This window comes from Rhinatrema bivittatum, chromosome 7 (genome assembly GCF_901001135.1).
Source record: "Rhinatrema bivittatum chromosome 7, aRhiBiv1.1, whole genome shotgun sequence".
In the NCBI taxonomy this organism is placed as follows: domain Eukaryota; kingdom Metazoa; phylum Chordata; class Amphibia; order Gymnophiona; family Rhinatrematidae; genus Rhinatrema; species Rhinatrema bivittatum.
In genome coordinates this window covers 101,588,732-102,714,759 of record NC_042621.1, presented here as the reverse complement: position 1 = coordinate 102,714,759, position 1,126,028 = coordinate 101,588,732, and the positions used below count along the sequence as shown (strand labels likewise).

Here is a 1,126,028-nt window from a genome sequence, read left to right as displayed (position 1 = left end):
GAGATGGGGAGAGGAGGTTGGCGAGAGGGAGAAGGTACGATGTGTGTGTGTGTGTGAGAGAGAAGGGATTGGAGGGGATGTGGGTTAAGGTTATGAGGGTGAGGAGACTGGAGTGAGAAGATTCCATGGGTGCTGGAGTGTGAGTGTGTGAATGAGTTAGGAGCTATTGGGTGTGTTTGTGTCATGCTGGGAGGAGGGGTTTGAGATAGTGCATCAATCTTCTTTCCTTCCATGATCTAGAATCCCCCCCAATTCTTGTCTCTACTCAATCCCGCTCCCCTATTCCTCTCATTTTGCTATCCCCTCTTCCCAATTCCCTCTCCTTCTGTTCCTCCCCCATCTCCTATACTGCCCCTCCCCACTGAGATCTCATCTTCATCTCCTTCTTTCGAGAGTTCCTTATCTTCCTCCCCTATCCTCCAGATCCTTTCCTCTACCCCAATCTCTATCCTCCCCTCCCTTTACAGCACTGATCACTAGGAACCGTTTCACCCCAAAAAAGAATACAACATATTATCTGGACACACAAGAAATGTCAGAAAGCAACTTTTTCATAAAGTTAAATACAAATTTACATGATGTAATATGCAAATCTATACACATTTATGCAAATGTGCCACATATTTGCTGCAGAATTTCAAAGACATTGTATAGAGTCTTCTAACTCTTGTTGCAGAATATCCCCTTGCGCTGCTGCAGGAAACTTGGAGCTGTGACACAGATCTGTCTCAAAGAGGAGTCTCGCATTATTGTCCCACAGCCAGGAATACAAACACATCTGTGTTATCCTATCATACTGAATATAAAAAAGTGTCAGGGAAGAGATTTTAAATGGTACTTGTTTTGGTAACAATTCTTGCTGCTTTAAAAAAAAAAAAGATATTTCCATTTACACACTGTACATGCTATCTCCCATCTTTATAAAAATGTACTTTCTAAAGTGAACACTGTAATTTCCACAAAATGCTGATTGTGATATGTAAGTCTGTTGTTTCAGCAAATAAAACAGTCCCTGCAATGTGACACTTCCCCTGCCAACAGCAGACAGGTTCTGTAATCCTATAATAATGATGTCCTTAAAACTACTGGGACCTTTTCTGAACTCCTGCTTCCAGATCTTCACATCAGTAACTTTACTCCTTGTGCTATCACAGCACAGCATTTGGTGGTAGTACAATGCATATTTATGGTAGTATTCACTCCTACCCTTGAAACGCACACAAACCATGAACTTCTTCCCATCCCTAAAATGTACAAACCATGAACCCTTCTTTTGTGAAATATTAAGTCTTTATTACATTTTTCAATAAAATGTTTACAAAATCATCTTTTTTTCAAACTCCTTGTTCTAGGGCAGATGTACAAAGCTTGGCCCTCAAGGGTAGCAAGCAGGTCTGGTTTTCAGGATAAATATTTATCAAGTATATTTGCCTAATGTGATCTGAGAACCAGATTCATTTGCATAGCTTGATTGCCCAGAAAACCAGATCTGACTGTGGCCCTCGGTGACCAGAGTTGGGCACGTCCATATCAATCACCCACTCCCACTTCCATGCAGTACTCCACTGCAGCATTACTTGCAATGGCTCTCACCTACTGCAACCAGAGAGCTTGGATCTCTCAGCAATAAATGTTTCTTTGTGATATTGTCACTCGTTGATATGTAGCATCACATTGTCATCAGGTACTTGCTCACAGTGAGCTGCACTGCAGCCAGCAAATATAGTGGCTGACCAGTCATGAAAGGTGGAATATAAATCCAAAAATGTAATGTAAAGCAACATGTTTTGGTTTCCTTTTTTAAAATGTTCCGAGAGGTTTGGCCAATGTTCAAACAGTTTTGCGTCCCCAGTGGAGTCAAGTGGCAGAGTATATTAATCTCCCATATTGTCCTCAGTCCCTGTCAAAAAGCCAAGAAGGAACTATCCTCAGCTCACGACTCAAGACTTTTCATTTGAAATTAGCCAAAGAGACTGAGACATGCAATCCGCCTCCAAAGCTATGATGCATGGTCAAAGCATTATGAGGCACTGATCAATGAGAAGGCTTCTGGCTCAGTGCCTGAAATGTTAAAGTTGATTCACCATGCAGTAAAAAGTTTTTTTTTCCTTTATTTTTGGACTCTGAGGTGAAAAGGTTATGCATATAAGGCTCTGTACTGCATTGTTCATGTAATCTCATAACTGCTATATATGAACTGCTTATAAGAGTCATAGTGGATAATGCTGACTACAAGAGAGGGAATACTAATAGTGTTTTATTGTATGGATAGTACTGATTTCAAAAATCAATATTCCCTTTCACAGAGTCAATAGTTTTCCATTACTGGGCCAATGTGGCAGTTTATGGAGCCCAATGCACTAAATGTTTTTCCCATTTTGTGTCTGTGGGAAAATGAGCAGTACCTTCTGGTGCAGAATTTGTTTTATGACACTTCTTTCAAAAGTGTCATCAGGTTGTAACTATTGCCTGTTACAGAAGCCAGCGACAGGGTAGAAGTCATTTTACTTTGGGGTTAATTATTCACTACCATGCATCCAGAACTGCAAGTATTTTGAAGCAAAAGAATGAGATCCCAAATTTAAAGGAAAAAAAATTCTGAATTCAAATCCCTCTTATTTTCCAGAGGATTTTCCATGTTTTCTTTTTAGATTCAAAACATCCAAATCAAGATTAATGCTGAACGTCATGAAATCTCATCTGCACTTGTGGAAGGCCAAGGTACACATTGAAGATGTCATGAATGGAAATATACCCATACTTTCAACAAAATACATGTACTGGCTGCTTTTGATATTTTAGTAATTCTCTGGCCTCCAACTTAGCTGAGAGACTCATAAGGCTTGATTCATTAAGCTTTTTTTCTCCATAGACAGAATTAGGGGAAAAAAGCCTTAGCAAATGAGACCATGGTCGCTCCCAAAAAAGCAACCCAGAAAATCCAGGCTTTTAGATCTGTCTATAAGAGACAGTACATAAAAATGTATAAGATTACCTACCTGTTTGATAAAATATATTCTTCTTTTGTGTTTATTTGAAGGATAATCTTTGGAGAAGTTATTTACTACTTGGCTAACACTCACTAAATGGCCTTTCCCAGGTGCCACTGTCTCCTCCATGACATACTGCTATTTAATTATTTGTAGTTTTTTTTAAACATTTTTTGACAGGATTATTATAAAATGATTTTATTTTGCATGCATAATTTGTATATATCGATGCAATGTAATTTTTTAAGATATAACATGGTTTTTAAAGTTAATATTCATCCTGATCATAGGGTATATAAAGTGGGCTTCTCTGTACAACTTCATTTTTTCCAAATAAATCTGGTTTTATTTTTAGTTTGTCATGTGCTGCTGTTCTTGTAAACAAAAAACAAAAACACCTCTGGAAGGGAGATATGATAACGGTGTATAAATACTTTAGAGCTATACATATAGATTTATGTGAAGAATATTTGGGTACTTGTTCATTGTGGGGCAGATTTTATAATCTGCGCGCACGGGGTACATTTGTGCGCGCTACCCGGTGCGAACAAATGGTTATAAAATGCAGGGTCGGCACACGCAAGGGGGTGCACACTAGTGTACCTTGCGCGTGCCGAGCCCTAGGCACGACTAACTCAAATAAGGGATAGAGCCCTATCATTAGCAGGGCCTACATTATGGAACACCATGCCATCAGAAATCAGACTGCAAAAAGACATCAAACTATTCAAAAAGAGCCTAAAAACATGGCTATTTAAACAAGCATACCACAAAGAGAAGGGAGAATAGAATCCAAAGAATTGCAGAAAGCGATGAGTCTGTGCTTTGACACAACACACCTACTCATTATGAGTATTTTTTACTTTTAAGCAGTAACAGATAACGTGTAGATTATTAATAATTTTGAACCTACCTGATAAACCTAAACACACAACCTCACCTAGCATCTTACAGCTATTATGAAACTTTGTACCGTACCTTATAGGCACCTGTCTAGATGTTAAAATAAAGCTACATTTTTAAGTGCCTTATTGTTAACTGTTGTGACGGCTTCTAGCTTAACGACGGTATAGAAAAGAGTTTAAATAAATAAATAAATAAATAAATAGGGGAGCCCCGATGGCTTTTCCCGTTCCATTCGAGGGATCTTTCCTTCCGTGCCCCCACCTTCCACTCCCTTCCCCTATCCCACCCCCCAGCCCTACCTAAATCCCGCCTACTTTATTTCATTAGTTACGCCCCCGGAACGGATACATGGATGCACTGATACAATAAAATCGTTAAAATACATTAAAAATACAGCTGCGCACTTTACCCAATTTAAAATTAAAAAACAGCCAGGATCCGCTGCTATCACCTAATTTTAACAATCCCCCTCCACTACCTTCTGGGAATAACCAAGCTTTTACCCTTTTCCTAAAGGCCAAATCATTTGACTCAAGCTTAATATGCAATAGGGCAGAATTCCACAATTCAGGGCCCCTCACAGAGATCATTCTGAGGGACATTCTCTCCAAATTTCCATTTCTTTTGGCTGGAGCTGCTTTCCTCTTCACACCTCTTTAACAGTAGAAATCAGGAAAAGAACTCCCTATGCCAAACGTAAGCTCCTATTAGGCACATAGGGCCAGATTTTCTAACCTACGGGCGGGCATAGATTTGTATGCGCAACCCAGCGCGCACAAATCTATGGTGTGCACCCCCTAGAGCTCGGCGTGCGCAAGGGGGTGCACACTTGTGCACCTTGCACGCACCGAGCTCTAGGGGAGCCCTGATGGCTTTCCCCACTCCCTCCGAGGCCGCTCTGAAATCGGAGCGGCCTCAGAGGGAACTTTCCTTTCACCCACCCCCCCCCCGCATCTTCCCCTCCCTTCCCCTATCTAACCTGTCCCCCAGCCCTACCTTTATTATTTAAGTTGCACCTGCCTCTGGGCAGGCGTAGGTTGCGCGCACCGGCCAAGTGCTGCGCGCAATTCCCCAGTCTAGCAGGCCTTCGGAGGCCTCTGGCCACGCCCCACCCCTCGCCCCTTTTTTCAAGCCCTGGGACATACACGCGTCCTGGGGCTTGCGCGTGTTGCCGAGCCTATGCAAAATGGGCTCGGCGTGCGCAGGAGCAGGTTTTCGGGGTTATGTGCGTAACCCTTTGAAAATCCACCCCATAGGGCCTAACCAGCTGTTTAAGATATCCCGGCCCAGATCCCTGCTTGAGCTTAAACATCAGAACCAAGATCTGAAATTGGATTCGTTCTTTAATTGGCAACCAGTGTAGTTGCATTAATAATGGTCACGCACTGACCTGCCAAGGGCTAGAGTAAAACAACCTTGCTGCCAGATTTTGCATTATCTGCGGTCGCTGCAACGCCTTCTCAGAAATACCCAATAACATCCCATTATAATAATCTCATACTGGGGAGACCAGCGCTTGAACCATAGTTTGAAATGCCTCAAAACTCAACAGATTTCTCATTCTCCACAACTGGTGCAATTTGAAAAATAGCCTAACCTGGCTGAAAATGTGGAACTCAAAAGCCAACTCTTCATTATACACCACCCCCAAATTCCTCATAAGAACATAAGAGCATGCCATACTGGATCAGACCAAGGGTCCATCAAGCCCAGTATCCTGTTTCCAACAGTGGCCAACCAAGTCACAAGTACCTGACAAGTACCCATACGTTAGGGGGTCGCTTTTAAAATGAGCATGTGCGGTTCCCGGCGCGTGCACATGGACATGCCGATTTTATAACATGCGCATGCCTATTGGAGTTTAAAATCCACGCACGCCTTTGTGGGTGGCCTTCAACTCGTGCGGGGGGGGGGGGGGGAGGGATTTTAAAAGGCCACATGCGGCGACAGTAATAGGGCTTCCCTAGTTCCCTATACCCCTACCTCACATTCCTACCATTTCCCCTCTCCTCTCCTCTCCTCCCCGACCCCTAACCCCTTCCTAGCTACTTATTTTTTTTGTTTGATTACTTACTGCTCCTTGGGAGCACACTTCCCTGGGACAGTATCAAATGGTGCTGTCCTAGCCCCCTCCCCCCCCCCCCCCCCCAGTCAGACCAAGCCTCCAGCCTGCCCCTTCGGAGATGGCCAGGCACTTTGGCGCGTAACAGGGTTTACGCTCGTGACTGGACCCTTCCGAAAATGCATTGTGCGCGTGCAAGGCCTGGCCATGTACGTAACACCCCGTTTTTACACGTGTGGCCCTTTTAAAATCAGGCTGAAAATGAATATATCCCAAGCTACTAATCCTTATTGATGAATAGCAGTTTATGGACTTCTGCTCTAGGAACTTATCCAAGCCTTTTTTAAACCCAGCTACACTAACGTCCTTAACCACATCCTCTGGCAATGAATTCCAGAGCTTAATTATGCATTGAGTTAAAAAGAATTGGCTCCGATTTGTTTTAAATGAGCTACTTGCTAACTTCATGGAGTGCCCCCTAGTCCTTGTATTATCTGAAAGAGTAAATAACCAATTTACATTATCTTGTTCAAGTCCTTTCATGATTTTGTAGACCTCTATCATATTACCCCTCAGCTGTCTCTTCTCCAAGCTGAACAGACCTAACCTCTTTAGTCTTTCCTCATAGGGGAGCCGTTCCATCCCCTTTATCATTTTGGTCGCCCTTTTCTTTACTTTCTCCAATGCAACAATATCTTTTATGAAATGTGGTGACCATAACTGCACACAGTATTCAAGGTGTGGTCTCACCATGGAGCGATACAGAGGCATTTTGACATCCACCATTTTATTTGCCATTCCCTTCCTAATAATTTCTAACATTCTGTTTACTTTTTTGATCGCCACAGCACACTGAGCCAATGATTTCAATGTATTATCCACTAGAACGCCTAGATCTCTTGCCTGGGTGATAACTCCGAATGTGGAACCTAACATTTGTAACTACAGGAAGGGTTATTTTTCCCTGTATGCATCACTTTGCACTTGTCCATATTACATTTCATCTGCCATTTGAACACCCAATCTTCCAGTCTCACAAGGTCCTCCTGCAATTTATCACAATCCGCTTTAGATATAACTGCTCTGAATAATTTTGATTCATCCGCAAATTTAAGCACCTTATTTGTCATGCCTCTTTCCAGATCATTTATAAATATATTAAAAAGCACCGGTCCTAGTATAGATCCTTGAGGCACTCAATTGTTTACCTTTTTCCACTGAGAAAACTGACAATTTAATCCTACTTTCTGTTTCACTTTTTTAATCACAAAAGGTCATCGACCCTATCCAATGACTTTTTAGTTTTCTCAGAAGCCTCTCATGTGGGACTTTGTTGAAATCCTTCTGAAAATCCAAATACATCACATATACCAGTTCACCTTTATCCACATGTTTATTCACCCCTTCATGAAAATGTAGGAGATTTGTGAGGAAGACTTCACTTGGGTAAATCCATGCTGTGTCCCACTGAACCATTTTTATCTAAATGTGCTGTGATTTTATTCTTTATTCAAAAAAAGTATGGAGTAAAGAGCACTAAAGGGGCTCTATCTTTATGTATTATTTGGAATTTGTAAACTATGTTTTTCCTGATCACCTCAAATAAATATACAAACTAGTTTATATAGGAGAACAGTCTACGTCTGTGCCACACATTATTTTTTTCTAATTTTATTCTTTATTACAGTTTCCACAATTTTTCCCGGCATTGAAGTCAGGCTCACCGGTCTATAGTTTTCCGGATTTCACCTGGAGCCCTTTTTAAATATTGGGGTTACATTGCCCACCCTCCAGTCATTTTTGAGAAGGGTGGGCAATGCGATTTTTGAGTCATTTTTTAGTTCTTTCAAAACCCTGGGGTGTATACCAACCAGTCCAGGTGATTTACTACTCTTAAGACTGTCAATCTAGCCTATTACATCTTCCAGGTTCACCATAATTTGGTTCAGTTCATCTGAATCATCACCCTTGAAACAGTCTCCGGAATGGGTATCTCCCCAACATTCTCTTCAGTAAACACTGAAGCAAAGAATTTATTTAGTTTTTCCGCAATGGTCTTATCTTCCCTAAGTGCCCGTTTAACCCCTTGATCATCTAATGGTCTAACCGACTCCTCACAGGCTTTCTGCTTCAGGTATATTTTTAAAAAAGTTTTAATTATCAGTTTTTGTCTCTATGGCCAACTTTTTTTTTTAATTCTCTCTTAGCCTGTTTTATCAATGTCTTATATTTAACTTGCCAATGCTTACGTTTTACCCTGTTTTCTCTAATGGATCCTTCCAAGTTTTGAACAAAGATCTTTTGGCTAAAATAGCCTCTTTCACCTCACCTTTTACCCATGCCAGCAATCGTTTGGATTTGCTTCCTCCTTTCTTAATGTGTGGAATACATCTGGACTGCGCTTCTAAGATGGTATTTTTAAACAACATCCATGCCTGTTGCACACTCTTTACCTTTGTAGTTGCACCTTTCAGTTTGTGTTTATTTTTTTTATTTTTTATTTTATTTTATTTTTTTTTAACTATTTTCCTAATTTTGTCGAAGTTTTCCTTTTGAAAGTTTAGTGCTAGATCCATGGGTTTATTTACTGTCCTGTCCCCCTTCCTGTCATTAATTCATATTTGATCATGTTATGATCACTATTCCAAGCAGCCCCACCACTGTTACCTCTCTCACCAGATCCTGGTCTCCACTGAGAATTAGATCTAAAATTGCTCCCTCTCTCATCAGTTCCTGAACCAATTGTTCCATAAAACTTTATCTCTCTAGCATGTACCGATGATACATTTACCCAGTCAATATTGGGATAATTGAACTCTCCCATTATTACTGCACTACCAATTTGGATGCTTCCCTGATTTCTCTTAGCATTTCACCGTCCGACTCACCATCTTGGCCAGGTGGACAGTAGTATACTCCTATCACTATAAGTCTTCCCCAACACACAAGGTATTTATACCCATAAAGATTCGATCGTGCATTTAGTCTCTTGCAGGATCTTTATTCTGTTGGACTCTATGCCATCCCGGACATAAAATCCCCCCCCCCCCCCCCACACACACACACCAAGTTGTTCTTCTCTATCATTGCGATATAATTTGTACCCTGACATAGCACTATCCCATTAGTTATCCTCTTTCCACCATGTCTCTGAGATGCCAGTTAAGTCTCCCATCTTACTACTTAGACTTCTGGCATTAGCATACAAACATTCCAAAGTGTGTTTTTTGTTTGTATTAACATTCTGCTTTTCAGTTGTCGGGGATAATTTGGAATCTTTTAGCTCATGTGATTCTTTACTTATTGGTACATGGACTAATTTTTCTTATTATTGGAATCTCACTGTCGGGATGCCCTAATTCTAATGCATCATTAGTATCCTTTAAAGATACCTCTCTCCGAACCATGCGCTGCTGAGCGACTGTCAGCTTTCCCTTTGTTCTAGTTTAAAAGCTGCTCTATCTCCTTTTTAAAGGTTAATGCCAGCAGTCTGGTTTCACCCTGGTTAAGGTGGAGCCCATCCCTTCGGAAGAGACTCCCCCTTCCCCAAAAGGTTCCCCAGTTCCTTATAAAACTGAATCCCTCTTCCTTGCACCATCGTCTCATCCACGCATTGAGACTCCGGAGCTCTGCCTGACTCTGGGTACCTGAGCATGGAACAGGGAACATTTCAGAGAATGCCACCCTGGTGGTTCTGGTTTTCAGCTTTCTACCTAAGAGCCTAAATTTGGCTTCCAGATCCTCCCTCCTATATTTTCCTGTTGTTAGTGCCCACATGTACCACGACAGCCGGCTCCTCCCCAGCACTGTCTAAAATCCTAACCTCAATTTTGAAGACTTAACTATCTCTTCTTTAATCATAAGAACCCCCGGTAAGGAACATCAACCTTCCCTGAATCAAAAATCCATTCAGTCTTTTTACATTTAAAATCAATTTATTTCTCTCAATCCCATGGACAATCTTCTCTAAACCCTCTTGGGCCTGCCACAAAGAAAGATTCAAATCTTGTCCCATAGGTCACACCAATTGCTTACCATCTGCATATATAAACAATTTAAAACCGAAGGAATAAATGAAATAACCAAGAGGCTGTAGAAAAATATTAAATAAAAGTGGGGACAAGGGAGAGCCCTGGGAGACCCCACAATAAAATGAGAAACAACCTGAATACTCCCCTCTCACCTTTACCACTGCATTTCTATTTGAGAAAAAGGGCCCAATCCACTGCAACACTAACCCTCCCAACTTCAAAGACTTACAACAAGCTAGAGGGATCCCATGATCCACTAGGTCAAACGTACTTTTTAAATCCAAGAAAATGAAGAGTGCTGAAATACCCTTATCTCTTAACTGCAAAATGTAATCATTAAACATGGTTTCAGAGCTGAAACCCTTTCTGCACCCTGATTAGCACATATCTAGCCTGCCAGTCTCCTCCAAATACATAGATAACTGCTTACAATCATTTTCCTCAATTATTTTATACAAACATGAGCTATTAGCTACTGGTCTATAGCTAGCACAATCTTCCCGATCTAATGCTGATTTTTTTCAACTAAGGAGAAATCACCATTTGCTTCAACGGAGCTGGAAAATAATCCTCTGACTGACGAATTTACAATTGTCAGCAAATCATCTTTCAATTCCTCAGGAGCCTGTTTTATCAAAAAAAGATAGATATAATCAAACACATATCTAGAATTCTCGCTTAAAAACAAAGATTTCTGTAACTCCACTAACCCTACAGGGTGGAGTTTCTCCAACTCCCCAATACTAACATTTCCCACATCATTCAAATCACAAATTACCTCCATATCAATAGAACCAATCTACAATATAAATGGGCTCTGCCCGACGCGACGCGCATGCGCAGGTGAGAGAGCACATTGGGCCGACAACAGCTTGAACCCGTCCCTCCGATGCCGGGGAAGGGGGGAGGGAGCTGGGATGGCCGGCCGTCACGCACAGGGACAGCAGTGAAAAGACTCGCGACATCTCCCCCTCAGCCGCCGGTGCAGCTCCTGCCACCACCACTGCTTCCAGCCTTTCGCGGTGGGGGGGGGGGGGAGGGGAGGAGGTCAGACCGACAACAGCCTGAGCCTGTCCCTCCGCCACCAGGGAAGGGGGGTAGGGAGTAGGGACGAATGGACCAGCACGCAAAGAGACAGCAATGAGAACCCACAGTACACAGGGAGGGAGGTAAGGAGAGAGGCAGATCCCCGTAGCGGCGTCCCTCGCTCTCTACATCTCACGGGTTCAGCAGGGTACAGCCGGCCCTGTAGAAGAGAACAAGAGGGAGTGGAGGAGGGCTGAGGATGATGTGAGAAGGGATGGAAGGAAAAGGTAAGAGGATATGAGTGTGTAAGTGGGAAGGTTAACATGTTCTGGAGACGAGAGAGGGAGTGGAGGAGGGCTGAGACAGAGAAGGGGTTGTGAATGAGGTGAGAGGGGAAGGAAAGGGAAGATAAGAGGGGATGGAAGGAAAAGGGAAGAGGATATGAGTGAGTAAGTGGGAAGAGTAAGAAGTTGTGGAGAACAGAGCGGCTCTGACCGATGTGCTGGTCTGATCGATGGAATCTCGCCCATTTTAACAGGCTTAATGGCTCGTCTTAACTAATGAAGCTGCCACCTGTTTCCTACACATGGAAATTTTCTGTTCCCAAAACTGAACAAAATTACTCCCTGACAACACTATTGGAATAGTATCTCCTGGGCAACAACCTTTCCCCATCCAATCCTGTAAAATCCAAAAAAATAGTCTTTAACTTTATTCTCTGCTTTATCAATTTGCTCTTAAAAAATTTTTTTTTTGACAATTGAACTTTGGAACAATAACTATTTGCCTGCTTACGCCACCTGAAATTACCTCCTAAGCATATTTTGTTTCCTCTCCTGACCTAAACACACCCCCCAGGAACACCTTTATGGCTAAAAGCATGCAAATTATTGTACATCACATGCATTTTTAATCATATTTTTAGACAATTTTCACATAGCAACTCACATGCATAAATTTGCTATCTGGACATGTGAATTGCTTTGAAAATTGTCCTGAGAAAGGATAACTTTCAGTGAGCCATGCAGGGCTAAACTCTGCTTGTAATTTTTACCTGCAAAATTCAGCCCGAAGTTTCAAAGAGGATTAATGTGCATAAATCTACTTTGAAAATTGCAAATGTGCATGGAACCCGGAACAGCAAACATGATTAAAATTAGACCTTTTCAAAAATATGGGTATGAGCAAGTTTGCTTACCATAAATGGTGTTTTCCATAGATAGCAGGATGAATTAGCCATGATCTGTGGTGATGTTATCTGGTGGCATCGAATGAAACTGCCTCTCAAATCTAGTAGAGCTTTTGCTCTACTGAGCACGTGCAGGAGTTCCCACACAGGTGTTGCCAAGAGACTCCTCAGTCTATTTCAAAGCTAAGCTCAGGATTTTCACTCCAAGGAAGAGGGCTAATTCATCCTGCTATCTGTGGAAAACACTGTTTATGGTAAGCAAACTTGCACTTTTCCGTCGATAGGCAGGGCTTAAATTAGCCATGATTTTTGGGGCATCCCAAGCTGAGGACTGCAGCCAGTGCCGGTGCAAGGGTCTGCAGATGCCCTAGGCAGAGAAATCACCATGTCACATGGGGTTCTTTCTCTTTCTCACTCGAACTGCCAAAATCCCTTACAGCACTGCTCCATGCCTTGCACCCAATGTTTCCTTGTCTTCCACTCCACACCCTCCATTCGTGCCACTACTGCTCAGCCCTACTGTGTGAACTTGAAAAATGGTGCCCTTGCGTCCAGCTCCAGCTCCCCACCCACTTCTGGTGCCCTAGGTGGTCTCCTAGTCCTGCCTGATGGCCGTGCTAGGCCTGGCTGCAGTGGAGTGTTTACTGCAAAGCAACCCATATTCCACCATGGAGAGGAGACATTTTTGTAGTATATGGTACAAGACTGCCTGACCAACTGCACTGTCTGAAATAGCTAGACTATCCCAGGAGAAGTGCGATGTAAAAGTATGTACCGAGAACTAGGTAGCAGCTTTATAAATATCTTCAATAGGAACTCTGAAGTACACAATAGAGGAAGTGATTACCCTGACTTGGTAGGCTCTTATTCTGCCTTTCAAACCTTGAACCAGCACCTACTACAGCGGGATCAAGTCCCAGCCTGAGAAATTATGGTTATCCTGGGGCATATGGCACCAGCATTCCCATGATCCATCTCACGATGCAGATTCTTCAGTGAGGTCTCCGCACTCGGTGGGATCAGTTGCTTCAGTCCTTGTTGCACCGCTGAAAGTCACTGCAAACATGAAGAAGTCTCTCCAGTGATGGATGGATCCAAACATCCTGGAGATGGGGGCTCCTCTTTGGCTTCTATCTCAACAAGTAACGCCAGCAATAGATATGTCCACCAGGGGGTGTGGTGCACACAGTGGCTCCTTCCAAACCCAAGGGATCTGGTTATCAACAGAATATCTATTCCAGATCAACATCCTGGTGCTATGAGCAATCAAACATGCACTGATAGTTTTCACATCTTCTTTAGGGAAAGGGAATTCTGATCCAAACTGACAATGAAGTAGTAAAGTTCTATGTGAATAAGCAAGTAAATATAGGATCATGGATCCTCTGTCAAGAATCTCTAAGAATTTGGCAATGGGCTTGCAGCCAGATTATTTGCCTGTGCTCCAAAGGATTTATTCCAGTACTTATTCTCCCTATCCTTGTCAAATCTTGGTACTTCATCTGTAAAGGTGTAACTCAATGCCATTGCAGCTTACCACATTCAAATGGATGGCAAACCAATCTCCATGCATCCTTTAGTGTTGAAATTCATGAAAGGCCTTGAGTTGCCAAGCCACTGGTGCCGTGGGATCTCAATGTTGTTTTGGCACAACTAATGAAACTGCCATATAAGCTGTTAAGAGTCAGTTTCCTTATAGTTCCTTATCTGAAAAATAGTGTTCCTAGTCACCATCATGTCAGCTAGAAGAGTTGGTGAACTTCATGCTTTGCTTCATTACTCACTATACCTGAAGTTTTTCCACCAGAATGTGGTCATCTGCACTCACCTCGAATTTTTTTCCAAAAGTAGTGTTGGCCTTTCATCCGAGTCAAGCCCTTGTTTTTCCATATTCTTTCAAGACCTCATGCACATAAAGGGGAGAAGGTCCTCTATTTACTGGACTGAAAAAGGATCTTGGCATATTATCTGAAAAGAATTCAACCACATTGTTAGGTTTCTCAATTTTTTTGTCTCTTATGATCCTAACAGATTTGGAATAGCTGTTGTCAAGCACATGTTGTCCAACTGACTGGCAGACTCTATCACACAGTGATAATCTCTGGTTGGCCTCCAGATACCTTGACTCTGTCAAGGCTCATCATGTAAGTGCCATAATTATCTCAGTGGCTCATCTAAGAGCCAAGCCCATTAAAGACATTGGCAAAACTGCAACTTGCTCCTCACTTCACACCTTCATATACCATTATTATCTAGATAATCTTTCAAGAAGTGGTAGTAACTTTGGAAGAGCAGTTTTATGTAGCCTGTTCATCCAGAAGTCTATTCTACATGAGGGGGATCTGTGTTGCTTTTTCAGAAAGTGCTCTGTCATGCAGCCCTCAGTTTGGGACTCACCACATGTCATGGCTAATTCAGATCTCCTTGTCAATAGAGAAAGCAAGTTTACTTACCGTAAATGGTGTTTTCTATATACAGCAGGATGAATTAACTATGCTTAATACTCACCTGCCTCCCTGGAGATTGACTATCTAGCTAAAGCTAAGCTCTGTAATCAATGAGGGGCTCAATAGGACGCATATGCATGGGAACTCCTGTGCATGTTCAGCAGAGCAAAAGTTCTATGAGCTAGGAGAAGTCCCACGTTATGGCTAATTCATCCTGCTGTCTATGGAGAACACTGTTTACGGTAAGAACATTTTTCTGTATCTGTAAAACTTTTCTGGAATAATCTGAGCCTATCCTTGATGATATAAATGGGTGCAAGCATATATCTCCAGCATAATTAATAAATGTTGAATGCAACTGTGCAATATCTTCAGTTTAAATATTTAGAGCTTTTGTAGGAGGGAGGGAAACACAATCATCTCAGGTGTGACCGCCTCCTCCAGCCTACCTATAATTAACCCCTACCCCCACCCCATCCCAAATTTCTTGTCATATTTGTAATAGACAACGCTGTCACAACCATTATTCAAAAGAAGATCTTTATTGGATGGATATGGCTGCAGCATAGGTCAGTTACATACATCAATTCAATTACTAACCTTCATTCAAATACAAAATGTCAATTACTAATATATTCTCAATTCTCAGGGGTGACCAAATGCTCCATAGGCTCATGTTACAGCAGTGTAGCATCTGTATGGACACAGGGCCCCTAAACCCTAAACCACCATCAACACCTCACCTCAAGCTATTAGATGGCCCTCCTTTAAATAGGTGCACACAATGAAGCCCTCCCCAGAGGCGCTCTCCCCCCCCCCCCCTCTTCCCCCAAGCCCAGAAATGGCCAAAATGCAATTCTAAAAATTTATCGCAAATTGCGTTATGGGCATATGCTATTGCATATGGGCGTTGTTTTGCTAGTGCATGGTACGATATTGCCCCTCACTTAACTAAATCCCACCCAAACTCCTCCCTGATCCCACCCCTTCCAAACATGTGTTAACGCCATAATGCATTTTGATGAATGACCCTATTAGTCGGTAATCATGATCAAATTTCAGGATAACCTGAGGGGCGAGGCTTCGACAGCCCTGCGTCCAACTGTGCTACACTGCTGTAGCATGATACTATAGAGCACTTGTGAATTGGAGCAAAGCTTTGACGGCCCTGCTCCAATTCACAAGTGCTCCTTAGTATCATGCTACAGTAGCTTTAGCCCCCACAGTCAGTGGGATTCTTCTTTCTTGGGCATTAGGGGTTGGAGGAGGCTGCTGCATCTACCATTTGTTCTCTGGGGAGGGAGGAAGTGGGAGTGAGAGACAGCCAGCCAATTTTTAAGTGAGAGAAAGGGCATGTGTGTGATTGAGATCCTGCGTGTGAGATAGAGAAAGCATGCGTGTGATTGAGAGAGACTGATCAGAGATGACATATGTGTTTGAGACACTGATCAGGGAGGTGACTGGTGTGTGTGTGTGAGAGAAACTAGTCCTGGTGTGTGTGTGTCTGTATGTGAGACTGGTTGTGGTCCCTAAGGAAGAGGTCTGTGAGGACAGAGCTTCAGCGGCTACTGCTGCTTCTGGTGAGTGATACTGGCCTGAAAGGGAAAGGAGTAGGAGAGCTGCTGGAGAGGGTAAGTAAAGGTGGCTTTTTAAGTTCATTTGGGTATTATGTGATTTGTCTACAGTTTTGAAATATTTTATTGCTGTTTGGAGAATTTTTAAGAATTTTTGTTGGATGTTATTCTGTTCATCAGTTGTTTTGATGCAGAGCAAATACACAATCCAAAAAATTAATGATTATTAGAATTGATCTTCTTTTATTGTTTCAATATTTTCAAAGTGGCTCATTCAAAGCTCACCACAGTATAAACAGTTGTTTATAGGGTCCCCCGACACAGACCCATGTTTCGCCCAGAGCTGCATTGGGAGGGACTAACAGAGTGTATAATTTGAACCAATAAAATTGAAAAAAAATAACAATCAGAATTACTAATCAAAAATAGACCGTACAATAGGGCAACATTCAAATTTTTGCCAGAACGCATACCTTTGCGTATAGTCCATATCTGAGATTTTTTTCGCGCCAAATTTACCCCTTTAAATTCCTGCTCTGGGCAGTTCTCACTGCTCTCCCTTATCATAGCTACACTAATATCTTTCACCACATCCTCTGGCAACAAAGTCCAGAGCTTAATTATACATTGAATAAAAACATTTTCTCTTATTAATTTTAAATGTATTACCTAGTAACTTCATTGTGTGTCCCCTAGTCTTTGTACTTTTCGAAAGAGTAAATAGCTAATTAATGTTCACTCATTCCATTCCACTCATTATTTTATAGATCTCTATCATATCTCCCCTTCAGCCATCTCTTCTCCAAGCTGAAGAGTCCTAACCTCTTCTTAGGGGAATTGTTACATCCCCTTTATCATTTTGGTCTCCCTTCTCTGTACTTTTTCTAATTCTGCTATATCTTTCTTGAGATGTGGTGACCAGAACTGAGCAATACTCAAGATGAGGTCGCACCATGGAGCGATACAGAGAACATAAGAACATAAGAAACTGTCATGCTAGGTCAGACCAAGGGTCCATCAAGCCCAGCATCCTGTTTCCAGCCCAGATAAAATATATTCCATGCATTAAAAAAGGTCAAAGGAAGACCAAACAACTTCCAGAATGGTTTAATGGTGAGGTAAAGGAATTAATTAAAGCTAAAAGGGCATTGTTCAAAAAATGGAAAGTGGACCCAAATGATGTTAATAATTAAGAGCATAAGCGCTGGCTAGTTAGATGTGAAATAGTAGTAAGACAGGCCAAGAGAGAAGACACCTGCCAGTGAGGCAAAAAACAATAATACATTTTTCAAGCAAAAAATCTGTGATGGACTTAAGCCATTAAAGGACTGAAGAGCAAAAGGTGTGCTCAGGGAAGACTAGCATAAAACAGAAAAATTGAACGAATTCTTTACATCTGTCTTTACTAAGGAGAATGTTGGGATCATACTTACAAATCATCCTGGTATATACAGTATCTCTCTCCTCAAAAGAAAACACAGTAACACAAGTCCCTTGTACAAAAAAAAAAGTGCCTTCGTACTACTGTCTGAAGAAGTAAGATCTTCTGCTCTAGAACACTATGGGCCAGATTTTAAAACGTATGCGCAGGCGTAGATTTGTTCACGCAACCCGGCACGAACAAATCGACGCCCGATTTTATAACATGCGCGCGCTTCCGCGCGCATGTTATAAAATCCGGGGTCAGCGCGCGCAAGGGGGGTGCACACGCGAGCCCAAGGGGAGTCCCGATGGCTTTCCCCATTCCCTCCGCCCCCCCCCCCACCTTCCCCTCCCTTCCCACCCCTCAGCCCTAACTAAATCCCCCCCTACCTTCTCCTTGTGCGCGCTGGCTGGCTGCCAGTGCACCATGCCCTGGCACAGGCCACTGTGCTAGAGCACTCGGCCACGTCCTCGGACTGCCCCCGATCCACCGCCATGCCCCCAGACCGCTCCTTTTTTCAAGCCCCGGGACATACTCGCATCCCGGGGCTTGCGCATGCCACCGAACCTATGCAAAATAGGCTCAGCGTGCGCAGGGGCAGATTTTCTCGGGTTACGCACGTAGCCTTTGAAAATCTGCCCCTATGTATATAATCATAGGCACAACAAGTCTACAGTGCAAAGTGATGTACTTCTCTGAAATGTTTATATTTTTTATGCAGTACAATCAAAACTCGTCTGCAATGAATACTTGTGCATGCCACAGTACACAGGATCACAAGAGGCTTGCCAAGGAATAAAATTGACATGGTGCCTTGTTTCAAGAGTCCTCTGCTTCAGGACAATGCCTTGGCTTCCACGTGTCCCTGCAAAACACCTTCCAAGTACATGTTAGGATACATGGAGCAAGTCCTACCCTGATGACGACAACCTTTATAGACGAAGTCTCATTCTGACCCGAAATAGAAAAAAAGGATCATCAGTAGCAGGAACAGATGAAAAATAAAATTAAACAGCTCATCTATATGTTGTGTATTTTTCCACATTATGAGTCACCACTTAGGAAAAGGATCTAGGTGTCAACACTGAAATCTGCTCAGTGTGCAGCAGCAGTCGAGAAAGCAAATAGAATGCTAGGGATTATTAGGAAAGGAATGGAGAATAAAATAGAGAATATCATAATGCCTCTTCTTAGGGTTTGGGTAATTGCCAGGTTCTTGTGGCCATTATTGCCAGGTTCCAAGGCCATTATTTCATATATTGAAAGTGCTCCAATTTGACTATCCCCCTATTTTTTATCAACAAACTTGTCATCAATAAAAGTGTCCAAATGCAATAGATCTGTGAAAATATACTGATTCCCCGATAAAGTTACAATACATTTGCAAGGAATTTTTAAAAAGTAAGAGCCACCCAATGCAATAACACGTTTTTAGTTGTAAAAAAGCGTTTCTGCAGAGCTGTATCTCTTATTTATTTATTTATTTATTTTTGGTTTTTATATACCGGAAGTTCCTGTATACAATACATATCACTCCGGTTCACATTTAACAGAAATAACTATCGCCGGGGAGGCGGTTTACATGGAACATATCGAATATAATGAACGGATAATAATCAAGGTAAAATCTATTATGAAACAACTAAGATCAACTTAGAAAACAACTTGAAACATATAACTGACGCAATATAAACATTACAATAATGCTGTAAGACAAGGCTGAAAGTTTGTTCTTCTTGCTTTTAGCTCTCTGGGAAAGCTTGATGGAAAAGCCAAGTCTTGAGTTTCACTTTGAAAGTAGTATGGCACGGTTCAAGGCGGAGGTCCGGTGGTAGTGAGTTCCAGAGAGATGGGCCTGCTGTGGACAGAGCACGTTTCCTCAGGGTAGATTTAGCAGGTTGGGTGATCATTCTATTCTGGTATGCCCTTCTGGTTGGTTTGTTAGAAGAGTGTAGTTGAAGCTGGAAAGTTAAGTTGAGTGGGGAGATGTTATGTAATGCCTTGTGAATCATCGTGCAAGTCTTGAACTGAATCCTATATTTGATGGGAAGCCAGTGGAGATGCTGGAGGATTGGGGTGATATGGTCCCTTTTTTTGGCATTGGTAAGGATCCTTGCAGTAGCATTCAGAACCATCTGGAGTGGTTTGGTAGTGTATGCTGGAAGGCCTTGCAGGAGTGAATTACAGTAGTCTAATTTGGTAAGGATGATGGCTTGGAGTACTGTGCGGAAATCCCTGTAGAGTAGAAGGGGCTTTAGTTTCTTTAGCACATGTAATTTAAAGAAGCATTCTTTTGTAGTGTTATTTATGAATTTATTGAGGCTGAGTCTGTTGTCTAGTAGAACTCCCAGATCTCTGACTTGAGGTGCGGTGGAATATCCTGAGGCGTCTGGAGAGTTGCTGGATGTTGGCGGGGTAGAATGCTCCGGTGCTATTATGAGAATTTCCGTTTTTTTAGTGTTTAGCACCAGATTGAGGCTGGTTAGAAGATCGTTGATGGATGATAGGCATTTTTTCCAGTAGGCCATGGTTTTTTGTATGGTCTCCGTGATACATCAGTAGGCCATGGTTTTTTGTATGGTCTCCGTGATACATCAGGAAACATTTGGACAACATATCCACAAAAGACAGCATTTTTAAGTTTAAAGTACTGTCTAAGAATCAGTTCTTTATTCTGTTCAGAATAAAGTAATTAGCAGAGTGGCCCTAGTTGGAATATTCTCTAATGAATCTTTAAGGAATGCTGTTATTTTAGCACTGTCAAAAGAAGTTAAAAAATCAGTGCTACCTTCTTGTTTAACTTCCTTTTTAAAACCTGGAACATAGAAACATCTATACAAGGTTACTTCCTTATCAGGTAAAATTTGTAAATTTTCCCTCATATATTTTTTTAAACAACTCCTCAGCAGATATCAAACGAGTTTTGGGAAAATTCAATATTTGAATATTTGAATGTTGAATATCTTAGCTCTCAAATTATTCTCTAACATTTCTAACTTATTATGTATCATCAGTCTTTCAAATTAGCAACCATAGTTGACTGTAAAGTATTAACAGATTCAGGGACAGACATCAAATTTGCTGTTACTTCATTAACTTTAGTGTCCAAATCAGATAACTTTACAGAAGCTCCAGTGGAAAAGGTACACAGTTGCCCTACAGTGGGGGGGCTAATGAGAATTCAATACGAGTGACCACATTCCATATGTTTTTTAATGTAACTTCATTGGACTCAGATGAACTTTCTTCAACAGGAATAATACCAGAAGTTTCAGGTAATGCAACTGGAGTAGGAATAAGAACTACAACTCCTGAGTCTGTCACCAATGAGGGTACACTCTCAGGAGAAGGGACTCCAATCGTGGTCCCTTCATTAGCAGGTAAAAGCATGTGAAGAGTATTGCTATCATTGACAAAACTAAATTCTCCAGAAGGACTAGAGTCCAAACCTCCTTAAAATACTTCTGCTTGGAGGAGGATAGGATCTTCGCAAACCCTTTTACAGAACTCAACAAAGGGGGGGGGGGGGGGGGAGGGGTAGATGTTCCGGAACTTAGAGATGCATCCCCAGGATTATCAACCAATCTTTCAAGAAAGGTATTAAGACGAGGAAAATGAATATCCAGAGGACCACTCACCAGAGTAGATATGACGATAGGAGTCCCGGTTTTCCCCTTCCTCTTTTTGCCCATGATAGAAGAAATTAAAGTGCTAGGAAAAAAAAATAGAAGGGGCGCACTGTGCCGCTGGCCACCTGCTCCCAAAAGGCCCCGATCTCTGGTGTCCCCGCTGCAGCCTGGTTGGAATGGCCTGAACAGCGCCACAGTTCTACTCGCTGGAATGCTGCTGGCCGCCTGCTCTTAAGGGCTCCCGAAAGACCCCGATCCAGGGTGTCCGCTCTGCCACCTGGTTGAAATGGCCGGAACAGCTCTGCAGTTGTACTCATCGGGATGCCGCTGGTCACTGCTCTTAAGGGCTCCTGAAAGGCCCCAGTCCCAGGTGTCCACGCTGCCGCCTGGTTGGAATGGCCGGAACAGCACCGCAGTTGTACTCCTGCAGTATTTCTACTTAATATCCTGCCTCCAATGTATATCAATTTTGGTTGCATTATAATAGCTATTACTTAGCAGCCCCATCACAATAACCCCTTGCACAGGTCATGCATTCCACTGAGGACTAGATCTAAAGGAGCTGCCCTGCTCGACAACTCTAGAACTAGCTGCTCCAAAAACATAAGAACATAAGAAATTGCCATGCTGGGTCAGACCAAGGGTCCATCAAGCCCAGCATCCTGTTTCCAACAGAGGCCAAAACCAGGCCACAAGAACCTGGCAATTACCCAAACACTAAGAAGAACCCATGCTACTGATGAAACATTTATGGCATCTAAGAAGTTAGGGGTCAATATAATCCACGCTGACCCTACTGTGGGTTTTAACTCCTGTTTTAGCACAGGTTTTTAGGCGCTATCCTAACCCTGGTATATAATAGGGGTTTTAGCTCTGGAAAATTCTGCACTATAAAACCCACGGCAAGGTTAGTGCTAATTGCAGGATAATAAGCCTTATTAGCTATTATCTTGCAATGTAAGGAGGAACGCTGGTGGGTAAGCTGCCTAGTGAATCTCATTTTACCACAGGAAATTTAATGCCTGGTCAGAGGCAGGAGTTAAACTTACCATGGTAGAGAAAAGGGCACCAAACCCCACTTGGCTGAGCACATCCTCCTTCCCTCCTCAGCATGCTGAAACCTCTCCCTAACCCTTTCACCTTAACATAAAGTCGGGCCTGGCGGGCCAGGGTCCATCCTCCTTCTCCTCTCTTTCACCTTAAAATGAAGTTGGGCCCAGCAGGGCAGCGTCAAGTCTCGGTCTATCCTCCCTCTTACCTTAAAAAATTAAAAATGTAGGCCTGGCACAACCCCGGACTCCTCCAAATCCCTCCCCGCGCTACACCCACGCCTAGGAACCCCAGCTGGAGATGGCCTTACCTCCTCCAGCAGGGCTTTTCCCTCACTGGCAGTCAATTGGTTCCTCCACTGTCACATGTCAGCGAAAGACCTAATCTCCTTTCAAAACTCTGAACGAACAAACTTCTGATAGAGTACAGGTCCTTTCGCTGACAGTGGAGGAACCAATTGACAAACCAAGAAGGAGTAAATACATGAATATTAAGTGCCTCTTACTTAATATTCATGTATTCACTCCCCCATCTGCCAACTTTTCATTTTTTTTTTTTTTTTTTAAGGTGAGAGGGAGGGGGGTTGGGAAGAGAAAGACGACTGACCCTGCCCTCCCGGGCCCCAATTTCATTTTAAGGTGAGAGACAGGGGGGCTGGGAGGAGGAGGAGGGCCGACCCATGACCAAGCCTGACCAAACTTCATTTTAAGGTGAGAGGGCGGGTGTTCGGCATGCTGGGGAGGGAAGGATGACTTACTGGACCGACCTGCTCAGCCCAGCCTGGCCACATCGAGCCAAGCAGGATGGAGAAAGCACCACCGGGGAGGTCAGGGAACTTGATTTTCTTTCTTTTTTTTTTAGCATAAGTTGGCATGCAAATGGAACAAGAGTTTAAAAAAGGGTGCTTTTTTCAGTTTAGCACACTTTTTTAAACTCCTGGTCTATTTGCATTCATTAGCATCCCGCAGGGACGGCTTTTTTCATGCGTACATTAAATGAAACCCGTGTTAAAATCTAACTCTGATTTTAGAGCAGGATTTATTACATTGTGGGCCAGGCAGACTGGAGGTGGGGGGCGACAGCAAGCTTCTTGTATGGTAGTCCCACCCTGGGGAGAGAGGCAGATATGTCTGCTGCAGTTTATGTGATGGAGTGGTGGTGTGTATTTGTGGATATGAATGTGGATGCGTGTGTGCCACTGCTGTTCCGATAGGGATTGTTTTTGATGTGCATGTAGGACGGAATGGCTACATAAGTATAGTGGTGACGGGTGATGTTGGCAGGTGATGTTGGACAGAATTACTCAAGTTCTAGCCCAAAGATTAAATAAAATAATAAAAACTTTATATACAATTTTGTATTAAAAAATTTTTCGCCCTAATAACAAAAAATTAAAATAAACCAATATTCCCAAACATTACCTGAATCTGCTTGCACTTAATATGGACATATTTTAAATAATAATTTTACAGATTTTTTTCTCTGCCTTGACATCTTCTGAGCTCTTGCCTCATCCTGAACAATTACAACTCCCAGAAACCCTGGAGCTATGGAAGGTGGAATTGTGACCTAAGAAGCGGAAGCTAGCGTTGCTATGGTAGAGGCAGAGGGGCGAGTACCTCCTGGAATCCAACAGCCATTTCTGGTCTTCAGGTGGCAAATAATGATGCACATGCATCTCACAGCTGTTGATATTTCTACCCCAGGTGCAGTACAGCGCAGTCTTTACAGGTAGGTTGCTAACTTTTCCACAGATCAAGACTGGATACGAGGACTGAGGGGGAGGGGGGAAGAGAGAGATGGTACCCCTCATTTGCAAAAATCTGCATAAATTTTAGATCCTGCCTCTGAACTGTCTAAACCAGTGATTCTCAACCAGTGTGTCGCCAAGCAATGAAAGCTGTGTCGCATGCTATCCACTGCCGGTGAAAACCGGAGCCGCTGGCTGCCGCTGGAGGCAAGACCGGTGGGGTCAAACATTGGAGCCGCCGCCGAAGACCAGGCTGGCGGGGCTGAACACAAACTGGCTGCTGCCAGAGACCAGGCCGGAGGGGCCGAAGACTGGAGCTGTTCGGCTGGGGGCCGGTGTTTGTGTGTGTCTATGTATTTGAGATTGGGAGGGTGCTTCTGTGTCTGTGTGTGGTGTGCATATGAGACAGGGAAGATGCTTGTGTGTGTAATGTGTATGTGCGATGGGGAGGGTGCTTGTGTGAGCGTGAAATGGGAGGGTGCTTGTGTGTGGTGTGTATGTGAGAGATGGGTAGGGTGCTTGTGTGTGGTGTGTATGTGAGAGATGGGTAGGGTGCTTGTGTGTGGTGTGTATGTGAGAGATGGGTAGGGGGCTTGTGTGTGGTATGTATGTGAGATGGGAGGGTGCTTGTGTGTGGTGTGTATGTGAGATGGGAGGGTGCTTGTGTGTGGTGTGTATGTGAGATGGGGAGGGTGCTTGTGTGCGTGTGTGGTGTGTATGTGAGATGGGGAGGGTGCTTGTGTGCGTGTGTGGTGTGTATGTGAGATGGGGAGGATGCTTGTGTGTGGTGTGTATGGGAGATGGGAGGGTGCTTGTGTGTGGTGTGTATGTGCGATGGGGAGGGTGCTTGTGTGAGTGAGATGAGAGGGTGCGTGTGTGGTGTGTATGTGCGATGGGGAGGGTGCTTGTGCACGTGTGTGGTGTGTATGTGAGATGAGAGGGTGCTTGTGTGTGTGTGTGAGATGGGGAGGATGCTTGTGTGGTGTGTATGTGAGATGAGAGGGTGCGTGTGTGGTGTGTATGTGCGATGGGGTGGATGCTTGTGTGCGTGTGCGATGGGGAGGGTGCTTGTGTGAGTATGAGATGGGAGGATGCTTGTGTGTGGTGTGTATGTGCGATGGAGAGGATGCTTGTGTGCGTGCGTGGTGTGTATGTGCGATGGGGAGGGTGCGTGGTGTGTATGTGCGATGGGGAGGGTACTTGTGTGTATGTGCGATGGGGAGGGTGCGTGGTGTGTATATGTGTGATGTGTATGCGCGATGGGGAGGGTGCTTGTGTGTATGTGCGTGGTGTGTATGCGCGATGGGGAGGGTGCTTGTGTGTGTGTGCGTGGTGTGTATGCACGATGGGGAGGGTGCTTGTGTGTGTGTGCGTGGTGTGTATGTGGATGGGGAGGGTGCTTGTGTGTGTGCGTGGTGTGTATGTGCGATGGGGAGGGTGCTTGTGTGTGTGCGTGGTGTGTATGTGCGATGGGGAGGGTGCTTGTGTGTGTGCGTGGTGTGTATGTGCGATGGGGAGGGTGCTTGTGTGTGTGCGTGGTGTGTATGTGCGATGGGGAGGGTGCTTGTGTGTGTGCGTGGTGTGTATGTGCGATGGGGAGGGTGTTTGTGTGTGTGCGTGGTGTGTATGTGCGATGGGGAGGGTGCTTGTGTGTGTGTGTGGTGTGCATGTGAGAGAGCTGGGAGGGTGCGTCTGTGTGTGAATGTGAATGAGCGAGAGTGCTTCTTTGTGTGTGTGATTTGTATGTTAGAGAGGGAGGGTGCTTTTGTCTGTGTGAGAGAGAGAGAGATGGATCATGTTTCTGACTGGCTGTGGCTGTGAGAGAGGGGGCATGTGTGTGATTTAGAGCCTGTATGTAAGTAAGAGATAGAGAGCTCTGTGTGATTGAGAAAGACTGATCAGAGAGGTGATGTGTGTATGTGTAAGAAAGACTGTTCAGGGAGTGACTGGTGTGTGTGAGAGAGAGACTGGTCAAGGAGATGATTGGTATGTGAGAGAAAGAAACTGGTGTGTGTGTGAGAAAGAGAGAGAGAGAGAGAGACTGGTTATAGTTCCTAAGGAAGAAGACCATGAGTTCAGCTTCAGCAGCTACTGTTGCTTCTGGTGTGGCCTGCAAGGGAAAGGATTGGGAGAACTGCTGGAGAGGGCAAGTAAAGGTGGTTTTTAAGTTCATTTTTCTTGATTGACTGCCATTTTAATTATTGGTATTATGTAATGTGTTTGCTGTTTTCAAATATTTTATTGGTGGAGAATTTTTAATAATTTTTAAGAGTTTTTAATTGTTAGATGTTATTCTGTTCATCAGCTGTTTTGAAACATTTATTCATATAGTTTTACAATTATTTCTGTGTGGGAATCTATAACAGCTTGGCTTTTTCTGTTTTCCTAATAGGAGGTGTATTGCTGTTTAGGACCTGGTTTAATATTTGTAGTGTTGCCTTTTTATAGGTACGGTTGTTCCATTTGAGTGCATGCCATAATACAGGTGTAACTTTGTGCGGATTAATTTGTGTGTATTACTGCAGATCTTGGTACTATGTTAGGTACTATTTTTCTGTTTCCATTACTCCAGTTTTGTACTGCATGCAGAGTGGCTTTTTTGGGTTTCCATTCCAGTTTCTGTCTCCATATTTGTAATTTGTGATCTTTCTGTACTTGGTGAAGGTCAATTTTGTGTGTATGACCGTGGTGGGGCATTTAACTAGCATGTAGGTAGTAAAATGCCTCACCTTATTTATTGTGTTTTCTCATTAGGATATGCATTGGTGGTGAACTGCTGTCTTTTTATAAGTAGAGTTCCTGAACATACCCAGATCATGGTCCAAGAAAACAAACCGATAGCCGATCCAAGGTGGCTGACAGCAAGGAAACACGTAGATGGATCGGTGTAATACAGGTTTTTATTGAAGCTTGCCCGACTCTGGCCGAGTTCCGCTCGAAGAGCTGCCTCAGGGGCTTACAAGCCACTGCTATTAATTGCATCAGTAGCATCAGATCTTCTTAGTGTTTGGGTAATTGCGAGGTTCTTGTGGCCTGGGTTGGCCTCTGTTGGAAACAGGATGCTGGGCTTGATGGACCCTTGGTCTGACCCAGCATGGCAATTTCTTATGTTCTTATTCCCCTTCGGAAGGACCATCAGAAATTTCTGCGCTTCAAAAGTGCTGGATCAGCATTTTCGGTTTCCGGCTCTCCCTTTTGGCCTAGCTATGGCCCCTCGAACATTCACAAAGGTGATGGTGGTCATGGCCGCGGCCCTGAGGAAGGAAGGAGTGTTGGTCCATCCGTACTTGGACGATTGGCTCATCCATGCAAAGACGGAAGAGGACTGAGCTTGTTCGGTGCATGCAGACTCTGAACGACTTGGGATGGATGATCAACATGGCAAAGAGCCACTTGGTTCCATCTCAGTCTCTCGAGTATCTAGGAGCCCATTTAGACACCCTGAATGGCCAAGTGTTCTTGTCTGTGGACAGGGTACGAAAGGAGCAGGAACAAGTTTCTTGTCTGCTGTGTTTACCAGTACCAGGGGTTTGGGACTATCTGCAGGTCTTGGGTTCCATGGCATCGACACTGGACCTGGTTCTGTGGGTCTTTGCTCAAAGGCGACCCCTGCAGAAGGCGCTGTTATCCCGGTGGAAACCGGTGTTGGAGCAGTTTTTTCTTCTGCTCCCCCTTTTAAAGGAGGCCAGGATCAGCCTGGATTGGTGGCTGTCGAAGACCAATTTTGAGAGAAGAATGGGCCTCGAGATCCTGGATTGAGTGGTGGTGACTACGGATGCCAGTCTCAAGGGATGGGGAGCGGTGTGTCTGGACCGTTCGGCTCACGGCCTATGGTTATTGGCGGAGCAGACTTGGTCTATCAATTGGAAACAAGAGCAGTCCGCAGAGCGTTGGTCATGTTTTTGCCCCTGGTCCAGGGTCGCATGGTGTGGGTGCTGTCAGACAATGCAACAACAGTAGTTTACATCAACCGCTAAGGAGGAACAAGGAGTCAAGCGGTGGCTCGAGAAGCACAGCAGCTCTTTGAGTGGGCGGAATGCCACCTCAAAGGAATCGCAGCCTCCCACACTGCAGGAGTCGACAATGTACAGGTGGATTTCTTGAGCTGTCAACAGCTGTATCCTGGGGAATGGGAGTTGTCCCCGGAGGCGTGGAACCACATTTGTTCCAGATGGGGAACTCCTCAACTGGATCTTATGGCCATGCGGGCTAATGCGAAGACAATGCGGTTTTTCAGTCGCAGAAGGGAGCTCGGTGTAGTGGAGCTAGATGCCCTAGTACGTCCATGGCTGACGGGGGTTTTGCTGTATGTTTTCCCCCCATGGCCACTCATAGGACGCATGTTACAATGCATAGAAGCATATCCAGGGATGGTGGTACTAGTAGCGCCCAATGGACTAGTAGTGGTACGCGCCTCTAGTCCATCTGGCGGTGGATGGTCCTCTTCGACTGTCACATCGGCAGGGCTTACTTCACCAAGGTCCCATGGATTGGGAGGATCACTTTTGTCTCGCGGCCTGGCTTTTCAGAGGCGACATTTGTGCATGAAGGCATATTCGGAACCGGTGATTGCTACCCTTCTCCAGGCTAGGCGGCCAGCTACCTCCCTGGCTTATGTCAAGGTTTGGAAGGTGTTTGAGGTCTGGTGTACACAGCACGGTTTGGATCCTCTGTTGGCTTCCATTCTGCACAATTTGTCCTTCCTGTAGCAGGGTTTATCCAAGGGTCTGGCTTACAGTTCGCTGCAGGTCCAGGTTTCGGCTCTAGTCTGCCTTCGAGGCAGGGTCCAGGGCAAGCCTTTGGCCTCTCATCCGGAGGTCATTCATTTTCTGAAAGGAGTGAAGCATTTAAAGCCTCCAGTTAGAAAGGTCTGCCCGGAATGGAATCTCAATTTAGTATTACAGGTTCTCTGTGATGCACCCTTTTGAGCCACCCTGAAGATTCTTACTTTGAAGATGGTTTTTCTAGTGGCTATTTGCTCCACCAGATGAATATCGGAGCTTCAGGCCCTTGAGTGTCGCGACCCTTTCTTGCGGATTTCCAACAAGGCGTCCTTGCGTACTGTGCCTTCTTTTTTGCCTAAAGTGGTATTGGTCTTTCATGTTAATCAGATGGTGGAATTGCCGGGCTTCCTGGAGTGATCTTGGGATCCTATGATGGGCAGGGACCTTCCCCTCCTTGATGTTCGTTGCGTCTTGTTGCATTATCTGAAAGTCACTAATTCTTTCCGACCGCTCAGACCATCTTTTTGTCTTGTTCGGTGGAGCGAAGAAAGGGTGTCTAAGGCTACCGTGGCCTGCTGGTTAAAAGACACGATTTCTTTGGCCTATATTTGCAAGGGTCGCTCTGTGCCGACTGGCCTTAAAGCGCATTCCACGCGGGCACAAGCAACCTCTTGGGCGGAATGTGAGTTGCTTTCTCTCCAGGAGATTTGTAGGGCAGCCGTCTGGTCCTCGCTCCATGCTTCCAGGCATTATCGCCTGAATGTGTGAGCTCTGGATTCGGCTAATTTTGAGGAAAGAGTTCTTCGAGCAGGCCTTTCAGGTTCCTGCCCAGTGTAGGGGAGCTTTGGTACATCCCACTGGTCTGGAATGATCTGGGTATATCCAAGAAAGGAAAATTGGTTCTTACCTGCTAATTTTCATTCCTGTAATACCGCAGATCATTCCAGAGGCCCACCCCAGTATGTCTGCCAAAAGACTGACTCCTGATTGGATTTCTAATGCATTCTGAAAAAAAAAAAAATTGCTATTGAGAATTTATCTGGTTGAGTTCCACAGTTGGTTGCGGCATTGACACTGTTCAGTTCAGGGTAATCCATCCCTAGTTTCTAGTTCATCTTGCTATTAGAGGGGTGATATTTCTCTTGGCCTGGGTACAGGTTAATACTGAGGGCCTGCAAGTGGTACTCTTGGTTATGTAGCAGTGCCTCAAGCTTTTGTTCTCCGCCTTCATCTGCTGGTAGGGAAGTATAAACCCACTGGTCTGGAATGATCTGCAGTATTACAGGAACGAAAATTAACAGGTAATAACCAGTTTTCCTCTACTGCGCCTGCCTGGTAGAGGGAGTTTGTGTTGCTGTTATTGAGATAACAATGGAATATCTTTTTTGGATGGTGAGTTGTAAGGGGAATGTTCTAGTTCTGCTTTATACCCATTGCTGAGGGTTGGGGTTCCTGTGGATGCAAAGTGTTTATTTAGCCTTATTACTATCATGTGTTCAGTGTGCCACGCATGTGAGAATCATCTGTTAGCTGTATCCCGACAGAAAAAAGTTGAGAACCACTGGTCTAAACAGTCTGCAATAATGAGCCACCAGGCTGTAAACAAGCAACAATTTCTCTTCCGGCCTTTCAGGGCGAGGTAGGGGGCTCCCTCCCCATTCTTATCCCACAGATTATTAGAGGGTGGTGGGGGTGGCACAAAATTTCTCCTCTGTCTCTTTCTCACATAAACATTCATTCTCTCTCACACATAATCTCAGAGGCATATTGTGGGGGACACACTATATGCCACCATTGTAGTGGAACAAACAATTCTTAGCCCTTATGTGGTTGCCGGCTCACTTGGCTAGTCATGTCATCTAAGGAGCATGCCCCACCCCCATTACTTTGGCCAGCCATGTTACCCACACTCTCCAGGGTACTGGTCAGCCCAGAAAAAGAGCTGAGGGGTGCAAGGAGATAGGTGGGGGGGAGGGGGACTGGTGGTGAAGGCTGGGTTCAGGGGAGGGGATGCTGGCCGGAAAAGGGCAAGGAAGGGGTTACAGGCATGGGCAGAAAGGAGGGATGGGGGGGGGGGGGGGGGGTCAGTCCAGTACATTCTACGTTTCTGTTTAAGTAAAGTCCAAGTTGCTGAAGAACAAAGCAAGGGTCCACAGTGAGACCTGGGAGAGCAACCCAGACCCTGTGGACTAACCCCCCTTGCTCCTATCTCCCCTATCTTCCCCCTTTTGTCTCTGTCCCGTGTCTTTACCCGCTCCCCACCCTGTACCTCCGTCTGTCTGTCTTTCTCTCCACCTGCTCCTCTGTACCCGTATCCGTCTCAGCCTGCAGCCCCTATTTCGGGTCCCGGCCCAGCCCGCTGCGAGGGGACGGAGTACAACCGAGTGTGCCATTGCTATAGAGCTCTGTGGAACCACCCCGCCCCCTCACTCCATGCCACCCAATCACGGCACAGAATGAGAGAGGCGCGCGGGTGGGGGCGGGGGAGACCCAGAAAAGCGCCGCTGCCGGGCTCTGCAGTGCGCTGTGCCCCACCCCTCTCCCTGTACCGTCCAATCACAGCATGGGAAAGGGGGCGGGGACGCAGCCCAGCTCTCCTGTGAGAGGCTGCGACCCGTGTAAGGAAGAGGACCGTGGGAGAGAGGCGGGTCCAAGCCGGACCTTTAGCGGTCGGTAGCTCTGACCAGGTACTGCACAGCAGGCCTGAAAAGCGGGCAGTGGCCGGCAGCCCCGTTTTACTGGCTGTAGAGAACGAGCAAGGTTTGTGTTTACAAACAACTGTTGGGCTCAGATAAAATAACTTCAGGGGGGTAAGAAATATGTAACCATCTTTATTGCAGGCAGACTTATTTGTTGTATAACTGTGTACAGTGCCATGCTGTGAACGTGCGCACCGTGCTACCGTCCCGCTTTTGGGGAGGGGGAGGGAAGGGGGGCAGAAAGGCCGAGGTGCCGGTGAGGGATGCGGATGGGGTGAGGCACAAAAGATGCTACCAGAGCAGCACAATCTGGAGCCGCGCCGAGCCCTGGGACCGGAGGGTGAACCTGGGCTCGCTGCTTGCGCTGTCGGTGACGGAATAAACAGATGCCTGTAACTGGTGTACTCTGTTGGCCTGCGGTTGCCATGGGGATGTAAAGCCCCGCGCATTGTGGCTCTGTGAGTTCAGAGACACGGAAGCATAGGTGAGGTTTATGCAGATATTCCAGCTGCTGGTGTTGAATCGCTCCCCCTCCCCAGTCTAAGCAGTCAGACTATATCTGGGCGCTGAAAGTGGTTTGAGAAAGTCAGTGACTCTCTTCGAGAGCTTGGGTACTCGTTGCTGAACTTTCCTTAAAATAAGAAGCTGTATGCTGACATTCAATTATATAATATAAGCGTGTGGGCCTCCAAGTTTGGAGAAAAGCCCATGTATTTGAAGGCAGAAAGATAATGGTACTGGAGTTTTGAAAGGAAAAAAAAAAACTTTTTTTGAAGTTGTGGTCGGTGTGGCAGGTTGTACCTTTTTTTCAGAACTCCAGGTTACTTATGGCCTCACATCTAAAGACTTCCTGGCATATGCTCAGCTGTTCCATTTTTTTAATTTTGAGGTGGTCAAACAAGATCTTTAAATAGGAGTTTCCTTCTTTGAAGGACTTTGTATGTTAGCTCGTAAGCCACCTAAGTTGATCTCTAAAATTTTATAGAATCCTATATGAGGAAGACTCATATTCAGATCCCCATCTTAAGGCGTTGGAGGGGGACATGGGGGGGGGGGGCAATGGGATAAAGCACGTAGGAATGAATGCTTTCTGTGATTGAAAATGGGTATAAAATGTTATTTAGGTGGTATCTCTGCCCCGACAAGATAGCCAGATGGCTCCCCTCTGTTTCTAACAAATGTTGGCGGCATTGTCAGCTGTGGGTACTTTTTATCATATCTGGTGGACGTGCCCTGTAATACATAAATTTTGTCACCGCAGCCGGGCTCCTTTACCTGCCCCGGCAGGCGCCAGCGACAACTTCCTTCCTCGGCGGCACAGGGCAGCTCTCCCCTAGGCCCTGCCACAGCATTCCTCCCTTGCGGTTTCAGACGCTGCCGACTTCCTCCTTGCGCACGCGGCACTTGCCGCTTCTTAAAGGGGCCCCTGAAGATGTCATCTCTTCGGGCTATTTAAGCCCAGCCCAGCTCACTGCATTGTTCCTGCTGGTAGAGTGCGTTGATCCTGAGTTCCTGTACCCGTGGTTCAGCTACTCCAGTTCCTGGTTCCTTGCTCCTCGGATTGTCTTCTTGGTCTCGACTTCGGCTTGGTTTCTGAGTGTCTGCTGTCCGTCCTGACCTTTGGCTTGTTTCCTGGTTCCTGTGTGACTGCTGCCTGCCCTGACCTCTGGCCTGGTTTCTCGTACTGCCTGTTTGCCGCCTGCCTTGACTTTTGGACTGTCCACCATATTCCTGACCTCTGCCAGCCTCGATCCAGACTCCCCGACGCTGCTTCTCCTCTTGGACTTCTCATCGCCAGGAGATCCCCGCCTAAGTCCTGCCGGCCCCGGTACCCAAGGGCTCAACCTGAGAGGAATGTGGGTTGGTATAGGTGAAGCTCCAGCTGGGTCTCCTGGTCCTGTACTGCCTTCCGACAACGAGGACCTCTGGGGCCGTCCCTCAGTGGTGGTTCCAGCACTCATACCCGCTCAAGGGTCCACAAAGCTAACACATTTATTCCTTTTTCTATACCGACGTTCATGACATATCATATCACATCGGTTTACATCAAAACACAGGAGAAATACATCGAACAGGGGTAAAAAACTTGGTTGGTAACGAAGTATTAACATTTTTGTAAAACCATTTAGAGTATAACAATTGTGAACAAAACCAAGGGTGGGGAGAAGAAGAAGGGAGATGAGGGAGGGCTACTTAGGACCAAGGGAGAAAGCATTATAAAAGTATAAATAATTAAAATATAAAGATATAGTAAAATAAAATAATATAAAATATACTCCTGAGTTTGGCTTTTGTGGCTGGCTGAGGACAGCAGACAGTCAACGCCACTCTGCTTAGTAGGCTTTATTGCTACAGCCGCTCACCTAGTAGTGACAGCCTGGTAGAAGCGTAGTGAGGTGCCTTCTAGACAATTGGTTGTGTCTAAACTAGTGGGAATAAAGGGAATGGAGAAGATCTCAGCATTTAGACACGATCATTTAACCAAATATGATTCAATTTGGTTTCCGTTTGAAAAATGGTTAAAACTACATCCTGCACCTTGGCTTGATATCTCATCCACGCCTCCTTATCTCCGCCCACACTATAATCAATTATCTCCACTATCGTTTTTACATGTTTGAATTATAATCTGTCCTTTCTCTTCCTCCCCGCCAAGTTTTTAATTACCCTGTTATATGTAACTGCATTTTCCGCACCACTGTTCTAGTTTATGTTTCACGATGCACCCTTGTTTTATGTGAACCAGCATGATGGGACTGCGATCTCGAATGCCGGTATATAAAAACCTTAAATAAATAAATAAATAAATATCATCCAAACTAGGGTTTGCACTAAGGATTCCAGGGTTGCTTCATTGGTATTTGTAGATATGGATATCTAACCTTCTTGATCCATATCTGTGAGTGGTTCAATTTAGGATAATAAGCCCTAAGATAAATGTGAGCCGGTAGAGATAGTGTACTTGGATTTTCAGAAGGCATGTCATAAATTCCCTCATGCGAGACTCCTAAGAAAATTAAAAAATCATGAGATAGAAGGCAATATCCTTTTGTGGGCAGAATCAGAGTGTAGGATTAAATGGTCAGTTTTCTCAGTGGAGAAAGGTAAACAGTACTGGGCTTGGTGCTTTTTAATATTTATAAATGATCTAGAAAGAGGAGTGATGAGTGAGGTGATCAGATTTACAGATCATAAAATGATTTAAAGTTGTTAAATCACAAGCAGATTGTGAAAAATTGCAGGAGGACTTTGCAAAATTGGAAGATTGGACATCCAAGTGGCAGATGGAAAAGTGCAAGATGATGCAAATAGGGAAAAAAATAACACACATTGTAGTTACACGATGTTAGGTTCCATATTAGGAGTTACCACTCAGGAAGAAGATCTAGGTGTCATTATGGACAATACATTTGACATTATTGGCTCAGTGTGCTGCAGGGGTCAAAAAAGCAAATAGAAAGTTAGGAATTATTAGTAAAGGAATGATGAATAAAATAGAGAATGTCATAATGCCTCTGTATCACTCAATGGTAAGACCTCATCTTGAGCACTGTGTGCATTTCTGGTGACCACATCTCAAAAAAGATATAGTTAGATTGAAAAAGGTTCAATGAAGGGCGACTAAAATAATAAAGGGGATGGAACAGCTCCCCTGTGAGGAAAGGGTAAAGATGTAAGGGCTGTTCAGTTTGGAAAAAAAAAACGACTGGGGGGGATATGATAAGAGGTCTATAAAATTATGAGAGGACTACAGTGAGTAAATGTGAATCAGTTATTTATTCTTTCAGATAATATAAGGACTGGTGGGGGGTGTCACTCCATGAAATTAGCAAGTAGCACATTTAAAACAAATCGGAAAAAAATGTTTTTTCACTCAATGCACAATCAAGCTCTGGAATTCATTGCCAGAGGATGTGCTGAAGGAAAGAATTGTGAACTATCTACAAGCAGCAGAATTGATGGACCAGAGGCAGCATGGTTTCACCAAGGGAAGGTCCTGTTAGAGTAAATCTGATTGACTTTTTTGATTGGATGACTAAGAAATTTATTTTATTTATTTAAGGGTTTTTGTATACCGGGGTACGTTGGGAACATCATCTCGGTTCACAGATAACTAAACATAGCAACAGGCTTTACATAGAACGAGTTACAAGGTGAACGTTAATAAAGGTAACCATGATAAACTTGAGCAAGTAAAACAATAGGCTATATAGAGAACTAATTACAAAGTGAGCGTTGATATAAGGCAGTAATGCATGATTAGATTAATGACAATTTAAGTTTTACAGAGAATAAAATTGCGACATGTGAGTTAATAGTGGGTAACAATGTATGATAGCGACAAGTAATATAAATGGGGGCTTAAGCAGAGAGAGGGAGGCAAAGTGCACTGGAGTACACCTGGAATAAATGGTGGCTGGGAATAAAGTGGGGGGTGGGAAGGGGGTAGGAGGAGGTGAACTAGCTGGGGCATATTGAATAATGCAATAATATTTCAAAGGAGCGAAGAGGAGGTAATAATGAAATTATGCAGGGGGGTTAGGTAAAAGCCTGTTTGAAGAGCCAGGTCTTGAGGTTCTGCTTGAATCTTTTATGACAAGATTCTAAGCGAAGGGTAGGAGGCATTTTGTTCCAGAGGGCGGGTCCGGCTAGGGAGAGGGCACATGCCCTGGTGGATTTGAGTTTGGACAGCTTAGGAGAGGGAGTGTGCATTGTGGCAAGGTGTTGCGCCCTGGTGGGTCTGTTGTGATCGCGGATTCGGAGGTGATCTTTGAACCAGGACATGTCGTGATTGTAGGTGGTTTTGTGGATGAGTGTAAGTGTTTTGTAAATGATCCTGGAGTTGATAGGCAGCCAATGAAGGTGCTTGAGGACAGGGGTGATGTGGTCCCCTCGGTGGGCATTGATGAGTATGCGCGCTGCTGAGTTTTAGAGCATCTGCAAGGGCCGGAGGGCGTTTTTTGGGAGGCCGAGGAGGATGGCATTGCAATAATCGAGCTTGGCAAGAATGGTGGCTTGCAGGACTGTGCAGAAATCATTGATGTGAAGCAGGGGTTTCAGTTTTTTGAGTGTGTGGAGCTTGAAGAAGCCCTCTTTCAAAGTGGAGTTAATGAATTTCTTCAAGTTGTAGTGATTATCAAGGACGACACCAAGGCTTCGTACTTGTTGAGTGAATGTGGAGGGGGGAAGAGGAGGGTGGGGGGTGAGATGAGGAGGAGCTCCGTTTTTGGAGGGATTGAGGGCTAAATAATTGTTGGCGAGCAGAGTGCTGATTGTTGCGAGGGCAGTTTCCTAAGTTTTTAGGGCCATGGGTATGGTATCAGTTACAGGAATCAGGATATGAACATCATCGGCATATATGAAATGCGGGAGGCCGAGACTTGAAAGCAGTTGGCAGAGGGGTAAGAGGTATATACTGAACAGGGTGCAGGAGAGGGCGGGGCCTTGGGGACACCTTGTGACAGATTGATGGGTTTCGATTGGCAAGGCCCGCTTTTTACTTGGTATTGCCTGTTGGAAAGGTATGATTTGAACCAGGAGAGAGCGGTGTCAGTTATACCTATTTCTCTTAGTCGCTCAATTAATAGGGTGTGATGGACCAAGTCAAAGGCTGCGGAGATATCCAGAAGGGCAAGGATATATGATTGACCTTTGTCAAGGGCTTTTAGGATGTGATCAGAGAGGGAGGTGAGGAGGGTTTCAGTGCTATGGTGATGGCGAAATCCGAATTGAGATGGGAATAAGATGTGATCTTCAAGATATGTTGTGAGTTGCCTGTTGATGATTTTTTCTAGTATTTTCGAGATAAAGGGAAGATTGGAGATTGGGTGGTAGTTGGCTGGGTCCGTTGGATCCAGGGTAGGTTTTTTAAGGATGGGTTTAATTATGGCTTGCTTGAGTAGACTGGGTACTGAGCCGGAGGAGATTGAGCAATTAATAATATCTGTGATAGGTTTGGAAATGATGTTGGGGATTGAGAGAAGGGTTTTGGTGGGGATGATATCTGTAGGGTGGGTGGCAGGGTTGATTTTTTTGAGAATGGTTTCTATCTCAGTTTTTGTTGTGGTATCAAATGAACTGAGGGTGGCGGGTGTGTTGCTTAGTTGTGTGGTAGTGGGGCTGTGGGAGGGGACAAAGGGGTTACTCAGCGTACTAATGGGAAGAGTTTTAGTTGTATGGGGGGGAAGCGTGACATGATAGTGTCAGTTTTTTTGTGAAAGTATTGTGCGAGTTCTTCGCATTTAGTGGGGTGGTTTGTGTCGGGGGGGAGGGTGGAATTGGTTTTGGTGAGGGAAGCAGCAAAATTGAAGAGGGCCTTAGCGTTAAATTGGAGATGGTGGATCTTCTGGGCATAGTAATCCCTTTTGGCTTTGTCGGTGGCCTCTTTATAGGAATGGAGATAGGATCTGAAGGCAGATTGGAGGGATGTGGAATGCTCCTTGCGCCATTTTCTTTCAAGTTTTCTGAGATGGCGCTTCATGGCTTTGAGCTCAGGGGAGTACCATGGTTTCTTTCTAGTATTAGCGGGGTTGATTTCTCGTGTTGGTTCAGGGCAGAGGGTGTTTGCCATGTTGCTAGTTATCTGATGCCATGAGGAGAGCGCGGATTCTGCATCGGAGAGATCTAAGTTGGCTAGTTCGTCGGTGAGGGCAGCGATTAAGCTCTTCCGTTGAGCAGGATTTTCGGAAGTGAATGGTTTCATTGGATGGTGTGATGGAAGGAGGGAGTTTGATGGAGCATGTGGTTTCAATGCGGAAATGGTCAGACCAGGGAATTGGTTGACAGGAGGGGGGGGGTTCAGATTGAATCTTGTTGTTGGTAAAGATGAGGTCTAGAGTGTGGCCTGCCTTGTGGGTGGGGTTAGATATAATTTGTTTGTAGCCTAGGGCTAGTAGTGAGGTGAGTAGGGAGTGGCATGCTGGAGAGAGGGGGGTCTTGTCAACATGGAGGTTTAGGTCGCAGAGGATGATGGTAGGAGTGCGTAAGCACAAGTTCTTGGATATTTATTCAATTAGAGGGGATGGGTCTTTTTCCAGGAGCCCGGGTGGGGCATAGATTAGGCAGATTTGCAGGGTTGGAGATTTAAATAGGGCGATTTCGAGACAGCGGGGAGGGGGGAATGGGCTGGAGGGTTAGGTTGAATGTTTTTTTTGGCAGCGAGCAGAAGTCCTCCTCTCTTTTTTTATTCTGGGAATGGAGAATATGCAATATTGATCTGTAGGTAGTTGGTTGATGAGAACAGAGTCTGAATCCTTTAGCCAGGTTTCCGTGAGTACGCAGATGTCGTCAGGGCAGTCATCGGTGAGGATGTCGTTGAGTAAGCTTGTCTTCTTGACAATCGATTGAGTGTTTATGAGAAGTATTGTGAAGGTAGTGATGCCAATTAGTTGTGTGAGGGGGAGGACATGATGGGAAGAAGGGATCTGCGGCGTTCGTGAAGGATGGTGAGGTGGTGGGGTGGGAGTATGTGGTGTAGTGTTTGAGGATTGGAATAGGGAAGGACTGCATATTGGGCTAGGTATAGGGCCGAGTAGATCAAGGGTAGGCGTGCTGGAGTTGGATTTTGCGGTGGGGGAGAATTTGGGGAGGTGAAGGGGGTGTTTTCGTGAAGGGAGTGTGGGGATAAGGTGAGGGTTTTGAGCAGGGTGATGGTGGTGGTGGTAGGATGGTGGGTGAGTGGGAGTGAGGAGGTGAAGGGTTTGGTTCCGGGGGTCCAGGGAGGTTCAGAAGGCACAAAGTTGGCACAAAGGGGCGCACTAAGGGGCAGGCCCCTTAGTTGCGCTCCTTTGCCGCGAGACGCCTGGGTTACGCGCGCCGAGCCTATTTTACATAGGCCCGGCGATGCACTAAAGCCCAGGGACGTGTGTATGTCCCGGGGCTTTGTAAAAGGGGCGGGACCGAGGCCTCTGGCACAGCGGCCGTGGCCGGCGCACGCAACCTACGCATGCCCAGAGGCAGGTGTAAATAGCAAAATAAAGGTGGGGGGGGGATTTAGGTAGGACTGGGAGGCGGGTTAGATAGGGGAGGGGAAGGTGGGGGGGGGGGCAGAAGGAAAGTTCCCCTCTGAGGCCGCTTCGATTTCGGAGCGGCCTCTGAGGGAACGGGGAAAGCCATTGGGGCTCCCCTAGGGCTCGGCATGTGCAAGATGCACAAGTATGCACCCCCCTTGTGCATGCCGACCCCGAATTTTATAACATGTGCGCGGCTGCACGGACATGTTATAAAATCGGGCGTAGATATTAAAATCCGGCTCACTATGTGTTAAAAAAAAAAAAACTGAAACAAAGTACACATCTCAAACAAGTACAAAAAGATTGAACACTTCAAACCACTTCCATGAAAAGCAATACATGAAATGGTTGTCAAACAAACCACAGCTAAAGGAGTGAAAAAGCTATCTCAAATTTTTTTTTCCCCATTGGATACAAGCTGCAGTCAACCTTTATTATAATGATGGCTAGCAAAAAAACACTCGAGATACCTTGCAGTCTAATGATAAAATCACATTTTGCTTAATTCTGCATTGCTTATACAACAGTCCCTACAAAGATTTTGTTTGTATTATTCCATATGGGCGTTCTGCAGGAGGTATATGTCTATTTCATGCGATAAAAGTAAATGTCGGTATAATGAATTATAAATCTTGAATCAACCATTTCAGTGTTCCAAAATAACTTCAAAGCTTGACGTTATTTTGGTAAATTGAAATGGTTTACTGAAGATAAGTATTGATTTATCGTGCAGTCTCCAGTACTTTCTGCATTCTCCTCTCAATATATCTCTCTCCTTGTGATTGATATCAGGTTATAGTATCTAGTGCTGCGCTTTGTATGGCCACTAGATGTCACACTAAGGCAGGAGTAGGCCTCGTTACTGGTGCTCGTTTGCACCGGGAGGAGGGGGGTTCTCCTTGAAGCTGCTCAAGTGGAGGGGGTGGGGATTGCAGTGGCAAGAATACCCCATGATACAATAAAAGGATCAAAGCAGCAGCAGTAGTAATGGCAAGAATACCTCATAGCACGATGAGAGGATCAAATCAGGAACATATCTTTTCTATTATTTAACATTATTGCCTTGTAAACCTTTCTGAAAATCAATATTATAGCATATGTACGTGTGACACCAACAAATATACAAGCGGGTCAGTCTGATCACATACCAATTTTCACAAAACTGGGTTTCTTTCTCAGCTGCTGCTATCTTTAAGCCATGTCTGTAAACTAAAAAGAAACTTAATTTTCTCTTTCTTCTGCTCCTGCCATTCCTCCTCCCTGGTACCGCTGCCTCAGCAGGCAGAGGACTGCAAGTGCTTGGGCCTCCTCCCACATTGCTGCTGCCAGCCCACTCCTGCCTTTTCTTCCCTTGCATTGCTGCTACTGTAGGAAGAGCACTGTAAGGAATGCCACTGCTGGATGCCAACACCCACGTTGACATCATCGATGCCAGCAATGTGTGCAATATTGGGCCCATAGATGAAGGCATCGTTTCAGAAGGCCAGGGATAATGGGGCAGAAGCAGTAGATAAGCAGGTTGGAAAAAAAAAACCCCATATCGGGCCAGGTCCGAAGGGTCCTGGTAGGGGTGTAGTTTCACAATGTAGTACTGATCCGTGGAGAGGAGATTCTATTAAGAAAATTGTGTAATATGGCAAATTTATATTGAATATGCCATTAAATAGGCAATCAATACAATGAATGTAATACTGGAGAGATGTCGTCATGCATATTCATACCTGTAAGTAAATAGGCAGCAGCATTTTGAATTAATTGCAAGGGTCTGATTGTATTCTGAGGAAGGCCTATATGAAGAGTTGCAGTAATTGATGCCTGAAAAAACTAGAGACTGGGAGGAAGTGATGTCACCAATGGAGTTGGAAGCCTAAAAACAGAGCTGCTCTCCCTACCTCGATAATCTGGTTTCAGTGGAGCCTCTACTGCTGGCCTTTTTCATTCTTTGGTTCCGACTACTGTCTTCAGTGACTGTGCGATGGCTGCAAAATGAAAATTGGTGGATTTTCGTCAGTTGTCCTACTAAAAAAAACAGCACTCCAGATCCTGGTGACAATCGCAGTGGTGACAGCCCAGAGGAAGCGCTAGACCACGATGGTATTTTAACCAGCTCAGTGGCAGATATACCTTCCTGTGCGGAATTTAGGGAATGGTTTACCAGCCTACGGAAGGATCTACTCTGTTATAAAAAAAAAAGAACTTCAGGGTATGATGGCAGAAATAGAGGAAATTGCTTCCCTGGGACGTTGGGTGGACGAGCTCTATAACCGCATGGATTTTCAGACAGAAGCCACCAAACATCTTAAAGAGGTATGCTCTGATTTACATGAGAACAACCTCTCTATTAAAGAAAATCTTGCTGACCTGGAAAATCGAGCGAGGAGGGGAAATCTGCATTTTTGTGGGTTTCGTGAATCACCTGAAAATGCTGACTGCAAGTTGTTGATTGTGTGTTTCGGTACATATCTTTTCAACACCCCTTCTAGAAGCTTCTGAGCGGGGCCCTCCCATTATTAAACTTGATAAGGCTCGTAGAGCACTTGGCATCCCTAACAATAACTGTCAGCAAGACATTATTGTATGTTTTCATGATTTTTCTACTAAAGAACTGGTGGCCTCTGTTGCTAAAAAAAAAAACCCAACCTGTTTGGGTCTGGGAGGATCAAGAAATAGCTATTGGTGCGGATCTCTTCCAGGCCACTTTACAAAACAGACAAGAATTAAGAGAAGTTACAGCTTTTCTAAGAAAAGAAAATATTAAGTACAGATGGCTCCATCCTTTTGGACTATCATTCTCTGTTGATGGAATATCTTCCAAGATTTGCACTACAGCTGATGCCACTGCTATCCTGAAGGATCGTGGATTTATCTGATCCTCGCAGGCACTGAAGCCTTCTACTGCCTCTGCCACGAGAGCTTTGCCCCTGACTTGGCAACGCGCAGAGAAAAGAAACCGCAGACTACAGAGACACTCTAGAGGCTCTCTGATTGCAAAGGACATAACATGAACTCTTTATCGAGGGTGAAACTTTTTTTTTCTATATCAGGATATTTGCCTCAGCTTATTTTCTTTTTGTGTCCTTTATGGTGCACAGCTCTGTTGTGTAGCTTTTTTTTTTTTTTTGACAGGCTATCTCCATGAATACTTACTGTTGGGCTGATACAGTACAATGCGCACTGTTAGCCCGGGTTTGGACACGCGTTTTTGACGCGCTAGCTTTACCCCTTATACAGTAAGGAGTAATAGCACGTCGAAAATGCGCGTCCAACCTCCCCGAAACTAATAGCGCCCGCAACATGCAAATATGCATGTTGATGGCCCTATTAGTTGCCGCACGATACAGAAAGTAAAATGTGCAGCCAAGCTGCACATTTTACTTTCAGAAATTAACGCCTGCCCAAAGGCTGGCATTAATTTCGGCCGGCACCGGGGAAGTGTACAGAAAAGCAGAAAAAACTGCTTTCTGTACACCCTCCGACTTAATATCATAGAAATATTAAGTTGGAGGCCCCAAAATTTAAAAAAAAAGTCAAAAATTTAAAAAAAAAATTTTTTAAATCGGCCGGTGGCCCGTTGGTTGGAAGACGGACGCTCAATTTAGCCGGCGTCCGTTTTCTGAACCCGTGGCTGTCAGCAGGCTCGAGAACTGACGTTGGAAAAATTGAGCGTCGGCTGTCAAACCCGCTGTGCTCACTCTGCGAGCGAGCCAGTTGAAGAGAGGAAATTTTCATGGACTGATATCTTGGAGTAAGGCTATAAAGATTGAGATCAACGGAGACGACATGTGGGTGAGCGGTGACCCCTGAAGAAGAATGAATTTTCGAAACTTGCCCATCAAGCGTTCCTGTTTAGTCTATTAAAGCTAAGTGCTTTTCTACGGCAAGATAAGTGCTCTTTCACGTCGTCATTTTCTATAGCTATGATAGCTTGTGCTCAGCTGATACAATTAAGTGTTTCCTTTCACGTCGTGTTCAAGATGAAAAATGATTTTTAGCCACTTGTAACAGAACTGTGTGTTTGAAATTGAGTGGGGGCGAGCTGTCCTTATTATAAAAAAAAAAAAATTTTAATGGATGATTTTTGAAGTTTTTGAGAATTTTTGAAGGTTTCGATTAAAGTGATACAATTAAATAGGTGGACTGTGGGTTGTTCATGATTAAAAATAAGAGTCAGGTTAACCTGGATGGGACCTGTGCTCATTTATGAAATGACCACCGGACATCTAAAAAAAATTTTTCTGTGTTTAATTTGTAGGATTTATTGAGTGATTAAATTTCACATGATAAAATAAGAAAAATAATATTTTTTGGTAATGTGGATTGTGTTTTTGTTTGTAATAACATTTGTGGCAGATATTTGCTTTCATATGTGCTCCTCCTTATTCTTCCTGGGGGCACCTCTTGTTGTTTGTCCTCGTACATTGGGTCTCAGGCCAAGGTTTCTTTGTCTCACTGTCTGCATCTTTTTTTGATTATTATAATGTAAATGTCTTCTTTTCGTATAACCTCTATTAATGCTAAAGGCCTGAATTCCCCCTATAAGAGAGAAATTATATTTTGTGAGTTAAAACTCACTAAGGCCGACATTATCTGTCTTTATTCAAGAAACTCTCTTAAAAAGCAGGTACGAGCATCTGCTACATTCCTTTAAATTTTCTCAATCCTTTTTTACCCCCAGTGGTAAGAATGCTAAATATACAGGAGTTAGTATTATGTTTTCTAAGGATTTTATTTTGATTGCAAACTATGGGGTAGATTTAAAAAAAAAAAATGCGAGCGCGTCCATGTGTGCGCAATTTTATAACATGCGTTATAAAGTCTTCCTCCAGGGAGAACCAATGTCAGGAAATATTTCTTCACTGAGAGGGTGGTGGATGCCTGGAATGCCCTTCCGGAGGAAGTGGTGAAGACTAAAACTGTGAAGGATTTCAAAGGGGCATGGGATAAACACTGTGGATCCCTAAAAAGCTAGAGGATGGGAATAAATAAAAAAGCTTAACCTGCACGGAGCGGCAGTTTCTACCCTTAAGAGAAACATGGGGGTAACCTGCACGGAGCGGCAGTTACTACTTTGAGAAGCTTGCTGGGCAAACTAGATGGTTCATTTTGGTCTTTTTCTGCCGTCATTACTATGTTACTATAAAATCTAGGGCAGCACACGCAAGAGGGGTAGAAATTAGCTAATTTGCGCAGCGACTAGATTGGGGCTTCCCCAGTTTGCTCCAATTAAGGATCGGACTGGGAGAGAACTTCCCTACCCTAACCTTCCTTCCCTTTCCTCTCTCCTATCCGCCCCCTATCCCTATTCTAGGTACCCCCAATTTTTACATTTCTTTTGCTCCTCCAAAGGAGCAGTAGGGTGTCTGCGCATGATCCCCCGGCACATCGGCAAATGACCGCTGAACTGGCGCCACCAGCCGCTCCCCGCCCCTCGGACCGCCCTTTTGCCAAGGCCCGACTCTTGTGCAGGTAACAGGGTTTACACGCGTGGCTGGGCCCCTTTTAAAATGCGCACGTAACCCCTGTTTTTTATGCATGCGGGCCATTTAAAATTGGGCTGTAAGTGTTAAGGATCCTCTGGATAGGTACTTAGTTTTGCAAATTTTGATAAATATCAATTTATACACCTTGGTAAATATATATATGCCCCTAATCAGGGTTTTTTCCTTAGAGTTTACATACGATTTTGCTTTCCAATTGTTCAGATCATTTAATACTTGGGGCAGACTTTAATTTAGCTAAATCAACTGCTGTTGATACCTCTCAGAGTACTGCCTCGCTACCAAAATTTCATAGGGAACAATTATAAGTGCTTATGATTGGCATTTGATTGATATATGGAGGGTGTTTTATCCAACGTTGCACTCTTATACGTTTTACTCTCATCCCCATGATTCCTACTCAAGGATTGATTAAAAAATTCTAACTTATCCCTATCAATTAAAAAGCAGAATGAAAATACAAACAAAAAACAAACTTTGAAATGTTTGTATGTTAATGCCAGAAGTCTAAGATGTAAGATGGAAGAAATAGAATGAATAGCAGTGAATGATGACATAGACTTAATTGGCATTTCAGAGACATGGTGGAAGGAGGACAACCAATGGGACAGTGCTATACCGGGGTACAAATGATATCACAATGACAGAGAGGAGCACCCGGGAGGCGGTGTAGCGCTTTATGTCCGGGATGGCATAGAGTCCAACAGGATAAACATCCTGCAAGAGACTAAATGCACAATCAAATCTTTATGGTAGAAATCCCTTGTGTGTCGGGGAAGACTATAGTGATAGGAGTATACTACTGTCCATCTGGTCAAGATGGTGAGTCGGACGGTGAAATGCTAAGAGAAATTAGGGAAGCTAACCAAATTGGTAGTGCAGTAATAATGGGAGATTTCAATTACCCCAAAACACCACAAGTGCAGAAGAACTTGTTGAATCCAAATGTTTATTATTTTTGCAAAATTCATATGGCAACTCCACTGTCAAAATTTTTATGTATAATTCCAATCACAAGTAGGGGTCCCTCGACACGGACCCCTACTTGTGATTGGAATTATACATAAAAATTTTGACAGTGGAGTTGCCATATGAATTTTGCAAAAATAATAAACATTTGGATTCGACAAGTTCTTCTGCACTTGTGGTGTTTTGGATTATTGATTGAGAGTGCAGTTCCAGCCCGTGTGGTGTTTAGATTTCAAATACCCCAATATTGACTGGGTAAATGTATCATCGGGACACGCTAAAGAGATAAAGTTCCTGGATGGAATAAATGACAGTTTTATGGAGCAATTGGTTCAGGAACTGACAAGAGAGGGAGCAATTTTAGATCTAATTCTCAGTGGAGCACAAGATTTGGTGAGAGAGGTAATGGTGGTGGGGCCGCTTGGCAATAGTGTTCATAATATGATCAAATTTGAATTAATGACTGGAAGGGGGACAGTAAGAAAATCCACGGCTCTAGTGCTAAATTTTCAAAAGGCAAACTTTGATAAAATGAGAAAAATAGTTAGAAAAAAACTGAAAGGAGCAGCTACAAAGGTAAAAAGTGTGCAAGAGGCATGGTCATTGTTAAAAAAAAAAAAAAAATACCATCCTAGAAGCACAGTCCAGATGTATTCCACACATTAAGAAAGGTAGAAAGAAGGCAAAACGATTACCAGCATGTTTAAAAGGGGAGGTGAAAGAAGCTATTTTAGCCAAAAGATCTTCATTCAAAAATTGGAAGAAGGATCCAACAGAAGAAAATAGGATAATGCATAAACTTTGGCAAGTTAAATGTAAGACATTGATAAGACGGGCTAAGAGACAATTTCAAAAGAAGTTGGCCGTAGAGGCAAAAACTCACAGTACAATCTTTTTTAAATATATCCGAAGCAGAAAGACTGTGAGGGAGTCAGTTGGACCATTAGATGATCAAGGGGTTAAAGGGGCACTTAGAGAAGATAAGGCCATCGCGGAAAGATTAAATGATTGCTTTGCTTTGGTGTTTACTGAAGAGGATGTTGGGGAGGTACCCATACCAGAGAAGGTTTTCATGGGTAATGATTCAGATGGACTGAACCAAATCACGGTGAACCTAGAAGATGTGGTAGGCCTGATTGACAAACTGAAGAGTAGTAAATCACCTGGACCAGATGGTATACACCCCAGGGTTCTGAAGGAACTAAAAAATGAAATTTCAGACCTATTAGTAAAAATGTGTAACCTATCATTAAAATCATCCATTGTACCTGGAGGGTGGCTAATGTAACACCAATATTTAAAAAGGACTCCAGGAGCGATCCGGGAAACAACAGACCAGTTAGCCTGACTTCAGTGCCAGGAAAAATAATGGAAAGTATTCTAAATATCAAAATCACAGAACATATAGAAAGACATGGTTTAATGGAGCAAAGTCAGCATGGCTTTACCCAAGGCATATTTATATTGTACATTTGTATATAATTAACCTCCTCTATCTCTTTCTATTTCTTACATTCCCAGTTCATTAGCCCTTGTTAATTGTAACTGCTTCTCTACATCACGTTATTTGTGTTTTTTGGTTGTATTATGCGCACCCCTGTTTTCTGTAAACCGACATGATGTGAACGAGTTCATGAATGCCTGTATAAAAAAACCTAAAATAAATAAATAACTCTTGCCTCACAAATCTGCTTCACTTTTTTGAAGGAGTTAATAAACATGTGGATAAAGGTGAACCGGTAGATGTAGTATACTTGGATTTTCAGAAGGCGTTTGACAAAGTTCCTCATGAGAGGCTTCTAGGAAAAGTAAAAAGTCATGGGATAGGTGGCGATGTCCTTTTGTGAATTACAAACTGGCTAAAAGATAGGAAACAGAGAGTAGGATTAAATGGACAATTTTCTCAGTGGAAGGGAATTGGCAGTGGAGTGCCTCAAGGATCTGTATTGGGATCCGTACTTTTCAGTATATTTATAAATGATCTGGAAAGAAATACGAGTGAGGTAATCAAATTTGCAGATGATACAAAATTGTTCAGAGTAGTTAAATCACAAGCAGATTGTGATAAATTGCAGGAAGACCTTATGAGACTGGAAAAGTGGGCATCGAAATGGCAGATGAAATTTAATGTGGATAAGTACAAGGTAATGCACATAGGGAAAAATAACCCATGCTATAGTTACACAATTTTAAGTTCCATATTAGGAGCTACCACCCAAGAAAGAGATCTAGGCGTCATAGTGGATAACACATTGAAATCGTCTGTTCAGTGTGCTGTGGCAGTCAAAAAAGCAAACAGAATGTTGGGAATTATTAGAAAGGGAATGGTGAATAAAACGGAATATTTCATAATGCCTCTGTATCGCTCCTTGGTGAGACCAATACGGTTCTGGTTGCTGCATCTCAAAAAAGATATAGTTGCAATGGAGAAGGTACAGAGAAGGGCGACCAAAATGATAAAGGGAATGGAACAGCTCCCCTATGAAGAAAGACTAAAGAGGTTAGGACTTTTCAGCTTGGAGAAGAGATGGCTGAGGGGGGATATGATAGAGGTGTTTAAAATCATGAGAGGTCTAGAACAGGTAAATGTGAATCGGTTATTTACTCTTTCGGATAATAGAAAGACTAGGGGGCACTCCATGAAGTTAGCATGTGGCACATTTAAAACTAACCGGAGAAAGTTCTTTTTTACTCAATGCACAATTAAACTCTGGAATTTATTGCCAGAGGATGTGGTTAGTGCAGTTAGTGTAGCTGTGTTTAAAAAAAGGATTGGATAAGTTCTTGGAGGAGAAGTCCATTACCTGCTATTAAGTTGACTTAGAAAATAGCCACTGCTATTACTAGCAACAGTAACATGGAATAGACTTAGTTTTTGGGTACTTGCCAGGTTCTTATGGCCTGGATTGGCCACTGTTGGAAACAGGATGCTGGGCTTGATGGACCCTTGGTCTGACCCAGTATGAAATGTTCTTATGTTATTATTATTTTTTTATAGACAAATCCATTTTTCATTATGTTACTGCAACAGGTGTTGAAGCTATAGTTTGATCAGATCATGCCCCTATTTGGGTGGATATTTTTTTTCGATAATTATGATTGGGGAAAGTTTGGTGGCTGAATGAGTCCTAATTGTTAGCTACAGAAAAATTATAATCCTTATCTAACAGCATTCATGATTTTTTAGCCAGACACTGGTGATTCTTCCCCTCTTATTGTTTTGGATTGTCTGAAGGCCTATGTTCATGGTCTCCTTATCTCTCGAGTCGTTTTTCCTCAAGAAATAGGAGCTTGATTATGTGACCTTAAGACATGAAATTCAGTCACTCTCATGGAAACATTTTATAACTGGTTACCAGCGGATATTGTCCTTACTTTCACGTGCTAGCGAGGATTTGAAACAGCTCGAGGTAACTCGTTTAGCCCATCATTTGAACATAGTGAAACAGGAATACTTTGAGGGAGGTAAAAAAGCTGTAAAGATTTTAGCTAATAAATTTAAATCTCCCTCCAAAATCATATTTAAAAAATTAAGGATGAGACTGGGCACCTTCTGACCAATAATTCTGCTATCCAAACTAGGTTTCTTAAATTTTATGGAGACTTATATAGCACTAATCCTTCCATCTCTGTAGCTGTGACTTGAGGCGTATTTTAAAGATCTCCCTTTGCCTCAACTGACTTCTGACATGAGGGAGGAGATGGATTGGGAAATTTCTAGCCCAGAGATTCTTCTAGCCGTCAAGAATCTCAAAGTAGGAAAGGTCCCTGGCCTGGACGGGTTATCCGCTAAATTCTACAGTCTGCACCTTATTTAGTTTCCCCTTTTGGGGAAAGGGGAGACTTTTCCGAAAGGCAGGCTCCACCTTAACCAGAGTGGAACCAAGCTGCTGGCACTAACTTTCAAAAAGGAGATAGAGCAGCTTTTAAACTAGAACAAGGGGGAAAGCCGACAGTCACTCAGCAGTGCATGGTTCGGAGAAATGTATCCTTGAAGGATACTAATGAAACAGGAGAGTTAGGGCATCCCAACAGAGAGGTTCCATCAAAAGCAAACATAGTTCATATGCCTATATGTAAAAAATCACCAAAGCTAATGATTACCGAATTATCCCAAACAACTGAAAAGCAGGTTGTTAAAACAAGCAAAAACCACACTTTGAAATGTCTGTATGCCAATGCCAGAAGTCTAAGAAGTAAGATGGGAGAGTTAGAGTGTTTAGCAGCAAATTATGAGATTGACATAATTGGCATCACAGAGACTTGGTGGAAGGAGGATAACCAATGGGACAGTGCTATATCAGGGTACAAATTATATCGCAATGATAGGGAGGATCAACTTGGTGGGGGTGTGGCACTTTATGTCCGGGAGGGTATAGAGTCCAACAGGATAAAGATCATACAAGAGAGTAAATGCTCAGTAGAATCTATATGGGTAGAAATCCCATGTGTGTTGGGTAAGAGTATAGTGATAGGAGTATACTACCGTCCACCTGGACAAAATGGTCAGACAGATGATGAAATGCTAAGAGAAATCAGGGAAGCAAACCAATTTGGCAGTGCAATAATAATGGGAGATTTCAATTACCCCAATATTGACTGGGTAAATGTAACATCACAACTTGCTAGAGACATAAGGTTCCTGGATGTAATAAATGACTGCTTCATGGAGCAATTGGTTCAGGAACCTACAAGAGAGGGAGCTATTTTAGATTTAATTCTTAGTGGAACGCAAGATTTGGTGAAAGAAGTAACGGTGGTGGGGCCACTTGGCAACAGTGATCATAACATGATCAAATTTAAACTAATAACTGGAAGGGGGACAATAAGTAAATCTGCAGCTCTAACACTAAATTTTAAAAAGGGAAACTTTGATAAAATGAGGAAAATAGAAAAAAACTGAAAGGTGCAGCTGCAAAGGTTAAAAGTGTTCAACAGGCTTGGACATTGTTTAAAAATACAATCCTAGAGGCGCAGTCCATATGTATTCCGCGCATTAAGAAAGGTGGAAGGAAGGCAAAACGATTACTGTCATGGTTAAAAGGTGAGGTGAAAGAGGCTATTTTAGCCAAAAAAACATCCTTCAAAAATTGGAAGAAGGATCCATCTGAAGAAAATAGGATAAAACATAAGCATTGTCAAGGTAAGTGTAAAACATTGATAAGACAGGTGAAGAGAGAATTTGAAATGAAGTTGGCCATAGAGGCAAAAACTCATAATAAAAACTTTTTTAAATATATCCAAAGCAAGAAACCTGTGAGGGAGTCGGTTGGACCATTAGATGACAGAGGGGTTAAAGGGGCTCTTAGGGAAGATAAGGCCATTGCAGAAAGACTAAATGAATTCTTTGCCTCCGTGTTTACTAATGAGGATGTTGGGGAGATACCAGTTCCGGAGATGGTTTTCAGGGGTGATGACTCAGACGAACTGAACGAAATCACTGTGAACCTGGAAGATGTAGTAGGCCAGATTGACAAACTAAAGAGTAGCAAATCACCTGGACCGGATGGTATGCATCCTAGGGTTCTGAAGGAACTCAAAAATGAAATTTCTGATCTATTAGTTAAAATTTGTAACCTATCATTAAAATCATCCATTGTACCTGAAGACTGGAGGGTGGCCAATGTAACCCCAATATTTAAAAAAGGCTCCAGGGGCGATCCGGGTAATTATAGACCAGTGAGCCTGACTTCAGTGCCGGGAAAAATAGTGGAAACTATTCTCAAGATCAAAATTGTAGAGCATATAGAAAGACATGATTTAATGGGACACAGTCAACATGGATTTACCCAAGGGAAGTCTTGCCTAACAAATCTGCTTCATTTTTTGAAGGGGTTAATAAACATGTGGATAAAGGTGAACCGGTAGATGTAGTGTATTTCGATTTTCAGAAGGCGTTTGACAAAGTCCCTCATGAGAGGCTTCTACGAAAACTAAAAAGTCATGGGATAGGAGGTGATGTCCTTTCGTGGATTACAAACTGGTTAAAAGACAGGAAACAGAGAGTAGGATTAAATGGTCAATATTCTCAGTGGAAAAGGGTAAACAGTGGAGTACCTCAGGGATCTGTATTGGGACCGGTGCTTTTCAATATATATATAAATGATCTGGAAAGGAATACGACGAGTGAGGTTATCAAATTTGCGGATGATACAAAATTATTCAGAGTAGTTAAATCACAGGCAGACTGTGATACATTACAGGAGGACCTTGCAAGACTGGAAGATTGGGCATCCAAATGGCAGATGAAATTTAATGTGGACAAGTGCAAGGTGATGCACATAGGGAAAAATAACCCTTGCTGTAGTTACACGATGTTAGGTTCCATGTTAGGAGCTACCACCCAGGAAAAAGATCTAGGCATCATAGTGGATAATACTTTAAAATCGTCGGCTCAGTGTGCTGCAGCAGTCAAAAAAGCAAATAGAATGTTAGGAATTATTAGGAAGGGAATGGTTAATAGAACGGAAAATGTCATAATGCCTCTGTATCGCTCCATGGTGAGACCGCACCTTGAATACTGTGTACAATTCTGGTCGCCGCATCTCAAAAAAGATATAGTTGCGATGGAGAAGGTACAGAGAAGGGCAACCAAAATGATAAAGGGGATGGAACAGCTCCCCTATGAGGAAAGGCTGAAGAGGTTAGGGCTGTTCAGCTTGGAGAAGAGACGGCTGAGGGGGGATATGATAGAGGTCTTTAAGATCATGAGAGGTCTTGAACGAGTAGATGTGACTCGGTTATTTACACTTTCGAATAATAGAAGGACTAGGGGGCATTCCATGAAGTTAGCAAGTAACACATTTAAGACTAATCGGAGAAAATTCTTTTTCACTCAACGCACAATAAAGCTCTGGAATTTGTTGCCAGAGAAGGTAGTTAGTGCAGTTAGTGTAGCTGGGTTCAAAAAAGGTTTGGATAAGTTCTTGAAGGAGAAGTCCATTAATGGCTATTAATCAATTATACTTAGGGAATAGCCACTGCTATTAATTGCATCAGTAGCATGGGTTCTTCTTAGTGTTTGGGTAATTGCCAGGTTCTTGTGGCCTGGTTTTTGGCCTCTGTTGGAAACAGGATGCTGGGCTTGATGGACCCTTGGTCTGACCCAGCATGGCAATTTCTTATGTTCTTATTTACAAAAGGTGTTTAATTTTTTGAGATCTGGGGGGTCCCTTATTCCTGATTCTGATGTGGCTGGTATTACCATTATTGCTAAACCTGGCTGGGATCCTACACTTTGTGGATCTTATCGTCCTATTTCTTTAATAAATCTTAACCTAAAAAATTTCACAAAATGTTTAGCTGATTGTTTAGACAATGTTATTGGTCAGCTTATTCATCAGAATCAGGTGGGCTTTATCCCTGGGAGAATGGGGGGTGATAATGTCCGCAGTCTTATGTACATTATGTGGTGGGCCCAAAAGGAAAATATAAATTCCCTTCTTCTTGCCATTGACATGGTGCACTGGCCGTTTCTATTTTGTACTTTGGAGAAAATGGGTTTTGGAGAGTTCTTTTGTTCATGGATAAGCAAGCTCTATGATCAACCAAGAGCCTATATAAAAGTAAACCTTTCTGATTTTTTTCGGGTTGAGAGAGGTACCTGGCAGGGTTGCCCACTGTCACCCTTGTTGTTTGCTTTATTTCTGGAACTGATGGCTATTAAAATTCGTAATAATTGACTTATCTCTGGCTTTCAGCTGGGATCACATACATTTAAGCTTTTGCTTTTTGCCGATTGATATTTTGTTTACCAACAGCGATCCTCATACTTCTTTAACGGCCAATGAAAAAGATTTAGGTGGGAAAAGTCTGAGCTGCTTAACATTACCTGTGACCCGAATGTGGAATCCTTCTTAAAGTTGCACCATCCTTTTAAGTGGGCGATGGGTGAGATTAAATATTTCAGCATTTATATCTTGGTAACCATGTGCAAGGCTTGTTTGTTTTGAACTATCCTTCTTTACTTTTCATTTTTCGTGATCTGTACAAGTGGGACCATTCGTCCCTTTCTTGGTTGGGGAGGATCTCCGATTAAAATGAATGTTTTGCTGAGACTGCCTTATCTGTTCCAAACCGTATCAATTTGTGTGTCCAATAACATGTTAAAATCTTGGCAACGTAAAATGTTGTTTTATTTGGAAAAGGAGTCCAGAGTGTGTAGACGGGTTTTGTGCTTTGTGCTCCCCTTCGTGCTAACCTTTGTGCTCCTTCTAATATAATTATATTTATGTTTATGTTAATAATTTAACTTTTATTAATGTTATTTAGCTTTTTGCTTTGTTTAAAATTATTTCATTATTGACGTTTAAATGTATTAGACTAAGGAATTTTACTTCCTGCTTATTCTGTTTCATTGTAAACCGGTTTGATATGCATTTTATGCAGGAAAATCGGTATAAAAAAAACAATAAATAAATAAATCTAAAAATAATGGTGGGTTAGGCGTGCCGAATATTCTATGGTATTATGTAGCTGCTCAGCTTCACCCAGTGATTGGCAGAATCCTAATGTCACCAAACATTGGATATCGATAGAGCAGTCCTGGGTGAATAACATGCCCTTGCAGGCTGTGCTTTGGCAACCCCAACATACTTGGCAGGGGTATCCTGACATGGCAGCTAGTACACGTAATACCGTGAATGTCTGGTATGCCTGGAAGCGTCAGATAGTGGGGTCTAGAGAATATTTGTATTCCTCTCATTTATTTCATAATGTTTCCTTTCCTCCTTGTATTCCTTTAAGGCATGGAAGGAATGTGGGGTTTTTCTACTAGTCCATGTTTGAGAGGCAGGCAGGCTAATTCCCTCTGATACCTTGCAGTTGAAATATAATCTCCCTCAATCAGAGTTTTACCAATACCAACAGATTAATCATTTTCTTAATAGTATCAAGGTGGGTTCTCATCTGGTTTTTTGGCAGTCTCTTTTTGAAGGTTTTTGTGCCAATGTGGGGTTTATGAAAGGGTTTATATACAAAATGTATATGATCTTGAACTTTTCTCTGAATGATAAACCTGTGCACATGTGAGCCTGGGAAAAAGATTTAGGTCGTGATCGTTCTGAGGAGGAGTGGAATCTCATATTTCTCAGGATCTGTAAGTCCTCTATTTCCTTTTTGATTCATGAAAACAGTTACAAACTACTATATAGATCAGGGGTCAGGAACCTTTTTGGCTGAGAGAGCCATAAACGCCACATATTTTAAAATGTAATTCCATGAGAGCCATACAATATGTTTAAAACTAAATACAAGTAAATGTGTGCATTTTATGTAAGATCACACTTTTAAATTACAATAAGTCTCTGAAAATATTACACCAGGCCTTAAGACACCAATACATCTCCTATTAGGAAAACGGACTAAGTCAGGCTGCTATAGAGTCCTACACAGAAACTACACGCCAGCAGAAAACCTCACCTGAATCACGTGCTGTCCCTCACCTAACATAGAATAAAGAGACCAAAACGCATAACAAGAAGCATGCAGAAAAAACTGAATTGGAAACTGCAACAAGCCAGAGTCTCTGTATGCAGTGTAACAAAGGAAAAAAGAAACATCACCCATCCTTATAAAACAAATCAAGAAATATAAAATCATCAGCAGTAAAACTGTACTAACAAAAAGAACATATTTCGAAACAGCTGATGAGTGGAATATCCAATAATTAAAAACTCATATAAAACATTTCCAGATACCAACAAAATATTTCAAAATAGCAGACACAAAGACCCAGTAATGAAAAATAATAAGGATACAAAATTTTTTTTGCTCTGCATACCTGGGAACGTTTGATATCCAGGTGTCCTGAGATTGTTCTGAATTAGCAGGAGGAGGGGTGGTTTGCTTGGAACTTTCTCCTCTCTCAGTCACATACCAGCGCTCTCTCTCACACTGGCTCTCAATGACACACCTATACACACATGCTCTCAGTACTCACATATACACATGTTTTTTCTATCTCACTTATATAGGCTCTTAATTACACATTTACACACATGCTGTCTATCTTTTCACACTTACACACACACACAGGCTTTCAATCACATAAATACATGCTGTATTTTTCTCTCACACACAGACTCTCATTCACATGCTTACAAACATGTCCTCTCTTTCTCTCATTTACACACAGGCTCTCAATCACATACTCACATGCTCCCTCACCTAAATCAGCTCTCAATCACACACAGACACACATGGTCTCTCTCTCTCTCGTTTAAACACAGGCTCTCAATCACATACTCACATGCTCCCTCACCTAAACCAGCTCTCAATCACACACAGACACACATGATCTCTCTCTTACTTATACACACAGGCTCTTAATCATACATACATATGATTTCTCTCACACACAAAGGATCTCAATCATACACACATACCCTTTCACTCAAACAGGTTTTCAATCACAAACTTACACATACAGGTTCCCAATGGTAAACTTACATTCATGCTCTCTCTCTCACAGGCAGGCTCTCAGTCACAGACATACTCTCTTTCACATGTACAGGCTCTCAATCATTCACATACATGCAATCTCTCACTCTCTCACACACACACACACACAGGCCCCCCCCCCCCCCCCCGCGGCCCGGAAGAGGAAGTGGAGAGTATCGGGTGCCTGCGCGGCAAGAATAGGCCACGCTAGTGCGCTTGGCATCGGCCTGAAGAAAAGAAGACTGCAGCGCGGCTCGGAGGAAAATGAAGAGGTTCAGCCGCGGCCGATGGGACTCCGCCTCCGCGAGGGCTGAAAATGAAGAGGTTAGCGTTGGGAGGAGGCTGTTGCTGCCACGAGTTCCCGGGGTGGAGGTGGGGGAGAGAGAGAGTGAATGAGCGAGCAAACAACATGCTTGCTCGCTCATTCACTCTCTCTCTCCCCCACCCCGGGAACTCGCGGCAGCAGCAGCCTCCTCCCAACGCTAACCTCTTCATTTTCAGCCCTCGCGGAGGCGGAGTCCCATCGGCCGCGGTTGAAGCTCTTCATTTTCCTCCGAGCCGCGCTGCAGTCTTCTTTTCTTCGGGCCGATGCCGAGCGCACTAGTGGCCTCTTCTTGCCGCGCACGCACCAGATACGCTCCACTTCCTCTTCTGGGCCGCGGGGGGGGGGGGGGGGGAAGAAGAGAGCACGCCGGTGCCACTGACTCCAGCTGTCCTGCCGCGTTCCGCCCGGGCTGACAGCATTTTAAGCCCGGGCGGAGGAGGACCGGGCAGCAGCTGGGTCAGCGGGAAAGTGTGGCGAAACTTGTCTGCGAGCCAGATGCAGCCCTCAAAAGAGCCATATCTGGCTCGCGAGCCATGGGTTCCCGACCCCTGATATAGATGGTATTACACTCCTGTTAAATTACATACGTTTTTTCCCAATTCTAGTGATCTTTGTTGGAGAGGTTGTAATTCTACAGGTTCTTTCCTTCATATTTGGTGGGACTATCCTATTATACATTTGTTCTGGCATCAGTCGATGGAGCTTGTTTCTGAGATCATACATCAACCTGTACAGCTTTTGGCTGAGGTTGCTTTATTAAATTTCCTCCTCAGGGTCTTAATTCTGCTTCCCATCTTTTGATCCAACAGATATGCACTGTAGCTCACATTGAAATGGCGTGCTCTTGGAAAAAGAAGGCTGCTCCACCGTTTAAGAGGTTATTGATTAGACTGGATACAGTTTGTACCATGAGTAGACTTAAGTGCCATTAAGTGGCATAATTTCAGGAAATTCAAATCTATTTGGGGGCCCTACTTGCTTTGGAGAAAGCTTATTTTCCCCTGATGTTGCATCTGTCCATATTTTTCTTTAGGCTTTAGTTTGTTGCATGTTATCCTATTTATCCTGTTTGCTAGGACAGGAGAAAGAGGGGGACGGCTTGTTACTGTAAAAACATTGTTGTCATTGCTTGCTTGTTATCTTGTGATTTGTCTTCTCTTTTTACCTTTTTTTTAATGTTTATTAAAAAAAACAACCTAGAGACTAAACTATTCTGAAATTGTAAGGGTCTAAGAATGGGTCCTTGAACCTGCTGGGAGCAAATATAATATTGAATGGTATAGTTAGGTTTGCCAGGACTGGATCCAAATTCACCCAGCCGGGTTGCTCCAGTCTTGGCCTTACCCCATTGCATGCAAAGACTTGTAATCTCACTTTTCTTATGTAATGCAATAGGGAAATCAGAATTAAAAGTCCCTGCATGCAATGGGATAAATCCAGGAATGGAGCAACCCTGTCAGATGAATATTGAGCCAGTTGTGACTTTATAGTCCTCATGCCTACTTTCATCAAGTATCATTCTTGTGTATTCTGACTATTTATTGTGGCTTACTGAAAACATAGGGTCTTTCGGCTCTGAATGCCATAGTATGAATGACCAGACTGAAAACTGGGATTTAGTTGGGATGCTGAGAAAATAATTGGTGTAAGCCAAATGAAAAAATCATTTTCACAATTTTCTTCTTTTTTTTTTTTACCTTCCAGCACAATTTGATTATTGCTATAGGAAGAGACGAGATGTCTGCAGGGCCTTCCAAGATATCAGGCCCCATTCCCCCTGACCCCACACTCTTCCCAAACTATTACAAACGACCTATCTCAGGTAAGTGTCTGGAAATTAATAATATCTTGCCTTTCATCCAAACAGGATTTCAGCTCTTTTAGAAGGTAATTTCATTACAGCCCATGTAGGGGCTAAAGTCTGCAGGTACTCTGTAACCTTGCTTTAGCCTGAATTTTCAAAGCAGACTTATGTGCATAAGTCTGCTTTGAAAAATCTGCTGGTTGTTCCGGTACACACACATGTATATGTGCAGAAAGTTACGCTTGTTTCCAAGTGTGTATAACTTTCTGCCTGTACATTTATGTGCAGACTTTAAAAACTCTAAAGTATGTCTGTAAATGCTTTCCCCCTTCAGCTTCCGCCTCTTGGCGCGTCTCTCCCTAGTGCAAGTAAAAGTATGGGATTTTACATGTACTTTCATATGCACAACCCCCTAATTGATTTTCAAAGCACCACTTAATGCACACAAGTTGGTTTGAAAATTGAACCTTTCCAGTGTAGTAGTTCAGAAAAAAGTATGCACCCACTACTAGGCTGTATGCTAATAGTGATTGCATCTGGACTGTAAACAAGCTTCTTGCTACTTTCAGATCATGAGATACTTTCACCCTGAGGTTTCTATCCTGGTTCGTTCACATCAGTCTCTTGCCACCCTATCATGTTCATTTCCTTTGGATTTCTGTTCCCCAAATGCATGACTTCCTACTTCTTCACACTGAATTCTAGCTGCCAATCCTTTGACCATACTTCAAGCTTTCTTAGATCAGTGTTTCCCAACCTTTTTCATCCCAAGGCACACTTACATAAAAAAAAAATTCATGGCACACCAGACCCCCGTCCCGTTCCTCGTCCCCCCACCACCACACATCTCATTGGCCCAGCACATTATTAATAATAAAAACCAAAAATATACTCTATTTTTTACTTTATATTTATTAAGTTTGCTTAAACTGTGGCTCTCTGTTCCATTGCCCCATTTCATTCCTCCGTGGATGGAAAAGGGGAAGAGTATGATGGCATGGCAGAGCAAGGGAAGGCTATGGTGGGGCAATGGAACAAAGGTCAATAGAAGAGCTCTGTAGACTGGGTTTGGTGAAGGGAGGGGCAAAGAGAGAGAGAGAGAGATAGGAAGGATTTCATGCCAAACAAGTATATTGCAGAGACTTAAAACAGTTTCTTTACTTGCCCCCTTTCTATTTAGCAGTATTTACTTACTTTTGTGCAGGTTGTGACCTCCACTGTGTGCTGCCTTGCTCTTGGCCTCCTCCAATTGCCACCAGCAGCAGGGCCACTGCAATGTAACACTACACCCCCCCCCCTCCCCCGCCCAAAAAAAAACCCCACCCTGAGTTGAAAGTGCCCCTCTTAACAGTGGTAGATATATATAGAGAGTCATTCTCCCTCTCCCCATGATTGATCCCTCCCTTCTGCTTGCTGGCCAGACATTATGGGAGTGGTGTTTTTTGTGCCTCTCTCCTGGCATTGATTTTTTAAAGGCGAATTGCAAGATGGTCTCTGCAGCCACAGCACACCAGTTGGGAAATGCTGACTTAGATCATGTCTCATTCTCTCTACTTCTTCAGGGGCATCTACTCTGTTGCAGATCTTTGTGTCATCCACAACTTCTAATCCTTCTATAATATTGCTCACAATTGAACAGACCTGGCTCAGAACTGATCCCTGATGCACTCTGCCAGTCACCCTTGTCTCCTCAGAATGAGTTCCATTTACCCCTGCATGCTGTCTTCTTTCAGTCAATTAGTTTCTAATCCATTCCATCACCTTGGGGCCTCCTCCCGGGCTGTTCATTCCTAGCGTGTAGCCAGATGGACTCAGGACCCCAATGGGTTATGTGCTCCCCTGCTAGCAGATGGAGACGGAGTCAGGTTTTAAAGCTGACAACACCCTAGATATATCCCTGCAGTAACCTCAGCCATTCAGTATCTCTCCGTCTCCTAGCAGATGTGGATTGTGCCTTCCCTATCGGGAACACCGTACTCTTTAGAAGAGGAAATTTTACCTTTAAATTGGAGAAAGCTCGAGCCCAGCTCTCCCGCGGTGATACCTAAAGGCACAGAGAAGGATGACCTAAATGATAAAGGGGATGGAACAGCTCCCCTATGAGGAAAGTCTAAAGAGGTTAGGACTGTTCAGCTTGGAGAAGAGATGGCTGAGGGGGAATATGATAGAGGTGTTTAAAATCATGAGAGAACTAGAACAGGTAAATGTGAATCTGTTATTTACTCTTTCGGATAATAGACTAGGGGGCACTCCATGAAGTTAGCATGTAGCAATTTAAAACTAATCGGAGAAAGTTCTTTTTCACTCAACGCACAAATAAACTCTGGAATTTGTTGCCAGGGGATATGGTTAGTGCAGTTAGTGTAGCTGGGTTTAAAAAAAGGTTTGGATAAGTTCTTGGAGGAGAAGTCCATTACCTGCTATTAATCAAGTTGATTTAGAAAATAGCCACTGCTATTACTAGCTTCAGTAGCATGGAATAGACTTAGTTTTTGGGTACTTGCCAGGTACTTATAGCCTGGATTGGTCACTATTGGAAACAGGATGCTGGGCTTGATGGACCCTTGGTCTGACCCAGTATGGCATGTTCTTATGTTCTTGCATGTCAAATCATCAAGAGGGCCTCCTTGGAGTCTGTCCCTTTTGATTATTTTAAATGCTACAGAAGAGGGAAAGCAGAGGTCAGAGTTCCCAGAGGAGTGGCAGATAGTGTCAGTGATAATATTTGTAGGAAGCTGGCAAACATGCCACACACTCCCAGGAACCCTACATCCTACTTCAGTTTCCCCAATATTTGTCTCTGTGTGTGGCAGAATCTCCAGATTGGTGCAAGCATATTAGGTGCTCTAGGCAAACGTTACTGCCTTGCGCCCACTTCCTCCCAGCCTCTACTGTACATAATTAAAAAGTTATGGATTTATAATATATTTTACATAAAAGTACATTCATAGTCTTCAGAGATAAAAAAACATCACAACAACATGTATGTTATTTTTACATGCACTGCTTTGGTGCCAACCAGAAAGCACTGCAAAAAAGACACTTTGAACCCATATAGTACTAGGCCCATTGTAAAGTGCTTTTGATGAGGACTTGGCCCTCAGAAAGCCATACGTAAACTGATTCATAATTTCTCACAGGACAAGCAGGATGGTAGTCCTCACATATGGGTGACATCACAGGATGGAGCCCTGTACGGAAAACTTTTCTGTCAAAGTTTCTATAAAGCTTTGACTGACACTGAGCATGCTCAGCCTGCAATTATCCCTGTGAACCACATGTGTCTCCCTCAGTCTTCTTTTTTCCGCTCTGCAGTAAGCATAGCGGTTAGGAGCTCTGTGAGAAATTCTAATACTTTTTCCCTCATGGGAACACTTAAACTTTTACTTCACAAACACTTTTTCCCTGCACGGGTCTCCCTTCGCGTACATTTATTTGACGCTCGGTGAGTACTATGCCCTGTTTTTCGGTCGGTTCCTGTCACCTCTCTGGCTTGCCAACTGACTGCGGCCTTCCCTCTCCCTATGTTTTCAGTTAGCCACACATAGCCTACGAGTGTCCCTCTGTGTGACACTGCCTGGTTTTTAGCGCTGGTGGGACAGGGACTTCCACAGTTTCTGTTGTCGCCAGGGCCCCTGTCGATTTCAGGTCCTTCGATTTCCTCTGTACCCTCGCGCAGTCGATGCCCCCATCGCTACTGTCGGTACCCACTTCAGACCGTTCTGGATTCTTCGATGCCATCGGTACCCCTCCCCCACAGTACACTGATGCCATCGGTCCCTGCATCGTTTCTATCAGTGCCATCCATGTTTTTCATCCATGGCACTGATTTTTCCTTGGGTTTCATCAATGCCATCATCGCCCGGATGGATGCCATCGACGCACACCTTTGTGTCGTCGGTGCTATCGTCGCCCAGGGCACTTCCATCGGTACCAGAGTCGATCCAATCAATACCATCAACGCCCATGGCCATGCCACACATGCCGTCAGCGCCCGCCTCCATACATCTATGCCGTCGACGCCCATGTCGTTTCCATCTGTGTCTTCGATGTTCCTATCGATGCGGTCATCGACTCTGTCGATGCCGGTATCATTTTTCCGATGCCAACAATGTTTTTCCGATTATTCGATGCCACATCGTTTCCATAGATACCTACGCTGGTGCCGTCAGTGCTTCCGTCACTGTTATCATTGCTCTGCCCGGGTCATCGACGTTTTTTCATATATCTTTTTGACGATACCCTCGAGGCCGCTTCGGCCGCCATCGACACAGTCAGTACCAACATAGCACCTCCACATAATGCCCTCGCCTAAACACAGTGCTCCATGATTTGGGTTCTTATTAAAGTCCCATATTAGCCTACAACACTACATAGTGCCAGGAGCAGTGCAGGCATGCTGACAGTCCGTCATCATTTGCCATCCAAGACAGCAAGGGCTCCACCTCGGCGCTGGGGAAAGACCGGGCCGAGCACCATGGCACTTATTGTCACCGGCTCGGTGACCGTTCGCCATCCAGCACATCGGTGCTATCCTTCTCGGTGCTGGAGAATGCCCGGGCCGAGCAACATCACCACTGCCATCGCCATTGTTCCGCACAGTGCTGGCAGTCCTTGGTGCTCCAGAAACACAGGAACGAGTTACGAAGAATTCTGCACTGGCGTCACGAGACATCGAGCCGCTGCGACGAGGGCCGGGTTCACGAGTCAAAAATGGCTCCCCTGTTCCCGAGGCGTGCCCCACCGATATCAGTGCGGGATTGTGGCCCTCCACAAATTACTGTGGTAGCGCCAGCCACGCCCAGCCTGTCTCCTCTATACCTGCGCTATCATACCAGGTTTCAGAGTTGAGACGGACGTCTACGTCTGACAGGCTACCCCTCGATGACTCCTGAAATCCACGGAGCCAGAAATCTTCACCGACTTGTCCTTCAGCGATCCACGTCGGATGGTAAGTACTCTAATCCCACTTCTGCGGCATTCCCATTGAGATGTGTTCACTAATTCGGGCCACATGGTTTGAAAAGTTCTAGGTCATCTACCTTCCAAGAACCGTATTAGTGTCACATATTGCTATTGCCAGCTATGTCAGCCACAATACCAAGAGAACCTCTCTATCGTTTCTTTAGGATTGCATCAGGACATCCTCTCGTTGTCAGCAACGGGACTCTGTACTGATTAATACTCTGGCTTCTGGTTCCTAATTCAGAACCGAAGTTCCAGATGCATTCGCTGATCTGCTAAACACGAGATCCAGCAAATATTGCCTCAAGTGCAAGTCCACCTCGAAACCTGGCGACAGGTCTCGATGTTTCCTTGTACAGCACACAGAAATGCGGGTAAGGCTTTACCGCTCATGTTCCCGTGGGAGGTTACATGATATCCAGATTACATCAGCCCCTCCAGTTGGACACCTCCTGGTCTCCCAATTGGCCGAATATCAGAGCAGCCACCCCACCTTGTACCAAGGTTCCTGGTACATTCCCCCAGATGCTACAAAGCACAGAAGGGGGAAGGGGGGGTTGGGGAGTCTTAATTACACTATTCTTTCTTTCAACAGAAAGTAGTTACTCTCCGCCCATCTTGGACCTCAGAAATACCAATTTTCTTCAGAAGGCACAGGTAAAATGGTATCTCTCGTTACCATGCTTTCATATTGCAGTAAGTACATTACCTCTAATCTTTCTATGTGCTTCGTGGTGAGTCAAAAATATTACAATCCCAAGCTCTGCCGGTTGCACCAGCTTCGGCAAATGAGGTATTCATTGAATCACTATCTGTGACTGCTGTTTCTCTGCGGAGTGCAGCATCATTCACACTTTTCCTTGCATGGACAGCTGCATAACCACAGTCAGTCCACGCAAGGAGCTCTAACTTCTTCATGACTCACTATAAATTTACTACCTGGCATTACTGTCACTGCCATAAATCACTTATGCAACACTTCTGGACACCACAGTCACAATGACCTTCCTGTCCAGCAACCGCGCAGACATTCTAATAAATTCCTACATGTCCCTGCGTGCATATTCCATAACCTCAGCCCCTCAATTCTTCATTGTCGGGCCATGGGGTTTTTTCACTATGCACTTTCCTCATAGATCCAAAACTGCTATGGGTTGGATTCAGTGAAATTCTATTATCAGTGGGTATAAGCTGTTAAACCGCTTTCGTCCCTCATCCATATTACAGATCTAGAACCAAAACCTAGTCTGATTCAGCTCATGCTCACATTTACTCCGGGTTGTAAAGTTTGACCTAAAATCTTCTCAACCCAATATGCATCTATTCCGCTCCAGGCACAGTTTCACATGAACTTCCTGGAGCTTGTAGCCATGAGTTATACCCTTATGCCTTCCAATACTGCCTCTGCAACAATTCTTTGTGCATACAGACAGACAGCATAGGGACAATGTGCTTTCCAACACACAAGCACACACAACCTCTTCGCTGCTCTGCAAGGAAGCTACGCAGCTCTACCCTTGGCCCTTGCTCACTTCATGCATCCTCGGGCCACTTATCTAAGAGACTTACTGAACGCACTAGCAGACCTTCTCCATATACGTTTCCATCCTCTCGAATGGTCTCGGACTACATGTGTAGCGGGAAAAATTTTCTAACGCTGAGGTCAACTGAACTTGCCCTCTGCGTCCGAATCGAACCATACGGTGCACAGATTCTACTCCCTACACATGTTTCCAATGTGTTCCCATAGACGCCTTTCTTCCATCAAGGGCCTCTTAAATGTGTCTCTTCCACTGCCTCTCATAGCCATCTCTCTTCTAATGCTGAACCAGGACGGGGTTCACTGTTCCTCAGACCCACGCACTGGCCGAGACCAGTATGCTTCCCATACTTCTCAATCTATCACACCAGTAACCAATTCGCCTTCTCACAACTCAGTCTCAAATCGTAGACTGTTCTCAGGTACTTGGTAGCGTCACAAAACCTTCCACACACAAATCCTACCATTCAAAATGGCATGATTTACCACATGACGCATGCAAAGGGTATTACCCTTTTTCTTTTTTCTACACCACTCTTTTCTCTTGCTCCCTCGGATTCTGCTCCCCAGACATCCTCCACATAGGTACACCTCTATTCCAATTGGTGTACCGTTTGGAAGAGGGGATACCCGATTAACGGTAAACCCCTTCTGAGTCAGCTTACCATGGATTGTCCACTGATCAAGCTGCCTCTATTTTCACTAGTCACGGAATGGAACCTATATTTTATCCTTATAAGTCTCATACGTTCTCCGTTCGAGCCTTTCCATTCCTCTCACTTCACAGTCTGGCATGGGAAATTCTTTCCCTCATAAATGTCACTTCTGCCAACAGGGTCAGTGAGTTACACACCTTGTTACATACTCACCCGACCCTGCATTCCTCCGTGACCGAGTGGTTTTTATGTATTCATCTTCCTATCTTTCTTAAGGTAGATGTTGCATCTCACCTTACTCAGCATATACTCAGCCCATTTTTCCCAACACCTCTCTCTCACCAAAGCGAGAAGGTTTTTTCCACTCCTTGGACAGAAATAATGTACTTGCATTCTATCTAGATCGCAATACACGCCATAGGAATTCCACCTAACTCTTTCCTTCTGTGGCAAGAGTCAACCTGCGAGTTCCATTGGGCAAACAGACCTATTCCTCCTAATTGACGGTCTGTATCTCTCTTCCTACCAACAAGCAGCCATTTCACTACTACACTGTGTGTAACCACACTCTGTTGGGACCGTCCCAGCCTCAATAGCTTCCCCTCGGCCGGTGCTGCTTGTACATATTTGTCAGGCTGCGACCTGGAGCTCTTTCCATACCTTCGCAGCCCATTATTGCTTAGATACAATTAGCCAGCATGCTCCATGTTTGGCCAGTCCGTCTACTCCTCTTCTTTTCGGGTTAACTACCCAACATCCTTCCACCAACCCGTTAAGGTTTCAGGATGCCCTCTTTTCCAAATTCCACCCCCGTCATTGTGCCTTTTGCGCATCTTGGGTGCATTTGGTGCACTCTCGGGCATCCTCAGCTCGGTACTCACCCATATGTGAGAACTACCATCCTGCTTGTCCTGTGAGAAAGCAAATGTTGCTTACCTGTAACAGGTGTTCTCACAGGACAGCAGGATGTTAGTCCTCACAAAACCCACCCGCCACCCCGCGGAGTTGGGTCTATTTAAGTTTTTACTTTTATTTTAGTTTCGCTTGTGCTTTTTGCTATAAGACGAGACTGAGGGAGAGACCTGTGGTCACAGGGATAATTGCAGGCTGAGCATGCTCAGTGCACTCAGTGTGCCAGTGTCAGTCAAATCTTTATAGAAACTTTGACAGAAAAGTTTTCTATACAGGGCTCCATCCTGTGATGTCACCCGTATGTGAGGACTACCATCCTGCTGTCCTGTGAGAACATCTGTTACAGGTAAGCAACATTTGCTTTCAATTTAGTAAACCTCCCATATCAAAACAGCACTAAATGCCAGCACTCAAACAGAAACAACTCCTACCTATGAAAAGACAACACTGCAAATATTACACCAGTCCCTAAAACACCAATACACTTCCTGTTAGGAAAACAAAACAAGCTAGTCTACTATAGATCTATATATATGCAGAACATAGATGGATCCTCACCAAATACAGAATAAAAACATTGTAAGGTATAAACAGAAATGTGCAGAGAAAAACTGAATTGGAAACCACAAGAAGCCAGATTTATGCAGTGCAACAATGGAAAACCAAAAAAACCCATCAAACATAGAAACATGATGGCAAAAAAAGACCGCACAGCCCATCCAGTCTGCCCATCCATCCAATTATTTTAGCATTATAATTCTAATCACTTCCTTAGAAATCCCCTGTATTTATGCCATGCTTTCTTCAATTCAGATACTGTTTTCATCTTCACCACTTCTACTGGGAGACTGTTCCACATATCCATGACCCTCTCTGTAAAGAAATATTTCCCAAGACTACTCCTGAGTCTACCCCCTTTCAACCTCATCTCATGACCCCTTGTTCTAGTGCCTCTTTTCCATTGAAAACGGCTCATCTCCTGTGCATGGAAATCTTTAAGATATTTGAATGACTCTGTCATTTCATATCACCCCATCTCGCCTTTTCTCTAGGGTATGCATGTTTAGATCTTTACATCTATCCCCATTGGCTTTAGAATGAAGATCACTGACTATTTTAGTAGCCATCTTCTGGACCGACTCCATCTTATTTATATCCTTTTGAAGGTTTGATCTTCAGAATTGTACACGGTATTTCAAGTGAGGTCTCACCAGGACCTATCTGGGACAATATCGCCTCTTTGACCATTCCTCTCCCTATACAGCCAAGCATCTTTCTGACTTTTATCCACCTATTTGGCCACCTTAGAATCATCAGTTAAAATTACCCCCAGTTCCCGCTTTTCTTTTATGCTTAGAAGAATTTTGCCTCCAATGCTGTACTTCTCGCTTGGGTTTTTGCAACCTAAATGCATTATTCTCCTTATTTTAGCATTAAATCTTAGCAGCCAGTCTCTAGACCATTCCTCGAGCTTCGCTAGATTCCTCCACATGTTTTCCACACCTTCCTGGCTGTCTACCCTCTTGCAGATATTGGTATCATCGGCAAAAGTCAAACCTTTCCTAGCATGTAGACAGATGGACTCAGGAGCAGTGGGTTATGCACCTCTACTAGCAGATGGAGACAGAGCAAACTGACATCAGAGTATATGTATGCTTGCAGTGACATCAGTCTGCCAGTATTCTCCATCTCCAGCAGATGGTGGACATGCATCTCTCTATTGGGGATTGCTTCAGATTTTAGAAGGATAATTTTATAAAGAAAAGAAAAAGCCCCGCTCTCCTGAGGTGATACCAAATGGTCCCTTCCCCAGTTGAGAATTCCTGAGGTGATTTCCGAGGTCCCTCAGATATGTGTCTTGGTTTGGTAGCTGATTGTACAGCTTAAAGGCAGCAGGTGCAGAAAGACGAACACGGCGATGATGGCAGATGCTCTTTTCCCCTGCAGCTGGAGACTCTCACTGTACTCAGCTGGGAAGGGCTGAGCTCAGATAAGTTAAAAAAAACAAAAAAAAACAAAAAAGTAAGTCAGAGACAGAGTAGAGGGGTGGTGTAGTACTTCCTCCGGTCTCCGTGCAGTGCGCACCATTCCAACATTCGTTCCTGCTCTCGTGGGGGTTAAGGGAACTGGGCAGCCTGGCGGGTTGAGCAGTCCAGGTGGGCTAGGCCCCACAGTTAAGCCTTTTCCTGTGCGCTGTGTGTTTTTGAGTGCTTTTCTGTGCGTTCGGCCGCCCTCTCCAGGACTGTCAGTATGCACAGTGCATCCAGCTGTGCGTCTGAATTGTGTGCCCAATTTCTTTTGGGCGTGTTGCCTGTGCGCACATTCTAACACGTATCCGTTGTGCACCCAGGTTTGGCGTGGTGACAGTGCGCTTAGTTCTGTGGTGCATAGACTTGGGGCACCTAACTTTTGTGTGCATAAATTTTGTGTGCTTAAATTGTTTTAGCTCGAATCAGCTGGACGCACATCTTCAATCGCCTGTAACACCTCTAGGTGTATGTTCTGAATTTCTAATTTAGGATCCTTTTACCTGCTACAGAGAGATGTAGGCCATCTTTAGTATAAAGCCTTTTACTGTTCCATTCAAGACCCCAGCCTCCTATATATCCTATATATCTAAAATCTTCTTCTTTATACCAGGTTTTGAGCCACTTATTGGAATCATTTATATGGCTGAAAAGGCTATGATCTTCATATGTGCCTAAGCCCTGCCTCCAGAGTATTATAATTCATAATGCAGGAGGGTTACAAACAATGGCTTGCGGTGACATTTATAGTAAGGGATTCAGTCTCATTATTTCAGCCCTCTCTCCAGTTCCATCTCCCCAACATTTGGACAGTTGGAACCCATATGGTGTTGGGCCTTTTGTAAAATGCACTGGATGTAGGCTTGGCCCTCAGAAAGCCACGAATAAACTAATTACAATATAGTAATCCTTCCATACCAAAACAACATTAACTGCCCGCACTCAGCCAGTAACAACCCTACCTATAAAAAGGCAACACTGCAAATATTATATTAGGCCCTAAAACACCAACATACCACCTATTAGTTAAACAGAACAAGCCAGTCTGCCTAAAAATACCTTAACAAAAAACAAATACAGGTACCTAAAAATATTGTACAAAAGCTTTTAAAACTACATAGGTCCCTTCTTCAGATGTCAGATCGGAGACGTTCTCATCTAAACATTGGTTCCATATTGTCTCAGTAGCTTATGTACAGTATTTTGGATAATACTTACATTGATACAATAAAAGCTATCACAGTCTGACAAGAATACAGTTACTCCTAGAGACAAATCTGCAATATCAAAACCCACTAACTCTCAGGACTCAAACATCAACCACACTACCCAGGAAAGAGCAGCACTGCAAATATTACATCAATAAAATATTTAAAAACAGTAGACATATTATACATCCAACAATTAAAAGTACTAGGGATTAAAAAAAAAAAGAACATCCTCTGCTCTCCAAACCTGGGAACTTTTGATTTCCAATCACCCTGAGATTGTCTTGGATTAGTTGGCAGGGGAAAGGGTGCATAAACTTATCCTCTTTTTCCCCATAGATAAGCAGCTGAATTAGCCATGCTATCTGGGTACGTCCTCTGTGCCACTAGGTGGCGGAGCTCTCTAAGATCACCCAAAGTCTTTTGATGAGGGGGCTCGCTCCTACCCATCCTTATGCCTGTGCTCGAGGCTTCTCAGTCTGTTTTTTTCCGCGCAACTAATCGCACGTGGAGCTCTTAGCTCTTGTGAGGAAAAGTTATTGTGAGGAGAAAAACTTACTTAAATCTTTCAAACTTCTCATGAATTCACAGGATTTCTCATCAGGCCACATCCAGGGTTTAAATTTTGTGACCGTGGAAAAATGTCTGTAACTGACAGACATTTGAAGTGTTACATTTGCTTTGGCCCACGCCATGATAAGGCAAATTGTTCAGATTGTGGACGGATGTCCCCAAGGGCACAGCGCCAGAGAGCTGCGCGGATTGCCCAACTTACAGAGGAGGCTGCAGGCTTGTATGCCCCCTCTGATGCCTCTGCCAGGTTGGCTCCAGGACCGAAATCAAAGCAGAAAACACATGCCCATAGGAGGGCCACCTCCGCTGACCCTTTAAGTCGGAAAAGAAGGTAAAAAACAAAAATCCTTTGGAGCAAGGCGCGGGAGACGCGCCGAAGCCGCATCCTGCGTCGGATACGTCGATGCGCCATCGAACTCCAGAGCGTAGCGGACGAGCCGACGCATCGGCGCACCATCGACCCGCCGAAGCATCTGTGCAACTTCCAACTCCCGACACATCGGTGCAATGTCCAACATGGAAACAGCGTCCAACTCCTGACGCATCGGAACAGCGTCGTTCTACCGATGCACTGAAGCAATGTGCATATTCCGACACATCAGAGAGGCGTCGACACATTGGAGCAATAGCTGGAAAGCAATTTAAAAAACATATAACAGGACATAAACGACATAAAAGTCCATCTCCATTATTGCTAGTGGAATCAGAGGATTCCTTGTCTCCTGCAAGATTCTCAGAGAATTCTTCTCACTCATCTGATTTTCTCTCAGGTCTTTCTACAATATCTCATCCCCATACTAGATCCTTAATTCAAGAACCCTTACTTCATGAGGGTTCTGGACGTTCCAAAGAAATGCACAAGGTCGTCCTCAAGACAACCTTGCCACCATCACGTCAAGGTCCAGATGTCAGACCATCAACATCTATTTCAACTGCTAATACACTGTCGCAAATTACATCTATTTTGTCACAGTTTTTATCATCAGTTCAGCAGCAAAATCAACCAGCCCCTGCTTCACCAGTCGAGGTGCCTCCATCACCTATAGCTGATCCAGCACCAAAGATATTGCCCAGCAGACCATCTCCAATACTAGTAGATTCTCCTACTTCACAATCATCGCCAGGAACGTCAACTGGCTACCAGTCTGATCCTAAAGACTTGCCTCCAGAACTAGTTTCGCCACCGGAGGATCTCATATACTCTCAATTTTTGAGGAAAGTAGGTCAAAGATTGGGAGTGGAGACAAAAAAGGTACCTGACACTAGGCAGGAGATGTTTGGTGTCTTAAAAATATTCGACACACCTGCTGAACCTACAGCACTCCCTTCACATCCAGTGCTGGAATCTCTTTTGGAAAGGACTTGGGATTCCCCGTATTCCACAACTCCTACTTCAAGAAAAACGGACTTAAAGTATAGGATGAGGGATTCCCCCTTTTACGCTAATGTACAGTTGCCAAACGCGTCTGTCATAGTTGAATCAGCTATGCAGAAGGCACGCAAATCTTGCTTACACTCGAACAACCCTCCTGGCAAGGACCACAAAAGTCTCGATGATTTTGGATGTAAAGCATACCTATCCGGAATCCTTAATGCTAAGATACAGAATCATCAATTTTATGTAATTCAGTATCTTTTCGAGTGTCTTCAATCTGTAAAGCCTATGTTACAACAAAATTCTACAGATGGCACATTACCATCAGAATTTCATGACATGGAGGAAGGACTGAGACATCTTGTACGCTCAGTTTACGAAGGATTCGAAACCTCCGCTAAAACAGCTAATGCTATAGCGGCCAGAAGGTTGGCATGGTTATGTGCCAGTGCTATACTTGAAGATGTTCACGATAAGTTAACCAATCTTCCTTGTCGTCCCGAAAACTTATTTGGCCATAAGCTTACGGAAACTGTAGCAAAATTGAAGGAACAAAAAGTAGCGGTACTTTCCTTAACTCAGCATGATTCCTCATCTTCTAAGCGTCAATTCAGTTCATATAAAAGACCCTACCAGAGTCGCCAATATAGGCCTTATACTACCTATAGGCCTCAACTAAATCAACAAAATCGCCAACAACCTTATCAAGTCAGTTCCTCACCAGCGCCCATGCGCACAACGTCAACCAAACACAGCTATAGAACCTCAAACCACTAAAAATCAACCAAGTTTTTAGAGGTAATTCCGCCACCACTACCTACCCAAACAGTAGGAGGTCGACTTTCTCTCTTTCTTCCTCAATGGAGCACTATCACAACAGATTCTTGGGTCCTGAATATAATTCAACACAGATATTCCCTCGGCTTCATATTACCACCTCGTCTTCCGCACTTAATTATGGCAAGATCTCAGAGTGGTCATCAGGAGACTCTGCTTCAAGAAGTAAATCATCTAATTCATCAACACTGTAAACAGGAAGTACAACCATCCCATCATCCAACGGGATTTTATTCAAAATACTTCCTCATTCCCAAGGAATCCGGAGGTCTCCGTCCAATTCTAGACCTCCGTCTTCTCAACAAACACATTCGAAAGGAGAAATTCAAAATGACCTCACTCAAATCAATTCTTCCCTTCCTGCAACATATGGATTGGATGTGCGCCATAGATTTAAAGGATGTATATACGAAGTAGAGTATGGAGGCCAGGAACACACTTGAGACAGCTTTCATCGCAGGCAGGAAGAGAAGGCAAAAAGGGCGGAACCCTCACGAGGCTCTTCCTTTTATTGTACATTCATACAAAGGCAGATGATGTGTCATTACATGATTGGCTACTTTCCCATAGCAACAGACGAGTCCCTACACTATTGGCTTTGGCTCAAGGGGTGTGCACGGATCATTTCATTGGCTGCTGAAATCTATACCTCCTGACTTTGTCCTGCCTCTGACTAGGGAACACCCAGCCCCTCCCCCAGGAATTCAGGGCTAAGCACAAGCCAGAGAAATACATGATGTCAGGTATCCTTTCCTAGGCAGAGAGGCTTAAGCACAAGTGATGCTTTTATTCAGGCAAATGTCAGGGAGAAGGGAAGTTAGTGTTTAACCCTGATGAAATGGCTTGCTGGCAAGCGCATATTTCCCACATCTCACCCTTTCTGTTTTTGTTTAGGCAGCTCAGTAAAGCTTTAGACCCTTACTGAAATCTGTTATGTCTTGGTATGGGCTGGAAATAGGGGAAGGGGGATTATGGAGAGAAGAAAGCTGATTCGGCGTGGTGTGCCAGCCACCGATGAGCTCCTGAATCTCCATATCACCCAGAGCTGGTGCAGGTGGTGTGCCAACGCTGCAGGGCTCGTGATTCCCTATTAGGCATCTTACAAGACATCTTTATATCCGGGCTGAGAGCAAGGTTTCAATATGGATATGAGGTTGGGTATGCACTGAATACAGCATCACAGGCAAATAATTAAGACAATTATGGTCATTATAATAGAAATCACCCTTTTGAGACCAGAAATATCAGGGAGCCAGGACCATAGCCAGTCCCATGGAGAAGTTGGTATTTTGTCTGAAAGTGGTGCATCAGCAACCATGGTTTCTATCTGCTCTATGGTATGTGTGAGGTTTGCTTTATAAACTGATATGTACACACAGCAATGAGATCCAATTAATGCACAAACACCACCCTTTAAGGCTAAAATGGTTTCTAAGATATAGCTGTTCTGTAATGCTACTTTCTCTAATCTGAGAGACTTTTGTTGTAAGTAGTTTTAATGCATGGACTGTCTGATTAAATATGGCAGTCGTCCAGTTAGCTAGGATGTGTAAGTCTCTGTAATTCATATCTGTCCCCATTGGGGGAAACAGGCTTCTAGCTATCTGAGTTTCTGTATACTTTTCTATGGGATTATTTATCGCCTCCCTTTGGGTAAATTTTTGACTGCATAGTATGAGGGGAGGATGTAGCCTAAAGTGCATCTGTCTCTCCGTCTTGGGAAATGTACATATATGCTCTACGCCTACATAACATCCATATGTTTCCTAACAGATTAGTGGACATGTCATTGGTTATCATTTGGGCTATATAACTACAAAAGGTAAATCCTTCATCCCCTCTATACTTTCTGTACTTGCTTGGGTCTCCCACTGCACATCCTGAAATCTGCCAATTGCATACATATATGTGGTATAATTATGCAAGTGTTCAGTGATTAATACAAAGGTTCGGTTACAATATGGATATTTCCCACCTGAAGTCCCTTTCCATCCCCTGTATCATAGTCCCAACAACAAAGAGCGGCAGTCTCTTGAATACGGCTACCAATATGTAGTATGGTATTATTAACTGGAGAGTTAATGAAAACACCTCTCTGTAAAGGATAATTAGTCCATACTGTAAGGTTAAATGGTACAGCATGCATCAGTCGTTTTCCGCAGGCTTGGGTTGGCATGTGTGTGCAGATCTAACAGTCTGTTCGATTCAACAGGTGTGAAAAGTTCTGTGCAGAGTCCTTGTTCTGAAATCGCCATAGCTGGAGAAATAAGGCAAAGGAGGAGGATGCAGAACACAATTGTTAATGAGTTGGCATTCAGGCAAGAAAAAGCGGCTAATAAGTTCTCTGGAGTTTTCTCAAGGCCTTGCTGTTCTAAGAGTTGTGCAGATTGGTTGGATAGGGCCTTGATCTGTCACCAGGTCATGTGGTGCTGCTTTTTGCAAGGAGTCCGGTCTCTGTCCTTCTGAGGGCTATGGAGGCTCAGGGAGAAGTTGGGGATCGGGTCCTGTAGACCTGGACACCTTTCCATCTTTCCACGGCTTGATATCTGTGGAAGCAAGCAGAGAAACATATCCTCGTTCCCCATTTTAAGGGAACGGGACCGTACCAGACATTAAATATTCTATACAAAACTGATGGCTGTGGGTGACTAACCCTAGTCCCATAATGATTACTCATGGCTGTGGTCTTAAATTTGATATGTTTGGATGATTTAAACAAAACTTTGTTCAGCCAGTCCTGTTTAGGGGAAAATCCAGGGGCAATTATCCCTCCTTTTTGTTTTTGTTTTCAAGAGCTCTTAAGGGTATGATTGGCTCTCTCCACAATGGCTTGCCCTGTGGTGTTGTAGGGGATGCCAAATACGTATTTAATGTTCAATTATTGACAAAATTCATGTAAAGGAATGGCTGCAGTAAATAGAGCCATTATTAGTTTTCAGAACAGAGGGTAGGCCCATCATCAAGAAAGTTTTTATGCAGTGATCAATTTTCATTCAGTAAAATAGCAATAAGTGTAAATTAATCATTTAAAGGAAAAGTCATTTGCAGTAAGCAGAATCAAATGACAAGTATATTAGACATTACATTAAACATATGTTACACAAGACTGACATATATTCATATTCATGCATCCTGCAAATATTCATTTACACAAAACTGACACATATTCATATTCATTATGCATTTACACAAAACTGACACATATTCATATTCATTCTGCAAATATTCATTCATAGTCTTCTTGGCATCAAGACAGACAACAGATAACACATAATTTGAGCTAAAAATATTATCAAAAAGTTATCAAAAACAAAATTAGATCAAGGATCAAAAGTCAAAAGGTGTTAGAAAAATGTTAAAATAAACTGCAAAGTGTTCATCTTCTCATCTCCTCATGGCAGGAAGGCTGTAAATCTGGAAAATATTAAAAACTGGCATACAGCAAAAAATTACTAAGGTAAGGATAAAAGTGAAATTCTTACTTTTTTTAACCTTAAAGAAATCAATTCTATTATTCAATTTAATAAAATCAATTTGGATTTGCATGAAAAGGCTTGGGAGGGATTGCTTTAGATGTAGCAACCTCTGTCAGTAAAAATTTTAAGGTTCAGAATTCTGTATAAATTTTGTGAAAGAAAATAAAACTGAAATTTCTTTAATACAGAAGGTCTGTAGGTCTGAAAAATAAAAACTATTATACAACAGAATTATTAAAACAATAATATAATATAACTTGTAGAATAACATAGCGCCTCCTAGTGGAGACACCATCATTACTTTATAGATTGCAACTATTGTTCCAGGTTGCAATCAATAATACTCTGAGCTTACTTTCAATGTGGAATATCAGAATAGAATTTCTTCTTTATAATTATTAGAATAGGAAATTAAACACGCTGTTCGCTCAGCTCTGTCTGCTGCACGCTAAAGTTTGAAAGTATTAAAAGATTAAAGACAGATTGAGAGGAAGGGCTAGTGCAGTAATGCATTGAAAGTTGAGGGAAAAGATTTGGATCAGCAGGATATCTGAACTGTCTGAGTTATAACATATATAAACTAGAGAGAGAAACTGCAGTACTAAGTCCAGTTTTTTTTTTTTCTTTACAAAAGTTCTCCCTCCCTCCCCCATGAGTGGCTAGCAAGAGTTACAGAAAAGGGGGGGAGGAGCAGTGTTTCTCAAAAGAAAAGAACTGCACCCAAGGAGTTAATCCTTCAGTCAATAGGAACTGAAAGATAGTATTGTTTAACAATTGATAACATCGACCACAGACAATGGCTTGGCAAGGACTGATTCCTTGCAGACAGATACTATTTTAATTTACTTTTGTCCTGAAAGGGAGAATTACAATAAAAATCTGTGCACTGGCAATTCAAGCAATTGCTTATAAACTTAAATCTCAGAGAAATGGAGTCATTTTAAATGTGAGCCAAATAAACTTTGCAAAAGGGAAACTTTCACATGTAATTTACACAGTAATTGTTCAAATCTCAGTACAGTTTTAACATAAGGTTCTCCATTCACTTTGTGGGGGAAAATACTCTCAAAGTATGCAGATGTTTTGTAACTGAATTCAAAGACTAATAGAAACCATTTTTTTTCCAAATCCGTCCTGTTTGTTAATAGAAACCATTTTTTTTCCAAATCTGTACTGTTTGTAAAGAGAAACCATTTTTTTTTTTTCATAGTGATATTTTCTTTGCTTGTAACGCAGGAGTGTAATTAAATCCTTTTTTTCATATTGATATTTTCTTTGCTTGTAACGCAGGAGTGCAGCTGCTTGGCCCAAGGTCTTATACGCTGATTTCTTTGAAGACCTGGGGACATAGTCACTGCTCATGGCACTCAACTCTATTGCTGCCACACCCAGTTCTTTGTTTCTTTCTGTAATGGGAAAGGCTTGAATCCCTTTCAATAATTCCTCTTTTGTGAGATTTCCATGTTCTAGGTGAAATCCCATACTGACCACGGCACATAAATTGTTACCGGGAGCAGTGGTTTGAGATGGTAATTTACCTGGACAAATTGGTGATGCAGAATTAATGACTGTCTCAGGCAATGACAAATGGGTGTACAGGGAGTGGTTGGGGGGGGAAAGGGGTTGCAGGCAAGATGGAGGAAGGCTAGTTTTTCTGACCTCAGTGTTTTCAGTTTCCTGGGGCCTTTTCTCTGAGATGGACGCAGAGGAAGCCACAGGAGCCATGTGAGTGTGTGTCCCCAGATGTTCTATTTCATTTTCTGTCCCCCTTTGTTCATGGTTCTTTTCTGTGATGGGGAAGGCTTGAAATCCTTCCAACAATTCTTTTTCTGTAAGGTTTTCTTTCTCTTGCTCCTGCTGAAACCCCATGCGGACCACCCCTCCCATGCCAGGTTGTAGCTTAATTGTGCTCAAGAGCTGGTTTTCTAAAGAGGGCGGAGATGTGTGAATGGCTTGTGCCTTGGGTGTAGGTATGGGGAGCTGAGGATACAAAGAATTTGCTGGCTCTGAGGGATTTTGAAGATAGGGTGGGGGAAGGGTATTCTGATTGAGTCTGCCTGCTTCTAAAAGCACATGGTTTGAAACTGCTGTCTTTAAACTTTTTTTTTCTATGTGTTCGATGGCCTCTGTACATTTTTGCCAGATTAATCTTTGCTTTATGGGAGCTCTGGGAGCCATATGAAGACAATTGCCGATTGAAATCCATTCCTGGGTATTTAGAGTTCCAGAATACCAAGGGCAACGGCAAGCTATTTCACTTATTAATTTTTCTAAGTCCCCCAGGCTGACTTGCGCTATTTTTCTTCTGGTGATGAAATAATGATTATTGATTATTTTCTGCAGCTCCCTGGCATGTAGCCTCTGCTGTACAGTCAAATCACTGTCCATGCTTACGAGTGTGGGGAACAAACTTGCTGAGAAATACTTTAAAAATTACTAAGAAGTACTTTTTTTTAAATTATTACGATTGCAAATCTGTTGAACTGTACGTACCTTTAAGCTATGACCAGCCGAAATAAGCATGGAGTTTATCATCACTGTCGGGCTCACCAGAAGTAGAGTATGGAGGCCAGGAACACACTTGAGACAGCTTTCATCGCAGGCAGGAAGAGAAGGCAAAAAGGGCGGAACCCTCACGAGGCTCTTCCTTTTATTGTACATTCATACAAAGGCAGATGATGTGTCATTACATGATTGGCTACTTTCCCATAGCAACAGACGAGTCCCTACACTATTGGCTTTGGCTCAGGGGGTGTGCACGGATCATTTCATTGGCTGCTGAAATCTATACCTCCTGACTTTGTCCTGCCTCTGACTAGGGAACACCCAGCCCCTCCCCCAGGAATTCAGGGCTAAGCACAAGCCAGAGAAATACATGATGTCAGGTATCCTTTCCTAGGCAGAGAGGCTTAAGCACAAGTGATGCTTTTATTCAGGCAAATGTCAGGGAGAAGGGAAGTTAGTGTTTAACCCTGATGAAATGGCTTGCTGGCAAGCGCATATTTCCCACATATATACTCATATTCCAATGCATCCAACAACCTGGAATTACCTATACTTTCAAATGGGAAAGAAACATTTTCAGTACAAAGTCCTTCCCTTCGGTCTCTCATTGGCACCCAGGGTATTTACAAAATGCCTAACGGTAGTGGTGGCACACCTCCATCGTCGGGGAATTCAAATATTTCCTTACCTCGACGATTGGCTACTTGTTGCCTCAACTACTTCCCTCCTACGAAACAGTTTACTTCAAACGATCAATTGTTTGAACAATGTGGGACTTCTGATAAATTACGAAAAGTCTCATCTTCAACCTACCCAGACCTTAGTCTTCATAGGAGCATCCATAAACACCATTCAAGACAAAGCTTTTCTGCCACAAACCCGAGTAATAGCACTTACTGCTCTGGCCCACCATCTCATAAACCTTACAGTTACCTCTGCCCGCCAAATCTTGACTATCCTGGGTCATATGGCGTCATGTACATATGTCATCCAGAGCACGAGACTACACATCAGTCGCCTTCAATAGTGTTTGAAGCACTAGTGATCTCAGTTCAGGAGTCCCTTGTCCACTCAAATAAAATTGACGACCAGGATCTTCATTGGTGGATTCGTCCACCAACATTAACAGAAGGCTCACCACTGAGACCTATACGGCATCAATTAATTCTCACCACAGATGCCTCGCCATTGGGATGGCGAGCCCATCTTGCCAATCTACAAACTCAAGGATTGTGGTCACTCCAGGAACGAACTCTCCTGGAACTGCGAGCCATCAAATACGCTCTTCGAGCCTTCGAACACAAACTACTACGCCGCGTTGTCATGATCCATACCGACAACCAAGTAGCGATGTATTACATAAGCAAGCAAGGAGGGTCCCTACAAGCTCCATATATATTCCGGGATTCAACAATTCCAAAGTGGACAAATTAAGCCGATTTTTCACCCACATGAATGGGAATTGGACCAATCAGTAGCCGACCAGATATTTTCAATATGGAATCTTCCCCACATAGACCTCTTTTTGAAACAGAACGCAACAGAAAGTTTTCCCTTTTCTGCTCAGTTTACCCCAGTGTTCACAGATTGATACAAGACGCATTTCTACTAGATTGGTCTCAAAATCTATTTTATGCATTCCCTCCAATTACACTGATCTCTCGCACAATACAGAGATGCATCGAAGACAAAGCAAACTTAATTCTGATCACACCAGCATGGCCGCGTCAACCATGATACTCTTACCTGCTCTATCTAGCAATCTGCAAACCAATTCCTCTGGGGAACACCCCCACTCTTCTCACCCAGGAGCAGGGCTTACTTCTTCATCGATTCCATGCGTTTCTGAATCTCACTGCATGGAGATTGAACGGCTCACTTTCCAGAACTTAAACATCTCTCCACATCTCGAAGACATTTTGGTAGCATCAAGGAAACTATCTACTCGATTAAACTATCAACGAAAATGGAAATGTTATGCCGCATGGTGTTCTACTATGGATATAGATCCACTCACATGTCCACCCGAGAAACTACTCACTTATCTCCATGTCCTTTATACACAAGGCTTAGCCACTGCTTCATTATGCATTCATATGAGCGCGATAGCTTATCACAATCTTCTTAATGGAGAATCTATAACATGTCATGCTCTCGTTTCCCGCTTTATGAAAGGCATTCTACATTTACGACCTCCAATACCATGGGATGTTAACATAAGAAATTGCCATGCTGGGTCAGACCAAGGGTCCATCAAGCCCAGCATCCTGTTTCCAACAGAGACCAAACCAGGCCACAAGAACACTAAGAAGATCCCATGCTACTGATGCAATTAATAGCAGTGGCTATTCCCTAAGTAAAATTGATTAATAGCCATTAATGGACTTCTCCTCCAAGAACTTATCCAAACCTTTTTTGAACCCAGCTACACTAACTGCACTAACCACATCCTCTGGCAACAAATTCCAGAGCTTTATTGTGCGTTGAGTGAAAAAGAAATTTCTCCGATTAGTCGTAAATGTGCTACTTGCTAACTGTGCTAACCCAGTGTTATTTATTTATTTTATTTAACAGTTTTTTATACCAACCTTCATAGTAAATAACCATATTGGATCGGTTTACATTTAACAGGGGGTATAACTGAAGGAAACAATTCTTTTTAGATCAACTTATGCTACCACCCTTTGAACCAATGGACACTTGCCATCTTAGGTACCTTTCCTGGAAGGTACTATTCTTAGTTGCTCTCACTTCCGCAAGAAGAATCAGCAAACTTCAAGCTCTGGTTCACTACACACCTTACCTGGAATTCTATCATGACAAAGTTACACTACGTACACACCCTAATTTTCTACCTAAAGTAATTTCCACTTTTCATTTGAACCAAACCATATCACTGCCGGTCTTTCATCCTAAACCACATACAGATGACAGAGAGAAACGTCTTCATTCATTGGACTGTAAACGTGCTCTTGCATATTACAAACAACGCACTCATTCTCCTACCAGACCCTCACAGCTCTTCCTCTCATTTAACTCAAATGCACCAGGTCTTCCAGTTTCAAAGAGAACATTATCTTCCTGGCTTACAAACTATATACATTTCTGTTACCAGAAGCATTCGGAATCGTTATCTATGACACCCAAAGCACACCAAATTCGTGCCATGGCTGCTTCTGTGACCCATTTTCACGATGTTCCTTTATCAGATATCTGCAAAGCAGCCACATGGTCTTCACTTCACACCTTCGCATCCCACTATTGTTTGGACAAACAAACGAAGGATGACGCACAAATGGGGCAGACCATTCTCCAAAAGAACACTAATTAGTTTCCATATCTTCAGAACTGTCCACCTTTTATTGCGTATTGAGCGATAACTGTCATACCAATCAAGACTTAATTACTACGCTCAGTACTTCATCTGGGGACTCCCAGACAGCATGGCTAATTCAGCTGCTTATCTATGGGGAAAAAAGCAAGTTTGCTTACCGTAAATGGTGTTTTCCGTAGATGATAGATGAATTAGCCATGCTGATCCTCCCGCCTCCCTGGACAGTTCCGTCATTGCATACGTCTTGCTTTACCACAGACTGAGGAGCCTCGAGCACAGGCATAAGGATGGGCAGGAGGGAGCCCCCTCATCAAAAGACTTTGGGTGATCTTAGAGAGCTCCGCCACCTAGTGGCACGGAGGACGTACCCAGACAGCATGGCTAACTCATCTGCTATCTACTGAAAACACAGTTTACAGTAAGCAAACTTGCTTTTCTCTTCCCAATACACACACTCTTAACACGTGTTCATTCTCTTTCTCATACACACACATGCACTCTCATACTCAATGGCTCTTTCATCTTCACATTTATTTATTTATTTAACACTTTTCTGTACTGACCTTCATAGTAATAACCATATCGGATCGGTTTACATCGAACAAGGGTAAAAACTGAAGCGACAACTAAGAACTTGGAAGCTTAATCAGCTGGAAAGAGAGGTTAAAGCAGGCAGTAATTATAAATATAATACAATAGAGAAGACAGGTTAAAGCATAATGTGCTTAGAAGTACCAGAGTCCATCGTTCAGGCAGAGAATAAGACCATCGTTCAGGTATAGAATAAGGGCAAACTAGTGTGTATCTAGGGGATCAGAGAAGGCTTGGCGGAAGAGCCACGTCTTGAGTTTTTTCCTAAATGTTAAGAGGCAGGGTTCCAATCTGAGGTCTGAGGGGATGTTATTCCAGATAGATGGGCCTGCTATCGAGAACGCTCGATCTTTGGTCGAGGCATATACAAAGGCATGCTCTCACACTCGGTGGCTTTCACACATATAGACACTTTCTCACATAAAAAAGGCACTCCCTCACAAATATGCACACTCTCATTCAGTGGCTCTCCCTCACACACACACACAGTAACTCTCTCACACTCAGTGGCTTTCAAACACACACATACAGGCACTCTCTCACATTCAGTAGCTTTCTCACTCTTATACACACTCATTATTTCACTCACACAGACTCAGGGCCTCCCAATCTCTTCTCTGCCTCTTTGTGATGCTACAGGGTCGCGGGTCCTTCCTTTCGCCGCCGCAGTATGGGCTCCGCACTGGCTTGCAGGATTCATCTTCAGCCACCAATGGAATGGGCTTCACTGGCGGCCATGGGGTTTACTCTTTCCTCTGGCAGGCAATACAATGGGCTCCACGGCAACCTGCCAGATCAAGGATTCTTTTTGTGGCATGGATTGCAGCAGGAGGTGCATTGATGCAACGTCATCTGCTACTGATCTCGCGATAAGAGCTGAGAGATCAGCCCTGCAGTAGCAGGAGATGACGTTCACTTAAACGCGACTCCTGCTGCTAGGCCGCCTGTGGTCAATGAAGTGAATGGCATGGTCGAGGGCAGCATTGGCTTGGTTTATCCCTGCCTGACTCGAAAAAAAGAAACGCTTTAAAAAAAAACAAACAAAAAAAAAAACCCAAATACATAAAGGAAATTGGTTAGGGCCAGGGATTCACTGAATTCCTTCAAGTCACTGGCTACAAATGAATAAAGTCGAAAAGTTAACCGACAGCCGTAATTAAATTTGGACTCTTAAGAATTCTAATAATTCTGAGAAACTTGGGAGTGAAAGAATAGGCTGGATTATTTTTTTTTTAGCAAGACTTCTGACTATAGGAGCTGTGGATTAACTACTTTAAGTGCTTGGGCAAGTGGAGCTAGCTGAACATTTACCTAGTAAAACGTAATTGTCATAATTCACTGATAATACGTATGCATGTATACATTCACTCAGCAGGGCAAAAGGCTAATGGCCTTTTGACTGAGCTTCCTGGCATTTTGGCTGAAACTGAAAACCTATACAATATGGGGGTTAACACTGTACCATTCAACCCTATTGATGTAATGACTATTACCAAAGCAGAAAGTTTATACCTCCTACTAAAAATAATAATTAAAAATAAAGAAAATGTAGATAAAGACTGAAGGGAAGAGAGAGGGAGGAGAGCTGGGCCTGGAACTGGTAATACTGATTGAGTTCAGTGGGACTATATTTGGTAATTGGATAGAAACAATTAGGCTCTGTTATGCTATGAGCAACATTGCTGCAGTGGTCTGCAGTTTGTCGGTAAGTGAGAGTGCAGAAAACTTTGGAACAACTTATCTCTGATCAGTAGCCCAATGTTTTGGATTTTCTGACATTGAGAAGGAGTTCAGAACTGGTGATTGGACAGAGAGGCAGATGGAAGTTTTGGGACAAAACAACCATTTTAGATTGTATTCAGTCTTAAAATGAGTTTTCTTTCTTGTTAGCCCGTGGACGGCTAGAAGGGAACACATTGAAGCTGGACTTTCTCTCTGGGCCTTTGGAACCTGATCCCACCCTGTACCCAATGTGTTATAGTGCCCGTCCTGCAAATCCCCCTCCACGAATTCGCCCTAATGGTAGGGAGATTCTAGAAAGAGGGCAGAAAGGCACTGTTGGAGTCTTACTACAGCTGGAGGGAATATCGCTACACAAGGAATCTCCTCCTAAAAGTGAGTAGTTAAAGGAAATTCTCATGCTCAATATGCAGAACCTTTCATTGATGATATCCTCAAAGTGAGCCATGGATGGGAGGACTTTGGGGCAGTGCCTACTGCCCAAGGGAGGAAGAGAGAGAGAGCACATGACTCTGTAAGAGATTGTCTGTGGTTAGTGCTCACTACCCTGGAGGGGGTAGAGGTAATTAATAACTGTGTTGTGATTGTCTGAGGTTGATGAAATCACCAGCTGGAGAAAGGATAGGAAAGAATAGAGCAGAGGTGTCAAACTGCAATCCTGGAGGGCCACAAAATAGTTTTCAGGACATCCCTAATGAGTATGTAAGATACATTTGCATAAAATGGAGGCACTGCATACAGATATATTGAATGCATATTCATTAGGGATATCCTGAAAATGTGATTGATTTCCCACCTTATCCTTAGAAGTGGGAAAACAGTGATAATATACACAGTAAAAAACATTTAGCTAGTTGGCGGAGCAGATGTTTACCCTTAGAACTGGACATTTCAGGCTGAGAAATAGGATAAGGGAGTATGAGGCATTGGGAGATAAAGAACAAAAGACACAGCCAGTGTACTCTACCAGGACTGGGATCACAGGCTAGAAACATGGGTATCAACACTCAAAAGACTCCTGGGCCATCATTGTGCTTTATGTACATTGGAGTAAGTGTACATTTATACATACTGACCAGTTGCATTGATCCACAATAAGGGAGAGGAGCTGCATATAGTTTAGGCATACAATATGTGACAGTGAATTAGGGGGCTACTGAATGTTATTATCTGTGTTCTAAACCACTGGGGCCTTAGTAGTCCAGTATGTACTTCGTCCTCTGTCTCAGTGCAGACGCTGCTGTATATGAGACATGGCAGAAGGTGAGAGGGAGACCAGGAATCAACAACTTGAGCTAAAAATATGCCTCATTGATTCTCCAGGAAAAGATCCCAAGGACCATGAGAAGGAGAATGTACGGAGAATGAGAGAGATCCAGAAAAAATGCAGAGAGAAGGAGATGGAGAAGGAGCACGGCCGACCCAAACCCGTTAAAGCCCTGTGGAAGTCCCAGAAATATGAGAATGTGGAATCTAAAGTGAAGGCCAAACTTCAGGTACACTGCCTGTGTTCATTCCCGAGAAGAGGCAGCGGTTGATGCTCACTGTTTGGGAGTAACAGCTGGCAATTCATTAAAACAGAAGGAGGCAACAATCAGCACTCTTTCTAGTGGAGAGGGTAGCAGATTCAGAGAGGTCCATATTTAAAAGGGTTTAGCCAGATAATTCAGAAGTTATCTGACTAAATGAATATTTGGGCACATGTCTGGCTTAATTCTAGCCGGCTAATAAGTTAGGCAGCTAGAATTTAGACAGATAAGCTAGAGGTATTCCGGGGGCATAACTGGGAGGAGTTGAGTTAGCCGGATGACTTAAGCGGCTAAGTCTGCTCGGGCCAAATAGCTGTCATAAAGCTAGCCGGCTATCTATCTTTAAGATAGCTGGCTATATCCATAGTGCGGCTGCACTATTAAATTATGCCTCTAAAGTTAGCCTGATAAATTTATCTGGCCAACTTTGCTGTCTGGATTGTGTCTGAATATGCACCTCAGATTCAGTAACTTTATTGGCATAATTTTCTCCATCAACAAGCAAGGCTGAATTAGCCATGATACGTGGGTGATGTCCGATGGCACCAAACAGACCCTTCTCTCTAAGCTCATAGAGCTTTGCTCTACTGAGCATGTGCAAGAATTCCTGTGTGGGCATTGCCTCATGAGCCTCCCCATCTCAATTGGAATTTATCGTAGCTCTGCTAGACCTGGCTCAGGCCAAGGCATTCCTGCTGCAGCACATCAGAGATCTAAGCGAGCCAGCAGATATCAGCTTGGCACATGATGAAGTTGTTGAGCCACATGGCCGCAACCATGCATGTTATTCCCATGGCACACCTGTTCATGAAAAGAACCCTGAGATCCCAGTGATTTCAGATCACTCAGAATCTTCAGGACTGCATTCAAGACACTCTCTGTCGCTCCGGGACTCTGTCCTGATGGTGAGAAATTTCCAGTTTGGTGAGAGGGGTTTCCTTCCAAATTCCTCCAGTGCAAATTGTTCTGACAATGGATGTGTACACCCTGGGATGGAGAATGCATGGAAATTGGCTCAGCAGCCAGGGCCTTTTGGTCTGGCCAGAAACATCCACTTCATATCAACTTCCTGGCGCTTTAGGTAATATGGTACGCGCTATGGGCTTTTTAAGATCGGCTGTCCAACACAATTGTGTTGATCCAGATGGACAATTAAGTTGCAATGTACTACATCAACAAGCAGGGAAGTACAGGCTCGTACCTCCTGTATCACAAAGTAGTTCTCTCAAGGACCACTTATTTCGCTGGTCTGGAAAATGGGGTAGCGGAAAGACTGAGTCAATCCTTCAGACCCCCGAATGGTCCCTGGACTAAGGACTAGCAAATCAGATCTTCTGCCTCTGGGGAGGTTGATCTGTTCTTGGCCCCTTGGAACAGAAAAGTCCTGTTCCACATAAAGGACATATGGCCTCAGATGCTTTCACCCTCCATTGAGACCAGGGTCTTCTGTATGTGTATCCTCTCGTTCCACTGGTAGCGAAGACTTTGTTGAAGCTCAAGGAGGACAAAGAGATTATGATCCTCATAGCCCCTCATTGGCCGAGACAGATTTGGTTTCTGCTCCTCCGGGAGTTATCTGTCCGGAAACCAATCAGACTGGGGACTTCCCAGCTGTCATCTGTTGCGTCCGTCTGTTTCAGACGGCTGCGACCGCTCTGCCTAGCCTCTTTTTTACCCTTTTCCTCCTCCATTGGAAGAATGGCTGCCTCCGCTGCTGTTTGCTGAAACCCTCGGCGTCTCTGAGCCAGCATGGGTGTCCCCGTCCGCCATGCTTCTTCCTGAGGCCTCCTAGGGCACAGAGGCACACGCTTCCTACGTTTTTGAATACGTCATGGTGGGAACCTCGGGGGCAGCCCCACCACATGACATCAGTACCTCCGGGTATTTAAACCTCTGCTCCGCTCCAATTGAATGAGTTAGTACGGACTTCGGTTTTGCTACTCTGACTGCTTCTAAGCTGCTCGCTTGGATTCCTTACTACCCTCCAGGGTATCTCGCTCCTACAGAAGCTCTGGGTACTCGCTCCTTGGGGGCCTCTCGCTTCTATTCACCCTCCGGGGTTAATCTGCCTAACCTTAAGGACACTCGCTCCTCGGGGGTCCTGTCTGCTTTCTTTCTGGAACCCTCAACGCTCCTAGGTACTCGCTCCTCGAGGGCCTACTCTACACAGGGTATCCTGCATCTCAGACCTCTGGTCCCTCTCTTCATTCAACTACCGAAGGAAGTTATCAGCATTGCTACTCTGTGAGGATCTCTACGCTCCAGCTCTCTTCATCCCACCCTTCAGGTGCATGGCCTATCCCATGCTGTGGAACACTACCACACCTTTGCTACATCTGGGTGAGACCATCAACTACAGAGACTGTCTGAGCTTACTGTGTCATCACTGGACTACAGTACTGTCCGTTCCTTGGGCAAGATTCAGCTCTTTAACAGCAGTATAATAAAGCTTTCATTCCTCAGTGTCTGCTTACTAGAGTCTAGCCAATCGTGGTTCCCCATGGAGCCCCTCCCCGTGGGAGGAGCCATCACCACTTTGACCAAGAGTCCACAATATGCCACAAACACAACATCATCTCTCAGGATCAGGGCAGGTTGCAGCATCCCTATCTCCAGGCCTTCTTGCTTACAGCTTGGATATTGAGACGTTGATCCTGCAACCCCTCAACCTCTCAGAGAATGTGTCTCATGTACTCATAGCTTCCAGAAAGCCTTCCACTAGAAAGTCCTATGGACTGAAGTGGAGAAGGTTTTCCATGTGGTGTGAGCAAAGACCCTTTTTACTGCTCAAGACAAAAACTGCTTGACTACCTTCTATATCTCTCTGACACTGGTCTCAATACCAACTCCTCGTTCATCTTAATGCAATTAGTGCATATCACCATTGTGTAGAAGGTTAGCCCATCTCCGTACAGCCTATAGTTGTACATTTCATACAGGGCCTACTTTTATTTGAAGCATCCCCTTAAGGTCTCCCATTGTATCCTGAGATCTCAACATGGTGTTAGCTCAGCTGATGAAAGCTCCTTTCAAGCCACTGAGCTCCTGTGACCTGAAGTACTTGACCTGAAAGATCATGATTTTGGTGGCAGTCACTTCAGCATGCAGAATCATTGTGACTTATCCACCTTATACTAATTTTTTTCATGATAGGGTGATCTTGCTTTTACACCCTAAGTTCCTGCCTAAGGTGGTTTGGACTTCCATCTTAACCAGTCCATCATCCTTCCAACATTTTTTCCCAGGCTTCATGTCCACAAAGGTGAACAAGCCCTGCACAGTTTGGACTGCAAAAGAGCTTTAGTCTTCTATCTGGAGTGGGCAAAAGTCCATAGACAGTCCACCCATGTTTTTGTTGCTTTTGGTCAGAGCAAACTGGGAATCACCGTTGCCAAACAAATGCTATCCAATTGGCTAGCAGACTGCATCTCCTTCTGTTATGCCCAGGTGGGATTGCATTTTGTGGGTCATGTCAAGACTCACTCTGTCCAAGCCATGGCAGCGTCAGGGGCCCACTTGCGAGCAGTCCCCATGAAGATCTGCAAGGCTGCGACTTGGGAGTTCCATCCATTCGTTCACATCACTGTTTGGACAGTGATGGTCAATGTGTCAGCAGGTTTGGCCAATCTGTCCTTCGGAACTTGTTGAGTTGTAGAACCCCCATCTCTTACCACCTAGGGCCCGTTGTTTTTGTTCAGGTGGGCCCCTTAGGATATTTATATATTTTCCAAAAAGGCCTGTTGCCAACAAAAATATAGTTGTTGATGCCTGTTGGCAGCAGTTGTCTCCCTTTTTTGTCAGGGCACCACCTGTAGCTAGGGATTCCCTCATGTGTGAGAACTGCCAGCCTGCTTGTCCTTTCAGAAAGCAGAGTTGCTTACCTGTAATAGGTATTATCCAAGGACAACAGGATGTCAGTCCTCGTGAGACCCGCCCATCTCCTCATGGAATTGGATTTCCTCTTCATGGGTTTTTTCCTATAAATATGTTATTAGACTGAAGGGACCCTGTGTGATATGCATACTCAGAGAGGCTCAGCCAGAATTCTAGAAACTTTAACATAAGTTTTCTGTGCCCATGTGTGAGGACTGACATCCTGCTGTCCTCAAAGAGGACATGTAACAGGTAAGCAACTCTGCTTTCTTCACAGAATGTCTAGATCCAAGAAGCCCACAGTGAGTGGTTTCAAAGACTGTATGTGATAGAAAGATGTCCATTACCAACAGCATTATCTCTGTTACCACTACCATGGACCCGGACCATTACCAGGCAAACTGTTTATCATTGCGGCCACACGTCTCTGCGATCAAAAGTCCAAAGCTTGGAAAATGGAGGAACTGGATAAGATTCTGAGGAGCTGCAGTCTATCCTTCTCCTGGGTTAGGATCTCTTCATGCTCCCAGGTTGTAGAGTTGAGTAGGAACTCCCCTGAGAGATCTTCCCCGTTAGTGGAGTAGAGAGAGTCCTTGGGTCTAGCAAATCTAAAATTAAGTAAAAGAAATGCTCTGAGGAGCCGGAGGTGCATCAGGCACTCAAATAGCATTGATTGGCACTTTGATGAAGCCAACATACTCTGAGCATACTCTGATCCCAGTACTGTTGGCACATTGAGCCCCAGCACTGCCGACACATAGGGTTTCATTGAAGTATAAAGCAATGGCACAATAGATGCACAAGTCCTCGACTCACTTAGCATGCAATTTATCAAGCATCAGTGCCATTAATGTCTGAGTATTGGAACAGATTACTCCATCATCAACGCACCAGGCCGCATTGCTACTGACTCAGCTGTTTGCTACTGTTGCTTTTGTGCCTGTTCTCACCCTCGCTCCACCCTCCCTACCTTTGTGGCGACTCCCTTTGGCTCTGACGGCCAGATGCTGCCGCGGCTTCTCCTCGCCACTTCTTCCCGGAATCCCCAGGCTGGCCTGACACTGCGGATCCGCCATGTTCCTGATGATGTAAGGGCGCACGCTCCAGAGTTTGTACCGGCAAGGGCGTGAACCTCGGGGGCGTCCCCCCATAGTGACATCATCCGCTTCAAACTTAAAAGGTCTTCGTTTGCTACTTCGAATCGAGTTAGCAAGGAGGAAACTTCTCTGCTGCTCTGCCTCCACAAACTTACCAAGGGGTACCTGCTCCTCGGGGGCCCCGCTCTCTCTTCTTGATTTCAGACTGCTAAGACGGGATCCGGTACTCGCTCTTTGAAGGCCTATGTCCCTGAATGCTCAGAAGACTCCTTACTGCCTGGAAGCGATCGCAGACGTGAAGACTATGAGTTCTATTACAGATAAGAATCGGTACTCACTCCATGAGGGCCTATGTTCCTAATCTCTGAAGACTCCCTTCTGTCTAAGACGTTATTGCAGGTACGGAGATCGTGAGTTACTATTGCAGATAGGAACCAGTACTCGCTCTACGAGGGCCCATGTTCCTAAAACCCTTCACAGACTCTATTCTATCTCAGAAGCTATCGCATACCTAATTCTGGTACATTACTATTTCATATTGCAGATAGGAACCGGTACTCGCTCCACAAGGGCCTATGTTCCTAAAACTCTCCAAAGACTTTCTTCTATTCCAGAAGCCAACTCATACACAGATATTGTGAGTTCTTATTCCAGACTGCATATAGGAACCAGTACTCGCCTACGGCTTCTGTTCCTGAATATACTGAAAACTCTCTGTTGCATAGAAGCCATTACAGATATCTACAATTGTGAGTGTATCATCTACTACTGGTTATGTATTCTGCATATCCTGTCTACTCACTACCTATAGTCTCTCCCTACAGCTCAGCAACCCAGAGATCGCAGTTTCAGTATCTGAGAGATTTCAGCCCTGCCGGGCACATCAACTCACTACTGCCACCTCTGGTGGTTCTGCTTCCTGTCTAATAAAGAACTATCTGTGTTTGTCTCCATACTCCAGCCTAGCCGGTGGTCCCTCTCAGGATATCCTCCTGGGGGCGCTGCCATTGGCCCAAGGATTCACCAATTTCCACTAAGTGTTTATTCCTTACACTATTAGAGCGGTATCATACAGACTGCCACACTGTGGGAGCCAACCCACAAGAGATCATTGACCCCGTCTACGGAGTATTAGATTGCTAGTTCCTCCCCTCTGGAGGAGGTGATCCATAACAGATTGCTAACTCCTTAGCAGATTCACAACAGATTGCTAACTCCGCCCCTTGGCCGCGTGATCAATAACAGATTGCTAACAGCTACTTGGCCAGTAACTCCCATATGGAGAGGTGGATTGTCTGGAGCAGAAGATGATATAATACACTTACCACACCTGAACAATGTCACCATACAGATTGTTGGAAAAGGCCTTTGTCTAGATATCCTAGATCCCATTTGTTCAGTAGTCCCCTTAATTTTGAACTGGACTCGTGCAGAACTTGCAAAGTCCAGAGGAGGTGCAAAAGGATTCCATCTAGGTATCAGAAGATGATGTTCCACCTCCAACACCTGGCCAAAGAACACGTCAGCCCTGAGACCAAGTGACAGAATTAGTGAAAACTTTCTTTATCTCTCTGGCTTCTAAGGATAAGCAGGGTAATCTATAACTTTGCCTTTACAAGAAATCAAATGTATTCCTATGAAGGGTCCCATTTTCCCCACTTAAAGTGGTCACTCCAATAGATTCCCCATGAGATGGTCTAGTCCTAGCGCTTGCTTGTATCAGAGTCCAGCCAGTCTGAGAAGGTTCACACCTCTGAGGTGACCAAGGTCCCCTCCTCAGTCTCCCAATTCATCATTGGGATCCTGGATTAGGTTCTCTCTCCCCTCTGATCTGAAGAGGGTTCAACAGGGGATATCCTTCAATCCTCTACCTGAGCCTTCAGAACACTTGTCTCTGCTGGAGGACTTATTTTTATTCCAGATTTGTGGACGTTGGGTACAGCACTCAAAGTCAATGTTCATTAAGACAGGGATCCTCATGCAAAAATCTTCAGCCTTCTTCAAATTCTAGAGACTACATCTGAGCCAGTAGCCATTCCAGTCCATGATATTCTGCAGGAGCTACAAACAAGAATGTGGGAAAATCTGATTTCCTATGCCTCAGTATCAAGGAAACTAGACCTCAAATACAGAGTACAAAAATCTCCAGGATATGGAGTAGTACAGCTACCTCATCAATCAGTAATGGTAGAATCAGCTCTTAAAAGAGCCAAGAAGACAATATTTTCCAACACTTGACCAGGAAAGGATCCCAAGTTACTAGACAATTTTAGTAAGAATGTATTCCACATCTCCATCCTAAGTGCATGAATTTCTGCTCATCAATTCTACATGGGTCAGTGCTTACTTGATTACATGCAAAAGCTGGTGATACTGCCTCAGCATATCCACAACCATTTCCAGATGTGGAAGAGTGCATACACCATCTAATTTGGTCAGTTTATAAAGCGTTTGACACAACTGCCTGCTCTTTATCAGAACATAAGAAATTGCCATACTGGGTCAGACCAAGCCCAGATCAAGCCCAGCATCCTGTTTCCAACAGTGGCCAATCCAGGCTACAAGTACCTGGCAAGCACCCAAAAACTAAGTAACTGCCGCTTCTTGCAGGTTATCCCCACGTTTCTGTTAAGGGTAGTAACTGCTGCACCGTGCCGGATAAGCTTTACTTTTTCCCATCCTCTAGCCTTTAGGGATCCACCATGTTTATCTCATGCCCCTTTGAAATCCTTCACCGTTTTAAATTATATCCCATGCTACTGATGCTAGTAATAGCAGTGGCTATTTTCTAAGTCAATTTGATTAATAGCAGGTAATGGACTTCTCCAAGATCTTCTCCAAACCTTTTTTAAACCCAGCTACACTAACTGCACTACCCACATCCCCTGGCAACAAATTCTAGAGTTTTAATTGTGCACTGAGTGAAAAAGAATTTTCTCCGATTAGTTTTAAATGTGCCACATGCTAACTTCATGTAGTGCCCCCTAGTCTTTCTATTATCCGAAAGATTAAATAACTGATTCACATTTACCCGTTTTAGACCTCTCATGATTTTAAACACCTCTATCATATCCCCCCTCAGCCTTCTCTTCTCCAAGCTGAACAGCCCTAACCTTTTTAGTCTTTCCTCATAGGGGAGCTGTTCCATCCCCTTTATCATTTTGTTTGCCCTTCTCTGTACCTTCTCCATCGCAACTATATCTTTTTTGAGATGCGGCGACCAGAATTGTACACAATATTCAAGATGCGGTCTCACCATAGAGCAATACAGAGGCATTATGATATTTTCCATTTTATTCACCATTCCCTTCCTAATAATTCCTAACATTCTGTTCTCTTTTTTTGACTGCTGCAGCACACTGTGCCAACGATTTCACTGTGACACTTAGATCTCTTTCCTGGTTGGTAACTCCTAATATGGAACCTAACATCGTGTAACTACAGCATGGGTTATTTTTCCTTATATGCATCACCTTGCACTTATTCACATTAAATTTAATCTGCCATTTGGATGCCCAATTTTCCAGTCTCACAAGGTCCTCCTGCAATTTATCACAATCTGCTTGTGATTTAACTACTCTGAATAATTTTTATCATCTGCAAATTTGATTACCTCACTTATCGTATTCTTTTCCAGATCATTTATAAATATATAGAAAAGTAAGTATCCCAGTATAGATCCCTGAGGCACTCCACTGCCCACCCCCCTCCACTGAGAAAATCATCCATTTAATCCTACTCTCTGTTTCCTGTTTTTTAACCAGTTTGTATTCCACGAAAGGACATCGCCACCTATCCCATGACTTTTTACTTTTCTTAGAAGCCTCTCATGAGGAACTTTGTCAAATGCCTTCTGAAAATCCAAATACACTGCTTCTACCAGTTAACCTTTATCTACATGTTTATTAACCCCTTAAAAAAGTGAAGCAGATTTATGAGGCAAGACTTGCCTTGAGTAAATCCATGCTGGCTTTGTTTCATTAAACCATGTCTTTCTAAATGTTCTGTGATTTTGATCTTTAGAACACTTTCCACTCTTTTTCCTGGCACTAAATTCAGGCTAACTGGTCTGTAGTTTCCCATATCACCCCTGGAGCCTTTTTTAAATATTGGGGTTATATTAGCCACCCTCCAGTCTTCAAGTACAATGGATGATTTTAATGAGAGTTTACAAATTTTAACTAATAGATCTGAAATTTCATTTTTTAGTTCCTTCAGACCCCTGGGGCGTATACCATCCGGTCCAGGTGATTTACTACTCTTCGGTTTATCAATCAGGCCTACCACATCTTCTAGGTTCACCGTGATTTGGTTCAGTCCATCTGAATCATTACCCATGAAAACCTTCTCCGGAATGGGTATCTCCCCAACATCCTGTTCCTTAAACACTGAAGCAAAGAAATCGTTTAATCTTTCCGCGATAGCCTTATCTTCTCTAAGTGCTCCTTTAACCCTTCCATCATGTAAAGGTCCACCTGACTCCCTCGCAGGCTTTCTGCTTTGGAAATATTTTTAAAAGTTATTACTGTGAGTTTTTGCTTCTACGGACAACATAATTTCAAATTCTTTCTTAGCCTGTCTTATCAATATCTTACATTTAACTTGCCAACGCTTATGCTTTATCCTCTTTTCTTCTGTTGGATCCTTCTTCCAATTTTTGAATGAAGATCTTTTGGCTAAAATAGCCTCTTTCACCTCACCTTATAACCATGCCGGTAATAGTTATGCCTTCTTTACACCTTTCTAAATGCGTGGAATACATCTGGACTGTGCTTACAGGATGGTTTGGGTTTTTTTTTTAACAATGTCCATGCCTCTTGCACACTTTTTACCTCTGTAGCTGCTCCTCTCCGTTTTTTTTCTAACTATTTTTCTCATTTTATCAAAATTTCCCTTTTGAAAATTTAGTGCTAGAGCCATGGATTTGCTTAGTGTCCCCCTTCCAGTTATTAATTCACATTTGATCATATTATGATCACCATTGCCAAGCAGCCCCACCACCATTACCTCTCTCACCAAATCCTGCCCTCCACTGAGAACTAGATATAAAATTGCTCCCTCTCTCATCTGTTCCTGAACCAATTGCTCCATAAAACTATCATTTATTCCATCCAGGAACTTTATCTCTCTAGCATGTCCTGATGTTACATTTACCTAGACAATATTGGGGTAATTGAAATCTCCCATTATTACTGCACTACTAATTTGGTTAGCTTCCCTGGAGGTGGAGTTGATTCACAGTCAACGAGCAACAGAATCTGTTCCACCCCATCAACATGGCAGGGGTTTCTACCCCACTATGACCTTATTCCCAAGAAAACTGGGGGATTAAGACCTATCCTGGATTTAATAAGCTTGAACAAGAATCTGTTCTGGGAGAAATTCAACTCTCTTTAAACAGTTCTTCCCGACATCCAGATTTGTCCTCTGGGTTTGAAGAGCACTTTAGCTCATACCTATCCATACTTCCCACTGGCATTGTCTACACTTTATGGTGGACTCTCATTACCAGTACAAAGTATTCCCCTTCGGGCTATCAATATCACCAAGGGTCTTCAACAAATTTCTAGCTGTAGTACTAGTACACCTTCGTTGTCAAGACACCCAGGTCTTCCTTTATCTAATCGACTGGCTAGTGATAGTGACTTCTCAGGAAGGTGTTTTCACCTCCTTGCGGAAGTCAATTCAACTCCTACAGTCATTAGACTTCCTGAACTTCAAAAAATCGATTCTAGTTCCACTCAGAGATTAACATTCATAGAAGCATGAATAGATTTCCGGCAAGAAAAATCTTTCCTCCCCATCAGCCTGGATGAACACACTCTGTATCCTTGTATATCTATGGCTGAATGCAGATCAGACAACAGCTAGGGATATTTTTGTCATTCTGGAATACATGGCAGCAGCAGTTCATATAGATCTGCCTTCATATGTGACTCCTACAGTGGAGCCTCTGCTCCCAGTTGGACCTATTAATTCAGCACTTGACTATCTTGACGGATGTCTCGCAGGAAATGAAACAGGTGCTTTGGTGGTGGTTACAATCCTTCATCCTCCAAGAGGTGGCACCACTTTGTTTGCTTCCTCACCAAGTAGTATTAATGACAGATGTCTCCACAAAAGGATGGGAAACCAAGTCAGGCATCTTCCAAACTCAAGGGACTTATTTGTTTATAGACAATTTCTGATCAACCTCCTAGAACTACAAGTAATCAGATACTCTGACAACTTTCATGGGAAAGAACATTCTTTTTCAAACCAACAACCACATGAAAAACAAGGTGGCATGGGGTCATGGACCCTCTGCAGAAGCAAAAAAAATATGGGAATTGGCATGCAAACATCAAATTGTCCTGCAAGCAACCTACCTTCCCAGGATTTCCAGTACTTAAGCATATTCTGGAGATTGCCTCAGCAGAGTATTTCTCCCACACAAATGGTCCATGCAACAATCAACTGCAGACAGACTGTTCAGTCTATGGGGACGTCTAGCATCAGAGGAAAACAGAAAAGTGTAAAAATTTTGCTTCGTTCTTCCCAGCGAACTCATATCCACTCGGGATGCTTTTATGCTCATTTGGAATGGAGATCTCACATACGCTATTCCAATGATTCCTTTGATTGTGATTGCCAGAATGGTGCACAAAGTTCTTGAGGACTGGACCTGGATGATTTTCATTGCTCCAGCATGGCCCAGCCAAGTTTGATTTGCATACCCGGTACACTGTATAGCACCCTTCCAATCCATCTCAGGGCAGATCCATTGTTACTAACTCAAGAGGAAGAACATAACATAAGAGCATAAGATATGCCATACTGGGTCAGACCAAGGGTCCATCAAGCCCATCCTGTTTCCAGCAGTGGCCAATCCAAGACACAAGTATCTGGCAAGTACCCAAACATTAAATAAATTACGAGCTACTATTGCTTATTAATTAATAGCAGTTTATATATTTTTCCTCTAGGAACTTATCCAAACCTTTTTTAAACCCACTTACACTAACTGCTGTAACCACACCCTCTGGCAATGAATTCCAGAGCTTAACTATGCGCGGAGTGAGAAAGAATTATCTTCAGTTTGTTTTAAGGATATCTATATTTTCTGAACTTTCCCTCCCTCCTCCTGACAGCAGGATATTGAATGCTCAGTGATCACACTTACCCACATAGGGTGATGATATAATAGTATCTGCCAACAAACCATCTATTAGGAGAGCTTATGGTTTTAAATGGCAATGGTTCTCATCTTGGTGTATACAGACGTCCTTGGTCCCATCTGCATGCAAACCAAAAGACCTACTTACTTGCTCTCTCGGATCTCAGTAGTTCATCAGTGGGAGTTCATTTTGGTGCCATAGCAGCCTAATCACTTTCAAATTGAGGGTAGGCCAATCTCCACTCATCTGTTGGTATCCAGATTCATGAAAGGCTTATGGCATACTAAACCTCCAGTGGTCAAACTTTCTGTTCCATAGGACCTGAATGTAGTTCTGACACAACTAATGAATCTATCTTTTGAACCACTGAAGTTGGCTTCTCTCAAATTTCTAACATGGAAAGTAGTATTCCTAGTTGCAGTCACTATATGCAAGTCTTCCACAATAAAGTGGTGCTTCACATGCACCCAAAGTTTCTACCAAAGATGATATCAGTTTTTTCCATATTGATCAAGCCATTCTCTTATCTATGTTTATATCCAAGACCAAGGAATGAAGATGAAAAGTGCCTTCATTTCTTAGACTGTAAAAGAGCCTTGGCTTACTACCGGAAAAGGACTCAGTCACATCATCAGGCCTCACAGCTATTTGTCTCTTACAATCCTAACCAATTGGGCTTAGCCAAACTAAGATTATCCCCTTGGCTAGCAGACTGTATTACACATTGTTATGCACTAGCAGGCATCTGGATCACAGACTATCTTAAAGTTTCATCAAGTGAGAGCCATGGCCACATCAATGAGAGCAGTACCTATTTGAAGACATCTGCAAAGCTGCAAATTGGTCATCAGTGCACACCTTCAAGTCCCATTACTGTCAGAACAATTTATCAAAAAATGACAGTAAATTTGGACATGCAGTTTTGCGTAGCCTTTTCACCCAGTAGTTCACTCTCCACAGTGGTCTCCAAGTTGTTTATTCAGTAAACATTCCGCAGCAACCCTCAACTTGGGACGTCCCACATGTCATAGCTAATTCAGCCCTATTTATCAATGGAGAAAGCAAGTTTGCTTATCATAAATGGTGTTCTCAGTAGACAGCAAGGTGAATTAGCTATGTTAAATACCCATCCACCTCCCTGGAAAGTTGATTACTTAGCTAGACTTAGCCCCTTCAGTCGATTATTAGAGCTCATGAAGTAACACCCTAGCAGGAATTCCCGCACATGCTTAGTAGAACAAAAATTCTATGAGCTTAGACAAAAAGTTCCGTTTGGCACCATCAGATTACATCACCCACGTGTCATGGCTATTTCTTTTTATAGGGAACACCATTTACGGTAAGCAAACTTGCTTTACAAGTGTTGCCAAAGTAATATACAGAATGATTACAATTAAAAAGTAGCAAAAGAAAGGAAAAAAATTACAAAATGGTCGTAAGTGAAATAAGAGGTACAGTATCAAGGACATGTCTCAGGTTTAGGTGATGTTTTTGTCCCTTTCAGGTTTCATTTCTGGCCTGGTGGCAAGATACCACATATTTTGCTGTTATAGCAGCTAATTCTCCTCTTTCCTCCAGGGTTATACTTTTTTTTTTTTTTTTTTTTTTTTTAAGAAAGTCTTGGATTTTCTCTGTCAGCTTTGGGAAATGTGCATCTCTGATCTCCTTTGTATTTTGCACAGAAGGAAGTGCATTTCTGTTTCTATTTCTCCTGTGTTGCATTGCATACAGTCTGTCTGCTGGGGCTTCCAGTTAAGCTTTTGTCTGCATCGTTCTATTTCTAGTCTGTGATCACTTATTCTGTATTTGGTGAAAGTCTGCCTTTTTGTATTTGTGACTGAGGTGAGGTATTGTGCTAGCGTGTATCTTCTGTGTAGGGATCTGTAACAATCCAGGTTGTTCTGTTTCCAAAGAATAGATACAGATAGGAAGTGGTCCCAAGGCAATTGAAATGGTATGGGGTCTGCACTGGAAGACTTATAAAATGAGACTGAAGGCCCTAAATTTGTATACCCTGGAGGAAAGGAGGGACAGGGAAGATATGATACAAACTTTAAAATACCTGAAGGGAATGATGCACAAAAATTGAACCTTTTTGAAAGGAAAGAAAGCTGTAAAACTACGGGACATTAAAGGAAGCTCCAAGGAGGTAGACTCAGGAACAACATCAGAAAATATTTTTTCACAGAAAGGGTGGTGGATGCATGGAATGCCCTCCAGGAAGAAGTTGTGACAACAAAAACAGTAATGGAATTCAAAAGAGCATGGGATAAACACAGAAGATCCCTAATATCTATAGGATGGAAATGAAGAAAAGGGTAACCTATGATAACTGGGATAACCTGCACAGAGTGGCAGTTACTACCCTAAACAACTTGCTGGGCAGACTGGATGGACATTTGGGTCTTTTTCTGTTGTCATTTACTATGTTACTATTCTGCTCCTCTCAATAGGAGGTATATTGGTGTCCTAGGGCACATTGTAATATTTGAATTGCCATCTTTACGTATGTAGGGTTGTAATTTGAGTTTTGGGTGTTAGTGCTGGATTGGTATGGCAGGTTTGCTACCTAGGTGTTGAGTGCATTTTTTTCCAGGGTTGTGTTTCACAGAGAGCCTGGATGTGGAGGAAGTTTGTGTTGCTGTTATTGAGATGACACCAGAATTTAAATATTCTTTTTTTGTATGGTGAGTAGAAAGGAAACGTGTATTAATTTTGCTCATCATCCATAATTAGATGTGTTTCTGTGGACACAGAGTGTCTATTTATAAAACTGTAGGATTTCTATTGCGCTTCTTGTCCATTCTGTATAATTTTAGGCTAATGATAGACCCCGGACCTCACTCCCATATAAGAGGATTGTTTGAATGATAGTTGAGTGATACTATCAAATAATTTTTATAGGGCTCTTAGAACTTTTTCTTGTAGTGTTTTTATAGCCATTTAAAACTCTCAAGCCAAGGTATGTATAGCCTAAGGTATGCTCAACTTCTTTATTTAGGAATTATTTAAATTTGTGTTGGACATTTTTTGGCCTTTTCTGGAAAATCATAATTTTTGTTTTCTCCAGGTTTAGTTGTAGACTGTAGCAGGTTTAAATCCTCTTGTAAACCTTCCACGGTGAGGGTCAAAATGACTAAATTATCTGCATATAGCAACCATTTAAGTCATTTAGTTTTAGCTGAGGAGCTTTCTAGTACTGTAGGGAGATCATTGATGTAGATGTTGAGATCTCTGTCTCATTCATCATTCATGTCTAAAGCTTTTTGTCTGCTGATGGATGAATACATGGATTTAATTATGGTATAGTTCTAGTTTGTAGTAGTTTAAAGTTGAGGCCAGGGTTGAAGGCTTTGTAAAGTCAATAAAACATGCAAATATCTCCCTGATGAGGTGTTCTTTACATGTTTCTTGATCAGTGTTTGTAAGGTAAAGATGAGGGCCTCATTATTTAAAAATATGCTTCTGAATATCCGTGTACAAATTGCTACTTAGCTGGATAAGTCTTATCCAGCTAAATTATTCTAATCATAAAAACATATAATATGACAGCAGAAGAGGATGGTAAGGCCTACTAAGTCTTCTCAGTTTACTTTCTGGTTCCATTTCTGAAGACCCCAGGATACCCTGCAATGCTTTTTTATTTCTCTTTAAGTAACTATGTTCAAATTTTATCACTTAACAGGAAAGCTCTCTACCTTCCAACCTGGAATCACATAAGTTCCTGAAAGCTTATTCCCGCTGTGGCTCTGGCATTCAGCCCAAACGGTCATTGTCCCTAAATCACTCACGGACAGGGGTTTTTTCTGCAAACAGAGAGTCCTCTAACAGATGCCAATGGAGACCCACAGGTGAGCACATGTAGAGGGTAATTTTATAATTCTGTAGATAAGGGTAAAGTCTACGTGTAACTTTTATGCATAAATTTGCTTTGAAAATTCCCAGACAAGTGCTCTGGTATGCATGTTAACTTGTGTGGGTTATTTTATGCCCATTCATTTTTTAAATAAAAAGTATGTGCACAAGGCCCAATTCCACCCCCCAGAAATATGCACAAAATTTAGTGATATGCATACCTTTACATGCATTGAGTTCTGGATTATTTTATATGCATAAAACTGGATTTTATGTCCATAAATTGCTTTAGAAATTCACCCCATAAAAGGGCTGGTCGAGCTGGGAGTTCTCCAGAGATCATAATCCTGCTTTGGGCCAGGACTCCTCTAGCTGTAATTCTGCCTTAAGGTAGAATACTCCTTGGGCTGTAAATCGCCTCAATCCTAGATCACTGACCGCAGCCAGTGGAAAAAGCCAGTAAAAACAGAGCTACTTATCACTGTGCCTTTAATGTTCTCAGTGCAGCTTATCAGGGGCTTGTATGGCTTGTGAAAGCTGTACATGTGGCTACAAAGTACAATAGTTTTATAAATGGACAGAACCTGGTGGTAGTGGCATCAATCTCAGACAACCACACCCAGGTCCACTGGCTACCTCAACAGGCCCCAAAATCTCAACATGTTATTAGTGTATGGAGAGAATGGCCTACCTGTTTATGAATTAGCTAATTTTAATGAGCCATCATCTGATTCACTGAGGGATGCGAATGCAAAGTGAAAGCTGTAAGGTTAGTAGAGGGATTCTTGAATAACAGTTGCACCAGGGGGCTTTGGATATGCTGGTGGCTCAGGCACAGTGCCAGCAGAGAGCAAGAGGAAGAGATTGCTTTTAAAAGGAGAATGGCAATTCTCAAGTATTACTTTATTAGATTAGCAGCCCGGTTCTTCTCATTTTACAGTATATACAGCCCTCTGATGGAAACGGAGGATTCTGAAAGAAGGATGGCCATTCTGTCTTTAACACTATGCTCTCTTCTTTCTCATCTTTAGATGCAGATTAAAGGCAAGAGTATTGACTTTGTATGCCATAATGCACAGAATGCAAAGAGGGTACAGATGAGACGTTCCCAGTCCCTGCAGACACTGACAGAAGTACTGAAGCAGAAACAGAAAAAGCAGGAAGAATACAATTCCAAACAGAAAGGCCATGTACCCCAATAGTAAGTATAAAAGCAGAATTAGAACTTGCATGTATCTGGTAACAAATGCAGGAGCAGCCCTTTATTCTATACAAACCTTCCCTTCCAGTCTCCCCCATTAGATTCTGTCCCCTATTTTTCCCATTTTCACTTCAATCACCTTTCCCCTTCTGCTTCTCTCTTTTTTTTTTTTCTCTCGAAAGTTATCAAGTAGAAATGAAACCTTCACAGGGACAAGGCTTCACAGTGGCAGCAAATGTTTGCCTGCACTAACCAAGTAGTGACATTAATGTCAAAAGTAAAATACCTTTAATCAGAACTTATTCAAAGTTAAGCAAAATTGCTTATCTATAACAGGTATTCTTGTTGTCAGCAGGACAAGTCAGCCACAGAATTGTTGCATTGGAAAGCAACAATGAAGTTGAAAAATTTTGTTCCATCCTATGGAGAAATCCAGGTCCACTCCAATTGCTTCTAAGCTAATGTGGGATGCAGACCTGCTGAATGTATTTCCGCAACTGTAGTTATTGGCAGGAATTGCCCTAGGATTCGGCAACTGTAGTTATTGGCAGGAATTGCCCTAGGATTGGGCAAGACTTTTCCTCATTGTCCCAGCATGACTTAGTCAAGGTGTGGTTTCTCCTATCTCATCCAGTTGTTGATCCACTTTCCGATTTCCTCTGGGAGTCAAGCCCTTGCTGCTAACACGGGAGTAAAATTGCTATACCTCCCAAACCTTTCCTCAAAATTTGATGGCAAGGATGTTGAGCGCTTGCTAGTCTCCTCTTTTTTGCTGTCCAAAGAGGTGAAGGTCATTATCCTTTTGGCTAGGAAGTCATACATCTGAGGGTTGTACAGGTTTTAATGGAAGATATTTTCATCCTGGTGCCAAGTAGGCTCTATTTTCCTTTTGTCTAATACATCAATACTTATTCTCCCTTCCGTTATTGGGTCAGAATTCTGATCTTGTTTCATTCATGGATATCAAAATGTATAGAGGGTTGTGGCACGTAAGCCTCCAGTTTCAAAAACCTTCTGTTTCATGGGTTCTCATAGGACAAGCAGGATGGTAGTCCTCACATATGGGTGACATCATCAGGATGGAGCCCAATCACGGAACACTTTTGTCAAAGTTTCTAGAACTTTGACTTGGCACACTGAGCATGCCACTAATCCTGCACCCAGAAGGGGTCCCCCCTTCAGTCTCTTTTTTTTTCAGCACAGCAATAGCCTCGCGGATTCAGGCGCTCTTACTTAATTCCTGACAGGAATTATTTCCTCACGGAAATTTCAAAACTTTCACAAGCTTTACCCCATTGGGGTCACCCTTTCGATGTCTGTACCCGTTTTTCGATAAGGTAAGCATTACCTCTTTCTTTTCGGTCGGTTACCAACAGGTTTTTTCCTTCTTAGGCCTACGGTCACCGACCATGCTCCGGCCTAACATTTTTCTCTCACGATGGCAACGGGTTTTCGCAGGTGCCCCGACTGTCCTTTGACAATGTCCATCACCGACCCGCACCAGGTATGTGTGTTTGTTTGGGCCCTGCTCACGATGTCGACTCGTGTACCGAGTGTGCCCAAATGACTCTGAAGGGCTGCCGGGCCCATTTGGAAAAGATGGCGTTTCTCTTTTCTTCCAAACAACTCACGCCATCGAAGGACTCCACGTCTTCGACACCGTCGCCCGCCAAGCCACGGCACCAGTCAGACTCCGATGTTTCCCGGTCAGCTTCAAAGATATCTGCCTCTTTGTCCTTGGCACTGGACAAGAGCAAGACTGACCACCGGGAAAAACATCGCCGCCGTCATCGGAAGACTCCACCCTCCGATCCGGGTGTGCTGGTGGCCTCGACATCGGCATCGACATCTATTTTGATGGAGCCACCGAGGAAGAAATCCCGCATGGTGGAGCCTTCATCCTCCCTCGTGCCTGGGACACCAAGGTGTTCCCCGCCTTTATTGGTGCTGGGAGCCAAGACTCCACATGTTATTGTGGACCCTCTGGCATAGCCTCTCTAGCCTCCAACTCCGGAACTGGTCTTCCAAACACCAGCATTCCGTGTGGAACTGAACAGGATGGTTCAGGAGGCAGTGGTGCACGCCCTGCAAGGACTTCCAGCTCCGGCACCACCAACACCGCCACAGACTCGAGCACGGTTCTGGAACAGATGCCCCCAATGCTCGCTCCATTACTGGACAGACTAGATCTACTCATCGGTGCACTTCCACCGGCACCAGGGAAAACACTGATACTTCATTGTCCATCGACACAGATTCCTCTATCATTGGAGGAAGAGGGTTCATCGAGGCCCGACCCGATTCCGGGGCCATCAGGAGTCGCTCCACCGAGGCGTTCGCTGGAGTCACCGATCCCAGCGGTGCCTCCGCTGCATTCTGTGCTGCACCGCCCCTTGCAGTGCCTCTATCGATGCCACAGATGCATCCTCCGATTCCATCGCTGCCTCATCCTACTCCGGCTGGAGTAGGTCTTCTGCTACCGTCTGGAGGTCCATCTGACGCGGGTGATCAGCCATATCAGCCTTGGACCGATGACTTCAGATTCTCAAGACTCTGATATTCCATCGGAACCAAGTCCTCCACAAGAAAGAAGACTTATTCCCTCCTGAAGATCTTTCTTTCATTAGTTTTATAAAAGAAATGGCAGAGACCATCCCGTTCAAACTTCAGGCAGAGGAGGACTCCAGGCATCAGATGTTAGAAGTCCTCCAGTTTATTGATCCACCTTAGGAGGTTATGTCCATACCTGTCCATGATGTTCTCCTTGAGCTTCTCCACCGCACCTGGGAGCATCCTGGTACGGTTCCCCCAGTGAACCGAAAGACTGATGCAACTTACTTAGTGCGGTCAGCACCGGAGTTCCAGAAGACCCAGCTCTCTCACCACTCTGTGGTAGTCTAATCTGCCCAGAAAAAGGCCAGAAGACCTAGGCCACATTCCTGCACACCTCCTGGAAAGGATCAGTTCTTTGACTCTTTAGGACGCTGGATCTTCCATGGGTCCATGCTCATTTCCCGTATTGTGGCCTATCAATTTTATATGACACAATATTCCAGGAATATCCTTAAACAGTTGCAGGATTTCTCTGAAACCCTACCAGAACAGTTCCAGGACCAGATGAGTTCCATTCTCAAGAAAGGCCTTGATGCTGGAAGATTTGAGGTGAGAGCGGCTTATGATATATTTGACACGGCCTACAGAGTTTCAGCTGCCGGTATAAGTGCCAGGAGGTGGGCGTGGCTGAAGTCTTCTGACCTACGTCCCAAGGTACAGGAAAGGTTGGCAGACCTCCCCTGGAGATAATTTATTCAGTGATAAAATACAAGAGACCGTTGCACAGCTCAAAGATCACCATGAAACTTTGCGACAACTCTCTTCAGTCCCTCAGATTATTCCTCTGCTTCTAAATAGCCATTCAGAAGAGAGGCAAAGAGGACCACCTTTAAAGCCCATAAGTACTATCCTCCTCCATCCCGGGTGCGACCAACTAGACCTGATCAAAAAGGTCAAGCCCGTCAAACCAGGCCACAAAAAGCACAACCAACTCGGTAGCCTGGTCCAGGTTCTGGTTTTTGACTTACTATAAGAGAGCAATCCTCATCTTCCGCCTCTACCATCTTTGCCAGTAGGCGGCCGCCTTTGCCACTTCAACACGTGGGTATCATCACCACGGATCAGTGGGTCTTGTCGGTGGTGGCTCACGGTTACCATCTGAACTTCCTTTCGATACCGGCAGACTCTCCACCTTGGCCGGGGTGGAGTCTCTCCGACAACTCTCCACCTCTAGAGGAAGAATTAAACTCCCTCCTTCGGTCCAATGCCATAGAAGCAGTTCCCACTCTACAAAGGGGAAAGGGTTTCTACTCCCGGTATTTTCTAATACCAAAAAAATCAGGGGGAGTTCGTCCCATCTTAGATCTTCGGGCACTGAACAAGCATATACGAAAGGAAAAGTTCAGAATGGTAACCTTAGGCTCCCTACTCCCTCTTCTTCAGCAGGGAGATTGGTTTTGCTCTCTGGATCTGCAAGATGCATATACGCACATAACAATCATCCTGTCTCACAGACAATACCTATGCTTCCTGGTCGGATGCCGTTCGGCCTAGCATCAGCACCTCGTGTCTTCACGAAATGCCTGGCAGTAGTAGCCTCGGCACCCATGTCTACCCTTATCTAGACAATTGGTTGCTACGGGTCCCATCAGCGGATGCAGTTTCCCACTCCCTCCAGCTCCTACTGTCATTGGGATTTCTAGTCAATTATCCCAAGTCCAATCTGAACCCGTCCCAGATCCTCTCCTTCATTGGAGCGGACTTTGACACTATCCAGGCAAAAGCCTTTCTGCCAAAAGATCGCGCTCACTCTCTGCAATTCTTGCAAATGCTGTACAGACCCGCAAGGTAACCACGGCTAGTCATTTTCTTACCTTGCTGGATCACATGGCGCCTTCGGTACATGTTACACCAATGGCTCGCTTGGCCATGAGAGTCACACAGTGGATATTAAAGTCTCAATGGTCTCAGGCCCACCATCCAGTGTCCTATCTTCTCCATGTCACCAGACAGCTTCTTCTCTCCCTAGCTTGGTGGGTTCAGGAGTCCAATCTGACCAAAGGCCTGCCTTTTCAAACCCCAGAACCACAGATCGCGCTAACAACCGATGTGTCCACTCTCTGTTGGGGAGCCCATATTGATCACCTGCAGACTCAGGCCATCAAATAAATTTTCTGGAGCTCAGGGCAATCAGATATGCTCTGATAGCCTTCAAGGATTGCCTGTCCAACAAGACAATCCTCATCCAGAAGGACAACCAAGTGGCGATGTGGTGCGTCAATAAACAGGGAGGGACAGGTTCATACATGCTGTGTCAGGAAGTGGCTCAAATCTGGGCCTGGGCTCTCTCACACTCCATGCTACTGAGAGCAACCTACCTGGCTGGCGTGGACAATGTGCTTGCGTACAAACTCAGTCGCACCTTCCATCCCCGTGATTGGTCTCTGAACCCCATTGTGGCGAACAAACTCTTCCAGCAGTGGGGATATCCAGGCATAGATCTCTTTGCGTCAGTTCACTATCACAAAGTGGAGAACTTCTATACACTACATTACAGTTACAGGACACCCTCCAAAGATGCCTTCATCCTCTTGTGGTCAAGGGGTCTCCTGTACGCATACCCTTCACTTCCACTCATCAGCAAGACTCTCGTGAAGTTACGCCAGGACAAGGGCTCCATGATCCTCATAGCCCCTTATTGGTCGCTCCAGGTGTGGTTCCCCATGCTTCGCGACCTCTCAGTCCGTTCACACATTCGTCTCTAATATCTCAGAACGACGGTCAACTGTGTCATCCGAACCTCCACACCCTGTCTCTGACAGCGTGGATGTTGAGAGGCTGATTCTACAATCTCTCAATCTCTCAGACAATGTTTCCCATGTCCTCATAGCTTCACGAAAGCCTTCCACCAGGAAATCTTATTGTTCCAAATGGAAGAGGTTTTCCTTGTGGTGCAGATCAAAGGAATTAGATCCTTTTACCTCCCCTACAATGAAATTCCTAGACTACCTCTTGTCCCTGTCGGAGTCTGGGCTACAAACTTCTTCCATCCGAGTTCATGTCACACCGTAGCCACTTACCACAAAGGCATAGGAGATGCTTCTGTTTCGACGCAACCCCTTGTCACACGCTTCATGAGAGGTCTACTACACCTGAAGCCCCCACTGCGTCCTCCGGCCCCTGCTTGGGACCTCAATGTAGTGTTGGCACAGTTCATGAAACCTCCGTTTGAGCCTCTGCACTCCTGCGAACTGTTACTTGACTTGGAAAGTGCTCTTCCTCCTTGCAATAACGTCAGTTCGCAGAGTCAGTGAGCTGCAGGCGCTGGTGATATACCCACCTTACACCACATTTCTCTATGATCGTGTGGTTCTTCGCACTCATCCAAAATTTTTATCAAAAGGTAGTATCTGCATTTCATCTAAATCAATCCATTATACTACCTACTTTCTTTCCAAGACCCCACTCACATCCAGGTGAGTGATCTCTGCATTCCTTGGACTGCATACATGCCACTAGCCTTTTATTTGGAATCCACTTCAGCACATATGATGTCCACCCAGCTGTTTATCTCATTTGATAAAACCAAACTGGGAATCCCGGTGGGCAAGCAGACCATGTCCGCCTGGCTGGCGGACTGCATTTCTTTCTGCTGCCAACAAGCAGGCCTTCCACTCCAGGGACGCGTGAAAGCGCATTCTATTAGAGCAATGGCAACGTTGGTAGCGCACCTCCGTTCGGTCCCTCTTGCTGACATCTGCAAAGCTGCTACATGGAGTTCCCTGCATACTTTCGCAGTGCATTATTGCCTAGTCAAGGCTGGCAGACAGGATGCCATCTTCGGCCAGTCTGTTCTACGTAATTTATTCGCAGCTTAATAACCCAACTTCTTCCAGCGGCCCGGTAGGGAATTCAGGCTGCCCTTCTATCCAAGACCACCCCTGTTGTTGTGCCTATTGCATGTCATTGGGTGCTCTTGGTACATTACTCTGGTATCCTCAGCTCGCTATTCACCCATATGTGAGGGCTACCATCCTGCTTGTCCTGTGAGAAAGAAGAGTTGCTTACCTGTAACAGGTGTTCTCACAGGACAGCAGGATGTTAGTCCTCACGAAACCCGCCCGCCACTCCGCAGAGTTGAGTTTGCTTACTATTTATTTTATTTTATTTTTCGCTTGTAATTTTTACTACACACGAGACTGAAGGGGGACCCCTGCTGGATGCAGGGTCAGTGGCATGCTGGGCATGCTCAGTGTGTCAATGTTCTAGAAACTTTGACAAAAGTGTTCCGTAATTGAGCTCCATCCTGATGATGTCATCCATATGTGAGGACTAACATCCTGCTGTCCTGTAAGAACACCGGTTACAGGTAAGCAACTCTGCTATTTCAGTATTGAGCTGCTGGAGTTGGCCTCCTGCCAGTCTCTTACTTGAAAGGTGGTGTTCCTAGTCACTATCTCTTTGTCTAGAAGGGTCGGTGACTGCAGTTCTTTCACCACAGAGTAGTGCACACTAAATTTGTCCTAATGGACTGTTTTTCACCAGAATTGAGCAAAGTGTATCGAGGGGAGAGGGCTTTCATTTGGTGGACTGTAAAAGGACCGTGACTTATTGCTTGAGGAAAACTCAACCACATCTTCAGACTTTAACTGATCTGAGATTAGCAGTTGCCAATCGTCAACTGGCAAGTGGATTGTATTGTGCACCGCTGTGCACTGGCTGATCTTCCGATTATAGACTTTTGTGGCTATGACTTGATGAGCCTTGATGTTTTCAGTTGTTGTGCTAAGAGCTACCTTCATTGCAGACATCTGCAAAGCTGCATCTTGGTCATCTACACCTTCACATCCCACTGCTTATTGAACAATCTATCCAGAAGTGATGGTAAACTTGGATAAGCAGTTTTATGCAGCCTGTTCACCCAGTAGTCAACTCTCCATGGAGGAGCCAGGCTGATTTATTCAGTATGTGCTCTACTACACAGCCCTCAACTTGGGACTTCCTATTTGTCATGACTAATTCAGTCATCAAAGAAAGTCAGTTTGCTCCTTAGACAGGAGGATGTATTAGCCATGCTTAATACTCACCTGCCTCCTTCAAAGCTAAGCTCTACTATTGACTGAGGGGCTCACAAGGCAGCATGTGTGCAGGAACTCTCGCGCATGCTCAGCAGTAAAAGCTCTTCTGAGCTACAAGAGATGAATCTGTTCGCCACCCCCATGTCACAGCTAATTCATTTTGCTGTCTGCAGAGAACCCTGTTTAAAGTAATCAAACTTGCTTTTCATTATTAGGATTGGAATTGTAGCCCAAAATTCTAAGAGGCTGGAGGGAGATTTGAAACAATTATTGGAATAAGCTGTTTAGTACTGCTTGGCCAAAACTGCTATCTAGTTGAGAAGCCTCTTCAAGGCAGCAAGGCTTAGTGAAGGTATGAATAGAAGACCAAATAGCTGCTTTGCAGATTTCTTCTACAGATGCAGAATGAAGATGTGCTAAGGTTGCTGCAGTAGTTGTAACCTGATGTGCTTTCACTTTGTCTTCCATTTGTTATCCTGATTTAGGAAATCTAAGTGATGAGAGGCTGCTTTTAGGCCGAGAATCCTTGTTTGACTAAATTAAAGGAAATAAACAACTGGGAAGATTTCTGTAAGATTTAGATGTCTCCAAGTAGAATAATAGAGCTCTTTTACAGTTCTGAATATGAAACGTTTGCTCGACTCTTTTGGAGTGTGGTTTTGGAAAGAAAGTCAGTAGAACAATGGACTGATTTAAATGGAATTGCGAAACAACTCTAAACATTTGGGATGAAACTTCTGTTTTAAAAAAAATTGAATATAAAGAGGATGTACTACTGAGACCTGCAGCTCGTGCACGCTGGGGTAGATTTTCAAAGGGTACGCACGTACCCCCCGAAAACCTACCCCAAACACCCCCTGCACGCGCAGAGCCTATTTTGCATAGGTTCGGCGGCGCGCGTAAGTCCCGGGGCTTGCATGGAAGGGCGTGTCAGGGGCGTGCCGGGAGTGACGCGGTGTTTCGGGGGCGGCATCGTGGGCGTGGTTTCAGCCCGGGGGCGTTACGGGGGCGTGACCGCGGCCTCCGGACCGGAACATGGAGCGCGGCAGCTGGCCCAGCGCGCGCAAAGTTACGACTGCTTCCAGCAGGCGTAACTTTGCCTACAAAGGTAGGGGGGGGCGTTTAGATAGGGCCGGGGGTGGGTTAGGGAAGGGAAGGGAAGGTGTGGGGGGGTGGAAGGAAAGTTCCCTCCGAGGCCGCTCCGATTTCGGTGCGGCCTTGGAGGGAACGGAGGCAGGCTGCGCAGCTCGGCGCGCACAGGCTGCCGATTTTGGGCAGCCTTGCGCACGCCGACCCCGGATTTTAATGGATACGCGCGGCTACGCGCGTATCTATTAAAATCCCACGTACTCTTGTTCGCGCCTGGTGAGCAAACAAAAGTACACGCTCGTGCAAATTTATAAAATCTACCCCTCTATGTGCAGAGACTACTATCAAAAACAATACCTTCTAAGAAAAAAATTCAAAGTCTGCAGTCACCAAGGGCATGAAAGGTGTAGGTAAATCCTTTTATTGGGGGATGAAGATGAATAAGGAACTTCATAAATCTGCTCATTATAGGCTAAGCTACGGGAAGTCCTTTGGAATGCTGCTGATATGCAGCTATGACACTCAAATGAACTCTCACAGAGCTAGTTTTCAAACACAGAATTTGATAGATTGAAAAGATATTGAAGTATTCTGAAGTTGGGCAGAAGAATGGATTCTCCTTTTCTTTTTCACACCAAATGGAAAATCTCTTCTATTTAAAATTGTAGGTCAGGGGTAGGCAACTCTAACCCTGGAGTACTACAAACATCCCTGGTTTTCAGGATAACCACAATGAATATGAATGAGATTTTTTTCACATACTGGAGGCAGTGAATGCAAATATACTTAGTACGTATACTGACTTCTTTGTGGCACTTCTTTGTGGCACTCCAGGACTAACATAAGAAATTGCCATGCTGGGTTAGACCAAGGGTCCATCAAGCCCAGCATCCTGTTTCCAACAGAGGCCAAAACCAGGCCACAAGAACCTGGCAATTACCCAAACTCTAAGAAGATCCCATGCTACTGATGCAATTAATAGCAGTGGCTATTCCCTAAGTAAAATTGATTAATAGCCATTAATGGACTTCTCCTCCAAGAACTTATCCAAACCTTTTGGAACCCAGCTACACTAACTGCACTAACCACATCCTCTAGCAACAAATTCCAGAGCTTTATTGTGCGTTGAGTGAAAAAGAACTTTCTCCAATTAGTCTTAAATGTGCTACTTGCTAACTTCATGGAATGCCCCCTAGTCCTTCTATTATTCGAAAGTGAAAATAACAGAGTCACATCTACTCGTTCAAGACCTCTCATGATCTTAAAGACCTCTATCATATCCCCCCTCAGCTGTCTCTTCTCCAAGCTGAACAGCCCTAACCTCTTCAGCTTTTCCTCATAGGGGAGCTGTTCCATCCCCTTTATCATTTTGGTTGCCCTTCTCTGTACCTTCTCCATTGCAACTATATCTTTTTTGAGATGCGGCGACCAGAATTGTACACAGTATTCAAGGTGTGGTCTCACCATGGAGCGATATAGAGGCATTATGACATTTTCCGTTCTATTATCTATTCGCTTCCTAATAATTCCTAACATTCTATTTGCTTTTTTGACTGCTGCAGCACACTGAGCCGACGATTTTAAAGTATTATCCACTATGACGCCTAGATCTCTTTCTTGGGTGGTAGCACCTAATATGGAACCTAACATCGTGTAACTACAGCATGGGTTATTTTTCCTTATATGCATCACCTTGCACTTATTCACATTAAATTTCATCTGCCATTTGGATGCCCAATTTTCCAGTCTCACAAGGTCCTCCTGCAATTTATCACAATCTGCTTGTGATTTAACTACTCTGAACAATTTTGTATCATCCGCAAATTTGATAACCTCACTCGTCTTATTCCTTTCCAGATCATTTATACATATATTGAAAAGCACCGGTCCAAGTACAGATCCCTGAGGCACTCCACTGTTTACCCTTTTCCACTGAGAAAATTGACCACATACCTGAGTTGTCTACTCCTGTTGTAGGATTTCCTCATGGTAGGTTTTCTTGTTGTCAGATTGACTTCAGGAACATCTGGAGGTAAATGCAAAGCATGAATCAGTTGGCTTTCAACCTCCAAGCAGTAAGAGCCAGAGACTGAAGACTGGGATGGAGACGTGTCCCATTGAACTGTGTTTAATGCGACAACATTTCTAGCTGGATGGGCTAATGAATAGAGAGGCATTGAAGCAAGCAAATCAGATCTGGCAAGGCCAAAAGGGAGCCTTACCCAAGGCACCAGATCCAATGCTGCTGCCATGGAACCTACAAATAACTCCAATGCACAGATCTGCCAACCCAGTCCATCAGGCCAGGTTTAGCTATCTTTATGTTGAACAGAGCTCCAAGATACTCCAGAATCTGAGACAGATGTATATTGCTCTTGGTGAAATGACTATCCAACCCAATTTTATCTCTCCATAGTAAGAAACTTGCTTCACACAGGCTTTGGAACAATCACAGCACAATGTAGAACTTCTTGCCCGCTTGCACATTTCTTAAATTGAAAGCAGTGCAGAAGGCAATTTTATTCCCGTGCGCTACAGTGGCAGCCATTACCACCTATCAGTCACGCAGTTCTGAAAAGGCACAACCGCACTGAAGAAACAAAACTTTCAGAGACTCACATGGGAGCTCTGTCGCTCATCAGCGAGATCTCCAGCCTGCTGCTGCCTCTCTATCTTGGCTGCTGTGTTTTATCTTTTTTTTTCTTAATTTTATCTATACTTCTCACTCACAGAGACAATCTTAAAGGAGAAGACCTGCATAAAATGAAGAAGTGGGGGGAAGGGGAAGGCAGAAAGATGCTAGCCCATACCCCCAACCATGAACTAAACCCCTTGAAGCCCCCTGGCCAAGGTTCTTCTCAACTGAGGGAGGAAGTGAAAGACTTTCACCTCAGGAGCTGCCTCTCTTTTTTTTTTTTTTTTTTTTTTTAAACTCCTGTTTGAGGACTTTGCTCAGCTGAGGGAATGAGAGCTGGTCTTTTACCTTGGGCACGGCTTCTGAATCTTCTTTTCTATTCAGCCTACCAGGCCTCAGTCCACAGCATGGGATGCTTGTTTACCATTTGCTGGAGACAAAGGATATGGACAGACTGAGTTCAGCACGAATGCATATAAAGAGTGAACCTGTTAGTCTCTGTCTCCATCTGCTGGTCAGTGAACATAACCCATTCGTCTGGACTGGTCTGACTGAAGAGGAATTTGTTTAACTTTGTATCATGTAGAGGGTATGTCAAAGATTCATTGAAACATACACTTTGACCAGGCTGCCTAAACTTTTTCACACAGCTGTGTCTCTTGCTCCCTACTCATGATTTTGTAAACCTCTATCATATTCCCACTTAGACTCTTCAGCTTGGAGAAGACAACTTTCTTCATTCAGGATCCATCCCATCCTCTATCAGTTTTCTTGCCCTTCTCTGTACCTTATTCTAGTTCTACTGTATATCTTTTTCAGATGAAGTGATCAGACCTGCATGCATTATTCAAGGAACCCAGCTTTGTGTATAGTTAGGGAAAAATAATTCTATGTGCATCACTTTACAATTGTTCACATTAAATTTCATTTGGCAAAGTTCTTCTGCAGGTCCTTACAGTCTCTGTTCATGTTTTAACTAGTTTGAATAACTTTTTGTTATCCGTAAATGTGATCAGCTCACACCTTGCTCCCTTTTCCAGATCATTAGTGAATAAGTTAAACAACATTGGTTCTATTATAAATCCTAGAGGCACTCTTTTTCCATAATGAAAACTGACCATTTAAGTTCTACTCCATTTTACTATCTTTTAACTAATTACCAGTCTACAATAGGACACTTCTTCCTATTCCATGACTTTTTAATTTCCTCAGGCATCCCTTATGAAGGACTTTATCAAATGCTTTCTGGCAATCCAAACACTCTATATTAATAGGCTAGCTCTTATCCACATGATTATTTATACCTTCAAAGATTCTCTGGGTATGCAGGACCACATTCTATGTTTTTCTCTCTTTCCTGCAGTCTAATAGACCTGAAAGATCGCTGGCGTCAAGAAGCAGAAGATCGCCTGAAAAACATGCCAGATCCATCTATGCCTCCAGGGCACACCATGATGCCAGAGAACGAACGCCAGGAAACTCTCAACACCCTCAAAGACAGTAAGTGCAAGCAGAAGTCTAGTCTTCACAAAAAAAAGATCCCAGAGTATTGCTGGTGATGCCAGTATGCATCTGTCTTTAAATAGCTTACAAACACCCATACACACAAGCTTGACCTGCAGCAGCTCCTGCTATTCCAGTACCAAGACTCATACACATCTTTGCCAAATTACCGTTAGACATGACTTGCAGAACCCAAACCTCCAGTACTGAGGCCTGTACACAGCTCTGCCAAAGCAGCTGTGGGTTTACTTGCAGCAGCATCTTCTGCTACTCATATAAAGGTCTCTGTCTTGTTACAGCACAGACTCGGCTGGTGAAGGAGCTGCTGCTACTGCCAGTCAGAGTTGACACACTGAGTGTTCAGAAGCGACGGATGGAACTGGAGAAGAAGCTGTCTGAAATCGAGGAAGCTGTCAAAATCTTTTCCCGTCCCAAGGTCTTCATAAAGATTGACTCTTGAACTACAAAGAAAACAGCCTGCACATGTCTTATTGTGAAGATCTGAAGGATGCCTGCACGCTGAACGCTGTATGCGAAGAAGTGCCTGTGGCACTGTGCTGTGTTCCCAGTCACAGCTTTGCCAATGCAGTGCCATCATATACAGGACTAAAAGATCTGTGCTAGTGCATGTGCCCAGAAGGAAAGAGAAGGCAGGGTTGGTTAAATGCTTGTTCTGAAAAATCACCTTCATTACCACACGGTTGGCTCATTTCATTAATTTTATCTGTGTGTCTAGATCCAAAATCTGTCTGGATATTTGTCTTTGTATAGTATCTATCTACTATATCTCTTCTGTCTACTTGAGGAGGAGTTAAATACATTACAAGTAAGCGTGCTATTTAGGGAATCACACAGGAGTGAGGGCATGCATTTATAACCTGGAGTGTGGATATTGAAGGTCAAATGCATTTAGCAGTCAGGAACAGCCCAGATGCCTTTCCAGACACTGAAGTTGCAGTGTTTTCTTGTTTCCAAAATGTACAGTTGAAATATTAAAAAAAAAAATCATAATTATACAGATTAAATTCAAATCTTTAAATAATTTCATAAGCCTACCCCTCAAGGGTAGGCAGAAAACATCTTAATGCTATTTTCCCTTAGAAGGAGGAAGTCAGTCTTTTAAGTGGTGTTCTCATGTATCACACAGTTGTGCCTTTTATCTTCAGAAATTTCAGAATCCCATTTTTTTTTCTGCGGCACAAATTATTTGTGCCATTGAAAAAAATGCAACTTTTTGATTTCTGGCAGATGATGATCAGTGGATTTCTCTGATTAAAGCAATGTGCAGAGTTCCACATTTGATGCCAGTTCTTTATACAATGTGTTTGCTATGATTGTGAGAGTGGTGAAGTGCAATTTATTTCCTTTCACTTTTTGGATTTTGTTATGCTTTGTGTGGAAAAGGAGGGACTTTTATGATTTACAAATCGTTTGTGTGACAGGCAAGCCCAAGATTATTGTTGCTTAAAGCAGCAGTAATGGGAAGTACTCTTCTTTCTAGATAATCAATTAATAGTTAAATGTAATCCTTAAGATCTCCCTATTTTATGCTGGTTTTAATTTCATTACTTGCCTTTTCCAAATCAGAGCTCAAGGCGAGTTGAAATTCAGGTACTGTTGGTGTTTAAAGGTTTTAAATCTTCTACTGAATCACTTTTATCATTATGGATCTCAGTAGATGAAGAACTGAAGCAGGAACTTGTGGCAAATTTTTAAAAAGAGGGGTGTATTCAACATTTATCATTTAACTCTATACATGAGGCTGTGAGACAGACTAATATACTTGTATGGACCCTCATATTAAATGCACTCAGCTCATCTGTGCCAACAGTGCAAAAGTATAATCATCAGGCCACAATGTTCATTTCTCTATTTCTTATTTAGTTCTTTAAAAAATGCAATATAAAAACAGTCTGTTTCTCAAGGCTTAAAGTGATATTTTGATCTATAATAAGATATACATCTTTTATTTGAAAAAAGTATACCTTTGAGAATTAAAATACATTAGGACAAAATCTAAAAGATATTGGAGAAGAAGACTGAACTAGGAAGCAATAGGTTGTAGAAATAGCCAGTTGGTATTTTCTACAATTTAATTAATTCCTCTGTTTTAATTATAGCTTTAGTACAGTATACAATTCTTAAAAAAGAAAATTAGAGTGGCCCTGAGCCTTCTAGCAGCAAATCAGATGCCCCAAATACAATAAGTAAATCAATCATCTGTTAGATGTTTTTATTTATATACAGGTGAAAATTATGTAGTTTGGTGTTTAAATTTACATAATATAAATGCATGTTACATCATGGTTGCCCCTGTAGGTAAGCTTTATTTTTTTAGTGACAATTTAGAGGTGGAATTTCTATTATTCAAGATTAGCAGAGCTGTAGGTTAATTATGGAAATGCTTCAGCTCAGTGAAAATGGACTCTAGGGCCTTTGTACTAAAATTCACAAACGTTTTAGTGTGCACATTGGTAAAAATGTAACATGTATGCTAAAATTCCACTTAAGTGGTGATGCACAAAATTTTTGTATGTACATGCGAAAAATAGTCTGCATAGCACATGAATGCTATTAATATGCAGGCTAACCAATAAAACTGGAGCTTCCATGCATTAATAGCACCCGAGTGCTAAATAGCTTATCCATGCTAAACTGAGCATATGCAGTCCTTTTTTCCTTGTGGTTGTTGCTGCAAATCTATAAAAGAGTAACCTTGGCAGATGGAGCCTGGTGATCAGTGTTGAGGACAGAAACTGATGAGCATCTGGACTCTGAGAGAGGAGACAAAAAGAAGCAACGAGACTTCCAGGAGAGGAAAAAAAACAAACCAAAAGCACATTCCTTAGTGGTCTGCCAAGGAGGAGAATGCTGGCACTAGAAGGTGCCTCGGCTAGCCCTGGCACATATATCCTAGGGGGAAATGTTCCAACCCCATGTCAGAAGGACACTGATATCTGAGCATCAATGACTTACTGACAGCTATTCATGCTGACGTGAGAAAACACCAGCAGCAATGGACATCATCAGAGCAAGTTCAGGCAACTGCCAATACCACCATATGCCCCATTCCCCAAAGCTGTTCCCCCCCCACCCAGTGTCCACGCCATCCATATGCACCATGAGTGGCCATCTCGGAGGACCACAAACCAGAGGTGGAAAGGCTGGAGCAGACTGTCCAGCCATGAGTGGGAAAATGTTGCCTTGTGAACATCCTTCTGAGTTCCACCGCACTATCTTTTTAGGAGGGACTTGCAGCTCAGTTGCTGCAGCCTTGTGTCCCCTGCAATAACTGTCTTTCAGATTGTTCGTATCATTTGAGACCATGCAGGACCTAGAAAACACACAATGCAATATATCAGCATATTCATGGCATTTAATTGGAATTAGTGGGATGGGCCATTATTTGCAAAAGTTTCAACTTTGTGATCTATACAGGCTGTAGTGCAGAACAATGTTTGAAGAACAGTTGTCATTGTGAGCCTTTGTCTTGAAAATAAATTTTGTTTCAATAAATGTGCAATTATTTTGAACATGCTCGAGTGAGTGTTGTGTCTCTCCTTCATCTTTTCCCTGTCTTCTATTTCCCATCTCCCACATCATCTCCAATTCTAATAGCACCAGGTCCTCCATCAGTAGCCCCCATTTAAACAGCATGCTAACACCAGCCATGGCCTTCCCTCACCTTAAAAACAGCAGGGTAGGCGATCCAGTGATACCGTAGGGAAGCAACAAACAGGAGGATGCCAAAGAGCGTCTTTTTCAAACTGGGGAAACTGGTACTGGTGTTGACGTGTGTTTATTAATATCCCCCCACTTACACAGTAGAGGTGGCATTTGCATGCACGTGTCCATATAACGTGTGCACATGTATGCAAGTACAACCTATTTTATATCATGCGGGCATATACGCATGTATAATATAACCGCATCCTTTGGCTCAAGTTGGTAAATGTGTGTACATGTGCACCCACGCACCGGTATCAAAGTTACCATCCCTGTTTGTACCTGTGGCAAAGGAGGGTAAAATGACTTGCCCAAGATCACAAGCAGCAGCAGTGGTATTTGAACCACTAAGGCCGCTACTCCACTCCAATTAAGAAGTAGATGTAATTATTTATTTTTTTATTTAACATTTTTATACCCTGCCAATCTCAGTAAATAACCATCCTACGTGGATGCCACAGAAACATTAACAGCATCATCATAAATAAACAAACAAAATACAAAAAATGTGTTAAAAGCCAGAGTAAACAAATTAGTTTTCAGACCCTTTTGAAAGCTTCAGATCTATGGTGGCAGGAAGATCTACTGGCAAGTTACGTCAGAGGGTAGGGCCAATCACAAAGAAAGTCCACCTTCTGGTGGACCACATCTCTTTTGCTGACAGTACTACAAGCTGATTTTGCTCTTGTGACTGAAGGGAGCACCCAGGAGTATAAAAACAAAGAATGCCCTGTAAATACTTGCATAGCAAGGAGAGGAGTGTGAAGCCAATTAGTGATGCTGCTCCATATGACCCAGATTAGCCTTTGTTGGAAATAGGATACTAGGTTTAATGAACCCTTGGTCTGAGCCAGTATGACAATTCTTATGTTCTTGGATATAACCCTCTAGATGCATAGGGGCAGATTTTAAAAGCCCTATGCGCACCAAGCCTGTTTTGCATAGGCCCGGCAACGCACGCAAGCCCCGGGACACACGATTGTCCTGGGGCTTTGTGAAAGGGGCGGGGTGGGGGCAGGAGCGAGGCCTCCGGCACAGCGGCCATGCCAGGGGATCACGTGCCGGCACTTGGCTGGCATGCAACCTACATCTGCCCAGAGGCAGGTGCAACTTCCAAAATAAAGTTTTGGGGGGGGGGGGGGGAAGGTGGGGCATGGAAGGAAAGTTCCCTCCGAGGCCGCTCAGATTTTAGCCTCGGAGGGAACAGGGAAAGCCATTGGAGCTCCCTTAGGGCTCGGCGCGCGCAAGGTGCACAAGTGTGCACCCTCTTGTGCGCGCCGACCCTGAATTTTATAACATGCGCGTGGCTGTGCGCACATGTTATAAAATCGGGCGTAGATTTGTGCACGCCGGGTTGCACGCACAAATCTACGCCTGCGCGTAGGTACTAAAATCTGGCCCATAGGATTTTCTACTTAAGTTCTCAAAAGGTGTTTCTATCCCCACCCTTTTATGTTTTCTTTCCTACTCTATACTCCAAATGTTGTCTCACTTGGAAGTAAGCAAATAGTTTTGCATCCCTAAGGGAAAAGTATCAGCTACAAACCTGAAACCCAAGGATCCCTTCCTGGTTACTAATCGGGCCTAGTCTTGACATCCTCTAGTTCTTCCATCTTTTAAAAACTTCTGTCCCACTCCTGGTGGGAAGAGCTCATATCTTATAAGAGACACCGGGGAATATTTTACTTTTCATGTCAGCTTTAACTGAAATATTTCCCAAAGCTGGATATTCTGCTTTGTATATTGTTACGGTCCCGGGCCGTGCCCCGGGACCTGCACCTGCCACGCGGCCGGTCCAGTCGCAGGAACGCCTCCCTTTCGGCCTCCCAGGCCAGAGACGCTGCCCTCCACGGCGTTCTCCCTGCGAGGGAGACGCCAGTGCTGATCCGCGGCTGGACCCGCCCCATAGGTGCGCGCGCGCGCCTGGGCTTCAGATTTAAAGGGGCCAGCGCGGGAAACCCGGGAACAGCCTCCTGATGACGTCAGACGCTGCCAGGCCATTTAAACCTGGCAGCTGCAGCTATACCTCACCTTGCAACGAGGTTCTCTCAGTTCGCTGAGTTTCTAGTTGCTGCTTTAGATCCTGGATCGTCTCTTGTGTCTTCTGGCTCCTGACCCGGCTTCGTCTCCTGACTCCTCTTCAGCTTCCGCCCCTGGTTTTGGTTTGGATCCCTGACTTCTGGCTTCTGACCCGGCTTCGTTCCTGGACTCCGACTTCGGCCTTTTCCTCCACCTCAGGTATCCGGTACTTGCTGACCCAGAGGATTCTCCTAAGTCCCAGCGGCTCGGGCTCCTCCCGAGAGAGCCGCGGGCTTCCGAGGGTGAAGACTCTTCCGGCCTCCTGGGTCCAGCCATCCTCACCATCCACTTCGGCCACTGCCCGGATCCTTGGTCGCATAGGGTCCCGCATAAGTCCAAGAGGCCCGGGTCCCTACAGGCTCCTCCTGGGGGGACCTCAGGCTTCCAGTGGTGAAACCTCCTCCAGACTCTCTTCAGTGCCGCCTCCTGGCTGTGACGCTCCTGTGGGTCCCCACAGTATAACATCCACCGTCTCAGCCGGCCCAAGGGTCCACGACCTTAACAGTTTGCAAGGCCATGGACCCAGTGGATCTTGCAAGCTTGAAAGCCATCCCGGGTATTGCCCAGAGGCTGCAACAGCAACAAACTTGCCTCGACTCCCTGATGGCGATAGTGCAGAGATTAGCCGACTGTGTTGGCAGAACCACTGCTTCCAGTTCCTCGGTACCGGGAGCTGGGACCAGTTCCGGATCTATAGTACCCATACAGATGCCAGTACCCTCACGGTTTTCGGGAGACGCGAAGCTTTGCCGAGGGTTCCTGAACCAGTGCTATATTCGATTTAACCTCCTCCTGCTTCAGTTTCTGACGGACCGGGTCAAGACAAGCTTTATTATCTCCCTGCTGGACAGGAGACCCCTGGCGTGGGCCTCCAACCTCTGGGAGCACCAGGACTCCTGCCTGGACAACCTGGTACAGTTCGTCACTGCCTTTCAGCGGGTCTCCGATGAGTCCTCCTGCAGACCTACTGCTGCATCAGAACTGCTCCAGCTGCATTACGGTAACCGGCCTTTGACAGACTCTGCCTTTGGACAATCTGTCTTGAAATGGAGAAATTACTTACCTGATAATTTCGTTTTCCTTTATGTAGACAGATGGACTCAGAACCAATGGGTATAGTGTACTCCTGTTAGTAGCTGGAGACGGATCAGATTTCAATCTGACGTCAGCCCTAGTACATATACCCCTACAGGAAGTGCAGCTCTTCAGTATTCTCCTCAAAAAGCATTGTGGATATATGTAAGACTGAATAATTTGAATAACTTGATTACTTTATAACTTGGATAACTTGATTAACTTTATAACTTAGTTAACTTGATTCATTTGAACTGGTTGAATTAGCTATAGCTGGAGACCGCCAGTGCCCTCAACCGAGAAATGTCGACCCCCAGTAGGATGGGTGTCCTAGATGAAGGAAAGCATGGCTTACCCTTGAATCACTCGCTCCTGGGGATGTCCCCCGAGAATTCCATGAGTAACAGCAGCCGTGGGTGGGATGCTGAGTCTATCTGTCTACACTAAGGAAAACGAAATTATCAGGTAAGTAATTTCTCCATTTCCTAGCATGTAGCAGATGGACTCAGGACCAATGGGATGTATAAAAGCTACTCCCGAACCAGATGGGAGGCTGCCCATGACCCACTTAGTACTGCCCTTGCAAATGCTGTGTCCTCCTGAGCCTGAACATCCAGGTGGTAAAACCTGGAGGTGGTGTGGATGGAGGACCATGTCGCCGCCCTGCAGATCTCGGCGGGTGACAACATCTTGGTTTCCGCCCAGGACACTGCCTGGGCTCTAGCAGAATGGGCCTTGACTTGTAAAGGCAGTGGCTTGCCTGCTTCTACGTAGGCCACCTTGATGACTTCTTTGATCCAGCAGGCTATGGTTGCTCGCAAGGCCCCTTCCCCCTGCATCTTCCCGCTGTGAAAGACGAATAGATGGTCCGTCTTTCGTACGGATTCCGACCTTTCCAGGTATCGGACTAGGAGTCTGCTGACGTTGAGATGGCGTAGACTTCGAGCCTCTTTCGAATTCATATGCTCATCTGGCGATGGTGGCGAGATGGAAGTGAGACACCACTTTGGGGAGGAACGACGGAACTGTGCGTAACCGGATGGTTCCCGGGGTGAGTCTGAGGAACGGCTCTCGGCAGGACAGTGCTTGTAGCTTGGATATACAAAGGACTGAACAGACTGCCAGCAGGAAGGCTGTCTTCAATGTTAATAGTCGGAGGAACAGGCCGCGGAGAGGTCTGAAGAAGGTTCCTGCTAGGAAATCTAGGACTAGGTTGAGGTTCCAAAGAGGCACCAGCCACTTTAGGGGTGGTCGGATATGCTTGACTCCTTTCAGGAAGTGGGAGACATCCGGGTGAGAGGCTATGCTGCCACTCTCGTTCTTGGTTCCGTAGCATGACAACGCAGCCACCTGTACCTTGATGGAGTTGAGGGACAATCCCTTCTGTAGGCTGTTCTGCAGAAATTCCAAAATTGCAGGTTTTTTGACTGAGGGTGAAATGATGTCATGGTCCTCGTACCAGGCTTCGAATACTCTCCAAATCCTTATGTATGTTAGGGATGTGGAGAACTTGCGTGCTCGGAGTAGGGTGTCAATTACTGCCCCCGAGTATCCGCTCCTCCTTAGGCGAGCCCTCTCAATGGCCAGACCGTAAGAGAGAATCGAGCTGGATCCTCGTGGCGGATCGGTCCCTGTTGCAGCAGGTCTCTCTGTGGAGGTAGCGGCAGGGGGTTCCCTGTCAGCAGTCTTCGCATGTCTGCATACCACGGTCTTCTTGGCCAGTTTGGGGCCACTAAAAGTACTGGTCCCCTGTGGTGTTCTATCTTGTGGATGATCACGCCCAATTGAGGCCACGGCGGGAAGGCGTATAACAGAGTCTCCTGTGGCCAGGCCTGTACCAGGGTATAGATTCCCTGGGACTGGGATTCCCGCCTGCAGCTGAAGAAACTGAGTACTTGGGCGTTGGACCGGATTGCCAGAAGGTCCATGGTTGGTGTTTCCCAATGGTTTACTATCAATTGGAATGCTGTGGTCGACAGCTTCCATTCTCTTGGATCTAGACTTTCTCTGCTGAGGTAGTCCGCCGCGACGTTGTCTTTCCCGGCAATGTGGACGGCCGAGATCTCTTGAAGATTCGCTTCCGCCCATGACATTAGGAGGACTATTTCCAGAGACACCTGTTGGCTTCTGGTTCCTCCCTGATGGTTGATGTAGGCCACTGCTGTGGCGTTGTCCGACATTACTCTGACCGCTTTGTCTCGGAGTCTGTGACCGAACCTTAGCCAGGCTAGTCTGACTGCCTGGGCTTCTAGGCGATTGATGTTCCATCCCGACTCTGATTCGTTCCATTGCCCTTGGGCGGTTAGCTCCTGGCAGTGTGCTCCCCACCCTCGTAGGCTGGCATCCGTGGTGAGTAGGATCCAGGTTGGTGAGGATAGTCTCGTTCCTTGGCTCAGATGGGCTTCTTCTAGCCACCATCGTAGTTGGGCTCGAACTCTGTCCGGGAGCTGAAGCCGTACAGTGGGACAGTGGATTCCATCGTGATAATAGTGAGCGTTTTAGGGGTCTCAAGTGAGCTCGTGCCCATGGGACTTCTTCCAGTGTGGATGCCATGAGGATGAAAACTTGTAGGTAATTCCATGCTGTATGGCGAAGTTCACTCAACAAGGTTCGGAACTGGGTTATCAGTTTTGATCTCCTTGTAGGTGTTAGGATGACCTTGTCTTGTTTGGTGTTGAACCGGACTCCCAAGTATTCTAGAGATTGGGAGGGCTGCAGGCAGCTCTTGTTTGTGTTGACCACTCACCCGAAGCTCTCCAGTAGAGTTTTGACTCTGTTGGTTGCCTGGTGGCTTTCCTCTGGGGATTTCGCTCTGATCAGCCAATCGTCTAGATAAGGGTGCACGCGGATTCCTTCCTTCCTCAGTGTTGCTGCCATCACCACTATGATCTTTGTGAACGTCCGGGGTGCAGTGGCTAATCCGAAAGGTAGTGCCCGGAACTGGTAGTGACAGTCCAGGATCGAGCAGCGTAGAAAACGCTGATGCTCTTGATGGATCGGAATGTGTAGGTAGGCTTCCGACAGATCCAGGGAGGTAAGAAACTCTCCTGGTTATATCACCCTTATTACTGAGCATAGGGTTTCCATGTGGATGCGAGAAATCTTCAGGTGACGGTTGACCGCCTTGAGGTCCAGGATAGGTCTGAACATTCCTTCTTTCTTGGGGATGATAAAATAGATGGAATAATGACCAGTATTTATTTGTTGTGGACGCACCGGTATTATAGCTTCTAAGGCTAATAATCTGGTCAGTGTAGCTTCCACTGCCATTCTTTTTGAAGGGTCATGGCAGAGAGATTCCACAAACTTGTCCGGAGGGAGGTGGTGGAAATCCAGGTAATATCCCTCTCGAATGATGGATAGGACCCACTTGTCCGAAGTTATCTCGACCCATCTTTGGTAGAATAGGGCAAGTCTGCCCCCTATGGCTTCTTCCTTTGGATGGGTTGGCTGATTTTCATTGTGTGGTGCGGCTGGGGCCTGGGCCCGAGTCCGAGCTGGCTCCCCTTTTATTGTGCTTGTTCCGAAAGGACTGGCTCTGGCCTGCGGGGAGGGCCGCTTGGTATGAGCTTCTATATGGGTTGAAGCACTCTGATCCTCTGCCCCTGGAGGTCCGGGGAAAGGATCGCTGGTTTCTCTTATTCCTGTCCTCCGGTAGCCGCGGTAGTGGGGACTCGTCCCATTTGTTGACTACCTTCTCTAGTTCGCTTCCGAACAGGAGTGTTCCCTTGAAAGGCATCCTTGTGAGTCTCATTTTGGAGGATGCGTCGGCTAACCAGTTTCTGAGCCAGATTTGTCTTCTGGCTGCCACGGCGGATGAGACTCCTCTAGCTGCTGTGAGTACCAGATCTGAAGCGGTGTCTGCGAGGAATGATACAGCTGGTTCCAGGGCCTCCCCAGGAGTGTTGTTCCTGGTCTGTGCAAAGCAGGCGCGTGTCACCACGGCACAGCAGGCCGCAATCTGTAAAGACATAGAGGAGACGTCAAAGGACTGTTTGAGGATAGATTCCAGACGTCTGTCTTGAGCATCCTCGAGTGCTGCTCCTCCCTCCACCGGGATAGTAGTGCGCTTCAAGACCGCGCAGACCATGGCATCCACTTTCAGACATGCCAGGAGATCTTTGGTGGCTGGGTCCAGAGGGTACATGGCTGCCAGAGCCCGGCCCCCTTTGAATGTAGTTTCTGGGGCATCCCATTCCAGGTCAATTAGTTGCTGGACGGCTTGTAATAATGGGAAATGGCAGGAGGTCTTGCGGAGTCCCTCTAATAGAGAGGGTTTGTCTTAGGTTCCCCCGAGGCACTTGTGCTCGGAATGGCAAGCTCTTTTAAGCTGTGTGTGACCAGGTCTGGAAGCTCGTCCTTGGTGAAGAAGCATCTCATGGTTCGATGGGGTTCTGTTCCCGGAGGGAGTTCCCCTTCTTCCAGGGGCTCTGACTCCTCATCTGAGATGTCTGTGTCCCTGAAGGTGGGGCTGCTGGGTGGTGGGATCACTTCCCTGGCATAGAGGGTCCCGGCATGTTGAGGTCCTCTGGAGCCTGTGGCCACATTATGGGAGGCCCCGGTTGCATGTGGATGAAGGTATGCAGACCTTTGAAGAATTCCACCCAGGAGATAGAAGCTAGGTCTAGACTAGGGGGCACCATGTCCCTGGGGAGCCCTGTTTGAGGGGGGGTCCCGCTGTGTAATGCTAGGTCCGGCATACTGCTTAAGAGACTGGGGTCCGGTACCGGCAGGGAAGGGGCATGAGTTGGGTCCCCTAGGGCCTTTTCACACTGTAGACACAGGGCGTGGCCTCCTCATGCTGTGCAGCTCTAATGTGGCATGCTGGGCAAAGGCCCTGAGCTTTGAGTTTATTTTCAGGTGGTGCCATGGCTTGTGCACATACAAAACAGTTATGCGCTCCGGTGTGCATTGAAGTTGCGTACGTGGGTTTGTTGCGCGCGTACAGGGAGATGTGCACGCTGTTGTGCACACAGGTCGAAATTATGCGCCCAGCACAGTAAGCGCGTGGCTATGAGCTTTGCTTGTGCACCCGGTACTTGTGCACGCGATGTTAAGCGCACGGCTCGTCTCTGTGCACACGGATCGATACGGCAGACAGGGCGGTGAACAGAGCCAAAATGGTGATGGTGACCATGCGGACAATATGGTGACCACCTCGGAGGGTCCCCACGTGGGAGGACCCTCGTTTCTGACCGGGGTCTAGCCCTGCTAGGGCCGATCAACCCGGTGGCACTGATCCCGGCTGGCGACCTGTGCGTCTCCTTGAGCTTCGGAGACCGGAGACTTTTAAATAGATTTCTAACTTACCTTGTCTCGGTGCTTCCCGGTTTCATTCCGGGTGGTCTCCGGCTGCAGGGGGAGAGGGAAAATACCTTCACTGCCGTGCTTGAGGTTGCACCCGCTTCCTCTCAGCCTCACCCGATGTCGGGGGCTAGGTCCCCGCTGAGGGTTGGCCGCCAGACTGAGGCCTACCTCCGAGGACTCGCGGAAATCACATTGGGAAATCTCAACTGGGGAGGGACACAACGGGTGTCACTGCAGGAGAGTGGGGCTCGTCTGTAGAGGTAAGATTTCTTCTTAATTTGGTTTTCTTTGGTAAAATTACTCTAACGCTGTGCTAGCATGCATAGAGTCCCTAACTGCTATGGAGACGGAAAATACTGAAGAGCTGCACTTCCTGCAGGGGTATATGTACTAGGGCTGACGTCAGATTAAAATCTGATCCGTCTCCAACTGCTATCTGGAGTACACTATACCCATTGGTCCTGAGTCCATCTGCTACACGCTAGGAAAAACCTATTTCCAGTATAATACCCAACTTCTTCCACAACCGCCTGCTGTGATTTCAGGCTGCCTCATCATAGTCAATGGCATCCCAGTTGTTGTGCCTGTTGCAGTAGTTGCATGCCATTGACCTGATAACACATGAGTCAGCCTGTAGCTTGCTAATCACCCATATGTGAGGACTACCATCCTTCTTGTCCTGGGAGAAAGCAGAGTTGCTTACCTGTAACAGGTGTTCTTCCAAGACAGCAGGATGTTAGTCCTCAAGAAACCCACCAGCCACCCTGCGGAGTTGGGTCCGAACTGTATATTATTTTATTTTTTCACTCGCACTTATTGCTAAAAACGAGACTGAAGGGAGACCCCGTGGCTGCAGGGATCATGACATGCTGGGCATGCTCAGTGGGCTCAGAGTGCCAGTCAAAAGTTTCTAGACACTTTGACAGAAAGTTTTCCGTGATAGGGCTCCATCCAGTGACGTCACCCATATGTGAGGACTACATCCTGCTGTCCTGGGATAACACCTATTACAAGGTAAGCAACTCTGCTTTCTGGTTGGCAGCAACGAAGTTCATGCAAATACTTGTAATATTTTGTTTACATCAAAAGATTGTACTTAGATTTTATTTGAAAGAATATTCAATTATAAATGCATAATTTTTAATTGTGTATGTGATGACAGCAGGAGGTGGGGGTGCAAGGATATAAAAGATTTGTCTAGGGCACCTAATACTCTTGTACCAGGATTGGGTTCCAGGGGAGGGAGTGAAGACCTGGAGAGTAGAGGGATGACACTGTTTAAAGTTTAGGTCGCTGGAAGGAATCACGCTTTTTTTTGGCAGGCCAGAGACAGAGAGTGTATATGAGGGAGGGGAGGGGGTAATACCACAATAACTGTTCACACAGGGCAGCCAAAAAGCTAGCGCCAGCCCTGCCTCCACCAGGCCCCTTCAGTGGCGTGCTCCAGACTTCAGTCAGTGAGAAAGGCTCTACAGCAGTGTTTCCCAACCCGTGTGCCGTGACTGACCTGCAGGAGGGTTGCGTGAAGAGCCGGGTAAGAAAATACAAGGTGCCAAAAATCTTCTGGTTTTCTCCCGGCCTGGCCTGCAGGATAAGAACATAAGAAATTGCCATGCTGAGAGCGGATGACGTCACCGCGCACGCCGGCAGCTTGAGCCCCGAGCTGCTTCCTCCCCGTGCCTAAAATCGAGCGACATCGGCGGTCCCAGGTCTCGGTTTTGGCAGGGAATACACCAATCTTCTGCTCTTGGTGTCAACATGACCGCGGTAAGAAAAAAAACAGACCTTAAGCGGTTTTCCTTTGCCGCGGAAGCGGCAGAGATGGAAGCGGAACAGGGAGACAAAATGGCAGACGGGACTGACTCGCAACCAGGAACGGTAACAGAGAGAATCCCAGAGATCCCGGGGCAGGAAGATAGTCTGATCCCCACCAGGGCTGAATTTAAAGCCTGGTTTGGGGCCTTGCATGAGGATATGGCCCAGTACCGGCAGGAGATGGAGGACTTATTGGCAGGCATATAAACCGACATTACAGAGCTCCAGCACCACGTGGAATCCCTAGATAACTTGGATGAGCACCAAACCTCTATCCATGCTTTAAGCGATGATCACCAAAAATTTAAAGACTTACAGGATGAAAATGTCCCGGCACTTGGAGGGCATGGAAAACAGACTACGAAGATCTAATCTCCGGTTTCGGTGCATTCCGGAGGAGGCAGATTTCACAGACAGCTCCCGGGTGGTGCCCAGCTGCTAGGAGAAGGCTCTATTTCGGAGGGATCAATGAGCATTTTGATAGACAGAGTCCACAGGACACTGGGAGCTCCGAGGAATAATCAAGCACGAGATATCATTGCCTGTTTCACAATTTTACTATTAAGGAAAAAGTGATGGGAGCAGCCAGAAAACAAGGATCTGTGACATGGAAAGGCCACAAGATAGAAATCTTTCAGGACTTGGCTCTCTACTATACAAAAAAGGCGCGAGTTCAAGACTGTGGTGCAAGCATTGCGTGATCAAAATCATCGCTATAAATAGCTCTTTCCCTTTGGACTAAGCTTCACTATTATGGAATAACCTCCAGGGTACAGAAAGTGCATGAAGCCGAGGAAATCCTTAGAGCAGCAGGCATTCTGTCTACAGAAAAAGGATCCACAACGGCAGGGAACACTGAGAGCTTTAGACAGCGTTTTCATCCCAAATGGCAGAGGGTACCCAAAGGTGGGAAAAGACTACGCAGGCACTCGGACGAGTCCGCTACTTCAAAAGGCCCAGGATGAGATGCAGGGACAATCAGGAGGACTTTGCATATTCTGGTGGTTCTCAGGCTCATAATGAGTGCACACAGGTGAACCATCACCAAGTTTACAGTTCTGGTTTTGGTTATGAGTTATGAATATAGTAACGAAATAAGTTTAAGTGATTGTTGAAATGTTATTGTGGGTTTGGATACATGGCAGGGGGGGGGAGGCACGGGGGGAGCTTGCTCGATGACGACATCACTCTCCAAGGTTGAGACCCACAGCATCGGTGGGTTACTAGGAAAATGGGTAGCGGAGGGGATGCTGGTGGGGGTTGGGGGCTTAGGGACCCAATCCACCGGGCGCAGCAGCTCCTTAGAACGCACGCAGAGGGGGTGGCAGAGGGCAGGTGTGGTATGTACTCTTTTTACAGAAATCTCATTCACACAGTGTGGAGAAAGGATCAGCGAGATGATATTCACTTTAATAATTAGGTAGATGGCTAGTCTAAAAATAATTTCCATAAATACGAAAGGGCTGAACACACCGAGGAAACGGAAAACATTTTTTCATGATATGAAAATGCAGAAGGCCAACATTATTCTGTGTCAGGAGACTCGTTTGGCAAAAAGGTTTGAGAAACTTTTGGCCTCTAAAGATTATTCCCAATACTACCACGCGGCAGCCACAAAAGGGGGGAAATAATGCGGGGTGAGCTGGGTATACTGTTCTCAAGTCACATTATAGCGGAGGTTGGCTACGAGATTATAGACAGGTGTTATGTCCTACTGAAGGTGAAAATACAGAACACACTTTATACGTTGGCTAATATATACGCCTCTACAAGTGACCAGGGGGAAGTTCTTCAAAAGCTCTCTAAGATATTAGGGGAGTGGTCTGAAGGCCATCTAATACTTGGGGGGGGGGGGGGGGATTTTAACACTACCAGAAATCCCTATTTAGATAACACGGGAACGGGCACTGATGGAGGGTAAAAGGGGAGGGCAGCACTTAAACATCTCATTGAAGATAGGGGACTCAGATATATGGAGGCTGCTGAACCCTTCAGCACGTAACTACACTTTTTTTTCCCACCCACATCAGTCCTACTCGAGACTTGACTATTTCTTAATAGACAAAGCGTTGGTGAGCAGGATCTTAGAAACTAAAATTGGTAATATAACCTGGTCAGACCACTCCCCAATTTGGTTAAAACTCAGTCAGGCAGGAGACAAACAGGGGACGAGGTTTTGGCGCCTCAATGATCGATTATTAGATGACAAGCGTTTCATAGAGGAGACAAAAAAGGCGATACAAGAATTTCTTGATACCAATGATGATGGGGAGGTCACGCCAGGTACATTATGGGAAAGCATGAAGGTAATGTTAAGGGGCTTATTCATAACGCGGGCAGCATTTGTTAAAAGGGAATCTGCAAAAAAGAGGTTGCAACTTCTAGAATCCATAGAGAGGCTGGAATTACGTCACAAACAATTTATGGAAAGGAAACCTCTGTATTCCAGCAGTTAAAGGAGGCACGCAGAGAGCAGCAGGATATGGAGTTAAGCAGGATCGCCCAACAACTCGATTTACTTAAACAACAACATTTCGAATACGGCAATAGGGCGAGTAAACAGCTAGCAAGGAAACTAAAGGAGCAAGAGGCCAAAACACAAATCACCAAAATCTGAGATATTAATGGGCACTATATCCACTCACAGGGGAAAATAGGGGAACGATTCAATAAATTCTACCAGGAGTTATAGGATTCCAATTGGACAATAACTGAATCCAAGATCTCCCAGTATCTAGGAGAGACTACCCTCCCAATATTAGCTGACAATGAACGTGAGCTTCAAGATAGTGCAGTGAAGGCCCCAGAAACGTTTCAGGTTATTAAACAGTTAAAAACGGTGAAATTTCCCGGGTTGGACGGGTATATAGGGAAATTCTACAAGATTTTCGGGCCAGAGTTAGTGGTTCCATTAACAAATATATTTAACAGTTTGCGGACTTCCGGTAAGATATCCCAACAAGCCAAAACTGCGGGGATCTCTATATTAGCAAAACCAAGATGGGATCAAGACCTGGGAAGGAGGCGGGGCAGCCAAAGGATGCCCCACCTCCCTAAATGAAAAGAGAACAAAAAGGGATTTTCTTTCCCCCCGGCACACTCTAGCGGGGGCACTAAAAGAAAGAGGCCACAGGTTCCCCTGTGACATATACTTACTCTTCACCACTTACCTGCACGTAGTCCACCTTGGTTCTGTTGCTTGACTTCCATTCTAGAATCTTCAGGTCCTTCAGTCAGAGCCAAAGCCAGGAGAGATGCTCACTGCTTGCTGCCCTCCTGTGAAATGCCACTGAGCCCAGGCAGCTCTGCCTTTTATAAGTTTCCTGCTGTCATTATGACCTCACTGGCTGGTGGGAGAGACCATTTGAGGCTGATGGAGGCAGAGGAGGGACCTATTTTCAAGACCCAGGAAGGGGATGGGGCAGGCAAAGAATGCCCGGTCCCCTACCTACTCGTCACCACTACACTGCTTACCTGCAGGTAGTCCACCTTGGTTCTGTTGCTTGACTTCCATACAAGAATCTTCAGGTCCTTCAGACTTCTGAGAGCCAAAGCCAGGAGAGATGCTCACTGGCTGCTGCCCAACTGTGAAATGCTACTGACCCCAGGCAGCTCTGCCTTTTATAAGCCTCCTGCTGTCATTATGACCTCACTGGCTGGTGGGAGAGACCATTTGAGGCTGATGGAGGCAGCGGAGGAGACTGATGGAGGCAGAGGAGAAAGTTATTTTCAAGACCCAGGAAGGGGGCGGGGCAACCAAAGGATGCCCCACCTCCCTAAATGAAAAGAGAGCAAAAAGGCATTTTCTTTCCCCCCAGTACATTCTAACAGGGGCACTAGAAGAAAGAGGCCACAGGTTCCTCTGTAACCTATACCCATTCTTCACCACTTACCTGCAGCTAGTCCACCTTGGTTCTGTTGCTTGACTTCCATTGTAGAATCATCAGGCCCTTCAGTCTTCTGAGAGCCAAACGCAGGAGAGATGCTCACTGCTTGCTTCCCTCCTGTGAACTGCCACTGAGCCGAGGCAGCTCTGCCTTTTATAAGCCTCCTGCTGTCATTATGACCTCACTGGCTGGTGGGAGAGACCATTTGAGGCTGATGGAGGAAGAGGAGGAGACTGATGGAGGCGGAGGAGGGACTTATTTTCAAGACCCAGGAAGGGGCAGGGCAACCAAAGGATGCCCCACCTCCATTAATGAAAAGAGAACAAAAAGAGATTTTCTTTCCCCCCGGCACACTCTAGCGGGGGCACTGAAAGAAAGAGGCCACAGGTTCCCCTGTGACCTATACCCACTCTTCACCACTACACCACTTACCTGCGTTTAATCCACCTTGGTTGTGTTGCTTGACTTCCATCCTAGAATCCAATTCCTTCAGTATTCTGAGAGCCAAAGCCAGCAGAGATGCTCACTGATTGCTGCCCTCCTGTGAAATGCCACTGAGCCCAGGCAGCTCTGCCTTTTATAAGCCTCCTGCTGTCATTATGACCTCACTGGCTGGTGGGAGAGACCATTTGAGGCTGATGGAGGCAGAGGAGGGACTTATTTTCAAGACCCTGGAAGGGGGCGGGGCAGCCAAAGGATACCCCACCTCCCTAAATGAAAAGGGAACAAAAAGGGATTTTCTTTCTCCCCGGCACACTCTAGCGGGGGCACTAAAAGAAAGAGGCCAAAGTTTCCCCTGTGACCTATACCCACTCGTCATCACTACACTACTTACCTGCAGGTAGTCCACCTTGGTTCTGTTGCTTGACTTCCATTCTAGAGTCTTCAGGTCCTTCAGTCTTCTGAGAGCCAAAGGCAGGAGAGATGCTCACTGCTTGCTGCCCTCCTGTGAAATGCCACTGAGCCCAGGCAGCTCTGCCTTTATAAGCCTCCTCCTGTCATTATGACCTCGCTGGCTGGTGGCGAGACCATTTGAGGCTAAAGGAGGCAGAAGAGGAGACTGATGGAGGCAGTGGAGGTACTTATTTTCAAGGCCCAGGAAGGGGCAGGGAAACCAAAGGATACCCCACCTCCCTTAATGAAAAGAGAACAAAAAGGGATTTTCTTTCCCCTGGCACACTCTACTGGGGGCACTAAAAGAAAGAGGCCACAGGTTCCCCTGTGACCTACACCCATTCTTCACCACTACACCACTTACCTGCAGGTAGTCCACCTTGGGCTCAGTGGCACACTCTACTGGGGGCACTAAAAGAAAGAGGCCACAGGTTCCCCTGTGACCTACACCCATTCTTCACCACTACACCACTTACCTGCAGGTAGTCCACCTTGGGCTCAGTGGCATTTCATTTCCCCCGGCACACTCTAGCGGGTGCACTAAAAGAAAGAGGCCATAGGTTCCCCCGCGACCTATACCCACTCTCCACCACGTACCTGCTGGTAGACCAAACTTGGTTCTGTTGCTTGACAACGTTTCTAGAATCTTCAGGTCCTTCAGTCTTCTAAGAGCCAAAGCTAGGAGAGAAGCTCACTGCTTGCTGCCCTCCTGTGAAATGCCACTGAGCCCAGGCAGCTCTGCCTTTTATAAGCCTCCTCCTGTCATTATGACCTCACTGGCTGGAGGGAGACACCGTTTGAGGCTGATGGAGGCAGAGGAGGAGACTGATGGAGGCAGAGGAGGGACTTATTTTCAAGACCCAGGAAGGGGGCGGGGCAGAGAAAGGATGCCCTACCTCCTTAAATGAAAAGAGAACAAAAAGGGATTTTCTTTCCCCCTGGCACCTCTAGCGGGGCACTAAAAGAAAGATGCTACAGGTTCCCCTGTGACCTATACCCACTCTTCACCACTACACCACTTACCTGCAGGTAGTCCACCTTGGTTTTGTTGCTTGACTTCTTCTAGAGTCTTCAGGTCCTTCAGTCTTCTGAGAGCCAAAGGCAGGAGAGATGCTCACTGCTTGCTGCCCTCCTGTGAAATGCAAATGAGCCCAGGTAGCTTTGCCTTTTATAAGCCTCCTGCTGTCATTATGACCTCACTAGATGGTGGGAGAGACCATTTGAGGCTGATGGAGGCAAAGGAGTGACTTATTTTCAAGACCCTGGAAGGGGGCGGGGAAGCCAAAGGATGCCCCACCTCCCTAAACGAAAAGGGAACAAAAAGGGATTTTCTTTCTCCCCGGCACACTCTAGCGGGGGCACGGAAAGAAAGAGGCCACAGTTTCCCCTATGACCTATATCCACTCTTCACCAGTACACCACTTACCTGCAGGTAGTCCACCTTGGTTTTGTTGCTTGACGTCTTCTAGAGTCTTCAGGCCCTTCAGTCTTCTGAGAGCCAAAGGCAGGAGAGATGCTCACTGCTTGCTGCCCTCCTGTGAAATGCCACTGAGCCCAGGCAGCTCTGCCTTTATAAGCCTCCTCCTGTCATTATGACCTCGCTGGCTGGTGGGGAGTCCATTTGAGGCTAATGGAGGTAGAGGAGGAGACTGATGGAGGCAGTGGAGGTACTTATTTTCAAGGCCCAGGAAGGGGCGGGGCAACCAAAGGATACCCCACCTCCCTTTATGAAAAGAGAACAAAAAGGGATTTTCTTTCCCCCAGCACACTCTACTGGGGGCACTAAAAGAAAAAGGTTCCCCTGTGACCTATACCCATTCTTCACCACTACACCTCTTACCTGCAGGTAGTCCACCTTGGTTCTGTTGCTTGACTTCCTTTCTAGAATCTTCAGGTCCTTCAGTCTCCTGAGAGCCAAAGCCAGGAATGATGCTCACTGCTTGCTGCCATTGTGTGAAATGCCACTGACCCCAGGCAGCTCTGCTTTTTATAAGCCTCCTGCTGTTATTATGACCTCACTGGCTGATGGGAGAGACCATTTGAGGCTGATGGAGGCAAAGGAGTGACTTATTTTCAAGACCCAGTAAGGGGGCGGGGCGGGCAAAGGATGACCCACCTCCCTAAATGAAAAGAGAACAAAAAGGGATTTCTTTTCCCTCGGCACACTCTAGCGGGAGCTCTAAAAGAAAGAGGCCACAGGTTCCCCTGAGAGCTATACCCACTCTTCACTACACCACTTACCTGCAGGTAGTCCTCCTTGGTTCTGTTGCTTGACTTCCATTCTAGAATCTTCAGGTCCTTCAGTCTTCTGAGAGCCAAAGCCAGGAGAGATGTTCACTGCTTGCTGCCCTCCTGTGAAATGCCACTGACCCAAGGTAGCTCTGCCTTTTATAAGCCTCCTGCTGTCATTATGACCTCACTGGCTGGTGGGAGAAACCATTTGAGGCTGATGGAGGCAGAGGAGGGACAATTTCAAGACCAAGGAAGCGGGCGGGGCAACAAAGAATGCCCCACCTCCCTAAATGAAAAGAGAACAAAAAGGGATTTTCTTTCCCCCCGGCACACTCTAGCGGGGGCACTAAAAGAAAGAAGCCACAGATTCCCCTGTGACCTAAACCCACTCTTCACTACTTACCTGCAGGTAGTCCTCCTTGGTTCTGTTGCTTGAGTTCCATTCTAGAATCTTCAGGTCCTTCTGACTTATGAGAGCCAAAGCCAGGAGAGATGCTCACTGCTTGCTGCCCTCCTGTGAAATGCCACTGAGTCCAGGCAGCTCTGCCTTTTATAAGCCTCCTGCTGTCATTATGACCTCACTGGCTGGTGGGAAAGACCATCTGAGGCTGATGGAGGTAGAGGAGGAGACTGATGGAGGCAGAGGATGAGACTGATGGAAGCAGAGGAGGGACTTATTTTCAAGACCCAGGAAGGGGGCGGGGCAGCCAAAAAATGCCTCACCTCCCTAAATGCAAAGAGAACAAAAAGGGATTTTCTGTCCCACCGGCACACTGTAGCGGGGGCACTAAAAGAAAGAGGCCATAGGTTCCCCCGTGACCTATACCCACTCTCCACCACTACATCACGTACCTGCTGGTAGACCAAACTTGGTTCTGTTGCTTGACAATGTTTCTAGAATCTTCAGGTCCTTCAGTCTTCTGAGAGCCAAAAGCAGGAGAGATGCTCACTGCTTGCTGCCCTCCTGTGAAATGCCCCTGAGCCCAGGCAGCTCTGCTTTTTATAAGCCTCCTGCGGTCTTTATGACCTCACTGGCTGGTGGGAGAGACCGTTTGAGGCTGATGGAGGCAGAGGAGGGACTTATTTTCAAGACCCAGGAAGGGAGCGGGGCGGCCAAAGGATGCCCCACCTCCCTAAATGAAAAGAGAACAAAAAGGGATTTTCTTTCCCCCCGGCACACTCTAGCGGGGGCACTAAAAGAAAGAGGCCACAGGTTCCTCTGTGACCTAAAACCACTCTTCACCACTACACTGCTTACCTTCAGGCAATCCACCTTGGTTCTGTTGCTTGACTTCCATTCTAGAATCTTCAGGTCCTTCAGTCTTCTGAGAGCCAAAGCTAGGAGAGATGCTCACTGCTTGCTGCCCTCCTGTGAAATGCCACTGAGCCCTGGCAGCTCTGCCTTTTATAAGCCTCCTGCTGTCATTATGACCTCACTGGCTGGTGGGAAAGACCATTTGAGGCTGATGGAAGCAGAGGAGGGACTTATTTTCAAGACCCAGGAAGGGAGCGGGGCAGCCAAAGAATGCCCCACCTCCCTAAATGAAAAGAGAACAAAAAGGGATTTTCTTTCCCCTTGGCACAATCTAGCGGGGGCATTAAAAGAAAGTGACCTATACCCACTCTTCACCTGCTAGGGGGTATTGGGGGGGGGGGGGAATGGGCTGGGAAGGATTGGGGGGAAGGTTACATAAAAAAAAAATTAAGACTTATGAAGAGATGACATTGCGCACCTGCATTAGGTGATCCCGGTTTTGCTAATATAGTGATCCCCGCAGTGATCCGGGTGGGGAAGTGTGACTATAAAATCTCCCTCTTCGCGGATGATTTATTGTTTACTGTAACTGAACCTGGGTCTTCCCTACCAGAAGTAGTACAAGAGATCCAACATTTTGGGAGAGTGTCGGGCTTTAAAATGAATGAAGATACGTCGGAACTGATGAATATTTCTATGTATGAGGGCCTTTACGAGGTATTAGCAGCTCAATTACCATTTAAAAAGGCTAAGCAATTGGTAAAGTATCTAGGGATTAAGCTATGTGCTAATCTCACCAAGTTGTTTGATTTAAATTACACTCCCCTTGTCAAATCAATTCAACAAGATCTCAATAGATGGGATAGAACTAACCTCTCATGGATGGGCCGCATAGCAGCCGTAAAAATGTCAGTACTACCGAAGTATTGCTATCTTTTTCAGACAATTCGCGTTGGCATACCTGCCAAATTCTTGAAGTTATGGCAGAGGAAATTGTTTCATTTTGTATGGTAAAGGAAACCTCCCAGGGTGGCTAGATCAGTCTTATATAAAGATAAAATACACAGGGGTCTTAGTTTTCCTTACTTATTATGGTACTACATTGCCAACCTTTTGGCATTGGTCGTCCACTGGCATTGCAGTGGATCTCCCAAACCGTGGATAACGATAGAACGGGTTCTGACGGGCAATCCGCCTCTACTTTATAGAATTTGGTCCCCACACAAATTGAAAGGGGTGAGTTGGCAACGTTCTTGGAGGTGGGGATGCAAACTTGGTTGAAATGGAAAGGGAAACTGATTGGGGATAATATTGCCTACAACAACACGTCCTTTTTTGTATAATCCATTATTTTCCCCAGATTTGGAGGGGCCTTTCATAAGAAGATGGCAAAGTAAAGGCCTCACCACCATTGGCCAACTATGGAAAGATGACAAATTTATATCTTTTGATGACTTACGAGAGCGCTACTCTCTGGATATGTCTGACCATTATGCATACACTCAACTTGCACACTTCTTCTCCACTCACAGATTAGCCACCCTATTACGCCAGGAGAATACACTGTTTGTCAGGTTCTGTGAAACTGTAAATCATTTTGGGAAGCTTATTTCAAGGATATATGCTCTTTTAAATGGTCAGTCATGGGCTAAACCCATCACCAAATGAAATGGGAGCTAGATCTTGATGAAACTTTCCCTGATAAAGTATGGGAGAAATGCCACTTACATATAGGTAGTAGTTCAGTTTCAGCGCTTCTAAAGGAAAATGGATATAAGGTACCATATCGCTGGTACTTAACACCAGACCGGCTGCATAAGATGTCTGTCAGGTTTGATGAACACCTCTGGCAGCAGTGTGGTTTGGTAGGTACCTTCTTTCATATGTGGCGGGGATGCACCAAAGTACAGGACACCAGGCAGGCAGTTAGTGATTACATCCAGAATACATTAAAGATTTCGGTAATATTAACACCCCAGATGTGTTTACTACATATTGTTCCAGAAGGGGGCACGACTTGGCAACGTTTATTAGTCATGCAGGTGGTACTAGTCACGAGATGTGAAATTGCTTTCTGGTGGAAAAGGGCGGAGACACCTGCATTAGGTGATATGCTTGCCAGACTGGGTTGAATTTATCATTTAAGCCATCTCACAGCTATGCACAATGATAAGATGCCCAAATTTCAGAAAGTATGGGGACAATACATAATGGGGAAGAATACCATCTAGTAGAGGGAGAGACCACTGTTGACATACTAACAGAGCTTATCCTAGAGGCTGCATGTGATATTCACCCAATTTATGAGATAAGAGTCCTAAGACTAGAAACTTTTTGTCATTATACCCTATGTATCATGCTGTCTCATACATTACGGCATTACTGCCTTACTGTTTTTCTTTCATATTTTGTGCTCCTTATATTGTCGCTCCTCAGGCTGTGCTATCATGGAGTAGCTGAGCTGTGTTCTGGGTTCTGGTCCGTGGATTGATTGCTAGGGGGGTATGGGGGTGGGAGGGGGAACAGGCTGGGAAGGATTGGGGGGAAGGTTACATCCAAAAAAAAAAAAAAAAGACTTATGAAAAGATGACATTGCGCACAAAGGTGTTTGGATGATGATCACCATTTTAAAAGAGTTCATGGTCTTCTCGAGTGATTGTATTATATTTATCATATTAATATATATCAAGATCAACACACTTCTTTATTTCTTCATCATTATTTGCTCTGTTAATGCCCTCAATTGACTTGTAGAACAGTTGACTCATTAATATTGACATGTATACTTAATTTGTTCTGCTCGATTTACTGTAATATGTCTGTAAAATGATAATGAGGATGGTTACTGTTATGTCATCTCTGTTATAAAGTCAATAAAATACCAATTACAAAAAAAAAAAGAAAGAAAGAAATTGCCATGCTGGATCAGACCAAGGGTCCATCAAGCCCAGCAGTCTGTTTCCAACAGAGGCCAAATCAGGCCACAAGAACCTGGCAATTACCCAAACACTAAGAAGATCCCATGCTACTGATGCAATTAATAGCAGTGGCTATTCCCTAAGAACATAAGAACATAAGAAATTGCCATGCTGGGTCAGACCAAGGGTCCATCAAGCCCAGCATCCTGTTTCCAACAGAGGCCAAAACCAGGCCACAAGAACCTGGCAATTACCCAAACACTAAGAAGATCCCAGCTATTAATCAAGTAAACTTGATTAATAGCTGTTAATGGACTTCTCCAAGAACGTATCCAACCCTTTTTTGAACCCAGCTACACTAACTGCACTAACAACATCCTCTGGCAACAAATTCCAGAGCTTTATTGTGCATTGAGTGAAAAAGAATTTTCTCCAATTAGTCTTAAATGTGCTACTTGCTAACTTCATGGAATGCCCCCTAGTCCTTCTATTATTCGAAAGTGTAAATAACTGAGTCACATCTACTCATTCAAGACCTCTCATGATCTTAAAGACCTCTATCATATCCCCCCTCAGCCATCTCTTCTCCAAGCTGAACAGCCCTAACCTCTTCAGCCTTTCCTCAGAGGGGAGCTGTTGCATCCCCTTTATCATTTTGGTTGCACTTCTCTATACCTTCTCCATCGCAACTATATTTTTTTTTGAGATGCGGCGACCAGAACTGTACACAGTATTCAAGGTGCGGTCTCACCATGGAGCGATATAGAGGCTTTATGACATTTTCCGTTTTATTAACCATTCCCTTCCTAATAATCCCCAACATTCTGTTTGCTTTTTTGACTGCTGCAGCACACTGAGCCAACGGTTTTAAAGTATTATCCACTATGATGCCTAAATCTTTTTCCTGGGTGGTAGCTCCTAATATGGAACCTAACATCGTGTAACTACAGCAAGGGTTATTTTTCCCTATATGCAACAACTTGCACTTGTCCACATTAAATTTCATCTGCCATTTGTATGCCCAATCTTCCAGTTTTGCAAGGTCCTCCTGTAATGTATCACAGTCTTCTTGTGATTTAACTACTCTGAATAATTTTGTATCATCCGCAAATTTGATAACCTCACTCATCGTATTCCTTTCCAGATCATTTATATATATATATTGAAAAGCACCGGTCCAAGTACAGATCCCTGAAGCACTCCACTGTTTACCCTTTTCCACTGAGAAAATTGACCATTTAATTCTACTCTCTGTTTCCTGTCTTTAAACCAGTTTGTAATCCATGAAAGGACATCGCCTCCTATCCCATGACTTTTTAGTTTTCATAGAAGCCTCTCATGAGGGACTTTGTCAAACGCCTTCTGAAAATCCAAATGCACTACATCTACTGGTTCACCTTTATCCACATGTTTATTAACCCCTTCAAAAAAAAATGAAGCAGATTTGTTAGGCAAGACTTCCCTTGGGTAAATCCATGTTGACTGTGTTCTATTAAACCATGTCTTTCTATATGCTCTACGATTTTGATCTTGAGAATAGTTTCCACTATTTTTCCCGGTACTGAATTCAGGCTCACTGGTCAATAGTTACCCGGATCACCCCTGGAGCCTTTTTTAAATATTGGGGTTATATTGGCCACCCTCCAGTCTTCAGATACAGTGGATGATTTTAATGATAGGTTACAAATTTTAACTAATAGATCAGAAATTTCATTTTTGAGTTCCTTCAGTATCCTAGGATGCATACCATCCAGTCCAGGTGATTTGCTACTTTTTAGTTTGTCAATCTGGCCTACTACATCTTCCAGGTTCACAGTGATTTCGTTCAGTTCGTCTGACTCATCACCCCTGAAAACCATCTCCGGAACTGGTATCTCCCTAACATCCTCATTAGTATACATGGAAGCAAAGAATTCATTTAGTCTTTCTGCAATGGCCTTATCTTCCCTAAGAGCCCCTTTAATCCCTCAGTCATCTAATGGTCCAAACGACTCCTTCACAGGTTTCTTGCTTCGGATATATTTTAAAAAGTTTTTATTATGAGTTTTGCCTCTATGTCCAACTTCATTTCAAATTCTCTCTTTGCTTGTCTTATCAATGTTTTACACTTAACTTGACAATGCTTATGTTTTATCCTATTTTCTTCAGATGGATCCTTCTTCCAATTTTTGAAGGATTTTTTTTTTGGCTACAATAGCCTCTTTCACCTCACCTTTTAACCATGACAGTAATCGTTTTGCCTTCTTTCCACCTTTTTTAATATGTGGAATACATATGGACTGCGCCTCTAGGATTGTATTTTTAAACAATGTCCAAGCCTGTTGAACACTTTTAACCTTTGCAACTGCAGTTTTTTTCTAACTATTTTCCTCATTTTATCAAAGTTTCCCTTTTGAAAGTTTAGTGTTAGAGCTGGAGCTTTACTTATTGTCCCTCTTCCAGTTATTAGTTTAAATTTGATCATTTTATGATCACTGTTGCCAAGTGGCCCCAACACAGTTACTTCTCTCACCAAATCCTGCATTCCACTAAGAACTAAATCTAAGATAGCTCCCTCTCTTCTTGGTTCTTGAGCCAATTGCTCCATGAAGCAATCATTTATTACATCCAGGAACTTTGTGTCTCTAACAAGTTCTGATGTTACATTTACCCAGTCAATATTGGGATAATTGAAATCTCCCATTATTATTGCACTGTCAAATTGGTTTGCTTCCTTGATTTCTCTTAGCATTTCATCATATGTCTGACCATTTTGTCCAGGTGGATGGTAGTATACTCCTATCGCTATACTCTTACCCAACACACATGGGATTTCTACCCGTATAGATTCTACTGAGCACAGGTCTTGGTGAGAGAGGTAATGGTGGTGGGGCCGCTTGGCAATAGTGATCATAATAGGATCAAATTTGATTTAATGACTGGAAGAGGAACAGTGTGCAAATCCAAGGCTCTCGTGCTAAACTTTCAAAAGGGAAACTGATAAAATGAGAAAAATTGTTAGAAAAAACTGAAAGGAGCAGCTACAAAAGTAAAAAATGTCCAAGAGGCGTGGTCATTGTTAAAAAATACCATTCTAGAAGCACAGTCTAGTTGTATTCCACACATTAAGAAAGGTGGAAAGAAGGCAAAACGATTACCGGCATGGTTAAAAGGGGAGGTGAAAGAAGCTATTTTAGCCAAAAAATCTTCATTCAAAAATTGGAAGAAGGATCCAACAGAAGAAAATAGGATTTATTTAATTTATTTATTTAAGGTTTTTATATACCGGCATTCATGATAAAATCACATCATGCTGGTTTACATTAAAACAGTGGTGCATAGAAAGAAAAAACAAACTGGAACTGTAGTGCGGAAGAAAGCAGTTACAAAAAACAGGGATGCTTAAACTGGGAGAGGAAGGAAAAAGAAAAGGTTAATAGCATTTTAAATATTTACAACGAACAGTTAAATGAGCTGGTTGTGTTATAGAACTTGAAGTTGAAGGACATTAGCTGGAGTCCGGGAAAGCTTGTTTGAAGAGCCAAGTCTTAAGTCTCAAGTCTCTTCCTGAAGGTTGGGAGGCAGGGTTAGGATAAAGCATAAACGTTGGCAACTTAAATGTAAGACATTGATAAGACAGGCTAAGAGAGAATTTGAAAAGAAGTTGGCTGTAGAGGCAAAAACTCACAGTAAAAACTTTTAAAAATATATCTGAAGCAGAAAGCCTGTGAGGGAGTCAGTTGGACCGTTAGATGATCGAGGGGTTTAAAGGGGCACTTAGAGAAAATAAGGCCATCGCGGAAAGACTAAATGATTTCTTTGCTTCGGTGTTTACTGAAGAGGATGTTGGGGAGGTTCCCATAATGGAGAAGGTTTTCATGGGTAATGATTCAGATGAACTGAATCAAATCACGGTGAACCTAGAAGATGTAGTAGGCCTGATTGACAAACTGAAGAGTAGTTCTAAAGGAACTAAAAAATGAAATTTCAGACCTATTAGTAAAAATTTGTAAACTATCATTAAAATCATCCATTGTACCTGAAGACTGGAGGATAGCGAATGTAACCCCAATATTTAAAAAGGGCTCCAGGGGCGATCCGGGAAACTACAGACCGGTTAGCCTGACTTCAGTGCCAGGAAAAATAGTGGAAAGTGTTCTAAACATCAAAATCACAGAACATATAGAAAGACATGGTTTAATGGAACAAAGTCAGCATGGCTTTACCCAGGGCAAGTCTTGCCTCACAAATCTGCTTCACTTTTTTGAAGGAGTTAATAAACGTGTGGATAAAGGTGAACCAGTAGATGTAGTATTCTTGGATTTTCAGAAGGCATTTGACAAAGTTCCTCATGAGAGGCTTCTAGGAAAAGTAAAAAGTCATGGGATAAGTGGCGACGTCCTTTCGTGGGTTGCAAACTGGCTAAAAGACAGGAAACAGAGACTAAGATTAAATGGACAATTTTCTCAGTGGAAGAGAGTGGACAGTGGAGTGCCTCAGGGATCTGTATTGGGACCCTTACTTTTCAATATATTTATAAATGATCTGGAAAGAAATACGACGAGTGAGATAATCAAATTTGCAGATGACACAAAATTGTTCAGAAGGGGGAATGGTTTAATGGTTTATTGGGTTTTATATACCGATACATCAGACAAGCCTTCACATCGGTTTACAAAAATTAGACCAGAATCAGAAATACAATATTCATAAAATAGTAACAGCTAATAGGAACAGCTCCCCTATGAGGAAAGACTAAAGAGGTTAGGACTTTTCAGCTTGGAGAAGAGACGGCTGAGGGGGATATGACAGAGATGTTTAAAGTCATGAGAGGTCTAGAACGGGTAGATGTGAATCGGTTATTTACTCTTTTGGATAGTAGAAAGACTAGGGGGCACTCCATGAAGTTAGCATGGGGCACATTTAAAACTAATCAGAGAAAGTTCTTCTTTACTCAACTCACAATTAAATTCTGGAATTTGTTGCCAGAGGATGTGGTTAGTGCAGTTAGTATAGCTGTGTTTAAAAAAGGATTGGATAAGCTCTTGGAGGAGAAGTCTATTACCTGCTATTAAGTTCACTTAGAAAATAGCCACTGCCATTAGCAATGGATAGATTTAGTTTTTGTGTACTTGCCAGGTTCTTATGGCCAGGATTGGCCATTGTTGGATGCTGTGCTTGATGGACCCTTGGTCTGACCCAGTATGGCATTTTCTTATGTTCTTAGTGTCTTGTATGATCTTTATCTTGTTGGACTCAATACCCTCCCGGACATAAAGTGCCACACCCCCACCAAGTTGATCCTCCCTATCATTGCGATATAATTTGTACCCTGATATAGCACTGTCCCATTGGTTATCCTCCTTCCACCAAGTCTCTGTGATGCCAATTATGTCAATCTCATCATTTGCTGCTATACACTCTAATTCTCCCATCTTACTTCTTAGACTTCTGGCATTGGCATACAGACATTTCACAGTGTGTTTTTTGTTTGTTTTAACAACCTGTTTTTCAGTTTGGGATAGATCGGAAATCATTAGCTTCGGTGATTTTTTACATATAGGCAGATGGACTATGTTTGCTTTTAATGGAACTTCTCTGTTGGGGTGCCCTAACTCTCCTGTTTCATTAGTATCCTTCAAGGATACATTTCTCCGAACCATGCACTGCTGAGTGACTGTTGGCTTTCCCCCTTGTTCTAGTTTAACAGCTGCTCTATCTCCTTTTTGAAAGTTTGTGCCAGCAGCTTGGTTCCACTCTGGTTAAGGTGGAGCCCATCCTTTTGGAAAAGTCTCCCCTTTCCCCAAATGTTTCCCCAGTTCCTTACAAAGCTGAATCCCTCTTCCCTGCACCATCGTCTCATCCATGCATTGAAACTCTGGAGCTCTGCCTGCCTTTGGTGACCTGCACGTGGAAGAGGAAGCATTTCAGAGAATGCCACCCTGGAGGTTCTGGACTTCAGCTTCCTACCTAAAATCCTGAATTTGGCTTCCAGAACCTCTCTTCCACATTTTCCTATGTCGTTGGTGCCCACATGTACCACGACAGCCGGCTCCTCCCCAGCACTGTCTATAATCTTATCTAGGTGATGCGTGAGGTCTGCCACCTTCGCACCAGGCAGGCAAGTTACCAGGCGGTCCTCACATCCACCAGCCACCCTGCTATCTACATTTCTAATAATCAAATCACCAACTATGATGGCTGGCCTAACCCTTCCCTCCTGGGCAGTAGCCCTGGGAGACTTGTCCTCAGTGCGAGAGGACAATACATCACCTGGAGAGCAGGTCCTTGGCTAGAGGATCACTTCCTGCTACACCAGGGTGATGTTCTCCTACTGGGAGACCTTTCGATTCCAAGGCAGCACTGGGGCTGCCAGACTGGATTTGGGACTTGGCTACTATGTCCCTGAAGGTCTCATCAATGTACCTCTCTGTCTCCCTCAGCTCATCCAAGTCTGCAACTCTAGCCTCCAGAGACCAGACTCGTTCCATGAGAGCCAGGAGCTCTTTGTACCGAGTGCACACATACAATCTCTCACCAGCGGGTAAAAAATCATACATGTGACACTCAATGCAAAAGACTGGAAAGCCCCCCTCTTGCAGCTGGACTGCTGCTATCATCTTAGTTTTATTGAGTTCCTAGTTAAGTTTAGGATACTAATGGAGTTGGCTCTGTTGCCCTCTGCTGGCAGGGGATGTCCTCCTGCCAGCAGAGGGCAACAGAGCAATGCCTATCTGCTGCTGCTTAGCTCTCTCTTGCAAGATATACTGGGCTCCTGCTGTTACTATTGCAGAGGGAAGGCAGCAGCAGCAGGTAAGTTCTGTTCAGACTTGTGCTAGCTCTGGGGGGGGGGGGGGGGAGAGAGACAGCCAAATGTACAAGAGGTATTTATTTATTTATTTATTTGTTTCGTAATTTTTTTATATACCGCGGCACGTTAATAACATCACCTCGGTTCACAATAAACAGTAAATCAGCAACAAGCTTTACAGTCAATATGAGAATGAAATCAGGTGTACATAATAAATCAATTAAGAACAAATTAAGAGCCAAAATTAAGAACTAAATAATTAAATGATAATTATAATCAATCGATCAGAGATACAGGATAATCATAGTCAAACGATCAGAGATACAAGAATAAGTAATTGGCATTTCAGAAAAAATGGAAAAGATCATTGAGAGTAGGCTTGTTCAAACAACCAGGTTTTGAGGTTCTGCTTGAATTTCTTATGGCAGGGTTCTAGACGCAGGTCTGTGGGCATTTTGTTCCAGATGTTGGTTCCCGCAATAGTGAATGAGCGGTCTCTTGGAGCAATGTGTTTGATGTGTTTAAGTGAAGAAGACACGAGTTTGGCTTGGTGTATTTTTCTTATTGGTCTCTTTGAAGTGCGGAAGATGAATTGATCGGAGAACCATTGCATAGCTTGGTTATAAATCGACTTATGAATGAGGGTGAGAACTTTGAATAGGTATGGGGGAGGGGAAGATGAAAGTGGCATAGGGTGTGGGGGAGAGGGAAGGTGATGATGCCAGGGAATTGAAGAAAGATAATGATGGCAGGGGCTAGAAGGGCTGGGTGGCTGGACAAGGAAGGTGATGATATACCAGAGGGGTAGAAGGAAAGGGAAGAAGATGATAATGCCAGGGGAGAGGGAAGATTAAGATAATGAGGGTATTAGAGGGGTGGAGGGAAGAGAAAGTGAGGATGATTCCAGGGAGTAGAGGGAGAAAGTAATGATGCCAGGAATAGAGGGAAATAGAAAGGAAGAAGGTGATGATGCCAGGGAAGAGGAGGTAGTGATGATGCCAGAAGGGTGGAGAGAAAGGGAAGGGAAGAGAAAGTGATGTCAGGTGGATGTAGGGAGAAGATAGTGATGATGGCAGGGGAAGGAGGGAGAGGGGTTGGGGGGAGAGGGAAGGTGGTGATGCCAGGGGAGATGGAAGAGAAGGTGATGTTGCCATGGCATGGAAGAAAGAAGAAAAAGAGGTGATAATGCCATTGGGTGGAGGGAGAGGGAAGGAAACAAGCTGATGTGAGGAGAAAGGGAAGAGAAGGTGGTGATGATGCCATAAAGATGAAGGGAGAGGAATGGTGATAATGCCAGGATGTAGGGGAAGAGGGGAGGAAAGAAAAATTGATGATGTCGGGTGTGGAGAGAGAGGAAACGGAAGGGCTTGATGCCAGGGTGGCGGGGAAGAGGGAAGAAGGAAGGGAGCATGAAGTGATGATGGATGCTAGGGGATTGAAGAAAGAGAAAGTGATGTGCTGGGGTGAGGGAAAAGGAAAGGGAAAGTGATGATGGCAAGGAGTAGAGAGAGGGGGAAGGTGATGATGCCAGAGGTGGGGTGACAGGGAAGAGAAGATGATGATTGGGAAGGTGGTGGTGGGCTGCATCAAAAGGTTTGGGAATCACTGCTCTACAGGATCACCTCAGTCCACCTCCTCCTCCAAGGCCTCAATCAGGATGAAAACTCTGTCTCCTCCTGCTATGACCCACAGTGCACATTCTTGGGAAAACTCATTGCACTGGACTATGGGAGTAATGGGTTTTTGAAACCACCTTATAACTGGATATTTATTTGCAGTTCATACCATGAGGAACCTAGAATTCAGTTTCCAGGAAGTTTATTGGCAGTCAGTGAAACTCATTAGAAAATGGATTGGGGATTATTTTCTGCATTTTAGCTTCTACAAGCTGTCTCAATTAGAAATGTATATGCTTCTGATATTTAGCAAATCTCAGTACACAACTCTGTGTGCAGCACTCCCCGTTTTATAGCAAATAGGCTAGGAGTCAACAACTGTGTTAATTATAATGAAGTTCTGCTGCAAACAAAACTGAGGAAGAAAACTGTAGATATTACCAATGTGTTTTTGTAAAGGAGGAACAGTGTCTGAACAAAAGAACATGCCATACCTTGCACTTATCCACATTAAATTTCATCTGCCATTTGGATGCCCAATTTTCCAGTCTCACAAGTTCTTCCTGTAATTTATCACAATCTGCTTGTGATTTAACTACTCTGAACAATTTTGTGTCATCTGCAAATTTGATTACCTCACTTGTCATATTTCTTTCCAGATCATTTATAAATATATTGAAAAGCATGGGTCCTAGTACAGATCCCTGAGGCACTCCACTGTCTACTCCCTTCCACTGAGAAAATTGTCCATTTAATCCTTCTCTGTTTCCTGTCTTTTAGCCAGTTTGTAATCCACAACAGGACAGCGTCACCTATCCCATGACCTTTTACTTTTCCTTGAAGCCTCTCATGAGGAACTTTGTCAAACACCTTCTGAAAATCCAAGTATACTATATCTACCGGTTCACCTTTATCCACATGTTTATTAACTCCTTCAAAAAAGTGAAGCAGATTTGTGAGGCAAGACTTGCCCTGGGTAAAGCCAGGCTGACTTTGTTCCATTAAACCATGTCTTTCTATATGTTCTGTGATTTTGATCTTTAGAACACTTTCCACTATTTTTCCTGGCACTGACGTCAGGCTAACCGGTCTGTAGTTTCCTGGATCACCCCTAGAGCCCTTTTTAAATATTGGGGTTACATTAGCCACCCTGCAGTCTACAGGTACAATGGATGATTTTATGGTCATAGTTATTAAGTTGATGGTTAATCTTGTTTCATATACTGTTCAGTTTAATATTTTTATTGTAAAGCTTGTTGCTGAATTACTGTTTTCTGTAAACCGAGGTGATGTGCTGCACGTGCCGCGGTATATAAAAATCGTTAAATAAATAAATAAATAAATAGATAGATAGAAAATGTTAGGTTACAAATTTTTACTAACAGATCTGAAATTTCATTTTTGAGTTCCTTTAGAACCCTGAGGTGTATACCATCCAGTCCAGGTGATTTACTACTCTTCAGTTTGTCAATCAGGCCTACCACATCTTCTAGGTTTACCATGATTTGGTTCAGTCCATCTGAATCATTACCCATGAAAACCTTCTCCGGAATGGGTATCTCCCCAACATCCTCTTCAGTAAACACTGAAGCAAAGAAATCATTTAATCTTTCCACTATGGCCTTATCTAAGTGCCCCTTTAACCCCTCCATCATCTAACAGTCTCAACTGACTCCGTCTCAGGCTTTCTGCTTTGGATATATTTTTTAAAGTTTTTACTGCGAGTTTTTGCCTCTACGGCCAACTTCTTTTCAAATTCTCTCTTAGCCTGTCTTATCAATGTCTTACTTTTAACTTGCCAATGCTTATGCTTTATCCTATTGTCTTCTGTTGGATCCTTCTTCCAATTTTTGATTGAAGATCTTTTGGCTAAAATAGCCTCTTTTACCTCACATTTTAACCATGCCGGTAATCGTTTTGCCTTCCTTCCACCTTTCTTAATGTGTGGAATACATCTGGACTATGCTTCTAGAATGGTATTTTCTTTTTAACAATGTCCACGCCTCTTGCACTCTTGCACTTTTTATCTTTGTAGAAAAAAAACTGAAAGGAGCAGCTTTGTAGCTGCTCCTTTCAGTTTTTTTTCTAACTATTTTTCTCATTTTATCAAAGTTTCCCTTTTGAAAGTTTAGCACTATAGTCGTGGATTTGCTTACTGTCCCCCTTCCAGTCATTAATTCAAATTTGATCATGTTATGATCACTATTGCCAAGCGGCCCCACCACAGTTACCTCTCTCACCAAATCCGGTGTTCCACTGATAATTAGATCTAAAATTGCTCCTTCTCCTGAACCAATTGCTCCATAAAACTGTCATTTATTCCATCCAGGAACTTTATCTCTCTAGCATGTCCCGATGTTACATTTACCCAGTTAATATTGGGGTAATTGAAATCTTCCATTATTACTGCATTACCAATTTGGTTAGCTTCCCTAATTTCTCTTACCATTTCACTGTCCGTCTCACCATCTTGGCCAGGTAGACAATAGTATACTCCTATCACTATACTCTACCCATAAAGATTCGATTGTGCATTTAGTGTCATGCAGGATCTTTATCCTGTTGGACCCTATGCCATCCCAGACATAAAGCACCACCCAGCCTCCCAGAAGCTCCTCTCTGTCATTGCGATATAATTTGTACCTCGATATAGTACTGTCCCAGTGGTTATCCTCCTTCCACCATGTCTCTGAGATGTCAATTAAGTCAATCTCATCATTCACTGCTATATATTCTAATTATCCCCTCTTACTTATTAGACTTCTGGCATTAGCATACAAACATTTCAAAGTGTGTTTTTGTTTGTATTTTCATTCTGCTTTTTAATAGATAGGGATAAATTGGAATTTTTTTTTAGCTCAGGTGAGTTTTTAGTTACAGGCACTTGGACTACTTTTCTTATTATTGGAACCTCTCTGTTGGGATGCCCTAATTCTAATGCATCATTAGTATCTTTTGAAGATACCTCTCTCCGAACCATGCGCTGCTGAGCGAGTGTCGGCTTTCCCCTTTGTTCTAGTTTAAAAGCTGCTCTCTCTCCTTTTTAAAGGTTAGCGCCAGCAGTCTGGTTCCACCCTGGTTAAGGTGGAGCCCATCCTTTCAAAAAGACTCCCCCTTCCCCAAAAGGTTCCCTAGTTCCTTATAAAACTGAATCCCTCTTCCTTGTACCATTGTCTCATCCATGCATTGAGACTCCGGAGCTCTGCCTGCCTCTGGGGACCTGTGCGTGGAACAGGGAGCAATTCAGAGAATGCTACCCTGGAGGTTCTCGATTTCAGCTTTCTATCTAAGAGCCTAAATTGGCTTCCAGAACCTCCCTCCCACATTTTCCTATCTCATTGATGCCCACATGTACTATGACAGCCGGCTCCTCCCCAGCACTGCCTAAAATCCTATCTAGGTGACACGTGAAGTCCGCCACCTTCGAACCAGGTAGGCATGTTACCAGGCGATCCTCATGCCCATCATCCACCCGGCTGTCTACATTCCTAATAATCGAATCACCAACTATGACAGCCGACCTAACCCTTCCCTCCTGGGCAGTAGGCCTTGGGGAGATATCCTTGGTGCGAAAGAACAATGCATCACCTGCAGAGCAGGTCCTTGCTACAGGATCCTTTCCTGCTGCACCCGGTTGATGCTCTCCGATCATGAGACCTTCTTCCTCAAAGGCAGCACCAGGGCTGCCAGTCTGAAGTTGGGACTTGGCTACTATGTCCCTGGAGGTCTCATCTATATACCTCTCTGTCTGCCTGAGCTCCTCCAGGTCTGCCACTCTAGCCTCCAGAGATCAGACTTTTCTCTGAGAGACAGGAGCTCTTTGCATCGGATGCATAAGATGTTTTAATGTATATTATTTATTGCTGTAAACCACTGTGATGGTTCCTGAATGACGGTATATAAAATCCAATAAATAAATAAATAAAATAAAAGTACAACTTCTCACCAGCGGGTAAAAAATCATACATGTGACACTCGATGCAAAAGACTGGGAGGCCCCCCTCTTGCTGCTGGACTGCTGCCTTCATCTCAAATTTGTTCAGTTCCTAGTTAAGTTTAGGTTGATATGGGAGTAGGAATGTGTCTAATTAGTGTCCTTTAAATGTATTAGTGTATTCACATTAGTGTATTCACTGTATGTCTGGTAGTTGCCTACAGGGGAATGATCAAACTCTCAATAAGATGTGGGGAATTCGTGAAGTTAAAAGGCTGATTTTTTTCTTTTTTCTTAGTGTGAAAGTGACACCTGCCTATAAATTAAAGGATGAGCTAGGGGTGGGAGGGTTGGGAAATACAAACACACTAACTTCTGCTTATTAACTGCCTTACTATTTAAAAATAAAAACACCAACTTCTATTTTTTAGCTGCCTATTAAAAGCACAAACACACTAAATAATATACCCCAATAATTTACCTCTCCCCAATACTTAAAACTTGCTGATTCCTTTCAGCCACCAGCAAGGTGATCCTCTCCTCTCAGTGCTCCCACTGGATTGTGCGTTTATTTACAGTGCCACACTTAACACAGTCAGGATTGGCAAACACAGTTGAAAACACAAAGACTGCTCTTTAGTCTCGGCTAATCAGGCACTTCCCAGAAGTCTGCCTGTCCTTCACAGACCCTTAAGCACGTCCCAGAAATCTGCCTACCCTCTCCCAGAGGGAGGTCTGGCGCTCTCACTCTCACACAGGACCTGGAGCTCCTACTCTCAGATCCACAGGGCCCATCCTCTTCCCACTAGCTAAATAGCTTATCATCTCCCCTCCTGGGCATGCCCTCCAAGCATCTCCTCCCCTCCCCTCCCAGGCTCCCAGCCTGGTCCTGCACATGCTCAGAAGGGGACAGTAGGGACACTGCCTCACATAGTCCAATAAAAAAAAGGATTGCCTAATGTTTCCATTTGTTAACCTTTAGGAAAAGTCAGATTACAGTAATATCTATCTTCATTCTGTCCATCTGCTATACATCCTCGACGTTAGAAACATCATTCCATGTTTCTTCTTTCATGTATTCTTACTTTTATTTTGCTTTTGATGTAGCACCATAAATATGCAATGGAGGGATTTTTTTACAGCCAAAATTAATGGTTTATTGCCATATACTGAATCCAGGCTGTATCTGTAATTAGCCTTATAAATTAGGAATTTTATAGTAATTTATTTTATTCTAAAAGACAGATCATCAAAGATGATCAGTCTGTGCTGCCTCATCATGAAGTCATTAGCTCCACAAGAACGGACCAATTTATTTTACGACTTGGGCTATAAATGCCCATAAAATTGAGTTTAAATTTCAGACTGGCCACTGTTTCATTTCCAGCAGCAATTCACATTGGAAGTCATTTTAAACCAGTGCAATGTCTGTTTCCCCCCCGTTTCAGTACCTACTACCTACCCCCCTGCTTGAAAGCTGCTTCCTCCCTCCTGCCTGCTTCCTGGGCCTCTCTCCTCTCTCCCCATTTTTTATGATTATGCACATGTGATTGGTCTCCTGATGGGGGCAATAATGCTGCTGCTATGGTGCACCACACTCAAATCCAGACTGAAGTCTGATCCATGGGAGGGGGAGGTAGGACAGATTCTTGCTGTTTCATAATCAGCCACCACAAACACAGATTATCACTGAAAGAATCCACCTTGGAAGAGGAGACAGCATCCCCTTCCCCTCCATCCTTCGATCTGCAAGGGGATAAGGAAACCTGAGATAGATGGGGGGAAATCATCCTGGGAAGATAAGACATAAAATTAAAAAAAACAAAAAAAACCCAAAACATACAAATCCTCTTAAATGGTAGAGAAATTCATGTAAGTGGTTGGCAAAAACATTTTTTTACTGAATACAAAGAGTGCATTTACAAATTTGAATACAGAAAATAAATAATTTTATACAATCTAACAGTACAGATTATTCCGCATCAAATGATCTACAAAAGATTCTTTAGCAATACAAAGGGTATTCAAAATTCAGTATAAAACAAATCAGATACTGTAACAATAATATCTAGTTTAAAAATAAAGATCTGTGCACAAAGTATTTTTCACAAGTCTTCTGCAGCAAGGCTGTACCAGAAAAAGTAATGATTTTTTTTTTTTTTTTTTAGTGCACCTGAGCTTGCAAGAAGAGTGCACAAACCTTATGAATGCATCAGTTTCTCACAGGTACCTTCATGACAGGAAAATCAAGGAGTAGAAATGATCTGAGGAGACACCAATAGCTTCTACGCAATGATTATTAAACAGGGGCCTGATGTAACTCCATTTCATGTTGTTTTGGGGCAGCAGCATTCTTAACCAGCTACTTCTATAACAGTTGAGGCTATCAACAAGAGTATATAGTTCTAACAAGGCCATCTGAAACAAGCTCAGCAAAGAAGCAGTGGAGAGAGGTATAAAAACCTGCCTGCCACAATTCTTCCTCAGTCTTGTTAAAAGGTCAGTTACCCTAAATGACAGATTGATCTTTTACGACAAAGTCCCATAATGGGTGAAGTGACAAATTAATTATTGGCTACAGAATTATGGAAAAATAAAATGGCCAATACTTTACTTCAACAGAAATTCTTGCTATAAAAACTATTTGTTGAGATGGATTTAGGCCAGTGTTTCCCAAATAGTACGCCATCAGCCCTAATCAGGTGTGCCAATCAGCAGGGACCAATCAGCAGTTGGGTTCTACTTGAAGCAACAAGAGACATCCACTGTTGCTCTTAAAGGTGCAGGAGCTCATTTCTGAGAACATGCCTCTCCTTCCTAGCTCTAGCAGGAGCCTCAAAGAGTTGGAATTTATGGGCTGCAAGGAGGGCCCTCTTCATGCAGCACACACTGCACACACCACCACCTCTTCTTCCCCTTCCCTTGAGCCCTTTCAGTTTCTATCTTATCCCCAGGCAGGGAGAACATGCACAGAGCACTGGATGCAATGCACGACGAGTGTAGGGAGCAAGAACAATGGTGATCCAGCAGCCACATGTAGCAACCAAAATACCTAACTGACCCCTAGATTCATCAAAATGCTATGACGCCGCATGGATAATGCCCACACTAAGAAAAAGATACGTGTTTATGGTAATTTTAGAATTACCACACGCTAACATAGCACTTCGCATAGGTAGCAGGGTGCAGTACAGATACCTATTACTATTGGGGGGGAGGAGAGAGAGAGAGATTATTTATTTATAAGGCCTTCATAGTAATCAACTATTTATTTCTCTATAGGAGAAAGTCTCACAAAGTTGAGATTTCTATTATGTTCTCTCACCCCAATTTGATGGACTCTATAACAGGGTACTATCAAGCTAGGGTGAGAGAACATAGTAGAAATCTGAACTTTGTGAGACTTTCCTCACTTCAAATGACGTCAAACCTTCACCGAGTTGTACTGCGCTGTTCGTACTCTGCATATAAAACTTCCCCTAAACCACCCCAACAACTCATCTCGAACTATTTGCTGGCCTTCCTATAGAGATATAAATAATTGACTACTTTGAAGGCCCCCCCAGAGGCTCTCTCTCTCTCCTCCACTCCTCTCCCAGCCCAGAAATGGCCAAAATGCAATTTGCAATCTTTATCGCAAATTCCATTACTGCTGTTTCGGGCATATCGCACAGCTTAATGCCAGGAAAAAAGGTGTAGTTATTTCCGGCATTAAACCCACCATAACACATTTTGATGCATGACCCTATGAGCTAGCTACCCAGCATCACAAGGACTTCAGTTCTTCTCTTGCATTTATACAAAGCTGTAGTCTGAGAATGAGGAGGGTTGTTCACCTCAAGGAACTAAGAGTGTGTGAAAGAGGAAGAGTCCATATGTAGTAAGGAGCTGAGAGAAGGGAGCAGAAGTCCCCAGCAATGAGGAGCAGAGGGAGCCTGAACAGGGGTAGATTGTTAAAGGACAACTGCGTGGAGAGCGTGAAGCAGAGAGTAGCAGAATGAGAAAGGAAGGGCCTCCAAGTTGAGATTTCTCTATGCACAATGAAGCCAAATTGTGGTTGAAACCCAAAGAAGTGTTAACTGAAAAGCGTGCTGAAGCTGCGTGTAACCCACAATTACAACTTGGACTTCATCCTTCAGTATCAGGAGTCATGGAGATGGTGAGTGAAATTCATAGGTAATGACCGGAAGAGAAAAAAAACACCCAGCAGCAGTTATCTGCATACATTTGTAACCACATCTGCTTAACAGGGGAGCCATTAGAGTTTACTGCCATGGCACATGTCAGTTAATTTCAAAAGTAAATGGAGAGCTGTTCCATTGTGACAAGATCATGTTTGTCTCTGCCCCTCCTGCCCTTTGTTTTAAAATTTGGGACTTTCAGTGCTACCCTAGCTTTTCTTCTGACCATGTGAGTTCTCTCCATGTCTGCAATACGAGACTGGTGTGTCACATAACATTTTTGTTAATGTAGGTGTGCTGTGGACTTGAAAAGGTTGGGAAACACTGGTTTAAGCTACAGCCACCATTCATGTGATCAACAAGTATTTTCCTTATTCATCACGCTGCAACTCAATGGTTTATTTAATCCCATAATGCCTCAGTGCATGTCCTGGGTAGAAATATCTGATACTGTATTTATGAGGTTTCTTATGAAAGCTTTCTATGTATTCCCATCTTCCCCAAATTTCATTAATTCAGTAAAAACTTCCACATGATATGGCTGAGAAGTACCCTAAGCTCATCTTGTGAGTAGGAATTGGCATACTAGCCTTTTCATTTGTCTATGGATATCCTTAGTTATGACATGATTAATCACAGCTTGATGATATCATGGGCAGGGGAAATGTTTTACCCTCATAATCCTTTTTCAAAAAGCAGTAAATATGAGAATAATGAGATGATTGTAACTGAAAACCAGATTAAATTTAACTTGGGAGTCACACAGCAAAGGTATAGATGGAACCCAAACATCTCAATTTCATAAAGTGACTTCAGGCCTGATGAGACAGACACAGCGTTATGTCCCAGAAGGCAGAGCCCTGCATTGACATATAGGTCCCCCCACTGGGGACCTATATGTCAATGCAGGGCTTTATGCACTTAAAGGAGGATAAAGAAATGTACCATATCTTATAGAGCACCCCAACATGAGGCTGCTGCCATGGGCTGGTGCTCCTGATAGAAAAGCAGGTGCCCCTCCAGTAGTCTGTGTGATTATTAAGTTTGCTTTCGAGAAGGAAAAAGCTTTTCTGTTCCTGCTAATTGGTAAAAGTAAAGCCCTGAGCCTTAGGGCCCTAGAAGTAGCAAGGAGGTTTGTAATCTTAAACTCACATGCAGTAACAGATTTGCTCCTGAAAGATTTCAGAGTATCTTGTTTGGGAAACTGCTTTTTATTTTGGGAGGAAGTTTCCACCCCCCTTCCTCCCCAGGTTTTTTTTCACCTGTGATTTCCCTTATCCAAAGGATCAATTAGCAAGTGAAGAAGTGGATACCCAACCAGTTCCAAAGTCTGGAAAAAAGAAGGAGGGAGTTGTCGAGCAGCTGCTTGCTATAAAAGTGCTTATGTGGTAGCAGAAGAAAGAGGGGAGGGGACTGATCTGTGGATCCGAGGTTTTGAGGGAAAGGAATCTGATATAGGCAGTATTAAAAAAAATCTGTAAATAAAATACTCCTAGTCTAAGGTACCGAGGAGAGAATCATATTCAGATCAAGGATAAGGAAGGCACCCTATGGGATGGATGAAAGGACCACAGTTTTATCTAGACAAAGAGTCACAAGTTTACAGATGTATAATCCTATGAAAGACTGATGGAGATTGCCATTTTCCCTATTTGAATTATTTCCTAAGTAAAGTTATGCTGAAACACCAGTATCTAGCTCCATCATTGGTCTTTATTAAGGGACAGATAACTAATACCTAAGGCCCAGGAAGTGATCCTCCCCCACGGATAGAGAATCCGGCACTGGGGAAGAGAGGTGAAAGACATTGTGGAACCCCAAATTTAGGCCTGGTATTTAAAGTGTACCCTGTGTCTTGCTGAGGAGTCACCTAACACAGGGGTTACAGACAGATAATTAACACATAATAGGCTAGCATGCTTGTTAGAAAATCTATGGTTCCATCAAAAGTCAGGCATCTATTGGCACAAGCTGCTGATTTTATGAGTAAAATATTTTTCATGACGATATTCTTTTTTCAAATGAATTTTAAATATGCTTTTGCATAAGATAAATATAGTTAAGTTAAACACATTTCATGACCCAGATTTTAGCCTATGCAGTGCTGGTCTGTTATCAATTTTACTGCCCCTTTGAACCTGTGCTTATACAGAAATAGCTGCAGTTGTTACAGTCAATTTAGTAAGATTTCAACAGTGAGGCAAACAGGAAAAAAGATACCTACTATAACAAACAGTTCACTTTCTTCCACATTTCCTCTTTGCTGCTGTTGAATCTATGATTGAATACAATCTTTTTTCCTACCACAGCCTAGCTTGGCTGATCCAATCTTGCCCCGTCTCCGATATCACAAATGCTGCATTATGACTTCACAGCAGAAGGAACTCAAAGATACAAAACCTTATCAAACATAAGCGCACTAAAGCAATGTTTCCCTTGTGTGATTATGAAGTAGGACTCCTACTATATTTCATTTCAATATCTGCATAATTTTACAGAGGACTATACTCCTAGGCACAGTGCTGACATCACAATGGGTCATGAACCTCAGAGGATAATCTGCTACTTTCAGAAACACTGCTTAGGATTTGTTGAAAGCAGCACCCTGATAAAGTGGCCTACAGTCAACAATTATAAAATACTGTAATAAAAAACATGCATCCAAGACACCTGTTTCACAGATCCTCTTTCATATGTCAGAGACTTAAATTTCCAGACAGTCCTCACAATATTGTCTAAAAACATCCAGGTTACTCAGACCCTGTTCATAATCTTTTACAATTACAAATATTTCCAAATCATTTATTCAATACTGTAAGCAAAGTCCTTTGGTTTCCCACAACCCAGGGAGAAGCCTATTAATAATCATCAGAAATTACTTTATACCCATTGGATTGGATTAGTCCATACTGGGTATGATATGATATATGAGATTACGTCACAAGGGAACACAGTCTGATTGGTTCATGCAATGTAATGTGCATTGGTTTGAAAATGGTTGCTCTGAGGTTAATAGTGTTTTGTGTATTTCTGAATTATTGCATAGGACACAGAAAGGTTTGGCTTTCACTTAACTTGACTAGATTTGACAAGAGATGCATGGCGATATAATCGGGTCTCCCCCAGTTGCCTCCCAGTCCGCTCTAATTAAGGAGCGGACTGGGAGGGAACTTCCCAACCCCCTAACCTAACCTTCCTCCCTGCCCCCTAAACCTAACCTATCCCCCAATTTTTTATTTTAATACTTACTGCTCCTCTGGACAGAAGTAATCTCCGTGCCAGCCAGCTGCAGGCGCACACTGTCCTGGCCCGGCACTTCAGCGTGCACCGGGGTTTATGCACATGGCTGGGCCCATTGTGAAATGCACACAAGGCCTGGCCATGCACGTAAACCCCAAAAAACTTATGCACATGGCCAATTTAAAATTTACTTTAATATGCGCACATACTTTTCAACCCACACAAACCTAACCAGTTTTCAACACAACATACTAGCGTACGTTATTTAAATATTGTTTTCTTATATGTCAAAAATTATACATAAATTGTACACTTAAGTGGTATTGAACAATGCCTATGCACATACATTTTATAAATGTTTCCAATAATTTCCAGTCATATCCCCCGTAATGGTTCTTTTTTAATGCAGCAAAAAGTATATGCATTCTTTAAAGCAACTCAAAATACCCTTGTGTGTGTTCACCCAATCTACCTACGATAACTTTATATTAAGTGCACAGATCTGGACTAAAATTTATCCCTACATGTAAAAAATGGTTTTCAAACGTTTCTTAGATTTGTTTGCATTGGTGCAATCTCTTTCCTGTATTACCATTATACCAATCCTACTTGATTTGATCAACAATAGTCCACCTGATGTCCTGAAATGAATGTTGGTGTTACATAAAATAGCTCATAAAGGTGCTTCTTGTTTCTGCGTGGTGGTAATAAAGAAAAGATATACCACCAATGCAAACAAGAGTGGATTGTTTTGTATTCGATCCTTATATCCCATGGGACTTAATACAGAACTGGATTGGAATATCTTCCAATATATTCTAGATAGTACATGCTTAATAATGATAACCAGAGAGGATATTAGTAATATTAATATGGTGCTTAGGACTAGTTTTGTTGGTATATGGAGATTCAAGCACACCCTACAGCATTTATGGCAAATAGAGAAAAAGAAATTAAAGGATTTCTTTTTCTTTTACAAAGGATGTATGCATTATTTGGCCACTGGATGTCAGTCTTCACCTTTCATTAAAGTCCAGCTCCAAACTAACCTTTTAGACTTAAGATGTGGTTCCACCATTGCTAAAGCTTTACTTCCACATTAGTTTTGTAAGTCTGAAATAATGAATTTTGGCACTTTGTCACGTTATAACTTCAGACAGATGAGAGGGTAAGGGATCGACAGAAGAAATGAGGCACAGTTATCCAAACCAAAATGTTTCATGTTGGTGGCACCTGCGAAAAAACTTGCAACAGTTACTTAAAATGCCACTGGCCTGAAGTACTACACTGAATGAATAAGCAAAGTATAAAACATAGCTAAATTAAATTGAGACCAATTCATACATCTAAGCTTGTAATTCTAGTGCTACAATTCATATATAACAAACTTCACAGCTATCTTGGTTCCATGACTTATTTTTGTTGTTTATTCACCACATGTGAGATTTTTCCTTAAGTCTTTCCCATCAAGCTTTCATCAGGAAGTCATTTTGGATCACCTATAGCATTTGGTTTGTTTTGCCCCACATCCCTTCCCATAATTTTCCAGAGAAATAAGCTTAAGTAGTATCTACTCATGTACATGTGCGTATTTTTGGAAGGTGGAAGCTGCCTGGTACAATTTTTTAAGAAAATTAACAGTGACCAACACGCAACTACAACAAATTATATATATAGGATTTTGACAGGCTTTAAAGTCTGTGAAGGTGAAATTTTAGAAAAGGAAATTTAAGGATAAGGGAGAAAAGCTCATAAGAATGAGAGGATACGAATCTTTATTCTCATCAGAACTGGTATGTTCTGAGCCTTAGCTAAATTGTAGAATATTCCTTACACATCCCCTTATCAGCAAGCTTTATAATAATCTAAACAGCTACCAAAACTAGTGAGACTGTTGCTTGAATATCCAACTCTGACCCTATGGTTTTGCTGGACAGTACTTGGGCCACCACAAAGTTGTCAGCACCAATCCCATTGGTTTTTGGTTGAATAGTAGTCTGCTGATTCTCATCTGGTGACTCAGTGGCCTGCAGTGTTGCTAGCTAGAGCTTAATTTATCTACACCTTGTTCTCAACTTGTCACCTCTCCCTTTGCTTCTGCTTCAAGAGCATGCAGGGTGGGTTGTTTGCAACACTGTGACCTTCTACCTTTTTCCTCTCTCTCTGTTCTCAGGCATACTTTAATTCTGTCACGCCACAACCTCTGTTACTAGGTTATTTCAGGTTTTGCAAAGATCTCATATCCTAACTATTCCCAGCATCAAAGATTAAGCAGCCCAAACATTACAGCTTCAGAAAGTTCCAGGATCTTCTGTAGATCTAGTCAGTATTTGTTTTTAACTGCAGAGAGCAGAAGACCAAAAGTCTGTTTCAGTCGCCATGAGGTCAGGTCTCTTGTCTTCAAGAGGTAGCAGAACAGACCATGCAGAATGAGGCTGAAGGGCAATTAGGAGGGCTGAATAATGTCCAAATTTGCAATTCTTAATTTAATTAATGCAAATAAATAGGCTACAAGATAAACTATTTGATTGGTTAGAATCATGAAGGTGGAAAAAATGACTAAATGAAAAAACAACTCCTCCCTGACTGGAAATTTTTAACTCAGGTGCTCCAGTTACCGTACGTCAAAACCCAATACTTCAGTTTGAATACTAAAGTGAAGCCAAAAGAATCATTGTCTCTTCTCTTACTGTGTTGCCATACCACAGAACAGATAGCTTCTCTCCGCCATACCACTATTGATGTAAAATCTCTTTCTTCTGGCTTGATTTAGAAACAGAATCTTGGCCAACAAACCATTAGTAAACTAAAAACCAGGGATGGTAACTTTGAAATAAGCATGCGTCAGCACATACGCAGGAATTTTAAATCGTGTGCACGTGTACGATTTAAAATACACCCATTGTGCGCGTGTGTGCTCCTAATTTTAAGCGGTTACACAAGCAAACAATCTGCGTATCTTCCTTAGGACTTTGTCAGCTTTAATGCATGCTCGAATTGGGATTTTAAAACATAAGCGTGGGAAGGACAATCCCAGTTTTACCAATTAGTCCACCAGTTTGCCCAGCCTAACTCTACACTGTCCAGACCCTCTGGTTCTTCAGCCTGAACTCCCCCCAGTTTACCCAGATCCCTCATTCTGCTGTTTTAGGCCTAAACAGATTTTTGCAGACTTACACCTCATCAAGAGCAAATATAAATATACGCGGCTAACAGCCTGCCACGTATTGCGGCGGCTGGATTTAAAATATGGATTTATGGGCATAACTGTTGGGCCCACCCTGGAAAACCCTAACTCTGTCCCTTTTTCCTGTGCGTTTGTTTGCTTGCGCATATATGTACATAATTGGACCATTTTAAAATATGAGTCACTTGCGCTTGGCTCACATACTCATGTATATGGGACTATTGGGTTAAAGGGGCACTTAGAGAAGATAAGGCCATCGCGGAAAGATTAAATGATTTCTTTGCTTCGGTGTTTACTGAAGAGGATGTTGGGGAGGTACCCATAATGGAGAAGGTTTTCATGGGTAATGATTCAGATGGACTGAATAAAATCACGGTGAACCTAGAAGATGTGGTAGGCCTGATTGACAAACTGAAGAGTAGTAAATCACCTGGACCGGATGGTATACACCCCAGAGTTCTGAAGGAACTGAAAAATGAAATTTCAGACCTATTAGTAAACATTTGTAACTTATCATTAAAATCATCCATTGTACCTGAAGACTGGAGGATAGCAAATGTAACCCCAATATTTAAAAAGGGCTCCAGGGGCGATCCGGGAAACTACAGACTGGTTAGCCTGACTTCAGTGCCAGGAAAAATAGTGGAAAGTGTTCTAAACATCAAAATCACAGAACATATAGAAAGACATGGTTTAATGGAACAAAGTCAGCATGGCTTTACCCAGGGCAAGTCTTGCCTCACAAATCTGCTTCACTTTTTTGAAGGAGTTAATAAACATGTGGATAAAGGTGAACCGGTAGATATAGTATACTTGGATTTTCAGAAGGCGTTTGACAAAGTTCCTCATGAGAGGCTTCTAGGAAAAGTAAAAAGTCATGGGATAGGTGGCGATGTCCTTTCATGGATTGCAAACTGGCTAAAAGACAGGAAACAGAGAGTAGGATTAAATGGGCAATTTTCTCAGTGGAAGGGAGTGGACAGTGGAGTGCCTCAGGGATCTGTATTGGGACCCTTACTGTTCAATATATTTATAAATGATCTGGAAAGAAATACGACGAGTGAGATAATCAAATTTGCAGATGACACAAAATTGTTCAGAGTAGTTAAATCACAAGCAGATTGTGATAAATTGCAGGAAGACCTTGTGAGACTGGAAAATTGGGCATCCAAATGGCAGATGAAATTTAATGTGGATAAGTGCAAGGTGATGCATATAGGGAAAAATAACCCATGCTATAATTACACGATGTTGGGTTCCATATTAGGTGCTACAACCCAAGAAAGAGATCTAGGTGTCATAATGGATAACACATTGAAATCGTCGGTTCAGTGTGCTGCGGCAGTCAAAAAAGCAAACAGAATGTTGGGAATTATTAGAAAAGGAATGATGAATAAAACGGAAAATGTCATAATGCCTCTGTATCGCTCCATGGTGAGACCGCACCTTGAATACTGTGTACAATTCTGGTCGCCGCATCTCAAAAAAGATATAATTGCGATGGAGAAGGTACAGAGAAGGGCTACCAAAATGATAAGGGGAATGGAACAACTCCCCTATGAGGAAAGACTAAAGAGGTTAGGACTTTTTAGCTTGGAGAAGAGACGACTGAGGGGGGATATGATAGAGGTGTTTAAAATCATGAGAGGTCTAGAACAGGTAGATGTGAATCGGTTATTTACTCTTTCGGATAGTAGAAAGACTAGGGGACACTCCATGAAGTTAGCATGGGACACATTTAAAACTAATCGGAGAAAGTTCTTTTTTACTCAATGCACAATTAAACTCTGGAATTTGTTGCCAGAGAATGTGGTTCGTGCAGTTAGTATAGCTGTGTTTAAAAAAGGATTGGATAAGTTCTTGGAGGAGAAGTCCATTACCTGCTATTAAGTTCACTTAGAGAATAGCCACTGCCATTGGCAATGGTTACATGGAATAGACTTAGTTTTTGGGTACTTGCCAGGTTCTTATGGCCTGGATTGGCCACTGTTGGAAACAGGATGCTGGGCTTGATGGACCCTTGGTCTGACCCAGTATGGCATTTTCTTATGTTCTTATGTTCTTAACTGTTTTAAAATTCACCCAAACTGTGTTTCTTAAAGCATTAGCTGTAGTGCATGTGCCTGGAGGCTAACATTCACAGACAACCATTTAAAAACTTCTAAATTAGTTAAAAATCACTGAAACAGGTAAAGAGTACATAAACTGCATAACCCGAAACCCAAACCTTCAGTCAACATTCAAAGAGCAACAATAATTCAAGATGCAATACTAGAAATATATAAATAATCCAATAAATTACAATCAAGTACACATTCTAATATCAAGTGATAGAAAAGCATACATGTGAATAGAAATACATACACACACACATACATGTATATATATAAAATGGTAAGAGGGATCTGCATGGCTGGATTCCTCCCTATAGGTTTTGTAGTGTTAAAGTCTTGTCAATCAATCAACACAAGCACTGAATGGTTGCTCATGCTGGTTCGCGACACCAGCAGGATGGACAGGATTGATAACTTAATCCTGGCCAGGACCAGCACACTCTCTCTCTCTCTGTACCCTGGCAGACAAACATATGCAAACTCACACAGAAACACATGTATACACACATATGGCTAACACTGCTTACCAGGAAGCTTTATTACATTTAAGATTTTTAAAAATAATTATACAATTCTTTTTCAGAACACTATCCTTCCCCCCCCCCCTTGCCAAATGTTTCACCTATGTGAAGAATGGGTAATTCTACTAGTAAATAAACAAATGCCATATAAAATTCACAATAAATATATTTGTGAAGAATAATGATATAATCTTCTATAAATCTCAATTATTTGTTTGTAACCATTAATTGATATGTTAGGGGCAAGATTACAGATAACAAATCTATTTAATAAGAACTTATAAGAACATATAGTCAAATGATTCATTCATTCCACATGGGTAAAAACATTTTATTCAAAAATTCATTCTGATTCTTTCTTGATAAGTTTTCTCATCCAATCGCCTGATCTTTCAGGGTTATTAAGTTTCATAAACCATAGAAAGCAAAGTTGCTTATCTATAATAGATGTTCTCAGAGAACATCTGAATAATCAGCTACACAGATGTTGGCTAAAAATCCATTTAGGGTTTTTTTATTAAAGAAAATCAGAAATAAAAGTAACAGGCCCTAGATAAGTTGGATGGTCTTCTTCAAAGAGCTTTGGAGGACCAACTGACCAAACGTGCTGTCACATCATGAGCCAGTATCTAGATAATGAGATGTAAATGAGTGGATTAACTCCATAGTGCAGTCTTGCAAACCTCTTCAATAAAGGCTGTTTGTAGATGCATCACTGATGCCACAATGGCTCTCACATTATGAGCCTTGACATGCCCTTCTAAAATTAGACAGGCCTAGGTATAACAAAAAAAGATGCAATCTTATCTAATTAGAAATTATGGGATCAATATTCAAATGGTTTGTCTTTCCATGTCTGGAACTTATCTGGACAAAACCATGGGCTTTTAAAATTCTTGTGCTCTGATGTCTCCAAGTTAGCTAGACAAAAGTTAGCTGGATAACTTGGAGATGTTTGGGAGCATTTTGGGGTAGATAAGTTTATCTGGCTAACTAGGCCTTTTTCTAGCAGAGCACCTAATCAGAAGCACTCTTTTGAATACCCCAGACAAGTTAGCCAGATAACTTGCCTGCTCCCCATACTGCTGAGTATCAGGCTCTATGTCTTTAGCTACAGTTATATCAGGCCACTGAAATACCATGGAATTGCATGGACCACTGGTAATATATAGACACCCAAGGATCCTCATTCATCCTTTTGTATACTTTTTTATACAGGATGTTTGCTTTGAGATAATGGTGTCCTGAAGTTTCAATCTTCAGAGATCAATGGTCCTCAGTGACACCTTGGAGGAAATCCCAAAACAAGGGACCCTATCACCAGAAAACAGATGCAGACTTTGTGAAGGTTGGTTATGGACATCTTGATGTCATACTGATTGCAGTGCTAAAAGCTGTTGGCCTTCTTCTGGGACACAGTGATGAAAACAATCAATGTAAAATCAATTCACAAAATTTCCTTTGATAAAGAGTTGACTGCACTGAAGAAAACAAGCATGGAAGCCTTGCAACCACAAAGAAAATGAACTGAAACCTAACGGCTGAAAAAGCTATTTAAGAATATTTCCAGGGTAGAGGAAGTAGAAATCCAACTGAGTGACCAAACCACAAAAAACACAAAACCTCTTGAAGTCCCTCTGTGGAAGAGTATGTGTTCAACCGCTGCTGAGGACAAAAACAAACTGAGGGAGTTCCACAAGATGGTGTATGACTGGAAAATTGCAAACATGCTCATAAAAGGTTATAAAGACTTTTCCAGAACTCTCTGTGAGACACCATCCATGTCGACACTGTTGGATGATTTCACCCACTTGTGTGGATGATATATCTGCTTAGTGAGACCGCACCTGGAATACTGTGTACAATTCTGGTCGCCGCATCTCAAAAAAGATATAGTTGCGATGGAGAAGGTACAGAGAAGGGCAACCAAAATGATAAAGGGGATGAAACAGCTCCCCTATGAGGAAAGGCTGAAGAGGTTAGGGCTGTTCAGCTTGGAGAACAGATGGCTGAGGGGGGATATGATAGAGGTCTTTAAGATCATGAGATGTCTTGAATGATTAGATGTGAATCGGTTATTTACACTTTCGAATAATAGAAGGACTAGGAGGCATTTCATGAAGTTAGCAAGTAGCACATTTAAGACTAATTGGAGAAAATTATTTTTCACTCAACGCACAATAAAGCTCTGGAATTTGTTGCCAGAGGATGTGGTTAGTGCAGTTAGTGTAGCTGGGGTCAAAAAAGGTTTGGATAAGTTCTTGGAGGAGAAGTCCATTAACGGCTATTAATCAAATTTACTTAGGGAATAGCCACTGCTATTAATTGCATCAGTGGCATGGGATCTTCTTGGTGTTTGGGTACTTGCCAGGTTCTTTCTTGTAGCCTGGATTGGCCACTGTTGGAAACAGAATGCTGGGCTTGATGGACCCTTGGTCTGACCCAGCATGGCAATTTCTTATGTCCTTGGAGAATTAAATATCTAAAATCAATTTTTTTTCGCCAGGCAGTTTCTTACTGTTCCTTTGGGCTTCCAGCTGATTCATAACTAGCCTCTACTGGGTTATGATGCCATGAACCTTCTGTAGTTCTGTCCTTGTATTTATATCCTTCTCCCAACTCAGCACAGCCATTGCAGCTGCAGTCCTCAGCCAAGAACCACGAACTGCACTGTCCTCCAGAACCCACCTTATGTGGGCCTTAAATTTGGCCACCAAGTGTCACCACTGTGCATCAGCTAAGAATCCCTCACATCCAGGGGCTGTGAACACTACCTCCACAGCAACCCCCTTCAGGCTGTGAAGCAGAAGCCTGGTCCAGGAACTGAACCCACATCTTCAGCATGGCAGCACATGCTGCACTGTACTGCCGCTGAGCCAGCCCAATTGTTTTTTCCAACATGATTTGAAATGTCTAAACAGATGTCTTTAGCAAGTTTCTCTTTACTGCAGTGACATGTTCTTGATTCTTATTTTCAAACATCTTGAAACAGTCTACAGAAATTAACTTGCAGACATATTCAGTGATGTTCATGACATAATGAAAATTGCAGTTAATGAAAAATCAGTTTGTTAGCATTTTGGCTTATGAATGTCTTTCAGAGGTACAGCAAATTTATACACTGAAAAGTTGTGATAGCTAAAGAAGCCAAAAGGCTCTTTAGATAACCATGCTAAAATGTATTTTGTTTCCTATAAATACTATTATTTGTAGAACAATCATGATTATTTTCAGAAAACATCCTTCAGAACAGAGACTGAGAACTATTTTCAATCCACCTTTATGCTATTTCTAATCATTGCATATTGTCTACAAAAGCATATGATAAAGCTGTTGCTTACCTGAAATAGGGTTTTCAGACCACTGAGATAAATCAGCCACATGAGTGATTGACATCAAAAGGCACCAAGATGAAAAGCTCTCTCAGTGCTCAGAAAAACCTAGAAGGTCTTTCTGACCATGTGCAAGACCTTTCCACTTGCCACACAAGTCTCCTCAGTCTTAATAGCAAGCGAAGGTTCAACTCTAAAAGAGGAGGTGGGAGGGATTGCATAGCTGATTTATCCTGCTACCTTTAGAGAATTCCTGTTACAGATAAGCAACTTAGCTTTCTCCGTGGACAAGCACGACATCAGCCACATAAGAGGGAACTCCCAAACTGAGGATTGCCTCTAATTAGTTTGTTTTTGTTTTTTTTTTTGCATATCAGTGGTAGATCATTGCAATCAGTCTATATTGTCCAAGGTTGGAGGAATTAATTAAATAAGCTGCTTGTCCAAAGCTGCTGTCTTGATGGGAAACAGTCTCTAGTGAGTAATGAGCAGCAAAGGTATGGATAGAAGAACATGTAGCAGCTTTGCAGATATCTTCTATGGAAGCTGAGTGCAGATGCTCCAAACAAGTTGCTGTAGTCCTAACAATGGGCTTCTACTTTACTTTCAAAATGTAGTCCTGCTTGATTGTAGCAGTAAGTGATGCAATCAGAATTCCAAGTAGAAAGAGTTATCTTTGTAACTGAAAAATCCTGTTTGTTTGGTTTAAAAAAAGGAACAGTTACTTTCCGTGGGACTGCGTCCTTTCCAAATAAAAAAGTAAAGTTCTTGGCAACACAATGAATTGATTTAATTAAATCTGAAAAAACACTTTTGGGAGAAATTTAGGATGGGTTTTTTAATTTACTCTGTTGAGAAAGAATGGAATATACAGAGTATGAGATGAATACCTGCAATTCACTTGTTCTTCCAACCGAAATAAATGCTATCAAAAAAGCAAGCTTGCTTACCATAAACAGGGTTCTCTGTAGAAAGCAGGATAAATTAGCCAGGACACATAGGGTGACGTCATCTGATGGTGCTGAACATACAATTCTTTAGCTCAGTAAAATGTACTACACACACATTGTTCATGAGACCTTTAGTTAAATGTAGAGTTTAGCTTTAGCTAGGTAGTCGACTCTCCAGAGAGGCGGGCAGATATAAAGTATGATTATTAAATTATGCTATCTATGGAGACCCCCATTTATAATAAGTAAACTTGCTTTCTCTGTCAAACAGGACTAAATTAACCATGATAAATGAGGAATTCAAGCTGAGGTTGCGTGGCAGAGCACTTACTGAAAAAGCAACTCAGACCCCTCTTGGAGAGTGGACTGTTGGGTGAACAGTCTGCACAATACTGCTTGTCCAGGCTGTCGCTTTTAGAGATATCGTCCAGACAGTAGTGACGCGTAAAGATATGAACTGACGACCAAGTTGCAGATCTGCAAATGTCTTCGATGAGCCTTGATAGAATCTGTGATCTGTAGGCCAGCCAGAGCATAGCAATGTGTGATACAGTCTGCTAGCCAGTTGGGCAATGTGCATTTGGCAACCTATGCCCAATCTGTTAGGATCACAGCAAACGAAAAGTTGAGAAGGCTGATGTGATTGAGTTCTCTTCAAATAGGCTAAACCCTTTTACAGTCTAGTGACTGGAGGACCTTCTCCCCTTTATGTGCATTAGGTCTTGGAAAGAGCATGGCTTGATTCAAATGAAATGCAGAAATCACTTTTGGCAAAAACTTAGGATGAATGCAGAGCGCCACTCTGTTGTGGAAAAAATGAAAGTACTAAAGAGTAAGGAATCAATGCTTGTAGCTCGTTAACTCTTCTAGCTGAAGTGATGAGGACTAAAAATACTTTCTAGGCAAAGAATTTTAACTCCAACGGCTTTGAAAGGAGGCTTCATTAAATGTGAAAAGATGGCATTGAGATCCCATGGCACTGGTAACTTCACAACAAAAGGTCTTGCATGCCACAAACCCTTCAATACCAGAGGATGGAGATTGGATTTCAATCCACTTCAGGGTGGTAAGCAGCAATGGAGCTAAGATGCACTTTGATTAAATGATGTACTGAGGTCTGAAGAGGAAAGAGAACAAGTATCGAAGCACATCTATTAGAGCACAGGGAGCTTGCCTGAAACCAGGATGAAAACCACATCCATTAAAAAATATATGCTAAGATCACATGAAGCAGCGAGCAGGCGTCAGAAATGGAAAGTTTCTGCTCCTGGAGTTGCCTTGCAATCTACATTCATCAGCTATAATCTTTTATATTTTAACAGGCAGATTTTAAATGCCTGGCACGCATAAATTCTGGCCGCCTTTACACGAGTGGCCGGGCCTTATGCGCGCTGGGCGAATTTTCCAAGAGGCCCAGTTACACGCGTAAAGGCTGGTATGCATTCAAGTGCTGGATCTCTTGGAAGGGGCGGGCCGGGGGGCATATTCTGGGTGGGGGCAGACTGGGACAGCACCATTGTTCACTGTCCTGGAGCCTTGCATGCCAGCCGGCTGCCAGCACGCACAACTTACTTCAGATTGGGAGCTGAAGTAAGTTGCTCAACAAAGGTAAAACCCCCCCCAAAAAACAAAACCTTGCATTTAGGGTGTGGGGAGGAGAGGGGAAGAGTAGGTGAGGTATCGGGGTAGGGAAATTTCCTCCCAGTCCGCTCCAATCACTTTTATTGCTGTGGCTGTATGAGGTATATACATTTTATAAATCAATAAACCTTTGCCAATATAAGATCAAAATTCAAAAGTGAAATTATCCTATAAGATTCAGGTTTAAGCAGATCTTTCCCATCAATTCCTTCTTGGTTTCATAGGAAAAGGAACAGTTTTCAATTACCTGTTCAGACATTGCACCAAAAAGCATTATCAAATGATCCTGTAAGATTTTATAAAACTCTGCACCAAACCCATCAGAGCCAGGCATCTTGTATAATTTAGTTTATTTGATTCCTTCCTGAATTTCCATTAAAACTATACGTATATTCATTGTGTTCAATTGTGATTCACTAACTTGAGATAATTCTTATAATGAAAACATTTGAGCCTATTTTCATGATCAGCAGGCTGTTTGGCGTAGACTGTTTTAAAAAGGTTTATAAAAAGTCTGATTAACTTTATCTTTAGAGTGGACTAAATTCTTTTGTAATTCTCTCATTGTCACTATGAATTTATAACCCTCTTGCTGCTTGATCAAACATCTTTCCTAATTTCTTTCCAAATTTTAAATAATTTATAATAGAACGTAAATTTCTTTGCCCTCTAATGAAAGAATGTATTTGAATGTGATGCAATAAAATGTGCCTATGTCATCACAGTGTGTTTAGGACCTAGAGAATTTAAGGTTGCTCCTTTGTGCATGACATCTCAATGCATTTGGCCGATCCTTATAATTTTTTATCAGAGTTCATTTGTGCATTTTCTCTCGTTGGCTCTCTCTCAGGCCTAAAACTAAGGGGGTAATTTTCTATCCCTATCACACGCGAAAAGTCCCTTTTCGCGTGCGATAGCTAGATACGGGGAGAGTCAGGGCGGCGTCGGGACCGGAAGAGGAGGAGTCAGGGTGGATGCCGCGGAAACTTCGCTGGTGGCAAAAAGGTAGGACCCCTTATCGCTGCCAGTAGCGCGCCCAATAGCACCACCTTTCACGGTGGTGCTATTGGGTGCGAAAGCCGGCAGCGATAACACCGTGGTGGTGCGATCGCTGCCGGCTTTCGCAGGCGCCCTCTGCTTTGCCCCCCCGTTACCGCGTGATTCAGAAAACATTGCGAAGATAGAAAATCCAGTCTAAGCTTGAATAAATCTGGCAACTCACTCCAGTATAATAGGTCTATGGGGGCATAACTTTCCTCTAAGATGGGAAGATGGTTCTTTTCAATATATGGGAATCACTTTGTCAATGGATATTAATTGTAATATATGAATATCCTTCTGCTTATTTCTAATATGAAGATTAAATTGCAACACTGGCAGCCCTTTCCATTACCTCTAGTTGGCAGAGTGAATTTTCTCAAAATGATTCTTCTACCCAAATGGTTGTATCTTTTACAAATGCTTCTATTGCATCCGCTTTAAAAGATTTAAAAACAATTTATGGTTGATTTCCAGATTTTTATGGAAAGGCAAAAAAACCCTAGAATTCCCCTTCGATAATTAATGGAAAATTTGCAATATGATGGTTTAAGTCTCCCTGATTTTGAAGACTATAATATGGCATGTATCTTGAGATGTATCAAAAAGCAATAAAAGTGTGCTATGATGACATTACAATGCAACAAAGAACTTCGGCACTTGTCTTATATATCAAAAGCCCACGCAAAAAAGACAAAGTAAAGTAATTTCCAATGCTGTGCTGACCACAACTAATTCAAAAAATTACTTAATTTTGAATGGAACCGCATCAGCAAGCCAGACGGCGGCAGTGACAATACACTTGCCGCCCGGACTACTCGTCACTTGCGGTGTAGATGTTACAACTAGTGCGTTTGAGAAGATATTCAATAATGTAATTCAAAACAAACTTGAAAAATCAGCTGGTCCCAGACAGAACTTCAGAAATGAGCCCAACAAAAAACTTCAGAAATAAGCCCGACAGTGGCCGGTGTTTCGCGATCCGGAGATCGCTTCCTCAGGAGAACATTATAGGCTGTAGATGAGGGTGCTGATAAACAAAAATACAAATTGTCAAATTTTTAGAAAATAGAACGGAGTACTTATCTTAAAGCGGCACAGCTTCACACACCTTCTATACGGACGCAAGCGTCTCAAATATTGATGCAAAAGAAACGGGACAGCGGGAGCCTTGAAAACGCCATGTCTTTAAAAAGCCCGCGCTTATTGTGCGTGATGACGTCAGGACATTACTGACGTCACTGACGTTAAGTAACCATAGTTACATGTAAACATTCAAAGAAAATGAAGAGAAACCGAAATCAACTAAAGAAACACTTGAAGTTCTAAAGATGAATTCAAACTGCAGGTTCCACACAGCCAAGTCGATGAATCCAGCGTTGTTCGGCACGGAGGAGCCGAATGTTAAAGTCCCCACCTCTCCAATGAGGAGAGAGTTGTTCGAGCACACAAACTTTAAGATCATCGAAGGTGTGTTGTAAACGAGAACAATGAGCAGTAAGCGGAGCTGTCAACCGGCCTGTAGAAATACATGACCGTTGCTCTATCAAGCGGGTCTTCAGTGCCCGTTGCGTTTTGCCAACATACAGGAGGTGACAGGGGCATTGTATGATATAAACAACCCCTGTATATACAATGAAGAGTCTGACTTTTTAGTCAGTTGGAATGCCATCCTCAATAAATGCAGCCTTGACCTGATGGTCTTGATTATTAAAACTGCACAATCTAAAGAAATTGAATTACAGGCAGAGATAGAATCTTTACAATCTCAAATATCTAGCTCCTGTGAGCTAGATAGTTATAATGCTAAACTCAAGACCACCAATGATACCTTGGACAAATTTAAAGAAGATCTCAAGAAAATGAAACTGGAGAAACTTCAACGTTACGAAAGGGATTATACCCAGGGTTATGTATACCCATGGATGGATGACAAGACTAAGAAAAAACCAAACCGAGTTACTTTCGATTCAAGCAGTGACAGCTCTTCAGGAGAAGAGCTCGCTTCTACAACTACCACCGGCCCGCAGAGAGATTCTACATCTGATACTCGTTTTTTAGGTCGGGGCCGGGGATCTCGCCGCCCCCCACGATCGCGAGGGAATCGATGGTCGGACGGATCCAATTACACTCGGCAAACCAGGTCCCAATCCCAACAGAATCGTTGATTCTGAATCTTTCCACGTTTCATTTAACAGCTGTTCAAGAACAACTTCTTCAAAAAGGATTGACGTTTATTCCTACACCAAAGGCTGATTTACTTCAGTTGGAAATAGCACTATTTAAATTTGTTCGGAAGTTATATATCAAGCATTTCTTTACTGATACACCAGCAAATTGCGACATTTCCATTTTACGCAATAAATCCAAATGGTTTCCTCCTGGACCGGCTGACCCGATCATCTACACCTTTTATCAAACTACACTACGTGATTTGAGGATTGCTTTCACTTCAGATCGGACTTATACTAATTTGACCAGATCCGAGGCACAAGCACTGAAAGATTTACAAGCCAACAGTGCTTTGATCATCAAACCAGCGGATAAAGGTGGTAAGATTGTTATCATGGATAGAGCCCAATACACAGCAGAGGCTCTAAGACAACTACAGAACAATCATTTTTACTTACCCCTTGCATCTGATCCCACAACAGACATTTCAAATTTAATTTCACAAGTAGTTCAAATTGGAATAGAACAAGGTTTTCTTACCACTCATGAAATCACTTTTCTACTGAATAAACATCCAGTAGTTCCTGTTTTCTACCATTTACCTAAAATCCATAAAAATATTCATGATCCACCGGGTAGGCCCATCGTATCCGGCAAAGGTTCCATTCTTGAACCATTGTCAAGATTTGTTGACCATTTTTTAGCACCTTTTGTGAGCAAACAAGCCTCATATATCAGAGATTCACAGCAGATAGTCCAATTTTTACAATGTTTTGAAGAAGACACCTCCCAACTGTTGCTTGTTACCTTAGACGTTGAAGCGTTGTATACTTGCATTCCGCAAGATGATATGCTAGAGATTGCAGCAACTTTTTTTGATGCCAGACCACGTCCTCATAGGATACCAACTAGTTTTCTGTCAGCATTACTGGACATCGCACTGACCAAAAATTTTTTTGCTTTTGAAGGCACTTACTATCAGCAGATTTGTGGCACCGCCATGGGTGCCACAATGGCTCCGGATTTGGCCAACCTCTACATGGCAGTTTTTGAAGAGACTTGGATTTATCAACACAATCCTTTCATACAACACATTCATACTTGGAAACGGTATATCGATGATATCCTCCTGTTATGGAAAGGTACACCATCGATGGTTCAAGGTTTTCTCACCTGGCTCAACACACGGAACTCTCATTTACGTTTTACTTTAGAATTTCACACCACGTCTATTCATTTTTTAGATATAAAAATCTTGAAAAAACCATTTGGGTTTGACACCACCATTTACAGAAAACCTGTTGCTTCCAATACGTTTCTACATTATACTAGTGCGCATCCTCGATCACTAAAAGTGAATCTTCCGGTCAGCCAGTTCTTTAGGTTGAGAAGGCTATGTACCTCTACAGAAGAATTTTGTTCTCAAGCAGGCCATCTGAAGGATCGCTTCATCAAAAGAGGGTATCCTCCCCGCTGTGTGAAACGAGCTTTGACTCGAGCTCGTTTTACCGATAGAGAGTGGCTTTTTTTGCCTCGTTCAATGGAACCTGCAGACATTTTGACCTATGTGTTGCCATTCTCCACTATGACACACACTATGAAACGCATTGTGCATCACAATTGGCATATGCTACAAATCTATAATGAATTTCAGGACATTCCTAGGTTTTCTTTTACTCGGAGTTCTAACATGAAAGATCTTTTGGTTCACTCCGACTCTACAGTACCTCAGTCAAGCAACATGACAGGAGCTCACACTCCTTGTGGCACAGTGTGCCACGTTATGATTGCTACATCAGCGATTCATTTTACTAGAAAAGACTTTACTTTCGTACTTAAACAAATTACAGATTGCCGTTCTACAGGGGTTGTTTATATCATACAATGCCCCTGTCACCTCCTGTATGTTGGCAAAACGCAACGGGCACTGAAGACCCACTTGATAGAGCACCGGTCATGTATTTCTACAGGCCGGTTGACAGCTCCGCTTACTGCTCATTGTTCTCGTTTACAACACACCTTCGATGATCTTAAAGTTTGTGTGCTCGAACAACTCTCTCCTCATTGGAGAGGTGGGGACTTTAACGTTCGGCTCCTCCGTGCCGAACAACGCTGGATTCATCGACTTGGCTGTGTGGAACCTGCAGGTTTGAATTCATCTTTAGAACTTCAAGTGTTTCTTTAGTTGGTTTCGGTTTCTCTTCATTTTCTTTGAATGTTTACATGTAACTATGGTTACTTAACGTCAGTGACGTCAGTAATGTCCTGACGTCATCACGCACAATAAGCGCGGGCTTTTTAAAGACATGGCGTTTTCAAGGCTCCCGCTGTCCCGTTTCTTTTGCATCAATATTTGAGACGCTTGCGTCCGTATAGAAGGTGTGTGAAGCTGTGCCGCTTTAAGATAAGTACTCCGTTCTATTTTCTAAATATTTGACAATTTGTATTTTTGTTTATCAGCACCCTCATCTACAGCCTATAATGTTCTCCTGAGGAAGCGATCTCCGGATCGCGAAACACCGGCCGCTGTCGGGCTTATTTCTGAAGTTTTTTGTTGGGCTCATTTCTGAAGTTCTGTCTGGGACCAGCTGATTTTTCAAGTTTGTTTTGAATTACATTATTGAATATCTTCTCAAACGCACTAGTTGTAACATCTACACCGCAAGTGACGAGTAGTCCGGGCGGCAAGTGTATTGTCACTGCCGCCGTCTGGCTTGCTGATGCGGTTCCATTCAAAATTAAGTAATTTTTTGAATTAGTTGTGGTCAGCACAGCATTGGAAATTACTTTACTTTGTCTTTTTTGCATGGGCCTATGATGACATTAACCAGAAATTGAGCATGAAGAAAACACTTCAGTAAGTAATAAAATGTCCTTTTAATCAGGGATAGTCCAAAACACAGTTCTTTATGGAATATAGACTTAGGAAAGTGTCCTTGAAAAATGATAGCTTGGTAGAATTTTCTAAGTCATATTGCCAATTTTCTAAGACTCAGTGTTTTATTCATGCTCAATTTATTTAATACCTTCTGTTTGCATGCAACCACCTGAATGTCATCGCAGCACACTTTTATTGCTTTTTCATACTTCCTATTGGTATGTTTTCTGCACATCGGTCCACTTCATTTTTCTGATACATATCTTGAGACACCTTTAAGATTAAATTTTTAATACTTATTTTACTCCAGTTGAGTTTGAGAAGAAATTGCTTTACCTCTTGCATTTGCACTATATTCTTCATACTAGACCTGCTGTATGTCTGACTCCACTTAATCCTTAATATAAGGCTAATGTGATTTTTGCTTCTTTAAAGGTGGCATGGAATTATTTGTGTGGAAAGTTGAGCCATAGTTCTAGGAAATCTTTATTTTTTGCTGATACAGGGCAATACTGATTTCACTCCTGATACTCAATCTAAAGTCTTTTGTAATTGGGCCGATTAAGCTCTTCTTTATATTTCACAACAGTTTGATGTTTCAATTTCAAGATCTCCGAAATAGATATAAACTGGATCAAAATATTTTATTTGCTTACTTCAGGTACCATGGGGTAGATTTTAAAAGCCTTATGCATGTAGCTGGGGTTACGCACACCGGGCCTATTTTACAAAGGCTCAGTGATGCGCGTAAAGCCCCGGGATGCGTCTAAGTCCCGGGGCTTCGGGAAAGAGGCGGGGTCAGAGGATTGCGTGCTGGCCGGGTACAGCAGGCGCAGCAGGTAAAATAATTTTGGGGTGGGGGGGATTAGGACAGGGATAGGGGCGGGTTGGTTAGGGGAAGGGGAAGGGAGCTTAGGGTAGGGGGTTGGGAAGTCAGAAATCGGAGCAGCCTGGGAGGGAACTGGAGAAGGCTGTGGGCGTCGGTGCGCTGAGGGTGCATAATTGTGCACCCCCGATTTTATAACATGCGCGCGCAAAGGGGTGCACGTTATTAAATCAGGTGTCTATGTGCATGCACCGGGTAGCACGTGCACATGGACGCCTGCGCGGAACTTTATAAAATCTATCCCTATGTTGTAACATTGGATAAAGGTAATTCTGTCTGATAGATTTAGATTGTAAATTGAAGAATCTTTCAGTCTGGAAGTGCTAGATAGAACCACTATCACTAAATTATGTAAGACATTAGCAGAATTTAATTTTAAATGTCTTCACTGTAATCTAACAGATAAGTGAATTAGAGAATTGTCTGTCTAAATTTCAAATGTCTACAAGTTTTAAGCATACACCAAAATTGGTCATTAGTCCTATTTATAGGGAGACCCAAAACAAAATTTTAAGAAGAGCTTATATAGCGCTAGTTCAAGCCTTTAGGGCCATGCTCTAGACTGTGGTGTCCCATGCTACATCTTTGGATTAGGATTGGGACCTCTGAGGGAAAAACAAGATGGCTCCCTGAACAGATGCAATACTGAAACGCTCCTGCAATTCTCGAGTAATTCTTTGAAAAAATTCTTACCTCATGCCGCATAAGAGAAAGGGGAGAATTAGGGTTTTCCCATCTGAACCCCAGATCTCCGCAGGACAGCGAATACTGCAGTTTGCATCGTCCATATTGGAGATGAGGGCACCGAGCCCTGCTGGCGGGACGGGGAGAGGAGTCCCAACACCACCTGGAGAGATATTGCTGAGCCCTCCAGAGCCGCAATTGCAGCCGAAAACGTCTCCTCCTAACAGTGAACAAGTTGAGTCGCCAGTGAGTGACCTTACCGAGCAGACGCACTCAGGTGGGTTGCTTGGCGCTGCTATGGACCGAGAGAGGTCTTCAACTGCCTCCAATTTTCCAGAGGACTCTGTGAGCAGTGGAGAGAGAGGAGAACCGCTACCACAGTTGAATACAACAGGAGTAGGAGAAGTGGACATAAAAAGAAGCCCTTTATTGAAGCTCCTAGAGATTAAGAAGCCGGCTGTAATAACACTCGAATCCCTATTGGATTTAATTGTGGGGATGGCTACTGGGGCACAATGAACATGCTCAGCGAATGGAGATAGCCTCCATGAAAATTGACTCTGTAGAAAAAAAATGTACACTGAGGGCCTGATTTTAAAAAGCATTTACTCGAGCAAAACTGGTTTTTGCTCGAGTAAATACACTTTACTCAAGTAAGTGGGCTTTTCAAAATTGCTACAATATATGCCATTGAATTGTCCATAGGATTTACTCAAGTAAGTGCACTTTACTCGAGTAAATAGCTTTTGAAAATTGCTACGATAGTATGTCACATTTACATGCGTAACTCCTTTGAAAATTACCCCCCAAGGAAAGAAGAACAAACTCAGGCCTTAATGGAGGTTAAAAATAATTTAAAAATGGTGACTGATTCAAATGTTGTGCTTATGCGGGAGCAATCATCTTTAATGCGTAGGCTGGAATCAGTAGAAAACTACCTGAGGCAATTGAATTCGAGATTACTAAACTTCCCCAGAGTGGTGGGAGAGATCCCCCTAGTACCATTTAAAAGGTATCTTAAAGAAATATTGAAAATACCTGAAGACCAGATACCAGTGGTGAAAAAGATACTGTTTCTACAACAGAGACAGAGTCAAATACAAACATCACCAATTGGTGACCTGGGGAATTTTAACAACTTATTAGAATATTTAGAAAGCTCAGGCTGTGAAACAGCAGAAAGAACTGTTCTTTTTGTTTCCCGATTTTCTGAATACGATAGGGGTCAAATAATGAAAAATTACTTTAAGAATATTAATGTTACATATCTTGGAGGCTTGATCTGAATTTTTCCTGACCTGTCCAGAGCAACACAATTACGTCGTAAAGCATTTTTGGTAATGCGCCCAGAAGCTATTGCAATGGGTACAAATTTCTTATTACGTTATCCTGCAAAATGTGTAATTAAGAACTCTAGAAACACATATATTTTATAATCCTGAACAGCTAAGGGAGTTCTTGAGTGCGACAGAGCAGGCCCCACCAGTTAAAATCATGCTATAGAAAATGATATGTTATCAGGAAAGTTTAACGGACTATATATTGTCCTTTAAAACTCCTTTTTCTTTTTTTCCCCCCAGCAAATTATCATGAATAGAATAAGAGAATATTTTCATAATTAGAATATTATGTTAAGGATAATATAATCTCTTGTGTTTCAAAGCAAAGTAATCTTTGTTATTGTAAAAGACGATAAATAAAAAATTTAAAAAAAAAAAAGAGGATTGGGACCTCTGATGGGAGCTCACATGGTGTGGAGGTGAGAGGGAATCTCCCTTCAGGGAACAATTCTGACATCCTGGACAAGAGAAATTGAAGGGTGCCCTCATTGTTACTGGCAGCCAATAAGGTAAAGAAAGTCTTCACAAATTCAGTCACCTGGTCTATGGACTGTTGTGTCCTTTCACCTGCAATTGGGGAAAAGTCATCCTCCTCTGAAACTAGAACAGGGCCATCCATCCTCTTGAGATCTCCTGGGCTAACAATGCCAATGTCTGCACAGAGACTGAAGACACAGTGGAGCATATGACATCTGGTGTCACCAAACAAAGTTCACAGGTAGACGAGAAAGGAGAGGCCCTGGAAGGTCTGGGATGAGAAGGTGAGATGGAAATAAGAGTGTCAACCTAGAGGAAGGTACGTGAAGAAAGGAGTCTCCTCTAATTTCTGGCCAACTTTCTTAACCCCTGAAGAAGACTGGCCAGAAATTAGAAAAAAGTATGGCGGGGTTTTAGACATCTGTCTGCACTCAGCGCTACTGTTAGTAATTATCTTACCACCCAGGTGTTTCTGCAAGCATTGCATGAACAGAAGAAAATATGCAAGCAACCCAGTGATCCCTCTGGATTTAAGATAAATAAAATTCTTTTCCATATATTTTACTTGCAACCAAAAAAAAAATGACTTAAAAAAATTACTAATCTGTGAAGTGAGACTTTCATAGACCGATGATTATAATCACTGTTGGCACGACCCTCTGGAACATAAAGACACCGAAATGTATGGTGCAGTCTCAGTGCCATTATGAGGTCCTCTAAATTATCATAAGTGGCATTTTTGAAACATTGCATATTGATCTGATTATAGAGTGGAATCTTGGTTGTACAGTAATATTTTTTTTGCTTCTTCTTCTGTGGCAACGAGTCCCATGAAGAGGGGGAATCTGCCCATGTGTGCCAAAGAGCTCATCAGCTCCTGCACTCAATGATTCCACATCTTGCACAACCCCTTAATTACAGTGGATCCTTAGCCTGGTGCCACAGGTGGGGGAGCTTTGCCTAAGATACTCCTGTTTGAATTGGCAATGAGAGAGCCCAAAGAGAACCCCCTCCGAGAGGAGGAACGGATCTATACCCTGATCCTCTGGGATCTCAGTGACATCCAACCACAGTCGCAGCAGTCAAGCTGTGTCATGATTGAGTCTCAGCCACCTGTAAAAGATGTAATAGCCGTTGGTAATTGACATCTTACGGCCACAAACACAGTCTTTGAAACCACTGGACGTGGCCTTCTTGGATCCAGACATCTCCAGCTTTGTTTTATACATATATATATATATATATATATATATATATATATATATATATATATATATATATATATATATTTTAGTAGGATCTGAGATGACGAATGGGATGAAAAATGCTGCTGAGGGGCTACTGAGACAGCAAGGCAACTTGGAGAACAAGTTAGAGTTTGAAGAAAATCTTCAGATAAGGAAAAAAGAAAAATGAAGAGGAAGAGACACATCCATGTGGAAGCTCAGACAAAAAACAAACAAACTGAGGGGCTCACGAGGCAGAGCATGTATGTGTATACATTTACTGGATCCATTCAGTGCTACTGGATGCTGTTACCCAATGTGTCATAGTTAATTCAGCCCTGCTTGCTGATGGAGAATAACATTTTCCAAGAAAAGAATTCAGATTCCAAGGTACAAGAGGATCTTGGAGGGTTGAGATGTGCGAGACCTTTCATAAATTTGACAAATGTAGGCCGGTGAGAAATAGGAACTTAATCCTTAATACTACACGGGATTTGATGCAAGAGGTAATGATAGTGGAGCCACTTGCCAACAGTGATCATAACTTGATAATAGTAATGAAATCTGATTTAATAACTGGAGGAGTATTTTAAGGAAACTATTGCACTATTGGGTAACTTTCAGAAGGGACACTATGATAAAATGGAGAACTGCTCGGTCATTATTGGCCTTACAAGGACCAAGTATCTCGGAATCACCTAACAGAAATCTGATAGCTTTTCTCTAATCCTGTCACACCTGTCCCCTAAAAGCAGTGTTTGGGCACTCAAAGTTTCTGCTGGAAAAAAAAAGAGAAGACCATGAAAGGCTCCGTTTGAATTCACGGAGGAAGTGGGGAGATAGCAGCACAATAATCATTTGCACAGGGCAGCAAACAAGGTAGCACCGGCCCTGAAGGAGGTATTTTAGTTATTACAGACTTTTTACATATCATATCCTATTTGGAGCTCACTAGGTTGCAACCTTTTAAAAAAAATGGTCTATTGAATGAGACTTGGAAGACTGTAGACTACTGTTTTATCTTCCTGAGCTGCAACAGATACTATAGCTTTATCAGATAAAGAAATGTTGCTGTAGCAAGTACCACCAAAATTTCTAGCTGGCATCTGAATCAGAGAAATAGATTTAAAGCATTGGCACTACTACTGGTAGTACTTTCCATGTCTTTTCAAAGTTATATAGGTATATGATAACTCACTCTGACCTTAACACAAAATGGCATTTCATTTGGCATGACCATGCATTTAAAAAGTCTAATGCTGATAGCATGTAGTCTCTTGTGGAGAGACTATCCTCAGGATAAAGCTGCAATCAAGTAGCAGATGTGATTGCTGGGCAGATTCGGGAAACAATTGGCATTTTCCGGCCCCTGATGAAGCTGACAGAAACACGAGCCGCGTCGGGCCAGCGCCAGTCTGATATTCCCCGCTGCACACCCATTGCTACGATAAGTGTAATCTTACTGCCCTAAAAATTGATGAAATAACTATACTAAAAGATGTAAAATGTTTAAAAAAATGTAAAAATTCTAAAAACTACTAGAGAAACCGATGATTAAATTATAGTGACGGTCCGATTTCTGACCAGTGACTGCACAATTGCACCAGTGGCTTTCAGGGCTATCGAAGGTAAAGCCCGCCATTTTATATGAGGTTTCTCTGGCTCTCCACAAGAGACTACATGGTATCAGCATTTGATATTTCTAGAATTATGATGTTGTTTTGAATTCAATAGTACGAGAATACATCATACATATACAGTTTTTGTTACAAGTTTAAAAAGTCTAAAACAGGGGAGACTCTTGATTTAATTCAATATTTTTATTTTTTGATAATGATTTTGTATTAGCTAATTTTGTCAGGATCATTCTTTTAAAATAATTTCTACACTAGAAAATAAAGATTAAAAAAAGCCTTCCCAGCATTAGATGCAGACCAACAGGAACTAGTAGCATATTAACAATTTTCGGATTCTAATGTTTTTAATTGAATCCCCCTTGCTGAATACTTTCTGTACTAGAATCATAAGATCTTCCCCAGATTGTTCTTCCTCTGACTCACGTAGCACAAAAGAAAATATATGTATTTATGAAGTTCAAAGCCAGAAGAGAAATTCAATTAATGAATGTTCTCACTCTTTTGAAGGATTAGATAAGAATACTCAATAGCAGTTTGAAAAACTTAAGGTTAATCTAGACATTTCTGCTTAGTCCAAGTAATAACTTGTTCATTCAGAAATGAAATGTCAAATATATTTTAACAAGTGGTAGGTAGTGGCAGTGGCTCAGATATTAACTATGGAAAAGTATTTTTGAAAGGGCAGGCCGACCGGCCCTAACACGCGCGTCAGCCACGCAACGGTGGATCGGAGCCGGCAGGATGGGGAGGTGGAGAGAGCGGAGGCAAGGGATTGGGGGGAATTTGAATTCTCCCATCGCGGCACATCCTCATTCGTGGGGAACCGCGTGGGAGATCGGGAGGGAAAGATATTTAAGGGGCGGGGTGTCAGCGGACGTCCCCTTTCCCCTGCCAGAGGTCGGCCAATCAGCTTGCCGGGCAGAAGGCGAGGCAAGCGAGGAGGACTGCAGCGGTTGGGGAGCCCGAGAGCATGGCAGTTGCAGCGGGTGAGGGTGCTTGCAGCGATCCAGGCTCTGATGGGGAGCCGGTTCGAGCACAGCAGAGTAGAGGGAGAGAAGCCCGGGTGGGAGGCAGGACTGGGGAGGAGTCTCAGCTCCCTCCGCCTGAGATTCCCGTCCATAGGCCGGCTTCACGGGCCCAAAAGAGAGGAGGGACACAAGCAGCAGCCCTAGGCAGGGTGGAAGCGACCAGTGCAGCATCTGCAAAGGCTGGCAAGGGCAGGAGCCGAGGGAAGAGCTCAGTTGAGCCTCTCGCTTCAACAGCCCTCGCTAGGGGAAGCACTGCCCATCGAAATGAAAAGGGGGCAGAGGAGAGGGGGATGGAGTTTGGGGCGGATATGATTGTGGGGGGCTAGGGGAGGGCCTGAAGGGAGCATTAGAGTATCTGAGCCACAGCATGGGAGCAGCAGGGCTTTCCCTCCTTGCGCGGACACATGGTACCCGGGCTGGGAGGCGAGCATGCCACAGAAAGGCACCCGAAGATCTGAGGTGGGGTGTCTGGGGGAGCAATGAGGGACAGGGGAGGCCTTCGGATACAGGGCCGGACCAGGAGTTGGGGTCTTATATGCCGCAAAGACCAGAAGAGCCTAGGCCGGGGACCAGTGGTATGGGATCAGCTAGGGATCCTCGGGTGACAGGGGAAGTGTGGGGAATGGTGCGAGGTGAGCCTGTGGGTCATTTCAGTGTCCCCTGGGTGGGCGCGGCTTCCTTCCCAGGGCGGTGGGAAGGGTGGCAAGGGTCTGGAGGCGGTTATGGCCTACGAGGCGAGGAGGATCCGAGCTATTCAGGATATGTGCAACCAGGCTGGGGATTTGGCGGATGGGAGGGAGGCATGGGTCACATCCCTCCGCGGGGTGGCGGCGAGTGGGCTGGGCCAAGCAGGGGCCCCTATGGAGGATTCCCCGCTGGGGACCCATACTACTGGGGTTACCCACAGGGAAGATATCCCGGTGCTGTCCCTGATTCTGCAGCGTCTCCCTCTATTTTGCAAAGTGATGAGCTGGGGCAGCGAACTGGACGTCTGGCACCTGAGGTGACTGCGTCGACGGCACAGGCGAGTCAAAGAGCGAGTGCAGGAGCAGCAGAAGGGGAGACAGAGGAGCCGGAGGCAGCAACCTCGGGTGGGATTGTGCCCCCACTGCCAAAGTTAGTCCAGTTTGGTAAGGGGTGAAGACCGTGAAGAAACTAGGGAGGGGGAGCAGAAAAGCAAGAAGTTGGGGAAGGACGTGGGAAGAGGAAGAGGACAGCGAAACTGAGGGGACAAGCGGCTGGGGTGGCAAGTACTGCGGCAGGCGGGAGGAAGCGAGGCAGGTCGAAACACAGATGTAGGAGAGTGTGTTCGAGTTCGTCGAGCTCCTCGGTCACCTCTACGTCATCTTCCAGTTCTACATCTAGAGAATCCACAGGGGAACAGGGTTTGTAAAGCATAGATAAAGGGGCCCCGGCGGTGGTGACACTGTTGGCATTATGGGAGGAATTTTCCCGCGCCTTGCGGAAGAAAATTAGGAAGAGGAAATACATAGATATTTTCCAGCTTTTAGAAGGTCGTTGGGGAGGTAAGAAAGGTGGTAGGCGGAAGAAGGATCAAGAGCATCTGCAGGGACCACAGCGTAAGGTGCCGAGAACTATTTTGAACTGGGTACGCTGTTTCCTTAGGACGCTTTTCAATATGGTCAAATGCTAGCTTACGCAGATGCGATCCTTGTGGCACAAAAAGATTACGAGGGTTGGGCATGGCTCAATTATGATGGGCACTTCCGGGACAAGATGGAAGAAAAATTCATGTCCTGGGGTACTCAGCATGTGGGGCTATGGCTCACCCAGATGACCAATAGGGTGACGACAGGAGGGCAAGGTAGCAGGGCTGGCATTCGGTCCTTTTGACCAGGGTCCATGCCAGTGGGTGCGGGCAAGCCATAGCGCGGGCTGCCAGATGTCTGTTGCCGATTCAAGAGGTCAATATGCAACTTCACAGACTAAGTTCAAGCATGTGTGTGTGAACTGTGGAGACACACATCCGGCCCTCAGGTGTACAAGGAAGGGACCACAGGGGAGCGGAGGTCCCGCGGCCCCAGCAGCCGGGAAGTGAGGTATTTCGGAGGGCCCCATCCCCGATGTTGATACAGGCAATGGAGCCCTGGCTATAGCTTTACCCAAGGACAGAGGCGGCAAGGGCACTTAGGGATGGGTTCTCAGAGGATTTCCGTATCCCTTTTACCGGGAGGGTGGGCCATAGTAGCGCATGGAATACACCATCGGGGCGTAGGGGGCAGGGAGTGGTAGCTAGCAAATTGGAAGCTGAGTTAGCTCTGGGAAGGATAGCGGGTCCTTTTGAGGAACCACCGTTTGAGAACATGATTTTGTCTCCTTTGATGGTTATTCCAAAAAAAGAGGCGGGAAAGTTCCATCTTATGCATAACTTGTCCTTCCCGGTGGGATCATCGGTCAATGATTTTGTGCCACGGGAATTATGCTTGGTGTCATACGCATCTTTTGATTCGGCGGTTCGGATACTGTCTAAGTGCGGAGAGGCGACACTTATGGCTAAGGCTGATATCGAATCAGCGTTTCACCTACTGCCAATACATCCAGATAGTTCCCTTTACTAGGATTTCAGTTCGTGGGGAAGTTTTACTTTTATAGGTGCTCGCCGATGGACTGCTCAATCTTGTGTGCATACTTTGAAAGGTCTAGCTCATTTTTACACTGGGTTGTGGAACAGAGGTCAGGTGTGCCTAACATAGTGCGTTACCTAGATGATTTTTTGTTCTTGGGGCCACAGGGATCAGATACATGCAAGAAGTTGTTGTCCTGTTTCTTGACTACAGCTGGAGAGTTCGGTATCCCGACTGTCCCTAGTAAGACAGAAGGGCCACAGACCAGACTGATATTTTTGGGCACTGAGTTAGATTCGATAGAGTGTGTCTCCAGGTTGCCAGCAGATAAGGTGGTTAGGTTAAAAGAAATGGTAGACGGGGCTCTGGGCTGTTGTAAGCTGACTCTGCAGCAATTACAGTCACTGGTAGGGAGTCTAAATTTTACCTGCAGGGTGATACCCATGGGGAGGGTATTTTTGAGGAGATTGTCAGTGGCAATGGCTAAAGTGCTTAAGACATTTTATCAAATTAGGATTTCCAAGGGCATGAAGGAGGATTTGAGGATGTGGCACACCTTCCCTGATGATTTTCATGGGGTCTGTCTGTGGCAGAGGGAAGTAGCAACCAGTCAGGGGTTAGAACTGTTTTCGAACACCTCAGGGCACAAGGGATTCAGGGTATATTTTCGGGGCTCATGGTGTGCGGCGGCATGGCCAGTTGATTGGATTTAGAGGGGGGGGGGGGGGGTGTCACAAAAAACATAGCCTTTCTAGAATTGTTCCCCATCCTGGTGGCATTGCACGTGTGGGAGGATCGGGGGCAGGATCGCAAGTTGGTATTCTGGAGCGATAACCATGGGGGTTGTGGAAGTGATCAACAGGAGATTGGCAAAATGTGTGTTGGTTTCTGAATTGCTTCGGGAATTCATATTGAGCTGCATGCGTTTGAAAGTTACGGCCTGGGCACGACATGTCCCAGGTATGGTTAACATTCTCGCCGATTCTCTTTCTTGTTTCAAGTGGTCGCTGTTCAGCACTCTGGCCCCTTCGGTGGACCTCTGCGGAGCCCCCATGCCAGATTTCCTATAGAGGTTTGGTTCCCGGAAGCTTGGCAATTGTTGCAGGCATCATTAGCACAGTCAACCTGTTCAAGCTATCTGGCCGGATTGTCCAAGGTAGTAGATTTTCTTCTTGTGAGAGGATGGTGCTGGGGACTGGTACACGATGTGGAGCTCATTCGATATATACAGGAGACACGACGGGAGGATTCCTCTAAGGCAGCGGTAACTCGTCAGCTGATGGGATTCTCCTTTTTTATGAAGGCACATGGCTGGGGATATCCAGTTTTATGGTGCACAAATTACTAACCGGTTGGGCAAGGGGTGTTGGGGTTAAGAAGGATGCCCGATTGCCTGTCACACATAACATCTTGGTAAAGCTATGGGGGTAGTGGCTGCTATATGCTCCTCCTCTGAGTATGAAACAGTGCTGTTTCATACAGCCTTTGTTTTGACCTTCTTCAGAGCATGGATCGGGCATTCCTTTATTGTCTGGGCCCACAAACACGCAGAGCAATGGCCCTATGGCATTCATTTGGGTTTAGCGACGCATGGTGTGGCCGTCTAGTGGCTTGGTCGGCAAGGGATGCGCTGGGCTGAACTCCTTCCTATGGTGCAACATATACTGAAATCCAAGCCTCATCCGGACGTGCTGGTAGTGCACTTGGGGGGTAAAGACTGGGGCAGACTACCAGGGCGTCAGTTTATCAGCGTGGTTCGGAAGGACTTACCCACGCTGCTGATCTAGATGCCGCAGGTGGTAATATGCTGGTCGGACATCATTCCAAGGCGGGCGATAATGGGCCAGCGCAGCTGGAGGCATTGTAGGGCTAAGGCCAATCAGCAAATAGGATCCTGGGTAGACATGATGGGTGGGAGGCATATTAAGCACGAGTGGTCCTGGGACGGGCAGGAAAGTCTTTTTCGCTCAGATGGCATCCATTTATCATTCATAGGCAGGGACATGTTCATCAATAACATCCAGGAGGCCTTGGAATGTGCTTTCACCAAGAATAGGAGAGCCGCATCTTTGGGGGGTGTGGGATAGGCTTGCCTTCCCACATCTATGGCGGTTTGCCCGAGCCTCACTATGGCTAAATGGGCTCGATGAGTTGCCAGTTGGGGGGGCTTCAACTGGCGAAACAACGGCCGTCGGGTGGCTTGGTTCGGCTTTGCTCTTTGCTGGCCGATGGCGGGAGCTGGTTTAGGTGGCGGGGTGCTACCTAAACAGCATTTGGCTAGGAGGCCTGCAGATGGTTATCCTACTGGTGGGTGGCGGATAACCACTGGCGTATACTGTAAAGGGCTCGGGTGATGGGTTTGTTAATAAAGCTGCGGCCTGTTAATTCCCAAAATTAGCATCTATCAATTTGTAAATGTGTGTGAAAGGGTGGTGAGAGAAGGTGTGCGCAGTGCTGACTGTGTGTGATGTTTCTACCACCTTTGTTACTGCGCCCTACACAGAGAGAGCTCACTTGTAACATGTGTCTTTTCTCAACAGACATTAAATCTATGTCTTCAGAGAATTGATTTGCTCATTATTTATAGCTCATCAATTTTTAGAATAAAATAGCAGCACCCTATTACTGTCCTACACCCTCAAAGTTTATGGGGCACTGTAACCTGAGTGGCTCTAGATCCTGTGTAAAAACTCTTGCATTCATTTGATCATGTATATTACATCTTCATAAGCAAGCCACAGAATAAAAAAATGGTACACAAAAGGCTAAAAAGGTATCCTATGTTAAACCCATACATTTTGAAACCATGCCTTACTCTGCTAACTATGAGAAACATCAGGCAATCATCTGTCAATCTGCAAACAATCATTTTTACCACAACAAGCTGCTTCTGATAGGACAAGCAACTACAGCCAATAAGCTGAAAAATGTTGAAAATATTCAGTTTGCATCACTGCTTAATGTATCACTTTAAATTTCCCTGCCTTTTCCATACATAGAGTGCAGTAATGGGTGAACAGCCATTTTTTAAACCTGAAATGATGTGCAAGATGTGATATGTTTGTGAAAATAAGATGAAAACCCCTTTAAAAATATACACTGCTATATTTTAATAAAAGGCTATTAATCCTATATAGGCCCATTCAAATATAAATTAATAAATTCTTGCTATTTTATGACAAATATGGTCAGAAGTACCCTAGTGAGGTGTCTGAAAAGTCATCTTCGACTAAGAACCTTTTATTAGGCTCATGATTGTTTGACTTAGTGACATAGTTGAAGCTACATCCTCCAGTGGTAATATGAGCAGACTGCGAGGAAACAACCTCTGAAACATGATAGCTGTAAACCCAGAGACAAAGTTCCTTGGACTGAGCATGTCCTTTTCTGTTTTGCAGTTCAACTACACTGCTTTAAGTAACGGCATCTGTGCTTAGAATGCAAGGTCGACCGGATCTAGTGTCCGGTCGGCCGGGGTAATGTGGGCCCAGGCCCACGGAGGAGGCAAACCCTGGCCCCGGCCGGGTATTGGGAAGGCAGCGGGGAGGAGGGGGTGCTCGGCGTGGGGGTCAGTGGGAGGTCGCGAGCGGCGCAAAGGCAAGGGGAGATGGAGGAGGGGAGGGGAGCGCACATGCGGGCTGTAGCAGCAGCCATAATTGGCTGGGGACTCGAGCAGGAGATGCGCTGGCTGGCGGTGATTGGCCAGCCAGCGCGAGTCTGCAGAGGGTGGTGGGGGTGCGCGGGGAAGCCTGCTAGCTCAGTCGTTTTGGCGTCTGAGCAGCAGGCTGGGTTTTTTCTGGCAGCAGGCCGGTTTTGGAGGCTGGGTTTTTTCTGGCAGCAGGCCGGTTTTGGAGGCTGGGTTTTTTCGGTGGGTTTGCGAGCAGGCTGGTTTGGCGGTGCAGAGTCGGAGAGTGGAGTCGGAGGAAGCAGCTTGGGTGCCAGGTGACGTCTTGGAGTTGATCGGAACTGAACCAGTGCTGAGGCGGACAGATTGGGGAAGCGGAGCTGGACGGGTGAGTGCCATCGGGACCGCTGAGATTCGGGGCGGGTTGGGGGGGAGCTCTAGGCCACTTGCTCCGCCTGACTCGGTAGCGGAGGGAGGGGGGCTGAGGGGTCACTCGTTTCTGCGTTCACTACGTTGAGGAGAGGTGCAGGCAGGGGGAGGGGCCCTCGAGCCTCACGTTCTCGGGCCCGTGGGCGTGTTCGTGCTGGGGGTTTGGGATGGGGGGGGAGAGTTGGCTGGGGGGGGGGGATAGGCGACGGGGTGGGAAGCATTGTTGGGTCTTTTGCAGGAGGTGCAGCCAGGTCATCAGACCCCCCCGGAGGCGGGCGCTGGGGCGGGCCCGGAGGTGATTTTCCCGGCACAGCCAACGCGGCAGGGGATGCGGTCGGGGAGGGGCCGTCGAGGGGCTCCCATTTGTGGGGCTTTGGCGGTGGGTCTCCTACGATGGCTCCGAGGGGGTTGGCGTGTCCCGGAACCGGAGTCAGCAGTATTAGGGCGTGGGGAGTTAAGGGGGCTGGGGGGGGGGGGGAGAGAGGAGGGTCAGTCTCCTGGGGTCTTGCCTGGAATTGGCACGGGCCTTCCATTTTCTGGGCGGGGGTTATCGGAGGGCGAGGGTGAGGCCTCGCGTCGATTCCCGTGCGGGGGGTGGTGTCTCCTCTCGTGTCTGGCTTTATTTCCCCACAGGCGGAGCGATCCTGGGATGGGCCAGGCCCTTCGCGTCAGGAAGAGTGGAGGTTTGCGGCGGAATTGGCAGAGCGGCGGGCGCCATCGGGTCACATGGAGGTCCCTGGATTGGCGGCAGCGGTGAGGCCTCCGCAGGGTGAGTTGTCCTTTTTCCTAGGGCCGAGGTCCGGGGGAAGTTGGGTGTTCCTGGCAGTGAGGTGCGAGGGGTCAGCAGCGACAAGCTGGACCGGGGCGCCCGGGAGGCGGCGAATGCCGAGGGCGGGGATGGCAAGGGCACCACCACAGGGCGCATGAGGGGCAAGTCAAAAAAGAAGCGTGTGCGGTCCAGCTCCTCGGAGTCTACCTCGTCCTCGTCCTCCTGCTCTTCGGTCTTGTCCGATTCGGTGAGGTCGGGGGTTCCGGAGAAGGAGCCAGAGAGGAATACACCTGCTCTAGTTGCTTTAACAGAGCTATGGGAGGAAGTGCCGTGAGCCATGCGAAAGAAGATCTGCAGACGGAAGTTTATTGATATTTTTCAGTTGTTGGAGGGTCGCAGGGGGAGGAGACAGGAGAAGAAAAAGCGTAGGAAGAGCGACCGTTTTCCCGGATCCCAGATGAAGGTGGCTCGAAACGTCCACAACTGGATACGTGCATTTTGCGATTAGCAAGCGTCATCGGACATCGGGACCCGTCGCAGTATGGCCCCTTGTTGGCGTATGTGGATGCCATTTTGGCCGCAAGCAAGACGTATGAAAGGTGGTCGTGGTTGAACTACGACAAACGCTTTCGGGATCGTATGGAGGAAAATAAGTTCATGTCCTGGGGCACCCAGGATGTGGGGCTCTGGTTGACGCAGATGGCAAAGATGCACTTCAGTGTGGGCTCGCAGGGAAGTGGTTCTAGTCGGCCTTTTCAGCAGGGGCCACCCGCAGCTGGAGTGGGCAAGTCGGGTATTGGGGTTAATGACGTCTGTTGGAGATTTAACAGATCTTCCTGTCTTTTTTCCCCGACTGCAAGTTCCGGCACGTGTGTGCCTCTTGCGGGGCAGGCCACCCCTCCTCTCGCTGTGTTAAGCGACAGGGGGATGGAATGGGGTGACCCCGGTTCCAAAGGACCGGCCAAGTGATGTCTCAGCTAGAGCGGTTACTCCTATTAGTGTTGGAGGCGTTGCTTCCTTGGTTGAGGGTCTATCCGTTGTGAGGGGCGGCTTCATTGTTGGAGGGATTTACGGTGGGTTTTCCTATTCCATGTTCGGGTCTGGGGCTGGTGGGTGGGGGTGGGGGGGGGGGGGGGGGGGGAGGATAAATTGTCCGTCGGTGAAGCGGCTATTGCCGGTGGTGGAGGCTAAGTTGCAGTCTGAGATTGCTTTGGGCCGGATAGCGGGTCCGTTTGCTACTCCCTCTGTTGCCGGATATGATTTGGTCCCCATTGGTGGTGGTCCCTGCTGGAGGTGCAATCGTTGGTGGGCAGCCTTAACTTTGCATGTCGCGTGATCCCAATGGGCCGGGTGTTTTTGCGAGACTGTCATCTGCAATGTCTGGGGTGCGTCAGTGGCACCATAGGGCACGGGTGACTGCGCCGATCGTGTGGATTTGCGCATCTGGGACAGATTTTTGGTGGATTTCAACGGGTCGGAATTTTGGCAACCTGATCCCACGACCAACCATGCTTTGGAGTTGTATATGGATGATGCCGGGGCGGCGGGGGTTTTGGGCTTATTTCCAAGGGTCATGGTGTGCTGCGGGTTGGTGGTATCGGGGGTAATTAAGAACATCACTTTTTTGGAGCTGTTTCCGATTATGGTGGCTTTGCACATCTGGGGTGCGAGGTTGCGGGGGTAAGAGAGTCGTGTTTTGGTGCGACAACATGGATGTGGTGGAGGTGATCAACAAGAGGGCGGCAAAATGCTTACTGGTCTCAGAACTGTTGAGGGAGCTGGGTGATGCACTGTATGTCATTGAATGTGACTCTTTGGGCTCGACATGTCCCGGGCGTTGCTAACAGTGTTGCCGACTCTCTTTCTCGTTTCAAGTGGGATATGTTCCGAGAGCTGGCCCCGGATGTGGATCCTCGTGGGACTTCGGTGCCGTCTTTCCTCTGGAGATTTGGTTCCCGGAAGCCTGGAAACTGTTGCGGTCGTCACTAGCCCCCTCCACGTGGTCCTCTTAAATGGGCGGGGCACGCAAGGTGGTAGAATTCTTATCTTCCGCGGGGTGGGCGGGGGGTACGGTTTCGGATGTTTTGGTTTTGCTTTTTCTGGAGCATGCTAAGAGGGAGGGTCGATCGAAGGCGGCGGTGAACCGGCAGCTAGCGGGGTTCTCTTTCTTCATGCGTGCTCATGGGTGGGGTTTCCCGATGGGGGCGGTTCTTGGTCAGGAGGCTGTTGGCTGGTTGGTCTAGAGAATTGGGGAAGGGAGTGGACAGGCGTTGGCCCATTACACATGATATTTTGCTGTTGCTCTGGGACTCGTCTAGCATCTACTTTTCGCCTTATGAAACCGTGCTCTTTCGGACGGCGTTTTGGCGTTGTTCGGGGCATTCAGGGTTAGTGAACTGGTGGCGAGGTCCGCGTCCAGTGTGGACTTCCCCAGCCTTCTGGCGAAACATGTGGTGGTCACCAGTTCCTTGGTTTCGATATGCATTCCGAGGTCCAAGACTGATCAACACTGAAAAGGCTCGTCTGTGGTGTTGCAGGCGGTTCCTGGCTTGCGGACTTGCCCAGTGGCTAAAGCGGTGCAATATTGTCAGGTTCGAGTTTTGGGTTCGGCCCATTTTCTGGTCCACGCAGATATGTGACCTTTGACGAAGTACCAGTTTGAGATGGTTCTTCGTTTGGCCTTGTCTGTGGTGGGGTTGGATGTTTGGTCTTTTGGAACACACACCTTCCGGATCGGGGCGGCCACCTCGGCGGCATTGGCAGGGTTGTCCGCGGGGGGCTGAGGGGTCACTCGTTTCTGCGTTCACTACGTTGAGGAGAGGTGCAGGCAGGGGGAGGGGCCCTCGAGCCTCACGTTCTCGGGCCCGTGGGCGTGTTCGTGCTGGGGGTTTGGGATGGGGGGGAGAGTTGGCTGGGGGGAGGGGATAGGCGACGGGGTGGGAAGCATTGTTGGGTCTTTTGCAGGAGGTGCAGCCAGGTCATCAGACCCCCCCGGAGGCGGGCGCTGGGGCGGGCCCGGAGGTGATTTTCCCGGCACAGCCAACGCGGCAGGGGATGCGGTCGGGGAGGGGCCGTCGAGGGGCTCCCATTTGTGGGGCTTTGGCGGTGGGTCTCCTACGATGGCTCCGAGGGGGTGGCGTGTCCCGGAACCGGAGTCAGCAGTATTAGGGCGTGGGGAGTTAAGGGGGCTGGGGGGGGGGGGGGAGAGAGGAGGGTCAGTCTCCTGGGGTCTTGCCTGGAATTGGCACGGGCCTTCCATTTTCTGGGCGGGGGTTATCGGAGGGCGAGGGTGAGGCCTCGCGTCGATTCCCCGTGCGGGGGGTGGTGTCTCCTCTCGTGTCTGGCTTTATTTCCCCACAGGCGGAGCGATCCTGGGATGGGCCAGGCCCTTCGCGTCAGGAAGAGTGGAGGTTTGCGGCGGAATTGGCAGAGCGGCGGGCGCCATCGGGTCACATGGAGGTCCCTGGATTGGCGGCAGCGGTGAGGCCTCCGCAGGGTGAGTTTGTCCTTTTTCCTAGGGCCGAGGTCCGGGGGAAGTTGGGTGTTCCTGGCAGTGAGGTGCGAGGGGTCAGCAGCGACAAGCTGGACCGGGGCGCCCGGGAGGCGGCGAATGCCGAGGGCGGGGATGGCAAGGGCACCACCACAGGGCGCATGAGGGGCAAGTCAAAAAAGAAGCGTGTGCGGTCCAGCTCCTCGGAGTCTACCTCGTCCTCGTCCTCCTGCTCTTCGGTCTTGTCCGATTCGGTGAGGTCGGGGGTTCCGGAGAAGGAGCCAGAGAGGAATACACCTGCTCTAGTTGCTTTAACAGAGCTATGGGAGGAAGTGCCGTGAGCCATGCGAAAGAAGATCTGCAGACGGAAGTTTATTGATATTTTTCAGTTGTTGGAGGGTCGCAGGGGGAGGAGACAGGAGAAGAAAAAGCGTAGGAAGAGCGACCGTTTTCCCGGATCCCAGATGAAGGTGGCTCGAAACGTCCACAACTGGATACGTGCATTTTTGCGATTAGCAAGCGTCATCGGACATCGGGACCCGTCGCAGTATGGCCCCTTGTTGGCGTATGTGGATGCCATTTTGGCCGCAAGCAAGACGTATGAAAGGTGGTCGTGGTTGAACTACGACAAACGCTTTCGGGATCGTATGGAGGAAAATAAGTTCATGTCCTGGGGCACCCAGGATGTGGGGCTCTGGTTGACGCAGATGGCAAAGATGCACTTCAGTGTGGGCTCGCAGGGAAGTGGTTCTAGTCGGCCTTTTCAGCAGGGGCCACCCGCAGCTGGAGTGGGCAAGTCGGGTATTGGGGTTAATGACGTCTGTTGGAGATTTAACAGATCTTCCTGTCTTTTTTCCCCGACTGCAAGTTCCGGCACGTGTGTGCCTCTTGCGGGGCAGGCCACCCCTCCTCTCGCTGTGTTAAGCGACAGGGGGATGGAATGGGGGTGACCCCGGTTCCAAAGGACCGGCCAAGTGATGTCTCAGCTAGAGCGGTTACTCCTATTAGTGTTGAGGCGTTGCTTCCTTGGTTGAGGGTCTATCCGTTGTGAGGGGCGGCTTCATTGTTGGAGGGATTTACGGTGGGTTTTCCTATTCCATGTTCGGGTCTGGGGCTGGTGGGGGGGGGGGGGGGAGGATAAATTGTCCGTCGGTGAAGCGGCTATTGCCGGTGGTGGAGGCTAAGTTGCAGTCTGAGATTGCTTTGGGCCGGATAGCGGGTCCGTTTGCTACTCCTCTGTTGCCGGATATGATTTGGTCCCCATTGGTGGTGGTCCCTGCTGGAGGTGCAATCGTTGGTGGGCAGCCTTAACTTTGCATGTCGCGTGATCCCAATGGGCCGGGTGTTTTTGCGAAGACTGTCATCTGCAATGTCTGGGGTGCGTCAGTGGCACCATAGGGCACGGGTGACTGCGCCGATCGTGTGGATTTGCGCATCTGGGACAGATTTTTGGTGGATTTCAACGGGTCGGAATTTTGGCAACCTGATCCCACGACCAACCATGCTTTGGAGTTGTATATGGATGATGCCGGGGCGGCGGGGTTTTGGGCTTATTTCCAAGGGTCATGGTGTGCTGCGGGTTGGTGGTATCGGGGGTAATTAAGAACATCACTTTTTTGGAGCTGTTTCCGATTATGGTGGCTTTGCACATCTGGGGTGCGAGGTTGCGGGGTAAGAGAGTCGTGTTTTGGTGCGACAACATGGATGTGGTGGAGGTGATCAACAAGAGGGCGGCAAAATGCTTACTGGTCTCAGAACTGTTGAGGGAGCTGGTGATGCACTGTATGTCATTGAATGTGACTCTTTGGGCTCGACATGTCCCGGGCGTTGCTAACAGTGTTGCCGACTCTCTTTCTCGTTTCAAGTGGGATATGTTCCGAGAGCTGGCCCCGGATGTGGATCCTCGTGGGACTTCGGTGCCGTCTTTCCTCTGGAGATTTGGTTCCCGGAAGCCTGGAAACTGTTGCGGTCGTCACTAGCCCCCTCCACGTGGTCCTCTTAAATGGGCGGGGCACGCAAGGTGGTAGAATTCTTATCTTCCGCGGGGTGGGCGGGGGGTACGGTTTCGGATGTTTTGGTTTTGCTTTTTCTGGAGCATGCTAAGAGGGAGGGTCGATCGAAGGCGGCGGTGAACCGGCAGCTAGCGGGGTTCTCTTTCTTCATGCGTGCTCATGGGTGGGGTTTCCCGATGGGGCGGTTCTTGGTCAGGAGGCTGTTGGCTGGTTGGTCTAGAGAATTGGGGAAGGGAGTGGACAGGCGTTGGCCCATTACACATGATATTTTGCTGTTGCTCTGGGACTCGTCTAGCATCTACTTTTCGCCTTATGAAACCGTGCTCTTTCGGACGGCGTTTTGGCGTTTTTCGGGGCATTCAGGGTTAGTGAACTGGTGGCGAGGTCCGCGTCCAGTGTGGACTTCCCCAGCCTTCTGGCGAAACATGTGGTGGTCACCAGTTCCTTGGTTTCGATATGCATTCCGAGGTCCAAGACTGATCAACACTGAAAAGGCTCGTCTGTGGTGTTGCAGGCGGTTCCTGGCTTGCGGACTTGCCCAGTGGCTAAAGCGGTGCAATATTGTCAGGTTCGAGTTTTGGGTTCGGCCCATTTTCTGGTCCACGCAGATATGTGACCTTTGACGAAGTACCAGTTTGAGATGGTTCTTCGTTTGGCCTTGTCTGTGGTGGGGTTGGATGTTTGGTCTTTTGGAACACACACCTTCCGGATCGGGGCGGCCACCTCGGCGGCATTGGCAGGGTTGTCCGCGGGTGTGATCTGCAGGATTGGCAGGTGGCGTTCGGGTGTGAATGAGAGTTACATCCTTCCCGGGACTCACCGAATGTGAGCGGTGTCTAACTGTAATTTCTTTACAGGTGCGGAGCCTGCTGGGGAGTCCGTGTGGATCATCGGGCATTCCTACATCCACTGGGCGCATAAGCACGCATGTGGACGACCTTATGGGCCTCATTTGGACTTGCAGTGCAGGGGGGTGAGGGTGCATTGGCTAGGGAGGCGGGGGTATGGTGTGGGATGATTTGACTGATTGTGCGCGTCGTGGGCGGGATCGGCTGGGGCAGCCACAGGCAGTAGTGATTCATTTGGGGGGGGGGGGGGGGGGGAGAAACGATTGGGGAAAGCTATCCGGAAGACAGTTCATCAGCATGGTACGGAAGGATTTGATGACTGTGTCGATTTTGTTGCCGTCCACGGTGCTTTTCTGGTCAGACATCATTTTGAGGTCTGCTGAATCGGAGAGTGTGATCTGGCGGCAGAGTAAGGCCAAGGCCAACCAGCAGATAGGTTCCTGGTTGGTGCGCCTGGGGGGCAGACACATCCGGTATGAGTGGTCCTGGGGTAAGGTGACGGGACTGTTTGGAAAGGATGCGGTACACTTGTCCTTTATTGGAATGGATCTTTTTCTAAATTCGATTCAGGAGGCCTTGGAGGATATCTTTCCGTGGTAATCAGGACCACATCTTTGGGGGTCACGGGTCATTACCCGTGTCTATGGCGGATGGCCCAAGCCGTTACAGTTTACAATTGTTAATGGGCAGGATGGTTGCCTGATAAATTTGTGACAACTGGGGCTGTTGTCAGGTGCGAGCTCCTTGCTAGGAGGAGGCAGGGACCCATTTGGCCTGACTCCTTGCTGGCCAGCGGCGGGGGTCCACCATGTTGGCTTCTTGCTAGAAGGAGGCAGGGGTCTGAATGCGGTGTAAGGGTAGGAGGGACGAGCCGGATGGCTGGTGCTGACTGTCTTGCTGGAGAGGCAGCGGGGCGGCTAGGGGTCGGTCGTTTGATGTTATGAATGTTATTGTTGTAAGGCTCGGGCCTCCGTGGTTAATAAAGCTGCGGCCCTGTTTAACCCAAAAAACCTCTGTTACTAGTGTTTGATTTTTGTGAAAGAGGGCGGATGCGAGTAAGTGAGGTCCTGGATGCCCATATTATTATTGGTTACTAAATCTCAACGGTGAGACTCTCAAAATAATCTCATCAGAAACGAAAAGGAATATTCCCTTTTGAATAGTTACTGTCTTTCGAAACAGATTTTTTGTTGTCAGTTATAATATTTTTATTAAAGCTTTTTAGTTTCTGCCAGATCCTTTACAACTTTAAACAATTTAGAAGTAACTAGCTGACAACCTTTAACAGAAGAGTCCACTGAACGAGATTTAAAAGACTTATAAAAAGTCAATTCTCCTGGTAAGCCGGCAAAAACTGGAAAAATAAGCTCGTTCTTACCATACTGAGGTCTTCTGGCATGTTGATAATAGAAATTTAAAAAATCTGGACTTTGCGAGACTTGGATGAATGGCTTCTCAGTTCTGAAAATTGCTAAGCATATGTGAAAACAAACAAGGAACTATTTTGTTTCTTCTTGAACCCACAATAACTTGCAAGCTGCTGTACAAGTAGAATAAAAAGCAGAAAGACTGAAAAGAGCATGAAATACTGTGCCTGTTTCTTGGAGTTCAGCTACTAAACAGGAGAAGTAAATACATTTTTTCTTACCTTCACAGAAAACTGTGATAGTATAATCTGAAGTTTATTGTTCTGGAAATCTTTGTCATCTACACCTAAACAATACATGTGAACATGAAACTTCTAGCTGCATCACTTGGTTTACTGGATTTTCCATTATTTTGCCTGTTTCACATATAAAACATACATGGTCAGTCTTTCAGCCAAGATATGGAATTCACCAGAAGCAATAAATTAACCATCTCCAGACACTGATATATAACATCAAGCTCACAACTACAAAATGCAGCTCAATAGCATCAATAATTTTTCTGTCTTCACATGAACACCTGGCATCAGGCTTAAACAGCCTAAAGAGACCGCCATCCTGCTAGAATTCTTGCTTCAGTCAAAAACTGCATTTGAAAGCACACACTTAACGTAACCTTCTGTGAACTGAAACTACTGCTGAGAAGAGGCTCTTGTTCAAAGAAATTTGTTTCAGCATGCCTGTATGTGTGTGTCTGTACAGACTCACACACACAGAAAGAGAAAGAGGTAGACAGCAAGGACAGCACAATGAATATGTTGCCTCAAAAGACTAACTGCAAAAGAAGAGCCTAAGGTTTTGGCATGCAATTGATTAGAGAATCTGAGTGGCCGGGTTCCACTAGAGGAGTGGGTCTCTCCCATCTCAGACTGTGTAACAAAACAACCTCGCTCCTTAAGCCCAGAAAAGAATCTTTAAAACCCTGCAAACAAGACTGACCAACTTGTTGGGTTCACTATGAGTACTTTACAGAAACAAAATAGAACCTGGCAGCAAATACAGAGCACAAGGTCTATTCTAGACTGCCTATTTTCCATATCTATTGCAATATCACAAACCCTACTTGATCTCTGGATTTACTTTCACAAAATTGTGTTACTACTGGTTTTCCCTTACCGCCTGCATTAGAAGGGTATTCCATATATACATCACACATAGGACGATGTTAAATAAAATATGCCTAAGGACCAGAAACAGAGGGGGATGAGAAATCTCTTCAATGAAATCTTTTAAAGACATTGTGCAAAGAACAAGTCTCTCCAGATCAGCACAGGACTATAGTTCCTTAATATATTATTTATATTGGAAGTGAATGATATCAATAATAGTTTGTTTCTCCCATAATTTGACCATTTTGGGCTCTCTCGACTCTAATACTAATCAAAAACCAATTAGCACCCTTACAGAACATTCCCTGTAACTTTCCTTCCAGACTGAGCAGTCACTGGCTCTGTTTTGTACACCCTAATTACTGGCAGCCTCGTCTGCTAAAGCACTAACAAGATTTGGTTCCCTTGATGTAAAGGCTTGGTTATTAAGCAGTCGATACACTGACAATGTAAGAAAATGGAATATGGTGTTCCAAGTCCCAATGAAACTTAAGCAATCAGACACAAACAGGTTGTGCTTTTTTATAGGAGATTATTGCATGCTTCCAGTAGATGTTCCTTTACATTTTCAATTTTGGAAGCCAGAACATTTCAGTTATCGAATTCTGAAAGCATTCCTATGTTTTAAGGGATGAAAATAAAATCATCCAATTTTTATGTAAGGAAAAATAGTTTTTTATTATTATTATTATTTTTAGACATTATCACCTTCTACCCTCTTAGTTTGAAGATCATGAGATGGAGGGAAGCTCCAATCATGAGTCATGTTGGAAAGCGCAATCATCCAGGGCAGGAGCCCATCTCCAGCAAAAGATGCTTCATCCTGCAATACTATCCTGAAAGGGCTAATACGGATAGAAAAAGGCTGGTGAAATGACTTTACTATGGCCATGCAATTGCCATTCAAAGTTCTTCCTTTATAGCCGGGACTTCTTCTCTAAAGCAAATTTCCTTATGTCTGGTAGCACCACCAAAGGACACAACTTTCAAAAGCGATTTCCTCACACATGGAATGTCAAGCTGGAAACAAACATTCATGGGAAAATTTTCAACACAATGGTTTCTCTTATCTATTTCCTACATCCACAGGGAAAAGCACTTTTCTGTACTGGCATTTTTAGAGGGGAAGGAGCATGATTTCTTTTAACTGTCTTTTCTTTGGTGTGAGTAAAGGAAGAGAATAGGCACTCTGCACAACAGACAGTAAAGTGAAACCTACTGTTAATCTACCTCACAGCTATTTAAATATGGAGAAAACATATCATAGACACAGAGAAAAAAAGAACATATGATGGTAAATGTAAACGTGTATGGCCTATCGATTCTGTCCAATTTCCTTTCCTGCTGCGATACCACACATCCTACTAGATATTCTTATACCAATTTTCTATATCTCATGTTGGAATACCATCAAATAGTACCTCTTTTTACTATTATGAAGAGGTTGTTCTCTTTCATTTTACCAAGATTTTAGTCCTTAAGAGTGTGTGTGTAGTATGCCTCTGTTTAAAAAAATAAATAAAAGCCCTGAAATTGGTATCATTCCAGTGAGGTTGTCACAGTTCAAAAGTGTCACTTTTCTCCTCTATCCAAACGGCACCACAAAATAAGCAAACATTTCTTCATAAAATGGCAATATAAGCCATTATTAAGTCTCTCCCAAAAGATGCAGTGGGGTAAAAACTGGATCAGGCATAGAACAAGAACATGGGTTCTTCAGAGGTGGGGAAGGGTCTATAAAGATACAGATTAAATAAGATCTGTGGTACTACATACAGTAGGTGAGAAACATGGGCAAATTTGAAAGGCTATGCATTCATTCTATCATGAGTTCCTGTGTTTCTGTTAATGATACAAAGGTTCCAGCCACATCCTCTTTTGCACAATAACTTGGAAGATAATTTTCAAACATCCGACACAGCAGTAGAATCTGCATGTACAATATACATGCAAACTTGATTGCGTATTTTCAAAGTGAATTTACCTATGTACTTGGGTAACTGGCAGAGTCCATTCACACATTCACTTTTGTAAAGTTATACTCCTCTCCAGACAGCATAACTTAGGCGTGTGCTATGTGAATCACACAATTTAAAAAAGAGGCTCCCACCAAAAATCTCTAAAAATTAACCCATTCACTTCTTGCTGAAATACACGCTTTCTGAAAAAGGAGGTAAAGACCTCAGAATCTGGCAGACTAGATTTGAGCTTGCTTAGGATATTTTAATCACAGGTCAAAAACCTCCAAAACCAACCAATACTTTATTCACTGCAAAATTGATTTTATGAATTTAACATTTTTTTTAAATTAGTCAAAAGGACTTCTCTCATGATATCTTCATGGATTCAAAAAATGATTTGTTATACTGAACCGCCACGCCGCTGACAATGGCCAGCGCTTCGCAATACTGCTGCTTCAGGGCGATATATCTTGAAAGGTGGAATTATGAACAGAATTCAGCAAAGTTCTTTGTGTGATGCCACTTACTCTCTGAATTAAATGCTTTTCCTCCTTTTTCATAAATAGATTTAAAAAGTGTTGCTCATGCAAAAACAGCCCTATACACAGGTCTATGGGCCATGTGTGAGCAATGCAAATTTTAAGAAGCCAGGAAGTAGGCACATACATACCTGTGCATGCATTAAGAATAAGGAGGCAGAAAAGGGACAGGGAATGGGCGTTCCAGGGTAGGTCCAAGACATACGCTTGTAACCCCTGAATTTTGCAAGGGTGACCATGGCAACGCGTGCCAAGTTATGCAGGTAACTTTACTACTGGGATGAGACGCAGGGCTGGGTCAAAGAGAGAGAGACTCTTTTAAAGAGCCAATCTGACACTCTCTATATATACCAGTGTAAGAGGGGCACTTTCAACTTAGGGTGGTTTTCTTTTAGGGGGGGGGGCAGTGTTACATTGCTCTACCTAGGGCGCAAGGGTCTGTAGACCCTTGTAAACCCCCCCCCCAACCCATTCTGAGTTGGAAGTGCCTCCCTTACAGTGGGAGATAGCGCAGTTGCTTAACTGTAACAGGTGTTTTCCTAGGACAGCAGGATGTTAGTCCTCGCATGTGGGTGACATCATCTGATGGAGCCCGGCACAGAAAATTTTCGTCAAAGTTTCTAGAAACTTTGACTAGCACACTGAGCATGCCCAGCATGCCATTATCCACGCGAGGTTCCCCTTCAGTCTCATAACAGATAAAAAAATATGAGTGACAAAATAAAACAACTCGGAAGGAGAACCCAACTCCGTGGGGTGGTGGGCGGGATTCCTGAGGACTAACATCCTGCTGTCCTAGAACACCTATTACAGGTAAGCAACTGCGCTTTCTCCTAGGACAAGCAGGATGGTAGTCCTCACATGTGGATGAATTCAAAGCTCCAGGCTGTCCCCAGTAGCAGGTGATGAAAAACACAGGTGAGACCAACAGTTACCGAACAAGGTGCCAACGGGCACAACCACAACTGCGGCACTGTTGGTCGGTAGAGGACTGCCTGGCTTCAACCAGGGGTTCTAGGCAGGAAGAGTTGGGTTCAAGTCTGAAAGAGATTGCGCAGGATGGATTGGCTAAAGGCACTGTTCTGTTGACCATCTTTGCATAGCATTAGTGGGCCGCAAATGTGTGAAGGGAACTCCACGTTGTGGCATGGCAAGTTTCGACGATGGGAACTGCTCACAAATAAGCCACTGATGTCGCCATGGCCCGCACAGAGTGAGCTTTGATTCGGCCTGTCAGTTGAAGGCCTGCTTGTACAAAGCTGAAAGCGATGCAATCCGCCAGCCAGTTGGATAAAGTCTGTTTACCCACCATCACTCACAGCCTATTGGTATCGAAGGACACAAAGAGCTGAGTGGACTGCTTGTGACCAGCTTTGCATTCTAAATAGAAAGCCAAGGCCCTCTTGCAGTCCAAAGTATGAAGAGCCCGTACCCCTGGGTGGGAATGAGGCCTGGGAAAGAAGGTGGGCAAAACAATGGACTGACTGATGTAGAAATCAGTCACCACCTTAAGTAGGAATGTAGGGGGCATATGCAAGACCACACGATCATGAAAAAAACCTCGTGTATGGCGGGTACAAAACCCAGGCCTGAAGCTCTGACTCTACGAGCCAAAGTAATCGCCACTAGGAATATAACTTTCCAAGTGAGAAACTTCGGGTCTCAGGAACACAATGGCTCGAAGGGAGAATGCATGAGCCGCGCCAGGACAATGTTGATGTCCTAGGACGCAACAGAAGGCTGAAGAGGGAGATTTAATTGTAGCAGGCCCCTCATAAAGCAACCCACTAGAGGCTGCACAGATATGGGCTTGCCAGCAACACCACGATGGTACGCACTAACAGCGCTAAGGTGCTGGTTTGAAGCCCAGATCCAGAAAGGTGCCACAAGTAGTCCAACAGCCTGGGAAGGTGGCATGTGAACGGCTCCAAGTCATGCCCTGTACACCAGGTGGAGAATCTTCTCTATTTTAGATTATAAGACTTCCTGATGGAAGACTTCCTAGAAGCCACCAGTACCTGTAAGACACTGTCTGAGAGGTCCAGGGGCTGAAGAACTAGGCGCTCAACATCCACGCCATTATGGCCAATGCCCGGATGGCGCCTTGGTTCTGAGTTATCAGATCAGGTGCGGTACCCAGCTGGATGGGGTCCCTGATCAACAGATCCCGAAGGGAAGGGAACCAGACCTGTCTGGGCTAATAAGGTGCCATGAGGATCATGGTCCCTTCATCCTGTTGAAGCTTCAGCAGAGTCTTCAAGAGGAGCGGGAGAGGAGGGTCTGCGTATAGCAGACCCCTCCCCTCCAGTGAAGGGAGAAGGCGATGCAAGACAGATGTCCGCCCCTCAGCGACAGGGAGCAGAAACTTCTTACCTTGTAACTGTACAGGAAGGTGAAGAGGTCTATGTCCGGGTGACCCCACTGATGAAAAATTCTGGCATCTACCTCCGGATTCAAGGACCACTCGTGTAACTGAAAGCAGCAGCTCAGTTGGTCCACCAGTACGTTCAGAGTCCCAGGCAGGTAGGTCGCTCGCTTGCGACATCTCCTGTGATAGGGCTCAGGGCCATACCTGCACCGCCTTGTGACAGAGGAGGAACTATCCCATGCCTTCCTGTTTGTTGACATACCACACTGCAAACTGGTTGTCCGTCCGGATCAGGATTTCCTTGTGTGATAACTGGTCCCTGAACGCACAGAAGATGTAACTGATCGCCCAAAGCTCCAAAACGTTATGAACGTACCGTGCCAAGGAGGTACCTGATGATGGAACGTGAAAAATATTCAAATTGTACAACAAAAAACAAGAAAGAAACGGAGCTCCACTAACCACGAGGCAATTGCACTGCAGAAAAGAGACTGAAGGGATACCTTGCATGGATGCGCGGATAGTGGCATGCTCAGTGTGCTAGTCAAAGCTTCTAGAAACTTTGACAAAAAGTCTTCCGTGCCAGGCTCCATTGGATGATGTCACCCACATATGAGGACTACTATCCTGCTTGTCCTAGGAGAAATGTAGTGTCAGACTGGCCCTTTAAAAAAAAAAAAAAAAGTTTCTCTCTCGTCACTTATGAGTATGCTTAAGGCTCCAACACATATGCATGCTAGGGATATTTAAAATTATTTATTTATTATTTTTATATACCAACATTTGATCTGAGATATCACATCGGTTTATATTCAGGTACTGTAGGTATTTCCCTATCCCCAGAGGGCTTACAATCTAAGTTTTGAACCTGAGGCAATGGAGGGTAAAGTGACTTGCCCAAGGTCACAAGGAGCGATAGCAGGACTCTAACCCTGGTCTCCTGGTTCTTAGCCCACTGCTCTAACCACTAGGCTATTCCTCCTCCCTTAAACGGTACACGAGCACTTGCATGCACAATATAAAATTGAATATATTTTTGCTCATGTGCCCAATACACACGTTTATGGGTGCACACGCACACCTTTAAAAATTTACTTGAGTGTATTTCAGCTAGAATTGAATGGGTTAATTTTTTTAGAGATTTTTGATGGGAGCCCTTTTTTCGTATTGTATAATTTTTAAAATCAAAAAGCATGTGCATTCCGTGCCATCTCCACCCCAACTTCAATCTTGGAATGCCTCTGCTCAGTTTGCATAGTGTGCATATACATGCTCTCAGCCATAGGCTACTTTAATACAGTCATTTACGTCTAGAAAACTGTGGTTTCTGCACATAAATGGCTTTGAAAATTACCCCCTTAAAGACTACAAAGAACACTTTACAAAATGAAGATCAGAATATGTATTTCCCTGTGCATGCAGCTTCTCTTACTAGAAGTCTAGTTACAAAAGTCATGTCATGAAAATGAGACCTTTGGTTTTCACCTGTGTATCTATAACTTCCACAGTGCAACTATTCTGGATCCCTGCAAAAATCACTCTACATTCTTATTTACTATACAGCAGAAATAGCCGAGAAGCTCTTACTGATTCTTCCTAATGATTACCGCAGACAAGCTGACAACTGTCAAATAGTGTAAGTTCCACAATCCATATTTACTCTGCAGAAATGAAGAGTTAAAAAAAAAAAAAGACATTGTCTTCTTGCAAACTAGCAAAACTGCAGGGCCTATGATTCTGAAAACTGCTGGCTTGAACTGAAATACCGAAAGATCAAAAAGCTCAGAGGTCGATATTCAAAAGGTTTGTCTGGGTATTTTTGGAGTTATCCACACAAATCCTGAGATTTGAATTTCTCACCCGGGTAATTCGAATTTTACCCAGGTAAGTCATTACCCGGCTGAAATTTAGCCAGATGAAGAGAGGCAGTGTGGAGGGAGGGATGTTCTAGCAGTGAAGAGGCTAGAGCCAATATTCAGCACTAGCTAAACTTAACTGGAAAAATCACTGTCTAAGTTACTTGGGTTTACTCAGCGGAACACTTCCCCAAGTATATACCACTGCATATCTGGGCCACTGAATAGCAATCTCTTATGGATTAATAGAATTTTTCCTTTCCAATATAGTTGATTAATTTTGAAAATATATAGCAAAAACTAAAAACATGCCAAGGTTCTTTTCCCTTGCTTGTGTCTTGGATGAGACATGCTTAATGCTAGTAAAGATTGTTCCTCACTGCTTTCTACTGCATTAAAACAATCCTATTAAACTTAATCGCTTTAAAAACATATTTGTCCATTTCTTGCAGTTTTATTCTTAGATTTCCTTTCTGTCATAAAAAATTGTATTTCTTGGGTGCACCTTTCATTATAATTGTTATCTTCCATTATTAAAAACCTCAAGTCATCTTGTCAGATCATAAAATGTTCAGACTTGAAACTTAAGTGTGGTTCCTGTATTGTGTTCTGATAGGAATCACCAAGGCATCTATTTATATTCATTTATAATAGTGAGAATGATTAATTAAGAGGCACTTACAAAACTTTACAAACCTTTAGCAAAATGCATCTTTTGCTAATAATTTTGCTTCATGCTTCCCTTGAGAATTAATACTTTCACCATACGAGTATCTGTGTTGCTGAATGGTCACAAAAAACCAGCTACCTAATGGTAGCTAAAAACAATGGAGAATTTGTTCCACGTTTGTGCCTCCTCTGCGTGTGTGAAATTAGTCATTACTTTGCTTAGTCACAGAGTGGTTTATGGTGCCAGTCCAGTGACTGGCCCCGACATAAAAGTTAAAGGCATCAACAACTTCAATATAAATACAGCTGAAAAAATATATACACATAAAATTTCCATTTCAATAAATAAAACTAAATGCACAACTTTGACTGTGCACTCCTTTCTCATCACAGATGCCTTATTTCCTCATATAATAACCCCCTCCAATATAAGCTACTAGAAGGGATCAGCTGCATGTCCTCTTCAGAAATAGTACAGTTAACCACAGACTTGCCAACTAAAGGGAACTCTACTGACAGCCAGTATAGTTTGCGTATTCTACCTCTGTACCATCAAAATGTTTGCATAGTAGGAAAAAAGTCTATTTGAATAGAACGGTAGTGACGAGTAATCATTCTTAACACTTTTTTTTTTAAGTGATGAACAGTCCTTGCACCTATTCATGGACTAACACTGAAACCTGCTCCTGAAGTCTTAGGGTACTGGTACAGTAGTTTATAAAAAAAGATGATGGAAATCTAGTAGCAGGCCAAAGTACTGCTTACTTTCTAGAGCTAAGAAAGCTGTGGCAATTGTGTGAGAAAAAGGGGAAAGGCACTCCATATACTTTGACTAGAGCTGGTTCAGAAGTAGCAAGAAGGAACCATGCGTAATGGCTTCCTGATAACAGTCAGATGTGAGTAGAGAAAAACCATACGTGTGGTCTTCCTGAAAAGACAAACAGAAAGCAGAAAGGACAAAGAAAGGCTGAATGAAAGGCTCCCTGAAGAAAGCATGATAGGAGGGAAAGAGGCTATGCATGGTGGACTAGAGAAAGGAGAGAGGTTGTTAAAGAAAGCATAACTTAAAAATAGTCATTTTCTGCCTGCTTTCCCTACTTCACAGATATCAAATACTGAAAGACAATGGTTTATATTTAAAAATGTTGGAGATCCAATTCTAATGTGTCATTATATATTGTTTGCATATAAAGATGATGCCCTTTTGTTGGCACATTTTACGACAAAATTGGTGAGCCTGAACAGCACAATCAGCGTAAGCCTCTCTAGAGTAAACCATAAAAAAAGAATGTAGCAGCAGTAGCAACTTAACATTAACTGCCTGGACTGGTAAAAGTAAATCTTTGCGTTCTCTGCACCCCTCCAGGAGGAAAGTGTTGGCTGCTGGCTCAACGGCTCATTGTGAACACATGATGGGACATATCAGCTGAGCTGCTGTTGTATACTAGCACTGGGAAGGTGGTCATAGAGCACATCCAGGAAGAACTCTTGGAACAGATGTGTCTGGCCATATCCTGCCTCTCAGCCATTGTACTGCTGTTGGTATCGCAGGTTGAGTTCTCTCAACTCCCGTTCTCGTACTCGTCGGGACTTGTTGGATCTAGTGGAGCGACTGGAACGGGTAGACTGAGCTGATTTGGTACTTTGGCAACGGGAGGATGCTCTCTTGAGGAGGTTCTGGGAGATGGAGCGGTGCAGGTTCTTCATGGAGGAAGAGGCTGCCATACTGACTACCCAAGGGTGTTTCAAGGCTTGGTTGGCTGCCATCCTATCCCCAGGATCCACTGTAAGAAGGCGATCAATAAAATCCTTTGCTAGGTTTGATACACTGGGCCAAGGCTGAAAAAGAAGGAGAAAATAGGTTAGTTTTCCTGTTCTTGGATAGTCAGGTTTTCAATCCAGTTTTCTTACATATACAGTATTCTATACCATGAAGCCATACAATCAGAACACGGCAGCGCACATTGAAACAAAACCCTTTGAACAAACATTATACAGAGTTTGAGAGAATGTCACAGAAATAAGTTTGTATGCCTGAAATTGCCTTAAAATATGAGGCATGAATGGCAAATTTGTGACACAGACAGGTCTGCTGGCACCCAAGGAGCACCTCGGGTGCCAGCTCTGCCATCCACCAATGTATAATTTTGTAGGCTCAAATTTATGGCACCTGCAGTCAAATGATCTTTACCATCATTAATAGGGACTTACATAAACAGGAGACATCTAAATCAGACATGTCTGTTACATTAGCTGTGATTTAGCAAGACTGCTCAAAATAACACATCTGTTTCTTATTTCTGCTGCCTTTTCTGTTTATCCTATTCCAAGTTTTGCCCTAATATTTTATATATAGGGACCTTTATTTTCAGCTTTTATTCTGTTTTGCCAGGGAATTTCAATGTGATACAAAAATCAGTGGAAGAAATTATTTTGTTAAAACACACAAGAAAAGGGACATTTCCTTTCTTACCTTACCGGGACCTGGAGGCTTCGTAAGTCCTAAGCCGCGGGCACCTGGCTAGACACCTGCGCCTGATTCGAAGGACCTGAGGACCTTAATCATGGCGTGCAGCAGCGCGCCTAAGCCATGGGCCACAGGGGCACAACCCTTATGCCGTAAAGGGAAAAACAACAACGGCAGTATCTAGCCCTACTTTAATCCACGGGCCAATGGATCTACATATATACAAAGCTAATTCACCACTGCGAGACTCAAGTATGGAATTAGCAGGGATATCTTTCTCCCGAAGCAGACTGGATGGACCATTTGGTCTTTATCTGCCATCATTTATTGTTGCTACATTCATCCAGGCTCCTCTGTAACCTTGTCTCCCCCTACATTCCAATCTTGTTCTCTCTCTAACTTCTTTCCCTATCTCTATCACTCATTCTCCCTTCCAAACCACTCTTCCTCCCCCCTCCAGTTGTGTGTAATTAAGTTTAGTTTATGTATTCTTGATTACCAACAAATCCAAAATAAAAGATCAATATGGCTTACAGTAAAAAAATTAAAAATATACATTTATATAACATGCAAAAACATATCAATGTTATAATGTATGAATAATAAGACACCTTAGTCTTACTATTCCATCAGCTACAATGTAAACCGATGTGATATACTCCAATGAATGTCGGAATATAAAAGCAATTAAATAAATAAATAACTCTTAACAAGAATCTCCTGTTATTAAATTAACAGTCAAATGCTCAAACAAATAACCATTCCCTTTTCCAAACTTAGCATAATCATTTTCCTTCTGTAAGTCAACTGGGAGTGAATTCTATAAAACTGGGGCCTCATAACCAAATGGTGTGTGGTGTGTACCCTCCAGTCTGATGAATGAAGGAGAAGGTACACCAAATAATCCAATTGTAAAGAACAAAGTATATGCCAGTTTGTATGGCAACAACACATTCACCAAGTATTGTGATTGGCCCCTAATCAGATGCTTAAAAACAATAAGAATCTTGAACTTAAAGCGACAGCTTACTGGCAACTAATGAAGTTCCATAAAAAGTGGTGTTACATGATCAATTTCTTTGCTTCCAACATGAGCTTGGCAGTGGTATTTTGTAGTGATTGCAACTGCTTAATCAGTGTTGCAATACATCTTTGATTTAGGAATATGGGGAGGATCCCACATTAATTGGTTTCCTGTGGAATAGTTCCTACAGAACCTGAAACCAATCCTGTCTTGCCCAAAAAAGGAACTGTGTGTATTATAATTCCCCTGAGTCTTACCAAGGTTTTCACTATTAGGGGTATCAGAGGATATGCATACAGAAGATGTTCCCCCAAAAAATGGAAAAAGCTTTTGCAGCTAGTCTGCCTTCTGATCTTTTCCTGGAGCAGAAAACTGGTATCTTCCTGTTTAGGATTATTACAAACAGATCCAACTCGGGTGTGCCCTATTCGAAGAAGATTTTGTTTGCCACATCCTGCTCCAGGGAATCCAGGTGACAACTTAGAATGACTGATGATTAAAACTAAAGCACTTAAAGGGGTGTGGTGTTCACACAGTGCAATATGATGGTCATTCTTTCCACTGAAAAATGTATTTTCTTCACACATCTTTTTATGGGGATAGGGAAATTCCTACAGTACCTGAATGTAAACCGATGTGATATCTCAGATCAAATGTCTGTATATACAAAATAATAAATAAATAAAAATAAATAGATATTGATTAAGTGAGATTGTTCTTGTTTTAACTTAGATTGTTTGCCAGGATGTTATCCGCAAGTATGTAGCCACTCTGTGAAAGATACTCAGTTTCACACCTGGACTGTTTTATGGCACATGAGGTGCCCTCACTAAGCTGCATACTATATTTGGGGGCCACTATTGTCTCTATGCAGATGATATTTCATTTGTATTTAGGACTAATCCTGCTGATCCCATTATGCCTCCTGTGATGCTTGACTGTCTGGCTGTTTAATAAAAAGTTGGCTTTTAACATCAGTAAAACAGAAGCTTTATAAATCAGCTAACTCCCATTTCCCTCTGCCTTGGCTAGTTTTTCTTTGGACAATGTTAAGATTAATATTCTTACTGAAATGCAGTACCTGGGAATTAGTCTCATTAGATTAACGAGGAGCTACAAGCCAGTCACCTGAATAAAAATAGCTGCTAGGTATGCTTTTTATAGGTTAAAATTTGTCTGGCACATTAAACTTTTTTTTTTTTTTTCAGTTTATGACTTTTGGATTATTGTTCAGTCCTTAATGCTACACAGACTACTGTAATTCGTTCTATATGGGTCTTCCTGCTATTTTTGCAGATTTTAAATAAACAAAAAAATCCTTTATGTCATTCAAACATAATATAAACATAACCAGAAGCACTGTATATGATCCTTTCCCTGCATGAAAAAAAATCTAATATTCTTTCTACTCTAATATAAATAAATTACAACATATTTTGTTCCAAACTACTATACAAGCTTTACATTTTTACATGCATCCTCATCACTTCACTTCTACCAGTGACAGCAATGGCACAATCCAGTACCCACTTGATAAATAATCATCTACCCTCAAACCTTTGTTCAAAACATGTGAAAACAAAATGTGACAAAATAGGTTTGTGCTTCTTTTTTCTGTTTTAGTGTAAGAGAACACAACATGCAGACACTAAAGATAACCTAATAATCAATAGAAATGGGCTGCAGAGTGAAGGGAGTTGGGTTTTATTCCGCAAAAAGGTGTTGTAGCGCAGTAGAAACCTAGAATCCCAACAGGTTGCCATATCTAAACAGCAGTGATAATTAAATACATAGAATGAACTCCATCTCGCAACCTTGCAAATCTCTTCCAAGGAGAGAGACTTTAGCGGGGCAATTATCAAACTGATCACTGACTTTTTACCTGCAAGCTTTGCACCAGTTCTCAAAGGACAACTATATTCATATTTTCCCTTTGAAAACTGCTCCTGACATGCTGACATTTGTTCCTGCTTTTTCTGAGAACGGTTTTTTTTTACATAGAAAGTAATGTGCATAATCCATATGCATTATTTTTCTCCCCCAACCTAAACATGCTCCCCGCAGGAATGCTTCCACTCTATCAGGCCGATACAGTACAGTGCTCTCCGGCGGAGCGCACTGTTAACCCGCAATTGGATGTGCATTTTGGACACGCTAGCTTTACCCCTTATTTACCCTTATTCAGTGGTGGGAAAAGTAATGGAGTCACTGTTGAAAGAGAGAATAGTGAACTATCTACAGTCCGGAGAATTGATGGACCAGAGGCAGCATGGATTCACCAGAGGAAGATCCTGTCAGACAAATCTGATTGACTTTTTTGACTGGGTAACCAAGGAATTGGATAGAGGAAGAGCGCTCGATATCATATACTTGGATTTCAGCAAAGCTTTTGATACGGTTCCGCACAGGAGACTGGTGAATAAAACGAGAAGCTTGGGAGTGAGTGCCGAGGTGGTGACCTGGATTGCAAATTGGTTGACGGACAGAAGACAATGTGTGATGGTAAATGGAACCTTCTCTGAAGAGAGAGCAGTTTTAAGTGGTGTACCTCAAGGATCGGTGTTGGGACCGGTCCTGTTCAATATCTTTGTGAGCGACATTGCGGACGGGATAGAAGGTAAGGTTTGTCTTTTTGCGGATGACACTAAGATCTGCAACAGAGTGGACACGCCGGAAGGAGTGGAGAGAATGAGACGGGATCTAAGGAAACTGGAAGAGTGGTCGAAGATATGGCAGCTGAGATTCAATGCCAAGAAGTGCAAAGTCATGCATATGGGGAGTGGAAATCCAAATGAACTGTATTTAATGGGGGGGAAAGGCTGATGTGCACGGAGCAGGAGAGGGACCTTGGGGTGATGGTGTCTAATGATCTGAAGTCGGCGAAACAATGCGACAAGGCGATAGCTAAAGCCAGAAGAATGCTGGGCTGCATAGAGAGAGGAATATCGAGTAAGAAAAGGGAAGTGATTATTCCCTTGTACAGGTCCTTGGTGAGGCCTCACCTGGAGTACTGTGTTCAGTTCTGGAGACCGTACCTTCAAAAGACAAAGACAAGATGGAGGCGGTACAGAGAAGGGCGACCAGGAAGGTGGAGGATCTTCATCGGATGACGTACGAGGAGAGATTGAAGAATCTAAATATGTACACCCTGGAGGAAAGGAGGAGCAGAGGTGATATGATACAGACTTTCAGATACTTGAAAGGTGTTAATGATCAAAAGACAACGACAAACCTTTTCCTAAGGAAAAAAATCAGCAGAACCAGGGGTCACGATTTGAAGCTCCAGGGAGGAAGATTCAGAACCAATGTCAGGAAGTATTTCTTCACGGAGAGGGTGGTGGATGCCTGGAATGCCCTTCCGGAGGATGTGGTGAAGACCAGAACTGTGAAGGACTTCAAAGGGGCGTGGGATAAACACTGTGGATCCATAAAGTCAAGAGGCTGCCAATGAAGAGTGGGTGACTCGCCAGAATGATGGCTACTGCCTGGAGTCAATACCCTTATTAAATAAACATACACAGGCTTGACTCCAACATCGCTCTAAGCTTCAACAGCAAGAGGAAATGTGGAAAAAAGGATTCACACTCACAAAGAGGGGAGTAGCTGGCTTGTTACGGCGGTTACTACCCCAAATCAAATAAGCCTGATACTTCACTTTCAATGCATATACAGCATAGTTCTCTGATTCAACGGCAGGGGAGAAGAAAAGAGGGTTCGCACTCACAAAGCGGGGAGTAGCTGGCTTGTTACGGCGGTTACTACCCCAAACCAAATGGGCCTGATACTTCACTTTCGATGCACATCCAGCATGGCTCTCTGCTTCAACGGCATGGGAGAAGACTTATACGTCACGCATATCCAGCATAGCTCCCTGCTTCAATGGCAGGGGAGAAGAAAAACAACCAATAAGGGCTAATAACATAGTCTGGGTAAAACAAATAAGCATGGGTGCAGCTTGCTTATTGCGGCGGCTACTACCCCAAACTAATCAAGCTAGATATTTCACTTGGATGCAGCTCCATCACTGCTCTCTACATTAAAGGTGGGGATGGAAGGGAAATAGAACCAAGAGCTAAGAGAAACAGATAAGTATGAGAGAAAATATGTGTGAAGCTTGCTGGGCAGACTAGATGGGCCATTTGGTCTTCTTCTGCCGTCATTTCTATGTTTCTATGTTTCTATATTCAGTAAGGGGTAATAGCTCGTCCAACCCCCCGAAACTAATAGCGCCTGCAAATGGCAAATGCATGTTGATGGCCCTATTAAGTATGCCCGCGCGATACAGAAAGTAAAATGTGCAGCCAAGCCGCACATTTTACTTTAAGAAATTAGCACCTACCCAAAGGTAGGTGTTAATTTCTGCCAGCGCCAGGGAAGTGCACAGAAAAGCAGTAAAAACTGCTTTTCTGTGCACCCTCCTACTTAATATCATGGCAATATTAAGTCGGAGGCCCCAAAAGTTTAAAAAAAAATAATAAATAAATAAAATAAAAAAAATTTAAAATGGGCCCACGGCTCGTGGTTGAAAACCGGACGCTCAATGTTGCTGGTGTCCGGTTTCCGAACCCGTGGCTGTCAGCGGGCTCGAGAACCAACGCCGACAAAATTGAGCGTCAGCTGTCAAACCCGCTGACAGCCGCCGCTCCTGTCCGAAAAGAGGCGTTAGGGAGGCGCTAGTGTCCCTAGCGCCTCTTTTTACCGCGGCCCTAATTTTAAAAAATTAAAATACTGTATCGCGTGCACAGGAGTGGCCTATGTGCTCGCCCGCTCTCCTGCAATTTTACTGTATCGGCCCGTATATAGGTAAAAGCATGTGCATTTGAACACCATGAATACTTTTAGATACATACAGGGAAAGCAATTTTCAGACAGTCCTTTCACCCAAGTAAATTACCAAGGTAAATGGCTTTTGAAAATTGTCCTCTAGATTGGAAAATGACATCACCATGCCCCTGACAAAAAGGGTCTTGAGATGCCCTTTGCTAAGGTCAAACCTGACATTGCACAATATTGAGAAATGCAATCTGTTACCCAGTTAGATATAGTGAGGGTAATTTTCAAAGGGATCTAAATAGCTAACCAAGGAGTTAGCTGGCCAGATTCCCCAGAAGGAAAACTGCCTCGCGGAGAGCTGTCAACCCAGGGTTTTTCCTGACCAGCTCCCCCATAGGGGCAAGAAGAGACTGGCTTGTAGCTCCTCTCACCTGAGTCCATGCATCTCAATATCACCTGCAGGGACCTTAGCAGCAGTCTGTGTTGCTATTAGGTGGCTCACCTAAGGCAGGCTCGGAAAGTCGGAAGACAAACACGCCTTAGCAAGCCCCTTGGAGAGTGCTGAGAGCATCCTAAAAGCATTACTCTGTTTTTTCTACTGGAGGAAAAGCCCATAAAGCATTATTAGCCAGGTAGACTAAGGAAAGCCATCGCTATCCCTTTGAGTGAGTAACTACTATTTGGGATTTGCCACTGTTAGACACAGGAGGTTAGGCTTGATGAAGCCTGGTCTGACCCAGTATGGCATATCTTGGGGTCGATGTAATAAGGCACACTGACCAAGCACGGGTTTTAACCCACATATTTCAGTGCAAATTTAACTCTATTGAACAGGGTTTTCTGAGTGGAAAAAAAATGCACCAAAATTAGTGATGTGCATGCAAATCCCATGCTAAGAAATTAACTGGCTACTATCCTGCAATGCAGGGGACTGCTTTGCCCTCATTTTTTTTTTTAAACCACAGGAAACATTTTAGTTAGAGCTGCAGTCAAACTTCTTGTGGTAAGCTGCAATTGCGTTTCTCATTCAATTCTTCATTTTCATCAGTATTAAGACATGAATTCATTAACTTTGCAAGTGGTTTGGAAACTCCACACCAACCAGCGTTTTGGGAATCATGCTGCTATAGTTTCTGTATCAATTCATCCAGGCATAGGAGGCTAAAATCCAAAATAATGTCAAGCAGCAGCAAACCGTCATGAAACGGTAGTGGTGCAGTGGCAACAAATACTCAAAGCTGGTTGATGGTGTTCTGAGAGACTACTGCATTCTCGAAGTGGGGGGGGGGGGGGGGGATCATTTTCTGCCCACAGCACCCACAGTGCCAGCTGGCTCCTACCTTCCTCTAACTCGTGAACGTGCCCAGAGCCATGGGAATCCCCCAATCCACAGCACATTCCCCCCACCTCACAAGCCCTTAAAGCACAGCCCATGCCTGAGCTGGAGTCCAGCGCACTCAGATCCTGGAGAGTTTTCATACATTTGGGTTTCTATGCTGTGAAATTTTTTAATTTAAAAACATTTGCTTTTTTCCCCCCCAACCTCTTTTTCTTCAGGAAAGTAGCTGGATATTTAGGAAAATATACTTTCATGTTGAGGAATAAGAACAAGCTGTAAAATAGCCTAGTGTTCTTTCATTTCATAACATTCAGGCAGGTTAATCCACACCAGTGGGGGTTATGCACCTCTACCAGCAGATGGAGAGTGAGCAAAGCTGATGTCATGGTGTATATATACCCCTGCACCGGCATCAGACTGCCAGTATTCCCTGTCTCAAAGCAGATGGTGGACGTGCATTTCCCTACTGAGGATTGCTTTAAAAAAATGTTTTAAAGAAGAAAGAAATTAATTCTCCCTGCTCTCCTGTGGTGATACCTTATGGTCCCTCCCTTAGTAGAGTTTTCCTGATATGATATCTGTGGATCCCTCCCCTCAGTAGAGTGCCTTAGTCCGGTAGCTGGTTTTCTGGCTTGGACTTAGCTGCAGAGTGAGAAACAGCTGAGAGGCTAGCATGTGCAGGAAGCCAAGCGCAGCGGTGAAAGGCCTTTGTCCTCTCTCCCCGCAGCTGGAGACTGACTCTATACTCAGCTGGGATGGGCTAAGCTGAGGTAAAGAGTAAATATTAAAAAAAAAAAAAAAATGGGGAGTGAGGGATTCCCTTCCCATTCTGGTCTCCAAGCCTTGGGGCACCAAGGGAGCTTGGGGAGTCGTGGCAGCTTGGCAAGTTGAGCAGCCTTTTGGCTCTCAGGCTTTGCTCAGATGTCGCGTGGTAGGCTGTGGCGGAGGTTTGCGCGCTCTTCTACCCGCAAGTCTGCCACGATACAGCCCCCAGGGGGCGCTCAGGTGGGCACCTATCTGGGCTGCATATTGGGCACCTAAATTTTGGGTATCTGTAGTGTGTGCTTATTGGACAGAGCTCGTTTTTGTGTGCCCGGTCCAAGTTCGTTTGTGCGGATGCACAGCTGAGTGCACAATTGTCAAACAACTCTGGGAGTGTGCTGCTAGTGGGTGTTTATTCATGGTACCAATAGCAAAGAAGCCTAAGTGCCTTACCCTTTTTGTGCTGCTTGCCATATTCGGACATCTCATCCTGGCATCCCCTCTAACTTGTGTCAGTACTGCTTAGAGGCTCAGGGAGTGTTATCTCTGGTTGATTTTGCTGAGCCCGACCCTTCCCAGCTTGAGGCAGGAATGGAACCGGAGGGGGAACTGTCAGAGGTTTCCCTGGTTTTGGGGCTCCCCTAACTGGTTTACCACAGGGGAAGGCAATTCAATGGGCACAGGAATAAGGCTCCCTGTTTCTGGTATGGATCCTTCTACCCTCTCTTGAGTGGAAGTTTTTCAAGGACTACAGTCCTTTCTTCAGGCACAGTTGGCCAAACCTAAGAGTTCAGGATTGCAGGCTGCAGATCTCTGCACACCTAGTGCTGCGGTAAGTGGAGTAAGTCTAGACCTGCTGTCGGTAACGCTGATAGGGACCCCCTGGATCCAGTGGTGAAAGAGAGCAGTTGCGCTTGCCTCACCAAGTGGATGACTATCCCTGTAGAAGGGGGTAGCAGCATTAAAGGATGTGCAGGATAGGAGAATTGAGGTTATCCTTAAGCAAGCCTTGAGGCGGTGGCAAATAATTTGCAGACAGCCTCTTGCTGCTTCCTGGTGGCTCGCTCTTGCTTACTTCTCTCTCATGAAGTCGATGAGTCTGGTTTGAATTCCAGGGCAGTGATGGAACTGGCAGCCGCTCTTTTGGCGGTTGCAGGATGCGACCTGGTCCACACTTTTGCCAGAGGAGTGGCTTCGGTGATAGAGGCCAGGCACCTGCTGTGTCTGAGGAATTGGTTAGCCGAATCAATTTTGAAGTCTAATCTTATAAAATTACCTTTTAAAGGATCATTCTTGTTTGGGAGTGAGTTTAAAAAAAATGGCCAATAAATGGTGAGATCCAGGTTCCTCGGTTACCAGCGGATTAAAGAAAGGTGCCGCGGTTGTTGGCATGAGAGTCGTGCTAGGAGTTTCAAATGTTTTTGACCCCACAGAGGAGCGGCTTCTCAGAGGGCTTTACCTTTGTGTAGGTCTCAGTTCTTTGACCCAGGCAGCCCAGACACTGACCCCCTCAATGAGGGTGTGCCAACCCACCCCCTGGGAAAGGAGATAGAGGGAAGCCTGTCTCTCCTTTTTATCGGTGGTGGGTTGAGATCACATCAGACCAGTGGGTTCTGAAGGTGATTAAGAGATGGCTATGTTGTGGAGTTTCTCAGTGTTGCTTGGGACATTTTTTGGTGTCTCCCTGCAATTCTCTGCAGAAGACAGAGGCAGTGTAGCATGCATTGTCAAGACTCCTCGGCTTGCAGGCCATGATCCCAATGCCCATGTCACAAGAAAATACAGGCCAACATTCCATTTATTTCATTGTACCCGAGAAGGACTGTTCCTTTTGCCCCATTCTGGATCTCAAGGGAGTTAATCAGCTTTTGCGAGTGACTCATTCCCGCATGGAAATCTTACGCCTGCTGATAATGGCAGTATAATCAGGGGAGTTTCTTACGTCTCAGAATTGTCAGAGGCATACGTGCATATTCCCATCTGGCTGGCGCATCAATGGTTTTCTGCATTTTGCTGTTTTGGGGCGACATAATCAGTTTCGAGCACTACCCTTTGGTTTTGGTCACCACACTCAAAACCTTTTCCAAGGTCATGGTGGTGGTAGCAGCAGTGTTGGGAAAGGATGGCATTCTGGTCCAGCCTTACTTTGAATGGCTAATTCAGGCCAAGAGCATGAAAGTGAGTATTCAGGCCTTGCTCAAGGTGATCTCCTGGCTACAGAAACTAGGTTGGGTGGTGAACTTGGCCAAGAGCAATCTGCAGCCATCCCAGACACTGGAGTATCTCAGTGTTAGTTTTTGACACAAAGAAAGGCAGGGTGTCCTGCCGGAGATTGCATTCAGAAACTAATGGTGCAGGTGTGACTACTGACAGAAACAATAAGCCCGACAGTGTGGTCTTATCTAGAGGTGCTCGGGTTGATGGCAGCCACCCTAGAGGTGGTTCCGTGAACAAGGGCACATATGTGTCCTCTTCAGCGCACACTGCTTGCACATTGAAGACCACAGTCTCAGGACTACTTGATTTGGTTTCAGTTTCCAGTTTCAGAGATCAGCTTCCAACTGCAGTGGTGGTTGCAAGCGAATCATTTAATGAAGGGTGTTCCTCTATGAACACTGGACTGGCTAGTACTCACAACGGATGCAAGCCTCCAGGGTTGGTGGGCTCACAGTCAGGAGCTGACAGCACAGGGGCGCTAGAGTACAGAGGAGTATCTCTGGAGTATTAATCGGCTGGAAGTCCATGTCATTCAGTTGGCATGCTTGCAATTCATCAACCGCTTGCAAGGTCAAGCAATCCAAATGATTTTGGACAATGTGACAACGGTGGTTTCATCAATTGCCAGGGAGGAACCAAGAGCCAGCAAGTGTCGCAGAAAATAGCACAACTCATGGAAAGGGTGGAAGTACATCTTCAGGAGAGCTCAGCCTCACACATTGTAGGAAAAGACAATGCAAGAGCCAACTTTCTCATTAGACAGAGTCTGGATCCAGGAGAATAGGAATTGTCAAACGAAGCATTCCAGCTCATAGTGGGCCACTGGAGCCTCCCATTTCTAGACTTGCTGGCAACATCATACAATGTGAAGGTTCCTTGCTTCTTCAGTTGCAGGAAAGATCTGAAATCTTTGGGCAGATACCCTTGTGCAGGAGAGGCTAGAAGGCAAGTTTCTACATGCCTTTCCCCGGTGGCCCATGATGGGCAGAATGATTCAGAGGACCAAGAGACACATGGGGATGATGCTTCTGGTGGCACCAGACTGACCCAGGAGGCTGTGGTATGCAGATCTGCAGAGGCTCCTGGTGGTCTCTCCCCTCTCACATTACCGGTCCCACAGGGATCTGCTGCAGCAGGAGCCTATTCTTCACGAAGAACCAACTCAATTTTGTCTTGCGGTATTGGCCCTCAAGAGGGTTCAGTTGCTGCTGTGATTTCCACCCTGTTTTGAGTTCAAATGTTCTCCACTTCCTTAGCCTACGTTTGAGTTCGGCAAGTGTTTGAGGCTTGGTGTGAGGAACGAGGGGTTCATCCTTGTTTGGTTAAGATCCCGCTCATTTTGGATTTTTTGCAGGATGGGTTAAGGGTTTGGCCCTTAAAAGGTACAGGGGGCGGCTCTTGCCTATTTCCAAGGACAGGTGAATGGTAAACCCTTGTCGGCCCATCTAGATGTGACCCAGTTCTTAAAAGGGGTGAAGCTTCTTTGAAATCCCTTGCAGTTGCCGTTGCCCTTGTGGAAGCTTATTCTGGTTCTGGATTTTCTGGCGGGTCCCACCTTTCGACCACTGCATAGCCTCTCCTTGAGGTTACTTACTTTGAAGATGGTGTTTCTTATGGCGATTTGTTCTGCGCGTAGAGTTTCTGAACTGCAGGCCTCGTCTTGCCAGGACCCATTTCTGAATCCGGGGGGTGGTACAGCAGCGAACTGTTCCGTCCTTAATTTCCCTGCCGACACGGGACAGGGAGAGAGATGTGGATGAATATTGTCTGTTATGGACCTTAGATGTCAAACGGCATATCAGGAGGCATTTGGAGGTTCTAAACCTCTCAGGAAGACAGACAGGCTGTTTAAACTCCACGGTAGGAGTAAACAGAGTGAGCTGGCATTGCGGGCTATGATAGCCCGCTGGATTAAGGAGGTTAACATGGCTGCATATGTGGATGCTGAGCAGCCATTGCCTAGTCAGGTTAGGGCTCATTCCACTAGGGCTAGGGCAGAGTCATTGGCAGAGATTAGATTGTTGTCTCCCATCGAGATTTGCCAAGCTGCAGTACTACCTGGATGTGCAGGTAGTACTGCACATCCAGGTAGTACTGGGAAGAGACAGTCTTTGCATGTGCGGTGTTGATCAGACCACGGGCAGCCTCCTGCCCTGTTCAGGAGTAGCTTTGGTACATCCCACTGATGTGGATTAACCTGTCAATGCTAAGAAAGGAGAAATTACTACTTACTTGATAATTTCCTTTTCTTAATGAAGATAGGTTAATCCACCTTCCCAGCCTTGGCTGCCAGATGGTGGTGCTATTGTCCTCCTGAGTGTCTGCGTCTCTGGGGATTACTGGTAAGTGTCAGATCCAGTCCTTAGATTAGTAATATTACACTCCTTGTCTGAACTCAATGTTTTCTTGTTAACGGAGTGTTTGATGATTGTCTATTAATAGTTATGATCATGAATTGTTTAGTTGTGCACAATTGGCTTTTGCAGAGAATACTGGAGGGCTGATGTCAGTGCAGGGGTATATATACTGTGACATCAGTTTTGCTCCATTTCCATCAAGAGGAGCATAACCCACTGGTGTGGATTAACCTGTCTTCATTAAAGAAAAGGAAATTATCAGGTAAGTAGTAATTTCTCCTTATAAAGTTTTAGTTAAAAATACATACCCATTCCTGTGCACTGCAACTAGAATAGCTGATAACCCTGTGTTCATTTAAAATATCAGCTTGATGATGCTGGCAGTGAGTGGCAGAGACACTGTAGCATGGATTTGTAGTTTAATAGCTAACAAATATCCATGAATAATAAAAAAAAAAAAAAGCAGGCTTTTTATGATTAGCACACTTTTTTTTTTACCTCACAAGGCATTTGCATACAATTAGCTTACTGCATGCTGCAGGGCTATTGGTTTCTACCACTTAAATAAAGTAAATCCTATGATAAAATTCTGCTCTGATTTTAGCATGGGTTTTATTGCATTATCCCCATTATGTTCCTCACTGGCACAACAAAATGTGAAAAATGTTCAAGGGAGTGTAGACTTTCTACAGCCACTGCAGATACCAAAAAATAAATGCACTGCATATTCATGATGATTTTTCCACCAGGTTTTATATATTACCCATACATATTTGTGAAAATGCATGTATTCACACACATACACACATGCACTGCAACTGGATTTTATCAGAACTGTTCAATTAGAAGGTAAAAAGAAAAAAAAAATCTCATTGGATTTTGTCCTGCAATTAATGTATTTCCATCAGAAAGCTTGTCCACAGTTTTTGTAATTAGAAATCTCTTCTGATCAGCAAACAAAATCATTTTATTGATCTGTTTACACTATCAGAGCTGCTACTTGCAGTACTGTATATTGTTCTCCTATTTAGTTAAATCATTTCCAAGCTAGAAGAAAGTGTTTGGACATACCGATTTTGAAACAGCCAGGTTTGTTCAAAAGAGTGAGAAAGAATCAGAAAATGATGGGCAGGGTATAGACCCATTGCTCAAACAATCTGAGAAATTCTTAAATAAATCAAAACATGTGTGCCTGTTCTCATGGGGAAATCCAACTTAAAAAGATTGTTATCCTGCCTAAATGGCAGTACACATTGCAGATTATCAATATCATTTGTACAGCACATACCAGATGTACACTGTACTGTACATAAACACATAATGAAGTCCCTACTCCTTGGAGCTTACAATCTACAGTAGGGTACAATGAAAAACAAATTAGAGGCTTTAAGTTAAGACAGCAAGGCCATGACTGAAAGGATTTAAGATTAGTTGAGTTAAACTGAGGAGGGGCACTTCTAATTGAATTCAAAATATGACATTTGGGATTTGAAAATGTTACAAGAACTCTAGTTTGCAGATGACATCCTCAGACTTAAGAAACAGTGGTTTTACAAGACTAAATAAAGCAATAAATTCTTATATGGCATGGGAGATGAGCATAATTAGCAATGAGGAAATTATGCCCATGGGAGTCCAGGCAGCCCCAGTTTTCAGAAAGTATAATTTAGCTAGTTTATTCAGATTTGCTATAGATTTGTTAAAAGGAACTTCAGAAATCAGTTCTTTGAATCTTGTACAGTGGTTACACCACTCACTGGAGTTTATCTTACATGCAAAAGTCTCAATGCTTCCCACCAGAAATCATACAGAATCCTCTTATGAATTCACATCAAAGAGCATGCCAAACAGTGTGTAACATGCTGGATATCTCTCACCATTACTTAACACAACTACCATCAGTAATGCCGAGTTCAAACCATGTCTTCACTGCACTGTTTACAAATGGGCACAGAAAGGTTAGCAGTTGGTCACATTCTCTCTCATGTTAGATGTTATAATTTACTTTCAACAAATGAAAGAACAATTTAATCTTTGTGTTTCAGTACCTTTTCAATATTTCTTTAGAGCTGGGAATAGTTCTGTAGGACCGGAGATGGGCATATATCGTATTCCCAAAAGCGGAAGTAAGAAGGAAGCTGGGATCTACAGGCCAATTAATCTGACCTCTGTGTGAGCAAATTAATGAAACTGCTGCTAAAACAGAGGCTACAGCAATTTCTGGAATCCAATGGATTTCAAGATCCAAGGCAGCATGGTTTTACCGGAGGTCGATCTTGATGGATGAATCTGACCAATTTCTTTGATTGGGTGGCCAAAAAACTGGACCAAGGGAGTGCGCTAGATTTAGTATACTTGGCTTTCAACAAGGCCTTCGACAGTTTTGCATAGGTGACTTATAAATAAATTGAGCTCCCTTGGTATGGAATTGAGAGTGACTGACTGGTTTAAGAAACTGATTGAGTGGGAGGCATCAAAGAGTAGATGGAGTTTACTCTGAGGAGGGGGTTGTTACTAGTGGTGGTGCCTCAATGATTGGTCCTTGGACTGGTTCTTTTCAACATTTTCATGAACAATATAGTGGAAGTATTGTCAGGACAAGTTTGTCTTTTTGCAGATGATAGCAAAATTTACAAGAGGATAGACAGCCAGGACTGTGTGGAAAACGTGAGGAGGGATCTAGCAAAGCTCAAGGAATGGTCTAGTGTCTGGTAGCTATGACGTAATGCTAAAAAAATGCAGAGTAATGCATTTAGACTGCATACACCCAAGTGAGAGGTATACTATTAGAGGTAAAATTCTTCTAAGCACAAAACAATAGTGGGATCTCGGGGGGGGGGGGTCATTGTATCTGATAATCTTAAATTGACCAAACAGGTGGATAAACCAATGGCAAAGAAAATGCTTGGCTGCATATAAAAAGGAATGGTCATCAGAAAAGGAGAATTGGTATTGCCCCTTTTTGGCTCCTGGTGAGACCTTGTTTGGAGTACTGTGTACAGTTCTGGAGACCACACATTCAAAAGGATATAAACTGGTTGGAGTTGGTCTAGAGAGTGGCTACTAAATTGGTTAGTGGTCTTTGTTCTAATGCTTATGAGGACAGATTAAAAAATCCAAACGTATATACTCTAGAACAGTGGTCCCCAAATCGGTCCTGGAGGGCCACCAGTCAGTCGGGTTTTTGGGATATCCACAATGAATATGCATGAGAGAAAATTTGCATGTTATGGAGGCAGTGCATGCAAATTCTCTCATATGCATATTCATTGAGGATATCCCAAAAACCCGACTGGCTGGTGGCCCTCCAGGACAGGTTTGGGGACCACTGCTCTAGAAGAAAGGTGAGATAGGGGAGATATCATAGAGATATTTAAATATCTCAAAAGTTTCCATGGACAAGAGGCGAGCCTTTTTCAACAGAAAGGAGGCTCTAGAACAGTGGGTCTCAACCTTTTTTCTGTTGGGACACACCTGACATTGTTCTCACATGGGTGACACACTGAACATATGATCGTCACGGGGCTAAATGTAAACATATACTCTGTATCTACAGGATCCACCCTGGACCCCACCCCCCCCCCCACCCCCACCCAACAATGGCTACAGAACAGAACTAGGACATTCCCCGTTCCATTTACCATACAAAAAAAGATATTTCTGGTGTCATCTCAGTAACAGCAACATAAACACTCTCTCCTACCAGGTGCAATAGCCCTCCTTATAAAAAAAACAGTAATTTACCACCAATGTATGGTCTATTGAGAAAACACAACAAATAATATTGATACAAATGCCTACATGCTAGTAAAATACTTCATCTTGGTAATGCATATAGAATCAACCTTCACCAAGTACAGAAAGACCACAAATTACAAATATGGTAACAGAAACTGGAATGGAAACCCAAATAAACCACTCTGCATTCTGTGCAAAACAGAAATATTGTACCTAACAGACTTCCAGGATCTGCAATAATGTACACAAACTAATGCACACAAAGTTACTCCTGTATTATGGAACTCAAACAGTAATAACCCTACCTATGAAAAGGCAGCACTGCAAAAATTACACTGGGCCCTAAACACCAATACATCTCCTATTAGGAAAATAGAATAAGCCAAGCTGCTATAGATCCCTACAAGAAATTACAAGCTCGCAGTACACCCTTAGCTGGATTACACATGCAGAACACAGACAGACCCTCACCAAATACAGAATAAAGTGACCATAAAACTAATTTTTTTTGTTTTTGCGTTGTTGCACTGCATACAGAGTTTGGCTTCTTGCTATTTCCAGTTCAGTTTTTGTCTCCACATTTCTATTTATACATTCCTCAAGAAATATAAAATAATTCTAAAATTAGAATATAATAAATGTTTCAAAACAACTGATAAATGGAACATCCAATCATTAAAAATGTTCAAAATTATTAAAAATTCTCCAAACACCAATAAAATATTTCTAACAGCAGACACATCACAAAATACCCAATAATTAAAATGGCAGTCCATCAAGAAGGATAAACTTTAAAAGCCACCTTTATTTATCCTCTCCAGTAACTCTCCTACTCCTTTCCCTTGTAGGCTAATAGCACATACCAGATGCAGCAAGGGTTGCTGAAGCTCTGTCCTCATGCTCTTCTTCCATAGCGCCCATGACCAGTCTATTTCACACACACACCAGTCACAACCATGACCAATCTCTCTCTCTCATGCACACACCAGTCACCTCCCTGACCAATTTCTCTCTCTCATGCACACACCAGTCACCTCCCTGACCAATTTCTCTTTCTCTCACACACACCAGTCACCTCCCCTGACCAATTTCTCTCTCTCACACACACCAGTCACCTCCCCTGACCAATTTCTCTCTCACACACACACCAGTCACCTCCCTGACCCATTTCTCTCTCTCACACACATTTTCTCTCTTAATTACACACACACACACACACACACACATTCTCTCATATACTTACACACATGCTGGCTCACTCTCTCTGTCTCACTCACTCACCCCCACCCACAGCACACAAGGCAACTACAGAACAAGGTAGCCGTTATGCTGCTATTAAAAGCAGAGTGCTGACAGGCTGGAAACTGCAATAGGAGTGACCTCCCCACCCCGCAGCAGTAAGAAGGCAGTACTCAGCTGTTTGCTTGTGCTGCGATCGCAGCACAGAGCAATCAGCTGAGAATATATTTCTATGCTTTTTCTTCTCCCCACCCTGGCCTTTCATTTATTTTTTTTGAGTTTGATTATTATTATTAATGTTATATTTTCTTGCTGGTGTTGCACTGGCAAAAGTACGAGAGGTCGGAGCTGGGCCAAGGCAAGGGGGGGGGGCAGAGGTGCCATACTCCTGCAGCCCCTGGCAAAGTGGTCAGCCAGCTCCGATCTTCAGCTCTGGGTCCGGGCAGCTAAAGGATGGATTTCTCCAACAGCCGCGCGGCAGGAAATCCCAGCGGTCACATTCTCAGCTGACTGCTCAGTGCCGCGATGATAGCAACATAGGCAAACTGAGTGTAGCGGAGCCAGGGAGAGAGCCTTGGGATGCGATTTCTGCAGCAGCAGCATGCATGCATGGCCCTTTCTTCTTCCCACATGCCCGGTAAACATCACTTCCTCTTCCGGGCCATAGGGGTGGGAAGAAGAAACTGTCATGTTCCTGTTGCTGGCTTCCACAAACACTGCTGCTGTTCCCCTCTGGGCTTGAATGTGCTGATAGCCTGGGCAGGAACAGCAGCAGTGTTCGTCTTGCTGAAGGTGTACGACACACCTGCTGGTGCTTCGCGACACACTGGTTGAGAACTGCTGCTCTAGAATGAGGGTCATGGGATAAGAGTGAAAGGGAGTAGCTGAGTAGTAATTCGAAACTTCTCTTTGAGACTGTAAACATTTAAAGACCCACATCATCCATATCGAGAAACGACAACTTCACAAAGGCCTCTTGCAAAGAATATGCCACTGCACTCACAGACAAAAATCAATAAATTGAAAAAACAACTTACTATTAGTTCTCCAACAAAAACACCTGGAGACAAAGGACATAGCTAAGTGGTCCACATTCAATAGAGTACCGAAACTGGAAATCAGTCAAATCATAACTAAAATTACATAAGAAACATAAGAAATTGCCATACTGGATCAGACCAAGGGTCCATCAAGCCCAGCATCCTGTTTCCAACAGGGGCCAATCCAGGCTACAAGTACCTGGCAAGTATCCAAAAACTAAGTACATCCCATGCTATTGATGCTAGTAATAGCAGTGGCTATTTTCTAAGTCAACTTGATTAATAGCAGGTAATGGACTTCTCCTCCAAGAACTTATACAAACCTTTTTTAAACCCAGCTACACTAACTGCACTAATCACATCCCCTGGCAACAAATTCCAGAGTTTAATTGTGCGTTGAGTGAAAAAGAATTTTCTCCGATTAGTTTTAAATGTGCTACATGCTAACTTCAAGGAGTGCCCCCTAGTCCTTCTATTATCTTAAAGAGTAAATAATCGATTCACATTTACCCATTCTAGACCTCTCATGATTTTAAAGACCTCTATCATATCCCCTCCTCAGCCATCTCTTCTCCAAGCTGAACAGCCCTAACCTCTTTAGTCTTTCCTCATAGGGGAGCTGTTCCATCCCCTTTATCATTTTGGTCGCCCTGCTACTTACCCGAATGTCCCAATATCAGCTATTTCCTTGAAACAAGTACATAATGTTATCACTTTAACAATCACAACCTTAATTAATCATTCATTGCTTTTTCATGTTCAACCTTTTGTTTTTGGTTACTGTTCTTGGTTCAGTTCCCCTATTCGATGTGAACCGACCTGATATGGTCTCTACCATGAAGGTCGGTATAGAAAAGTGTTAAATAAATAAAAATAAATTCACTATCTGAAGGGATTATACCACATGGATTAAAACAAGCGGTGAAAAAGTCTGGTAGAACTAACAATTGGGACAACTATCGTCCAGTATCCAACTTGCCATTCTTTGTAAAAGTTCTTGAGAAAGCAGTGTTATCCTAACTTGTAAATCACTTGGAAGATCAAAATATTCTCTACCCAAATCAATTTGGATTTAGGAAACATCACTCAAATGAGACATTACTCCTCTCATGAACAGATTAAGTTTTACAAGGGCTTGACATAGATGAATCTTATTGCCTTGTGTTACTTGACTTAACAGCCGCCTTTGACACTGTGGACCATGGCCTATTATGCCATCATATGAGAAACATAGGGATTGACGGTATGATTCTCAGATGGTTCACTGTCAAATTAAAATCCCAGGTCAAACTGGGCAATCACATATCTGACACTTTCCAATGTGATATGGGGGGCCCTCTCAGCAACAATTTTCAATATTTTCATGCTCCCACTGTGTGAATTACTGATGAACCTAGGAATAACTTTCTTCTTGTATGTTGACGACTTACAGTTTTACATCCCACTCTCCGGATCATTTGAAAACACAGCTTCATTACTTTCTACCTACATGAATATGATAGCTGGATCACTTGTGTTTTCAGATTTCACCACCCAAAGACTTCGTTACACAATCTGCCTTCGCTTCTTTATTTATCTGTTACATGTTATTGTATTTTTACCTCATTTAAGTAGTTAATTTCAATTCCAATTTTTACTTTATTTTTATATTGTATTTATTGTGTACACTTCAGGGAAATCTAACCAAGTTAAAAATTTAACCAGACTTAGTTCATCTTTATCTAAAACCATCCAGTTTGTCCCTAACCCAGAGAAGTTACCTTATGAAGTTTCCTTGAATCGTTACTATTCATTATGTTATGTAAAGCCTTGTTTAATATGTTTCTTGTAAAGCCAGGGGCACTGTTTCCCGTCCCGCGGCATTATTGTTACCTGTAAACCGGACTGATTTGTTTCCCAACAAGAATTTCGGTATATAAAAATCCTAAATAAATAAATAAAATAAATAAATAGGTACTCTGAATTACCCCCCCAACTAAAGCCTCACGCCTCTCCTCGACCAAAGACCGAGCTTTTTCAATAGCAGGTCCGTCTATTTGGAACAACATCCCTTCAAGCCTCCGACTAGAACCCTGTCTCATTACGTTCAGGAAAAAACTAAAGACGTGGCTATTCCACCAAGCCTTCGATGATCCTCCAGACAATCCTTAGTCTTCTTTTCCCTCACTTGGACATAGAAGACTGAGGTCCTCCAACCATTCAAACGAAGGACTCTTGCACTCACTGGTTAAAGGAACTTATGCTCTAACCCAAATTCCTTTTTGTATTATGTTTTTTTAATTACCTTCTGCCTTTACCTTTCTTCTAGCTTTTAAGCTTCCCAAGTTTTTTAGTCCTTGTTAAATGTAACTTTGCCTTATTCACTTCTCTTGTTAATTACTTTTATTTATTGCTTCAGTTATACCCTTGTTTTATGTAAACCGATCCGATATGGTTATTACTATGAAGGTCGGTATAAAAAAGTGTTAAATAAATAAATAAATAAATACAATACAATACAACATGAACTATCACAGCTTAAATTGATATTAAACCCTAAAAAGCCTGCCCTAAAATCAAGTATGGGAGGTGTAAAGCTAGATGAGAATCTCACAATGAAAATGCACATCAGTAAATTAATTAAGACAGGTTACACCAAGTTATGTATACATCAGTTGAAACCATTAACTTTTGCAGACTTCTGTACTGTATTGCAAACTCTGAGCTTCTCAAACCTTGACTACTGTAACTCTTTACTACTAGGTCTTCCAGCAAGTCACTTAAAACCACTACAACTTCTACAAAATGCTGCAGCATTCGACACCATATGCCACAACCATCTCATCACCCGTCTAAAAGACATCAGCATTTCAGGCTTAGCCCTCCTCTGGTTCTCTTCCTACCTCTCCAACAGAAAATTTTATGTGAAAATAGGTAATGCTTTATCAGCCCCCTATCCCCTCCTTCATGGAGTCCCTCAGGGTTCCTCCCTCTCCTCCTCCCTTTTCAATATATACCTCACCCCACTCTGTCAACTCCTCTCAGATCTCAAACTAAAATTCTACTTATATGCTGATGATGTTCAAATCATACCAATACACACCTCCATATCCGATGCCTTAGCTCACTGGGAAACCTGCCTCAAATCTATCAACTCCCTTTTAACCAATCTCCACCTCGCCCTTAACACCAAAAAACCCGAACTATTATTTATTTCTCACCACTCTACCCCTAAACCATCCTTTACCACTGACCCAGCCTTCAAGCTCATTACCACACAACCATTTGTAAGAGACCTGGGAGCTCTCCTTGACCAACAACTAAACCTGAAGAAACACGTCAGCTCCATCTTAAAGACAGATTCTTCAAACTTAAGGTGCTAAAGAAACTCAAGCCCTTACTACACTCCCAAGACTTTCGAACAGTGATCCAAACCACCGTATCTTCAAAACTGGATTACTGCAATTCACTCTTCTTAGGACTCCCTTACTCCACCATAAGACCACTACAAATGCTCCAAAACACCATGGCAAGAATCATATCAAATGTCCGCAAAACAGACCATATAACTCCCATTCTCAAAGACCTGCACTGGCTCCCCATCCCTTCTCATATTCTTTACAAAATGCTCACAATCATCCACAAAGCAGTTTACTCCCACCACTCCAACTGGCTCGACCACCCTTTCACCTCCGCACAGTCGAATCGTCCCACTAGATCAATCAACAAGGGATCCCTTCATGTGCCCTCTCTAAAAATGGCACACCTATCCGCCACAAGGGAACGTGCCCTCACGATCGCAGGCCCCTCACATTGGAATTCCCTGCCATGTCAAATTTAGAAAGAAACTAAAAACATGGTTGTTTACACAGGCATTCCCTGACTAGCTACAACCAGCCTTCCCCCAGCCCATAGCTACAACCAGCCTTCCCCCAGCCCATAGCCCGCCATCATCTCTAATACCATTGTAAGCTGTAATCCTATGCACGCCTGTACATAATGTATATAATAAGCAATTATGATGTTATCTTGCATGATATGTATCAATAGTTCACTATGTTAAGAACTTATGCTAAGAACGTATATTTACGTAGGTTCAGAACCATTTGCCAGTTGCTCTATATTTCTATGCCTTTCTCTGTGTTCACTCGGCCCTTACCATGTTATTCCCTGTTAAATGTATTTTCTAAGCTTTCGTTATGATGTAAACCGATGTGATATACACACTAACACTGGTATAGAAAAGGCTTTAAATAAATAAATAAATAAATAAATATTAGGATCTAGGAATTATGATCACATTACACCCTCGCTGATATCACTAGATTAGTTATTTGTATAATCCAGAATATACTGTAAAGAATTAATAATATTTAACATCATTCAATCCGACGACACTGGCTAATTAGGAGTGATGTTACAACTTTACAATCCTCAGCGAACTAAGATATCAAAAAAAAGGACTATTGTCTATTCCCACAATACAGAGCACACATCTGACAATTATGAGATCGTGGTTTTCCATAGCAGGTCCAAAACTATGGAATACTCTGCCTGAGGCGTTACATATTTTACCAGATAGAAAGAAATTTAAATGTGATCTAAAAACACGGCTATTTAAAAACACAACTGATTTAACTTAAAACATCAGAATAAACAGAACCAGAAGGACAAAAACAACAATTAAATCATAAAGAATAAATAAAACAAGAGAATGCAAGGTTCTCAAAACAACTCACTAAGAAATGAAAACAATTTCATTGTTAAATATCATTACTTGTTGCCTTATGTACTAGATCAATTTTAATAAGTTCTACAAAATTTATTTTGATAGATAAATGCCGGACAATGAATACCTCCTCTGTACCAATCTTAGTTTCTTTTTTATTTTAGTTAAAATTATGGGCATCACTTTGTAAACTGTTGTGATCTACACATGGAACGACAGCAAATAAGTAAATAAATAAAATAATCTTAGGAAAATTTATTTACACAGAGAGTGGTAGATGTATGGAATAGCTTCCCTGTGGAGGTGATGGAGACAAAAACAGTATCAGAATTCAAGAAAGCATGGGATAAATATAGGGGATCTCTGAGGGAGTCATGGAAACTGTAAAGCTAAATTAGTTAGGAAGATAGGAAGATAGAAAGACTAGGGGGCACTCCATGAAGTTAGCATGGGGCAAATTTAAAACTAATCGGAGAAAGTTCTTTTTTACTCAACGCACAATTAAACTCTGGAATTTGTTGCCAGAGAATGTGGTTCGTGCAGTTAGTATAGCTGTGTTTAAAAAAGGATTGGATAAGTTCTTGGAGGAGAAGTCCATTACCTGCTATTAAGTTCACTTAGGGGCGGATTTTCAGAGCCCTGCTCGCGTAAATCCGCCCAAAACCGGGCGGATTTACGCGAGCAGGGCCCTGCGCGCCGGGAAGCCTATTTTACATAGGCCTCCCGGCGCGCGCAGAGCCCCGGGACTCGCGTACGTCCCGGGGTTCTCGGAGGGGGGCGTGTCGGGGGGCGGGGCCGGAGCGTGCGGCGTTGCGGGGGCGTGTCGGCAGCGTTTTGGGGGCGGGTACGGGGCGTGGCTACGGCCCGGGGGCGTGACCGCGCCCTCCGTACCCGCCCCCAGGTCGCGGCCCGGCGCGCAGCAGGCCCGCTGGCGCGCGGGGATTTACGTCTCCCTCCGGGAGGCGTAAATCCCCCGACAAAGGTAAGGGGGGGGTGTAAGGTGAGGGGAGGGCAAAGGAAAGTTCCCTCCGAGGCCGCTCCGATTTCGGAGCGGCCTTGGAGGGAACGGGGGGAGGCAGCGCGGCTCGGCGCACGCAGGCTATACAAAATCGATAGCCTTGCGCGCGCCGATCCAGGATTTTAGTGGATACGCGCGGCTCCGCGCGTATCTACTAAAATCCAGCGTACTTTTGTTTGCGCCTGGAGCGCAAACAAAAGTAGGCTGTTCGCGCTCGTCTGAAAATCTACCCCTTAGAGAATAGCCACTGCCATTAGCAATGGTAACGTGGAATAGACTTAGTTTTTGGGTACTTGCCAGGTTCTTATGGCCTGGATTGGCCACTGTTGGAAACAGGATGCTGGGCTTGATGGACCCTTGGTCTGACCCAGTATGGCATGTTCTTATGTTCATATAGATTTTTTCTGCCATCATGTTTCTATGTTTCAATATTTTTCCAAAGCTGTAAACAGTGCCACACCCATCTAGCAAACTTGCCCCCTGCCTCTCCCCTAATATCTGCCCACCCATACAAGTAGAAGGTGGGGCAGGTGGAAGGATGGCGAGGTGGGATGTTTGTCTGTAAATGGTATGCACTTACTCCCTCTATATACTTTTCCCCTTTTTACATCCCTTTCCTCCACTTCCTTCTCCCTTTTTCCCTCCTCACTCCCCTTTCTTGCAAAATGCCAGACTCATGATAAGAGCAAAACAACCCCCTCCCACCCCCCACCCCCAGAGATTCTAATCCAAAAAGAGATACTCAGACTTGGTGTCCAGGTTATAATAATGAAGATTTCTAAGACAGCTGGAGGGATGCTTGAGTGTAGGTTTCAGAGAGAGGGAGCTTATATGAGGAGATTGTCAAGGAGTGTGTATGCGTGTGAGAGACTGGGAGCTCATGTGTATGTGAGGGTGGCTAGCCTGTGTGAAAGGATTGTATATGTGTGAGACAGAGCTTGTGTGAAGGGGTGCATGAGAGAGAGACATAGGTAGCCTGTGTGAGGATGTATGCGTGAAAGAGAAAGGGAGCTTGTGTGGGGGGTGATTGCAAGAAGAAGGGCCCTGTGTGACGGGATATGTGTATGCGCGCGCGAGAGTGAGTAAGGGTGTGTGTATGTGTACTAAGAACATAAGAACATGCCATACTGGGTCAAACCAAGGGTCCATCAAGCCCAGCATCCTGTTTCCAACAGTGGCCAATCCAGGCCATAAGAACCTGGCAAGTACCCAAAAACATAGGGCTAGATTTTAAAAGCCCTGCGCGCGTAAATCCTGCCGGATTTACACAAGCAGGGCACTCGCGCGCCGGCGCACCTATTTTGCATAGGCCGCCGGCGCGCGCACAAAGCCCCGGGACACGCGTAAGTCCCGGAGCTTCGTAAAAGGGGCGGGAGGGCGGTCCCGAGTCCCCCAGCACTGCGGCCTGTGCCGGGGGGGATGCTGCGGCGGCGCGAGCAAGTTACGTCTGCTTGAAGCAGGCGTAACTTGCACAACAAAAGGTGGGGGGGATGCGGAGGGAACGGAGGCAGGCTGCGCGGTCCGGCGCACGCAGGCTGCCGATTTTGCGCAGCCTTGCTCGCGCCGACCCCGGATTTTATAAAATCCGGTGGCACGAACAAAAGTACGCGCGCGTGTATGTTTTTAAGATCTACCTCTTAAGTCTATTCCATGTTACCGTTGCTAGTAATAGCAGTGGTTATTATCTAAGTCAACTTAATTAATAGCAGGTAATTGACTTCTTCTCCAAGAACTTATCCAATCCTTTTTTGAACACAGCTATACTAACTGCACTAACCACATCCCCTGGCAACAAATTCCAGAGTTTAATTGTGCGATGAGTGAAAAAGAACTCTCTCCGATTAGTTTTAAATGTGCCACATGCTAACTTCATGGAGTCCCCCCTAGTCTTTCTATTATCCGAATGAGTAAAAAACCGATTCACATTTACCCGTTTCTAGACCTCTCATGATTTTAAACACCTCTATCATATCCCCCCTCAGCCGTCTCTTCTCCAAGCTGAAAAGTCCTAACCTCTTTAGTCTTTCCTCATAGGGGAGCTGTTCCATTCCCTTTATCATTTTGGTTGCCCTTCTCTGTACCTTCTCCATCTCAATTATATCTTTTTTGAGATGCGACGACCAGAATTGTACACAGTATTCAAGGTGCGGTCTCACCATGGAGCGATACAGAGGCATTATGACATTTTCCATTTTATTCACCATTCCCTTTCTAATAATTCTCTAATATTAGAGAGAGGGAGCATATGTGTGAGAGAGGGAGGGACAGAGGGAGCCTGTGTGAGGGGCAGTACTGAGAACAGGATCAAACTCTGGGACTGGCAATAGAGTGGAAGGGGTTGAGCCTAGAGATGGAGGGGAGAGATACTGGCAGATGGAGGAGTTGGGGCCTGAGAGAGTAAAGTGGCCAGGGGAGTGGAAGGGACACTCTTACGGTGAATTTCTAAGGAAATTCTACTCTAAATATTTTAAAATTCTGCATCTTTAAGTAATACTTTTTTCTGTATTAATTTAGAATATAATTACTTAAAGACTGTCATGTAAATTGTGTTATTTTGACCAATATAAAGTTTGCAGAATTTACGTTTTTGTGCACAGAATTCCCCCAAGAGTAACCCTCCTCCACAACACAACTTGGAACTCCAGTAACTGTCATCCTTACCTGTTTTTCTCCACAGACCCCACAGCTAGATAACGCCAGCACCTTCATCCTGCACCATTCTCCACATTGGCCAAAAATCTTTATGGCTGTTTTGTAGCTCTCTCCCTGACTTTGGTCCAGGTAGTTCCACCTGCACAAGCAGCATTAATGCCAGCAATGCATAATGCAGCCAATCAGTGGTGGTCTTGCACTGGCATAAGCTACCCATGCTGCTCTGATGCGCTACCACTTGCATTTCTGACTTCAAGTATCTGAGTTGTTGAGAGCGGCAATTCCAACACCACCATTGCAAGCTAGATCAAGCTCCTTCTGTCATTACTGCTGAGGGCCAGATCAAGCTCTTTTTGCTGTTGCTGCCAGGAGCCAGTAGAAATTCATCCAAGGGCAATATCTGGCCTTTGGGCCATAGTTTGGGGATCCCTGCTCAAATGCAATAATTCCCAATGGCACAACTACCGGTAGTACTGGGTTCACTTTGTTCTGACACATTATCCCTTCTCTCTCCTCTGCACGCCCCCCCCCCCCCCCCCAGCACCATCACTTGCTCTAACTGCTGGCATTGCCATCTTCCTTATCCTTCAATCCCCCAGGCATCCCCACTTCTTTTCCTGCCCAAGTCCCTTTGCATCAGTGCCATCTTCTCTTCCCTACCTCCATCCCCGCCCACCCTCATAATTTGCACCATCTTCCCTTCTCTCCCATGCATCCCCAGCAACACTATCTTCTTTCCAACTCTCTACCTTCAGTGCCATCTTCCCTTCCTTCCCATGCCCCTTGCCATCAGCACCATCATCCCTTCCCTCCTACCCCTTACCATCAGCATCTTTCCCTTCCTTTTCCTCCCCATTTCTCTCCATACACCACAATCAGGCCACTGCAAATACTACAAAACGCAGCTGCCAGAATACTTACTGGAAAAGGCAGAAGAGATCATATCACCCAAACACTTGCGGATTTACACTGGCTCCCAATAGAACAGAGAGTACAATTCAAAACACTTTGCACAATTCATAAATTAATGACGAAAACGCCGACTGGCTAAACACTGCTTTACGATTACATGTCCCACAAAGAAATCTCAGGTCGGCCAATAAAGCACTGCTAACCATACCCTCAGTCAGAACAGCAAAGTTGATCCAAGTGAGAGAGAGAGCTCTATCTTTGGCAGGACCATTATTGTGGAACACATTACCACTTGAACTGAGATTAATGAAAGAATTTAAACTTTTCAAAAAAAGGCCTAAAAACTTGGCTTTTCAAAAAAGCATTTCACAATGAGAGCGATGACTAACAATACATACAGCTGAAAATCACCAACAAACAGAAAATTGACAATTTTATTATTTGTTACCCATTATTAAATATTAAATTGAAACAGTATACACATATATGATTATCCCAAAATCATATAAATAGTAACCCCAACCCATCTCTCATTTAGAGTATATTACTGAACTATGTAACCGTAAAATATTGGCACACCATGGATAACTTAGAAACCTAACCAATCTATTTCGTGCCGAAATGTAAACCGTTGTGATGGTATATTACTAAACGACGGTATAGAAAAATTTTTAAATGCACACACACACCACACACACACTATATAAAACATGCATAAATTGTCCCAATATGTTCATGTATCTAAAAGATACGTGGCATGTATTTTCAACATAGCTAGTTACGTTTTGACTTATCTGGCTAGGCAGTGGCAAAAGACAAAAAAGCCTCAAAAAACGCTACTTGTCCGGCTAAGTAACGGTGTTCAGACTTATCTGGTTAATAAGATAGCCTGATAACTAGCATTTGAAGATTATCCGGCTAACTTTCTTATCCGGCTAAGAAGCACTTTTTAAGACTTACCCGGTTTAAGTGGCTGCAAAGCTGCCACTTAACAGGATAAGTCTAAATGTATCCAGGTAAGTGGTGTACATTTGCTATGCGTGTGTATTTGTACTCCTAATTTTAATCATTTATACTTGTCAATTTTTACAGGTGTAAATCATCACATTTTATAATGTGTGTGAAGAAAACTACCAGTTTCACCAATTAGTCCACCAGTTTGCTCAGTCTATTTCTAGGTCATCAAGACCCCTCTGATTCTTCAGCTTGAAGCTTCCCCAGTTTACCCAAACCCGTCAGCCAGTCAGAATTTGTCTATAAAGAATATCATTGACTTATACCAGATAATTAGCAGGTGTAAATAAGCACAGGTAACAGCTGTACATGTATTGCTTTCGCAGATTATAAAATAGCCTTATATGCATAAAAGTTGGCCCCACCCCAGAATGCTCCTAGCCTGCCCCTATTTTATACAAGCAAATGTACTTATTCACCAATACTTGCTCTTGTATATTTGAGCTTTAGAAAACAGCATTATGCGATTATGTGCTATATGGGCCTGATTGTTAGTAAGTTTTCCACTGAATATACTTGAATTGCTTTACCGAGATAGTTATTTGGCTATATTTAGAACAGCATTTTCTCCTACCTTTTACCAAACTAGTGCTCAATATCGGTGCTAGCTGGATACATTTTAGCTATGCCCCAGAACACCCCTCCTCTCCCAACCTGCCACTTATCTTGCTAAATTTTAGCTGGGTAATGATTTACCCAGGTAACATTTCACCAATGAGGGGTGGAAATTTCAAATCTTGGGGTTTTATAAGTCAGTTGAATATCAACCTCGTAGATTTTTGCTGATCTCTTTCTATTTACTTTGCAAAAAAAGAAAACCCTTTGCTCTCTTGCTCATATTTTGAGAGATAAAAGTATTAAATACCGACAATGACAAATTATAATGGGGATCATTACTATGTGACAGAGTCTGATGCATGCATGGATTTGGTTGAAGAACTTGGAAGCAGAGCAGATTCAAAGAGAGGGAAGGAGTCCCTGAAAGGAAGATGGTAACCCAAATATTGCTAAGTGTCCAGTGGGTGGAAGCATTTACAAATGACTTCTCCAGATGCTATAGAACAGGAGATGGAATTGTCTGCACATAGCTATTCTAATTAAGATTTTATAGGAGATTGTTCTCTCCACAATGACATTTTTCCTACTTTTTGTCTAAAAAAAAAAAACAGAGCGGCCGATGCAATAAATGTGCACAGAAAGAGGGCGCTGAACAGTCAGCGCCCACTTTAACACACCATGCAATATTTAAATTAGGGGGGTCACATTAGCAAGGAGGCGCTAGGGTCACTTGTGTGCCCTAGTGCCTCTTTGCTAACGCGAACCTCATCGACATCGGCTGTCCACCGGTTAGGAAAACTGACGCAGAGTTTATCGGTGTCTGCTTTCATAAACACCGCACAGTCGCGGGGTTCAGGAAACAGACGCTTCTCAGTTGAGCGTCCGTTTCCTGCATCCGACTGCCGGCGATTTTTTTTTTTTTTTAATTCATTTAGTTTTGTTTTTCCTCCTACTTAATATCGCAATGATATTAAATAGGAGGCAGTACAGAAAAGCAGATTTATCTGTACTAGTTTTAAAAGCACTAAGCTATTAACGCCTGCTCCAGGCAGGCGTTAATTTCTGATCCCTAAATGTGCATCCTAGACGCACATTTTTTTAAAAAAATCTGGAGTGAATACCTAATAGCCTCATTCACATGCATGTGCATTTGATGAGCGCTATTAGATTCACTCTGCGTTGGAAGGGATTAGTTAGTGCCTATACAACCCATGTCCAACTGCGGGTTTTATAGTGTGCTCGGCCGAGTGCTAAGAATCTAGTGTCTTTTTGGGATGTAGAAGGTTCTCCCGCTTTCTCTTTCTTTTGTTTTAACTCCATCTTTTCTGGGACTAACAGAGGATTAAACTTGTAAGAAGGATAGTCAGTTAGAACACAGAATATCTGTGGAACAGAATCAGAGGCCATCTTGGCTCTGAGAACATCATCCTTCAGGCCTAACAGTATAATAACAGTGCACAGCTAAGGGTTAACTCAGAAACAGGTTACAATAAAAATATTTCACATGGGTCACGTGATGTGGTGAACTGAGGCAGACTTGAATATCTGAGTTCTGGGTGCCTTCCCTCTCAATCTGACAACATCTAGATGGGGGAACGGCTAATTTTGCTGAAATTTATCCTATATTGTGACCGGAAGACTCATCTGCAAACTGCTCCCAGTATCCTCCGGGAGAGGACTCCAGAGGTCACAGTGAGCGATCCAGGGGTTGAACTCCACAGCCCCAGATTCCAGAGGCCCCACACTCTTTGCAGTAGAAGACGACCAGAAGCAAGCAACATTAGGTATGCGAATTTCAAACCCTTAAAATCTTTAAGTGAAGCTCAATTTCATGGTGGTTGACGAGGATTGCCGGGAAATTTTTGGACTTAAAGTTTGGAGAAAGGTGAAATAGTGGGATATATTCTTTATAGTTTGTGTGTGTCTGAGAAAATAAGCAAGCCAGAGGTAGTTAATTCTAGTGTCTGTCTTTGCCACCCATCCACCCCTACTCAACCCTTGAATTTTAGGCAGAAGACACTTTCACATTAAAAAATCAATCAGGCTCTTATCTAAATCATACTATTGCACCAGCCCTTATTAAGAGTTTAATCATCCTCTTGTAGGACACTAGCAGATTAATTAGGAAATAACCTAAATTAAAGTACTCTAATTCCAACACCCTTAGTATCCTAAACTTAACTAGGAACTCAACAAAATTACGATGAAGGCAGCAGTCCAGCAGTAAGAGGGGGGCTTTCCAGGCTTCTGCACTGCATGTCACATGTATGATTTTTTACCTGCCAGTGAGAGATTATATCTGTGCACTTGGTGCAAAGAGCTCCTGGCTCTCAGGGAATGAGTCCGATCTCTGGAGGCTAGAGTGGTAGACTTGGAGGAGATGAGGCAGACAGAGAGGTACATTGATGAGACCTTCAGGGATGTAGTAGCCAAGTCCCAAATCCAGTCTGGCAGCCCCAGTGCTGCCTTGGATCAGAAAGGTCTCCCGGTTGGAGAACATCACCCTGGTAGACCAGCAGGAAGTGATCCTGTAGCAAGGACCTGCTCTCCAGGTGATGTGTTGTCCTCTCACACTGAGGACAAGGCTCCCAGGGATACTGCCCAGGAGGGAAGGGTTAGGTTGGCCATCATAATTGGTGATTCGATTATTAGAAATGTAGATAGCTGGGTGACTGTGGACGTGAGGACCACCTGGTAACTTGCATGCCTGGTGCGAAAGTGGCAGACCTCACACGTCACCTAGATAGGATTATAGATAATGTTGGGAAGGAGCCGGCTTCTGAAATGAAGTTGGCCGTAGAAGCAAAAAGTCATAATAAAAACTTTTTAAAATATATCAAAAGCAAGAAACCTTTGAGGGAGTTGAATGGACCATTGGATGACCAAGGAGTTAAAGGGGTTCTTAGGAAAGATAAGGCCATTGCAGAAAGACTAAATTAATTCTTTACTTCTGTGTTACTAATGAGGATGTTGGGGAGATATCCGTTCCGGAGATGGTTTTCAAGGGTGATGAGTCAGATGAACTGAACCAAATCACTGTGAACCTGGAAGATGTAGTGGGCCAGATTGACAAACTAAAGAATAGCAAATCACCTGGACCGGAAGGTATGCATCACAGGGTTCTGAAGGAACTAAAAAATGAAATCTCAGATCTATTAGTTAAAATTTGTAACCTATCATTAAAATCATCCATTGTACCTGAAGACTGGAGGGTGGTCAATGTAACCCCAATATTTAAAAAGGGCTCGGGGATGGTTCGGGAAACTATAGACCAGTGAGCCTGACTTCAGTACCAGGAAAAATAATGAAAACTATTCTAAAGATCAAAATCACAGAGCATAAAGAAAGACATGGTTTAATGGAACATAGTTAACATGGATTTACCCAAGGGAAGTCTTGTCTCACAAATCTGCTTCATTTTTTTTTGACGGGAATAATAAACATGTGGATTTTCAGAAGGCGTTTGACAAAGTCCCTCATGAGAGGCTTCTAAGAAAACTAAAAAGTCATGAGAAAGGTGATGTCGTCCTTTCGTGGATTACAAACTGGTTAAAAGACAGTAAACAGAGAGCAGGATTAAATGGTCAATTTTCTCAATGGAAAAGGGTAAACAGTGGAATGCCTCAGGGATCTGTACTTGGACCAGTGCTTTTCAATATTTATTTATTTATTTTTATTTGAAGAGTTTTATATACCGTTATTCGGGAAGCCATATATATATATATATATATATATATATATATATATATATATATATATATATATATATATATATATATATATATATATATATATATATATATATATATATATATATCTCAATATAAAATGATCTGGAAAGGAATAAGATGAGTGATGTTATCAAATTTGCAGAGGATACAAAATTATTCAGAGTAGTTAAATCACAAGCGGATTATGATAAATTGCAGGAGGACCTTGCGAGACTGGAAGATTGGGCATCCAAATGGCAGATGAAATTTAATGTTAGTAAGTGCAAGGTGCTTTATATAGGGAAAAATAACCCATGCAGAAGTTAAACAATGTTAGGTTCCATATTAGGAGCTACCACCCAGAAAATGATCCAGGCATCATAGTGGATAATACATTGAAATTGTCAGCTCAGCGTGCTGCAGCAGTCAAAAAAGCAAACAGAATGTTAGGAATTATTATGAAAGGAATGATGAATACAATGGAAAATGTCATAATGCTTCTGTATTGCTTCATTGTGAGACCGCACCTTGAGTGCTGTGTACAGTTCTGGTCACTGCATCTCAAAGAAAATATACTTGCACTGGAGAAAGTACAGAGAAGGGCAACCAACATGATAAAGGGGATGGAACAGCTCCTCTATGAGGAAGGGCTAAAGAGGTTAGGGTTGTTCAGCTTCAAAAGAGACGGCTGAGGGGGGATATGACAGAGGTCTTTAAAATCATGAGAGGTCTAGAATGGGTAGATGTAAATTGGTTATTTACACTTGTGGATAATAGAAGGACTAGGGGGCACTCCATGAAGTTAGGAAGTAGCACATTTAAAACTAAATGGAGAGATTTCTCTCTCACTCAAACACACAATTAAGCTCTGGAGTTTGTTGCCAGAGGATGTGGTTAGTGCAGTTAGTGTAATTAGTGTAGCTGGGTTTAAAAATGATTTGGATAAGTTCTTGGAGGAGAACTCCATTAACAGCTATTAATCGAGTTGACTTAGGGAATGCTACTATTGGCATCAGTAGCATGGGATATTCTTAGTGTTTGGGTTCTTGCCAGGTTCTTATAGCCTAGTTTGGCCACTGTTGGAAATAGGATGCTGGGCTTGATGGACCCTTGGTCTGACCCAGTATGGCAGTACCCCTGAGGAAGCAGACAGATGTGAAACAGGGGCCGCTTGTTGGGGTCAGACCACAGTGAACAGTTGTTAACAACAATGTGAAGAACGGTTATCTTAAAGAGAAGAGATCAATACAAGGAAGTCAGCTGGATAAAGATAAATCGAGGATATGCAACAGTGGTGTACATCATTATAAAATGTTTCAGTGAGGTATAAAGTAAAAATGGGCGAAAGCCGGGTATAGATTGTAAGTGGGCGTATCCACAGGGAATTTATGTGTATAACATTGCATTAAGACATGAAAAATATTGTTGTATAGACCTTTGGGGTCATATGGCTGCCTATCATTGTATTTGATGGAATGTTTTTAAGAGTGTGAATGAGTGAGTGTGTGGGTTTACATTTTAGGACACAGTTCCTAAATCATTTTGAAATTTGAGATAATAAAACTGTATGCTTTTCTCTTACAAATTATGTGGTTATATATACATAGAGAAAGTGGTTCTATTTCACCCAGTGTGTATACCTCATACTCTCTAGCTGCCAGTCAAAACCCAGTGGAGGGGTTCTGCGGCAGAACTGTGGCTGCCTAGGGTGTCTGGGGCTGCCTGGACCTCGCTCTGGGTGGAGGCCATTGAGGTCTAACCCTCTGAGCCAGCGAGTAGTATTTTCATGCACGGGAGAAGTACCTCTTCGGATATTGCCAAGGGGATTTCTTGGGCAGTTGGGTGTCATAAGTACTATCTGACAACTGTTCTCCTGATAGTTCTTCAGCTACGCTACCGCCTCTCATTCTGTCCCCAAACAGATTTTCCCCCGTGCACGGCGTGTCAGCCAGGAGATCTTGGACTTCATGGCGCAAATCTGAGGCTCACAGCCACGCCATCTATGAGCTTCTATGCCCACTGCAGCGGTTCTCATGGCTCTCTCAAAGAAATCATAAGCAAAGTGAACCTCGTGCTTATCGCACTCCAGGCCCTGCTGGATGATTTTCTGGAAATCCTCCTGGAATTGCTGTGGTAGGCGCTCACTAAATTCAAGGTCCTGTTTCCATAGGTTCCTGGAGTACTGCCCCATGTACAATTGGTAGCAAGCAATCCGGGCAGTTAACTAAGCACCCTGAAACACCTGGCATCCAAAGGCATTGAGAGCCCTATGCTCCCGCACTGGAGGAGCCAAGGCATGGGTGTGGATCCCTCTTTGCTTTCTTCAAGGCTGACTCTACCACCACTGATTGGTGGGGGAGCTGATGGCGCTCGAACCTGGTGGACAGATGGACTAAGTACACTGCGTACATCTTCCAGTTAACTGGTGGCACCGAGAAGAGGTGCTCCCAAAGGCAGGCTACCAGCTTTTTGAAGATGTCATGGACTGGCACCACCATCACCTCTTTTGGGGCATCCATGAATTGCAGAATCTCAAGCATCTTGTGCCTGGTGTCCTGCTCCGTTAAACGCTGGAAAGGCACCGATTCTGCCATGGCTTTTACGAAAGGAAAGATCCTCCAGGGGGATTCTTTCATCGCTCCTCCAGTCGAGAGGGCTCGGTGGATCTTCTGATTCCTCAATGGAGGACATGGGCGCCTCGCCTTCCCAGGGGTCATAAGGGGCCTCCACTATACTGCAACCCTTCGGGGATAAAGGGGGGGGTCAAGGACCCAATGGTGGGCGAGACATAGGCCTCGAGGCTGTAGAAGCGCTGATGGATCCAACTGCGTCAGCGGGATCAGTGGCATCGAAAGCACCGGTGGAACTGATTCAGACAGCCCTGGGAGCACTGGGAGGTGGCAGAGCACCGTGCGTTCCTGAGCCGCCATCGAACCCAATGGCCCTTCCCCCTGAGGAGTTGCTCACCGGTATGGGGGCCGGTGGTGGTGGCAGCGGTGCTCCCTTCGTCCACGAAGGGACTTAGGGCTCCAAAGCCGGCTGTGTCAGTAGGACACCGAGCAGCATATCAAGCCTCTCTAATAAGAGCGCAAGCACCAATGGAGTAGGCTCCTGCAGCGGTGGCAATCCCTGTGGAACAGAAAGCTTGAAGCCCTGCAGGGCCCGGCTGACCGCCAATAGCATGCGCCTTTCTAATTCCTCCTCGAAGGCAGCCGATGACCAAATGGCTTGAGGAGGCGGCGGAATCGGGACATCCCCTGGGAGCTGAGGGGGGGGGGGGCACCAATCCTTCTACCAGCATCGGTAGAGGCCGCCAAGAGGCTTCAGAGGGGTCATAGGGAACCACTTCCTCTGCCTGAGACTGCTTTGGGGGAGGCACCAATGCCTGTCCATCGCCTGACGACGATGTTTCTTCGACTGCTCTTGATTATCACCACAGTCCTTTCCCGGGACCGAGGGAGACAGTGACCGGGAACAGGACAACAGACCATGGTCGGTCCTCGGCTCCAGTATTGGGTCTGTGGAGGTGACCCCGACGGAGTCGAAATTTTACCCTCCTTACCGAGTGGGGTGGAGGTTCCCGATGCAAATGACGGATCCTGTCCTTTGGAGCTGAATAATTTTTCCATCTTGTCCAGACGTGCCCGATGGCCGTCCGAGGTCATCTGGGCATAGAGGTCACAACCACGGATATCGTGGGACACCCCCAGGCAGAGGACACAGACCTTGTGGGGGTCTGTGATGGACATAGTCCGGGGGCAATGGGGGCACCAGCGAAAACCGGTCGATGCCATTGGAAAAAGTTTACGGCGCGTGGTCGATGGTTGGCGGACACTGGGAGATAAAACCATTGGTGATTGACCATGAAGAGGAAAAAAAAAACAAAAACAAAAAAACAAAAAAAAAAAACAAAAACTTACCAGGTCACGGAGGATGGAACCGGAAAAAATACAAGGGACCCTCCATGTCGCGGGAAGCAAAATTTACTGAAAAACTGTGAAAGAAGTTCAAGCTCACGACCACGAGGCAGCAGCTTTGCGGAAAGGAAGAGACTGAACAAGGACCCCCATGAGGACGTGTGGTTAGCAGCATGCTGGGCATGCTCAGTGAACCACTCAAAGTTTCTAGAAACTGACAGAAGTTTTCCATGCCAGGCTCCATCGGATGATGTCACCCATGTGTCCTTGGAGAAAAGGGGTGGTCTAAGGGTTTTCTGGGGCAGATCCAACATTTATGCACATAAATTGCTATTTTAAAAGTAATGCACATAGATTTGACAACTTACTGGCATAAGTATATTAAACATACTTATTGAGTAGTACTGACTGGGTAGGAGGTCTGGATGAACTGGGGGAAGTTCAGGAGTTCAGGCTGAAGAACCAGGAGGGCCTCAATGACCTGATGGACTAGATGAACTGATGGACTAATTAGTAAAACTGGTAATTTCCTTCACACACTGTTTACACGAGTTAGTCCTACTTTATTTTTGCACATATGCACATATTTTTAAAATAGATAGGAAAAGTATGCGTGCTCAACACATTGATAAATGCTCTTTCAATGCATTAAATGTCTTTGCACATAAGCCTACATTATGTTTGTATGTTACGGAGTAGAGATACTCGTATTTTATAAAACGCACAAGTTATAAAATACTAACAGATCCGCTCGTGGCCATGTACACACATATAAGCCACCTGCAACATCTGTTTGAAGGTTACCCTTTCTAGGTATAGATGATAGATATCTTATATAGATATACGAATGCTGCTACAAATTATTCATCCTTTACACTTAGTTTTTTCCCTGATCTAAGTCCTGGCTTTAAAACTGATTTCATGGAATGTTTGAGGGATCAATAGCCCAATAAAGAGATAGAGATTGCTGTCTAACTTGCAGAAAGCCAAGGTCTCTACAGAGTTTTTGCAGCAAACTTATCTAACTGCTTCTAAAGCATTTAAAGCTTCTAAAGAACTGGATGCACCAAATTTGGTCTCCTATACATCAAATAAGAGCAATCTTGACAACAAAGCATAGCTCTTTCATAGTCAAAGAACAAGTAACAGATAAAAATGGTATAGGAGATTTTAAAGACTTGATCTTCACATTAGCTTATTTTTAAGCTCTAAATTCTTAAATATCTGCATTTTTTTCAGGTTGTCTTTCAACATTTGAAAATTCATGCAAAAGGCTTGATCTGATTGGATGGATATTTTAACTGCATTCTTTCTCTCTCAGACATGTATGAGAACAAATAGAATAAAAACTGTTAAAACCCTTTTTAAAGGACCTAGGGTTGTATGATGCTTGGGCTGAGAGGTACAGAGGAGAAAAATCATACCATTTTCTTCTCAATACACACCATATTCATTAATTTTTGGTTTATTTCATCTGAGTTATCAAGTGTGCTGACAGTATTGTAATATTGGATCTCTCTCGCTTTTGACTTTCCTCAGGTTTGCCTGTTGCTTGATGGTATAATGAAGAATATACCAGAAGAAAAAGTCCACAAAATATTATTAGCCAGGTTGACTACTGAAAGTCACTGCTATCCTTGGGAATGAGGAACAAGAAACAGATCTGTGACCCAGTCTGGCCACGGTCACAGACAAGATGCTGGGCTCGATAGAATTTGGTCTAGTGCAGCCTGATATTTCTTATGTAAAAGTTGATTTATGAATAGGCATCTATTAAGCAATCAGGATTTTGTGTCACAGTTTACTGATATTATGAAAAAATATATTCACTTTAACTATGGTAAGGAGGTTAATCTGTTTAGGGGTAGATTTTCAAAGGGTTGCGCGCGTAAGATACGTGCGCAACCCCGGAAAACCTACCCCTGCCTCCCCCTGCGCACGCCAAGCCCATCTTGCATAGGCTCGGTGGCGCGCGCAAGCCCTGGGACGCGCGTAAGTCCCGGGGCGGGACAGAGGCCTCCTGAACAGCCACCAGGCCGGGGGATGGCGAGGCAGCACGCGCTAGTTACGCCTGCCTCTGGGCAGGCGTAACTTCTCCAACAAAGGTAGGGGGGGGGTTTTAGTTAGGGCTAGGGGGCGGGTTAGATAGGGGAAGGGAGGGGAAGGTGCCGGGGGGGGGGGGGGGGGGTGGAAGGAAAGTTCCCGATTTCAGAGCGGCCTCGGAGGGAACGGAGGAAGGCTGCTCGGCTTGGCGTATGCAAGTTGCACAATTGTGCACTTTCTTGCGCGCGCTGATGCTGGACTTTATAACATGTTATAAAATCTGGCCCTTATTGTACAGGAAGCCCTTATTGTACAGGAAGGTGCTTTAAAGCAAATCACAGTCTTATCCTCGGCATTCAAAAAACAAGGCAACAGAAAACTGCTTCTCTTAAGACTCAGCTGGTTTAGCTGGAAGCAATGCATAAACAATATATAAGAGATAAGGTGCTAAGAAAGTTAATTAAGGTAAAAGGTGAGATCAATGCACTTGAGAGTTCCCTAGTGGTTTACTATCTAAAATTGACTAGAAGGCACTTATATGAACATGCAAATAAACCAACTAAATTGCTGTTATGGTAGGTGAAATGGATTAGAATTAAAAGGAGAATTAATAATATTCAATCTGAAAGGGGAACAAAAACAGCCATATCCAGCCAAATGGACAAGTGTTTTGCTGAGTTCTACAATGGTTTATATTCCTCTCAGCTCACAGCTAATCAAGGGTATATATCACAGTAGTTAGAGAATTTAAACTTACCAAGGTTGAATGAGGTTTCACTGTTGTCTCTTGGTAGACTTTTCTTTATTAGAAGTTGAAAGGCAATTATGAGTCTAAAGAATAATAAAGCGGCAGGACCAGATTTTCTCCCCACAGAACTATATAAGACAATGATAGATTGTTTTGCTCTGATTTTAGTAGAAGTCTTTAATGAGGTTTTGTTAGGGGCAGTTTACCTACATTTTTTTTTATAATGCCTCTATTAATGTGATCCCCAAGGAGGGGAAGGATTCTTTATTGTCTGCCAGCTATAGGCCAATCTCTTTATTAGATGTATATTATAAAATGTTTGCAAAAACATTTTATAGAATTGAGCCCTGATCAAAAAGGATTTATAAAAGGGCATTATGGATTTGATAATATTAGACATCCGGTGAATATATTATATTCTGTTAGGGACTCAGAAACCAAGCCTGCTATTGTTTCTCTTATAGTGAAAAAAGGTTTTGATGAGTGGCTATTTGATTTATCTAAATTTGTTATGGGGAATAATTTAATTGGCTGGGTTAAGGTGCTTTACCTTGCCCCTATGGCTGCAGTGAAGGTTAAAAGGTTAATAGTTGGACTTCTTCCTATTTTGCTTTAATGTGTGGCATATGTCTAAGTTGAACCCTTTCACCTTTATTATTTTCCTTGGCAGTAGAATCACTTGCTGTCTCAATAAGGGGAAGAAAAAGATTCAAGGGATTACATTGGGAGAGGAAACTCACTCTATCTTTGGATGTAGATGATATGCTGATATATCTGACAGATTCAACAACTTCTCTTCCACACCTAATGGAATGGATTAGTAAATCTGGTTTAGTGTTGGGATTCTCAGTTAACTTAGTAAATCCATAATAACGCCCTATAAGACACATGCAAGGAGCAAGGGAGCTGCTCTAGCCAAATATGGAATTAAGATAGGTACTAAACTCAAATATTTAATGGTAATGATACTGAATGATTTGGTGGGTTATTTCAGCTGAATTGTGGGAAATAGAAGAAACTGCAGAAGATCTGGATAGATGGAAAGGTATTACAGTTTTTTTGGCTGAATAAGGTTAATATTGTCAAAAATGTAGATCCTTCCTCAGATACCATTTTTGTTTTTTTCAGCTGACTATTGGTTTATCTAGAATATTTTTTCCAATTTTGCAAAAACAAAAACATTCTGAAATGTATTTGGAAAGGGGGAAAAAAGCGCATTAGTTATAAAAATTTCTCCCAAAGCAATGAGGGATTGGTTTTCCAAATATTATTTGTGTACATGCCTTAAAGTTGTTTACCTTGAGTTTAAACTCACAGCTCATGCCCACTGGACTGAACTTGAAGAAAATGTAATGCTATTGCTGCCCTTATCAGCATACAATTTTGTGGCATAAGAGAAGAGAAAAGGAATAACTATGAATTGTCCTTTTATTCCTAATATGGCAAACATTTGGAAAACAATTTGTAAAGAAACAAATACATCCCCTTCTTACCTTTTATTTACTCTTTTTTTTCTGTATAGAAGTTCACTAGAAACCTAGTGAAGACCTTTTGGCATTCCCCTGAAGTGATTATGTAATCACTTAATTTTTCACCATTTTTTCAAATATTTATGGCAAAGCCAATGTAGTTGCAACCTTAGAAAGTCAGATTTCTTATTTCCAACATTTTCAAGTCATTTTGCCATCACAGAGGAAAGATTGTCACATTTTAGTCAGTCAATCACAACTGGACTTTGAAAGAGTGCTTTTTGAAAAAAAGGGAAAGACTTAAGGGTTGCATTTCTGGCTTTTATAGATCCCTGGCGGTAGAATTACTGGTTCCCATGCATATTATTAAGAGGTTGGGAAGAAATTCTGGGGTACCTGTATTTAGAAACTTTTTGGCCATTGATATGGCAATATATGTTTAAAGTGTTCCATCTTGTTAACTCTGGTTAAATCATAGCTACAGATCGTAATGAGGATGTACATTTCTTCATAGCGGTTAAATAAATAGGATCCTAATACTTCTCCCTTTATGCTGGTGGAACTGCAATTTGACATTCATTTAAGAATTTATTATGGGAATGCCCCTTGATTCAGCCTTTTTGGAAGGAGGTACATATCACTATTTCAAGGATTGTGGGCTTAAAAGTCCCATTTACTATTTCAGAATTTTTACCAGTTAACAATACTCAATGAGTTGTTCCAAAGGAAAAAAAAAAAAAAGATAGTTGCTTGATACAAGGCATATTGTTAGCTGTAAAAGGGATGAAGCAATTCCCCTATGAAGAAAAGCTAAAGAGGTTAGGATGTTGCGAGCGCGGGAGAGCAGTCGCTTATTCGGGACAGAGAGTGCGCTCGTGGACCACAGCACGAGCCCAGAGGAAAACCCAGGGCATGCTCTGTGGCAGGCGAGGCACATCCGAACATGGGCAGACAGGCTAAAGACTTTGAGTACTCTGACCTCTGCCGAACCTGAATGCACCAGAATAGACCCAGCAACGCAATGCTGGTCTCTGGAGTAGCCCTCTGGCCACTTGATAGCCCTTTCGGACCTGCTGCCTGGGAACGGCAGGTGCAATAGGACAGACAGAGGTCAAGGGCAGATGACGACTCTGGAATAAGGATGAGACGAGGCACTTGGAGACTCAGCAGGCCCTGCCTCTCAGCATGCCCTATGCAGTCCCCCATGGGCTGGTTGCGGACTACACTGTCCATTGCGCGCCCTACACAACCTGAAGAGGCTGGTTGCAGACCACGCGGAGAGCAGGACAAGCACAGGACTGAAGCTCAAGAAGAATAGGGGAATCTGGGCAGCGCTTGAAGAAGGATCCAACCGGAACAGGGCTCCAGTGTCTGGGAACAAAACTCAGGAACAGAAGCAGACACGGATTCAGGCTTAACTCACTGATTGACAGGAGTCTGGTTCCAGCAGGAAGAGACAAGGCTGGAACTCCCGGAGCCAGGAACCGGAGAAACTGGGACATCCAAGGGCAGGAACCAAAGGGACTGAAACATCAGGACGCAGGACAGACAAGAACGCAGGATCCGTCAGGAGACCAGGAACACAAGACGAAGACAGGGAAGCTCCCACGAAGAACAGAGGACCTTGAAGAAGCGAAGATGGACCTCGGAGTCTCCTGGAATGAAGAGATGAGACGAAGAATCTAGGAGCAGGCATGTTCCTTGCGAAGACCATGAGGATCTGGCGAAGAGCCCATTTATAGGGCTGAAGAGAAGACTCAGAGAAACGTCAAACAGGGCCATGGGGTTTTTCCTGCCACAGGCCTTTAAAAACAGTAGAGAGGGGCAGTCACGTGCCTAAGAAGAAGCCAGGGCACAGCAGGAGCAGTGGCAGCACCCGGGCTGCAAAGAGAAGGCTGATGGCGGCACTCCTGCCACAGAAGAAAGCAGATGGTGGCACTCCTGCTGCAGGACAAGGCAGGGACGTCGGCGGCTCCCTGACGCAAGAGAGGAGACAGCGGCAGAACTCCTGCCATATGAAGGATGGTGGCGACAGCGGTGGTGCTCAGGCCACAGGGAGCAGCAGCATCTGTGGCCTCCAGGCCACGGGGAAAGAACAGTGGCGGAGCTCCCACCGCAAGACGATGTTGGCGGCCTCTGGGCCACGAGGGAGGTGAGAGACTGCTCGCGGCTAGGGCCGCGAGCAGCTCCATAACATAGGACTCTTCAGCTTGGAGAAGAGACGGCTGAGGGGAGATATTATAGAGGTATATAAAATAATGAGTGGATTGGAATGAATAAACGTTAATCAGTTTACTCTTTCGAAAAATATAAAGACCAGACAACAGACCATGAAGTTATTAGTTAATACATTTAAAACTAATAAGAGAAAATATTTTTTTTACTCAGTGCATAATTAAGCTCTGGATTTCATTGCCATATATATTTTTTTGTATATATATATTTTATAGAAGAAAAAACTGTACAAGTGGGACACACCACCGATGAGGAATTTAGAATTATTTGTTTGAATATTCAAAAGCGATATTAATGACAAAGTTTAATGATTTAGTTATTGCATTGTAACAGCAGTTAAAGTAATCGTGAGGATACTTAGCATAAAATCTTGAACTCACAGTGGTGTTTTCCATCGTAGAAGACCAACAGCAATGATTTAAAATATTGTTTGTGTTATTCGGACAATCAAGGGACAGACTGAGGTTAGTAGTATAGAGTTGAGGGCAAATAACAGTTGGGTTTAAGATCGTAAATTTGTGGAATTTGATCATAAGGTTAAAAACGAGCAGTAATTATATTTCTATCAAATGTTCGTTTGTTTTATGAAAAAAATATAAAACTCAAATTATATTATATTTTCAATAAAGCATTATAATTTTAGTTAAACAATGACTTTTTGGATTAGTGAAATAATAAGCAGGAGTGCTTTTTCTTTTTCCCCAAAAATTTTTTGGTTTTTAGGGGGGGGGGTTTGCATGTGATACGTGAAAGCACAAATAAAATACAGTACGTTGCCTTATTTTTGATATATATATATATATATATATATATATATACACACACACAAAAAACCTCCCAATTATAAATAATTGGGGAAAAAGAGAAAAAAAGCACTTATTGCTTATAAGGAAACCATACCAGAAATTTAGTCTTATATTAAAATCAATTTATTTATTTAGAAGTGCAAAAAAGCTTTAATTTTTTTCTATTTTTACATAAAATCAATTATACATATTAATCCCCGATATTAATATACTGTGTTACTTCATATGAATATCTTAACAGTTTTCCACACACATATCAACCTGGACCCAACGGTTACTAGCCCTCAACTCTATCCTACTTCTCACCTCAATCTGTCCCTCAATTTCTTTTACATTCCCAAATTATCTGATGTTATTGTTGGCCTTCTATATTGGGAAACACCACTTTATATTTAACATCTCTTTTTCCCCAATTATTTATAATTGGGAGGTTTTTTGTAGGTAATATGAGAAAGCACCAGTGAAACAGATATTGCCTATTTTTGGATATATATATATATAAATAAAATATAATATATAAAATAGAAACCCAAAATTTAGGCAATATATCACTTTCCTTTGTGCCCAATTAGTATCATAGAAAACTCCCTGTGGAGTGGAGTAAAAGCACAACTTATTTTCTCAAACAATTCTGTTTATTGTACTTGTAGAGAAATATCAAATCAAAACATTCATATTACATTAATCATTCATAAAATCTGTATTAAAATGTTCACATTTTATTTTTTCCCATATTATTTAAAAACATTCGCACTCATTCGCACTCAAACATACTCTGTCCATTCATAGCAAAGATTCACATTTAAACAATCATTTTTTTTTAACATGAATTCCTTTTCTTTACAAAAATCACAAAGACTCAATACTTCACTATGTATCAATACATCAATCCTTTGACATCAATCCCATGGTCTTCCCATTAATCCCTCTTTACAAAAAGCAAATAGTGTATATCTCAATCCTTTATTTTATATCCATACATCAATCATTGAATATCAATTACATGATCTTTCTGTTAATCCCGTAATCTTTTTATTAATCCCTTATTAATCCCAACTGGGCCCTCGTTTCACCTTCCAAAGGCTTCATCAGGGGAATTTAAAAACGATGAGTTGAAAAAATTCGTATTATGTCACTGTGTACACAATATTCTACCGATTTGTAGATACACCACTGGTCTTTCTTAAAACTCCAACTTTAACTGAAACTCAAATTCTTCGTCTATATAAATAATTTTAGACACATATTAGTACCAAAAGTTTTTGAAAATTATTTTTTGATAAATTCTCTATCCTTCTACAAAATATCTGCCACTCTTACAAAAAGTCTCTTGAATACCTTCATAAATGCTCTCAATCCGCTGTCTTCACTCCTCTCATTGAACATCAAAAGAGGTTTAACTCTTATCTCTTCAATTCTACTAAATATAAATAGATCAATATTACCTAACAATTCTCTAAACTCACCTTATGATAATACAAATCTCTCTCATTTTATTTAATGTCTTTTCACAGAGGGACAAATACACTCCTTTCACTACTACTGGATTCCAAATGTCTTCAGCTGCCTCACCCTCAAGGTACTATCCATATTTGCCACATTTAATTATGAAACTCGCAAGGAGTATGCCCACCCTTCAATGTTATTATAGTTACTATTCGAACCTTCCCCTCTCAAAAACCTGCATGCTTGAATTTAAACTGTCCGTTCAATCACCGCCAAGCTGCTTTTTTTTCTTTTTTTTCTCTGGCTGCTAACAGTGCCCTCCGTGGACCTCAATACTTCATGCTGCTGCGTCTTACCCAAGGAGGTGCAACCTATTGGCCGAAAAAACATCTCTCAGCTCTTTACAATATACTGCCAACAACTATTTATATTCTTACTGGAAAACCACAAATACACAGACTTACCTCAGAACTCTAATTCTTAATGCCTCTTTTGACTCTCCTCACGGCTTTACAAACACGTTAGCTGTTCACCGCTAACCGCATCTTAAAAACAGTTCAGCTGATTGTATTGTCACCAATCCCATGTCTTCCTCAAAGCTCTCTCCCCGTTCATTGGAGACAAGTTGTCAGTTCCTGATCTGTCTACCAATCACATAACTTCTATGTTATTTGAGTCTGTTCCTGTTGACCTGCGCGGGTACTTTGATTTTAAAAAAAAATGCTTCCCACTCTATCATTGAGTTCAGCCCACGGGGAATCAGTGTGTCCCATTGAAAAATAAACCTTTGTTCTTGTTGCCTAAGTGTTTGTGAGACCTCCCCATAGACAAGGTATTTGTTGCAAAACACTGAACTTTAATTGTTCAATCGTATGAGCCACCTCCAGCCAATGTTTAACTAGAGGTGCTTCTAATCTCTCTGTACGTATGCTGAATGATCCGAGTTCTTATTGGCAAAATGGTGTGCCCAATAAACAATTTTGGACACGTACATTTGATTGCATAAATAACTTTACTTGAGCTGCAATCATAAGATTCTCTCAAAGTATATTGATATGGGATAGATTCATGCTCAAACACTTGTCCCACCAACACATGTGCACAAACAGAACACTTATTGCAACATACCTGTCCCCTTGCCTCTTGGAAGCTACTCTCCTTAACTACTGATGAAACCAGTAAATCCTTTAAATTGCGCCCCCTAGTTCTTGCAAAAATAAGTTTATTTTGTAAAGAAGGATGTAAAGACAATATTGACCAATGCTGAAGAATAATTTTTGTATCTGATGTGTCCTCGATGAAAATGGCATCACACAAACCAACGGATTAGATTCTGTTTAGGCTGAAGTAATGTCTCGGTTGGCGTATAACCCATGCTTAAATGCCCGCTTGATTACTTTTTTAGGGTAACCCCTCGACAAAAACCTATTTTGCATTTGCTCAGCTTGTTTCTTATACTCTCCCATGCCATCACATAACCTTCTTAAACGGAGGAACTGTTCTGTTGGAATGTTATCTCGCAAATTCAATGGATGAAAACTTCTGTAGTGGAGCAAATGATTTCTGTCTGTTGGTTTAGAATAGATTGTTGTAGCCAACTTCCCTTGATCTTTATAAACCCACAGGTCTAAAAATGATATTGATTTTCTATGGCTTGTTAAAGTGAACTGCAAATTAACATCTAAAGTGTTAAGCCACGTGGCAAAACCTTGTAAAGCTCTTTCTGACCCCTTCCAGACAAAAAATATTCATCTATAAATTCCATCCAAACCTGGATGTTTTACCAAAAATCAGATACATATACATGTAATTTAATTCCCTAATGAAACCGATGGTGAAACAAGAGCCTCTTGTCGGGAATATTTAGAAGAAGAAGAATATAAGGGTTGCATCACTTTCTTCGTGAAAAATTGGTGAAAAAATTGATAATATTTTAAAGGGAATTTTTAGAAGAAGAAAAATAAGTTGTTAGAAATTTTTGTGAAATAGGAAAATATGAATATTGTAATGTATCGTGTAATTTTGTATGAGTGATATTTGATAAATATGTAATGTGATATATTTGGGATATATGTATGTTGATATATTTTAAAACTGATTCAATAAATTTTGAATTTTATATATATATATATATATACATACACACACACACACACACAGGTATATGAAATATTATTTATAGAATGTGATAGGACAGTATTTAAAAATCTAGATCTATGATTTCTTTTGCAAGCATCCTCACATAGTTTACCACAAGCTATTGTTAAACATTGGCTATTGGCCCCCATGTGAAAAACTTGGTGGGTTTTGATGAAAAGATTAGACTTGCCAGAAACGTGCTTTCCCTTTTTGCCCCGCAAGGTAACCCAGATTTTACACCGGGGGCTAACACCAAAGGGCTTGCATTTTGGCAGGTAAAGGGGATCACACAACTTCAACATGTGTTAACCAATGATGGCCACACTCCCCCATTCACTGATTTGCAGAGCCAATATGATCTCAGGGAGCAGGACTATTTTTCCTATCTATAACTCAGGCACTATATCCTCTCTTTGCCTACTAAAGGCCTGTCCTCGAATGTTACACAAAAAATAGATGCCTTTTTTCATGTCGACAGGAGGAAATTTTCTCTCTCTCAATGTAAGAAAGAATTACAAGGAGTAAAAACCACCCCAGGGCAGGAGAAGCTTGCAGCAAGATGGTTGGCAGATGGAGGATTTAAGGACATTAATCAAATATCCCCCAATAGCTACCTGCATGAAATGCAATTTAAATTTTTGCATCGAGCTTTTATTTTTCCAGCATTAGTATTTAGGGCCAATCTTACCCCCTCAGCTACTTGTCTTAAATGTGGCACTGCTAAGGACACTCTTACTCACATTTTTTGGGCATGTCCAAACATTCTATTTTTCTGGCAGAGGGTAGCGAAGTATATCAACTTCACTGTTATATGGCAACATCCCCTTAATTCCAGAGTTATTCCTGTTTAATATGAGTTTCTCTCATGATGTGAGAAAGAATAATCACAGACAGCTAATAATGAAACTATTAACTTAGGGTAAGAGGTCTATATTGTTAGTTTGGTAATCTGAGAAGTCCCCATCTTTTTGGCAATGGCTTAATGCTATACATGATATGATGTTTATGGAATCGCTTGCTGCATGCACCTCGATAAAAACAAGATCTACCTTCTTGATGGTCTGGGTGCCTTACATACATAGTATTTCCCACAAGGCTAGGAGCCTCATTCTAAATACTTTATGAATAAGGATTTTGCACTGAAAATAAAGGTCTGCATGCTACATGATTTGGGGGCAGGGTGGGGGAGCTAATAGTGACACCCAGGGTTGTATTCATGGATGTTAATGGACCTGGCGTATCAGAGTACAACGCCAGTCCCAGTGTGTAGTTTGCATGTATTTCATCATGTTGTCTGGATGTTGGGGGGGGGGGGGGGGGGGGGGGGGACGACAACAAAGTTGTATTTGCAATATATCTCATTGTATGGCATTTTTCTTGGCAATCAATAAAAATATGTTTCACTAAAATGGCAGTCAAAAAATATGTTTCACTAAAATGGCAGTTCTCCTACTCCTTTCTCTGGCAGGCCACATCAGAAGCAGCAGTAGCTGCTGAAGCTGTCCTCATGGTCCTCTTCCTTAGGGACCACAACCAGTCGCTGTCTCTCTCTCTCTTACACAAACTCAAACACCAGTCACCTCCCCTGATCAGTCATTCTCACACGTACACACGTCACCTCTCTGACCAGTCTCTCTCAATCACGCAATGCTCGCTCTTCTCTTACTTACACACAGGCTTTCAAACAAACACAAGCTCTCTCTCTCTCACACACACACAGAAGCACACTCTTCCTTCACATACACACCACACAAGCACCCTCCCTGTTTCAAATACACACCACACACACTGGCCCCCAGCTGAACAGCTCAGTCTTGGGCCCTTGCCAGCCAGGTCTCTGGTAGTGGCAGCTCTCCAATCTTCGTGCCCCACTGGCCTGGTCACCGGCGGCGGCTAGTGCTTCGATCGGCCCTCGCCAGCCTGGTCTCCGGTGGCAGCCAATGCTCCAGCCTTCGGCCCGCCCGTCTGTGCTTCGGCAGCAAGCACTCCAGTCTTTGGCGGCCTGATCTCTGGCGGCAACAGTGCTCCAATCTTCACCCCCTCTGGCCTGATCTCTGCCGGTGGCCAGCGCTCTGATCTTCACCCAGCCGGTTGCGGGTAGCACACAACAAACCTACCGGTGCTTGGCGACACACTGGTGTATCATGACACACAGGTTGATAATCGCCGAATTAGGGGATGCACGAAGAAGATGGGTTTGTGCATACCGAACAGATTTTAAAAGCTGTTGATATATGTACGTATCACCCGCAGCACACACATCTTGAAAGTTTTCAAAAAAGTACAGGGCATGGGTGTTATGGAGCTTGAACCTAAGTTGTGCAAGTAATTACTGATTCGACCTGGCACGCTCAGAGGCCCCCTGCCGTGTAACTTTACTTCTGCTATGAATGCTATGTAAGTTAAAATTTAAAGAAAATCAGGCAGTTCTGCAGGGTTGTAAGGACTGAGGCTACTGGGGGGACTGAAGGCTAACAAACCATGGGGGTTTGAAGGCTCTCTCTCTTAACTGGGCAAACTGGGGATAAACTGGTAAAACTGGAAATGGCATCAGCACGTGCCCCCTTTAAAATCCTCCAATTTACATGTAGAAGCGGGATTTGCGCACACACAGGCATGCCCACTTAAAATTTGGCGCACATGTGCATGCAGCCAGGCTATTTTATAACATGTGCACATAGGTGCGCGTAGGTTACCAGGGTGCAGGCCAACATATTTGCGCAAATGTGCACATGCATGCCGGTTTGAAAGATAGCCTTTATTTTCTACTGTTAAACTCCAAGAGGTAGATATTGAACTGCTCTGTGGCTCGGCTAGTTAGCTGAATAAACTTATGTGGAATTGAGCAGTGATTCCCACAGGCTTGGAGAGAAACTAGAATGACTCCAGCCTTCTTAAAACAGTAACTAAGAACATAAGAAATTGCCATACTGGGTCAGAGCAAGGGTCTATCAAGCCCAGCATCCTGTTTCCAACAGTGGCCAATCCAGGCTACAAGTACCTGGCAAGTACCCAAAAACTAAGTATATCTCATGCTGATGCTAGTAATAGCAGTGGCTATTTTCTAAGTCAACTTGATTAATAGCAGGTAATGGACTTCTCCTTCAAGAACTTATCCAATCCTTTTTTAAACCCAGCTACACTAACTGCACTAACCACATCCCCTGGCAACAAATTCCAGAGTTTAATTGTGCATTGGGTGAAAAAGAACTTTCTCTGATTAGTTTTAAATGTGCTACATACAAACTTCATGGAGTGTCCCCTAATCCTTCTATTATCTGAAAGAGTAAATAACGAATTCACATTTATCCGTTCTAGACCTCTCAAGATTTTAAAGACCTCTATCATATCCCCCCTCAGCCGTCTCTTCTCTAGGCTGAACAGCCCTAACCCTGTATCATTTTGGTTGCCCTTCTCTGTACCTTCTCCATCGCAACTATATCTTTTTTGAGATGCAGCAACCAGAATTGGACCCAAAAAACAAATCGGTAACCGATCCAGTGAGCTGTGTAGCAGTGACGACAATGAGAATCGGATGATTTCACTCCAAAGCAATTAGACTTTCACTTGTTCACGTAGCGATGCTGTGTAGTGTCAGCAATGAAATTGAATGCATTCGATATATATTAAATCCACATAACGAGCAGTCTTACAGCTGATTTTCTCAATCATCCGCGCTTTCATATATATCGAATGCATTCAATTCCATTGCTGACATTACACAGCAACGCTACGTGAATAAGCGAAAGTCTAATTGCTTTGGAGTGAAATCATCTGCGTTGTAGGATAATCAATACGATATTGACTTTTCCAAGTCCTGCTTGAATGAATTGCCCCTGAGGCAGCTCTGTGCAAAAGAGCGAAACTCGGCCAGAGTCGGGCGTTTTAATAAAGGGCTTTCTTTTATCCGATTCTCATTGTCGTCACTGCAACCAGAATTGTACACAGTATTCAAGCAATGCAGAGGCATTATGATATTTTCCATTTTATTCACCATTCCCTTTCTAATAATTCCCAACATTGTTTGCTTTTTTGACTGCCGCAGCACACTGAACCAATGAAAAAAAGCTGGAGGGATGGGAAAACAAAAGACTAGCAAAAGTTAAAGTCAAATAAGCCAAAAAAGACCCAAAAGCTTAAATACGGAAAACAATTTTTCCTCTAGCTCCTAAAAATGCTGACACCCAAGTATTCTAAATATTTTTCCAGCATACCTCAGGTCCCCTCAAATGTACAACCTACTTATTTTTACACTGTATACATCAACACTTTTTTTTTTAATTAAACTTAATAGACCTCCTACTCCAATTATTCACTAAGCAATTTACAATATAATAACAACCTACCCACTACCAATTACAGGAGCAAGTTATTGACCATTTCTAGCTTAGTATTTTCATCCTTGCCCTGGAAAACAGACTGTGCCTCTTAGAAGAAATGGAGGATAAAGCATCTGTCAAAGCTCACAGTCCTTTGTTCTTTTAAATCACTTCAACCTTTCCATTAAGGACTGCTACTCAAAACTATTCTTTTAGAAACCATTTTCTTTAAAAACAAATAGCAAGATGCATTATATAAACAGGCTTTCTTTGCCTAAGAAAAGATCTCTTTGATATATATATATATATATTTATATTTATATTTATTTATTTATTTAAACAAATTCATCACATGCAGCTTCCAGTATTTTCCCAGTGTTTATTATTTTATCTTAGTCTACATCAGGGGTGGAAAATTCCCAGGGGCCTGGTCACCTGGGCAACCACATATTCAAGCATGATGCTTTCCATAGCACATTCACTGCAGAGCCCTGGAAATTAAACCACGCAGCCCGGACCAGATGCACCAGGAGCAGCGGGTGCAGAGATGTACCCTACAGGCCCAAAGCAGCAACCACAGGAAGGAGCAGATGCGGGCCCTATGCAACAATTGCAAGAAGCAGATGATGCTGCAGCCTGAAGAAAGCCCCACTAGGCCAATAGACAAAGACGTGAGGTGGCGTCAGTGGAGAAGGAGATAGCCTGAGGAAGGCAGAGAGAGGACAAGGATAGAGGCAGACGTTATATAAAGGAAGGAAGGAAATTAGGTGAGGGGGAAAACAAAAGGGAACAATTTTTTTTTTTAAACCCTCAGTATTCCCCCCAAAAAATGCACAAAATGTTACATAAAAGGTAAACAAAACTCCAAAAGAAGAAAAATAAGCAAACAAACAAAAAAGCTCCTCCCCAAAACATTTGAAAATTTAAAGAAAAACATTTTCCCAAGCTCCTGAAAGTTTTGGCTGGCAACTGATTTTTCTAAATATTTTTCCACCCATCATCTATACAGTGCTACAAGATAAATACAGATACGTTGATACAAGGGATGCGATAAATGACCAACACAAATCAGACAAATGTAACTGGAATGGAGGTCCCCATTCTAAGGCATTTATAATGGAACCTAAAGGAGATATATAGTAGCTAATGAAAGTCTACATGTTTTACATTTTGTTGTGACAAGAGTATCAGACATATGTATTTAAATCACGAATGTTTTTCCACTCAACACACCATACCTTTCAGGGCCAAAAATATTTTATTGGGAAACAAAGCATATACGTTCCAAAAGCAAAACAGGAATCAAACAACTGCATAAGTCTCCACCTCCTCTTGAGTGAATGCTTGATGGAATCACCTTTGAGAGCAATTACAACTGCAAGTCGTTGGGATAGGTCTCTAAAAACCATACAACCCTAGTTATGTCAACATTAGACCATTCTTCTTACAAAAGTATTCGAGCTCTATAAAGTGTTGATGCAAAGCGATCCAACTTTTAATAAAAACTAAGCATTCCTGTATTTGTGTCAAAGTAGAATCCGAATCAGGGGTGACAAGAAAAAAATAGTTGGATGTCAGTGTATATTTTAAAATAAAGAGAGTATTGTTCTAAAAGCTGGGCCAAACGACAAAGATAAATGTTAAACAACGTGGTTGAGAGGCTGGATCCTTATGAAACACCAACTGCTAACTCATGCCATTTACAGGTAAATTTTCAGAACCCGGTGCATGCAAATACCGGGAGATATGTGTGCGGCCGGGCTTTTTGGAAAATGGCCAGCCACGTGCATACCTCCCGGGATGCACGGAAGTGCCAGGGTCTGTGAAAGGGGCGGGCTGGGGCGAGGTCTAGGCAGGGCGGGAGTCAGCCAGCCAGCACGCAGAACTTACTGCTGCTCCTGGGAGCAAGTTAAAAAAAAAAAAATGAGGGTAGGTTTAGGGGTCTGAGAGGAGAAGGAAAAAGGGAGGAAGGATAGGTAAGAGGATAAGGAAGCTCTGGGGTAGGCCTGATGATGTCGCCATACTTTTTTTTTTGTTTTGTTTTTTTAGAAACACCCCCCTTGTGCGCGCCGATAAAAAAAATCGGGCACATATGTGCGCACAGGTATCGTATTTTATAATATGCATGTGCAACGTGCGCATGTTATAAAATAGTCATCTCCATATGCCAGTGACAATGCGCACACACGTCTTTAAAAATCTACCTTTGCGATTCTTACTGATCAACTCTCACTTGAAACATCCTGTCATTTAAAAAAAGAAGAAAACATTCAAGGACCTTTCCCTCTATTCCTATATCTGCCAAACCACGCTTTGCTAAATGGTGTTAAACAGCATGAAATGTTGATGAAAAATCTAAAAATATAGCAATCACTGATTACTTCGCATTCATCTCCCGAAGCAGAAAATCATCCACAGAGACCAAAAGGGTTTCAGTCTGCTTTGGAAACCGCACTGATGAGAATTTTGCCCATTCTGTTCATGCAAACACTCAAGTTAGTCATTTTAGAGCTAGTTTTTCTAAAATCTCTCTTAAAATTGGTAGGTTGGAAACTAGGTGGAAATTAGTATAAGTATCACTTGAATCTTGCCCCAGTTTTCAAACTGGTTGAATAATGGCCTTTTAAAGGTTGTGAGAAAAACAGTTTCTTGAAATGAATTATTTACAGTACTGACAATATCTATATATTGTTCTTTACCAGCTATTAAGGCCCCAACTGGACATGTAAAGTACACAAAAATATTTTCGCAATGTATTCAAGGTATTCTCTAAACATATAGAAACATAGAAATGACAGCAGAAGAAGGCCAAACGGCCCATCCAGTCTGCCCAGCAAGCTTCACACATTTTTTCTCATACTTATCTGTTTCTCTTAGCTCTTTGGTTCTATTTTCCTTCCACCCCCACCATTAATGTAGAGAGCAGTGATGGAGCTGCATCCAAGTGAAATATCTAGCTTGATTAGTTAGGGGTAGTAGGGGTAGCAACCGCCGCAATAAGCAAGCTACACCCATGCTTATTTGTTTTACCCAGAATATGTTATTCAGCCCTTATTGATTGTTTTTCTTCTCCCCTGCCGTTGAAGCAGAGAGCTATGCTGGATATGCGTGAAGTATCAGTTTTTCTTCTCCCCTGCCGTTGAAGCAGAGAGCTATGCTGGATATGCGTGAAGTATCAGTTTTTCTTCTCCCCTGCCGTTGAAGCAGAGAGCTATGCTGGATATGCGTGAAGTATCAGTTTTACTTCTCCCCTGCCGTTGAAGCAGAGAGCTATGCTGGATATGCGTGAAGTATCAGTTTTACTTCTCCCCTGCCGTTGAAGCAGAGAGCTATGCTGGATATGCGTGAAGTATCAGTTTTTCTTCTCCCCTGCCGTTGAAGCAGAGAGCTCTGCTGGATGTGTGAAGTATCAGTTATTCTTCTCCCCTGCCGTTGAAGCAGAGAGCTATGCTGGATATACATTGAAAGTGAAGTATCAGGCTTATTTGGTTTGGGGTAGTAACCGCCGTAACAAGCCAGCTACTCCTCGCTTTGTGAGTGCGAATCCTTTTTTCCACATTTCCTCTTGCTGTTGTAGCTTAGAGCGATGTTGGAGTCGCAGTAACCATGTGTATGTTTATTGAATAAGGGTATTGTCTCCAGGCAGTAGCCGTCATTCTGGCGAGCCACCCACTCTTTATTGACGGCCTCTTGATTTTATGGATCCACAGTTATATAACTAGATCTACTTCAGTTAGAGAAACCTCATCAAAAACCTACCATCCTGCAATCGCTCGTCTTAGTATGATTACACATTGTATCATTCTGATCATTAACTGAAATAGAGACGCAACCTTATTTGAACAATAATTTGCAAACCACTGACAATCTGGAAAATTACTCCCACTATTAGAGCTGTATGTTATTTAAGGATCTACCTAACTGAAATAAAGTTAGAGCTCTATTACGATTAGCGTTTAATTGTTCTAAGTAATAATCTTTTTTTGCAGAATCAAAACATGTTCTATATACTGTCCTAGCCTGGTGAAATTGAGCAGCATGTTACGCTGTTCCATTCTTTCCCTATTTGCATTCAGCCCGGCGAATAGCTTGTTTTTTTAGCAATTAATTCAAGGTCAAACCATGGACCTGAGCCATTCAATCTTTTAGACCATATAATCTGCATAGGTGCAGCCTAATCCAAAATCAGGCTCAAAGCAAATGCAGACAAAGTTGCAGAAAAAAGGCCCTACCCTTTGCAGACACCCTTTGCCCGCAGCTCTTATCAAGGCCCTGGAAGCCATGCCAGTAGTGAAGGTGGAGTCATGGGCAGGGCAATGGGCAGTCAGACTGCCGGTGAGGGAGGCAGTAGAACACATTGAATTAAGTGCTTCATTACAGTCTTATGTATGTAGAATTTATTGATATGGCACATTTCCTTTTCCTGACTAATACATCCCTAATTACTACTGGGAACCCCAAAGCAAGCAGAGATCTGCAGTTACCAGGGTCTTACAGAGCAATCTAGTTATTAAATTTCAATATCAAACTAGTGGCAAAGATTACATCAGATAGATTAGCAATATTAACACCAGATTTAATTTCAGACAGTCAAGTGAGATTTGTTAGAAAAGCATACCTGGTACTTAATCTGAGAAAAATCCTTTCGGTTATGGAATTCTGCAGGCAGTCTGGGCTTTCTTTCTTTTTGATAGTTTTGATGCAGAAAAAGCAATTGATTTTACAGTACTGGAAAAATTTGGTCTAGGAGAGACTTTCTTCAGAATAGTACAATTCCTTTACTCAGAGTCCAGGGCATCTATTTCAATGAATGATGGAATATCAGAAAAGTTTGGTCTCTATAAAAGCACAAGACAGGATTCCCTCTCTTTCTTCTCTCCTATTCCTATAGCCCCTATTGAGAAGGATATAAGAGGAAGAAAAAATACAAGATACATAGCCGAGAGGGCAAGAAGCAAAAACCACAGGGTTTACGAACAATATCTTAGCTCACCTTACAAACTCTTCAAGCTCTCTGCAGTATCTGACGGATGTAATATTTTCATGTAGTACTTTATCAGGATTTGTTAATAAATCAGAGGCTTGGCTCTCCCTAGGGAAGTGTGAGAAGTGGAAAGGGGACATCCCAAAGTGGGTAGGTTTGTTTGGTTTTTTTTAATCTATCATTTTAACACAAAGTTTTACAAGAATAAATCTTGGTTAGAATAATTGGAATCCAGAAATTTAAACACCAATTTCTACAAATATAAAGTAAAACAATGTTCTTTTCCTCTTGAACATTCAGTCCACAAATAAGGATCCATAATTGAAATTATCCAGTAATATTCTTTTTATAGCAACATTTTCCATAAAGTAAATTTAAACAGCTACCTAACTGAGCATATTTTACATTATATGGGAGACTCACTCATAGTTATTAACATCTAGTTGCACCTTCTAAGTCACAACAGTTTTATCACTTAGAAAAAGGGTTATCTGGAGAGGTGAGAAGAAAACATATGAATTACCCCTATAGCTGATACAGCATTTACAGGGGTGTTTTAGAAAAAAGGACGCACCAAATTGGAGAACCCTCCATTTCATAAGTAGAAATTGTCTCCTCCCCCGTTGTGTCTGTTTCGAAAAATCAGGATAAATCATGACATTCAAAGCTAAGAATTTTTCCATACGGTGTTCATAAAATAACCTAAGCTCCCAGACCCTGTCTGATTCGAAAACAAATGTAACTAATATAGTAGCTCCTATAGCCAACTCACTATCTGATATCTCTAATAATAGTGATACATTTAAATTTGGAGTCAATACATCCATTATTTGTACATCATTGTGTTTTTACACATTCCTGTTTTTTATATGCTGGTATATAATATGCCTTAACTAATGGCGGAATAGCCTCTTCATTAACTAAGTATTTCCAACATATTTCTTTTAATCATCTCTTTTGGTGATATATATGACAGTTTCAGAAAATTTATTAAATGCAAATTCCTTTTTTCTATTTGCATTTTCTAAATTCTCCATTTTTATTTGTAATTGTTGATTTTCTTTCATTATTGAATCTTGGACCAATTTCCAATTATCCACATCTTTCTTAAACCTTAAATTTTTCTATGTTAGACATCCTATCTTGTATAACATTCACTTTATCCACTATTGGGTTTAATTGTGTTGCAAAAGATTTACTTAAACTTGTAATTGCAACCCATATCTCATCCAAAGTAATTTTATTTGATTTAGAAAATTCTGGTACTGGAATCTTAACAAGGTAAGATGTTTCATCCACCGTAGGTTGGCTCAGTAAATCTTTACAACCTTCTTTTTCCAGTGAGCCCGCTAGGCTCCCAAGGGGGCCACTCTGGGTTTCTCCTCCATAGGTCTCTGGCCCTGCAGGGGAATGTTCTTTATCTGCGACTTACGCAGAGGAACCTAACCCCATGACAACCTGGATTCTGGAGGCTGCCGGGTTAGCAGGTGGTTCCCGATAGATTGGGGATAATGATATTGAAAGGTCTGGGGGGGGGGGGGGGGGGGGGCGTGATGGTTCCCTCGATCCCTCCCCCAGCCAGCACCTCATCCGATCTAGGGGCTCGTTGGACGTGAGAGTCCATAGGTCCTGTTACTTGGGTTCCAAGGGCACTTGCAGAGTCCACCCTTTCCTTCGCCCGTCTTTTTTGTACAGAATGTGGCATATTAGAAAAATATTCAGGTTACAGACTACTCACATAGCTGATTATTGTTCCTTGGATCCTTAAATTTGGAGGGTATAGGCTCTTGAGGATTGAGGTCGGTTCAAAATCGAATCAGAAAATTTTCAATCTAAGCCGCGTGCCCAGCTTAGGCTGCGCGCCGCAGGTGGGCAGATGTTATAGGCCGCAACCGCGTGGCTCCGATGACGTCAGTGCAATTAGGCCCCCACACTAGGCCGGGACAAAGTCCTCACCTCAGGCGCCACCAAAATCTCTCCCTCTCGGATCCTCTTTCCTTTCTCCTCCCAGATAATGCTTTTAAATATCTTGGAATTATGCTTCCTGATGACCCCAAAAAGATACATTATAGCAATATGCCTGCTCTCAGTCATACTAAGGTCAGACTGCAATAATGGAAATCCCTACCTAAATCTATAGTGGGATATATACAAGTTTTATATAAACTTCCCAAGTGATTCTATAAACTGCTAACTCTACTCTTGCTTAAAAAATTGTTTGTGTGTTGAGAATCTAATTTCTAAATTTCTATAGAGAGGTCAGGTCTGATGAATGAATGGCAGGGAGGTGGGCTAGGACTACCAGATTTAAGGAAAAAGACTGGCTGTTTAATACTTCATTTTACACTTTATTGAATATGGAGAAAGCACAGTTGCTAACCTGTAACAGGTGTTCTCCTAGGGCAGCAGGCTGTTAGTCCTCACAGATGAGTGATATCATCAGATGGAGCCCGGCACGGAAAACTTTTGTCAAAGTTTCTAAAACTTTGACTGGCACACTGAACGTGTCCAGCATGCCACTATCCACGCGTCCACGTGAGGTCCCCCTTCAGTCTCATAATATAGAAAAAGTCATGAGTGAAAAACTAAAACAACAAAACACCGGAAAACTCAACTCTGCAGGGTACCGGGTGGGTTTCCTGAGGGCTAATATCCTGCTCTCCTAGGAGAACACCTGCTACAGGTAAGCAACTGCGCTTTTTCCTAGAACAAGCAGGATGGTAGTCCTCACAGATGGGTGAAAGGAGAGTTGCTTACCTGTAACAGGTGTTCACAGGACAGCACGATGTTAGTCCTCACATATGGGACACACAAAGTTTCTAGAACTTTGACTTGGCACACTGAGCATGCCCAGCATGGCCTCCAACCCTGCATCCAGCAGGGGTCCCCCTTCAGTCTCGTTTATAGTAAAAGTAGGAGCGAAAAAATAAAATAATAAATCGTAAGCGAACCCAACTCCGTGGGGTGGCGGGCGGGTTTCGTGAGGACTAACATCCTGCTGTCCTGTGAGAACACCTGTTACAGGTAAGCAATTCTGCTTTCTCACAGGACAAGCAGGATGGTAGTCTTCACATATGGGTGAATAGCGAGCTGAGGATGCCCAAGTAAATGTACCAAAAACACCCAAAGACGTGCAACAGGCACAACAACAGGGTGGGTTTTGGCTAGGAGGGCATCCTGACATTCCAGTTTGTCGCTGGAAGGAAGTTGGGTATTAAGCTGAGAATAAATTGTGTAGAACAGACTGGCCAAAAATGGAATCTTGCTTGCCAGCCTTGTCCAGGCAATAGTGAGCTGCAAAGGTATGGAGAGAACTCCATGTAGCAGCTTTGCAGATGTCAGTAAGGGGCACCGAACGGAGGTGCGCTACTGATGTTGCCATGGCTCTTATAGAATGCACTTTCACGCGTTCCTGTAGCGGGAGACCTGCCTGCTGGTAACAGAAGGAAATACAGTCTGCTAGCCAGGAGGATAAGGTCTGCTTGCCCACCGGAACTCCCAATTTAGTTTTATCGAAGGAGACAAACAGTTGGGTGGACTTCCTATGGGCTGCAGTGCGTTCCAAATAAAAGGCTAACGCACGTTTGCAGTCCAAGGAATGCAGCGCTTGCTCACCTGGATGTGAGTGGGGTTTTGGAAAGAAAGTAGGCAGTATAATGGATTGATTTATGTGAAATTCAGATACTACCTTTGGTAAAACTTTAGGATGAGTGCGAAGCACCACTTGATCATGGAAATATTTTGTGTAAGGTGGGTATGTTTCTAGTGCTTGTAGCTCACTAACTCTGTGAGCAGACATTATAGCTAGGAGAAAAATCATTTTCCAAGTGAGATAATGCAGCTCGCAGGAGTGGCGAGGCTCAAACGGAGGTTTCATGAACCGTGCTAATACAACATTGGGTGGTTGGATAAGCCCCACCCCAGCCAAGGTGGGTAGTCCGATGGTACTAAAAGGAAGTTGAGATGGTAACTGTGAGCCACTACAGAGAGTACCCATTGATCCATAGTGATTGTGTGCCAGATGGCGGTGAAGTGACACAAGCGGCCGTCCACTGGCAGAGATGGAATTGGAGGTTGACACTTGCTCTCTAGCCGGGAGTCAAAACCCCGACGCAGGTCCAGGCTGCGGAGCTGGTTGGGTCTTCTGAGTCCTGGACTGGCAAGTCAGACCTTTCTGGTATGGTCTGGTTGGGCGACTGCAAGATGGGGGAGGATAATAACTACGAGCTTTATAGGTTGTCCACTTAGCCTCCCTTCTGAACGGCCGTTTTGAAGTGGAGGAAAAAATCAGAGGGCACAGATGAGAGCTGGTGTAATGTCTCGTGGTGGTCCTTGAGCTATGTGACAATCTCCTAATCTTATTCCCAAAAAGATTATCACCAGTATGGGGAGGTCTCTGCCAATCTCTCCTGAACTTCAGGTCGTAAATCAGAGGATTTGAGCCATGCCAATCTTCTGGCACTTATTCCCACTGCAGCTACTCTAGAAGATGTGTCGAAGATATCGTATGCTGCATGGACCTTGTGCTTTCCAGCATCGAGGCCTTTTTTGAGGATAGCATTGAATTGCTCCTGGAATTCATCTGGCAGGGAGTCTGAGAAGTCCTGGAGAAGTTTAAAGAGGTTCCTTGTGTATTGCGTCACGTAAAGCTGGAAAGCTGCAACACGGGAAATTAGCATGGAGCCATGAATACCCTGCGTCCCAGGGCATCCAGGAACCTCTGCTCCTTCCCAGGAGGTGTAGAAGAATACGATCTAGGTCTTCTCGCCTTCTTCTGAGCAGACTCCACCACCACAGAATGGTGCGACAGCTGTGTCTTTTGGAACCCAGGAGCAGATTGAACTAAGTAAGTGGTGTCGGTCTTACGATTCACTGAGGGCACTGTACCTGGATGTTCCCAGTTTCGTTGGAGAAGTTCCAAGAGGACTTCGTGCACAGGTATAGACATCACCTCCTTGGGGGCATCCACAAACTGGAGAACTTCAAGCATTTTGTGCCTGAAGTCTTCTCCAGTTTGAAGCTTAAAGGGAATGGTCTCTGACATTTCCTTAATAAAGCTAATGAACGATAAATCCTCTGGGGGAGAACGTCTTCTCTCTTCATGAGGAGATAGTTCAGAAGGAATATCCTCAATATCCTGGGAAACCAAGTTATCATCAGACCAGGGCTGATATGGCTGGTCCCCTACATCAGGCAGGCCTCCAGAAGGGAGGAAAAGGATATTCCCGATGGATCTAGTCTTGGCACAGACGGCATCTGAGGAGGAATCGAGAAAGACTAATGCAGCACCGTAGAGGGGATAGGCACCGGTGGTATCTGTGATCTCGGTGGACGCTTCGGTGAAGGAACTCCTGATGGTCTTGGGTCTGGATCCGGCATCAGTGTTTCTTCATCCTCCGATGAAAGGGGGATCAGCATCGATGAGTATACCGGTGTCTTTGAAGGCACCGATGGAAGCGCTCCGATGAGAGTGTCCAACCTGTCCAGCAATGGAGCCAGTACCATGGGCATCGGGTCGGTAACTGGAACCGAAGTCGGTGCTGATGGAGGCAGAAGCCCTTGCAGTGCATGGATGACTGCCTCTTGAACCATCTGGTTCAATTCCTCACGGAAGGCTGGTGCTTGGAGAACCAGGGGAGAAGAAAAACTAAATCTTCACGCATATCCAGCATAGCTCTCTGCTTCAACGGCAGGGGAGAAGAAAAACTGATACTTCACGCATAACCAGCATAGCTCTCTGCTTCAACGGCAGGGGAGAAGTAAAACTGATACTTCACGCATATCCAGCATAGCTCTCTGCTTCAACGGCAGGGGAGAAGAAAAACTGATACTTCACGCATATCCAGCATAGCTCTCTGCTTCAACGGCAGGGGAGAAGAAAAAACAACCAATAAGGGCTGAATAACATAGTCTGGGTAATTCAAATAAGCATGGGTGTAGCTTGCTTATTGCGGCGGTTACTACCCCTAACTAATCAAGCTTGATATTTCACTTGGATGAAGCTCCATCACTGCTCTCTACATCAATGGTGGGGGTGGAAGGGAAATAGAACCAAAGAGCTAAGAGAAACAGATAAGTATGAGAAAAAAAAAATGTGTGAAGCTTGCAGGGCAGACTGGATGGGCCGTTTGGTCTTCTTCTGCCATCATTTCTATGTTTCAGTTCTGGAGTTGGAGGCTGCACTGGTGTCGCCGGAGGGTCCACTGGTGAAAGTGGAATCTCAGCTCCCGGCATCACAGGAAGTGGGGGAACGCCTCGGTGACCCTAGCTTGGAGGAGGATGTCGACTCATCTGTGCGGGTCTTTTTCTTCGGTGGCTCCATCGATGCTGATGCTTTAGCTGGATCAGCAGACGAAGACTTCCGGTGTCTATGGCAATGCTTTTCTCGGTGCTCGGGCTGGTCCGGCACAGAGGATGTCGAGGTGGATTTCTTCGGCAGAGAACCAGGCAGCCGGGAATCGCCGGAGGCCGGTCGGTGCCGAGGTGTCGACGGCGTCTGACACAGAGGATTTTGATGGGTTGGGCAGCTTAGTCTGGAATATGAACTCCATTTTTTCTAAGTGAGCCCGGCGGCCCTTGGGTGTCATTTGGGCGCAATTGGTACAGGTTGCGACATCATGGGTAACCCCTACGCACAGTACACATAACTGATGTGGGTCCGTGATGGACATCGTCCGCGGACAGTCGGGGCACTGCCGAAAACCCATCGCCATTGAATTTGAAAAATTTAACCGCGATACGGTCGATGGCCGTCGGGCCTAAGAAGGGGAACCGTCAGTAACCGACTGCAAAAACAAGGTAAAGCCTTACCTTACGTTAGCGGGTATCGATTGTCGAAAGGGGGACCCCGGATGGGGTGAATTTTGTTAAATTTTTAGAAAAAATTCCGGGAGGAAAATTCCTGTCAGGAATATTTGTGAGAGCTCCTCAAACTGCGTGGCTACTGCTGCGCAGAAATAAAGACTGAAGGGGGACCCCTGCTGGATCCAGGGTTGGACAGCATGCAGGGCATGCTCAGTGTGCCAAGTCTGTGGGAATTATGAGCTTTGCCAGCAAGCCATGTCAGGGTTTAACACTAACTTCCCTTCTCCCTGGCCTTTGCATTAAATAAAGCATTACTTGTGCTTAAACCTCTCTGCCTAGGAGAGGATACCTGACTGTCATGTATTTTTCTAGCTTGTAATTAACCCTGATTGCCTGAAAGAAGGGCTAGTTGTCCCCAGTCAGAGGCAGGACAAAGACAGGAGGTATAGGATTCAGCAGCCAATGAAATGATCCGTACACACCCCCTGAGCCAAGCCAATAGTGTAGTGACACGTCTGTTGCTATGTGGAGAGGAGCCAATCATGTGATGACACATCATCTGCTTTTGAATGTATGCACAATAAAAAGGGGACCCTCGGGGGTGCCCAGCCCTCTTTTCCTGCCTGCCATGAATCCTGTCTGATGTGTCTTCATTGCTGCTATAAAGTCAAAGTTCTAGAAACATTGACAGGGTGTTCCGTGATGGCTCCATCCTGATGATGTCACCCATATGTGAGGACTACCATCCTGCTTGTCCTGTGAGAATACCAAGCTCCAGGCTGCTCCTGGCAACAAACAAGACCAACAGGTACCGAACAAGGTGCCAAGGGCACAACAGCAACTAAGGTGCTGTTGATCAATAGGAAGATAGCCTGGTTCCAAATAAGGGGCCTTAGGTAGGAAGAGTTGGGTAGGACAGATTGGCCGAATCTACCATCTTGTCGACCATCCTTATCCAAGCAGTAATGGGTGGCGAACGTGTGCAGGGAGCTCCACATCGCAGCCCTGCAGATTTTGGCAATGGGAACCACCCATAAAGTGGGCCACTGACGCTACCATAGCCCTCTCAGAGTAAGCTTTAACTCTGCCTCCTAGCTGAAGGCCCAATTGCACATAGCAGAATGAGATGGAGTCTGATAGCCAGTTTGATAAGGTCTGTTTACCCACCACAACCCCTATTCTATTCTTATCAAAAGATATGAATAGTTGGGTGGATTGTCTGAGGCCTGCTGTGCGTTCTAAATAGAAGGCCAGAGCTCTTTTACAATCCAACGTATGTAGAGTAGGGATGTGAATCGTTTTTTGACGATTTAAAATATCGTCCGATATATTTTAAATCGTCAAAAATCGTTAGGGCCACGATACAATACCAATTCCCCCGATTTATCGTTAAAAAATCGTAAATCGGGGGAAGGGGGAGGGCAGGAACTTACTTGCCCTAAACCAATGGCAGGAAAACCGGCACACTAAAACCCCCTAAAACCCACCCCGACCCTTTAAATTAAATCCCCCACCCTCCCGAACCCCCCCCAAATGCCTTAAATTACCTGGGGGTCCAGCGGCGGTCCGGAACGGGCTCCTGCAATTGAATTGTGTTGTCTTCAGCCGGCGCCATTTTGCAAAATGGCGGCCGCAAAATGGCGGCGGCCATAGACCAACACGATTCGACTGCAGGAGGTCATTCCGGACCCCCGCTGGACTTTTGGCAAGTCTTGTGGGGGTCAGGAGGCCCCCCCAAGCTGGCCAAAAGTCCCTGGGGGTCCAGCGGGGGTCCGGGAGCGATCTCCTGCCGCGAATCGTTTTCCGTACGGAAAATGGCGCCGGCAGGAGATCGACTGCAGGAGGTCGTTCAGCGGGGGTTCCGGACCGCCGCTGAACGATCTCCTGCAGTCGATCTCCTGCCGGCGCCATTTTCCGTACGGAAAACGATTCGCGGCAGGAGATCGCTCCCGGACCCCCGCTGGCCCCCCAGGGACTTTTGGCCAGCTTGGGGGGGCCTCCTGACCCCCACAAGACTTGCCAAAAGTCCAGCGGGGGTCCGGAACGACCTCCTGCAGTCGAATCGTGTTGGTCTATGGCCGCCGCCATTTGCGGCCGCCATTTTGCAAAATGGCGCCGGCTGAAGACAACACAATTCAATTGCAGGAGCCCGTTCCGGACCGCCGCTGGACCCCCAGGTAATTTAAGGCATTTGGGGGGGGGTTCGGGAGGGTGGGGGATTTAATTTAAAGGGTCGGGGTGGGTTTTAGGGGGTTTTAGTGTGCCGGTTTTCCTGCCATTGGTTTAGGGCAAGTAAGTACTTCCCTCCCAAAGTTGATGAAGTATTAAGGCATTTGGGGTGGGGGATTTAATTTAAAGGGTCGGGGGTGGGTTTTAGGGGGTTTTAGTGTGCCGGCTCACGATTTTAACGATTTTCACGATATTTTAAACACCCAAACATCAACAATACGATTCCCTCCCCCTCCCAGCCGAAATCGATCGTTAAGACGATCGAGGACACGATTCACATCTCTAATGTAGAGCCCGTTCTCCCTGGTGCGAATGGGGCCTTGGAAATAAGGTGGGCAACATAATAGACTGATTGATGCGAAAAATCAGTCACTACTTTAGGCAGGAACTTGGGATGCATTCGCAAGACCACACGATCATGAAAGAACTTCGTGTAGGTTGGGTACATAACCAAGGCCTAAAGCTCACTTACCTATCAGCTGAAGTAACTGCCACCAGGAAAAGGACTTTCCAGGTGAGAAATTTCAGCTCACAGGCGCACATAGGCTCAAAAGGAGGATGCATGAGTCGTGCCAACACAATGTTGAGGTCCCAGGACACAACAGGGTGCCGTAGAAGGGGCTTTAGTTGAAGGCAACCCCGCATAAAGCAACCTACTATAGGTTGAACTGAGATAGGCGTACCAGTGACGCCGCGATGGTAAGCACTGACTGCACTCAAATAAACCCTGACCAAGGAGGTTTTGAGTCCATCCTCGGAGAGGTGCCATAAGTAGTCCAGAAATCTTAGAATGGGGCAAGTGAATGGGTCCAAGCCATTCCCCTCGCACCAGATGGAGAACCTCTTCCACTTCAAACTGTAAGACTTTCTGGAGGAAGATTTCCTGGAAGCTTGTGAACCCATCCATTGATAAATACTTCCCCTTTTGTAATCATTTCATCTCTAAGGAACTTTGTTTAAACTTATGTAGTTCATTACAGATATTCCCAGATGCAGGCACACAGGAGTGCCAAAACACAGCAGCGTTGGGAGACACATTTTATATTGGAGGAATACTGAAACAGATGTTTTGTTACAGGGAGTTTTATGATATATCGGAGGAATATTGAACATTGAAGTGTACACCTGGTTACAATGGAATAATACTGAAGCAGATATTTTGTTACTTTGGAGGAATACAACTGCAGCATGGCAGTATTATGATGGCGTTTGCCAATGGAAGGTGACTGAGATCATTTTGGAAAGCATATTGTGAGCCACAGCATTGGGAAAGAGATTCGAATAACATTGGGATGGTTGAAAGATTGAACGATTAGACATAGTAGTCTATAGCCACGTTTTCACTCATTGGAGCATGAAAATTTCCTCACTGGTGTTTATAATACAAGTCTGTTGAGTTTAGGGGACAGTCCGCCTGTTCTTAGAAATATGACTGTTACATTCTGTAAGTTAAGTATCAGCCAGTTTGGAACTATTTAAAAACTGCCAAACTGTCTTGCTAATGATAATACCAGAGATCTCCTGTGACCATTGCACACATGCTGTGATTAGCAACATATAGGAAGATTATTTTTGCATTTAATTATTAGAAGTATTTTTTTTTCTAGAGCCAGAACAATTAAGGGGCTTCTTAGAAGGGAATGCTGGAGTTGTTAACTGGGATAAAAAGGGTGAACGCAACTTAAGAGTTGGTTAATGCTTTATATTAACCTGTCCTTTCTCTTCCTTCTTAGCCAAGTTCTTATCACCCTGTTATATGTAACTGCCTTTTCAGCACCATTGTTATAGTTATGTTTACTATGCACCCCTGTTTTATGTGAACCAGCATGATGTGACTGCTGTCTCGAATGCCGGTATATAAAAATCTGAAATAAATAAATAAATATTATACTGAGATATGTGAGGTCCTTTTTCTTTTCTTAACATCTTGGCTCCCCATTTCCTTAAATATTAGAGATTTGATGATGGTATTAAATTGTTTTATCGTTGTGCCTTAAGAGAAATGTTCAGTATAATCTCTATTCTTTTGATATATGATATTGTAATATATCTGAAAATGTAAAATTAAAAATTAAAAAATTTTTAGTATAATTTATTGCATGAATGAGGTGTATGTGTGGTGTGGATGTTAGGGAGTTTGTATGATTTTATATATTGGGATAGTGTGAAAAAATGAATTTAGTGAATTTTTAGGTCTCAACTGAACTTTGCTATAATATTTTAATAAAATAATTTGTGAAATGTGATACATGACGTGATATTATGAAAATATTAGATATTAAAATTTGTATTTAAATTCATAGATTGCATTTATTGAAACTGTTCGTTTCACATAGTAGTGTGCTTTTTTTAAAACCTGACAAAGGGATGCGCATACATCTTGTATATATTTACTTCTGCTCAATATCAGGTGTAAGTGATCGTAAACATCACTGAAGTTTAAAAAAAAAAAGAATAAGTAGGGTCTGGGCGCAATGGGGGAACTTCAGGCTGAAGAGCTAGGAGGGTCTTCATGAGCTGAAGATGGACTGGGAAAACTGGTAGACTAAATGGTAAAACCGGTTATTTCATTACCGTGCACATATTGTAAAATATCCTGATTTGTGTGTGTAAAAGCCAACTTATAGGGGGTAAAAGCATCAAATTAACACATTAAAAAGCTACATATGTATCCTCCTAAAATTGAAAGTACAAATATGCAGGATATATGAGTTGTGTACCCTTATCCGGCTAAATTCCAACTTATTCAGTTAAGTAGCGTCTTTCTCGCTACTTAGAGGAACAAATCTGAACTTATTTGGATAAGTAGCGGTACTTCTCTGGCTACATTCAGATTTATCCAGCTAAGAAGCAGCAGGCCTTACGTCTGAAAAAAAGTGCTACTTATCCATCTAAGTAGCACTTTTCGGATTTATTCAGCTATGTGAAGCTACTTAGCCAGATAAATCGGCATTTATCTGGATAAGTCTGAACTTGCATGGCTTGGGGTTTTTACATACGCGAGCATTTGTGCACGCATATGCACATGTATTTTATAACTTTTCCATGCTGGTTATAAAGTACAGTAAATGGACACATGAGAGCTGTTTTGAAAGTTTTCCTCAAAGTGTGTGCATTCTTTCCAGCTGCTGACATTTTTGTTGCCAAGATTTAGCAAGCTCCTCAAACTGTGCTTGAAGTGACTAACAGAAACTGAATCTGCTATCAAGCTTCTAATGTAGCTACCTTCAGCTCTTAACAGTGTTGTGGTTCTGCCTGCTGCACAGCCTTCCACTCCACTGGGAGTCTTCAGGGAGTACAGCTCACAGCTACACAAGTTACCTCCTCACTGATCACCTGATGCTTCAGCCACAGGCCTATTTAACCAGCTTGTCCAGTCCCTCAGTGCCTCTTCATTGAGTCAGCTCAGCTCCTTGACTAGGACCCTCTTCCTTGCTATCCTGCCTTGCGGCCTACTCAGGTCTTTTACCTTGTCTGGTGTTCTATTCCTGGTCCCTTGCCTTGCAGCGTAGCCTATCTTGGCCTCCTGCCTTGCCTTGCTTTTCAGGCCTACCTACCATGCTCAGTGCCCTCTTGGGCTTTCCTGCTAGCCTGCTTTGTGCCCTGCTTAGTCTCTGTTTCCTGTGCCTGTCTAGTCCAATCCTTGTCTAGTCTTATCCTAGTCTTGCCTGCGCAGTCCAGTCCCTTGTATACTTTTCCAGGCTTTGCCCTCAGCTCTAGCCTTGTCTCCAGACCTGCTGGTACCTAGTCCCAACTCCCAGCTTGTACAATGTTCTAGCCCTACCTATTATCCACCTCCTGCCTGCCCTCAGTACCAGTCCAGCTTCCAGTCCTGCCTCTATCCAGCTCATGCCTGCCATTAATACCAACCTTGCTTCCAGCTCCCAGCACCAACCATGATGTTCTCAAGACAAGCCCCCAGAACCCAAGGGTTCAACTTGTAGGAGACAAGGCTTGTTAGACAGAAGACCAGTTCCAGCCCTGCCCTGTAGTACTCCCCGATTCCAGCCTGCCAGATGTGTGACAAAGGAGAAAGGTAAAGAACACAGCTTTTACTCTAGCAGCTGTTCAACAGTTGTTAAATTCTTTCTTGCTCCCAAGAACACTGCAGTTTCAAAAAGGTAGCTGACACAGAATGTGGTCTAATGTTACAGCTGGCAGCACCAACAACAAAAAATTACCCCATGTGGGAAAAAAAATCCCCTAGCTTAGGGGCAGCATTTATGTTCAGACAATCTTGTTCTCAGTGCGCTCGTTGTTTTGCCCATATATAAACGAGGACAAGGGCAAGCAATAAACTACATGATCCGATGAACAAGTGGTAAAATGATGTAAATGATATTTACGTTGATCCAAAGAGTTAATGAAAAGGTTTGTTTGTAAGCACATAAGAACATAAGAAATTGCCATGCTGGGTCAGACCACGGGTCCATCAAGCCCAGCATTCCGCAAGAACCTGGCAATTACCCAAACATTTGAATAAAAAGAGCAATTTCCACACTTGGCTTAATACCTGAGAAATTGGAAGCACCTATGATTTCTCATTGTTCAGAATTTAAAAACACTTTTTCTGATTTGCAATGTTGTGTCATCGAGCAGGTGGATAACAATATAAGAGGCAATGGATATTTAAATTACACAGCATCTAACCTCAGGGTATGAATATTGGAATTGAGTGGCATTCTTTTTTATGAGTTGGTAACATCCTTCTTGATTACAGAAGAGTTTAAACACATATATGATATTCAAGTAGTTATGAGTGGAATAGTGTCTGACATGGAGAAATATAACATGTTTTTCAGCAGTATCCAAAAGATGAGAATCAAGCTCGTCCAGTTCCAGAAAGGAATGAAGATAATGTTGTATTTAATGATATTACTTAATTGAACAAATTTACAAAAATTCATTATGTAAATTCGCATATAAATTCAAAGCGCATGTGCCTGCATTTTTTGTTAAAGTTGTCAGCAACAGTTTAGCCATCGTGAAGAAGTGTGGAATACTGCAACGATTAAAAGTATGTATTAAAGGAGATATTACCACACATATTTTTATATACTGGTTAATGAAATGTTCCATTGTGTGCTTTAATTTTTGAGAACTTGCTTTGAGATAGCCATTTGGAGAAATGTTGGCTAACGTCGGCATTTGGGTATTCAGTTTTATGGACTGAAGACTTGAGATGATATATAACGATAACAAGGTAAGTTTTATTTTATAAATAATTTGAAGAAAAAAAAAAGAACAAAAGATAAGAAATCAAGTAAATACGATTTTTTGAAATTAGAATTGAAATAAAAATAATTTAATGTGGAGGTTTTTTAAGACCTGTGACTGAATTACCTGCTGATATGCTTGATATGTTCCATACAGAACAACGCATATGTGGTTCTGAGGTCTTTTCCTGACTGGGTGTAAATACATATATAATATCTGGGAAACTAATAGCACTGGCCTCTTCTTTAAAATGGCATATAAAAAGACGCTTTATGCCAAAAGGGAGTTATTATTGGAACCAGTTGATAGCCAGCCAGAATCAAGACCAATCTGTGTTCTGCTGTATTCTACACGTACACATGAGGTGCAGAGAAAAAACACTGGCAAGTATTGACTCCAAATGACTCCAAAGGTTTGAGAAACCCCAATTTTTGCTAAGACTAGAGGATAATCTGAAAGACATTTTGGTACACAACAGTCCCTATAGCAAGATTGAACAGATTGGAAATATATGGGGGCAGTTTTGCTGCATGAGATAGAGCCCAGCAGGAAAATCTTTTGTCAAAGCTTCTAGAAACCTTGACAGACACACTGAGCACGCACAGCATGCTACCATCCACGCGTCTACATGGGGGTCTGTCTTCAGTCACTCTTTCCGCAACGCTGAAGCCTCGCAACTGTGGAGCTCGTGCACCTTCCTGGTTCCTGTCAGGTCCCTCTGTGATTTTTGTGGGTTTTTTCGGGTGCCACGCTAAGTTTTTCCTGTTCGTGGCCGATTACCAATGGTGACATCTCCCGGTGGCCGCCGAGCACCGACCGTGTGCCGTGCTCTTTTTTCCAGGGCATCATCCAGTTTTCGTTGTTGCCTCCAGTACCCCCAACTATGTCCATCACAGATCTCCAATGGGTCTGTGTCTTGTGCTTGGGGGGCATCATATGATGTCAGTGGCTGTGATTTTTGTGCCCAGATGACCCCTAAGGACCATCGGGCGTGCCTCAATAATATGGAGAAATTGTTTGGCGCCAAAAAATCAGAGCCCTTGACATCGGCATTGGGGATTCAGACACTAAAGAGTAAAGAGATCTCTGCGTCCCCGGCCCCTTTGGTTTCTACCCCATTACCGGGTGCTGGTTTAGAGCTAGATGCGAGAGACTGTCCAATGTCTGTTTTTTCTCATTCCAGGTCTCGATCCTCGCCATCCCCCTCTGCTCCGGGGAAAGACCAAGGACCATGGTGATCCCTCCATGGTCCCAGAGCTGATCCGATTTTGCTGCCTCTTCCTCCTCAGGCTGTCCTATCCACATCAACGTTCAAGGAGGAGTTGAAGAGACGACTGCGGCTGGTGATCGGCTGGGCCCTGCAGGGCATCAAGCCATCGGTTCCACTGGGACCGCCACTGCCACCGGAGACAGCTCTATCAGGGCTTGCTCCTTTGCTGGAGTGGTTGGACCTGCTGCTCAGTGTCTTGCTGATGCAGCCTGCCCGATGCCCACAGTCCCATCGATAATGAAAGGGGCATCGATGCAGCCTCCACTGGTGACTATTTCCTCTGATGTGGATAGTCCATCGTGGTCAATGGCGCCTCTACCGCGAAAGGTGCCCTGACTGGTGCTAGCCCTCCTGGGGCCTTTGAGATAGATGCCGGAGCTACAGATTCCCTTGGTGCTACCGGTGCCCACAGGGCCTTCAGTGCCAGTACACCCTCCAGTTCCAGCGGTGCCTTCGGGGCCCACACTGGTTCCATTGATGCCTCCGAGGCCATCGGGTCCTAGGCTTAAAACCCTGCTGAGGGCTCCGCCTCAGGTGTCTCCTGGCACTCAGAGTGAGGCGGATGCCCATTATGATACTTGGAAGGAATCTGAGGACTTTCCTTCCGAGCCATCTCCTCCCGAAGAAAAGCATAAATCCCCACACAAGGACTTAACGTTTGCCAGATTTGTGAAGGCCATGGTAGAATCTGTGCCTTTTCAGCTCCTCCCTGAACAGGACTCCAGACACAAGATGCTAGAAGTCCTGCAATTTGTGGATGCTCCAAAAGAAGTGGTTGCCTTACCAGTACACATCTTTAAAGATTTGGCTGTCTGCCTTTGAGAGCTTTCCATTTCCATTCCACCAGTGAACAGAAAGACATGCTGTCTATCTGATTCAACCCACCACTGGATTTGAATGCCATCAACTTCAACACCAGTCAGTAGTGGTGGAATCCTCCTTAAAGAAAGCAAACAGGTTGTGCACTCTTGCTTTGGCTCCCCCAGGCCGAGAACTCAAGGCCCTGGATGCTCTGTGTAGGAGCGCCTTCCAGGGTTCCAACAGCTCTATATGAGCCAATACTCCAGAAACCTCTGGAAGCAAGTCCAAGATCTAATGGAGTGCCTCCCACAACAGTTTCAGGATTTCCTGAAGGTGATTCAAAAAGGCCTGGAATGTGACAAACATGAAGTCCGATCGGCTTATGACATCTTTGGAACAGCAGCAAGAGTGGCAGCGACTAGCAGTGAAGCTCGACGCATGGCCTGGCTTTGGATCTCGAATCCAAAGTGCAGGAATGCCTGGCGGATTTGCCCTGTACCAGTGAGAATCTCTTTGGAGATAAGATCAAAGAGGAGGTGGAATGGACTCCCTTGCCCTCGACTGCTTCATAGCAGGCACCAAGGTTGATGCCTTCTCACAGTCTGGTTTGGAAGAAGATGATTGATGCCCGTGCTTTTTGGACCTTTCTCGACGATCACCGTGGTCCTTGCCCAATGCCAAAATCGAGGAACCCAATCAGGAATAGGATGACAGGGACAGCAGCTGGTCCCCCGCACTGAGCTTGGGACCCGGCAGGGCAGGGGGAGGAGAACCCGTCGGAGACAGGGCCAGGGGCTCCTTACAAGTGGGATGGAGGTTCCCGACGCCAAGGATGGCCCCAATCGCTTGGATCCAAAGAGTTTTTCCATTTTGTCAGGAAGGGCCCAAAGACCCTTAGGGGTTATCTGGACACAAACATCAGACATGGATATCATGGGAAGCCCCCAGGCAGAGGACACAGACCTTGTGGGGGTCCATGATGGACATAGTCCAAGGGCACTGGGGGCACCAGCGGAAGCCAGTTGATGCTATTGTTAAAAGAACGCAAAGTGAGGTAGATGGTCAGCAGGTACCGGGAGGAGATGCCGTCGGCGATAGACAGCAATGACCCGAAAACTTACTGACCGGATGCATAGAAGGGTGAAGGACTCTACGCGATGCATAGAATGCAAACAAAATCACTTTGCAATAGCAATTTATCAAAAAAGAAGCTCAAGCTCCAAAACTGCGAGGAAACAGGTCCACGGAAAAGACGAGACTAAAGAGGGACCCTGCGTAGATGCATGGTTAGCGGCATGCTGGGCATGCTCAGTGTGCCTGTCAAAGTTTCTAGAAACTTTGACAAAAGTTTTCCATGCCGGGCTCCATCTGATTATGTCACCCATGTGTGAGGACTACCATCCTGCTTGTCCTTGGAGAACCAACTTTTTATCCTTATTCAGAAGCCAAATTGAAACCCAAGAGACAGGCCACCCAATAGAGATACATACTGTAAGTTTGGCAGTGCCACTCCACCTCGCTGTTTAGCCATCCACAGCAACTTGATTCTTGCTTGCTTATTCTGCCAAATAAACCTAGATATTAGACTATAGAAATCCACAAAGACCTTTTCTGGAACTGAACATGGTAGGTACTGCCTACATAAAGTAATCTAGGCAAGATATTAATTGTGAGCAAGTTGCAATGACCTAACCAAGAAATCTGCAGATTGTCCCAAGAAAGAATATCATCTTTAATCTTATTTATAAGAAGTCCATAATTCTTAACAAAGCTCACAAAGCAACAGAGGCACATAAGTATTTAAAACCCTCAGAAACAACTCAGAACGTAGATAAACAAGCAGTCATCAATCTGCCATCAATGGGAAAAAGTTTTGATTTAGTATAATTAATATGATAGCAGATAGTGAACTGTATTCCTCTAATACTTCTCTCAATGCCTGACCAGACCTGGCGGGATCAGTCAAATATATCAGTACGTCATCAGCATACAGGGAGATTTTATCATCTCTACCCCTCAAGTGCATGCTTTTATTGTTGGCAGTTTGGCAAATTGTAACAGCCAAGGGCTTCATAACTAAATCTAATAATATAGGAGATAAAGGGCATCCCTATCTGGTACCTCAAGCAAATGCAAAGAACCATTAATCACCAAAGTGCTCTGGGCTTTTTATACATTGAACGAATCCAGGCAAGGAATCTATCTGGAATACCAAACTCAGACAAGGCAGCAAACATTAAAGTCCAAGAAAGCTCATCAAAGGCTTTTTGGCCTTGAGAGGGAATTAACATTAAAATGCTTTTCCTTTTAGCCAAGTTTAAAATATTAAATAATCTCCTAGTGTTAGAGATAGATGTCCTCCTTTTAAGAAACCCTGTCTGGTCATTATGTGTAACAGATGGAAGAATACTCTCAATCATTTGCATGACTTTTGCAAGGATCTTAATATCAGAGTTTAAACAGAGAGAAAGGTCTATACAAACCACACTCCATTTCATCCTTACTTATCTTATGTACAAGAGAAATACAGGCATCCCTTTGAATCTTACATAGGGGCCTACTTTGCTTAGCTGGCACGGGCCTAATTCCTACTCTCTCTGGCCCTGATTACAGAGGCAGCCCTGGCTATGGAATTGGAAAAATGGCAACCAGAAGCCTTAGAACTGACCTCTCTGGGAACCTCCTTCCATATTGCGAGAGCCCACAGGCTAGGCAACAAAAAGCCCGATGACTCGCAGCCCAGAATTGTTATTGCCACAATATTAAATGAAGCTCATAAGCAGGAAATTCTGAAATCCTACAGACAGAGCAGAGAGCTTACATACCAGGGCAACACAGTACAGCTCTTTCAAGATTATTCAGCCACTGTTTCTAGCAGCCGGAAACTATTCTCCCCAATGTGCTCTGCACTGGTGGCTAAACAAATCAAATTTATGCTGCAGTTCCCAGCTAAATTAAAGGTTTGGCATGCAAACAAGATACATTTCTTTGATAAACCTTGTCAAGCACAAACCTTCCTAGACGGACTGGCCTGAAGGAACGCATCACAGATAGCTGGTACACCCAGCCTCTTGCAGGTCCCACAGTAATTTCAAAGGACATAAGAAATATGGTTATTCATCTGTTATTTTGAAAAACGGAGTTTGTTTTACCCAGACGCAAAAGACTCACCCCGATGTTCCCTCTGCCGCATCAACCTGTGACCCAATGATGTCATCCCGGCGCTGCAGCCGACGTGAGGGAGCCCCACCCCTTGCCCTTCCTCTTCGGTTGTGCGGGATCTTTCCCCGAATTTTTTGAAGCTTGGCATCGTCAGCGGATCCGACGCCTATGTGATGACAGCCCCCTCTATAAAGGATAAGTGGAGTCTCCGTAGTCTGCTGCTTAGTTTCCCGAGGTAGTCTGGGCACCTCCCCAACACTGGACTGATCAGGTACTCCCGCAGTGCCTGCCTTCTGACTCAGCATTACCTCCAGAACCAGAAGCCTCAGCGAGAACTTTCACACCCTGACAATCACTGGCTTTGAGTCTCAGTGAGGGCTTTAAGCTGCCCTCGATGCCGGGGTCAGATCCTCAACTTAGCCTCTTTTTTCTCTCTGGGGGAGCAGGGGCAGGGGACATAAGAGTGCTAAGACAAACTAATTCTGCTGAGGTATTAATAGAGAGTCAGGAATGTGGTGGAAGGAAGAAAGCGCGGAAAGGAGGGGAGAGAAAGGAAAAAAATGTAAGGAAGCACACCGTCTATATCTTTAGGGTTGCTGGTGCTCACACATTGTTAACGGACCTTTCTTCTCTGTTAGCCTTTCTAATTGGAAAAGGAGGGGAGAGGGGAGAGGGGGGTACGATGACTGTTACACAAATCTCTTCATATGAGACAGAGGGCATTTCATTCAATACCTCATATTATACTTTACTGCTACTCCTTTGGAATATTGAGTATATCCTTAACATGTGCTCCGCATGCTATCCCCTGAGTTCTGGCTGGGAAACCCAGGGACTGTATCACGCTAGTACTCCGCTTGGTCCATGGATTTTTGCTGGTATTAATGGGTGATCCACTAAGAGTGACCTCCCTGAATGTAAATGGCTTGGGGTCACCAATTAAAAGGGCTCAAATTTTGCAATTTCTAAAAAGACACAAAATACATACAGCTTACGTCCAGGAAAACCATCTTTCAGAGCTGGAACATAAAAAACTTAAGAGACTGGGTTGGTTCTTGTCATTTCTCTAATGCGCAGGGTAAAAAAGCGGGAGTAGCTACTCTTATCCAGAAATCCCTTGCATTCACAGTCTCTCAAGAGATTAAGGACCCACAGGGTCGTTAATTAATACTGATTGGTTCCGTTCATGGTCGCACAGTTACACTATGCAATGTCTATGAACCAAACAATTATCAACAGGACTTTTTTGTATTTCTATCACAATTGATCTTGACTTACCAGCAAGGTAAGTCAAGGTCAATTGTTACTTGCAGGTGATCTAAACTGTGTGGCAGATCCATCAATTGACCGGCTACCCTCGCAAAATCTCACAAAAGTTCCTGACTCCTCTAGAAGTATCCCGTTTCTTTGTGAACAGTTACAAATGATAGACTATTGGAGGAGTTTACATCCCACTTCCAGAGATTACACACATACTTCACGAGCACACAATTCGCTGTCGAGAATAGATTATATATCTTGGGCTCTAGCTGCTTTTTCCAACATGTTACTAGAGCTAAAATAGGCCCCACTGCTATTTTGGACCATTCCCTCATTTGCATAGACATTATCTTAACCAATAGTGCGAAAACTTTCCAACAATGGAGATTCCCAGTCTCTTTATACAATGATAAAAATCTTAAACAATTCTTATTAGCAAAATGGGAGGCATATGTACAACAAATGAGGCCCATGTTGCCCAAGCTTCACTTTTCTGGAAGGCAAGCAAAGCGGTGGTTAGAGGGGAACTTAGAGCATATGTGAAAGGCCGAAACACTAAGATCAACAAAGCTATTCTAGACCTCGAAGCGCAATTGAAGGTAGCCAAACACAAAATGATAAATACATTGACTTCTGAAACCAAGAGAACATACTGCACCGTTCTTACCTCTTTAAACACATACTTACACCAAAGAGCCCAATTTAACCTATGCCATTATGAACACCGGTATTTTTGCTTTGGAGGTCTAGAACGGGAAGATGTGAATCGGTTATTTACTCTTTCGAATAGTAGAAAGACTAGGGGGCACTCCATGAAGTTAGCATTGGGCACATTTAAAACTAATCGGAGAAAGTTCTTTTTTACTCTACGCACAATTAAACTCTGGAATTTGTTGCCAGAGGATGTGGTTAGTGCAGTTAGTATAGCTGTGTTTAAAAAAGGATTGGATAAGTTCTTGGAGGAGAAGTCCATTACCTGCTATTAAGTTCACTTAGAGAGATTAGCCACTGCCATTAGCAATGGTAACATGGAATAGACTTAGTTTTTGGGTATTTGCCAGGTCGTTAAGGCCTGGATTGGCCACTGTTGGAAACAGGATGCTGGGCTTGATGGACCCTTGGTCTGACCCAGTATGGCATTTTCTTATGTTAGTGTACTCAGCCAACCACGTTGTATCACCCTTTCTTCAGCAAATCTGGTCCATTTAAGACCACCATACACAACATCACCTGCTTTGTTGCCAGAGGATGTGGTTAGTGCCGTTATTTATTTTTAATTTTTATATACCGACATTCTTACATCAAATGCAAATCATACCGGTTTACATAAAACAGAAAAAGCAGGAAATATATTTCCATAGTCAAATACAATGAACATTTATAAAAATTGTTAACAAGCCATTAGGTAAGAACTTGGAAAAAAGTTAATTAACAGAAAAAAATAAACAGTTAGTGTAGCTGGGTTCAAAAAAGGTTTGGATAAGTTCTTGGAGGAGAAGTCCATTAATGGCTATTAATCAAGTTTACTTAGGGAATAGCCACTGCTATTAATTACATCAGTAACATGGGATCTTCTTAGTGTTTGGGTAATTGTCAGGTTCTTGTGGCCTGGTTTGGCCACTGTTGGAAACAGGATGCTGGGCTTGATGGACCCTTGGTCTGACCCAGCATGGCAATTTCTTATGTTCTTATATTCTAATACTGTTCGAATAGCCAAAGGAAAATCCTACATTGAGAAAATACGAACCCGCCAGGGTAACTGGTCCACCCACCCTAAAGATATTTGTAATGCCTTTAAAGGCTTCTATGCTGAACTTTACAGGGAGGACAGGATAGGCACGCAGGAGCATGAAGAAGCCTTCTTTAAAAAATCTGAACCTCCCTCGCATCTCAGCACAGCAACTAGAATATTTGAATGGACCCATTCAAACACGAAATATTGAGAGCCGTATCCAACAGTAAACTAGGCAAAGCACCAGGCCCAGATGGCTTCCCTTTTGATTATTATAAGCTGTTAAAAGAAAAAGTTGTAATCCCTCTGCAGGCCCTTTATCAAGAGGCCCTCTTCATAGGAAGGTACCATGATGCCCACATCACAGTTCTTCTAAAACATGGAAAAGGCTCTACTCTCCCTGCCTCTTACAGGCCAATTTCTTTACTAAACTGTGACTTAAAGCTTTGCTGTGCAATTCTGGCAAGCAGGCTAAGTCTAGTATTACCTACAATCATCTCATCACATCAAGTGGGTTTCCACAAAGGTAGGACAGCTGGCTCCCATATTATCAAGCTCATTACAGCTATGCAATATTCTGCACAAAAGGGGATCCCAGCCTCAGTGGTCAGCTTTGACTCAGAAAAGGCATTTGATTGGGTCTCCTGGCCTTATATGTTTTCCGCTCTCAGCCGATTTGTTTTTTCAGGAGACTTTGTCTGTAACATCACTCTTTTACACAGATCTCCTAATTCATATATTTTAGCTAATGGGGACCATTCAGAGCCATTTCCAGTGGGTCAGGGAGTACATCAGGGTTGTCCGCTCCCCCCTTTACTATATCTCCTCTCCAATGACCCGCTCCTCAGGAAAATAACAGAGGATTCCTCTATCAGAGGGCTAGAGTTTGAATCCACCTCCTTCAAGGTAGCCACATTTGCAGATGATGATCTTATCTTTTTAAACAAACCCCATCTATGTCCTAAAGAAAGTACTGAGCCAAACGCAATTTGGCAGTTTCGCCGGTCTGAAAATTAACCAGGACAAATCTGAAGCTCTAGATGTCACCAGCAAACTCCAATCTTCCTGGCCCAGAACCTTCCCTCTTAAATGGGTCTCTGCTATTATGAAATATCTTTGTATCCACCCACCCAACTTTTGCAATTTTACAAAGCCAATGTCCATCCACTTTATTTAGCTCTATGCCAAAATGTTAAGAGGTGGATGAACCTCCCTCTCTCTCTTTTTGGCAGAATCTCTCTCTTAAAAAATGATTGAGCTTCCCAAATGGCTCTATTTGCTACAAATGGCACCAATTTGGCTTTCCAAAAAAGATTTGCGAGCAACTGAAAGAGAATTCTCACGCTTTATCTGGTAAGGGAAAAGAACAAGGCTTCCTCTTCATATATTACAAGTCCCATGGTCCAAAGGTGGCCTAAACTGCCCGGATCTTGTCAGCATAATTTAGCATGCATGTTGCGTATAATTCATGACTGGCTCCATAAATTGTCTAAATTCTCTCCATTTGCTCTAATCAGAGCTTGGCTCGGAGGGTTTGACCTCACAGCATTGCTCCAATGTAATGACAAAACTATCTAGTCTCTCACTTCAGTCTTCTCCATTCTAGCCTCTTGCAGAAAGACATGGTCTGCTTTGTGCAAAAAATTAAATCTCCAATCCAAGTGCACAGCACTACTGGAAATATGCTCAAACCCTGATTTTTCTCCAGGATGGTCCCAAGGGGTCTTCCTCCGGTGGCAAAAGTTGGGTCTTACCCAAATTCATCAATTTTTTCTGTTCCACTCAACCACAGTGGCCAGCTTTGAAGAATTGCAAGCTAGTTACCATATACCTCGCAAGGATTTATTTGCTTACTTACAGGTTCGCCACTATGTCAATACAATAAGGGCAACAAATCCTAGCTTTGGTGCTATCGGGGCTCTGTCTTCATTTTTTCACTTCGCAAAATCCCAAAAACCCTCTTGTGCAGTTTTTGCTAAATGGTTACAGGACCTAACCTCAACTTCGTACCTGCCACTGGTCCACTCACGATGGTCTCGCTGGTGCACCATATCAGTCTCGTTATATGACATCCAAGTTTATTTCACTCAAATCCCGAAGACTTTTGAGAACACATTATTGCGTGAATTACAATATAAGTTCATTTGGCAAATATATCTATCCCAAACGCTCGCATTGAAATCCAAATTGTGTCTCTCCCCAATCTGTGAAAAGTGTTCCACATCTCCTAATGACTATTTCCATAGCTTTTGGGCCTGCTCCCGGATACAAGCCTTTTGGGAAGCAGTAAGAAAGAGGGTTTTTAGTATAAAGCAAAATTGCTTACCTTGTAATAGGTGTTATCCCAGGACAGCAGGATGTAGTCCTCACATATGGGTGACGTCATTGAACGGAGCCCAGGCGGGAAAACTTTCTGTCAAAGTTTCTAGAAACTTTTGACTGGCCCAGTGAGGCCACTGAGCATGCCCTGCATGCTATGATATTCTCTGCCACAGGTGTCTCTCTTCAGTCTAGTATGTAGCAAAAGCTTTAGCAAAAAGAATAATAAATTAGAAGGCCCAACTCCGCGGGGTGGCGGGTGGGTTCTGTGAGGACTACATCCTGCTGTCCTGGGATAACACCTATTACAAGGTAAGCAATTTTGCTTTATCCCAGGACAAGCAGGATGCTAGTCCTCACATATGGGTGAATAGCGAGCTAGAGGCTGAGTTATTGTGTAGTGCAATGTTTTTGTTGAATGAGTCAGCCGAAGATCACAGCAGTTCGGTTGTAGTAGGAGTTGGGTTTAAGCTGGAAACAAGTTCTTTAAGACAGATTGTCCATAGGCTGAATCTTGTCTTCCTTGCTTGTCCAAACAGTAATGAGCTGCAAATGTGTGAAGAGAACTCCATGTTGCTGCTTTACATATGTCAAGTATTGGCACTGAACGATAGTGTGCAACTGAAGTTGACATTGCCCTTACTGCATGTGCTTTTACTCGCCCTTGGAGAGGAAGGCCTGCTTTCTCATAGCAAAACTGTATGCAATCTGCTAACCAGTTGGATAGAGTATGTTTACCCACTGCTTTACCTGGTTTGTTTGGGTCATAGGAAACAAAGAGTTGATTGGATTTCCTATGAACTGCAGTGCGGTTTAAGTAGAAAGACAAAGTGCGCTTGCAATCCAAGGTGTGTAAGGCCCTTTCTCCCTTGGTGAGCGTGAGGAAAGAATGTGGGTAAAACTATAGATTGGTTTAAGTGGAATTCCGTAACTACCTTAGGAAGGAATTTAGGATGAGTACGGAGAACCACTCTGTCATGTAAGAACTTAGTGTAGGGTTCATATGTGACTAGTGCTTGTAACTCACTAACCCTTCTAGCTGATGTAATGGCTATGAGGAAGATACCGTAGTTTTCCATGTAAGAAATTTTAGGTCACTGGAATCAATGGGTTCAAAGGGAGAACGCATGAGTCTAGATAGAACCAAATTTAGATCCCATTGAGTGACTGGGTGTCTAATTGGTGGTTTAAGAAGAATTAAACCTCTCATAAATCTTTTTACGAGAGGTTGTGTAGAAATAGGTGCATCTGATACCTGATTATGGTAAGCTGAAATTGCACTTAAATGTACTCTTACAGATGAAGTCTGTAGACCAGATTCTGAAAGATGGTACAGGTAGTCCAATAAAGACTTTGTGGGGCAAGTGAAAGGATTGATGTCTTTTTGCCTGCACCACAAAGTGTATCTCTTCCATTTGGAAGCATAGTTCTTCCTTGTGGAAGGTTTACGTGAAGCTATAAGAACTTGGGAAATGTTAGCTGAAAGATTGAGTGGTTGTAAGATCAAGCTTTCAACATCCAAGCTGTCAGTGATAGGGATTGAAGGTTGGGATGGCGCAACAGACCCTGATCCTGAGTTATGAGAGTGGGAGCTGTTCCCGGGCGAATGGGATCCCTGACTGAGAGGTCTAGAAGTGTGGGAAACCATACTTGTCGAGGCCAATATGGGGCTATGAGTATCACTGTCCCCTGGTCCTGTTGTAGCTTCACTAGAGTTTTGGTTATGAGTGGTATCGGAGGATACGCATATAATAGGCCTGAGTTCCAAGGGCGAGCAAAGGCGTCCTTGGATGGCCTGTTATTCATGTTGTATAGGCAACAGTAGTTGTCCACTTTGTGATTCAGATGTGATGCAAAGAGGTCTACTGTTGGTTGTCCCCAAAGATGAAATATCCTGGTCACTACTGTGGGATCTAGTGACCATTCGTGTGGTTTGAATTGACGACTGAGTCTGTCCACCACTACATTGTGAATGCCTGCTAGGTAAGTGGCCTTGAGGATTATGGAGTTGTTCAAGGCCCAACCCCATTTCTGAGCTGCCTCTTGACAGAGGAGGTACGAGCCTGTCCCTCCCTGTTTGTGGATGTACCACATGGCTACTGTGTTGTCTGTTTGGATCAGCACAGTCTTGTTTGAAAGGCAGTCTTTGAAGGCATGTAGAGCATAACGTATAGCTCGAAGTTCCAGGAAATTGATTTGAAATGTTGCTTCGAGCTTTGTCCATGTTCCTTGTGTTTGGAGAGTCCCTATGTGAGCTCCCCAATCCAAGGTGGATGCATCTGTAGTCAGAGTTACTTGTGGGACTGGTTGTTGAAAGGGTAGGCCCTTGCACAAATTGTCCTTGTTCACCCACCATAGTAGAGAAGAGCGTAGTTGGTGGGTTACTTGAATTGGAGAATAAAGTGGTTGAATGGCTTGTATCCATTGTGATCTTAAAGTCCATTGAGTTACCCTCATGGCCAGTCTTGCCATCGGAGTGACATGAACTGTGGATGCCATGTGGCCTAGTAATGTGAGAAACTGATGAGCTGTTGCTTGTTTCTTGGAGTGAATCGAGCTGGCTAGTAGAGACAGTGTGTTTGCTCAATCCTCTGGTAGAAATGCCTTTGAGAGGTTGGTGTTTAAATCCGCTCCTATGAATTGAAGCAGGTGAGAAGGAGTGAGATGGGACTTTGGATAATTGATGAGAAATCCCATGGAGTGCAGTAGAGCAATAGTTTTGTTGAGAGACTGTATTGCTCCTTGTTGAGATTGGCTTCTGATGAGCAAATCATCTAGATATGGGAAAACATGTACACCTTGCTTGTGTAGGTGTGCTGTTATTACTGCCAGACATTTGGTGAACACTCTGGGAGCAGAAGCTAGTCCGAATGGCAGTACTCTGTATTGGTAATGATGAATGCCCACCTTGAAGCGTAGATACTTGCGATGAGGAGGGTATATTGGTATATGGGCGTAAGCATCTTGAAGATCCAGAGAACAGAGCCAATCTCCTGTTTGAAGAAGTGGTAGCATTGTGCCTAGTGAAACCATCCTGAACCTTTCTTTCTTTAGAAATTTGTTGAGATTTCTGAGGTCTAGGATGGGTCGTAGGCCTCCCGTTTTCTTTGGAATGAGGAAATATCTGGAGTAGAATCCTCTGCCCTGCTGAGACCTGGGCACTGGTTGAATGGCCCTGGCATTCAACCAGTGGATAATTCTATTTGTAACTGAATTATTTGGGAATTTTGTTGTGGGTAGGAAGTTGGTGGGAATTCTGGAGGAATTGAGAGAAAATTTAGTTTGTAACAGTGAGCTACAATGGAAAGTGCCCATTGGTCTGTGGTTATGTTTATCCAATTTGATTGGAAGTAGGAAATCCTTCCTCCCACTGGTATGTGCTGTTTGGGGTTTTGGAGGGTGGGTCTGATCTCTGGATATTTGTTCAAAAACCCGTAGCTGGACCAGTCTGTGGAGGAGGCTGAGTATGGGCTGGTCTTTGTTGTCTGGCCTGAGAGCGCTGGGTAGGTCTAGAAGGTCTAGGTCTGGTAGGCTGATTATAGTACCTTCTTGGCCTGTAATATGGACGTCTAGGTTCCCTACGGGGAAAACGTCTAGGGGCCTGGGTGGTTGGTTCTTGAGGCAGTTGTGATAGCTGTCTTAAGGTCTCCGTATGATCCTTAAGTTGTTGGACAGCATCCTGTACCTTCTCTCCAAACAAGTTATCCCCACGGCATGGCAGATCTACTAGCTTGTCTTGTACTTCAGGCCTGAGATCTGATGCCTTCAGCCAGGCCCATCTTCTTGCTGTAATTCCAGCTGCTGCTGTTCTTGAGGCTGTGTCAAAATTGTCATAAGCAGCCCTTACCTCATGTTTCCCAGCCTCGAGGCCTTTGGTGATAATGGATTGTGCAGATTCTTGAAACTGCTCTGGGAGAGAATTTGTGAAGTGCTCCATTTGCTTCCAGAGATCCCTCTGGTACTGTGTCATGTACAGTTGATAGGCAGAGATTCTGGAAGATAAAAGTGCACCTTGGTACACTTTTTTGCCTAGGGAGTCCAGAAAACGATGATCCTTCCCTGGAGGAGCTGAAGAGTGTGGACGTACCCTTTAGATTTTTTCTGGGCAGATTCTACTACCACAGATTGATGTGGTAGCTGTGCCTTTTGAAAGCCTGGTGCCTGCTGCACTAGGTAGGTAGTGTCTAGACGCTTATTGACTGCTGGAACAGTGCATGGGTGTTCCCACACTCGTTGCTGTAAATCCAACAGGACTTCATGGATGGGGATTGCCAGAACTTGTTTTGGCGGATCCACGAATTGCAGCACCTCTAATGTATGCTGTCTTGAATCATCTTCTGATGAGAGCTTAAATGGAATTGTATCCGCCATCTCTTGGACAAAACTTGAAAAAGATAAGTCCTCAGGTGGTGATCTTTTCCTTTCTTCAGGAGGTGATGGTTCGGACATGAACTCTTCAGAAGAAGTATCTGTCCCTGGATCATCCCAAGAATCATCTTCGTCTGGCTGTTGATAAGGAGTTCTTGGGGTTTTCCTTGTGAAAACACCCGAAGGCCCAGGTAATGGGTCATCGATGGATATTGTGGGAGGAGTCACTTCCAGGGCTTTTTGAGGAGCTGTGTCGACAACTTTGTGATATTTTTTGAAAAGGCGTTGAAAAAGTGCCAATTCTTGAGTATCACTAGTGTCTTGCTCAGTTATTGTCGAGGGAAGGATGGGTGTCCTCGATGAAGTTGTCGAGGGTGGTACCCTTGGTGTCGAGTCCGTCGACGGTGGTAACATGGAAGGTAAGGGTATCAAAGAAATCGCTGGAATTTGTGCGTATATGGACGTCGATGACGTGATGATCTTCGGTGTCGACGTCGAGTCCCTGTGTACCGTCGGGGTCAAGAATGGCCCCGGCATCGGTGTGCCCACCGGCATCGGCAAATTTGCCGGCATCGATGTGGAAATCATCGGCATCGACAATGAAGTCGGCATTGTAAATTGTTCTTTGAAAGCCTGAGAAATCGCTTGTCGGATGAAATCGGACAATTCCGGCCGCACAACCGTTGGAAGCAGAGCGGTTGCGGGCGGTGGCGCAGGCTGAGGTACCAGTTCCTGACAAGTTGTTTGTATGGGATCTGGCGTCATCAATGGAGTCGAGGTAGGCCGAGGCGTTAAAGACTCCGACGTGTCCTGTGTTCTAGGCCGCTTCGCTGTCGAGGGTTGCTGGGAAGCAGAGTCAGACAACGGGGGGCTTCTGTGTCGATGTCGATGTTTTGACTTCGATTTTTCGGACGATTTTGGTGACGACGAAGACGAGGAAAGAGAGGAATGATCCCCCGATGGTCCAGGGCAAGGTTTTTTAAGAATCACTCGCTTAGTCGCTCCAGCCGGAGACGACCTCGATGACTGCGACGGGGAAGGTATAAGTTGCAGGCTGAATAAATGTTCCATCTTTTCGAGCCTGGTTTTCCTCGATTTCGGCGTCATTTCTGCACATTGCGGACAATTTTGTACGTCATGTTTGTCACCCAGACACATCACACATTCGGTGTGCGGGTCTGTGAGTGACATTTTCCTAGCACAAACAGGACATTTTTTAAATCCTGTGGACATTTTTATCGAATGACGGCCGTCGATTCGACTGAGGTAAATTTTTTCTACTCTCCGAAAATAAATCAAGACTGGGTTACTTACCGGCCGGTAAGGAGAGACCCCGAGAGATTTTATGAGAGAGAATATCACTTTTTTTAGACTAATAAGTCACAAGAAGGTTGAGAAAAACTCAACAGCTCCGGTTCTGCGATGCTGGCTGCAGCGCGGAAAAAACGAAGACTGAAGAGAGACACCTGTGGCAGAGAATATCATAGCATGCTGGGCATGCTCAGTGGCCTCACTGGGCCAGTCAAAAGTTTCTAGAAACTTTGACAGAAAGTTTTCCCGCCTGGGCTCCGTTCAATGACGTCACCCATATGTGAGGACTAGCATCCTGCTTGTCCTGGGATAACACAAACTATTTCCCTAGATCCCCATATCTGGCGGATGGGCAAAGCATGGCCAAACATGGCTGCAGAGGCCAAGGTTATCCACAAGTTCATTGGCAAGGTTAGCTTAACTACAAAGCAAGCCATTCTCGCACACTGGATAGGTCCCCATCCCCCTTCTATCGTTATTTGGGAACAGAAATTATTAAAACTATGGAATATATTACAGCAAGGCTATCTACTGCCAAAAAGAGAGAGGAAACACGTCGGATATGGCTACCCTAGGTTGCCTCTTTGCCGCCTGATTCTGCTAAGAGCCTTCCTAAACTTAATCCAGAGCTATAAACCCATTAGTCACTACTCTGCGGTAGCAGTAATAAGATGCGTATCTCAATAGTCGGGGCCCGAACCCACCTCTCAATTTCAGCCTGCCAGCGATAAGACAACTTAGTTCTATTAATGAATGTATTTGGTCTGCACTATAGGGGACAGACATGGGCACCCTAGAAAAATTTGGGAACAATCCCCGACATCTCTGAAGATTCTATATACCGCATATCTCCGTCCACAAGCACTTTATGACCCAAGGGTAATTTATGCCAGTAAAAACACCTATGAACCAACTTATACATAAGGAGTATCTTTATCTCAGTGTGATGAATGGTTATTGTTTTTGTGTGCCGATTGACTATAATTACTAAACCTGGATCGAAAGTAATTGCACTTATATTTAACTTTTGTGCATCTGTAACAGTGGAGAGGGGTAGGGGGGGGGGGGTTCAGTTAGTTGGTTAAATTGGAGGTTTTGGAAAATGTGACGCAAATAGCCATAGCCTCGGCAAAGCTCACAAATAGCCATACCCTCACAAAATCTCACAAAAGTTCTTGACTCCTCTAGAAGTATCTCATTTCTTTGTGAACGGTTACAAATGATAGACTATTGGAGGAGTTTACATCCCACTTCCAGAGATTACACACATACTTCATGAGCACACAATTCGCTGTCGAGAACAGATTATATATCTTGGGCTCTAGCTGCTTTTTCCAACATGTTACTAGAGCTAAAATAGGCCTCACTGCTAGTAGCAGTGTTATCAGTGCCGTAAATTCTCTTGACAGTTGCATGCAATGTTACATTTCACACACTGATGTATTGGTGATGTTTTAAATTGTGTTTCGAATCCCACGTGTTTGTATTTTTCCTTGCTATGTCTATGGTGTACAAAACCCTTCAATAAAAATGATATAACAAAAACAAAATAAAGTGCAATTGATGATCAGATACCCGCAAATCAGTATCAGCAGTTGCCTTGTGCACATTGAGAGGTAATGTTTTGTCTATTAATGTACAGATACCGTGACTTCTAGAATTATATGAGTAGAGTATCTGCTTGATCCAGCCAAATTTAAGCTTCTTAAGCTCTGAATTAGTCCAATGGATATCTTGTAACATTAGCATCTTTTCCTTATGTCTACAAGCAAGCTTCAGAATATGCTTACGTTTTATTGGACTAGAGATCCCTCTCACATTCAAAGACGTACCTACAGTATCTGACTTAATTCACTTTGAAGTGTCAAAAAGAGAAACATAAATCAAATAAATAAATACAATTTAACAGGGGAATACTGGCTACCAATAGACTCTAGAATAAGATACAAAATACTTACTTTGATTTATAACCTATTAAACGACAACACCTCCTCATGGCTCAGTTCGCAGCTACGTATTTATAAACCTGCTAGAAGCCTCCACTCCACCCATAAAAACCTTCTAGAAGACCCAAAAATTAAGACTGCACGACTAGACATAACCAGAAAGCAAGCTTTTTCTGTAGCAGGACCTTTACTCTGGAATTCGATCCCAGACAATCTTAGAAATTCCTCTAGTAAGAAAGAATTCAAAAAGAACTTGAAAACCCATCTTTTTGAAAAAGCATTTCCCAGTAAGAAATAACAATTCAGCTCCAACCTCTCTTCCTTCCGAGCTCACCTAGCCGGAGACCATCTTTAATATCTTTATTATGTCTAATAGATGCCTGTTCTTGACACTCCAGTAGGAATCTTTTATTCCCTCCTATTTTAATTAAGTTACCCGCTCCAATAATTTCAATTTAAACTTTTTAATTTTCCCCTTTTCAATATATACTTTTGTCTGTACTTAGTATTTTATTTTGTTTTGTTTTTTTTATTATGTATGTCTACCTTTGTAAACCATTTTGACTACTTCCTAGAAAAAAAAAAAAAAGGTATATAAAAATTGTTTAAATAAATGAAAGAGGGAAGTCATGTAATTTCAATCAATGAAACCACACATGCAAGATGAGCCAAAAAAGGAAAAATTAAAAGAAACAAAGTAACTCAAGCTGTATATATTACAAGTATAGTGCATGTTAACAACGAGCTTAAACTCCAACCTGGGCCCATATTCTGAAACCCACCCTACACTTGCAATCCCTACCACCCACTCCCCCAAGACAACTCCTGTCCTAAACCCCTATAAACCCTTGACACCAAAACAGACCCAATAATTCTCTGGTGGAAATCTAATCGGGACCTAGAGGTTGGGTTACTGAAATCAGGTACCCCAATGACTCTTCCCATAACCCAACAGACCCCTTCTCTGAACTCACTCCTTGACTCACCTCTCAGCTCTACTCCAACAGTCAAAGCAAAACACAATAAAGTAATGCCTAGAAATAGCAAAATATTTAAAAAGCACAGTATAAACATTAAAAGTCCAATATTTATTGTATTTATTTAGATTTAGCCAAAACTGCGCGATAGTCCACTCCAGGAAACTTGTACGTGAACAGACAATAACAATCAGGAACTGGACCCGAAGTAATTGAACAAAAAGGAAAAACAAAAATAAAGAAAGATAATAGGAGCACTGCTCCTTAGATATTCTAAATCTTGCCCATTTGCCACAAGGTCCAAGGTCTCACAAAACTATGGGGCACAGCTGGTTAACTTCAGAAGGCAACCAGCAGAAACAAAGATAGCAATGGGTAAGGAGCACCGCTTACGGACTCCTTCCGCTAAAACACAGGACCAGGGAAGAGAAAGCAAACATTGTGCTTCTGGAAGTTGTGACCTGCACTCATCTTCACTCTGCAGGTGGCCAAAATTTCACAATATGCTGGTTGGGATCCTCTGCTTTAAGGCATTGTTTCCCCAATCGATATTCCGTGGCAGACTAGTGTGCCATAGCTAGAGTGCAGGTGTGCCACAGCCGCAGTCTCATTTCCTGTTTCCTTCCTGTCCTGTACGATATCTTCCCACCAGCAGGGGACATTGGAGAGCAGCACTTATCGGAAGGTGCTCCTGTTTTCCCCTCTGCTCGCTCTTCTTTGCAACAGAAGCTGCATGGGATCCTGAAGTCTCATGAAACCTACTGGCTCCATGCAGTTAAGATTGCAGAAGGAAGATGGAAAGGAGGAAAAAGCAGCACTTAGTAAGCCTGTTCACAGACTTCTTCTGTACAAGGTTTGGGGTTGGGATGAGGAAAGAGAAGCTGAATATACCACCAGGTGTGGGGGAGGGGAGTGAAGGAAAGGTGATGATGCTTCATGGGGAAGGGAAGGAGAGGTGGAGGGAAAAGGAAGGTGATGATGCCAGGGATTGATGTTGAGGTAAGTTGATCCTGGGGAGGGGGAAAAGAAAAGACGATGATGATAGGGGGTGAGAGAGATGGAAGATTATGATAATGATTATGTTGATGGGGGGAGAGGAGTGGTGAGAGGGAAGATGATGATGTCAGGGGTTGAAGGAAAAGGAAGATGATTATCTTCTCCCTGGCTCCCCATCGCATCCCGAATTCTCTTTAAAATCTTAACCATAGTACACAAATCCATCCACTCTTACAACTCTAACTGGCTTGATGAACCCTTTTGTCCCATACGCTCTGAATGACCCATTCGTTCTGTCAAAGGCACCCTCTCTATTCCCCCTTTAAAAAAAGCCCACCTCTCCTCTACTAGGGATCGCGCACTATCCATTGCAGGCCCCAAACAATGGAACGCCCTTCCTACCACGCTCAGGCTGGAGCCATGTTACTCCAAGTTCAGAAAAAAAACTTAAAACGTGGCTCTTCAGACAAGCCTACCCTGACTAATCTTCACCCCTCCTCCCTACCAGCCCCCACCTAAATTGAACCCATTTGTATATAGACTCCTGTAAGTAACTTGTTTAAGCCTTTATATATAGACCTGTAAATAGCCCATTACAGTTTTAATGCTTTAATTTCAATGCCTTCTGCTCTATGTATATTCCTCCCTGTTTTCCCTTTCCTGTTGATTGTAATTTCAGCCTATTAGTTACAATGTGAACCGGTATGATGTATGCATACTAATACCGGTATATAAAAGTTTCAAATAAATAAATAATGATGCCAGGAATTAAGGGAGAGAACAGGTATTGCCAGGGGGATGGGAAGAGAAGGTGATTGGCATGGTAGGTGGAGAGAGAGAGAAGAGAAAGTGATGCCAGGGCTGGAGAGAGGGATGATGATGCCATGGGGTGAGGGAGAGGAGTAGAAGGAGAGGGAAGGCGATGATGCTAGTGAGTGAAGGCAGAGGGAAGTTGATGATGATGCCAGAGGACGAGGGAGAGGAGTAGAGGAAAAGGGAAGCTGATGCTGATGTCAGGGTGAGGAGAAGAAATAAATGGAGAGAGAAGGTGATAATCATGCAGGAGGTGAGAGAAAAGGATAGAAAGAAAGGGAAAGTGGTGACAATGATTGTGTTACAGGAGTGAGGAGATGGAGAAGACAAGATAATGATGATGCAAGCGGGGAAGAAGAGGTGGTTGGAGTGTGAAGGTAACGATGATGTGGGGGGTGGGGGGTGCAGGGAGAGGGAAGGTGATGATGCCAGAGGGTAGAGGACAGGGAAGGTAATGATGATTATGATACAGGGGGAGGGAGAAAGGAAAGGTGATGATTATGCCAGATGGTGGAAGAGAGGGGTAGAAAGAAAGGCAGGATGATAATGGAGGGAAAGGTGCAGAAGATAGGGAGGAAGAGAGAAGGTGATGATACTAGGGGGTTAGGGAGAGGGAAGGTGATAATGCTCAGGGGTGAGAACAGATGGAGGGAGAAAGAAGTAATGATGATTGGAAGAGGGAAGATAATGATGATGCCAGAGGGGAAGGAGATGGAGGGCTAGAGAAGTGATATGCCAGGGGGTGGGGGGGGGGGGGGGGAGAGAGGGAAGGGAGACTGTGATGATGCCAGGGGGCTGGAGGAAGAGGGAAGGGAGAAGGTGATGATAGGGGGCTGGAGGAAAAGAGAAGGGAAGAGAAATGTGATGGTACCAAGGGATGGGGGGGAGGGAAGGTGATGATGCTGTCAGTGGGATGGGGGGGGGGGGGGAAGAGGAAAGAAAAGAGAACGATAAGGAAGTGATTGGTGTACCACAATGAAGTGCATCTTGTGCCAGGTGTGGCACAAAACAAAAAACATTGGGAACTACTGCTTTAAGGGACGATGTTCCACATACATCCCTGTGCCCACTGCCCCCACTTCCCAACCAGACAAAATGATCATGAAAATCCTTCACATTGGGTCCTATTCTCAGTCTCTTTTATACATATATTTCTTAAAATAGGCATTTGAGGCAAGGAGATGAGTGAGTTCTGCCGCTATAGGAATGTGAAAAGAGAAGTAATGAAGTCCTGGAACAGTGCTTAGGCCCAGCTGATGCCTAGGACTTTACTAAACAATGAACAGTTCACCTGAACAGACTTCTAGTTTCTCATGTTGCTATAAAAATACTTTTTAATACTCTCCTGAGAAATTACATTAAATTCAGGATCTGCTATGCTTTTGAAAAAATATCTATTAAAAAATGTTTACACAAGGTCTGTTTTGTACATGAATGTTTGTGAACAGGCACAGGTATTTTAATAGCTCAGATTTACTGGTCAGGCTTTGTGCTGTGTTCAAATCTTTCTTAAAAATAACTAGTTGTGTTGTTGCTTTTGTTTTGCTCCCAGTGTTTGACACTATTTGTTCAACAATAAAAAAAAAAATTGGTAAAATAAGATTAAGGGAGAACTTCTATTTCTTCAGGCTATAACCAGTGTGTGCAGACTTAGTTTCAACTGTGACACCCATTTAATCCTGACAGTGTATCCAGAAGACAATTTTACTGAATTACTTATTAGAAACACTTGAATTATACTGTGCCCTTTATTACCTTCCTGGTAAGAGCAACACTTCAGGCCTCATTACTTTCATCAATATACAAGTTCCACTGTATTATATTACATTATTTAAGTCAAAGGAATAAAGTTCATTGTCTATTATACATTTCTGCCCGACTGCTTCAACTCATCCTTGCACAGGGCTTTGCAGATGAACAGATAGTTGACAACATTCAGCTAGAAACTGCAGCCTCCAATAAACCCCTTATCAGTAAGGCCACTCAATCAGCCTGTAATTGGTTCAGGTTCTTTACAGAAGCCCAAGTCATCTCTCTTTTTTCTCCCACCAAATGACCTTGTTCCCACACATTTCTCATCCATTACGGTTTTCATTTTCACACTGCTTTTCAACAGCTCATTGTCTTCAGGCTCCTTCCTTTCTGCCTTCAAACATGCTTGGGTCATTTAAACTCAGCAAACTTTATTGGCATGCCAACAATTTACACATTAGCACAGGAATATCTAGCGAGGGTAAATTCAAAGTGATATCTGCAGGTATAGTAGTGCTTTACTCACAGAAATGGCCCTTTAGAAAACTGTGTAAACGATCCGCATGTAAAATTACACACAAATACTGTGTATATATACTTTCATCTGCACAGGGTAGAGACATTCCAGGAGATGGAGTCTGGGCAGAGGTGGAACTTACATACGAGGTGGCCAGTATTGAAAAGGAGCCAAAAATGGAGAACTTAATCAGCTAACCAGATAAGTTAACCCAGATATTCAGTGGGATAAATGTCCTCCTGAATATCCCTGAACAAAGTTATTTATTTATTTATTTTTATATTCCGCTTTTTGCACTTTTTTCAGCACTTCAAAGTGGATTACATTCCGGTACTGTAGGTATTTCCCTATCCCCAGAGGGCTTACAATCTAAGGGGGTCATTTTCTATGCGGATTGCACGCAAAAAGTCCCTCATCGCGTGCAATACCAAGAGTCGGGCGGCGTCCGCCCCGGAAGAGGAGGAGTCGGGGCGGCACCGGGGCGGACGCTGCAAAGACTTCGCAGACAGGAAAAGGTACACTTCTTTTTCGCTGCCAGTTTCGCGCCGAATAACTACACTTTTTATGGTGTAGTTATTTGGCGCGATGCCGGCAGCGATCGCACTGCAGAAGTTTGTAGCCCACTGCTCTAACCACTAGGCTACTCCTCATTAAATTCCAAGAATCTTATGCCCATCTAAGTGTAACTAATACTTATGTTTACATTTTTCCTAAGAAATGACCATTACTTTTGAAGTAAACATATATGTAATATATGTAATGCTACTAAAGATTATATAATTATATAAATCCTAGCATGCTACAGCTACATCTTTTTCAGTACTTCTGCCTTGTAGCTGTTGCTAGCTAGGTTTAAAAAGCACAGTCTCAATCTTTATGACGCAGTTAGCATAATCTAACTAAGGATTTCAAGCCTGAAATCCAGAAATTCACCACACCTTCAACAGCCTGAGCCCAATATTATCCGGGAAAAGCTACCTAGATAAATTTGAAAACTAACTGAATAGATTTCAATATCGCCATAGGTAGATTTACCCAGATAACTAACTTACTGGCAACGTTCAGAGAATTTCACCAATTAAGCAGTGATAAAAAGAAAAAAAAAAAAGCTACCACTCCTGTGTGTGCCTCACCCTAAAGATTACAAAAACAATCCACTTCCCATAAGCCCCCTGAAAATAAGATTTAATGTTGCAGGCCTGCAGGCCCAAAAAGCCTTCTGTCCCTTCCCCTGCCCCCTCAAAATTTGGTAAGGGTCGCAGCATTCGGAACACGCTCCTCTTTCTACCTCCATTAAGTTCACTGTATCCTCCCACCCCACCTGCACCCCACTCTACAACTTTAATGCCAGCCGGGAGCTTGGATCTTGCATCCAGCACTGCTCTGATGGCAATGCTGGTCACATAAACTACCAGCATTGCTGTCAGAAATAAGAAGTTGCCATACTGGGTCAGACCAAGGGTCCATCAAGTCCAGTATCCAGTTTCCAACAGTGGCCAATCCAGGTTACAAGTACCTGGCAAGTACCCAAAGATTAAGTAGATCCCATGCTACTGATGCCAGAAATAGCAGTGGCTATTCCCTAAGGCAGTGGTTCTCAACCTTTTTTTGGCCGGGACACACCTGACAGATGGTTCTCACATGCGTGACACACTGAGCATGTGACCGTCACGGGGCTAAATGTAAACATGCACTCTGCATCCACAGGAATCCCCTCAACCCCCCGCAATGAGTGCAGAGCAGATCTAGGGCATTACCCTGTACAACTCGCCATACAAAAAAAGATATTCTGGTTCTGATGACATCTCAGTAAAAGCAAAACAAACTCCCTTTACTACCAGGCACAATAGCCCTTCTTATGAAAAGACAGTAATTTACCACTAATGCATATCCTATTGAGAAAACACAACAAATAAGATTGATACAAAAGCCTACATGCTAGTAAAATATCTCACCTCTGTCACACACCCAGAACTGACCTTCACCAAGTACAGAAAGACCACACATTATAAATATGGAGACAGAAACTGGAATGGAAAACAAAAAAAGCCACTCTGCATGCAGTGCAAACCTAGAGAAATGGAAAGAGAAATATAGCACCTAACAGTCCCAGGATCTGCAATAATGCACACAAACTAACCCGCACAAAGATACACCTGTATTATGGAACACACTCAACCAGTAACAACCCTATCTAAGGAATACAACTATTAAACCAGGCCCTAAACACTAATACATTTCCTATTGGGAAAACAGAATAAGCCAAGCTGCTATAGCGCCCCACACAGAAATAATTGTAAAGCTTTACTAAAAATGTTACAAAACAGCTGCTGAACAGAATATCCAACAATTAAAAACTCATAAAAATTATTAAAACATGTCCAAATATCAATAAAATATTTCAAAACAGCAGACATCGCATAATACCCAATAATTAAAATGGCAATCAAGAAAAATAAATTTAAAAAGCCACCTTTTCTTACCCTCTCCAGCAACTCTCCTACTCCTTTCCCTTCCAGGCCAATAGCACTCACAGGAAGCAGCAAGGGCTGCTGAAGCTCTGTCCTCACAGTCCTCTTCCTTAGCGCCCACAACCAGTCACTCACACACATAACTCCAATTAGACCCCACGAACAGTCTCGGTCTCTCTCACCTCCCTGACCAGTCTCTCTCTCAATCACACTCATGGTCTCTTATATACAAGCTCTCAATCACACACAAATGCTCTCACACCCACACCAGCTCTCACCCAGGCTTCCATTCACACCCACACACACCAGCTCTCACCCAAGCACCCATTCACACCCACACACACCACCTCTCACCCAAGCACCCATTCACACCCACACACCCCAGCTCTCACCCAGGCTCTCATTCACACCCAGACACCCCAGCTCTCACCCAGGCACTCATTCACACACAGACACCCCAGCTCTCACCCAGGCACCCATTCACACACAGAGACACCAGCTCTCACCCAGGCACCCATTCACACACAGACACACCAGTTCTCACCCAGGCACCCATTCACACCAGTTCTCACCCAGGCTCCCATTCACACCAGTTCTCAACCAGGCACTCATTCATACACAGACACACCAGCTCTCACCCAGGCACCCATTCACACACAGACACATCAGTTCTCAACCAGGCACCCATTCACACACAGACACACCAGCTCTCACCCAGGCACCCATTCACACCCACACACACCACCTCTCACCCAGGCACCCATTCACACCCACACACACCACCTCTCACCCAGGCACCCATTCACACCCACACACACCACCTCTCACCCAGGCACCCATTCACACCAGCTTTCAGCCAGGCACTCATTCACACACAGACGCACCGGCTCTCACCCAGGCACTCATTCACACACACAGACGCACCCGCTCTCACCCAGGCACTCATTCACGCACACAGTCGCACCCGCTCTCACCCAGGCACTCATCCACGCACAGACGCACCCGCTCTCACCCAGGCACTCATTCACACACACAGACGCACCTGCTCTCACCCAGGCACTCATCCATGCACAGACGCACCCGCTCTCACCAAAAACTTCTTCTTCCTTCGCTGCAGGGATGGGCTCCAGTTCCGCCGCGGCTTTACTCCGGCGGGCCTTCTTTTTTCGCCACCGCGGGAATGGGCTCCCGTGGTGGCCTCGGTCGGGTTTCCTCTTCGCCGCCACAGGCTGTGGCGGCCTTGCTTTGTCGGGGTCAGGTCTCCTCTTCGCCGCCATGGGAATGGGCTCCCATGGCGGCTTTGCTTCGTCGGGGGTCGGGTTTCCTCTTCATTGTGCGATCTTGCTTCGTCAGAGTTCAAAATTCCTCCCTGCCTGCCTCACCGGCCAATCAAAGGCTTCCTCCCTTCTTCCTACTCCCACTGGTAGGGAGGAGGCTTCCGATTGGCCTGCGCGGGGGCAGGCAGAATGAAGGAGGCTTCCCATTGTGTAATGGGGGTAGGAAGAACGAAGGCTTCCAATTGGCCCGCGTGTGCTGGAAAAAGGCAAAAGGAAAGTAGAACGGGGTAGTGGGACACCGGGAGACGCGACACACCTGGCGGTGTTTGGCGACACACTAGTGTGTCGCGACACACCGGTTGAGAAGCGCTGCCCTAAGGTGTTGATTTTCAAATGGGTACGTGCGGTTCCTGGCACGAACACATGGATGCGGCTATTTTATAACATGCATGAACTCTTTATAAAAGAGTCAAATTAAGGAGCGGACTTTGTTCCAAAGGACGGGACCTGCGACATAGAATGTTCTGTCTCGTCTCATCTAGCCTTACCAACCAAGGTAAGGAAACGTCTAAAATTCTGACCTGCCAATCTTAGAGCTCTTGAAGGCTGGTATATTTTGAGAAGGTTACTTACACACAATGGCATGTTATGACTAAGAGCTCGGTGGACTAATGTAACGATTTTAAACTGTATCCTCCAGTGTAGTGTAAACAAGAGAGATGTAAAGGCTAGTTCCTGTTATTAGCCTGGCCGCGGCATTGTGAACTGTCTGAAGACGCTTCGTCATGTAGGCTGGAAGGCCTACATACAAAGCAATGCAATAATTAAGTTTTGATAATATTAATAATTGAATTACAGATCTGGCAGCTCCCTCCCTCCTGAGCTAGACTCCACAGCATAGCCATTTTTTCTTCTCTGATAGGGCAGTCTGTGTGTCCCCACTTAAGGACTGTTCAAGCCCCATGAGGGCCTCCCTCCCCCATTAGTTTGCTCACCCCTGATCTAGTTTAAAACCTACTTATCTACTCTTTAAATGTTAGTGCCAGCAGCTGGGTTCTACTCTGGTAAAGATGCAGCCCATCCCTTTTTCCCAAAGTGTTGTCCAGTTTCTTACAAAGCTAAAGCCTTCGTCCCTGCATTGCCATTTCATCCACGCACCGAGACACCAGTGCTCTGCCTGCCTCTAGGGTCCTGAGCATAGAATGAGAAGCATTTCCAAAAAATGCTACCCTGGAAGTTCTGGATTTCAACTTTCTACCTAAAAATCCTAAGTTTGGCTTCTTGAATTTTCCTCCTACACCTTATATTGTCAGTATCTCCATGTACCAATCAGCCGCCTCTTCCGCAACACTCTCCATGATCTTAGCTAGGTGATACGTGAAGTCCGCCACCTTTGCAACCAGGCAAGCAAGTTACCAAGCAATCCTCACGCCCAGCTACCTAACAGGGTCATTTATCAGAACGCGATGTGGGGTTATTGCGATAACTACCACATCGCAGCGGTAAATTTTAAATGCGGGAAAGGGGAGGGATTAGGGCGGGGTTTGGGAAATTTTTTCTGGTATCGCTACGGGCGAGAATGTTTTAGACATTATCGCCGGCAGTAGCGCTGGAAATAACACCACCTTTTACGGTGGCAATAGGGTGCACCACACCATAACTGCAGCAGGCAAAAAAATGCACCGCCACGATGCAGCTGGGTGCGCACTATTCCCCCCCCCCCCTCCGCAGTTCATCATTCCATTGTAAACATCACAGAATTATGAATCCCCCTATAAATTCCTAATGATCAAATCACCAACTATAACGGCTGTCCTAACTTTCCCTCCTGGGCACAGGTCCCAGGAGAGACATCTTTGGTGCAAGAGAATACTGCATCACCTGGCATGTAGGTCTTAGCTTCAGGATTACTTCCTGCCATAAAAAAGTGATGCTCTCCTTCAGGCCACCTTGATCCTCCAAAGCAGCGTAGGTGCTGCCAGACTAGAGACTGTTCTACTATATCCCTGAAAGTCTCCTCTGTATCCCTTTCTTTCTCTTCAGCTCCTCTAGCCTTCAGAGACTGGACTTTTTATCTGAGAAGCAGGAGCTCTTTGTATCACATGCACCTGAACAACCTCTCACCAAATATTAGATATTCATATGTGTGGTACTAACAGGCCGATACAGAAAGGTGCATTCTGGCCAACACACTGCTTTGCCTGCATTTAAATGCTCATTTTGTAAGCACTTATCCAGCTCAGTAGCAAGGAATTGCACCAGATAGCCAGATAAGCCCTGACCTATCTAGTTAAGTGGCAGCAGAGAACACTGCCAGATAGCCAGATAAGTCAGTACTTATCCAGCTAAGTAGTGGTGGCTGCTCTGCCTGTCAGAGATGCCTCCCCTTCCAGAGTTAAAATGTGCGTCCGGTCTGTGCCGAACACACATTTTACATGTAGCCCACTTTTTTCTCTCTCTCTTTTTTTTTAAACTCCTGTTTATTAGCATAGCGCTCACTTACTGCATCAGGAATTACAAAAATTATTAGCCTGTGCATTAGGAAATCTGCGCCGACTTGCAGCACACAGTTTTAACACTCAGGTTTCTGCAACAGCGTCTCAGTGCGAAAGTCTTGAAAATCCTCATCTTGCTGCTGGACTGCTGTCTGCATCTCAATATTGTTGAGTTGTTAGTAAATTAAGTTTGCTAAGGGAATAAGGATGCTTAATCTAATGTAATCTCCTTCACATTTATTTAGCATATTTTATATTAGTTTGGCAATGACCTGAAAGAGAACTGTTAATTTACAGATAAGGGCTAGGTTATTCCCTTGTTTTATTTAAATTCCCGATTGATTCTTGCTTGAAAAATGTTCCTCTTGTCCTCTTAATTTGGATTACAAACTATAAATCAAAGAATGTGCTTGGGGTGGGTGGGAAGGAAAAAAAAAAAAAAGGTACTGAAAATTAACCTAGCTTTCTTTTTTTATATCAAGCACACACACAGAATATCAATTTACCCCACGATCTCTCTTCTCCCCCAAGGTTTAAGTCACAAAATTTCTCAGCAAAGCAATAGTTATAAATCCTCTTCAATCATTAGCAAAACCGCCTTCCGTTTTCAGTATTCCTTCAGGAGCTGCAAGAAGTGGTAAAATAACCTCCTGCTGCCACCCCCTCCCTCACTTGGGCTTCCTTTCTGCAGCAGCCCCCTAGCATCTCACTGATGCCCCTTTTCTATTCCTGACTGCCATCCTAGGCAGCCATGGATCAGGCTGTGGTAAGTTCAATCTCTCTGCAATGCCGCCTCTCTTTCCTGGGCATACTTCCAAAGCAAGGGGACGAGGCAGGGCCACCTTGTCACAGGGACAGAGAACAAGGGGACTCAAAAGCTCTCACATTCAGTCATTTGTAGGACTGTCCAGTTTACATTGGAGGAGCTAAGTAGGTGTAGCATGTTAGCGGTGGCAGGATTTCTGCAAGAGGCATCAGCTGCCGGTGGGTGGAGAGTGGCAGATGGCTGTGTGTGTCAGAAACCATCAGCGGGACCCGCAGGAGGTGACAGGCATCAACAACACTGGTGCTCGAAATGTTGATAACCCAGGCGGAACGCGACAGGAGAGCTGGAGTCAGTGGCGCTAGCAGCACGCTCTCTCTTTCCCCACCCCTGGCGGCTGGAAAAGGAAGTGGCGTGCAGCTGCCCCGCGCGTGTGGGAAGAAGAGACCGTGCTAAGGTACAAGTGCGTGCGGCATCGGCCCAAAGGAGAAGAGCAGCGCGGCCTGGAGCAACGTCAGCCCCTGTGTCAGTGGGACTCCTTTCTCCAGGCCACAAGGGCAGTAAGAAGAGGAGGCTACTGCTGCCGCTAGTTGCTCTTCACTGGGGGGGGATTCAGAGTGAAAGTGAGTGACCGAGCATGTGTGTTTGTGAGAGCCAGTGTCCTCAGTAAGTGTGTGACAGATCCTTTGTGTGAGAGACAGCATGTATGTAAGTATGTGAATGAGAACCTGGTATGTGTAAGTGAGAGGGACCTTGAGATTGACAGCCTGTGTGTAAGTGAGAAAGACCTTGAGATTGACAGCCTGTGTGTAAGTGAGAGAGACCTTGAGAATGACAGCCTGTGTGTAAGTGAGAGAGACCTTGAGATTGACAGCCTGTGTGTAAGTGACAGAGAGAGAGCATGTGTATGTGTGTGTGATTGAGAGCCTATGTAAGTGAGAGCGAGACCTTGTGGGGGACAGAAAGAGGAGAAAGTTGCTAACAAACCCCACCTCTCGCCCTGCTAATTCACAATAATCTCAGGGCACCTGCAAATCCAATGTTCCCCACGTATGGAGAACAGAGCATTTTTTTTTTAATTAATCCTTATTAATTTTAATTATTGGGTCTGTGTCTGTTTTGAAATATGTTATATGAGTTTTTAATTATTGGATATTCCATGCATCAGCTGGTTTGAAATAATCTGTTCTTTTTACTATTATGATTTTACTGCTATTGATTTTATATTTCTTGAATTGTTTTACGAGGGCTGGTGAGGTTTCTTTTTCCTTTGTTGTACTGCATACAGTCTCTCTGGCTTGTTGCGGCTTCCAGTTCAATTTTTGTCTGCATATTTCTATTTATGCTTTATGGTCTCTTTATTCTTGGTTAGGTGAGGGTCTGCACATGTGATTGAGGTGAGATATTCTGTTGGCGTGTAATTTCTGTGTAGGGCTCTACAGCAGCCTGGCTTGTTCGCCTAATAGGAGTAGTACTGGAGTTTTAAGACCTGGTGCAATATTTTCAGTGCTGCCTTTTCTTAGGTAAGGTGGTTACTGTTTAAGTGCTGGAAGTTGGTGCTGTTCTGGTATGAGAGGTTTACTATTTATGTAATTTCTGTTCAGAGAGAATACTTTTATCTTTCCCTTGTGTCATTCTTAACAATACAAGTAATATGGGGCCTTTTTTTTTTTTTTTTTTTTTTTTTTTTTTTTTTTTAATTTCCACCGTGGATTATAATGAGCAGTGTGTCACACATGTGAGCATTGTCTGTCAGGTGTGTCACTGTGGGGAAAAAGGTTGATAACCACTGATTTAGGGGGTACTGTTTTACAGTGCACATGACCTTCATTTTTCAGGACCTCTATTTGTAGTTAGCCAAGCCCTCTTTATAGCATTAACATTAGCAAATTATCACATGGTTTGAGGCAGATATTAAATAGTATGACATTAGTAAGCATTCGGAACATAGTATAGAAGGTAAGCATAACATGATATTTATCTTGCATATGATGCTCCTTCACATACATGCACAGACATGCTAATTTTAGCATGCTCATGCTGTCTTCCCAGCCCACTTTAACATGCACACTAAGGCATTATTGCCTAGCACACTATTTTTGATGTGCACAGGTGGGCCTTAACACACACAAAGTTTAATGCATATGGTCCTTAGTGATAAGAAAGGAACTAGGGGTAATGACAAGGGGCAACTGTGTAAAGGAGTGGACCTACTACCCCTCCTTAACCTGTGCGGGACTAGGCTAGATATCTCCACCTTAAACCTCACAGCGAGAGAGCTCTATCAGCAGATCCTGCTGGGTAGAAGAAGCAGAGCCCAGCTAGGAACAGGATGCCCCTGCATCTCCAGGAGAAGCCAGCTCCTGAACCCTCTCTGGTGGAAGCTAAGTCAAGAGAACTCTGCTGGAAGGTAGGCAGCCTACTATTGTTTGTAAACTGATCATCATAATAAAGTTGCATGAAGAAAGGCTGGAGTTGGAGTACTTCCTGCCTCTAGCCTATTATCCCAGGACACATTTCACAAGGCATACTTTATCACAAACATAAAGCAAGCATAAAGAATGCAATCACAGTTAGAGAAATTTACATCAAAAATACAGAACTGTTCAATACAACCAGTTAGAAAGTTCATTCGGGTTTCGACATCAGTGACCTAAAACAAATCTGAACACTACAGCAATTTATATTTTTACCACAGTTTCAGTTTTATATTTCTTCAGAAATTTTCTAAACTAGTGTAAAGTAGAATCAATAACCCTGTAAATCAAGACTACTGATAGAGATAAGAAGAAATATAAAATATGATGGCAGATAAAGACTATAAGGTCCACCTGGTCTGTCCGATTTCATTCCTGGTGCAATGCTATAGACCTGGCTTTCCCCTCACTTCTTCGTTATGAGGGAGCCTGGGTGTCTCTCCCATGCTTTTAATTGTTATTTTTGTTTCCATCTGCATTCACCACCCTTTTATGTGAAGAAATATTTTCTTAATGCTACTCCTGACTCTCACCTTGGAGCCTCATACTGTGGTCTCTCGCACTAGAGGACCCCCATCCAGTCAGGTTTTCAGGATATCCACAATGAATATTGTTGGGGGTTCAATGCCACTGGCCACTCTCCCAATTGCAGTCCGGCTAGAATTCTCTGGCTACATAAGAAGCTGAACCACTGGGGTTAAGCATGGGGGGATGGGGGGGGGGGAAGACTTTTCCACAGTCCTCCGGCCTGACTCCTCCTTGCAGCTTCCAATTCCACCCTCAGAGGCTTCCCAAGCCAGATACTCCCAGTCTCTATTGCCAATACTTTACCCCATTTCTTCCAGGGTGTCATAGCTACAGATTCAAATCCTCTCACCCCAGTTGGTGAGCTGGGCTTAAGCATACATAGTTCCAATGTATCCAAGTACTGTATTTTTCGCTCCATAAGACGCACCTGACCATAAGACGCGCCTAGGATTCAGAGGGGGAAAATAAAAAAAAAAAAAATGGTGTGCTAAACCGGCTCTGTTCCCGGGCGTCTGTGCGTCTTATGGAGCAAATTAGGGGTCTGCATACAATTTTTTTGTCCCAGTTTCATTTCGGGTCTGGGGAGGGCCATTTCGGTCCACTCCCCGGATCAGAAAACATTTATCGTTCTTTCGTGGAAAAAAATAAATAAATAAAAAACAAAACACCTCAAACTTAACTACAAGCCCCCACCCTCCTAACCCCCCCAAGACTTTCCAAAAGTCCCTGGTGGTCCAATGGGGGTCCCGGGAGTGATCTCCTCCTCTTGGGCTGTTGGCTGCCAGTAATCAAAATGGCGCCGGTGGGCCTTTGCCCTTACTATGTGACAGGGACTACCAGTGCCATTGGTCGGCCCCTGTCACATAGTAGGAGCAAAGGGCTGTCCATTGCTCCCAGGACCTCCGCTGGACCACCAGGGACTTTTGGCAACTCTTGGGGGGAGGTCAGGAGGGTGGGGGGGTTGCAGTTAATTATTTTTTATTTTTATATTCACTCCATAAGACACACAGACATTTTCCCCCCACTTTTGGGGGGAAAAAAGTGCGTCTTATGGAGTGAAAAATACGGTAGTTTAAAGTCTCTATAGCTTTACTTTACCAAACCACATCAGTCTCAAACTCTTACAGAAAAAAAGCAAATGTTGCCTTAATCTTCCTGCATGCTGATCACAGTTGCTTCCTGCACAGCCTAAGCTGGACTGTGCTCTATAGGCCTGGTTCCCTAAGAACCAGGACCTGCTGCCTTTCTTTGTTGAACAATGAACTAAAGTATTTATTTAGAATGTTTTCAATTCATTATCGTCCATACATTCTTCTTTTTCGCCTTTAAATCTCACCATCCTACCCCCACATGTCCTCCTCTCACAGACATGCCTGTTTGTTCCTTTGCCATGTTGACTACTTTGTCTGAAAATCTGTTTTTCCAGATATCCTTTCCTGCTGTCTCCTTGCTGAGACCCCTTGTATCTTTTGAATACTAACCTTTATACCCTTACTTTTGCAGTCACTTCCTTTGGAAACTATACTGTCTTATTTTTATTTACTTTCCTAAAACAATTTATAGCCCTTATTATAGCTCCTCTCAGTTTAGGACACATTTCTCTACTATATATAGATTTTTCTACCCTGTGCTTCCTTAAGGTATTCCCCCATTTTAACAAAGTTAGTAATCTTGAAGTCTAAGAACCTGAAAACAATAGAGTCAGCTCCCAGGGCACAATAGACCCCTGAGGCTACTGTAATCCAATATAAACTAAACACTTAAAGTCACATAAGCGTAAACTAGTTATGTCAAAGCATTACATATTTCTTATTACAAAATAGCAGAAAACAAAAGCCACAAAAAAAAAACCACAGAAAAATAACATTCTAAACATTTTTTTTTTACATAATGGAGACAATCACAAAAATAAAGAGCTTTCAAATATTTGCTTAAGAGTGGTTACTCAGTAAGCCTTGATAAACCCACTAAAAGCGTGGAACAGCTCAGATTATAATCTTAGGTCTCATAATTTAAATTTTTGATGTTTTCACCTACACATAAAATAATTATGTAATAAAGCACTTATCTTTTGTTTTAAAAGATTGTGTTCCTCTGCTATGAAGAAAGCATGTTTCTGCCCTATATCATATCCTAACTTGAGTCATGTTTCATGTAAATCTTCATCTAGGGGCACTAAAGGTACACTCAGAGAAACCCAAATTCTGTTGGAATATCTCAAAACGTTGTAAACAATTAAACAAAAATCATTTTAAATCCATACACAGTCCTTTGAATACGACAGGTACAATACTGACATCACCACTCCACAAAGTTGAAAACATACATTTTGAAATTAAATGAAGTAGACCATTTTATTCATCTCAAGTTTTACTTAAAACAATGAATGAGGAGCAGGGAAGAAACAAATTAACCAACCAAAAACAGGAGGTGGTTCAAACCAAACTAAACCAATCAATGCTGTTATTCAAACCCATGGGATGGACAGAGTTTAAATTGAAAATCAAACATTGTTCCACGTAGTTTAAAATAGATGCAATGTCACCTCCTCTCATCAAAGTTATTACAGATTCAATAACAGTCCAACATAATTCCTCAGAACAATGTTAGTAATCCAAACAATGCTTGACTATGGGAGCATTTGCTTTTTGAGTGTTTAAGCAACTTCAGTGTTCCCATAACCTTACTTTGATTGGTCTCTGGGCCCTGCCTATATACAACATTGGGCAACTACACTGAAGGATATATAATACATTTGTGGACTTGCAATCAATATATTTATGTTTATATTTAATGTGTGTTACCGGATGCTCCCACACATTGACCATAATCGTAACAGTTGTTACAAGGAAAGTGACCTGCCTCTAAATGATCAGCTTCAGAGATGATTTATAGATGGGGAATAACATTGGATATTCAGTTTCAACTCTGTTCATCCTATGGGAATGAATGACAGCATTGATTTGTTCACTTTAGTTTGAACCTCCTCCTGTTTTCTTGGTTGGCTAATTCATTTCTTCCCTGCTCCTAATTCATTGTTTTAAGTATAATCTGGGATGAATACAATGATTTACCCCATTTAATTTCAAGACGAACATTTCAACTGAATAAGCAGCATGTTATCTTTGTGGAGTGAGCATTCAGTGACCAGGTATCAATATTGTATCTGTCATATTCAAAGGAAAATGTATGGATTTAAAATGATTGTTTAAAACTTTGTGATATATTCCAACAAGATTTGGTTTTCTCTGTGTCTACTTTTATTGCCCCTGATAAAGATTTACATGAAACATGATTTGTATCAGGCTATGGTGATATAGGGCAGAAACAGATTCTCTTCATAACAGAAGAACGTAACCTTTTTAAACAAAAGATAAGGGGTAATATGTTACATGACTATTTTATATATAAGTAAAATGTCAAAATAAGTTTGTGAGACCTATGATGATAATCTGAGCTGTTCCACACTTTTAATGGATATATCAAAGCTCGCTGAGTAACCATTCTTAAGTGAATATTTGAAAGCTCTTCATTTTTATGATGGTCTCCATTATGTAAAAAAGTTTGTTTAGAATATTTTCATATGGTTTTCATTTTTTTTAGGTTGATTGTAGTCACCGCAGTGACATTAGGTTTAACTTTTCCATAAAAAAAGGCAGAACACAAAAGAAAAAAAAAAGGGAAAATGAAACAAAACTAAATTAGATACGCTCAAATGGCAAGCTATGTCTGCCATTTGTCTATAATAATGGTCTCATTTCTTTTCATCTTGTCATAAATTTGTGCCATTTACTCACCTCCCCTGAGTAGCTGTACTTTCCTTTCAGTATCTGCCGGTACAGCCTAGTCCGGTTATCATCCTCAAAGGGCATGGTCCCACTCAGCAAAATATAGGAAATCACCCCCAGTGCCCACATGTCCACAGAATTGGTGTAAGGTTTCCTGACCAGGATTTCAGGAGCAATATATTCCGGTGTGCCACAGGTGGTTTTCATTAGACAGTCATCGCCTTTCTTCCGTGAGCTCGCCAGCCCAAAATCAGTAATCATGATTTTGGAATCTGTCCCTGGGTGATAATACAACAGGTTTTCAGGCTTTAGATCCCTGTGAGTAATGCCCAACGTGTGCAAGTACTTCACGCCTTCCAGGACCATCTGCAGTAGCCGGGTAGCATCTCTCTCTGTGAACGAGCCTTTTGCGATAATGCGGTCAAAGAGCTCCCCTCCAGTAGCTAGTTCCATCACCATGTACACACGATCCTGAGTCTCAAAAACCTCAATAAGCTGGATGATGTTGGTGTGCCTGACCCGGCGCAGTACACTAAGTTCTGACTCGCACACTTCCCGCCCTTCCCTGTACTTGGTCTCAATCATTTTAATGGCGTACGGTTGTTTAGAACCTTTGTGCTCCACTCGGACAACCCGGCTGAAGCTTCCGCGACCAATCAGGGCTTTGATATCATACTTTGCTGTGACTCTGGGATCAAATTTGGCACGGTACTTGGCCACTTTGTTTCTGCGGGGATCAGTATGCTCCATGTGGCTGGGTGGGTGCCCGCTGGGGTGAAGAGGTGGTAAGGGAGAGCCAGCCTTGAGAGCGTTATTGCCATGATCGGTGATAAAGTGCTTGTATTTGTCATTTTTGTGACCGGTGTATGGCTCCACCTTTTTGACCAGATCCAGCTGAATGTCCTTGGGTGGCTCAGGAAGCACTTTACTTGTGCCACAGCCCATCACTGACGGATGTTAATCATCCATTGAGGCATCTTCTCGGGGAGGCATCATCATTAGTCATTTCTGGATCAACTCCTTTTTCATACCTAACAAAAAACAGAAGTAAGAATGAAAACAAAGAAATAAATGAAATAGCCAAGCACTGCTTTATACTCTATCCTCAAACAGGTATTGTTCCTCCTTGTTTTGGGTATCATCTTCTGGACTCTGGCCACATTCTAAAACAAAACCCTTTAAAAACATCTAATTTGGTTCCCATCCATACTACAGATAGTGATCACTGTTGCTCACTCATTAACTTAATGCACTGTGTCAAAAAGTCATTATTTATAACATGAATCAGTCACAATGGGGTCAATTCACCACTGCTTTCAGACTCCACTTGGCAAAGAGCAGCCATAAAGCAGGTTTCATTGAATATATCCTGTCATTAAAAAAAGGTATTTGACTGGTATTCATTAAGCTTTGAAATTTTGAAGAAAGATATTTTTATTATTTTATTTATTTAAAACAATTTCTATTCTGCCTGTAACAGATCCCCATGTTAGGTGGATATTTTTCTTGCAAAGGAGGCAAAGCCAGCTTATACTCTCCATTACAGGGATCAACTCAGCCCCCACTAGCAATTCACTCCCCCCTCAATACATGCCTGTTAATTAACCCCATGGAGTCCTTGATCCCATAAATATACTCCTGCCCAGACAGGTAAATCCGGGCAGTCTCCTTTTCAGCAAGCACTTCATGTTAGTTCCTTAGGAAGGAAAAGAAACTGCAATTACTTACCTGTAATGGGCTTTCTCTGAAGACATGAAGGGTGACATCAGTTGACAGCACCAAAATGGAAAAGAGTACCAGACCTTTCCAGGAAAACCCCAAAGGGCCTTCTGAGCATGCAAAGCAGTTCCCATGGATCCTCAGTGTGCCTCAATTTGTTATTACAATGATAAACCTGATTCCGGAAGGGCAGGAAAGAGGGTATATGTGACTGGTAATTCCCCTGTTTTCAAACACCACCTACTAGAGTTAAGCAACTTCACTTTCTCTGGGGGTGAAAAAAAAAGGGAACCACTTAGACTGATGAGACTCCCTAACTAAAACTGTCCTCAGTAAAAGTGGGGAAAACTCAGAAGAATACAACATTCAGTAGAACAATTTGTTTTTCAAAAGACAACCCTAGAGTTGGGCTCCGACCTTTAAAGAAAATAGGCTGTCCAAACGTGCATTTGAGTCAGGAATCTGTATCTAAACAATAACATTATGTAAATGTATGAACAGATGCCCACACTGCAGCTCAGCATATCTCCTCAACAGTGGTTAACTTTATATGGGCTGTGGCTGTAGCCATGATTCTAGTCCTTAGTGGAATACTGGATTTGGTGCAAGAGAATGGTGTTGGGGCCAGTTGGCAATAGTGATCATAACATGATCAACTTTGACTTAACGAAGGAGAACACTAAGGAAATTGACAGTAATAGCATTTAACTTTCAAAACGGAGACTATGATAAATTGAGGAAAATGGTTAGGATAAAATTGAAAAGGGCAGCTGCAAAAGTTAAGAATTTACATCAGGCATGGATGTTTAAAAACACCATTTTGGAAGCCCCGACCAGACACATTCCATGCATTAAAAGATGAGGAAGAAAGGCCAAACAATTACCAGCATGGTTAAAAGGGGAGTGAGAGAGGCTATAACAGCCAAAAGTATCTCTTTCAAAAATTGGAAAAGGAATCCGAACGATGAAAACAAGAAACAGCAGAAGCACTTGCAATTCCTTATCAATATAAGGAAGGCAAAGAGGGAATTTGAAAAGAAGCTTGCCATGGAAGTAAAAACTCAAAAAAACTTTGAGATATATTCGAAGCAAAAGGTCTGTGAGGGAGTCAGTTGGACCATAAGATGACTGAGGGGGTAAAAGAGGCAATAAGGAAGAACAAGGCCAAATCAGAGTGACTAAATTAATTCTTTGCTTCAGTCTTTACTGAGGAAAATGTAAGGGAGATACCCATCTCTTCCAACAAAAACACTATGGAAGTTGAAGTTTTCCACAGTAGCTGTCTGAGGATTTTCCTTTCAAATTGAAGTTTTATATATACATTAGAAAGTTTAAGAAAATGTATTTAAAAATATTTTCAAATAAAAAAATATATATAAAAATAGACAAATTATGTGAATACTAAGGTTTGCCACCTTTGAAAGAGAAAAGGCATCGGATTTTTCTTCTGAGGTGAAAACAGCATTGTAAAAATTTTTATCAAAAAATTACTTTTGGATCTGTAAATGTAGAGTGGTGATCCAGGAAACTACAGACCTAACTTCAGTGCCAGGAAAAATAGTGGAAAGTGTTCTAAACATCAAAATCACAGAACATATAGAAAGACATGGTTTAATGGAACAAAGTCAGCATGGCTTTACCCAGGGCAAGTCTTGCCTCACAAATCTGCTTCACTTTTTTGAAGGAATTAATAAACATGTGGATAAAGGTGAACCGGTAGATGTAGGGTACTTGGATTTTCAGAAGGCGTTTGACAAAGTTCCTCATGAGAGGCTTCTAGGAAAAGTAAAAAGTCATGGGATAGGTGGCAATGTCCTTTTCGTGGATTACAAACTGGCTAAAAGACAGGAAACAGAGAGTAGGATTAAATGGACAATTTTCTCAGTGGAAGGGACTGGACAGTGGAGTGCCTCAGGGATCTGTATTGGGACCAGTTTTTTTCAATATATTTATAAATGATCTGGAAAGAAATACGAGTGAGGTAATCAAATTTGCAGATGATACAAAATTGTTCAGAGTAGTTAAATCACAAGCAGATTGTGATAAATTGCAGGAAGACCTTGTGAGACTGGAAAATTGGGCATCCAAATGGCAGATGAAATTTATGTGGATAAGTGCAAGGTGATGCATATAGGGAAAAATAACCCATGCTATAGTTACACAATTTTAGGTTCCATATTAGGTGCTACCTCCCAAGAAAGAGATCTAGGCATCATAGTGGATAACATATTGAAATCGTCGATTCTGTGTGCTGCGGCAGTCAAAAAAGCAAACAGAATGTTGGGAATTATTAGAAAGGGAATGGTGAATAAAACGGAAAATGTCATAATGCCTCTGTATCGCTCCATGGTGAGACGGCACCTTGAATACAGTGTACATTTCTGGTCGCCACATCTTGAAAAAGGTATAATTGCAACGGAGAAGTATAGAGAAAGGCTACCAAAATGATAAGGGGAATGGAAGAGCTCCCCTATAAGGAAAGACTAAAGAGGTTAGGACTTTTCAGCTTGGAGAAGAGACGGCTGAGGGGGGATATGATAGAGGTGTTTAAAATCATGAGAGGTCTAGAACGGGTAGACGTGAATCGGTTTTTTACTCTTTCGGATAATAGAAAGACTAGGGGGCACTCCATGAAGTTAGCATGTGGCACATTTAAAACTAATCGGAGAAAGTTCTTTTTCACTCAACGTACAATTAAACTCTGGAATTTGTTGCCAGAGAATGTGGTTAGTGCAGTTAGTATAGCTGTGCTAAAAAAAGGATTGGATAAGTTCTTGGAGGAGAAGTCTATTACCTGCTATTAAGTTGACTTATATAATAACCACCGCTATTATTAGCAACGGTAACATAGAATAGACTTAGTTTTTGGGTACTTGCCAGGTTCTTATGGCCTGGATTGGCCACTGTTGGAAACAGGATGCTGGGCTTGATGGACCCTTGGGGTCTGACCCAGTATGGCATATTCTTATGTTCTTAAATGATGATATATGCCTTACTGACAAATAGATTAAATTATTCTAATTCTGTATTATCAGGGGATTATCAAAATCCGTACAATTCATGCTTAGAGGACTGGAAATTTTACAGAGCGTGGCAGCAAAGATATTGCTCAGCTCTAAGGTAAGAGATCATATAATAACACTGCTGATGGAGTTACAATGGTTGCCAATCCAGTGACAAGTTAATAAGATCCTGACTCTAGTATATTATCTGTTACATGGAATACAATAAAAATTGCAAATTTAAAAAAAAGTCTGAAATGATATGGGTCTTGTATATCTAAGGGATTTATTAGTTCTCTACCATCAGAGTATGAATTTGAGCTCATCTCAAAGAGACATGTTGGAGATCCCCTTATGTGGAGTGAAGTTGGTATCTACATGCAGATCAGCATTTAGTGTTGTTGGCCTTATGTTACAGAACTCTGATCCTGTGGATATTTATTTGTGGAGCTCTTATCTGACATTTAGGGAATGCTTAAAATCACAATTGCTTTCCCTAAGCCTGTGCTATGACTATTTGTACTTAGTTAATGAGAGTTGTTACTTTAACTGGAGATAAAATTTTCATTTCTATTGTTTTTAATTAGAAATTTTTATTTTATTTCCTATTGTTTGTATAATGTTTCTTATTGTATTAGATTTGTGTGGATGAAGTTTTATTTTTTGTTTGCTTTTTAATTATTGTTACCTAGTTTTAATTAAGAGAAACAAATATGACGAAATCAAATAACTAAATGCTGAGTCAGACCAAAAGTCCATAAAGTTTAGCATTCTGTCTTCAACAGTGTTCAATCCAGGTTACTAGAAGTACCTGACAGATCCCAAAGGGTACATCAATACCTTGCTGCTCACTCCCAGGAATAAGCAGTGGCTTATCCAAGTCTACAAGTCTACATAGCTAATAACTTTTTATGTTCTTTTCCTCCAGGAGCCTGTCCAAATCTTTTAAACTCAGCTATGCTAGATGCCTTGGCCACATTCCTCCAGCAACAAATTCCACAGCTTAATTATGTATCGAGTGAAAAATACATTCCCCAGATCTCCCATTTATTCAAAATCTGTTACCTGATAGTTTCATGAATAGAGAACTAACTGTTCTCCATTTACCTATTCCATCCCAGTGATGATTCTGTACACCTCTATAATATCCCCACTCAGTCATCTTTTCTCCAACCTATAGAGTTCTACATTGTTTAGCCTTTCTACTGAAAGGTGCTATTCCAATCCTGTTTATCATTTGTGTTATCCTTCACTAATTCCACTATATCTTTGAGACAGGACAACCAGATCTGTACACAGTTCAAGGTGCCGTCACAACATGAATTGATAAAGACATTATGATATTTTCTGTTTTATTCTCCTTTCCTTTCCAAATAATTCCTAACATTGTATTTACTTTTTTTGACTGCTGCCACACACTAAGCTGAGAATTTCAAGGTAGATCCACAATAACGCCAAGATCTTTTTTTCTCTAGTACAAATCTATTTATTTTATTTATTTAACGTTTTTCTATACCGACCTTCATGACAAGCTTCATATCAGGCCGGTTTACATCGAACTTAGGGTTAATTTAACAAAACCATATAACAAGATCTAGAGACAAAACCATATAACAAAATCTAGAGACAAAATTCATAATCACTTTACCTGGACTCATCCAATGCAACAACTGAGGTGGACCTTATCTTTCTCATGCAAAAAGATAGATATATCTGGCTGACTGGAGTAGGTAGGAGGAACAACTAAGAAGGAATCCTCCTTCTGCCAGTACTGATTCCGCTAAAACTAACTATAGAAATGTTAGTGGCTGGAGGGGGGCATGGCCACTGTGCGAGATGGCTGCCCCCGGGCCTAAAAGTTTTGAAAGCGCCAGCAAACCCCGCGAAAGTGTGTTTCACTGCACGCTGCAACCTGAGGGATAAAATGGCTTTCCCAGCCAAAAAGAAAAATACAGATCTCAAGCAATTCTCGTATCATAGGAGCACGGAGGAAATACCAGGGCCTGGAGACCCCGAGAGTTGGGGAGCAGAGCACATGGCATCCTGCATGACTGCAGAGCCCTGTGAAACAGCGGTGAGTGACATCCCCTCCCGCGATGAGTTCAGGGAATGGTTCTGTGAAATTCAAAAAGATGTGAAAAACTTTAAAAAAGAATTATTGGAATTAATATCGGAAGTTAAGAAAGACATTTCTGAATTAGGATGGCGTGTAGATGAAAGTGAAGTCAGTCAGGATGCTCAGAGTACAAAACCCGAGCAGCAAGACGTACATATTGCTGAGTTACAGAAGCAGAATGCTGCCTTAAACATTAAAATGGAGGATTTGGAAAATAGAGAGTGGCGTTGCAATCTGAGAATCCGCGGAATGCCAGAATCAGAAGAGTACTCAGATACACAGGAGGTGGCGCAAAATATCTGTGACTTTTTACTGACTCATGATACTAACAGCGCCCAAGCTCAGGGCCCGATAGAGATCGCTCTGGAAAGAGCGCACCGCACACTGGGGCCCAGGATATAGGTGACAGACCGCGTGATATTTAAGCCTGCTTCCACAGATTCCCTGAAATAGAGAAAGTGCTGGCAATTGCCAGAAAGCAGCAAACTTGGCTTTGGAACAATCATCATATCTCTATTTTTTCGGATTTATCCCCTATCACCATAAAAAAAAGAGAAGAATTTAAAGAAGCCACCGTGGTCATGATGAATGAGGGGATTCGGTACCAGTGACTGTTCCCCTTCGGCCTTGCAATGACCATGCAGGGCACTACACGGTACATAAGGCGGAGGAGGCCAAACACCATCTGGGCAGAGGCTGGCTGTATGTCACAGAAGAGCAGACAGCAGAGCCGAACACTAACTTCAGGCAGGCCGGACACGCCACGCTGGCAGCGTGTCGGAAAGAACAACAAATGACTCAGGAGACTCTCACGCCGCTAAGGACAGCGGGAAAGGATGATGAAATCTCCCGGTTCTTCTGTGGTAATCCAGGATCGCAGCCTTATCGCGAGGAGCGACTGTTAATTTACAAGAGGACTAAGTGATTCGCAGGTTACGTGAGTGCGTTCGCACAGAGTTCACATTTTAATTGTATGTTTACAAGGGGTGTATTGTATTGAATATGCTGCTTTTTATTTATAATGGTTACGAGAATGGCTCGGGGGAGGGAGAAATGTTTCAATGTTCCCATAGTTACCTCCTCTTGTTGTGTGGACAGCGTTGCTATGGCAACATAACAGGCACAATGGGGGTCAGGGTTCTAGAACTGAGACAGCTTAGTACTGAGATAAGGGAGTGGCAGCCTGCACGGCCAAGGACCCCCTGTTACTTTAGCTTTTCTTCCTCTCATCTCACCAAGGATTGCCAATGATTGAGCAACTTTCCATATTATCTCTGAATGTTAAGGGGCTGAATACCCCCAGAAAGCGTCAGTTTCTGCGAGATGAGGCAGCCCACTCAGGGGCAGCAATAATCCTGCTGCCAGAAACTCACTTACGAAAGAGGTATGAATCCTTAATGCAGTGGTCCCTTTATCCTACTCAATTCCTAGCGGCCGCTACTAAACAGACCAAATATGCCGGTGCTGCCATTCTGTTACCTAGGGATTTTCAAGGGGCTGTACTTGATCATTCTTCAGATCCGCAAGGCAGATATGTGATGGTAAAATTTGAATTAGACACTGTCATATATACCCTGGTAAATATTTATGCTCCGGTGCAAAGACAAGCCCAATTTTATTCTGCGTTGAGTCAATATTTGATACAGGCAGTGGAGGGTCACTTGATATTAGCTGGAGATTTTAATTTAACTTTAGACCCACAGGTTGACAACTCCCAGAAAGGTGGTTCGGGAATGGGTATAGCTAGGGTACGACTACAACGCTTAATGAGAAAATGGAATCTGGTGGATATTAGGAGGTTAAAGTTCCCTCATAGCCGGAACTATACTTTCTTCTCTAATCCTCACTCTTCATATTCGAGACTTGATTTTTTTTCTCATAGATTGCTCACCCAGGATATTGTGGCAGATATCGGACAAATAACCTGGTCCGATCATGCGCCAGTAGAACTCATGTTGAAGGACCCGGCTAGATGGGAGGGAGGGCAATTCTGGACCCTTAATAACTCCCTATTGGGGGATGAACAGTATTGTGTGCAATTAGAGGGGGAAATTAAAGAGTACATTGATCATAATACCAAAGAGCATGTTAACTCCACAATACTCTGGGAAGGTCTAAAAGCAGTGATTAGAGGCCACTTAATTGCTTGCACAGCCTTTCTTAAAAAAGAAAGAAAGAACAAAGCAACAAAAGCAGTTGCGAAAGGAGAAACAGGAGTTAGAACGCATACATAAGGTAACATTGGCAAAGGCCTGTTATGTCAAACTTCAGAGAGCTCGGGATGCGCTGCAAGCCTTAGAATTGGAGAAAATAGCATTTCAGCTACAGCAAATGCAACAAACAAGGTTTGAATGGGGAAATAAAGCCAGTCGTTTATTAGCTTGTCGACTGAAAAAACGGGTGGCCCAATGCCAAATAGTAAAAATTAAATTGGAATGCAGCAGCATGCTGACACAACCTAAGGAATTACGGCAAAGATTTATGGATTTCTATAGGTCCCTCTATACGGCAGACTCTCAGATCCAATCAGCTCACATCGAGCAGTCTCTTAATGATATAGACATCCCTCAAATATCGGATCTCGAGAGGCAATTCTTTGACAAAGACATTGTTAAATTGGAAATCCAGCAAGTGATAAAGGAGTTAAAAATCCATAAGGCGCCGGGCTTAGACGGCTATATGGCCTTATTTTATAAAACATTTTCATCCCAAGTTACCCCCTTACTACAGGAGTGATCAATTCCTTGAAGGCCGGTAATCCCCTTACCACAAGCACCAATGTAGCAGGGATCTGAGGGTAAAAATGTGCAGGTGGAGCGCACTTTTTTTGCTTTTTTTGGATCGGGGGACAATAGCTAATAACCTCATCAACATGCATTGCACGTGATGAGCACTATTATGTGGGGGGGTTGGACGCACATTTTGGACGTGCTAATCCCTTTATAGAAAAGGAGGCGTGAACATGCGTCCAAAACCCACGTCTAACCACAGGTTAAACAGTGCACTCGGCTGAGCGCACTATATTGGATCGGCCTGATAGAAATTGATATTCAAAAACATTTAGATGATAACTGAAAAGTCCTGTGCTGGGGTTCCATCTTAAGAGCAACACTCTCTGTAGTGGCTCATATGAGCCTTTTTCCCATGGGACCACATCTTTGGTTGCTGCCTTCGATCCCAACACCTGCAGATAATTGCTTGCTGCCGGTTTTCTGGGCACTGTAAGCTTTCTCACCTGGTAAATCAGTATGTGAGTATAGCGAAGAAAAACCTGTACAGAAACATTATCAGATGAGAAAGATTAATATTTTTTCCCTATCTGCCAAATCATTCAACGTTCTATACAAAATTATACTCTGCAGAGGTTGTAGTTAGTAGCCCTCAGAAGGAATAGTTTTTGCACGGTTATCTTTGTCCCAAGACACTGAAGAGCAGTTACATAAATTAAAATAGACCATTGCATTTGCAGCAAATTATGGGTAGTATTAAATCTAATAAACTTCAGATTGGCTATATGATACTTTTGATTACTCTCATACTGTTCTCTTGCAAGATTGGGCCTACCCTATATCTTTAGGGAGTTTTTTGTTTTGTTTTTTTTATGTGGCAGACATAGATCTGCCAGATTATGTAAAAAAGAATTTCTTGATACTATCTAGTAGGAAGGCTTCAACGTTGCTATGTACTAAGCTTAAAAGGAATGTTGCACTGTCACCTTATCCATCTGTCTGTGGTAACCCTATATTTCTTCCAGGTTTAAATAACTCAATTTTTAAAAGATGGAGAGCAGTGGGACTTTATCAATTGCTTCATTATGCAGTACAAGACACCTATGTTATGAGATATTTTCAAGATTTAACTACCAAGTTTTTGTTGTCCAATAGAGACTTCTATGCTTATCTACAAGAAATACATTTTATTGAAACTATGATACTTAGATTGTGAGCCCTCTGGGGACAGAGAAATAACTACAATACCTGAATGTAATCTGCTTTGAAGCACTGAAAAGCAGAATATAAATAAAATTAAATTAAAAAAAAAAAAAAAGAAGAAGAGGAAACTGCAGGTCTATATCCTTATAAGGAAATATTTTTTGCTACCTTAGTAAAGGAAGATTCTTATGCTTCTTTAAGTAAAGCAATCCACATCATCAGAGCTATTAGGCTTTATCAGCTTTTAATGGCTAAATGGCTTAAGGATACAGAGGTTCAGATAACATATGGAAAATATTATGGATACAACAAAACATATTAAGAAACGCAGTATAAATTTTTAAGGCAAATGTATGAAGCACATATATCTTTTCTGATACCTGTATAAAATGTGCTTCAACCAGTGGCACATATTTGCATAATTTCTGGAGCTGTCCTCAAGCTGTAGCTTTTTAGTTTAATCTCCTGTTATATCTTGGGCCAATTCTCTCATGCTCACTGCCACTGTCTAGTCCTCTGGGAATTCTGCGCTACTGCGGAGTGCAGAATTTGTGCAGAATTCCCCCCCCACACACAGAATTACCAAATTCTACACAGAAAATGGCAGAGGAGACCCCGGCATGCCGCGAACGGAGCATGTGAAGATGAAGGCTCCAGCGCACCATTCGTGGCAAAGATGAAGACCTCCGTGTGCCGCGCTCCACTCGCGGTGACAATGAAGGCCCCGGAGCGCTGTTTGCGGCAAAGATGAAAGCCCCCGTGTGCCATGTACGGAGTATGCTCCGCTCACAGCAAAGATGAAGGCCATGGTGAGAGTGAATGTGTGTGTGTGAGAGGAGAGGGAGAGGGGTGTGTGAAAGGGGAGGGTGAGAGAGAGCGCAGTGGGGTGAGCAGGAGGGTGTGAGAGAGCATGGGAGGTGAGAGGGAAGGGGGGGGGGTGCTTGAGTGTGGGTGCCAGAGAGAGGGAGCCTATATGAGGAGATTGTGAAGGAGTGTGTATGTGTTTGAGAGATTGGGAGCTCGTGTGTATGAAAAAGGAAATGGGTGTATGTGAGGGTGCTAGCCTGTGTATGTGTGAGACAGAGCCTGTGTGAATGGGGATGCATATGAGAGAGAGAGAGACATATGTAGCCTGTGTGAGGATGTTTGTGAGAGAGAGACAGAGAGCTTGTGTGGGTGTGTATGCAAGAGTGAGGGACCCTGTTTGAGGGGATGTGTGTGTGTGTGTGTGTGTGTGTGTGTGTGTGAGAGACTGTATGAGGGGGTGTGTATGTGTACTAGAGAGAGGGACAGCGGGAGCCTGTGGTGAGGGGCAGTACTGAGAACAGGGTCAAACTCTGGGACTGGCAGGGGTTGAGCCTAGAGGTGGAGGGGAGAGATACAGGCAGGTGGAGGAGTTGGGGCCTGAGAGGGCAAAGTAGCTAGGGAAGTGGAAGGAACACTCTTACAGTGAATTTCTAGGGAAATTCTGCTCAAAATATTTAAAATTCTGCATCTCTAAGTAATAACTTTTTTCTGTATTAATTTAAAATGTAATTACTTAAAGACTATTATAATAAAAATGTTATCCTCTCTTGGTCAACGAATCCAAACATTTCTATACAAGACATTAACTGCAAGAATACTCCAAATTCAATAATAATCTTTCATTCACCAAAATCCCAATTACCATGTATATATTTTTATTCTGATTTTCTACTTCACGGACCTTCATAACACCGAGTTTCCGATACCGGAGAATACCTGACGAAGCGAGAAGCAAAACATGATCATGTCAGACTAGACTCTGTATCAAACGTTGAATCTTCATTGAAAGGGAAGTACTCCAAACTTTATCCTGCAGTTAATGAGTGAGCTTTGTTTTTTAAGAAAAGGTTTATAGAAACGAAAAAATGAGTAAAATTTAGAAAAATTATGGACTGTTTGAACCAAAGATTAAGCAGTAAAAATATTGAGTGATAGTGCTCTCTATCCGTGGGGTGTTATGAAGATCCAATAAGTAGAAAATCAGATTAAAAATATATACAGGGTAATTGGGATTTTGGTGAATGAAAGAGGATTATTGAATTTGGAATATTCTTGCAGTTAACGTCTTGTATAGCATTAGTTAAAGACTGTCATAAATTGTGTTATTTTGACCAACATAAAGGGTCTGATTTACTAAGGCTTTTCTCCCATTCTGTGTCTATGGGGAAAAATGCTTAGTAAATGAGGCCCAAAGTTTGCAGAATTTTAAATTTTTTTTGCGCAGAATTCCCCCAGGAGTAACCGTCTTTGCATTTATATATGTTTGATATTTTTGATGATTTGGGCCCTGGACTACAAATGAGGGGGGGGGGTGGGGAAAGTGTTTCTAAGAAAAGCCTTTTTAGTCACAAGATAAGACAGTTTTGACTTATTGAACTAGTACTGAGAGACCAACGGTTATTCAGTGGAAGTTGCATACTCAAACTTGATTTTCCAGCATATGACAGCAAAAGGTTTAACTTCCAAAAATTCTCCTCTTAGAGATTTGGCATGATTACATACTTTGACTCCTCAAGCAAGGAGTGTATTGTTTAACTTATAAAAGACAGTGTGATGTGGTTAGTGCTGCTACATACTGTCAATTTCTGGACTCAAAGCCAGGGCAACAAGAACACTTCCAATCAGCAAGAGGTTTTTAAATTTAATTTATTTGGCTTCTTAAAAGACAAGTGTTCCTGTGAGATGCGATATGCCCTCTAACTGTAATAACTAGCATCTCAATGACTATATGACATGCCCTGACTTATATAATCAAAATACAGCATTACCGAAGTTTCCAGAATGAATGACGTGACTGCCCAAAGACTTCTTTACAAAGATACATTATGCTGTTGTCATGACAATCTATCATGTATAGGAAATGCTTGTAAGGCCACCCTTCATTCATTTGTAAAAATCATACTCTCCACCTATCTTCCCTGACACACCCTCCCACCATAAAAAGTTCCTTTATCACCCTGGCTTTGATGCACTGTGTTCTTCTGTTCTTCTCTTGATATTCTTTGTTGTGTAAACAAATCGCAAGTCTGTGGCTTCAATAGGAGTTAGGCCTGAATTCCGTTTCTTGGCACCAGGATTTAATTAAAACTGTAACCTCAAAGGATCTTCTTTTCACCTGGCTCCTGTGCGTTGAGATATGCATTTGTAAGACAAAAGCTTGCATCCTGGTTTCATGCAAACTAAGTTTCCTTGTATTATGAAGTAAATGTTACCATTGAATAGGCCTCTTCCTGTTGATGCCAGTAGTTCTACTTCAGGGATATTCTGCAAGTCATGCTCAGAAAGACACTCAGAGTTCATTCACCTCTGACAGGCCACAGTACAGCAGAGGCGTCTGGGTATTTTTCCTTCCTAATATTGTGTATCTGATCAATCATATTCTTCAATACACATTTGAATTTTGGAATATTTTTGGGGAGGTGGTCTAGAGGGGTAGAGTGGGAGGAGTTTTTTCGCTGATATTATATGAGATGATATCTATTATTATAGAAAATTTACTAAAGAAGAGTTTTAAAAACTTACTAAATTATCAAGACTGAAATGTGGAGACTGATTATCCATCTTGAACTTTGGTGATTTTAACAGCTTTCTATGACGTTTTACTAGAAGCTCCTGAGAGGAAAAGAGTCTTTCCCCAAGGCAAACTTCTTTTTTTTGCTGAAACAATGTCTGAATTGCTGGGTCAGCATACCATCTGCTAAAACGTCAGTAGACATTAACAGTAGCCATAACTCCAGCTGAGCAACATTCTAAAACCCCAAGACTGTATAGAAACAATTTTCCAGGGAAGGGGAGACATGAGAACAGCTACACAAAGCAGATTCCAAGCCATATTCATGCTCTCACATGCACACAACAAACTGCTGCTAACCTTTTTGATATCCACAAAAAGAATTTAACTACACTCCAGACACCTACCCTGATGTTTATGTGAAAAAGACGCATGGACCAATCAACCGTGATCACTCACATCTGGGTAACTCTATGCCAGAACATTTTGTGTCAAACAATTCATACAGTGAATTTTCTGTGCCAGTATTTGTAGAGTAAAATTGTATGTAGTGACAAAGTCTTGCTGTAGAATTATTGCAGTCTGAGAAAACGACTCCCACAGCCATACCACAATTGAACTTATGCAATAATTATTAGGGTTGCATCTCTAATGAATTCATAGTAGAATTATTAGAGTTAATTATGCTGAACATCTATTGAATTTGCAGTTAAATTGAGAAGTTTAGTTTGATTGGTGCTACACTAGCTGCAGTGCTGCAGAACTCTACTTTATTTATACAGTAAATTGTTACACAAACTTCACAATAACATTTGCCAACTCACAGTAACTCTTCCCAAGTCTCTCAGGTACTCAGTGCGATTATAGTGCAAATAAAAAATCAGCACACAGACTAGAAAGCAGTAATAAAACTCACTGTCTCATTCTAGTATTCTCTGTCTCCTATACAAATAAATCAGTCTCCATTTGTTTTCTGAAAGAATCAATAATGTAATTCTTCAGGATCCTCAAACGCTTTGGCCTTATTAGTCACAATGACTTTCATCCTCACCCACTATAAAAGCAAGATTGGGATTATTCTATTTTTTACCCTTGCATTGTCAAACTTCTTCCTTCTGTGCTGACTTCATTTAATTCCATTAAAATCAATATTTCCTTTCCTTATCCCAATATTTACCCATTTGACACAACCTCCTCCTTTCTCTGCTATCTGATATAGGCATTTGAGGTACAGCCCATCTCTGGTTTAAATCCTACCTGGCCAACAGACAATATACACTGTCAAAATAGGAAATTCCGAATCCTCACATATCTATCTCACCCAAGGTGTCCCACAAGGCTCCTCACTTTTCTCCACCCTATTCAATATATACCTCTTACCCCTCTGCCAACACCTCACTGATCTTGGCCTCAAATTTTTCATATATACAGATGATGTCCAAGTCCTCATACCAATACAAGAATCAATTACCAAATCTCTAAAATTTTGGGAGAACTGTCTCTCCTCCATAAACACCCTACTCATGAATCTCCACCTAGCCCTTAATACAACTAAAACGGATCTGCTCTTCATATCTAATCACCAAAACCCTATGCCACCCCTCTCAAGCGATTCCGCTCTCAGCTTGATTTCAACACAGCTCTCTGTACGTGATCTGGGTGTCTTGATAGACCAGCAATTAAATTTAAAAAAAACAACACATTAACATGGTCCTAAAAGATGGTTTCTACAAGCTCCATGTTCTAAAGAAACTCAAACCCCTACTCCATACACATGTCTTCTGCACTGTCATACAAGCAACCAACTGCCCAAAAATGGATTACTGCAATTCTATTCTTAGGCCTCCCATACGCCACCATCAAACCATTTCAAATTGTTGCAGAATGCGGTGGCCAGAATTCTCACAAACACCTGCAAATCCGATCACATAACCCCTCTTCTCAAAGAACTTCATTGGCTCCCCATACCCTCACGTATCCTTTACAAAACCCTCACCATCATCCACAACTATAATTCCAATTGGCTTGATGAGCCACTCCGCTTCATCCCCTCTAACCGCCCCACCAGAACAGCCCACAAAGGTATGCTCCACACCCCCTCCCTCAAGAACGCACACCTTACCTCCACGAGGGAGCGAGCACTCTCGGTAGCAGGACTACCCATTGGAACGTGCTACCCCCGAACTCCGCCTTGAACTTTCAAATTCAAGAAAAAGCTTAAGACCTGGCTCTTTAAACAGGCATATCCAGCATAGGTCGTCCCGCTTTCCCCGTCATTTACCTTATTATATTACTATGTTGATTCCCTGTTATATGGAATTTTTTAATTTTTTTAATGTTTTAATTAATGAATTTTCTAATTTTTAATCATTTGTATGCAATGCCTCTTCTATTGTTAACTACCATTTCCTTGTTATTTTCGCTTTCTCCATATATTATTCATGTTAAATAGTTTTACAGGGAACAAAAGTTAACACTGCATTATTGTTATCTGTAAACCGATATGATGTTCTCACGAATGTCGGTCTATAAAAAATGTTAAATAAATAAAATAATTGACTTGTTAGAATGTCCAATAATTGAGGATATCTGAAGATACAAACTACCATTAGTCATGGGTATTTTTGCTGCTGGTATTCTAGAAAGGCCCTATATGCTCTTTCATTCTCAACATCCATCATAAACTGAATTTCCAGTAGCACTGGTAGAAATGTCTCCATAAATTTCACTGGATCACCACTTTTCATTCCCTCTGAAATCAGTGATAGATTTAAGATTTCACCAACCCTAGGCACTATCAATGCTGTCATCCCCATGTCCTCTCCGGTAAGATCGAACAACAGGGAGAAGAAAGTCTAAGGCGCAGTCCCACAGTTCCTTGAGGTAGCTGAGAGGTAAATTATGTGGCGTAAAAAAAAACTAAAAATTCTGAAACACATTAACAAGCATTTCCATCTTGTATTTTACATTATAAAAATAAAGTAGCTTTCCAACCTTCTTTATGTTTATATAATTTAATGTTTTGATTGGGTGAGGAAATTGGATCTTAAGTATCAATACAGGGAAAAGACTGGGTGAGAGAACAAGGCATAGAAAGAGGATAAGGAATGGGATAGGGGAGAAGTATGAGAAAGGAAGAGGACTGAAGAAGCAGAAATGGTAGGAGTACCAAGAATCTGGGATAGGGTAAGAAGAGGAAGAGGGAGGGAAGCAGGAAGTAGGAGAGGTTAGAAGGGTGGGTTACAGATCTGAGGAGAAGGGAAAGGTAGCAAGGAAGGGAGGTTCTGGGATCTGGGAAAAATAATTCACAATCAAGGGAGAAACTGAATTGTGGTGGGGGGAGGAGGCAGATGTCCTTACCATGCTCTGGTCCTGCTTCCCCACCCAATCTGGCATGCACATACACCCTGCTCCAATCCTATTTCTCTCATACACTGCCGCCTTGCCCTCTCTCTCTCCCATACACATATGACCCTCAGCTGATCTTTCTTCTTACTCCTTAATGATGACTCAAGCTCCTCCTAACCTCCTCAAAATGATTCCCTTCTGCTTGGTCTGCTCCAGGCTTATCCCATCCTTTTTTGTTCATGAATGACAGGATGGGAGGGGCTTGATTAAGGAGCAGTATAGCTCTTTGACCTGCTATGTCTGCTCCATGCTAACCTCCTCCCTACCTGTTCCTTGCATGCTGGCTAGGAAAGGAGTGGCTAGATCAGGAAAGAAGGCTGTTCTCTGCTAAGTGAGAGTCAGAGCAGCTGGAAGGCAGCAAATCTTCAAACAGCCTGCTGCCCTTAGATACAGGCCTAGCGTGCCTATTGACAAATCCAGTCCTGCCTGGAAAAATTCTAAATTCTGAAAGTGGGTCTGGATTTTAGGCTTAATTTCTCATTTTTCACAATCCAAGCTCAAGGCCAATTAAATCAGGTAATATGAGTTAACTTCACTCCACCTCTAGCACAGGAGTTTAAGTTTCCAGCACTAAATGAACAGAAGGACACTACCCTGAAACTAGAGGGGTCCCCCCCATATTTTAACTACCTTGTACAATACCTTCTCCTGTCTTCTTTGCCAGCCATTTTATAAATGGTAGGGGTGTTCAGCTGAGCTCACTGACTTCAGCTCTACTGAAGCCATTTTAAAAATGGCTGGTGGGAAAGACAGGAGGAGGAATCCTACAGGATAGGTAATTATGCAGGGGCTGGGCTAATGACTGAATTGGGAAGTAGGTGGGTGGGGAGGGAAGTATTAGGTGCTCTCTGGTCCCACAACAGTGTCCCTCTGGCTCAGGGTCCTAAGCTAGACTACTGGCCACTAGGCCAAAATGAAGAAACAGACAAATGCTAACTGAAATTGGAAAAGCAAATAAACTTAGCAAAACAATAATAAAGGGAGATTTCAATTACCCCAGCATTGACCAGGTCAATGTTTCATCGGGACATGCTAGAGAAGTTAAGGAAATAGTTTTCAAGAGGTTTTACATGCATAAATGGGCTTTTGAAGACTGCTACTTTTACATACTAACTCCATTGAAATTTCACTCCAAGGGCTGAATTTTTGAAAGACTTTATGCAAGTAAATGGATTTTTGAAAGCTTTTGAAAATTACAATGTATGCTAATTTTACATGCATAAATCCTTTGAAAATTCACTGCTAAGGTTCAAGATGCCACAAATGACTGCTTCATAGAGCAGGCGGTAAAAAGGGCATCTGAGTCCCTGATGCAAGATTTTTTGGTCTGAGCTACAGGCTGAAAGTTGCTGGAGGGTCTCATGATAAGATTAAGGAGGCAGTGGCACAGCTGAAAGATTATCTCCAAAAAGATTCTTCCTGGTACAGGCAAGTCCACTAAACGGTCTTCCACCTCCGGGCGGAAGTTGGAGGCATGTAGTCAAGCCATGCGGCGCACACTGATGCCAACTGCAGCTACTCTCGCCACAGTCTCAAAAACATCATAGGCGGACTGAGCTTCATGTCTGTTGCACTCCAAACCCCGCTGAACAACTTTCAGGAAGTCCTCTTGGAGCTATTGAGGGAGATGGTCTACCAGATCCTGAACCTGCTTCCAGAGGTTCCTGGAATACTGGCTCATAAACAGTTGGTAACAGGCTATGCAAGCCGCCAACATGGAGCCTTGGACAACTTTCCTCCCCAGGGCGTCCAGGGCCCTGTCCTCGCAGCCTGAGGGAACCGAGCCATTGGTGCGAGACTTCTTCACCTTTTTGAGGGCAAACTCCACCACCACAGACTGGTGCAGAAGCTGGCGCTGCTCAAAACCCGTGGTTGGCTTCACTAGGTACACTTAATCGGTTTTCTGGTTTACCGGCGGGACCGAGATGGGGTGCTCCCAGAGCCAGACAATAATTCCTTAAATATATTATGACCCAGAACTACAACCACTTCCTTAGGCGCATCCACGAACTGGAGGACCTCCAGCATTTTATGCCTGGAGTCCTCTTCAGTGAGGAGCTCGAAGGGAACCAATTCCGCCATGGCTCGGTTAAAGCCTGCAAATGTTAGATCCTCTGGAGGGGATCAACGACTCTCCGCCAGAGGAGATGACTCAGAGGGCAGGTCCTCAGAATCATCCGAGGAGGATATAGAAGACTCATCCTCCCACGGGTCATAAGGGATGGCATCATCGTTCAGATCGCCCAGGGACACTGGTGGGGGGGAGCCCTAACTGCGCTCTTAGGATGGGGTGCTGGGGGCACCAAGAGCACCAGAGGCATTGAGGGTGTCGATGGACCTGGTCATGGACCTGGCTGTGTGTGAGGAACCACTGGCCCAGACGGCCCTCCCTCATCGGAGAAATCCACAATAGGAATGGTCTCCGATCAAAGCTGCACCAGTGTCCCCCATGGCAACGAAAGTCCTTGGGACACAGGCAAAGGCTGCATCGGCAGCACACCAAGGAGCAAGTCCAATCACTCCAGAAACAATGCCAACATTGGCTGAGCAGGTTCCGGCAGCAGTGGTGGCCCCGAGGGGGCCGGCTGCTCAATACCTTGTAGGGCTTGACCGACCGCCAATCTCACTCTGCGCTCCAACTCCTCCTCAAATACTGCCGATAACAGGACAGCTTGAGGAGGCGGCGTGACCTGGTCCCCCTCAGAGTCCCGAGAGAGACCAGTGCCCGGCACCAGAATCTGTGGGGACCTCCTCAGGCTTGGAGGAAGGTGCCTCCTTGGCACAGGGCCGCTTTGGGGGCATCTCAGCTGATGCCGGTGCCTTCCTGAGCTTGGAATCGTGAGAAGACTGACCAATGCCAGTGCTTCCTCAACTTCCCACAATGCTTGGCCCAGTCTTTCCCAGGTACCAAGGGAGATGGCAATGACTCAGACCTAGAATGGTAAGAAATGAAAAGAGGCCAATCCCCAGCACCTAACTTGACCTGGGAGCCCAGCAGAAGAGAAGATAGAATGGGACCAGTGACAACAGATTCTCCTTACTCAGAGGCATCGACCCTTGGGGGTCATCTGGGCACAGAACGAACACCTCCAGACATCATGCGACGCCCCCAGGCACAGAATACAAACTTCGTGGGGGGTCTATAATGGACATAGTCTGAGAGCACCGGCAAAAAACAGACACCAGCACAGAAAAAACTAACCGATGAGTGGTCAATGGCTGGCAGCCACCAGTAGACGGCACCATAGGTAATCGACCACAAAGTACGGTGAATTTACTGCGACGCCCTCTTTTTCCTCGGGAAGAATTGAGGGACCCGGTGAGGAAAAAGAATGAGAAATCTCAAAAGTGACAGTTTTCCAAAGAAAAAAACCAATGCAAGCTCCACATCTGCAAGATGATAGCTCCATGGAAAAGTAGAGACTGAAGAGGTGCCCTGCGTGGATAGTGGCTCAGTGTGCCAGTCAAAGTTTCTAGAAACTTTAACAAATGTTTTCCGTGCCGGGCTTCATCTGATTATGTCACCCACTTGTGAGGACTACTATCCTGCTTGTCCTAGGAGAATTTTCTTTTTCTTAATGAGGACAAGTTAATCCACACCAGTGGGTTATGCACCTCTACCAGCAGATGGAGACGGAGAAAAGCTGATGTCATAAGAACATAGATATGCCATATTGGGTTAGACCAAGGGTCCATCAAGCCCAGTATCCTGTTTCCAACAGTGGTCAATCCAAATCACAAGTACCTGGTAAGTACCCGGGGAGCCAAGATGGCCACTGCTGAGCAGGATGCGTGAGCACGGCATCTCTTCCTCTTTCCCTTGAGATCATTTACTGCTGCGATGCTGCATTTGGCCCGAAAGTGTCGGGCCAAGGAACGGTCTTTCCCCGCGGTCCCATCAGATCCCCTCCTTTTCAACCCTATGGATGCCCACGTTCAGTGGGGACAACAATTGGGAGGATTGCCCTTGGAGGTGGAGACGGGCTTGGCCTTACTGTCTTCCCCTCCGGATTTGTCAACTTTTCTTTCCCCGATTCTCAGGGTTCCTCCGACGAGTACAGCTGCCTCCAGGAACCTGGGAGCTCTGACGGGAGGGGCTCTGCCGACGTTGCTGAGGCCATGAGACCCGTTGCGGGGTCAGGACTCCCATAGAATGTTGGAGAGGAGACCTGTGTAGACCCCATAAGGGGCCTTGTCAGCTCGCTTGTTGAAGGAGGTATATCAACTCCGGAGGATCTAATCTCTACTCCTGTTTTGACTCCCCTGCAGAAAATTAGTGTCCCGATTTTGGTAAGACCTCTAGAGATTACTCTTGACTATTTGGGAGGCTATAGTAAACCCTGGAACTGCTATATCTTTACAGCTGAATCCTCTTATGGACAGAGTTAATATTATGGAAAATAACTATAAGCTAATGGAAAGTTCTATTGCTTTATCTCAAAAAGAATTTATAGAACTTAAACAAAACAATCAAGCTTTAAAATTTACCCAGGACTCTTTAATAAAGGAAAATCAAACAGCTGCAGTACAACATTGAAATCTGGAAAATACTATTAGTGGGCGGAATCTCCGCTTTATTAATTTCCCTAAACTTTCTCATGTTTTGGCGAAAGACATGTTCAAAAGATACTTAATAGAACATCTTAAAGTGCCTGAAGCAGCAGTTCCTCCTTTATCTAAGTTGTATTATGTACCTCCATTTAAAAAGAAGGAAAAATCAAGTGGCTGCACAACCTGTGGACTGCTTAGCTCCTAAAGCAATAGTCGTTATATATACCTATGTACATATGTTTTCTGAGTTTGGAACCTAGTTTCAGTTAACTGAGTTTTTGAATGTCTCCCTAAAAGTGTTCCTGTACACCTGTTTAATGTATTTCCGCCCCAGAGGCGACTGTTCAGTTCCATGTAAACCGGTGCGATATGTATTGTATACAGGACCATCGGTATATAAAATAAATAAATAAATAAATAAATATAGATTTGACAATGTTATTAGAGACTTCAGACTCTGCCCTTGCACAAGCAGCCACCTTAGTAGCTACATTTACCTTTGAATTCGACAAAGACTGGGTTCTGAGACTTTATTTTAAAAACTGTCTCGAGCATTTTCTTCAGTGTGGAGCGAGGGCGTTTCCTGACGTCTCGCGACATACACATAAGAACACAAGAAAATGCCATACTGGGTCAGACCAAGGGTCCATCAAGCCCAGCATCCTGTTTCCAACAGTGGCCAATCCAGGCCATAAGAACCTGGCAAGTACCCAAAAACTAAGTCTATTCCATGTTACCATTGCTAATGGCAGTGGCTATTCTCTAAGTGAACTTAATAGCAGGTAATGGACTTTTCCTCCAAGAACTTATCCAATCCTTTTTTAAACACAGCTATATTAACTGCATTAACCACATCCTCCGGCAACAAATTCCAGAGTTTAATTGTGTAATTGTGCGTTGAGTAAAAAAGAACTTTCTCCGATTAGTTTTAAATGTGCCACATGCTAACTTCATGGAGTGCCCCCTAGTCTATTATCCGAAAGAGTAAATAACCGATTCACATCTACCCGTTCTAGACCTCTCATAATTTTAAACATCTCTATCATATCCCCCCCTCAGCCGTCTCTTCTCCAAGCTGAAAAGTCCTAACCTCTTTAGTCTTTCCTCATAAGGGAGCTGTTCCATTCCCCTTATTTTGGTAGCCCTTCTCTGTACCTTCTCCATTGCAATTATATCTTTTTTGAGATGTGGTGACCAGAATTGTACATAGTATTCAAGGTGCGGTCTCACCATGGAGTGATACAGAGGCATTATGACATTTTCCATTTTATTCACCATTCCCTTTCTAATAATTCCAAACATTCTGTTTGCTTTTTTGACTGCCGCAGCACACTGAACTGACGATTTCAACATGCTATCCACTAAGACACCTAGATCTCTTTCTTGGGTTGTAGCACCTAATATGGAACCCAACATTGTTTAATTATAGCATGGGTTATTTTTCCCTATATGCATCACCTTGCACTTATCCACAATAATTTCATCTGCCATTTGGATGCCCAATTTTCCAGTCTCACAAGGTCTTCCTGCAATTTATCACAATCTGCTTGTGATTTAACTACTCTGAACAATTTTGTGTCATCTGCAAATTTGATTATCTCACTCATATTTCTTTCCAGATCATTTATAAATATATTGAAAAATAAGGGTCCCAATACAGATCCCTGAGGCACTCCACTGTCCACTCCCTTCCACTGAGAACATTGTCCATTTAATCCTACTCTCTGTTTCCCGTCTTTTAGCCAGTTTGCAATCCACGAAAGGACATCGCCACCTATCCCATGACTTTTTACTTTTCCTAGAAGCCTCTCATGAGGAACTTTGTCAAACGCCTTCTGAAAATCCAAGTATACTATATCTACCGGTTCACCTTTATCCACATGTTTATTAACTCCTTCAAAAAAGTGAAGCAGATTTGTGAGTCAAGACTTGCCCTGGGTAAAGCCATGCTGACTTTGTTCCATTAAACCATGTCTTTCTATATGTTCTGTGATTTTGATGTTTAGAACACTTTCCACTATTTTTCCTGGCACTGAAGTCAGGCTAACCGGTCTGTAGTTTCCCAGATCGCCCCTGGAGCCCTTTTTAAATATTGGGGTTACATTTGCTATCCTCCCTTCTGCAGGTACAATGGATGATTTTAATGATAGGTTACAAATTTTTACTAATAGGTCTGAAATTTCATTTTTTAGTTCCTTCAGAACTCTGGGGTGTATACCATCCGGTCCAGGTGATTTACTACTCTTCAGTTTGTCAATCAGGCCTACCACATATTCTAGGTTCACCGTGATTTGATTCAGTCCATCTGAATCATTACCCATGAAAACCTTCTCCATTACGGGTACCTCCCCAACATCCTCTTCAGTAAACACCGAAGCAAAGAACAGAAGAGACATCAGTTTCTTTTGATGAGACCAAGGGCTCTGCAGATTGGTGCCACATTTCTTTTAAAATTTCCATGCAAATGCTTGATTAGATATAAGGGACTGTTATGTTTTCTTTGTCCCTTCACAATTATCTTTTTTCCTTGCTGATAAACCTGTATTAGAGCCTAAGAATTCAGATTTAGTTCAGTCAGGTACTCCTATCGAAGTATTATACATTCCCTGCTGAATTATATCTGCTCTCTAGCCTTATTTCTTGATATTTCCCTTTATGGTTTTATTTTCCTTTATATTTTACAATTGTATCCCCCATAGTGGACTTTTGGGTGTAGGAATGTATTTTTCCTGATAAGAACATAAGAACATGTCATACTGGGTCAGACCAAGGGTCCATCAAGCCCAGCATCCTGTTTCCAACAGTGGCCAATCCAGGCCATAAGAACCTGGCAAGTACCCAAAAACTAAGTCTATTCCATGTTACCATTGCTAATGGCAGTGGCTATTCTCTAAGTGAACTTAATAGCAGGTAATGGACTTCTTCTCCAAGAACTTATCCAATCCTTTTTTAAACACAGCTATACTAACTGCACTAACCACATCATCTGGCAACAAATTCCAGAGTTTAATTGTGTAATTGTGCGTTGAGTAAAAAAGAACTTTCTCCGATTAGTTTTAAATGTGCCCCATGCTAACTTCATGGAGTGCCCCCTAGTCTTTCTACTATCCGAAAGAGTAAATAACCGATTCACATCTACCCATTCTAGACCTCTCATGATTTTAAACATCTCTATCATATCCTCCCTCAGCCGTCTCTTCTCCAAGCTGAAAAGTCCTAATCTCTTTTACTTTACTGTTTACTTAATGAGAGATATGTATTTTTCTTTTCTTCCTCTTCACCCTTTGCCATTTCAAGATTGTATTTCTTGATTTCAATAAAAATGCATAAATAAAAAATAAAAAAGTATCTGGCAAGTACCCAAACATTAGATAAATCACAAGCTACTACTGCTTATTAATTATCGACATAGCAGTTTAGAGATTGATCCTCTAGGAACTTATCCAAACCTTTTTTAAACCCAGTTACACTAACTGCTGTATCATCCTCTGGCAATGATTCCAGTGCTGTTTGAAAAACAATTTTCTTCGATTTGTTTTAAATGAGCTACTTGCTAACTTCACGGAGTCCCCCCTGGACCTCTATTATCTGAGAGAGTAAATAACCAGTTTACAATAACTTGTTCAAGTCCTTTCATGTTTTTTTTGACTATCATATCCCCTCCTCAGTCTCTTCTCCAAACTCAACAGGCCTAACTTCTTTAAGCTTTCCTCAAAGGGCAGCCATTCCATGTCCCTTATTTTGGTTGTCCTTCTCTGCACTTTCCCCAGTGCAGCTATATCCTTTTTGAGACGTGGTGACCAGAACTGCACAGAGTATTCAAGGTGTGGTCTCACCATGGAGCGATACAGAGGCATTATGACATTTTCCGTTTTATTTTCAATTCCCTTCTTAATAATTCCTAACATTCTGTTAGCTTTTTTGATCTCCACAGCACACCGGGCTATTTCAATGTATTATCCACTATGACGCCTAGATCTCTTTCCTGGGTGGTAACTCCTACGACAGATCCTAACATTGTGTAACTACAGCAAGGGTTATTTTTCCCTAAATGCATCACTTTGCCCTTGTCCACATTAAATTTCATCTGCCATTTGGAAGCCCAATCTTCCAGTCTCACAAGATCCTCCTGCAATTCAGCACAATCTGCTTGAGATTTAACTACTCTGCATAATTTTGTATCATCCGCAAATCTGATCACCTCACTTCTTGTATCCCTTTCCAGATCATTTATAAATATATTAAAAAGCACTGGTCCAAGTACAGATCCCTGAGACATTCACCGTTTACCTTTTTCCAATGTGAAAACTGACCATTTAATCCTACTCTCTGTTTCCTGTCTTTTAACCAACTTGTAATCCACAAAAGGACATTGCCTCCTATCCCATGACTTTTTAGTTTTCTTAGAAGCCTCTCATGCAGGACTTTGTCGAACGCCTTCTGAAAATTCAAATACAACACATCTACTCGTTCACTTTTATCCACATCTATTCACACCTTCAAAGAAATTTAGCATATTTGTGAGGCAAGACTTCCTTTGTGTAAATCCATGCTATGTTCCATTAAATCATGTCTATCTATATGCTCTGTGATTTTATTCCTACACTGTCAAAATATCTAGGCAGGTTACATAATAAAATATTCATAAAAGTATAACAAAAACACAAACAAGACAACATATATACAAAACCATATAGCACCTATCATAAAACTCCATAAAAGACTGAAAAACAAAGCATTCCAATATCCTGTGAATATGTAAAAAAAAGAAAAAAAGTCTCATAATACCACATCTCAAACAAACTGTTGAAATGCCTGATCAAATAAATATGCCTTTATCAATTTCCAAAATGTAAAAGAGGTCTCAGCTTTGATTCTGCCAGGCAATGAATTCCACAGAAGCAGGCAAGCAACATTAAATAGTCTCTCCTGTGATTCATCTAGTCTGATTTGTTCGATGTACTCCTAGGGTAATTTAAGAAATTATAAATAATCTGCATCTGAATAGTAAATGTTTACTCTACTGAATTTTAAAATTACAGATTTATAGCATTTTGACAAATATAAAGAATGCAGAATTTTGCAGGATAGCATGTACATTTTTAATGTTTTTTTGCACAGAATTTCCCAGGAGAAATTATGTAGAAGGTTGAAGGGGAAATTATGAAAGCTAAGATATCAATATTTTAATATATAATGAAGGAGCATTACCCAAACAAGAACTGTGACATTGTTACAGTTGGTTTTAATGAAAAAAGTGAGGTGATGCTTGAATTTTGACAGTTCTTGTTTTATATTTATGCAAAAAGCTCTATGCTTTTCTTCATATTATTGTGGTACTTGCACAATGCTTGCAGAGTACTGCATGAAACTGCAATAAAGAGAACATTATTTTTAAAAGCATAAAAATAATGAATTATAATCTGCTTGGAACTTGGGCAACACTTCAGTCTCAGTCTACTAACCAGACCAGCACCACACAGGCAACGCATTCAATCCCCCAGGAGAGAAAGAAAATGGCAACAGCAAGCGTAGCAATCAATGAGGGCTAACTCTTCAGTCCTACTAGCTGGTGAAGGCATGTAATAATAACTGTAATAACTGTTGTTATTGTGCGCCAACCTGGCATATATTCTGGGGTGGGTAGTATCAAGTGGGGAAAAAATAAGGAGTACAAAATAAAATGTTTAAATGCCCTTCGCAATTTCTCTCTGCTGTACTGGTTTGTAACTCGGTGGTTAGTGCTGTACATTGCCATGTTGATTCCTGATAGCCAGGCCTGGGGATATGGCAGAGGGGAGAAAATCCCAGCCACCTTTCAATGGTGACACCAAGTAGATAAGATTTATGATGCACATTAGCAGGGATTTGGAGGGAGCTGCAGTTTGTGGCCACTGGATAAGGGCAGTCCATCTGTGGAACAAAATTCCCTCAGATGTCCACATTAGTGAAGTTTTGAATGTGCTCAAACTGAAAACCCATTTTTTCAAACTCACCTTCAAATAACTAACTAATTTTGCCACCCTCTCTCTTGCTGTGTATTGTCTGTCTGCTACCACTATAAACTGCTGCTTTATAAGGCATCTGGTTAAAAGATACTATGCAAATGCAGAAATACCTTAGAAATAACACAATGAACTGTGACATTCTAATTTAAGTGGAAAAGCATTTCTTGACTAAGGAAATCTTTCATTTCATATAGGTCACTCACTTCTGCTCAGCTCTGTGTTTCTATCTCACTAAAAATCACCACGTGGTAATGCCTCTCATTAGCCAACAGCCACATTGCTATATGTGTTTATATAGATGACAAACACTTTCACATCAGAACAACAAAGATACCAACTGTTAATTTGTTTTGGCAACAAGATTTATAAATAAAATAAAAATAAGTGAAATACATCCCTTGTACAAAAGGACTCTGGTAAACCGTCAAAGCATCTGTTCCTAGTTATTTTCCACTACAAATGGAGATGCTTATAGGAATATCATCATTTACAGATGCATTATAACTCTGAAATAATGGTAATTCATTGCACATGACCCCTTTTTACATGATTAATCATCTTCTATAGTAGTGGTTCTCAACCTTTATGTCAATACACACCTGACAGATGATGCTCATGTGTGTGACACGTTGCACACTACATTTAACAGCTATATTAAAAAAAATCCTGGATATTTTATTGTTGAAAATGATGCAGGAGAAAGATAACTTTTTAATTTCAATACCTGCTTATAAATATTAAATATTTTTTTCACAAAAATTTTAATCTTTGCTTTCTGCATCAGTGAGAAATCTGGGACTGATATGCATATGCAGCACACAGTTTTTCGATATAGACAAACTCTCATGCATTTCACTGTCATCCTCAGAAAGCTCTGATCTCTTCTGGAGTTTATACAGAGCAGAATTAGGAAATTTCCCCTTTCAAGTCACCATACAAAAAATATATTCAAATTCTGATATCATCTCAGTAATACTTCAAAATCCCTGCCAGCCACTTTGTGAAATAACATGAAAAACTGCTAAAAAGACATTTAGAAATTATATAACATACCAGCCGTACCATAAGAGCAATAACACACAGGACTTGAACAGCAATAACCTCACCTATGAAAAAGCAAGACTGCAAATATAGAACACACTACACTTACTATTGGAAAAACAAAGAAAGTCAGACATCCTAGTTAGCAGAATCCCTCACCTCTGTCAAGCATGCAGACTGACTCTTATCTAATACAGATTAAAAGACCATAAATTATAAACAAGCATACAGAGAAAAACTGAAACTCCAATGAGGGGGAGGGAGAGATGTGGCGGGATGGCGGGGCAGGATACAGCATGCCTGCTTGGATTGGTGGTGACAGTGATTGCCAGGGGTGAGGGAAAAGCAGCAACAGGGAGTAGTGATGAGGAATTTTAAGTACCAGCTCCTTACTCTGCACTCTCCTAAAGCATACGTGGCTGTTATAGAAAGCATAGGCTTGCTACGTCAAATTTTTGCTGATGCACCTTCCACCCTTTGGTGACTCACTGGTTGAGAACCACTGTTCTATAGGGCCAGCCTGGTGGCTCAGTGACAGTGCTGTACACTTTCATGTAAAAAGTCCTTGTTTAGCTGGGGATGCTGTGAAGGTCTTTTTTTCTGTTTTCATTTACTATGTTACAGCCCTTAGTGGGAGGGATCAATGGTCATTGGTCATAGGGTGACATCTAGTGGCTGGATTCAGGAGGCCATAATGGCAGGGTTCCAGGAGCCTTGGCTGCAGAGCCCTCAGCCCAGGACACTCAATGTAATCGCCAGAGTAGGTTGGAGGGACATATAAAATAGGGGAAAGCTCATGGCACTATGATGCCAGCCGTGATTCTGATTCAATGGGAGGAGCAAAGTAGCAGGATGAAACTGCCAGGTATAAAAAAAAAAAAAGTCTTCTATAATTCAAACTAAAACTAGACAGAGTTCCCTAGGAGTATTTTAAGCTTCAAAACAACAAACAAGAATGGAAGGACTGAGGATGAGAACAATAAACAGAGTCATAAAACATCTTTCAATGGAACTTCTGCTGCCTGAGGAAACAGCAGTGGTGATGCACTGGAATTTCCAGGGGCTAGCAAGCAAATAGGAATGTGCCTTTGGATATAGTTAATACTAAAATGTGAATTATGATGCCTCTCTGTGGTATAACATCCATATTGTAAAAACTGTAAGAAGGAGCAATTCGACCATCACCACAAAATCCTCAAAATTAAATGAAAGCATAAAAACAATAATTGTTTAGCACTACATCATGCCCTTTATCTGGATGTTCCAGCACTTACTGAATTGCTGAAGTTCCTTGGACTGTGACCACGTATCACCTTTTCAAGATAACAATGCTCTTGAATTTTGCAGCAAGAGGCAGGTAAAACAGTTTTGTCACATTAGAGTGCTACACTAAAAGGTTTCAGCAATGCAGGCCCCACTATCCAAGAAAACAGAAACAAAGTACATATACTATCACAGAAAGCAGAGTTACTTACCTGTAAAAGCATGGGTTCTCCAAAGCCAACAAGATGTCAATCCTCACACATGGGCGACATCAGCACGGAAATTTGACATGAAAGCTTCTAAAACTTTCGTGGTGGGGTGGGAACCGCAGAGTGAACCACCCTACTGAAGCCACACTGCTGGTGCTGGCATGATTGCAAGGTGATGCAGCTGCGGCGAGAATGCTTTGGGGGGTGCTTTATGCCGTCCCGAAATATTACCGCTCGAGGCAACCGTGTCATCCTACCTCATAATAGAACTGCCCCTGCTGGTTTTCCAGGTTATCAACCCATTACTCTAATCACTAGGCCAGGGGTCGGGAACCTTTATGGCTGAGAGAGCCATGAACGCCACATATTTTAAAATGTAATTCCGTGAGAGCCATACAAGACCTACCAAATTAATTTACTACAACCCCCTACTCTCCTGATGCCCCCCCAAGACCTGGATCTCCAGGGACTTTTGGCAGGTCTTGGGGGGGGGGGGGGTCATCAGGAGGGTGGGGGGTTTTGTTAAGATTTTTACTTTTTTATTAAAGATTTGTCTGCGAGCCAGATGCAGCCATCAAAAGAGCCACATCTGGCTTGCGAGCCATAGGTTCCCTACCCCTGCACTAGGCCATTCCTTCTAGTGGTTACAGTAGCAGATGGGATAAGAACACTTCTTTCTTTGATGGGTGATATAGAGATGTGTGAATCATTTGAGTGGAATTTGAATCAGGCAGATTTTAACTACACTACAGATCTTGGGGAAATCAGAAGCAGATCTGCTGGTCTGGAGCTGGGTTAAAAGAAAAGACGGGCTTGGTAGGTATCAGACTCAAAACTGTGAAGAAAATCTCCTTTTGGCTTTTGAAAACTGAAGTTAAACCTAGGGGTATCAGAGCTTTTTATAGATTAAGAAACCATCAAGTCGCCTAGCCTAGTAGTACAGCCGGATAAGGAGTACCTGGTTTATAAGGATGAAATGTGGATGTTGGGTGTAATAGTTGATGCATTTGTGTCAGATGCATACGACTAAGCTTGCTTTGAAGGAGAAAGACTTAGCCACTCTGATTCATTCTTTTATTATTAACTGACTTGATTTTTGTAACTTGGTCTTGATTGGCCTGCCCAAGGGTTCTCTGGGGAAATTACAGAGATTACAGAATTTTGTGGTGTGTTTTATTAAATATGTCACAGGAGGATCATATATTACCATTCTTGCAAACATTTCATTGGCTTCCAGTGGAATCTCATAGTAAGTTTAAATTGAAGTTATTTGCTTTCAGATTTATGCATGTGACATTACCATCTTATCTGAGTAGGGAGCTCTGATTTTATGTCCTGGGAAGATAGCTTTGCTCAGCGGTTGAAGTTATGCTACAAAGCCAGCTCTGTTGAAAATTAGATTGAAGAAGATAAGCAACAAGGCTCTCTCATGTATCGTCCCTACACAATGGAACCTTTCACCACGTATGAAAATGAAGTTAGACAACTATTGCACTTTTAAGAAACTTGTTAAAGGTTTCCTTTTACTTCTGCTTTTTATGCAGTGAAAATTTCCCAGAATTTTATAAATGTTGATTTCCAATAAATCTATTAAATGTTACTGCTTTTGTGAAGAAGAAAAAAAAAGGTTATAAAAAACTACTTGTGCCTCAATGAGCATGCCTACACATGCTAAAATACATGTATCCACACAGGTGTCCCTAAACTCTTGTACCTTAGCCTAACAATTAAAGCCAGCTCCAAAAGGAGGTGAGCAAGTTTCATGAGGACTGACATCCTGCTCTCCTCAGAGAACAAATAATGTATTCCGCTATGCATGGGGCTGTGCAAAATTTATATAAATATAAGAATTATGACCATTATATAATGCCCTTTCCAGCTTATGGCTTACATGAAGTCTTTTTGTAGCATTGGGCTTTTCTAATTATTGGTCATGTTCTTGTGTATAGAGTTAAAAAATGCCCTCGACCAGGGCTATAGCAATGCACTTATCTTTTAGACTAAATCTTCCACACTGCAGCAATGTTCAATGCTTCCAACACTGCAATGCTTCAGAGTGTCTTTAACTCCTTCAGGGAGCTTCAAATTGAAGACTATGGAGGACTGAAATTTTAAGAGAAGTGGGTTATATATATTCCTCCTTAAAGAACAAGCAGGTTGACATGCTTCACACATAGGAATCCCTAGCTACAGACTGCCCTAAATGAAAAAAAGGGAACAATAATATTTTTGTTGGCAACAAGACAGTTTTATCCATATAAGTATTACCCTAAGGAGCAGCCTGGAACAAAACCAACAGACCCTAGGAGGAAGTGGAGTTGGGTTCTATACCTTAAACAAACTTCTCAGGACAGACTGACCAAACCTACGGTTGTGTCCTCCCATCCCTATCCAACAGTAGTGAGATATGAATGTATGGAGAGAACTCTAAATTGCAACTTTACAAATCTCCTTCATAAGTGATCACGTGAGCTATAGATGCTGCTATCGCTTGGACAGAGTGAGCCTTGACATGGCCCATCAGATTCAGGCCCACCTGGGCAAAAAAGAAGGAGATGCAATATGCTCCCCCATTTGTTGGTATAAGCCAAAAAAAAAAGAGCTGGGTGGGCTTTTTATGGTCTTCAGTCCACTACAATCCAAACCATACAGTGCTTGTTCACCTTGGTGGACATTTGGCCTGGGAAAGAATGTTAGAAGGATGACTGACTGTTTAAGATGGAATTCTGACACTACATTAGGCAAGAAAATAGGATGGGTGCACAGGTCAACCCTATCATGATGAAACTTGGTATAAGGTGGATAAGTTACTGGAAGCTGGAGCTCACTGATCCTGCATGTTGAAGTGATCGCCACCAAAAATATGACCTTCCAAGTCATGTACTTCTGATCACAGGACACAGTGGCTCAAAGGAAGCTTTCATCAGCTGGGTTAGTACTAAGCTGAGGTCTCAAGACACTGTGGGAGGCTTTAAATCAAGCAGACCCCACAAATTGGGCAACTAAAGATGTAGAAGGCATTCAAGCTATTTTTGGGTGAAGCAGGAGAAAGCAGAAGGCCCTAGAACTTCACACCACAAGGATAAATCTCTTCCATTTAAAGCCACAGGACATCCTAGTGGAATCTTTTTCTTTTTTTTAAACTAACAGAACTCGAGACATCGTTAGGTAAATCAAGGAGTTGCAAGATCACCCTCTAACATCTATGCCATGAGAGCTAGGCTTCTGATGTTGGGATGGTGCAACCTGCCTTGATCCTGAGTGATGTGGTCTGGGGAAGTCCCCAACCATTTCAGTTCCCTGATGGACATCTCCCTAGGACCTCTTTGCTGCTAACCGATCTTTGAAAGCTTTTTAGTACATACCGAATCACCCTCAAATCCAGCAATTTTAAGCTGATGACTTCTTTCCTGAGAAGACCCTGGGTGCAGAGGCCCTCTATTTGAGTCCCCTATCCAAGATTCGACACATCCGTGGTAAGGACAATTTGGACCAGAGACAATTTAAAAGATATACCTCTGGTCAAATTGGATTTGTCCCTCCACCAGGACCTGAGCAGTTGTGCGATATGGATGCTATCTCGCAGATCCTGAGTGGCCTTTAGCTACTAAGATCTGAGGATCCACTGAGCTCTCCTTATGTGGAGACTGCCAAGGGAGTGACATATACGGTAGACACTATAAGGCTCAACATACTCAACATTTCCCATTTTGACTCATTTGAATTCTTTGCACTGCAAATATCAAAGCGATAACCCTTCAATTTTGGAGCCTCTACTTGGAATTTGTGAATATCAGTAATAACATCTAACAGAAGGTGACTATGTTTGTATCACTGTGTTGGTTTTTGAAATTTTTGATCAGAGCTTTCTTCTTTCTTGTGTGTTGAAAAAAGTTGTTAAAAAGTTTTTTTTTTTAAGTAGATTTTGCTGACCTTTAAAGTATGTTGCTCAACCAACTTCTAAGTGTTTATTTAGAAGAAAAATTATAATTCCTAGACTGGTTAGTTTATGCACCAGTTTTCTACGATGATCAGGGTAAAAAGCCTTACTGAAACAAAGACTGGCCATAACTGGCCATAACTACTGCCCCCAACCCCTGTTCTATTTATTTGATCACCTAGGATCCTGCTGGACCCAACTAGCTTGAAGGTTCTGTACTAATCTTATGGTTCACTGTTTTCTTTGTTTTGCTCACAAAATATACATCCTCTCTACCATTAATTCAGTGTTTCGTGTAAGTCATGTTAGTTTTTTGTACATCATATTGTCTAATTATGATGACAATTCACATACTCGCCATAAAGCAAATTAATCTCCATTGAAAGACAAAGAAGAACTCGCTGTAAAACTTCAAGCTCCTCTCTCAGGAAAGAACATTCCGGAAACACTGAGGCAGCTTTCGTTTTATTACAAACAGCCAGTTATGCATCAGGGATTTTTCCAACACTGAATATCAAGTTCTTGGTGAATTTTACAGGACATGAATAAAGTTTTGGTTGTATGTCTTTCAAAAAGGCGGCAGCATTTTTGCATACATAAGAATGCTGTTCTTTAGATAAGCCCGAGCTCTACAATGTACCTGACTCTAACCAAGTCAGGAAAGGGCAATCCTGTAACAGTATTTTACTGGTTTATAAGCAACTGCACAAAAGCACCTAGTTATTAGTTATTTAAAATATTTATTATCTGCCTATAGTAACCAAGTCATGCTAAGCAGATTACAATCTTCAACATAAAATTAAAGGCAAAATAAAATGTACATACAAGTTATAAAAAATTTAAAGAGTAAATTTAGTTAAATCTTCACTCAAACCTATTCATAAACAAAGCATACATAATTTTGAGCCAGAAATTCATTTTGAAATTAACTTATATAAGACACATCCCTATAGCACACGCAACAAAGATTATAAAACATAAAATGTGCCATGCTGGGTCAGACCAAGGTCCATTAGTCCAGCATCCTGTCCCCAACAGAAGCCAATCTGGGTCATTAGGAATTAACAGGCACAGTAGATTGCAGGTTTCTAAATCAGTTACTACTACTATAACGCCTAATTTTTGATCAATAAAAAATTGCTCAAATGTTGCAGTGAATGCTTTTTTTTTTTTTTTTTTTAATTACACAAATCCTTTCACTGGAACCACGGTACCATTTATCAAAGTGCTTAGTAATAGTAAATGTTAGTACATAAGAACCAAATGACCCACTCAGTCTATCTGTATCTGCTTAAACTGCTCTAGGTAAGGATATATAACAGCTGTCAGCCATAAAGTTTAATCTACACTGCTCTAGTACTGGTCATCATCCTTCATCCTTAGCAAAATGTAGGCAATAAGGGAATCTCCCAATTCTCACTGTTACAAGCTTGATGAAGTGCAGGATATTTCTCCTTATCCAAGTCAGTTTGATTGACTACCCTCTTTGGTCCACCACCATTCTGGATAGATGTGCATACAAGCTTCTATACTTAATTCTGACATCAAGGCCTTCATCTTCTTTTAGCCAACCTCTCATCCATGAATTATTCCCAAGAATGCTTAAATTTGGTCAAAGTTTCGTTTTCATTGCCGATAAAAGTTATTCCAAGCAACTATCACAATAAAGTAGTATTTCCTCATAGCTTCCCGCCAACTTCATATCTGCTTATCCTTTAATTTTTTTCTGACAACTACAACTTCTTACATTTTATTAGACTATTAAATATTTTTATGTTCCTATCATATAACTACTGTACCGTAATCTAACACCTTGAGCTACCAATAAAAATGCGAGTTATAAATAAATTCTTTCCCTTCTTTCCTCCATTAATTTTGAATGCCTTATTACTCTGAATAGGCTTCATATTGCAGTCCCATTCTGGAACCCATTTCCTTTTTCTCAATGTTCTTACGAATATATGACATCAAGAACTGAACATAAGTGTGAAGGGAAGTGGGTGTGTGAGCCCTTAGTGCTGCAGTGTAATTGATGTAGCCTCGAGAACAAACCCCCAAGGCCTACCTGGCAGCTGGCGAACATGCCCTGTAGCAGGACAGTCCAGAGTTTCACCTTTACCAGCTGCCTCCCCTGCAGGTTGAACCCTTATGTTCTGGTGGCTGGCAGGACTTAGGCAGGTCCCTAGGACCATGGAGATAACTAGAGTCCAAAAACACACCAGGGTCAGGACAGGCAGCAGGCTAATGGAGTCTGAAACGTGTGAAGGTCGGGGCAGGCAGCTAACAAGAATAGTCAGGCCCAGACAAGGGGTAAGATCCAGGTGGTAGGCAATCATGGTCTGGTCCAAGTAAGAGGTCAAGATTCAAAGAGGCAAATAAGGGGTGGACGAAGACATATTGAAAACTCTGAACAGGTACAGAAGCAAGGCAAAGCTAGACGACAAGGAACACTGATAACATGTGCTGCTATGCAGGAGACCCATTGCTGAGGATCATCTTGGAAAGCCTTATAAAAGGACGAGTCTGTGACGCAGATGTGCACCACATGGACTTTCCTGCTGCGAGCCCTTCAAGTCCCAGAGTGTGCCGCGCACGTAGGCATGCCCAGACACACCCCAGGCAGACAGCAGTATCCCAGCAAGGCATGCCAAGCTCCCACTGCGGTGGTGTTTGAGCCACAGGAAATGGCCTGCAGTATCCTGGGTGAGTGCTGCTGCACACAGGGGTGTCCCATGAGCTGCCAAACATAACAGTACCCCCCTCCAAAGCCCCCTCCCCAATTTCCTGGGCCTGGGCTTGTTGGATAATCTCTTGTGGAATTCAGATATGAGTTGAGAGGCTTGTAGACTGGAGGCTGGTTCCCTTGAATTTCCCTTGGTCCCATAGTTTTTCCATTAGATTAGACAGTGTATTTGATTTCGGACCCTTCAGGAGTTCATTGTAGTATACGCTTATATGCTTTTTTAAAATCTGTATTTGTAATAACAAAAACATCTGTAGTGTATTGCAATTTTGAATATCGTGTTATTGATTTCCCAGTAAGAGAATATTTAGATTCTAGTTATTACATAGCGTGATTCAATATTAGATTTGGACCTGAACTGAAGTATAATAGGACTAGGATACAGGACCTGAGGGCTGACTTCAAGATGAATAATAGTGTTGGGGAAGTCCAGAATCTGAGGTATGCAATGGTGATATCAATACCAATAAAAGGGAGCATTGAGAAGGCAACTGTATGCAAGGCAGTGATCTTCATTATTTTTCAAGCAAGTTTGGCAAATAAAAATTCCACCTTTCAGGCACTTCAAAGTACATTACATGCAGGTACTGTAGGTATTTCCCTGTCCCCAGAAGGCTTACAATATGTTTCATTTATATACATCTTCTTTAATCTGAATACTTAGATCTTGATTTATCAAACTTCCCACTCCTATAGACAAAACTGGAAAAAAATGCCTCAGTAAAATCAGATCTTGAATGAGTTATACTACTTAACTACTGTTACATTCTCCACTCGTAGGAAGGCCCCATGAATGGTTTCACTTGGAACTGCCATGCGGCTCAGACGTCACCACCACCTTCTGGAGCTCCACCCCCCCCCCCCCATCCCCCACCCCAAAATACACACATGTGGTGCACTCCTTCCTATGTGTGACCCCATGGCAGGAACTCTCACAGCAGGCACCGCAGATTGTCACAGCTGGGTATTTAATCCCCAGCTGCGTTATCAACCGGCGCCTCAGCAAACAGGTCCCAGTCTTCAGCCTTGGCTCATCAGCCTGCCTGGTCCCCAGCCTTGCACCATCTTATTTCCTGCCTGGCCTTGTCTGTCTTCTCATGTTTGTCTTACCCATTTCCTAGATCCTTGTCCTGATTGTCTCTGGTCTTGTCCTTCCTGTTCCTGTGTACCGCTTCCTATCTAGTCTCTCTTGTTCTGAATCTTTTCTGTTCTTGCTTGCTGCCTGGATCAGACCATAGCCTTGGATTCAGACTATGCCTTGCCAGTTGCCTGTCTGGACTCTTGGACCGTCCTGGATTCTGCCCTAGCCTGGCCCACATAAAGACTCTTTCACCAGCTGTCGCCACAGACCTTAAGGCTTCGTCCATAAAATTGGGCCAACTGTGCAAAAGAGGCTCACCCTCATGTCGTCCACAACAACTACTTTGGATCTGTTGACAGCAAATATACCTTCATTGTACCAAACTAAGAATTTTCCAACAATAGGCCACATCCTAGTCTCAAAAGCTCATTTCATGTCCATCATCCACTTTGGATAATTCTTATGATGACCAGATAAAATCACAGCCCGCAAAGAACCAAGTTTTTGCTGAGACAAGTATTGTCACTGAATTCTTACTTTATAAATTAATTACTGACCATTATGTCTATGTAATGGTGCACATACTACTACCCTGCACTACATACATTTGTATAATGCAAACAAGCACTCGAAAAAAAACCAACCCATATATTACTTAAGAAAGAAACCTTAGTAATCCCAAAAGCTTGTATCTTACAACATTTGTTAGTCTTAAAAGTGGTAATTTTCAATAGCCTGTGTAACCTCGAAATGTTTACCCAAAGGCGTTGTAGCTACATTTTCAAAAGGAAAACTGCCTGCGGACATACAGTGCTATTTGTGTGTGTGTGTGTGTGTGTGTGTGTGTGTGGTGGGGGGGGGGGGGGGGGGGGGGGGGGGGGGAAGGAAGAATGGGAGTAAAAGCAAGTTCGCTTACCGTAAACGGTGTTTCCGTACATAGCAGGATGACTTAGCCATGCTGTCATGGGATCTGTCAATCAGGTCTGGGAGGCGGAGGTTTACCAAGCAGAGGCTAGATTTTTGCTCTCTGCGGTTGCGCGTGTGTTCCCGCGCAGGAAAGTAACAGATTCTCCTCAGTCTGTGATTAAGCTGTAATGCAGTCGAAGAGACGGCGACTGCCAGGGAGGAGGGCGGGTCAGCATGGCTAATTCATCCTACTATCTACGGAAACACCGTTTATGGTAAGCAAACTTGCTTTTTCCCCGTTGATAGCAGGGCTGAATTAGCCATACTGTCATGGGCGTCCCAAGCTCCCGATCACGTTGTTTGTGATGTGTACGGGCATACGTGATCTTCAGTAGTGTGGCAGTCACCGTGGACAGGAGGATAGAGATTGCAGGATTGCTTGCCCTATCTTCGCATCAGTGGCTGCTTGTTGATCAAGGTAGTAGTGGGATGTGAAAGTATGGAGCGATGACCATTTAGCTGCCTTACAAATGTCTATGGGTTGTACATTTTTAAGATGTGCCAAGAAGGCCGCCAATGCTCTGACTTGGTGAGCTTTGGGAGTAGAATGAAGATGTAACTGCTGTTTGTCGTAGCAGAATTGTATGCACTGTGCTATCCAGCTGGAGATGGTGCGTTTAGCCACTGGTAGTCCAGGTGCTTTTGGGTCGAAAGAGACAAATAGTTGAGAAACACGGGAGTCCGATTTTGTTCTTTCTTTGTAGTATGCTAACGCTCTTTTGCAGTCTAGTGTATGTAGTACTTTTTTCCTATCATTCGAGTGAGGCTTAGGGAAAAAGATGGATAGTTCAATGGTTTGAATGAGATGGAATTGAGAAACTACTTTCAGCAGAAAGGATGATGAGTCCCAAGAACCACCTTTTGATGATAAAACTGTAAATATGGAGGAGGAGGAGACGCGAAGGAGTTGTGGGAGAAGGTCCGCTCCTTCTCAGACATTGTGCCGGTGGGTGGAACAGCTGCGGCGAAGTGGTCGCCGACTTGTGACGTCAGGCCGACGTCCCCCAGCCCTCAGTTTAAAATCGGGAGAGGGCTCCACAAGCTGAGAGGAGACGCGAAGGAGTTGTGGGAGAAGGTCCGCTCCTTCTCAGACATTGTGCCAGTGGGTGGAACAGCTGCGGCGAAGTGGTCGCCGACTTGTGACGTCAGTTCGACGTCCCCCAGCCCTCAGTTTAAAATCGGAAGAGGAGTGGCGCCCCGCTGCCGCCGGCGCCACGCCTAAGCCGGGCGCGCGGCTTTGGCCGGCTTAGGCCGGAGAAGGCCGTAGGCCGGTGAAATTTTGGTTTTATAATTGTGTTTTTTCTAGATGGACACTTTTCCCCCTTTAATGGGGAGAAAGAGGAAGGCTCGGATCTTAACCTCTTCTCCAAGCCATCACCCCTGCACAGGACCAATGGACTATCATGTGGTGAGGATGGCAGAACCGCCAAAAGAGGATAGTTTGGGAGCAGCATCTTTTGCTTCCTTAAGTCCTGGAGATGGCCCAATGTCACCCCTACAGCCAGCTGGAATAATAACAACGAATTCAGCTGGAAACCCAGTAGGATTAGTCCAAGAAGATTTCAGCACGAGAAATAAGGCTGAGACTAATTGGACTGAGGATAATATTACTTCAGTAGTGTTAGAGAAAGATTCTCCGGGTATTAAGGCTAGTTTTTCTCCTGGAGGTGTTCAGGGGAACCTAACCTTAGAGGATTTGGGGAAAATGATAATGAAACTTGATGGGAATATAATTAAGATGAACGATTCCTTGTTATCAGTTATTAAAGAAAATAAGATGTCTATTGAATCTCAGGGGAAAAAATTAGAGAAATGTGAGAAAGATATGTTAGTGGTTACTAATAAGTTACAATTAATACAAAATTCTGGAGATGCGTTTGTCTGATTATCCATAAAGATCTGGAGTACATGGAAAACTTGTTTAAAGCAAAGAATTTAAGGATTATAAATTTTCCTTTAACACGACTCCTTTCAGCTTGGGAGTTATTTTAAAAATTCCTTAAAGAAAATCTGCTATATGAGGAGGAGGAAATCCCTAAACTTTCCAAAATTTATTATTTGCAAAAAAAACCCTCTGGAATTTCTAGAGGACAAGCTGAAAGGGAAGAACCTTCCTCACCAGGCCTATCGACCTTTTTAGAAGAGTCGGTAGACCTGATTAATAGCAGAGCTACCTTGATAGTTTCATTTGTAATGGAACAGGAAAAAGAAAAAGTGTTTAAAAATTTTTTTGCAGTGAAAGATATATTATTTTGTAGACATCGTGTCCAAATCTTTCCTGATGTGGTTCATGCCACTCAGGCAAGGAGGAGGATATTTTTGACATTAAAGCCCAGCGTTTTAGCAATAGGTGCCACATTTTTCTTGAAATTCCCTTCTTTGTGTTTAGTGAATTATAAGGGAAAAAGATATGGATTTCTAGATCCAATTCATTTGGAAACTTTTATATCAGATAAAAGTCAAGTTTCTGTATCAGAGACAGAAGCCAATTAGAATAGTATTACTCCTCACTCCTGGTATTATTGTTATAATTTTCTGTTAAATATATATTATGTATTCGTCTCCTCCAATTATAGGGTTTAGTAAAATGTGAATTTTATAATTATTTTTCATTTACTATTAAGTGGATATTATGAAAATGATACCCAAATTATGTTATCACATTGAGAGGCTAATTTCTTTTTTCATGAAGTGTAACAACTGCTGAAAAATTTAATAAAATATAAATTAAAAAAAAACTGTAAATATGGAGAATAGTGAACTAAGGCTTGTAATTCACTGACTCGTCATGCTGATGTTACCGCTACCAGGAATACAACCTTCCATGTAATGTATTTAATGTGTGCTGAGTCCATGGGTTCAAACGAGGAAAGCATGAGCTGTTCAAGAACTATGTTGAGGTTCCACGGAACTGGAGGCTTAGAGATCGGAGGACGAAGGTGAGTTAATACCTTAATGAAACAAGAGAGTAAGGGGTGATATAGGAATATTGTTAACTTGTCTATATGATGCCCCTATGGCACTAAGATGAACTCTAATGGATGATTTCGCCAGACCAGCTGTGTATAGTGTATGAAGATAATCCATGAGTAGCTCAGGTGAGCAGTCCAATGGTGGTACACCCTTGGAAATGCACCAGGTAGAGTAGCGCTTCCATTTATAGCTATAATTTTTCATCGTTGAGAGTTTCCTGGATTCTAATAAGATGAACTGTGTCAAAGTGGAAACTCCCTGTTCTGTTAAAAGGAGCCTCTCAATCTCCATGCTGTCAAATGGAGAGATGAGTGAAGCGGGTGCAGGAGTGTCCCTTGATCTTGGAACAGAAGATCTGGGCGATTTGGTAGTCGAATTGGGTCCGTGATTGACAGTGAGAGAAGGAAACTGTACCACGGTTGTCTGGGCCAGGCCGGGGCTATGAGTATCAGTTGAGCTCTGTCTGCTATGCACTTTTGAATTGCCCGTGTTATGAGTGGTATGGGAGGAAAGGCATACAGGAGGCCTGTTGTCCACGGGATGAGGAAGGCATCTTGAGTGGACTTGGTCTTATCGAGCAGAATTTGGGAACTTGAGCATTGATTTCTGTTGCAAAGAGATCTATCGAGGGTGTTCCTCATTGTATGAAGATGTTTTGGGCTACAGTTGAATTGAGTGTCCATTCGTGAGGATGAAAGATGCGACTTAGCTGGTCCGCTCTTGTATTTTCTACTCCCGGTAGGTAGGTTGCTTGCAAATGTATGCAATGTCGGTGAGCATGTTCGAAACACTTGTAGTGCATTTCGAATCGCTCTGAGTTCCAATAAATTTATCTGCAGGGTCTGCTCGGAGATTGTCCATAACCCTTGCGTTTCGTAAATTTCGAGATGTGCTCCCCATCCCTTGCAAGACGCATCTGTGGTTAAGACTGCATTGTGAGGAGGGGGGTTGAATAATGCTCCCTTGGAAAGGGTGGCGTCCAGGAGCCACCATATTATGTCCTCTCTCATCTCGGATGTCAGCGATAGTTTTTGTGTCAATGGTTGTGAGTGTTGTTTCCTTTGACGTTTTAATCCCCATTGCAGGCGTCTCATGTGTAGTCTGGTGTTGGGAACCATGAAGATAGCTGCCGCCATGTGGCCTAGGGCTACTAAAACTTGTCTCGCCAAAGGTCTTTGAGTGTGGTTCAGCAAATGGAGAAGTTGACGTAGTTGTGTTATCCTGTCGTCTGGTAGGTATGCCTGGTTGCGAGTGGTGTCCGGGCTTGCTCCTATGAATTGTAGCATTTGGGTTGGCTGTAGATGTGATTTCTGAAAATTGATCACCAGCCCCAATTCCTGTAAGCACTCTATCACCCGTCGAAGGTGGTCGATCAAGATATCCGGAGTCGAGGCTATTATCAACCAATCGTCCAGATATGGAAAGATGGTCATACCCTGTTGTCTGAGATGAGCCACCACCTCAACCATGCATTTGGTGAAAACCTTGGGTGCAGCCGATAGTCTAAAGGGAAGAACCTTGTACTGGTAGTGTTGATGCCTGTAGAGAAAGCATAGATAATGCCAAGAGGATGGATGGATTGGAATGTGTGTGTAAGTATCCTTCAGATCGATGGAACACATCCAATCGTTGGGTTGAATCAGAGGTAGGATCGATTTCAATGATACCATCCTGAAGTTCTCTTTGGTCAGGAATTTGTTCAACTCTCGAAGATCCAATATGGGACGAAGGTCAACAGACTTCTTGGGTATAAAGAAATATGGGGAATAAAACCCCAAGTTTTGGCCCTTCGGGGAAATCAGTCGAATGGCTTGTTGTTTGTGAAGCAAAGCAATTTCCTTCCCGAGTTGTGATTGGGACCTTTGAATCTTTAGACTGGAAAGGTGAGGTAATGTGGGTTTTGTGGTAAATTGAAGTTGGTAACCGTGTTGTACGATCTCTAAAACCCATTGATTGGATGTTATCCTCTCCCAGACTGCTAGGCAAGAATGGATTCTGCCAGGTGGTGCTTGATGCTTTGGTGGTGGTTGGTTTATTAAAAAGATGGTGTCGATTTTACTGTGGCTGCTGGTTGTTGGGTCGGCTGTCTCTGGTTACGTGGCTTACCCCTACGTTGATTTGGGGGTCTGCTGCTGCGGTGGAGGACGCTGGTAAGATGGATACGTCGGTGTATAAAATAATAGATAAGACCTGTAGGGTCTACGGGCATAGGACTGTCTACGATTAGATCTGAAATAACGACCCGTGGCTGAGTAGGGAGGCTGTGATGTCAAGGACTGAACTGCTAGAACTTCATCCTTTAATTTGCCCACTGTCTCTTGAAATTGTTCTCCAAACAAGTTGTCTCCTGTACACGGGAGGTTAGCCAGTTTTTCGTGCAAATCTTCCCGTATCGTACTGGAACGCAGCCATGCCATTCTGCGGGCTGCGATGGCTGTTGCAGACGCCCTAAAAGATGTTTCAAATCTCTCATATAATCGCCCTTAGAAGGTGTCTAGAACACTCTTCCATGTCATGGAGAGGCATAGGTACCTGGTCTGCCATCGAGGAAAGCATACCTTTTGTGGCTTGTATGCACTCAGAGATATTGTACCATATAGAATTGATGGTGCATAATGCGGGCGTTTAATATTGTGTTGTGGTACATCTTTCTGCCAAATTCATCCAGACATCGGTTGTCTTTGCCCGGTGGTTATGAGGTATGCGTCTTTGCTTTTTTAAATCTTTGCATCGCAGACTCGACCACAATTGATGCGTGCGGCAATTGTGGCATAGAGTAAGGTGAAGTTTTTCGCATACAGAATTTGATATATGTTTTCCTTGAAACCACTGACAGAGAGTAAGGTGTTTCCCAGGATTTCTGTAAGACGCTATGTAGGACGTCTTGCTGTGGGAGGGATGTAGATGTTCCTGGAGCATACAAAATCTTCAGGAGACCCAAGGTCTCAGTTCGAGGATCTGTCTCCTTTTGGACCTCTAGGTGTAGTATCGTACCCAATTTTTCTAAAAACTTTGGATACGTAAGGTCTTCTGGAGGGGAATATGTTTCCTGCTGTTGTTCTTGTGGGTCCGATGGGAATCCGGTAGATGATGATGGGGACTTTTGTGGAGACATGGAATCTATGGGCGTATCTGGCTTTTGAATCGGTGAAGTTGGTCGACATGTTACTGGTGATGACGGAGGTTCCATCGATGGTTCCCTAGAAATATGTATACTCTGTTCCGGGGAACTTGCAGATGGTTCATTAGACATCTTAAAGGATGATTCAAGGGTTTCATAAAACCCTGCTAACGACCGAGATAACTGAAAAAATGCCTCTTTTGTTTGAGGAGGCTTTGCTGAACGACCGGTCTGTTCAGGTATCTCACGTGCTTTAGGCTCCACCGGGGGTGGTTGAGGTATAGTATGTGGAACATCATGTCTCTTCCCCTTATTGCCTTCTGCAGTCCTAGTAGAATTGTCTGAGGACGTAGATGCATTGGAGGAAGTAACTTGTATTACTTCCCTGTGTGATAATGTTTTGGCACCTTGTGCATGAGAAGAAATAGAAGTAGAAGGACTTACTTCCTACATTCTACTCGTTTTTGAAGCCTTTTCATGGTGTGAGTGATGTGAATGCCTATGGTGATGGATCCTATGTCCGGACGGTGATCGTCTTCTTTGTTTTGGCCTGAATCCTGTAGAAGTGGATCTTGAAGACCATGAAGTAACAGAGCGGTTTGGTGTTGAATCATGAGAGGTGGAATGAGATACCTCTGGGGACTCGTGTCGTCGTTTTAAGCCATGTTGTATTGGGTAAGATGAGTGTTTGGACTTATATAATGCCTTTTGCGCCGTGTGCACAGACTTTTGCTTCGCAGGCGTCGTTATTTTTGCCCCCTGCGCTGTATCTTGTGGCGCCGTAACTTTCTGCGTCTTCGGGTTCCTAGTATGGTCCATTGGCGTCGGGCTCCTCAATGCCCTATGCGGTTGCGCCGTGTGTTTTTTTCACCGCGTGCGCCGATGTCTCCGGCGCCGCATGCGCCGAACTCCTCTGCGCCACGTGCGCCGATGTCTCCAGCTTCATATGCGTCGCTTGATACACTGTCTATGCCGTCTGCACCACTTGCGCCGTTCTCGGCGTCTTGTGTGGGTGGTGTTTCAAGGACAGCGCTACCTTTATTAGTAAGGCCGAATCTCTGTCTCAGTCCTTCGGATTAGGTCCCTGATCTGATGGTCTAGGGCATCGTGGCAAGTCCTTACCTCCAGGCCTGGAGGGTCGAGGATCCCACGACACTGCTCTTTTTTGCGATGGAGCCGGTCTTGTCGATGGGCCAGGCAAAGAATGAGGCTCTAATGGCTCCGATAAACTGAGTAGCTCCCTCATCCGATAGGCCCATTGTCTTTGGGCCCTAGGGGACATTCAGGCACAAAATTCACAGTCTTTTTGACTGTGATTTGGCCCAAGGCATCTGTAACATCAGTCATGGCCATCCGTGACCGACATTACTTTACCACATTTACAGGGTTTAAAACCAGATTTTTATTTATTTTTTTTTTTTTTTTAGACATTTTCTGTATAAACCAAAAAACGCTGAGGAGTAGTCAGCTCCGCGTGCGATCCCGTGCACGGAAAGAACAGACTGAGAAGAATCTGTTACTTTCCTGCACGGGAACACATGCGCAGCCGCAGAGAGCAAAAATCTAGCCTCTGCTTGGTAAAGCTCCGCCTCCCGGACCTGATTGACAGATCCCATGACAGCATGGCTAATTCAGCCCTGCTATCAACGGGAAAAACCTGCATAGGTTTCGTTTTCAAATCTACACATATCTCTCAGGGACACCTCTTTAATTCAGCTAAAAGTACACATTGTGAAAGATACATGTAATTTTAGCCACTTGTGAGGGGACAATTTTCAACTAGGATAGTAATCTTCACTATTTTTCAATCAGGAGCTACTTTGGCAAAAAATTAAATATGACAGCTAAGACCATCACTGGACAAAGCTGATACCCCCCTCTAATGATGTGGCCAACCTAGCTGCTCATCCACACTCAGAGTGACTCAAGTACCCACACTTCCTTGGCCTATCTCCCTCATCCTTCACCCCCCAATCAATCTCTCCCCCCAGCAAATCTCCCACAATACATATTCACCCCATGCCCCAACCTAGTCAGTCTTAACCCTCAACCGCTTCTCCCATCAGTCAACATCAATCATCATCTTCCACCCTCTCTCCTGCAAGCCAGCTCCCTCTGTCCCCAACCCCTCGTTTGTTAATCCCACCCTCACTACTTCAGAGTCTTGCTGCTGGCACCACCTCCAAACAGTTGTTCTGGTAATTGTGTGGCTCTCGGTAAGTACAGTCTGCACAAAGCCTGAACTACTGTGCTGTTCTCAGAGTCTCACAAGAACAGCAAGACAGCTCAGGCACTGCACAGCTCTAACGGAAAATCACACAATACTGGACGAAAAGAACTGTTCTGGAAGCAGCTCAAACAACAAATCTCCGGAGAAAGCAGGGCAGAGTGGGTACTGGTAAAAGAGTCTGGCACTCATATGTAAGGTCACTACTGGCTCCCAGGCCTTGCAACGAAGAATACTGAATTAGGGTAAATCCCTTTTAAAATTGTCTTTCAAAAAATCTCACACTATTCAACAACTTTGTTCTTTTACCTACAGAAACATGCATAGATAAAGACATGAATCAAATTTTGAAATTACTGGGTAAAAACTGGACTACAATTGGTCAGAGTCTGGGCAATCTGGCTTCAAGTCCGATAACTGGGTAGGTAGAGCAGAAATGCCAATGAGTCATTGTGGCCATTCTGGGTTGTCCAATAACACACTGGAAGTCAACGCTTCTTTCTACACCCATTTATAAAACTAAGAGAGAAGACACTTTGGAACTATACTGACAGAAGAGGTACTGTGCTGAAAGATGTGCAAAGAGGCACCATATTAAGGAGCTGCTCTCTCTCTAAGCTGTTTAGCACCTTGGACCCAATTCATAAAACCTGACAGCCTCACTCCTAATCATCCTCCCAATCACGCAAAAAGAAAGGCACTATCCAGTGGGTCCTGGCACCTGCAGCCAGCACGCATCTCTGTTCTGCTCAGGGTAGGGGAGTTATTCCTCAGCTCATCTTGACATACCGGTAAATAACTATTACAGCACCCACAGAACCAGACCTCCTCACATTTACAGGTCATTAAGTCAGGACTTAAGACCAGGGCTGCCAAAAACTGAAGTCTCAGGAGAGCCTAGCTTAGCCAAGAACAGCACCATGCTTCCATCACCCAGTGCAGGGAAAAGCCCATTGAACAATAATGGCATACAAAAGGGCTGGAAATAAGGGCAGGGTGAACAAGCCTTGCCAACACTTCTCTGTAGCGAACTTTTCTGCTCAACTCTGAGCCCTACATCTACTTGCACAGCTGCAGCTCAAAGCTATCAGCTAAACCCCCGGCATCTCAGACTCCCTGCATAAAACAGACACACATGCTTCAGAGCATCCAATTCAGAGAAACTCCACCCACAGCCAGCTGCCTTTGTGATGTTTGGAAAAGTGGAGCTGCATGGAGGGATATTCATGGTAACCAGTGATTTCCTATCATTCCCAGGGCTGGAGGGAATGAACTGTGCTGCCAAGAGGGCAGTTTTTCAGACAGATTGGGCTGATTTTTTAAAATTATGGGCAGGATGTTCTTTTTTTTTCTCCAGTAGGTTTTTCATTTGTTCCCTTGCTTCCATATTTAGCTCCTGCTGCCACTGGGAAAAGGGAGGTGGAAGAGGGCAATGGGAGGCACAACCTCCATACTTGAGCACCAACATGAAGACAATTCAGGCTACCTGCAGACCAAAGCCTACTGTAGACGTACTGCTCCCAAAGCTTCCCTTGCCAGAATCACAGCACCCTAACCTACCCCATTCCATCTCCCCCCCCCCCCCGGCTCCTTTTTTTGGGTCCCACACTAATATGCAGAAGAAGCCAGCAGGCTATTACAGACAAATGAGGAAGTTAGATTTTGTTTTGGTTCTTTGTTTTCTGTTATGTGAGCCAGGCACACTAAATGCCTGGCTTCTAGTTAAGACATATTAGTGGCCTCAGAAGGGGCCTAGGTTTTATTTGGGTGCCTCCAAGGGGCACCAAAGATATAAAAAGAAGATCTTCAAAGGGCATGGGGCCACCTTCAGCAGGCCTTGCCCCATATAGGCTTAACAGTGCTGAAAACCTACTTTTGCTTCTAGTCCTACAAGGACTAATTTTGTACATGCTCATTCATACTGTTGCTGATGCTATCTCATGAGCAGAACACAGCAGCCTTGCCTGGCTGCAGAGAGCACACACGGTTGGGATCAGATAAAATAAGCTTGTGTGGTAAGAAATATTTAGCCATAGCTACTGCAGATACTATTATTTGTATTTCATGATTATAATATGTCATGGTATGATCCAATATGACAGCTCTCTAGCAGACATGTGCTCCTGTTCTCTTAAATTTCTTTAGTTTTTTTCAATTTCCTTGGTTTCACAATGATGATGCATACGAGGATGGTAAAGGGGAAAGGCTCCAGTTCTCCTAGACCCTAGTTGCATCAGACATCTATTACAAAACACACTCAAGCTTCACCTGCAGTTCCATTGGAGTCTGGTATTTATTGCTGGTGTTGACATCGGCTTGCTAGCAGCTGAAATTCCATCTGGCTCTGATGGGTATGTGGCATCAATTCCTCCATGATTGGTGTTGGCAGCCCAGTCTATGATGGTTGAGCAAGCCCTTGCTTTGGGAGACTGAATAATGTCATCGGACACCCAAGCACTGAGCCTGACAAGCCGGAACAGGGGCATTTGCTCCGGGATGGCGAACTGGAGGAAACAGACGATTCTCTTGCTAGAAATACTGGGGCAGTAAGAAGCTCTTCGCTGCTATTAGAGAAGGCTGGCAATGGATCCCTGGAGACTCCTGCTGCTATCACTAGATTGAAAGTGAGAACTCCATTGATCAAACCTACAGTTGTAACTCTGGATAGCATTTGGAGCTTTTTGGCAGCTTTATGTCTGCACTGGCATTGTTAACTCTTCAGACTCACTCAACTTCAGACACAAGAGACCAGGATAAGTTTGCTAGAAAAACAAGTCAAGACTATGGAGGCCTTAACTGAATTGATTAAGGCTGTGCAGACTTGTCAGGTGTAGGACAGGTGTAGGACAAAATGTGGCTTGAAAATCTAGAAAAATTTTCCAAATCTTTGAATCTTCAGATTGTGAATTTTCCTGTTATTCCATTGCTTTCACTGGAGCTTTTTAAATCCTAGATGACAGGCATTTTATATGTTCCTCAGGATAATTTGCATCCTATAAGTAAGATATTTTACCTTCCAGTGGCAAGGAAATCAGGAAGAGGAACAGACCTAGATATAGGAGTGGCTGATGTTCCTATGGACATTCTGGACTTATCCAGGTTTCTAGAGAAATCTATAGATGATACTTCTGACAGTGCTACTTAGCTCATTTCTTTCATGTTTCTTCAAGATAGAAAGTAGATACTTTGTCTATTTTTGCAAAATTGCCTTGTGTTGTTTAAAGACCAGCAAATAAGGGTATTTCCAGATTTGACTAGGCCAATGCAGTAACATAGGAAGACATTCTGGCCTTGCAACCTGAAGTTCTGGCACCAGGTGATAGCTGTACCATTCATTTCCCTGTAAATGTATTATTATGTCAGACACTAAATATGTTTTTGTTTTTTTAACTCTTTCAGTTGAGGTATTTCTTAAATTTCCAAGAAGCCAATAATTAGTCAATTTTAGCAAGAGTAATTAGTCACAAATATGGTAAATGTATTGAATCTGGCTCAATGTGGGAATTCAAATGATCCAATTAACATGCAAATGCAAGCAAACAAGCTCATAAGTATGCTAATCAAATATCACAGCTTGCGGTGAAGTAGGCAAGCTGTGATATTGGATCAAAAATTAGCTACACCTCTTGTTGTGTAGATGATGCTTCTGGGTAAAGTTGAGACAATAATACATGTACCGATAATTCCTGGGTTCCTTAAAGGGGGATGTATGGCCCCAGACTTGCCCACTATCGGTAGTGAAAAACCCTGGCCAGGAGAAGGGAGTGTCAAGTGAGACCCCCCCTCTCCCACTGCCTCACCACCTGAGGCAGTCAATTGTTAAAAATAAAAAAGTGCAAAAATATTTAGAGCCCTGGCACCATCCCCTCCACATCCTTGCAGTTAAACTAAATAAATAAAAGTTGGTAATGGGCAGGGTGGGCTGGGGAGTGAGGAGATCCAGGGAGTGAGGGCCCCAAAACATTTTACACTTTTGTTTATAAATTTTCAACAATTTGGCTACCCCAGGGGACAGTCTGAGAGAGGTAGAACCCCCAGGCCCTTTAAAAGATGGCACCCCAGAGGTATGGGGCCACTTTGCTGTGGTATTTTTTCCAGCAGTGAAACACCACTGGGAAAAATTCCACAGACTTTACTGAGCTGTGCTACAGAGTATTACAGGTTAGTGAATCTCATGATATTTTCTCCTCAGGGGAAAATACTATGGCTTAATATATCTACCCCTTAGTTTGAAGGCAGAACTTTAGGATGAATGGTATTCAAGTACTAATTGACAAAAATAAACCAAGCTGTGTGAAAAAATAGCAGAGAATGTGAAAGGAAAAGATCTGTAGTTTAAAAAAAAAAATCACTTCTACCTATCCTGAAACTTCTCCGAAGAAAATGCTAGTCTACTTTTCTCTCTAAGGTACACTATATACCGCTATACTTAGAAGGAGATAGTCCATCATTTCTGGCCTTCCAGGACAGCTAAAGTCTGCTAATGCACACTAATTCAAATAATTGTCAGAGGCCATGCATTTTAGGTAGAGACCTTCATTTTCAGTTTTTATTTTGTCCAGTAATTTGTTAGTATTTATTACTCATCTAGGGGCTAGTTTGTTCTTATTATTGTTTACCACCAAGAAATGTTTGAAAATTGTCCTCTGTTTTCTATTGCTTATTAGTTAGGGGACTTGGACTGCAAACACACAGACATGTGAACTATTTAACTATCTATACTTCAAATGGCAGGGATGGCAACCTGCAAATAAGTTCTTTTTGATAAATTCACAGATTCACTATAGAGAAAACAGATTTCCATTCAAAGGTCCCAGACGTCTGCAGTGTCCAGCATTTGCTCTTTTCATGCTTACGTCCTGATTCCACTAAAAGTTAGTCATGCGCTCCACTAAGCACTTCAGAATATAGATCTAAAAATAAGACACCATAGGGTTGGAATGCTCTGGTAATAAAAATAAAGGTAGCCCAACAATAATGCTTTTAACTATAAATTAGAAACTCTAAATGGATTCCTGGATTACACTCCTTGGGTGTACTTACAGCTCCTGTGTAAAGGAAAGATAGCTATTGCTTTAATGATGCTCATTTGTTATATAAGAAACTGCACAGTACAAATGCAAAAAGGCAGTAGAGTACAAAAACAAATCACAAAAAATCACTCTACCCAAATAATTAGAAATAATTACCCTGAAATTTGAAAAACTCAAGTGTGAATAAAATGGAGGAAAAAGATTTCAGACAACCATCATGAAGACAACAGTTCTCACTATCTGGTTGAAATCATTCAATGATCTAAAAAATCCTTCATTTTTTTATTTAACTCATCTTCTATAAAATGCATTTTGAAAATGCACTTTACAGAAAACAAGTGGGGTGTATATTTCTAATTATTTGAGTTGGGTAATTTTTATCATACCAGAAACTAACCGATGTATTGTAGTTTTTTGGTGAACAGAAGTTTTCTCTTCAGGTCAGCAACAGCTACAATACTATTTATTTATTTATTTATTTAGATTCTTATATTCCACTTTTCTGCACTTGGATGTCTTCGAAGCAGATTACAAATATGTTTATTTTATTTTGTCCATTAATTTGTTAGTGTTTATTACAAAGACAAAAAACAGGAGAAATCAGTGGAAAAAATAACCCTCCATTGTTCTGGGCAAATATAATTTTTGTTCTTGTTGTAATAAACACTGATAAATTACTTGATAAAATAAAACAAAACTGGAAATGAAGATCCCTAATTATAGCCTCTTCATGCTCCCACAAAAGGTCTGATGTGCTTTTCAAATAATCAGTTATCTGTGCAAGAAACTCACTATTCTAACTAATAAACAATAGAAAACAGAGGACAATTTTCAAACTTTTTTTTGGAGGTAAATAATAATAAGAACAAACTAGCCCCTAGATGAGTCGCAAAAAAAAAAAAAAAAAAAAAAGGGAGGGTGGGGCGATATTGGACAATCTGCCGCATCACGGTGGTGCGGTTTCTCCCACCACGGTGCGGCTGCACCACACAGTCACCCCCATAACGCCATGGGAAAAGGTGTAGTTATTTCCCATGGTGCTGCCGGCAATAATGTGAAAAACACTATTGCCCACAGCGCTGCCCAAATCCCACCCACACTCCTCCCCTTTCCCTAATTTGCATGGCATTGCCGCAATGTGGCCATTATCGTATGCAGTAGGGACTTATCGTGTGCGATAACGGCCCATCGCAGAATAAAGAATGACCTTATTGGTTTTCTATACAGACTGTCTCCTTGTGAAGGGGCCTGGCAGACAGAATCACATTCAGGGATCTATCTAGTTACAATTTAGCACTTTTAACCAACTTTCCTCAAAGTCATAAATTATAGTGAGCAGAGATATATTTTGTACCGTTTAAGTAGAAATAAGGGTCAGCAAACAAGCTGCAGGCGATACCTTTTAATTGGACAAAATACAATCTTTGACTACCTTTAAGTTAGTCCAGTAAAAATGTATCAGCTATATGTTTTCTGACCCTTATTTCTATATAATCAAGTTAACTACATACAGTAATCACAATACTGTACAGTTTAAATGAAACATTTAAAAACTGAAGAAAGCAAGATCTGAACTAGGAGGCATGCATTATATATTTAAATCAAGCTCCCTTATTATGTTTTAAGTGCTGATCCTAGCTTTTCTATCACAAACCACCAATATATGACCGAAGAGTTCAGTTTAAATCAGTGATTAATATGCTTTTCAGCAGATGCACCTAATACAGAAAAGTCTCTCCATACTTCCAATAAGCAAGTTATAACTGCCCCTTCAAAAACGTGTTTGTTTTTCTTTAAAACTCCAGCACTATTATTATTCTGCCTTCCAAATGCTTGGGCATAGCTTCAAACTTGAAGTCCCATTGATTTTTTTATAATGTTTAAAATTAAAAAAAAACATAAAACATGTTTGAATTCCAACATGCACCTACTTATTTTAAGGATTCTGCATGTAAAACCAGCTTCACTGACACTACCTAACATCATGGATTCTGTGACTTTATCAAGCGAGTGTCAGTACATACATGTAGTTGGACAACTTAGTTGGGGGTGGAGGCCAATGCAGTACTAACACCTGGAGCATTTGCGCGAACTATACCTACGCTTCAGTGCTTCTAGACTCACTCAGTCACAATGCCATGCTTGGGCTTCACGTTCCCATGGCAACCACAGGCCAACATCCTACCCGTTACACAGATCTGTTCATTCCGTCAGAGTTAGCTCAAGAACCGAGGACCGGTTAACTCTCGACCCAGTGCTAAGGGCGGCTCCCGATCCCGCTTGCTCTTATAGTATATTCTGTGCCCCCAGTCCTTTGCCAACGCCTCGGGCCTTCCATCCCCGGCAAACCTCAGTCAGCTGCCCCAACAGCGTTCCAGCAGCACGGTGCGCGCATTCACAACATAGCACAGTATAGTCATATTAACAAAGTATACTGCTATCTGCAATAAAGATGGTTAAATATTTCTTACCACCCCGAAGTTATTTTATCTGAGCCCAATGTTGTTTACAAACACAAACCTTGCTCGTTCGCTACAACCAAGAAAACCTACGGTGCACCGCACCTGAGATAGGAGCAGCAACAGTCGCAAGGCGCAAGCGCAGTGTTATTAGTCACCTCGAGACCGGAAGTGGCCATTGAAATCCAGGAGGTGCGCACCAGCAGGCAGCCTGTGACGTCTCGGTGTTAGTACGCATGCGTAAACGCATTTTCTCTGCTGGCTACAGCGCAATGAAAAAGCCCGTTGTCTATAAAAAGAATCCCAGTCTAGCGGGTAAAACGCACGCTTGGCGACAGCTCGACAGCAGTGACTTGCTGCGGTCCTTTTTCATAGCAACGCCAGTTTCCGATTCATAGGTCACAGTTCCGCTTCCCAGGGGTTTCTGGGAGTTGAAGCTGGTCAAGATGAGGCGGTATATGTTTATATCAAAATCCAGTAAATTCCCTTCATGTTTGGGAATATCGGTTTATTTAAAATTACTGTTACTATGGCGAAAATAAGGTTTTATACAAAAATGTATAACTTTTTATTATATCACTTAACCTTTCGGTTAGAAATTGAGAAACCCTGTCCAACGTCTCCTGCCGACACACGACCACTACCACTATGCTTCTCATGTAGCCACCCCATCACACCTGCACATCAAAAACAGTCACCATCACACTCGCATCGGTACACACATTTATTCACTGCCACCGAGTGCTGTTAGCCTGATTAAAATAACTTTAAGGCACATCTCTAGACATGTTGTCTTCTGCATATAACTATGAACTTCAGAAGGAAGAACTTTCTTTGGCACAAAGCAAGTATTAATGAGGGCAGTAGTAAATTTGAGAGGCAGATCAGATGCAGTATGTTCTAGTTTATAAGTAAGTTTCATGCCTGCCAAGGTTTGTACAAAATTAACCTATCTGGAGACATTAAAGCAGACAAGCCATTCACAAACACATTCACATGCTATCATTCTATAAAAACACATTACAGCAGATCTGTCCTTTCTGCCTCAATGACGGACTTAGGATTTTGGCGCCTCCCCCCCGCAGGCACTAGTGATGCTGTTGCCACCCAGTGGCATTCCAAGGGTCTTCGGCACCCTGGGGCCAATGCATTTGTGTGCCTCTCCAGCACCCCCCCATCCTTGCACTAATGTTTAAAGGTCACAGAAAATCAGTGGCATCTCTTGACAGAAGAAAATTGGGGGGGGGGAGACAAAATGACATTTCCTCATCACATCCACCTCCATTGTATGACCCCTGCTTTAAAATTGGCTATAAAAAAAAGTCTTAATAAGAAATTCCAAAGAGTCTTTTGTGTAATTTAAAAAAGCTGGCTAGTTTCACTCTTCTAGTAAAACTACTATTAAAATTATTTGATAGCCTCATTCAACTAATTCTATATGGCTATGAGAGTGAAGTATACAGGAAGAAAAAGAATGTTAATATAAATCCACACCTCTAGTTGTCACACCTCACCTCATTGCTATGTCCTGTCTTTTCCTCGCTTTGCCTTTCTTTTATACTTAATTTAAAACGTTCATTATCAATCGATCTCCTGCTCCTCATTGGCTCTGATCCAGGGTTACACCCCAAGTTCTGATTCCAAGAACTGCCATAGGTCCATTGAACTCAAATGTTTCCTTCTGCGGAAATATCCATTTAATCCTGGCAATTGTAACCAGATCCACTTGGTGTCCCTGCAGTTCAGGGGATAAAACCACTGGCTTCCAGCTATGGAACCCACCCTCTTATAAAAGAGCAGGAGGGTAATTTAACATTTGTATAGGTGAGGACTTCTGTCAAAGGAAAGAATTTGCATTGGCCCCTCTCTGTTTCGACCAATAAAGGTACTGCTAAGTAATTCACTTGTCACCATTTGCCTTTCTGGTTCACCCCTTTGCAATTTAATTCACGTTTGCTAGTCAGAGCAAGAACAATATCTTAAGCTTCTGGATTACAATTATACACGGGAATTGGAGAAAACTGGGAGCTGCTGTGCCCCCATCCCTTAGCCCAGAACCTGGAGGCATTGGACACCCCCCTCCCCCCTCGGTACTCCACTGTCACCACTCTCCCTCCCCTGAACAAGGGACAATCATCAGAAGGTCTAAGACACAGCCTTCTTTATTCTGCTCTACCATGCTCACCTCCTCCCTTCTTGTCTCTGAATGTCAGGGAAGGGGGGGAGGCTTGATTAGGGAGCAGAGTGGCTTTTTTTAACTCCTTGGATTGGGTTGGGGGATATGGGGCAGTGGAACCTGGAATAGGGAGTAAAGCAGTTTTTCTTTGTCCCAGCTTCATTCCTTCTCTTCTGTTCTCTGCTGAGTGAGATTCAGCACAACTGGGAGGGAAATGCAGGCCTATAATCCCTCCTCCTCCTACTGAAGTAGCTCCAGAGATGGGTAGAGGCCCCACAAACAAGCAGCTTGCTACTCCCAGCAGCATCCCTTCCACGCTCCCCCAGTCTGGCTGACCCACTTTGCTTGAAGGACAAGGAAATAAATAATTCTGCTTACCTAACAGCAAGCAGCCTGTCTGGGGGAGGGGATGTTTCTAGGCCAATAGGCAGGTAGTCTGGTGAATTGCAATGCTAAAAGAGAGGATTTTATATATATATATATATATATATATATTTACCTTGTTATGGTCGTGGACCCTTGGGCCGGCTGAGACTGCAGATGTTACACTCAACGCACAATAAAGCTCTGGAATGTTACACTGTGGGGGCCCACAGTGAGCGTCGCAGCCGGGAGGCGGCGCTGAAGAGACTCTGGAGAAGACTTCGCCACTGGAAGTCCGAAGTCCCCCCAGGAGGAGCCCGTAGGAACTCGGACCTCTCGGACTTAGGTGGAACCCTATGCGACCAAGGATCCCGACAGCGGCCAAAGAGATGGTCGATGAGGACAGCAGGGGCCAGGGGGCTGGAAGAGTCTTCACCCTCGGAAGCCCGTGGCTCCCCCAGGAGGAGCCCGTGAGAGCCCGAGCCACTGGGACTTAGGAGAATCCCCTGGGCCAGCAACAACCGGATGCTTGCGGAGGTGGAGGAAGCAGCAGTCGGAGTCCAGGAACGAAGCCGGGTCAGAAGACAGAGGTCCGAAGTCAAAGCCAGGGGCGGAAGCAAAGACGAAGTCAAAGGACGAAGCCGGGTCAGAAGTCAGAAGTCAAAACCAAAACCAGGGGCGGAAGCAAAGACGAAGTCAATGGACGAAGCCAGAAGTAGATGAGAAGATCCAAGATCCAAAGCAGGGGACTGAGTGAACCTCGTTGCAAGGCACTGAAGATGTCCAGAAGCAGGGTTTAAATACCCTGATAGCGTCTGACGTCATCCGAGGCAGGGTTTGAGTTTTCCCGCGCTGGCCCCTTTAAGAGGGACTCCTCCCCACGCACGCGCGCGCACGTCTAGGGGGCGGGGCCAGCTGCGGCGGATCGTCGGCATCTCTCCCAAGGAGGGAGAGATGCGCTGGAGGCAGTGCAGGCCCGAGGAGGCCTCGAAACGGCCCGGGCCATCCCCGAGGTAGGTGGAGGGACCGGGGCATGGCCCAGGACCGTAACATACCTCACTTTAAATAAACAGAGGATCCTACAACTTCCCTACAGTTCCCTGTAAACTAGAATTAGAATAGCTAATACCAACTGTTTAATTCCTACCCACCCCAGGGTTTGTTCTTCTAATATAGTGTGACTTGAATAATAATTGGTAACAAGATAATTTACTAATTTGTAAGTCTATCAAATCAAATGAGCAAAATGAGGATTATCCAATGTAACAATTGTGGAGCCTTTCTCTTGAGGCAAATCATCTGGGAACATAGGGCTTGCCCCATATGTTTAGAACTCTCTGCCCTGAAAAAGGTGTTGGCTCACCTTAAGGATGAATTAGCTGCATTAAAGAAAGTATCAGAAACCACCAAAAAATGCTCACCCACTTTACAGAATTCAGGAATCAATTTCTCATTAACACAAAAAATTCAAAAGCCCAGTAAAAAGTGGTTTACAGTGGGCTCAGGTAGATTAAGACCTGTGACCCTTCACAATTCTTCACAATTGTGCAGTCCACATTCCCCCCCCCCCCCCCAAACACACACACACACATACACAGCGCATACAGGAATCCAAGAACAAATGGATTACAGTGCGCTCTGGTAGAATAAGACCTGTGAGGCAGAGACACACACTCTCTCAAATGACACAAGTACAAAACACCTTCTCTATCTTAAATAATAAAGAAGCTCTAGCAGTGGAGATTGTAGTATCTGTTGCGGTTCTGGCCGCGAGCGCCATGACCAGACCCTTACCTCCGTGCTCCTGGACCTGTTCCCGTGTCTGGAGGCCTGGTTTGCGCCCTGTTTGGCGGCGTCCCCATGGGGGCCGCGCCGCTGGAAAGATTCCCATGGACGCCCTGCTTCTAGGCGCGCGTGTGCGCCACTTGGACGCTTTTCTAGGCCGTTTCCTGCCAATGGTGACTCCGCCCAGTTTCCTGACGTCAGATGCCGCGGCTTTGATAAGCCGGCCGTGGACACTCAGTCTTTGCCTTGCAACGGGTTTACCTCCTGGTTCCCTGTTGCGTCATGCCCCGGAGTGAGCTGCCTTGCTACTCGCTCCGTTCCTGCTTGCCTGCTACAGTACCTGCTTGGTTCCTGCTTGCCTGCTACAGTGCCTGCTTGGTTCCTGCTTGCCTGCTGCAGTACCTGCTTGGTTCCTGCTTGTCTGCTACAGTGCCTGCTTGGTTCCTGCTTGCCTGCTGCAGTACCTGCTTGGTTCCTGCTTGTCTGCTACAGTGCCTGCTTGGTTCCTGCTTGCCTGCTGCAGTACCTGCTTGGTTCCTGCTTGCCTGCTACAGTTCCTGCCTGGTTCCAGTACCCGAGTCTTGCTACAGTTTCTGCCTAGTTCCAGTACCCGAGTCTTGCTACAGTTCTCTGCATTCAACTGGTAGCATGATATCTTTCCAAAGCTGATCAGCTCCTTCATTAGGAAGGGCAGGGTCTCAACTGGGCGCGCTATTGTAAACAGAACATCATCCGCAAATATGGACAGTTTGTATTCAGAGTCACCAGAATGAAACATAGAAACAGAGAAACATAGAAATGACGGCAGAAAAAGACCAAACAACCTATCCAGTCTGCCCAGCAAGCTCCCACACTTATTTTCCCACCAAGTTCAGGGCCCTTATTGGTAACTGATTCGAATTTCCTGCCATCCCCTGCTGTTGATGCAGAGAGTAATGGAGGCTCTGAATCTCCCTAATAGCCCGAATTTTAATCGCAAGCGGCTCAAAGTATAAAGCAAACAACAGGGGTGTTATAATTAGTAAGGTTTGGGTGGACCCTTGGACACTGTGGCAGCTGACCACGCCCATGGGGGGAAGTCCCGTGAGGGGCCACAGGTCAGGCTCAGCTCTGGACACACAAACACATATAGTTCTTTATTTAGACAGTTTGAGAAGCCACCAGAGGTGGCAGTAGTGAGTAGAAGATGTAGCCCGGCTGGACTAGTATTCCCCAGGGCGCTGGAACAGCGGATCCTCTGGTAGCAGTGCTGTAGTGGAGAGAACCGAGAAAATGAGTACAATAGAACAATCACAGAGTCCCAAGTATGGAGAAGCCCCGAGATAGGGAGAGCTGGTCCTCGAGGAGCAGAGAGACTCATTGGCAAAGTACTCACACAGCGGTTCCACGTAGGAGATGGCACTGGTGCTGGAACGGAGGCAGGCCCTCGAGGAGCAAGTACCTGGTTCGAGAGAGACAGCTCTGAGGAATAGATGATAGTAGTACTCACTGATGGTGTCTGTAGCGAATTCTTCCATGTAGAAGAGGAGATGGATGCAGGCAGCGAGTCAGGGAACATGGACCCTCGAGGAGCGAGTATTGGTTACCTGATAGCGACTTGAAAGAAGCAAAAGAGGCCCCCGAGGAGCAGGTACCCCGTTAGCAGAAAGAGTCCAATGGAAGTTGGAAAGGCAGAGTAGCTGGGTACGGAGAGCGAATCCCATCCGTAAGAATCCCCCTTGCTACCTCAACAGCTAGCAATAAACTGTAGGCTTAAATATCCGGGCAGCGTGACATCATCACAGGGGGGACGCCCCTGAGTAACGCGCCAATGAGGAAATAAGAATGAGGGCTGCGCAGCGAGCGCGCGCCCTAAGGTACCTGTAGAACATGGCGGGAGGCAGCACCCAAGCCGGTCCGGGGATGCTGGAGAGGACGGCATGTGAACGCCGTGGCAGCCAGGCGTCCGTGAAGAGCAGAAGGAGCCGCAAAAAAGGAAAGATAGGCAGAGATAAGCCGTCGGGAAGTGACGATCGCAAAAGGGGGGATAGGGGACATCCCTGTCTGGTGCCTCTACCTATTGGGAAGGCTTCAGATAACCTCCATTTACTTTTATACAGGCACTAGAGTTAGAATAAAGCTTCCTTATCCAGGATAAGAAATTCTCTCCCAGGCCAAACCGCTCAAGTACCGCAAACAGATACTCCCAATGAACTAAATCAAATGCTTTTTCAGCATCGACCATAAGAAGGCCCAATGGGGTTGAAGTTTCCTTTGCCCACCATATGAGGTCCACCATTGTCTGCTGTTAATCTATCTGGAATGAATCCCGTTTGATCAAGATGAATCAAATGCCCCACTATCTTTCCTAACCTCTTGGCAATAACTTTCGCTAAAATCTTAAGATCCAAATTTAAGAGTGAAATGGGCCTATACGACCCACATAATGTAGCATCCCTCCCTGGTTTCATTAAAACCGTAATTCCGGCTCTAATAGTGTCAGAGGCTATATTTCCACTATCCAAAAGGTCATTAAATGCCAACGTTAAAGGCTGGATGACCATAGTAGCAAGTTGCTTATAGAAGCCCGCCAAGAAACTGTCGAGCCCAGGTGACTTGCCCATCTTCAACTCCCCAATCGCCTTTGATACCTCCTTTTCGGTTATCAATTTATTAACACTCTCTTGACATCTAGAGTCCACCTTTGGAAAGTTTATTTCTCCCAAATATTCATTTATATCCAGGCTAGCTGCTCTTCCCCCTCCCCTCCTATCCCATTTGTCAAAAAATCACAGAAAAAATTTCCACACTCATAATGTCTCTCCTAATCAGGAATACCTGACTGTGTCCAACAGGCTCAAATATAATTAGACTGCAAGTACACCAGTGAACTTCTCAGAAAAACCTTGGCAGAGCTCAGCTAGCTGCTTCTCTCAAGGAAGCTGAGCCCCCTGAATTCCTCCTTAGGCGTTTTCCTCCAGATTGAACTCTCTGCCAGCGAAGGTTGGGCCTCTTGCTCTCAGAACCAGAAGGAGAGTTACCCCCAGCTCTTGCTGCAGTAGGCAAACCAGCTGCCTGTAAGATCTTTTTTGCTTCCTCCACAGTCTTTGCTCTATACGTGACTCTCTTGATGGTAAATTGTAGACTGATGGGAAAAAGCCACTTGTATCTGAAATTTCCATTTCTCAAAGCCAGCACTATTTCCCGAAACTCTCATCTCTTCCGGATAGTATATGTTGATAGATCTTGAAACACCTCTATTTTATGACCTTGCCATGTGATTTCTTTCATTTTTCTTGCTTGGGACAACACTCGCTCCTTCATGGTATATTCATGAAAACATACCACAATTTCTCGTGACAGATTCCCACGAGGTCGTGCTAAGGCTGTGTGCTCTGTCCAGTACTAAGACTAGTCTCCCCTCTTGGGGTTCATTGGAGTACAAGATTAGGTCACAAATATCTTTTATCACAGTGTTGCAGTCAGCATACGCAGCTTCCTCGGGTATACCATGGAAATGCAGATTCCCCCTTCAGGACCTGTTCTCCAAATCGTCGACCCATTCTCTCAGTAGTGCATTGTCATCCTGAAGCTGCTTGATTTTCCCTTGATTTCCCATGAGCTTCCTCATTCTCATCGACCCAGTGCTCCACCACCTCTATCCTCCCTCCCAGCTCCTCATGGTCGTGTCGTAGGTTGGACACAATTGATTTTAATTCTTGCTTGAGGGAGCACATGTCCGTTTTCAACTCCCCGAACCAAGCTTGAAAGTCATCTCGAGAGAGTGATAGTGTTGCGGGGAGTTGCACCTGAGTACGGTATCACCAGTCTCTGATATCGCTGCCTCACCACCACCATTTTCTGCCTCCTCCTCCGCAATCAGGGCCTCCGCAAGTCTCGGCGCCGCGTTCTCGTATGAGAAGTATTTTGAATCAAATGATTTTTTCTGCGCTGACAACTTACTTGCTCACTGGATCTCCTCAGGTTTAAGTCCGATCTTTCGGCAGTCCGATGCTTTCGCTATTTGGTGGATTCTGAAAACCGGGTTGGGAGCAATTTCTCTAGGCGGCCATTCGGTAGCGTGACGTCACTTCCTCTCCTCTCTGCCTTTTCTAATGGGACACCAATACCACCAAAGTGACTCTGAATGCTAGAAATAGGCTAATGAGAATCATGCATATTGTGAAGAGATCTATAATACACTGTGCACCTTGGAGCCATGCAGGCCCCAAAATGCCTCGTAATGTAATTATTTATTTATTTATTTATTTAAAATTTTTATATACCGGCATTCATGATACAATCACATCATGCCGGTTTACATAGAACAGGGGTGTACAAAGAACAAATGAGTAACCTTTTAGTGAGGAGGAAGCAGTTACAAATAACAAGGTACTAGAACTGGGAGTAGAGAAGAAAGGGAGAGGATAACATTAGATAAAGATATTTACATTAAATTAACATTTTTACAATGGGAGGTATTATGTCACAGATCGCCTCTGTCTGACTCCTGCACAGCCTCTGCTCATATTCTGATTACTTTTTAAAATTCTCTGACCTTACAAACCACTATTCATCTTGGCTTCCTTTATGACCTCAAATTGGGTGAATAAAGCCTTTAATTTAAAAGTAATTTATCACCTGCAGAGGTTTCTAGTGCTAATATTTTAGTGTTACATGTGCACACAGCATATTTCAACCTAGCATTAACCTTTCATAGGAAAGATTTTTTTTTTTTACTAGATTCACCTTTCTCCGCACTTGAGCTTTCAGCCCAGTTGGAGCCTGCTCCAACCCTGTTCACTGACACTTATGGATAGGTTGACATTTTAAGTCTGGTATGTTAGGGATTTTCATTTCCAACTAGTAGTGTTTTTTCCCCTGATTAAACCTCTTCCTTCTCCCTCATAGTTCAGCTATTATAGTGACAGTGCTCAACAGATGGCCACAGACTCTCTTAAGTAATGTGCACCCTAAATCTCACCTTTAGGTTTTGAGGGTCAATGAGTAAGAGCACCCACCCTAAAGGCCATGAATGCTACTTCTACAGCTTCTCCAGTTCTTATGATGATAATTTTAATATCCATTTCTGGAGGTAAAACAGAACTTTATCTGTGGAAATGGACTTTCAGAAAACTGTCTTCTCTATATGCAGGTAAACTTACACACATTAGGACTCCATGCATGTAAATTTACCCACAGTGATGAGGTGTTCCTGGAGGCAGGGTTGAGGAGGGGATAAGAGCTATATGCGTGATTTTTTTCCTGAACATTACCCACAGAACTGTCACTGGGCTATCAAACTAGCCCAGAAAGGAAGATATGTATTATGAAGTGGGGGATCACCACTGAACCCAAGAAAAATAATTATGTACTCAAACACATTTTGAGAGGAAAGTTCCCCATGCAGTCGCTCAGGTGTTTGGCATCTCTTTCCCTAGTGTAGATGTTACATCTTCTATACACATAGCCTTTAAACAGCTATGCCATCTGGTTTCTGACCTACAAATGTTAAAGCAGTGCTCTTTCATAAAGAGTGATTTGAAAATTGCACACATGCTTCGACTCTTAACAGTAACAACCTTTATCCTTTATTTTATTTTTATGTTGGGTATTTTAGGCTGTCTCTCAGAGGGAGAAAGAGATGGAGTTAATATCTCTAAAGCATTTAATCTTCCAACCAAATAACAGCAGTGAGCAAATTAGGATTCACTCCAATTAATTTGTCTTGCTGGACAAAATTTGGACTTGGGCCATTTCTGGGATTTAAAAATAAAAAAAAGTGTATCGACAACACAGTAGTGAACTAGGTCATTTGGAATTTCATACCAAGTAAAGGGCTGTATTGCTAAGCAAAGAATGGGAGCCAGGTGCCCTGAATTTATACCCAGGATCACACCATACAGAGAATTGAAACCAAGTGTCTAATCCTGTACCGAGGATCACAGCAAACAACTGTCTGTTGCATGTGCCGGCCAGGGCAGGCCCGCGGTCGGGCCCACTTACCCCCGTTTGCCTACTCCAGCAGCTGGTTCTGACTCTCTTGCAGCTGTGGGCAGACGCCTCAGTTCCCGAGCTGCCTCCAGTGCTCCCAGCTCCTCCACGGATCTCCCAGCTCCGCGGCAGGTCTCCCGCGTGGTCCGCAGGGAGACACCACGCATCTGGTCTCCCTTTAAAGGGGCCGTGGCAGGAAACCACCCCGCAGCCTGGGATGATGACATCACTTGGTTCCAGTATTTAAGGCTGGGCCCAGTCAGTGCTTCCTTGCCTTGGCAAGTGCTTAGTTGTCCATTCCTGTGCTTCGTCTGTGTTCCTGGTTCCTAGTCCTGCCTTGCTCCTGGTATCCGTTCCTGTTCCTGTGTTCCGTGTCTTCCCTGCAGTCTACGCTACTGATTGATACCTGGCTTGACCCTTGCTTCGTCTGACTATGCTACTGATTGATACCTGGCTCGACCCCTGCTTCATCTGACAACACTACTGACTGTTACCTGGCTTGACCCCTGCTTCATCTGACTACGCTACTGATTGATACCTGGCTTGACCTCCGCTACGTCTGACTACGCTCCTGCCTGATTCCTGGTTTGACCTTTGCCTTGCCTGACTATTCTCCAATTGACTCCTAGTTTGCCCTGTGTCCGTGTTATCACTTCTCCTTGCTTGCTGCCTGCCCTGACTACAGCCTGCTATTCCACGCCTCTGCTGAATTTACTCTAAACTTGGCCTCTCAGGCTTCGGCTTGCTCTTACTCGGGCGCCACCTGTCTTGCTCCCAGTTCTCCTGGGCGCCCAGGTCTCCGGGACTCTGCCTCATTTGGACTTGTTCTCCTATCCTAGCTACCGCTGCTGGCTCCTAGCTGATTCCCTCATTGCGTCTAGGAAGACCTCGGACAGAGGCCCACCTAAGACCAGCCGGCCATGATACTCAAGGGCTCAACCTGTGGGGAACGAGGGCTGGTATTGGCGAAGCTCCAACCGGCCTCCATCAATCAGCCAGCTCCACCTGCTGTGGGGACCTGTAGGACTTGCCCTGCGGGTAGCGTGAACCCCACCTCGGCCCAAGGGTCCACCTCCGGCACAACACCGTCCTCTCCCACCCTCCAAAAAAACTAAAACAAACTAGTTGAGAAGGTTAAGCAACAAGAATTGGAGAATGGTGATGACTTGCATTTTCTTGAATGAAAGGAAATAAGGGAGCCACGAGGATCAGTGCTAGACCCAGGCTTCTTTAGTGTTCTGGAACAGCTAGACGAGAAAGTGTGCCTACATCCAAGAATCAAAGCTCTATGTAAATGAGAATCTGGAGGGAAGACACTGATGGGCATAACTAGAAGGAAACTTTTAAATGGGTGGTGTGTTGCGATCGCCCAGAGATGTGGCCATTTTATAACATGTGCACATATATGTGTGCACTGACCCCCGGTTTTATAACATGCGCCTGCGTGCGCATGTTACAAAATCTGGCGTACATATGTGCGCCCGGGTAGCGCGCACACATGTATGCCTGTGCGCAGGTTTGAAAATTCACCCCTATTTTCCTAATCACACACTGTATGCAGTTAAGAACATAAGAACATGCCATACTGGATCAGACCAAGGGTCCATCAAGCCCAGCATCCTGTTTCCAACAGTGGCCAATCCAGGCCATAAGAACCTGGCAAGTACCCAAAAACTAAGTCTATTCCATGTTACCGTTGCTAGTAAGAGCAGTGGCTATTTTCTTAGTCAACTTAATTAATAGCAGATAATGGACTTCTCCTCCAAGAACTTATCCAATCCTTTTTTAAACCCAGCTACACTAACTGCACTAACCACATCCCCTGGCAAAAAATTCCAGAGTTTAATTGTGCGTTGAGTAAAAAAGAACTTTCTCCGATTAGTTTTAAATGTGCCCCGTGCTAACTTCATGGAGTGACCCTAGTCATTCTATTATCCGAAAGAGTAAAAAAACGATTCACATCTACCCGTTCTAGACCTCTCATGATTTTAAACACTTCTATCATATCCCCTCTTAGCCTTCTCTTCTCCAAGCTGAAAAGTCCTAACCTCTTTAGTCTTTCCTCAAAGGGGAGCTGTTCCATTCCCTTTATCATTTTGGTTGCCCTTCTCTGTACCTTCTCCATCGCAATTATATCTTTTTTGAGATGCGGCGACCAGAATTGTACACAGTATTCAAGGTGCGGTCTCACCATGGAGCGATACAGAGGCATTATGACATTTTCCATTTTATTCACCATTCCCTTTCTAATAATTCCCAACATTCTGTTTGCTTTTTTGACTGCCGCAGCACACTGAACCGACGATTTCAATGTGTTATCCACTATGATGCCTAGATCTCTTTCTTGGGTTGTAGCACCTAATATGGAACCTAACATTGTGTAACTATAGCATGGGTTATTTTTCCCTATATGCATCACCTTGCACTTATCCACATTAAATTTCATTTGCCATTTTGATGCCCAATTTTCCAGTCTCACAAGGTCTTCCTGCAATTTGTCACAATCTGCTTGTGATTTAACTACTCTGAACAGTTTTGTATCATCTGCAAATTTGATTATCTCACTCGTCGTATTTCTTTCCAGATCATTTATAAATATATTGAAAAGTAAGGGTCCCAATACAGATCCCTGAGGCACTCCACTGCCCACTCCCTTCCACTGAGAAAATTGTCCATTTAATCTTACTCTCTGTTTCCTGTCTTTTAGCCAGTTTGCAATCCACGAAAGGACATCGCCACCTATCCCATGACTTTTTACTTTTCCTAGAAACCTCTCATGAGGAACTTTGTCAAACGCCTTCTGACATTAAAGGTAGCATGATTGCAGGAGACACATGTGAGATCTTTCTTTGTAGCAGGCCCTAAATTCTGGAATTCTTCGCCTGTAGCCTTTCGTGCTATTAATGATCTTAGTATTTTTAGGAAACAGATAAAAGCCTACTTATTTTTGCAAGCTTTCAAGTAATAGCAGTGCTCCTTGGTGTTTAGCAGGAACTTTGTTTTTGATATTGATTTTATTATATTGTTTTTGGGTTTTTTTTTAATGTATTTATCTGATTGTATTTACTATTTCTGGGTCTGAGTTACTAAGACTTTTCTCTCATTCTGTATCTATGGGAATAATGCTTAGTAAATGAGGCCCCATGATTGTTATGATTTTTATAATCTATTTCATACCAAACAGAATCACTGACTGATCACTTTTCTCCATTGCTATTTTTACAAACTGGAGTGGTTACAACTCTGTATAGATGCTCATTTAACCCATATGTCTACCACTGCTGACTTTATGAATTAATAATTTACAATTCTTACTCATTCAGCCTATAATCTTGCCTCAATAATTGCGTGTTTAACTGCTTTTTGAAGAGCTTATGACATTGGATAGCCCATAACTGTGCAGGGAATCTTGTCTGCCAAATAATGGGTAACCAGAGACAATTACAGTGGCAATATCACCTCCTTTTTCCTGCTGGCTATTCCTCTCCCTATGGACCCCAAGTATCCTTTTGGCTTTTGCCTTCACCTTATCTACCTGTTTAGCCACCAGATCATTAGATATAATCGCCCCAGATCCCACTTGCTATATGCACAGAATTTCACCCCATGTTTTTTTGCAACCCAAAAGCATTACCCTGCATTTTTAAGTAATACATCTTAGCTGACAAACTCTAAACCATTCCTAATGCTTCACAAGATCCTGCTTCATGCTTTCCACACCTTCCAGGATGTCTATTTTGTTGCAGATTTTGGTATCTTCCAAAGAAAGACAACATTTTTCTGATAGCCCTTCTGCAATATTGCTTACGAAAATGTTGAAAAGAACTGGTTCAAGAATTGATTCTTCTGGCACATCACCTCCTACTCAGCTGGATTCTAACCCAGTCTACACCAAAAGCTCTCAGTTTATTTATAAACTGCCTATGCGGAACCTTATGAAAGGCCTTACTTAATTCCTAGTACACTATGGGGTAGATTTTAAAGAAGCGCGCGGGCGTACATGTGCGCACACTACCTGGTGTGTGCATGTTATAAAATCGGGGGTCGGCGCGCACAAGGGAGTGCCCAATTGTGCACCCTGCGGGCGCCGACACCCGCGGCCTTCACCCGTTCCCTCACAGGCCGCTCCGAAATCGGAACGTCCCTTCCCCTTATTCTATCCTTCCCACCCCTTCCCCAAACTTCTCACCCCCTAGCCCTATTCTAAACCCCCCCCCCCCCCCCGACCTCTATTGAACCTTTTGCGCATGCCAGCAGCCTGCCAGAATGCGATCTTCCGACACAGTGGGAAATGGCCGCTGTGCCGGAGGCCTCTGGCCCCGCCCCCGGACCACCCCTTTTAGAAGTTCCAGGACTTAAACGCGTCCCAGGGCTTTATGCGCGTCGCCAGGCCTTTATAAAATAGGCCCGGTGCGCTTAACCTCCTCCCCCCCCCCCCCCCCACACGAATAAGGCTTTGAAAATCCAGCCCTATATCTATTACTCTCTCCTGATCTAACTCTCTAGTCACCCACTTAGAGAAATTGATTACATTCATCTGAAAAGACCTACATATGGTAAGACCATGCTGCCTCTGATTTTGTAATCCATTGGATCAAGCAGATATTCCCGTGCTCAATCCAAAAATAATGAGCAAAAGATGGCATTGCTAGAAAATATAAGTGTAATTCTGAGGCCATTAAAAGAGTTGATTTACATTAAGAAATGTTTGCCTACTCCGGTGACGCTCTATTCTTCTCTGTAATGTGTTAATTTATGTCTCTTGCCAACAAATTCACACTGCTGCAAATCCGTTAGATCCAAAATACAAAGGTAAAAATATCGGCAATGATGATCATATTGCTACTACACTGGACTGGATTTCTAAATTGCAGTGAAAGGAAGACCATTTAAAAGTAATAAATAAATATATCTCAGACAGGGACTGGAATTGGTGCCCTTGGGAGTGAAAGGCAGGAGACTCAGCACTGGAGTTGCTCAGAGTCGGTCTCAAGTTAGACTAAACAAAGCCTCATTTGGAACCTTCGTACTTTAGACTGATGGGACCTAATGGCCCAGTTCATGGAGAACACCCAAAAGCTACTCGGTAAGACAGTGGCTGTAACTGCATAACCCCTAAGCCTCCCTTGCCTGGGTCATGGCACTGCCTTTCCTTCCCCTGTTTATCCCCCCACCCCATATTGTTGTGGTTATGGGGTGTTGGAGTGGATTCTTGGGTACTGCAGTGATGGCCACTCCCACGGGGAGGAGCCCCGTGAGGAACTGCAGTACCAGGCTAGACTCTATACACGCAGACACAGAGAAGTTTGTATTTTATTGTACAGCACGGTGGCACTGCCCGGGAAGCAGAGAGCAGTGGAAGGTAGCTCCAACAGTAGTAGTCCAGGGAACCTCAGCAGAGAGGACCCTTCTCACTCTTGAGTAGGTGAAGACAGCGCGGTGAACAGGAACAAGTCCCGGATGTAGAGCGCTGAAGCTGTAGGTGAGATAGACTGGTAGGTTAGTACTCACTGAAGCAGAAGCTGTATCTTTGGAAGTCCTGGCAGGCAGAAGTTGTAGAGTGGCAGGCACCAGATTAGGGAGAGCAGGCCCTCGAGGAGCGAGTACCTGGTATCCCAGGATAGGCACCTGAAAAAAAGCAGAAGGGCCCCCGAGGAGCGGGTACCCAAGTTAAAGTAGAATTAACCCGAAGGGCAGAGAGAGCCTCCTGTGGCAGCTAGGAAGCGGCAGAGCAACTTAGATCGGAGCAATTCCAATCCTTGCTAACTCACCTGAAGGAGTGAGTTGAGCGTTTAAATACCTCCAGGAAGAGGTGGAGACCTCTCGGATGTTGGGCGGCATTCCCGCACTGGCCCCTTTAAGAAAGGGGCCGGCTTTGCTGTGCACATCTAGAGGACATCGGGACGGGGTTTCCACGGCGATGGCGTCCCGGCCGTAGAGGCAGGCCTCTCGATGTCGCAGTAGGCCTCAGAACCTGAGGAGGCGCCCGTGAACCCAGCCTCGGGAATCTGGAGCGAGCGGACCATAGCTGGGAGGGGTAAGCTCGGTCAGCCACGGCCTCCTCGGCTGACCGGCACAACACATATGTGAGGATGATAACCCTTGACTCTAGGAATTGAATCAGAATTTTCTTTTACTTGTTTTTATTGTTTTAAGTCACCAGTTCTAGTAGCCCTCATAATGATTGCGAATGTCATCAAGAGGGCAGGACTGCCTGAGGAAGACAGGACACAAATATAGAAACTGCATGAATTACAGGAACTCCACATATGGGTATTACTGATTTTGTATGTGGATTCTCATTAATTAGACCAGTGAGTTGTCTCCCAAAGAGGTGGAGCCAACTCTGATAAATGCCGGCCGTGCAGAACACGACTCATGCTGCATGAGTCAGAAAGCCCTGGGATCTAAAGAACAACACTTATAGTCAGACTTATACTGGAAGCTGAAGGGACCAGGCAGTCTTTGATCCAGGCCTCAAGAAAGGAAAGTAAATTGCTTCTTTGATTTCCCTTTAATAAAATGGACAGAGGTATAAGAAAGACTGGCTTACAGAGAAAAGGAGAAACTTAATGCAGAGGTACTTGTCTTTCATTTTGTTGTTTTGCGAGTATCCTGAATCTTTTGAAGTTGATAACTCTGGCCCTGAAAATAAGATCCTAGGGGAAATTAAAGCCTTTCAATTTGAATAGTATATTGCCTGGATTCTGGCTTCATTGCAGCAACTACGTTCCTACTCCCTCTTCCCATGGCCATGCCCACCTAGACGAGGGGATGCGTTGCCACATAAATAAGCAATAGCACTTGTTTGTAAAGTGCTTCCAAATACTGCAGAATACAGAACATCTGCAGGTATTTGGATCAGGAGTCCAATCTGGGATTCTGCCAGTCACACTGCTCCTGCAGCATGGTGGCTGGGCCTTTGTGCAATATACTCTTTTATCACTCTTGTTTCTCGGATGCTTCAGACTCCTCTGTAGATCTGAAAATAGGTACTAAATTAAACCATGTTTATCAATCTGAGCCATAGTTCGTACTTACAGCATCTACTCTTCAGAGTCTCTAGATGCAATTAATTTGAATCGTAGTCTGAAGGGGACTGGATTAATTTTAAAAAATCATGACCTATTCTATTTTAATATTATTGTATTCCTGCTATGGGATGCATTTCAATTTAGCTAACTTTTGAGTCATTTAAATTGATACATCTCTTTAATTGTTGCTTAATTAAAGGATTTTAATGATAGATGGGCATTTCACTGTTATATGTAAATCGGATTGATTTGTATTTCATACAAGAACTTCGGTATATAAAAATTAAAAATAAATAAAATATAAATAAATAGATGGAATTATATAGAAAGACAGGGTTGGAAGAGACCTCGAGAGGTCATCTGGTCTAATCTCTGTCTCAATTCAAGATACACTATATCAAGCTGTCATAGCCAGATGTTTATGCATTCTGTTCTTGAAAATTTCCAATCACGGAGATTTTACCACTTACATAGGCACCTTGGTCCAGTGCTTAAGTACCCTTTTGGTAGAATATTGCAGTTATTGTAGCAATATCTTGTGTGATAATTACAAGAAACTGTATTTTGGGGGGTTTTTTAACCTTTAGAAGGGCATATGACACCATGCTATACAATATATAACTATATAACCCTATAGGCATAACTCATGGGTCAGTAAGTTTAAATTCTGCTATAGTACATTTGTACATTTCCTGAAAATTTAAGGTGAAAAGATTGGGTGGTCATCATAGTGTTACTCCCTGTATGCTGTAATTTCTTAGATGGTAATTGTCAAAGGTTTTGTGCACGTAAATGGCTGTTCTAAAACTGATGCATGCTTAAGTGCATATAAAAATATGTATGTAACTCAGTTTCATGTATACTGTTATGCACACTGGGAAAAGGCACTGGGAGGGAGGAAGAGTTGATTTATGCACATATTTATTGGTTTTAAAAAGTAAGCATGTAAGTTACCCTGCCCAAGTAATGCCCTGCGAAAAACAGGTGCAACTGTGCTAGATAATTTGTGCACATACTGGCTCAATTACCTAAGTATTTTCAAAGCGAACTTCTGCACACAATTTTGCTTTGAAAATGATGGCTAAATTCTGTGTGTATAAGTTATATGCAGAGTTTAGCCCTACATCATAAAATTACCCTCCCTATGTCTAAAGAAGTCATTGATGTGGCCTTGAAAGCTCAACTACATCATCATCTTTGGCTAATTTTTTTTTTTTTTTTAATAATTTTCTTTATTAAACGTATTTATTACAGCCACAAAGTAATACTTTGTTAAAGAAATTTTCAGAGAGTATAATAATTAAAGACAATATATATCAGGCAATTAACCATTACAGAAACATGTTACAAACTCTCCCCATCATAGAGGTAATCTAGGGGGAGGATAGGAAGAAAAAAGAATAAGGGAGGAGGTCAATAAAGCCATATAATAAAAGGAACTGCAGCATGAGAACATTCCCACATTTACTATCCAGTTATGACCCACTAATGCTAAAGATTAATAGCAGGTACAGTTACCCTAATATTTAAGAACTCCCGCATCTGTTCAGGACTGAAAAAAATATAGGTATTATCCTGTAATTTAACTACACATTTACATGGATACCGCAAAAGAAAACTTACTCCAAGAGAAGCAACTTCGGGTTTCATATTCAAAAAAGCCTTCTAGTGCATCTGGGTAGGCTAAGCTAAGTCTGGATAGACATGAACTATACCACCCAGAAAGGAAATATTTATATTTTTAAAGTAATAACACATAACTAGGCTTATATCTTGTTCGGAAAAAAAGAAACTAACAACTTTGATCTAGCAATTTCTTTTTTTTTTTTTTTTTTTAATTTTCTCTTTATTAGGTTTTTCCATAATAATATACAAAGCATTACTTTGTTAATGAAACATGGTGTATCATATTAAACAAGAAATAGACAAATTAGAAAATCATCTTCATGAAACATATTCCGAATGATTTACAACCCATTAGACCCCTAGTATCATGGTGGGGTGGTGCACATGCCAACTAAGGGAGATTATATAAAGAAACAATATATAATATAATGAAAAAGGCCGCCTGTAAATCGTTTTGTTTTTTTTCTAAATGGACTACTTTAACTGCTACCTTCTTGCAGTAACACTTTTTTGGCCTCGACAAAGCTTTTAACTGCTCGGGATGGAAAAAATATATAATTATCCCTTCCATACTTTAGAACACATTTACATGGGAACCTAAGTATGAAAGAGGCACCCACTGCTAAAGCATCCTGTTTTAAGGCCAGAAAGTTCTTCCTTTTTTGCTGTGTCGCTTTTGTTAAGTCCGGGAATATTCTGATACGAGATCCCATAAATGTAGCATTGATTTTCTTAAAATAAGCTTGCATTATTTCTCCCATATCACTCTCATTTAAAGAAGGTTATCTGTAATGTTGTTTTCTCAGCAATCTCATATGTGGAGGACTCGAGAAAGTCTGTTAAATTTTCTAGTACATTGGGAGCCAGTTGCATTTGCTGGTTTTTCCGTATTGGCAAAAAGTAAACTTTGTCTAGGAGTGGAGTCTTATCTGGGGAAATCTCTAATATTTCATGAAAGTACCACTTTATGGTAATTCTAGGAATTCCTCCAATCACCCTAGGAAGGTTTAGCACTCTCAAGTTCAGATGCCTCAGGGTATTTACTATATTTTCAATTTTGCTCTTCACTGCTCCACAATAATATATAATAGTTGTCTGGACCTCTTTAACTTGTTTTAAATCATTTTCCATAGTTTAGAAATTTCTCTGTAACCTCCAACTTGTATCCCTCAAAGTTCTTATTCATTACTTCCAACTGACAGGACACAGAATTAATTTTAACCGAGCAGTCTACAATTGACTTTGTCATTGCCGATGCCAGATTCCACAGTGAATCTAGTGTGACTACTTCTGGTTTCTTTGGTATTAAGTCACCTTCAGTAAAGGGAAGGGGCTCCTGCCCTTGACTCTCACCTCCTTGGCTCTGCTGCTCGTCTCTCCTTCCGAGCTCGATATCACCGAGGAAACTCTCTCTATTATTCACGGAGGCCTGTGTTTGCTCTTCCAATGGCGCTGCCCCCTCAGACTGATCAGCATGAACCTCCACTTCGGGGCTCCCTGGCACTCGCGGCATCTAAGTTGCTCGCACAGCCGGAGGTAGTCTGTCATCCAATGGGCTGAGGGAAACCTCTTCCAAGGTCGGGTCACATTCTCCCCTCTGTTACCCGACAGCTGGACTTCCCAGCTCCGTTCCTACCGATTTGGCAACGCACTGCGAGATCGTTCTCTGCCTGGATGGGGTCGCTGGGATAGAGGGGTAAGTCCTAAGCTTCCCTTTACGTTTCGGAGGCATTTTGTATTTAGGAAATCGCTTCAAAGAAGAAAAACGCAGGAGCAGTGTGCGCAGTGCAACCACTCAGGTCGCCATATTGACTCCACCCCCGGGGCTCCCTGATCTAGCAATTTCTATAGTGGAATTTTCTAGATATTCAGACAAATTGGAGAAGTTCCCTTCATTATCGGACCGTGGCAGAACTTGCTTCTGAGATGGTGTTTATCTTCTTGGTGGCTGGGACCATATTGTTATGGTTAAGCGGTGTTTGGGTGGATTCTTGGGTACTGTGGCAGATGACCATGCACATGGGGAGGGGCCCCGTGGGGAGGCACAGTACTGGGCTAGACTCAGGATGTACAAACACAGAATTAGATCTTTTATTGTTCAGCTTGATGTATACCACCAGAGGTGGCAGTAGTCTGGATGTAGCAGTCTCTGGATCCTCGGCAGAGGGGATCCTTCTCACTCCGTTGATATAGGGGAATTCCGGTGTAGGTTTCCCAGCAAGGCAATGCTGTAGAGGAGACAAACTGATAGATTGCTCACTAGATGGTAGCTGTAGGTGTGCGATTCCACCAGGCTGAAGTAGATGGTACTGGCCTCGAGGCAGGGAGAGCAGGCCCTTGAAGAGCGAGAACCTGATCCCTGTAAGGCACCTGAAATAAGGCAGAGGGCCCCCGAGGAGCGGGTACCCAGGTTAGTCAGTACCCCGAAGGGCAGAGAGAGAGCTTCCAGCGGCAGCAAGTAAGCAGCAGAGTAGCATTGACCGCCGAGATCAATCGTTGCTAACTCAACTAGCTAGCAAGTAAGGGCAGGCTAAATACGTGGCTGGCGTGATATCACTTGAGGGGAATGCCCCCCGAGGTTCGCGCCAATGTTGGAATAAAGATGAGGGTAGCGCGCGCGTGCGCACCCTAGTAGGGCCCTTGGGAGGAGCATGGCGGGAGGCAGCACCATAGCCGTTCCGGGGACGCTGGAGAGGGCGGCTTGCAGACGCGGCGGTAACCATTTTCCCCAAGGTAAGCGGGAGGAGCCGTGAACAAGGTGAGGCAAACAGGGCGAAGCCATCTAGGACCGACGGATGCAACACACATCCTGAGGAATCTTTAATATCTCAACTAGATATTTTTTAAAGGTAATAAGAGGCAGTTCTCCAAGGACCTTTGGGAAATTAAGCAGCCGCAAATTCAGATGCCGAAGAGAGTTTTCCAAAACTTCCAGCCTCCTAACAGAGGCCAGATGCTCCCGAAGAATTGTAGTATTAGTATCCTGTAAGTTTTTAACATTTTCTTCCAATTTCTGGATAAAAGACAAGTGATCTTGCAAGATTCGTTGATGATCTTGGGCAACCGTATCCAATTTCAGTGACACAGTGTCCAAACATCGGGTCTGCTCTTTAAAAGTTAAGGACATACCTGCTATTAGATCCCAAAGGGATTCCAGAGTAACAACAGCCAGTCTCAAAATCTCCTGGGGTAATTGTACCATTATTCCACTTCCTACAGCACAGACACTCCCATTAGTTGTTACCAGGAGGACATCCCCGCTCTCTCCAACACTCCCTGCAGGGGCCTTCAACCTCTGGGCTGGAGCAAGGGTCAATACCCATTCTGGCGAAAAGCCAGTGGCTCAATCTGGCTGAGACTTTCCGATTGAGTCTCCTCTCAGGGCCTTGGCACTGACGACATCGCCTAGTGGAGAAGCCATCAGCTGTTGTGGCGGGTCGAGAGGGCTCAGAGATATTTCCCCAGGAGAAAACAGAGCTCCTCTCTCTGTTTCACCAGTGAGAGTTTGAAGCCCTCAACTCCATAGTGGGGGACGCGAACTCAGTAATACATCACTGGTCCGCAAGGAGGTTAGGTTCAGATGGAAAGACCCTAATCTTCCCCTTCCTCTTGTGCGGAATAGCAGTAAACTCAGAAAAAGCAGATAACAGGTATATCTTGAGGAAATTGCAGAGCAGCGGGAGTTGCGTCCTCTCATGCGGCCATCTTGGATCCGCCCCATCTTTGGCTAATTCTTATGTTTGTCCAAGATATCACAACCAACAAAGAAGATGCAGTAGCTTTTCTTAGGATTAATATGGCAACCAGAATTCTACACTACTTTATTCTGTAGCTAAAGGAATGAACTTTGATGTAGTGAGATTATAACTTGATTTTTTTTTTTTTTGGTGAACTACAAATATGAGAGTGAAAAAAAAGAAGTGTTTAACTTTAAAACTTCTACAAAGTACAGCCTGTGAATCAATGTTAATGACACTTCTTGCATTACTGTGTGGCGCTGGGGCAGAGCTGCTTACGGCTGCAATAATAAGTTAATGAGGTTTCTGCTACTTCATGCATTAACAAGTGCAAGCTGCTCTTATTAGCTGCCATTAATGGGAAAGGCAGGTGGCATTTAAGTAATTAGAAAAGATTCTTCTTGGTGGAGACCTATTTTTGTTCATTAGAGTTTCTACCTCTGTTTGGGAAATCTTTCATCATCCTGTCTTTTTTTTTTGCAAAAGAGCAACAGTAGCATATCTTCAGCTTTCCAAATGGGGTAGGATATCATATACCAGAGGTAGCCACACTGTGACTCAAGAGCCACGTATGGCTCTTTCATGTGGAAAAGGCAGCTCTTGCCTCCTGGCAACTGGGCAGCACTGGAGAGGCTGGAGCAGGGAGCATAACAGAGCAGGGAAGAGCTGTTCTTCTCCAGTCTCCTGTCCTTGCAGTGCTACTGGCTGCCATGGAGACAGGAAGAAGGAGCAGAGAATTTGCTCTGTTCCATCTTGCTCTGCTCCTCCCTTCTTGTCTACACTAGCAGCACTAGAGGACAGGAGGGGAAGGGGTAAAGCTGGAGCTGACAGGGCAGCAGAAAAGAACCATTCAGCTTCCTGATCCAGCCCTTCCCATTTTGTCCACCTCCCATCAATCTGCTGCCTGGAAAAGAATGCTCTTCTCTGTTCCACTGTATATAGAGGAATTACCCCAGTCCTGGCATATCACTATGCTGACATGAGAGGGGAAGAGGAAGCCACTTGGAACTCCAGTTAGGCTAGCGTGATTTGTGGCAAGGGAAAAGGGTTGAATGCTGAAAGGGAGTAACTGCAGATGGTAAATGCTTAGGGGCAGTGTGAGAAGTAGTCAATGCATGGGGATTGGGAGTGGTGCAAGAAGGGGTGACTGTTTCTTGGAGGCAGGGAGTGAAATGAAAAAGTATGAATGTTGGGAGGAGGGGCTAAATGTCATCTCTTCCACCATCTCCCTGAAGTGATGCCTGAAATTAATCAACTCAAACATCAGCCATAAACTAACTTATCATAAAATGCAACCGATTCGCCTAATTGAAACCATATCAGGACGAGGTATCTATGAAAATTATCAGAGAACTCCGAAACACAGGCAAAGAGCGGGCGAAAACCTTATCTATCCCAAGATAAGTAACAACTCCCCTGTAATTTCTTCCTGCCTAATGTTTATGCTCCTTTTATTAAATGTGCAATTGCTATAAAAGAAAATCCCACTGATAAATGACCTACTGAGGAACTAAACTCCTCTGTCTTCTACATCAGTGGTTCTCAACCTTTTCCCCTTTGTGACACACCTGACAGACCACGCTCACACGTGGTCCTTTGTGTCTGCTTGTTCTGTTTTTGGTGTGGGATGTTTACTATTTATGCAATTTCTGTTCAGACAGAATACGTATCTTTCCCTTGTGTCATTCTTAATAATAAAAATAATACTCATTACAATTCATGGTGGAAAAAAATAAAGGTCCAGTATTATTTTTATTGTTAAGAATGACACAAGGGAAAGATACATATTCTATCTGAACAGAAATTGCATAAATAGTAAACATCCCACACCAAAATAGCACCAATTTCCAGTACTCAAACAGTAAACACCATACTTAAGAAAAGGCAACACTGAAAATATTACACCAGGCCTTAAGACACTAATACACCTCCTATTAGGAAAATGGAACAAGCCAGGCTACTATAAAACCCTACACAGAAATTACACGCCAGCAGAAAACCTCACCTGAATCACATGTGCTCACCCTCACCTAACAAAGAATAAAAAGACCAAAATGCATAACTAGAAGCATGCAGACAAAAGCTGAACTGGAAAATGCAACAAGCCAGAGTCTCTGTATGCAATGCAACAAAGGAAAAAAAGAACATCACCCATCCTTATAAAACAAATCAAGAAATATAAAATCAATAGCAGCAAAACCATACTAACAAAAGAACAGATTATTTCAAAACAACAGATGAATGGAATATCCAATAATTAAAAACTCATATCAAAAATTTCTGAATACCAATAAAATATTTCAAAATAGCAGACACAAAGACCCAGTAATGAAAAATAATAAGGATACAAAAAATGTTTTGCTCTGCATACCTGGGAACGTTTGATATCCAGGTGCCCTGAGATTGTTCTGAATTAGCAGGCGTGGGGATGATTTGCTTGAAACTTTCTCCTCTCTCTCTCTCACACTGGCTCACAATCACTCACATATACACATGCTTTATCTCTCACTTATGTAGGTTCTTAATTAAACATTTACACACATGGGAGTAGATTTTTAAAAAATGCGCGTTCGCGTACTTTTGTTGGCGCATCAGTCGCAAACAAAAGTACGCTGGATTTTAGTAGATACGCGCGTCTCTTGTTCCAGTGTCTCTTGTTCCAGTGTCTCTTGTTCCAGCGTCTCCTGTGTCTCCTGTTCCAGTGTCTTCCGTTCCTTCGTCTCTCCATCCCTGGTCCATCGGACTGATCTCACAGTACTGATCTTTGCTTGCTTCTGACTACTCCTGATTGCTGCCCAGACCTGACCTCTGCCTGTTCACTGACTACTCCTGATCGCTGCTGGAACCGACCTATGCCTGCCCACTGACTACTCTTGCTCTCTGCCTGAACTTGACCTCTGCCTGACTTGACTATTCCCAGATCAACTACATGTATTGACCCCTGCTTCGGCTGACCATTCTGGACTGATACTCTGGCCTTGATCCTCACTATCCACTCGGACACTCTCTTCTGGCCTCCTGTGACCTCTGGACTTTTCTGCTTGGCCATCGACGAGCACCCTTATTTGTGGTGGGCAATCCCCTACGCTTCCTCTCTAGGAGTCCCTGCGAGGCCCACCTAAGACCAGGCGACCCGGGTAACCAAGAGCTCAACCTGAGCGAACCCCGGGTTGCTATTGGTGAAGCTCCAGCTAGCCTCTGTCTCCTCCTGTGCTCTGCCTCCTGGTGGCAGGCGCTCTCCGGGTTCGACCAGAGGGCTGTGCCAATCCTGCACCTGGCCAAGGGTCCACTTTCAGCGCAACAAGAGCTTACTGTTAAGCAATTTATCAAGTATGAATAAATAACTAACAGATCGATACAGTAAAGTGCGGCCGCGGTTACCCTGCTCCTAACTCGCCTTCTACTCACTTTCCGGCCGCGTTAGCCCTTCCCGCGATACACTATCCCCTTTAACTCATCCCTACCACCTCTTAAAATCCCCGGGTGCCCCCTTCCGCCCACGGCATGTATATTAAATGTAAACGAGCGAATTAGCTATTCCCTCCCATACAGTAACGCGCGCCCCGACTATCGCTTTTTTACCCTGCCGTTTTACCGCGCGTTTACCCTGCTAACTTACCGCCTACCCTTACCCCAGCGTTAGAGGCAGTGGTAAGGGTAGACGGCAAACTTTCCCCCAGCCCCCGCTCACCTGCCCTGGCCGTGTCCGGTCTCCGGTACAGCCCCAGTCCTATCCCCTCCTCCCGAAGCAAACCCCCCCCCCCCAAAAAAAAAGTAGCAAGAGAGCGAGGGGAGAGACGGGCAATCCTACGCTCGGGCCTGCAGTCCCTTGTTCTCTCCTCCCGAAGCAGGGCGCGAAAAGCTCTATTTTGTTCCTTTTTGGGACTGAGTGCCCTTGTTACTAGGGACCCCAATTTCCAAATCATTGGGAGAAAAGGTCTTTCACCTAGGAAGAGCCTGAGGAGTGGAGGTTTCATCAGAGAGGAATGGATTCCTGTCCATTATCAGAGGGAAGGAGCTGAAGGTATTGTGCAAGAGTTGTCTTTTTCTACTGACTCAGGTGTGCTGCACTTGAGAGGAGAAGCCCAATCGTGCTTTCAGAAAGGGATCTAAGATATTTAAGAAGACTACAAGAAAGGTATGAGGACTGGGATTTGCTATGTTCTGATAAGTAATTGGGACAAAATTCTAACCATTCTACACTGGGGAGAATTGAAAGGAGAAGGAGATCAATTGTTAAGTAATTCGCTTCCATAAATTCAAAGACTTGACTAGAAGAGTTAAGTAACAAATTTATTCATCTTTCTTCTTCAATATTGTTCATCAGCTTATTTTAAAGCAAAGTGTTGTAAAGAATCTTCAGTCAATTATCAGTAAAAAAAGTTGGAAACCACATTGCTTCTCAGTATGATTGCCATTATAGACTATGGAGATTATCAGTGCTGTTTACAGAGGCTGGGAAAAGGACTGTGTGTTTTGGTTAATGCAAAAGGGCCTTGAAGCTATGCTTCCCCCCACAGGGAGTCTTGGATCTCAGAAGTAAAAGCTATCCATGGAGAACTGGTTGCAGATAGGGTCTATTTTATTTCTGTGCCTTTGGGGACAGTATCAGTGTTCTATCCCATCCAAGGGTTACAGGAGCTCTTCAGATCTTTATCTAGTCCTTCAAATAGTTGTGTGATTTGCTATTTTAAATTATATAGGGTTGACATGTATTCATTTTTAATTTTCACAATTTCATTTCTTAGATATTTCCAGTATTCTGTTTCTGTTAGCTTCTTGTTCATTTGTTGTTGTATTTATGTCTTGCAGTATTACAGAAAAGTCTTTGAAGTATAACAGGTGGTTCAGCTAGTTTTCAATACTGGTTTATGTATTTTTTCCAATTTTCTTTATTTCAATTGATTTTAAAGATATATTCCTCTCAGTCCTTGTTTTATCTTCTTTTGTGCTTTATTTGTTTTATTTATAGATGCACTATGATTTCACCGCCTATATTTCTGCTATAATCAGCAGACAGAGCTTCCTACTGCCATCACTTAACAGCTGTTATGTCCCAATCACCCTCTCTTTGTCCCAACATAACCTAGCCAATTACAAAAAAATCTAAGCTTCTCTGGAGAATTAAGTGCTTCCAACCTATGATTAATGAGCGGATACTCGAGTTATTGACTACAAATGTAGCTCCAAAGTTCGATAATTCTAGTTTGCACAGCCTGTTTCATTTTGCTTACATTAATCGAACCCTGCAGTCTTCCTCTCCTGAGCATAGGTTTCAGGTAGTGGATTAGCTAGCAGGAGCCTTAGAGCAGAGTTCCTCAGAGGTGAGGTCAGCCTGCTCTATTCCTCAGAAATTATACTTTGGTTACCTCCCTCCCTTTTGGTGGATCTGCTGTGATGGTCTCACAGACCCCAGGTTGGGAACCACTGTGTGTTCTGAAGTCTCCAAGCACTTACTTTGATCATTGGACAGATGAAGCAGAGTGATTGCAGGAATGCCCATTATTTTATGCCAGCTAACAGATTCTATCGAAAAAGCAATTTCAACCTCTTCTACAACTTCTGTTCTGTTCATGCTACAAATGATTGGCCATTTCAGAAGATCCAGATCAGTTTTTTAAAAAGGGTTCCAGATATTAAGTGTTTATTTTGGTAGCCCATAACAATCTGGGAAACTATAGACTGGTGAGCCTGACTTTGGTGCCAGGCAAAATGACTGAAAGTATTCTTAAAACAAAATTACAGACCACATAAATAAACATGGTTTTTGCAAAGGGAAGTTTGACCTTACCAATTTACTCGATTTTTTTGAGGATGTAAATAAACATACAGACAAAGGTGAGCCGGTTGATATAGTATATTTGGATTTTCAGAATGCATATGACAAAGTCCCTCATGAGAGACTCCTCAGGAAATTGGAAAGTCATGGGATTAAAGGCAGTGTCCTACTGTGGATTGCTATCTGGATAAAAGACAGGAAAGTGAGGGTAGGACTAAATGGTCAGTTTTTTGAATGGAGAAAGATTGTTAGTGGAGTGCCCCAGGGGTCTGCATTGGGATCTGTGCTATTTAGCATATTCATAAATGATATGGAGAAAGAAATGACAAGTGAGGTGACCAAATTTGCATACTGAGGGGTAGATTTTAAGACCTGTGTGTGCGCTACCCGGCACGCACACATGGACACTCGATTTTATAACATGCGTGTGTATGTTATAAAATTGGGGGTCGGCGAGCAAAGGGGGTGCACAATTGTGCACCTTGCGTGCACTGAGCCCACGCTGAATTGAGCTGCCTTCCCCTGTTCCCTCCCAGGCCGCTCCGAAATTGGAGCAGCCTGGGAGGGAACTTCCCTACCCCCACCCCACCTCTCCTTCCCTTCCCCTAACTCCCCTGCCCCCCAGCCCTAAGCTAACCCCCCAAAAAATTGTCCTACCCTGTTGCGCTGGTCAACTGCTGGGAGCCTCTGACCCCACCCCTTTTTGAAAGCCCCGGGACTTAGACTCGTGTAACGTTTTGAAAATCCGGCCCTGAGCTTCTAAATGGCAGATGTAATTTAATATGAACAAGTGCAAAGTAATGCACGAAGGGAAAAATAATCCCAGTTGCAAGTACACAATGCTGGGTTCCATGTTAGCAGTCATCACCCAGGAAAAGGATCTCAGAATCCTTGTGGATAATACTTTTACATTTTTGGTTCTGTGTGCAGCAGCGGTCAAAAAGACAAATAGGATGTTAAGAATTATTTGGAAAAGAATAGAGAACAAAACTGAATATCATGATACCCTTGTATAGTTCCATAACGTGACAATAGCTTGAGTATTGTATGCAGTTCTGGTCACCCTATCTCATAAAAGACATAATGGATATGGAAAAAGTACAAAGAAGAGTGACAAAAATACTAATGGGGATGGAAAAGCTCCCTTATGGAGAAAGGCTAAACAGATTAGAGCTTTTTAGCTTGGAAGAGAGATGATTGGGATGGGATATGACAGATTTTTTTTTTCAATATCTTTATTAGGTTTTTTCACAACATTACACAACGCTATGACAAAATAAGCTTACCAACTTTACAAACATAAAACAGGAGCTGTACTAGTACATAACAGTACTTTCAGTAATTTAACCATCAATATCCCTATAACTTCCACCCCCACCCAAACATGTACTACTCACCACCCCTCTATCTCCATGATTGGACCTCTATAACTTTCCAGACCATCGCATGGCGTGTGTACTCACTATCTGATGAACAGTAGAAGATCCAAATCTCTTTAACCTGGATTGTAAGAGCATGTGACTGTAAGCGAAGGTATACCCCCCATAACATACCACCGAAGTGTAGCTCTTACTTCATTCCCATCAGAGAGAGAGAGTTCCATATTTCAACTGATACCATTGAAAAAAGTGGTTTCCATACCTCTAAAAATTGGTTTTTGCTTTTTGTTCTTAGTGGATTTACAGATTTATATTCAAGCATCATTAGTTCCACCATATTTGCTTTCCACACTCTTTCTAAAGGACCCAACCATGTTCATCCATATAGACATTATACATTTCTTTGCTACTAAACTAGTCTTGATCAATAATACTTTATGAACCTTATTGTCTTTAATTATGTCCCCCTTTATTCCTTGGCAATCAGGTCGTACACTCCAGTGTTCTCTAGTTTGCCTGTTCCAGTGTCTCTTGTTCCAGCGTCTCCTGTTCCAGCGTCTCCAGTGTCTCCTGTTCCAGCGTCTTCTGTTCCTTCGTCTCTCTATCCCTGGTCCATCGGACTGATCTCACGGTACTGACCTTTGCTTGCTTCTGACTACTCCTGATTGCTGCCCGGACCTGACCTCTGCCTGTTCACTGACTACTCTTGATCGCTACCTGGAACCGACCTCTGCCTGCCCACTGACTACTCTTGCTCGCTGTCTGGAACTTGACATCTGCCTGACCTGACTACTCCCGAATCGACTACAGGTACAAAACCATCTACCTTCAATCTACACTCCAACTCAAAATTCCGCTCAACCTTCACTCCTCTGCAAGACCGATCAGAGCGGCATATAAAGGATCTCTTCACGAACCCCCCACGAAATCCTCACTTCACTCATCCATTAGGAAACATGCACTGTCTACTGCCGGACCCGCCCAATGGAACTCATTACCACCAGAGCTTCGACAGAAACAATGCCCTTTCACCTTCAGAAAGAAACTTAAAACATGGCTTTTCAAACTAGCCTTCCCCTAACCAATTCATAATCCCCTGTCAGTTCTACTATGTTCTATTATAACTTCAGTAACTCTGGCTACCCTCTGGATCCAACCTATTATTAGGCAAGCCACCCCGATAGATTCGCAGCCCCTCCCTCCCCCTTCACACACTGCCTTGTCTTTCTCCCTCCCCCCTCCGCCCTGACCTCGACATTTCCCTTCCAACCCATTACACCACCTGTGTCAATCCCGTATAGATTTACGCTCCCCTGAAGAACTGACTGTTGTTTGATCTCCTACTTGATTACTTGTCAAGTTAAGTTTATAAACTACTTATTGTTTTTACTATATTATCACTATGTTTAGCCAATTCTTCCTTGCTCTCTTGTCCCGAATTGTAACACCCTGTTTTTTGTAACTTTCTCCTATTCGTGTGCTTATCCCCTGTTTTGCTGTAAACCGGTACGATAAGATATTTATCTTTAGAATCAGTATATTAAAAGATTCTAAATAAATAAATAAAGGTACTGACCCCTGCTTCGGCTGACCATTCTGGACTGATACTCTGGTCTTGATCCTCGCTATCCACTCGGACACTCTCTTCTGGCCTCCTGCGACATCTGAACATTTCTGCTTGGACATCGACGGCCCACCATTGTTCGTGGTGGGCACTCCCCTGCACTTCCTCTCTAGGAGACTATGCGAGGCCCACCTAAGACCAGGCGGCCCGTGTAACCAACGGCTCAACCTGAGGGAACCCCAGGTTGCTATTGGCGAAGCTCCAGCTAGCCTCTGTCTCCTCCTGTGCTCCGCCTCCTGGTGGCAGGGGCTCTCCGGGTCCAACCGAAGGGCCATACCAATCCTGCACCAAGCCAAGGGTCCACCTCCAGTGCAACAAGAGCTTACTGTTAAGCAATTTATCAAGTATGAATAAATAAGTATAGATGTTTAGGAATGAATTTGCTACATACTAATTCTACTTTATGAGAATCCTCAGCATTACTTTTATGTGAATCTTTCTTGGTCTCTGTATCCAGTCCATGTCCACTTGTTATCTTGGTATTTCCTCTGTAATAGGCACTATTGGATCTCTTGAGTGCTTTATGCTAAACCTGCATTGGTGGAGGTAGTGTTGTGATTCTGGTCTCATGGAAACCTGTTTCTGATGTGTCCTGTGCTGATGCTGTGACATTGGGGATTCTGTTGTGGTTCTGGTCTCCTGGTAACCTCTGTGTAGGAATTTCTAGATGCTGGGTGTGTGCTTCTTTATTGTTGTAGTTTTGAAAGTTCTGTTCTGGTTCTGATCTGGGCGGGGCATTGGCATTTTAGGATGTAAACCAGAGATGTGCGCATAGATACTTACGCAATCTGGTGCACTACAAGACCCTCTGCCATATAACTACTTCTGCTATGGATGCCATGTAAGTTATAAAATAAAGATAAATAGGCAGATCGGCAGGGTTTTAAGGGTCAGGGATAACTGGGGGGAGTGAATGCTATCAAACCATAGGGGGTTGGAGGACCTCTCTCATATGGGCAATCTGGGGATGAAGTAGTAAAACTGGAAATGGCGTTGACGTGTGTCCCTTTTAAAATTCCCCAATTTATATAGTAGAAGCGGCATTTGTGCACACTTGCGCGTGCCCACTTAAAATGTGGCACACATGTACATGAAGCCAGGATATTTTATAACATGTGTGCATGTGTGCATGCAAGTTTTAAAATAGCCATGTCCCTTGGCACAGGCTGACGAATGCGAGAACATTGGGGTAGATTTTATAAATGTACGCTAGATTTTATAAGATACGCGCGTAGCCGCATGTATCTTATAAAATCTGGGGTCGGCGAGCGCAAGGGGGTGCACATTTGTGCAACCTGCGCGCGCCGAGCCCAGCGCGCGCTGCCTGTTCCCTCCGCCTCCCCTCACCTTCCCCTCCCTTCCCGTACCTAACCCACCCCCCTGGCCCTATCTAAACCCCCCCGCCTACCTTTGTTGGCAGATTTACGCCTGCAGAAAGCAGGCGTAAATCTGCGATCGCCAGCAGGCTGCTGGCGCGCCATCACCCAACCCCGGTGGCTGGTCCGGAGGCCTCGACCATGCCCCCGGGCCGGTGCCACGCCCCCGGGCCCGCCCCCGAAACGCAGCGTCACTCGCAGCACGCCCCGACACGCCCCTCCATGCAAGCCCCGGGACTTACATGCGCCGCCGAGCCTATGCAAAATAGGCTCAGCGTGCGCAGGGGGGGTTTGGGGTAGGTTTTCGGGGGGTACACGCGTATCGTACGCGCGTACTCCTTTGAAAATCTACCCCTATGCTTTGGTGCTGGTTAGAAAGTTACTGTCCCATTGAATAGAAGTTTGGGTTTTGACTCTCACAAGTGGGAGCTACAGATGGTGTACTCTAGCAGTATATAAACTCCTGCCACCATCTTAGGGTATGGATTCTTAGTTGGATTTTAATAGATGTGCTTTGTGTATTTTTGTTAGATTCTCATGATTTGTCCTCCTTGGGTCAATTATTTGACCTATTTTGGCTTATTTATTCTTTTGATCCATTTTTGGAAACCTTTCCTGTGAGAGCCTTGATACCCCTTCACAGAGGATTTGGGGAGCCCCTGTGTAAGTATAGATCAGGGGCTGGGGAAGATTCTGCTGTTCTCTATCTCACCTTCAGTGGATAAATCAGTCAGTGACCCAATGCAGAAGAGTTTTACTTTTTTAAAACTATTTTAAACCACACAGATAAAAAATGATAAGGCATTACCAGTTTTACAATGAGGACCCACAACCCAGAACATAGCAAAATACCCCCAGCAAATAAGAAGAGACTGTATAACCCCACTGCATTACCCTGAGGAACCCATCTCAAGTTCTCTCCATTCCCAATAAGGCCCCCAGGCTTTGTAAAGTGTCCACTTTGTCTTTTAACTAAAATGTAAGCTTCTCCTTCCAAGCAATTTCCGTGAAGAGCTTCTCCAGCAATGAAGAGAGGGAATCCACTTCGACAGACATACCGCATGAAGGAGATGTCCCACCAATCTTCAATGACTCCGCATGCTGAAATGGTTTGGGCAGCGATACAACAAATATAATGCTGAATCTGGTACTAGTTTCCAAATCATTGGGAGAGGAGGTGTCTTTCACCTAGGAAGAGCCTGAGGAGTGGAAATTGCATCAGAGAGGAATGTATTCCTGTCCATTATTAGAGGGAAGGGCTGAAAGTATTGTGCAAGAGTTGTCTTTTTCTACTGACTCAGGTGTGCTGCACTTGAGAGGAGACGCCCACTCGTGCTTTCAGAAAGGGATCTAAGATATTTAAGAAGACTACAGGAAAGGTATGAGGACTGCGATTTACTGTGTTCTGATAAGTAATTGGGACTAAATTCTAACCATTCTACACTGGGGAGAATTGAAAGGGGAAGGAGATCAATTGTTAAGTAATTTGCTTCCATAAATTCAAAGACTTGACTAGAAGAGTTAAGTCACACTTTATTAATCTTTCTTCTTCATTATTGTTCATCAGCTTATTTTAAACCTAAGTGCTGTAAAGAATTTTCAGTCAATTATCAGTAAAAAAGTTGGAAACCACATTGCTTCTCAGTATGATTGCCATTATAGACTATGGAGATTATCAGTGCTGTTTACAGAGGCTGGGAAAAGGACTGTGTGTTTTGGTTAATGCAAAAGGGTCTTGAAGCTATGCTTCCCCCCACAGGAAGCCTTGGATCTCAGAAGTAAAAGCTATCCATGGAGAACTGGTTGCAGATAGGGTCTATTTTATTTCTGTGCCTTTGGGGACAGTATCAGTGTTCTATCCCATCCAAGGGTCACCGGAGCTCTTCAGATCTTTATCTAGTCCTTCAGATAGATGTGTGATTTGCTATTTTAAATTATATATGGAGCAATTGGTTCAGGAACCAACAAGCGAGGGAGCAATTTTAGATCTAATTCTCAGTTGAGCACAGGATTTGGCGAGAAAGGTAACGGTGGTGGGGACCGCTTGGCAATAGTGATCATAATATGATCAAATTTGAATTAATGACTGGAAGGGAGACAGTAAGCAAATCCACGGCTCTCTTGCTAAACTTTCAAAAGGTAAACTTTGATAAAATGAGAAAAATTGTTAGAAAAAATCTGAAAGGAGCAGCTACAAAGGTAAAAAGTGTGCAAGAGGCATGGTCATTGTTAAAAAAATACCATCCTGAGGGAAGTCACATGATGTGGTAGCTCGGAAGACGCGTTTCTTCCTGGTTCCAGGCTCGCCCCACCAATCGTGAATCATCTTGCTGTGATACAGCCTGATCAACCAAGTTGGACATCATAGGGGAGAAGGCGTATGTCCGCAGTCCAGGTTCGGGGCAAAACGCGGCCATCGATGACGACAAAAATGAGTAAAAAGGAGAAGGAAAAAGTGAAGGCTCCCGAGTCCAAGCTGGCGGCCGCTGCAGAGAGTGAATCTCCCTCCCCCCCCCCCCCCCCCACGCCGCTCACCATCACCGATATCAAAACTGCGATCCGCAAGGCCCTAGACAAAAAACTGAACTTGATCACAGCTCAGTTGGGGGAGGTTCGCAACTCACTAGCGGCGCTTCCTCCGCGATTGGAGACGGCAGAGGCGAGGATCTCAGAGCTGGAGGATGCCGCGGGTGCTACGCTTGCTAAAATGGCCGCCGGGGACAAAATTATGCAGGCTCTTCAGCTTAAAGTTGATGAGCTAGAAAACAGGGCCTGTCGCGACAATTTACGGTTCCTGGGCTTCCCTGAGACAGTGGAGGAGCGCTCGCTGTGCTCTCTCTTGGAAACATGGCTCCCTGAAGTGCTAGCGCTGCCTCATTTACAAGGGAAGCTTGTGGTGGAGCATGCTCACAGGCTGGGAATGAGAACTGCACCGTCGGGGCGTCCATTGCTGGTCATAGCAAAAATTCTGAATTCCACTCACAAGGCAGAGCTCTGGAGGGCATCCAGATCGAAACAGGAGCTGCTTTATCAGTCTCATCCCATCAGAGTCTTCCAGGATTTTTCAGCTTCGGTGTCAGAGCACGGTGTGGATTTTCCTCTACCTGCTCTTCTTTACACAACCGTGGCATCAAATTCGCACTGATGTTTCCGGCACGACTGCGGATCTGGAGCGCGGACAAAGTTCACACTTTTGAATCAGCAGAGCTGGCTAAAGCTTTTGTGGATTCTCGTGATTCATAACCTGCGCTCTACATGTAGCTGTTAACGATACATCGGCCCAGCTAGGCCCTTGGATGTGTATGTAGGAGCCATACGATGCGCTTCAAGATGGTCAGGCCACAAGAGAGGAAATTTCTTGCACAGCTCTGGGCCTTGGGTTTGTTTGTTTTTTTTAATTCCCTGTTTTTTCTTCTTTTCTCGCTTGGATGTCTTTGTCACAGACTTTCTCAGGGCTTCTAAATACTCTTTGACACCCTAATAGCCCTCTCTTTGCATTGGCTCTGCAGTAGCTGACATTTGGGGTGTTTGGTACTATGCCTGTTGCGTGGGACCTATGTTCATATTTTGCTGTTGCCAAGATCAGAGACCGGCTTGGAATTTCGTTGGGATATCTCCCTTGTACTGTTTCAGTTCCCATAATCAGTGGAGTTTCGCTGTTTGACGAATTTCTCTCTGGAATTTCATGAGTCCTTTTCTCTAGTATTGTTTCTAGGGATCTCATGTGGGACCTTACTGACATGGCCCCAGGGACTGCGGGTACCTGGTACCGCTTTGGACCAATCTGCAAGAAGATCTTCTTATTTGTGATTGCTCAAAGGGCAATCATAAGTTTTTTTAAAATTTTTGTTTGACTTCTATGGGACTGGAAGTTTTTCTAAGCGCCCTAGAGGTTATCGCAGCAGTTCTTTCTTTTCTAAATGTTTAATGCTCGGATTTATTAGCCTCTGCTCGAAGGGGAAGGTGGGGCGAGGTCATGGACACATATGAATGTGATCTTCCCGCTTCCACTATGGAAGCTACGAGGGGTTGGATGTGGAAAGTTCAAGAAGGGAATAGTCTAGGCGACTTGGGTGGTTGGGGATGGGATGGGCAGGAAGTGGTGGGGGGATGGGGGGGGAATGTATGTGGAAGGACAAGGAGGGGTTGCACTGTATGTTCCAGAAGTTGAGTTACACTGCCATTCTGCTTTATTTCTTTCTACTTTCACAGCGTCTCATGGAGGAGAGGAAGGTCGGGGGGAGCCTTAGCTGGGAGGGCTCCCACCATGCTATTTTTGACATCCACCAGAAGAGGAATACAATAAATTGCATCAATATTTTATTTGCATTTTGTAAGCCTATCTAACATTAAAAACTATCTAACACACTCATACTATACTCATGCACTCACATCTAAAAACAAACATCTTCAAAAACATGAAAATCAGAAATGTTATCAAGTAGTTCAATTATAGTATAAAGTGCAAATGCTCACATCATATTTTAAACGTTATACAATAAATAAACCAAGAGTCAGTCCTCAAAATGTCCAACAAAGATCTTCGTTTCGCCAAGCTTATCTTAATGGCTTCATCAGGGATAGGACTGGTTTAGATGAATAACAGCTATCGTCTCAAAATATTAATGAGTGACACAACTGTATAAATACGTAGCTTCAATAATTAACGAGTCTTCCAACATGCGATCTACAAACAAAATTACATCATTTATCACATATCCCGAATGGGGACTCTATAATATTCAACAACTAAAAATAAAACATAATTAATTTATTTTGTTTTAACGGATGGACCGCAATATAAATGCACTGCTCACACATTATTAAAGTAATTACCACGAGTATATATTATACATTTATACCAATCTAGAAAACCGCAACAGTAGATTACAAAAATCAATCCCCACTATCTTATACACAATAACACAGAAAGTTAACTTAAGAATACCCACCAATACTTCCAAATATGTTCAGCATGAAATCCCTTCAAGGAGGATCCAAAAATCATTCATATCTCAACCCACTCTAAAGTTCAACCCGTTCTAATATACAAAAATGAGAAGAAAGAAGAAAACTCATGTCATAAAACAGTTATCGTAATGAATCCCAACATTAATTCCATATTGAAATCGAAACGGGTAGAAAAAATCATACCTTTAATGGGGGCACTTCCAAGTAACACTTAAATTTAATGTGTCACCATTAATAAACTTCTTAGAAACTACAAAGCTAATAAAAAAAAAAGAAGAAAAAGAGAATGAAAAAGTGGACTCCCGTTCGACAATACACAGCAACGCGTTCTCTTAACTGACACCTACCCGGAAATGACGTCTATTCCATGTTTGAAAGGGAATGGGGCGCACTAATGTATTCTTCCTTTATACCAGTGTACTCGTCTCGATTTAAAGGGGCCCACAAAATCACCAAAACGCACTCCACTCAACCGGTCCATTAAGACCGTGAGGGCTCATGGTCTTCCATTTAAAAATAAAACTCTGTTCGGCACACAACAACGCAGCAGATAGATCTCCACCATTTTTTAAAGACACTTGTTTGATAACAAAAAATTTAATGTCTTCCCAAGAATGTTCAGCTTCCCGCCAATGGTCAACCAAAGGAGCATGTTCCCTTAGGACCTTAATACGGCTACGGTGTTCAATAATACGGGTGCGTACCGATCTACAAGTTTGTCCCACATACATTAAACCGCAAGGACATTGGATGATATACACTACCCCACTGCTATCACACGAGAATAACCCAGGTAAAGTGTATCTGTAATCAGTATTAGGAGGAGAGAAACTTTTACAATGAATCACATGCTGACAAACAGAACAGGATCCACAAGAGATCTGGCCTTGCAACCGATTATTTTCAATAGTCTTGATGGTACAGCCCTTCAGTCTATCACGCAACGATTGTCGCTTCTTGATAGCAAAAACAGGGGGTTGATCAAAAATCTGTAGTGGAGATAAAATATGCCAATGCCTCAGAATAGAATTTTTGATTGCAGAGGTTTTAATGGAGTAAGGGACAGTACATATAACCCTAGAGGGCCCATCTTTGTTACTCGGAAGAAAAAGATTCTCACGATTGGCGTACAACGCACGTTTGTATGCCTTCTTTATGCAAGAGTTAGAATAACCCCTCGCCCGAAAACGTTCCCATAATTTTGAAGATTGAATTTTAAAATCCATTGTCGAACTACATAACCTCCTGTAACGTAAGAACTGACCCACCGGGATATTATTTTTTAACCGTTTAGGGTGAAAACTTTCATAATGTAACAGAGTCTTTTTATCGGTCTTTTTTCTATACACTGATGTGACTAATCGCCCACCATGTTTAAAAATCTGAACATCAAGAAAGGTAACGGTATCCGTATGTATGGAAGTAGTGAATTTTAAATGCTCATCGCTTGAGTTCAACATCAATAAAAATTGATTCAACTCCTCTCTCGAACCACACCATACAAAAAATAAATCGTCGATGTATCGTTTCCAACACAAAATTTGTGTAAACCATTCCGAGGGGTAAATGTATTTCTGTTCAAAATGAGAAACGTATAAACATGCCACACTAGGTGCCATGGGGGATCCCATGGGGATCCCCCTGACTTGATGATACAATTGGTTACAATAACTGAAGACATTAGAGGTAAGAGTGATTTCAGCAATGGTCAAAAGAAATTGTAAGCGACCCATAGTCAAATGATTTTTCTTCAATTCAATTTTTACCACCTCTAAAGCCGCTCTCTGCGGTATGCTCGTATATAGTGCCGTAATGTCGGCCGTGACCAGCAACCAATTGCTATCTATTTCAGGAAGATGAGATAACTGTAACAAAAAATCAGATGTGTCACGAACATAAGAGGCAATATCAAGAACATTAGTCTGTAAATTGTAATCCAATAGTTTTGCTAAAGGTTCCAGAATAGTACCAATCCCAGAGACGATTGGTCTACCTGGAGGTTTCTCCAACGTTTTATGTACTTTGGGAAGAATGTAAAAATAAGCTGTGGTAGGATGAATCACAGATAAAAATTTAAATTCTTGATCATTAATGATTTTATTCTTAAGCGCCTGATCTAAGACAGTGTTAACTTTAACACAAATTTCATCTAAAGGATTCATATCCAAAGGTACATAAAATTGGATGTCATCTAATTGTCTTAATGCTTCCTCATGATAATCCTGTTGGTTCATAACCACAATCCCCCCTCCTTTGTCTGCAGAGACAATACATATTGTCGGATCTTGACGCAACTGATCAATCGCTTTCCATTCCTCTTTAGTGAGGTTGAAAGATAAATATTCATATTCGCTTTCAATCTGCCCTACGTCAGTTAGAACAAGCGTCTGAAACGCCTGTAAAAGCGGACTAGGAGCAGTAGGCGGAACCCACTTAGAAGGTTTATACAGTTTGGGCGAGATAGTTAAACACATCTTATCTCCAAAAAATTCTCTCAAATGTAAACGGCGAAAAAATTTTTGCAATTCAACCCGAGTTGACAATGGATCATGCCGGGACGTGGGTACAAATGAAAAGCCTTTATTTAAAAGGCTTATCATAGGGGGGGTTAACTCTTTAGAGGATAAATTAAATACAGCACAAGCTGACTCTACCGTCGTAGATTGTAATTGTTCGTGGTGTTCCGACCCCATTGAGATTTGGAAATCCGACTGCTCGAATTGTTCTTCCCACCCCTGGGATGTTCTAAAAAATCAGAGTGCGATGTACTTGAATCTTGACCCTGTCCCTTGTTCTCCTTAAATCTGACATGTCTATTATCTTTCTGTCCCTTTGGGGCACCTGAGTCCCCTTCATCTGAGTCCTCCGAGGAAGAGAAGTAGCCTCTTCTCTTATTGAATGGTTTTTTGACCTGCATCCAATGATAAACATAACCAGTGGTGTAATCACCCTCATCCCTTTTAAACTTACTAAGTTTAATGGTTTTAGTTTCTTGTTTGAACTCATCCAACTGCTCTTGTAATTCCTTAATTTGATCATTTAATTTGTCAACCGGCAATTCCTCTTTAATTTTGACAAATTCAAGATCAATTTCTTTTTTGATCTCAATAATTTTTTCTTTAGTATTTTCAATGATTAACAACATAAGGTCACGTGAACACTTGTTGAGGATGGCGTTCCATTTCTGGATAAATACGTCATCCTCAACAAATAAAGAAGGTGCTTTGTTAATCCTCAGTCCCCGAGGAATGCGCTTGACATAACAATACTCGGCTAAAGTCGAAGCGTGTAATTCCATTCTTAAAATCTTTTTTCAATTCTTTACATAAGAGTCCCAATTCCCAATGCTAATATCACTTTCAGCGTCGAACAGATGGAACCCAGCTAAAATATTCTGTGCGGCTTGTTCAGTATAAGAGTGCATATTATCGGTACCTTCCATATTATGCCCAAATAATGGAAACCAATGGTATAATCACACAAGGGTCAATACAAAGAAAAGAACCTCTTCACCACAGTACTACACAACATACATCAGAAGAGGAATACAATAAATTGCATCAATATTTTATTTGCATTTTGTAAGCCTATCTAACATTAAAAACTATCTAACACACTCATACTATACTCATGCACTCACATCTAAAAACAAACATCTTCAAAAACATGAAAATCAGAAATGTTATCAAGTAGTTCAATTATAGTATAAAGTGCAAATGCTCACATCATATTTTAAACGTTATACAATAAATAAACCAAGAGTCAGTCCTCAAAATGTCCAACAAAGATCTTCGTTTCGCCAAGCTTATCTTAATGGCTTCATCAGGGATAGGACTGGTTTAGATGAATAACAGCTATCGTCTCAAAATATTAATGAGTGACACAACTGTATAAATACGTAGCTTCAATAATTAACGAGTCTTCCAACATGCGATCTACAAACAAAATTACATCATTTATCACATATCCCGAATGGGGACTCTATAATATTCAACAACTAAAAATAAAACATAATTAATTTATTTTGTTTTAACGGATGGACCGCAATATAAATGCACTGCTCACACATTATTAAAGTAATTACCACGAGTATATATTATACATTTATACCAATCTAGAAAACCGCAACAGTAGATTACAAAAATCAATCCCCACTATCTTATACACAATAACACAGAAAGTTAACTTAAGAATACCCACCAATACTTCCAACTTAACTTAAGAATACCCACCAATACTTCCAAATATGTTCAGCATGAAATCCCTTCAAGGAGGATCCAAAAATCATTCATATCTCAACCCACTCTAAAGTTCAACCCGTTCTAATATAAGTATGTTGTGTAGTACTGTGGTGAAGAGGTTCTTTTCTTTGTATTGACCCTTGTGTGATTATACCATATTTTTGACATCCAGGCATTCACAATGTGTTTCCTCGGCTTAAGTACTGAGTAATCACACAAGGTTTGTTTCTTGGAATGTATGTGGGATACAATCACCTGTCAAGCGCTCTAAAATACTTTCTTTGTTGAAGAAAAAAGCGACAGTGGTGGCCTATCTACAAGAGACTCACCTTTCCGCGGCAGAACATGCTAAACTGCGGGGCGACTGGGTGGGGGAGGTTGGTGTGCATCGGCCTCTTCGAGGTCCGCGGGAGTTGCCATCCTAATACATAAGAAGCTTCCCATTAAAATTAATAAAGAATTAACAGACCCACAGGGCCGCTGTCTTATTTTGGTTTCTGAATTATATGGTCGGACTGTGGACTTATGCAATGTCTATGCCCCTAATATATACAACCCCAGCTTTTTTAGGGGACTTTATTCTCCCCCGTTAAATGTAATTTTCCTTTCTTTGAGTTAATTGTAAACCGGCGTGATGTGTTCTATGAATGTCGGTATATTAAAAGCTCATAAATAAATAAATAGATTCACACTTTTGAATCAGAGGAGCTGGCTAAAGCTTTTGTGGATTCTCTTGATTCATAACCTGCGCTCTACACGTAGCTGTTAACGTTACATCGGCCCAGCTAGGCCCTTGGATGTGTATGTAAGAGCCAAACGATGCGCTTCAAGATGGCCAGGCCACGAGAGAGGAAATTTCTTGCATAGCTCTGGGCACAGCTCTGGACTGTGGTCTTATGCAATGTCTATGCCCCTAATATATACAACCCCAGCTTTTTTAGGGGACTTTATTCTCATTTAAACCCTTTTCTCCCCTTTTCTTGCCTGCTCCCTTCGCCCCACCCCCGTTAAATGTAATTTTCCATTCTTTGAGTTAATTGTAAACCAGCGTGATGTGTTCTACGAATGTCGGTATATTAAAAGTTCATAAATACATAAATAAATTTTAATACTATCCGCGATGCAGCGTTGGATGCTTCTACATCACGTAGATGTGAAAAGGGTATGAGCAGAGGTCCCCAGCTTTTAGAAACCACACTCTATCTGTTAGACGTCTGGCGCCTTCTTCACCCTACGGATCGGGATTTTATCCATGTGTCTCGGGCACATGCATCCTTTTCACGGACTTTCTTGTCAGCGGTCATGCGTTTCCTCTTGTACAGGATACGAGAATTTACAATATCGTTATATCCGACCATGCTCCCATTTGGGTTGACTTCCAGTTCACGCATGGCCAGTCTTCGGTGAAACTATGGCGTTATCCTTATTTTTTGGCTAATGATACGGTTCCGGGATTATTTGCGGACTAAATGGGTGGATTATGCGACTCTTAATCAATCTCACATTTCTCAACCTGTCTTGTTCTGGTATACAGCAAAGGCAGTACTAAGGGAGGACATTATATCCTATGTTTCTCATCGTAGACGAGTTCTGGATAAACGTATTTTGACGTATTTAATACCATTGCTCTATCGTACACACACAATCCCTCTCACTCACGCACACACACACACACAGAGGCACGCTTGTGTGCTGCAGAGACTCTGATTCTCTCGGCCATGAGCAGGATGGACACTGCTCGCAGCCCTCCGAGTGTCTGCATTTCTTGGCTGTGAGCAGCCAAGTTGGGCAGGGTGAGATGGAGTTTTTCTCAGCTTCTAAAAAATTATTTCTGGGCCCTAAGTTGTTTGAAAAATGTTCCAGCCCTTACCATTTTCTGTGATTTGTGTCCTGTGTGGTCTGGGTCTATCTGGGTATAGAGTGGGTGTCTGTGTTTGTCTGGTGTGCTATGGTATGTATGTGTGTAGGGTCTATTTCTCTGTGTGTGAGGTGGTATGTCTGCCTATGTTTTTTTCTGTGTCTGTGTGTGCTGTGTCCAAGGCTGGATTTTGGTTTGTGCAACATAGGCAAATGCCTAGGGTGCCAAGTTCTGAAGGTGCCCAAAACACAGGACTGCTCCGCTGCTCTTTCAATTCTAGACGTGAAATCCCCCATCCCCAGTATTCTGCCTATGGGCACCATCATCTTAAATTTGGCTCTGGCTGTGTCTGCTGTCTAGGAGTGGTATGACTGTCTCTGTGCCTGTCTGTGTGTTGGGTTTCTGTCTCTTTATGGGGTACCTATGATTGTCTGTATCTGGGAGTGGGCTAGCTTTGTCTCTCCATGTCTGTCTGGGTATGGGGTATCTCTCTATGTCTGGGTGTGGGTTTTGCTCTGTGTAGAGAAACAAAACGTGGGCTTTGAGCCACTGGCTGGCAGTTTGGCTGCCTGGTGAATAACTGGGGTAGCCTGGACTCCCGCAGTTCTTCTCCCACCCCCACTTTCCCAGCCATGTGCCCCAAAATATACCCACAAAGAAAACATAATGCTGTGAACTTTTTTGGATGAAATGGCTACAGCCATGTATTAGAGGACCCTAACAAGGGAGTCTAATTTAGGTGCCGAGTCCTGTCACCTCTGTCTGCTCTCAACTACCGGGCAGGTGCTGATAAACACGATTCTCCTCTGCCCAAGCAGAAACTGCGGGGTCTTGCTCCCACAAGCCCCAACAGGCATCGGGTCCGTCCTCCCCGGAGGGGCCTGTGCAGACCAGCATGCATCAGGCCCCACCAGATGCCCTCCCAGATGGATTCAGCTATCGACCCGTCAAGGCCCAGTCCCCGGGCCTGCCATTCACCATCTTGGCCAACTGCTGTGAGGTGTAGTCCAAGCCCTCTCACTTCTTTACCAGCACCTCCCTGCTCTGTTTATTACTTCCCGTTGTTTACAATTCCCTCTCCTGGACTCAGTCATAGCTGCAGTGACAGATTAACAAATGACCAGTATATGCTAATTAACACTTTATTCTTTCTAACCAAAAACAAGGGAATGGGTTGGGTGGAAATCGCTCTGCATCAGACTGAGGAGGAAGAGACCGATAAGCAGGCTTTGAATTCCCTGCCGACCTGCCCCCTAAATGATGTCAGCTCATCGCTCCTCCGACCAATGAGATGGTCCGGCGCCGGGACACATTAAGATGTCACCACGCCCGATGCCAGACTAACTGGGAGGGGCAGCATCACTGTCTGCCAACACTGCTCAGGACTTGACCGCCCCCCAGAGCGCCAACCCAGCACGCGGCTAGCGCCATCATGGAACCAGCCCACCGCACCCCAGGTGAGTGCACTGAGATGGGGCCGGGGTGGCCAGCCACACGAGTGCATCAGGCCCCAGTTATTTGCAGCATCTGCACATTCGAACTGGGACGAGGGGGGCACCCATTACTCTTTATAGATATGTGTGTATATAGATAGATATGAAGTAACCCATCTTAGTGGGACCCAACCAATCTTATGATTGGAAGGCTGGCTCAAACTATTATTTATTTATTTATTTATTTATTTATTTTGTATACCGACATTCGATCGAGATATCACATCGGTTTCCAGAAAACAGGTTGAATAGAGCCGGAACTGCCCTATTTTACATTGTAACAAGAGAACAGTTGATTAAACAATAAATATAAGGAACATTGTAACATATGAATAAAATTAAAATTAAATATTAGATGTGGGTATATAGAAATGGCATATAGCCTATATACAATATGTACAATATGACTTGGTTATGAGTAGGGTGGGGGACAGGGAAAAGGGAGGTTACGAGAAGGGTGGGGGACAGGGAAAAGGGAGGATAGAGAAGGGGGGAGGGGTTATGCGTTCATGCAGAGTAGAAGTTATGCGGTAAGGCTTTCAAGAGCGTTTATTATAGGATGTTGGGGTTCAGGAGGGAATGCTTTCAAGAACAGCCATGTTTTGAGCTGTTTTTTAAAGACTTGCGGAGAGGGTTCGTTTCTGAGCTGTGGGGGGAGGGAGTTCCAGAGGGTAGGGCCAGCTATTGTAATGGCTCGTTTGCGTGTTGTATTGAGGTGAGCATTTTTAAGAGTTGGGATGGAGAGGAGACCTGAGTTGGTGGATCTGAGATTTCTTTGTGTGAAATATGGTTGGATGTTGTTGTTTAGCCAGACCATTCTGTTGTTGTTTATTTTTTTGTGAAGAAGGGTGAGGGTTTTATACTGGATTCTTTGTGTGATGGGCAGCCAGTGGAGGTCTTTGAGAGTGGGTGTGATGTGGGAGGATTTTCTGTGATTGGTGATAATTCTGGCGGCGGCGTTTTGTAGAACTTGGAGGGGCTTGATGTGGATTTCAGGAAGTCCAAGGAGGAGGGAGTTGCAGTAGTCGAGTTTTGAGAAAATAATTGATTGTAGTACTGTTCGGAAATCATGCGGTTGGAGGAGAGGTTTGAGTTTTTTAAGTGTTTGAAGTTTGAAAAATCCATCTTTGATTATATTGGAGATGTGTCGTTTAAAGTTGAGTTGGCTGTCGATGGTTACTCCTAGGTTTTTTGTGGATGGTGTGAGTGAGGTTCTTGATAAGTTTGGCATCCCAGTGTTGTTTGCGCTTCCTGTGTTGTTTGAGGGGGTGCTCTCGAGGGGGGAAGCGGGACGGTCGTCCTGGATGTGAATGATTTCTGTTTTGGCTTGGTTGAGGCAGAGTGAGGCAGAGTGATAGTTGTGATAGATAATAATAAAATGTTTGCTCATCCCTGTTTTTACATATATATGCTAATATTTTTTTTCAGACCAATTATAGCCTGGATTAAATGGCCTTAGTGTGCATACTCAGCTTCAATGCATAAGTGGCTTTGTCAGGATCTACACTGGTAAAAACAGGGATTTTATAAGTAGAATACCTGAATCTATGTAAGTGGGTTTTTCAGCCTTCTAAATGTTGTGCTTGCTTTCATTATGGATGTATCTTTAGCTACAGTGAAAAGGGGCATCGTGGAGGTGGGATGTGTAATTGGTTGGGGGAGAAAACTATTTATATACATATCAGAATCATTTTCAAACAGTCTGGTCTAAAGTCTGCAAGTAATTTTACACACAGTGAGGCATTGGTGGTTCATTGTTAGAATTCTCGCCTGCCACGCAGGAGACCTGGCATAAGCCTCTTTTCTTGAGATCTTAATCTCATTAGCAGACTTGAAATGGGTTTTCACATGCAGCTCTGCATGAGGAGAGAAGAAGCTTATGTGCACCAAACAGGAGAGAGACCTTGAGGTGATAGTGCCTCATGATCTCAAAAGAGCCAAATAGTTTGACAGGGTGGTGGCTGAAGCCAGAACGATGCTGGAAAAAGCATATCCACCAGAGACAAGGTCATAGTGAGAACTCTGCTACAATGATAGGCTACAAATGATCCAGAGAAAGACAACCGAAATGGTGTGAGGCCTCACCAAAATCAGATCACATGAGACTTAAGGACCTATATCTATATGAACTACAGATGGACATTTCTGATGTAGTTAGTGCAGTTAGTATAGTTGGGTTTAAAAAAGGATTGGATAAGTTCATGGAGGAGAAGTCCGTTACTTGCTATTAATTAAGTTGACTTAGAAAATAGCCACTGCTATTACTAACAACTGTAACATGGGACAGACTTAGATTTTGGGAACTTGCCAGGTTCTTATGGCCTGTATTGGCCACTATTGGAGACCCTTGATGGACCCTTGACGGACCCTTGGTCTGACCCAGTATGGCATGTTCTTATGTTCTTACCCATGGGCTTTTGAAAATTACTCTAGTGTATGCCATTGAATTAGAAAAGGTTCTACCTGGGTTATATGCACTTAACGTGGGTAAATTACTTCTGAAAATTGCTACAATAGTATGTTACATCTACATTTATTTATTTAACACTTTTATATACCGATATTCATGTAGAAAATTACATATCACTTCAGTTTACAGTATAACAATAACTAGCATGTAAGAATGCTTTTACATTTAACAGGGATAAGATAACTTGGAGCAATGGAACAGGGATCAAAGCAACAGTTAAATAATAGGCTCTTTCGTGGGGCCAGAGATTAACTGGCTGAAGATCTGAGTGCATATTGAATTAACTTAGGGTAAGGGAAAAAGGAGCATAATTAGATTAACTCCTTTGAAAATTTACCTGTTAGCATGTAAAAATATGCATGAAATTGTTTTGCACATATTTTTAGGCACATACACCTTGAATTGATTTTCAAACGGATTTATATGCAAAACCAGGGGTTTCTGCATGTAGATCCTTTTGAAAATTACCCCCCCCCCCCTCCAATTTGAGAAAATATACATGCAATTCTAACACTCATTTTTTATACTCAAATTTCAGACTAATGGGCGACCCCCCCCCCCCAGCATGGATGTGTGGGTGCCGCTAATAACCAGACACCGATGCATCTGTACAGGCAGCCGCCCGCACTGCGCCGGGCTTACCTGTTCGGGTGCAGGGGGTCCCTCCCCCCCGCAATGGTGATGATGGCGCCAGCATTGTGAAGTTGGCGCCCCAGGGTGGAGCTCCTTCCCATAGCAACTGCGCTGCTTATTGATGCCGCTCTTTCTAGTTAGGCTGACGTCGGGCGAGGTGATTTCATCTTAACGCACCCCGACGCCGGGCCACTTGATTGGATAGGGGCTTCTGTTAATGACCATATTCTCTCTGAAAACTGCTCGGTACAGTATGTGTTCTTTAATATCGCATTGAATTTACTAAGATCCTGCGAACAGGTTGCTATCATGGCTAAAGCAGTCCTTGAGTCTTCTTTGTCTATTACCAATTCACCAGAGCAGTTATCCATTACTGGGATTCCATTTCGAGGAGGCTTTCTATTACAACAAATGCCTGCCAACGGGACGCTCAATTTTGTGTGCCTACTTTGAAACATTCAGTACCTTCCTACATTGGGCAACAGAAGAGGCATCTAGGCTAGGATCACTAGTTCACTATCTAGATGATTTCCTGCAAGACTGGAAGATTAGGCATCCATATGGCAGATGAAATTTAATGTGGATTAGTGCAAGGTGTTGCATATAGGGAAAAATAACTCTTGCTGTAGTAACACGATGTTAGGTTCCATATTAGGAGCTACCACCCAGGAAAAAGATCTAGGCATCATAGTGGATAATACTTTAAAATCGTCGGCTCAGTGTGCTGCAGCAGTCAAAAAAGCAAACAGAATGTTGGGAATTATTAGGAAGGGAATGGTTAATAAAATGGAAAATGTCATAATGCCTCTATATCGCTCCATGGTGAGACTGCACTTTGAATTCTGTGTACAATTCTGGTCGCCGCATCTCAAAAAAGATATAATTGCGATGGAGAAGGTACAGAGAAGGGCAACCAAAATGATAAAGGGGATGGAACAGCTCCCCTATGAGGAAAGGCTGAAGAGATTAGGGCTGTTCAGCTTGGAGAAGAGACAGCTGAGGGGGGATATGATAGAGGTCTTTAAGTTCATGAGAGGTCTTGAACAAGTAGATGTGAATCGGTTATTTACACTTTCGAATAATAGAAGGACCAGGGGGCTTTCCATGAAGTTAGCAAGTAGCACATTTAAGACTAATCGGAGAAAATTCTTTTTCACTCAACGCACAATAAAGCTCTGGAATTTGTTGCCAGAGGATGTAGTTAGTGCAGTTAGTGTAGCTGGGTTCAAAAAAGGTTTGGATAAGTTCTTGGAGGAGAAGTCCATTAACTGCTATTAATCAAGTTTACTTAGGGGTAGATTTTCAAAAAACGCGAATAGGCGTACTTTTGCTGGCGCATCAGGCGCCAGCAAAAGTACGCTGGATTTTAGTAGATATGCGCGGAGCCGCGCGTATCCACTAAAATCCTGGATCGGCGCGCGCAAGGCTATGAATTCTGTATAGCCGGCGCGCGCCGAGCCGCGCAGCCTACCCCCGTTCCCTCCAAGGCCCTCCCCTCACCTTCCCCTCCCTTCCTCTACCTAACCCACCCGCCCGGCCCTGTCTACACCCCCCCCTTACCTTTCTCCGGGGATTTACGCCTCCCGGAGGGAGAAGTAAATCCCCACGCGCCAGCGGGCCTGTTGCGCGCCAGGACGCGACCTGGGGGCGGGTACAGAGGGCGCGGCCATGCCCCTGGACCGCCCCGGGCCATAGCCACGCCCCCGTACCCGCCCCCAAAATGCTGCCGACACGCCCCCTAAACGCTGCGACGACCGGGCCCGCCCCCGACACGCCCCCCTCGGATAACCCCGGGACTTACGCGAGTCCCGGGGCTCTGCGCGCGCCGGTAGGCCTATGTAAAATAGGCTCACCGGCGCGCAGGGCCCTGCTCGCCTAAATCCGCCCGGTTTTGGGCGGATTTAGGCGAGCAGGGCTCTGAAAATCCGCCCCTTAGGGAATAGCCACTGCTATTAATTGCATCAGTAGCATGGGATCTTCTTAGTGTTTGGGTAATTGCCAGGTTCTTGTGGCCTGGTTTAGTCTCTGTTGGAAACAGGATGCTGGGCTTGATGGACCCTTGGTCTGACCCAGCATGGCAATTTCTTATGTTCTTATGTTCCTTTTCATAGGAAGAGGGGGTACACTTGCATGTGTTAAGTTGTTTGACACATTTTATGAGTTGGCGCACAGGTTTGGCATCGCTTTGACAGAGGACAAGCCTCAAGGTCTAACAATGGTTCTTACTTTCCTGGTGATCGAGCTTGATTCCACGTGAATGGAATCTAGATCCCAGGCAACAAGCTAATGAAACTGACCGATTTGGTGTCTATCACCATGCGTAGCAAGGAAGTCATGCTGAGGCAAATGAGGTCCCTTGTAGGCAGCCTGGCCTTGCCATGTGAGTTATTCCTATGGGCAGAATATTCCTGTGCCACTTAATCCGATCCACAGTAGGTCTGGTTCATGACCACCACCGCTTGCAGATAAGCAGGCCAATTAGGGAAGATCTAACATTGTGGTAAAAGTTCCTCAGGGACTTTAATGGTGTTTCAGCATGACTTCCCAGACTGGTCAGCCAGCAATGACCTTCAGCTATACTTTGACGCTTCAGGAGGTATTTGTTTTGGTGTCTATTTTAAGGGAGCTTGGTGCGCAACATGTTGGCCAGACCACTGGACAATGGGCAGCCTAACCAAGAACATCATGTTTCTCAAGCTTTTTCCCATTGTAGTCACCATTCACATCTGGGGTGAGACGGATAGTTGTCAATGGATGGTGCTATGGTGTGATAATGTAGCGGTAGTCCAGTCAATAAACAGACTTCCAAGTGCTTCCTGGTGTCAGAGTTGCTGAAGGAGTTCATTTTATGCTGCCTGCGCATAAACATTGTGGCGTAAGTGAAGCATGTTCCTGGAATGTGCAATGGGATAGAGGATGCTCTCTCTTGTTGCAAGTGTTCCCTGTTCAGGAAACTGATACCACAAGCAGAGTCAATTGGCAGAGAGATCCTAGAACAGCTATGGTCCTTCAGAACTGGACGGCGCTGAGATGCTGTGAAGATCACTCGCTCCATCCACATGGAACGCCTATATTCACAACTACAACAAAGTGAAAGTGCTCCTCATTGCGAACAGCTGGTCCGGCCACCAGGTTCCAGAGGATCTGGACAATCCCTTCCAAACAGTAGGGATTGTCCAGAAACATGGTTTGTTCACACCTAGCCGTCCAAGCATTCTTCTCGAAGCTGGAAACAGACCTCGCAGAACAGTATTTTGTTACTAAAAGGGTAATGCTAGGCTGGATCAGGGAGTCTTTGCCTCGACATGACATGCGGAGACCACTGAACCATGGTCTCCTGTTACTGCTTTGGCGCGTCTTGCCCATGGTAGCAGCCAACAAGTTCGAGACTATGCTCTTTCAGGTTGCCTTTGCGCTAGCATTCTTTGGAGCCTTGCGCATTAGCGAGTTTACAGCGCCATCACGGAACCTATCACAGCTACGGGCTTACTACGGGAGGATGTCAGCATATTGAACGGCACTCTATCCCTAAGATTGAAACAGTCTAAGACCAACCAGGGGGCACATGGTCAAGTTATCATATTGACAGCAGTTAGAGGTTTAGTGACATCTCCAGTCACAGCCATAACTCTATACTTAATCTTATTCCCAAAAGGGGGTGGTTTGTTCTTGCTTCACTGGGATAAATCCCCATTAAGCAGATATCAGTTCTCAGCAGTCTTCAAGAAAACTTTGGCGAAAGCTGGGCTGCAGAGTGAATGTTTCAGCACTCACTCATTCCACATCGGAGCTGCTTCCTGTGCCGCCACTGCCAGTCTCCCCACAGGCTGTCATACAGCAGATGGGGCGAAGGAGTCCAGAGCTTTTGCGTCATACATTCGGCATGATGACAGTTCCCCTGCGCTGGCATTGGGTTGGGTGCGTACCAAGAATTAATTTTTTTTTTTCAATTTAAAGATTTTATTAATCAAACTTTCCATTGTAATAATACAAAAAAACAATGTAGAAAACCACATGTGGTACATGATCACATCAAGGCTCAATAAACATTAATTTACTCACAATTAAACTCTGGAATTTGTTGCCAGAGAATGTGGTTCGTGCAGTTAGTATAGCTGTGTTTAAAAAAGGATTGGATAAGTTCTTGGAGGAGAAGTCCATTACCTGCTATTAAGTTCACTTAGAGAATAGCCACTGCCATTAGCAATGGTTACATGGAATAGACTTAGTTTTTGGTTACTTGCCAGGTTCTTATGGCCTGGATTGGCCACTTTGGAAACAGGATGCTGGGCTTGATGGACCCTTGGTCTGACCCAGTATGGCATTTTCTTATGTTCTTATGTTCTTAACAAGTTTAATCATGATTTTCTGACTTTTATCTCCTCCCCCCCCCCCCCCAATTATCTTTACTGCTGATGTAGCTATACTTGCTGCCCATCTAACACTATAATCACAAGGTCCATAACATGAGGGATCATGGGGCGGTTGAAGTTTTCCTCCATTGTTCATATGCGCTCCAAGTTTTCGCAAAATGTCCCAAAGACTTATGTTTGAAAGCAGTTAGTTTACTGAGTCTGTATACTTTATCCAAGCGCATCTTGATATCAATTACTTGTGGAGATGTAGAGTCTCACCTCTTTCTAGCAATCTCACATCTAACGGCCAAACATACAAAACAGACAAGCATACTGTCATATTTTCTCTCCTTAAAATAATCTACATTTAACAGGGCATGTATTGATTGTAACAATACAGGTGATGAACCAAGACTTAAGTTTTCCTTTCACTTGCAGCTGCTGTCTATCATTGTTCTGTGTGGATCGTCAATCACGTATTCATCCTGTTTGCCCTTAAAAGAAGCATGAGCAGGAAATTTGAGCGTGACCTTGGGATATTGGGAAAAAGCTGGACCATCAAGTGCTTGGGTCAAGGAGGCATGCATTGGCACCAACTTTGGCCCATGTTGCAGTCGGGAAGAGTGGGTCTTGAACTGCCAGACCTCATTATCATATACCTTGGTGGCAATGATTTGGGGAACGGTGCTGGCCTTGCTTTGTTGAACACAATCATGGATGACTTGAGCCACCTTGTCTCATCATGGCCATCCTCAAAAATCTGCCGGTCTGAAATCATACTTCGGCGGAAAATGTTGGGCTTGGATGGTGGGGAAGATACCATGCCAAGTTTAATCAGCAGGTAGCCAGGCCATTCAACACATGGGTGGTTATCATTTGAGGCATGAATGGGTGGATGTGCATTGTGCAGAATTATAAGCTCCAGACGAGTGCATTTGTCAAACATGGGAAATGGTCTGTTTCTGCAGGCTATTCAGAAGTTGATTGGGCCTTGATAGATCGACAGCCAGACACGTTTGAGAGGGGCTCAAGTGGGGCCTGCTGTGTAGTGGTCTGCCCGGGACCCCTCTGGTGAAGATGCCTGGTCATGATGCCTGTCCAGGGACTCGCAGGGAGCGAGACCCCTCAGTTCAGCTTGGGCAGAAAGAATTGGTGATATCAGCATCTGCCCAGTGGTTGAAAGTAGGCAGTGGAGGCAGGACTCTGCACCTAAATTAGATTCCACTGTTAGGGTACTCTAATAAACGACTGTGGCCATTTCATCCAAGTTACATGTCACATTTTTCCTTGTGTGAGTATTGCTGCTGTGTCCAGCCGGGATGGGTGGGGGCAAGGTAGAACCATGGGTGTCCGGGTTGCCTGGTTACTTAAGTTACACATGCACTTTTTAGCTGCCTAACAACCCAATCTTCAAACGTAAACTATGTGGGTACTTTGTGTTTGAAGATCAAGTTTGTTTGTGAGGGCTGAAAAGTACATGCATTCTTTCTCTGTTAGGTGCCTTATTGAAAATGTATGCTTCAGACTCTTGTTCTGATCAACATTGCCTCTTTACAAGTTTGCCTGCCTCATAAATAGATGTATCGGTAATGCAAACATGGGGAGGGAGGCCAGCCTCAGTGTTTTGTGTGCTCAAGCACTTAAATGCAGTGAATGTATTAACATTCCTCTCCTCTTCACATTTTGACTGAGAGCTGCTCAGCTCCCTGTGACTCAGAAGATAGGCGGCTTCGTATATACAATAGCAAAATTAAAACCACTCACTGTTTGGTGCACATGGCAAGTCGGTCTGAGATGGCATTCATTGCATTCCATCTAGAGACTGGGCAGATGTTTCTTAATGAAGCATGGGCTTTGCTGCTAATGAGAATCTATATCTAGCTTTTTTCAGAGACAGCAAAAAGCAAAATGTGTACCAGCCTTCTTTAATTTCTTCTGTCCCCCAAAGTCTCTTTCCTTTTCCCATTCTCTAGTGTCTTTCCTCTTGGGTCTATTCCTTTGTCCTATACAGTTTTCTCATTCTGCTGCTTCTGCTACATATCAAGGCTCTACAGCCGAGAGCTGTACCATCATTTCCTGATCAAGCCGGCAGAAGGAAAGAGTCCCGCCACCTCTCACTGGCTTTGGTAGGGATGTAGATTAGAGAGACAGAAGGGGGAAAGCAATTTCATGCCTTTTGGGATTGGGAGCGGGGAAGCAGCTCAGGCTAATGGTAACACAAAGCAGTTGCCCTGTCAGGGAAATCCTTTGCAGGCAAAGTTGTAAAGGTAACTTAGTTATAAGCAATAATTTCTAATCTGATTAAATTCTAGGTGTTTGATTAGTTGGGCTCACTTTCTGCAAACCAAGGCAGTCATTTCAGATGCTGACCTAATTGTTTCCCAGGACAAAACTATGATAGATTAATGAGATTAGAATAGGTGAAGTTTAGTTGTTTTTTTCATCTCCCCCCAAGCAGCTTTTTAGTTCGAGATTTTACCTGCAAGGTTCCTTTCTCTCATGGTCTCTTTCTCTAATGAAATGTAATCCTGTTTTTCTTAGCAAAATGAAAACTGTACTTCCAATTGAGCAACACCAAGCCTGATACAGGGTTATCAAATGACCCCATGTTCTCAAGGACAGGCTAAGTGCACCCTATTAGCAAAAGTTTTGCTTGGTGTTTTCACATTCTCTACTAATAGGGTACACTTAGAGTTATACAATGACTGCATGTCATCGAGGACAGGCTAAACCAGGCTTGGTTTTGCTCCATTGGAGGTAGTTTTAATTTTGCTAAGAAAAACAAGATTACATCTCCATCAGGTGAGAGAAAGAGACCATGCAGATAACACAGGACTAACACTGACCTGGGATTAGAGATATGGGGGGTTTAAAAATATATCCAAGAAGCACTGAGAGATGGGGGAGTACATAGTGAATCATTGGGCCAGTTGCAGGTTCCCATAGCACAATTGCAGTGTGCACCCCCAGTAATGTCATATACAGTAGCTGCCCGTTAACTGAGTTTCTAGAGGGAGATTTTAGGCAGCCCTGGCTTTGACACCCATGCTGATGCATTTTGGTACTTGCTATTCTGATCTCAAATGCAGAAAGCAGGGCTCCACATGCTATATTTAGGATTACCCTCTGACCCAGCTCAGCCTGGGAAGGCAAAGCTAGTTTTGGTTGTGCCCCATTATATCTATGGACTGGCAGTTCCCATTTCTCTAGGAAAGGTATCTACAAAGTGGATCATCTCACAGCTCTGATGCTACAGTATATTTCCAGAGGAAGGATCTAACAACCAAATTCCTCTTGTTTGATTTCAGCATCCAAACAGCATGCACAGTAAATAGATTGTTTCTTTTTCTGCTGATTTTTTTTTTTTTCATCAGAGGAAGGAGATTTGGGGAGGATTATTGGATGGTTAAAGGGAACAACCTGCCATAGGGGAGCCCAAGAAAGCAAAACCTATTGGAAAGAAGAGGAGGTCTGATTGTTTTATTGATCCACTACAATAATTCAGCACTTTCCCCACTACCAGAGTTTAATGTGCTAGCTCCAATTTATTTCATATTGACAAAAGGTGGTCTCTTGAGCCTTCCCAGCATGTACTGGCACCCGATTGCAGGGGGTAGGGTGGTGGTTACTAGTTTTATCATCTGTAAAGTGATATATATGTGTGTGTGTGTTTTTAAGTTCTAGTGTGTACTGACAATTGCATGCTGCAATTTATCATTGCATGCAACATTAGTGGAGAATCCCATTACAGTACTTTTCTCTAATTGGTTTGGAGTTTCCATCTGCACCAGTTGTCTGAGATGTCAATTATGTAACTACCTGTCAATCAGGAGCCAGTCCTAGTTTTTATATTGTGTCCTATTATAAAACAAGATTTGTAGCCAGGCCTTTTATGAGGAAATCAGGATTACAACTCTCAGAATGCATTAGGATAATTCAGAAAGTATAAAAATTCAGTTGTAGTGGTATCTCATTAATAAATGTTATGTTCATTCCAGGTGCTGTCAGCAACAATGATCAGTCACACTCCATCTAGGAAAAAAGTGTGAAAGAAAGAAATACAGTTAATGACGCATATTCCCAGAATATCACAGTTTTAGTTCTTTGCACAGCATCTTCACAGGCTGCAAGGAATCAAAACATTTATTTTAGGAATACACAGTAATAAAATTATTTATTGTGTAGAATGGCAAGTGCCTTATGTTGTCTTCTTATAGTTTAAAAAGAAGCAGAACTAACTCATTTTATATAAGAGGACCGGTGCTATTTGTTTGGTGACATGCACCAGATGTATGATTTGAGCCAAAAGAATATTGACCAAGGATTGTGCAGAGTACTGTGGACATAATTCACTTATTAAGCTCTGGAATTCATTGCCAGAGGATGTGGATACAGCAGTTAGGTAACTGGGTTTAAAAAAGGTTTGGATAAGTTCCGAGAGGAAAAATCCATAAATTGCTATTACTTAATAAATAATAGTAGCTTGAGATCTTTTAATTTTGGGGTTCTTGCCAGGTACTTGTGACTTGGATTGGCCACTGTTGGAAACAGGATGCTGGGCTTGATGGACCCTTGGTCTGACTCAATATGGCAAATCTTATGTACTAATGTTAAGTTTCCAGCTGGAAAGGTTTTAACAACTAAGAATTAATATAATTTTCTGATACCTAACAGTTTTCTTACCACAAAATGTGATTGATGCAATTTAGCCCATCTGAGATTGTGTCCTTCACAGAAGAGGAATAGACACCAAATCAGCCAATGAAATTCAGCTTTTTTCAGAATAAAGTTTGTCCGGCTTTGGGACAAAATGCACGCAGTTCATAATACTTTTAGGTTGGGCCCCAAGATTCTTTATACTGTTTAATTAACATTTCAGGAAGTAAAAGAGAGGGAGGGAAAGGGGCAGCCATCTTGGACGCCCTCTTAGGATCAGCTTTCTAGCTCCTCTTCTCACTCCTCTTTAGCCCTGCCTGTCCCTTCTTGCTCTCTCACCAGCCCCTCCCATTCCCCTCCTCTGAGTCACTCCTTCACCAGCTCTCCCCATCATGTCTAATCCCCATCTCTAACTTCCACTCATACCCTCATTCAATCAATGAATCTCTCCCCTTCCCACCAATCTCCAACTCCTCTTTACCCCCAGTTCTTAATCCTTTGTTCTTTCTCGTCCCCACCCAAACCTTCCAGGCCTAATCCCCGGGTCCTTGCTGTTCCCCTCCCACCAATGCCTTGTCCTTGAGCTTCTGAATCCCCGATCTAACCCCCTACCCTTTCTGTGTAATATGGTGACCCCCCTTTCTGCTACAGTGGCCGAGTTGTGATAATGAAAATGGGATTTCAAATGTTATTAGAAGAATCACCCTATGAAGGAAACCAAGAAGGGGAGGACAGAAAGGGAATTCTCCTTCCAACCGAGTCTTCCTTAAAATGGAAAAATGGGTCCAAAACTCACCCAGCGCATTTCTCAGGGGTAGAGGAGGAAGGCAGAACCCAAATTACAAATGCAAAATTTAAATGTAGCCAGATGGAATCCCTTAGAGCTTTCAAGATACTTCAAAACTGATTGATAATTCTTGCTTGCAAATAAAATTAATGTTGTATCTATCATGAATAATAGATTGACAAAACGGGGACAACAGATATTTATATAAATGTTAACTAATAAGGTCCTGGAGATAAGAAAAATAAGAAAAAAGTTCTAACAGAACCGGTTCTCAATATAAACCGACATAACTATCAGATAAGTCCTTTATTAGTCCTCTCCTTTAACAGTGAACTATTAAAGATGGAGCTTTAAATCAATAAGTGTTTAAATTAGCTGATTCTTTGTGTAATTTTTTTTCCAGATGTTACTGGAACCAGCTGATGAATGATACTTTGAAAAGATCACTGGGAGACTTCTCTGGTACGTATAAGCTAGTCACTGTTTGTGTCTCTCTTTCTCCTGTTGTCTCCTTTTACTTTTTCTGTCAGTGAGTGTTTTTTTTCTTTAAAACTCTCTGAAGGCTGTTGTTCTAGCTAGGTTTTCTATTGGTAAAGTGCCAGTATACACTTGCCTGTGTCCTTATTTGAGTAATTTGGGTGCGAAAGAGCTGGTGTGTTAGGGTGCACTGGTTCTTTGTCCTCTCACCGAGTCTGGGGTTCAATGATTGGGGGCGATGTTTGCGTTCGCTGATTGATTAGCTGAGAAGCGCTGGTAGATGCTATCTCAGGAACTCTTTTTAGCAAAATTTGCCGATCTTCTCCTATGCTGTACTTTAAAGAAATGAAAAACAAGATTCCTGACTAGGCTAATGCGATAAAGTCTTCCAGTTAGGGAAACTAAAGAGTACACTAAGGGGCCGATTTTAAATTTTAAGCACGCGGGGTACATTTGTGCGCGCTACCCCGGCGCACACAAATGTACACCCGATTTTATAACATGCGCACGCTGCCGCACGCATGTTATAAAATCCGGGGTCGGCGCGCGCAAGGTGCACACTTGTGCACCTTGCGCGCGCCGAGCCCAAGGGGAGCCCTGATGGCTTTCCCTGTTCCCTCCAGAGCGGCTTTGGAGGGAACTTTTTTTTCGCTCCTCCCCCACCTTTCCCTCCCTTCCCCTATCTAACCCACCCTCCAGCCCTACCTAAATCTCCCCCCCCCCACACACCTTATCTCGCCGAGTTACGTGCACCGACTTGCTATTCCCGGCACAGGCCCCGCCCCCGGACCGCCCCGAACCGCCGTCACGCCCCAGCCCCGCCCCGCCGCCCTGCCCCCGGACCGCCCATTTTTGAAAGCCCCTGGACATACGCGCATCCCGGGGCTTGCGCGCCGCCGAGCCTATGCAAAATAGGCTCGGCGCGCGCAGGGGTAGGTTTTCAGGATACACACGGAACCCTTTGAAAATCTACCCCTAAGTGTTGTCTTGCCAGTTTGGTGTCACTTAATACTAGCGAAGGCTCCAAAAACTAAATGATAATTCAGTATTGCCATTCTTTATTAAGAAAAAGAGGGAGGTGTTGGCATGCATTTTCTGACCCCAGCACACAGATTTCCTTTCATTCTGTAAGCGTAAACTGTTTCAGTTCAAGCTTGTCAATAGAGTCTTAAAGTTGTAACCTATACAGATTAATCAACTGCAGTTTTGGATTGTGATGGGATCTTTCTGTTTAGTCTCTGCAAATTATCCTGCACTTTTTCCTTTTCCAGGCATGCAAGTGTTTAATCAAGAACACCTTTGATCCTTTTATACTGAAGCTGCATAAAAGACAAGGGATCACTATTTTTCTCCCTCTCTCTGTTTTTCTTTTTCTGTTCACTGTTGTGGTATAAAAAAAAATGACTTTGATATAAATCCTCCTTTCCTGAATTTAAACTATCATGTTTACTTAATTTTTACAATCTTTAGTACACAGCTCAGCTTTAAGATTAGAGTTGCTTCTTTAAAGAAGAGGTGAGCTCTTCCTTTGCCCTCTCATACAGCACATTTATTTTATCTGGGATTTTACTGGAGATAATGACAATATCCCAAAACAATATTCCTTCCAGGAAGTTAAAAGGTATTTTAGCCCCAAATAATAATTATGGGCTACAGTATCACTTTAGCTCATAGGAAGAGACTAATTTTTTTCAAAGTGATATCTGTCACCACTTCCAGAATTCTTTAACCTTTCACACGTTTTCTAATAAATGCCAAGAAAACAGTTTGCGGCCTTGGCTAAAATTTATGTTTATCCAGTCCTGTCCTTTCTCTCACCTGCGCAAACCTCTTCCAGTTTGCATTTAAGCACTGTAATTTTCACACAAACACACACGTATCCCATTCAATCTTAAATGTGCTTGTACCTTCCCTCAGTGTCCTTTTTCCAGATAAAACAGACTCTGTGAAAGAGTAAGAGCTCTGAGCTCCTTCTGAGCTGTGTCCCACCTCTCGTTGCACCACTGTCAGCTGAATCTTCACTTTCCCACTACCTCACTCTCATCCTCACATCCCCACATTTGCACTCCTTTCCCAAGCTCCCACTCAGTCCCCCCATTCCCCGTTCTATCCAACCCAAACCCTGAGTCTCCCGTCTATCCCCCAGTCCTCAAACCCTACTGTCTGCTGCTGCTGCTGTTCTTCGGCCTGGGGAAGGAAGGCAGTGACTGCAGCAGTGACTTTTTTCCCTTGGGCTGGTGGGGGCCCCATTGGGGGGCAACGTTTCTTTTTAGCCCTGCGTTGGCCATGTCATAAGAGAGCTGTGACTTTGACATTTTTATTTTCGGCCCAGTGCTGTCTACATGGGCGGACCTGGGGGTTGCGCCCTATGGAAAGTAGCCCACTCCTTTCCTCTATCAAGGCATGGCATAGATGGGTGAACCCCACCCCCTTTGCACTCATTGGTCCATCCAACCCAGGGGCTGGATTGAAGCTGGCCAATGAGTGCTTTGGAATCGGAGGCGCAGCCAGGAAAAAACAGAATCTGCCCTGACAAATATCAGAAAGGCAGTGGAGACTTTTTTGTTTGTTTGTTTGTTTATTTTTACAGCTGAGAGCCAGGATTTTTTTTTTTTTTGCTTTACTTGCCACCCACAGGCATGCTGGCATTTACTATTCAAACCAGCCAGAGAAAGAAAGATCCTCTCCTCCTCATGAAAGCTTTTATAGATACTTTTGGGGGATGGCAGATAGAGGGGGTTGTAGATTTGAGGGTCAGGAGGAGGGAAGACACTCAGTTGCAATCTCATATTTTTAGGTGTAACCCCATCATTGGGTGTGGACTGCTACCCAATAGGGCCATAAAAGTATTTGTAATCTCTTTGGGGAAGGGACCCTAACTAGCTCTTCTGCTTCCTTTTACTCCCAAGATATGGATCCTTTTGACTGGGGGAAGAAGAGAGGTCCTTTCAGGTCCCACTGACTTCCTTCCCTGAATTCCCTGGGTGAAGTGAATTTTTATACACTTTCAAGTTCATTTTAAAAAGCCCGCGTGCGCAAATACCGGGGTTTATGAGCATAGCCAGGCTCTGTGCGTGCCAAGCGCATTTTAGAAAGGGCCCGGCCACGCACGTAACTCCCAATACGCGCAGAAGTGCCAAGCCTGAAGAAAGGGGCAGGGTCTAGGCAGGGAAGGGGAGGGCCAGGACAGCGTCCTGGGGAAGTGTGCACCGGCAGCCGGCCAACGCGCAGAGTTTACTTCTGCTCTGGAGGAGCAGGAAGTATAAAAACAAAAAATATTGGGGAAAGCCAGGGTATGTTTAGGGGCTGGGGAGGAGAGGGGAAGAGGGAGGAAGGATAGGGTTAGGGAAGTTCCCTCCCAGTCCGCTCCTTTATTGGAGGAGGCCACCCGCCCGCACATGTGCACGCAGGAATTGTATTTTATAACATGTGCGTTCCAACGTGCGCATGTTATAAAATAGCCTCGACCATGTGCGCGCACGTGAGCCTTTTAAAATCTATCCCTTGTGCCCAAAGAAGAGGCAAGGACCACTGGATTGGTGTCCAAAATAATAAATTTACTGCAGACAAGGATGGATTGATGGCACAATAAATACGAATTCCAGCACCCCAGTCTTTCTCTCTTTAGTTACAACATTTATCCTCTTCCTGTGCAAGGGACTTTTCACCCTCCTGGATTAGGTGAAATGTCTGTCCCAGTGGGCAGGATAATCTTTAGTGGATGGGAAAACCGCTTCTAAGGAGGCCAAAACATGTCTTTTCACAGAGAGCAAATTCTCTCTCTCTCTCTCTCCCCCCAGGGGCTTGGAATTCTCCGGATGGGGGTCCTCCTATCGTAGATTAGATCTCACAGTTAGATGTCCTTGGTTTTGATGGGAGGAATCCTGGCTGGAACTGCAGATCTCACAGGTCCATGGATGGGTAGGAAGAGGGGCAGAAAAGACAGTTCCTCCCGGGTCTTCAAAAGTAACTTCTTCTGTTCCCTGAAAGTAAATAATACTGCAGATCCCTTGCAACAGGTCACTACCACTTCAGGGGCAGGTCTTCCCTATCTCTGGGCGTCCTGAGCACGGGGTTCCTCACTTCCTGAGCACCGGAGGTTCCTCACTTCCTGAGCACCGGGGTTCCTCACTTCCTGAGCACCGGAAAAGCTCCTATCAAGCAAAAGTCCAAATTAGTCTCTGGGCAACCACTCTGCACCTCTGAAGGAGAGCACCGCAGTGGAGCCCTGACCTACTCTGAAGAATCTCGCATGGATTCCTAGGCCCCAGGTTAGGTCAAAAACGTAAATCAGCAAAATCTCCAACCTTCTTCTCCAACTAAGACTGCCCCCAGAGCTCTTGGTGGAGCTCTGCTATAAATCGCTTGCAGGGGATATAAATTACAGCACCTTCAATGGTAGGGGTGCCAATGAATGGATCCTCCCCCTAATTGTCTCTCTAACTACACTAACGTGTATTGTTCCAGGGTTTATTGATAACCCAGAAAGGTGCCCGGGTTACATAGGGATCAGGAAGGGGAAGTCACTTGGCTGATGCAGTTTCAAATGTTATGGGATTGGGAGGGGATAAGGTGCTCAACCATAGCAGTTCCATACTCTTTGGGATTGGAGGGAGGGACTCTAGGCCTGCTACACTTTTTAATTTATTGGAGAGAGGGGATCAGCTGCTGCTCACTGCTTTTTTTGTTTGTTTGTTTGTTTTTGGGGGAGTTTCAATTATCTGGCTAACTTTAGGCTTGTATTTTTCCTGACCAGAGTTAGCCGGATAAATTTACTCAGCTAGTGCTGATATTTAGTGCTACGCACTTGCAATACCCCCATCCTGCCCTTTTTTTTTTTTATCACCTAAACTTTATCTGGGCAATGACTTACCTAGCTAAATCTTAGCTGGTGTTACAGGATGCCCGAATGAGATATACAGACCACACACACACACACACACACACTGTAATATACAAGATATGTATATAGTAATAAAATATAGCTTTATTTACAGCCCACATACTTAATTTCCCGTGACTATAATACATACCAAATCAGCATCCTCCTACTCATCAGGTCGGGGTACCCTGGTGCAACCGAAAAACAGCAGCAAACAACTTCAACGGGAAAGATCCTGCGCCTCTCGTCAGTGCACAGGTGAGGCTCCAGCCTCCCACCGGAGAACCCCGAACTTTTATAGGGCTTTGTAAACAAGTGCATGTGCAGACAAGCGAGCCTGAGAACTTCCCGTTTCAGGAGAGAACTGCTGGCCAGGCATCCCTCTTCCTGCTAGGTCAAGGTCTCAGGCACAAACCAGCCACTTTCTTGCCCAACAGCTTGCTCCAGCCCTGCTGACACAGCTCTTTGCTTGAGAAATAGGTTCCCCAAGTTCAAAATATAACAGGACAGCATAATGCTTGCTCCGAGAGCATTCTTTAACCCATCGTATTACATTCCACCCGTTGCTCTCAGGAAAAATTACGTATGGTCGCTTCATAATGCATCTTTCTAATCCATGCTCGTGTTACTAAAACAGAATACATGTTCTTAGTCTTATAACATATAGATACAAAAAGTACTATTATTAGTACTAAAACTATTAAAATGGGGTGAATTACCCGATTAAAAAAGTTAGTAGCTTTTGGTGAAGCGCCAGTAAAAATATACCACCAACTATAGGCAGTATTTGATTCAGTTTTAGCTGCTAATTTGATTAACTTATCCTGAGTAATAATGGCTTGAGCTTTGTTGCCAACATGGACTGATTGATCAAGCTAACATGATGTTGCAATGTACAAAGTATCTTAACTAAAGAGGAAAATCACAGTCTATTAGTTCTATTAGTCTATTGTTCTCTCTCTCTCCCCTCTTCCTCGCTGTCTCCCCTATGCACTACAAATGCTCGTGAAAACAATTTTCAGAAACAGCTGTGTGGCCTTCAAACTAGTCTGTATCTGGGTGAAAACTCTGAATCCATTCGACCTCTCCAACATATTCCACCCCTGGATTCAGAGTTTTCACACCAACACCTGCTGGATGAAAAGTTTCCTAATCTATATTTATATTGGTGTCAGCGTTAAGGGATAGAGCCCTATCATTAGCAGGGCCTACATTATGGAACACCATGCCATCAGAAATCAGACTGCAAAAAGACATCAAACTATTCAAAAAGAGCCTAAAAACATGGCTATTTAAACAAGTATACCACAAAGAGAAGGTTGAATAGAATCCAAAGAATTGCAGAAAGCGATGAGTCTGTGCTTTGACACAACACACCTACTCATTATGAGTGTTTTTTACTTTTTTACTTTTAAGCAGTAACAGATAACATGTAGATTATTAATAATTTTGAACCGACCTGATAAACCTAAACACACAACCTCACCTAGCATCTTATAGCTATTATGAAACTTTGTACCGTACCTTATAGGCACCTGTCTAGATGTTAAAATAAAGCTAAATTTTTAAGTGCCTTATTGTTATCCATTGTGATGGCTTCTAGCTTAACAACGGTATAGAAAAGAGTTTAAATTAGGGATGTGAATCGTTTTTCAACGATTAAAATTATCGTCCGATAATGTTAATATCGTCTTAAATCGTTATAGAACACGATACAATAGAAATTCTAACGATTTATCGTTAAAAATCGTTAAATCGTGTTAGTGCGCACTAACGGGAGTTAGTGCGCACTAACTCCCAGTTAGTGCGCACTAACTCGATTTAGTGCGCACTAACTGAAAATGATACAAATAAACACTTTCCAGGTCACTGAAGGTCAGTTAGGAATGAATATGTGTTCCTATTGGCTGGCTGCCCTCTTATCTATTGATGTTACCAAGGTTACCACTGAGGTGATGGTTGGGGGGATGGGAAATGGAACTGGAAACTAACGAACACCAACAGAAAATGAAACAAAGTGTTCACACTTCCCAGGTCAGTAAAGGTCACTTAGGAATGAATATGTATTCCTATTGGCTGGCTGTGCTCTTATCTATTGATGTTACCAAGGCTAACACTGAGGTAATGGTTGGGGGGATGTGAAATGGAAACAGTTGGAAGCTTGACAAAAAAAGTAATGTAATGATCAGCACTCACGTGACTAGAACTTGTTTGTTTATTATTTTTGTTAGCAGGCACCTGAAATGCTAGTGCATGTTGAATTTGCCAATCACTGTGCATTTTAGAAAGGTGGTCCTGGCTGGAACTGTACACAGTTCAAATATATGTAATTGATTGTTGGTAAGTGTAGATTTTAAGTGATTTTCCTGCACACAGTGCCCTAACCCTGGCACCAGGGGTGTTGTGATCTTCCTGCACACAGTGCCCTAACCCTGATACCAGTCTGAGACAGCTCCCTCCCTGCATTACTAGTGAGAGGCTGGCTTCACAGACAGGGGGGAGCTGCCTGACCCTCACTCCTGACTTCCCCCATGTCCCAGCTAGTGAATGGTGTATGGGTGAGGGGGGGGGGGGGAGGATGGTGAAGTCTGAGACAGCTCCCTCCCTGCATTACTAGTGAGAGGCTGGCTTCACAGACAGGGGGGAGCTGCCTGACCCTCACTCCTGACTTCCCCCATGTCCCAGCTAGTGAATGGTGTGTGGGTGAGGGGGGGGGGGGGGAGGATGGTGAAGTCTGAGACAGCTCCCTCCCTGCATTACTAGTGAGAGGCTGGCTTCACAGACAGGGGGAAGCTGCCGGACCCTCACTCCTGACTTCCCCCATGTCCCAGCTAGTGAATGGTGTGTGGGTGAGGGGGGGGGGAGGATGGTGAAGTCTGAGACAGCTCCCTCCCTGCATTACTAGTGAGAGGCTGGCTTCACAGACAGGGGGGAGCTGCCTGACCCTCACTCCTGACTTCCCCCATGTCCCAGCTAGTGAATGGTGTGTGGGTGAGGGGGGGGGAGGATGGTGAAGTCTGAGACAGCTCCCTCCCTGCATTACTAGTGAGAGGCTGGCTTCACAGACAGGGGGGAGCTGCCGGACCCTCACTCCTGACTTCCCCCATGTCCCAGCTAGTGAATGGTGTGTGGGTGAGGGGGGGGGGAGGAGGATGGTGAAGTCTGAGACAGCTCCCTCCCTGCATTACTAGTGAGAGGCTGGCTTCACAGACAGGGGGGAGCTGCCTGACCCTCACTCCTGACTTCCCCCATGTCCCAGCTAGTGAATGGTGTGTGGATGAGGGGGGGGGGGGAGGATGGTGAAGTCTGAGACAGCTCCCTCCCTGCATTACTAGTGAGAGGCTGGCTTCACAGACAGGGGGGAGCTGCCTGACCCTCACTCCTGACTTCCCCCATGTCCCAGCTAGTGAATGGTGTGTGGGTGAGGGGGGGGGGGGGGAGGATGGTGAAGTCTGAGACAGCTCCCTCCCTGCATTACTAGTGAGAGGCTGGCTTCACAGACAGGGGGGAGCTGCCTGACCCTCACTCCTGACTTCCCCCATGTCCCAGCTAGTGAATGGTGTGTGGGTGAGGGGGGGGGGGAGGAGGATGGTGAAGTCTGAGACAGCTCCCTCCCTGCATTACTAGTGAGAGGCTGGCTTCACAGACAGGGGGGAGCTGCCTGACCCTCACTCCTGACTTCCCCCATGTCCCAGCTAGTGAATGGTGTGTGGGTGAGGGGGGGGGGGAGGAGGATGGTGAAGTCTGAGACAGCTCCCTCCCTGCATTACTAGTGAGAGGCTGGCTTCACAGACAGGGGGGAGCTGCCTGACCCTCACTCCTCCGGGGTGATCTTCCTGCACACAGTGCCCTATCCCTGATACCAGGGGTGTTGTGATCTTCCTGCATGCAGTGCCCTATCCCTATTAATACCAGGAGTGTTGTGATCTTCCTGCACGCAGTGCCCTATCCCTAATACCAGGGGTGTTGTGATCTTCCTGCATGCAGTGTCCTATCCCTGATACCGGGATGTGTGCAAGAAGATCCCAACACCCCCGGTATCAGGAATAGGGCACTGTGTGCAGGAAGATCACAATACCCCTGGTATCAGGGTTAGGGCACAAGTTCTAGTCACATTAACTGATCACATTACTTGTTTTGTCAAGCTACCAACTGTTTCCATTTCCCATCCCCCATATACTGTCAGTGGGAAGCTTGGTAACATGAATAAATAAGAGGGCAGCCAATAGGAATACATATTCATTCCTAAACTGACCTTAACTGACCTGAAAAGTGTCAAATTGTATCATTTTCAGTTAGTGCGCACTAACTCTCCGTTAGTGCGCACTAATCGGAAAAAACGATTTTTAACGATTTTTTAACTAAAAAATCGTGCCTAACACGATTTTCTTGCCCTGCCACACGATTTCTATCGTTAAGACGATATGGAAAACGATTCACATCCCTAGTTTAAATAAATAAATAAATAAATAAATAAATAAATAAATAATCAGAACAATGTGTATTACTTGTTGGATATATACATGCATTAAATACTAGTCCCCTCAGGACTAGCAAATATAAAAGACCAGGCTACTACCATATTGGCAAAAAAAAGCTAAATCCATTAACTCATTGCTTCCTCTGTGCAGTTGGTCAGAATACCCTTATCAAGAATACCTAAGCCCCATCTAAGCTGCATGGCCCTGGAGTTTTAACTGACACAGAGATCTGCCCAATTTAAAACATTAGCAAGGCGTGCCTCTGGCCTGCCAGGAGTGCCCACAGTGATTGGTCTCAGTATCTTCTGCCATCTGTTGCGATCTCCATGCTGCTTGTTGTGTGTGGTTGGCCTCTCTGACTTCTGGGGGGACACCCAGCTCATCAGGATATATAGGCCAACGTTCATTGATTATCCAGTATCATGCCTACTGTGCTCAGTATAGCCTGCGTCCACATGTGCAGTTATTTGGGTGCCTCTCCACCCCTCGATGAAGTATTATCTCAGGTCTTTGCTCAACGGCCTCTCCCACTGGCAGCACACAGCCTGCTAATCTCCTTATCTTTTAGGTATCTGGAACAGTTAAACTCAGGTGTAATACATACTCCCCCACCCCCTGGTGATGCCAAAAAAAGAAAACAACAAAAATTCCTGTTTCAAAAATCTATTCTAATTCTTTCTACAAAAAGTAAAATTACTATCTGAACCATTAACACAGAGAAGAGCAACCATGGAGCAATAAAATGGCATCAATTCAGACTGTATCATTAATGTGAGAATCAAAATAGTAGCATCTGCAAGTAACAGTGTGGCTAGGTATTAGCTGCGTGCATCATAATCATATTTCATGATGATAATCAGTTATTACATTTCAAAGAGATATACATGTTACTTAAAAACAGTGTCTAATGGTTTGTAAAAGTACCCTAGGAGGACTATGGGGCTGCCCCACAAAAGTCCTGAGGCATTGCCCCCGTTATCTCTGCCCACAAGGTTGCTTTAGCTCTAGAGTGGGTGCACAAGGGCCTTGGGGCCTGCTTCCCTGCACAACCTATGCTGCCACTGTTACTTCCCTAATCCATTGCGCAATTGAGGGCTTAGAAGCTGCCTGACCCATTCTTTGGCCCTCCAGCAGGACAAACAGTCTGTCTGTCTTCCTGATCTTTAAGTTATGTAGCAGGATCCATCCTCATCAGAGCTGGTAAAAAGGAAAAAACCTCTTGATTTGCATGAAATTCTTACACCACCTTAAGTAAGATGGATGGGTCAGGATGAATAACTATTCTGTCCTCGTGAATTGGCAGGTAGGGCTCCCTACAGGACAAAGCCTGGACCTCAGAGACCCTTCGCGCTGAGCATATTGCCACTAGAAAGACTGCCTTTAAAGTGAGGCCCTATAATGTCGCCCCGTAAGTGATTCAAAGGGTGCCTGGACAAGGCCCTAAGACCCACATTAAGGTCCCACATGGGAATTTCCTGGTGCTTCTGAGGCTGCATGCCTTTCAGTGCCTTCAAAAAACATACTATGTCAGGGTGAGCCCCTAGGGAGCCTCCCTGCACCTGGCCCCTAAGACAGGCTAATGCTGCCACCTGTACTTTAAGAGAGTTTAGGGCTAACCCTTTCTCTAGGCCATCCTGCAGGAACTGCAAGATTTCCCTTGTTTTCACTGTTTCTGGGGAGATCCTACCATATGCCCGGAAGGCAGAGTGTCTCCCAGATCTTAACAAGGTGGCTCCTACTGCCCTTGAATAGCCTTTTTTCTCTAAACTGTCCCTCTCAAGAGCCAGGCTGTTAGATAACTATCTGACTTTCCCCATTTGATTGGGCCCTGCCTGAGCAGGTTCTTGGCTTTCCCTAGCTTTAGAGGTGCATCCCTGCTCAGCCTCACTAGGTCCGCATACCACGACCTTCTGGGCCAGTCTGGGGCCACCAGAATGATCCAGCCCCCATGATCTGCTGCTTTCCTCAGTAGTTTCGCTATTAAGGGCCATGGCAGAAATACATATAGCAGCTGGTCCACCGGCCACAGTTGGACATCTACTCCTTTTGAACCCTGATCCTGGTGCCTGTTAAAAAAAAAAAACTTTTCTGCCTTGGCATTCCTTCCTGTTGCCATTAAGTCCCATTCTGGACTTCCTCACCTCCCTACCACTCTTAAACGCTTCCTCCATTAATTCCTATTCTCCCTGGTCTAGCACATGCCTGTTGAGATGTTCTCCTTCTCTGCTATGTAACCCTGCCAAGTTCCTTTCTGCCTATCTCATTTTAGCTGTTCGGCTTCTTCCTCTAACTGCCAACTTCGCGTCCCTTCTTGCCTATTTATATAGGACACTGCTGTGGTGTTGTCGGAAAGGACTCTTATCGGCTTTGCTCTGACTCTGGGGCTTAGGCATTTGAGCACCAGCCTTACTGCAGGCAAGACATCTTTTAGCCCCATTAAACCCCCTGGGAGCTCTGGGTTTTTATCTCTAACCCAGCCCTGTCCTGCTGGAAAGGGCTGTCTCGGCTGGGATTTAAATCCTGAATACCTGCAACTCTTACTTGCCTATGCCCTCTAAATTCTTTGTTTTGTTTAAAAGCCTTAGACCTTTGGGCCTATCCTCCAGGAGTCTTTGAGGCTTTGAATCTACCAGGCTGTTCATTAGGGCATCTAATTCTTCCCCAAAGAGGAGTCACCCTTTCAAGGGCAGGACGCTTAACCTTGCTTTCAAGGGTGCATCCGCCATCCAATGTCTGAGCCACAAAAACCTCCTTGCCACCACTACCGATGCAATCTGCTTGGCTAAGGTTCTGATGAGATTCTATAGCATGTCTGCCAGAAACGCTGTCCCTGACTCCCTTCTGGCCAAATTATCTCCTGGAGTTTCTCCTATCCCTAGCGTTTCTTCCTGGAGCTACTGGAGCCATTTGACCAATGCCTTGGCTACACAGCCCCCACATACCACTGCTTGTAAAGACAAGCTAGCTGACTCAAATGCTTTCATCAAAAAGGCTTCTACCTTCCTATCCTATCCAGCATAAGGCGATCCCTTATGCCAGTATAGTTGACCCTTTTTAGATGCTGCTGCCACTGGGGTGTCTACCTTTGGGACTTTTAGTAACCTATCTACCTCCCCCTGTTGTAGTGGGTAGAGGGAGATCATTAAGGATCTCGCTTTCAGGGCTGAATCGGGCATGACCCGTTCTCCCTCAATCATCTCTTCTATAGCCAGGTGGACGGGGAAAGGCTTGGGTTCCCTTGCAAGTTCTTTTCCTCCTCATTTTCCTTGCCTGACTCCTGCAGACTTGAGGCTTGCGAAACCTTCACTGAGGAGGCTCACTTCTTCCTTCCTAAACAGTCTCACTCGTACATCTCCTCCTTCACTCCCCTCCTCTTCCACGGGAGCTTCCTCTGGGAGTTCTAGATCCCCTGCATCACTCTCTGAACCACCAGGGAAGGGGGGGGGGGAGGGGACAGCCGGGGAATTCCTTCTGACCTAGATTCTTTAAACTTGCTGTATGTTGTCAGCCCAATGGGGAACCGCCTCCCAGGGGACCCTTTGGCTTTCATTTCATTATAGGCCTGATGCATTAGCAACATAAAATTCTGTGGAAAACTGTTTTCTGTGCTGTACCTTGCCTTCTTCCCTCTCGGGCTTCTCTGTCTATCACAGAGCTTGCCTACATTCCGGCTGCATCCCCTCCATGATGGGCTCTCTGCCCGATCAAGTTGCTCTCGCAGCTCCCTCTGAGCCAGCGTGGGTGGCACATCTGCTTACAGCCCAACCCTCCCCTGCTCTCCGTTGCCTGTTTTCTGGCAATTCACAGCAGGGTAAAAAGGAGCCTGTGATGGAGCTGCTCCTTCTTGTCCCACATTGCGTGCGTTTACGGGACCACTCGGCCATGCGTCTTGCCACTGGAAGAGGAGAAGCTTGCGTTCCCGCCGCTGCGTCTAAGGATGCTGAGCTGCTCCCTATGAGCACGTGCCTCCCCCTCCTGGAACTGCCCTCTGCAGACCGCGACGTGCCTAGGACTACTCCGGGAAGGAGGTTGTTTTTTTTTAATTTTTTTAATACTCCCTGGCTATCCCAGAATACCTCCCCACCTAATCAAAGGCAGAGAACTACTAAGGAACTGCCCAGCTATCCCAGGATATATAACGGGAGTGACGTAAGCAAAAAAAGGAAAAAAAACTTGGAAAAGGTTCTCTGCCTCCACCTACTGGCAAACAGGGGAACCTTGCAGGTGTGGTCTGGTCTGCAGGACAAAAGGGAAAATGCATTTGTTTTTAATGTAATGCCAAACTTCAACAGATGAGGCCATTTTGGCTCATTCTGAGTGGACCAAACCAAAAATACCCTTCTACAAAAATACTTAAATATCTTCAGGCATTTTCTTATTCATATCATTAAAAAAAAAAGGGGGGGGGGGTAGGGGGGGTTCTGACAGCTCTGGCTAGGCCTTCTGGTCAAAAAACTGCCTGATATTTAAGCTTGACTATATTTTTTATTTCTTCCAAAGATGTCTTTGTATATAGAATGAAATTCCCTAAATTAAAGTGAACATTCAGGTTTGGGCCAATCTATTTTTAGCCTGAGTGATTGCCTTGGCAAGTAAGAGTCTTTAAAATTAACAGCATGTATATAGAGGGCAATTATCAATAATATGTGTAACACAGCATACATGCATAAACAGGTGTGCCTAAAGTTATGCCTGTATTTTATAAGCTTTGCAGGAGTTAGTTTATCATATACTGCATATCACTACCCCAAGTGTAAATGCATAGGGGCGGATTTTCAGAGCCCTGCTCGCATAAATCCGCCCAAAACCGGGCGGATTTACGCGAGCAGGGCCCTGCGCGCCGGGAAGCCTATTTTACATAGGCCTCCCGGCGCGCGCAGAGCCCCGGGACTCACGTAAGTCCCGGGGTTCTCGGAGGGGGGCGTGTCGGGGGGCGGGCCCGGTCGTCGCGGCGTTCCGGGGGCGTGTCGGCAGCGTTTTGGGGGCGGGTACGGGGGCGTGGCTACGGCCCGGGGGCGTGGCCGCGCCCTCCGTACCCGCCCCCAGGTCGCGGCCCGGCGCACAGCAGGCCCGCTGGCGCGCGGGGATTTACGTCTCCCTCCGGGAGGCGTAAATCCCCCGACAAAGGTAAGGGGGGGGTGTAGACAGGGCCGGGTGGGTGGGTTAGGTAGGGGAAGGGAGGGTAAGGTGAGGGGAGGGCAAAGGAAAGTTCCCTCCGAGGCCGCTCCGATTTCGGAGCGGCCTTGGAGGGAACGGGGGGAGGCAGCGCGGCTCGGCGCGCGCAGGCTATACAAAATCGATAGCCTTGTGCGCGCCGATCCAGGATTTTAGTGGATACGCGCGGCTCCGCGCGTATCTACTAAAATCCAGCGTACTTTTGCTTGAGTCTGATGCGCAAGCAAAAGTAGGCTGATCGCACTTCTTTTAAAATCTACCCCATAGGTTTCAGTACATGCAAACTTTTTTAATGCAGGGATCTGCATTATTTATATACCTGTTTTATAAAACATACATTTTACATGTTAAATAATTGTAACTTGCTCATAATAACTGTATATGCATGGAGATAGATATTTTATGAAGTTGGCTGATGTATGCACATATCTTGCTGATGGAAATATTTATACTCCTACTTCCAAGCAACAGTTCCCCAAGACCTTCACTAGTTCATCCAAAGCCGGTGCAAGAGTGTTTGGCGCCCTAGGCAGATCTTTGGTCATGCACCCCCCATCTCCAACTTACCTACTGCTGGCAGCACCAGCACAGTGCCCCTCCTATTGGCTCCAGCAAAGTATTAGATCTAGCACAGCACCACCCCATGCCCCTCACTGGCAGGTCTTTGCCACCCCCAAAATTTTGGTGCTTTAGGTGACTGCCTAGTTTGCCTAATGGAAGCACCAGCCCTGAGTTCACCCACGCTCTAAACCCCTCACCCAAAAACTGTAGTCGGTCAGGTTTAATATATGTACAACTTAATTGGCAGGTGTAAAAGAATGCTTGCTTGTTTGATGTACATTTGTATTCAATCTATAAAATACATAAATGAGGGCATACTTCCACGTCCTAGCCTCAAATGCCCCTGAAACACCCTCTTTGTACAAGCTTACTTTTCTGCACTACCGTGACTGTGCGTAATTCCTCCCTTCGGAAAATGTACTTGCTACGCACACAGATTACATATGCACGTATATGCTGATTGTATACACTTAACCCTTGTACTGGTCTCTGAAAATTACCCCCATAAAGCAGAAGTTTATTGTTTCTTCCTCTAGCTGCTATTCCTTCTAATTCTTTTGATGACCTCAATAAAATTGCCAATGGCTCCATAAGGCTTCTGTACACTATATTGTAATGAAGCTGATAATGCGTTCTGAGGTTTAGAACTGGGTCAACCTCAAATTATTTTATGCTTAATAGTAGCCTAATTATTGCAATTCAGTCTCTTAAGGCTATTTTTTAATCTGTACACATATACAGAGTGGCACATGGAAAAATAGCCCGCCTCCAATGCCAGTGCATTGAAGGCAGGCTACTTTTCCATGGGCCACCCTGTAGTTTGCTAGTGTTTGTGTGCTGGTCACCCTGTCTAACAGGCAGAAAATTGCCTGTTTCATGGCAGTTGGGGGAGGTGGGGTGCATTTATTGATGGATACAGTGTCCTTCAGCTTACCTCATGATTTTCCACCCAAAATGGAACCATGAGAATCAATATTGATAGAAACTGAAGTTTGAAGATCTGACCAATTTACTGCAACTCCAGTGGCAAACAGCACCCATTAAATGCAATTATGGCTGATTTAAAAAAGCATTTACACACATAAAATTGGGTTTTTCACATGCAAATGCACTTTACCTGTGTAAGTGGGCTTTTGAAAATTATGACATTGAATTGTTCTTAGGCCAAGTGTAAGTGCACTTTATGCACGTAAATGTCTTTTTAAAAGTGCTACGATAGAATGTTACATTTACTCGTGTAAGTCCTTTGAAAATTTGCCTATAAATGAAAATAGTGCACTCTATATGCAGCTAGCACACAATTCTCTCTCTGCAGTCATAGACAATGCATGTTGCAACTCGCAAAGGGCGAGACCCTTGTCACTTATTCTTTGGCTCTTTATAGCCGTCATTTTTGGTGGTATATTTTAGCTAATATGACATTTAGAATATTCGGTCAACCCTACCAAGTAGCTATTTGTCACAGCCTCTTTTCTGACTTCTAATTGGGTAAATCAACCCCTTTGATTTTCAAAGGGGTACGTGCGTAAGATACATGCGTAGCCCCCGAAAACCTGCCCCACGTTCCCCCTGCACGCACCGAACCTCTGTTGAATAGGCTCGGCGGCGCACGCAAGCCCCAAGACGCGTGTAAGTCCCGGGGCTTTCCTGGGGGCGTGTCGGGGGGGGGGGGGTGTCGTGGCGGCATGTCGTCCGGGGCGGGGCCATGGGCGTGGTTCTGGCCCGGGGGCATTTCAGGGGCGTGGCCGAGGCCTCCGAAACTGCTCCCGGGCCGGGGAATCGTGCGGCTGGCGCGCGCGAGTTACGCTTGCCTCGGGCAGGCGTAACTTTTCAAACAAAGGTAGGGGGGTTTAGATAGGGCTGGGGGGGTGGTGGGTTAGGTAGGGGAAGGGAGGGGAAGGTGCGGGGGGGGGTGGAGGGAACAGAGGAAGACTGCGTGGCTCGGTGCGCGCAGGCTGCTGATTTTGCACAGCCTTGTGCACGCCGACCCCGGATTTTAAAGGATACGGGCGGCTACGCGCGTATCTATTAAAATCCGGCGTACTCTTGTTTGCGCCTGGTGCGCGAACAAAAGTACACGCGGGTGTACTTTTTAAAAATCTACCCCAAACTGTTTAAAGCTGACTTTCTATACTCAGTGATAAATCTGTATGCTAATGTGCTAGATTCCAATTGTAAGGAAAACCTGAGGCTATTTTAATAAGAATGTTTGTTTACGGAGTGAAAGTGAAAGATGTTCTGTGCTCTTCTTTGCAGCAAGGCTGGATCTCTTCCTCCTAAGCTTTCATTCTAATGTGGGCATCCTTCACGTCGCTCTTCCCTGCCCCATCCACTTTGGTCTGCCTGTTATCTATTCAAGTAATTTTTTAATAACTTCTACTGATGTAGTATCTAAACTTATAAGATTGTTCTGCTTTTTCACGCTGTAGGGAACTGAATTTTGTCTGGCTATTTTTTAATAAAGATTTTCTGCTGGGTTTCTGCTCCCAACTACTGTAATAACCGCCCCCCCCCCCCCCCCCATCCCCTTTGTATTTTTAGTATTAATGCATTGCTGCATGTATCCAGCTGGTCTATTGTATATTTAGGTGTCAAGAAATTGCTGTGCACCACAGGAAACCAGCCCAATGGGCTATTCAGCGGTAGCTTGGGCTAGTGATCCTGGTTTACACCTGCTGCTTCAGGACAAGCTCCTTTTTGTGATGTTTACTAGTTCAGGCTCTATTACCAAAGAGCAACCCCTTTCTGTAAGCCCTTTATTCTAAAAAGCAATCAGCCGCCTCCTCCTATCTGTGCCTGGTTTTGATCCCCCCCCCCCCAAGCAACACATTCTCCTCCCTTCCATCATTGGCTGTGTTATTTTTAATGCACTTCTCTACTGTCGATATGTGTGCGTCAGCTGGATCCATCTCCGGGCGTGTGCTTGGCCCGCATGCTATTGTGCGCCATCGTTCAGAAATGAACAGGAAGTTCTGCTGCCTACACTCGAGAGCACTTAACAAGGTCTTGAAGAATACAATGGAGACCCATCTGCACTGCTCCTGCTTAAGAGCTGCCCAACACACATCCTGCTGCTTCCAATCCACTGTGTTTGGAGAGGAGCCTTTACATTTGGTTAAAAACATTCTGTGCTTTATACTATCCTGTTGCATAAAACCCTGCATATGGAGCACCCCCAGCAGGACCTTGACAGCTCCTCCATGATGGGACCCATACCTGGGGCCTTTTAATTTCAGCTGTTCCTATTAACAAGTGAGCAGCTCTGAAGAAAAGCCAGTCTGCTTCACCCTTCCCTTTTACATTCTTTTTAAATATTATCCAAAGAAACATTTTCAATCATTTTTTTCTGATGTGTTCTTTTTGCTTTTCTCTCGTGTTCCTTAGGTGCTCCCTCTTATATTGTGTGCTCGTTTCTTTATTCCCTTTTCTCCAAACCACTCTTTTTGTATCTGCCAACTAGTTAAAAGTTAGAAAACAGTGAGGAGGGCTAAATGGTAAATTTTCCCAATGGAGAAAGGTGAATAGTGGAGTGCCCCAGGGATCTGTTCTAGGACCACTGCTTTTTTTTTTTTTAATATATTTATATACTACCTGGAAATGGGAACAAGCAGATGATACAAAATTATTCAAAGTTGCTAAATCACAAGAGGATTGTAAGAAATTGCAAGAGGATCTTGCAAAACTGGGAGACTGGGCATGCAACTGGAAAATGAAATTTAATATGGACAAGTGCAAAGTGATGCACTTAGGGAAGAATAACCCAATTATGGCTACACAATCCAAGGTTCCACGTTAGGAATCACCATTCAGGAAAAGGATCTAGGTATCATTGAAAATGTTAGTCTTCTGCTCAGTGTGCAGCAGCAGCCAAGAAAGCAAATAGAATGCTAAAGATTATTAGGAAAGGAATGGAGAATAAAACAGAGAATATCGTAATACTTCTGTATTACTTCTGTATTGTTCCCTGGTCAACCTCATCTTGAGTACTGTGTGCAGTTCTGTTTATCACATCTAAAAAAAAAAACCCAACATAGCAGAATTAGGAAAGGTACAAAGAAGGGTGACCAAAATAAAGGGGATGGAACAATTCCCCTATGAAGAAAGGTTAAGAGGGGTTGATGTGATGTAATGTGAGTGGTAGGACGTGCTTGCCTACTGATCCTGTGCTTCACTCCCTTTATCACATCCCTTTGATCTCTCTCCCTCCCCACCTCAATTCCTGGTTCTTTTATTGCTGCCAGCGCCTGGAGGAAGTATGAACACAGCTGACCTTCTTCCCTGGGGGTTTGTGCTCCGTAAAGATAAGGGGAAGCCCAGGGTGAGTAAGATGGCAGATGGTGTTGGTGCTTCCCCCTCCCTTGCTAGCCTTCGCTGATGCTGCCGGAGACCTAGCCACAGTGATTGATGGCAATGGATGAGAAGCTGGATAAAATCCACTCATTTTGAAAAGCTTCATGGTATTCTGGCCGAACATACTAAACGAACTACAGATGCGGAAGGCCGTATGGCTGGCCTAGATGATCGCGTACAAGAGTTGGAACGGGAAGTGGCTAAAGTCAAAGCGAACGTAGTAAAAATGGAGGCAAAAATTGGAAGATCTTGAGAATTGTTCCTGTAGTAACAACTTAAGATGTATTGGCCTTCATGAGGAGATTAGATACCCCAAAGGTCTCTATCTTGGAATCTTGGCTTCTAAAAGTCTTTGATTTCTCTGTGACATTGGGGACCCTACGGATCGAGAGAGCACACTGTTTGGGTGTGAGGCCTGGTAATCTTGAGCGGCCACGACCTGTTATTGCGAAATTCTTGATGAGATTCTGCAACACTACTGACAGGCCAGAACTGTGACATATGATAGTCATCCTGGGTTAGTTTTTGCTGATTACTAAATGACGGTGTCAGCAAAGCGGAAGTGTTTTGCTCAAGTGTGCTCTGATCTTGTGCAACATCAGATTCATTTCATCCTTCAGCATCCTGCCAGACTCAGGGTGATTTATCAGAACACAACACACATGTTTGTGTCTGTCATGGCAGCAAAAAACTTTTTCCAATCTTGCCTAGAAGTAACTGAGAACAGATGACCTGAGGGAGATGCACAGAATTTGGATCCTGCAGGACCAAGAGCCGTGCACCCATTTGATTTGGACGACTCTCCAGAGAAGTTGAAGTCTCAGTTCTTTTCTTGGAGGTTCTTGGCCTGAACATGTGTTTTCGTTTCAGAGTGATAGTCTGCTTTAGACTTTAGCACATCAGGATTAAAGTTTCTCCTATGTTTGAACATATGGGAGGTTTGGGGATCATATTAACTCTTTAAGGGAGTGGGGCCCCTTCATGAGTATTTCCTGTGTACCCTCTTTCATTCATAGTTGAGCTTGCATTTTTACTTATTTTCATGTTGTGGGAGTATACAGTATTGGGGGGGAGGTTGGATGGGAGGGAGGGGGTAGGGATGGGGCAATTGCAATTTTGGTTTTTTTGTAGTATTGTTATTTTGCAGGCAGATAATGAGATATTTTCAGGGTCACTAGGTGGGAAAGTCTTCTGGTTGGGGCCTAGGCTGGGGGGTCCCAATCAAATATGGTGTTCTATGCCCACTTCTCAGCTTTGCTGTGCGTTGCAACCGTCGCTGTCCGATGGCTTCACTCCGCCTACTTTTCTTTTTCTGTGACTCCTCCTGCTCCTTGTGGACATCTGGCTGCCACAGCATCCGCCCGACATCCTCTCTGGCGTCCCTGGACCGGCTTGGGCGCTGGCTCCCGCCATGCTCCTCAGGTACCTTAGGGCACGTGCGTCGCGCGGCCCTCATTCTTATTTCCTCTATGGCACGAACCTCAGGCGTGTTCCCCCTGTGATGACGTCACACTGCCCGGATATTTAAGCCTGTTGTTTATTGCTAGCCGTTGAGTTAGCAAGGGATTTCCTACGGATGGGATTCACTCTCTTTACCGAGCTGCTCTGCCTCCAACTTCTATTGGACTCTTTTCTGCTAATGGGGTACCCACTCCTCAGGGGCCTCTCTGCTTCTTTCAGGTCGCTATCAGGAACCGGTACTCGCTCCTCAAGGGCCCATGTTCCCTGACTCGCTGCCTGTGTCCATCTCCTCTTCTACTTGGAAGAATTCACTACAGACACCATCTATGAGTACTACTATCATCTACTTCTCAGAGCTGTTTCCCTGGAACCAGGTACTCGATCCTTGAGGGCCTGCCTCCGTTCCAGTGCCAGTGCCATCTCCTACGTGGAACTGCTGCATGAGTACTTGCCAACGAGTCTCTGCTCCCAGGGATCTGGTACTCGCTCCTCGAGGGCCAGCTCTCCCTATCTCGGGGCTTCTCCATACTGGGGACTCTGTGAATGTCTTATTGTACTCATTCTCTCAGTTCTTTTTCACTACAGCACTGCTACCGGAGGACCCACTGTTCCAGCGCCCTGAGGAATACTAGCCCAGCCGGGCTCCATCTTCTACTCACTACCGCCACCTCTGGTGGCTTCACAAACTGTCTAAATAAAGATATACCGTATTTTTCAGACTATAAGGCGCACATAAAAACCTACGATTTTCTCAGAAATCGGAAGTGCGCCTTATAATCCGGTGCGCCTTATATATGAATTTTTCTGCTGCCACTCCTTTTATATTGTCTTTTTTTCTGTTTCTTTTCTCTCCATCTTCTTCCCTCAAACACACAGGTTCTCATTCTCACATGCATTTCTCTCTCTCACACACACACTGGCTCTCACTGTCACATGCTGTGTCTCATACAATCATTCATACACTCAGTCTCTCACTCCCACATGCTGTCTTGCTCAAGCACAGGCTCTCACTCACCTCTAGGCCTCCTCTTCGCGGGTCGCCGCAGGATGGGCTCTGCAGTGGCCCTGCTACCGGGCCTCTTCTTCTTCTCGGGCCGCTGCGACTTGAGATTCGCAGCGGTCCGTAAACGCAAGTGCTGCTCCACGTCTGCACGCGCTGATGCTTCCCCTCCTTCCTGCCCACGCAGCTCCGGCAACGTTTACTTCCGGGGACGCACAGACAGGAAGGAGGAGGAGCATCAGCGCGTTTAAACGCGATTTTTTTCTTGGCGGCCGCCCACCCCTCGCTACGCCACTGCTGCGCCTTATAATCCAGTGCAGCTTATATATGAACCTGGACGCTTTAGCAGGCGCTCATTGATAATGCGCCTTATAATCCGGTGCGCCTTATAGTCTGAAAAATACGGTAATCTGTATTTGTGTGTCCAGAGCTGAGCCTGACCTGTTGCCCCTCACGGGACTTCCCCCCTTGGGCATGGTCAACTGCCACAGTGTCCAAGGGTCCACCCAAACCTTACAAAACATAACACTGTGTTACTTGGAACGTAGGGGGATTAGCTCTGTAGTAAAGCGATATAAAGTGCTGCAAGACTTGCAGCGATGGGGAACATATTGCTATATTACAGGAAATACACCTAGATGATACAGAACATGCAAAACTATGTAGGCAATGGGTGTATTCCTCCCAGGCGGAAGCAAAAAAAGGAGGGTGGTAATTCTCATTGGGAAATGCATTCCTTTTCAAGACACTAAAGTGGTGGCTGACGTTGCGGGGAGGTGTCGCTAATATGGGAAACTGATTCTCTTGTGTAATATATATGCTTCTAATAACTATAACCATGCATTTTTTGCTAAGATAATTTGGCTCTTGTCTCCTTATCTGAATACCCCAATGGTGGTTGGAGGGGATCTAAATTGTTTTAGATGGTCAATTAGACCGGCGCCCATAGCCGCCCCTTCTGGCAAGGTGATCAAAGGGATAGCATACTTATGTAATACTCTAGATCTACTAGATGCCTGGAAGTCCCTACATCCTCTAGACAGGGAGTATACCCATGTCTCAAGAGCCGATGGTACGCAATCTCGCATTGATTATCTTCTTACAGAGAGATTCTCATATTGGTCCCCTGATAATTTTGGATCATGCGCCAGTTTGCTTTGACCTGGAAGGCTTTTACCCAGCTAACATGGGCTCATCTTGATGATTTCCAAAATTTTTATACAGAGATCTCGCCTTTCAGGAGTACTTAGTTAGAAAATGGAAGGATTATGCATTTTGTAACCGGGAACACGGGGCTTCCCCAATTTTTATTTTGGGAAACTGCAAAAGCAGTGTTGAGGTGTTATTTCCTATGTGATATCACGTCACAGGGCTTTAACTTCAGAAATAATGGCCCTAGAAAAGCAATTATATCGGGACAAGGCAAATTTTGATCAAAACCTGAGTTTTGAAACACAGGTGGCCTATAACTCCCTGCTCCATCATTGGGCATGGAAGAGTCTGACTTATTACAGTTTTTCAATATAGCAACAAGGTGGTAGTATGTTAGCAGATGTTGCTAAATGTTGGATGACCCTAAATATATAATTTCAATTAAAAATACCAATGGCAAGTTGGTAAATGCTAATAAGTATTCCTGAAAAATCTGGACAATATCCTATCAGGCCTTTATATACTGCACACCTGGGCTCCCAGGGTGATATTGCTCAATACCTTGGTTCTGTATGTTTGCCTCAAGTTACTGAAGAGCAATTAGAGAATCTCAATTGGCCAATACAGCTCCAGGAGATTGAGCAGAAAATAAGAGTAGCCAAATTATTAAAGGCACCAGGACCCGATGGTCTGCCTGCAAAATTTTACAAACTGCTGGTATCTAAAGTGGTTCCATCCTTGGGGCAGTTGAACACACACCATACTGACTTGTGCAACTCTTCTTCCCTGCCGAATAATGCTGTCATTACAGTACTTTCTAAGGCAGGGAAAGACCCCCCTGGTGCCTTCATCCTACCAACCCATTTCCTTATTGAATTTTGATATTAAGCTTTTAGCCAAAATTATGGCCAATTGCTTGGCCTGGATTTTTGATAGGGAAGGATCAAATAGGTTTTGTTAAGGGTTGATTTACTGTAATGAAAAGTCATTAGATTATTGTTTCCTTGGTGTATAGTAAACAGCATCTACTTCTTTCTCTGTTTAGTTTAGATGCAGAAAAGGCATTTGACAGGCTGGAATGGGACTTTATGTGGCAGATTCTAGAAGCCTTTGGGATCTCTGGTCACTTTGTAGAAGTGGGGAGAGCATTTTTAACTGCCCCGAGAGCTTCTCTCATGGTTAATGGTTGTGGGTTGGTGGACCCTTGGCCTGAGTTGTTACAGCCTGTGGGGAGGAGCCCCACAGGTCCGCGCCTTCGAGAAGCGGATACTGGCACAGCAGGAAGCTCTTGGAGCAGTGATGGAGAAGCCCCAAGGACCCGTAGCTAACCTCCACAGGGTGGTAGGCAGTAGGAGGTTCTCTGGAAGGTTGGCCCCAAGGGGGGTGCAGCTGCAGCATGAGGGATGTAGCTGGGACGTAGGCTACCCACGGGGTAGGGTGGTCAAGTCCTGACCTAAGCAGCTGATGATGGTAGAACCCCGGAGAGTGGAGGTGTAGCCAGAGTGGAAGCTGGAGCTGACCCAAGAATCGGGACAGGTGACTAACAGGTTCAACCTGGAATCCAGCCCCGAGGAGCGGGGCAGGACTGGGTTGAGCTTTAGAGTAAGCGCGGCCTGAGGAGCAGGCAAGTGCAGCCAGTCTTTAGACGCGGATACAGGCACAGCCCTGAGGAGCGAGGAGGCCCGATGAGGAACTCACAGCAACTGCGAATCCAGAGGAGACTCAGGTAGCTGAAGCCAGGCAGGATGGAACCCAAGAGGCGCAGGGCCAGCCCAAGGAGTGGGGTAGGCCAAGGGAGCAAGTCACCAGGTAGCGCACACTGACCCCCGAGGAGCGGGTGCCAGCCAGGGTCCAAGGTAGGCAGTAGACGACGTCCCGAGGATCCGCAGGAGTTGAGTTCAAGGAAGGAACTTGTTGCCAAATCAGTTGGTTGGGGGCGACAGCGGCGCTTATAAAGGGAAGGCCGATGACGTCATCACAGCAGGACACCCCCGAGGTTCCCGCCGAAGAGGCTTCATAGGTGGGGCCTGTGACACGTGTTTGGAGGGCCCAGCATCGGAGCAGAGAGCAGCGGCATCCATGCTGCTGGAGAGAGTCCCGCGGAACGCGGGATTGCAGACCAGCCCATGCAGCAAGCAGCCCCAGGGAGGGCAGGAGAGCAGTGTAGGAGGTGAGCACTCGCGGTCGCAGCAGTCTGCGACCGACAGGCATAACAGTTGTGTCTCTCAGCAACTTCCTTTAAGTCGAGGGACTATACAGGGTTGCCCTGTCTCCTTTGTTCTTTTTTTGGAACCCTTGCTTCAGCAGATTCCTGACAATGGGAACATTCATGGGGTTCCTATTGGGTAACATGGGCTTGACTTTTTTAATTATCTGTTTTTGCTGACAATATCCTATTGCACAGCGACAACAGTCAGTTTCTGCCCTTTTAGCTAAATTGGAGAAATATGGGTGTTTGGCGAGGTTTAAATTGAATTTAGATAAATGTGAGGCCTTACCTATCACGGATGAGGTTTATACTTCGTGGGAAGGAAACTTACCTATGCTCTGGGTGCAAGATTCTTTCACCTATCTGGGCATTATGTTGCCTAGAGATCTGACGCAACTGCATCTGGTGAATTTTTAAAGGGTATTCTCCTCTACCGACAACTTGTTAAAAATGTGGCAAGATTTCCCCTTATCTCTGGTAGGTAAAATAAATCTTTTTCAAATGATCATATTACCTAAATGGCTGTGGGGCAGATTTTTAGAGGAGCCCATGCAGACAATGTGCAGGGTACATTTGTACGCACTACCTGGCGAATGTTATAAAATCCAGGGTCAGCGCACGCAAGGGGCTGCACACTTGTTCACCTTGCGCGCGCCGAGCCCTAGGGGAGGCCCGATGGCTTTCCCCGTTCCCCGTTCCCTCCGAGGCCGCTCCGAAATCGGAGCGGCCTCGGAGGGAACTTTCCTTTCGCGCCCCCCCCCCCCCCCACCTTCCCCTCCCTTCCCCTATCTAACCCACCCCCCAGCCCTACCTAAATCCCCCACCTTTGTTGTGTAAGTTACGCCTGCCTGAGGCATGTAATTTACACGTAATGTGGCATGTAATTTACACGTAATGTGGCCGATTGGTTATTGGGCACTGATTTTTACAATTCAGTAGCATGGGAAAGGGAGATCTTTTCTAGAGTTAATTTGACTTGTCTGTTACATTCTTCCTGGATGTCATTACCTTTGCTCTAAGGAACAGCTCATTAGTTATTCCATTATTCCTTTCTTGGTGATATCTTTGTGCCTATTTGAAATTGAGGAGTAACCTCTCAATTTTTGCTTTTGACTGCTAATGAGGCCTTCCCTCCTGGGATTCACTGTAGGGTTTTTTCTAGTTGGGTGACAAAGGGGCTGACAGTGATCTTACAATTTCTAACTGGGGGGGGGGGGGGGCATTGAAATCCTTTCAGGATATGCAAACTGAATATGACCTTGAACAAGCATTACTCTTACTTACAGGTTAGACGTTATATCTGTTCTCTGAAGGTATCAGACTGGGGGGCTCATAATTGAGCCCTCTTTTCCGACATGTTTGACATTGAGTGACACGGTGTTGCGTCCGTTGCTGCTCGACGCCCTCACTCCACCCTCTTTACCTCTGTGGCGACTCCCTCTGGGTCTGATGGACGTCTGGCTGCTGCGGCGTCTCCTTGCCGTCTCCCTCCGCTTCCCCAGACCGGCTCGACGCTGCAGATCTGCCATGTTTGCCTGATGACCTAGGGCACATGCGCACGGGTGCTCTGACTGAAGTACCAGCAAGGGCGCAAACCTCAGGGGCATCCCCCTGAGATCACGTCATCCACTTCCAATATTTAAAGGTCTCTAATTCATTATCGAATTGAGTTAGCAAGGAGTGGAGAAGATACGGATATGTTTCCGGCTACGTTTCCTCCAAGCTACTCTGCCTCATCGGACTTACCAGAGGTACCCGTTCCTCGGGGGCCTCACTCTTTTCTTTTCTTTCAGATTACAGATAGGAACCGGTACTCGCTCCTCGAGGGTCCATGTTCCTGGACACTCTGAAGATTCTCTACTGCCTGGAAGCTATCACTGCTACAAACAATTGTGAGTTACCATTGCTCTCTCTGAACACCTGGAACCAGGTATTCGTTCCTCGAGGCCTAAACCTTTCCAGCTCCTGAGCTGTTTTCTAGGTCAAAATGTTTCTTCCTCTCTCGGACTGTCATAGTATAAAAATGAAATATTTGCCCATAATATAACCCTCGAACCGACATCCTGACTACAGAGTGTGATTAGCAGAAAAATAAGACGTACTTACATGCGCGATTGCAATCAGTTCATATCGCTGCTATGGCATTGACAGACGGCAGCCCGAAACGCTGGGCTATAAGGCTGAAAAATCCCGCCAAATTGTGGAAGGAAATGACGTGTAAGACCATGTAAGGTCATCTACGTCATCAATCCGCCATTTTTAATTGCGTGGAAACCCTCATCTAACCACAATGGCGCCATTATGTCACACAAAACGAATTGTGGTTAAATGAGGGTTTCCACGCAATTAAAAATGGCGGATTGATGACGTAGATGACCTTACATGGTCTTACACGTTAGATGAAGCATTTTGATGACCTTACATGGTCTTACATGTTAGATGAAGCATTTTGACCTAGAAAACAGCATTGCTACATTTTCAGCGCAAGCACAACATCTGAATGAAGGAGCAGATTTGCCATCATTCTTGGAGTGAGTCCTATATTATCCAAACCATGCCATGTCAAGTATAGATGTTTTTTACATCATTATAAAGATTGTATGTTTGAATATCATTTCAGGTATATTTTCACAGTTAAGACAATACAGATACAATCCATGCTTAAGAGTCATTCCCTGATGAAGAGGATCTACTCGAAACATTGCAGTGTCGGGATTAAAAGACTTATTGCATGAAGCTTTGTATACAGCATCTTTGTGTCAGAACTGTGAGTTTTTAGTGGTATAACACGGTTTACCTGCTCTGGACTGTGTTAAGATAGCCACTACAATCATATATTGAGCATCTTACACACTGGGGTTTACCAATGATTATAACCTTCTTCTAACAACCACTAAGTTGGAGTTGGATCAAGTAGCCATAGAGTTCATCATTGGCACTTTATGAGGTTTCCCCAGTTCTAACACATACAATCTTCTCACTTTCTAGCTAGACTTTTTCACAATTCAGTACTGATCATATAAGTGTCTGGCATTATCTGGATTTATTATTTTGAGGTTTCTAAAATAGCATAAACTCGCGCATATGCTGTTTTACATGTGTAAATGCTAACTTTTACATGCACAACTCTTAAAGTCACCTTTAAGTAAGCAATAGGTTTTCACCTCACATCATAATTTTACTCCATAACCCAAGGAATACCAGAAAGTACCCCCAGTATCTCCTTTACCAGACAATATTACTCCCTTCCCTTTTATCCACATCAGCTCCAATTATCTTGATCTTACATTCATCTGTGATAGATCTAGATTCTTCTCTAGGTTTCTTAGTTAAATTCAATATGTTTCAGTATTGACTCCCACCAAGAGTACCTCTTCCCACAGCACCCACAAAATTGGTCTTGTTCTGTCCAACTTCCAATCTCTCCTTCCATGCAATGGCCAAGGACTTCCCTGGTTTCCCCATCTCCCTACACTATTTATTTATTTATTTATTTAGGATTTTTATATACCGACCTTCTTAATACAAGTATCATATCAGGTTGGTTTCCAAAGAACAAAACTGTCGCGGTTAAGGCGTTACAATAAACAGAGTTTCTGAACATAGGAACATCAATAAATATTACATAGGCAACAGTAACTCGACAAAGTAACGTGGATAAATATGGGTACTGGCTAAATAGGGGTAGTGTAACTTGGGATATACAGTTAATACGATAATGTGTAGATGGGCGCAAACATGAGTAGTGCAAGAGCTCGACGAACTAATGCATCAACAGAAGAGTGTATTCAATACAGGTGGACTGTCCAGATCATGGGTGGTCGAGGAGCTTGTGGTGGACTATTTTGTTCTTTGACCGGTGTCAGAATGTTCTTGTGATTCTGGATAGGCTTGCCGGAAGAGCCATGTTTTTAGGTTTTTCTTAAAAGTTAGATGGCAAGTCTCTTGGCGTAGATCCGGCGGTAATGAGTTCCAGAGAGTGGGCCCGGCTGTGGAGAGTGCTCGTTTTGTAAGTGAAGTTTTCATCGGGGGAGCATATAAGGAACCTTTGTAGTTGTATCTGATGGGTCTTTGTGATGTATGAGGGCGGAGTTGCGAGTTTAGATTTAGATGGGCGATGCCCATAATATCCTTGTGAATCATTGATAGTGTCTTGAAGGTAATTCTGGCTTTTATAGGAAGCCAGTGAAGGCTGTGAAGAATAGGTGTGATGTGGGCTCTTTTATTTGTGTTGGTGAGTAGCCTCGCTGCAGCGTTCTGCACCATCTGTAAGGGTTTTGTAGATAAGAGCGGGAGACCTAGCAGTAAAGAGTTGCAGTAGTCTAACTTAGACAGAATTATAGATTGGACTACTAGACGGAAGTCACTAAAGTGGAGGAGTGGTTTCAGATTTTTTAGCACTTGCAGTTTGAAATAACATTCTTTAGTTGTGTTGGTAATGAAGGATTTAAGGTTGAATTTGTTGTCGAGACGCACCCCTAGGTCTCTGACGGAAGGGGAGTAAGCTTTTTGCATAACCCCTGGCTTGCTGAGGTCCTTACTGAGGAGTCCACACAATTCCATGGGCTTAATATATCCAAACTTCCTATACCATTCTTAAGTTCCGCTCAGAGTTCAGACTCCCTATCGGTGAGGTAGGATGGGGCGGGAGATTATTTCCAAGATCCCTGAGCATTGTTAAGACTGTCTTTGCATACAGCAGCTGGTTGTGGTTTACAACTTAACTATTTACTGCCATCTATTGTCAGTAAAGTTATTTTCATTATTCTGACTCATGCAATCCATTCCATTTACATGCTTAACTCTTCAATAAGTCTATGGCTTTTGTAATTCTTAATGCATCTTATATTTCACTCCTACTGTAGGCTGCTGTCCTGATCCTTGCCAATTGTAAATGTAATTTAGAAGCTACATCACAAATTTCAGGTTTCTATAATACAATTCAGATGGTACACTTAAAATCTCATAAGTCATACCTTTGTCCAGATGCATAGAATGTTTCAAAATCCTCTCTTCACTATCCAAGTGATAGCATAGTGGTTAACCCCTCATTTTTGCTAATGGTCTTCTCTAAATTCCAACTTTTCCTCCTTCCAGGAATGAATGAGGATTCATTTCTTCAGTGACTTTCAAAGGTCAATGGTTCTCTCAGGATAAGAGACCATTTACTCTTCTTTTAAATGGTAGCATTGAGTTCTTGGGCCATTGGGAACTCAGACATAAGCTAAAAATAAACCAATTTCCAAAAGGTAAACCAAATGAGGAAAAGAAGGGTGGGTAGAAGTTCTTCCTGCAAACAAAAGGGTTAAAAACTTAATTTTTTTTTTAAATGGGAGAAAGGCACCTTTTCTAGTCCATGCCCCAAGTTTTCCAAGAAGCCCAAAGGTCCTCTTTCCAAAACAAAACAAAAGTGAGGAGTAAGCATGAAATCATGCTGCCTCTGGAAAGGAGCATTCGTTCTTACTATTGAAAATGTTATCACATTTAAAAGGTCTCTCCTGTGCATATTTTCTCTTGTGCCTGCATTTCTTCCTTCTGACTGAGGGTTGTTGGAGACAACATATGCTAGTTTAACAAAGAAGAAGGGCCAGAGAACTAGGCTGGGAACCTAGAGATTATATAACAAAACAATAAGGTAGAGAACCAGATGAGTTGGGGTGGTAGGAGAAATTTGTAGGTTTTTCTTTTTTCAATTTTTTTTTGGGGGGGACAAATTGCCCCAGTATAACTGACAAAGAATTAGGGTGGGAAAACTAAGCTAGGATTGTAGAGGATACAACAAAATGAACCAAAAAAGAGGTGAGGTAGAAGGAGAAAATTATCTATCTTTTTTTCAAATTTATATTTTCAGGCAAAAGGACATCTTAGTATAAACAAATAAATAAACAGGATGGGAGAACTAGACAGATCCAAACAGCAAACAGAGGCACCAAAAGTCCCATACTGGTACGTAGTAGGCATGGCAAGTAGACAATAACAGCATGAACCCGAGGTGGTATATCAGGGCAAGGGAGAGTGGTAGCAGCAAGACCTCTTAAGGTGGTATTTTAGATGCATGACATATAGGCAGAGCAGTAACAGCAAAACCCTTAAGGTGATATGCCTAGAAAGCCAAGCAAAGGCAGATTAATTTTCAAAAAGACTAGCTTTTCCATCAACTCTGGTTCTAGCCTTGAGCAATGAGGGTTCACAATGTCCCTCTCATTGAAAAGACATGTTCACTGGGCTTACTGGTTGGTGGGTAGGAAAGATAATGATGAGCCACCTTGGCTAGGACAGGCCAGACTGTCTTTTGTGCTCAATATGCTAGCACACTTGTGGCCATGTCCTCGATGAGCTCTCGAGATAGCGTGTCACAGATTTGTGCTGGGGGTGTATAGAGGGTCTCTTTTGCCAGCTACTTTAGCTAAGGCCTGTGTCAAAAGAGATGATTCTTTGTGGGCAATGTGGCTTTGGCAAATTGAGATGGGGAGGAAGTTGGAGCTGATAGGATGCTGCTCCTTCTTGTACTACTCTTAAGTGAACACTCTTTGCTGTTCAGACACCTTAGCTACTAGCATCTCCTTCATGAATTTGAGACACTGGAACTGGAGGGTGAGATGCCCTTTCAATCATGCTGCACAAAGTGCAGCAAGCATGTATGTATTTTGTGTGAGAGGTTTCAGTCTCTCTTGCATCTGCTGCTGCAAGGAGTCCAAAAACTAAAACACCTCTGCTTGCATTCCCTTCTGCTCATGGAAGCTTGCTAACTTTTCCACCAGAATATTTGTTTAGAGATGACCCTGCCTAGGGTGGTGCTTTTGGAACTCTGATCATCTGACATCCTTGAAGGGTTTCAGGATTTGTACCAGCTGCTTTATCACTACCCAATCATGATGTCCCAGGATGAAATGCATATCAATCTCTGTTTCTAGAAATAGATCATTTATTTATTTATTTATTTATTTTTAACTTTTATATACCAACATTCTTGCATTAAATGCAAATCATGCCGGTTTACAGTGAAGGGGTATCTACTTCTTCACTAATCTCTGCAGCTTTATATAGATGAAAATCCAGTGGGTGTCAACATCTTGCATCAGAAGTGTGTGAGGCATCCCGAATTCTTCCTGCTTCTCATGGAGAAGCTGCCCTGTCTTTACACGTCTATGGCAATGCCTTCTTTTTCCTGCACCTCTTTATTAGGTTCTTTAGGAATAGATTCCTATTGTTGTTGGGCTCCAGCCTCAGGGCCTCCCTTACTGCCAGATAACTTTGTCAACTGACTGCAGATTTTCAGGACAGGTTGATCCAGTCCCGGTTTTACTCACCAGCATGCTGGTACTTAGACTTTTTTTTCTTATGGAATGCAAGAAGGAAATCAGAATAAGTTCCAGCATGCAATGGAGTAAAATCAGGAATGGATCAACCTGTCCTGAAAATCTGGACCCAGTTTGCATCTCTACTGCCCGGTGCAGCAAGTGTGTAAAGCAACAGATACCATGAAAGTTCCCATTTTCTATTGCCTTCACCATATTTGCACCACAGTCTGTCATAAAGAAACCTACCAGAAGAATCCTGCCTGTCTGGTCTAGCTACCAACCTTCCAGATCTTTCTTATGGCTGATAGAATATTGCAGGAAGTATGGGGCCTATGCATCAATGGGGTGTGCAACAAAGCCCACCTGCACCCTGATTCTCCATCTATATTGCTGCTGTCAGCTCCTGCCTTAGTCAGGTCTTATTCGTGTGCTGCCAAGGAGAGGTAAGAGTGCATAGCATTTGAGTTGGTCTAGATGTCACTAGTGAAATGCATGCTATTCCCCTCTGCCTTAGTCTTATGCAAGTGTAGCTGACTATGACATTGCTTGTACAGGGTAGGGATGACTTTCCTACTAAACGTAGTCCTAGAGGACACTTTGTAATTGGGGACTAACACATTCAGCAGATACTTAAAGCCTACATTCTCCACCACTGCAGGGTCCGGTTATCAAGTGCAATCATTTCCTTGATGCTCCTTACTATTTTAGATGCTGCCCCACCCAATTTCTTCTGTGGTCAGTTCTGTTTCAGACACATGGCTGGGGACTGCTGGCCTGCCACTTGACTTCTGTAGTAGGCTGTGGGATCAGCTTGAGGAAGTCTTTCCCTATTCAACTCCTTTCCTCTGGCTTTTACTTGGAGAGGCAGGAGGAGTCCCCAGCTAGTACTGCCACCCTCCCCTAATGCCAATGCTAGCAGTTTCTGCTTCTGCAGTTGATGCATACCATTTTTTGTGAGATGCCCCACTTGCTTTCCTCAACTGATATCCTTCCTGCAGTGAATACACTGAGCAAAACGCAGGTCCTCTCTCACTTTAAACTGCCTCCAGATCAGGGATTTCTTCTGCGATCCTTTTTCTGCATCCTTGGAGGCTGATACTGGCACTGGAGTTGAGGTAGAGGTCGGATCCTTAGGAAACATGCCACGGGCATCACTTACCTCTCTATCTGTGCTGCCTGCTTTTCCTGGCGGTTGATCTCAACAGTGTCAGTATCATCTCTTTCCCCCACCACCTCATTGGAAGCTAAGCTGCTACTGACTAAACTTCCCAAATTCTCTTCAATATCTTCTGATTCAGAGAATCCTAGATAAGATTCTTCCTGAGAATCAATTGGTGCAAATACTGCCTTCACTGTCTCAGAAGCAGGAACCAGACTGCTGGTTCTGGGCATTGTACTTCTTTCTGTGCCCTGCTAATACCAGTCTTGGATGACTCTCCCACCTTTTCCCTCTGCTCCAAAACAAGAGGGAGATGAATAGGTGGCAGTGGCACATGCTCTTGAAATTTCAATTTCATCTGCATTGAGCTGCCTTCTTCTCCTGCTATTCTAAACCTTTAAAAAGTCCTTCTTCAATTTAGATACAGGACTGTCTTATTGCTACCCCTATAACAGCTGCCAACTTGCCAATATTTATTTATTTATTTGTGATTTTTCTTGACCGACCATCATCAGAGATATCATATTCAAGCATAAGGCTTGAAGGCGATAACTCAAACTTATATACATAATATGTGTCCCAACATTTAAGATGGGATGAAGGAATGCAAATATCTAACAGCGTGTACAATGTGTGGACATAAATTTCACAAAATTCGGAATCTGAGAGGCAGCACAGGATGTAGAGACAATGCTTTACATACAGGCGTATATATCTAGGTTGAAAGGGTGGATATAAGGGGGAGAGGGCAGGGGGAATCTCTATGGAAAGAAGGAGGGTCGAGAGATGGAGAGAGGTTGACAGGGTGATGAATAGAAGAGTTAAGGGTAGGCTTATTTAAAGAGCCATGTTTTGAGTTCTGATTTGAATTTATGTGCACATTGCTCTAGTCTGAGTTCAGGTGTCATGGCGTTCCAGGCATAGGGGCTGGTGATTGAAAAGGCCTGCTCTTTTGTAGATTTGAGGTGGATATGTTTCAGGGGGAGGGTGTGGAGGGTACCCTTGTAAGAGGATCTAGTAGGTCTGGTAGAGGCGTAGAGGAGAATAGTGTCTTTCATCCAGTGCATGTTTTCATTGTGGAGAATTTTGTGTATTATAGTGAGTGTCTTGTAAGTTATGCGCAGTTGAATGGGAAGCCAGTGCAGGTCTTTGAGTATATTGGTGATGTGGTCATATTTACGAGAATTTGTGAGAATTCTTGCAGCTGCATTTGTAGGAGTTGTAGAGGTTTAATTGTGGCTTTGGGTAGACCAAGAAAGAGGGAGTTGCAGTAGTCTATTCTGGACATGACCGTGGCTTGCAGGACAGTACGGAGGTCACTAAGGTAGAGGAGGGAGGTCTGAGGTTTTTTTAGAGTATTGAGTTTAAAGAAATACTTTTTCATGGTGGTGCCGATGAATGTTTGTAGGTTGAGGTGGTTATCAATTGTGACACCTAGATCTCGGGCTTGGAGAGAGAAGGAGGTGCATGCAGAGGGGGCGCTCTGGGCGAGATTAGGGGGAGAGATGATGAGAAGTTCAGTTTTAGATGTGTGAAGGGCGAGGTTTAGAGAGGTGAGGAGGCTTTTTATAGATGAGAGTGCGTTTTCCCATCTTTTCATGGTGGCGGCTATGGAGTCGGTGATAGGGATGAGTATTTGTACGTCATTCGCGTAAATGAAATGTGTGAGGTGAAGGTCAGAGAGAAGTTTGCAGAGGGGAAGTAGATAAATATTGAACAGAGTTGAGGACAGAGAGGAACCTTGCGGGACGCCTCTGGAGAGGTGGATCGGTTTCGATTCACAATCGTCAATTTTTATTTTGTAGAGTTTGTTGGTAAGGTAAGATTTAAACCAAATAGAGGGGGTGCCAGTGAGCCAATTTCACTGAGGCGTGTAAGGAGTATGTTGTGGTTCACTGTGTCAAAGGCCACTGAGATGTCAAGAAGTGGTAGTAAGTATGAGTGACCTTTGTCGAATCCTCTTATAATAGAGTCAGAGAGTGAGAGAGTCTCTTTTCCTGACATGACTGAATTTGTTGAAACACATTGCCTACTGGGAATTTGGATATTACAAATTATTTTGATGCTGAAACTGTACCCCCACTCACAGTACCACTCACTGTTTGGTAGTACTGTGCCACACAGCATAGTGTATGGAGACTGTGTTGTATGTACTAGTGCTGATTCCACACACAAAAAATCTGTTAAACACTACCAGGCAAACAAGACTTGGAGCCTGGCAAGACTTCTCTTCAGTCTCTAAACTTGCACTGTTCACCACACTGGCATCCAGACAGAGGAATAGCCTACTGGTTAGAGCAGCAGGCTGTGAACCAGGGTCTAAATCTCATTACCACTCTTTGTGACCACTTCACCCTCCATTGCCTCAGGTCCAAACTTAGGGCCTGATTTACTAAGGATTTTCTCAATCTGTCTGGGAATAATGCTTAGTAAATGAAGCTCTTAGATTGTGAGCTGTTGGGGACAGAAAGATTTTTATTTATTTATTTATTTATTTATGAACTTTTAATATACCGATATTCGTAGGTCACATCATACCGGTTTACAATAAACTCATGGAGAAAAGGAAATGGAAATTACAAATAACCGGGGAGGGGAGCAGCGGAGGAAAAGGGAGAGAGTGGGGGTAGGGCGAGAGCCAGAGCTTGAGGAGCGTGAAAAACAAGAGTAGGAGAGAAGGAGATAAAAGTAGATAGGAACTGAATATAATCCACTTTGAAGTCCCTGAAAAAGTGAAATATAAATCCAATTAAAATGAAACTGTAATCTCTATACTTTTTCCCACCTTGACCCTCCCCCAGTGAAGAGAAAAATCAAAATTAGCAGCAATGTACTGCATCTCTTTCTGGCACAGTGACTGTATGAGACCACTGCAGCACAGAGATGAGCAGAAGTAGCTCTTTACCAGTGCAGCTTTGTTTTTATTTTTTAGAAATTGAGAGCTTCTATTAGGATGTCCTTCTCAGCATGAGCAAGAGAGGAGCTACAAAGCTTCTTGGTCATGCTCATACTTTACAATGGGAGTGAGTTGGTGGCATTTGGTCCAGATAGTTGCTATAGGCTAGTTAAAAGATGCTGCACTCTGATTTTTCCTCACCGTGGTTTGTCTAGTTTCATTGCCAACTTGTCCTGCCTTGGCTCTGACAAGTTGGTTGGTTGCTGCAGGTAAAAGGTATAACACCATTTCTTTTCTCTGAGGGGCAAGAGCCAGGATCCTCTATGGATCCTTGTATTAACTGTCTCAGGAACCAGGAAAGCTTCATAGTCATCTGTGACTGTAGTACACATTACAGTCAGCGGTCACAAAACAGGAATGCTTGAGATTCTCGCTTTGGAATGTGAGCGCTATCATCATCTTTAGCACTTGCTGTACATACCCTGACAGGCTCCAGCATTTTCAGCCCCTTCATTCTGCCCATTGCTGGGATCGAAGAGAATCCATCTTGTACCTGAATATCCAGCAAAATCAGTATCTAAATTTCTCATAATTCTTCAGCAGAGTAGTCTTAAAATCTCTGAGGGGTGTGCCAAGAGTGGGCACTCAGGCTCGGTAGGGAGCACATGACTTGCATCTTCAGAATAAACTTGTTACTCTGGCCCTGGGCCTATCTGACCAGTTCTCACTAGAAGAAATGATGTAAAATCAGGACTAGCCCTGAAAAACTGGAATCCTGCTGGCATTCCCATCATCCACTGTGTAAACCTATGTCTGACTTCACAGGGTAGGGGCCCTCTGGAATAACAAACATGTCAAGGTGCAGTGTGATGTCACAGAAGCAGATGGTAATGTCACATCCACCATTCAACACGACACATCAAACTATCGAAAACATTTTCATCAAGAGGACAAAATGGAAGCATATAAAAGTAAAGTGAAAAAGGTTTTCTTTAATACAAATATATACATTTTGTCAATAAGTCAGACAGAGAAACCAATATTCTGTAAGGAACACGCAACAGAAGTAACTGATTCCTGAATTCACACTTTTCTCAACAATGTAGAATTTGCAAAGCAGTAAAAAAATAGCATGGTTTCAATGAGCAGAGAGGTATCTAGAACTTGTAGTTACCTGCATGTATAGCTAGAGATGGGCTGAAAAATCATCACTGGAGATTGCAATCTCAAATTCCACTCATAAACTGGATATACTGGTGAGCAAGGTTTATTGGATCATATGAACCCAGGACGTTGAGGGGATTAAGACAAAATCTTTCACCATTTGTCATTCCTTCAGGCCTCCCCTTGATTTTGTGGTTCTGCAGTCTGTGGCTACATTCTGGTAGATTTTGACCATATGCTGGGAAATGGATTGTGACCAGGGGTTTGGATTATTATCACTGACCTTGATTTTTTTTTTTTGGCACATCTCTACATTTAGCTAAAAAAAATGAAGGTTTCTTTATTGAAAGACTGTCAATAAAAGCTGAGCTTTATGGAATTCTAACATCAACCCTGAAAGGTTATTGACCATTATGCTGGTCGGTATCAAGATTATGAAGCTTTACTTTGGATATTTGGAGAGCAGTTTACTTGTCATTGTTAGCTATGTTTCTACCACATCTACACACCAACACTTCAAGGTTAAGAAGTAGGCATCTAATGTAATTTAAAAATAAATACATAATATAGATCTTTTACATTCTATGGGCCTGATTTTCAAAAACATTTGCACACTTAAAACTGGATTTTATATGTGTAAATGCATTTTATCTGTGTAAATGGGCTTTTGAAATTGCTACAATATATGCCATTGAATTGTCAATAGGTTTTACCCATGTTAAGTGTACTTAACATGGAAAAATGTTTTGAAAATTGCTATGATATTGTTACATTTACATGTGTAACTTCTTTGAAAATTCACCCGTAAGCTTCTAAACCACCCTAGCCAGTCAGGATCCAGCAATGAATTCTACCTGCTAAATGTCAAGCTAAGGCACATGGTTTGGCTTTCAGAGAGCTACAGACCACATGCTCAGTCAGTCTTGGTTTTATCCTATTGAATGCATGGAAATGGCAATTACAAGGGGAATAACCACAACTAACTTATCTGAAACTTATGGGTTTTAACACCAAAGAGGTCAATATTCAGTTGCTATGTGGCTGAGCTAATTAGCAGGATAAACCTATCTGGCTAACTAAGCCAGGATATTCAAAAGCATGGCCATGCCACTGAATATTCTTGGCTATCTCAAAGGTTGTCAGATAAGTCTAACCAGCTAACCTTAGGACAGGCCTACAACCCAACCAGAGTTATCCAGCTAACGCAACTCCTCCCCATTACACCCCTGTCCCACCCACCACTTAGCCAGCTAACTACTTAACCAGATAAGTAGTTATCCAGCTAAGTGGCAGCTGCTGTTCCTGGACAGATATTCAGCTGCTGCCATTTAGCTGGATAAATCAAAACTTATCCAGTTAAGTGGTGCTGAAAATATATCCTCAGAGTACTGGTGAAAATGCAAATGAGTTTCAGTATTCAGAATTCAATGTGTCATAAAGTCTTTAATAGTATTAATCTTTTCCAAAGAATTTAATGGAAAAAGGACGCCCGCACATAAGAATATGAACAAGGATCAAACATCCACATGGGGAAGGAAATTCTCAAACACATCTGGCTGCATTTTAACAGATTGATGCAGCTAGATGAGGTGGTTTAAAAAGTGCTCTGCTCAGGGCAGGGCAGGGTTATGTTGGAAAAAGGAAAGAATGGATGCAGATTTCCTTTTGAAATGCCAGTGTGTACTTTACCATGGATACTTTACACCTGCTCTAAAGCAGATGCAAAATCTGTGAGTACTCTGCTGCTCAACATTTTCAAAGGGAAAACTCTGTGAGAGGCTTCCCTTTGTACAAAGTAGGTTTGAGCCTGAAACATCTCCAGGATCCAGGGATCTGCACTTGTTTCAATCTGAAGGGAAAAACCATAACAAATGAGACAATTTTCAGCCAAATGACAAAAATCCGAATCCTTTTTGGCTCGTTTGGTTTGGCCCCATTAAAGACTTTGGCGGAGGGGGGGACTTGGTGCTGGCAGGAAGCTGCAGAGGGCTGCAAGAAGATGCCCTGACCAGAGGAATGGGAGGTGGAGATGATAAACCCTCCTCCTGACATCATTACTTTGGGACTGGATTCCCCATAGGACCTGAGACCTACAGCGTGCAGTTTGAAGGACCTGCTGTTGGCAGTAAGTTGGAGAGAGCCATGGGAAGATCCCCTGCTGCCTTGACTGGAGAAACAAGATGTGGAGGAGAAGAATCTGTCTGCGGATGTCATCGCTTCGGGACCGGCTTCCCCTGTGCCATGCAGCTCTGGTGTGAGCCAAAGGAGCAGGCCCCTTGTGAGTCCCCTTTGGGACCAACTGGAGTACTGACGAGTTCTGAGTACTGGGCACACTAGGCCTGGACTTGAGCAATTAGTGAATAAGACCTCTCCCTTTCCTTAAATAGGCGAGAAAGGGAAAAATATGCCATCTATGGAGTCCCAGGCCCCCATTATATAGGGCTTTTGGATTCTTGGGTAACGTCTACTAGCCACACTCCAAGGGTGTTAAGGAGACATATCCAGTACTGGAAAGTATGGTGTCATCTCTGAGTACTGACTGTTCCTTTAGCCCTGAAATTCACAACCTGCCTATGCAAGCCGGGTCTCTCTGTAGATATCCCTGTAACCCCAGCTGAAGCTTCAGGGAGTGGTGAAGTTCCTGATGGTAGAGTGTATTCAGATGGACTATGAGGAGGGGGACCTCAGTTATATTCAAATGTTGCTATCTGTTTCAATTACTTCCTGTGGTTGTAGGCTGCACATCATCTATAGCTCGAGGTGGTGTGCAACAAAACATTCATAAATAAAGAATACAGAACAAATCAAAACAAATACTAATTTTTCATTCTTTCGACTGCTTATAAACAAAAATAAAAACCACTTCCTGAGAAGTTATAATGTTAAATAGGTCAATATTCCTTTCCCAGCTAAATTTAAATGATAATTTGTCTTGATACAGAGGTATTAGTTTAGTCCAATAAAAGGTATAATCTACCACTTGTCTGTTGACCCTTAACTCCACATTCTTTATAAAGGCAATGGTCCCTACAATCCCAGCATCTATATCCTGCCCTGACATTTATGCTAATCTAGATTCACTCATTGCCAGTTCATATTGTAACCAAGTAACATCGTATTTCACCTTCTTTTTAACCAGCAACATACAATCAGGATACTATATGTCCACTCCCAAACAGGCCAGATATACTAAGCGTTTTTCCCAAAGAGAAGGAGGCCTATGCACTAAAACTCGCACTAAAAGAGTTTCGAGGGCAGGAGCTAAAACTTTAGTGCACATTAAAATGCCCATTCAAGGGCCTATGTACAAAATTATAGCTCCTGTCTGCAAACAAGTAGCCTCAGAGAAATCATGCTCTGTTTAGCATGTGTGCTAATTTGTTTTGCATGGGAAAAGGACATAATCGATGCTTTCTAAGCCAACACTCCTAACTTACTGTTGTTCCTCATGAAGTGATACTTGTAGGAAGTGTTTTAGGACAAAATCATGTCCTTTCTTGATACGAAAGCCTTGCCGTGATACCTTTACTGTGTGCTGACATCCTGGTGAGAGTATGCCCTGTGTGATTCCTGTGCCTCGTCAATGCAGATATACAGCATGTCTTCTTGGTGAGGATGCATGCCCAAAAGGAGAGAATATCTCCTGTGCATCCTAGGATAGGCTGTCCTAAGATCTAATTTAAAGGATAATTTATGGGAAAGTTCTACAGCTACACGAGTAGATGTGACTCGGTTATTTTCACTTTCGAATAATAGAAGAACTAGGGGGCATTCCATGAAGTTAGCAAGTAGCACATTTAAGACTAATCGGAGAAAATTATTTTTCACTCAACGCACAATAAAGCTCTGGAATTTGTTGCCAGAGGATGTGGTTAGTGTAGTTAGTGTAGCTGGGTTCAAAAAAGGTTTGGATAAGTTCTTGGAGGAGAAGTCCATTAATGGCTATTAATCAATTTTACTTAGGGAATAGCCACTGCTATTAATTGCATCAGTAGCATGGGTTCTTCTTAGTGTTTGGGTAATTGCCAGGTTCTTGTGGCCTGGTTTTGGCCTCTGTTGGAAACAGGATGCTGGGCTTGATGGACCCTTGGTCTGACCCAGCATGGCAATTTCTTATGTTCTTACACTCTCTCTTCAGCAGCATTTTTTTTTAAGGCAAAATGTGTTTATTTTCTTAAGCCTGTGAAAATTTTGCTTCTGGAAATGCCTGCAAAAAAAAAAAAATGTTTTCAAATTCTTATGAAAAGTCTTGGTACATATAGTTAAGTTGAACGTGAGATGGGAGTGTATTCCAAAAATTGAGGCCACAAAGCAAGCCAATCATGCTGAAGGGACCTCAAAAAGGCCACTCTGTGCTGACTGTAATGTGCATGTAGGATTGAATCTATGCAGCATGGAAATGAAGCCATGGCAGTATAGGATTCAGTGCTTCTCCCAGTTCCTTTAATGGAAAGGAATGAAACATGACAAAAGAAATGAACGAACTTAGGAACCAAAAGAGAGAAAATGAATTTAAAAATTCCAACTGAACCTAAATAACAAACCAAACCAAAAATCGTTTCTGTGCACACCTGTATCCCCTAATCATCTATATTTTTAGTTGCTTCCAGCAGCAGAAGTGTCGAAACACTGAACTCCGCCATTATCACATTCTGCATATACCATCTGTAGCAAGGGCTACCTCTGACCACACATTTCAATATCCACGGCCTGGTTAATTCTCTAGACTGAGGGGCAGATTTTAAAACAGTACGCGAGCGCGTACTTTTGTTCGCGCGCTCGGCGCAAACAAGAGTACAAGTCGTCGCGTGCAAGGCTGCGCAAAATCGGCAGCCTGCGCGCACCGAGCCGCGCAGCCTCGGAGGGAACTTTCTTTCCGGCGCCCCCCACCTTCCCTTTCCTTCCCCTAACTAACCCTTTCCCCGGCCATAACTAATTCCCCCCCCCCACCTTTACTTCAAAAGTTACGCCTGCCCGAGGCAGGCGTAACTTGCGCGGGCCGGCTGCCGGCGTGCCATGTTCCGGTCCGGGGGCTGGTCCGGAGGCCGCGGCCATGCCCCCGGAACACCCCCCGATGACGTGCCGGCCGCGACACGCCCCCCCCCCCCCCGACACGCTCCCCCCCCCCCCCCCCAGGAAAGCCCCGGGACTTACGCGTTTCCCGGTGCTTGCGTGCACCTCCGAGCCTATGCAACATAGGCTCGGCGCGCGCAGGGGGTGGAAGGGGCAGCTTTTCGGTGGTTATGTGCGTATCTTACACGCATAACCCTGAGGTCTACTAATTATATGGATTTGAAAATAGTGCTTTATGTCATTGAATGCCTGAGCCAGCAGCTGTATTTTGACAGAACTTGACAAATCTTAAGAACAAGAGTCAGTCAGCATGCATCATTGTGAAGACAGAGCTGCAAACGCTCTGCTTGTGTGCCATGCTTGAGAATTTTTACCCAGTATTGAAAACTTTCTATTCTGCCATTAATAGATGGGACCAATTCTGGATCTTCCTTTTAAACCCAATGGCCTCTATTAGATAAATCCAGTGGCTCCTGCTGGTTTTAATGGGACTAACATCTCTATTCTCCTTTATATGTACTTATATGGGGGGAAACCCATGAGAATAGGCTGTTAGAACACTGCGCACCCTCAATATGGGAAAAATTCCTGAAATTTCACCCGCATTTTCAGGAGACATTCCTGAGGGTACGTTTACCCAGGGGAGGGAAATAACATGCAAAATTCTCAAGCATGGCACACAAGCAGACATTTTCAAATCTACACATTATTTCCCAGGGAAAAATTACCTGGAGATAAAGCAGGCGTAATTATCTGAGGCATTTGTTAAAGCAAAACTAGGCCTGTAATTATATTGGTACAAACTCCAAGGGTAAAAAGTCCACATGCACTAATGTAGAGAGTTTGATTATTGCCCCTTTAATGCACACCAAGGTATCATGGGGTTCCGATTCATGACTATGCACCTCAGAAGTATTGTTTAGAGCTGGATAGAAAAAGTCTGGCATTGCTAATTATCAGGCCGATTCAGTACGGTGCGCTCATGCCAAGCACACCGCTAGCCCCCGTTTGGACGTGCGTTTTTGACGCGCTATTATTACCCCTTATACAGTAGGGGGTAATAGCGCGTGGAAAACGCGCATCCAACCCCCCTGAAACTAATAGCGCCCGCAACATGCAAATGCATGTTGATGAGCGTATTAGGTAGTCCCACTCGATACAGAAAGTAAAATGTGCAGTCAAGCTACACATTTTACTCCCAGAAATTAACTCCAGTTAATTTCGGCCGGCACCAGAAAAGTGTACAGAAAAGCAGAAAAAACTGCTTTTCTGTACATCCTCCGACTTAATATCATAGCGATATTAAATCGGAGGCCCCAAAAATAAAAAAAAAAATAAAAAATCTTAAAAAAAAAAATTTGCCCGCAGCCCGCAGGTTGGAAAACTCCTGCCGTGTCCGTTTTCCGAATCCGTGGCTGTCAGCGGGTTCAACAACCGACGCCGGTAAAATTAAGCCACCACCTCCTTATTAGCGCGGGCCCTCATTTGCAAACTGAATCACGCGCCCAGGAGAGTGGCCTGGGCGTGCGTTGGGAGAGCGGGCGCTCGCCTTGGAACGCCAGCTCTCCCGCGCGGTTTACTGAATCAGCCTGAGTATAAGAACACTAGACCTGCCATACGGGGTCAGACCAAAAGGTCCATCAAGCCCTGTATCCTGTTTCCAATAGTGGTCAGTCCTGGTCACAAGTACCTGGCAGGATCCCAAAGGGTAGAGAGATTCCACGCTGCTTATCCCAAGAATAAGTATTGGATTTCCCCAAGTTCACTTTAATAATGGCTTATGGACTTTTCTTCCAGAAACTTGTCCAAACCTTTTTTAAATCCAGCTATACCAATCGCTTTACCACATCCTCTAGTAATGAATTCCAGAGCTTAATTATGTATTGAATAAAAATTATTTTCTCCTATTTGTTTTAAAGTTACTTAGAAACTTAATTGCATGACCCCTAGTATTTGTACTTTTTAAAAGAGTAAATAACCAATCTATGTTTATCTGTTCCCCTCCACTCATTTTATAGATCTCATAATCTCCCCTCAGATGTCTCTTCTTCAAGCTAAAGAGCCTTAATCTATTTAGCCTTTCCTCATAGGTGAATCGTTTCATCCCCTTTATCGTTTTGGTCTCCCTTCTCTGTACCTTAATTCCACTCTCTTTTTTTGAGATGTGGTGACTAGAACTGAACACAACAATACTCAAGATGTGGACGTATCATGGAACGATACAAAGGCATTACGATATTCTCTGTTTTATTCTCCATTCATTTCCTAATAATTTTTCTAGTATTCTATTTGCTTTCTTAGCTGCCATTGCATAACCACTGTAACCACCACACTGCAGATACTGTAACTTTTCTTGCATAGTCACATGAGTGTGATATGAGAATGAGTTTTCAGGTGGCCTTCTGCTTCAGACTGAGAGCTGCATTTTGTTTTGACATATATCATTCTGGTAAAAGTATTCAAAAAATCTATGATGAGAAGATACTGGATACACGAGGCTCTGCTGGTTAGCACAGTTGTGATGGAGCTATACTGCCAGAGCTGGTTGTCTAATCCAACCCTGTGCTTCACACCTTATTTCTCTTAGCAAGTGTGTCCTGGCTATGGACAATATATATTATATATATGTCAAAGTGTCGTACCATCAGGGTTCACTGTTAGAACACTTATTACTTGAAAATATTTTGGCAGATGTGTGAATGATTAAGTGTGACCATTTTGATCACGTCATATTGGTCTCCCTATACTCTACATACATTTGATCCTGTTTGTGAAAGCCATCAAATTGAGAATAATGGAGCTTAACTAACTTTTTTTGTTTTGTTTCACCACATCCCTCCCCCACATCCAAACTCCAAATGTCAGATCTAAGAGGCTTATTATATTATGCCAGTCACAAAAATACAGGGTAGACTTATGAAGCCTTTTTAACAAATTAACAACCGAAAATGTTAATCTGGCACTCCCCGTAACCTCAAGCACTTCTGACAGAGCTTCCTGCAGCGGGCTGCATCTTAGAGCCTGGTTGAAACCACTTGCACTTCCTGTAGCCCTTTTATAGACCATGCAGCCAGCATTTCCTGTGGATGCTGACTGATGATGTCATCCCAGCTCTGGTATAGAAGGAAGCTCAGTACCAACACCAAGTGTCTCAGCCAACAGGTCCCCTGCTGTGTCTTGCCTGCAGTATGTGGGTTCTTGCCTCTTGGACTGTCTCCTGATTACCCAACCCTGGCCTGGATTCTGACCTTGGCCTGGTTAGTGATGCTGCCTGACTGTGTTCTGTGGGACCCTCGCCTAAATCCTGCTGCTAGCCTGAGAACCCAAGTGATGTGACTGTCCCCATGGACACCAGTTTCTGGTTAGAAAGCTTCCTCCAAGTTAACAGGAGATGTCCATTGTGTGCACAATGTCCTATTAACCTCAGGGCCTGAACATGGCAGAATTCAGCTTTTCCCGAGTCCCTAAGCTGCTGATGTTAGCATTACCAGAGCTCAAAGCCATTACCAGAGCTTTCTTTTTAAGAAGGGTTTTTTTTTTGTTTGTTTATTTTTTAACTCTATTGACAAATAGCATTGTACACCCATGGTACAACTACAGACCCACAATACTTCAAACCAGTAAAGTGTATATGACTTTGTGCTTGCAACATTATACTTTAACCTGCAATGTTTAACTTGAGCAAGTTGTACAGCTCTATATGCCTATAGTATTTAAGATCAGCCATGTATATAGCACTCTATATCCATGATGTTCGAACTCTGCAAGGCATATGCTATATATGTGCAGTATTTCACTTCCATAGTGGGCTTGCCAAGTTAGTCTATTTGAATACATAGATATAAAAGTCAAACTTAGCAATTAAATAAGTTCCTTGTTGTGATCTTTTTTTATTTAGCTTTGATGTTTACTTTCTACGAAAATGTTTTATCAAGGGGGTTAAATTGATAGTTCTGAATTTCCAATTTGGTTCAGGAGAAGTCTTTAATTTTTTTTGCCTTGACATGGATATTGATTTTATTGTAGCATCTTGGAAGACAGAGATTAGCTCTATTGTTGATCATGTGGCACCTTTAAAGTTACAGTGTAAGCGTTCTAATAACTGCTTACCATGATATACCCTAAAAATTAAAGATTTTAGGGGCTCACTTCGCCACTGTGAGCAGAAGTGGCGAAAACTTAGATCCTCAGAGACCCTCCAGCAATTTAAATTATCATCTAATGCATATAGAAAGTTAATTGGTAATGCTAACAAGAATTATTTTTCAAAACACATCCACGAAATTGGTTATAATGCAAGAGAACGTTTGAGCCTAGCTAAGCAATTTACCTCTACGTCCAGCAGTATTGCAGGTAATAAAGGGAGCACCACTGGTTGTGATGACTTTCTAATTTTTTTTTTTTAAATTGCTGCATCTTTTGCTTCAGTTCTAGTTTGGTATGATACTGATCCTCCTGCTTCTCCTTCGTCCTGTTCCACTTTTCACAATACTTCAGCAGGTGACATTTCTGGGATGATGGCTAGAATTAATCCTTCTCACTGTCCATTTAATATTTGCAGTGAAGCTGTTTTCATTGCTGCTATAGCAGGTTTGGCACCCGGGTTTCCTACCTGGGTTAACGCTTCCTTATCTCAGGATAACATGCCAATATCTCTTAAAAGGGCCTCCATCAAACCTCTATTGAAGAAGTACATATCCATTAAATTACTAATCCCATTTCAACTTTGTCTCTTCGTGCTAAATTCCTTGAATCCACGGTTTCAAAATATACGGAGGATCATGAAATTTTAGATCCTCATCAGTTTGTTTTTTGTAAATCCTTAAGTACCAAACTTTTAGTTACAATAAAGATGCCTGTGTCTTGGCTTAACTTTATACATCTGTGACTAGCAGGCAAGTGCTACGCTCCCTTCATTAAGTCAGTGCAGAATGATGTTAGCAAAGATACAAATAAATTACAGGCTGAGGTACAACAGTGGAATTTATTCTCAAAGCTGTAAAGAGCTGCAAAATAAAGGGATAGCACATAACAGAGAAAAGCAAGGCACCACTCCTAGGGGGTGAATATTTTTCTAGGCCAGACCAGTGCAGCAATGATCTCACAAAAGAATACGAAAAGGAACTATCTAAACTATCAGGAACATAAAACATTCAAAATTAAAATCATCAACCATTTTCAATCCAATACAAAGGGACTTAACAGAGACCCTGCTTTCCTCATCTAATTCCAGACATAATCCTCTGAGTCCTGCAGCTATAACTTCTATTCGTCTCCCTCCATTTCCTAACTATTCTGCAAACAGATCAATCACTCCCTTATTTTTTTTTTTACTTTACAACTCTTTACGGCTATGGAAACAAACATCTTTACATCACCACTGTAATGCAAAACCCTCCATAGCTCATTCTGTACTCACCTGCTTGAGGGACCATAGCTCTCAAAAGCAAATCACAAATGGATTTAGTCCAGTAGAGATTCCACCTGTAACTTATTGGCTGACCTTTTTTTTTTTTACTTCAGTGTGGCAGGTAGCACTATATACATGGCTAGCACTAAACACGGCATACACAGAACGGCATCGAGCACCATACCCCTCCGCCGTGTCACTTCAGCCTGGCACGATGTTTAACATGAGCAAGGCACGGTGATTCGGCATTATTGACACCCACAACGTTTCGCTTCAGCGGGGCTTATAGCACTATACACTAGCAGCGTTTCACGTCAGATATTTTACAAAAACATTTACCTGATTGTTATAAACTGGCTGCGTGAAAATAATCAGCCCTTTTCCTGGCTAAAAGGATGTGGGCCAGAAATAGGCAGGCTCGGGGGCAAGGCTAGAGCAGGGGGAGGCACAAAAAGCAGCTGCGAAAATATGTGGATTACTTTCTCTTTGAAACTCGGTGCAAATCCTGCAGGGAAAAAGTATCCGAGAATTTTGCCCCAGAGCAGAGAGAAAATTGCCCCTTCTCCCCCACAGTGCTATACATTCATGACATTTAACATTAACAAGACACTCAACTAGATGCCAGTGGAGCTGCATGTTAGTAAGATGTATAACACTATGCAGCCTATGCAGTACAGTTTAGCAAGCGCGTTAAGGGGCTCCTTTCCAGTGCACGAGCTGTCTGGTTGGGTTATTACCCCCCCCCCCCTCTGGGTCACTTTTTGGAACTTTTACTCTTTAAGTACTGGGGCCTCTCTGGAGCCTGTTCAGAGCCTGGCGCAGGGAATGGGGAACCCTGGGTTTGGGCCTGGGCAGGTTTGAGCCTCGGTGAGGAAGGGGGAAGGAAGAGTCAGTGTTCAAGCGAGCCTGGGAGGTTCCTGTCCCCATGAGAACAACAAATATTTTTATGGCCTCATCGGGTAGCAGTCCGTACCTGGAGTTTGGGTTACACCCATGTTAGTATCAAGTCTACACTATTGAGGGTAAATTTTAGCATGCACTCAGTAAAATGTATTGCATAGCACATTGTCCTGTCTTATCATGCATGTAAGAATTTTACAGAGTTACGCACTAAAACATTTTTAACATGAGTTTTATTGCATAGACCCCTACATAGAAATATGATGGCAGAGAAAGACCATACAGCCTATCTAGTCTGCTCATCCATATCAACTGCTGAGCTCTACAATTCCTACCACTCCCTTGGAGATTCCCTGTGCTTGTCCCATGCTTTCTTGTGTTTAGGTACTGTCCTTGTCTCTACCACCTTCACTGGGAGGCTGTTCTATGAATCCAGCACCCTTTCTGCAAAGAAATATTTTCTTAGATTACTCCTGAGTTTTCCCCTTTTCTTCCTCATCCCATGACCCCTTGTTCTAGATCCTCTTTTCCATTGAAAGAAACTATTCTCCTGTGCACGGAAACCTTTGAGGTATTTAAATGTCTCTATCATATCTCTCCTATCCTGCCTTTCCTCTAGGGTGTACATGTTTAGATCTTTAAGTCTATCTCCAAATGCTTTATAATTAATGCTACTAACCATTATAGTAGTCACCCTCTAGAGCAACTCCATCCAGTTAACCCCTTTTTGAAGATGTGGTCTCCAGCACTATACACAGTATTCCAAATGAGGTCTTATCAGGGATTTATACTATAGCAATATCACCTCCCTTTTTCTGCTGACCGTTCCTCTCCCTATGCAGCCAAGCATCTTTCTGGCTATTCCCATCACTTTATCCACCTGTTTGGCCACCTTGAGATCATCAGATACAATCACCCACAGATCCAACTCCTTCACTCTACCGCTTCCTTGGACTTTTGCAGCCCTTATACAATGATAATGTTTCATAACGGATGAACAAGAATATCCACTATTATATTACATCTTTATTGTTTTATCTTTGGAAATACCTGGCATTCCCGATTCTTAATAAAAAAAAAATATATCATTACCAACGTGAAAACACAAAATTTTGCTAAATATTAAAATATTCCTTTTGTCTAACAGAGTGCAGTGATGGAAGAGCTTCTTCTGTGCTCTAGGGTACATAAATATTGCTCTGCCGGAAGACCTGCTCCCCCCACGCCACTGTTCTCTCTGTCCCAGGCCATATAATCTTTCCACAGTTGGAAGCAGGTCTTGCTCTGTACCCATACCCTCTATCCGTAGTGACCTTCCCTTCATTTAACTTACTCATTTTTTTCTCCCCCCCTCTTACAGTCCCATCTCAAAACTTTTCTCTCCTCCTATGCACGTTGAAAAGAGCAGGGGGCCAATTTGTTATTTTCTGGCACATAATGTGTGAACAATGCTACATTACTGAAAAGGGTGGCAGTAGGCAGCACAGCATTACTGCAGAAACTCTCTAAAAACAAGACCGCTGGGAATGGCCTCACAAAGAAAGGTGAAGAAACCAAATGCTCTGCTTCCAAAAGTAGGCAAAACTAAACACTGAAGCCACCTGCTGAGCAGAACGCCTGTTTTTTTTGTTTTTTTTTTTGGCTAAGAGCACGATTAGTGCCTGCTTCAGATTAGAAGGGGTTTCTTTGTGGATTGTAGCACATGAGCTTTCCAGGTCACTCAGATTTGAAGAAAGGGCCAATATGGTCCCAACAGCTCATGTACTATATCCTCTCTGGATAGTTCTTATGTTGATGCAGTAAAAGGTATCACAACTTGCAATAAATCCAGTTCTCTTCAGGACCCATACAACTGTCAGAACCCTCCAACACAGGACTGGTGCACATATTGGAAATGGGTGAGACTCAGACACTCTTCAGATACACACAAGCATTTAAAAGTGATATAATTTCCCCAGCCGAAAGAGAAATTTGCTCCATAATACAAGCACTCAGACTTCTGTTGTCAATGTGCTCCTACCAGAACTCCAAACCAATGGCTCGGAAATGCAGGCTTTACCAGACGACTCCAGGCTATCAGGGATTCCTCAGCCTATCCTGGTTCTGTCTCATGTAATCTATGACCAAGTAGTCTTGCTTCTGTTAAAGAAATTGAAACTACAAGCAATGGGGTAAAAGCGGGACTAGCTCAGTCTCCCCAATTTCATGGAACCATCTGGTACTCCTGTGGGGATGGCAGTTCCATATCTTTGGCTGCTCTATTATTATCAGGCTATTATGTCAAGTTTTGGTTGATTTTAAAGCCAAAGATACATGTTTCAGGAAAATATGTTTGAATTACACACACACACACACACACACACACACACACACACACACACTTATCCCTTACAGAGGTGGTCTGCAACTTTAAACCTCAGGGCCTACAAGTAAGTCTTGTCTGGAGGGTAATTAAATTATAAAATTAATCTGGTTCTTAAATCAAATATGTCAACATGAATATTCATTGTGGAGATTCTGAAAATGTAGATCTGTCCGGGGTCCCTCGGGATTGCAGCATTATGGCCTTAGCAACCAGAATCATGCACACCTCTCTCAGTTACACTCTGAGGAGATCACAGAGCTTGTGGCCACTTGTAGTGTCTATGTAATGGGCAGGTTGCCATGCATTCCTGGGAAAACTGGATTAAGAAAACGTTATTGCAGTGGAGTGAGTTGTCACTTGGTGTTTATTGATTGATCTGATAGCACTGGGCCTGTGTACAGGAACACAACTCTAGTCCTTAAGGGCTGCCCACAGATCTGGTTTTCAAAATAACCAAACTATGCACATTAACCTGCTTCTCAGCCCAAATGTATGCATTATCAAGATCCACTGCACATATCTGGAAAATCAGACCTTTTTGTAGCCCTCAAGGAAAGAAGCTGTGCATATCTGGTACACTGGGTTACCAATGGGTTCCTTTTCACAACAGGTGAATCCAGTCCTGGTTTTACATTCTTGCATGCATGGATTCCTAATCCTGCTTTTTTTTCCATTGAACTCAGTACTACTTGACCATGCATGCAATGGGACTGGATCGACCTGTCCTGTAAATACGGTGCCAACTGGTGGCCGGCCCTATGCAAGAGGCACAGGACTTGCCCGGCATTCCCCGATTTCTAGGGAAATAAAGGAGAGAGGGTGCAGTGCTGTAATCATCTTGTGAAACAGAGTGGGAAACTTAGAAGCAGGACCCTCATATTTGTTCAGTCCAGCCAGAAGAAAATCCCAAACTCTGGCTCCCAGAATCTCCGGAAATAATGCAGAACCGGTCCCGGGGGGATGAAAAGGATGGTGGGACAGAAAATACCATGCCAGAATCTTGCTTTTACAGAACAGCTTGCTTTAGCAGATGAGGGTCACTCTCCCACCACACAGCCATGCCCACTGAGCAGCAGAAAGGAGTTTGAACAGGGTGCAGGAGGCTGCTTGTTTGTTAGATGAAGAACAGCAGCAGGAGTGCCGTAGGGAGAAAGGCTGGCAGAGCACAGTGCAGAGGCTGGCCCAAGCCTCTCAGGGTCTCCCTGTTGGTCACGACACTATCTGAGCCCCTCCCATTGCTGGAGGTCCGGGCTCTCGCGCTGCACAGGTCATGCAGGTTCCCTTGGAACTGGATCTTCCTGGACTCCTGGCGCAGTGATTCCCAGATGGCTGCAGCTTCCTCTGGGCAGTGCGCCAGTACAGCACTGGCACAGTTGTGAAAGTCATCCCAAGATCTGCAAAGGAGGAAGAGTGACAGTTTCAAGTAAAGTTGTCAAAAACGTTCCAAGTCATACAGCAAGAAGTTAAAAGCCGCTCCTGGTTTCAGCCCCCTGCATCTAGGGACTGACCAGGAGTCCTTCCTTTCTTAAAAAAAAAATGGAAATGCAAGCCCATAAATATAGTGGGGTGAACCCAGGATTTACCAAGCCCATACCTGGTGATCTAAAGCTCGTCAGCAAGCCTGAAATGAGATGCAGCATCTACTCCACCTCAAGGTCATCAGGCACAGGCTGAGGCAAGAATGGAGAGGTGTAAACCGTCTCGCCCTGTACGGCTGTCTAAGAGTCCGTTTTGGGAGGGAGACTTCAGGCTAATCCTGGCTTTCCAGCCCCCACTCCTGATACATTCTCATATCCATACTTCATTTGGAAGAAAGCAGAAATACAAATACCACAGTAGACTGGGATGTAAATTCAAAGCTAAGACTGGGTACATGCCTCCCTTCAAAAACAGGGTTATTTAGCAGCTTGCATACCATTGCATGCTGGAACGTGTAGTCCTAACCCTGTATAAAGCTGCTTACTGTCCTGCTAAGCTTGGGTGCCAATATGTGACAGTACATGCAGCTGCAGGATATTGGCTAAGTCAGCAAAAAGCGAAGGACATGGGAATGGCCCACGTGGGATACATGTGTGGTCTGTGTGGAAACCGACTAAAAAGGAAAGTGCAGAGATTGATAAGAGATGATAGATGTCTTCCTACACGCCGTGGGGAGATAGTATAGAAGGAGAACAAACATTTGGACACGAAGAAAGAGAATGAATATTTGGGTGCAGGTGGTCTAGGGAAAGGAAGCCAGGCCAGAATGACGCATTTAGAAAAGATCAATACTTGGCAAAGGAAATCAGGAAAAAAATGTATATAAGCTTTATAAGATTGTGACAGAGGCAGCTTAGGGTGTTCAGCAACTTGCTGAGCCTGTGCTTTTCCTTCCCAGACACTATATTGTGATTGACTATTATTTATTTACCATGATAAACATTTTACTAAATTTCTAAAATTTCTCTAAGTCTCCCGTCTGCTCTATTGGGGCTAAAACCATGAAACACTACAAATTCCAGAATTGCAAGGGAACACAAATGTTTAAAACAGAACCTCGCCCTTGAAGCTGTTCCTCCAGCTGGTAACCTCACTTACAGTAATTGGTCAGACCTAAAAGCATGGAGGAGACTGGCATGTAAATGAACATGTGACGCATCCCCAAAGGGTACAGAATTATCTGCTGTCACATAGTCTATGCTTGTCACAAGAGAATTTGCTGATACTTCCTTCAACAAGTTTTGCTTGATTGCAAAAGACAAGAGGGCAAGTGTTTTCTGTCTCTGCCCCTAAACTTTGAAATACTGTCCCCAGGGAGATCAGGTTTTTAGACAACTTCCTTGCTTTCTGAAAGCAGGTAAAAGATTGTGTTTTTTTTCTTTCTGGTAATCGTATCCTTTGATTGCATTATAGATAAGGGAATATAAAATACATTTTGATAAATGGTGTCCAGGCCTATGTGATCTGAATTGATAGATCTGGCATAGGATGACTGGCAAGGTGATTTTACATATGCTTTTTGTACTTTATGTATTGGATTATTAAATATGTATGAACAATATCTTTAGACACTGTGGGATTTAGGGTGATTGAGGTTTACTTTTTATATGTTCATGTATTAGAATGTATTATTGAGCTGTTGCATTATGGGGGATTTGTATGTTTTTAATAGTGCCTTGTATATTTTTAATAGTGCCTTGTATATCCAGAATATCAACCCAGCAACACACCCCATCGACACGATCCCAGTCAAGTCTCTCAAACTCATTCCTGACACCATCGCCAAACCTATTGCAGACATAATAAATACATCACTTGACCAAGGCATCTTCCCAGAAGTCCTGAAATGTGCCATAATCAAACCCATCCTCAAAAAACCACATCTCAACCCCTCCGATCTCTCCAATTACAGACCTATCTCAAATCTCTCATTCATATCCAAGATCATTGAGAAACACGTAAACCTCCAACTCTCTGAACACCTAGAAAATCAAAACATTCTGTACCCCACCCAACATGGTTTCAGAAAATCCCTAAGCACCGAGACTCTTCTCTTATCGCTCACAGACACAGCCCTGAGAGGCATCGACGCCGGACACTCCTACCTTCTCATCTTACTGGACATCTCTGCCGCCTTCGATACCGTAAACCATAACACACTGATGACACGACTGATGGAGATCGGCCTAAGTGAAAAAACCCTCAACTGGTTTCGATCATACCAACAGATCCTACAAAGTTCACCTCAACAACCACGAATCAGACCAATATCCACTCCTTCATGGAGTCCCACAAGGATCATCCCTCTCATCCACCCTATTTAATATATACATGCTCCCTCTCTCTAAACTCCTCTCCAGCATGGACCTCGTATTCTACATCTATGCCGACAACGTCCAAATCCTTCTCCCAGTCAAAGAAAGCATATCTAACACCATCGCATTCTGGAACTCCCTCTCCATCCAAATATCAAATCTCCTCACGCAAATATCCCTCACCCTCACCCTCAACCACAAAAAAACCAAAATCCTTCACATATCAAACAAAACCACAACCAAAACCAGCAAAGACAGCACCTCGCATTCTGGAACTCCCTCTCCATCCAAATATCAAATCTCCTCATGCAAATATCCCTCACCCTCAACCACAAAAAAACCGAAATCCTTCACAAATCAAACAAAACCACAACCAAAACCAGCAAAGACAGCACCTCCAATCAACCACACACCATTCTCACCAATGAGGTTAGAGACCTCGGCATCACCCTTGACTCAGACCTCAACATGAAAAAACACATCAACATGACAATCAAAAAAGGCTTCTACAAACTAAAAGTCCTCAAAAAACTCAAACCTCTACTATTCCACCATGATTACCGCACAGTACTCCAATCCCTCATACTATCCAAGCTGGACTACTGCAACTCCCTCCTCCTCGGACTGCCTGCCTCCACCACAAAACCCCTTCAGCTACTGCAAAACGCTGCAGCCAGGTCCCTCACAAACACCAATCATTCCTCACACATCACCCCAATTCTAAAAGAACTACACTGGCTTCCCATAACAGACAGATCACAATACAAAATTCTCACCATACTTCACAAAATCATCTACAACCAAAAAATCAAATGGACCAATGACCCTCCCCAACCATACCACAGCCAGAAAAACCTGTGATCCCAAAACACAGGCCTCCTTATCATACCCCATACAAAACTAGCACACCTTACCTCCACCAGACAACGTACCTTCTCTGTAGCTGGCCCCACCCTCTGGAACAAACTACCTTCCCAACTCAGACTGGAACCCTCCACCTAAGCTTTCAAAAAGCAATTGAAAACATGGCTTTTCCAAAAAGCCTTCCAACACCCTACCTAACCCCTCCCCACCCCTTGCTCCACCTTCCCCCTACCTCCCCTCACCCCATACCTCCCTCTCCCATACACTCCATCCTCCCATCTAAATCTGGTTCATGTCACCCCGTACATACTCCATCTGCCGCTTCTACATTGTAAATTTTGCATGTACTGACTTAGGTTATCCCTCATATCCTTTATACCCATCCTTTATTCCTACCTTATTCTTGCTTAACTTGCTTAACTTACTTAACTGTTTCTATCACTAAGGTTTTGCCAAATGTTATAAAGTTTGTTAAAATGTTCCCCGTTTAAAGTTAATGTTACAATGTATAAATAGTACGACATCCAGTCATACTATTCCTCTGTTATAATGTGAACCGATGTGATGTACGCCAACGAATGTCGGTATATAAAAGCAAATAAATAAAATAAATAGTTATGAGCTTTTTGAGTAATAGTCTTTGCTACATGCAAGTAATAATAATAACTATTATTATAAATCTCCTAGCATTCAGCTTGAGAATTTATCAAAAAAACTGAAATTATTAACAATAGATTTTTTTTTCTGCTATTCCCATATAATTCTCACACAGGCTTGATATTTGCTTAAAGTTTCTTTAAACTCTTATAAGGTTTTTATGTTTGAAATCAAAGCTCCCAGCTTTTTTTGGGTGCTCCTGAGGGGGGAGGCTGCTCTACCCACGATATCGGGATTTTCCCTGCTGTTTCCACCAGAGACAGGATGCTCAGCAGTTTTGCCAGCACATCAGGGATTTTCTCACGTTTGAGATCGATATTCAGTTGGGCCACCACCAGGCAAAATTACCCAGACAACAATATCCGAGCAACTTTATCCACATATTCAACCAAATTGTGGTCAGGCTGAATATCTGGTCTAAAGTTACCTAAGCAAAGCTGTTTGGATAACTTTAAGACCGCTATGAGAGTTAATCAGGTAACTTTGTCCAGGCATGGCATCCTCTCCCACCCCCAGAGCAAAATTCAGGAGCTGTTCCCCTTGCCTGTCTTTGGAAGATCCACCTCCCTTCTCCTACCTTCTCCAAGGCAGGCCATGAGGAGATCGGGAAGGACAGAGTTGTCTACCCTCCTGCCCCGCAGCTGGCAATGGCTGACATCTTGCAGTACTTTGCCACATCTGTGACTGGAATTTAATTAAATCTGATTGTAATCTGCCTTGAGATTAGCTTGGAAAAGCTGGAATACCAAACATCTATGAATAAATTGTTAGGAGCACGGGCTGCGGGGTGGCAGGGGAGACAGCTTTCTCTTGCCCTGATCTTGGATAAAATACAAATACTGGCAATTATAAAAACATATCACAGATTTTAACACAATATACCAAAAATAGTGACATATAATTTAATTATAATTATAATAATCTTTATTGTCTACAATTCCAATCAAACATTTCAGCAATATTACAATATTTTCTCTTCATCGAATACACAGAGTGAATATCAATTTTCAAAATACATCACAAATCACTTAAAACAAACATTCATACACACATGCATACATTTTAAAAAATCTTTTGTGGTGAAAATTCTCTATAACATTGTTCAATCTGATCTTAATACTCCCTCTTTATGACGTTGTTTCATCACAGATTTTCTTTGAAAACTTTAATGCCTATGGGCTTGAATGATCGAGTGGATTGGGCGGCTTGCCTTTGAATTGGAGGTTTCTGATTGGCTATGGTTTGGTTTATAAGGTGTAATAGGAAGCTACCTAAGTAATTCCGCTTTTCAAAACTGCTGTGAGACGTGACGTGTAAACGCTGAAAGTTAGGCAGCGTCTTTGTGAGTGTCTTGGTGGTAGGTTTTTTTTTCAATTTTTCTAAAGTTGTTCTATAGAAGAATTTTTTCTAGATGAAGAGTTGAATTTTAAAAATAGGGGCAATGTTTTATTTTTTTCAGAAAGAGGAAAGGTATAAAAGTGAAACTGTTGAAAGTCTTTTTCTTCTGTGTGAAAAGATTAAGATGAGCTGAAGGTCGAAAAAAGAGGTTTGTATATGGGCGCCGACAGGATATTTGATGCACATATATTGACTAAAAAAATTTTTGTTTTAGAAAAAGTGGCATTATTGGAAAATAATGAAAAATGTTTGTTACTGGAATGTAATTTTGTAGAGAGGATACATATGGGTGAATTGATGGAGATCGTTTTGAAGATTAGGTGCTAGTAATGATTTGCATTATGCTCCCCCGAAGAAGCCTATTGGATGGCGAAACATGTTGGGAGTATTAATCTGTGATGAAACAACGTCATAAAGAGGGAGTGTTAAGATCAGATTGAACAACGTTATAGGGAATTTTCACCACAAAAGATTTTTTTAAAATGTGTGTATGAATGTTTGTTTTAAGTGATTTGTGATGCATTTTGAAAATTGATATTCACTCTGTGTATTCGATGAAGAGAAAATATTGTAATATTGCTGAAATGTTTGATTGGAAATGTATACAATAAAGATTATTATAATTAAATTATATGTCACTCATTTTGGTATATTCTGATCTTGGAGAAGGCAGGAGAAGGCGGGGCAGACCTTCTGAGAGCATGGAGGAAGCACAAGAGGAGATGTTGCTCTGGGGAAAGGGGATCAGGCCTCAAGGAGCCCTAACTGACTCCGAGGGAGATGCCGAGAAGATGGATGAAGCCTTATTGATCTTTGACGTTACCTCCAGGGGAAGCAAGTCTCGGTGACCTCTTAATTTGCTCCTTTGGAGGGTTGAAAGGGGGAGGGGGGAGGGGGACGACTCAGGCTTTGGTGGCCCCTGAATTTGGCTTCAGGGGAGAGAGGGGATTGGGCCTCAGCAGGCCCTTGATTTTTGAGCCGGGGCATGGGAGAGGGCCCATGATCTCTGTGTGGAAAAAGAGATGTGGGGAGAGGGGAAATAATCCCTGTGCAAACTTGCCCACAGCGAAAGGGACAGCCCAGAGGATTTGAAGGCTTTTACTGTACAGTAAAAATGTGAAGACAGATGTTACATTCACCCTTTATGGGCCTATGGAAAACAGTAGGTGCTTACAGCTTACCACACTATTTCCCATCAGCACAGTAAAGCCTAATTTTCATATGAAGCTCCCTCAGTTACTTATGGGGTAAACAAGAATTTTATCGCTTACAGGTTAATGTGCACGATAAGGATTTGCTGCATAGTATACTCTTCTTAGCATAAGCAAAGGCCCTTACTATGCACATTAAACTTTATTGCATAGGACGCTAAATCACGGAAATGTGTGCATGAGTCTCAGTGGATCCTAGTTTCCCTTTCTCTCTGTGGGGGACATGCTGAAGCTGGAGATTCATTACCTTTGAAACAGAAATGTCTGTGCTCTCTCACAGTCTACAAATTGCACTGTTGGAAGTAGGTCACACTTAACTCTCTCTGGTGGGGGGTGGAGAGGTCATTAACTCACTTTTCATTCCTTTGGTTCTCAGAATTTCTTCAGTTTAGTCTACTTGGGAGACAGTGTCAGGGCCACCCCTAGCTACACAACCAAATTATTTAAACCGAGCATCTTGGACTGCTGGGAGGCCTTCAGATGTAAAACGACAGCGAGGACCTTCTGACTGGGCCTGTCTTGCAGACGGGTGACATTTCTTACCTATCTCCCTGAGCCAGACTTACTTGCAGATGGTTTCCAGTTCCTCGACATCCTCTGTCTCCTCCTCCTGGAGTTGCTGCATACTCCGAGCCATGCTGTCCCCAAGGCTGATCAGGCACTCCGCAAAGCCATTGTAGATGTCACACCTTCTGCTGGTAGTTGCCACCGGGCTGTACACTAACACTACGATATAGAGAGGAACAAGACCAGGCCGCCGATTACTACTGCAGTGTATACATGTAAGAACTCCTTACATATGGACATATTCTGTATAGGTGGATGGAATGATCCTTTTTCTGGAATACCCCTCTGGGAGGCTGACAGCTTGAATCATAAGAACATAAGGAATTGCATACTGGGTCAGACCAAGGGTCCATCAAGCCCAGCATCCTGTTTCCAACAGAGGCCAAACCAGGCTACAAGTACCTGGAAAGTACCCAAACACTAAGAAGAACCCATGCTACTGATGCCAGTAATAGCAGTGGCTATTCCCTAAGCCAACTTCATTAATTAATTCCCAAACTCTTAGTTCTACTCAGACAGAAAAACATCCTAAATATGAGGTATCCCCAAATTATGGACACCGCACCAAGTCCTACTTCCAGGACCCTGCAACTGTACAACAATCTCTGAGTCCAAAAGCTCATCACATTTTATTGTATCTATTTTGCAGCGTTAATATGACAATATTTCTACGTTAAATAGTTAAACTGTATTTATAATATTTATTTATTACTATGTTAAACTATAATATTTATTTATTACTATGTTAAATTAACATACAGTTATATTGTTCCATCTGTTCTACAGTTCTATGTAAAGCCAATTATATCGTTCTATCTGTTCTACGGTTCTATGTAAAGCCCCTCTCTGTGGGGCAGTTTATCATTTTATGTAAACCGGAATGATTTGTAGTTCTTACAAGAATTTCGGTATATAAAAATTGAAAAGAAATAAATAAACAAACAAATAAATAAATAAATAGAAGTTAATGGACTTCTCCTCCAAGAACGTATCCAAACCTTTTTTAAAACCAGCTACACTAACTGCACTAACCACATCCTCTGGCAACAAATTCTAGAGCTTATTTCTGCATTGAGTAAAAAAGAATTTTCCCCCATTCGTTTTAAATGTGCCACATGCTAACTTCATGGTATGCCCCCTAGTCCTTGTATTATCCGAAAGAGTAAATAATTGATTCACATTTACCCTTTCTAGACCTCTCAAGATTTTAAAGACCTTTATCATATCCCCAAGGTGAACGGCCCTAACCTCTTTAGCCTTTCCTCACAGGAGAGCTGTTCCATCCTCTTTATCGTTTTGGTTGCCCTTCTCTGTACCTTCTCCAGTGCAACTATATCTTTTTTCAGATGTGGCGACTAGAATTTTACACAATACTCAAGGTGCGGTCTCACCATGGAGCGATACAGAGGCATTATGACATTTTTTTAGTCACCATTCCCTTCCTAATAATTCCTAACACTCTGTTTGCTTTTTTGACTGCTGCAGCACACTGAGCCGACAATTTAAATGTATTATACACTATGACGCCTAGATAATTTTCCTGGGTGGTAGTTCCTAATATAAAACCTAACCGTGTAACTACAGCAAGGGTTATTTTTCCCTATATGCATCACCTTGCACTTGTCCACATTAAATTTCATCTGCCATTTGAATGCCCAATCTTCCAGTCTCCAAGGTCCTCCTGCAATTTATCACAATCCGCTTGTGATTTAACTAATCAATAATTTTGTATCATCTGCAAATTTGATTACCTCACTCATCGTATTCCTTTCCAGATCATTTATAAGTATATTGAAAAGCAGTGGTCCAAGTACAGATCCCTGAGGCACTCCACTGTTTACCCTTTTCCACTGAGAAAATTTACCATTTAATCCTACTCTCTGTTTCCTGTCTTTTAACCAATTTGTAATCCATTCAAGGACATCGCCTCCTATCCATGACTTTTTAGTTTTTTTAGAAGCCTCTCATGAAGGACTTTGTCAAACGCCTTCTGAAAATCCAAATATACTATATCCACCGGTTCCCCTTTATCCACATGTTTATTAACCCCTTCAAAAAAATGAAGCAGATTTGTGAGGCAAGACTTCCCTTGGGTAAATCCATGTTGACTGTGTTCCATTAAACCATGTCTTTCTATATGCTCTATGATTTTGATCTTTAGAATAGTTTCCACTATTTTTCCTGGCACTGATGTCAGACTCACTGGTCTATAGTTTCTCAGATCTACCTTGGAGCCCTTTTTGAATGTCGGAGTTACATTGGCCACCCTCCAGTCTTCAGGTACAATGGATGAGAGATACCCCTAGAGTGCTCTGGAAGGCAGGAAGTTAGAAGGACAGAGAGCAGCCTTTCTCCTCTATCCCCGACATATGAGAAACACAGACAGTGTGTGATCTGTAGTATGTCCTGAGAAGCTGCCTGTCCAAAGGAAGGAATAGAGGAATTCTCACTCTTTAGAGTTTTTTAAAAGACAACAACTGAAGGGAAGAAATAATGAAACTTTCTATCATCTGCTTGGCCCTCTTGGTCCTATGAGAAAGGACTGGTAAAGGTGAAAGAGTTTCCCCTGATCATTTGTTCTACATTACCTTCACCTCCTCAGTCTGTCCTTCCCTTTCAGATATTCCTTTCCTTCTCTCCTCCTCCTTCCATCTTCTCATTCCCTCCCTCCCTCACTCTTAACTCCTCTAGTGTTACACAATTCTTTTGTCCTTCTCTCCTCCAGTCTCTTCTCTCCCATTTCTTCTACAGTCTCCAAGCTGATGCTTGCCTCCCTTCAGTTTCTTCTCATCGCCTCTCTTCCTGCGCCCTACGCTGTTACGACCACTGCTGTCTCCCTCGCATTCCTTCCATCCTCTTTTCCCTCAGTCACTGGCCTTTCCTCCTCTCTCGCTACACCCCTTTCAGTCTGTAAGAGGGTGTCCTGTTCTTCCCCTCACTAGCCAGTTTGGCAACGGTGGACTCAACTAGGATGAGTGCCACCAGGATGTGTCAGGGGTCTCAGCCAAACCCAGCTCTTGTGGTGATGTAGAGCAGTGGGAATGTTTAGGGAGGTGTGTGTGACACTCCCCATTGGGAAGGGTCATTGGCGTTAATAAAACCTCTACATCCGTGCGATGCAGGAGGAGACTCTGGAGGAGAGAATAGCAACAGTGATGAGGGGGTGATGGGATAAACAGCAGGACATGCACAGTTCAGGGCAGAAAGAAGAGGCTAGCAGCTGCTGGAGGGGAGGAAAGGGAGGAGAGAAGGAGCAGCAGGAAGAGTCTGGGGAAAGAACAGGGAAGGGTAGGTGGTCAGCTTTCTGCAATTTCACGATAGGGAAACATTTTTTGGCAATTGCCATGCCTGAGGTGTGGAGGAAATCTTGGGAGTCTTGCCAGTAATCTACAGTCGTAAGCCGAGTGCACTATAAGTGAGTATCCTATAATTCATTATAAGCACAGAACACTTTATTGCTGAGCATCCGCTATCCGTGCTTATTATAAGAAGAATGTGTTGTACAGGTAAGGGTCCTGTATCTGTCTCTCTTATAGAACGTGCTGTATAACTGAAGGCCCTGTAACCACGTCTGTTTAAAGAGCATGCAGTGTATATTTCAGCACTCTGTCATGTCTGCTATAAGCAAGGCCTTCAGTTTCTCTGTCTTGGATTTGATTATTTATCTTTCCAAACCCAAGCTCAAAGTAAGTTATATTTCAGCTACAGTAAATATTTCTCTTACATTACCTTCACTGAGAGAAATAAGATTGGAAAATACATGACAGTACTCCTTTGAATACAAGACACCATTCTTAACACGTTTAATATCACTTGTGCCAGATAATTAGCAGGTGTAAAATATACAAGTTGCAAAATCTATGCCTGTGTCTTTTAAAATAGCAACTTACGCGCAGGTTAGCCCCACCCTGGACCGCCCCTTTTTTTTTTACACGCACGTGTGCACGTGAAAGTGAGCATGCACGAGTATTTCTGACTTTTATAAAATACAGAATATGTGAGTAGAGACTACTTATACACGTAAGGTTTTGAAAATTCGCCTTTAAGGCTTTTCTCCCATTCTGTGTCTTATGGGAGAAATGATTAGTAAATCAGGCCCTAAGTTTGTATGTGAAGCAATAGAGGGTGAAATGACTTGCCCAAGGAGTTGTCAATGGAAGAAGCAAGGTTTGAATCTTGGCTTCTGCTGGTTCTTCGCCGCTGCTCTAACCAGTAAGCTGCTCCTCCACTTCACATCCTCTGGCACCTCAAGTAGACTCCTCAGCACCATTTTTGAGATTCTGCCACTTGTGCAGCACATTTGCATTAATTTGCATGTGCTGACAATTTACAGACAAAACACTTTAATTTTTATAAAAATCTTTAAAAATTTTAAAAGTATTACTTTAGAAAATTATTCTAATTCTTTCCACCAACTGTTTCTTTTTAGACATAACTGGTCAAACTCGAAACCTACAGCCTGTGAACATGCTCAGTGAGCCATTCCTCCACTGCTTACTGGAGATCTTCTCAAAGCAGCAACTGAAACAGCAGGATCCATCTAGAACAGTGGTTCTCAACCTTTTTTTCTGTAGGGATGCACCTGATAGATGGCTCTCACATGTGAAACATGCTGAACATATGACCGTCACAAGGCTGAATGTAAATGTACACTTTGCATCCACAGAAACTCCCCACCCCCACCCCTCAGCAATGGGTATAAAGCAGAACTAGAACATTCCCTGTACAATTCACTATAAAAAAAAGTTATTCTGGTGTTAACTCAATAACAGCGACACAAACTCCCTCTTCTACCAGGTGCAATAGCCCTACTTATAAAAAGACAGCAGTTCACCATTAATGCATGTCCTATTTTATTAAATTACATGCACAAAATGGTCAATTCACACACACAGAACTGACCTTTACCAAGTACAGAAAGACCACAAATTATAAATATGGAGAAGAAACTGAAATGGAAACTCAAAAACACCACTTTGCAAGCAGTGCAAACCTGGAGAAATGGAAACAGAAATATAGCACCAAACATAGTACCAAGATCTGCAATAATGCACACAAACTAATCCGCACAAAGTTACACCTGTATTATGGAACGCACTCAAACGGTAACAATCCTACCTATAAAAAGGCAACACTACAAATATTAAACCAGGCCCTAAACACCATTAGGAAAACAGAACAAGCCAAGCTGCTATATATCCCCACACAGAAATAATTGTAAAACTATATGAATAAATGTTTCAAAACAGCTGCTGAACAGAATAACATCCAACAATTAAAATCTCTTAAAATTTATTAAAAATTGTCCAAATATCAATAAAATATTTCAAAACAGCATCACATCACTTAATACCCAATAATTAAAATAGCAGTCAATCAAGAAAAATAAACTTAAAAAGCCACCTTTACTTAACCTCTCCAGCAGCTCTCCTACTCCTTTCCCTTGTAGGCCAGTTGCACACACCAGAAGTAGCAGTAGATGCTGAAGCTGTCCTCGCGGTCCTCTTCCTTAGGATTCACAACCAGTTTGTCTGTCTCTCTCTCTCTCTCTCTCACACACACACACAAATGTCACACCCTCAGGACTAGTTTCTGTCTCTCACGCACCAATCATCTACCTGACCAGTCTGTCTCTCCCACACACACATACACGCCACACACTAGTCACACCCTCAGGACCAGTTTCTGTCTCTCACACACCAATCATCTCCCCGACCAGTCTCTTTCACACACACACACCAGTCACCTCCCTGATCAGTCTCTCTCACACATACACGTTGCCTCTCTGACTTGTCTCGCTCAATCACACAATGCTCTCTCTCTCTCGTCCTTACACACAGATTGTCAATCACACACAGGTGATGCAGTTGGTGGTGCCTGTGCACTATGGACACTATGTCCCTGATCTCACTTACACACAAGCTCTCAAACACACCCATGCTTTTTCTCTCTCACTTATACACTGGCTGGCTGGCTGCCTCTCACTCCCACTCCCTCCCTCCCCCAGAGCACAAAATGGTAGCTGCAGCAGCCTCCTCCAACCCCACGGCCCAAGAAAGAAGAATCCCATTGTCCCATGGAGTAGAGGAGGGACAGGGGAGATATGATACAGACTTTTAAATATCTGAAGGGTATTAATGATGCACAAGAATCAAACCATTGCCAATGGAAAGAAAGCTGTAGAACTAGGGGGACATAATGTGAAGCTCCAAGGGGGTAGGACTCAGGAACAGCATCAGGAAATCGTTCTTCACACTGGATGCATGGGATGCACTCCCAGAAGAGGTGGTGAAGACCAGAATGGTAACTGGATTTAAAAGAGCATGGGATAAATACAGAGGATTCCTAATGACTAAATGAAGAAAAGGGATAACCTGGGTTAACTTGCACAGAGTGGCAGTTACTACCCTAGCCAACTTGCTGGGCAGACTGGATGGACCACTTGGGTCTCTTTCTGCCGTCACTTACTAGGTTTATTTCACCTTGACCTGCCCTGATGAGACACTTAGCCAGTCGACACTGGGGTGACTGAAAGCTCCCATTATTATTGCATTTTCAAGTTTCTTAGCCCTTCTAATCTCCATAACATTTCACAATCTGTTTTACCATCTTGGTCAGGGAGAAAGTAGTAAATCTCCACTGCTATACTCCTGTATCCATATCTATCTGTATCTAGGTATCTATCCACAGAGATTCAATGTGTATTTCCTGCGGAATGTGTATATTTTTCAACATTATGGAATCATTAACACATAGTGCCACGCCACTACCAATTCCATGTGCTCTTGCCATTTTGATATATTTTGAGCTCTAGTATCACTGTGTCTTCATTGCTTGTTCTTTTTCTACCAGGTCGGAAATATCTGTCGTGTCAATATCTTCATCTAATGCCATATACTCCAATTCCCTCATCTTATTTTTCGGATTTCTGACATTAGCATACAGACATCTAAATGGATTGGGGTAGATTTTCAAAGGGTTACATGCGTAAGATATGAAAAGCTGCCCCTGCGCGCGCCGAGCCTTTTTTGCATAGGCTCGGCGGCACGCACCAGCCCCGGGATGCACGTATGTCCCGGGGCTTTAAAAAATGGGCGGTCCGGGGGCTGGGGCGTGGCGGCGGGCCAGGGGCGTTTACGAGTCCTCCGGCACTGCGGCTGTGGGCACAAGTTACGCCTGCCTCAGGCAGGCGAAACGTTTGAAACAAAGGTAGGCGGGGGATTTAGTTACGGCTGGGGGGTGGGTTAGATAGGGGAAGGGAGGGGAAGGTGGGGGGGAGCGGTTGAAAAGTTCCTCCGAGGCAGCTCCGATTTTTTTCCGTAAGGGTTAAGTGCGATGCAGTTTGGCACACGCTTCTTCTTACCTTAGGTCCCCTAATCATCCTACCTGCTCTGCTTTCTGTTCTTCCTCCCGCACTCTCTTCTCCATTCCTCATCACCTTCATTCTATATTATTATCCTGGATTCCTCCCCTCATCCGCACCACCCAATCCAAGGTCCTGTTAATCTCCTGCCTTCCTTGATCCTCACTCTCGCTCCCCTTTCTCTTCCTCCTTCCCATTCCCACCTTTTCTCCCGTTTCTCTCGTCTTCCCCTAATTCACCCCTCCCCCATCTTGCTTTCCCCAACTCTTGTTGGCTTTTTTTTCCCTCTGGGAATGAGAAGAGATTCCCATTCTTACACTCTCCTCTCTTCCCTCTCCTTCCTCCATCCCACACACACATTTATTTATTTATTTATTTAAAGGCTTTTATATGCCGAACATCATGTACTAGTACATATCGCTTCAGTTTACAGAGAACCAAAATTGGAAATTACAGCAAACAAAATGAATACATTGAACATAGCATACATAATAAGGATTGAAGAGAACCCACCTCTTTTATTCTCTCCCCCCTCAACTCCTGCTCTCCCTTCTGGGGGTCCCCTCTCACTCCCCCAGATTCTTGTCCTTCCCCTTGCTTGCCCTTCTTCCCACCTTTCCTGTCCCCTCTGGCTCCCCCCACATTCTTGCTTTCCCCATTCTCCCCTCTCACTCTCTCTCTCTCACTCATTCACACACACACACACACACACACACTTGTGCTCTCTCTTTTCACCACCCTTCCCAGCATACACTCTGCTCTTTTCTCTCACTGACCCACCACATTTTATTGCTCTCTCTTCTCTCTGCCCCCTCAACACACACACAGGTTTTTCTCTTTCCCCTCCTTTGATCTCTTACTCACTCTCACACACACAGACACACACACATGCAACACTTTTTCTTGCTCTCTTCTCATTCACACTCTTGCCATCAGCTTCCCTCTCCTTCACCCTAATCTATATAGGACAGGAAGAAAGTGTTTCCCCCCAGCTCTCACGGCTGATTGGTTCTGGCTGCTGAATCAGTCAGGAGTGGGAGGCAGGGAATTAAAGAAGGCAGCATGAACGTGTTTTCAGGTTGCCGTAGATAACACGGGACAAGCTGCAGGGTGAGGTTGCCATGGCAATAGGAGCCGTTAAGGGGGGTGGGGGGTATGGGCGAGGGGGGCATAGCAACGGCTACAATTTTAAAGTTATGCGTTGCTATTGGTTCAGGGGTTTTGGCGGGGCAATGATCAAATTTAACGGCAGTCAGCAACCAGCAGCGAAGCAGGGGACAGGTTTTCTGCGCTGCTCCGTGCTGTGTGCTGACTGGCGCTTGCGATAGATTCCGTGGTCCTTGTCGGCGGATCAGAGGATGCGCAGGGGATAGTGAATCATGGGTTGGACTAACGCGGCCAAATTGTGAGTAGAAAGCGGGTTAGAAGCAGGGTAACTGCGGCCGCACTTTACTGTATTGGCCTGTATATTTGGCTGCTGTTTGCCAAAGGGAGGGCAAAACTGCTGGGGTGAGTTAACTCCATTGTAATCCGACACGTTCAATACTGTGGTTGTCTTTGGCAAAAGTTTCCATAATATGTTTTTCTTGCAGCCCTAGCACTTTATGCATAAGATTAGATGTGCTCCAGGACAACACAAATGCTGTAATTCACTCTTGGGACTCTGCCATGGTATTTCTCCATGACATCACAAATCTCCAGTTGCAGGTCCCGCTGCTGTATTCAGTGCAGGAGCAGGACCTGCACTCCTCCTACAAATAAAATACTGTACAGGAACCTTTAATGACCTATACAGGCAGCAGCGAGGATTCAGAGATGAGAAACTCTACATGTCAGTAGCAGATGGTATAACACACCCTTGCGATTGGATTTATTTAAAAAATAATAATAATTTACTCAAAACATTTCTGTTCCGCAGAGTACAGGAAATACTGTTCTAAGCAGATTACAGTACGTAACAAACCAATGAGAAAACCAGACATAAAATAAATCAAAATGTAAAACACTATACAATTTTAGGACATAATAAAACAGGAAATCCTGACAAGTATACAGTAACTCCTAATTAGAATTACTTGCCTAGGCAGCTAAGGCAAAAGCATGTTTAAAAAGTAAAGTCCTTTTGTTCCTTTCACAGTGCTGTTTTATTATTTTAAAATGCTTATATTCCACAACTTCCAAATAGAAAATGTGTCTCAGTGTCTTGGAGTGTTCCTGCCACTCTTGGTGCTGCTTGGGGGCCGATGCAATACAGTGCACTTAATATAAATGTATTCATTCCTTCACTTATTGACGATTGGTCCTTTTCACTGACCTTTATCAGTGAAAGGACCAATCCCCTGTCAGGACAGCCTTCTGAAAGGAGATTGGTCCTTTCAATGACATGTGACAGTGAAGGGACCGATTGGCAATAAGTGAAGGAGTGAATAAATTAATATTAAGTGCCCGACACTTTAATATTGATTTATACTCTCCTTAGGTGCTGGTAGTCAGGGTCGGAGAATGGACACTGAATTTATCAGCATCCATTTTCCTAACCTGTGCATGTGCGCCGGTTAGGAAAATGGACGTTGATAAATTCAGTGTCCGTTTTCTTAACAGGTGGACAGCCACTGACAGCGGACCTCTCTTGGGCGCATGCTGTCAAGGAGGTGCTAAGGGCGCGCAATCGCCCCTAACGCCTTGACAGCACGAGCCCTAATTTAAATATTGCATCATGCCCCCAGGAGAGGTGCCTGGGGTCGCGTTAGGAAAGCGGGCACTGAACACTCAGCGCCCGCTTTCAGTGCAACTTTTTTGCATCGGCCCCTTGGTGCCGTGGAGTGTTCTTGCCAGTATCTGTTCTGCTTTGTCCCTCTCTCAGTGCCTTGAGCTGTTCCTGACACTGTTGGTGCCATTTTCCCACTCTTGTTGTCTTGGAGTGTTGTTCTCTCTGCTACTGATGCCTGCCTGGAAGTTTCATTAAGCTTGGATAGAAAACCCCAATGTTAAAGTCCAAAACAGGATGCATTACTTCCCCCGTTGACTTTAACAGAAACGAATTAAATAAGACAATAAATTAAATGAGTGAACTTGAGAACTGAAATGAACAAAACAAAAGGCAATGGACCTACAATCTATGCATAGGTCTATTGATAACCTAGAATTATATGTTCAAGTGCTATAAAATTCACCTATATTTTATATACAAGTCAATAGGTTGTCTGACATGGTTTTCCTTGATCTTGTTTTCAGACATATGCTAGAGAGTCCAAAATCCTTTTTCTAATTCATGGGAGTATTAAAAGTCAAATTGTCACTGAAATATGGTGCCTGGTATCAGTGGGATAGTAGCTTCTCCTAGAAGCTGTCAAAGGATCCAGGAGGGTACGTTTTATCAGGGGGCCAATAATGACACATCATTTTTAATAGGGTAGTGAGCACCTAATTTTATAATGTATACATTTTTTTAAATGAATGTTTTATGTGTTTTATCTAAATGTTTTGTGTTGTATTTGTGTGTCTGATGACACGTGTGAATGCTTGTGTGACAGGATTAGAACATAAGAAATTGCCATGCTGGGTCAGACCAAAGGTCCATCAAGCCCAGCATTCTGTTTCCAACAGAGACCAAACCAGGCCACAAGAACCTGGCAATTACCCAAACACTAAGAAGATCCCATGCTACTGACGCAATTAATAGCAGTGGCTATTCCCTATTGCTGCTGTGTATCAGGGCAAAAGATCCATTGGCTAGCCTTGAACCTGGGTTTGTTTCAGTTGGAGGCTGGGGTTCTGCCTCTGAGTCATGGAGTAGTTTTGGGAAATGCAGGATCAGGCTGGGTAGGAGAGTTTGCAATGACCCTGTTGGGAACTCTAATGGTCCCATCCTTGAGAAGCCTGACTGGTCCTGAGGAATTCAAAAGCAAACTCTGAGAATACCTCAATTTTCTGGCTAGCTGATGGAGAGCCAAGCTGAAAGGCTGAATGGACCCACGAGTTCTTTGTATATGTTTTTGAGTGCCTACAGTGTTGATTTCCACTGTGTCTAGATCCGAAACCAGATTTTGGATTTAAGAAGCCTTGTATCTGAACTGAGTGCTGAAACTATCATCTGCCTAAGTTACTTAATATGTCACAGTTTTTAAACCAGGTCTTATCTTATGTTCCTGTTGTGCATACATAAGAATAAACCTTTATTTGGAACCCTCAGTCCAAATATGGCTTACCTGCAGGGGCTCCACAGCCCGATACTGTCAGTATCATACATCTCAGACCAGTTGACTTGTCACATAACCCTAATTGTTTTTTTGATGTGCTGTCCATATTACAGTTCCAAAAAAAAAGAGGTAAATGATAGACCAGTGATACCGCACATAAAACCTAAATCCAACCCAAAAAAGCGCACCTCATTTACAATTTATTGAATCACTACTGATTTTATATTATGAAAGGGCCTTGGCTGGGTAATAGTAGGTGATGTTTGCTTTGACAAGAGTGAACAAGCCAGATAGCGTTGATGCTTTAACTACCAGTGTGCTAGAATAATGGAGCTAGATCTTTTTACAAACCATGCCCTACTAATTTCTTCATTAAAGAAATGCCTGGCTACAGAGAACAACCAGGTCATGCTGCACAATCCTACTTGAACACTTTCCTAACAAAGAACTGTGATGAGGATCTTGGAAGTACAGTGTGCCAGTCCATGAGAGATGATTAAAAAAAAAAAACAAAAAAACCCCGGACTTTCAATGGAAGACAAAAACATTCCTGAAGAAAATGAATAAGGAATTCTTCAAAAATGGAGTAGAATAGCTGGGTGGAAAATTCTATTCTGCATGCCCATAGCTTGGCTTCCCGATAACATAGAGCAGGTCCTGCCCCGACTTGCTTCCTTGCGTCGGACTCTGGGGACAAAACCAGAGGCAAACGATAATTTTATGGCCTTCATGAAAACCATGTTTGACAATGGTCATGCAGAGCCAGCTCCACCACTAAAGGAAGGTTAAGAGTGCTGGTATCTTCCTACCTTTGGTGTACACCAGCCTCAGAAACTTGGTCAAATTAGGATTGCATTTGGTTCAAGTGCTCAGTTTCAAGGGAGTTGCTTTTAATGATGTGCTTCTTACTGGACCAGAATTAACAAACAGCCTTTTAATTTGCTTCAGAAAAGAGCCTATTGCAGTAGCCACTGACATCCAGCAGAGGTTCTATTGTTTTGTGATTCAGGAAGACAACAGGACTTACTTAAGATTTCTATGGTATTATGACAATAACATCAGCAATGACATCATCGCGTGCAGGATGAGAGTGCATGTCTTTGGCAATGGTCCATCACTAGTTGTGACCACCTATGGACCCAGACAGAGAAATGGAGTATGGTACAGATAAATGAGAGTTTGTGGAAAGGGACTTTTTTGTGGACCATGGACTCGAGTCTGTGCCTACACAGGAAGAAGCCACTGACCTGTTGTAAAGGACATAATAGACGTTAGCTGTTGCTAATCTGAGACTGCATAAAACAGCTTTGAACAGCACAAAGGTAATGAAGGTGTTCTCTTCAGAGGACCATGGAAAGGATCTTAAGGGCCAAGACCTAAGAGTTGACACATTACCAATTCAGTGCAACCTATCTCAGCTGGGATCTTAAGAAAGACACATTCACCTTTCGAGTTTTAATCCAGGAAAAACCATATACCGGATGTGGAATTCTATTCAAACTCAGATACTATGCAAGAGAAATCTTGGCTAAGAGAGCTCTCAGCAGAGACATGAGAATGGGACACCTCCCAGTCCTTAAGCAAGAAAGAGGAGTGGGAAGCACAGAGAATCTCCTTACAAGCTCTTAATCAGTTCCAGATTCCACATACGTATACCTCTGTTACTCTCACAGCAGCACAATGCAGGGAAATCTGTGTCTTTTCAGGTGCATCGGTGAAAACCATAATTGCAATGGCCTACATGAAGATATTAGACGAGTCCCAAAAAATGATCAAGAGCTTGTAGGGAAACTCTCCATGCTTCCCACTTGAAGAGGAAAAAGAGGCCACTATGGTTTTCTAAAGAAGTAGCTAAAATGGTAAAGGAAAAAAGGTTAGCATTCATATATTACAAGAAATCACAGAAAGTTGAAGACAGGCAACAATATCTGGAAAAGCTAAAAGAAGCTGGGAAAATAGTCAGGAATGCAAAACTTCAAATGGAAGAAAAAAATAGCAAATATGGTAAACTGGGGTGCGGGGAACAAGATATTTTTTTTAGATATGTTAATGATAGAAGGAAGTGCATTGTGAGACTCAGAAGCGAAGGAGACGAATATGTAGAGGCTGATGAGGAAAAAGCAAAATTGCTTAACAAATATTTGTGTTTGTTGTTCACTATGGAAGGGCCTGGAGCAGGATTACATAAAACAAACATAAATAAGATTAAAAGTGAGGTAAAACTCAGTGTGTTCGTGAAGCGCTAACTAAACTTAAAGCAGATAAGGTGATGGGGGCTGGATGGGATACATCTAAAGATAATGAGGGAACTTAGAGATGTCCTGGCAGCTCCGCTGGCCGATCTTTTCAATGCTTCTTTAGAGTCTGGAGTAGTTCCAGAGGACTGGAGGCAAGCAGCTTTATTTATTTATTTATTGTGTTTTATATACCGTCGTTCGGTTTCGCCATCACAACGGTTTACAAAATTTCGATGATTAACAGAGTTTCCAAAAGGTACATATGGTTGCTAACATAAAAAGATATCAGTTTATAAACTTAGTTTAAATGTTACTCTTTACACATTTCAGTTCATTGTTATAATATCATCTTGTGTTGAGTTCACTAGTTTTTTTAGCGTTGGAGTTCATCGAGTCATTGGTTGAGTTGATATGCTTTGGTAAACATCCAGATTTATTTATTTATTTAACATTTTTATATACCGGGATTCATGCGAATTAGCATATCGTCTCGGTTTACATTGTAACTGAAAAACAAGCATGTAAGAATGCTAATTACATAGAACAGGATGTGGTTATTATTCATAAAAGTGGACGAAAGAAGGAGGCTAAGAACTACAGGTCAGTTAGTCTGATCTCTGTGGTGAGCAATTTAATAGAATCACTGCTAAAACAGAGGATAGTGCAGTTTCTGGAATCCAATGGATTGAATGTGTTGTGGGCGGGCACTCGAGAGTATGAGCCCCTGTACCACAACGTGACCAACACAATTCTGAGGCTGGCCGTGGTCCATGCTGCTGGCGGGCGAGCACATCCAGGCACAGGCTAGACTGAAGACTAGAGCCTTGGGACAAACAGAAGGCTCCAGCAGAGCTGAGGACTTGGAACAGGAACACTCAAGACTTGGAAGAGGAACAAATGAACCAGGAACTAGAACATCTTTAATGAGAGCCAGCAACCCATGATGGCCTCTGGGCTAGCCCTCCGGCCTCTCCGTAAGCCCTTTTGGACTAACTGCTTAGGAATGGCTTGAGCATAGGACCGAGGAAGGCTGAGGACTCTGGACACTCATGACAAGATAAGACTGAAGACTCTGAAGATTTATAACTGTTGTGTTTGAGGCATTGTGGACCCTTAGTCGCAATGGAGATGACTCCGCCCACGGGGAGCAGCCCTGTGGGGAACCAATGCGATAGGCTGACACAGTTAGCAGACACGGAATGGATAGAGTCTTTATTGTACTGCTGGGATGAGATGGTACTGCAGGAAGGTAAGGCACTGATCCACGAGGTGCCAATATGCTCAACAGGCTCAGAAGTATATTCTCACTCAGATGTTCACGATAGGCAGGAGCCCGCAGTGCGGGTAACGCCGCGGCTGGTGGGTGGAGTTAGAGCGCCGGATCGTAGAGGTACTCACAGAGTGAAGGCATCTTCCTGATCGTAGAATGGTGAGACCGAAGGTCCATGGTGCAGGATATGAAGTAGATAGGCCCTCGAGGAGCGAGTACCCAATGGTCCAAAATCCTGGAAGAATAAGAGAAAAGACCCCCAAGGAGCGGTTGTCTAGGTTAGTGAGGACCCCGAAGGGAAGTTGGAAGCGAGAGACCCCCAAGGAGCGGGTGTCTAGAGCTTCTGCTGGAGCGAGGCCCTTAGCGAAAGGAAGCGTCTAAGCTGGCAGCTTAGAGCAGGCAGAGTAGCAAAGCAAAGTCTTTGCTAACTCGATTTGGTAGCAGAAGCGGAGGCTAGTTATACCTGGAGGTACTGACATCATGCGGTGGGGCCGCCCCCGAGGTTCCCGCCATGACGTGTACTTGAGCGTCAGAGGTGTACGTGCTCGCGCCCTAGGAGGCCACGGGAGTGAGCATGGCAGATGGGGTCGCCCATGCTGGTCTGAGAATGCCGAGGCCCATGGCACCCGGCATCGGAGACAGCCATCTTTCCCAGAGAGAAAGAAAGGGGAGAAAAAGAGGTAAGGCAGAGTGGTCGCAGTTGTCTGCGACCGATGGATGCAACAATAACATGATAACAACACTGAAGGCTTGGAACACAAAGAAGGCTCTGAAGACTTGGAACAGGCAGAATGCTGGAACAAGAACTCCGGAGACCAGGGACAGGACTCAGGAACTTGGACTCAGATTCAGTAACTCGGACTTGGAACTCACTCAGGAACTTAGAACTCAAACTCAGAACTAAGGAAGAGACTCCAAAGGATTGAACCAGTGGCAAAGACTTGGATAGGACTCTGAAGACTTGGACAGGACCACAAACCAGAAACAAGAACTGAAGATTTGGACTGAAGACTTGAATTCAGGAATGAAGACTTGGACTGAAGACTTGGAAACAGGAGACCAGGAACAGGAAGTAGGAACACAAACAGGAGACCTTGAAGGACCTGGAGACCACAGGAAACTCTTGTGAAAGCCTGGAGCAATGAGAGAATTGGCCTTTTAAAGGTCTGAAGCAGTGACATCATCAGGAGGGGCCATGGGGTTTTTCCTACCGTGGTCCCTTTAAAACTTGAGCAGGGGCGTGTACGCCTAGGGGAACGCCAATAGGGTGGTCATGCAGTGTTGGGTGAGTGAAGCCAAGCGGAAGGTAGAGGCAGCGTCCGCCAGCATCGGTGTCGGCGACGTTCAGCTGCATGATGAACAACAGCATCTCTCCTGCCACAGAAGCAGCTGCAGGGGTCAGGCAATGATGGTGGCATTTAGCCACGTGGAAGACCAGCGGCAACTTCTCCAGCCACAGGAGGTGGCAGCACGGGTCCAGCAATGACTGGGGATGGCGGCATTTTAGGGCCTCGCTGCAGCAGAGGTGAGTCCCGGTGAGTCAGGCTGATCACGGGCCCTCCCGTGAGCGGTATCACAACAGAATGATCTGAGGCAGCATGGTTTTATTAGGGGGTAAATCTTGTCAGATGAATCTGATCAATTTCTTTGATTGAATGACCAGAGAGTTGGTTCAAGGGAGAGCGCTAGACATAGTGTACTTGATTTTCAGTAAGGCCTTTGACACTGTTCCTCACGGGAGATTTATAAATAAATTGAGTGCCCTTGGTATGGGATCTTGAGTGGGTTAGAAACTGGCTGAGTGGGAGACGACAAAGGGTAGTGGTAAATGGAATTTACTCTGAGGAGTAGGCGTTACTAAGGGTGGGCCTCAGGGATCAATCTTGGGCCCAGTTCTTTTCAACATTTTTGTGAGCAACACAGTGAATGGATTGATGGGAAAGATTTGTCTTTTTGCCGATGATATCAAAATATGCAACAGGGTAGTCAGTCAGGAAGGTGGGAAAACATGAGGAGGGATCTAGTGAAGATGGAGGAATGGTTTAGAGCAGTGGTTCTCAACCTTTTTCCCATCGTGACATACCTGACAGACCACACGCACATGTGTGACACACTGCTCATTATAATTCACGGCGGAAATAAAAAATAAAGGCCCAGTATTATTTTTCTTGTTAAGAATGACACAAGGGCAGGACAGGCCGCAGGACTTTGTTACCTCTGATCATCTTTGGCAATGGACTTTAAACTTATGCTTCCTTTTTGGGTTTAATTTCCTGGCATTCTCTGTGTTGTGGGGTGGGAGGGGGTAAGGAGAAGGGACGGGAGTGGGTGTTATCCAAAATGTTTTTCATTCAGGTGCTCTCTATGTCTCAGAGTTGTGACCTTTCTCTATTGATGTGTATCATTTGATTGTTGTCCGGCTGCAACTTGTAAATATCATTGTTCTATTTGATATCCCTGAATAAAAATTGTTATTAAAAAAAAAAAAAAAAAAGAATGACACAAGGGAAAGATAGGTACTCTGAACAGAAATTGCATAAATAGTGAACCTCCCATACCAAAACAGCACCAATTTCCAGCACTCAAGCAGTAACCACCTTACAAGGCAAAACCGAAATTATTGTACCAGGCCTTAAAACCACAGTACTCCTCCTATTAGGACAACAGACCAAGCCAGGCTGCTATAGAGCCCTACAAAGAAACTACACGCCAGCAGAGACCCTCACCTGAATCACATGTGCAGACCCCCACCTAACAAAGAATAAAGAGACTATAAAGCATAAATAGAAACATGCAGACAAAAACTGAACTGGAAGCCGCAACAAGCCAGAGACTCTGTATGTAGTGCAACAAAGGAAAAAGAGAAACATCACCAGTCTTTAAAACAAATCAAGAATTATAAAATCAATAGCAGTAAAACCTTACTAACAAAAAGAGCAGATTTCAAAATAGCTGATGAATGGAATATCCAATAATTAAAAACTCATATCAAAAATTTCTAGATACCAATAAAATATTTCAAAATAGCAGACACAAAGACCCAATAATGAAAAATAATAAGGATAAAAAAATGCTTTGCTCTGCATACCTGGGAACGATTAATGTCCAGGTGCCCTGAGATTGTTGCGAATTAGGAGGGGGAATGGTATACTTGCAAATTTCTCCTCTCTCTGTCACACACAAGCTCTCTCACACTGGCTCTCAATCACATACATATACACATGCTTTTTCTCTCACTTATATAGACTCTCAATCACACACATATACACATGCTTTTTCTCTCTCACTTACATAGGCTCTTCATCATACATTTACACACATGCTGTCTCTCTTTTCACACACACAGGCTTTCAATCACACACATACATGCTGTCTCTTTCCCTCACACACATAGACTCTCATTCACACACTTACATACATGTTGTCTCTTTTTCTCACACACATAAACTCTCATACACACACTTAAACAGATGCACTCCTCTCTTTTTCTCACTTACACTCAAGCTCTCAATCACATACTCTCTCACTTACACTGGCTCTCAATCACACACAGACACACATGCTTTCTCTCTTACTTATACACACAGGCTCTTAATCATACATACACATTGTCTCTCTCACACATACAGGTTCTCAATCATACACTTACATTCATGCTCTCTCTTTCACACACAATGGCTCTCAATCACACACACACACACTCTTTCACAGAAAGAGGTTTTCAATCACACACTTACATACATGCTGTCACACACACACACACAGAGGATCTCAAACACATATGCTTGCTTACTCACTCTCTCTCTCTCCCCCCCCCCCACCAAACTAGCGCTCTCTCTCTCCCCCTGCTGAATTAGCGCTCTCTCTCTCCCCCACCAAACTAGCACGCTTTCTCCCTCCACCTAACTAGCGGCAGCAGCAGCCTCCTCCACTTCCAGCCCTTGCCGCCTCGAGAAAGGACCCCCATCCGCCGCAGGAAGTGACGCTCCTTTTTTGCTCTGCACCGCACTGCTCTTCTTCAGGCCGCACCTCGCTTCTTCGGGCCGATGCTGCACGCACTAGCAAGGTCTCTTCTTCCCTCACACGCACTCGCTGCACACCACTTCCTCTTCCGGGCTGCAGGGGGGGGGGGGGGGGCGGGAAGAAGAGACCATGCTGGTGCCGCTGACTCCAGCTCTCCTGCTGCGTTCTGCCCGGGCTATCAGCATTTTAAGCCCGGGCGGAGGAAGAGTTCCTATTTCGCTGGGGCAGGGGGAGCAGCTGGGCTAGCGGGGGACCGGGAAGTGTGGCCACACAACGGTTGAGAACTGCTGCTTTAGAGACTAGCATCTATGATTTAATGCTAAAAAAACCCACAGAGAAACACATTTAGGATGCAGAAGCAAAATTCTTCTAAGCACAAAAGAAGAACAGGATCTGGGAGTGATTATATCTGATGACCTTAAGGTGGCCAAACAGATGGATAAAGCAATGGCGAAAGCCAGCAAAATGCTTGGCTGCATAGGGAGAGGAATGGTCAGCAGAAAGGGAGGTGATATTGCCCCTGTATAGGTCCCTGGTGAGACCTCATTTGGAATACAGTGTACAATTACCAGAGAATGTGGTTAAGGCAGTTGGTGCAGCTGGATTTAAAAAAGGTTTGAATAAGTTCCTGGAGAAGCCTATAAACTGCTATTAAGGAGACACTGCTCATTACCAGCATTAGTACCTTGGGATCTACTTAGTGTTTGGGTACCTGCCAGTTACTTGTGACTTGGATTGGCCTCTGTTGGAAACAGGATATTGAGCTTGATGGACCCTTGGTCTGACCCAATATGGCAATTCTTATGTTCTTATGACAGCACTTTCAAAAGGATATAAAACAATAGCTAGAATTGGTCCAGAATGTGGCTACTAAAATGATCAGTGGTATTCATTCTAAAACATCTGGGGATAGATCTAAAGATCTAACCATGTATACCCTAGAGGAAAGGCAAGATATGATAGAGGTTTCTATATGCAGGAGGATAGCCTCTTCCAAGGGAAAAGGAATTGTAGAACAAGGGGTCATGGAATGAGGATAAAAGGTAGGAAATATTTCTTTACAGAGAGGGTGGTGGATGCAAGGAACAACCTCCCAGGGGAGATAGTAGAGTTAAAAACAGTATCTGAGTTCAAGAAAGCCTGGGATAAATACAGGTGGTCTCTGAGAGAGTGAAGGGAATTGTAAGGGCTAAGTAAATTGGATAGATAGGCAAACTAGATGGGCCATATGGTCTTTTTTTGCCATCATGTTCCTATATTTCTATGAATTGGGTGGAGCAGGGTTAGCAGTCAGTTTGAAAGACTAAGGGCATCCAGTACCCAGCATCTCCCGAGAACACTTATATTGACTAATAAAAATACATTATACTTTTTACTGAGTCCAAGTGTTCTTGTGTCCCTGGCCATAAGCACAGAGAAAGCTTTAACAAAATAGACTTACAACCTGACACTAGGGATGTGAATCGTTTTTTGACGATTTAAAATATCGTCCGATATATTTTAAATCCTCAAAAAATCGTTAGGGCCACGATACAATACCAATTCCCCCGATTTATCGTTAAAAAATCGTAAATCGGGGGAAGGGGGAGGGCAGGAAAACCGGCACACTAAAACACCCTAAAACCCACCCCGACCCTTTAAATTAAATCCCCCACCCTCCCGAACCCCCCCCAAATGCTTTAAATTACCTGGGGATCCGGCTGTGGTCTAGAACGGCGGCGGTCCGGAACCCCCGCTGAACGACCTCCTGCAGTCGATCTCCTGCCGGCGCCATTTTCCGTACGAAAACGATTCGCGGCAAGAAATCGCTCCCGGAACCCCGCTGGACTCCCAGGAAAATTTTGGCCAGCTTGGGGGGGCCTCCTGACCCCCACAAGACTTGCCAAAAGTCCAGCGGGGGTCCGGAACGACCTCCTGCGTCGAATCGTTTTTGTCTATGGCCGCCGCCATTTTGCGGCGGCCATTTTGAAAAATGGCGCCGGCTGAAGACAACACGATTCTATTGAGGGGGCCGTTCCAGACCGCCGCCGTTCTAGACCACCGCCGGATCCCCAGGTAATTTAAAGCATTTGGGGGGGGTTCGGGAGGGTGGGGGATTTAATTTAAAGGGTCGGGGTGGGTTTTAGGGGGGTTTAGTGTGCCGGCTCACGATTTTAACGATTTTTCACGATAGTTTACACACCCAAACGGCAACAATACGATTCCCTCCCCCTCCCAGCCGAAATTGATCGTTAAGACGATCGAGGACACGATTCACATCTCTACCTGACACAGTTAAATTTTACACTGACAGTAACGTGGTATTGGGTTACATGCACAATCAGAGCAGATTTTATGTACATATAAACAATAGGGTGAATGCATCAGAAAATGAACCCAGTCAGAGCTGAACCCTGCTGACCATGCCATGAGGTCCATCTCTGCAGCTCACCTAATGCAGACCACATGATTGACAGGGCCAGAATTTCTTTGGAGCTGTGGCGAGACAGCACCAAACTCAACAGTCTGCTTTGAACTGGTAAATCCTGAACTGGATGCAGAGATCAATCCTCAGGTGACTGCTCTGGTTACTACTGTTTCAAGTAAAAGTCAACTAGAAGCACACCATTTCACCTGGGCTTTAAGATGGGCAGTGCTTGTTCTGACCACTCTGATGGCTGTGGTCTCAGCCGTCACAATGCCAGATCCTTGGTTCCTGAATCTGTAGACCCAGAGTCTCCAACCAACCTGACTCCTACTACCATTCTTACCCAAAAGACTGATGAGAATCTGGAAGATCTTGTCAAGTTGAAATATAAAAACATAAGAAATTGTCATGCTGGGTTAGACCAAGGGTCCATCAAGCCCTGGATCCTGTTTCCAACAGAGACCAAACCAGGCCACAAGAACCTGGCAAGTACCCAAACACCAAGAAGATCCCATGCTACTGATGCCAGTAGTAGAAGAGGCCATTCCCTAAGTCAACTTGATTAATAGCAGGTAATGAACTTCTCCTCCAACAACTTATCCAAACCTTTTTTGAACCCAGCAACACTAACTGCACTAACTACATCCTCTGGCAACAAATTCCAGAGCTTAATTGTGCGTTGAGTGAAAAAGAATTTTCTCAGATTAGTCTTAAATGTGCTAATTGCTAACTTCATGGAGTGTCCCCTTGTCCTTCTATTATCCAAAAGTGTAAATAACTGATTCACATCTACTCATTGAAGACCTCTCATGATTTTAAAGACCTCTATCATATCTGGATTGGCAGACAAGAGACTGCAAAGAACTTTGTTAGACCTGTCTTTGAAATAGTGTCTCTCATGGGCTATGGAGAAGCGTGAACATTTTGGGCACCTCACATTGACTCAATGCAGTTAATTAGTGTTTAATTAAAGAAAAGTTAATAGTGGAATCTTATGTTTCCAGGCGGGAAAAGTCCTGTCTCCACAAGTGTCTTTTGTGTTTATTCGCTGTTGTCCTGTTTTCACAGTGTTCTGCTTCCACAGAAGCCTTTCTATTTCTGTGGCTAATGCTGCGTTCCTGGTTTTATTCTGCATAGCTTCGTTGTTTACTATTATAATGCCACTTGGTGGTCAGCCTGCACGTTCGATGCTTTGGCTCTATTCAGTGCAGCTCACGCTGAAGGTTTAACCCCCGACTTGGAAGCAGGGCTCCCTGGGTGTTTTTCCTCGTGTTTTTCAGTCAGTTCTGGTGATCTCTGGCCAGGCCTGTGTGATTCAGTAGATAAGCTGGCTATCCCTGCAGAATTATCCTCATTTTACTGTCTAACTCTGTGGCCCAGCCTGCGCTGGTTTGACGTTACCTCCAGTTTATGCACAGTAAGACTAGATATGTTTTACCTGTTAGTAAAGCTTGAAGAAGCAGCCTCCTTTGTTGGCGGAGTAAAGACTGAATTAAGCCATTTGTTTAAATTGTGCGTAGGACATGCACAGCAGAATAGTGGGGTCTGCACTTATTTATTTATTTATTTATTTTTAATTTTTATATACCGGAATTCCTGTATGCAATACAAATCAGTCCGGTTTACAAGTAACGAAAAGGTTGCCCTGGTCTGGGAGGTTAGACTGGGGTTTTTTACATAGAACATAGAACAATAACAATCAACTATTGAACATTATTACAAGGAACAGTGAAAGTAACAATAGTATTTAACAAACAGATAATATTATTATAAGGACAGACTGCTGTTCCTCCTTCCCTTTCTACTTTCACAGTTCTGCCTTTTTTAAATTAAAAGATCACTTGCATATTTGGGCCTTCCGCCAGACAGAACAAAAGAGAGTAAAAGCCAGGAGGGACGAGGGGGTCCAGAGGTTTGAGATTCAATTTTGTTTTGCTTTTCTTTCTTTTCTTTTATTTTTAATTCTTAAGATGGAAGCATAAACTCAGCAGCCTAATGATACAGTCAGTCCATTCGGATCCGTATCTTGCAGGCTGCGGGGAGCGTTCCAGCTAGGCCATGAGTGGGGACCAGTAATTAGGGAGGTGGCAGATTGCATGCGGCAGGCAAGCTTGCTTCTATTCTTCAGTTGCTCTGAGCAACCTCCAGTCCAGGACCAAGGTAATTAGGCGCCCTTGTCTCCAACTTTCCTTATTCCCCCCACTTTCACTCTCCGCTCCCCAGCACATACATTAACCAGGGTAGAAGGATGAGGCATACAATCACATACACATCTGAAAATAATTTGAATTTCTACAGTGGCTTTTCATCTAAACTGGATTCTAATTTAATACCTCAAAATATGCAGGCAGCCACATCTGGGGCAGAAACGTGAGCTGAGGGCTTTGGTTCCTAACCTGTTTGACAGCTTCCAAAGGGGGAAGGGGCAATGTTATCGCTACCCAATTAGCCTGGAGTGCACTGAAGCACATGGAAATAAAAAGTGACTTTTACTAAAAGTCACACAGAGCCCATGGCAGAGCTGGAGTTAGCACACAGAGAGAAGGTTCTTACAAAAGGAGAGGCAGGATTAGGTCTCCATGCGTCTCAGCAGCTCTCCCTGGCCCCGATGGGATAAGGTATGCTGGCCTGTCTGCACAGTTTTACTCATGAATGTGTGCACATTTTACTGTCAATGCCGTAAGGAGTTTTGTGTGCAAACCAGCATTAAACTGTGCATACTAATTAGCACTCCTCCAATAAAATCCCATGTTAATGAAGGCATTAGCTATTAATTCCTCAATGCAGAGAGACGCATAGGCTTAGCTCATAGTTTCTTAACGCTGGATTTAACTCCTGCTCACAAATGGAGTTAAGTTACTTTGGCTAATCTTAGTTGGTGCGGAGTAGTCGGAATTTTATGCGCATAAAACGCAATTTGTGCACAAATTTAGTTTTCTGTGCATGAAGCATTTTTTATGTGCAGAGAATATGCTTTATACATACATTTGTTTATGTGCACAATCTATGTTTTGTGTGCATAAATCTTATTTTATGCTCAGAAGACACGATCTGTGTGCAGAAAACATGTTTTGTGTGCATAGATCACATGAGTGTCAATTACAACCATTAGCAGAAACATGGGGGTAACCTGCACAGAGTGGCAGTTGCTACCCTTAACAGAAATATGGGGGTAACCTGCACGGAGCGGCAGTTACTGCCATAAGAAACTTGTTGGGCAGACTGGATGGACCATTTGGTTTTTGTCGTCATTCCTATGTTATATATACTGGGGCCGATGCAATAAATGTGCGCAGAGAACGGGCGCTCAGTGTGGAGCGCCCATTTTCCTAACGCACGTCCAGCCACCTCTCCTGGGCTTCCAATCCAATACTAAAATGAGGGGGTCGCGCTAAAAAGGAGGTGCTAGGGACAAATGTGCATCCCTAGTACCTCCTCAGAATCAGGCGCACAGGAGAGGTGGCTGTCAAGCCGGTTGGGAAAACGGATGCTCAATCTACATGTTTTCAGTCAACTCTGGTCATTCTGTATGCTTAAGCAGCTAATCTGGCCTAGACCTGCAAAATAATCCTCTTCTCACCTGTCTGTTCTGCTGTGGCCCAGACTGCTCTGGTCATTGTTATCTCCAGTTTATGCACAGTAAGACTCTGTTTATTGTTTTACTGGCTAATAAAGTTTGGAGCTGAAGAAGCTGCCTTCTCCATCTGTGAAGTAAAGATTCAGTTAAGCTATCTGTTTAAATTGTTCATAGAAAGCTCGCAGCAGAGGCAGAATAACTACTACCACACACCCCTCAATAAATCTATCCAGAGTTACCTTTCATGCTTTTCCACATGCATCCATACACCCAGTCACTCAGCTTCTTCCATGCTCCATTCTTTCACCAATCATGTCCTTTCATTCTGCTCCTTCAAGAACTTTACTGTAACAGAGGACTAATGGACAGAAACACACTCAACCTCTCACCTACATACCTGTAACAATGAACAGAGCACAGGTAATACACAAAAGAAGTGTAAAACACCACACAAGTCACATAGACGTCTGGTTTTTCCTTTCCTAGAGCCTTACTGCTTTCCTTTGTACTCTGCCTCCTAGTGCCTGGTTGCTCTCTCACTTCTCCCCTCAGCACTGACAACAGGCACCATGTGTCAAACTAAGTTTTATATAGGTTTAAACCAAGGAGATGCATCATTAAGGAAAAACTGAGCAAGCTCAGTTTAGCGCATATGCAGTACCTTTTAGCAGCCATAAGTTATATACGGCAGCACTTATGCAGGCATAGCATGTAGACCCTATACTTTGTTTGAGTTAGCTAATAGTTTGTACGTGCTGTTGATGCTGTTTTTTCATGCTTGTGCTAAAAATGTAATGCATTGCCCATTAAGTGAGGTTTTAGTGTGCACACTGAAAAGATTTTGCAGGTTTAGAACTCAGATCCCGTAGTCTTAATCCTAGAGGCACCGCAGATAACACTGCACCTACTATATATAATTCAAACGGTTTCAGCTCATGTGATCATCATTTAGAGGAAACCTCCAAGTAGTACAAAACTTCTCAGAGGACAATTTTCAAAGTTATTTATCCAGGTAAGTATATACTTGGAAAATGGCTTTTGAAAATTGCCTTGCCCATGCAATTTGTTAAGCTTTTTGGATGATCATAGCTAAATTTGAGAATTTTGGAGAAGGCTAACAAATGCATGATGTAGTAGGGCTTGTACAGAGGAGTATGTTAATATGAACATAAGAATTGCTATGCTGGGTCAGACCAAGGTCTATTGAGCCCATCATCTGGTCCCTGACAGTGACCAATCCATGTTGTAAGTACCTGGCAGAATCCATAAAGTCATCTAATTCCTGTTACTCACTCCCAGGGATGGCAATAGTTTAGTTTAGTCTACCTGGCTAATATTGGGGCCGAAGTAATAAAACCTGCACTAAAATTGGAGTTCAAATTTAGCGCAGGTTTTACTTGATGCTTGAGTTAAAAGCAGGGCTCCCTGCAGGATGCAGTAAGCTAACTGGATGCAAATCAAACAGGTGTAAAGAAAGCCCGCTAAAATGTGAGTTAACCTGAAAAATCCACACGAATGCAGGAAAGTGCTGTAAAACAGGAGTAAGGAGGTAAAGGCTCGAAGTTGGAAAGAGTGTAACCAAAATGACCTTGCATGCAAAATTTCTTTATTTCTTTATTTATGTTGGGGTTTTCTATACTGCAAATCGAAGTTTCTAAGCATTTTACAAATACTAAGATCCATAAATAACTTGGTAACAATAAATGAATACACACAAAAGGTTAAAAAATGGTAAGATCTCCAGGGAGGGCACCTACACCCGAACAGCGTAAGTGCTGCGCATCCCTAATGGTTGCAGTTGTCCGTTCTTGCTTTTACTTGGCATGCCTTGCACGTGAGATTGGGCACGAGTTGGGAGGACTCCTGTTTTAAAGCACTGTACTGTGGAGTACCATACTGGGCACATCACTGGCCACCAGAAATGTGAGTTTACTCCACCTCAGTCCCAGTTCCAATGTAAGCTCTCCGAGGCAGGCACCAGCCGCAGATTTCTTTCTTTTCCTGAACAGCTGGGCAGCACGTGCATCTATAATGCTAAAGCGTGTGTGTTCGGCTGTTGGTGCCCACCCAGGTAACCTATGCTTTCTTCATGTAGCTGTAGGTGGCTTGCCCAGAGAGCCTATTTTTTTATTTTCCTTGCAATTCCTTGTCAAAATGGCCGTAAATGAGAGAATGTGCCCACAAGTTAGGATGCACAGCACCAGTCTCACATGTAATGCCATTCTGGAAAGGCATGGCAAGAAAAATCTAAGCATAAGCTCTCTGGAGTGAGTACCATCAGCTAAACAGAATGCAATATGGCGCTGTGCATCCAACTCTGGCATCCTCTTCAAGGGTGGGTGCCCCCCCTAGAGGGTTTATATTTTGTTAAGCTGGCCGTAGGCGCCCACCCCAGACAGCTTAAGCTTTGATTTTCCTTACCATTCATTCCTTACATGACCTTGGATGCAAGACTAAGCTCCCTGGGGCGGGCATCTACAGTTAAACAGTGTGCCAAACCTGGGATGCACAGCGCCAGTGTACTGCTCAGCCACAGGTGCCCGCCACAAGAGCTTACACTGGAAATTAAACTCCTGGGTCTGAGGGGGAGTAAACTCACATTTCTGGTGGCCAAAGGCCAAAGTCCAGTCTGGAAGAAGCAGCTAGACAGTACCACACTGGGCACAGCAAGAGTATAACATGGCCATCAGAAACGTAAGATAAGTTTTACTCCTGTTCTGACCAAGCATTAGAAAATGTGCTTTATGCTGTCTGCCCTTTAATGCACCTCCCTGCATTGCTGGGGAATAGCTAATGCCTTCTTTTCCATGGGATTTGCATGAACTTGTGCTAATCTTAGTGCTAGTTTTACTCCTGTTTAATGTGTATTTTTTGGGCGTTAAAACCCTTGTTACAAAAGTAAAAACCTGCACTAACATTAGTGAGCTTTATTACATCAGCCCCAATGTGTTATGGACTTCTGCTCTAGGAACTTTTCCAAATGACTTTTAAACCCCACTATGTTATTATGACCATTGGTCGCAGACGGCTGTGACCGCTATTACTCACTTCGTGTGTTGCTGCCCTCTCTCCTCTGGGAAGACTCGGGGCTGTGGCTAGCCGCTTCAGACACTCACGGCTCCATTCCAGGACTCCCCAGGGTGGCGAGGACACCGCTGACCGCCATGTCTCTCCCGGGCCTTCCTAGCGCGTGCTCCATGGCCCTCCTTTAAGGATGCCAGGGTGGGAACCTCAGGGGCGTCTCCCCTTGATGACATCACTAGCCCTGGACTCTTAAGCACCACTGGGGCCTGGCTCTAATCAACTTGGCAACGAGTTCCCTCCTTGCTGAATCCTGCTGATCTCTCTAAGGACGTTGGTTCCTGCTCCTCCTGGCGTGAGACATTCTCGGGTACCCGCTCCTCGGGAGCCCTGCTCCTATCCTGGCTATCCCTCCTCAGACGGCCCTGCACCTCGGACGCTGTCTGCCATCTTCCCCGCTCCTCGGGGTTGCTCCAGGAACTACTCTACCCGTGAGACTGTACATCGGTGTACCCCGCTCTGCGGACCATTGCCTCACTACTCTGCTTCGTGGAGACCTGGAGCTGGTGTACCCTGCTCCGCAGGCCATTGCCTTCGCTTGTGACTGCCGCGCCCCCGCTCCTCGGGGTAGTGCGTTGGGACCGTGCCGCATTCCCCCGCTCCTCGGGGCAGCACCTTGTATTTTACTGTTGCTCGTTCCGCTCCCCGCAGTAGCGTCCTGCTTTATCTCTGAGACTGTACCGCATTCCCCCGCTCCTCGGGGTAGCGTCCTGCTTTATCTCTGAGACTGTACCGCACTCCCCCGCTCCTTGGGGTAGTGTCCTCTTGCACTGCCAGAGACCCCTGGGCTTCCCCGCTTCTCGGGTAAGCCTGCGTCATACCTCCCGTGCTGACTCTCTCTGTGGCTCCACCCCCCTGGGGTCGCCCTCGCAAGCACTCCTCCTCACCCTGCCTGCATTCCCCTCTCCTCGGCACTCCACCACTAGGGGGACCTATTTTGGCAACCGCATACACACCCCAGTCTCCTGCTCTCCCTATACTTGCTCAGACCTCGCCTCCCGACGGTGAGGCTCAGTGGGGCTCCTCCCCGTGGGCGGTACCATCTCTCACCTCGGGCCAAGGGCCACTAACCTACGAATCCTAACATACGTTAGTTGCCTTCATCACATCCTCTGGGAACAGATTTCACAACTTGATTGTGCGCTGAGTGCAAAAATACTTTCTACGATCTGCTGGCTGCTAGTTTCATGGAGTGTCCCCTTGTTTTAGTATTGTCTGAAGCATTCTACCCCACTCATGATTTTATAAACTATCGTGTCCCCTCTCAGCCGTCTCTTTTCCAAGTTGAAGAGCCCAAGCCTGCGTAGCCTCTCATCCTAGGAGAAATGCTCCATCCCCTTTAGCCTTTTTTTGCTGCCGTCCTCTTTTCTGATTCCGCCGTGTGTCTTTCTTGAGATGGAGGCGACCGGGACTGCACAGTACTCAAGGTGTGGTCAAACCATGAGTCTATACAAAGCTAATATAATATTGTCGGCTTTATTCTGTTCCTTTGCGGATCATTCCTAATGTTCTATTTGCTTTTTGTTTGACCGCCGCCAGGGATTGCACTATAGGATTTATAAAAATGAATGCACGAGTCTTAAAAGATAAGAAAGCGGGTAAACCTTGGGGAGTTTGCAAGTTTAATTCAGGAGATTCTTGGAAGTAATAATGAAAATCCTTCATGTTGAAAAGTAAATTGAATGCAATAAGCTAGACATCGATACACGTTAATGTGCTGGATTCTGTGAGGGGGTGCTACAACCTCCATATGAAATTTGCAGTAGTTGTTTATACGATTGCTCTGGAGAATGAAGACGAATCTATTCAGGTATGGGAAATGATTCATACCAGTTAAAAGAAGTGACTGGGATTAAATAAATGGCTGGATGTTTACAGGGGAGGGGCGGGAAATGCAGAAATATGTCTGAGCTGCCTTAGGTGGTGAGAGTGGAAAGTGAATGAGTGGCAGGGGAATGGGAGGGGATTACATTTCTTAAGGACGGTTTCCAATATTTGGTGTTAGATCACTGTATTTAGATCTGTAGGCAGTAAGTAAGGCCTTTCACAGGAAATGCAAGCTGTGGGAAGAAAGGCTGAAAAGCAGATTCCTCTAACAGGCCCTGTGGGGCCAATTTGTTCTAAGGCAATTTTACAGTTTATAGATTCGAGAGGGTTCAACTGCAGAAATCACAAAAGGTTTGGTGGATGTTGCTTGGTGATATAAAGCAATGTTGAACAGACGCGTTTCAGTCATCTGGGATAAAATCTAATTTAAAACAAGGTGCATGGAGATCAAAGAACTGTAAGATTAAGTGGGAATGAGGCTGCCATCTGAAATTAAAAGTGGTATCTCTGAATGCGAATGGGATGAATCACTTAACTAAGATTTTCTATGTGAATTTAATACAAACCTAATTTAAAATATTATTTTTTAAAAATGTATGTTAATAGGGAAAAACCCTGGTATATTATTACAAGAAACACATCTCTTGGGGCTTGTTTTGCACTTACCATGACACGAAGGAGCCTCATTCCTTAGCCAGCATATACTGGCAAGGATCTCAAACTCTCATATTTACTGCCAATGCCCTTTCAAACACTTGCATTGTGCCAAAGACAGCCCACTTCTGGGGTTCATATGATGAAGGAAGTGCAGGCCACACATCAACGTGCGCCGGGAAGATTTTTAATCAGGCCACTGGAACGCAATCCAATTGGGATTATTTCTGTATCTTTCTGCCACATGTTCTTGGTCGCGGCATCCCTGAGGGTCTTCTCTCTCTCGCCAGATGTGCCACCCTATAAGAGGAATTTCTTCCTGTGTAAACCTGCGCACAGATTTTTTAAAATGGAAAAGTAGGCGCGCAAGTGAAAACTCAGCCCCAACCCTGCCCCCCAGGAATGCCTCAATGCAGACTGGGTAATTTTCCACCCAAACAGGACATATGTACATGAGTTTACCCGCACATCAAGCAGGCAATTTTATACATCCTCATTTCTGTGAGTTAAACAGAGTTTTAGGTGCAGAAATGTGCTTGCATGTAGTGCCTTTGAAAATGACCCCCAAGATGAGCAGCTAAAAGCAAAAAATTATATTGCCTAAGCATACTAATGAATTATCAGATTACATTACAGTAGTTGTGATGGGGATTATAATGTTTTAGCAGGGTGATAAGAAAGTGAAAGGGAGACTATAAGAAATGCCTTGCTGGGTCAGAGCAGGTGTCCATCTGATAAGTGAGCAATCTGGATCTCTAGGACAGTGTTTCCCAACCTTTTAGGGCACAAGGCACACTTTCATTAATAAAAATGCTGGGTGGCAAACCAGCCTCCACAGGAACGGCGATGTGGACAAGGAGAAGAAGAATTATCAAAAGAAGATGTAGGGAAGCAATGAAAACCCCACCAGTCTCTCTTCCAAATTTTCAAATAAAGAGAGAGGAGGGAAGGGGCAGAGACACACATGAACGTGTCACAATAGGCCATTTCCCTCTATATACAGGCCCAAGAGAAGAGATAACTTGGTGTCGCTATGCTCACATAACCTCTCTTATAAAGTCACTGCATTGGCTCCCTATCCCCTCCCGCATACAGTTCAAGCTCCTCTTTCTTACCTTCAAATGCCTTCACTTTGCAGCACCTCACTACCTCTCCTCTCTTATCTCTCTCTACACCCCTCCTCGTGCACTCCACTCGATGGATAAGTCACTCCTATCTGTGCCTTTCGCCTCTACCACAATTCCCGACTCCGTGCTTTCCACCTGGCTGCACCGTGTGCTTGGAATAGTCTTCATAGAAACATAGAAATGACGGCAGAAGAAGACTAATAGGCCCATCCAGTCTGCCCAGCAAGCTTTCACACTTATTTTCTCATACTTATCTGTTACTCTGACCACTGAGTTCAGGGCCCTTATTGGTAACTTTTTGATTCTAATTTCCTTCCACTCCCACCATTGATGCAGAGAGCAATGTTGGAGCTGCATCAAAGTGAAGCATAAGGCTTAATGTTTGAGGGTAGTATCCGTCGTATCGAGCAAGTTACCCCAATGTTTGTATACTCATACTGCTCAGATCAATGCCTTGTTAGATGTTGTCTGGATGTAAATCCTATTTCTTCATTCCCCCCTGCCACTGAAGCAATGAGCTGCGCTGGATATGCATTCAAAGTGAAGTATCAGGCTTAATTTGTTAGGGGTAGTAACCGCCACAATAAGCAAGCTACTCCCACGCTTATTTGTTTAGCTAGACTGTGTAATTCAGTCCTTGTTGGTTGTTGTCTGAATATAAACCCTCTTTTCTTCATTCTTGCTGCCATTGAAGCAGAGAGCTACGCTGAATATGCTTTCCAAGTGAAGAAACAGACTTAATTGGTTTAGGGTAGTAACCGCCGCAACAAGCAAGCTACTCCCACGCTTATTTGTTTACCCAGACTGTGCTACCTTGTTGGTTGTTGCCTGAATGCAAATCCTCTTTTCCACATTTCCTCTTGCCGTTAGCATAGAGCAATGTTGGAGTCGCATTAACCGTGTGAACGTTTATTGAATAAGGGTATTAATCACCAGGTAGTAGCCATCATTCCCGCAAGCCACCCCCATACCTCTTCTCTTCATTCCCATTTTTGGTCTTCACCACTTCCTCCGGTTTTACGAGTGCGAGGAGCGCGGTCACCTCTAAAGCAGGTGTTGTGAGCCCTTGGGCCATGGCGCGACTCAGGGAGGAGCCCCAAGGGAGGTAAGCTGATGCGAGTATGGGTAGCCAGGAGCAGGACAAGATAAAAGACAAGAACTGAAGGTCCGACCCTCAACCGAATCTGCCCGCCTCAGAATGACCAGCAACATAGTGTTGGTCAATGAACAGTCCTCCGACCATTCCAAGCCCTTTCGGACCTGCCGCTGGGTAACGGCAATAGGCGGCAGGCCGGACAGAAGATGAGGGCAGACGAAGGTCTTAAAACATAGAAGGCTCCAAAACAAGGGCACTGAAGACAAAGACTCTGGGGCAAGGTACTGTAGACGTAGACTCTGAAACAAGGTACTCTAGACAAAGACTTGGGTCAGGACGAGGACTTGGGAGGATTAGACATTGGCACTATCCCTCAGGGCGCCCTACACAGCCAGTACCACTGGTCTGGTCACGGACCACCCTGTCCTACGCCCGCAGGAGCGGGACCAGCGCAGAAAAGGAAAAATGCTGCACAAAGCAGTCCAGAGCAAGGTACTGCACATTGGCAGTCAGGAGCAACAGGGCTGAAACATCAGGATCAGGAACAAACATCAGGAAACAGGAAGAGACACAGGACATGGAGCCATCAATAAAAGAAACCAGAGGAAACCTGGATCAGCACAGGAGAACCTGGACGAGCATGGCATCCGATCCAAAGGCAAAAAGGAACTGAAGTGAAGATCCTTTTATACTGCTGTATGCAGGTAACTCCCTGGGATGAGTCCAGATGGGCCGCCCTTCGCTGGCCCTATAAGAATGGAGAGAAGCCACGGGCCCGCCCCTTAGGGAGAAGGGCGTGGCCCAAACCAGAATGTCCAGGCTGCAGTGAAGCAGGCCTCGAGTAGGCCCCGAACAACACCGAAGGCCTCCCAGGCCGTGGAGCAGGATCCGGACAATTGCTCAGGCGAGGCCCTGGCTTCGGAGCTACAGGAGGAATTGTAACATCCGGAAGGGCGTTCCAGGCATCCACCACCCTCCACGTGAAGAAAAACTTCCTGACATCGGTTCTGAGTCTTCCTCCCTGGAATTTTAAATCGTGACCCCTGGTTCTGCTGATTTTTTTCCAATGGAAAAGGTTTGTCATTGACTTTGGATCATTAAAATCTTTCAAGTATCTGAACGTCTGTATCATATCACCCCTGCTCCTTCTTTCCTCCAGGGTGTACATATTTAGATTCTTCAATCTCTCCTCATAAGGTATTCGATGAAGACCATCCACCTTTTTGGTCGCCCTTCTCTGGACGCCTCCATCCTGTCTCTGTCCCTTCGGAGATACGGTCTCCAGAACTGAGCACAGTACTCCAGGTGACGCACAGTACTTCTGAACTGGTGCGTCATGCTCGCTCTCTCTCCATGTTTAAATCCCCTCTAAAGACCCACCTTTTTGAAACCACTTTTAAATCTTATGCCTGATTGTCTGCTTTAAGTCTTATTAAATAACTTTTTAACCATTGTCTTGGTTTATGAAATACCCCAAGTTTCTTGCCCTGTATGATTGTCTTGTTAGATTGTAAGGCCTATAGAGCAGGGACATTCTATGTCTGTACAGCACTGCGAATGTTGTGTAGCGCTATAGAAATGTTAAGTAGTAGCAGCAGCAGCAGCAGCAGCAGTAATGGTAGTAGTGATATGATGCAGGCAGCCAGCTTCACTAGTTACTTTTGTTGCCGCATGTGGCTTCCAGAGCTTCTCCAATGCTCCTGCTCCCAGCATTTAGAATGAGCCACATCCAATGTTCAGTGCACATTCTCCCTGATTCACTCAGCCTAGGAATAAGAGAGGCTGGAAGGACTTGAGTGTGACACGCTGAAGGGGGGACATGAAGAGATGCTGAGTACGCAGTGTGAACCACTCAAAGCAGGGCCAACTAACCATGCCCCGCATGCTACCCCTTAATTATTACACTCCCCAGGGCTTATGCTGGAGGCATGTATAATTACACATGTTCTCTTAAAGAAGCGCATGCATCTTTAAGAGTCACCACTAGTGGGTCTTGTTGCTGAGAGTAGAGCGCAGGTGCGGGTCTGAACCTGAGCATCAGACAGTAGTGACTTTTCCGTGGCACACTTAATCAAGTCTGAAAGCACATCAGTGGGCCATGGCACACTGACTGGGAAACACTGCTGTAGGATATTTCTGATAGATTCTAAAGAGGAGATCCCTTTATTTGTTGCCCACGCTCAGGGATAAGCAGTGGCTATCCCCAAGTTTACATGACTAATACCTGTTTATAGATTTTTCTTCCCCGAAGCTTGTCTAATTCCTTTTTAAACTCAGCTGTGTTTACTTCCTTTACCATATCCTCTGGCAACAAATGCCACAGATTAATTGTGCATGGAATGAAAAAACGATGTTTTAAATCTGCTACTTGTTAGTTTCATGGAATATTCTCTTGTACTAGTACTATATGAAAGGATAAATAACCATTCCCTGCTTATCCATGCCACCCCCACTCGTAATTTTATAAACTTCTATCATACCTCTCTCTATACAAATTTTGGTGAAAGTGTCAAATTTGAAAATGATTGTAGCAAAAAATAAAGCCTTCTGGGCAGGTTCTAATGAATCCAGGGTCCCACTTAGGGATGGGATTCAGGTATCTTAAGAAATCTCTGTGTTAAGAGCTCTCCTTTGATGTGATAGACTCGGCTCATTGTAATTGGGACTCAGAGATAGAGGGAAGGGAGCACTGGGTATTTGGATGAAAATATATGACATACTGTGTAATAGTTTGGATTATTAAGATAGTCCATTTACTTATTTTTGTATATTTAAATTTTGTGTACTTGCTGTCCAAGAACCTGGTGGCCAAGCTGAATGATCTCTTCTGTGAAATTCCTTAGAGGCATAAAATTCAAAGAGTGAAGAGGAACATGGAAAAAATTGTGGTTCACGTTTGGTAAATCTCCTGATTTTCTGCACTATTTTATATATATATATTTGTGTTAACCTAAATCAATGCTTTAGTTCTGGGTTCTGTGAATGGCAATGTATTCTGTTCCAATGGGTCATCTCTCTCTCAGTCTAGCCTGGACAGAGGGTTACTAGATACAGTAGATAGTTTATTTATTTATTATTTATTTACTAGTCTTATATTCTACAGTTCCATTACAAGTTCAATGTGGATTACAGATAACAGTTGTTCTGCCTCCAACAATTTATGATATTGCTTGGTTTAGAACTTCTGCATGCATAGAGCTCCTTTTCCTGATTGATTATTGTTTAAATGTTGTTGAACGTCTCATTATATCTGCTTCTGTTTGCTTTCTGTGTTCTCTTGCTTCTTCCTCTTGGTCCTTTTTCCCCTTGCAAATTCCTGTGCGACTTTACTTTCCTGCAGAAATTTCAGTTGAGAACTGCTCCTTGCAAACCAACAGGTCTCCTATATCTTCTACAGGCTCCTAGAAGCATCACTCTTTTTACCTCTCTCTATTTCCCCATCTGCTACTAGTCCATGCTATACCTACTAATTACAACTTCCTACTCAGCAACAGGTGTCTGCCTATGACTGAGCTTCCAATGATTCTCATCACAGCTGTACCAGATCTGCAATCTGTGCGGTATCTTCAAAGTCATGCCATTTACAGTGAGCATTAAAGTGTTTATCATTCAGTACATGTTTTGGTATTAAGAACTGAGTTCTCTCTGATATCTGAAAGCTGGGAAAGGATGGATGTTTAACTGACTGCATATGCTTTCAAGCTAAGAGAGCAAGAGCTGAGGACAAAACAATAGTATTTATGAGATTACAAGGTCATTGCCCATCACATGTCAAGGCTCTAATAAGATATTTAACATACTGAAATATCCTGGTGGATGAAGTGATATCAGTCTTCAGGAGACAGCTGCATGACTTCATCCTTTGAAAGTCAGTTTGATCTAGCTCTCACTCAGTGCCCTCAATAGAACTATTGCCAAAATTGTTTACAAGTTGGGAGACCACAGGATTTCCTGTACTAGTATTACTAGTAGTACTGTCAGTATTAGAAAGGTTAAATGTCCATGTTAACATAAGATTGAAAATTAATGTTGGTAATAATTGTTCCCATCTCAAATGTTCATCCCAGAAGGAAATGCTGGAACATTTCTTTGTCAGCTGCCATGCAGTAAGGGAAGAGGCCGTGAAACAACTAGAGATACACACATGTACCAACTACCCACATAAAATGTACTATATTGGCCTAAAATCTGTCAGTCCTCCATGGATGCAGACCCTGCGGTTAATAAACACCATCATAAAACAGAAAATACAGCCAGCCAGGTTCACTCTGCTAAAATCCACACTCCCATCCAATAATGTGGTATCCTCATACAGTTTGGGAACTCAGAAAATCTGAAAGAAAAACGTATGCCTCACAATTCAGGGATGCATTCTGGGGTACTCTCATGGCAGCATCCTGACAGTAAAAGAGAGCTATGTGTTGGTAATGAGGACTTCAGGTTTCTTGTTTTATATTCTGGAAATATGTTTAGAAATGGACTCGAGGTTTCTTTTTCCTTATGTATACTTTGGAAAGGGCCTAATGTATTGGTAATGATTTCAGATCTCTTTCTCATTGTGTATATGCTAGACATGATGTACATGTGTAAATATTTTGCTGCAAATCAATAAACTATAAATATCCCTGCTATTCTAGTACAAAGCTCTGTCATGGCGCATCAGTCCTTACCTGCAGCAACTCCTAATATTTCAGTACTGAGTTTTCCACACAACTCTGACAATGCACTTCAGTCCTACATTGTTCCATCCTTTGCTGTTCCAGTATTGTGGCCCTCTTCCCCTGAGATATATGTGTATATACACTTTATACACACACACACATATATATGTATATCTGAAGGGACGGTGTGAGAGAGTGTAATAGGAGGAGATAACTCACAAGTCTGGACTGATATAGCAAGACTCAAGGAAAGGAAATTAACAGATAAGACTAATTTCATTATATATACATACCGCATATTCATTGTAGATATCCTGAATACCTGGCCTGTTTGTGGCACTCGAGGACTGGAGTTCACCATCCTTGGTTTAGGTTGATAGTGTGGTACTATGAGCAATTGCTGAGCATAAGAACATAAAAAAATTGCCATACTGGGTCAGACCAATGGTCCATCAAGTCTAGCAACTTGTAAGCAACAGTGGCCAATCCAGGCTAGAAGTACCTGGCAAGTATCCAAACACTAAGTAGATCCCATGCTACGGATGCCAATAATAGCAGTGGCTATTCCCTAAGTCAACTTGATTAAAAGCATTTAATGCACTTCTCCTCCAAGAACTTATCCAAACCTTTTTTAAACCCAGCTACATTAACTGTACTAAACACATCCTCTGGCAACAAATTCCAGAGCATAATTGTGCGTTGAGTGAAAAAGAATTTTCTCCAATTTGTTTTAAATGTGCTACTTGATAACTTCATGGAGTGCCTCCTAGTCCTTATATTGTCCAAAAAGTAAATAACCGATTTACATTTACCCATTCTAGATCTCTCGTGATTTTAAAGAATTCTATCATATCCCCACTCAGCTGTCTCTTCTCCAAGTTGAACAGCCTAACCTCTTTAGCCTTTCCTCATAGGGGAGACATTCCATCCCCTTTATCATTTTGGTCACCCTTCTCTGTACCTTCTCCAGTGCAACTATATCTTTTTTGAAATGTGGCGACCAGAATTGTACACAGTACTCAAGTTGCGGTCTCACCATGCAGAAATTCAGAGGCATTATGACATTTTCCGTTTTATTCACCATTCCCTTCCTAATAATTCCTAACATTTGCTTTGCTTTTTTGATGGCTGCAGCACACTGGAGCCAATGATTTCAATGTATTATTCACTATGACGCCTAGATATTTTTCCTGGGTAGTAGCTCCTAATATGGAACCTAACATCGTGTAACTACAGCATGGGTTATTTTTCACTATATGCATCACCTTGCACTTGTCCACATTAAATTTCATCTGCCATTTGGATGCCCAATCTTCCAGTCTCACAAAGTCCTCCTGCAATTTTATCACAATCCACTTGTGATTTAACTACTTTGCATAATTTTTTATCATCTGCAAATCTGATTACCTCACTCGTCATATTCCTTTCCAGATCATTTATAAATATATCGAAAAGCATTGATCCAAGTACAAATCCCTGAGGCACTCCACTGTTTACACTTTTCCACTGAGAAAATTGACCATTTAATCCTACTGTTTCCTGTCTTTTAACCAGTTTGTAATCCTCAAAACGACATCGCCTCCTATCATATGACTTTTTAGTTTTCTTGGAAGCCTCTCATGAGGGACTCTGTGAAATGTCTTCTGAAAATCCAAATACACTACATCTACTGGTTCACCTTTATCCACATGTTTATTAACCCCTTCAAAAAATAAGATTATTTGTGAGGCAAGTCTTCCCTTAGGTAAATCCATGCTGAATGTGTTCCATTAAACCATGTCTGTAATTTTTATCTTTAGAATAGTTTCCACTATTTTACCCGGCACTGAAGTAAGGCTCACTGGTTTATAGTTTCCCAGATCATCCCTGGAGCCCTTTTTAAATACTGGGGTTACACTGGCCACACTCCACTCTTCAGGTACATTGGCTGATTTTAACGACAGATTACAAATTTTAACTAATAGATCTGAGATTTCATTTTTAATTCCTTCATAGCCCAACTGGTCCAAGTGATTTGCTACTCTTTAGTTTGTCAATTTGGCCTACTACATATTCCAGATTCACAGTGATTTGGTTCAGTTGATTTGAATCATCACCCTTGAAAACCATCTCTGTAACCAATATCTCCCCAGTATCCTCATTAGTAAGCACAGAAGCAAATAATTCATTTAGTCTTTCTGCAATGGCCTTATCTTCTCTAACAGCCTCTTTAACCCCTTGGTCATCTAATGGTCCAACCGACTCCCTCACAGGTTTCCTGCTTTGGATATATATTAAAACGTTTTTATTATGAGTTTTTGTCTCTATGGCCAACTTAATTTCAAATTCTCTCTTAGCCTGTCTTAGCAATGTTTTACACTTAACTTGACAATGCTTATGCTTTTTCCTATTTTCTTCAGATGGGTCCTTCTTACAATTTTTGAAGGATGATTTTTGGCTAAAATAGCCTTTTTCACCTCACCTTTTAATGATGCCAGTAATCATTTGGCCTTCCTTCCCCTTTCTTAATTCAAGGAAAACATCTGGACTACACTTCTAAGATTGTATTTTTAAACAATGTCCATGCCTGTTGTACATTTTTAACCTTTGCAGTTGCACCTTTCAGTTTTTACTATGTTCCTCGTTTTATCAAAGTTTCCCTTTTGAAAATTTAGTGTTAGAGCTGTAGATTTACATATTGGCCCCCTTCCAGCCATTAGTTCAAATTTGATTATGTTATGATCACTATTGCCATGTGCCCCACCACTGTTACCTCTCTCACCAAATCCTGCATGCCACTAAGAAGTAGATCTAAAATAGCTTCCTCTCTCATTGGTTCCTGAACCAATTGCTCCATGAAGCAATTGTTTATTCCATCCAGGAACTTTGCATCTCTAGCATGTCCTGATGTTACATTTACCCAGTCAATACTGGGGTAATTGAAATCTCCCATTACTGCACTGACAAATTGGTTAGCTTCCCTGATTTCTCTTAGCATCTCATCATGTTGAGTCAGGTGGACAATAGTATGCTCCTATTACTATACTCTTACCCAATACACATGGGATCTTTAGCCATATAGATTCTACTGAGCAGTCTCTTGTATGATCTTTATGCTGTTGGACTCTATGCCCTCCCAGACATAAAGTGCCACACCACCACCAAGTTGATCTTCCCTATCATTGTGATATAATTTGTACCCTGACATAGCACTGTCCCATTGATTATCCTCTTTCCACCAGGTCTCTGAGATGCCAATTATGTCTCTCTCATCATTCACTGCTATACATGCTAACTCTCCCATCTTACTTCTTAGACTTCTGGCATTGGCATACAGACATTTCTACATGCGCTTTTTGTTTGTATTAACAATCTGCTTTTCAGTTGATAGGGATAATTTGGGATCCTTTAGCTCAGGTGATTCTCTACTTATAGGCACATTGACTATTTTTGCTTTTATTGGAACCTCTCTGTTGGGATGCCCTGACTCTCCTGTTTCATTAGTATCCTTCAAATATACCTTCCTCTGAGCCATGCACTTCTGAATGACTATCAGAGTTCCCCATTGTTCTAGTTTAAAAGCTACTCTATCTCCTTTTTAAAAGTTAGCACCAGCAGCCTGGTTCCACTCTGGTTAAGGTGGAACCCATCCTTTTGGAAAAGTCTCCCCCTTCCAGTTCCTTACAAAACTGAATCCCTCTTCTTTGCACCATCATCTCATTCATGCATTGAGACTCCGGAGCTCTGCCTGCTTCTGGGGACCTGCACATGGAACAGGGAGCATTTCAGTGAATGCCACCCTGAAGGTTCTGGATTTCAACTTTCTACCTAAAATCCTAAATTTGGCTTCCACAACCTCCCTCCCATATTTTCCTATGTCATTGGTGCCCACATGTACCAAGACAGCCGGCTCTTCCCCAGCACTGTCTATAATCCTATCTAGGTGATGCCTTGAGGTCCACCACCTTCACACCAGGTAGGCAAATTATCAGGCGGTCCTCACGTCCACCAGCCACCCAGCTATCTACATTTCTAATAAATGAATCATCAACTATGACGGCCGACCTAACCCTTCCCTTCTGGGCAGTAGCCCTAGGAGACTTGTTCTTAGTGTGAGAAGACAATGCATCACTTGGAGAGTAGGTCCTTGCTACAAGATCACTTCCTTCTACACTAGGATGATGCTCTCCAACCTGGAGACGTTTCTGATATCTGATAGGCGAGAAGGACTTCTGTAGTAGGCTTCAAAGGAAAGCATTTCCATTGGCCCCTCTCTGTCTCGACCAACAAACTTCTGCCAAGTAATTCACATGTCACCATTTGCCTATACGTCAGAGAGTGAACAGGGGTCCTCCCCTTTGCAATTTAATTCAGCTTTGCTAGTCAGAACAAGAACAATATCTTAAGCTTCTGGCTTACATTCCTCCCATCTAAGAATTAATGTTGCCCTCAATATTAACCGAAAACTTAACTTGAGAACATCATAAACAAATCTGGAAGATGCTCTGTCCACCTTCTCTTCTTTGCAACGGACAGTGTCTCGAGCATGTCATGTACTGTCCGATTGAAAAGCTCACACTTGCCATTCCCGTCAAGATGATAGGAGGTTGTTCTGCTCTTCTCATACCATACAACTTACAAAGTTCTTGTACAGTAGCAGATTCAAAGTTCCTCCTTTGATCAGAGTGTAGGCAAGAAGGGTAGCCAAAATGGGCTTTCCAATGATGCACTATCACCTTTGCTGTGGTTTTTGCTGTTTAATTTTGAGTTGGTATGGCCAATGTATACCTAGTAAACATGTCTATTAGCACAAGAACATTTTCCTTTCCAGTAGAATCTGGCTCTAGCACAGTATAATTGATCGCTAGTTCTTCCAGTGCATATGAGACATTGATATACTGGAGGAATGCATGTTCTTTGGGGAATAAGTCCTTCACAGGAACACATCTTCACAGGTTTCAACCCACTCAGGTACATCAACAGACACTGTGACCCAATAGTACAATTTCTTTGGTTTCCTCAAGGTGGTTCCTGCTCCAAAATGTCCACCTGATCATGCTTAGCTGCAAAAACTTCCCTCTGAAGAGTCTGTGGGACCATGAACACATCGAAGGAGTCACAGGGGTCTCTTATTTTTCGGTATAACAGCCCTATCTTAAGAAACAATCTGTCTCTCTGTTTCCACAATTTCTGGCAGGTAGGACTCCAATTAGAAATTTCTGGATCACACTATTTCTCTAATGCTGTAATGATAATATTCAGTTCGTCATCTCATTGAGCCTCCTTTAGAAATTCATAAGAGTACTCCATACCGTTTGCCTTTGACTATATCTTACTGCATGTACTTTGCTCACAAACTTTTCACTTGGCAATAACCATTCTCAAACTTCCTCTGTTTGAATTCAGAATAAATCTTTCCTGTTATTCTCAACTTCAGGCTCTTCTCTTTTTGGAAATCGTGAAAGCATGTCCACATTCACATTGATTTTGCTGGGCTTGTAACAGATTTCAAACTGCAGCTCTGCTAGTTGAGCTAGCCAGCATTTTTCCACAGCCTGTATATTGGCATTTTCTAAGTACCGCAAGGGGTTATGATCAGTCTTTACAGTAAATTTCTTATAGATCATGGAACTTTTCTGTTGCTGCCCATTTCAGTGACAAAAGCTCCAGCTTAAATGCTCTGTAGTTTTTATCATTTCTCTCAGACTTTTGTAGACCCCTGCTGGCATAAGCTATGATTCCTGTCTATTCTGCACCTTGCTGAGAACTGCCCCCAACCCATGAAAGCCTGCATCAGTTGTTAATATGAAGGGCAATTCAAAGATGGGGAATGCCAATACTGGAGCAGTACTAAGCTTGGTTTTCAAGGTATCAAAGGCAGCTTGACACTCTGCACTTCAGTTGAATGGCTCTAACCCTTTATGTTTCTTGGGCCTCCCTTTGAAAGCATGAAGTGGGGCAGCTATTCTTGCAAACCCAGACACGAAACGGCGATAATAGCTGGCAAAGCCCAGGAACTGCCTTGTCTCTGTCACTGATGAGGGTACTTGCCAGTCTTTCACAGCAGAGATTTTGCCAGGGTCTACTGACACTCAGTCCTTTGAAAACACAAGACCTAAGAAGTTTACTTCTTTGCACAGCAAGTGACACTTGGAAGGCTTTAATTTCAAGTCACTATCAGTAAGTTGCTGGAACATTTTCTCAAGGTGCTCTATGTGACTTTCAAAGTCTTTTGAAAAAACCTAGATATCATCAAGGTACAGGAGCAGGATGTACTCACTCAACACAGACTCCACAAGTCTTTGAAAACTAGCTGAAGCATTGTATAGCCCAAATGGCATGCGGGTCCTTTCAAAGAGGCCAATGGAGGGGTCACAGCTGTTTTCGGAATGTCATCTGCTTGCACAGCCATTTGAAAATAACCTGATGTCAAATTAAGAGATGAAAACCATGAGGTTTGGCCTAGTACATCAAGGGACTCCTCAATTCTTGGTAAGCATCTTTAACTGTCACGCTGTTTAGTTTTCGGTAGTCACATCAAAATCTCACATTCCCATCTTTCCTGCAGATAACTACAGCTGTTGAGGCCCAGGGGCCATTACTTTTCCTCAGAATGCCCGGGTTCACCAGGCCTTGCACATGCTACTTGAATTCATTGAAGACATGGGGTGAGACTGTCCGATAGGGTTGTTTAATCAGACTAGCATTTGCTGTAGGAATAGTGTGCTGAATGGTATTGGTGTATCCAATGTCAGAATCATTGATTGAAAATACAGACTTGTCCTTCTGCAGTAGATTTTGTAATTCAACTCTTTGACTGAGAGCTGATTCCAATCTACTGTCTCTGGGATATGGTTTGCATGGCTAGTCCCTACTTCTGGTGCAGTGGTCTTTTCTCCAGCTTGTATCATTCATACTTCCCCTCTTTCACTAGCTAACCTTAAGTCTATAAGTGGTTTAATTTCTTCGGGCTTTAGCAGTTCAGCCACTCTCACTTGAGTGGGTAACCTTATACTTCGTTCTCCTGCGTTCAGGAAACGTACTGGAACTTGTCCCTTGTTTGACTGGGCCAATACATGAGCCACCATCAGAGCATCAGGAAATGTTGCAGTTTTGGTTGGAGTGACTAGCACTGGATAAGCTGGTATCAAGTGCAAGTTGATACACTTTCCATCTATTAACTTCTCAGTGAGAGGGGGAATAGTTACTCCTTTGCTCCCAATTAGTTTGATGAACTCCAACATTTCTGGTGCCTGCTCATAGTTATGAAACTGTTTGATGTCAGCCCAAATCTTGGCCACCCTACCTCTTCTCTGTTGTCCCTCAGTCAAGGCAGTGATATCCTTGAAGATACCTTCCAAATTTTGGAGAACATTCATCCTGGGTATTCCAGGTATGTTGTCTGGGGTGTCATTATCTCATATAATGAACACACACTTAGGGGATAATGTCTGTCTCATACATGTGATCTCTGTTTCCAGATAGTCAACTACTGGCAACTCCATGCCATTGGCTGTCTTCAAGGTCACCCAAATGGCATCTTCAAATTTACCAGATGCTTGGAAGTTCTGTCAAAAATGACTCTCAGTGATCATAGTCACATCTGATCCTGTGTCTATGTAACAGCAGATAATACTTCCGATGACCACATCTAGTATGGGTGATTTTCCAGAGGCTTTCCTCTTACCCCCCAGTATCCCTCCATCATACCAACTGATTAGAGTCATACAGCAGGAGTGGTATACCCAGATCTAGCTTCCTCTGATGTAGACATTGTCGCCCTCTGCCTTTTCACGTCTTCTCCACCAGCACTAGGCTGCAACTCTTATCTACAGTCTACCATCTTCCTTTCACTCAAACAGTTTCAGGCTATATGCCCAGACTCCTGGCAATGGTAGCATACCAGCTCATCAAGTTGTGTCCTTCACGGAGTAGATCTCAAGCCTGATGTACTCCTTTCGGTCTTTCTGAAGTGTTCGGGCAAAGTTCGAGTTGATTCTCCCTGTTGGGGGACAAACTTCTCTTGCAGCAGGATGAGCATCTCTATATTCTGGTTCAAGGAAGCTATAGCAATTGCTGTGGGATCAGTTGCAGCTGAGGTTGCCTTCACTGACACTTCAGTTCTGGGCCTTGCCAGTGCTCCTGTTCAACCTATTGGATCATTTCATCCTCTTCAGCCCATCCCATGGTGGCCTGTAATAGCTCAGGAAATGTCATATTAGGATTCTCTAGGCACCTCTGTTTAATCCCCCTTTGTAGGTTGTTTTCCCTTAACCCAGAGACAAATTTCTCTTTTGACCATGGTCTCATGGTCTCCCATACAGGTAGCATCTCTGGCGATCACCTTTGTAAGTTTTCAGTTAAGTCTTGAGTTCTTTTTCCTTTTGTTTAGACAAGCTGCTCCACTGTGCTTGATGAAGCTGATGCAGATGCTTGAGATCCTGTGGCTGCAAGGTCCTCTTGCTTCAGGAAATTGGAGGTCCTGGTTCTCACAAAAAAAAAATATATATATATATAAAATATATATAAATTCCCTCTCTGCTCTATATAAAATCGTGACAAATCTTCCAAATTTCCCTGCAACTAAGTCAGCCTGATACTGAATGTATGGAGATACTATTCTAAATACTAACCTTCTAGCTATAAACGGAACAAAGGGTCAGGAAATACTTGAAACTCACACTCTTTTCTCTCACTACAAAATAACAAACCACTGCTTTCTCGGCACTGCTATATAATTACTATTCTAGAGACTATGGCTATGAGGAATGCTCTCATCTATCTGCAACTGCTCTTTCTTTTGTGGTAACAGCCAGGTGGCTGGGATAGGAACCTCACCTCATTGCTATGTCCTTCTGTCTTTTCCTCGCTCTGCCTGTCTGACTATACACAAAAGACAACCTTTATTTTATACCTAATTTAAAAAGTTCATTAGCAATAGATCCCCTGCTCCTCATTGGCTCTGGTCCGGGAGAACACCCAAAGTTCTAATTCCAAGAACTTCCATAGATCCATTCAACACATAAAATTTTCCTTCTGCAGAAATATCCATTTAATCTTAGCAATTGTACCCAGGTCCACTTGGTGTCACTGCAGTTCAGGGGATAATACCACTGGATTCCAGCCATGGACCCCCCCCCCCCTAGTGGAACCAGAGAGTAATTTAACATTTGTAAGGGTGAGAAGGACTTCTGTGGGCTTCAAAGGAAAGCATTTGCATTGGCCTCTCTCTGTCTGGACCAACAAAGGTACTGCCAAGTAATTCACGTCACCATTTGCCTTTACTTCAATTTAATTTACTGCAATTTAATTCACCTTTCCTAGTCAGAGCTTGAACAATATCTTAAGCTCCTGGCTTACAATATTAGAACAGCATCATTGCAACACTTTTTCCTGCAACACACAAACATGAGCAGGGAAACTTCAAAATAAAATTTTAGTGTAGGACAATCAAGGGAAGACAGGAAGGCGAGAGCAGATGCTCTTCGCTTTGGACCTCATGAACTTGCTGGGCTTGCAGCAAGTGTTACTGATCACAGGATCCCGATAGAGGGGCTGATGTACCAACGTCTGGGTTATAACTGTGCGCTGAAACCTGGTGCAGAGTTTCTTAATGCACAGGTTACAAATGTTTAACTCCCGCTGCAGTAAGCTAATGGTATGCTAACATCAGGAGTTTTAAAAAGTGCACAGACTGGAAAATGTGTGCATAAACCCCTAGTTAAAATGCACACTCAGCACAGGCTGCTCACATATTTTATCTTGGAGGAGCAGGAGAGTCTCTCAGATGTGATTTATGTGGCATAGAACACATTTTTTGTGCATATAAATCAAATGTATGCGCAGAAAACATGCTGCTTGTGTGTGTAAAGCATATCTTCTGGGCATAAATCCTGATTGCAGATCCCCTGGCCAGGTCTCCATCTTCTGCCCAGATGCTAACACTAGCACTGGAAACTTTGCCTCAGATCTGTGCTAATAAAACCCAAGTTAAGCCAGCGCAGCTCTCTGCATTGGGGGGGTGGTAATGTTTAATGCCTTCATTTGCATGGAATTTCCATGAAGGGCGCTAAGTAGGACACCCAGTTCTATAGGCACAGTTTCTGTGCGCGAAACTCCTTGCTGCATCACAGCAGAAATGTGAGCACAACTGCAGGTAAAACTATGTGCTCTGCTGAATGCACCTTATTGCACTGGCCTCAGAGACAGAGAAAGAAGAGGATGATGGGAGCCCAGCGAGGTGGACAGACGAGTAAGAAAAGAAAAGATAGGAGGATGGACAAGGTACATGCAAATGGGTTTATGCAAGCGAGAAGGGGTTGAAGGCTTTCTGCATCTATCTAGCAGTGAATTAGGTCGAGGTTGCCCTGTGTGTATGAGAGAGACACACACAGGTGTCTGTGCGTGACATAGGGCATGTCTATGTTTGAGACAAGCTATGCTCGTGTGTGCGTGACATAGGGTGAGTGTGTATAACAAAGTAACAGAGTAGATGACAGCATAAAAAGGCCCAACCGGTCCAGCCATTCTGCGCTTTTATTGCTTTCCACAATGCCAAGCACATATGCCAGTAGATAGCCAGACAGTGAGCCTTCTTGTAAGATATTATTCCTTATCTGGCACTGACGTTTTGCTCTTCTTCCTCCTTTCTTCAGCAGCCTCCTGGTTAGACGAGCGTGCAAGATTTATACCCAGCAACCACAAAGTTTTGTAATAATCGAAATGGCATCCGAGACCCATGCAGCTGTTGCCTCTGTATCTGGCCTCTCATGTCCCCATGGCCGTTCCAGATGGTGCCCCACCATCACCGACTTGCTGTGCCGAGCAGCTGACACGAGGCACGTTTAGCCTGCCAGGCAGGCCCAGCTGCTAGTAAATTCTACCCATGCAGTTGATTTTATCATTGCATCACACCCTGCCAGACAGATCACACTATGTGGTTTTCTGCTGGGATTTCTAACATTTTATGTCACTTACTTTGTCATTTGCATTCAGACTGCCCCACCACTCATTTTTGGATGTGTCTACATGTGAGACACAGGATGTGAATATGGAAAATATTGCGGACTTTCCTCCTTCAGGAAACCTAAGTCAGTGACAGCTGTGATTGAGAGTCACGTGACTTAAGACAGTGACTATTTTTTGTACCTTTTCTCACTATCAATACTTTACAGCCTACATTACTTTGCACTAGTAATAACAGACACCAAACACATTCCTTTTCCATTATTTTGCTCTTCTATTTTTAAATCAATTTTCTAAAAGAACACTTGGCCATGGGATCTGCTCAGAGAGCTCCGGCTTTACAAACTAAATAATGGGTATTTCCCTTTAAAATTTCTGCTGTTGTGAGAGCTCAGTGTTAACAGGGATGCAGCTCATGATTGTTTGTTTGACAGTCCTTCCACTCCCTAAGGATGTCATATCAACTTTCCATTCCCTGCTAGCTCCTTCAATCTCTCTCTCTCTCTTCCCTACAGACCCGCTGAGCTCAGCATGGGACTTGTTTTACAGAATTTGTCTCTATGGTTGCAGAAGCCTTGATTCAGCCCTGCCTGCATTTGCTGCTACCCAGGGCTCAAACGTCCTGTTTGTGATGCCTTTCCAAGCATGTCTTTCAGGTCATGGAGATTTCTGTTTTCTCCAGCGCATGACTGGATGAATGGGAGCTGAGAAGCCCCCCTCCCCATGACAGAGGGAAGGGCTGGGGCAGCAGGTTGCTCCAGGTCAGGGATCTGCCCCCCCTACTTGTGGTAACCCACAAACATTGAGGATGTGATGCAGGCTTCTGAAGCAGGACAAGTGAGAGCAGTGTTTGCAGAGCCCTGCACAATCAGACGGTGATAGGGGGGGAATGGAGAAGGAGGATCATGAGGCATGGTGACAAAGGTTTGAAACCTGTAGAGGACACCAGATTCACATCTGGCACAGAACAGTTACAACTGATGCACAGCCAAAGGCAAAAAAAAAATTACAACTCAACTCTGTGGTGTCTCCAAACTTCATGTTTTTCTATTGCTGTGCCAGTGAGAGGAGAATATCTGGAGGCAAGTAAAGATACAAAAGTTACAAAAACAGGTAACAGGAGGAGGGTAAGAAGGCAGTAAATATCTTGTGCATCTCCAACCTTTCCAATCCTCCTTCAAAGGCCTGGTAATCCATCCGTTTCTCTGAGCAGTCCAATATGTTGTCAGAACCAAGGTCAAAAGACTTGGGCCGCTGTGGCAAGACAGTCCTGGACAAAGGACATGAAAGCATCTTCTCTCTTAGGTCCTCTGAGCAAGAGCAGCAGTGATGAGAGCTGGGCCGAGCTTTTTCCTTGTTCCACAGCACTGCGGCATCTCCCCATGTGAACACACCCGGACCCGGACGCCTTTCCAAGTTAACACAGTTTGTTGCAGCAAGTTACGGGGGCTCAGAAAGTAAAAGGGTAGGAGACCCATGCTGCATTCCTACTTATATCAATGGGCCCACAGCTGACCGATGCTACCACATATGCCTTAAATGTTCTGTACCGGAGAGCACACACCTCCCGCACAATCCAGTGGAGCTGGCCAAACACTGTGTGGTTTCAGAAAGGCATGCTACGAGTGAATTAGAATTTTGTATTGATTGCCCTTATACAAAACTGAAGCATTTTTAAACAGCTCCCTACAACCTGATATAATCTCCCTTGGAAAAACCTGTGGATAACTCTAGTTTCCGTCTCTGAATTTACTTTAAGCTTTTATTATTTTATTTGCTAATAGAACTGAATATGAGGTAGACGCAAGTCTTGCACACTCTCTTTTTGATAAAATAAAGACTCAAATGTCTAAAAGTGATATTCTGCGGGAATAAATAATGCTATATCTTTTCCTGATTTCCTACAGTAGCATTAACGCCATTAAAAAGATGCAGGTCTTGTGCAAAGAGCAGCATTCACAATCTTGGATGGGAGGGCATCTCAGCCATCGCACAATGGGGCCAGCCCTTGCCAGACTTAGGGTGCACATGTATTGGTTTCTGAAAAGAGCTGTGGCCGAGAACTGTTGCTGCGATGGCTGGATCAGATGGGAAATGGTGTCACGCAATGGGGGAGACCCCTGGGTAGTTGTCATGTGGAGCCTTAACCTTTAATAAGACCACACAACCCAACTCAGCAGAATGTACTGGGGAATGCCCAAGGAATCATGTGAAGCAGCAAACTCGCAGAGGAATATTTAATATACTTTTATGTAATTTTAGATGTTTTTCTTTTAGTTTGATTTTATTTTATTCTTATTTTATTTGATTTTGAATATATTGTAAACCGTTTTGGTCAAATATTTGTTTGTAAAGACGGTATAGAAATCTTTTTAAATAAATAAATAAATAAATAATAAATAAATAATGCTTCTTACTTGTTGCAGAAAATTTTATGTAGCTCCATAACTGTGCAACATCGGAGAGAATGCACATGCCTGTCTATACTGGGATATGAGCCATTCAAACCCACAGGATTCTTTCAGGACTGATATTCATTGGCTATCCATAGCCAATGATATTGACCAAAATATGTAATAGTTCATCTTAAAATCCTACAATGTGCCTAAGGTGTTTACTATATATCTGATGACTGCAGTGTTATGTTGCGTTATGTCTTGATAATGTCAGTATTTTATATTTGTTGAATTTGTTTAAATTTGTGTATGTTCCATTGTATATCGCCTAGGCCAAAACATTTTGTGTTAGGTGATTAATAAATTTGAATAAATGAAAAAAAAATGTAATAATGCAAAGTCCCCACATATGACATTAAAATCTGGCGCAAACATCAAGATGTCATCCGTGAACAAAGCCAACTTGTGCTCAAACCTACTCTGCATCAAGACTGCAATATAGTTTTCTAGCTTTTGCTGGCCCGGGTCTTTACGGAGCAGCTGTTAATTAAGTCCCAATCACAGAAAGGAATATCAGAGCTTGTAGTCACCTGATAAAATTTAAAAACAGAACACACAATTCATATGGTGTGATAGACCCCTGGCATTACCTGTGTACATCCATGTGTACATCCATGCAGCTTCTTCACTTCTATCGGAAATTGCAGTGCTAACTCTCCCATTCTGTTGACTCCTCTCTGCTGCCATCTTGTCCTTTTCCTTCACAATTACAGTTACACTATACACTACTAACTACCAAACCATCTGTGTTAATTACACAACACTGGTGGAGGGGAGGGAGGATGGAGTCCCATCAACCAATCAGAGGCACTCTTGACCGGCACAGGCTCCACCTCTCGTTGCGTGTCAACACGGAGGAGCCCCTCTGTGCACATAATCCTGGACAGCTTCGCAGCAGCCTCCTCAAACCAAGAAACCCAAGAGGTTCCACAGTCCATGTTCCAAAAAGAAGGAGACAGCCTTGTTCGCACGAGTCTTTTCACAAAAAAGCATCTCCTCCATCCACTCCGAGATGCCGTTTCCCACCGGTCCTGTAGGTTCCTCATACTTGAGGCAACTGCAGACGGATGACTTCATGCAGCTCAGCCAAGAGCATTCTTCACATGCACGCAAACACCAGGCCAGTCTGCAGTGACAGTCAGCAGGATTTTATTATCTGCTCAGAAGTCAAAAGGAACTTCGTAATAATGACATCCACTTTGTTTTACAGGAAAACACAAATCATCGCAGAGTAGATTTTTTTAGACATATAAAATAAAGCAGGGGCAGAAGGACGCCTTTTTGGTTGGGGATGGCAACCAAGCTCCGCCCACATTCCCACTGCCAATTGTTTTTATTTTACATGTAGAGTTAATGTCATTCTGTCTCAACACATATTCTTCCCATAAATCATAGAGCATAATTATTCATTCCCAGTCCAATTAAATGCTCGATGCTAGAAAACCAGGCGTAGTGGTAAAGGAGAAAACAACAAAACCGGCATTACTAATAGAAGTGTCAGTACTAAGCGACTATTCTGTACTATGTATGGAGAGAGAAAAAGAAAGGGAAGATCATCAAGTACCAAGAGATGTAATCAGAGACCGTGAAAATCTGCACTAAAGAGACTGAAACAGTCCTGTTTGGGCACCACTTACTTGATTAAAAACTTCCAAGCTCAACTCAAATTTTTCCTGTATATATCTATAAAAAAAACCACCATAACAAGCTTCAGAAAGAAAGCATTTGGCACAATGCATGTACCGGTATTAACAGTAGATCTGAGAGATCAAATCTCACATACTGTACCCTGGGTACAGCAGGATATTTCCCCCAATACCTCACCATGCAAAAAAAATTCTGCTGTCATCTAAGTAACAGAAACACAAATTTCTTCCACTACCAGGCACACTGTGAAATAATACAAGATCCTGGAAGAAAAACACTCAGCACATATGTAGCAAAGCCTCCGTATCACAGTGGCACTAACTCACAAGACTCCAAAAGCAACAGCAGCTCCACCCATGATTAGGCAGCACTGCAAATATTACACTGGGCCCTAGAACACCGACACACCTTGGGTTGGGAAAACACAATGAACAAGACTGCTGCAGATCCCTACACTGAAACGATATGCTGGCAGAATGCTTCACCTTAGCCACACATGCAAAGTGAGCCCCAACAAATACAAAATAAGCGATTACAAATTAGAAACAAGAGATATTCAAACAAAAACTAGAATGGTCACCTCAAAAGGCCAGACTCTTTTGCATGCAGTGCAGCACTGGAGCACGAGAAACAGACAGGCATTTCCTCCGGGACTAAGGTGGGCCCCAGTCACTGCTCTCTTGCGGTCCAATACAGTAAAAACGTGGGAGAGCGGACACACGATACAGCATCTTAATTTATTTAAATTAGGCCCGGCGGTAAAAAGAGGCGCTAGGGACACTAGCGCGTCCCTAGTGCCTCCTTTTTGACGGAAGCGGCAGCTGTCAGCGGGTTTGACAGCCGACGCTCAATTTTGCCGGCGTCGGTTCTCGAGCCTGCTGACAGCCACGGGCTCGGAAACCGGACGCCGGCAAAATTGAGCGTCCGGTTTTTGACCCGACAGCCACCGGCCCATTAAAAAAATTTTTTTTAATTTTTTACTTTTTTTAACTTTCGGGACCTCCGACTTAATATCGCCATGATATTAAGTCGGAGGGTGCACAGAAAAGCAGTTTTTACTACTTTTCTGTGCACTTTCCCGGTGCCCGGAGAAATTAGCGCTTGGCTGCACATTTTGCTTTCTGAATCGCACAGGAACACCTAATAGCACCCGCAACATGCATTTGCATGTTGCGAGTGCTATTAGGTTCGGGGGGGGGGGGGGGTGGGGGGTTGGACGCGCGTTTTGGACGCGCTATTACCCATTACTGAATAAGGGGTAAAGCTAGCGCATCCAAAACGCGCGTCCAAATGCCGGCTAACGCACTGTACTGTATCGGCCCGTTGGGGAGTGAAGGCTCCCACAAGATAAACAGCCCCACCACATATTATGTGGGCGCTGCCAGGCCTGTGTCAGTTTTCTTGAGGGAGGTGGGTATGGGTGGGGGACAAGAGGGAAAGAGAGAGAGCAACAGGAGGACGAGTGGGAGCAGGGAGAAGAGAGAAGGGAAGCCAAAGGGAGAGGAGGCGGCATGGGACAAGGGGCGAGAGCAAGAGGGCGTGGGGATGGGGGGAGCTGAAGAAGGAAATGGGGAGGGAGCAGGAAGAAGTAAGGATAGGGAGAGAGGGGGCTGCAGGAGAGAAAGTGTAGGGCACTGGGGGCCAAGAAGAGAGGCCTGCCCCCCCCCCCCAAAAAAAAACAGTGAAGGCTCTGCGGCCCTAACATAATACGCTACTAGGTTGGGCCTGCAGCTACGGCCAAGTGAAAACGTGCACCCTCACCCCATGTGCAACACACACACCAATCAAACAAAAAAGTACCGGGTGTGGGCTTCCACGAAGACATAAGAAAGGTCAGCTGACACATGCCTTACTGTTTTCATTTTAATATCTACTAGATAAATGAAGCTTGACCGACGTGCCTCAAATGCGCAGTAGAGAGCAACTCTACCGCGCATGGGCGGGCAGCACGTCGGTCAGAGCTTGCCAGTAACCAAAATGGCGAGGCGAGGAGAACGAGCAGTAACGGCGGCGGCGGCAAGCAGTAGCGGCGCGCGTGAGGGAGGGAGGGACCTCCCCCGGAGATTTTCCGTCTGTGCCATCCGAAGGGGTTGTGAATGAGGGGAGGGAGGAGGAAGTGACTGAGAGGAGGGAGGAGAGAGTGACTGAGGGGAGGGGGGGAGGAGAGAGAGTGACTGAGGGGGGGAGGGAGGAGAGAGTGACTGGGAGGAGGGAGAAGAGTGTGACTGAGGGAGGGGGGAGGGGGGGAGAATGAGGGATAAGGAAATGGACTGAAAGAAAAAGGTTAATGTAGCCCGTTGTTACGGGCTTAATGGCTAGTATATATATAATTAAACCGGGGTTTATGTTTTCTTTGGAACTGGATAGTGAGCATGTGCTTATTGATGATGTAAGCTTTCCTAGCAAGTATAACATTCATATATGAAGGTTTTGGGGCAGGTTTGTTGTACCTGGTGGCTGGACACATGAATTGCATTAAGCCATACTTATCAGCGTTTTGACTTCATATTGTTGATTTCCCATGAATGTTTTTTGCCGGTGATGAGTATAACAATTCAGTCTGCTAAGCCTCCACGGTAGCGGTAGGAACTGGCTTCTTTTCATCCATAATAAGAGTTGGCACTAGCTGAATAATTTATTGTCACTACAGAAAACGTTTTTAATTATACAAACATACTGATTTTCATGTATTTACAGTATTTGAGGGTTCTCGTCTTTTTTTGGCATGATATATATATATATCTCTGGAGATATCTTTTTTATTGGAGTAACCTAATACATTTCTTGATGTATTAAGTTACATTTATTAAGTTAGTCCAATAAAAAAAGGTAAGACCATGTGTACATATATTTATATACAAACACACACATACAGCATATATGTGTATTTTTAGTTGCTAACCTTTATTTTCTGTACAGCAGCCACACTACTTTTATACAAACCTCAGAGCAGAAAGGAACAGTTGCTTTAGCCCCAGTGCTGCCCTGTAAAGTGTGGTAAGTACTCCGCCCAGCCCCCCACGCCACAGCAATGCGCCACCCTGTGCAGCTGCACCAGTTGGGACAGCCCTCTCTGCAGCCTCTTCCCTCTTTTAAAGATCCAAGCCCCATCCTCCCTCCTTGGGATCCACATCCTCAATAATCCAAAGCTGGATACCCTGGCCCAGCCTCTCCTTCTCTTCCCCATCTCGGCATCTGCATTCCCTGCCCACACCCCCCTTCCCATGACCAGCACCGATATCTCCTCCTGCCTCTCCCCAAGCCAACACTAATATTCCCCTCCCCCCGGGCCACCACCAACATCCCCCTCTTTCTGTACCACCCCTCCAGCCTGCACTGGTATCTCTCTCTCCTTTCCCCCCACCGTCTATCCCTCTCCCCTCCCCCCAGGACAGCACCAACAACCCTCTCTGTCCCTCTCCAGTGGGTTACCTGCAGCATCCCCCTCCCAAATCCCTGCTCGCTGTCCCCTCCGTCCCTCCCAAGGTCAGCACCAATATCCCCTTCTGTCCCCCCTTCCACGCTAGACCACCACCAATATCCTCCTCTCTATTACCCCCCCCCCCCCATCCACCAGTGTCCCTCTCCCAGTTCCTGCTCACTCCCAGCCAGCAATAGCGTCCCCCCAGGCAGCACCAGTATCTTCCATTATGACCCCCCATACACCAGTGTCCCCCCTCTCTCTGTTCCTTCCCCTCCCCCCTTCCTCTGGCCTGCACCAGTACCTCCCCACTCCCAACCCCCACTGGCCACCAACATCCCCTCTGTCTCTCTCCCCTCTTGTCCCTTCCCCGGGGAAAGCACACCACCATCTTTCTGTCTCTTGCCGTCCCACCAGCCACATCCCCCCCCCCCCCCCCCACTCCAAGTTAAATATCTTCTCTCCGAGAGTCTTCCTGCCAGGTGGCACAGGCGGTCGGGTCCCTGCCACTCTGCTCTCCTTCTGTGGCAGCCTCGCCGGCTCTTCCTCTTCTCCTGCTTCCTCTCTCAGCGGTGACGTGCCGGCACAGACCGGACCGGGGGTGCTCCTATGCCAGTAGCTGCCTCATTGCCTGCCTCATGGACCTGCACACGGTTCACATGCCAGACAGGCCTTCGGCAGGCGTCGGGTGCCTGCACGTTTGCCCCCTTCCGAAAGCATCGCATCGACGCCCAGCGCCGGGGCCTAGGAGGGAAGGAGGAGCCAAGATGGAGGGGAACTCTCGGAGCGCAGATCATGGGTCTGTGGTGGCTGCGGCGCTGCCTTTGATGCCACAGCGGATGCGCCCTTCAGGTACGGCACCTATGGCCGTGGCCATACTGGCTCCTAGGCTAGCTACAGTACTGCCCTGTCAGCCCAGATTTTGGTGGGGCCATGGTCTCTGCGGCCCACCCTGTTCCGACACACATGAAATAAAGCACACAAAAGGGAGATCATTGCATTATTCCTGCTAATCTACCACAGAAAGGCAGCCGACAAAAATCCTGGAGATAAACTCCATTTCTAGTTTATGCTTAAGAAACCGGAGCCATCGACTTACACAACTTACCTGGTCAGAAGCCAGGAGGAACTTACTTAATGACCTCTGACCCAGGCAATTTGAGGAGGAGAAAGAAGCACAGAGGGGAGAAGTAAATTCCCCAACAAAACAGTCGGGCTGAAACCTGACTTAAAATAGCAAAGTAAGATGGTGCATCCGATTATCCAACAGAACTGTACAAAACCAGTCACAGCGGCCCAACTCCCCTGCAGGCTGCACATTGGAGCAGTGCTTCCCAACCTTTTTTTGTTTCACGGCACACCTGACACAGGGGTCACGTCACCGTGGCACACCACCAGCTTCCCCATCATCACCTTCTCCTCCCTCCCTGCCCCTTGGCATCATCACCTTCTCTTCCCTTCCCTCTCCCCCCACTACCAAAATCACTTTCTCTTTCCTCTCCCCTGGGGTCATTGTCTCCTCATGGAATAGACTTAGTTTTTGGGTACTTGCCAGGTTCTTGTGGCCTGGATTGGCCACTGTTGGAAACAGGATGCTGGGCTTGATGGACCCTTGGTCTGACCCAGTATGGCATTTTCTTATGCTCCTCATCCTTCTCCCCCAACCCTCTGTCATTGTCACCTTCCCTCTACTTCAACCTCTCCCCCAGCCCCTGGCATCATCATCACCTTCTCTCTCCATCCACTTCTCCTCCCCATCTACCCTCATCACCATCCTCCCTATCCCTTTCACCTCTCCTCCTCACCCCCTGGCATCATCATCACTTTCCCTCTCCCTCCAGCCCCTTGGTATCATCTCCTCTTCCTTTCCTTCTCCCTTTCCTCCCCCCCCCCCCCAACATAATCACCTTCTCATCGCTTTCCCTCCACCCCTTTGCATCGCCTTCCCGCTCCCTCCACCCCCTGGCTTCATCATTAACTTCTCTCTACCTCCACCTCTCCTCCCCACTCCTTGCATCATCATCATCTTCCCTCTTCAACCCTCTGACATCATCACATTCCCAATTCCCCACCTCCCTGGCATCTTCACCTTCCCTCTCCACCTATACACCTGAGGGGGACATTCAGCTGTCCCCCCCATTGTCCTGGGATGGCAGACATCTGTGAGCAGGCTTACCCTGGTGCTGTTTTTTCCTCCTCTGTCAGCTTCTCTCTGCAGGAGGCCAGCAGGTCTGGCAAGAGTACAGCGCCCTGTGCAGCTTCTACCGAAGAGGAGAGCCAGCAAAGCAGGAGCAGCTGCTGATAAACGCCGTTCTCTGATCCCCCCCCCCCTTCCCGCAGACCAGGATGGAAAGGGAAACTAAAGACGGCAGCCGTGGCACACTTGACCTTTTGCCGTGGCGCACTAGTTGGGAAACGCTGGCATCGGAAGACTCCAGCACAGCTCAAAAGTGCGCCCAGAGAAAAGTCACTCACCCAGAGTTAGAAATAAGGAAATTTTCCAGCAGAAGACAGTCAAGAGGAAAGTATTTCTCATACTATTGTTATACCTGCTACATGGTCAGACCTGCGGCAAGCACTGGCGAAATCCTGGAAAAGGCACGAGTTTACCACCAGAAATACCACCACGCTGGGTCAGACCAAAGGTCCATCAAGCTCAGCATCCTGTCTCCAATCCCTAAAATTAGATTCAATTTCTTGCTGTCACTACCTGTGACAAATGGTGGGTCTCCCTAAGTCACCTGGTTACTAACTATTTAGGGACTTTTCTTCCAGGAACTTTTAAACCCAGCTATGCTACCCACATCCTCCAGCAATGAATTCCACAGCTTGATTGTGCGTTGAGTGAAAAAGCACTTTCTCCAATTTGTTTTAAATCTGGTCTCTGTTAGCTTAAAGGAGTGTTCACTAGTCCTAGTGAGGTCGATATTCAAAAGCCATTTACACGGATAACTGAGAAGTTACCCATCCAAATGGCAAAACCGGCATATTTAGAGACTTGTGTGGCTAATTTCTAGTCGGATAACCACGCTATCTGGCTGGAATTTAGCTGGATAAGTATGGGGCGTTCCAGGGGTGGGCGGGAGGTGTTTCTGGGATGAGTGGAGTTAGCCAGATAAATTTTCCAGCTAAATCAGGTCATGCCAGTGACCTGTCCAGAAGTTAGCTGGACAAACATATCTGGCTAACTTTAAGATAGCCAGGTATATTCAGCTAACCAGCAGGGTATATACCCTGTTGGTTAGCTGGAGAAGTTTATCCAGCTCAGCGGCTGATTGCCCCCAGTGTTATCTGAAAGATTAAACAGCTGTTCGCTATTTACCTGTTCTACTCCACTCATGATTTTATAGACCTCAATCATATCCCCACCCAGTCATCTCTTCTCCAAGTGGAAGAGCCAAAAGCCATTTAGCCTTTATTCACAAGGGAGCTATTCCAACTCCTTAACCATTTTTCTTGCCCTTCTCTGCATCGATTTTAACTCTGCTATATCCTTTCTGAGATGGGGGTGACCAAAATTGAACACAATACACAAGATGTACCTGCACCATCGATCTATACAGAGACATTATGATGATCTCCATTTTTTTCTCCCTTCCTCTCGGAATAATTCCTGGCATTTTGTTTGCCTTATTGGCCAGCATAGCACACTGAACTGAGGCTTTCAATGTACTGTCTACAGTGACTCCAAGATCCTTTTCCTGGGTAGTTACTCCTAACACAGAAGCCAGAATTGTGCATATAAATTTAGGAAGATTCATATTTAGTCACTATCCAGACAGCAAAGTTAGCTGGATAAACTTACCTGGAATATTCAATAGTGCAGCCGCACTACTTAATATAGCTGGCTAACTTTATCCAGATAACTTTAGGGCAGCTCTTTGGCCTGACCAGACTCCTCCCTGAAACACCCCTAAGTTATCTGGCTAAATTTTAGCAGGATAATAAGATATTCAGCTAAAATATAGCTGGCTAAGTGCCCAAATATTCATTTAGCAGGATACCTTTCAAGTTATCTATCTAAACGCTTCTGAATATGGACCTTGGGGTTATTTTTCCCTATGTGCATCACTTTGCACTCATTCATATTAAATTTCATCTGCCATTTAGATGCCCAGCTCTCCAGACTCACAAAATCCTTCGGTAGTTCCCCCAAATCTGCCTGTATTTTAACTACAAAACGCCTCTTGAGTGTAAAACCTTAAAGGACCATTTCCAAACTGCAAGCTTTCAAGTGGTCAAAAGTCTGCAGTGGAATATAAATGATCAAAACAGGCCCTCTCAAAGGTACATCAAACTACAGGCAGCCCTGCTCCCTGCTCTGCAGGATCCAGAGTGCTCTGGCCCAGCAGCTAACGGGAGAGAGAAGAGAAGTTTCTAGCCTCAGCCCAAGTCACTGAATCTAGAGCCCGTCCCTCCCTTTCCTGTGGGAACTGGTGAAAGCTGAGGAGTCTGCAGGGAATGGAAGAGGGGCAAAAGCCAGTCAAACAGCGCAGAGGAGTCATAGTTACCCTCTATTTCAGACGGTAAAGGGCAATTAAAGGCATGGCGAAGGTCTCCCTGGGTGGCTATCGCTTTAAGAAAGAGCTCCCTGTGTGTCCCCAAGCCCTGCGGGGCGCTCTGGGCCGGGATTGCATCTCGCGCGCCCTGGCAGACGAAGCCTTTTGTCAACAGAATCTGAGCCTCAGAGAGCTGCGGTGCAGGGCAATGTTAGACTGCGACTGTCCCTTACAATTCATCCCCCTTTCAGGAGGGTCCGGGGTGGCTGCCCCTTCCTTGTCTCAAAACAGAGGGGGCAGTGCTGCAAGTCTCTTCCGGAAACTCAAAGAGAAAGGGACCCGAGGTGATTTCCCTGTGCCCCAGAGAGAGGAGTCAGAAAGAAGGAAGAGAGGCAGCTAGTTAGAAACGGGAAGGTGAGAAGGGAGACAGAGAAATGAGAACAGGAAGGCGAGGGAGAGAAAAAGGCTCCAGGTCCCGTTAGGATCACCGCTCTTCCCTCACAATGACGACAGGCCTGCCCTTCTCAAGCAGCGGGGCTGTTAAAATGAGGAGCAGCCAGAAATCTTCCGGCCTTCCTGGCACCGGCGCCGGACCGTGACCTCGCCAGCACGCGAGTCCCAGCCCCGGTGACACAGGGCAGTCCAGAGTCCAGGGGCTCCGGATCTGGGTGGGAGTGTGGGCAAGAGACAGTCAGCACCGGCACCCCCAGTCCTGCCTGACCATGGAAGCAAGCAGGGTTTACCTCTTTCCGGTCCGATAAAAGGACAGAGAAGCTTTGCCAAAGCACAGCGAGCTGGTGTATGATTTATGAACGTGCCACTGTGATGCGCTGAGATTTCTAGATCGGCGGAATACACATTTTGTAAATAAATAAGTAAAGCAGTGAGCAGCTGGGAATGAAGAGAGCTATCTGTATCAGCATGAAGCAGAACGAGCCAGAGGGGGGAAAATGAAGGACGGGGGCGACTTTTCTAGTGCACCTAAAGCTTACATTTCAGCATGGAGCGGCAGCTGTTACGACCCAAAAACGTCTTGCTGAAAAGGCCTGATGGAGCATTTTGGTCTTTATCTGCCATCTTTCACTGTGTCAAACTGTTCAGGGCCCATGGGAAGCAGGCACCCAATACCCTAAAAGAAAGATCATGGCTCAGTCATCTCTAAATTGTTTAAGTTACTGTTTAAATGTTCTAATTTGTCACCAGAAGGAAATGTATGTGTGTGTGGGGGGGGGGGGGTGTCAGCTTATTACTGTTCAACAAGTTATACAGTGAATAAACTCTTAATTTTGGACCACAGTCTGTTGTGGCATTGTCCTTATTTCAAGAGCACAGAAGTGTGTTCGTAGCCCTATAGAACATGAAGCAGGGAGGTCCATGGGCGGCCCAGTAACTGCCAGATGTGCCCGTCAGGATTTGGCATTGGGGTTACACATACAGAAATTGTTTTGCGGGGGCAACGATTTTTACAGCTTTACCCAATCACAGAAATCGGACCCGGTCTGTAGTTAAATCACACCTAATAACTCATCTCCAGACTTTACACCTTTTCCCTTGTCTGTTTTGCTAAATTGTAAGTTTCACAGAGTAAGGATCGTCCCTTATGGGCATTTATACAGTGCTGGGTATACCATGTAATGTTATAGACAGAGGGAACCTAAACTTCAATCCTATTTGCAGTACTTAACTTGCACATGTAAGTGGACATGCAAAGATTTATTCTAGTACATCCTAAACTGTAAGGTGAGAGCCGTGCAGCTTATATAATACAGCATAGCTGTGCTTTGAAAGCACGCACATACGTGTGAATATTTGCAATGCAATGAAAGCACTTACTTTCTCTACCTATTTTGTAAAAATCCGCGCATATATTTTAGGTGCAAAAAAAAAAAAATAGAATATGCACACATTACCCCGATTTATACATGGGGGCAGATATTTAATAAAATATGCACACATACCATTTTGAAAATACTTGCATACATCCTTGAAATCACCAGTTTGCCAATACCTCTTCCAGTTAGCCCAGTCCTTCACCTAGACTCTAGCATTTCATCCTGAAGTCCCACCAACTCACCCAGGCCTGCTCCCCAAAAATGGCAGACAACAAGTCCGATTTCACTTGTGCAAATCAATTAGGTGCAAAAGTGTCCGAACAAGTTTGATAATTTATGTGCATATATTTCTGATAAAATAGCAACTTCCGTGCAATACTTCTCAATCTCACCCCAAAACGCCTCTTTTTTTTTACCTGGTAAAATGTACACGTGAAGCCGAAAATACACGCACATTTTTTTGTAATAAATAAAATAGCATGCACACAAATACGGGCTACTTACACGTGTATTTGCTATTTCTCTGCATGGAAACCCTGTGAACATTTACTCAGAAGTGCTTACTAGTAGTAATGGAAGAAGTCTGAAGACAAACAAGCAGTAACTTATCAAGAATAAAGAATCTTTTATTGATAGTTTCAATTCTTAAAAAGCACTTGAACAACTCACCATAGATTCAAATAGCAATCGCAGGACATGTTTATCCTCTACGGTAGGCTTCTCCAGGAGAATTATTTATTCAGAGCCTTTTGTTAAAAGCAAACAAAAACAAAAAATGGAAAAGGGGTTTTCTTTTCTCGCTTTCATCCTATTTCATCCAGATTCCGATCGGAAGGACCCACATCTGCCACTTGACTAAATTATCAAGTAATAGTGGGAAGGCCTAATGCTACTTTACATCCAAATGCAGAGATATACTCATGCCAACAAGATGCATAATTCAAAGGAATACATTATAATGTTTACTAATGCAAACTGGGGGAAATGTTTCAAAAGGATGTAAGCATGTAAAAGGAGCATGTATCCTAGCAATTTTCAAAAACCCGGTTTTACACGCGGAAATCCTTTTGAAAGTTACCCGGAATATGTCTAATTATTAAAAAAAAAACATCATCAAATGCTATTATGTTAAGTGCACTTGACCTATTGGTTAAACACTTTCAGTATTTAGTGACCAAGAGAAGGGCGACCAGGAAGGTGGAGGATCTTCATAGGATGACGTACGAGGAGAGATTGAAGAATCTAAATATGTACACCCTGGAGGAGAGGAGGAGCAGAGGTGATATGATACAGACTTTCAGATACTTGAAAGGTTTTAATGATCCAAAAACAACGACAAACCTCTTCCGTAGGAAAATAATCAGCAGAACCAGGGGTCACGATTTGAGGCTCCAGGGAGGAAGATTCAGAACCAATGTCAGGAAGTATTTCTTCACGGAGAGGGTGGTGGATGCCTGGAATGCCCTTCCGGAGGAAGTGGTGAAGACCAGAACTGTGAAAGACTTCAAAGGGGCGTGGGATAAACACTGCGGATCCATAAAGTCAAGAGGCCGCCAATGAAGAGTGGGTGACTCGCCAGAATGATGGCTATTGACACAATACCCTTATTAAATAAACATACACATGCTTACTGTGACTCCTACATCGCTCTAAGCTTCAACAGCAAGAGGTAATGGAAAAAAGGATTTGCACTCATAAAGAGGGGAGTAGCTGGCTTGTTACGGCGGTTACTACCCCAAACCAAATATGCCTGATACTTCACTTTCAATGCATATACAGCATAGCTCTCTGCTTCAATGACAGGGGAGAAGAATAACTGATACTTCACACATCCAGCAGAGCTCTCTGCTACAACGGCAAAGGACAAGAAAAAGGGTTCGCACTCAAAACGCGGGGAGTAGCTGGCTTGTTACGGCAGTTACTACCCCAAACCAAATGTGCCTGATACTTCACTTTCCATGCATATCCAGCATGGTTCTCTGCTGCATCGGCATGGGAGAAAGACTGATACATCACGCATTTCCAGCATAGCTCTCTGCTTCAACGGCAGGGGAAAAAAACAAAAACAAAAACAAAAAACTGATGCTTCACGCATATCCTGCATAGCTTCAACGACAGGGGTGAAGAAAAAAAAGGATTCGCAATCACAAAGCGAGGAGTAGCTGGCTTGTTACGGCGGTTACTACCCCAACCAAATGCGCCTGATACTTCACTTTCAATGCATATCCAGCATGGCTCTCTGCTTCTACAGCAGGGGAGAAGAAAAAAAAAAAAAAACCAACAAGAGCTGTACAACATAGTCTAGGTAAAACAAATAAGCATGGGTGTAGCTTGCTTATCGCGGCGGTTACTGCCCCTACTACCCCTAACTAATCAAGCTAGATATTTCACTTGCATGCAGCTCCATCACTGCTCTCTACATTAATGGTGGGGGTGGAAGGGGAATAGAACAAGGAGCTAAGAGTAACAGATAAGAATGAGAGAAAAAATGTGTGAGGCTTGCTGGGCAGACTGGATGGGCCATTCGGTCTTCTTCTGCCGTCATTTCTATGTTTCTATGTTTCTATAAAAGTATGGGTCTTGGGATTGGGACATTTTAACTGGGGAAAAGGCTTCAATGGGTCAATCTTGGTAAAAACCTCTTTAATGGGATCAACCATTAACTTTCAAATGACATTCTATTATTTCTATTGGACTTAATGACATGTTAGATCTGATATGCTTTTCCACAAGTAGAAGGCTTGGGACATGACAAAACAGGGTAGGAAGGTGTCCTGGAAAGTGATGGGGAGAAACGTGAGAAAGAATATAAGAAGTAGTTGTCAATGTTCTGGCCACTCAGGAATGAGTGCCCAGGGCAAATTGGCCTATTGAGGCTCTGGGCATGCCCTGGTGGATTGGTCGAACTAGCCCCAAGCCACTGAATGTAGGAAGGGCGGGTAACAAATTTTTAAAAATAAATAAATATATTTTGCCCGTTTTACAAGCTCACTGTGCCCTGCGTCTACCTGCAATGATGCCACCCCACCAGCAGAGGCCTCTAGTGTGCTCTATTCGAGCTACCCAAGCCATCTCCTGATTGACTACCTGACTCTGTCTGCCTATGGTGCATCCTCCTCTCCTCTCAGCGAGCCTAACTTCTAGCCTTGCCAAGCTCCTCCTCACTGCTTGCACCGCACCCAAAGTCCAGTACTATGTAACCCAGCCTTGCCCGTACACCTTTGCCTCTTCATGGAGTCACCCTTAGCTCTCTGACCTGGCCACCCTTACCTTCCTCTATACCTTCTGGCCTCCAGGCCTTCTTGCATCTTGCTCCTAGTCCTGCAGCCTATCCTATCCATACCTTGCCTTGTGGCTCTGGGCCTTTTTACTCCTTTCTCTGTGTCCTACTCAGGCCATATCTTGCCTTGTGGCCTCTGGGCCTTCTTGCTCCAAGCTCCTTGCTCTAAAACCTACTCAGGGCTTACCCTGCCTTATGGCCTATCTAGGCCATACCTTGATCTTGCTTTCTGGCATAATCTGGCCTTATTTTGCCTTGTGGCTTTCGGGCTTGCTCTATGCTAGTGCTCTGCCTTGTGGCCTATTCAGGCTTCTCTATACCTAGGGGCCTTTAGGCCTATTGCTAAGTGGCCTACGGGCCTTCAGCCTTGCTGCCTTCAGGCTTCTATGTTCCTTGTTCTGTGTTGTCTTGCCTTGTCCTGTCTCTGTTTGGTCTTGCCATGCCCAACCCAATCTTATTCCTGGTACTCGCTCCCTGTCTTGTCAGTGCCTTGTCTTGCCCCAGTCTGTTATCTAGTTCCAGTCCCTATTCTGTATCCTGCCTTGCCTGTGTCTCTCACTGTTCATGCTCAGTACCTTGCCTTGTCGCTGTCTGCCCTCAGCCCATCCTTTTTCTGTGTCCAGCCCCAGTATCTAGTCCAACCCTGCTCCAGCCTGTCTCTGTCCACAGTTCAAGCCTTGCCTCGTCCTTCCTGTACCAAGCCTATTTTTTTGAAACTTTTCTTAAAGTATTGCAAGTAAAAACACTTATCTCATTACTAAAAAATGGAGAGAGGACATTGGTCTCTTTAACACCAGCCCGACACTGTCCCAGTGTTTCCTCATTCAGAATACATTTCTAGGTCAGTCGTCAGCATCTCGGTGATCTCGGGGAAGGGGGAGGCAGGGATCAGAGTCCCCAGAGTAGCAGCAGATAGGGCATCACTGATAATAATATTTCTAGGAAGTTAGCAACCCTGCCACCCTTCCGGGAACCCTACAACCTACCTCCCAACCTTCTCCACCATTTCAATCCTGGGGAAATGAGAGATGGGAGAATGGTGAAGGATTGTGTGAGGGCCAATGCAAGATTATTGTGAAGGGTGGCATGGGTGGGAGTCCTCTGTGCTGCAGCGTAGTTGACGCAGCCTCATAGGCGAACCTATAAGGCCCTCGCTGGCAGCTGGCAAACACACCTTGTAGCGGGACAGACTGGAGTTTCACCTATAGCAGCCGCATCCACCGCAGGTTGAACCCTTGGGTTCTGGCAGCCAGGAGGTCTTACACAGTGGTCAGAGCAGGAGTCCAATAGTACCCCAAGGTCAGGGCAGGCAGCAGACAGACAGACAGAATCGGAGGCAGGCAGGGTTGGGGCAGGTGGCAGACAAGAGTTGTCAGGGCCTGACAAGAGGTCAGGTCCAGGTGGCAGGCAAAACAGGTCAGGTCTAGGCAAGAGGTCAAGATCCAGAAGTCAGGCCAAAGATGGGTTGGAGCCATCCTGAAGACACTCCGAAGACACTGGACAAGACAAATTGGGAAGGCTGGATGAGGCAGGCTGGGGAAGACATGGAAGGCTGGACAAGACTGGAGTGGATAAGCCTGGACAAGGCAGGAGAGGCTGGAGAAGACAAGGCTGGATGAGGCAGGCAAGGCTGGAGAGGATAAGGCTGGACATGCAGGAACTTGGGAACTCTGGCAACATACACTGCTTTGCAGGAGACTGAGGCAAAGACAAGGAGTAAGAGCAGTGTTTAAATAAGGCTCTCTCTGACATCATTGCCAGGCACCATGGGGCTTTCCCGCCGCTGGCCCTTTAAGTATGGCTGAGTGGCATGCGTGTGTGTCTGTGAGCCGGTGGAGCTGATCAAGATGGCAGAGCTATTGCAGCGCTTTCAGCTGCGTCAGGGGAACCTTGCTGGAGTCAGGGTAAGAGATGACGTCGTGGCAGGTCCCACTATCAGCCATCATAAGAGGTAAACCTTACATCCCTGTGCTCCCTCCCCCAGCCCTCACCACACAAAAATATTATGCATTTCTAATAACAGATGTTACATAAAAAAGGGCATCCCAAGTACGGTCTGCTGAGGTAAAAATATCACAACAACATGTATATTATATTTGCATACACTGCCGTGGTGCCAAAAAGAAAACTCTGCCTATATTATTTAATCCGCTCTGAATAAAGAGCTTTAAAATAAATAAATATATATATATATATATATATATATATATATATTTCTATTGTAAAGTGTGTTAGGTTTGAGTTTGACCTTGAAGAAATCCATGAATAAGATGGACTACAAATTACAATATAATAAACCTCCTGTACCAAAACTGACCTAACTTCCAGCACTCAAATAGTAAGAATCCTTCCTATGAAATTGCAATACTGCAAATATTACACCAAGCCCTAAAGCATCAATACAAATCCTATTAGGAAAACCGAACAAGCAGGCTGATGTAGATCCTCATATAGAAATTACATGCTAGCAGACTACCTCTCCTCCATTACACACCACAACAGACAGACAGACCCGCAGAATAAAGAGTCCATGAAGTTAGCAAGTAGCACATTTAAGACTAATCGGAGAAAATTCTTTTTCACTCAACGCACAATATAGCTCTGGAATTTGTTGCCAGAGGATGTGCTTAGTGCAGTTAGTATAGCTGGGTTCAAAAAATGTTTGGATAAGTTCTTGGAGGAGAAATCCATTAACTGCTATTAATCAAGTTTACTTAGGGAATAGTCACTGTTACTGATTGCATCAGTAGCATGGGATCTTCTTAGTGTTTGGGTAATTGCCAGGTTTTTGTGGCCCGGTTCAGCCTCTGTTGGAAACAGGATGCTGGGCTTGATGGACCCTTGGTCTGACCCAGCATGGCAATTTCTTATGTTTTTATGTTCTTATGTTCTTAAATAGAAATGTGCAGCCAAAACTGAACTGCAAACCACAAAAAGACAGACTTTGTATGCAGTACGACAATGGAAAAACAGAAACATTGCCAATTCTCATAAAACAAAATCAGAAAATATGAAACATCATCCACAATAGTAAAATCACACTAATAAAGAAAATAAATATGTTGAAACAGCTGACGAATAGAATAACATACTATAAACTCATATATACTTTTTTAACAAGTTCCCACAAAGCAATAAAATATTTCAAAACAGCAGACACATCAAATAACTTCCAATAATTCAATTAAAGATTTTAAAAATTCTCAGCTCTCTATTCCTGGGAACCTTTGATTTCCACTCATCCTAATATATTCCTGGATTAATGGGGATGGGGGACTACACATAAATTTTGTTCGGTCTCATACATACACAGTCTCTAACACACATATATTCATTCTCAATCAAACACACACACACACACACACACACACACACACTCACTCACATGCTCTCTCTTGCTCACACATACACAAATCTCTCACTCACTCATTCATGCAACTTGCTCACTATTCTCCTCCTCCTCTAGAATGCAGCAATCTCTACCTTCAGCCCATGCAGCTGACTGAACACCTCGTCTTTCCTCCTGGGACAAAGTTCGATGCTGCTTATTACTTTTGATCTTGTAGGTCAAAGCTGATCCTGCTCTTTCCAGCCCCAATGATTGCACCTTTTTTTTCCCACCTGCTCAGACCCACATGACACAAATTCCTATTCTGGGCCCATGCAGGAAGAAAGAACAAGGCCTAGCACTGCTATATCGCCCCCGTGTAAGATCGATAAGACTCTTGCTGCTGTGGTGAGGTTGGCTCAGCTCACAGGGCTGGCAGAGTTACACAAGAGAGAGATGGACTAGGAGCTTCATCTATACCAACCCTTTTCCTCCTGGGTTGAGTCCTTGGATTAAGGGGGCCGGCAGGTCTTAGGTGACAGTATCTGTGATATTGGCATGGGTGCTGATTCTGGGCCAGGCTAGGGTCAGAGTCAGGCGGTAAACAAAAATGGTCAATGTCCAGGCAAGGTTCAGAGGCAGGGGGCAAACAAGAATGGTCAACGTCCAGGAAAGTTTCAGAGGCAGGGGGCAAACAAGAATGGTCAATGCCCAGGCAAAAGTCAGATCCAGAAGTCAGACCAAGGGGAGGCATGGAGACAAGGCAAGGCTGGGCTGGATGCAGGAACCAAGAACGAAGGAGCAGCAACACACACTGCACAAGCTATGTAGGCGACCCATAGCTGAGGCACGATAGGGCATCTGAGGCTGGCTTAAATACCAGTGGCAGCTGAAGTCATTACTGGGTGCCCAGACCCAAACTCCCACCACAGCTCCTTTAAGAGGTGTTGTGCGCCACACACATGTGCCTAAAGGGAGCATCTGCCGGAGGAGAACAGCGGGGCCTGGGCGCTGTGTCAGCATGTAAGCTGCACGGTAAGGATTTGATGATGGGAAGCTGTGATCCTGTTGCAGGCAGTCTGTCGGCCTCAGGGTGTTCTGCAAGCCACCAAAAGTGTGGCAATTTAGGAGGCCACTAATCTGCCTAGTGCTTCCACTGTCCTGCATTCTCTCCATTCACACACACTCCATAGTGTGGCTCCCTCTCTTTCACAACCTTTTTCCTTCCTTTTCATCCCACGCCCCTCTTCCATCTCATTCGCACAATCCCCTTCCCTCCCCTTCCCTCCCCTCCCATTTCCCCTTTTCTTCCCTCCACGTTACTCACCTCCTCCCTTCCCTCCCTTCTTACTCATCCCCCTTCTCTTCCATCACCTTTCAATCAATCCCTTCGCTTCCCTTCCATTCCTTCTTGCACACTCACCCTCTCCCTTCTCAATTACTCCCTCCCTTCCATCTTGTCACATTCTGGGAACGCGAGCCCGTGGGCTGCTGCTGGGTTGATGCAGCCTGGAGCATGTGAACATAGTTGCCACCTGCTAGAGGCTGGTCTGACGTGCCACAAATCAGGGTCTTCTATCTGGCTGGCCTCCTCCCCTTTGGATTGAGCCCGCAGGTTCTGTTTACCGGCAGGACTTCTCTGGCAAGGTGCAAGGAACGAGGAAACAGACAGGACCAAGGAAGGCCGGAGTTAGGGCCAGTGGAGTTCAGGCAGCATCAAGATCAGGCAAGGGTCAAGACTGGCAGAGAACTAGCAAGGTCAGGATCCAGGCAGGGGCTGAGGCAGGTAGAGGTCAAGTAAGGTCAGCAGACAGTCTGGGTCAGTAACGGAAGAAAAGTCCATGGAAGGGCTGATTGGAAGGCAAGGCAGGGCAGGGCTAGGCAGGAGCACAGCTAGGTGAGACTGGACAAGGCAGAAACACAGCAAGGCAATGCTGAGCAAAGCAGGAACAGTAGCAACATAGCATCGACGACTAGCACAGGAGGACCTATTGCAGAGGCACTTGCTGGTTGCAGGGGACTTCCTTAGATACCTAAACAAAGTATGATGTCCCTGCAGAACATATCCCTGTGCCAGGATTTGATCTAACAGCCCAGAAACACCGTCCCTTTCCTCCTCCCCTGGATGAAATAGCACTTATGCCTGATGGCACACAAGTGAGATGTGAGGGTAAGGGTGGACATGATAGCACCCTGTCCTGACTCCCAGACAAGATAAACCATCTAATGAGATTGCTAAAAAGGGAACCACCCAAGAAATGGTGAAGCTCTCTGGAAGAATAGACATGGCCTTACCCGGAGTCTCTCTCCCCCCTTCAGAATGTCTGCTGTGTCCCTGGATTCCAATGAAGTGTTCTCCTTTGGTGCAGGCCCAAGAGCTGTGAGTGTCTGGGGTGCTGACTCGGGGAGGAGGGGACATGCTATACAAACCCACCTTATATCAGCAGCACACCAGCAGAGATGGGTGGCGTGTCAGGGGGCGGAAGCGGGACTCCGTCCAAGAAGGAGGGACTGAGAGGAGGGGACAGGAAAGTGAAAAACAAAGAGAAACATCTGGCCGATGTTAGCCAGGCATTGATTGAGGCTGAGCAAGTCTCTCTTGCCCGACAGAGGAAAATCCCACCAGGTAGCAGATGCGGAGGCTGACAGCATATGGTGTTAGCCTCCGCATCTGCCAGGCCTTAATATCTCCGCCAGGCTTTAATATCTACCAATATATGGTGAGGTGAGAGAGGCTAAAAGAACAGCTTTCAAGAAATGGGAAAGGAATCCGAATGAAGAAAACAGGAAACAGCATAAGCACTGGCAAGTCAGATGCAAAGCCTTGATAAGGAAGGCAAAGAGAGAATTTGAAAAGAAGCTTGCTGTGGATGCAAAAACTCACAATAAAAACTTTTTCAGGTACATTTGAGGTAAAAAGCCTGCGAGGGAGTCAGCTGGACCATTAGATGATCAAGGGGTAAAAGGAGCACTTAGGGATGACAAAGCCAGGGCAGAGAGACTAAATTAATTCTTTCCCTCAGATGTAAGAGATATACCCATAACAGAAATTATATTCAAAAGTGATGATTCAGACAAACTGAAACAAATCTCAGTGAACCTGAAAGATGTACTAGGGCAAATTGAGAAACTAAAAAGTAGCAAATCACCTGGACCAAATGGTATACATATAAGAATACTGAAAAGAACTGAGAAATTAAATTGTGGACCTGCTGTTGGAAATTTGGAAATTATCAATAACATCATCTATGGTACCTGAAGACTGGAAGGTTGTCAATGTAATGTCAATTTTTAAAAAGGAATCAAGAGGTGATACAGGAAACTACAGATCAGCGAGTCTGATGTCTCTGCCATGCAAAATCATAGAAACTATCATAAAGAGCAAAACTGCTGAACATATAGAAAAGCATAGTTTAATAGGACAATGCCAACATGGATTTAGCCAAGGGAAGTCTTGCCTCACAAATTTACTACATTTTTTTGAAGGCATAAATAAACATGAGATACAGGTGTTGGATTCGTGGACCCTTGAGCCGGCTGGGACAGATGAAGACTCACCGTGGGAAGACCCACAGTGGAGGTCGAAGCCGGGAGGCGGCACAGGGTAGGAGACTGGAGGGATCTTCACCACTGGAAGCCCGAGGTCCCCCCCAGGAGGTCCCCCCAGGAGGAGCCCACGAGGACCCGAGCCGCTTGGACTTACGTGCGGTCTCCTGTGAGCCGGTGTCTGAAGAGGAGTTCCAGAGGATCGAGAAGAGTAGAGCTGAAGCCAGGAGGCCAACTGGAACTTCACCACTGGAAGCTCGTAAGGACCTGAGCCGCTTGGACTTAGGCGAGGCCTCCTGGATGAAAGCCGGAGTCAGGAACCAGTAGACGAAAGCCAGAGTCAGGAACCAGTGGACGAAAGCCAGAGTCAGGAACCAGTGGACGAAAGCTAGAGTCAGAAGCCAGGGACAAGCCGAGGTCAGAAGCCAGGAACAAGCCGAAGTCAGAAGCCGCAACTAGCAACTCAGGACGAATGAACCTCGTTGCAAGGCAAGGCATAGAGCTGGATGCAGGGTTTAAATATCCCTGCAGCGTCTGACATCATCTCTGGGCCGTCCTCCGTCTTCCCGCGCTGGGCCCTTTAAATCTTGAGCCCCTGCGCGCGTGCATGTAGGGGGCAGGGCCAGGCACGGAGGATCGACGGCGTCTCCCTCGAGGAGGGAGACGCCGTGGCAGAGGCTAGGCCGGGCGTTGCCAGCCGGAGAGAGATTCCAGCGGCCCGGACCAGCCCCGAGGTAGGTGAAGGGACCGGGGCACGGCCCGGAACCGTAACAGGTGAGCCAGTTGATATAGTGTATCTGGATTTCCAGAAAGCATTTGACAAAGACCCTCATGGCAAACTTCTTAGGAAATTAGAAAGTCATGTGATAGGTGGCAGTATCCTATTGCGAACTGCTAATTGATTAAAAGATAGAAAATAGAGAGTAGGGCTAAATGGTAAATTTTCCCAGTGGAAAAAGGTGAATAATGGAGTGCCCCAAGGATCTGTTCTGGGACTGCTGCCTTTTAATATATTTACAAATGACCTGGAAATGGGAACAAGTGAGGTGATTAAATTTGCCAGTGACACAAAATTATTCAAAGTTGTCAAATCACAAGAGGATTATGAGACATTGAAAGAGAACATTGCAAAACTGGGAGACTGGGCATGCAAATGGCTAATGAAATTGAATGTGGACAAGTGCAAAGTGATGCACTTAGGGAAGAGTAACCCAAATTATAGCTACATAATGCAATGTTCCACGTTAGGAGTCACCACTCAGGAAAAGGATCTAGGTGTCATTGTTGAAAATATGTTGACATTTTCCGCTCAGTGTGCAACAGCAATCAAGAAAGCAAATAGAATGCTGGGGATTATTAGAAAAGGAATGGAGAATAAAACAGAAAATATCATCATGCCACTGGATTGCACCATGGTGCGACCTCATCTTGAGTATTGTGTGCAGTTCTGGTCACCACATCTCAAGAAAGATATAGCAGAATTAGAAAAGGTACAGAGAAGGGAGGCCAAGATGATAATGGGGATGGAACAATTATTTTATGAAGAAAGGCTAAAGAGGTTAGGACTCTTCAGCTTGGAGAAGAGACGGCTGAAGGGAGTTATGATAGATTTCTATAAAATAATGTGTGGAATGGAATGAGTAAATGTTAATCATAAGAACATAAGAAATTGCCATGCTGGGTCAGACCAAGGGTCCATCAAGCCCAGCATCCTGTTTCCAACAGAGGCCAAACCAGGCCATAAGAACCTGGCAATTATACAAACACTAAGAAGATCCCATGCTACTGATGCAATTAATAACAGTGGCTATTCCTTAAGGGGCAGATTTTCAAAGGGGCACGCGCGTAAGATATGCACGTATCCCCCAAAAACCTGCCCCAAGTTCCCCCTGCGCGCACCGAGCCTATGTTGAATAGGCTCGGTGGCGCGCACAAGCCCCGGGACGCGCATAAGTCCCGGGGCTTTCCTGGGCGGCGTGTCGGGGGGCCTGGCGCGGTGGCGCGTCATTTGTGGGAAGGGCTGTGGGCGTGGTTCCGGCCCGGGGGCGTTTCGGGGGTGTGGTCGAGGCTTCCGAATCTGCTCTCAGGCTGGGAAATCGCGCAACCGGCGCAGGCGTAACTTGTCAAACAAAGGAGAGGGGGTTTAGATAGGGCTGGGGGGGGGTTAGGTAGGGGAAGGGAGGGGAAGGTGCGGGGGGTGGAAGGAAAATTCCCTCCGAGGCCGCTCTGATTTCGGAGCGGCCTCGGAGGGAACGGAGGCAGGCTGCGCAGCTCGGCGCGTGCAGGCTGCCGATTTTGCACAGCCTTGCGCACGCCAACCCCGGATTTTAAAGGATACGCGCGTATCTATTAAAATCCAGCGTGCTCTTGTTTGCGCCTGGTGCGCGAACAAAAGTACGCACAGGCGTACTTTTATAAAATCTACCCCTATGTAAACTTGATTAATAGAGGTTAATGGACTTCTCCTCCAAGAACTTATCCAAACCTTTTTTGAACCCAGCTCAGTTGTTTACTCTTTTGAAATGTACAAAGACCAGGGGACACTCAATGAAGTTATTGGGTAATACATTTAAAACTAATAAGATAAACTTTTTTTTTTTACTCATTGTGCTAGATTTTGTATATTTGGGACTTTCTCCCCGAGGAGCCCTGGAAAAATAGTAACAGGAGTAGCCCTGTGCCTTGCTAGGCGCTTGGCTCTCATTACTTGGGAGCATGGTGATCTCTGCCTGCCACCGAAAGGACACTGACCCAGTGAGGCTGGCAAGTGACCAGGACATTTAAACTGAATATTGTTTGAAGACTGCTTTGAATTTACTGAGTTATTCGAGGCTTTGGTTACAGTCAAAGTTATGTTTTGGAACATCCACACGAGTCATTTGTGTAATTGAGTTTTGGACGTGAACATCCTGGCACGACAGCCCACCGCGAGTACCAAAGGGTGAGAAACATTGACAGAGAATGTGCCTCTCCGTGGGCCTCAGGCCTGAGAGGCTGAATCCTCCTCCCCACTGGACAGAACCTGGAGCCTGGGAAGAGAGAGGGAAAGGAAGGGAGGGCTGTGGCCCTGGGGCACCGAGTGCCTCTGCATTCTGGAAACCCTCCAAAGAGGTTTCTGATACCCCTCACTGTCCCATTCTGAAAAGAAGGCCATCTCATTGACATCCAGCTACTAGCATTTGTCAACAATCCCATGTCATGAGTGAGAGACTGATCTGGTTCTGGGGTTTTTTCCCTACTGCATGCATGGAGATGTATAGCACAGCTTTTCTTAAGGAAATCAGAAGCATGAGTCCATGCCTGCATTGGAATACAACCAGGACTGGAACGGCTTTGTCTATTATGACCTGGAATTGCTGCCGGCCCTACCAGTCATTCTTCTAACTGTGTCATTCATTTCCATAGTATCAGCATTGGGATATTGAAATCATTCTGTTCTAACAAGCCAGAAGGACGTCACATGAGACATGAGACACGCATTCCATAACTCAGCAAATGAGGACACAATTACATTAGTGACTTAGCAGGATGAAAGGTAGGGCGCACACACACACATTCACTGGGGGACTCATCAGAGCGACAGGTCTGCTGGGATATGAACGAGTGCTCGTCATACCTCTCCCCCTGCCGAGTCACTACCAGGGCATGTCAGACCTCTAACTCTGCTGATTCACCAACCAGTGAGTGTCACACTTCTTAATCTGCCGACTCAGTCACCAGTAAGTTTCTTGGACTTTCACAGCTAAAAAGCAAGCAGGTCTCACCTTGGAGGAAATGCTACTATTGTGAGGTTTATGGAGGTGGCTCGTGGGGTCATGAAGGCGGCCCATCTTTTACTGAGTTTCTTCCTCATGAGAGTGACGTGAGGTACGGGAGGGGGCAGTAGGAAAACGGTAGCAGAGTCAGGGTAAGGGGCAAGGAAAGCATCCGTTCTTCTCATCCACCTGCCTACATTTCTGTGAATCTAAGTTCATAAAGATCAATAATAATCACCTTCCGCAGTTATCAGTGAAGGGTGACCGGAGATAATAATCACCTTCCGCAGTTATCAGTGAAGGGTGACCGGAGAGGGCGTGAGCTGGACGTCCAGAGCCAGCGTTACTAATGGTCTCGGCTGCAGCGGTGGGGGCTGCTCCTGGGCAGTTTTACACAAAGGTTCCCGGCGTAGAGGGACAAGGACACAACAACAGTGCCATTCATGCACTCCGATCTGGAACTGAGCTCCTTTTCCACCTTCCCCTTGCAAAATAATTAAACCGTGGATTTTATTTTCAAACTTTCCTTATTTCTTAAACGTTGTACAAAACATTCTGAGAGGCGGCGTTATTATCACTTGGCAGGTAAGAGTGCATTTTTTTTTTTTTTTTTTTTTTAAATCTTTGCGCCTGAAATCTCAACTCCTGGAGGATCAGGGACTCCTGGCCATGTGGTTCCATAGCGGCACTTACAGGACCTCATTCTCCCTTACATAGGGCTTTTCAATCAATCCAAACTTTGGAAGCTAGATCGATCCCTTGCACTCTCGCCCCATCTCCTGGGACAGGGAAAAGATATTACTAGAGAGAGCGTGTTTGCAGACTCCGTCCCCGGCCTCCTCGCTCAGTGTGCATCAGAAGAAGAAAGGCAAGGCAATGCTGCTTTGTTCCTTGTGCCGGCAGCAGGACTGCTAATGGACATGGCAGATGAATAGCAATTGTACAGGGCTCTCTGCCTCCCTACCCTCTCCCGCTCACACACATATAATGCATGCACGGCCTATTCAAAGCAATCTGCTGAGAGTTGTTGTGCAGGGGGACTGGGGAGGGTGTTCGGGTTTCTTGGCAGCTTCGTGCAGATACATCTGCGTCTGGGCGCGGACCACTTGATATGGTACATAAAAAGGTACAGCCGTATGAAATGGTCGTAAGAGGAGGAAGGGCAGGGACGGGGGAGACATTTAGGAACTGCAGACTCACAAACTGTTCCACAGGGGACGCATTTAGAACTACAGCAGGGTCACGAGACCCAGGACAAAAGTAAAATGACTGGAAAATCAACCTTGGAGTGGTGTTCTTCACAGCGGTGATGCTGCGAGAAGGAAAGGTGCTGTTTTTTTGCCATCGTGACAGCTTGCTGTGTGCTGTCAATCGTCCTGTTTGAGTGACCACGGCGTGGCGTAATCTCAAGACCCTCCTGCATGTCTCCTGGGACCCACTCATGAACCAGAGCCCAGGTTTGGAGCTCCCTGCTCCAGCACTGGGGCACAGTGCCATTCTCTGGTTCTAATCCTGGCTCTGCCTGTCTGCGCCTTTGGGCAGTGCCCGGGGCTGCTTGCCCATCCTGTAAGTTAATAGACACTAAGAGGGATGACAGAACCGCTCATCTTTCCTTCATTCTCCTTTCACCTGAACAACTTGGAAGGATGAGAACATAAGAACATAAGAAAATGCCATACTGGGTCAGACCAAAGGTCCATCAAGCCCAGGATCCTGCTTCCCACAGTGGCCAATCCAGGCCACAAGAACCTGGCAAGAACCCAAACACTAAGTAGATCCTTTGCTACTGATGCCAGTAATAGCAGTGGCTATTCTCTAAGTCAACTTGATTAATAGCAGTTAAGGGACTTCTTCTCCAAGAACTTATCCAAACCTTTTTTAAACCCAGCTACACTAATTGCACTAACCACATCCTCTGGCAACAAATTCCAGAGTTTAATTGTGCGTTGAATGAAAAAGAATTTTCTCCGATTAGTTTTAAATGTGCCCCATGCTAACTTCATGGAATGCCCCCTAGTCCTTCTATTATCTCAAAGAGTATATAATTGATTCACCTCTACCCTTCTAATCCTCTCATGATTTTAAAGACCTTTATCATATCCCCCATCAGCCGTCTCTTCTCCAAGTTGAACAGCCCTAACCTCTTTAGCCTTTCCTCATAAGGGAGCTGCTCCATCCCTTTATCATTTTGGTCGCCCTTCTCTGCACCTTCTCCAGTGCAACTATATCTTTTTTGAGATGCGGTGATCAGAACTGTACACAGTACTCAAAGTGTGGTCTCACCATGGAGTGATACAGAGGCATTATGACATCATTCCCTTCCTAATAATTCCCAACATTCTGTTTGCTTTTTTGACTGCTGCAGCACACTGAACTGACGATTTCAATGTATTATCCACTATGATACCTAGATCTTTTTCCTGGGTAGTAGCTCCTAATATGGAACCTATCATCATGTAATACGGCAAGGGTTATTTTTCCCTATATGCATCACCTTGCACTTGTCCACATTAAATTTCATCTGCCATTTGGATGCCCAATCTTCCAGTCTCGCAAAGTCTTCCTGCAATTTATCAGAATCCGCTTGTGATTTAACAACTCTGAATAATTTTGTATCATCTGCAAATGTGATAACTTCACTCGTTGTATTCCTTTCCTGATCATTTATAAACTCCACTGTTTACCCTTTTCCACTGAGAAAATTGACCATTTAATCCTACTCTGTGTTTCCTGTCTTTCAACCAGTTTGTAATCCATGAAAGGACATCACCTCCTATCCCATGACTTTTTAGTTTTCTTAGAAGACTCTCATGAGGGACTTTGTCAAATGCCTTCTGAAATCCAAATACACTACATCTATTGGTTCACCTTTATCCACATGTTTATTAATCCCTTCCAAAAAATGAAGCAGTTTTCTGAGGCAAGACTTCCCTTGGGTAAATCCATGTTGACTGTATTCCATTAAACCATGTCTTTCTATATGCTCTATGATTTTGATCTTGAGAATAGTTTCCACTATTTTATCTGGCACTAAAGTCAGGCTCACTGGTCTATAGTTACCCGGATCGCCCCTGGAGCCTTTTTTAAATATTGGGGTTACACTGGCCACCCTCCGGTCTTCAGCTACAATGGATGATTTTAATGATACGTTACAAATTTTAACTAATAGATCAGAAATTTCATTATTTAGTTCCTTCAGAATCGTGGGATGCATACCATCCAGTCCAGGTGGTTTGCTACTCTTTAGTTTGTCAGTCTGGTTACTACATCTTCCAGGTTCACATTGCTTTGGTTCAGTTTGTCTGACTCATCACCCTTGAAAACCATCTCCGGAACCAGTATCTCCCCAACATCCTCATTCGTAAACACAGAAGCAAATAATTCATTTGTCTTTCTGCAATGGCGTTATCTTCCCTAACAGCCCCTTTAACCCCTCAGTCATCTAATGGCCCAACTGACTCCCTCACAGGTTTCTTGCTTCGGATATATTTTTTAAAGTTTTTACTATGAGTTTTTACCTCTACCACCAACTTCTTTTCAAATTCTGTCTTCGCCTGTCTTATCAATGTTTTACATTTAACTTGACAATGCTGATGTTTTTTCCTATTTTCTTCAGATGGATCCTTCTTCCAATTTTTGAAGGATGATTTTTGGTTAAAATAGCCTTTTTCACCTCACCTTTTAACCATGCCGGTAATCGTTTTGCCTTCCTTCCACCTTTCTTAATGCGTGGAATACATCTGGACAGCACTTCTAAGATTGTATTTTTAAACAATGTCCATGCCTGTTGAACACTTTTAACCTTTGCAGTTGCACCTTTCAATTTTTTTTATTTTCCTCATTTTATCAAAGTTTCCCTTTTGAAAATTAAGGGCCGGATTTTAAAAGGGTTACGCGCATAAGGTACGCGCGTAACCCTTTTAAAACTCCCCTGCGCGCGCCGAGCCTATTTTGCATAGGTTCGGCGGCGCGCGCAAGCCCCGGGACGCGCGTAACTCCCGGGGCTTGCAAAAAGGGGCAGTCGGGGGCATGGCCAGGGGGTGCGGTTTCCGATCGGGGGCGTGTTCAGGGACGTGTGGGCGGTCCGGGGGCATGGCCAAGTGCCCCGACACAGTGGCGTGTGTCGGGACCTGCTGCGCCGGTGCGCATAAGTTACTACTGCCCGGAGGCAACAGTAACTTTTCTGATAAAGGTGGGGGAGGGGAAGGTGTGGGGGGGTGAATGGAAAGTTCCCTCCGAGGCCGCTCCGAAATCGGAGCGGCCTCGGAGGGAACAGGCAGCACGCGCAGGACTCGGCGCTCGCAAGGTGCACAAATGTGCACCCCCTTGCGCACGCCGACCTCGGATTTTATAAGATACGCGCATATCTTATAAAATCCTGCTTACTTTTGTTTGCGCCTGGTGCGAGAACAAAAGTACGCACGCGCGTAGATTTGTAAAATCTACCCCTTAGTGTTAGAGCTGTAGATTTACTTACTGTCCCCCTTCCAGTTATTAATTCAAATTTGATCAGTTATGATCACTATTGCCAAGCGGCCCCACCACCATTACCTCTCTCACCAAATCCTGCATTCCACTAAGAATTAAATCTAAAATAGCGCTCTCTCTCATTGGTTCCTGAACCAATTGCTTCTTGAAGCAGTCGTTTATTCCATCCAGGAACTTTTTGTCTATAGTATGTTCTGATGTTACATTCATCCAGTCAATATTGGGGTAATTGAAATCTCCCATTTTTACCAAATTGATTAGCTTCTCTGATTTCTCTTAGCATTTCATCATCTGTCTGACCATTTTGTCCAGACATCTCTCACTACAGGAATCATTCCCCTCAGCACTTTTCAGCTTGTTTGTTTGCAGCTTTATTTTACCCTGCACCTTCCTCCTGTTTCTTCCAGTTTAAATGGAATGGAGCCTCCTCCCCCCTTCCTGATACTAATGCCCTCCCAGACAGTAAGAGAGTCGCTTTCCTAACGATTCCAGAGACTTCCAGAAACAGATAATGCAGTACCACCTGGGTCCGCAGAAATGCACATAATGCTTAACATGAAGTGACAGTATTTTCTTACACAAAACACCATCTTTATTCTGAACAAATGCGCCTTGAGTAAAAACTATACACAACTAGTTAGTGCAAAAAAAAAAGGTATCACCTTTTTTTGTGTCAGAAAGTATTTTACAAAAGTTACTGAAATGTGGAAATGTATGAAAATTCTATGCCTCTTGTAACATGTGCTGGCTTAAACTAATAAAAAAAAAGTTAAAAAGGGATGACCTTGTATATAGTTTTATTTTACTTTTATTAGCTAACCTTCATTTGTGTGCATTCAACTGGACTAACACTTTATCCTGTCAAGTATAAGACTTTTTAACGTGTGAAGGCCTATTTTTTTTGCCTTAGGATACAGCTCAGTGGCTTGATTATTCTTATGTAGTCACACTTTAAGCTTATTCTGGATTTTATGATGTTGTGATCAAATTTCTTTTTATGGTATTTATTTCCTATTTCAATCAATTTTGTATGTTTTATGACTCAATTTGTCTAGCGTTTTTTTAAATACATTTCTGTAGACATTTTTTTCCAGCTATTTTTTGGTTTGTATTTGTTTAATATCATGTTATGTATGTCCTAAATTGATATTGTTTGTATAATGGGGGATATACGTTTTTAAATAAATCAATCAATAATACATTAGTAGACAGCATGACAAGTGGTGGATAAATGATCCCCATCGGCAATCAGCCTCCTTCGGGGTGGGGGTAGGGTGTTCAGCGATGTCCTGTCCCATTTATCTATTTACAATATACATATGTCACCTAAACCTAGGCAGGTTACATAAAAACACACACAATAAAAAATAGCTGCATACAAAGTATTAAAAGAAAAAAGAAATCAAAACCAAAGAGGCAAATAACAGGCTAGAACTACACAAAATTGTTTCAAAAAACAACCAGTCAGCACTTAAAAAAAAAAAAATGCTTGTCTCAACAACGTTTTTAACAGACTTTTAAATGTCTTAGTGCATTCTATCAGCCATAGCTCCTGAGGCAGGGAATTCCAAAATATTGGTGCCGCCACTGAGGAAGCATGTTTTCTTGTGTTGGCTAACAGGACCTGGCGAAATATTGGTATGTCCAAGAGGGCTCTCTGAGAGGAGCAAAGCACCCACGTGGGGTTATATATATGCAGCATGGTGTGCACCCACCCGGCGTTGGCATTGCATCGGCTTGAATAGCTGTGTGGAAGTCTGTAGTCTATAATAAGGATTTAAGACCACGTAATAACTGTAGTTTGTAAAATCCAGATTTAACAATGGCCTTTACTGATGAACAAAGGACCGGTTAGAATAGATTATAATCCCCGGACTTATGAGAAAGAAAACATCCTGACTGGGGGATAGATGAGTAAACTTTAGGCTGGAGACAGAGCCACATTGACTCCAGCTTTCTTCCTTAAAGATTCCAGCTTTATTATAACATCAATCACTACCCAATGTCATCTGCTCACCTCCAGCAGTATAATTCACCGATTCACTTTAGGACAGAGATGTGTCAGGAACTGCCTTCTGCTGGAGACATGGGACCTCCCTGTTTCCCAGGTGAGTCCACATTCTTATTCCTGCTCAGCTACTGCTCTCTCTGGCATTTAAGGTGGACCAGGCTAGATGTCTGGTCCTGCACAGGTTAAGGAGGGTTTCTAGGGCCACTCGGGACACTCCTTCACACTGACCATTTCAGTCTCATCTGCAGTAACCTACTGTGGAAAGAGCCAGCTGCACAGATCTGAGTAAAAGTCATTGAACATCTGCAAACCTAGGTTCAAATCTCCATAGTGACTATCACCAGAGGCACAAGACGTTTTCCATTCTTAGAGAAGAGGGAACACAGAGCAGATGCAATGTTTTGGTGGTAGGTTTAGTTCCTTTGCCTATTCATCACAGTGGGATCAAGGAGTATCATGGAGATCCAAGAGGCAGGCTGGAGGGCATTGCTATAAAAAGGATGAACCCTTTAGAGCCAATGAAGAAAAATATGAGATAAAGAGTTCATCTCAAGACGGTTCGCTGAAAAACTACTACCCAGCTGGAGCTTTAGCTTGTTAGAAGTATAGAAGGGAAGGGGGGCAGACTTTCTGGCTCAACATCTCTTGAAGGTCCTTCACAACGTCTGCCATTGCAGTTTTTAATGGCAGGATTCTTTTGCTCAAACTAAGATGTCAGGCTCTCTCAAAGAAAAACCTAACTGATCCTTATCTGGAAATCAGAAATTTTGGAGGCCTTCAGACCTCCAAAAAGGCAGAAAATAACCCTGACCCTTCCCCCCCAAATTAAAACGATGTTAAATTACATTTTCTGTGAAATACTGCTCTCTGCGGTAGTGAGCAATGATGAAGAGGCCTGGCTTATCATCCAGGGAACATCACTTTCAGCTAAGCCCTCACCATCTGCCCTGGCACATAATCCCTGGGAACAGCCTCCTTCAGCATGTCATTAATGCATGAACAGCCATGGAGGTGGGGGAGCGAGGAGCAGCATGAGCACAAGGACAGCTGGGAAGAGAGAGGCAGCAAGAATCCGGGGAGAGAGGAATAGCAGAAGCACAGGGACAGCAGTGGTGATAGGAAGGTAGCAGCAGCTCTGGGGCAGGAGCATGGGGTGAAAAGGGAGGCAGCAGGTGCCCAGGGGCAGTGGTGGGGCGAGGGGGGGGCAGTAGAAGCCCAGAGATGAGAGAGCAGAGGTGCAGCAGGTGAGCAGGAGTTTAGGGCTAGTAGTAGAAAGAGAAGGGCAGCAAGAAGAGGGGTGAGGGAGGAGGGGTGAGGGAGTGGAGGAAGGAAGTGCAGGGGCAGGTAGCACAGCAGGATCCCAGGGTCTGACGATTTCTTAAAGAGAAATGAGAATTCCTTATATTTTGGCTGTTGAGAATTTTGTTACTTCCCCAATATAAAAATAAAAGGGACTTTGGTTCTTTTTGTTATTTAGAATCTCTTTGATATAAAGCTATAGGGTATCTCGGTTCACCACCACATTGAACCCCCATTATAAACCCCTCACTAATTAAGGAGAGGTTTGCCAAATCACCCCAGGTGGATCCAGTCCTGGTATTTATTTATTTATTTAAAACTTTTCTATACTGTCGTTTATAGAGCACCATCACAACGGTTTACAGCTAGGGCCCTGTTGCATGCATGAAGCTGTAGTTCCGACTGCCCGAGGGAAATCAATGGGGCAACTCCATGCATGCACCAGGATCAGCCTGTTCAGCTGATCTGGTTTACACACAGGGGCGGATTTTAAACCCCCTGCGCGCGTAAATCCGCCGGCGCACCTATTTTTGCATAGCCCTGGGACGCGCGTAAGTCCCGGGAGTTTTTGAAGGGGGTGTGTTGGGAGCGTGGCCTAATGACACGGCGTTTCAGGGGTGGGACGCGGCGTTTCGGGGGCGGGACCGGGGGCGTGGTGCCGGCCCGGGGGCGTGGTCGAGGCCTCCGGACCAGCCCCCGGGTTGGATAACGGCGCGCCAGCAGTCCGCTGGCGCGCGTAGATTTACGTCTGCTTCTTGCAGGCGTAAATCTAGGGACAAAGGTAAGGGGTGGGTTTAAATAGGGCCGGGGGGGGGGGAACATGAGGGGAGGGCGAAAGAAAGTTCCCTCCGAGGCCGCTCCAATTTCGGAGCGGCCTCGGAGGGAACGGAGGCAGGCTGCGCGGCTCAGCGCGTATGCGTGTATCTTATAAAATCCTGCGTACTTTTGTTTGCGCCTGCTGCGCGAACAAAAGTACGCGATCGCGCTTTTAAAAAAAATCTACCCCACAGTGTCCCCCTATCAGTCTCTTCCTCACGGTGCATTGGGATATGCACAGCAAAGGAGGATAAGCAGTTCTTTAGGACTGGGCTCTAATTGGGATGATCCCTTTTACTGTAGGGAAGGCTGAATGACCAACCGTCAAATTCCTGCTAAGGAAGAGAGAGAGAGAGAGAGAGAGAGAGAGTGCCCTCCACCTTCTCCAGCAGATCTGCCTTCTGGGATCGCTCACCTCTCCAGCTCAGCACCCTGCTCTCCAGTGATTCCCCCCGACACCGGGCGGCCTCCGCAGTTCAGTTTCTTTCACAAGCGCCCCGGCACACTGAAGGACAGGGATGCTGGGGAAGCAGCTCCGGAGCCTTCCCTGCTTTTGCCACCTTCCTGGGCTCGTCCTGCAGCCCTCTTGTTTTTGTTTTACTTATTTAGATTCTATATTCTGCTTTTCCAGACGGCAACGCGGATTACATTCAGAAACTGCAGGCCTTTCCCTATCCCCCCCCAAAGGGCTTACACTCCCATAGACACAAAATGGGAGAACAGCCTTAATGAATCTACGTTTGAACGTGAGGTCATAAAGAGCGGCGTGCCGCGTTGTTCATCTACAGTCCTCCGTAGGCTCTTCGTGCCGCGTTGTTCATCTACAGTCCTCCGTGGGCTCTTCGTGCCGCGTTGTTCATCTACAGTCCTCCGTGGGCTCTTCGTGCCGCGTTGTTCATCTACAGTCCTCCGTAGGCTCTTCTAGATGTCCCTTCCCTGCGTTCGGCTCATTTTGCTGAAACGTGTGAAAGGGCCTTTTCAGTCACTGGCCCTAATTCTCTTCCTTACTTTTTAACATGCTAACCTTCTTTTATTTTTGGCGCTATCAACTGAAATTGTATGATGCTACATGTCTAACAGCTCAGTCTGGCTGCGCTGAATTTGCTCCCACTGTTTGTATTATGTCTCTTATGTTATTTTTATGAATGTGGTACTGTAGCCTGCATTGAACTTTGGAATAATGTGGGCTATACATTCTTTTAAATTAAAGTTTTTTTTGAAGGGGGAGGGAGGGTACAATGGTAATGAAAGTCCTTACTCCTCACTTAAAATACACACATTTCCTGGAATCAGAGCCGTAGCCAGGCCATTTGGCACCTATGGCCAAGTGAAAACGTGTGCTCTCACCCTGAACACAACACACACCACCACGAGCCGGGAGACTCTGTTAAATGTAGGAGGATTTAATTTTCGTTTTTCTTTTCACCCAGCAGCTTCCTCCTGTCCTTTGGGCTTCCAGCTCAATCGGAACCAGTACAATCCTGGCGCCACGAGCCTTCCCTCAAAAACTGAACTGGACAAACAAGAAGTCAGACTCTGCATGTGATGCAACACGAGAAAAAGAGAAACAGAAATACATTTCCTCCTGTACTGGGCAAAATAAAAGATATCATGAGCTGCTCATTCCACTTTGAAGCGTTGTGAAAAGTGGAATATAAATCTAAAAAAAAAAAAAAAATTTCTAAACTGAATATAAATTGTGTTTTTCTACCCTTGCTGTGTGGACATTTTATTTTTCTAATCACTTTCAGGCCGAGCACAGTTACCCTGCATTTGGACCTGTGTTTTCAATGCGCTAGCTCTACCCCTTATTCAGTAAGGGGTAATAGCGCGTCGAAACCCCCCCCCCCCCCCCCCCAAAACTAATGGTGCCCGCAACATGCAAATGTATGTTGATGGCCCTATTAGGTATTCCCGCACGATTCAGAAAGCAAAATGTGCAGCCAAGCCTCACATTTTACTTTCAGAAATTAACGCCTACCCAAAGGTAGGTATTTAATTTCTGCTGGCACCAGGGAAGTGTACAGAAAAGCAGTAAATCTGCTTTTCTGTGCACCCTCCAACTTAATATCATGGCGATATTAAGTCGGAGGTCCTAAAAGTTTAAAATAATAATAAAAAAAAATTTTAAATCGGCCCACGACTCGTGGGTTGAAAACCAGACGCTCAATTTTGCCGGCGTCCGGTTTCCGAACCCATGGCTGTCAGCGGGTTTGAGAACAGACGCCGGCAAAATTGAGCGTCGGCTGTCAAACTCGCTGACAGCCGCCGCTTCCGTCAAAAAAGAGGCGCTAGGAACACGCTAGTGTCCCTAGCGCCTCTTTTTACCGCGGGCCCTAATTTGCATGTTTGTCCCCCCTGAATCGTGCGCACAGGAGAGTGGCCTGTGTGCGCGCCGGGAGAGCAGGCGCTCTCCCGCGACCATTACTGTATTGGCCTGATAGGTCTTCGTCTCTTAAAACTGCTTTCCTCTTGTTGGTTTCCTAACTCCTTTACAGGGTCTCCTGTTCTTTTTCCATTTCATCTCTCTCCTCTTATCTTCTTCAGTTCCTTCCCTGCATCTTTGTCTAATATTTATCTCTTTTCTTCATTCTCTTTATCTCTGCATCTCTATCCACTTTTCTAGATTTCATCTCCGTTCTCTCCCTCCAGTTCTCTGTGCCAATCCTACACCTTCCCCAACTCTCTCCTCTATTGCCCCTCATAGAGTTGTTCCTTTTACTTCTATCTGGACCCCTTATCCTTCCTCTCAACAGCTTCATCCTTTGTTGTTCTCCTAAAAAACCCTCCTCCCCATTCCCCCTCTCATCTTCTACGGTCATCTTCCAACCAGTCATGCTTTCCACCCTTCCCTAGGGCCAGTGCAGGGGTATTAGGCACCCTAGGTAAATCTTACAGACTTGCACCCCACTCCTCCCCACACACAATTAAAAATTATGCATTTATAATAATAGATTTTACATGACAAATGACTGAGGTCAAAATATCACTTACAGCATGTAAATTATATTTATATGCACTGCTGTAGTGCGAACCAGAAAATCCTGCAAAAAAAATAAAAAGACATTTGGAACACATATGGTATTAGCCCTGTGGTAACTAAAGCGTGTTGAGTGTGGACTTGGCCCTTGGAATGAGTAAATTGAATTGCAATTGAAATTAATAAACCTCCCATACCAAAACAGCACTAACTGCCAGCATTCAAACAGTAACAACAATAACTACCTATGAAAAGGCAATGCTGCAAATATAACACCAGGTGCTAAAAACACCAATATACATCCTATTAGGAAAACAGAACAAGCCAAGCTGCTATAGACTCCTTCACAAAAAGCTACACGCTAGCAGAAAACCTCGCTTTGATCCCACATGCAGAACATAGATAGACCCCCACCAAATAAAGAATAAAGAGACCATAAACTATAAATAGAAAACATGCAGACAAAAACGGAAATGAAAACCACAAGCCAAATTCTGCTTTCCACACCTGGGGACCTCAGATGCTCTGAGATTGTTGTGGATTAGCAGAAAGAAGGGACAGGATTGCTGCATACAAAGTTTCTTCTCATGCACTTTCTCTAACACATACACGCTCATTTGCACTCTCACAAACTCTCATATATACACGCAGACACGCTCATTCCCTCTCTCACATGCTCAATCATACCACAGGCTCATTCATGCTCTCATACTCAATCATACACACAAACGCTCGTTTGCACTCTCTCGCATGCTCAATAATTCACACACACACTTATTCGCTCTCTGTCTCTCAAATATACAGTCACATACTCATTTGCTTTCAGTCTCACATGCACAATCACACACACACGCTCAATCACTCTCCTGCCTCTCACATGCACAGACACACATGCTCATTAATACATGCGCACACTCATTCACTCTCGTGCCTCTCACACACACAATCATGCACACACACTCAGGGGCGGATTGGCCTATTGGGGGATCAGGCACCCCCCATGGGCCGGTTGCTCTAGTCACGTGGCCTGCTGAGCGCGGCCGTGACAGAGCAGCGCTCGGCAAACCACGTGGTATCTCCCGGGCTGGCCTGGGCGGCGAATCCCCGGGCTGATCATCATCGGGAATCTGTCCCTGCACACACTCATATTCACTCTAGTCTCTCACACGCACAATCATGCACACACACACACACACTCATATTCACTCTCGTCTCTCACACGCACAATCATGCACACACACACACACACACACTCATATTCACTCTCGTCTCTCACATGCACATTCATATTCACTCTCGTCTCTCATACACACAATCGTCCATACACACACTCATTCACTTTGCCTCTCACATGCACAATCATACACACACACACGCTCAATCACTATTGCCTTTCACGTGCACAATCACAGTCACGCTCATTCACTCTCATCTCTCACAGGCACATTCATACATACATACCCTCATTTGCTCTTTGTCTGTTACATACACAATCACACACACACTTTCTCTCTCATGCTTATTTACACACACTCACACACATGCTCAATCATACTCTCATACATGCAAACATGCTTGTTCATGCTCTCTCTCTCTGGCCTGTGTTCCTCCTGATGTCCAGTGGGGGGGGGGGGGGGGTGTCGACGGAGATCAGTGTTTCTTCTTTAGGCTCCACTATTCCTCAGTGCCTGGCAGTGGAGATGGCCCATGCTCTTCCTGACTTCCAGGGGTGGGAGGCCAGTGTTTAGGCCCCGCTATTCCTAAATGCTGGGGTATGGGGGAGGCCAACGAGGCTCCATGTGCTGCACTTCTCCTGACGTCCAGGGGTTAGGAGGCGGATGCTGCTGCTTGCGGCTCCACAGGTGCGCTTCTGACTGCCGGGACAGTGTGGGAGGCCAATGCTTCTGCTTTCAGTCCTGCAGGTCATTCTGCTCTTGACTGCAGACAGAGAGGAAGGACGACAGCTTTGGTAATGTTTTTGAACAGTTTGGCCCGCTGTTCCCCAAGGACAGCTCTGAGAGTAGGCAGGACACAAGGAGCAGGCACAGTGGCTTTTCTCCCCTCAAGCTGCTGAGCTTGAAGCCTCAAAACTGTATTAGATGGTGTGGAGGTGAGGCGGATCCAGTAATTTATTGTGTGGATGGTGCCTATGGCCTTGGCCATATCAACCGTAGGTTAGCTACAGTTCTGCCTGGAATGATGTAAACCTGCGAGTGTGATATTATGGATCTCCTAGAATAAACACCAGAGATTTGCAAATACCTCAACCTGGAGCATGCACCACCTCACAAACTGGCAAGGCACGGATTAGATCCCTCCAGTTCCTGCTTCTTCAACTTGTACTACTAACCAGTGATGCTGTTCTATCTAAAATGGCTTAACTAGTACAGCTGCTTTACTTCTATATGGCTAATTCTGCTCTAATTAATACCACAACTTTAAATAGTGCTGATAACTAGTATTACTACTTTATTCCAGGAAAACCAACAAGAAAGATGACAAAGAAAGCAGCTTAACAATATAACCTTTATATTCTATGATAGTAAATCATATAATGAAAAAAGCCACAAATGGAGTCGTAAAACCCAATTAGCTTAGTGAGACTTTCATATATTTATAAGCCTTAGAATATGTCAATTAGATGTAGTCAATGGTGCCAACATATTTTTCCCAAGGATACTTAAATGGTATAAAGCCAAAATTATTATAATAATTTTTTTAGAGAAAACTTTTTGTTGCATTTAAAAATGTTTAGGTTTATAAGATCCATTAACACTTATCTTAGAAGAATATTTTAAATAACCAGTTGCTATTTGGAAGCAAGTTTGCTGTAAATGATTAAGAAGGATTTAAGACCCATCTTAGTGTTTGGGTAATTGCCAGGTTCTTAGTGTTTGGGTAATTGCCAGGTTCTTGTGGCCTGGTTTTGGCCTCTGTTGGAAACAGGATGCTGGGCTTGATGGACCCTTGGTCTGACCCAGCATGGCAATTTCTTATGTTCTTATCTGTTCAAGCTTGCATTTGACTAATCTGTTGTTCTGACTATCTCCTGTCTTTGACTCAAGTACACAGTTATCAGGCCTCATAAATGGTGATCAAAAAGTCCTTTAGGTCCTGAAGTTCAAGAAGATATAGTAATTTGTTAGATTTTTTTGTATTGACTTAAAATGCTGTCTGTATTGTAAATATGTTAGAGATGTTTTATATATGTGAATTATGTAAGCCACCCAGAACATGGGATGGTGTGGCCTAGAAATATTTAAATAAATAAATAACAAAGGCTGGTCTGGACTTTAATCCCATCCTACCTACCCCTTGCTCACCCACCTCTGGACCTACCTTTCTTAAATAGCCATGCAGAGCTCTGACGGACATTTAAATTAATTGATTGATTAGTACTCTAGAGAGGAACTGGATAAAATTAAGGGACCCTCCAACTAATTCACAACATCCAGAAAATCTTTCTCCACTCCAAAAGAGTCATATAAATAGAAATAAATGGGTCACAGTGGGCTCTGGCAGGGCAAGATCCATGTCATGCAGACTTCCTCCTCAAATCCTACCCACACTAATTGCCTTCACAGCATTAGAAATAGATAAAACCCCAACAAGGTGTTTCTTAAATAGTACATTAGTAGAAAAAAAAAGACACCCATTGTTCATAGAAACCCAAAAGCACTGTTAAAAGATCCCAAAATAGAAAAATCCTTCTCTTGGAGTATTCCATTATTAAAGTCATTAACTTGAGGAGAAGCTTGGAAAGCAAAAAATAAAAAAGTCAAATTTCTACAGGATCCTCATCTAGCAGAAATACAAACCAGATTCTTTATGCTATCTCATAAAAATGGAATTCTGACACTGTTATAATCTGCTTGAGTACCACTGACCAGGCAATAAATGAAGACTGAACTTCCAAATGGCAGATGACATTTAACGTGGACAAGTGCAAAGTGATGCATATAGGGAAAAATAACCCTTGCTATAGTTACACAATGTTAGGTTCTATCTTAGGAGTTACCACCCAGGAAAGAGATCTAGGCGTCATAGTGGATAATACATTGAAATTGTTGACTCAGTGTGCTGAGGCGATCAAAAAGCAAACAGAATGTTCGGCATTATTAGGAAGGAAATGTTAAATAAAACAGAGGATGCTATAATGCCTCTGTATCGCGCCATGGTGAGACCGCACCTTGAATACTGTGTGCAATTCTGGTCACCACATCTCAAAAAGGTTATAGCTGCACTGAAGAAAGTCCAGAGAAGGGCAACCAAAATGATAAGGGGCATGGAACAGCTCCCCTATGAGGAAAGGCTAAAGAAGTTAGGGCTGTTCAGTTTGGAGAAGAGACGACTGAGGAGGGATATGATAGAAGTCTACAAAATCATGAAGGGCTAATACAAATTAATGTAAATCGTTTTTTTAATCTCTCAGATAATAGAAGGACCAGGGGGCACTCCATGAAGTTAGCAAGTAGCTCATTTAAAACAAATTGAAGACAATTATTTTTTACTGAGCACATAGTTAAACTCTGGAATTCATTGCTAGAGGATATGGTTACAGCAGTTATTGTAACTGGGTTTAAAAATGGTTTGAATAAGTTCCTAGAGGAAAAATCCAAAAACTGTTATACAGTAATTAATAAGCAATAGTAGCTTGAGATTTATCTAATGTTTAGGTACTTGCCAGATACTTGTGACTTGGATTGGCCACCGTTGGAAACAGGATACTAGGCTTGATGGACCCTTGGTCCATCAAGCCTAGTATCCATCAAGGGTCCATCAAGGGACCCTTGGCCCTGGGACGCGCGTAAGTCCCGGGGCTTTTTAAAAGGGGCGTGTCGGGGGTGTCGCCAAATGACGCGGCGTTTCGGGGGCGTGATGTGGCGCTGGCCCGGGGGGGTTCCGGGGGCGTGGCCGCGCCCTCCGGAACAGCCCCCGGGTCGGGTCTTGGCGCGCGCGGATTTACGTCTGCCTCCGGTAGGCGTAAATCCATGGATAAAGGTAGGGGGGGTTTATATAGGGCCGGGGGGGTGGGTTAGGTAGGGGAAGGGAGGGGAAGGTGAGGGGAGGACGAAAGAAAGTTCCCTCCAAGGCCGCTCCGATTTCGGAGTGGCCTCGGAGGGAACGGAGGCAGGCTGCGTGGCTCGGCGCGCGCAGGCTGCCCAAAATCGGCAGCCTTGCGCGCGCCGATCCCGGATTTTATAGGATACGCGCGTATCTTTAAAAATTCAGCGTACTTTTGTTTGCGCCTGATGCGAGAACAAAAGTACGCGATCGCACTATTTTTTAAAATCTATCCCTTACTATGTTACTATGCCAATATGCCACTTTTTTCTGCATTTGCAATCCCCCCCAATGTTATTTTCAACGTGCAAATTAATAACCCATCATAAGTTATTACAGGGCAACCAGGTACTGTCTCTATTGCAGTTTGATAACCCTTTATAAGTTATTACTGAGAAGTCTACTACTGCACAGTAATACCTTGTATTATCAGCTGCTGAGTTTTTAGAATGTTAATACTAGTCCTATTTACAACAGTCTAGCTTCAAACACTGGGCACCATCTTCCTATGTCCTCCTGCGTGGGAAGAATTGATGGATGGGCTGTGACTTAGCTGGGACTGTAACCAACAGGTTGCTGGGCCTTATGTAGCTTCTAACTGCCTACTATTTTTCTGAAAAATCCATGTTTTGGAATATGGTAGGTTATTACCAGGCAGCACTTATCCATAAGAGAATAAGAACTGGCATTACTGGAAGAGAACAAGGGTCCATCAAACCCAGTATCCTATTTCCAACAGTGACCAATCCAGGTCACAAGTACCTGGCAGGATCTCAAATAGTAGATAGATTCCATGCTGCTTATGCCTAGGGATAAGTAGTGGCTTTTTCCATTTCTACCTGGTTGATAACTGCTTATGGAGTTTTCCTCTGGGAACTTTTCCAAATATTTTTTAACCCACCTACGCTAACTACCTGTACTATATCCTCCAGCAATAAATTCCTGAGCTTAATTGTGTGATGAGAGAAAAAATATTTTCTCCGATTTGTTTTAAGTGTGGATTTTAGTAACTTCATGGAGTGTCCCTCTGGTCTTTTTTTTTTTTTTTGTTGTTGTTGTTGAAAGAGTGAACAACTGATTTGCATTTACCCATTCCATTTCACGCATGGTTTTATAGATTTCTCTCATACCTCCCCCTTGGCCATCTCTTCAGGCTGAAAAGCCCTAATTTATTTAGCCTCCTTTACCATTTTGGTCGCTCTTCTCTAGTTCTGCAATATCTTTTTTGAGAAGAGGCAACCAGAATTGCACACAGTACTCTAGGTGCAACTGCACCACGGAGAAATATAGAAGTATTATGATATTCTCTATTTTATTCTCCATTCTTTTCCTAATAATTTGCAAACACTGGTTTTTTGAACTGCCGCTGTACACTGAGCCAAGGATTGAATGTATTGTCCAAGATGACACCCAGATCTTTTCCTGGCTGGTGACGCCTAATCATGTAACTACAGTTTGGATTATTTTTGCCTATGTGAATCATTTTGATGCCTAATCTCCCAGTCTCGCAAGGTCTTCCTGAAATTTCTCACAATCCACTTGTGATTTAAGAACTTGGAATAATTTTGTGTCATCTACAAATGTTATCTCCTTACTCATAGTTCGCATTTCCAGATCATTTATACATAAATATACTAAAAAGCACCAGTTCCAGTATAGATCCCTGGGATTACTCCAGTTTACCTTCCTCCACTGAGAAAGCCGACTATTCCGTTCTACTCTGTTTCCTGTCTTTTAACCAGTTTGTAATCCATATAGGATATTTTCTTCTATCCCATGACTTTTTAATTTTCTCAGGAGTCTTGCATGAGGGTCTTTGTCAAATCCCTTCTGAAAATCCAGATACACCATATCCACCCCTTCAAAAAAATGTAGCAGCTTTGTGAGGCAAGTCTTTCCCATAGTAGCTGTGTCCCATTAAGTCATATCTTTTTACAGTTGTGCTCATAAGTTTACATGCCTCTGACAGAATTTGTATGATGTGTAGCATTTTAAGAAAACACGAGTAATCAGACAAAGCATGTCTGTTATTTTTTATGTGTTTTAAATTAAACCATTATACATCACAGAACAGCACAATCATTAAACAAACCATAGCAATAAGGGAAATAATAAAGTGATCCTATTCAAAAGTTTGCACACCCTTAGTTCTTAATATCATGTATTTTTTTCCTTTTACATCAATGATGGCTTGCAGTATTTTGTGATAGTTGTGAATGAGACTCTTTATTTTCTCATGTGGTAAAGCTGCTCTTTCGTCTTGGCAAAAACCCTCCAGATCCTGTAAATTCTTTGGTTGTCGAGCATGAGCTGCATGTCTGAGTTCTCCCCAAAGTGGCTCAATGATGCTGAGGTCAGGAGACTAATGGCCACTCCAGAACCTTCCCTTTCTTCTGCTTCTGATTTTGAACAGTTCGATATCTGAGGACGTCATTTCCGTCTGGGACCTTTAAAATGCTGGTGGGCCATGGCCGGATATGGAAGACCTTTCTGAGTGTTTTGAGAGATCAGAGGGTCCATGACAGAGCGAGCAACATCTCAGATAAATTTCCTCCTGAAGCAGTTTGTCTGAAATGCCAGCTGACATCGGGGTCTTTTTTCTTGCTATGCTGTGTATAAGACTTTACCTTTATATTGATTGTGAATTTACATGTTTGTTTGGGTACCATTTTTAATTACAACAAAAAAAACTCTTCTAAAAAAAAAATTGTTTTTATTGTCACCTTTTTGAGGGCCATAAATGTGGATGGTTGAATAGACTGGGGAACCTCCTCTATGAGGAGTTTACCAGGCTTGCTGAAATCCGATAAGTATTTCTTCGTACTTTTCCAAGTATATTAGATTTTTGTTCTTCGTACTTTTCCGAGTATATTAGATTTTTGCCTTGTCACTCGATTGCCTGCTCCTCCCGTTTGGTGATTTGGGTATCTCCTCAAGATCTTCCTCCATAAATAGTGAAGCAAAGAATTAATTAGACTTTCCGCTATGACCTTTCCTTCCCTAAATGACGCTTTTATCCCTTGATCATCTAATGGTCTAACCAACTCCTTCACAGGCTTCTTTCTTCAGATGTATTTCACAAAGTTTATCATGTTTTTGCTTCTACAACAAGCTTCTTTTCAAATTCTCTTTTGCCTGCCTTATTAATGTTTTGTATCAAACTTTCCAGTGTTATGCTTTTTCCTATTTTCTTCAGGACCATCTTCCCATTTTTTGAAAGGTATTCTTTTGGCTATAATAGTCTCATTCACCTCACCTTTTAACTATTTTGGCAGTTGTTTGGCCTTTTTTCTGCTTTTTTTTAATGTGTGGAATACATCTAGTCTGGGCTTTTTTTTTTTTTTAAATTGGTATTTTATTAACTTTGTAACATAAATTACATATCATGACCAAAACTCAATATCATATTGTATACATAACACAATATATCAAACACGAGCAAAAGTCCATGGTAATATTATGAAATCCACTGGTCGGCATATCAGTGTAAGGCCTGTACATGGCATTAGTCTGGGCTTCTGAGATGATATTTATAAACAATATCCACGTCTGATATAAACTATTAATCACCACAGCTGCACTTCTTAGTTTTTAATCTATTTTCCTCATTTTCTCATAGTCTCCCTTTTGAAAATTAAATGCTAGAGCAGTAGTTTTCTTTAATGTCTTCTCTCCAGTTATTAAGTTAAATTTGAATGCATTATGATCACTATTGCTGAGTAAAACTCTGTAACCTATCATTAAAATCATCCATTGTACCTGAGAACTGGAGGGTGGCTAATGTAACCCCAATATTTAAAAAAGGCTCCAGGGTCGATGCAGGAAACTACAGACCGGTTAGCCTGACTTCAGTGTCAGGAAAAATAGAGGAAAGTGTTCTAAATATCAAAATCACAGAACAAATAGAAAGGCATGGTTTAATGGAACAAAGTCAGCATGGCTTTACCCAAGGCAAGTCTTGCCTCACAAATCTGCTTTACTTTTTTGAAGGAGTTAATAAACATGTAGATAAAGGTGAACCAGTAGATGTAGTGTATTTGGATTTTCAGAAGGCGTTTGACAAAGTTCCTCATGAAAGGCTTCTAGGAAAATTAAAAAGTCATGGGAAAGGTGGCGATGTCCTTTTGTGGATTACAAACTGGCTAAAAGACAGGAAACAGAGAGTAGGATTAAATGGACAATTTTCTCAGTGGAGGGGAGTGGGCAGTGGAGTGCCTCAAGGGTCTCTATTGGGACCCGTACTTTTCAATATATTTATAAATGATCTGGAAAGAAATACGACGAGTGAGGTAATCAAATCTGCAGATGATACAAAATTATTCAAAGTATTTAAATCACAAGCAGATTGTGATAAATTGTAGGAAGAGCTTGTGAGACTAGAAAATTGGGCATCCAATGGCAGATTAAATTTAATGTGGATAAGTGCAAGGTGATGCATATAGGGAAAAATAACCCATGCTATAGTTACACAATGTTAGGTTCCATATTAGGAGCTACCACCCAAGAAAGAGATCTAGGCATCATAGTGGATAACACATTGAAATCGTCGGTACATTGTGCTGCGGCAGTCAAAAAAGCAAACAGAATGTTGTGAATTATTAGAAAGGGAATGGTGAATAAAACGGAAAATGTCATAATGCCTCTGTATCGCTCCATGGTGAGACCGCACCTTGAGTACTGTGTACAATTCTGGTCGCCGCATCTCAAAAAAGATATAGTTGCGATGGAGAAGGTACAGAGAAGGGCTACCAAAATGATAAGGGGAATGGAACAGCTCCCCTATGAGGAAAGACTAAAGATGTTAGGGCTGTTCATCTTGGAGAAGAGACGGCTGAGGGGGGGATATGATAGAGGGGTTTAAAATCATGAGAGATTGATAACGGGTAAACATGAATCGGTTATTTACTCTTTTGAATAATAGAAGGACTAGGGGGCACTCCATGAAGTTAGCATGTGGCACATTTAAAACTAATCGGAGAAAGTTGTTTTTCACTCAATGCACAATTAAACTCTGGAATTTGTTGCCAGAGGATGTGGTTAGTGCAGTTAGTGTAGCTGTGTTTAAAAAAGGATTGGATAAGTTCTTGGAGGAGAAGTCCATTACCTGCTATTAATTAAGTTGACTTAGAAAATAACCACTGCTATTATTAGCAACGGTAACATGGAATAGACTTAATTTTTGGGTACTTGCCAGGTTCTTATGGCCTGGATTGGCCACTGTTGGAAACAGGATGCTGGGCTTGATGGACCCTTGGTCTGACCCAGTATGGCAACTTCTTATGGTCCAACTACTGTTACTAAGGATTAAATCTAAAATAGCTCTCCCTCACATTGGTTCCTGGATATGAAGCAGTCTTATTTCATCTACAAAAACTTTACCTCCCTTGTACAACTTACCCCTAGATTCATCAAAATGATATAAATTTTGCATGAATAATGCCTGCGATAAGGAAAAGTGGCATGGTTAGGGTAATGTTTGAGTTACCACAATGAGAGAGAGAGAGAGAGAGAGAGAGACTCTTTATAAGGCTTTCATATAAGTCAACTATTTGTATCACTGTAGGAGGGTCAACTAGTAACTCGAGGTGAGGTTTTGATGGTGGTCTAGGGTTTTGAGGCCAGTTTTACATGCACAGTCAGACATTCGAACAGCACAGTACACATTAGTGAAGATTTGATGTGATTTGAAATGAGGAAAGCTCCACAAAAATGAGATTTCTACAATGTACTCTTGCCCTAGCTTGATGCACTCTCTACCTGGTTGCTATCAAACTATGGCAAGAGTACATTGTAGAAATCTCATCTTTATGTAGCTTTCTTATCCTATAGTGGTATAAATATATCTAATGTTTAGGTATTTGCCAGGTACTTGTGACTTGGATTGGTCACTGTTGGAAACAGGATACTGGGCTGACCCAGTATGAAATTTCTTATGTTTTCAAGACTAATATGTGTGCCACCCCAGAGGAACATAAGAACATAAGAAAATGCCATACTGGGTCAGACCAAGGGTCCATCAAGCCCAGCATCCTGTTTCCAACAGTGGCCAATCCAGGCCATAAGAACCTGGCAAGTACCCAAAAACTAAGTCTATTCCATGTAACCATTGCTAATGGCAGTGGCTATTCTCTAAGTGAACTTAATAGCAGGTAATGGACTTCTCCTCCAAGAACTTATCCAATCCTTTTTTAAACACAGCTATACTAACTGCACTAACCACATTCTCTGGCAACAAATTCCAGAGTTTAATTGTGTGTTGAGTAAAAAAAGAACTTTCTCCGATTAGGTTTTAAAATGTGCCCCATGCTAACTTCATGGCGTGCCCCCTAGTCTTTCTACTATCCGACAGAGTAAATAACCGAGTCACATCTACCCGTTCTAGACCTCTCATGATTTTAAACACCTCTATCATATCCCCCCTCAGTCGTCTCTTCTCCAAGCTGAAAAGTCCTAACCTCTTTAGTCTTTCCTCATAGGGGAGTTGTTCCATTCCCCTTATCATTTTGGTAGCCCTTCTCTGTACCTTCTCCATCGCAATTATATCTTTTTTGAGATGCGGCGACCAGAATTGTACACAGTATTCAAGGTGCGATCTCACCATGGAGCGATACAGAGGTATTATGACATTTTCCGTTTTATTCACCATTCCTTTTCTAATAATTCCCAACATTCTGTTTGCTTTTTTGATTGCCGCAGCACACTGTACCGACGATTTCAATGTGTCATCCACTATGACACCTAGATCTCTTTCTTGGGTTGTAGCACCTAATATGGAACCCAACATTGTGTAATTATAGCATGTGTTATTTTTCCCTATATGCATCACCTTCCACTTATCCACATTAAATTTCATCTGCCATTTGGATGCCCAATTTTCCAGTCTCACAAGATCTTCCTGCAATTTATCACAATCTGCTTGTGATTTAACTACTCTGAACAATTTTGTGTCATCTGCACTCGTCGTATTTCTTTCCAGATCATTTATAAATATATTGAACAGTAAGGGTCCCAATACAGATCCCTGAGGCACTTCACTGTCCACTCCCTTCCACTGAGAAAATTGCCCATTTAATCCTACTCTGTTTCCTGTCTTTTAGCCAGTTTGCAATCCACGAAAGGACATCGCTACCTATCCCATGACTTTTTATTTTTCCTAGAAGCCTCTCATGAGGAACTTTGTCAAACGCCTTCTGAAAATCCAAGTATACTATATCTACCGGTTCACCTTTATCCACATGTTTATTAACTCCTTCAAAAAAGTGAAGCAGATTTGTGAGGCAAGACTTGCCCTGGGTAAAGCCATGCTGACTTTGTTCCATTAAACCATGTCTTTCTATATGTTCTGTGATTTTGATGTTTAGAACACTTTCCACTATTTTTCCTGGCACTGAAGTCAGGCTAACCGGTCTGTAGTTTCCCGGATCGCCCCTGGAGCCCTTTTTAAATATTGGGGTTACATTTGCTATCCTCCAGTCTTCAGGTACAATGGATGATTTTAATGATAAGTTACAAATTTTTACTAATAGGTCTGAAATTTCATTTTTTAGTTCCTTCAGAACTCTGGGGTGTATACCATCCGGTCCAGGTGATGTACTACTCTTAAGTTTGTTAATCAGGCCTACCACATCTTCTAGGTTCACCGTGATTTGATTCAGTCCATCTGAATCATTACCCATGAAAACCTTCTCCATTACGGGTACCTCCCCAACATCCTCTTCAGTAAACACCGAAGAAAAGAAATCATTTAATCTTTCCGCGATGGCCTTATCTTCTCTAAGTGCCCCTTTAACCCCTCGATCATCTAACGGAGCTCTCTCTCTCTCTTCCTCCCCTCTCCTGCCCGAAACGAGATTTGTGATAACTATCGTATGGAACGTTAAACGTCCCTCATTTTCATAAATCCCACCGAAACTCCTCCACTTAGATTACTATTTAAAATTTAGCATAAGGATTGCATACGCATCTCGAGATGCAATAAATAATGCATTTTGATGAACGACCCCGTTAGAGTCTCATTTACTAAGCATTTTTTCCATATACACAGAATGGGAAAAAAAGCCCGAGTAAATCAGACCCATAGATTGTAAGCTCTCTGAATGTAATTCACTTTGAAGTGTCGAAAGGCATAATATAAATAAATTAAATGATGTGACATTTACTCAGTCCAGCTCCTTATGACCTTGTGCAAGTCACGTTACCCCCCATTGCCTCAGGTACAAAACTTAGATTGTAAACCCTCTGGGGATAGGGAAATACCTACAGTACCTGAATGTAAACCGACGTGATATCTCTGATCGAATGTCGGTGTATAAAAAAATAATAAATAAATAAATATTGGGGTAATTGAAATCTCACATTATTGTGCTGCCAAATTTGTTAGCTTCCCTAATTTCTGTTAACATTTCATCGTCTTTCTGTTCACTCTGGCTAGGTGAATGGTAGAATACTCCAATTGCTATTTCTCTTCCCCATCACACAAAGAATTTCTATCCATAATGATGCCACAATGCATTTGGTGTCCTGCAGGATCTTTGTGTTTGAATCTATGCCATTCTCAACATATAATGTCCTCCCCCCACCACTTTAATCTACCCTACTACTGTGATACAATTTGTACTCTGGTATCACACTGTCCCATTAGTTAGCCTCCTTCCGTCAGATCTCTGAGATACTAATTATGTCTACCTCTTCATCTTATTTTTTAGACTTCTGGCACTTGCATACAGATATTTCAATGTATGCTTTTTGTTCGTATTTGCAAACTCCCTGACAGTTGACAGGAATAATTTGGAATCTTTTAGGTCAGTCTGCTCTTTACTTAAAGGCACCTGTGTTACTTTTGCCTTTATTGGAAGCTCTCTATTGGGATGCGCTAACTTCCCTGTTTTGTTAGTATCCTACGAAGATACCTCCCTCCAAGCCATGTGCTGCTGAGTGACTGTGGGCTTTCCCCACGATCTATTTTAAAAGCTGCTCTCTTTTTTTTAGCGCCAGCAGCCATCTAGCCCAATAACTTATAAAGATCCTTCACATTGCTCTGTTTTACAAAAGGGACACTTTGTGTCCCAATGAGGTTTTCCTTTAAAGCAGAGGCATTGCTAGGTACCTAAAAGATCTGGGGCATGGAGCCAAAAGCTTTCTCCTCCCTCTGAGATTTTAATAACTAACTCAATCATGATAAACAGCTTCCCACCTCTTACCAAATTCTATCCAAGCACAGACAGTATACCTTCGCTCATAAACCAGGAGGCACTGCTACACACATTTTGCACCATTGTTTCAAGGTGCTGGGCATGTATGTCAGTGGCACCTCCAGACAGAAGGACCTTCTATGCAACAAAGGAATGCCTAGCCAGTTTCAACCATCTAGTAAAACTACCACTAAAATCATTTGGGATATTATAGACAGTTAAATAAGATTAATAATAGGGAGGTTTTCGTTCTTCTGGCTGCTCGCTGGAACAATGATGGGGAGTTTAGTGTGACTGATCCTATGTTGTGTGTGTGCTTTAGGGGAGTGTCCAGGGTCTCGGGTAGCAGCACTTATAGAGAGATCCAGTATAAGTTCCTGAGCAGGGCCTATATTTCCCCTCAGCGGGCATTTCAGCAACGACTTGCCAGGACTGACTGTTGTCCTCGCTGTCCGGGCTGTGTTGGCACTTTGACCCACGCTTTCTGGTCATGCCCGGGGGTTTTGCGGTTTTGGACTCTTATTGCCAAGTTTTTAGCGGAGCTTTTGGGGGTCTCCATTCCCATTGCCCCTACTTGGCTGCTTTTTGGGTATATCCTGGTGCTGCAGATTCGGGACCTGGGCACTCGCCTCTTCATTCAAAAGGCCGGGGTGGTGGGGAAGAGGGTTATCTTATTGCAATGGCGGGAGGTGGATCCACCCTCCTTTTGGGTGTGGAGAAATCTCCTCTATACTATGATGCATATGGAATCTTATTCTTCCCATGGGTCACCTCGGATGTGGGTCCGGTTTTTGGACATTTGGGAACCCTATCTGCAAGCTCTTCCTCATCGCGCTAGAAGCAGAATCCTTACCGCGTGATGAGGGGACGACCTCCCAGCTGGACCTTTACCGTCTTTGCCTACCGAGGCCTTTGTGGCTGCCTTGGCTTTATGGACTACCTGGACTTTCTTTTGCAAGATTTCTTCGGGGACGAACAGAGGAATTTGGGGGGGGTGGGGTGTGGGTTGGGGGAGGTAGGGGAGAGGGTGTACTGTTACCTTGTTGCCGCACATGTTGTTTTCAGTGCTGCTGGGAGCGGGCGCAGAACCCACCCGCACCCAGACGGTTGTTTAAGTGTATTATGTGAAACGTTAATAAAAATTGATTCAACATAAAATCATTTGGGAACATCAATTCATAAAAATTATATATGGAGGTAAAATCTGGGGTATATACAAGATAGGACAGAACCCCAATACCCTGATTTCACAGAATCTCCCCCAATACAGGGTGCAGAGCAGAACTAGGATTCTTCCCCTTATCATTCAACATAGAAAAATAATATTCAAATGCAGGTGTTATCTCAGTAACAGCAACACAAAAGTCCTCCACTACCAGGAACATTTAATAATTCAAAACCCTGCAAAAAAATATTCTCAGAACCTATAGTAAACCTGCCATTCCTTAACTCACTACCTGCAGACTCAAACTCTACCTATGAAACCGAAACAAATCAGACTCTGTATGCAATGAAACAATGAAATAAAAAGAAACATCACCATTCCACAGAAAACATCAAACAATAAAATCAAGAAATATAAATCATCAATCATAATAGTAAAACCATACTCATAAAAAGTACATGTCAAAACAGCTGATGAAAAGAGAAACATTCAATAATTAAAATCATATAAAAATTTGTATAAAGTTCCCAAAAATCAACAAAATATTTCAAAAGGGCAGTCATCAAATAACACTCAAAAATTAAAATAAAGAAAAACAAATTCCCCTGCTCTCCATACCTGCCAACTTTTGATTTCCAGTCACTCTGCGATTGTTATGGACATCTGTGTGTGTTGGGGAGATGGGGCATGCAAACTTTATCCTGTCATATACATATATACATGCTCTCATACACATTTCCTCTGTGGCTCTCATGCACATTCCTTCTCTCTTTCACATACGCACACTCTCTCTTTCACACACACTCCATTTCTCTCTCTCACACATACCATCACACACACTCTCCCCATCTAAGGCTCTCATTCAGGACCTCCTTCTCAGCCCTGATGGGCTGCCATGGGATGGGTTCTGCAGCGACTCCTCTGGGTCTCTTCTTGGTTGGGATCTGCAGCGGCAGGGCCTCTACTTTTCATCACCCAACAGCCACTAAAGACTCAGGGCACGGGCCCTGTGTATCCAGAGCTAATGATGCCCCTGCTTTAAAGCCCTACATTTTATTCCCGCTGAAATATTACTGTTTAAAATGTCTCCTACTTGGGCACTCCCACTATTATGAATCTAAGTAAATCAGGCAGCTACTCAGAACCCCATGCAGAAATCCCATTGATACATATGCAGCATGAATTCAAAATGAAGAGTGGACAGGGGAGAAGTTAACATTATAAATGGAACACAGCCATAAAAAGAAAATATGTGAAAAAATAACATACATTAGGATAGAATTAAGAAACAAACAAGTTGATACAGCCAAGAACCCAGCTTGCACTGCTGTTTTGAGTCCCTTCGAGAACTTGCCTGTCAATTGTGTTTGCAAAGTTTATGATAAAACCTTGATTGAGGTCATGGGATAGTAAAACAATAGTCCTTCCTAGACAGCTGTTTATACTTTGCAGAGCAGAATTAATGACACAAACTTTTATATACAAGAAATACCTTATAATCGTTAAGAATCTGACACTTGCACAATAAATAGTCATAATGGGCAGAAAGCACACCACCGACTCCTCTGTATCTCCTAACAATCATACGCAGCATCCCCTGTATACTATGGTGGACCACACAGGGGCAGCTGCCCTTCTCTTCCAGAAGGCTGTGTGGGTCGCATCTGAAGAAGGGATCAATGTGTCTCCACAGCTCATATACATCATCTTTAGATAATCCTTATTAATTTCAAAAGGAGACATGGAATCGGCAAAGCACCCAGTGACAAATCTTGAGAGTGGCAGCCGTTGTTGACAATTAGATTTTGTCGCTGTTGCCTTAACAGCCACTGTCTCCCAAAAATTCAGTGTTTTATCAGTTTGCTTACAACTTTCATGGTAGCAAGAATGGAATAAGCTGACAGCTCTGAAAAAGTTGCTCTTTTCTGTGCCTAAGAGCAATAGTTACCAAGTAGCTCCACAACCATCGATCGTAGCCACCTATTCTCCGAATTCATGCGCAGTCAGCGCAAGTAAACCGGGCAATCTTTCCTTCCTTACCCTGACATAACTAATTTTGTAAAAGGCTCATTAAACTCAATCAGAAAATCGATAGCTGTTGCGTGAAATAGAGGCCTCTGCTTATTCCCCTCGTGCCTTGCATATCATGCAACTTTGCATTTTTGCATTTTATGCTCCAGCTAATACTGCGAAAGTTGGAGCAGAAGTTACCCCAGGGATGTGTATGTATTATTTATTTTTCAAAGGCAAATAGGCACCACGTCTGCCAGGTCACCCGATCAACTGTACTCAAAAGACGAGACCAACCCCGAAAATCTTCGCTTCTCCAAAAAGGGACACAGCAGCAGAATTAGATCTGGCAGCTTTGCAAGTGTGAGAGGGCTTTCTAGGGGCACGCCTGGGAGCGCACTTTTGAGACGGCCCCTTGGTTTCCCTCCCCTCCCCCCTTGTTGAAACCAGCGTGTGCGACTTACCCATGGACAAGAGAAAAGCCAGCAGCGGCCAGCACGCGCGGCACGGGGTCCCCATCCTGGACGCCGGCCTCTCCTCCCCCAGCAGCGGCGGCGGCAAACTTTCCGTCCCTGCCGAGCGGCTGCAGCTGGGCGCGGGGTCTCTCTCTCTCTCTCTCTCTGCGAGCAGCAGTCCTTGCTCTCCGCCTGAGCCGCTGGAGGGATGCAGGCGCTGCTCCTTCTCGCTCTCTCTCTCTCTCTCTCTCACCCGTTAGCCGCGGGCAGGTCAGAGGCGGACCTTGCCAGCTCACGTTCAGATGTGTAAAAGCCCCTGAGCCCTGAGCTGTCAGCGAGCACACGCGCACAGCTCCCGCCGCACCTCCCCAGCCTCGATTGAAATGCCCCGCCGTTTCTGCAAGGGGATGATGCAGGCTTCTACCCACCCATTCCACGATTGTAAACGATCTGCTGTGATCGCACCAGAATACACATGGATTTTAAACCCAGGGACGATCAGTGCTGACCCGTATACAATTATTTATACATAGTTCCAATTCGATTCCGTTTTAGCCCGCTTGCGGACGCTTATGAGATCACTAACCTTTTCAGAATATGGCATGTGGTCCCAGAAAATCCCGACCATGTATTTATTTTTTTGTTTGGTTGGAGGGGTAGGAATAGGAGGAGAACGGTTCACATCTACAGCTGAATGTGTACATGGGTGCCAGAAAATAGGCTGCAATCGTTATGCCTGGAATATCTTGCTTTGGGGTGAATAGAAATATTTAGGGGGCAATTTTAAAACACGGACGTGGCTATTTTATAACATGCGCACACTTTATAAAATACAATTCCCGTGTGCACGTGCCCACCGGCTTTTAATGTCCGCACCCACATGCATGGACAGGTGGCTTCACCCACGTGCACCAGGGGTGGGATTAAAAAAAATACGTACGGCGACGCAAGAGGGCCTTCTTCAGGTCCCTCCCAGTCCACTCCAATTAAGGAGGGGAATGAGAAGGAACGTTCCTATCCCCTAAGTACCATTCCTACCTTTCCCCCTCTTCAACTTCTAACTGCTACCGAGCTAGGCTAATTTTTTGTTGTTGTTTGTTTTAATACTTACTGCTCCTTTGAAGCAGAAGTAACTTCTGGGGGGGGGAGAGCAGCCGGCTGGGAGCATGCGCTTCCCCGGGCTGTCCCAGTCAGCCCCCACCCTACCCCAGCCCTTTCATCAAGCCCAGCCCTTCTGAGCCTATTGGGAGACATGCAGATGGCCGGGCTGTTTTTAAAATGCACTCAGTGCGGCACACATCCCCTGCTTTTTGTGCATGGGCTTTTTAGAATTAATGCTTTAGGGGGTCACTTTTAAAAATGCACATGGGCATCCATGTGCGCGCGGTTCCCAGCGCATGGATGTAGCTATTTTATAACATGTGCGTCAGCCTGCGTGAGTTATAAAATACAATTCCCGCGCACGCATGCACACCGGTTTTTAATGTCCGCGTGCACAAGTGCAGGGAGGTGGCCTCCTGCGCCCAAACGGGGATTTTAAAAACATACATGAAGCAACAGAATAAGGTCTGTCTCAGTTCCCTCCCCATCCGCTCCAATTAACAGTCCAGGGGGAATTCTGCACTACTGCAGAGCACAGAATTCCCCCTCTGCACAGCAATTCCAGTTTCTGCTCAGAATTTGGAGCAGACTCCCACTGTGCCACAAGCAGACCCCATCCTGCTTGCGGCGAAGAGCAAGGAGATGCCGGCATGCCACATGGTGGTGAAGAGGAAGAAGACCCTGGCGTGCTGCGTCATGGTAGAGGAAGGAAGCCTTGGCACGTCACATGGCAGCAAAGAGGAAGGAGGCCCCGGCGTGCCGCCTCACGATGAAGACGGAGGTGCAAGTCCCAGTATGCTGCGAGGGAAGTAGGCCCTGATGAGTCTGTGTGTAGTGATATGAGAAACTGAGAGGCTGGGTGAAGAGGTATGTGTTTAAGACTGCAAGCTGGTGTGTGTGGACGGGAGAGCACAAATAAGGCAATGTGTGTGTATGCCAGAGCGAGGGAGTCTTTCTGAGGAGATTGTGAAAGAATGTATGTGTGTGTGTGAGAGATTGGGAGCTGGTGTGCAAGAAAAAGGGAATGTGTGTTATGTGATGAAGTGAGGGTGCTTGTTTGTAAGAGAAGGAGCCTGTGTGAAGAGGTGTGTGTATGTTTGTGTGAGAAAGAGGGAGCCAATGTTCAGGGGTGTGTGAGAGAAAGATAGGTATAGGTAAGCCTGTGTGAGGGTGTATGCATGAGAGAGGTGTGTATGTGAGAGCAAGAGAGAGGGAGCATGTATGTGCACTAGAGAGATGGAGTGAGTGTGTGTGTGTGTGTGTGAGAGAGAGAGAGAGAGAGAGAGGGAACCAATGTGCAGGGATGTGTGCATGAGAGAGGTAGCCTGTGTGAGGGTGTGTGTGTGTGCGAGAGAGAGAGGGAGCCTGTATGAGGAGATACATATGTACATGAGAGAGGAGGAGCCTGTGTGTGTAAGAGAGAGAGGGAGCCAATATGCAGGGGTGTGTTTGAGAGAGAAACACAGAGACAGATAGCCTGTATGAGGGTGTGTGCGAGAGAAAGAGAGCCTGTATGAGGGGTACATATTTTCATGAGATAAGGAGCTTGTGTGTGTGTAAGAGAGAGAGAGAAGGAGCCAATATGCAGGGGTGTGTGTATGAGAGAGAGATAGAGACAGGTAGCCTGTGTGAGAGAGAGAGGGAGCGTGTGTATGTGAGAGAGAGAGGGAAGGAATCAATGTGCAGGGGTGCATGCATGAGAGAGAGAGATAGGTAGCCTGTGTGAGGGTGTATGCAGGAGAGAGAAAGGGAGCCACATAGCCATAGTTTTCTTCTTCTTACTGGGATGTTCTGATTGACAAGATATCTGTTCCAAAAATAATAAATGGGGTATTTTATTCCTCCAAAAAGTCAGTGAAAGAACATCCAGTTGTCCCCAGCAGTAGAATATAGTATGTTTAGCTAAGAAGAGGACTTTTCATCTCCAAAATCTTTGTGACTAAGGACAATAAGAAAATGAATGGACATCACCAAATAGTGGTGATGAGGTCTCAAAAACCAGAGAGTGGGAGGTGACTGTTTCCATATAAGAGCACACCCTCTGCCAAAAACTTGTATTTTAGAACAAAGCCAGAAAGCATGTCCAAGATGACCCTCTCCAATAGTACATTTAGTACATGCACCGGAATCTATTAGCACCAAGAAAGCTTGCCTTTATGAAATAAATGCTCTGTTTAAAACATTTAATTGAGTTTCTCATAATTGTACATTAATCAAAATCTTAGAAATAGAAGCAAAACATGTAAGAAAAACTTTTATGGGAAATTGTAGGGTAGATTTTGAGACGTGCGCGCGCTACCCGGCGTGCACACATGGATGCCCGATTTTATAACATGCGTGCGCAGGTGCACGCATGTTATAAAATCGGGGGTCGGCGCACGCAAGGGGGTGCAAATCAGTGCAGCTTCCATGTGCCGAAGCCTGCAGCCTTGACCCAACCCCCTAAACTAACCTCCCTTCCCCTAACCTAGCCCCCCTCCCCCAATATTTTTTTCTTACCTCTTGCGCCTACCTCGGGGCAAGTTGAGCGCCATGGCACCCTGCCGGCACGTGATCCCCCAGCCCAGCGGCAAATGGCCACTGTGCTGGGGGCTTCTAGTCCCACCCCCCCCCCCTTTCCCAAACCCCGGGACTTTACTCGTGTGGCCGGGCCTTTTTAAAATAGGCCCGGCCACGCATAAGGGGATTTACGTGCGTAGGCTTTTGAAAATCCAGCCTTGTGTGCATAACTTCTCAAACCATTTATCCTCTATGCGATTCAAGGCTTTATAAAAGGAAGATAATGTAGACCTTCCCAGATCTTCAATATCAACCATTCCTGTAAAGTTCCCCATTTATTATTGGTTAGTTCAAGGTGATCTAGGGATCCCACCTGATATTCAGGCCGATACAGTACAGTGCGCTCCAGCGGAGCGTACTGTTAACCCGCGATTGGACGCGTGTTTTGGACGCGCTAGCTTTACCCCTTATTCAGTAAGGGGTAATAGCGCGTCCAAACGCCCCGAATCTAATAGCGCTCACAACATGCAAATGCATGTTGTGAGCGCTATTAGGTATTCCCGCGAGATACAGAAAGTAAAATGTGCAGCCAAGCCACACATTTTACTTTCAGAAATTAGCACCTACCCAAAGTTAAAAAAAAAATAGAACAACAAAATTTGAAGTCGGCCCGCGGCTCGAAAACTGGACGTTCAATTTTGCCGACGTCCGGTTTCCGAACCCGTGGCTGCCAGCGGGCTCGAGAACAGACGCCGGCAAAATTGAGCATTGGCTGTCAAACCCGCTGACAGCCGCCGCTCCTGTCAAAAAAGAGACGCTAGAGACACGGGCCTAATTTAAATAAATTAAAATACTGTTTCGTGCCACTCTCCTGCGATTTTACTGTATCAGCCCAAATGGGATTGGAGGCAGCTAAAATAGTCTTGTCCAGTTAAAGCAGAAGACTGCTGCAACTCTGCAAATGGCTGTAATTCTCCATAATCCCCAACCATTTGTCCCATTAGAATCAATCCCCTGTGATCCCAACCAGAAATTATCTGATTGGATACCCAGCAGAAAGTTTGCATTGCCTTCCAGAAGAAACATGGTGAGACCTTCAGCTTTAAATGTAATTTATGAGTCAGCCAACACCATGTCTTTTGCAAGGGGACAAGCCGCTAATGATTTTTCAAGTAATTGTCTGCAGGTCACATGAAGTACGTATGGCAAAGAAAAAGGAGTTGTCAACCCCACTTCAAAGTCAGGTGATGAATAAAAGTTGGTCCCCTGAAGCGAGTCTCCTCTGATATGCAGATTAGCTCCTATATTGTAAAATTGCAAATTTGGCAGTTTCACTCCCCCTTTATGCCAAGGTCCCATAAGTTGAGACATTGGGATACATTGGGGCTTCTTTTTCTCCAAATATCTCTCCTCACCTCTGTATAAAAATTTACCAAGAAGTGTTTTTTCAGTAAAAGTGGAAGTGTTCCAAAAATATAAAGGCTTCTGGGTAATACAATCATTTTAAGCATATATAGGTTATGACCATTGGTTGCAGATGGCTGCGACCAATTCAACTCACGTCTTGTGCTGCCCTGCTCTCCTCTCTGGGTCTACTCGCGGCTGGGGCTAGCCCCTACCACCACATGCCCCTGGGCTCCTCGTAGCGATCAGGACGCTGCCACAAGGTCCCACCCTCGCTGACTCCGGGCCTTCCTAGGCGCGCGCCACCAGGCCTCCCTTTGAAGGCCCAATGGTGGGAACCTCAGGGGCATCCCAGACTGACGACATCACTAGGTTGGGATTCTTAAGCACCGCCTTTGCCCCTTGCAAACTGACTTGGCAACGAGTTCCTTCGCTACTGGTGCTGCTCCTATCTCCTCGGACCATGGTTCCTGTATCAGACCTTCCTGCGACTCTAGCTCAGGTACCCGCTCCTCAGGGGCCTGCTTGCGCTCCAGTTAGAGAACCTGTCTCCAGGGTTCCCCCGCTCCTCAGGCTAGCCCTGCGCCTTCCAGAGCTCCTGCCTGCCGACCTCCCTGTTCCTCGGGGTTTTCCCTCGAACTGCCTTTCTGCTTTGGAGACTCGACTCGGGGCAGTGCCTACACCAGTGACTGTACCTGTGCTTCCACGCTCCTCGGGGCAGTGCCTACGTCTACACCAGCGACTGTACTCTGCACCACCCTGCTCCTCGGAGCAGTGCCTCCGTTTCTCTATCAGAGATTCCTTTGTGCGCAGCCTCACACCTCGGGGTTGCTGACGTCACTACTTCGGAGATTCGACTCTGGCTTCCCTGCTCCACGGGCCAGCCTACATCATCACACCAGAGCCTCTCTCGCTACACTACCCCGCCCCTCGGGTCAGTCTCTGTTGCATTCCTCCAGAAGTTCCTGTCTCGCGCTCCCCGGGGCCTGCCTAGCGCTTCTCTGTTGCAGGTTCCTGCTCTGGTACCTGTATCTCCATTTCTGCCTGAATACTCTGGGTTCCCATCCGAACTGTGTCTGTACCCCGCTCCTCGGGATCCCTCACAGTACTCTCTCTACAGGCTCCTGCGATCACGTGGCTGTGATGCAGGTCGCTCTATTCCTCTACCACTACTACTATCTCCTGCTGCAGCCGACCTCACCTTCCGACAGGTAGGATTGGTGGGGCTCCTCCCCACAGGTGGTATCAACCCTCACCCTCAGGCCAAGGGTCCACGAAACCCACAAATCCTAACAATATACATCCAAATAAGGAAAGACTGAGTGGTGTTCAGGCTTGTAAGGTGAGTTTAGTGGCATCTAATAGACATTGCAAATTTAACTTGGGTAAAAGATGTACATTCCTTGGTAATAATATGCCCAGATATTATCATCTACTCAGCCCATTTAAGAGGAAATTCCCCCACCCATCTGTGATTGCTAGCCCCCAACTGGAAGTGCCTCAGACTTATCCAGTTTCAATTTAAATCCTGCTAATGGCCCATACAATTGAAATTCCCTAATCAATGCTCTTAGAGAAGTTGCAGGTTCCGATGCATGTACCAATAAATCATCTGCAAAAGCCGGAGTTTAAATGTTTGAGACCCCCACAGTGATTCCATGAATATGAGGATTTTGCATGATGTGTCTCAATAAGGGATCAAGAGAAAACAAATAATAGTGGGAATAGGGCACAGCCCTGTCTTGCTCCTCTGCATAGAGTGATTTCAGAAGATAAGGTTCCAACAACCAATATTCTGTCTTTCAGAGCATTATATAAAGACAGTGAGATAGTGAGGAATTTCAGAAAAGGGCCATCAAAACCCTGGAACCTTAAGGATGTGAATAAAAAATGTCCAATCTACTCTTTTGAATGCGTTTTCGGCATCAGAACTAATGAGTAGGGAATGTAAATTCTGTCTCAAAACTTTGTCCATGGTAGCTAGTATTTTCTGGATATTCATCACAGAAATCCTCCCTTTGACAAAATCTACTTGTTCTTTTGTGATTAAGGAGTCAAGGAAGAGTGCTAATCAATCTGCCATTGTGTTGGTAAATAGCTTCACATCAGAATTTAATATTGATAGGGTGGAATGATCCAGAACTAGTAGGGTCCCATCCCGGCTTTGGGAGGACTATAATAGTTGCTCTATTCGACCCAAATGGTAATTTGTCAACTTTTACAAGAGCTTAAAAAATGCTCTCTAAAGGGTGGGTTTATTTCACTGATGAGAATTCTTTAAAATTCTCCCAAAGTCCATCCAGACCTGGAGACTTAAATAATCATGTCTGTTTGACACCCCTCCCCCCCCCCCCAGATTTCTTGGGCACTTACCAGAGTATTTAATGCTGCTATTTGATTGGACAACAACTTTGGTAAAGGTTACTGCTTCATTCCCCCTCTCAGCTGTATAGAGATTCTTGTAATATTGACTAGGTATTTCACTAACCTCTTTAGATGCTTCACCATTGCCCCTGAAGCATTCTGAAGAGCTGTAATATAATGTAAGCCAGCAGCTTAAGATATTGTTCTTTCTCTGACTAGCAAATGGTGACATGTGAATTACTTAGCAGTATCTTGGTGGTCAGACAGAGAGAAGCCATGCAAATGCTTTCCTTTGAAGCCCACAGAAGTCCTTCCCACCCATACAAATGTTAAATTACCCTCTGGTTTCACTAAAAGGTAGTGGTGGTGGTGGGGGGGGGGGGGGGGGGGGACATGGCTAGAAGCCAGTGGTATTATCCCTTGGACTGCAGTGACACCAAGTGGACCTGGCTATAATTGCTTAGGTTAACTGGATATTTTGGTAGAAGGAAAATTTTGAGTTGAATAAACCTATGGCAATTCTTGGAATCAGAATTTAGAGTGTAATCCCGGACCAGAGCCAATGAGGAGCAAGGGATTGATTACTAATGAACTATTTTTAATTAGGTATAAAAGAAAAGTTGTCTTTTGTGTACTGTCAAACAGGCAATGTGAGGAAAGGACATAGCAATGAGGTGAGGTTCCTCCCCCCAGCCACATGGCTGCTACCACAATGGAGGGGGCAATTGCAGACAGAGGGGAGCGTTCCTCCTAGCCATAGCCGAGAAAGCAGTGACTTTTTTTAAATTGTAGTGAGGGAAAAGAGTGTGAGTTCCAAGAATTTTCTGACCTTTTGTTTCATTTTATACCTAGAACAACAGTATTTAGAAAAGTATCTGCATACATTCATATCAGGCTGACTTAGTTGCAGGGAAATTCTGAAGATTTGTCATGATTTTATGTAGAGAGGGAATATATAAATATATAATATATATATTTTTTTGAGAACTGGGACTTCCAATCTCCTGCAGCAAGTGGACACTGCAGCTGAACTGAGCTCAGGATTTCAAGAATCTGCATCAGCTTCATCAAGCACAAAGTGGAGCAGCTTGCCTAACAAAAAGGAAAGCAGAACTTACATAAGACTTAACTGAGAACTTATATTATTATTCTGGCCAGAATTTAGGTGGGAGATTTAAGTATTTTGTAAGTTAACTGAACTGAGATACAGAGTAGGGCTAGTGATTTTTCTTTTATACCTTGCAACCTGATTTTCCCCACTTTTCCATGTTAATGAAATCTTCTCTTTCTTTCTTTCCTTTTTTTTTTTTATTAAAATGCCATTTGTCTGTGTTTGCTATAAAGTAAAAGAATCTTAATGCGCTATGTAACTGTGCATGCACTGATTTTATATGCAATACTTGCTGTAGCTACATAAGGAGGGTTTTATGTTATCACCTATTGTTCTATTCTCTGCTCCAGCCTCTCCTCCCCATCCCTGGGAGACCCTTTAGTTGTGTGGGTGCATTTCATGTGTCTGGCCCTAAACACACAGCTGAGAGGTGGAGTTATTTTGTGGCCCTCCTTCCACATATGGGAAGGTTTACAAAATGTAGACACAGTGTTCTGGCAAGAGATTTGATATAGTGCCTATTTTATGTTTCACTAAATTTCCCATCATTCGCACTGGTTTATTCCCATAATGAAAAATGTTATGTTGGTAATAGGAGTCCGTTTTTAGTGTTTTGATGTATAAGAGTATTCAAGTTTGATGTATGAGCGTATTCAACTTTATCTGCTTTGCCAACAGTTGTTTTATTTGCTGCTGATTGTTGTGGAATATTTGCTTGTCCCCCTGCAATTGACACTCCAAACATAGAATCTCTCTTGTCATGAGATGTTTTCTATGGGCTGTATATGCTATTATATCTCCTTTGACGACAGCCTTGGCTGTTCCCAAAATAGTAAAGGATCTTTCCATTTTTCCATTAACTATTCACCAAAGTATTGATCTTTATATAAATGTAAGGGAAACCTCCATGCTGGTATCAACATCTGGAACAATATGCCTTTGGACTTGCGTCTGGATCCCTGCCACAAAACATTCAAACAAAACCTCAAAACATGGTTGTTTGAACAAGCTTTCTATCAATGATCAATAACTAACATTAAATTCAGTTTACCTGTATAATCTTTTTCTCCGACGCCATGTTTTTCTTCCCTACTGCTGATATATCTACTTCTATACCTCCCCTTCGCCATGTGCTTCATTAATCCACTTGTTTTATGTTTCTCTGCTTATCTCCCTGTTCCTCATTCTCCATGCCTTCCCGCTGTGCTATTCCGCGTATTGAATCAACACTGACATTGGATCTTGCCGTCAACAGGTTAATGACTTAAGTGACGCTGCGCTTAAACACTCATTGTTGATTATTATGACAGAAGCTATAGCTTAGTCTCTGGAGACTGTTATTGATATAAAACCTGAAGCTCTTGATCGTTTACCTAATGTATAAACTGTTATATGTAAAGCCTGTTGTCAACTTATTGTTTACTTACTGAATAACCTGTTATATGTAAAGCCTGTTGCTAAGTTATTGTTATCTGTAAACCGAGGTGATTTATTTCTATACGTACCGCGGTATATAAAAATCTCCAAATAAATAAATAAATAAATACTAAATAGGATGATTGGGGTGTCCAACCCTCTAAATCCATCCAAACTGATGAGGTTGCCAGCGGACCAATTTCTGACCGGGACACTTGTAAAAAACTGGGAATAGATAATAAAATATAATCTAATCAAGAATGGGAGTTATGTGCCCTTGATATATGTGTATAATCATGCTCCATGGGGTATAGACTTCTCCAGACAGAGTTACAAAGATAAGGAATGTCTTTATTCTGAGAAACAGGTGCTTGCAAATTTATTGGAGATTTATCCATTCTTCTATCATATGTAATATTAAAATCTTCTCCCAGTATAATAGGTATAGGAGAATATTGTGCAAGCAGATTGATTAATTTTACAAAAAACTGTATAAAAGTTTGGAACATTTATATTACTCAAAATGACAGGTTTCCTGAATAATTGATCTTCTAAAATAATATAGTGCCCGTCAGGGTCCTGGTGAACCTGCTTCATCTGAAATGGAATGGACTGATTTAGTTAAATTTTGCCATGCCTGCTCTCCAGTGTCTAGAGGATGAAGAAAAAAAAAAGTCCCACCCAAGCTTGGCATAACTTATGTTCCTCAAAAAGGCTGCATCAGTGTTAAAACGTTTCTTAGCCCTTAGCAATTTATATCCTTTGATCACTGAGCCTATTTCAAATACATTCCACTTTAATATTCTGGTTGGTTGTATCATGCTTTCTCTAATATCAAAATATGTGGGGGATTTTCTTCATCTATTTATTGGGTTTTCACAAAAAGTACATCAACAGCTAATTACAGACACAATAGTGTTTTGCATAAGTAATATACCATGTAGAAACAACAGGTGAACATTATGCATTAAACCACTCCATAAACTCTTTCCTTAACCTACCACTTCCCACCCATCCCAATTGGATGAAAGGAGTTTAGAAGAATAAAGAGTGAGGCAGACAAAGGCTAAAACGGGAGTAGAGTTAAGATTAGAGTTACCCTGCCTTTGCATAACAAAAAGAAAAGAGGAACGAGAAACTGTGTGACTGTCCAGATGAAAGTCACAGTTGCATCACAATGAGGCTATGGTATCTTTATATCGCAATGACAGAGGAGCACGCGGGAGGAGGTGTGGCGCTTTATGTTCGGGATGGCATAGAGTCCAACAAGATAAACATCCTGCATGAGACTAAATACAAAATTGAATCTTTATGGGTAGAAATCCCTTGTGTGTCAGGGAAGACTACAGTGATAGGGGTATACTACCGTCCACCTGGTCAAGATGATGAGACGGACAGTGAAATGCTAAGAGAAATTAGGGAAGCTAACCAAATTGGTAGTGCGGTAATAATGGGAGACTTCAATTACCAAATATACACACAAAAATGTGGAACCCAAAATGATATATTATTAGCCTAAGAAGGTGTCAGCAAGCCTGACGTTGTGTGACTTTAAACAAGACACCAACCGGTCTTCTAATCATTCACCTCCTCCTTCGTTTCCACGCTGTGACGTTTGAGACGTACGGTCCTCTTTAAATGGATAAAGACTCTGTGTCCATGATTTCTATATGCCCCTGAAGAAGCTTTTTTAAGCGAAACACTGGCCGTATTGGGTCGTATTATACTTGGATTTAAAGAGTCTATCCCTTAATACCTGCTTTGGATGGAGGACTATTTTTTAAGAAAATACAAAAAAATATATATAAAAAATGTTTTTTGAATGCATTAAAGTATGATGAAGGTGAATGATTAGAAGACCGGTTGGTGTCTTGTTTAAAGTCACACAACGTCAGGCTTGCTGACACCTTCTTAGGCTAATAATATATCATTTTGGGTTCCACATTTTTGTGTGTGTATTTGGTTTTTGTAGTTGACCTATTGACTCTCCTTTCTTGAGTTGTGTATCAGACTTCAATTACCCCAATATTGACTGGGTAAATGTATCATCGGGACATGCTAGAGAGATAGCATTCCTGGATGGAACAAATGATAGCTTTATGGAGCAATTGGTTCAGGAACAGAGAGAGGGAGCAATTTTAGACCTAATTCTCAGTGGAGCACAGGACTTGGTGAGAGAGGTAACTGTGGTGGGGCCATTTGGCAATAGTGATCATAATATGATCAAATTTGATTTAATGACTGGAAGAGGAACAGTGTGCAAATCCACGGCTCTCGTGCTAAACTTTCAAAAGGGAAACTTTGATAAAATGAGAAAAATTGTTATAAAAAAACTGAAAGGAGCAGCTACAAGAGTAAAAAATGTCCAAGAGGCGTGGTCATTGTTAAAAAATACCATTCTAGAAGCACAGTCCAGATGTATTCCACATTAAGAAAGGTGGAACGAAGGCAAAACGATTACAGACATGGTTAAAAGGGGAGGTGAAAGAAGCTATTTTAGCCAAAAGATCTTCATTCAAAAATTGGAAGAAGGATCCAACAGAAGAAAATAGGATAAAGCATAAACGTTGTCAAGTTAAATGTAAGATATTGATAAGACAAGCTAAGAGAGAATTTGAAAAGAAGTTGGCTGTAGAGGCAAAAACTCACAGTAAAAACTTTTAAAAATATATCCGAAGCAGAAAACCTGTGAGGGAGTCAGTTGGACCGTTAGATGATCGAGGGGTTAAAGGGGCACTTAGAGAAGATAAGGCCATCGCGGAAAGATTAAATGATTTCTTTGCTTCGGTGTTTAATGAAGAGAATGTTGGGGAGGTACCCGTACCGGAGAAGGTTTTCATGGGTAATGATTCAGATGGACTGAATCAAATCACGGTGAACCTAGAAGATGTGGTAGACCTGATTGACAAACTGAAGAGTAGTAAATCACCTGGACCGGATGGTATACACCAGAGTTCTGAAGGAACTAAAAAATGAAATTTCAGACCTATTAGTAAAAATTTGTAACCTATCATTAAAATCATCCATTGTACTGGAAGACTGGAGGATAGCAAATGTAACCCCAATATTTAAAAAGGGTTCCAGGGGCGATCCGGGAAACTAAAGACCGGTTAGCCTGACTTTAGTGCCAGGAAAAATAGTGGAAAATGTTCTAAACATCAAAATCACAGAACATATAGAAAGACATGGTTTAATGGAACAAAGTCAACATGGCTTTACCCAAAGAAAGTCTTGCCTCACAAATCTGCTTCACTTTTTTGAAGGAGTTAATAAATATGTGGATAAAGGTGAACCGGTAGATGTAGTATACTTGGATTTTCAGAAGGCGTTTGACAAAGTTCCTCATGAGAGGCTTCTAGGAAAAGTAAAAAGTCATGGGATAAGTGGCGATGTCCTTTCGTGGATTGCAAACTGGCTAAAAGACAGGAAACAGAGAGTAGGATTAAATGGACAATTTTCTCGGTGGAAGGGAGTGGGCAGTGGAGTGCCTCAGGGATCTGTAGTGGGACCCTTACTTTTCAATATATTTATAAATGATCTGGAAAGAAATACGACGAGTGAGAATCAAATTTGCAGATGACACAAAATTGTTCAGAGTAGTTGAATCACAAGCAGATTGTGATAATTTGCAGGAAGACCTTGTGAGACTGGAAAATTGGGCATCCAGATGGCAGATGAAATTTAATGTGGATAAGGGCAAGGTGATGCACATAGGGAAAAATAACCCATGCTATAGTTATACAATGTTGGGTTCCATATTAGGTACTATAACCCAAGAAAGAGATCTAAGCGTCATAGTGGATAACACATTCAGTGTGCTGCGGCAGTGGATAACACGTTCAGTGTGCTGCGGCAGTGGATAACACGTTCAGTGTGCTATGGCAGTCAAAAAAGCAAATAGAATGTTGTGAATTATTAGAAAGGGAATGGTGAATAAAACGGAAAATATCATAATGCCTCTGTATCGCTCCATGGTGAGACCGCACCTTGAATACTGTGTACAATTCTGGTTGCCGTATCTCAAAAAAGATATAATTGCGATGGAGAAGGTACAGAGAAGGGCTACCAAAATGATAAGGGGAATGGAACAGCTCCCCTATGAGGAAAGACTAAAGAGGTTAGGACTTTTCAGCTTGGAGAAGAGATGGCTGAGGGGGGATATGATAGAGGTGTTTAAAATCATGAGAGGTCCAGAACGGGTAGATGTGAATCGGCTATTTACTCTTTCAGATAATAGAAAGACTAGGGGGCACTCCATGAAGTTAGCATATGGCACATTTGAAACTAATCGGAGGAAGTTCTTTTTTACTCAATGCACAATTAAACTCTGGAATTTGTTGGCAGAGGATGTGGTTAGTGCAGTTAGTATAGCTGTGTTTAAAAAAGGATTGGATAAGTTCTTGGAGAAGTCTATTAAGTTCACTTAGAGAATAGCCACTGCCATTAGCAACGGTAACATGGAATAGACTTAGTTTTTGGGTACTTGCCAGGTTCTTATGGCCTGGATTGGCCACTGTTGGAGAAAGGATGCTGGGCTTGATGGACCCTTGGTCTGACCCAGTATGGCTTGTTCTTATGTTTTTATCTTTTATCACTGGGGAAAACTTGTCAATAAAAGGATGCCATACTTTGGATAAAGCCTCACGTTTAGATGGTGGCAAGGATTTGGCCAAGATGTATTCAAGTGTAAGCAATTTGATCATTCTATTTTCCCAATGTTTTATACTCTGTGCTTCCTCCCCCAGCCAAACTGCCAAGATCACTTTCTTAGCCATCAGATTCATTTTATCTAGAAATAATTTTTGGCTTTTATAGGTAATATGGGATTTCATATTATACAGTCCATGTTACGGTCCCGGGCTGTGCCCCGGGACCGGTCCGGACCGCTGGAGGGACTCCCCGGCCGACGTGGCCTGGTCGGGCTCCTGCCACGGCGTTCTGCCCGCGAGGGAGACACCGTTGTCCTCTGGTCGCTGGCCCCGCCCCCTAGGCACGCACGCATGCGCAGGGGACTCCGGATTTAAAGGGGCCAGCATGGGAGAATGAGGCCAATCCTCTGAATGACATCAGACGCTGCAGGGCTATTTAAACCCTGCAGCTGGCCTAGAACCTTGCCTTGCAATGAGGTTCCTCTGCTCCCCAGAGTGTCTAGTTGCTGCTTGTCCCGAGTATTTGACTCCATCTTCTGTTTCCTGGCTTCTGACCCCGGCTCCATCCATGACTCTGCTTCAGCTTGATCCATTGGCTTCTGACTCTGGCTTCTGATTCCTGGCTTCTGACCCCGGCTCCGTCCTTGAGTCCACTTCAGCTTGATCCATTGGCTTCTGACTCCGTCTTCTGATTCCTGGCTTCTGACCCGGCTTCGTTCCTGGACTCCAACTTCAGCTTCTTCCACCTCCTCAGGTATCCGGCACCCGTTGGCCCCGAAGGTTCTAAGTCCCAGCAGCTCGGGCTCTCACGGGCTCCTCCTGGGGGAGCTGCGGGCTTCCGAGAATGAAGACTCTTCCGTCTCCTGGGCCCAGCCGTCCTCTTCGTCCACCTCGCTGGACGCTGCCCGGATCCTTGGTCACATAGGGTCCCATCTAAGTCCAAGAGGCCCGGGTCCCTATGGGCTCCTCCTGGGGGGACCTTGGGCTTCCAGTGGTGAAGTCTCCTCCAGGATCTCTTCAGCGCCGCCTCCCGGCTGTGACGCTTTCTGTGGGTTCCCACAGCATTCCATCTACTGTCTCAGCCGGCCCAAGGGTCCACGACCGTAACAGTCCAAATAATCAGGTTCTGGGATCATCAGAAATAGTAATCCCCAATAGGGAAGAGCAACAGGATCTTTCCAGCCTTCCAAAAAGACATAACTCTTAGGCAATACCAAACACGTATATGAAGTCACTGATAAGGACTTCACACTTTGAACATCTAGGTGATGAACACAGTTTAGCCTGATATGCTCATTCTTGTGAATAGAACAATTGTCAAAGGAATCTAAATTGTAATTCTCTCAGATCACCACTCTCAGCAATGTGGGCTATATGGGAGCAGCAATACTGTATATCTTTGAAGGTCAATGAAAGGACTAAGCTCCTAGACCAATGCACTAGTATGCATGAAAAATCACTTAACTGCAAAATTCCCAAGTGTTCTTGAGAATCTGGCACATGAGGGTCTCCCGGATTGTTTATCTAAGAAGAGCTCCTCTAACTTCAGCAAATGGTTGCTGGTAAGCTGGCGAGTCTTCTCTCTATCCCAACAATACAAACCTCTCACTTGTCACAAACTAGAGAAACAGCGCTATCTATAGCGGATCCTGAACTGGAACTCTATGCCAGAAGAACTAAGAACTACAACAGACAAAAAGAAATTCAAACAAGACCTGAAAACCTGGCTGTTCCAAAATGCATAACAGTATAAAATAACCTGTGAGATTATATTATCTGTTAACAAAACAATGACACCTCAATCTCTAATTATATAAATAACCTCCATCAGACCTAATTGGGATATCACTTAAACCCAATCCTCTCTGTCTAGTCACTAATAACCGTGAATGATACTTCTGTAATGATATTGCTGTAATATTGCTGTAATCAATAATTTGTGATGTGGTATATAATTTGTGAATGTCAATACTGTAAACCATGGTGATATAGTGATTTTCACATGGAACGACAGTATATAAACCTCTAAATAAATAAAATAAATAGTATTGCGATAATGCCTCATCTGCAGATAAGCAAAAACGTTTTGAGCATGAGAGATCAAATTTTGCCTGTAATTCTTGGAAGCTGTGTAATACATTAGAATCAGAAGGAAATAGATGAAAGGTATGCGTTAATCCCTTCTGAGCCCATTCAGCAAAAATTGTATTCTTCACCACAACTATTAACCAACTCTTCCTATGTATGATAAGGAGATCTACCAGATCATTAAAGAATTCTTGGCTGTAAATATTAGGACCATATAAGTTACATAACGTTATATCTTTATCTTTCAGCTTACCCACAAGAACTGTGTATCTACCTTCCCTGTCCAAAAATTCCTTTTCTAGTTGGAAGGACAAATGCTTGTGGATCAATATAGCTACACTGGCTTTTTTCCCTATGGCGAGAGTATAATGAAGAGACTCTACCCATTCACACTGCAGTTTTTTTTTACTCTCAGCATCTGTTAAGTGGGATTCTTGGATGCAGGCTAGATCTATTTTGGACCTCTTAAGCAGCTGTAGTACCTTGATTCGTTTGATAGGTCTACCCAGACCATTTAGATTTAGAGAGGCCAAATGAATAGTATCATCCCTAAGTCAATGGTCCCAGCCATATTCCAAGATCATCAGATGTTCATATGTTACGGGCCCTTCAGCCTGGGCCCATAACCTGTCCGAAATTGTCCTTGCAGATATGATGAACAGGTAGCTTGCTATCTACTCTACTAGTAAACGCCGTCGCCTTCTGCCCTTTGAAAACCCCTGAAATAGAATGGACTCCTCCCTAACCCCTTTCCCCCTCCGCTACCCTTTTTTACTCCCATAGCCAAAAACTCCTTAATAAGGAGCATGTAGTTTTTTACATATAGGTATACAAGGGATTGTCTTGCAGCCTCAACAACACCTTCCCACACTTTTGCCTTATAAGATTGATAAGATGGATTTTAACCATCCATAGTCTCCCCTCCATTTCCACCCCTCCTCCACCTTCCCCCTTTCTCCTACCTCTCCCACTCAATTTGTCTTCCAGCCATCTTCAACCTCCCTTTCCTAACTACCCCTCCCCTCTACGTCTCCTTCCACCCCACTTCCAATTCCTATAGCAGTGATCGTACTCCCACTTCAAGAAAGGATCACTTACAGATGCAATTGGATCTTATCCCCACCCGGGCTTCAATTTTGTCACAAAACCCCCACAACCTAATAGTTGTGACACTATATGAAATCTTGTGCCAGAACCCTGTGTCTAAAATTACATTGACCAGTGTGCATCCCAAATCGTTCATTTTCTAAGAGTCAGGTTGGTTATATTCACATGACCCCCCTTCTCACATACTTGCATAGTTCCTTATTGCTCAAATAGAAGATCGCATACCTGTTATCTGTATCGCTGTCAGAAGTCTTCCTCCAGCTCCTATTAAAAAAATTCTTATACCCTGGCCAATTCTCAACGCAGTATCTCATCAACAAAGGCCTTTGCCATCTCTACAGAGTCAAAGAGTTGCATTTCACCACCATGCCACACCCGCAAACGAGCAGGAAACTGTAGTATAAAGCAAATCTTTCAATTAGGGTGGAACAGACCGGTACAAATGATGTCTTCCTGGCTGACACTTTTAAAGAATAGTCTTGAAAGATCTTTATCAGCTGATTTTGGTAATGTAAACTTGGATCTTCCAGTAAGCCTGAACTATCTTTTGTTTTTGTGCAAAATTCAGTAGTCAAGCTATGACAACTCATGGCTGCTGGTCGCCATATTTTTTTGCATCAATTCTGTGTGCTCTTTCAACCTCTATGGGGCCTTTCAAATCAGTTAAGTCAAGCACCTCAGGCAGACATGTTGTGATTAAATTCCCCAATTTAGAGTTCTTGATTGTATCTTCAAAACTCAAAAATCACAAGTTGTTGCGATGAGAATAATTTTCCAAATCGTTTAGTTTGTTGTCCTCTACTGTAGACTCCCTTCCCTCAATGGCACCTAAACGGGTAGCTAAACTCAGCTAGAGAGGATTTCAAATCAGTAATTTGGACTGAAATCGCATTGAGCTTACCCGTGATTGCTGCTGAGACTGTTGCTGTGATCTCCTGCACAGATTCTTCCTTCAAGAAGCCTTGTGTAGTTTTTTCCTTCCCAGTGACCCATTTTCTCCTCAGCAGGTTTCATGTTTTCTCTCTTTTCTGACAGGCTTTCCCATTATTTCACCAGGAGATTTATACATGTATTGATCTATGGACATATATATTGTCCAGAAATATTACATTTGCAACATTTTAAGCATGGATAGTGGTGACTGGCAAGGATGAGTGGGGGATGGTACCCAGAGTTTGCTCAGACACATCTGCACGATATCACTGCATTATGTGATCCCCCCCTCCTATATCAGTTTAACCAATTTTAAACATTCATTAACTTTATAAAAGTATTACGTCAGCTGGCTAGGTAGATCAGGTGCACCCTGATGTACAGATAATCCAGGTTTCATCACCAAACCCAGCTTCTGCTCTCCCATGAGCCCAAAGGGGATACTGAGGAGGTAACATTAGGATCTGGAGGGAAGGAAGTCTCAGCCCTTGCAGAATGGGAACACCTAGTGGCCAGACTTATGTTTGACATTAGCCTGGCTCCAGAAGGTAGCTGTGAGGGAAGGCTCATGGAATGGGAACTCCTGCTAGAGGAACCTTCCAAATGAAATGAAAACCCAAAGGAGAAGGAGGAAATTGCCAAGCCAAAAAGACAGGTACAGCTTTACCCAACTATTTTGTTAATTTCATTTTCACCAATTAAAAGAATGAACATAGACAAGGCCATGAGGCCAGATGAGAAACATTGCAGGATAATAAGAGAGCTCAGAGATGTGTTGAGGGGTCCGCTGAAGGACCTGTTTAATAGATCCTTGAAAACGTGAGTGGTGCCACAAGATTGGAGAAGAGCGGTTATGGTCCCACTTCACAAGAGTGGTAGCAGAGAGGAGGCTAGAAAATAAAAGCATGTTAGCCTCACCTTAGTGTTGGTAAAATTAATAGATACTCTGCTGAAGGAAAAGATAGAGAACTATCTACAAACTGGTGGGTTGCTGGACCTGAGGCATCATGCATTCACCAGGGGAAGGTCCTACCAGACAAATCTGTTCATTTTTTGATTGGGTGACTAGAGAACTGGAGCAAGGAATAGCACTTGATGTGATTTATCTGGAAACATGCCCCACATGAATAAAATGAGAAACCTGATAGTGAGTGTCAAGGTAGTAGAATGGATTACAAACTGTGTTTAGAGTGCTTCAAAGATTGATTTTGGAGCCAGTTCTGTTCACATTTTTCATGAGAGACATTGCAGAAGGGATAGAAAGAAACGTTTGTTATTTTGCAGATGATACTATGATGTGCAACAGAGTGGACATACTTGGAGTATAGTGAATGAAAAGCAATTTTAAAGAGCTTGAAAAGTGGTTGAAAATTTGGCAGCTGGGATTCAATGCCAAGAAGTACAGAGTCATGCATTTAGGGTGCCAAGAGCTGTATGCGATGGAAGGTAAAAGGCTAACATGCACGGACCTTGGGTGATTGTGTCCAGAAATCTGAAGGCAGCGAAGCAATGTGACAAGGCAATAGCTAAAGCCAGAAGGATTCTGGGCTGCATAGAGAGAGGAGTAACCAGCAATAAAAGGGTAGTGATAATACTATTGTACAAGTCCTTGATGAGGCAAAACCTGGAGTATTGTATTCGGTTCTGGAGGCAGTTTCTCAAAAATGATGGAGACAGGACAGAGACGGTCCACAGAAAAGTGACCAAAATCGTGTGGAGTCTGTTTTGGAAGACCTATCAGGAGAGGCTGGAGGAGAGGAGGTGCATTTCTGCATGGGGAGGGGGGGTGGGGGGTAACCGGCGCAGAGCAGCAGTTACTACCAAAGGCAATTTGCTGGGTAGACAGGATGGACCATTTGGCCTTTATCTGCCATCATTACTATGTTCCAGTGGAAGTGACACCTAATTACATAGAACATTTTTATGTTCTATGTAATTAGCATGTTCTCATGCTTGTTTTCAGTTTCAATGTAAACAGAGACGATATGCAATATCTTGTATGAATCCCGGTACATAAAAATGTTAAATAAATAAATAATAAATACTTATAAAAACAAAATGCCTATAAAAGAATCTTTTCATAATCCTAGCCTGGCCCTTCCTATATAATATATTTTAAAGTTTTTAGCAGTATCATTGATTTTTATTTTTTCTGGACATATGAATTTCTGACATGGAATGTGAGCTCTTGGCTACAGCATGATTGACACAGCCTAATGGGTGAACCCACTAGGTGCATGTCGACAGCAGGTAGACACGCTCAGACAGGAACAAGGACTGGGCTTCACCTGTGCTATTCCCACTCCCTATAGGTTGGGCCCTTGGGTTCCAGGGGCCAACAGGACTTAGGCGAGGAGCCTGTGAGGCATGGCAGGTAGGGCTCAGAACCAGGTAAGGTCAGGGCACGTGGCCATCAGGCAATGACAGGTCCAGGCAGGAAGCAATCAGGCAACATCAAGACCAAGCAGTGGTCAAGGTAGGCGGAGATCAAAACTAGGACTCAGGCCGACAGACAAGACCAAGGCATGACACGAAGGGTTCAGGAGACAGCAAGGGGAAGCAAGGCAAGACTACAATAAGGCAAGTCAAATACAACAATGAGGCAAGGCAAAGATTGGCACAAAGGAGAAGCAACACACACTGCTGGCAGAAGCATGGCCGGAGAACCTGTTGCTGAGGCAAAGATCCAGGGGTCCAACCCAGAGGGCCCGATGTCATCAGGAGGCACCAAGGTGTGTTGCCTGCTGTGGGACCTACAAGAGGGCTATGTGCATGCGTCTGCTTACAGCACTGTCCTGCAGCTGGCCAAACATTACAAATTTCAAAACCAATAATTTTATAAATGATATATTTACAAAATAAAGCCTTGATAAGAATATGATAATGTTGCATAAGGGGGAAAATTTCCTAAATTATGCTGGAGAAACCTGAATGAACTTTGCTTTACAACAGATTTAGGAAAAAGCAAAATTGCTTACCTTGTAATAGGTGTTATCCCAGGACAGCAGGATGTAGTCCTCACATATGGGTGAAATTAGTAATGGAGCCCTATGTACGGAAAACTTCTGTAAAAGTTTCTATGAAACTTTTGACTGGCACCAGAGTGCCTACTGAGCATGCCCAGCATGCCATGATATTCCCTGCCACAGGGGTCTCCCTTTAGTCTTTGTTTGTAGCAAATAGCGTTAGCCAAAAATAAAATAATAAAACGTATCGGACCCAACTCCGCGGGGTGGCGGGTGGGTTTCGTGAGGACTACATCCTGCTGTCCTGGGATAACACCTATTACAAGGTAAGCAATTTTGCTTTATCCCAGGACAAGCAGGATGCTAGTCCTCACATATGGGTGATTAGCAAGCTAGAGGCTGAGTCATTTTGTGCTGAAGCAACAGTAAGGTATTGACGATGAAATGAATCAGCCGAAATCACAGCAGGTTGGATGTAGAAGGAGTTGGGATTAAACTGGAAACAAGTTCTTTAAGACGGATTGTCCATATGCTGAATCTTGTCTTCCCTCTTTGTCTAGACAGTAGTGAGCTGCAAGGGTGTGAAGAGAACTCCATGTTGCTGCTTTACAAATGTCCAGAATAGGTACAGAGCGAAGGTGTGCTACTGAGGTTGACATTGCTCTGACTGAATGTGCTTTTACTCGCCCTTGGAGAGTGTAAGGCCTGCTTTTTCATAACAAAATTGTATGCAATCTGCTAGCCAGTTTGACAGAGTATGCTTACCCACTGCTTTACCCGGTTTGTTTGGATCATAGGACACAAACAGCTGATTTGATTTTCTTTGGGCTGCAGTGCGGTTTAAATAGAAAGATAACTCACGTTTACAGTCCAAAGTGTGTAAGGCTCTCTCTCCCTGGTGAGAGTGAGGCCTAGGAAAGAATGTAGGCAAAACTATGGTTTGGTTTAAATGAAATTCCGTGACAACCTTAGGAAGGAATTTTGGATGTGTACGGAGGACTACTCTGTCATGAAGGAACTTCGTGAAGGGTTCGTAAGTTACTAGTGCCTGCAGTTCACTGACCCTTCTAGCTGATGTAATGGCTATGAGAAATACAGTTTTCCAAGTGAGGAATTTAAGGTCACAAGTATTTATGGGTTCAAAGGGAGAACGCATAAGTCTAGTGAGCACTACGTTCAGATCCCATTGTATGCTTGGGGAATGAACTGGAGGTTTAATGTGAGTTAGGCCTCTCATGAATTTACTGACGAGAGGCTGTGTGGAGACAGGTGCATCTTCCAGCTTGTTATGGTAAGCTGAGATTGCACTTAAGTGTACCCTTACCGATGACGTCTTAAGACCAGAGTCTGAGAGATGGTAAAGGTAATCTAGTAGTGAGGTAGTGGGGCAAGTGAAAGGATCTAAATCTTTGTTAGTGCACCACAATGTAAACCGTTTCCATTTGTAGGAATAATTCTTTCTAGTGGAAGGTTTACGTGAAGCTATAAGTACTTGAGATATAGAGGATGGGAGGTTGAATGGCTGTAAGATCAAGTTTTCAACATCCATGCTGTCAGGGACAGGGATTGAAGGTTGGGATGGCGCAACTGACCCTGTTCCTGAGTTATGAGATTGGGAGCTACTCCCAGGCGAATCGGGTCCCTGACTGAGAGATCTAGCAGTGTGGGGAACCATACTTGTCGAGGCCAATATGGGGCTATGAGTATCATGGTCCCCTTGTCCTGTTGCAGCTTCACTAGTGTTTTGGTTATTAGTGGTATTGGTGGATACGCGTATAACAGGCCTGAATTCCAATGGCGGGCAAACGCGTCTCTTGGTAAGCTGTTCTGCTGCGAGAGGAGAGAGCAGTAATTGCTCACTTTGTAGTTCAGATGGGATGCAAATAGATCTATTGATGGTTGACCCCAGCGTTGGAAGATCTTGGCTGCCAGTGTCGGGTCTAGAGACCACTCGTGTGGTTGGAAGTGACGACTGAGGCGATCCGCTACTGTGTTGTGGATGCCTGCTAGGTAGGTTGCCCGTAGTAGAATTGAGTGTGCTAGGGCCCAGTCCCATATTTGGGCTGCTTCCTGACAAAGGAGGTACGAGCCCGTACCCCCCTGCTTGTTGATGTACCACATGGCTACTGTGTTGTCCGTTTGGATCAGAACAGTCTTGTGTGAAAGGCAGTCCTTGAATGCATATAGAGCATAGCGTATAGCTCGAAGCTCCAGGAAATTTATCTGAAAAGAGGCTTCTTGCTTTGTCCACTTGCCCTGTGTTTTCAGATGAGCAATGTGCGCTCCCCATCCCAAGGTGGACGCATCTGTAGTTAAAGTCACTTGTGGAACTGGCTGCTGGAAAGGTAGGCCTTTGAGCAAGTTGATCGGTGATGTCCACCAGAGAAGGGAAAACTTCAGATCTGGTGTTATCTGAATGTGAGTGGACAGTGGCTGAGTGGCTTGAATCCATTGAGATTTGAGTGTCCATTGCATTAGTCGCATGGTCAGTCTGGCCATGGGAGTGACGTGAACTGTTGAGGCCATGTGTCCGAGTAGGATGAGGCACTGATGAGCTGTGACTGTATATTGATTGCAAATAGAGTGTGCCAGGAGAACGAGTGTTTGAGCCCGGTCTTTCGGAAGAAAGGCCTTTGCTGTGATGGTGTTGAGATCTGCACCTATGAACTGCAACTGGTGAGATGGTGTGAGATGGGATTTGTCGTAATTGATGAGAAATCCCAAGGAGTGAAGCAATCTTATTGTGAGATGGAGAGAAGTGACAGCTCCGCTCTGTGTATGACTCTTGATAAGCCAGTCGTCTAAGTAGGGGAACACATGCACTTTTTGCTTGTGAAGATGTGCCACCGCTACTGCTAGACATTTTGTGAATACTCGAGGTGCTGATGCAAGGCCGAATGGTAGCACCCTGTATTGGAAGTGTTGACCTTGTACCAGAAATCGCAGGTACTGTCGATGAGGTGGAAAAATGGGAATGTGAGCGTAAGCGTCTTGAAGATCCAGAGAGCAGAGCCAATCTCCTTTTTGAAGAAGAGGTAGCATGGTGCCTAAGGACACCATCCTGAATTTTTCCTTCTTTAAAAATTTGTTGAGATTTCTGAGGTCCAGGATAGGACGTAGACCCCCGGTTTTCTTTGGAATGAGGAAATATCAGGAGTAGATCCTCTGCCCCACTGAGGCCTGGGAACTCTTTCGATGGCCCTGGCAGTCAGGAGGGTAGATAATTCTGCTTGCAGGATTGTGTAATGATGAGACACTGTCCAAGACGGAATAGGGGGATTGTCTCTTGGCACAGTGAGGAAGTCCAAGTGGTACCCTTGAGATATGATTGAGAGTACCCATTGGTCTGTAGTGATGGAGGTCCAAGTTTGAAGATGGTGAGCAACTCGGCCTCCGACAGGTACTTGTGGATAAGGATTTTGGGAATGACTCATGCCCTCTGGTTGTACTTCAAAATCCGGAAGTGGACGCCGCAGGCGGAGGCTGCTGAGGCCTAACAGTTCTTTGGCGAGGCTGAGACCGTTGAGCAGGTCTTTGTTGTCTGGGCCTGGCTACTGGTGGATAATACCGCCTAGGGCGGTAATATGGCTTTCTTTGTTCCCTTCTTGGAGGCCTCCTTGAAGGTTGATGTACCTCTTGTGGCAGCTGAGAAAGCTGTTTGAGGGTTTCTGTGTGGTCTTTGATGGTGGCCACCGCCTCCTTGACTTTATCGCCAAAGAGGTTTTCCCCTAAACAAGGCAGGTCCGCCAAGCGCTCCTGTACCTCTGGTCTCAGCTCTGAAGATTTAAGCCAGGCCCATCTTCTAGCTGTTATTCCGGATGCAGACAATCTGGATGCTGTCTCAAATGAATCATACGTGGCCCGAACCTCGTGTTTTCCTGCCTCTAGGCCTTTATGTACGAGGTTTTGAAATCCTTCCTGAAGATGGTCAGGTAACTGATGAGACAGGGATTCAACTTGTTTCCATAGGTCACGCTGGTATTGATTCATAAAAAGCTGGTATGAATTTATCCTAGATACCAGCATAGCAGCTTGGAAGATCTTCCGGCCAAGATTGTCCAAGAACCTGTTATCCTTTCCAGGAGGTATGGAGGCGTGTTGCTTTAATCTTTTGGCTTTCTTTTGAGCCGACTCAACCACCACTGATTGGTGTGGTAGTTGAGTTTTTTGGAACCCCGGGATGGGTTGCACTAGATAAGTGGTATCCGCCCGCTTATTAATAGCTGCCACCGACCCAGGGTGTTCCCATATCCTGTACATAAGTTCTTGTAATACTTCGTGAACAGGAATAGCAAGAATTTCCTTGGGAGGATCCACGAATTGAAGCACCTCCAAGGTTTTTTGCCTGCTGTCTACTTCAGAAATGAGGGAGAAAGGAATTGTTTGAGACATTTCTTTAATAAAGTTGGAGAAAGACAGATCCTCTGGCGGTGACTTTCTTCTATCTTCTGGCGGAGAAGGCTCAGAAAGGAGATCTTCATCCGAGGAGAATTCTTGGTCACTATCATCCAGAGGGTGCTCCAACGGCCTAGTAGGCTTAGCTGGAATTTCGGATAGTGGAGTCTGAGGTCTAAGGGGTGGCATGACACCCGAGGGACCTGGTAATGGCTCTTGATTCTCATCTACATCTATAGGTTGTGGTAAAGATGAGAAGCAATGGATCAGTGAGTCCAGCTTGTCCATTAATGGTTGAAAAATGGATTCTTGAGAAGGCATCGACGGTGCCATCGGGGTCGATGGCCGTGGTGGAATCGATGGTAACCGGGGAATCGGCAGTGCTGGAACCGGTGGTTGCGGCCTAGGTAGAACCGGTGATGGAATCGGCGCCATCGAGGAGAGCGGTGATTTCCTCGGCATCGGTATTGAAGGTATCGGTGATGGGACCGGAGATCCTCCTATGACCGGTGTCGATGGCAGAACCGGAGTGGAAGGCCGTGGCATCGCCTCGATAAAGGCATCCTTAACCGCTTGACGTATGTAACTGTCAAGTTCCGCCCGCATGGATGATGTGAACAGAGCACCCATGGGGGGAGGCGGTGGCGGCGATAGTAATACAACCTCAGGGCCCTGAGGAGGTACGATTCCTTCCGCCGGAATCGGCGAGGGTTGGCCTGTTGGTGGCTCAGAAGCCTTACTTTGGAGCCGGGCTTTCTTAAATCGGTGTCCCGTCCTCCGCCGATGGCTCGCCGGGTATCGGGGCGGTGGTTGCTGTGTGCAGCCTGCGATGCCGATGGCGATGTTTATCTTTTTCGCGCCCTTTTTCGCTGCTCGATGTGGACGCTCTAGACGATGGAGAGGGGGAGGAGAATGGAGCGTCTCCTGATTCCTTAGACTGACGTTTTTTTAGGACGACCTTCCTAATCGACCCAGCCGGAGAAGATTGTGTGGAAGTAGATGGAACAGTAACTAGCTGTATTTTAAACAATTGTTCCATCTTGTCGAGCCTAAGACGTCGACCTTTCGAGGTCATCGTAGCGCAAAGGGGACAATTTCTCACGTCATGGCCTTCTCCAAGGCAGAGGACACAGTCCTGATGAGGGTCTGTGATCGACATATTTCTTGCGCATTTTGGACATTTTTTGAATCCTGTAGCCATTTTGTGGCCGGACAGCCGTCGACAGCCTTGACTCAGGTACAAAAATTTTTTATGAAAAACGGAACGGAACGGAACCGTGAATCAAACGAAAAACTTACCCCGATGACTACTGAAGGGAGACCCTATGCGGCTAAGTTTTTCTAAGTTTCCCGTAAGGAAAATATTGTGGAGAATCCCACAGGACTCCTAAGATCCGCGAGGCTAACTGCTTCGCGGAAAAAAGAAGACTAAAGGGAGACCCCTGTGGCAGGGAATATCATGGCATGCTGGGCATGCTCAGTAGGCACTCTGGTGCCAGTCAAAAGTTTCATAGAAACTTTTACAGAAGTTTTCCGTACATAGGGCTCCATTACTAATTTCACCCATATGTGAGGACTAGCATCCTGCTTGTCCTGGGATAAAAACATCAACAATCCTTGAAATATTTCACTTAACCGTGGAAATGCATTAGTTCAAAATAAAATGGATGCAGTAGTATCAATCATCCAAGCTTTGGCACTAGCTATTGTGTATGCTACCATGTCTCCAATATAAATGTTTTTAATGCTAAATTTGGTAAATCTCAGTTTCCATACATTTATTATAGTGTACAGGGTCATGCTTGGGGGGAGAGGAATTGGGGAGATTGCCCTGCCCCTGACATCACTTCGTCTTCTATCAGCAGGCCAGGATTTTTGATGCAGCAACAAAGCTACAGAAGGAAAAAGTATTCACGCTCCTAGGGGATGATATAATGAAGATTTTGATTCAGAACTTTGGTTCATTTAGCCAGTCCCAGAATCCTTAGCTGTCTGCTTCACACTGAAACTGCTGGGATACAGTGAACCTTTGACTGACCTCAGATTCAAGACTTTGAAAAAGATCTGGGAAACCTGTAGGCTCTACAAACCTATAATTAAAGGCCATGAGGTTATCAATGGCAGATATCTAAGCTATAATACAAGCTTGGTTCTCACAGATTCCTATCTCGACTGACAGAAGCCAGGTGAACTGGAGATTCCCAGAGGTCAAGACTAATTAAAGGCTTGGAACCAGCAACAAAACATATACCTATCTATTGATAAAACAAAGAAGATCAGAAGGAACAGAGTGCATCAAAGCCATGTTAAGACAAAGGAACTTTTTAAGGTGGGAGGAGGTTGTTTTTCAGGTTAGAGGAGGTCAGTTTATGACACTGTCAAATTGGTAAATGATCCTCTCACAAGCATTTTCTATGTATGGTTTGAAAACTATAAAGTAACAGCTTTCACAAGAGATTGTAAGACACAGTGATGCTCTGCCTGTCTTGCAAGGCTGGCATCTGTGCTTCCAAAGATATGAAATATTAAATTTATTTGTTCTAACTAAATTCTGAGTCATATCTTTGTTTTGAAAAAGTGCTGACAAGCATCTTATTAAAGTCTAATATTTAGACAGGGACAAACTCCTTCCCTTGCTTATCAGCCTCTGGTGGGAGAGGGGAAGAGGAGGGTTAATGCTGCCAATTACTGAAGCTCCAAAACCCAGCCACTGGAAATACATGACGGTTGCTTGTGCTAAGGATAAGTGAGTTCAGGGAGGGGTGATGAAATACAGATAGGGAGAAAATGGGTAATGGGTGCCAAGGATTAGAACATAAGACTTGTCATAGTGGGTCAGACCAAAAGTCCATTAAGCCCAGTGTCCTGCTTCCAGCTATGGCCAGGTCACAAGAGGAGATAATGTAAGGCAATGATATTAAATATTAAATAAATACTTCAGTTCTGTGTTCACTAAAGAGGACCCTGGCGAAGGACCGTCGCTAGTTAACAAGAAACTGGAGGGGAGTGGAGTAGATGTAACTCCATTTACAGTGGAGAATGTATGGGAAGAGCTGGGGAAACTGAAAGTGGACAAAGCCATGGGGCCTGAAGAGGTTCATCCCAGGATACTGAGGGAGCTCAGAGATGTGCTGGCGGGTCTGCTGTGTGACCTGTTCAATAGATCCCTAGAAACGGGAGTGGTGCCGAGTGATTGACTGGAGAAGAGTGGTGGTGGTCCCGCTTCACAAGAGTGGGAACAGAGAAGAGGCTGGTAACTACAGACCAGTTAGCCTCACTTCAGTGGTGGGAAAAGTAATGGAGTCACTGTTGAAAGAGAAAATAGTGAACTATCTACAGTCAGGAGAATTGCTGGCCCAGAGGCAGCATGGATTCACCAGGGGAAGATCCTGTCAAACAAATCTGATTGACTTTTTTGACTGGGTAACCAAGGAATTGGATCAAGAGCACTCGATGTCATCTACTTGGATTTCAGCAAAGCTTTTGATACGGTCCCGCACAGGAGACTGTTGAATAAATGAGAAGCTTAGGAGTGAGTGCCGAGGTGGATTGCAAACTGGTTGATGGACAGAAGACAATGTGTGATGGTAACTGGATTGCAAACTGGTTGATGGACAGAAGACAATGTGTGATGGTAACTGGAACTCTCTCTGAAGAGAGCGCAGTTTTAAGCGGTGTACCGCAAGGATAGGTGTTGGGACCGGTTCTGTTCAATATGTTTGTGAGCGACATTGCGGATGGGATAGAAGGTAAGGTTTGTCTTTTTGCAGATGACACTAAGATCTGCAACAGAGTGGACACGCCGGAAGGAGTGGAGAGCATGAGATGGGATTTAAGGAAGCTGGAAGAGTGGTCGAAGATATGGCAGCTGAGATTCAATGCCAAGAAGTGCAGAGTCATGCATATGGGGAGTGGAAATCCGAATGAACTGAATTTGATGGGGGGAGAAAGGCTGATGTGCACGGAGCAGGAAAGAGACCTTGGGGTGATAGTGTCTAATGATCTGAAGTCGGCGAAACAATGTGACAAGGCGATAGCTAAAGCCAGAAGAATGCTGGGCTGCATAGAAAGAGGAATATCGAGTAAGAAAAGGGAAGTGATTATCTCCTTGTACAGGTCCTTGGTGAGGCCTCACCTGGAGTACTGTGTTCAGTGCTGGAGACCGTATCTCCAGAGACAGAGACAAGATGGAGGAAGTCCAGAGAAGGGCAACCAAAAAGATGCAGGGTCTTCATCGAATGACTTATGAGGAGAGATTGAAGAATCTAAATATGTACACCCTGGAGAAAAGGAGGAGCAGAGGTGATATGATACAGACTTTCAGATACTTGAAAGGTTTTAATGATCCAAAGACAACGACAAACCTTTTCCATCGGAAAAAAAAATCAGCAGAACCAGGGGTCACGATTTGAAGCTCCAGGGAGGAAGACTCAGAACTAATGTCAGGAAGTATTTCTTCATGGAGAGGGTGGTGGATACCTGGAATGCCCTTCCGGAGGAAGTGGTGAAGACCAGAACTATGAAGGACTTCAAAGGGGCGTGGGATAAACACTGTGGATCCATAAAGTCTAGAGGACCTGAATGAAGAGTAGGTGGCTCGCAGGAATGACTGCTACTACCTGGAGATAATACCCTTATTCAATAAACATACACACGGTTAATGCAACTCCAACATTGCTCTAAGCTTCAATGGCAAGAGGAAATGTGGAAAAAAGGATTTGCATTCACAAAAAAGCGGGGAGTAGCTTGCTTGTTACGGTGGTTACTACCCCAAACCAAATAAGCCTGATACTTTACTTTCAATGAATATCCAACATAGCTCTCTGCTTCAACGGCAGGGGAGAAAGACCGATACTTCACACATATCCAGTATAGCTCTCTGCTTCAACAGCAGGGGAGAAAGTCTGATACTTCACTTTCAATGCATATCCAGCATAACTCTCTGCTTCAACAGCAGGGGGAATGAAGAAAAGTGGATCTATATACAGACAACAACCAACAAGGACTGAATTACATAGTCTGGGTAAATAAATAAGCATGGGTGCAGTTTGCTTATTGCGGTGGTTACTACTCCTAACTAATTAAGCTAGATATTTCACTTAGATGCAGTTCCAACACTGCTCTCTACATTAATGGTGGGGTGGAAGGGAAATAGAACCAAAAGGTTACTAAGAACCAAGAGTAACAGATAAGTATGAGAAAAAAAAAAGTGCGAAGCTTGCTGGGCAGACTGGATGGGCCGTTTGGTCTTCTTCTGCCGTCATTTCTATGTTTCTATGATAGGGGAGGGATGAATACCAGGGATGGGGATAGAGGAGATTTATGAAAGTTGGTATAATGGACGCTACAGCATGAGCTATAAGTACAGGGAGGAATGAGGTGAGGGGGAGTAGGGGAGGGAGGGTGATGGGAGCCAGGGGCAGGAGAGGTGGAGTGATGGGAACCAAGGCTGAAGGTGCAATAGTCTGCACTGGAGTTTTTGACAACAGTTAAAGAGAAAGAATGTATGGAAGCTGGAGATAAGGAAAACTTAGGACAGGAGAGCCTAATGAGCATATGTTTGATTCTTTGTAGTAAGACTTGTGTCAGAGAGAGGTTTATTATATAGGAGGTGTGTGAGAGAAGCACACAAAGAAACAAGACGGGGATTTGTTTGTATTTGAGAAGGTCTGTGCTTGAGAAAGAAGTTGTGTGTGGTAGGCAGGATTTAAATTAAGTTGGTAGTTAGCTTTTTACCAAGGAGACCTTATTTGAAGGTGAATGAATCGCAGCAACAATCTCAATATCTCGAAGGCTGTGTGAAACAAATATTGCTCCTTGTCCCTTTATACTGTATAGTGATATGAACTGTGAATATAATTCAGACTGATAATTAGTTTTAGCTTTCCTTACTAACATCTACAGAATAAACATTGCAATGTCCCTTTGTATTAATCATCTGCATCTTTATTTTGAAATAGTATCATTACTTTGTTGAAATGAATGGTCAGTCTGCTCAGAGCTTAGAGTGGGTTTTGAAATCAGGCATACACAAGCTAATTTCAAAACGCCAGGTTAATTGTACAAATGACACAAATTGAAAAAAAAAATGATGGAACTAGTACTTTTAGGGAGTCTGCGGCTGCCTCAATATTCAGATCACTGAACTGCGAGTTCAAAGGAAAGAACTTAATGGAAGCAGCTACATCCGCGATAAAGCGACATTTTTATATTCAGTCCTAATATCAGTATTCTCTTTTAGCCATAAAAAGGGGTTGCATTAGCACAACTTGAGTTGTAAAAGAAACCTGCTGCAGAAAGCAGACCTTCACTGCTTGTGGGTTACCTGGTGGATTGAGCCTAAGGACTGTGCAAGCTGATGTGCTTCAGATTGGAATGAACAGTGTAGAGCCCTTGTGTGTAATTTTGGTGTCCCCTGCTGACGGAAGAGCAGTACTGGGCTCATCGTTAATGAACTTTTCCTCGGATAAAGTAGTGTGGGGCTCAAGTGTTGGTCTAGATGAATGCACCGAAATAAAGATTTAACAGAAAAATATGAAAGGTGATATCTTTTTATTGGACTAACAATATATTTCTTAACTAGCTTTCAAGAGCTAATACTTTCTTCCTCGGTTCAGAATTGAGTGAGCAAAATATGACATTACTAGAAAATATAAGTGAACCATAAAAGGCATTCCATTTTTAATCTGAATGAAGGTTAGCATGCATTAAAGGAAGTATGAAATTGATTGAGAGTCTTCTCCCTATCTCCAAATCATAAAAATGTAATCTGTGTACTAGTAATCGTTAAAAGAGTCAAGTCTAATGTTTATTAACATTCTTTCTTCCAGTTCTACTATAAAAAAAACTGGCATACTATATGCCATCCTGATGACCATGAGTGGTAGACGTCATTAAGGCTGAAGTAGTTGTGTGGCAGGATAAATTTGATTAATAAAAATGAACTACTTCTTCCTTCTCACTGCTAGACATCCAGCTAGTCTATGTAGGTTTGGGGTGTGGGATTTGCAGAGGGGAGTAAAAGAAACCAAACATTTTAACTAATTGCCACCAACACAGACTGAAATTATATGGACTACAGCAAGAAATAGTAGAGGGAGTACTTCAAGAATTTGTTAGATGGATGAGAAAATCTAGGGAAAGTAGAAGAGCAGTGGGTAAAACTAAAAGCAGATATTGGTAAAGGCAACTAACCTTTTTCAGAAAAATATAGGTAAGAAGAAAAAAAGAGGCTACTAGGCTTTCTAAAGTAGTAGCTAACAAGTTAAAAAAAAGTTAGCATTCATAAACTACAAGAGATCACAGAGAGGAAAACAGGTGACTATCTGGAAAAGCTAAGAGAAGCTGGGAACAGAGCAAAAAAAGCAAAAAAATATAAATAGCAAATATGGTAAAATGAGATAAGACCTTTTTTTTGTAAAGATATGTTAGGAGGAAGTACAAAAGTGGCATTGTGAGCATCAGAGGGAAGGCATAAGTAGAGTTGACAAGGGAAAAGCAGAATTGCTTAACAAATGTTTCTATTCGGTGTTCACTGAGGAAAAACAAGGAGCAGGACCACAGATAACAGACACAAATAAGCTTGGAAGACGTAAATCTCAAATTATTTTGAGAAAAGTGTGTTCATGAAGAACCAGTTAAGCTTATAATGCGATGAGACCAGCTGGGATACCTCCGAGGGTTTTAAGTTCTGGCAGCTGCTTGACCTCTTTAATGCTTCTTTAGGGTCAGGAGTAGTTCCAGAGGATTAGAAAAGATGGATGTAGTGCCTCTTCACAAAAATGGAAGGAGGCTGGGAACTGCGGGCCAGTTAGTCTGACCTCTGTAGTGAGTAAATTAATGAAATTGCTGCTAAAACCAAGGATAGAGCAGTTTGTGGAATCAAAAGATTATAAGATGTGAAGCAAAATTTTATTTTATTTATTTTGTTTAACCAGAGATATGTCTTGTCAGATGAACCTGATCAATTTTTTTGACTAAGTGGCCAGGGTTGGATTAGGGAGAATGCCAGATGTAGTGTACTTGGATTTCAGTTAAGACCTTTGACATGATTCCGCTTAGGCAATTAATAAACTGAGCACCCTTGGTGTGGACCCTAAAGTTAGAAACTGGTTGAGTGGGAGGCGACAAAAGGTAGTAGGAAATGGTACTGGATTGCCGGGTTACTACTGGTATGCCACAAGGATCGGTCCTTGGATTGGTTCAAGATTTTTAAAAATATTGCAGAATGACTATAGGGAAAGGTTTGTCATTTTGTGGTTAATACCAAAATTTACAACACGATAGACACCCTGGAAGGTGTGGAAAATATGAAGAGGGATTTAGCTAGGGATGTGAAGGGGAAAAATATTTGTTTTCATTTGAGTTTTTTCCCCCACAAATTTTGGTTCATGGATTGCTTGATTTGTTTAATTCACGAGAAAAAAACAAATCAAACAAACCTCCCCCCCCAAAAAATAGCCAAAAATCTAATCCAGGGACTCCCGCCTGTCTGGAAAAATGCTGGGGCCAGGATGCCCCCCGGCTTCAACATATCCAGTCCAGAGCGGATCTGTTGTGAGGCCTAGACCCAGTCCGAAGTCACAGCGACCTACTGCGCCCTTGGCCTACTCAAAGCCAATGCCTTGGCTGAACCCAGGCCCAACGCCAGGGCCTGGTCCCGAAGCTGGGGCCTCAGCCTCTGGACCTAGGTCTGATACCATGACCCAGCCCGGAGGCCAGATCCTGATGCCTGGACCTCAGCCTAGGCTGGAGCCCAAGACCAAGGCCACAACCCGGCCCTCCAGGCCAGACCCTGGCATCGGGCCTGGTTCCGGGCTCCGGCACCATTGATGAAACCGGCAGCTCAGGCAACACTGGCCATGGGGTTGGCCTTGGACGAGGAATCACCTGTCCAGACGGCCCTCCTTCATCGGAGGAATCCCCACTGAGGACAGTCTCTGATTGAGATCGCCCTGGTGTTTCCTGTGGCAGCAAAAGCGCTCGGGACACAGGTACAGGCTGCGTCGGCAGCGCACTGATGAGCAAGTCCAACCGTTTCAGCAATGGTGCTGACTCTGAAGGGGCCGGTGGCTTGATACCTTGTAGGGCTCGACCAACCACACTCTGTGCTCTAGCTCCTCCTCAAATGCTGCTGATGACAGGACAGCCTGAGGAAAAGGAGGCATGACCTAGTCTCCCTTGGAGCCCCAAGGCAGACCTTGGGCCTTTGGCCTCGATGGAGGGCAACGCCTCTTCGGCATGGGGCTGCTTCAGGGGTACACCAGTCTGTACTGGTACCTTTCCAAGCTTGGATTCGTGAAATGACTGTGATCAATGCCGGTGCTTCCTCAACTTCCAATGATGCTCGGCCAGGGGATGGAGACAACCCAGACCTAGAATGCGAAGAAATGGAAAGAGGTCAATCCCCAGCACCTAACCCGAGGAATTGGCGGAGGAGAAGGTAAAGTGGAACCAAGGACTACCTGGTCCCCAGCGTCAATGACCCCAACACCAAGGTTGAAAGCTCAGACTTCCTGTAGCCAAACAATTTCTTCATCTTGTCAAGGTGCGCACAGTAACCCCTTGGGAGTCATCTGGGCACAAAACGAACATCCCCTGACATCATGCAATGCCCCCAGGCACAAAATGCAGACCAGATGGGTCTGTAATGTACATAGTCCAGGGGCACTGGGGGCATCGGTGGAAACCAGATTCCTCCATGAAAAGATCTAACAGACAGGTGGTCAATGGCCAGTGGCCACCAGAGAACGGCACTGTCGGTAATCGACCGCAAAGAACGGGTAAGTTACCACGATGCCCTCTAACTAAAGCCGGTAAGGATTGAGGGACCTGGCAAGGAAAAAAGAATGAGAAACCAGTACGAGCTCCACATCCCAAGATGATAGCTCTGTAGAAAAGAAGAGATTGAAGAGAGACCCCACGTGGCACACATGCTGGGCATGCTCAGTGTGCCAGTCAAAGGTTTTCCATGCCGGGCTGCATCTGATGTCACCCACTTGTGAGGACTACCATCCTGCTTGTCCTAGGAGAAAAAAATGAACTGATATGCCATTTGGCTGTGGAAACCCCTGCACATGCTCAGAGGAGTCTTCAAGTCTTCACTAGAAAGCTCTGGAAATGTGCTGTGTCAGCACCAGCAGGTGTCACCTATGTGTGTAACTATGATGACCTGCTTGCTTATCTTAAGAGGATAATTCTTTTTAAATGTGCTACTGGATGCATGCAGACTGTACAATGTGACAAGTATTCATGTATAATAACTGTTAAGATTTTACAATTTAAGGGTACTTGAGGAAAGATGATAAAGTGACTTGCCCAAGGTAAGAGTATAGGGGAAAACAGAATTTGAACCCTGATTTCCAGCTCAATGTTCTAACCACTAGGCCTTCATTCAAAATTACCTAGAATTTTCTTCTATTTATATTATCTCACCCTTCTCCCTCTTTTACTCAGTTATTGTATTGACAGTTCTCAATGGGGGCCAGAGACCATGACTCTCTTTAGATCTCAGTGTATATACTCATTGAATTCCACCCATATAATGTCAATATCGCAAAGATGGCTTGGATTCAACATCTTTAAGTCCTTGCTGTCTCAAATGAGCCATGTTTAGGGTGGGGAAACAGATTTACTATATTGCAGTGCTTTCAATGGGTCAACCACATCCTAATCTTTTTGAAGCAATGGAACTTTTTCAAAGCTTTAGTACTCTTCAATTCAGCTTCTCTCATATATATCTTACAGGATGCAGGGATTTGTTTTGCTACATTTTACACAAGAAAAAGGAAGCCTTAGAATCATACTGCCCCTGCCACACAAATGAAAGAAGCCTTTTTTTTTCCTCCAAAAGTTATTTAACTTTTAATTCAAAAAAAATTTCAAAAAATTTTTTAGATAAAAGAAAACTGTAAAATTGAAGTTTGCTTTGTTATTCTCTAAACATGCTGAAACACACAAAAGAAAGAAAATGGACATTTTCAATGAGTTGTTATCCAAAGCATGATGCTTACAGAGAAGGAAGATAGATTTATGCACTTGCTTTCTTTTTTAAAATAAAGACTAGTAACAAGTTAATTCTATTCTTCCGAGTATGCAGGTCAGTATTAGGTTGAAGGTGCAGCCAGATTTGGAATCAGTGCAGGCTTAGGTATCGTGGAAGTTTATTCCTCTTATGATGCTTTCTGTGTCGGCTGGATGCTTTTTCTGACCAGTCATACACTTTAAACATCCAATCACAACACTTGCTTTAAGCATATGGGCTTAACCTCCACCTGCTTTAACCATACCTGTCCATATCTGATGAGCGAGGAGCACTACTTCAGAGAATTCCAGGACTGCCTCCGACTTTAGAAAGCTTGAAACAAGTCCACTTCAAGACAGAGGAGCTGTATTTCTCCTCTCATGCCACCTCTCGCAATTATCAGAGGAACAAATACAATTTTACCCTACAGCATACTATTGCTTTTATTTTTCTTTTTAAAATAGTGCCCTTTACTCTTCTTTCTTCTGTGTACTGGGAGCCACATAACATTCTTAAAAAGAAAAAAAAAATCCAAAACTATAAGGTGAGGCTCTGAAACCATAGATTCCCACTTGGGTTTAAATATGAAATATAGGGAAAAGTCCTTGTGATATTTTCAGAATTATTTTTGTTTTAAAGCTTGTTTTACAAAAATAGTCCTCAAGTAAGTTTGTATGGTGTGATTTCTGCTAAGATAAATGACTGACACAGTTTAAGGTGTCCCTCTTGTGATAAAACATGCTCTGTGTTTTCCAGCTGAGATCTGCTCAGTTCATTGATTAAAGTATCAGAACTAACAAAACAAATACAATCTTTTTTTTAAGATAACTCATTTAGCAGGGAAAACCAGCAAAATCACCAGTTAACCTTTTTGCTACAATTTTTATTTATTCCTGAGATCTGTTTAAATCTGTTGAAAGTTCTTCCTACTTTGTCACTCCCACCACTATTAACCTGAGTAGAATAAGGGCACTGCTGAAGCTCATAACACCATGCAAGCATTGTATCAATACACTGTAATATATGAATATAGTACAGCATTTCTCAGATTCTACAACACACTCTCTCCCCTCTTCCCCAAGGAGAACTGCAAGAGACTTAAGGGGGCACAAGGCAAATGGCTGCCAAAAACAACAGATGTGATACAGCTGGTGCGGTCTTCCCAGCCCCCCTCCCCCCCCCAAGAGGAACAGGATATGTACTTCTACCCAGAATGGGAAAAGGAGGGAACATAGCCATGATACAGAGCGAGCTCAGAGTTTTTACTATTGTTGTGCAGCCACTGCGAGAGAGATGAGAGTAGAATATGAGATGCTGGGCATGGAGAAAGCCAGGATCAGACAAAGAAGTAAAAAGGGAAATTACTGAGAGCTAGGAGAAGGCAGTAAGTGTGTGAGAGACAGAGGGAGAGAAGGATCAGTGATAGAGAAGTGGAGGTGGAATGGTGAGTGACCACCAACAGAGAGCAAAAGCAGCAGCCCATTCACCCATCACAGAGGAGGTGAGAAACCAGCAGGGTGTGTGTGTGTGTGTTTGCATGGGTCTGGAAGAGTGGAGAGAGGGGAGGACATAGAGACGTGGAGTGGATCTTACTGTCAAGAAGTTTAAGAACCCATGATTTAATATAAATAATAAGAAGAAAGGACTATAGAAAATTTAAGAAATGTGGCCATGACAAACGTTGCATCTGTTTTAACTAAAACAATACAAATATTAAAGCATACAAATAAGGAGACCTAGGAATAAGACCAAAAGACGGCTGCGACTAAGCTAAGAAATAGGCAAGCTAATATTATGAAGACATTGGTTGGAAGTGCTGCTGCTAAGTCCTTTAAGTTACTAATTTGTTACTGCAGGCGTAATGTAAAGTTCCAGCAGCCATACTGGTCCTGGAGAAAACAGGTACCTTTGAAAGTTGTGAATGTAAAATTCTGAAGAGGCCTGTGACGTCTCAAAATCTACCACCTCTCTGGACAGCAATTTAAATGATACACAACCTACAAAGACTCCAGTTACTGCAGGAGGCAACAGTTCATGGGCTGAAAGCTGTACTCCTCTCGTAGCCCATGATGCCTTGAGCAAAGGACTGTGTGCTCAATAGTATGCTAGAAATATTTCCTAACCAATAAACAAAGCAAAAATAACCTGGAAATCACAGAGCATTCATACAAATAATCTTAAAGTCTCAATTTTCCATAGTGACTTCACCAGAGGGACACATTAAAGATGCTCATTAAAACAAAATAATTTTTTCCTATATAATTATTTTCCTTCCCCAGCCTTGGTGGAAGTCTTCTGCAGTAGTCTCAGGCTGTGCTTAGCCCATGCCTGGGGTGACCAGGCCTTGCAACATCATCATCAGGCGCCGGGCAAGTCTGTTCAGGGGGCTGTGGGGTGCCACCTGCAGAAATTGGAAGAGCTTCTGTCGCACTTGGTTCATAACTGTGCCCATGTGATCACGGGTCAGGGGGTCACTGTGGTCTAGGTGCATCACAGCTTCATCCAAATAGCTGAGGGAGAAAAGGAAGAGAGAGTCATACACATGTACTGTGCTTGCTGCTAGTATGGTGCACACATCCCAGTATTAGCAATACAAGTATCTTATTAATTTATTTAAAAAATTTATAGTCCACATTAGCGCTAACTCTAGGTGGATTACAATGCTACAATCATAAAATCAAACAATATAAATAGTATACATGTAAACATGGAGCAACTGGAGCTCACAGCAATAAGCCATACCAAGTATGTAAAAAGACTTAGCAATACTCAAACATACAACCATCTGGCATAGGCTGTATCTCCAAAAAGATAGAGTTGCAATGGAGAAGGTACAGAGAAGGGCGACCAAAATTGTAAGGGGAATGGAACAGCTCCCCTATGAGGAAAGACTAAAGAGGTTAGGACTTTTCAGCTTGGAGAAGAGGCGGCTGAGAGGGGATGTGATAGAGGTGTTTAAAATCATGAGAGGTCTAGAACGGGTAGATGTGAATCGGTTATTTACTCTTTCAGATAATAGAAAGAATAGGGGGCACTCCATGAAGTTAGCATGTGGCACATTTAAAACTAATCAGATAAAGTTCTTTTTCACTCAACGCACAATTAAACTCTGGAATTTGTTGCCAGAGGATGTGGTTAGTGAAGTTAGTATAGCTGTGTTTAAAAAAGGACTGGATAAGTTCTTGAAGAAGTCCATTACCTGCTATTAATGAAGCTGACTTAGAAAATAGCCACTGCTATTACTAGCAACAGTAGCATGGGATAGACTTAGTTTTGGGTACTTGCCAGGTTCTTATGGACTGGATTGGCCACTGTTGGAAACAGGATGCTGGACTTGATGGACCCTTGGTCTGACCCAGTATGGTTCTTATGTTTTTATGTTCTTAGGCTCATACTAACAATTTCTGCACAGAAGATTCCATCATTAGTGGACTTAAAGCACCATTGCATGAGATGACTACTTAGATCAGCCTTCCACCAAAGCAGACAATCCCCATGATGGAAGATTTTGTCAGAAATGGTAGGATTTGGGGCACTTTCCAGCATTATCTGTTTCCCAAGATATTTCTGCTGTGATTCTCTGGGAGCTCTCAGTCCTCCATTCATCTGACGATTACCACTTACTTTCAGCTAACTTTCCTAATGGTATGAATACCCTTTTAAAATATTTTATAGTGTATTGGTCTGATTAAAAACAACTTCAACTTATAATCACAAACTAGGCCTGGCAGAGGTGGCAGCAGTCCATGCAGGGCTGGAGGAGAAACTTAAGCAGCCAGTGCAAAAAGCAGTAGTGGCCTGATCACATAGGTATTGCTGTGGGTTGGCAATTGCTCCTGCCACCCCCAGAGCCGGTGGAAGCACTAGGTGGAGTAGGCGGTTGTCTACAATACCACAGTTTTGGGGGCAGTGCAGCAATTGCATCTTTTTCTTCCCACCTAGAAAAGCAAGTGGTGTCACATGGGTCCACGTAGGAGGGAAGAAGATACAAAACCTGCAGCATCAGCCTGCATGGGAACAAGCAGGAAGCAGAGTATCACTGCACCCTGAGGCTGAAGAAAGAAGAAAAGGCAGGAGTGGAGTAGCATCAGGCCTGAGAGCAGGGACAATGTTGGCCTGCGCAACCCAATGAAAGAGGAATCCCACAGGCTGAGGGTTGAAGGACGCGGCTTCTTCTTCTGTTCTAGAAAGGGAGAAGAGTTGAGTGAAAGAGCATGCGTGTATGTGTGTGAGAGAGTGTATGTGTGTATAAAAATGCACGTGTGAGGGAGTGAGAGTATGTATGTGTGTGTGTGTGTGTGTGAGAGAGAGAAAAATGGAACGTGTATGAGAGAGAAAAGAGTTTGCGCACAACTCCCTATCCCCATGCCTCCTCCCAACTAATCCATGACAATCTTGAGGCATCTGGAAATCAAATGCTTTCAGGTATGGAGAGTGTGGAATTGTTTAATCGTGAATAGCTGTAATTGAGTATTATTTGATGTGTCTGCTGTTTTAAATATTTCATTGGCTTTTGTAAATTAAAAACAATACACAAGTTTTAAATTATTGAATGTTATTCTATTCATCGTTTTAAAATATTTTTATCAATATGGTTTTACTATTATTGATGATTTTATTATTTAATATTTTATGAGGAAGAGAGAGGGAGAATGAAAAGGTACAAGGTCCTCTTCTCAGTCCTGCAGGGACGCAGGTTGGTCTTGTTCTGCAGCAGATGGTGACTGTCCCTTTTAGGGTTACAGTACCTTCTTCCCTAGTTTTATTGGGGACCCTGGCTTCAGCAGAGCTTTGGAGTTGCAAGATCTTTGAATCTTGGCAGCAAGCTTTCTGTGAGGGATGAACTCTGGTCCTGGGGATCCACTCCCAGATTTCTATGGTCTCAGGAGATTGGATATTCATACTTTGCAACTTTTTCCTAAGTTGCATGCTCCCTTGGGGATTTACTCTCTAAAAGCAGATCCAGCTCAGAGTCAGTTGCCCAAGGCACACTATTCTCTGGTAGAGGACATGCCTTTTCACCATGCACTCCTGTCTTGGCACAGGTAGGATGAGAATCCTATGAATTCTATAGTCTTAAGTGTTCTTAAGCCATTTTGATCCTATCCATTGCATGTAATGGATAATGTTAAGATTACTTACCTGATAATCTCCTTTTCCATAGTGTAGACAGATGGACTCAGAACGAATGGGTATAGTATGCTCGTGCTAGCAGATGGAGACGGATCTGACGTCAGCACGGGTATATATACCCCCACAGGAAGCGTAGCAACTCAGTAATCTTCCTTGCAAAAGCTGTTATGGATGTGTGTACTGACACTCAGTGAAATAGTGAAACATGATTCCCCTGACCGATTGATAGTAGCTGGAGACCGACAGCAGTCACAACCAGAAGGCGTTGACACCAGGTAGAGTGTACGCACTTATGTAAACAAATGACATGGCTTACCTTGAATCAGTGAAACCATTAACACAGGCAGCAGGGCGGGATGCTGAGTCCATCTGTCTACACTAAGGAAAAGGAGATTATCAGGTAAGTAATCTCAACATTTCCTGGCGTGTAGCCAGATGGACTCAGAACGAATGGGATGTACAAAAGCTTTACTCCCAGCCTGGGCGGGAGGCTGCCTGAGGACCATGTAGTACCGCCCTCGCAAATGCTGAGTCCTCCCTGGCCTGGACATCCAGACGGTAGAACCTGGAGAAGGTATGGAGGGAGGACCATGTCGCCGCTTTACATATTTCTGCAGGCGACAGCATCCTGGATTCCGCCCAGGATGCCGCTTGTGCTCTGGTAGAATGAGCCTTGACTTGTAGAAGCGGAGACTTCCCAGCCTCCACGTAAGCTGCTCTGATAACTTCTTTAATCCAGCGGGCGATGGTGGGCCGCGAGGCCGCTTCACCTTGCTTCTTCCCGCTGTGCAGGACGAACAGATGGTCCGTCTTCCGTAGTTCTTGTGTCACTTCCAGATATCTGGGCAGCAATCTGCCAATGTCGAGATGGCGTAATAAACGCCCTTCTTCAGATTTCTTCAAACCCGCCGTGGTAGGCAAGGATATGGTTTGGTTAAGATGAAACTGTGAAACCACTTTCTGTAGAAAGGAGGGAACCGTGCGAAGATGGATAGCCTCAGGAGTGATCCTGAGAAATGGATCCCGGCAGGACAGTGGCTTGTAGCTCTGAGATGCGGCGTGCTGAACATACAGCCAGCAAGAACACCATCTTCAAAGTGAGAGAACGGAGAGACAGGCCCCAAAGGGGTCTGAAGGTGGATCCCGCGAGGAAATCCAAAACAAGGTTGAGGTTCCACAAGGGCACAGGCCACTGCAGTGGCGGACGGATATGCTTGACTCCATTCAGGAAGCAAGAAACATCTGGGTGCTTGGCGATGGTCTTGCCATCCCTCCTGGGGCCGTAGCAAGACAGCGCAGCCACCTGAACCTTGATGGAGCTGAGGGAGAGACCCTTTTGAAGTCCATCTTGCAGGAAATCCAACACAATAGGGATTGTGGTCGCATGTGGATTGGTGCCATGAGTGTTGCACCATGCTTCGAATACTCTCCAGATCCTTACGTAGGTGAGGGATGTGGAAAACTTGCGAGCTCGGAGGAGTGTATGTATCACGGGCTCCGAGTAACATCTTTTCTTCAGTCTAGCCCTCTCAATGGCCAGACCATAAGAGAGAATTGAGCCGGATCCTCGTGGAGGATGGGACCTTGACGTAGAAGGTCCCGGAGAGGAGGCAGGGGAAGAGGCTCCCCTGCCAATAGTCTTCTCATGTCCGCGTACCAGGGTCTTCTTGGCCAGTCTGGTGCCACTAGAACTAGGCCCCGGTGTTTCTGAATCTTGTGGATGATGGCGGCCAGCAGAGGCCACGGAGGAAAGACGAATAGCAGAGTCCCTGGAGGCCATGGCTGAACCAGGGCATCGATTCCGTGTGCGAACGGGTTGCGCTTGCGGCTGAAGTATCTGGGTACTTGAGCATTGGACTTGTCCGCCAGTAAATCCATGTCCGGAATCCCCCAGTGATCCACAATCATCTGGAAGGCTGTGGGTGACAGCTGCCACTCTCCCGGATGTAGGCTTTCTCTGCTGAGGAAGTCTGCCGTGGTGTTGTCCTTCCCGGCAATGTGGACGGCGGAGATGTCCTGAAGATTCGCCTCTGCCCAAGCCATCAGTAGGGCAATCTCCAGAGATACCTGTCGGCTTCTGGTTCCGCCCTGACGGTTGATGTATGCCACCGTGGTGGCGTTGTCGGACATCACTCTGACTGCTCTGTTCTTCAGTCTGTGAGCAAATCGAAGACATGCCAATCGGACTGCCCGAGCCTCTAGACGGTTGATGTTCCACGCGGACTCTTCTCTGTTCCACCGCCCTTGTGCGGTGAGTCCTTCGCAGTGTGCTCCCGAGTCGCTCAGGCTGGCATCTGTGGTGAGCAGAGTCCACGTGGGGGAGGACATCTTCGACCCCCTGCTCATGTGGTTGGACTGCAACCACCACCGTAACTGGGTCCGTACTCTGGCCGGCAGAGGTAGGTGCGTGGAATAGTTCCGTAGACGGGGGCTCCAGCGAGAGAGCAGGGAGTGTTGTAGAGGTCTCATATGGGCCCTTGCCCAAGGTACCACTTCCAGGGTGGATGCCATGAAACCGAGAACCTGCAGATAATCCCAAGCTATGGGCCGACTGGCTCCCATCAAGTACTGGATACGCGTCTGAAGTTTCAACCTTCTCTTGGCAGTGAGACTGACTGTGTCTGCCTGGGTGTCGAACTGTACACTCCCAGGTTTTCCAGTGACTGGGAAGGCTGTAGGCAACTCTTGCTGAGGTTGATTACCCAGCCCAAGCTTTCCAGAAGGGCGATCACTCTGTCGGTTGTCCGATGGCTCTCCTCTCGAGATTTCGCCCTGATCAGCCAGTCGTCTAGGTAGGGATGGACCAGAATTCCTTCCCGTCTGAGTGCCGCTGCTACCACTACGACCACCTTGGTGAAGGTCCGCGGTGACATGGCCAACCCGAAGGGCAGAGCCCGGAATTGGAAGTGGCGTCCTAGAACCTTGAAGCGTAGGTAGCGCTGATGATCCGGATGGATCGGGATATGCAGGTAGGCTTCCGACAAGTCTAATGCCGTGAGGAATTCCCTTTGGCTGTACTGCGGTCTTGACGGAGCGCAGAGTTTCCATACGAAACCTCGGGACCCTTAAGTATCGATTGACTGACTTGAGGTCCAGTACAGGCCGAAAGGTGCCCCCTTTCTTGGGTACCATGAAATAAATGGAATAGTGTCCAGAATTCACTTCCCAGGCAGGTACTGGGATGATGGCTTTCAAGGACAGGAGCCTCGCCAGGGTAGCTTCCAATGCTGCCTTCTTGTGTGTGGGACAGGAAGATTCCACAAACTTGTCCGGAGGGAGGTGATGAAAGTCCAGATAATACCCCTCTCGGATGATGGCGAGGACCCACTGGTCCGACGTAATCTCGACCCATCTGGGGTAGAAGAGGGTTAACCTTCCCCCTATGGCTCCGTCCCCCAGATGGATCGGCGGATTCTCATTGTGAGGCGCGGCCAGGACCTGAGCCCGGGCCTGCTCCCCTCTTGCGCTGCTTGGTCCGAAAGGACTGATTCCGGGCCTGAGGACGAGGTGCCTGGTAGCGACTCCTGTAGGGAACGAAGCGCTGGGAGCTTCTACCCCTGGAGGGCCTTGGAAAGGCGCGCTGGTTCCTCCTGAACCGATCTTCCGGCAGTCGAGGTACTGGAGAAGCGCCCCAGGTGCTGACCAGTTTATCAAGGTCGCTGCCAAACAGGAAAGAGCCCTTAAAGGGCAATCTGGTGAGGCGTGTCTTTGAAGGTGGATCGGCTGACCATTTCCGGATCCAGAGCTGCCTCCTGGCAGCTATGGAGGATGAGATCCCCTTGGCTGTTGTTCGGACTAGGTCTGATGCGGCATCCGTGAGGAACGAGAGAGCTGACTCCATGTCTACTGCTGGAGCGTTGTTCCTGACCTGTGACAAACAGGCACGCGTCACCACTGTGCAGCAGGTTGCGATCCGCAAAGATAGAGCTGCCACCTCAAAAGTCTGTTTCAGAATGGCGTCCAGTCGCCGGTCATGAGGCTCCCTGAGGGCCGTCCCCCCTTCAACTGGAATGGTAGTGCGCTTGACCACAGCGCTAATCAAGGCGTCCACCTGAGGGCATGCCAGCAGGTCCTGGATAGCCGGTGCCAGTGGGTACATGCCCGTCAGGGCCCGGCCCCCTTTGAAGGAAGCCGCTGGTGCAGCCCATTCTAAATCTATCAGTTGTTGTGTTGCTTGCAAGAATGGAAAATGGCGGGCTGTAGGACGAAGACCTTCCAGCAGAGGGTTCTGCGCAGAGGGTACCGGAGCACTGGGACCTGTAATATCCAACTCCGCCAGACACTGAGACACCAGGTTGGAGAGATCCTCCTTAGGGAAGAACCGCCTCATGGTTCTATATGGTTCAATCCCTGGGGGAAGTTCCCCCTCGTCCGGGAGCTCGGACTCGTCCGGTGAAACCTCCGGGTCCGACTGATCTGGACTGTCCAGCGGCGGGAGGTCCCGCTCACGATAAGGACGTGAGGGTCCAGGAGCAGGTTCCGCAGGAGCCGCCACCGCAGCGGCAGCCGCAGCAGCCGCCACAGTCGCAGCCACCGCAGGAACAGCAGAAACAGCAGGGACAGCAGGAACCACAGGGCCTGGACGGGAAGCTGTTTGCATCTGTACAAAGGCATGAATCCCCTTAAAGAGATCCACCCAGGAAATTGAAGCAGCCTCTAATCGCCGGGGTACAAGATCCCCCGGGATTCCCGATTGGTCGAGACTGACCGCTAAATCCGGGGTAGCCCCTGGGGAACTGTCAGCAAATCGTGGCTGAGACTGGTCCTGGCCCGAAGGTCCCACGGCCTCCTCACATTGGGCACATAGGGAGTCTGGCTCTTCACTGTGCGTGGCTCGAAGCTGGCATGCAGAGCAGAGGCTGAGGGCTTTAATGCCGGAGGCAGGCGGCGCCCCCGCTGAAGACGCTGAGGCGTTCTGTTCCATTGAAAAGTATGCGCTGAATGAAAAGCGGCAACAATATACGCTTAATAGAACAGGCGCACAATAATAATATGCGGCAGCAATATGCGCTTAGCACAACAGGCGCTTAATAATATGCGGCAGCAATATGCGCTTAATACAACAGGCGCTCAATAATAATAAGCGGCAGCTATATACGCTTAATACATCAGGCGCTTAATAATAATAATATGCGGCAGCTATATTCGCTTAATAGAACAGGCGCTTAATAATAATATGCGGCAGCAATATAGACAAGTGCTCAGCCATATGCGGCTAACAATATACGCTCAATGATATGCAATATGCGGTCATGAATACACGCTCAATTGTATGCAATATGCTCTTAGCAATATGCGGTTAGCAATACACGCTCAATGGTATTCAATATGCTCTCAGCAATAAGCGGTTAGCAATACACTCTCAATTGTATTCAATATGCTCTCAGCAATAAGCGGTTAGCAATACACGCTCAATGTTATTCAATATGCTCTCAGCAATATGCGGTTGGCAATACACGCTCAATGGTATGAGGAATAGAATATGTGCTTAGTCATAGACCTGCGCCTATTACGGGCGCTCAATACCTGAACAAGGCAACAAAATGGCGCCCTCCACGGCGTGCCACGCCGCCGATCCTCGGAGACCAGAAGTAAAAGACGTACGCCTTACCTGATCCTCGGCGCTTCCCGGCTGGAACCCGGGCAGTCTCCGGCTGCAGGGGGAGAGGGCAAGTACCTTCACCGCCGCGTTTGAGGATATGCACCCGCTGCCTCGTCCACGCCGGGACCGAGGTGCCTCATATGCCTTACCCGAACCTCGCCCGGGGGCTACGTCCCTACCGCGATTTGGCCACCGGACCGAGGACTTAAACCTCCGGGGGATCACGGAAATCACCCCGGGAAACTCTACTGGGGGAGGGACCTTAGGGTATCACCGCAGGAGTGCGGGGCTCGATGCTGTAGAAATTTTAGTGAAAAGAAACTAGAAAATAGAAAAATAGAAAACAGATTTGGAAAACACGCTCAGCGAGCGTGCAGGCTCTCCAAACTGCTTTGGAGACGGAAATTACTGAGTTGCTACGCTTCCTGTGGGGGTATATATACCCGTGCTGACGTCAGATCAGTCTCCAACTGCTAGCACGAGCATATTATACCCATTCGTTCTGAGCCCCAGAAGCTAATGTGGTGGGAGCTTGTGTTTTGGCTAACTTAGACCCTTAGAATTATTAGTAATATTCAGCTATCTGTGACTGAACAGTTTGTGACTCCTGTAAGCACACAAGCCTTCTGACAGGGCAGATCCCAGTTCAAAGCCAGGTCTAATTCTTAGAGGGAGCACATACAGACAGGAGCTGGGAAGGAAGACTAGTCTTGCCTGCTACTAGCATGGTGCTGTCCTGCCTAGTTCTGTGGCACTTGTCACCACAGTGTCAGGATAACACTATAGAAACTGGTAATTCAGTCTTGGAGGCAGTCTCCTCTGAAGAACCAGAATTTCCCCCTGGAGGGGAGGAGAGTACATCTGTTCCATATGGAGGAGCTTGTGTCAATTTTCAGTCTCTGTGTACATTAAATGTTGTGGAAGCTAAGAAAATTTCCAGCTAAAAAAAAACAAAACAAAAAAACAGGGAGGTAGCACCGGAGGTTAAAGATGAGCTCTCAATCCCTCAGTAGAGGAGGGCCTTTGCATTCAACAAGGTAAGGAGGGATCCTTAGGATGGGTACCTCTCGAGGTATCAAATTAGTTTTTTTTTTTTCCTAATGAGCTACATTCCAATCCTGGAAATAGGAGGAATCTATCAGAACTGGGACCAGATTATGTCAAATTAATATGTCTTTCAGATCATGAGAAATGGCTATGCCCTAGAATAGCAGCTTGCATGAAATTCTTCCATCCATTTTTCTGAATGCCTTTTATAGTTTCCCTTGTCGGTCTACCAAGAAGTGGAATGCTGACAGGGTGACACTTGGATGATTTCTATTTGAAAGAAGGGATACCAGTTCCAAAGGCTCAGTGGAGGGGTAGGGGTATTCTTTGTTTGTCCATTGTGGTTCCCTAGAATGTCTGAGTGTCTTATTTCAGACACATTGAGGGTGGCCAGACATAACAGGAAGGAAGAGAAAGTCTCTGACTTCCTTGGATCTTACAAAGACTTATTTTTCACATCCTGATAGGGAATGGTTATCAGCACTTCTTTCGCTTGGTTGTGCTAAGAAGGCATTCCCAGTTTAATTCCTAACCTTTGGACTTGGCTGCTGCTCTAAGGACCTATTTTGAAGGTGATGGTGGGTGGCAGTCATCCTTCTCTGGAGGCAAATTTGATGTATCCTCGTCTAGATGGTTGATTGTTTGGGGCGAATAGAGTACAAAATACTACAGAAGTTTGGTTGGCCAGTCAACTTTTCCCAAGAGCAGTTTATAGTCTCTTCAGTTCCTAGGATATCTAGGAGCCTGTTAGACATACAGACGGGCTTGTATTGTGTCTGGGTTAGCAGAGCATTCATAATTGCATCAGCAGGTTTATTTTTTGCTGTAAGTCAGGAATCCAACTGAATGGAGTTATCTGCAGCTTCTCTGTTTCATGGGCAATGCTGGCCTTAGTACCTCAGGCGAGGGTGCTCATGAGTCCCCTTCAGAAAGCTTGCCTTACAGAGGAGATTCTCAGTCTCAAATTACTCCATAAGACTACCGGTGCTGGAGATAAACGAGACATGTTTGAGACCCATTCCTAAATCCCCACTTCTGGAATTTAAACACTATTTCAGTCTACCAGAATGGTTCACTGTGATAAAAATGGCAGCCTAATGGGCTAGACAGCCCATTTATCTGGGTCTAACAATGGTCTGGGCTCATGGTCAGGAACACAGGAAGAAACAAGGAGGTCCATGAATCATTTGGAGATAAGAGCATTTCAGTTAACTCTTTTGTTTGCTCCTCTACTAGGAGTCAGGTGGTCAGATTAATGTCAAACAATCCCATGGTGGGAGCATATGTATGCTATCAGGGGGCACCATACATCCGTAAGTATTTGAAGTGGTGGACTGCCACTCTGATGGGCAGAAAGATTCCTGAAGGTAATTGCGCCTTTGCATCTATCAGATGTGGTAACATTTAACTGGACTTGATCAGTCCTAATGTAGTCAAGTCTGGAAAGTGGTCCCTAGCTTTCAGATGTGGATTATTCTTCCATGGTCCGTTTCTTCATAGAAATTTCCTATTATGGTCAGTAAGTCTTCTAATTCTTCTATCTGCATAAGGTGGTGAAGGATTTTAATTGATTCGGAGTAGGTTTCTCCTGAGGTGAGTTTTAAGGGTGGGACACATTTGAATGTAGAAAGTGTCGTCCGGACTGGGTATCTTGGTTCAATGCTGGCCATTGGAGAAAGTGTTCTGTGTCCTCCCACTGTTTCCTTTGTTAGGGAAAGTGATCCAGAGAGTTTTGAGTTCCTTGGCCTGATCATCTTAGTGGTGATGGACTGGCCAAAGCATTTCTGGTGTGGGGATCTTATCAGGTTCTGGACCGGGCTTAAGTATGCTATGCTTAAGACAAGGTCCTACTATCACTGGATCATCATCTTCATAATGATCCAGGTCAACTTTGTCTTACAGCTTGGCCTTGAGAGGGCTTATCTGAATAAAAACTTATTCTCAAGCAGTGGTGGTTTTACTATTGATGGCCAGGACAGCACGTATTTCTTTGGCTTTATGCGAGAACTAAAGGATCTTTGAACAATGTCCTTCCAGGGGTCAGGTGGTATCTAGGAACACCTCAGTGTCCCGAGTCCTAGATTTTACCAGACGCTCTGCATGTTTGAAGATGCAATATGTACCTGCTGCAGGTTGAGAGGGGCCAGATGTCTGGAGGGCCCCTATCTTTACGCCTATTTCCTGAAAGGGGTTTAACACGTTAGACCAGTGAAGGATTTATTTTATTTATTTATTTATAATTTTTATATACCGAAGTTCTTGTAGGGACTACAAATCAATCCGGTTTACATAAAAAGAAGAACTGCTCAACAGAGGGCGGAGCTTTACATGGAACCGAGGAACATGTGAAAAAGTATAACTGGTTGACAATTTAACTGGTTGACAATTTAACATAGTGCTAAATAAAGTAATAATTGTTTAACTGGCAATAAATAAAGAAATATAATATTTTATATAAAGCAGTTTAACTGTTTAACGTATCAATAAATATAAATATAAGCAATGCCAAATATATATATGAAATAAAGTAAGTTTTTGAGCTCAAAGGTAATTGTCCAGTTGCAGATTCTTAAAATTAGTACTTGATACAGTGTCCATAATTAGGGTAATTAGGCTACTTTGAAATTCGGAAGTATACCATTCCATCTTGAGATATGAATGTGCTTCTTGGTTGGTTCGCATTTTGGGCCTCATTTCAATTTTGCTGAAACTTCTTCCTTTGAAGGGGTTTTTCTTTTGGTATTTGTTTGGCTAAAAGAGCTTCTGATTTGCAGGTACTTCTGGCAGGAGACCTTAGTGATTATAAGGGATATAATGACGCTTTGTATAGTGCCTTCCTTCTTACAAAGAATGTGTTATCCTTTTGTTTATATCACATGGTCTGCTTCCTTTTCTTTAGTAACCATATTATGAGGAGTGCAATTAGCATCTCTGCTTGTTTTTTTTTTATTTTAACATGTTTTGTATACCGTATATTCGGTTTTGCCATCATAACGGTTTACATTAGGAGAACAACAGTTTTAACAAATACAATTTAAAGATAAAGTTGGGAAGCATTGGGGGGTAATAGAGGGTTAGATTATATAGGGAAAAGTTCTTAGATGTCTGTTGTAGAGTTCATGGTTTTATTAGTCCGTCACAAGTTGATAGGATGGTGTGTCTGTTTTCTTTGGAGTTGTCTGGTTGGGAGTTTGTTGGTGTTGGTATTTAAGATCTTCTGAAAAAGCTCTGGTAAAAAGCCACGTTTTTAATTCTTTTTTGAAAGTTTAGTCGTCAACTTGAGTTCTTAGATTTAGGGGTAAGGAGTTCCATAGAGATGGGCTTGTGAGAAGAGCTCTGTTGTAAAGTTTGTAGGTTCCAAAAAGGTGTTAGGAAGTTTACGTGTAATTATTTTAATGCTTCTCCTGATTGTCTTTTGTACAGTAGTGCTTGAAAGGGTGAGGCAGCAGCCAAGGCTTCCACTGCATATTAGGTTATGGGAGTCATTGCAGCTGCTTATATTGATAAGCAAAGCCCTTACCCAAGACAGGGTGCATCCTCCATATCTCAGGCAGCATCAGGGGCAGAGCTCAGTTTGTTTTTTCACTACAGGAGATTAGTACAGTGACAACTTGGTCTTTGTTGTATGCCTTTCATATTGGATGTGAGAAAAGTGTTCTGAGCAGGTTTGGCAACTTCCTGCCAGTTCTGGAATAGCTTCAGTATATCCCATTCATCTGGACTGGTCTAACTAGATGATGGGGAAGGAAAAATTGTATCTTACTTGATAATTTTCTTTCCTTGATTCCATTCAGACCAGTCCAGAACCCTCCTCTCTACTGACACACTCATTTTCCCATTCAGTCCTCAAGGCAACTATTAAGATTGCTGTCACGTGTGAATATTGGGGAAATACTATAGTAAAAACCGGAATTGTAATAAGTTCTTATTCTATTTCTCTCATTTTTTTTTTCTTTTCTGAATAGCTTCCTGGTTATGGGGTGTGTTATAAATTCCTAACTTACCTTGTTACAGGTAAATACTGGCAGGCTGAAGTCAGCAATGATGTCTAAAAGGGAAGATGTCAGCCAACTTTTAGTCTTTGTCTCCATCTGCTGGCAGATGGGCATAACCCATTCATCTGGACTGGTCTGACTAGATGATGAGGAACAAACATTTTCATCTCATTTGTTCTGTTTCCCATTTAAGTTTATGGCTGTGCTGTCATCACAGAACAAACAAGTAGAGGTAACTATAGTAACCAACTCTTGGCCTTTATGACAACATACCCTAAGGAAATGTTGATTATGTAATTTATTGAAATATTAATAAATTAATACTGTTATTACAGTTCCTACATATGTTTCTCTCACTCCCTCTCTCCTCTGTTCTTCTCGCTCCCTATGCTCTTGTTTTCGCCCGGCCCCCCTCTCTCCCTTTTTCCTGACTGCTCCCCTTTCCCCCTTCCCTGTTTTTTGTAATTTTCCTTCTCCTAGAGTTGATTGTAAACCGGTATGATGTGTCCTACAAATATCGGTATATTAAAAGTTCACAAATAAATAAATAAATCCTTCTGGGAGCTGAGGCAGGACAAATTGGTGAAGTATCATTTAGTCTATAGCTGACATCTGGATCAAGAAATACTGACATTCTCTCACTGAAACGTCTGAACATAGGCAAGAAAGTCTATCCCCTTTCTAGAAGTTGGTAGCGAAGGTTCTGTATTTAAGAAGCTCCCTGAGAATTAAAAAAAAAAGTCAGCTTTGGCACTGGTAAAGGGCTGTTTCTTCTCTGCAGTAGTGGTTTCATTCATTGTAAGAGATAGAGGCATTGGCACTGCGCTTCCTCTGTTCCCTGGGGGAGGGCAGGAGTGTGGAGATTGAAGTAGTGTTTTTGTCACTGTCTAGTGAGGTGAGGTTAGCACAGACAAGAGAAAATTAAGATGAGTATTGCCAGGCTTGCCAGCCTTGTTGGTTCTCTAACTTTCTAACAGTTTTTTTTGTGTGTGGGAAAGGAATTAGTCAACAGTGCACTGCACTGCACAGCACGCACACACACACTGTAGATGTGTATGAGTAGCACTGCGAATGGTGGTACATTATAAATAACTTCCTTTGTGATATCCAAATGCCCAGTAGGCACTTCAGAGGAAAGTGCAGAGTAAGGAATAGCAGGAGGACAGGATTTGCTGCAGATCCAGCACAGCCTAATAGTAGCAGCAGTGAGGAGAACATTTTTTTTTTTAGCTGCAGAAAGGCAAGAATGGAAGGGCATTCAAGGCAGAAATAATTGAAATTTGGAGAGCATGTACCACTGCAGCCTGTTCCCCTCTTATTTTAGAACAGAGGGAAAAAGGCAGGACAGCCATTTAAGGCTGCCAAGTAGCAAGGCTGGAGCACTGCCTGGAGCAGTAGAAGTGCAACAGCCAAAACAAGCATCATATTCCTGTATACTAATTACTGCTTCTGAGGATATGGACTATTTTCAACAAATGATTCGGAGGACGAATCATGCCTTTTTTAAATATATCCGAAACAGAAAGCCTGTGAGGGAGTCAGTTGGATCTTTAGATGATTGAGGGGTTAAAGGGGCACTTAGAGAAGATAAGGTCATCGTGGAAAGATTAAATAATTTCTTTGCTTCCATTTTTACTGAAGAGGATGTTGGGGAGATACCCGTACCGGAGAAGGTTTTCATGGGTAATGATTCAGATGGACTGAACCAAATCACGGTGAACCTAGAAGATGTGGTTGGCCTGATTGACAAACTGAAGAGTAGTAAATCACCTGAACTGGATGGTATACACTCCAGGGTTCTGAAGGAACTCAAAATTAGTAAAAATTTGTAACCTATCATTAAAATCATCCATTGTACCTGAAGACTGGAGGGTGGCTAATGTAACCCCACTATTTAAAAAGGGCTCCAGGGGCGATCCAGGAAACTAGACCAGTTAGCCTGACTTCAGTGCCAGGAAAAATAGTGGAAAGTGTTCTAAATATCAAAATCACAGAACATATAGAAAGACATGGTTTAATGGAACAAAGTCAGCATGGCATTACCCAAGGCAAGTCTTGCCTCACAAATCTGCTTCACTTTTTTGAAGGAGTTAATAAACATGTAGATAAAGGTGAACCCGTAGATGTAGTGTATTTGGATTTTCAGAAGGCGTCTGACAAAGTTCCTCATGAGATTCTTCTAGGAAAAGTTAAAAAAGTCATGGGATAGGTGGTGATGTCCTTTCGTGGATTACAAACTGGCTGAAAGACAGGAAACAGAGTAGGATTAAATGGACAATTTTCTCAGTGGAAGGGAGTGGGCAGTGGAGTGCCTCAGGGATCTGTTTTGGGACCCATATTTTTCAATATATTTATAAATGTTCTGGAAAGAAATATGATGAGTGAGGTAATCAAATTTGCAGATGATACAAAATCATTCAGCATAGATAAATCACAAGCAGATTGTGATAAATTGCAGGAAGACCTTGAGACTGGAAAATTGGGCATCCAAATGGCAGATGAAATTTAATGTAGATAAGTGCAAGGTGATGCATAAAGGGAAAAATAACCCATGCTATAGTTACACAATGTTAGGTTCCATATTAGGAGCTACCACCCAATGAAGATCTAGGCGTCATAGTGGATAACAAATTCATCGTTTCAGTGTGCTGCGGCAGTCAAAAAAGCAAACAAAATGTTGGGAATTAATAGAAAGGGAATGGTGAATAAAACGGAAAATGTCATAATGCCTCTGTATCACTCCATGGTGAGACCGCACCTTGAATATTGTGTACAATTCTGGTCAGCGCATCTCAAAAAAGATATATTTGAGATGGAGAAGGTACAGAGAAGGGCGACCAAAATGATAAAGGGGATGGAACAGCTCCCCTTTGAGGAAAGACTAAAGAGGTTAGGACTTTTCAGCTTGCAGAAGAGATGGCTGAGGGGGGATATGATAGAGATGTTTAAATTATTGAGAGGTCTAGAACGGGTAAATGTGAATCGGTTGTTTACTCTTTCGGATAATATAAAGATTAGGGGGGGCACTCCATGAAGTTCTTTTTCACTCAAAATTAAACTCTGGAATTTGTTGCCAGAGGATGTGGTTAGTGCAGTTAGTGTAGCTGTGTTTAAAAAAGGATTGGATAAGTTCTTGGAGGAGAAGTCCATTACCTGCTATTAATTAAGTTGACTTAGAAAATAGCCACTGCTATTACTAGCAACAGTAACATGGAATAGACAGTTTTTGGGTACTTGCCAGGTTATTATGGCCTGGACTGGCCACTGTTGGAAACAGGATGCTGGACTTGATGGACTCTTGGTCTGACCCAGTATGGCATGTTTTTATATTTCAGAAAATACGAGAGGTTTAGTCAGTATTATCTTATCTAGTGTAGTGATGAGGAAAATAGATGATACTGATTGTTTTGAGATTAACCCCTAGCAAGAGCAGGCAGCATAGGTAGAGAACACGAGTGATGCCTCTGGAATTTTTCCTCAGGGTCCACCCTCAACCTCAACTCCAATACCAGCATCAGTCCCCAAGGATATAAAGAAGAGATCGTGGAAGACATCCCTGATCTGGAGGCATTTTAAAGTGAGGGAGGATCCATAGAAACATAGAAATGACGGCAGAAGACGACCAAACGGCCCATCCAGTCTGCCCAGCAAGCTTCACACATTTTTTCTCTCATACTTATCTGTTTCTCTTAGCTCTTGGTTCTATTTACCTTCCTCCCCCACCATTGAAATATCTAGCTTGATCCTTGTCTTAGCTCAGTATATTCACTGCAGTAAGGATATCAGTTGAGGAAGCAAGTGGGGCATCTGACAAATGTTGGTATGCATCACCTGCAGAAACAGCACCTGTTAGCATTGGCATCAGGGGAAAGCAGCTGAACTAGCATGGGGACCACTTCTGCCACTTCAAGTAAAAGCCAAAGGAAAGGGATTGAAAAGCTGAATCCATGGCCCCCTTCCAGCAATCAGGAGGCAGGCCAGCAGTAGAAGCCCATCATAGAGGAAATGGGTGTGGTCTATATCACTGTCCCAGGGCAAGAGGCAGGCAGCATCAAAAGTAGCAATGAAGAGCATAAGGGAAAAGATGGCCCTGGATGACTAGTCCCTAAAGATAGTGGAGGATATGGGCTTTATGTAACTGCTGCATGCCTTCACCTCTATTACAAAGTGTCCTCCAGGACTACATTTAGGAGGTAGGTTATCCATGCCCTGAATTATCTGTACCATAATCACATACAGACAGAGCTGGCAAACAATGTGGGGCAATAGTGTGTATTTCACCAATTATATCTAGACCACCATGAACGTTACACATGCTTACCTCTCTGACGGCATACTGGTGGGACCTGGCTGCAGGTTGCAGCTCTAGTGAGAACAGAGCAACAGGGTGCAGGTAGGCTGTGCTGAATACCCAGGTGATGGATAGCAATCATACCTTGTGCAATACTCTATCAGCCATAAGAAAGATGCTGGAGGGTTGGATGCTAGACTGGAAAGGCTGGAGTCTTCAGACAAGTTTCTTTACGACAGGCAGAGGGAAAATATAAGGGCAATAGACAGGGGGGGGGGGGCTTTCAGAGTATCCACTGTGTTGCACTTGCTGCACCTGGCACGGAGGGATCCTGGGGCCCAAGGACCATGGGAATCTATTCCTGAAGGATCTAATAGAGAGATGAAGGTGGCAGCTTCTCCATGAGAAGCAGGAAGAATTCTGCATGGCACATAAGCATCTGATTCAAGCTTTTAGCACCCACTGGGATTCCACCTATATGATGCTGCAGAGGTTAGTGGAGCAGCAGACATCCTTTCAAGATCTGTCTCTAGAAACAGAGATAGGTGAGGATTGCCCCCCTGGGACATCATGATTAGGTAGTGCTGAGGTATCTGATACAAATCCTGAAGCTCTTCAAGGATGTCACAAAGGATCTGAGTTCCAGAAGTGCCATCCTGGGTGAAGCCCATCCTTATAGTAAATATTCTGGAGGAAAAGTTAGAGGGCTTCTGTAAACAATAGAGAATTGAAGGAGAGGTGATTCAGTTTGTGGACTCTTTGTAGCAGACATGCTGTGATCCATGGGTGAAGGAGAATCTTGCTCTCCAGTCCCAGACTCTCACGTAAATAAAGGAGAAGCTGGTAGATGGATGTGTCAACAGGAGCGCCAGATACAGAGGCATAACGGGGATGTAGCATAGGAAAGAGTTGCCACCCCAGAGACTGGTGCAGATGGCACAAGCAGTAATCACCTACCAGTTCCTCCCCACATCAATACACCAAAGCCATGTTGCTCACACAAAATCATCTCTCCAGACATAAGCTATAGCTAAAGCAGCTGGCAAGAGAGACCCTGAGCCCACCTCAGAAAAGGAGACCCAGCAGAAATTTCTGTGACATACCATCGCACAAAGCCCATCGAAGACATGGACCCAGATGGGCATACAAGTCGGAAGTCTGGCTAGACCTAGGCAAGGTGGCTCAGGATTATTTTTCCTACCCATCAACCATCATGTTCAGTGAATGTGACTTCTCAATGGCAGGGCATATTATAAGCCCTCATCAGTCCAGGTTGGCACCAGACTTGATGGAAAAAAATGGTGTTTTTATAAATCAATCTACTTTTGCTGAGCTTTCCACAATTTTAATGTGAGTGGGAAGACTGAAAGCACACTGGAGGGTTTGCTGCCATGCCCCAGATGTACCATCTTAGAGGTTCTTCCTGTCATGATGTCTAGTTGCCATGCCCCAGATATATCACCTTGTTGGTCTTGCTGCCACTATACCTAGGCTGCAATGATCTGGGATGCTACACCTTGTGAGTTTTGAAGTTATTTGCTGCTTAAATCCTAGCCTAGTTGTTCTATCCTAAATCTTTCTAGGTTTTAGTGAGGTGTTTTAACCCAAAATAAAATGTAAAAAAAGAAAAAAAAATACAAGTTTCTCTTCCCATCCCTTTACTATTTTGCTGTCCATCTCCAGGATCTCAGCCTAATTTTCCCACCCTCATTCTTCCTTAGTTATACTGGGATGTTTTGTCCCCCAAATAAAATGTAAAATAAAACACAAGTTTCTCCTCCTACCCCATCTGTTTTTTTGTTTCCCACTCGTTTTATTGTATACCTCTAGGATCCCAGTGTAGGTCTCACACCCTGCTTATCTCGTTTATACTGGGGTGTTTTGTTCCCAAAAGAAAATGTTTAAAAAAATACAAGTTCCTCTTCCCATCCCATCTCTTTTCAGGATTTAACACACAGTAAGTGTGTAAATGATGGCAGAAAAAGATCCAAGTGGTCTATCCAGTCTGTCCAACAAATGTTTTATTTATTTATTTATTTATTTATTTATTTCATTATTTTTCTTATACCGAATTTCATGACAAGAATCACATCAACCCGGTTTACAATTAACAATGTGTGTAAAGCAGAGGGTAACATAGTAATCAATATTCCAACTTCAAACACAGTAAACAATAGGATGGAAGTGAGAAAGTTACAATAAAACAGGGAGAATTAACTTGGATCTGGAAAAGGGGGAGATAACTGAGCAGTATAGTCCTTACATTGCAGACAATTGCATAGTTGTATAGTAAGAATGAATCTATATGATACAGTTGTGTAACGTGATAAAAGGGTGCTGAGTATGAGTGTGGTTTCTTTTTTCAAACCAGTTTTTGAATAATAGTTAGTGCTGTTGGGTGGCGGTTTTAATCTAGGCCTGGGAATGCTTTTTTAAAAAGCCAAGTTTTTAGTCTTTTCCTAAATGTTAGTGTGCAGGGTTCTTGTCTCAAGTCAGGTGGGATAGAGTTCCATAGAGGTGGACCTGCTGAGGAGAAGGCTCTGCGACTGAGAGATTTATGTTGGTAGGTTTTGGCATGTGGAACCTGTAGTGATTCTTTGTAGGATTCCCTGATGGGTCTGGTGGATGTGTGTTTTTTAAAGGGGATTTGTAGGTCGAGCCGAGTGTGATGGTGGATGGCCTTGTAGATGATTGTGATGGATTTGTAGATGATTCTGTAGTGAATCTGTAACCAATGAAGGTCTTTGAGGATTGGGGAGATATGGTCTATTTTCCTGGAGTTTGTAAGGATTCTGGCTGCTGTGTTCTGTACCATTTGTAGTGGTTTGGTATATGAAGCTGGGAGGCCTAGTAGTACTGAGTTGCAATAATCTAGTTTGGAGAAGATTATTGCTTGCAAGATTGTTCTGTAGTCCTGAGCGTGGAAAAGCGGCTTTATTCTTTTCAGAATATGTAATTTGTGGAAGCAATCTTTGGTGGTTTGGTTAATGAATGGTTTGAGGTTCAGACGGTTGTCTAGGATGGTTCCTAGGTCTCTTACGTGGGCGGTTTGAAGGAGGGCTGGTGGTTTTGAATGTGTGTTGTTTTCCGGTGATATGAGCAGGTATTCCGTTTTTGAAGCGTTGAGAACTAGATTTAGGCTGGTGAGGAGGTGTTTGATTTCTAATAAGCAACTGTCCCAGAGTTCCATATATATATAGTTTTTTACTCCTTATGGTAGTAATTTCCATTCTGTGGAGGTTATCCCAATTAACATGTTATCCCTTTCATCTCCATCCTTTAGCCACTAAGGATCCCTGGGGTTTATCCCAAGCCACTCTCCAATCTTCAGAAAAGAAAATCCCAAAAACAGTAATACAGAGACTCATCACTGGGAGCTCAAACTTTCAAATATGGCATAGGATAAGACAACAGACCACACCCATTGCATTTCCACTTCGGGCATGCAATATCTTTCCAATGAAGAAACCTTATCGAGTTTCCCCCTTTTTCAATTCCCGCCTCTCATGATTTGAGCACTGATATATACCTCGTTATATTGTAGATATTGTTTTGGATTAAGTTGCTGTTCGGAACCAGTTTCAGCTATTGTTAAATGCTTTAAATGTAACAGGTTGTTGTAAATGTAAACCGGAGTGAAGGCGATTTCTGCTATACCAGGTATGTAACTCTGCTTTCTCCTAGCACAAGCAAGATGGTAGTCCTCAAACATGGGTGAATCCTAGCTACAGGCTGCTCCCTAGCAATAAATCAAACCAACAGACACCTAATCAGGTGCCAATGGGCACACCACCACTGGTGCTGTTGGTTACAGAGGGAGACAGCCTGAACCCAAACAATGGGCTGTAGGTAGGAAGAGTTGGGTTTTACAGCTGAAAGATTCTGGGGGACAAATTGGCCAAAGCTGCTATCGCATCGGCTATTCCTGTCCAAGACAATAAAGAGCAGCAAAAGTATGCAGAGAACTCCATGTCGCAGCCTTGCATATCTTGTCCATGGGGACTACTCTCAAGTGGGCCCCTGAAGGTGCCATGGCTCGAACAGAATGAGCCTTGACATGGCTCCCAAGGTGCAATCCCGCCTGAGCATAGCAGAAAGAGATGCAATTTGCCAGCCAGCTGGAAAAATTCTGCTTAGCCACTTCAACTCTCAATCTATTTTTATCAAAAGATATGAAGCTTTGCGTGGACTGTTTGTGGCCTGCTATGCGCTCCAGGTAGAAGGCCAAGGTTCTCTTGCAATCCAGACTGTGCAGAGCCCATTTGCCCTGGATCAAATGAGGCTTGGGAAAAAAGATGGGCAAGACGATTGACTGTTTTAAGATGGAAATCTATCAAGACCTTAGGCAGGAACTTAGGGTGCATACGCAGGACCACCCTATCATGAAAGAAATTTGTGTAGGGTGAATACGACACTAAGGCCTGAAGCTCACTGACACTGCGTGCTGATGTGACTGCGACCAAAAACATGACCTTCCAGGTCAGGTACTTGAAGTCACAAGAGCAGAGCGACTCAAAAGGCACTTTCAGGAGCTAGGCCAACATGACATTGAGGTTCCAGGACACAGCCGGAGGCCACAGGGGAGGCTTCAACTGAAGCAAACCCCACATAAAAGTGTCCCACTGTGGGTTGCACGGAGATGGACGAACCATCTGCAACCTGGTGGTAAGCACTGATAGCACTCAAGTGTACCCTGACTGAGTTGGTTTTCAAGCAAGCATATGACAGGTGCAGAAGATAATCAAATAGCTTCGGTGGGGGGCAGGAGAACGGAACTAAGCTGTGGGGTTTCACACCACATGGAAACCCTCTTCAACTTCAGACCATAAGACTTTCTAGTGGAAGGCTTCTTGGAAGCCACCAGGACTCGAGATACATCCTCCGAGAAGTCAAGGGGCTGCAGAATCAGCCACAACACCCAGGCCATTAGGGACAAGGTCCGGAGGTTGGAATGGCGTAGCGTGCCCTGATCCTGCGTGATGAGATCTGGGGAAGTTCTCAGACTGAACAGGTCCCGGAGGGAGAGGTCCCACAGGAGTTGGAACCAGATCTGCCTCAGCCAATGAGGGGTTATGAGGATAATAGTCCCCCTGTCCTGTTAAAGCTTCAAGAGAGTCTTCATCACCAGAGAAAATGGAGGATAAGCGTACAGAAGGCCCTTGCCACAGAAGAAGTCCAGGCAACGCTGGCCACAGAACTGGGGGCCTTGATGGTGTCTTCGGCTTTGAAGGACCTTCCTCTTTGGAGGAACCCACAATGGGGATCGCACCAGGAGAAGGAGGTAACTGTGGCCGGTGGGGCATCGATGGCACCTGGGCCACTGGCAATGGCTACATGGGGAGAACACCAAGAGGTACATCGAGGCGCTTCAGCAGTGGTGCCAACATGGAGGGCACAGGATCCAGCATCAGTGGGGGCACTGGTGGGGCTGGTGGTTCGATACCCTGCAAGCTCGAACAACTGCCAGTTGCACCCTGTGCTCCAACTCCTCCTCAAAGACTACCAACGACAGGACGGACTGAGGAGGCGGCGGCATAAACAGATCTCCCTTGGAGCCTCGAGGAAGATCGGTATCTGGCACCGGAATTAGTGGGGAACGCCTTGGACTCCCAGATTCGATGGATGGTGGCACCTCCTCTCTGTAGGGGTCGCTTCGGCGGCATCACAGCCAAAGCTGGTGCCGACCTGAGCCAGATACCATGCGAAGACAGTGACCGGTGGCAATGCTTCTTGGACCTCCCATGTTGCTCAGCCCAGTCTTGCCCTGCACAGAGGATGATGGAGATGAACCTCAAGTCCTCGAGCGAGATGAGGTCGAGGAAGGACGGTCACCGACACCATGCTCCACCGAAGGTTTTGATGGAGGGGTGGACACCAATGCTCCAGTGTCCATCATTTCTCTGCGGCCCTTCGGTGTCGAATGCCCTGATGCCAATGTTGAGGGTTCAGACTTCTTCGACTCGAAGAGCTTCTCCATTTTATCCAGGCGGGCATACTAGCCCTTGGGTATCATCTGATCACAGAAACTACATCCTCAGACACTGTGCGATGTCCCCAGGCAAAGGACACACACCTTGTGCGGTTCCGTAATAGATATAGTCCAAAGCCACTGGCGAAAACCCAACGCCATGGATGCAAAAAAGGTTGACAAGTGATCAATGGCCTGCGGGTCTCAAAAGCTCCACTATTGGGAATCGACTGCATAGTGCAAAAAGACTTACTGCGCTGCCCAGCTAACTAAGGCAAAGAGGAATCGAGAGGGGCCTGGCGTAGGAGTGTCAAACTGACCTTGGAAAGTTTTCCACAAAAAAAGAGTACGAGCTCCACAACCACGAGATGATAGCTCTGCAGAAGAGAAGAGACTGAAGAAAGACTCCGCGTGGATGGTAGCATGCTCAGTGTGCCAAAGTTTCTAGAAACTTTGACATAAGTTTTCTGTGCCAGACTATCTGATGATGTCACCATGTGTGAGGACTACCATCCTGTTTGTCCTAGGAGAAGAGAATAAATCCATGGGGACACTACAACAAAAATGGACTTAGGGGACCCTGTGCAACAGTAATAAGAGTCATCCCACACTTGCTCCATGAGAACTTATAAAAAGCTCTACAAGCTTCTGAGAAGATCTCGATCACCAGACTCTGATGTTAGCACCAACTTGTGGGGACTATTCTGCTTGTCCTTGGAGAAAAAAAAAAAGTAATCTCTAGAACACTTTACTGTGTCTACAGTTTTTAAAACTTTACTTTTCATTAAAAAATAAAAGAAAACAAGAAACATCCTGAAACAAAATGAGGATTTTAAAAATATTGCTTTCTGTGCCTTTAGCCACAAAACTGCACAAGACACTGCAGTGCAATCAGCACAAGTAGAGTTAATTTCAGCCCCATTGTCCTAGACACTGTAGGGCAAGGAGTACAAAGAACAAAGCCAATGGCAGTCTCGGCATTTTCAGATGCTGCAAGGTACCAAAAAACAGGGAGCACAGCCAATGACATTCTTAGTATCCCAGAACCTGAGTCAATGGAAGCTCCTGGGCTCCCAGCAGTGAACATAAGGAACTGAGACAACATGATACTCACTTAAGTTTGAGCTCAGTACAAGTGCTCAAATCTGAGGCGAGTTGCTGAATGAGGGACAGGAGGACAGGTTGAGAGAGAGGACACGGATGCTGGTCAAACACTTGCTGAGGATCCACTGTCTCACACACATAGAGGACCAGATTCAGGTCTGAAGCAGTCAGTGCCTTTGTAAAATAAGAAAAATGTTAATCATAGCAGGGATAATCTTTGGCTGTAGGTTATATTAGCAGCTTCCTGAACTCTGTACTCTCCATGTGTTCACAGTTCAGCACAACCTCGAAAGAATTTAGAATAAAAAAAACTCAAGTCTTCTGTTGGCTAGTCTGTCATCAGAGGAAGAGACATGACATTTCAGATTCTAGGACAATCTAGCCCACTGTACCCTTTTGTGGGTGCACGCTCCCTGTGCTGTACATTTCCAAGGATATAACTGCATTCGTACAGCATTAGGGCAGACAGAAAAAGCTGGTCTTTGAATACCTGGCTCATCACTCATGGGCTATGTATGATCACCCAATCTTTACATACAGGATTGAATATTACTAGCTGGGGATGGCATGTTGTCATGCATAAATACATTAGGGACATGAAACTTTAAATATAAGGAAGAGATGGGGTGGAGTTTAACCTTACAAATATGTAAAAGACAGGGAATTACAAAACCTTAATCAAGAGCAGATTTTAATGTGATTTAAGATTTATGAACTGTTAGAGAAGTTAGTCTGTATATTGACACTAAATGACAAGAACAGATGGAAATATTTAGCAATGCTATAAATCACTGCTCAGCAAATTGTGTACACATCTAAAAATTCATGTGCATACAATCAAGATAAAATACACAGTGACAAAGTAAAACAGAAAAATGGAAATATTTGCCTGAAATAGCCATGTGCATGTGTCTAAAGTGCATAAACGGATTCAAATATCACAAAGAGAAAAAATATTGCATGTCCTTTAGCTGACATTTATTCTCCATACATGTACATGAAATTCCCATGGTGCTTTCTTAGGGGCCAATGTAATAAGCAGCACTAAGTCTACAGTGCTTTAGCATGGGGTTTTTTTTGTTGTTATTTTTTTGCGCATCAATGATGCCCTGGTATCAAAAAAGGGCTTTAGTGCCAAAAAAAACCCGCACTAAAAAACCCATGGCAAGCTTAGTACAGGTGATTGCAAATTGCAAGGTAATAGCCTAATTAGCTATTACCCTGCAATGCAAGGAGATGTGCTAGTGGGGAAGCTGCCTAATGCATTTCCTACTACCGTGGGAAGTTTAATACCTGCTCAAAGGCGGGTATTAAACTTCCCTCAGCTGACCTGTCAAGTCCCCCCTCCCTTCCATGTTGCTAAAACACTTTCTTGAGGTCTGGCCCAGCAGGCAAGGCAGTCCTTATCCTTGGAGCCTCCATTTTTTGTACTAACCTTTAAATGCTCATTGTCCAGCAGGTCCCCTTCTTCTTCCTCAAAACCTTTCTTGCTCCAATAAAACTTCCGTGCTCATTTCCCAGCCCCCCTCCCCAGTCTCATTTCCCAGCCCGCAAAACCCTCCCCCACCTGGGAACTTCCTCCAGCAGGGTTATTCCTGATTTGTTCTTTTCACTGACAGGCGTCAGTGAAAAGGACCAATTGGTAACAGTCTTGCTGGAGGAAGTTCTCCGGCAGGGGCTCTCGAGTGGGAAGGGTTTCAAGGCTGGGAAGCAAGCATGGGCCTCGGGGAAAAAGACAGTGACCTGCTGGACAATGAGCATTTAAAGGTTAGCATAAAAGAGGGAGGGACCCCTGAACCTGGAACCCTTTGCCTGCTGAGCCAGACCTTACAGAGGGGGTCCAGCATGCTAGGGTGGAAGATAGAACAACTTTCTTTTTTTTTTTTTTTTAATTTGGGTTGGCATGCAGTCTCTGAGTAAAAAAAAAAAAAAGAATTAATTTTTACACTTCTAGTGTGCTTTTTTTTGTGTGCGAGTCATTTGCATACCATTAGTTTACAGCATGGGACCCAGTGTTTTACTGTCCACACAAAGAAAAAAAACGCACTAAGATTTAAAGAATTTTAGCGCAGGTTTTATTACATTGCCCCTGAATGAGCCTTTAGGCCTTTATATGTTTGGTGCTGAGTGCTGTCACATCACCAACTTTTCTGACTCATTTAACCTGCTTGTCTTCAGAGAACAGAAAGCCATAGCAAAAAAGAGGAAATAAGCTTAGAACAATGGTTCTCAAGCCTTTTTCCATTGTGGGCCTTTTCAGCATCTGGATCTCTATTATAAGTGGTTAGGTCACTCATGTGAAAGAGGTCATGGGACACAGGGACTGGTAAATTACAACTCAGAAAATATAACCCAACTTGCCCCAACTTCAAAAAATACTGCAACTATGAAGAAAAAAAATCAAAATAAAATATAAAAAGCCTATGCAAATACTTTAATAAACCCACAAAAAATATAATGAACCTACAAAAAAAAATTCAAACTCCCTATCAACATGTTAGAAATTTAATGTTATAGGAATGCAAAGGCTCGAACGGGGAATGCCTGAGCCTTGTAAGCCTTTGGCTAATCTGTCTTGCAAAGCTTTGTTCCAGTACAATCCCCAACTCCTTCCACAACTACCTGCTGTGATTTCAGGCTGCCTCATCATTGCCAATAGCACCCCAATTATTGTGCCTGCTGCACGAGTGGTCTGCTATTGGCCTGTTGTAATATGAGTCAGCCTGTAGCTTGTTAATCACCCATATGTGAGGACTACCATCCTGCTTGTCCTGGGAGAAAGTGGCGTTGCTTACCTGTAACAGGTGTTCTTCCAGGACAGCAGGATGTTAGTCCTCATGAAACTCACCTGCCACCCTCGCAGAGTTGGGTCCACTTACGTTTTGTTATTTTATTTTTTGCTCGCACTTTTTTGCTACAAATGAGACTGAAGGGAGACCCCTGTGGACATAGGGATCATGGCATGCTGGGCATGCTCAGTGTGCCAGTCAAAGTTTCTAGAAATGTTTTCCGTGATAGGGCTCCGTCCAGTGACACTCATATGTGAGGACTACCATCCTGCTTGTCCTGGGAGAAACATGGTTTTGCATCTTTCCTCGTACCATAAATGTGTTACTTTATGAAGATCTTGTATTTACATTCCCCTGCGAGAGCAATTGGCTCCAATTTTCACTGAAGCATTTCTTTTACACACTCTAGTTATAAAGTGTCTTCTAAAAGTGACTGTTGTAACAAGTGCTTTTTGTTATGTTACGATTAGATTTGGTATGCTCATATCCCAATACCATTCATGGAATTAAGATGTCTATGAAAGGAAAATTAGGACTTACCTGATAATTTTCATTCCTGTAGTACCGAGGATCAGTCCAGACTGCTGGGTTATGCCTCCCGTCCAGCAGATGGAGTCAGAGAGAAACTGAAAAGGCACCACTGATATACCCTGGTGCGCCCCCTGCGATCCTCCAGTATAATCCATAACAAAGCAGTATGAAATTAGAAAACAATGGCAAATTCTGTGACTAGCTCAATATAAAGATGAAATGTACATGAATATGTGGAAAAACGAGGAAACCATGAAAACAACCAAGTGCCCGTAAAAAAACGGAACCCGAAAAACAACTGTTGCGGGACTGTACACTCTTCACTGACATGGGCGGGCGTCTGGACTGATCCTCGGTACTACAGGAATGAAAATTATCAGGTAAGTCCTAATTTTCCTTTCCCTGTACGTACCAGGATCAGTCCAGACTGCTGGGAAGTACCCAAGCTGCCCTAAACGGGGTGGGACCCTGCCAGTCCCGCACGAAGCACACCACTGCCGAATGAGTCCACCGTCGGAGCGCGCACGTCCAAACGGTAATGTCTCGCAAAGGTGTGCAATGTCTTCCAAGTAGCCGCTCGGCAAATTTCCTGCGAGGAAATAAACCCACTCTCTGCCCACGACGCCGCCTGGGAGCGCAGAGAATGAGCCTTAAGACCCTCCGGAACGGCGCGACCCTGGGAAATGTAAGTAGACACAATCGCCTCTTTCAACCAGCATGCTATCGTAGCTTTTGAAGCTTTATTTCCCTTCTTTGGACCACCCCACAAGACAAACAGATGATCAGACAACCGAAAAGGGTTGGTAACGTCCAGGTACCGCAAGAGCGTCCTTCGAACATCCAACTTGCGAAGTTCCGGTTGCCGCGACGCCTCAACCCCGTCCACCGCAAAGGCCGGTAGGTCCACCGTCTGGTTGACGTGAAAAGCGGAAACTACCTTAGGCAAAAACGAAGGAACGGTACGTAGAGAAACCCCCAAATTAGAAATACGGAGAAAAGGTTCCCTACAAGACAACGCCTGGAGTTCCGAGATTCGGCGAGCCGAACAAATAGCAACGAGAAAAACAGCTTTGAGAGTGAGATCCTTGAGAGTAGCTCTTCGTAGGGGTTCAAACGGAGAAGTACAAAGGCCCCGGAGAACCAAATTTAAACTCCAAGAAGGACAGATAGGTCGCACCGGGGGACGCAAATGTTTAACTCCTTTTAAAAATCGTGCAACATCCGGATGCATGGCAATGGAAAATCCGTCAAGTTTACCGCGGTAACAGCCTAAGGCTGCTACCTGCACACGCAGAGAATTATAAGATAAACCCTTCTTCAGACCCTCTTGCAAAAAAGTCAGAATATGAGACACCGTTGCCTTCCGCGCCGGCACTTCCAGACCCTGACACCAGGAGTCAAAAACCTTCCATACCCTGACATAAGCAACCGAGGTAGAGGGCTTACGAGCCTGCAGAAGAGTAGTAATGACCGACCGGAATATCCCTTCTTTCTCAATTGCCGCCTCTCATAAGCCAAGCCACTAGACAAAAGCGATCGGCCTGGTCGAAAAATACTGGACCCTGCCGAAGGAGTCGAGGCAGACGACCGAGCCGCAAGGGGCCGTCCACCGCTAGATTGATGAGGTCGGCGAACCACGGCCTCCTCGGCCACTCCGGAGCTACGAGAACGACGGGTCCCGTGTGGGATTCTATGCGACGCCATATTTTCCCCACCAACGGCCACGGTGGAAACACATACAGAAGAACGTGCGCAGGCCAGGGAAGAACTAGCGCGTCCACGCCCTCCAACCCGTGTTCCCTTCTGCGACTGAAGAAGCGAGCTGCCTTGGCATTCAAACGAGTTGCCATGAGGTCCCACCGGGGAGTTCCCCACTGGCGACAGATGAGTCTGAGTGCCTCGGGAGATAGTTCCCACTCTCCCGGGTCTAGTCGTTGCCGGCTGAGATAGTCTGCTTGAACGTTGTCGACTCCTGCGATGTGAGACGCCGCAATCCGAGACAGGTGCTGCTCTGCCCACACCATCAATTGGCTGGCTTCGGTTGCTACCGGTAGACTCCGTGTACCGCCTTGCCGATTTATATACGCTACTGTGGTTGCGTTGTCGGACAAAACCCGAACTGCTCTGTCCCGAATCAAAGGCAGAAAGTGCTGTAACGCTAGGCGAACCGCCCTTGTCTCCAAACAATTGATCGACCACTTGGTCTGAGGAGGCGTCCAACGTCCCTGAGCGGACTGAGACTGACAGACTGCCCCCCAGCCCGGCAGACTGGCATCGGTCGTGACAATGATCCATTGAGGTGGCTCCAAATCGGTGCCTTGGAGCAAGTGGACCGGATCCAACCACCATTGGAGACTGGTCCTTGCTGGGGGTAAGAGTGGCAAAGGTATCTGAAACTCTTCCGATTTGGGGTCCCAACGAGACAGAAGCGCCCTCTGTAGCGGCCGCATATGCGCAAACGACCACGGAACCAAATCCAGTGTGGACGCCATATATCCAAGAACCTGTAAGTAATCCCATACCACAGGCAGGGGAAGGGCGAGGAGACGGCGAACGTGCGCCATCAGACGCTCCATCCTTGCCTATCGAACGAGGCGCCCAGAAATTCCAAATTCTGGGAGGGGATCAGATGGCTCTTGGGGTAATTGACAACCCACCCCAAGGAGTGGAGCCGGTGAAGGACTGCCTGAATCGCATCTTCGCAGAGACGTTGCGATTTTGCTCGGATGAGCCAGTCGTCCAAATACGGGTGTACCAACACTCCGTCTCTCCGAAGACTCGCCGCCACCACCACCATTACCTTGGTGAACACCCTCGGAGCTGTCGCCAGACCGAACGGAAGAGCACAAAACTGGAAGTGAGACCCCAGGACCATAAAGCGCAGAAATCTTTGATGGAACTCTTGTATTCCTATGTGCAAGTAAGCCTCCGTGAGATCTAAGGAAGCCAAATACTCGCCTTTGTGTACCGCAGCGATGACCGAGCGCAGGGTCTCCATCCGAAACCGCGGTATGCGCAACGCCCTGTTGACTCGCTTGAGATCCAGAATTGGCCGAAATGTGCCCTCCTTCTTGGGAACGATGAAATAGATGGAATAACAGCCCGTGCGTTGTTCGGCGGGCGGCACTGGCACTATTGCTCCCAGCGCCTGCAACCGCTCCAGGGTCTGAGCAATCCGCTGTTGCTTTACCAGAGAACCGCTGGGAGAGATAAGGAACAAATCGCGCAGGGGCCTTGCAAAATCCAAGGCGTTGCCGTGAGATATAATGTCGAGGACCCATTGGTCTGAGGTAATTGTGGCCCATTCCTCCCGAAAGTAAGAGAGTCGTCCTCCTACCTCCGGGACGGAGGAATGGACCGGCGTCCCTTCATTGAGCCGCCTTAGAGGTGGCGAAGGTATGAGACGCCCCTGCGCGTGCCGGCCTTCTACCACGAAAGGAAGGAGTCCATGACTGGGAATGCGTAGACGGCTGTTGTGTAGCAAAAGAGGACCCCCTTCCCGATCGAAAACGGCGTTGCCCGCGAAATCGTCCGTGGAAGGTACCCGAAGGGCGAAAAAATCTAGGCTTGTCCTCTGGCAACTTGAACACCTTATTCTCCCCCAAAGATCGAATAAGGCCTTCTAACTCGGTGCCAAATAACAATTTGCCCCGAAAGGGAAAGGAACCGAGTTGGGCCTTGAAGGAAGAGTCTGCTGCCCAGTGACGCAGCCAGAGTAACCTCCGTGCCGACACAGCCGAAGACATAGACCGGGCCGAAGTGCGGAGGAGGTCATAAAAGGCATCCGCGGCGTAAGCCACCGCGGATTCTATACGGTTTGCTTGCTCTGCTTCATCCGGAGGCAGATCTTGAGATGTCAACATCTGTTGTACCCAGCGAAGGGTAGCCCTTTGTACCATGCAGCTGCAAACGGCCGCCCGTACCCCCAAAGCTGAAACCTCAAAGATGCGCTTAAGCAACGTTTCCAGCTTCCGATCCTGAAGATCCTTAAGGGCCGTACCCCCTGTTACGGGAATGGTGGTATGTTTAGCCATGGCAGTGACCGCCGAATCCACCCTTGGCACCCTAAGGAGCTCCAAGGAATCAGCAGGGAGAGGGTAAAGCTTATCCATAGCGCGGCTGACCCTAAGAGTTGCCTCCGGATTATCCCATTCCCGGGATACAAGCTGAAACAGTTTATTGTGAAAAGGAAAAGCATGCGCAGGCGTGCGGAGCCCGTCTAATTCAAAATCCCCTGGCTGGGAATTGGAGTCAACCTGGGGTACTGGAATCTTTAGTTCCCGAAGAACATGGGCAATCAAAGGATCCAGTTCTTCCTTATGAAATAACCGGAGTATCTGAGGATCATCCCCCTCAACCGGGTCCGTACCCCCTACATCCATATCAGGATCCGGCGTGGACGGATCCTGTGAAAGGGGGACCGGAGCCACATGCTGAGGGGGTTTTGGAGGGGGAGCCGAAGGAGCTGGAGCAGCCTGCTGCGGAGGTTTAGGAGGAGCCGGGGCTGCATCCCCCAAGCCAAAGAGACCAGTAGAAATTCTCCCCCGTTTATCTGGGGCAGGAGTACCCTGTTCCCATTCCGTTTCGGCCTCCATATAAGCCTTGTGGAGCAAAAGTACAAATTGTGAGGTAAAAGGATGAGGCCTCTTTAAAGAACCTCCTTTTGCTCCCCCAGGTGGCAAATTAATAGGCCCTGGTAACCCGCGGGGGCTAAGGTCCGGTGGGGACAGGGGGGGGGGAGGTCCTCCCCTTCGTCCGACGAAACCGCATCGCAATCTGAATCATTTAAATGGCTGCCGAATTCTCCAAAATGGCCGCTGCCCCCGGTATCGGCAGCGCGGACTGCCGAGGTTTGGCCGACGCTGCCCTTGCCCCAAGCCACGGGGAAGAGGAGCTCCCGGCCGCGGCTGACCCCCGCGAGGAACCCTCACCCCCGGGAAGGCACCGGGAGCAAAGGCCCTCGCGGGAGAGCCGACGGCCCGGCTCCCCACATGCTGTACAAACAGTTCCTCGGGGCATGCTTTTTTATTTATTTTTTTTTAAACCAAGAACCGGCGCGAAAAACGGCGCGAGCGGGGACTGGGTGACAAGCCACCCCTTCCGGAGACCACAGTGAGGAACGCAGGCAGTGGACACAATTACCTCGTTTTTTTTTGGGTTTTTTTGTTTTTTTCGCTGCCACCAGCAGCTAAGATTACCTCACAGACAATTTGCTTGTGGAGCCTGCAGGGGGTGTAGCACACCCGACTAAACTTACTTCTCCGAGGAATTAAACTTCTCAGGAGGCGGATAGGGAGAGTGACCGGCCCACCGATTAATCCTCCCCTCCTCTCACTGGGTAAGGCTGAAAAAACCCCGGGAAAAGGCTGTAGGGCAGTGCCCTGCCTTGCCTGCTACGGCTCCACTTATTAGTACCAAATTAGGTACAAACCATTAATTGATCTAGTCACAGGATTTCTCCTCTATATTAAATCAAACCTGATAGGGAAACCCCTTCACAAATCAATTTACAGGAGATCAGGACCGCAAGGTTATGCTCTCTCATCTGCTGGAGTCAGAGATATACTGGAGGATCGCAGGGGGCGCACCAGGGTATATCAGTGGTGCCTTTTCAGTTTCTCTCTGACTCCATCTGCTGGACGGGAGGCATAACCCAGCAGTCTGGACTGATCCTGGTACGTACAGGGAACATGCTTTTTTCACTTGCTATATGGAAGGCGGCTGGCCTTACTCAGTGATCCCTTGATCAAAGTGCATGATTGTTGAAAATAATCTTTGTAAATTATTGTTTACTACCTGACTTTTTTATTTAATGAACACCTTGGAAAAGTGGAGTAGCTGTCTAGTGGTTAGAACCACAGGCTGAAAACTAGGGAAGTCAAAGTTCAAATCCTGCTTCTCCCACATATACTCCTTATGACTTGGGCAAGTCACTTTACCCTTCGTTACTTCAAGTATAAACTCAGATTGTAAGCCCTCTGGGGAAGGGAACTGCCTACTGTACCTGATTTTAACTTGCCTTGTGCTTGGATTTGGAAAGGAAATTAAATCTAAAATCCAAATCTGCTAAAATCCAAATTCACTGTTGGATGCCACACTTTATTTGCTGTTGTAGTTTATGACCAGCACCTAAAGTGGGAGAAAAAAAAAGAGGCCCAATGAATCCACCATATGGCAGGACCCATTGAGATAGGGGATGGGGCTCTCCTATGCCTCCTTTGATTTCCCAGCTCCAATGATTATAAAGGATGATGTGGACATGGAGGTTAGGGTGGGGATAATAGATAACAGATTGATTGTATTTTATCCTAATGATTTCCCAGGGCCCATGGTTATCATGGAGGGATTCAGGCAGATTCTCTTGTGGTTTCTCGGGCCTGTGACACCAGGTTAACGATCCTTACCTGCTGGAAAGCTTGGTTCACATGCCCCTGCTGCATTAGTTGCAAAATGTGCGTCTGCTGAGATTGAAGGTCCAGCTGAGAAGAGGGGATGGGTGTGCCTGCTGCTGACCGCATGGCTTGCATGATGCTGGAGGTGACAGCCGCCTGCTGCTCTTTCATTGCATGGCTCACTTCTCCCTTGATAATCCTCTGCACTTGGGTGAGGATAGACTCCTGCATGCTGCGAGAAGGAAAAAGGTAGAAACAAGTCACTTGGAGGATTACAAGCTGATGCAGAATTTTAGTTCTGTCGGTAAACAAGAGTTCAGTAAAGATCAGAAACCTTATCTCCTTATTTGTTACAATGTCTAAACTATGTCATAAAAACAGAATTTGACAGAAAATAAGAACTGCAAGGTCCATCTAGTTTGCCTGTTTTTGATGAAATACTGCACAGCCTGCTCAATCTTAGGCTTCACCCTTTCTTGCCTCTAAAGATCTTCCGTGCTTTCCCCATGCTTTCTTGAATGCTCTTACTATTTGGTTTCTATATCTTTCACTAGGAAACTGTTTCATGCATACACCATATTTCTACAAATAAATATTTCCTTCTGTTTCTCCTGAGCCTACCCCCCTTTCAGTATATTTTGATCCCTTGTCCTAGAACTTTCTTTCCATTGAAAAAATAGTAGAAAAACCTGTCAAATGATGGGAGATAATCTCACTGGTTGGGATGGCAACCATTTCACTGCATACATTGGAGACCTGCTAAATGCAAATATATCTCATGAATATTCATGGAGAATATCCTGAAAACTTGACTGGTGTGAGGTCACCAGAACAGGTTTGTGAGGCTCTAGGGTATACATATACATATTAGAGCTGAGCCAAAGGAGGCTAGAGTCCAGCTCAAGTCAAGTATCTGGCTTGGCTCATTACCCTCACAAGATAAGCCACACTCACCAACACTTTTGTTTCCAAATTGCTTTTTCCCTCCTGGTCCAAAACAGCATAGGTTGCTGGGATGCTCATTGAGAACCAGCTCTCCCTGTTTCTGCATCAGCCCCACCTCCTCTACTCATGTACTTCCTGTTTAAAGTGGAAGCACGCAAATAGACCAGGCAGCTGTCAGGACAAGAGGGAGTGCTATCAGCCAACATACTCATAGCTATGCTACTATGGGGCAAGAAAGGAAGGGGAGGAAGAGAGAAGAAAGGAAGGGAGGATATTTATAGGGGTTGAGGCAGGAAAGGAGGAGATTGGAAGCAGCAAGATAGCAATAGGGAGAGAAAGGGAAAGGTAGGTGTGAGATAGTTGGTGATATGGAAGATCGGGGAGGGCAATAAATTGGAGCTGGACATGGCAGTGGATGGGGTAGCAGAGGAGGCTGAGATGGAAGAGAGAAAGAAGATGAAAGGGTTGGGTACAAAAAAACAGGAGACAAAATATGAAATGAAGGTCAACAGAAACAGGATGAGTAAAGTGGGTGTGAAGATAGACGAACAAAGAAAAGGAATGGAGATGACAACAAATATCTTATTCATTAGTGATACAGTCTTATACATAAGCCAGCCTAGGGAAAAAAGTCTGAAAGACAACTAAGGTGGAAATTCAGTATAATTTTCAGCAAGAATTTTGGATGTGTGCATAGCACCACCCTATTATGATGAAACTTATTGTACACTGGAAAAGTCGCTAAAGGCTTGGAGCTCAGATTTTCTATGCTGACACCAAAAGAAAAACTCTTATGGCTCAGATAATTGAGCTCACAAAAATTGAGTGGCTAGAAGGGGACTTTCAGCATCTGGGTTAGAACTATGTTGACATACCATGACATAGCAGGAAACGTCAATTGCAGTAAGCCCCAAATAAATTTAACAATTAGAAAATGTAAAGAAATTGTGTTCACTTCTACATAGTGATAAGTACCAATTGCACTGAGATGGACATGAGTTTGTCAACAGACTGAGAAATTTAGAAGGTATTTAAACAAATAGTTTTTGTGCGAAACAAACTTTCTCCACTTAAAAAGGCTTAAGCTCCTAAATTTATTTCTTAAATTAGGGCCTAAAGTTAGGCATCTATTTTCTGTGCAATTTAGAAGCCTAAGTTCCCAATTGAAAAATCATTTACATTTAGGGTCCTAATGAAACTAGGAGCCTAAATTTAGGAACTCAGCCCTAATAAATATTCAAAAGTCTAACCAAATGTTAGGAGCCTGAACTCTCTGAAAAATTTCTTTTGAGTTTATTAAGAGTTTGGATACCACAAGTACTGGAAAGTAAGCATACAGGAGATCTGCCACTAAATGAAGAGAGGTATGTCTGTTGCTAACCTGTATTCTGATCTCCTACAGCAGAAGACAGGCAGCTTTCTGTCTAGGACTGTCGCAAACAGATCCACCCCAGCAGGGCCTAACTCGAGGATGAATCTATCCACTAGGTCCTGATCTGGGACCCACTCATGGAAGAGATCCAGCAGGGTATTGACAATCTGCCCAGGACATTGTTTCTTCCTACCAGAAATATGGCTCTCAGTGTTACCTCGTGAGAGGCTGTCCAGTTTCACAACTTAACAGCTTCCCAAAACAGGAGGTGGAATTCTATACCTACTTGCCTGTTCAGGTACAATATATTTATTTGGTTGTCTATTCTGGCCCAGGATAATTTTGTTGGGCAACCAATTTCTGAAGATCCTTAAGAGCAACAGAGAACTGTCCCTCGGCTGCAGGAGACTGATGTATTATAACAATTCCTTGAAAGACTAAGGGCCATGGTTGGAGCAGTAGCTGCTACTACCCTAACATATTTTCTTTTAAACTTTCTGAGCAGACTGGATGGACCTTTTTGGCTTTACCTGCCATCATTTGCTATGAAAAGCCATTTTAAGTGGGCTCTTCAGTCCAGATTGGATACATTTATATTAAGTATAGCAAAATGTTGCTTACCTGTAACAGGTGGTCTCACAGGTCAGCAGGATGTTAGTCCTCACAAATGGGTGACATCACAGGATGGAGCCCAATCACAGAACACTTTTGTCAGAGTTTCTAGAACTTTGACTGGCACCTACTGGGCATGCCCAGGATGGCACTAACCTTGCAACCAGCAGAGGTCCCCCTTCAGTCTTGTTTGAAAGCTAAAGTGCCAAAAGTAAAATAAGAAAACGTAACAAACCCAACACTGCGGGGTGGGGGGCGGGTTTCGTGAGGACTAACATCCTGCTGACCTGTGAGAACACCTGTTACAGGTGAGCAACATTTTGCTTTCTCACAGGTCAAGCAGGATAATAGTCCTTACATATGGGTGAGTACCGAGCTGAGGATGTCCGAATATGCACCAAATGTACCCAAAGACGTGCAACAGGCACAATAACGGGGGTGGAATTTGGTAGAGGGCATCCTGAACCCTATTGGGCAGGCGGAAGGGTGTTGGTACATCAAGCTGCAAAAAGGTTGTGCAAGACAGATTGGCCAAAGATGGAATCCTGTCTTCCAGCCTTGTCTAAACAATAATGGGCTGTAAAGGTATGGAGAGAACTCCAGGTAGTGGCACCGAGCGAAGGTGCGCTACAGAAGCTGCCATGGCCCTGACCGAGTGTGCTTTTACGCGGTCTTGAAGTGGAATGCCTGCTTGCTGATAGCAAAAAGAAATGCAGTCCAGGAGGAGAGAGTCTGCTTACCCACAGATTGACCCAATGGAAACAAACAATTGAGTACTTTGCCTGTGGGTAGCTGTACGGTCTAGGTAGACTGCTAGAGCCAGTTTGCAGTTGAGGGTATGCAGAGCCTGCTCCTCTGGATTGGAATGGGGCCTGGGAAAGAAGGTAGGTAGTATGATGGATTGATTAATGTGAAAGTCCGATACTACCTTAGGCAAGAACTCAGGGTGAGTGCGGAGTACCGCCCGGTCCTGCAGAAGTTTAGTGTAAGGCGGATAGGTAACTAGGGCCTGTAACTCACTAACTCTGCGAGCAGATGTTATTGCCAAAAGGAATAACACTTTCCATGTGAGAAAGCGAAGATGACAGGATTGGAGAGGCTCGAAAGGTGGTTTCATGAACCGACCCAAAACCAGATTGAAGTCCCAAGAAGGGGCCCGGAGGACGCAGTGGAGGCTTGAGGTGAAGCAAGCCTTTCAGAAAACATGTTACGAGAGGTTGTACCGAAATAGGAACATCCCCGACACCTTTATGGAAGGCAGCCACCGCACTGACATGCATTCTGATGGAGGAAGATTTTAAACCTGATTCTGACAAGTACCAGAGATAGTCTAGAAACTTCGTGGTGGAACAGGTAAAGGGATCAAGGGACTGAGAAGAACACCATGACTTAAACCTGTTCCATTTGTAAAGGTAAGGTTTTCTTGTGGAAGGCTTCCATGAAGCAATCAGGACACGGGAAACTGACTCCGAAAAGTTGAGAGGCTGTAGGATTAACCTTTCAACATCCAGGCCGTCAGGGATAACGCTTGAAGATTGGGGTGGCGTAGGCACCCGTTGTTCTGCGTGATCAGAAGAGGGTCCTTCCCCAGGGGAATGTGCCTGCGAATGGAGAGGTCCTGAAGAATCGGAAACCACACTTGACTTGGCCAGTGAGGTGCGATCAGGATCATGCTTCCCCTGTCGTGACATAGCTTCATGAGAGTCTTCGAGAGAAGTGGAAGTGGAGGGAATGCATAGAGGAGACCGGTGGCCCATGAGAGGGAGAACGCATCTCTTGGCTGTGAGTGTTGGCTGCGAGTGAGAGAGCAATAGTTCTCTCCTTTGCTGTTTTGAGTTGACGCAAAAAGGTCTATGTGAGGGTAACCCCAACGTTGGAATATCGAGTCCACTACTGTGGGGTTGAGAGACCACGCGTGTGGTCGAAAGGTGCGACTCAGCTTGTCTGCCAACACATTGTCCACTTCCGGCAAAGTAGGTGGCCCTGAGGTACATCGAGTGGGAGAGGGCCTCCGCCCATATGTGTGCAGCCTCCTGACACAGGAGGCGGGAGCCTGTTCCTCCTTGTTTGTTAATGCACCACATGGCCACCTGGTTGTCCGTTTTTAATCAGGATGACCTGGTTGGAGAGGCGATCCTGAAATACTCTGAAAGCATATCTGATTGTTCGTAGCTCCAGGAAATTGATCTGGTGTTTGGCTTCCTCTGGAGACCAAGACCCTTGAGTTTGCAAATTGGCAATGTGTGCTCTCCAACCGATGTTGGAGGCATCTGTTGTAAGAGTTATTTGAGGGTCTGGAGCTTGAAAAGGCAGGCCTTGAAGGAGATTGGCCTGATTCCTCCACCAAGCTAGAGATAGACGAAGTGGGTTGGTAATGTGGAAAACAGCTGATAGTGGTTGAGATGACTGAATCCACTGTGACCTTAGAGTCCACTGTAGGATCCTCATGGCGAGATGAGCCATGGGAGTGACAGGTTCTGAGGACGCCATGTGTCCTAGCAAGATCAGAAAGTGACGTGCAGTGGAGCACTGTCGAGACTGCAGCTGATGGGCGAGAGAGGAGATGAGAGCTCGTTCTAGAGGAAGAAATGCCTTTGCCTTGAGGGCATCCAAGTCTGCTCCTATGAACGACAGGGTTTGCAATGGGACCAAGTTGGACTTTGGATAATTGATGAGAAACCCCCAGAGAGATTAGGGTGTGCAAGGTGAGACGTAGGGACATCAAAACAGCTTGCTGTGTGGGAGCCCTGATCAACCAATCGTCGAGATAGGGGTAGACCTGGACACCTTGAGTTCTGAGGAACGCTGCTACTACTACGAGGCACTTGGTGAAGACTCGTGGAGCAGAGGCCAGACCGAATGGTAGTACCAGATATTGGTAGTGCTTTGGGCCTACGAGAAATCGCAGAAATCTCCAATGAGATGGAGTTATTGCAATATGTGTATAAGCATCCTGGAGGTCTAGAGAGCAGAGCCAGTCTCCCTTTTGTAGAAGGGGGAGGAGGGAACCCAAGGTCACCATCTTGAACTTTTCTCTTTGGAGGAACTTGTTTAAGGCCCGAAGATCTAGTATCGGGCATACGCCACCTGACTTTTTTGGGATTAGAAAATACTGAGAGTAGAATCAGAGGCCCTGTTGGAAGTAGGGCACTGGTTCTATCGCTCTGGACTGGAGGAGGGGGGAAATTTCCTGTTCCAGGAGCGGTGAATGGTCTGATGTTCTCCACGTCAGTCGAGGTGGGGAGTCTGGTGGAACGGTAAGAAAGTTGAGTTGATAACCTTGAGTTATTATGGTGAGCACCCACTGGTCTGTGGTGACTGAGTGCCAGATATGGCTGAAGTGGCAAAATCAGCCTCCCACTTGTACATGGTTTAGTGGAATCTGAATGCTGCGCTCTAGGAAAAAGTCAAAAACCAGATGCTGGACCTGGTTGAGGAGTTTGTGGCTTTTGCCTGCGAGCTTGTCTGGACTGGCCTTTCTGATAAGGCTTAGTAGAGCGACCTTTGGACAGAGTAGGATAAGATTTCCTTTGGCGGTAAAAGGATTTCTTGGGCTCCTTTCTGAATGTTTGCTTAGCAGGATATTCAGAAGGTAGCAAGGAGAGTTGGCGAAGCGTTTCATGGTGATCCTCGAGTTGCGCCACTGTTTTTTGTATTTGCTCACCAAAAAGATTATCTCCAGTGCAAGGCAAATCAGATAGTCTATCCTGGACTTCAGGCCGTAGGTCGGACAACTTTAGCCAGGCCCATCGCCTTGCAGAAATGGCTGTTGCTGAGACCCCGGAAGCGGTGTCAAAAACATAGGCAGATCTTATCTCATGCTTGCCCGCTTCTAAACCCTTTTGAGCTAGGGCGTGTAATTGGTCTTGAGACTGTTGTGGTAGGGACTCAGCAAAGTCCTGTATTTGTTTAAAGAGGACCCTTTTGTACTGGGTCATATAAAATTGATGAGAGGCGATGTGGGATATAAGCATAGCCCCTTGAAAGATACGACGACCTATAGCATCCAGGAATTTTTGTTCCTTTCCTGGAGGATAGGATGAATGAGGCTTGGCTCTTCGGGCTTTCTTTTGGGCTAACTCAACAACCACTGATTGGTGGTTCAATTGGGACTTCTGGAAACCAGGGGTTGACTGGACTATGTATGTAGTGTCAGCTTTCCGATTGACTGGTGCCACAGAACCAGGATGTTCCCAATTCCTTTTGAGAAGATCCAGGACGACGTCATGGATGGGAATAGATGTTAGTTTTTTAGGAGCATCTAAAAATTGAAGAAGCTCCATCATCTGATGGATGTCATCTTGTTCTGTCTGAAGTTGAAAAGGAACAACGTCAGCCATTTCCTTCACAAAATTAATGAAGGACAACTCCTCTGGCGGAGAATGCTTCCTGCTTTCAGCAGGAGAGGGTGGCGATGGCAAGTCATTGGTATCCTGGGATGAATAGTCAGTCCAGGTATCGTAGGAATCATCTCCAGCACCCCTAGCGTCTTTGGAGGGACGAAAAATTGGTATACCTGAAGGTCCCGGGCGAGGCACTGAAGGCATCGATAGTGTCACCAGTGGCACCGATGGTGGCACAGAGGGCATCAATGGATGGGATGGTGGCACTGATGGAAACAAAGATGCAATCAGTGAAACAGATCTAGGCATCGGAAGCGCTCCCAATGGCGGAAGGAACTGTGTTTCACCTTCGTCTGCCAATGAAAGAGGAATCAGAGGAAGGCACCGGGTCCACTCAAGTCGTCGGATTCCTCGGAGGAAAAGCAACGATCAGCGCTTCCATTCTCGTAACGATGCTAGCGCTACTGGAATGGGATCAGCTACCGGTTCAGGCATCGGCGATGGAACTTTGTAGCCTTGCATCGCTTTGCCGATGGCCTCCTGAACCATCTGATCCATTTCCTCCCGGAAACCTGGGGCATGGAGCCCCGATGCCGGAGGAGGAGGAGGAGGCAGAGGCGTAGCCGGGACCACCTTTGGAGGTGGAATCGCAGCTCCTATCACCGGTCCCAGTGAAGGTTGCCTCGTGACCCTGAACCAGATAGGGACGGTGTCTTTTCTGGACGGGCTTTCTTCGATGGTGGTTCAGACGAAATCCTTCCTCTCTCTCCTGAGGGAAAAACTTATTTATTTATTTTTAATTAACATTTTTATATACCGACAATCGTTTACACATCACATCTGTTTACAGGGAACAGTTGAAATATAAAGGGAAATTACAATAAACAAATTTAGTAACTGTAACGTAACAATTAGGACAGTTTGGGAGGTGAACAGGTGGCAGAATCAAAAGAGAGACAGAGCAACAAGGAACAAGTAACTATCATAATTGTAACTGGATGATTTTTTTTTTTTTTTTTGCAGTTCTTCCCAAAGGGTGCTTAAGTATTTGACCATGTAGATTTGGTAGTTCACTATGTGGAAAGAAAGCTTATTCTGAAATTGATGCATCTCAATGAGGTCCAAAGTCTTAGACCCATGGCGTTGCAGATATGAACATCTTCAGCTTCTTGGTCTGCTTGAGAGTACATTTGGCCACCATACTCTGGTGAGGAAGTTGGATCCTGACAAATCTTGGAGTACACTTTGTGTCTGCCTTAATGCTAATATATCCCCGCGTTCAAAAAGAAACTTAAAACCTGGCTCTTCCAGCAAGCTTACTCCACCACACCCCCTATTACATAAATCCCCCCTCCGAATTTACTCTGATACCCTGATATGAATGCCTTTATGCCTGTCGATTTGGTACTGTGCACTAATTTTTGTACATAGTTTTGATGTAAATAGTTTTGATGTAAGGGCTCCTCCCAAAGTTTAATTATATGTTACCTAGTTCAATATATTATCTGTTTTATGTAAGGGCCTTGCCCAATGGTTTTGTGCTCACTGTAAACCGATGCGATGTGCGAACGGTCATCGGTATAAAAGAAACGTTAAATAAATAAATAAATAAATAAATATGAAACCACAATCGTGGGTGCCCCACATTCTCATCTGAGTTTCTTGGAAGAGACCATGCAAAGGTACTGTCAATAACGCCTTTAGTTTAACAAGGTATTTCAGGAAATCAATCAAAAGTGTCCTGGGCTCTCGTGAGATCTTCAAATTATATGGGGTGGCTTTAGCCACACTAACAAGATCTGGGAATTGGTTTCCTGCTGGTTGTGGAAAATGCATTGAGGGGGAGGTCTGGAGAGTAGTTCTCTCCAGCACTACTCTTGTAAAACAAGAAAAGTTCAGAACCTTCAGATTCTAATGCCAAAACCTCCAATGGTTGAGAAGTGGCCGGAGGACAGGCAGGCTTGGGAACAGAATGCTGAACGCCTTGATCTAACAGTGAATCAACAAGGTTTGAGGATGATATGGTCACCAGTGCAACTCCTCACAATTACTCTACTTTTAATATGGTCATTAACAACATCTGTGTGAGGTGCAAAGTCAATGTCAATTTTGATGCATCTGGCACTCATGGTTTAAACAACGGAGGTAGATCACAAACATTCATTAGTGAAGTTTCCAACACCTGAGAATTGTTGAAACAAGAAACTGACTTATCTATTTCCATCCTGAATCTCACCAATAACAAGACTGGGGTTAATAAACATGTGAAAAAAGGTGAACTGGTAGATATAGTATATTTGGATTTTCAGAAGGCGTTTGACAAAGTCCGTCATGAGATGCTTCCAAGAAAACTAAAAAGTCATGGGTTAGGAGGCGATGTCCTTGCATGGATTACAAACTGGTTAAAAGACAGGAAACAGAGAGTAGGATTAAATGGTTAATTTTCTCAGTTGAAAAGGGTAAACAGTGAAGTGCCTCAGGGATCTGTACTTTTCAATACTATATATATATATTTAAATGATCTGGAAAGGAATAAAACGAGTGAGGTTATCAAATTTGTGGACAATACAAAATTATTCAGAGTAGTTAAATCACAAGTGGATTGTGATAACATTACAGGAGGACCTTGCGAGACTGGAAGATTGGGCATTCAAATGGCACATTAAATTTAATGTGGACAAGTGCAAGGTGTTGCATATAGGGAAAAATAACCCTTGCTGCAGTTACACGATGTTAGGTTCCATATTAGGAGCTACCACCCAGGAAAAAGATCTAGGCATCATAGTGGATAATACTTTAAAATAGTCAGCTTAGTGTGCTGCAGCAGTCAAAAAAGCAAAAATAATGTTAGGAATTATTAGGAAGGGAATGGTTAATAAAACGGAAAATGTCATAATGCCTCTTTTCGCTCCATGGTGAGACCGCACCTTGAATACTGTGTACAATTCTGGTCGCCGCATTTCACAAAAGATATAGTTGCGATGGAGAAGGTACAGAGAAGGGCAACCAAAATGATAAAGGGGATGGAACAGCTCCTCTATGAGGAAAGGCTGAAGAGGTTAGGGCTGTTCAGCTTGGAGAAAAGACAGCTGAGGGGGGATATGATAGAGGTCTTTAAGATCATGAGAGGTCTTGAATGAGTAGATGTGAATCGGTTATTTACACTTTAGGATAATTGAAGGACTAGGGGGCATTCCATGAAGTTAGCAAGAGGCACATTTAAGACTAATCTGAGAAAATTCTTTTTCAGTCAATGCACAATTAAGCTCTGGAATTTGTTGCCAGAGGATATGATTAGTGCAGTTAGTGTAGCTGGGTTCAAAAAAGGTTTGGATAAGTTTTTGGAGGAGAAGTCCATTAACTGCTATTAATCAAGTTTACTTAGGGAATAGCCACTGCTATTAATTGCATCAGTAGCATGGGATCTTCTTAATGTTTGGGTAATTGCCAGGTTCTTGTGGCCTGGTTTGGCCTCTGTTGGAAACAGGATGCTGGGCTTGATGGACACTTGGTCTGACCCAGCATGGTAAATTCTTATTTACTTGGGCTTGAGGAGAACTGCATATCCTTGAAATTCATGCTGCTTGTGGAGATGATAAAGACGCCTTGAAGGAGGAGTGTGGATGGTTCTCTGGGCATACTCCTTTGGAGCGTGGGAAATTTCAATCAAAATCCTTGCAACTGTATGTTGATAAGAAGCATCAATGTGCATAAGTTTCTATTCAAGATTTGACATTCACTGACTTAGTGAGTTGAATCCCTTGAGCCCTTGTGATGACTTGAGGAGATAGAAGAGAGAAGAGATGACAGACTAGGATTTGTCCCTGCTCTTCAGCCTATCCTTAGAGCAAAGCAACTGAGGACCAGCCACCAATGTGATTATGGTCAGCTCCCTGGGCCTTTTCTTTGGGATCTGAGGCCTGCTTCAATTTGCTTGTGCCAGACAGGTAGGCATGAACCTTTTTCTAGGTCTGAACTGTTCTTGGTGACACCTTTGCATATACTATACTCAGAGATGATGTAAACTTTCCCTAAATGCTTGTAGCAATTGATGTGATGATCACTGATGGACATTATCTTTGAGCATTTTGGGGACCTCAAAGCTTCTGATTTGCTTTTTGGCAACTGTGAGAAAAACAGAAGGCAAAACCAAATAAAGAAATCTTAAGAGTATAACAAACTAGGAGAGAAAAATCTGACTGGGTCACAAGCACAGCATGCTTCCCCAAATAAAAGAATGGTATTAAGTGAAGGGCATAACAAAAAGGTTAAACTTCCAAACAGCAGAAAAATCCCTAAGTAAAGTTACTAGGAAAACAAGGGATACCGAAGTATGAAATGGCATAAAAAGCTCAAATAATTTAAATCAGCCACAGAGCACTTTGGCTGATAATTGCAGAAAAAAATTTGAGTATCTGTAAGGTCAACCAGTGCATGAGAAATATCATGCATCCTGAAAGATTTTCCTGGAGAGCTCTAGAATGTCTGTACCTACATGGAGATCATATTGTAGAGTGATGATGGAATAATTGTTTAATTCTTGTGTTTGCTGCTTTAACACTGAAAATGACTGTTTTAATAACAAAAAGGGTTGAAGACTTTGAATTTTCTGCATTTGTTCAAATACAAGACAATGGACCAGTGAAATGCTGAAGACTGATAAGGAATGATGAGTATATGAACAGTAGGCAATATGCTGACTTCAGCAGAAGAAAATGTAGACAGGTGACTATAGCAAAAATATTGCAGATGGACAACTGTTACCAAGTACTATAAAATAGCATGAATGTATATGGTTAATGTTGTAGAACCTGGCTATTCATAAGGATTGTTGTAAATGAAATCCCTTTTATGATTTGTAACTTGTCTCTGAGTTTGATTGAGGCAAGTTACAGTTAAAGAATTTGAACATACATTCAGTCAAAAAGAGACAAGCATTCTCAACTGTATTCTTAAGGTATTTAAAAAGCACTATTAAACGTATCATTGTAGACAAAGAGAAAATCGAAGGAAGGCAATCTCTCTGCATTTTCAGTCTCTGTCTCCACTTACATTCCTGAAGCTACTGATTTAGCCCATCAGAATGATTCAGAGTAAGTGTCAATGCAGAGATGAAAGACAGGAATTTAGAATTGCTCCGCATTACCTCTATTTTACCCTTCAGATCCCTAAATCAATATTATGAGAGAAGCTTTTACAGTATGAATTGTGTAAACTGTAATTAATTATAGTATTAAGGCTCATTTAATCCTTTTTCCTCTATCAAGTTTAAACACATTATCTGATGTCCAAAACAATGACAGTTTTTCTAAATTTTCATAATCAGAATAAATCTACATTTTTAAATAATAGTTAGAAGTGGCTTCCTTTATCATTATATTCCCCGCTACAATATGAAAGTTTAAGTTTAACAACATTCGATAGGCCACCCTGCATCATAAAGCTTCCAAGTTGTTTACAATAAAATCCTCAAACAAAATATAAAAAACAAACACACCATTAATCCCCAACCAACCCCTACATTCCAATAAAATCAATTAAACAGGGATGTGCATTAGGCAGCCACTTGTTCAATCACATACTTCAAAGTATGCACATCTGAGTTACACACATAACCATGGATGTATGTACTTTGAAGTATGCGTGTAACGGTGAAACAAAAGCACATCCCTATTAAACGATATAAAACAAAAGTTACCTTAACCCAGCCATCCTCAAGCCATTTCATTCACCTCCATACCCTCTACCTAGCAAAAGACAGATAAATGCTTCTTCTTCCGTCAACAAACCCAGAATTCTATTAACCCTACCACTACTAATCAGAGCAAGACAAAAGTGAAATTAATCTTCACTTAGTTAAAAATCAAGACATTTGCAGTTTGACATCCAAATTTTAAAAATTTGATCTATAATCTTGTCAACGGAGAAAATTTGATGCACTAAAATTTTATAGAAAATGTATTTTTATTTTCATTAGAATTTTGTAATTTTATTCTGTGCTAATTAAACTGACCAATTAAGAGCTATTCTCGAGCTTGGCTCTTGCTGTCAAAACTGGGTTGCCTGTCTCTAGTGGGAATAGCCCTAGATCTCTTCTAGGGTCAGATATGCTAAAGGGTTTTCCCCAAAATTGTGTCTATGGGGAAAGCTGTTCAGTATATCTGGCTCATAGCTCAGCACTGTTTTTGCATGCAATTCTCTCCTATTTTACCTTAAACTTGAGGAAAGGCTTGCAGCATGAGATATAACCAAAGATATTAAATGGTTGGCGTCAGTTTAGAGGGTGACTACTGAAATGATCAGTGGTTTTCATTGTAAAGCATATGGGGACAGACCTAAAGATCTAAACACATATAACCCTAGAGGAAAGGCGAGACAAGGGAGATATGATAAAGACATTTAAATACCTCCAAAGTTTCTATGGAAAGGGGGATCGAGAACAAGGGATCATAGGATGAATTTGAAAGAAAATAGACTCAAGAGTAATCTAAGGGTAGTGGATACATGGAGCAGTGTCCCCAATCAGGTGGTGAAGACAAGAACAGTATCTAAATTAAAAAAAAAGCATGGAATAAAATAGGGTTACTGAGGGAGAGGTAGGGATTGTAAAAATGAATAGTTGCTGTGGATGGTCGACTAGATACGACATATGGTCTTATTCTGTCTTCATTTTTCTGTGTTCCTAACCTGGGATGCTTCTAAACATATTGAGGCAGAAAAGAAAACAGTATAGAGATAAAATATTTAGTGGAGGTCAGTGAGGATTATTCTTTATTATAAGGGCATAGGGAAATGACTTTGAAAATTGTCTATACTTTATGCAGGTAATTGTATGCATGTAATTTCAAAATGTGTGTACTTTTCCTGCAATGTAGAGGCAATCCCGGTGTGTGGTTAGGTCATGAAAGACAACATGCATAGTTTTGATTTTCAAAACTATAAGTGTTTTAGTCAGAATAAATATTCACTGAAAAAGCAGATGCAAGAATCTGTGGGTACTTTTTAATTACACAATTTTCAAAATAAAAAATATGCATGCACTTTCATGATGAAAACTGGTGCAATGACCCTGAGTAAAAAGTACCTGCAGGCTTTGCAGCTATGCAGGTAGTAAGAAAATTGTCCCCAAATGTATTTCTGACATTTTTCAGTACACAAAGGACACTGGATTTCTTATTTAGTATCCCTTGGTTTCCTGAAAGAGGTTCTTACATGCATTCTTTGTGACTGGCATTTCTGATTCTGGCCCATATGAATATGTGGCAGAGGTGGTGGTTTTGAAGCACATTCTGGAAATGGTTTCTAAGCTGTTTTGTTGGCATCTGTCAGTAACCAACTTCTGAATGCCCTGCTTTCTTTCTTTGATTTTTACCTGCCCATGACTACATGTAGCTGTTGCTGCACCTCAGAACGCACGCTAGTTGTGATTGTGGAGGCGAGTTGCTCTGTTGTGCTTTGGAAGGTCTCCATCTGATGCTGGAGCTGGCCGAGCACTGGATCGCGGGCTTCCTGCTCATTCACCTTCTTGTTTTGCAGATGTGTCTCTAGCTGCTGAATATCTGTTTGAATAAACCAGACATGGCTTTATGGGATACTAACTTGGGGGTTGCCTGGTCTTCCAAATAAGCCCCCTTTTACAATATCTTCTCCTGATTGTTTTTGCAGTTGGAAGGCATAACAGAAAAGCAAGTTCTAGCCTTCTGTGGCATCTGATTAGAGCTGTCACTATATAGCCTCCTACAGTACCAGGGCAAAATTCACACACACTCTAGCACTAGGGGAGCTAGAATCATGCCTTGCATAGTGTTCAAGTAGAATGAGTTTTGAAAATTCTTAAAAATTTCTCAAACATTTGGTCAAAATATAAAACCATCACAATTCATGTTAACTGGACATCTATTCAGAAAAGGAACAGTTAGGTGTTACAACCCATGGAGATTTAAGTGAATTGGTAGCGTAGTACACAGCTCTCAGTACTGGAATAGCAAGAGGTGCTGCAGTTCATGATTAAGGTGCATTGGCAGAGCTGTATTTGGGTTTTAAAACTGGAATAGCAGGGTATTCTGCAAGCCTGGAATGAGCTGCAAAAGCAAAGTTGTATGCATGTAAGGTCTCCATTCTGGAAGAGCAGTATGTAATATAGGTCCAGACTGAAATGCATTGGCAAGGTTGTGTGGGGAGGCCTCAATGCTGGAACAGCAGTGGGATGCTGGTCAAGACTGAGGTAAGTAAGGCATAATTGAGGTATGTAGAGCATAAGTGCAGCTGGAGGGCTCAGTACTGGAATAGTAGGAGTTGCTGTAGATCAGTACTGAGGTACATTGGCAGATTCATATAGGAGACAATACAACCTCCAACTGGAATCATTCTAAAGGCCACTCAGATTTTGGATTGATTAAAAAATAGACTCACATTCCTGTGTCCCTTGCTTGAAGCTGCTGTTGATCTGTTGGAACATGGACTGGCAACCCTTTTCAAAAGATGGCAGCACGATGGTCTGGAATGCCTCTCTGTAAGCAGAATGGATGGGTCCCTGCAAGGCATCTGCAGCTGCTCGACCAATAGCATCAGTAGTACTCTTATAACAAAAACAATAAAACCTTTGAAGGCTGTGACTGTATTAGAGTTCTATTACATATACTGCACTGACATTACTATGGATCAAACAAGAAGAAAATGCTGTGACTATAGAAGAGTTTCTGTTCCATATGTACTGTGCTGTGACATCGGTAAAGGGGTTAAGGAAGTAAGAGATGGCTGTGATTCTGCAGGAGTGCTGTGACATCACTAGAAGGATCAAGATCAGGTGTGAGTGGAAGGCTGTGGAACCAATGTACTTTTTTTTTTCAATTTAATCTTTATTGAGTTTCAATCATCATTACATGATTACAATTTTCTTCAGTAAAAAAACAATGTACTTTTAGACACACTGAAGAGGGGAAATTTTCAGACAGCCAATTTACATGTATAAATTGCTATTTACCTACATAAATGGCTTTGAAAATTGCAATCTATATACCTTGCTGTGCAGCTTGGTATAATAAAGCTTTTATTAGACTGACAATTATTTCCTTAATAAACACATTTGAAAAGAGTTACTTACCTGTAACTGATGCTACAGATAAGACAGCACTTAGGTGATATCAAAAGGAATCTGGCATGGAATTTTTACATCAAAGTGGCTAGAAGCTTTGAACATGCTCTGGCCACGTCTCTGCATCCCATGCAGAGTCCCTCAATCCATGATAAGGCTAAGATGTGGAGAGGCAACTCCAAGGGGAGGTGGGACTTTTTTTTTTTTTTGAGGACTGACATCTTGCTATCTTCTCAAAGGACAACCAGGATGGCATTCCTCATATACGGTGACTCCCAAGCTACAGGCTGCTCCAAACTTAAAAAGGGAAAAACTCAAATCTCAAAAAGTGCCAATGGGTAAGTGTTTTTTGTCTCAACAGGCCATTCTACATCTCAAAGACATTGTAGGACAGACTGGCTAAAACTAGTCACATTAGGGGCCCCTGTCAAAAACCGTAGTGAGATGTGAATGTATGGCAAGAACTCCATAATCACAGCTTTGCAGATCTCCTTCATAGAGATGGATCTCAGGAAGGCTACCGCCAGCGTCATGGCTCCACATTGTGAGCCTTGACATGCCCCATCTGCCCCCATGCTTTCTCGGAAGAAAGAGAAGGAAACAATCTGCTAGCTCAACAAATAAAGCACTTGGTTATGGCATTTCCATTCCTACTGGTGTCATATGAAATAAAACGCTGAGTGGATTACCTGAAGGTTTCATCTGGCTCCAGATAGGCTATATCTGTTCAACTTTGTGGATGCAGATACAAATGTAGGCAAATTTAGGGTGCACATATAGAACCACCATATTGTGAAAAGGTTTGTATAAGGTGGATAAGCAACTAGGGTCTACAGCTCACCAACTGTGTGCCAAAGTGATCGCCACCAAAATATATGATTTTTCAGGTCATGAGAGTCCAGGGGCAGGTACCATGTCGAGGTCCCATGATACAGTGGTCTGGGAAAAAGCGGAATATCAAATGCTTGGAAATAAATAAATACCGAGAAAAGACAGACAACTAAAGGCTGTACTGAGATGTATTTATCTTCTACATGGTGGTGATAAGTGCTAATTGCAGAGAGATGAATCATAAGCTGGTTTTCAAAGCAGACTCAGACATAGAAGGTATTCAAGCAGTTATTTTGTGTGCAACAGGAGAAAGGACCCAGAACCTTTCCCTTACAACACAATGCAAGAGTCCTCCAAATTGTAAGATTTCCTCATGGAAACCTCACTGGAAGTCAGAAGAATATGATACATATTACCAGACAGATTTAGAGGTTGCAGGGCTACCGATTCAACATTCAGGCTGAGTGTGTCATATAGCCAATGATGGGGTGGCATAGCAGCCCCTGGTTCTGAGAGATTAGTGTTGGGGAATTCCTTAGCCTGAACAGATCCCTGATAGACATCTCCCAAAGGAGTGGGAACCAAACCTGTCTTGGTCAATAAGAAAGCTATGAGGCTCTCTCAAGCCTTCTGAATTTCAATAAGAGGAACTGGTGGATGTGCTTATAAAAGATCCCAACTCCAATCCAGAGTGAAGGTATATGAAGCTAGATGCCATGCGTGCCTCTCTTAACAGAAGTTCAGGGACCTTGCTGTTCAGAGGAGATATAAATAGAGCCATTACAGGTGTACTAACACATGTATTCTCTGCTCTGCTTCTCTCATATCTAAGGATCATTCAAGGTGGGATCCAGAACTCTACTCGGCCTGTTCACCAGAAGTCACCTCACCCACTAGATATGGCTCTGAGGACCTTTCTGTGAGAGATGGTCCAATGCCACATCTGCCACAGGAGGTATGTTCCTATTTCCCCTTGCTTGTTGATGTAAAACATAGCTACTTGAATATTTTAGTGAAGAACAATTTTGTTGACCTATCAAACCCTTGAAAGCCTTCATTTATTAAATTTATATACTGCCTATCAACATTCCTAGGTGATTTACTAATTACATTCACAATCAGAAAACAGACAAGTAATGCAAGTACAAATTAAATACAATAACTAAAAGAATAATAAAACTAACCATCCCAAAAAAACAAACATAGATAAAATATCTCTGGGATAAGCAACATGGAATCTAACTACCCCTTGGTTAGGACAATATGCACCAGAGGAATTTGAAATGAATCAGCCACCAGTTTAGAGAGTCCCTCAAAAGCTATGTAATGCGCATAATCTCCTGGATACACTGAGTGGCTAAAATACACTGAGAACTTAGGGTCCATTGGACTCTAACTGTGAAGACACACCATAGGAGTAATGCAAACAGTCAAAACCATAGGGACAAAAAACCTTGATATGTCCCATGCTTATGCCTTATCCTCTCCGCATTGGATATAGGAAAATTGGTTCTTACCTGTTAATTTTCGTTTCTGTAGTACCACGGATCAGTCCAGACCGTGGGTTGAGCCTCCTGTCCAGCAGATGGAGACAGAGTAAAACTGAAAGGGTATCCCATATCAGGACAGAGCCTACCCTGCATCCCTTCAGTATAAAGTACTTTCAAAGCAGATATAACTCCCCAAAGATCAAGCAAGTTAATATGAAAACTGAAAAACTAAACAATTGAACCAAAGAAAGAATTCTGTATGAACAACGCTCTTGCATAAAAAGTAATTCCTATTGTCATCTGATAGATGCTTCCGGTGCCTTTTTAATCACAATTAGGACAAATCCAGGTATCCGGAAAACCTGTAAAGAAGGGAAACTTCGAGTGGACAAAAACAGATCGAGCACGGGAGGGTGTCTGGATTGATCCATGGTACTACAGGAACGAAAATTAACAGGTAAGAACCAATTTTCCTTTCCCTAATCGTACCTGGATCAGTCCAGATCGTGGGAGGTACCAAAGCTTCCCTAAACAGGGTGGGCCGAGACAGTCCCGCTCGAAGCACCTGCCGACCGAAGGAATCAAATACTGGCGCCTGGACATGTAGGCGGTAATGACGAGCAAAAGTATGCAGGGATTTCCAAGTAGCTGCCCTGCATATTTCCTGCGGAGAGACCGGATTCTCCACCTAAGAAGTAGCTTGAGAACGTATGGAGTGGGCCTTTAGGCCTTCCGGTACAGATCGGCCCTTACAGATGTAGGCAGACGCAATAGCGGTCTTGGATGCCTCATTTCCCTTATTCGGGCCACTCCACAGGACAAACAGGTGATCTGAGATCCGGAACTCATTCATCACCTGGAGATAACAGAGCAAAACCCGTTTCACATCCAAGCGGCGTAGATCACTCTCCGATGCCCGCTCGATGTCTTCAGAAGAAAAAGCCAGAAGTTCTACTGACTGATTGACATGAAAGGAAGACACGACCTTCGGCAAAAAGGAGGGGACCGTCCTGAGAGAGACTCCTGAATCAGAAAAACGTAGGAAAGGTTCCCTGCATGACAAAGCTTGAAGCTCCGAAACTCGTCTGGCCGAACAAATGGAGACCAGGAACACAGTCTTAAGGGTCAGATCTTTAAGTGTAGCCCTCCGTAGAGGCTCGAAGGGAGATTCACAGAGAACCCGAAGGACCAAGTTAAGACTCCACAAGGGACAAATAAATGTTTGGCCCCTTTGAGGAAGCGAATGACATCCGGATGAGCCGCCACCGAGTAACCATCAATGTTGCCGAGGAGGGAGAAGAGGGCGGAGACCTGTACCTGCAAGGAACTGACAGCAATCCTTTGGAGAGACCATTCTGTAAGAAAGAAAAGACCTGAGAAACCGGAGCTTTACGGGTGGACACTCCCGAAACGGCACACGCGTTCTCGAACACCTTCCAGACCCGGACATAAGCGAGAGAGGTAGCCCGCTTCTGGGCTCTCAAGAGTGTGGATATAACCTCTTCCTTATATCCCTTCTTTCTCAATCTCTGCCGTTCAAAAGCCAGGCCACTAGACAAAAGCGATCCGCCTGATCGAAAAATACGGGACCCTGCCGAAGGAGGTGGGATAGGTTACTGAAGCGGAGAGGGCTGTCCGTCACTAGGTTTACCAGATCCGCGAACCACGGTCTGTGAGGCCACTCTGGAGCCACTAGAATGACGGGACCCTGATGGAGCTCGATTCTTTGGAGCACTTTGCCCACCAGTGGCCAAGGAGGGAACACGAAGAGGAGAACATCTTGAGGCCAGGGGAGGACCAGCGCATCCACTCCTTCCGTGCAATGTTCCCTTCTGCGGCTGAAGAACCGAGGCGCCTTCAAATTGTGCATTGTGGCCATCAGATCCAGGTGTGGGGGATCCTGCCTGCGGACAATCAGATTAATCGCTTCTTAACTCCCACTCGCCGGTATCTAATGTCTGACGACTGAGGAAATCGGCTTGAACATTCTCTTTCCCCGCAATGTGGGACGCTGCCAGGCACTCTAGGTGACGCTCCGCTCAAGCGAAGAGCTTGCTGGCTTCCAGAGCTACTAGGCGACTCCTGGTGCCTCCCTGTCAATTGATGAGGCCACCATTGTGGAGTTGTCCGTGAGGATCCGTATTGCCTTGCGATGGAGCAGGGGGAGAAAAACCTTGAGAGCCAGGCGCACCGCTCGAGCTCCCAATCGGTTGATGTGCCAGCGAGACTGGACTGGAGACCAGTAGCCTTGAGTAGACTGGGTCTGGCACACAGTTCCCCAGCCGGAGAGACTGGCATCCGTCGTGACAATGATCCACTGCGGCGTCTGAAGGGAAACCCCTTCCGCAGGTGGGCGACGATAGCCTCGGACAGTGGGAGAAGCGTCTGAAATTGCTCTGACACCAGCTTCCAGTGGGACAGCAAAGCTTTCTGTAACGGACGCATATGCGCAAAAGCCCAAGGAACCAGATCGATAGTGGAGGCCATGAAGCCCAAAACCTGAAGATAGTCTCAGGCCGTGGGCAGCTCAAGAGAGAGAAACGAGCACACTTGGTTCCTAAGTTTGAGCACCCTCGAATCTGGGAGGAAGACTTTGCCGACTCGAGTGTCGAATCGTGCTCCCAAGAATTCCAGGGTCTGGGAAGGCTGAAGCTTGCTCTTGACAAAGTTGATGATCCACCCCAGGGAGGTCAGAACAGTCAGGACCCTGTCGACCACCACCTCACGACGAGTCTCCGATTTGGCCCAGATGAACCAATCATCCAGGTAGGGATGTACCAGCACTCCGGCTCGACGAAGGGCGGCTGCCACGATCACCATGACCTTGGTGAAAGTGTGCGGCGCCGTGGCTAGACCGAATGGGAGCACTTGAAACTGGAAATATTGGCCCAGTATCTCGAACCGAAGGTATCGCTGATGGTCGTAGCGAATCGAATGTGCAAGTAGGCCTCTGTCAGGTCGAGCGATGCCAGGAATTTCCCTGAGCGAACCGCCGCTATTACGGTCCTCAGGGTTTCCATTCCAAAATGGGGAACCTTGAGAGCTTGGTTGACACGCTTGAGGTCCAAGATTGGACGGAAGGAGCTCTCCTTTTTGGGGACCATGAAGTAGATGGAATATTCATTGTGGATTCATCACAATGCTCTGTACTCTTCTTCCCCCAGTTTTTATCATCCCCGTTTTATTGTAACTTTTCTTACTTCTTTACTATGTTAATGTTTTTAAGGTTATTGTACCCCTGTTTTCTGTAAACCGACATGATATGACACTGTCATTAATGCCAATATAAAAAAGCACCAAATAAATAAATAAATATTGGCCGGATCCTTGTTCCTCCACCAGAACTGGAACTATGGCACCCAGTTTCAGCAGTCTGCTCAGGGTCTGGTCGACCGCAGATTTCTTCCAATTTTCGCAGGGGGAGCTTAGGTGAAGGTCCGGGAGACCTCGAACAAATTCTAACACGTAGCCTTTTTCCCACTGGTCCATTATCTTGGCCCATGCCTCGAGAAACAGGGACAGTCGTCCACCTAAGTTTAGAGCGGAGGAATGGGCCAGCCATATTTCATTGTGAGGAGGACTTTGCGGCCGTGTTGTTGGCTATTATCCCAGAAAGGTCACCAACCACGAAAGGAATGAGACCAAGATTGGGATCTGGAAGCACTGTCTCTCGGAAAGGAACCCCGTGCTCTGGTATTATACCTACATTGACTTCTGAAGCGAGAGCGAGAGAGAAAGAACACCCTAGACTGTTTTGGACGGTCCTCCGGCAGCTTGTGAACTTTATTCTCTCCCAGAGATTTAATAAGCTGCTCTAGGTCCTCCCCAAAAAGCAACTGACCCTTGAAGGGGAGAATGCCTAACTGCGCCTCAGAAGAAGAATCCGCAGACCAATTTCTCAGCCAGAGAAGACCCCTGGCTGAGACCGCGGAGACCATGGCTCTGGCTCGCATCCGGATATTTTAGAGGGCATCAGCCCCATACGCAGCAGAGGGGGATTAACTAAATGGACAGCTAGCCAAGGGGGAGTGACTGGACCACAGTATCACCCCTGAGATCACCGGGAAAGGAAGCCTAGGCTGAATATTTCAAGGGACAAAGCCCCCTTAGACCCCTAGCAGAGCGAGGAGATAGAAAACTGTCTCCTAGAAAATACAGAAATCCCTTTTTTTTTTTACTACTTATACAGAGTTAATACTTGCTTGATCCACAAGAAAGAAAAAATAAGATTCCGGCAGGAACAAGATAAGGAGCTAAGGGGACCCACAGGTTCGGCTGCCTGCATCTGCTGGAGACAGACGAATACTGAAGGGATGCAGAGTAGGCTCTGTCCTGATATGGGATACCCTTTCAGTTTTAGTCTGTCTCCATCTGCTGGACAGGAGGCTCAACCCACGGTCTGGACTGATCCAAGTACATACAGGGAATAACGTGTTAATCTTGGGAGGAGGCCTTTTGCCCAAGATGCATCTAGCAGAGCTCCTATAAATCCAATTGATGCAACGGCTTAGGTAGAAATTGAAGTAATGGATAAACTAGCAATTCCAGCACCTGGATGGTTTTGTTTAATAATTCTGTGACACCTCCTTGGGATGTGCTCTTAATCAACCAATCATCCAAGTAGGGAAAACAAGCACTCCCAATTTGTATAAGTGTGCAGCCACCACAAGACATTTTGTAACATGCAGAGTGCTGATATGAAGCTGAAAGGTAGCATATGCTGTTGGATGTGGTGCTCTCTACTACAAATCTGAAATACTTTCCAAAAGCATAAGTGAGAAAAAGCGCCAAAAGCATTGATTGCAAGATGGATTAAGGAATGATAGCGTTGGCATACATTTGCAAGGGTCTATAGATTCCTGAGGAACATTTTTGGGGCATTCTACTTGAGCGCAAGCAGCATCTTGAGCAGAATGCCAGTTTTGCCACAGGAGATTTGCAGAGTGGCGACTTGGTCTTCATTACAAACCTTTTCCAAGCATTATAGGTTGGTCGTGCGGGATCTGCATGCTGCTGGGTTTGGAGAGAGTGTACTGAGAGTAGGTCTTGCTGGTTCCTGCTCAGTTTAGGGAAGCTTAGGTACATCCTCATTGTCTGGACGACAATAAGAAAGGAAAAATTGGTTCTTACCTGCTAATTTATACAGTATTTTTTTTGTGTGTTCACACCCTCTCATGGGAGGGAGTTTCAAGTTTATCTTTAATATTTACAGATAGTGGAGAAATTACTTACCTGATATGCTCCCCTGCCAGCAGATGGAGACAGAGCAAGCTGCCATCACAATATATATACTCCTGCAGTGAACCCAGCCTGCCAGTATTCTCTTCAAAAAGCAACTGTAGACAGACTAGCAAAACACTTGATTAAAAACAGGCAACCGTAACTGTACTCAACAAATAAGAACACTGAACTCATGAAAGAATCTAGGTATTAGATGAACACTTACCAGTAATCCTTTGGAATCCAGAGCCCCACAGGAGGACTCATTTCTCCATTTCCTAGCGTGTACACAAATGGATTCAAGACCAGTGGGATGTACCAAAGCTACTCCCGATTAGGATGGGAGGTTGCCTGTGGCCCAGTCAACACCACATGTGCAAAGGCTGAGTCCTCCCAGGCCTGCAGATCCAGACGATAAAACCTGGAAAAACTGTGTAAGGAGGACCATGTCACAGCACAGCAGATATCGACAGGAGATAATAATCGAACCTCTGCCCATGACACTGCTTGAGCCCTAGTGGAATGAGCCCGAACCTGAGTAGGCAACAGCTTCTCAGCATCCATATGCACAGCCGTGACCACCTCTTTAATCCAGCAAGCTATTGTAGCCCTCGAAGCTGAAGCACCCTGCTTACTTCCGCCATAGAAGATAAGCAGACGATCCGTCTTACGGAAAGTTTCAGATACATCACAACAAGTCTCTTGACATCCAAGGGGTGCAGGAGGCGATATTTCTCTGCATCCCTGACCTTATCCAGGGACAGCAAGGAGATGGACTGATTTAAATGAAAGTCTGAGACCACTTTGGGCAGGAAGGATGAAACAGTACGCAGCTGTAACACCCCTGGAGTCACCTGAAGGAATGACTCCCAGCAAGACAAGGCCTGCAGCTCAGAAATTCAAAGCACAGAGCATATAGCCACCAAGAACACTGTCTTCAAGCTCAACAACTGCAAGGAAAGGCTACGCAGTGGTCAGAATATAGGGCCTGCCAAAAAATCCAGCACCAAGTTAAGACTCCATAATGGAACCGGCATGTATAGAAAGTGGAGCAGGGCCCACAGAACTGCTCTCTCATGCAGAAAAGCCAGTCAAGGGAGAACCAAGGTCTGGTGTCCCTCCAGCCAAAGCCGTTAACCAAACCATCATCAGAATGGGAGGAGCCAGGCTTAGCAAAATCAAAGGAAAACAACTCTCCCTGAGCGTCCAAACAGTGCTGACATGTTAGAAGGCAGGTCAGGCTGAGAAGCCCTAATATGATAGGCCACACAAACAGAAAGCAAATGTTGCTTACCTGATGTAACAGGTGTTCTCACAGGACAGCAGGATGTTAGTCCTCACAAATGGGTGACATCGAGGATGGAGCCCTGTACGGAAAACTTTTCTGTCAAAGTTTCAACAAGCTTTGACTGACACTGGCACACTGGGTGCAGTGAGCATGCCCAGCCTGCAATTATCCCTGTGAGCCACAGGTGTCTCCCTCAGTCTCGTCTTATAGCTAAAAAGCGCAAGCGAAACTAAAATAAAAGTATACAGACCCAACTCCGCGGGGTGGCGGGCGGGTTTCGTGAGGACTAACATCCTGCTGTCCTGTGAACACCTGTTACATCAGGTAAGCAACATTTGCTTTCTCACAGGACAAGCAGGATGGTAGTCCTCACAAATGGGTGAGTACCAAGCTGAGGATGCCCGGGAATGCACCAGATACACCGCAGATGCGCAAAGGCGTAACAACTGAGGTGGAAATGGGAACGGAGGGCATCCGCAACACCATAATGGGTTCGTGGAAGGATGTTGGGTAGTGAATTGAAAAAAGTAAGAGTAGGCGGACTGGCCAAACATGGAGCATGCCGGCTAGTCAAATGTAAGCAATAATAGGCTGCGAAGGTATGGAGAGGACTCCAGGCTGCAACCTGATAAAAAAGTACAAGCAGCAGTAACCAAAGGGAAGCTGTTAAGGCTAAGACGGACACAACAGTATGTGGATACCCACAGTGTTGTAGTGAAATGTCTGCTTGTTGGTAGGAAAGGAAATATAGACCACTTAATCAGAAGGATTAGGTCTGTGTGGCCACTGGAAGTAGCAGCTTGACCCTTGCATGAAGGAAAGAGTCAAGTGGAATTCACATGGAATGCAGTGCAATGTAGATAGAATGTAAGCGCAGCATTACTGTCCAGGAATGTGGAAAACCCAGTCTCTCCCTAGGGCGAGAGAGAGAGGTTAGGAAAAATTAATAGAGTATTTCCTGAGGAAAGAAGATACAACATCTACCTGAAAAGGATAGAAAGTTGAATGCGTAGAACTACTCAGTGGCAGAGGAACGGAGTCAGGTGAGTATGGAAAGAGTGCATAACTCACGGACCCTGCTGGCAGGAATGACATTAAGAGGGAAAGAAGTTCCCTTGCCAAACTGTGGAAGAGAGGAATGGAAAGGCTCAAACGTAGAATGTATGAGACTTATAAGGAGAATATATATGTTCATTCCGTGATTAGAGAAATAGAGGCGGCTTGATCAGTGGATAATCCATGGTAAGCCGACTCAGAGAGGATTACCGAAAACGGGAACCCAACTCCCAAAACGATACACCTCCTAAGAGAAAGGTGTATCTATGTGGAGGATGTCTGGAGAACAGAATCCGAGGGAGTAAGAAAAAATGGTGGAAAAGTAAAAGGGGTAATACCTCTTTTTTTTTTTTTTTTTTTTTTTTTAGCGTCAGGAGGTAAAGCCTGCCATATTAAACGGCAAGATTTATGTTTAGAAGGTTTTGTGACGCTACCAGAACCTAAGAACATCAGTAAGTCTATGATTTGGGACTGACTGGTGAGGGAATAAAAGGTTACTGATATGATGGATTGAGAAGTATGGGAAGCATACTGATCTCAGTCAGGGAGTGGGGAAAAGAATACTGAACCCCATCCCAGTTCAACATTAGAAGAATGCTGGCTACGAGAGGCAGCAGAAGAGATATATTGAAGAGGCCTTTGATGGAAGAAAAGGCATCTAAGGGAACGCATAGGAAACATGTGTAGGGAGCAGAACCTGTGCATCGTATGGAATGATGCAGACGCAGAGGAAAGTTTAGTTAAACTCAGCGTTAAAAGATTTGCCCTGTACACATGTAATTGAGACCATTCGAGAGGATAGAACCTACGTGGAGAAGGTCAGATAGAGCGTTCATTAAATCTCTTAGATATGTGGCCCAAAGACGCATGAAGTGAACAAGGGCCAAGGGTAGAGCTGCGCAGCTGTCTAGCAGAGCAGCTAAGAGGTTGTGCGTGCTTATGAGTTGGAAAGCACATTGTCCCTATGCTGTCTGTCTGTATGCACAAAGAATTGTTGCAAAAGCAGTATTGGAAGGCATAAGGGCATAACTCATGGGTGCAACGTCCAGGAAGTTTATGAGAAACTATGCTGGAGTGCAATAGATGCATAATGGGTTGACAGCTTTCAGGAGAAACTTTATAACCCTAAGGAATTGCGAGCATGAGTCGAAGGAGACTAGGTCCTAGTTCGAACTGGGATAAGAATCAGGGACGAAAGCAATGAAACCACTTAGGTCCATTGAGTATAGAATGTCACTGAATATAACCCATAGCAGTTTTGAATTATGAGAAAAAATGCATAGTGGGAAGAAACCCCATAGCCCAACCATGAAAAGTTGAAAGGTTGAGGTTATGGAAAATATGCGCAGGGACATATAACAATGTATCAGAATGTCTGTGCGCATGCTGGACAAGAGGGTCTTAAGACTGTGGTGTCCAGAAGTGTTACAGAAGGGATTTATGGCAGTGACAGTAATCCCAGTTAGTAAATGTATAGTGAGTCCTGAAAAAAGTGAGAGCTCTTTGCATGTACTGAAAGGAAAGTGAATGATGTTACACTCCGCAGAGAAAACAGCATTCACCAACAGTGATGCAAGAGACAGTTCACTTACCGAAGCTGGTGCCAGCGGCAGAGCTTGGGGTTGTAATGTTGACTCACCATAAAGCACATAGAAACATTAAAATAATGTACTTACTGCAGTATGGAGTGATGGTAACCAAAGATACCATTGTACCTGTGACGTCTAAAGAAAGTTGGATTTTCTTAGGTCCAGGATGTGCGGAGAGTAACTATTTTCTGTTAAAAGAAAGAATAGTGCAATTAAAACTCCCCAACCCCCCTCCCTTCTCCCCTCTGCACTTCGTAGCGCCTGGGGGAGTGTACCGGGACTTTGGTACAAGGTGGGGTGGCCGCTCTGATATCTGACCAGATGGGAGACCAAGAGGTGTCCCAATGGAGGATATCATGTAGGCTCCTGCAGGTGTGTGAGCGGTAAGTGGTACCCGCATTTCTGTATGCTGTACAAGGAGACACTGAGACCTGTGGCCAGGCCTCAAGGTGGACTTGTACATGGGGCAATGGTTGCTGAATCTCATGTTTAGCAGATCAGCCAATGCAGCTGGACCTTGGTTGGGAGGGAACCAAGAGTCAGAGCATTGGTCGGCACAGGGACTTGTTACTGACAAGAGAAGAAGCCCTGCTGCAATCCCAAGAAGATAGAGGGGTTCTCCTGATATTGTGGCTAACATAGCTAACATAGTGATATGTGACACTAATACAGTTCTAAAAGGCACATGACCCAGAACTTTTCGAACCACGGTCCGAATGGGAGAACACAACTCTATGGGAATGCCGCCGAAGCGGGTACTTACCATCCGACGTGGATCGCCGCAAGACGAGCCGGTGAAGATTGTTGACCCCGACGGTCTCCGGAGTCCTCGAGGGTAAGGCCGGGGACGTAAACGTCCATCTCGCTCTGAAACCCGGTATGGTGGCACAGGTACAGAGGAGACAGGCCAGGCGTGAGTGGCGTTTAGACTGCTAAGTGTAACAGATGGCCATAGTCCCACACCACTTGACGGTGGGGCACGCCAGGAACAGAGGAGCCCTAACGGAACTCATGTTCCCTCCCTCGTCACAGCGGCTCGATGTGTCGTGACGCCAATGCAGAAGCTGTCGGACCTGGATCCGGAAGTTCTGGATCACCAAGGACTGCCAAAACTGTAGGAACAGTGCTGATGGCAGTGGTGATGTCGCTCTGCCCGAGCGTTGTCCAGCCTGGAGAAGGATGGCACCGATGTGCTGGATGGCGTCAGCGGCGGACGATCACGATGTCGGCGATGATGGGTGCCACGGTGCTCGGCCCGGTCTTTCCCCAGCGCCGAGATGGAAGCCCTCGTCGTCCTGGAAGGCGATCGATGACGAACTGTCAGCACGCCTGCTCTGCTCCTGACACAATGGAGTGTCTTAAGCTAATACGGGGCTTAAAAAAGAACCCAAAGCGTGGAGCAATGTGAGGAGGCGAGGGTATTATGTGGCGGTGCTATGTCGGTATTGACGATATTGAAGGCAACCTAAGGGGCTTCGAGGATATCATCAAAATGGGTATGAAAAATCGTCGATGACTGGCCAGGAGAATGATGACAGTGACGGGCACTGACAGCAGTGGCATAGGTATCTTTGAAACGATGTGGAATCGAATAATCGAAAAACATTGCCGTTATTGAAAAAGATACCGGCATCGACTGAGTCGAAGTCGAATCAATAGGGCGTCAAGGACACCGAAGGAAAACGGAGGTGTCGAGGGCATCGATGCATGGAGGCGGGCATTTATGCCGTTTGTGGCATGGCCACGGGCATCAACTATAGGGCCACAGACGTTGACGGTATCGATTTGGACAGACTCAGATTTCCAAGTGTACATGGCATCGGTGCCCCAGACACGTGTGTCGGTGGCATCGATATGGACACGTATGGAATCGATGGCATGGATCTCCCAGTCGATGAATTCCATCCCGGCATCAACGCCAGTCCTGGAATCGGCATGGGCATCGATGCCAGCCATAAGGCTGGCATTGGCATCAACGCCCATCCACGGAATCGAGCCGGCATGGATATCCACCGATGGGATCCACCTGGGCATCGAATTTCACCGATGGGAGCAGCCTGGCATCGACTGCCCTCGATGGATGCATTCTAACATAGATGCCCATGGATGAAACACCTGGGCATCGGTGTCCATCGATGCAAAAGGACCCGGCACCGATGCCATCGACGGACAAGCCATCCGGCACCGATGTCCATCGATGGGGACCATCCGGCACCGATGTCCACCGATGGGGACCATCCGGCATCGATGTCCACCGATGGGGACCATCCGGCATCGATGCCCACCGACGAATCGATGTGGCACCGATGCCCCCCGATGGAAAGGGCTGGACATCGGTGGGGAGGATGGGGCATCGATGGCATCCCCAAAAGGGGGGGTGGCATCGATGAAGTGACCCTGGGATCGTTAAAAAGTGTCTCGGGCAGCGGTGGCGGCGACCCGAGTATGCATGGCAGTGACTAACAGCGTGTGCGTCAATGGCATGCATCCGGGTAGGGACGGCACCGAGGAAGCCCAAGGAAAAAAACAGTGCGTAGGAGGAAAAAGCCTGGTAGCACTGAAAAGCAAAAAACATGGATAAAGGCATCAGGGCACCGTGGGGGGAGGGGCGCTGATGACATATAAAAGCCCAGGGCGGTTTAGGCGGGTCCCGGTTGTAGCGATAGGGTATCGACTGCGTGAGGGTACCAGGGAACGAAGGACTTGAAGCTACAGAGGTCCTAAGTTAAGGAAAAAATCCCTACCCCACTAGCATAAGCAAGCAGAGTGTCACAGAGATACTCGCAAGCTGTTTAAAGCTAACTGAAAAATGGGGGAAGGGAAGGCTTCAGTCAGTTAACAGCCTTAAGATAGTGACAGGAACCGACCGAAAAATAAGAATTAGTACTCACCGAGCGTCGTAAAAACGTACGCGGAGGGAGACCTGTGCAGGGAAAAGTGTTTTTTGAAGTGAAAGTTAAGTGTTTCCATGAGGTAATTAGTTAAAAAATCCTCACAGAGCTCCAACCGCTATGCTGACTGCAGAGCGGAAAAAAGAAGACTGAGGGAGACACCTGTGGCTCACAGGGATAATTGCAGGCTGGGCATGCTCACTGCACCCAGTGTGCCAGTGTCAGTCAAAGCTTGTTGAAACTTTGACAGAAAAGTTTTCCGTACAGGGCTCCATCCTCGATGTCACCCATTTGTGAGGACTACCATCCTCTTGTCCTGTGAGAAAGGTGCTTAGGCTTCTTGTTTACCAGTGCCATCATGGAGGTAAATATCCATTTGAATGGCTCGCGCTAAAAAAGTTATGCGCACAAAAATTAAGCGCTGGAGAAGTTCTGTTCTTAAGGCACATACACAACTTGTGCGCCAATCTATTGTTGAAAACAATTCAAAAGTTGTGCTTGCAAAAGGCACGTCCAAAACAGAGCACACTACGCGTGCACAGAGCTAATGCACTGTACACACCAATGGCCTGTAGGAGCAGCAGAGCATGCGAAAACGCCGCCATGGCCTACCATGCGGCATGCAAGCAAAAAGCTTAACTGCAGGGCCTAGCCCACCGGGGCTGCTCAACCCACCAGGCTGCCCAGGTTCCCCATCCCCAATAGAAACGGGAACGCACATTGGGATGGTGCGCCAAGCATGGAGACCAGAGGAAGTTCTAAAAACCCATCTGTCTCTATATCTGAAGGTAAAATGCTTGCTTTTTTTTTTTTTTTTTTTTTAAACCTTACCCGAGTTCAGCGCTTACCAGCTGAGTACAGAGACTGTCTCCAGCTGCAGGGGGAAAGGGCATCTGCCGTCACCACCATGCTCAGCCTCCTGCACCTGCTGCTCATTCAGCTGAAAAGAAGCAAAGTCTACACCATTGAAACCCAGCTACTGGAATTCTCAACTGAGGGAGCGACCTTTTGGAATCAACACAGGAATGCAGGGCTTTCTTTTCCTAAGTCAAATTTCTCCTTCCAAAAAGCTCAAAGCTATCCCCATAGGGAGATGCACGTTAACCATCTGCTGGAGATGGAGAATACTGGCAAGCTGGGGTCACTGCAGGAATGCATACACACACACACACACATATATATATATATATACACACACACATACTGTGACGTCAGCTTGCTCCGTCTCCATCTGCTGGCAGAGGAGCATAACCCACCGGTCTTGAGGCCATCTATTTACACACTAGGAAATGTTTATTTTCCCCTACTTGATGGTAAGGGAATTTTTAGGTTTGGTTACGTTAGACTGAGCAACTGTATGTAGCACATCAGCTTAAGTACCAACAGTATAGTAAAGCTTTTGTTTTCTGACTACCTGCTGGTAGGGGAGAAAAGCCCAATTGTCTGGACTGGTCTGTGCGACTCGAGGAAAGAAAATTAGCAGGTAAGAACCAAACTTTCTTTAGAAATGCTCTACTGGGACCCTATCCAAACCCCATCACTTCTCATAACGATTGATTTGCTGTACCCCTATCACTTCTCGCACTGTGTAATTTATTGTTTTTACCTTTGATTTCACTAACTTGGTTACATTCTCCTTCAGGGTACCCTCCACAGCAGTGAGCTTGGCTGCTATAGTAGTGCTCAGTTGGCCTGTCACGGGCTCCAAGCTCTTGGAAACACCTGACCGAAACAGAGAAAAAGAGAAAAAGAAAGAATGTGAAGGGAGAGTGATACAGAACTGTATCCAAATGATTTATGCTTATGCTGAACAGACTGAGTCAGCAACTGTCATTTTGTATTGAGTTGTAAGTTGATAGTGTTCCATGAAATGTAGGGAACTATGGCTTTCAGGCAGGGCAGATCCTGTGGGCCTCATGTTGTGGCCAGATAGAGAACTCCAGTAAGGACTCCTGCTCTTAAAGAGAAGCTTATAGATATCACAGTCTGTTTTCTATAAACCACAGACTGTACAGATATCTAAGGGATGTGTACTAATCTTGAAACACAACTTACAACAGAATTTGGGGGTAGAGACCGAGGAAAGGAGGTAGAAGGAAGGGTTATTACATATTTCCTGTCAGTTCTGTTTCTTGTATGTTCTAACCTTAATTGTGACTCCGCCTTTAATACCATTGATTCCATATGGACAAACACATGATCTAATATACAGCAATATTTTCTTAATAGGTATTTTCAACAGTTTCGACCAACATAAAGCAAAGCTGGTTACCTGTAATGTGTTCTCAGTAAACAGTAGGATAACGTCACGGATGGCAGCTAAATTGAAGCTGCTTCTGGAAAACTGAGGAAAAGCTTAGAATGTTTTTCATGACATGCATGGGGAGTCATGTCTGGTTTCCATCACATGGGCCCATTTGTTCTTATGAAATAGCTTTAACATATTAATTCTCGGGGGGGAGGGGGGAGGATAGATAACTGTGTTTATGTCCTTAGAGAACCACTGCTAGAGGTAAGCAACATTGCTATGAGGACAAACTGGTAAGAATCCACACAAGTGGCATCCCTAAATAAGGATTGCCACTCAACAAAAAAAAGGAAAAAAGAAAAACAAACAGCACCAATGGGCAAACAACCTTTTTTATATTTTTGGAAGGCAACCCAAAACAAAAATGAGTCGAGAGAGGATGAAGCTGGTCTCTGTCCCTCAAAGAGGATTTTAAGGATGGATTCTGGGAATTATCATTCAGAGAACAGTGAGAATGTGAAGATTGAACTTTATATTGTAACTTTACAAATATCCTCAATGGAAGGCAGTCTGAAATGGGCTACTGATGATGCTATGGTTCTCACATTATGATCCTCGATATTACCTTCCAGATTTAGGCCTGCCTAGGCATAACAAAGAGAGATGCAATCTACTATCCAACCAGACAGCATGTTTTGGTTATAACAAAATCTAACCCCACTTGGGTGAAAAGGAACAAAAAAATTGGATGGACTTCCTATGGCTTTGGTATGCTTCAGGTAATAGGCAATTGTTCTTTGCAGTCTAAACTATGTAGAGTTTGTTCATCTTCATACAATCATAAAAAGTAGAAAACCTTGAGGTACGAGAAAAATGTAAGTAGAATGACTGGATGAAATCTGACAGCTCTTGACAGAAAATTATATTTGCATAGAATCCTTATTATGATGAAACCTCAGAAGCAAATACTACCCTACCCCTCTGACTGTATCCGGACTTTAAAAGTCAGACACACCAGATCCATTAATGTAGCCTGTCCTCAACATGTTTGTCCTCCATGTCTTTGACTGGATTATCAGTGCCGTGGAGCAGAGACTCTCTTCTGTGTGTCTGTATAATGCTGTATACAAATTGTAGCACTTTATAAAATGTTTAATAGTATCAGGTGGCTAAGCAATTAAAGCCTGGAGCTCACTAAATGTAGGCTGAAGTGACTGCCACAAAAAATACTTCCCCCCCCCCCCCTTTATTTAATTTTTAAATGTTATAAACATTACAAAAAAAAAAGGAAAGCAGTATTGCAGTTTAAAGAAAAAAAATAAATAATATACAAGGAAAATACATAATCTGCATACTTAACCCATAATCATTGGGGGAGTCAGGAAAGATATATGCATAATTACACATAGTACAATTCCATTGACATATGCATATTATCCAAATAGCAATAACAATAGGAGAGAGGAGTTAAATTAAAAATGTTTACTGGTCTTTATTCTCAATTATCTGAACTGGATTCTCATTTATACTGATCTCATCTAGTAAAAATCTCTCCAAATGTAATGGGTCAGAAAATATTCATTTTCCCCCTGAAAAGTAATACAACAAGAACATTTCAGGAAAAAGGTGACACCAATAGCCAAGATTTTACTCTTCAGAGACAAGAAATGCCTCCGATGAGCCTGGGTGGATCTGGAGACGTCAGGAAATATTTGAATTTTTTGGCAACAATATAAAGCATCTTTATTCCTAAAGATATTTTTGAACACCTGATCTTTATCTTGCTCTAATAAAAAAAGGAACAAAAACTGTTGTTCTATTATCATCACATTTGTTGATTCCTCTAGAAAAGTAGATACTCCTAAACTAGAGGATTCATCTATATTATCACTCTGAATCTTATCTTTTTCAACCACTTGTTTAGGAAAATAAAAATTTTTTTTAGAAATCTTAGGAATATTGTCAGCGTCATGACAATATTTCTTTTAAAAATTTCTTAAACATTTCATAAGGTGATAACCTAGTTTTAAGAAAATTAACCAAGCATAGATTTTTAGAACACATTTTCAATATTATCAATTTCATTATGTAGAACCAAATTATCCTTAATATGCATAAGTTCAGAATTCTGTAATAACTGAACCTTAGAGGATAATGACCCAACAGCAGTTTCTAATCCAGAAGTTTTCCTAATCTGCTCATTGGTGTTAACTAGGGAAGACAAAAATGAATTCACTTGTGAGACAGAGTCCAGTTTAGATATCATCCTCCATAAATCAATAAGCGTGACATTAATAGGGTCTTCAGCAAACTGTTGAAGCCTATTTCCACAGATGATCACTATTATTAATAAGAAGGGCTGATTTGAGGGTAAATTTTCTGTCTGAAAATGTCTAGTGAACAATTCAGGTTCAACACCACCAACAGTCGTTAAGTCATTTACCTTAGTGACATCAATTGATGGAATAATTGGTGGTTGTGGAGGAGAAGAAGGACCTTTGCCAGGACTCAAGCTGAAAAAGAAGCACCCTCACTGTCCTCAATAGGCATCTCAATCACACTTGTTATGTGATTGTCCATAGGGCCTCAAAGATCTTGTAAAGTAGGAGAAGTTGTGATTTTGGCTTTCCTTTTCTTCCCCATTTAGAAAGAATCAATGCATCTACAAAACTCCCTGAAGTTGTGCCACACTGCCGGGAGATTTAAAAACTGGCAGTCACTTCCTGGTGATGTCACCCGCTGCATCTCCAGAAGGTGCCAATCAGATCAACCAGATTCAGCCGTCCGGTCAATCAACGCTGGTAAGAGGCTATCAGCCCCAGCAGGGAAACAGGGCGGCCCAGCAACTCCTCTCACCTCCAAAACTGCCCCCCCCCCCCCAAAGTCAGGTACTTTAATGCATAAGAACTAGGTTAGTACCACATTGAGTAATCATGACATATGAGGCCTGATAGAAGACTTCACTTGAAGCAAGTCCTGAATAAATCTGACAACTAAAAGCTATATGGAGTTGGGTATCCCTTCCACATGCCAGTGAAGAATGTCTCTTGTCTCTCATATATCACTTTACAATGGCACCAGCCAGTCTCTATGGCCAGGGCCATACTGACATTAAACTGGTGCTGGTTTCAGGGCCGACTGGCACCATTTTGTTGTACAAACAATTTGAACTGAAATATTTATTTTATTTACAAGGACTTCTAGCCTGCCACATTGCAAATAACATGTTCATATTGGATAACAATACACAAAAATTATTCAGCACTCAAACAATAAAGAAGTTTAATATAACCATTAAAGTAAAACTTGAAACCGCCCCCTAAAAACAAGCAAACATATGAATTTTGAGGGCTGCACACCTCTACTAGAGACTAAAGGTTGGGCTAAAGCAGTGTTTCATTGTATTGAAATAGAAGGTTTGGGAATATCTTTAGGCATACTGATAGAGCAACCACTAGGCAATGAAGCCATGGAAACTATATCTGACATGGCCAAAAAGGCACTATTACAGTAGTAACATATCTCTTTTATCGTTTCTTAACTTGGAGATTGCTCTGAATATGAGTGATACTGGTGGAAAAGTATACATCAGTCCTTGATTCAATGAAAAGGAAAGTATATCTGATATTAGGTGGTTGGGCACTGGCCTGTCAGAGCAATAAGAACATAAGAAGTTGCCATACTGGGTCAGACTGAGGGTCCATTAAGCCCATTATCCTATTTCCAAGTACCTGGCAAGTATCCAAACATTAAACAGATCCCATGTTACTAATGCCAGTAATAGCAGTCAACTTGATTAATAGCGGTTTATGGACTTCTCCAGGAACTTATCCAAATCCAGCTTCACTAACTGCCATAACCACATCCTCTGGCAATGAATTTGAGAGCTTAATTGGGCACAAAGTGCAAACATGTTCTCAGATGTTTTAAATGTGCTACTTGCTAACTTCATGAAGTGCCCCCTAGTCCTCCTATTATCTGAAAGAATAAATAACAGATTCACATTTATCTGTTCTAGTCCTCTCATGATTTTATAAACCTGTATCATATTCCCCCTCAGCAGTCTCTTCTCCAAGCTGAACAGCCCAAATCTCTTTAGCCTTTCCTCACAGGGGAGCAGTTCCATCCCCTTTATCATTTTGGTTGCACTTCTCTGTATCTTCTCCACTGCTCCTATATCTTTTTTGAGATGCGGCGACCAGAATTGCACACAGTTCTCAAGGTGCAGTCTTCACCATGGAACGATACAGAGACATTATGACATTCTCTGTTTTATTCACAATTCCCTTCCTAATAATTCCTAGCATTATGTTTGCTGCAGCACACTGAGCCAACGATTTCAGTGTATTATCCGCTATGATGCCCTGATCTTTTGCCTGGGTGGTAACTACTAATATGGAACCCAACTATGTAACTATAGCATGGGTTATTTTTCCCTATGTGCATCACCTTGCACTTGTCCACATTAAATTTCATCTGCCATTTGGATGCCCCATCTTCCTGTCTCGCAATGTCCTGCAATTTATCATAATCAGCATGTGATTTAACTATTCTGAATAATTTTATATCATCTGCAAATTTGATCACCTCACTCATTGTATCCCTTTCCAGATCATTTATAAATATATTAAAAAGCACCAGTCCAAGTATAAATCCATGAGGCACTCCACTGTTTACTTTTTTTCTACTGAGAAAACTTTTTTTCTACTGAGAAAACTCAATTTCCCGTTTCCTGTTTTAACCAATTTGTAATCCATGAAAGGACATCGCCTCCTATCCCATGACTTTTTAGTTTTATTAGAAGCCTCTCATGAGGAACTTTGTCAAGCACCTTCTGAAAATCCAAATACACATCTATCAGTTCACTTTTATACACATTTATTAACATCTTCAAAAATGTAGCAGATTTGTGAGGGAAGACTTCCCTTCGGTAAATCCATGCTGGCTATGTTCCAACAGAGAGGGAGTTTGCAGTAGAATAGGGCTACAAAGACATCTATTTGTGAAATTCTCCACAAGTGAAGGAAGCGTGCTGTTTCAGGATGCAATAACCATTCATCAGGCTATTTTTGCAGAACTGATGTGGGGTCGCCGTTACCGTTTTTGCCGGGCTGCACGGCGCTTGGGGGGTTGGTCAGAGAATCTTTGAGGTTGCGCGATGGTGCTATTAGACGTCTTGGGCACGTGCACGTTCGCGTGCCTAACGTTGAATCGCACATGCGCGCAGGGCAGGGGGTTTGTGGAGGTTACTTTAAGGGAGAGAGCGTCTCGGGGAGTGGGGCGAGTGCTGGGAGTTCTGTTGGAGCGCTCGAGGGTCCTCGTGAGCTGGGGGCTCGAGATAACTCGAATGTTTTAAAGGTACGTCAATCTCTGTTTGTATAACTGCACTGAGAGGAAGCGTTGGGGTTGCCTTGGCAACTTGACAGCAACCGCAAATGCAGCATCTCAGCCTGTCTCTGTATTTACTGTTTTAAAAAGCATCTGTAGTTTTGGGAGATTCATTCTAAGTTTGTAATGATATTAGACTTGCTTCTATGAACCTGCTTTGAATCCTGATTGTTGTCTTGCTTCAGCTGTGCTTGTTAATTAACTAAGTGTTGGAATTACTCCGTTTATCTACCTCAAAAACAAAGTGTGTTTGAAAGAATGTGTTATTAAAAAATTCTTTAAACTTCCTCTGGATTCAAGCTTTGCATCAACTCAAGGTCAGTGTTTGAAAGACTGTTTATGAAAGATCCATATTTATTTAAAATCATAAATCTAATAGAGTCCACAAAAATTAATATAGGCAGCTAACAGCTATATGTTATGACTCAAAGTATCCACTAAGACATTGCTTTTGCCCGGGAAATTGAGTTTTGAGAAATTTGTCATGAGATCACCTAATTCCACATTTTTCATGTTTCCTTGCAAAGCCATGAACATCGTGTTCTTTTGTATTTGTAGTACATTGCTACCTGATTGTCTTTTTGGATTTGAAATACCGCTACTTTCAGCCATGGCTAGAGGACTTCATGAGCCTTGAATATTGCTCTTAGTTCCAGAAGATATATGTGAAGTCTCCGCTCGTGCATGATTCAAGACCCCTGAAAGCACGCAGTACTGAGATACGCATTCCCATCCTTGAATGGAAGCATCTATGGTCAGTACCTGCTGAGTATGAAAAGGTTGACGATGAAGAGATTTGAAGGTTGGGTCCACTACCTAAATGTGAATGAAATAAGATGTCTGGAAAGACCTATCTTGCAAGACATTGATTGTGAATCTTCATTCAACTGAAATTTCAAATGCCATTGAGTGTCTTATGTGTAAGCCTCACAAAGGGTGTGCAGACCTGGATTTTTCAATAGGATCACCAGACCTTTGCCCAGGGTGGCGAAAAAATGTGGGGGCAGCAGGTTGGCTAAAGATTTACTATCTTTGAGCTTTGCTGAATCTCAAACAGAAAACAGCCCTCTGCTTCCTGATCAAGCCCATCCCTTCCTAGCAGTGTGCAGGGAATAGGATGGGAGGGGCTGATCCTGGACAAGGGGGATCATTTTGGGCAGGTCAGAAGGAGCTGGGTGGGGGTGAGGAGAGAGGCTTGGGATATCTGTATGTGAGAGAAGGGGACAGCATTTGTGTGCGTGCGAGAAAAGGAACTGGTGCCCGCTGCTTGGATGCTACATTGAATGAGAGATTAGAGAGAGGATATGACAAGGAGCAAGACCAGAGCACAGTAGGGACACCTGCCTCCTCCCTACCCCAATGTAATTCAGATCTTCACTCCCTTGAATCTTCCTTTTTTTCTCCCCAGATTCTGAAATCCAATCCTTTTCTCCCTTCCTCTTGTCCCAACCTAGATTACTGAGCTTTCCCCCTTCCTCGATCTTCCCCCATCTCCCATCCCTCTCCTCCCACATTCATTTTCCTTCCCCTTATCGCTTCTCTCTACTGATGCTTGTGATCTCTTTTCTTCACTCAAAAAAATTATTATATAGATAAGCAAAGTTGAAAAATTACTTCACTTATGTATTTTATTAACAACATTTATAACCCTCACTCATAAGTGTCCCTTAAGGGGGCTCACAATATTTAAACATTCATAATTTTAAAATGAATAATTAAGACACAAAGAAAAAATAAAATTAAGGACTTAACTAGACAAAACTACAATAGACAACTGAGCACATTTTACATTTTCTAAACACCTTTTTCCTGAAGTTTTGCAAACAGAGATAAGCAAAAAATGGAACATAAAAGTAATGGTTCTCCACGTAGAACACATACATTATAAAGAAATAAAGATAGAAACTTTAATGACAGAAATCCCATGCGGAGAAACAGTGTGTCAAACTGTTCAAAATGTCACCCCTCTCCCAACTTTAATGTACAATCCAGAATCTACTATAAAGTAATAACAATAATATTCAACAACATTCATTCCAAAAACACCGGACTGCTAGGAATAACACTACAGCCCTACAACCCTAAATGAACACTAAGAACCCAAAATAAAGGTCTCCTGAATATTCCCACTATACGGAACAAACATTTGACACAAATAAGAGAGAGTATTCTCCATAGCAGGTCCAAAGCTCTGGAACTGTCTACTGGAAACTCTGTGTGTGCTACCAGACAAAGAAATTTAAAAGTGAATAAAAAAACATGGCTAGTCATTAACGCATATATTTTAACAAACCTCAGAATATACAGACCAAATAAAAGACAAAGACAAATGATACCCGCAGCATGAAGAATAATTCAAATGAGAGAATGCATTATTCTCAAACAATCCACAGACTAAGAAGTGAAAACTACCTTATCTGTGATTACCAACAGTCCTTGCCTTATGTTCTGATCGTAATTATTTGCTCCAGAAACAAGTCTCTAGATAGATGGAAATTAATACCTACATATGCACTCCAACATCATAAACAATCATTTTGTTTTGTCTATGTTTATCTGTTTAATGTATAACTATGAATGTCATCTTGTAAACTGTTGAGATCTATAACTGGAACAACGGTATATAAAATGTCTAAATAAATAAATAATGGGAACTCGAATCCAACTAGCAGGGTAACGGGCATTCTGCATTTACCCTGGAAAAACGTATCATACTAAATTAGCATGACAGATTAAATTGTAATATAATAAAGAATAAAATAAATCGACAGAAGAAATAGCAGCATAATACAATATTGTAGAAGACATATAATGGGGTAGCAGATAACTCATGAGCAGATGACTATTAGGCCAGCTATGCTGACAACAAATTGTGAAAAATTTCAGCTAGATTTGAAAGGTATATATGAACCTCAAGGAAATCATCATCTAATTGGGAACTGGCTGGAGCAGAAACAATGGGACCACTCAATCAACCATACACCAGTACAGAATATCCTTGTAATCACCAAGAGCTTCATGCCAAATTTGGAGCATAGCTTTCCATCTCAGCTCAGAAGTGTGTTTCACAGATGAATACTCAAAAACGAGAAGTTTGTTTATCCTGGACTTTCACTGGGCTAAATTCAGGCTATAGCAACACAGCCAAGAACACAATATGGCTTTTTTACCCCAACCACTGAGACTTTATCTAAAAAGAGCTGCTTATCAGACCCCAAAACAACTGAGTCATTCTAATAGATGCCAAAAAGCCAAAACTTGGGGTTGCTAGGAAGCCTGTACTTCCAAATAGATTCAATAAAATTCTGAATCTTAAGTCAAAATACCTATATATTGGGACATTGCCAAAACCCATGAAAATCATCTCCTAATTTCAAAACACACTTCTGACAAATAGGAGTCGTACACAGTGAGGTATGGTAAGCTCTTTGTTAGGAAATATATATTTGAGAAATAAATTTGAACCGAGTTTTGCAAAGAACCACATTTTCAGATAGTCTAGGTATTTTATTAAAACATCTTCATAGTTCCTGCAACGAAAGTGCCAGGATAGACCATCTATTCCATTTTTGGAGAATCTGGGCCAGGTGATCACCAGGTTGCACCCTCAACAGTGCTTGATTAATTCTGGCACAGGACAGTTTCTCCTTATTTTCAACCATTATCTCTTCCAGCAACCCTAGTTTATTGAACTCAGGATTTTTTTTTGAAAGAGATTACTGAGAAAGTGCCTCACCTGCAACACATAAAACTCCTTATGCGATAACTCATACTTGGGTTGAAAATCTTGAAAACAGTGAATAGTCTGAGTATCCCCTACAAAGAAATGTCAAGCTTGTGCCAGACCCTTAGAATGCCATCTACTAAAGACCTGATCCTTCCAACCAAGGGGAACTGCAGATTTGCCTGAACAGAAATGAAAGGAAAAATATTCCCCTCTCTCCTTAAATACTTACATAAAAAGACCTCAGCATTTCGACAAGAAGAAACAAGAAGGTGAACCCTGAGATCTCCTGGGACCTCTTTCTCTGGAATTTAAATCAGAGTTCAGAGAGAAAGGACTAGCCACCCTTGTATCAGTTCGTATGGAGAATAATTATAAGACTGAAACATCTAGTCATGGAGATGTAACATACATGCTAAATTGTATAATCTCAGATTGGGGCAAATAAGGCTCCCTCTACTGGAATCACTCATTAGAAAATCCAGGGAAATACCTGCCCTTTTCCCAGGCCACAGAAGATGTCTAATTTTCTTATTAATTTCTGCTAAATTGGCTCTGCTCAGCCAAATGGGCAACATTTGAAGGACATACAACAATTTAGGGACTTTTCATTTTTAGAAGGTGAATTTTTTTAATTAGGGAAAGCGAGAGAGACCACCACTTTTGAAGGGAGCTTTCCATATTGCACATAAGTGGTTTTATATTAACATCAAAGCTTACTGACATCTGAAGAAATCTTTATCCACAAGTATTTAATTTCCCCCTCCACCCACCGTAATGGAAAATCGCCAATCCAACCGTCCATAAGGGAGCCCACGACATCCAAAATCTCAGATGTGTCTTGATCACTTTTTAAGCCCGTGAAGACTCCGAAATCCAACTGTCTTAGAATTTTCCCCAATGACTTCTGGGGCTCCGTAAGGAATACTAGATCAGCAGCAGCAAAGGCCACAATTTTAAACACCTACCCAGTCTTCTCCAAACTACTGATTTTTTCGTCCCTGTCAATTTTCCTCAGCAGGGGGTCAATTGAAAGAATATATAGAGGGGAGAGAGAGGGCAACCCTTCTGCACTCCTCTAGAAATACGGAAATTACCCGACTTATGGCCATTAGCTAGAATGTTGGAAACTGGAGAATAATATAGGAGGGCAACATACATAGCAAAATCTCCCTCTATCCCATACCTGTTCAGAACACAAAACATATAGGGCCAAGAGACTCTATCAAAGGCTTTTTCTGAATCAAAGCCTATCGCTACAGTGGAAATCTTGTTAGCCTTTCAGAGAGACATAGCTAGAGTCAGTTTCACTATATGGGAACATGCTGCCTTGCCCTTCACAAACCCCACTTGATGAGGGGAAACTAGAGATGGGATGACCAGACGTAGTCGATCAACTAATATCTTAGAACAAATTTTCAGGTCACAATTTAATAAAGAGATCGGCCTATATGAAGCTGGAGAAGAAGGATCCTTCCCTGCCTTGGCCACACCTTAAAGTATGCTTTATTAAAGTTTGGTGGGAACTGGCCCTCCCATAACGCCCCCAGAAAGAAATCACCCATAGGGCCTGCTATATAATGGCATAAAATGTAATAATAATCACAGGAAAAACCATCTGGCCCTGGAGCCCTACAGGACTTGCTAGCTCTGATGACCTGAGTTCTCTCAGACAATTGGATTGGCTTATTCAAAATCTCCAGCATGGGGGCTGAGAGGGAATGTGGAGCTGTTGAAAAAAATAGTTCCTCTTCCTTACTGCCCCCGATCATCTGAATATAGGATGGCGGGGGGGGGGGGGGGGGGGAAGGAGGGAACAGTGGGACCTCTTTCACAGAACTGTTTAAAAACTTCACAGATATCCTTAGCTTTGAAAACTATATTCCCCTTGTTGTTTCTGATCTTTTCGATATATGTTTTGCCTTTCCAAGCTTTCAACATATTTGCTCCCCATCTCTCTCCTCTCTCTCCCTCTCCTGTATTTTTTTTTCCTTCTCCCCCGAATCCCTTTATAACCTAGCAGGAAAAAAAAAGAAAGAAAAGCAAAGAACTGTGTGCACCACAGTCTGGCTCGCTTTATGAGAGGCCATATTTCAGGCTTCCGGCCCAGGGATGACTCTGGCATGCCCCTGGGAAACACTGTCTCTGGCCCCTACTCACAGGAAGCCATGTCCGAGCTCTCTTCTAGATGCCTTGGGGTCAATTGTGGCCACTGCCAGGCTGAGTGAAAATAAAATGAGGAACAGGGAAACCCACACTTAGCAAGGTCCTCCCAGAGCCGCCACTGACAAATCACTAATCTAGTAGCTCCGAGTCAAAAACGAGGCTCCCTTCTCTGCGCCTCCGCTGTAGCTGGTGTGGCCTCCTGCTCCCGGCAAACTCACAAAGCAGGCTGGAAGGGAGGTGAGACAAGACAGGAGGCATACCATCAGACAAAACATAAATGTTACTCAGGGTGCTTTGAAAGGAAACCCGATACCGCCAAAGTCCTTGTGCCATTTTCAAGCTGGTGGCATGTTTTGAATCTTCAAAGTTGCAAAACTTTGAAACAGTCACAATGCAGGAGAAGAAAATTTTCAAAAACAAGGAACTCAACCATGTCAGAAAACACGGAAGGAAACACCAATTTCCAGTGCTGCCATACTCAGGGCAGCTTAACAAATGCTTTGGCCGATGCAACTTCATCAAAAAGAGAAGCTTTGCTGTCCGACCAGATGCGAAGCCTTGCAGGGTATTGCAGAACAAACTTCATCTGTTTCTTGACAAGAATGGCACAGATGGGGTTAAATTCTTTCCTTAGTTGAGAAACCCCCAAGGAATAATCCTGAAAAAGTCAGCGAGCTGTCCTGTTAAGAGATTTCTCTCTGCTTGTGATATGCTTGCATAATCTGTTGCTTTTGGGACCAATTCAGGAAACGAGAAATCACGTTGCGAGGTCTTTCAGTCCTGTCGCTTGATCTCCCTGAATGGTTGTAAGGTTCAGGACTTCAAGCAGCCATGGTTCTAAGAAGGCTGCTAAGTCATGTTCTTCAACACACTCAGGTAAACCCAAAAATCTGATATTGATTTGGCGAGACTGGTTTTCAAGGTCCTCCAGCCTCTCCTGTCTTGCTATCGTTTTCTCAAGGAAGACTAATTTATTGGTATGGGCTAGGGAGACATCCTCCGGTACTGAAACTCTCCCCTCCAACATTTCTAGCCGTGGACTAAATTCAGAGAGTTTTGTATTTAATTCTGTGATTTGCTCTGAAATAGTATTAAGTCTAGAATCCAAAGCTGCCACGAGCTCTGCAATCACTTCATTATTGTGGGAAGCACTGATCTGTTTGTTAGTCTCATTGGTCATCTTGTCAGCTAACCCCCTCAGTTTTTCTTGTTCCTTTCTCCCAGCTTTAAGGGGCATAATCTGCGTCAATTTCTTCATACATTTGTCTATCAATATAAGGTGAGCCAGTGTAGTCGAAGAAAGCCAACTTTAATAGGTAGGAAAGCCCAGATTACACGCGATTGCAGGGGGGGTGGCACCCGCAGCTAGAAAAGGCACGTCCTTCCCAGCTTATCACATCACGTGACCCCCTCCATTTTATTTTATTTATAATGTTTCTATACCGCATACTACAAAAAAAAAAAAAAAAAGAAGATCATAGCGGTTTACAATGAAAACATTCACAATTTCAAAACATCTTACATGACATAACAGACATTGACCTGCAAAATTAACACTTCTCAACTATTTATTCTGCAAATTCACAAACTCCATTCTAAAAAGCCATGTCTTAAGGACTTTTTGAAGATTTTACAATTAGATATTAACCATACGAGTTTTGGCATAGAATTCCAGAGGGCCAGTCCTGCCATTGAAAAGGCATGTTCCCTCACCTCCCCTATATGTGCTTGCTTTAGGGTTGGAAATTACAAGAATCCCTTAATCTGCAACTGAAGGGCTTTTGAGGATATGTAAATCCGAAGAACAGCACCAAGCCATGGAACTTTAGTATTATGAATCAATTTTGGAATTATCAACATTTACATTTTATTCATGTTGCTATTGGTAACCAGTATAATAAGGCCAAAATTTGAGTTATGTGGTCATTTTTTCTTCCCAATTAACCGGGCTACTGCATTCTGTAACAATTGCAGTGGTCGAATTGTGGAGGAGGTAAACCTAGCAATATGGAATTACAATAATCAGAGGCTGAAAAAAATCAGAGATTGCAGGACTGATCTAAAACATTCTTTAGGCAGAAGTGGTTTTAGATGTTTCAATATACACAATTTGGGCTCTTATTGATAGGCTACATCAAGCAAGATCCCTAGGTGGATAACTACTAAGATACCAATTGTTTAACCACTGAAGTTCAGGCTGAAATTATCAGGTCTCTCTTTAGTACGTGATAAGACAATTTCAGTTACATTAAAGGATAAACAATTGTATTGCATCCATTTGTTAATGGCATCATGGTAAAATCCTCAAATATTCCAAAGTGGAAACTACAGAATTTTTGATTGGAAAAAAGAATTGGATATCATCTATGTATATAAAAAAAAGTTGAGACCTAGCCCTGCAAGTAATTTGCACAAAAGGACTAAATAAATGTTGAAAAGCATTGTGGACAATGCCAACCCCTGCAGGATGCCCTTCACTCTAACACATCTCTAATGCAAATTTGCTGTTGTCTATTGCTTAAATAAGAGTCAAACCACCTTAAAACACTTCCAGCTATTCCCAACTCTTCTAACCAACATTTCAAGATCTTATGATCTACTGTATCGAAGACTGCTGTTACGTCAAAAAGGACCAAAAGATAACCCTGACCTCCATCAAATTCCCTCTAAATTGTATCGAAAATAGACAGCAAAAGTGTTTCTGTGCTGCTATTTTTCCTAAATTTGAATTGATTAGCAACTACTATAACGTAATATAATAGATGGAAATGATTACCAATATGCTTCAGAATTTTATTTTTTTGCCAGAGCTGTCAGAGAAAACTGTGGTGTTGTACCTTAGATTTTCTGTTGTCTGTCCATATTTGGGAGGATGGGGCCAATGGCACCAACAGTGCCTTGAGGTGGCAAAAGTCTAAATCCGTCACGGAGGGTGTCGCATAAACTGTGGTTACCATGTAGTCTAACATCTCCATGAAAACCCTGGCCGGTACTGAAGCTTAGGTGGCCAAAGATAATACTACGCGGGTTATGGGGATACATTCTTTAATGAGGAAGAAAAGCTTTTCCCTTTAATGTGTCCAAATTTTCTCCCATGATTTCCAATTGATGAGTTGGAATCACATTTGAATTCTGCAAGTTGACTAAGAACCCTAGTAATAGAAGGGTGTGGAGCATATACACAGTGGACAGATTTGTTTCTTGCCAAGTTCTGCTAGATATTTACCAGTCATCTAAGTAGGGAAAAACAAAGTTTTTCCTGACACGGGCAGCTACTACTGACAGGCATTTTGTGAATGCTGTTGGAGGTGCTGCTAGGCCAAAGGGTAATACACAATATTGATAATTCTCTTCGGCTACCATGAAATGCAAATTCTTTGTGATCAATGTGAATAGAAATGTGTGTGTAGGCTATCCTTTAGTTCCAAAATAGTTGGCCAATCATTGATTTCTAGATATGGAAAGATTGTACTAAGGGTATTCATTTTGAATTTTTCCCTCAAGATATTTGTTCAGGTCCCTCAAAGTACAGAATATCCAGAAGTTTATTTGGTGTAATTTGGATTTTCAGAAGGCGCCCAACAAAGTCCCGCATGAGAGGCTTCTAAGAAAACTAAAAAGTCATGGGATAGGAGGCATTGTCCTTTTGTGGATTGCAAGCTGGTTAAAAGACAGGAAACAGAGAGTAGGATTAAAAGGAAAAAGGTAAACAGTGGAGTGCCAAAAGGAATCTCTACTTGGACCGGTGCTTTTTTATATATTTATAAATTATCTGGAAAGGGGTATAACGAGTGAGGTGATCAAATTTGCAAATGGCACAAAATTATGCAGAGTAGTTAAATCTCAAGTGGATGGTGATGAATTGCAGAAGGACCTTGCGAGACTAGAAGATTGGGCTTCCAAATGGCAGATGAACTATAATGTGGACAAGAGCAAAGTAATGCATATAGGGAAAAATAACTCTTGCTATACTTACACAATTCTATCTTATGAGTTACCACCCAGGAAAGAGATCTAGGCATCAGTGGATAATACATTGAAATCATTGGCTCAGTGTGCTGTGGTGAGCAAAAAAGTAAATAGAATGTTAGGAATTATTAGGAAGGGAATGGCAAAAAAAAAAGGATGGATGTCACAATGCCCCTCTCCTCTCTCTATGGTGAGACCACATCTTGAATACGGAGTGCAATTCTGGTCACCGCATCTCAAAAATGATATAGTTGCAGTCTAGAAGGGCAACCAAAATGAAAAGGGGCATGGAATGGCTGCCCTATGAGGAAAGGCTAAAGAAGTTAAGGCTGTTCAGTTTGGAGAAGAGAAGACTGAGGGGGAATATGATAGAGGTCTATAAAATCATGAAAACCGATTTACATTAGCATATTTAAGGCCTATTTACTTTCTCTGATAATAGAAGGACCAGGGGGCACGTCATGAAGTTAGCAAGTAGCTCATTTAAAACAAATTGAAGAAAATTATTTTTACTCAGTGCATAGTTAAGCACTGGAATTTATTGCCAGAGGATGTAGTTACAGCCGTTAATATAACTGGGTTTAAAAAAGGTTTGGATAAGTTCCTAGAGGAAAAATCCATAAACTTATTAATAAGCAATAGCAGCTTGTGATTTATTTAATGTTTGGGTACTTGCCAGGTATTTGTGACTTGGATTGGCCACTGTTGGAAACAGGATACTGCGCTTGATGGACCCTTGGTCTGACCCAGTATGGCAAATCTTATGTTCTTAGGATAAGAAAGTATCTTGAGTAAAATCCTTTGCTCCTTTCCATTAGTCGGACTAGCTCTATCGCACTGGCTGCTAACAGTGAAGCAGAAATCATCTGGAGGGGATGGATCTGAGGGAAGGTGTGTAGAATGATTCTCATCAGATGACTCTCCAGTGGGTATTGTAAAATATTAACACCCCTCTTCTGCCCTGTCAGTAGCTCTTCTGAGTATATATTATTTACATGGTTCACTTTATAAATTTCAGTAGTTTAAATGGTTAACTTTTTAAATGGTGTTTACATCCTTGCTCCTCAGACCTTTAAAAGAGATCCCATAATTCTTCTGACTTCAACTCAGAGAAGGCATCAACTTCCCAGCTATGCATCCAAGGGACCCTTTTGATGGCTGTTGAGACCTAAGAAATATGGTGCCTTGAGGAGTCACAGGCTTCCTTCCATTATATCTCTTGATGTGAGCTTGGCAGAAATTCACTAAGGTAGATGTCCTATCTTGCGCCATCACCAGTGATTCCATATGCTTGATGCTCACAATGTCTTGAGGACTGGATCTCTCAACACATTTTGTTTTATGAGGATGTACTTGATGCAGGTATTTACTCGCATGTCAAGAGGTCCTCTCAAATCCTCTGGTCAAGTTCCACCTCAAAGACAACTAAAGCCAAAATCAGGTTGGTCTCTGTAGAAGACAAGTCCTCTTGAGACATTTTAGAAAAAGTAAAGAAGGTTGTGGTATGGAGATTGTTGTGACCTGGTACTTTCTTGGAGAGTGAATTTACCTTAATTCAAAGCTGCCTGAAAGGAGAAATGGCTGCTGCCACTATATCCCTGCTCTTAGTATCATGCACTGATAGGGTTTCAGTGATGTTTCTATGCTTTTGCCTGATGCAAAACTGATACTCCCAGATACTGGTGTCAATGCAGATAAATCCTTGCAATGTATTAAGTGGGAGCAGCAGAAAAGGTTCCTTACTACTATACCTCCTCCAAGAGAGGAACTATGAGGAAGAATGATGCTCCCTCAATGCCTTTCTTAACGCAGCTTCTCAGTCGCTAGAGACCTTCCCAATGCAAGAGAGTGTCAAACTTCATTGTTAATTTGAATACCTTTTGGAATGATCCTTTCATTGCCTCCATTTCTTTGGAACATTTCAACAAATGCAGCAGTTAAGGAAGTTGTAATCTAGTCTGAGGCAGTACATGAAATCACTGAAGATCTATAATAGACATCTTGTGATCACATTGTGAACATTTTTTGAAGCCTCTGGATCACCTTTGTTATTGTCAAAAAGTTGCCAATGCAAAACCAAATCCATTCAAATATGAACAGAAAAGAAATTCCTCAAATGAAGCTATTGAGAAGGCTTCACTGAAGAAAAATTCTCAGGGCATCACATCTCGCAAAAGGAATAAAACTTATTTTAGAAAATGCCACAAACATGACAAGTGAGACTAGGGGTGAAAACAGCAGGTCAAAGGAGGAGTCAGTTTTTGAATGAGGAGCCTGAATAACTGCACTCAAGTCCTAAAAATCTCAGATGAAAACTATAGTGAAAAAAAAAAATAAGACAGAAAGGGACCTGTGCAATGGGGGCAGGGCAAAATTGCTCATGCATGACAAGAAAATCATTCTCTCTCCATCTTTTCATAAGATTCTCCAATCCAGCTATTACAGATGACATCACAGATGACAGAATTATTGTCCTGCATGATCTTGGATAAACCAAATGCACATTTTCTTTACCTTCAGAATTGCTACTTTATAGCAATATCTCTCAGGCATTTAAACACAAACAACTCCTGAATTCAAGTTGAGAAATACTGGGCTTAAAACAAAAAATTGAAAAAAAAAAGTTCTAAAAAACAAATCACCTACCTCTCTCTCAATAACTTAGGAAGCACCAATGCCATGTGCGTTGGCTTTGGAAATTTGCAATGACTGCACTTACTCTGAGGCAATGTCTTTTTCATTTCTTCCCGGATAGTCTTGTCGAGGCGATTACATAAAGCACTGGAGAGAGACTGTGATAGCTGCTGAGAAAGATGCTCTTGGAGTTGGCCATTTCTCTGCTGCCCCTCTGATAAGATGCGATCTAATCTTCTCTCTGAACAGATGTAAATGTTAAGGAAGACAGTATTTTATGGAAGTCAAAACACCAGACACATGAAAATCTAGACTGTTACAACTAAAAGTAATTAGAGAGGATGGGATGATTTAAATTGTGCTACCAGATGATTCTTTTGTGACACACTAGCCTGGACCACAGTGCACACAGCATGAGCCCAAGAGTGCAATAAATTTAGCATTTATTTTTTACACTATAGTGCTTAAAAAAATTTCTACTGATGCAATAAAATATCTTCATGCAAAGTGATAGAAAATATACCTACTAAACCAAAAATGTGTGCTAAAAACAGAAAGCATGCAATAGGTTTACTCCCACAACTTTGACAGGTACAACTTGCCTCCTTAGCTCCCTTAGCCTGTTTATGGCCCTACTCAGACACCCCACCCAAGTCTTTCTTTTTTTTTTTTTTTAAGACTGCTCTTGTGAAATTAAACTATAATCAGACTGTTGCTCGAGAAAAAACATTTATTGGATGTATATGACCGCAGCAGTGAGCTGCGCTGGATATGTATTCCAAGTGAATTATCAGGCTTGATTCGGGGTAGTAACCGCCGTAACAAGCAACTACACCCATGATTATTTGTTTTACCCAGACTATGTAATTCAGTCCTTGTTGGTAGTTGTCTGAATATAAATCATCATTTCTTCATTCCCCCTGCCATTGAAGCAGAGAGCTATGCTGGATATGATTTGAAATTGAAGTATCAGGATTATTTGGTTTGGGGTAGTAACCGCTGTAACAAGCAGGCTTATTTGGTTTGGGGTAGTAACCGCCGTAACAAGCAAGCTACTCCCCTGCTTTTTTTGTGGATGCAAATCCTTTTTTCCACATTTCCTCTTGCTGTTGAAGCATAGAGCAATGTTGGAGTTGCATTAACCATCTGTATATTTATTGAATAAGGACGTTAACCGTGTGTATGTTTATCTTTTCTTCATTCCCCCTGCCGTTGAAGCAGAGAGCTATGCTGGATATTAATTGAAAGTGAAGTATCAGGCTTATTTGGTTTGGGTAGTAACCGCCGTAACAAGCAAGCTATTCCCCTGCTTTTTTGAGAATAGAAAAAGGGTGGGGCATGAGTGTTCTGGGGCAGGGCAAAAAATTATGTATGTAAAACCATATTTTAAAACTGGCACCACTGCATGCAGCAGCCTGTTAGCTGCATATATTTACTGTTGATTCTGATGAGGAGCAAGTCTGTAGAAATTCCTCTTTAGGCCTACATGAACTGGGTGAGGGACCTGAATCAACTGGGGGGCATGCAGGATGAAGAACCAGAGAGGTTCGAATGATGTTTAGACGGACTGAGTAAACTGGTGGACTAATGGGTAAAACTGGGAGTGTCTTTCATGCAAGCATATTTTAAAATCCATTTCCATGTTCAGGTTAAAGCTGAGAAGCCGCTTAAAATTAGGAGCACACATACACACCTAAATGTGTGCATGATTTAAAATTCAAATGGATGTTCACTCGCGCACCCATACACATGTGTATGGGAGCCTGCGTGCTTGTTTTAAAGTTACAGTCTAAGAGTTAATCCCTTAGTCTTTTAGAGAGTCCCAGTTGACACTGCAGTCCTACCAGAATCCACTCAAGTGCCCGTCCACTGGCAACACTCTGCCAGCTGGATATCCACTTGATTTTTGGCAAATACCCTGCTCCATAAGCTGTCCTTTAAGTGATTTACAGGGCCCATGTGTCCACCACAAAACCTGCAGTCTTACAGTTCCAAAATATGACACTTAGAGACAAACAAAGGATACGGGCATCATTTCTGCATGTCACTGATCAGAGGCAGGACTAACAAACTAAATTCTTTGTTAAGAAAAAGGAAGTCCAGTGAACTGGAAAAGATGATATTGCAGATCAGGGAAAAGCAAATAATGATACAACTACACTACCTAATTAAGGTTTACTGTAATTAGTGTCTAGGGGAGCTCTAGTATCATTCTGTCTACAGAATAACAGTGCTGAACTGTGAAAGGGTCCTGACTGCAGGTCTGATCTGTCGAGCTTCCCAGTCAAGATGGAAAATTCTAGCCAACTGCAGTTGTTTTGGGGCACCCAATCATTTGACAAAACATTAACACACTCGCAGAACTTTACTTTGGAGGAAGCTGAAGGAACAGGAAGTTAATGCACTTGTTTTAACCCTTTCAGTCCTGGGTGATAGAAAGGAAAGCTTCCTGGTGGCCAGGAACTGCAGAACATTGTAGAACCTTGCAGAAGTCAGAATAACTTTTGGAATATAAAAGTCCCAGAAGCATTACAGGGAATTGCAACAGGCATGTATACACTTAATTTGCCATACTTATCTATTTCTATACTCAGTTTAGATTTTTATCCTACATTGATAACGCAAATTGCTTTCTTAATGCTCATATGGGACTTTGGAGTAACAAGTTACCCGATCTCCAAGGGTGTGATGTAAATCAAAAGTTTGCTAGCGTGTAGCCAGATTGGCTCAGGACCAATGGGTTATATGCTCCCCTACTAGCAGATAGAGACGGAGTCAGGTTTCAAAGCTGATGTCACCCTAGATACGCCCTGTGACCTCAGCCCTTCAGTATCTCTCCATCTTCTAGCAGATGTGTTCATGCTTTCCCTATGGGGATCACTGTACCCTTTAGAAGAAGAAATTCTACTTTTAAATTGGAGAAAAGATTGAGCCCCATTCTCCTGCAGTGATACCTAAAGGTCCTTCCCCAGGAGGTTGGCTCTCAGTTTCAGCTGTTCCTGTCATCCTGAGAGGTCTACCCTGATTTTTTATTTATTTTTTGGGGGGGGCAGGGGTTAAACTCCCTACTGCAATTAATAGTGAGTTGTTGGTTGTTAAATACGACCTAGCCATGTCTTCTTATCCCAGCAGCCCTGGGGTCTGCCTCGTGTTTTTCGCTCCTTCCCACTTCCGGTCAGAATGTTGGAGGGAGGGGAGAAAAGCTAGGGCATTCGTGGTATATCTTAGTGTATACCTGCAGGGATCGGTACACCAGCTTTTCCCTGTCCTTTCTGACCAATATTTCCTTTTGCTTTTCATTCTTCACTGGATGGATAGGCTTAACCTTGACAGGGTGGGTGTGGGTGAGCTTCAGTCCTAGCTTAACTCCCTACTCTGGAGTTTTTGAGCTAGCAGTCTTGTTAAGGGATTGCTTTGCATCCTCTCACACTCTTGATGTCTGTCTTGAGTGGTCAGATGTGTCTGGTACATTGGCAAGTAAGGTAGACCACAGACTTAGCCGCTGTTGCCGCTTCTTCTCCCAAGTGTTTCGTTTGGGGGATTGCCTTTCAACCCTGATACTCTCGATGTCTGTCCTGTGTGATCTGATCTATCTGGTACTTTGGCAGGTAAGGTCGGCCACAGACCTAAGTGCTGTTGCTGCTGCTTCTTCCAAGTATTTGTTTTTTATCTGCTCATTTGTGCCTACTAGCCAATCATGCGTGCTTCTGCAAAGGCATTCTGTTCTTCAGATGTTAGTGGCCCGCAGTTTCTTTCTGGAGGGCTTTCTGACCCCAGTGGGGGGGTTTTCGGGTGTCTTGTGACACCGAAGGAAACTGTGCAGTTTTCGTCCAAGAGTTCTTCTTTTGGTTGATTCTATAGGTATTTTCCTGTATCCAGAAGCTACTAGACCTAGCTTGCAGTCAGTTCGCTGATCCAAACCCTGGCTGTAATAGTCCCATGAGGCAAAGTATGCTTCTCACTGAACTTGGCATCACACCCCTGCCTTAGGTGCCCCTGCTACGCGTCAGGGTATTTGTGTCTGTTCTATGGTATTCGTTTGTAGAATCCAACTCTTTTCCCACCTAGACCTGTTTTTGGGTCAGCTGCCTCACAGGCAAATGGGAGAAAGATGATGCTTTCAGCACTATGGGGTTCCCCACTTTGTCTGCTCGGGCAGCCTTTAGTTGGGAGTTCACCCATGTGTGAGGACTACCTTCCTGCTTGTCTTCGGAGAAAGCAGAGTTGCTTATTTTTAACAGGTGTTCTCCGAAAACTGCAGGATGTTGGTCCTCACAAATCCCACCCACCCCCCCTGGGAGTTGGTTTCTCCATTTATCAGCTATAACATGGACTGAGGGACTCTGTCTAGAGGGCAGGGTGATAACTACAGATGCACATGCTCAATAGGCCATGTTTGAAAGCTCTAGAATTCTTTGAGATCAAAGTTCCATGCTGGGCTCCATCCAAAGATGTCAGCCATTTGTGAGGACTAACATCCTACTGTCCTCGGAGAACACCTGTTACAGGTAAGCAACTCTGCTTCTTATCCAGTTTTCTGTCTGTTAATGAAAAACTCCACTGTAAACCCCCAGGCAGAAATTGCATTGAATCCTGTGGAAAGCGTCACAGCCCTATCTACAATTTTTTATATAGTTCCAAAGTTAGTTTTAATTTGTTTCTCACAGGACAAGCAGGATGGTAGTCCTCACATATGGGTGACATCACAGGATGGAGCCCAATCATGGAACACTTCTGTCAAAGTTTCCAGAACTTTGACTGGCCCCTACTGGGCATGCCCAGCTTGGCACTAACTCTGCAGCCAGCAGGGGTCCCCCCTTCAGTCTTCTTTTTTCCATGCAGCAGTAGCCATGCAGTTAAGGAGCTCCATAGAGATTCCTGACAGAAATTTTCCTCGCGGAATTACTAAAATTTGTTTTACCCCACAGGGGTCCCTCCAACTTTCTCAAGCCGCGGTACTCCGGCAAGTTTTTACCCATTTTCTGTCTATTACCGTAGAGTTTGGCCCTTGCGGCCTACTGGCCGTTGACCGTACTGCGGCTCAATTTTTTCCATGGGGTTCCGCCGGTGCCTGGACTGTAATCGCACCATGTCCATCACAGACCCTCACAAAGTCTGTGTAATGTGTCTCGGATGTGAGCACGATGTCCTAACCTGCACCAAATGTGCCCTAATGACACCAAAAGGGTCGCAAGGCTAGATTGGAGAAGATGGAACTTCTTTTCCGTGCTCAAACCCCAATGCCGTCTATTGCATCTATGTCATCAGAACCGGCACAGTCATCTTTGCGCCATCATCGACCTCCTTTCGGCATGGACGTCTTCTCGGCCTTTAACACCCTCTATTCCCCTCAGGACTGTGGTGATCGTAGAGATAAACATCGCCACCGGCATCGAAAGTCTCGGACCATCGAGGGAGCGAAATCATCGACCTCGCCATAGTCCGAGCCGCCGAAGAAACCCCAGCCAGAAAAGGCACTGACCTTTTCGTCGACCGGGTCACCGAGGCAACCCTCACCCGACAGGATATCGGAGCCGTGACTCCGCCTTTAACGGTGGTCCCTCCGGCTATGCCTCTGCCTCCTTCTTCTGTTCCAGAGCCGGGTTGCTTGCTCCAGGTCTCCGAGAAGAACTGGACCAGATGGTTCAGGAGGCCATCGACAAGGCGATGCATCGATTCCAGGTTCCTCCGGAACCGACCAGATTCCAACAGCGTTGGCACCACTGCTCTCGAGAATGGAAGCGCTTATAGCCGCTTTTCCACCGATGGACCCCGGGTCACCAATGGCTCCGGTGTCCTCCCATCTTGCTTTGTCATCGGGAGGAGAAACACCGTTCCGCATCCCTCAATAAGGAGTTCTGCCGATACCTCAGCCATCGATGCTGACACATCCGTCGATGCCACCAATGCACCCAATGGTGCCGATACGTCCGGCCCCACCGAGCCATCCATCGATGCCTGTGCGGGTGCCTTCAATGCCTTCATCGGTGCCTCCACTTATTCCTTCAAGTCTTTTGGAGCCTAGACCAGGACCTTCAGGGATCCCACTGCCCCGTCCTCCTCTAGCCCCTAGAGGAGCAGGTGCTGATCCCTACAGTATCTGGACCGATGATTCTTCAGACACCTTTGACTTGCCTTCACCATCTTTACCTACTAAAAGTAGAAAGCATTCTCCTCCGGAGGACCTTTCCTTTATAAATTTTGTGAAGGAGATGTCTGAATTGGTTCCCTTCCAATTGCAGATGGAACAGGACGATAGGCATCAAATGATGAAGTTGCTACAATTCCTGGATGCTCTCAAGGAAATAACCTCCATCCCTATCCACCAGGTTCTTCTGGATCTCCTCAAAAAGAACTGGGAACATCCTGGCTCTGTTGCCCCAGTCCACAGGAAAGCTGACACCACCTATCTTGTTCAGTCAGCTCCAGGATTTCACAAACCTCAACTGGATCACCAATCTGTGGTTGTAGAATCTGCCAAGAAAAGAGAAAGGAGATCAAAACCTCACACTTCTTTTCCCCCAGGCAAGGAACAGAAATTTCTAAATGCCATTGGTTGCCGTGTCTTCCAGGGATCAATGCTCATCTCCAGAATTGCCGCTTATCAGCTATATATGACCCAATATAATAGGGTCTTATTTAAGCAAATACAAGTCTTGACAGACTTCCTGCCTCAGCAATTTCAAGATCAACTCCAAACCCTAGTAAATAAGGGTTTTGAGGCAGGCAAGCATGAGATCAAATCATCTTACAATATCTTTGACACTGCTACCAGGGTATCTGCAGCTGCTATCTCGGCAAGACGATAGGCCTGGCTCAAGTCTTCCGATCTTCGCCCTTAAGTATAAGACAGATTATCCGACCTGCCTTGTGTAGGAGATAATCTGTTTGGCGAGCAGATTCAACGAACAGTGGCGGAACTCAAAGACCATCATGAGACCCTAAGACAGCTCTCTCTGATGCCTTCTGAGTACTCTTCAAAATAGTCATTCCGGAAGGACTCTAAGACGTCATTCTTCCGTCCGAAGAAATCCTACCCGCCACCAACTAGAACCCGTTCTATGAGACCATTTCAAAAAGCCCACTCTCGACAGACACGAAAACAAAAACCGCAAGCAGCTCTTCAGCCAGGCCTTGCTTCCGGTTTTTGACTCCTGCATAGAGAGCAGCAGCCAGCTTTCATTACCCCACATACCAGTGGGAGGTCGATTGTGCCATTTCACCAACAGGTGGCACTCGATCAACTCAGACCAGTGGGTCCTGGCAATAATTGCTCAGGGTTATCATCTGAACTTTCTCTCCATTCCACCGGATTCCCCACCTCTACCGACGTGGAGAACATCTGCTTCAACAGCAGGGGGAATGAAGAAAAGAGGATTTATGTTCAAACAACCAACAAGGACTGAATTGCACAGGCTGGGTAAACAAGCATGGGAGTAGCTTGCTTATTACGGCGATTACTACCCCAAACCAATTAGCTAGATACTAACTTAGATGCAGCTCCAGCACTGCTATCTACATCGAGGGCGGGGGTGGAAGGGAAATAGAACCAAAAAGTTACAAGTGTGAAAGCTTACTGGGCAGACTGGATGGACCGCTGGTCGTCTTCTGCCATCATTTCTTTGTTTCTATATATGCGTTTAATTTGTGGCTTTTAAAATCTCCATTGCTCATATGTAGCTCACATACTTGAGTATATGGGCCTTATAGCGCAAGCAATACATCAGCTCTTAGTGAATATTAGTGATAGCACTAAAGCATTGCGATACCAAGTAATCTTCAGTCTTCATCTGAAGCACTTGAGTCTGCTCCCAAATTTGAGGCACTTGAAATAGCTTGCTTCCTTTTTATGGTAATTACCCTTCCCTTCTCCAGAGTTTGTTCACTTCTACTCTAAATAGTGTGAAGTGCCTCAACTACCAGTTTGCTTTGCTCCTTTTGGATTAGATCTTACTTTCACAATTATAACTACCTCTTGCTCTTAAACTCCATATCAGAGCCTCTCCACCACAAGTATCTGCCTTGTTGGGTTGCATGCTCTCTCCCCAGGCTAAGCACATTCTATGGGCTGTAGACCTTTCCTTTACTTGCTAAGTTCCATAATGCAGCTCAAGAGTTTTGCTATCAGTGAAGCAAACAAACCTCAAGGGAATTAATTCCTAATTGTACAGAAAATCATTTTCTGAGAAAAAGTTAAGTGCAAATACAGATATGAGAGCAAGCAATTCAGAACAGTGGAAAACCAATAGAGACAACTTAAAGCTCAGTCCTTTCTAATGTCATATTACAAAAATTCTTTACTTCCAAAATGCTTGAAACCAATTACATAGCAAGGATACGCTCTTGTTCCTGCTGAGTATCAATAACTCTTTCCACGTGGCCCATGAGGGAGCTCTGTATTGAGTCCATGTGGTTGGTAAGTCTCTGAATTAACTCCAGTTGGTTCTGTCGTAGCTCTGAGAGCTCCCGCTGCTGGGAGCGCAACAAGGACATCAGCTCCTCTTGGAATTCTGCACTCACCTGTGTACAAAAACAAAATGCCAATTACAAATGTCTGGAAGATGATGTTCTACTTCAAACCTTCCAGCACCCTCCCTACAGGGGAAATGTGCAAGAAAGATAACCTTGCTGCTTTTAGAGGTACTATTTAAGTTCTCTCAAGACAAAAAAAAAAAAAAAAGATTCCATGCTCTCAATCTATTTAGAAGTGCATGTTTATTCTAATCAAAAAACCCACTCTTCTAACCATTACAGATCAAGATAAAGACATCAAGGTGGAACTCAAGATACAGTTCCTAGAGATGCGGATATATTGAAAAAATGCAAAAGTATTAACAGTGAAGCTGCTGGGCACTCTTGCAAACAAGAAAGAATGAGGAAGCGTTTACAACTCCAGGACAACTGGAAAATGGAACCAGCTAGATAAGGTGAAACTCAGGGCACAATCAACTAAGAAGCACTTGGAAAATGCAGAAAGCAGGTAAGAATAGAGTAATCCATAACATCAATTTCTGAAAGGACCCAGAGAGAAAAATGAGGAAATAATGAGAATGGTTCAATAGTGTGATAGAGATTTTAGAAATGACTCAAGGTTATTAGAAGAAAGTGTTAGAAATTGCTTTGTGCACCACTCAATGCAGGATTTTAGAAAGATATGGTTAAAATGGTCTTGTAAGGCAAACTTCTTCATTGTAAAAGTAGGAAGAGATGAAGGAACATTAATCAATGTTTTGTGATTCTCAGTCTTATTTGCTGAGTTAATTAGAAAGAGCAGCCTAAATAAAAATATGATTATGTTTGCCCTCTCCCTTTGGATACTGGAAGCCTTTAAGCTTTTCATTTCATCACAAAATATAGAGTAATTGCTTACCTGTAAAAGGTGTTCTCTGATGACAACAGTATGGAGGATCAACCAAGGACTGATACCAGTTTAGTGACGAGGGTGTCAACAGAAGTGCAGCCATCAGAATTGCAGTGCTTAATGCATACAACTTGGCATGTCTAAGGCATTGATTTTTCAGTTCCAAATTCATCTTCTCCATTGCCATAGAAAACATTGCTAGAAATAAGGCCATACTTGTGTTGCGTTCGTGCCTGTTCTCGCCCTCGCTCCACCCTCTCTACCTTAGAGGCGACGCCCTTCGGGTCTGATGGACAGATGCTGCCGCGGCTTCTCCTTGCCGTACTTCCTGGAATCCCCGGGCTGGCCTGACGCCATGTTCCTTATGACGTAAGGGCGCGCGCTCCAGAGTTTGTACCGGCAAGGGCGCGAACATCGGGGGCGTCCCTCCGTAATGACATCATCCACTTCCAGTTTAAAAGGTCTTTACTTGCAGCTACGAATTGAGTTAGCAAGGGGTTTGATTACGGGGATTATTCTGACCCGCTTCATCCTCCATTGCTCTGCCTCCACCACCTTGCCTAGGGGTACCCGCTCCTCGGGAGCCCCGCTCTCTCTTCTTGATTTCAGATTGCTATCTGTAATAGAACTCATTGTGTTCACGTCTGCGATCGCTTCCAGGAAGTAAGGAGTCTTCTGAGCATTCAGGGACGTAGGCCCTCGAGGAGCGAGTACCGGATCCCGTCCCTGAATGCTCAGAAGACTCCTTACTACCTGGAAGCGATCGCAGACGTGAACACAATGAGTTCTATTACAGATAGGAATTGGTACTCGCTCCATGAAGGCCTATGTTCCTAATCTCTGAAGACTCTCTTCAGTCTAAGACGTTACCGCAGGTTCGGAGATAGTCATTATTATAAATTGCAGATAGGAACCAGTACTTGCTCCACGAGGGCCCATGTTCCTAAATCCCTTTCTCAACTCTCTTCTATTTCAGAAGCTAATATCATATACCTATATCTGTGCATTGCTATTATAGACTGCAGATAGGAACCGGTACTCGCTCCACGAGGGCCTATGTTCCTAAAACCCTCTAAAGACTATCTTCTATTCCATAAGCCATCTCATACACAGATAGTGAGTTCTCATTCCAGACTGCATATAGGAACCAGCACTCGCCTACGACTCCTGTTTCTGAATACTGAAGACTCTCTGTTGCATAGAGGCCATTACAGATATCTACAATTGTGAGTGTATCATCTATTTTATTTATTTTGAATTCTTATATACCGACATTCCTGTAAAGTATACAGATCACACCGGTTTACAGTAAAACAGAACCGTCGCGAGAGGGCGATACATTAAACATTTGAGCATTTGAACATATAGAAAAACAAAGGAACATTTACACCATAAGATGCTTCAATACAGGATGAATATAAGACTTCAATACAGATTAAGAGTATATAAAGCATAAGACATAATGCTTAGTATAAGACATAATCTACTACTGGTTATGTATCCAGCATACCCTGGCTACTCACTATCTAGTCTCGTTCTATAGCTCAGCAACCCAGAGACCGCAATTCCAGTATCAGAGGGACTTCAGCCCTGCCGGGCACATCAGCTCACTACTGCCACCTCTGGTGGTTCTACTCAGTCTAATAAAGAACTGTCAGGTCGATACAGCAAGGCCGCGTTAGAAAGAGTGCGGCAGTGCCGGGCGCACCCTCGTTCCCCGCACGCACAGTCCTGCTCACATACCGCTCGATACTCTATTCAAATTGCTTGCAAATGCAAGCCGCGTCTGCGAAGCATTAGGCGAATGGTTAGGCCCGCGCTTAATACAGCATCCTGGGTGCGCTGGTACCTGTCATTTCAAATGTCATTTCAACTGACATTTGAAATGACAGGTACCAGGAAGTGGATGGTTCCCCCCCTCTCGGGAGCTGGCGGGCGCGCGTTTATCCAGGCGGCGGCGGTGGTGGGAGCCGGCGGGCGCGCGTTCATCCGGCGGGCTGTCATCTAGGCAGGAGCCGGCGGGCGGGTGATTGTCAGCCCTCTCCCCTCCTCCCGAAGCAAGGCGCGAAAGCAGCCTTGCTCCGGGAGGAGGGGAGACAGGACTGGCAGTGTAAAGCAAAAATAAAAGTAGCAAGAGCGAGGGGAGAGAGGACGGGCAATCCTACGCTCGGGATTGCCAGTCCCCCCTCCCCTCCTCCCGAGGCAGGCGCGAAAAGCAGCCTTGCTCCGGGAGGAGGGGAGGGGGGACTGGCAGTGTAAAGCGACGAAGCGACTTACTTTTTTTTGCAGCCCTCCGGAGACGGCCATCAGCAGAAACGGATCGCTGCTCCCGGCGAAGATGGACGCCTGCACGGGGGAAAGCGGCCCCTGTGCGTGCAATTGGCCGCTCAAGACGTGATGTCACGACGTTTGGCGTCACGGCATGTGACGTCACGTCTTGAGCGGCCAATTGCACGCACAGGGGCCGCTTTCCCCCGTGCAGGCGTCAATCTTCGCCGGGAGGCAGGGGAGGGGAGCCGCGATCCGTTTCTGCTGATGGCCGATCAAGACGTGACGTCCATCTTCCTGAGCAGCTGGAGGCAGGAGAGGGGAGCCGCGGTCGTCTTCGCCGATGTCCGGATGGGGGGCTGCAAAAAGTAAGTCGCTTTATACTGCCAGTCCCCTCCCCCCTCCTCCCGGAGCAAGGCTGCTTTTCGCGCCTGCCTCGGGAGGAGGGGAGGGGGGACTGGCAATCCCGAGCGTAGGATTGCCCGTCCTCTCCCTCTCTCTCTTGCAATTTTTTTTTTTCGCCTTTTTTTTTTTCTTGCGCTTCGGGAGGAGGGGAGAGGACTGGGGCTGCCCCGGAGACCGGCACCCATGGACGCAGCCAGGGCAGGAGAGCGGGGGCTGGGGGAAAGTTTGCCGCCTACCCTTACCCCTGCCTCTAACGCAGGAGTAGGGGTAGGCGGTAAGTTAGCAGGTTAAACGCGCGGCAAAATGGCAGGGTAAAAAAGGGATAGTCGGGGCACGCGTTACTGGATGGTAGGGAATAGCTAATTCACTTGTTTACATGCAATATACATGCCGCGTGCGGAAGGGGTTGCCCGGGGATTTTAGGACGCGATAGGAGTAGGTTAAAGGGGATAGTGTATCGCAGGAAGGGCTAACGCGGCCGGAAAGTGAGTAGAACGCGAGTTAGGAGCGGGGTAAACGCGGCCGCACTTTACAGTATTGAGCTGTGTGTTTGTCTCCATATTCCAGCCTAGCCAGTGGTCCCTCTCAGGACATCCTCTTGAGGGCGCCGTCATCTGCCATTGGCCCAGGGATTCACCAAATTTCCTCAAGTATTCATGCCTTACACTACTAGAGTGGTATTATACGACTGCCACTCTGTGGGAAGCCAACCCACTACAGAACACTAACTCCGCCTATGGAGTATTACAATTGTTAGCTCTTCCCCTTGGCAGGGTGATCCATAACCAATTGCTAACTCCTTGGCGGACTTATAACAGATTGCCAACGCCTCCCCATGGCGGGATAAGGTATTACAGATTCTACTCCGCCCCTGGGAAGCCGTTCCTATAGATTGCTACTCCTAGCAGCAGGGATTGATAACAGATTACCAACTCCTCCCTCTTCAGGAGGAGCTCGATAACATTGCTAACTCTAAGCAGCAGATTTATAACAACTTGTAAAGGACTGCACATTCCTGAAGGCATGAAGAAACTGCTCGAACACAAAGCAATACCCCTGTCACAAACAGAAAGAAAACCATGGTACACCACTGAACTAAAAAAGATAAAACAAGACCTTAGATCTAAAGAACGTACGTGGCGTAGACAACCGACACCCAATCACAAAGTAGCATACAAACATACACTGCACACCTACCGTCAAGTCACGCTCCAAGCCAAACAAGACTTCTACTCATCAAAAATTAATGATTATCAATTCAACCCTAACGCCCTATTCTCATATGCTGCAGAACTTACAAAGCCCACTCCCCCCTCCTCCCATGAGGAAAATCACAAGGAAAAATGCGAAGAGCTAGCAAAGTACTTCAAGAACAAAATCGCCAACGTCCTCCCCCACCGATCCACTCCCTAATAACAAAATCAACCTTGGGTCCTTCGACCTTACTACAACTATGGAGATCGAATCCATCCTAAAGAAGATGAGACCAGCTACTCATATCGCAGACACAATCCCCTCAAAAACCCTTTCTATTCCCAAAGCCATTGCAAAACCCATAGCTGACATAATTAACTGCTCCTCACATATGGAAAAGTCCCAGACCCTCAAACTTGCTGTCGTCAAGCCACTTCTTAAAAAAAAAAAAAAAAAAAATCCACCCTCGACCACAAAGACCCTGCAAACTACCGGCCTATCTCCAACCTGCCGTTCATCTCCAAAATTCTTGAAAAGGTAGTTAATACGCAACTCACCGACTTCCTCGAAGACCACAGTATCCTACACCCCTCACAATTTGGTTTTCGTAAAGATCGCAATACTGAAAAGCTCTTACTTGCGATTACAGATACCATTCTCAAAGGCATGGACCACGGTCAATCATATTTACTTGCCCTTCTAGATATCTCAGCGGCCTTCGATACTATCAACCACCAAATCCTAATCTCCCGTCTGGCAGAAATACCTCACCCATAGAGAGTACCTTGTAAAAATTGATAACTCTGAATCCTCGCACATTCCCCTCACACAAGGTGTCCCCCAAGGATCTTCACTATCCTCCACCCTCTTCAATATTTATCTTTTGCCACTCTGCCATCTACTTTCTAACCTAGGCCTGAAGTTTTTTCTCTATGCTGATGATGTGCAAATACTCATCCCCATTCAGAAATCCCTCAAGGAATCTATGCAATTCTGGGAATCTTGCCTTGTATCCATCAACTCCCTTTTATCCAACCTCCACCTTGCACTTAATGCATCAAAAACAGAAATCCTCATTTCTAATCAGCCGGACCACACATTCCACCCCACCTCTCATAACACTGCACTAACTTATACACCACTGCACTCTGTAAGAGACCTAGGCGTCTCCCTAGAACACCACCTAAACTTCAAACCCCACATTAAGTCTCTTCTAAAGGGGGGATTCTACAACTCACATCCTTAAAAAACTTAAACCCCTACTCCACGCCCAGAATTTCTGCACAGTTCTGTAGACGACCATTCTATCTAAATTGGAGTAATGCAACTCCCTTCTCCTAGGCCTCCCCGCCTCCACCTTCAAACCCCTACAAATCCTGCAGAACGCCATGGCGAGAGTTATAACCAATAACCGTAAAAGGGAGCACATCACCCCCATATTAAAAGATCTGCACTGGCTTCCCATCTCTTTCCGTACACAATACAAAACACTTACCATCCTACTTACCGCTCTACAAAAACAATCTCCCCTGGCTCGAGGAAATGCCATGTTTCCGTTCCTCTAACCGTCCCAACAGAACTTCCCTGGCGGGTGCCTTTCACACCCCATCCCTCAAAACTGCACACCTCACCATCACCAGAGAAAGGGCCTTCTCCATTGCTGGCCCCACCCTTTGGAACTCCCTTCCTGCTGACCTCCACCATTTCAAAAAAGGTATCAAGACATGGCTCTTCAAGCAGGCCTACCCGGATATTAACCAAATCTAGACAGTGCTCTCTCCTTTGAACCGCACTGGCTCCCTAGCCTCCCTTCGTCCGCTACCCCCTGTTCTACCCTTCCACCTCCTGCCTCTTAGAACGCGCCTATTATTATTGTACATATTTGTACACAGCCAATCCAGTTATTACTTGCATTCTGCATGTGTTGTGTTTTTTTTAGTATTTTAAACTGGTTATCTGTCTCCTTTTCCTCTTTTCTCGTTCTTTCCTCCTTCGCTTAGCTGTGTTACGCGCCCTTGCCCGTTACTCGCCCTTGCCCATTCCTCCCCTTTTCTAGCCTGCCCACCTCTCCCCTATCCTCGTTCATTGTAATTTCCTTCTTTTAGTTACTTGTAAACCAGTGTGATGTGTCCTATGAATACCGGTATATAAAAGTCCATAAATAAATAAATAAAATAAGCAAGATTAGCTTTGAATTAACAACTATGGATGTAACTGTTAAGTGATAAAGGGAAGTACATATATAGGAACAAAGTTCAGAATGTGGTTCTCAACCTTTTTTCTGTCGGGACACACCTGACAGATGGTTCTCACATGCGTGACCCACTGAACACATGACCATCATGGGGCTAAATATAAAAGTACAGTTTGCATCCACAGGAACCCCTCTGACCCACAATAATGGATGTAAAGCAGAATTAGGACATTCCCCATACAACTAACCTTACAAAAAAGATATTCTGGTTCTAGTGTCATCTCAGTAACAGCAACACAAACTCCTACTACCAGGCTCAAAAGCCCTACTTATGAAAAGACAGCAGTTTACTACCAATGCATGTCCTCTTGAAAAAAATACAACTGATACAAACTTTTACATGCTAGTAAATACCTCACCTCGGCCACATACACAGAACCGACCTAACATACTCCCAGGATCTGCAGTAATGCACATAAACTAATCCGCACTGTTACACCTGTATTATGGAATGCATTCAAACAGTAACAACCCTACCTATGAAAAGACAACACTATAAATATTAAATCAGGTCCTAAACACCAATACACCTCCTATTAGGAAAACAGAACTAGCCAAGCAGCTATAGATCCCAACACAGAAATAATTGCATAACTATACTAATACGTAGAATAAATGTTTCAAAACAACTATAAACAGAATATCATCCAAAAATTAAAAACTCGTAAAAATTATTTAAAATTCTCCAAACACCAATAAAATATTTCAAAACAGCAGACACATCACATAACATTCAGTAATTAAAATGGCAGTCAATCAAGAAAAATAATTAAAAGGCCACCTTTACTAACCCCCTCCAGCAGCTCTCCTACTCCTCTTCCATGCAGGCCAGTAGCACACACCAGACGCAGCAGTAGTGGCTGAAGCTCTGTACTCATGGTCCTCTTCCTTAGGGCCCACGGCTAGTCTCTCTGTCACACACACACACATATCAATTACACCCACATGATCAATTTCTGTCTCTCACACATCAATCATCTCCCTACCAGTCTCTCTTACACACAGTCACCTTCCCAAACAGTCTCTCTCTCTCATGCCTACACACACAGGCTTCCCACTCCCATGTTCTATCTTACATATACAGGCTTCTCACTGCCATGCTGTCTCTCTCACACACACCCATGTTTCTCATTCCTATGCTAGCTCTCTCCACATGCACAGTCTTCTCATTCCCATAATCACTTTCTCTCTCTCACACTCACACACACACACTCCAGTCATCTCCCTGACCTGTCATTTTCATTGTCTCTCATATACACACACACACACACACTTCTCTGAATCACACATACTCTCTCACACACTTACATAGATGCTCTCAATCAAATGCTCTCACACACAGGCTCTCAATCACAGTTACACATACACACCCAATCACAACCACATTCTCTCACAGACAGGTTGGCTGGCTGTCTCTCTCTCACTTCCTGCCCCCCCCTGAGCACAAATGGTAGCTGCAGCAGCCTCCTCCTCTAGCCCCCGCAGGCCAAGAAAGAAGAATCTCATCGGGCACAGGAGGCTAATTCTGTCTCCTGTTCCGATTTCTGGCTGCTTCTGATTTTGCTCTGGGCCCACGCTATTGCATGGGGCCAATGCTGCCGCTGCTACTTTCCCATGCGGCATGGCTCTTTCTTCTTCCCGCACACCCCACTGCATATTTCCTGTTCCGGGCCATGGGGCTCAGGTAAGGGAAGAAGAAAAGGCCCAGCCGCAGTTGCCAGTCTCCACTAACACTGCTGCCGTTCCCATCCGGGCTTGAACGTGCTGATAGCCCGGGCGGCAACGGCAGCAGTGGAAGATTGTCAGTCTCTCACTCAGTGAAGAAAGAGGAGGGAAGGACAGCGGGAGACCGGTAGCTCGCGACATACCTGCCAGTGGCTTGGCGACATATCGGTTGAGAATTGCTGGTTTAGAACATAGGTTGGTTTCAAGAACTAAATTTCAGTGTCCTCTTGCTCGTTTACTAATTTGCAGTTTCTTTTCCTCTTATCCTTGGTAGACTTAACAGCAAGGGCATAACAAAGAATGTTTGTAGTATTCGGGAAAGTTTCAGTGACTTCCATTAAAAGGTTATATAAACCATGTTACCTTTCCGTTCAGAGTCTGACCTTGCTGCCAGGGTTGTTGGCTCATATGAGAAACCCCTTGCGATTGCGTCGTATTCAAATACAATTTTATTTGACTGACTAACCTCTGCCAGTTATAGATAACTTATTAATCTCATGACAACAGAAAGGTGAAATTTTCTTACGAAAAGGAATTTCAAGGACAGGTCATGATCTGTAGCTGGAGAATGGCAGGTTCAGAGAAAACAGGAAAAAAAAAATACTTAAATACTGAGGTGGGGGTAGATGCCTGGAATAACCTGCCAGCAAGGTAATGGAAACAAGTACTTTAACAGAATTCAAGTATGCTTGGGAAGATTATAAAGGACAGTGGTAGGGACAGGATTGTGAAGCTGCAGTATTGCAAACAACCCTCTCTGTCTCTGCTTTCAAAGGAATGAAAAGGGAAAGATATGAGGCAGCATTAGGAATTTTAGGCCAGAAAGTAACCAGGTTGAAGTCAAGTCTATGCCACCACAGAGACGAACTGGTTGGATGCTAGTAGGTTGGTGGTGGCCAGATACCATCCAGCAAGACCATGGGCACTTACAAGATAGGGCAAAAGTCTCACTAGTTTTGACAACCGTGTATGGTAAGACCTGACGGGGGCTGGGAGTTGATTTAAATATGGCAACCTGTATGCTCATTTATCAAGGATGCTAAAGAACAGGGGAAAAAAAAAAAAAGACAACAAAAACTGGCTTAGATAAGGAACGATGTCCTACAAGCAGTCAAGCATCTATGGATAATAGAAAGGATATATGATTAGCAGTGTAGATCATAATACTGGAATAAATGGGCAGACTGGAAGGGTCTTTTATCTGTCATCTACTATGTTACCAAAAAGCAGCAAGGTAGGCAATCCAGTGAAGCCTTGTGGCATCCACCACTTTGTTATCTACTATGTTACTACTGCAAAACTTACACAGGTTACAGTTCTGTAAAGATACAGAAAATGGCTATGTAAACATATTTCTTATATAAAATGAATTTTTGCACTAACCTGATGATCAGACATTCTTGGTGACTGTACCAGGTCCCTGAAAATCACACAAAGAAATGAGAATAGGAAAAACCAGAAATTTCCAGTTGCACACCTTCCTTTGTTCATATGCTTAAAAAGTGCAGACCTTATTCTCTTAGGCCATACAATCACTTATCACTAGATCTCTATTCAAACACACATGGGCGGAAGGAGATGGATTTTCAAAGGTTTAACTGGCTAAACAAAGAGCTAGCCAGTTAAACTTTATCAGTTAAAAATTACATATAGACAATTTAAAAAATGGGCAGCTCCTAGTCATTCTCAGGGCCATGTTTATGACTTAGCTGGTCAGCACTGATTTTCAGAGCTAACTGGCTAAAGTTGAATTTTTAAAACTAAATGAATGAATTGTCTTAAATCTAACCAGTTAAATATCGATTGGCTAGATTTAGGAAAATTTTTAACCCAAAATCAAACTGGTCAGATCTTCTTTACTGCCCAGAAACGTTTTGAAAATTGACCCCATGGTATTCAGGAGGCAAATATGATTGAAAGGGCACAAACAAAAAACTAAACTGTATTCACCAAGAAAGGCTTGTACAGTGAGGGGCAAGGTCACAGAACAGCGTTCTAGAGATGTGTTGGTTCTGACAAAAACTGGAAGTTTTTTTTTGAGGCTAAGATATAATTCACTGTTTGGAGCAAGGATTCTCAAACCAGCCTTTGGAGTCCCCCAGCCAGTCAGGTTTTCAGGAGCTCTCTAATGAACATGTATGAGAATTATTTGCATGCACTACTTCTTATGGGTGCAAATATTTGTGCATATTTATTAGGGATATTCTGAAAACTGGACTGGTTGGGGGGCCCCCGAGGACGGATTTAAGCACCCCTGGGTTGGAAGAAAAGCATTCTTTGAAAGGATTCTTCAGTATTCTATGGATGGTGGAAGTCGCTGAAGTAATGACTGCTGTTTCAGCTCCAGCACGTCACCTCTGCAGCACCCTAAAACCCTGCCGGTCCAGGTACATGATACTACAACACAAGCCTCCTGTGCAGCAATGCTGTGCCTCAAGATCCCCAAAGTGTGTCCTTGCAAATATCATCATGTACTATAAAATATTCCAGGGCAGTCAGCTTTCAAATGTTATTTTCAGGATTTTGAAGTGTGTGGTTATGAAAAAAGGACATAAAACTCAAATGCAGGCATTAGACCTGACAAATATTTTTTTTTTTATGAGATAAAGCACTAGAACTGGCTGTTTTATATACCCACATCAAAATAATTATCTTCTACTACTATTTATATAGCACTACAAGATGTATGCAGCACTGTACAGACAAATATAAGACAGTACCTGCTCCATGGAACTTACATTTCAGTCAAGACACAGAGAAAACACAAGCAGCTCTGGGTTAAAATCAACAATGGAAATTACTGGAGAGAACCTGAACAATATAGGTTATTGGGTGTAGTTTTATCAAAGAAATCTGCAGACAACTAGACTTCCACCTTCTCAAATATATAAGGAACATGGGAGGTGAGGTGGGTGTATGACAGGATGGATTGGAAGAAGTCAGATAAATTAACATTTCAGCCCTTATTTCTTTAAGCAGAATCTGCCTCTGCTGGGCTATAGCACCATGAGCCTTCAGTTATAACTACCTGGGGTTTTCGTCTGTGTTTTATAATTTCCAGCCATTGCAGTACTTAGTCCGTTCCCAGGGGGCCACAGACCATGGCTCCCTCCAGAACGAGTACATGTGTGACCAGAGTCTGTTTAGTAGATATCACCATAAAATGCTGGCTGACACTCTTTCTCCCCTTCCACCCCAGAGGCTGTAAGGACTGCCTCTGCAGCATCTCCAGCCAGCCTAAAAAGACCAGACTCTGGAATCAAATTCAGATTTTGTGTACGACAGCACATAGTAATGCCATAGAGCGATCAAGCTAGTGAGAGATTTTGAACATTTCATACCCCATTACAAAGTCTAACCACAATATGCCTCAATATCTCCAAGTCACACATTGCCAAGGGACTGTTTTCCCTGCACCATTACGTACCCTTCATCTTTCTTGGCTTTCCTTCTTGGCTTTGGAGAAGCTCGGGGGGAAACCTTGGCTTTCCAGTCCTTCACAGGCAGTCTTTGGGTAGATCCTTTGGTACCAAAATTTCCAGATGTGATAGCCAGGTTTGCAACTTCATCATCATGATCACTAAGAAAGAAGATCAAATAAGGGCTGTTAAAAGTATAGTATGGACATTAAATATCCTGTATTCCACTACACAAAACATTTTCACTAAACTGATAGTCAAGTAATTAAAAGTTATTAGCCTAGGATAACAATATAAATCCCGGAGTTCTCAGTTTTATCACATGCAGAATAAGTAGTATTATGTATAATTTATCATCCAAGTAAGATCAGAATGCAGTATTCAATGCGCTCTTTCAGCAACAATACTGTGTAAAAAAAAAAAAAAAAGATGCTAATTTGTAAACAGATAATATCTAAAGACAAGGGAATCTTCAGTCACACCGATAGTCAGTCTTCCAATGACACCAATCACAGAACACATTTCTAGAGCTTTCTAGGAAAAGCAAGAAGGTTCCACTGGGCATTCATAGCATTTCCTGCATTCCCACAGCAGCACAATGTGCTTCTGTTCTGTCATTAATCTAATCAGATCAATTCAATAAAAGGAGGAGAGGGAGAATGTGTATGACTGGTGATTTGTCTTCAGAGAACAGCCGTTACAGGAAAGAAACTTTGCTTTCACTGTAAGCAAGATGGATCAAGGAGTTATACTAATGTGACTCCCTAGCTAAGGGTCCTTTTCTAAGAAAATAAAGGGTGACAACTAACAGTCCCACCAATAGGGCAGATCCCCCAATTTTTGACAGCCAGCCCAAAATGAAAAGAATAGGCCCTAAAAGTGCTGGAACTGGGTTCTAGTTCTCAAAGAGATCCTGAAGACTGTCTCACCCAAACCTGTTTCTTCACAAAAAATGAAATGTAAATGCATAGGATGAATGCCATGTTGCAGCTTTGTAAATCTCTTCAATAGTGGTTGATCTTCTAAAGAGTTATCAATGCAAATAAGTTTGGGCATACATGAAAAATATACAATCTGTTATACAATTAGCATTCTCTTCAAATCACCAAGCTAAGGTTAATTGGGGCAAAAAGAAACAAAGTTAAGTAGATTTTTAAAATGTCTTTAGTCCAGTGGTTCTCAACCTTTTTTCTGTCGGGACACACCTGACAGATGGTTCTCACATGCATGACACACTGACCCATGATCGTCACGGGGCTAGATGTAAAAGTACAGTTTGCATCCATGGGAACCCCCCCGACCCACAATAATAAATGTAAAGCAGAATTACGACATTCCCCACACAACTCACCCTACAAAAAAGATATTCTGGTTCTGGTGTCATCTCAGTAACAGCAACTCAAACTCCTTCTACTTCCAGGCTCAATAGCCTTACTTATGAAAAGACAGCAGTTTACCACCAATGCATGTCCCTCATGAGAAACACAACAAATAAGACTGATACAAACGCTTACATGCTAGCAAAATATCTCATCTCGGTAACAGACACAGAACCGACCTAACATACTCCCAGGATCTGTAGTAATGCACATAAACTAATCCGCACACAGTTATACCTGTATTATGGAATACACTCAAACAGGAGCAAAATGCTCTCAATCAAATACATCCTCTCACTTACACGCAGGCTGGCGACTTCTTTCTCTCACTCACTTCCCCCCCCCCCGAGCACAAATGGTAGCTGCAGCAGCCTCCTCCTCCAGCCCCCGCAGGCCAATAAAGAAGAATCCCATCGGCCCCGGGAGGCTCATGTTGCTGTCTCCTTTCCGGCTGCTTCAATTGCTCGGGGGCCGCTGCTGCTGCCGCCGCTGCTACTTTTCCACGCGGCACGGGCCGGCTCTTTCTCCTTCCCGCGTACCGCATATCACTTCCTGTTCCGGGTCACGGAGGGGGAGGGAAGAGGGGCGCGGGAAGAAGAAAAGGCCAGCCACGGGTGCCAGAGCTTCTTCTAGCGCCGCTGCCGTTCCTGCTGGGCTTGAAAGTGCTGATAGCCCGGCGGCAACGGCAGCAGGGAAGGAAGAGCAGCGGGAGAGACCGGGAGCATGCGACACACCAGCCGGTGCTTGGCGACACACTGGTGTGTCGCGACACACCGGTTGAGAAGCACTGCTTTAGTCTGTTCTAGACACAAAGTGTGCCTTTTATACTATCTGAATTATGCAGGGCTCATTCATGGTTATTGACAAGTGGCTTTAGGATAAATGTTTGAAGTATAATTAACTGATTGAGGAGGAAATCTATCACAACCTTAGGTAGAAACTTGGGATGCATGCAGAAGTGAGTAGTCGCCTAATGGTTACAGCAGCAGAATACAAAGCAAGGAAACCAAGGTCTAAATCCCACTGCCACTTCTTGTAGTCTTGGGCAAGTCACTTAACCTTTCATTACCTCAGGTACAAACTTAGTAAACCCTCTGGGGTTAGGGAAATGGCTACAGTACCTGAATTTAATTCACTTTAAAGTGCCAAAAGGCAGAATATAAACAAAAATAAATAAGTATATACCATGTTATGATAAAAATCACTATATTTTGAATGTTACTGGATCCTGAAGCTCTCCAACCCTGCAAGGTGAAGTGACTGCCATCCAAAATGTGACATCTGATAGTTTAGTCCACAGGAGGACAAAAGCTCGAAATGGGTTTTTTTTCAGCTGGATTAAAACCATGAAGAGGTCCCATTAGACTGCAGATGGCTTGATAAGCTTCAAATGAATCAAGCCCCACATGAATCTTACAACTAAGGGTGGTCATAAAAATTGGTCTTCCTTCTACATAATGGTGGTATGTGCCAACTGCACTAAGATTTTATTTTTATTGAATTTCAACAAATTTTACATTAAGACAATGTTACAGCAAATCTCCAAAAGTAATAACTTCCAAGTTAAACAGCCCAAAACTGGGCAAAAAATAAGTAACTCAATCTATTATAGGAAATTTTGGAGAGACAAGAACAATAAAGCAGATATTGCAGTACATAATTTCAATCAGAATAACCATAGCTTCATGCACCTATAACATTAATGACCAACTCCTTCCTGAGGTTTCTTAGGAGTGTGAATCTAAATACTGTCTCAACTGCACAGCATCGGAAAAAACATATCTATTTTCTTGATACACAACTATACATCTACATGGGGAACCTCAAACAGAACTTAGCACCTCTTGAAATAACTTCATTTTTCATTTGTAAAAACTGCACTAAGATTAACCCTAACAGAGCTGGTCTTGAGAGATATTCAGAAAGTATTTCACAATTTTTGAGTGGGAAATGAGAAAGGATCTAGGGAACTCATCACACCAGATAGCAAACCTCTTCCATTTGCAGTATTTTCTTCTAGTGCAGGGGTTCTCAATCAAGTGCTCAGGACACACCAGCCAGACTAGTTTTCAGGATATCCACAATGAACATGTAGAAAAGAGGATTTACATACAATGAAGGCAGTGAATGCAAAGCTGTCTCATATATATTCATTGCAGATTCCTGAAAACTTTGACTGCCTAGATGTGACTATGACTGGGTTAAGAAGCACTTCCTGGAAGCCATAAGTGCCTGAGTCTGGATCAAATAAATAAAAAAATATTACTCTGCTCCAAAATCCGAGCCATGAGAGCAAGGGATTTGGAACTAGAGATTGTGATAAAGCAATCAATGTTCCTTGGTTCTGCAATATCAGAGTTGGAAAATGGTTCCAACTTGGTTGGTTTCTTGGTGAATAAATCCTGAAAAATGGGAAATCAAATGTTTCTTAGCCAAGAGGGAGCTAAAAGGTTCATAGTCCTTTGTTCATCTGAGTTTTAAGATTTTTGTCAATAGAGTTAAGTGGAAACATGCAAAGCCTTTTTCCCCATGCAGTGAAAAGGCATTTAATGGAGCAGAAAGCTAGCACCTTCTTGTTCCAAGTCATTGCAAACTGATATACCAAGGGAGATTCTTACTGGAAGAAGATGCTGTCACTGCACTTTGAACTAAAAACCACTTATTAAAGTCTAGCAAGTGACTCAGTTTGTATGCTCAAATAATCTTTGAACCATCCAGGTAGGTAGTTCGAGAGTTGCCCCTTGTGAGATGGTCTAGATCTATAGACTGTCTTCCCAAAGCAGAGGGAGAGATCCAGTTCCCTCCCTGTTTGTTCAGGTAGAACATAGCTACCTGATTATTTTTTTGGGGAAAGAATTTGATTCACCTCCTGATTTCTCAAAATCTTAAGTGTGTTAACATATTGCCCTTAGCTCCAGAAGGTACAGCCTTTTCTCCTGGAAGCACCAAAGACCCCGAGCATGGAGACAATTTAGATGTGCTCGCCGAATGCATGTTAGATGCATCTGTGGTTACTACAAATAAACACAGATGAATTTTGTAGAGGATACCCTTGGCCAGACTGGAATGGGAGAGCTATAAAGATAGGAAGTCTTGAGTTTTTCCCGATATGCAGATACAGTTCTAAAGTCCTTGAGTGGTTTGGATCAAATGGGACTTTAATGCCTATTGGCCATATCTCATATATAGACATGCCATTAGAAATTACATGAACTGTTGAGGCCATAAAGCCCAGTATCCTTGGTATAAAATGTCTGCTTACTCCTTCCTAAATTCTTTGGCTGCAGACACTAAGTTTAGAGATTCTTCTGATATGGAGAAAAGCCATCACTTGAGTTGTACTCAGCAGGGCTTCAATAAATTACAACTGAGATGCAAGCCTGTTCCAAGTACAGGGCCCCCGAGGCAGGCAGAGTTCTGGAGTCTCAATGCTTGGATAAAACGATGGAGCAGAGAAGAGTGATTCAGTTTTGTAAGGAACTGGACAACCTCTCAAGAACAGATCAGTCAGGATTAATTTTAGTGCAATTGGCACATACCACAATTATACAGAAGGAAGACCAATTTTTATTACAACCCTTAGTTGCAAGATTCATGTGGGGCTTGCTTCATTTGAAGTCTTATATCAACCTTTTGGGGAAGGGGGAGACTTTTCTGAAAGGATGGGCTCCACCTTAATCAGAGTAAAGCCAGGCTGCTGGCACTAACTTTTAAAAAAAGAGATAGAGCAGCTTTTAAACTAGAACAAGAGGGAAAGCAGACAGTCACTCAGCAGTGCATGGTTTCGAGGAAGGTATCTTCGAAGGATACTAATGAAACAGGTGAGTTAGGGCATCCCAACAGAGAAATTTCAATAAAAGCAAAAGCAGTCCATGAGCCTATAAGTAAAGAATCACCTGAGTTAAAGGATTCCAAATTATCTCTATCAACTGAAGAGCAGGTTGTTAATACAAACAGAAAACACATTTTGAAATGTTTGTATGCCAATGCCAGAAATCTAAGAAGTAAAATGGGAGAGTTAGCGTTTATAGCAGTGAATGATGACATAGACTTAATTGGTATCTCAGAGACTTGGTGGAAGGAGGATAACCAATGGGACAGTGCTATAGCAGGATGCAAATTATATCGCAATGATAGGGAGGATCAACTTGGTGGGGATGTGGCACTTTATGTCCGGGAGGGCATAGAGTCCAACAGGATAAAGTTCATATAAAAGAGACTAAAAACTCAGTAGAATCTATATGGGTAGAAATCCCATGTGTGTTGGGTAACAGTATAATTTAGGAGTATTCTACTGTCCACCTGGACAAAATGTTAAGACAGATGATGAAATGCTAAGAGAAATCAGGGAAGCAAACCAATTTGGCAGTGCAGTAATAATGGGAGATTTCAATTACCCAATAAAAAAACCAATATATTGGCTAAAGCAAAATTACTTGCCCCAAAGAAGTAATATGCCCAAATAATAGGGGTAAGTATATAATAAATTTCAAATAGGCCTTAACACATTATTAAAACAAAATTGTATTTAAACTTATGTCCCAATTTTAATACAAATGTGATTTTACATGTATCTTATATAAACCCTTGAATACAAATCAACCCATACACAAATTTGTATAGTACATATTCAAAAACTCAACTTCCACAAAAGATATTATGCAAAAATAAAAAAATACCCACACACAACATGCATACCAGAGGACTCACTCACAATCACCAATAGAAACATTTATTACAAAAAATAAAATTGGGAACCACAACTTCCCAAGCACAATCATGCAAATAATCTCTGTGAAATAGTACTATTTTCAATTAAACTAATGCCATTTTCCAAGTTCAACTTCCTCAAGTGAGATGAAAGAGGCTATTTTAGCCAAAAAATAAAACACCATCCTTCAGAAATTGGAAGGATCCATTTGAAGAAAATAGGAAAAAGCATAAGCATTGTCAAGTTAAAAGTAAAACATTGATAAGACAGGCTAAGAGAGAATTTGAAATGAAGTTGGCCATTGAAGCAAAAATTTATAATAAAAACTTTTAAAAAATATATCTGAAACAGGAAACCTGTGAGGGAGTCAGATGGATTGCTAGATGACTGAGGAGTTAAAGGGGCTCATAGAGAGGATAAGGCCATTGCAAAAAGACTACATTTATTCTTTGCTTGTGTGTTTACTATTGAGGATGTTGGGGAGATATTGGTTCTGGAGATAGCTTTCAAGGGAGATGAGTCCGATAAACTGAACCAAATCACTGTAAACCTGGAAGATGTTGTAGGCCACACTGACAAACTAAAGAGTAGCAAATCACCTGGACAGAGATGGAATGCACCCCAGGGTTCTGAAGGAACTCAAAAATGAAATCTCAGATTAGTTAAAATTTTAAATCTATCATTAAAATCATCCATTGTACCTGAAGACTGGAGGGTGGCTAATGTAACCCCAATATTTAAAAATGGCTCCAGGGGCGATCCGGGAAACTACAGACCAGTTAGCCTGACTTCAGTGCCAGGAAAAATAGTGGAAAGTATTCTAAACATCAAAATCACAGAACATATAGAAAGACATGGTTTAATGGAACAAAGTCAGCATGGCTTTACCCAAGGCAAGTCTTGCCTCACAAATCTACTTCATTTTTTTGAAGGAGTTAATAAACATGTAGAGAAATGTGAACCGGTAGATGTAGTATATTGTAGAGATTACTTACCTGATAATCTAGTTTTCCTTAGTGTATGCAGATGGACTCAAAACAAGTGGGTATAGTGTGCTCGTGCTAGCAGCTGGAGACGGATCTGACATCAGCACGGGTACATATACCCCTGCAGGAAGTGCAGCAATTCAGTAATCTTCCTTGCAAAAGCTTTATGGATATATGTGTGACTGACCGATCGATTAAATGAACAGGATTACCCTGACCAATTGATAGTAGCTGGAGACAGCCAGTGTTCTCAGCCGGAAGGCGTCGACACCCGGCAGGGTGGATGCCCTATATAAGAAAACATGGCTTACCGTGAGTCGGCGAATCCCCATGTATACCGGCAGCCGGGCGGGATGCTGAGTCCATCTGCATACACTAAGGAAAACGATATTGTCAGGTAAGTAATCTCTACATTTCCTGGCATTTAGCAGATGGACTCAAAACAAGTGGGATGTACAAAAGCTACTCCCGGACTGGGCGGGAGGCTGCCCGAGGTCCGTTTAGGATTGCCCTCGCAAATGCTGTGTCCTCCCTGGCCTGGACGTCCAGACGGTAGAATCTGGAGAAGGTATGGAGGGAGGACCATGTTGGGCGATGGTTGGCCGTGAGGCCGCTTCCCCTTGCTTCTTCCCGCTGTGAAGGACGAACAGATGGTCCGTCTTTCGTACTGCTTCTGACATTTCCAGGTATCTGGACACCAGTCTGCCGATGTCTAGATGGCGTAGTATTCGACCTTCTTCCGACTTCTTCAAACCTTCCGTGGTTGGCAAGGATATGGTTTGGTTGAGGTGAAATTGTGAGACTACTTTGGGTAAGAAGGAAGGAACCGTGCGAAAATGGATAGCCTCTGGAGTGATTCTGAGAAACGGATCACGGCAGGACAGTGCTTGTAGCTCTGAGATGCGGCGTGCTGAACACACAGCCAGCAAGAACACCATCTTCAAGGTTAACAACCGGAGGGACAGGCCTCGAAGGGGCCTGAAGGCTGATCCCGCTAGAAATTCCAATACTAGGTTAAGGTTCCACAAGGGCACTGGCCACTTCAGTGGCGGGCGAATGTGTTTAACTCCTTTCAGGAAGCGTGAAACATCTGGGTGGTGGGCAATGGATTTGCCGTCACGTCTGGGACCGTAGCAAGACAGCACTGCTACCTGTACCTTGATGGAGCTGAGGGAGAGACCCTTCTGAAGTCCATCTTGTAGGAAGTCCAAAATGATAGGAATCTGTGCGGTATGCGAATTGGTGCTGTGAGAATCACACCAGGCTTCAAAGATTCTCCAGATCCTGATATATGTCAGCGATGTGGAGAACTTGCGTGCTCGGAGGAGTGTATCTATCACCGGCTCTGAGTATCCTCTTTTCTTCAGTCTAGCCCTCTCAATGGCCAGACCGTAAGAGAGAATTGAGCTGGAGCCTCGTGGAGGATGGGGCCTTGCCGTAGCAGGTCCCGGTATGGAGGCAGAGGTAGAGGATTCCCTGCCAGTAGTCTTCTCATGTCTGCGTACCAGGGTCTTCTTGGCCAGTCCGGGGCCACTAGAAGAACTAGACCTCTGTGTCGCTGAATCCTGTGAACAATGGCGCCCAACAGGGGCCATGGAGGAAATGCATATAGTAGGATCCCGAGGCCATGGCTGTACCAAGGCATCGATCCCCTGAGCTCGAGGATCCCGCCTGCGGCTGAAATATCTGGGAACTTGAGCAATGGACCTGTCTGCTAATAGGTCCATGGCTGGAGTCCCCCAGTGATCCACAATTATCTGAAAGGCTGTGGGTGACAGCTGCCATTCTCCCGGGTTTAGGCTTTCTCTGCTGAGGAAGTCTGCTGCAGTGTTGTCCTTCCCGGCGATATGTACGGCGGAGATGTCCTGAAGATTGGCCTCTGCCCAAATCATCAGGGGAGTTATTTCGAGGGACACCTGTTGGCTTCTGGTGCCGCCCTGTCGATTGATGTATGCCACTGTGGTGGCGCTGTCTGACATCACTCTGACCGCTCTGTCGCGAAGTCTGTGGGCAAATCGCAGGCACGCTAGCCAGACTGCCCGTGCCTCTAGTCGGTTGATATTCCATCTTGACTCTTCTCTGGTCCACCGTCCTTGGGCGGTGAGCTCCTCGCAGTGCGCTCCCCATCCGTTCAGGCTGGCATCTGTGGTGAGCAGAATCCAGGTTGGGGAGGACATTCTTGACCCCCGGCTCAAGTGGCCGGGCCATAACCACCAGCGCAGTTGAGTCCGCACTCTGGCTGGTAGAGGCAGGTGTATGGTGTAGTCCTGTGATCGTGGACTCCATCGAGCTAGAAGGGCGCGTTGCAATGGTCTCATATGAGCCCGCGCCCATGGCACCACCTCCAGGGTGGATGCCATGAGGCCAAGGACTTGGAGATAATCTCGAGCTGTGGGCCGGCTGGCGCTCAGCAAGACCTGCAGATGAGTCCAGAGTTTTGACTTTCTCTTGGAGGTCAGGCTGACCATGTCTTCCTGGGTGTCAAATTGGACCCCTAGGTATTCCAGCAACTGGGATGGCTGTAGGGAACTCTTCTTTATGTTGACTACCCATCCTAGGTTTTCTAGAAGAGCTATCACTCTGTTGGTTGCCCGGTGACTCTCTTCCAGTGACTTTGCCCTGATCAGCCAATCGTCCAGGTAGGGATGGACGATTGGCACTCAGGAAGGATGGATTCCTTCCTGAGTGCCGCTGCCACTACAACTGTTACCTTGGTAAAAATCCGCGGCGCGGTGGCTAACCCGAAGGGTAAGGCCCGGAACTGGAAGTGCTGATTCAGGACTTTGAAGCGTAAATAGCGCTGATGATCCCGATGAATTGGGATATGCAGGTAGGCTTCTGACAGATCTAGGGAGGTGAGAAACTCCCCTGGCTGTACTGAATTCTTGACAGACCGTAGAGTTTCCATGCGAAAGCTGGGGACCCGTAGGTGTCGGTTGACTGACTTGAGGTCCAGGACGGGCCTGAAGGTGCCCTCCTTCTTGGGTACTATGAAATAAATGGAATAATGCCCAGAAGGTACCTCTTCCGCAGGTACTGGGATTATGGCTTTTAGGGCCAGGAGCCTCTGTAATGTCACTTCTAGTGCCACTGCCTTGAGTGGCGAACAAGGAGATTCCACAAACTTGTTCGGCGGAAGCCGAAAGAAATCCAGGTAATATCCTTCCCGGATGATGGCGAGGACCCACTGGTCCGAAGTGATTTCGACCCACCTGCGGTAGAAGAGGGTTAGCCTGCCCCCTATGGCTGCTACCCTCGGATGAGTCGGCTGATTGTCATTGTGGGTTACGGCCGGGGCCAGAACCCAGGCCGGTTCTCTTCTTGGTGTGCTTAGCCCGAAAGGGCTGATTCCTGGCCTGAGAACGAGGTGCTTCATAGCGAGACCTGTAAGGGTTGAAGCGCTGTGAGTTTCTACCTCTGGATGGTCTAGAAACAGAACGCTGGTTCCTCCTTGACTTGTCTTCTGGTAGACGGGGTAACGGAGAAGCACCCCATTTAGTAGCCCAATTCTCAAGGTCGCTGCTGAACAGTAGGCAACCCTTAAAGGGCATTCTTGTGAGTCGAGTCTTGGAGGACGAGTTGGCCGCCCAATTGCGTAGCCAAAGCTGTCTTCTGGCTGCCACTGAGGAGAACACTCCCTTGGCTGACGTACGGACGAGGTCGGAGGCTGCGTCTGTGAGAAATGCGAGAGCCGATTCCATGTCTTCTCCCGGGGTGTTATTTCTTGCCTGTGATAAACAGGAGCGCATCACCACGGTGCAGCAAGTCGCAATTCGAAGGGACATGGCTGCTACCTCAAAGGCCCTGTTTCAGAATGGTGTCCATGCGTCGGTCATGCACATCCTTGAGAGCCGCTCCCCCCATCCACCGGAATGGTGGTGCGTTTCACAATTGCGTTAATTATGGTGTCTACCCTGGGGCACGCCAGCAGTTCCTTGGCTGTCGGATCTAGAGGGTACATGCCAGACAAGGCCCGACCCCCTTTGAATGAGGCCTCCAGCCGCTGTGCTGCTTGTAGGAGGGGAAAATGGTGAGCCGTTTGGCGCAGGCCCTCTAGCAGAGGGTTCTGTATAGGGACCCCTGGGGGGTCCTGGCCTGGAATGGCCAGCTCCAATAAGCATTGTGAGACCAGGCCCGGCAGATCTTCTCTCCGAAAGAAGAGTCTCATGATCCGATATGGTTGTATCTCCGAGGGAAGTTCATTCTCCTCGGGGGGCTCCTCACTTACCTGGGAGTAATCCGAATCCCCATGATTGGGGCTGTCGGGTGGTGAATGGCTGTGCCTAGGTCTCGAGGGTCCAGGGGCCGGATCAACCGGGACGGAAAGACCCATCTGAGGAGCAGACTGCATCTGGACAAAGGCGTGAATCCCCTTAAATAATTCCACCCAGGAAAGCGAAGCCAGATCTGGCCGCAGTGGTTCCAGGTCTCTCGGATTCCCTGGCTGCTCGCTGTGGCCTGCTAAGTCCGGAGTGTTCTCTAAGGAACCGCTGGGCTGGGACCGGTCCTGTCCTGGAACTGCCATGGCTTCCTCACATTGGGCACATAGGGAGACTGCTTCCTCGCTCTGTGTGGCTCTAAGATTGCATGCTGAGCAAAGGCTTAGAGCGTTCATGCCTGATTCTGGGGGTGCCAGCTCTGCAGACGCAGAGGCCTTCTTATGCTCCATTTGCCTCAAATGCGGTGTCGTCCTACGATGTGCGCCTAACACAGGCGCGTAACAACCTGCGCCTATGAACGGGCGTCTTATATAAGCGTGTGCCTATAAACGGGCGTCTTATATAAGCGTGTGCCTATAAACGGGCGTCTTATATAAGCGTGTGCCTATAAACGGGCGTCTTATATAAGCGTGCGCCTATAAACGTGCGCCTATAAACGGGCGTCTTATATAAACGTGCGCCTATAAACGGGCGTCTTATATAAACGTGCATCTTATATAAATGTGCGCCTATAGCGGGCGTCTTATATAAATGTGCGCCTATAGCGGGCGTCTTATATAAATGTGCGCCTATAATCGAGGCGTCTTATATAAATGTACGCCTATAATCGGGGCGTCTTAGCATATGTGCGCGTATCCTAGTAGCGTGCGCTAACAACGTGCGCGTATCCTAGTAGCGTGCGCTAACAACGTGCGCCTATCGCGTGCGCTAACAACGTGCGCCTATCGCGTGCGCTAACAACGTGCGCCTATCGCGTGCGCTAACAACGTGCGCTAACAACGTGCGCCTATCGCGTGCGCTAACAACGTGCGCCTATCGCGTGCGCTAACAACGTGCGCCTATCGCGTGCGCTAACAACGTGCGCCTATCGCGTGCGCTAACAACGTGCGTTTAGCAAGCAAAAGCGCTTAATTAGAAAAGATAAGTAGGCAGGCAAAAAATGGCGACCTCCCAGGCGGGCGGCCTCGTAGGCAGGCCCAGTTAGTCCACACTCCCTCGGAGACCAAGTAAAGATGTACGCCTTACCTTGTCTTCGGCGCTTCCCGGCTGCAACCCGGGTGGTCTCCGGCTGCGGGGGGAGAGGGGAATACCTTCACCACCGCGCTTAAGGAAGTGCACCCGCTGCCTCTAGGCCGCACCCGAACCGCTCGGGGGCCAAGCCGCGCCCGAGCCCTTCTCACTCGGGGGCTGGGTCCCTGCCGCGAACCGGCCACCGGACCGAGGCTCCTTCCTCCGAGGGACCACGGAAGTCAGCTCGGGAAACTCAACTGGGTGAGTGACCGCCTGGTATCACCACAGGAGTGCGGGGCTCGTCTTCAGTAGATTTCTTCTAAGAATTTAGTCGATAGAATTTGGAAAACACGCTCAGCGAGCGTGGGTAGCTCCAAACTGCTTTGGAGACGGAAATTACTGAATTGCTTCACTTCCTGTGGGGTATATGTGCCCGTGCTGACGTCAGATCCGTCTCCAACTGCTAGCATGAGCACACTATACCCATTTGTTTTGAGTCCATCTGCTACACGCTAGGAAATTTACCATTACTGCCTCGCTCGGCTTCCTGCACTTGCTGCCTTTCAGCTGTTTCAATAGCTAAATCCACACTGGCTGAAAAACCAGCTACCGGACCAAGGCACTCATCTGAGAGACAATAGAAATCACCTCAGGAATTCTCAACTAGGAGAGGGACCATTTCATATCACCTCAGGAGAGCAGGACGAATTAAATTTCCTTCTTTTTCCTTCTAAAACTTGAAGCAATCCCCAGTAGGGAGATGCACGTCCACCATCTGCTGGAGACGGAGAATACTGGTGGGTTGTCACTGCAGAGGTGTGTGTGTATATACATATCCATATATATACATATACATACATATACATATATACACATATATACATTGGTTTATATATAATATATTTGCAGTCCAGCAGCTCCCTTCAGTTTCTGTCTATTCTGATGGGAGTTCTGGGACTAAAGCACTGCAAAAACTACCACAGCTGAGCAGTGAAAATTTTTTATACTTTTCCAGAAAGCTTGGAATAATCTGTCACCGAACAGAGTCACATGAGCAAAGTGTGCTACTATGGTGAACTGCTTGTTGTCAGAAAAATGTATGGTACTGTCCGAGCTCTCCTTAGTTTAAATATCTTTTTACTCAAAGGGGATCCCACTATGCTTACTAATTTGACAGCATAGACTGATCTGCATTAGTGAGTTAAAGAATTGTGCTCATTTCAGTTTCTTCTGTGCCCCATTACCTTTGCTCGGTGCTGGCATCCTGGCTGTCATGGTGCTGCAGCATATGATAGCTGTGCCGGTGGAAAGAAGAGCTTTTGTGTTTCTCTTGAACTTCATCCCTGGGACTGAAACAAATATTACAGTCAAGCATTAAAAAAATATAGATAAAACAGGAAGGGATAAAGGGATAATCAGTTGAATTTAAATAACCAGAAGAAGAGAACCAAGTTGTTGGTAGTTATCCTGTACAGAGTGGATCTGTATTGGGGTTTTCCTGAGAGCTTCATTAATAATCCATTGAAAAGTTTTGACTATGAGGTCTCGGGCCTTGGTTCAGCTAAGAGCACCTATTGCTACACTGTGACTGGGCTCCAGATAAAGCAGTGATGCATTTTCTTGCATGGAAGAATGTTATCATAAATGGGAGATGAGTAGAAAAGAGGGTCAAAGAAAATAGATTAGCCTAGTCTACCTAAACTCAATGCATCTCATCAATATGGAAGCTTCAATACAATCAAGAAAGGCTATATAATCCAGAACACTTATACAAACATTGTGCAAATATATCTGGTAATACATTTATTAAAGAATGGAGGATTGGTGCTGCACTGCACTGTCATGAAACCATTCTAAGATCAATTTCTTAGACTAAGCTCTATGCAAACATATTCCAGATTCTGTCAAAAGATGTTCTGTGGCCCTTGATTAAGGAGTGTTTCTATGATTACCAGGCTTCACTGTGAGAGGTTGGGAACAGTAAAAATGTTGAAACCCCACAGATAGCTGAGAATGAAGGCTTCATCACTCGATACACTTTCATATTTCAACCTAATTACAGACTCACCTTGTTTTTTGTTTTATGAGGTATAACTTTTTTTTTAATTTGTATTTTTATTTTTATTTTATTGAATGTTTTTATGTTTATTTTAACATTATGTATGTTTATTGTGAACCATTTTGATTAATTCTTTGAATTGGAAAGGTGGTATACAAACATTTTTAAATAAAAAAAAAATAGAGGATAGTTTCAAATTAGCCAGAACCCAAAGCAGAACAAAATTGGCAGGCCAAAGAAACAAACCCTAAACACCAGAATTCAACTTACAGACAGAAAACCCATTTGGTAGGCTCATAGCTATAAATAGGGTATTGAAACAACTAGCAGAGGAGAGGCAACAGTTAAGAACACGGCAAATTATTCTTTCACAAAAAAGCCATGTCCCAAAGGCAGAGGGAGAGGGCAAAAAAGGCATAAGGATCTTTGTTTTGCAATGCTTTCGTAGAATACACACCAGCTTTCCATTTGTGAACACACATGTGAGCACAGAAGATAACAGGGGGAGCATGACCATATTCCTTGATGAGTTTGGATGGAAACTTAGACGGATGAAATGCAAGATAATTCTTGAGTGACATAAAGAAAGAATTAAAGTTAGGGGTTGTGCAGCACAGTTCTGTGATGAGAGTCTGATCTAAAGCCTTTTAACCAGTTTGCAATCCACAAAAGGATATCGCCTCCTATCCCATGACTTTTTCGTTTTCTTAGAAACCTCTCATGAGGGACTTTTTTGAACACCTTCTGAAAATCCAAATACACCACATCTACCGACTCACTTTTGTTCACATTTATTCATAAAAATGCAGGAGATCTGTGAGATAAGACTTCCTTTGGGTAAATCTATGCTTGCTGTATATTCCATTAAACCAGGACTATCTAACAGTTTCCACGATTTTTCCTGTCACTGAAGTCAGGCTCACCGGTCTATAGTTTCCTGGATCACCCCTGGAGCCCTTTTTAAATATTGGGGTTACAATGGTCACCCTCCAGTCTTCAGGTACAAGGACGATTTTAATGATAGGTTACACATTTTTACTAATAGGTCTGAAATTTCATATTTGAGTTTTCAAAACCCTGGGGTATATAGCATCCGGTCCAGGCAATTTATTATTCTTCAATTTGTCAACGTGGCCTACTACATCTTCCAGATTCACCATAATTTGCTTCAGTTCATCTGAATCATCACCCTTGAAACAGTCTCTGGAACAGGTATCTCTCCAACATCCTCTTCAAGAAAACACCAAAGCAAAGAATTTGTTTAGTCTTTCCGCAATGGCCTCATCTTCTCTAAGTGCCCCTTTAACACTTCGATCATCTAAAGGTCCAACCGACTCCCTCACAGGCTTTCTGCTTTGGATATATTTTTTTTAAGTTTTTATTATGAGTTTCTGCCTCTAAGGCCAACTTCTTTTCAAATTCTCTCTTAGCCTGTCTTATCAACGTCTTACATTTAGTTTGCCAATGCTTATTCTTTATCCTGTTTTCCTCTGATGGACTCTTCTTCCATTTTTTGAATGAAGATCTTTTGGATAAAATAGTTTCTTTCACCTCACTTTCTAACCATGCTGGCAGTCGTTTGGCCTTACTTGTATAGCAGGTGTTCTCTGAAGATAGCAAGATGCAGGTCTTCACAGGTGGGTGATAACAGCCGACAGTTGGCAGCATGACTTCACAGTTTCAAAAACTACCAGCAGCTCTTCTGAGCATGTGCAGCATTGGCCAGTATCCAAGCAATTGTGGGAGTGGGTCAGAGTGGACCTCAGTTCCATAATTTAGCTAATATAGGAGTTAGCTTCGCAGAGGAGGTAGGCGGATTATGTAAGGATTTAAATCCTATTATCCTTAAAAAAAAACACCCACTACAGATAAGTAACAACTTTCTCAATCTCTAGCTACAGGGTATCTAACAAAAAATGGGAAAAACAATATTTATAGTGCCAGTGATTTTGTTAGCAACATGCAAATAAAAAGAATAGCCCCTTAGGGGGATGGAGTTGTATCCTAAAGCTCAAACAAGTCTTTCAGGACAGATTGACTTGTGTTCGTGCCTGTTCTCGCCCTCGCTCCACCCTCTCTACCTTAGTGGTGACTCCCTTCGGGTCTGACGGACAGATGCTGCCGCGGCTTCTCCTCGCCACTTCTCCCTGGTATCCCCAGGCTGGCCTGACGCTGCGGATCCGCCATGTTCCTGATGACGTAAGGGCGCGCGCGCTCCAGAGTTTGTACTGGCAAGGGCGCGAACATCGGGGGCATCCCCCCGTGGTGACGCCATCCGCTTCCACCTTAAAAGGTCTTTGTTTGCAACTACAAATCGAGTTAGCAAGGGGAATTTTCTCCGCTGCTCTACCTCCACAAACTTACCTAGGGGTACCCGCTCTCTCTTCTTAATTTCAGATTGCTAAGACGGGATCCGGTACTCACTCCTCGAGGGCCTACGTCCCTGAATGCTCAGAAGGCTCCTTACTACCTGGAAGCGATCGCAGACGTGAACACAGTGAGTTCTATTACAGATAGGAACCAGTACTCGCTCCACGAGGGCCTATGTTCCTAATCTCCGAAGACTCTCTTCAGTCTAAGACGTTATCGCAGGTACGGAGATCGTGAGTCATTATTGCAGATAGGAACTGGTACACGCTCCACGAGGACCCATGTTCCTAAATCCCTTTTCAACTCTCTTCTATATCAGAAGCCATCTCATACACAGATATTGTGAGTTCTCATTCCAGACTGCATATAGGAACCCGCACTCGCCTACGGCTCCTGTTCCTGAAATACTGAAGACTCTCTGTTGCATAGAAGCCATTACAGATATCTACAATTGTGAGTGTATCTACTACTTTTTATGTATCCAGCATACCCTGTCTATTCACTACCTATAGTCTCTCTCTTCAGCTCTGCAACCCAGAGACCGCAATTCCAGTATCTGAGGGACTTCAGCCCTGCCGGACATATCAGCTCACAACTGCCACCTCTGGTGGTTCTAATAAAGAATTTCTAATAAAGAACTCTCTGTGTTTGTCTCCATACTCCAGCCTAGCCGGTGGTCCCTCTCAGGATATCCTCCTGGGGGCGCTGTCATTTGCCATCGGCCCAGGGATTCACCAATTTACCTTAAGTGTTCATTCCTTATACTACTAGAGCAGTATTATACAGACTGCCACTCTGTGGGAAGCCAACCCACCACAGATCATTAACTCTGCCTATGGAGTATTACAATTGTTAGCTCTTCCCCTTGGCAGGGTGATCCATAACAGATTGCTAACTCCCTGGCGGACTTATAACAGATTGCTACTCCTAGCAGCAGGAGATTGATAACAGATTGCTAACTCCTCCCTCTCCAGGAGGAGATCCATAACAGACTGCTAACTCCTCCTTCTACAGGAAGAGCTCGATAACAGATTGCTAACTCTGAGCAGCAGATCGATAACAATGACTAAACCTACTGTCACATCAGAGTCCCTTTCCAAACAGCAATGACATATGAACGTGTGGACTGAATTCCAGATCACAGTATTGCAGATCTCTTACACAGAGTCAGATGTTTGGTGGGCCACAGACACTGACAAGGCTCTGACACTGAGAGCCTTGACATGCCCCTTCCAGAGTCGAGTTTGCCTGGGTGTAAAAGTGAAAGGGATGCAATCTGCTATTAAATCAAACAGTGTGCATTTGGCTACAGCAGCTCAAAAGAAACAAAAAGATAGGTGGACTTTCTAAGGGCTTCAGTCCACTCCAGATAGAAAGCTAAAGTGCTCTTGCAGTCCAGAATGTGTAAGGCCTGATCACCTTTGTAGATATGTGGCCTGGAAAAAAATACTGAATAGATAAATGACTGGTTAAAGTGACACTATCTTTGGCACAATTTGGGATGCACATGCAGAACCACTAAGAAAAAACTGTAAGTTGGATAAATCACTAGGGCTTGGACCTCATTGACTCTGCAAGCCAAAGGTACTGCCACTTCAAAAATATAACCACCTAGGGCAGGTACTTAAACTCACAAGAGCCTAATGGCTCAAAGGAATCTTTCATCAGCTGTCAGTAATACTGTCACAGTCTGACTGGAGTCAGGGATCATCCCTACAGAAGTAGTACAGGGCAGGTCTGGAAGTGATCTTCTGCCTAGCCAAACCCCTCTTCTGAAGGTTGAGCCCTTGGATTCTGGGGGTCAGTAGAACTTGTTTTCTGGAGATAATCATGGCTAGTGCTGGATTCAGATACAGGCAGGGCTGCAGGCAAGGCTGGTACTAAAGGCAGACAGAAGCTGGATATAGGCAGGACTGGGACATGATACAGGCTGGGAACTGGGATAAGGTACAGGCTAGGACCAAAAGACAAGGACACGACTAGGGAAGATCTAGGGAGAACAGCCAACAATAAACAGAAAGGCTCAAGGCTGGCTAGGAAAATGTAGAAGGCACGAAGACTGTAAGGTAGGACAGGAAAGACCATGGCAGCACTGAGCGAGGCAGAAGGCCTGGGTAGGCCGCAAGGCAAGGAAAGATAAGGCAGGGATGGCCAGGTCAAGAAGCCAAGGTGACTCAATGAAGAGACGTTGAGGGAATGGACAAGCAGGGTTAAGTAGCGCTGGAACTGATGAGTCAGGTGGTCAGCAAGGAGATGGATAGTGCAGCTATAAGTGAGGCTCGCTGAAGACCTCTGTTGGCAGGGAGGCTGCATAGTAGGCGAAACTAACAAGTACCATGTTAAGATTCCAAGACAAAATGGTAAAGTATGATGAGAAGCTTCAACAAAAGCAAATCGTGCATGAATTTGACAACTAAAGGCTGCAAAGCGATGGATTTTCTTTCTTCATGGAGGTGATTAGAATTAGTTACACAGAGATGAGCCCTAAGAGTGAGTCTTGAGACCAGACTCAGATGTAAAGCTGTTTTTGTGTGGAACAGAAGAACAGATATAGGGTCTCTCTCACAACAGAAGTCAACATCAAAGAAGACAGAAGGATCTGAAATACTTCATTGGACAGGTTCCATGCTGTGAATGCTAGGGACCCAATGTTGGGATGGAGTAATGTTGCCTGATTATGCATGGTAAGTGTGGGAACATTCCTCAACTAAACTGGATCCCTGATGGACAAGTCTCAAAGAAGTGGGAACCAAACCTGTCTTGGCCAAAAAGGGGTTATGAAAATCATGGTCCCTCTAGTCTGAGTTTTAGGAGAGTTTTTGTTACTAGAGAGATCTGCAGATATGTATATATAAGACTACCAAGCCAGGAAGAAGTCAGAGGCTAGTTTGTCTTTTGAATCCCCTTCTTGAATAAGATTCATTGACTTTCTTGTTCACAGGAGACACAAACAGATCTATATCAGATGTTCTCCATTTGTGGAATATCTTTGTTATCCTCTTGTCTAAGTACCACACATACAGTTCCAGGTAATGTCTGCTAGGACATTCTGCTTGTCTGGCAGGTAAGTGATTCTGTGGGTTATCCCCTGAAAGACTGCCCTCCTCCTTAACACTTCCTGCTTTTTCTAGGTCGAACATAGACATCTGGTTGTCTATTTGAACTAGGAAGATTTTATTGGCCAACTGATTTCTGAAAGCTTTTACAGCCCTCAGGATTGCCCTTAGTTCTAGGAAATTTATCTGATAAAGACGTTCTTGAGTGGACCAAAGCCACTGGGTGTGGAACCCTTGTACATGAGCTCCCTAGTCCAGGAAGGAAATGGAAGAGAATTCCTTTTGTGACTTTTGACTGAATAAGCCACCAGAATAGAGAGTCCCTAAGCTATTGGGATGCAGATGCTGTCTGAGACAGAGTTGTTTGAAGCCACTATATTATTAGTGTCCACTGGGTTTGTCTCATGCAGAGATGTGCCAAGGGTGTTGGGTATACTATTAGACCCAACATCCTCAAGTCTCATGCTGATGTCTGCTGACATTTCTTCCACAGTAGACAAATGTGATGATCCTCTTGAACAAAAGGAAGGCTTTTGCCAGAGACATGTTTAGCAGAGGTCCTATGAGCTCCAACTGAAGTGAGGACCTCAAGTAGAATTTGGGATAATTTATGATGAATCCTAGCAACTCCAGCACCCAAATGGTTTTGCCCATTGGTTTGGGAGCACCTTTTTCAGATGTGCTGTTGACTAGCCAACCATGCAGATAGGGACACATGCATCCCATGTACGCATAGGTGCATCGCAACCACTGCTAGACAACATTTTGTGAATACTTGTGGTGCAGATACATGGCTGAAAGGTAGAATGCAGTTCTGGAAGTGGTGCTTTCCTATTACGAATCTGAGATACTTTCTGCGACTTGGAAATACTTTTTGAAGAAAAGGAATTAGAGTGCCCAGGGAAACCATCTTGAACTTTTCTTGCAAAAAATTCTTATTCAAGGTCTAGGATAGGACAGAGTGCGCCCATTTTCTTTGGTATCAAGAAATATTTGAAGAAAAGTTCCCAACCCCCTTTCCTCTGGTAGGATGGGCTTCACTGCTTTGGTCACCCAGAAAGAGAAGAGTTCCTTTAGCAATAGTTTCTGATGCTGAGAAATGCAGTGATAGCTACTAGCTGAGCAATTTGGCAGATTTTCCAATAAATGAAATCTATATCAGTTTTGAATGATGGTGGGAACAAAGCTGTCTGAGGTTGTACTAGCTTAATAGTTTAAGCAAAATCTTGGCCTCCTCTCCCAAACCCCCTTCTCCCTCCCAACATACACAAGTTCCCCAGAACAGACACTGGAATGCTGGCTATGTTTTCTTGAATCCAGTCAAAACCCATAAAAAGTTTTTTCTCCTACATTTGGAAACTGAGACCTCAGAGGGTATCACAAACTTATGTTTCGACCCAAAATGAGAGGGGGGCTGGGAGTCCCAAGTTTATGCTGGAATTTTATGGCAGCACAAATAAGGGTGGTTTTCGATTGGCATCGGAAAGGAGAGCACAAACAATGGGGGGGGGGGGGGGGGGGAATGGATATTGAACAGACCATGGCGGGCAGTATGCCTCTTAGAGCTCTCTTGTGGCAACCAAAGCAATCTTGGATCCCACTTAAATTCATCACATTGCCAGTCAAAACTACCCTTGCAATATGGGAGAAATGGAGGAGATCATTAGTAGGGGATAGAAAATATTTTTTTAACAGGTATTTTTACTAATAAGCCCTTCTTACTATGGTGAGGTTACAGTATGTTGATGCTTGGGATGAGAAAGGTATAAAATATTTAGGGCATCTATGGGCGCAGGAGGCACTGATACCCTTCCCCACATTGCAGGATATCCACCACTTAGCTCCGAGGGATATCTTTCCTTATCTCCAGATTCGACATTTTTTCCAAACTGAACATATTAGTCGAGAACTCAAAGGGCAAGACACAAATGGAGAATTGGTGTGATCAAGCGAATACCCTTAAGAGAGCGATCTCCCAGGTATATAATTATATCAATAAGGATCCTCTGAATAAACCAGTCTACATGCAGGCATGGGAGGCCGAAGTAGGTACAACATTATCTGATGAAGCATGGGATTCTATCTTCTTAGCCACAAAGAAAGGTTCTCCTTATACCCCTCTAGCAGAGAACTGCTACAAGCTATTGTTTAGATGGTACTATACTCCGGAGCATTTACATAAATTTGATCCTATCCTACCCTACCTCAAGGTGTTGGAAGGGATGTGGCATGATTGGAACATTTTACCATATGTGGTGGATCTGTCCCAAAATAAAGTTATATTGGGAATCCATTCAACAGATTGTACAGGAAGTGTTAGGTGAATATTCTCCTAAACCAGTGGTTCTCAACCCTGTCCTGGGGACCCCCCCAGCCAGTCGGGTTTTCAGGCTATCCACAATGAATATGCATGAGAGGAAATTTGCATGTTATGGATGCAGTGTATGCAAATTTTCTCTCATGCATATTCATTGTGGATAGCCTGAAAACCCGACTGGCTGGGGGGGTCCCCAGGACAGGGTTGAGAACCACTGTCCTAAACTTACCTTTTTGCTGGGGCACCTGAGCAGTGGAAAATTGCTCATCTTATTATTCTCCTCAGGTGGGAGATTCCAGATCTCCAGAGCAGAGCAAGTTCACATTTAGCTGCCATAATAATAAGATGACTGTTGTAACAACTGAAAATGATATATTCAATTACAATTCAACAACACAACATCATATATGGAAACTAGATTCTGAATTTATGTAAATTGAAATCTCATAAATTGTATTACAATTTATGAGATAAAAAGTAATACAATTTATGAGATTTTCATTTACATAAATTCAGAATCTAGTTTCCATATATGATGTTGTGTTGTTGAATTGTAATTGAATATATCATTTTCAGTTGTTAGAACAGTCATCTTATTATGGCAGCTAGATGCGAACTTGCTCTGCTATCTCCCACCTGAGTAGAGTCTCCGGTCAAGATTACTCAAGATTTGGTCATATCACAATATTAAACTTCTAAAGATATGACAACCTTTACGGGATTGGTTATCTCCGAGATAAAGGGAGAGAGGAGAGGATATGGAGGATGTACAGAAAAGTCGATTTCCATTACAATATATATTGCTCATATCTTAGTATGGAGTACTTCTTAGCCTGAAAAAAATATTATACAGATGTGCTTCAACACTACCCATGATATGAGAAGAGAGGGGAGGGGGGCTAGGGGATGAAACTAATGATTGCGGTTACCCCTATTCTGTATTGTATATTGGAGAAATTACTTACCGGATAATTTCGTTTTCCTTAGTGCAGACAGATGGACTCAGGACCAATGGGTATAGTGTACTCTTGCTAGCAGTTGGAGACGGATCAGATTTCAATCTAACGTCAGCCCCTAGTACATATACCCCTGCAGGAAGTGCAGCTCTTCAGTATTCTCCTCGAAAAGCCTTGTGGATATATGTGTGACTGACTGATTCATTAAAGGTCTTGTTGTGGGGGGGAGAGTTGTCACAGCCACAAAAAGTAGCGGACGCAGGGATCAATAACCGGGGCCCGCAAGGCCAGGGGTGGGAGGAGGCGGCAGAACACTGCATGGAGCGGCAGTAGCCACAGAGGCATTCACAGAGCTGGATGCCAGTGGTCGGTGTTCCACCTTCACGGAGCGGAAGGCTGGAGTGGCATTCACGGAGCGGGATGCCAATGGTATACCACCTTCACGGAGTGGAAGGATGGAGGGCTGCCATCTCAAAAAAAAAAAAAAAAGCAGAGGGGTGAGTAAGAGTATGTAAAATTACCGGTGAGGACATAGGCTATAGGTATTGCCAATTATTAGGCTTGTTCAATATTTGTTGATTGTTAATGTGGCTTGCAAGAATGAGCGCTACTACCTGGAGATAATACCCTTGTTCAATGTACATACACACGGTTAATGAGACTCCATCATTGCTCTAGGCTTCAACAGCAAGAGGAAAAGTGGAAAAAAAAAAAAAAGGATTTGCATTCACAAAAAAGCGAGGTGTAGCTTGCTTGTTACGGCGGTTACTTCCCCAAAACCAAATAAGCCGATACTTTACTTTCAATACATATCCAGCATAGCTCTCTGCTTCAATGGCAGGGGGAATGTGGAAAAGAGGATCTGTATATGGACAACAACCAACAAGGTCTGAATTACATAGTCTGAGTGGACAAAGGCATGGGTGTAGCCTGCTTATTGCTGCGGTTACTACCCCTAATTAAGCTAGATATTCACTTGGATGCGGTTCCGGCACTGCTTTCTACATTGGTGGTGGGGTGGAGGGGAAATGGAACTAAGGGGTACTAAAAGCCAGGCGTAACAAGAATGAGAAAAAAAAAAAAAAAAAAAAAAAAGAGTGCATGGCTTGCTGGGCAGACTGGATGGGCCGTTTGGTCTTCTTCTGCCTTCATTTCTATGTTTCTATGTTTCTATTAACTTAATAATTTGGTTAACTTGGATAACTTCATAACTTGGTTAAACGTTAAACTTGATTAATTTGATTAACTTGGGCTGGTTGATTGACTATAGCTGGAGACCGCCAGTGTACTCAACCGGAAAGCGTCGACACCCGGCAGCGTGGATGCCCTAGGTAAATGAAAAACATGGCTTACCCTTGAACATTTGAGGGCCTTGCGTGACGGCAGCCAAGGGTGGGATGCTGAGTCCATCTGTCTACACTAAGGAAAATGAAATTATCAGGTAAGTAATTTCTCCATTTCCTAGCGTGTAGCAGATGGACTCAGGACCAATGGGGTGTATAAAAGCTACTCCCGATCCGGGTGGGAGGCTGCCCGTGACCCACTTAGTATTGCCCTTGCAAATGCTGTGTCCTCCAGAGCCTGAACATCCAGATGGTAGAATCTGGAGAAGGTATGGATGGAGGACCATGTAGCCGCCCTGCAGATCTCGGCAGGTGACAGCATTCTAGTTTCTGCCCGTGATACTGCCTGGGCTCTGGTAGAATGAGCCTTGACCTGTAGAGGTGGTGGCTTGCCAGCTTCTACGTAGGCCGCCTTGATGACTTCCTTGATCCAGCGGGTGATGGTTGTCCGTGAGGCCGCTTCCCCTTTTCTCTTTCCACTGTGAAGGACGAACAGGTGGTCCGTTTTTCGTACGGGCTCAAACATTTCCAGGTATCTGGATAGGAGTCTGCCGATGTTGAGGTGGCGGAGACTACGGGCTTCTTCCGAATTCTTCCGGCCATCCATCGTTGGTAGCGAGATGGTCTGGTTAAGGTGGAAGTGTGAGATCACTTTGGGGAGGAAGGAGGGGCCCGTGCGTAATTGGATGGACCCCGGGGTGAGCCTGAGGAACGGCTCCCAGCAGGACAGTGCTTGTAGTTCCGATATGCGGCGGGCTGAACACACCGCCAGCAAAAACACAGTCTTCAAGGTTAACAGGCGAAGGGACAGGCCTCGTAGGGGTCTGAAGGCGGTTCCCGATATTGAGATTCCACAGAGGTACCGGCTACTTTAGTGGTGGGCGAATGTGATTGACTCCTATCAGGAAGCGTGACACGTCCGGGTGAGAGGCTATGCTGTCGCTCTCGCTCTTGGAGCCGTAGCATGACAGGGCAGCCACCTGTACCTTGATGGAGTTGAGGGACAGGCCCTTCTGTAAGAATTCCAGGATCACGGGAACTGTGAATGAGCGTGGTTTGATGTTGTGGTCTTCGCACCAGGCTTCAAATACTCTCCAGATTCTTATGTACATTAGTGATGTGGAAAACTTGCATGCTCTGAGGGGGGTGTCAATTACCATCCCTGAGTACCCGTTCTCTCTCAGGCGAGCCCTCTCAATGGCCAGACCGTAAGAGAGAATTGAGCTGGGTCCTCGTGGAGGATCGGACCTTGTTGTAGTAGGTCCCTGTGTGGGGGCAGGGGTAGGGGGTTCCCCGCCAGCAGTCTTCTCATGTCTGCGTACCAGGGTCTTCTTGGCCAGTCCGGAGCCACCAGAAGAACTAGTCCCTTGTGTAGGTGTATCTTGTGAATGATTGCGACCAGTAGGGGCCACGGCGGGAAGGCGTACAGTAGAGTCCCCGGGGGCCAGGGCTGTACCAGGGCATCAATCCCTTGGGACTGCGGTTCCCGCCTGCGGCTGAAGTATCTGGATACTTGGGCGTTGGATCTGTTTGCCAGAAGGTCCATGTCCGGTGTCCCCCACCGATCCACTATTATCTTGAAGGCTGTGGGTGACGGCCTCCATTCTCCTGGGTCTAGACTTTCCTTGCTGAGGAAGTCTGCCGTGATGTTGTCTTTCCCAGCGATGTGGACGGCGGAGATCTCCTGGAGGTTTGCTTCCGCCCACGCCATCAGGGGGTCTATTTCTAGGGACACCTGTTGGCTTCTGGTTCCCCCCTGCCGGTTGATGTAGGCTACCGTTGTGACGTTGTCCGACATTACTCTGACCGCTTTGTTTCGAAGTCTGTGGACGAACCGCATGCAGGCTAGTCTGACTGCTCGCGCTTCTAGGCGGTTGATGTTCCACCCCGCCTCTTCTGCGTTCCACTGCCCTTCGGCGGTTAGTTCCTCGCAGTTTGCTCCCCATCCTCGTAGACTGGCATCTGTGGTGAGTAGAGTCCAGGTTGGGGAGGATAGTTTTGATCCCCGGCTCATGTGGCTGGCCTGCAACCACCACCGTAGCTGGGTCCGAACTCTGCCCGAGAGTGATAGATGTACGGTGTAGTTCTGGGACCGTGGGCTCCACCGTGATAGGAGTGAGCGCTGTAGGGGCCTCGTGAGCTCGCGCCCATGGCACAACTTCCAGTGTGGATGCCATCAGCCCGAGGACTTGGAGGTAATCCCATGCTGTGGGACGAGGATCATCCAAGCAAGGTTTGTAGCCAGTTCCACAATTTTGATCTCCTTGTGGGGGTCAGGCTGACCTTGTCCTCTTTGGTGTTGAATAGGACTCCTAGGTATTCCAGCGACTGTGAGGGCTGTAGGGAACTTTTGTTTGTGTTGACTACCCATCCTAGGCTTTCCAGTAGAGATATGACTCGGCTGGTTGCTTGGCGGCTTTCCTCCGGTGACTTTGCTCTGATCAGCCAATCGTCCAGGAAGGGGTGAACAAGGATTCCTTCCTTCCTCAGTGTTGCCACCACCACTACTATTACCTTGGTGAACGTCCGGGGTGCTGTGGCTAACCCGAAGGGTAGTGCCCGGTACTGGTACTGACGGTTCAGGACTTTGAAGCGTAGGTAGCGCTGATGTTCCTGATGAATGGGGATGTGCAGGTAGGCCTCCGAAAGATCCAGGGATGTGAGAAACTCTCCTGGTTGTATCACCCTTATAACTGATCGTAGGGTTTCCATGCGGAAGCAAGGGATCCTGAGGTGGCGGTTGACAGACTTGAGATCCAGGATGGGTCTGAATGTTCCCACTTTCTTGGGAACGATAAAATAAATGGAATAATGGCCAGTATTTATTTCCTGTGGAGGTACTGGGGTTATGGCCTCGAGTGCCAGTAGCCTGGATAGTGTAGCTTCTACTGCCACCCTCTTGCCTGGGTCGTGGCAGGGGGACTCCAAGTACTTGTTCGGAGGGGTTCGTAGGAAATCTAGGTAGTACCCCTCCCGAATGATGGCTAGGACCCCCTTGTCCGAGGTTATCTTGACCCATCTGTGGTAGAATAGGGCTAATCTACCCCCTATGGTTTCTTCCCTTGGATGGGTCGGCTGAATCTCATTGTAGGGTGCGGCTGGGGCCCATACCCGGGCTGGCTCCCCTCTTGTTGTGCTTGGTCCGAAAGGACTGGTTCCTGCCCGTAGGGCGGGGCACTTGATAGTTGTTCCTGTAAGGATTGAAGTGCTGCGAACTTCTGCCCCTGGAGGACCTGGGGAAGGGATGCTGATTTCTCTGTCTTATCTTCCGGCAATCGCGGCAATGGGGACTCGCCCCGTTTGTCAGCCAGTTTCTCTAGTTTGCTGCCAAACAGGAGGGATCCTTTGAAGGGCATCCTTGTGAGGCGCGTTTTGGAAGATGCGTCAGCCGACCAGCTTCGGAGCCAGAGTTGTCTCCTGGCAGCCACCGCAGAGGACACTCCTCTGGCCACTGTGCGTACTAGGTTGGAGGCAACGTCCGCTAGGAATGATACCGCTGGTTCCATGTCTTCTCCCGGGGTGTTGTTCCTGGTTTGTGATAGGCAGGCACGGTGTCACCACAGTACAGCAGGCCGCAATTTGCAGAGACATAGCAGAGACGTCAAATGACTGTTTGAGGATGGACTCCAGACGTCGGTCATGTGCATCTTTGAGCGCAGCTCCTCCCTCCACTAGGATAGTGGTGCGCCTAGAGACCGCACAGACCATAGCATCCACTCTTGGGCATGCAAGAAGATCTTTGGTTGCTGGGTCCAGGGAGTACAGGGCCGCTAAGGCTCGTCCCCCTTTGAATGTGGACTCCGGAGCATTCCATTCCAGGTCAATCAGCTGTTGTGCTGCTTGTAACAGAGGGAAATGGCGAGAAGTCTGTCGAAGACCCTCCAGCAGGGGGTTCGGGTTCGGTTTCGGTTCCCTGAAGTACCTGGGATAGCGAGCTAAGTCAGACATTGATTGACCAGGTCTGGGAGCTCGTCCTTTGTGAAGAAGAGTCTCATGGTTCGGTGAGGCTCTGTCCCCGGGGGGAGCTCCCCTTCTTCTAGGGGTTTGGCTTCTTCCTCAGAGGTGTCAGAGTCCCCATAGGTGGGGCTTCTGGGTAATGGGAGCCTGTGCCTAGGTCTTGAGGGGCCTGGAGCCTGTTGGTCCTCCAGTGGAGCATATGGCTGGACAGCCAGAGGTTCAGTTTGCATTTGAACAAAGGCGTGAATCCCTTTGAAAAACTCCACCCATGATATGGACGCTGGATCAAAGCTGAGGGGCGCTGGTTCCTTGGGGGTCCCCGTCTGTGGGGGGGGTCCCCCTGGCTAGGTCCGGGGTGCCCCCTGAGGAGCTGGAAGTCGGCCCTGGGTGGGACTGGCCCTGAGCTGGATCTCCCAGGGCCTCCTCGCACTGCATGCACAGGGCGTCGGCCTCCTCGCTTTGTGCGACTGATGTGGCATGCTGGGCAGAGGCCTTGCGCTTTAATTTCTGTTCCTGGGGGTGCCATGGTTGTCAGCGCATAAATCTTGTGCGTTCCGGTACGCTTAGATTGAGCATGTAAGTTGTGTGCGCGGCTGTGCCGTAGATATGCGCTCGGTTATGTGCGTGCGGGTTATGTGTGTGCAAGTTATGCGCGCAAGGAATTATGCGCGCTTAAGACTATGCGCACAAGTGCTTTGTGCGCCTGGCTCGGAGATGTGCGCTCGGAGGCGAACGGCGCGGTGAGTAGGCCAAGATGGCGACGGCGAGCACACGGGCAATATGGCGACCCCCATGGAGAGTCTCCACGTGGGCAGACTCTTGGAATAGCCGGGGCCTGGCCCTGCTAGGGCGGATCAACCCGGTGGCACTGGTCCCGGTCGGTGACCTGTGCTGTTCCTCGACCCTCGGAGACTGGATTCGAGTAGAAGATTTCTACCTTATCTTGTCTTCGGCGCTTCCCGGTTTCGTCCCGGGCGGTCTCCGGCTGTGGGGGGAGAGGGCAAATACCTTCACTGCCGCGCTCAAGGGTGCACCCGCTGCCTCTCAGCCGTGCCCGAAGGATCGGGGGCTAGGTCCTCGTCGTGATTCGGCCGCCGGACCGAGGCTCACCTCCGAGGGACCACAGAAATCACCTCGGGAATCTCAACTGGGGGAGGGACCCAAGGGTATCACCGCAGGAGAGCGGGGCTCGTCTTCAGGTAGGTTTTCTTCTTTTAATTTTGGGTTTTCTTCTTTAAATTTTATCTAAAGCTTGAGTGTGCAGATAGTCCCTAACTGCTATGGAGACGGAAAATACTGAAGAGCTGCACTTCCTGCAGGGGTATATGTACTAGGGGCTGACGTCAGATTGAATTCTGATCAGTCTCCAACTGCTAACAAGCATACACTATACCCATTGGTCCTGAGTCCATCTGCTACACGCTAGGAAATTTTATATTCTTGTATTGTATTATGTTCTGGTTTACTGCTGTGTAATGATGTTGTTCTGTACAAAATGTTTATGTACAAAAATGCAATTAAAAAAAAAACCCATCCCAAGTTTTGATTAGGAGCTGTCTGTAGCTTATAAGTCATCTGCTGTCAAGGATCAGCGTGAAGACTCTGCTGGGTGCAGAGTGGCAAAGGATAACACCTCTCTGAGGGATAGAATGTCTCCTTAGCAGTCCACCTGAATATCCCCTGGATACGTGAAGGGCAGGTGTATTAAGACAGGGGTGGCAAATGTGAAGCCACTTTGATGTTAAAGGTTGAGGGCCACTTAGGCCCCCAAAATATTGAACCACTGACTGAGCTATATAAATTGTGAATATATATATTAGGATTTGTTAAGCTTTTTGGCTTCTCTTTTCTTTTAAACTCTCTCTCTCTTCTAGAAAACTAAACCACTGAATTTTGTGCATTAGTGGTGAATCTGTGAGGCCCTCAGGAAGCCTGCATTAGTTACCTACAGGTCCCATTCTGCTGACATTTTGTGAGCCAACATTTGACAGGACCCCTCTGCCTTAGGATTGGAATGCATGAAAAAGAAAAAGTGCACAGCATGATTGTTGGCTGGGTATTGGCAGGAGAGTCAGACAAAGAACGAGATATTTTACATAAACTAATTTATGAGACCAACACCTCAGTGCTGGCGGTAACGCAAGATGTTCAATGACATGCCATGCTCTAGTGCTGTGTCTTTAAAATGAAGAAACTTACAGCTAATATTCATGGGACATAAGCAAATATAGTATTAAATTGTAAATATATATATATTCTCTGGTTTTTGATTTATTCTATGCATAAAGAATAAATTCTATGCATAAAGAATTCTTCAACTTTAACTCCTTGGCAGCCCAAAAGTACAAAATGCAATTCCCAACCTCCTGACAGTCTTAAAAGCTATACACAACCCCACACAGAAGTTATCTGCCTCTGCCTATATTAGGCTATGTATATTGTATTTCTTTGTTTAACCCCATATATTCATTTCCGAGTTATTCTTCCTGTTCTCTGTAAGACATTTGCTTGTCACTGTTATTGTTCAAAATGTAAACCGAATTGATCAGTAATTCTGTTATTGGAAAGTCGGTATAGAAAAGTTCTAAATAAATAAATAAAATAAATATACTTTCTTGCATCTTCTATTATATTTGTATTATTTTTTTCTTGTTTACGTTATACCTTATTCTTATATGCATTGCAATTTTTATTAGTCTTAGATTATTATATATACTCAATTTCCTCTGACAATAAACGTGAAAAACAGCTAAGTGCATTGTATAGATATTTCTGTTTGTAGGAATTACAAAGAGAAACGCACCTGGCGGCCTTAACCACTTCCTGGCCATTATAGTGGGTCACAATTACTGCAAAGAGTGTCTTAAGTATGGAGACGTGGTCTTTTATCTGATCCACTGTTTCCTTGGCCTGATCTCCAAAGAGATCTTTTTTGCAGGACACATAAGTAGCCTGTTCTGCACATTTGGTCTAAGGTGTGAAGTCCACAGCCAGGAAAGTCTGCAAATACCAACTCCTATGACAGTCTTGATGCAATCTCTGAATCATTTTACATTGATTGAGCACATCAAATGCTTTCTACACTCCTGACCCTTGTCCACTAGAGCTTTCATGTCATTAGATGCCTTCTGAGGAAGATCATCTGAGAGGGCCATGGCATTTTCCAATATGTTGTAGAAATGGTGACCCATAAAGAGGTGGCAGGATGCTATGCGGACTGTCGGCATAGCATTCTGATAACATTTTCTCTCAAGAGTGTCACAAGTAAGAGATACTCTACCAGGGGAACAGAGGAGTGCATCTTGGACCTCATGCCTTGACAGCTATTTCGACTACTATAGACTAATGTGGTAACTGTTGGTCAAATCTAGGAACCTTCTGGATGATACATGTCCACTTTCCCATTTATTGGAGTCAGAGTGTGGTTTCCTCAACAGTCTCATCTGTGCCCCTATAAGGATATTGTATATAGGCTCTGCCATGATTTCGTTTTGGGGGCTGAGAAATTGAAGGACATCCAAAGGTGCTGCACTGGGTTCAGCCTCTTTCTCAAACTCAAAAGGAATGTTCTAAGACACCTGCTTTACAAAATCAGTGAAGGAAAGATCCTCAGGTGGGGACCTTTTCTTTTGCCATTGAGGAGATGGATGAAAGGAATCCTGAAAACTCCGCCTGTTAAGGTAAGTCCTCAGATCCACAACCATACTACAAAGAACCTTCAGACTATGAATCTGATTGGTTGTACTGGTGATGTGGTTTGAATGTGCACTTGCCTTTCCACAATTACCTTAGAGGGTCTAGGCTGATTGGCAGAGGAGGAAAGGTCGGGAGGCTTCCCCTCCTGATGTACTTGGAGATGGACAATGGAGCCAAAATATTGCTGTTCCTTCAGTTGTCAGCATAGATGCCATTGAACAAAATTTCTAGTATAGTCTAAACCTCAATGTGCAATGCTGTCAATGCTGATGCACCAAATCAAGACAGTTGAATTGCAGCGCAGGGGGAGAGGCTGGACCACCAGCTTGCACCCCCCACGACCCATGTCACATCTAACAACCACCTATCTGATACTAAAATACAGTCAATACCAGGTGAAAATGCAAGATGTGTCTGTTCTTGTTGGTTGTTTTTTTTGTTTTTTTTTTTATAATAGACAAAAGAGAAAAAGGAAAAAATCTTCCCCCAAACTTTTTTTTTTAAAATTGATTCAAAGGAATAAAATTGATTCAAAAGGAATAAAATTGATTCAAAGGAATAAAATTAATGTGGGAGGAAGCAGGAACAAAGCCGTCCCTAACTTTCCAACCCAAACTCTAAATTTCTTCTAAAAAAGTGGGAACCGCAGGTTCTGACACCTTCATCTGCTGGAGACAGAAAAATACTGAAGGGACGCAGGGGGTACAAGTTTTTCCTCTATCTCCATCTGCTGGAAGGGAGGCATAACCCACGGTCTGGACTGATCCAGGTACATACAGGGAACATATGGCTGCTGCCGGTATCTGTTTGCTCTGGTCACAGTGCATCACCTTTGCTTGAGGATCCACACCAACGTTCCTCATTGCTTCATCAGTATCGGCAAGATCCTTCTCTTTCATCAGGTGGAAAGAGCGAGAGGCTTGATGGCAATGAAGCTCAATGCTTCCTCAATGTTGATGTAATGTCTGGTGCAGTTCCTGGTCCCCTTGATATCTCTGATATTTAAGCCAAAGAGCCCTTCCATGAGAAGGTTCAATGGCCTCTGGACGTCATCTGTCTGCATGTGGATCATCCTGAGATGTCATGATTATGCTCTAAACAGAGCACAGCATTGCTGCCATTGTACTTGGGGCACTTCATGAAATCACTGCCCAACTTCTCTTTGGAGAACATTGGGCAAAACACACCTGATGTGAATCACAATCTTACAAAAAAAAAAAAAAAATGGTCCAACCAATGCTGCCTGAATACATTGGTATTGGCACTGATGTGACTGTGGACTAAAGAAGAAATCTTTAAAAATTGACAAAAAAAAATGTTTTAACTAGAGAGCCCCATGTAAAAAAAAAAAAAAAAAAAAGAGACAGCTGGAGGAAACTCACCACAGAGCAACACATGGAAAAAATGAAACTAAGGAGGGCCCTGTGTGACATGAGAGAATCCTACGCGTTCAGAAGAACTATTGAAAGTTCCAGAATCTGATACATCATGCTGCCAACTGGCATTCTGTCTGATGTCATCACCCACCTGTGAAGACTAATATTCTGCTTCTCCTCAGAAAAAGGGATTGTAGGATAGCGCTTTCAAACATTCTGCAGAAAGTGGGGTTAGGAGACTTGAGGGAGTTGTATATTTTCCCCATCTACATTTCTTGTGAGGGAATAGCAGCAAATGCGATGATGGGCAAAGGAGGTTTTGGTCTGGGATTGAGTACTTGCCAACATTCCAAGAGTTCTAACTTCTACCATGAGCCAACATTTAATGCTCGAGATGGTCCCCAAGTGAGTAACCTTGGTTCTGATCAGGTTACAATGTTCCAAACAAAGCCTAGGAAGCACTCATTATGTAGGGACCTTCAATTTCAATTTTTTTTCAGTGTTTTACAACAAAATAGAGAAAAATCTGTGAAAATGACAACTTGTTTTCTGCATAAATAGAATTTATTTTTGTGGACAGAAGTCAAAACAGTAAAAAAATATATATACATTAAGCAGGAATTTCCAACCTTTTTATGAAGATGGCCATTTCAAAACCATTGACAGAGCTAGCTGAAAATTTTAAAGACCTCTTCTCCCAGCATCTCCCCCCACTTTTCTCTCACCAACATCTCCTCTCAGCCCTTCCCTTATTCTCTCCTTTCCATCTTTCCTCTCTCACCATCTCCCCACTTCCCAGCACTTCTCTTCCTCATCTCCCCTCTCTCCTTCCCCCTCACGCAGTGCCTTACCTCCTTTCACTCTACTCTCATTCTTTCTGTAACTCACGTCCCCAAAATGTCCCTTCCTCTCTTCTCCCCTCTTCCAAGAAGGACAGATCCCTGTGCTCCCCCTCTCAGCAGTGGTATATTTAGCCTTCCTTCCCAGTGACATCTTGGACGCTATCCAGGGCAGTTCCAGTGGTTTCTCCTCTAATGCAATTCCAGTAGTGATTCTGGCTTTGGCAGTGGAGCTGGTATCCTCTCTTTCACCAGCAACCTCCTCCTATGGTGTGATCATGCTATCATGATCACACCATGCTGCATGAATGGTTCAGGACTAGCTCCTGTGCATGTCCCACTCTTGGTCTTCTAAGGGAGGAAATGCTGGAAAGCATCGCAAGCTTGTAGCTATGTTTTTTAAATTAGGGTGAAAATCTATTTAAACTGATTTTCACCTTTGCAAAAACCCGTGAATTTAATAATTGAAAATCAGTTTTAACTGAAAACAAAAGACCCTATTGCAGGGTCAGTTAACTAAACAAGATGGATACTAATGGAGTGTATGGAGACAAAACTGAAATTGTTCAATAAATAGAACATTGTCTGAAACTAGCTGACACGGCTTGGCATGAAGTTGAAGCTTTAACAGCCTTGAGAGACATTGTATCCCTTTAAGCAGTAGATTCTGATCAACAAGCTGCCCCTTTTAACATGAACCAGGGAAGGAGAAAACCAGCTCCTAAAGCCTGCCAATGGTAAACCAATGGACAATGGTGTATCCAATCAATGGTCACCCTTGGGAGATCAAGGGGCATTTACATGAGGACACAGGGACCATGACAGTCTAAGACAAAGTGGCCAATCCAGGTCACAAGTGGTACACTCCTTGTTGACCTGGGCTGCATGTATTGCAAGCCAGACTAGCCTCTGAAGACTTGTCTGTAATGTATAGAGCGCTGTCTACAACCTTTCTGCCATTCTATGCGTGATAAAGAGAAAATATTAGATGCTCTGTCTTTACTGTGTATTATTGCATTGTTACCCTGTGTCCTATTGTAATGTTTAGCTTAGATTTTCTGCAGGGTACAAGACCTTTATTGTCATAGGTCATTAGAGCTGCAATTTGATTGTCCTGAATTTCCTAACTGGATATTTCCTGTTCTGCATTTCCTTACTTAATGTGTTTTCCCCTTCTGCATTGGTCCTTCTGACTCAAACCAGCCTGGGAGAGTTTATTACTTGGAGGGATTTTCAGTTTAAAAAAGGTTCTCAGCAAGCTAGCTGAATCTTCTGTATCCTTTTCCTCAAATTCCTGAAAAAGGTATGGTTTCTTACAATTTGCAGTTTAAATTCCAGCTTCTATCACTGTTTGCTTCTTATAAACTCAACTAAATTAGAGAAACTCAAAGCTATGACAATTCCAGAATTTGTGCAGTTAATCTCAACTGCAATTCTTCACAATGTATCTTGTAATTCATTGTTCTAGCAAACATTTTGGAAGTATTGAGTCCATCTGATTATCTGAAGCTGGATCAAAAGAAAAAACTGGCTTCCTAGCAGATAAGCACGGACAAAACTTGTTTGCAGAGACAGGACACCAGACCTTGGAAGGATACCAGCATGACTATTGCATGGAGACTGCCAGATGCTGTGTACCTTCCTAAATAAGTTTAAGAGAACCCAGCTATTTTGTTCCTTATACAGTATACTGGATATTTGGCTTTGCAGTACTTGAGAGAGAAGTATGGGTTGAACTCATTTTGGTACTTGTGATATAAGCATTTCCAAATCCATAATGATTTATAGTTATTGCCTAACCAGTCTAATAAGCCATGTCTTCATATAACTGTCATTGTTAATTATTGCATCTCACAATAAGCTTCACACTAGAAACAAAAAAGGTGTAAAGAAATTATCCCTAATAAACTTGGGGGTTTTTACTGGCTGGGATCCAAACAGCTTCAGCTATATGTGGGTCATATCTGTCCTACACTACCAGTATATAATATAAGAACTCCCCTATCCCATTCTGCAATCTATATTGGAAAGAAATCCCAAAATCATGCTTCTGCATGCTTCCTACTTCTTTAAAATGAGTTGACTTCCAGGGTATGCTATTATTTCAAACCATACAATCGAGGATCAATGGTTACTAACAAAGTGCAGGGTAGCTTGACATCACAATCTGCTCTGACCTACCTGAAATTTCAACTAAAATTAACTGAACTATTTTTTTTCCTACAGAAAAGAAAAAAAAGGAGGGGATTCAAAGGGATATTAGGTATAAATGAAAAAAACTGAGCCGGGGTTACTGGGTGTTCTCCTAGCTGTGGCAGATATTTGAATGGTTTAAAAGTTATTAGTGGGAGATGAAGGCACATTTGCTGAAAGGAGGGGCAAAGAGGCACAGATAGACAAGAAGATTGTATAACTCCAGTTTCCCTTTAAGAAACAGGGCTAGTATATATTATCTTTTTTGCTACAGAATACCAAGTAAGTTGTTCATTACAGTTTGTAATGAGTAAGGACAGAGGCTGTGGAAGATGACTTCCTGAAGAGACTTAATAGAAAGAGGTATGGAAATCAACCGTGTATGATGGCTCCCTGATGACAGTTAGATGGGTAGTAGTAAGGCCATGAATGCTTCCTGATAACAGAGAATATCACACACAAAAGCACCACTGACCTGTTTGCCATACTGTTCCTGGTTTCTCTGGTGATATCTGGGGCAGCTGGCCATGCCTGATTCACCACACTGTCTGAAGCAGCGTTTTCTTGCGTCAAGGCTGTTTCCAGCAATGAAGGTGTGTTTAACCTGTCCACCTCCCCACCAGATACCATGTCTAGGGAGTGGTGGCTGTGCTCAGAGTTGTGCCTGTTTCTCGGGGAGAGCAGATGAAGGGCAGATGCAGCTGAGGCCATGCTGTCTGCACGATGGTTGGTCTCTAAAACCTCAGCAGGAAGTCCAAGAGGTGCTGGTGCAAAGCTGCGCTGCAAGGTCTCAGAAGCAATCTCGGGAATATCCTGGGACATAGCTGTGGAAGCTGAGGAAATAACATCAGGAGAGCGCTCTCGGGTGGGTGAAGCTTGGGGAACCACTAAGGGCTCCAGTGCCTGAAGTTCCAGAGGAAGACTGCCTGCAGATATCTGAGAAACAAACCAAAGCCACACCATCAGAATAAAGTCTTTATGTTAGAGAAACACATCCTGTGTCATATTACTGGCCACCACCAACTTGATTTTGAAAGTCCTTCTAGGTAAGCTTTTAGCAGACATCTTAAATTCAAAGGGCAGTGGCTCAGTGTGTGCTCTAATAAACGTACTGGAGAGGGACTCCTATCTTCTGCACAGCTGCTATGTTTGCTTTCCTCACTTTTCAGTTCACTAAGATCCTGATGTACTTAATGCAGGCATGTCAAGCTCATTTCAATGAAGGGATGGATTTTATAACAATGTATTTGAAACAGGCAAGGAGTGGAGGTGGGGTTTCCCTCAAATGCTGTGGCCAGAGATCCTACGCACCTGGCCTAGGAAGCAGTTGAGAAAGCATACAGTCTTCACCAGTGGATCTCTGAATGTCAGATTTGCCCTCTGCTTGTTGGGCAACATGGGCTACCTGCAAGGATAGCTGATGTGGCTCACTGGTACATATGGCTCCTTTCTTTGGAGTAGCAGTGGAAGTGTGACAGGAGGGCATCTGACAGTGCGCCTTTGCAGGAAGCAGCAGTGGTGAGGTGAACTTCAGTGGGTGGATATAAGAACTTGACAAGCTGGAAACAACCCATATATTTTTTTCAAGTTTGGCTCTCTGGGGGAAAATACACCCTTAGGTCTAAAGCACAGACCTAAGAACCAAAATGAGGAATTTAATGCAATGCCGATGGACATTTTTCTAGACCTGTCCCTCCCTGCTGCAAAGTTCATACATGCCACAGAAACACACTCCCTGTCTGCATGTACTGCAAGCCAGACTAGCCTCTGAAAACCTATCTGTACTTTATAGAGAGCTATCCGCAATTTTTTCCTTTCTGGAAGCTGTCTGTCATTCCGGGACTGATAAAGAGAAAATACCTGATGTTCTGTCTTTACGGTGTATTATTGCACTGCCAACCTGTATCTGTTGTAATATTGTTTAGCTTAGATTTTCTGCAGGATACAAGACTTTTACTATCATAGGTCATTGGAGCTGCAGATCAGAGAGTTAGGTATGCCTCTTATGGAGATGTTCCCTGCGAATTACATAGACTGTTGAAGTCATATTGCAAGACTTGAGCAGTCCATCACTGTGTTGCCTCTGGCATACAGGAGATGACTTTTTTTTTCCTGAAAGTATTAATGGGCCTGGCAGTTTACTCCTGAACCTTTGGGCTTCCAGTTCAAATGAACTGCAAGTATTTTTTTTTTAACCCCTTTTGTAGCCCAGCCATCACAACAATTCTTGGCCAAAATGCAACTCGCCCGAGAACTTGGTACTCTTGCATCCCGATTCTGAGTCTGGCAGTAGATTTTGCTGTTGAGTGTCAGCTGGGATTTCTTTCTCCCAGATGCATGAATGCTGCCTCCACAGGAACCCCAAACCCTGCTGGCTTGAAAAACAGAACAGATCCTGGATATCCTGCATGGCAGCATGCAGCACCAACACTGGACTATTGAGACCTGAAGAGGAATATGACATATTCCAGTAACAAACAGGGTCTCACTCAAGTATGTGTGTTTGAATCATTGTTTAATATTTTTAACATTAAGCTGAAGGAAGGAATAAGTTGCAATATTGATCAGTTTTGGGCAACTACCTTCATAAAAGATACTCAAATGTTAGAAAACGAATAAAAAACAACCATGATGTGGTCTTTGTACACCAGTATCAGCAAACAAATCAAGGTGACATCCTCACTGGTGGAAGGAGAATACATCTCACTACCTTCAGAGGAGGAGATTCTTCACTCACAGGGATGAATTTATAGAACATTTTGATAAAAGATGATCATGCTTACAATACTTGTTCCAGTCATCAGCAAGCCAGACTTGACCAAAAATTGAATGTGGCTCTGGCCAAACTAGCTTGAGTAATTATAAGCAGAGAATTGCCTAATATAGGCTTCTTCGATGCCAGTTGCACTGCAGTCTCCGAGGAGAGGTGCTTCTTTTTACTATGCCCTGAGCCCCAATGTGTACACAAAGGGCTTTTTAATACCTAAGAAAGTTGTTTTTTCCTGCTTTCTCGAACCGAATGAGGTGGAGTGGCCTCAGGGCTACTCCAACAAGAGGAGAAGATTTGCTTGAGGAACTCCCGCTCAGCTCTGCATCTGGGGAGGCAGAAGAGGCTTCCACTCTAGGAGGAAGATCAAAGACTTACACTGATCCTCCATCTTCCAAGCTCTAGACATCTGAGAGCATGGAGACTTCCAGCCACATCAGTATCAGACTGGTTGTGTTTTGTTCCTAGGCACTAGTAACAAAATATGTCCATCAGTAATGGACATTTTCCTACCACATACACAATCCTTGAAGCCATTGATGGTGGACTTAGTGCTGGACATTTTCTGTGAAGAATTTTTATTTATTTATTTTTTATTTAACACTGGCTGTTTGTGGGATTGCCAAGACAGCAAGACCATATAATAGAAAAAAAAAATTTTAAATTAAAGATACTAAGATTTCACAAGAAAATAGATGCTGTACATATCTGTGCAGAAACTCGGACGAAAAAAACCCCACGAAGGGGCTCATGAGGCAACACATGCACAGCAACTCCCACACATGCTCAGGAGAACAAAGGCTCTATGAGCTAAGAGAGAAGGTCCGTTCAGTGCCATTTGATGATGATATCCATATGTCATGGATAATTCAGTTCTGCTTGTCGACAGAGAAATATTTCTTCACAGAAAGGGTGGTAGATGCATGGAATGTCCTCCTAGAGGAGGTGATGAAGACAAGAATGATAATGCAATTCAAAAGGACATGGGATATACATGTAGGATCCCTAATGGCTAGAGGATGGAAATGAAAAAACAAAGTAACTTGTGTTAACTTTAAGTGTAACATGTCTGGTTGGGGATACCTGCACAGCGCAGCATGTACTTCCTTAACATAACGAACACAAAAAAAGGGAAATGCAACGTAACTTCACTATGTAGTTGCCAAAAAAAATATGTATATCACTTTATTCTTTTTGATTTTTACTTCTTAAATAATTTATCAAAATTTAAGTATTATTATTAGTATTAATGCCGCATCCGCAAGCCTGTCAGCTTGTCTCTGCAATTAAGTCAGAGACCGCCCAGTCTATTCAATCATTTGCGGCTTTACACTGTGTAAATCAAACCTCCCAGTCTTTGAAAAAAATCTTAAGGCACTGAATATCTCATATCACAGTGGAGGAAAACTTAAAGAGTTGAATATCCAGGGCACTCGTCTAAGTTAGCTCGACGATGGTCGAAATTTCACGTTACCCGCTTCATCAGGAGCCTACGTATATCATCTTACAATTGGATATTCGTTTTACCTCCTTTCTTGTTCCAACGTTCAGAAATAAATCAAACACAAATTAATAACTTTAAAGTACTTAGCTTTTTTTTGATGGCACGATGTTGCTGAATCCTTACATGGGACAGTGTGTCTCCTGCTTATTTTTCAAAAAAGGAACAGAGACCACTTTGCCGGTAGGCATCAGTTTAAATCTTACTGTGCAGAGATTTACACAATCTAAAGCTGCAAATGACTGAATAGACTGGGCGGTCTCTGACTTAATTGCAGAGATACGCTGATAGGCTTGCTGATGCGGCATTAATATTAATACTTACATTCAAGGGCGGATTGTCCTATCGGGGGATCGGGCATCCCCCGGTGGGCCGGTCGCTCCAGTCACGTGGTCTACCATGCGCGGCCGTGACTGAGCCGCGCTCGGCAGATCACGTGATGCGTCCTGGGCGGCGAATCCCCGGGCCAGTCTTCCTCGGGAATCCGCCGCTGCTTACATTTTGACAAATTATTCAAGAAGTAAAAATCAAAAAGAAAAAAGAAAAAAAAAAGAATAAAAAGTGATATACATATATATTTTTTGTTAACTACATTGTGAAGTTTCGTTGCATTTCCCTTTTTTGTGTTCGTTTGTTCAACGTGGGATTTGTTCAACTCTTTTTCTGATTTTACTACCTTAACATAAGACATGAAGGTAACCTGCATGAAGGCATTTACTACCTTAAACAACTTGCTGAGCAGACTGGATGAACCATTTGGGCCTTTATCTGCTGTTATTTAATATGTTACTATTCAAGGCTTCACTAGAAAGCTCTGGAAAAGGCATTCTAAGTTGGTGCCATCAGATGACATCACTGATATATAAGACTTTGATGAACTGCTTGTCTTTAAAGAAAAATGAAGTCTTCTCCCACAAGAAATTGTAGAAGTTAATGAAGGCCTACGGCACAAACCTGGACAGTTGGCTTTGAGGTCAGTTTGTCTGGGAGACCTGGAATAAGGACTGAATGGCTCCGGGGACTGTTTTGCATACTGTTGCTGCTTGTGGTAGTACTGCTCAAGGTCAGGTTACTATCCAGCTGCAACATGGAACTCAATGTCAGGTCTTCAGATGGCCTGGAAAGGAAGGAGAGGGGAAAATGACAGTTTATCATCTCTCACTACACATTTTGATTACAGGGCTTACATTTATTTTTACATTTTTTTTTGTAAATGATATTTTATTGAACAATTGGTAACATGATAATTTAACTCGTATCAAGGTAAATAAACTTCACACACAAATATATGTAAATTCTCACTATTGCTCCTCCTCCAGAGGAGGGCTTGGCTGCAGAGCTGCTAAGCTTTTTGCGGCACGATTTTATAAATAGTGGCTCAGGGGTGGAAGGAGCACAGGATCATGCGTCCATCTTGTTCCATGGTGCTAGTGCCCCCTGTATTTTTACATATTTAAAAGATTTATTTAACAGCTTTTATATACCGGTATTCGTAGATACATCATATCGGTTTACATAGAACGTAACGCGAAAAATACATGGAACAGGGAGAAGAGAAACTTGGAGGGGAAGCATCAACGGACTAGAATAATAATTGCATAAATAATATAATACAGGTTACAATAGAAGCAGTATAGGCGTTAATAGGAGAAAGCTATATATACAGAGGATATGAAGAAAAACATTGTTGGGTGGTAAATAAGGTATTAAAACGGAAAAAAGCGAGGGGAAGGAAGGAGGGGAGGTTAACAACACAGGCGTTTAACGGGGGAATAATATACATAGAGCGGAAGTGGGATAAAAACTATATATACAGTGGATATGAGATCAGAAGATTGTAGGGTTGGCCAAAAAGACATGAAAAGGGAAATATGGAGGAGGAAGGATGGAGAAAATATTAGCATAGGAGCAGGGAAGAAGATTAAAATATGTAAAATTATACTGTGCGAGGGATAGTAATTATTCTAAATAAGATTATATTGTGCTAAAAAAGGAAGAGGATCAAGTAAGGGGGAGGCATTAAGAGGAGGGAGTAAAAGGGGGGGTCATTTTGTAGAGGGGGTTTATTGAGTAAAGGCCTTTTTTAAAGAGCCAGGTGTTAAGTTGTTTTTTTTTAAATTTCTGAGTGGATGGTTCTAGACAGAGGTCAGGGGGGCATAGCGTTCCAGAGGTTGGGTCCAGCAATCGAGAAGGCACGGTCTTTTGTAGATTTGAGATGGGTGAACTTGGGTGGGGGTGTAATAAGGGTTCCTTTGTAAGTGGCTCTCGTGGGTCGGTTGGAGATGAAGAAACAGAGGGAGTCATTTAGCCAGTGTATGTTGTGGTTGTGGAGGGTTTTGTGTATGAGGGATAGGTTTTTATAGAGGATGCGGTAGTATACTGGGAGCCAGTGGAGTTCTTTGAGGACTGGGGTAATGTGAACATAAGAACATAAGAAAATGCCATACTGGGTCAGACCAAGGGTCCATCAAGCCCAGCATCCTGTTTCCAACAGTGGCCAATCCAGGCCATAAGAACCTGGCAAGTACCCAAAAACTAAGTCTATTCCATGTAACCATTGCTAATGGCAGTGGCTATTCTCTAAGTGAACTTAATAGCAGGTAATGGACTTCTCCTCCAAGAACTTATCCAATCCTTTTTTAAACACAGCTATACTAACTGCACTAACCACATTCTCTGGCAACAAATTCCAGAGTTTAATTGTGCGTTGAGTAAAAAAGAACTTTCTCCAATTAGTTTTAAATGTGCCCCCTAGTCTTTCTACTATCCGAAAGAGTAAATAACCGATTCACATCTACCCATTCTAGACCTCTCATGATTTTAAACACCTCTATCATATCCCCCCCTCAGTCTTCTCTTCTCCAAGCTGAAAAGTCCTAACCTCTTTAGTCTTTCCTCATAGAGGAGTTGTTCCATTCCCCTTATCATTTTGGTAGCCCTTCTCTGTACCTTCTCCATCGCAATTATATCTTTTTTGAGATGCGGCGACCAGAATTGTACACATTATTCAAGGTGCGGTCTCACCATGGAGCGATACAGAGGCATTATGACATTTTCCGTTTTATTCATCATTCCTTTTCTAATAATTCCCAACATTCTGTTTGCTTTTTTGACTGCTGCAGCACACTGCACCGACGATTTCAATGTGTTATCCACTATGACACCTAGATCTCTTTCTTGGGTTGTAGCACCTAATATGGAACCCAACATTGTGTAATTATAGCATGGGTTATTTTTCCCTATATGCATCACCTTGCACTTATCCACATTAAATTTCATCTGCCATTTGGATGCCCAATTTTCCAGTCTCACAAGGTCTTCCTGCAATTTATCACAATCTGCTTGTGATTTAACTACTCTGAACAATTTTGTGTCATCTGCAAATTTGATTATCTCACTCGTCGTATTTCTTTCCAGATCATTTATAAATATATTGAACAGTAAGGGTCCCAATACAGATCCCTGAGGCACTCCACTGTCCACTCCCTTCCACTGAGAAAATTGCCCATTTAAGCCTACTCTCTGTTTCCTGTCTTTTAGCCAGTTTGCAATCCACGAAAGGACATCGCCACCTATCCCATGACTTTTTACTTTTCCTAGAAGCCTCTCATGAGGAACTTTGTCAAACGCCTTCTGAAAATCCAAGTTTACTATATCTACCGGTTCACCTTTATCCACATGTGGTCAGTTTTGAGGGTGTTAAGGATTCTGGTGGCGGAGTTCTGCAAAATTTGTAGAGGTTTGATGGAGGCAGTGGGGGGGCCAAGGAGTAGCGAGCTGCAAGAGTCAATTTTTGTGAGGATGGTGGCCTGAAGGACTGTGCGGAAATCATTTAGATGGAGAAGGGGTTTTAGTTTTTTTGAGGTCTTGAAGTCTGAAAAAGGATTTTTTTTATTGTGGCATTAATTAATTTTTTTAGGTTTAGTTGGTTGTCAATGACGACACCGAGGGTTCGGACATTCTGGGAGAAAGGTATGATGTAAGGGGGAGTCACTGCTGGAGGGGGGCATGGAGCTGTGGTCGGTGGATATGATAAGTAGTTCAGTTTTTGATGTATTTAGGGCCAGGTGAAGGTTTGTGAGGAGGAGGTTTATTATTTATTTATTTATTTAGCACTTTTATATACAGATATTCATGTAACAAGTTACATATCACTTCGGTTTACATTATAACGATAACAGCACATAAGAATGCATTACATTAAACAAGGATGAACAAACTTGGATCCATGGAACTGGGTTTAACAGAGATGATAAATAAAAGATCTTTACTGGAGAGCCGGATACTAACTAAGGTATAGAGCCCGGTGCCTAAGAAGATGACACTGGGACCAGGTATAAAGGAGGAAAATTTGTTAGATCGTCTGCAAAAGCGCAGCTTGCTTGAACAATGGTCTACTAGAGAACAGCATAATAGACTAAACAGGTCATCTGAATTCAGAGAAGGCTTGGTCGAACAACCAGGTTTTGAGTTTTTTTTTTTTTTTTTTTTTTTTTTTTTTTAAAGGTGATCGGGCACCGTTCTAGCCGGAGATCTGGAGGGAGAGAGTTCCATTGTGTTGGGCCTGAAGTGGAAAGAGCTCTCTTCCTTAATGAGGTTTTGATGGGGGGGGCATAGAGGGTGTCTCTATAGGCTGATCTCACCGGTCTGGAGGGTATGCGTGGCCAACGTGGGATCTTGAGCTCCAGTGGGGTGAAATTGTGAATGGCTTTGTGAATGATCGTTAGAACTTTGTACAAGATTCTGAATTTGATTGGGAGCCAGTGCAGGTTCCGCAAGATGGATGTAATATGATCTCTTTTGTTGGTCTTGGTCAGAATCCTTGCTGAAGCGTTTTGTAGCATCTGTAAGGGTTTGATGGTATTAGCTGGGAGGCCGAGCAAAAGTGAGTTGCAATAATTTTTGAAAAGATGATTGCTTGGAGAACTGTATGGTAGTCTTGGAAGTGGAGGAGAGGTCTCAACCGTTTTAAAACTTGAAGTTTAAAAAAGCAATCCTTTGTGGTGTTATTGATAAAACGTTTGAAGCTCAGTTGATTATCCATGACTCCTCCAAGGTTTCTGACTTGGGGGGAGAAGGCTGGTTGAATTGAGGGGTGTGTGTTAGACACTGCATAATTTCCATCTTGTGTGACGAGGAGGAGCTCGTGGCGGTGAGGCAATTTTCCCAGATTTTGAGGGCCTTGGAGAGGGATTCCTGTATTGGGATATGTATTTGAACATCATCCGCATAAATGAAGTAGGAGAGGCCGGAGTTGGAGAGGAGTTGGCAGAGGGGTAAGCAAGTAAATATTGAAGAGGGTGGAAGAGAGGGAGGATCCTTGGGGAACGCCTTGTGTTAGTTTGATGGGTGTGGATTCCGAATTCCAAATTCTAACTATCGGGCCGATGCAGTAAGGTGCGCTCAAGCTGAGCGCACTGTTAGCCCCCGTTTGGCCGCGCGTTTTCCACTCGCTATTTTTACCCCTTATATAGTAAGGTGTAATAGCATGTGGAAAACGCGCGGCCAACCCCCCCGAAGCTAATAGTGCCCGCGACATGCAAATGCCTGTTGATGGGCCTATTAGTCATTCCCGCGCGATCCAGAAAGTAAAATGTGCGGCCAAGCCGCACATTTTACTTTCAGAAATTAACGCCTGCCAAAGGCAGGAGTTTAAGTTCGGCCGGTACCTGGAAAGTGTACAAAAAAGCAAAAAAAACCTGGTTTTCTGTACACCCTCCGACTTAATATCATAGCGATATTAAGTCAGAGGCCCCAAAAGTAAAAAAAAAAAATATTTTTTTTAAAAATGTTAAATCTGCCTGCGGCCCATGGGTTGGAAGACGGACACTCAATTTAGCCAGTGTCCGTTTTCCAAACACATGGCTGTCAGTGGGTTCAAGAAGAGACGCTGGTAAAATTGAGCATTGGCGGTCAAACCCACTGACAGCCACCGCTTGTCATAAAGGAGGCCCTAGGTACGTGCTAGTGTCCCTAGCGCCTCCTTTTACCGCGGGTCATCATTTACATATTTTTTCTTACTGAATCGCGCACCCAGGAGAGTGGCCTGGGCGCGCGTCGGGCGAGCTGGCGCTCGCCGGCTCTCCCGCGGGTTTTTCTGTATCGGCCCATATGCAGGATCTGTTCGAGGTAGGATGTAAACCAGAGTAGAGCTGTTCCTGAGATGCCGATTTCAGTAAGGTGGTTAATTAGGATGTTGTGGCTTATGGTATCAAAAGCAGCGGAGATGTCAAGGAGGGCAAGAATGTAGGAGTGGCCATGGTCTAAACCTTTGAGGAGGCTGTCTGAGTGAGATGAGGAGGGTTTCTGTACTGAAGAACTTACAAAAACCGAATTGGGCAGGGAAAAGGATATTATGACTTTCTGGGTGATCTGAGAGTTGTGTGTTTACGACTTTTTCCATGATTTTGGCGAGGAGAGGGAGGTTTGAGATGGGTCAATAGTTATATAGTTGGATCGTCAGGATTGAGGTTGGGTTTTTAAGGACAGGCTTGACTACGGCCTGTTTTAGGCAGTCAGGGACTTTGCCATGTGATAGTAAGCAGTTAATTATTTCCGCTATGGGGGTGGAAATTGTGTCAGCGATGGCTAGGAGGGATTTGGTGGGGATGGTGTCAGTGGGGTGTGAGGAGGGGTTTGTTTTCTTTAGGATGGTTTCGATTTTTGAGGGGGAAGTGGAGTCAAGTGCATCTAAGATGGCATTGGGGGTTTTTTTGGAGGATTGTGGGTGTGGGTGTGGTGGAGGTGGGAAATCGGAGAAGGAATTTTGCGATCTTTTCCTTAAAGAAATGGGCAAGTTCATTGCATTTGTTTTTGGAATTTTCATCAGAGATGGGTGAGGAGTGATTTTGTGAGGTTGGCTACATATGAGAATAGGGCTTTGGGGTTATATTGGTATTCGTGGATTTTAGTTGCGTAAGTCATGTTTCGTTTTAAGGATAAGTGGATCTGTAAGTGTGTAGGGAGAATTTGTATGAGGCCATTTGGTTGGGTATGGGGTCTTTGCGCAATAGTCTATCATTCTAAGTTTGCATTTAAGTTTAAGTTCAGGAGTGTACCAGGGCTTTTTGGAGTCATATGATTGACATCTCTCTGGTGGTGAGGGGGCAGAGTTTATCGGCTATATTGTTTGTAATGGTGTTCCAGGTGGAGAGGGCAGAATCCGGGCTTGATAGGTCTAGGTGGTCAGGGGAGTTGGTGAATGAAGTGATAAGTTCTTCTTTGCTGCAGGTTTTTCTGAAGTGTATGGTGTGGCTGTGTGAGTGGTGAGGGGCAGGGTTTTGCTTAACTGCTAGCTGTGCTTTAATTAGGGTGTGGTCAGACCATGGAACAGGGGTGGAGGAGAAGGAGTTGGGGGAGAAAAAGCATGCATTAATGAAGAAGTCAAGCGTGTGACCAGCTTTTGTGTGGGAGAGGTGATGATTTGATTAAAGCCTATGGCATTTAGGACGCTAAGTATGGACTCACAGGAGAGGGGAGGGGGGAATGGTGTCCACGTGGAGGTTGAAATCTCCCAGTTTAATTGCAGGGATATCTATGTTTAGGTTGTCAGTTATAAATTCTATGAGGGGAGAGGGGTTATGTTCAAGTAGGCCGGGGGGGGGGGGGGGGGTAGTAGATTAGACATATTTGAAGTTTAGTTGATTTGAAGAGGCCAATTTCGATGCACATAATGCTTAACTATGTAACAGCAGGATACACACTGACCAATGCAAAGTAGCACTTAATACAATTTTTTAAATCAGAAAATATTGGTGTCAAGATATAGAAGTACAGATGGGTTAGGCCATTGTTAGTGAGTTAATTACTGGCTCAGCTTGCAAGCAACACTTCTCCATGAATGTAAAATTTCCCTGCTGATGGTGAAATGAACACAGAATGTGCATCTCAAGAGGTAGACAGGTACAATGATTCAATTAAATTAATTTAAGGTGGCTTCTTTGCCAGCCACCAGAGAGTGAACTAATGTAGGCAACAGTAAGCAGGAAGGAGATAGACATAAAAAAAATGCAGGGGACCCTGAAGAAGGCCCAGATAACAGAAGAGATCTCTAAAGAATGGGGGCATGAAAGGGCAATAAGGGAGGAAACAATGGGGGCATGAGATGCCTTCGAGCCACAAGGTTGAAACACGTCCTTGGGAGAGGTCAAAAATAGAAAGGATAAAATGGAAATAAGACACTCCAGAAAGGTGGTTAAACAAGATAAGGGAGATGGGGCAGAAGACAATGGAATAGGGGGAGAAGCAGCATATAATTCTGTGGTACAGTTTTCATAAAATATAATAAAAATTATCAATCTGAAACAAAGTGATTTTAATTTACAATTTTATAATTGCATTTTTCATTAGGGACACTTGCAGAATAAGTAGGGACTTTCGTTTTCAGTGTTTATGTTATTTTTTCTGGGAAATTCAATGTTATACAAAAAAAGTGGAGAAATTACTTTGCCATTGATTTTTATCCTGTTTCTTATAACAAAATCATTTTTCCCACTGATCCCCAGAGATCATCACTATTGGCCTTACTATTTAATATCTATGTAAGGCCAATGTGTAAGTTGCTATCAAGCCTGAGTCTTTACTACTGTTTTTATATGGACGATATCCAATTCTTTTTCCCTATTTAGTCAGATGTAAACACTATATTAAAACTAATCTCTATTTGCCTGCAATAAAACATTGGTTAACTAGGAAAGCAAGTTTGCTTTCTGTAAATTGTTTTCCATAGAGAGCAGGATGAATTAGCCAAGATGTGTGCGCAATTTCATCTGAACAGACTCAGCCTCCCAGCTAATGAAGCCTTGAGCTCTACTGAGCATATGTAGGAGTTCCCATGTGGGCATTACCTTGAAAGCCTCCTCAATCTATATCATAGCTAATTATAGCTAGGTAGTGGACACTCCATGGAGGTGGGTGGGCATCTCAGCTAAGCCATCATGCTATCTACAAAAAACACTGTTTACAGTAAGCAAACTTGCTTTATCCATTAATAGCCATGATCTGTAGAGTTTTGCAGTGGAGCCTTTAGCAAATAAGCAACCCGACTCCATTGTGGAGTACAGGTTACTGTAAGAATAGGTTACACAAAACTGCTCGACTGAAGGTATTTTCAGTCCTTGAGAAGATGTTCAGAGAGTGATGAGATGTAAAAGTGTGAATTGATGACCAAGTTGTAGCTTTGCTAATGTACTTGAAAGGCATTACCCTAAAATAAGCAACAGTAGAAAGTAGAGCTCAGATGAGTTTCGACTGAGTTTGTGATCTGCAGTCCTGGTAAGGGGTGGCGGTGCTGAAATTCTACTATCCAGGTGGACAATGTATGTTAGGTGACTGACACCAAGTCTGTTAGTGTCGTATGCGACAAACAGAAGTGCAGTCTGGCGATGAGTTCAGTTCTTTTCTTATACTAGATGAAGACTAGGGTTCTATGTGGTCATGAAGAAATAAGCCACTATAACCTTCGGTAGAAGATTTGGGTTAGTGGGAAGGACTATCCAATCATGGAAAAATTGTATGTATGGCAGGCATATAACAGACATGAGCTTGAACCTTGCTGACTCTGGTAGCCGAGATAATTGCTGTGACAAATGCTACTTTCCATGTCAAGAACTGAAAAGAATCCTTCTGCAGTGGCCTTAAAAGCTGCCCCCATGAGTTGAGAAAAGGCAACATTCAAGTCCCACAGAAAGGGAGGTTTTTGTGCTAGGGACTAAATATGACAGAAGCCTTTTATAAAGCTAGATATCAGTGAATGAAGAGAGAGAGGTTTAGTGTGTACTTGGAACATGGTAAGCTACTAAAGCATTGAGATGTACTTACACCGGCAAAATGGCAAGACCGGAGTAAAAAAGGAGGAGCAAGTACAGTAGCAAATGCTTGGGCTCACAAGAAAATGGGGCCAAGGTTTTTTCCAGTACCATATGGAATATCCGATCCATTTAAAAGTATAGCACTCTCTGGTGAATGGCGTGCTAGCTGTATCCAAAGTGTTCTTGACTGCTCTAGATAAAGAGAAATGAGCAAGTATTGAGCGTACATCATCATGGATTGAGGTACATAAGGATGAATAATAGAGCATTCCCTTGGTCCTGAGTTATCATAGGATCTGTCTCCAGATATATGGGGGCATTGTTGGAAAGTGGTATAAAATAATCAAACTATGTCTGTCCGAGCCATGCTTTGAGCTACAAGCAGCAAGCACGCACAGTCCTACAGCAGCTATTACACTGCCCTAGCGAATCAGCAGTAATGATGGAAAAATGTTCATGAGGCTTGTCCCCTAATTGAGGAGGAAAGCGCACTGAGCCAGTTTGAGATCACTGGGTAGAAATGAGGAAAACGTGATCGCTTTCTGTTCTGACGTAAATAGGTTAATCAACAGCAGACTCCCTAAAATCAATAGAATGTCTGTTTTCAATTGTTGCAAAGACCATTCGTGCAGTTCGAATTCTCTGCTGATGAGATCTGTCAGTGTGTTGGAGACTACTGGAAGATAGATGGCTTGTAGTACAGGCCAGTGTCTGATTGTGCTTTCTTGCAGAGAGACCATGAATCTGTGCCTCTCTGTTTGCTGACATAAAAACATAGCAGTCTGGTAGGCTGTCTGAAGTAAGATGTTCTTCCCTCGAAAAAGATGTGTGAACTTTGATAGAGCGTATCTGATCACCCTTAATTCGAGCAGATTGATCTGATAATGGCTCTGCTTGTGAGACCATGTGCCCTGGGATCAAAATGATCCCATGTAAGCATCCCTTCCCTTTTCAAAAGGTGTCCGTTGCTAGAGAGACTTAATGAGGAAGAGCACAATGCGACACCCCAACCTGAATCACATGGGGCTTTTCACTTTGGACACCTGGATTGTGATGGATAATGGTTGGGTCAGCTGATTCCACTGAGAGTAGAGAGCTCAGTGAAGATCAGATATAAAGACGAGTCAGTAGGACCACATGCAATGAATTCTGCCATACGTCCTGATGCAATGAGAACCTCTCTGGTTGTCACACTGTGAAAGGTCAGTCATTTCTTTATAAGCAATATCATGGTATATGCTTGATCTGTCATCATAAAGCAGAGTTGCTTACCTGTAACAGATGTTCTCCCAAGTCAGCAGGATGTTAGTCCTCACATATGGGTGACATCATCAGATGAAGCCCTGTCACGGAATACTTTTGTCAAAGTTTCTAGAACTTTGACTGGCACACTAAGCATGCCACTAACCCTGTGGCCACACGGGGGTCCCCCTTCAGTCTCATTTGTAGCAAAAAGTACGAGCGAAAAATAAAATAAGAAAGCATTGTCGAACCCAACTCCGCAGGGTGGTGGGTAGGTTTTGTGAGCACTAACATCCTGCTGTCCTGGGAGAACACCTGTTACAGGTAAGCAACTGATTTCTCCCAGGACAAGCAGGATGGTAGTCCTCACATATGGGTGAATAGCAAGCTACAGGCTGACTCATAATGAAGGAGGCCAAGCAGCACACAATATGTGCAACAGGACAACAACTGGGGTGCCATGATGAGGCAGCCTGAAATTCACAGCGGGTCGAGGTAGGATGAGTAAGGTTTCTACACTGGGAATAAGTTACGTAGGACAGACTGGCCAAAGACGGAGTCTTGTCATCCAGCCTTGTCAAGACAGTAGCAAGCTGCGAAGATGTGGAGAGAGCGCCGCGTCGGCAGATGTCGGCAATCGGTACTGAATGGTAGTGTGCTACTGACGTTGCTATGGCCCTTACTGAGTGTGCCTTCACTCGTCCTTCAAGTGGAAGGCCTGCTTGCTGGTAGCAGAATGCAAGAGTGTCTGCCAACCAGTTGGAGAGAGTCTGCTTATCTACTGCAAATCCAAGCTTGTTTTTGTCAAAAGAAAGAGTTGTGTGGACTTCCTGTGGGTTGCAGTGCGGTCTAAATAAAATGCAAGGGCACGCTTACAGTCCAAGGTGTGCAAAGCTCACTCACCCAGGTGAGCGTGAGACCTTGGAAAGAAAGTAGGCAAGACTATGGACTGATTTAAGTGGAAATCCATTACCACCTTAGGAAGGAATTTGGGGTGAGTGCGGAGAACCACCCGGTCATGGAGGAACCTTGTATAGGGTGAGTAGGTCACAAGGGCCTGTAAACTCACTTACCCTGCGAGCAGACTTGACGGCTACTAGGAAAATTACTTTCCATGTAAGGTATCTGAGTTCGCAGGAGTGCAGGCACTCAAAAGGAGGATGCATGAGCTGTGCAAGTACCACATTGAGGTCCCATGCCACAATCGGTGGACGTAAAGGAGGCTTAAGCTGTAATAAGCCTCTTATGAAGTGACCCACAAGGGGATGAGCCATTATAGGGGCATCCCCTATTCCTTGATGGTATGCAGAGATGGCATAAAGGTTTACGCATATGGAGGAGGTCTGAAGACCAGATTCCGAGAGATGCCAGAGATAGTCTAAGAGTTTCGGTGTGGGGCAAGAAAAGGGGTCAAAGCCCTTCTGTGTGCACCACAAAGTAAACCTTTTCCACTTAGAGCGGTAAGACTTTCGCGTGGAAGGCTGTCAGGAAGCTAAAAGGACTTGAGAGACAGGGTCTGGAGGTACGGGTGGCATAACTTGCCGTGATTCTGTGTTATGAGGTCGGGCACCGTGCCCAGGTGAATGGGTTCCTGGACAGATAGTTTGAGAAGTATAGGAAACCAGACTTGGCACAGCCTATACGGGGCTATGAGTATCATTGAGCCTCAGTCCTGTTGTAGCTTCACAAGAGTCTTGCTTATTAGCAGAATCGGAGGTAAGCTTATAGCAAACCTTGTTCCAGGGGCAGGAGAAGGCATCCATGGTTGGTGCTCTTCGGTCCTTGTGTAGTGAGCAGAAGCGTTACACTTTGTGATTCTGATAGGATACAAAGAGGTCGATATTCGGCTGACCCCACCAGTGGAAGATTCTGCTCGCAACAGAGATTCAGAGACGACTCATGGGGCTGGAAACTTCAGCTGAGGCGGTCCGCTACTGCATTCTGTGTACCTGCCAGATAAGTGACTCGCAGTAGTATTAAGTGTGACAGGGCCAAGGCCCAAATCTGCATCGCCTCTTGGCAAAGCGAGTAAGAACCTGCAACTTGGTTGCTGTTTGAACCAAGACTACCTCGTTCGAGAGGCAGTCCATGAATGCATAAAGGGCATACCGCATCTCTCGAAGCTCTAGGAAGTTAATCTGATAGGTTGCTTCGGCTTTTGTTCAAATCCCTTGGGTTTGAAGGCCTTCAACATGGGCTCCCCAACCTAGGTTGGAGGCGTCTATGGTTAAGGTCACCTGAGGAGCTGGTTGCTGGAAAGGAAGACCTGTTTGTAAGTTGGCCTTGTGAATCCACCAGGCAAGAGTCAGACAAAGTTGGCTCGTTAGGTGGACAAGGGAGGAAAGCAGCTGAGTGGCTTGATGCCACAGATTTTAGAGTCCATTGTGTCACTCTCATGGCTAGGCGTGCCATTGGGGTGACGTGGACTGTTGACGCCATATGGCCAAGCAACATGAGTAACTGGCGAGCTGAGGCTGTTTGTCAATGGCGGATAGAGCTGGCAAGGTTGGACAGCGTGGTTGTGCGGTCGTCTGGTAAGAATCCCTTGGCCACTGTGGTGTTCAGCTCTGCTCCAATAAAGGAGAGATGGTGAGACAATGTCAAGTGGGATTTCGGGTAGTTAATCAGAAACCCCAATGAGTGCAGCAGACGTATGGTGAGACCGAGGGAGTCAAAGGCTCCTTGCCTGGACTGGCTTTTTATGAGCCAGTCTTCTAGATATGGAAAGGCATGGACGCCTTTGTGGCGTAACTGTGCAGCCACAACTGCCAGACACTTCGTGAACACTCTGGGTGCCGAGGCTAGGCCGAATGGCAGTACTTTGTATTGATAATGCCCATGACCTACTACAAATCGCAGGTATTTGCGATGAGGAGGAAAGATTGAAATATGGGTGTATGCGTCCTGAAGATCCAGAGAGCAGAGCCAACCCCCTCGATGTAGCAGAAGGAGCATGGTTCCCAGGGACACTATTCTGAACCGTTCCTTGTGAAGAAATGTGTTTAAGGCATGGATATCCAGAATAGGCTGGAGGCTGCCGGTCTTTTTTGGGATTAGGAAATACCAGGAGTAGAACCCTCTCCCCTGTTGAGTCGAGGAAACCAGTTCTACGGCCCTGGCCAACAGAAGGGTTGAGATCTCTGACTCGAGATGTCCTGTGTGATCGTCCCAGCTCCAGGCTGGAATGGGCAGGGAGTCCGGGGGTACAGTTGAAACATTTTTATTCGGTAACAGTGTGTTATGATGGATAGTACCCACTGGTCCGTGGAAATTGGGTGCCAATTGATTGCAAAGTGGCAGAAGCGGCCTCCCACTGGTGAACTGGGTTGTGGGATCAAGGGGGGATGACTGGTGCTCTCTGGAAAGGAGTCAAAATCCAGTTGCAGGACCAGCTTGTGGAGCTGGTTGCGCTCTAGGTGTTCTCGCTTGGCATGCATGTCCTCTCTGAGGGGCCCCGAGCTGGTCGAGCACGGGACATGGGAGGATAATACCTGCGTGGTCTGTAAAATTGCTTCCTGGTGTCCCTAAGTGTGCCCCTGTGGGCTACGAAGGGTATATCTGAGGTGACAGTTGACTGTTGATGCAGGGTCTCATGATGGTCCTTTAACTGGGCAACTGCGTCTTGGATCTGGTCCCCGAACAGATTTTCTCCTATAAAGGGGAGATCTGCACCTCCGGGCATAGGTCTGAGGCTTTATGCCAGGCCCAGCGTCTAGCACTGATGCCTGCTGCCGAGACTCTGGATGCTGTTTCAAAGGAGTCATAAGCAGCTCTGACCTCATGTTTACCTGCTTCCAATCCTTTTTGCTGGATGAAGGACAAGGTCTCTTGATGTTGCTGTGGTAAGGTCTCTGCTAATTCCTGGACTTGTTTCCAGAGATTCCTGTTATATTGGGTCATGTATAATTGATATGCTGCTATTCGTGCTATCAACATGGACTCCTGAAAGACGCTGCGCCCCAATGCATCCAACGCCTTCTGTTCCTTTCCAGGAGGAGCAGAGGACTGTGGACGGGACCTTTTAGCCTTCTTTTGGGATGATTCCACCACTACAGAATTTATTTATTTATTTATTTATGGTTTTTATATACCGATCTTCTTACATTATATGTAAATCAAATCGGTTTACAGAGAACAGTTGAAATCCTGGGGCTTGTTGGATGAGGTAAGTAGCATCTGTCTTCCAGTTTACTGGAGGTACAGTACCTGGATGGTCTCACAGGCGGTGCAAGAGGTCAAGCAGAATTTCATGGACTGGTATCGCCATTACCTCTTTTGGAGTAAGACCAACATTTTGTGGCAAGCATCCTCCACCGTTATCAGTGGAAATGGTATGGTTTCAGACATCTCTGACAAAGCTGGCAAAAGAGAGGTTTTCCGGGGGAGAACGATGCCTTTCTTCCAGGGGTGAAGGCTCTGAGAGCAATTCATCGGATGTTTGTGAGGAATGGTCTGAGGATGCATCCTCCCATGGATCATAGGGAACTTCTTCCTCTCCTGCCAGAATTCCTGAGGAAGGATGCCAGAGCCTAAAGGGCGAGAAGGCATCGATGGATGCGGCACCGGTGGTGCTGGCATTGAGGCGGATGAGGTGCACTTAGGCACAGACAGTCCCGATGGCCCTTGAACGGGCTCCAGCATCAGTGGATCCCATGCAAAGATTGGGCCGGAAGTCACCTCTTCCTCCTCCGAGGAACCTGATATGGGAATCGGGATTTGTGGAGGCCTCGATGGTTGACTGTGCCAGAGTGTCCGATGGCACAGGCTGAGTCGGCAGGGAACCAATGAGGGTGTCCAAGCGTTCGAGGAGCGGTGTGAACAGAGGGTGCCGGTGGCGACTGGAAAAGGGCATCCAGCACTGCCTGTTGGACTAATCTGTCCAACTCCTCCCTGAAGGCTGGTGTAGATAACACTGCGCCTGGGGTAGGAGGCAAGCTAGACAATACTGGAGCCTCCACAGTAGGCTGTGGAGGCTCAGTACCTGGCACAGATATCAGTGGGCTACGCCTCGGGGTCCCCACCCAGGTCCAGAGGAGGATGGGGGCTCTTCTCCCCGGGCCCTCTTTGCAGGCGGCTCAGTGGAAGTCAATGCTGCTGCGGTATCTATGCCAGAACCGGGCGGGGACGCACCTCTTGCCAGTGATTCCCTCTGTGCTCGGTCCAGTCCTTCTCCGGCACAGAGGATGATCACGCAGAGGCCTTCAAAGGGGTCGGTGACAGTGTCACCCACTCTACGATTTTCCTGGCGGGGTGTCTCCGAAGTAGATGGACCCCCTCTGGTTGGTGCAACTTGAACTGGAGTCGATGGAGCAGAACGTTTTGACACAAACAAATGCTTCATCTTGTCCATCGAGCGTGCCTGCCTTTGGGAGTCATTTGCGCACAACTGGGGCATCGACTGATGTGCGAGGGTCCGTTATGGACATGGTCCTCGGACACTTGGGGCATTTTCTAAACCCAGTCGCCATGCCAAAAAATATGGCGCACGCAGTCAGTGACTGTCGGGTACCGAGAAGTATGCTGTCGAGAATCGACCGCAAACCGCGGGAAAGACATTTACCGAGCGTCAGAGGGAACCCCGGTGAGGGTGATCTTTGGAAGATTAATTTCAAGTTTTTCTGTGAGGAAAAGTGTGGGAAATTTCTCGCAGAGCTCCTAAACTGCGAGGCAACTTGCTGCGCGGAAAAAAAGAGACTGAAGGGGGACCCCCGTGTGGCCACAGGGTTAGTGGCATGATGGACATGCCCAGTGTGCCAGTCAAAGTACAAGAAACTTTGACAAAAGTATTCCATGACAGGGCTCCATCTGAAGATGTCACCCATATGTGAGGACTACCATCCTCCTTGTCCTGGGAGAAATGCTTTCTCCTGCAGTAAATCAATCTATACTTAAATGAATTTCATTCTCTGAGCAGGTACTAGATTTTACTTTGATCAGAAAAATCCAAATTTTATAGAAGACAGGCCATCTTGTAGAGGGAAAGCAATGCTTATTCTCGAGAGCTTATTAGCTAGTCATCCAGGTATAGTAAAGAACTTAAATTCACTGGCGATGGACGTATACAGCTACCATGGTAAGGCAGAAGGGAATAAAAGACTCTTGGAGCAGTCAATAAGGCAAATGGGAGTAGCTTGTACTGCAAGTGGGAAAAATCCACCTTGAAGCAACAGTAGCAGCAATAGAAAGGATAGATAGCTATATTTATTTATTTATTTTAGTTTTTTCTATGCCGGCATTCGTGAGGGTATCACATCATGCCGGTTTACAATAAACAGTGGGGTGATATATGAACATAATACAATAAACAGTGGGGTGATATATGAACATAAGCATCCTCCAGCTCAAGAGCACATTATCCATTCCTGTTTTTCGATATAAGAGAGAAGAATACTGATGGAATTCATTGAAGTAGATGTTTGTTCAAGAGCCCCAGATCCAGAATGGATCTCAATCCTCCTGATTTCTTTCGGATTAGGAAATATGGTGGAGCAGAAACCCCATCCATGTTGGAATGCAGAGACTGGTTCTAGCATTTGTTGGCAAAACTGCATCAAAAAAGACAGATGTGGATCAAGATTTGAGCAGTCTGGAGAGTATGGTAGCTGAGAAAAACACAAATGGTATCCAGACTCCATGATTTGGAGAACTTTGAAGTCCTTGGTTATCTGGTGCAATGCCTCCAGGAAGATTTGAATCCTATCCCCCCCTCCAGATAAGAGTTCGGAGGGATGAAAAACTGGGCCCAGTCATGTGCTGGGCCTGTTGTGTAGTCTTATGCTGACAGTGCTCATGTTGCCAGGTTTGGCTGGAGGTGGTTGCTAATGTTGGGCCAGAAGAAGTGATAGATGGTACTGCTGAAAAGGCCGTAATTGACCCTCATGAAAGTATGACCACTGGTAAGTGTAGAAGGTGCTCGGGGACCCTCGATAGGGTTGGACCTGTTTCTTGATTTGTCACAGACTACATACAACCAGTAACTTCTTGTGGACATCTTGGATGCTAATCTCCATGAGCCACATCAGATGCTGAGAACCAATCAAAGCTTAAGCATGGGGGAAAAAAGTTGAAAAATTAGTAGACAAAACAGAGGTGGTGATGAATACACTCTTCTGCCTTCAAAAGTGGTTGTGGGCAATAAGATCTTCCTCCCAAAGGCTGCAGAAAAGCATGAGGATATTGCACCATATGGAACTGGTGTGTAGAGATACAGGCAATAAGACACAGAGCTTTGGAAAACTCTTCAAGAATGTCTAGCAGCCTTATTAACAGTGGATCAGACAACGACCAACTGATGTGGTAGCTAAACTCCAAACCCCAGAGATTTTGGACTCTGCATTTGAGATTCAGCTTTGTAGCCGAAGGAATGCCAAAGACAGTTGTTTCCACATTCTCATTTGCAAACTAGCTCTGGACAGGGCATCTGATATCTGCAGGAACTCAAAGCAGGGGGTCTTTGACGCTAACAGGTGAATTTTCAAAGGAGATAGGCATGTAAATATAACATACTAATGATGCAGTTTTCAAAAAACATTTATCTGTGTTAACATGGGTAAAACATATGGACAATTTAACAGCATATCTTATGGTAGTTCTTAAAAAGCTATTTAATGCACGTAAAGCATGTAAATGCTTTTCAAAAACAGGCCGTAACAAATGTCTCCAGATATTCAATGAACTTTGAACATTACAGGTGTTCCAGTACAATGTCAGGCATATCAGGAAATGGATTAGGTGGTGTATTTGTAGAACCATTTCCTGAAAGTGAGGGTTAACTAACCCAAGACCCCAATGATGATGAAAGCAAACCAGGAGGTGGTGGGGGGCGGGCCTCTTCCAGTTGCCTTAGAGGTGAAAAGCCCTGTCAATTACCTTTTAATAGATTTACTCTGTTGCCAATGAGTGAGATCAGGAATCCCATATCAAGGGTTCTGAAGATGTGTTCACCTTAATGGGGGATAGTAGGACTCTGGTCTGAGGGATCACTGCAGCAAAGCTGAAGTGCAGCTTGATTTTTCTGTCTCTTTAAAAGACTAGGCAAAGAAATGTTTCACTAAGCCTGCAGTCTGGTCGAGCGACTGACATCCTCTGATCTGGTGTAGGTGGCAGAACATCCTCTCTGAGGACAAGGATGGATTCCTGCATCTCAATAGCAGGTTTTTTTTTTTAATTTTGGAGGCATATGACAGTATGAAGCATACAGGAGCTGGAGTCTCTAATCAGAAGCCCTCCAATATCAACCTAGGAGAAATGAGGCTGTGGTAATTAGAGGGTAGAGATAAGCCCTTCACAGTAGCTGGCCTGGAGTGACCTGCATACAGCTAACTCCCAGTGCCTCAATGCTTCCTGCCTCACCCGTCAGTGCACCATGTGAGTCATCAGTGGGCAATGCACCAAGCATGTCCATCGATGCGCTGTGTGCCAAGGCGCCTTGCGCTAATGGCACAGATGCAGACAGATTTCTTTAATTCAGGGCAACTGTAATACTTGATTTAGGCCCACTGGGGAGTTCTTGAGGAGCTCCCACCCAACTCATTTCCCAGCAAGGCAGATGACACTGTACTGGAGGAGGAGCAACAGCCACTCCTGAGAGAGATACACATTTCCTCTGTGCGCGCCACCCTGGAGTGCTGAGTACCTGGGACATGACCTCAGGCATATCTGGAGCAAAGCAGGGATAACATTCCGTGAGGGACTTCAGCTTACCACATATGCAGGTCTTTGTCATTTTGAGAAGCAAGTGTGGTTTTTTTGTGGCACTAAAAAAGTGCTGTTGTGGGGGCTGCAGTGCAACAAGGCAACTAAAAATTAAGAAAACTGAAGAAAAATGCAAAAAATGTTTTAATGGATTCTGAAAAATATCTGGAGAGATTGAGTACAAGTCTATATGCTGTGCTCGGATGTAAAAAAAAGCCTGAGGCGGCTCACATGAGAACTCCCAAACATGCTCAGAAGACCTCAAAGCTCTACCTGCTAAGAGAGGCAAGTCCACTTGATGCCACCAGATGAAGTCCACCCACAGATCATGGTTAATTCAGTCTACTTATCCACTGAAAATAGGCTCTCACTTGACCTGTCGAAAACAGATCATTAGATTGAGGAGCTGTCTCCTCCCTTCACCATTTCCATCTGCTATATCATTTGAAAGAAGCTCAATCACCATCATTAATGGAGCACGAAATCTGGGGGTTATATTTAACTATGAGCTTAAGTTTAAACTTCAGGTTACAAGTAGCTAAGTATTTTTGGAAGCTATCAAGCTAAAACGCTACCAGCTCTCTGGTGACTTCCGAAGAGCACTACAATTATTAGTTATATTTGCTTTAGATTATTGTAATTCCATATACGTGGGCCTTCCCCAAAGCATGCTAAAAGCACTGCAGGCCATTCAGAATTCTGCAGCATGCATCCTACTAGTACAACTTGTTATGAGCACATTTTACCAAAACTACATTCACTACATTGATTACCTATAAAATGGAGGGTGCATTTTAAAGTCTAATAGTCCATAAAGCCTTGAGTAGAGATGCCCCTACATGTATTTCTTTCCTTTCAAAAAAATACCGCCCTACCATAACTTTATAATCAGCAGGACTATGTACGTTAGATATATCTAGCCACAAAACAAACTTGTAGAAAACCAGAGAAAGATTTGTGGTAGCAGGTACAAATCTGAGGAACCAGCTTCCTAATACATTGCGGAAAGAGGCTTGCTGTAAAACTTTCAGAAAACATGTAAAGGCTCTTATTTAGGCAGGCCTTTAATATATCAGATTAATGTACAGAGCTTTAATTTTTATGACTCATGCTGCTGAACTTATTTGCGATTGTTATCAGATGTTCTTGAGACATGTAAAACTGTTGCCAGAGGATGTGGTTAGTGCAGTTAGTGTAGCTGGGTTCTAAAAAGGTTTGGATAAGTTCTTGGAGGAGAAGTCCATTACCTACTATTAAGTTGACTTAGAAAATAGCCACTGCTATTACTAGCATCAGTAGCATGGGATAGACTTAGTTTTTGGGTACTTGCCAGGTTCTTATGGCCTGGATTGGCCACTGTTGGAAACAGGATGCTGGGCTGGATGGACCCTTGGTCTGACCCAGTATGGCATGCTCTTATGTCATTAATTAGTGCGATATTTTGTGTGATTTTAATTATGGATGTTTGATATGTAAGCTGCAGTCTATAAATTTCTAAAATAATGTATTTCTCGTACTTGAATGATGGTCAAGAAAAAGCTTAACTCATACTCAGTGATCCAAAATATATATATATTTTTGGGCCTTGCAGTTTTCCTCCTGCTCTTTCAGGGTTCCTGCTCAATTAGAATAGGCCTGTTGGGATATGGCACCATAAACTTTCATTCATTACCTTGGGATTTTTCCTCTATTTTATATCCCCTCCCTGCTAACTTAGCCCAGTCAATGCAACATGAGTCCTCAGACAGGGGCCAAGCACCAGGGCTCAGTTTAGTAGAGATGTGAATCGGAACCAGAATCGGTTCGGATTTCAGTTCCGATTCACATCTCTATAGATGTGAATCGGAACCAGAATCGGTTCGGATTTCAGTTCCGATTCACATCTCTACAGTTTAGAACCCTGCAATCATGAGCCCTAAATTCAGAAACAAGGTGCCACCACTGCACAGTGACAGGAATTCCTTTCCTTCCCTTCCCCCAGGGTCTACAAATACTGCACACCTCTGCAGCATCCCCAGTCAACCTAAGAAGTGGAAGACCTGACTTGGAAATCAAACTCAGGTCCTCAAGGTTTATGTTGAACTTATTCACTATGGTATTTACTAGTGGTGTAGGGAGCACAGCTGTGGAAGCCTCAGTTTAAATAATTTCCTGTCCAGAATAAAATTAAATAAATACTGTTAGATCATCATTCCTTAGAGAAGGGATAGGCAATGCCTATTCTGGAATGCCAAAAACTGGTCAGGTTTTCAGGATATCCACCTTGAACATGAAATATTTGCATACAATGGAGACAGTGCATACAAATATACTTCATATATATTAATTGCGCCTACCCCTGCCTTACAATAATGTCTAAGACAATGTCCTCAGCAACACTTCAGGTACTATAATCCTCTGTCAGCTATCCTGTCTCCTATCAGGATGATAATTTTCAACTAGAATTTCCAATATAGCAAACATACAAAATTTTAGACAGTAAGACAGACATAACACACCCCCAACTCAATGTTCTGGGTTTACCTGGATATGATGGTATCATTGATTGAGGTACTGCTCAGTGCTGTGACTGCTGTCAGTGTGCTAGCACTGCTCCCAGGTGATACAGCCATCTACCACAAAGGAACACACACCAAATTAGGAATCTGTATTTTTCCCATTTCTGTTTTGCTTTTATAATAAACTCTATATTCATATATTAAAGTATACAAGTTCTGACTGTTCCATTGCAAAGGTTAAAGAAATATCAATATATTCAACAAAAGAAAAATGTTAGTGAAAGGAATAGGTACATAAAGGAATCAGGAAGACTGGTCACACCAAGTCTAACTTAAGTCTCAAATTTGGTTATACTTGTGAAATTCACTTTTAAGTGCATCGGTAAGTTTGTCTACATTGTCTACAATGTTTGACAACTGATGCTGATAAAAATCAAGTTAAGCAAGTTTGTTTACCTGTAAACAGAGTTCTCACCAGACAGTAGGATGAATCAGCACAAGTGACATCTGACATCACCGATATGGACCCAACTCTCGGAAGTCTTACTGAGCATGTGCAAGAGTTCCTGCGTACGCAAGCAGCCTTGCACGCAGCCTTCTGAACCCCTTCAGTCTCTTCCAGAATTTAAGCTTTAGCACAGTAGTCAACTCTTCAGTGAGGCAGGTTGGTGTTAAGTATAGCTGATTCATTCTACTGTCTACAGAAAACCCTGTTTACAGATAAGCAAACTTGCTTCCTCTGTCAACAAGCAGGCATGAATCAACCATAATGTATGTGGAGTCCCAAGCTGAGGGTTGCACTGTGGAGCAATTACTCAAAAAGCAACCAAATTCCATTACTAAAGGTAAACCCAGTGGTAGAGGAAGGTATAAATAGTAAACAAATCAATAAATGAATTAATAATTAAGAACAAAAATGACCACATCTGAAGCTATGTTATTTGAACAATTTCCTCTATTCTTCATTAAGACACAAGGAAACAAAACAGTTTGTCTGAAAAGCATATGTTCTAGGTAAGACGACTATGCTTCTGGAGGGATGAGGCAGTACCTTTCTTTTGGCAATGTCGCAATTTATTGTGCAATATGATGCAGATGGAAAACTTGACTTCTAACAATACTTTTAAACGTCCGCATTTATTTCTGACTATTTAGAAGAAATATGTTCGGACATTAGCACCTAGATTTAGACATTTAACTCTCAACAGGGGAGTGTTAAGGAGCTTAGGACATTCTTGTCAAGTTTATCTTTGCTAGTAAGCTGAAGCAAAGTGGAAGGGGAAGGAGCAACAGAATGGGGAGAATGTAAATTGCTAGCAATAGCTTAGAGCTTTATAAGGAAAGAAGGTGGTTAATTTTGTTTTGATGGTTCAACCTGCATTCTCTTGATTACGGACACTAACAAATGTGTTAACGGGAAATAAGAGGGGGGTGGGGTTTATGAGGGGAATTTGTGGTACCTGTAATATGATTAAGAAGGATGGGGAGGAGGGAAAGGCTGAGGGAGAAACATGGATAATGTTGGTCTGTATTTGTGTTGATGCCTTCAAGGTGCATAAGAAACATCTTATCTGAAGGACTTGTTTATAATTGTTTCAGTTAATAAAAAGTTGAAACATAAAAAAACAAATATAAAATCTTTTAATATACAAGTTAAAATAAAACTGATATATTTCTGTGCTGTATCACCATGTTTATAATTAGATGAGACTTGTAGGCTAGCCTTGAAGCAGTGCTCAACTGCTCATGCTTCACTTGCTGCCTGCGGGGCGAGATGCTTGATATGTCTCTTGTACGGTTTGAAGCTCTGTGATCCCCTGCCCTTAGATTTTCGGGGGGGGGGGGGGGGGGGCGCTGGCTTCTCTTGTTCTTGTCCTCTGGTACCCCGCGGTACTGGGGATTCGCCCCATTTGTCGGCCAACTTCTCCAGTTCGCTTCCAAAAAGGAGGGTTTCCTTAAGAGGCATTCTTCTTGAGTCTCGTCTTGGATGTCACGTCGGCTGACCAGCTTCGGAGCCAGAGTTGCGCTCTGGCTGCCACAACGGACAAAATGCCTCTGGCTGCGGTGCACACCAGATCGGAGGTCGCATCCGTGAGGAATGATACTGCTAGTTCTAGTGCTTTGACGGGTGTGGTGGCGTTCCTGGTCTTTGATAAGCAGGCGCGTGTCACCACGGCACAGCAGGCTGCGATCTGTAGTGACATAGCTGATACGTCGAGTGACTGTTTGAGGATGGATTCCAGACGTCTGTCCTGGGCATCCTTGAGTGCTGCCCCCCCCCCCCCCTCGGCTGGGATAGTAGTGCGCTTTGAGACTGCGCAGACCATGGCATCCACTTTGGGGAATGCCAGGAGATCTTTGGCAGCGGGGTCCAGGGGGTATAGGGCTGCCAGGGTCCATCCCCCCTTGATGGGAGGCCTCCAGAGCCTCCCATTCCAGGTCAATCAGCTGTTGAATGGCTTGCAGCAAAGGGAAATGGCGGGAGGCCTGATGGAGTCCCTCGAGGAGGGGTTCGTCTTCGGTTCCCCTGTGGCACTCGTGCCTGGGATAGCGAGCTCTTTTCAAGCTGTGAGCCACGAGGTCCGATAATTTGTCTTTGGCTAAGAACCGCCTCATGGTTCGGTAAGGTTCCGTTCCTGGGGGAATTTCCCCTTCCTCCAGGTAGTCTTAATCCTCATCCGAGGTGTCTGTGTCCCAGTGTTGGGGCTTTTGGGCGGGAGAGGCACTTCTCTGGGTTTAGAGGGTCCCGGGATGTTAGGGTCCTCTGGAGGAGGCTGTGGCTGTGTCAGAGGCGCCGGTTGCATGTGGACAAAGGTATGTAGGCCTTTGAAGAATTCTACCCAGGAGAAAGATGCTGGGTCTAAATTGAGAGGCGCTACATCCCCGGGGAGCCCCGATTGAAGGAGGCTCCCGCTGGGGATAGAGAGGACCAGCGTACTGTCGGTGGCTCTGGATCCCAGTACTGGCTGGGGATGACTTTGACTTGGTTCACCCAGGGCCTCCTCGCACTGTAGACACAGAGCCGGGGCCTCTTCATGCTGCGCAGCTCTTATGTGGAATGCTGGGCAGAGGACCTCTGCCTTGAGCTTCTTGTCCTGTGGCGCCATGGCTTGTGCACGTAGAATTGCAGAAACCCACTGTTTTTGCGTTCAAGTATACGCCAGGCGGCTTAGTTATGCGCTCCAGCCGTGCCGAAGTTGTGGGTATAGATCGGATGCATACCCAATAAGATGCACACACCGCTGTGCGCCCGGCACCGTTGAGCGTGTGGCTGTGCGCCCGGCACCCTAGCGCGCATCACTGTGCGCACAAGTGATTTGTGCGCCCGGCTCGGATTGGCAGACAGGGCAGCGATCAAGGGAAAATGGCGTCGGCGACCACGCGGGCAATATGGCAACCACCTCAGAGGGTCTCCACGTGGGAGAACCCTCGTATCAGACCGGGGTCTAGCCTGGACAGACTGATCAACTTGGTAGCAATGTTGGCGGCTGGCGATCTGTGCAGCTATTCGAGACTTTTAGGAAGTTTTCTACCTTACCTTGTTCTTGGCGTTTCCCGGTCTCGCTCTTGGCAGTCTCAAGCTGCAGGGAGAGAGGGATAGGTACCTTCACCGCCGCGCTCGAAGTTGCACCTGCTGCCAGGGCCTAAGTCCATGCCAGGAACCGGCTTCCAGAGGCCTATCTCTGAGGGATCCCGGAAATCACTTCAGGAATTCTCAACTGGGGAGGGACCCGTAGGTATCACCGCAGGAGAGCGGGGTTCGTCTTTAGAGGTAAGAATAGAAAATTATTCTTTACCTGCTAATTTTCGTTCCTGTAGTACCATGGATCAGTCCAGACTGTGGGTTATGTCCCTCGTCCAGCAGATGGAGTCAGAACAAAGCTTCGGAGGGTGCTGCCACATAAGCCAGTGCACCCTCAGAGAAGTCTCAGTATCGAGAATATCAAAGCCTTAGAGAACTAACAATGGATCAAGTTATATATAGTGACCGAACATGACTAAAAGTCTACCTGGCACAGGACACGCAAAGCTGGTGCCAAAAATGAAAACTTGCAAAAAGAACTCAGAAACACAACCCCTTAACATGGAGGTTAGCAGTTGAAAGGATGAAACAGATTAGCGAAGTCGAGCAGTGAACCCCAAACTCCAAATATCTGAGGGAGGGCGTCTGGACTGATCCATGGTACTACAGGAACGAAAATTAGCAGGTAAGGAATACGTACCAGGATCAGTCCAGACGGTGGGATGTACCCAAGCTTCCCTATAGAGGGTGGGCCCCTAAAAGCCCTGCTTGAATGACCCTGTCACCAAAGTGACCGGAGACTGGAGCTGTAAACGGTAGTGCCTAGCGAATGTATGCAGAGACTTCCAAGTCGCTGCACGACAGATCTCCTGGGCGGAGACAGACTGGCTTTCTGCCAAGGACGCCGCTTGAGAACAAAGAGAATGGGCTTTGACCCGCCCCTATATAAGCCACTACGATCGTCTCCTTGAGCCAGCGAGCGATGGTTGCCTTGGAACCCTTCTTTGGTCCGGACCAGAGGACAAAGAAATGATCGGAGAGACGAAAGTCATTGGTGACCTCGAGGTATTGAATCAATATGCGCTTTACATCTAGTCTGCGAAGATCCCGTGAGTCATCCGTAGAAAAGGAGGGTAATTCTACCGTCTGGTTCAAATGAAAAGCCAAAACCACCTTAGGCAGAAAAGAAGGCACTGTGCACAAGGAGTCAGTGAAACTGAGATAGGGTTCCCTGCATGATAGCGCTTGTAGCTCTGAGACCCGACGGGCAGAAGAGATGGCCACCAGAAAAACTGTCTTGAGCGCGAGGTCCTTGAGGGTAGAGGAATGCAGTGGTTTGAAGGAAGGTCCGGTCAGGGTGCGAAGGGCTAAGCTGAAGCTCCAGGAGGGACAAGGCGACTGGCTTGGAGGCCTCAAGTGCTTCACTCCTCGAAGAAAATGAACTATGTCAGGGTGAGAAGACAGAGGCAGGTGTTCCTGCAAATCAACTAAGGACCCCAGGGCCGCGACTTGAACATGTAAGGAGTTGTAGGCGAGTCCTTAGTCCAAATTGTCCCAAAGGAACTCAAGTATCTGGGGCACAGAGGCCGACCTCGGACATGTAGAATGCAAGCTGCACCAGACCTCTAAGACTTTCCAGACTCGCACATAAGCGATGGACGTTGACATTTTCCTAGCCTTTAAGCAGGGTTGTGACTACGGCTTCCGGATACCCCCGGTGTCGGAGCCGCCTCCTTTCAAAAGCCACGCCGCAAGACAGAAAAGTTCTGTCTGGTCGAAAAATACTGGTCCTTGATGTAGAAGACGCGGCAGGTTTCCCAGGCATAGCGGACCATCCACCACCAGGTTGATCAGGTCTGCAAGCCAAGGCTGGCGTGGCCATTCCGGCGCTACCAGAATCACCGGTCCCTGGTGAACCTCTATTCTTCGGAGGATCTTGCCCACTAGTGGCCACAGAGGGAACACGTAGAGTAGGAGATGCCGAGGCCAAGGGAGGACCAGCGCGTCCACGCCTTCTGCGCCGTAGTCCCTTCTGCGACTGAAGAATCGCGGTGCTTTGGTGTTGCTCGAGGTGGCCGTAAGGTCTAGGTGAGGGGTTCCCCAGCGATGGACGAGTAGTCGCATCGTGTCCTCGGAGAGTTCCCACTCCCCAGGATCCACACGTTGTCGACTCAGAAAATCCGCCTGGATATTGTCCACGCCCGCAATGGGGGAGGCTGCAAGATGAGAGAGGTGGATCTCCGCCCAAGACATCAGGAGGTCCGCTTCCAGGGAGAAGTGTCTACTCCTTGTGCCCCCTTGGCGGTTGATATACGCTACTGTGGTCGCATTGTCAGATAGGATCTTGACTGCCTGATGCCAAATGAGAGGAAGAAATTGTTCCAGTGCCAGACATACTGCCCTCATCTCCAGGCGATTGATGGGCCATGCGGTTTGAGACTTTGTCCACAGACCTTGTGCAGATCTCGTCTGGCAAACTGCTCCCCAGCCGGTCAGGATGACCACCACCCACTTTGGCACTTCGAGGGGCACGCCCTGCACCAGGTGAAGCGGGTCTAGCCACCATAGGAAGCTGTCCCTGGCGAACTGGGGGAGTGGAAGGACAAGCTGGTAATCCTGTGACACCGGTTTCCAGCGAGAGAATAGTGCCCTTTGTAAGGGGCGCAGGTGTGCAAAGGCCCAAGGTACGAGATCGATACTGGATGCCATGGATGCCAGTAGCTGCAGGTAGTCCCAGGCTGTGGGCTCGGGGAGAGCAAGAGAAGCGATGCACCTGCTCTCAAAGCGATTTCGCCCGGTCCTGACGCAGGGAGACCTCGCCTTTGGCTGTGTCGAAGCGCGCCCCCAGGAAATCCAAGGACTGTGACGGAAGAAGACTGCTTTTGGCGAAATTGATGACCCACCTGAGGGACTGTAGAAGTTGTACCACTCGAGTGACTGCTGCATGCCCCTGTGGCAGTGTCTTGGCCCAGATGAGCCAATCGTCGAGATATGGGTGGCATCAGAATCCCTTCTAGTCTGAGAGCTGCCGCCACCACCACCATTACCTTCGAAAATGTTCGGGGTACAGTCGCGAGACCGAACGGGAGGGCTTGGAATTGAAAATGCTGACCTAGGATCTTGAAGCGGAGGAAACGCTGATGCGCTTTGAGGATGGGAATGTGAAGGAAAGCCTCCGTCAAATCCAGCGAGGCCAGAAATTCCCCCCTGTGAACTGCCGCTATCACAGACCGTAGGGTCTCCATCCGGAAGTGGAGAACCTTGAGAGACTTGTTGACCATCTTGAGATCCAGTATCGGTCGGAAGGAACCGTCCTTTTTGGGGACCACAAAGTAGATGGAATAGTGCCCGAAGCCCACCTCCTCTGAGGGTACTGTGATGATAGCCCCGAGGGCTAACAGCCTGTCGAGCGTCTATCGAACCACAAGCTACTTGTGTGGTGTCCCGCAGGGAGAGAAGAGGAACCTGTCTTTCTGGGACCTTACAAATTCCAATGCGTAACCGCGCCTTAGGATGTCTAAAATCCACTAATCCGAGGTGATGTGGACCCACTCCTCGAAGAAGAGCAAAATGCATCCCCCAATCCTGGGGTTCAAGGAGTGGATCATTCTGGCATCATTGAGCGGACTTGGCAGGGGGCCCCTGGGCCCCCCATCCCTGGTTGGTCTGCGACCTCAAAAGGAGCGCATCCACGACTGAGACCTGGAGGAAGGAGTCCTGGGTGTCGTTTGTCTGGCGGTGCGGGAGCGGCGCTGTGTCCGAAACAGACTCCTGGAAGGATTAAAGGACCTGGAAGATCTGGGTCGGTCCTCCGGTAGCCGGTGTACCGCATTCTCACCGAGAAGCTTGATGATCTGATCCAAATCCTCCCCGAAAAGGAACTTCCCCTTAAACCGCAGGGATCCTAGCCATGCCTTGGAGGACGAGTCCGCCGACCAGTTTCGTAGCCACAGAAGGCGTCATGCAGAGACCACCGACACCATAGCTCTTGCCAGTACTCGCAGCAGATCGTACAAGGCATCCACTCCACAGGCGATGACCGCCTCCAGGCAATCTGCCTGAGCGGCATCCTCCGGTGGTAAGGCCAGAGAGGTCAAAAGTTGCTGCACCCAGCGAAGGCCCGCCCATTGCACAAGGGAACTACGGACGGCCGCTCGGACCCCAAGGGCGGAGACCTCAAAGACCCTTTTGAGATATACCTCCAGCTTTCGGTCCTGAAGATCCCGCAGGGCCGCTCCTCCAGTGACCGAATAGTCGTACGTTTTGTGACCTCCGATAATGCAGAGTCTACCTTTGGGACCTTGAGAAGATCCAAGAAGTCCTCGGGGAGCGGGTAGAGCTTCTCCATTGCCCTGCTGACTTTCAGTGATGATTCGGGCACGTCCCATTCCCTAGCTAACAGTTGCATGGAAGTGGGATGGGTAGGAAAGGCCCTCGCCAAGGGCTGGAGGCCCGCTAGTACTAGGTCCCCCTTTCTTACCAGAGGTGGAGGGTCCCAGTGGATCCTGGGGAACCTCTATGTCTAGCTCCTGTAGAATATGCGGAATGAGGTTATTCAGCTCTTCCCGCTGGAAAATCCGCAGTACCCTAGGGTCGTCGCCTTCCAGCAGAGCCGCAAGCAGCCATTCTAGGCAGTAGATAGACAGGAACGGGGTCCAGAGCTGAGAAGACTCCCTCTACCGGGGGCAGCATGAGCCGCACTGGGAGGCCCCTTGTGGTGCCCCTGACGGCCCGCCCCCAGGGGAATCAGTCGTCCTGGGGACCTTGGCGGGTGGGGGTCCTGTCGCGGGGTCTGGGAGTTGGCCCATTCACGCCATATAGGCATTGTGCATCAGGATCACAAAATCTGTGGTAAAAAGAGCAGGTCCCGGGGGAGGCAGTGCAGGGGGAGCCACAGGCTGAAAACCGGGGTCCAGAGGTTGAACCGGCGTTAAGATCGGTGGCTGGCTGTGAAAATCTTCCTCCAACTCTTCCCCCACAGGCGATGGCAGCACTAGCTCCGAATTCAAAATGGCCGCCGTTCCCGCCATAGACGGGAGCGGGCCCGACCCTGGAATATGCAGGCGCGCTTGATCGAGTGAAGGAGGCCATCCCGCCGGCTGCGAGGTGCCCCCCCCCCCTAGTCAGCGGGTTTTAAGGGTCATGGGTAATAGGGTAAAAGGAAGGCAAGCTAGCTAGGTGGATTAGCAAGTCCTCTCCTTTACTGGGGTGAACTGAGAGCGAACTGGAAAAAGAGCTATTGCGTTACTGCGCATAGCTACTAAAATTCCCCTCACTTCCGTGCGTGAAGCGGCATTTGCGCGTGACAATATAAAATTGTTCATATATGTGTGTGCATATAGCCAATTTTATAACACACATGCGTATACGCCACGTGTTATAAAATCGCCACATTTATGTGCGTGCACAGGTCTTAAATTCTATTTCTCTGAGCATTGTAAGAGTTATCCCTAGTACCTGAAGGGTGGTGCTGGGAGTCATGAAGGCATCAGGTGTCATCAGCTTGGGTTTGGCATCATTAGAAAGTGTCAGGAAGTCTGCTGGCAGGGACAGATCAGATATTCTTCGCAAGTCAGGTTGAGAGCCATGTAGAGATCCCTTCTCGGTTCCAAGACCCTCAGATCCTAGATCTGCCAGGTTATCTGAAAATGCTTCAGGAATAAAAGATATATAGAGATGTGTATCCAACAGCAACACACCACAACAAAAGATAACAGGGTTTACATAGATTCTTGAAAGACAACAAAAAGCACATTTTCTCAAAGTGATACATCATAACTTGCTGCTCAGCTTGTAGAATTATTGAAAGTTGCTTTTATGATGAAATATGCTAACATGTAGGTCAAAAGTTATATATAATATTTATATTATCATTCAGACTTAAATTTCATTCCTGCCTTCTGGGCTCAATTTACAAGCAATCACGACTTACAAGAATATACATATACATATATATATATACTATGTCACTGGGGTCGACCAATGGTAGCCCCTGTGACATAGTAAGGGCAAAGGGCCGTCTGTGCCATTTTGATTGCTGACAGCCGACGGCCCAAGTCCAGGAGATCGCTCCCGGACCGCTCCTGGATCCCCGCTGGACCACCAGGGACTTTTGGCAGGTCTTTGGGGGGGGGGGGGTCAGGAGGGTGGGGGGTTACAGTAAATTAATTTGGCAGGTCTGGGGGGGGTCAGGAGGGTGGGGGGTTTTGTTAGATTTTTATTTTTTTTTTTATATTCGCTCCATAAGACGCAGACATTTTCCCCCCCACTTTTGGGGGAAAAAAGTGCGTCTTATGGAGCGAAAAATACGGTAATTATTCGCCCTATAAGACAACCCCCAACTTTTGAGAAGATTTTCAGGGGTTAAAAACTCGTCTTATACGCTGAAAATACGGTATTTGGAATGGCATTTACAAATGACCTTTGACCCAAGCGCAAATGCTTAAAATTTCTAACCAGAGGAGGTTGTAAATATAGTCCCTCTGTTGAACGTAAATTTCTTTTTGGGACATTCCACTCCAAAGTTCCCTTTAAAGAAGGAGAGCCCATGTCATTTAAAATTTTAAATGCCAAAACCAAGTTCTTAAATACATATCTGTCTATAACAGGTAACCAATGTAATTCATAAGAACATAATTCAACGTGTGTAGCAAAATCACTTGCAAACGTCCATGTAAAACAAACCAGAAAAAACAATTTAAAAAGGAAAAGTTCAATAATTCCAAAATGCCAAATCTTTATTGAAATGTCAGTTCCCTGACACGGACCGTGTTTTGCAAAGGCTGCATCGGGAGGGACCAAATACATGTGGTAAAATAAAGCGGCATTACATTCTTGAGAAATGTGTCTGCGAAAACAATTGTTAGGACCATGGCATGGCTACAGAGGCAACTGTAAAAACACAAGGAAACATGTAATTTTTCTCTATAGTCAGCACGTTCTCTTGTGCCATACTCCTTTAAATCACTTACTTGCTGCACTTATAGTCTCTGACTCCTTCTGAACTTTATAACACTTTTACCTACCACATACTGTTAACTTGCTTCTGTTTATGGTTTCACTGAACTGCTAATTGTCTTTCCTCATCTTTGCTATATTTGTCTTCCGGTTGCTTTTGATCTTACCTTTATAAAGGAATTGGAGTGGCAGCCTCCTTTTAGCTGACTCCTCCAACTGTCTTTATGCTACTTTGTACCCCGTTGTCATGTTAATCTTGTCTTCACACACTTTTATTTACAGGAATCCTTCCTGAATCTTGACCGAATGCCTCAGACTAAATAATCCCGAGTGCACCTCACCAGTGCACATTTGAAAGGCACTTCATTCACTTATATGTATGTGGATCCCTATTTTTTGCTTTTCCCCTTTTCCCCCTTATTACTGTATTAATACTTCTGGGTTTCTTGATGCTCACTTTTCTTCACTCTATGTCCCCTTTACCTTCTCTTTATAGGAAATGCAGTGGTAAGAAGCAGGTTGATCAAAACCACCATTGTTTTCTAAAATTTAACATCCTTCTTCACACATATTAGAACGGTGCTCTTCCAACTGTAAGTTCTCTTCTGGTTTCCATTTGAGCCTTCGTTTACCTGTAATTGGTCCTTTGAAAATTTTAACTTGAGTGATGTGTTATTTCAGGTAATTGGTTCCACCCCCCCCCCCCCAAATTATCCTCTGGAAATTCCCCTTGATGTATCTAATGGGGTATGTATTTCTTTTTGCTTTTACAGTTGCCTCTGTAGCCATGCAATCCTCTCTTTGGTCCTATCAATTGTTCAATCAATTTTGTTTTCGCAGACATTTCTCAAGAATGTAATGACGCTTTATTTTACCACATGTAATTGGTCCCTCCCAAAGCAGACTTTGCAATACACGGTCCGTGTCGGGGGACTGACATTTCAATAAAGATTTGGCATTTTGGGATTAATGAACTTTTCCTGTTTAAATCGTTTTTTCTGGTTTGTTTTACATGGATCTTTGTAATTGATTTTGCTAACACCTGTTGGACTGTGTTCATATTAGTGTGTTTGCCCATCGTTCCACACTTCATTGTGAGTTTATTCATAAGAACATGCCATACTGGGTCAGACCAAGGGTCCATCAAGCCCAGCATCCTGTTTCCAACAGTGGCCAACCCAGGCCATAAGAACCTGGCAAGCACCCAAAAACTAAGTCTATTCCATGTAACCGTTGCTAGTAATAGCAGTGGCTATTTTCTAAGTCAACTTGATTAATAGCAGGTAATGGACTTCTCCTCCAAGAACTTATCCAATCCTTTTTTAAACCCAGCTACACTAACTGCACTAACCACATCCCCTTGTAACAAATTCAAGTTTAACTGTGCCCTGAGTGAAAAAGAACTTTCTCCGATTAGTTTTACATGTGCTACTTATTTATTTTATTTATTTAAAACTTTTCTATACCGTCGTATAGTAGAGCACCATCACAACGGTTTACAGTTAGGTACAAATACGTAGTTTCTAAGTTATCCAAAGGGTGCCATTATTATATGGTTACATAGTTCAATAATATACTCTAAATGGGAATGGGTGTGGTTACCATTTACTATTAACTGTCTTTATAATTTAATACTTAATTGTGAGAGAACAAAAAAAATAAGCAATACTGCTTTTTCTTGGTGACTTCCTGCTTTGTGTATGTGTTATTCCGCTACCTCACTGTGAAATGCTTTTTTGAAGAGCCATGTTTTTAAGCCTTTTTTGAAGAGTTTTAGTTCTTTCATTAGTCTTAATTCTAGTGGTAATGTGTTCCATAATAATGGTCCTGCCAAAGATAGTGCTCTCTCTCTAACTTGGGTCAACTTTGCTGTTTTGACTGAGGGTATGGTTAGCAGAGCTTTATTGGCAGATCTAAGATTTCTTTGAGGGACATGTAGTTGTAATGCGGTGTTTAGCCAGTCAGAATTTTCGTCATTTATTAGCTTATGAACTGTGCATAGTGTTTTAAATTGAATTCTCTGTTCTATTGGGAGCCAGTGTAAATCTGCAAGTGTTTGGGTGATATGATCTCTTCTGCCTTTACCAGTAAGTATTCTGGCAGCAGAGTTCTGTAGTATTTGCAGTGGCCTGATAGTGGTGTATGGTAATCCTATGAAAAGTGTGTTACAATAGTCCGTGCTGGCAAATATTAAAGCTTGTAGTACTGTACGAAAGTGTTCCTGATTTAATAAGGGTTTTAGTCTTCTAAGGACCATTAGTTTGGCGTAGCCTTCTCTTGTTTTTATTGATATGTGTTGCTTAAGGCTCAGTTCTGTGTCTATAATTACTCCTAGGTTTCTAGCTTTATCAGTTAACTCTACTGATTTGTCATTTTTAAGACGAATGGGATTTTGAATTATTTCGATGTTTTTTCGTTCAAGATGTATAAATTCTGTTTTTTCAATGTTGATTACTAGTTCCATTTGGTTTAATAGTTGTTTAATTATGTCTAGGTATAGCATTGCAAAGTTTAGTGTTTTTTCCATTGATTCTTCAATTGGTAGAATTAATTGAATGTCGTCAGCATATATGTAGTGTATGACACCTAGACCAGCCAGTAGCTGGCAGAGGGGGAGCATGTAAATGTTAAGAGTTGCTGAAAGTGCTGAACCCTGGGGGACTCCTGTCTTTAGTGTGATTTTGTCTGATATTGAGTTTTTTATCTGTACCTGATAAGATCTATTGTTAAGGTAGGAAATGAACCATTTAATTGTTTTGTTTTGTAATCCAATTTCTTCCAGTCTTTTCAATAGTATGTCATGGTTTACTGTGTCAAATGCTGCGGACAGATCTAGTAGTATCATGATGTAGTGTTTTCCACTGTCAAATCCATGAAGTACGGTATCTGTTAGAGAGATTAGTAATGTTTCGGTGCTATAGTGTTTTCTGAAGCCATGTTATGATGGGAAGAGTATGTTACTGTTGTCTAGATGTTCTGCTAGTTGCTTTTGTACTGCTTCATGGAGTGCCCCCCTAGTCCTATTATCTGAAAGAGTAAATAAATTCACAATAATGGTTCAGCAGCACTTCTATGAGATTTACCCAGGATGATTCTTGCTGAAGTATTTTCAATCACTTGTAATTTACTAAGACTTACATGGTAAGCCCATAAAAATTGCATTGCAATAATCTAGTGAAGATAGGATTAAAGCATAAGCAAGTGCTTTAAACCCCAAATATGGTTTCAATTGTCTCAGCATTTTCAATTTAGGATAAACATTACATGCCACATGAGCAACATGTTTGTCCAAAGAAGCCCACATCAAGAATCACTCCTAGGGATTTAACATGATCTTTTTGTGCTAGCTGTAATCCATTTAAAGTTTGACCCATAAAAAACTCCTCTGTTCCAATTTTCAATAATTCTGTCTTATCTGAATTAAGGACTAATTTATTCTCTACAAACCATTAAGAAATATAGTCTGGAGACAATTATTTAAATTGTCTAGAACATCTGAAGATAAATTTTCAGCATGGGCCAAAATTTGAATGTCATTCGCATAAATAAGCGATACAAACCCAAATGATCTTATTAAATTTCCTAACGGAACTAAAAACAGATTAAAAAGGAGAGGGGAGAGGATTGAACCTTGAGGCAACAAACTTTATCCTGAAAAACTGACTGTTCCCTAGAATCTAGAAAACTTGATAACCATTTTAACACCTGGCCTTTAATTCCCATAAGATTACAACGATGCAATAAAATAGAGGGGTCCACCAGATGAAATGCACTGGACAAATGTATTAAAACTAACAAAGACATTTCTCCTCTATCCAAAGCTGTAAGAAGTTTTTCTCTCAAAGAAATCAAAGTCTCAGTGCTTCAATATTGTCTGAATCCTTCCTGAGCATCATCTAAAAACATTTTCCATCAGATATTATGAAATTTGGCTAAAAACTAACTTCTCTAAAATCTTTGCCAAGAATGGTAAGTTGGAAACTGGTCTGTAATTTTTTTTTTTACAGATCCTTGGATCCAAATTATCCTTCTTCAAAAGAGGTTTAATCACTGCGTTTTTCAAAACAATAGGAACTTCATTCAATTCCAAAGATGCATTAATGACAGACAAAAATCCCTCTTGAAGCTCCAGGGAGGAAGATTCAGAACCAATGTCAGGAAGTATTTCTTCACGGAGAGGGTGGTGGATGCCTGGAATGCCCTTCCGGAGGAAGTGGTGAAGACCAGAACTGTGAAGGACTTCAAAGGGGCGTGGGATAAACACTGTGGATCCATAAAGTCAAGAGGCCGCCAATGAAGAGTGGGTGACTCGCCAGAATGATGGCTACTGCCTGGAGACAATACCCTTATTCAATAAACATACACATGGTTACTGTGACTCCAACATCACTCTAAGCTTCAACAGCAAGAGGAAATGTGGAAAAAAGGATTTGCACTCACAAAGACGGGAGTAGCTGGCTTGTTACGGCGGTTACTACCCCAAACCAAATATCCAAATTACTACCTCCACCTTCCTCTATTCCTGATGCCTTTCAACTAGCTTGATCACTCCATTCTTATACTTCACTTCAATGCATATCCAGCATAGTTCTCTGCTTCAACAGCAGGGGAAAAGAAAAACTGTTACTTCACACATCCAGCAGAGCTCTCTGCTTAAACGGCAGGGGAGAAGAAAAAAGGATTCACACTCACAAAGCGGGGAGTAGCTGGCTTGTTACGGCGGTTACTACCCCAAACCAAATGTGCCTGATACTTCACTTTCAATGCATATCCAGCATAGCTCTCTGCTTCAACGGCAGGGGAGAAGAAAAAAACTGATACCTCACGCATATCCAGCATAGCTCCCTGCTTCAACGGCAGGGGAGAAGATAAACAACCAATAAGGGCTGTATAACATAATCTGGGTAAAAACAAATAAGCATGGGTGTAGCTTGCTTATTGCGGCGGTTACTACCCCTACTACCTCTAACTACTCAAGCTAGACATTTCACTTGGATGCAGCTCCATCACCGCTCTCTACATTAATGGTGGGGGTGGAAGGGAATTAGAACCAAGAGCTAAGAGAAACAGATAAGTATGAGAGAAGAAATGAGGGAAGCTTGCTGGGCAGACTGGATGGGCCATTTGGTCTTCTTCTGCCGTCATTTCTATGTTTCTATGTTTCTATCTGAAAACCCCAAAAAAGGTTTTGAGGGACACAGATCTAATAAGCAATTGGAAAACTTCATTTTATTCAGAGCTAATTTTAGTTCCGTTAATGAAACAGTACCACACAGCCCTCAACTACTTTCTCAAATGATTTTGACAAAGATAATGTCAAGCAAGAATCTGACTTATCCAGCAATTGACCAACTGCTTCATTACAACAACTTAATTCCTGATGCTTAGATTCATATAATATATTCTGAATCTGTTCAACTTTGTTGTAAAACAAAATTCACAAATTGATCACAATTTGGTAGATCATCATATACCAAATGAGCAGCTCTATCAGACCTGAGCAATCCCTTCACTGTATTAAATAAAACTCTTGAATTCCCTTTTGCACGTGAAATTAAATTGGTAAAATATTGTTTCTTAGCCTGAACAATATCTTTAAAATAGGTAGTATTGGCCTTTCTCCACTTGTCCCGATCCTCTTGTGAGCCTGATTTCCTCCATAACTTTTCTAGACGATGACATCCTGTTCAACGCAGCCAATTTATCTGAAAACCAAGGCGATCTAATACTCTTATCGCTTATCTTATCTTTCAAAAACTGAGATTGATTCACTCCTAGTAATAAATGATATAATCTAGATATGGAATTTATTCCATCTTCTTTATCAGGTTTTCATCACTATATCCAAAGAGTTCTCTAAGAAAGCAAAATTGCTTACCTTGTAATAGGTGTTATCCCAGGTCAGCAGGATGTAGTCCACACATATGGGTGACATCAGTAATGGAGCCCTAGACAGAAAAACTTCTGTAAAAATTTCTAGAAACTTTTGACTGGCACAGTGTGCCCACTGAGCATGCTCGGCATGCCATGATATTCTCAGCCACAGGGGTCTCCCTTCAGTCTGGTTTGTAGCAATGAGCGTTAGCCAAAAAATAAAATAAAACGTATCTGACCCAAATCTGCGGGGTGGCAGGTGGGTTTCGTGAGGACTACATCCTGCTGTCCTGGGATAACACCTATTACAAGGTATGCAATTTTGCTTTATCCCAGGACAAGCAGGATGCTAGTCCTCACATATGGGTGATTAGCAAGCTACAGGCTGAGTCATTTTTGCATTGGACCAACAGTGTACAACTTGTGCAACAGGCACAACAACTGGTGTACTGTTGGGAAAAAAAAAAAGAGGCAGCCTGAAATCACGAAAAATGGATGTGAAGGAGTTGGATCATGCTGAAAACAAGTTCTTTAAGTCAGATTGTCCATAGGCTGAATCTTGTCGTCCTTCCTTGTCGAGACAGTAGTGAGCCACAAAAGTGTGAAGAGAACTCCATGTTGCTGCTTTACATATGTCAATAATTGGCACTGAACGATAATGTGCTACTGAAATTGACATTGTTCTTACTGAGTGAGCCTTTACTCGTCCCTGGAGAGGAAGGCCTGCTTTTTCATAACAAAATTGAATACAATCTGCAAGCCAATTAGACAGAGTTTGCTCGCCCACCGCTTTTCCAGGTTTGTTTGGGTCAAAGTGAACAAAGAGCTGGGTGGATTTCCTATGGGCTGCAGTGTGATCTAAGTAGTATGCAAGCGCACGTTTACAGTCCAAGGTGTGTAAAGCCCTCTCTCCTTGATGAAAGTGTGGTTTTGGGAAGAAAGTAAGCAAGATAATGAATTGATTCAAGTGGAATTCCTTAACTACCTTGGGTAGAAATTTTGGCTGTGTACGAGTACCACTCGATCATGTAGGAATTTTGTGTAGGGTGAGTATGTGACAAGTGCTTGTAACTCGCTAACCCTTCTAAGCAGATGTGATGGCTATTAAGAAAACAGTCTTCTAAGTGAGAAATTTAACATCACAGGAATCCATGGGTTCAAAAGGAGAACGCATGAGTCTTGTTAAGACTACATTTAGGTCCCATTCTGTGACCGGTGAATTAAACCTCTCGTAAATCTACTAACGAGGGGTTGTACTGGTATTGGTGCATCCCCAACGGAATTGTGATAAGCTGAGATTGCACTTAAATGTACTCTTACAGATGAGGTTTGGAGACCAGAGTCTGAGAGATGCCATAGATAGTCTAATAAAGATGATGCAGTGCAGGAAAAAAGTGTCAACACTGTTTTGTGTGCACCACGTGGTAAACCTTTTCCATTAAGCACGATAGTTCTTTCGTGTGGAGGGTTTACGTGAAGCTACAAGCACTTGAGAGACAGTAGTTGAAAGATTGAGTGGTTGTAAGATTAAGCTTTCAACATCCACGCTGTGAGGGATAGGGATTGAAGGTTGGGATGGCGCAACCTGCCCTGAGATCTTGAGTTATGAGAGTGGGTGCTGTGCCCAGGCAAATTGTGTCTCTGATCAAGAGGTCTAGAAGTATGGGAAACCATACTTGTTGAGGCCAATACGGGACTATGAGTATCATGGACCCCTTGCCCTGTTGTAGCTTCACGAGAGTTTTGGTTATTAGCAGTATCGGAGGATACGCATACAGCAGGCCTGAGTTCCAGTGGCGAGCAAAGGCGTCCCTGGGTAAGCAGTTTGTCTGCTTGAACAGGGAGCAATAATTGTCCACTTTGTAATTCATTTGTGATGCAAAGAAGTCTACTGTTGGTTGGCCCCAACGTTGAAAGATCTTGGTCCCTACTTTTGGATCCAGAGACCACTCGTGAGGTTGGAATTGACGACTGAGGCGATCCGCCACTACATTGTGAATTCCTGCTAGATAAGTGGCTCGTAAAAGCATAGAGTGTGTTAGGGCCCAGTCCCAAATCTGTGCTGCTCCTTGACAAAGGAGATACGAGCCCGTACCTCCCTGTTTGTTGATGTACCACATAGCTATTATATTATCTGTTTGCATCAGAACTGTCTTGTGGGAAAGGCAGTCCTTGAACGCATGCAGCACATAACATATAGCTCGAAGCTCTAGGAAGTTTATCTGAAATGTAGCTTCGAGTTTTGTCCAAGTACCTTGGGTCTGCAGATGACCAATGTGTGCTCCCCAGCCTAAGGTGGATGCATCTGTAGTTAACGTCACTTGCATAATTGGTTGTTGGAGAGGTAGGCCTTTGAGCAAGTTGTTCATGGTTGTCCACCATAGGAGTGAGGATCGTAGTTGCTGAGTTACTTGAATTGGATAAGAAAGCGGTTGAATGGCCTGTATCCATTGTCTTTTGAGTGTCCATTGCGTGAGCCTCATGGCTAATCTGGCCATAGGAGTGACGTGAACTGTGAAGGCCATGTGACCCAAGAGAGTGAGACTTTGATGAGCCGTTATTTGTGTGCGTGCGCGGAGAGAGCCTAACGAGGCGAGTGTCTGTGCACGGTCCTTTGGAAGGAAAGCTTTCGCTGTTATGGTGTTTAATTCTGCTCCGATGAATTGTAACAGGTGAGATGGTGTGAAGTGGGATTTCTGGTAGTTGATGAGGAATCCCAAGGAATGGAGTAGAGTTATTGTGAGTTTGAGAGAGTTGAGAGAGTTGAGAGCTCCTTGCCTTGTTTGGCTTTTGATGAGCCAGTCGTCCAGGTAAGGAAACACGTGCACGCCCTGCTTGTGCAGGTAGGCAGCTGCCACTGCCAGGCACTTTGTGAACACTCGAGGTGCTGAGGCAAGACCGAATGGTAGCACCCTGTACTGGAAATGTTTACTTCCTACTAGGAATCGTAGATATTTGCGATGAGGAGGGAATATTGGAATGTGAGCATAAGCCTCTTGAAGATCCAGAGACCAGAGCCAATCTCCCTTTTGAAGCAGAGGTAACATGGTGCCCAGAGAAACCATCCTGAATTTTTCTTTTCTCAGGAATTTGTTGAGATTCCGGAGGTCCAATATGGGACGTAGCCCTCCTGTTTTCTTTGGAATGAGGAAATAACTGGAGTAGAATCTTCTGCCCTGTTGAGGCCTGGGAACCGGTTCCACGGCCCTGGCTCTCAGAAGGGTGGATAATTCTGTTTGTAGAAGTGTGGATTGGTTGTTTACTGTCCAAAACGAGGTGGGGGGGGAGTATGGTTTGGTACAGTGAGAAAGTCCAAGTGGTACCCCTGAGATGTGATAGAGAATACCCATTGGTCTGTGGTAATGTGTGACCAATTGTGTTGGAAGAAAGCAATCAGACCTCCTACCGGCAAATTTGGGGACGGATTGGTGGACAGGCTGCTGCTCTCTGGTAGAATTTCAAAACCCCGATGTTGCTCCTGTTTGCAGAGGGGGTTGAGCTCTAGGCGCTCTTGGTTGCCTAGATTGTGCTCTTTGAGTTGGTCTGGATGAGCATCCATGGGCAGGAGGTGGATACTAACGTCTTTGCCTGTAGTATGGGCGCTTGGACTCTTTTCTTGGGAGTGTTCTTGATGGTGTTTGAGACTCCTGAGGTGCAGAAGATAGTTGTTTTAGGGTTTCTGAGTGCTCCTTTAGGAGGGAAACTGCTTCCTTGACCTTATCTCCGAAGAGATTGTCCCCTACACACGGGAGATCAGCCAGTTTCTCCTGTATTTCTGGTCTCAGGTCTGAGGCCTTGAGCCAGGCCCATCTTTGAGCACTTATACCTGTGGCCGACATTAGTGATGCAGTTTCAAAACTGTCGTATGCTGCACAAACTTCGTGTTTGCCCGCCTCCAGGCCTTTATGAATTACAGAAGAGAAAGAATCCTGAACTTGCTCTGGGGAGTGTTTCTGAGAGTTCTTGCATCTGTTTCCATAGGTTACGCTGGTATTGCATCATATATAATTGGTAGGACGCAATCCTGGAAAGTAACATGGATCCCTGAAACATTTTCCTACCAATGTTGTCTAGGAACCTATTATCTTTACCTGGTGGAGTTGAAGAATGAGTCTTTATTCTTTTTGATTTGTTCTGTGCTGACTCAACTACTACTGACTGGTGAGGTAGTTGAGTCTTCTGGAAACCTGGTATGTGTTGGACCAGCTATGTTGTGTTGGTCCTCTTGTTCACTGGAGGTATGGAGCAGGGATGCTCCCATAACCTGTGTAATAATTCCACAAGGACTTCATGAATCGGTATTGCTAACACCTCCTTAGGTGGGTCCACGAACTGCAACACTTCCAGGGTCTTTTGCCTGGTGTCCTCCTCAGATTGTAGCTGAAAAGGAATGGTGTCAGCCATATTTTTAATAAAGTTGGAGAAGAACAGGTCCTCAGGAGGGGATTTTCGTCTTTCTTCTGGAGGAGATGGTTCCGATAGGACTTCCTCCGAGGAGGTATCAGTGGCAGTATCATCCCATGTAGCAGATGTATGCGTTCGTAAAGGTGTAGAAGGCATAGGCACCTTTGGCATAGATGGTTGTTCCCTGGGTTTCACTGGGAACAATGGGAATAGTGGTGGAAACGGGCATGGGACCCCCGATGGATCTGAGATTGTCTCTGGCAATCGGAGATTCTCCAGTAATATCTTCTCCCCTCGGTGGTATTGGTACTTCCTGAGGTTTCACCGGAATAGCACCGATAATTGTATCTAGTTTTGCTAAAATCGGCGCAAAAAAAAGATAAATCGGGCATCGGCATCGATGGAATTGACGATGGAGTCTGCATTAGCATCGGTAGTGGCATCGATGGGACCGGCGATGGAACCAGTAATGGCATCTGTAGTGGCATCAATGGGACCAGCGATGGAGGCGGTACTGGCGATGGCGGAGTCGGTGCTGGCATCAGAGGCATGTCGAGAAGCGCATCCCAAACTGCCTGGCGGATATAGCCGTCCAGTTCCGCCCGCATAGCTGGTGAGACCAGAGCAGCTATGGGGGGGAGGCAGTGAAGGCGATACCTGTACCTCAGCAGGGCCCTGTAGAGGTACAGTTCCCGGCACCGATGTCAGTGGGGATCGCCTCAAGGTGGAAGGTGTTGGCATCGAATCGTCTCTCCGAGGTTTCTTTGGTGCTGATCCAGGATCCGATGGACCAGCGGATACCGGATCGGTCTGGTGATCGTGAGGCCTCCAAAACCGATGCTTCTGCTTGTGCTCGGTGCTCTTTTCGATGACAGACATCGATTTTATCAAGGACTTAGACGGGGTTGGCGACAGACGATCCCCCGCTTCATCCGGTCTTCGTTTCTTGAGGACGACCTTACGGATCGTTCCAGCCGGAGACGACTGCGTGGACATCGATGTTGATGGCATTAACTGTAAATGGAACAAGTGCTCCATCTTCTCCATCTGGAGTCTTCTGCCCTTCGGCGTCATCTCGGCGCATTTCGGGCATGTTAGGACATTGTGTCCTCCACCGAGACAGAGTACACACTCTAAGGGGTAGATTTTCAAACCGCGCGATTTGGCATACTTTTGCTGGCGCATCAGGCGCAAGCAAAAGTACGCGGGATTTTAGTAGATACGCGCGTATCCGCTAAAATCCTGGATCGGCGCGCGCAAGGCTATCAATTCCGTATAGCCGGCGCGCACCGAGCCGCGCAGCCTACCCCCGTTCCCTCCCCTCACCTTCCCCTCCCTTCCCCTACCTAACCCGCCCGCCCGGCCCTGTCTAAACCCCCCCCCTTACCTTTGTCGGGGGATTTACGCCTCCCGGAGGGAGACGTAAATCCCCGCGTGCCAGCGGGCCGCTAGCGCGCCGGGACGCGACCTCGGGGCGGGTCCGGAGGGCGTGGCCACGCCCCCGGACCGCCCCGGGCCGTAGCCACACCCCGGGCCCGCCCCCGGAACGCTCCCGACACGCCCCGAAAACGCCACGCGGTTCGGGCCCGCCCCCGACACGCCCCCCTCAGAAAACCCCGGAACTTACGCAAGTCCCGGGGCTCTGCGCGCGCCGGTAGGCCTATGTAAAATAGGCTCACCGGCGCGCAGGGCCCTGCTCGCCTAAATCCGCCCGGATTCAGGCGGATTTAGGCGAGCAGGGCTCTTAAAATCCGCCCCTAAGTGTGGGTCCGTAATGGACATGGTACGGCAACAAATCGGGCATTTTTTAAAACCCGTAGCATTGTGAAGTAGGACAGCCGTTGACGACTTTCAGGCTAAAAGGAACGGTACAGAACAGTCGGAAAAAGGACAAAAACTTACCACGATGGTAAAAAAACAGGAGACCCCTGCGGTGTCGAAGTTTTTTCTCGTTTTTAACAACTTTTTTATATGGTGAAAAATCACCACACAGGACTCCTAAAACCGCGAGGCTAACGGCTTTGTGGAAAAAAGAAGACTAAAGGGAGTCCCCTGTGGCTGAGAATATCATGGCATGCCGAGCATGCTCAGTGGGCACACTGTGCCAGTCAAACGTTTCTAGAAACTTTGACAGAAGTTTTTCCGTATAGGGCTCCATTACTGATGTCACCCATATGTGAGGACTAGCATCCTGCTTGTCCTGAAATAACATTTAATTTTGAACCATCTACCATACCACCTCTAATTACTTCCTGAATCATATGTTCTTGAGCATGAGATTTTTCAAAACAATATATAAAGTAAAATGATCAGACCATACCAATTTTTCAGAACATAAAAACTTCAAATTCCCCTCTGCACATATGACCCTTCTCATGCGTTGGTCCCCGAACAATTCGTGAAATATCTGAAATCTCCAACAATGATAAAAAAATAAGTTATCTTAAGACATATTTTTGTCCAAATGAAGATTAAAATTTCCTAAAAACCATCAAATAATATCAAGTCACCAAAGAAAGCACTACTTGATACCTTTTCATAACAAGATGAAGTGGAATCATGTGGACAATACCAAAGGGAAAAAACAATAGGAGTAGCAAAATCCATCTTCAATAATAAACCATCACATCCTTTAACAGAATCTAAAGAAGACCCTAAAGAAGGATGCTGGTTGACAAGACCATAGAAGGGAATGGGCTAGACAACTCATTTTACAGAATAGTATGTATTGGAAGAGCTAGGAAAACTGAATGCGGACAAGTCCATGGGGCCGGATGAGGTACATCCCAAGATACTATGAGAACTCATATGTCCTAGCGGGTCCACTAAGACTAAATGACCTGTTCAATAGATCCCTAGAAACAGGAGTGGTGCCGCGAGATTGGAGAAGAGCGGTTGTGGTCCCGCTTCATAAGAGTGCTAGCAGAGAGAAGGCTGGAAACTACAGGCCAGTTAGCCTCACTTCAGTGGTGGGAAACAATGAAGACTCTGCTGAAAGAAAAGATACTGAACTATCTACAATCTGGAAAGTTGCTGGACCCAAGGCAGCATGGGTTCACCAGAGGAAGGTTCTGTCAGACAAATCTGATTGATTTTTTTGATCGGGTGACTAGACAATTGGATGGAGGAAGAGAGCTCAATGTCATCTATTTGGATTTCAGCAAAACATTTGATACAGCTGCACATAGGAGGCTTGTGAACAAAATGAGAAGCTTCGGAATGAACGCCAAGGTGGTGGAGTGGATTACAAACTGGTTGACTGATAGGAGACACAGTGTAATAGTAAATGGAACTTACTCTGAAGAGAGCAGTGTTAAATGTGAGCGATATTGCATAAGTGATAGAAGGGCAAATTTGCTTATTTGTGGATGATATCAAGATCTGCAACAGAGTAGGCACGCCTGAAGGAGTATAGAGAATGAAAAGTGATTTACGAAGGCTTGAAGAGTGATCGAAGATTTGGCAGCTGTGATTCAATGCCAAGAAGTGTACAGTCATGCATCTGGGATGCGGTAAGTCAAAAGAGCAATATGAGATGGGGGGAGGCGGAGGAGGCTGATGTGCATGGACAAAGAGCAGGATCTTGGGGTGATAGGATCTGGCGATCTGAAGATGGAGATGCAATGTGACAAGGCAATAGCTGAAGCCAGAAGAATGCTGGGCTGCATAAAGAGAGGTAGTGATGCCCTTCTACAGGACCCTTGGTGAGGCCTCACCTGGAGTACTGTATTCAGTTCTGGACCCGTCATCTCAAAAGGGATAGAAACAGGATTGAGGTGGTCCAGAGAAGGGCTACCAAAATGATGTGGGGTCAGTATAAGGATACGAATATGTATACCCTGGAAGAAAGGAGGCACAGGGGTGATATGATACAAGCCTTCAGAAACCTAAATGATTTTAATGATGTGCAAACATCAAACCTTTTCTGCTGGAAATAAATTAGTAGAACTAGGGGTCACAAAATTAAACTCCAAGGAGGATGCCTCAGAACCATCATCAGAAAATATTTCTTCACGGAGAGGATAGTGGAAGCCTGGAATGCCCTTCCGGAGGAGGTGGTGAAAAACAAAACAGTGAAAGAATTCAAAAGGGCATGGGATAAATAGTGAGGATCCCTATGTGCTAAAGGATGGAAATGAAGATAAGAGTGCATGGAGTAATTTGATGGTGTAGCAGTTAATACCCGTAACCAATAAGCCTTGATACTATTGCTGCAACTCCAACATTACACTCTGCTTCAACAGCAGGGGGAAAAGAGGAACTGGATTTGTTCAGTAACAGAGGGCCCAGACTTTTACGGTCTGGGGAAACAAGTATGGGGGTAACTTGCTGATGTGGCAGTTACTACCCTTAACCAATAAGACTGATACTTTGATGAAAATCAACATGGCTCTCTGCTTCAACAGCAAGGCATGACAGGGAACTGGATTCAAACAGCAACCAACCAGGGCACTGATTTTTATGGTCTGGGAACAGATAAGCATGGGGTAACCTACATGACACAGCAGATGCTATCATAAGTTTGCTGGGTAGACTGGATGGACCATTTGGTCCTTTTCTGCCATCATTTCTATGTTTCTATACTTGCAAAACATGGAAGTTAAAATACCCCATTAGAGAGGCTGTGTTTAAGGCTGAAATAGCTTAGATGCATGTAAAACAAAAAACACCCAGATATGAATGATTAAGCTGCTTATATCATAAGGGAGGAGGAATAGCCTAGTGGTTAGAGCAGTGGGCTACAAAACCAGGAGTCCCGCTGTTGTTCTTTGTGACCTTGGGCAAGTCACTTTACCCTCCACTGCCTCAGGTACAAACTTAGATTGTAAACCCTCTGGGGATAGGAAAATAGCTACAGTACCTGAATGTAAACCAATGTCAAATGTCGGTATATAAAAATAAATAAATAAATAAAATAAAAATTGTAAACAAGTAGGTTGTGAATAAAAAGAGAAATGAAAGTACAAACAAACACCCTTTAAAATATCTGTATGAGAATGCCAGAAATCTGAACAGTAAGAGTGATGAATTAGAATATATATGGCATTTGACACAATCCCCCATGAGAAACTCCTCAAAAAATTACACATAGGATAGGAGGGAGTGTTCTATTTTGGATTGGTAACTTTTTAAAAGAGGATACAACTCAATGGTCAGTTTTCCAAATGAAGAAAGTGGAGTATGGATTGGTACTTGGACCTATGCTGTTTAACATTTATATATGATCTAGGAAGTGAAGTGATCAGATCTGCAGGTGAGACAAAATTATTCAAAATTTGTTAAAACAAAATTTGTTAAAACAGTGCAGAAGAACTGCAGAGGGAACTTAAGACTAGGAGAATGGGCAACTGAATGGCATATAAAGTTCAATGTGGTAAAGTGCAAGTGATGAACATAGGGAAGAATATCCTAACTTCAGGTACATGATGATGGATTCTGTAATGAGTCACTACACAGGAAAAGGACCTCCAAGTCCTTCTGGACAATTTGTTGAAATCCGAGCTCAGTGCATGGCAGCAGTCAAAAAAGCAAATAAAATGTTAGGAATAATCAAAAATGAAATGGAAAATATATTTCCTCTATTGAGCCATGGTGTGACCACACCTTGAGTACTGGGCGAAGTTCTGGTTACCTCATGTCAATAAAGACATAGCAGAATTAAAAAAAGGTGCAGAGGAGGGTGACAAATGATAAAGGAGATCAAACATCTCTCCTTATAATGAACGGCTATTCAGGCTAGGGCTCTTCAGCTTGGAAAAGAGACGACAGAGGGAACATGATAGAAGTTTATAACATTATGAGTGGTGTACAATAGGTATATAAAATATGGTTATTTACCCTTTCAAATAATACTACAAGAGAACATTCCATGAAACTAACAACCAGCTGATTCAAAACAAATTGTAGAAAGTACTTTTTCACTCAACACACTATTAAGCTGTAGAATCTGTTGCCAGAGGACATTATCAAAGCAACTAGAATAGCTGGATTTAAAAGGACATTTGGACAAAATCCTGGAAGAAAATTCCACAACACATTATTAACCAGGTAGACCTAAGAAACCTATTGCTATCCCTGGAAGTGATTAACAGGAATTCAATCTACTTTAAGAATCTTCCAGAAATTTGTGTCGACGGGCCACTGTCCGAAATGAGAAGCTGGGCTCAATGGACCTTCGTCTGACCCAGTATGGCAATTCTAATGATATCCTGAAAATTCAACCGGCTTGCAACACTCAAGGACTGAAGTTGCCTACCTTATGGCAGGGCATCCAAAACCATTTAATTTAGGATGCTACCTAAGCCCTTCAGGTTAACAGGGGAATGTTCTATCTATTAGGTGCACAATCTGTATTCTTACCTTCATTATTTATAATACACCAAAAAAAAAAAAGCAAAACACTAAACACTAATGAAACCTCCCAATTGTAGCAAGAAAAGACATGAAGCATAATATGTAAGATCTCCAGGCTAAACTAAGACGTCCTCTGTTATGCAGAGTAAAAGAACAGAGCAATGCACGTCAGGAATATAGCAGGGAAGTATGATAAATGCAAGGCAAACAGTGAAACAAAGTTCAGCAGTTACAAGTAAAATCAAGGGCAAATGAAAAGGAATATAGCCCATATGGTCTTTTTCATCCTGTTTTTATGTAAAACCCTTTCCTTTTGCCAAAAAATAAAAAAAGGCACTCACCAAAATCCTCATGTGATGCATTAACTCTACTCAAAGAGGCAGCATCCACACACTGATGAGGCTGAAACCTGATCTGGACATCCTGCAGAGCCCTGAAAAATTCATGTATGTTTTATAAAACTTAGTGATGCACAAGTTCACAAGGAAAGCATACTGCCATTCTCTATAACACCAGTGCACATGCAAAGCACATTTTTCCCATAATCCACACCCCCTTTTCATACTCTTTTGCATAATTGAGATGAAGTTTGAAACTTCCTGGAAGAACTTATCCATTTACTGTACTGTAAGAAAACCATGCCATAAAAAACAGACTCTACAAATAAGCAAAGAATGGAGAGGGATAGAATGGCAAAAAGAAAAATGTGTAAAGGAATTAGGAAACAAGAGGAACAGACTACATAGACAAATAGTGATTCTCAGGAAGGGAAGAGGGATCCCCATGAGCATTTCACAATTCAGATTTCCAATTCAATTGAAACTCAAAAAGGGAGAAACCATCAACAGCTCTGTAGAAAGGTGAGATATCACACCATCTCAAGCTGCAAATGTGGCATTTCTCAGATGAGAGGAAATGCCAAATGAAGCAGTACCAGGACCCCAAAATTCCTTGTGCTACTTACTTTGTGTGCACACAAAAAAGCTTGATTTGTACGCCTGCTGCAGACTGAACAGCTCCAGGCCCCTGGGATCCTTCTGTAAAAAGGGAAAGGTAATGATGGAAACAAAATTAACAACAATGATCCTTAATCGACTGAAACATTACTTATCAGCAAAACCTTCTATGAAACCATATCCTCCAACTTCACACCACATACAGAACACCAAAAAAGTGTCACTGCATACCTCTTACGCTTATCAAAGCGTTGGCATACCAAACACCTAAACAAAACCTTTTCAGAATATGGAAACTGGCCTGCTACTTCTATTTAGGAGCTGATGGTAGCTTTACAATCAAAAGCTCATAGTGAAGTATAAAACATTAATTACAACAAATTATAATATTGAAATTAGCATTTTATCCAAGACATGTCCTTCATATTCTAACAAACAAAATTATTTTCTGCAATAGGTTACTAGTAATCCCTAAAAGTTCCCTCTAAATCAACTGTAATATAATGAAAAGACCACAAGGAAGAATGAGAAATTACTACTTACCTGATAATTTCTTTTTCTTTAGGACAGTCAGATGAATCTAGAACAAGTGGGTTATGCACCTCTACCAGAAGATGGAGATGGAGCAAACTGAAGACACAGTATATATACCCCTACAGTGACATCAGCCTGCCAGTATTGTCTTCAAAAGCAAGTGTGGAGAGACTAGCAAAAATCTTGATTAAAAACAAGTAACCTTTTCAATACTCAGCTAAAAGGCAACACTGAGTTCAGACAAGAATGGATAAACATTAGCCTAGAGACTTACTAGTAATCTCCATAACACATAGTCACACAAAAGGACCATAATGCAAAGATTCAGCAGACACTGGAGGGAAGCTGGATTCATCTGACTGTCTTAAAGAAAAGGAAATTATCAGGTAAGTAGTAAATTTCTCATTTCTTGGCGTCCAATCAGATGAATCCAGAACAAATGGGATGTACCCAAGCTATTCCTGAATAGGACAGGAGGCTGCCCATGGTCCAGTCAAAACCGCATGTGCACAGACCGTATCCTCCGAGGCCTTGACATCCAGATGATAATACCTGGAAAGGCATGTAAGGAGGGTGACATCGCAGCTCGGCAAATATAGACAAGGGACAATAATTTAACTTCTGCCCATGACACTACTCGAGCTCTAGTGGTATGAACCCTAATCTGACTAGGTAACTGCTTCCCAGCATCCACAAATGCAGCCATGACTACCTCCTTAATCCAGCAAGTTATCATAGCCCCCGAGGCTGGCTCTCACCGTCTAGTACCGCCGTGAACAACAAACACGCGATCCAACTTCCAGAAAGGCTTACAAACCTCCAGATACCTGACATCATCTCTTGATATGCAAGGGTTGCAACAGATGATACACCTCTATCTCTCTCTCACAGAGACAGCAGGGAGCTGGACTGACCACCTTTGGTAAAAAGGAAGAAACAGTACGCAGCTGTATCGCTCCTGGAGTCACCTGAAGGAATGGCTCAAGAAAAGTCTTGGAATTTGGAAACCCTACGCACAGAGCAAATTACCACAAGGAACAGTTTTCAAGGGCAGGGTACACAGTGGTCTAAACGCAGGGCCTGCCAAGAAAACCAATACCAATTAAGACTCCAAAGGGGAACTGGAAACCGCAAGGCAGGATGAAGATTGCTCACTCCTTTCAGAAAATGGCCACATCAGGATGAGCCAAAAAGGAATCACCATTTACCTGACCCCTGAAACAGGCAGGAACTGCTACTTGTGCCTTTAAGGAAATAAGAGCCAAGTCTTTATTCAAGTCATCCTGCAAAAATTCCAAAATGAGCGGAATCTTGACCAAGGAAGGAAGAGTACCTCGATCCTCACACCAGGCCTCAAACACTCTCCAAACCTGCATATAGACCAAGAAAGTGGAGAACTTTCTAGCTCTCAGTAAGGTGGAAATCAGCGCCGCAAAGTATCCCCATTTCAGCAAGGGAGCCCTTTCAAGGGCCATACCATACGACAAAATCGAGACAGATCTTCATTAAGAACAAGTCCCTGCCACAACAGGGTCCTGTATGCTGGAAGACAAAGAGGCAAGTCCACCAGCAGCCTCCACAAATCTCCATACCATGGTCTCCCTGTGCCAGTCTGGAGCTACCAAGAGCACCATCCTTATGTGGTGTTCGATCCTTTCAACCAATCTGCCCAACATGGGCCATGGAGGAAAGGCATACAGTAACTTGTCTTCCGGCCACTCCTGCACTAGGGTATCAATTCCCAGTGACTTTGGATTTCTCCTGCGGCTGAAGAATCGCGGAACTTTCGCATTGCGCAAAGTTGCCAGGAGGTCTAGGAATGGAAGACTCCAGCAATCCAGAATCAGCTGAAACACCTCATCTGACAATGTCCATTCTCCTGGATCCAGACTCTCTTTGCTGAGAAGTCTGTCCTTACATTGCCTCTACCTGCTATGTGTGAGACTGAGATCATCTAGAGATGCACTGCTGCCACAATCAGTGCGTTGCCCGACATTATTTGGACCGATCGACCTTGCACCCTGTCGCCGAACTGTAAACATGCCAATCGGATGGCGCTGGTTTCCAGCCTGAGTGATGTTCCAGAGAGACTCTTCTGCATTCCAGAGTCCTTACGCTGTCAGCTCTTGAAACTGAGCTCACCAACCAAGGAGATTCACATCAGTCGTCAATACTAGCCAGTCCGGTGGGGCTAGGGAGACTCCCTTCCTTAGATGATCTGTCTGCAGCCATCACTGCAATTGGGAGGAGACCTCCATCGGCCAGCGGAGCCGAATTGAATAGTCCAGAGACTGCCAGTTCCACCGAGACAGCAGGGAGAGCTGCAGAGGACACATTTGCACCCTTGCCTATGGCACCACTTCCAAGGTTGCCGCCATTAAGCCAAGTACCTGCAGGTAAGACCACACAGTTGGGCGCAAAGTGTATAATCAACAAATGGAGCTGTGCCAGCAACTTCTTAATTCAAGCTTCCAGCAGGAAAACCTTGCCCAGCTTCGAGACAAACTGAATCCCAAGGTATTCCAATGACTGAGAAAGCTGAAGACTGCTTTTGGCCAGGTTCAATACCTAGCAGAGTTCCCACAACAGGGAAATCACCTTGCTAAATCACCAGGCGGCTCTCTTCCAGCGACTTGTTGCAAATCAGCCAGTCATCCAAATATGGGTGTACTAGGGTTCCACCCTTTCTCAACTCTGCCACAACAACTACTATTACCTTGGAAAAGGTTCAGGGAGTAGTGGCCAGACCAAAGGGCAGCACCCAAAACTGAAAGTGGCATCCCAGAACTGCAAACCACAGGAAGCAGTGTTCTAGTCTGATAGGAATGTGGAGACATGCCTCGGACAGATCCAGAGGGGTCAGAAATTCCCCCGAATGCACGGACATTATCACCGAGTGCAACGTTTCTATGTGAAAATGCTTCACTTGCAGAGAATGGTTGTTGCCTTTGAGTTCAAGACAAAAAGAGCCCTCCTCCTTTGGCACTATTAAATAAATGGAATATTGCCACAAATTGTCTTGAGCCTTGGGCACTGGGACAACAGGCATCACACTGAGGAGCAGTTTCAATGTACCCTCCACTGCCTGCGTCTTCTACGGGGAGTGGAAGGGGGACTCCATAAACATGTCCCAAGGAACACTGTGGAACTCCATCGCATATCCTTCTCGTATCACCTCCAGGACCCACTGATCCGATTTCAACCCACTTCTGATAAAAGAGAGAGGCGTCCTATCTCCTGTTCCCGGCAGTGGGTCGGCAAACCTTCAGTGGGAGGCACGGGAGGTTCCACTACCTGAGCCTGCACCTCTTCTATTGTTGGGGATGAATGGACTGAGACCTACCGAAGGGTCGAGTCCTCTGAAAGATCGCTCCTCTATAGGGTCAAAAACGCTTGGATCCACTAGCACAACCTCTCATGTTAAAGAAGCACTGCAACTGCTTCTTATTCTCTGGCAAACAAGGAACCTGAAATTCACCCCACTCACTGGCCAATTTCTCCAATTCGCTCTAAACAAATGCAAGCCGTTAAAGGGCAACTTGGTGCGGCTAATCTTGGAGGTCGTATCAGCTGACCAATATCTCAACTATAACTGATGCCTGGCCGCTACCTTTGAAGCCACCCCACTGGCTAAAGTGTGGACCAGATCACAGCCCGCATCTGCCAAGGCGGCAGCAGCTGGTTCCATAACTGTCCTGGAATTTTCCACAGGGACATCAACTTCCTGAGAGAGAAGGAAACAAGAGTGAGCCACCAAGGAACAACAAGAAGTGATCTGCAAGGACATTGCCACTGCTTCAAATGCTTGCTGAAGGATAGTCTAAACCTTTTTATCATGAGCATCCTTCAAGGATGCTCTGCCTTCTACGGGAATAGTGGTCCACTTGGAGACTGCATACACAAGTGCATCTACCTTCAGAAAACGTAGGCACTCTCTTAGCCCTGAATCCAGAGGGTACAGGCCTTCCAAAACCAGACCCACTTTGAAATTAGCCTCTGGGGCACCCCACTCAAGAGCAATCAATTCTTGAATGGCTTCCATCACAGATTTCTCTTTGGCTTAGACGCTGAATCTGCCCCAGGAACTCCAAGCAATTTCAAGGTCTGGTAAACTGGAGCTGGTAGTACATCTCTATGAAAGAACCGTATCAGTTCTATACAGTTCTAATCCAGGGAGAATTTCACCATCCTCAAGAGTCAGGATCGGCATCATCATCCGTGCCATCTGAATCTCAATCTGGAGGTCCTGCTGCCTCTCTAGGAGTACTCCGGCACTTAACAGAAGAACCAGGCAAGATTCCTAAAACCTGCGCTTCTGCTATGGGAGCACTGGACAGGGCTGTGTACTGCAACCCCTAAAGAAAGAATTCTACCCATGAAAAAGTAGAAGTATCCAGACCAGGAAGTACCAGAGAAGCATTCACTGAGCTACCTTCCCCTGCTGAGGAACCAGTTGGGGGAGTTCCAAAATCAGGTGCCACAACTGAGTCATCTTTCCCAGACCCGCATCTGGCTGCAAAAAACCAGACTTAATGAAAGTAGAGGAAGACAAGTCTCCCTAAGCCTCCAAACAGCACTGGCACAAATTAGTGGGCACTTCTGGCTGAGATGCCTGAATATAACAAGCAGTGCAAACAGGATGACGCTAAGCCTTCCAAAGGCACAGGTGCTATTATGGCCAACAGTGCACTGCGTGGCAGCCGTAGGCATGAGTCTAGCTGTTTTTCTTCTTTTTTTTTTTTATTATATGCGCGCTCATTCTAGGCACACAAATTTATGCGTCCAACACTTAGGTTTCACACACCTAGCTTCCCACCTAGGCGCTCAAAAAGCCTAGAGGCTACTCAACTCACCAGGCTGCCCACATCCCTTGACCTTCCACGGAGCGGAACGAACTTCTGAATGGTGCACTGAGCATGGAGACTGGAAAAATGGAGGAAGCCCTAGCTACAAAAGCCTCCTTTTACGTCTCTGTAAATACATATAAGAAAATTATTACTTACCTGCTAATTTTCGTTCCTGTAGTACCATGGATCAGTCCAGACCATGGATTATGTCCCCAATCCAGCAGATGGAGTCAGCACAAGCTTCGAGGGGGCGTCACCATATATACTACTACCCCCTCTGCAGGAGTTCAGTATCGAGTATATCAAAGCCCGAGTAGAAATAGAACCCCTTTAGTGGATCAAGTTTATAAGAACCGGCAACAATAAACCGTGTAACCGTAATAGAAAAACTGGAACCGTCCTACCAACGGGTAGGACGCTGCGTAAACAGCACGCCAACATGAAGGGGGCTGTGAGAAACAGTGCGACTGAGGAGCCGGGAAAGCCCTATCACACTACAGTCCCGTAGAGAAGAGTCGAGCAGGAAGGAAAGACCCAAGTGCGGTGGGCGTCTGGACTGATCCATGGTACTACAGGAACGAAAATTAGCAGGTAAGTAATAATTTTCTTTTCCCTGTGCGTACCTGGATCAGTCCAGACCATGGGATGTACCCAAGCTTCCCTAAATCGGGTGGGGTCCTGCGAGGCCTGCTCGGAGAACCTGTTCGCCAAAATGTCCCGTGACTGAGGAGGCGAGGTGCAGACGATAGTGCCTCGAGAACGTGTGTAACGATTTCCAGGTAGCTGCTCTGCAGATTTCCTGAGTAGAGACCGAACGAGCCTCCGCCCAGGAAGCCGCCTGAGAACGAGTAGAATGAGCTACAATGCCGGGCGGGGGAGTCCGCCCCGCCCCAATGTATGAAGCAGCAATGCCCGCCTTCAACCACCTCGCAATGGTCGCTTTCGAGGCCTGAGACCCTTTCCTGGGACCAGACCAAAGCACGAAGAGATGATCCGAAATCCGGAACTCATTGGTAGCCTCCAGATAGAGACGCAGCGTGCGCCTGACATCCAATAGTCGGAGAGCCTTCGGCTCGGAGGAAGAAAAGGACGGCAATTCCACCGTCTGGTTCACATGGAATGCAGACACCACCTTTGGAAGGAAGGAAGGCACTGTGCGAAGCGACACTCCAGAGTCGGAGAAACGCAGGTAAGGCTCTCTACACGACAGAGCCTGCAGCTCCGAGATGCGGCGAGCGGAACAGATGGCCACCAGGAATACCGCTTTGAGGGTGAGATCCTTGATCGTAGCAGTGCTCAGCGGCTCGAACGGTGGTCCCGACAGGGAGCGAAGCACCAGGTTGAGACTCCAGGAGGGACACGGGTCCCGTACTGGAGGCCGCAAATGCTTGACCCCCTTGAGGAAACGCGCAATGTCCGGATGCTGTAGCAGGGAACCGCCATCACGCAACAGCGAACCCAGGGCGGCCACCTGCACCCGCAGAGAATTATAGGCGAGTCCTTTGTCCACCCCCGCCTGTAAAAACTGCAGGATCTGAGGTACCGAAGCCTTCGTAGGTCTCGTGTCCTGACTAGCACACCACAGCTTGAACACCTTCCAGACACGAACATAGGCCACCAACGTCGATGTCTTACGTGCCCGCAGTAGAGTGGACACTACCGCCTCCGGGTAGCCCCGGCGCCGGAGGCGGCGCCTCTCAAAAGCCAGGCCGCAAGACAGAAGAGTTCTGCCTGATCGAAAAATACCGGGCCCTGACGTAAGAGACGGGGGAGGTGCCCCAGTCTGACTGGCCCGTCGATCACCAGTTGTATCAGGTCCGCGAACCAAGGCCTCCTGGGCCATTCCGGAGCGACGAAGATTACAGTCCCCTGATGACTTTCTATTCTGCGAAGCATTCTGCCCACCAGGGGCCATGGTGGAAACGCGTATAGAAGAAGATGAGACGGCCACGGAAGGGCCAGCGCATCCACTCCCTCCGCGCCGCGCTCTCTCCGGCGACTGAAGAAGCGAGGAGCCTTGGCGTTGAGAGCGGAGGCCATCAAATCCAAATGGGGGGCACCCCAACGCCGGACTAGAAGTTGCATCGCTTCCTCGGACAGAGACCACTCTCCGGGGTCCAGCAGCTGACGACTGAGGAAGTCCGCCTGCACGTTGTCCACTCCAGCGATGTGCGAGGCCGCTAGTCGAACGAGATGACGCTCCGCCCATTGCATCAGCAGCGCCGCCTCTAGCGCTACTTGAGGGCTGCGCGTGCCGCCTTGGCGGTTGATGTAGGCCACGGTGGTAGCATTGTCTGATAGGATTCTGACCTCCCGGTTCCGAAGGAGCGGCAGAAAATGTCGCAGAGCTAGCCTGACCGCTCTGGTTTCCAGACGGTTGATGGACCACTTCGCCTCCACCGCGGACCAAGTCCCCTGCGTGGCGCTTCGATCGCAGACCGCCCCCCAGCCCAGCAGACTGGCATCGGTGGTTAGGAGCGCCCACTGCAAGGGCCTGAGATGCGCAAACGCCCAGGGGACCATGTCGATGGTGGAACCCATCACCCCCAGGAGCTGGAGGTAGTCCCAGGAGGTGGGATCTTGCAAGGCAGAGAACCGCAGTACATGCTCCCGCAACGATTGCGCCTTGTCCTGACGCAGGAAGACTTTGCCCAGCCGGGTGTCGAAGGACACTCCCAAAAAATCCAAGCGCTGCGAGGGTACGAGGGAGCTCTTGGAGAAGTTCACCACCCAGCCCAGGGACTGTAGAAACTGGACCACCCTGCGCACCGCTGCCTGTCCCTGGTTGAAGGACTTCGCCCGAATGAGCCAATCGTCCAAGTAGGGATGGACCAGCACGCCCTCCTTTCGAAGGGCTGCCGCCACAACGACCATGATCTTGGTAAAGGTACGCGGTGCCGTCGCCAATCCGAACGGGAGCGCTATGAACTGAAAGTGCTGGTCCAGGATCTTGAACCGGAGGAGACTGTGATGGTCCCGGCGGATGGGAATGTGCAGGTAGGCCTCCGTGAGGTCCAGAGAGGCGAGGAACTCCCCCCGATGTACCGCCGCAATCACGGACCGCAGTGTTTCCATGCGAAACCGGACCACTCTGAGGCACTTGTTGATTTCCTTGAGATCCAGGATGGGCCGGAAGGACCCGTCCTTCTTTGGCACGACGAAGTAAATGGAATAGTGGCCCGAGCCCACCTCTCCGGAGGGCACGGGGGCGATAGCCCCTATTTCCCGAAGTCTGTCCAACGTCGCCTGCACCGCCCGTCTCTTGAGCACCGACCCGCAGGGGGAGAAAATGAACCTTGCCTGTGGAGGACGGACAAATTCCAATGCGTAGCCGTGCTCTATGGTGTCCAGGACCCACTGGTCCGAGGTGATCTGCGCCCACTCCTGGTAGAAAAACGCCAGCCGTCACCCAATTCTGGGACTGGCGGAGTGGGCGAGCCTGACATCATTGCGAAGGCTTAGGAGAGGGGTTACCTGCTCCGGGGGTGGTGCGGGCGGGCCTCCGTCCACGAAAGGAACGTGACCAGGTCTGTGGCCTGGAGGTGGCGGGCCTAGAGCCCGATGGCCTGTAGCTCCTGTAGCGCCGTTGCGCCCTGGCCCTGGTCCGGGAAGAGGCATATGCTCGCGAAGGCCGATATCTGTCCTCCGGCAGCCGATGAACCGCGTTGTCCCCCAGAGACTTGATGATCTGATCCAGGTCCTCCCCGAAGAGGAACTTACCTCTGAATGGAAGGGAGCCCAGACTCGACTTGGAGGACGTATCCGCCGCCCAGTTGCGAAGCCACAGGAGGCGCCGTGCCGCCACTACCGACACCATGGCTCTTGCTAGGATCCGAAACAGGTCGTACGAGGCATCCGCCCCATACGCCACCGCCGCTTCTAGCCTGTCTGCCTGGGCGGCCTCCTCCGCGGGCAGTTCCTGCGACGTGAGCAGCTGTTGTACCCAGAGAAGACTCGCACTCTGGGCCAGGGAACTGCACATTGCTGCCCGCATACCCAGAGCGGAGACCTCGAAGACCCTCTTCAGGAAAACCTCCAATTTGCGATCTTGCGTATCCCGCAAGGCCGCACCTCCTGTCACCGGTATCGTCGTCCTCTTCGTGACCGCTGACACCGCGGAGTCCACCTTCGGAGCCCTAATGAGGTCCAGGAAATCCTCCGGCAGGGGGTAGAGCTTTTCCATGGCCCGGCTGCCCTTCAGAGAAGCCTCCGGGGTATCCCATTCCCCAGTGAGGAGCTGCAGGAACGATTCGTGAATGGGAAAAGCCCGAGCCCTGGGCCGCCGAGCCGCCAGGACCGGGTCCCCCTTCTTTGAAGAAATGACGACTGCCGGCGCCACTGGAGCAGGCGGGTCCGGCGGTGGGTCCAGATCCAATTCCTGAATTATAAGTGGAATGAGGTCATCCAACTCGTCCCTCTGGAAGAGGCGCAGCGTGCGCGGGTCGTCACCCTCAGGCATGGAGTCTCCTTGTCCGCCATCCGGAGGATCAGACCCCGGATCCGCTGGTCCTGACACTGCTCCCACAGCCGCAGCCGAAAAGCGGGCCCGAGCTGGAGGGTGAACATGAGGGGCCCCCGCGCCCGCCGGGGCGGGGGGGGCCTGTGCCGGGGGGGACGTCCGTGGGATCTTGGGAGGGGGAGGCCCCGCAGGAGTCTCCAACCCCTGGAGGTAGGCTGTGTGCATCAGCAAAACAAACTCCGGGGAAAACCCCGGCCTGCCCGAGGGGGCTCCGGGGGGGGGACCCCCGTTGGACCCTGCCCCTGCGGGCCTTGCTCCGGCAATAAGATCGGCGGCAAAAACGGCGGAGAAACCGCATCGCAATCCCCCTCCTCCAGCGCTTCTGGATCCTCCTCAGGGCGCTGTGCCTGCAAAATGGCCGCCGTTCCCGCCAGGAATGGGGGAGGGGCCGGCCCGCGCCTCCCGGGCATCGAAGAGAGCAACACCAAATCCGCGATGGACCGCTCGGTGCCTTCCCCCCCGGGAAGGCACCGAGCGCAGATGCCCTCGCGGGAGATCCTGGATCCCGGATCGCCGCAGGCCGTCGCGTTGCTCGGCCTGCGGCATCGGGAGCACCCCGCGAGAGCAACGCCGACTGAAAGAAAGAAATAAATTGAGGCTCGGGAGGGTGACCGCGCGAAAAACCGCCGCTGCGGGGGGGCCAGAAAGCCTGCACTGCCCGCTGAAGAAATCGGCGCGGGGGGGCCTTCCTGGCCTCACAACCCGGCAGAATAAAAACTTTTCTGTGTGCCCCAGCAGCCCACGAGGCTGCCCGAGACACCAGCGCTGAAAGACCGTCACCACCGGCAGCCGCGAGGCCCCGGGGTTGGGGAGAGCTGCAAAGAAAAACGAACAACAAAATATATAATATCACTTACCCCGTCCTAACTACTAGCATTCAGCACCGGGAGGGGAAACAAACACAGGGGGTAAGCCACGCCTCCCCACAGCCTGCCTTTGAATAAGAGTTGTTTTTTTTTTGTTTTTTTTTTAAAGAGAAAAACTTGATCCACCAGACAAACTAGGCAGAAGCCCAGAAAAGGAGGAAGCAAAAAGGGAAAAGATTAATTTACAACCACAGGGAGAGAAACCCTGAGTCCCCTACTCGCATCTGCTGGAGTCAGAAGATACTGAACTCCTGCAGAGGGGGTAGTAGTATATATGGTGACGCCCCCTCGAAGCTTGTGCTGACTCCATCTGCTGGATTGGGGACATAACCCATGGTCTGGACTGATCCAGGTACGTACAGGGAATTTAGTTTTTTGGTTTTTTTTTAAACTTATTTGAGCTCAGCCCTACCTGAGTACAGAGACAGTCTCTGGTTGCGGGGGGAGAGGGCATGTGTGTGCTCAGCTTCCTGCACCTGCTGCCTTTCTGCCGCTTAAGCAGCTAAGTCCATGCGGCTGAAAAACCAGCTACCGGACCAAACCACTCATCTGAGGGACCACAGAAATCACCTCAGGAATTCTCAACTGGGGGAGGGACCTTTGGGTATCATCAAGGAGAGCAGGGCAACGTAATATCCTTAATTCTCCTTTTACAAAATGAAGCAATCCCCAGTAGGGAGATGCAGGTCCACCATCTGTTGGAGACGGAGAATACTGGCAGGCTGATGTCACTGCAGGAGTATATATACTGTGACGTCAGTTTGCTCCACCTCTATCTGCTGGTAAAGGTGCATAACTCACTTGTTCTGCATTCATCTGACTGGGTGCTAAGAAAGTGCTCTTACGTTTCTTGCTCACCTGCACTGAGGCCGTCATTCTCTTCCTCAGCTGGGAGGACTTCTGTATGTCTCATACGACAGCGGCTCACATCCTGGATTCCAAAACTCAGCACAGGGTGAGTAAGGAGGAACTCTGAGATGGAAGTAAAAAGAGCTCTGCCCTCATCCTGGCTCTGCAGGAGCTCCATCACATACAGGACCTGGGAGAGAAAATTGCTGTGGGTGAATTAAGGAGCAAGGCCTTGTGTCCAGAACAAGACAAGGCCTTGTGAGCCCATTATCCTCCAACAGAACCAGAAACATGCCACCAGTATAGCATGCCCAACAATCTGGGGAATGGATCCAATGAGCAGCAGTTCTGACTTCAAGTTTATTATAAGCATAAAATTACAGCCTTTCCCTACCGCTTCTTAACCCACTCAGGCAAATACTTCCCCAGGAATACTCCTCATTATACAATGGATGAAACTTGCAAAATGTTGAGATTACTTACCTGATAATCTCCTTTTCCTTAGTGTATGCAGATGGACTCAAAACAAATGGGTATAGTGTGCTCGTGCTAGCAGTTGGAGATGGATTTGACATCAGCACGGGTACATATACCCCCACAGGAAGTGCAGCAAATCAGTAATCTTCCTTGCAAAAGCTTTTATGGATATATGTGTGACTGACCGATCGATTTAAATGAACAGGATTACCCTGACCAATTGATGGTAGCTGGAGACCGCCAGTGTACGCAGCCGAAAGGCGTCGACACCCAGCAAGGTGGATGCCCTAGATAAGAAAACATGGCTTACCGTGAGTCGGCGAATCCCCATGTATACCGGCAGCTGGGCGGGATGCTGAGACCATCTGCATACACTAAGGAAAAAGAGATTATCAGGTAAGTAATCTCAACATTTCCCAGCGTGTAGCAGATGGACTCAAAACAAATGGGATGTACAAAAGCGACTCCCGGACTGGGCGGGAGGCTGCCCGAGGACCGTTTAGGATTGCCCTCGCAAATGCTGTGTCCTCCCGGGCCTGGACGTCCAGACGATAGAATCTGGAGAAGGTATGGAGGGAGGACCACGTCGCCGCTTTACATATCTCTGCCGGCAACAGCAGCTTAGTTTCTCCCCAAGAGGCCGACTGTGCTCTGGTAGAATGAGCCTTGACCTGTAGAGGCGGTGGTTTTCCCGCCTCTACGTAGGCTACCTTGATAACTTCTTTAATCCAGCGGGCGATGGTTGGCCCGTGAGGCCGCTTCCCCTTGCTTCTTCCCGCTGTGCAGGACGAACAGGTGGTCCGTCTTTCGTACTGTTTCTGACATTTCCAGGTATCTGGACATCAGTCTGCCGATGTCGAGATGGCATAGCATTCGACCTTCTTCCGACTTCTTCAAACCTTCCGTGGTAGGCAAGGATATGGTTTGGTTGAGGTGAAAGTGTGAGACCACTTTGGGTAAAAAGGATGGAACCGTGCGAAGATGGATAGCCTCTGGAGTGATTCTGAGAAAAGGATCACAGCAGGACAGTGCTTGTAGCTCTGAGATGCGGTGTGCTGAACACACAGCCAGCAAGAATACCATCTTCAAGGTTAACAAACGGAGAGACAGGCCTCGAAGGGGCCTGAAGGCGGATCCCGCTAGAAAGTCCAATACTAGGTTGAGGTTCCACAGGGGCACTGGCCACTTCAGTGGCGGGCGAATGTGTTTGACTCCTTTCAGGAAACGTGAAACGTCTGGGTGTTTGGCAATGGTGTTGCCGTCACTCCTGGGACCGTAGCAAGACAGTGCTGCTACCTGAACCTTGATGGAGCTGAGGGACAGCCCCTTCTGAAGTCCATCTTGTAGGAAGTCCAAAATGATAGGAATCTTAGCGGCATGCGAATTGGTGCTGCGAGAGTCGCACCAGGCTTCAAAAATTCTCCAGACCCTGATATATGTGAGCGATGTGGAGAACTTGCGTGCTCGGAGTGTATCTATTACCGGCTCAGAGTATCCTCTTTTCTTCAGTTTAGCCCTCTCAATGGCCAGACCGTAAGAGAGAATTGAGCTGGATCCTCGTGGAGGATGGGGCCTTGCCGTAGCAGGTCCCTGTAGGGAGGCAGAGGTAGAGGATCCCCTGCCAGTAGTCTTCTTGGCCAGTCCGGGGCCACTAGAAGAACTAGGCCACTGTGTCGCTGAATCCTGTGTACAATGGCGCCCAGCAGGGGCCACGGAGGAAAGGCGTATAGCAGGATCCCCTGAGGCCACGGCTGTACCAGGGCATCGATCCCCTGGGCTCGAGGATCCCGCCTGCGGCTGAAATATCTGGGAACTTGAGCGTTGGACCTGTCCGCTAATAGGTCCATGGCTGGCGTCCCCCATTGATCCACAAGTAGTTGAAAAGCTGTGGGTGACAGCTGCCACTCCCCTGAGTTTAGGCTTTCTCTGCTGAGGAAATCTGCCGTCGTGTTGTCCTTCCCGGCGATGTGGACGGCGGAGATGTCCTGGAGATTTGCTTCTGCCCAAATCATCAGGGGAGTCATTTCTAGGGACACTTGTTGGCTTCTGGTTCCACCCTGTCGATTGATGTATGCCACCGTGGAGGCGTTGTCTGACATCACTCTGACCGCTCTGTCGCGAAGTCTGTGGGCAAATCGCAGGCACACTAACCTGACTGCCCGTGCCTCTAGGCGGTTGATGTTCCACCTTGACTCTTCTCTGGTCCACCGCCCTTGGGCGGTGAGTTCCTCGCAGTGTGCTCCCCATCCGTTCAGGCTGGCATCTGTGGTGAGCAGAATCCAGGTTGGGAGGACATTCTTGAGCCCCGGCTCATGTGGCCGGGCTGTAACCACCACCGTAGCTGATTCCGCACTCTGGACGGCAGAGGTAGGTGTTTGGTGTAGTTCTGCGATCGTGGGCTCCATCGAGATAGAAGGGCGCATTGCAATGGTCTCATATGAGCCCTCGCCCATGGCACCACCTCCAGAGTGGATGCCATGAGGCCGAGGACCTGAAGGTAATCCCGAGCTGTGGGCTGGCTGGCTCTCAGCAAGACCTGCAGATGATTCCGGAGTTTTGACTTTCTCTTGTAGGTCAAGCTGACCTTGTCTGCTTGGGTGTCGAATTGGACTCCTAGGTATTCCAGCGACTGGGACAGCTGTAGGGAGCTCTTGTTTATGTTGACTACCCATCCTAGGCTTTCCAGAAGAGCTATAACTCTGTTGGTTGCCCGGTGGCTCTCCTCCGGTGACTTTGCCCTGATCAGCCAATTGTCCAGATAGGGATGGACGAGAATTCCTTCCTTCCTGAGTGCCGCCGCCACTACTACTATGACCTTGGTAAAGATCTGTGGCGAGGTGGCTAACCCGAAGGGTAAAGCTCGGAACTGAAAGTGCTGATTCAGGACTTTGAAGCGTAAATAGCGCTGGTGATCCCGATGGATTGGGATATGTAAATAGGCTTCCGACAGATCTAGGGAGGTGAGAAACTCCCCTGGCTGTACTGAATTGATGACAGACCGTAGAGTTTCCATGCGAAAGCTGGGGACCCGTAGGTGTCGGTTGACTGACTTGAGGTCCAGGACGGGCCTGAAAGTGCCCTCCTTCTTGGGTACTATGAAATAAATGGAATAATGCCCAGAATTTCTCTCTCCTGCAGGTACTGGGACTATGGCGTTTAGGGCCAGGAGCCTCTGTAAGGTCACTTCTAGTGCCGCTTTCTTGAGCGGTGAACAAGGAGATTCCAGAAACTTGTTCGGCGGAAGCCGAAGGAAATCCAGGTAATATCCTTCTCGGATGATGGCGAGGACCCACTGGTCCGAGTGATCTCGACCCACCTGCGGTAGAAGAGGGTTAGCCTGCCCCCTGTGGCTGCTACCCACGGATGGGTCGGCTGATTGTCATTGTGGATTGTGGCCGGGGCCAGAACTCGAGCCGGTTCTCTTCTTGTTGTGCTTAGTCCGAAAGGGCTGGCTCCTGGCCTGGGAACGAGGTGCCCGATAGCGAGTCCTGTAAGGGTTGAAGCGCTGAGAATTTCTAACTCTGGATGGTCTAGAAAAAGAACGCTGGCTCCTCCTCGACCTGTCTTCTGGTAGACGGGGTAAGGGAGAGGCACCCCATTTAGTAGCCCAGTTCTCGAGATCGCTACCGAACAGTAGGAAACCCTTAAAGGGCATTCTTGTGAGTCGTGTCTTGGAGGACGAGTCTGCCGCCCAATTACGTAGCCAAAGCTGTCTCCTGGCTGCCACTGAGGACGACACTCCCTTGGCTGCCGTACGGACGAGATCGGAGGCTGCGTCAGTGAGAAATGCGAGAGCTGATTCCATGTCTTGTCCCTGGGTGTTGTTTCTCGCTTGTGATAAACAGGAACGCGTTACCACGGTGCAGCAGGTCGCGATTCGTAGGGACATGGCTGCTACCTCAAAAGCTTGTTTCAGAATGGTGTCCATGCGGTCATGCCTATCCTTGAGGGCCGCTCCCCCCTCAACCAGAATGGTGGTGTGCTTCACTATTGCGTTGACTATGGCGCCTACCTTGGGGCACGCCAGCAGCTCCTTGGACGCCGGATCCAGAGGGTACATGCCTGCCAAGGCCCGACCCCCTTTGAATGAGGCCTCCAGTCCCTTCCATTCCAGATCAATTAGCTGCTGTGCTGCTTGTAGGAGGGGAAAATGGTGAGTCGTTTGGCGCAGGCCCTCTAACAGGGGGTTCATTTTAGGGTGTCCTGGCCCGGAATGGCCAGTTCCGATAGGCATTGTGAGACCAGGCCTGAAAGATCCTCTTTCGGAAAGAAGCGCCTCATGGTCCGATATGGCTCTATCTCCAAGGGAAGTTCACCCTCCTCGGGGGGCTCCTCAGTTTCCTCGGAGCAATCCGAATCCCCATAATCGGGGCTGTCGGGTGGCGAGTGGCCGCGCCTAGGTCTCGAGGGTCCAGGGGCCGGATCAACTGGGACAGAAAGACCCATTCGAGGAGCAGACTGCATCTGGACAAAGGCGTGAATCCCCTTGAATAATTCAACCCAGGAAAGCGAAGCCGGATCTGGCCGTAGGGTCACCAGGTCTCTCGGGTTCCCTGGCTGCTCGCCGCGGCCTGCTAAGTCCCGTGTGCTCCCTGAGGAACTGCTGGGCTGGGACCGATCCTGACCTGGAACTCCCATGGCCTCCTCACATTGGGCACACAGTGAGTCTGCTACCTCGCTCTGTGTGGCTCTGAGGTTGCATGCTGAGCAGAGGCTTAGAGCTTTCATGCCTGATTCTGGAAGTGCCGGCTCTGCGGACACATGGGCTCTCTTATGCTCCATTCGCCTGAAATTCAGTGTCGCCCAATGATGTGCGCCTAACAAGCGCGCTTAACAGCATGCGCCCATAAACGGGCGTCTTTACAACGTGCGCCCATAAACGGGCGCTAACAACGTGCACCTATCGCAGGCGTTTAGCAACGTGCGCTTAGTTGGCGAAGGTGAGCAGGCAGGCAATTGGCGACCTCCTTGGCGGGCTGCCTCGTAGGCCAGCCCAGTTAGTCCACACTTCCTCGGCGACCAAGTAAAGATGTACGCCTTACCTGGTCTTCGGCGCTTCCCGGCTGCGACCCGGGCGGTCTCCGGCTGCGGGGGGAGAGGGTGAGTACCTTCACCGCCGCGCATAAGGAAATGCACCCGCTGCCTCTACTCTAGGCCGCGCCCGAACTAGTCACGCTCGGGGGCCAAGCCACGCCCGAGGCCTCCTCACTCGGGGGCTAGGTCCCTGCCGCGAACCGGCCACCGGACCGAGGCTCTTACCTCCGAGGGACCACGGAAGTCAGCTCGGGAAACTCAACTGGGTGAGTGACCGCCTGGTATCACCACAGGAGCGCAGGGCTTGTCTTCAGTAGGTTTCTTCTATGAATTTAGTCGTTAGAATTTGGAAACATGCTCAGCGAGCGTGAGGTAGCTCCAAACTACTTTGGAGACGGAAATTACTGATTTGCTGCACTTCCTGTGGGGGTATATGTACCCGTGCTGACGGCAGATCCGTCTCCAACTGCTAGCACGAGCACACTATACCCATTTGTTTTGAGTCCATCTGCTACACGCTAGGAAATTCATACTGTTAATTTTTTAAAATTTAGTTTATAAATACGCTTACACCACTTTTCTAATAAAGCAGTTTACAATAAAACCAAAAATAAAGGGAAATTCTCGTGCAATTTCTCTAAATCCTTTTAAAAAATTATATTTTTAAAAATACATAAAACAAGAAATTCCACCCAAAACTAAAGCGTTTACTTTCCAGGATGAAAGTAAATGCAGATCCTGGTATAAAAAAAAAACACAGTTCTGTCAGAGTCCTTATTTCCTCATGACATGCCCTGAAAATTTGGTGTGGATAGAAACAAAAATCGGGGAGATACACAAGCACACACAAACAATTTCATAAAACCTTTCCTCTGGAAAGTAGACTAATAACGTAAAAAAAATAAATGTGTGATCTGTTCATTCTGTGTTTGATGCTCTTTGTGCTGACAATCAGCATGAGTTGATATGATCCAAAGTGTGGAGAATAATTTGTGGCACTAGGTTGTTGCCAAATGCTCAGGCAAACTACATGGCAAAGCTTAGAGAATTTCAAGAGCTCTCATGCAGTACACAATTGCTATCATTTTCTTTTAAAGATCCGGTTCATGTTAGTGGTCCAAATTTCTGATCTAGCCCAAACTTGACGACTCACTCAGCATGCAAAATACTAGATTTTTTTGCATAAAAATACTGAAAGGTTATTTTAGAGGTAAGTGAAAACATTAAGAGACGTGCTATGGGTATTTTTTCCACTCCAAAATCCAGTGGATCAAAAATCCACTCTTCATCCAGCTGTGCACACAAAACAAGCATCAGCAGAACAAATGCACTCACAAACACTAAAGTGAAGTGGAATGAAACACTTTTATTGAGAATCCATGAAAATACCAGCATGCCAGTAAGCTAAACTCCCAAATAAAAGAATTACACATCAGCCTCAGGAGGAAGCAGAAGTAAAATGAGCATGAGACTGATGTGACCCTTGTGAGTTGCCATATACTCCTGGTAGTATTTTAATGAAGTTTCAATAGAAGAAAGCATTTTTATTTAACCTCCATGGTAGCTTTTGTGAGTGATTTGTTCGTCTCTGGCTATTCTTTCCTGGTTCCTTTGCTGAGGAAATAAACCTTGAAGCTACTATGCAGACATCTTTCTGAATGGGTGATTTCAACTTCAAAACTTTATCTGTACACATTGCTGGTGTCCGATTTATTTCATTAAGGCTCTTATAGACTACCTATCCGACCAGGTATAATGCTCAAAGTGGTGTACAATAAAAAAATTAAAATATAAACAGATACAAAATTAATAAATGGATTAATTTTTTCCCTGCATTTTTACCCAATGACTTGATTGACTGGTTCAGGATACCCTTACCAGCCTGAGGCCTGGAGGAATATTAACTAGGAGACAAATACCTTAGCACCATGTGTTGGTCAGCTGCTGTCACCACAAAAATGGTAGCCACCCCCCCCCCCCCTCATTCCCCAGACCCGAGTGCACTACCTCCATGATATCTCCTTATCTAACTAGCCCGATTGACAGGAGATCCAAACCAAGATCCCTTGTGCCAGCGTGCAGCACTATAGTCCAAGATATGGGGCCAGCCACAATGTCACTTTTTTATTCCTTACACTAGATACTCTTCAAATGAAAGCTATTCTATAGCAGTACATCTGCCTTTAAGAATCTAACCTGGCAAGAAATATTTTCAAAAGGCGTAGAATGCTTCTTTCACACCAACTTTTGCTAACAGATGTCACCATTGTACAAAAGACAGGATTTCTTCCATCCCAAAAGCTGATATTGACAGTTGTGTTTTAACCACTTGATAACCACAGAACTTGCGTGTCACCTCTCTTTTCACACAGAGAAGCAGAGGTCTCCTTATGGCTTGTGCAGAATAAAAACGTGGTGGAATACTCACTTTTCGCTGTACATCACTGAGGATCAGATATTCAGCAGAAAGGTCCAGGCAGGCCTTGAGTCCAGGGAGCACACTGGAGTTAAATGGATCTGGGGAGAACCTGAATTTAATCCAAAACAGATACAAAAAGATGTACTGTGTTTCACTGTATTTAATTCTTTAGCCTGAATGATATAAACTCCTATTAGTTCAAATGAACTGCATTATATACAAAAAAAAACAAGTTCTAGAGTTAAACTAAAAAGAACATTCGCCATCAGTAAAACAGTCCTCAGGATATCAACAATAGAGACGTGAATAGTTTTTCTATTTTACTGAATTTTTCCATTGAGCACTGTTTAATGTTACACAGTTTTGGAAGACAATCCTAAATCATAACAACCCTCAAAAAGACACTGAAGAATGCACTTCCCAAGCCTGCTGTCAGGGGCCACTGTCCAATCTGTAATGGGATGTCAATCTGTAGACTGAGCAGCAAGTTGAGGCTTTGCAAATCTGTGGGTGGCTTGATCGAAGGCTTCAGGTAAAGAAGGCCCCACATAAGTCTTACAATGGTGCTAGCTCTAACTATGCTGAGATGTACTCTAACAATTAGTTTTGAGTCCTGAAATATGTAGAAGACATTCAAGCAGTTTTTGTGTGAAACAGAAAAAGAAATAGCACATTGCCCTCACACTAGATAGCAAACTTCCTCCATTTGCAATTATGACATTCTAGTATGGGGTGGCCAACTCCAGTCCTCAAAATCCACAAACAGGCATGGTTTTCAGGATATCCTCATTGAATATGCATAAAATGAAGGCAATGCATGTAAATGTTTGTGGTTCTTGAGGACTAGGGTTGCCCACCCTTAGATTACTATCTAGAAACAGTTAAGTACTTGAGACACTGAACTAGAAAGACCATAGGAATATGTTACTTTCCCCATAACAGTCAAGCCACAAGGGCGAGGTATTGGGGGTCTGGAAAGGAATAACATTGCTCAGTTCTTATCCAAATTAACAATACATCCTAGCTTCCTGAAACAGTGAGATTCCATTCCTCCTTGCTTGTTGAAGTAAAGCATTGCTTCCTGCATGCCGACCTCTATCAGGACAATTTGAATGGTCATCTGATTTCTGAAAACCTTTTGTGTATAACAAATTGTGTAGCTTTCTCTCCCTCAGGAGCCAGGTTGCTTGGTTTGAAGCCCATTTAATTGAGCTCCTCAGCTCAGATTGGACAAATCAGTGATCAGTATAACTGAAAATGATTAAATTTAGAAGGGCATGCTTTTGATAAGAACATAAGATTTACCATACTGGGTCAGACCAAGGTCCATCAAGCCCAGCATCCTGTTTCAAAGTGGCAAATCCAGGTCACAAGTATCTGGCAGGATACCAAGGGGTAGACAGATTCTAAGCTGCTTACCCCCAAGGATAAGCAGTGGATTTCTGCAACTTCACCTTAATAATGGTTTATGAACTTTTTCTCCAGAACTTGTCCAAATCTGTTTTAAACATAGCTACACTAACAGTTTTCACCACATCCTCTGGCAGCAATTCCAGAGCTTAATTAAGTGTTGAGTAAAAATATTTTCTCTTATTAATTTTAAATGTACAATTTAGTAACTTCATTGTGGGTCCCAAGTCTTACTTTTTGAAAGTGTAAACAAATTCACATTTACTCGTTTCGCTCCACTCATTTTATAGACCTCTATCATGTTTCCCCCCTCAGTCAACTCTTCTCCAAACTGAAGAGGATACTGTTCTGTTGCAAACTTCAGAGATGCAATACTAAATCCACATAGCAGTGGCTCCCAAACTTGTCCTGTTGATCTCACATCCTATTCGGGCGACCAAAATGAAAAAGGGAATGGAACTGCTCCCCTGTGAGGAAAGGCTGAAGAGGTTAGGGCTGTTCAGCTTGGAGAAGAGACGGCTAAGGGGGGATATGATAGAGGTCTTTAAAATCATGGGAGGTCTTGAACGAGCAGATGTGAATCGGTTATTTACACTTTCGGATAATAGAAGGACTAGGGGGCACTCCATGAAGTCAGCAACTAGCACATTTAAGACTAGTCAGAGAAAATTATTTTTCACTCAACGCACAATTAAGCTCTGGAATTTGTTGCCAGAGGATGTGGTTAGTGCAATTAGTGTAGCTGGGTTTAAAAAAAGTTTGGATAATTTCTTGGAGGAGAAGTCCATTAACTGCTATTAATCAAGCTGACTTAGGGAATAGCCTCTGCTACTATTGGCATTAGTAGAATGGGATCTTCTTAGTGTCTGGGTACTTGCCAGGTTCTTGTGGCCTGGTTTGGCCTCTGTTGGAAACAGGATGCTGGGCTTGATGGACTCTTGGTCTGACCCAGCATGGCAATTTCTTATGTTCTTATTAGTGTTTTCAACTGTCTGGATTTTTCTCCAGATGGTACAAAATTTAAAGGCAGTGTCCAGAAGCCAGACAGAACTAAAATGTCTGGAAATTGTCCGGATTTTAACTCTCCAATCTAGATGGCAGCTATACTGGAACATGCCGGCAGCCTGCATTCCCTGACAGTCTGGAGACACTGTGGTTTAACACTACAGTCCATGAGGGCACTACACTACAACCAGGAAGTTTTAGGGCTATTCTAATGCTTGCTATTAATGCAACTTGCCTGCATGCATTCCCCCACAGGATATGGGGAATTGATAAGCCCCAACATCCTCCCACTCCATCCGCTCCACCCCCTAGCCAGCTACCAGAGAACCTCCACCTCTAACTACTAACAGCAGTCACATGTTTAGTACGCCCAGCATCTGCTTGCCTTTTTGAAGAGAAAGTCAAGCGAGCATTAAATCTATGCGATGAAGCAACAGCTCCATGTTGAAGCCTCAGAGTGGAATGAGGGGCGGTCGAGGGTGTGCACTTCTGGGCAATCATCTGTACAGCCGCCCTATACTCTCAGGCTCAGACGATGTTTAAGTAAAGCAGCGGGAATTTGCTCCACTCCTGGCAATGGTTCGACAGCAGCTTCCAGCAATCTTCCGCGAGTAGTTAGAAATCCAGCCCTCCATGAAGGAAGCCTGCATCATGCTGCAACTTGGTCGCCATCAGTGTCCAGCTGTCTCCCTTCTCTTCGCTCACTATCACTCTGTGTCCCGCTCGGGTACCTCAAAAGCCACACCATGTCCATGGCAGCTCTTGCTTTCTCTGCCTGGTAGTGTGGTCCCAGGCTAGAGTTGTTGCCGATGCTGCTGCCCATGGGCCTTCTGCAGGCTGGTGTTTCTCTCCCTCTCTTCTCTCTCCGCTTGCTGTAGCTTAGTCCTCAGCCCCTTCCCATGACTGGGCTCCCTGCCTTGTAGTCTCTTGCACATTCGCATCCCCACAGCCTGAGGACAACTTGAAGGATGTCAGAGGATAATGACATGGATAAAACAATTAAGGTAGGATGTCAGGACGACAATGATGCCTTATTATTGGGGGTGGGAGCAGGAAAGAAAACCAGCCAGGGAAAGAGAAAAAACAGCAAATGAACAGGATTGGGAGCAATTGGGTCCTAGTTATATTTATTTGTTGGCAGTATGTTTGGGTAAGATTATTCATAGTAGAGGGAAGAATTTAGTCAGCTGGAAAAATATAGGCTGTTTGGTTATTTTCAATGGCAAGCAGGTAGATAGGAATCTGTGGAAGTCAACTTGTTCTGTTTTCCCAATAGGTGTATTGGTGTTCTATGGCCCAGTATATTGGCAGTGCTGCCTTTTCTTGAATAAGCTGTTGCTGATTAAGTCTGATCATTACTGTGTTAGGGTACAGCAGGTTTACTATGTAAGTTGAAAGTATCTTTCTTGCAGGGTTTTGTATTACTTCACAATGTGTTTGGCAGTGGAGGGCATTTGTTCCCCCTTGGCAGCTCTGATTTCTGATCTCTCACTAGAAGTAAAAACTTAAGTATTGTTGTGGACTATGCCTCTTCACCATGCACAGATTTCTTTCATGTACCTTTGGTATACCTTACTTGGTACACTAATGCTGGCCAGTTGCTGTAATTGTGTAACAACTGTTTATTTTTTTAGTTTGAGCAGAGTGAGCCTTTTAAGCTGACTGTAATCTGCACGGAATGGCAATTACTACCATAAGCAAATTGCTGGGCAGACTAGATGGACCATTTGGCCTTTTTCTGACATCAATACTAAGCTACTATACCTCAGGACTTGAGGTGGGTAGCAGGGGCAGGTCAGAAGATACTGGTGCTAGACAGAGGGTGTGAAATGTGGGAGGTAGCAAAATGGTGATGGGGTAAGGCAAGAGATGTTATGATGGGGCTGCTGAGCCTCATTTTTTATTGTGGGAAGTGCCCACAAATGCCCCTATTCATGTGACGTTTGCATGATTGACAGCTATTGTCATATGATTTCTGTCTGACACCTTTTGTTTTGCTATTGACTTATACAGCTATGCTGTTCTGTTTATCTGTAAGTTGAATTATTCGGTAAGAAGTTGTTCTTTACTAATTTGTAACTCCATTTATTTTTGTTCCAATTTATTGTTCTGCTTCAACTTATTACTTTTTTTCTATATTTCTTTTAGAAAACTGCTTGAGAGTATATTGCTGATTAAGCCATTCATCTCAGGAGTCGTCTCGCCTGATCTGCTGCTCGCTGGACCCCAGAGGAGAGAAGCAGTTTCCAGGACATCCGGGCTGCCCAACGCTGAAATCATTGCTTCGAGGGCCTACTAAATTAAAGGAGGCACCCCGCAGCATGGAAGTGAGTTGCCTTGCCTGACCTGCCTCTCGCTGGACCCCAGAGGAGTAAAGCGCTTCCCAGGGCATGCCCAACGCAGACAACATCGCATCAGGGGCCTACTAGAGGAGTTGCCCTGTGGCGCGCCACCGCCGGTGCGCCAAAGCTGCACACCAAAGAAGCATGCCCCTTATGCCAGTTTTTTGTTTTATAACCAGCAAAGGATGGGGAAGGTTCCTTTTACCTCTCCAGTTTTGACTTCTACTCCTACTTGTGGGCCAATGAATCACCATATAATATACTCCAGCTTAACACTGCACGAGAACGGAATACAGAACTGGAGGATCTCTTGTTGAGTCCTGACGTTAGATCTTTTCCCCCCAGTCCAGCCACCCAGGCGGGATCAAACCAGATGGAAGGCTGTCACTGTCTGCTGGAGCTATGTTCAGTGCCTCTTCCTATTCCAGTTCAAGTAATGACTGGAGGAGAAATGGGAGGGCCTAATAACGCGCCTATATCTGGGGAGATATCCCTTAAAGATATCTGAAAGTAGTTGTGGTATTGATTCTATGTTATCTAATTCTGTCTCCCAATTATGTCAGTTTTCTTGAGACACTACCAACAAACTAAAAGTAGTGGATGCTAGGATCTCATTCAGGCAGATACAGTTCAGTGCGCTCCGGCGGAGTGCACAGTTAGCCCGCGCGTTTGACGCGCAGTTTTACCCCTTATACAGTAAGGGGTAATAGCACATGAAAAACGTGCGGCCAACCCCCCCTCCCCCCCCAAGCTGCACATTTTACTTTCAGAAATTAATGCCTGCCCAAAGGCTGGCGTTAATTTCTGCCTGCAGCGGGCAAGTGTACAGAAAAGCAGAAAAAACTGTACACCCTCCGACTTAATATCATAGCAATTTTAAGTCGGAGGCCCCAAATTAAAAAAAAAAAAATTCATAAATTAAAAAAAAAAAGTTTAAATCGGCCGGCGGCCCGCGAGTTGAAAGACGGACGCTCAATTATGCCAGCGTCCGTTTTCCGAACCAGTGGCTGTCAGCTGGCTCGAGAACCAACGCCGGTAAAATTGAGTGTTGGCTGTCAAACCCGCTGACAGCCACCGCTCCTGTCAAAAAGAAAGCGCTAGGGACGCGCTAGTGTACCTAGCGCCGCCTTTTACCGTGGATCTCATTTGCATACTGGATCGCGCACCAGGAGAGTGGCCTGGGTGCGCCGGCTCTCCCGCAAATTTTACTGTATCGGCCCGATTATTAGAATCTAAAGCAGTTAATTATTCCATGTCTATTTCCAACTTACAGTCGGTCTCTAACATAGGGGTTAACGATAAGATATTGATGTATGCAAAGTGTGAATTTTTAGAAAAAAAGCTTAGATTTAATAATTTACGTTTGTAAAATTTTCCATGTCCTTGTCTGATTTCAAGTGAAGAATACTTTAAGAAATATATGGTTGATGTACTGCAATTTATGCCAGATATATTTTTTATATCTAAAAGTTATTATATACCTGATAAAAGAAAATTCCTGCTTAAGAGGAAACAGAGGTGTTATATCCTACTCGTAGTCCTGATTTTTCCTTGTTTTTGCAGACCTCTGATATTTTGTGAACCATACAATCTTATTAGAGCGTCTGGTAGATTTAGGCATTAAGGGAGTTGCGCTCAGCTGGTTCAAATCATTCCTCGATAACAGATGTTTCAAGGTCAGGATCAACAATAAAGAATCACACCCAGTCAGAGCCAACCTGGGAGTCCCCCAGGGATCATCACTTTCACCCACCCTTTTCAACATCTACCTTCTCCCACGCTGCCAGTTACTTACAAACCTAAAATTAACTCTCTACCTCTACGCGGACGACGTCCAGATTCTTCTCCCAATCACAGACTCTCTTCAAAAAACATGGTCCTACTGGAATAGCTGTCTTAAAGCAATCAACCTCCTTCGCACCAGCATCAACCTCGTCCTCAATACCAATAAGACGGAGATTCTCATTATATCGCTGGATGAAAACAACGTTCTCCTCAATCCCCCGAGCTCCTCCCAATTTGCCAAAACATCTATTAATCACTCACCATCTGTTAGAGATTTAGGGGTTCTGCTTGATAACCAACTAAATCTAAAAAAATTTGTCCAAAATACCACAAGAGAATGCTTTTTCAAACTGCAGGTCCTTAAAAAACTGAAACCGCTCCTTCACTTCTGAGACTTCCAGCTGGTGCTTCAAGCCATCATCCTATCTAAAATTGACTATTGCAACTCCCTCCTTTTTGGTCTCCCTGCAATCACCATTAAACCCCTGCAGATGGTTCAGAACGCCGCCGCCAGGATTCTCACCAACTCAAACAAAAGAGAGCACATCACTCCCATCCTTCAGGAACTCCACTGGTTACGCATCAAATTTAGGATTCTTTTCAAAGTCCTCATGATGATTCACAAGGACATTTACAACATCTTCCCCCCTCCAGCTATCAGACAGACCGATCAGAAGGGCATACAAAGGCACACTTTATGCCCCCCCCCCCCCAGCAAAAACCGCCTTAAGGAAGTGTGCTTTATCAACAGCGGGTCCCACTCTCTGGAATACGCTGCCCCCAGATCTCCGACAACAACCCCGCCCTCAGACATTCAAAAAATAAACTCAAAACTTGGCTTTTCAGTCAAGCCTTGCTGGAGAGATAAGCACTCCCTGAACCCGCTTCTCGGACAAGGTCACACCATACTTTTGAATTAGTCCTTCCAAGATTTTATCTGGGGCCCCACATCTGCCCCTACATGTCCAGCCTCACACCTTACAGTTTATCCCCTTATTGCATCCTAGCCCCGTTGTTCATAATGCATTATCTTACCTGCTCAATTAACCTGCAATTAACCTGTAACTCAGCAGTTCTCATTTTGCATCCCAATGTTTATCACTTAACCAGCGCTTCAAAGTTGCCCTCCACCTAGTTTCAACAGTTTCCTACTTTCGCTGTTATTACTTGAATGTGCTCTAATTTTATTTCATTTTAATATGTACTGAAGTTATATATCCACTTGTTTTAAATGTTCCTTGTTTTCATATGTTCCTTGTATCGCTACCAAGCGACTGTTCTGTTTCCATGTAAACCGGTGTGATCTGTATTCTATACAGGAACGTCGGTATATAAGAATTTAAAAATAAAATAAATATTTGTACTAGATCCCCTTTGCACTGACTGCTGATAAAGAGATTTTCTTTAGGCAGTACTTTAAATATAAAGATGTTTTCTTTTGTGGTCAGAGTGTGCAGATATTCCCAGATATTTTCAGGGGGACCCAATTTCCAGGGAGACCCAATTTTTCAGCTAAAACCTCGGGTTTTGTCATTGGGAGCTTTGTTTTACCTCAAATTTCCTTGTAAGTGCATAGATACCTATCAGAAAAATAAGTTTATATATTTGTTATTTCTCTTCATTAGTAGACTTGTTTTAAACAAATTTCCCCCAGTATAGCTAGGTATCTGAGGGTATTGTGGTAAGATTTGTACTGTATGAATAATTTTGAGTGACTCCAATAATGTGGACAGGAAAATTGGTTCTTACCTGCTAATTTTTGCTCCTGTAGTACCACAGATCAGTCCGAACTCCTGGGTTTTGCCTTCCTTCCAGCAGATGGAGACAGAGAAAGTTTCACAGGCTCCGCCTCAACCCAGTGTGCCACCTACATCTCCTCAGTATTAATCAGTACCCAAATCTAAAAAGCTTCAACAAAAAACTTTCAAATTAACTCTACTATATCCCCCGGAACCAGCAGAGAAAATCCGCTAGTAAATTTATAACACTTTGGAAAAAGGACTAATGGGAAATCTGTGCCATTCTTCAGAATTAAAGTAGACAGATTGCGCGGACTCTCTAAAAACCCCTTTCCACTACCGGGCAGGACTCTGAATTGATCTGTGGTACTACGGGAACGAAAATTAGAGGTAAGAACCAATTTGCTTTCCCTGTACGTACCTAGATCAATCCAGAATCCTGGGATACACAAAAGCTTCCCTAACCGGGGTGGGACTGAGAGTCCTGCTCGAAGAACACTTTCACCAAAATTGCCGATGTCCGGGACCTGGACATCCAGTCGGTAGTGTCTGGCAAAGGTATGTAGGCTTCCAAGTAGCCGCCCTACAAATCTCTTGCAGAAAAACTAGATATTCTGCCCAAGAGGCTGCCTGGGAACTGATAGAAAGAACCCTTAATCGTTCCAGGATAAGATGACCGTGACAAATATATGCAGAACCAATAGCCTCTTTCAACCAATGCTCTATTGTGGCCTTTGACCCTTTGTTGCACCACTCCATAGTATAAAAAGATGATCTGACAGCCTGAAACTGTTAGTGACTTCTACATACCGCAACAAAACCCTTCTGACATCCAAATGTCTTAAATCCTTGGCATGAGGCGTATCAATTTCTAGATTTGGAAAGGCTGGAAGCTCCACTGCCTGACTTAAGTGAAACACTGAAACTACCTTCGACAAAGGATAGAACAGTCCTTAGGGAAACTCTGTAATCCGAAATCTGGAAAAAGGATTCCCTACATGACAGGGCTTGAAATTCAGACACCCTTCTGGCTGAATAAATGGCCACCAAGAAAAGCACCTTCAAAGACAGATCTTTTATGGTGGCTCGCATGGAACTTCGCACATACCCTTGAGGACTAAGTTAAGGCTCCAGGAAGGACACACCTTACAAACTGGAGGAAGGGGGGGGGGGGGGGGGCAGCAAATGTTTTGCTCTGTGGAGGAAACCTACCACATCCAGATGCGCATTCAGAGCTGCTCCAAGAACTTTTCCCTGCAAGCAACCCAAGGCAGACACCTGCACTCTGTGGGAACTAAAGGACAACCTTTTTGTTAGGCCTCTCTGTAAAAAGAACAGAATCTGCGCCTCCAAAGCTTGCCTGGGATTAAACCCCTGATCCAAGACTCGAAGACTCTCCAAACCTGGACATATGCCAAGAAAGAAGTAGTCTTACGAGCTCGCAGCAGAGTAGAAACAACATCCTCCGGGTATCCTATCTGTAGATGGCCCAGCCTCAGGGGACCATCCACTGCTAGACTGACCAGATCCGCAAACCAAGGCCTTCGTGGCCACAAGAATCACCTTCTTAGGGCCTTGTCCACCAGAGGCCATAGAGGAAACATAAATCATAACATTGTGCGGCTAAGGCAGCACTAGAGCATCGATCCCTTCCACTCTGTGCTCTCTTCTGTGATTGAAGAAAACACAGTGCCTTGGCATTCCTTGGGGTTGCCAACAGGTTCATATGAGGCATGCCTCACCTGCGAGTAATGAGGGTCATCGCTTCCTCCGAAAGCTCCCATTCTCCTGGATCCAATTGTTGTCGGCTGAGAAAATCTGCTTGCACGTTGTTGGACCCTGCTATATGCAACGCAGCTAACAAAGCCACATGCTGCTTCACCCAGGATATCAGCATCTCCGCTTCCGGGCAACCCTTCGACTTTTGGTACCTCCCTGGAGATTGATGTAAGTCACTGTCGTTGCACGGTCTGACAAAATTCCAATTGTAAGGTTCTGTAGAAAGGGAAAAACACTCCTCCACAGGCAGCTGCACTGTCCTCATCTCTAGGCGATTGATGGACCAGGTCGCTTCCTCTGCCGACCACTGACCCTGCACTGACTGGGTCTGATACACAGCCCCCAACCGGTGAGACTGGGGTCAGTAAGAACATGCCATACTGGGTCAGACCAAGGGTCCATCAAGCCCAGCATCCTGTTTCCAACAGTAGCCAATCCAGGCCATAAGAACCTGGCAGGTATCCAAAAGCTGAGGTGTCTGTATCCCCCTGTAGGGAGGCTCTTGCTTAGGTGGGGCATGTCTCGAGGCATCCGAGAGGTGTTTGGAAGGTCTTGTGCTTCTGGTGGAGACTGGGATGTGTCGCAGGCAGTATCGATTGCGCCTGGACAAAGGTTGGTAGTCCTTTGAAGAATTCCACCTAGGAAAAGGTCCCTGGGTCCATCCTGAATCCAGGCGGGATTCTATTGGAGGCCCCTGAAGTGCTTCCTGCGTAAGCGCCAAGTCGGAGATACAGAGGTCCGGGGTACTATCATTAGTGGATCCGTATTCCTTTACTGGCTGTGGGGGGCTTTGCTTAGGTTCCCCGAACATCTTCGCACTGCTGGCTCAGGGCGGAGGCCACTTCAGGTTGCACAGCGGGCTTATCCCTTGGCCGGCAGTGCCATGATTTGTGCACGTGGAATGACTCAAAAATAGTCTGTGCACGTTGGTATGCATGCCAGGAGGCTTAGTTATGTGCTCCGGGTGCACAGACTATGAGCGTGCGGGCTGTGCAAGATGTGCGCGCAGGCTACTACTTTGTGCGCCTGGCTGAGATGAGAGCGCCGCTGTGCGCAAGGCACTATTCGTGCGCTCGGGCCGTTTGTCTGGGCCGCTATGCGCGTCACTGTGCACACGGCACAGATAGAGTGCAGTTGTGCGCACGGCTCAGTTGAGCAGGCAATATGGTGATCAAAGGGGGGGAAATGGCGCCAATGACCACGTGGACAAGATGGCAACACACACCCCCCCGGAGGGTCTCCACGTGTGTGAACCCTCTCACCGAATCGGGGTCTAGCCCAGACGGGGATGCTCAACCCGATTTTACAGACGCCGGAAAGGATCATCTGGTGGCTATTCGAGCCTCGGAGACTTAGAAGAGGTTTCTACCTTACCTGGTCTCAGCTGCAGGGGGAAGAGGGAATTACCTTCACCACCGCGCTTGATTCTGCACCCGCTGCCTCTCAGCCACCCTGGGGGCTAAGTCCACACCGGGAGTCAGCTACTGGACTGACTCTTACCTCTGAGGAATCTCGGAAATCACCTCAGGAATTCTCAACTGGGGCTCATCTTCTAGAGGTAAGTTTTCTTTCTTCTTTGGTTTAAAATTGCTGACACTATTCTAGTGTGTGTAGTGTCCCTATCTGCTTAGGGGACGGAGAAATACTGAAGAGCTGAACTTCCTGCATGGGTATATGTAGGCTGTCAGCTTTGAAATCTGACTCAGTCTCCCATCTGCTATCAGGAGTACACTATACCCATTGGTCCCGAGTCCATCTGGCTACACGCTAGAAAAATATACATTTTTTAAACTTACAGGAAAGAAAGAAAGAAAGAAAGAAAGAAAGAAAGAAAGGGACTACTCTCCTGAAGAATGGTAGCAAAGGTTTCCCATGATCCTCGCTGAAGGGGGGGGGGGGGGAGCCGGACCACCAGCTGTCACCTCCGGTGTCTCATGGAGCAAAACTGGAGTTCCCAACCTGCTCCCAGGAGAGATGGTCCCCTCCAGGACCTGAGAGCATCCTGCGAGGAAAATATCAACTTCCTTTTTTTTTTTTTTTTTGCTCTAGTACAGAAGCGTAGGTTTTGCACCACCTCCATCTGCTGGAGACAGAGAAATACCAAGGAGATGCAGGTGGCATACAGGGTTAAGAGGCGGTGCCTGTGAAACGCTCTATCTCCATCTGCTGGAACGGAAGCAAAACCCAGGAGTCTGGACAGATTTGGGTATGTACAGGGAATTAATTTTTACAGATGTGGTTATTTAATATTGTGTGATTTGCAATTTTCCTTTTTTCCTTGCTTTGTTTCATGTTTCTTTGTAAATATGATTTAAATCTAATAAAGCAATAAAAAAATAAAATAAAAAGTCATTCAACTCAGATTATTGGTGAAACTCCACTATGTCACTATCACAACTTTATACATTTACTGTTTGAGTATCTGTTATTTCATCTTTTTGCCTTCTTGACCACAATTTGACCCCCTTTAATTATCTTAGATCTGGTCCCTCCTGATGCAGTTTCAAGAAACATGGCTGTGTCAGGGGACCATAAATCTACCCTCTACTATTGGAAATCTCCATATGAAATCTTGATAAAGTTTTGTCTGCCAACAGCATAAATTAGTAGACATTAAATTTCACTCTCTAACCTGCTGGCTTCTACTGATACTGTGGTTTAGGTTTTCTCCACAGATGATATATGCATGTTCTTATTATAAACATGAAAAATACATACTACTTGGATTTGTGTGTGCGCGCGTAAAGGCACCTCCAAGAGTTTGCAATTCACACACTTGAACGTTGGCAACCCTACAGCCAATAGCAGTCCTATGAGAATTCTGCGCTACTGCAGAGCGCAGAATTTGCGCATAATTGCCAAATTCTGTGCAAAAAATGGCAGAGACCCCGGCATACCATGAACGGAGCACACCGGTCGCGGCAAAAATGAAGGCCCCCGGAGCGCTGCAAGTGGAGCGTGCACACCATTCGCAGCAAATATGAACACCCCCACATGCCTCGGGACACACTCCACTCATGGGAAAGATGAAGGCCCCGGTGAGCATGAACGTATGTAGAGAGTGTGTGTGTGTGTGTATGCATGAGAGAGGGACCCTGTATGAGGGGATGTGTGTGCGCGAGAGTGAAGGAGCCTGTATGAGGGTGAGTGTATTTGCACTAGAGAAAGGGAACATGTGTGTGAGAGAGGGAGGGAGGGACAGTACTGAGAACGGGGTCAAACTCTGGGAGTGGCGATAGAGTGGAAGGGGTTGACCCAAGAGGTAGAGGGGAGAGATACTGGCAGACAGAGGAGTTGGGGCCTGAGAGGGCAAAGTACTCCAGGGGAATAGGGAGAGAGTGTGGAAGAGACACTCTTACAGTGAATTTCTAGGAAAATTCTGCTCAAAATATTTAAAATTCTACATCTTTAAGTAATACATTTTAAATTAATACAGAAAAAATTAATTACTTAAGGACCGTCATTTTGTGTTATTTTGACCAATATAAAATTTGCAGAATTTTAAGTTTTTGTGCACAGAATTTATATTTTTTATGAGCAGAATTTTAAAATATTTGCGCTGAATTCCCCCAGGAGTACAATAGGGTCATAATAAATAGGCATGAAAAGTTTGCACATATTGCAAACCCAGCATGGGGGTAATTTTCGGTCTGTATAACTACAAACTACACAAGCAGTTTTAACATGCATACTTTACGCAAATGTTCAAAGAAAAGCTACTTACATTGTGTACTCCACACCTATTTGCATAGCCAGCAGAGTTGGGGAAAAATAGTTGACAAAGATTTGGAAACTGAACATACATGCACTGTTTTGCTCTCTGACCTAAACACACCCACCACAATGCCTTTTTTCCTGCAACTTAGAGGACAATAACATCTGTAAAATTGAAATAAGTGACCAAAAAAGGAAAGACGCAGCGGCACCAACTCCTCACAGTGCTATAAATTAATAAGAAGTAATAACAGAGGCAAATGGTTGACAGCTATACTCCCTGTGCTTTAAGTATCACCATGATTTCAAAGAAAATATTCATTTTTGGAGAACCACTGAAAAATGTTTGGCATAAATCTGTGCTATACCATGTGATATGCTGAGATTTCTTCCTCACCAATTTCTCACATTATTAAATAAAAATAAACTACAAATTCTTAGGAAAATAACTTGATCCAGTAAATCTTAAAACTTGTCCTTCTGAAGGCTCTGGCCAGATCTGTAGGATCATAGACACTTACCGGATAGTCTGCAGGCAGGTCCATGATACTGTACACCACATCTTCAACTCTCTGTTCTGATCTGCTCCAGTGATCAAAAACCGCCAGAAAGGAACACTGCACATACAAAGAAAACCAGAAAGGTATTCTAGCTTATTAATTTTTATAATTGACATTTTTATTTCAGATGGTCCTTATTTATAAGAATCTATAACATGAGCACATAAATACAACCAACTTGAAAAATGGCTATGTATAAAGGCTACCAATGAATGTATTGGTGTTTTATATTTACATTATATTTTATAGCAAATATTTAATTCTATAAAACAGTTCTATAAATACACAGGTATTTCAATTATACTGCATATACTATCCTTCGTTTGAGTGATAGTTTATTTAGGCATCATAATTTTTCCTTGATTTAATTCTGGGTTATGATCTTAGGCTTTTTTTCTATTGCAATAGGGTGAAATGGGCAATTTTATTCTATGAACAAGACCCCTTGGGAATAGGGTTGTGGGGTATTCTGGAAGAGTTAGGTGGAGATGATTTCATGGGGAATTTTTTTGTCAGGGTAATTATGCTAATTGCTATAATTAGTTGTGTGCGTATTTATGTCACATTTTGCAAATGTATTGTATAATTAACTTTATAACTCATTTTGAGTGCTCCCACAGAACGACTAATAAATGCAATAAAATGAAATGACTTTAGAAAGTCACGAAAGCTCTCACTTACAGATCCAACTGGTCTATATTGAATATGGTTTCATAAATGATACCACTCTGCCTGAGACCATCACATGCTATTCTATGTGAAATGCTTTCCAACAATGTTTTGACATTGGGTCTCTTAAAGGATCAGGGAATTTGAAAGAGGGGTAGCATTTACAATTTAAAAACCGGTATACTGGAAGTTGTTTTTTTTTTTGGGTTTGTTTTTTTTTAATATAGCATAGAGCGCACACACCTATTTTTGTGGGTTCATCTAAGTCGCACTATTAAAAAAAAAAAACGTTTCTGTCTTTCTGGACCACATTACTGATCCACATGCATTTGTTACTTTCAACTATTAGAGAGACAACCAACCTCAGGAAAAGTTAAACTGTATGCTCTCCTTCACATAAGAGGAATAATCAGCAGCAGTAAACATCTTGCAATCTGAAAAAATTTTTTCCAAGTACCATGGAAGCCAATGTAATAAGATGCGCTAAGCATAGTGCCGTTTTGTCTTACTGCACTCTTTTTCTCAATCTCCTGATATATTTGCATACTGTTTGCTTACTGCATCAAGAGTTTATTTTTACTGTGCGAGTAAAGAAAAAGTGCACTAAATTTTAGTATACATTTTTACTCTTACTTCATTATATTGGCCTCAAGATGTGAAAAGAAGCAGTTTAGTTTCATTCACATAGCTTAGTTTTTGAGTACGAAAGACAACTAAACATTTAGTAATAACCAGTAAACTAAGGAAGCATATAGAAGGGAGTATTGATTATATCAGAACACAATGAAAAGCAATTCTCCTCACAATTCATCAATGTGAGGATTATTGCTGGTCATGTTGACACTTTCAAGTTATTTTCCTTACCTGATCCCTACAACCTAGGAGCTGTTCAGTCTCAAACATTAGTAGCCAACTGGATCAGCAGCTGGAGAGCTGATCTGAGCAACAATATGCTCCAATTAAGTACTAGAGTGTGACATAATCCATGATGCTGCCCAACATGGTTATTCCCTTGGAAACAAGGGAGGTGCAGGAGAAAAAGTTTAGAGAATTAAACAAACAAAAAAAAAAAAACAAAAAAAAACTTTTCAGTTAAATGTGTAACTGATATTACTACTTGAAATGCAGACTCCTGCAATTTTGCATAGTACTCTTTTTTAAAGGCTTCTTTCAGGAAATCTTTTTCACTGTGTAGTTCTGCTATCACTGCTAGAATACTTTCACCGCCCTATTAAATGGACACACTTGTTTTAACTACTTTTTGGCAAATTGGCTTCTAAATAAATATATCGTTATGTCCTCACATAGAAGGTAATCTGAAAAGTAGTTACACATATAAATGTAACATACTGTCCTAGAAATTTTAAAAAGCCATTTACGTGCGTAAAGTAAATGTGGATAAAGGTGAACCAGTAGATGTAGTGTAATTGGATTTTCAGAAGGCGTTTGACAAAGTTCCTCATGAGATGCTTCTAGGAAAAGTAAAAAGTCATGGGATAGGAGGCAATGTCCTTTTGTGGATTACAAACTGGCTAAAAGACAGGAAACAGTAGGATTAAATGGACAATTTTCTCAGTGGAAGGGAGTGGGCAGTGGAGTGCCTCAAGGATCTGTATTGGGACCCTTACTTTTCAATATATTTATAAATGATCTGGAAAGAAATACGACGAGTGAGAATCAAATTTACAGATGATACAAAATTGTTCAGAGTAGTTAAATCACAAGCAGATTGCGATAAATTGCAGGAAGATCTTGTGAGACTGGAAAATTGGGCATCGAAATGGCAGATGAAATTTAATGTGGATAAGTGCAAGGTGATGCATATAGGGAAAAATAACCCATGCTATAGTTACACAATGTTAGGTTCCATATTAGGTATGGATATTGCTGTCTGAGTTCTTTGAATTAGTGTTACAGTGGTATGGAAGGTTTGCTACACATGTGCCGAGTGTTTTTTGGGGTTTTTTTTCGGGTTTTGTATTTTTACAGTGCGCCTGGTAGTAAGGGAGTTTGTGTTTCTGTTACTGAGATATAAAAAAAGATATTCTGATTCTTGTGCTATTGCAAGTTGTATTTGAAATATCCTAGTTCTTGGGATGCAGGGTATATGTTTACATTTAGCCCCGTGATGGTCAAGTGTTCAGTGTGTCAAGCCTCTAAGCATTAATTGTCAAGAGTGTCCCAATAGAACCACTGCTCTAGAGTGAGTTCCAGCTCACTTTTCTGCTGGACAAAAAAACTAAGACCCACAACATGGTGCACCACCCACCTATTGTGTCCAAGTCACGCCAATTACAGTCACACTGATAGAGAAGTCTATCATTCACAGCCTGTCTGACATCAATTCTCAGCAGCCCCAGTGATACCACAACAAGCATTAGCGACAAAAGATGAGCAGAAAAAAGGCTGTGGCTAAAATCAAGGATCCTAGGAGACCTTAGTTTGCTTACTGTGCTCTAGATTGTGCCATCAGCAGTAGAAAGTTGCAAAACAAGAATAAAAGACCACCATCAATATCAGAAAGGTGTAAAAGCACTGTATAATGTGCCTTATTCCTAATTTTGACAATTTTTAGGATAAATGTCCCTCACTTGGTGCCTTACAGATTAAGAGCTACAGTAATACCTGTGATGCCAGTTCATGTTATTCTATCTTGTTTTCATAGTTTCATTTTTATTAGTATGCCTTGCTTATTTTACTTTCATGATTTGTGTGTCACATTTGTAATCCTCCTTAAACAAATTTTATTAAAGTGAAAAATAAGTATTTTAAATAAATAATCAAATAAATCATGATCATGTTTCTTCAGATTTATATTTGATTTTACAACATCCAGGCCATAGTTTCAGAGTATGTACTCAAACTCTTAGGCTCCTCAGTTCAGATATTTATGAATAATATTTATGTATTTTGTACCCCGCTTAGAATGGCTTGTACTACAACTTGTGGGCTATAAGCAATGTTTAAATAAAAAAAATAAAGAACTCTCAAAATGTATCCTTTACTCAAATGGCTGACTCATGGGGACTTGTAGATGAACAAAGCTCCAGTGAAAAGGAGAAATTACTACTTACCTGATAATTTTCTTTTCTTTAATAAGAACAGGTTAATCCACACCAGTGGCTTGCACCTCTACCAGCAGATGGAGAGTGAGCAAAGCTGACGTCATGGTGTATATATACCCCTGCACTAACATCAGCATGCCAGTATTCTATGCAAAAGCCAACTGTAGACAACTAAACAATACATGAATGTAACTATTAACAGACAACCAATCAAGTACTCAGTTAACAGGAAAACACTGAGCTCAGACATGGAGTGTAATATCACTAACCTAGGAACTGGATCTGACACTTACCAATAATCTCTGGAAACACAACCACTCAGGAGGAAAGTATCATCATCATTTGGCAGCCAAGGGCAGAAAGGTGAATTAACCCGTCCTTATTAAAGAAAAGGAAATTATTAGTTAAGTATTAATTTCTCCTTTCTTAGCAATCAGACAGGTTAATCCAAAACAGTGTGATGTACAAAGCTACTCCCGAACAGGGCCAGAGGCTGACCGCAGTCCGATCAACACCACACACGCAAAGGCTGCTTCCTCCCGGGCCTGCACAGTCAGGCGGTAATGCCTGGAAAATGTATGTAAGGAGGGCCATGTCACAGTTTGGCAAATCTTGTCGGGAGACAACAATCTATTCTCTGCCCATTACACTGCCTGAGCCCTAGTGGAATGAGCCCTAACCTGACTATGCAACGGGTGCCCAGCATCCACATACGCGGCTGTAACTACCTCCTTAATCCAGCGGGTTATCACAGCCTGCGATGCAGGCTCACCTTGTTTACTCCCAAACAGTGGAGTATAAACAGCTGGTCCGTCTTCCTGAGAGGTATAGAAACCTCCAAATACTTCAAGATATGCCTCTTGACATCCAAAGCCCAAAACAGGCAATATTCCTCTGCATCTCTCTCCCTGTCCAGAGTAGGCAGGGAAAATCCGAGACCACCTCTGGCAAAAAAAGACAGAATAATATGTAACTGTATCGCCCCTGAAGTCATTCGCAGAAATGGTTGCTGGGAAGGCAAAGCCTGCAGTTCAGAAACTACACACAAAACAAATTGCTACCAGAAACACCATCTTCAAAGTGAGTAACCTCAAGAAGAGACAACGCAGTGGTCGAAAAGTGGGACCCACCAAAAAATCCAAAAACAGATTAAGATACCACAAAGGCATCGGCAACCGCAAGGAAGGATGAAGATGCTTCACCCCTTTTAAGAATCAGGTCACATCTGGATAGGCCGACAAGAGTCCACCATTCACCTGACATCAAAAACATGCAAGAGCCACCACCTGTACCTTCAAGGAATTAAAGGCCAACCCCTTAATCAATCCATCCTGCAAAAAATACAAAATGAACAGGATATTAACAGAACAAGAATTAACCCCTCGTTTCTCACACCAAGCCTCAAACACTCGTCAAACCTGAACACAGGCTAAGGAAGTGGAGAACTTTCACACTCAAAGCAAAGTGGCAATCACAACAGTGGAGTATCCACGCTTCAGCAACCGAGCCCTCTCAAGGTCCATACTGTAAGACAAAAGAGTCAGATCTTCATGAAGAACAGGCCCCCTGCCATAGCAGATCCCTGTGGATCAGTAATCGGAGAGGAGAGTCCACCAGGAGGCTTCACAGATCTGCATACTATGGCCTCCGGGGCCAATCTGGTGCCACCAGAAGTACCATCCCCGTGTATCTCTTGATCCTCCAAATCATTCTGCCCAATATAGGCCATGGGGAAAGGCATATAGAAGCTTGCCTTCAAGCCACTCCTGAATGAGGGCATTGATGCCCAAGGACTTTACATCACACCTGTGACTGAAAAAGCAAGGAACCTTTGCAATATATGATGTCACCAGCAAGTTTAGAAATGGGAGGCCCCAGCAGTCCACTAAGAGCTGGAACACTTCAACTGACAACTCCCATTCTCCTGGATCCAGACTCTTGCATGCTGAGAAAGTCAGCTCTTACAAAGTCTTTTCCTGCAGTATGTGAAGCTGAGATCTCCTGAATATATACTTCCACCCATTCCATGACTATTTCCTGCGACACTTGCTGGCTCTTGGTTCCTCCCTGGCGATTGATTTAAGCCACTCTCGTCGTACAGTCTGACATTATCTGGACTGCTCAACCATGCAAGCAGTTGATGAATCGATCGCAAGCATGCCAACCAAACGGCACAGGCTTCCAGCCGACATGCTCCAAAGAGACTCTTCTGTATTCCAGTGCCCCTGCGCTGTCAACTCCTGATGGTAAGTCACCCAACCCTAGAGGGTTGCATCCGTCGTGAGTACTAGCCAGATTGGTGTTCGTAGAGAAACTCCTTTCCTTAGATGATCTGCTTGCAACCACCACTGCAGTTGGATGCTGATCTCCACTGGTAAGTGAAGCTATATCAAGTAGGCCTGAGATTATGGACTCCAATGAGCAAGCAATGTATGTTGAAGAGGACATATATGAGCCCTTGTGCATGGAGCCACCTCAATGGTGGCTGCTGTCAACCCAAGCATCTATAGATATCACCACACCGTCGGTCGTATTGTTTCTGTCAGTCACACCTGCGCCATCAGCTTCTGAATGTGGCTCTCCGGCAAGAACACCTTACCTTGCTTCATGTCAAAATGAAGGAAGATATTCTAGTGTCTGGGATGGCTGCAGATTGTGCTTGGCTAAATTCACCACCCAACCTAGTTCTTGTAGCAAGTAGATCATCGTGTGAGATTTCAAGCCTCTCTTTCATTCTCTTGGCCCGAATCAGCCAATCGTCTAAGTATGGCTGGACCAGAATGCCATCCTCTCTCAACACTGCCGCTACCACTACCATGACCTTGGAAAAGGTTCTGGGCACTGTGGCCAAACCAAAGGGCAGCACGTAAAAATGATGCCATCACCCCAAAAAAGCGAAACACAGAAACTGCCAATGCTCCAGCCAAATGGGAATATGTAGGTACACCTCTGACACGTATAGTGATGTAACACTTCCCCGACTGCACTGCCATTATCACTGAGCTTAAGGTTTCCATGCAGAAAGAACTCATCCACAAATTACGGTTGATTCACTTAAGATCTAGGATGTAGCAAAAGGAACCCTTCTTCTTGGGCACCACAAAATAAACGGAATATCGGCCTGTATTTTCTTGTGACACGCGCACAAGGACTAGAGCCCCCTTCACCGCTTGTCTTCTGCGGAGAGCTGCAGGGAAACACCACGAAAGCATCCCGAGGAACACTGAGAAACTCCAGAGCATAGCCATCTCTTATCACCTCCAGAACCCACTTGTCTGACATGATCTCAACCCACCTCAGATTTAAAAAAAAAAAAAAAAAAAGGAGCAGTGACCCCCTATCTTCTGTTCCCAGAGGTGGGTCAGCCCCGCTTCATTGAGAGGCTTGGGGGGCACCACCACTGGAGCCTGCACCCTGTCTGGGCTGCCTGGGTTGAAAGGTCTGAGACCTACCCAAAGTCGAGTCCTCTGAGAAGCTGCCCCTCTGTAGGGTTGGAAGCTTTTGAAAACCCTAGCACAATCTCCTGTGTTAAAGGAGCATGATGCCTGCTTCTTATTCTCTGGTAATCGAGAAACCTTGGACTCACCTCACTTATTGGCCATTTTTTCCAGCTCACTCAAACAGAGAACTTTTAAAGGGCAATTTTGTAAGATTAGACTTTGAAACTGTATTGGCCAACCAAGTCCTAAGCCATAGCAAATTCCTGGCCACTATCACCAAAGCCACCCCCTTCTGGCAGAAGTGCGGACCAGGTCGCATCACGCATCTGCCAAAAAGGTGGCTGGCGGTTCCATCACTGCACTGGAATTCAAACCAGATTCATCAACTTCCTGAAAGAGAAGTAAAGAACAGCAAGCCACCAAGAAGCAACAAGAGGCTATCTGCAAATTCATTGCCATTGCCTCAAAAACCTGCTTAAGGATAACCTCAATTCTCCTTTCTTGCACATTCTTCAATGCCGCTCCCCCCATCTACAGGGATACTTGTCTGCTTGGTGACGGCGCACATAGGCGCATCCACTTTTGGAAAGCGCAACTGCTCTCTTGCAGCTGGATCCAGGAAGTACGGCCCTTCCAAGGCTCATCCCCCTTTAAAATTAGCTTATGGGGTGCCCCATTCAAGATCAACCAATTCTTGAACAGCCTCCATAATGGGGAGCATAAGAACATAAGAAATGGCCATGCTGGGTCAGACCAAGGGTCCCATCAAGCCCAGCATCCTGTTTCCAACAGAGGCCAAACCAGGCCACAAGAACCTGGCAATTACCCAAACTCTAAGAAGATCCCATGCTACTGATGCAATTAATAGCAGTGGCTATTCCCTAAGTAAACTTGATTAATAGCCGTTAATGGACTTCTCCTCCAAGAACTTATCCAAACCTTTTTTTGAACCCAGCTACACTAACTACACTAACCACATCCTCTGGCAACAAATTCCACAGCTTTATTGTGCGTTGAGTGAAAAAGAATTTTCTCCGATTAGTCTTAAATGTGCTACTTGCTAACTTCATGGAATGCCCCCTAGTCCTATTTGAAAGTGTAAATAACCGATTCACATCTACCCGTTCTAGACCTCTCATGATCTTAAAGACCTCTATCATATCCCCCCCCTCAGCCGTCTCTTCTCCAAGCTAAACAGCCCTAACCTCTTCAGCCTTTCCTCAGAGGGGAGCTGTTCCATCCCCTTTATTGTTTTGGTTGCCCTTCTCTGTACCTTCTCCATCGCAACTATATCTTTTTTGAGATGCGGTGACCAGAATTGTACACAGTATTCAAGGTGTGGTCTCACCATGGAGCGATATAGAGGCATTATGACATTTTCCGTTTTATTAACCATTTCCTTCCTAATAATTCCAAACATCCTGTTTGCTTTTTTGACTGCTGCAACACACTGAGCAGACGATTTTAAAGTATTAACCACTATGATGCCTAGATCTTTTTCCTGGTTGGAAGTTAACATCGTGTAACTACAGCAAGGGTTATTTTTCCCTATATTCAACACCTTGCACTTGTCCACATTAAATTTCATCTGCCATTTGGATGCCCAATCTCCCAAGTCTTGCAAGGTCCTCTTGTAATGTATCACAATCCGCTTGTGATTTAACTACTCTGAATAATTTTGTATCATCCGCAAATTTGATGCCTTATTCAAAGAAATTAAAACGGGATTTTTCTTGGCTCAGACATGGAATCAGCACCTGGCACACCCAGTATCTTCAATGTCTAGAAAATCAAAGCCGGCAACTCTATGAATGAATCACAACATTGTTCTATACAGCTCCAATCCCGGAGGGATTTCCCCATCCTCCAGGGAGTAAGGTCAGCCTCATCATCTGTGCCATCCGGGTCCCTATCAGCGTGACCCACAGCAGATCTAGAAGTACTCTTGATGCTTACCCACAGTACCAGGTGTATGGGAATCCGCAGGAAACCACATATGGCAAGCAGCAAAACGGGTAAGGTGCTTAGGCTTCTTAGCTACTGGCACCATGGATAACTCACTATCAGTATGCTTCAAAATATGCCCGATAGCTGTGCACTCAGCAGCACGCGTAATAAGCGCTTACCACGGATGCCCAAAATGTAGGCGCCAATATGCGGTTCAAGTAGGCACACACTTGAGAGCTCCTAAAGTACACCTGAATGCCCACCTAAGCGCCCTTATGCACACACCTAAGCACCCACCCGAAAGTGCAAGCGGCGAACAAATGGACACTTTCACGGCAGCTTTGTGCGCAAAAAAGTGCCGCCACGGACTACCATGCAGCGACTAAGCAAAACCAGAGAGAGAGGCCTAGCCAAAATGGTCACTCAACCCCCCAAGCTGCCACGACTCCCTACGTTCCCCCGGAGACAGGAACAGACGTCAGATAAGCACACATAGGTCTGAAGCCAGCAGGGGGATAGAATCCCTAAAATTAACTCTCCCCTCCCACTTTATTTTATTTATTTATTTTTATTACTCTTTACCTAAGCTCAGCCTGCCCCGGCCAAGTACAGAGTTTGTCTCCAACTGCGGGGGGAGAGGGCAAAGGACTTCACCACCGCGCTCAGCTTCCTGCACGCACTAGCCTTTCAGCTGTTTGTCTCTCCACAGTTAAGTCCAGGCTGGAAAAAGACCAGCAACCGGACCAAGGCACTCATCTGAGGGAGGGACCCGCAGATATCACTTCAGGAAAGCTTGACTGAGGGAGAAACCATAAGGTATCACCACAGGAGAGCAGGGCAAATTAACTTCCTTCTTTTCTCCTTCTACAAAGTTTTTTTTTTCTTTTTTAAGCAATGTCCAATAGGGATATACATGTCCATCATCTGCTATAGACTGAGAATACTGGCGGGCTGATGTCAGTGCAGGGCTATATATACTGTGACATCAGCTTTGCTCCATCTGCTAGTAGAGGTACATAACCTACTGGTATGAGTTTACCTGTCCAAATGCTAAGAAACAAATAAAACCTTACTCTGGATCTTGTTTTTTATGGTTGTCGCAGAAAAGCAGACAGGAGAGGGGCCTCCCATTATGGGGTTTCCATTCATGGAGACATCTAAAATAGAACAAACATGTACATTGGTTTTAAACACTTTGTGAGAAGGGCAACATTTATGGGGCTTTACCCCGTAAACAAATTCCATTCTAAAAAAAACAATGAAAGATAAGGAGTGGAATCAAAACATTATTTGCACTTTACTGAGAGAGACCAAAAGTTACAAAATGACATGTGAACAATTTTTTTTCTTAAAGTTCGCTTTTCAAATGGTAATAAAAGAATTATTCACTGGCCCTCCAGCAGAAATCAAAAGGAATCACATTATAATGGCTTCTGGCAAGGCTGTGTGAAAGCAGTAATGCTTTTCTATGTAGTATCATGGGATTCTTCATTGGGTCTCATTCTGTCAAAGCCATTAATACATGGCCAGCCTTTATAGAAACCTATTCCATGTTGCTCTAAGACCATTTGACTCCAAGCATCAGTTCTGCTGTCAGAATATAAAAAGATCTGCTAACAGGAGCAGAAAGAAGAGCAGGACCTTCCGAGAAAAGTACTTTAATTTATACAGTGGCAGTCCCTTTAAAGTGCTTCTGTAGCCACCATTTTCCTTCACTTTTAGGGGGTACTAGGCTCCGATATGAGGTGTGAATACTTTAATGTAAGCTATAGAATACATATCATTTTATCAATTCCTGACAATTTATTACCTTGGCTGATCTTGACCTTCAATGTAGATCTGCCAAAATTTGACATAGCCATCATGACTTGCTGTGGCTAAGACCGTCCCATCTGGAGAGAGTGCTCCTTCACTGAGGCGCTAAATAAGGATGATATAGACAGGCAGTTATTCTAAAGACACTCAGACATACACACGATACAAAGACTACTTTCAGCAATCTCCATAATAAAGATATGAAAAACTCCAAATAGACTGAGCAGCAGCAACTGTTACATAGGTTGCTTCTATTTCTTTCACTGAAGTCCAGTTCTTTAATGGTGTATAAATACAATACTTTGTGTGTGCGTGCCCCAATTTAAAAACAAAAAACGACTAGGAAAGGTAGGTAATTTCTTTTAGTGTTTTTCTTTCCCTCCCATGCACCCCAATTCCGACCTATCCCTAAGCTCATTCTTTGATCTATAAACTCTTACCCCATTATAAAAGGACAAGAGATATTTTCACATCAAAAATCTATCAGGGATTTATGTAAAACAAGGAAGTGACCTAGCCCTTATCAATTAGATTGTCCCCTTGCAGGTCATTGCCTAATTAAACATTAGATACACAACATAAATATGAAGGATTTACATATATCTACTCCCACAGCAACCTAAATTGACTAAGAACTCAATATTAGAATGTGAAAAGCAATCCAGTAGCAAGAAGGGGGCCTTCCAGTCACTTGCACATTTATGATCCTATATCAGTTGATCAACGGTTGTATGTGTGTACCTGGTGCAAACAGCTCCTGCCTCTCTGAGAACGAATCTGATCTCTGGAGGCTAGAGTGGCAGACCGGGAAGAGCTGAGGCAAACAGATATATAGAGAAGACGTCCAGAGATATGGTAGCCAAATACCAATTCTAGCCCAGCAGCTCATGTGCTGCTTTGGAAGAGCAAGGTCACCTCATCTGACTCTTGTGTAGAAGGAAGTGATCCTGTGCAAGAACCTGCTCTCCTGGTGATGCATTACCCTCTCACACTGAGAATGAGTCTCCAAGGGTGTGTGTCCAGGAGGGAAGGGAAGGGTTAGGGTCACTCATCATAGTTGGTGATTTAATTATTAGGAATGTAGACGCATTATCTAGATAGGATTTTAGACAGTGTTGAGGAGGAGAAGGCTGTCGTGGTACAAGTAGGCACCAATGACATAGGAAAATGTTGGAGAGAGGATCTGGAAGGCAGATTTAGGCTCTTACGTAAAAAACTGAAATCCAGAACCTCCCAGGTTGCATTCTGTGAAATGTTCTCTGTTCCACATACAGGACCCCAGAAGTAGGCACAGATTGCAGCCTCAATGCATGGATGAGATGATGGTGTAGGGAAGAGTGCTTCCCCAACATTTTGGGGAAGGGGAGCCTATTCTAAAGGGATGGGCTCCACCTTAACCATGGTGGAACCAGGCTCCTAGTGCTAACCTTGAAAACAGAGATAGAGCAGCTTTTTAAATTAGAACATGGCTGAAAGCTGACAGTTGCTCAGCAGTGCATGGTTTGGAGGAAGGTATCTTCAAAGGATACTAAAACAGAGTTAGGGCATCCCAATAGACAGGTTCCTATAAAAGCAAAAGTAGCCCATGTGCCTATAAGTAAATAAGCACATGAGTTAAAATATTCCAAATTACCCATCAATTGTAAGCAGATTGTTAAAGCAAACAAAATGGAGGAATTACTTACCTGATAATTTTGTTGTCCAGTACCTATTTGTCTGACATGATCTCGACCCACCACTTATAGAAGAGGGATTTGTCAGTCCCTTATTTCCTTGTCCCGTGGATGGATCAGCCCAACTTCATTGAGAAACTCAGGTCGAACCTGAGCCCGAACCTGTTCCTCTTTTTTGTTGTCTGTTCCAAAAGGACTGAGACCTTCCCAAGTGCCAAGATGACAAGTTTCTGTAAGGCCGGAAGTGCTGGGAGCCCCTGGCCCGACCCCTCATGGGTGAGGGGCGCTGTGACTTTTTTTTGTTATCTTCCGGTAGCCGGGGCACTGAAGATTCACCCCACTTACTGGCTAGCTTCTCCAATTCGCTTCCAAATAGGAGGGATTCCTGAAAGGGCATCTTTGTAAGGTTCGCCTTAGAGACTGCGCGTGCTGACCAATTTCATAACCATAGCTGTCCTCTGGTCGCCACCACTGAGGCTACTCCTTTGGAGGAGATACACATTAGGGCTGAGCTTGCATCCACAAGGAAGCCGCGGCGGGTTCAATTGCCTCTCCGGCATGCGCGCCAGAGCTGTCTGCCTCTCTCAAGAGAAGCAGACTGAGCAAGCCACCAGGGCACAACAGGAAGTGATCTACAGTGTTATTTGCTGATGCATCAAAGGCTTGGTTAAGGATGGATTCCAACCGCCTATCACGAACATCCTTCAAGGCCGTCCCTCTACAGGCATTGTTGTTCGCTTTTAGACAGCGCAGACCACGGCATCCACTTTGGGGAAACGCAGGCATTCCTTGTCCGCTGGGTCCGGAGGGTTTAAGGCCTCCAAAGCCCGACCTCCTTTAAAACTTGCCTCTGGGGTGTCCCATTCCAGGTCAATCAATTCCTGGATGGCTTCCAGCATTGAGAAATAGCAAGAGGCTTTCCGTAGAGACACTAGGATGGGGGTTCTTCTTTGGCTCTGACATGGGGTCTGTGCCCAGCACTCCCAGAGTCTTCAGGGTCTGGGAGACTAGGGCCAGTAATTCATCCTATTGGAAAAATCGAAGCATGGTCCGGTGTGGCTCCAGGCCTGGAGAGATTTCCCTGTCCTCCAATGACTCCTTATCTGTGGTGTCTGGGTCCCTATCAGGGACACCCATGGTGAGGCAAGGCATATCGCGAGGTATGCTGACAGGGCTGGAAGGGCAAGGCCTTCCTGGCTTGGGCAGAGGCTGTCTGTGCCTGAACAAAGGCTTGAAAGGCCCTGGAAAAATTCCAACAAAGAGAGGGACCGCTGAACTGCCCTCTCCCAGGGAGGACGCAGCCCCGGGATTGCTCAGGTCCAAGGTGCTGCCAGATAAGGTCTGACCCGCCCTCTGACTGAGATGGCTGGACTTGGAAAAGTTGAAAATCCAGTCCTCCCTGGGCCTCCTAAAAGTGCTGACACAGGAAGGATTCCAGGTCAGGCTATACAGCCCTAATATGGCAAGCAGTGCAAAGGGAGTGTCGTCTGAGCTTCTTTGCTGCCGGGGCCATAACCTCTGTAGCTTGTGCATTTAACCGGCTGAAGCCTCTTGAGTGCACACATACTCGCTTTGGCGCATATGTGTGCACACATACTCGCTTTGGCACGCTTATGCGTGCACACATACTCGCTTTGGCACGCTTATGTGCATACTTGCGCGTACATTAAGCACACAGAAGGCATCGCCACATGGAGAGTCCACTGAGCCTGAAGCGGGGGGCCGCTCAAACCACTCGGAAACCCCTTTCCCTCGCCCGAATGGGATCGGGAATGATTGTACAGCGCACCAAGCAAGGAGAATGAAGGAAAGACTTACCGAAGCCCTTTCACGTCTCTGGATCTGAGGAGTTTTTCTCTACGATCCTGGTCTCAGCACTTACAAGCTGAGTACAGAGACGGTCTCTGGCTGCAGGGGGAGAGGACTTAGGCCATCACAGCAGTGCTCGGCTTCTGCACCCACTGTCTTTCAGCTGCTTCAGCAGCAAAGTCCACACCGGGAGCCAGCTACCAGACCAAGGCACACCTCTGAGGGATCTCGGAAATCACTTCAGAAATTCTCAACTGAGAGAGAGACCCTTAAGTATCACTGCAGGAGAGCAGGGCTCAATCTTCCTGTCAATTTAAAGGTAAATTTCTCCTTCAAACTAGTGCTGCAATCCCACTAAATACCGCTGCTAGCATGGGGATAGTGTGCACATCTGCTAGGAGACGGAGAGATACTGAATGGTTGAGGTCACTGCAGGGGTATATCTAGGGTGTCATCAGCTTTGAAATCTGACTGTCTCCATCTGCTAGCAGGGGAGCACATAACCCACTAGTCCTGAGTCCATCTGGCTACAAGATAGGAAATGTTAGGAATTATTAGGAAGGAAATGGTGAATAAGACGGAAAATGTCATAATGCCTCTAATTGCTCCATGGTGAGATCGCACCTTGAGTTCTGTGTACAATTCTGGTTGCTGCATCTCAAAAAAGATATAGATACGATGGAGAAGGTACAGAGAAAGGAAACCAAAATGATAAAGTAGATGGAACAGTTCCCCTATGAGGAATAGCTAAAGAGGTTACGGCTGTTCAACCTGGAGAAAAGACGGTTGAGAGGGGATATGATTTGGTCTTTAAAATCTTGAGAGGTCTAGAATGGGTAGATGTGAATTGGTTATTTACTCTTTCGGATAATAGAAGGACTAGGGGCACTCCGTGAAGTTAGCAAGTAGTATATTTAAAACGAATCGGAAAAAATTCTCACTTAACGCACAATTAAGCTCTGGAATTTGTTGCCAGAGGATGTGGTTAGTGCAGTTAGTATAGCTGGGTTTAAAAAAGGTTTGGATAAGTTCTTGGAGAAGTCCATTAACTGTTATTAATCAAGCTGACATAGGGAATAGCCACTGCTATTACTGGCATCAATAGCATGGGATATATTTAGTGTTTGGGTATTTGCCAAGTACTTGTAGCCTGGATTGGCCACTGTTGGAAACAGGATGCTGGGCTTGATGGACCCTTGGTCTGACCCAGTATGGCAATTTTTATGTTCACAAGAGTGGCAACACAGAGGAGACTAGAAACTATAGGCTGGTTAGACTCTGTTGAAGGAAAGGATAGTGAATTATCTATAATCTGGTGGGTGGGTTGCTAGACCCGATGCAGCATGGATTCAGACAAATCTGATTTTTTTTGATTGTGTGACTAGAGAACTGGATCCAGGAAGCGCACTTGATGTAATTTACTTGGATTTCAGCAAAGCTTTCAGTAATGTCCTGCATGGGAGGTTCATGAACAAAATGAGCTTGGGAGTGGTGCCAAGGTGGTGGAGTGGATTACAAACTGGTTGACTGACAGTAGACAGCATGTAATGGGAAATGGAGCCTACTCCAAAGAGAGACCAGTGTTAAGTGGAATGCCTCAAGGATCAGTTTTGAGACTAGTTCTATTCAATATGTGAGTGACATTGCATAGGGGGATAGAAAGTAAAGTTTGTCTTTCTGCAGATAATTCAAAATCTGCAGAGTAAAGATAAAGAAAACTGATTTAATAAAGCTTGAAGAGTGGTCGAAAATTTGGCAGCGGGATTAAATGTGAAGATGTGCAGAGTCATCCATCGGGAGTCATATGTGATGGGAGGCAAAAGATTAATGTGAACAAAGAGAAGGACCCTGGGGTAATAGTGTTTGGGGATATTAAGGCAGTAAAACAATGTAACAAGGTGACAGCAAAGCCAGAAGGATTCTGGGCTGCATAGATAGAGGAAAAACCAGTAAGAAAAAAAAAAAAAAAGGCGATAATGCCCTTCTATAGATCCTTGGTGAGGCCTCATCTGGAGTACTGTGTTCAGTTCTGGAGAACATATTTTAAAAAAAGAATAGAGACAGGATAAAAACCGTCCAGAGAAAGGTGACCAAAATGGTGTGAGGTCTATATCGGAAGACTTATGAGGAGAGACCAAAGGATCTGTATATCCTGGAAGAGAGAAGGAGCAGAAGAGATGTGATACAGACTTTCGGACAGTTGAAATTTAATAATGATGCATGAACTTCAAATCTTTTGTGTTGGAAAGAAAACTGTAGAACTAGGGGTCACAAAATGAAACTCCAGGAAGGATGGCTCAGAACAAACAACAGGAAACATTTCTTCACAAAGAGGGTGGTAGATACTTGGAACACCCTCTCAGTTGAGGTGGCGAGAATGAAAACAGTAAATAAATTCAAAAGGGCATGAGCTATACACTGCAGATCCCTAAAGGTTAGAGAATGGAAATGGAAATGGGGTACATGGGAATAACCTGCATGGAGCAGTTATTAAACCGAAGGTATGTGGGTAATCTGCAGAGAACAGCATTTACTACCCTTAACAGAAAGCATGGGGTAATCTGCTTATAGTAATAACTGCAATGTGCTGGGCAGACTGGATGGACCATTCAGTCTTTATCTGCTGTCGTTACTATGTTATTTGTTAGCAAAGTAAATTGGTCTTATGTGGATATATCTTGTTTTTGGGAGGGGAAAAGAAAATTGAAATACAGAAACAAATTTTGCCTACATTTATCTGATGAACATATAACCATATGAAACCAATGTATGCTGGATTGTTTGATGTCTCAATAAAAAGTTTAAATAATCAAAGTTATTAGGGAACAACAAATATGAACATATATTCAAAGAACATGTAAATCGATAAAAAAAAAAAAAAAAGCTAGTCATAATCCTGTCTTCTCTGACATGCCCGAAAATTTGGTGAGAACAGGAGAGCACATAGTAAAGTTCTTACTGCAGTAGTGACACAGATACACACACTGATAGGGTGATCACATAAGCATCCCTCCCTTCAGAAAGTAATCTAATAATTAAAATATAAGGAAACATTGAATTTTTTTCCTGGCTCTTAAAAGTTTTAGCTGGCACCTAAGTTTTTAAAATATTTTCCACTCCTGTATATAGATGACTGAAGAAAAGCAATACATAAATAATGAAAGGAAATCAAGGGCAAATGCTTAGATGTCATTATTTATTTGTGCGTTTTTATATACTGAAGTTTAGTGGAGTCCTTCACTCCAGTTTACAATAATATCAACTTAATACATAAACTATGATTGGCATATTAAACAATGAAACAATGTAAAACAGTGACTAAACAGACAGTAATTATAACGGTCATCATGGTCGGAGACATTATTATATATTATATTTATATATTATACTTATATTTATTTGCATTGGCAGCAAATAAATATAAGTATAATAGAGTAGAGACATTTTGTTAAGTAAATTTAAGTATTTATCCAGTAGCCAGTGTTTGCGATGGGTACAAAATGTACTTTTGTGCATCGGGGAAGGTATTAGAAATGGCTACTAGGGATGTGAATCGTTTTCCATATCGTCTTAACGATAGAAATCGTGTGGCAGGGCAAGAAAATCGTCTTAGGCACGATTTTTTAGTTAAAAAATCGTTAAAAATCGTTTTTTTCCGATTAGTGCGCACTAACTCGAGTTAGTGCGCACTAACGGGAGTTAGTGCGCACTAACGGGAGTTAGTGCGCACTAACTGGGAGTTAGTGCGCACTAACTGAAAATGATACAATTTGACACTTTTCAGGTCAGTTAAGGTCAGTTTAGGAATGAATATGTATTCCTATTGGCTGCCCTCTTATTTATTCATGTTACCAAGTTTCCTACTGACAGTATATGGGGGATGGGAAATGGAAACAGTTGGTAGCTTGACAAAACAAGTAATGTGATCAGTCAATGTGACTAGAACTTGTGCCCTAACCCTGATACCAGGGGTATTGTGATCTTCCTGCACACAGTGCCCTATCCCTATTAATACCAGGAGTGTTGTGATCTTCCTGCACACAGTGCCCTATCCCTAATACCAGGGGTGTTGTGATCTTCCTGCACACAGTGCCCTATTCCTGATACTGGGGGTGTTGTGATCTTCCTGCACACAGTGCCCTATTCCTGATACCGGGGGTGTTGTGATCTTCTTGCACACATCCCGGTATCAGGGATAGGGAACTGCATGCAGGAAGATCACAACACTCCTGGTATTAATAGGGATAGGGCACTGCATGCAGGAAGATCACAACACTCCTGGTATTAATAGGGATAGGGCACTGCATGCAGGAAGATCACAACACCCCTGGTATCAGGGATAGGGCACTGTGTGCAGGAAGATCACAATACCCCGGAGGAGTGAGGGTCAGGCAGCTCCCCCCTGTCTGTGAAGCCAGCCTCTCACTAGTAATGCAGGGAGGGAGCTGTCTCAGACTTCACCATCCACCCCCCCCCCCTCACCCACACACCATTCACTAGCTGGGACATGGGGGGAAGTCAGGAGTGAGGGTCAGGCAGCTCCCCCCTGTCTGTGAAGCCAGCCTCTCACTAGTAATGCAGGGAGGGAGCTGTCTCAGACTTCACCATCCCCCCCCCCCCCTCACCCACACACCATTCACTAGCTGGGACATGGGGGAAGTCAGGAGTGAGGGTCAGGCAGCTCCCCCCTGTCTGTGAAGCCAGCCTCTCACTAGTAATGCAGGGAGGGAGCTGTCTCAGACTTCACCATCCTCCCCCCCCCCCTCACCCCCACACCATTCACTAGCTGGGACATGGGGGAAGTCAGGAGTGAGGGTCAGGCAGCTCCCCCCTGTCTGTGAAGCCAGCCTCTCACTAGTAATGCAGGGAGGGAGCTGTCTCAGACTTCACCATCCTCCCCCCCCCCCCTCACCCACACACCATTCACTAGCTGGGACATGGGGGAAGTCAGGAGTGAGGGTCAGGCAGCTCCCCCCTGTCTGTGAAGCCAGCCTCTCACTAGTAATGCAGGGAGGGAGCTGTCTCAGATTTCACCATCCTCCCCCCCCCCCTCACCCACACACCATTCACTAGCTGGGACATGGGGGAAGTCAGGAGTGAGGGTCAGGCAGCTCCCCCCTGTCTGTGAAGCCAGCCTCTCACTAGTAATGCAGGGAGGGAGCTGTCTCAGACTTCACCATCCTCCCCCCCCCCCTCACCCACACACCATTCACTAGCTGGGACATGGGGGAAGTCAGGAGTGAGGGTCAGGCAGCTCCCCCCCTGTCTGTGAAGCCAGCCTCTCACTAGTAATTGCAGGGAGGGAGCTGTCTCAGACTTCACCATCCTCCCCCCCCCCCCCTCACCCACACACCATTCACTAGCTGGGACATGGGGGAAGTCAGGAGTGAGGGTCAGGCAGCTCCCCCCCTGTCTGTGAAGCCAGCCTCTCACTAGTAATGCAGGGAGGGAGCTGTCTCAGACTTCACCATCCTCCCCCCCACCCTCACTCCAACACCATTCACTAGCTGGGACATGGGGGAAGTCAGGAGTGAGGGTCAGGCAGCTCCCCCTGTCTGTGAAGCCAGCCTCTCACTAGTAATGCAGGGAGGGAGCTGTCTCAGACTTCACCATCCTCCCCCCCCCTCACCCACACACCATTCACTAGCTGGGACATGGGGGAAGTCAGGAGTGAGGGTCATGCAGCTCCCCCCTGTCTGTGAAGCCAGCCTCTCACTAGTAATGCAGGGAGGGAGCTGTCTCAGACTTCACCATCCACCCCCCCCCCTCACCCACACACCATTCACTAGCTGGGACATGGGGGAAGTCAGGAGTGAGGGTCAGGCAGCTCCCCCCTGTCTGTGAAGCCAGCCTCTCACTAGTAATGCAGGGAGGGAGCTGTCTCAGACTGGTATCAGGGTTAGGGCACTGTGTGCAGGAAGATCACAACACTCCTGGTATTAATAGGGATAGGGCACTGTAAGAGATGACTGTAGTAGATTGAATAAAGATCTGATGTTTCTGCTCTCCTCACACCAAACAAAAACAACACACAAGCAGAGAAGCCCTTCTTACAAAGCTGAGCTAGTGAGTTAAGTAGGAGGAAAAACATACTGGTGCCAGTGTGGCTACTTAAAAAATACACTTACCAACAATCAATTACATATATTTGAACTGTGTACAGTTCCAGCCAGGACCACCTTTCTAAAATGCACAGTGATTGGCAAATTCAACATGCACTAGCATTTCAGGTGCCTGCTAACAAAAATAATAAACAAACAAGTTCTAGTCAGGTGAGTGCTGATCATTACATTACTTTTTCTGTCAAGCTTCCAACTGTTTCCATTTCACATCCCCCCAACCATATTGGTAACATCAATAGATAAGAGCACAGCCAGCCAATAGGAATACATACATACATATTCATTCCTAAGTGACCTTTACTGACCTGGGAAGTGTGAACACTTTGTTTCATTTTCTGTTGGTGTTCGTTAGTTTCCAGTTCCATTTCCCATCCCCCCCAACCATCACCTCAGTGGTAACCTTGGTAACATCAATAGATAAGAGGGCAGCCAGCCAATAGGAACACATATTCATTCCTAACTGACCTTCAGTGACCGGGAAAGTGTTTATTTGTATCATTTTCAGTTAGTGCGCACTAAATCGAGTTAGTGCGCACTAACGGGGAGTTAGTGCGCACTAACTCGAGTTAGTGCGCACTAACACGATTTAACGATTTTTAACGATAAATCGTTAGAATTTCTATTGTATCGTGTTCTATAACGATTTAAGACGATATAAACATTATCGGATGATAATTTTAATCGTTGAAAAACGATTCACATCCCTAATGGCTACTAATAGAAAAGCTACATATCAAATCAAAAGTGGCTTAATCCAATAGATATACTCACCGCACTATGACCTTTAACAATAATGAAACCCTCTTTAATATTAGTGACCTCCACTGGCCACAAACTATGGTTGGCTCGTACAATGTCCAGGTCCCAAACCTCCGCCTAAAGGCAAACAAAGGAATAAGGCACCAGTAAACTTACTGAGCAACTCCTGGATCTCCTTAACATTTTGTTGGTTAGGTTGGGGGGAAAACCCCCCACAAATCTAACTTCGTAATGTATTTGCTGTGTGATAATCCACAGGAAGAAAACAAAAACCTTATTGTACCTGACCATGTCTCCCTTAATCAAATATGACAAGTGGCTTAAAATCTCTGGAGCAGTAGTTTTCCATTGAGCCATGATACTTCATACTCATGAACTTCATACCCCAGTCTAAAAATTCTGCTTTTGAATCAATTTAGTACTGCAGCCATGTCTGTCCTCTGTTAGCAAAATACTCCATAAATTTCCCCACACCAAATTAAAAAACAAAAAAAAAACCAAACACAAAACCTCTATTTCCCCTGTACTAACAAAAATTGACAAACGAGAGAAAAGGGAGAATTATTTTCTTCACATAGACCTGGAGTACGGCTGGGATCCAAATACAGGGATCTGAGCTCTGATTCAATAATGTTCTCTGCCTGGTCTTTTCGCTAAGACTGAGAGCCTGTACAATTCTGGGAGTTAATGCCTTGCCATCTAACCCCATTGGAGACAAAATTATGTACCCCACCTGTTTTGGCAATGGTCAGTTCAACTATGGGAGGGGGGGGGGGGACCCACATACCAGCAAAAACCGTTTTATTTCATTTGATATGGAACCTCCCCTTCAGCATTAAAAATAGATAAGATACCTACAGACTTGCTGTTTTTGTCTTTTCTTTACTTTCTTCTCTAATCTTTTCTTCTCATCAGCTGGTTAGGATTTCCCTAGTGTACGATTTATTTTTTATTTATATTCCGCTTCATTTCTCTTCATTTTCCCCAAATAAACAAATTAATAATACGAACTGTTAAAGTTTAAAGATCTGATGATATTCTTGGGTCTACCAACAGAATGCCTTATTTGCCCCGATTGTCTATATATCTGTAATAAAGCTGATATAGTTGTTGAGTACAGATAAAAAAAATATTGGGGGCAATTCTAAAACTTTACAGGAAGCTTGTAGGCTTTTTGGAAATTCTGGGCCAATTGGGACTTGACTGTCCCCACACCTTCTGCTGCAGCAAAAGATAAACCCAAGTAATTTACTCAAGCCCGCTCTCTCCTGTGCGCGCGATGCAGTATTTTAATTTATTTAAATTAGGCCCTGCGATAAAAAGAGACGCTAGGGACACTAGCGCGTCCCTAGCGCCTCTTTTTTGACGGAAGCGGCGGGTGTCAGCGGGTTTGACAGCCGACGCTCAATTTTGCCGGCATCAGTTCTCGAGCCCGCTGACAGCCACGGGTTCGGAAACCGAACGCCGGCAAAATTGAGCGTCTGGTTTTCGACCCGCCAGCCGCGGGCCCATTTTAATTTTTTTTTTTTTTTTTTTTTACTCTTTTAAACTTTCGGGACCTCCAACTTAATATTGCCATGATATTAAGTTGGAGGGTGCACAGAAAAGCAGTTTTTACTGCTGTTCTGTGCATTTTCCCAGTGCTCGGAGAAATTAGCGCCTACCTTTGGGTAGGCGCTAATTTCTGAAAGTAAAATGTGCGGCTTGGCAGCACATTTTGCTTTCTGAATCGCGCAGGAATACCTAATAGGGCCATCAACAAGCATTTGCATGTTGCGGGCTATTAGGTTCGGGGGGGGGTTGGACAAGCTATTACCCCTTACTGAATAAGGGGTAAAGCTAGCGCGTCCAAAAGCCGGCTAACATTGCACTCTGGAGTGCACTGTACTGTATCAGCCAGCAAGTAATTATGAAAAATGTCTTCCTTACTGAATGTATTGACTCATCCTACAAGTATGACCTTGTTGGACTAAGAACTAACCAGGCTCCCAACCAAAGCAGGCAACATTAAAAAGTTGCTTCTTTTCATTACATACATTGCTAAGACTAATCATCTTATCAAGAAAAAGTAAATCTATGCCATAGTAATCATATAGTTGGATTTCTGCAACACACTGTATAAGGGATTAACACATAAGACAGTTTTCCAGTCTAGATTGTTGCAATTCTCTTTTCCTGGGATTACCAGCAAGCTCATTAACTATTTTAAACTTCAGCAGCTAGAGTACTAACCAGAACTCCAAAATTTGGCCATATTTCTCCATCATCATCTATGTTGCACTGGTTACCCATTCATTTCCACATTCAATGTAAAGAATTAACAATAATCCACAAGACATATACTGTATAGCAATGACAATATGGCTAGAAGCATCCTTACATTATACACACCCTAACATAGCCTAAGGTCGGCTAACAAAGGCTTACAATCAGTCCCAATGTCCCACAAGCCCATCTAGGCAAAGTTAGAAGTCATACCAACTCATCAACAGGTCCATTGACAAGGTTCAAAATGTCAAACATCTCAGAATCATGGCCAATCCAAAAATCTTCAAAAAAAAAAGTTTCTAAAAACATGGCTGTTTGAACAATCCTTCGAAGAAAAACTGCAGGTATATCTGTTGCTGTCTTATGTTAGGATGTCCCTTGCTGATGGTTAATGATGTAAAGAATTTGAATGTTTATGTAATTATGTATGCTTTTATCATAAACCACCATGATCTTTGAAGTGGTGGTAGAAAAATTTTACATAAAAAAAAAAAGACCACTCACAAACTCTAGCTAATACAAAACTCTACTGCACGGTTGATAGATGGATGCAAATATCTGTCCTACAAAAACTACACTGGCTATGTTTCCTATAGAACCAAATTCAAAACCCCATTGATTTACAAAGCCCTAAGAGGAAATGGATCTAGTTATCTGAAAGATAGGCTATCATCCTACAAGCTCTTCCAGAACTCAGATTCTCACTTGATGCCTCCATACAACTCCAACAAAAAATTCAAAAGAATGGATACTTGTCAAACTTTCTTGGTATCAGCAGCCCTATGGAACTTTCTCCCAGTAAAACTCTACCAAAAGCATTACTACTCCCACTTCAGGAAGCAAGTAAAAGCCTGGCTCTTCCACCAGGCCTTTAATCCTATAACTACCTCCACTCTGGAAAGCAGTCTGAAACCTGCTCCTTATATAGTAGAAAAAAAAGGACTACAACCTATTGTTTTGCTTAGATGTTCTGGATGATACTGAGGTGCTGCTTAAGATGTTGTTTTGTAAGATGTTGTCATGTATTTTACTGAGATGTTGTCTATTTAACTTTAGTCTTATTGTTGATCTATTTTAAGTTTATTCCTTACTCTCTACCTTGCCTTCAGCTTAGAATTGTTAAACTGCTACACCTATGGGTCTTTGACATGTGTTACCACTAATATGTTGTATCCTGCCTTGGTGGAAAGGAGGGAAATTAAAAAAAAAAAAAAATTCCCCTTAACCTTAAAGGGTGATGCCTTGTTTTGATTGGTGCTCTTGAAGTGAAAAATTATTTGCGTTAACTGTATAAATTAATATATAGAAACATAGAAATGTCGGCAGAAGAAGACCAAACGGCCCATCCAGTCTGCCCAGCAAGTTTCACACTTTTTTTTTTTTACTCATACTTATCTGTTACTCTTAGCTCTTAGTAACCTTTTGGTTCTATTTCCCTTCCACCCCCACCATTAATGTAGAGAGCAGTGATGGAGCTGCATCTAAGTGAAATATCTAGCTTAATTAGTTAGGGGTAGTAACCGCCGCAATAAGCAAGCTACACCCATGCTTATTTGTTTACCCAGACTTTGTAATTCGGTCCTTGTTGGTTGTTCTTCATTCCCCCTGCCGTTGAAGCAGAGAGTTATGCTGGATATGCATTGAAAGTGAAGTATCAAGCTTATTTGGTTTGGGGTAGTAAACGCCGTAACAAGCAAGCTACTCCCTTGCTTTTTTGTGGATGCAAATCCTTTTTCCCACATTTCCTCTTGCCGTTGAAGCTTAGAGCAATGTTGGAGTCGCATTAACCGTGTGTGTTTATTGAATAAGGGTATTATTCCCCAAGTAGTAGCGTTCATTCCCGCGAGTCACCCACTCTTCATTCACATCCTCTTGACTTTATGGATCCACAGTGTTTATCCCACACCCCTTTGAAGTCCTTCACAGTTCTGGTCTTCACCACTTCCTCCAGAAGGGCATTCCAGGCATCCACCACCCTCTCCGTGAAGAAATACTTCCTGACATTGGTTCTGAGTATTCCTCCCTGGAGCTTCAAAACGTGACCCCTGGTTCTGCTGTTTTTCCAACAGAAAAGGTTTGTCGTTGTCTTTGGATCATTAAAACCTTTCAAGTATCTGAAAGTCTGTATCATATCACCTCATCGGTGGAATCGGTGTTGAAAGAGGACTGGAGTCCGTGCCTTCGTCTTCTGAGGATCCCGGAATGGGAATCGGGACTTTCAGAGACTTAGCAGGTTGCTTTGGCATCAGTGGCCTGGGTTATGTCGGAAGGGCACCGATGAGTGTATCCAATCTAGTAAGCAACAGTGTAAGTATCGATGGCTCCAATGTCAGTATGGCGTACACATGAGAACTCCTGCGCATATGCAGTAGAGTAAAAGCTCTATGAGCTAGGAAAGAAGAGTTTGTCTGCCATTAGAAGACATCATCCATGTGTCATTGCTAGTTCAGTCCTTTTTGTTGACGGATAAAGGAGAGGTGTGTAGGCTTAATGCAAGTTCACTTTACACTGGAAATTTTATTCCTGGTCAGCAGTGGAGTAAAGTGTCTAGCGCTAGCGTATGGAGCCAATTGGGAGGTCATGGTGGTGGAGAATTACACTCCCAATTATACTCCGTGTATTTCTTTTTTTTTATTTGAAAGTTGGCTTGTAGGCATAAATCTTTTCTTCAGCTCCCTCTCTCCTTTAAAATGTTTTTAAAATGTCTCCACTGGAGCTATCTCCCCTTCCCCTCCTACCAATCAACGCACTACTGGTGGCAACTTCCTCCCTCACAAAAAGGGCACTGACACTGGGATTCCTCATACAAAAAAGGCAACGTCCTTTTTTTGGATGAGAGAGAGGAAATCCTTTAAAAAAAAAAAGACATCCTTTATTAGACACATTGTCCTCTCACTGATGCCCCCACCCTTCCTTTTAGATCAGCAAAAGTGCTGTAGAAATGGAGACTGCCTCACTGCCGACAAATCTGAGTCTTCCTCCTAGGCTCCGCTCTTCCCTTTTCTACCTCATGATTTATGCACATACCGTGTTTCCCTGAAAATAAGACATCCCCCGAAAATAAGACCTCGTAGAGGTTTTGCCAAATTGCTAAATATAAGACCTCCCCCGAAAGTAAGACCTAGCACATAATTCATGTAAACGATCGAATTAGCTACGGTATTCCCTCCCATACAGTAACGCGCGCCCCTGCCGTTTTGCCGCGCGTTTAACCTGCTAACTTACCGTCTACCCTTACCCCTGCGTTAGAGGCAGGGGTAAGGGTAGGCGGCAAACTTTCCCCCAGCCCCCGCTCACCTGCCCTGGCCACGTCCATGGGTGCTGGTCTCCGGGGCAGCCCCAGTCCTCTCCCCTCCTCCCGAAGCAACGAAAACGCAAAAAAATCGAAAAAGCAAAAAAAAAAAAAAAAGGCGAAAAAAAAAAGTTGCAAGAGAGAGAGGGGAGAGACGACAGGCAATCCTACGCTCGGGATTGCCAGTCCTCTCCCCTCTTCCCGAAGCAAGGCATGAAAAGCAGCCTTTCTCCGGGAGGAGGGGAGAGGACTGGCAGTGTACGGTAAAGCAACGAAGTGACTTACTTTTTTCACAGCCCTCCTCCGGAGACAGATCGCGGTTCCCCTGCCTCCCGGCGAAGATGGATGCCTGCACGGGCGAAAGCGGCCCCTGTACGTGCGATTGGGCCTCTCAATGCGTGACGTCACATGCCGTGTCGCCAAACGTCGTGACGTCACGCATTGAGCGGCCCAATCGCACGCACAGGTACCTGTTATTTGAATGGATGGAAATGGACAATGTGCTCAATGCCCCATTCTCTCAGGATTCAGTAACATCAGTGGTCATTTTCTAGGTTTGAGTCAGCAGCAGCCTCCACCTTTCAGTTTTTCCCAATGGAGAAAAGGAAGCAAGTTAAAAATGATCCCAGCAGGCAGAAGTAGTTGAATACAGGCACCGAGGCAGGGAGAGCAGGCCCTCGAGGAGAGAGTTCATTTTTTTGTTCAACAATATACCGGTATGTGAATTCTTCTTCATGGAAAAATAAGACATCCCCTGAAAATAAGGCCTAGTGCATCTTCGGTAGCAAAAATTAATATAAGACACTGTCTTATTTTCGGGGAAACAGGGTAAAACATGATTTCAGCTTGCTATATGTGCATAAATCATGAGTTCAAGTGACTACCCAACACCCCGAGTTAAAATGTGTGCTCATCCTGTGCGTGCACTTATGGGGGGTTTTTTTGTTTGTTTGTTTTTTATAAACTTTTAATGTATTAGTGTACCATTAGCTTACTGTACTGAGTTACATTTTTTTTATCACATATTTATTTATTACACTTATATCACACTAACAGCAAGTTGACCAAGGCAATTTACAATAGCATACAATAACAATACAATACAATAGATTTTCAGGAAAGTTACTCAGTGATAATAGCAAAATGCTTTTGGTGGTTAACATTGACCTTCCCAGATGACCCTTTGCATCAGCTATAGCCGACAAATTCCATAGAAGTGATAAAAAGTGACTAGGCAGGAATCGGAGGCCTACTTACCCGGTCCTCATGTAGCAAAGCCAGGGTCTGATTCCCCTCCTCACTGGCATTCTCCTCGCTTTCATCAGAGATGAAGGGACACCATACGATTCTGCGGAAATTGTTCAGCGGAGTGCCATCAGGTCTCTTTATGTAAACTAAAATCTCTTCTCTGATCAGAGTTAAGGAAATTCACCACACTCAGCAGTCTGCCTTTTTTGTTCACCATCTTAGTATCTTTTATCTCAAAGCCATATTTTAAAAAAATGATTTATTAAACAAAAAGGTTAATCACAAACACAGAATAGAACCATAAAGACTCATCTAGTCTCTCAGTTTACTACTTAAAACAATGTCATAAGCCCCTAGCTGATCTCTTCTTCATTTTATAAAACAAATTGTTTCTTCTTTGGGCATATTCTTACCCTTTGCTGCTTGCAGCAATGAAAAGAATATATTTTATTGTAATAAAGTAATCAACAAAATCTTTAAGAAACTTTGGTCACACTCCTCTCCAGAAGGGCTTAATGTCATATTTCCAAAGGAGTATAAATATAAAAAACACGTAACTTAAAAACCTGAAAAGTCTTATACACAAGTTTCTCTAGCTCTATTAACTTCAAACCACCTTCTCCAGTTTCGTATTTCATAATAGAAACTTACCAGTAGTTTATAGTAAGGTTGATGATTTAATTACACACTGGTGTTTTATCCAACCAAGATGTGTCTGAAGACTCCAATATATGTTCATTTTCATACAATTTTGTTTCACATAAACATTAATTTTGGAACCAGAATCAAAATTAGCTGATATGAAAATGACCATACTTGCCTTCAATGTGCATATGCATACCCTATCCAAGACAGACTTTTATATACCTTAAACACTCATGCTATCTCTGTTTTACAGTATAATTCATTTTGCATTATCATATGAACATAAGATTAAAGAACTATGGAAGAGAGATTATGCACCTTGGATAAGGAAATTGTGATATCTTTAAAAGAACCATTAAAAATGTTGTACATAAGCTTTTGATACCGCATGATTAAGTTGCTGACTTAACAGGTTTTCTCTGTAGACAGCAGGATAATGGTGAACCTACATTACAGGAAAGCAACTTGGTTTTCTCCATCAACAAGCAGAATGCAATTAGCCATACAAGTGGGAATCCCTAGCTAAGGGTTGCCTTGCAACAAAAAAATAAATAAATAAATAAAAAGGGAAGGGAAGGGAGGGGTTTGGGCAGGACAGGATATTTTGGTAGCCCCCCATGCAATTTTATTCCTTGCTGGGTTTTTTTTTAAGACAACACAAAAGAATAAAAATAAGACTTGGATTTGGAATGCATCCCTCAAAGAAACCAAGGAGGATGAACTAACCAAAGCTACTATTGTTGGAAGTTAGCATCTAAACAATAATGGAATAAAAATGTGCAGACAGAAGTCCATGTCATAGCCTTACAAATTTCCTCACTAGAGGAAAAATATATATATTTTCATTGTCTATATCCTGAATACCAGGCCTGTTTGTGGCTCTTGAGGACCAGAGTTCAGGAGATACAAAAGAAGCTTACACGAGCTATGTTAGTACTATACTGAGTACTAACATAGCAAATGGCTTAATAGGAAGCTTAAATCAAAGCAAGCCCCACATAAACTTGACAATCAGAGGTTGTAGAGAGACCGGGATTTCCTTCTACATGCCAACAGTAAGCATCAACAACACTTAGCTGAATCCTAACAGAGTCGGAGTCCAGATGTAGAGTAAAAGATAATTAAGCAGTGTGTGTGTGTGTGAGACAAGGGTCTAAAGCAAAATTGCTTACCTGTAATAGCAAAACAATTAAGTTACACGAGTAGATGACATCAGACCGTGACAGAATGGAATGCGCATACTCAGAGCTCAGAAGGAAAAGAAAAAAAAATTCTGAGCATGTTGGCATCGCTGAACCAGACTCCTCAATTATTTCACAAGCTGAGTTTCAACTGGACTAAGATCACATAGCCCATAAAAAGGGATGGCAGGCCAGTTGGAGAAGAGAAGTAGCCTAGTGGTTAGAGCAGTGGGTTACGAACCAGAAGACCAGGGTTGGAGTCCTGCTGTCACTCCTTGTGACCTTGGGCAAGTCACTTTACCCTCCATTGCCTCAGGAACAAACTTAGATTGCAAGCCTTCTGGGGATAGGAAAATACCTACAGTACCTGCATGTAATCCGCTTTGAAGCGTTGGGAAAAAAAAAAGAAGTGCAAAAAGCGGAATTAAAAAAAAAAAATCTAAATCTAAATGATCCAAACAAATTCTAGAGTACTGCTTGTTCAAAACTACTTTCTCTACAAGAATATTCTTCCAAGCAGTAATGTTTGGTAAAAGTATGAAGAGAAAAACATGTGGCTGCTTTGCAAATGACTTGAATTGATGCTGAACAATGAAAAGCTACTAAAGCTGCGGTTGCTAGCTCTTGGTGAGCTTTTACATTCTGCTGTAGTTAAATTCCAGTATTTGAGAAGCAGAAGGCAGTACATTAGCATAGCCAACTGGATAAAGTCTCTTTTTTTTTTTTTTTTTTTTTTTTTTTAATTGTTTGGACTTGATGGATTTGATCATATGATTAAAAAATTGCTGAAAGTCCCTAAATGGTTTTGTCCTGTCCAAGTAAAACAGGGCTCTTCTGTAATCCAGGGTATGACGAGTGTTTGACTTGAGAAGAGTGAGGTTTTGGGGGAAAAAATCCACACTATGGATTGACTGAAATGGGACATTTCATAAAAACTTTGGGTGTGGGATGAAGGGGGGCACTCTTGAGCAGCAACCAAAATGGCTGCTTGATCAGATTGCTTCTCAAGATCCTTTCTTGAATTCACTGCGCTCAAACACTATTTGAGACAGCTTTTGGTAAATGCTATTTCATATTGCCTGAGATATCTGGCTCCAAAGTGGGGAAAACTGAAACGGCATTTGCGGCTGTGGCCGGCACAAAACAAGCCAAGCCAGATCCCACATCACTGGAGAAAACGACGCACACTAAACCTCTGGCGTCTGCTGAAACGGTTCTCACCAAATTGAAACAGCTGAAAGAAATGATGCAAATAAACATGGAAACCACGTTGGTTATCCGGACTGAGCTGTTGACAATGGCCCAACAACTGGCTACCTTCTAAACGCGCTTAGAAGACGCAGAATCGCAAACTGCGTCATTACTGATTGTGACAGGCCCGCTCCCTCAAATTGCTCAAAAGATAGAGCACTTACAGAAGGATATTGAGGAATTGGCAAATCGCAACCGGAGAAATAATATTCGGCTTCTGGGTGTCCCGGAGGGCAATGAATATTTGGACATGATCCAATTCTTGTCCTCTCTGATTCCATCATGTCTACAACTCACATTTGATGTTCCTCTGGAGATAAACCGTGCACATCGCACTCCATCCAGACCTCTGCAAAATTCTAAACATAAGAGACCTACAATATTCAAGCTACTTAGATATCCTCAACCTTAGCAATTCTCTCGACAGCCCACTCTAGATCTCAGATTGTCTATCCAGGCCATAATCATCTTTTTGTACTGGAATTGGCAAGATCAACTGCAGCTAAATGTAAGGCCTTTAAGGCTTTTCGCTCACGTTTGCAGGCTATTGGGGGCTCGTTTTGGCTTTCTTTATCCCTCAAGGATGAAGGTCACTTGTCACAACCAAATGAAAACCTTTGATATACCTGTTGAGCTTGAATCCTCTCTTTCTTCTCTGGAAGCTTCACAGGACATGGTGACATGACTTCTCAGATATTAGCCTCTTACGCCTATCTTCCCACATTATGAGGATGGAACGACGTTTGGTTTCTCTTTTCACCTGGCTAACGGTTTTAGCTCTCCCAAATTTAGCCACTTTTTTCAGCTATTTTTGGAGCTGGAGCTTTATTTTTTTTCCTGTTTCCCCTAATTGAGTTGCCTCCTTTTCATGGTCTTTTTTTGTTTCCTATATGGGCACAGCCCCACATTTTACTTCCATTGGATCTTGACCAGCGACTGGTTCTGCCTTGAGGATCATTGTACTCTCACTGCCAATTTTTGGCTTTAACTGTTTCTTCATGTCTGTCTACTGCTTTTTATTTATTTATTTATTTTTATTATTAATGGTTTCAGGTTGGATAGCCACGATGCTACTTGGGCTCACACTTTTATATGGTATATTTTAATCTCATGCAGGTTCTGCATTCACTCCTTTCATGTAGTGTCAAATATGGCACCTGCCTCCTCATTATCTATAGTATCTCTAAATGTCAATGGTCTTTCACATCCCATTAAAAGGAAGAAAATATCTTCTCTGCACTCTCTACAAACAGATGTGGCTCTGCTACAAGAAACATCTCTCCTCTGTGAAATCTCTTAAATTACAGCGAGACTGGATCAGGGAGATGTTTTTCAGCCCTGCACAGTACAAGAAAAAAGGGGTCGCTATATTATTTCATAAGCGGCTAGGGGTTCAGGTTTCTCAGCATTCTGCTGATCCCAATGGCAGGTGGGGGTTTCAGTAGAGGTCTCCTTGGGATCTGAAAATTTTGTTTTCCTTAATTTATATGCTCCCAATACTGATCACCCCATTTTTTTTCAAGATATCTTTTCCATTTACTGGGAATAGGACCCTCCAGATGGGTTGTGGGAGGCAATTTTAACCAAGCATTGGACCTTCTTCTAGATAAAAAGTCTACGGCTAGATTTTTTTACGCCAAAACATGCAGTTTTACATGGAGGCCAAAGGTCTGGTAGACCTGTGAAGTCTATTACACTCCACTGACAAGGATTATACTTTTTTCTCCTCTCCACATTCTTCATACTCCCACATTATTTTTCAGTTTCTGGTTCTCTGCTCCAGAACATTCAATCTGCTGTCATACACCCTATTTTAGTTTCTGATCATGCTGCAGTTTCTTTCCACCTCACCCTGGTCTCTCTACCTGCTGAAGACTGGCTCTGGCAGTTTAACTCTGTACTTCTGGAGGATGTCTAATTTTCTGGATTTTTACAGTATAAAATTGACAACTATTTCTTACACGATATCTCGATGTTTCGTCTACAACATGGGCCGCTTTTAAGGCAACTATTCATGGCAAGATCATCAGCTACAGTATTTGCTCCTGGAAGGCACAACAGGCTGTTTTGGCTTCCCTACAGAATTCAGTCTCTCAACTAGAAAGTGACCACATAGCTTGTCCCTCTTCTCATACGTTACTGAAATTGAAAAAAGCATGGCATGAATATAATAAATTACTGAATTCCCATGCTGGTATTATCCTTTTTGCTTAAAGTGCACAATTTTATTCTGAGAATAATAAATGTGGCCATCTTTTAGTAAATTTATGAGAAAAAGAAAAGTGCATCCAAGCGATTAAAACTCCAACAGGTACTACACTGATGTCAGGCGCAGAAATTCTGCATGCTTTTCATGATTATTATTCTGGCTTATATCAATCTGAATCCTCTTCCAGTACACCTAATATTAACCAATTTCTTTTACAGCTTACTCATCCTTCTGTATCTGAAGATCAACGCAAGACTGTGGATGACCCCATCACCTCTGCGGAAATTCTTGCCGCATTGTCTTCTCTGCGTAGAGGGAAGATTCCGGGACCCGATGGCTTTACTGTGGACTTTTACAAGGCATTTCAAAAATCACTAGTCCCTAGACTACTTAATTTCTTTTCCCGATTTGGTTTTATATCTGGATTATAACTGTTTTCAAAGCTTGTATTGTGGTCCTTCCAAAGCCAGGCAGGGGTCCCCAACTTGTGTCTATCGGCCAATCTCTCTTTTAAACATGGATTACAAATTGTTTGCAAAAATATTGGCAACTAGATTGGTAGTTATGGGATCTGTAATACATCCTGATCAATCAAGCTTTATTAAAAAATAGATTAGTCTAATAATGCTCATCTTTTTTTTCATATCTTTCCTTCCCCTGTTGTAGCTTTATCATTAGATGCTGAAAAAGCATTTGACAGGGTTGAATAGCACTATTTGTTTGCTACAATATATTGGTTTGGTTTTGGACCTTCCTTTCTGGCTTGGATTCAATTGATTTACTATCAGCCGTCTGCCTTTTTATATTTCAAAAACAAGAACTTTTCCAATTTTCTTTTACACAGGAAAACCTGGCAGGGCTGTTCCTCGTCTCCTTTTCTTTTTAACCTGGCTTTGGAACCACTTCTTTTGGCTATAAGACATGATACCCAAATTGAAGGTATCACTCTGGGTTCTGAAACATACAAATTGTCGGCATATGCAGATGTCATGCTGTTTCTCTCTAATCCAACTTCTTCTCTTCCTCATCTGTTCTCCCTTATCGCTGCTTATTCTGCTCTCTCTGGCTATCGTATAAACTAACATAAAATTGAGCTTCTTCCCTTGAACTCTTTTGGGGTGACGGTTGACTAAGCTGGTTACCCGTTTCGCACACTGGACCAAGGGCTTAAATATTTGGACATTCATTTTTTCACCACCCTATCTCTTTTACACTTACTCAAGGTGAAACTTCCTTACCAAAGATGTTATGGGACTCTATCCTGAGGTGGACTCCTTTACATTTAACCTGGTGGAGTAGACTAGATACCATAAAAATGGTGTTATCCCCTCGCGTAAACTACATTCTCTCAATGTTTCCAATTTTTTTCTGTGATTTATATAAGCAAATAGACAGACTCCTCTCTCGATTTTTGTGGCATCATAAAGCCCCTCACATTGCCTTATCCAAGTTAAAAGTTGACAACAGTTGTGGAAGGGTTAACTTCCCAGGTTTTTATTCTTATCAGGCGTTTATTTTGAACCAAGGTTACCACTGGTTTTCCTCATCTTTTTCTATACCTGAAAATCCTAGGTGGATCTCGATAGAACACGCATTTTTGTCTCCGTTTGACTTAGAAGGGATTCCTGCATGCCTTCTTTCCCATCTATTAATCCCAACTGATTTTGAACGCAACACATTGGGCTTTCTCTGAATTAGACTATATACATGTTTCCTCTGGCCCTCTTTGGCAATTCAAGACTGGCACCCTTATGGTTTCATAAATGTATAACTATAGGTGGCCTCACTATTAACTGGAAAGGTTGGCAGGCCTGTAATATTTGGTTTCTTACCTCTATCCTAGCAAATAACTCCCTTCTCCTGTTTTCTGACTTAAGGGATACTTACTCCTTGCCTAAATCTCCATATTATGCCTGGTTGCAGCTATGGGATTGCTTAATTTCTTTTCTATTTCGTTTTTCTAAATATCCTCCCCTCTACAGGCTTTATCCGCACTTTGGTCCTTCAGCTCATCTAGCTTCTACGATTTATAAGTCTCTTAAAGAGTCTCTTTCTTGTCCACTCTAGTCTACATTTATGGCTTCAAGAAACTGATTGCTCTTTTGATGATGTAAATTGGGGGTATTTTTGGTGCTGTTCTTTGCTGGTTTCATTGTCTTCCAGTTTGATACAGTCTTTTTTTGTTTCTCAATGGGCGGTATGGACTTCTTGGAAGTTTTTAAGGCGGAGCTTTTACCTTCACACGTTTGTTGGTCCTGTTCTTCTGATAAAGCTACTTTATATGTTATGTTATTTTATTGCCCCCTGGTTTATTCTCTCTGGCATAAGGTGTGGCACATTACCCAGATCCTTCTTATTGATGCCCCCTTTACCTACCGTATAATTATCCTTAGGGGGCGGCTTTACTGTTTTTTCTCTCCCCACCCTGCAAATTGTTAGATTTTTTTCTAGCTGTTACTATTCATTTAATTATGTCCAACTGGAAGCACAGTGACCTCCTAAACAAGCACTTTTGGTGGAATTCTCTATTTTATATTGTAGATATGAAAAGGCAATGGCTGTTAAGAACCACCGGTTGGCTAAGTGGCCTCTGCTGCAGAAGCCATTAGACTATTTTTTTTTTTTGCTTTATATGGATAATTTCCATTGGTGCATAACCTGCTTTGTGATATTCATGCTTTTCTTCTGATTCGTATTTGATATACTTATCGTGGCCTTATCTTTTTTTTTCTGATAAACAGATTTGAGCTTTAAAAAAAAAACAAAAAAACAAAAAAAAAAAAAAAACTTGGGGTACTTTTTAAAACCATTATTTTTAAACATTTGTGTGAAGAGTTCATAGATTACTAAAGCTTGAAGTTCACTTGTCATTTGTGCTGAAGTAATGGCAACAAGAAATAGTTTCCAATATAGAGATTTCATAATGTTGTTGCTAAGGGCTCAAAAGAGGCCCCCATCATTACAGTATGTGCTACATTTAAGTCCCTTTGTGCTGCAAGTGTTCCAATTGATGGACACAGGAGATACAGACCTTTCATAAATTTTCTTATAGTAGAATGATAGGATATAGAGGTCAGCTATTGATCAGTAATGTGTCACTATAGCACTCATTCAGTTTTATTTTAACCCAGAATCAGAAAAATGCAGAAGATGCTGGAATATCAAAGAAGCAGGACAAAAGGGTTTTCATGATGGGACATGCACCATAATGTACTCCTTTTCCATTTGAAAATTTTAACAATGCCTTGTGAATAGTTTCTTTGATGCCAAAATAACTTGTTTTACCTCACTGGAAAAAGAAAATGCCATGATTACTCTACTTTTAATATCCATGATATGAGTGCTAAAGATTTAAGATTTAGATGAAGAGTGCCCTCATACTGAGTCAGGAAACTTGGCAAAATCTTTAATCAAATTGGAAACGCCATGGCCAACCTTTGCAACCACAGAAACTAAATCTCTTGAGGCCAGAAAGGAGCTATTAGAATTAGGAACCCCTTTGTCCTTTCTTAACTTGGAGATATGAGAGGTATTGGAAAAAATTCATGGAAGTTCAAATACGTCTGATGCCAGAGACTGGAGTCAGTCCAAGAATGTAAACTCACCTTTAAATGCAATGCTAAGAAATTGAAAATACTTTATTTGGCTGGACCTCATACAAAAGGTACTAAATGCTGCACCGTATAAATGGTATATTATGTCTTACACATAAGACATACCTACTTTGTATTGTGGACCTCAAACAAAGGCACTGAGACTGCACCATATACATGGTGTTTTGTGTCTTATACTTTGAATAAGTGCCTACTTTATATTTATAATCATTGGCCCAAAGGAAAACCCAATCTGATATGAGTCCAAGTCCTTTGGGCCAAAGTAGGCACTTATTCAAAGTATAAGGCAAGATACCGTGTATATGGTGCAGTCTCAGTGCCTTTGTTTTTGAGGTCCACAATTCAAAGTAGGTATTTGTCTTTAAGACATAATATACCATTTATACGATGCAGCATTTAGTACCTTTCGTATGACGTACAGACAAATAGAGTATTTTCAATTTCTTTGCATTGCATTTAAGGGTGAATTTACATTCTTGGACTGACTCCAGTCTCTGGCATAAGACGTATTCGCACTTCCATGCATTTTCTCCATAACCTGGCATGCATTGTGGCTGCTATGTGATCTACCATTCTCATGAAAACTCTAGTCATTACCCATTGTCTTTTTGTTAATGCCTGAAGTATTGACAACAATGCAGACATCCTTCGCATCAGAAGAAACACTTTCACTTGTTCGGTGTTCAAGCGTGCTCCTATGAACTCCAACTGGTGTGGGGGATTAAACAGATTTCTTGAACTTCACTATGAGTCCCAGGGACAGCAAAATTCTAAGAAAATATGACTTGTTTGGAGTAGGATTTGTTTGATATGAGCTGGTCATCTAAATATGGAAAGAAAAGAATATTGGTTTTCCTTACATGAGCCTCTACCACTAACAAATACTTTGTGAAAACTCTGGAATCTGGTTATAGACCAAACAGAAGGATTCTATATTGGCAATGATGACCATCCATAAAGAAACAATGGTATTTCCTGGGTAACTTGTGAATGAATATATATGCGAGTGAAAGCATCTTTGAGATCTAGGGTTGTCAACTAGTTCCCAACCTCCAGATAAAGGAGAATGGAGCTTAAGGGGTTTATCTTGAATTTCTCTTTTTTGAGAAATGAGTTTATGTGAGGGCCAGTATAGGATGAAGTTCTCTGGATTTCTTTGGAATTAGGAAATATCTAGAATAAAAAGCTGTCTTTTTTTTTTTAAACTGCAGGAGAGGTTCTATTGTTCTGTTTGAGAATCTGATATTGATCTGCAGATTAATGAAGAGGTTATGGAAATGTTTGAAATGGTAATAAATAAAAATGTAGTAGATAATCCCTGAGAATTATCTAGAGTACCAAACTGTCTGAAGTGATCAATGGGAATTAAAAAAAAAACAAAAAACTGAAGCCTTCCCCCAATGGAAGGTGTTGAAAGCACTAAACCTAATTGTAAAAATGGTAGTCAAAAATTAGGGCTAGGCTTCTGTGGTATTTGTTGAGCCTGCCTTAGCTAAGATTTATTCTTAATACTAAATCTAGTCTGCTGCTGACGACATGGCTAGGGCTGATTGTGATGCAAAGTATGTTATCTGTAGAAGGAATATAAATTATACCTCCTTTGCAGTCAGGTCAACTGCCTTCTATAAGAGGGCTATGGATATAGTCTGAATTGGATGGCCTGTAGTAGATGATGTTAAAGTCTGTAGAACCACACAATGCTCCCACAGCAACTACGGCTTCTTTTTTTCCCCCCAGAATGTCGCCAGAACACAAAGCATAGGCTAGCTTCCCAATCATGTCTTCTATGAAACTTGATGCCTTTAGCTAAGCAAGCCTTCTAGTCCCAATAGTTATAGCTGATGGCCTAGAGCAGGGGTCAGGAACCTATGGCTCTTTTGATGGCTGCATCTGGCAAGCAGACAAATCTGTAATAAAAAAGTAAAAATCTAACAAAATCCCCCACCCTCCGGACGCCCCCCAAGACCTCCAAAATGAATTTACTACAACCGCCACCCTCCTGACCCCCCCTCCAAGACCTGCCAAAAGTCCCTGGTGGTCCAGTGGGGGTCCAGGAGTGATCTCCTGGACTTGGGCTGTCGGCTGCCAGTAGTCAAAATGGCGCCGACGGCCCTTTGCCCTCACTATGTCACTGGGGTCGACCAATGGCGGCGGTAGCCCCTGTGACATAGTAAGGGCAAAGGGCCGTTGGCTGCCAGTAATCAAAATGGCGTCGACGGCCCTTTGCCCTTACTATGTCACAGGGGCTACCACCGCCATTGGTCGACCCCAGTAAAATAGTGAGGGCAAAGGGCCGTCGGCGCCATTTTGACTACTGGCAGCCGACAGCCCAAGTCCAGGAGATCGCTCCTGGACCCCGCTGGACCACCAGGGACTTTTGGCAGGTCTTGGGGGGGGCGTCAGGAGGGTGGGGGGGTTTTGTTAGATTTTTACTTTTTTATTAAAGATTTGTCTGCGAGCCCTGGACCCCCCGCTGGATCACCAGGGACTTTTGGCAGGTCTTGGGGGGGGGGGGGGGTAGGAGGATGGGAGGTTGTAGTAAATTAATTTGACAGGTCTTGGGGGCGTCAGGAGAGTAGGGGGTTGTAGTTAGTATGGCTCTCAAGGAACTACATTTTAAAATATGTGGATTCATGGCTCTCTCAGCCAAAAAGGTTCCCGACCCCTGACCTAGAGAATGTATCAAAGGAGACTAATTTGATCAAATAGGTGGTACATTGCTACACCTCTAGATGAAGAGTAGAGAAATTAATTTGTTTTGCTGCTGGAAATCCCGAGTAGTTTCCTTCATCATTTGTAAGGTATTGTACATGATTACACTATTTGTAACTGATCGGCTGCAATTCTAGTCTGGAGAGCTGCTGATTGAAATAACTTCTTTGCAGTAGTATCTAGAAATGTGGACTCCTTTCCTGGAGGAATACTAGAGTATGTTTTGGATTTGCCCTTCTCATGAAATACTAAAGAATCAAGTGGAAGATGTGCTTTTGAGTGAACGGACCATTGCTTAACCCTATATTTTTAAGTGTGTTTTTTGATACTGGTGATAATCGAAAGCGTTTTTCCATATTTTTGCTTGCAGATCTTTCAGCACTTTATGAATCAGTACAGCCTTTATTTTGGTGGTTGAATGAATTTAAGAACTCCATGAAATTCTTCTGATTGCAGAAAATCCTCCTCCAATTTGAATGGAACTTCAGACATTTTTTGCAGGAAAGATGGATGTATCATGTCTTCCTTCAGGGCGGTGCTTCTGGGAGGTTCCAGGAAAGAATCAGATGGAAACCCAGCAGACTCTTACAGGGACTGATATGAACAGGAACCATGAGAATAAAGATATTCTTCAGCATCTGAGAGAATCAGTAGTCCCTTAATTCCTCTGAAGCTACTGAAATGGGAGTTTTTAATTCCTCAAGCAAATGCACTATTTGAAAAGGAGCCTATGGAGATTGTCACAATCTGTGAATATAGCCTAATATAGGCTCTAAACTCCTGTTTAGATGTAGATGGTACTTGAGTCACACAAGTCCAAACAAAGTCAGACCACAATTTTTGCCTGAATGCATGGTATTCCAGCAGATAAAGAAGCACTGAATGTGCTTTTACTGATGACAAATAAGATTTAAATATTAAGACAAACTGAGAAGCTCTATTAGATAGAGCTGGCATATGCGTGCCAAGAAGATTTTTCTGCATGGCATGTTTAAATGCTGAGGGAACAGAAGATGATGGCACCATGTCTTCAAAGTCAATGAATCTTTAAGTATCAAGAGTTTCTCACAACAATATTCTCTTCTGTCAGTGTCAAGGTGGAACAGTGCTTCTGGTCTTCTGTTTGGCTTAGTGTAAGGGTGAGGGTTCTCTCTACTCTACAAAACTCTAGTCTTTCCCTCAGAGGAGAAGACATCTGGTATTTTAACTTCGTATCTTGAAAAGGCATCCTGGAACATGGTCCACAATTAGAAGAATCATGAGCAGGTCCCTGACATTTGAGAAACAAGTCATGTGGATCTTAACTTATCTTATGGTGGTTTTCGATGCATGATTTGAAGGGTGACTTCTCAAACATGCTTAAGTAAAATGAAAGTCCTCTACCATAAATGACATTTTCTGTAAATAATAGGATGAATTAGCCATTACACATGCCACCAGATGATGTGGATGACATCAACCGGTGCCACCTGATGCACTGGGTTCACCAAGCTAGTACAGCTTTGAGTATATGCGGGAGTTGCCGTGCAGGCATTGCCTCGCCCATTACAGAGCTAATCTAGCTATGGAGACCACTTTTCAGGGAAGCAGGTGGGTGTTCCATAGCTAATTCATCCTACTATCTAGGAAAAACAGTTTATGGTAAGCAAACATTTCCCATTGATAAGAAGGCTGAATTAGCCATTACATGTGGTGGGTCCCAAGCTGAGGGTTGCAGTGGAGCATTTACTTAGTAAGCAACCCAAAACCAGATTTTGAAAAACTGCTTGTCCAAATTTACTGTCACTCTCCAAGATGTAATCAAGACAGTAGTATGACAAAGGTATGAACAGAAGACCAAGTTTTGGCTTTGCAGATAATGCACAACAGAGGCAGCCATGACTCTCACTTGATGAGTCCTCAGTTTCTTATCTGCAGTCCTGCTAAAGTGAAGCAGTAATGAATGCACTCAACCAGCCAATTTAGACATGGTATGCTTGGTAAGCACTACTCCTTGTCGGAAGTTGGTTGGGATGTTTTCCCTATGTGGCAGAGTTTGTTTCTTTTAATATTCTAATGCCCTTCTGCAGTTCAGAGTATGCAGGGTTTTTTGCTCTCATGTACATGGGGGCCCTGGAAAGAAGGTAAGTAATACTATGGACTGATTGATATGAAAAGCCAAGACGACTTTTGGGAGAAATTTTGGACGAGTATGGAGAATCAATCTGTTATGGAAGAACTGCATAGAAGGAGGAAAATGGATGAGAATTGGGAGTTTGCTGACTATTCTAGCTGAAGACACTGCAATCAAGCCTAGAAGCTGACTCCAGTGGTTTAAAAGGAGGCTTCATTAGTTGGGAAAGGACTACATTCAGGTCCCACAGTGTTTGTGTATTGTGTGTATGGCATACCATAGGCCCCCAAGGGATGAGGGCAGAGGTGCACGTGCCTGGTGTGATCAGGCAGCTATAGTGCTAGCCAGTGGCTCAAAGCCCTTATTTTGTTTCTCTTCAAGTTGCTGAAAGGAGTAAGCTCACACACAGAGAAGTAGACACCCCACACCCAGACAGACAAAAAACAGAAACCACACACACCCAAGACCAACAGAGAGAGAGACACACAGATCCACAAATATCCAGAAAAACAGAGGCATAGACCATAGCACGCCAGACAAACAGATACACATTCCAATGCTAAGAACATAAGCGCCATGCTGGGTCACCTCCAGTGTCCTGTCTTGGGAAGATGCCATTCCCTAAAAGCAGTCTCAGTTTCTTGCTGTTCACTCCCTATGTCAAGTGGTGGTCTCCCTAAACCATCTGGTTAATTATTCATGGACACTTCCTTCTATGAACCTGTCCAAACTTTTTTTTTTTTTTTTTTTTTTTTAACTCAGCTATTCTAGTGGCCTTGACCATCCTCCAGAAGTGAATTCCACAGCTTTATTGTTAGAGTGAAAAAAATACTCTAATTTGTTTTAAATCTTCTCCCTGTTATCTTAAAGGACTCTCTTATAGTCCAAGATTAATTTGAAAGGATAAATAACCATTCCCTATTTACATATTTTACTCCACTCATGATTTGTTAGACCTCAATCATATTCCCCCTCCAAGCTGAAGAGTCAACATATTTAGCCTTTGATAAGGGAACTTTTCCAACCCTTAACCATGTTTGTTGCCCTTCTCTGTACCTTTTCTAACTTTGTTATATCCATTTTGAGATAGGGTGACCAGAATTGCACACAGTACTCAAGGTGTGGGCTGTACCATTAATCTATACAAAGGTGTTATAATGTTCTGTTTTATTCTCCATTCCTTTCCAATAATTACTGGCATTGCTTGCTTTTTAGACTTGCTGCTACATACTGAGCTGAGGATTTCAACGTATTGTTGACAATGACTTGTAGAGCCTTTTCCTAAGTGGTTACCTCTAATGTAGAACCCATCATAGTAAATCTAAAATTAGGGTTATTTGTTCCTAATCATTTTGCACTTGTCTGCATTCACTGTCATCTGCCATTTAGTTGCCCACTTCTCTAGTTTCAAGTTCCTTCTGAACTCCTCATAATCTGCCTGGAAAAAATTTTAAAATTTGGGTGTCAGCCAAAATTTTTTAGGCGCTGAAAAAAAAACCCTCCATTCTACTGTGCCCAACTTTATTTTTTTTTACACTATTTTACTGTTTTCACTAATTTTTCATATTTTTCTATTTGTATATTTACTTTGCTTCTCTTAATTCTCTCAAATTTTGATTTGCTTATTTAATTTGACAATTTTTGCCTTTATTCGCCCTTCCCCACCTGCTCATTCTCTCTGGCCTGTTTCCCCGTTACCCTCTCCTGCTTCACCACTTCTTTTCCCCTGGGCAGGCAACGGCAGTGATCTCTTCCCCTTGGTAAGAACCCAGCAGCGGCAGGAACACCTCACGGGCTGAAGCCTGAAGATGGCAGCTCTTCCTGGGTTGTGGACTACCATAGTGGCTCCTCCCATTTCCACCACAGGGTTCTGCTATAGTTCTCCTCACTTGACCCACCAAGCAGAAGCAGCTCTTCGTCCCCACCCATCGAAAGATGATGCATGGTGACATACTTAGAAGTATGTCACTATGTTCTGGCAGCTCCCTCCCTCTCCTGAGCTTGCAGCACCTTCCACAGCACCGTAACTAGACAACATAGCCACTTTTCTTGCTTGATTGGGCAGCCAATCTGCTCCCTTCAGGATTGTTCATATCCCCCAGTTTGCTCATCTCTGGTTTAAGATACAGAACCTTCACACAAAGACAAAGTTGAAGGGGAAAAAAAAATACATCAAAAAGTTTAGGAACTTTTCTACAATACCATGACCAAAATTTAATAAATATTTTTGGTATAATATCCTACTGAGAATAGCATTCTCTCTGGCATCCTATGGCACAAACGCCTTGCATCTGAAATTGCTATATGATATTTCATTTAACTACTACTCTACCAAGCTATCACTACTACAAATCTTTACCTACAACACAATAAAATGTCATGCACATTTCTCAAATCATTCTCTTTCTTCTTGACCTTTATGTGTTAAAAACTCGAGCATTCAATGCTTTAACAATTTTACTTTGTAAGTGTGCAAGTGCTCATTTAATGCCTCTAGTCTACCATTACAGTTAATTCAATTAAAATATATTCTAATATATTTTAATATGAATAGATAAGGATACTGTATTTTCTCATTTTCCATGGTCAGTAGCCAGACAAAAAGGTTACCAGCCTCATCTAGGCAAGACAACTGGTTGGAGTTGAGGTGAGCAAAAGCCAGGTCAGTGACTCCGCCAACAATACCCTTTAGCAAGATTCGCTCTGCAGTGGAAACGCTCAAGACCCGCACCATGGCAGAACCATTGGCACCTGTAAACAATAAGAACAGAAAAGGCTGTTCTCTGAAACTTTAAATTAACTTTGCTGTCAACTCCTGCAATGGCCATCTGATTCATACAAAGCAACTCTTCCTGATCATTAACTAGTTCAAGAAACTCTGAACCTAAATATCAGTCTCATAACATAGCACCATCATACAAAATCAAAAAACTTTTCTGTTTTTATAGTAGTAAATCTACCCTATAGACTAATGTCCATAGCGTACACAGGATCTTATTCAGGCCCATCAGTTATAAAATGGGAATTTTAACTTACTTTGGTCAAGTGTTATATGATTCCTCCAAAACTAATCTGCATGACTGGGTAATGTTAATTTGCTCTATTAGGGCTGAGATTTACATCTCCAAATCAAGGATATTAGAGATCTGCAACTCCCCTCTGGTAATATAGCCACTGACAATATACTGGTAAGGAGGAGGAGAAATTCAAAGTCATAATACCAAAAAAAAAAAAAAAAAACCCCACTAAACTAAGTCAGTCTCATGCTGAAAACACTGAGGAAACAAATCTGTGACAAATGAATTAGGGAGGGAATAGTCCAGACTGATATGAAGAACTAATATAGAATACAATTCTATTATATATCATTGTTCCCACGAAATTGAACAGTTGGAACATATCAAAGCTGTAACTTAAAAGGGTGGGAATCAGCATTATCCAGATCATTTTCTTATTGAACGATGCATCGGAAAAGGCCCATTTATCCAGCCTGTAAGGACTGGAAAATGCATGCAATAAACTTCAAGAAGCTGTATTGCAGAGATCTGCTATACATAGGCTCCTGCTTTTTCCGCAAAGGACATGCACAGCTGTGGTGGAATGCATACAAACTATTTTGGCAGCTCCTCATGCATCACTTTATAGGCTTCTGAGCCATATAGAAATAGTGGTGCCAGCCAGCCATTCTAGATGCCTTGGGTTATGCTCCCCAACTAGCAAATGGAGACAGATCAGGTTTGCCGATATCACCCCTTATAGGTCAGTCTGCCAAAATTCTATATAACAAGCTAAGAAAGAAAAAAGCTAAACAAACAGAATTCCCCCACCAAAGAACCAAAAGGCTTCCAGGGAACAAACAAGAAAAAATCACCACACAAAAGGATAGAAACTTCATGGGAGAAAGCCAAACAGATTACTTGCCTGAATAAAGAAATGCATGGCTCAGTCAGCACTGATACTGAAAAATATGCTCTTATATCATGAGCCCCTGAAACACAACCACTATAGGGCCGATGCAAAACAGTGTGCTCAGCCGAGCAAATTGTTTAACCCGTGGTTGGACGCACGATTTGGACACACGTCCACAGCCCCTTAAGCTCTAAGGGAATTAGCGCATCCAAAACGCACGTCCAACCCGCAGCAAAACTAATAGTGCTCTTCACAAGCAATTGCATGTTGATGAGGCTATTAGTGATTCACCCCTGATCTAAAAGAAAGTGTGACCCAACCTGCACATTTTTACGCTCAGAAATTAATGCCTGCCCAGAACAGGTGTTAATTTCTCAGCAGCCCAAAACGTTGTACAGAAAAGAAGAAAATACTGCTTTTCTGTACATCCTCCGACTTAATATTGTGGCAGTAAGTCAGAACCACCAAAGTTTAAAAGGTTTAAAAAAAAAAAATGTTTAGAAAAAGTGCAGGCAGTCAGGTTAGGGAAAATGACAATTAACCAGTGTCCATTTTCCTAACCTGTGGCTATGCAATGGTTAGGAAAATGGACACTTGTAAAAATTGAGAGTCCAGTTTCCTAACCCGCTGGCAGCCGACCTCTCCTGGGCGCCTGCTGCCAATGAGGCACTAGGGGCGCGCAATTGTCCCTAGCGCCTCCTTAGCAGGGCGACCCCTCATTTAAATATTGTGACCTCTGTAGCAAGCTTTAGTTGCCACCTGCACCTTCAGAGAATTGAAGGCCAAACCCTTATTCAAGCCCTCCTGTAGCAACTTCAAAATCTATGTTTTAGAGCATGAGCCCTCGAGTTGTGGTGAGATTGGTGCTGCCCTGCTGGTAACCCAGCTGGGTCCCCACAGACATTAGGCAGGCTCGCTATGACTGGGACAAGGTCTTAGGTTTCACCTGTACCAGCCTCTTCCTCCGCAGATTGAGCCCTTGGGTTCTGAGGCCAGCAAGACTTAGGCAACGGTCCAGAGAAGAGCAAGGAGACAGTCATTAACCAGGCCAAGATCAGGGCAGATGGAAAACAACAGTGATGTGGTCCAGGCAGTGGTCAGGCGGCATTAGTATCCCGGCAATGGTCAGGCACAAGAGAGCGATCCGAAGAGTACACAAGAACAGGAGTGGAGCAAAGGCAAGGCAGGCTGGAACAAAGCAAAAATACAGGTCAAGCAGGAATAGAACAAGGCAAAAAAGCCAGGGCAAGCGAGACCAAGGCAAAAGGCAGGACTGGAACGAGGCAGAGGCAGGAGCAAGACTGGAACAAGTAAAAGGAAGGAGCAGAACATGAATGCTAGCAACTTGTACTGCAGGCAGGGAGGATAGCAAGAGACCTGTTGCTGAGGCATCAGCTGAGAGTGTGGCTGGGATTTAAATACCCAGCCGCGCTGACATCATCAGAAAGTGCCATGGCCAAGTTCTCACCACAGGACCTATTTGGTGGCCTGAATTGATTGCACATAAGGCAGCCTATTGCTGTGAAAGTCGGCGACGGGCAGGTCCCTGTTGGCATCCTGCTGCGGCACTGGAGAGCCACAGGTGAAGTGAGGCCAGCCGTGGGATGGCCCACTCAACCCACTGTTACATGATGATAAATGGTCAACAGTCCCCCACCTGCATGCAAGAATTCAAAGACCTTCCAGACTCGACCACACACTATGGACTTATATTCACCTGCCCTTGGAAATAACCCCTCTTGATTAAGCACACCCTTTCAAGGGCCAGCCTGTAAAACAAAACCAAGCAGAATTTTTATGTACTGGCACAGGAAGCCATTAAGTCCATCACGGGTCTTCCCCATCTGTTAGTTACCATAGTAAAAGCCTCTTCCGACAGGGTCAACTCCCCTGGATCCAAGAATTTCTGACTGGGGAAAGTCACGTGCATGTTTTTTATCCCAGCGATGTGCCTCGAAGAGAGCATTTTCACATTTTTCCATCCAGATCATCAACTGCTCTGCTTCTTGAGCTACCTATAGACTTTTGGTTCCCCCTTGATTTATATGCACTACTGCTGTAGTACAGGAATCTGACTGTCCCCAAAGTAGAGGAGCAAAATGTGAAAGCTTTCCTTATAACACTCATCTCTAATCAACCGAAGGCCCAATTGGCCCCCTCCTGAGTCCAAATGCTTTGAGAAACCTGACCTTGACAGCACACTCCCCAACCGAAGAGTCTGGTGTTGGTCGTCACTGTAATCCATGATGGGGAGTGGAGGTCCACCTGCCCATTTCAAGTTCTTCAGCACTAGCCACCATACCAAACTCTTCTTGGCTTGTTCCAAGCAATGGAAGTCGAATAATAAGCCAGTGAATGTGGGGACCATCTCGATACAACACCTTCTGAAAAGGTCTCATATGAAACCTTGTTCAAGGGACTAAATCCAAAGTTGCTGCCATGGACCCCAACACCTGAAGATAGCTACATACCATGGGATTTTGAGATCTCAACTTTCTCATCTGATCTTGCAACTTCTAAATCCTCTCTTTTTGTCAGGCTGCACCTGACCAGCATTTGTGTTTAGCAATGCTCCAAGATATTCCAAAGTCTGAGTTGGAACTCGCTTGTTCATGTTGAAGTTGACCACTCAGCCCAGACCTGCAAAAACTGCACAGCCCTGGCTGTAGCTGCTCCACTCACTTTGACCAACCAATCATCCAGATAAGGATGAACCAAAATTCCCTCTTGATAAAGAACTGCTGCTATCTCCATTATTACCCTCAAGAAAGTTCTCGGAGCATTGGCCAGGTCAAAAGCTGAAACTGAAGGTGAAAACTGAAGCTGAAACTGAAGGTGAAAATCAAACAACATAAAATGAAGAAACTTCTGATCGCCCTCCCTTAACAGGATATGGAGATACACTTCCATCAGTTTCAAATATGTTACGAATTCCTTTGTTTTACTGTTACCACTACCATTTTTAAATGAGTCCCTCTCAAAGCCTTGAGGACTTACTTAAAGTTCAAAATAGAATGAAAGGATCCTTCCTTCTCTGGTACCATAAAATAAAATTGAATACCTTCCTTGGCCTCTCAGAGGCTGGGACCTGGACAATCGCTCCTAACTTTATAAGGCATTTGAGAATTATTCAAAACCACCTCCCCTTTTTTGGCAGAGTAACAAGAGGAAACCATAAAAAACATCTGAATAAAACAGCAACACTCCAGTACATAACCGTCCTTGACTATTTCGAGAACCCATTGAACTGATTATTTGGACCCATCTCTGGAAAAAGGCAATCAGCCACCCACCTATTCCAAAGGCTGGGCCTTTGCACTTTCATTAGGAATTCTGGGATGCTGCAGCATTGGCAGAATCTTCGTCTTTGTTTCCACCTCACTTAGTCTGAAAGGATTGAAGCCTACCAAAAGGCTTAACTCACTGACCACTTGAAGACCTACCCAGTTTCCCATACCTTAAATCACGAAACTAACTTCTAGCTAGTGCAAGCCTCTGAGCCCCTCTAGGCTTATCTTCCAGCAACCAAAGTCTTAGACTCTCCCAAGGCCTTCATGAAGTTTTCCAAAACCTCTCCAAACAAGAGCTTCCTTTTTATAAGAGTTCTTGACAAACAGATGTAAAAACGGAATCAGCCGACCAATTCCACAACCAGAACAAATGTTACATTGGTACAATAGAGGCCATAGTCCAAACCAAATCACAGGAAGCATCTGCCAAGAATGCTGAACCCGGTTCCATCTGGACCACTTCATCCAAGACTGAGTCAATACCTTCCCAAGGAACTTTCCGAGATATTCTATAATAAACCTTTTGGCTTTTCCGAATAACGGTATATAAAACTCTTCAAATAAATAAATAAATAAATAAACAAACAAACAAACAAACAAAAACACAGACCGGGCCTTGCAACAATGCTACTGCAAACTGCCTGAAGAGCCAGGTCTGCTACTTCAAATTTATTTGCTTTATATTCTGCCCCAAAGGGCTTACAATCTAAGTTTGTACCTGAGGCAATGGAGGGTAAATGACTTACCCAAGTCCACAAGGAGCAGCAGTGGGATTTGAACCCTGGTTTCCCTGATTCATAGCCCACTGCTCTAACCACTAGGCTACTCTATCATATTGGCCTTCTTCGTATCAGAACAGACTTCCTTTGGCAACTTGCTTAAGTTCTGACTCAATCTTCCTGTCCTGTACATCCCCTCACAGTAGTCCTCCTCATGATAGCACAAACAAGTTCATCAAGATTAGGAATTTTAAGTTTCTCCCTTTCCTGAGCGTTCAGAGGATACAGCCCTTCCCTCTCTGAAATTGGCTTCTGGAGAGTCCCACTCCACCGAAATCAATTCCCTAATTGACCAATGCAAAGGAAAGGCCTTGGACAGTTTCCTTTAATCCACCATAATGGGGTCTTCAGCCAAATTTGCAACTTCTTCACTCTTTTCCTCCACAATATTCAACACCTGTGATTGCAAGTTCGTCGTCATCCTCACTGCAGCAGCAAGAGTTGAGTTAAGGGATCCGAAGGAGTTGTGGGGGGAAAGCTGTCCTACCGCCACACTGGGAAACTGTGGAGGAGGAAGAAGGTCGTTCCTGAGCAATTGGAAGTGCTGCCGTTGTCCTGATAGCAGAAGGCGAGTTAAGGGATGGGGGGGGGGGGGGGGGGGGGGGAGCGAATGAATGATTAAATCAGCAGGGACAGCCATGGGGGAGGAAGGGAAAGATTCTAACAGAAGGGATAGCAATTAGAATAAATGACTTCTTACCCTCAGGAAAATGAGCTCTGAGAAGAGAAAGAGCATCTTGCACGGCATTACTTAAACTGAAAAGGGGATTGAATGTGCAAAGGAGGCCAATAATTGTGTAGCTGCAAGAGAATTCAACATTACTGAAAAACTCAGATTGGTGAAAATGAGGAAGAGCTGGAAAAAATGCCAACTCAAAGCTTTACGTTTCAAAATTGTGCCTTTTGATGGAATGGAAAGGAAACAGAATGGCTACATTGTGACTTGCTCGAGCATTCGGATTTCTGCCTTTCAAAATGGCAAAAGAAGAAAAATATTCAGCAAACTAACAGGCCGATACAGTAAGGAGCAATAGGAAGAGCTGCGTTAGTGCCGGGCGAAAGCAGCCCCTGTGCGTACAATTTGGTCGGAGGAGGGCTGCAAGAAAAGTAAGTCGCTTCGTTGCTACTTTTTTTTTTTTTTCGCTTTTTTCCGCTTTCGTTGCTTCGGGAGGAGGGGGAGAGAGGACTGGGGCTGCCCCGGAGACCAGCACCCATGGACACGGCCAGGGCAGGTGAGCAGGGCCTGGGGGAAAGTTTGCCGCCTACCCTTACCCCCTGCCTCTAACGCAGGGGTAAGGGTAGGCGGTAAGTTAGCAGGTTAAACACGCGGCAAAACGGCAGGTTAAAAAAGCGATAGTCGGGGTGCACGTTACTGTATGGGAGGGAATAGCTAATTAGATAGTTTACATCTAATACACATGCCGCGGGCGGAAGGGGTTACCCGGTGATTTAAAGAGGCGGTAAGAATGGGTTAAAGGGGTTAAAGGGGATAGTGTATCGCGGGTTGGACTAACGCGGCTGAAAAGTGAGTAGAAAGCGGGTTAGGAGCAGGGTAACCGCGGCCGCACTTTACTGTATTGACCTGCAAGTCTGAAAGAATTCTCTGCATCATCTGGTTGGTGTTCATGGTTCATGAACTGATATGGATTGTGCCTTCATCAGAGCACAAAAATTTAACAGAAACTGTAGTATAACATTTTAATAAAAGATTATAATAAAATGAGGAAATAAGAAAAAAAACACTAAAAAGAGCAGTTGTAAAGGTTAAAAGTTTTCATGAGTGTACATTTGAAAATACATTTTACATGGGCTTCCAAAATGGTATTTCATGCATTAAAAAATGTGGAAAGACGACCAAAAGACTGTCTACATGGTTTAATGATGTGGTAAAGGAGGCAGTTATAGCTAAAATGAATTGTTCAAAAAATGGAAAGCAAACCCCAAATGGTGAAAATAGGCAAGAAGATAAGCATTAGCAAGTTAGATGTAAAACAGGACAAGATAAACTTTTAGAAAAAGTTGCAAGTGAGGCAAAAAATAATAAACTTTTTCAAGTACATTTGAAGCAAAAAGCCTGTGAGGTAGTCAATGGGCCATTAGACAGAGAGGCAAAAAAGGGTGCGCAGGGAGGACAAAAACAGCAAAAAACTGAATTGTCTATCTTTACTACAGAATAAGTTGGGAACATAGCACACCTGAAACATTCTTTGATGGTGAAAATTCTCAGCAACTTAAAGAAATATCTGTGATAATGGAGCATGTAATAGATTATACTGACAAACAAAAAAGCAACAAGTCACCAGGACCAGATGAATTCCTTCCCAGATTCTAAAAGAACTAAAAACATGAAATAGCTTATCTACTCTTCTGTAATCTATCATTTAAAAAACAGACATACCACCTGAAGACTAGATGACCACCAATTTGACACACATTTTTAAAAGGGGCTCTGGGGCAATCCAGGAAACTAGACCAATGAACCTGTCTGTCCAACGTAAAATGCCATCCTGGGTCAAACCAAAGTCCATAGAGCCAAGCATCTTGTCTCCAATAGTGGCCAGCTTGGTTCACAAGTACCTAGCATATCCCAAATAGTTGATCTCTCTTCTTTATCTTACTCCCAGGGATAGGTGCTGGCTTTCTCAAGTTTACCTGGCTAATAACTTTTTATGAACCTTTCCTTCCAAAAAAACTTCTCCAACCCTCTTACCTATTACGGTCAATGCTTTGACCACATCCTCTGGCAACAGATTCCATTGCTTGATTGTGCGCCAAGTAAAAAAATACTTATGATTTTAAAATCTACCAGCTGCTAGTTTCATAAAGCGTCCACTAGTCCTAGTGTTTAAAAGGGTAAATCGTTCCCTATTTACCATTCTACCCCACTCATGATTTTATAAATCTCAATAAAAACTCTTCAGTCATCTCTTCTCCAAACTAAAAAGAGCCCTAATCTGTTTAACCCTTCTCCATGAGGGAGCTTTTCCATCCTCTATCATTTTTGTCACCCGTCTCGGTACCTATTTTAGATGCACTAAGTCTTCCTTGAAAACAGGTGAGCAGAACGGCAAACAATATGAAGATGCAGTCGCACCATGGATCTATACAAAGGCTTTATGATATTCTCAACTGATTGAGGCAGTTATTGCTTCTCCAGATGCCTTCTTGACACAGTATATTGCATCTTTGTTATTTACTGTTGACAAAGAGGAGTCCCCCACATTGTCAACTGCGACTCCTACATGATTTCATGGATAGGCACTACCACGATTTCTTTGGAGGTGCAGAGGTGGGGGTTCCCCAAACTGGAGGATGTCATATGTTTGCCCTGGACTCTACCTCCTTTTGTAAATTAAGTGGAATTGTGACTACAATTTCCTTCAAAAAAAAAAAAAAAAGTCAGTAATTCCTCTTTATCATAGTTGTCATAGATGTATAGACATATACAAGGCTATGAAGAGTGAGCCAGAAACAAAGGTTTGGTCCAAGTATGCATCTGGCTAAAAGACAAGGCTTCTGGTGAGAGGATCCCTTGCTTGTTGGCATCTAAACCCTGATGAACTTCTGTGCCTTAATTTAGCTTCCCTCACCCACCTGCACTGAAAATTTACACTGGTGCAATTGTTCTCACAACAGATACCAGGGGACTCTAGCAACGGCTGCTGATGCACCAGGGCTTGCAGCTCTGTAATCCAACTCAGCTTGGATCCGTTTTTCCAATTCCTCCTTTAAAACTGCTAATGTTAATACCATATGAGAAGCAGAAGGAGTGGTCAAATATTCCAGGGACATAAAAAAAAAAAAAAAAAAAATCTGTGGCTGACATCTGAGCCCTTGGAAGCTGTTGCAATTCCCAACATGGATGCAATGGTAACTGCCCTTTCTACTGCAACGCTTCATGGCATTTACAATTATAGCCAAAGTCTCTCTGCTTCTTGTATCCTACACCAATGCAGACCGATGTTGACCTTCTTAGCCTTCACACAATGTCAGTACTCCTCAATACCAGAAATGAAGCTGAATCCTTTGCTTCTTTGGAAGGGGAAAGCTAGACAACTATTTGTCTCTCTGATCTTTGTATGTGCTCAATTTTGAGGTAGACTGATGTCTCCTCAATGTGCCTGCTGGACCCTTCGATTCTAATACCAATGGGTGGACTTAATGTCTGTGAACAGCTCCTCCAAGAGCTTCAAACAGGAATTACATACTCTGGGAGTCATTTTCTTACATGTGCAACACTCTGAAATGACAGGATCATTCCTTAGGCAAAGCATTCATCTACTATGAGAATCTTTGATAAACAAGATGTATCTGCACTGAAGGCACATGTTGAAGCCAATGGACTTATCTTTTTGGGATATCTGCTAAAAAATCAATAGGTGAAATCAAACAATTTGATTTTAACATAACCAGACTGGCTCCACAGATAAACTAGAACTGAAGAGGCCCCATGCAATGTTCATGATGCAGGACATCATACACATGATCAGTAAAACATGCCAACAGCTCCTACAAATTTTTAAAGAAATCTTTGTCAGCTAAATTCCATCAGACGACATCACCCCACCTGCGAGGACTGTACATTCTACTTCTCCTAGGAGAAAAAAGTATAATATGCAAACTGTAATTACAGAATTGTTCTAGGCTCAGAATAAGACATGTTCAAGTTCTGCAATCCATTTTCACTATTCAGTACATGGATGCCCATGGAAAGTTCTTTTAAACAGGGTATTTGATTTTCTATAGCTGGTAAAAAAAACAAATAGCCATGCTCAATTTTGAAAAATTGACACCCCACCCTCCACAAGTCCCCACCACTTGAAAAAAAGAAAAAAGGTTAAGAGAGACCCATAAGAGTCAGAAAGTTTACCTCTAGTAGCATATGCTAGGTAGGAGTTAGAAACAGCTATCAGGTTGCCATAATAGTATTTCTGTTCCCAGTCATACTTAGCTACTGGTTGTATTTTAACCTGTGAAAATTGAAAATAAGATGTTCTAAGACAGACTGTTAAAATATAGAATAAACAGTTTTACAAAGAAATATACATCACCAGCAACAACTTGACATAGATCAGGCAGATTATGTGCACATTCCAGACAGGCTTTATGCACTTTAATATTGACCTAAACACTACCTGCTAGTCCAGTACTGAGATTCCTATATAAAATTCTACTAATGCATGTATGTCTAATCTGCAGCATCCCCTATTTCAGTACTGAACCCCTCTGCCAACAATCTTTCAGTCCTCACTTACAGTAACTCATTAGCTCTGTACGGAAACCCCACACAGTCCTACCACTGCATCTCAATTCTGCCATGCATTACCCATTTTAGTGCTGAGCCTCCAACTCCCCCAGCCCCCTCCCCCCAATAACTATTTGTTCTCAAATCAAAATCAATACTCCTATTTATCTGCATTCTGATATTACCATCTTTTTCTTAAATTGTTCCACACATTTCCAACTGTCCTATGTAAAGATTATATCCATCCATCCCCAAAGCTGGTTCCAAATGCTCCTTATGCCATGACATCAAACAGTGTCTCTGATATCAAACACACACAGCTCACTCTCTCTCTTCTTGGCTTTACCTTATTACTTCCTCTGGCCTTGCTACAGATGCTGGAATCATTGCTGGCCACTATCTCCACATCCTTAGCAGATATCATCACACAAGTGGAACTGTCATCTCCAGAGAGGCAACTGAACGAAAACAAAGGGAAAATTGCACTGAGTTTTACTAAATCTTTTGGCTTTTATTTTTTTCAATGCCAGGTCACAGATATTCTTTTCCAGCATAGAGGAATAGATGCATTATTTTGATTTTTTTTTTTTTTTTTTTAAAGGTTAACCTAACAAGGTCAATTTGTTTTGGATTTTGTTACAATTTTTCTAGCAGATGTTATGCTTGTAAAATGCACCACATTAATAGTATTGAAAATTGAAGTCTATCATGTATCTGCAGAGAAGTTAAAGTAAAGAAAAATAGCAAATACAGGATACCAATGAAGCAATGAAAACAAGTGGATGGATCGGTGTAAAACAGGATTTTATTGAAGCTTGCCCGACTCTGGCTGAGTTTTGCTCAAAGAGCTGCCTCAGGGGCTTACAAGCCACTCGAATTGGCTTAAAACATCACAAAGTTATCACGCAACGAAGTCAAAAAGCTCAGCATGGATTAACGCAAAAGTCGTTAATCCATGCTGAGCTTTTATTCGGTATGCAATACTCATACTTTTAAAGATCTTCTTTAAAAGTACTTGATCTGAATATTATTTCAAAGAAACCTGCTGTGTTATTCCTTTTTGACTTCGTTACATGATAACTTTGTGATGTTTTAAGCCAATTTGAGTGGCTTGTAAGCCCCTGAGGCAGCTCTTTGGGCGAAACTCGGCCAGAGTCGGGCAAGCTTCAATAAAATCCTGTTTTACACCGATCCATCCACTTGTTTTCATTGCTGACAGCCACCTTGGATCGGCTACCGGTTTGCTTTCTTGGCCCATACCAATGAAGCAAGCAAGAGCTTTGTTATTAAACTATTTGTTCTGATATGACACAGTTGCTATTTATAATGCATAAATATACAGGGAGAATCACAACAGAAGACATTTCACTACTCCGCAATAATTTGCAGTTCAAATGCAGAGAGATCATTAAAGGTAAAAGTTCAGTTCTTTTACATTAAGAAATCCACAGCAGCAATAAAAAGTAAATCTGAGGTGAATATCAACCCTTGAGAAGGCTGGTTAGCAATTTGTTCCTTCATATTTTAATTATGCATGTTTCTACTGAACATCGCTCAGGGCTAAGGTGTAAGTGATTTATAAATTTTAAAAAATAAGGGCCACCCTGGTTCTTCATTCGAGGTCTCATTTGCACCAAAAACCTTTTAGATGGTGTATTTTTCCCCATTCTGTTGCCTTCTGTATGCCGTTCTAAGCATATAGCAGAAGATTTCAATATTAGCAGACCCATTTTCTAATTACTTAGCATTATCTGTCCTGGAAAGTAGCACAGGGCATGTCCTAGCATTGCTTTTACAACACCAGTATCACAGTTCAAATGACAGTTGAATTGATTCACTGTGAGGGGCACAGGAGTTACCACATTTTATTGTTTTGACAAGTGATTACAAATTTCTTGTAGAATGTACATAGTAAAAAAAATAAATAAAAATAAACAGACCTATTTCTAATCTCCCCACTCTCAAAGGTAAATGAGAAGGTAGTCTAATCTCAATTATCTGGCTTTCTATCTAAGACTATGGCTTTGCATCTGAAGGGGCATAGTACAAACAGTGCTCACTTCTTTCCTTAATGAAATTAGACTGTGCTTAGATAGAGGTAGTACTGCTCTTGTTTTCCTCACCCTCAGTACAGCATTTGACACAGTTGACCACCAGCTCTTACTCAACCGACCTTTTGACTGTGGCATCAGAGAAGTCTTTACTATGGTTTAAATCTTCTCTTGAACAGCACACCTACAGCGGCAGCTGGAATTCAGAGCTTTCTTCTTCCTCGCCTTTATTTAGTGGTGACCCTCAGGGATCCTCTCTCTCACCTGTTCTTTTTAACCTATACTAGCCCCTCTCATACAGAGTCTGGGTATTTATATGCAAATGATATCCAGCTTGCTGCAAGCTATAACCTGTCCTCTGCCTTTAACACTTTTTAACCAAAGTCTCAGGTTGGTTATAATCTTTTAAGCTTAAAGCCAATCCTCACAAATCAGAAGCCATCTGGTATACTCTGACACCTTTAATTGATCATCTCCCTGTTCCTGTAATGGCAGGTTGTGCCATACCAGTTAAGAAAGCAGTAATTACCCTTGGTGTAACTTTTGACATTCAACTCAAATTCTATCATATTTCCAAGCTTATACAGACTTATTTATTTCTGAGATTTATATGTCAACTTTGTCTTTTTTTTTTTACTGCACTGATCAAAAAAACTAACTCTTTCCAGACTGGACTACTGTAATGCACTTTTCCATGGTCCAAATAGCACAGAACAATGTCAAGGTAATTTTTGTTAAGTCCAAATTTGACCAGGTTACCCCTCCTTTAGTCGGGCTTCACTGGGCTCCCAGTGTCCCTACATATTCAATTTAAAATAGGATGCCTAACATTCAAAGCTTCGCAGTTGGGTACTCAGTTATACCTTTCCTCTATTTCTCCTATCTACCCTCTCTACAGTGAGGTTCTCTCAGCAAGAGAACATAAGAACATAAGAAAATGCCATACTGGGTCAGACCAAGGGTCCATCAAGCCCAGCATCCTGTTTCCAACAGTGACCAATCCAGGCCATAAGAACCTGGCAAGTTCCCAAAAACTAAGTCTATTCCATGTTACCATTGCTAACGGCAGTGGCTATTTTCTAAGTCAACTTAATTAATAGCAGGTAATGGACTTCTCCAAGAACGTATCCAATCCTTTTTTAAACACAGCTATACTAAGTGCACTAACCACATCCTCTGGCAACAAATTCCAGAGTTTAATTGTGCATTGAGTAAAAAAGAACTTTCTCCGATTAGTTTTAAATGTGCCCCATGCTAACTTCATGGAGTGCCCCCTAGTCTTTCTACTATCTGAAAGGCGGGGGTGGAAGGGAAATAGAATAAAAAACCGTTACTAAGAGCCAAGAGAAACAGATAAGTATATGAGAGAAAAAAAAGTGCGAAAGCTTGCTGGGCAGACTGGATGGGCCGTTTGATCTTCTTCTGCCTTCATTTCTATGTTTCTATGAATAAATAACCGATTCACATCTACCCGTTTTAGACCTCTCATGATTTTAAACATCTCTATCATATCCCCCCCTCAGCCATCTCTTCTCCAAGCTGAAAAGTCCTAGCCTCTTTAGTCTTTCCTCATAGAGGAGCTGTTCCATTCCCCTTATTTTGGTAGCCCTTCTCTGTACCTTCTCCATCGCAATTATATCTTTTTTGAGATGCGGCGACCAGAATTATACACAGTATTCAAGGTGCGGTCTCACCATGGAGCGATACAGAGGCATTATGACATTTTCCGTTTTATTCACCATTCCCTTTCTAATGATTCCCAACATACTGTTTACTTTTTTGACTGCCGCAGCACACTGAGCCGACGATTTCAATGTGTTATCCACTATGATGCCTAGATCTCTTTCTTGGGTTGTAGCACCTAATATGGAACCCAACATTGTGTAATTATAGCATGGGTTATTTTTCCCTATATGCATCACTTTGCACTTATCCACATTAAATTTTATCTGCCATTTGGATGTCCAATTTTTCAGTCTCACAAGGTCTTCCTGCAATTTATCACAATCTGCTTGTGATTTAACTACTCTGAACAATTTTGTGTCATCTGCAAATTTGATTACCTCACTTGTTGTATTTCTTTCCAGATCATTTATAAATATATTGAAAAGTAAGGGTCCCAATACAGAGCTTCTAATAACTCTTATCAGAGAAATTTGTCTCTTGAGAGTTTCAGAGAAATCTGTCTTATAAATGATCTGGAAAGGAATACTATGAGTGAGGTAATCAAATCTGCAGATGATACAAAATTATTCAGAATAGTTAAATCACAAATGGATTGTGATAAATTGCAGGAAAACCTTGTGAGACTGGAAAATTGGACATCAAAATGGCAGATGAAATTTAATGTGGATAAGTGTAAGGTGATGCATATAGGGAAAAATAACCCATGCTATAATTACACAATGTTGGGTTCCATATTAGGTGCTACAACCCAAGAAAGATCTAGGCATCATAGTGGATAACACATTGAAATCGTCGGCTCAGTGTGCTGCGGCAGTCAAAAAAGCAAACAGAATGTTGGGAATTATTAGAAAAGGAATGGTGAATAAAACGGAAAATGTCATAATGCCTCTGTATCGCTCCATGGTGAGACCGCACCTTGAATACTGTGTACAATTCTGGTCGCCGCATCTCAAAAAAGATATAGTCGCAATGGAGAAGATACAGAGAAGGGCAACCAAAATGATAAAGGGGATGGAACAGCTCCCCTATGAGGAAAGGCTGAAGAGGTTAGGGCTGTTTAGCTTGGAGAAGAGATGGCTGAGGGAGGATATGATAAAGATGTTTAAAATCATGAGAGGTCTTGAACGAGTATATGTGAATCGGTTATTTACACTTTCAAATAATAGAAGGACTAGGGGGCATTCCATGAAGTTAGCATGTGGCACATTTAAAACTAATCGGAGAAAGTTCTTTTTCACTCAACGCACAATAAAGCTCTGGAATTTGTTACCAGAGGATGTGGTTAGTGTAGCTGGGTTCAAAAAAGGTTTGGTTAAGTTCTTGGAGAAGTCCATTACCTGCTATTAAGTAAGTTGATTTAGAAAATAGCCACTGCTATTACTAGCAACAGTAGCATGGGATAGACATAGTTTTTGGGTACTTGCCAGGTTCTTATAGGCTGGATTGGCCACTGTTGGAAACAGGAGGCTGGGCTTGATGGACCCTTGGTCTGACCCAATACGGAAACTTCTTATGTTCTTATTTATCCCTTTGTTTTTGGAATTCTTTACCACTTAGCATTTGCCTCAAGAGAGCTTACTTGAAATTTAGAAAGGTCTTTAAGGCCCACCTGTCTTTGCAAGCCCTTCCTCATTTTCATTCAGCTTTTTAGTTTTACACTTTTATCTATATTTAATATGATCTTATTTTTAAAGTCACATTTTATTGACTATTCTGGTTTATTTTTGTTTAATGTTTTACTTGTTCTATGTTTTATTGTTTTTGTTATTTTATCTACTATTTGTATACATTGTTTTTATGTTATATTTTAGCAAATTTTATTTTGTTAGTCCTTATTTTGATATGTACAATGCTCTTGTTTTACATAACAAGCTGCAATCAATCAAGAAATAAACAGAGGACAAATTCCTACACCAAGTAATTCTAGATCATAGGAATAAGTTTAAGGATGTTCAATGGGATCATTTTGAAAAATATTAAATTGGTATCTGCTGGTAGGCAAGCTATATTAAAGTAACAAATATGGAAAGTCCATCTTTTCACAACAAATTCACTAAAGCACAAAGAGATGGAAGCAGATATTTTGACATAAATGGAAAAAGTAAAGTTGCTTACTTGTAACCTATATTCTCTAAAGCAGTTTCTCAATCTTTTCATGCTCAAAGCATACCTAAATTAACAAAAATATTATGTGGCAGGCAATGTGGACCTGCAGACTACTCGTATGGTCAAAAGAGCTAGGAAAGCATTGAAAGCCTCTCTTCCAAATTTTAAAATACAGGGAGAGAAGGGGCAGAAGGCCCCATGAGTTTATCATAATGGGTCAGTTTTCTTTACATAAAAGTGCAAGAGAAGGGAGAAGTTGTGTGATGCAGGCAGCCAGCTTGGTTATTACCTTAGCTACTGCATGTGATGGCTGCTCCCAACACTTGGAGTTAGTGCTCAGTGCACGTTCCTGTTTCACTCAGCCTGGGGATAAGACTAGTAGATGAGGTGATGCTCTGTACACTGTCTACCACAAAAAAAAGCAAGACCCAGCTACCTATGCTCTGCATTCTACCCATCAATTAACACACTTCAGGGCTCATGCTGTAGCTAGGAAGAAACATTTATTTTGAAGGGAGAGGAAGGTTTCATACCACATTATTTTTGTCACTTCCATCCGGTAATGTACTCTTTATAATCATTAACCAACCTCCTCCGACCTGATTTTTGTTTTTATATGTCCAGCGTGAATTAAAACTTTTTCATGAACTATTCAAATGACTGCCGGCCAAATGTCGGTAAATAGCTTGTGATGCCGACGCAATGTCGACTTCTAAAGCACCCGCTTTCTTTCAATGTAAATTCTTTGATATAAACATTAAACCGACTTATCTGGTTAAAAGTAGTTTGAATAGTTCATGAAAAAGTTTTAATTCACACTGGACATATAAAAACAAAGAAAAATCAGGTCGGAGGAGGTTGGTTAATGACTATAAAGTGTACATTACTGGATGATAGTGACAAAAATAATGTGGTATGAAACCTTCCTCTCCCTCCAAAAAAAGTTTTCATTAAAACAATTTTTTTTTTGTTTCAATCACTAAGAAAAAGGTGTTAAGAAAAATTAATCAATCTGTATGGGTGGTTAAATATTAAAAAAAAAAAAAAAAAAAAAACAGTTTTAAAATTTATGCAAGAGGTGATCACAATTTGAGTAAGAGTTTCAAGATATATCCCTCTAAATGTATCTTTAGTTCATTAATTTATTGGTAGCTAGGAAGAGGCATGCCTGACTACATGTTCTCAGAAAATGAATCTTACATGTTTGTGAGCCACTACTAGTGTCTCTTGTTACTACAAGGTGCCGAAAGCAGAGTCCAGGCACTGATTAGGCAGTGGTGACTTTTCTGTGGCACATCTGAAGGCATGCTGGATGGGAAACACTACTTTAAAGACAGCAGTTTATCAGTTACACAAGTCGTTGATGTGATCACACTTGGTGACAGTCATATGTGCTTAAAGGCCTTTACTGTACCTGTACAGACATTTCTGCATTGTCACAGCCCAGCTATTACCGGGAGAGAACAACTCTAAAAGGGATAAATAAGAACATAAGAAATTTCCGTATTGGGTCACACCAAGGGTCCATCAAGCCCAGCATCCTGTTTCCAACAGTGGCCAATCCAGGCCATAAGAACCTGGCAAGTACCCAAAAACTATGTCTATCCCATGCTACTGTTGCTAGTAATAGCAGTGGCTACTTTCTAAATCAACTTACTTAATAGCATGTAATGGACTTCTCCAAGAACTTAACCAAACCTTTTTTGAACCCAGCTACACTAACTGCACTAACCACATCCTCTGGTAACAAATTCCAGAGCTTTATTGTGCGTTGAGTGAAAAAGAATTTCTCTCCAATTAGTCTTAAAGGTGCTGCTTGCTAACTTCATGGAATGCCCCCTAGTCCTTCTATTATTCAAAAGTGTAAATAACCGAGTCACATCTACTTGTTCAAGACCTCTCATGTGACTGGTGAACTGTTATCTTCCTAGCACAACTATTACAGATAAGCAGTTCTTTCCTCTAAGGACCAGTATGCTCACCTAGTCACACAACTGGCTAGCTAACAACTGTCTTCCACAGGAAAACATATTTGTTAGGTAAAAATCTTTTTCCAATTTCATATTTTTATACTATACAAGGCAAAAAAAAGACAGTATAAACTGTCTTAAGAGGAGAATGATTTGGGCTCCATCCCTCAAAGATGCCATATCTAAATAATTATGAGATGGAAATATACATCTCTTCAGTCCTGGTGGGCTTTTATTGACGCTCTATGGTCAAAAGAATTTGAAATGATACATTTTTTCACCACAATCCCAGGCCTACTTGGGTCAAAAAAAAAAAAAAAAAAGTTAAATGGATTTTCAACGGGTTTTAGTTTGATTTAGATAGAAGGTGAAGACCGTTCTTTTGTAGTTAGGCAGGAGAGTGGAGGGGCTATAAACCAGGAGACCAGGGTTCGAGTCCTGCTGTCGCTCCTTGTAACCTTGGGCAAGTCACTTTACCCTCCATTGCCTCAGATACAAACTTAGATTGTAAGCCCTCTGGGGATAGAGAACTACCTATAGTACCTGAATGTAATCCACTTTGAAGTGCTGTGAAAAGTGGAATATAAATCTAAAATTAAAAAAAAACTTGAGATGTGGCCAGAGCACTCTACTGTGATGAAAATATATAGTATAAGATGGATAAGTCTTAGGGCCTGGAGCTTTCCAACTCTGCAATTCAAACTGACAGTCATAAGCGTGACATTACATGTCAGGTATTTTAGCTCAGTGTTTAGATGCTCAAAAGGGGCTTTCATCAGCTGGGAAAGAACCACACTGATGTCCCATGACACAGGAGGCAACTTGACGAGGAGGCTTCATTTTAAGCAAACTCCACTTGAATCTGTACAGAGAAACAGTTTCCCTTCTACATAGTGATAAATGTTAGATACAAGGAACCTATTACTAAAATAATTTGTCATTAACACTGGGTAAGCTTCCTACTCAACTTGAAAAAGCTACCATAGAAACACTACTAAAAACACCAACAGCAGATACCACAGATCTTTCTAACTTCTGACCAATATCTTCACTACCATTTTTAACAAAGATCATCGAATAATGCAGTCCTAAGACAACTTTCTGATTTTACAGATAGACATTATAAATGACCAACATCAGTTTGGTTTCAGATGACACAATAGCACAGAAACCCTATTATCTACTAGTGTAAATACAAACATAAAAGGTTTCAACTCGGGCAAGGCTTACATTCTCATTCTAGATTTCTCGTTAGCATATGACATGGTTAACCATGAAATACAACTAACACGGCTCACAGAATTAAGACTAGGGAGCCAGCAGATCCCACAAGACTACATACCCTTCATATTTATTTATTTATTTAGCGTTTTTCTATACCGGCATTCATGATTAGAAACCACATCATGCCGGTTTACATAAAACAAGGGGTGAGAACAAGAAACGAAAAACAAGTGCAAGGAGAACAAAAGTTACATTACAACAGGGTCTTAAAACTGGGAAGAGAAATTAGAATAAGAGAGCCGAACGGTAGGGATTAAAATATTTACATTATTTACATTATGATATGAAATCTATTGTATAGTTTGCTGTCTCTTGTAAAATTACTATCATTTAGATCGTAAATGATCGTAAATGATGTAAAATTACTATCATTTAGATCTTGTAAAATTACTATATTTAGATATTCAGACTTCAGAGAGCATGTGACAAATGCAGGTACAGTATGAGACATTGCTCGCCACCTGTCAGCAGAAGATCAAGCTGGTTGTCATGCTGGGGGATAATGAAGGCAAAGGGTTGCCACTAACATACAAAAGACTTTGTTGCAGGAGGCACATCAGCGGGTCTGCTGGAAGAATAGGACCCGGAGTAGTTGACAGATTCAGTCCTCCTTCCCACCCCTTGCAACAGCCCTGCTCCTACAGTAAGATTTGATACTGAATGCTACCAGCCAAGAAGGCCTATATTTGAAAACACTGCAATTTACTAAGGTATACATAACACTCAAGAATTACATTTCTTCTCCATTACCTGTGTCTTTCATACTTACATAACTTGCTTCTCCTGCAAGTTTACCATGGCAACGTTTCGGAGATTCGGCTCTGCCAGCAAGACTCCATCTCCTGCTGCTATTGGGTCGGGTACCAACAGTCCATTCAGGTCTCCATTGTATGAACTGGGCTTTCTTTGGCTCTCATCTTCTGAGTCTAGATATTACAAATAGACAAATTAATGGATTAAAATCTGAAATAAATCAAAAAGTTATTAACAGAGTAATTTTCCATTGACTAGGAAGCAGAAAAAAAAACATTTTGCATGTGTAGCATGTTCCTATTAGGGTAACTACATTATACGTCTCTCTGAAGTTCCCAGTTGTTAATACGGTCTCCTCACGATTAAAACACATGTGGTTTCAAACATGAGACAAAAACAGCCAAGTTTTGCTATTTCGTTTCCCAAACATTTTATAATGCCCCTGTAATTTAGTAACTAGGAATCCTAAAAAAAATTCAGTTCTCTGTCTCACTTAAACAAACCTAATACATACATATATTGAAACCCGTAAAATGAAGGTTTACTATAATAAAACCAAACCTAGCTCAGAGATCCAAAACAGCATGCACTCAAGTCCTGTTTGTGCCAAGGCAAGTCTGTTGACCTCTATCGCAAAAAGCTCATCCACAATCAAACCTCTAAGATTCTACTTTCCAAATAATTATATTTTTTAAAAAGAAACCGAAAAATGTTTCTGCTTTCCATTCTTAAAATTAAGGTATTCACAAACCTTTAAAAAAAAAACCCACAAAAAAGGAGCAAGCACTTTTTTTTTTCTCAAATAAAAGTTAAGAAATGGGGAAGAAAAACATAGGTAGGCGGACTGCAAGGGTAACGAAAATGGGCTTGCTTGTGCCGAGGTATTAATGAAGCTGAGAAGAGAAATCTACAAACCTATTTAAGCACAAAGGTGAAAACATGTGTAGAAAACTTAGGTGCCAGACAAACATTTTTTGGAGCTAGGTGGAGGGGGGGGGGGAAATCTTGTGCTTTTCTTCTTTTATCTGATTTCTTTTTTGCTTGTCTCCATTTTCCTTTTTCTGATCTTCCTTTCCTATTCACCAACTCCTTTTCTAACAAACATAATATAGTAGGGGACGGCAGAAAAAAAGAGACCAACCCATCCTATCTGCCCAGTTATTCCTATCCACACTAAGGATACATCCCTATTAAACTTAAACCTATTTTGCACTTTAGCGACTTCAGAACAGTCCTACAAGCCCTCATCTTATCTAAGATAGACTACTCAAACGCACTTCTCCTAGGTCTACCGAAGAATAGCATAGCCCCACTGCAACTACTACAAAACGCAGCCGCGCAAATATTAACAGGCACACGCAGAAAAGAACACATTACACCTATTCTCAAGCAACTCCATTGGCTCCCCATCACAGCCAGAATTCAATTTAAAACTCTCACCCTCATACACAAAGCCATCCACAATCCAGACATGCTCTGGTTCACAGACACATTACACATCCGTTCCACCTCCAGACCCACTAGAACGCCATACATAGCAACTATACACACGCCTTCTCCCAAACTCTTTCAACTAACAGCCACCAAACAACGCGCCATATCCCTAGCGGGACCCTCCTTATGGAACACAATGCCTACCCAGACAGAATCTCAAGACTTGGCTGTTCACACACGCCTACTTAATGCACCCCCTCCCTCCTTGTATTCTTATTGTATATATTTTATACATTTGTACTTATTTGTGTTTCGTGTTTACTGAATGTACAGCAAAGGGCCCTGGTTACTCTACCCTCCCCCCCCTCCCCCAGTTCTTTTATCAGTTACACTGTAAAGCCCTGTTTGGCTATGTTCATGTTGTATGGAAACCGATGTGATGTTTTCTTAACGAATGTCGGTATACAAAAACTTTGAATAAATAAATAAATCCCAGTTGCGAGCCACAGCATGCAAGATTTCCCCTCATATGGCCAATCCTTTTTATTCTGCATTTGTATGCCGCACCATCTTGGGTAGACAAGCAAACAAAATTCCCCATTTAGTTTCGCTCCACTACTCTACTTTTCCCATATCAAACTAAAATGCTCAGTAATAATCCAAATAGCCAGCAATAGTAGCATGGCTATTGCCTGAATATCCAGGTCCCCAGGTCCTCTGAGAAACCTGCCAGACAAATCAGGCTAAATGAGCTTCTACTTTTCTGCTACAAATTCTAGTTATTACTGTATTTGCAGCCTGATAGACAGACCCTGGTTTAATTCTATAATCACAGCCCCATTTAAATAGCTACCAATACTAGTGAGCCTCCAAGGTCCCCTGCATACTCAACTAAGTGCCCGTGTTTCTGCTAGGTTTTCCAGTTATTACGGTCCTTATAAACTGCAAAACAGACCCAACTACTAATTGTTAGACTCTCTTTCACCATTTTGCCATTAAGAATCCCCTGCAACTACCTCATGCCCTTTTCAAAGTGTTACTATTTTAGCCTCCACTACCCACATCCCAGGACGGCATTCCAGAGATCCACAACTCTTTCCATGAAAAAATATTTCCTGACATTGCTCCTCACTTTATCAAATTAGTGCCTCATATCACGATCACTTGTCTTATAATTTTTCACTTGAAATAGGTTTGCTTTCTGTGCATTAATAGCTTTCAAGCATTTATTCTAATTTGAAATTAGAATATCGAATATTAGAATAATAATAGATACCTCCCACAGTTATGATTGCAGTAGTTAATCTTTTTGTAATTGATGCTATACCTAATCTTTTGCTATATAAGCGGTTATATATAACCTATTTGTATCTGATGATATAACCTAGTTGTATCTGATGTTATACCAATTGTGTTACGCCTGTAATATTTTGTTATACCTGTAAACCGGAGTGAGGGCCTTTCGTTAAACTTTGGTATATAAAAGCTTACAAATAAATAAAATAAAGAGATATATCCAACTCTACAAAAGCCCAGAGCCGTTACAATCAAAATTAGGATATACATCATAAATACACACACACACACATCAAAAATACATTAAAAATTTAAAAATAACCTAAGAATTGGTACATAAAAACCAATCATTACAATACAGCAGGGGCAGTTAACCTGTGGCTCCTTCCCTCCTGTCCCCATGGCAACTGGGCAGCACTGCACAGGACTAGAGGGGAGGAGATAGCACTCAGAGTAAAGCCAGTTAACTCCCTGCCCCAGCAACCCCTCCCCCTTCCTAAAATCAACAGGAAACTAGGCTGCCTGGCACCTTATTCCGCCCCTAGGTCTATACTGCTATTTTTTCTGCATCAGGTGTGAGGGAGCCAGGGCTAAGGTGAGGAAAATAGAGGGCGGAAAAAGAGGGCTGACAAGATCCATGCAGGAGTAGGGGTTGTGAGCAAAATAGTATGGGGGAGAAGAGAGGGCACAGAGAGCTAGGGATGGGGGTAGAAGAGGTTCAAATGAACAGGGGGAAAAGAAGTAAAAGGATGCAAGAAAACCAGAGGTTGGGGGGGGGGAGGGGGTTTGTGATAGAAAGCCAAAGGTGATGAAGTGTGTGTGTGTGGGAGGAAGGGAGACAGAAAACCAGAGGTGGTGAAGGAGAGATAGAAGTTGACACAGAACTCAAGGTAGTGAAGTGTGGGGGAAGAGAAAGACTCAGAGGGTCTGTGGAGGATGAGGGCTAAGAGAGAGTCAGAAATAGTGATTGAAGAGAGACACACAGAGGTGACGGGGGAGGATGAGAGCTGGAAGGGGTGATGGTGAGGGGTGTATTAAAATAGAGCCAGAGGCAAAGAGGGCACAGAGAGTATGGATGAGGGGCAGGACAGGAAAGAAAGAGGGAAGAGGACTGAGGGATACTGTTGCTGGGCAAAGGATAGGGAGAACAAATGGTTGGTATAGATGGAAGGATTGAGAGAAAAGGACAGGGTAGAGGGGGATTGAGAGCAAGTGGTGGAACAGATGTAGGGATTGAGAGAGAGAGACTGGTAAGGGGATCAAGACTGGCTGGTACAGGTGGAAAGATTAAGAGAGACTAGTGGAAACAGGATAAGGCGTTTCAGAGATTGATGGAAATAGGTAGGGGGATAGAGAGAGAGAGACAGTTGGGGACAGGGTGGGGTTCTGATAGACAGATGTAAATGGAGTTGAGTAGGAATGAGCTTCCTTGTTGGGACACCTCCCCAAGGTCTCTGAACTCTGTTCCCTCCTGATTTCTTGAAAATGAGGCTCTTTGATACTGTGCATGCTAGTTTCTTGGCTCTTGGTAAATGAAAGCTTGGCCATCCTGAAATACAGTAAATATTAACGATTCCGCTGCCTCATTACAAGACTAACTCCCCTTCTTCTAAATATTCTAGGATGTTGTCAACTCCCAGCTCATCTGCTCCAGAAAATCCAATATAGGGCAATTAGCCACTGATCCCCCTGACAGCATGCACCCAGGACAGCCACCAGACTCACAGCACCCGGGACCCCTCCTCCAAAAGGCCTCTGTATAATCATAGGCATGAGTAGAAAACTAAAGAATTCAGGTAAAAAAAAGCCCTTTCAAAAGGGTAAACAGAAATCAGAAAAGGGTTTCTGCCACACCAATCGAGATGGCCTGGAGGAGACATGGAGCCCAAAGATAAGGAGGGAACTGGACTTTAAGCCCTGGCAACAAGTCAACTGCCAACGAGAGTAGAGTCTTTCCCTCCCTACTGAGGATTCCTACCCCCATCTGCCGGCCTGTTCTCTGAACATAAGCTGAGAAGTAAACCCTTTCTGGCTGCTTCCTTAAGCTTCAAAGCTTTAAGCTGAATTTACTTGTACTGACAGTAGGGATGCGCACAGAAAAAATATTACGTTTGGTTCATTTGTTTGTCTTGAATGGCTGCACAATTCATTAATTTGTTTCCCCATTTAAAGTCAATAGAGGAAGCCATGCATCCTATTTTGAGCTCCAGAATGAGTTTTCTATTTAAGTTTAGTGAACTTGAGAGCAGATATTACCAGCAGAAGGAAGAATACTCCAAAACACCAACAGGCCAATGCAGGAGTCTGAGCGATAAAAAAGGCACTGAAAACCAGCGCACAGTTTAACACCCAGATTTTTTTATTATTATTATTATTTTAAATTCCCAATGCAATAAGTTAAGGCATTGGGAGTTTAAAAAAAAAAAAAAAAAAAGTACTTTCGACACAGGCCAAATACACATTTTAACTGGAGAAAATGGCAAGAAGGCATATCTGACAGGCCGTGCCACTTAACCAGATAAGTATAGCTTTAGCCGGGTAAGTGGTAGCAGCCGCCGCCACCACTTATCTGGAAAAGTACGGAATTATCCAGCTATCTGGTGCAGTTCACCACTAGTTAGCTAGATAAATACTATATTGGCTAACTAGCAGTGAACGATGCCAGATAAATCAGTACTTATCTGGGTAAGTGGCAGTGGCTGCCGCTGCTTATCTGGATAGATCAGTAATTATCTAGTCTGATCATAAATTAATTTCAGCTAAAATTAAGATTCAATATCCAATTCAGTTAAAAATGACTAATAAAATTAGCATTCAGGAAGCTCTGTCAGATCATCTAACCGATCACCTCTCTAATGCATTGAAGGATTTGGACTTATCAAATAGTATTAGTGCAAATAATTCCTGGTACTCTCTCACAAAAAAAAAGTAGCTGATAGACCCCCGGCAGTCTCTTTTTCCCCTTCTTAAGATCTTTTGGGATTATGGGATTTTTTCCGGATTCCGATTAAATTTAGACAAATCAGAGGCTCTGGCCTATCCAGACTCTCTGCTGGCTGGATGGGACGGGGAATTCCCTTTAAAACGGGTGGGCAAAGCATTTCGTTATCTTGGAATTATAATCCCCCGATACCTCTCACAACTTTATAACTTGAATGTCACTCCTCTCTTAAAATATACTCAGGATAAGCTGATCACCTGGGCCCGACTACCGCTGTCATTGGGGGGCAGAGTCCACCTTTTTAAGATGATCATCTTGCCCAAGTGGTTTTATTTGTTTCAGAATCTGCCTTTACAGCTTCGGGCCATGGAGCTAAGACAGTTGGATAATGCACAATGCTGTCTCTATTGGAGGGGGGGCAGGTCTCGACTACCGTTGGTCTGGATGCGTGAACAGTGGGGGAGGAAGGGCGGCTTGGGAGTCCCGAACATAGCCCTTTACAACTTGGCTAGTAATTTACGTCTAATCCGGGGTTGGTTGTTGACTACGTCTACAGTTATTAGTTTGTCCGCGGATTTGGAGGTGGCGCCTCCACATCCTTGCACTTTTTATTACAAGCTCGGGCCTCCTCAGTGCCCTCTTCCCTGGTGCAAAATACTCTTACTAGACCTATTCGAGCCTCCTGGGGTCGCCTTACGCATCTATTGTGGATCCCATGCATTTGCGCCCCGCTTTTGCTGCTCCAGGGGAATCCCGAGTTTACTCCCGGTTCTCAAACAGCAGCCTTTCAAAGATGGCGAATGAAGGGTATACGCCTGTTAGGTCATGTACTGACTCCTGAAGGAGCCCTTATGACTTTTCAAGAAATCAGGGACCATTATGGAATATACGCGGTTGAGGTTTTTCCATATCTACAGTTGAGGCATTATGTAGGCTCCCTTCCCCCCTCCCTTTTGCAAGCTTCTCACCTTCAGGCACTGAATGCCATATTTTCTCTTGATAAAGACCAGACTCCGTCCCTATCCCATTATTATAGGCGTCTCCGACAGCTGGTGGCGGTGGATACTTGCTCTGTTTTGGTTGATAGATGGAATGGAGATGGAGTGTTCAAGGTCAATGCTTATATTATTAAAGCAGGATTTAAGCGGATATCCCAACTCTCGGTAAATTCTTATTTCAGAGAAATGCAATATAAATTTCTACGGAGAAGCTATATATCAGCGCAGGGGGCCTTCCAATTACGGATCTCTCTCGGCGGCCTGTGCCCGCTGCGGACATGCAAGGGGTACTTTATCCCATGCTTTTTGGGAATGTCCCTCTATCCATCAGTTTTGGGTTAGAGTGGTTCACTACTTAGAGGCTTTGATGGAGGTCGCTATCCCCATATCCCCCCTATGGCTTCTGTTTCTTTGCATTTCTCCTTTGCGAATTAGAGGGTTGGGAAGTCGCTTGCTTATCCAGAAGGCCTGTTTGGTGGGGAAGAAAACTATTTTATTACACTGGCGAGAAGTGTCATCCCCTTCATATTGGACCTGGCGAAATGGCTTCCATAGAATGATGCTTCTAGATGCAGCGACAATGCGACATACTCCGTGTCACAAAAAAACATTTTTTCTCGCAATATGGGATGTTTATCTACAATCATTACCACAGACTGTGCACAGTTCGATTCTTAATGAATGATTTCATTCTGATTTTTTGGACTGAATGGAGACTCTTTAGCAACATTGGACTTATTTTTCACTAATGAAGGACTGGATGTTTGGTGATGCTTTGATATCAACCCCGGGGGGGATTGGGAGGAAAATTGAAGTTGGGGTCAGTTAAGGTTTGTACTGTGTGTCACTGTTTGTTGGAGAGAGACGAAGAGTCACGCTTCTCTCCTTGGTTTATTTTGTTGGTAAAATAATAAAAACAGTTTTCAAATAAAAAGTAGCTGATAATTGCTGTCCAATAATTAGGAAAAAAATTACCATCTGTAAAAAACAAAATTCCCCATGGTATACATCTGAGCTGAAAACTCTTAAGCAAACTTTGAGAAAGGCAGAGAGACAATGGAGAGCAACTCCTACCACTACATCTCTAATGAATTATAGAACACTTTTGTGCAGATATACAGGCTGATACAATACAGTTAACTCCGACGGAGCACACTGTTAACCCTCTTTGGAAGCACGTTTTTGACAAGCTAGCGTTACCCCTTATTCAGTAAGGGGCTGAAAATGCGCGTCCAACCTCCCAAACCTAATAGCGCCCGCAACGTGCAAATGCATGTTGATGGCCCTATTTAGGTATTCCCGTGCAATTCAGAAAACAAAATGTGCAGCCAAGCCACACATTTTGCTTTCAGAAATTAGAACCTACCCAAAGGTAGGTGCTAATTTCTTCGGGCACCGGGAAAGTGCACAGAAAAGCAGTAAAAACTGCTTTTCTGTGCACCCTCCAACTTAATATCATGGCGATATTAAGTCGGAGGTCTCGAAAGTTACCAAAAAAAATTTGAAGTTGGCCCACGGCTTGAAAACCGGACGCTCAATTTTGCCGGCGTCCGGTTTCTGAACCCATTGCTGTCAGCGGGCTCAAGAACCGACGCCGGCAAAATTGAGCGTAGGCTGTCAAACCCGCCAACAGCCTCCTTTTGCCTGTTTTTACCGCCGGGCCTAATTTCTAAAAACTAGTTGCAGTCTCTGATTGTTAGCTAAAGGGACTATTTGAATTTTCCCTTTAGCTTATATTGTGGTATTTTTGGTTTTTTTATTCCCTTATAATCGCTCAGTTAATATTGGCTCTGAAATTTCCTTTGATAAATCGCAGATAAATGTCCATTTGAGTTTATTAATTTGCTTGGAGAAACTACTGGATGTTTTATTAATTTGAAAATGCAAAAATAAAAAATATTAAAAAAAAGCTTCTAAAAACTGTTACCCAACATAGTTTCTAGACCAATTGCTGAGATAATTTGTCTATCACTGAAGGTTCAGTTCCTGATATATTAGACCATAATGAAAAAACCACAACCTAATTTCCATGATCTAACAAATCTAAGGCCAATTTCTAAATTTACCTAGCATATCTAAAATCTTAGAAAAGGTAATTAATAATCAACTATCTGAATATCTCGAAACGCATAGAACTCTATTCCCCTCTCAATATGGATTCAGAAAGCACTACAGCACAGAGACTTTATTAGCATCCTTACAAGACACTATCCTACGAGGTGCCGATAATAGCCAAACTTACTTTCTGATTATGCTAGATATCTCATCAGCTTTTGATACATTTAACCACAAAATTCTTTTAGACAGACTATTTGAAATAGGCATAAAAGATTCAGCGCTGCAATGGTTTGATTCCTATTTGAAGAATAGATCTTTTAAAGTGAAATTTCAAGATAAAGAATCTGAACAGATTGATCAACATGGCGTACCTCAAGGATCTTCGTTGTCTGCAACTTTTTAATATTTATATGCTTCATACAGAATTTTACCTGGTTTTAGTCTTATGTATTTTATATATACAGATGATGTTCAAATTTTAATCCAGATCGAAAAATCAATAGACGTAACACAAACTCTGGGACATAACACTGGGACATATATCAATCTATTAGTAAAGTACTAACCCAAATGAATCTCTCTCAATTCAAAAAAGACAGAAATTTTATACATTTCTCCCCAACTAAGCCAAGCAAAAGAACAAGCAACTGTTGGAAGCTGCTAAAAACTATCCTATTTCCTTTGAGGTGCGTAATCTTGGAGTTTTTCTGGATTGTGAAGTCAACCTAAAAGCATGGGTTAAAAAAATAATTAAGGATGGGTATTTTAAACTGAATTTTCTTAAAAGATTGAAGCCTTTTTTATATCCAAAAGATTTTAGAACCGTTTTACAAACTCTTGTTTTATCTAAGTTAGATTACTGTAATTTGATGTTTTTAGGCCTACAGCTAATGTTATAAGACCGTTGCAAATGCTGTCTGGGAGTCCCAAGCTTCCGGGTTGTGTCCATGTAGTATGTTTTAGAAGGTCAGGACATCAACCCTTAGGAAGAGTAGACAGTCTCATCGGTTTTGAAGGGTTTACAAGACTGCTGAGCCTAGCACAACATCAGAGGTCGCTTGTTGTTGAAGACAACAGTGTGATATGAAGGTATGAATAGAGGACCAAGTATCTGCTTTGCAAAATGTCCAGTGACGGAACTTTTCTCAAGTGGGAAACTGATGCTGCTGTGGCACGTATCTGGTGCGCCTGAGGCTTCTTGTTGAGTTTGATTGAATTATAGCAGAACTGAATGCACTGAGATAACCAACTGGCAATTGTTCTCTTAGAGACTGGTTGACCAGGGTCGTTTGGGTTAAAGGAAAGGAAGAGCTGAGAAGGTCTGGAAGGAGATTGAGTTCTTTGTTTATGGTAAGCTAGAGCTCCTTTACAGTCTAGCGAGTGCAGGAGTTAGTCTTGCTCATTGTGATAAGGCTTTGGCATGAAGATTGGTAGAGCGATGGTCTGATTAAGATGAAAAGCAGAGACCACCTTGGGAAGGAAGGTGGATGAGGTCGAAGGGTAACCTTGTTGTGGTAAAACTAAGTAAGGAGGGTAGTGAACTAAGGCTTGCAATTCACTCACTCTCCTAGCTGATGTGATGGCCACCAGGAATACCATTTTCCAGATGAGGTATTTTACGTGGCATGTGTCTAAAGGCTCAAAGGGAGACCTCATGAGCTGTTCTAGGATGTTCAGATCCCAGGGAACAGGTGTCTTCGTCACCGGTCGGAGGTGAAGCATGCCCCGCATGAATCTGGAGACCAAAGGATGATTAGAAATGGGAAGGCCATTGCGAGGGTGATGAAAAGCCGCAATAGCACGGATATGCACTCGAACTGACATGGTAGCCAGACCAGCTTGGTGAGAAGCATGAAGGTACTCCAGTAGATGTATGGCGGTAGGGGCTCGACTTCTTCCTCAGAGAAATCCACGTCCCCGTAGGTGGGGGCTTCTGGGTGGTGGGAGCCTGTGCCTAGGCCTCGAGGGTCCTGGGGCATGAGGGTCTTCCGGTGTGGCATATGGCTGGTCCGCCCGGGGTTCAGTCTGCATCTTGACAAAGGCGTGAATCCCCTTAAATAACTCCACCCAGGAGATCGATGCTGGGTCTACGTTGAGGGGCGCCTGTTCCCTGGAGGTCCCCGTCTGTGGGATGGACTCACTGGGGCCTGCTAGGTCCGGGGTGCCCCCTGAGGAGCTAGCACTGGGCCCTGGGTGGGAGTGGCCCTGGCCTGGATCTCCCAGGGCCTCCTCACAGTGTCTGCTTCCTCGCTCTGTGCGGCTCTGATGTGGCATGCTGGGCAGAGGCCTTGAGCTTTTATGCCTATTTCTGGAGGTGCCGTTTCTGTGGACGCGTAAGCTCTTATGCGCTCCATTGCATCCGATATGTGCGCGCAGGTGTGCGCCTAGCCGTAGATGTGCGCCTTGTACTGTGCGCGTAACTTATGTGCGTAAGGTTTTATATGCGCCCAAGAATATGGCACAGTTTTATGCGCTTAGCTTAATTTGTGCACTCGGATCGGACGGTGTGGCGAACAAGGCCAAGATGGCGACGGCGAGCGTGCGGGCAATATGGCGACCTCCTTGGAGGGTCTCCACGTGGGCAGACCCTGGAACAGCCGGGGCCTGGCCCTGCTAGGGCGGATCAATCCGGTGGCACTGGTTTCGACCGACCTGTGCTCCTCCTCGATCTTCGGAGACCGGTTCAAGTAGAAGATATATGCCTTACCTTGTCTTCGGTGCTTCCCAGTTTCGCCCCGGGCGGTCTCCGGCTGCGGGGGAAGAGGGTAAATACCTTCACCGCCGCACTCGAGGGGGTGCACCCGCTGCCTCTCAGCCGCGCCCGAACTCCTCTCGCTCGGGGGCTAGGTCCCTGCCGCGATTCGGCCACCGGACCGAGGCTCTCACCTCCAAGAGATCACGGAAATCACCCCGGGAAACTCAACTGGGGGAGGGACCCTTGCAGGAGTGCGGGGCTCGTCTTCAGGTAGGATTCTCTTCCAATTTTGTTCTTTAAATTTGGTCTAACGCTCGGAGAGCGTGCAGGTAGCTCCTAACTGCTTTGGAGACGGAAAATACTGAGGATCTGCACTTCCTGCAGGGGTATATGTACTAGGAGCTGACGTCAGATTGAAATCTGATCCGTCTCCAACTGCTAGCACGAAAACACTATACCCATTGGTCCTGAGTCCATCTGCTACACGCTAGGAAATAGTAAAGGAATGGTGAACTAAACAGAAATGTCTTAATGCCTCTGTATCTCTCCATGGCAAGACCGCATCTTGAGTACTATATACAATTCTGGTCGCCACATCTCAAAAAAAGATATAGGCGCACTGGAGAAGGTACAGAGAAGGGTGACCAAAATGATAAAGGGAATGGCTCCCCTATGAGGAAAGGCTAAAGAGGTTAGGGCTGTTCAGCTTGGAGAAGAGATGGCTGAGGTGGGATATGATACAGGTCTAGAACAGATAAATATGAATTGGTTATTTATTCTTTCAGATAACAGAAAGACTAGGGGGCACTTCATGAAGTTATCAAGTAACTAATTTAAAACTAAATCAGAGAAAGTTCTTTTTCACTCAACACACAATTAACCTCTGAAATTTGTTGCCAGAAGATGTGGTTAGTGCAGTTAGTGTAGTGGGGTTTTAAAAAAGTTTGGATAAGTTCCTGGAGAAGAAGTCCATTACCTATTAATCAAGGTGACTTAGGGAATGGCCACTGCTATTACTGGCATCAGTAGCATGGGATCTACTTAAATGTTTTGGGTACTTGCCATGTACTTGTAACCTGGATTGGCCACTGTTGGAAACTGGATGCTGGGCTTGATGGATCCTTGGTCTGACCCAGTTATGACAACTTATGACAGCCTCATAGTACAAGTAAAAGAACGCGTCTCCGGAGCTTCAACATGTAGTAAATCCCTAAAATTAACAGGACTCAAATTTGTGACAGTTGACAAATTTAAAGCTTTATTTTTGTGCTTAAGTCCAGTCCTTTACAGTTCCATGACTCTCTGCAAGATATTAAAGTCTTATCCTAAATCCTTTTCCAACCCACACAAATCGCTGCATAATCCCATCAATTCTTGTAAATATCTCACCAGGAATAATGGGGCAGTGCTTAATACATGCAAGAATTGAAGGAGAAGTTTTTGGGGTTTTTTTTATTAGTGTGTTTATCCTCTCGATCAACTGCAAAGGCAGCATACCCCATCTTTCAACATCAGGGTCTAAATTTTCAATCTGAGGTTTTAAAGGTATTTAATCTATCCACATTCCCAAAATACTGAAACTTGTCTCCAACATAACAGATCTCATATTGACTGATTCTGACAGCTCTAAAGGATTAAAAAAAAAAAAGATTCATTCCATTTTAAGCAGAGATCCAGTTTCCCAAATCCTCCAGAACTGCCATCACCTTAGGACTTTGAATATGCATCAGAACATCATTTGCATATGGAGGAAGAGATTTTACAATTTATTATCCCCAAAATTAATCCCAATATAGATTTGCCCTCCATGATCATAACAGGTAGAGGTTTCACTACACGTCTCAAAATGGATTATATAGTGGGATAAAAATGTTATAAAGAAAAAGAAAAAAAATCTTTGAAGAGAATGGGGGGAGAACACATTCTTGACAGGTGCCACTACTCAAGGGAAATGCATGTGAAACTAGTCTACTTGCTTTACTTATTTATAAGCATTTAATATTCCGCCTTTTACCATGAACCACCTCAAACTGGATTAAAATCAAATTTAAGAAGAAAAAAAAACAATTGAAATAAGTTTCTGGTAGTGTTCAATTTACAGTTGGAAAAGCACAGAGAACGCAGGTTTCCTAGCTTCTAGTTTAGTATAAAGCTATTTAACCAATTTAATAAATAGAAACATAGAAACAACGGCAGAAGACGACCAAACGGCCCATCCAGTCTGCCCACCAAGCTATGCACTTTTTTCCTAAGTTTAGAGAGAACTATTTGTATAAAATTTCATAGTCTCCTGTTTTAAAGTTAAATGCTAATGTGGTAGTTGACTGCATTATTATTGCTATTGTCTAGCAGTTCCACCACTATAACCCCTTGCACCAGGACTAGCATTCAACAAAGAGCCAGATCTAAAATAATTAAGACTTGTCATACTGGGTCCAACCAAGGGTTCATCAAGCACAGTATCCTGTTTCCAACAGTGGCCTATCCAGGTTATAAGTACCTGGCAGAATCCCAAACAGTAGATAGATCCCATGCTTCTAACACCCAGGAATAAGCAGTGGCATTCCCTAAGTATATCTGGTTAACAGTTTATGGACTTCTCCAAGAAACTGTACAAACCTTTTTTTAAACCCAGCTATGCTAGCTGCCTTTACCACATCTTCTGGCATTCCAGAATTAATTGTGCATGAGTGAAAGTTTTCTCCGCTTTGTTTTAAATGTGCTACTTACTAACTCCATGCAGTGTCCCTTAGTTTTGTATTTTTTTGAAAGCCTAAATAACAGATTCACATTTACCCCATTCTATTCCACTTATAAATCTACAGACCTCTACCATATCCCCCGCCTAAGCTATTCCTTCTCCACGCTGAACAATCCTAACATCTAGCTTTTCCTTAAAGGGGAATTGTTCCATAGCCCTTTATCATTTTGCTAACCCTTCTCTGTACTTTTTCCAGTTCAGGAATATCTTTTTTGAGACGCAGTGGCCACAACTGCACACAGTACTCTAGGTGTGATCTCACCATGAAGCAATACAGAGGTATTATGACATATTCCATTTTATTCTCTATGCCTTTCCTAATAATTCCTAACATTGTTTGTTTTTTCAAATGCCACACAGACTGAGCCAAGGATGTCAAATTATGGTCTACAATGATTCCCAGATCTGTTTCCTGTGTTATACTCCTAATATGGAACATATCATCGTCTAACCACAGTTGGGTTACTTTTCCCTATGTACATCCCTTTGCACTTGTCCACATTACATTTCATCCCAGTCTCACAAGGTCTTCCTGCAATTTCTTACAAACTGCTTATGATTTCACTACTCAGAATAATTTTGGATCATCTGCAAATCTGATCACTTCACTTGCTGTTCCCTTTTTCAGATCATTTACAAATATATTAAAATGTACCAGGTCCTAGTACAGATTCCTGAAGCACGCCACCATTTGCTTTTCTTCACTGAGAAAACTGACCATTTATTCCTACTCTGTTTCCTATCTTTTAAACCAGTTTGCAATCCACAACAGGACATTTCCTTCTAGCTCATGATTTTTTAATTTTCTCAGAAATCTCTCATAGTGCAATCTGTCAAAGAACTTCTGAAAATCCAAATACTCTATCATTTATTAACCCATTTAAAAAAAAAAATGTAGCAGATTGGTGAAGTAACACTTCCCTTTGTAATCCATGCTGGCTCTATCCCATTAAACCATCTGTATATTCTGTGATTTTATTCTTTAGAATAGATTCTATAATTTTTCCTAGCATTGAAGTCAGACTCACCCCCGAAGGCCTTTTTAAAGATTAGCATCACATTGGCCACACTCCAATCTTCAGGTACAATAGATTTTAACAATAGTAATATTTCATTTTTCAGCAAAACTAAAGAGCAGCAAGTCACCTGGACCAATCTGCCCTATTACATTGTCCAGGTTTACTGTGATTTGTTTCAGTTCTTCTGAATCACTATTAAATACAGTTTTGAACACATGTATCTCCCCAACATTCTCTTCAGTAAACATAGAAATAAAGAATTAATTTGGTCTTTCTGCTATGGCTTTATCTTCCTTAAACGCCCCTTTAACTCCTTGATTATGTAACTGTCCAACTGACTTTCTTACAGGCGTCCTGCTTATATTTTTTTTTTAAGTTTTTACCTCTATGGTATCACTTTGAATTTGAACGAAAAATGGGAAGTGGGTGGTTTGGCCTTGCCTAACTTGAAACTATACATCACTTAGGGAATTGTTTTATGGATACCTCTTACCTTTTCCACCTGAGGTGGAAAAGAGAATGGCGGTACCATACGTGCTATGTTTTCTTTTATATGAAGCACCCTCTTAACTCCCTCTGTTCATTAGATCTAATATTCTCATTAGAAAGTTTTGAAAATATGAAAATAGATGTGTCAGTGACTGAAATTAGATTTCTCAATAGTTACCATTTAGGTGTCATCTCCATTTTTCACTCATCCATCATTATAAACCTTTTCAAGTTTGGGAGTCTGCAGGCCTCTAAATGGTGTCGTAAATATTGGGATAATGGTCAAATTCTGTCCTTCAAGGAACTTTGACAGGAATCTTATCTCAATTCAAAGCATTTTTTTTTTACATATTGACAAGTCAAACATTAGGTTACCTCTTTACATAGAAACATAGAAATGACGGCAGAAGACGACCAAATGGCCCATCTAGTCTGCCCAGCAAGCTACGCACTTTATCCATTTTTTTCCCCCTTTTTTTCTCTCTCCCACCTGTTACTATTGGCTTCCAGTACCCTCCAGCCCTAATTCCCCTCCACCCCACCACCAATTTAGAGAGCAGCGCCGTATCTGCATCCAAGTGAACGTCCAGCTCAATTAGGGGTAGCAACTGCTGTAACAAGTAGGCCACACCCTTACCCCATACTCTTACCCACCCCTGTTTTTTTGTTTTATGGGGGGTTTTTTGGAGATAGCAGCCCTCCATCCTTCCGCTCCGTGAAGGTGGAACACCAACTACTGGCCACTGGCATCCCGCTCTGTGAATGCCTCTGTGGCAACTGCCGCTCCGTGCAGTGTTTGAATGCCTCTGTGGCAACTGCCGCTCCATGCAGTGATTGAATGCCTCTGTGGCAACTGCCGCTCTGTGCAGTGTTTTGCTGCCTCCTCTTTATTCACGCCCTCTAGACTTGATGGATCCACAGTGTTTATCCCACGCCCCTTTGAAGTCGTTCACAGTTTTAGACTTTACCACTTCCTCCTTTAAAGAGAGAACAGCTAATATTCCTAAACAACAGCTTAATGACAGAGCTATTTAGTGTTATGGATCCAATAAGTCATTAAATAACTATATTTTACAATAGTCTACCTCAGTTAGAAACAAATCTATGGAAACCTTATTATTAAAATAGAAGAAGGAAGTAGATACACAAACAAGTCCCTTACAATTTGTAAACTGCTTTAAATGGATTAGATCCATTACGGATATTTTTGTTCGTGAAACCCGATTTGAGTTCTTGAGACCATATTATATTTCTCAAGCAGATGCAATAGTTATGTAATTTCACTTTTTGCCACTTATAGGAAATGTAATACAGCTCCAGGATTGCTAGGACATCAGTTTAGATCATGCAAACTATTAGGCCCCTTTGGAATAAGGTGACAAGACGTGTCATTAAGATGTGTGTGGCTCATGGATAAAATTGATAATTCTCAGGGACACAGTTCAAAATAAGATATAAATTCTGGGCTACAAAATCCTATTAGCAAAAAAGTCTATTCTTCAAAATTGGCGGTGGGCTTAATGCCAGACATTTTCTGTGAAAAACTTTTTTTTTTTTAAAAATGGTACTGAAGTGCTATTTGGGGCCTGAAAACTGAAGATACCAAGAGATATCACTAAAGAAAAAAAAATAGTTATGGTGCTGATACTCAGATGAAAAAAAAGTGAGAGGCTCATAAGACAACATATGGTACTAGGAGAAATGCCCTCTGTGTAGCTGAGTGTCAGGTATTCTTTGATATCATTTAAGAGGCTATCGTTCAATCTCCAGTAGGTTTTCCCAGCTGACTTAGAGGAAAGCTTGATTCCTAACCAAATTGGGGAATGGTTAGACCAGGTAATGAGGCCAATATTTTCGTGAGTATATTTGATACATTTAGTGAAACTGATATATATATTTTCTTTAAAATATTTTTATCAAAGCGATAATCCTACAAGATACACCTTACTGCTGTTTGAAGAAGTTGTACCAGCAAGCCCCTGAGGCAGTGTGAGTGAAACATGAATTGTAGGGTTATACCAAACTGGGGGAGTATCTTTCTTATTTAAAAGAAATTTTTAAAAATAAACAAAAAAAATATTGAAAGTATTTACTTGGACCTATGATTAAAGTGCACCCAAAGCAGTGAAAAAACTGAAAGCTTAAAATTTAGCTTCAGTATCCGCGGGGTAGTATGACTGTCTCTAACAAAAGTTATTTTTGAATTTGGTTGTTCTTTAAAATATTTTGTTTTGCGTGAAAGTACTATACTGATGTCTGTTTTTCATTGTGATATTTTGTCTGTATTATTTTTTGACTTACATTGTATGGTTTAATAGGCCTATTTTACATGTTCCGTATGGGCTTAGCACTCAAAGTCACGAGTAAAAGAATTAACAATATAGTAAAACCTCCATACTAAAACACTAACTGCCAGCGCACAAACTGAAACAACCTTACTTATGAAAAAGGTAGACCCTAAAATAACAATACACCTCATATTAGGAAAACAGAACAAGCCAGGCTGCTACAGATCCCTACACAGAAACTACACGCCAGCAGAATACCTCACCTTGGTCATACATACAGAATACAGACAGACCCGCACCAAACAAATTAAATAAGGGCATACGCATATGAATTTTGTAGACAAAAACTGAACTGGAAAACACATCAGTAGAACAATGGAAAAACAGACTCACCATTCCTCATTAAAAAAAAAAAAATGTGTGTATATATATATATATATATATATATATATATATATATATATATATATATATATAGATAGAGAGAGAAATAAAATAGTAATAAAATCATACTTCATAACAGCTAGAAAATAGAACATCCAACAATTAAAAACTCATTTTAAAAAACTCATTAAAATGTTCCAAATACCAATAAACATGTCAAAAAAAGCTGACACAAACATCTAATTAAAAAAAAAAAAAAACCCAACCTGCTCTCCATACCTGAGAACTTTTGATTTCACAGTGCCCTGAGATTGTTTTGGATTAGCAAGAGGACAAGGAGGGGGGTTGTTGCTCAAACTTTCATATATGCACATACTGTCTCCTTCACTTGCTCAGTTTCATTTACACAAACACATAGGCTGTCTCTCACTCGCTCTTGCTCAGTCTTGCGATGCACGCACAGACACACACACGGGCTGTCACTTTCACATGCTCAGCATCACACAGGCTGTCTCACTCTCACACAATCACACTCACACATAATAGCTGTCTCACTCTCACATGCTCAGCCTCACAGAGGCGCACACACACGCTCAGCCTCACACAAACACACCCACGGGGAGTTTCTCATCCTCACATGCTCAGTCTCACACATACATGCTGTCTCTCACTCGTCATCAGTCTCACACACACATAGGCTCTCAGCCTCACACAGACACACACTTGCTGTCTCTCTTCTCCCAGAAGCCACAACTATCTGCAGCCTGTTTAAAAGTTACCATCTTAGATTGTAAGCTCTTTGGAACAAGGACTAATTGCACTTGAATTTGAAAAGAGTTTTGTAAGCCACATTAAGCATTAGTTGAAAAGAAAGGCTAAAATTCCCAAAATTACATTAAATATATTTAAAAAATTGATATTTCACTTACATTTAATGGGATGGGTGGGCTTGCCTAGTCCTGATTTTCCAATCTGAATCAAAAGATGAATTCCCCCCCCCCCCCCAATAATAGATTTGTTCTGTCCATTTTCTCCCTCTTTCTTGTTAAGTGCTCGCTCATGCCCTGAACCCCTTGTTCGTGCTTCAACACCTTTAACCTCCCTTGCATGCTCTCTCATCCCTAGCCCCCTTTCATCCCCTACAGCCCCTCTTGGTCACTTGCTCAACTACCAGTCACCATTACTCACAACACCCCACCAGCTTCCCTTCCTCACTCTCACTCCCCCTACTCTTTCCCCCTTCCATAATTTTTCCCTTTGAACAGAGGCCAGAATGAGCACTTTTTGGCCCACCCTTCTAATCCTCCCTTTGCGATCCTCCACTCGTCAGGAAAAAAACAAAAGCAGCAATTCTTACATACGATTGTTTGCTTCCTCCTAAGTTGGCTCAATACGAACTCTGACCTGTGTGAACCTAACAGGTCCCACAAGACTGCAGGTCCTCACACAGCTCAAATGTAAGTCAGACAATAGAGGAAGAAGCAAACAGCTGCAGGTAACAAGTGCTGCTGCTTTTTTCCTCCTTCCAGCAGGTAGGCAGATGGTGCTGGGCAGTGGGGGGTGATTAAAGAGGGGGCGGCCTGGCAACTGTGAAGGATCGCAATAGGGAGGGTAGAGAGTGGCTGTCACAGCAGGGACTCATTCACTTTGGGGCCGATACAATAAAGTCGCGTAGAAAGCGGGCGCTGAACAGTCAGCGCCTGCTCTCTTAATGCGCCACGCAATATTTAAATTAAGGGGTCACGTTAGGAAGGAATTTATCAGTATCTGTTTTCCATGTCAACAGACAGCCACAAAAACCAACGCCGATAAACCCAGTGTCTGTTTTCTTTGCCGGTGGACGGCAGTAAAGAAAATTGATGCCGGGTTTATCGGTGGTTTTCATGATGGGTTAGACTTTTTTTTTGGTTTTTTACTTTTGTTTCTTTTATTTTTTATCCTACTTAATATCACAGTTTTTTCTGCTTTTCTGTACTTTTTTTTATGCACAGAGCTATTAATGCATGCTCCTGGCAGGTGTTAATAGATGAGTTAAATGTGTGTCCGAGACGCACATTTTTTTTTCCAATCGGGAGTGAATGCCTAATAGCCTCATTCACATGCAATTGCACGTGATGAGGGCTATTAGATTCCCTCCGCGTTGGGCGCACGTTGAATATGCGCTATTCCCCTTATTGCATTAGGGGATTGATTAGCACATATTCTACCCACATCAGACTGCAGGTTAACAGTGCGCTCGGCTGAGTTCACTGTATTGCATCGGCCCCTTTCTTGGGACCAAGGGGGCTGACGTTGTGCCTCTTCAAATCTGGCTTGCACTGCTCCTTCTCTTGTTCCCGCGCAGGTCCACCTCACTTCCTCTTACGGGCCATGCAGATAAGGAGGTCATACCACCCACATGGCTCCCCACTCCCAAGTGTTCTTTCCAGATGGCCACTTAGTGCTGCAATCAGCTCTGCTGGAGCAGTGGAGGGGGAGGAAAGATTAGTCAACTCAGCAGGAGACCAGGGAGCTCTGTGTGCTTTAGTGGTGTGCAGTGACACACTGGTTGAGAATAGCTGGTAGAGATGGGCAGACTAGCTATGCCATATGGCTTTTTTTTTAATCTTTATTTAAAAATAAAAATAGAAAATTTAAAAATTACTTAAATTACTTATCTGTGTTGATTTCAATCACTGATTTAACCCTGTATTTTAATATTTTGGCAACTCAACTAAGCTCTAATCTTTCAATAAATCTCCTACCATTAAAATTTAGAACATTACATACAAATGAGCAAGCTTTTTAAATACATCCATAAGGCAAACATACCCCAGTATCTGATTACAACCTAACATGTTTTTGCCTGTCTACTTCAGATCTTGAGACAATTAAGTTAATGTACAAAAGAATTTGCAAGTTTGTGCTCATTACTAAGTTCAATGGAAGGAACTGGAGAAATAACAGTGGCACAAGCTAGCATATTAGGTTTATTGAGTTGATATGCTACCCTTGAGTTCAAGAATATTTTATTTCCTGGACCTTCATTCTTTGAGGTTATGTGAGAATCAATGAATTCTGAGAGTTGTTTATGCTAATCCTTCTTGAAAGAAATCTCCATTTCATCTACAAAAATGCTCAACTTCCAGTGCAGCATAACTAAGTAATTTAATGAATTATCTGAATGTCTATTTACATAATTGCTATGATGCAACTATCATTGTTTTTTACCATGATCCACCCTACCACTGCTCAGTCCCACTGTAAAACAAAAGGTTTAATCTTATTCCTTGGGTTGCGGCCTAACAAAAGGAAGTATGTGAAGATGTAATTTATTTATTTAAAATGTTTTATATACCATCATTCCATGTGAGAATCAGTAGTTCATAAAGGTTTACAGCTAAAACATTCATAATTATAATGAATGTTACACATTGAAATCGTTGGTTCAGTGTGCTGCAGCAGTCAAAAAAGCAAACAGAACGTTGGGAATTATTAGAAAAGGAATGGTGAATAAAACGGAAAATATCATAATGCCTCTGTATCGCTCCATGGTGAGACCGCACCTTGAATACTGTGTACAATTCTGGTCACCGCATCGCAAAAAAGATATAATTGCGATGGAGAAGGTACAGAGAAGGGGGACCAAAATGATAAGGGGAATGGAACAGCTCCCCTATGAGGAAAGGCTAAAGAGGTTAGGACTTTTCAGCTTGGAGAAGAGAAGGCTGAGGGGGGATATGATAAAGATGTTTAAAATCATGAGAGGTCTAGAACGGGTAGATGTGAATTGGTTATTTACTCTTTCGGATAATAGAAAGACTAGGGGGGCACTCCATGAAGTTAGCATGGGGCACACTTAAAACTAATCGGAGAAAGTTCTTTTTTACTCAACGCCAGTGTTGCCAACCTCGCTTATTTACCGCGAGATTGGGCTTCTTTTTGTAGTCATTCGCGGGGTTTTTTTCCAATTCGCGGGTTGCTTTTAATTGGGCTATTTTTTCTTCCAGTCACCTTTTTTTGGGCTTGTTGGGCAGGACTTGGCCTCTGAATCATGTGACAGTGATTGGCTGCTGCTGCGATGAAGCCTATCCATAGCAGGCGCACCCTATCCCTATATTGCAGCAGTAAGCCAATCAGAGCACAGCTGCAGTGAAAACCTTGACTCACACACAGGAGCACATTTTGTGGGCAGGCCCAGCACGGCATCACACGTGGGCAGACCTGGAACCAGAAGGCCAGCAGCAGGGCATTGCAGCACAGCAGCAAAGGAATCTTCCGATTCTGCAGCTACAGCCAGGTATCAGGAGGGGAGGAATTAGTATGTTGGGAGGGGGGAATGAAAATGTGGGGGCCAGAGATGTGCTCTGAGGGGGTAGGGAGGTGGGAATTAGTGTGTAGAGGCCAGGGCTGTGCTCGGAGGGGGTAATGAGAGTGTGGGGGCCAGAGATGTGCTCAGAGGGGGGAATCAGTGTGTGGGGGGCCAGGGATGTGCTTGGAGGAGGGAATGTGCATGAGGGAATTGAAGACGCGTTTATAGGGGGTGGGAGAGGGGAATGAGTGTGTGCCAGGGATGTGCTTGGAGGGGGGTGGGGAGAAGAGAATGAGCATGAGGGAATTTGCTGTACCAGCTTCTTGCCAGGTAGAAATATGCTGAAGCAATTTAATGAAAATATGTATCGTGACAATGCTGACAATATAGAGAATGAAGAACTGGCTGTTATCACTAATTGTCAGACCTTATTTTAGTTAACTGTTACAAGCTGATATAGTAAAAGTCGTAGGAGAGCGGGCGAGTGCCCAGGCCACTCTCCTAGGCGCGCGATTCAGGAGGGTGGCCTATGCAAATTAGGGCCCGTGGAAAAAAGAGGCGCTAGGGACACTAGCGTGTCCCTAGCGCCTCTTTTTTGACAGGAGCGGCGGCTGTCAGCGAGTTTGACAGCCGACGCTCAATTGTGCCGGTGTAGGTTCTCAAACCTGCTGACAGCCATGGGTTCGGAAACCGGACGCCGGCAAAATTGAGTGTCCGGTTTTCAAGCCGTGGGCCGATTTTAAATTTTTTTTTAACTTTTGGGACCTCCAACTTGATATCTCCAAGATATAAGTCGGAGGGTGTACTCTATGCACTTTCCCGGTGCTGGCAGAAATTAATGCCTACCTTTGGGTAGGCGCTAATTTCTGAAAGTAAAATGTGCGGCTTGGCTGCACATTTTACTTACTGAATCGCGCGCGAATACCTAATAGGGCCATCAACATGCATTTGCATGTTATGGGCACTATTAGTTTCGGGGGGGGGGGGGGGGGGGGGGGGGGGAGGTTGGATGTGTGTTTTTGACACACTATTACCCCTTACTGAATAAGGGATAAAGCTAGTGCGTCAAACACGCGTCCAAATATACTGTATTGGCCTGTGAGAGCTACAACAATTTATTACAATAAAGTCAGCTGTTTTATGTGCATTACAAAAGTATTTCAAGCGTTAAATGCTATAAAAAAATCAAAAAAGTTTCAATTTCACATATTTTGGGCTTTTTTTTGGGCTTGTTTTTTTGGAAAAAAGTGCTTGTTCTTTCATGAAAACCTGGCAACCCTGTTCAACGCACAATTAAACTCTGGAATTTGTTGCCAGAGGATGTGGTTAGTGCAGTTAGTATAGCTGTGTTTAAAAAAGGATTGGATAAGTTCTTGGAGGAGAAGTCCATTACCTGCTATTAAGTTCACTTAGAGAATAGCCACTGCCATTAGCAATGGTAACATGGAATAGACTTAGTTTTTGGGTACTTGCCAGGTTCTTATGGCCTGGATTGGCCACTGTTGGAAACAGGATGCTGGGCTTGATGGACCCTTGGTCTGACCCAGTATGGCATTTTCTTATGTTCTTAAGGTGGACAACCATTCATTATAAGAAATGTTGAGGTCATACATCATAAAAACATATATAGAAACATAGAAATGACAGCAGAAGACGACCTGGCTTGTCCATCCAGTCTGCCCAGCAAGCTTTCACACTTTTTTTTTTCATACTTTTCTGTTACTCTTGTCCCTTTAAATAAGTTTTTTGGTTCTATTTCCCTTCCACCCCCGCCATCGTAGATAGCAGTGCTGGAACTGCATCTAAGTGAAGTATCTAGCTAATTGGTTTGGGGTAATAACCGCTATAATAAGCAAGCTACTACCATGCTTGTTTTACCCAGACCAGACTATGTAATTCAGACCTTGTTGGTAGTTGTCTGAATATAAATCATCTTTTCTTCATTCCCCCTGCCGTTGAAGCAGTGAGCTGCATTGGATATGTATTCTAAGTGAAGTATTAGGCTTGATTCGGGATAGTAACCGCCATAACAAGCAAGCTACACCCATGCCTGTTTTACCCAGACTATGTAATTCAGACTTTGTTGGTAGTTGTCTAAATATAAAGTCTTTTCTTCATTCCCCCTGATGTTGAATCAGACATCATCAGTTGGAATCACTTAGAAGTTCTTATAAGAGCTCTTTGTATAAACCTTATATTGATCAAATAAGATATAACTATGTGCAAAGAATCAGCTTTGCTTTTGGAGAAACACAGCCTCTTACTTGGCTAAATATACAAGGGAAAAATTGCCTCCTGATTTTCTGCTGCCTTCTTACATTAGTACCACTCCCATGGACACAAAAAAAAAAAAAAAAAAAAAACTCTCCTAGAATACAGAAAGGACACTAGGACGGAAGAGAAAGTTAACATTGCAAGTCAGAGCACATAAACGGAAGGAGAGAAGCAGAGGAAAGCTTGAACAGCTAGGCTGCATGACAAAAAGGAGAGCAAGAGAATATAAGCTAAGGAAAACACTTTTCTGTCATTATTTTGTACTTTTTTTCCTCTTTTAATCGCTCTATTACCTTGGCAGCACATGCCATACAAATAAATTTGAATATAAAAAGGTTCTCTTTCAGCATAAAATACGAACAGAAAGGGCACATGTCCACTGAAACTAAAACAGGGGGAAAGAGAAATAAATTGCTGCCGTCACGGCTCTCCAACTCCCGCTCCTTCCCACTTCTGAGCCATCACCGTCAGAATCATCCTTCCCACTCCCTGCCTCACCGTTTGGTCCTGGGCGGTCCAGTTTCAGGATGTCCCGCAGATGTTGCGTGGCGTCGACGTCGATACTAGGAGCCGAATCCATAGAGACAGAGAAAGCCTAAAATTCGGGACCCCGGCCTCACCGCCCGCGTTCTGCCGGCTCCGCGCCCCAGGCCGACCCTTCGCCGTGGAAACAGCACCAACCGCTTCAACTTCCGGCGAGCGAACGCCTCTGCCTTCCCCACTACAACACGGCGCAGAAGAAAAGTTCCGCCCTGTCCCACGAGCACAGTCGATTCAGTAGCTTAGGCGCGTTACAAATCAGCAGCCCCAGGCTCCGCCACCTTTTTCACCCGATTCCGAGCTAGAGTCCTGCACATTTGCCACGGGTTCGCTCTGTTAGAGCATTTCTTTCCTGCACCCTGCGCAGGCGCCAACACCAACCGGAAGTTTTCGATCGTTTCCTGTGCACATGACGTTGATCAGGAACCGAGTAATAAACGTATTCTTCAGGTACTACTTGAGAAAATTGTTGTCAATACCTGAAGCGGTGTGAGTATTTCTCAAGCATAAAACTAGGTGCTGTGCTGCCCACTAAGCATGCGCACAGTAATACGCTTCTTTTGTAAGTGCAAACTGGCGCAGCCTGTTGCTGATTAGCAATGGCTTTGTGTATATATATATATATATACTGCAGGAAACGCGTGCTGGTAGTTGAGCTGCAACTAGAGAGAGCGGGAGAATTTCATCACAGAGCAACTTCGTATGAATAGAAAAACACTTAACAATAACATTAGACACTGAGGAGAGTTAACTTAAATCTGTGCAGGTTGTTGAATCTTAGAATTCATTATAGAAACATAGAAATGACGGCAGAAGACGACCAAACGGTCCATACAGTCTGCCCAGCAAGCTTCGCTGTTTTTGTTTTTTTTCTCATACTTAGTTTCTCTTGGCTCTTAGTAACCTTTTGGTTCTATTTCCCTTCCACCCCCACCAATAATGTAGAGAGCAGTGTTGGAACTGCATCTAAGTAAAATATCTAGCTTAATTAGGGGTAGTAACCGCCGCACTATGAATGTGTGTGAGTAATGTGGGATGATGGGTTGGGATTTTGAGGTAAATATTGCTTGGGGTGATGTTGTGAAGATTTAAGTATTGAGTCCTTGGGAATTTTTTGTTTAAAATAAAGAAAGATGGTAATCTTACATATGTCACTATTTGTGGTTTGGTATTTATAATTTTGTGATATATTAAGTAGCCAAAATAGTTGTTTCTATTTAGTAAGGCAGCACTTACTACGTGACAATTTCGGCAGGCCTGCACTGCTTCAGTGAAAGGAATGCCCCTGCCAAAAGTAGTGTTAAGGCTGGCCTGGGGCCATTTCCACGGGGGCAGAAGAAGGAGATTGCTACTGCCTACTAGGGCAAGGAAGAAATAAGTGAAAGAGAGCATGTGTATGGAAAAGTGAGCATATATGTGGGAGAGAAAGCATGTGCGCTTGCATGAGACAGAGCATTTGGATGGGAGAGAGAACATGTATGTGTTAGGGTTTGTGGACCCTTGGCCCAAGGTGGTGTTGGCGCAACCTGTTGAGGGTGAGCTTTACAGGTCCCCACCCACAGGAGGCAAGGTCAGACAGGAAGCAGAGGCAGAGAGGAGCTTCGTCAGTATCAGCTCACTTTCTCCGCTGGCCGGCTGGTCTTAAGCGGGCCTCTGCATGGCTGGTCCCAGCAGAGCTGCCAGAGGATGGCAATGTTAGGTCTTGGGCCCAAGATGGGCAATGCAAGAGGCAACAAGACAAAGGAGAGGAGAGGTCAGGTCCAGTCCAAGATCAGAGGCAGGCAGCAACAGGCAAAGGTCAGGTCCAATCAGTGGTCAAAGGCAAGCTGCAGCATACAGAGGTGAGGTCCGGACGGGAGCCCAAGGGGGGACCTAGAGGAGCCGGAGACGAGCATCCGACAGCTGTCACCCAGAAGTGGAGAGAAGGCAGCAGAAGCTGGGAGGCTGAAGCAGAGACTTCTAAAAGTAGGAACCTCTGAAGCAGGAAATGCTGAGCAGGAACCTCCAAAGCAGGGCCGCTGAAACAGGAACTCCTGAAGCAGGATGCAAGGAACTCATTGCCAAGTCAGTTTGCTGGAGTTAGAGATGGTCCTTTTATAGGCCACAGGGCTAGACGTCATCACAATGAGCCCAACCCTGATTTCCTGTCGCTGGTCCTTTAAAAGGAGCCAAAGCGGTGCACGCACTTAAGGAGGGCCTGGATGGGAGCAGCGGTATCTTGACCGCCACAGGGTCAGCGTGAGGCCCGGACCAGAGACTGAGTGCAGAGGCAGCAGCTGGCTGCTGCGAGGGTGCCGGAGAGAGCGACAGGTGGCTGGTGCCAGCCCGTGGCCGGCGAGCGTAACAGTACCCCCTCTTCTAGGCCCCCTTACAGGAGGTGTAGGCTTTTGTGGATGTGAGGCGTGGAATTCTGCAATGAGGTTTTTGTCCAAAATATTAGAAGCTGGTTTCCAGCAATTCTCTTCAGGACCGAATCCCTCTCAGGCATTTAAGTACTCCCATTTGCGACCACGTTTCCTCACATACAGAACATCGTAGACTTGGTAGGTAATATCTGCCTCAGAAGAGAGTGGTTGCGGCTCGGGTGGTTTTCTTGTTGGCTAGGATAGTACCAAAGGTTTAGCAAAATGTTGCTTACCTGTAACAGGTGTTCTCACAGGACAGCAGGATGTTAGTCCTCACATAAGGGTGACATCATCAGGAAGGAGCCCAATCACAGAAAACTTCTGTCAAAGTTTCCAAAACTTTGACTGGCCCCCTACTGGGCATGCCCAGCATGGCACTAACCCTGCAGTCTTATTTGAAAGCTACAGGCAGTGCCGAAAAATAAAACAACAAAACATTATGAACCCAACAACACGGGGCAGCGGGTGGGTTTCATGAGGACTAACATCGTGCTGTCCTGTGGGAACACCTGTTACAGGTAAGCAACATTTTGCTTTCGCACAGGACAAGCAGGATGGTAGTCCTCACATATGGGTGAGTACTGAGCTGAGGATGTCCGAACATGCACCAACTGTACCCAAAGGCGTGCAACAGGCACAACAACTGGGGCAGGCAAGCAGAAGGGTGTTGGTACGTTGTTGTAAACAGGTTACTAAGGACAGACTGGCCGAAGATGGAATCTTGTCTTCCAGCTTGGTATGGAGAGAACTCCAGGTGGCAGCCCTGCAAATATCAGGAAGCGGCACCGATCATAGGTGTGCTACTGCAGTCGCCATGGCCCTCACAGAGTGTGCCTTAACAGGGTCTTGGAATGGAATGCCCGCTTGCTGATAGCAGAAGGCTATGCAGTCCGCTAACCAGGAGGAGAGAGTCTGCTTACCCATAGGCTTTCCTAACTTGTTAGGGTGGAAAGAGACAAACAATTGAGTGTTTTCCCTGTGGGCAGCTGTACGGTCTAGGTAAAACACTAGAGCTTGTTTACCGCCTGTTCTCCTGGGTTAGCATAGGGCCTGGGAAAAAAGGTAGGTAGTATGATGGATTAAGATGAAAATCCAAAACTACCTTAGGTAAGAATTTCGGGTGAGTGCGGAGTACCGCCCCGTCCTGCAGAAGTTTAGTGTAAGGCAGATAGGTAACTACAGCCTACAATTCACTAACTCTGAGCTGAAGTGATAGCCAAAAGGAAAATCACTTTCCATGTAAGATATCTAAGTTCACAAGAGTGAAGAGGCTCCAATGGTGGTTCCATGAGCCGACCCAGAACTAGATTAAGGTCCCAAGAAGGGGCCGGAGGACGTAGCGGAGGCTTCATATGAAGCAAGCCCTTCAAAAAACGTGTTACAAGGGGGTCTACTGAGATAGAGACATCCCGACACCTTTATGGAAGGTGGCTACCGCACTGACATGCATTCTAATGGAGGAAGTCTTAAGACCTGACTGATAGATGCCAGAGATAGTCCAGAAATTTTGGTATTGGGACAGGAAAAGGGGTCAAGGGACTGAGAAGAGCACCATGACATGAATCTTTTCCATTTGTAAGAGTAAGATTTTCTCGAGGAAGGCTTCCGTGAAGCAATCAAGACACGGGAAACTGGCTCAGAACGGTTAAGTGGTTGAAGGATTAACCTTTCAACATCCATGCCATCAGGGACAAAGCTTGAAGATTGGGATGTCGTAGGAACCCATCGTTTTGAGTGATCAGAAGCGGGTCCTTTCCCAAGGGAATGTGCCTGCGAATGGAGAGGTCCTGAAGTATTGGAAACCACACTTGGCGTGGCCAGTGAGGTGCTATCAGGATCATGGTTCTCTTGTCCTGATGTAAATTCATGAGAGTCTTCGAGAGAAGAGGAAGTGGAGGGAATGTGTAAAGCAGACCGGTTGCCCAAGAGAAGGAGAATGCATCTCCGGGTTGAGAGTGTGTGCTGCGAATGAGAGAGCAGTAATTCTCCACTTTGCAGTTCTGCGGGGATGCAAAGAGGTCTATCCAAGGATTTCCCCATTGTTGGAAGATGGATTTCGCTACCGAGGGGTTGAGAGACCACTCGTGCGGTTGAAAGACACCACTCAGCTTGTCTGCCAACACATTGTCCACGCCCGGTAACCAGGTGGCCCTGAGATATATCAAATGGGATAGAGCTTCCTCCCAAATCTGCGCAGCTTCCTGACACAGAAGGAAGGAGCCTGTGCCTCCCTGTTTGTTGATGTACCACATTGCCACCTGGTTGTCCGTCTGAATCAGGATGATTTGATTTGAGAGGCAATCCTAAAAGGGCCTGAGAGCATATCTGATTGCTCGAAGCTCCAGGAAATTTATTTGGTGTTTGGCTTCCTCTGGAGACCAAGAGCCTTTTGTCTGCAGATTGGCTACATGGGCTCCCCACCCGAGGTTGGAAGCGTCTGTGGTGAGAACAGAAGGAGGCGGCAGAGGCATAGCCGGAGGGACCACCGTTAAAGGCGGAGTCACGGCTCCCAATCCCCGATCGGGTGAGGGTTGCCTCGGGGACTCAGTCGCAGGAATGGTCGGTGCCTTTCCTGGATGGGGTCTCTTCAACAGTGGCTTGGACAATGGCGAGGTCGATGATTTCGCTCCCTCAATTGTCTGAGTCTTACAGTATCGATGGCGATGTTTCTCCCTGCGATCCCCTCGATCCTGAGGGGGAGTGGAAGGTGTCGATGGCCGAGAAGTCGTCGATTGTGGTCAGTGGTTGATGCTGGCGCAAAGTTGACTGTGCCAGTTCCGACGACATCGATGCAATGGATGGAGTCGGGATTTGAGCACGGAAGAGAAGTTCCATCTTCTCCATTCTGGCCTTGCGTCCCTTCGGTGTCATTAAGGCACATTTGGCGCAGGTCAAGACATCGTGCTCGCGTCCTAGGCATATTACACAGACTTTATGGGGGGGTCTGTGATAGACATGGTGCGGGTACAGTCTGGGCACCAACGAAACCCCAATGCCAGTGTCATGGAAAAAAATCGAGCCACGGTACGGTCGACGGCCAGTAGGCCGCTAGGGCCAAACAACGGTAATCGACGGAAAAACGGGTAAAAACTTACCAGAGTACCGTGGACTGAGAAAAGTTAGAGGAAGGACCCCTGTGGGGTAATTTAGTAATTCCATGAGGAAAATTCCTGTCAGGAATCTCTTCAGAGCTCCTTTACCATGAGGCAACTGCTGCGTGGAAAAAAGAAGACTGAAGGGGGGCCCCTGCTGGCTGCAGGGTTAGTGCCATGCTGGGCATGCCCAGTAGGGGCCAGACAAAGTTCTAGAAACTTTGACAAAAGTTTTCCGTGATTGGGCTCCATCCCGATGATGTCACCCATATGTGAGGACTACCATCCTGCTTGTCCTGTGAGAACAAGAGGGAAACGTGGAAGGAGCTATGGATCCTGAGCGAGGATGGTAATCAGAGCTGGTAAGAGACTGGACCCAGACGGCGGAGCACCGGAAAAGGTCCGATGTACCGAGGTGCGAGTCGCATAGACGGGAGAGTTTGAGGTGAATGTACCACATGCTGAGCCAGACCCTCTCACCGGGTTTGCCCTATGATGGCCATCAGCGGATTTCTTGGCTTTCTGTCCCGCTTTACGTAGTAGTTGCTGAGTGAGGTTCCAGAGGTGGTGTAGTTCGTGAGCGGGTAACTGTGCCGCTGATGAGGGCACTGATGAGGGTAGTGGTAGCATTTGTGCATACAGCCTTCAAGATATTGTTCCTTCATTACTCTGCTTACCCTCATTCCTATCCTTTTTAGGAATTTTTCCACAAAGCAACAATGCCTTATGCAAAGATCATGCTCATCTGTGACCTATATGAGACAAACCACCAAAGAGAATGAGCTGAAATTTTTTTTATATTTGGGTAGACTTTGGTGAAAATACTATTGCCTTTCATTTTGTGTTTACTTTTTCTGAATTCCAGCAGCAACAGCACTCACTAGACTGGTATCAAATGCCACTCCCATATGTGTATTCTTAGTGAGAGTACACTTTCTATAGTTATACTTCATGTGTGTTTCTACTTGCCTCATTTGCTTATTGGGGTAAACAGCCTTACTCAGCCAGCTTTCATTCCCCCTCCCTACCAAATTTATTTAAAATTTCTTGTACTCCATCTACAGCATTTCCAACCAGTCTAAAACAAAGCCTAGTTAAACTCTAGAGATCGGTACTTTTAATTTTTTTTCATTTCAGGGCCCACCAGTGTCTAACTCTGATCTGGCAATGCAGAAGTGACTGGGGATTGTTCCTGCCCCATTTGGATGTCAGGACCTCACAGAGAGGATAAGATACAAGGGGGGGGGGGGGGGGGCAGTCACCTCATTTTTTGTCAGGTAATGGCTGCCGCTTTATTGAAAAACTTTTCATTTTACAGAAAAATGAAACAAATCTGATTCTTTCATTGAAATTTCCTGTTTCAAACAAACGCACATCCCTATTAAACTCATGTCAATGTATGTTCTCAACAATTTACCTAAGACCATGTTTCCTCTCTCAGCCACATATAGTTCATTTCAATAAAGTTTATTTTTTGCCACATGGATCCCCAATTCAAGAAATCCAAACCTTTTTTTTTTTGGCTCCACTTCTTTAGTCATGCATTAAAATTCCTGGCTTTGTGCATCCTGTTTTCCCTTATTCATACCACAACTAAAGAGACACAAATCACAAAATGTCTTGCATTTAACGATATCAAAATCCACCAAAACAGGAACTAAAGCACTGTATCACATTTAATAAAGAATTATAGTGAAGTGATATAGTAAAGGGTGTAAGCAAGCTGGGAGACTAATGTAAGACCACCCACCTCAAGGTGGCTGCCTGGACCTCTCAATCATTCACCCAAAGAAATTGGAGAAAAATCAATGAGGTGTTCAAAGAAACAAAATATCTTTTTGTATAGTTTTTAAATTGCATGAAACTAGCATAGATGTAGACAAAACATAGGCTCTATTTTCCTTATACATGTACAAGCCCCACAGTGTTCAGATAAAGCAACTTTGTAGCAGACAAAAAGCCGCCAGCTGGTGTTTCGGTTTCCCTGCATTGGGGGGGGGGGGGGGGGGGCGACTTATCTGACAGGGAACACTGTGTGGGTTTATATGCAATTTAAAAATTATACAAACAGATATTTGTTTCTTTGAACACCTCTTCAACTTTTCTCTAATTTCTTTGGGTGGATGATTGAGAAGTCCGGGCAACCACCCTGGAGGTGGTCTTACACTAGTCTCCCAGCTTGCCGACACCCTTTACTATATCACTTCATTATATTTCTTTGTTAATAAATATGTGCGTGCTTTTTGTTGATACAGTACTTTAGTTCCCTTATTCATATACAGGAAACATCTAAGTAAAGGCCACTGATCCTGAGAAGTGCATTAGACTCTTCCTTAATTCCCTCAACTTATTCGTACTACATTGATTTGGTTTCCCACAAGATCATTTTTCCCCAAGAGAACTAGGCCATCAGTTTTTTCTTTCCTTCTTTCTTTTTCAGCAGTCTTGAGAATGCAATATCTTTACTAACTGTGGATCCTGGTAGGAATTTAGCCTTCTTGTTACTCTCCAATCTTGTCCCTAAATCTACATCTCTGATAGAAGAGAAGAAAATTCTGGTTAGGGCCTAAGATCCTCTGTCACTATTTGTGAGTTCTCCTTTATGTTGGACCTCCACCTTCATTTTTTGTCTACCACAGATGCCTCTGTATGATTTTCCTTTAATAATAAAGGCCATGAAAGAGCAGTATAGTAATACTATTTTGGGGACATCTCTCTAATTTGCAGCTATTATCCTATCAGATCCAACCATAATTTATCTGCTCATTTTTGGGATCATTTGAGGGAACAGAAGCAGGGTCGAGACATGGGGCAAGGCCCCCTCAATTCTGTTCAAATCTTTCTGGAACTGAATAATCTCCATCCTCATTCCAGAGAACTGGAACCTCAAACTCACAAAGGTCTCCCTAAAACTAACATGATTATTGCACTGAACCAATCCCATCATTTATTCAACTTTTATTCCAAAATTTGAATCCAATGCTCTCCAAAACTTTCTAATTGCCTTTTGCAACTTCTGGAAAAGACACAGGGACTAATTTGCTTTAATTAGCAAAAGAGTTGCTCTCTTAAATCCCTATTGCTCTATAATTTATTTTATTTTAACTGCTCACTCAGGGAAATCTCTGGTCAGTGCAAAGGTCAAATTTAAACAAATCAAAATACGACAAAATATGAAAATAAATCATACAAAAAATAAAACCAAAAAAGACAGTTTAGGTCTGTTCAACTTTTATTAGAAACTCCAAGCAAATTAAAGCACATCATTAAGAAATCCTTTTCTTCATGCGGTCCTTTTATATGTAACTCTCCACCATTATACTTAGCAAGCTGGTTATAGTTTAGGGAATTATGTAAATCTTTTCTGTTTTCTCAACCATTTACCTGATTTTAGAGCTGGGCACATACTTATTTCAGATTTTCTATTGTCACATGCTGCTCCTCAAGTTAGGGTCCACAGTAATTTCTTTCCTAATGGATGAATCAATTATGTTCGATTCAGCCTATCTCCCCTTCTGGCATTTTAACCTCACAGTAACAAAGGTAAATAATTGCAGTGTCACAGATTACAGTTCACACTTAAGCACAGCAAGGCCTATGTAGATTTTATTCAATAAAATCTCTGTGCAAAGGTTGTCTGGTGAATGATTTAGCATTGTCTGGTGAATGATGAGCGTTTCTCAAGCCTTGGTTTAATGCAAAGTCATAAAGCAAACTTACAGAATGTCCATTCTGTCCCTACAATGATTTATTTAAAAAAATGTTCATTAAACAATGACATTGTTTATTAATTCTACTTTAGCTTTTATCAGTTTTAAAATCCATTACTCTATTGAAACACCTCCATTCTTGGTAGCCTCAACTCATACATTATCTACCAGGTTCCCACACAAGGTGATTGTACAGTTACCTACCTTAGGCGCTGCATAGATAAGAACAGTTCTCCCTCAGTCTGTTTCATATCTTCTACCTCCAGCTGGGAAGATACTTCTGGTAGTTCTAGTCCCATGCTTTCCTTCTCCTCCTGTGGCTCAGCTCCAGTTCTTTGTTCTGTAGCTAATTCTCCTCTAACTTCAAGCGAACATTAGGTTCATTAGAGGTACTTGATGGCTGTACTTCCCCACCCCTAGACTGCCTATCCCATGTCAGGTGATCATCCTTTTTTCCTAGTACTCATGGGAAAGCATTGCTTACCTTTAACAGGTGTTCACCAAGGACAGCAGGATGTTAGTCCTCACAAATGGGTGACATCAGATGGAGCCTCGATGCAGAAAACTTATGTCAAAGTTTCTAGAACTCCGACTAGGCACATTGAGCAGGCCCAGCATGCCCTATACCACGCAGGGTCCCTCTACAGTCTTGTATCATAGAATTAAAATAAAAAATAGGAGAAACTCAACTTTGCAGGGTAGCAGGCGAGTTTTGTGAGGACTAACATCCTTGCTGTCCTCTGAGAACACCTATAAGAAGTAAACAACTCTGCTTTCTCAGAGTACATCAGGATGGTAGTCCTCAACATATGGGTGAATCCCTAGCTACAGGCTGCTCCTCAATATAAAAAGTGGACAAAAGACGCCTAACCAGGTGCCAATGAGCACAACAGTGCTGTTGGTAACCAAGGAAGAGACAGCCTAAATCCAAACAACGGGCCCTAGGCAGGAGATTTGGGTTCTTCACCTCAAACAAGTTCCGAAGGTCAGACTGGCCGAACCTATTGTTACATTGACCATCCCTATCCAAACAGTGAGATGTGAATGTATGGACAGAATTCCACATCACAATTTTGCACATCTCCTCCATGTGAACTGCTCACAAGTGGGCCACAGACGTTGCCATGGCTCTGACAGAATAAGCCTTGACATGACCCCCAAGATGCTGTCCCACCTGGGCATTACAGGAGATGAATCTGCCTGCCAATTGGATAGTGTGCTTGGCAACGGCAACACCCAACCTATTCTTATCAAAATAAATTAAAAGTTGGGTGGACTGTCTATGGGATTCTGTCTGCTCCAAGTAGAATGCTAAGGATTGCTTGCAAACCAAACTTTGTAGTGCTTGTTCACCTTGGTGCAAATGGGGCCTGGGAAAAAATGTTGGCAGGACCATGGACTGGTTAAGATGGAAGTCCATCACTACCTTAGGCAGGAATTTAGGGTGCATACATAAGACTACCTTGTCATGATAAAACAGTGTAAGGTGGATAAGTCACTAAGGCCTGGAGCTTGCTTACCCTGCGCGCTGAAGTGACTGCCACCAAAAATATGTCCTTCCGGGTCAGGTACTTCAGGTCACAGGTGCACAGCAGCTCAAAAGGAGCTTTCATCAGCTGAGCTAACACCACGTTGAGGTCCCAAGACACAGCGGGAGGCCTTAGGTGAGGCTTCAAACTGAAGCAGGCCTCGCATGAATTGTAAGCCTGTGCTTACCATCTACACCTTGGTGGTATGTGCCAATTGCACTGAGATGAAATCTAATGGAGTTGTTCTTTAAGCTAGCTTCCAATAGGTGTAGAAGGTAATCAAGCAATTTTTGTGTGAAGGAGAACTGATCTAGGGCCTTCTGCTCACACCACATGGAAACCTCCTACACTTCAGTCCATAGGACTTTCTAATGGAAGGTTTTCTAGAAGCCACCGGGACCAGAGAGATATCCTCTGAAAGATCAAGTGGCTGCAGGATTAACCTCTCAGCATCCAGACTGTGAGCAACAGGGCTTGGAGGTTGGGACGCCGTAGCCTGCCCTGAACTTGCATGATGAGATCTGGGTGAAATCCCAGACTGATCAGTCTCCGGATGGACAACTCCTGTAGGAGTGGAAACCAGATTTGTCTCAGCCAATGAGGGGCTATGAGGATCATAGTCCCCTGTCCTCATGAAGCTTCAAGAAGTCTTTGCCACTAAGGGAATCGGAGGATACATGTACAGAAGACCCTTGCCTCAATGACAAGCAAAGGCATCCAAGAATGGTTTGCCATCTGACCTGTATAGGGAACAGAACCAAGGCACCTTCCTGTTGCACGGGGATGCAAACAGATCTACGTCTGGGCTCCCCCAGGGGCGGAATATCCGATTTGCTACCCCCCTGGTCCAGGAGCCACTGGTGGAATCTGAAGGCTTGACTCAGGCTGTTCACTACTATGTTCTCGGCCCTGGGCACCATCCCGTGGGACAGAAACCACAACCAGATCTGGACCGCTTTCTGACAATGGAGGTACAATCCTGTGCCTCCCTGCTTGTTGACATATCACATGGCTACCTGGTTGCTGATTTGGATCAGGGCAATTTTGTTGCACAGGCCATCTCTAAAAGCCTATAGCACGTACTTGATCGCCTGAAGCTCCAGGAAGCTGATTTGACAAGAGCATTCCTGAGCAGACCAGACCATGGGTACTGAGCCCATCTGCATGAGCTTCCTATCCCAGGGTGGACACATCTGTGGTTAGGACAATTTGTGTAGAGAAACCTTGAAAAGAGATATCCTGTTCTAGACTTAAACACCAGGACAATGAGTCCAGGAGAGATGGGGTGACTGATGCAATCCTGGAGGCTCTGAGTGGTCTGGCGCAACTGCAACTTCAGGGTCCATTGGGCTCTGTGCATGTATAAACGTGCCAAGAGAGTGACATGGACAGTTGCGACACCTGTTGAATCTCTGCCGCCATGATCATCAAGGTGACAACCCTCTGGCAAGGCAGGAAGGCCTTGGCCTGAGCCGTGTCTAGCAGGGCTCTTATGAAGTCCAATGGAAGTGACGGGCTGTGATAGGACTTTGGGTAGTTGAGAAAAAACCCTAGTGACTCCAACACCCAGATGGTCAAGCGAATGGCAAGACAGCCCCTGCCTGAAATATGTTCTTGACCAGCCAAGTGTCCAGATAAGGGAAAACAGGCACTCCCAGCCTTTGGAGGTGCGCTGCCACCACCATGCCCAGGCATTTTGTGAAGACCCATGGGGCTGACACTAGCCCAAATGGCAACAGTTGGTACTGGAATTGCTGTTTTCTCCCCACAAATTGGAGATACTTCCTGCGACCAAGGAAGATATTGATGAGATCGAGGGAGCATAGCTGGTCTCCATTTTGTAAAAGGGGGATCAAGGTGCCCAGGGAAACCAGCTTGAACTTTTCTTTTTTTTAGAAACTTGTTCAAAGCCTTCAGGTCTAGGGTGGGACGGAGTCCTCCTGTTCTCTTTCTAATCATGAAGTTCCGGGAGTAGAATCCCATCCTCTTTGCCCTGATGGTACAGGCTTGACCGTCCTGGCTGTTAAGAGGGAGGAGAGCTCTGAAAGTAGTACCTCCTGATGCGCTACCAGACCACAAAATGGGCATAGAGGGCAATTTCGAAGGACACCCAATAGATTCAATTGGTACCCTTGACAGATGATGGAAAGAACCCACTGGTCCGAGGTTATACTGGGCCACTAGTTCATAAAGAGCCACAGCCTGCCCTTGAGTGGAGAGTCAAATGTCCGGGATACGGGCAATTGGCCTAGGCTTCCTATGACCCAGTCAAAACCCCGTCCCTGGAGTTGACTGAGGAGCTAGCTGGGGCTTGAGGGCTGTCTGATGCCTGGGGCAGCCACAGGAGCCCTGATGGTGTAGACTAGAATGAGGGGGCAGAGAACAGTACTTTGGTGAAACAAAGACTTCCTTGGCCCCTGGTCTGCCGATGGAGAACTGTTGGAGGCTTTCATGGTGGTCCCAAAGATAGGATGAGGGATGCTGTGGCCTCTCTGAAGAGATTCTTCCCAGTACACAGCACCTCTGGTCAGAGATCAGAGGCCCGCAACCATGCCATTCTGTGGGCGCAGATTCCAGATGCAGTCTCAAAAATATCATAGGTCGCCCGGACCTCATGTTTTCCGCACTCCAGGCCCTTACGCACCAGCGATATGAGGGTGGTTTGATGCTGTTCAGCCACTTCATGCACCTGCTTACAGATGTCCTGCAAGTACTGGCTCATGTAGAGCTGATAGTCAGCAATGTGGGCAATGAGCATGGCACCTTGAAATACCTTCCTCCCAAGAGTATCCATCGCTCTATGATCCTTCCCCAGGGGTGCCGAGGAATGAGTTCGAGAGCTTCTGGTCCTCTTGAGGGTGGATTCGACCACCATTGACTGGTGGGGCAGCTGACACTTACTGAATCCAGCAGCCTTCTGGATGAGGTAGACCCCATCCGCCTTTTTATTAACAAGAGGCACTGTGAGGGGGGTGTTCCCATATCCTCAGCAGAAGCTCCTTAAGGATATCATGCACTGGGACTGCCACAATCTCCTTAGGAGGCTCCACAAACTGGAGGATCTCAAGCATTTTGTGCATGGCATCCTCCTCAGTTAATAACTGAAATGGGATGGATTCTGCTATCACCTTCACAAACCATGCGAAAGTCAAGTCCTCAGGCAGAGACTTCCTTCACTCCTCTGGAGAATAAGAGTCTAATGGGAGACCCTCAGAGGACTGCAAAGCATCCCCCCCCCCCCCCCCAAGGGGTCATCCTCACTGTAAGCAACATGGGATGGGTCCTTAAGTGCAGGCACCGGTAAAACTGGACAGTGGGGGGGGGGGGGGCAGGACTCTGCGTCTCTGCCAGCCTCAGTGGAGCCTCCTCGGAGGAGCCAGCGATGGCCATCTTATTGGTAGAAGGAGACTTCAATCCCCCACCGGACACAGATGCTGTCCCAGGAACAGACGCCAGCTAGGTCTGTAATGCACTGATGAGCATGTTGAGCTTTTCCAGAAGCAGAACAAGGACTAAAGCCCTGCAGGACCCAGTCCACCGCTAGCTGGACTTGGCACTCCAGCTCCTCCTCAAATGTTGTCGATGCCAACACTGACTGGGAAGAAGAAGGGATGGCCTGATCCTCTTCAGACCCTCAAGGTGGACCAGTGACTGGCATCAGTACCGGTGGAGATCATCGTGCAGCCCCAGCACCGATGGAGAACTGGCACTCCTTGCTGCAGGGTCACTGCCACATGAGCCAGTGCATCCCGTGCCCAACACCATGCATTAATGGGGACCAGTGCCGATGCTTCTTCAGCTTCTCTCTATGCTCAGCCTGGTCCTTTCCTGGTGCAGAGACCGATGAAGAGGAACCAGATGTCCTCAGCCTGGACGAGACCGATGGTGATCTGTCTCCGGCGTTCCTATCCTCTGAAGCCATCAACAGAACTGACAGTCCCACCGATATCCATTGGTGTGGCTCCTTGGTCTTCGATGCCAATGCCTTGGACTTCAACCGAAGAGCTGCTCCATCTTATCGAGTCAAAGCAGACAATCCTTCGCTGTCATCTGGGTGCATAAAACAGCAACCCTGTCATGTGATGCCCCCAGGCAGAGGACACATACCTTATGCGCATCAGTGATGAACATGGTCCTTGGGCACTAGGTGCAATGCCAAAAACCACACATGGCCATGTCAGATGAAACAAAAGAGGCACCATACAAAATTGATGGCAATGGCTGGCAGGCACCGATGCACCGCTGTCACGAGGAATCAACCATGAAAAGAAACTTACCAGAACTGTCGAAAACCCTACAGGAAGGCCCCAAGAGGGACCCGGTGATGGAATAGTACAGAAAAAGGAACACAAGAATGTGAGAGAGAAAACTTTTCCACAAAGCCAAAAAATAGCCAAAATGAGCTCACTCACACTGCAAGGCTTACAGCTTCGCGGAAAAAGACTGGAAAGGGACATGGATGCGTGGTATAGGGAATGCTGGGCAAGCTCAGTGTACCTAGTCAAAGTTCTAGAAACTGACAAATTTTATGCATTGGGGCTCCTTCTGATGATGTAACCCATACATGAGGACCACCATCCTGTATGTCCTGGAGAAATGTAGTTTATAACTCTGGCCTTATTGACCTAGGTCTATTCTTAAAGGTCCCTTTGTTGGAAGTTTTTCTGTATTATTTTTCCTTTGATCTCATCACAGTTCTTCCTTACAGAACACCATCACATTGTTTATTTTTTTACCCTTAAAGAACTATATGTGTTGAGGAGAGAGAAGGACTATTGTGCACAGGCTCAGAGAGGGACCTTGGGCTAACAGTGTCTGGCAATCTGAAGGTGGTGAAGCAATGTGACAAGGCAATAGCTAAAGCCAGAAGAATGCTGGACTGCACAGAGATGAATAATCAGCAAGAAAAAGGTGATAATGCCCTTGTACAGGTCCTGGTGAGGCCTCACCTGGAATACTGCCTTCAGTTCTGGAGACCGTATCTCAAAATGGATAGAGACAGGATGGAGGCAGTCCAGAGAAGGGCACCAAAAATGGTGTGGGGGTCTATATCGGAAGACTTATGAGGAGAGGCTGAAGGATCTAAATATGTATATTCTGGAAGAGAGGAGGTACAGGGAGATATGATATAGACCTACAGATGCTTGAAAGATTTAATGATGCACAATTCTCTGACCTAGGGGTCACGAAATGAAACTCCAAAGGAGACAACTCAGAACCAATATCAGGAAATATTTCTTCACAAAAAATGTGGTAGACTCCTAGAATGCCCTTTCTGCAGAGGAAGTGAGGATGAAAACAGTAAATGAATTTAAAAAAGGCATGGGATAAACACTGTTGATCCCTAAAGGCTAGAGGTGGAAATGAAGAAAAGGCTGCATGGGGTAACCAGCATGGAACAGCAGCTATATCTCCTAACAAAAGACATGGGAATTATTACCCTTAATCAAGTAGCTTTCATGATTTTAATGCAACTGCAACATTGCTCCCCACTTTGACAGTGGAGGGGGAATTGGATTCAGACAGCCAATGCTGGGCCCCAACTTTTATGGTCTGGGGTACTGATGTGCAAACATTGGGGAAAAAGCACAAGAATGCTTCTATGGCCAAGTCCAAAAGCAAAGCAATTTCAAGAAACACTGCCTGAATCAAGAAGGTTGCTCACCCAGTAAAAATGTTGCTAGAAGTAATTTTGTTATGGGTTTGACAGTTGCTTGGTTTTGATACTACTACTACCCTTAACATAAAGCTTGGGGGTACACCTGCACAGAGTGGCATTTACTACCATAAGAAACTAGCTGGGCAGATTGGATGGACTTTTTCTTTTTTTTTTTTGCAGTCATTATGTTACTAAGTATGTCACAATTGATTTTAAATTGATTTGTTTCATATTTGTACATCACCTTGAGTCTTTCAAGTTGGGCGGTTGGTAAGTGTAAGAAAAATATAAATAAGGTTACAAAAAGAAGCTGCCCCCTTCACTGAGAAAAGGCTGTATAACAGAACCAGGAAAACAGGATGGACAGGTGCAGAGTAAAATGCTAGCTAGCCATAAGAAACCATGTATAGAAGACAAACAGCCCTCTGTTGATTACAGACACACAATGAATTTTAAAACAATTTAGCCATGTGTCAATGTCAAGGGTGAGATTTATAGTCTGATTTATGCAAAGGTATATAGGAACAAAAAGGCACTCCTACATCCATTAAAGTACAATATCAGACCCTAGAACCAATCAATCCTGCTAGAGCGATAACAATGAATTACAGCCAGAAACAGCCCAAAATATAATCTCATATAATTCCACTACAAAGTAAATGCCCATTGCTCCACCAGGATAAACAGCCCCATGGAACTGGTCAAATATTCCACTAACACCTTTCCAAAATTTGTCCTTCAAATACAAATGGGTCCATTATCCCTTCTGGTGGCGATTTGCAGCTGAGTATTGACTTATGCAGCATCCTTAATAGCTAAAGGTTTCTTCCCAGGGGGATACGTACAGGAAAAATTATGGTCCAGGCCTAGGTCATCATGACATTTCTATAATCATTGATATCTCCAATAAAGCAGCCAAAACAGTTATGTACAAACCTTTTAGTACATTATATTTAGACAACCTGATGGTATTTAGACAAAAGTATTGTATTAAAGAACATATTTATATACATGTACTAATTAGCATTATTCATACTCATGTAAATATATTTAAAGTAATATAGTAGCCATCATTTCCCATACTTAGAAAGGTATAAAACTAATTAGTAGTTCTATTATAAATGGCCATACTTAAGTAATGCAACTCAGAAGAATTTGTGTCCCATAACCACAAACTGTATTGTATCTCTGCAGCAGAGACATGGGACTGATCAACCTAATTCATTCCTAACAGAAGTTGTAATTTTCTGGAGAGCAACAGAACTCTTAACTTACTGGCTGTATTCTCCAAGACTATCTAGTAGTGATAGTGAACCAACTGTTGCTATTCCTTACTATCCTATCTATCATACATGCAATTACCAATATGTACTAACATACCTTCTATCATACAAAACTACTGATAGGAACTCAAGGAAATTAAAGCCATTTTAAATAAGTTAAGGGAGAAAGAGGTCTTATTATCCGGTAATAAAATTTTGCACAATGGCAAGACTATATAGAACCGCAGGACAAACAATGGAGACCATATCACTGTCAAAGTAGTATCTAGACAAATCAGTAATTAACAGAAAGTAAAACGTATGGAATACTAACAATGCACAGGCACATAAAAGAGGTGGCATGACAAGGGGTAGCAACCTCCAGTCTTTGTGGACAGCAAACTGCTTGGACTTTCAGGATATCCCTAATGAATATGTAATGAGATTGTTTAGCTACACTTGAAGCAGTGTGCATGCATATGTCGTCCATGTATATTCATTAGGGATATCCAGAAAATCCAAGTGAACTAGAAGTTGCCTACCCCTGTATCATGCAGTGATGTTTATTTTTTTTAAAGTAACTAAACTGCTATTACAGTAACTTTCTGATCTGCTGGGCATACATCAACTGGGGAGTAACTATGTATGTGCACTATTTTTTTATTCTAATATTGTATATTTACCCTTTGTACAGTCACTGTGATTCCATCCATAGTAACATTACTCCTCCCATTACCTCTGTACAAGTTTTCATGCAGCATATTGTGCTGCCAAGTTATATGCAAAAAAGGAGGTTGCATGTCTGTTTAATAATCTATAAAGTACATAAGGATCATATGTGACTCAAAGACAGAGTTACTTACCTATGATAGGTGCTCTCTGAGGGCAGAAGAATGTCAGTCCTTAGAAACAGGTGACAATCCAATGGAGCCTAGCACAGAAAAACTATGTCAAAGTATCCAGAACTGACAGCCTCATTGGGCATGCCCATGGCATCCCCACAAAGTCCCTTCAGTCTTGTATTTAAATGAGAAACCAACTTCATGAGGGAGTGGGCAGGTTTCATGAGGCCTGACACCTTGCTGTCCTCTGAGAATAACTCTCTGTAGAGAAAGAGTTGGGTTCTACACCTCAAACAAATTCTAAAAGACAGACTGGTCAAACCCACTGTTGCATCGGCCATCCCTATTCAGACAGTAATGAGATGTGAATGAGTTAAGAGAATTACACATCGCGCCTCTTAGATCTCCTCCACTGGAATTGATTGCAGGTGAGCCACTAACTGCTGCCATTGCTCAGACAGAAGGAGCCTTAATATGGCCCACCAGATTCAACCCCACCTGGGCATAATAGGATATACAATCTGCTAGCCAATTAGAAAGTCTATTTTGCAATAGCAATCCCTAGCTTGTTTGCATGAAAAACAAAAAGTTAGGTGGACTTTGTGGGCTCCAGTCTGCTCCAGGTAGAAAGCCAAGGCTCTCCTGCAGTCCAAACTGTGCAGTTCTTGTTCACCTAAATAGGCAGGTGACCTAGGAAAAAGTGTTGAAAGAACAACTGACTGCATAAGATGGAATTCAGACACCACCTTAGGCAAGAACTTAGGACCACCCTATCATGGAAAAATCTTGGTATAAGATGGATAAGTTACTAAAGCCTTAAGCTCACTGCCTCTGTGCACTAAAGTGACTGCCACCAAAAATACAACTTTCCTGGTCAGGTAGCTCAAAGGCAGCTTTCATGAGCTGGGACAAACCTACAGAGGTCTCAGAACACATCACGTATGAGATGCTAGAAATGAAGCAAACCCCAGTATGAAATGTACAACTAAAGGCTGTATAGAAACTGGCTTACCTTGTACATGGTGATGGTATGCACCAGTCGCATTAAGGTAGACCCTTACAGAGTTGGTCTTGAGACCAGCCTCAGAGAAATACAGAAGATAATCAAGCAGTTTTTGTGTGGAGTATGAGAAATGAGCTATGGCCTTTTAGTCACTTCACACAGCAAAGCAATACTCCTCAACTTTAATCCATAGGTCTTTCTAGAAGCTAAAAATTCAAGACTTCAGACAATCTTTTAAAATCCAAGTGGTGAGTGACATGGACTTAAGATTGTAAGGCACAACCTGTCTTGATTCTCAGTGATGAGATCTGGGGAAGACCCTAGCCTGATCAGTTCCCTGATTAACATCTCCTGTAGGAGTGGGAACCAGATCTATCTTGACCAAAAGGGGGATGTGTAGATTACAGTCCCCTTTGTCCTCTTTGAGCTTCAATGAAAGATTTTGCTACTAGCATTATCAAAAGATATGCTGGTATCCTTTTTTATGGCATATGTAAATTGTAACCTGCCCTGAACTATTCAAAGGGTGTAGGATATAAATTATTTTAAATAAATAAATACACTTATAGAAGACCCTTGCCCCAATGTAGGGTAAAAATGGCTGAGCCTAACTTGCTGCATGTCCTCTGCTTGGAGTAGAAGAGTGGACCTTTCTATTCCAAGGAGATGTAAACAGATCCAACAGTGGGGTTCCCTAGTGGCGGAATAACTTGTTTACTACCCATTGATTCAGAGACCATTTGTATAAGGACCGACAGTCTGTTCACTAACAGTTTTCCAGCCAGGTGAATGGATCTGATAACCATCCCTTGAGAGAATACCCAGCCCCATGGCTGACACAGAAGGTATGAGCCAAAACCTCCCTGCTTGTTGATGTAATACATCACTGCTTGTTGATGTAATACATCACAATTTGGTTGGCCATCTGGACAAGGATAACTGTTGAACAGAATCTCTGAAAGCCCAGAGAGTATACCGAATCGCCCGGTACTTCAGGAAGTTTATCTGATGCAACTTTTCCTGGATGGACTAAGAACCCTGGGTGCAGAGTCCGTCTACATGAGATCCCCAACCACGGTTGGACACATCCATCATGAGAACAATTTGGATCAAAGAAATCTGGAAGGGGATTCCTCTGACCAGATTGTTAATGCCCGGCCACCTGAACAGACAGTCCATCAGTGGTTGAGTGATCAGGTGTTGTCTTCCAGATTCTGAATGACCTGTAGCCACTGAGACCTCAAGATCCATTGGACTCTTCTCATGTAAAAATGTGCATAGGAGTCACATGCATTGTTGAAGCCTTGAGGCCCAACAACCTTAACATGTGCCAACTTATCTGCTGACTCATTTGGTCTCTTCTGCCGCAGTCAAAGCGGTAGCCCTTTGTTGACGAAGGAAGACTTTTTGCCAGAACTCCAATGAACTCTGAGGTGACGAACTGAGGCAAAATTTGAGCTAGTTGATAATGAACCCTAGTAACTCCAACAACTGGATGGTCATGCGCGTTGATTCCTTGGCTTTAGCCCAAGATATGCTCTTGACCAGCCATTCGTCCAGATAAGGAAACACATGCACCCCCAGTTTTCAAAAGATATTTATTGGCATTTGATATTCCGCTTTCTATCACGAATGGTCTCAAAGCGAATTACAGTAAAACTGACAGGTTACAATAATATCAAACTAACAAATAGCAAATAAGTCTATACATTCAAAGACAGTTCCATAGTTAGATTCTTCATTGCCACTCTAGAAGTAGAGAACTCTGTGGGGTAATTAGGTCGTTGCACAGGCAGTTTCTATTGGGAATGCTTGGCTGGTGCACTGCCACCACAGCTTGGCATTTTGTGAAGACATGTGGGACAGACATGAGTCCAAACAGGAGAAGGCAATTCTGGAGGTGGCAATTTCCTACTATGAATGAGAGATTTCCTATGATTGGGGGAAATCTGTTTAAGTATAGGCATCCTTGAGATTGAGAGAGTGTAGCCAGTCCCCTTTTTGATGAAAGGGGATTAAGATGCCCAGGAAAACCACATTGAACTTTTCTATTTTGATGAATTTGTTCAAGGCCTTTAGGTCTAGCATGGAATGGAGTCCCCTTGTCTTTGGAATCAGGAAACACTTGAAGTAGAATCCCCACCCTCTTTGCCTTGGTGGAATTGGTTCAACCACTTTGGTCAACAAGAAGGAAGACAGTTCCTTTAAAAGCACTTCCTGATGCAACTGACCTCAAAAAACATGGAAGGTGGTCTAGCAAAGCCAGTGAGTAGATAAAACGAAGGATAGACCCGTCACCTTAGATGTAGGGATACCTTTTACTCGCTGTGCAACTTTACAGAATAACATGACATATGCTCAACTCAGGCCTGGACTGACCTCAAGACAGGCCTGGGGGTCGATTTTGTGGAAGACACAATAGGTTTAATTTGTACACTTTTGATGATGCTGAGGATCCACACGTCTGAGGATATACTGAGCCACCAGTTTATATAAAACTGGAGCCTTCCCAGATTGGGAGGTCCTCTGGCATAGGTACTAGAATCCTGGCTATGCTGTCCAGTCAAAACCCCATCCCATCTGGAATTTAGGCACCCTCTCTTGCACGAGGAGCCTGTTGTGAGTGGGATGAGAGATGGAAGGTAATGCCTACTCGGGCAGAAGAAGATTCTCTACCCAGACCACAATACCTCCTGGAAGAGTAGCCATGGAGAATTGCTGGAGCATTGCACAATGATCTTGGATCTATGCTACCACATCCTTGATCCTATTACCAGACAGATTCTCTCCTGTACACGGCAAGTCAGCAAATCCTTTTTGCACTTCTGGACAGAGATTTGAGGCCCGCAGTCAAGTAAGTCTGCGCGCTCCTATCCACACAGTAAAGACTCTTTATGCCATTTCGAAAACATTGTAGGTGAATGGACTGCATGTTTCCGCACTCCAACCCTTTGACCACCAGTGAGTGGAGGGAATCTGGCTGCTTTTGAGGAAGTTGCTCGACCACCCCCCTACACTTTTTTAATAATGTTCCACGTGTACTGGCCCAGGAAGAGCTGCTTGGCTGCTATTCGGGAAATTAGCATAGCATCCTGAAAAACCTCTCCCCCAACAGTATTCATAGCTCTAGAATACCTCTAGATTTCTTAGCCTTTTTGAGAGTGGATTTGCTGACCACAGACTGGTGTGGCAGTTGCCACTTGTGGAATCTGAGAGCTTTTTAGAAAAGATAGATTTAGTCTTCCTTCCTCTTTAGGGAGGCACTATGAGGAGGTTCTTTCACATCCTCATCAGTGCCTCCTGAAGATCTCATGAATTAGAACTGCCACAATCTCCTTAGCGGGCTCCATTAACTGGAGGATGTCCAGCATCTTGTTCCTGGACTCCTCCTCCATCTGCAATACAAATGGAATGGCTTCTGCCATTATCACAAAACCTTCAAAGGAGAGGTCCTCAGGTAGGGACTTCCTCTGACAGAGGAGAGAGGTTGGAGGGGAGCACTGTACTTCAGAGACATCTGCAGAGTCAAAGCCATAGCTCCCATGACTTAGAGCTCAACTCACTGCAGTCTGCAAGGAAGGGCTCTCTTGGTGCTCTATCCTCAGCCAGAGGGTTTTGGACCGATGCAGCTGGCTGTCTGGGCCTGGACCCCAAGGAGCTAGAAATCAGCAGCAGGCTGGCAGACACTGATCCAATGCCCTCTGGGGCATCGGTAATGGAATGAACATTGATGCTAATGCAGCACTGGTGTGCACCTGAAAGGAGTCAAGCAACGGCTTAAGGATCATCAGTGCCTACCTTGTTGTTCTCAATGCCCCAGCACTGATGCCCTGCAGCCTTCTCAAAGGCCTATTGGATCTTCTTGTGCTTCTTATTGAAAACCACCATTGACAACACTGACTGGGGAGGTAAGAGTGTTCACATTCTCTTCGTTACTAAGAACTGGCTCAGTGGCAGACACTAGGACTGTAGAGCTTGCTGTAAGTCCCTGACATGCCTGGAGGATGAGCTCAGCTTGCAGCGGGAACGCTTAGTGGAGTCCTTGCCAGATGCCAGACCATGTCTGCTCCCAGCATTGTGCATCGATGGTGACAGATGCCCATGCTTCTTTGGGTTCCCTGGATGCTCAACATGGGACTTCCTCGATGGCAAGGTGGAACCCAACACCTTTTTTGAACAGGAAGAGTTGGACAATAGTCCATCTCTGGGTTCCCTTCTGGCTAACTGATGTAGTTGGAATCAATGGTCCCTATGATGCTGATGGCTCTCCTGCCATCAGCGCAACTCCAGGATCCTTCGATGATGACGCCTCCGATGCCAATCAAACAATCTTCCTGTGCCTAAACAGATGTTCTGTAAGATCCAGTCATCCTTTAGGAGTAATTTCCACATACCCATGGACATCATGTGATGCCCCCAAGCACAGAACACATCTATAATGGGGATCCTTGATAGACATGGTCCTGCTGCATTGAAGGCACTGCTGGAACCCACTAGACATGTCAGCACGAAATAAAAGGGATGCAAAAATCTAACCCGATGGTGATAGTGGTTCAATGGCTGGTATGTGCAGAGGCACCATCACCACAGGGGATGATAGCAAAACAACTTTAGAAACATCAAAAAAAATCTTACCTAGGGAAACAGGATGAGACTTTGGGATCCTACAACAGACAAGTTGAAAGTGTAGAGAAAAAAAAAAAACATTTGAAAATGCATGAAAGAACTTCAGAAAAGAGAAGGTAAAACCCACAATCAAAGAGACTAAAGGCATCCTGCATGGATATGTACATGCCCAGTGAGGCTCAGACGAAGTTCTGGAAATTTTGACAGTTTTCTGTGCTGGACTTCATCAAATAATGTCACCATGCGTGAAGACTGCCATCTAGCTTGTCCTCAGAGAAAATATTATTCAAGTCTATTTATCTTCCACTATTGGGAATGCTGCTTTCCCCAGTTCCCCATCCTCAAGGCTGCAAATAAGTTTATAAATAGTGTGGAGTCTCGTGTCAGATAATAATCTATACATCAATCTTAGTGCTCAATTTTTCCAGCACGCTCATAAAAAAAAATTGAGTAACATTTTAATGTCAAAATACTGAATTACAGGCCTGTGTGTTAAGAGTAGGCTATAGCTTCATTGATTGGGAAAGAGAACTGAGGCAGTGAGAATTAGTGCTAAAAAGAATGGCTAGAGGGTTAAGGCTCAAACATTTCTGTTCAGTGTAAACACTGAGAAAAAACATGGAGGAAGAGAGATGGTTAAAAGAAAAACAGCAGTTATGTACCAATGAAAGCATTTAAACAGCTAGGAAACATCAGATTTTATTTTGTGTGGCATCTGAAACATCCGAACCGATCCAAGTGCAGGGCTGTTACAAGGCAGTGGCTACTGCTGCTTTCATTCCTTATTCTCACTTCTTTGGATTACTAGAATACCTTGTCAATACATAAAAAAGCGAGACAGAGAGAGGGAGAGTGAGAGAGAAAAAAAAAAGAAGACAACCCCTTTTCTGCTTTCTTTTTTGCAAGGCATGCTGGTACAACTCAAACATGTTGCATCTGTCGAATGTAGGCTAAGTTCACTTCCAAAGATCATGCACGAGGGTGCCATCAACTGACACACAGTAAATCTGGCTGAGTGGCAGAAGTCACAGGTCACTTTGCATGGTCCTCGATTTGCTTCCTTCCTTTTCCTTTGTGTATGATATTTGGAATGCTCGGTGGATGTGAACAGTATCAATAAAGAAATGAAATAGAGAAAGAAAAAGGGAGAGAGCATGTCCAGCACTGGGCATGAGACTCAGCCAAAGTTGTGCAGCGCTAGCCTGAACATATCGTTGGTGCAAACCCATGCATCGTTGATGTTCTTTAATAGAAATAGCTGGTGGAATCCCATGACTGGGTCTTCGTCTGCCTGCAAAGAGATTGAAAATTGTAGTCAGACTCACAATGAAAAACTCTAGTTCTGTTAATTTTAGGACTTAGAAAAGAATGCAACCAAAAAACTGAGAAAACAAAGAAAACAGATTGACACAAAGGTTAGTATGATTCAACAGCTGTTAATGATGTCATTCTCTAGCATAAGAGGTGGCATACTTTCACCTCAAAGTCTAAGGACATTCATTCAAACTTTCCTTCCAAAAGACTACATTTCAATAATTACTGTATTAAAAACCAAAAGTATAACTTTCATAGGTCACTAAATAATAGCATTTGAATTAAGCAGGATCTAGGCTGAATTTCATTCTCATTCTGAACTGACGACTGGAATGTCAACCACAGATACCACCTTCTACCCCCAGAACACACTTATATGCACAAATACCACCACATAGCATTTAAAATTCATGTTTTGGGCTTCATCTTCTAACAAAAATACACTTTTACATGAATTACATTGCATTTTCCACTCCAACTCCAATCCATTACTGCATTATATATTCATCTTTAAAATGTGGTGCTGGTTAAACACTTGTTAGAAGTCACATTTGAAGCACCTGTTATTGTCCTAATCATGTATGCTTCTCACTAACAAAATAAGCATGCAACAAGCTTTCTCCCTCTCTCCCACAATCCAGCAGTCTCCTTCCTCAATACTCATTGCAAATCAAGTCCAACTCCCACCACAATAACCTGATGATAAATCTTAAAAGTAAATAAACCTGCAGAAAACATGTTCAACAGCCATGCGTGGAAGGAAATATAGGCATGGGGGCGGGTCTGTTCTCAATCAGTTTGGTTCATTTCTTAGGGATGGAAGGCAACATATCCAAAAAGAACTGCACACAACTTGGAGAAAACTTTCTGTTGGTATGCCACAATGATTGTCTCTTATTTAACATATCTGTCCTCCTTTGGCATATTGATTAGGTCTCTGGGTGTTATATTTATGCTGAAATGACTTGCCATACTGTGTCAGACCAAAGGTCCATCAAGCCCAGTAACCTGTTTCCAACAGTGGCCAATCCAAGTCACAAGTACCTGACAGGTTCCCAAGATGTAGTTAGATTTCATGTTGCTTATCCCAGAGATAAGTGGATTTCTGCAACTCCACCTTAATAATGGCATATGGACTTTTCCTATAGGAAGTTGCTCAAACTTTTTATTTATTTTTTTTTTTAAACACAGCTACACTAATAGTTTTCATCATATTCTCTGGCAATGAATTACAGAGCTTAATTATGTTTTGAGTAAAAAAGAAATATTTTCTCTTATTAGTTTTAAATATATCACCTAGTAGCTTGTGTTTACTCTTTGAAAAAGTAAACTGATTGTTTATTTGTTGTCCACATTTGTCTTAGCTGTAGGGAGCAGGGACTATCTTTTTGTATGTTTGTACAGCACTGCGTATGGGGAGAAGAGGGGCAGCAGCAGTATGGACGAGACCTAACCTCTTCAGTCTTTCCCCATAGGGGAATCGTTCCATCCCCTTTATCCTTTTGGTTGCCTTCTCTGTACCTTTTCTAATTCTATTACATCTTTGAGATGTGGTGACCAGAACTACACACAATTCTATGATGAGGTTGTACCATGGAGCTATACAGAGGCATTATGATATTCTGTTTTATTCTCCATTCATGTCCTAATAATTCCTAGCATTCTATTTGCTTTCTTGGCTGCTGCTGCACACTGAGCAGAAAATGTCAATATACTATTAAGAATGACACCTAAATCCTTTTCCTGAATGAAGACTCCTAATATAAAACCTTGCATTGTGTAGCTAAAATTTGGTTTATTCCTCCCAAAGCAATACTTTGCATTTGTCCACATTAAATTTAGTTTGCCATTTGCATACCCAGTCTCCCAGCTTTGCTAGGTCTTCTTTCAATTTCTCACAATCCTCTTGTGATTTAACTTTGAATAATTTTGTCATCAGCAAATTTGATCGCTCACTCATTGTTCCCATTTCCAGGTCATTTATAAATATATTAAAAAAGCAGTGGCCTATGAGCTGCTAGAGAGACGGGTGGGGGGACGGACGGACGACAAGATGGCCGCAAGTCACTAGACATCTTCACTAGAGCTTTATCTGAACTGTTTGTTTCCTGCTTTGATTTCTATGGCTCCAAAGAGGAAAGGGAGACTAAGGGTTTATCCCACCAAACCCTCCTTACTTCCAGGCCAGCAGTTTATTATTCCCTTTGTGTCTGTGGTGGATCCCCTTCAATTACCCGGTGGCAAGCTCCCTGTTGAAGCTCTTGACCCGGGAAAGTCAACGCTTCCAGGGGATGAGGTTTCCCTCAGCCCCCGGGAACAGTCTCTTCAGTCGGCTGACAGACTGGCGCCTTCTGATGACACCGCCGAATCTCATGTAAGTGATTCTTTGTCAGCGTCTGTACGGGTGGGAGCCAAAGGCGCTGCTGTCTCTAGTACCATTGCTGTCAGCTTCTGGCAAATCACCAGCTTCTGGTCCTGTTTTCTCCCTGCTTGCCCTCTGATAATGCTCATTCAGGCAAATGTTTGGTTTCTTCTTCAACGGCTTCAATTTCCTCAGTGGCTCCTCAGATGCAGGGCTTTCTCCAGATGCCAGCAAAGACGGTTATAACTTTAGAATCCTCGTTTCTAAAGTGGATTTCGTGATCTCCAAACTAGATCCCATGTTTATGCACTACGAAAATTCTATCCAAGCACATTCCAGGCAACTTGAAGTTGTTCAACAGGATATTGGGAAGATTCGTGGTGTTCAATCTACTCTTATCAAGGACACTGGAGCTTTTTCCCATAGATTGGAATCTATGGAGAACTTCTCAAGTCGGCTCAACCTTAAAATCTTGAACTTCCACAAATTCCAGGGGGAACTCCCATCTATTACTTTAAAGAACTTTTTCACCAAGCTCTTGGTATTTCACCAGAAGAATCTCCTATTAAATTATTTTTTTCCTCTCTTTTTCTCTATGAATCCCTCTGCTGGGAATCAAATTTCCTCCATTGAACCTCACAGAATTTCTTGAAGCATCTGGTCAGGAGATAATTGATAGAGCTACATTGCTTGTGTCCTTTGTATCCGAATCAGATCTTTCTAAAGTAATGTCCTTATATTTTCGGAATCTTAATTCCCCTTTTTGTGAGCAAATATTGCGTATTTTTCCTGACATTTCTAGGTACACTCAGCAGAGAAGGAAAGGTTTTCTAGCTCTCAAACGTATTCATTCTGATACGTTTGGTTTTTTGCTCCTGAGCAGCTACAATCTTTTCTTAACGCCAGGAAGATGATTACTTCTTCTCCACTTCCAACAGATTCTTAGTTATTAGAGCCTACTTACTATAGATTGGGGTCCATACTTGCTATCGCCTTTCCTTTCTTTTTCCAAGATTTTCATCCCTCTTGTTTCTTATTGCTTCTTAATCAAATGGAGTTAACAATTACAATATTGGAATAATGTTTTGTTTGTAGTCTTCTTTGTTTCCTTAGTTTCTTATATTACTGCTAACAATGATAGCTGTTATTGGTTATATGGTTTTTTTTCACTACCCTTTTTTTGCCCTGTACAAAGATTTATGATACTTTGGAAGTGTAAAATTGCATAAATAGGTTAAAAAAAAAAAAAAAGGCAGTGGTCCCAGAACAGATCCCAGGGGCACGCCACTATTCACCTTTCTCCATTAAGAAAATTTACCATTTAGCCCTACTCTGTTTTCTATCTTTTAACTAATTCTCAATCCATAACAGGCCACTGCCCCATCCAATGATTTTTTAATTTCCTAAGACGACTTACGAGGGACTTTGTGAAATGCTTACTGGAAATCTAAAACTATATCAACTAGCTGACCTTTATTCACATGTTCAGCAATTTTTTTCTTTATGATAGTTTCTACCATTTTGCCTGGCACAGGCATCAGATTCACTGGTCTGTAGTTTCCTGGATCACCCCTTGATCCCTTTTAAAACTGGCATTACATTGGCAACCCTCCAGTCTTCAGGTACCATAGATGATTTTAATGATAGTTACAAATTAATAGCTCTTTCAGCACTCTGGGATGTATACCATCTGGTCCAGGTGATTTGCTACTCTTTAGTTTGTCAATTCGCCCTATTACATCTTCAAGTTATATTGAGATTTGTTTCAGTTCCTCTGAATCATCACCTTTGAATATCATTTCTGGCATGGGTATCCCTCTACTGGGCAATATATCTTAGCAAAATAAATTTTTAATAGTGCATACAATTATAGATGTGGTACATATTTTTTGAATATACCTGTGACTGTATATTAAAAAAATATGTACCACATCTGTGATTGTATGCACTATTAAAAATTTATTTTGCTAAGATACATTGACCAGTAGATTGCTGCCACACATTATTCTTTTGTTGTATGTTTAATACATGTGTGTGCTGTTTACTCCGCCTGATTTGCATGGGTATCCCTCTTACACCTTCCTCAGTGAAGACCGAAGCAAAGAATTAATTTAGTCTCTCTGCTGTGGCTTTGTCATCCTTAAGTGCCCATTTTACCCCTTGATCAACTATTGGTCCAAATGATTTCCCTTGCAGTTTTCTACTTCAAATGTACCTTAAAAAGTTTTTATGAGTTTTCACAGCAAGCTTCTTTTCAAATTCTCTCTTTGCCTTCCTTATCAATGCTTTGATCTGACTTGCCAGTGCTTAAGCTGTTTCCTGTTTTCTTCATTCGGATCCTTTTTATATTTCTTGAGAGATGTTCTTTTTTCTATTATAGCTTCTCTCACCTCACCTTTTAACCATGCTGGTAGTCATGTTGTCTCTCTTCCACCTTTTCTAGGGTGTGGAATACATCTGATCTGGGCTTCCAAGATGGTATTTTTAAACAATTTCCATGCCTGATATAAACTCAACCTTCGCAGCTGCTCCTTTTAGGTTTTTTCCTAAACATTTCCCTCATTTTATCATAGTTATCTTTTTGAAAGTTAAATTGTTGCACTAGATATTTTTTAGTGACCTGCCCTCTAGTTATTAAGTAAACTTTGCTCATGTGGTTATCACTCTTGCCAAGTGGCTCCACACCAAATCCTGTGTTCCACTAAGGATCAGGTCGAAAACAGTTTCCCCTCTTGTTGGTTCTTTTAAAAGCTGCTCCATGAAGCAGTTATTTATTTTATCTAGGATCTTTACATCTCTAGCATGTCCTGATCTCACATTCATCTAGTCAGTACTAGAGTAATTGAAATCACCCATTATACTTTTATGCTGCTGATTTTGTTAGCTTCCCTCATTTCTTTTAGTATTTCATTGTCTGTCTGTTCATTCTGGCCAGATGGATGGTAAAACACCATTATTTTCTTTTCATCTGGAATTTCTATCCATAAAGATTCAACATTGCATTTTGCTTCCTGAGAACTTTTATCCTGTCTTAATGCCCTCTAATATATGTGCTACCCCTTCACTAATTTGATCCATCCTATCTTCGATATAATTTGTACCCTGGTATCAGTGTCTCATTATCTTCCTTTTATCAGGTCTGAGATGCCAATTATATCTACCTCTTCATCCATAGTTATACACTAACTCACATCTTTTTTTTTTTTTTTTTTAGATTTCTATCATTGGTATACAGACATTTCAAAGTATGTTTTTTCTTTTTATTAATAACCTGCTTTTCAATTGGCAGAGGTAATTTGGAACCTTTCTGCTCTTTATTTAAAAACACCTTGTCTATCTGAGCATATAGGGCAACCTCTCTACTGGAATACCCTAATTTCCCTGTTCTCTTAGTATCCTCCAAAGGTAGATCATTCTGAATCTTGCGCTTCTGAATGATTGTCTACTTTCCCTCAACATCAGTTTAAAAGCTGCACTCTCCCATTTTTAAAGGTTAATGCCAGCAGCCTGGTTCACTCTGATTAAGGTGGAGCCCATCCTTTCAGGAAAGCCCCCCCCCCCTTTCCCCAAAATTATGTCCAGTTCTTAAACCTAAATACCTTTTCCCTGCACCAACATATAATCCACACATTGAGAGTCTGGAGCACTGCCTGTCTCTGGGGGGGAATGGGGAGAATTTCTGAGAATGCTACCCTAGAGGTTCTGCATTTCAACTTTCTACCTAAAATCCTAAATTTGTTTTCCAGAAGTTCCCTCCTCCACTTTCCTAGATCACTGGTACCCACATATAAAAAGATAGCTGGCTCATCCTCCACAATCCTATTAGATGCATGAGGTCTACCACCTTCGCACCAGACAGGCAAGTTACCAAGCGATCCTCACATTACTCAGCTGATGATATACATCTATTTACCTTGTCCTGATAAAACATTGCCACTTTCATTCGTGTAGAAAGGACTGAACACAATTCGGGACTAGCTGAGAGAATGAGAAATTACTACTTAGTTAATAATTTCCTTTTCTTTAGGACAGTCAGCTGAATCCAGAACAAGTAGGTTATGCACTTGTACCAGCAGATGGAGACAGAGCAAACTGACATCACAGTATATATACCCCTGCAGTAACATCAGCCTGCCACTATTCTCTTCAAAAGCAACTGGGGACAGACTAGCAAAAAACAATTAAAAACAGATAACCCTTTCAATACTCAGCCAACAGGCAACATTGAGCTTAAATAAGAATGTAATAACATTAGTCTAGAGACTGGACTGACATTCACCAGTAATCCCCGTAACACGTATTCACACAGGAGGACCATACTATAAACTTTCAGCAGTCAAGGGAGGTAAGCTGGATTCATCTGACTGTCCTAAAGAAAAGGAAATTATCAACTAAGTAGTAATTTATCATTTCTTAGCATCCAGTCTGATGAATTCAGAATAAGTGGGATGTACCCAAGCTACTCCCGAATAGGGTGAGAGGCTGCCTGTGGTCCAGTCAAAACCACACATGCAAAGACTGCATCCTCCCGGGCCTGCACATCCAGATGATAAAACCTGGAAAAGGTGTATAAGGAGGACCATGTCGCCGCTCAGCAAATATCAACAGGAGACAGCAACCTAACTTCCACCCATGATATTGCCTGAACCCTATGAATGAGCCCTAACCTGACTAGGTAACAGCTTGCCAGCATCAATGTATGCTGCCATGACTACCTCCTTAATCCAACGGGCTATGTAGCCCATGAGGCTAGTTCTCCTTGTTTAGTACCACCGTGAAGAACAAACAGGCGATCTGTTTTCCTCAAAGTCTCAGTAACCTCCAGATATTGGATGATATGTCTCAACATCCAAGAGTCACAACAGACAATACTCTTCTACATCTCTCTCTCTGTCTAGAGATGGCAGGGAGCTGGCTGATTCAAGTGAGATTCAGTGACCACCTTCGGTAAAAAAGGAACAGTATGCAGCTGAAAAGCCCCTGGAGTCAGAGGAAAGGCTTCCGGCAAGTCAAGGCCTGCAGCTTGGAAACTCTCAGCGCAGAACAAATTGCCACAAGAAACACCGTTTTTAAGGTCAGTAATCACAAGGATACGGTACGCATCAGTCTAAATGTAGGACCCGCTATGAAATCCAAGACCAAATTTAGACTCCATAAGGGTACTGGAAACCACAAGGGAGGATGAAGATGTTTCACTCCCTTCAGGAAACAGGCCACATCAGGATGAGCAGACAAGGAGCCACCATTCACCTGACCTCTGAAACAAGCTAGAGCCACTACTTGTACCTTCAAGGAATTAAGGGCCAAACCTTTATTCAAGCCATCCTACAAAACTTCCAAAATGAGTGGAATCTTGACCAAATGAGGAAGAGAACCTCGATCCTCACACCAGACCTCAAAAACTTGCCAACCTCACAATTAACTCTACAACCAACAACCATTCAAGGGAACCTCTTGTTGCGTGGTTTCTTTTGTGCGGTGGCTAGTGTAGCATCAGCCTCTGTCTTGGCTTGACCCTGTGGGCTAGCTTCCGCGTTTTTATTCTTTAATATTTGCTTGAAAACCACTTTTTTCTATTTTTCTTTTTTTATATTTTTACTATAATTATTTAAGAATAGTGCTTTATGGCGCTCCCATTCTGCAGGCAGACCAGATTTCAATGGTAAATTCTTATTTTAAAGTGGCACTTAACTTAGTGTTTGCTTGTTTATTGCCACTGCTGATCGGGGTCCGCTTCTGCTTGCCCGACATGGGCCATGTTTCGGCAGATTTGCTGCCTGCTTTCAGGGGCCACGGGAAACCCTTTTGCTGTCTTTGTTCACAGGTTTGCCATTCAGAAAAGCACTTAACTCCTACCAAAACATTTAAATAATCGATCAATTCCATCTTACATTACATGTAACTAGTACTAAAACCACTATTCAAGTATACGGTACTTACTAATGCTGCGTCTGGAACCTTTACGTGAGCGGCACCTTCACTTTGAAATCCGGCGTCTCTCTCTATTCCCGCTTTAATATGGCTTCTCTGAGCCAACCACTTGGCCAATCATTGTATCCTCCTCGGATCCTAGGTGCTAGCACCCTAGGGTGCTTTGCTAATTACCATAGCTGATGACGTCACCTATAAGTTTGTGTGTTTAAACCTTTCTTTTGTACTGATTTCGGCTGCCTAAATTGGCTGCCTGAATGTGTGTTTTAATGTATTTTATGTATTTGTGTGATTTGTGTTTTGTTCTGAATATTCTTTATCTTGTGAGCGGATGCGTTCACTTTTTGCGGACTTTAAAGAGACCTGATTGGCTCTTGCCCTCTATTAGACGGGCTTTTTCCTTTTCTATTGCGAACTTGACAGAGAACCCCCTCATATTTCTATTTTGCTATGAAAATTTTACCGCGATATCCTATTATAACTTTAATATTCACTCTTTGCTTCTGCAGTTGTTTGCTTTGGTCGAGATCTCCCTATATAACTTGTGTGAGACACTTCCTTTAGCGAATAGCTGTCCTATTAACTGCTTGTGTTTAATGAGAGCCGCAATCACCCTGTATAGCTTGTATAAAACACTTAGCGAAACGCTGTCCTGTGTACGTAATGGAATATGATCCTGCTCAAATACCAATATTACCCTTATTGATTAAACATGAAACAAAACTGGGGGACTGAACCCTTTAGCCATTTGCTTGTTTATGACGATGCTATTGTGTACTGTAACCAATTACTACCTCTCTTCGTTGTTGCTTCTCAATATCTTTGAACTACCCCCAGTCTTTTATAGGTGAGTCTTGATGTTTAAACTACATTTGTTGTATAATCTAATAATCAAGCATTATATAACTGTGATTCCTCTGCGTTTAATTGGCTCCATTATTGGACCTTATGGAGCCCATCAGGCGGGATGTTCCTCAATGTGCTCTGTTACTATTTGAGTTTAACCAAAAATTGACCAATTTACCTCTTGATTTAAACCCCTTGGGGCTACTGTACCCCATGTGTAAATGAACCGTTGTTCCATTTGCATCAGCTTGAGGTTAAGATCTCCTCCCCTCGAATGCTGCTTCATCTGGAAAACAACAGCTACTTTGAATTCTTGAATTTGATGTCCCATCTCTTGCCAGTGATCCACCAACGGCGCCCCTTCTGTGTGATTACGTAGCCGGCTCAGATGTTCCTGAATCCTTGTTTTGATCTTTCGTGTGGTTTTTCCAATATATATCAAATTGCATGGGCACCACAGAGCGTATACCACATTGATGGAATCGCATGTAAAATGATCCTTAAAATGGAACACTCTCCGTCCTGGGATATAAAAAAAGAAAAATAGAAAAAAGTGGTTTTCAAGCAAATATTAAAGAATAAAAATGCGGAAGCTAGCCCACAGGGTCAAGCCAAGACAGAGGCTGACGCTACACTAGCCACCGCACAAAAGAAACCACGCAACAAGAGGTTCCCTTGAATGGTTGTTGGTTGTAGAGTTATTGGACAAGGGAACGAGGTTGGTTATTGATTAGTGTAAACTCACAATTAAGCCAAGGAAGCGGAGAACTTTCTAGCCCTAAGCAAAATGGAAATCACTGCCACCGAGTATCCATGTTTCAGCAATTGAGCCCTCTCAAGGACCATACCATAAGACAAAACAGTGTTGAATCTTCATGAAGAACCAGACCCTGACTTAGCAGGTTCCTGTGTGCTGGAAGTTGAAGTGATAAGCAAATCTGGGTCTGCTCCAGATTGAAAAACTCTCCCACCACGATAGGGAGGGTCTGGAGAGGTGGCGTGACGCAAATGCGCACATTGAGGTCCTGAGTGGCTTGCTGCCACTGAGACTGCAGGGTCCACTGAGCTCTCCGCCTATGTAAGCAAGTCAAAGGAGTAACATGGATAGATGCGGTCATGTGACCCAGTAAGTGAAGCAGAAGTCAGGCTGACACCTGTCTGCTTCGGCAAACTAGACTCGCCAGAGGAAGTAATTGAGCGCAAGGAAGAAAAGCTCTGGCCTGGGACTTGACCAGGCAGGCACCAATAAAGTCCAGCTGAAGCAATGGAGTGAGACGGGACTTCGGGTAGTTGATAAACCCAAGGGACTCCAGCACCTGAATGGTCAAGCATAGGAAGCGAAGTGCCCCCTAGCAGGTGATGCTTTTGACCAGCCAATCATCCAAGTACGGGAACATGTGCACCCCCAGGTAGAGGAGATGCACACCCACTACTAGACATTTGGTGAAGACCCGTGGGGCAGAAGCTAGGCCGAACGGCAACACCTTGTACTAGAAATGGCTGCCACCCACCAGGAACCATAGATACTTCCTGTGACTTGGGAAGATCTTTATGTGGGCAAATGCATCTTCAAGGTCTAGGGAGCAAAGCCAGTCCCCTCTTTGTAGGAGGGGAATCAGAGTGCCCAGCGAAATCATCTTGAACTTTTCTCTTCGCAGATATTTGTTCAAGGCCCTAAGTTCCAAGATGGGGCGGAGCCCCCTTTTCTCTATGGAGTGAGGAAATATCGGGAGTAGAACCCCTGCCCCTGCTGACGCAGAACGGATTCTACAGCTTCGACCATTACAAGGGCGAAGATCTCCGTCCAGTGAATTTCCTGATGCAGGGACTGGCCCCACAATGAGCAGAGGGGAGAGTCTGTGGGGACACCCAGCAAGTTTAAATGATACCCTTGACGAATGATGGACAGGACCCACTGGTCCAAGGTGACCTGTGGCCAACGGTCCTGAAAGGATTGTAACCAACCCCCAACCGGGGGGGGGGGGGGGTCAAGGGCACTGTCCCTGGGCTTATCCTCCCTCACAGCCAATCTAAACCCCATAGTGGGGCTTTGCTGGGGAGTCAGCTGGGGTATGGGAGTCCGCTGCTGTCTAGAACAACCCCTAGAACCCTCACGGCATACAAGCACGCAAGGCCGGAGGATATTTCCTCTGGCGATAGAAGGATCTTCTGCCACTCTGACACAAGGACTTCCCTGGCGGAGGACAGAGGGGTCCAATGTACTGGCTGAGAGATGTTGGAGGGTCTCATGGTGATCCTTCAACTGAGCCACAGCATCTCTTACCTTGTCCCCAAACAGTTCTCGCCAGTACAGGGCAAGTCCGCGAGCTTTTCTTGGACCTCCATCCAGAGGTCCAATGCTAGGAGCCACGCCATTCTACAGGCACCAATGCCACCGCAACCCTAGCTGCTGTTTCAAAACACATCATAGGTAGAACGCACCCTCATGGTTCCCACACTCCAAGCCTTGCTAGGTAACTGCTAAGGCAACTTCCTGCTGTTGCTGGGTGAGACGCTCTGACAACTCTTGAACCTGCTTCCAGAGGTTGCTAGTATATTGGGTCATGTACAGCTGGTAGGAAGCAATCTGGGCAATCAGCATAGCACCCTGGTACACCTTCCTACCTAAGGCATCCAATGCCCGGTGTTCCCGACCCAGAAGAGCAGAAGCATGGGTGTGGGAACGCTTGGCCTTCTTGAGGGCAGACTCCACCACTACTGACTGATGCGGGAGCTGACGCCTCTCAAATAAGGCCTGCTGTACCAAGTACACCGCATCTGCCTTCAGGTTCACCGGAAGTACCAAGATGGGGTGTTCCCAAATCCGAAGGAGTAATTTCTTAAAAATATCATGGATGGGGACAGCCAAGATCTCCTTTGTGGTATCAACAAACTGGAGAACTTCCAGTATCTTGTGACCGGTTTCCTCCTCCGTAAGGAGCTGGAAAGGAATATACTCTGCCATAGCCCGCGCAAAGCCCACGAAGGTTAGATCCTCCGGTGGGGATCAACGCCTCATCTGGAAGAGACAGGAGATCTTCCCTCGGTCCAGAGTCATCTGAAGACGACTCCGAGGTATCATCCCCCAGGGATCATATGGGGCATCCTCCTCGCTTAAGTCCCCTGGGGACCCCTGCCCAAGCCCCTCGGCTTTGACACCAAAGGCACCATGGGTACAGACGGCATTGAGGTCCCAGAGGAACCGGGGATCAGACCAGGCAAAACTGAGCACAGTATCAGACTCGACTCTGCCCTCAGCTGCGATTCATTGCCCTCCTCAGAGGAACCCACAATGGGGATGACTCCGGAGGGAGGACCACCAGGTGGCCGCTGGGGTTTCGAGGGACCCCCGGGCGCCAGTAGTTGCTACGTGGACAAGATGGCCAGGAGGACATCGAGGGACTCCAGCAGTGGCGCTAACATTGCAAGATCAGGCTCCGACACAGAGGGAGGCTCCAGTGGAGACGGTAGTTCAATGCCCTGAAGGGCTCGGAGAACCGCCCGTTGCACCCTGAGGTCCACCTCCTCCTGAAAATCCTAAGATAGGATGGATGGAGGAGGAGGTGGCAGAAAAGGCATCACCGGAGCTTCCTCGAGGAAGCTCGGTGCCCGGCATCACTATCTGTGGCCAACGCTTGGGACTCCAAGATTTGATAGAAGTCAATGTCTCCTCTTCCTCAGGGTCGCTTCGGGGACATCACAGTAGTCACCGGTGCCGACCCGAGCCCTGTACCATGCGATGACTGTGACGATGCTTCCAAAGTTTCCCCTCACTGCTCGGCCTGGTCTTTCCCCAGTGTCGAGGATGGAGACAATCCTGATGTCCTGGAGCGCATTGATACCAATGAGGGCTTATCTCCGGTCCCACATCCTGAGAGGGCCGGCCCCAGTGGGGGAAGTACACAGCAATAGATCCCCATCCATCGGTTCCCCCTGGTCCTTGCATATCTAAGCGCCAGAAACCACAGTCGAAGGGATCAGACTTTTGAGATCCAAATAGCTTCTCCATCTTGTCTAACAGGGCCCAACAACCCTTGGAGGTTATTTTATCGCAAAAAACGACACTCCCCGAATGTCGTGCGATGCCCCCAGGCAGAGGATATAGACCTCTTGTGGATCCGTAATGGACAGGGTCCACGGGCACTGGGGGCATCAGCGAAACCCCCCGACCCCATAAAAAAAGAGCCAGTAAGTGGTAGATGACCAGCGGCCACCAAACAGCAACACTGTCAGGAATTGACTGCAAATATAAAAACAAAAAACAAAAACAAAAAAAAACAAAAAAAAAAACTAACCATGCCGCCCTATAGAAGCACTAATGGGAAAGAAGTGGACCTGGCGCAGATAAGAAAAAAAAAAAGGGGGGACGGGGACTCTAAAGAAAGCAGAACTCCACAATTGTGAGGCAAAAGGTGCGTGGAAAGGAAGAGGCTGAAGGGGGATCCCATGTGGATGCATGGATAGTGGCATGCTCAGTGTGCCAGTCAAAGTTTCCAGAAACTTTGACAAATCTTTCTATGTTGGGCTCCAACTAATGATATAACCCATGTGTGAGAACTACCACCACGCTTGTCCTAGGAGAAAAACTCTACCCACGAAAAGGTAGAAGCATCCAATCCAAGAGGTACTTCAAGCACACACAATGCTACCATCTCCTGCTGAGGAACCTTTTAGGGGCATTCCAAAATCAGGCACCCCACCTGAGCCATCTGTACCCAGGGCTACATCCAGTAGGAAGAACCAGGCTTAGCGAAATCAGAAGCCGGAAACTCTCCCTGAGCCTCCAAACAGCGCTGGCACAAGTTAGTGGACACTCCTAGCTGAGATGCCCAAATATGACACGCAGTGCAAAGAGAAAGGCGCTTAGATTTCTTAGGCATAGGTGCCATTATGTCTGACAGTGTGCTTAAGGGGAGACCAGAGACGTGCGTCTAGTTTGTTTGGGGTTTTTTTTGTAAGTCCAAAAACACTAAGCCTCCAAAAATTAGGCATCCCAAAACCAAGCGCCGTACTGCACAATCAGGTCAATATAGAACTGTGTGCTCAGCTGAACGCACCGTTTAGCCACGCGTTTTTGACGTGCTATTCTCCAAGTCGCACATTTTACTCTCAGAAATTAACACCTGTCCCTAGTGCCTCCTTATTAGCACCAGCACTAATTTAAATACTGTATTGCGCGCCCAGGAGAGGTGCCTGGGCGCGCATCGGGAGAGTGGGCGCTCGCCTCGGAGCGCCAGCTCTCCCACAGTTTTTTTTTAATCGGCCTGAATGAAACTTGAGTGCACAAGTAAACATGCAGCCACTTAAGGCGCCGCTTAACTTAGACGCACGGAATATAAGGCCCGTCTAAGCGTCCAAAAACTGGATGCACAGCTAGATGCACATGCCGAACAGACAATCCTGTAGAGGGCAGCCTAAGACAAGTGCTCAAATGCCATTTCGGAATACCACGCGGCACACAGCAAAAACAGCCTCAGAGCAGGGCCTAGCCTACAGAGGCTGCTCAACCCGCCAGGCTGCCCATGTCCCGCAACCTCCCAGGGAGCAGGACAAACTTCGGAACGGCGCACCGAACACAGAGACTGGAAAAAAGGCGGAAGCCCTAGGCTACAAACCCTCCTTTTAAGTCTCTGTAAATTATATTTCTTTTTTTTTTTTTTTTTTTTTTTTTTTTTTAACTTACCTGAGCTCAGCCCTACCTGGCTAAGTACAGACACGATCTCCAGCTGCAGAGGGAGAGGGCATATGCCATCACTGCTGTGCTCAGCTTCCTGCACCTGTGGGACCACAGAGATCACCTGGGTGCTCTTTCAACTGGGGGAGGGACATTTTGATATCACTGCAGGAGAGAGGAGCAATTTAATATCCTTAATTCTCCTTTTACAAAATGAAGCAATTCCCAGTAGGGAGATGCACGTGCACCATCTGCTGGAGACGGAGAATACTGGCAGGCTGATGTCACTGCAGGGTTATATATACTGTGATGTCAGTTTGCTCCGTCTCCATCTGCTGGTAGAGGTGCATAACCCACTTATTCTGGATTCATCTGACTGGATGTTAAGAAATATGGGCTTTTCTTAAATATTTGAAAAAGAGAATTTTGTGGGTAGGTAAGCAGTTGCCTAAGATGTTATGAGTTTTTAATACGAGAATATGCAGATACCACTTTTCACTTAAGTTTGTAATGTGGGTTTCTATTTAGACTCAGTTAATGCTAAAACCAAGCATCTGTTCGGCATGTGCATCTAGCTGTGCGTCCCGTTTTTGGACGCTTAGGCGGGCCTTGTATTCCGTGCGTCTAAGTTAAGCGGCTCCTTAAGTGGCTGCATGTTTACTCAGTTAATGCTCAAACCACACGACCTATGAAGGTCTCTCTTTATAAACTGGAATTGTTTAAATCTTTTAGGAATATACTTGCATTTGTTTAGAACTGGATTACAAACTATGGTGCTAGGAAATCTTGATTACTGTAGCAATCTATCAGTTGGTCTCCCTGCTAAACTGCTACTTGCACTCCAATTAAATCAACATGTGGCAGCTAGCTTGATTAGTGGGATTGCAAATAGTGAACATATTTCTCCAATTCTATGTCAATTACAATGGCTGCTGGTGAAATGGATGGCACAATTTAAAACTGTGGTAATCATCCATAAGTTATGTTCAGAGAGCAGTTGCAATATAACCCATAGTTTGCACTGGTATGAACTAGCACATATTGTGAGATCGCTGGAGACTAGACTGTTGGAAATACCTGTCACTGGCTTGCTTAAGCTGCAGAACACGCTTACCAAAGCTTTTTTGTATATATTTTCTTCACTGTGCCATACATTACTGGTAGAGCTGAGCAAGAGATTAAACTATTAAGGAGGAAGGTAAAGGCACTATTTTAATTTATTTTCTGTATGGTCTGTAATATTTTGTGTTTTATGTAATTTTATGGCTGTATTTTAAGGAATCCACAGTGCTACATGTAATGAAAAATGCAGAATACAAGTTACTATTGCTTTAGATCTCTGCTGTAACTGAAAAATCATTACTTTGCCAGGGTTGAAGCCTTGATGATTAGGTACTACTACTCATGTATGTCAAACTTGGGCTAATTTAATCCCTTTTTTGTGTTTGTTACAATATGTCCAATATATGCGTGCCTATTATTCCATGTTCAGTGTGACTTTACAGTCAATGAGATTTCACTAAATAAAATGATTTAACATTCATACTGTTTATAAGGTAGATGTTTTACCAATGCTTGACTGTGTATTATTACTTTATTAAATCAATATTACAGTCCAGTTTAAGTGCATTAGTAACTGGATCCATTCATATTAAAAGTTAGTACATAAAGTTTCACAGATGCTCTTAATTTTTTAAATTGGAAAGAACACTACTGACGGTGTCCTACATTTGGCATTTAGTTTGAATGGTTTTACTCAAAAATGACAACATAGTTGGATGGCTAGTTTTTAAATCAAGCTGTCATTTTGTCTTAATCACCTAGAATATCACTATAGATGGGGGCCCACCAATGCCAAGACATGAAGAATATTGAGGTTCCAATGTGCCCTGGGATTTGCAGCATCATAGCATGATGCAGAAGATTCAACACAAGCTGCCATTTTCCAAAAAATATGAGCTTCCAAAAATGATATTAAATCATGAGGCGAACAATCTACCTGCAGTTAAATCCTTGATTCTGAATCCTCTCCTGCTCACTAGTAAATTCTGTCTCTACGAGAGTAAACCTGTACAAGCAGAGTTCTGAGAGTACTACTCTTTTACAACCAATCTTCTGTCATCCTTCTTAAAGAGTACAAAAGCCACAGCCATGCTCCTCAGGCAATGCAAAGAAATACAGTGGAACTTGTCTGATGCAGAATCTAGATTTTATAAACAGAATAGATACGAATTTTCTTCTAAAAAGTCAAAGAACAAGCGTGGTCTACATTATTATAAGAGGTAGGGAAAATATAATGGAAGGGCCTGGAGGTCTGTCTGTAATCATGTTTATTTTGTTCCACTTAAAAAAAAATTCTTGTGATACACTGGGCCAGATGACTGCCAATCCTGGCAATTTGGTTATTCTTTGGGAAGTATTGTCACCCCTCAAATATCAAAACATTATGTACCTATATAACCATAATAATCACTGGGAATAAGACCATCATAATATACAAAATAATGAGATAATAGATAAGACTGTCTGTGCCTACGGACAGCAGGATTGATTTTGTAGCAGTAATGTTATGACAATTTAATAAACTGCTTTTTAAAAATTGTTCTATTACTTTGCAAAATATATCATAAAATTTAATGACTGTCAAAGATTAAAAAGTACATGTACATATACAAGAACAGCACCAGAAAATAATGCAATTTATCTACATACAAGAGACACTCCAGGATTGTAGGCTCTAGGTACAAACCAAATGCCTAGAAAATTTAATTACAAGTCCGAAAGATCTCAGTCCAGATCTGGACAAAACAAGCTCATTATTTATTCAATTTTTTAAATGTGAACAAAATCAAATATAGTTATATAGTCCCACATATTTATACATATGCAATACTGGACTTTATCCTACAACGGCGGAAATTATAACTTTTTTCTAAACACATTTGCTTACAGCCTATATAGAAAACATTTCCACACAAAATTTGAATATATCAAGTCCAATAAAAAGCAAAAAATATTGCTCCTGGACTAATATTGAGTTTCTCTGAAAAGTAGGACACCAACAAGACCCTCAGATTTTGCAAACACATTTTTAACTGTAATAGCCTAATAAACCTGTATAAATCTATGCAGAAACTGAAAGGGATCACGAACTATAGTAATTCTAAATGAAATCACTATATCAAACTGACTTGTTCTAAAAGAATAATCAGTTACATTAATCACAGTTGATGACTGACTGTGATTAGGTCCATGATCTGTGTCATCTTCCACTCTATGACATGAGAAATTAATTTCTAAGGTAACATCATTGAAAGAATAATGAGGTCTATGGAACAATTTAGAAAGAAGGCTAAACAGTAAAAATTAAGTTTAAAAGAGAAGAAAATGACTGTGTGGGGTTTCATCTATCATTGGGTCCCATTCTACCAAGAAATCTTCTGAAAGAAGGATCACCTAATAGGGAAGATCATTCATGTTCAATTGTTTTATCCATTGTTCAATTGTTTTATCCATCCACCCCAGCCTCCCCCCTCACCCCCTCCCTCCCCTCACCTGTTCCTATATCCCCCCCAGCCCACCTCTCACTCCTGCGCTATCCTCTACCGTCCTCCGCTGCATTATCAATTTTAAAACATTTAACCTGCGCCAAAAACCTTAAATCAAGCTCCCTTTTAGTACCTGCTATAACCATAACTGTTGTAAATAAGCTAATATTTTACATTTTTGTGTTTTTAAATGTTCAAATAAGTTTTCATTATATCCCATAACTGTTGTAAGTAAGCATCCACTCTTCTCCCCTATATAATCTTTTACCCCCCCTTAACCACTGTAATTAAACAACAATGTATAACCCCGTTAAGCAACCTCTCTTGTAAATACTGCTACGTTCCTTTTACCTGCTCAGCTGCTCTCTTTCCTCCTTACCTTCCTCCCTCTCTCTCCCCCCCCCCCCCTTTTTCGCTCCTGCTCCATCCCCCACTCCCTGTTTTTTGTAATTTCCTCCTCTCTCAAGTTTATTGTAAACCGGTGTGATGTGCTTGCACGAACACCGGTATATTAAAAGCTGTTAAATAAATATTCCTTAACTGTTCCTTGTCAATTTCTCAATTAAGATGAAATCATGTAAAATAAATTAGTTTATACCTATTACTGCTCATGATCCCTTTCCGTTGCGCATAGATTTATGCAGGTTTATTAGGCTATTACATAGGGATGTGCATGCGTTTGAAATAAAAGGGTAAAACGCAATGAATGATATTTTCATTTCATTCATAGACTCCCCCAAATAAATGGAGGATGCTCACGAATTTAAACAAAAGCTTTTGTCTAATTTGTTTTTGATACACATTCAAGACTATGGCTGTAATGAGCAAGCAGCAGTTGCAGCAGGGACTAACTGATAAGTATAGCAACCCACTCTTGCTTGTGTGAAATAGCCTAGTGGGAGAAGTAGTCAAGGAGACTGGATAGAGGACAAATCACAGTGAAACTTTTTTTTTTTTTTTTAAGCCTATAGCTGCCATCTAAATCAAGCAATACTGATGCTCTCCTACTGAAAGTACTGAGCATGCACAAAAGCTCCATTCACTCCCCTGGAATTTGCAGAAGAAAGATGTGCATTCAGCAGCTCTGTGTTTAAAAAATGTTTAAAAAAGTAGGCATTGGCATAGGGCCTTTTCTGATCTTCAGTGCTGCAATTAGTCAGGGCATTCACTCACTGTGATAGAGCAACTGCTTTGTGTGTTCACTGGGGTACGGTAGGATTAGACTGTGATTGAAGCATGGCAGACTGACGTGAAAAGAAGCATAACTTTGCCAGTCTTGTTGGTTCTCCAACAGTTTTTTGTGTGCGCAAACATCAGTCAGCAGTGCATACCATACACTTTGTGTGTGCCTGTGTAAGAGACATTTTTGCACACACTCAGGCCGATACAGTAAAAATCGCGGGAGAGCGGGCGATACAGTAATTTATTTCAATTAGGGTCCGCAGCAAAAAGAGGCGCTAGGGACACTAGCGCATCCCTAGCACCTCTTTTTGGACAGGAGCGGCTGCTGTCAGCGGGTTTGACAGCAGACGCTCAATTTTGCCGGCGTCTGTTCTCGAGCTCGCTGACAGCCACGGATTCGGAAACCGGAAAATTGAGCGTCCGGTTTTCAACCCGTTTTCAAATTCTATGCACTTCCCCGGCGCCGGCAGAAATTAACACCTACCTTTGGGTAGGCGCTAATTTCTTAAAGTAAAATGTGTGGCTTGGCTGCACATTTTACTTACTGAATCGCGTGGGAATACCTAATAGGGCCATCAACATGCATTTGCATGTTGCGGGCACTATTAGGTTCGGGTGGGTTGGATGCTCGTTTTCGACACGCTATTACCCCGTCGAAAATGCGCGTCCAATCGCGGGTTAACAGTGCACTCCGCCGGAGCGCACTGTACTGGCCTGACTGTGAGGAACAGCACTAGACAGAGTTTGCACATTAGCAAGCTGCTAACTCTGTTTGGCAAGTTGGCGGTGCTTGCTAAGCACCAATGTTAACTCAGTCTGTGAACTTGATTGAATGTATGTGACAGACACTCACATTCTGTACTACCGAGGTAGTTTAAGAGTGCTGGTAGAGTATTAAATTCTAGTATATCAAAATACACAGTAGGCACTTCAAATTCTATCATCTCATGTGGGAAATTTTAAGCAGTCTACGTGAAGACCTTTGTACCGCAATAGAAAGTAGTGAAGAAGAGAATCACTAATATTACTAGTGTAATTATTTGATATAGCAAATGTTGCTTACCTGATGTAACAGGTGTTCTCACAGGACAGCAGGATGTTAGTCCTCACAAATGGGTGACATCGAGGATGGAGCCCACCACGGAAAACTTCTGTCAAAGTTTAATAGAACTTTGACTGGCCCCTACTGGGCATGCCCAGCAAGGCACTGACCCTGCAGCCAGCAGGGGTCTCCCTTCAGTCTGATTTTCAAAGCTACAGGCAGTGCCTAAAAAAGTAAAAACTAAAACGAACCCAACACCGCGGGGTGGCGGGCGGGTTTCGTGAGGACTAACATCCTGCTGTCCTGTGAGAACACCTGTTACATCAGGTAAGCAACATTTGCTTTCTCACAGGACAAGCAGGATGGTTGTCCTCACAAATGGGTGAGTACCGAGCTGAGGATGTCCTGGCTTGCACCAAATGCACCCAACGACGTGCAACAGGCACAACAACTGGGGTGGAATTTGGGAAAGGGCATCCGCACCCTACTGGGAAGGTGGAAGGGTGTTGGTACATCAAGTTGGAAAAAGGTTACGCAAGACAGATTGGCCAAAGATGGAGTCCTGTCTTCCAGCTTTGTCCAAACAATAGTGGGCTGCAAAGGTATGGAGAGAACTCCAGGTTGCAGCCCTGCAGATGTCAGGAAGCGGCACCGATCGAAGGTGTGCTACTGAAGTCGCCATGGCCCTCACAGAGTGTGCTTTTACACGGTCTTGAAAAGGAATGCCAGCTTGTTGATAGCAAAAAGAAATGCAGTCCGCCAACCAGGAGGAAAGAGCCTGCTTACCCACAGGTTGTCCCAACTTGTTAGAATGGAAGGAGACAAACAATTGAGTGCTCTTCCTGTGAGCAACTGTACGGTCTAGATAAAACGCTAGAGCTCGTTTACAGTCTAGGGTATGCAGAGTCTGTTCCCCAGAGTTGGAATGGGGCCTGGGAAAAAAGATAGGTAGTATGATGGATTGATTGATATGAAATGCAGAAACTACCTTAGGTAAAAATTTAGGGTGAGTGCGGAGCACCGCCCTGTCTTGCAGGAGTTTAGTGTAAGGCGGATAGGTGACTAAGACCTGTAACTCACTAACCCTGCGAGCTGAAGTGATAGCCAATAGGAATAATACTTTCCATGTGAGATACTTCAATTCACAGGAGTGCAGAGGTTCGAAAGGTGGTTTCATTAGACGACCAAGAACCAGATTAAGGTCCCAAGATGGGGCCGGAGGACGTAAGGGTGGCTTCAGATGGAGCAAGCCTTTAAGAAAGCGTGTCACCAGGGGTTGTACTGAAATAGGGACACCTGCTATACCTTTATGGAAGGCGGCTACCGCACTGACATGCATCCTAATGGAAGAGGTCTTTAGACCGGATTCTGATAGGTGCCATAAATAGTCCAAGAACTTAGAGATTGGACAGGAAAGGGGATCAAGGGACTGAGAAGTGCACCATGATGTGTACCTTTTCCATTTATATGAATAGGATCTTCTGGTGGAGGGCTTTCGTGAAGCTATCAGGACACGAGAAACCGAATCCGAAAGGTTAAAAGGCTGAAGGACTAACCTTTCAACATCCATGCCGTCAGGGACAAGGCTTGGAGGTTGGGATGGAGGAGGCATCCGTCGTTTTGAGTGAGCAGATGCGGATCCGTTCCCAGAGGGATGTGCCTGCGGATGGAGAGATCCTGGAGTATGGGAAACCACACTTGGCGTGGCCAGTGGGGAGCTATCAGGATCATGGTTCCCCTGTCCTGGCGTAGCTTCACGAGAGTCCTTGACAGAAGAGGAAGTGGAGGGAATGCATAAAGCAGACCTGTCGTCCACTTGAGGGAGAAGGCATCCCTCGGCTGAGAGTGTTGGCTCCGAATGAGAGAGCAATAATTGTCCACTTTGTGGTTCTGAGGGGACGCAAAGAGGTCTATGCGGGGAAAACCCCACTTTTGAAACAGAGAGGTCACTACCAGAGGATCGAGTGACCACTCGTGTGGCTTGAAGACACGGCTCAGCTGGTCTGCCAAGACATTGTCTACTCCCGGCAAGTAAGTGGCCTTGAGGTACATGGAATGGGAGAGGGCTTCTGCCCAAATCTGCGCAACTTCCTGACACAGAAGGAAGGAGCCTGTGCCTCCCTGCTTGTTTATGTACCACATGGCCACTTGGTTTTCTGTCTGGATTAAGATTATCTGATCTGATAGATGATCTTTGAAAGTTCTGAGCGCGTAGCGAATTGCTCGAAGTTCCAAGAAATTTATCTGGTGTTCGGCTTCCTCTGGCGACCACAACCCTTGGGTTTGTAATTCGTCCACATGGGCCCCCCAACCGATGTGGGAAGCATCGGTGGTTAGGATTACCTGTGGATCTGGGAGGAGAAAGGGTAAGCCCTGAAGGAGATTGACTTGAGTCGTCCACCAGATTAAAGACAGGCGTAGCGCTTGTGTAACTGTGATGATGTAGGACAGAGGCTGGAAAGCTTGAAGCCATTGGTGTCGCAGAGTCCATTGCGTTACTCTCATGGCTAGTCGGGTCAAGGGAGTAACTTGAACCGAGGATGCCATGTGTCCTAGGAGGATGAGGAATTGGCGAGCTGTGGCAGTGTGTTGAGACTGGAGCTGGCGAGCTAGAGACATGAGAGTTTGGACTCGTTGAAGTGGAAGGAAGGCTTTTGCCTGTAAGGTGTCCAAGTCTGCTCCAATGAAGGATAAGGTTTGAGATGGGACCAAGCAAGATTTCTCGTAATTGACAAGAAACCCTAAGGAGAGGAGTGTGTGAATTGTCAACTTTAAGGAGGATTGCGCAATTTGAGGGGTGGAGGCCCTGATTAGCCAATCGTCCAGATAGGGGTAGACGTGGACACCTTCCTTCCTGAGGAATGCTGCTACTACTACGAGACATTTGGTAAAGACTCGTGGAGCAGATGCCAGCCCGAAAGGTAGTACTCGGTATTGATAATGATCGTGGCCTATCAGAAAACGCAGATACTTGCGATGAGATTGTGTTATCGCAATGTGGGTATAAGCGTCCTTGAGGTCGAGAGAGCACAGCCAATCCCCCTTTTGCAACAGAGGGAGCAAGGCGCCCAGGGTTACCATCTTGAACTTCTCTTTTTGCAGATACTTGTTGAGGGCCCGAAGGTCCAGAATTGGACGTAACCCCCCTGATTTCTTTGGTATTAGGAAGTATCTGGAATAGAATCCTTTCCCTTGTTGACAAGGAGGGACGGGTTCTATAGCATTTGATTGTAGAAGAAGGGATACTTCTTGATGTAATTGAGTCAAATGGCTGGTTAGACTCCATGCCTGAAGGGGCGGGGAGTCTGGCGGAAGTGTTGTGAAGTTGAGGTGGTAACCCTGTGCAATAATTGCTAGCACCCACTGATCTGAGGTAATCTGTTTCCAACGGGGTAAGAAGTGGTACAGCCGACCTCCCACAGGGATGTGTGGAAGAGGGAGTTGGCATGTGCTCAATACAGGGAAGTCAAAGGCCCTCCGCAGGCCCAGGAGGTGGGGCTACAGTAGGTCTTTGCTTTCTCGGCTGACGAGGCTGAGGCCTGTTAGAGGACCGTGCAGGACGAGCCCTAGTTGACGGAGGGTAGTAGCGGCGTGGTCGAAAGAACGACTTCTTAGAGTCCTTCTTTTGCGGTTGCTTGGAGGTCACCTCAGGTGGGACAGATGAGAGTTGTTTCAACGTCTCATGGTGGTCTTTTAACTCCGCCACAATCTGTTGAATTTGCTCTCCAAACAAATTGTCGCCTAAGCAGGGCAAATCAGCAAGACGATCTTGGACCTCTGGGCGAAGGTTGGATGACTTTAACCAAGCCCAACGTCTGGCTGAGATGGCTGTGGCTGAAACCTTCGTGGAAGCATCGAAAATGTCGTAGGCAGTCCTAATCTCGTGCTTCCCTGCCTCAAATCCCTTGTGAAGAAGGGCTTGAAGCTGCGGTTGGTATTGGTCCGGCAACGTGTCAGCATAGTCTTGCATCTGCTTAAGGATGGCTCTGTTGTATTGAGTCATGTAAAGTTGATATGAAGCTATGCGTGAAATCAACATAGCTCCATGATACACTTTCCGTCCCACACTATCCAGGAACTTGTTGTCCCTGGTAGGTGGGGTAGAAGAGTGCGGCTTAAGACGCTTGGCCTTCTTCTGCGCGGACTCAACCACAACAGAACGATGATCCAGTTGAGGTTTTTGGAAACCTGGTGCTGACTGGACAAGGTATGTGGAGTCAGCTTTCTTGTTAATTGGTGACACCGATGAAGGAGATTCCCAGTTTTTCTTGAGCAGATCCAAAAACACCTGGTGTATAGGGATGGAAGCGATGATTTTTGGAGCATCCAGAAATTGAAGTAGTTCCATCATCTGGTGTCTGTCATCAGCTTCAGATTGTAGTTGAAAAGGTACAACTTCTGACATCTCTTTCACAAAATTAATGAAAGAGAGATCCTCAGGAGGAGATCTTTTTCTACTCTCTGTAGGAGATGGTGGCGAAGGCAAATCTGTGTCAGAAGAGGTATCATCATCATCACCCCAGGTATCGTAGGGATCATGTGGGGTTTGTAGCCCTGATGGACCTGGCTGAGGCTCTGAAGGCATCGATGGAAACCGAGGTGGAATCGGTGCGGTAGGTGGAACCAGAAATGGCATTGATGGCTTCGGTGCTGCCGATGGAATCGGTGCCTGGCGCGGAATCGATGGAGCCGAAGGATAAATCGGTGGAGATATACCAGAAGGTACCGATGGAACTACCCCGGAAGGGGGAATTCGAAACGGTGTTTCTCCTGCCGATAAGAAACCAGTCGGAGACGGTGGTGTTGTCGATGGCACTGGAATCACCGATGGAAGGGCCGTCATGAGTGCCTCCATGCGGCTCAGTAGCGGTGCTAGCGCTTGTATCAACGGCTCGGTGGTCGGTTCTCTCCTCGGTGGCGAAGCCGGTGCCGGCGTCGGTGCCGGGGGCGGCACTGGAACCGGTGCCGGAGACTGTACCGATGGAGGTTGAAATTTCTTCATCGCTTTCTCGATGGCCTCCTGGACCAGCTGGTCCAGTTCTGCCCGGAGACCAGGGGTAACCATACCCGGCTCGACGGGAGAGGGAGGCTGAGGCAGGGCCGGAGGGACCACCGTAACCGGTGGGATCACGGCCCCCACACCCCGAGAGGGTGAGGGTTTCCTCGATGCCGGCGAACGAGACGTGGAGGGCGTCCGGTCTGTTCGCGGCTTCTTCGTCGGTGGCTCGGCGTGAGCAGAGGTCGATGGCTGTGGATCCTCGACAGGCCGAGACTTGTGCCGTCGATGGCGGTGCTTTTCCTTCCGATCCCCTCGCCCATCCGGGGAAGGGACAGGAGTCGACGGCCGAGAAGCGATCGATGGCGGACGGTCACCGGAGGGTTGACGATGATGGTACAACTTCGACGGTGCCGGTTCCGATGACGTCGATGCTATCGATGGTGTTGGGGTGGGTGCATGGAAGAGGAGCCCCATCTTCTCCATCCTGGCTTTGCGACCATTGGGTGTCATTAAGGCACATTTGGTGCAAGTCAGGACATCATGCTCACTACCCAAACACATTACACAAACCCTGTGAGGGTCTGTGATGGACATAGTCCGGGTACAATCCGGACAACGACGGAACCCCGTTGCCATGGCTGGAAGCCAAAATTTAGGCTGGGGATCGGTAAGTGCCAACAGGCCTCGAGGGCCAAATTCGACGGCAGTCGATGGAAGAAGGCAAAAAACTTACCGGGTTCCGTAAGATGACTAAAAAATTTGTCGAAGGGAGACCCCTGAGGGGCAAATTTTCTTAGGAAATTAATTTCCAAATTCCTGTCAGGAACGTGGTTAGAGAGCTCCTTTCACCGCGTGGCAACTGCTGCGCGGAAAAAAGAAGACTGAAGGGAGACCCCTGCTGGCTGCAGGGTCAGTGCCTTGCTGGGCATGCCCAGTAGGGGCCAGTCAAAGTTCTATTAAACTTTGACAGAAGTTTTCCGTGGTGGGCTCCATCCTCGATGTCACCCATTTGTGAGGACAACCATCCTGCTTGTCCTGTGAGAAAAAGCCTGTAAGTTCTGAAAATAAATGCCACTTTTCTTAGCCTGTTTGTAACAAGTCATGAGATCAGATATAATAAAGAGCAGTTACTCAGGAGGTTAACTGTGCAGATATCAGGGAAAACAGGACAGTAGCCACTTGACCACACCTAAATGTTTGCTGATGTGATAAAGACAGACAGTTAGGGCCTCAAACACATATGGGAGTAGCCCAGAGAAAAACTGAAACCAGGACAAAGGTCAGCAGAATCAATATAAAAAAAACCAACTTCAAGCTAACTGAAATCATAGAAAGATCAGAGGAAAAGCTTTTGAACATTACAGTGGTTAATGAAATGCCTCCTGAACTGTTCCTGGTTTTCCAACGTTGTGCTTGCATCTTTCCAAAGATATGACTCACATTGGAAACTGTGAGAAGTATCATCTTTGTATATATATTCTTTATTCTTCTATTAAACTGAAACAGACAATACCAACCAATCACTACAATGTTTTACTTCTTGTTAAACTTTTTATCTCTCCTCTAACTCTAATCCCAGTTAGAATAACCCCTGTTTTATTGTAACTTTTTCTTCTATGCACTTGTTATACTTTTGTAATGTATACTCTTACGTTTTAGCTATGTACGTTATAATGTATTGCTCACCCCTTGTTTTATGTAAACCGACATGATACGAACTTCCGTGAATGCCGGTATAGAAAAACACAAATAAATAAAAATAAAAATAAATAATGCAAATTTTAATCTTGTATGCTTCTATTGCTTACTCTTATAAATAAAACTTCTATACTTATAAATAAGTGCGTTGTGTATTCTATGACAAAATCACCAATTTTCCTACCCACTATTACTGCGGGGAAAAGAAAGAGGAGGGAATGGCAGGGGTAGAGGATTGGTTTTTGCTGCACAGGCAGCCCAGCCTCTGAGAAACACAAGCAGTACTAGTAACAGTGAGGAAAAAAAAAAGGGAGTTCTACTCCTAAACTTAAAAATAGACCCTTTTTAAGCCATTGAAAGCCAAGAGTGGAAGAAGCCAGCTCATGCCATAAAAATTTAAACTGGGAAAGAATGTGCCACCATCACCTGTCCCTCTCCCTTTTGTTTCGAAGCACGAACAAAAGGCAGGCTAGCACTGGAGTCCAGTGTTAGCGGGGGCAAACACAGGGTAGCAGACGTGCAGTATCCAAAGCCAGCAGCATACTCCTCTATGATTTCTGAGGTAATAGAGAATATTTTCAATGGATTCTGAAAAAGAATCTTGTCTGGGATTCCCTGAATTAGAAGATATTTTAGAATAGGAGCTGAAGAAAATTTAGGAGGTCTAAGTCAATAGCATCTTAATCTCCACTGAAATGATAGGGGACATTGTCAATATTGTCTATGTTGAGAGAAATCATCAGGAAGAACAGACAGTGTGAGTGGAGTGTGAGCGATGTCTCTAGCCTTTTTCCTCACAGTCCTACCTCAACCTCAGCTCCAGTGCCTGCATTAGACCCAAGGATGCAGAGAAGAGATTGTTTAAGTCACTCCTGGTCTGGAATCTTTTTAAAGTGAGGGAGGATATGTATTTTCCTCAGTATATTCACTGCTGTAACGGCCAGTCAAAGGAAGGTACTGAGGCATCTGGCAAATGCTGGTATGCAATATCACTTGCAGCACCTGCTAAAATTGGCATCGGGGAGGGTGGCAGTACTAGACTGGGAACTCCCTCTGCCACTCATAGCAAAAGCCATAGGAAAGGGGTTGAAAAGGAGAAAACTTTTCCCCAAGCTGATCCCATGGCCCTTTCCACCAGTCAGGTGGCAGGCTAACAGCAACCCCTCAGAGGAAATGGGGTGTTTTGTTGAACTGTCCAAAGAAAGAGGCAGGCGGCATCAAAAGTAGTAAGGAAGTGAACTGGGAAAATGATTGCCTGGCTAATCAGTCCATGCAAATAATGGAGAACTTGGGCTTTATGCATCTCCTGCACTTATTAGCCCTCAATTATAGCATGGCTTCCAGGACTACATTTAGTAGGCAAGTTATCCCCACCCTGCCTACCCCACCTTAGCCAGCACAGCTGGCTAAGGTGGGGTAGGGCAGGGTAGGCATATTACTCCCGCCTTAGCCAGCGCAGCTGGCTAAGGCGGGAGTAATATGCATTTCACCAGCAACATCTGGACCAGCGCAAATATTACACATGCCTACCTCTCCTCAATGCACACTGGCTGAGGCAGGGGCAGGCAGCAGCTTTAGTGGGGATCAAGCATCAGGGTGCAGGTGGGCTGTGTCTCATATCCAGGTGCAGGATAATCATACCTTATGCAATATCTTTTCAGCCATAAGAAAGATGCTGGAGGGTTTGCAACTAGACCATAGAGGTAGGAGTCTTCATGCAGGTTGTTTTGCAATAGACAATGGTGCAAATATGATAAGGGCAGTGGGAAAATAGGGGCTTTCAGGAGATTTGTTGTGTTGCACACTTACTGCACCTGGCAGTGAGAGATGCCGTGGGGTAGGGGCCCAAGGAATAAGATTCCACCCCGAAGGACCTGATAGAAAGATGCAAGAAAATAGAGGTATTTTCATCAAAGTGTGATGGGTAGGTGGGTAGCTTCTCTGTGAAAAGCAGAAAGAATTGAAGGTGCCTCAAATGTCTGATTCAAAATGTTGGCACCCACTGGAATTCCACCTACCTGATGCTGCAGAGGATATTGGAGCAGACACCCTTTCATGACCTGGAAACAGAAATAGATGTAGACTGCCCTCTGGGCATAATGATTGGGTAGAGATGAAGTAGCTGATACAAATCTTGAAGCTTTTCAAAGGATTCCATGGAGAATCAGTGTTCCAGAAGCACCATAATGGGTAGGATCATCCCCATAGTAAATATTTTGGAGGAAAAGTTAGAGTGAGTTTATGTGAGCAAGAAGAAATGGAAGCAGAGGTGTTGCAGTTTGTGGATTCTTTGCAGCAACAGGTGCAAGTGAGACAAACAGCTGATAGAAAACAATACTTACATGCTTGCCACACAGTTTGCCATCCACTGGTCAAAGGGAGTCTCAACTTCAAATTCCAGCATATCACATACATGGACGAGATACTGGCAGCTAGTGTGCAAGAATAGGAATGCCAGAGCACAATAGAGATGCAGCGAAAGAAAGAATAGCAACCCCAAAAAGTAGTGTGAACATGAGAAGCACCCTGTTACCTACCACTTCCTCCCCTACTTCAATATACCAAAGCCATGTCACATTTCCTAACACAGGCCACAGCTAAATCAGCTGGCAAGAGACATTTTCACCCCACCCCAGTAAAGGAGACCCCAGTAGAAATTTCTGTGACACCATTTAACAGAGCCCATCAAGGACATGGACACAGATTCGCTGGAGCACACAAGTCTACAATCTGGCCAGACCTGGCTAAGTTGGCTCAGCATTATCTTTTCTGCCTACCAACCTGCATGCCCAGCAAATGCATCTTCTCAATGGTAGGGGACATCATGAAGCATACTATTCCACAGAATTGTCCCTGCTATTGAAAAAACATGGTGGGTAACTTGAAGATGAAGTTCTTTAAAAAGGTAGGAACATTCAATAGCTGACTTTCTCAGCAACAGTGTGACCGAGATGTGATATATTTAACAAGCTGAGCTGCAAGATAGATGAGACCTTCCCCCTAAAGAACTTTATAAACAAGGGTAAGTATCTTATAAACACCACAGCACATTAGGCAACATTGTTTTAAGACAGAGTACTAAAATCCTTAACAGGAAAAAAAAAATTTATCGTGCTGCAGCATTTTGTAGAAGCTATAAGGTCTTAAGTGAATATTTTGGCCAGCATACATAAAAGCAATTGCAATAATCCATAATTAAGATATAAGCCTGAACAACCATGCAAAAGTTACTCTTAAGCAGAATGTGCTGCAGTATTATTCTAAGTTTTAAAAAAATGCTGATTTTTAAGACCGCATTCAAGTGCGGTTTAAAAAAAATAGTTGAGAATCAAATAGTAACATTAAGTTTTGAATGTGTCAACAAATGAAAGTAAAATCTACCAGACTGATCAGCTCTTCAGGGATCGGTGTTGACAAACCTACATTGCTTCCATTTTAGCAAGAATGAATATCTTATATATAGATTGCTTTATTTTCTGGTGCTGCTTCTTATACATATCTGCAACACCATTAATGTCCTTTTTTCAGTGTGAAAATTAAAAAGGACCAATTCTCCAATGTAAGTAAATATCTAATTTCACAGACAGACATCCTTCTTTATAATGGCGCTTTGACATAAGGATACCTGATCCTTTCAGTGTCTGCAATACACAAGTTGCACTGTAATAACCTCATATGACAGCACACACATCTTGGAGCACATCTTACTCAGCAAGACTAGAGCTGGCAGCCTACGAGAAGGGGTAGTCCAGCATTAGATGTTATGGAGGGCTAGCCTGAAGACCTCATTGGTGCACACCCACGCATCGTTAAAACTTTTCAATAGAAAAGTTTGCTGGAAGCCTAGAATTTGATCATCATCTGCCTAAGCAGGATTGAAAGCAAAATAGGGAAAAAAAGGAGAAGAAATGAGAATTATCAGCTTAAACGCCAGACACAGTGTCAAGAAATAATCATTAACAGGAAGTGGAGGAAGACAGTTAATGTACCAGGCTTATAACATTTAAAAGAAAAAGGGCACTGAACGCAGTAAAAGGAGCTACTGTACTGTGTTGTCATATAGCAGGTATGGCCAGCTCCAATCCTCAAGAGCCACAAATAGATTTGGTTTTCAGGATATCCATAATGAACATGCATGAGATAGATTTGGATATAATGGAGGACGTGCATGCAAATATTCATTGTGAATATCCTGAAAAGCAAATCTGTTTGTGGCTCTTGAGGACAGAGTTGGACACCCCTGTTATATAGCAACACTGCCTTGCCATTGGATAATCCTATTCATTTCAAAGCTGTTGCACAATACATAACAGCACAGCTCTAATATCCCACACCTGCAATAAATGTGACATGAATAAATCTGATTCAATATTCAGTTACAGAAAAACAAATGTACTTTTTCCACTGTTTAGTACTGTATGTGTATATTAGTGTACTGCTTCTTACTGTAATATAGAACATTGTACAGATGTTTTACCTTAATGTATTCTTTTTAAATTATTGAAGTGTTCATTGTATTGAAGTGTTCATTGTAAATTATTGAAGTGTTCATTGTAAAACAAGACCTGTTCATTGTAAAACAAGACTTTGTCTCTGTTATTTTTGCTGGTTGTAATGTAAACCGAAGTGATAATTAATCTTGTTAATTGAACCTCGGTATATAAAAAGTTATAAATAAATAAGTGCAGTGATTTTTTTATTGGACTGTACAAATGGAAATTTGTGTTAAGTAAATCACCTCATTTGTTGGAAAGAGGAGATTCATAAATATGATTAGAAAATAAAAATAAAGTTGCATGCTTTTTAAAAATAGTTTACAACTATGCTTTTTCATATGAACACATGTTTCTGCTTTGTAAGAATACTGCTTCTGATGAGCAATTCATGGAATTTGTTAAAACATTCACAGAGTACTTGGCTAATCATAATCTTCTGAAAGTTGACAGCAGCTGAGATCATAAATGATCTACCTATGTATAGGAATAAAGCACAGTTGTTTACCTGTAACAACAGGTGTTCTCCAAGGACAGTAGGATGTCAGTCCTCACACACAGGTGACAGATGGAGCCTGGCCCAGAACTTTGATCTCAAAGATTCTATTACTTTCAAACATGCCCAACTGAGCATGTGCAGCTGTAGTTATCACCCTAGCCCCTAGGCAGAGTCCCTCAGTCCATCATATAGCTAAATACATGGAAAACCAACTCCAAGGGGAGGTGGGTGGGTTTCATGAAGACTGACATCCTGCTGTCCTCTGAGAACACTTGTTTCAGGTAAGCAATTCTTTCTTCAAGGACAAGTAGGATAGCAGTCCTCACACGAGTGATTCCCAAGCTATTGTATCATTTGAAGATAGTTCATCTTGAATTTCTCCCAGTGAAAGAATATATTGAGACACCGTAGGTCAAGTATCAGCTGCAAGCCTCCCTCTCCCCTGACTTCCTGGTGATAAGTGAGTATCAGGACTAGAACTCCTGGTCCAGTTGTGATGAAGGAACCAGCTCCATCGAGCATTTCTGAAGCGAAGTTGATACAGAGCTGAGGTAACAGAGATCCGTGGAGAAGGAAGCCTTCTGTGGTAACAGTGGGGGGAGAGTTCAGAGGAAATGCAAGCCATAACCATAGTGCATAATCTGCAGGACACAGGTGTCCATGGTAATGAAGCACCACAAAAAAACAGATTGGAGTGCAAAACACACTAAAGTATCAAGTAGGAAAGCAAATTGTGTGTTGCAGAGGTTTAGCGGTCAGAAAAAACTAATGAAGTGAAGAAGGTAATATTTATTTAAAGGAAAGAAGAGGTTTTTAATCCAAGTTACAATTAATATGTAACTAACATGAGGTTAAAGTGGAGAAATTACGTTTCTCACAGGACAAGCAGGATGGTTGTCCTCACAAATGGGTGACATCGAGGATGGAGCCCAACCACGGAAAACTTCTGTCAAAGTTTCAGGAACTTTGACTGGCCCCTACTGGGCATGCCCAGCACGGCACTAACCCTGCAGCCAGCAGGGGTCTCCCTTCAGTCTTCTTTTTTCCGCGTAGCAGTTGCCACGCGGTTAAGGAGCTCTTACCACATTCCTGACAGGAATTCTCTTCAACTTTATTCTTGAAGAAAAAATTGCCCCTCAGGGGTCTCCCTTCTTCAATTTTTACTCCGCGGTACTTCGGTAAGTTTTTTGCCGTCGTTTTTGTCGACTACCATCGAATTTGGCCCTCGAGGCCTGTTGGCAGTAGACCGTCCCGCAGCTAAATTTTTGGCCTATGGCCATGGCGTCGGGGTTCCGTCGGTGCCCGGACTGCACACGTACTATGTCCATCACAGACCCACAGAGAGTCTGTGTTTTGTGTTTAGGGAGTGAGCATGATGTCCTGACTTGCACCAAATGTGCCTTAATGACACCAAAAGGTCACAAAGCTAGAATGGAGAAGATGGGACTCCTTTTCCTTGCTCATACTCCGACGCCATCGATTGCATCGACGTCATCGGAACCGGCACCAAAGTCCCATCGTCATCGACAGCCTCCCGGTGACCGTCCGCCATCGACGTTTTCACGGCCATCGACGCCTGTCCCTTCCCCCGAAGATCGAGGGGATCAGAAAGACAAACATCGCCATCGACGTCATAAGTCTCGGACCATCGAGGAATCGAAGTCATCGACCTCCATGCTGTCCAAGCCTCTGTCGAAGAAGTCTCGACCAGAAGTGGCACCGTCCACTCCTGTCTCGCAGACACCGAGGCAACCCTCACCCCTCCGGGGTTTGAGAGCCGCGATTCCACCAGTGATGGTGGTCCCTCCGGCTCAGCCTCAGCCTCCCTCTCCCGTAGAGCCGGGTCTTGTTACCCCAGGTCTCCGGGTAGAACTGGACCAGCTGGTCCAGGAGGCCATCGATAAGGCGATGCTACGGTTCCAGACTCCTTCGGCACCGACCCCGGCACCGAGAGTGGAACCGGTCACCGACCCGATTCCAGCAGCACTGGCACCGCTGCTTGCTCGGATGGAAGCGCTTATGAATGCCCTTCCACCGGCAACACCCGGGTCACCGACAGCCTTCTATTCAGGTGGAGAAACACCGTACCGAATTCCCCCTTCGGGGGTAGTTCCATCGGTGCCTTGTCGTCCCTCGCCACCGATACATTCCTCGGGGGCGATACGCACATCAGCTCCACCGAGATTTTCGATGCCGGCACCGATTCCTTCGATGCCGGCACCGATTCCTTCGATGCCGGCACCGATTCCTTCGATGCCGGCACCAGCACCGATTCCATCGAGGAAATTCTCGATGCCCCCGGTAATTCCTTCGAATCTCTCGGAGCCTCAACCGGGGCCTTCAGGTATACAGCCCCCTCATGTTCCTACAGGTCAGCAGCCTGATCCTTATGACACCTGGGGTGATGATACCTCTACTGACACCGATGATTTGCCTTCACCACCCTCTCCTGCGGAGAGTAGAAAGCGTTCTCCCCCTGAGGACCTCTCTTTCATAAATTTTGTGAAGGACATGTCGGAGTTGGTCCCTTTTCAGCTTCAATCAGAACAAGATGACAGGCACCAGATGATGGAGTTGCTCCAATTCTTGGATGCCCTAAAGTCATCACCTCTATTCCAATTCATCAGGTTTTTCTGGACCTTCTAAAAAAGAATTGGGAATCTCCTGGTTCTGTTGCTCCAGTGAACAAAAAAGCTGACTCTACTTATCTTGTACAGTCAGCACCTGGCTTTCAGAAACCACAATTAGATCATCACTCTGTTGTGGTAGAATCAGCTCAAAAGAAAGCTAAAAGATTAAAGCCACATTCTTCCATACCTCCTACTAAGGAAAATAAATTCCTAGATAGTATAGGTAGGAAAGTATACCAAGGAGCTATGCTAATTTCCAGAATAGCTACTTATCAATTGTATATGACCCAATACAATAGGGTCATCCTGAAACAGATGCAGGAGTACTCAGATGCCTTACCAGAGCAGTTCCAGCCACAGCTTCAGTCCCTACTAAAAAGGGTTTGAAGCTGGGAAGCATGAAATAAGAACAGCTTATGACATCTTTGATGCTTCCACTAGACTTTCTGCTACGGCCATCTCTGCCAGACGCTGGGCTTGGCTTAAGTCGTCTGACCTTCGCCCGGAAGTTCAGGACAGGCTCTCTGATTTGCCCTGTCTAGGGGATAATTTATTTGGTGAGCAAATTCAGCAAATTGTTGCAGAACTGAAGGATTATCATGAGATAATCCTTCAGATAATCCTTCAGATAATCCTTCAGTACTTTGTACTCTCCTATTTATGTATATAGTTGATGGTATCCATTTAATTATTTGGAATACTGCCTCGCCTAACCAGTATTTTTACCCTCCCCCTGTTTAATGTATTCTTTTGGTTACATGTAAGGGCCCTGCCCAAAAGTTATTTATGTTCTGCTGTTATATGTAAGGGCTCCGCCCAAAAGTTTTTGTTATTTGTGAACCGATGCGATGTGCAAACGAACATCGGTATAAAAGAGACTTTAAATAAATAAATAAATAAATGAGACACTTAAACAGCTCTCATCTATTCCTTCTGACTTGCCTTCTAAACAACCATTTAAGAAGGACTCAAAAAAGTAATTCTTCCGTCCACGGAACTTTTATCCCCCACTAGCCAAGTCTAGGCCTGCGAGGCCTTACCATAAAACTCAGCCTCGTCAGTCTCGAAAACAAAAACCCGCAACAGCTCCACAACCTGGCCCTGCATCGGGTTTTTGACTTTCACTTAGAGAGCAGATGCCAAATCCCTCTTCCAACTATACCAGTAGGAGGTCGGTTAAGCCACTTTCTAGAAAAATGGCAGCATATCACCACAGATCAATGGGTGATAGCGATAATTGCACAGGGTTACCACCTCAACTTCCTGACTCTCCCTTCGGACTCCCCACCCCTGCAGGCGTGGAGACTCACCGATCACTCTATTATTCTAGAGCAGGAGGTTTCCCTTCTCCTCCAGTCAAACGCTATAGAACCCGTTCCTCCCTCACAAGGACTAGGGTTCTACTCCAGGTACTTTCTGATCCCAAAAAAGTCAGGAGGACTTCGACCAATCCTGGACTTACGAGCCCTCAACAAGTACCTTCACAAAGAGAAGTTCAAGATGGTAACCCTGGGCTCGCTTCTCCCTCTGCTGCAAAGAGGGGACTGGCTATGCTCTCTAGACCTAAAAGATGCCTATACTCACATTGCGATAGCTCAGTCTCATCGCAAATACCTCCGCTTTTTAGTAGGCCGAAATCACTACCAATACCGAGTGCTCCCTTTCGGCCTGGCATCCGCACCACGAGTTTTCACCAAATGCCTTGTGGTGGTTGCAGCTTTTCTCAGGAAGGAAGGTGTCCACGTCTACCCCTACCTGGACGATTGGTTAATCAGGGCCCCAACCCAGCAAATTGCTCAGTCCTCCCTGACCCTAACAATTCAAACTCTGCTTTCTCTAGGGTTTCTTGTCAATTACGAGAAATCCTACTTAGTCCCATCTCAGACCTTATCCTTCATTGGGGCAGACTTGGACACCTTACAGGCAAAAGCCTTCCTTCCTCATCCACGGGTTCAAACCCTTGTGTCCCTAGCTCGCCAGCTGCAGTCTCAACCTACAGCTACAGCTCGCCACTTCCTCATTCTACTGGGACACATGGCCTCCTCGGTTTATGTGACTCCCATGGCCCGTCTGGCCATGAGAGTCACGCAATGGACTCTGAGATTGCAATGGACCCAAGCTGTTCAGCCTCTGTCCTCCATTGTTCGCATCACCGATGCACTCCGTCTGTCTCTTGCCTGGTGGACAAATCAATTCAACCTCCTACAGGGCTTGCCTTTTCTTCCACCAGACCCTCAGGTAATCCTCACCACCGACGCTTCCAACATCGGTTGGGGAGCCCATGTAAACAATCTACAAACTCAAGGATTCTGGTCACTAGAGGAAGCCAAACACCAGATAAATTTCCTGGAGCTGCGAGCAATTCGCTATGCTCTCAGGACTTTTCAGGATTGCCTATCGAACCACGCAATCTTAATTCAGACGGACAACCAGGTGGCCATGTGGTACATAAACAAGCAGGGAGGCACAGGCTCCTTCCTTCTGTGTCAGGAAGCTGCGCAGATTTGGGCAGAAGCCCTCTCCCACTCCATGTACCTCAGGGCCACCTACCTGCCGGGAGTAGACAATGTATTGGCAGACCAGCTGAGCCGTGTCTTCCAACCACACGAGTGGTCACTCAATCCCTTGGTAGCGACCGCTCTGTTTCACAAATGGGGTTATCCCCACATAGACCTCTTTGCGTCCCCTCAGAACCATAAAGTAGACAATTACTGCTCTCTCATTCGGAGCCAGCACTCTCGGCCGAGGGATGCATTCTCCCTCACGTGGACAACCGGTCTGCTCTATGCATTCCCTCCACTTCCTCTTCTGTCGAAGACTCTCGTGAAGCTGCGTCAGGACAGGGGAACTATGATCCTGATAGCACCGCACTGGCCATGCCAAGTGTGGTTTCCCATACTCCAGGATCTCTCCATCCGCAGGCACATTCCTCTGGGAAAGGACCCGCATCTGATCACTCAAAACGTCGGATGCCTCCTCCATCCCAACCTCCAAGCCTTGTCCCTGACGGCATGGATGTTGAAAGGTTATTCCTTCAGCCATTTAACCTTTCAGATTCAGTTTCTCGTGCCCTGATCGCTTCATGAAAGCCTTCCACAAGAAAATCTTATTCCTACAAATGGAAAAGGTATACATCATGGTGCACTTCTCAGTCCCTTGATCCCCTTTCCTGTCCAATCTCTAAATTCTTGGACTATCTCTGGCATCTATCAGAATCAGGTCTAAAGACCTCTTCCATTAGAATGCATGTCAGTGCGGTAGCCGCCTTCCATAAAGGTATCGGGGGTGTCCCTATTTCAGTACAACCCCTTGTAACACGTTTTCTTAAAGGATTGCTCCATTTGAAGCCACCTTTACGTCCTCCGGCCCCATCTTGGGACCTTAACCTGGTTCTTGGTCGCCTTATGAAACCACCTTTCAAACCTCTTTACTCCTGTGACTTAAAATATCTCACAAGGAAAGTATTATTCCTTTTGGCTTTCACTTCAGCTCGCAGGGTTAGTGAATTACAGGCCCTTGTTACCTATCCGCCTTACACTAAACTCCTGCAGGACCGGGCGGTGCTCCGCACTCACCCTAAATTTTTACCCAAGGTAGTTTCGGAGTTTCATATTAATCAATCCATCATACTACCTATCTTCTTTCCCAGGCCCCACTCCAACTCCGGGGAACAGACTCTGCATACCCTAGACTGTAAAAGGGCTTTAGCTTTTTATCTAGACCGTACAGTTGCCCACAGGAAGAGCACTCAATTATTCGTCTCTTTCCATCCTAACAAGTTAGGGCAACCTGTGGGTAAGCAGGCTCTTTCCTCCTGGTTGGCGGATTGCATCTCCTTCTGCTATCAGCAAGCTGGCATTCCTTTTCAAGACCGTGTTAAAGCACACTCTGTGAGGGCCATGGCGACTTCAGTAGCACACCTTCGATCGGTGCCGCTTCCTGACATCTGCAAGGCTGCAACCTGGAGTTCCCTCCATACATTTGCAGCTCACTATTGTTTGGACAAAGCTGGAAGACAGGATTCCATCTTCGGCCAATCTGTCTTGCGTAACCTTTTTCCAACATGATGTACCAACACCCTTCCACCTTCCCGGTAGGGTGCAGATGACCTCTCCCAAATTCCACCCTAGTTGTTGTGCCTGTTGCACGCCGTTGGGTACATTTGGTGCAGGTTCGGACATCCTCAGCTCGGTACTCACCCATTTGTGAGGACAACCATCCTGCTTGTCCTGTGAGAAAGCAAATGTTGCTTACCTGATGTAACAGGTGTTCTCACAGGACAGCAGGATGTTAGTCCTTACGAAACCCGCCCGCCACCCCGCGGTGTTGGGTTCGTTTTTATTTTATTTTTCGGCACTGCCTGTAGCTTTGAAACAAGACTGAAGGGAGACCCCTGCTGGCTGCAGGGTTAGTGCCGTGCTGGGCATGCCCAGTAGGGGCCAGTCAAAGTTCCTGAAACTTTGACAGAAGTTTTCCGTGGTTGGGCTCCATCCTCGATGTCACCCATTTGTGAGGACTAACATCCTGCTGTCCTGTGAGAACACCTGTTACATCAGGTAAGCAACATTTGCTATCTGATAATTTCGTTTTCCTTAATGTGGAACTCAGGACCAGTGGGTTATGTGCTCTTCTGCTAGCAGATGGGAGACGGAGTCAGATTTCAAAGCTGAAGTCACTCTAGATATACCCCTGCAGTAACCTCAGCTCTTCAGTATTCTCTTCGAAAAGCCATTGTGGATATATCTTGCTTAATTAACTTGATTAAAACTTGATTGAACTGGTTCAACTGATTTCAAAACTAGAGACCGCCAGTGCACTCAACCAATTAACGCCGACAGCGGAAAAACTGTGGGTGTCTTGAACTAGGAGGAGACGCGGCTTACCCGTAATTGCTTAGTCTCGAGGTTCGCTTTCCGAGGTTCTCCTTCTCTGGGGCAGCCGTGGGCGGGATGCTGAATCCATCTGTCTATACTAAGGAAAACGAAAATCTCAGGTAAGTAAATTCTCCATTTCCTAGCGTGTAGCCAGATGGACTCAGGACCAGTGGGATGTACAAAAGCTACACCCGGACAGGGCGGGAGGCTGCCCCTGGCCCAGTTAGTACTGCCCTTGTGAAGGCTGCGTCTTCTCGGGCCTGAACATCCAGGCGGTAGAACCTGGAGGTGTATATGGAGGACCACGCTGCCACCTGACAGATCTCAGCGGGCGACAGCAGCTTGGTTTCTGCCCAAGAAACTGCCTGTGCCCTCGTAGAATGAGCTTTAACCTGTAGTGGTAAGGGCTTTCCTGCCTCTATGAAGGCTGCCTTGATTACTTCTTTGATCCAGCGGGCTATGGTTGCGTGCGAGGCCGCTTCTCCTTGCTTTTTCCCCGCTGTGAAGAATGAACAAGCGATCCATTTTGCGCACTAGTTCCAATCTTTCCGGGTATCGCACCAGGAGTCTGCCGACATTTAGATGGCGAAGAAAGCGTGAGTCTTCTGAGTTTTTATGTTCACCAGGGATGGTCTAGTTCAAATGAAAATCGGAGACCACTTTCGGTAGGAAGGAGGGGACGGTGCGCAGCTGTATGGTTCCAGGAGTGAACCTAAGGAACGGTTCCTGACAGGACAGTGCCTGTAGTTCGGAGATGCGATGAGCAGAACATATTTCAACCAGGAATACATTCTTCAATGTTGAGGCATAGTGACAGACTGCGCATTTGTCTGAAGGAAGCCCCTGCTAGGAAGTTCAATACTAGACTGAGATTCCACAGGGGCACCGGCCACTTTAGGGGTGGCCGGAGTTGTTTAACCCCTTTCAGGAAGCGGGACAAATCCGGATGAGTTGATAGCAGGATACTGTCCACTTCGGCTCTGAAGCAGGACAGTGCGGCTACTTGGACCTTGAGGGAGTTGAGTAACAACCCCTTCTTCATACCGTCCTGTAGAACTCCAGAATCCTGGGGTTCTTGACCATCCGTGGGAGTACCCCGCGGTCCTCACACCAGGCTTCGAATACTCTCCAAATCTGTATGTATGACAGGGATGTGGAGAACTTGCGCGCGCGGAATAGGGTGTCAATCACGGCCTTTGAGTAACCACACTTCTTCAGACGAGTCCTCTCAAGCACCAGACCATAAGAGAATTGAGACTGATCTTCATGACGAATCGGGCCCTGCCGGAGAAGGTCCCTGTGTGGAGGTAAGCCCAGAGGATTCCCCACAAGGAGTCTTTGCATATCTGCATACTATGGTCGTCTTGGCCAATCCGGGGCCACTAATAGAACGAGTCCCCTGTGATGTTCTATCTTGCTGATGATCTTGCCCAGTAGCGGCCATGGGGGGAAGGCGTACAAGTAAATCTTCCTCTGGCCAAGTCTGGACGAGAGCGTCGATCCCTTGGGAGTGTGGCTCTCGTCTGTGGCTGAAGAACCTGGGGACTTGGGCACTGAGATGGGTGGCCAGTAGATCCATGGCTGGGAGGCCCCAGTGATTTACTATCAGTTGGAAGGCTATGGTCAATAGCGTCCATTCCCCCGGGTCCGTTGTCTTTTCCTGCGATGTGGGAGGCAGAGATCCCTTGTAGGTTTATCTCCGCCCATGCCATGAGAGGGTCTATCTCCAGAGACATCTGCTGGCTCCTGGTCCTCCCTGGTGGTTGATGTAAGCTTCCGTTGTAGCGTTGTCTGACATTACTCAAATCGCTTTGCCTCAGTCTATGGCTGAATCGCAGGCACGCTAGGCTGACTGCTCGAGCTTCCAGGCAGTTTATGACCATTCCACCTCTTCCTTGTTCCACTGTCCCTGGGCCGTCAGCTCCTGACAGTGGGTTCCCCCCCCCTCGCAGGCTCGCATTCGTGGCAAGCAAGATCCAGTTCGGTGGGGATAGGTTTACTCCTCTGCTTAGGTGGTCTTCCTGTAGCCACCACTGGAGCTGAGAACTTTACTTCTGCTGGTAGTTGGAGGCGAATTGAGTAGTCCTGGGACAATGGGTTCCATCGTGACAGCAAGGAGAGCTGGAGTGGTCGCATATGGACCCTTGTCCACAGGATGACCTCCAGGGTTGATGTAAGAAAATTATTCCTTACCTGCTAATTTTCGTTCCTGTAGTACTCAGGATCAGTCCAGACAGTGGGTTATGTCCCCCGTCCAGCAGATGGAGTCAGAGCAAACTTCGGAGGGTGCTGGCATATAAGCTGGTGCACCCTCCGGCTATCCTCAGTATCGAGAATATCAAAGCCAAGACAGAAATAAACTTGACAGACAGAAAAAGGATGGATCAAGCACCCTCGTGATTATCTAGCATAACAGAGAAACAATGCAACTTGCAAATAGAACTGTCAAAAAAAAACAATGAACTAACCGAACATGGCAGATCATAGGACAGTAGCAGGAGAGATTCCACGAGCAGGCGTCTAACCGTGAACGAGCAAAGCCCGGGTGGGCGTCTGGACTGATCCTGAGTACTACAGGAACGAAAATTAGCAGGTAAGGAATAATTTTCTTTTCCCTGTACGTACCAGGATCAGTCCAGACAGTGGGATGTACCAAAGCTTCCCTAGACTGGGTGGGTCTCGGAAGACCCTGCTCGTAATACCGTGTCCCCAAAAGAACCCGACTCACCTACTGGCAATTGCAACCGGTAGTGCTTCGAGAAGGTGTGAAGGGACTTCCAAGTCGCCGCTCGACAGATCTCTTGGATAGGGACGTGCTGGGACTCAACCAGGACGTAGCCTGGGCTCGCAAGAAATGAGCCACGATTCCCGCCGGAGGAGCCTTACCGACGCTGATGTAGGCTGAGACTACCACTTCCTTGAGCCACCTGGCAATAGTGGACTTTGACGCCTGTAGACCCTTTTTATTCCCAGACCAAAGGACGAAGAGATGGTCTGATAACCGGAAATCGTTGGTCACCTCCAGGTAGTGAAGAAGCATGTGCTTTACATCTAGACGGCGGAGTGACTTGGGGACATCCAACGGAAATGCCGGCAGCTCCACCGCCTGGTTCAAGTGAAACGAGGAGACTACCTTGGGGAGAAACGACGGGACGGTCCGAATGGAGACTCCCGAGTCAGTGAAACGCATGAAAGGTTCCCTACAAGAGAGCACCTGCAGCTCAGAGATGCGTCTTGCTGAAGCAATGGCCATCAAGAAGACCGTCTTCAGAGTGATGTCCTTGAGAGAGGCCGGACGTAGTGGTTCGAAGGGAAGTTCTCCGAGTGCCCGTAGAACCAGGTTGAGGTTCCAGGAAGGATAAGGGAGACGAACCGTCGGCCGGAGATGCTTGACCCCTTTGAGAACCTCGAGATGTCCGGATGAGACGAGAGGTCCGAGTTCCCCGCGGTGCACGCCAGGGAGGCCAAGGCAGAGACTTGCACTCGCAGGGAATTGTAGGAGAGTCCTACCTCCAGGCCCTCCTGGAGAAACGCCAGGATCTATTGTGGTGAGGCCGCCGTTGCGGACGCTCCGTGACCGGAACACCAGCCCTCAAACACCTTCCACACCCGCACATAAGCTACCGACGTCTAAGTTTTTTGCGGGCTTTGAGAAGGGTGTCTACCACGGCGACTGTGTATCCCTTGCTCAGGAGACTCTGCCGCTCAAAAGCCCGGCCGCGAGACAGGAGTGTGCTGCCTGATCCGAAAATACCGGACCCTGTCGAAGGGGACGGGACAGGTGAGAGAACCGAATGGGACCGTCCACTACCATGTTGAGGTCTGCGAACCATGGTCGCCGTGACCATTCCGGAGCCACCAGGCTTACCACTCCTGAGTGTCTCTCTATTCTTCGTAGAATCTCGCCCACCAGTGGCCACGGAGGGAAGACGTACAGCAGGAGCTGAGTCGGCCAGGGGAGAACCAGGGCGTCCACCCCTTCTGCGCCGTGATCCCGTCTTCGACTGAAGAAGCGAGGAGCCTTTGCGTTGACGGACGTTGCCATGAGGTCCATGGAGGGCATCCCCCAGCGCCGCATGATGAGCGACATCGCCTCGGAGAGAGACCATTCTACGGGGTCCAACGTTTGTCGACGCAAGAAGTCCGCTTGAATGTTGTCCACCCCGGCGATGTGCGAGGCCGCCAAATGGTCGAGGATGCGTTCTGCCCAGGCCATCAGCCGTGCCGCTTCGAGGGCCATGGGACGACTTTTGGTGCCCCCTTGTCGATTGATGTAGGCTACCGTGGTCGCGTTGCCGAGAGAACCCGAACCGCCCGACCTCGGATCAGAGGCAAGAACTGCATGAGCGCCAGACGCACCGCCCTGGTCACCCGGCGATTGATCGACCAAGTCGACTGTTCCTTTGTCCACTGTCCCTGGGCCGAGCGTCTGTGGCAAACAGCCCCCCAACCTGTGAGGCTGGCATCGGTAGTAACCACTATCCAGTCCAGCGACTCCAGAGGACAACCTGGCGCCAGGTTCCTCGGGTTCAGCCACCAGCGCAGGCTGTGCCTGGCGGGCAGAGGAAGGGTAATCACCGCCTGGTAATCCCGGGAGACCGGCTTCCACCGGGAGAGTAGAGCCATTTGCAGGAGTCTCAGATGCTCGAAGGCCCACGGTACTAAGTTGATCGCAAAGGCCATGGACCCTAGAATCTGGAGGTAATCCCTCGCCGTATGCGCCTGGAGAGCCATAAATTGGAGAATGTGATCCCGCAACGCCTTGAGCTGTGTCAAGCGCGCCCCAAGGAAGTCCAATTGTTGGGATGGACGTAGGCTGCTCTTGCTGGAGTTGACCACCCAGCCGAGAGACTGAAGGAAACTGACCACCCTGTCGACGGCCCTCTGCCCCTGAGAGAAGGTCTTTGCCCGGATGAGCCAATCGTCCAGATAAGGATGTACCAGGATCCCTTCTCGATGAAGTGCCGCTGCCACTACCACCATGACCATGGTGAAAGTCCGAGGCGCGGTCGCCAACCCGAAGGGGAGGGCCTGAAACGGAAAATGTTGGCCTAGGATCTTGAAGCGTAGGAACTTGCGATGGGACGGAAGTATGGGGATATGCAGGGAGGCCTCCGTGAGATCCAGGGAGGCGAGGAACTCTCCTTGATGCACCGCCACGATGACTGAGCGAAGGGTTTCCATGCGGAACCGGGGTATCCGGAGCACCTTGTTGACTTCCTTGAGGTCCAGGATGGGACGAAAGGAGCCGTCCTTCTTGGGCACTACGAAGTAGATGGAATAGCGTCCCGAGCCCTCCTCTCAGGGGAACGGGCGAAATAGCTCCCAGGGCGAGGAGCCTGTCCAAGGTGTGCCTGACGCCCAGGCGTTTGGGACTGGAGCCGCAGGTAGAGAAAATGAACCTGCTTTTGGGAAGCCGCCGCAAATCCAAGGCATGCCCGTGCCTTAGAATATCCAGGACCCACTGGTCCGTAGTGATGTTGGCCCACTCCTCGTAGAACAAGGCTATGCACCCTCCGATCCGGGGAAGAGAGGAGTGAGCCGTCCTGACATCATTGGGAGGGCTTGCCAGAGGCTCCCTGTGTTGAAGAGTCCCTGGGAGGTCTGCGGCCATGAAAGGACCGCGTCCAGTACTGTGACCTCGTCGATGAGCTTCTGGGGCCTTGCTGCCTGGATCCCCGAAATCGCCGTTGGGAGCGGAAACGGTTCCTGGAAAAGGAAGAAGACTGACGATATGGACGATGACGGTCCTCGGGTAGGCGATGCACCGAATTTTCACCCAGGGATTGGATGATTTGGTCCAGATCCTCGCCAAAGAGAAATCTGCCTTTGAAGGGTAGAGCTCCTAGGCTGGATTTGGATGAAGCGTCCGCTGACCAATTCCGGAGCCACAACAGGCGCCTGGCGGAAACCGCGAAGACCATAGTCCTCGCTAGGACTTGTAGCAAGTCATGAAGGGCGTCGGCTCCATAAGCAATGACGGCCTCCAGCCGGTCCGCTTGAGCTGCCTCCTCTGGTGGCAATTGCTGGGACGTGAGGAGCTGCTGCACCCACCGGAGCCCCGCTCGCTGCGTAAGGGAACCGCAAATGGCTGCTCGAACTCCCAGCGCTGAGACCTCAAAGATCTTCTTGAGACAGACTTCCAGTTTCCTGTCCTGTAGATCCCTGAGGGCCGTTCTTCCCGTGGCCGGAATCGTGGTTCTCCTTGTGACGGCGGAGACCGCAGAGTTGACCTTGGGCACCTAAGGAGCTCCAGGAAGTCGCTGGGAAGCGGATAGAGCGTATCCATAGCTCTGCCGACCCGGAGGGACGCCTCCGGCTGCCAGGGGATGGAGTCCTGCTAGGACAGGGTCCTCTTTTGTACTGGCCGAAGCTCCGGAGGGTGCCGGGGGCCCCGGCGGTTCGACCGGAGGATCGAGGCCCAATTCCTGGAGGACGTGTGGAATGAGGTCCGACCGTTCTTCTTTACGAAAGATATGTAAAACACGTGGGTCGTCACACTCCAGGTGCGCCGCTAGGAGTGCGTCCTCATCTGCCGTCGCCACCTGGTCGGATCCTGGGTCCGGAACTGTGGCTGCCCCACTTAGTGGTAGAGCTAGGGAGACTCTGGGACCCTCCCCCACGGGACCCGGTTGTGGCCCATTGCCCCCACGAGGCGGGGCACCTTAGCGGGCGTGGGGGACTGTCTTTGGCACCTGCTGGGTCTGAAGATATGCTTGATGCATGAGCCCCACGAAGTCAGGTGAAAAAACCGGGAGGACCCGAGGGGGGGGGCGGCGGAGGAAGTTCCCTGAAGGGACCCGGGGTGACTGAAGAGGGACCCGGATCCTGAATGGGCGGCAATCGCGGCGAAAACCCCTGTTGAGAGTCCTCCGCGTCGGCGTCGATGCAGCTTTCCAGTTCCAAGATGGCCGCCGCTCCCGCCAAAGTAGGGGGCGGGGCTATCCCCCGAGAACCGCGGCGCTCAGGGCATGGCGGCGAGGAGGCCGTGGGAGCTAGGCTGGTCTCCCCCCCGGGGAGACATGCCACACAGGAGCCATCACGCGATCCACTCTGCCCCGGAGCGCCACAGGAACACCGACCGCACTGCATGGCACGAGCCCGGAGAGGTAAGGGGGGGGGGGGGGGTCACCGGCGCCTGGGTCCGGGAGCTGAGGAACAGCCCACCCTCACGCACACACACCAAACACCCTCGCGCCGCGGGAGGAGCGGGCTCGGTCCGCCCGGGCTCAACTCCGCTAACCCTCCCCTTAGGTGCGGCAGAGGAATGACACCTCCCTGCCGCTGCGGCCCTGGGGAATGTTACGTCGCAGGGCCGACGGGGGAGGGACCGACCGCGGCGCGAAATAGGGGAGAGGCTGGCACCACCAGCATCCACCTGTTCAGTCCATCCGAGGCAGCTGCGAAGTAAAAAACGAACAGCAGAGAAAGAAAACTTACCCCGAAGGACAGAAGAAGGGAGAAACAGAGAAAGAAACAGAGCCGTTCCAGTCCTAACGGCAAGCTGACCCAAAAGGGCTGCAAGCCCGGACAGGGAGTCCTAAGAACCCCCCAGAGTGAAAGATGAAATTTTTTTTTTTTTTTTTTTTTTTTTTTTTAAACCTGCTTGATCCAAACTTGAAGGAATAGAAAGAAAATCAAATGTGGAGACAGAATCCACTAACTAGGGGAAGCCGTGGTTCCCCAACCTCACATCTGCTGGAGTCAGAGAGATACTGAGGATAGCCGGAGGGTGCACCAGCTTATATGCCAGCACCCTCCGAAGTTTGCTCTGACTCCATCTGCTGGACGGGGGACATAACCCACTGTCTGGACTGATCCTGGTACGTACAGGGAACATGAGGCCGAGGACTTGAAGATAGTCCCATACCTTGGATGTGCCCTTGGTTCTTCTGTGGGAGGGACACAGATCTTTTACTCCTATCTTCCGGTAGCCGAGGCACTGGGGATTCGCCCCATTTACTGGCTAACTTCTCCAATTCGCTTCCAACAAGAGATCCTTTAAAGGACATTCTTGTGAGATTTGCTTTAGATGTCGCGTCAGCAGACCAATTCCATAGCCATAGTTGTCTTCTGGCTGCCACTACAGAGGCTACGCCTCTGGCTGATGTACGCACCAGGTCTGAGCTTGCGTCCGTCAGGAAAGCTGCTGCAGGTTCCATCGACTCACCAGTATATGTTCCAGAGTTATTTGCCTCTCTCAAGAGGAGCAAGCAGGAACGTGCCACCAGTGCGCAGCAGGAAGCAATCTGCAGTGTCATTGCTGTTGTGTCGAAGGCCTGCTTAAGGATGGATTCCAGTCGTCTATCCTGAGTATCCTTCAATGCAGCCCCTCCCTCAACGGTAATCATTGTTCGCTTTAAGATGGCACAGACCATAGCGTCCACTTTCGGGAAACGCAGGCGTTCCTTGGTCACTGGTTCTAAAGGGTATAGGGCTTCCAAGAACCAACCCCCTTTGAAGCTGGTCTCCAGGGCATCCCACGCCAGGTCAATCAGTTCCTGGATGGCTTCCATCACTGGGAAGTAGCATGAGGCTACCACCAGGATGGAGTTCTTCTTTGGTTCCACCATAGGATCCGAGCCTGGAATACCCAGCGTCTTCAGAGTTTGGGAAACAAGGGCTGGTAATTCATCCTTGTGGAAGAAGCGAAGCATGGTTCGGTATGGTTCCATTCCTGGAGGGATTTCTCCTTCTTCCAGGGAGTCACCATCATCATCTGAGGTGTATGGGTCCCTGTCAGGAAAGTTCTTGGTTAGGCGAGGCATGTCTCGAGGCATCCGAGCAGGGCCGGGAAGATCTTGTGCTTCCGGCAAGGCTTGAGCCCGGGGTACCGCCGGGGCTGATTGCACCTGAACAAAGGCTTGCAGCCCTTAGAAAAATTCTAATCAGGAGAAGGTCCCTGGGTCAATGTTAACACCAGGGGGGAGTCTGAGTAGGGGCCCCAAAGGTGCCCTCTTGTGGAGAAGCCATCTTGGAGATGCATAGATCCGGGGAGCTATCTTCGGTAGTAGTTCCGGACCCATCCCTTGACAGTAAGGGACCAGGCTTTGGTTCTCCCTGGGCTTCTTCGCAATGCTGACACAGGCAGGACTCAAGTTCAGGCTGCGCGGCTCTTATGTGGTAGGCTGTGCAAAGAGTTTGCCTTCTGGCCTTCTTGGGCACCGGTGCCATTGTCGCTGTGTGTATGCGAACGTGTAGTTGTAAGCACGGCTGTGTGCAGTTATGTGCACGGATGCGCTCAGTTCAGTTGTGCGCACCACCGTGTGCACGTCTGTATTGGACTCGTGCAAGTTAGGCACATCAGCCGCCCAGCCTGCCCCACGCGTACCGCCAGTCGAGAAGGGAAGATGGCGCCGACGATCCCTGCACGTAAGATGGCGCCCCCCGAGGGTCTCCACGTGTGTGGACCCTTGCACCGGATTGGGGCCTAGCCCAACCAAGGCCGCTCAACCCGATCGGTGCTCCCTTTTTAACCTCGCCAGAAGAAGGAATCGGTAAGGCAATCCAAGCTCTAGAAGAGACCGGAGACTTGAATTTAAAGATTTCTACTTACCCGGTATCGGCGCTTACCGATCATGTGCCGGAGGGTCTCCGGCTGCAGGGGGAGAGGGAATTACCTTCTCCGCTGCGCTTGGTTCTGCACCCGCTGCCTTTCAGCCACTCTGGGGGCTAAGTCCACGCCGGGAATTGGCTACCAGACCAAGGCACATCTCTGAGGGATATTAGAGATCACCTCAGGAATTCTCCTGATACCTAAGGGGAGGGTCCCCTTAGGTATCACCGCAGGAGAGCGAGGCTCGATCTTCTTTAAGGTAATTCTGTCTTCTTGCTATAATTTTCCTAACACTGTGTAGTGCGTGGGTTAGTGTCCACATCTGCTAGGAGACGGAAAGATACTGAAGAGCTGAGGTTACTTGCAGGGGTATATCTAGAGTGAGGTCAGCTTTGAAATCTGACTCAGTCTCCCATCTGCTAGCAGAAGAGCACATAACCCACTGGGGTACTGAGTCCATCTGGATACCGCTAGGAAATGTAGCTCTGTCCCCCAACACAGGACCCTGTTTCGTAGAAGCTGCATTGAGAAGAACAAATAAGCACATGTCCAAAACTGATAACAACCAATGTAAATGGGTGTGGGTGAAACACCACATATTGAAGGGGAAACAGCAAGAAATTTTGGCTTGGCAGAAATGCTGTAAGTAAGCTGAAAATGATCCTTTCGTATTGTAGAACTAATGGAGCAAGGAAAAAGTTGAATGAAGGCTTCATAAGAGTGCATATCCTCTTGCATGCAGAATGAGGTACAGCAGATGTTCCAATGAAGCGGATGGAGGTAGAATTGCTATAGGAGCAGCACATGAGTGATAAGTTCTGGAGGAAGAAGAGGAATGCTTCTTGCCCTTAGAATGTTCCCAACTGTGATGGGAAGAGAATTTGAAATGTGATAGGGAGCTCCAGGGCCTGTTTGCATCAGAAGAAACAGTGGTGATTTAAGGGTGCTGATGACTTATGCTTCAGGCACATCCTTGCTTCATGTGCCAGGTGGCTTTGGGTGTTTCAATGCACCATGCCTTGAACAAGTCAAAGCTCCATGCAAATGTGTTGAGGTTTCTTGCGTTGGGCGCATTTATGAGGCAAGCTTTGGACACAGACACAAAATGCATCAAGGAGGCATGCTTCAGCTCCTGCCATGAAATCTGTGTCTTGCGCTTGGGCTCCATCACATGCTAACCCACACTGCGGCGCTTGGGAGTTTATACAAGATAACTTCCCTTACTTGACATTGGATCATGAAGAAGCACGTTGGGGGGGAGGAAGGGGGTATATGAAACATGCTCCTTTGCCCTGGGGAGAAGTCTTAAGCATAAGTCATCTGCACCTCCTAAAGCACCACTGCTTCTTCCGATGCAAATGGGACTTTCATTTCCTCACAGGCACTGGAGCTCCTCATCACATTCCAGGATGACGATTAGCTGCAACTGTAAGCCTGACATAGGCCTTCAATTTTAGGTGCCCTGGAATGCCTACAAAGACTTATGACCATAGTGTAGGCAATTCAGCTAGTCATCATCTGATCCTAGGCAATGGTAAAGCTGGTGGCCATCAGCCTGAGACATGATCTGACCACAAGAACAGCTTTTGAAGTCACAGGAAGTTACAGACATTTTGCTGGACATGCTTCTAGAATCCTCTCCTACCTGTAGTTCCATATAGAACTGGTCTTTTCTTGCTTTCGTTTTATTCATGCAGTAGTGAAAAGTACTGCTGAGGGGCTGTCGAAGAAGTGAGGCAAGAAGAAATAGGGGCAAATGGGAAAAAGAGGAGTGAGCAAGATCATGTCCATGCTATAGCTCAGAAAAAAAAAAGATTGAAGAGGCTCACAAAGCAACTCCTGCACACAGTCAACAGCGTACAAAGTTCTACAAACTTGGAAAGACAAGGTTGCTTGGTGTCGCTAGATGTCACCCACATGTAATGGCTAATATCAATGGAAAAATGGGCAATTGCAAAGCCCTGTGAAATGTGTCTGACTGGGCTGACACAAAAAAAAAAAAAAACAAACCAGAATCGAGAAGTTGTGGAGCTGCCATAATGTGGGAATTTGAGGCATGTACAGAAAAGATAGTCTTTTCCAATAAATTCTTGAATTACATTCCACTCAGTGGCGCATCCAGTCACAAACCACTTGTCACAGGGTGAACCAACATATTTAGAGAAAATTCTTGTACCTGATTAGATTACTGAATAATTTAGTCTATTGCTTCCTTGAACCAAACATAATTCACACTTAGCATATAAGTGCTAAAGATGTAGCCGAGGCAGCTCACCTATTCATACCAATAATTTGTGCACTAAAGAGAAGGAGGGTGACAGTATATATCATATTACCTTAAGCTGTCCCACTACCATACTGAGTATACAACTGTCAGGTGTGGGTTGGTGGTCTTGTGCTGTGATGCTGTGCTGGATTTTTTGAAAGGGAAGATTCTACACAAAAAGAAACAAAAGTGTAATAAAAATTGTAATTTTCCTCCCACTCCAAAAAATATATCATATTTCAGTTTGAGCCAAAGCATTTGTACCCATACCTCATTTTAAATAGTCACATTCTAAAGAGACATTGTTGGTATGAAATGTCTGAATATTAGAAGTCCTGATATATAATAAAAGTCCTGATATATATTAACCTAATGTTATTTCTTATCGGTATAGTTATACCTTGCATTATTTTTAGTCTTCTGTCTCTGTTTATAACCTTTATAAGGTCTTACCGCAAAGGCAAACATTTTACAACTGGAGTGTAGTAGCAAAGATCTGTAAACCTAAGCAATGAAAATAACTCAGCAGGATGGAGAAACCCAATTGATTCAATTTATATAGTTTTGCTGCTGTACCCATCATATACAAAAATGTCATCGATTTCCAGTTTGCAAGTCATCTCTCTGTAGTACAAAAAAATCCCAAGGTCTGATAATAGTGGGCTAGTTAAAATTGATACTGATAAAAGTGGTTATTGGCATACTGGTTACATATTTCTTACTAGCACAAGCAGCAGCTGTGCTAAATTACCAGAGAATACATGCACATTAAAAATTACTATTAATCAAGATAAAAGATACAGAGAGAAATCACAGAACTTCCTCAGTAGCAAGCCCAATACAAAGATTTTCACATTGAAGAACAAGCACTGGCTGTGATTATTCTAACGTCACACCATTGCAAGGCTGTGTAGCAAGGGATTAAATATGGGTGCACAAAACCTGGCGCACTCAAATTTGTCATGAGTTTTTTTTTCACGAATATAGTCTTGTATTTTTTTATATCTTGACTGTACTATATTGCCTTTATTGCTTTAAGAAAGTGGTTCTCAACCTGGGATTTGGGAGACCATCATAGAAGGTCTACCAGAAGAGAGGCAACCAAAGTCCAACTACTGAAAAATAGCGGGCTGACCAAGAAGGGGGAAGATCACAGCCTCAAAAAGCCCAAATTGGCATGGAGAGGAGATGTGAAAGAGTAAAGCTGATTGTAAGTACGAGGAACATGAAGTTGCGCTAAGAGGAGGAGGTTTGTGTGTTACCACAAACACCTTCAACAGCAACTCCACATGACTAGAGGTGGCAGAAAGCAGAGTGATTACTGAGGAGCATTTCTAGCCACTGCCACATGTGCTCTGGCTGTCCTGCTGGTCTGATAGTGAGGGGGAAAAAAAACTGTAGTAAGGGAGTAGTATGGCCTTGGTGGGGGTTGGAGGGAAGGGACCACAGTGAGATCAGTAAAGAGAAGGGTCACATAAAGGAGAGGGGCAAGAGGGAGGGTGTAAGTAAAGGCATTTGGAAAGGGCCTTAAGAGGGATGAGGGAGTGCTATAAACTGCTTGGCACCTTAAGGAATGTTGCTGCAACTTGTTTTATTGAAATTATTATTTATTTATTTTTTTACTTGATTTATTTTTCACCTTTCAGCCACTTCAAAGCAGATTGCATTCAGATACTGTAGGTATATAAGTACCTTGAAAATACTGCTTTAACTTATTACAGTGCTGAGATGTTTGTATTCTTATCTAATTAGTCTTGTATTGATTTTACTAAAATGGGTTGTATTCTTAGTCCTGTTGATTTTTTTTTTTTTTTTTTTTTTTTTTTTTAAGTTTAGTCCTCTTCTACAATTTGCCTAGTTTAATTGCTGTTGAGGGACATCAAATTTAGTCCTTACTGAAGTCTCCTTCAGACTGTATGAGGTCAATATTCAAAGCCTTTTAGACAGATAACTCACAAGTAATCCTTCTAAATGGCAGGGTTTGCAATATTCTGCCAGATAAGTCATTATCCAGCTATAATTTTGCTGAATAAAAAATAGAGGCGTTCTGCGGGTGTTCAGTAGTGTGCCAAAGTTAAGCAGAGTTGCTTACCTGTAACTGGTGTTCTCCTACGACAGCAGGTGACATCGGATGGAGCCCGGCACGGAAAACTTATGTCAAAGTTTCTAGAACTTTGTGCACACTGAGCATGCCCTAAACCACGCGTCCACAAAGGGTCCCTCTTCAGTCTCGTAACATAGAATTACGATTAAAATAAAAACAGGAGAAACCCAATTCCGTGGGGTGGCGGGTGGGTTTCATGAGGACTACCATCCTACTGTCCTAGGAGAACACCTGTTAAAGGTAAGCAACACTGCTTTCTCCTAGGATAAGCAGGATGGTAGTCCTCACACATGGGTGAATCCCTAGCTACAGGCTACTCCCGAACACAAAAAGGAGACCAACAAGCACCAACCAGGTGCCAACAGGAAAAACAACAATGCTGTTGGTAACAGAAGGGGAGACAGCCTGAACCCAAACAATGGGCCCTAGGCAAGGAGAGTTGGGTTCTACACCTCAAAGAGATTCCGAAGGACAGACCGGCCGAACCTATTATCAAGTCTGCCATCCCTATCCAGACAGAAGTGAGATGAGAATATGTGGCGAGAACTCCATGTCACAGCCCTGCAGATGATCTCCACAGGAACTGCTTTGCAAGTGGGCCACAGACATTGCCATGGCTCTGACAGAATAAGCCTTGACATCACCCCCAATATGGAGTCCTGCTTGGGCATAACAGAAGGAGATGCAGTCTGCTAGCCAACTGGATAGCTTCTGTTTGGCATCGGCAACTCCCAACCTATTCCTGTCAAAAGAAATAAAAGGTTGGGGTGGTCTGTCTATGGGCTTCTGTCCACTCCAGACAGAAGGCTAAGGCTCTCTTGCAATCCAAATTGCAGTGCTCGTTCACCTTGGTGCGAATGTGGCCTAGGAAAAAGTGATGGCAGGACGATTGACTGGTTAAGATGGAAATCAGTCACCACCTTAGGCAGGAACTTAGGAATGCAGGACCACCCTTGTCTTGGTAACATTTGGTATAAGGTGGATAAGTCACTAAGGCCTGAAGCTCGCCATGGCATGCTGAAATGACCGCCACCAACAATCTAACCTTCCAGGTCAGGTACTTCAGGTCACAGGAGCATGGCAGTTCAAAAGGAGCTTTCATCAGCTGAGCTAACACCACATTCAGGTCCTAAGACACAGCAGGAGGCCTTAGGGGAGGCTTCAACTGAAGCAGGCCCTGCATGAAGCGTAGAACTATCGGCTGAACAGGGATGGGCATACCATCTACACCTTGGTAGTATGCACCAATTGCACTGAGATGAACTCTAATGGAGTTGGCCTTCAAGACAGCCTCCGATAGGTGTAGGAGGTAGTCAAGCAGTTATTGTGTGGGGCAGGAGAACGGATCTAAGGCCTCCTCCACTTCAGTCCATAGGACTTTCTAGTGGAAGGCTTTCTGGAAGCCACCAGGACCCAAGACATCCTCAGAGAGATCGAGCAATTGCACAATTAACCTTTTAACATCCAAGCTATGAGCGACAGGGCCTGGAGGTTGGGATGCCGCAGTCTGCCCTGATATTGCATGATGAGATCTGGGGAAGTCCCCAGACTGAACAGTCTCCAGATTGACAACTCCCAAAGGAGTGGAAACCAGATCTGTCTCAGTCAATGAGGGGCTATGAGGATCATAGTCCCTCGGTCTTCGCAAAGCTTCAAAGGAGTCTTTGTCACCAGAAGAAATCAGAGGATACACATACAGAAGACCCTTGTCCCAACAGTAGGCAAAGGCATCTGAGGGTGGTTCGCCATCTGAACTGTACAGGGAGCAGAACTGAGTCACCTTCCTATTGCAGAGGGATGCAAACAAGTCCACATCTGGGATTCACCAGAGGCGGAAAATCTGGTTCGCCACTCCCTGGTGCAGAGACCACTCTTGGGGTCTGAAAGAATGACTCAGTCTGTCCACTATCACATTCTCCGTTCCAACCAGATACATGGTCCTGAGTACTATCCCATAGGAAAGGCTCCAGGACCAGAACTGGACCGCTTCCTGACACAGGAGGTATGACTGTGCCTCCCTGCTTGTTGTCATACCACATTGCTACTTGATTGTCTGTTTGGATCAGGATAATTTTGTTGGACAGCTGATCTTTGAAAGTCAACAGCCATTCCTGATCGCCCATAGCTCCAGGAAGTTGATTTGACACAATGCTTCCTGGGCGGACCAGATGTCCTGGGTGCAGAGCCTGTCTACATAAGCTCCTTACCCCAGGGTGGATGCATCCGTGGTTAGGACAATTTGGGTCAGGGGATTTTGGAAAAATATTCCCTATTCCAAATTTGAAAGAACCAGACACCAGGACAAAGAGTCCTGGAGAGACTGAGTGACTTGGATGTGGTGCCTAGAAGCTCTGCAATCTCAAGGTCCATTGGGCTCTGCGCATGAGTAAGCGCGCCAAATGAGTAACACGAACAGTTGCGGCCAAGTGGCCCAACAGCCTCAACACGTGCCGAACTGAAACCTGCTGGCTCTGTTGAATCACCACCGCTATGGACAACAAAGTGAACGCCCTGGATCGCAGCAGGAAGGCTCCTGCCTAAGCCGTGTCTAGCAGGCCTCCTATGAAGTCCAATCGAGGTGAAAGGATGAGGTGGGACTTCGGGTAGTTGATGATGAACTCTAGTGACTCCAACACCCGGGCAGTCAAACACATGGACCGACTGGCCCCACCCTAAAGGAGCTCTTGACCAGCCAATCGTCCAAGTAAGGGAAAACATGCACTCGTAGCCTATAGAGGTGCACCCCCACTATGGCCAGGCATTTTGTAAAGACATGTGGGGCCAATGCTAGGCTGAACAGCAATACTCTGTAGTGGAAGTGCTGTTTTCCCCACCATAAATCTGAGATTCTTCCTGTGATTTGAGAAGATCTCAATGTGAGTGTGTGCGTACTTTAAATCGAAAGAGCATAGCTAGTCCCCTTTTTTCAGGAGGGGAAAAAAGGGTGCCCAGGGAACCATCTTAAACTTTTCTTTTTTGAGAAACTTGCTCAAGGCCCTCAAGTCTAGGATGGGACGAGTTCCCCTATTCTCTTTGGAATCAGAAAGTACCGGAAGTAGAAATCCTGCCCTCTTTGCCTTGATGGGACAGGTGCAACCCCTCTGACTGTTAAGAGGGAGGAGAGCTCCCTTAACAGTACCTCCTGATGTACTATTGACCTCCAAAATAGGCACGGAGGACAATCTGGCAGGACACCCATTAGGTTCACTTGGTACCCTTGATGGACGACAGACAGAGCCCACTGGTCCGAGATTATACTGGGCCACCAATCCACAATGAACCGTAAGCCTGCCCCCAACCAGGAGGTCCAACATCTCAGGTAAAGGTGGTTGGCTTATGCTCCCTACGATCCAGTTCAAACTCTATCATGGGAATTGGCTGGGGTCCCAGTTGGGGCTTTGAAGCTCCCTGCTGCCTGGGACAGCTGCAGGAGCTCATCCTCTGCAAACGGGAGTGAGGGGCCAGAAGATAGTACTTCCTCTGGTGGTAGAAAGACTTCCTCTGACCCTGCCTTGCAGACCCTTCTGGCTGAGGAGGGTGGGTCTGAAGTGCTGGTGATGTTGGAGGGTCTCATGATGATCCCGCAACTGGGCCACCACATCACACATCTTATCTCTGAAGAGATTCTCTCCTGTACACAGAAAGTCAATGAGTCTGTCTTGTACCTCAGGTTGGAGATCGGAGGTCTACAGCCATGCCATTCTGCAGAGACTCTCGATGCAGTCTCGAAAACATCGTAGGTTGAACCAACCTTGTGTTTTCCACACTCCAGGCCCTGATGCACCAGCGATAAGAAGGTGTCTTGCTGCTGTTGAGGCAACTGCTTGGCCACCTCCTACTCCTGCTTCCAGAGGCTGTGCAAGTATTGGCATATGAAGAACTGGTAAGAGGCAATGAGCAGGGTCCCCTGGAATACTTTCTTCCCAAGAGCATCCATTGCTCTGTGATCCTTCCTGGGGGCACAGAGGCATGGGTCAGAGCGCGCTTGGCCTTCTTGAGAGCGGATTTGACCACCACCGATTGGTGAGACAGCTGATGCTTCTCGAATCCAGTAGCCTGTTGGACAAGGTAAACCCCATCCACCTTCCTGTTTACAAGAGGTATCGTGTGAGGGTGTTCCCAAATCCTCAGCAGCAACTCCTTAAAGGTCTCATGCACCAGGACTTCCACAATCTCTTTAGAAGTCTCCATGAACTGGAGGATTTCCAGTATCCTATGCCTGGCATCCTCCTCCATCATCAACTGAAAAGGGATGGCCTCTGTCATTGCCCGCACAAACCTTCGAAGGTCAAGTCCTTCACTGAACTCCTTCGTTCCTCTGGAGAAGACTCTGAAGGGAGACACTTCGAGTTCTCAGAGAAGGATTCTGTAGTGTCATCTCCCCAGGGGTCATACGAGGCCTCATCCTCACACTAATTCACAGGGTATGTGCCCCTAAGTGCTCAGCCTTCATACAGAGGCATGGGTACTGGCGGCACAGGCGCCGGCAAAGCTGAGCCTGGGGCTACAGACCTTGGTGTGACTGCCGGCCTCAATGGAGAAACCGGCAACAAGCACCACGGGGGGGAGCATCGGTGCCCCTGTGGGCATCGATGGTCTCCCGGGATCTGATGCCAACTGGGTCGGTAACACACTGATGAGCACATTGAGCTGTTCCAGCAGGGGAAGCGCAGGCATTGGCACAGTCTGTGCTACCAGCTCGATGCCCTGCAATGCCTGTTACATTGCCAGCTGGACTTTGCGCTCCAACTCCTCCTCAAAAGTTACCAATGCCAAACCCAACTGAGAGGCAGGAGGAGGGGTGGCCAGATCCTCCTCGGATCCCAGAGGTGGATCAGCGACTGGCACCAGGACTAGTGGAGGCAGTCGAGGAATCCCAGCATCGATGTAGGATGGGCACTCCTTACTGCAGGATCACTTCGGTAGCATCGCAGCATGAGCTGGTGCCTTTCTGAACATGGCACCGTGCATCGAAGGTGACCGGTGCCAATGCTCCCTCAGTGCTCAGCCCGGTCTTTCCCCAGTGCCGAAGTCAATGACTAACCTGATGCCTTCGACCTGGAAGACACTGACAGGGGCCGGTCCCTGGCACCCCTATCCACTGGCGACATCAACAGAACCGACGGCCCCACCAGTGTTGATGGTTCGGTATCCATTGGTGCGGCTCCAAGGTCCATTAATGCAGATGCCACCAATGCAGAAGCTCAAAGGCACAGACTTCCTCAATCCAAAGAGTTTCTCCATCTTATCAAGTTGAGAGCAAACGTACCTTAGGGGTCATCTGGGCGCACAAGCGGAAATCCCAGACTTCATGCGATGCCCCCAGGCAGAGAAGACACACCTTGTGAGGATCCATGATGGACATGGTCCTCGGTCACTGACGGCATAGACTGAAACCAGATGAAGCCATGACAAACGAAAAGGGGAAAAACCGAGAGACCGTGATGGCAGGCAGCCACACCGGCAGGCACCGAGGCACCGCCAACATGAGGGGGGGGAGAAAACAGAAGTGAAAAGAAACTTAACGAACAGCCAAAAAGCCTGACTGAGAAATCTAAGGGGAACAGAGGGGGACCTGGCATCGATGTAATGCGCAAAACACAAACTAAAATCGGTGAAAATCTTTTCCAGGGCAATTTCCTGAAGAAAAGCCAAGTGCTCACTTAACCACAAGGCAAAAGCTCTGCAGAAAAAAAAAAAAAAAAAAAGAGAGAGACTTAAGAGAGACCCCAACATGGATGCATGGTTTAGGTACGCTGGGCATGCTCAATTTGCACAAAGTTGCAGAAACTTTGACATAAGTTTTCCATGCCAGGCTCCATCCGATGTCACCATCATCCTGCTTGTCCTAGGAGAATCCAGCTAACTTAGCCGAATATCCGTTATACCTGACTAAGTTAGCCAGATGACTTTAGACCTGCTTCAGAACAGGTCTAAAGGCATCCAGTCTTGTGCGGCTGGATAAGCTTACATTTACCGGGATATCTTCAAAAGATATCTGTTAATGGTGAATCTGTAAGAAAAACACACAAATTTCTCTACAGGCTTCCCAGCATGATTCCCACCCCACCACCAAATAGCAAAACCCCTGGCTGCCCAAGGAGGACCCCCCCCCCTCAAATTCCTCTAAATGCAAAAAAGAAATCAAATTTTGGAGCTTGGACCCCAGCCCTCCCCCTCAGTAAAAATTAAAAAATTATATTGGCTCCTTGCCACCCTCCATAGCACCTCCCAAGCTGCCACTGTACCCCGAATCCCTCCCACCCACCCAGTACCCAAACGTTCACCCCGTTTTGAAACCCAGAATCACGGAACATAACGATCCCAGGTATTTCCAGCATTGTCCTAAATAATAGTGCTGGATGCATAAGTTTATGATAATAGCTTATGCTTCCAGCATTTTTACTACAGCAATGCTGGAAATACCTGGGATCGCTGTGCACTGTGATCCCAGATTTCGAAACAGGATGAACATTCAGGTACCGGGTGCGTAGTTTTTACCAGGAAGAATGGGAGGGGGCAGAGTCCTGGAGCCAACAATTTTTTTTTTTTTATTATTATTTAGAGGAGTTTGAGGGGATCTGTGGTAGTGGGGCGGAAATCGGGCCGGGGGGCCCATGGAGAGATTTGCGCTTTTTCTTATAGGATCGCCACTTAACCAAATAGCTTTTGACCAGATAACCTTAGACCTAAATTGACATTTAAAATTTGGCTGTTTGGTTTAAAGTTATCTGGCTACAGGTAGCCAGATAACTTTAATAAGGAATATTCAGTGGGACATTTAACCCACTAAATATCTAGGACAAGTTATCTGGCTAACTTTAGCCGGATAACTTGAACATTAACAGTCTTCTAAATATTGTCCTATGTGTTACCTATTGAATATGTTGTGCCCCGCCTTGGGTGAATTTCTCATTCAAAAAGGTGGTTAATAAAGCCAAATAAATAGAACACTTGGGATGGGGCTACATAGAGAGGAAAGGGGAAGAGGACCAGGTAAGGAACTACAAGGGGAAGAGGACAAGAGGCAAGGCACTTGGGAAAGGGCCATGGAGGAAGATGCGCAGAAGGGAAAGCACTCAGGAAGAGGCCTTGAGAGGGAGGACCAGAGGAGACACAGGAAGGATAGAAGAGAAACCATTAGATAAGAGCAAGCAGGACAGGAGGAAAGGCACTTGTGGAGAGGAGAGGGCAGCAGGGTGAGCACTCAGTAAGGGGGTCACAGGAGAAAGGCAGGAGAAACAGAACCAGAGAAGGGACTAGAGATGGAGAGCACTTAGGAAGGGTCTGTAGATGGAGGGAAGCAGAGCAGGAAAGAAGATACATGGGAAGGGGCCATGGTGGAGGTGGGGAGTAGCATTCATGAAGGGGCTATAAGGGGAGGGAAGGAGAAAGCACACAATGGAAACCATTCTTTTTTTTATATAATTATCTTTATTAGAAACCATTCCTTATTAAATATTAACTTTTATACATTACAAGTGATACTGAATGCATATTACTATTTGGTATTAATCAGTTTTCTGTATGGCATTTAACTGCATGAAAAAATTAGAGAGGCATGTGGGGGCCTGCAAAATTTTTGGAAGTTGAAAAGGGGTTCTTGTTCCCCAAAAAGTTGGAAACCCCTGCTCTAAGGCAGTGCTTCTCAACCCAGTCCATTGTATGCACATCAATCTAATGTACATTCATTGTGGATATCCTGAAAACCTGATTGGCTAGATGTGCCCCAAGGTCTGGGTTGAGAAGCAATGCTCTAAGGGATTAGTGCCATTAAACTATCCTTATCCAACCCTAACACTAATCTAGTCTTTGTTCTGCAAGCATACACTACAGCACACTAGGAATCCCCGGTTAATTCAGGCTGCCCTATCCCAGCCTGAGGCATTCCCTGCTAAGCAACTGACATTTTATTTGGTCTGGAAAATGAGGTTTGCTGACTCTCCATAAAATGTAGAAATTACTAACCTGATAATTTCATTTTCTTTAGTGTAGACAGATGGACTCAGGACCAATGGGTATAGTGTGCTCCTGATAGCAGATGGAGACGGAGTCAGATTTCCATCTGACATCAGCACTACATATACCAGACCTGGGCAAGGGGCGGCCCGCGGGCTGAATCCGGCCCACCTACTGCTGAGAGCAGACGGGGAATGAGGCACTGCTGCCTTCCCTTGCAGAGGGAAGGCAGCAGTTCATTCTCCGCTCCCTCGCTCCCCGATTGGCCGGCCAATCGGGGAGCGAGGGAGCGGAGAATGAACTGCTGCCGGCCAATCGGGGAGCGAGGGAGCGGAGAATGAACTGCTGCCGGCCAATCGGGGAGCGAGGGAGCGGAGAATGAACTGCTGCCGGCCAATCGGGGAGCGAGGGGGCGGAGAATGAACTGCTGCCGGCCAATCGGGGAGCGAGGGAGCGGAGAATGAACTGCTGCCGGCCAATCGGGGAGCGAGGGAGCGGAGAATGAACTGTTTTGTTTTTTTTTTTTACAGCGTCCGGTGGGGGGAGGGAGTGACTCGAGCGAAGGCACGCTGTCCGATTGGCCGGTGCTGGGCAAGCCTTGCCCAGCACCGGCCAATCGGGCAGCGTGCCTTCGCTCGAGTTTCTTTCCTACATACCGGTATGTCACAGTTCCGCCTTTCGTGGTCTTTTTTCAGGGGTCCCCAACCACCGGTCCACGGGAGTTTTTTGCCGGTCCGCGGTCTCCCGGTCTCTCCCGCTGCCGTTGCCGCTGGGCTGTCAGCACGTTCAAGCCCAGTGGTAACGGCAGCGGTGTTAGAAGTGTGGCACCCGCGGCTGGCCTTTTCTTCTTCCCGCGCCTGCACCCCCCTCCCGTGACCCGGAACAGGAAGTGATACACGGAGCGGTGCGCGGGAAGGAGAAAGAGCCGTGCCGCATCGGCTGCAGCGTCGGTCCCCGAGCAATTAAAGCAGCCGGTAATCGAGAAAGGAGTCAGCAGCATGAGCCTCCCGCGGCCGATGGGATTCTTCTTTCTTGGCCTGCGGGGGCTGGAGGAGGAGGAGGCTGCAGCTCCCATTTGTGCTCGGGGGGGGGGGGGGGGGGGGAGAGGAAGTGAGTAAGAGAGAGTGAGAAGCAGCCAGCCTGCATGTGATTGAGAGCATGTGTGTGAGTGAGAGAAACTGGTCAGAGAGCTGATGTGTGTGTGTGTGTGTATGTGAGAGACAATGAAAGTGATTGCTCAGGGAGATGACTGATGTGTATGTGAGAATGTGAGACATTAGTCAGGGAGGTGACTGATGTGTGTGTGTGTGTGTGTGAGAGAAAAAGCATGGAAGTGAGAAGTCTGGGTATGTGGGAAAGCATGAGCGTAAGAAGCCTGGAGTTGTGGGAGTGAGAAACCTGGGTGTGTGTGCATGCATGAGAGAGAGAGACTGCTTGGTAAGGTGACTGTGTGTGAGAGAGAAAAAGACTGGTGTGTGTGAATGTGAGAGAATGTGATTCAGGGAATGAGAAGCCTGTGCACGTGGAGAGTGAGCATGGAAATGAGAGAGACTGGTGTGTGTGTAACAGAGAGAAAGTGATTATGGGAATGAGAAGCCTGTGCATGTGAAGAGAGTGAGCATGAGAATGAGAAACCTGGGTGTGTGTGAGACAGCATGGGAGGGAGAAGCCTGTATATCTGAAAGAGAACTTGGGAGTGGGAAGCCTGTGTGTGTGTGTATGCATGAGTGAGATCAGGTGACTGGTGTGTGTGTGTGAGAGAGAAAAAGTGATTATGGGAATGAGAGGCCTGTGCATGTGAAGAGTGAGCATGGGAGTGAGAAACCCGGGTGTGTGTGAGACACATCATGGGAGGGAGAAGCCTGTATATCTGAAAGAGAACATGGGAGTGAGAGACGTGTGTGTGTGTGTGTGTGTGTGTGTGTGTGTGTGTGTGTGAGAGAGAGAAAGAAAGTGATTTTGGGAATGAGAAGCCTGTGCATGTGGAGAGAACAAGCATGGGAGTGAGAGACTGGTGAGTGTGTGTATGAGAGAGAGACACAGAGAAAGTGATTATGAGAGTGAGAAGACCATATATGTAAGTAGAACACGGGAGTGGGAAGCCTGTGTGTGTATGGCATGAGAGAAACTGTTCAGGAAGGTGACTGGTGTGTGTGTGCCAAAGACTGTTTGGGAGATGATTGGTGTGTGAGAGACAGAAACTGGTCATGGGGGCATGACTGGTATGGTGTGTGTGTGTGAGAGACATGGGCACTAAGGAAGAGGACCATAAGTATAGAGCTTAGCTTCTACTGCTGCTTCTGGTGTGTGCCACGGCCTGCAGGGAAGGGGAGTAGGAGAGCTGCTGGAGGGGGTAAGTAAAGGTGGCTTTAAGTTTATTTTTCTTGACTGCCATTTTAATTGTGTGATGTCTGCTTTTTTGAAATATTTTATTGGTGTTTGGAGAATGTTTAATAGTTTTTATGAGTTTTTAATTGTTGGATGTTATTCTGTTCATAGCCGTTTTGAAACATTTATTCTGCTTATTAGTATAGTTTTACAATTATTTCTGTGTGGGGATCTATAGTGCTTGCTAGTTCTGTTTTCCTAATGTTTATTTATTTATTTATTTAAAAACTTTATTTAAAAACTTTTTTATACCGGCATTCGTAGGACACATCATGTCGGTTTACAAATAACTGAGAGAGGAAAGGAAATTACAATGAACAGGGGAGGGGTTAACTGGGTGATATACAAAGAAGAGGAGAGGAGAATCAAACAGGCAGCGTTACAAAAAGAACCAATATACAAGGTTAGTTGGCATGTGCATTTGAGATATTTGGTATATGAAACTTATTTACAGTAGGACAGGGGCAGGTGCACATAAGAATGATTAAGGGGGGGGGGAGGGAGGGGAGGCGGGGGGAGGTGGGGGTGGTGGGAACCGGGTACAAACGGTGATAGTTTCCAGGGCGAGGTTGATGGTGGTGAGGGGGAGAGGAGAGTCAAACAGGCAGCGTTACAAAAAGAATAATAAGAATAAAAAGAATAATAAGAGGTGTATTGGATTTTAGGACCTGATTTAATATTTGTAGTGTTGCCTTTTCATAGATAGGGTTGCTCCTGTTTGAGTGTATTCCATAATACAGGTGTAACTGTGTGCGGATTAGTTTATGTGCATTACTACAGATCCTGGGAGTATGTTAGGTCGGTTCTGTGTCTGTTACCGAGATGAGATATTTTGCTAGCATGTAAGCGTTTGTATCGGTCTTATTTGTTGTGTTTTCTCAGAGGACATGCATTGGTGGTAAACTGCTGTCTTTTCATAAGTAGGGCTATTGAGAACTGAGTTAATTATATTAGTCCGGCCCTCTAAAACCATCCCAATTTCTCATGCGGCCCCATGGGAAAATTAATTGCCCACCCCTGAAATATACCCATGCACGAGGCTCTGATCCTCAGTTTTCTCCTCGAAAAGCAATTATGGATGTGTGTGTGTTTGGATAATTTTGATTAATTTGGTTAATTTGATTAACTTGATTACTCGGATTGGTTGATATGGTTTCTAGCTGGAGACTGCCAGGGCACTCAACCGAGAAGCGCCGACACCTGGTAATATGGGTGTCTGAACTAGAGATAAGGGTTGGTTTACCCGTGATTATTCAGCAACAATTCTCACTTCCACAATCAATTCTGCTGGTGTAATAGAAAAATGCAAACTGTGTTATACTTACTGATAGCTTCTCGACAATAGCAGCTTTGCCCTGATACTGCTGCCCTTCCCATGTAAGACATGAGGCATCAATCTAAAATATAACAGAAAATTTCATCAGATTCCACAACATCAAAAGGACCACAACTAAAATAGGAAAATGAGCAGCGCTTAAGAGATAAGTTGAGACTTTTTTTGAATGTATTAGAGAAGAAGGGTCAGTTGAGTAACCATAGTATATAGTGTTTTTGCACTAGAGGAAGATATTTTAAGTGAAAAATTAGCATTATTGGAATAAAGTGATGAGAAGTTTTTAACAAACTGGAAAAGTATATGAGGTAAATTATGTGCTCAAACAAATGATGCTGGTTGAAGCCCAGACTCTGCAGGCAAGAGTCTGTGGATTATGGTTTGTGAGCACTGTTAAATCATTAGATTCCAGACAGTTCCATTTAAAGTAACATACCAGGAAAATGTCATTTATATACTCCAGTCATGCAGAAGAGGAAGAAGATTTCAAGGTAACCTACGTTAGATAAAATACTTTCACTTTTCTCCTCGTCCCTATTTTCTACTCCCACTGTCTTTTCACTGAATATGTTCCACAGAAATGATCTATGGAAGAGGAACAGTAAACAGTTTACTCAGCACAATTTGCTATGCACAGACAGCAAGTGTTTGGCCTAAATGTAGCCCAGGCAGTAAGTACTTCTGGAAGCAGCTGGTGAGAATGACTCAAGCCATGAATGAAGCTCTGGTTTCCTGTTCAATCATTCTCTGTCTTTGCTCCACAGTCTATCCCAACCAGATCCCCTCTCACTCTACCAGTCCATCCCTACAAGTCTCTCTCTCTCACTCCACCCCTGCCAGTCACTCTCACACTTCCACCAGCCCAGTCCAGCCCTGCCAGTGTTCTCTCTGTCCCCCCATCAATCCCCCACCAGTCTCTCTCTCCCTCCACCAGTCCATTCCCCTCAACCCCATCACTCCAGATCCAGCTGTGTGGCTGCCTGCAGTTACACTCCATAAATTACTGAAAATGAGTACATTCTTGCACATTTACTTCTGTGCTCTGTAGTTATATGTATTCTGTTTATATCAGTAAGCATTTAATAAGTTTTTATATTATGAATGAGTCTGGTGTGCGTACAATTACTTCATTAACTTTTCTATATACTACACATAATTGCAGATAATATGAAAAAGAATCATGTGCGGATCCACAAAATTGTTGGAGGTCAAAAAGGAGTCCATGCTCCCAAAAAGACTGGGAACCCCTGGTCTATAGAAATAATAATCTGGCAAGTCATATTACAAGCAGACCATCTCATTGCCTGTCAAATTAATGATGTCGCAATTCACATGGCATGCAGCCTACTACAAAATTCCACTTCACAAGCACATGCGCTTAGGAATTCAAAGATTTGCAACTCTTTTCCCCTCCCTGTTCCTGCATCAATGATTCATACAGTGGTTATCAGAACCAAAATGTAGACAAATTGACTTCCAGTTAAAACCATGAAGGGGGAACTTGCTCTCTTTTTCATCCCCTCATGCCTCAATCAATCTCAGTGGTCCCCAGAACATTAATATTGATGGAATAAGCAGATTCAGATTTCAAGGTGCAATGCTGTGCCATTGTTAGTGGAGCATTCAGTAAAATCCAATGTTAAAAATATTCAAATTCACAATTGTCCACTGAAAACAAAAGACATCTAAGCTTTATACTTAGCCACATGTCTTTTGAAATCGCATCTAACTGGAGCTGGAAAGTCATTATGGTCAACTAACTCCCCTATTCCTATGCTACAAATTTTAATTCAAAAAATCTATACACCTCAAAAAAATTTTTGGGGACACTTGTGCAGCAACAATAATATACCAAACTCAAAAATAAAGTGCCCGTGAGAATTTTTTTTATGCCCTAATATATGCCATTATCTGTCCATGCTCCCAGGTATATATTGGCAGAACCACCAGATGTATACGTCTTAGATTAAATGAACACAAGTCCCGAATATCAACTGAGAACGTCAAAGCTCCCATTGTAACACACTGTTTACATCATTCATTCAAAAATGGACTATACTCGATCAAATCCAGGAGTCACCTAGAGGGGGTGATCGAGTTATGATGCTAAATCGTAGAGAAGCGTTTTGGATATTCACCCTCAAGACACAATCACCACAGGGTCTTAATGAAGAACTGGAGTGGAGCACTTTGATCTAAGTGGCGATACGTCATAACGTTTATTCACGTTTTCACAGTCATTGGTCAATCAGAGGAAGAAGGAGTGGTTTTGAAGCCCTTTAAAAAATTTTCAGCTAACTTTGAGTGTTACCGAGAACGTAACTCAGCGTCTTACACGGAAGAACAGCGAAGCGATCATCGGCTCGCAAAAATTTGGATGAACTGTTAATAAGAGTGGAGATTAGTGTTGCATCTCGCTGATGTTTGCAAGTCCGGCATCCGTAAGATGAAAGGTTTGGATCCAAGAACTTACCAGTCAATATAATATCCGAAATGCAGTGGATCTGGTGAAAGTTAACACACCGATGCCGAAGAAGCAGATTAATTACCAGCGAGAGTCGGCAGTAATACTGTTTTCAGATAAGTAATTCCGACTATTTTCTAAGTCCATAACATCCCCTGAAGAAAGACTGGGTACGGTCAGAAACAAGGCCTTGTCGGGTGGACTTTGTTGAAATGTTTCTTATATAAGTCGGTATTATCAATCCAACTTAGACATGCAACCATAGGAATTAATCTCTTTGAGATTTTATAAGCGCACTTGCAAACTTAACAAAATTTCAAAAAAAAAAAGGTTGGAGGTGGAAAGTTCATGATTAAAATCACTTAAGACATCACAATCCAGTGATGCCTTAATAAATTTATGAAACATTCCACTTCTTCCTTTAAAATTTTGTTGTTAGCAAATTTCATGATTATAAGTCATTTATAATATTATAGGAGAGTCATCTCTGTTTGATACAGAATTTATTAGGGCATAAAAAAAATTCTCACGGGCACTTTATTTTTGAGTTTGGTACAAATTTTAATTCAGCATGGAAGATATGAGACTGTTGCTTTCCTTGTGTATTCTGACAAAATCAGTCCAGTCTAATAGTATATCAAAATCTGAAACTTGACTCTAGAAAAGAATGCAGCACAGAATACTCCTACGAAACAGACACCCCAGTCCCACTCTTTAAAAGGGTACTTACATATATTGCTCCTAATAGGGTCCTGTCACAATCAAACAACTGGTAGTAATGCTGCACAAAGCTTGATCCAATCTGTTCCCAAATTGGCTTATCTCCCATTCTGAATCCTCAGCCAAAGCCACACACTGAAAGGCAGAGAGAAAGAAAACATTAGCCCAAGTAGTTCACCAAACTTGTTTATTTCATACATAAGTACAACATACAAAAAAGTTACATGACAAAGCTGAATCACAATGATAAATCAAAGGCAGCACTATTCACTGCTCTACAGGACACCAAAGCATGATGCCTGGGCCCAGATGCTACTTATAGATCTAGAAGAACTATGGAAGAGAAGCAGATACTAGTGATAATGTGAGGAAAAAACCACAAAACACAGCAAGTTTGCTTACCTGTAAAACGGTCCTCTGTAGACAGCAGGATGAATTAGTCTTAACACGTCTGTGACAGCATACAAGGACATCAACACAGACTCTCCTCTCACAGCTCCGTAAAAGACTTTACTCAGCATGCCTGAGAATATCTGCAGGCACACACTGGCTCATAAGCCCAGCAGTCTCTTCCAGCACCCAAGCTTTAGTATCCAGGGAGATTGGGAGCGTTAAGTATAGCTAATTCAACCTGTCGACAGGGAACCCCCATTTACAAGTAAGAAAATTTGTTTTCTCCATTGATAAGCAGACAAATTAGCCACAATGCGTGGAGAGTCCCAAGCTAAGGGTTGCATAGCAAAACAATTACTTAGAGAAAACCCTGCTCCATCAAATGGACAACTCGGCGAAGAGGCCACAGAGGCTTGAACAAAGTCTGCTTGGGACATGCTGTGTGAAACAAATGCCCAAGTAGCAACTTTGCAAATGCCTTCAACAGACGTGACCCCTGAGATGAGCTAAAGTCACAATGGTTCTCAACCAGCTGAAATTTGTAAGCCAGCCGGCAAGTAACAGTATGCTATACAGTCAACTAGCCAGCTGGACAGAGTTTATTTGGCAACTGCCATTCATAATAATCTATTTGTATCAAAGAACACTAACAGTTGAGAAGCTTGATGAGGTTGAGCCCTTTTTAGGAAATATGCCAGGGTTCTCATACAGTCCAAGGAGTGAAAAGTCCATTCTCCTTTGTGCAAATGTAGTCCTAGAAAGAACATAGGTGTTCAGATAAGAACCAAATTATATATAAAATGTGCACACACCTGCAGCGATACACACCGAGACTAAAATGGAGGAAGGGAAGCTATTATGTGCAGATAAGCAAGTCACATGCAAGGTTAAACTGAAATAAACTTGAAAATACTAGTTAAAATTAGATTAGAGATGTTAGGGATAAAGACAAAACAGAGTTTAAATATGGTATAGTATGTAGAAGCCTATCAGTTTTAAGCACGAATGTGGAAAAAGTATACCTCCAAGATGATTTAAGGTAAAACCAATCAGAAGAAAACAAACATAAGGACATAATATTTGCCAAATTGGGTCAGACCAGAGGTCCATCAAGCCCATTATCCTGTCTACAAGAGTGGCCATTCCATGTCACAAATACCTGGCAGGATTCCCAAGGGATACATACATTCCATGCTGCTTATCCCAGGAATAAAGCATCTTAAGCAAGAGACCATGTTGCAAACAGCCCTAACCAATTAAAAGAATATCAGCCAGGGGTGTGTTTATGTAACAGCCAGGGGTGCGAAGGCAACACACACCAATTTGAGTAACCACAGGCTGATAAATGTACATTTTTGTACAGTATAAAAATTTGAAGGGGAAGTAATGCCGAATGCAACTGAAGTCAGGTCTTGCAGCACAGCTGCCCCGACAGCTCTCTTTGTAAAGCCTTACAAAAAAAAAAAAGTTAATTTTCTTGAAAACCCTATTCACTGGTTCATGTTGCTAATTACTTACATAAACAAACCTCTAAACAGCACTCTAAAAGTTACGGTGTCATGACTTGATTCACTAACCTTTTCCATCAGTGGTCCGGGTCTCTCAGAGTCCCATCCATAGGTCTCTGCTGGCTCTAGAAAAGCCATTGTCTCACCTCAGACTACTTGTCAGTATCCTGTCAGGAGACTGGCAAAATGGTGAGGTAAAAACACGACTGGCAAGTGGACTAGGTGAGTAGATGCAATGTCATTCTCCTTAAGAGGGTATGAGTAGGTAATTTGGATTGGATAGTGAAAGGAGTTAGGCACTGGCTCCCAAGACGGCAAGTGGCTTTCTTTTGAAGAATTGAGCCAGCCTGCTTACAGAGCTGAGGTCATAGTAGTGAGCATCAGTGAAGGAGGGATAGCGCCGGTTGTACACAGACCTGAGGAAACCAGGCTATGTATACACCTATGGTCTTGTTGAAAATTATACTGATGAAATTGCCCCATAACGAAAGAGCCGAGTATGCCTCATGTCAAGATTGTCAGGCAACAGTTGTATGTTGTTTTGTAATCTGTCTAGCTGCAATACTCGTTTGTTGGCGAGAGAATGTTTTACTGTATTTTTATTTAAAATCTTTTCTATATCGTCGCAACAGTTTACATGTAGGCACATAAATTAATGTAGGTAAATGCGTACTATATAGTACATTCAACAGGTGCCGCCAAAGGTTCAGTTACAATAAATCGTTAAAGACAATCAATTGTTTAGTGACCAGGTGTACCTATAAGGTACTGTTCATGGGTAAAATTCATATTCATAGTGTTACAATTATATTTATTGTGATATGTTTATAGTGATAGAGTTCATAGACTATTTTACTGCACATTCTTAGAATAGTGCTCTTCTGCCTATTCCTGTATATTTTCTATTCTCCAGTCTCTTTATAAAATGCTTGTTTAAAAAGCCATGTTTTTAAACTTTTCTTAAATGTTTTGAGTTCTCTTTGTAATCTGATCTCTAGAGGCATTGTGTTCCAAAGTGTGGGGCCTGCTAAAGATAAAGCCCTTTCTCTCACTTGGGTTAGTCTTGCTGTTTTTACTGAAGGAATGGTTAAGAGTGCTTTATTTGCTGATCGAAGGTTTCTGTGTGGGACATGTACTCGTAATGCTGTGTTTAGCCAGTCTGATTTTTCATCATGTATTAATTTATGTGTGGTGTATAGGGCTTTGTATTTAATTCTGTGTTCAATATGTATCCTATGTAATTCCGCCAGGGTTTCAGTTATATGGTCCCTCCTCCTTTTTCCGGTTAGGATTCTAGCTGCTGTGTTTTGAAGTGGCCTTGATGTTCTATTCGGGAGTCTTAGTAGAAGAGCATTTCAGTAGTCCATGATGGAGAAAACTAGTGCCTGCAGTACTGTTCTGAAATCAGCTAGTGTTAGTAGTGGTTTTAGTTTTCTGAGTACCATGAGTTTTGCATAGCCTTCTTTTACTTTTAGCGATATGTGCTGTTTTAGATTGATTTCAGGGTCCATTATTATCCCAAGGTTTCGTACTTTTTCAGCTAGTTCAATTTTCTGGTTGTCTGAGGATTATTGGAGTTGGATGATTTCAATATTTTTCCATTCTAAGTGTAGAAATTCTGTTTTTTCAATATTAATCACAAGTTCCATTCGGTTTAGTAGTTTTATAATGTCTAGGTACATGTTAGCTAGGTTTAACATTTTCTCTAATGTGTCCTCTATAGGTAGAATTAGTTGAATATCGTCTGCATAAATGTAATGTATGATTCCTAGTCCTGCAAGCAGATGGCATAAGGGCAGCATGTATATGTTAAAGAGGGTTGCAGACAGGGCTGATCCCTGCGGTACTCCTGTTTTGAGATTGATTTTTTCTGATAATGTGTTGTTGATCTGAACTTGGAACAGATATGAACTGAACCAGTTTATTGTTTTGCTGTATAATCTGATTTCTTCTAGTCTATTTAGTAGTATTTTATGGTTTACTGTGTCCGAAGGCTGCTGATAAGTCTAGCATTATTAGAATGTAATGTTTACCGCTATCAAAACCTCTTAGAATGTTATCTGTTAGCGAGAGAAGTAGTGTCTCAGTGCTGTAGTGCTTTCGAAATCCATGTTGAGATGGATACAGTATGTTATTATCTAGGTGTTCAGCTAGCTGTTTCAGTACTGTTTTTTTCTATTAGTTTAGCTATTAAGGGAAGATTTGATACTGGGTGGTAGTTCAGGATCAGGGGGTCACTGTTTTTTTTTCTTTATGATTGGTTTTATAATTGCTCCTTTCAGTATATCTGGCATAGTTCCTTCCTCTAGGGATAGGTTTATGATCTTAGCTAATGTAGGGGAGACTGTGTTAGCTGATTTCTTAAGTTCAAATGTTGGTATTGAGTCGATTTTGTGTGGGGCTGGGTTTATGTTTTTTAGCATGTATTCCACCTCCATCTCGGATATCTCAATAAATGACAACCATTGGTTAACGTCTCTTTTTTGCATATAATCGTGCTGTTTATCAGCCTCTTGTTTTGTACTATCTTCCCTATCCTGTCCTCTAGATCACTACAGCTCCTATTTTGGACAGGTCACAGGCCACTCTTTCAGGAGCACTGATGCCTGTTATTTCTTTTCTCATGTATCAGGCCGATTCAGTACAGTGTGCTCAGGCTGAGCGCACCGTTCGCCCCCATCTAGACGCGCGTTTTCTACGCGCTAATATTGCCCCTTATACGGTATGGGGTAATAGCGCGAGGAAAACGCGTGTCCAACCCCCAAAAACTAATAGCGCCCGCAACATGCAAATGCATGTTGATGAGCCTATTAGTTAGTCCCGCGCAATATAGAAAGTAAAATGTGCAGAGGCCCTAAAAAATTTAAAAAAAAAAATTAAAAATCTGCCCGCGGCCTGGGCTCAGTGGGTTCAACAACCAACGCCGGTAAAATTAAGCATCAGCTATCCAACCTGCTGACAGCCACTGCATCTGTCAATAAGGAGGCGATAGGGAGCCCTTATTTAAATACAGAATCGCACGCCCTGGGTGCGATTCGGGAGAGTGGGCGCTCTCCTGGAGCACCGGCTCTCCCGCAAATTTTACTGAATCGGCCCGTATGTGCCTTAGCCTAAAGGTTCTCCTTCCTTGGGCAAACTTCACTCTGTGATCTTTAGGTCCTGCTTTCAGAACGGTCTCATGTTGATCTTCTTGTCTAGCATTCTGGCTGCGAGCCCCCAGGATTTGGGAGGGGGGGGGGTTCAGTTGTGAGAGACTGTTTTTGTCACTTCAAAGAATATTACATTAAAGTACTGTAGGTATTTCCCTATCCCCAGAAGGCTTACAATCTAAGTTTGTACCTGAGGCAATGGAGGGTAAAGTGACTTGCCCAAGGTCACAAGGAGAGACAGCGGGACTTGAACCCTGGTCTCCTGGTTCATAGTCCACTGCTCTAACCACTAGGCTACTCTTGGGAGTTAAATTGGTTTGAGACTCCAATCCAAACTGATGTTGGCAACTCTTCTGCGTAACAGACTGGTTACTGGGTCCTAAGTCTTTTTGTGGTGGTAGTTTTGATGTGTATTTCAGAGATGTTCATGTGGGTGTGATGGTACCAGAACAAAATGGGGTCTATGTGAACTAAGAAAACAAAAGAGAAGTCCAAAGGGACTCCCTGTACAAATTTTGCAAGTCCTGTGATCACAGCATTAATGTGAAAAAATACTGTAAATTGCCTTCTACGTGGGGCACAGAACAAGGAGAAAGGATCCTTCAATTTAGACCAAAATTTTAAAGTCCAGAGTCAATGCCATTTATATACAAGTGCTCTTTGGTGCTGTCTGTGTTTAAAGCTGAAGATGAGAAACAGAAGGCAGTCTCCTAGGCTAGGTCATTGCAAAATGAGGTGAACGCATTGGTGAAAAAACAGAAAAAGGTTCTGCAGGAAACTAAAAAGGCTACTGATGTTTTTAGTGTCAGATTCCTCAGTCCCTAATGAGAGATGTTATTTCAAACTTTATCCCGAGTTCCAAATTTTGCAGTTCCTGATACAGATGCATCTGGAGGGGCTCTGCCAGGTGGCCTCCTTATACCCCAAATAGAACAGTTAGACCCAAGGTTAAACTGCCAAATATTAGACCTAAGACTTCAGGAGGCTCTACGGGAGATCCCCATACCAGTACCGGGAGCAAGATAAATCTCCAGTCAATTCAGTCCTTAAGGTCCTAGGGTTGCAGATGTATCCTTTTGCATCTATCCCTGTCAAATGACCACCCAGTCTTTGCACAAGCCTTGGACCCACATGGGAATGGCTACTATACTAAAGTATTTGCCTCCTTTTGCTCAGGGAATTACCCAACTGCAGACTAAGTTGTGTCAATATGCAATGTTTTAATGTAACACTGCCAATTTAGTTTCACTTTTGCCAAAATACTTCTAAACCCATGATTTAAAAAAAATGTTAAGTTTATTCTGGTATTATACGCCACTAATCAAGCTGAAGAAACTGAACGCTTAATTGCTAAACTGCTTGAGGTATTCCCTCCCCCCATAAACTGGTGAACAATTCAGACTTGCATTCAGAGAAAAGATAAATCAGCTGCTAAGTTCTGTGGCAGATTCCATTTAGTTTTCAAGTAAATTGTGGGATCCCCCTGGAGGGTCCAAAGCCCCTCCATGATTGACCGGTGCCTGGCTAGGAATGTTCCCTGTCTCGGGGATGTCCTTAAGTCTGTTTACCCAGATATCACACCTCCCAGAATTTTAATAAATATCACCATACTAGACTGTTCTTCCTTTGTCCAGTTGGCTGCCACCACCGAGAGCATCCTGCAGGCTTCTAAACAGAAGGGTAGCCAATCTAACAATAGGGCAGCCAGTCTTATTTATCTATATTCGCTTTGGGAGAGACAGGTCGAGGTAGTGGTGATGGGGGAGGAGACTATCTTCCCGGTTGAGACAACATCCGCTTCTGTGCAGTTTTGGACATTGGTGACTGATGAGATCACTGGCATTTGTGGCACACACTTGCCCAAAGTTATAGAAATTTGCCAGTCTCTTTCAATACCCAAACTCTGCCACAGCTCCCCTCAATTCTCAAGCTCCTGCTTTCCCTCCCCCCCCCCCCCCTTCTGGATCAAGGGCTTAAGGATGTTCTGAGTTAGGAGACATTTCCACACTAATAGCTTCTCTGACTGTATTATCCTCTATGTTCTCAACAGGTGTCATGGCTACTGGTGTCTTCAAGGGACAAACTTTTCAATTCTTGGTGGATACTGGCTTTCAGCATTCGATTCTCCATTCTTCTCTTGTTGCTTGCTTGCATCTGTCTGTGGTGGGAGTCAAGGGTGTTGGGAGTTTCTTGTGCTACTAGCCTTCTTGTCCCTGTACAACTGGGTTCTTGTGCTCTGGTTATTTCCTTGGTTGTCTCCTCTACATTTCCGTACAGTTTACTCAGCATGTAAGTCCTTCAGTAGCCGGACTGCCAGATTTTGTGTAGCCCCTAGTCTTGCTACTTGTCTCTCTCAAATTCTTTTCCTTCTTTGATTCTCTCTCTTTTTGCAAAGCAATCTGTGACTTCCAAGGCGTCTGTTTTGGACTCCTTGGATGTCCCTGATTGTGGATTTCTGAGCCCGCATTGTGGGATTCATGCTCCCGTTATCTCTGTTAATCCTTACAATGATTTGCCTGTGTCCAATAATACCCCTTGAAGCATGAGGTGGAGTCTGGCTTTGTCCCTGTGATCGACCTCCTTGTTGTCACAGAGCATCTTGGTTCTCACCTCTAGCTTCTGCAATGTCCCCAAATGGCCCATTCCTAAGCATGGCAATACCACAACTTTTTACTCAGAATATTTGCACCATTAATGTTTATGTAATTCGTTTCCTGTTCTTGAATGTGCCACAATTCTTTCTGGGGTGGCAAACCTGCATCTCATGAGCTTCATACGGCTCTCTGGTGCACAAACAACAGCTCACATGAGAAATCTGGCCTGTACTGCCATCTCCTCAGCCTGCTGTGAACCTCCCTGTTCTTAGTTAGCCACCTCATAGGTAGCAGTTTTAAGTTTACAACTTCTGCCTCAAATGCTGCTCCTGAAAAGGGGGAGGATTTGCAGCACACAGGAAATGCCTGCCACAGCCATATCCTAACTCTACCCCTAAAACGATGGTCAAAAATGAAGTCCAGCTGGGCTGCTGCAGAGCCCATCCTACGGCGGCCGAAGCAGTAACTCAGGCTACCATGGAGCTCATCCCATGGAGACTGAAGGTGAGAGGCCCTGAGAGTGTTTGCCTCTGTATGCATGTCAGAGAGAGTGTTTGCCTCTGTGTGTATCTGTTAGATGATACAAAATTATTACAAGTCATTAAATAACAAGTGGATTATGAAAAATTGCAGGAAGACCTTGCAAGACTGAAGACTAGGTATTCAAATGAGAGATTAAATTTGAATGTACAAGTGCAAAGTGATGCACATGGGGAAAAGTAACCCATGCTGTAGTTACACGATATTAGGTTCCATATTAGGAGCTACCACCCAGGAAAAGGATCCGAATTTCATAGTGGACAATACTTTGAAATCCTCAGCTCAGTGTGCAGCAGTAGTCAAAAAAGCAAACAATGTTAGGCATTATGACATTCTCCATTCCTAATAATTCCTCTCTATTGTTCCATGGTGAGGTCGTACCCCTAGTAGTGTGTGCAGTTTTGGTCATCACATCTCAAAAATGATAACAGTTGCATTGGAAAAGGTACAGAGGAGGGAGACAAATGATAAAGGGAATGTAATGGCTTCCTATGAGGAAAAGCTAAAGTCGAGGCTGTTCAGTTTGGAAAAAAAGACAACCGATGGGGGCTATGATAGAGATCTATAAAATCATAAGTGGAATAAAATATATAAATCATTTATTTACTCTTTCAAAATATACAAAGAATAGGGAACACTCCATGACGTTAGTAAGCAGCACATTCAAAACAAATGGAGAAAAGTATTTTTTTCAATCAATGCACAATTAAACTGAAAAATCTTCACACTCTCCACACCATGTCCTCCTAATTAAATGCCTTCCCTTTGTTCCTTGTGTATATGTGTATATATATATATATATATATATATATAGCAATATTGCTTACCTTGTAATAGGTGTTATCCCAGGACAGCAGGATGTAGTCCTCACATATACCCATATGTGAGGACTACATCCTGGACATCAGTAATGGAGCCCTATGTACGGAAAACTTCTGTAAAAGTTTCTATGAAACTTTTGACTGGCACCAGAGTGCCTACTGAGCATGCCCAGCATGCCATGATATTCCCTGCCACAGGGGTCTCCCTTTAGTCTTTGTTTGTAGCAAATAGCGTTAGCCAAAAATAAAATAATAAAACGTATCGGACCCAACTCCGCGGGGTGGCGGGTGGGTTTCGTGAGGACTACATCCTGCTGTCCTGGGATAACACCTATTACAAGGTAAGCAATATTGCTTTATCCCAGGACAAGCAGGATGCTAGTCCTCACATATGGGTGATTAGCAAGCTAGAGGCTGATTCATTTTGTGCTGAAATGACCGTAAGGTATTGTTATTGAAATGAATCAGTCGAAATCACAGCAGGTTGGATGTAGAAGGAGTTGGGATTAAACTGGAAACAAGTTCTTTAAGACGGATTGTCCATATGCTGAATCTTGTCTTCCTTCTTTGTCTAGACAGTAGTGAGCTGCAAAGGTGTGAAGAGAACTCCATGTTGCTGCTTTACAAATGTCCAGAATAGGTACAGAGCGAAGGTGTGCTACTGAAGTTGACATTGCTCTGACTGAATGTGCTTTTACTCGCCCTTGGAGAGTAAGGCCTGCTTTTTCATAACAAAATTGTATGCAATCTGCTAGCCAGTTTGACAGAGTATGCTTACCCACTGCCTTACCTGGTTTGTTTGGATCATAGGACACAAACAGTTGATTTGATTTTCTTTGGGCTGCAGTGCGGTTTAAATAGAAAGATAACGCACGTTTACAGTCCAAAGTGTGTAAGGCTCTCTCTCCCTGGTGAGAGTGAGGCCTAGGAAAGAATGTAGGTAAAACTATGGTTTGGTTCAAATGAAATTCCGTGACAACCTTAGGAAGGAATTTTGGATGTGTACGGAGGACTACTCTGTCATGAAGGAACTTCGTGAAGGGTTCGTAAGTTACTAGTGCTTGTAGTTCACTGACCCTTCTAGCTGATGTAATGGCTATGAGAAATACCGTTTTCCAAGTAAGGAATTTAAGGTCACAGGTATTTATGGGTTCAAATGGAGAACGCTTAAGCTTGGTTAAAACTACGTTCAGGTCCCATTGAATGCTTGGGGAATGAACTGGAGGTTTAATGTGAGTTAGGCCTCTCATGAATTTACTGACGAGAGGCTGTGTGGAGAGAGGCGCATCTCCTAGCTTGTTATGATAAGCTGAGATTGCACTTAAGTGTACCCTTACAGATGACGTCTTAAGACCAGAGTCTGAGAGATGGTAAAGGTAATCTAGTAGCGAGGTAGTGGGGCAAGTGAAAGGATCTAAACCTGAGTGCACCATAAAGTAAACCTTTTCCATTTGTATGAATAATTCTTTCTAGTGGACGGTTTACGTGCAGCTATTAGTACCTGAGATATATTGGTTGAAAGGTTGAATGGTTGCAAGATCAAGCTTTCAACATCCATGCTGTCAGGGACAGGGATTGGAGGTTGGGATGGCGCAACTGTCCCTGTTCCTGAGTTATGAGAGTGGGAGCTACTCCCAGGCGAATTGGATCCCTGACGAGAGATCTAGCAGTGTGGGAAACCATACTTGTCGAGGCCAATATGGGGCTATGAGTATCATGGACCCCTTGTCCTGTTGTAGCTTCACTAGTGTTTTGGTTATGAGCGGTATTGGTGGATACGCGTATAACAGGCCTAAGTTCCAATGGCGGGCAAACGCGTCCTTTGGTAAGCTGTTCTGCTGGAAGAGGAGAGAGCAGTAATTGTTCACTTTGTAGTTCAGATGTGACGCAAAGAGATCTATTGTTGGTTGACCCCAGCGTTGAAATATCTTGGTTGCTATCGGTGGATCGAGGGACCACTCGTGTGGTTGGAAGTGACGGCTGAGGCGATCCGCTACTGTGTTGTGGATGCCTGCTAGGTAGGTGGCCCGTAGTAGAATTGAGTGTGCTAGGGCCCAGTCCCATATTTGAGCTGCTTCCTGACAAAGGAGGTACGAGCCCGTACCACCCTGCTTGTTGATGTACCACATGGCTACTGTGTTGTCCGTTTGGATCAGAACAGTCTTGTGTGAAAGGCAGTCCTTGAATGCATATAGAGCATAGCGTATAGCTCGAAGCTCCAGGAAATTTATCTGAAAGGAGGCTTCTTGATTTGTCCACTTGCCCTGTGTTTTCAGATGAGCAATGTGCGCTCCCCATCCCAAGGTGGACGCATCTGTAGTTAAAGTCACTTGTGGAACTGGTTGCTGGAAAGGTAGGCCTTTGAGCAAGTTGATTGGTGATGTCCACCAGAGAAGGGAAGACTTCAGCTCTGGTGTTATCTGGATGTGAGTGGACAGTGGCTGAATGGCTTGAATCCATTGAGATTTCAGTGTCCATTGCATTAGTCGCATGGTCAATCTGGCCATGGGAGTGACGTGAACTGTTGAGGCCATGTGTCCGAGTAGGATGAGGCACTGATGAGCTGTGACTGTATGTTGATTGCGAATAGAATGTACTAGGAGAACGAGCGATTGAGCCCGGTCTTTCGGAAGAAAGGCCTTTGCTGTGATGGTGTTGAGATCTGCACCTATGAACTGCAACTGGTGAGATGGTGTGAGATGGGATTTGTCGTAATTGATGAGAAATCCCAAGGAGTGAAGCAATCTTATTGTGAGATGGAGAGAAGTGACAGCTCCGCTCTGTGTATGACTTTTGATGAGCCAATCGTCCAAGTAGGGGAACACATGCACTTGTTGCTTGTGAAGATGTGCCACCGCTACTGCTAGACATTTTGTGAATACTCGAGGTGCTGATGCAAGGCCGAATGGTAGCACCCTGTATTGGAAGTGTTGACCTTGTACCAGAAATCGCAGGTACTGTCGATGAGGTGGAAAAATTGGAATGTGAGCGTAAGCGTCTTGAAGATCCAGAGAGCAGAGCCAATCTCCTTTTTGAAGAAGAGGTAGCATGGTGCCTAAGGACACCATCCTGAATTTTTCCTTCTTTAAAAATTTGTTGAGATTTCTGAGGTCCAGGATAGGACGTAGACCCCCGGTTTTCTTTGGAATGAGGAAATATCGGGAGTAGAATCCTCTGCCCCACTGAGGCCTGGGAACTCTTTCGATGGCCCTGGCAGTCAGGAGGGTGGATAATTCTGCTTGCAGGATTGTGTAATGATGAGACACTGTCCAAGACGGAATAGGGGGATTGTGTCTTGGCACAGTGAGGAAGTCCAAGTGGTACCCTTGAGATATGATTGAGAGTACCCATTGGTCTGTAGTGATGGAGGTCCAAGTTTGAAGATGGTGAGCAACTCGGCCTCCGACAGGTACTTGTGGATAAGGATTTTGGGAATGACTCATGCCCTCTGGTTGTACTTCAAAATCCGGAAGTGGACGCCGCAGGCGGAGGTTGTTGAGGCCTAGCAGGTCTTTGGCGAGGCTGAGACCGTTGAGCAGGTCTTTGTTGTCTGGGCCTGGCTACTGGTGGATAATACCGCCTAGGGCGGTAATATGGCTTTCTTTGTTCCCTTCTTGGAGGCCTCCTTGAAGGTTGATGTACCTCTTGTGGCAGCTGAGAAAGCTGTTTGAGGGTTTCTGTGTGGTCTTTGATGGTGGCCACCACCTCCTTGACCTTATCGCCAAAGAGGTTCTCACCTAAGCAAGGCAGGTCCGCCAAGCGCTCCTGTACCTCTGGTCTCAGCTCTGAAGATTTGAGCCAGGCCCATCTTCTAGCTGTTATTCCGGATGCAGACAATCTGGATGCTGTTTCAAATGAATCATACGTGGCTCGAACCTCGTGTTTTCCTGCCTCTAGGCCTTTATGTACGAGGTTTTGAAATCCTTCCTGAAGATGGTCAGGTAACTGATGAGACAGGGATTCAACTTGTTTCCATAGGTCACGCTGGTATTGATTCATGAAAAGCTGGTATGAATTTATCCTAGATACCAGCATAGCAGCTTGGAAGATCTTCCGGCCAAGATTGTCCAAGAACCTATTATCCTTTCCAGGAGGTATGGAGGCGTGTTGCTTTAATCTTTTGGCTTTCTTTTGAGCCGACTCAACCACCACTGATTGGTGTGGTAGTTGAGTTTTTTGGAACCCTGGGATGGGTTGTACTAGATAAGTGGCATCCGCCCGCTTATTAACAGCTGCCACCGAACCAGGGTGTTCCCATATCCTGTACATAAGTTCTTGTAATACTTCATGAACAGGAATAGCAAGAATTTCCTTGGGAGGATCCACGAATTGAAGCACCTCCAAGGTTTTTTGCCTGCTGTCTACTTCAGAAATGAGAGAGAAAGGAATTGTTTGAGACATTTCTTTAATAAAGTTGGAGAAAGACAGATCCTCCGGTGGTGACTTTCTTCTATCTTCTGGCGGAGAAGGCTCAGAAAGGAGGTCTTCATCCGAGGAGAATTCTTGGTCACTATCATCCAGAGGGTGCTCCAACGGCCTAGTAGGCTTAGCTGGCATTTCGGATAGTGGAGTCTGAGGTCTAAGGGGTGGCGTGACACCCGAGGGACCTGGTAATGGCTCTTGATTCTCATCTACATCTATAGGTTGTGGTAAAGATGAGAAGCAATGGATCAGTGAGTCCAGCTTGTCCATTAATGGTTGAAAAATGGATTCTTGAGAAGGCATCGACGGTGCCATCGGGGTCGATGGCCATGGTGGAATCGATGGTAACCGGGGAATCGGTAGTGCTGGAACCGGTGATTGCGGCCTAGGTAGAACCGGTGATGGAATCGGTGCCATCGAGGAGAGCGGTGATTTCCTTGGCATCGGTCGTGAAGGAATCGGTGATGGGACCGGAGATCCTCCTATGACCGGTGTCGATGGCAGAACCGGAGTGGCAGGCCGTGGCATCGCCTCGATAAAGGCATCCTTAACCGCTTGACGTATGTAACTGTCAAGTTCCGCCCGCATGGATGATGTGAACAGAGCACCCATGGGGGGAGGCGGTGGCGGCGATAGCAGTACAACCTCAGAGCCCTGAGGAGGTACGATTCCTTCCGCCGGAATCGGCGAGGGTTGGCCTGCTGGTGGCTCAGAAGCCTTACTTTGGAGCCGGGCTTTCTTAATCGGTGTTCCGTCCTCCGCCGATGGCTCGCCGGGTATCGAAGCGGTGGTTGCTGTGTGCGGCCTGCGATGCCGATGGCGATGTTTATCTTTTTCGCGCCCTTTTTCGCTGCTCGATGTGGACGCTCTGGACGATGGAGAGGGGGAGGAAAAGGGAGCGTCTCCCGACTCACCTGAGTGACGTTTCTTCAATACTACTTTCCTAATCGACCCAGCCGGAGACGATTGTGTGGAAGTAGATGGAGCAGTAATCAGCTGTATCTTGAATAGTTGCTCCATTTTGTCCATCCGTAGACGTCGACCTTTCGAGGTCATCGTAGTGCATAAAGGGACAATTTTTTACATCATGACCTTCACCAAGGCAAAGTACACAGTCTTGGTGAGGGTCTGTGATAGACATATTTCTCGCGCATTTCGGACATTTTTTAAAACCTGTAGCCATTTTGTGGCCGGACAGCCGTCGACGGCCTAGGACTCAGGTAAAATTGTTTTTAATCAAAAAACGGAACGGAATCGCGAGAACGGTAAAAACTCACCGCGATGACTAAACTAAGGGAGACCCTTTGCGGTTGAAGTTTTTGAAGCTTTCCGTAAGGAAAAATATGTGGAGAATCCCACAGGACTCCTGATAACCGCGAGGCTAACTGCTTCGCGGAAAAAAGAAGACTAAAGGGAGACCCCTGTGGCAGGGAATATCATGGCATGCTGGGCATGCTCAGTAGGCACTCTGGTGCCAGTCAAAAGTTTCATAGAAACTTTTACAGAAGTTTTCCGTACATAGGGCTCCATTACTGATGTCACCCATATGTGAGGACTAGCATCCTGCTTGTCCTGGGATAAATATATATATATATACATACATACACACACACACACCACTTCATGCATCTGATGACGTGGACTGTCCTCGAAAGCTCATGTTTCAATAAATTGATTAGTCTATAAGGTACCATCCGACTCCTGTCATTTTTACAAGTAAGCTCTGGAATTCACTGCCGGAGAACGTGGTTAAGGCAGTTAACATAGCTGGGTTTAAAAAAGGTTTGGACAAGTTCCTGAAGAAGTCCATAAACTGTTAACCAAGCAGACTTAGGGGATAGCCACTACCTACCACTATGCAATAGCAGCGGGGATCCATTTAATGTTTGGGATCTTGCCAGGTATTCGTGACCTCGATTAGCCACTGTTGTAAACAGGATACTGGGCTTGGAGGACCCGCAGTCTGACCCAGTATGGCAATTCTTATGTTCTTAATCATCTCATTATGAAAAAAAATATATGGTGAATATGAAACCAGATCCCATAGTAAACTTACTCTTCATGCCGAACAACTGGCCAAGATAAACTATGCTTTCCAGGTAAGAAACCAAGGTTTGAAAGACATTAGCTGAGTTAGGATTACATTCATATGCCAAAGCACTGGTGGTTTACCGATTAGAGGTTTGGAATGCCATAGTCCTTTTATGAGTTTTGATACCAAGGTGTGGAAAGAGATGGAGTCCCTTCCACCTGCTGGTGATATTCTGCAATGGCACTGAGATTAAATTTGACTGCAGAGATGCTAAAGCCTGAGGACAACAAGCAGGATACTGAAGTAAGTCCCTCTGGCTGGTCTTACACCGAGTTAAGAACATCTTCCATTTAAAACTGTAGGATGTTATAGTTGAAGGTTTCCAGAATATCCTCCACTTCTTTGGAAAGGAGTAAAGAACACTACCATGCATTCAACATCTACACTATGCCTTCATCCTGTGTGACAGAGTTAGAGGCCTTCCCAAAGGTACTGGAGACTGAACTAACAGACGGACAAGATATGAATACCGCATTTCGCGTAGCCAGGCTGGTACTACAAAGATTATATTTGCTTTGTCCTGAAGAATCTTTTGAACAGTCCTGGTGATCAGAGAAAATCAGTGGGTACTACTGACATTTTACAAATAATGGTTGATATCACTGTATCTCTCAGAGACCGGATTAACTGCTCTTTGAAAGAGGGACCTATGCCTACTATGCTAAAGAAATCTGCAATGCAAACAAAAAAACAAAAAAAAAAACCACGCATTTAAAACCATCTAATAATTACAGACATATCTACCAATACTTTTCTGGCCAAAATAAGTGACAATGTTTAGAAGCAACTTCAAAGTTTTCTGACTAAACATATTTTAGATTGATTTCAATTTGGTTTCGGAGCCAAATATTCTACAGAGACCTTACTCAGATCTAACCTAGATATATTACATTGTGGTTTTGATCAAGGTAAAGACTATTTTGGTGCTTCTTGATTTATCAGCATCTGACACCATTGACCATTTTATCCTCATTCAGGGATTAAATGAGATGGCACTGCAGGTACCATACTTAATTGGTTCCGCTCATATCTTTCAAACCAATCTCAAATCTGTTTTTTGTTTTTTTTTAAATAACAAAGCCATCATCCTTGTATCTGGTCTCAACTGGGGTCTCTCAAGGATCATTACTTTCAGCCTAATATATACATTTGTCCCATTCCAACTTTGCTATCAAGGCTTGAATTACATTACACTCTGCATGCAGATGATATATAGCTTTTTTTTTCCCTCTCGGTGATGTCAGGTACAAATACTAACTTAATCTGATTTCTCTATCTTGGTATTACCAAAAAATGTTGAACCTTAATGTTCTCAAAACAGAAATTATCAGGTTAAGCCTCTATCCTTCTTTGCTTTTTCCTGCTATGGGTCAGGTTGAGAGAGTCTCCATACTTATCCTCTGACAGTCAGAAATTTAAGCGTTACTGATCCTGTATTTTCTTTCAAGATCCATGTCAAATCAGATGTTCAGAAATCCTTTTTAAAGCTCCATATCCTAAGGAAGATCAAACCATAGCTTGAGACAACTGATTTTCCAACAATACTTCAGGCCTTAGTTTTGTCAGGACTTGACTATTGTAACTATTTATTTATGGTTACATCAATACACAATTAAGACTTTACAAAACTCTGCAGCCAGAATACTAATTGTTGTGATCTGTGGTCTGCAAGCTGCCCCACGGACTGCCATTCTTACCTCCAGCCTGGCCCAAGTAGTGACAGGGTACCTCCAGCGCATGTGGTGGGCCACAACCAATCTCCCCCAAGCTAGCTGCCCTTCTCAGATGCGAGACACTGATGCCTCTTATGCAGTGGGTCCTCCCTAGGCGTGTGACCCTTCTTGGGCCTTAAAGGGGCCGAGGCCCCTGAAGATGACTTCTGATGCTGGGGCCTATAAAAGGCCTCTCCTGACATTGCTCCTGGCTTCGGCAATAGATCTCCTACCCTTTGTAGTGTGATTGCCTCAGCATTCTTCCTGCGTACCAAGTTCCTGGCCTTCATTGTCTTCAGTTTTTGTGGTCAGTCTTTAGCTCTTTTCTCCTTCAGCTTATCTAGCCTTTCGTGTGGCTCCTGGTCCTCCTGCTCTGCTCTTCCATCCGACTTTCCCTTGGATGCATCTTCGGCTTTTGACATCGACTTGCCTCCTAGACATTTGATTACCACCTGCCACTGATTACCACCTGACTACAGGACATTCTTGAATGCCACCTGCTTTGATCCTAGCCTACCTCCAACTACTCCTATTCGCCTCAACTTCATCCACAGATGTTCAAGTCCTTCGGAGAGGCCACCACCTAAGACCTGCTGGCCCTGACACCCAAGGACTCAACCTAAGGAGAATGTGGGCTGGTATAGGAAAAGCTCCAGTTGGGCCTCCACCTCCTCCTACTCTGCCAGCCGACAGTAGGGATTTGCAAGGCTCCTCCCCGCATGGATCAGATATTTTTAACCCTGCAATGTGCCTCTCTCTTTCTCTGTGCAGAAAGAATAGGATGCAAGTAATTGCTGGAAGAGAGAAAAATCCTCAAATCCACTCCGTTTTTGTTTTGTTTTTAATAATTCCTCTCAGCTCAGTTACCATAATTTTCTTGAAGTATTAAAGTATATTTGTATAACCAATGCTGATTTGAGGACACTCAAATATTTTGAAAATGTAAGTATGCAGCCATCTCAGGGGCACAAGCACATTTGGTACAAGTTAATTTGAAACCTAAATTTTCCTTCAAAAGGTTGTTTACCTTAACTGAGCTCAATTGTAAGCTTTTTTTCCTTCTCTCATACTAAAAGAGCATTAGATGACCTATTTGAAGCTGCTTATATAAAAGAAAGCTTAGTACCTAATTGAAGCAGATGACAGATATTCATCTTCCTGTAGCAGTATAAATTAAAAGTTTAAGTTGCTCTATTTAGATTTATAAAGGAAAAAATTAAGAGAAATAATTAGGTGGAATACAGCTTGAACAAAAATGATCCCCACCTTAAAAGTGTGTTGTATGGACCTTGTAAGAGAAAAGTCTCCCTTTATTATTTTATTTTATAAAATGATGTCAATTTCTTATCTGAGTTTTATTCTTCAATTTTTGAATTAAAGAGAATTATAACAATTAAATGAAGGTCCTGTGGGGAAAAAAATGAATTCTTAGCACCGTGCATACTGTATATGCTTTCTGTTCATTTGAAGATGTTTATTGTATTTGTTTAACAGTCTGAAAGATTGGCCTTACTACACCTCCTTAACCTGTGCAGGACCAGGCTAGATGCCTGATCCATCTTACTTTTAAACAGATCCCTGCTGCATTGCCAAGATCACAAACTGACAACAAGTATCACATCCTACACCTGCCACAGCAAAGGAGAATGCCAGCCTCGCCCACTGAAGTTTGCACCCCATCACTAAACCAAAATGCAGATGACTACACTGATCCCAGATGCCCAGAATAATGAACTATTCAATTGTTCCTGCAATGGTAGTAATATTCATGCCCTTCTGTTCATCTTTAAAAGATACAGGACATGACCATTGGATTCACACCAAAGACATTTGCTCTGCTTACTGCAATTATTTATGAGGTCCAGAGGCTCTGCTTTCTCTCGCATGCAACCTTGGAGCAAGCAAATCTGCTATCTTCTAACAGTTGAAACACACCTGAACCCCACTTAATAGGCTCAAGGTCCAGTGATGGATAGAACTTGAAATTCTTCATCTGCTGAATTCTTCAATTCTACTGGAAGGGGTCCATTGGGTCCCCACGAAGGTTAAGTGCTTGCCTGATAAAGACTGCTTCTGTTCTCCTGCACAAGATGTGGTTAAGCACCACTTCTTCATTTGGACTCACGTCATTACAATGATGCCTATTATCTGTCATACGAGACTGACTCTACAAACATTACATAATTGACTACATACAGGTAAAATCAGGTGCTATTTATTCACATAAATGTCTCTAATTACACACTATATAAGGTTCATTGTTACTTCTGTGTACAACTGAATTTCTACTGTTTTATGTTACCATTATACATGTATAGGTGAATTGTTATGTTTTAATTATGATTTTATATGTTCAGTTTTGTTCAGTTATGGATGTTTGTGTATTTTAGCCCCAGAGGCAGCCCCAATGAGGAGGCAAAACTCGGCCTGAGTCGGGATTGCCTGAAAGAATTAAGTCTCCATAGAATAAAAAAGTTTCTGATCGGACATTCTTGGCTTCTAATCAACTTTGTTGCCTCCACGGCTTTTTTTAGACAGCCTTCCTTGTTGCTTTGTTAGTCTATTACTGGAAGATGCTCATCTAATTACAATCCAGAAGAGCCTTAATCTTATCAGTTGCTGCATTTATCTCCTGATCACAATTACTTCACCTCTTACAAACTGTTTCCTAGTAGTTCCAGCATACCTTATCTCCAGAATGGACTCTGACAGACTACTGAGCTGCTTTGCACCCTCAACTCAAATAAATGGTGTTTGTACAATTCAGGTGAAACACAAAGACTTCATAAAGATGATTACCTGCAATATTTCCATACTACTGAAATTCACCTACGTATCCAATGCAGAGTACACCACCAACCTACAAGTGGCATTGTAGACTGTGCTTCCACCAGATATTCACCTTGTTTCCTGCACACTTGTATTATACAGACACATTCTCAGCAATTAACTAGAAGAGTTTGGTCCTACTTCAGTTATTTTACTCTGACTTGGCTCCTGCATCTGGAAGACTGTCTCCTGACTCTACCCACGCCTTTCTCGCTCACTTCATTCACCTCTCATGCTTTGCTAGCCACCAGCATCAGAAAGCTCAACCCAAAGGGAAGGTAGTTGGCAGAGACTGAAGATTTTCAAGGTTCCTACCTTCATTATCATCAGCTGGATTTGCCTCTCAACTCACTAATGACAATCATTGCAATACTCTATCAATACAAGTTAAACTTTTTAACTTATATAAGAACATAAGAAATTGCCATGCTGGGTCAGACCAAGGGTCCATTCAAGCCCAGCATCCTGTTTCCAACAGAGGCCAAACCAGGCCACAAGAACCTGGCAATTATCCAAACACTAAGAAGATTCCATGCTATTGATGCAATTAATAGCAGTGGCTATTCCCATATAGGCCGATAAAGTACAGTGTGCTCCGTTGGAGCGCACTGTTAACCTGCCCTTGGACGCGCGTTTTCCCTTACCCCTTAATTCAGTAAGGGGCGGAAAACGGGCGTCCAACCCGAGGCACCTAATAGCGCCCTCAACATGCAAATGCATGTTGATGGCCCTATTAGTTATGCCCGCGCAATACAGAAAGTAAAATGTGCAGCCAAGCCACGCATTTTACTTTAAGAAATTAGCGCCTACCCAAAGGTAGGCGCTAGTTTCTGCCAGCACCGGGAAAGTGCACGGAAAAGCAGTAAAAACTGCTTTTCTGTGCACTCTCCGACTTAATATCATGGCGATATTAAGTCGGAGATCCCAAAGAATAAAAAAAGTAAGAAAAAAAAAAATGTAAAATGGGCCGGGAGCTGTCGGGCCGAAAACCGGACGCTCAATTTTGCCGGCATCTGGTTTCCAAGCCCGTGGCTGTCAGCGGGCTCGAGAACCGACACCAGCAAAATTGAGCATCGGCTGTCAAACCCGCTGACAGCCGCCGCTCCGGGTCAAAAGGAGGCGCTAGAGTCCCTAGCGCCTCCTTTTGCCCGTTTCTACCGCACCACCTAATTTAAATACAGAATCGCGTGCACAGGGAAGTGGCCTGTACGCGCGCCGGGAGAGCAGGCGTTCGTCCGCTCTCCCGCGGACTTTACTGAATCGGCCCGCAAGTAAACTTGATTAATAGCCACTAATGGACTTCTCCTCCAAGAACTTATCCAAACCTTTTTTGAACCCAGCTACACTAACTGCACTAACTACCTCCTCTGGCAACAAATTCCAGAGCTTTATTGTGCGTTGAGTGAAAAAGAATTTTCTCCAATTAGTCTTAAATGTGCTACTTGCTAACTTCATGGAATGCCCCCTAGTCCTGTGGACTTCTAACGGTTACCATCCCTTGGCTCCAAGAATCATCATCCGCCTTTCAAACTTCTGACTCTGCTTAACACCACAGACTTTAATTGCCAAATCTACACTAACCTTGCCAATCTGCTTCTATCTAATCCAGCTATAATTCATATGGAAAGCCCAAACTCTTAAGAGCCTTGGTTGTCTTGTATCTTCCAAAAGCTTTTAAAAGACTGATTTTCCATCACTTTTGAAGTAGATCATTTCCAACTTTTCTATCCCAGTTATCATCCAGATATCCATTCTCATCATCATTAAGTGAAAAGACAACTGACCCTGAGATGCATTCACTTAGTACAATCTTATAACAATTCCCAATCTCAGAAAAACAAATGACCATCAAGACTGAGCAAAAATTAAATAAGGACATCTCACTCCTCGATTAAACATCCACCTAGTATCAATATTTATTGGTACAACCCCACGTATTATCAGCCAAAGTGTGCGAGGGACAAGACTGCCAATTAGAATATCCTGTTGAGCTTGAAAGCAATAAACTGTTAATATATACTTCAACAGTATCTAGTTATATACAAGATTTGAAATTGTTCAGACTGTTTAATGTTATGCCAAATTGCCTTCAATTATCTGTTTTCCATATTTATAACTCACTGAACCAAAGGAAGGTGGAATTAATATAACTTAAATGGGTTAATATGTATACAACTCAAATTATTTTGAATCTTCCTATTTCAACACAGTAATTATTACTGTCCACCATAAAGAGTATCCTTCTTATTCTTAACTTGCAAGTATATGTTATCAACTCCTTAATAGTTAGAGTTCTTAGAATCTACTTTTTTATATTTCAGCAATTACTAGTTAACGTCTTTAGTATTTAATTTATATTAATGTGTTTATTCCGCTTTTCAGCACTTCACCGTGTACATCAAAGTGGATTATATTCAGGTACTATAGGTATTTCCTTATCACCACAGGACTTGCAATCTAATTTTGTAGATGAGACAATGGAGAGTAAAGTGACTTGCCCAGGTCACAAGGAGCGATGGCGAGATGTGAACCCTGGTTTTCCTGGGTCGTAGCCCACTGCTCTACCCACTCGGCGTCTTCTATCAGGCTTACAGATTAGCTTATTTATCTAGTCTTCTTATAGCACTTTTTATTTTCAACTTTTTAACCTTTTTTTAATTACTTAACTGCAATGTGCGTGCATTTAATCTCTGCCAAAAGTTCATCTCTAACTTTACTGATCCTGCACTAACTACCCCATTGACTGATATACATCTGGATATTTTTCTGCAAGTATCTGATTTATGCTCTCCCAATTCCTCCTGAAAGTAAATTGATATATCAGAGATAGGCCTCAAGGCCTTAAAGATATATGCTATCTTCCTTCCTACGACAGGTAACAGCCCCAGTCTACCTATATCTTCGCAGGTTAGGCATGCTCGAGATTGACCCAAGCCACAGAGTGAGACCAGTAATTATAAAATGACTAAAGGGGGGACAGATATGGGTGTTATTAGCTCTATTGTAGGCACGACTTGTGATAAAGAGCGGTGAAGAGGCAGTGAAACACTTTTTGACATATTTATTTATTTTTAGTTTTTATAAACCGACGTTCCTGTATAATATACCGTGTTTCCCCGATAGTAAGACACCCCTGATAGTAAGACGTAGTGGGAATTTTAGGGGGGTCGGCTAATGTAACACATCCCCCGAAAGTAAGACGTACCTGTCATTTCAAAAAACAATTATTTTTAAATACCTGTCGGAGGGCCGCGTGGGTCCAGGCGGCTGGCGGCGGGAGCCGGGTGGTTGCGTGTTAAATCTAGGCCGCGGGCGGGCGCTTGTTCCAGGCGGCGGGGGCGGGGTGTGGACGCGCGTTAGTTCGAGACAGCCGGCGGGCGGTCGCGTGTTAAATCTAGGCCGGGTCGCACAGGCGCGCATTCATTCACTGCCGGTGGGGGCTGCCTCGGCAGCCCCCACCGGCAGTGAATGAATGCGCGCACAGGCCCACAGCGCCTGTGCGACCCCTGCGATTCGGCGCTGGGGGCTGCCGGTGGAGGCTGCGGCAGTGAATGTATTCATTCATCCAGGCGGAGGAGCCGGCTGCTTTCGCCGCTGCCGGCTGCTTTCGGCTGCCGCTGCCGGCTGCTTTCGGCGCTCAAGGCAGTCACATGCTGTGACGTCACGGCATGTGACTGCCTTGAGCGCCGAAAGCAGCCGGCAGCGGCAGCCGAAAGCAGCCGGCAGCGGCGAAAGCAGCCGGCTCCTCCGCCTGGATGAATGAATACATTCACTGCCGCAGCCTCCACCGGCAGCCCCCAGCGCCGAATCGCAGGGGTCGCACAGGCGCTGTGGGCCTGTGCGCGCATTCATTCACTGCCGGTGGGGGCTGCCGAGGCAGCCCCCACCGGCAGTGAATGAATGCGCGCCTGTGCGACCCGGCCTAGATTTAACACGCGACCACCCGGCTCCCGCCGCCAGCCGCCTGGACCCACGCGGCCCTCCGACAGGTATTTAAAAATAATTTTTTTTTGAACACTCAGGTTTTTTTTCCAATATAAGACATACCCTGAAAGTAAGACATAGTGGGACTTTTGGGGGTAAAAAGAAAGTAAGACACTGTCTTATATTCGGGGAAACGCGGTACATATCACACCGGTGTACAAGGAAGTAAAACTGTCGCCTCGGGGGTGTCTTACATTGTAACAATTAACAGAGAAACATAAAGGAGCTTAATGGAGCATAAATGAACATAGAGGAGTTTACAGTAAAACAATCATGACTAATTAAGTTTCAATAACGAACTCTTCAGGAACTTATGAACGGGGGGGGGGGGGCAAAAACTGTCAGAGGTTAAACTGATATAGTAGATCTTCCTGCTCTTAGTTCTCCGGGAATACTTGTGTGAAAAACCAAGTCTTTAGTTTCTTTTTGAATGTATTATGGCAAGGTTCAAGGCGAAGGTCTAGAGGGAGTGAGTTCCAGAGTGTGGGGCCCGCTGTGGATAGTGCGCGTTGTTTCCTCAGGGAGGTTTTTGCCGGCTGGGTGATTAGCATGTTCTTATACGCACTTCTGGTCGGTTTCTTGGAGGTGTGTAGCTGGAGTTGATAAGTTAAGTTGAGAGGAGCGATGTTATGTAGGGCTTTGTGTATCATCATAATGGTTTTAAAGTGAATCCTGTATTTAATTGGTAGCCAATGAAGGTGCTGGAGGATGGGGGTGATATGTTCCCCTTTTTTGGTGTGTGTGAGAATTCTGGCCGTGGCGTTCAGGACCATCTGAAGTGGTTTGGTGGTGCAGGCGGGCAGGCCCAGAAGGAGAGAATTGCAGTAGTCCAGTTTTGGGAGTATGATGGACTGTAGAACCAGGCGGAAGTCTCTGTAGTGTAGTAGTGGTTTTAGTTTCTTTAGTATTTGCAATTTAAAGAAGCATTCTTTCGTGGTGTTATTTACGAACTTGTTGAGGCTGAGTCTGTTGTCCAGAAGTACACCCAGATCTCTTACTTGTGGCGAAGTAGAGGTGACAGAACATTGGCTAGCCGTTGGAGAGATGGGTGGGAGGTAATTTTCAGGAGCTATAAGGAGGATTTCAGTTTTGTTTGTGTTTAGGACCAGGTTGAGGCTGGCGAGTAGGTTGATTGCTGCGAGGCAATTATTCCAATATGACATAGTTTTGTGTAGAGATTCCACTATAGGGATGAGGATTTGTATGTCATCCGCGTATAGGAAGTGTGTTAGCTTGAGGTTGGTAAGAAGGTGACAGAGTGGGAGAAGATAGATATTGAAAAGAGTGGGTGAAGGAAGATCCTTGCGGTACCCCCATCTTGGATTCTATGGGGTGAGACTCTTTGTTGTTTACTTTGACCTTGTAGAACCTGTTTTCTAGAAACCATTTGAACCATTTGAACGCTGATCCTGTGATGCCAATGTCAGTAAGACGCTGAAGTAGGCACGCGTGGCTCACAGTATCAAACGCTGAGGATAGATCCAGAAGTGCGAGGAGGCAAGGTTGACCTTTTTCCAGATTAAAGATAATAGTGTCTGATAGTGAGGCTAATAGGGATTCGGTGTTCCGGGTCTTACGGAAACCGAATTGGTTTGTGGTGAGGATGTTGTTATCGTCGAGGAATTCTGAAAGTTGTCTATTTACAATTTTCTCCATAATTTTGGCAATCATTGGAAGGTTTGCTATAGGTCTGAAGTTGGCTGGGTCGGTAGTGGGAAGGTTAGGTTTTTTGAGGAGAGGCTTAAGCATTGCCAGCTTGAGTTGATTGGGGACTTGGCCTTCAATGAGGGAGCAGTTAATGATGTCTGCCACGGGTTTGGCAATGATATAAGGGATGGAGCTCAGCAGATTGGAAGGAATGTGATCCAAAGGATAGGATATTATACAAGACATTCTTGTTATAAGTTTTATTTTTCATCATAAGTTGCTTTACAATTACTAGCAGATTCTATAGCATTTGTGCTTCAGTTTTTGGCTTTGTTTTTGCAGACAGGCAGATGCCAAAGAAGGGGAGATGTTATTAGATAGAAATGCTGTATTAGCAGAATAACTGTTTATAGTAAAAAGCCAATCCGAGAAATTTTACCAATAGTGTAACTTAGTTTTAGGGATGGAAATGTATAAGGGTAAATCCTATGGATTGTAGGTAAAATCAGAGAATTTTATACTAGTACTTTGCATAGCACTGACTCTCTCCATAAGGTATACCTTATTATATGTAGCATTTACTAAAAGAAGCTTTTCTTCACAGCTGTTGGCTCTAAGCATCTATTTATTAATCCACAACAGGGAGTTAGCTGGGCTGCTAGATGACCGATGGGTAATAGGGATGCAAAACAAAATTAATTTTTTGCTTCTGTCTTTATTTACATACCATATTCCTTACCAAAATCATGTTTGAAACTGTTCACAACAGTAAAAAATCATTACAATTAATAAAACATCATAAAACAGATCACTTAAAAATAATAAAAATATAAGGCTCTGGCATTTTTCCTAAAACATTGGTAATCTCTAATTATATGCATCTCTAATGGAATAGAAATCCATAGGGCTGGAGCAGTTTGAGAGAATGCACATCAAGAAGTTGATTTTAAATGTCTCTTTTGCATTGGGATAAAGTCAACAGCTGCTAATTTACTGAGCTAAGACTTCGTTGAGGACAATATTCTTGAACAAGATTTCTAACTACATAGAACATTCACCATATACAATCTGAATAATAAATGTCAAAAATTTAAATTTAATTCAAGCTTCAATGCAGAGTTAATGAAGCTCCTTCTGCACTGGAGTTATATGAGCAGACAGTGGGCAGCCTGCAATCATCAAGTCCACAGCATTCATTAATATTTAAAATGCTCTCAAACATTTTGGAAGGCAGATATATATACAGAATTACAAAAATCTACACTTGATAAAATGAACGCCTAAATAACTATTCTAAAATCATTTTTGGTAAGGACATATTCCATTCAACAAAGTACTGAGGAGGAAGTCAGGTTCTTACCCACTTTTGAAACATTTTTTATGGCAATGACTGAGCAATTAAACAAAATCATTGCAAAACTGGATTGAGACTAAACAACAAATCACCCAGACCAAATAGTATTCATCCCAGAGTTCTGAAGGCACTCAAACATGAAATTGCAGACCTTTTTTCTGGTGGTTTTCAACTTATTTAAAACAATACATAGTACCCAAAGACTGGAGGGTGGCCAATATGCCGCCATTTTTTTTTAACGAGCTCCAGAGGATGATCAAGGAAACCACAGACCAGTTAGCCCGACATTGGTGCTAGCAAAATAGTTGAAGCTATTCTTAAAAACACAATTACTGACCACATAGACAGACATGGTTGAATGGGGGGGGGGGGGGGGGTCAGCATGGTTTTTGAAAAAGGGAAATTTTTACCAGTTTACTAGATTTTATTGAAAGTGTAAACAAGCATGTGGTTGAAAGCAAGCCAGTTAATATAGTGTATTTGGATTTCCAGAAGGCATTTGAAAAAGACCCTCATGAGACTCCTCAAGAAATTAGGTGGTCATAGGATAGGAGACAGTGTCCTATTGTTGGTAACTGCATAAAAGACCAGAAATAGAGGGTATGACTAAATGGTCAGTTTTCCAAATGGAAAAAATCCACTAGTGGATTGCCCCAGGGATCTGTTCTTGGACCTGTGCTATTTAGCACAAAATCATCTGAAAAAGGAAATTTGCAGATGACAATTGATTTTAGTTGTTAAAACAGCAGCAGACTGTAAGGAACTGCAGAAGGACTTTGTGAAACTAGGAGACAGGGCATCTAGATAGATTTATAGTGAATAAGTGCAAAGTAATGCAATTAGATAAAAATAACCCCAACTAGAGGTATACTATATTGAACTGCATGTTGGGAATCACCACCCACGAAAAAGACCTCAGAGTCCTTCTGAATAATACCTTGAAATCATCAGCTCAGTGAGCAGCAGCAGTCAAAAATACACTTTGTATGCGTGAATGGTCTTGTGTTTGTGTGGTAAAGCTATTTTGAGAAGGCAGATTTTTCATTTGTGTCAGAGAAAGGAAAATTAGTTCTTACTTGCTAATTTTCATTCCTGTAATACAACAGGTCAGTCCAGACCAGTGGGTTATGCACTCCCACCAGCAGATGGAGTCAGAGAGCAAAGCTTTGAGGCACTGGTATCTCAAGTGTGCCACCTGCACTGATTAACATGGAAGGCAGACACCACTTTCGGCAAAAAGGAAGGGACCATGCACAGGGACACCCTATCAGCTGAGATGCGAAGGAAGGGATCCCCTACAGGGAAGAGCCTGCAATTCTGAAATATGCCGCACGGAACAGATGTCCACCAAGAACATCGCCTTCAAGGAAGCAAGTCCCAGAGGCTCAAAAGAGGGATCACGAAGCACCCTCAACACGAGATTGAGATTCCACTCTAGGCATAACCGATGAAGACGACAACGAAGGTGCTTCACCCCTTTCAGGAAATGGACAATGTCCGAGTGGCTAGCTAGAGGCCTGCCACCTACCCGCCCTAGGAGACATCCCAGGGCTGAAACCTGAACATGCAGGGAACTATAAGCCAAACCTTTAGATAATCCCTGCTGCAAAAACCCCAAGACCTGAGGAATGGTCACCGACAATGGCACTACACCCTGCTGGTCACACCAGACTTCAAACATCTTCCACACTCGAACGTTTGCCACAGACATCGAGAGATGCCTGGACTGAAGCAGGATGGAAATCACCTATTCCGAATAACTTTTCATCCGAAACCACCACCTCCCAAACATCAGGCTGCGAGAGAGAAGTGATCCTCCTGATTCAAAAAAATGAGCCCTTGTCACAAGAGGTTCGGCAGATGAGCTAGGCGTAGCAGGCCGTCTGTCGCCAACCGTACCAGGTCCACAAACCTCGGCCGCCGTGGCCACTCCGGTGCCACCAGAATTACCGAACCGGGATGGTCTTCTATGTGCCAGAGAATGCGCCCATCAGGGGCCTTGGAGGAAAGGCATACAGGATGATTCCTGTTGGCCACTTGCAGACTAGGGTGTCTACTCCTACCGCCCCGATTTCCTTCTTTCGGCTGAAGAAACGATCCATCCATGAGGTCCAGTTGGGGGAACTCCCTATCTGGTACAAATGTGATTCCAACCCTCCCAGGATAGTTCCCACTCCCCGAGATCCAGATGTTGACGAATGAGGAAGTCCGCCTGCGCATTGTCCATGCCTGCCACTTGAGAGAGGCTGTGATGCCTTCCAGATGAAGCTCAGCCCAAGCGAAGAGGAGGTGTGCTTCCTGTGCCACGGCTGGACTCCTGGTTCCTCCTTGACGATTGAAATATGCCACCGTGGTGGCATTGTCCGAGAGAAGACTCGAACCATTCTCCCCTGCACCAGGGACTGGAATGCCAACAATGCTTTGCGGACTGCCCTTGCCTCTAGGCGATTGATAGACCATGACCATTCGAGTAAGGACTAGGTTCCCTGCACCACATGTCAGAGGCACACTGCTCCCCAGCCTTGAAGGCTCACATCCATTATCATGATCACCCAATCCAGGACTTCGAGGGGCATCCCCTTCTGTAAGTTGTCTTCTGACAGCAACCATTGTAGGCTGGACCTGATTCGCTGCGACAAAGGCGGGGCAACTAGTATTGCTCTGACACTGGGTCCCACCGTGACAGTAGATCTCTCTGCAGTCTCAGGTGAGCGAAGGCCCAAGGCATCAATTCCAACATCGAAGCCATGAACCTCAGAACTTGTAGATAATCCCACACTCTGGGGATTGGAAGCTGTAACAAGAGACACACTTATTGCTGCAATTTGTACATCTTGTTGTTCGTGAGAAACACCCTGTCCTGGAGGGTGTCGAAACTAGCTCCCAAATACTCCAGACACTGTGACTGAGTCAGATGACTTTTCACTTCATTGATTTCCCAGCCTAGGGACTGGAGACAATGGATCATACGAAGAACCATCTGCTCGCCTTCCTCTTTCGACTTGGCTCAAATCAGCCAATCGTCGAGGAAAGGATGGACCATTATCCCTTCTTTCCAGAGGGTCGCCGCCATGACCATCACCTTGGTAAAGGTGCACGGGGCTGTCACCAGTCCGAACAGCAGTGCCCGGGAACTGAAAATGCTGACCCAGGATCTTGAATCGTAGGAATCTAGTGAGCGCTGCAAATCAGGATGTGTAGATAAGCCTCGGTGAGATCCAAGGAGGCGAGGAACTCTCCCTTTCAAACTGCTGCTATGACTGTTCGAAGTGTTTCCATTAGAAAAACAGGACACCTTCAAGCAGCGATTCACCTTCTGTAGGTCCAGGATGGGTTGGGAAAGTGCCCTCGTTTGTGAGAACCACGAAATAAATGGAGTATCGTCCCCTCCACTGTTCCTCGGACGGGCAATGGGATAATCGCCTTCAGGGCCAGCAATCTTAGTAGAGTGTCTTCTACCGCAGCTCGCTTGTTGCGGGAAACATCGCGATTCCACAAAAGCTGGCATGAGAGGCCGAGAAAATTCTAAGGCGTAACCTTCTTTTACCACCTCCAACACCCAGCGATCGGAGGTAATCCTGGCCCACTCCTCATAAAATTGGGACAACCTGCCCCCGATCATCCCGTCTGATTTTATTGGGCAGGCTTTCCAGTTCCGGTTCCTTGACTAAAACCAGCTCTGGCAGGACTACTGGAGCCGTGAAAGGACTGTGTACAGGAAGAGGTCTGTCCGGAACCAGAATGTGGAACACTCCTCCCCGACCTGCTTTTTCGGAAATCCCGAAAACGGGATCAAGGACCGAACGATTTCCTGTATGGCTTTCTATCTTCCTGCAGTTTATTGCCCTTGGTATCCCCCACAGATTTCATCAGCTGATCCAAATCCTCCCCAAACAGCAACTTCCCTCGAAAAAAGCAGACTGCACAGTTGCGACTTGGAGTATCCGCTGCCCAATTACAGAGCCATAGGAGCCGCCACCAAGGAGACCATAGTCCGGGTGACCAAACACACCAAGTTATATAAGGCATCCGCCACATATGCTACCGCCGCCTCCAGACGAGCCACCTGAGAAGCTGACAAAGTCCCAGAAGACCATGGATCCTGCGGTTTTTGAATCCAACATAAACACGCTCTTTGCATTATGCTGGCACACACCACCGCCCGAAGTCCTAAGGAGAAGACCTTGAACACCTGCTTCAGATGCAGCTCCAACTTGTGGTCCTGCACATCTCTTGAGAGCAGCTGCTCCCGCCACTGGAAGTCGTCTTCTTGGTCACCGCTGATACAGTCGCATCCACCTTAGGTACCCCTGAGGAGTTCTAAATGTTCCTCCATTAGCAGGTAGAGATTTTGCATCGCCTGGCCACCCTTAAGCCCCGCCTCTGGGGATTCCCGGCTGAAGAGCTTTTGAATCTTCTTAGGAATGGGAAAAGCACTAGGTTGACCCCGGAGACTGTCCAGGACTGGGCTCACTCCCTTGCTGTCTGAATCTTCCAGCGAGGGTCTCACCCCCAATTCCTCAAGCACCTGGGGAATAAGGGGGCGCAATTCCTCCCTCTTAAACAGCTGGACAACGCAAGGACATCCCTCCCTCCGCACTAGGTTCTACCGGATCCTGATTGTTATCGCCCGTATCTACATCTGGAGGAACCTCACCCTGATCTGCAGCAGTGTCCCTCGGTTGCAGAGTGGAGTCGTTCCCCTGCTGGTTGACTACACCTGCTAGATCCTCCTGAGCCAAAGGTTGCCTGGGTCAGATGACCGTCAGTTCGCAGATGGGGACGCTGATGCTTGGAAACTCCCATGTGCCCATCCTGGGCTCTGCGCTTCGCGAGCTTCCGAGCCAGAAATGCTTCATGCATGAGCAGCACAAATTCCGGTGAAAATCCCCCCAGTCCCGTCTTGTAACTGCTAGAATCAGGTCTGTGTCTCTCGATTCCTCCGGTCTCGGAGACCGCGCAGTGGGGGAGGATCATCCTGGGAGACCTTTTCCCAAAGTGCGCACAGTGGGGGTTGGGCTCCTTCCGTTAGACCCAGCCACCGAGCCTGACCTGCATGCAGACTTAGATTTCGTCCTCTTGTCTGAGGCCCCTTCCCCATGCAGTGCACAGTGACGGGGGGGGGGGGGTCTAACTGACCATACCCTGCAAGCCTTACAGGGTTCCACCAGAGGAGTTTCTGCCATGTTCCTCCTGCAAAAACAAGGCATATAATACCCCCCCCCCCCCCCAGAAGAAAACAGGTGCTACCACCCAGCCCTGGTGACTCCCACGAAAAACGCCACAAAAATCAGTCCCAGGAACACTGGAGTGTCGCATGGGAGGTCAAAAAAGAAAGAAAATGGCTACCACGGTAAAAATAGCTCTGGAGCCGGCGGTAAAAATGAGGTAGGGAGCCAGGGTTCTTACCGGGGCTGAAACACTCTCCCCTCCTCTTCAGGGGTCTGCCTGGTTCTGCACCACTGGGCAGACTGATTTACCCCGGGAGCCACGGTGAACAGGAAACTTGGAGCTGGGTTTGTTTGGGGGTGGGTTTTTTTTTTGGGAGGGGGGAGTTAGTTTTTGTGTTTAAAAAAAAAAAAAAAAAAAAAAAAACTAACTTCTAGTAACAGAAAAAAATTAAGCCTAAGCTAAGAATAGATAAAAATCTCCCAAAGGGCTACTTCCCTGTACCGCAGAAACTGAGGGGGAGCCTTTGGGTCACTGAGGGAGCCAGTCCCCTAGCTATCAGGGAACCCGGAACCACATGGTCTAGCACCGGCCAGGGGTAACCAACCTCCTGTTTGCCCAGCTCTACCTGAGGGATGGCCCAGACACTGAACCTAGTACCTCAGGGAGCAAGAAAAATCCATCTCATACAGAGCTGCAGGTATACACGACCACCATCTGCTGGAGTCAGAGAAATACTGATGAGCTGCAGGTGGCACACTTGGGATACCAGTGCCTCGAAGCTTTGCTCTCTGACTCCATAACCCACTGGTCTGGACTGATCTGGGTATGTATAGGAAATTTTTACAAATAGTATATTGCTGCACAATTTTGCTTTGCTTTGTGTTTTATGTGCCTGCGTTATTTTTTGTTGATATTTTTAAAAAAATATCCTGTTTCAGTTTTCTGTGTTCAGCAAGCTGAAAAAACAAAATTCCATTCCATGTTTTCCCATGCTCCGGCTGGTTTCTGACCATCAACATTTTTCATCTGTGTCTTTTTTTGTTTTTTTTCAAACTGATTCCATTATACTGCTACTGTGTGTATATGAAATAACTAGTTTTAGTTTAAGTTCATAAAGTATATATATATAGATATATATATAGATATAGAGAGAGAATATATTTATTGCATTGAACTATTAGAATTTGTTTTTAACTCTGTATGTTAGTCATAAAACAGGAGACAAGAATTGTCTGTAATGTAAGTTAGAGGCGGTAATGAATTTAACTGCATGTAATGGCCTCTAACTCATAACAATGAGGTTGTTTGCATAACATTTTCCTAATTGGTTGGCATTATGATTTTGCCTCAAAAATGCTAATAAGGCTGAATTCTTGAAAGTCATATGATTTCTTGTAAATTGAGCTCAGAAGGAGAAACATAACAATGCTGATCTTTTAGCATACATTTTAACATTTCAACAGCCTTGGCTATTTCCCTTGGCTCTAAGTTTGATCAGTGCAATCTCACTGTGCTGAAATAACCTCTTTTTTTTTTCAACCAAACTAGTCTAGTTTGAAAGAAAACCTTTTCAAGGCACCATTACATTTCCCTCCTTTATCATAATTATGATAATATATGTTCTAAGCTCCAATACCGCTGGCCTTCATCCCATGTGTTAGGTTGACCCCATGCAGGCCCAGCCCATGGATTAAAGATTTTTCTCTTAACGGCTGTTGGTATTCATTGTTTACTAGGACCCCCAACAGTGGGTTGTTACAGCAGTAATTGTGTTCATTATAAAACTAATATATGTTGTTGCTTTCTTTACAAATCTTTACTACTGGTATTGCAATTTTTCCTTTAGATCAGTCCCTGCACTTCCATTTCTTATAATTTCCTTTGTTGGGCATATGTGACCATGTGGGTCTCCTGCTGCTGTTTTCCAGGACTCTGAGGGCAAAACTTTTGTAGTCAGATTTTGTGATTTCTCAAAACTGGGAAGGGGGGGGGGGGTTAGCTTCAAGAATGTGGAGTGCCCCTTTAAATCAGTGTTTCCCATTTCTACTGCAATGCGCATTCTAAGTGTAATGGGCCTAGACCACACTGAGGTACTATCTTAGTCTCTGGGATATGAACACCATCCCTAACTTTCTACCCACTCAACCTTTTTGCAATGGCGCTACTACCTGGCTTTAATGATTCACACAGCCAGTTTATTCTTAAAAATTTTCTCTTATTTGTTGTCATACTTCCTATTCAGTATTAAAGAATGACTTAAGACATAAGAACATAAGAAAATGCCATACTGGGTCAGACCAAGGGTCCATCAAGCACAGCATCCTGTTTCCAACAGTGGCCAATCCAGGCCATAAGAACCTGGCAAGTACCCAAAAACTAAGTCTATTCCATGTAACCATTGCTAATGGCAGTGGCTATTCTCTAAGTGAACTTAATAGCAGGTAATGGACTTCTCCTCCAAGAACTTATCCAATCCTTTTTTAAACACAGCTATACTAACTGCACGAACCACATTCTCTGGCAACAAATTCCAGAGTTTAATTGTGCGTTGAGTAAAAAAGAACTTTCTCCGATTAGTTTTAAATGTGCCCCATGCTAACTTCATGGAGTGTCCCCTAGTCTTTCTACTATCCGAAAGAGTAAATAACCGATTCACATCTACCCGTTCTAGACCTCTCATGATTTTAAACACCTCTATCATATCCCCCCTCAGTCGTCTCTTCTCCAAGCTGAAAAGCCCTAACCTCTTTAGTCTTTCCTCATAGGGGAGTTGTTCCATTCCCCTTATCATTTTGGTAGCCCTTCTCTGTACCTTCTCCATCGCAATTATATCTTTTTTGAGATGCGGCGACCAGAATTGTACACAGTATTCAAGGTGCGGTCTCACCATGGAGCGATACAGAGGCATTATGACATTTTCTGTTTTATTCATCATTCCTTTTCTAATAATTCCCAACATTCTGTTTGCTTTTTTGACTGCCGCAGCACACTGAACCGACGATTTCAATGTGTTATCCACTATGACACCTAGATCTCTTTCTTGGGTTGTAGCACCTAATATGGAACCCAACATCGTGTAATTATAGCATGGGTTATTTTTCCCTATATGCATCACCTTGCACTTATCCACATTAAATTTCATCTGCCATTTGGATGCCCAATTTTCCAGTCTCACAAGGTCTTCCTGCAATTTATCACAATCTGCTTGTGATTTAACTACTCTAAACAATTTTGTGTCATCTGCAAATTTGATTATCTCACTCGTCGTATTTCTTTCCAGATCATTTATAAATATATTGAAAAGTAAGGGTCCCAATACAGATCCCTGAGGCACTCCACTGTCCACTCCCTTCCACTGAGAAAATTGTCCATTTAATCCTACTCTCTGTTTCCTGTCTTTAGCCAGTTTGCAATCCACGAAAGGACATCGCTACCTATCCCATGACTTTTTACTTTCCTAGAAGCCTCTCATGAGGAACTTTGTCAAACGCCTTCTGAAAATCCAAGTATACTATATCTACCGGTTCACCTTTATCCACATGTTTATTAACTCCTTCAAAAAAGTGAAGCAGATTTGTGAGGCAAGACTTGCCCTGGGTAAAGCCATGCTGACTTTGTTCCATTAAACCATGTCTTTCTATATGTTCTGTGATTTTGATGTTTAGAACACTTTCCACTATTTTTCCTGGCACTGAAGTCAGGCTAACCGGTCTGTAGTTTCCCGGATCGCCCCTGGAACCCTTTTTAAATATTGGGGTTACATTTGCTATCCTCCAGTCTTCAGGTACAATGGATGATTTTAATGATAAGTTACAAATTTTTACTAATAGGTCTGAAATTTCATTTTTTAGTTCCTTCAGAACTCTGGGGTGTATACCATCCGGTTCAGGTGATTTACTACTCTTCAGTTTGTCAATCAGGCCTACCACATCTTCTAGGTTCACCGTGATTTGATTCAGTCCATCTGAATCATTACCCATGAAAACCTTCTCCATTACAGGTACCTCCCCAACATCCTCTTCAGTAAACACCGAAGCAAAGAAATCATTTAATCTTTCCGCGATGGCCTTATCTTCTCTAAGTGCCCCTTTAACCCCTCGATCATCTAACGGTCCAACTGACTCCCTCACAGGCTTTCTGCTTCGGATATATTTAAAAAAGTTTTTACTGTGAGTTTTTGCCTCTACAGCCAACTTCTTTTCAAATTCTCTCTTAGCCTGTCTTATCAATGTCTTACATTTAACTTGCCAATGTTTATGCTTTATCCTATTTTCTTCTGTTGGATCCTTCTTCCAATTTTTGAATGAAAATCTTTTGGCTAAAATAGCTTCTTTCACCTCCCCTTTTAACCATGCCGGTAATGGTTTTGCCTTCTTTCCACCTTTCTTAATGTGTGGAATACATCTGGACTGTGCTTCTAGAATGGTATTTTTTTAACAATGACCACGCCTCTTGGACATTTTTTACTTTTGTAGCTGCTCCTTTCAGTTTTTTTCTAACAATTTTTCTCATTTTATCAAAGTTTCCCTTTTGAAAGTTTAGCACGAGAGCCTTGGATTTGCACACTGTTCCTTTTCCAGTCATTAAATCAAATTTGATCATATTATGATCACTATTGCCAAGCTGCCCCACCACCGTTACCTCTCTCACCAAGTCCTGTGCTCCACTGAGAATTAGATCTAAAATTGCTCCCTCTCTCGTCGGTTCCTGAACCAATTGCTCCATAAAGCTATCATTTATTCCATCCAGGAACGTTATCTCTCTAGCGTGACCCGATGATACATTTACCCAGTCTATATTGGGGTAATTGAAGTCTCCCATTATTACTGCACTACCAATTTGGTTAGCTTCCCTAATTTCTCTTAGCATTTCACTGTCCATCTCACCATCTTGACCAGGTGGACGGTAGTATACCCCTATCACTGTAGTCTTCCCTGATACACAAGGGATTTCTACCCATAAAGATTCAATTTTGTTTTTAGTCTCATGCAGGATGTTTATCCTGTTGGACTCTACTTAAAGTTTTCAATACAGCATTTTTCACAAGCACACAAAGACAGCATTACAGTTTTTAAAACACAAAGTCAGAAGAGCTCAGCAATCAAAACTAAACAGATTCTAGGTCAGTTTCTAAAGCTCTAATTACAACAAGCATTCCAGCCTGGTTTTTAAACACACAACTATGCAGCACACCTTAATACTAATTAGTTTCACTGCACACACGGAGCTTAAATGCAAATTTGCAGAATTTATGAAGTCACAGTTTGCAATACCATCTCATGGAACTGTCTATTACTAATTCCAAACATTAGGCTTTTACAGAATATAGAGTTCAGCAGCAAAAACAATGTTCCCAGTTTCATGACAAACTCAGCCAAATGTCATGCACACAAGTAGTAACATATGTGCCGATGTGTGTGTGTGTGTCTACTAGCAAATAATCCCAAATTTCTTTCTTTGACCTACTTTTCAGTCAATGATCTATCTATAAGGAGGGAAACAAACTTTCCTTTTACTTTACTGCTCACTTAACACTAGAACAGCCACCAGCACATTTTTATGCCATTATATTTTAGGCTCCATCAGTGAAATAAAACAAATTTTTTTTTTTTTTTTTATCATTTAATTTTTATTGGCATCAGAAACAACAACAACAACAACAACATAGCCATATTCGCTTCAAATACAAAACAATGAAACTTATAATAAAGCTTTTACAACCGTTGTCGTGCCATGCTTTTTCCTGTTCCCCCCCCCCCCCCCATGTCATTCTCCCTGGTTAAGACATACTCCGGATTTGGGGCTTTCGGGATTGGCTGCCTACTGCTCGTCCTGTGGGCTCCCATCAATGTCCTCATGTCCGTATAGTCCAGCCACTCCAGGCATCAGCTCCCCTGTGAACGTTCACGGACCCTTTAGGCTTCTCCATCTCATAACACATTATACCACTGTAAAAAGGGTTCCCAAATTAAGACATGTTTCGCCACCATATCTTGTTGTTGGGCTCTCATGTAGAACCACGAGTGCATGAGCCACAGCCTCTGTATAACAGTCTCCACGGCCGGTGGCCTGTCCTGCCGCCAGTGTGCCGCCAGTTCCTGTCTTGCTGCGCTAAGCACATAGTGTACCAACTTTCTCACCCTCCTTGGCCACACCTCTGGAAAGACTGACAAGAATAGTGCCGGTTCATTAGGCACCAATATACATAACATCCATGTTATCGCCCGCCGGATCCATTGCCAAAACGGTGTTATGTTGGTGCACCCCCACCAAATATGCAAATATGTCCCCTTTTGCGTACAGTTCCGCCAGCAAGTTTCAGCTTGTGATGGGTACATTTTGTGCAACTTAGCTGGCGTCAAGTACCACCTCGCCAATACTTTGTAATTAGTCTCCATGAGGTTGGCCGAGATAGTCCCTCGGGAGGCTTGTAAAAAGCAATTATTCCAATGCGACTCCGTCCAATTTAAGTTTAAATCCTTTTCCCAGGCCTGCTGAAAACAGTGGCGGGTCAGGTCTTGTTCAGATAGCCAAACGTAGATATTTGAAATAGTCCCCTTCAATTCGTCCATAGTACTACATAGGCTTTCAAACGCCGAACTTTGCCTGCTAACATTTACTCGGATATACGGGTCCTGAAGACAGTGTCGTATCTGGAGGTACTGGTAATACTCCCCTCTGGGGAGGTCGTACTTACGCTGTAAGTCCTCAAAGGAGTTTATGTGAGAGTCCTGGATCAATTGTCCATACCACAAAATCCCCCATTTGCTCCACCTATCCAGACCAGCCCCCCCCTCAAATACCCCACAACGTTGCTGATACAGCCCAATAGGTAGGAGGGGAGTCACCTCCTCCTTCCCCGTCAACCTCCCCCTACATTGACTCCAAATTTTTAGCGTTGCCTGCGTAAAGGGGTTTTCTACCTCTTTGGGGTACCCTTTCATCTTGAGCCCCCATACCCTCGTATGCAGAGGCCCACACCCCCCCCCCCCCCCCCCAGGCTTTGCTCCAATTGAGCCCATAGTTTTAAACGTCGCCCTGCGGCCCATTCCGGTATGACCCGGAGCTGTGTCGCTTGATAATACTTAATAAAGTTGGGAACCGCGAACCCCCCTTCCTCCCTTGGACGGTACAGCACCCGCCTCGCTATTCGAGGTGGTCTTCTCCGCCATATAAAATGAAACACCTTGGTTTGCAGGGATCTTAAAAATTTCGAGGGCACCTCTATCGGCAGCGACTGGAAGAGATACAACCATCTGGGTAAGATATTCATTTTGATCACCGCTACTCTCCCCAGCCAGGACATCTTATAGGGAAACCATACATCCAGATCCCTAATCATTTGCGTCATCAAGGGTACATAATTGAGATTAAACAGCTGTCGCCAATTTGCAGACATTGTGATCCCTAGATATTTTATCCCCTTCGTGGCCCATTTGAAGGGAAATTTTGCCTGTAACGCCGGGATCTGCTCATCCGGCATTGTCACATTCAAAATCTCAGTTTTATTCATATTGACTTTGAACCCAGACATGCCACTAAATCTGTCCAGCTCTTTAACTAATACCGATAGGGTACTCTGAGGGTGAGCTACTGTAAACAGGAGGTCATCTGCGAATAGCGTAATTTTAGAACCATCTCCCCCTACCGCCAATCCGTTTATATCCCCATTTTGGCGGACAACTGCAGCCAGTGGCTCCATAAAGAGGGGATAGGGGGCACCCCCGCCTGGTACCCCTCCCCAGTGCAAACGCCTCTGAGTAATAGCCATTCACTTTGACACAAGCTGTAGGGTTGGTATACATTGCTCTAAGCCATTGTTGGAAATTATGACCTAAGCCCACCTTACGCAGAACCCCAAACAAAAACCCCCAGTGCACCCGGTCGGTCGAAGGCCTTTTTCGAATCCACCGCCATTAAGACCAAGGGTACCCCCTGTTTCTGTGCGGCCCACATCAGATTTACTACTTTTCGAACGTTATCCCCCGCTTGCCGGCCCTGTATGAACCCAGATTGATCGGGCTGTATAAGGGAAGGTAATACCATATTTAATCGTCTAGCCAGCACTTTAGCCAGGATCTTTAAGTCTACATTAAGCAGGGATATCGGCCTATAGGAGCCACATAGCGTTTTATCCTTGCCCGGCTTGGGCAACACTGTAATCCCCGCCAAGCTCATAGTTTCCGGCAGAGCTGAAGTCTCAAGGAGATCATTATAGACCTCTTGCAAGTGTGGGACGAGCAGATCCTTAAATTTTTTATAAAACAGCCCGGTAAATCCATCCAGCCCAGGGGCCTTATGAATTTTCAAACTAGTAATGGCATCAGAAATCTCCCCCCTAGTTATTGGCATATCCAAAATTCGGACTTGGTGTGCCTCTAAACTGGGGAGTGTGATCTCCCCCAAATAATCATCGATTTGTTCTGCTGTCACATTGAGCTCTTCCGTATATAACTGCTGATAAAATTGGGCAAACCGATTCCTTATTCCCAGATTGTCCATGATAATACTGCCATTAGGGGCCTTTACCTTGAGGATGGTATTTTGTGCTATTTGTTGTTTCAACTGCCCTGCTAACCATTTGCCCGGCCTGTTGCCTTCCAAGAAGTGGATCCCCCTTCTATTATCCAACTTATCCAAGATCTCCCCATCCAACAGTGTGCTTAATTCATTACGTTTCTGGTATAAGGCTCGGAGGATCCTCCATCCCCCTACTCTCTTATGTTCCGATTCCAAGTGCCCAATGGCCTTTGTCAACTCCTGCTTATAATGTCTCATTTCTCGCAGCCTCGCTGCTTCCCTGGCAATCAAACGCCCCCGAAGGACAGCTTTAAAGCAGTCCCACACCGTCCGGGAAGGGACTTCCACATTATTATTTCTCTCTAAATAGTCTTCAATGTCTAGTCGCAGAGACTCATAGGTTTTTGCATCCGTAAGGAGCTTGTCATGAAGCCGCCAATATTTCACCCCCCTTTCTTCCTGCATCAATTGAAAGGTCCCATATATTGGGGCATGGTCTGACCAAACAATGTGGCCAATCCGTGAGTCTACACAATCCACCACCCATTTCTTACTACCCAACCACATATCTATGCGGGAGTAGACCCCATGCACTCTAGAGAAAAAGGTATAGTCCCTATCCTTGGGATGGCGAGTTCTCCAAATATCCAATAGCCCCCAGTGCTCCATCAGGGTTTTTAGCCTCTCGGTGCCCCTTACCTCCACCCCGCCCCGCACTATGATCCATAGTAGGGCTCAAAGTGGTGTTGAAATCCCCACCAACTAGCACTGGGCCCTGAATAAAATCACTGAGAGATTGCTCCAGCTGGATAAAAAACAGCCCTTGGTTTTGATTAGGAGCATAGACGTTAATGAGTGTCATCAGAACATTATCAATCTTTAACACTAGAGCTATATATCTGCCCTGCCGGTCTTTTCTAATATCCAAGATCTCAACCCTCAGGTCTTTACCCAGCATAATGCCCACTCCACACGTTTTCTTCGCCTCACAGTTGGAAGCCAGAAATACATGCGGATATGCAGTATCTCTCATTAACCGCTCATCTTGCTTCAGCAGATGAGTTTCCTGTATAAAATAGATCTGCGCTTTATGCGCTTTGGCATCCTTAAATAACAGTTGCCTCTTCCTTGGGTGGTTCAGCCCTTTCACATTCAAAGACACTATAGTCAAATTAGCCATTCCTGCTGCCCCATATACGACCTCTACTTATAGATTGCGATGTACTCCCAGCCCCCTTCGTTCCGAAACACCAGAAGAATGTACCCCCCAACCCCCTCCCCCACCCCCCCCCCCCCCCCCTCCCCCCAACCCCATCCACCATCCGTGAGGTAATCATCCTCACCCAAGCCATAGGAGGAATGACCCCATCCCGCGTGGCTTCATAACATAGTCTAAACAATCGCATGTAATAGCTGTGAACACATCATAGAACATTCCCCAACACAACCATCAATACATTTAACCCCCAAAACGTAACCGTTTGAACTATATATTGTGTACCTTGCCCACTGGCAATCCCCATTACAACATATACAGATCTCCATAACTTGAACTTCCCCCCCTGCAATGTAGAGGTGTATTCCAATGCTGCATGTTAGCCTCCTCATCCCTTGCCGGTTCCTCCTCCTTCCTTGGCAAGCTCCTGGCGTCGCAGCCTCTTTCCACCTTTTCCCATTCGTTGCCAGCGTGGGGTGGGAGCCCCCCCTCGATGACGGCTGCCCTGCTGGCTGTGTTTTAACTTCAATGCCCTGTTGTCTCAGGAATTTTTCTGCACCCTCCGGACTCCTGGCAACACAGGAATTCCCACTTATGGTGAGCATAATTCCAAATGGGTACAGCCACCTATATCGCACATTCTCCGCTTTCAGTGTCTCAGTAATATTTTTCATCGCCCTTCTTTTTTGTAAAGTAACTGCAGACACATCATTGAAGATTTGTATCTCTGCTCCTTTCCACACTATTCGTCCCAGGCCACGTGCTTTATTCATGATTAGTTCTTTGGTAGGAAAGTTATGCAGGCAGGCCACAATGTCCCGTGGTTTGTTATTAATGGATTTACCCAGAGCCCGGTGAGCTCTATCTATAAGAATCGATTGTCCATATGGTTTCTCCGCATCAGTGCTCAAGATGGACCGGCATATGTTTTGCACTACCAGTCCATAATCCACAGTTTCTTCCCCTTCCGGTATGCCCCGAGTTCTTATATTGCAGCGTCGCTGCCGGTTTTCCAAATCTTCTAATTTCGTCAGTAGCTCCTCCGTGACCTGCTGCAAGTTTTGGATGTCTTTAGTGTGCTGCCCCAGGGCGACTGACTGCTCATCCACACTCTGCTCCATCACATGGACGCGTTCTCCAAGCTCTTCCACCTCCACTCTAAGCATCCCCATGCTTTCCTTTATTTCCAGTTTCAAGGTTTGAATGATTTCCTGTTTCATGTCCTGTAACCACGTCTGCAACTCCTGCTTAGTAGGACTATTCTCATCATGCTTAGCCCCATGCAATCCGCCGGTTGCAGCTGGGTCAGATGTCACAGTACCTTCTTCGTCCCCCCTTGGGGCTCCTTTTTCCCCCTCCATATTCTCACCATAGGCAAACTCTGACAGATCAATTGTTTTCCTGCAGGCTGCCATTCACTTCCCCTTTACTATCCTGATCTGACCCCGCCTCGGGATTCCCGTGTTTCACGTCCTCCGTCTCAGGGTCGGGCTTTAGGGCTCATGTACAGCTACCACCTCCCGGGGGATTCGCTTACCGTTGGACTCTCCCCCACTCCGGTCCAGCGCTGATCCTGCTGTAAAATCCACCCCAGAGGTCGAACTGCAGTTGCCCCTCTATGTCCGCTGCTTTTCAGGGCCTCTGTGGGTTTAGTTCGCCGCTGCTCCGTGCTCCGCCACGTGGCCCGGCGCCATTTTGGCTGTCTTCATTGCCCGCAGATCACCCTCCTCCATCGCCCCACTTGCATTGCCTGCATCCGGTTTCTTCAGGGAAATAGGCAGCCTGCACATCGGGGGCTTCGGGCTGCTTTTACCCAGCAGGTACCAGTCTGTTTTTTAAGTTTTGGGGAACGCAGGGAGTTACTTCGCCACGATCCCGGATCCCTCCTCGTGGTCCAGCGCCATTTTTGCCGTCTGTATCTCCCGCGGGGCTTCCTCTTCCCCGTGCTCACTGCCGGCTGCCGCTCTCCGCCTGCAATGAATCCCGCTCAGAGCCCGACTTTTTCTCCTGCTTGCCTTGCTCGTTTGAACCGCCGGGGTGCCGATGCTCGCTCCATGCATGCAGGTTTCCCCTTTCAGCTACCGCGAGCAAGGCGATTAAGCGGCCATTGCCCCGGGATTACATCACTTCCTCGAAATAAAACAAATTTTAATGGTGAACGAACTGATGCTCTGTTAGACACAAGTGTCAGACTGCATAAAGAAGTCAATGCATCTCAAAAGGTAAATCAGGATGAGCGGAAATTGAGAAAGTTCACCAGCACACAAACATGCAGCAGACTGTTCTAGGTGAAATACACGTGGAGCAAACACAAAGTGGTGGGGGGGGGGTAACATTTTCAGGAATCAAAAGTAATCATAAATGAGTAGTCACAGAATTGTAACCTGCTGCGATCATGTACATGGATTGTACAAACCTTAAAATATCTGCACCCAGCAAAAAATAACTGCCGGCAGTTCTAGGTTCTGTAAAATCTGTACGCACTAATCATACACTTAATTCTGTGGCCTTGCAAGCTTAGCCTTTTCTACTGCTGCTTTTAAATTCCCGCTTTACAAGGGTGGGAGCAGAGAAGAGGCTGGAAACTACAGGCTGGCTAGCCTCACATCGGTGGTAGGAAAAGTAATGGAGCCCGGCTGAAGGAAAGGATAGTGAAGTATATACAGTCAGGATTGCTGGACCCAAGGCAGCATGGATTCACCAGGGGGAAGGTCCTGTCAGACAAATCTGATTGATATTTTTGATTGGGTGACTAAAGAATTGGATCGAGGAAGAGCACTTGATGTGATCTACTTGGATTTCAGCAAAGCTTTTGATACAGTACCGCATAGAACGCTTGTGAATAAAATGAGAAGCTTGGGAGTAAGCATCAAAGAGTTGTCATGGATTACAAAACTGGTTGACAGACAGAAGACAGCGTGTGATGGTAAATCCTACTCTAAAGAGTAAAACCTACTCTAAAGAGAGAACGGTGTTAAGCGGAGTGCTGCAAGGATCGGTGTTGGGACTGTGCCTGTTCAACATCTTTGTGAGCGACATTGCAGAAGGGATAGAAGGTAAAGTTTGTCTATCTGCGGATGATACTAAGATCTGCAACAAGATGGACACGCTGGAAGAAGTAGAGAGAATGAGACGTGATTTAAGGAAGCTTGAAAAGTGGTCGAAGATATGCATCTGGGGTTCAACGCAATGAAATGCAGAGACATGCATCTGGGGTGTGGTAATTTATAGTCCGCTTTTCAGCACTTCAAAATGTATTGCATTCAGCTACTGTAGATATTTCCGTATCCTCAGAGGGCTTACAATCTAAGTTTGTACCTAAGGGATGGAGGATTAAGTGACTTGCCTAAGGTCACAAGGAGCAGCAGTGGGATTTGAACACTAATTTCCCTGGTTCGCAGCCCACTGCTCTAATCGTTAGGCTATGCCTGCACTCTGCCAGCAGAAAGCTGCTGTAATTGCTGGTGCTGCTAAGGAAAGTGCTGAGAGTAGGCCCTTACATTCCAGGCTGCTTTTACCTATGGGCCCCTTATTATGCTGGGTCTGGGGCAACCGTTCCTTTTACCCATTGGTAAAAGCAGCCCGAGACATACCAGTGAAAAATAAGGATACAAGACAGGAAACAGCTCGAAGATGAAAACAGAAAAGGATCCAGGAAACACGTAGGTAAGGCAGATGAAAACAAAGGCTGCCGAGCAGCCAAACTACCCCAGAACGCTACTGGAGCACTCAATGTACACCGATAGTAAGGTGCCTGAACATTCAGAGCAACCAAAAAGGTTAACTTGTGGGATACTAGTGAAAGATAAAGGTGCAGTAAAGAAAACAGTGTAAAGCCAGGAAGCAAAATGGAAAGAAAGGGCTGGAGATAGACCCAGAGATGGAAAACTTGGCGCCTGAGCTCCTGATTTACATGGAGAAGGATATGCATGTTGCTGTCCAGGCAAGGGAAAGACTATTGGTCTATCTAAATTAAATCTGAAACCAAAAGCAAAAAGCATAAATGTGATGAATAAGGTCATAATGATGGGGAGTGAAGGGCTGTTATGCACGGGGCAAGAGAGGGACCTTGGGGTGATAGTGTCTAGTGAACTGAAGATGGCAAAGACATGTGACAAGGTGATAGCTAAAGCCAGAAAAATGCTGGGCTGCATAGAGAGAGGAATAATCAATAAGAAAAAGGTGATAATCCCCTTGTACAGGTCCTTGGTGAGGCCTCACCTGGAATATTGTGTTCAGTTCTGGAGACTGTATCTCAAAAGGGACAGAAACAAGATGGAGGTGGTCCAAAGGGCAATAAAAAATGGGGGGGGGGTCTCCATCAAAAGACTTATAAGGAGAGGTTGAAGGACCTAAATATGTACACCCTGGAGGAGAGGAGGAGCAGGAGAGATATGATACAGACCTTCCCATAACTGAAAGGTTTTGATGATGCACATTTGACAAAACCTTCTCTGTTGGAAAGAAATCAGCAGAACTAAGGGTCACGAAATGAAACTCCAGGGACGACAACTTAGAAACAACATCAGAAAATATTTCTTCACAGAGAGGGTTGGTGGATGCCTGGAATGTCCTTCCGGAGAAGGTGGTGAAGACAAAAAGATTTCAAAGGGGCATGGGATAAAGACGGAGGATCCCTAAAAGCTAGAAGATGGAAATGAGGGAAAAAAGCACATGGGGGTAGCTTGCTGGTGTGGCAGTTACTACTCTTAACCAACAAGCCTTCATACTGTTGATGCAACTTATTACTGCCCTCTGCTTTAACAGCAGGGGGAAAAGAGGAAAAGGGTAATCAGTTTCATACAGCAACCAACAAGGACATGAATTTTACAGTCTGGGAAACAAATAAGCATGAGGGGGGGAACTTGCTGATGAAGTTACTACCCTTAACCAATAAGCCTTATACTTGTGATGTAACTCCAACATTACTGTCTGCTTTAACGGCAAGAGGTAACGGGGAATTGTATCTGACAGCAACCAACAAGGGCCCTAACAATTTGGGAAACTAAGTATGACAGTGATTTGTACAGCATGGCAGTTGCCACCCCCTGTTGATACCATTATGAGGGAGACTTGTATGGCACAGTTGGTGCTACCATAAGCTTGCTGGGCAGACTGGATGGACCATTTGGTCCTTTTCTGCCATCATTTCTATGTTAGGTATTACATTCCCCAAATAAAGGAAGTCTCTTAGTAAGTATAAATGTCTCTCTAGAGCCAGCTATGAAATGGACTTAGCTTAGAATGCAGGCATGTCCCCTTGGCTCTGTTTCTGCCTCCTCAGACTCCACTGAGGCCATTCTTCTTTCTCTCCAACTCCTCTCCCTTCCCTGAACTTGGTGGTCAGTGAAACAGATAAGTTTGGGGAAATAAGTGTGGGAGCTTGCTGGGCAGACTGGATGGGCAGATTGGTCTTTTTCTGCCATCATTTCTATGTTTCTTCTCTGACCACAAACACCAGGCTCTCATTTATTTCACCTACTGCTATAAAAAAAAATAGGTGAACCCCATCCTGTCTCCAGCTACTCCCTAATCAAAAACTTCTAGAAGCTGACTGCTAGGGCTCCTGTGAAGTGTAGTTCGCATAGGCAACCAATGTAATGCATGCTGTATTGCCGAAACAACCTTGACCAAGGGAAATGTAAAGATTTGCTCATTTTCTCAAGTGCAGGGACTGAAGGCACATCAGTCAATCCATCACAGCATATTCACATCATAAATAAAACTATTTCTTTTTTTTTTTGATCGATTAAGCTCAAGAAGCATTGAAAAGCAATTTTGCAAAATGTGGAAATATTTTTTTTAATTGAAACACTTATTGAATATATAATGAGATAAGAGTGATAATGAAATACATGGTGCTATGAAGAGTTCAATAAGCAGCACTACACTGATATGAGCACCCATACACATTTCTAATAAGAATTTCTTTCAAAAAATATTTAGAAAATTGGCCTATAGAATAACACTAAAAATAGTTTTCAATAATTCTGGTTAAAAACATGTTTTCGGTCAAATTTTTTTTTTAATTTCTGAATATCACTTTTAGTGAGAGAGTTGAATAGTGAGATATATTTATATATATATATATATAAACCAGTGAATGGACATTGTTCTACAGAAGGCTGCTGTCATTCCTGGATCTCAAGAGCAAATGGAGCACTTTGACAAGAAACATTATTTAATATATATTAAATGATACCATCTGAAGGAATCCACCTCAGTCCCTACCTCTCTTGCTCCCTCTGAGTTTATCATGGATTGCGCTCCCATAGAAAAGATGCAGTGAACACCAAGTTGGCTGGGTTGTCCCATTTCAAATATTTGCATGTAGAAGCAAAGAAGAACAAAACAAAGTAAAATACATTGACAGCAAAGTTAATGCACCAGTCTCACAGTACTTCTACTAAAACAACAAACTAAAGGAAAAAAATCAGAGTAATTTGATTATCAATTAAAAATGATAGAACAATGAATGTGCCAACTACTGCACCCGCTATGTCTCTTCTCTTCTACAGCCTTTCATTGTACAATGAAAAGTTCTGTGGCCTACAGGCACAGAATGCGATCTGGTCCCAAATAAAAAACTGAAGATCTACCAATCCAGTCATCTGATAATCAGTAACTGCATATACAGTCGTAGGTACTACAGCCAGTGCCCGTTTCCTGCAGCAGATTTAAGATTCTGCGGCAGGAGTTAGCAAATTCTGCTGCACATTTTTTCAAAATTCTGCAAACATGGAAAATGTGGCTAATTTGTGTAATTTTGCATATATCTGTATATTAAAAATGTAAGTTTTGTATAGCTTTATTTTTATTGATAAAGTATTTTTTCTGACATTTCTGTGTCCATTTAATTTATTTGGTTCTTTACTAGAAGAGGGATCTTGCTGACTGGTGCTGGGGAGGAAGGAAAGGAGGGGGATCTCAGGCAGGAAGGATAGAGGGATAAAGGATGGAGGAGTAGGAGGATGGAGGCTTAAAGGGAAAAGAGGGAAAGTAAATGAGGAGAGCAGAAGCAGGGAATCTTGAGATCAGGAGACAAAAGAATGACTTGCTCGCCCCATAACCCCCATCCTCAACACTGATACTCTCTCTCTCAATCCCCTCCCACCCTCACCCCCATTCCACTGCACCTTCAGTACCCTAATTCACATCCTCTCCTGCATCCCCTCCAATCCCCCAGACCCCTTAACTTGCTCTTGCCTCCATACCTCATTCCCTTCTTCTTCCCTACAGCCCCTCAGATTCTCTCTTGCTTCCCTGTACCTCTATCCCTGCCACCCCATCCCTTTTAATCATTCTTGCTCCCCTCACTACCTCCTAACTGCACCCCCTTTAATCCTCACTCTTGCCTCCCACCATGCACATTCCCATCAGTGTCCTAATTTCCCATCCAACAGCAGAGTTCCTGATCATTTATTTAATCTCCAGTCCCTACTTGCCCCCCAACACCCAATCTTAATCTCTGATCTCCTCTCCCTTTTCAAGCTCCCACTCAAGCCCCCCTACCCAATCCCTTAGCCCTTTTTCTCTCCTCCCAGGCATCTTGCTTTCCAACCATGTCTCCCCTGAGTTTCTGCTCTCCTGTTCTATCCCCAGGCCAGTCCCTGCTCACCACATAAATCATGGATTCCCATAATAGCCTCCCCCCCCCCCCCCCCAAGCCTCTCTTCCTCACACATGCCTGCTCTCCCCACCTAGAGCCAATATTTCCCTCCCTCACAGTGTCAAAGATGTCACTACTCACAAAGCAGTGGGAAGGCAGGGGTGAAAGTCTATTGGTCCATCTTCTTCCTTCAGGAAGCTACCAATAAGGAATGGGGGCCCAGCAACACATTCCTCTCTCCCCTCCTGCACTGCAGGGAGTCAGTGCCACGCTCATGCGGTCTCAGCACTCTGAGCTCCCACATGATGCAAGAAGCAATTAAAACAAATTATCAAATGGCAGGTACACTTGTCACTTGTTTTGGCAGTTCTGTGCCTGCACTGGGGTCCTGGATCTACTGCGGCACAATACAGTGCCACCAGCATAAAGAATAAACTTCAAGTGAATGAGCTATGGGCTGGGCCAGAGAATTAGTGCTTACTGAGACCATGGGGCACCTTCAAACTCAATGTTATATTTTTTTTTTAATTTATAGTCCGCTTTTCAGCACTTCAAAATGTATTGCATTCAGCTACTGTAGATATTTCCGTATCCTCAGAGGGCTTACAATCTAAGTTTGTACCTAAGGGATGGAGGATTAAGTGACTGACTTGCCTAAGGTCACAAGGAGCAGCAGTGGGATTTGAACACTAATTTCCCTGGTTCGCAGCCCACTGCTCTAATCGTTAGGCTATGCCTGCCCTCTGCCAGCAGAAAGCTGCTGTAATTGCTGGTGCTGCTAAGGAAAGTGCTGAGAGTAGGCCCTTACATTCCAGGCTGCTTTTACCTATGGGCCCCTTATTATGCTGGGTCTGGGGCAACCGTTCCTTTTACCCATTGGTAAAAGCAGCCTGAGACATACCAGTGAAAAATAAGGATACAAGACAGGAGGATGAGAGCAGGGTCACACACACCAGGAAACAGCTCGAAGATGAAAACAGAAAAGGATCCAGGAAACACGTAGGTAAGGCAGAGGAAAACAAAGGCTGCCGAGCAGCCAAACTACACCGGAACGTCACTGGAGCACTCAATGTACACCGATAGTAAGGTGCCTGAACATTCAGAGCAACCAAAAAGGTTAACTTGTGGGATACTAGTGAAAGATAAAGGTGCAGTAAAGAAAACAGTGTAAAGCCAGGAAGCAAAATGGAAAGTAAGGGCTGGAGATAGACCCAGAGATGGAAAATTTGGCAGCTGAGCTCCTGATTTACATGGAGAAGGATATGCATGTTGCTGTCCAGGCAAGGGAAAGACTATTGGTCTATCTAAATTAAATCTGAAATCAAAAGCAAAAAGCATAAATGTGATGAATAAGGTCATAATCTGTATTAAAGAGCCATCTATTGGATATTACAGGCATGAGTCAGATACAATATTGTGCAGCAAATATAATCCTACCAACGAGGATAGAAGAACAGGAGAAAAATTTAACTCTGTGGAAAAAGATGTATATAAGAGAAAAATCAAATCACTTTGTGCAGAAATAATGCTGGAAAACATATACCTCAAAAAAAAAAAAAAATACAAAGACACGAATGAGAAAAATTTCAAAACATCAAATTGAGATATGCTGCACAAATGAAAGACTACCTTAAACTCATATGCTTAAATAAATTGAATAAACAGAAGCACAAAAGCCATGGAGAAATGGAGAAAACAGAAAAGAGAAGCACCAAAATTATTCAGGGAAAACCCAAAGCAGTTCTACAGGAGCGCTGTCAAAATACCACCAAAAAAAGAACAGTTTTGGAGAAACTTGTATGAAGATCCTATAGAGTGCAAAGAAAAGCAGAATGGCTGCCCAGAAAACACAACCATCAAGGCTAGAGAATGGCCTGAAATTATAACTGAGCTGGAAGCCAGGTTAAAAAGAACCCCAAAAAGTATCCTGGGGTACCCAACTTCTGGCTCAAATATTTAACCTCGCCATCAATACCTGGCTAACTACAAAACACAACTGAAAGATAGCTGGAATTAGCTTCACCTATGGCTCACAAACAGAATACTCCTAAGGGCAACCCAAATAACATCCCCGCCTACAATCTATAAAGCTGTTCACTGAAACAGACCCAGATAGAACATATGATCACATCCACTATCTACTGGGCTACACAACAGAAGGGTAACAAGAGGAATATATGGAACCAAAGACCAGTTGTTGCTGAATAAAGCCAAAAGACACTTGTATAATCAAAACCTCAGCACAGCATGGACTGACCATAAGAGCTTTCAATATTTTCCCATACTCCTGGACAATAGATTTACTCGAAATGGACCACGTGAACCCTGCATTGAGTACATCAAGTTCACCATGAAAATGTGATAGACTATACTCCATCTGAATTATGAAGATGGACAGTTTGTCATTCCTAACATCAACTCTCATAGGACAAGCAGGATGGTAGTCCTCACACATGGGTGAAATCATCATATGGAGCCCAGCACGGAAATCTTCTGTCAAAGTTTCCAGAACTTTGACTTGGCATACTGAGCATGCCAGGCATCCCTTATACCACACATTGTCCCTCTTCAGTCTGTTTTTTTTTTTATCCACAGAGCAGTTGTACTGCAGTTTGTGTGAACTCTTGGCTTTTTCTCCTAACCTTTGGAAAACTATTTCCTCTAATTATTTCTTCAGGTTTTTGAGTTCCATCGATGCCAGTTTCCCCTCGATCCCTCCCGTAGCCTCCTCAGCTAGGTGTTTGGCTAAGTTTTCTTTCGCATAGACCTCCCTCATGCCTACTATGTGGTGGTGCCCACAAGTCATCACAGCCTGCCTCCATCGTTGTCATTTTGCATCACTCTTTGTTCATTTCTGTCATGGCCACAAAATGTTTTCGTCAATGCCCCTGGTGCCTGAAGGCCATGTCTATCACGGACCCACATGATGTGTGTGTTCTCTGCCTGGGGGCATTGCATGAGGTCCGGGGTTGCTGCAAATGCACCCAAATGACCCACAAAGGAATACTGCACTCGACTCAACAAGATGGAAAATCTCTTTGGGTCGAGGAAGTCTAAGCCATCAACTTTGGCATCAGCACCAATGGATACCTCACCAAAGACGGGACCATGGTTCTGTCAATGCCGCCAGTGGATAAGAGTGCTGGAGACCAACCACGCTCTGTCTCCTCCAGGTCGAGGTGGTCAGGTTCCTCGACTTCGACCTTGGCACTGGAGGAGAGACCGGGTCGAGCACAGACGGAAGCCAAGGAAGCATTGGGGATCTAAGGAAGATGCGGCCACCCCTCTTTACTCCCAGTAAGTGTTGACTTTGGCAACATTTGAGGAGGAGCTGGAGCGGCACCTCCAGCTGGCAGTGGAGTGGGCAAAGCAAGCTATCAATCCCCGTGGCACAGACGGTGGTCCTATCCGCTTTGGAACCCGCTGCTAGAATGGCTCAATGTGCTCATTGGTGTTACTGACCCGGCTGGAGTCTGTTCCTGGGAGGCCACTGAGGCTTCTCCCGACCGATGTCATTGCGGGTTCCACCTAGACCAGCAGAGACTCCACGGCCTGCTGCCCCCTCCTCCCTCTCCAGCTTTGTTGGGGCCTGCACCATTATTGCTTTATGTATGTACCCTAAGTTCCTGCTTAAGGTGGTGACAGGCTTCCATCTTAACCAGTCTATCGTCCTGCCAACATTCTTTCCTAGGCCCCATTTGTACTAAAGCGAATGAGCACAGCACCGTTTGGACTGCAAGCAAGCCTTAGCCAGGGTTCTGGTATCTGGAGCAGACAGAAGCCCATACACAGTCCATCCAACTTTTCATTTATTTTAATAGCAATAGATTGGGAGTTGATGTTGCCAAATAGACACTATCCAATTGGCTAGCAGATTGCATCTCCTTCTGTTATGCCCAGGCAGGACTACATCTTGAGAGTCATGTCAAGGCTCATTCTTGTCAGTCATGGAAACGTTATTGGCCCACTTGCAAGCAGTCTCCATGGAGATCTGCAAAGCTGTGACATGGCATTCTCTCCATATATTCGCATCTCACTATTGTCTAGATAGGGATGGCCAATATGACAGTAGGTTTGGCCAGGCTATCCTTCGGAATCTCTTTGAGGTACAAAACTCAACTCTCCCTGCCTAGGGCCCATTGTTTGGGTTCAGGCTGTCTCCCTCTCTGTTACCAACAGTACTGTTGTGCCGTTAACACCTGGTTGGTATCTGTTGATCCCCTTTTGTGCTGGGGAGCAGCCTGTAGCTAGGGATTCACCCATGTGTGAGGACTACCATCCTGCTTGTCCTTGGAGAAAGCAGAGTTGCTTACCTATAACAGGTGTTCTCAGAGGACAGCAGGATGTCCTCACAAAACCTGCCCGCCACCCCACAGAATTGGGTTTTCTCCTTTTTTATTTAAATCTTTATTTTAAATTTTGCATCAGAACAACATGAACACAAACTATCATAACAAGACACTGTGGATTTAATTCCTCCCCTTCCTCTACCCCCTCACTCCCATCATATACCTTCCTGGACAGCTATCACTTTTGATTGGAATTCTACCTAATACACTCTAAGGTATGCTGGAGACAAGCATGGAACATAGCTATATAGTATATAATGTATCAGCTTGCGGAATCCAAAGCTGTCCAAGCATTCCTATTCAAAATAATGAAAATAACACTTCAATCTTTAGAGTTCAAAGACAAGATAGATATAGCCTTGCCAGATAACCAGAATATTTGTTCTGTGAAGAATGCTGGGCAGAGAGATGTTCAAAAACCAACTTATGCAACTTCAGTTTCCATTGTAGGAATGAAGGTTTCTCTGCTTTTATCCAGTGTTCCAAAATTGGTTTTTTGGCCAATAGGAACAGTTTCTGCGGCTTTGTGGCTGTAACGGGAACCTTAGCCCTACAGTTGAACAGGCAGAGATGGGAAGACATGGGTACAGAAAAGCACAGAAGTCTTTCCAAATAGCACAATACTGCCTTCCAAAAGACAGTCCCAAAAACAATGAAAAAGAGTTCCTTGAACGACTAGGCACTTCAAGGCAAAGTTATCGTTGACAAATAAGTACTTGAAGGCCCATGAACTGTAGACAACATGCGTCAAAGAAATTTGAAATGAGTCTCCTGAAGAGAAATGTTTTCTGAAACCATATTGGAGTTTTCAAAACAAGTTTTCAGTGCCTTATGAGAGCCTGGAACATCTAATTCCTTATTCCAACGGAGTGCCAAATCTTGTAAGTTGTCTGGTATTTTAATATCCTTAATTGCCTTCATCCAGGAGGCACATGATGTCCTTTGCCTGGGTCATACTAAGAAAATCCATTCATACAGTTGAACATTGACTGACAGATCTTTTATATAGATCACGCTCAATGAAATGTCTGACTTGCAAAAACACAAAACTCTTAGTGGGATAAGTCGAATACAGATCGTAGCTCAAAGGAACAGACATTTCCACTATCGACGTGTATGAACTGTTGTAGAGTACTTAAATCTTTAAGGGCCCAATGTAGGAAAATAAAGTTCTCTAGGCCCGGAAGAAACCTTGGATGCCCAGAGATAGGAGAGAAACGGTGAGACTTCCCAATGTATCCGAAGTCTCTTAGAGCAGCCTCCACGCTTGCTGACAAGCAGTGATGACTGGGTTATTTTCAATATAATCATGTAGAGTAAATCCTGGAACGTATAGTAAGTTTCCCCAGAGTGAGCAGTTTACACCATTCCTGCAAAAAACTAATAGGTGAAAACAGATTTGTCCCATAAAACCAATCTTTCACATGCCATAATAAACAGGCTAGATTATATATTTGTAAATTTGGACATCCCATCACATCGTCCCCAATGGGAGCATCATCTTTTGTAAAGCTAGATGAGCCCTTTTATTCCCCCACAGAAATTTCCCCAAAGCTCTAGACAATTCCACAATATGCCAGCACTTAATTCACACAGGTAACATTTGTAATACTTACAGCAACAAAGGTAGTTCCATCATGTTAAACAAGTGAAGTCTGCTGTATAAAGAAAGGGGCAATGACTCTCATTCGGCCAGTTTATTTTAGTCTTTGAGAACAAAGGTAAGATATTGTCATACATATTTTGAACAGCAACTAGGATTTTAACCCCTAAGTATTTCATCTCAGTTTCTACCCATCTCTGGGGAAAGGGGCCCAGTCACAGACTTCAGAGACCCTAATACATCCAATGCCTTGGACTTATCTAGATTGGCTTGTTCTCGGGTCTAAAAATCAAAGTTTTTCTGCATATCCTTCACTTTCTGCAAAGAGCGAACAGGGTCCTTCAGGAAAACCAGGACATCATCAGCAAATGCTATTTTAAAACACTCTATTTCAAAGCCTAAGGTGTCCAGGCATTCATCTATTTTTCATAAAGCAGGATCTAAGGTGAGAATATATAGTAACAGAGAGAGTGAGCATCCCTGTTTCGTACCCCGTTTTAGCTCAAATTCTTGGGACATACATCCATTTGCTAAGATGATGGAACAAGGCTCCTGGTAGAAAAAGGAGATGTTGCACACCACATCGCCCTCCAAACCATATCTATGTAAGACCAAGAACATGTAGGGCCATGCAACACGGTTGGATGCCTTTTTGGCATCAAAACCCACCACCAACGCCTGTGTTTGTATCTACTCTGCACCACTGCCGTCCATAGTATCAGAACATATTTACCTGCCGTTCTTCCCTTCACAAATCCCGCTTGATGATAGATTAACATACAAATTAACAGCCACTTACCTAAACAGTATAAAGGAAATACTAACCAACTTAAAATTCATCCTCAACTTCGACAAGACTGAACTGAACTGATATTATTAGACAGAAGAACAACTCTCTTCAAATACCACCACTCAACCTTATGAACCAAAATATGGTCTATCTCCAATCAATCAGCTCGCAACCTCGGAGTAATAATTGACAGGGAACTTTCTTTAAAAAACCATATCTCAACAAAAATCAAAGACTGATATCATAAGCTACTTATACTCCGTCATTTAAAACATTTTCTTTCCAACAATGACTTCAGATCAGTCCTTCAATTACTAATTTTCTCCAACATAGATTACTGTAACTCACTTCTTTTCAATTTACCTCTAAACACCATTTGCCCACTCCAGATCCTGCAGAACGCAGCTGCAAGAATCCTCACTGGATCGAAAAAGCACAACCACATCACTCCAACACTTATTTCACTTCACTGGCTACCAATAAGATTCAGGATTGAATACAAAGTACTATCCATCCTACATAAAGTTATATATGAAAAACAAGAAAATTGGATAAGCCCCTCTATAAAACTGCATACCCCAAACAGAAACCTTAGAACAGCAAATAAGGGACTTCTAAAAATAACACCAATGCATTCAAAATCAACTCACCTCAACCCAAAAGAGAACAATATCCCTTGGTAGCCCAAAACTCTGGAACTCCCTCCCAACTGAACTCAGAACTCAAGAAAACCTAAAAACCTTCAAAAAAGATCTAAACATGGTTGTTCAAAGCATACCAACTCACCCAATGAACACCACAACATCGCCCTTCACTCCAACCTGAAGAATAAATGAAAATCTTCACAACTATGTATTATAAATAAGAAGTGAAACATAAAACTGAACAGTAACCTTGCATATGATATCCCTATGTTTTAACAGTTCTAACCTTTTGAAACCCTGTTTAACCCCCCTTAACCCTGTAATCTTATATTTTGTAAACCATTATAATGGCGTGATTTTGATGAATCCGAATGACGGTATATAAAACTCGATAAAGGAAGCTAACACTATTGAGTCTATTGGCAAGTATTTCTGCAAAAAATTTCAGATAAAAATTCAAGAGGGATATAGGTCTATACGAGGCCAGCTGACACGGATCTTCCCCCCCCCCCCCCCCCCCGGGAAGAATTGTAATATATGCTTGTTTAGCTTGTCCAGGAAAGGAGCCCTTAAGAAAGGCCTAAATGAAAAACCCTTTAAGAGTGTCTCCTATTTCCCCACTTAAAATCTTATAAGTCAGCATTAAGTCCATTCGGGCCCAGGACTCTGTGTAAAGGACTAGCCTTCTGAAATTTCCTGAACATTATTTCAGCAAGGTTGTTCTTCCACTATGCTCTTCCCATCCTCTATATCATTATGATAGAGTTATTTATAAAAAGAGCGGAAATCTTACAATCCTCAGCAGCTGAAGTGTTTTGCCCCATGTTCAACATTCAATGCCTCAATGTAATTGTTCCTTTTTTTTTTTACCTTTACTAACGGGCCGATACAGTAAATTGCACTCTGGCGGAGCGCAATGTTAGCACGCGTTTAGCCGCGCGTTTTCGACGAGCTATTTTTACCCCTTATACAGCACTACAAGAACCGGGCGGACCATAAGCAAATCTTGCTATCAGCGAATAAAGCTGACCATTTCAAAGCGTCATATGGGCTAGTTCAAGCAGACTTGGAGGATCAACTTAAGGACCAGAACAAAGAGATAAGTGCACATCATATATACTCTAATTGTGCACACTCTAAAACAAAAAACTGATAACCACAGCTATAACATGAACACAGTGACCAATGATTAAACAAATTGAAGTGCATTAAGGCTATACTAATAAGCCAATAGCACTGAAAAGATACCAAGTTCTCTGGCTTTAAAGACTTATACAATAAAGTCTATAAGCACTGGAGACATTATATGAGGTCACTGTATCTACATTAAAAGATATAATTCGAGCTATCATATGAGCAGAATATATATTTTTAGTTTGAATTCTTGATTTCTGCCTTTTTTGGGGTTTTCATTATTCTTGTTGATTTTACTGCAGCAGCCGGTTGTTGTGTCTGCTGTCTTTGGTTACGTGGCTTACCCCTACGTTGAATTGGGTTATGTTGTTGCGGCGGCGGATGCTGATAAGATGGATACGTCTGTGTACGAAAGGATTGATAAGACCTGTAAGGCCTACGGGCATAGGATTGTCTATGAGTATATCCCACATGACGACACGTGGTCGAGTAGTGAGGTTGTGATGTTAAGGATTGGACTGCTAGAGCTTCCTCTTTTAATTTGCCGAATGTGTCTTGAAATCGTTCTCTGAACAGGTTGTCTCCTGTACACAGGAGGTTCTTTAGTTTCTCGTGTAAATCTTCTCATATCGTACTAGAACATAACCATGCCATCCTACGGGCTGCAATGGCTGTTGCAGACGCCCTAGAAGATGTTTCAAATCCCTCATATATCGATCACAGAAGGTGTCGAGAACACTTCCATGTCATGAAGAGGCGATGGTACCTGATCTGCTGTCGAGGAAAGCATACCTTTTGTGGCTTGTATGTACTCATAGGTTTTATACCATGTAGAATTGATGGTGCATAATGTGGGCATTCAACATTGAGTTATGGTACATCTTTCTGTCAAACTCATCTAAATATCGGTTGTCTTTGCCCGGTGGATATGAGGTATGCGACTTTGCTTTTTTGAATCTTTGCATTGCAGACTCTACCACAATTGAAGCATGTGGTAGTTGTGGCATAGAGTAAGGCGATATTTTTCGCATACGAAATTTTATATCAGTTTTCTTTGAAACCGCTGACAGAGAGTAAGGTGTTTCCCAAGATTTCTGTAAGACAGTATGTAATAGTTCCTGTGGTGGAAGAGATTGGTTCTCCCGGAGCATCGAAAATTTTTAGGACACCAAAGGTTTCTGATCTAGGGTCTGTCTCCTTTTGGACCTCCAGATGTAATATCGTGCCCAATTTTTCTAAAAGTTTTGGGTATGTCAGGTCCTCTGGAGGGGAATACGGTTTGTGCGGTTGTTCCTTTGGATCCGATGGGAATCCGGTAGATGACGATGGGGATGTTTGCGGAGACAGAGAATCGATAGGTGTATCTTGCTGTTGAATTGGTGAAATTGGTCTTTTTGTTATTGGGGATGCCGGAGGCTCCACCGGTTCTCTAGAGGTATGTATACTGTGTTCCGGGGAACTCACAGATAGTTCGTTAGACATCTTAAAGGATGATTGAAGAGTTTCGTAAAACCCTGCCGATTGGGATAATTGAAAAAATGCCTCTTTTGTTTGAGGCGGCATTTTTGAACAGCCAGGTTGTTTTGGTAACTCACATGTTTTAGGTTGCACCAGAGGAATTTGAGGGGAAGGACTTGGCACATCATACTTCTTCTCCATCTTGCCCTCTGTGGTCCAAACAGAATTATCTGATGATGTAGATGCAGCAGAGGAAGTGATTTGTATTATGTCTCTACGAGATAAGTTGCTTGCACTTCATGCGTGAGATGACCTAGAAGTAGAAGGGCTCACTTCCCATGTGTCCCTCGTCTTCACAGTCTTTTGATGTAAGTGACGTGATTGCCTATGGTGATGGCGTGACCATGATCCTGTGTGGATTCCACTTCCCAACGGCGATCGTCTTATACGTTTTGATTTCACCTCTGTAGAATTGGAATCTGAAGAGGTGGAATGAAGTACATCTGGAGGCTGATGTCTTCGTTTTAACCCATGTGATATTGAATGATATGGGTGTTTGGACTGTTGTAGTCCACTGTGCGTCGATTTCTTTGCTGCCATGTGCGCATATAGCGCCTTGCATGCAGACGTCTTCGGCGCTGTGTGCACCGATGTCTTGTGTGCCGATGTATTGGGCGCAGAAGATACTTTGGGCGCATAAGTTGTAGGTGCCGAAGTTTTAGGCTCCGTTGTTTCCTGCGCCAATTGCTGAGGCTCTCTCGGTCCTGTCTAATTCGATGGCCTATGTCGTCTCGGCAAGTCCTTACCTCCAAGCCTGGAGGGTTGAGGATCCCACGACAACACTGTTTTTTCGATGGAGCCGTTGTTGTCGAGGGGCCAGGCGATGGCTCCGAAAAACTGAAAAGTCCCCGTATCCTATAACCCCGCTGTTTTTGGGCTCTTGGGGACATTCAGGCACAAAATTCACAATTTTGTAAATTGTGCTCTGGACCCAGGCATCGGTCATGGCCAACCGTGACCGACATTACCTTGCCACAGGTACAGGTTTAAACCCCAACTGACACTTGAAGAAAAAATAAACGCTGAGGAGAAGTCAGCCCCGTGTGCGATCCCGCTCCCAGAAAGAACAGACTGAGGAGAATCTCTTACTTTCCTGCGCGGGAACACACGCGCAGCCGCAGAGAGCTAAAATCTAAATCTCTGCTTGGTAAAAGCTCTGCCTCCCGGACCTGATTAACAGATCCCGTGACAGCATTGCTAATTCAGCCCTGCTATCGATGGGAAATTTATGAGAGGTATATAATAAATTCCTTGTCTTTTTGATGTAAAAAACAGTTCAAAGAATATGTCTTTCTATAGTTTTTTTTGTTAGCTACTGACAGATGCGCAATTAACTTTGCTTTAACTTTCTGAAATGCACTCAAGTTCCACTATCCATTTATTTTGCATTTTAGTTTTCCGAATCTAATATGCTGTAATCTCTCCCTGCATTACAGCATTCAATACTTCCCAATAGAGTAAGGGATTTACCTTATGTTGGCAATTGTCTTCAAATTTCTTCCATTTAACTTTGAGATATTCCTGAAATTCTCTATCCCCAATTAGGTGAGTGGGAAAGTGCCATCAGCGTTGTCCTGCCTTTGGGCCCCCTATCCATATATCCAAACATATCAGAATGGTCTGAAAATTCTGTGGGCCCTATTTCCACCTTAACTTTGGAAAAGCTAGCAGCAGGAATCAATATATATAGGCAATACACTGTATTGACATGGTCATATGTGCCCTGGAAATGTGTGTGAAATCATTCACTTCAGGGTGCATGTTCTTCCAAAGGTCTAGTAATTGCAGTTGTTTACAAACAGAGGAATTCCCTTATTTCTCCTCAATCTTGGTAAAGATACCTGGGACGATCTGTCAACGGCAGATCATCCCAGGTATCTTTACCTGGGACGATCTGCCAATTAAAGTCCCCAGCCATGATCAAGGTGCCTCTGCCATGAACGATTAAGGCTCTCAGCAGATCCTCAAAAATTTATGATTGTAGGTATCTGGGGCATACACTGTGCACAATGTAATTGCCTGACCACACAACTTTCCCATTATAAAAACATAACATCCTTCGTGGGCTTGGAGGAGTAACGGCCATCTTAGTATTGGTCAGCTTACCTAAGGCTTTTTCTTTCCACCGCGGTTTAGCTGCCATTTCACTGCCGCTACGGATGAGAAAATTGTCCATAAACTTTGAGAAGCCACTGAAAACCTGATTAGCCACCACAAAGTAAAGACATCCATCTTAACAAGCCTTTACATGGAGGGGGCACTGGGAACAAGTCTGCAAAGTATCTCACCTGTTCATTGGATCACATGGTTGGTCTATGTTATAAGACTGAAGAGGAACCCCATGTGGACACAAGGTATAGGGCATGCTAGGCATACTCAGTATGCAAAGTCAAAGGTTCTGGAAACTTTGACAGCAGTTTTTCTTGCCGGGCTCCATCTGATGATGTCACCCATGTATGAGAACTAACATCCTGCTATCCTCAGAGAACACCTGTTTCAGGTAGGCAACTCTGGTAATCATAGAAATTCCCAGAAACTGCTCTTGATCTGTCCTTAAATCCACCCATTACTCTAACATCTAGGGATACAAAATTAGCCTTAATGCTAAAGCTACAAACCCCCAACCAGCACATTTCATCTGTTTGTAGACTTCAAAGTTTACAGTTCCTGTGATCATCACTTAACAGAAGAGAAGTGAAGAGTTTTTCAGCTGACCGATTACATTTGGTTTGTACAAATGTGCAAAGGCAACCTTCCTTATAGGAAAACTAAGCAAAACTGAAAACATTGCCCTGACTGAAGATTGCACCACAAAAGAATTGGAGCAGAAGTTACCATTACCTATGACTTGAGCCTTGCTACCTCACTTTCAGGGAAAAAAAAGCTAAGCACTGCTTTTCAGCCACGTCTTTCTTGCAGAGACCCCATTCCCCCTGATCTAACTCCCTGAATTTCAAAATAAAGACCTGAAGATATAAACTATGGATGTCCAACACTATTCTAACTGTAAATTTGATTGCCATGTGAAGTTATTTCAATTGCAGTTAGTTTGATCTAAATGAGTCTTAAACCGTCTTGAGGCCATTCTTGGTAAAAGCCAGATAATCAAATATCTATAAATACATTTAAAGTAAAAGGAGCACAGCAGCAATGCAACACCTCAAACTGTGTAGTCCTTTTCTCCAAGGCTGCTGTGCTATGAACCATGCACAATACCACATGCTGTGCAGTTCAAGTGTGACACTCAGGGCCCAGCAGCAAAGAGGGAGGACATTAGAGATATGCTTCGGCTGAACCTTTTGGTTCGGCCTTCGTTATCAGCCCACCGCGGGAAATTTCAGTTTCCCACGGTTTGGGCCTTTTTTTTTTTTTTTTTGGGCGCCCCGAATTTCGGGGTTAGTGTGCGCTAACATTTTAATGTTAGCATACACTAACGGGAGTTAGGGCACACTAACCCTGAAAAACAAACTTCCTCGAAATTTTGGGGAAATTCCCTTCATTTTTCAGGGTGGCCGAAACAGGACGCATGCACATCCCTAGAGGACATGGCCTTTAACACCACATTGCCACTATACTGCAAACAAGCCAGGATCGCGTGAAGTGAGAGATAGAAGCTGCTAGTACCTTAGTCTACCTGTTCAGTTCTGTGGGGACTAGAAAAGGCACAGATTTTGCAGCCCTTCTCACAGCTGCAGAATTCCAAGAGACCAGTGACCCTGACTATGCTGCAAGGCTAGTTACCTCCACTGTTGAGCAAGCAGCATTAGTTATCCCATGGCACAGTGAAAGTGTGCTGTTTAATTTGGTAAATGCATGCAACATTACATATAGCAAGAATAAGTGGGGTGGGGGAAAGATGTGAAGAGTAATGACAAGACAGCACCACATACCAGACAATGCACAAATTTCCTAGTGACTAGGCAGATATTAGGGATTACTCATTTACAAGCAGCACCAGTGCAGTGCGCTGTAGTTGGTAGATGAGTGTGGGTACATAAAATCTTAAGTGGCGATCAGGCATGTTCCTGGACACTTTTCATATAGTGTGTTTAAATCCAGTTATTTCTCATCTACACTGTCCTGCTTGCTGATTTCAGTCCAACCCAAAGAAAAGGAGTGACTGAAGTGAACATGTGTCCCATGTGCCAGTATCACATTCCTTCTCTGCTGAATCAGACAAACAGCATATCCTATTCTGGAACAAGTGTCACATTCCTCCAAACAATAAAAATCCTCCTTCCTGAATTATTCTGCCACATCAAAATAATCATATTGGTAAGCACCAACACAAAATTTTCACACACAGAACGTCCATTACAACAAAATCTTTTATGATTGTTCAAAACAGTCTTTGCTCAAGCAACCTAAAAGCAAGGACACTGCCTTCACTATGAAATGAAGAAAAACCAAAATTTCTTCTTACATAATAAAAGCCATGAAAGTTCCGTTATCTAGTTCTCTATGCAGTATTTCTTAACCTGGTCCTCAAGAACAATCCTGCCAGTCCTGGTTTTCCAGAAATTCACAATGAATATGCATGAAATGTACACCACGCCTCCTCTGCATCCAAATATATCTCATGCATGTTCACTCTTGAAAATCAGTCTGCTTCAATGGTCATCAAGAACCAGATTGAGAAGTGCTGTAATTAATTTTTTCAGAGAATAACTAAAGTTGAGGGATTCCCTCATGAAAAGGGAAGTAAGGCACACTTAAAATTATATACAATATTCACACTTTATGAGCAGAGAAAATGTTAAAATCGTCAAAAAACTTTCAGCACATTTTTCTGCTTCTAATACCCAATTTGTTAGCCTACTTTTCAAAGGAAGAGGTGGTTTATGAGATCACTGTGTCCTTGTGTGCACTTAATTCTTTTGTTTTGTACCCTATCTATACCAAATTTTGTGGATATATCAGGAAGGGGGGGGGGGGGGGGACAAGAGGCCTCCAACAGGAATGGGGTTTGGAGTCCTTTTGGCACGTCAAAGCACACCCCCAAGAGAATTCCAGAGGCAACTTTGAAAAGAGCAGAAAAAGAGAAGAAAAATAATGGTGCACAAACAAAAAGCAAAGAAAAGTGACAAATAAGACACACAAAGTGCCTGTAGCAAACAATAAAAGATAGGCTAAGTGAATAAAGGAACTTCACCTCTGGTTTTGAAGAACACAGTAACTAATGACGGTGACAAAAAAAAAAAAAAAAATAACCAAGATGAGTATTCAGAACTGGATCACAAGGCTTAACCACCAAGCAAAAGATACCAGTTAGAGAACCAAAGAAATTAAGTCAAGAGAGTACAAAATAATGGATCAAGGGTTGAGAAGTAGGCAAATGTGAAATATTTAAGATATAGAAGCAAGAAGACTTAGCACAGGATTTCCCAAAACTGTCCTACTTATTCTACAGTCAGTATTTAAGACATTCACAATGAACATGCATGAGAAATGTGCATATAACTGGTTCTCCAGTGTATGGAAATTTAATCCATGCATATTTGTTGTGGATATTCTGAAAACCTAAAAATCTTAAGAGATTAAAAGCAGCAAAAGAGAATGAAATGACCAACTAGGGGTAGAAAATTATTTTAAAAACTTGGACACTCTCCAAAACATTTTAAGAATCAAGGAATGTTATCTTTTTTTGATTTCTTGCTTAATTTTTTTTTTTCTTATTCTGCTATTTTTAGGGGGGTTATTTATTTTCCTTTATTTTTTACTTCTCTCTCCTCCCACCTCCCAAGCACTAATCCCCACCTCTCCCTGCTTTTTCCTCTGAGCACTCTCTTCCCCACTTGGCACACTAGCAACAATGACCTAGCAACAGTGCAGCTCTGGGCTGTGACATCAGCAGTTCTTTGCCCAAGACCTACCCTTAACTTGGGCAGCAGCTTACCAGGCCAGGAATCCCTGACATAGTTTTTCAAGCCACTGACATTGGTGGGTGTCTCTTCCACTTGGACCTTGCTCTAGCTGACCCAAGACAGAAGAATAAATCCTTCTTCACAAAGGAAAGAGTCCAATATGTAATGGTCAAAAGATCAGAAAAAAAAGTAGCAAACTTTCAGAGATAAGAAGTAGGCAGTAGCTCAAGAATCTTACTGAAAAATAAGACAGCAAGAAATAAGATGAGAATAATAAAGGCAACTGAATAGCTGAAATCTCTGGGTTACCTGCTCCTTAATAGGTGATGAGCCTTCTCTGCTTAAGTCTGTGCACATATGAGATGGAGGTCAATAGAATAATTTATTGAAATCTATTAACTGATCTAGATAGTTCATTATGCAAGACTGATTAGAAATTTTTTATATTTAAACTACTTATTTCTGTAGGACTACTAAATATAAGCAGATACATATGAGAGTCTGTGGCGTTTATAATCTAATCATGACAAAAGGCATTAGAAATGTATTTATTAGGAACCTCCATTATCAGGTTTTAATTTATTTTCCCTGAAATTTATCAATGTTTATTACAAGAACAAAAATATCTACCAGAAACATTGCAAGTTTCTCCCTCACTGATTTCTGTGTGTTTGCTCTTGTTATAATAAACACTGATAAATTCCCAGGAAAAATAAAATAAAAACTGAAAATGAAGATCCCTAATTATAATGCACTAAGGTCAATATAAAAATAAAAGATAATACCTTTTTATTGAACTAACAATACATTTCTGGAGCTGTACCTGCTTTATCAGGGTAAAATAGGATATGGCTCTTGAAAGGCGGTCAAGAAATGTATTAAATTCAATAAAAAGGTTTCGCCTCATTTTTGTATTAACCTTTTCTATGCATTCAAGTGAGCTAACATGGCAACCGCACTACTTGATTCATTTATTACAGCAAAACATGGTTAAATTTTTCAAAGCTGTGAGCAGGAAGAAATTTATCCATGTACACGCTGTAACCCACACAGAGCCTGGCCAGGAGCATGTATTTCTATGGTAGATGGAGGTCTTTTATTTCTGCTTAACTATCAGAATTTGGCAATTGATGAAGGAAGAATAAGCAGAGGTTGTATCTGAGCTCTGCTTATTTTTTCCTTCTTACCAGTCTTAGTTCTTCCTGTATCTCTTCTTTTGGGGGATAACTGGACGGGAGGAGAGTGATTTGCATTTGATGTAAGAATGTCGGTATATAAAAGATAAAAATAAATAAATAAATAATAATATTTTCCCTTTATCCTAAATGGAACCAAATTTTATTATTTAATGTTTTTTTTTATAGACCAACGTTCGTTGGGAACATCACATCGGTTTCCATGTAACAAAAACTGCAGCTCAAAAGGCTTTACAATAAACCTGAATTCAAACCAGGATCAAGGGAAAAGGCTATAATCAAACAAACACCAAAAGGCTATGTCAAACAAAGCACCAACATTTTATTTTTCTACCTCCCACGGGTAATTTCTCAACATTTTTAAGTGACAAAGTCACCTTCTGTGTGTGTTAAATTTTCTGTCCATCAGGAAGTTGTTTTGAGGTTATCTGGAAACAGGCTACAGTTCTGTCCATTAATACACAGAAATATCTTGTTAGTCCAACAAAAAGTTATTACTTTATTTCCACACTTTCAAGTGGACTAACATGGCAACGGCATTACCCTGTCCATTAAATTATATGCTGTTAAGGGTTTTCATAAAATTCAGGATTAGAATATGTAATTGTAGAAAGTTAGAGTAAGCGACATTCAATGAAGTCGCTATAGTCCATATGGCAAGATAGAATACTACAGCATATCAATTAAATCTTATCAAATAAAACAGAAATCCTCTGATGTACTTCCCCATATTTCCTGTCATCTTGCCACAAATTAACATGTAATGGTATTTGTTTGATTAAACGTATGTTGAGGCAACTTAATACTATTCCAAATAGGGTTGTAGAGCAGTTGTAGAGCTGGAGGGAAAGTAGCGCAGTTTCATGGATAATCTGAATATTCATTCTGTCAAGTTATCACTTTGGAAAAACTGCACACATTAAGTCTAAAATGAAAAGTGACCACTATCTTCAATAGTAGCATGAAGATATCACTGAAGCTGTAAGAAAACAATTTCAGAAGTTTTAATCACTTAGCATACACTATTTTCTGAACAGTTGCTATTATCTTATTTACCTTTTCTGCATACATGGAAACATAGAACATCATGACAGACAATGACCTTAAGGCTCACTTAGTCTGCTTCTTGTCTCTTTCTGCTGCAACACCCCAGAGCCCACCCAACCTGAGATTATATTTTATTACATATATGAACACCCTTTCCTAATATAAACAAAGCAATGTACAGCTAAATTAACACACAAAATAAAAAAAAAATATATATATATATATAATTAAAAGAGTATCTTCATGAATCCTATGCAAAACATAGCCATATGGTCGTAAAATGAGGAAACGAATCCAGGCTTCATAAATGGTTCTACCATCCTGCATTTTTTATGTTACAGCTTTATGTTTAAGAAACTTTGTAACCTGTACTCTACTATTCTGTGTTTCATTTAAAGAGTGTTAACAAAGCTGTATTTTTAACTTGTAATTTTACTTTTTTAATCACTTGGGAATAAGTAGCTTGTTTTAAATCTTATGTCCATATTCCTGATGTAATAAGACTTGAGTTAAAAAAAAAAAGTGTGAGGAAGCTCAATGTACATTTCCTTTACTCATGTGCTAAACTCCAGATTTATCCTCATAGGCTAACATTAACCCCAGAAACATTGCTCCACCTCCGATCAGAAGTTAAATTTCCAGCGTTAAGAAAACACAAGCCAAGCCTACTCACCATTTTACATTGGAGAGTAATGACTAATTCCTTGATTTGCATGGATGAGTGCTAATTTGTGTTCAGTTTTACTCCAGTCTGTGCACATATTACTCCTTGTTAAACTGGGTATAAAGCTGTGGACACAAAAATGTGTGCACATTGCATTAGCATGCATGCACAACTGAGCACACCTTTTTACATCAACCTTAGGGGCCTCATGTAATAAAATGTGCTAAGTTGTGTACAGTTAATCAAATGTACAAATACTTTACTCCAGATGAAAAAAGTTTTGCATGCAAAAATAAATTTGCACATATTGTTCTTCCATTTAACTACCGTAATTCACCAATTAATCTTATTTATTACTCTCTTATGCTGAAAGACATATTAGCTTTAAACATGTTTTCTTTACACTGGAAATGTATTTCCTAGTCAATATAATAAGGTGAACTCAACAGAGCACACCGTTTTACTTGCAATTGTGCACACATTTTTTGTGCACAAACATTACTACCTATGCAGCAAGGAGTTTTATACACAACACTGTGCATTCTGTTTAGCACCCTTGCATAGAAATCCCATGCTAATGAAGACAATTATCTCCCTCAGTGCAGAAAACTGCGCTGGCTTAACTCTGGTTTTCTTAGCACAGGGAATTTTATTCCTGGTCAGAGGAAGAAAAAATGTTTCCAGCGCTAGTGTCAGTCTATGGGCAGAAGCCAGCATTCTGGTGCTGCGACCTGTAAGCAGGATTTGTGCATGGAAAACATACTTTGCAAATAAAAAAAACCAGCACATTTTGCATGTTTTCTGTGCATAAATATGATTTATGTGCACAAAAAGCATCTTTGCTGAAAGCATGTGTACAAAACAAATCATATCTGAGAGACTCTCCAGAATTAAATGTGCGATCAACACAGGTTGAGCGCACATTTCAACTGGGATTTGTCCACACGGTTTCCAGTCAACACACTTTAATTCTAGATACTTTAACATACAATTAACTTATTGCATCGGGAATTTTTAAAACTGCACGTTAAGAAACCATGCGCTGAAGACACTCAGTTTTAACCCACATCTTATTACAACGGGTCTTCTGGCTGTTAATCTATGGGGCGGAACCTAGTTTATGGTGAGGGGGATCTGTACCCAATTTATATGCCCAAATGCTGTGTGCACATAAGTCATGCTTTATGCACAGCAGACACCATCCAGAAAACGTTTATGCATATAAATCATATTTTATGCATGCTAAGAATATCTTCGGTGGACTTTTGAGTTAGGATGCTTGTTTTAACTCATATGCATTAGCATATTAGCTTACTGCAACGGGAGGTAGATTTTTTTTTTTCACATTAAGAAACTGTGTGCACTGAATTTCAGTGCCCAGTTTATCACGTCACATCCAGGGAAAAAGAGATGCCTGTCAATTACACTACAGTGTCATCTACCCCTCCATAGACTCTGGACAGAAAAAGTAAGAAAGAAAGAGAATCACTGGCGCCTGTTGTCAGGCCCAATTAGAGAAATCACAACCCAGGATCTCCTTCTGGCAAATCCCAGAGTGGAGAGAAACTGCTAATACTACTTACGCCTATAGCGATATAGAGCCGCAGGGCTTCTCCAAATAATGGGGAAAGGCAGTGAAACACCACCCCCTCCCCCCAGCACAAACACAGAATGCTCTGGAACAATGCATACTAGGCAGCAACACTTGGCTTAATGTACAGAATTGTTGGCTCTACGCGGGAAACAACAAACTCTCAAAATCTCCAACGTAAAATGTGCTCCATCGTCCCAGGTTCCATTTCCACACCCGCCCCTCCCTCTGGAGCACAGGCCGCGGCACCTCCTCCTCCGCTCATTCAATAAGAAAAACTTACTACGCTGTTATCACACTCGACCTTACCCATTTATTGCAGATATTATTACTACTATTTATTTCACTTCCCTTCGTTTCTCCGCACTCGAGGCGCGCCTATATCTGCACAGACAGCTCCAATTACTCACCCAGCACGCCGACACCCAACTACTTTCCAACTATGGCGGCAAGCGAGCGCGGGCCCTGACTCTACAACGTCCCGCCCACCACCTGGTGCGCGCTCGAAACCCTTTGCCGCCGCTGAGCACGCCGGGTATTGTAGTCTTCTGGCGCCTGGAGAACGGCAGAGCACAGCACGGGGTGAAGAGCCAGAGGACTACAACTACCACCCTGCACTCACTCTCCTTGAAGGAAAAGGACGAGCGAAGCCTTGTGGAAACGGGTCGAAAACAGCAGCTTCTGATGCACCTCGGCCTTTTTCGGGGGTGTACGTCACAGGCGCATGTGATCTTCCCTCGGGTTGTGTATCTCTACCAGGACTTCCCATAC

At 44.1% G+C, this 1,126,028-nt stretch overlaps 5 protein-coding genes across 11 annotated transcripts; 1 reads left to right on the top strand and 4 right to left on the bottom strand.

The window, feature by feature from the left end:
* The first annotated feature begins 31,358 nt into the window (after positions 1-31,358).
* On the top strand, positions 31,359-119,394 carry ENKD1 (enkurin domain containing 1). The gene is made up of 10 exons (XM_029608835.1): positions 31,359-31,561; positions 58,449-58,566; positions 84,438-84,662; positions 85,611-85,783; positions 101,629-101,717; positions 101,764-101,794; positions 102,676-102,693; positions 102,830-102,999; positions 115,718-115,854; positions 116,157-119,394. The coding sequence occupies exons 2-10, from the start codon at positions 58,482-58,484 to the stop codon at positions 116,315-116,317; spliced, it is 1,089 nt and encodes a 362-aa protein (XP_029464695.1). The 5' UTR covers positions 31,359-31,561; positions 58,449-58,481; the 3' UTR covers positions 116,318-119,394.
* Positions 119,395-207,987: 88,593 nt separating this feature from the next.
* Positions 207,988-375,976, bottom strand: PSKH1 (protein serine kinase H1). The gene is made up of 3 exons (XM_029608833.1): positions 375,902-375,976; positions 320,520-321,541; positions 207,988-211,442 (listed from the first exon to the last, which is right to left on the bottom strand). The coding sequence occupies exons 2-3, from the start codon at positions 321,453-321,455 to the stop codon at positions 211,125-211,127; spliced, it is 1,254 nt and encodes a 417-aa protein (XP_029464693.1). The 5' UTR covers positions 321,456-321,541; positions 375,902-375,976; the 3' UTR covers positions 207,988-211,124.
* Positions 375,977-484,714: 108,738 nt separating this feature from the next.
* Positions 484,715-600,806, bottom strand: NRN1L (neuritin 1 like). Its single transcript, XM_029608832.1, has 3 exons — positions 600,382-600,806; positions 494,663-494,822; positions 484,715-487,566 (listed from the first exon to the last, which is right to left on the bottom strand). The coding sequence occupies exons 1-3, from the start codon at positions 600,434-600,436 to the stop codon at positions 487,287-487,289; spliced, it is 495 nt and encodes a 164-aa protein (XP_029464692.1). The 5' UTR covers positions 600,437-600,806; the 3' UTR covers positions 484,715-487,286.
* A 36,414-nt stretch (positions 600,807-637,220) lies between these two features.
* Positions 637,221-961,688, bottom strand: EDC4 (enhancer of mRNA decapping 4). 2 transcript variants are annotated; one of them, XM_029608824.1, is made up of 29 exons: positions 961,244-961,686; positions 935,834-935,990; positions 926,314-926,425; positions 925,593-925,692; positions 915,309-915,495; positions 899,029-899,179; positions 892,224-892,328; positions 881,844-881,953; positions 881,107-881,190; positions 870,874-870,969; positions 856,588-856,687; positions 848,658-848,838; positions 837,042-837,114; positions 836,419-836,510; positions 817,946-818,139; positions 808,991-809,079; positions 787,677-787,839; positions 782,930-783,390; positions 759,537-759,641; positions 745,775-745,927; positions 743,731-743,767; positions 733,480-733,660; positions 725,226-725,381; positions 706,618-706,733; positions 689,965-690,130; positions 688,925-689,111; positions 674,293-674,512; positions 664,579-664,742; positions 637,221-639,938 (listed from the first exon to the last, which is right to left on the bottom strand). In XM_029608824.1, the coding sequence occupies exons 1-29, from the start codon at positions 961,323-961,325 to the stop codon at positions 639,746-639,748; spliced, it is 4,215 nt and encodes a 1,404-aa protein (XP_029464684.1). In that variant the 5' UTR covers positions 961,326-961,686; the 3' UTR covers positions 637,221-639,745. The 2 variants fall into 2 exon arrangements, with proteins under 2 accessions (XP_029464684.1, XP_029464685.1); XM_029608825.1 differs by lacking the exon at positions 664,579-664,742 and having other exon boundaries at positions 639,794-639,938; positions 961,244-961,688.
* Positions 961,689-978,153: 16,465 nt separating this feature from the next.
* NUTF2 (nuclear transport factor 2) lies at positions 978,154-1,125,797 on the bottom strand. 6 transcript variants are annotated; one of them, XM_029608830.1, is made up of 8 exons: positions 1,125,668-1,125,797; positions 1,103,480-1,103,549; positions 1,055,306-1,055,430; positions 1,052,104-1,052,175; positions 1,038,398-1,038,496; positions 1,037,707-1,037,781; positions 1,017,718-1,017,874; positions 986,575-986,704 (listed from the first exon to the last, which is right to left on the bottom strand). In XM_029608830.1, exons 3-7 carry the CDS (start codon positions 1,055,402-1,055,404, stop codon positions 1,017,764-1,017,766), a joined length of 456 nt encoding a protein of 151 aa, XP_029464690.1. In that variant the 5' UTR covers positions 1,055,405-1,055,430; positions 1,103,480-1,103,549; positions 1,125,668-1,125,797; the 3' UTR covers positions 986,575-986,704; positions 1,017,718-1,017,763. The 6 variants fall into 6 exon arrangements, with proteins under 6 accessions (XP_029464691.1, XP_029464687.1, XP_029464688.1 ...); XM_029608831.1 differs by lacking the exons at positions 1,017,718-1,017,874; positions 1,037,707-1,037,781 and having other exon boundaries at positions 978,154-986,704; positions 1,125,668-1,125,789; XM_029608827.1 differs by lacking the exons at positions 1,017,718-1,017,874; positions 1,103,480-1,103,549 and having other exon boundaries at positions 978,154-986,704; positions 1,125,668-1,125,780.
* Positions 1,125,798-1,126,028: the final 231 nt, after the last annotated feature.

Bases quoted from the DNA above. Each gene is read 5' to 3' on its own strand.
- ENKD1 (XM_029608835.1), top strand. From the start codon at position 58,482: ATGTCTGCAGGGCCTTCCAAGATATCAGGCCCCATTCCCCCTGACCCC. The intron at 101,718-101,763 runs GTCCCTAAATCA...GCAAACAGAGAG, and splicing joins ATTCAGCCCAAACGGTCATT to TCCTCTAACAGATGCCAATG. The intron at 103,000-115,717 runs GTAAGTATAAAA...TCTTTCCTGCAG, and splicing joins AAAGGCCATGTACCCCAATA to TCTAATAGACCTGAAAGATC.
- PSKH1 (XM_029608833.1), bottom strand. From the start codon at position 321,455: ATGGGCTGTGGCACAAGTAAAGTGCTTCCTGAGCCACCCAAGGACATT. The intron at 211,443-320,519 runs GTGAGTAAATGG...CTTCTTTTTCAG, and splicing joins AGTACAGCTACTCAGGGGAG to CCTTGGCCCAGTGTATCAAA.
- NRN1L (XM_029608832.1), bottom strand. From the start codon at position 600,436: ATGGGGACCCCGTGCCGCGCGTGCTGGCCGCTGCTGGCTTTTCTCTTG. The intron at 494,823-600,381 runs GTAAGTCGCACA...TCTATATCGTAG, and splicing joins GGCTTTTCTCTTGTCCATGG to TGTTAGTGTACAGCCCGGTG. The intron at 487,567-494,662 runs GTAAGTCTGGCT...CCTCCTTTGCAG, and splicing joins GAACTGGAAACCATCTGCAA to ATCTTGGGATGACTTTCACA.
- EDC4 (XM_029608824.1), bottom strand. From the start codon at position 961,325: ATGGATTCGGCTCCTAGTATCGACGTCGACGCCACGCAACATCTGCGG. The intron at 899,180-915,308 runs GTATCCTTATCT...AACTCTGATCAG, and splicing joins ATGGAAAATGAGAAAATACA to AGAAGAGATTTTAGTTTACA. The intron at 783,391-787,676 runs GTTTGTGCCGTA...TTTGTTTCTCAG, and splicing joins CCTCAAAGCCAACTGTCCAG to ATATCTGCAGGCAGTCTTCC.
- NUTF2 (XM_029608827.1), bottom strand. From the start codon at position 1,055,404: ATGGGAGATAAGCCAATTTGGGAACAGATTGGATCAAGCTTTGTGCAG. The intron at 1,052,176-1,055,305 runs GTAAGTACCCTT...GTTATATTTTAG, and splicing joins CCCTATTAGGAGCAATATAT to ATTGATGCCTCATGTCTTAC. The intron at 1,037,782-1,038,397 runs GTAATATGATAT...CTTCTTCGACAG, and splicing joins TGGTAGTGGGACAGCTTAAG to CCCCTCAGCAGTACTTTTCA.